The sequence below is a fragment of the Capricornis sumatraensis genome, chromosome 12, assembly GCF_032405125.1.
Source record: "Capricornis sumatraensis isolate serow.1 chromosome 12, serow.2, whole genome shotgun sequence".
NCBI lineage: Eukaryota > Metazoa > Chordata > Mammalia > Artiodactyla > Bovidae > Capricornis > Capricornis sumatraensis.
Window position 1 is genome coordinate 35,493,792 of NC_091080.1, and position 1,053,709 is coordinate 36,547,500.

The window sequence follows — 1,053,709 nt, forward strand, 5'->3', positions numbered from 1 at the left end:
GAATAGGAGGAGAGGAAGGAATGATAGCTGCCAAGACTGAAGCTGCCCAGGTCTTAGGACTGAGCGTGTCGTTTGAGGGTAAGACTACTAATGTCTCACAGAAAAGTGAAAGTGAAGTCAGTCAGTTGTGTCTGACTCTGCAACCCCATGGACTGTAGCCTACTAGGCTCCTCCATCCATGGAATTTTCCAGGCAAGAGTACTGGAGTGGGTTGCCATTTCCTTCTCTAAAGGAGCTTCCTGACCCAGGGATCAAACCTGGGTCTCCCGCATTGCAGGTAGACTCTTTACCCTCTGAGCCACCAGGGGTGTCTCACAGTGTGCTCCTCAAACCCAGTCCGAGGATGTGCTCTGTAGAATCACAGGGCATACCTTCCTGTAGGTTGAACATGGCTTTGGTCTCTTCATCCAGGTGAGCAGTGCCCCCTTCCCCGAGACAGGATGAGCAATAAGATCCCACCAATGGCACCGTCAGTGCATCTCTTTAGGAAGCGGAAGGTGAGGTGTTTCCCAAGAATGGTCTAATTCTCACACCTCCCTGCCCATTCTCTCCTTGACTTCCGGGAACTTCTCAGAGGACCCGGTAACGGGAGTTTCAGCCTGGGGGACCCTCTCCGCCATCCGCCCTCAGGGCACACCCTCTAGTCCCATTCCCAGCAAGCCCCTGTCAGGCGCCAGTCCCTCCGCTGGATGACAGGATCCATCCTGGGATCACGAGATGGAAGATCTGACCGCTGGGGTCTGGTGTGGGAAACCTGCCAGCTGAAGGGCGGCACCCAGCACGGTCAGGGCTGTGAGGAGAGAGCCCAGGGTGCGCCGTGGGCACTCCAGAAACTCACCTCACTGAGATACAGGGCTGGGGGGACTCAGAGGAGGCTTCCTGGATCCAGTGGCCCTAAGGGAGGGTCTGAAGGAGAAGCAGGAATCAGCCAGGAGAAGGAGAGATGTGTTTCAAGCCATGGGAACGGAGAGAACACGGCGGAGCTCAGGGTGGGTAAGATGGAGGCTACGGCCGGGCCTGAGGAGGCCAGGGTACAGCCCGGGCAGTGGGCCCCTCAGACCCTCAGCTGGCACGCAGAACAGGCGTGCGGGCCGGCCCATGTGGTCCACTGAAAATGTGGTGGGTAGAAACGAAACAGCCCAGATGCTGGGTCCCCAGGGCTGGTTAAAGGAGGAAGTGAAGCCGGGTGAACAGCACTTGAGGGGGCAGTAGAGACCCTTCCTTTTCTGAAATAATACGAACCCTGATGGATCCCTCACGGCAGTGACAAGAGGGCAGCCTCCCTGTGCAGACAGAGGGGCTGATCATGTGTTAATGCCTTCCTACAAGAGTGGAGTCTCCAAATCACAAAGCTTCTCAGATCACAGCGGGGAAAAGAATCACATCTTTCTCTCCTGTGTTGCTTCACCACTGGGGAAAAAAAAAAGGAAAAGAGAAATCCACTGACCCTGAAAATAGCTCTCTGTCTCCTCCCTCCCGGACAAATCCACATTATCACCTTTCCCTGCAGCGGGGTGATAATTAATGTTCCACCCGAGAGAGGTTTCGTTATTCCATCAGAATTACCTATTAATTTTCTGGATTCTTCTGACGAAGCGGTGAACTTGTCATGAAGGGCACGTTGTTCAGAACGTGAAATATCCTTTCATTTTCAACAGGTAAATCAAGGCCAAATCAACCTAGACATGTTTAATTTCCTCTCTCGACATGGTTCCCTCTGTTCTCACGGCTGTGGATGTTTCTTTTTTTCAAGAACATTTTCTAAGTTCTCTGCTCTCGTGCTGGGCAAATCGTTTGGGCTTCATCAGTAGCTTCTGTTGTTTCCTAGCTTCTCAGTAGAGGAAGGTTCACGCTGTTTTCTTAAACTGGAAAACTGAACATTTCCTACTCAGAATGGGAGAGAGACCTCATTCCAACACTTGCATCCACTGATTCTCTCACGGGACTTCTCCTGCCCAGTGGTTTTGTGGGTTCTCCCGATTTGCCCACACCTTGGTGTGCTTCTCTGCAAAAATGTTGTCAGTGGGTATGTATACCTTAATCCCTCTGCCTCTCACAACAGGGCTTCCCTCTCTCAACAAGTCTGTACCAAAAATGTCTGAGGAAAACACACCAAGGGCAGCCCTGCTGGAGAAAAAAAAGTGAAAGGCGCATAGTCGTGTCCGACTCTTTGCAACCTCATGGACTATACAGTCCATGGAATTCTCCAGGCCAAAACGCTGGAGTGGGTAGCCCCCTTCTCCAGGGGATCTTCCCAACCCAGGTATTGACTGCATTGCGTGTGGATTCTTTACAAGCTGAACCACCAGGGAAGCCCAAGAATACTGGAGTGGGTAGCCTATCCCTTCTCCAGGGGATCTTTCCTACCCAGGAATCGAACCGGGGTCTCCTGCATTGCAGGCGATTCTTTACCAGCTGAGGTACAAGGGAAGCCTAGAAGGCAGGCAGTTGTCACCTGAGTAATCAGGTCTCTGGAATAAAAGAGCTTGAAGGCTTGCCAGCCTGGAGGTCTGCTCACTACTGAGCCTTAGTCTCTTTAGTGTCAGCCGATCAGAGCCTCCATGAGTCCCTCTTACAGTAGCAAAGGTGCCCTCAGACTTAGAGGATCACTCCGATCCATCACAATGAAGATTAGCCAACTCAGCTCTGCCTCCCACTTGCCAGCAGGGAAGAACTTTCTAGGTGCGAGGAAGGCGAGGGTCTGTTGGGCCAAGTCAGGCCTCCCTGCACAGGCTCTTGCCTCCTCCCAGTGCTTGGCTCCACTCGTCGGCGTTCCAGCAAAAACAGCCCCATAAACCCCTTCACAGCCACATTCATTCACTCCAAGCTGTAACCTGCGCCCCTCCTCAGAGGCACATCTGTCGCCTGAAAACCACTATAAGTGCCCAAGGTTTCGCTTCTCCTTAATGTGGCCCTATATCCAGACTGACCTCTGGGCAAACTCGACCCCCATCATAAGCCAGTGGGCCTGCTAGAGATGGAGCTTCTCCATTCTGACATCTGCTGCACCAACATGTAGCTTTAAGAGCTCAGAACCAGAACCACCGCGGCTTCTGCGCTGCTGAGGTTAGCAGGCTCCTTCCCCCTCACTCCACAGCATCCACGGTGGCGGCCGGCATTGGAGTTCCTAGTGGACTCACCACAAAGGCATCCTGAAAGTGTGTATGTGTGAGTGGTATGTGCAGTGTATGTATCTATACGTATGGTGTGAACAGGCAGTGCGTGTGTGTGCAGGAGTGTATGTGTGTACGTATGTGCCACGTGTGGTGTGTGTGTGTATGTGGTATGCATGTATGCATGTATCTGTGTGTATGGTATGAATATGTGTTATGTGTGTAAGCATGTATGTATGCATGAGTGTGCAGTGTGTATACATGTATGTGTGGTGCAAATGTGCTGTGTGTGTATATATGTGCATATGTGGGGGTGTGGTGATTAAAACACGAGCCCACATCACAGAGCACAGCCAGCTCCCCGCCGCAGGCAGCTTAAGTGTCCCAGGCGTTTGCCTTTGTATCACCCCCAGAAAGATGATCCCGACTCCCACAGCGTCAGGCTTCATAGTCTGCCGTGACACAGGCCCAGCTCCTGGCCAGAGCCGGCCTCCTAGGGCTCTATTTACTCTCCTTTACTGTCATCCACTTCATCCTTTGCTCCCAGCGCAGGAGGCCGCTGCAGTAGCTTTAGATTTGAGCAGTCAGCTTCAAAAGTCTTGTCGTAAATCAGGGAGGTGCGACCTGGCACTTGGAAAACGAGACACCCTTTCCTCCAGTCTGAGCTCCTATATTTTCAGCCTCAGGTGGGAGCACCCTGTCTGCCCACCTTCCCCCTACTCCACCACTCTTCACAGATATCTGATGTGAAAAGCTGCCTGCTGGCTATTGGCACCTTAAAAATGTTTACGTGTGAAATCACCAGACCATTATCTTTCCTCCACTTGAGCACAGCTCTAACAATCAGCTGTTGCCCTCCAGTATTGACTTTCTTTCTTCCTGTTGCTTTGGCTGACAGAAGGACGCCTGCTGGGACCCTGGCCGTGTCTCTGGAGAGTTGGGGGGAGCCCACTGTCCCCCTTACCCTCATGTGGTGACAGGGTCAGAGGAGGGGGAGGGCCACATTTGTAAGTATAAGCAAGGACTCATTCTGTGCAGCTGATGAAAACTTCTGAGGGTGAGAGTCTGAAACTCCCCTGCTCCTGGGAAAGCATCTATTTCTTCTATTTGGTTCCATCCACCTAAAAGCCAAGTGGAAACCAGGGCGTCCAAGAAAGAGAATTCTCAAGTTCATGAACCACAGCTAATTGAATCCAACATGGCCCTCAGGCTGGCGGCTGTCTGAGCAGAGATCTCCTCACAGGCGTCAAACTACTTGCTGTGAATGTTCTGTCAGGACTGCAAGCTAAGACCGCAGGTCACCTGTGAGGAGGCATCATCAGAGCTTTCCCTCCACCTGGCACACATCACTGCACATCCTTGGGGTCTCAACAGTGTGTCGCGTCTACTTAGGACATGAAGTTCCATTTCGCAGGAAATGTGCCTGGTGAGTCGTCACAGGAGCCAACATGCCTTATGAAACAGTCAGGAGGCAGTGAAGGGTTTGGGGTAGGGCGTGGCATACTGAGATGTACGCTTATAAAACATGGGTAGAGGCTTGTGTGAAAGGGGACAAGCTTGGCAACTGAAAACTCATTAGGGGACTGGCAATATTTTAGGAAGACATAGTAAAGTCCTGACATGGGCAGTGGTGAAAGGGATGAAGAAGAGGCAGTAAGGACGTGTTTAGGAGGCCAAAGCAACCAGTGGAATCTACTTATTTCTCCAGGGTGATCTGGTGAGGGTGGCGTGACTAACGGGGGAAGATGACAGGGCGAGCGTGCTGGGGTGGGAGACCAGCTTGCTTTGGGATATATATATATAGTTTCAGGGACTGTGGTGCATGTGGAAAGGGACAACCTGCAGAACAAGTCTGGGCTGCACACAGGGGTGAGGGAGTGGACCAAAAGTGGCATTTAAAACTTTAAAGAGCAGATGCCGTCGCTGAGCAGAGCTAAGAATGTAAGTAGAGAAGAGGGCCGAGGAAGTCGCCCTCAGGTGGGGAAGAAAATAGGGAAACTTCTGGTTATGAATCAAGTCCTGGTCATCTGGGGCGCGTTGTTATAGAAGTTATGGCCCAACTTCCTGAACTGTCCCTGGGGATGGTGATCTGAAGCTTCCAACAAGTCTGATGGATAACAGGCTGGCTCCTGGGGTTGCTCACTGTACATAAAGGATTGGTTTCCTGGGCTTCTTGCTGAAGGTTGCGGGTCAAAGTTCTGTTTTTATATATGGTCTGGTATTGTTCATCTGTCTATTCAGTCTCCAGGGGTGCAGATTTAGCTTCTGGGAGCCTTACTGAAAGCAGTTTCAGAAATGCCAAGAGAGCAGAGAGTACAGGGACAAACAGGAGGTAAGCACATGTAGACAGAGCATGCGTCCCCTGCCCTTTCAGGGATATTCTGTTACGAGCAGGAGTAATGAAAGGGTGATAAGGCTCCAAGAGCGTTCAGTTTTTAAAAGAATGAACTGGGACCTTGCTAACAGGATGAGAAGAAGCCACCATGAAGAGGGCTGAAAATATCAGATCACCTGGTAGATATCTCATATCTCATGCAAGACTCATATGGACCTCTAATTTCATCAGATCCAAAACTGAGCTCACTTTCTCTCTTGCTGCAAACAAGTTTCATGCCCTGAACAGCCTGGATTAGTGGGCACTCCCCTCCAACCAGGCATCCATGTCATTGAATCACTAAGTTCTATTGATTCAACCTTCTAAGCACCGTCATGCCCATCTCCTGCTCTTCAATCCCACGGCACTTCTTCGGTTTACGATCTCATTAAATTTCAGTTGTACTATTGTGGCAGGTTTCTAACTGGTCCTTTAAACCCCTGTCTGTCCTATCTTAAAACTGCTGAGTTTTCTTTTTAAAATTCAAATCACCTTATTTTTCTGCTTGCATTCTTTCAATGATGCCCACGGGATAAACAGCCAGCTTCTTAGGATGGCACTTATTCATTCTCTCCACAAACAGTTTGTAAGCATCTACGATGCACCAGCCATTGTGTGGGGGTACTGAGTAATACTAGGAAACCAAATAATAATAGGAAACCAAATAAATCAACCCCCTGGTTCTTGAAGTTCATGGTCTAGTGGTGGATAAACATTAATCAAATAACTGCACAAGTAGCGTTTCAGCTGTGATGAGTATTATATATGGGTACAATGAGAGAATCTGAGAGGGAAATTTGATGGAGACAGGAGGTCAGGGAAGGTGTCGTGAGGTGAGATTAGAAGGCTGGGTTAGAGTTAAGTAGCAAAGAAGAGGGTGAAGAGCATTTTGAGACGAGTTTATGCAAAGCCTCAGTGGTGGCAGTGAGCATGCTAACCCAAGGGACAGTGTGGAGGAAGAAAGGTGTGAGGCACCTGAGAGACAGACAGGCGTGGTAGGTCCTGTAGGGAGAATGGTGGTTTATCTTTCAACTCAGAGAAACTGACGGGTTTTTAAGTAAGAGGTGGAGGTGGTGATGGGATCAAATGTTCATTTCAAAGAGATTACTCTGGCAGCAGTACAAGCTTTAAGAAGGTGGGGCTGAGAAGATGGGTAGAAGGCAGTACAGATAAACTCCTGCTGGTAGTGAGTGTGGAGACGGGGACTTGGATATTTAGGAGCTATTCTTTTTTTTTTTTTACTTTATTTTACTTTACAATACTGTATTGGTTTTGCCATACATCAACATGAATCCACCACAGGTGTACACGTGTTCCCAATCCTGAACCCCCCTCCCACCTCCCTCCCCATACCATCTCTATGGGTCATCCCAGTGCACCAGCCCCAAGCATCCTGTATCCTGCATCGAACATAGACTGGCGATTCGTTTCTTACGTGATATTATACATGTTTCAATGCCATTCTCCCAAATCATCCCGCCCTCTCCCTCTCTCTCTGAGTCCAAAAGACTGTTCTACACATCTGTATCTCTTTTGCTGTCTCGCATACAGGGTTATCGTTATCATCTTTCTAAATTCCATATATATGTGTTAGTATACTGTATTGGTGTTTTTCCTTCTGGCTTACTTCACTGTATAATTGGCTCCAGTTTCATCCAACTCATTAGAACTGATTCAAATGTATTCTTTTTAATGGCTGAGTAATACTCCATTGTGTATATGTACCACAGCTTTCTTATCCATTTGTCTGCTGATGGACATCTAGGTTGTTTCCATGTCCTGGCTATTATAAATAGTGCTGCGATGAACACTGGGGTACACGTGTCTCTTTCAATTCTGGTTTCCTCGGTGTGTATGCCCAGCAGTGGGATTCTTAACAGGACTTGACCATGAGGGGTTTAAGCAAGAGTTGTTAGGGGTAATTTCCACTTTCTGGCTTATGGAGGGGATAATGGTCCCTCTGATTCCTTGAGTTAGGAAACTCTGGAAGAGAGCCAGCTTGAAGGAGTGGAGGTAGATGCTGAACCTAATTGCAGACATGTTCTTTTTGAGGTGACTCTGACACGTCCAAAAGACCTCGAGTGTGCTGTAGGATGTACTAGCCTGGAGCCCAGAGGAAACGTAAATCTTCAGGCATCCCTACATGGGAACCCACTGACGGATGAGAATGCCCGAGACAAGTGTGGAGTAGGAGGAGAGGGTCCAGGACTGAGCACTTAAGAGCTTCAACCTACAGTGGTTGGATAGAGGAGAAAATGTATAAGAGAAGAGACAGAGAAACAGCTGGAGAAGCAGACAAGACCCAGGAGAGGGCTGTGTTGTGAAAGCCAAGGGTAGAGAGTAAATTAAAGATCTTTATTTTTAATGTTGGTAGAATTTAGCAATGCAGAGGTTATTAGGGATCCTCAGCAGTATTTCTCAACTCTCTGTCACGGCAGAATGGAAAAGAATCCCTGCATGATACCAAGGGTAGCCAAGAAAGGCTAGCAATTCCACTCCTAGGTGTCTATGGACAAGTTACTGTGGAACCAAGCAATTCCACTCCTAGGTGTGCATCGAAGAGAATCTGCTTTTCAATGCAGGGGACTCAGGTCTGATCCCTGGTTGGGGAACTAAGACTCCATATGCCGTGGAGCAACTAACCCCTTGCGATACAACCAGAGGGTCCGTGAGCCACAACAGAAGATCCTGCGTGATGCAACAAAGCAGCCATGTGTCGCAACTAAGACCCGACATAGCCAAATAAAATAAAACAAAATAAACGAACATTAAAAAGAATAAATTCTGTGAGATGTGAAGTGAGACAGATCTTCCCAATCCTGCTAAGTAAGGGGGCTTTTGCACAGCTGGTAACTGGTCCTCCAAGGCCATGACACCTGAGCCCCCGGTCTGACAAGGGACATCAAAATGCCAGTGCTCTCAGCGAAAACAACCGTATCTTGGTAATGTGGTTGTTTTTTTTAATTAAGACTTTTTATGACCCTTTTCTCTTCTGCCTCACCTGCTGCTTGTGACACTCCCCTTCCTCGACACCTTCTCCTCCATTTCTACTCATCCCATAAGACCCCATGAGCGCATCTCAGTCTTGCTGAAGACTGTGCCAACCTCACTCACCTCCACCCCAGTGACTAAACTGGGTCACCTCTGCTTTGGGCACCACTATATATTCACTACTACTTATCATTAACACTCATCTCACTAGAGGACGATTATATGTTTGCAGGCCTGTCTCGCCACACTGGAGCTTCTTGGGAGAAGCTCTCACCCACGTTTTTCTATGTATCACTTAGCACTGCGCCTAAAAAGAAGAGATGCTTAACAGATATTTTAGGGCAAAAGGATGGACTGACAGAGAGGAAGAATGCCTCAGGAAGCAACTGGGGTGTCAGTGAAGAAGGGAAAGCTTTCAGATTGTTATAAAGTACTCTAGTTTTCTACATTAAAATTAAGAAACAACAATTACTGTGTCTATACATTGGCTAAAAGTTTGCCAGTGATGAGTATTCATCAGTAATGAACAAATAGTGGGAGTGTTACCCTACAACCTTCTTCAGCTTAAGGGGTTGTTTATTTAGTTAGCATAAATCTGACTTTTAATACGTTTTGTAGAAAGGATGTTTAGCAAGAAAATTTTACCCTGAGTACAGAGAAGTCAGCATAGGCAGTGTCTTGATTCTCTAACATTTTGATGCCATTTTGATGTAGTAATAGCTGCAGATAAGAATTGTACTGATCAGGTAAGAAGAGATATTAACTAAATGTTAGCATATCTGGAACTGAAATAGTCGATTAGGATAATCTTTGGATAACAATTTCAAAAGACTGAAGCCCTAAACGAGGAATTATTCAGGGTTGATACTTTTCTCTTGCAGTTAAAACAGCTGTATTATTAGCACCATTTTTTTGTTTTGTTTGCGTGCTCAGTCATGTTCAACTCTTTGCGACCCCGTGGACTGTAGCCCACCAGGTTATTCTGTCCATGGCTTTTCCCGGCAAGAACACTGGAGGGGGTTGCCATTTCCTCCTCCAGGGGATCTTCCCCATCCAGGGATTGAACTCCTATGTCTCCTGCGTTGCAGGGGGATTCTTTACCTGCAAGCCATCAGGGAAGCCCATTATTAACACTAGAAACCCCTGAAGCCAGAAACGTTAAAATAAGACCCCACCAAGCCACTGAGGGGGTATCACCCCTAAGGGTAGTGGCTTAGTTGAGTTACAATTTTTTTGCTTGCAAAGATTAAGTATTAATACATCAAAAATGATTTTTAAATAAAAGGAACGCTTGTTTATTGCTGAATTTTGGACATCATAAGCAAAGCAAAAGAAGGGGGAAAAATTCCACCCCGATGAAGACCTCAACATGTGTCCGCTAGTCTTTCATATAAACAGGATTATCCTGCACTTACCTACATATAAGACATTCAGCTAATATATATTGAGCTCTTTAGGCAGAGGAGACGGTCACATAATTAAAACGAAGGGGTGGAAAAGCCCTCTCTCCTGAAACTTGTATTTTACTTAGAGGGAAATATACATATAAGTATAAACATAATAAGAAAATCATTCATTGTTTTTCACTTACTCTCAGACACCAGCAGTATCAATCACCTCTGTCTGCATAATAAAACACATCAAAGGAAAGGCCATTCTTTAGGTCATTCTGGAGATCAATAATTTTGTCTGGATTCAGCTGATGGTACTTCTGGTCTCTTCTGAGATGACTTCTGCATCCATAGTCAGCTTCCTATCAGCAAGGGAGCTCTCCTGGCTGTCAGTTGGGGCAGGGGAGGCAATTGGGCCAATTGTCTCTCATCACCCAGCAGGCCAGCTTATAGGACCGGACCCAGAATTCCAAAGGAGAGACGGGATATACACCAGACCTCCACAGAACCAGGCTCAGAACTGGCCCCTCATTTCTGCAACAATATGTTAATCAAAGCAGTCCACAGGACTGGGTAACTTTCAGGGAGTAGGAAAATAGAGGAGCTATAAAGTCACATCAAAAAGCATGGATACAAGGAAGAAACCAATCGCAATCATTTTTTGCAAGCAATTCCTCACTGTTGATGGTAAGGTCCACCATCAGCTCATTCACCACTACGAAAGATAACAGCTACCAACTCATTGAAAGACGTATGTGATCGCCAGTTGCATCTCAATTTCATAGATGTTTAACTGTAGAAAAAAATATGCATCACAAATAAATGAAAGATGATAGAAAGCCATAAGACAATGGGAAGAATGTAAAACTAGTAAAGGTGATGAAGCCTGCCAGCAGTAGGGACGCATGATGGAATGGTAAATCAAGCAGTCAAAGGAGACTTTGCTGAGGTTTGAGCAAAAACTGGAAGTAGGTGAGGAAGGCGCTATGCAGGTGTATCTGTGAACATCCAGCAGAAAAGCCCTGAAGTCAGAGTTTGCCTGGTGTGCTCAAGAAATGGGAAGTGTGGCTGGGGAGGGGAGCACAAGGGGCAGAGGAGTAAGAGATCCAGTCCGAAAGCTAGTGGAGAGGGCGTGGGGGGCTGTGCAGGCCATCTCCTGTGTCTTTGACTCTGAGTGAGACGGGAAGCAGTGAGCAGAGGCACTCCGTGAAGAGTTTTAATGCCTAACAGGTTCCCTCCACTGCTGTCGGAAATAACCCGTGAGGCGTAATACCAAGAAGAGGAGAGAGAAGATGTGGCACCAATTCAGCTGAGAGATGGCAGTGGCCTGCCCTAGGATGGTAGCCATGACTCCTGTGAGGCTGAGATTCTGGGTAGCTCTTGAAAGTAGAGGGTCAAAGGACATCATGATAACTTAGACTGGCTGTGACAATAAAAAAAGGACATTGAAGTTCTGTCCTGAGCGATGGGAAGGACAGAACTTCTGTTTGCTGTGGCAGTAGCCACCGGTAGAGCATATTCGGCAAGTGGGTAGAGAGAGACTTTCTACTTCTTAAATTGACAGGATTGATATTTTTATCTATTAAATATCCAAGTGTGTTTTGACCTTGATTTCTCAATTTAAATGTCATGCAGGGACTTCCTCTTCCCAGTGGATAAGAATTTGCCTGCCAATGCAGGGGACACGAGTTTGATCCCTGGCCTGGGAGGATCTCACATGCTGCTCAGCCCGTGCACCACAATACTGAGCCTGAGCTCCAGAGTCCCCGAGTCGCAACTACTGAGTTCATGAGCTGCAGCTATGGAAGCCCACACGCCCTGGGGCCCATGCTTTGCAATAAGAGAAGCCACTGCAATGAGAAGTTCAAGCCCCAAAACTGGAGAGTGGGCCCCACTCGCCACAACTAGAGAGAGCCGCACAAAGCAATGGAGCCCAGCAGAGCCAAAGATAAATAATTACAAAAACTGTCATGCATGTTGTGCTTGTCATTCAGTATTCTTCTGCAACACCTTTTAAAACAGCTGTATACTACTCCTTTTATGGATATACTCTGATCTTTTTAATTACCACCTACTGGGGAACATTTAGATATTTTCAATAAATTATGAATACAAACATGGTTTCAAGTGAACAGTAAAATCTTTGGGTAGATCAACTATTTTCTTAGTATAAATACCTCCAATTGGAATTGCTGGGACAGAGAGCTTATCTATTTTTAATATACATGTGGTCAAATCACTCTCTGGAAGAGTTGTATCAATTTATGTTCCCACCACAATGAATGACTGTTTTCTTAATCCCTTAAATAGGTCTGTATAGTCAGAGATTCAGATTAGAGAAAATATTTCCTGAGATGAAAATAATTTTACTCTAAATCCAACAAACCCTTATGGCATACCTACTATCCCCTGGATGTGTGTTCTATATGTCTTGCCCTAGGCACAACTTTATTGAATTCCCAAAACTGCTAAACAATTATTAAGAACTGAGCCCAGAATCCAAAGTCAGAAAGTGACCATGTCAGGATGTGAACCCTAGGTCCAATGGCTTGTGTACTGAAGGACAGCAACAACCTCGCTGCATTTGGGCCCACTGAAAGCCACAGGGCACCTGTGCAGGCCGACAAGAACAAAGATTAAAGAAACAAACATGCAAATTTACAAAAAGAGCCCCATTATTCCTGAGGGTGGGAACCAACCAACATGCAGACCATCAGAGTGTGAACAGTAAAGCTGGAGTCAAGAGAGAGGAGAACGGCTCACCCTGCGAGCACTGATATGCAAGTGCTGTGGAAAGAAATCAGTGGCTCAGGGAGCTGAGAAGAGAGCCTGAACATGCCCGCAAAGAAAAGAAACAAGAGCTTGAAGTCATGTCCTTCCATCGTTGTCCCACAATTGTACAGAAGAGGAGAAACAAGACAGTTGGCCAGAAAATATACACTGTGTGGTGAAAGGAAATTATGATGTAACCAAGGCCACGGAAACCAAGCCAAGAAGGCTGGGTGATTAAATTACTAAGGTTGAACCCCCAGCTGGGAGGAATCCAAGAGGAAGAAGGAGGTGTGTCCCTATGTGTGAAAAGAAGGCATTCCACTCACAGACATTTTCAGGAGGCCCTCAAAGGGCAAACGGCAACCACAGCATAGTAAGACCAATGTCACGCTGAACACTGCCAGGCATTTCAGACGTAGGAAACATTGCGGATTAGGTGGAGGGGTGATGAGGCAAGAGTGAAATACGCTATTATATGGTAAAAGTTAAATAAAGAGTAACTCTGAGGAGGCAGACAGCCATAGCAAAGAAAGTTATGGAATCCTATTCACCTCGTCAGATGTGTCAGTGAGGCGCACAGGTCAGGGTCCTGCTGGGCTAAGAACGTGGTTCTGGGTCTAATCGTCTGCTCACGCCTATGGCTTTCACCTCTACTGTGCGTTCTCATAGGAAACGTGACCCCGTGGCCTTGATTCAAGGTTATTCTCAGAAGACCTTGAATCTCGGGTATGGAAGTGCATCTTAGTCCAGCAAGAGGCCCAAGTGACAATCAGCTTTTTTTTTTTTTAATTGACGTGACATTTGCATAAAAATTAACCACTTTCAAGTACATAGTTCTGTGGCATTAAATACCTTCACAATGTCCTACAGCCACCACCCTTGTCCAGTTCCAAAGGGCAATTGGCTTTTGCTGAGTTTAGCAGCTGTAAGAGCTATTTGCTATCTTGACCCTTCACCGCGTGCATCAGATGAGCTCATATATTAATGTGTGTTAACTTAATACAAGTGTACCCTGTCTGTGCTTAGAACCTGAGCCAGATACTTGGCTCTGTTAAAACACACTTGGCGTCTGTTGCTATTATTTCCCAGAGGTTTAAAACATGAGGCATGCTCTATAAATGAGGTAGGGAATGGTAGGAGAACAGGTCATCGCTGTATTTTGTTCTTTTTCTTTTTGAGCTTAAAATAAAAAGGAAGACCAATTACTTGAATGCTTTCCAGTGTATTCTAAACCTTTGAAAGTAGGGACCCTCTCACTGTCTTTGTATTCCCTATACCCAGCAGACCGTGTTCACTCTGTTAGTTAAACAGAATGAACCATTCTGAACCATTCTACACACCCATATGCACATATTTCCTTCATAACACAGGAAAGCTCTATTCTTCTGTGGCTGGTTTTGGATTTGTTGTTGTTTTTCCTTAAAAAATTATATATATTATAAAGACGAATAATAATAAGAAACAGTGACAGTGAAAAGCTGGGTTTAGAGCTGGAAAGGACCTGAGAGAACATTTTATACCCTTAACTGACATGTAAGTCTATAGAGAACTAAAATCATTGCAGCCTCACAAGAGAAGCCATCTTCTCAGGGTTTCAGAACTCGCATGGAAAGTCAAGATCCACATCTCCCCTCTCACTGAGCAGAGTCAAAGAGGGATTAAGTTTCCGAGGAAGAAAGCCTCATCCCAAAGGGGCCCCCCACCGTGGGAGTCTCGCTTGTTTGGGGGTTACGTTGGCAACCTTGCAAACACTGTTTCACCTAGAAGGAAACAGGCTGAAGCAGGTCGGGAAGGAGCAGTGAAAGCCTGCCTGCTCTGCACCCCGCCCCGCTGCCAGCCTTGTTTCTGCGCGGACTCCTCTGCAGTTCCATGGACCGGGGAGCTTGGCTGCTGCTGCTGCTGTTCAGTCACTAAGTCAGGTCTGATTCTTTGTGACCCCATGGACTGCAGCACACCAGGCTTCCCTGTCCTTCACTTTCCCAGAGTCCCTCAGGGTGCCCCAGGGATGCTCTGAGATCCAGTTCCCTGCCTCTGGGCTCCCACTCTTGGCCTGGCCCTTCTCAGAAGTTCCCTCAGTTCAGTTCGGTTCAGTTGCTCAGTCATGTCTGACTCTTTGTAACCCCACGGACTGCAGCACGCCAGGCCTCCCTGTCCATCACCAACTCCTGGAGCTTGCTCAAACTCAAGTCCATCGAGTCGGTGATGCCATCCAACCATCTCATCCTCTGTCGTCCCCTTCTCCTCCTGCCTTCAATATTTCCCAGCATCAGGGTCTTTTCCAGTGAGTCAGCTCTTCACATCAGGTGGCCAAAGTACTGGAGCTTCAACTTCAGCATCAGTCCTTCCAATGAATATTCAGGGTTGATTTCCTTTAGGATGGACTGGTTTGATCTCCTTGCTATTCAAGGAACTCTCAACAGTCTTCTCTAGCACTGCAGTTCGAAGGCCATCAGTTTTTTGGCATTCAGTCTTACAGGTTTCCCAGGAGGCAGGTAGGGTGGTCCGATATTCCCATCTCCTTAAGAATTTCCCACAGTATGTTGTGATCCACACAGTTGAAGGGGGAGCTTTACAACAGAAATTTATTGTTTTCAAAATAAAAATAAATACATCTATTTCTCAGAAATGTATTTTCTTGGACTTGGTGGTCAAGAAGCAACTGTTAGAAACAGACAGGGAACAACACACTGGTTCAAAATTGGAAAAGGAGTACGTAAAGGCTGTATATTGTCATCCAGCTTATTCAACTTCTATGCAGAGTATATCACACAAAATGCCAGACCGGATGAAGCACAATCCTGGAATCAAGATTGCCAGGAGAAATATCAACAACCTTAGATACGCAGATGAAACCACTCTTATGGTCAAAAGTAAAGAGGGAAAAAACAGCCTCTTAATGAGGGTGAAACAGGAGAGAGACAAAGCTGGTTTAAAACTCAACATTGCAAAAATTAAGATCACGGCATCCAGTCCCATTGCTTCATTACAAATAGATGGGGGCAAAGTGGAAACAGTGGCAGATTTTATTTTCTTGGGCTCCAAAATCACTGCAGATGGTGACTGCAGCCATGAAATTAAAAGACGCTTGCTCCCTTGGAAGAAAAGCTATGACAAACCTAGACAGTGTATTAAAAAGCAGAGATATCACTTTGCCAGCAAAGGTCTGTATAGTCAAAGCTATGGTTTTTCCAGTAGTCATGTACAGATGTGAGAGTTGGACCATAAAGAAGACTGAGTGCCTAAGAAGTGATGCTTTCGAATCATGGTGCTGGAGAAGACTCTTGAGGGCCCCTTGGACAGCAAGGAGATCAAACTAGTCAATCCTAAAGAAAATCAATTCTGAATATTCACTGGAAGGACTGATGCTGAAGCTGAAACTCCAATTCGCCAGCTGATGCGAAGAGCTGACTCATTTGAAAAGACCCTGATGGTGGGAAAGACTGAAGGCGGGAGAAGAAGGGGACAACAGAGGATGAAATGGTTGGATGGCATCACTCATCAATGGACATGAGTTTGAGCAAGCTCTGGGAGATAGTGAAGGATGGGAAGCCTGGTGTGCTGCAGTCCATGGGGTCACAGAGAGTTGGACGTGACTTAGCAACTGAACAACAGGAAGGGTTGATGTCTGGTGAGGGCGCTCCCCTTGGGCTGCACATGGCTACCTCCTGTGTGCTCACTTCACTGCGACTGCTCCCCAGTGCCTGTGCAGGGAGACAGAAAGAATGAGGGAGAGCGCGCAGTGTGGCGTCTCTCGTTATAAGGACACTAATCCTGTTGGCTCCAAGCCCCACTCTATGACCTCATTGAATCCAATTACTTCCTTAGAAGTCCCGTCTCTAAACTCAGCCACACTGAGGTTAAGCTTTCAACATTTAAGGTTTGGAGGAAAAGCGCACATTCAGTCCATGAGGCAGGCGTGCAGAACTTGTATGGCTCAGAGCAAGGGGCTGTTAGAAAAGCAAACAAGAATCCACATTCTAGACCACAAGAGGGATGGTTTCCAGTGCAGCCACAATCCTGTAGTTTTGGTTTACCCAGGCAGTAGTGTAACAAGCTGGGTTTTGCTCAAATTTGGGTTTGAGTTTATTTTGTTGCTGCTGTTTTTCGTTTTTTGGGTTTTTTTTGCTTTTGGGCTTTTTTTTTTTTTTTTTTTTAACCACAGCAAATGTGTATGAGGTGGGCCCAGGGCCTTCTGCACTGCCACGGTAGAGGCAGAGAATCAACATCTTCTCCAGGCCTTTCCACCAAATTTGAAGCAAATGCCAAGTCTTTAGACACCAGGTCCAGGCCTGGAAAATCTCAGTGAAACAGATTCTTCCAATTTCAGTAAAGGGATTTCTTCACAGCTGGGAACTGTGTCTCCAGGTCAGTGACACCCAGGTCCCAGTGGTCAGGCCCAGGAAGGGCCAGAGACAATGGACACTGTGATGCCACTGCGCTCAGCTAAAGCCACTTGGCAGAGGGCTGGTGACAGGCTTCCAGTTCACCAAGAGACAACCCTGACCTGACCCTTGGCCCTGTCCTTCCCATTGCAGTGGGGACTCCAGATACCAGTCCAGGAAGCTAGGTGGTTCTACTTATTTTGGAAAACAAAAACCTGGAAAGAAAAGATGAACAGAGCTGTGTTTACTCTCACATGTACGTGAAAAATGAGACATTCCCATCTCCCCACTGAGCATTTTTTGCCAGGTCACCCTCCTGCAACCAGAAGTGCCTGGAATCACTTTCCTAGTTGTCCTCTGAGTCTCTGCTATTAAATAGAGAACACGCACTTTGGAGGGGAGGATCATTCCTTTGTATAAAGAAAAGTTCCTTTTGGAGTAATCCTGAGTTTCTTCCTGGGAGTACGGGGTGCCTCTCCCACACAGTTCTTCATAAGCTCTTTCCAGGAATTATTTCCACCTCTGGACACACACTGAGATTTTGCTCCCAGATCTGATGATGGTTTTCTAATGCCAGATGCATTACTGAACTTAGTCCCTGCTTCCTTCATAGTCTCCTCAGCCTTAAAATGAAAGCAAATCCTTTTCTTAGCCATTTCTAAGCATGGAAATGTCTTTTGCACAATCTTAAAGATGGTTCTCATACAGAATACATTATTCTGATCAAATATGAAAAATGCACAGTGATGTCAAGCCACTGACTCAAAGACTAGAAATATGAAAGGAAGTATTTTTACAAAGGACTTTCATTTAGGGACGCTAACAGAAATCCACAGACGTTGAACACATGAGATTGGGTTGAATACGTTTTAAGACTATGGACTTTAGAGTCATATAGACCGGAGTTTGAACTTGAGCTCTGCTATTTACCAGCTTTGAGAACTTGGGCAAATTACTTAAATTCACAACTTTAGATTTCTCCTGGGTAAAAGTAAGATGGTAATTCAATCCTGCAAGGCTGTTAAGAATTCAATGAGGTTATATTGTGGGCTTCCTTAAGCCACAGTGTACAGAGCAATCAGCTGGGAGCTGTTAAAAATATAAATGTCTAGGCTCCCATAGTGGACTGAGTAATGCCCCTCCAAAATTTATGTCTACTTAGGAGCTCAGAAAGTGAACTTGTTTGGAGAAGGATCTCTGCAGATGTAATGATGGTAAGGATCAAGGCAAGATCATCCCGGAGTAGAGGAGACCCCGGGCCCTTATGAGAGACAGAAAAGGACCCAGAGAGACACAGAAGGCAGAAGCAGAGATTGTACTGATGGGTCTACAAGTCAAGAAATCCCAATGAGCTGGGGAAAAGCTGGGAGAAAGGCATGGGGGGATTATCCCTGTGAGCCTCTGAAAGGAGCCCACCCCGTGGACACCTTGATCTTGAACTTCTAGCCTCCAGAACCAGGAGAGGATATGTTTCTATTGCTTTAAGCCACCAAAATTCTGGTGATTGGTTACTGCAGTCCCAGGAAACACAGAGACTCTGATTTAGCTGTATTTCTTAATTCTGTGCAGGCACCTGCCATGTGCCAGCAAGTGTTCTAGGTCTGTGAGGGCTACAGTGCAGCCACACATGGCCACTGAGCACTTGGCAGGTGGCCGGTGCAGACTGAGCTGGTCTACAAGTATAAAACGTCATGGATTTCAAAGACTGAGCACAAAACGTAAAAGGCCTCATTAATAATTTTTATATTGATCACATGCTGAAATAACATTTGGGGTATATTGGATTAACGACAACAGATATATCTGCTTATGTAAACCAGTCCATCCTAAAGGAAATCAGTCCTGAATATTCACTGGGAGGACTGATGCTGAAGCTGAAGCTCCAATACTTTGGCCACATGATATGAAGAACTGACTCATTGGAAAAGACCCTGATGCTGGGAAAGACTGAAGGCAGGAGGAGAAGGGGACGACAGAGGATGAGGTGGTTGGATGGCATCACTGACTCAATGGACATGAGTTTAAGTAACCCCAGGAGTTGGAAATGGACAGGGAGGCCTGGTGTGCTGCCGTCCATGGAGTGGCAAAGAGTTGGACCCGACTGAGCGACTGACCTGAACTGATAAATTAGGCTAATTCCACTTGCTTCTCTACACTTTTAAAATGCAGCTACTAGAATATTTTAAATTACATGCGTGACTCAAGTTGTATTCCTCTTGGACAGTACTGTTCCAGGCTCTGGGGATACTGTGATGAGCAAACAAGTCCTCGTCCTCAGGGGCCTCACATTCCAGCACTTTCCCCCAGGCAGGACAATGGGGAGTGGTCGGGAACGGACTTCCCCTTGGGGTAGGTGGTGACAGGACCTGACAGGACCTCGATAGTGGGACAGTTTCTCGGCACCTGCTGGCTTGAGGTGCCACGTCCCCAGCCTCAGGAAGCCCAGGGGACACCCCTCAGCAGGGACCCTCACTTCATTAAAGGCTCCATTCCCCACTAGCAGTGCTCAGATGAACCCTGGGCCGGATGTCGGTGACTGGCCCATGCTTCCTTCCTGCTTCCTGCCGGCTTGCTGGTGCCAGGGAGCGGGGCAGACACACCTGGTGCCACTCACAAACTCTGCAGGGCCCACCTCTGTCTCAGTCAGTACAGACTCAGCACAAGGGTTTGCCCACTTGATTTACTTACTAGTTACGTGAAAAACTAAAAAAAAAAAAAAAAAAAAAGGACAGAGAGTCCCTATGGTTTAAGCATTGTGCCAATTTCACTCTAGAATTTATCTGAAAGAATTATTAATTTAAAGGTAAAGTTAACCAGAATTCATGGGAATGTTCTAAGGCAATCATACTATCTGCAAATATAGATAATTTTACTTCTTTCTTTCCATTCTGGGTGCCTTTTAGATAATTTTCCTGTCTCACTTCCCCAGCTAGAACTTCCAGTACCTATTGAACACTTCCTCATGGGAGGCACCGTAAATGTTTAATGTGCAATATTTCATTAAAGTCTCTAAACACAATAAGCAAGTGTCATTACCAACCACATTTTATCAACACGTTAACTTGGCCTGAGAAGGGCTAAATGGCCTACCAAGAGTCCCCAGGTAGTAAGTGACTAGTTAGCTAGTAAGTGAGGGAGCTAGGATTTGGAACTGCGTCAGTCTTAGTCCTCGGTCTTAAGCTATCCTCGCCAGGCTGCCAAAGCTAAGCTTCCTCTCAGCCGAAGGGGAGCTCCTCCAACCCTCCAAATGCAGACAGGGCTGCAGGGCTCCAAATGCCTTTCCAGCTGAACTTGAGACCCAAATAGTTGGGCTGCCACGAAGATCATACTGCAAGTCTGACCATACTGCGCGGCGTCTGCCCAACAAGGGCCCTCTGCAGCCTGGGGTAGGGTCTTCCTAAGGACAGAGAAGGCACAGGGGGAAGAGGAAGGAGAACCCCGGAGAGAAGGGGCAGAGCGAGGAATGAAGACGCGCAAAGCGCCGGTTCTCTTTCCCGGCAGTCCTGACTCTCAGTTCACTGTGGCTGAAGACTGTCTTGACGTGTTTCGTCCGTAAGAATTACAGAGACGATACCACATGTCCACACAGCTAAATCTAACGCATCGTTATTTCTGTTGCAGGAAAGGAAACTGATAAGCCCCGAGCAGCCACTTTCAACATCTGCTGTGCCTGTTTGAGCCACATGAGCCTTCCAGCAGCCCTGTGGGAGGAGCAGCTCCTGCGCATTCGCTGTAAAGAAGAGGGGCTGAGAGCCAGAGAGGGTCCTTCCTCAGCACAGTCACACAGCTAACCAGCGGTGGAGCCGGAGCCTGCGACATCTCCACTCTCACCTGGGACCCCAAGGTTTCGGATGACTTCCCTGATTCTGCCCCCGAGAAAGAGGAGATGGCAGTGCACAGAGCGCCACTGGAGACAGTCGTCTTCAAACTGAAGCGCAGGTCCCAGTCTGACCCTCTACCACGGTCTCTCCTTCTGCTACCCGCCTGTGGGTGATTTCAATTTCCAGCTCCTCAGCTTCCATGAGTTCTCTCCTGAAAACGGACTGGCCTGAGGACAAGTCTTTGCTTTTGTCCTTTGCCATTTCCACTGCCACCATATGCCTTCCTCTATTTTACAAAATAAAAATAAAATAAAAATCAATCCACAACCCCCAAAATTTACTATGCTGTATTTCTCCAGGTGTAAAAACCTCCGGGGCCCCAAACAAAGAAACAATGAAAGACACAGAAATGCCCTCCCATCCTATTAATACATAAATTCAGTAAACTTCTAGAGCTTTATGCTTATAATTATTTTTCAAAATTTGCAAATCTTTATATTGCTGTGCATATGTGGTCAGTTGTGTCTGACTCTCTGTGACCCCACGGACTACAGTTCACCGTGCTCCTCTGTCCATGGGATTCTCCAGGCAAGAATACTGAAGTGGGTTGCCATTTTCTCCTTCAGGAGATCTTCCCAACCCAGGGATTGAACCTGAGTCTCCTTCGGCGCCTGCATTGGCAGGCGCATTCTTGACCACTGAGCAACCTAGGAAGCCCCATATTGTTGTGGTCAATTATTTATTAACAATTATAATAATACCTCAATTCAGAAGAAAATGTTGAAACCTATAAACTTAAAAATATACATATATACACACATACTTATATATTTATCACAGAAATATGTGAAAGAGCTGTTGTAAAACAAGCACAAAAATATAATTAACTTGGATAGTTCTTAAAGAGAAGTAGAATGGAAATGCAAAGTTGAAGAGAAGTGTCAGTACTTGTATTTTAAAATGAATGCTGGTGGACATTAAATCATTCAGTTGGACACATTCAAGAGAGTTACTAAGAGCTATATTTTGAATTGTCAAATTGTACAATATGCCAGAAGTTACATCCTTTGCAATTACTTTGCAATTACTTATGATGAAAAACTTATGATGAAGAACTCAGAGGTCAACTGCATAATATGGGTGGGGTTACAAAGTTTTTCAAAATTATTTTAAAAGGAATGTAAGCCAAAAAGTTCACGGGTCATTGCTTTAGGATATTCTCATTCTCTGAAAACTGGTCCTCTATTAAAAAAAAAAAAAAATCAGTCAACCATACCCACCTACCCTTAGTCACTCTGCAACCAGTGAGTACAGAGGGAAACCAGGAGACCACAGGAAAATGCCCCACCCACCGGCCAAAAGAGCACCCAGGCTGCGGGGCCGCCTGCCAGGCCTGCGTTGTTCTCTTCCCAGGTGGCTTTGAGGCCTAATCCCTCCGAGGGCGGGAATGCGACCATTGTGTTGGTGCTTTCTCACCACTGTCAGGACCAGCTCCATTCCGCAGAGCAGCCGGCACAAACGATGCCTCACAGGTGTACAGCCGTGGAGCCCTGACCGTTTGCAAAGATCTTTGAATACTCTGAATGCAGAGCGCTCTCTTTGTTATTCTACCCCATTAGGTGTGTTTCCTTTTGTCCCCGACAAGCACAGGGCTTTAACTTCTGGAATATTGAATTTCACTTGCTTCTGTCTCCTCCTTCCCCAGGCTACTGAAAAGGGGTGGTGGTCCTCTCTTCCCCACCCCTACTCGCCCTCCCCAGTTCTTCTGGTCACAGTGAATTTGGATCTGCAACAGCCTTGTATCAGCCTCAATTATTTCTTAATATAAGATGATATTGGTCTTGGCACCCAGGCTTGTCAGGAAGGCTCCCCGCTGCTTTCTCTCAGTGAACTAGTTGCTCCTAATCACAGACCTCTCTTCTGTTGCTTTTTCAGCCTGAGCTCAATCTGGTGTGAACAGCCTTCCCTTGGCCTTCAGGTTCACATTCTGGGCACAATTCAGGATGATTACATGCTTTGTCACTCTTCCTTATCAAATTCTGACAATACCTTGGAAATATGTGTTCTGGTAAACATTTCGAGGCCAGTTCTAGATTAGAGCGGGGTTTCCAGGTGGCTGATCACCTGAGGTTTTCCCAGAGAAAGACTGACTTTTCCCTGGATGACTTCTGTGCTAGTTCTGTTTCTGGTACAGGAGGGGCCTTGAATTACTAAAATGATGCACTGTGATAGGATCACAGGCCTGTGTTTGGATCCTGGCTTCTTCATTCATCAACTGTATGATTTGGGGCCTCTCTGAACCTCAACTTCCCTATTTGGAAAATGGGAATAACAACTCCTCCTTTATGTGGATTAACCAAGGTAATGCTTGTAAGCACCTACTTCAGTGCCTGATATCTAGTAAGTACCCAATCAACGGTGGCTGTCACTAAGGGGGTGTGTCCAACAGAAAAGTCAAGATGTAAAAGGGTTCCTGTTCCATTTAGAGGAAAATGTTAGGGCTTCCCTGGTGGCTCGGTGGTAAAGAATCCACCTGCCAATGCAGGAGGCATGAGTTCAATTCCAGATCCAGGAGGATCCCACACGTTGCGCAGCACCACGTGCAACACAACTACTGAGCCTGTGCTCTGGAGCCTGGGAGCCACAGCTACTGACTGCACGCACTGCAACTACGAAAGCTCGAGTGCCCGAGCAGCCCATGCTTTGCAACAAGAGAAGCCACTGCAATGAGAAGCCCGCACACCGCGACAAAGGGAAGACCCGCTGGCTACGAGAGGAAAGCCCGCACAGCAACGAAGACTTAGCACAGTCAAAGATAAATAATTTAAAATTAAAATATTAATATCTCTTGCCTCAGCCAGATGCTGTGTGCTACTATTTTACCAATATTACCTTTTCATGATAGTAAAAATTCTTGACTGAAGTCTTTTCTATCCTTTTTTCTCCATTGCATACTGAAATTTGTAGAATCCCCAAATTAAAGTAACATTAGCTTTCTTTTAACTGTTCTAAGCAAAATAATTTGTGTGATTTCTGGAACTTGAGTCTCTGTTTCAAGAGCTAGATTTTGTGGACTCCCCCCCAGGGTTCCGGGAGTCCCCAGCCTGTAGAAATCCCAGGACGCACTTGTCAGTGCGTGCGTATTCAGTTTTCAGAAAGCATCTGAAAAAGTTCCGTGTCAGAGATTGATGGTTCTCAGCTTTCAGCTTCGGTTTCTCTCAGTCCAAGGACCATTTGGATGCGGGCCTAAGAACATAGTCACACAATGTCAGAGTATTAGTATTAAGTAGGCGATGCCCCTCTTCCTGCCTCTCGGCCTCATTTAGAAGAACACGAGAAGATAAATCTAATCTTCTCACGGTTCCCTTGGGCCACACCACAGCAGGAATATTATATGATTCCGAGTTACTTATTAGAAATATTCCTATGGGTATCATGTTGAGGATTACTTTTCTAAGGTTATTATGGTGCCTGTATCATTAGGAAAACAAAGTGTAATTCTACCTGCTATCTCGTTCTGAAGGCGTCTTCTACGTCTGGACAAAAACCAACATCTAAGTCAGGGAGTGGGACTCTTATCTTTTGTTTCACTCTCACTTTCTGCCACATTTTGGATGACAAGAGGAGGGTGGGGGGGGGGGAATCACTCTCTCAAACCATTTGCTTCTAATAATAGAGTAGAGGCTTATCTCTTCTTTCAAAGGAGATGATGTGAACCCAGAGGGAGCTGAGCGTTTGAAAAGGCCAGCACCCAGAATGGAATTGTTAGAAGTTTTGCACTTGCACTCATATCTGAGCAGAAAATAAGAAAAAATGCCTATGGAACTAATTCAAGGCAATGCCATGTCCATATTGATGATCAGAGGACCGTAGTCATGGAGTCGCTTTATGGAGCAAATCTGGAGAGTGGAATGCCTTAGTGACCTTGAGTAAGTCACTTTACCTCTCCACATCAAAATATCTTCTTCCTTTGACTCTCTCTTTGTGTATTTGTTGTGTGTATGTATCAGTTATCTGCATTTTGGTGTACCTGAGGCAAATCTTTCAAATCCATTGACAGCACTTAGCATTTAATTATTTTCCAAGTTGACAGCTACCCCTTTCAGCAAGAAACACTAACATTTCAATTCCTTACTTTACTGACATGTCGATCCCTTCTAGTTTTCACTTGCTTTTTCTGCAGCATCCATCCTGGCTGGAGAGCCCCTTGCAACATAAATCGCATTGCCATTTTTGCTCCAGGGACATTTGAAAGGGCAGTATGGTAAACATTTCAGGGCCAGCAAGAAAGCTCTGCCTCTCTCCATCCCAAACCCCAGGTTTTATTGAGGTATAAACAAGAGATGATATGGGAAAGGAAATCTCTTTCTAGCTCCTTCTAAATCAGTCTTCAGAGCAAGATTCCTTGCTTTGTGGGAAGTGAAATGTCCACAACACTTTCAAGCACTGGATCTGATTAAGAGCACAAACCCATTTCCAATCCAAACACCGGCGAGTTTTAAAACGCTTTCTCTTGGTGCAGAAAACTGAGGGGGACTTCATTTGCATCCACTCATTTCTGGTCCTTGAATTTGAAAGCTGTACTTTCTCTCTGCCTATGAAACATGGCTGATGCTGACCTGTCCAAAAATGATAAATCACTCCTTGAAAAGCTTTTGGAGAACCTGAAGAGGTCAACATTTCTCTAATCCCATGACTACGCCTCCTCAGCTACAACGAAGTAAGAATATTGTGCAATTATTTAGAGGAAATTCGGGGCCTTTGGGACAGTCAATCATATAATTCAGGCAAAAGTGGATTTGGGGCCCTGACATTTGCAGATAATTGTGCAACCCTCAGCTGTGTGAGCCGGTCCTAGGAGAGCTCCCACCTTCCACTCGCCCCTTTCTCCCGGCTTCACTTTCTGCCTCTTGATTAGTAATAAAATGAATAAATCAAACAGACCCTGGCTTGGCTCTTGTGAGCTATGCTAAGAGAAACGAATATGAAAACTGTAAAATACCAAAGTAAAGGTGTCCTCCTCAACCTCATTTCTCATTTAAAAAAAAAAAAAAAGACTCGTTCTGCAAACATGAGCTTCCAAGCTAAGGCTCGGCCCAGATGTTATTAAGTATAAATATTTATAAGACCCATAAAGATCCTGGCTAAGCTCAATTGTGCCTTAATGCGGTGAATGTTTCAAATTCGGCTCTTTCACTGTTTGAAGCCTTTAGAAGGCAGGATACAGTAGAAGACGCATTGCTGTTGGGGAAAGGAGGGGAATTTCTCTTTCATGTTTTATGGCCAGTTTTTCATTGAGGGGTATTGCTTTTCTCAGAAATCACTTCTCAAGGCCTGCCTTTTCCAAGAAGCCAGAAGAAAGGACGTTTGCTGCAGCCCTGAATTCAAGGGCCCTGGGTAAGGCACACACGTGATGAAACGTGCATCTTCCATGTAAACTGATGGAGGAAAGCCAGGTTCTCTTTGTTCTCACCCCATTTCATGAACCATCCAGCAAGATCCTCAACATAATCATCCATTAAATGGGTGTGTGACTATGATAATAAATGGAGCACATTTAGCTTATGTTTTAAAAACTTTGGTTAACAAGAGCGTGCTTTTCCAAAAAGCAAAACTCTTAGCTACACTGTATAAACAGCCCTGTTGGAAACTTTTAGAGGCATAAGCAAAAGAACTGTGGAAATACAAGCTGTAATTCTGAGATGAAACAGTTCAAACTACATGATTGTTTGGGCTTTGGACTGAGTTTGGTCCCTCCAGGTTCTTGAACAGAGCTCGAGGTAGGAAGTCCTTAGTTTTAAAATCCATTTGTTTAATGGTAAGAAAAAGCTTCCCACACGTCTTGTCTACCTTTGGACTGTGAAATGCCTTTGGATTCTAAAACCCCTTTGGTTAAACTCATCACCTTAACACTTAACTACCTGGTGCATGAACTGTAAAAAGATTTAGAACTTAGCAGGATGATTCATCTATGTATGGGACTGAAAAGAACTTCGGGTTACCCCTTAGGATGGGTCCTAATCTGTGAACCGATCCCCGTGTCTTTGGGAAAGTCCTGCAGCTCTTTCAGAGCCAACGGGCCTGCCTGGTCTGGAGCCCCTCCCTCCACTGCTGCGGTAGGGGGTCTTCCTGCTGCTGAGAGCACAGGAGTGGAGACCCTGGCTCCTCCCAGGCACCTGGCTTTGATGGCTTCTCCATAAGTATTCCAGGCAAGGCCACACCTCCCTCCCTCCCCATTCTCACTGCTCAGCCCGTTTTGGCTACCGAACCTGACAATTAATGTTGACCCTGGAAACACTGACCTCCTCAGTGGAGGCCTTCATCTACTGGGCGCATCTGGCAAGCGGTCAGTGGTTCTTACCTGGATTCCCTGATTAATGTAGATGTAAAGATTTTATCAAGCCTTCTGGCGGCCGGGCTTCAAGATGTAATCACAAAATCAATCCACATAGACTAACTGGGCATAGACTCACTAAGAAGACATCCCTCGATGTCAGGCACTTAATTAAGGCACCGCGGCTCCGCAGCCCCCGATTGATTCTTTTCTTTCCCTAACAGGTGATGCTGTTCCTCTGGATGTGGACACACCATTCTCCACTGGAGACGACCCTGCTTTCGGAGCCTTGCAATTTGTAGAAAGACCACCAGGGGGCACCTGCGCATCATCCCATTCCCCAGGGACTGGCCCAGGGACCGGGAAGATCCCTGTTCCAGGCTCCAGACGAGCTTCAAGAGGCAGCATCTGTTCTGCTGCAGTCTGTTGGGCTCCATGGTTCTCTCTCAGCCTCAGGCGTCCCTGGAGGACAATTATGAGATCCTCACTTCCCCTCTCTTTCCCTTCCCACTTACGGCACCATAGTGCTTGGTAGAGAAGGACTGCAAAGAGCCTCTGCTCCGGCCTGAGCATCTGGGAATGTCAGCCAGGTTTGGCCCACTTGACAAAGATGTTTCCTACTGAAAATTCAAAGACTTCAGCAATGGAGATTACTGGCAGTGCAAGCACCTTGTGAAAAGTAGCACAGTTCAGAGATGATCAATTCACTGCCAGTTGATGGTGCTGAGCTCAGGCTGGGTAGCGCTGCCTGGCCTTGATGGGCCAGGCTCATCTGGCCTGATCTTAGCATGTTATCATTTAATTCCTCAAACATTTGCCAGGCACTGTGCTGGGGATACAAATGCCATACTTTAGTGATTACAGATTAGTGAGGGAAGAACGTCCATAGGCCTATAAAACAGGGTGCCTGGGCAAGAGCTGGGGGAGAAAGGCTTTAAGAATAGGGCGCCATCTCGTCTGCTTCAGCTCTGGGGGATGAGTCATTGAACAGTCCCTTAGGCATCTGGGCTAGAACCATCCCCAGCATCTCTGTGCCTGAGGGCCTGGCTGCAGAAGGGCAATTCTATTCCCCTGGAGCGACCAGGGGCAGGCAGAAACTCCACAGAAGCTCCGACATTCATCTAGTCATTAACACGGATGGAGCACCTGCAATGTGCCAGGCAACAAAGCGAGTCCCAGTAAACCAGGCTGGGGCGGCATGCCTCACCACACAGCGAGGCTCCCCGCCCCGTGGCACCCACGGCGGACACCGGGATCATGACTCCAGTCCAGGCTGGGGCGGCATGCCTCACCACACAGCGAGGCTCACAGCACCCGCGGTAGACACCGGGATCATGACTCCAGTTAGTCAAGCAGAATCCACCTGGTTCTGGGTGCAAGACAGCAACCCTGGAAGACCTCTTTGTTGAACTCGTGTCTTTTATTAAGCTGCTAAGATTTGCTTGAAACAACTGACCTGCGTTTTGGAATGGGAAGCAAAGATAGTACATCATTTACTAGAGTGTTTTCCACATCCCCATCCCTCCTCACAAAGGAGCCTCAGCCAGTTTGATCAGAATGACTCTGTTTTCAGCAGAGATATCTTTCCTTTGCTCGATTCTCCTATTCTTCCTCTCTGGGTCCAGCCAATGGCTATTCTAGCGGACATTCTGCTGGGCTGGCATCTTTTTTTAAAAAATACTTATTTTTATTTATTTGACTGTGCTGGGTCTTTGTTGCAGCATGTGGCATTGCAACTTTTTTAAATTGTGGCATGCGAGATCTTTAATTGCACATGGGATCTAGTTCCCTGACCAGGGATCAAACCCAAGTCCTGTGCACTGGGAGACTAGAGTTTCAACCACTGGACCACAAGGGAAGCTTCCAGGCTGGCATCTTTGACATGGGTTCGGGCTACTGTCACCAGGCTTAGTCTCGTCCACAAATGCAGTGGTCTAAAAAATATAATTTAAATATTTTTTCTATAACTTTCAATTTCCACCTGATGGTCAGAAACATATTTTCCATTTATTCTGATTTCTCTCCCCTTATTTCCAGGGTGGTGTTGTAACTCCACTGGTTGAATCTGACAAGTGTTGAGAGAGGCTGGAGGAAATTCAGTCCTTGAGTCATGAGTCAGTGAAGGTCCCCTCTGAGGTGTATACTCAGCCTGCCCACAGAGCCCCTCGGGTTCAAGGCTGTCTTTGCTGAGCAGAGACATAGCAGTGAGTTCCTTCTGCCGCAGCCCAGCCCAGCCTGCAGACCCTCTCCAGGGTCTCAACTTCTAGGGGTGACTCTGTCCAGAAAAATGGTCAGGGCAGCCATCCTGGGACTCTACTTCCAGTCCTGGGGAATGCTTTTTAAAGACACTAGAGAGGGAAACGGAGAAAGCAATGGCACCCCACTCCAGTACTCTTGCCTGGAAAATCCCACAGATGGAGGAGCCTGGTGGGCTGCAGTCCATGGGGTCACCAAGAGTCGGACACGACTGAGCGCCTTCACTTTCACTTTTCCCTTTCATGCATGGGAGAAGGAAATAGCAGCCCACTCCAGTGTTCTTGCCTGGAGAATCCCAGGGACGGGGGAGCCTGGTGGGCTGCCGTCTATGGCGTTGCACAGAGTCGGGCACGACTGAAGCAACTTCAGCAGCAGCAGCAGCGGAGAGGGAAAACCATTTTTACCTTTGAGGATTTTTCTTTCAAGGAACTCCCTGTACCTTCAGGTTAGCTTTGGAGGCACATGATGAGATGGTTGGATGACATCACCGACTCGATGGACTTGAGTTTGAGCGAGCTCCGGGAGTTTGTGATGGACAGGGAACCCAGGCGTGCTGCAAAGAGTGGCAAAGAGTTGGACAGAATCGACTGAACTGAATGTATTCTTCGTGGGTTCAGGCTTTGGGAAACCGAGATGAGGCAGCTCTTCCTTCTGCCTTCCACACCTTTTTTTTTTAAAAAAAAAGAAAGTGTTAATTTTCATCAACCTTATTTCCATTTTTTTTTTTGTTTAAGAGTCTAAGGAAGAACAGCTAAGACCCATCTGTGGTGGCTCCCCCCATTCAGTGGTCTGAGCGGCGGGAGTTGCAGTCCCACCTTCATCCGCCGGCTGAGCGCTCTGGTCCTCGCTAGGAAACCACCGAGCCAGCATAGGAGGCTCTGGGCCTGTGGCCCTGTCTGTGACCTCAGACCGAGCAGCAATACAGTCGGGAGGTGGTGCAGATTCCGTTCACTCTGACACCCCTCCTCGGTCACAGCCCTTCCAGCAGCGACCTGCTCTGCTTTTTCAGCCTCCTTGGGAGCGCAGCAGAAGCAGAGGTGAGCCGTGACCTCCATGGGTGTCCACGTGGTGTGCTTAGCTTCCCGGGCAGCGTTCACCATATCAGACGTGCTGAGGGCGCTCCTTTGTGGTGGCACGGATGGCAGTGTCCACATGGCCCAGGGCCGAGGCTGCGCTCTGCGGGATGACGGAGCTGGTTAATGGAAGAGCCCCTGGGAGAGGCTGCTGGGCAGTCCCTGGGGTCAGGAACCCACCAGAAGCCGTGGCTCCCGGAAGCCTGCCGGGATCAGATCAGCTTGCTGGCCAGTTTTCCTGGAGCATGTGGTGCTGACATCAGCCAGGTCTGTAAGGGCAACAGTGGTGCAAGCTCCGGCAGAAGCTTCTCCCAGGTCCACAGGGTATTAATGGAAGCCGTTGCTTCTCTGTAGATGCACCCTTCCATTCAGAAGTCAAGGTCAGTGCCACCTGGGTCAGTTCCTGCTGTGAGGAATTTGAGGACATCTTTCTCCTAAATTGGCATCAAGGGCTCCTGACACCATGAAAGTTTCTCTATAAGTTACCATGGGAACCCAGGACTACGCTTCCTGGCTTCCTCTCTGGGAAGGAAGGCAAAGTGTCTTCTACATTTCTGCATTTTTCCAGGCTGCCACCTGTACCCCAGGCCACACAGAGTAAGGGAAGACAAGGTCTGAGAAGGATCACCAGGAGAGAGATGAGTTAATATCTCAAAAATGTTACTCTACCACATTGATGAGCTTCCCAGGTGGCGCTAGTGCTAAAGAACCCACCTGCCAACGCAGGAGACATAAGAGACACAGGTTTGATCCCTGGGTCAGGAAGATCCCTTGGGGAAGGGCACTGGAACCCACTCCAGTATTCTTGCCTGGAGAATTCCCTGGACAGAGGAGCCTGGCAGGCTATAGTGCATAGGGTTGCACAGAGTTGGACACGACTGAAGCGACTTAGCATGCTGCTGCTGCTGCTGAAGTCGCTTCAGTCGTGTCCAACTCTGTGTGACCCCACAGACAGCAACCCACCAGGCTCCCTCGTCCCTGGGATTCCCCAGGCAAGAACACTGGAGTAGGTTGCCATTTCCTTCTCCAATGCATGAAAGTGAAAAGTGAAAGTGAAGTCGTTCAGTCATGTCTGACTCTTAGTGACCCCATGGACTGAAGCCCACCAGGCTCCTCCATCCATGGGATTTTCCAGGCAAGAGTACTGGAGTGGGGTGCCATTGCCTTCTCTAGACTTAGCATGCAGGCACTACACTGAGGTGTTCTTATCCCTAAACAAAGTTCCAAGTTCACTTTAAGAACTGTCTTTTATCTTCTGGTTTCATTTACTGCCCCTGGGTGGCTCCATTGCCCGCTCTGCCAAAGGTTTGCTCCCAGCTTTACCACTGCTCCTCTGACCCCGTCCCTCAGTCCCTAACGAAAAATCTCAGCCCTTATCCAAGGCAGCGACGAGGTGGATATGATGTAGCTTGTTGGGAAAACCACAGAATCTGTGATCAGCTGATCCTTTACCAGCCCCAACTCCACCACGCGTCTCTGGGTCAATCAACCACCCCGTACCTCCCAGGTTGCTTCCCCTGGGGAACATCACTGGGTAACTCGCTCATACCTCCCTCGAAGGGGATTTATTAGACTCCGGAACAGCAAAGATGAAAGGCACAGGCAGGCCTGCCCTCAAGGAGCTTCAGCCACAGGAGGAAAGGGAACAAAACGTGAGATTCAAGGTAAGAAAAGGAGCTTTGAAAACGTAATGGCAGAAGTTTCTGCAGCTGAGGCTGAAACCTTTAAGAGATGGTGATGATTTAACAGTGATGTGGGTCAAGCCACCACCACAAAGAACTAACTCATCTAATGCTGTCCATGTATGTCCCAGCCCTGGTATCTTCACACACGTCATCGCTTTGAATGAGGTTGTAGATATCATTACTACCCAAAGTCAATGTGAGAAAACCTTACACAGTTTCTAGAATATCTCCAGGGCCTTGAAGTTGGTTGAGAGGCTAGGGTTCAAGGTCAGGCTGATGGGTTTCAAGTCCGAGCTCCTAACCAGGGTGCCACACAGCTTGCCCAGGTGACAGCGTTGTTACTCCTGTGTTCCCACTGTTCTGTTGTGAACAACTTGGGGAGGCAAGTGCCAACCTGTGCTTCATGGAATATCTCAGAGCACAGTGCAGATGTGGCCTCTAGTCGGTGTCATCAACTGGATGACTGCTTAAGCCTCCTTCTTCACCCTCACTGTGAAATGTTACCTTAGAACTTCAATTTAATTCCACAAAATGTTGCTGAACATCTAAAGAAGGTGGAAATGAGACTGTGATGCAAAGATAAACAAGACATAATCTCTTGTCTTGGGGTCATTCTGATTTATGTGTGGGGAGGAGAGAGAAAGAGGAATAGAAAATCACCAGACGCAGTTTGTGCCCTTGTGCAGGGACTGAGAAACTTCTGGACTCCAGGCCAGGTTGCAAAGCCACCGAGACCCATGGGAGCCTCCGTCAGATTCAGTACACACCTGACTTCCCCACTGAGCATAGCAGGAAGAGTGCCTAGGACCCATGACACTTTCTGGGGCCCCAAAGCTACTTTTACTTTTCTTTTAAAATCAGAAAAGAATAAAAAGCAGTAATAATGAACCTAGCTTGGATTATATTTATCTTATGCCAACAGAGGCATAAACAATATGTATTTAGTCATTTTCATAGAGGAAAGAGCCAAAGAAAGTTAAAGTGCCTGGGCCCACAACAGTCCTCACTTGACTCTGCCATAATGGCCCAATCCCAATCATTGGATGCACCCTGGATTTTATAGGCTACAGAGAGCTGTGCTTGACTTGAAGTGAATACTCTGAAACTTGTGATAATGTTTTATTGACGATCTCAAGAAGGGATTCAACATCTTAAGATCTAAATGTGAGGGGGAAGTGATTTTAGAACCATGAAACTTTGCCTTTATTATATCAGGGAAAGAAGATCTAATACCAGCATTCCTTCCATGGACCCCAGCAATACCACTCTGATCCCTAGAATCAGAATGAATCAGTTGCTAAGAAAGCAGCCTGATCTGCTTCCCAGGCCTACTGAGCATGCAAAGCATAAAAAGCAAAAGCCACACTTTGGAAATGAGTGAGTTAACCCATGCTCTCTGCTGGAGAATCCAGAAGGGAGGTTGCACCATCTCACCTGCTAAAACCTCAATGCCTGTCGATGGGGTCAGCAGGCAGGCCCCCTAGTCCATGACAGCTGCTGGCAAGGGAGACAGGCTCTTGATACCAACCAGGGCCTCCCTGAGAATACTGGGGGGCCTCAGAGGAGGTGCCAAAGCTGAAACCCAGAGCATACCAGAGGAGTGGAGAATGGAATGCAGGCCCCTCGAAGTGCTGGTCCCAGAGGCGGTGGGAAGGACAGAGCAGTCAGTGGAACCCAGACATCTAGGACCCAGCCTGGAGGACTGCCTGCTCCCCCAATATCGCAAAGGATGGCCCTGGGTTTTAAGCTTCTTTCAAAATCACCATGAGGACTTGGAATGAGGGAGAGGGCAGCTTAGACAACACCGAGAGGGCTAAGATCAGACGATGACTCATGCTTACAAATGCTGACCGAGTCTACCTCCTACCTGAAGGGCAAAGTGACATTTCTCATCCTTTCCCCAAATAAATCTTCTGTGCGCAGCGTTCTCTGAGGACCTCAAGGCCTGTCAAGGACTTGGCCCTGAGCTCACTGAAACCACAGTAATTGCCAAGTTTTGCAGATGTTTGCACTGACTGCTTTATGTTTTGCAATATTCCAGAGCTGTTCCCAAGTGACACGCATCCATTCACCAAGTTAATGCTTAATAAGAACAATCTACAAAGGGTGATCGAAAGATGAGAAGAGTGAAGACCGCCTCCAATGAGCACAGACGAGCAAAATAAATAAATAGATGCCATGCTGATCCCGACAGATTGAGGTGCAGGAAGGGGAGCTTGCACAGCAATTCTGGACAAGGCATGTTTCTGGACAAGCAATTATGGACATGGCATGTTTCTTTTTCTCAGGTGTGATGTGAGATCCCACCTGGGCTTGGGATGCTCCTGCCAAACTCAGGTTGAGATGAGTGTACAGATGAGTCACACTTGAAATATACAGAGATGAGCTATATCTGAAAGGTACATGGATGAGCTATACCTGAAATGTACATGGATGAGCAGCTATACCTGAAATGTACATGGATGAGCTATACTTGAAATGTACATGGATTGGCAGCTATACCTGAAATGTACACAGATGAGCTATACTTGAAATATACACAGAGGAGCTATACCAGAAATGTACATAGATGAACTGCACTGCTCTGTGAACTGTGCAAGGTGAGCTCTTACAGAAACACACATTGATTCCACAGCCAGGGAGGGGTTAGTTCCCAGGGAAAGGAAAGTTTGGTTAACTCTGAAGGAAGCACAATGATCACAAAGCTACAGAAATGAAATAACCAGTCCTACTTTTTAACCTGCTTTTGTCTATATCATCTCATTTAATGTTTGCAAAAATCCTGTGGGCACCAGTATTAGTATCTCTGCAAAACAGGGAAAGAGGTTAAAGGATTTTCCTGAAGGTCAGTCAACAATTTAGTGATATATTTGGGATTCAAGGGCTCCACTGGTGGCTCAGAGGTTAAAGCGTCTGCCTCCAATGTGGGAGACCCAGGTTTGATCCCTGGGTCGAGAAGATCCCCTGGAGAAGGAAACGGTAACCCACTCCAGTATTCTTGCCTGGAGAATCCCATGGATGGAGAAGCCTGGTGGGCTACAGTCCACAGGGTCGCAAAGACTCGGACACGACTCGGACACGACTGAGCGACTTCACTTTCCCTTTGGTATTCAAAGACAGGTCTTTATTCTTTCCCAGCATTTACATGATGTATAAAATGCTATATCTCCTTTATATTTAACATATATATATATATATATTTATGTAATTCAATTCAGTTCAGTTGATCAGTCGTGTCTGACCCTTTGCAACCCCATGGACTGCAGCACGTCAAGCTTCCCCGTCCATCACCAACTCCCGGAGCTTGCTCAAACTCGGGTCCATCGAGTTGGTAATGCTATCTAACCACCTCATCCTCTGTTGTCCCCTTCTCCTCCTGTCTTCAATCTTTCCCAGCATCAGGGTCTTTTCCAATGAGTCAGTTCTTCGCATCAGGGGGCCAAAGTATTGGAGTTTCAGCTGCAGCATCAGCATAATACATATTTTATATTGCAAGTTCTGGGAATTCTCAGGTGGTGCTAGTGGTAAAGAACCTGCTTGCCAATGTACGAGACACAGAGACATGGGTTCGATCCTTGGATTGGGAAGATCCCCTGGAGGAGGCATGGCAACCCACTCCAGTATTCTTGCCTGGAAAATCCTATGGACAGAGGAGCCTGGTGGGCTACAGTCTACAGGGTCATAAAGAGTCAGACAAGACTGAAGCGATTTAGCAACACGTGCACATGTTTTACATACAGTATATGTAATCCTCACCTCAATCCTGCAGAAGTGGTATCGTTATCTTCATTTAAAGATGGCAAAATTAAGGCTCAAGGAGAGAGATCATACAACAGATCTGAGGTCACAATTAATTTCACCAAATTTTAGGCCTTGCTATGTGCCAAGCCAGGGTTTTCTCAGCTACCAACAAGAGCAAGCATAATTCAAGGGGGGAAAATGACCACAAGGTCTTAGACATAACAAGTTGAATTTTTAAAAATGTTTTAAAGGGCAAAATAATTGTCTGGTGCACTGTTTTTTTTTTTTTCTTTTTCCTCTCCTGCTAACAGGCTGAATTCCATGTACGAATGGGAGCAATGCCATAATTGCACAGAGGATTGCAAATGTACGCTGGCTCATTTTATTAATTAAGCAGGCCTGGATGCTAATTTAGTTGCTATGGACCACAGCTCCCAGGAGATGCACGTAGAGGCAGAACCTTTAAGGGGATTTACAGATAATGCAGGTGGGAATTTTTGAAGAGGAGGAATGTGATTGCACAACCATGTTAGCACAGAATCCAGCTACTTCAAGAGCGATGTCCATGGGCTGTGCTATCCGCCAGCTGGAGGGCTTGGGGACGGATACTGGGAGTAATTATAACAGCAAGAGAGCAATTTTCCTGTAACTCTGGACCTACCCTCTTTGCAGGAACCCTAGCCCGCCTTCGTCCTCCGCATCTCCCCTGGGGCTCCAGGAGACTTGTCACCGCAGTTCACACCAGCTTCCTCCTGCCCCAGGTCTCCCACCGCATCTCCAGTCTCTGAACCTGCAGAGTTGCTGATGCTGCTGGGGCCTGACGTCGCCCTGCAGCTGGAGGCCGCCCTGGCTGACCCTCAGCTGCCCTGTCCCTGTCTCACTCCAGAGACGGGCCTCGGGGGCAATCTTGTCTTTAACACGCGGCCTCCTCTGTTCCATGGGTCACGGAAGACCGCCCAGAGCTCACCACGTCTCACAGAGATTTTAATGAAACAGCTCTTCTATTTATTTGTGTTGCGGCCTCCAAGGCCTGGGGCCATGACATCAGTCCCTGAGAGGGGAGGCCCGGGCTCAGGGGGACATCACGCTTTCTGTTGCTTAGGTTCTGACACTAACCCGCCTTTTCTGCTTCAGTCCTACACTCCTCCCTCTGATTTTTCTCAGGCGTGTCTGAATCCTGGGGTGAATACCGTTTACCTTGCACCCTGTGGCACTTGCTAAAAGTAAACAGGTTTTCCCTGAGCATTGGCAGTTCCACCAGAAGGAGAACAAAGGTCAATGCAGTCATACGGAATCTGATTAACACCAAGCCGCAGAAACACACCCCTGGATTAGATGCTTTCCCAGCTGCCCCTGCCCTTTGGACAGAGGAGCCGTTCTAGCTGGTGTGCAGGAAGCAGCTATGCTTAGCTCACTCAGTGGGAATGTGTTAACCCCCATTTCAAGTTAGGTTTTCCTATTGTTATTTTTTAATTATATGTACTTTAAGAGTGATGTTATCATTTGAATTTTAAAAAATGTATAGAAAAAAGTTTTATTACATTGGAGTAACAGAAAAAAGAAATTTTAATCTGGTTTACAGAGGTATAATTTACATTCAATGAATTCCATCCTCTTTAGTGGACTGGGTGATGTGGTGTGCTGAGTCACTCAACTGTGTCCGACTCTTTGTGACCCCATGGACTGCAGCCCACCAGGCTCCTCTGTCCATGGGATTCTCCAGGCAAGAACACTGGAGTGGGGTGCCAGTTCCTTCTCCAGGGGATCTTCCCAACCCAGGGATCGAGCCTGTGTCTCCTGCATTGGCAGGCGGGTTCTTTACCACTGAGCCACCTGGGAAGCCTCAACAAAGATACAGACAGCTGTGTAATCACCACAGTCAAGCTTCCACTCCTTCCCACCCAAAGGTGTCCTGTGTCCCCTTGCAGTGAACTCCTCCCCCCACACCTCCAGGACGCCCAGCCACTGATTCGTTTTCTGTCCTTTTAGTTTTACCTTTTCTAGACTGTCATATTGGAGAAGGCAATGGCCCCCCACTCCAGTACTCTTGCCTGGAAAATCCCACGGATGGAGGAGCCTGGTGGGCTGCAGTCCATGGGGTCGCTAGGAGTCGGACACGACGGAGCGACTTCACTTTTACTTTTCCCTTTCATGCATTGGAGAAGGAAGTGGCACCCCACTCCCGTACTCTTGCCTGGAAAATCCCACGGATGGAGGAGCCTGGTGGGCTGCCGTCTATGGGGTTGCACAGAGTTGGACATGACTGAAGCGACTTAGCAGCAGCAGCAGACTGTCACATAAATGGAATCATGCACTGTACTGGTCTTTTGTCCCTGTTTTATTTCAGTAGCACAACGCCATTCAGATTCCTCCACGTTGCTGCAGGCACCAGCAGCGCACTCCTTTTACTGCTGAGTGGTCTTCCTTTCTGCGGATGCTCTGCAATCTGTATATCCATTCCCCGCAGACGAATATTTACGTTGTTTCTAGTTCTTCTCTATTGAGGATCAAGCTGCTACGAAAATTTTGTTTATAGGTCTTTGTGAAATCAAATGTTTTCATTTAATTTGGATAAGCAACTCAGAGTGGGGCTGCCTGGCATTCATCAAGTAATACGTAGGACTATTTTTTGAAGAAGAGGGGAGTTTAAGAATGCCATTGGGTAGTTCATCCAAGGAGTAAAATACCAAGGTGATGAATTTTAAGATAAGTCAGCTCAGCTCTGGGCTCCATCCCACCTTCCAATGTCTGGAGGTTAGTCAGTTTACTGCCTTACAGGTCTAGGCACGAAGGCTGGGGCAGATAACTTCCATTATCTGGTGGCTCCCCCCCAGTTTAGCAATGGGCAAGTACTTAAGCTCACCATGCTTTTGCTTCCTCCGCTGTAAAATGAGCATCAGACTACATGGATGTGCTGTGAGCATTTAGAGAAGTGTGCATGTAAGACCATAGAAAATGCCTGGTACATAGGGGGTACTCAATAAACACTGCCTATTTAAGGTCTGGGGGGGAATCAGAACTAGCCTTTAAACTGAAAGATTAGCATAGAGATCATTTGTCTTCCTCAAAAATTCTGATATTTTGAATGAAATATGCTCACCAGATGATGTGACAAGACATTTATTCATTTAACTCATATTCACGGAGTGCCTGTTGAGTGCCAGGTGAGGCTAACGGGCAAAGTCCCCATTCTTATGAAACTTAAGGAGAGGCAGGCACAATGAAAGGTGTGTGTTATATTTAAGCACAAACTAATGAGCACAGTGAAAGCAAGGGGGTGGAGTGTGCAGCCCTTTCCAGCTTCTAATTCATCTCAGTTATGGACCCTGCATAGGAGGAACCAAAGAACCTTCCTGGTCTCCTTCATTCATTAATCATCAGCAAACATTTGCCTGATGCCCTTCAGAATCCGCACTGAGGATGCATATAGACAGGAATCAGACATCACTTCTCCTGCTGGGGAGTTTACAGCCTCGTAGGGGATGAGACCAGGATGAATATACAGCGACAGCTCCTCTTCCTGTTGGAACTGCTCTGATGAAAAGGATCATGAAACTTTGATGAGTCCACAAGAGAGGCAGCTGAGCACTGTTTCCGCTGGCCTAGGTTTAACAACGGGATGATGCCATAGGGACTAATGGCACCAACACGCTGTTTTGGGTAAATGGGATCCACAAACGTGGAAGGCCTTCTCCTTGGGGTCCCTATGGAGAGGTTAAAGCCCCTGGAGGAGGAGGCAACACAAATCAGTCCCCTCCCTCCAGCCAGCTGGCATTTGCCAGAGACTTCCAGAGGAAACAGTAAGAACAAGCAAGCGCTGCAGTGCAGATATGTAATATGTCTTGGAAAATAACAACTGTTTCAGAAAACTGGAAAGGCACTGTGCTGAGAAGCCAGTTCCCACGTGGAGGAGTCACAGGGACTGACAGATCTGCCCTTCTCTTGGTCTAAGGCAGTGACTGGACAAGCAGTAGAGTTCATGCCACCTGGATGCCCTGCTCCAGTTCTTACCTGGCTTTCAGCTGTGCCTATGACTGCCTTTGAAGTGGCAGGCAGACTGCAAGCAGCCCTGTGAGGGATCCAAGATGTAGCCATGGGGCCCGCAGTTTTCAGCATCCCAGTTATTTGGGCACCCGTTCCTCCTCCACCCCAATCAGGCAGTGCTGTGGGGTTACGCATCACAGTTTCATACCCTCCTAGTCAATAGATGGTCATGACGTTCAGGCCTGAATATTCTGCCCCTTCCCCTGGTGGCTCAGAGGTTAAAGCGTCTGCCTCCAATGTGGAAGACCCGGGTTCGATCCCTGGGTCGGGAAGATCCCCTGGAGAAGGATATGGCAACCCACTCCAGTATTCTTGCCTGGAGAATCCCATGGACGGAGAAGCCTAGTAGGTTACAGTCCATGGGGTCGCAAAGAGTCGGACACGACTGAGCGACTTCACCTCGCCTCCCCTGGTGGCAGAGGTTGGGCTTGGTGTGGCCTTGTGACCTGTGCTGGGCCAGTTAGAGACTTTCCCTGGGACTTGTGAATTTGCAACCACGGGTGTGACAGCTTTATGGTGGACTACTGTCCTATACAACATTTCCCAGAATTCCCTCTCCAGTACGTTTTCAGACAGGGTGGGCTACAAGGGATATTCTCTTCGGAGCATGAGGACAGGAGGGAAGCAGCTGCCATATACACCACTGCTCCCAGTCATTCGATCAAACACTAACATGGGTGTTGCTGTGAAGGGGATTTTCCCTTTGGACTTAAAGTCCTTGATCAGTTGACTTTAGGTTAGGGAGATTATCCTGGGTTGGCCTAACCTAATCAGTCAGAGAAAAGAAAGCTTAAATCTGCCCTGGAAAACAGCTTCCATCCTTGCCTGTAGGTCCAGCCTACTTCTGATTTTCCCTTTCTAAAGGCCACTCTTTATGAACCCACTAGGCTCCTGTGTCCACGCAATTATCCAGGCAAGAGTACTGGAGTGGGTTGCCATTTCCTTCTCCAGGGGATCTTCCCAACCCAGGGGTCAAATCCCAGTCCCTGCATTGCAGGTGGCCTCCTGCATCCTGGGCAGATTCTTTACCAAGCAAGGAAGTGCCCTGTATGGGCTTAGCCAGCCAATTCCTCATGATAAATCTGAAGGGGTGTGGGTGTGTAGGTGTGTGTGTGGGGTGTGTGTGTGTGGGGGGGTGTGTGGGGTGTGTGTGTGTGTGTGGGTGTGGGTATGTGGGTATGGGTGTATGGGGTATGTGGGTGTGTGTGGATGGGTGGGTGTGGGTGGGTGGGGTATACGGGTGTATGTGGGGGGATGTGGGTTGGGTGTGTGGGGTGTGTGTGGGTGGGTGGGTGCGCGTGTGGGTGTGTGTGGGTGTGTATGGGTGTGTGGGTTGGGTGTGTGGGGGTGTGTATGGGTGGGTGGGGTATGTGGGCATGTGTATGTGGGGGTGTGTGGGTGTGGGTGTGGGTGGGTGGGGTATTTGTGTGTGTGTGGGGTATGTGGGTTGGGTGTGTGGGGGTGTGTGTGGGTGGGTGGGGGTGTGTGTGGGTGGGGTATGTGTGTGTGTGTGGGGGTATGTGGGTGTTGGTGTGTGTGTGTGTGTGTGTGTGGGTTGGGTGTGTGTGTGGGTGTGGGTGGGTGTGGGTAGGTGGGGTATGTGGGTGTGTGTATGTGGGGGTGTGTGGGTTGGGTGTGTGGATGTGTGTATGTGTGGGTATGGGTGTGGGTGGGTGTGGTATGTGTGTGGGGGGGGTATGTGGGTGTGTGTGTGTGGGGGTGGGTGTGTGTGTGTGTGGGTTGGGTGTGTGGGTGTGGGTGGGTGTGGGTGGGTGTGGGTGGGTGGGGTATGTGGGTGTGTGTGGGTGGGTGTGTGTGTGTTGGGTGTGTGTGTGTGTGTGTGTGGGTATGGGTGTGGGTGGGTGGGGATAGGGTGCGTGGGGTATGTGTGTGTGTGTGTGTGTGGGTGTGTGTGTGTGGGTTGGGTGTGTGTGTGGGTGTGGGTGGGTGTGGGTAGGTGGGGTATGTGGGTATGTGTATGTGGGGTGTGTGTGTGTGTGTGTGTGTTGTGTGTGTGTGTGTGTGGGTTGGGTGTGTGTGTGTGTGTGGAGGGGGGTGTGTGGGTTGGGTGTGTGTGTGGGTGTGGGTGGGTGGGGTATGTGTGTGTGTGTTGTGTGTGTGTGTGTGTGTGGGTTGGGTGTGTGTGTGTGTGTGTGTGGGTGGGTGGGGTATGTGGGTGTGTGTGTGTGTGTTGAGTGTGTGTGTGTGTGTGGGTGTGTGTTGGGTGTGTGGGTGTGTGTTGGGTGTGTGTGTGGGTGTGGGTGGGGTGTGTGTGTGGGTTGGGTGTGTGTGGGTGTGGGTGTGTGTGTGTGTGGGTGTGTGGGTTGGGTGTGTGTGTGTGTGTGGGTGGGTGGGTGGGGTATGTGGGTGTGTGTGGGTGTGTGTGTGGGTGTTTGTGTGGGTTGGGTGTGTGTGGGTGTGTGTGTGTGGGTGTGTGTGTGGGTTGGGTGTGTGTGTGTGTGGGGGTGGGTGTGTGTGTGTGGGTTGGGTGTGTGTGTGGGTGTGGGTGGGTGTGTGGGTGTGGGTGGGTGGGTGGGGTATGTGGGTGGGTGGGGGTGTGGGTGGGTGGGGTATGTGGGTGTGTGTGTGGGTGTGTGTGTGTGGGTGTGTATGTGGGTGTGGGTGGGTATGGGTGGGTGGGGTATGTGGGTGTGTGTATGTGGGGGTGTGTGGGTTGGGTGTGTGGGGGTGTGTGTGTGGGGGTATGGGTGTGGCTGGGTGGGGGTATGGGTGGGTGGGGTATGTGGGTGTGTGTGTGGGTGTGTGTGTGGGTGTGTGTGTGGGTTGGGTGTGTGTGTGGGTATGGGTGTGGGTGGGTGGGGTATGTGGGTGTGTGTGTGTGTGGGTGTGGGTTGGGTGTGTGTGTGGGTGTGGGTGGGTGGGGTATGTGGGTGGGTGGGTGTGTGTGGGTGTGGGTGTGTGTGTGTGTTGGATGTGCATGTGGGTGGGTGTGGGTGGGTGGGGTGTGTGTGTGTGTGTGGGTTGGGTGTGTGTGTGGGTGTGGGTGGGTGTGGGTGGGGGGGTATGTGTGTGTGTGTGTGTTGGGTGTGTGTGTGGGTGTGTGGGGGTGTGTGTGTGGGTTGGGTGTGTGTGTGGGTGTGGGTGGGTGGGTGGGGTATGTGGGTGTGTGTGGGTGTGGGGGTGTGTGTGTGTGTGGGTTGAGTGTGTGGGTGTGTGTGTGGGGGTGTGTGTGTTGGGTGTGTGGGTGTGTGGGGGTGTGTGTGTCCTATTGTTTTTTCTGCTTGCCTGGTTGAATCCTGACTGGTGCGACAAAAGACAGGGCTTTGTGTTCGGGTTATTACTGCAGAGTCTGCTGGTTGTCCTGTTTCTATTCTGTTCTCTCTTTATAGGAGAATCCTTGAGTTTTAGCTTGGCTCATAGCTAGTCAGGGGTTCAAAATCCAAAAGGGAAGTACTGACCCATGAGAAATAAGAACATAAAGCCATAGAAAGATTTCTGTGCTAATATTTGTAACATTTTTTTTCATAGTAGCTAAGACCCAGAAACAACTCAATTATCGATCAGGTAGTGAACAGATATATGGACCAGGTCCATCTGTATAATGGAGCCTTACTCAGCAATGAAAGGGAATAACTGCTCTGTGCAAAACAACAGGGATGAAGCTCAAAATCATTCAAAAACTAAGTAAGCCAGTCACAAAAGGCTACATATTTGCAAGTCATATATCTGATAAGAGACTTGTATCCAAAATATCCATTCAATTCTCATGACTCAAAAATAAAGACATATAACCTAGTGGAAAAGTGGGCAAATAATCCTAGTAGACATTTCTCCAAAGAAGATACGCAATGCCAATAAACACATAAAAGGATGGCCAACATCATTAGTCATTAGGAAATGAAATCAAAACCACAATGAAATACTCTTTCATATACACTGTGCTAAGGTGCTTCAGTCGTGTCCAACTCTTTGTGACCCCATGGATTGTAGCCCACCAGGGTCCTCCATCCAAGAGATTCTCCAGGCAAGCGTACTGGAGTGGGTTGCCATTTCCTCCTCCAGGGGATCTCCCCAATCCAGCGATCAAACCTGCATCTCTTGTGTCTCCTGCATTGGCAGGCAGGTTCTTTACCACTAGCACCACCTGGGAAACCCTTATCATATACACTAGGATGACTGAAAGAAGAGAGACAGACAATAGCAAGTGTTGGCAAGGATGCTGAGACACTGAGAATTGAAAATGAGTACCTGTCTTTAAGGCAGAAAGAGGAAGTGGAGTTACCAACAGAGATAGGAGTATTCAGAGGTAGGAGGTCCTTTGTATTCCAAGAGAGGAAGGACTCTGGAGGAAAAGTCCACAGACAGCTGCTTCGGGTGCTGTCAAGAGGTCAGTGAGGATCCAGATCAGTAAACAAGTGCATGGACCAACCAAGTCATCAATGTCTCCCAAGAAAGCCCCACTGACTGCACCATACCACCATGATGTGCAGAGTTGTGGGGGCCACAGGGGAAAGAAGAAGAACCTGAAAAAGTGGGCAGGACTGAATGCTGCTCTTTAGGAAGACTTGGATGTATTTCTGGGAAGAAAGAGCCTCCTCCCCAGAGTGCACAAAGTGGGAAGAGGCCATGAGCCAGCAGGATGGTGTGGGTTAGATAAGGAGTAGGGTAGGGCTTGGGGTCCTTTCCCAAACTATAACCCCTCCTCCTCCTTCTCTGGTAAGGATATTGGAAAGCTTAGTTTCTCTGGCTTAACAGCCCTTTGGTGTGATAAAAATAATTATCTGCTTTATTACAGATATTGGATACAAGCAGGAAATGGTTTCACTCCTCCTAGTAACTCCTCCTTGAGAAGGTCCATGTTGGATCCTCCTTTCTCATCAAGGGCCAGGTCCCTTCCTCTCATGACTCTGACCAGATTGCATACATCTCCATCATTCCTGGTAACTAAAATAGTTTAAATTTGGCATTTAAGATTCAGTCTTTATTGTTTAAAATGTCTGCATTCTTGAACTGGGGGCATCACTGCTGTGAGTGGAGGAGGGGTGTGATGTGACTCTGAAATTCCTCCCGTCCAGTTAGAGCCCCTGCCCCCGCTTCGGGAGCAGGAGAGGGGTAGGGTCTGTGCTGGTGACTGTCACGGGCTGTGCCCCTGGCCTCACGTGGCTCAGCCTGGTTCTGTCTGCTCTGTGGTGGCCTCCCCTGAGGTGGTTACCTCCACATCGGTACTGTGGGGGTTCTTCCTGGAGAACTCTTCGGTTTCACCTCCACCCCCGAGAATTGTTCAGCCTCACCAACAGGAACTGTTCCCCATCCATTCTCCAGATGGGGCATCCAACTGACCTTGAAATGCCCCTGGCTCTTGTGCGTTCTGTAGCTGCTGAGTTATTTCACAGCACAGAAAACACTGGGCTCCTCTTCTGCAGCCTATGAGGGCCGTGACCTTCACTCTGGAGGCCAGGCTGGGCTTCCAAAGCAGCAGCGTTGAGAGATAAAATATAGGATGCCTAGATAAATCTGAAAATTTCAGACAAACAATAAATTGGTTTTTAGCATAAGTATGTCCCATGTGATACTTGGAGACACACTGAAAAAAAAATATGCATTTTTTATCTGAAATACAAATTTACCTGGGCATCCTATAGTCTTATTTGCTATTAATAAATCTGGCTGCTGTACTAAGAAGCAGACTGAAAAGGAGACTTGGATGCGGGACGTCTGGGGGTGGTTATTCTCAGGATGGACACCCATGGCAGGAGTGAAGCCCACAGAACTGGGTAGAGAAAAAAGTTCAGCTGCGAGGCAGTCACAACAAAAGACCTCGGCCAGCTCGCCAGGGAGCTCTGAAGCTGGGATGGTCCTTGAGAATTGCCCTACAATGAGGGGAGCTGGCTGCTGCTTCATTCTCCCAAACGGACCAGTGGACCAGTCTCTGGCTGTAGGCTGATCTCAGAAGGAGGTGTGGCCCTGGGCAAGGCTGGGCTCTTCTACAAGAGAAAATCTGCACCTGAGAGGTTCAGCTGCAAGCTGGGAGTGCCCAGCACTTCCGATGTATGTATATTTCATCTCCAGTAAGTGGAAACCAGGTGCCTTTGGAAAGCATCCCATAAAGGGCTGACGTAGATCAAACAGCAACGAGCGGCAGGAGAATTCAAATTGTCATGAGGATAGAGGGCAAGAAGCCAAAGTGAAAAGAAACTGCACTGCATTTGTGACAAAAACAATGATTTTCTTTCCGCCTAACACCCTTAGCAGTCGCGTCAGGGGAATAAACTGTGTATGAGACGGTGGTTTATCTTGGTTGAGAACGGTAAGGCTAAAGTGTTTGCACGGAGTTTGGCACCTCTTCACATTGAACCCTGGGGCTCCAGCAGAGTCCTCTGCCTGTGACAGAGGTGTGTGCCCAGCCCACATCCAGAAGCCAGGCCGGAAACCAGAGTGGGCTCTCCCGGGGCACTGCTTCTCTCTGGAAGCCCGGCCTCTACCCCTGCCAGCGCCCCTCCTCTGCTCGCCTCCCCTCCCTCCTCCGGGGTCAGCCCTGCGGCCCACTCACTTCCTTGCCTCTCGCTGGCTCCCCCGTCCCCGGGCAGGATCTGTCCTCTAACACACTGGACACGATTTTGGCTCGGCTGTGGCTAAGGGCTCCGAGGTGGGGCTTCCTCCTCTGGTGTCCTGGGATGCCCCGCTTCACTTCCTCCAGCACCGCTGGCTCCACAGATCCGGCCGCTACACCCACAGCCGCACCCAGGTCTTGTCATCACCGAGCTGCTCCTCAGAGACGCTCCTCCGTCAACCCACCCGCCGCCGGCCCGGTCGCAAGCTCTGGTTTCCATTCTCTCCCTGTCTTCGCCCCCCAGCCTGTGTTCTCAGCCTGCGGCCTGGGGTCCCCCCCTAGGTCACAACTCATCGCTGCAGTCGTGCTCTCACCTCAGCCTCCTCACCCTTTTCCTCCCATCCCGCCCACTCCGGGCCTGCACCCCTTGGTCTCGTCCCCTCTCCCCGGGCTGCTGGGGCTGCAGGAGAATGCCCCCCCACCCCATCTCCCTGCAGAGTCAGAGCCCCGGGGTCGGCTGCCTCTCAAGGCCCCTCCCCAGGCCTCTCTGAGAAGCTCCCTCACTCCTTCAAGACCTTATCTGATCCCTGCTGCCCGGCCACCCCCGCCCCCCAGGTGCCTCAGAGGAAACAAGGGGGCCCCTGAAGGAGACACCTCAGCCTCCTGCCACGCTCCCCCAACTCCCCCACACCTGGCCAGCCTCGTCTCCTCCCTCTTGTCTCGGGGGGCCCTCCCTGTGACGTGCTGCCTTCCATCTGGGCTCCAAATCCTCTCCTCCACACTTTCAGTCTCCTGCTAATGATTCCCCGTCTCACCAGACCTCTTCCTTTCTGCTGGCCCTGTGTGCCTTTTCTGACGTACAGACATACTCAAGACCCTCCATGGCTTTAAAACATGATTGATGGACCTTAAACTTCTAAGAAGTGCTACTGGGTCTCCGTCCTCTACTGGTTTTCAAATTTCCTACAAGAGTAAGCGACACTTTAAGGGCCCATGTCTTCCGTCCACAGTTCACATCCCAGAAATACGCCTCCTGCTGCCGCCACGCCTTCCCGGTGATGTCTAAACCCTGGGCCGTTTCCGTCTCCATCTTACTGGTCTCGCTTGCTCCAGTTCTTGGTTCTGTTTTCGGGTCTCCCCTGAGACTCTTCTCAGGCTGCTCTTCCATGGGTTTCCCCACCGGTGACTGACCCTCAGCATTGTCAAGGGTTCTCTGCTCCATCTTCTCCCCTCCTCTTTCAGCTCCTGCTCGTTTTCCCAGGGCGGAATCCTTTCCAAGCAGGCCCTTGACTCGCAAAGTGTCATCCAGCCAGTTCTCTCCTGGGAGCTCCAGCCCAGAGAGCCAGCTGCTTCTGAGACTCCCTGCTTCAGCATCCCGGGTGGAGGGCAGTTCCTTAACCCAGCGTGGCCTCCATGCACAGATCTTCTTCAAGGCTTGACGTTCACACCACCTTCTACCAATGCGCTCATAACCAGAAGCCTCAGAAGTGTACTTGATTTCTCCCTCTTTATATCTTGTCTGGACAGAAAACTAAGACACCAGACTGCGGGCCACCGCCTGAGGCCACACAAGATGATACCCGGAGTTTCTCAAGCAATATTCTTATACTATGACTCGCATCTGAGCATTCATTGCAGTGTTTGTTCACCCCTTCATCCTTTCCCTCACGTGTTCGTCCAGCCACCAGCCAGAGCGGAGCATCTTCCACAGCTGGCACGGTGCTCAGTGTGGGATGGTCTCAGAGTCCTCCCAGCCAAGAGCAGAGAGCCCTGGAAACATGGTAACTGTCGTGTGGACAAGCGCAAAGGTGCTCAACAGATGCAGACAAGAAAGGATGCAAGGATATCCTTGTACACAAGGATGATGCCATTTGTGCATTTTCTTTAGAAAAGGTCTATTAAAATGCTCTCTCAATTATTTAATTGGCTTGCGTACATGTGTGCATGCTCAGTTGTGTTGGACTCTGCGACCCCATGAACTGTAGCCTGTCAGGCTCCTCTGTCCGTGGGATTTCCCAGGCAAGAAAACTGGAATGGGTTGCCATTTCCTTCTCCAGGGGATCTTCCCCACTTAGGGATCAAACCTGTGTTTCCTGCATCTCCTGCAATGCAGGCACATTCCTTCACCACTGGGCCACTGGGGAAGTCCATTTTAATTGGCTTATTTATCTTTCTATGTTCGAGTTGTAACAGTTATCTTTATATTCTGAATACAAGTTCCTTGTCAGATATATGGTTTACAAATACTGTCTCCCATTCTGTGGGCTGTCTTTTTACTCTCTTCATTTTATCATTTCCAGCACGAAAGTTTTGAGTATTGACACAGTCCAAGTTATTCACTTACTATTGTCACATGTGCTTTTGATGTCATATCTCAGAAATCACTGCCTAATTCAAGGCCATGAACCTTTACTTCATTCATTGCTTTAAGTGTTTTAGTTGCCTTTAAAGTCTGTGATTTTCATATATATATATATATATATATATTTTTTTTTTTGGCTGTGTTGGGTCTGAGTTGCAATACTTGGAATCTATGTGGTAGCCCTCAGGCTCCAGAGTGTGTGGGCTTTGTAGCTGTGTGCACAAGGTCAACCTCCCCACAGCATGTGGGATCTTGGTTCCCCAACCAGGGACTGAACCCATGTCCCCTAAATCGGAAGGTGAATTCTTAACTACTGTATCACCAAGAAGCACACGTCATTTTCTTTATTGTACAGGGTAAGGGGGGTCCCACTTCACCCTTTCCCCCACTTGAACTGCCTCAGCGCCTTCGGTGAAAGTTAGTAGACTATATGTCTGTGTGTGGATCTATGATTGGACTAACAATTATATTCCGTTGATCTTGATTACTCAGCCTTGATTACTTTATCTCTGTATTCAATTTTAAAGTTGGGAAGCATGAGTCCTACAAGGTTTTCGTTATTTTTCATGGTTGTTTTCCCTGTTCTGGATGGCTTGAATTGTCGTATGAATTTTAGGATCAGCTTGTCACTTTCAGCAAAGTGGCTAGCAGGGCCTAGAAGATGATATACGAGGAACCTACCTGCCCTTGAATATTTTAATGGCTTCCTAGGTCAACACCAAAGGCATGATCCATGAAATAAATAACTGATTAGCTTAGACTTCATTAAAATTAAACAATTCTGCTTTGCTAAAAACGAATGTCAAGACAATGGGAAGACAAGCACAGACTGGGGGAAAATATTTGCAAAAGACATCTGACAAAGGACTTTTATCCAAAACATCCAAAGAACTATCAAAACTCAACAACAGAACAAATAACCTGATTGAAAAATGAGCCAAAGACATTAACGGACCCCTCACCAATGATGTACAGATGGCAAAAAAGCACAGGAAAAGATGCTTCACTTTCTACGTCAACAGGAAAATGCAAGTTAAAACAACAACGAGATACTACTACACAGCTGTAAGAATGACCATGAACCAGAACACTGACAACACCAAATGCTGGCAAGAATGTGGAGCAACAGGAACTCTCATTCATTGCTAGTGTGAACAAAAAAGGGTGCAACCACTTTGGAAGACAGTTTGGCAGTTTCTTACGAAACTATACATATTCTTACCATATGATCCAGCAAATGTACTCCTTGAAATGCACCCAAAGGAGTAAAAACCTGTATCTACACAAAAACCTTCATGAGGATATTTACGGCAGCTTTATTACAAAGGCTAAACCCTAGGAGCAAACAAAGTGTCCTTTCAGCAGGTGAACCAACAGATAAGTTGTCAAACATTCAGACAATACAATGTTATCTGGTGCTAAAAAGAAATGAGCTGTCAAGCATAAAAAGATTCAGAGGAACCTTAAATGCATATTACTAAGTGAAAGAAACAATGTGAAAAGTCTTCATACTACACAACTTTATGGAAAAGGCAAAACTCTGCAGACAAGATCAGTGATTGCCAGGGGTTGGAGGAATGAGGCTGTGAAGGCATGAATAAGGTGGAGCACAGAGGATTTTTAGGGCTGTGGAAATACTCTGTACAATATCATAATGGTGGATATATGACATTATACATTTGTACAAATCCACAGAATGTATAATACCAAGACTACACTATAATATAAACTGTAGTCTGAGGATTACGATGTGTCAATGTAGGGGCATCAGTTATAACAAAGGCACTGCTCTGGGGAGGAATGTTGGCAATGTAGGAGGCTATGTATGGGGGCAGGGCAGAGAGTATGCAGAAATTTTCTGTACCTTCACTTCGATTTTGCTATGAATCTAAAACTTCTCTAAAAAATAAAATCTAAAAAACAAAAAAGTCATGAGGGATTTGGTAGATATTGCACTGAAGCTGTACATCAATTTAGAGAGTATTACTATCTTAATAATGTCAAGCCTCCTAATCCATAAATACACCCTCCATTTATCTAAATATCCTGTAACTTTTTCCAACAATGTATTGCAGTTTTCAGTGTATATGCACTGTATCCTCTCATTAAATGTATACCTAAGTGTGCTCTTGTAAGTGAAATTGTTTTCTTAATTTCACTTTCAGATCGTCCATTGCTGGCATATAGAAACACAGCTGGTTTTTGTATATTGAGTCTTTTTATGATGTAAGAGTTTTGGATTTTGTTAAATGTTTTGTCTGTGTCCATTGAAATGATTATGTGGTTTCTGTTCTTTATTCTATGGTTTATTACATAAATTGCTTTTTATATGTTGAGCCAACCTCGCAGTCTCAGAATAAGCCCCACTTGGCTATGGTGTATAATTATATATATTGCTGGACTTGGTTGATTAGTACTTTGTTAGGATTTTTGTATCTGTATTTATAAGGAATATTGGTCTGAATTTTTTTTTTAACTTGTAATGTCTTTGGCTGGTTTTGGAATTAGGGCAATTCTGTGGCATTTTTGCCAAAAATGCATAACTCACTCAATGATGAAGTAACATCAGACATACCTAAATTGAGAACAATTGTATAAGACAGCTTGCCAGTGTTCTTCAAAAGTGTGAAGGTCGTGAAAGATAAAGGAAGCCAGGAAAAACTGGCCCACAGTAGACTAGGCTGATATGACAGCTGAAAGCAAAGCGTAATAGCAGACTGGGGACTGTAACACAAGAATGACATCAGTGGGGCAATTACTGAAATTTGAAGTAGATTAGATAATAACATGGAATCAGTGCTATGTTTCTGATTTTGATAATTACACTATTTAGGGAGGATGTTAACATTTGGGGAATTCTTTGTATCATTGTCACCAACTTTTTGATGTCTGAAATTATTACAAAATGAGTTAAAAATTATTTTTAAAAATGTAAGTATATGTGTATGTGGTATCCTTGGTTCAATGAAGGAAAGAATGTGTTTGAGAGCCAGGGAAGCATGAAAATCAAGGCTGGAGTTCAGTATTTCTGGCAACAGCAAGTGCTGAGTGTTTCTGGAACAGAAAGTGTGGGGAAGTGGATGAGACCATTAGGAATGAGCACACCCTGAAGGCCGTGGGGAGCGTGCAAGGACTGGGCCTTGAGAGCCCAGGGGGAGACCTGGGAGAGGAAGTGATACAAATGGGGAAAGTTACAAAGATCGGCCAAGAACTTGCAATGAGAAATTCTGCCCAGGGATGTTATAGTCTCCTTTTAGAATTTTATTGCAGATTTTTTAAAAAATCTAATACTGGAAAGGAAAATAAAAGGCTCATGTTTTGCATCTAGAAAAACAGCAATGTTCAACCCCCGATTCAATCTCAAGAGGATTGAGCCATTTGCTTGAGGGGCAAGAGTTGAAATGTGGGCTTTAAATGTGTTACTGCAGGAAGGGCTGAGGTGGGGAATTTCTTCACCATGCTAATGAGATTGAATCTAAGGGTCTGAAGATCCAGTTTTTAGGAGATGAAAGTCCTTTTACTGGGGATGGAGGAGTCTCGTGCTGGCCTCTAGAAGAGACTTGAGGAAATATCTGTCAGACAAGAGCTAAGGCAAACTGAGCATGCGCTGCCCTGACTCTGAGGAAAACAGTGTGAGCAGAGAACTCAGGAGCTAAAAGGAATCATGGCTGGTAATGGGAAGGGCAGGGTAGAGAACGAAAAGCGAGGGGGTGTCCCCTCTTCAGCCAGATCCCTGGAGGTCCAGAGACTCCTGGAGAAAATGTTGAAACAAGCTCACACACATTTTGCTGTATTTTAAAATGTTTATGTCCAAGAATTTTTTCCCCCCTATATTTCAACTATATCCACTGGGTTGAACCATATGAAATTGACAAGCCAGTGGCATTGAGTTGTCAGGGAAACTGGATGCTAATATGAGACTAGAAATGGCCTGGGTAGGACACAGAGGATGCAGGTAAGAGACCGTGAGAGCCTGAACTGAGGCCGAATCTGCTTGCTGGGTAGACTCCCTGGAACCTGTACGCTGGACTGGCTGTGGAGAACTGGATAAATGAGAGTCGAAGGAAGAGGAGATTCCAGAGCGAGTGACCAACGGAACGATGTACTTCTGCCAGGAGACACAGTGACTGAGAGATGCCAAACAGATCTGTCAGTGAGGAGCTCTTGGAGACTGTTCAGTTTTCTGTAGCTGTCATAATAAAATCCCATGAATTGGTGCCTTAAAACAATACACATTTATTTTCTTAAAGTTCTGGAAGCCGGAGGTCTGAAATGACTCTCTGTGGGGTAAAGTCAGGGTACCAGCAGGGCTGGGTCCTCTGGAGGCTCTCGGGGAAAAATCTCTGGGGGTGGGGAGTGGAGACACTGGTCACTGAGGTGTTGGCTTACACTGTCACACTGACTTTCCCTCTTTTGAATCCAATTTCCCTCTGCCTTGCTCTTATGAGGATGCTTGTGGTGATATTTAGGGTCCACATAGATAATGCAGGATAAGCTGCCCACCCCAGGATCCTTAACTTAATCACACCTGCAAAGTCTCTTTTGCCCTGTGAGGTGACATCATGGCTTCCAGAGATTAGGATGGGCGTATCTTTGGAGACTAACACTCAGCCTACCGCTTGGCAAGAATATTTCCCTGCAGCAGCTGGGGGGTATAGCAGCAGAATGCAGAGGGCTGACAGATGGCTGGGGCCTGGGCTGGACGGCTCATCTGAGACTTGAGGTGGATGTAGGAGGGAAGATACCAGCCCTCGAGGATGGGCGAAGGATAAGAGTATGCACAGGACAGGGAGAATTAGCAGTCACAGAAGGCAGAGGGGAGACAGGGTGTGGGGAAGCTCAGAGTGGAAGGAGATTCTAGAAGGAAGAGGTCAGCACCATCAGGCACCACAGAGAGGATGAGAGATGGACCAAAAAGAACCCACTGCTTTTGGCACTTAGAGGCCATGGATAAGCTGCCAGGGCAGGGGGGAACAGCAGGGTGTGGGGCAGGAAAGCTCACTAACAGAGGTCTGTATGGGAACACGAGGTGAGGCCGTGGAGACACGAACATAGACTATTTTTGAGGAACTTCGCTAACGTGAAAACAGGAGCACAGTTAGGATAAGGATGGGCTTCACTGCAGCACTATTCACAATAGCTAGAACATGGAGGCAACCTAGATGTCCATCGACAGATGAAGGGATCAAGAAATTGTGGTACAATGGAATATTACTCAGCCATAAAAAGGAACACATTTGAATCAGTTCTGATGAGGTGGATGAACCTAGAACCTATTATACAGAGTGAAGTAAGTCAAAAAGGGAAAGATAAATATCATATTCTAACACATATATACAGAATCTAGAAAAATGGTACTGAAGAATTTATTTGCAGGGCAGCAATTGAGAAACAGACATAGAGAACAGACTTACAGACATGGGGAGAAGGGGAGTAGAGGGTGAGATGCATGGAAAGAGTAACATGGAAGCTTACATTACCATATGTAAAATAGATAGCCAATGGGGATTTGCTGTACGGCTCAGGAAACTCAAACAGGGGCTCTGTATGAGGAGGGAGATGGGAGGGAGTTTCAAAAAGGAGGGGATATATGTACACCTATGGCTGATTCATGTTGAGGCTTGACAGAAAACAACAAAATTCTACAAAGCAATTATCCTTCAATAAAAGATTATCCTTCCCTTGTGGCTCAACTGGTAAAGAATCTGCCTGCAATGTGGGAGACCTGGGATCGATCCCTGGGTTGGGAAGATCCCCTGGAGAAGGGACAGGCTACCCACTCCAGTATTCTGGCCTGGAGAATTCCATGGACTGTATAGTCCATGGGGCCACAAAGAGTCGGACACGACTGAGCAACTTTCACTTCACTTCACTTAGGATAAGGATGAACGGTCCCAGGCTGTTAGGAATGGAGACAACATCCAAGTCTGTGAGAAGGCAGCCAAAATCTCAGCCTTTCAAGCTGACAAAGACATAGATAGACAAGTTATGGTCCTGAGTGCTTTCACCCTTACTGCTAAGACATTCTGTCTTCTATGTGTACAGTCTTAAAGCTCTGTAAAGAGAGCATAAAATGACCAAGAAAATTCTGAGGATGTTCAGGTCTTTGGGCGGTTCCCTCTGGGCATGCAACACCAGATAATTAGGAAACAGAGAGTTTGCAACCATGGGCCCCAGAGATGGGACGAGATGTGTTGGATGGGCAGCCAGAAAGATGCCCCTTTCTCTGGGCAAGGAGTAAGTCAGGGAAGAGTTCTTTAGAGAATAAAAACTCTCTGTGTGCCCCTATATGGGCAAAACACCTTTCTTTCTCTTTCTAAGCACCTTTGAATGTTGAGGGCGTAGCAGATGTTTGAAAGAAAGTAGGATATTCAACATCTCTCGTTAATCAGGAGAGACCACAATAATTTGATCTTGCCTCTCTGGGATTAGTTTTCATTGTGCCTTTTAAAAACTGAAGCAAGTCTCGCTTTCTTCGCTTTGCGTGCCTTTCTCTTTCTTCTTCCTGGGTTTGCTTAGCCTCCTGTTCTGGGAGAGCCCTGTCTTGGGCAGTGATGGCTTGTGTTATACTTCCACCTTCGGCTTTGCTCCCCACTCTCTTTATTCCTGCCCCCCAACCCCGCCCACTTGTCCTCTCTTATCGCTTTGATTCAGGAGGAGCTGCTCCCTAAATATCTGAGAATGTCTTCTGTCCAAGACATGCCAGGGAGACCACCGGCGTCCCTGCCTTCAGAGGGAAGGAAGGCCCAGGCCGGGCTGGCGCCCAGCAGGGACAGGGTGGCAACCCTCATCAGCCAGAGGCTGCGGGATCCCAGAAACACATTCGAGTCTGTCTTTGTGAAAGAAAATGATACTTCTGCAGGCAGGTGGTACTATTTTGGGGAACATTTTTATGTGCAATTTAGAGTGCACATTCTATGCACAGCTCAGACAGAAATAATCAGTTTAATGTGTGTCTGCACCATCATGTGGTCAAGCTGTAGGTGAGAGCAGATTTACACACCGAAATCAAAAGGAAATAGCAGGAGCCGTCTTCTGCTACATTCCTTGACAACAAATGGTCATGCGATGGAGGGCGGCCAACCCAGCACTCAACTCCTTTCACTCCTTCCCAGAAAGGGCTTTGAGTCTGAAAGAAAAACTAGTTTCCAAGGTGCTTGAGTGCATCTGTTAAATACAGATTTTTATTAACAGGGGGCACGTGTAAACAAAGTCTACATAAACAGAAAGACGCCTGGCAGCAAGGGGGAGTATGCTCAGTGTCAGGGAGTTTTTCTCAACATGAAGTGTAAGGCAGTTTATGGGAATTCTTGAGCCAACATTTCAGTGCAGGAAGACATCCTGCTTCTCTGATGCCTGCTACAGAAGATGGTCAGACCGAACAGCTTAATTTCCATGGTACTGAGTGGTTGTGTGTTTTCATTAAAGAGAAAGGGGTTTGTTCTCTGAGGGGCCAGGATGCTGGAGGAACCACAGTAAGAAAATAAAAACAAAACATACTAGGGTTCACTGTGTAATTTTTCAGAAAGTTCAGCTTGCAACTGACAGAATTGTATTGAAGATTGTCTTTTTTTTTTTTTTTTAAGTAAAAGTTCCACTGAAAGCAGCCACGTGTGAACACCTCAAGAAGGAGAAGCGCTTTCAGTCAAGCCCTATGCAGATCTACACCCAGGGTCACATTCAAAATATGTATGTGTCACCCCTTGGCTCCCCAAGCAATGAATCAGTGCAGGCTCTGCAAAAAAAAAAAAAAAGCAGCTGTATTGAGTCTTCGAGTCACCTCAGCCACAGCTTTCAGAGTTGGAGAGAAGAAACTTTGAGATTAAAGGGCAACATTTTCCCTCTGAAATGGAATAATTGTGATATGGGATTTGCTTTTTTTTTTTCCTCTCCAAGTTTTGAAGAAAAACAATGTTCTTCCTGCTGTGATGAATTTATTCTGAGATCTGAAAGGAAACCCGTGTCCCGAGAGGAGGTGGGCCCTGAGTCAGGAAGGTGAAGGCCGGCCTTTCAGCACATGTGTTCCCGTTTATCCAGGGGCGGCGCTGGGGTGTGAAGGGGGGAATACCCAGGGTGAAAAGATTCAAGGGGATCAAATTATTTTTCCATTTGTCTCAGAATGAAAGAAAGAGAGGAAATAAAAGGGGGAAGGAAAATCATTTCATTATGTGGTGATCCAGTGTAACCTGGGGTAGCAGGCGAGTGGCAACTTTATTTTTCAGAGAAGCTTGCTCTAGGGTACCCTGAGCCTCCCAGGGTGCAGGCCAGGACTGTGGAATCCAGACGCAGCAGGAGCACGGGAACAGGAGTTGCACGGATGTCTACACTTGTCATCTCTCACATGACCTCTGGGCTGCCAGCCTCCCTCACCCCACCTGGGTGGATGGGGTCAAGGGGAAAGAGGAAAGAGAAAACTGTTCAAGCTAACATTTACTACATGATAACATGTTACCCGTTTTACACACATGGTCTTCGTACCATCGCCGTAAGTCTGAAAAGCAGAGACAGCTATTGTTGTTGTTTACTTGCTAAGTTGTGTCCAACTCTTTTGCCGCCCCATGGACTGTAGCCGCCAGGCTCCTCTGTCCCTGGGATTTCACAGGCAAGAATACTGGAGTGTGCAGCCATTTCCTTCTCCAGGAAATCTTCCTGACCCAAGGATCAAACCTGTGTCTCCTGCATTGGCTGGTGGATTCTTTACCACTGAGCCAACAGTGAAGCCCAAAGTAGAGGTTACTGTCCCCATTTTAGAGGCAAGCAGAAAGTTTCAAACATTTCTGTGGGCCGTTTTCCAAGTGCCACAGCTGGCGGTGGAGGGGGCATATCTGTTACCAGACTCAAGCTCTTCTTGGTTTTGATGCACTGACTTCCCGCCAGGTGGCCTTGGTATGTGAGGCGGTGGTTGGAAGGTCCATTTAGCATCAGAGGATAAAGGCCACAACTATCTCCCCCCACAGCCTACACGCTATTAAACATGGGAAAGTGAATGTGCTCAAAGGGCAGCAATGAAAACAATGCAATTAGGACTCATTTGGGGAATGGGAAGTGTGCCTTCCAGTTACTGCGGGGAAGGCTTAATGAGGCCAGTCCTAGGGGCTCCCTAATTCACCGGATAAAAGGTGGGGGGACAGTGATTCGGTGCCCACTGGTGATCAGCTCAGCAAGGCCCCACTGCTTGAGGCCCGCCTGCACTGTGATATTTCAGCCATTTCACACTGGCTGATGATCAGCTGCTTTGCCTACATTTGAACACACATGTGGAGTGAAAAGCCTCAGGCCCTGTGGCCTTTCCACCTTCCTGTCCCCTTTGTGTCCCCTCGTCAGGGGTGTGGCATCCTCATACAGGAACTCAGCCCCAAGCCCTCTCAAAGCCCGTCCTCATCTCCTACAGAGCCAGGGACACGAGAGACAGTCCTGCTGGCCCCACAACCCAGAATCCATCACGTGGGTCACAGGCTAGACTTCAGCTGGTCCTTGAGCACAGGGTCAGAGAGAGAGGTGTTCTGCACTGGGGCTCCCCATGACAGCGGGGAGAGGGGTTGAGAGAGCTCTCTCAAAGCCCAGGCCTCTTAGGAGTCTCCCACTTGCCTTTGAAGCTTAAACGTGGGCCTACCGATTTCTCCCGATCACGAGAAGCAGGGTCAGGAGGAAGAGGAGGGAGGGAAGGCAGCAGTCACGTCAAAACAAACAGCTGAACATCTAAACTGCTCAGAAGGCATGTCGACGCGGCTTCACGGTTGCCGGGGGAGAGAGGGGAGCAGGGCAGGCCCCAGGAAGACTGGTCATGCAAGCTGGCCCTGCAGGCCAGCTCGAGCCCCTGCCTACCCTGATCACCAAGGAACAGACCAGGGGCGGGGGAGGTTTTGAAAAGACTTCAGGAGAGCCATGAAATGCAGTCACTGAGAGACCGAGAAATGAGGCCCTCAGGGTGGCAGCTCAGGGCCTCCAGGTGACGGTGACCTCTGCTGACTGCCTGCTGGGGTCAGGGGTGGCCCACACCCACAATACATGGCCACAAGCCACGGGCTTGTGTGGTCTAGAACCTTCTCCTCAAGATAACAGAATTAAGTGTCTGGGAATAAAGGTGAATTGAGTGACAGCTCACGACCAGGCTTTGCATGTGTTACAGCAGCACCAGGGCCCCCCGTGGCCGGGTCGGGGTGATCCCTGCGGTCTCACCCACAGACACCGCCTCTGTGCCGAGACGCAATCTCCCGGAAGGAGGACCGCGTGGGCATGGCCTGAGGACACCATGGGTTGGGGGAAGTGGGGCTGCTCCCAGCCGCAGGAAGAGCAGTGGCTCCAGAATCTGTGCCCCCCAGCATTGGGGTGAAAGGCCTGCCCTGGAGCCCAAGGCTTCCTGGAGACAGACGAGCGGGAGGAACTCTGGAGTCCAGTACTCTTCATTCATGCGTCAAAAACATGGCAGCTCAGGAAAGAGTCGCCCTGAGTTCAAGACCTCCTGAATATTTAGCTGGCGGTTTCCCCGGCGTGAGGATGGAAACAGAATCCCTGCCTCTGGCGACTGTTGTACCAATTGCATGAGACAGCACAGGAAATCACCTGAGTAGGCCATCACCTTGCAATCATCATCTGTCATTATGCAGACAAAAACAACTAGGGAGTCCCATATAGGTCACAGCCCTTCCCCGAGCCAGTCCGCGGAAGGGCTGGGAAGGTCAGGGGTAGGCAGCTCCCAAGACGGCCCACCAGATCCTCCCTCCTGGGAGTAATTCCCTCCCACACTGTATTCACAGAAACAGGAGAAGTGACTTTATATTGCTTCCAAAGAGAAAGTATTAGTCGCTCAGGCGTGTCTCTTTGTGACCCCATGGACTGTAGCCTCCAGGCTCTTCTGTACATGGGGTTCTCCAGGCAAGAATACTGGAGTGGGTTGCCAACCCCTTCTCCAGGGGATCTTCCTGACCCAGGGATCGAACCCAGGTCTGCACTGCAGGATGATTCTTTACTGAGCCACCATATCACTTCCAAGATGAGGTTAGAAGCGTCTGCAGCTCAGAGTGGAATGGTGGTTGCCATGCAGGGGTGGGGAATGGGGAGGCAGGAAGTTGCAGCCAGACGAGGCGAACACATTTTGGAAAGCTAACTTACAACTCAGTGATGACAGCTGACAATACTATATCGCACGCTTGAAATTTGCTAACAGGGTAGATCTTGAGTGTTCTTGCCCCCCAACCCCGAAAACGGAAATGTGTGAGGTAGTGTTCTTTAGCCTGACTGCAGTGATCATTTCACAGTGCATACATGTATCAAAACAGTAAGTTGTACACCTTAAATATGTACAGTTCTGTCAATTATAACCCCTCCCACAAGGCTAAAAACCCCAAATAGACTGTGGCTGCCGTCTTAGGCTCTGTCTTGGGCAACCAGAACCCGCGTCGACCAAATATGAGGAATTATCAACCCCCCCACTGACCCCGCCCCAACATTTCTAGAGATGAGGAGGAGGAAGACTTTGGGTTGGAACTGCATTTGTTTCCTGAGGCCGCGGTAACAAAGTACTGCGCACTTTAAGGCGTAAACGGTGGGAATGCATCGTCTCCCAGTTCTGGAGGCCGGGAGCCTGCAGTCAAAGCGATGGCAGCCGGGCTGGTTCTCCTGTGAGGGAGACGGTCCCCTGCCTCTCCCCCAGGCTCTGCTCGCTGTCTGCAGTCACTGCCATTCCTTGGCTTCTGGAAGCATGGCCCTGATCTCCGCCTGCATCTTCACATGGTGTACCGCCTGTCTGCGTCTGTGTCCCAATTTCCCCTTTTTCTAAGACACCAGTCATATTGGATTAGGGCCCACCCTAATGATCTCATCTTAACTTGACTGCCTCTGTATAAACCTTATTTCCAAGTAAAGTCACTTGCTGAGGTACTGGGGGTTAGGACTCCAACAGATCTTTTTCAAGGGGGGGATGCACAATTTAATTCTTAACAGGGATGCTGTTGATTATTGGGATAAATTAAAGGAAGCCTTTCAGAATTACCCAGAAGTCCATGAATAATTACAGCGTCCAGATGGTTTTTACAATATGCCCTGGGCAGTGAAGGGGGCAGAAACTAAGCAATTCCCCTGATATTAGAGTGAGAAACCATATGATTCTTTCCATTTGGGGGCTTGCAAGAAAACAACCCATCTTTAATGGGTGATGTGGGCATGGTTTCCTCCAGTACTCAATTAGTTTGCAAGGATGCTCTAACAAAATACTCCACACTGGGTGACTTAAACAACAGAGGTGTATTTTCTTGTAGTTCTGCAGGCTGGCAGTCCAGGATCAAGGTGCTAGCAGGGCTGGCTTCTCCTGACCCCTCTCTGCTCTGCTTGCAGATAGCTCTCTCCTGTCTGTGTCTGCACGTGCTCTTTCGTCTGTGTGCACACACCCCTGGCTCTATTTCTATAAGGACACCAGTACCATTGAGTCAGGACCCGCACTAACAGCCTCTTTTTAACTCAGTCCCTTTTAAAAACCTTATGTCCAAATATGGTTACATTCTCAAATACTGGGGGTTGGTTCTTCAACATATGACTCTGGGCTGGGGGGTGGGTGGTGGACACAAATCAGCCTGTAACGAGCAGCTATAGAGGAAGTCGGTGTCATGACTTGTTGAGGAACAGGGCGGTGGTTTTAGGTTGGTCTTTAAGATAGGATGGATGGCTGCCTCCAATCCCTGCCCTGAGGAGTCGGGGGGAGATTCCTGGACGGACCTGCCTTTAATCCAGGCCACCCCAGAATGTCTCCTGACTCTGTAAGTCCTGTCCCAGCACCCGGCCTTTCGGTGTGTGGGCTGCTCTGCATGGCAAGCTCCTGCATCCATCCCCAGGTTGGAGGGAGGGCTCTGGGCTCTGAGAAGGTCCTTCTTTGCTATCAGAGTGGAGTGGCCTAGGGTCCCTCTGGCCAAGCCAAGAGGACTTCTGTTTTGACTCTTCGTTTTCTCACATTTTCCCTTTAAACACAGCCTGTCTTATATCTCTCTTTCTTATTTTTGTTTCTAACCCCCTCTGTTCCTCTTCAATGTAATTTTAAAGTGAAAACACATGGCCGCAGACCCGCGTCTCCCCATTTACTCAGCTGTACCTACTTATTCAATTTAAACTGGAAGGCTAGTTTACAAACTTTCAAAAATAAGTCCTGGGCCAATGTGGAGAACTGTATAAACACGGGTCTAATTTCATTTCTACTTGTTTCTTTTTTTTTTTTTTCGGTCTTTCTTGCAAATGACCTTCCTGGTATAAAAGCCAAAACGTATGCATGCGAACACACATACACACTTTTTCCTTCTGGAAGTTCCTCCTTGATTTTGAATTCTGTAACAACATAAACAGGTCTTGAACAGAAATCGAGAATTTTTAAGAGACAGTTTCCAACAAACTGTCAATTAACATTAGTGACATCATTCAACACAATATCAGTTTAAAGGGCTTTGGGACAGAGTGTTTGAATGTTAGAAAAATGACTGAGTAAGTGAATTCTGCTTTCTCTCCATGAAAGACACATATAGACTAGTTTGTCTAACTGTTAATCCTAATCCTTTTTCACTTTTGGAAGAAAGACGAAGGCAGTTTGGGAAATAGGGAAAAGGACATAATTTTTGAAAATAGAGCTGTTCAATAAGGAAGGGCCAGTTTTAAACGTTTGGCAGAAAATATAGCAAGGAGGAAATCTCTTTAGAAATCAAGAGAGCCAAAATGAGAAAATTAACCCTGAAAAACTGGAAATCAACTCAAGTTGCCTTTTCCTAAAATGACCCATACTGTAGTCATGTTACGTTCCTTGTCGCACTTTTGTTTGCGAGCATACAGAGCGATCAAAAAGTCCTGCTGAACTACAGTGTGTTAGCTTTCACCTGCAGGGCTCAGGATATACACTTTCACATAGACCTTATGTGACCCTCTGTAGGAGCTTGCCCAAGATCACTGCAGTAGAGAAGCAGTAGAAGATTCAAAGCCACGTCTTACGAAGGTAAACGGAAGGCTTTTCCTCTCAGCTGGGAGGTATACACAGGTCTGGGATTTTGTCATAGTCTCAAATGTCACAAATGACCCTCCATAAAGCAGTATTTTTCTTTCGACTGCCTTGTATCCTCCCCAAATTCATGTGCTGAAGCCCTAACCCCAGTGTGACTGTATTTGGAGATGGGTCTTTTAAGGAGGCATTTCAGGATAAATGAGGTCATGAGTGAGGGCCCTCATCCCACAGAACCGGTGTCACGGGAAGAGGTAGACGCCCAGCCCCCTCCCCCGAGCATGTAGAGAGAAAAGGCCACACGAGGCTACCGCGGGAGGGGAGGTGTCTGAAAGCCAGGAGGAAAGACAACAGCCCCGATGGCACCTTGATCGCAGACCTCCAGAGCTGTGAGAAAAGTAAACGTCTGTCGTTTAAGCTCCTCCGTCTGTGGTGTTGTTGTGCAGCATGAGCTGATTAACTCAGTTCTGTCGGAGACTCCTGGCTGAGGGCTACGTCCCTACTTTTACCCCATTGAAGAAACCAGATGCTTGTCCTTAATGGGGCCATAAATTTGTGAACAGAGGCCTATGTGACAAAACGTGGAGAATTTCTTGAATTTAAGACTTTGGGTAAGAAATGAAAACTTAGATAGCTGGACCCACACTTGGAAATGAAAACCATCATCAAATAATGTAAAAAATACTACTAATATAACAGTGAGGTTATAAAATTAGCTTCTATTTCTTGATTGATTTTAAAAAATGGGTGAAAATCCTTCAGCAGGTGTGACCCAGGGTGTCGCTCTGATGAGACGGAGGCTGTGCCGCCTCCACCCTCCTGCAGGTCCACAGCACGATGGGAGGTTTACCCGTCACGTGTTTTCTTGCAGGAGAATTCAGTCCGTAGCTGTGTAATTGCTAGAGTTCGTATTTGGAAGGCTATCCGATAAATGTTATTTTAAAAGAGATTTCCTCCTTGCTCTACTTTCTGCTAAACACTTAAAACTGGCTCTTCCTTATTTCCTTCTTAGGCAGCCAGATGATTCTCTCTTCAGACCTGCTGATAGTCTGCTCCGCGTCACCAGCTCTTCCGCACGAGAGCGATCCCTGATTGGGGTCCACCAGAAAACAGACCCCCTGTTTGAGGCAAAGCCCTCCCTGTGTGATGTCATTTCTCATCCCCCCCCCCCCACATTCAGGGGTGCTGTTTTAAGCCGTCATGTGCCTGCTCCTGCACGGGCTACTCCCTGACGAAGCCCAGAGCAATAGCTGCTCCTTCTCAATCCTGACTGCTTTCCAAACAGCTGTGGAAAATAGAAGTCAAGGCTACTGCTGCTTAGCCACCGAGCACTTTCCTTTCCCTGGTCTTACCAGGGCTTCCCTCTGTGAACATGGGTCTTGGTCCTCGAGTTCTTGGTTTGGTAACAATCAGAAACAAAAATAAGCCCAAGCAGGTTGAAGGTAACAGATCAAATACAACCCCCGACAAGGTTCCCCTGAGTTTACCGCGTCTAAGTTTCAGTTTTGGTTTTTGCCTAAGCAAAACTTACAATGTACAACAGATGGCAAAGAGAAACCTGGAGTTTGAGTTTCTTCAGCTAATAAACAAGATGGATCAGGGGCGCATCGGGCTGCAGGGCAGTTTTAGTAATGGCGGCTCTGGAAGGAGATATCCCCTGCAAACAGTCCTCAAGGCTGGCTGATCCAGGACAACTGTCCAGCCTGAGGCCTGGTCACCTTACCCCATCTGACCAGCCACCCAAAACTGAACAAAGTCCAAGAAAAGAACTTCTGTATTTATACTACTTACTGGCTCACTCTCTATTTTTTTTTTTTTTTTTTTTGAAACTAGGATTGGCAAGTGACCTTCGGGTAATAGTATGTTTTCATAAAATTTACCTCTCTGGACTCATGATTCAGTTTTGACCTCCTTTAGTTTTTTTCCTTTTTGCCAATCCCAGCATTTTAAGATGCTTTGTAGTGGGATGGGTTTTGAATAGCTAAACCTCCATATTGTAAAAAAAAAAAAAAGTCACAGTGTTTTGCTCTGATTTTTGCCAAAATTTTTACCTGTGTTCACTGCTTCAATTAGGTGCCTCTCCTTATAAGCTCAGAAGGTGATCTTTCACCCAGTCTTCTGCAAGGGCTGCTCCAGCATCGCTGCGCCAGCATCCCCCCGCCAGCATCCCCCGTTCCTCCTCATTTACTTCGACAGCTTTTCCCGCTCAACTTGTGCCGGGTTTCTCCTTGGAGCTTCAGGTCTGGAACAACTGGATCTCATTCCCAGACACACAGCACTTCCACACTACCTTTTACCTGCTGTAGAAAAGCTGGCAAGGACAATGCAACAACTGTCTGGATTTCTTTTTGGCCTGTATATGGATCAAACATTAATGCCCTTATAAAATCTGCATTCTACTTATAAAAATCAATGGAGACTCCGGATGCTCTTACTTTGTAGATAGATGTTTGAGGTTCTGAGAAAAAGATTTTTTCCCCTCATTTTCAGTTTATAAATAAATGATTTGGTCTCACATTTGGATGAACTTATCAAAGGCCCCTTTGTCAAATAAAGCAGGAAGATGTTATTCCTATAATAATGAATTGTGAAGGTTTTGATGTCGAGGTCCCTCCCATAAGAAACAGATACTCTCCAAGGAAAACTGGGGCTCCTGGTAGCAGTGGAATTGTTCATTTTATTCAGCTCTAGCTTTTTTCTTTTTCCTTCTGCTTCCAGAGGCAGAGCCAGGGATAACGCTGTAGGTTTCAAGTCGATTTTTTGTAGTAAGAGGAGCAAAACATTTCAGATCAGTCCAACCACAGTGTAAGCTCCCTGGGGAAGCTCTGAGCCCACCACCCCCCTCACAGGACCAGATAGGAGGCACTTGTGGGGAGGCTCATTAAGTCCATACAGGTGACAAGGAAGAAAATGAACTTTCATCACCAGAAAGACAGGGCTTGTTTCCATCTCCATTACAATGTATCAGTGAAACTTAAGAGGAAACCAACAAAGGCAGCCACACCCTCCAAAAATCATTTCAAATCAGTCCCCAAAGAAAATCTACATGTTCAGATTTGGGGGACACAGCAGAGACTCTGCTGCCTCAATCAGGTGTGCCTCGGGAGGCTCCTGAAGTCTGAGAGGCTGAGCTGGGCACGCTGTAATAGCTGCTGTCAGAACCATCCAACTGGAGTCCTTTTCTGTCTGTGCACCTTCTAAGAACCCACATGCTTCCTGAGGAGCCCCTGGCTTTGCCTCCACACTCCCCAAGTGAAAGAGTGACAACAAAGGAGAAGAGATTCCCCACGAGTGGGAGGTCACTGCCTCTCCTTCCTCACATCCTTGTCTCAGCTAAAACCCCCATCTTTCAGATCTCAGATCCCCTCGCCACCTCCTCCAGACAGCCTACTCTGGCCCCAAACCCAGACAGGGGTCCCCCCTCTGCTTGCTGCTCTCTGCCCACAACTGTACTGAAGCAGCAGTGGCAAGTCGGAGAGGGCGATGGCACCCACTCCAGTGCTCTTGCCTGAAAAGTCCCATGGGCGGAGGAGCCTGGTAGGCTGCAGTCCATGGGGTTGCGGAGAGTCGGACATGATTAAGCAACTTCACTTTCACGTATTGGAGAGGGCGATGGCACCCACTCCAGTGCTCTTGCCTGAAAAGTCCCATGGGTGGAGGAGCCTGGTAGGCTGCAGTCCATGGGGTCGCGAAGAGTCGGACATGATTAAGCAACTTCACTTTCACGTATTGGAGAAGGCGATGGCACCCCACTCCAGTGCTCTTGCCTGAAAAGTCCCATGGGCGGAGGAGCCTGGTAGGCTGCAGTCCATGGGGTCGCGAAGAGTCGGACATGATTAAGCAACTTCACTTTCACGTATTGGAGAAGGCGATGGCACCCCACTCCAGTGCTCTTGCCTGAAAAGTCCCATGGGCGGGGGAGCCTGGTAGGCTGCAGTCCATGGGGTCGCGAAGAGTCGGACATGATTAAGCAACTTCACTTTCACGTATTGGAGAAGGCGATGGCACCCCACTCCAGTACTCTTGTCTGGAAAATCCCATGGATGGAGGAGCCTGGTAGGCTGCAGTCCATGGGGTCGCTAAGAGTGGGACACAACTGAGCGCCTTCACTTTCACTTTTCACTTTGATGCATTGGAGAAGGAAATGGCAACCCACTCCAGCATTCTTGCCTGGAAAATCCCAGGGATAGGGGAGCCTGGTGGGCTGCCGTCTATGGGGTCGCACAGAGTCGGACATGACTGAAGCGACTTAGCAGCAGCAGCAATGGCAAGACCAGCTGGCTTCCGGGATTCTGGCCTTCCATGTGTTACTGAAGAACAGGGTTGCCCGTACTTCTGTTGGTATAAGAGTAAGTTTTCAGAATTCAATCTGAAGTCATCTTTATTTATACCTTGATATGTACTTGCATAAAATAGAGACATACTGTCTTTACGTCTCACGGTGAACAAAACTGCAGCTGTTGAGAAAGTGCTCTGATCGCCTCCCTTCTTGGTTTTGAACCCTTCCCACAATATCTCCCTTCCATTCCCTTCTTTTTAGTGTTTTCATGTCTCCTCAAAGCAATTTGGGATTCTAATCTACTTCAATAGGCTAGAGAATATTCTAGAATGAGGGTGGGGTGGAAGGACACCTTTAAGCAAACAGGAGGAAGGTGTTGTGAGTGGATCAGGAGAGAGGATGCGGGGTGATGGGGGGAGAGAAGAGGTGGAAGTAGGGGAGAGAAAGGGGAACAAAGAGGGGAACTTCCCAGACCCAGTTCCCAGCCTTCACTTGGAGCCAAACATTGCTCTTCTCCCAGAGAGGGGTTGCTCCCCTCTCTTCCCCTCTCCACTCCATCCCTGCCTGTTTTCCTTCTGAACTGAAGTCAGTCCCGGAGAGAGCCTGATCGCTCCTGCCCCAGACAATTTACTTTAGCCTGGACCAGATCATCCTACATGAAGAAAGCAGCTGAAAGGACAGAGGAGCCTCAGGCGTGGCCTCACACCTCTCTTAGCAAGAAAAGAGCCCTGGGGACCAGCTTGGAAATAGTTATTTACCTGTACGTGCAACAGCTCGGATACAGCTTATACATACCAGCGGCAACCAGCAGTTTCAGGGTTCCTGCTACAACACTATGGAACTGGAGACCTGGACTGTCATTCCCCGCACTCCTCACAGCAGTCATGCCGGGGACTGGAGTGGGGAGTGAGCCCCGAGTCTCCCACGGTGCTGCCACCCCTGCTCCGAAGCCAGGGCCTCGCACAGACCTTGGCTACTGCAGAAAAAGACACAATAGCGGCCTGAAGGATGATGCTATGAAAGTGCTGTACTCAATATGCCAGCAAATTTGGAAAACTCAGCAGTGGCCACAGGACTGGAAAAGGTCAGTTTTCACTCCAATCCCAAAGAAAGGCAATGCCAAAGAATGCTCAAACTACCACACAATTGCACTCAGCTCACATGCTAATAAAGTAATGCTCAAAATTCTCCAAGCCAGGCTTCAGCAATACGTGAACCGTGAACTTCCTGATGTTCAAGCTGGTTTTAGAAAAGACAGAGGAACCAGGGATCAAATTGCCAACATCCCCTGGATCATGGAAAAAGCAAGAGAGTTCCAGAAAAACATCTATTTCTGCTTTATTGACTATGCCAAAGCCTTTGACTGTGTGGATCACAAGAAACTGTGCAAAATTCTGAAAGAGATGGGAATACCAGACCACCTGGCCTGCCTCTTGAGAAATCTGTATGCAGGTCAGGAAACAACAGTTAGAATTGAACATGGAACAACAGACTGGTTCCAAATAGGAAAAGGAGTACGTCAAGGCTGTATATTGTCACCCTGCTTATTTAACTTCTATGTAGAGTACATCATGAGAAACGCTGGACTGGAAGAAACACAAGCTGGAATCAAGATTGCCGGGAGAAATGTCAACAACCTCAGATATGCAGATGACACCACCCTTATGGCAGAAAGTGAAGAGGAACTAAAAAGCCTCTTGATGAAAGTGAAAGAGGAGAGTGAAAAAGTTGGCTTAAAGCTCAACATTCAGAAAACAAAGATTATGATATCTGGTCCCATCACTTCATGGGAAATAGATGGGGAAACAGTGAAAACAGTGTCAGACTTTATTTTTTTGGGCTCCAAAATCACTGCAGATGGTGATTGCAGCCATGAAATTAAAAGACGCTTACTCCTTGGAAGAAAAGTTATGACCAACCTAGATAGCATATTCAAAAGCAGAGACATTACTTTGCCAACAAAGGTCCGTCTAGTCAAGGCTATGGTTTTTCCTGTGGTCATGTATGGATGTGAGATTTGGACTGTGAAGAAGGCTGAGTGCCGAAGAATTGATGCTTTTGAACTGTGGTGTTGTTGGAGAAGACTCTTGAGGGTCCCTTGGACTGCAAGGAGATCCAACCAGTCCATTCTGAAGGAGATTAGCCCTGGGATTTCTTTGGAAGGAATGATGCTAAAGATGAAACTCCAGTACTTTGCCCACCTCATGCGAAGAGTTGACTCATTGGAAAAGACTCTGATGCTGGGAGGGATTGGGGGCAGGAGGAGAAGGGGACGACAGAGGATGAGATGGCTGGATGGCATCACTGACTCGATGGGCGTGAGTCTGAGTGAACTCCGGGAGTTGGTGATGGACAGGGAGGCCTGGCGTGCTGCGATTCATGGGGTCGCAAAGAGTTGGACACGACTGAGCGACTGAACTGAACTGATCCCCTCAGAAGATACTAACACAATACTGTAAAGCAATTATATTCCAATAAAAATTAAGTAAACTTACAAAACCCCCCACAAAAACCCTTGCATCTGCCTGTGCTATAAAACCACTGCTCCTTTTATTTGTGGGTGTCCCACATACAGAGAGGAATTATTTTCAGAGCTAATTGTGAGGAGAGCGTTGCGTGTGGCCCTCGACAAGATCGCTTCCCCCTCAGGCCTCTCCTGTGGACAATAGGAATGGAGTCGCCGCCTGATGTGGCTGTTTTGAGGTGAGAAACAGTGCGTGTCTGTCATAGGAAGCGCGCACAGGGCTCACAACCACCTGTAACTGGAGGTGCTCTGCTTCCCTCTTGTGTTTTTGAAACCACAGAAATCTGAAGTTCAGCCACAGCAGCCATGATTATCGTTTTGGTTAGTATAGTTGCTTACTTCTTCAGCTCAGTCACTCAGTCGTGTCCAACTCTTTGCAACCCCATGAATCACAGCTCGCCAGGCCTCCCTGTCTATCACCAACTCCCGGAGTTCACTCAAACCCATGTCCATTGAGTCGGTGATGCCATCCAGCCATCTCATCCTCTGTCGTCCCCTTCTTCTCCTGCCTTCAATCTTTCCCAGCATCAGGGTCTTTTCAAATGAGTCAGTTCTTCGCATCAGGTGGCCAGAGTATGGGAATTTCAGCTTCAGCCTCAGTCCTTCCAATGAATATTCAGGACTGATCTCCTTTAGGATGGACAGGTTGGATCCCCTTGCAGTCCAAGGGACTCTCAGCGTCTTCTCCAACACCACAGTTCAAAAGCATCAATTCTTTGATGCTCAGCTTTCTTTATAGTCCAACTCTCACATCCATACATGACTACTGGAAAAACCATAGCTCTGACTAGACAGACTTCTTACTGTTCTCTATTTAAAAAATTTTTGCTATTTATAGATATATTTTTGGCTGCAGCACGCAGAACTTCCTGACCTGGGATTAAGCCTGCAACCCCTGCAGCGGAAATGCGGGGTCTTAACCACTGGACCACCAGGGAAGCTCAACTGCTGTCTGTCTTTAAATCCCAGTGTATGGACATGCTTTCTTGTGACTGTTATTATTCTCACACTCAGCCTGCCGTTTCAACTATTCCATCTTCATTAGGAAGCCAAAGGTCTCCCATTTTCTCATACAGAAAAAAAGACACACCAGCACAGAAACAAAACACTTTAAGACCCACGATGGCCTCGGGGAGAACTAGCACGTGCTGAGCACCTGGGGGCCTCTGGGCCATTCCCGGGCCAGGGGCACTGCTGTCCTATCTGCTTCCGCTGGCGACCCAGGCTTCCACTTTCCCCGGGGCTTAGCCTCTAGCAGTGGGTGTTTTGCACCAGCTCAGCAGTGCATTCACACGATGGTTTTAGTATAATATTTGATCCAATATCCTAGTCTTTCCATTTGGGAAGGGCATTCAGGAAGTATGGTCTACCACTTGGCCTGAAATGGAGGTGCTTTCTGCTACCTCACCAACAAATCACTCCTCTATTTCAATCAGTCAGAACTGGTTTTCTCTGTGTGTAAGAAACCTGGGTGATGGAGGGGAGGCCCCTGCTCCAATACCCTCGGGGCTCCCTCTCTTTCTGGTGACCTTGGGACAGAAGAGAGGGCAGGACGTGCCGGTGGGGCCACGATGTGGGCCACTTGCACCCCCTCTATCTGGGCTCTGCAACCCCTCCCTCTGCCTCGTAGGACTGGATGGAGGAAGGTGAACAGGGGCCCTCCAGGAGCAGCAGGGGTTTCTGATGGAGCCTGTTCTCTGTGGGGGAGGCTGAGCCAGTGGCCTCCATGGCCTCCAGATCTAGTGCTATTTAACCACCTGGTCAGAGAGGAAGTTAGCTTGGTTTCATCCGGGGCAGAAGCTGGCACCCCTGGCTTGTGATGCCTCTTCCCAGACTTTCAGGCCTGCTCTACTCCTGAGGAGAGGTGCCAGGCTGAACCAGAGGTGGGTTTCAGGATTTCAGGAAAGAACATTCCAAACACATTTAGGGCATTACCTTTATCTGACCAGGGCTTCCACTTCCCTCATAGCTCAGTTGGTAAAGAATCCGCCTGCAATGCAGGAGACCCTGGTTTGATTCCTGGGTCAGGAAGATCCCCTGGAGAAGGGACAGGCTACCCACTCCAGTAATCTTGGGCTTCCCTTGTGGCTTTGCTGGTAAAGAATCCACGTGCAATGCAGGAGACTTGGGTTCGATTCCTGGGTTAGGAAGATATCGTGGAGAAGGGAAAGGCTACCCACTCCAGTATTCTGGCCTAGAGAATTCCATGGACTGTATAGCCCAAGGGGTCACAAAGAGTCGGACACGACTGAGCAACTCTCACTTTCACTTTATCTGACCAAGAAAGACACGAAAAATGACTGTCTACAATTTCCACACTTTCATTTGAAAGGAAATGTCAGCACACATAAAAGGCATCATCTCAAAATAAGAATAGTTGAGCAAGTTTAGTTTGAGGAGAAACTCAATCTCTGGCCTTTGATTTCTCTTCAGACCAAGGCCATCTTCATCCTGGGCTTTCAGATCAGGCTTGGGAAGTGCTGGCCTAATTACACAGGGGAATACGAGGGCGGGCCCCTCCTCTGCCCCATGAGGGGAACAGACCATGGTCGGCTGCAGCTGCTGGCTCTGGCAGTGGGTGCTCAGGGCCTCCCTCCCTCATCCCAAACTCTGCACCCCTGGGTGCTGGATGGAGGGTGGGGGAGGATGGCCAGGCGGTTAAACAGCACTAGGTCCACTAGAGGCGGCGGAAGCCGCTGGCTCAGCCTCCCCGACAGAGAACACGGGTTCCATCAGAAACCCCCTGCTGCTCCTGGAGGGCCCCTGTTCACCTTTCCCCATCTGGTCCTGAGAGGCAGGGGAAGGGCTTGCAGAGCCCAAGGAGAGGAGGTACAAGTGTCCCAAATCCTGGCCCCATGGGCAAGTCCTGCCCTCACTTCCTGACTTACTGCCTGTGTGGCTGGCGGAGGGAGAGGTCCTGACCTCTGGCCATCAGCAGCCTAGTAGGACAAAACAGATGAGTGGGTTGGATGACCTCTGAAGCCCCTCAACAACACACCTAAGGGATGCTCCCCTGGGGTACCCCCAGCCCCACTCCATCCCTGTCCCAGGCATAGCCTAGGGCTCTTCTGCTTTCAGAATAATCTCTGTGGGAACCTCTTGCCATCAGAGGGGAGGGAAGTCTGTACAGAGACATCTGAGTTTCTAACCACAGGTGTCCCTGCCAGGGTTTTGGCTCTAACCACCAACAGGGAAAACAGTTTACCATCCAAAAGAATGATCACTCAGGGAAGAATAAGAATAAGGAGTTGGCTTTCCCAGCAGCTGTTTCTGTGTGATCAGGAAGGGGCATCGCAGAACAGAACTCAGTCAAAGGGCATCCTTCCTTTCATACTAGGTGCTGAACAGACCTGAATCCAGATTTACGTCTGCAGGTGGTGGTGGGAAGCTGCCGGCTCAGCCTCTCCCACAGAGAGCATAGATTCCATCCAAGAACACATGCAACGCAACCGCTCCTGTGAGTTTTGGCCACGTCATAAACACCCTCCACCTGGTGCCTGAGGGCTTCATTGCTCCAGGGGAATGCTTCACGGAGAGGCAGCCCGTTATGATTTGGGAAGAATGCAGCACAGCTGAAGAGCCGAGCCTCAGAGAGTCTCCATTACCTGCCCAAGGTCAGCGAGCAGGAGAGGGCTCAGACCCAAGTCTTCATTTTTTTTCCTCCACATGACCCATGCATTTACTTATTCATTGGTTTATTCATTCATTCAATCAACATTTTCAAGGGCTTAGCATGTTGGTTCACAGTCTGGTGGGGAAGACAGACACATAAATGACAGTGACAATGTGGCTGTGTGCTGAATGCCTGCAACACCAAAAGGAAAAATCTTGGCAGTTGAGTTGTCACGTAGTGGAAGGGGGATGTGTGTCAGTGAGAATACAGGGAGATGGTGCAAAAGGAGAGGTGTGTGCAAACAGCCCTGTGAACAGAGATGGGTACCAGCTACGTGGGGATGGGGGCTTCCTGGAAGAGGTGGCATGGTGCCAAGGCCATTGTTAGAAGAAAAAAAGTGCTCATCAAGATGGGACAGTCAAGACAGCGGACCTAAAAATATCAGGAGAAAGGGGCAGGTGAAGATCGTGGGTGCTGGCTAAGGACAGGACTGGCTCAGGGCTGACAAATTCAAAGCGGTCATAGGAGCCAGTGTGAGCCAGGATACATTTTTATTTATTTTTTTAAGATTTTTTATTTTGATGTGGACCATTTTTAAAGTCTTATTTTTATTTTATTTTTTTACAATATTGCTTCTGTTTTATGTTTTGCCTGTTGGCCGCCAGGCATGGGGGATCTTAGATCCCCAACCAGGGATTGAACCTGTACCCCCTGCATTGGAAGGCAAAATCTTAACCCCTGGGCCACCAGGAAAAGTCTCCATTTTTAACTTTTAAAAGTATACTTTTTTTTTCTTTTTTTATCATAAAAGGAAACAAATTTTTACTGGACCACTCAGTGAATGCTTACAAAGTGAATGTAGCTGCAGGAAACACGTGGCTGAGAAAGAGTCCAGCACTCTACAACATACCCCCAGAGCCCAGAAACCCCTGCATGGCCCTTAATTAGTCACGACCTCCCAACCAGTAATCACAATGCTGATTTCTGAAAGCACGTATCAGTTTCATCAGTCTTTGTATTTTATATAACATGGAGTCTGCGCTCTCTTGTGATGGGATTTTTAAGTCAACATCTATGTTTGATTACCAGGAACAAAGCTGCCAACAGCATTCTTTTCCATGTCTTGTTGATGGATGGAAGTAGGGGTTTCTTTTGGATCTTTACCTAAACATGAGATCGTGGGGTCATACATAGGCTAAGAATAGATGCAGCTTTACCACCAAATTTGGATTTGTCACGTTTTTCTAAGCAGAGCCAGGGGCAGGGAATTGTATTAATTAAGGACGCTTTGATTTGTTCTCAAGCACCAAAAAATACAGCTTTGATCAACTTGGGGTGGGGTGGGGGAAGTATTCATTGTCTATTGACTAAAGCAGAGGTCCAGAATTGGTACGCTTCTAAGAATGAGGGCAATTTGGGTGCCCAGGGACTCGTGGCTGGCAGACAAGTGTTCCAGCTCTGGAATCCTTTCACAGCTTTATTCCCTACTGCACATGGGCTTTCTCTACACAGTAGAGAACTGGCTGCTGGCAGTCCCTGGTTTCTCAGCAACAGGTTAGTAGATGACAGTCCAGTGACACTGTAAGAAATGGAAGGTGTCTCTCCCCCTAGCTTCAGAATACAAAAGAAAAAAAATTGGTGAGGGGCTTCCCTGGTGACTCAGTGGTAAAGATCCCGCCTGCCAATGGCAGGAGACACGGGTTCCATCCCTGAGCCGGGAAGAATCCCACATCCCGTGCACCACAGCTATTGAGCCTGTGCTCTGGAGCTCGGGAGCCGCAATCTCTAAACCCACCTGCCACGGTTCCGGAGGCCCGCGGGCCCTGGAGGCCCTGCTGGCAACCGGAGAAGCACCAGCACGAGAAGCCCGCAACTAGGGAGGAGCCTCCTGCTCCCGGCGACTAGAGACAAGCCCACGCAGCAACCAAGACCCAGCACAGCCAAAACCAAATAAAATTAAAAAAAACCCAAAACACATTTTGGGGAAGGTCACTGGTAAACCTACCCCTGACCAAGCACTGGGGTCAACAGAAAAGGGGGTTACGTGGTGGGACCAGGATGGATCCATGAGGTCCCAGGGGTTGAGTGCCAGTTTTAAAGAGTCACATGATAAGGAGGGGAGGAGGAGGTACCCCCAGAAAATCCACAGCAGATAAACAGGGAAAGCGACGCCAAACAGGTGAAATGAAAGGCACCCCCTAGACCGTGGAAGGCGACGGCCACCTCGCCAAAGCTCGACTTAGGCTTTAAAACACCCCAACGTAAAGACAATTAGCCCCATTTTAACTGACGAGAGAACAAAAAACTTACTTCCAAGAGTGAGCAGTCCGAGTGATGCGACCCAGCCCTTCGGTGGTTGAAAATGCCCAGAATACGAGCTCTTAAAACCCTGTGGCGTCGCTTCTTCCGAAGGGATGAAGGTGGGCAGAGAGTAGAAATTTAAGGCTTTGAATAGTCCTTCTTTTAAAGCCTCGGGCACTGCTGGCATTTGGAAATTGCTGGTGCCTTCACGGGGAAGGCCGCGGGCTGTGGCCGCCTCCCGCGTTTTTTGCCGTCAACGTCTTTGCAGCAATAATTATGCCGCATAATTAACTGGCGTAAGGCGATTTTGTCGTAAAAGATGACCTACCTGACCGTCTGATACACAGAAAACGAATCACGACAGTCGATGATGATTTGCCCCAAGTGTTAAATTTCTTCTTTTCAAACACATTACGTTGGAGGAGAAGGAGGCCAAGGGCCTGGAAGGAAGGTGCAGCCTGGGACTCACGTCTCCCACAGAACTCTGGAACTTCTATCAGTGGACCTGTGACAACATACCAGTAGAGCACACAGCAGTGTAGAAGGCTTTCACTACCCAGTACAGAGCTCAGTGACAAATATGCATCCTAGAATTTGAAAGTGATCGTCAGGACCTTTTAATGAAGCAAGACACTTTATGGAAAAAGTGCAATGCTGAATGAGGAAAAAAATCAACAAGCAAAAAAAAAAAAAGTACAAAATACTATGAACATAAGACTTAGGAGACAAGTGTTTAGGTACAGCCTCCAAAGGAAAATCAGTTATTTGAGCAGGTGGCTCAGAGGTTACAGCGTCTGCCTAGAATGCGGGAGACCCGGGTTCGATCTCTGGGTCGGGAAGATCCCCTGGAGAAGGAAATGGCAACCCACTCCAGTACTCTTGCCTGGAGAATCCCACGGAGGGAGGAGCCTGGTAGGCTACAGTCCAGGGGGTAGCAAAGAGTCAGATATGACTGAGCGACTTCACTTCACTTCACTCACCATGAATCTACACAGATTTTAAATGTATTCAAGTGTTTGTATTTTGCCATTACTTTAAAAAAAAATTTTGTTACTCATTGTCCATGTTTCATTATGTCCTTCTTAATGCCCCTCTTCTATTTTCCATTATTTTATCTTTTACAGCAAAATTACCTTATAGACAATTAGTTACGGCAAAAATGTTCGTGGAAAAGATGCTTAGCAAAGAAACTTATGGCAAAAATACCTGGAACCGTCCCTGTCAGTGATGATTGTGCAGAAGAAACAACAAGAACTGGTTCCTTCGGGTTGCTGGTGCCCCAAACCCCTGCCAGATGGTCAAGCCAAGCAGCTCAAGTTTCAGCGAATTATGGACTATCATTAGGACTCTATTTCATGTTCGTAGATGCTCTAGGCCTTTACATGAGGTGACACTGACTTCTTAAATGTGTACGACAATATAATGAATGCATGTAAGTGAAGTGTCCAATGAAATGTGGAACAATCAGTGAATTCTTTGCATATTTTATTTTTCTTTTTTTGATTTCCAACTCACACACATCTGGCATATTTTACATCTTTGCAATAAAACATGGTTACAATAGCTTAAGGAATTTATATATCCAAAATATTTCACCATGATCTCAAGATGAAATGAACTTGTCTTCCAGATGTTCATTATCCTCCCAATTCTAAGCTACAAACTCAAGATATTGCTTACAGCCTGGTGATGAATAACTTAATCATTACGCCGATTCCCCAGAATTTCAGAATCTCATAAATACAAACAACAGTGAAGAAGGAATTCAGTGCTAAAACTTACTAGTACAAGGTGGGTAACAAATAAGTAATCACATCAATAAATAATGATATGTTTCTGGTGCAAAGTGCCAATACAAAGAACCCATTATCTTGTTTTATCTTTTTAAATAAATGACTGCAAGTGAGTGTAAGTTCTGAGAAAATTACATTCCTGTAACATGCCTCATAGCCCTACCGACACAATATGTACATCTATGACGATACGGTCACCAAATATACAAAGAAGAAACATGAATAAAGTGTATATACCCCTGGGTGTATAACTTGATCAGTACAGTGTATGGAAAATCATTTGATAGCATCATTTTATATCATAAAAGATGAAGTGCCTTAGGCTAAGAATGTGGCTTTAGGTGAGAATTTCACAAGAACCTAAAAGAATAACTTCAGTTATTGTTATAATAAAGTCTGACTTATTTATTAAAGAAACTAAGCTATTCAAGAACCAAAGAGAGAGAAAAATTAAAAGAAAAACAGCAAAAAAAAAAAAAAAAAAGAAAAGTTAGCATCAGATCTCCTCCCCTAATGTACACACGCTAAGCCAGCAGGATGAGTCTGGAAGAGTTGTCCAGGAGTTGGGAAGTCATCACTAAGGAACTAACAATCGGGATTCCTATTTATACAATAAAACCAGGACCTCATCCCTAAGCCCCCTTTCTGCTGTGTCTTCAAATTATGAAGGGTAGGGCTGAATTTTCTTTGTATAAAGTACCAAAAAATAGCAAATAATGGCTTAGTATCCAAATGCTTTATGAGTGAATTTCAGCTAGAGGGATGGAATTCAGATTAAAAAGTGCAAACTATATTTTGGTGAAAATGTGAAAAATTATCGATTGAGCCCAAATTCAATCTTTTCATACAAACTGTGTCCTTGGACAGATCTTACTATTCCCTACTGTCAGTGCGCCTGTTCCATCAAGACATAGGGATTAAAGAACATGCAAGTTGTAACTCCACAGTAAAATTAAGAAACATTTTGTTCTTTATACAAGGTTTTACTTTTACAAAAGTATCCCTTTAAATAAGATGCATCTGATGTACAAAGTATCAAATGTGTTTTTTTTTTTTTTTTCCTTCTCAGCTTGAAAAGAGGCTGGAAATGGGATGCAGGTTAGGTTCAAAGCTTAAACTTTGTAACAACTGGACACAAGGTTCCTCAGAATTGTCAAAAGTCTCTTGTGACACGTCCTACCACCTTTTCTCAATAAACAACAATATATGAAATAATTACCAAAACATCTCCTAATTCATATAATTTACATGATATAAGCTTGCCTGGTAGCAGCTGGTGTTCAGTCGTGAAAAAACACACAAAGTAAAATGGCTGCTGACTACAATGTACAGCTATTGCTGGGTGGGATGGAATGTACAAACAGAGGTCAATGCAGACGAGTTTTTTTCCACCAGAGATATTGCCTTTCCATGCAGCACTTGTGCTCTCAGCTTTAACTTGGCTGTTGGTTCTTCACTTGTCTTCAATATCTGTTCTGATGCTCATAATGCCACCGATTAAAATCTATATTAAAAGCTACAATGCTACCAGAAGCCATGCCAGTGATCAGAGTCCTGGAAAAGCAGAGACAGTAGTTAAAAAAGACACAAAATCACTGACATGGTTCTACTTTACACTAAACAATAGCATGATCTCAAAGTTCACCAAGTTTTTGTTTTGTGTGCCCTGAGACAGGATTAAAATTTATTCTTGGTTCTCCTGAGAGAAGCTGACTCAATCCAACAAACACCTGGACTGCTGGACCAAGTGTTATCAACTTGATCCCACAGCTCATCAGATAAAACACCTTTTTGAGGACAGCATCTTCACTGTATGTTTATCTGTCAGTTTGTAACTCATGTGCATGTAGTACTGTTTGAACATATCAGGGGCATTATAAAACATCAAGAATAACTGAAATTTGGGATGAGCTTGAAGAAAAAATAGAAACTTGATTAGTATCTTTGCTCACTCCTCCTGGGAGATGCTAACACAAATGCAGCTTTGTCTGTGTGCTCTCATCTACTAGACAGTATATGAGAGGATGAGTATCTCACAAAGCCTTTCCTGCCCTCCACACCCCTCGAGAAGAGCGAATCACTTCCTTTTCCTGTTCCTGTGCTCCCGCCTCCCTCATATGTATTTATTATGATTACTGGAGCTCTTTGGGATTAGTGGTCTTGTTTTATATCCTCCAGACTGTACACAGTCCTTAATGTATGATGGTGGCAGCAAATGTTTGCAACATGAATACATGAATGGATAAGAATACCAGGGGGGATCTTGAAATACTTAACAACACAAATTATTTAAAATACTTTAGAAACATGACTCTATATACAAATAATTATACACAGTAAACCACTCCCATTTTTCATGAATATGGATTCTGCTTAAATTTTCTTAAAAAAGAGGTTGAGTTGCAGATCAAATATCCCCAAACTAACTTAAATTTTATTGCTTTTCTTGATGACTTCAGTATCATTTTACAATAGTGTGAAGATACTTTATCATATAAATCTTAATATTCATACTATTTTAAAACCAATACTCATAAAGAATACATATATACATAGTTGAAATGAGTTGCTTAATAAACTTTTCTTATTTCTGTTAGATATATAGCAAAAATGAGAAATTATTTACCATATTAAGATTATATAGTTTTATTTTTTAAATTTAGAAAATTTAGGCTTTACATTCCAAATATTCATTTCACTTTATAATAAATGCAAAGGCAAATTTTAGGAAATAACAAAGTCCTGTTGCAAACTGAGGAATAACAGAAAACTATATTACTTTAACATTCTTATTGATTCTTTCCAAATAAAGATTATAGTATCTTAGGGCAATACATAAAATACCACAAAATAATATAAATGAGAAATGTATGAATAAGCAAATGGGAGGCAGAGACTGTTCCAAGTAACCAGTGCCTTGTATTTGTAAAACAGAGGCCAGCTGTAGTCTGCACTTTGCATTTGGCTGCATTTAGCTAGACCTACGCCTCAAGCCAAGACTCTGCTAAACAAATGTGTGTCTTTCACATTATGGAAGCCAGGCAGGCCTGTCTGAGACCAGGTAAAGATCTGAGAACAGAGAAGTTGGTGGGGATAACTCTACGTCTTGGGAAGTATCTAGATGAATCTGTTTTTCTCCAGACTCATTTCTTTCTTTTTTCCCCCTTACTCTCTTCCTGTTTCCTTCTTACCAGAATCCTTTCCTAAAGTACTTACTCCTCTCCTCAATCTGCCCTTTTCAACAATACTCTTTCTTCCATCTGGATGCTGGAGTATTTTCCATCGCACGTTTCACCCTTGGTAAAATCTAAAGAACTTCAATGACAACTCTTGAGTGATTACATTTCTCCCCGACATGGCTCACCTCTGGTCATGGGATAAATCCATTGCTCTAATGCCAGCATCACAGCCAGGGTAAATGTACAGCTGCTTGAAGTCACAGGCCTGCCAGACCTCCACCACACCATTGTCCCCTCCGGTCACCAGGTTCTGCCCATCACTACTCAGGAGAATGGCCTTCAGACAAGGAAGAAAAGCAACCATTTCTTTCAGTGTTTCCCAAATGACCACTCCTGAAAGGCACTTACACAGGTCCCTTGTTATTATTATCTACTTTTAGCCCTTTGTCCAAGTTTTCTAAAGTCTAACCCATAGACTTCCCAGTGTGGAATTCATCAAAGCAAGTCTTACTTACAGGATCCTTTAAAACCAATTTAGGTTACAAAGTAACAGAAGTTCCAAAAAGAATATTACCAATCTAGTCCAGAAAGAACTTGAGAATTAAGTAACATGATGTTTGTTAAGTTCTGAATATTAACAATATCAAGACTTTTTAGAACAAATTGCAGAACACATTTCAAAACTGTTTTTAATAATGATAAACCAGAAATTCTAATTCATTTCTGAGTGATGGGCAATTCAGTATGTAATTTTGGCACAGGGTTCAAAACATATGTTTCTATGACAATAAACTCACTTTTAAGGTCAGGAGAGTGCAGTGTAGATAAGCTTTTTGTCAGGGGAGTTTAAGAAAAATCTCCTTAAGGGTCTAGTGAGGGAGTGAGTGGAAGTCTCTCAGTCCTGTCAACTCTTTACGATCCCATGGACTATACTGTCCCTGAAATTCTTCAGGCCAGAATACTGGAGTGGGTAGTCTTTCCCTTCTCCAGGGGATCTTCCCAACTCAGGGATCGAACCCAGGTCTCCTTCATTACAGGTGGATTCTTTCCCAGCTGAGCCACAGGGGAAGCCCAAGAATATTGGAGTGTGTCTACCCTTTCTCCAGTGGATCTTCCCAACCTAGGAATTGAACTGGGGTCTCCTGCATTGCAAGCAGATTCTTTACCAACTGAGCTATCAGGGAAGCACCCCCCCCCCCCAGCTTAAGGGTCTTAACGTCTAATCAAACAACAGCTGTCACCTTCAAAGTCTAATTCACTGAGTTAACTACTTGAGATTAAATGAACCCTGGCTTTGTTCAAAGCATCATCAATATGGATTTATATGCTTTTATAAACCAGTACACATTTACCTGGATACCCGAGAATTTCTACTCCGAGTCACTGAATGCAAAAGAGCCAATCTTTAACCTCTTGCCTCAGTCCCTAGTTAGACTCAACATACAGATTTACCCGTGTTGAATCGTTGATCTCCATTTGAGCCAAAAGTTTTCCGTTGATGCTGAAATTGCTGAATCGCCCTCGTTCATAGTAGATGATACAGTGGCCTTCACTGGAAACAGAAATCAAGCGTGGAAACAAGCAGTTTTCTGGTCCTTCGAGGGCTCTGAGCAAATCTCCAGTGATTGTGTGGACGAGGCAAGGGCCCTCTGCAGAGTAGGGAACAGCAACGGCCACTCATATTACTCTCACAAACCTGCAACTGGCACCTGACTATACACTCAGGTTTGTAGGAAGAGGTAGAAAAGAAACTATGCTGGCAAGAGCCAAGCACTGATGTTAGATATCAACAGACAACTGTTATGTGACACACACGTGTCTTCCAAACTTTTCATCTAGGTAAATACTTGCTCTTTTCCTTCACTGGATAATATTCATTAAAAAAGGATACAGTCCATACATTACATGAGAATAAAGGAGACTGTATGTCCCACAAGTGTTCTCATGTGTTTAGAAATTTTTTTTTTAGAAACTTTGGGAGAATTATCAAAAAAGTTGCTAAATTTCTTTAGTATCATCAAAATTTTAACATTGTGTCACATAAAGATACATTACTATCAATGTACCTTTTCTATAGTCTATATATAAAATGTAAAAGGCAAAATTGAGAAAATTAATCAAGTAATTCAGACTGTAGGAACATTATTTCAAATAAATGAAGAATGAGGGAAGAATGTAAAAGTAGTATGGGGAATAATTTATTTTGCTTCAATTGTTTCTCTCTCCCCCGCCTCAGGCAGAAACAGCACTGAGATAAAATATTCACTTGCCAAGTGCATAAAAATAATTGGTTAATATGGTTTGGTATTACCCACCCCCCATATCCTTTAGAAATACTCCATAAAACTGTGTATGAATTTTATTCCTATTTTTCAATCAATTGATTTCAGTAGATACATATTTTTTAAAACAAGTGATATTATGAGTGTATTACAAGTGATATCACTTCTAATATCAACCATCATCTATAGAAAGTTACTGTTTTTTCCCTATGTGTATTATGTGGCTTGTGTTTTCCTTTCCTTTTCTTTTTTTTGGTTTGTAGAATAGAATGATATTATACATATTATTACTAAAACAGACATTAAAAGACACTTATTGAAAATACCTTTTGTATTCCTCCCTGGGTTATTCACTCTTAAATACAAAAGCAAAGTGTCCCTATGTTCAGACATCATATCCTCTATGTATAAAGCAGTCAGAATAAGGTCCTAGAAACAAAATCTGATCATCTCATCATCTTGCTAAAAACCTTCAATGGTTTCCTACTATGTTCAAAACAAACACAAATTGCAAATCCTTGTGCCTCAGGTCTCCCGCCTCTTCAGCCTTCTGTCTCCTTACCTCCGTGGTGTCCTCACCACACTCAGCCCCTCTGGTTTTCTTTCAGTTTCTCTTAAGCATTAGGCTCCTTCCTGCCCCAGAGCCTTCCATGGAGAATTAGTATCTGAGCCAGAATTAGAATCGAAGTTTCCTGACTTCTCCCGAAGCAGTACTTCTTCCATAAAAAGCCAAAAGAACTAAGTCATCATATTTCCTCTCCCACCTACCCAACCTTGAGAAGAAAGGACTAGCGGAGGGGGGTGGACCCAGGGCTATGTCTGGTGAACCACCTGAGCCCCCGTGATCCCCTTGATCACGGCTCTCTCCTCCTTGGCTTCTGAATGTGATTTGTAATGACTGCATCAGATGCGTGTGCTGCAGTTTGATTTACCAGTGTTCTGGCTAGAATGCTGGTGACCACAAAGTACTTCATAAAATTTTACATCTATCTTATATTAGTACTAGCAAATATTAATAAAACTAAACAGCTGCAAAGAACCTAGGGATTGCATTTGTCTATGGAGAGCCTCCTCAAGGAAATAAATCACAAATCATGTTAACTTGTGAAAACAGTACAGTTTTTAAAGACCTAAAAAGAAAGAAATGTCTTCTGACCTTTAGCACCACTGATAACAAGTCCAAGTTCTGCACAGACAGAAACGCAGACAACTTCATGGTCGTGGCCCGTGAGGACAGCTCTTGGAGCAGGATAGTCACCTGGAAAGGAACAACGGCAGTGAGTGTCTACAGACCAATAGCAGGAATGAAGGGCTCTATCATTAAATCGAACACTTAAAAATAACAATCATTAATGTTTAGTAAGGGCATTTACTATTAATAGCTGTGTGACCACGAGGCAGTTACTTAATCTGCTTTTTCCTCATCTGCAAAATGGGGAAACCTACTGTGCCTACTACACAGGAAGCTTTTGCTATTGTTCAGTTACTCAGTCGTGTCCAACTCTTTGTGACCCCATGGACTGCAGCACGCCAGGCTTCCCTGTCCTTCACTGTCTCCCAGAGCGTGCTCAAATTCATGTCCATTGAGTTGATGATGTCATCCAACCATCTCATCCTCTGTTGCCCCCTTCTCCTGCCATCAGTCTTTCCCAGCATCAGGGTCTTTTCCAATGAGTTGGCTCTACACATTGTAGTCAAAGTACTGGAGCTTCAGCTTCAGCATCAGTCCTTCCAATGAATATTCAGGGCTGATTTCTTTTAGGATAGACTGGTTGGATCTCCTTGCAGTCCAAGGGACTCTCAAGAGTCTTCTCCAGCACCAGAGTTTGAAAGCATTAATTCTTCTTTATGGCTCAGCTCTCACATCCATACACAACTACTGGAAAAACCATAGCTTTGACTCAGGATGTTTAGATGACGGCTAAGTCAACAAATGTGATATACTTATAACATCATGATAGTGGTGAGAAATACTTTTTTTTTCTTCCTGATTAATGTGAAAAAATAGAAATCAAGCTTGCCAAAACATACGAGGTAGGTACAATTATTGTTTCTATTTTATAGAACTCCAAAACTTTGAAAGCTTGTTCAACTTACACAAGTTCATATAGGAGCAAGTGTTGGAACTGAACCCAGAGCTAGGTAATTTTGCAACCCTTGCTCTTACCCCTTTAAAAATGTTCCTTAAGATCTTCAACAAAACAGGCTGTGGTGCTTTGATTTTTTTGGAGATGGGAATGGAAAGTAGTAAAGGAAAGAAGAGACAATCAGATGATCATCTTAATTCTCCATCTGACTTTACTGGTACGATCCTAGCCAAGAAAGTGCAGCTGAATTGTCTGCATCAGCATTCTGACTGCCAAGTGCTTTGCCCTCTGTACTGAGTGCACGCCTTCTAAGTGACAGGTCTTCTCAGCGGGTTAGGAGTTGGGAGTACAAAAAAGACATAAGTTATAACCTGGAATTGCTTAGAACACATCAAACAACCATGGCACATCTTCCACAGGTTGACCACTGGAGGCACTCAGCAATGATAAGCGTGAAGAACAAACGTGGGTGCACAGAGTGAAATGGGATTAAAAAAAAAAGAAAAAAGAAAGAAAAAAAAATCCACAAGTGAATGGAGAGAAAAGCAGAATATTGGTGAATAAACTGCATGCATGAAAGACTGTGAGAAGGACCAGCAAAATTGAGAGGGCTTCTTGCCCAGCGATGTCTTGCTGGGAAAGTCATTCGCAGAAGCCACTTTTGAGATGGAAATGAGGGATTGCTACAGTCTTGGTGCAAAAGTGTGGAGGAAAAGGAAACAACAGAAATTCAGAGAGGAATTTTGGAAGTTGCATCGGGTATGCTGCCACCCTGGGTACAGTTTGGAGTGGCTGTTTTGGTACATGGAAAAAGAAAGTCAGAGTCAGCTGTACAGGATAGGCTATGAGGACCCAACAGACTCTGAAGTGAAACTCTGTTGAAGGCAGGGTGATCAGGAAGAGAGACATGAAATGCTTATTAACAATTAACATCTGCCTATTCATGTCAGATCCAACAAATATTTATCAATGCCTTGTAATATCCAACTATTTCCACTTTTCACTAACAATGTCACACTTATTAATGCCTTATTTTGCCTCTTTAATTATTAAACAGTTCCAGCAGACTTGTATGATTTTGTTATTCATCTTAGATGTATTGTTCAGTTGATTCTACAATATAATTTCAGCAAAGAGCAAGTATTATACATAAATAAGCCTTTGTGCATATATTAAAATATCATTATTTCATGTTAAGTTGTCAGTATCACTTGACCATTACTTTTTCTGCTTGAGAAGTCATGTTGTAACTTGGCCTTGTGACTGCAACTCTTCCAGAATTCTTGGTATTTATCAAATTATGGTCTGTGTATCCTGGGATCTGTGGCTATTTTCTTGAGACTGAAAAGTTCTATGAAAAATCTTAAATTTCAGATTTAAATTTTAATGATACTCTAAAATTTTAACCAGTTGTAAAGATGAAATCTCTCTCCAGCATCAAAAGTCTATACTGTGGCAATTAAAAGTTGAAATGCACTTAAAGATTAAGATGAGCTAGTTAAGTCAATGTTTCTCAAACTAGATTCAAGGGGTCCAAGAACACATTCCTTAGAGTCAGAGATTTTGGGGGGGGTTAGTAATAATTTTGTACTTTTTAAAGTGTTTTAGTTAAGTTTGAGGAAAATTATTGTAGACTATTTTTTATTGATAATTAAAAAATTCAATTTGGCAGCTTCCACAAAACTATGTGTATTTTCATTTGCTTTTAGATTAAAAACATTAATTATATATTAAATATTTGGAGCATATATATATATATATAAAGGTTAAGAGAATAAAATGAATTACCTTGTACTCACCCCTTCTCACCCCCAACTTAAAAATATAGACCATTACCAGTGGCTTTAATGTGCCCTTTCTCATACCTTAGAAAATATTAAGACTTTTGAGAAAGTTCTGTGTTTCTCTCCTGTTCACTCTGCTTCAACTGGTTGTTGGGTCTGTGATCTTTCCTTTATGCCGCCTGAGATCCTGCGTGCTAGCCTGTTTTTCTCTGTGAACTCGCCTGAACCCCCTCCTCCATCTCGTCTCTCAGAGAGGCGCCCTATGCTTCCTGGGCTGCGATCCCCTCACTGTGAAGGGGCGGTGGAGGAAGTGAATGTCTGAGGGCTGGAGCTTGTGCCCACCTCCTGGGTCAGCCACTCCCCCGGCAATGATCCAGCCCTGGGCAGCGCTCTGATTCCTGCCCCACATGGCAGGAGGGAAGGCTTCAAGAGGCCATGCATGGAGAATTCTGTGAAGAAAGTGCATAATGAAAGCACCCTACCCAGCAAGGTACTCAATACTCTTTCCATCTGCCAATATCTCCTCCTTCAGACCCACTGGTCTGTCTCCCCAGGAACTGCTCACTGTTTTCTGTGAGTTTCCTCACATCCATCAGCTTCCATTCTGTGTTTGAGACATTTCTTACCTAGACGGTGAGTGGGAGGGGAAGCTAAAAGCCCATGTTAGTCTGTCATTTGATTCTAAATTTATGCTTCAAAGATGCCCTAAGTTCCCTGGCAAAATGAGGATTAATTACTAACAAGATTTTATGTGTAATATCACACTTAATATTTCTAAGTGATTATTTTATCTTGGAGAGACTGATGAATTAAACATCTTACAATTATATATTTAATAAAATGTATATAGTTTTATAAACCTTTCCCCTATATGCCACAGAAAAAGTAAAAAGCAATCTAGTTCTATTGCAGGAAATGTAAAAAGTATAAAAATAGTAAACATATTCCTTAAGTATGTAATATATGTTCTATGAGGAAGTAACATTTTCCAAGGCTTACCTCTGATTTAAAAATTTTAAAATGTTTTATTTTTCATTACAATTTTCCCAGGTCATTTGAGTAAACTGCGAAACTTAACTATTAGAAGATCTTATAGGGCCCCTGAGAAGTGTAAATAACATGTTATTCTGGGGTTTTTAGTTGGGGAATCTGCAGCGGCAGCGGGAGTCGGGGGGTAAACATATTCCCTATATTTCATTTCACTGCCAGGGACACATGTCACCCACCCGGACAATCATTCACAATCCTAGAAATATTCCGTCAGTGTCACATCACAATTGATGGATGTAGCTGAGGGTCAAAGGGCGCTGCACAGAGGGAGGTGCAGGTGAAGACCTCTCCTCTGAGGACCAGAACACCACTGCCCTCCTTCCAGAGTCACTTTCTCAGGAGAAGACCTTTCTGTGTGATGGAATTACGATGAATGAAAAAAAAAAGAGTCCGATTTTGAGATTCCTCATAGGCAAGTATTTGGAAAGAGCAAATATACCAGGCTTACAATAAACAGATTCCACCTCATTTTTATCACAAGTCATTTCAATATTTTTTAAATGGATGATGAAAAAAGTACAAAGGTATTTGATGCTGCTATCCACACAGAACTGACAAGAGAGCCTTTCAGCGTGATAGGCTGTGGCTTTCAGAGAAGTGATCAAAGTAAAGATTACTCATGGTCCTTATTATTTTAAACCTCATTTATGGGACTACTAATATGCAGAAGCTAGGGTTCTTCTAAATTAGAGCTAAACAAAAACAGCAGAGATTTTCTGTGATCCTCAGTGTGGTTCTACTGGAGTCAGAAAATGAACCTCCTGATGATAAATGACATTCAGATTTTATTCCTGGCCTTTGTGGGATCATTGAAGAATCACTGCAGAAAGTATTTTCAGTCATGTTTATACCTATATAAAAATGATGGATTTTTAACCTGAGTTTCGAGAATAAGAGATTTCAAAGGGTGCAGTATTTTCATCAGGGCTGTCTGATTTCAAGATTTATTTTGGAAAAAAAAATCATGCTAGACATCATTTTAGTCATGAGGAGTCCCTTCTTGAGATACTGTGTCCTCGGCAACCTGAGGGCCTGCTGCAGAGGTTTGTGGCCCAAGTACTAGAAACACCTGGGCCTGCATTTTTCACAGGTCACAAGGTAACCCACATAAAAACATTTCATGGGTTGGAAAAAGTCCCATGATGTGGTTTCATTTTATCACACACTCATGGAGTACTTGAAAAAAACAGACGATAGATATAAACCTATCTAGTCATTAAGTCTAACTTATTCTTTTTCTTCGTCAGAGAGGGCACTGACCACATTTTCCCCTGAGCATTGCTGTTTCAGGGCAGATGTCTGCCCTTGAAGTCCTGAGCCTTCAAGACTAGGATCTAGGTCACTGTACACAACTGTGCTACCATCCTCTTCCCCAAATAATCTACAGTATCATCCGCCTGCCTTTCCCTAGGAGGTGCGATTCTGCAAGACGCCCAGAGATCCCACTGGTATAGATCCGAGACACCTGGATCACGAAAACACATTAGTCACTTCTGTTTCTTAGATTGCTTCTGGCTCAAGACAAAGACTCTTGCAGCCTCAGTTCTTTAAAGGGGTAAGGAAAAGCAGAAGCTGAGTGGCAAGCAGTCCCCTTCTTAGTCAAGAACCCTATAAAGTCTCCTAATGTTGGGCTGAGGGCACGGGAGGAGGTCTCCTGCAGAATGGGCCCTGTACTAGGGGCGCTGCACTATGGACATTGTCTTTTGGCCCCCAGAAAGCCCTACAAGGTAAGAATTATTACACATGTAACTACACCTCCTCTCAAAGTTACTACATGCATAACTACACCTCCTCTCAAAATATATAATTATATACATTATATATATATAATATATAATATCTGTAGGTCATTTTCTGTCCAAGCTTTCTTCATCCCCTATAGCACCACTGGTTAGTGGTGGCTGTGGAGCTGGGCACCAGGATGGTCGTTTGAAAAGAAGGCTAGATGCAGACAAAGCAAGGGATGTGATTTGGCAGATGTTTAGTGATGGGTTGGAGCTGGCAGGGGTGTCAGTGTCCAGAGCTGAGGCTTACACAATGGGAGCCCAGGGAAAAGATGTGTGCACAGCTGGAGTCTCCTTTTCAGTGGGCTTCTCGGTTCATAGTTTGTTTTGCATAAAGCTCAAATGTGAGCTAAAGGCTTGTTTTTCAAAAGTGAAACTGAAAAACACAATAACAAGCTCTTACACATATGACTCAAAGTGTATTCATAGATTTGATTTGTAAAGATGAACAGTATATTCTCTTTCAAAGTTTCCTGTTGCTATGATTAAAAAAAAAAAAAATGTCAACCAGCTCTCTATCCAGTACCTTGTATCTGGTATAGACATTAAAACCACATACTTTACAAGCAGACTGGATTTGGAGCCGAGGTCCTGATGTGTTTTAAGTGTCTGCTGAAGAGACAATGTTGACTTGCCCCTCTTGTGACTATCTTGTTGGAAGCTACAGCACGTAATGAAAAATGTCAAGTCCCAAGATCAATGAAATTTGGGGCTCCAGGGATTCAACAGGAATAGCATTGATCCTTTTAAAGAACACCAGTCAGAGATGGGCTGTAATATATTGTAGAGAAGGGCTCAGGAGGATAAGCGGCCAAGTCCAAGATACCTGCCTGACAAAAAATTCAATCAGCTTTGAGCACAGATTGCCTGCTCCGCTCGCCTTCCTTTCAGGCGGTCGCCTGCTTCCAATTAAAGTGTGCAAATTAATTTTTATCACTTCCAAATTAGTTTCACAATTTGTGTAAGAGTCTGCTTCAGATCAAAGCGTGTGTCCTTCACATCTCTGAAATTCTGTTATCTCGTCAGGCACCTATTTACATCTACAGGAAAACTGTCTATGTTCGGAGTCGCAAGTCTGAAAGAGTAGCAGTGAATATATTAGCCTGCAATATATTAATAAAACCAGTATAATTAATTCAACTGGAACCTAGGCCAGGTAGCCTTTGCGTGTTTCTTTTATGGTTTGAAACTCTGTAATCATCTGCTTACACGTTTTCATTGTCTTTGTGGCAAATTCATAAAAACTGTAAAGACAATTAGAAAAAGATTTATTTATGAGATGTCCAAGTTAGCCATAACAATATATGTATTTGATACAATGAAGCCATTAACTCTTTCAAACTTACCTAAAAAATGCAGAAACATTATTTTTTTTCCTGTGACATCAATAGAGCTATCCATTAAAAAATAATAATGACAATGTAAAAGAAGCATACATCTATTAAAGTGCTTGAGTTTATCTTGAAGAAGTTTTAGTGATGTGCACATAAGGTGAGTAACTGAATCCTATCACATTATGGTGGTGTGCTGGATAAATATGATTCAGCCTCTGACATACAAAGCGAATTTAATGTCCAAAGCAAGACCAAGTCCTGAATTCTAACAGCTACTGGGATATTACATTTCATGCCAGGACTTCCCTCTTCAAGTCTAGGTTAATATATACAATCCTTGAAACCTAAGGGCATTGCGTCCCACACTTTAATATGAATTTAGACGTAACTAGCTTTTTGGTCTTGTGTAGCAATGCATTATGAAATAGAAAGCACATATAGCCTGATTCTCTGACCTGTGAATTGGTAGCTAGAACAGATTAAACTGAAACTGGAAAAAGAAAAGCTTTTTTCCTTTCATATTGTGAGTTTTCTGATGGCAAATACCCATGGCTGATCCCTGATGTGACAGTCAATTCAGTGTGTGCTTTGATTGCCTCTGCAAAAGGTGAATTGACCAACATATATGCTCTCTCTAGGCATGCCTACATGAGCTGCGAGGTTGCCTTTTCTAACAGATTAAGTCAGTCACAAATCTGTCAAGTCAATCAACTACTAAAAATGATTTTTTTTTTACTATCATGATTTTTACTATCCATGTGGCAAAATGCTGAAATCAGTTTTTATATAATCATGCATCTGTGCCCAAGATACAACATTAAACATTTTGTAGATACAAGTACTTAGGAAACTAAATATTATCTGATAGGAATTCATGATTCATGCAGTACTCAGTACACTTGATAATTCTAAGCAGGAGAAGCAGTTTTGTGACTCATATAGTCTATATAGATTATAATACAGACTTTAGGGTGAACCCCAGAAAGTCAGAGACTTTGACTGCCCAGCCCTCCCAGCTGCTAAGACAGTACCAGGACACAGCACATGTTCAGTACATCAGTACATGCTTGCTGCTTGGCCAATACTTTAGCAACTCATCCTGTTTAATCTAGAAGAGCATTTCTTCCCTTTTATGTTAAGGATAACAAATACAGTGGAACCATGCTATATATGCTCACATTAAATGCCTAGGAAAGTCCTGGCAGGGTGGGTTTTATGAAAGTCCTTTAGGTTTATAATGATGATGACAGTTTTTAATAAAAAAAAAATATATCCCCACAAATGGAGATAATACTGTATACGTAATATTATGCAATAATTTCTTAGGGATAATCCTGTCTTTATTTAAAGCTTAAATAAAATGCTACAATTTAACAAATCTATCAGTCACAGTTTTGTTCTTAAGAATTAACATAAACATTCCTATTACACAGCTCCTACCACAGGAACTTTGAATACTCTAAATAATACTACATTTCACTCTTCTTGCTAAGTGATGGAGCAAAGATACAATCAATTGTCAACCATCATTTCGTTTAGAATTAGAAAATAAAGTAGTTAACAGATAATTACTATAATTTAACATTTTTAATCTCATAGCAGGACATTATATTATCTTCTCTACTACCAGATGGTAGTTTTTAAGAAATGTTCTTTTTTGGAAACATCATTTTCATCATTTCTGAGCTTCATTTTGAAGATGTTAATTAATTGGATTTAGAACACTATTTTGCTTCTTTATAAAGTTTTTTCTATCTAATAACTTCTAATTTGTGTCAATAATAGATGGAAGATACCACACAGCTCTGGTGCTCAATTCAACTTCTCTTATAATGAATGCTACACTAGTCTCAAAAAAGGAAGTTTGGAAATATGTAAAAATACATTTAGACAAAATACATGTGATAATGTACCATGATTAAGCATAATAAAGTATGATAATAAAGTAGGTCAAATATATTTTACACACAGACACATACCACAATAATCCTGTTAAAAAGAAAGCTTTTTTTTTTTTTAGGGATACAGTTTTAAAAAGAGTAAATAACTTATTAGCAGTTAGAGGATGATGTTCTGTATACTGTAGAACTGGTGGCTGATTAGTTGCGCTGGTTGGAAATCAAGCAACACTGAATATGTTTTCCTTAAACCAATATCTCACAACTTGGAGCAGAGGCTAAAATGTATAATTACACATACTTTCTCTTAGTTAGTACCTACACTCAGAGACACAGCTTCATAATACACTTTTAGTTGCTTCATCTACTTTTCTTCACCTCTAGCTATGGGTGACAAGAATAAATCACCGGATCATCTAAATCACCTGGCCATTCATTCTCTCACTACCTTCATACACACATGAAGATTTCCATGCCCAGCTCTCTCACAGTTAGACCTTGGTCTCCTGTACATTTCTTTTTTCACTACAGTATTTCAGTGGCAGGTACATATTATTCCTGGGAAATTCTTAGCTCTGTTTCATCATAAATATTCCCAAACTCATGTTTTCAGAGTACTGTTAAAATTGTGACCAATGTATGAATTATAATTGCATTAACCCTAGTTTAGGTACTCACCATTATTAACAGTTTACAGAAATCATTCTCTATTTTACAGGAGATACAAGCTTGGTAGTTAAAAGCAGTAATTATTTCTAGGAAATCTGTTATCTAGTTCCTTAGTCATTTAACAGTATTTATCGAAAACCTATAATGTGTGCAACTATGCCAGGAATCAGAACCTTCAGATGCAAAGAGAGGTCTCATGGTGCGCTTCAGAGCTTCCTCAGAACAACAGATCGCAGGAATAATAACTGCTCTTTCATGAGCAAAAGGTTCCTCGGAAAACATGTTTGAGAAACCATGTGCATGTGTGTGTGCTCAGTTGTGTGAGACTCTTCGCGACCCCATGGACTGTAGCTCACCAGGCTCCTCTGTCCATGGGATTCTCCAGGCAAGAATACTGGAGTGGGGTTGCTATTTCCTTCTCCAGGGGAATCTTTCCAACTCAGAGATCAAACCTGTGTCTCCTGCGTTGGATTCTTTACCACTGCACCAGCTGGGAAGCCCTTGAGAAACTCTGATTTATGCAAACATCAACAGACGTATTTGTGTGACACTTTCAGAGCTTACATAGAGAATAAGAGTATATATGCTGTGTTTTCTAAAATTTGTTTTACTCTGGAGTACCTCATCTTTTTTCCGATGGAATATTTTTGGGAGCACTGTTGAATAAAAAACACTCAGGAATCAACATAAACAAAGAAATCATCTTATTCAGCTTTTGCTCCCCCCATGCCTAACCTGAGGGGGTACTCATCATTGTCAAATAAATAAACAAAGATACTTACTATACCCCTGGTAGAAAGCAGTAAGTGTCCTCAGGAGGCACAAATAAAGTGTATGGAATTTCAGAGAAGAGAGAGAATACATTCAGCTGAGAAATCACAGAAAGTTGAAAGGACCAGGTGACATGGAAGGAAATTCTGAAAGGATGGGGACATTTGGAGACTGGGGAAGGGCAGCTGGGCAGATGGTCACTGCGAGGGGATCTGGGAGTTTCCTCAGGCTGAAGGTTACAATGGTTGCTCTCTTTTTACACTTTGAATACAGCTATATTCCAAAAAGAACACAGCTATATTCCAATGCCATTTAAGCTTTCATATTTTAAGATCCTTACAACCCCAGCAAAAGTTATTAGGGAAATTAAAGGAATTTACAGTCTGATGGGACAATTCCAGACCAATACTTACTGCTGTTCGGGTTGTCCCCTATGATGTGGTGTCGCCCGCTCCAGTACCAGAGCAGAAGGGTGGCATCGCGAGACCCAGACACAATGTAGCAGTCCCCACCAATGTACGACTCAGACCTGGCCAAGCACGTCACCACGTCCCAGTGGCCAAATACAATCTGAGTTAGCTTCCCTGCAACACAGAAATGGCAGATCGAATCCAATGGCTATTTTTCTTTAAATGGTAGTAAGCTTAACTTTATTTTTGCTAGATTTGTGGAAAGTGACTCTACAGACCTGCAAACTTACAAGGTAATTCAAATCTAGCTACAGATTTAGGTTCTTGAATCCCTTCTGAAAAAAATGATACAAGAACATCACTTCGGTTTTTTTTTAAGGGAAGAACTTATAAAATAACACAATCATGATTTTTTTCCTCCCGGGCTAGGCTAGACTAAGGGGAGCTTTAAGGCCTTTTACTGGATTTGATTTGGGGGAGGGGGACAGTAGTCCCTTTTGTCCCATGAACTCAGGGCTCAACTCATGCTAAAGTTCAGAATGGATGAAATTAGAAGCAGTCAATTATTTACAATCTGGACATTCAATTGGAATCTTGGCATCAAGATTCTGCCTACATTAAGAAGTATGACTTCATATGAAGCTTTAGGTGAAACAACAGGCATTCTGAAGAGGATAAGGTATTTCATAGTTCAGTTTACCTGTTTCTGTAGAATAAACTCTGAAGCTCTTATCCCAGAATCCACAGATAAGAATATAGCGATTATCTGCCGTGACCACAAAACAATGTGCGTTGATTTGTATGCTCTGGTCAACGAGGTCTGTGATCTGCCGTTTATTCACACCAGAGTTATTGGCTAAACATAAAACAGATACAGGAATTTAAACAGAGATTCTACGAAGAGTTTCACCAAACACTTACAGAAGGAATACTTTTATACTTCATTTATCTAGAAATGGGTTCTAATGCTATATGATTAAGATTTTAGCATTTCCTCATGAGGAATATAAACTGTTTAGCAGCAATGATTATTTATGAACCATATTATATATTTAAAAAATTGTTGGAAATTTAAGTAGCTCTTCCACTGATATGAGGAATTCAAGATGGGAATTTACAACATAATAAAAATATTTATATGCACTTAATTCAATAGATATTCACCCTGCACAAGTTCATTATTGTCCAACAAGTTCAATAATAATAAGGAATAAATATTGTATGAAGTATGTTACATAAGGAAAAAATGTCTTCATATTTGCCCCCATCTGTCATTTTCTGATGGCCTTTATGATTCATGGGAAAAGAAGAAAGTAGGGATTTGTGCGAGGGGTGTTGTTATGTAGGTGGCCCCTCAGGGAGCTTTAGGTCAGCAGCTTTAAAGACCTGGATTGTCAACAAACAGAAGCCTTTCCAGAATGGGCTGGCAGGGGAGGAGGGGAATGAGAAAGATGGGAGAGGGGCTGGGGAAGAAAGAGACAGGCAGAGAGTCATGGGCAGCACTGGGACTGAATCTGAATAAAGTCAGGAACCCAGAGACGCCCTGTGATTTCCCCAGTGTCTGTCTGCATGCCAGCCTGTCCCTTACTCCACACCGTTCTTTCAGGCCAAATCCCTGGGCTGAATTCTTAAACAGAAAATGCACATGTAGAAGAGCACCGTCACTTCCTAACACCAATTAAATTTAAGTGTTACTATTTGTGGATATCGACTAACACTACGATAATAATTACTAGAGAAGGCAAAAAGTCAAAAATAAATAAAAAAATAAACAGCAAAGGAAAAGAAAAGCAAAGGTCTGAGTCCCCTGAAAACTGTAGTTGGTGCTTGATTAGTAAGAATACAGCTATTAATCTTCCACGGTTACACTCTAGCTGTACGTGAAACTGTTGCTATTTTTTTAGCAGAGAAAAAGCTAGAAGCTGGACTCCACTTGAAAAATATTCCTTGTCCTAAGCATATATTCTCTGAGAGACATGTAAGTGCTATTCTGTGTAGGAGTATAGGTAACTAACCTAAATGGCTGCCTTGCATCTTATTTCTGGGTTCAAAGATGAAGGTGAATTAATCTGAGGAAAAAATACCATAAACTGTTTACGGCTTTATAATTTTTCAAACCACATTCGATTTTTTTCTTATTTAGCTCTCACATGATCCCATGAGAACAGGCAGAATGAATATTATTAGGAACCATCTTACAGATATGAAACTGAGGCCCAGAAAGATTAAGGCACTTGTTCTGCATCACACAGCTAATAAATGCGTATGTGATTATTTAAAAATACTTTGAATACTGCTGCAAACAGTTACAGCTCCTGAGTTTGCAATTCATATGAAATCTTAAATTAAAAAAAAAAATGCTTAGCTCTATTGAATGGAGATTTCCAGAAAAGTTATTCTTTAGTATCAACTTTCTTAATAATGGCTTTGAGTCCTTATATATTTGAAATAATATAAAGTTGTTAAAGAAGAGTTGTGGCTGAAAGAAAGCACAGTTTGGAATTATATGCCTTGTCTAGAACCAACCTAAATGACCTCTGGAAATACCAAGAAAATACCACAAATCATTATTTTAATAACAAAAAATTCTTAGATGACGTATTATGATTTGCACAGCTCCTTGATGGCAATTTGACATTATGTGTACATTAATTTGTGCCAGAAAAAGTATCATTCAACTGTCATTTGTGATAAATAACCACACAGGAATCTGTGGATAGGCAGCATTTATGAAAATGGACTTTTTGTTGTTAACATACCAATCAGTGGATCCATTTCAATGGGAAGATGATGGGCTTGGTCCAAGGAGTAACCCGGAGCTCCTCTGAGGCCTAAAGATTAATTAAAAGAGAAAATGATCATAAAGTTCTCAGAATGGAGGAATTTCCTAATAAGCAGTGTTTTATAAAAATTATACAAAATATATATTTTCTTAAAAATTATTTGGTAAATTACTGTAAGAATCATTCAGTCACACTACATGTTTTTGAAGACAAATCTTAAAAAAAGCATTACAACAGGGACTGTTGGTTTCTACTTAAGATGGAGAAAGCTGGGAAGAGTATTGTTATCCTAACAACAGAAAAAGCTGGATAAAATAGAAGACTATAACATTTCTGGAATCCATCAGAGAGCTGAAATCTAAGAAAAGGTTATGTCTACATGTAGGAATGGGTGTAAGCATGGGCTGACCTGGGCCAAGGCAGAGAGGAAGATGGGACTCCCATCCCTTCCAGCTTCTTTCAAAGGAAGACAAGTCAACTGAAGTTGTACAATTGAGCCACACCTAAAATCTTAACCTAAAAGCTACTTTCAGAGGATTAATATTTAGAGCTTGATTGAGTTCTTTAGTCATAATTTCTTACATGGGGTAACATATAAACTTTAGAACAACTCTAAAGAAAACAAAAATCAAATCTTTATAGCTTCTCTCAGTGCAAAGTATTTCAAGAGGCTAAGACTCCTGTGAATAATAAAGTCATATTTGGGTTGGTCTGAAAGTTCATTCAGGTTTTTCTGTAAAGTATTATGGAAAAACCTGAACAAACCTTTTAGCCAACCCCAGATATTTTTAAGAGATGTCTTCTCCATATTTCTGAGTGAATGGAAGTCACTCAACTTCATGTTGAAAGTATTACCAATAACCATAAAACAGGGGTATTCAGAAATTCTTAGGAGATTAAGCTAAAAGTAATCTGGTTTTCCAGAGTGATGTAGAAGTCAGTAGAATTAAGATTCAGGTGAACTTGGTGTGGCTCAGCCATTCAGACTTAGAGACAGTGGGGATCTTGAGGCTTCTAGGGAGATCATATAAGTAATGAACTGGGCCAACTAAATCATTTAGTCACATCCACTGGTGTCCTGGCTGGATAAATATCAATCTGCCGAATTTTCATGACAGATTATATCACTTCAAGATGTACTGGCTGAAACCTTCAGGAATGAGTTTGGAGAAAACACACATGAAATAGCTAAGCAATTTAGATTTTGTCTTCTCTCGGACTCAAAGCTCCACAAAGAGAGGGATGCTATCTGCCTTGTCCACTGCTGCACTCCCAGTGCCCAGAACCACATGACACAAAGTGGTCATTCGGGTATTTCCTAAATGAGTTAATCAAGTGGGAGAAAAAGGATTTGAAACCACCTAGATTCAAACTTGTTTTTGTTTAGTATGGGATAAAATTTGTGTTTTTTTTTTTTTTTTCTTCCCCTTACAGGAACAGGGTGGGAGGACCTGAATTATTTGTAGAACTGCTTCAATTTATCAAATACTTATTAGATACTGAACCTTTAGCCAAGCATTCTGTGAGCGTCCCTGTGGCTCAGTGGGAAAGAATCTGCCTGTCCATGCAGACACAAGGGTTCAATCCCTGGGTCGGGAAGATCCCCTGGAGGAGGAAATGGTAACCTATTCCAGAGTTCTTGCCTGGGAAATCCCATGGATAGAGGAGCCTGGTGGATTACCATCTATGGCGTCACAAGAATTGGACATGACTGAGTGACTGCACCGTGTATGGCACTACAACAGCAGCAATGAAGAAGACAGACGAGTTATTGAGTGAAGTCTGGCAATTATTTATTCTGCTGCCTTCTATAGCTCATTTGGCACACTCGCTAGCCCTCCACACACTTACCTGAACCACAGCTTTTAAGACCCTGCTAGTAAGTGACTCCCTTAGGCCCACGTACCTACTGTGTTGTGCCATCGGTTCACGGCAAACAGCCTGCTGCAGGTCACCGTCACCACCGCAGGGATGGTCAGGTGGGGGAGCGTGTTGGCCGCCACGTGCGTCACTGGAGAGTTTGACGGAAACTTCAGCACCATGATCACATCCTGCTGCATCTGATCTTTAAACATGAGTGGACTCTGTGGAAGGAAACACTGTTGAATAGAAAGGGAGGAGAACAAAGAAAACAAAAAGAATAACACAGTTAGTGACGGCGTGGGGGAGAGTGAGATTAAAACAGGCTAGCATGAGCACAAGCAGACAGCAGAGCAGTCGGCGCTCTGGTCTGTGAGGAAGGCACAGCCAAATGAGCAGGCACTCTGCACAGTTGCTGAAAGAGGGCCCCCAATTATTAATAACCAGCTGCAATTGAGGTGCTGCCCGACGATGGAAGAGGGCTTCCCTGGTGGCTTGGATGGTAAAGACTCTGCCTGCAATGCAGGAGACCCAGGGTCAATCCCTGGGTCAGGAAGATCCCCTGGAGAAGGACATGGCAACCCACTCCAGTGTTCTAGCCTGGAGAATCCCATGGACAGAGGAGCCTGGTGGGCTACAGTTCATGGGGTCGCAGAGTCGGACACGACTGAGTGACTAACACACTTCCAGATGATTTAAGAGGTTAGCTTAGAGATATGTCCACATGCTGCAGTGTAATTTTTCAGTGCAGCTACCACGTCACTGTGGTGGAAAGATCAGTCAGGCCAGTTCCCAACAGTGTTTATGTGAAACACGAAGTGAACTGATTCTTTCATTTTTTACCTGGCTGATGTGGGGCCATGGCTACAGTGTAAATAATTAAACTTTCACAGCCTCCCTTGTCCGTGCTCCATGGACACGTTTCTGCTGTGTCTCTGATGACCGTGGTTTAGGCTCCTTCCCCTGCTCGATGGTGAACTTCCTGAGAGACAACACTCTCTTTGCTTTTTTAATCTTTGTTTCTCAAACATCTAGTGTATGACTTGACAGAAAGGAGACACTATTAGTACTACTAGTAAGTAGTATGGTGGTGGTGGTTTAGTCGCTAAGACATATCTGACTCTTTGCCAACCCATGGAATGTAGTCTGTAAGGCTCCTCTGTCCATGGGATTTCCCAGGCAAGAATACTGGCATGGGTTGCAAAATACTATACACATTATTACATAAAAGACAGATAAGAATGCTGGAAATAACCACTATTTAGCTTTCATGCATGTTTTCCAATTGTTCACTATTTTATATAGGCGTGAGTGTGTGTGTGTGTGTGTGTGTGTATGAATTCTCTGCTATATAAACTTAAAAAGCTGATTTTCTTTATAAACAGTTCCATGCCAATTTAGCCTCTAACAATTTCCCTTAGGAAAGTAATGAGTTCTGACTGGGCATTTCTCCAGGGTAAATATTTTTTACTACTATTATTATTAAACAGAGAAAACCAACATGGGGATAAAATTCTTCTGCCAAAGCATTTCATAGAATAAAGTGTGAGAGAGATTCTCTTGGACAGTTTGTTAAAAATGCTTCCTCTCAGGTCTGCAGGCTCCAAGTCAATGCTGTGCTTGGGTGTGGGGATGGGGACAGTACACGTGGTGAAAGCCTCTCTGGCTGCATGTGAGGACCCACCTCAGGCAGCAGAGTTCATTAGTGACTAAACAGTGAAATTGCTCAGCTGAGTTATTGTAGAGGAAAAGAAATGTTTTCAAACACACACATTTATTTATGCTTCAGTAGGTGAGGGACTACCAACCCTTTGACAGTGTAGAGGATGCCTTGCCTCTGTACTGCCAATGCTTAGTGCCATGCCTGGCACACAGAAGGGGCATGATTCAAATGTGTAAAGTAGTTGACAGGACAAATGAAAGGTATGAACAATACTTCTATCACACAATAACAACTTGTACATTTGCTTACACATATATTATGGACCATGTTCCAGGGCATTTTACTCCAGTATGAGGATATCTGGCCCCTTGACAATTATCTAGAAAAGTTGATGAACTGTAATTCATTCTGCAAATACATTTTTGCCATCAAGCATTTTTTTTTTCCCTCAGTAAAAACTTAGTGGAAAATCACAGTGAAAAAGTAAGCTCTAAAGTAGTTTCTTAGAAAAATTTTTACCTTCAAATTAAATAGAGAAATGTTAACTGTTTGCTAAAAACTGAAAAGGGGTCGTATTCTTATGAAAATGGATCTTAAAAGATTCAGATTTAAATGAAAATAATATTACTTCTTCCCTTGCAAACTGAGAATATAATGCCAGCTAACATTTACTGAGTACCTATACACCAGGGGCTGGTCTAAGTGCTACATACAGTACTGAGTCATTGCATTTTAAGGGCTGGTGTGATTTGTTACCCTCAGGCTACACAGGCTGAAACGTAAACAAAGAGCTTAAATACCTCCCCCAATTCATTCATTAGTTCGTGGCAGACACGGTGCTTTACCCAAATCTGGCTCTGAGGTCCTTATTTTTAATCTATTTTCTTGACTGCTACCATTAAGAGGCTGTACATTATCTTTATATTTCTTTCCTTTTCTTAAAATGAACTACTTCCCCTACCATACTTTGCCCCCAAAGATCAAACCAGCTACCTTTAGATTGTATTTATTTTATATTTTTCATTCTAATTTATAAGTGTAACCTAATTTTGGTGCCTGTTATGTCTATAAGCCTGTATGTGTATGAAGGAGTTTATGTATATGAGCCAACTCCTAATAGAGAGGGAGGTGATCTTTGTGAGTCCAAAATTGGGCTAGCTGAAGCCAAACTTAGAGGTAAAAACTATACTTCTTTCTCTGTTTCTTTCTAGGTAATCAGTATATCCTGAGGCTGAAGAGTTAAGCCAATACATCGAGAAGCTTTAAAACACTGCTAAAAAAATCACTATTTTATTTGAACTCTACTCAGGTACAAAGAAAGACAGAAATGTTCCGCAAGCTGCTATGTCTTACCAGGTGCATGGCAGAGCTCCGAGGCGGATGTGGCTCAATAAGCAACTGAGATGGCGTTTGTCCAAAGTTCTGTATCTGTGCCTCCATGGCCTGCAGGGGAAGGAGAGTGATTGTCACAATCAGTATGCATCAACGAGAGAGGTCAACACACTCTGACAACGCAAAGTGTGTCCCAAGTCAGCCATGAAAAAAGTCCAGAAAATTCACCGGGTGCTCTTCTCCCAGGGTGCAGAATCATCCAAGTGTTAGTATTTTGTAGACAAGCTCTGCTTCTCCTTCCAAACATGCTTCCGTTAAGTCACTATTCTCATTTAGAAGCTGGGGTTAAATGTGGAAATGTTATCCTGTGAGTACATGCAAGCAGCTAGAGACCAGAGAACACTCTGAACACTAAATACAACACAAATACCTTAATAAAGTCCTTTGTAAGAAGAAACGTATGGGGATCTCTAATGAAATAAGCTTCTGGGATCTTAATGGGAAAAAAAAAAGAATGAAACATAAAGTCCACTAAGGATACAAGATAAAATTCAAATAAGCATGTGTTCTAATCAATTCAGAGAGTAATAAGTAGAAAGAACATTAAGGCTTCTGTATAGTCATCAGATACAGCAAAACTTTCACTACAAAAAATACAGTTTAGTGTGCTATGCTATTCTAAGATATATTCTGAAATATTATTTATAAGCTGTGAATTCATTCCTCTCAAAAATCTTCTGAAATTTTACAGAGAACTAACCCAAAGAGGAAATAATTCTTGGTGCATCCTGACCTATGCAATATGTCATTAAACCCTATGCAATGTGTCATTAAAACCTATGCAGATGGAAATATTAACGAGACTTTGTCATTTCCAATGAATATTTCTAGATCTCAAACTGTATGAAGTGTATAATATGTCTTTTTGGTGGGTATGTCAAAGAGAAAATCTTAAAAGAGATTTAAGTATTTCTTCTATACATAAATTTTACAGCCAAAAACTGCAATATATTAAACCAGACTAACAGAAGTATTTTTCTGAAATATTATAAGTATGTAATTTAAGTCAATAAGGAGAAGCACAATATTTACTATGATTATTACTCTGTTACGATGTAAATTTTCCCCTTAAAATTGTGTGCAGTTTGGTGGCACATAAAAGTGAAATACGAAAGTCATTGCTGAATGCTTGGGAGTCAGGTAAGTTGGTAGATGACTCTTACCACAGCCCTTCCACTAATCGTATCACTATCTTCAATTCTCATTTACAAAGTCTTTAAATTTAACAATCTGTCCTCCTGGACTGCATTTTAAGAAAATGTTTATCAATAAAACTGTGAATTTTCAAATTTATTAGCAATATTAAACATGAATGCATCATTATCTGCCATATTTTAGCAAGGGCATAAATGGGGCTTTGACTCTTTATTTGCAGAGGCAACAGGATGAATTACTAAATCTCTCTAAGTATTGTCCAAGTTTAATGTATACATTTATTTGAAGTCACTTCAGTCATGTCCGACTCTGTGCGACCCCATGGACTGCAGCCTACCAGGCTCCTCCATCCATGGGATTTTCCAGGCAAGAGTACTGGAGTGCGGTGCCACTGCCTTCTCCATGAGAACTGTGACTACCGACTAAATTGTGCTAACATAGATACCATCATACTTCATCTCCCCAAAGCAAGATTTATGATTACAAAGGGGAGAGACTATTTCTGGTTAGGTTCACATCATTAACAATAAATTCTGGGAATTATTTGAAAAAAAAAAAAAAAAAGTAAGAATTGTATTGTTAAAAGCTGCCCTGGTTAGAAAATGTCCAATACCTAGCTTAATGCATCACAAACTAAATATAATGGTATCTACTATTACTTGTGTTTTTACTCCTCCAGATAGAGGACCAGGGAGTGAGGAAGGAGACAGAAGTAAAATCAAACATATTTAAATTCCTAGATCAGTGCCCTGCATTTGAGTAGGTAGCTTTTAAATGTTCAAAAAAGGAGTGAATCAATAAACATGCTTTGCTTGACTTTAACTTTTTTCCTGAAGGGGAACTATTAAAATTATATGAGAAAATGTTACAAAACTGACTTTATTTCTAGAAATCATCTGTACAGTTCGCTTTACTGGGTTCTGCCACTGACCCTTTTGGATTGAAGCAGAGTACACATGCACATATATATGTATCTTGAATGCTTCAAATGGCATCAGGGTGAAGTTTAAGTTGTACTCAATCTTACCTTTTCAACAAGACAATCTGTTCCCAACATTCAACATTTATTTCTTTTGAGACTAAACTGAATTGTTCTTCCCTATGATCTACATCACATGCTTTCATGACCTAAAGGTTCCTAGTTCAATATTTATCTTTTAGCTATCATGTAACCCTGCCCTCCAATAATTTCTTACCCTTTGAGTTTAAACTGATCAGACCTTTCTGATCTTGAAAAAGCATGTTGTCTCTCCTAAGTCTATTAAAATGTTTGAATGGTACGTGAGCACCTACTGATTTTGACTGGTTCCCCCACGTTTAGAAAGTAATCAAAGTCTTCTTTTTCACCAAGATAGGAGGTACTACTGCTGAATATCGTTATTGGGGAAGTGGAAATCTGTTATATTATTATTTTTATATCATTCTCTCCACTTTCATATGTTCAAAGATTTTGATATTTTTAAAGTGATGCTGAGGAGAAAATCATTCCATGGTCAGGTTGGGCTTTGAACAGAGATACAAATAAAACTAGAGCAGAAAGGGGTAGGGGACTGATGAATTTTCATGGTTTCATTTCTCTGTTATAGCTCATATTTTTGACTGCCTATTTCATTTTGTTAAACATATTAAATCTTTTAAAAATAAAAAAGGGAGGGAGGTACTTTCTATGGGCACATGCCTGGGGATATACACAGTCCATACTGCAACTTATGAGGCATAAAGATTGAATAGTTGTTCTGATGGAGAAGAAAACACCTCCCTTCATGCTAACCTTGGGCAGGGTTTTAAATCCTTCCCAGACGTCCTAAATCATAATCAATGTCCTCCATATTCTCACAGCATATCTTCCCCTGTTTATCATGGAACTCAACACAGAATTCTTTATGTGTGTCTGTTTGCTCAGCCTGTGACTCTCTGCAGGTTAAGGCTGTGATTTAGCCCTTCCAAAAATGTCTGAATACAGAAGTGTGGAAATGGTAGGGCATTTGGGCAAAACCAAAAGGTAGCCTGAAAAGAGAAAAGCACAGTAGCAAGGAAAACTTCAGAGCTCTTGATTCTTACAACTCAATACCACAGAAATAACTTAACGAACATCTTTTGAATGTTTACACCAAGGCATACAAACTCAGACAGCAGACTGTCCCCCAGAAGTTTTCAGCCCATGAGGACGTGAGATGAGGACATCAAGGTGCATGTTAGGGAGGATCATGGATGAGGCAAGCCCAGAGGGCCAGGGAGCCCCAAGGAGTGACAATCAGACTCAGGTGGAGGATGCGGGAGGGGGAGAAGGGCTGTAAGGACAGGGACTTCCAGAAAAAGAACAAGAGCTGAGGTTTGAAGGTTAAGTAGAAATTAGCTGGTCAACATCATAGAAAAGAGTTTTTGCTATGTGGACTTTTTTTTTGCCATTTAATGGAATTTTCCCAAAGACATCAAGTAAAAAACATCCAAACAACTACTAAAAGTTAATTATAACTTGGATTTTTTCTATATTATCAGAAATGGGATCTTAAAAAATTCAACATATTTCTATTTCTCTATATATTGCTCTGCATGGGTCAGAAAGATAATGTTATTCATTAAGACATGTATTTATTTATTTTGCACCTACCATTCTAGAGATCTCTGATACTCACCAAAATAAAATAAAATAAAATAAAACAGATACAGATGACTACTCTTGTGAAGGTTACATTCTAGCCAGGATGTCATAGGGGCTTACGTTCAGCCAGATGTCACATACTAGCATCCCACGGGCTACATTCAGCTCACAGGCACGGTTTCTATTTGAGTCAACATGTACAGGTCGGGAAACAGTAAACTGGGTTTTTTTGGCTTCTCTCTTAAGAATCAGAAGCTCCTGCATGACCGCATCATCATTCCTGTGTGGTAACACTCGGCTGGAGCACAGAGACTCCTATTTAAGGCCCATCGCTCATGTGACCCACGCATAAACTGCCACCTCGCCCAGCTTCAATAGTTTATCCTCTGCCTGACCACTTATAGACATCAGCATTTGTGAATCCTTTTAAAATCGAATGCCAAAACTTTAGTTTATGTTACAAAAAATCTATTGCATTTTGTATATTGTCTATTGCCCTTTTCAGTGAAGAAAGGATAAATTAACATTGTATATGAGACAACATGAGTTGTGTAATATGTATGACACACACAGGTGTTGTACACTTGAAACACTGCAAAAATCAGCTATACTTCAATAATAAAAAAAAGAAATAGGTATGTTCTAAAATTAGAAGGTAAAAAGACTGCTTTTAACATCTTGGAGGAAGTTCTAAAACAGGAATTCTGCAGGGAAAGGCAGAGAAGGAAAGGAAAACGTGAACCGAATTATGCTTAGGAGGACAATATAAGTACATCTGATTCTCATACACACATGACACACAACTCAGTTTGCCTGCTTGCATGGAATATAAAGCTCCTTCCAGGGGAAGTTCCCATGCACACTGTTTCCCTCTTGTCCTCCCTACTTTCTGATTGTTCCTCTCCTTAGTTTTGTTAGGCTCTCTTTGTAAAATACTCCAGGACCCACCTGTCAAATTACAGAATTACCCCTGCCTTCAAGCAGCTCTCCTGTGTGTGCGTGCTCATTGCTCAGTCGTGTCCGACTCTTTGTAACCCCCATGGACTGTAGCCCACCAGGCTCCTCTATTCACTGGACTGTCCTGGCAAGAATACTGGCGTGGGTTGCTATTTCCTCCTCCAGGGGATCTTCCCCACCCAGGGATCGAGTTCCAGTCTCCCGTGGCTCCTGCAGATTCTCTACTGCTGAGCCACCTGGGAAGCCCCATCCAGCCCTCCCTTTGCCCACTTATTCTCAACGAGCTCTCTCTAGTCTTTCAACTTCCCCACAGGTCAGGGCACTGTGTGTGGCAGGTGTCATCGAAGATGCCACGTACCAAGGTGCCCAGTTGGGGGTTAAACGAGTGACAGAATCGACCAAAGAAAGGAGCCCTTTTTGTAATTCAACCTCCTGAAGACGGTGACTTTTTAAATTTGCATAAAGAGGCCCTACAGTACAGTTTAGTCACTCAGTCGTGTCTGACTCTCTGTGACCCCATGGACTGCAGCACGCCAGGCCTCCCTGTCTATCACCAACTCCTGGAGTTTACTTAAACTCATGTCCATTGAGTCAGTGATGCCATCCAACCATCTCATCCTCTGTCATCCCCCTATGTGCTTGCAATAGCTGTGACACAAGCCTTATTCCTCTGACCTGCTATATCTCTTGCTTAATTGTTTTGTTTTTCTTTCTTGCCTTTCCTCCCAAGAAAGTTCTACCTCCTATATGGACAAAGATACAAGTTTGGGATTAGAAAGAAAGAAAAGAAAGTGAAGTCACTCAGTCATGTCTGACTCTTTGCAATCCCATGGACTGTAGCCTACCAGGGTCTTCTGTCCATGGAATTTTCCAGGCAAGAGTACTGGAGTGGGTTGCCATTTCCATCTCCAGGGGATCTTTCTGACTCAGGGAACGAACCCAGGTCTCCCTGCATTGCAGGCAGGTGCTTTCTCCTCTGAGCCACCAGGGAAGCCCAAGTTTGGGATTAAATCCTCAGAAAAGAAAGTGAACATGCTGTGGTGCATGTGTGCTGCATGTCTGCCCATTAATACAAAAAACTTCACAACCAAGGTACAAGGAAACGTAGTGACAGTTAAGTCAAAGTTCAGAATGATGTTCAAATTAATGGTAAATTCAAAATACTCTAAAAGACAAAAGTTAGGTGAACAAATGTGCTTTCTCCTTCCCTCTGTGTAGTCTGGTTATCTACTTACGCTTTCCCTGGTATGCATCAGATAAACACTTTGATTAATCTCCTCTTTTCCTCAGTGCAGATGAATTTAGCCCACATATATTTTTCTCTGATAGAATCTTTACAAGTTCCAGTCTTTTTTTTTTTTTGCAAATGTTAATTTAGTATTGTCTTTCAGATGAAATGCCATCAGGTCTAAGTGCCATGAGAGAGACAGTAGGAGGAAGCTAATAAGGTAGGCTGTCAAATGACCTGTTTTATATCCATTTTCCTTGGTTTGTAAAATCTTTTAAATGGTTTTAAAAAAAATCAGCATTTCGTAAAGTACTATAGGCTATGCTATCCATAATGCAAAATATCAGATTATGTTCAAATTACCAATTATCAGCAAATTTCAGAAAAAAAGTAAAAGCTTGGGAATACAGATAAAGATTTTTAAAAAATTTACTTAATGTTGTGCTTATCCTAGCATACAGCTCTTATTTAGAGTGATTTTATTTTAATGCTTGAGAGTGGATATTCTTTTTTTCCCTTTGACCAGAAAATACAACTTCAACATATAATACAATTAAAAATATATATGTGATTTTTATCACTCTGTTCTACCTCCAAGTCTACCAATTCTCTATCAAATAGGAAAAATATGGAATTCTGAAAGCCTGAAATGATAAAAAGAAAGACTACTTAATGGCAGAATGTATTTTAACTGATAAGCCTTTGCTTCTGGTTTATTGTTGCAATAAAACAAGATCATATAAAGCATTACTTTTTAATGCTGGAAAAATAGCTAAATAAATCAAGCAAATAATATCTGTACTTTATTATTTCTTGCCTTATAAACATTTAACTATATAAAAAATTAAAATGCTATTTTATATTAGACTGCTTCTAGTTTTTCACGGAAACTACAAAACAGGAGAACCAAGATGCTTCCTTTGTTTTAACAATCAACTGCATTAAGGCTAAACCTATGTGTGCATGTGTGCTTGGTCACAAGTCCTGCAGGATTCTGCAACCCCATGGACTGTAGGCCACCTACACTCGCAAAAGTATTAGAGTATTTAAGCAAATATTTGATAACTCGAGCAAAAAAGGACCATATTTGCTTTAACTATCAGACTGTGTTAGAAAATATCTGAGGAAGGGGTTCCAATTTGCTCATTTACTTGCCTCAGTGCTTGCTTTTACTTTTTTGGTATAAAGATGATATATATGTATCAGCAAATTTTTATATACACATATGTGTGTATATATATATTCTTTTGGTATAAAGCTAATACATATATATACACATATGCACATATATACTGGAGATTTCTCTTCCTGCTGATTCTTATACTTCCTCCTTGGAATGATGAATTATAACGATATTACATAATTGACTTAACAAATTAATGTGAAAAACACCATATCCTCTAGATAAAAAAGCTCTGTCTGGAACATCTAACAAAATATATTAGGTCAGTGCCACAGGTGGCAGGCTCACTCAATTTTTCTGCTGAAAAATAAGTCAAATCAGGTAGAAAAATCCACGTATTTTAATGAGAAGGCAGTGGCTGTCCTACCCTGAATGCCTTAAATAAGTTTGCTCCAGAGTGGTGGCTCACTCAGGGCACAGAGAAGTGAGCTGGATCGGCATCCTTGCCCCTGGGCGATGGTCTCCAAGGACTGCATCCCTGGTACTGGGTTGGCCTCTGATTGGTTGGGACGCAAGACAGAACGCAAAGCATTTATCGTGCGTCTTCCCCTCATTGTCAGGTCACAGTTGGGCACTGGCTGTGTTGCAGTTCTCTACCTAAGGCCACAGGTTCTGCTGGGTGACCAATTCCCAGGGCTACTTCTCCTGCCAGGTTCTGGCAACAAGCTGCCTCCCCTTACACCCTCAAGCCTAGGCCCGGCAAGCAGATGTTAACCCCAGGGGGCTTCACCTTCCCTTGATTATCTACTTTAATCTGCCCCACAATTTTGTAAATAGGACTATTTTTAAACTCTTGATTATCCCTTTAAAATTTGTTAAAACTGTGGTAAGATTTACCACATAAAATTTCACAGTGTAAAATTTACCATCCTAACAATTTTTAAGTGTACAGTTCAGCAGTGTTAAACACATTCATATTATTGTGCATATTCTCTAGAACTCTCTTTAGCTTGACAAACTGAAACTCTGTACCCATCAGACAACTGCTCATTTCACCTTCCTCCAGCTCCTGGAAGGGTTTCCCTGATATCAAGGGCTTCCCTGATAGTTCGGTTGGTAAAGAATTCACCTGCAATGCAGGAGACCCTGGTTTGATTCCTGGGTTGGGAAGATCCGCTGGGGAAGGGATAGGCCACCCATTCCAGAATTCTTGGGCTTCCCTTGTGGCTCAGTTGGTAAAGAATCCACCTGCAATGCTGGAGACCTGGGTTCGATCCCTGGGTTGGGAAGATCCCCTGGAAAAGTGAAAGGCTACCCAGTCCAGTATTCTGGCCTGGAGATGGAGAAGTCCATGGGGTCGCAAATAGTCAGACAGGACTGAGCGGCTTACAACTCCCGGAAACTACCCTTCTACTTTTCCTCTCTCTGATTTTGACTATTCTAAGCACCTGGAATCAAATAGCAATTTGTCTTGTTGTGACAGGCTTATCTCACTTAGCATAATGTCCTCAAGGTTCATTCCTGTTACAGCATGCCTCAGAATTTCCTTCCTTTTTAAGGCCAAATAATATCCCATTATATCTAAATGGCATACTTTTTTCATCTGTTCACCTGCTGATGGACCCTTGGATTGCTTCTACACTTTGACTGTTGTGAACAATGCTGCTATGAACATAGATATGCAATATATTTCTTTGAAATCTTGCTTTTAATTCCGGATATATAACCAGTAGTGAAACTGCTAGATCATATGGTAAGTCTCTCTGTAATTTTTTGGGGAACCTCCATATTGTTTTCCAGAGAGGCTGCACCGTTTTACATTCTCATAGTACTCTCAAGGATTCCAGTTTCTCCACATCCTTGCCAACATTGCTATTTTCTGTTTGTTTGTTTGACTGTATCCAACCTAGGGGGTATGGAGTGGCACCTCACTGTGGTTTTGTTTTGCATTTGCATAATGATTAGTGATGTTTAGACTCTTTCCTTGTTCTTTTTGACCATTTGGATATCATTTTTCGGAGTCTTCATTATCCCTTTGAAAGGGCAATGTGCTGAGATACATACAGCACATTGACGGACATAACTAGGATTAGTATTCAGGTATAATAAATAAGAAAAATGCTGGCTAGCTTTTGCTTCATTTCCAAGTAGGACTGACCAAAAGGTGATTACATCCAAGTAAGATTTTTATTGAAGATTTAGAATATTTGAGGAATAAACACTGTTATAAGCTTCTTGGGGGAGGCCATGAAGTCTTTTTCAATCTATGCTTGTTAACCCTCAAAAAAAGAACTAAAACATTCTGTTCTGGATAATTTTCAGATTGACCTGGAAGCAAGAGTTTTAGCAGATGAGTTCTTAAGGATGCCCCCAGGTTTTTGGTTCTTTGCCCACTTTGGGTTTGATCATTCAATAGTACATAGTAGAAGACTCAGTCCAGAAATACTTAATGATATGTGAGAGGTAACAACAGTACAATATCCATGCCAAATTCTCCCTTGATGAATAAATTCACATAAAGCAAACTCTATGCTGGCTGATTCAGGAAGTGGAGGAGGAAGGAGGTTGAGGAGAAGGCGGCGGGGAGAAGGGAGAGTAGTATCGGTGGTGACCTTCTTCACTACACAAAATAAATTCACTTGGAGTGTCTCATCATGGAAAGACAATAATGAAAATAATAAAGCTGAAATGGATTTGCTTGGTACGTAGAAAGATATGAAGACTAAGGTTCACCAGGTGTGGGTATAAACATTACAAAATGAAATCATACTCTTTCACTAAATTAAATTCAAATTAAAAATAGTACTGCATATATTTTGCAAAACAAAATGCTCTTCTTTGACATAAATGGGAAACAATAATTTAGACATACTATACTGAGATCAAATGGCTATAAATAGACTCATTATCAATATGTTTAAAACATTTAAAAATGAGTCCTAAACATCTAACTAAAATGGTTAGGTACTTAGCTTGAGTAATACCCACTTCAAGAAACTGAAGCATGCAGTATGTTTTGAATAATTGTTAATTTATGCTAAGGTAACAACTGTGTAATATAACTGAAATCTATGTTAACTGAAGATAAGGAAGTCTCTTTCAGCTATTCCTATTACAAACAGCAGGCTGCAATTTTCACCCTTCTTCCTTGTGTAAAATATGACTTTAGATGCTTGTAAAAGCATTTGCTGTTAATTTCTGAAAATCAATAATTAGCACTTCTCAGCACCACACAATAAAAATAACACAGAGAGAGAGAAAAAGCATATCTCACATAAATGACATACATCTCACTTTGACCAAGTGCATTATTTACGCTTTTCTATGGGTAATTGATGACTATGGACTAGCTAAGGACTGCAGTAATTAGAAGGAGAAAAGATAAAACTAAATTAAAAGATTTATTCACCAATCAAAACTAAATGTGTATCATTAATTTTCTTGATACTAATTTCTATATAGAAACTGTATTCTTGAATTATCTCAATGCATGCTTTATTGCTACAGATGAGAAGCACATTAACAGATACATTTGAACCTATACTCTTACTAGATTTAGGAATCATAATATTCTTGTTGTTCCCAAAATTATTCTTTGAATGTAAAAAAGACCCAATGTGTATTTCTACTCCAACAATTTAAAATGCATGGCTTTTCTTTCTATTTTAATTTGGCTTTTGAGTTTGTTAAGATTTTCAGCTCTGTAAAATTTCTAGTAATTATAGGGGGGAATGAAAATGGTTTTAAGAAATATTTATCTGCCCTTTCGTTGATCATTTGTTATCATGCCTCAGAATAGTCGCCTAGGAGAAGAACCCTGAACATCCCTCATCTGAAGACAATTAGGCGTCACGGCACCAGTAAACAGACAATATTGTTCTACAACCCACTCAAGCGATCCAGGAGGGGCGGAAGTTAATATCCCTTGTCAGATCAAAGAGAGAAGTCAGAAATGAGGGAAGGAAAAGACTAGGAATAACCGATTCTCAGAAAGAATAGGCAATTATTATAGAGGCCATCACCGTTGTTACAATAAATACCTTCATTTACATGATCAAGATGAAAAGTGGGTTCATTTTTTTTTCTTTATAAATTTTATGAGTTCCTTTTCTAGGAAAGTCAGCATTGCAGCTATTCTGGTTAAAGACACATTTGTCTTGCTGGTTTTTGACAGCCCTATCATGTCAGTTCTCTGCAGTAGCAAGGAATGCTTCAGCAGGAAAATAAAGTGAAAACTGAAGAGATCTATTCTACTTCCTATGGGGATATTTTCACCACAGTAGATCCAAAGGAATGTTTTGTTATCCCTATCAGATTGAAGAAAGAAATAAAAGAAGAATATATAGTCTAAGACTAAGAAATACTGTTAACAGAAAATTAGACTAAAATAACCACATTTTTATGACTACTGGTAATATCAAAATGTATTTAATGTTTTGCTATCCCCAGAATGAACATAAATGAGTATTATATGTATAAATAAATGCTGCATGGTCCATATGTTCTAATAATTTGCCAGCAAAACAAGCCTTTTATGGTAGACTTCTGTGTATATCTCTCTCACAGTCAAAGAGAAGTCATTTAAATCATTTCTCAGTTTGGCAGTGTTGACTACAGATGATGATACAGAGAAATAAATTATTAAAACGTAAGTTCTTCCACGGTACTTCACTGAATTATGTTTGGGGGTAGGAGTAATCAATGTCCAGTAGTGCTTCACAGTTTACAAAGTATTTTCACATATCTTTTCACATACAATCCTCAAGTACAGTCCTTTGAGTTAGATATCATTTCAATTATCACATTTTAGGTGGTTAAATAAAAGTACATTAAAGCGACTCCCTTATGTCATTCAAATAATGATGCTGGGGCTGTGATATAATCTGTTATCTGATGTTCACCTTTCCATCATCTTTCATTGACTGCTAGGGATCAAACAATCATACTCTGAGGCAGACAAACTTGACTAATTATACTCCTAATTATAACAGGGATAATTTTAAGAAACAATTTTAGAATATTTTTCACTCATTGTAAGAGTAAAGGACAAACAAGAAAAAAAAATGGCTGATAAAGGTTTCTTAAAGTTACCTTAAAATTTTCTCTACAGTTACTAAAGTTTTACTGAGTGAAAAGTTCTAATAAATTTAAAAGCATAAACAAAATAGAAAATCTTACAGTTTAAATTAAAATGGAAATGCCCATTAAAAAGCCTTTTACATTTTAAAGAATCATTTTGGGAGTAAGAAGAATATCATCTCTAAAAATAAGTAAGGGACTTCCCTGGTTGGCTAATGATTAAGACTCAATGCTTCCATGCGGGCGGCACAGGTTCAATCCCTGGTCTGGCAACTAGGATCACACATGCTGCAGTGGCACAGCAAAAAATAAAACAAAACAAAACCCTAAGTAAATATTCTGTTATTTTAAAATTCCTAGAGAATTTTTTTTTTTTTTCAAAATAAACTTGCTTGAGCCCTCTTCCTGGATGTTCTGAGATACCCTTGGGATGGAGGCAAAGAGGATGGAGAGTGGCTGGAGCTAGAAGACAACGGAGGGCAGGGAAGGCTGGCGTGCCTCAGTCCACGGGGTCGCAAGGAGTCGGACGTGACTTAGCGACTGACCAACGGTAGCACAGTGCTCCTTACACTGCAATGCCTCAAACAAGTCACCAGGGCATTTCCTAGCATTCTGATTTACTAGGCTCTGTGGGGGCATTGCTGAGAGTAGAGTATGAAGTTCTGACAAGTTCCCAGGTGATGCTGACACTGATACTGTTGGTCTATGGACCATATTCGAATAGTAAGGAGTTAGAAAACCATGGGACCAGATACAAACCAGAATAGCCTGTTTCTCATGTAGGTCATAGGATTAAGTTTCTTGGCCATCATTTGGGGAGTAAAAACATAAAGCAAATCACATAATTGTATTAACATGAAAAAATAAATATGAAAAACTCAGTATCATGCTTGAAAAATACTGCTTAAATAGTCAGATGAGCTCATCTACGAAAAAAAAAAAGTGTCTAGAAGACTATGATAAAAGCTCAGGCTTAAGACAATTTAAATAATACCTAATATCCCACAGATCTGGTGTTTACATGTTATGAAGAGCTTGATACCAAAACTGTTCTGTCATGTTTCTGCCCAGAGGCTGTCATGATAAAGTTTATTATCAATTACTGCTTTACAAGTATAAAATAAGTTAAGCTGTCATATTTTTCTCAGCCAGAGATCCTGAGCTGTCAAAGAATGTCAGTTTTAAATCTGACATAGAGAAGAAAATTATCTGTTATTCTGACCTCTAATTTCTTGACATTTTAATGCTGTAATTGCTGTGGTTAGTGCTGCTTCATGATTTCACCTGTCAAGGAAGAATGAATCAATAACCTTAAGACATTTTTTGAATTTTAGCCCTAACTTCAAAGTTCTAGGTAGACTGTAGATGTATATATCTGTGTGTGTGTATATATCTTTTCTCTTTTACAAAAGGGACATATGTAGATTTTTTGTATATTAAATTTCTCCTTTAAATCAGCATTTGTTAAGGCATTAAAAATTATCTTCTTTAGGCTAGTTGGAGCTTAGTATAAGATAACTGCCACCTTCCTTTGGTTTTATCTTTGTGAAATAGAGTGATTTCACATATAAAAAAACTAAGATAAACTTTGGGGCTTCCCTGGTGGCTCAGACAGTAAAGCATCTGCCTTCAATGTGGGAGATCCAGGTTTGATCCCTGGGTCAGGAAGATACCCTGGAGAAGGAAATGGCAACCCAGTCCAGTACTCTTGCCTGGAAAATTCCATGGACAGAGGAGCAGTCCATGGGGTCGCAAAGAGTTGGACATGACTGAGCGACTTCACTTCACTTCAAGATAAACTTTATCAAATAAAAGGAATGCACTGAACTCAATAAAAGGCTCAACGTTTTGAACACTACTTTCCCCAAAAGCCTCTGTCTGATCATTTAGGTATAAAGCAACTCTCTCAAATCACAGGACCACAGAGCAGACCTCCTGGAACTCAATGCTGATGTTTTGATGGAAGGCAGCGTGCCTTGCAGAGCCTCCTCACTGCATAGGGGCAAAAATGACCACCAAATAATGACTATAGTATACTCTGTTCCACTTATCCACAGGGTTCTTTCTTGTGACAATAGATGCTAGATGCTTTTATGCTGGCAAACATATGTTTGGTATTATCCCTTCTTTATGGAGAAAGCAATGGAAGTGGAGGGACACTAAATGACTTGGCCACATTAGAAAGCTCACAGGATTCAGGCAGGTTCTCATCTTCGCAGTTTCTTAAATATTAATACAAAATTTATTTTGTGGAAATATGTTAGTTGTGGAGTAAAGGAGGTGAGCATGGGGAATGTGGAAAGGGGCAAGGTCATTTCACCTGTCATATCTACAACATACTAAGTGCTTCCCTAGTGGTCTTAAAGAGATAAAGCTATCTTGAGTTGACACAGGGCCTCTGGGTAGGACGGGCTTCCCAGGTTAATTAGTGAGTAAACAATCTGCCTGCCAATGCCGGAGACATAGGAAACAAGGGTTTGAGCCCTGAGTCAGGAGGATACCCTGAAGGAGAGCATGGCAACCCACTCCAGTAATCTTGTCTGGAAAATCCCATGGGCAGAGAAGCCTGGTGGGCTACAGTCCATGGGGTCTCAAAAGAGTTGGACATGACTTAGCATCTAAACCATAAAACATTGGGTGGGTCAGGGCCAATGTTCTGCTAGTGTGTGCGTGAGCCCATGCCGCCTGGCTGAAGTAAGGTAACAGTGTTCCAAGTACATGCTCTCTCACCTAGTGTTTTGAGAACTGACAGAAGAGTTTTTGGGTGAGAGAGGTGGGCGAGGGGCTTAGGTAGGGAGGACATACATGCACTGAGTGACTCTAGGAGCTTCTCTAATGGAACCTCAGTGTTCAGCAACTATGCCCTCAGATTGGGAAAGCTGGAACCCCTTCCCAACCGTATTTTTTTTTTTTTAATTACTCTCTTTCATATAATATTTCATGGAGATTTTCTACAGTTTGACAATTCTATACAGTTTTTTTTTTTGTTGTTGTTGTTGTTGTTTTTTTTACTGTCCAAAGCAATGGTGTGTTACCTTGCAGTAGCAGGTATTTTTCTAGAATTCAAGTAATAAACACTATATCCACATTTAAAGTCTCAATCCTAATTCCATTTCCTTTTCATTCTCTCCTTTATCTCTTTGTTCTCATTTAAATATGCTCAGTCACTCAGTTGTCTCTCTTTTCGACCCTATGGACTGGGGCCTGCTAGGCTCCGCTATCCGTGGGATTTTCCCAGTGAGAATACTGGAGAGGTTTGCCATTTCCTTCTTCAATTTAAGTTGGAAAGATCTGCTATTTTCAGTCAATTTTAATGCTGCTATGTTCTTTCATTATGCACAATATGCTTAAAATATTTTTATTTTGCTCAAGATGATCAACTTGCAACTTAAGGACAGCATATTATAATGGATGGAAATGTACACTAAGATATTCAGGAGCAAAAATGTTTATGATATTTAAAAGTCAATAAACAATCTGGAGTTGGTCTTGCCATAAAAGGATAAGCTACTGCAATTCTTTTGTCTTTTTTTCTGATTGTAAAGGTACTGGTTCTGAAAGAGAATATAGTGGTAAGGCATTTATAGCACTGAGTATATGTTAGGGTACATTGTTAAGAGAATAATTAAGCTCAGAATTAGAATTCCCAGGTGTGAACAAACTAATCAGATTATTTTGTAGACAAAATCCCTTATTTCACCAACAAATGTTTAAGTATATGGTTCTTTTCTAACTCATCCCTTCTCTGTCCCTATCTCCTTCTTCCAGCTTCAGGCAATAATCCCATTTCCTTGTGCATACAACATGGTAGAATACTACACCTAATAATATGCTTGCAACGAGTTCTCCAAATATTCAGCCCCAAGGGCTCAATGATCAAGGAGCATGAGGCTCTTCCCTTCCCTTTCCTCTTCTCTGCTTGAAGCCATACAAATAGAGTCATTTTGTCTTTATAGAAGTCTGTAAGAAATAACTTTATGGATGCAAATTTTTCTTTTAGAGCTTTATTTCCCAAATCTATGAGTTTTCCACCTCTAAAATTAAAAAACAAAAAAATAAAAAAGCATCCTAGTGACTGGAAATGTAGAAATGATTGCTTGTTTTGCATAGAGCAGATGGCAGATATCTGGTAGAATGGAAGACTGAGATACAGCTTCCTTGAAGCAAGACTCATCTAGCAGCTGTTGCATCTTCACTCTCTTCACCTATCTGAAATAATTTTGTGCAACGTGCAAGTGATTTAAATAATATATTTTATGAATATTTTCATAAAATATACTTATACATAAACTATAGCATATAATTCCCAACTGTTAGCTATAAAATTTCAGGGTGAGAATGTGCAGGGATAACATACTATAATCTCATCTATTTTACTGATGCATATTTTGAGTATTCTGTCTAGCAGGCTGTAGTTCTGCTTTTATTAAAAAAATAGGTACTGGCAGGTTATTTTAATGTGAACTATTCATATTTAAATATTCAATGAAGTTTCATTACTTTATAACACATAAGGCATTAAGCATTTCAATGAAGATGCTGAAATAAAACAAATACAAGAGGGAAACTAAAGTGCACTGTATATGTCTGCATTTCAGAAAGGAACTACATGGTAGCCTCATTACTTGTTTTTGATATACAACACTCACTTTTTCACATTTGTCAAGAACTTGAAATCTATGGTTTCTAAAATTTACACTGGAAGAAGATTTATGCAGAAGGAGATGGAGAGCCAAGCTTGTGTTGAAGGGATGGCAGAAATTTTCAGAATAATATCCAACTTATTACCTACCTCCCTCAGCACAGGGTCAGTGATACTGTCCAGGTTCACAGAGCCTTCATAGGTTAGGTAGTGAAAAACATTCAGAGCCCGGACTGCTTCGGGTCCTCTCTGTTTGTATCCAAATACAAGGTCAATCCACTGATGGAGTTGGCAAGAAACAAATTCACTTTCCAGGGCCTGAAATCAGTCAAGAAAGAGATAGAGACCATGAAAATTTAGTAAATCTCCATTCTTAGCTTGAAATATTCTATATAAATAAGTAGAATTCATTCTTTGCCCTCTTGTATTTCACTTGTATGTGTCAGACCTATTCTTAGAAATGACAAAGTACAACCTCTAATAAAACACAGACCTAAAAGAAAATTTTCTTTTTAACTATTAAATGCACTTTTGACTTAATTGAATATGTGATATAAATTTTAACATTAAATAGTTTTCTTTAAAAAGACACATTCATGTTTAAAAGGAATTTGAAATGCCTGTTTTAATGGCATTCATAATAATTTCATTTTTAATTTTTAAACATTAGTTTCAAAGTAAACAATTTCATTAGAAACTTTGATATATACTTTCCTGCCCAAAGTCTTTCAATTTACGTCTAACACTACTAAAAGGGAATGACCTGATATGAGTTAACTCTGCTATTATACTGTTTAGGAACCGCTGGGTAATTTTAGGTATTTGCTAGCCAGTGGGAAATGAATGCAAATTACTGAGAGTTAGGGACTATAAGAAACTTCCAGAAAGAGTCAGGGAAAAAAAAAGAGGCCTTTGCATTTCCTGAGAAGCCATCAAAAGCATCACAGAGGCACCCTGGCAGGTAGGCACGCAGCCCTGTCAGCCGCAGTAGAGCAGTGGCCATCCGTGCAGCTCACTATGCCTCTCACCTCCTACCCTCACTCATCATCAACTTCTTACTGATTTGAAGGGCACACCGATTCCAGCAACATGAGGGAAAAGCTGTAGCACTACCTTCTTAAATTTCAACTACGCAGAGCCATAGGAAACAATTTCTGCAATTACAGCTGTAACTAAATATGTGAGTGAAGTCATTCTTTGGCTGCATGCCCCCTGATTTGGAAGGTGCTGAAACCAGCTTGGAATTCAATTAATAAATGGTTTCTTAAATTAGCCCTTTGATAATTATATTTCATTTTTTAATCTAAAAAATATCTGAATGATACTTTTCAACTTTTCCTGTGATCACATTAAAAAAAATAGTTTTATTCATTTATTTTTGGCTGTGCTGGGTCTTTGTTGCCGTGTAGGCTCCTCTCCGGTTGCGGTAAGGGGGTGCTACTCTCTAGCTATGATGAGTGGACTTCTCACTGTGGTGGCTTCTCTTGTTGCCAGGCACGGCCTCTAGGGTGTGTGGGCTTCCGCAGTCCCGGCTCCCGGGCTCGAGAGCACAAGTTCAGCAGTTGTGGTGCATGGGCTTAGTTGTTCTGTGGCATCTGGGATCGTCTTGGATCAGGGATCGAACCTGTGTCTCTTGCACTGGCAGGTGGATCCTTGATCACATTTAATTAGTAACTTATTCCCATCAAACTCCCTTTTCATTTATTTCAAAAATTTTGGTATTTTGTTTACACCAGTGATTATGAATGTTTCTCATTCAGAAATATAAACAGATATTTTAAATGGATAGCTTTCATATTAAAACGACACTGAGTTTCTATTCTCTGTATCTCATTGGACAAAATAGTTCGGACTAGAGAACAAGAAAAGGGATGAAAATACAAAAGATACATTGGTTAAAATCCCATAATGATTATGTCTATCATATTGGTTTGGTCAATTTGTATAAATGAGAAGTCAGTCATTATTCAGTGCATGTGCAATAAATGAAAGGATGAAAAAAAAAGAATAAATGGAAGTTCATTATAGAGTAGCTATTGCACAAATCTGTTCACTGGAAGTCAAACAGTAGTGAAATTCTTTAAAGGAAGATCTTACCAACATAATTACATAATTAGCTCAGCAGTAACCATTTCAGATCAATCTTGTAGAGACTACCAGACATATTTGGAAGAAAGGGTCAATGAAATTTATTGCATTTGAATAAAAAAATTATTGAACTAAATGCCTCATGCAACTATGAGGGGTGAAAGCAATGATCACTGTTTCCTAATTTGAGTTTCAAAACATTTATTTAGCACCTCCAACTGCTACTTTCATTTTCCTCTGCCATGGGCAATACTATAAAGTGTTTAATGTTTCTCCTTTTGTTCGCGTGTGTTTTACTCATGTAATTTTTTTTACATATATTTTTACACACACACATTTTTTTGTTGTGTATTTTTGACTCACAAAAATGGAGTGGGGTTACAGATTTCATTGTTTCTTACTTTTTTCATTTAGCCTTGTTTTTTAGGATCTAGCTGTGTGGCTAGGCATCACTAATCCACTGCTTTCAGGGGCTGCTCAGAACTTCCCCAGCAGTGAGCACTAGACTGCCTCCTATGTGCCGTGACACACTGCTCTGTGACGAATGTCCACTCCTGCATCTCTGTCTGACTCTTTATGAGAATTTCTTTGGGACTCATAACCTGGAGTAGGACTGATATATCCCTGCGCTGCTGCTAAGTTGCTTCAGTGGTGTCCGACTCTGTGCGACCCCATAGACGGCAGCCCACCAGGCTCCCCCGTCCCTGGGATTCTCCAGGTAAGAACACTGGAGTGGGTTGCCATTTCCCTCTCCAATGTATGAAAGTGGAAAGTGAAAGTGAAGCCGCTCAGTCGTGTCCGACTCCTAGCGACCCCATGGACTGCAGCCCACCAGGCTCCTCTGCCCATGGGATTCTCCAGGCAAGAGTACTGGAGTGGGCTGCCACTGCCTTCTCCCTGCACTAGATGTGCATAAACTGAGTCGGAGTCATTAGTGTAGACTGGCTGCTTCTGTCTCCACTCCCTCAAGCAGTGCATGAAGGTGTGTCTACATGGCCACATCCCCACTGACAACTGGTATTGCCAAGGCGCTTAATATTAGCCTGTGTTACAGATACAAAATGGTATCTCACTGCTGTTACAATTTGTTTTCCTCTGATTACTGAGGGGTTTGACATGTTTTTAATATGCTGTTGGCCTTTTGCGTTTCGTCTTCAGTACATTTTCTGTTTATGCTTTTTGCCCATTCTTTTATGAAAATTCCTGTCTACTTTTTTTCCCCAGAAATTCTTTATATATTTCAGGTAGTAGTTTGTTGGCATCGAATTTTGCAATGAATTCTCCCAAAGGTCACATGTCTATTAACTTTATCCATGTTGTTCTTTGTTGAATAGAAATTCTTAATTTTGAAACAACAAAATTTTTTTCTTTACGTTTATGATCTTGGGATTTTGTTTTATAGTAATGAAGATAACTTTGTATATTCTGATGTGTCAGCTGTGTTATATTTATGGTTTTACTTTTCATATGCATGCATGCATGCTAAGTTGCTTCAGTCATGTCCAACTATGCAACCCTATGGACTGCAGCCTGCTAGGCTCCTCTGTACATGAAATTCTCCAGGCAAGAATATTGGAGTGGGTAGATGTGCCCTCCTTCAGGGCACCCAGGGACTGAACCCGTGTCTCTTACATCTACCTGAATTGGTAGGTGGGTTCTTTACCACTAGAGTCGCCTGGGAAGCCCTACTTTTCACATACTGGCCTTTAATCTATCTAGAGTCCAATTTCACTATATGTGGCATAAGATCAGTTCAGTTCAGCTGCTCAGTGGTGTCCAACTCTTTGCGACCCTGTAGACTGAAGCATGCCAGACTTCCCTGTCCATCACCAACTCCCGGAGCTTGCTCAAACTCATGTCCATCGAGTCGGTGATGCCATCCAACCATCTCATCCTCTGCTGTCCCCTTCTCTTCCTTCCTTCAATCTTTCCCAGCACCAGGGTCTTTTCCAACAAGTCAGTTTTTTGCATCTGGGGGCCAAAGTATTGGAGTTTCAGCCTCAGCATCAGTTCTTCCAATGAATATTCAGGACTGATTTCCTTTAGGATGGACTGGTTGGACCTCCTTACAGTCCAAGGGACTCTCAAGAGTCTTCTCCAACATCACAGTTCAAAAGCATCAGTTCTTTGGCACTCAGCTTTCTTTATAGTCCAATTCTCACATCCATACATGAAAAACCATAAAACTGGAAAACTGGAAACTGGAAAACATGAAAACTGGAAAAACCATAGCTTTAGACTAGACAGACCTTTGTTGGCAAAGTAATGTCTCTGCTTTTTAATATGCTGAAGAGATCCAGTATAATTTTTGTTACTATAGTAAGTCAGATTTTCCAATACCATCTATTAAACAAACACATTTTTCTTAAGCAATGTGTGCTGTCATCTTTAGTGCTTGTATATTTGAAACAAAGATATAAAATTTCTATTGTTTACAGTTGATATAATATTCTTCCTATTAACAGAAAAAGCAATACAACCCTTCTTCCCTTTTGCTTTTTCCCTCTTCTATCTATCATCTCCCTACCTATGTCCCTACCCTGTCATTTATCTGTCTAGACATGTGTGTCTCTAGCTCTTTGAACCTTTTAGTTTGACTGTTATCTTAATTTATCTTTATTTCTTAGATATCTTTATATCTGATAGATTCATTCTTTTAAGAGCCAACTCAGCTATTTGTGGACCTTTATTCCTCCCTGTGGGCTTTCCTGGTGGCTCAGTGGTAAAGAATACACCTGCCAATGCAGGAGACTTGGGTTCAATCCCTGGTCGGGAAGATCCCCTGGAGAAGGAAATGGTGATCCACTCCCTTATTCTCGCCTGGGAAACACTATGGACAGAAGGAGCCTGGAGGGCTACTTCCATAGGGTAACAAAAGAGTCAGACATGACTTAGTGACTAAGCAACAACAATTCTCTCCTGTAACTTTCACAGTAAGTGTATGCTGCTGCTGCTGCAAAGTCACTTCAGTCGTGTCCGACTCTGTGCGACCCCATAGACGGTAGCCCACCAGGCTCCCCCGTCCCTGGGATTCTCCAGGCAAGAACACTGGAGTGGGTTGCCATTTCCTTCTCCAATGCATGAAAGTGGAAAGTGAAAGTGAAGTAGCTCTGTCGTGTCCGACTCCTAGCGACCCCATGGACTGCATCCCACCAGGCTCCTCCATCCATGGGATTTTCCAGGCTAGAGTACTGGAGTGGGGTGCCATTGCCTTCTCTGACAGTAAGTGTATAGATACATCAAAATAATTTTGATTGGGATTATGATAAATTTATAGGTTAATCTGAGAAAATTGATAATAGGTTTTCCCATTCATGGTCTCAGAATGTCTCTTTATTTAAACAGATCATTTTCTAAGTACTTTGTTACATACAGAAGTTAGTATTTTCTCTATAAAGTGTGGTGTCCCAAGGACAAAAAAAACAGGAAAAAACCCCCAAAACACCAAGGAGGGCCTTGGAATGCAGGAATGGAAAAAACCAGACCCTATCATCCTTCCCTCCCCATCTTGTTAACTATTAATGAATTTCAAGTTCTCCTGAGCAGTATAACCTGTCTCCCCTCCTACCCCATCAGTTCAGTTCAGTTCAGTTGCTCAGTCGTGTCCAGCTCTTTGTGACCCCATGAACCACAGCACGCCAGGCCTCCCTGTCCATCATGCTACCCCACAGGGAGAAGGTATTTACCTTACTCTTCCCCCACCCAGTATACGTGCCTCATACAATCAGCAAATGATCCTCAAGACCCCTATCCTACTCCTTGTACCCTCGCTCTAAAAATGGACTAAGGACACCTGTTCAGTGTTGGCTCTCCCTTGAGCTAGCTGGCTGTTCTAATAGCATCTCCCACTTTAATAAACTTTATTTCCCTCTCATTCTGTTTCGTGTCTGGAAATTCCTTTCCAACCCGTGCATGGACCACGACATAAACGACATGGGTAACCCTGGTTAAGTTAATTCCCAGGAAGTTTGTAAATTTTGATACAACCGTAATATTTTAAACATGATATTTTAAACTCAGTTATAGAGGACGTAGTAAAATGATATTGATGTTTATATGTTGATCATGTTCCTGTTGACTCTTACTAGTTAATGTCTTTATTTTTTCTTATAGAATTGTTTTCAACTTTGAGAACTATATTAAACAACAGTGGTGACATGGGATATCAGTCTTTTCTCTGATCTTAAAAGGGTCAATGCACACACACACATTTAATATAGATTTGGAATTACTGGGCTATTAGATTATTATTACTTAGAGTGATATTATTACCCATAGTTTTCATACTTATATCCATACATGAATCAGCCCTATTAACTTTTTCCTTTCCTTCCCTTTAACTACTTTGGAATCAAGATCACAGTAGTCTCATAAAATGAGCTGAATGGCTTGCTATGTTTTCTAGAATTGTTAGGGGAAGAACACTGACTGAAACCACCCACCCTGGCCAGGCCCTTTAGTAACAATTCGGATGAGTTGTTTTATGACAGGAGATCCTGCTAAGGAATACGGAACTAATAAGCCACCACCAACCGGAAGAGTTTGGGAAAGGTCGAAAGGAGACACTGTGAGTCCGTCCACTTCCCAGAATCCCTCTCACTAGCATCCATCTAGGCTGAACCATGCGTGAGCCACGAGAAAAGACTCTGAATTAGAATTATTGGCCAAAGACCACCCGGAAACTAATCCCATCACCATAAAACCCGAGACTGCGAGCCACACAGCAGAGCAGTTCTCCTGGGTTCCCTTACCCTACTGCTCTCCACACGGGTCGCCTTTCCCTATAAAATCTCTTGCTTTGTCAGCATATATGTCTCTTCGGACAATTCATTTCCGAGTGTTAGACAAGAGCCAGCTTCGGGCCCTGGAAAGGGTCCCCCTTTCCTGCAACAGAATAATCTGCCTATGAAAGGAATTCTTTATCTCTTAAAAATTTGGTAGAATTCACCTATAAAATCATATGGCCTTGGATATTCTGGGGGCTGGAAAGATTTACTATTTAAATTTCTTTAAGGTTTGTAAGGTCTTCTGGTGCCAATTTTGACATTTGATATTTTTCCTTATATTTATCCATTTCATCTCAGTTTTCAAACTCAAGGCTCTCTACAAAAATCTTTAATTACATTAAAAAATTCTATGCTTGTACTTACCCTATTCTATACATTAGACAGTTGAGTGAATTAATACACAAACAATAAAAACTAATTTTGCCTCAGGTTTTTTTTCAGGGGGTTATAAAATTAAATGACAAAGGAATAATCAGGTAACAGATTAAACAGACAGTCTTATAGATTGTCTTGCTAATCACTGCAGGAAAAAGAAAAGAAAATCCAGTCAAAACACTTAAAAGCTAAGTGTGGTTGTAAATAAAATGCATATCTAAGAAATGAATTTTAGATATCACATAATTAAAGCATAAAGACCTATCTAAAGTTGAAGCCTGACACTGAGATTAACTGTACTTTGAACAGTATTAATCTGCTAGTATTAATCTACTTATTTGTTCTCTTTAGAACTGTGTTTTCATGTATGAACCTGTTTTGGACTTTGAAACAAGATTTTATTGCAAATACAATTGAAAAACAGAAAGAAATACTTGATTACTAAGCTATTAGGGTTATAATGGTCTTAATAGCTTGTTTTACTCTCTCCTTGCATATCTAAAAGCAGAAGCAATTGCTTTAAGCCCAGATAAACCAATTCCCAATCCATAATTCTACCCTGGGGATCTGAGAGGAAGGAAATAAAGAGTGAGATTTGAACCAGAGAGGATATCTCTTAGATGAATAATAGTTACCTAATTCTAATTTCCATATTGTCCCGTGGATATTAGATTGCAGAGAATTCTTTCTCTGGCAGGTTTAGGACAAAGCAGCTCAGAAACTTATGAAAAAGGAAACGAGGCTAGTGGAATTAACTGTGAGGAGAGAATTTATTTTCTTCAGAATTCTTCTATTTAAGAATATCGAATTTCTATTTCTTCTTCTAGACTAGAAGAGGAACATTTCCAAGTCCTTTCTCGTATTGCCTCAGAAACCTGCTTCTGATGCTGGAAAAGCTAACCAAATAGAGTTGCATATATACTAGTGGACAACAACAAATTCACATTGCTACTTCTTCTGTAAGTGTCTATGCTGGCTTCTCTTCATGATTAAATCGAAGTTACAGTAATGACGTAGTGAAAGACTTATTTATTTATTTATTTTTTGGCTGCACCATGCAGCTTGCAGGATCTTAGTTCTGAAACCAGGGACTGTAATTATTTTAAATAAACATAACATCTGTTGTTCAACTGCTAAATCGTGTCCAAGTCTTTGTGACTCCATGGACTGCAGCACTCTAGGCTTCCCTGTCCATTATCTCTCAGAGTTTGCTCAAATTCATGTCCATTGAGTCGGTGATGCTATCTAACAATCTCATCCTCTGCTGCCCCCTTCTCCTTTTGCCTTCAATCGTTCCTAGTATCAGGGTCTTTTCCAATGAGTCGGGTTTTGCATCAGGTGACCAAAATATTGGAACTTCAGCATCAGTCCTTCCAGTGAATATTCAGGATTGATATCCTTTAGGATTGACTGGTTTGATCTCCATGCTGTCCAAGGGACTCTTAAGTCTTCTCCTACACCACAATTTGAAAGCATCAACTCTTCAGCATTCGGCCTTCTTTATGATCCAACTTTCACATCTGTAGATGACTACTATGGAAAAACCATAGCTTCGATGATATGGACCTCTGTCGGCAAAGTGATGTCTCTTCTTTTTAATATGCTGTCTAGGTATGTCATAGATCTCCTTCCAAGGAGCAACTGTTTTTTAGTTTCATGGCTGCAGTCACCATCAGCAGTGATTTTGAAGCCCAAGAAAATAAACTTTGCCACTGTTTCCACTTTTCTTCCTTCCATTTGCCATGAAGTGATGAGTTTGTTTTAAATGTTTATTTTGGAGGGCTTAAATTATTCTCTTACTTGATTGCTTTCTGGGTGTATAATGCACTGCATTATTTTCCATTCCTGCTAGCATCGTCCTAGTCTGAGCGCTCACTGCTCTCCACATGGGCTACTGTCAGCCTTTGACCTCCTCCTCCACTCCAGGTCCTGCACCCTGCTGGTGGAACAGATTTCTGAAACCATCAGCTCTTACTGTCATCCTTGATTTCAAATCTTCCAAGGCTCCTCCTAGCAAAACACATTCAGTGTAAACTTTACCTGACCCCTAAGACCTTTCAAACCTTGATCTCACCCTCTCCCACTATTTCTTTAGGCTTCTAGATACAAATCCTTGGCTCCAGCAGCATAATTTACAGCCCTGGGCACATAGCAGCTGGTATGACCTCTGAACCTCTGTTGATCCTTTCCCCTTAACATGAAAGCATTTCATCCTGCTGCTTCTTTTTCAAGTCTGAGACATCCTCACTCAAGTCCAATGTTTGTTTTCTGAGTTCTCCACCTCAGTCTATGAAGTCTTTTATGAATTTTTATGACACTTATCATGAGTACCCTCTTGTTTAATGTAGTAAATAATGTATACAAATTTACTTGTGAAAATCAATTTGCATATAAATCATAGGGTGCTAGACAAAGGAATGGGGTTATTACTGATTAACACTTAATTGTTTCAAACAGGCCACACGCACTACATCCTCAATTAGAATCTAAGCATTTGGAATGTAGAGACTGTACCTAATGCTTCTATTCCATTTCCTGTAGCTCCTAACTCAGCATTAAATAATAAATATTTATCGGGTGATTATTTAAACTATGGGAAAGATGTGTTGGTCACCAAAAGGAAGGAATGTCAGGAAGTGAGGGTGAGTGGGAAAGAAATTCATTCATTCATTCAACAAGTACTGATTGATGATCTGCGATGTGCCAGACACTACTGCAGATCTTAGGATTAGAGCCAAAATCCTTATCAGAGAGAGAGAGACTAACTAAGCCCAAGATTATTAGTGAGATGGAGCGTATGTCGAGAGGTGATAAATGTTAAGGGAAAAAGAAAGTCAACAGATACGTATGCATGGGAAGCGGATTTCTGATTTAGAGCAGGTGGTCATAGAAAGTGTCCTTGAGTTTGTGACAATTAAGGACTACAAGGAGGAAGTGAACTGTAAGGGCATCTGAAGGAAGAAGATCTCAAACGGGGGGACCATTCATTCATTCATCATTTATTCATTCCATAATGAGTACCTCTTATGTACCAGGAAGTCTCCCCAGGGAGACTTCGACAAACAAGGCAAGATCTCTGACCTCCAGCACATCCCACTGAAATGCAAATAATCAAAGTAAGCCATGTCCCAACCTACAGCCCACCTACTGCATGTCAGGCGCCAGCCTTGGAGAATATACAGATGGATAAGTAAGGCATGTACTTAAAAAAGATCACAATTCGGTAGAAGATAAACATGTTGACTTGGGCTTTTCCTGATGCTCAAATTTCTGTTAAAACTGACAGGCACTAACCCCGCCACCTCCATCGCCCGGTCCATTCTCCCCTTCCCCTCATCCTAGAAAAAAGCACCAAAATGCAGTGGCTCTCTCTTTGCTGCTCTAGCCATTATGACTCTGTACACCTGGCCCCAAACCTTTCTTTATCTGACTCTGTGGGACTAGAGAAATCTGAAGGAAAATGGCCACTGCAAGGAAGTTGCAGAGGGAAACTGTTGGCTCCAACTTAAAAATTCTCCAGAGCTGATCAGTTTCTTACTACCTTCGCGGCTAACGCACTGGCCCAAGTCACCATCCCCCCTCCCAGTACCTCCAACAGATGTGCCTGATGCTACCCTGTGCCTCAACAGTTCATTCCCAGAACTGCAGCCTAAGAGATCCTCTCAGAACACAAGTAAAATCTGACATCCACTTCCATATTTCTGATCCCTCTGCCTTGCACTACTTCTTTTTTTCCACAGTACTGATCACCTGCTAAAACACCAGATACCTTACTTATTAATTTCTGTTTATTGTCCATCTCTCTTTGATTGAGAATAAGCTCTATGAGGGCAGGGATCTCTCTCTGTTCATTGGTAACTGACTATACCCCAAACATGCAAAATAGCACCAGGAGCTCTCAGTGGTTACCTGCTGACTGAGCATTGACTGAGCCTGTGTGTTTACTCGTGTTGGTTCCTAGCTAGAAGGTGAGCTTCTGAACGGCCACTGGCTCTGCTGCTCACGCTTATGTCTCCAGAGCCCAGGGCAGTGTGAAGACTGGGGTAAATGAAGGGATCCCTAAATCAGGCTTTACTCTAGCTTGATTTAGAGAACGATTCATGACCACATCTTCTCTGTATTTTCCATCCTTGTTCAGAGCTGGCTCTCAACAAAGGTTACATGACCTGCAAACCCCCAGTTTCAGAGATAAGGATGCTCTGAGCTCCGAGGGATAAGGATACCCTATTCGTCCAGAGAGTCCTGGCTAACAGGTGGCAGGGCGGGCACTCACACACAATGTGCCTATCACAATGGTGCTGGTTTAGTCACTAAATCATGTTCGACTCTTTGCAACCCATGGACTGTAGGTTCTGCCAGGTTCCTCCGTTCATGGGGTTTCCCAGGCAAGAATACTGGAGTGGGTTACCATTCCTTTCTCCAGGGGATCTTTCTGACCCAGGGGTGGAGCCTGGGTGTTCTGCATTGCAGGCAGATTCTTAACTGACTGAGCCACTAGGGAAGCCCTATCTATTTTTCAAGACTGCCAGTAATTCTTATGTTATGCTATTTGCTGAACTTCATCTTTGAACAAGGTACAATATACCCTAAATGCTGATTTTCACCTATTACAAAAGACACTTTATAAAGGATGTAATACATTCAAAGGAAAACGCCACGGCATTGCGCTCTCTGCCTCAGTGCACCGCGCCTGCTCTGCAGACAACCAGGAACACACTGAGCGGAGGGCTGGGGAGATTAGCAGTGCACATCCGTGGAAGCCCTTCTTCTAAAACAAATTTTAAGAAAGGGCAGATTATGATTGATGAACCCAGCATTAGGGTAATGTTATCAGAGATACTTTCTATTTCTGCCCTTTGTGAGGAGGTCAGATTATAATCATGTTAGAACTGAACACAGTGCTTTATTAATGTTTCATGAGTGCGTCGGTTGCAATCAGCCTAGCTTCATGTGGATAAATTAAACCGATTCTTGATGTATGAATTCAATGCACTGAGAATTTATTGAAATGCCTACTCAAAGTGTCTCTATCACTTTTCCAGATTTGCTAATGAAACCAAATTTTGAATGTCACAGTTCTTCAGTGAAACACAAAGCTTGTCACTGTATTTACAAAATACAAACAACTGCAATCAATTACAACTAAAAAGGACTAAAAGAAATATATCATTAAAAAATCCAAGTACTGCTTCATTTAAAAAAAATAAAAGGAAATGAAGCTGTCAGGATGTAAAGACTTCTACAACTGCATCAAATGCCTTTTTAATTGTTGGCATAGGATAATGAAACTGATCATTTATAATCAATGATATCTCTTTTTACAACATTATTTTTGTCTACTTTGCCTTGAAGTTGTTAACGATAGCTTGATAGAAGAAGGAGGGAATATTCCTTTGTATGGATGCAGAATACTAATCCACACGAGAGCTGAAGGCCTTTTGGGGTAATGTGAGTGTCATTTCTTTGGGCTATATGACATTTTCATTTTTTACCTTAGGCTCATTACAAAGAACTCCTTCAAATCACTGAAGATAATCCCAGTCCAAGTTATAAATATACTAAAGCACGTTTTCTCTAAACCCATTTCATAAGTACTAAATCCTGTATGAACTTCAGAGCCAGTATAAAGATAGAAACTTTTAATATTATAAAATAATATTAAAAAATGGATGGTGTATTCATAGAATTCATGGAAAACTCATGAAAATTTAAATACTTCTATATTTTATATTACCACCCAGGCTTTGTATATCATAGAAAGATTCATCAAGCAAATATTTCTTCAGCAAAAAATAAGAGAGGTGGACAGCTGGTTACATTTTCCAGTTTTAACACAGATGACTATTTCTTCATAACATCAGTATGATCATTTCCCATCAGTATGATGGGAAAATGGACCAGAAGTTGGAGCAAAGGAAACTATCAACAGAATGCTGTGAAGAAAAACTTCAATTTAAAGAAAAGCAGTACAGGAGACCCTGAGACAGGAGATCAGTTGTTAGACACACCAGCTACACTTGAAAGGTGTCTGGATAGCTCTGATGCATTAAGAACCTTCCCAGAGGCAGCAGCTTGGGTCTGGCCTTTGGCTCAATTCTGATATACCAAGAATGGCAGCTATAGACACAGAATCTTGCTGATGCGTGTGGTAGCTTTCCCTTTCTAGCCTATAGAGTCCCTTCAAGGAAAACCCACGTAAAGAAGACCCAGAGAATAACCTGTCCTCAAGCCACCTATTATGTGCTGGCTAGCCACTTCCTATAAAGGACTGATTCAACCTGGCACTGCCTCCTCGTGCCTCACAGAACCAAGACGCAGGCAGTTTGACTTTCCCAAATAAGCAGAATTTTGTGTAAAGTCTTTCATTCTATGCAGAATAGGTTTAGTTCACAAGCTTTATGAAATTCATTAACGCTTAAAAGATATCAAGAATTGTTTTGAAACAGAGAAAAAATATGGTGCTTTGCTTCTTTCATTTCTTCAAGAAACCAAGTTGGAACTTGTTATGTGCTCAGTTGTATTTGCTTCTTTGTGATACTATGAACTGTAGCCCGGCAGGCTTCTCTGTCCATGGAATTTTCCAGGCAAGAATACTGGAGTGGGTTGCCATTTCCTCCTCCAGGGGATCTTTCCAACCCAGTGACTGAACCTGAGTCTCTTTCATGTCCTGCGTTAGCAGGCAGATTCTTTACCACTGAGCCACCTATGAACTGGAACTTATTACTTATAATAAAAATGCTTTATGCCATTTTCAGAAATGCACATGTATTTATTTCTCATATTTTAGTTATAAAACTTATTATTTTGGAGAGAGAAAGCAAACGTTTGAGAAACAGTACTTCACCATATTATACACAATCCTTCTAGTTCCTAGTACACTGAACATGAAGGTTGATAATATGTGTTTACAGTGATATTATATAGATTTATTTTGAAGAAGCACTGTATTCTGAAAATAACAAGTGTTGAAGAGGATATGGAGGGACTAGAACAGTCATACATTGCTAGTAGGAATGTAAGATACACAGTCACTTTGCAAACAGCTAACTTCTTAAAAAGCTAAACATAAATTTACCACATGACTCAGCAATTCTGAATTTTAAGTCTGAATTTTGCAATAAGGAGTTCATGATCTGAGCCACAGTCAGCTCCTGGTCTTGTTTTTGCTGACTGTATAGAGCTTCTCTATCTTTGGCTATAAAGAATATAATCAATCTGATTTCTGTATTGACCATCCGGTGATGTCCATGTGTAGAGTCTTCTCTTGTGTTGTTGGAAGAGGGTGTTTGCTACGACCAGTGTGTTCTCTTGGCAAAACTCTATTAGCCTTTGCCCTGCTTCATTTTGTACTCTAAGGCCAAATTTGCCTGTTATTCCAGTTATCTCCTGACTTCCTACTTATGCATTCCAGTCTCCTATAATGAAAATGACATCTTTTTTGGGTGTTAGTTCTATAAGGTCTTGTAGGTCTTCACAGAACTGTTCAACTTCAGCATTACTGGTTGGGGCATATGACTTGGATTACTGTGATATTTAATGGTTTGTCTTGGAAACAAACAGAGATCATTCTGTCATTTTTGAGATTGCACCCAAGTACTGCATTTCATATTCTTTTGTTGACTATGTGCTACTCCATTTCTTCTAAGGGATTCTTGCCCACAGTAGTAGATATAATGGGCTCCAAAATCAGTGCCGATGGTGACTGCAGCCATGAAATGAAAAGACTTGCTCCTTGGAAGAAAAGCTATGACCAACCTAGACAGCATATGAAAAGCAGAGATATTACTTTGCCAACAAAGGTCCATCTAATCAAAGCTATGGTTTTTCCAGTAGTCAGGTATGGATGTGAGAGCTGGACTATAAAGAAAGCTGAACGCCAAAGAATTGATGCTTTTGAACTGTGGTGTTGGAGAAGACTCTTGAGGGTTCCTTGGACTACAAGGAGATCCAACCAGTCAATCCTATAGGAAATCATCCCTGAATATTCATTGGAAGGATTCATGCTGAAGCTGAAACTCCAATACTTTGGCCACCTGATGTGAAGAACTGACTCACTGGAAAGGACCCTGATGCTGGGAGAGACTGAAGGAAGGAGGAGAAGGGGATGACAGAGGATGAGACGGCTGGATGGCCTCACTGACGTGAGGGACATGAGTCTGAGCAAGTTCCAGGAGTTGGTGATGGACACGGAGGCCCGGCATGCTGCAGTCCATTGGGTCGCCGATAGTTGGACATGACTGAGTGACTGAGCTGAACTGAGCAATTCTATTGCTGGGTATAAACCCCAAAGCAAGGAAAAAAACTTGTCCATATAGAGACGTCCATTGGAATGCTCATAATAGCATTGTTCCTAACAGCCCAAAAGTGGAAAGAACCCAAAAGTTCATCAGTTGATGAATAGATAAACAAAATGTGGAGCATTGTTATGAAAAAGAGGAACAAAGAATTGATATATACTACAACATGGATGGACTTAAAAAACTATGCTAAGTGAAAGATGTCAAACACAAAAGAGTACATATTACATGGGTCTATTTAAGTAAAATATCCAGAAGAGGCAAACCAAGGAAATTGAAAAAAGATTAATGGCTATCTGGGGTTGGGGGTGGGCACAGGCTCTTTCTGGGGTAATAGCAATGTTCTAAAATTAGATTTTGATGATGGTCACATAACTCTGTAAATATATTAAAAATCATTAAATTGTACAAGTATATTTTATGATAAATAATTTTTTTATTAAAAAAAACCCATATATAAGGTATTCCCACCTTACAGGTGAGACATACGAGGACAAAAGATATCTCATAATTTGCTCAGGGCAATGAAGCTAGTAAATGGGAGCGCTTAAATTCCACAGCCAGGGAACTTTTAAACCCCAAGTCAATCTCTCTCTAATATAAACACCTGGCACTTATTACGCTTACTCCTTGGAAGGAAAGTTATGACCAACCTAGATAGCATGTTGAAAAGCAGAGATATTACTTTGCCAACAAAGGTTAGTCTAGTCAAGGATATGGTTTTTCCAGTGGTCATGTATGGATGTGAGAGTTGGACTGTGAAAAAAGCTGAGCGCTGAAGAATTGATGCTTTGAACTGTGGTGTTGGAGAAGACTCTTGAGAGAGTCCCTTGGACTGCAAGGAGATCCAACCAGTCCATTCTGAAGGAGATCAGCCCTGGGTGTTCACTGGAAGGAATGATGCTAAAGCTGAAACTCCAATACTTTGGCTACCTCATGCGAAGAGTTGACTCACTGGAAAAAACCCTGATGCTGGGAGGGATTGGGGGCAGGAGGAGAAGGGGACAACAGAGGATGAGATGGCTGAATGGCATCACCGACTCGATGCACATGAGTTTGGATGAACTCCAGGAGCTGGTGATGGACAGGGAGGCCTGGCGTGCTGCAATTCATGGGGTCACAAAGAGTTGGACACGACTAAGTGACTAAACTGAACTGAACTGGCAGTTATTAATTATCAGTGCCCACATGAAAACCTGTGTTCAATCAGTTCAATCAACAGCATGAGCAAGAGAAAAGTTGGTCCAACAATTTTTGCTACTTTGCTTGCCTGAGTGAAAGATTTGTTTTATTTCACTAGTTTGGACCTGACTAGACAGCATGCTAAAATCCTTACTACCCCTATGTGATTCACTCAGCAAATATTTGGTAACTAAATACTACTGTAGGCACCAGGGCAGATATGACTGAGAAACTGAGAACCACTCAACTCGGAAACCACTCAGTACATAGTGGGCTCTAGGGTTGAATTTGTAGATGTAGTATCTTTACACTGATATCATAGTCAGTATTCAAGTATGTGGGGCTTCCCTGGTGGCTCAGAGGTAAAGAATCCACCTGAAATGTAGGAGATATGATTTTGATCCCTGAATCGGAAAGATCCCTTGTAAAAGGAAATGACAACCCACTTCAGTATTCCTGCCTGGGAAATCCTATGGACAGAGGAGCCTGGTGGCTACAGTCCACGGGGATCACAAAAGAGTCAGACACAACTTAGCAACTAAATGACAACAATAACAAATTCAAGTATGTAAGAGTACTGTGGTAACAATGGACTATCTGTGCTAAAAATAAGCAAAGATTCTTAGAAACATGCGTCACTAAAGTATAAATCCTTCACATTAAAAGATTAATTAAAGAGATAAATCTACTGCTCAAGAAGATAGTATAAAATTACAACATATATCCAAAAGTACCAATTTATAGATTGAGAAGTGAGAGAAATCCTGGTACTACATGATATCACCTCACTTCTTCACCATTCACTGGGTCAATGGTGAAGAAATTGCCTGTCAATGCAGGAGACACAGGTTCCATCCCTGGGTCAGGAAGATCCCCTAGAGAAGGAAATGACAACCTACTCTAGGATTCTTGCCTGGAAAATCCCATGGACAGAGGAGGGCTACAGTAGGCTATAGGAGGGCTACAGTGGGCTACAGTCCATGGGGTTACAAGCAGTCAGACACAACTGAGCACACACGTGTGTGTACTAGATATTACCTCAGGATGAGACTAGATTACAGATGATCTATTCAGTAACTTTAAAGATAGGTTAAATGAGTCTTTAAACTGAGTCTACTGCCTCAGTACCAACTTTCTAGAATAAGTATATTGAAACTAAAATATTTCTTGGAGACAGAAAAGATAGCTCTAAAATTGAAGGCAGCATGTGACTAACTGACAAAAAGAGACACAAAATCAGGGGTAGGGTAGAGGAAGGGATCATATACTTTCTGATCCTGTTTATGCAAAATATCCGGAAAAGGCAAATCTTTATAGAGACAGAAAGTAGATTCATGGTTGCCGAGGGCTGCTTAGAAGAATGGGGGAAATTGTGAGGATGCTAAAGGGAATTGGGTTTCTTTACAGGATAATAAAAATGTTCATAATTGACTGTGGTGATGGTTGTAGAACTCTATGAATAGACTAAAACCCATTTTTTTTTTTTACTTTAAATGGTTGACTTGCATGGTATGTGAATTATATCTGTGTGATATATGTGAATGTTACACAGCTCTTACAAAAGAAGGGACTAGGGGATATGTGAGAGCCACTGTAATATGTGGGCATTATTTGGATTCTAATGCAAATAAATATACTGTCAAAACAAAATACAACATATTTATGGGATAGCTGGAAAAAACTGGGAGTGAAACAGGGTTAAAAATATATTTTAGGTCACTGAGTTTATTGATCTAATTCTTCAATTGGCCAAGAAACAGAACAAGAACACTAGGGAGGTTGTTTGGTAAATCAATTAATTCCATATACCAAAACCACACTGAGACTAAAATCTTCTTAAATATGGATAAATATATTAAAATCTATAAAATAACCACATGCAAACATACTATCAATATCTACACATTCTTTTACACCAGACATCTCTCATACAGAAAAAGCAATGGCATTTTCTGTCTAAGAACGTTTACAGTATGAGTGTTCTCTTAAAGTCAAGTATATGATACTTTAAGGATGTTTCACCCACTCCAGTGTTCTTGCCTGGAGAATCCCAGGGGCAGGGGAGCCTGGTGGCCTGATGTCTATGGGGTCGCACAGAGTCGGGAACGACTGAAGAGACTTAGCAGCAGCAAGGTGTGTTTCACAGCTTACAATTTCTTACAGACAAATATGTTCTAAATGTACACTATTTTGTTTTGAATATTTTATGAGTGAAGAAAGAGAACAGATATAGCCAGTAGACAAAAATAAGGAATGGGCATTAATGTCAAGCATTTTAGAATATGTTGCATTAGTCAACAGATGCTCATCTGATTGTCTTCTCCTAAGGGAGTAAAAATAACTGAATTACCATTCTTTTATTAGTCCTCATGAAAGGAAAATCCACTTTACAATAAAGAACACTGTCAAAAGACAACTGTAAAATCCTTTCTTTTTTCTCAAAAAATTAACCTTGTATTTATAGATGTTAAATGAAAATTTGTTAATAGCTAAAAACAGAAAAAAACTACAGAATATTTTTTACTTCCTTGTGACTGCTCAAGAAAAAACAAAATTGCTCTTACCATCCTGTTGATTCGTACAAAGTCTTCGGGTTTTTTTGCCCAAGGGGGAAGATCAACATCATTTACCACTACTTCATCCTCTCTGACTCCAAGATTATATCCATTACTGTTGACAAACATCTCCGGAAGGTAATAGAATTCTGGAATTAGTTCCTGCCAGGAATAAAAAATGTAGCATATTAAACCACTTTAAAAATCAGTTGAACAGAAGTACTAATTTATAAAAACTATATAACAGAATTAATTTTTTCACTTAAATCCAATATTTTATTACTTGATTCTATTCTTCATTTAATTTTCTTCAGATAAGAGCCTAAGAAGATATTTTTCTTCAAATATATGCTTGACAATTTATAAGATTTTCCATCTTATCTTGCCACAGATTACTTAAGAGAAATGGGTTACAGAATCAACAATAGTTCCCAACAGTATTAGTAAACAAGTATATAATGTCATATATACAAGTCTATGCTGTTCAACAAACTTTTCAGAACACTATTAAAATACCAAAAGTTTAAAATATTGCTAAAATCATGCAGTATCTTATACTTTTCTTTTTAACTCCACTGGCAATTACAATACATGACTTTCATGAAGAGAGATAGAGTTCTATTTTATAATTTGGCAAAATAAGTTATTTTTATACCTACCACTAAAGAAAATTAAGAGATAATGTAACATAATAAGTTTTAAATATTCAGTACATGCCACTTGAATAGTAAATTCTTAAATTGAATGCAAAGACAACTTGTGTTACTTAGTGTATGTACATACGACATTAACAATTGGGTTCAAGGCAAACTTGTGTTTGATGCACAATGTCTAGTATGTGGTTTGCGTAAATTTAGAACAAATATGCCACAGAAACTGATTTCAACCTTAAAAATTTTTGTCCTTTCTTTTAAAAAACAACTGCAGGAAATGAAAATAAAAAACTACAGTTTTTATGTATACCATCAAAAACACGAAAAACACTAATCTTTACAAATATCAAGATGAGGGTTAAATTAACTTTATACTGTGAAAATTATAAGGACATTTATTTGAGTAACATGTCCAACATGGATGGCATAGTAACCAAAATTTGAATCTCACTATGGATACACAGGGATGAAAAAAAACATTAAAAAAAAACAAACCCAAACTCCCCCAAGCCACAGAGAGGAAAATAAAAACCCCACAAAACAAAGCAAGCAAGCAAACAAACAAACAAAACAGAACAGACTCTGAGGTCTTCAAATAAATTGGATTCTTCAGCCCAAGAAATGCATACACACAAGCATTCTCTCTATGGGTTCTCATACTAAAACCAACATTTATCTGCTATAGCATAAGAGAGTTTTCATGTGAGCAAATCCTCTGTGAGAAATTGATCTTTATCCATTCTTATGATGATAAATGTGAACCATAAGAAATACATAATAATGTTTATTTCTCCAGCATTATCAGAGTTTGAACAGATTCACATAAATGAATTTTCTGTATAAGCAGAGCTTAGCTTTTTAAGAATCCATTTCTTCCATTTAAACCATTTAAACAGAAATCTCCAAAATCCATTACATAATCCCCAATATTTATTTATTCACGTAGTAAAGTTTGAATACCAGACATTGTGATGGGTACTGAGAAAACGAATAATGAATAGACATGGCCTTACCTTTGAGTGATTCATATTCCGGCCGCTGGGACAGATGTATGAACTGGTGGTTACAATACACAATAATAAAGAAAGAAGTACAATAACAAGGCACAAGGGAGCAGGAAGGATAGGGCAGGCAACTCTGGGCAAGTCAGAAAAGATTACACTGGAGGTCGGACATTGAGTTTGATAAAGATGAGGGAACCAGCAGAGAGTACTGCCAAGGAGTGGTGGGAACTGAGTATGGGTAGAGTGTAGGGTATTAAGGGACAGATCAAGATAGGAGGATGAGGCATACGGAGTCAGATGATTAAAGAAGTTCATGTCCACCTAAGCTGTTTGGATTTTGGACTGCAATGATTTTAAGGAAGAGCTATTGCCATGTTTACATCTGTTCTAAGGCAAGACACTAACAGTCAAAGTAAAGAATAAAGGTGGAGAGGAGGGAGCTCAGACATATGAAAAGGTATATAAAAAGGATGGCTCAGACAGTAAAGAGTCTGCCTGCAGTGCAGGAGACCGGGGTTCAATCCCTGGGTCGGGAAGATCCCCTGGAGAAGGGAATGGCTACTCATTCCAGTATTCTCGCCTGGAGAATTCCATGGACAGAGGAGCCTGGCGGCTACAATCCATGGGGTCACAAAGAGTTGGACACGACTGAGCGGCTAACGCTTTCACTGTTTGAGAAAACATGGGAAATTAGTTCAAGATGTAGAACATGCTATTTGAACGCTACCCATTTTATATATGATACAGAGTAGAAGGAGCCTCCCAAATGGTCCCAAATGGGGAGAGGAATGAAAGCTCACACAGTCGCTCCATGTAGAGGGTGATTTATATGTAAGAGGCTCACATAAGTCAGGAATTTCCCTTCTGTCTTTTGTTGGATGTTTGTGTTCATGTTCTGTGTCCAGAGCTATACCAGATAAGCTTTCTTAAGGACCAAGAGGGATATGCTGTACATCCACATGGATATGGCAACACAATTAATTTTTTTATTTAGACCGCCCAAAGAGTGTCAGTTTATCTTCAGCTGTCTCGGTGCTCTCCTGTTTTTCATACATATTATTTCCCATTGTTTCCTGTGGAATAGGGTCATATAAAATATATGGTTATCATTAACCTACATGCCTCTGTAATACTATTTAATATTTCACTGAATGTCATTCAATTATATTTGCAAAGGCATAAGAAGCCTAGGATTTTATATTAATAACAATTTGGGCAAAGCAGATTTTGAGCCTAATGTTGTGAGGTTTATATTTTGTTGAATCCCCCACAGCTTGTGGTGCTATACTATGTACACAGCAGGTGCTCATTAAATATTAAACTACTGAAGATGCTAGACAAAGTTATTTTAATATCACTAGAAATCCTCTGGGGAATATGCAAATGGTTGGAAGACTGCTTCAAGATAGGAAAAGAGCCAATGGAGTACTCGATTAAACAAAAGAAAAAAGGATGCACCTAGAAATAAAATTTGCATCTCCTGATAGGAAACTTTTGAAGCTTAAAAAATGTTATCTTGTTTATTTTAGTTATGCTGAAAGGTTCAGAAGTGAAAAAGAGTCCAATTTAAATTTATGAAAAGTTGGTTTTAACAATGCTAGAAAAGTTGTAGCAAATCTGAAGATGTGGAAGACCAGGTCCTTTTCATTTTAATGTGAGCACTCCAGAAAATATGGGCTGGAAGCTGGCTGACACCAAAGAGAACAAAGTGAGGCTGAGGAACCTCCACCCTGACGGTTATTTAGGGAGGGTTCAACAGGAACACTCCGGAAGGCTTGAATTGTGGCCAATCTTGAAAAAGTAGGACCATCAGGGCCTTCGGGATGATCCTTAAGTGAGACATTTTCTCCACTCTGGTCCTCATCTGGCCGACCAGACCACGGTCATAAATCAGGGTGTTAACTAAGATGTTGGTGTAAGCTCTTAGTGGCTTGACATTTGACAGGATGAAGAAACTCTCCCTGAATCACTCTGTCAGTTACTTTCGGATTTTTAGGATGCAGATTAAAAAAAAATCAAAATACAAAACACAGAAATACTTTAAAGAAATATGAAAAATTCCTGAGGCACAGCGTATTTGCAAAACCTTGAAGCTCCAAAAGACCAAAGTTGCAGAGCTGGGGAATTTTTTTTTTTCCTTTTTTCCCTGAAGGGGAAGAAAGAGAGAGTAAACCACAAAAAGTCTAGGGAGAAGTTGCCAAAGTAGCTGAGTGGGTGCAAGTTTTTATGCCTCGATTTTATTGTTTTAAAATCTTGTTTCAAACGGCATTTTGATTTTAAATTTAATACATAAATACAAGGCATTCGTACATAATTTATGTTCACATTTATATTGCTCAAAATGTTTGTTTACTTTTTAAAATTTCCTGAATAAGAGTTTCATCACTGAGATTCAAATGTTAGGTCCAAGAAGATAATAATCACTACGTCTGGGCTCCAAGACAAGCAAAGAGCTGAAATGTCACATCTGGTCATTCAATCTTGGAACAGCAGGAATTATCATTTGTATCTTACTGTGTCAGGCACTGTTCTAAGAACTTCACATCTTGCTCTTAATCTTCACAAAATCTTCCTAAGACAAGTATCTTCATTCTTCCCACTTCGTAGAAATGAACACTGAGGTTAAGTGATTTGCTAATAACTATACTGCAAATAGGTGATAAAGACAGAAGCCAAGCCCAAACACTTTAGATCCGGGTCCCTGTGCTTACATTCTGTTTTTCCTTTTAAAGCAGTAACAACTCTGTATGACTTCATTCTGTTTTAATTTTCTGTGCAGCAAGTCTCCTTTTCTTTCTTTTTTTTTTAATTTACTTATGCTCCCGAGTCCTACTGTGATGGAAATTCCATAGACACGGATCTTGTCTCTCTTGCTCATCTGTTCACCACTGACTTGTAGGAATGGTGCCTGACATATAAAAATGGTACTCAATACATATATGTGGAATGAAAAATGAATAGATCATTGCGATATGTTCATTAAATCCTGAATTTTTGCCACGAAATAGTGGTAAAAAATTTTGAAAGCTGTGGTTTTCAAACTGTGTTAGTTAAAGCAGTTACCTCAGAGCTACTAGTCAGTTGTAGTGAAAGGGAAGGCTGGCAGGCTGGCAGTTGGGGGACTGTCCCTTCCAGTGGGGAAGTGCAACTTTCTGTGCATTGGGATCAAATCATTCTGAGTTGAGATCCAGACTTCTTGCCAGCCTGGGCAAATTTCTTAAGCTTTAAGAAAAAAACAGCTCTTGATATACAAAATTGTGATGGTGACAGCAACTAAGTCACAGTTTGGATGTGAGGATTAAATGAGGGCAGCATGTGTGCAACAACACATTCCATAGCTTTATGCAGAACACATTTTTGAAGCTATTCACTCAGTTGATACAGTTTATCCAGTATCAAAGTATATCCTGTAATCAGGGTTTTTTTTTTTTTTTTAAAGCTCTGTCACTTTGGATATATATGTTTGAATGGATATCTATGTAGACATTTCAGATGATTTAAATGTTTTCATCAAACATTTAGACTAACTTATATGTTACCTAAGCTAAGCAGATATATATATATATATATATATATACATATATATATACATATATATATACACATACATATAAAAGTTACTTGCACTTCAGATGTTGGTTTTGTCCAAATGCACAATCAGATTCAACAGAATGGTATAAATCGCAGGTCAGGAGGCAACAGTTTGAACTCGACATGGAACAACAGACTGGTTCCAAATAGGAAAAGGAGTACGTCAAGGCTGTATCTGTCACCCTGCTTATTTAACTTATATGCAGAGTACATCATGAGAAACGCTGGACTGGAAGAAACACAAGCTGGAATCAAGATTGCCGCGAGAAATATCAATAACCTCAGATATGCAGATGACACCACCCTTATGGCAGAAAGTGAAAAGGAACTAAAAAGCCTCTTGATGAAAGTGAAAGTGGAGAGTGAACAAGTTGGCTTAAAGCTCAACATTCAGAAAACGAAGATCATGGCATCCGGTCCCATCACTTCATGGGAAATAGATGGGGAAACAGTGGAAACAGTGTCAGACTTTATTTTTGGGGGCTCCAAAATCACTGCAGATGGTGATTGCAGCCATGAAATTAAAAGACACTTATTCCTTGGAAGGAAAGTTATGACCAACTCAGACAGCATGTTGAAAAGCAGAGACATTACTTTGTCAACAAAGGTCAGTCTAGTCAAGGCTATGGTTTTTCCAGTGGTCATATATGGATGTGAGAGTTGGACTGTGAAGAAGGCTGAGCGCCAAAGAATTGATGCTTTTGAACTGTGGTGTTGGAGAAGACTCTTGAGGGTCCCTTGGACTGCAAGGAGACCCAACCAGTCCATTCTGAAGGAGATCAGCCCTGGGATTTCTTTGGAAGGAATGATGCTGAAGCTGAAACTCCAGTACTTTGGCCACCTCATGCGAAGAGCTGACTCACTGGAAAAGACTCTGATGCTGGGAGGGATTGGGGAATTCAACACAGAGAATGGGACAGAATGACACCCCAGGGCTTACACAGATGCCTAAGACTTAAGAGGCTTGGCAGCCTCCTCATTTGTTTCCTGAGAAGCCAACTATCATATAAAACCGTGTGGCTGCCATATGACTAGAAAGATTGTATGGACAGACAGACAGGCCTGGACAGTCCCTGACCACTTCATCAGCTCAGATGAGGCACAAAACATGAGAATAAAGCCATTTTGGCCCGGCCAAGCCTCTCCAGCTCTCACTGAAGCACAGACCTGAGTGGTTTCTGCTGAGCCTTAACTCCAATTTCATGATGGTCAGTAAATAATAGTTGATGTTGTTTTAATGGCTTTGGGGTGATTTGTTACACAGTGGTAGGTAACTGAAACAGAAATTAATGCCTGGGAGTGGAGTCCTGAAGTAATAAAAACACGTGGCACTGGCCTTGGGACAGGCAGGAGGTAGAGGCTGGAAGGATGGAGCTAAGGAGGTGAGGAGAATGTTGGAGGCAGGTCAGACAGGAAGTTGCTACTGGAAGCAGGAGAAAATCAATGCATGGTTTGCAGTATGGGAAAAACTAACTTGAAACATGCCTTCAATCACTTCAAAGACAGAAAAGATCTAAGGAACTCATGCTTCTGGTTAAGGTATTTCTGTATGGATGTGAGAGTTGGACTGTGAAGAAGGCTGAGTGCTGAAGATTTGATGCTTTTGAACTGTGGTGTTGTAGAAGACTTTTGAGATTCCCTTGGACTGCAAGGAGATCCAACCAGTCCATTCTGAAGGAGATCAGCCCTGGGTTTTCTTTGGAAGGAATGATGCTAAAGCTGAAACTCCAGTACTTTGGCCACCTCATGTGAAGAGTTGACTCATTGAAAAAGACTCTGATGCTGGGAGGGATTGGGGGCAGGAGGAGAAGGGGACGACAGAGGATGAGATGGCTGGATGGCATCACTGACTGGATGGACATGAGTCTGAGTGAATTCCGGGAGTTGGTGATGGACAGGGAGGCCTGTCGTGCTGCGATTCATGGGGTCGCAAAGAGTCAGACATGACTGAGTGACTGAACTGAACTGAACTGACCTGAAGCAGAATGTCAAAAGTGACCACTGGTTTCTTGTAATAGTATTTGTTGCTGTTGTTTAGTTGCTCAGTTGTGTTCGACTCTTTTTCGACCTGATGGACTGAAGCCCGCCAGGCTCCTCTGTCCATAGGATTTCTCAGACAAGAATACTGGAGTGGGTTGCCATTTCCTACTCCAGGGGATCTTCCCGACCCAGGGACTGAACTCCTGTCTCTTGCACTGCAGGTAAATTCTTTACCGCTGAGCCACCGGGGAAGCTCCTGTACTAGTACATGGATAAGTATTATGAGCTATGGAAGAATCTGCTCAGATTTAAAGCAGTACTTAGAGAAACACAGGGGCCTAGGACAATCTTGTCAGATTTTCAAAATTTAAGAAAAAAGGTCAGACAAGGATATTCTAAGGTGCTATAAGTAAAATATAGCCATAGGTAAAAGGATACCTGTAAAACTCTTTGTAATTATTCAGGAAAATTTAAGATAGTGGTTTGCAGGCCCACTGGGACACACAAAGGGATTCCAAGAATCTTATGAGCATGACCAAGGGCATCCTATTCACAGCCTGGAGTAGGGAGGATCCTTCTTGAAAGAACTGGTGAGCAACAGTTTTTTTTTTTTTTTTTTCTGATAGTGAACTATAATTTGATACACAGAAAAAATCCACAAGTTTTTAAAGCTGCTGCACCAACTTGGGCAAAAGAGGGTTTGGCCCCAACTTTCTGTGACCAGGAGTTGCTGTGTACCTTCCACACTTCCTCCTTTCTGAACAGAGTGTCTGTTGCGGTTTACCTGTTCCTGTCGCACCTCTGGGGGCTGAAAGTACATGGGACAGATAACTTGTCTTTTTATCTTCCAGATCTCCAAATTAGGAATTTCTGTACCTCATCTGTATCTGGACCTGATAGAGATCATCAGCTGCTAGATTTTGAGCCTGACCCAATAATGGGATGAGACTGTGGGGGATAAGCTGAGTATATTTTGTTTGTAGGAGGAATGTGAATTGTGACTGGAAAGAGGACTCAAGCACACTTTTTTCAAAGTTGACTACAACAATCCCACCAACCTCCATGTACTTCTGCGATGTGACTTTGGTGCTCATTTCATGGGGAAGTGGAGCCCATTTATCCTGTCCCTTGACTTGGGCTGGCTCTGTGACTTGCCCTGACCAAAACCAATGCAGTGGAGGTAACAGTATGTGACTTCCAAGCCCAGGCAATAAGTGGGTTTTGCAGCTTCTGTTTTTATTTTCTTGGTAGGGAGACACCATGAAAAAAATTGTGATGGTCTTCCCAGACAGACTATACAAAGAGAGAGAGGACCAGCCAGTCCCCATCAGTTCCAGCCATCCTTCATAAGGCACCAGGCACGTGAAGGAAGTCGTCTTGAACTTTTCAGACCCAGAGGAGCCAACCAATTTGACCCCACATGGATCAAGAATAAGCTGTACCTGATGAACCTTATTCTGATTGCAGAACTCTGAGAAAATAAATGGTTGCATTTATAAAAAAAATTTGTTTCTAAGCCACTAGTTTTGAGGGGTGTTTTATACACAGCAATTAATGATTACAGTATGACTTGATCAGTCAATTACTCCAAACTAGTCAATGTGGCTGGGCTTCTTAGGTGGCGCTAGTGGTAAAGAACCCACCTGCCAATGCAGGAGACATCAGAGACGTTGGTTTGATCTCTGGGTCAGGAAGATCTCCTGGAGGAGGGCATGACAACCCATTCTAGTATCCTTGCCTGGAGAATCCCATGGACAGAGGAGCCTGGCGAACTACAGTCCATAGGGTCGCAGAGTTGGATACGACTGAAGAGACAGCACCAGCCGGTATGGCTGGATATGATTGTGAGATCATGCAGAAAAAACAAAGCAGCAGACCATCCACTGGATAAAGCAGTGGGGAAAACCGAATGGCCTTCAGTGCTCATTCTGGCTCCCTCTTTACTGTTGTGTGAACTTAGGCGAGTCACTGAATATCTGTGAACCTACTTATGGAATAGGGATAATGATCTCTATCTTACGCTATTGTTTTGAGGACTGTATCAAATAACCAAGAAAAGAGCCTGTTTGAAAACTGTTGAGAATTACTCGAGAAGAATGAACTCCCCTATTACAACTGGTAAGTGCACTCCTACAGTCACTTAAGGCACCAGCTTGCCTACTTAAAATAACAGCTCTTCTGTTTACTCTCTTCCCTTTGATAGATTTCTATTAATCAGCTTTTAAAGAAAAGAAGGAAAGAGGCCAAGTAGTTTAAAACTTCCTAAACGAAAAATAGTGCAGAAAGACACCAAATATTATTAAAGAAATGGCAAGATGAATATTAAAACAGGCATTTTGTGTCTGAAAATGTGATTTCTAGTATGTTTTAACAGCTATACTAAAACCCCATGGTACAGTTAATAGTATTATACATAAGAAAATATCCTCAAACAGAATTTCTAATTTACAAGCTTATGACAAGTTCAAGCTGCTGAGAAATTGGACTTGAAAGTATGTCTTAGAATGATAGAAGACCACTATTAACACTATCATAATTGTATACCTATTGCATCAAATGTGACATTCCAGTTTAATATATTTTGCTGAGAGAGCATACCATTTTATGGCTTCCTAGTGAAATCAAATCCAACCCAGACGTTTTCACTTTTCTAATATAATTCACTGCAAGGTTTTAAAGCTGCCATCTCTTTTCTTCCTTTTTTCCAAAGATTGATGCCCTGGCATTCGTTAATTCCACAAGAGCTCATAATGGGTCAATGAGTCAGTGGCGAGCACCTCCATTAACTGTATTAATTTACACTATGTCACCTTAATGACATTTTGTCACAGCTCCCTTTTCTGACATCTGCATAGCTGTTCAAAAAAGTAATATAACAACTTTTGAAGGCATTAAGGAAAAATTAGTATAAGAACTTCAGTAAGTTGAATGTCACTGTTACCAAGACTATGTTAGAAGAGAGAAATTTAAAAAAAAAAAAGTAAAAATGAACTGGTCTGACTTAACTTGTAAGACCCTTTTCAGAGAGGTCACTTCACCACGGCTCCTTCTCTGCCCAGCTTGCACTCATTACTGCAGGACAAGACCGACGCTAACAAAGAAGAAGAAAACCATTCCCTTTGTCCTAGTTCTCTTTTATACAAGACCTTAAATCTACGTTAGGAGATACTGCAGAAGCATTCTTCTTTAGAAATATAAAAACACTGGTCCCGAGACTGGCATGTAACTAGGGGAGATATCTGGTGATCAGAAGAATCAATAAAATTCTTAGGATGGAAGGTAAAGCCTAAAACTCTACCTACATACATAAATTAGGATGACTGACTCATGTGTGGGCTTGTGAGGGTGAACATTTGAATTAGGTCGAAAAATCAAGTTTCTGTTTCCTGATGATGTCGAGTCAAGAAAATGGTGTCAAGAAAACAAGCATTTTCACTTGAAAGTTTGATATAATATGGACACAGTTCTGAATTAAGATAATTAATAATCTTACATATGATAGAAAGCCTTAAAATATAGATAAGAATATTTAATTCACATTTAAAATAGCTATTGAAGCTTTTTAAAGATACTGTGTTAATTCTAGAAGCCTACTGACTCCCCATTTTATGTTAATTCTCAAAGCATTATTAAATAAGAAATGGATTCTCTTCTTGATATCATTCTTTGTAAATCAGTTTAAATGATGGTTTATGGATCTTTCAGAGTTGAATTCCTTAGTGAAATCAAAAGTTTGATAGGAGGAAAATATGGGCCTTCAGAGTTTCATACAGTAAGAATGCACATTAAATTATCTTATTTCCAAATGTGAATACATTGTACATATAAACTAATATTCATTTATTCGAACTGTGACAGCAACAAATAAGACACATAAAGATGCTACAGATTACTTGATCCATTCCTTTTGTTTTCTGCTTTGAAAGAAACTGAATAAAAGTTGTACTCATCCAATTTCTTATAGTTCAGTAACACTGTAACTGCCTTTTAAAAATGCAATAGATAAGCATAAATATGTAAATGACAATTTTTACTTTAATTCACTACCTTTTGTTGGATTAAAACACTACATGGAATGATACTATAATATCTGTATATTCAGCAGCATGAGTGGAAGTGATGAGAAAAGTCTGAAGAAAAAGGAGTTAAAATAAGAAACGTATACCTCTGTAATAATGACCAGATCATACAATCTTATCGGAAAAAAATGAGGAAAAAATTGAAGAACAAATGTATTTTAATGTTTTGAATAAGACTATTTTTTAAAAAATGAAAATCCAAATAAAGGAATCCATCTTTATATTTACCAATAGGTAAGCCAGTAGCAACTGTAAAATAACTCTGCTCTCCGGCTGGCCCAGGATAGTGTGTGTGTGTTGGTTTAATCTAATGTGTATTGTTGCGTAGTATCCCCAGGCACAGTCAAGTAAAAGCTAAGGCTGTACAGAAAAGCCTACATTTTAAATGGGTCTTGTCATTAATGCTTTATTAATTGCCCCAGGCTACGTAAACCCAAAGCTGGGCAAGCTATAACAATATGACACATTAAGGTCAAATCCAATTCCTGCTGTGTTTTCTGGAATGGGCCAAATATTGAGTTAACAGCAGGAAAGGCAATTTATAGGCTTTTCTTTCCATCTACCGATTATTCAATTTAAATTAGACGGGAATTTTTTAAAATAACAAAAACATCTTAACTGAATAATATAAAAGAATCTTGAGTCATTTTCTGTGACACTCAAAATTATTTTCAAGTTCCTCTTCGATGTACCACATAATTTTAAAATATGATGGAACAAAGCTGCAGAATAAAGTATCTTATACACCCACTTAAACAAATTAAAATTTCAACACAGTTTGAAATTAATATCAACAAATAAAAGAGCTTACCTTTACATCAGAAGTATCTCTCTGACTAGTTCTCCAAGACCTTGCGACGGACGAGAATGTTCGATTAGGATGGTCAAATTTTCCATCATTTGCATTGAGGAAGAAGGTTGTGAAAGGTTCCTAAGCAAAAAAAAAAAAAAAAGAAAGAAAGAAAGAAAAAGAAAATCAATAATTTGACCCTTCTGAACACAACTGTTCTCTTTCTTCATAAAACATGACTTTTGGAAACCCTTTTGAGGTGGAAACCATTTTGAAACCCGTTTGAGACCCTTTTGAGCCTGTCTTTTCAGGCAGGATCCTGTCTGGAGGGGCTGGTCTGAATAACTCTGGGTCGCTGAATCACCTGTCACTCTGCAACCTTGGCAGCTTATGTTGCTTCTTGGTCTTCAGTCTTCTGATTTATAAAATGATGGAGTTCTAGCACTCTGTGATTTTATGACGAATGACTGTGCATTGCTGTCAACATATAACTCAGATCTTCTTTCTCATAACTAAGGCCACACATAGTATCACTGCAATAAGAAAATCTCTCTGACACTATGGTGTGAAAATTGCATAGGGGATGTCCATCTTAGACTACCTGAAAGTCTCCTAAACCTGCTATATTATGACCTGATGTTTTTAAAATGCAAATCTCCTTGACTGAAATCCTGCCATAGCTTTACAGAGCTCTTAGGAAAAAGCAGAAACTATTTGATTTGTCTTAAGGGAGCCTGAGTGATATGGAACCTGCTTAACTCTTTATCTCTTGCCATTCCCTTACTCACATCCTAAGGTCTTGCCATGCTGGTCTCATTTATCATCCTCTGCATGGGATATTCCCTCTTCCTGCTACAAACTTAACCCTCTACCTCATCATCCTGACTTGGTTAAGCTCTTCTTATCCTTTAAGTCTCAACCCAAGATGTTGTTTCCTTCTGAAAGACCTCCCTTGATTGGCCAAGCTCTCTGGTATGTTCAAATGGCAACATATATTTCCTCAAACATCCCTGAAGAATTTGTGACTGTTTTTTGAAACCGATTTTTAAACATTTTTTACGGGGTATAGTTGCTTTATAATGTTGTGTTAATTTCAGCTGTGCAACAAAGTGAATCAGCTCTATGTATACATATATCCCCTCTCTCCCACCCCATCACTCTATCCCGTCCCACCCCTCCATCCCACCCATCTAGGTCATCACAGGGCACTGAATTGAGCTCCCTGTGCTAAACAGCAGCTTCCCACTAGCTGTTTTGCACAGGACATACGTCAATCCCAATCTCTCAATTCACCCCCCTTTCCCTCAAGTCCACCTTTCTGTTCTCTTTGTCTGCATTTCTGCTCCTGCCCTGCAAATAGGTACACCAGTACCATTTTTTAGATCCCATATACATGCATTAATATATGATATTTGTTTTTCTTTTTCTTGTCCATCTTCCCCACTATATGAATAGGTTCCAGTGCTCCTTGGAAGAAAAGCTATGACAAACCTAGATAGCGTATTAAAAAGCAGAGGCATTACTTTGCCAACAAAGGTTCATATAGCCAAAGCTATGGCTTTTCCAGTAGTCATGTATGGATGTGAGAGTTGGACCATAAAGGAGGCTGAAAACTGAAGAATTGATGCTTTCAAACTGTGGTGCTGGAGAAGACTCTTGAAAGTCCCTTGGACAGTAAGGAGATCAAACCAGTCAATCCTAAAGAAAACAATCCCTGAATATTCATTGGAAGGACTGATGCTGAAGCAGAAGCTCCAATACTTTGGCCGCCACTTGCAAAGATCTGACTCATTGGAAAAGACCCTGATGCTGGGAAAGATTGAAGGCAAGAGAAGAAGGTGACAACAGAGGATGAGATGGTTGGATGGCATCACCAACTCAATGGACACGAGTTTGAGCAAACTCTGGGAGATGGTGAAGGAAGCCTGGCATGCCACAGTCCACGGGGTCGCAAAGAGTCGAACATGACTAAGCAACACAGCTACCAGATTCACTGTTTTATCTCCACCACTTAGAAGAACTCCTGGTACACCCAAGCTGCTCAGGGTATTAATATAATCTGTTGAAGGAACGAATGAAATGACACTAAAACAAATCAGATAGGGCTAGATCAACTCTAGTGCTTCTAGTATTCTGTGACTATTACCTTACTGCAACACAGTGTCCATCATTAAGTACATATTCCCTTAGCAGGAAACCTAGGAATAACATTATCACAAGGTCCTAACGCATTTAAATTTACTGCTTTTTTGTTATGTTACTCATCATAACAAAGATGAGTATATATTTACTTTCCTATGGTTCAGTCTCTCTCTCTTAAGTCTAGGATAAATGACATGTTACTCCTAGGTTCAATAATGTTAAGAAATCTTTCCTACATATTTAGGTCTTATTTTTCTTAATATATAATCTCTGTTCACTCTTTTATATCTGTAAAACATACTCTGTCTCTTTAAACTCCTCTTTTTGCCACTCGTCATAAAGTCCAGTCGTCCAGCAACAGCTAGAAACATTTATATTCCTCAGTATCTTCCTGAAATTTAGTATGGCTGGATGTCATCAATTTTATAACTTTGTAATGTGCCACCAATTTTCATGTCTAATACTGAATGACAGAAAAGTATGGTGAAAGAGATAAGATGAAGAATGATATAACACCATATAGGTAAAGAGGGTATTACTGATTTACCTCAAAATCAAATATGCATCCAGTAGGTCTATATTGTTGTTTAAGATTTTAACTGATTTGACAGACAAATAGATGCCACCAAAAATAAGTTAGGAAAAAAAATTTAGGGATGTCTTTCACTAATTTGCCTTGTAAATTTTAGACTCCCTATTAAATATAAGGTAGTCAACAGCATATCTTATCACTAAATTAAAGTGGGGATAGAGAAATTCTAGAAATAGCAACAGCAAACTGAATGAAATAGGACAGATCTAAGTTTGAATCTTGGTGGAACCATTCACCTCTCTTAAGCAAGTTACTTAATCTCAAGTAGGTAGCAATATGAAGTAACCATATCTCAGTTCCTTCATCTGTGTTAACTGGGAATAACAATACCTGGCGGGTAATTCAGATTAAATAATATTGAGAAAGGCTGTAGCATCAGAGATGACAGAGTGGTGACGATGACTACCAGCTTCATGCCTGGTGTCAAGTACCCACGTTGGGCTCCAGCAAGACTGACAGTTCCTTAGGTCTTATTCATCCCTCTATCCTTAGAGCCAAGCATGGTGCTTGGTTCACAGTTAGTGCTTAATTAATGTTTTTGAACATACATAAACACACAAGGTACTGCTAGGAGAAGGGGTATGGTTGGATGAGAGTAAGACATAGTTTTTCTAGTCAGTTTTTAACTACTAGTTTGACCAAAAAGTTGTATCTTCAGAATCTACTTCTTCGTTATTCTAGGATGCTAATGTAAGGACATTTATGTTTGCTTTGTAGGTAGTAGTCAGAGAATAATTTAGAGGGATCTGAGTTATCTTCATGATTTTTAACCTATTATAGATATGAGTGAAGACTCATTTATACATGACGAGTCTTACTTCTTATCATCAACCACTAAAAGCTGATCTCTACCCTAGCCTAAATTATCAAACCCTTCCTTAGTTTTGAACCCTTAGTGAAGTCATGCCAAGAATAAGTGCAGATGGGCACAGTGAAAATAAACCTGAAACTGAAGAATTATTACTCCTGGTCATGAAGTTTATGAATCTGGTTGCACCCAAAGCACAGAATATTGAAGAATTCCACATTTTTTGCTGTTCCATATAGCCTTTTAAAAGATCTGGTTAACAACTGTTTGAGGGTCACATACTAATTTACTGATATATATTCTCATTATTTCCGAAGGCCTCCAGCTGCTACAGTGGTAGAGTACTAACAGAAAGGGATAACCTATTTGTTTATAAGTGGGTAATGATCTTTGAAGCCCTGCTCACTGCAGAGATTACCTTTTTCTATGTGTTTCCATACTACCTTCAAGGCACAGTCCAAGGACTTCTGTTTCATTTGATTCATGCTTGACTAACACAGAGGATCAAGCTCTATATTAAGCTTAAGAAACTTTAATATTTATTCCCCTGACACACGGTGATCAAACATTTTCAATGTGTGTGTGCTCAGTCACTCAGTTGTGTCTGACTCTTTGTGACCCCATGGACTGTAGCCCACCAGTCTCCTCTGTCCATGGGATTCTCGAGGCAAGAATACTGGAGTGGGTTGCCACTTCCTCCTCCAGGGGATCTTCCCGACCCCGAGATTGAACCCATGTTCCTTTCTTTCTATGTGTATATCACCATATTAGATATTTTATCATTCTCCTAGAAAATCTTTGGCTTTGGAGATAAGGTGGACAAATAAATTAATGTTAAACAGAAATTTCAGAAATTAAAATACTTGAACTTGTTGTGCTTTAAAAACTTCAGGTTCTGTCCTGCAGTATAAATGGCTGATGGCAGACTTCTTTCTCCTGATTACATCTACCGTAACCTTCCAACTCTTCCTCCGGGACAGAAAGTCAAACTAGCCTGTTCTACATGGGAAGTACAAGCCCTACTGAATTATGTCATAACCTTCAGTGCCTGCAAGGACACTAACAACCTGTCCTGCCTTCCAATGATGTGAAAAGAAAGTGAAAGTGTTACTCGCTCAGTCGTGTATGACTCTGCGACCTGATGGCCTATAGCCCGCCAGGTTCCTCTGTCCTTGGAATTCTCTAGGCAAGGATACTGGAGTGGGTTGCCATCCCGTTCTCTAGGGATCTTCCCGACGAGGGACTGAACCTATATCTCCTGCATTGCAGGCAGATTCTTTGCCATCTGAGCCACCAGAGAAGCCCTCCCATGATCTGATCGCAGACAACTCACCCTTCCTGGGCCATCCAACTCTGTCACTCTTCCCCTCTGCTCTTTAGACAGTTCCTTTATTTTTCTGTCTTACATGACTTCTGCTCAGTCATCCAGAAGAGTCTTTTTTACACCCCTCTCCCCTCTTCTCTTCTTTCTCTTTGTTTCATTGGAAACAAACCTCATTCCTTGGTAATAGTGTCGGGACATAATTTTATCAAAGAAAAGATATATATACCTACGTTGCTAAGTCATGGCCGACTCTTAGTGACTCCATGGACTGCAGCCCACCAGGCTCCTCCGTCCATGGGATTTTCCAGGCAAGAGTACTGGAGTGGGGTGCCATTGCCTTCTCTTATATAAAGCATAATAAAGACCAAAGGGAAGGGAACTAAAGTTATAAGCACTTTTTGTGCATGGCACTGTATTATCTCAGTTAACTAACCCAATCATCCCTATTATCCTTTCAGTTCAGTTCAGTTCAGTTCAGTTGCTCAGTCGTGTCCGACTCTTTGCTACCCCATGAATCGCCACATGCCAGGCCTCCCTGTGCATCACCATCTCCCAGAGTTCACTCAGACTCACGTCCATCGAGTCAGTGATGCTATCCAGCCATCTCATCCTCTGTTGTCCCCTTCTCCTTCTGCCCCCAATCCCTCCCAGCATCAGACTCTTTTCCAATGAGTCAGCTCTTCGCATGAGGTGGCCAAAGTACTGGAGTTTCAGCTTTCACATCATTCCTTCCAAAGAAATCCCAGGGCTGATCTCCTTCAGAATGGACTGGTTGGGTCTCCTTGCAGTCCAAGGGACTCTCAAGAGTCTTCTCCAACACCACAGTTCAAAAGCATCAATTCTTCGGCGCTCAGCTTTCTTCACAGTCCAATCCTCACATCCATACATGACCACTGGAAAAACCATAGCCTTGACTACACGGACCTTTGTGGGCAAAGTAATGTCTCTGCTTTTGAATATGCTATCTAGGTTGGTCATAACTTTTCTTCCAAGGAGTAAGCGTCTTTTAATTTCATGGCTGCAGTCACCATCTTCAGTGATTTTGGAGCCCAAAAAAATAAAGTCTGACACTGTTTCCTCATCTATCTCCCATGAAGTGATGGGACCAGATGCCATGATCTTCGTTTTCTGAATGTTGACCTTTAAGCCAACTTTTTCACTCTCTACTTTCACTTTCATCAAGAGGCTTTTCCTCTTCACTTTCTGCCACAAGGGTGGTGTCATCTGCATATTTAAGTGGGTGTAATTATCCCCGTTTTACATCTGAGAAAGACCACACTCTCCGAAATAGAGGAATCACTGTTTACATGGTGCTGTGTCTAACTTCAGAAGTTTATTTTCTCCCAGTGTTTGCAAAAGTAATCAGAAGTATCTTTTAGAATCTTCAGAAACCTTTGTGTTTCCCATACACCAGGCTCTTGTTTAAGAACACTCATCTTTCTCAAAGTAAACATACATTGTCCGTAGGCATCAGCAATCAAGAGAAACAGGACGGCAACAGCCTATTCAGTAGCACTACATTTTGGTCTTAATTACAATGCTTGCACTAAGTGCTTTTACTATTTTTTTTTTCCCACTACAAATATATACTGCTGAAGATATATTACAGTTTAAATAGGCTTTTGAGTAGGCTTTCAAGGCAACTCATAATTTATGAAGTATGTCCCAAGTTCTAAACAATTTATTTATCAATTAACTTGTTGTACAACCTATTTAACCTCCTAAAAATTATGATTAAATGTTTGACAATGGAGTTTTGGACAGGTAGGTTGAATATACTGAATTTGGAACTTGAATAGGTTACTAAAGGATCTAAGAGTCCAATTTAATTACTTCATTGAATATATTTTACATTCAGGGTAAGATTTAAAGCAAAAATATTCCAAGTAAAATGTGTCCTTTTATACTATTTAATATCTGAACAAACTCAAACATTCTGTAACAGTTTATTCATCATTTGCCCAACAGCAGGAAGCAGAGAAACAGCTTTTTTAGAAACTTGCAATTTAGACAAGCGACTTTACTGTGGTGTGTCTCAAATAGTACTTTTAAATTTCAAGTAATGAGGTATGTAGCTAATTTGCATTTTAAAGCAATTATTATTAATGTCATACTAAATATATTGACTGAAACTAATAATGAGTTTAATGACTGGGTCTAGAAGGCTTGAAAGATAAAGAACAGATATTTATTTTAATCTATATCTTATTTTTATGAACAAATTTTCAATGACACAAATTTTAATGTATTTTCTACTTCATAAACTCCTTGAGATGGGAGTGAGGAAATCACAATTCCTTGGGCCATTAGGTTAAACACTTAGTAAGCTATTAGGCTGTGATACTTCTATTAATAACAGTACAACTTGAGATGCAATGGCTAAATGAGTTCCCATAAAAGCAACCCTATAGATTTCTTCTTTCAGAGTAGTAGCCAGAGGTCACATGTGACTACTGAGTACTTAAAACATGGTGAGTTCAAGCTGAATATGCTATAAGTAGAAAATACATCTGGATTTCAAAGAATACCAAAAAAAATCAAGTGAAATATCTTATTTACAATTTTTATATTGGTTAAATGTTGAAATTACAACATTTTGGATCTACTGGGCTAACAAATATATTTATTAAACTAATCTCACTCTTACTCTTCTTACTTCTTGTTTCTTTTTACTCTTAAATGTGGCTACTAGAAAATTTAAATTATATACATAGGCAGCTTGCATTGCATTTCTGCTGTTCAGCACAGCTATAGACAATTCTAAAAGGGCATGTGTAGGATAAACAAGGATAGCATTTCTGCTGTACCCCTGCAGAGAGTCAAATTTGTACTCCATTTCTCTAGAATAAGAAATAAATTTAGGGGCAAATTATAATTTATTATTTGATAAAATGTTTAGTTTATCAGGATAGAAAAGTGTTAACTTAAATCAAGCTGTTGATAATAAGTATTTTTATAAATTCATACTTAAATTCTTAGAAAACCAATTTTAGACTTGATATACAAAAGCCATTGAATATCATTTTATATATCTCAAAATACTATAATATGTATAATATACTGTCATATAATTCTTAAACCAACCGACTTGATAATGGTTTTTTCAGAAATGGTTCCTGACTTGTTTTTAATCCCAAGATGCCCTAAAAAGGTGTCTTATGCCCCCCAGGGTGATGGCTCACTAAAGCAATAACTGTTTCTTGGTTTTTGTTTTCTTGTTGGTCTATTTTTGAGCTCAGATAAAATATTTTACATTTATTGTAAAGGACACCAGATGTTTGACATCTTGACTGGTGAATTTTTGGGTTTCTGTGTTTAGTTTTGACCTGTGGCTGAGACTGCTGCTATAGTTCTCTATATATGTGTGACTGTAATTCAGAAAAGCCTTTACCTCTTTATATGAGCATCTAGTATTTTCTTACACCTGGAGAGAATTAATAAGTTATTACAACCCATAAACTAAAGGCGTTTTGTTCTGATCGGTTTATAGGTAAACAGACATGTATAAATCTAATATTCCCTCCAAATTAACAGAAAGTTTTAAAAAATAGAACTCTAAAAGTCCTAGAGTTAAAAAAATTCATAAATGGCTAGCTCAGAAATATTTTTATAAAAGGATCCAAATTTACACAGTTAAGGTCAATTTTTGAACAAATTAGACAAACAACTTTGGTCTAAAAAAGTTTTATGTCTTTTCCTTTAGTTTATAATTACAGACTTTGTTTTTTAAAATAAGATTTGAGTTTGTTTCCTTAAAGACTAAGCTAAACTTTAATTTCTTACCTTGGTTTAGGATTATGAAAAATATAAAACAGGCATCCAATTAAACTGAATCATAATTCTGACAAACTTTTTTCATAACAGTAATTATTTATTGTACATTACCTACCATTAATTTACAAGTTACCTAAAACATACACATACTACATGTTTGTAATGAGTTCAATTTGCTTGAGGAAACTCTCCAAACCAAACTGTTTTTTCAGGCAGTGGGGAAAAAACCCTTGTCAGTTGGAGATGCATTCCCTACTTTGTCAATGTGTTTCTGAGGCAAATCAGCATCATGCAACAGGAGCAGTCTGAAGCATATTTTGCTAAGAGGAGATAGCATTATTGATTGTATTGATTCAGAGATTTACTCCACAGTCATGTATAGTTTTAAAAATATCTGGCCATCTGACTGCAGTAATTGCTCTCAACTAGACTAGATTGGAGAGGTCAAAACCAAGGCAAAGAAATTTTGTTAAGATCTTTTGCAATAATGTAGATGAGAAAGAACAGGAACCTGAACTAAGGAAGTGCCAGAGTTAACAGAGAATGGAGATAGACTGTAGATGGTAGAACCTATCACATATGATGTCAGACTGGATGTAAGGGGCTGATAAAATGAAAAAAATATCTAGGTTAGGTAACTGGGTGTGATAAATGCAGATTATTTAGATAAGTAATCAGTAGGAAACACCCCTGCACATTTATGAGGGAGATGAGAAGTTTATTTTTAGAAATGCTATTTATAGTACTGTGAGGTGTTCAGGTAGAAAAATATAGAAAGACACAGAAATAAGCAAATATATTAATATCTTAGAAATACAGGTTAGGAGCCCAAGAGAAACGTCTGCAATGAAGAGAGAAGCTGGCAGTCATTAGTTTAGAACTGAATGATATAGTCCAGATAACACACCTAGGAAAATCCTGGGGAACAGAAATATTGAGAAAAAGAAAACTGAGCATGAGATAGGGCAGGACAGTTCGAATGACAGGAGGGAAATCAGCAGAGGATATTGTCAGAGGAGCCATGAGATGGAGAAACTTCAAGTAGGAGGAGGTGAGCAATGGTGCCACATGCTTCAGATACACCATGGAGCTCTGCCCTGGTGACCTTCACACAGACAATTCAGTAAAGCATTGGGGATGGAACCTACATCAAGCAGGATAAAGACTGAATGTGGTGGTAGAGACCAGCACAGTGCAGAGCCGGATGGTAGAGGCTGTGCTTCTAGCACCTTTGACTATGCAGGGGGAGACATGGGAAGTCACTAAAGAGTGCGTGGGGGCTGGGAGGAGGCACGTATGTATGTGCGTAAGTATGAAAGTATGTGTACATGTAAACTGCGTGCTTAGTCGCTCAGTTGTGTCCAACTCTTTTATGACCCCATGGACTGTAGCCCGCCAGGCTCCTCTGTCCATGGGATTCTCCAGACAAGAATACTGGAGTGGGTTGCCATTTCCTACCACAGGGGATTTTCCTGACCCAGGTATCGAACTCCCGTCTCCTGTGTCTCCTGCATTGTAGGCAGATTCTTAGCCTGCTGAGTCATGTGTAAGTATGCATTTAAAAGATTGGAGAGATTTGAATTTATTTATGTCTTAGGAGAAAGACAAAGTAACAGAAAGTAGTTTTCAAAAACATTAAGAAAACTGTTTTTAAAATATACAACTTCAGAAGCAAGACTGGGAGGGCTGGGAAGAACATCAGCTGGTGACAATCAGTGAAAAAGGAAACACTGGATATTAAGGACACAATCTAGGAGTCTGGTTCCTTTTGTAAATGGTTTAGGTTTAAGAAGCTCTATCTATCTTTCTAACCCAATTTTGCAAATAAGGCCACTCATTAACAAAAAGGAATCAGGTTTTGCTAGAGTTTGGCATCTTTCATTTCTACTTCAGTGGTCTCTAATCTCTGCTTAAAACTAATAAGTATATTTGATTTTTATTTAATTTCCTTATATTAAATACTCTGAGATATTAAAGGCAAACTGTAACTTAATGAAGGCACTCACAATTCGAACGAGCCAGGATAAGGTGGATGTTGCCGTAGAATAATGTGTGTTGTAATGGTAGGGAGGACTCTGATCATCTTCCCAGGTCTCGTAGCGCTCTGCATAAAACACAGCTCTCTTTGGGTTCAAAGCACCGATCGGCTGTAAAAAGAGAAAAAGAAGCACTGTGTTTAATACAGTTATATTAGATATTCAACATTATAACTCTTTACTTGAAAGTATTTACTGTGAATTCATTTTAATGATAGACTATGTGTTATTTTGCGTTATATTTTTACCAAATTTGATTTTGATATTGACATTTGATTTTGATAATCACTACATCTGCTAAAATTCACTCAAGAAATGATTTATGTATGCAGGGTTTCTAGGTTTTATTGAAAGTTTCCATAAACTAGATTGTCAGAGATGAGCCAGTTTAACCTGTTAAGGCAAAACCAGTATTTTGGTGTTATTTTGCCTACCTAACCACAGCCATAACGAATATTTAGCTTGATCACAGGAAATCAAGTGAGAAAGTGAAGAAGCAGTTGACCATGTGACCATCACATTAGAGAAATCTTGTCTTAATAGCCAGTTACCAAGAGTGTGAAAGACAGTAGTCACACATACGGAAACTCTGTTGCAATTTTAGTCCCGTTGTTGTTATACAGATGTAGCAAGTATTCTTTTTATTAAATTCAACTGGAAATCTGAGGCTGATGGAAATAATCCAGACAATTCAGATTCCCTGGAAAGCACTGTGTTAAGGCCATTAAGTCTTGTCCTAGCAACACCACTACACTACTGATTACGACATTAATGCCTACAGTGGAACACATGGTAAAATGCTCAGGATACTATATACGTGTGTATATACATATATATTTTTTCAACAAAGTATATGTTAGTTGGACCATTGTCTCAAACTTCCCAGGACACCATTTATCAAGATTTTCTAACATATATTCCTCACGATTTCAAATAGCAAACTGCCTTAGCTTAAGTTTTTGTCTGATTTTGACTTAATGGCAAATGGAATCCATTCATATAAAACCTAATAGCTACACTGCTTTGGTTTAGGTTGCATACTGTAAGAAACAAAAGCTTCTCTAGAAAGCAAAAGATGAATAATATGTAAAATATATAATTCCTTTATTTCAAAATGTAATCTTACTAGTTAGCTATGAAGTTCCCCCCCAGGGCTTAATTTTAACAAGAGAAGTAGTAGAAAATTAGTGTTTCAATGGAAGACAAATAATGTTACACAAGAGAGAAAGATGAATAAATTGCTTGTAAGCTTTTTCTTAGGGTCCCAGGGGACTAATTCAAACAATACAATGATGTCAGCAGTTAAAAAGTCTTTTAGAATTTTCGTAATAAACTCTTATTTGCAAGGATTCTTATCCTGAATATTAAAACGATTTATAAATTATGTTCTTTTCCCTTAAACTTAATTATGACTTAACAAAGACTAAATAATTTAATGTTTTCAAAACTTTGGCTTAAATATATTTTTCAAATATTCTAAGGCTTAAACTTTATTCTCTGCTAAATGTTACTGTCTATCTCTCAAAAATTTTCACTTGCATACAGAAAGCAATGTAATTTCATTAAATTTCAGCAAAATATTAATATTTAACATAAATATATAATTTTTTGGTAAAAGAGCAATTACTACAATAAAATTAATGTTGAGTTCTATTACAAATTAAAAGAGTAAGTTGTTCATTTAAACTGGCCTATATATATATATATATATATATATTTTTTTTTTTTTTTTTTTGCCTATATATTTTATGGTATTCTCAGGTGGCATAGTGCTAAAGAATCTGCTTGCCAAAGCAGGAGACATGGGCTCAACTCTCAGATCGGGATGATCCCCTGGAGGGGGAAATGGGAAACAATTCCAGTATTTTGCATGAAAAATTCCACGGACAGAGGAGCCTGGCAGGCTACAGTCCATGGGGTTGCAAAGAATTGGATATGACTGAGCATGCATGCACATATTTTATACTTTTTAGATGTACAGATAAGTTTTTCTAACTCAATATTATAAATTATAATATTATTTTTTTCAGAGTATTTAAATGTTGAGTACTTTATTCTGTCTTGAATAGGCTTATAGATCTTTCATACGCATCAAATGTCTATACAATCTCTCAGGATTGACCTTACCTGACACTGTTCTACAAGGCCTCACAAAACCAAAACCCCCAAAAGGGCCTCATGGCCCTTCTTCTAATCTTTTCCAGGCTTCCCTCAACTACTTGAAAGTAGAAAAAAAAAAATCTGTACTCTTTTTATTTAATTCATGTTCCATCAAAGTCATTTTATTGGAGTGTTTTACAGAATACTATGTTGTAGGAAACAGCTGCCCTGTATTAAAGCTTATATATGCCTCCATGAGTAATTTCTTAAAATACATGTCTACTGTTGAATTTTCATCTGATGCATTTAGAAATACATTTTATAAAACAAGTATAAATAGTTTGGCTTGTACTTATTATTTTTCTTCAATCAAGAAACAATACTTTATTTAAAGGGAAAATGCTTCAAAATATCTGTTCAGGAAATGAGGGTTTCATCACAGATGACATCTTCTTATGAGATCCAAATAGATCTATCTATCTATCTATCTATATCCATCTATTTGGCCTACGTACCAAACTATCTACCTACTTACTTACCTACTTATCATCAATCAATTATTCATCTCCCTGTAACTACCTACTCAGTCACTCACTTGTCTGACTCTCTGTGACCGCACAGACTGTAGCCCGCAAATCTCCTTTCCATGGAAATTTCCAGGCAAGAATACTGGAGCAGGTTGCCATTTCCTCCTCCAGGAGCCCGACCTAGGGATTGAACCTACATCCCCAGCGTCTCCTACATTGGCAGGTGGATTCTTTGCCACTGCACCACCTGGGAAGCCCATTTACCACCTACTTAACCCATGTATAAAGTGATAAGGCTGTAAATTTGTTACCCTTCTAAAATGTGAGCAACTAATGCAATGTCAATACCACTTGGATTTAGTAAATAAATAAGGTAGAATTATGAGTTAAAAAAAACACCTAAAACTATACTTAATGAAATTTATACATTATTTTGCAATCTTTTTCAATTTTCATCATAACTACCATAGCAACAATCAGTTTTATTTTCTCTCAAACAGTAGGCATTTAGATATAGCCACCTCTGTGGTCTTTAGGAATTCACACATGAAATTTATAACTGAAAGTTTACAGCTTTCTACTAGATTTGTTATTTTGTTCTTGTGAGTTTGTACGTCACAAGTTGATGCTTAACATATTGCAGAAAATTATGACAATTACAATGAAAATTTAAAAATAATTTTACCTCTACAACACTTTATTATAATAATTCAAATTCCAACACTTCTATAAAGCCTGTATAGCTTGCAAAAAGCACTATTTTCAATATAAAATTGATGGAAATTATATGCATAACATTATCATGTCTAATCCTAGAGCAGGATTTTCTCTGCACTATCACTTAATTTACCTGTTTCGAATACTGAGAGAGAGATTTGTTTCAGCAATAGTATCATAAAAAGCTTTGTTTTCTGATAAACTGTGATTTTTATTGTATGGGACAAAATTCCTGACAGATGCTTATGGAGATTTACATGATCTTAGTTTTCTGAATGTTGAGCTTTAAGCCAACTTTTTCACTCTCCTCTTTCACTCTCATCAAGAGGCTTTTTAGTTCCTCTTCACTTTCTGCCATAAGGGTGGTATCATCTGCATATCTGAGGTGATTGATATTTCTCTCAGCAATCTTGATTCCAGCTTGTGCTTCTTCCAGCCCAGCATTTCTCATGATGTACTCTGCATAGAAGTTAAATAGCAGGGTGACAATATACAGCCTTGATGTACTCCTTTTCCTATTTGGATCCAGTCTGTTGTTCCATGTCCAGTTCTAACTGTTGCTTCCTGACCTGCATACAGGTTTCTCAAGAGACAGGTCAGATGGTCTGGTATTCCCATCTCTTTCAGAATTTTCCACAGTTTCTTGTGATCCACACAGTCAAAGGCTTTGGCATAGTCAATAAAGCAGAAATAGATATTTTTCTGGAACTCTCTTGCTTTATCCATGATCCAGCGGATGTTGGCAATTTGATCTCTGGTTCCTCTTCCTTTTCTAAAACCAGCTTGAACATTGCTGAAGCCTGGCTTGGAGAATTTTGAGCATTACTTTACTAGCGTGTGAGATGAATGCAATTGTGCAGTAGTTTGAGCTTTCTTTGGCATTGGCTTTCTTTGGGATTGGAATGAAAACTGACCTTTTCCAGTCGTGTGGCCACTGCTGAGTTTTCCACACTTGCTGGCATACTGAGTGCAATAATTTCACAGCATCATCTTTTCACAGCATTTGAAATAGCTCAACTGGAATTCCATCACCTCCACTAGCTTTGTTGGTAGTGATGCTTTCTAAGGCCCACTTGACTTCACATTCCAGGATGTCTGGCTCTAGATGAGTGATCACACCATCATGATTATCTGGATCATGAAGCTCTTTTTTGTACAGTTCTTCTGTGTATTCTTGCCACCTCTTCTTAATATCTTCTGCTTCTGTTAGGTCCATACCATTTCTGTCCTTTATTGAGCCCATCTTTGCATGAAATGTTCCCTTGGTATCTCTAATTTTCTTGAAGAGATCTCTAGTCTTTCCCATTCTGTTGTTTTCCTCTATTTCTTGGCATTGATCTCTGAGGAAGGCTTTTTTTTATCTCTCCTTGCTATCTTTGGAACTCTGCATTCAGATGGGAATGTCTTTCCTTTTCTCCTTTACTTTTCGCTTCTCTTCTTTTCATAGCTATTTGTAAGGCCACCTCAGACAGCCATTTTGCTTTTTTGCATTTCTTTTCCATGGGGATGGTCTTGATCCCTGTCTCCTTTACAATGTCACAAACCTCTGTCCATAGTTCATCAGGCACTCTGTCTATCAGATCTAGTCCCTTAAATCTATTTCTCACTTCCACTGTATAATCATAAGGGATTTGATTTAGGTCATACCTGAATGGTCTGTTCTCTTAGGCTTTATCAATGTTTCCCTAATTTATGAAACCTTACAAGTTTTATGAAGTCTTTTATACAGAGCAGATACATAAATAAAATAGGTAGAAATGAAGAACAAAAATGATCTAAATTAAAAATACTTATTGAGTGAATGTTACTATATGAGACACTAAAAGGACTCTTAGAGATTATAAAAGTCTGAGCATAGAGTTGATTTCAATATCTTTAAATAATATGGATCGATGAGGTATGGTCAATACCATTAAAATAGCTTAAAAATAAAACAAAATAAGAATAAAAAGGACTTTCAAGGGAAAATGAGAGGTCCAATTAAATTAATAACATTGAATTCTAGCATATCTAAATGACTTGAAAATACTTATGTTCACGGAATTAGGATTCTATTTATATATAAAAATGTTTAAGAGTCCACTATTGTTGCTACAACTGCTAATATAATATCATGCATAAGACTGATTTTCAAAAGTCTCTGAGGTGGACATGGTATTTGTTAAGAACCTAATTTCATGACATGGAAACTGGTGCCTGGGCCTCTACACTTTTCACAACACTGCACTGCTTTTTCATTGCTAAATATGAAGTTCTGATCCTGATGTCATTTTTTTTTTTTCTAAAACTGCCTATAAGGTTCCTTGTCCATCATGGATCCTCAGAAATGGAATGAACCTTACAGGCCTAGTAATTCAATTCCTTAATGTTATAGATGAAGACAATGAAGAAAAGTCAAATCAAGATCACATTGCTGGGTGATATGTACATTTTACAGAATGAGCTGAAACTGTGTGCTGGATACAGCTTAAAGCTGGGTAGAGCTGACAAATTGGCTTCTAAGTATTTTTTTTTTTTTGATTTATTAGCTCAACATTCAACACAACTGAGCTTCTAACATATCTAGTTTATCTTGTTATCTCTCATTATAGTAACTGAGGGTTTGGAAACCCTTAGAAGAAGCTTCAAGAATTCCTGCCTCTTGTTTTATCATCATTCTTAAAACTCTCAGTTATGACAAAATAGAAATCACACGTATAGACAATTCTGTGCTCAAGTAAATTCCCTGACTCTATTCTTATCTGACCAGGGAATTTCAAACCATTCTTCTGGAAGCAGCTAACATTTTATTTGTAGAGTTTGAGTGAACTCCAGGAGTTGGTGAAGGACAGGGAGGCCTGGAGTGCTGCAATTCATGGTGTCGCAAAGAGTCGGGCATGACTGAGCAATGGAACAGAACTGAACTGGAATCATTACATGTCTGTAGCAGCTCATCTGGTAATAGTGAGGAAAGTTCAGAACTTTTTTTTTCCCCCCCACAGCAGATAAGCCCTTCAAGGGAATGTCCTATGTTTAATTTGTCTCTGTATCCTCTGAGCTAGGTATCTAATAGTCAGTCAGTTCAGTAGTTAAGTCGTGTCCAACTCTTTGAGACCCCATGAACTGCAGCACGCCAGGCCTCCCTGTCCATCACCAACTCCTGGAGTTCACCCAAACTCATGTGCATCGAGTCGGTGATACCATCCAGCCATCTCATCCTCTGTTGTCCCCTTCTTCTCGTGCCCTCAATCCCTCCCAGCATCAGGGTCTTTTCCAATGAGTCAGTTCTTTGCATCAGGTGGCCAAAGTATTGGAGTTTCAGCCTCAGCATCGGTCCTTCCAAATGAACACCCAGGACTGACCTCCTTTAGGATGGACTGGTTGGATCTCCTTGCAGTCCAAGGGACTATCAAGAGTCTTCTCCAACACCACAGTTCAAAAGCATCAATTCTTTGGCACTCAGCTTTCATCACAGTCCAACTCTCACACCCATATATGACCACTGGAAAAACCATAGCCTTGACTAGATGGACTTTTGTTGGTGAAGTAATATCTCTGCTTTTTAATATGCTATCTAAGTTGGTCATAACTTTCCTTCCAAGGAGTAAGCGTCTTTTAATTTCATGGCTGCAGTCATCATCTGCAGTGATTTTGGAGCCCAGAAAAATAAAGTCTGACACTGTTTCCACTGTTTCCCCATCTATCTCCCATGAAGTGATGGGACCAGATGCCATGATCTTAAGTTTTCTCAATGTTGAGCTTTAAGCCAACTTTTTCACTCTTCTCCTTCACTCTCATCAAGAGGCTTTTTAGTTCCTCTTCACTTTCTGCCATAAGGGTGGTATCATTTGCATATCTGAGGTGACTGATATTTCTCTTGGCAGTCTTGATTCCAGCTTATGCTTCCTCCAGCCCAGCGTTTTTCATGATGTACTCTGCGTATAAGTTAAATAAGCAGGGTGACAATATACAGCCTTGACGTATTCCTTATTTGGAAGCAGTATGTTGTTCCATATCCAGTTCTAAATGTTGCTTTCTGACCTGCATATAGGTTTCTCAGGAGGCAGGTCAGGTGTTCTGGTATTCCCATCTCTTTCAGAATTTTGCACAGTTTCTTGTGATCCACACAGTCAAAGGCTTTGGCATAGTCAATAAAGCAGAAATAGATGTTTTTCTGGAACTCTCTTACTTTTTCGATGATCCAGCAGATGTTGGCAATTTGATCTCTGGTTCCTCTGCCTTTTCTAAAACCAGCTTGAACATCTGGAAGTTCATGGTTCATGTATTGTTGAAGCCTGGCTTGGAGAATTTTCAGTATTACTTTACTAGCATGTGAGATGAGTGCAATTGTGTGGTAGTTTGAGCATTCTTTGGCATTGCTTTTCTTTGGCAATCTAATACAGTACCTGGTTCTTTTTAGATGCATCATAAATCCTGAATGAATGAAGACTAATTGATCTGACTGGACAATATTTTAGATTTCCACATAGAAATTTTAGATGAAATTTTTAGGCAAAAATCTAAAGACAATACATCAGTCAGTCAGTTCAGTTGCGCAGTCATGTCTGACTCTTTGCAACCCCATGGACTGGAGCACGCCAGGGTTCCCTGTCTATCACCAACTCCCAGAACTTGCTCAAACTCATGTCCATCGAGTTGGTGATACCACTGAGTTGGTGATGCTATCAAGTCAGTGACACCAAAGACAATACATAGTGAAAAATATTTATAGCACATATGATGAGATGTTAGTTTTCTTTAAAAAAATAAAAAACAAAGACAAAAACTCATACAAATCAATAAAAATACCAAGGAATGATCCAATTAAGTATACGAGCAAATGAGATGAACAGGCAATTCACAGAAAAATCAATGGACTATAGGTAGGAAAAATATCACTAGGTCATATGATATAATGATACCTATCATTTTGCTATTCAGCATTCATTATTCCTTCCTCTTCTATGAACCACTCCTTTTCCACTCTTGGTCTACCTGGTTCAGGAGGCTGACTCTATTACCAGATCTGTTGGGTAGTCTTGTGATCCAGACCTGTCAATCAGCATATTCTAGCTATATGGTCAGTAAGATTGGTACAGAAATGAGTACACAATTCAAGTTATTTCAATGAAACTTTGCTGAAACTACTTGAGAAAGAAGCATTTTCTGTTCCTGGTAGGGTTACAAAGGCATCACTGCTATAACATAGAGAAGCTTGACTGTGAATGATGCCAATGTAGAAAACTATAAGAGACACAGCATCTTATGACAATGAGGAGCCCTTGGGTCCCGCTTACCTGAACTGACCCATTTCTGTATCTCTCAGTTATATGATCCACAACATCTTTGTATTTTAAAACTGATTTAAGTTGATTTTCTGTTACTTGTAACCAAAAATCTAAAGTACACTGGCAATTCTTAAAATGTCAAATAAAAATTATCTTTATTCATTAGATTGTCAAACATTATTAAGTTTCATAATACTCACTGTTGGCCAGGGTGTGACAAAACGTGATATCTCATTGTACAGTTGGTAGAAATATAACTGGTATAAATTTATTGTGGGGTAAAAGTAATATTTTAAAAACTACGCACATGTTTTGAATCTAGTAATTCCACTCTGAGGAATTTATAATATGGGAAGAATAAGATGCAAGGGCATTTTTTAACAGAATTCCCTGAAATGGCAAAAAACAAATAAAAACTAGAAGTAGTCTAAATTTCCAATAAAGGATTAGTTAAATAATGACAGACCCCCATTGCTGTGTACTGTGCAGGAAATCAAAAAGGCTGAAGAGAAAAAATTCCAAAATAAATTAACTAAATAAATACTGAGAACCTACTATATGTCAGAAATTATGCTAGACCCTAAAATAAGATAAACAAGGTCACTGTTCTCATGAGGTTTGTATTTAAATGTAGGTATATATCTGTGCATTTAAGAGAATGTATGTATATGTGTGTATGTGTTCCTGTCTGCCTGTAGAGACAGATACAGACAAAATGTAAATAAACAATTTGGTAAATGAGAAACTATCAGCGATCAGTGCTCTGTTGACAAAACTGTGTGGATAGGAAAGGCATCTCTAAATAATTTGGAGCAGAGACACGAATGACCAGGAGAAGCCAATCATAAGAAATTCTGGAGTGAGGGAATTCAAGACAGGAAGAGCTAGTGCAAAGGCTCAAAGGGGGCCCTGATGTCACGTTCAAGGAACTGAAAGAAAAGCAGTGTGACTAAAGCAAAATAAATGAGAGGAAGAGTTTATGAGAAGAGTTAAAGTCGGCAGAGGCATGTCATATGGGTTTGGAGACCAGAGTGATGAAGCGCATTTTATGGGTGGCAAGTGTCGTGGAAAGCCACTCAGTGGTTTTAAGCATGAGAGAAACAAGAGCTGAGTTAAGCTTTAGAAAGGTAACTCCAATGGCTCTGTGGAGAATGGATCAGAGATAATATTAAATTATCAGGACTACTAACAGAATTGAAAAATAGCCAGTTGTAAGAACAGCATCATTTAGCATAATCAATGTTTCCCTAAAAATCCTATAGTATACATGCTTAAAGTATTCTTGCTTAAATATTCCGAGAAAAATTTTCAAAGGATATACACGAAACTGTAACAACAGTTGCCTCTGGGGAGTAAGAATAGTGGTAATTTTTAGTTTTCCATCATTCTATTTTTGCTATTTGATTGTAACTTTGGTTTAACCCATGTACAGAATTTTAGATGGCTTGTTAAATTATATGACTACAGTAGTGTGTATATGTCAATGCTACTCTCCCAATTTGTCCCACTCTCCTCCTCCCGCTGTGCCCATATGTCTGTTCATTACATCTGCGTCTCTACTCCTGACCTGGAAATAGGTTTCATGTGTAAAATAAGCAGCTACTGGGAAACTCCTGTAGGGCTTCTGAGGTGGCACTAGTGGTAAAGATCCCTCCTGCCCAATGCAGGAGACATAAGAGACCTGGATTTGATCCCTGAGTCAGGGAGATCCCCTCGAGGAGGACAAGGCCACACTCCAGTATTCTTGCCTGGAGAATCTCATGGACAGAGGAGCCTGGCGGGCTGCAGTCCATAGGGTCACAGAGTCAGACACGACCGAAGCAACTTAGCACTGTGCTGAGCTCCATGAGCTATACTGAAGCTACTGTAAGGGCACATGGAGTGCAGCACAGTCTCTGTGATGACCTAGAGGGTTGGGATGGCAGTCAGGTGGGAGCGAGTTTCAAAATGAAGGGGATATAGGTATACATAGTTGATTTACTTTGCTGTACACTAGGAACTAACAAGACATTGTAAAGCAATTATACTTAAATAAAAAATAAGTTAGACGATCCAGGAATATCTTTCAAATTGGAACATTTTAATTTTCATAAATTTTAATAAATTATAGCAACTTTATATTTTAGCTAGCATAAAATATAAATTCCTGCTATCAATATTTACCAATATTTGAATCACCTTATATCAGAACTTTTCTAGTTAAAACAAGTTAAGTGACAACATGAGATAGAAGAGACAAAGGCAAAGGGTGAGATATTCTATAGGAAAGATGGCACGGTTTCTTAATAAGTCACTATCATGAAAAGAAAAGGTAGTGGTGAGGAACTATTCTGACCTAGAAAACATGTAAGAGACCTAAGAATCAAACATACTATGTGGTTATGGGACTTAATTAAGTCCACGGGACTTAAAGCTTTTGTGCAGCAAAGGAAACCACTGACAAAATGAAAAGATAACCTACTGAATGGGAGAAATTATTTGCATACTATATGACTGACAAGGGGTTAATATTCAACTTATAAAAAAAGTCCATACAATTCAAATTAAAACAAATAAGCAGACCAATTTAAAAATTGGGCAAAGGACCGGCATAGACATTTCCCCAAAAGCACATACAGGTGGCCAACAGTCACATGAAAAGATGAAAGAGAAAAATAAGTTGAAACTAAAATGAGATATCAGTTCACAGCTGTCAAAAAGGCTATCATCAAAAAGACCACACATAATAAATGTTGGTGAGAATGTGGAGAAAAGAAAACCCTTATACAAAGCTGGTGGGAATGTAAATTGGTGCAGCCACTATGGAAAATACAATGAAGATTCCTCAAAAAGCTAAATATAGAATTAGCATTGTGTTCATGCTAAGTCGCTTCAGTTGTGTCTGACTCTTTGCAACTCTATGGACTGTAGCCACCTACACTGAGTCCATGGGATTCTCCAGGCAAGAATGCTGGAGTCGGGTGCCATTCCCTTCTCCAGGGGATCTTCCCAAGCCAGGGATTGTACCTATGTCTCTTGCATTGACAGGTGGGTTCTTTACCACTAGTGCCATCTGGGAAGCCCCAGAACTAATATATGATCTAGCAATTCTACTCCTGGGTACATATTTGAAGAAAATGAAAACACTAATTCAAAAAGATACATGCATCCCAATGTTCACAGCAACATTACAACAGCCAAGATACGGAAGGGACCAAAGTGTCTATCAACAGATGAATGGATAAAGAGAATGTCACACACACATATACACACACACTGTAGAATACTACTCAGCCATAAAAATAATGAAAATTTGTCATTTGCAACAACATGGATGAACCTGGAGAGTATTATGCTTAGTGAAATAAGTCAGAAAAAAGACAAATACTGTATAGTATCACTTATATGTGAAATCTAAAAAAATAAAACAAATGCATGGTTATAACAAAACAGAAACATACTTATAGAAATAAAGAACAAATTAGTAGTACCAGTCAGGAAAGGGAAGGTGGGCAGGGACAAGTTAAGAGGGGGTTAAGAGATACACACCACCATGAAAAAATAAATAAGTTACAGGATATATTGTACAGCAAAGAGAATATAGCCAGTATTTATAATAACTTTAAATGGAATATAACCTATAAAAATTTTGAATCACTGTTTTGTACCTCTATTACTAATATTGTATATCAACTATATATTAAAAAACGGATAAGAAAGAATACACTACTCATTAAAAAAAAAATTACTGTGTGGTCCTTGACTGAATACTATCTTGAACAAACCAATTATTAAAGACATACAGTAGGTAACTAGAAAAACCTGACTGTGGTCACAGTGTTAGATAATACTAGGGAAATTCCATTAAGTTTTGTTAGGTGTGAAGATAGTGTTCTGGTAATGGAGGAAAATGTGTTTTTCATACTAAAGTATTTAGGGATAAAGTGTAATATCTTTAATTTACCTTAAAGCACTTCAGTGAAACAAAAAAAAAAGCTAAAATGTTAATAACTAACACCTAGGTATTGGGTAAGTGGGTATTAATAACTGTTGGTGCTTTTCTACTGAAAACTTTTATAATAAAAAGTCAAAATAAAATAAATATGGAATGTAAAAACCAAAAGATATCTTTCAAGTTCTAACCAATAGTGCTTATATTTTGCTGCTAAGTCACTTCAGTCGTGTCCGACTCTGTGCGACCCCATAGACAGCAGCCCGTCAGGCTCCCCTGTCCCTGGGATTCTCCAGGCGAGAATTCTGGAGTGGGTTGCCATTTCCTTCTCCAAAGCATGAAAGTGAAAAGTGAAAGTGAAGTCGCTCAGTCGTGTCCAACTCTTAGCGACCCCATGGACTGCAGCCTACCAGGCTCCTCTGTCCATGGGATTTTCCAGGCAAGAGTACTGGAGTGGGGTGCCATTGCCTTCTCCCACTTATGTTTTAAGTTGTTCTTATTGATAAGAATGCTTTTAAATTGGAAATTTGTGTTTGCAAAATGTGTGAAAATTTTCATCTCTTAAATAGATTAAATCTCCCCTTTGCAGTTTTATGCACACTATTAACTTGCTTAATATGGCCTTTCATCATCAGGTGAAATTCAGCTAATCACAACACAATTCCCACTTACATTCTTAAGAAATGGAGCTTGAAGTAATGAAGCATTAATAAAAGGAAGTGTTAGGAATTATATTTTGTTGGCTTTAACCGAGTATATTTCTTTTAATACTTTTTCACACGGTGAATAAACAAAATTAATTATATTATGAAAAAAGACAAACTTTGAGCCAAAGTTGCAATTTGATTAGCGAAGTTTATGAGCACATTAGTACATGGGTCAGTTCCACATGGGACTGAAGCCTCTGCAGAGGGAGAGTGGCTGACTCCAGGCATTGCTGTTGCCTCCTCTGGTTCTATTTGACATGGCTGTCCCAGCGTTTAGGAAGGGTGGAGCACATCTAGGAGATAATGTCGTCAATAGGCATTAAATTAAAAAAAAAAAAAGTACATTCTACCTGACTATTGTGGAGAAATTATAGGTAAGAAATGAGAAGGAAATACAACCTGTGTTAACTAGTGCAATTTCTTGTAGAATTGTGGGGATAAAATGAGAAAATCTATGTACACTGCTTTAGCACTATGCCTGGCACATAATAGTATGTGTCAAATGTGGGCTGTTATTATTATCCCGGAATAATTCCTAACAAAGTTAATTTAAAATATCTTAGTGAAAAGTACTCAATTTTACATAAAAAAACAATAGAAGTAAAAATAAAATACCTTAAATCTTCACGTGTCAGTTCTAAAAGATGTCAAAGTGCTAAATAGTGGGGTGATGATGAGTCTGTAAGTTTCAAGATCATCACTACTGAATACTCCAATTCAGCTGGGAAGCAAGGTTCAGAGACTGACTCTGGCCTAATTTTGCCACAATGATGCTATATTTTAGACGTGACACATGGCGGGTGAAATAAAAGCACATATAGTATACACAAGAAAAGTGCTCCAGTTGTTCCCAGTTCCTTTTTTACCAGCTTACATTTTTAAAAGTAGGACAGGCTGCAGTATTTTCACCTATCTATCTCCCTTTCTGAAAGGATAGGACACTTAGCTAAATGGGAAGGCACGAGAAAAGAGGCTAAGCGGACTTTAGCATAAGCAGACAAAGCAGGACTGGGTGGGGACTTCTGTGTAAATCCTTAAAGCTCCCTGTCACCCTCTATGTGTCCCCAACAAACAACAGTGAAGAAGAAAACAAACCAGAAATGTATCGCTATTTCTGGGTGTGTGTGTGCATACTAAGTCGCTTTAGTTGTGTCCAACTCTTTGACACCCTAAATATAGATTGTAGCCTACCAGGCGCCTCTGTCCACGGGAGTCTCCAGGCAAGAATAATGGAGCCTGCCATTTCCTACCTCAGGGGCCTGACCCTGGCATCGAACCTGCCTCTCTTCTGTCTCCTGCATTAGCAGGAGGGTTCTTTATCACTAGCGCCACCTGGGAAGCCCTTCTGGGTACCATGTTTCTATGTTAGTCACTCAGTTGGGTCCAGCTCTTTGCAACCCCACAGGCTGTAGCGTGCCAGGCTCTTCTGTCCATGGGATTCTCCAGACAAGAGAATGGCTTGCCATTCCCTTCTGCAGAGGATCTTCCCACTCCTGGGAATAAACTCTGGTTTCCTGCATTGCGGGCAGATTCTTTTTCTTTTTTTTAATATAAATTTATATATTTTAATTGGAGGTTACTTTACAATATTGTATTGGTTTTGCCATACATCAACATGAATCTGCCACAGGTATACACGTGTTCCCCATCCTGAACCACCCTCCCTCCTCCCTCTCCGTACCATCCCTCTGGGTCGTCTCAGTGCACCAGCCCCAAGCATCCAGTATCATGCACTGAACCTGGGCTGGTGATTCGTTTTTTATATATTATACATGCTTCAATGCCATTCTCCCAAATCATCCCACAAAGTCCAAAAGACTGTTCTATACATCTGTGTCTCTTTTGCTGTTTCACATACAGGGTTATCGTTACCATCTTTCTAAACTCCATATATATGTGTTAGTATACTGTATTGGTGGTTTTCTTTCTGGCTTACTTCACTCTGTATAATAGGCTCCAGTTTCACTCACCTCATTAGAACTGATTCAAATGTATTCTTTTCAATGGCTGAGTAATACTCCATTATGTATATGTACCACAGCTTTCTTATCCATTCATCTGCTGATGGACATCTAGGTCGCTTCCATGTCCTGGCTATTATAAACAGTACAGGCAGATTCTTTACCATTTGAGCTACAGGGAAGTCCTGGGTACTATAGTGAATGTGAATCAACTTGTTTCTTTGTCTGCACTTTTCATGGTTTTTCTTCCTTTGAATTAGAAGGAAAGAAGCATAACACACAACCAGGTGAACTAAAAATGTCTGTCAGCTATTCAGGGTATGGGCCAGTTCTTAACTGTCTTTTTCTTTCCACTGCCTGGCACAGAGTAGATGTGCAATAAATGCTTATGCAATGAAAGAATAAGTGAACGAATAAAATTATTAATTTGAAACTGGTACCCTTTTGCAGAGTACCCCTTGCAAATTATTACCTTCAGTTTGGATTATTCCATGAGTCTGAAACAGTATTCTCTGCCCACAGGATTCTCCAGACAAGAATACTGGAGTGGGTTGCCATGTACTCCTTCTGCCTGGATCTTCCAGATGCAGGTATTGAACCCAAACCCTTCATACATTGGCGGGTGGGTTCTTTACCACTAGCACCACCTGGGAACCCCAAAACAGTATTCAGATTTTGCCAATACATACCCTGTCTTAAGCAAAGGAGAAAAGGAAAGATATACCCATTTGAATGCAGAGTTCCAAAGAATAGCAATGAGAGATAAGAAAGCCTTCCTCAGCGATCAATGCAAAAAAAAAAAACAGAGGGAAACAATAGAATGGGAAAGACTAGAAGAAAATTAGAGATACCAAGGGAACATTTCATGCAAAGATGGGCTCAATAAAGGAAGAAATGGTACAGACCTAACAGAAGCAGAAGATATTAAGAAGAGGTGGCAAAAATACACAGAAGAACTATACAAAAAAGATCTTCATGATCCAGATAATCACGATGGTGTGATCACTCAGCTAGAGCCAGGCATCTTGGAATGTGAAGTCAAGTGGGCCTTAGGAAGCATCACTACGAACAGAGCTAGTGGAGATGATGGAATTCCAGTTGAGCTGTTTCAAATTCTGAAAGATGATGCTGTGAAAGTGCTGCACTCAGTATGCCAGCAAATTTGGAAAACTCAGCAGTGGCCACAGGGCTGGAAAAAGCCAGTTTTCATTCCAATCCCAAAGAAAGGTAATGCCAAAGAATACTCAAACTACCACACAATTGCACTCATCTCGCACGCTAGTAAAGTAATGCTCAAAATTCTCCAAGCCAGGCTTCAGCAATACGTGAACTGCGAAATTCCAGATATTCAAGCTGGTTTTAGAAAAGGCAGAGGAACCAGAGATCAAATTGCCAACATCCGCTGGATCATGGATAAGCAAGAGAGTTCCAGAGAAACATCTATTTCTGCTTTATTGACTATGCCAAAGCCTTTGACTGTGTGGATCACAAGAAACTGTGGAAAATTCTGAAAGAGATGGGAATACCAGACTACCTGACCTGCCTCCTGAGAAACCTATATGCAGGTCAAGAAGCAACAGTTAGAACTGGACATGGAACAATAGACTGGTTCCAAATAGGAAAAGGAGTAGGTTAAGGCTGTATATTGTCACCCTGCTTATTTAACTTCTATGCAGAGTACATCATGAAAAACGCTGGGCTGGAGGAAGCACAAGCTGGAATCAAGATTGCTGGGAGAAATACCAATAACCTCAGATATGCAGATGACACCACCCTTATGGCAGAAAGTGAAGAGGAACTAAAAAGCCTCTTGATGAAAGTGAAAGAGGAGAGTGAAAAAGTTAGCTTAAAGCTCAACATTCAGAAAACGAAGATCATGGCATCCAGTCCCATCACTTCATGGGAAATAGATGGGGGAAGAGTGGAAACAGTGGCTGACTTGATTTTTCTCGGCTCCAAAATCACTGCAGATGGTGACTGCAGCTATGAAATTAAAAGACACTTATTCCTTGGAAGAAAAGTTATGACCAACCTAGACAGCATATTCAAAAGCAGAGACATAACTTTGTCCACGTAGGTCTGTCTAGTCAAGGCTATGGTTTTTCCAGTGGTCATGTATGGATGTGAGAGTTGGACTATAAAGAAAGCTGGGTGCCGAAGAATTGATGCTTTTGAACTGTGGTGTTGGAGAAGACTCTTGATAGTCCCTTGGACTGCAAGAAGATCCAACCAGTCCATCCTAAAGGAGATCAGTCCTGGGTGTTGAACATCAGTCCTGGGTGACTGATGTTGAAGCTGAAACTCCAATCCTTTGGCCACCTGATGCGATGAGCTGACTCACTGGAAAAGACCCTGATGCTGGGAAAGACTGAGGTGAGGGGAGAAGGATAAGGGGACGACAGAGGATGAGATGGTTGGATGGCATCACCGACTCAATGGACATGTATTTGGGTGGACTCCAAGAGCTGGTGATGGACAGGGAGGCCTGGTGTGCTGCAGTTTATGGGGTCGCAAAGAGTCGGACATGACTGAGCGACTGGACTCAACATGAACCTTGTCTTAAAATAGTACTTATCCATCAGTTTTGCAATAGAAGCCAGTCTAACAAAAATGATTTTCAAATTGGGTTCTATGTTAAGGCGACCTTCAACATACATTTAGAAAAAATTTCTTATTTGGCAGTAGCTTTTTTTGGCAGATGTTATATAATTAAATTTACACATTCACATTTTCATATTCTAACCAGTTTTACATCATCATAGTCAGCTACCAATACACTTAGTTTTACCCATTTTTCTTGTTTTGTTGTTAAAGCTTGAACATTAGGTAAATTACATGCTAAAGCAAATAAAACTAACTTCATTTTAGATATTGTTGATTTATAATGAGCAAGAAAGATAAAATGACGGTAGAAACTTGCACCACATTGCCTAGTTGAGCACTCCCTACGCTAACAAGGTAAATAAATCCTTTTCTATGTGGTATGTAGGTGTTTGGCAATATCAAGGGTGGACAGTTGAGAGTATTCACACTTCAGTGCATCCATTTGCATTATCACATTTCTAAACCTTGAGGCATTATCACTTCCTTTTTAAAGTGGCATAATAATTTGGGAAATAATGGTAATGCTTATCATCATCCGTCAATCAAACAACTCCTGTGTTAACAAAACATATTTTTTCCACACAATGAATGGGTGTGTGTGTGTGATGTCCTATGCTCATGTCAGTGTTAGTAAGATTTGGCTCTTGTGATGAAACTATTTCATTTATCAGAGGGCTTGACTGGGAAATAGGAAAATTCCATTTACACTTTAGTGAGCAAGGGGGTGTGCTTCATGTCAAAGCCACACAACCACTGTAATTGCAGAGTAAAACTCATGGTTGTATGTAGATAACTGAAGCAGTGGCATATATCATGCTTTAAGATAGATTTTGCCACAAAGTCACATCTCCATGAAGAAAATCTGTATAAATTTGGAGAAAAATCTCTACACTCAGTGTTGGTTGAGTATGGCAAAGATATGTCAATGATGGGTTGTGTCATTAGCTGTCCATCATGTCAAACAATACATATGACCTCTAACCTGCACATGTAATGAATAAAACTCAAACGTGTGATGTCTAATCTGAAGAGGGGTCTAATATATTTTACTGATGAGGAACTTACTTTCATTGCTCCTGTGCTCTTCAACTGTTCAGTTAAGTGGGTGAAGCAAGAGTAAGAATATTATAAATGCAATAAAATATTTCATTTAAATAAATGTGTATCTCAAATTTAAGTAAACATTTAACCAGCAATTTGATGTTTAAGGCTTTTGTTAACCTGGAAATCTACACAGATGAAAAAACAGTCATTTATTGCATGAAAAATATTTCAGATTTTATTAAAATAAAATTAAACCAATCTTCGTCACTAGATTGTTTTCAACCACAAACTCTCAACTGAGAATTAGAAAATTTTGCTTTATTGACCCCTAGTCACTGAATGCCACTGTGTGTTGGGCATTATGATAGATGCCTTACCTACATTATTGCACTTAATTCACAACTCCATGTGAATACTATTGTGTTCATTTTAAAGAAGAGCAAACAGAAGTTCAGAGAGCTTAGGAAACAAGCCTAAGTCTGCACAGCAGGTGAGAGAGCTACATTTGAATAGAGCTTATATTCTTTCCATGTTCTGTTGACGACCTCTCCTTTTTCTCCTCTCAATTTTAATACCAATACACGTAAAGGAAAACTGAAAAGGTGTGATGATTCTGGAGCTGGCCTTTCCCAGCAGCCAGTACAGAGAACAGAAACCTCCACTATTCCCCTCTCTCTATAACTGCTGAAGCCGACTTTGTGAAGAGTAAGAAAGCCATCTCCAACTCATATCGCTATCCTGCCCACGGCACTGAAGCCCCAGGGAAAGTATGTCTGGGGCAGAGCAATTATTTTTATTTATTTTCTCATTTTTAGTTCTTGTCTGGATCCTATAAAAATATCATTACTAATTTTTCCAATGTGATTTTGTTCAGTATTGGTGGTAGTTTAGTTGCTAAGTCGTGTGCAACTCTTGAGACCCCATGGACTACAGCCCACCAGGCTCCTCTGTCCATGGGATTTTCCAGGCAAGAATATTGGAGTAGGTTGCCAATTTCCTTCTCCAAGGGATCTTCCTGACCCAGGGACTGAATCTGGGTCTCGTGCACTGCAGGCAGATTCTTTACCAACTGAGCTACCAGAGAATTCCTGTTAAGTATTAGATGCTGCTTAAAAATGAAATAGCCATTGCTTTGTTAATATTGTCAGAACATTTTGGGGATGTATGTAAGAAACGCATGTAACAGTTGAATTATGTACTTAGATCAGTTATGGGAAGAAACAGACCCAGGTGTACACAATGTTTTATACCCTTTCATACCCCTCTCATTTGCTTCAGTGAAGCATCCAGGATTCCTTGAGAGAGAGAGATCCTTCTTTGTACTGAAAGTAGATCTGGATTTTATGATACAAGCAATTTGTAGGAGAGGGTCTCTTTAAGAAAAGGAGCATAAAGCTACAGACATACAATTAGGGGCAAGTGATAAGAAGAGGCCCCTGAAACTTGATGGGCTTTGAAGTTTAAGCTTCACTAGCTTAAATTAATTATGATAAATTTATTTCTGACTCCACTTAATGTCATATATTACAACCATTGTGTTGTTTAGTCACTAAGTCACACTCAACTCTTTTGTGACCCAGTGGACTGTAGCCTGCCAGGCTCCTATGTTTATGGGATTTCCCAGGTAAGAATACTGGCCATTTCCTTCTCCAGGAACTCTTTCCAACCCAGGGATCAAACCCATGTCTCCTGTACTGGCAGGTGGATTCTTTACGACTGAGCCACCACGGAGGTTCATATATTATAATTATTGTTGTTCAGCCGCCACGTTGTGTCCAGCTCTTCATGACCCCATGGGCTGCAGCATGCCAGGCCTCCCTGTCCCTTACCATCTCCCGGAGTTTGCCCAAGTTCATGTCCATTGCATTGGTGGTGTCATCCAACCATCTCATCCTCTGTCACCCTCTTCTCCTTCTGCCTTCAACCTCTCCCAGCATTAGGGTTTTTTCCCAATGTGTTGGCTCTTTGCATCGGGTGGCCAAAGTATTGGTGCTTCAGCTTCAGCATCAATTCTTCCAATGAGTATTCAAAGTTGATTTCCCTTAATATTGACTGGTTTGATCTCCTTGCTATCCAATGGACTCTCACGAGTCATCTTCAGCACCACAGTTCAAAAACACCAATTCTTTGGCACTCTGCCTTCTTTATGGTCCAGTTCTTACAATCATACATGACTACTGGAAAGATGACAGCCTTGACTATATGGATCTCTGTTGGCAAAGTGATGTCTTTGCTTTTTAACACACTCTCTAGGTTTGTCATAGCTTTCCTAACAAGAGGAAACTGTCTTCTAATTTTATGGCTGCAGTCACCATCCTCAGTGATTTTAGGACCCCAGAAGAGGAAATCTGTCACTGCTTCACGTTTTCTCCTTCTATTTGCCATGAAGTGATGGGGCCAGATGCCATGATCTTAGTTATTTAATATTTAGTTTTAAGCACAGCTTTTCCACTCTCCTCTTTCACCCTCATCAAGAGGTTCTTTAAGTCCTCTTTGCTTTCTGCCATTAGAGTGGGTGTTCATTGGAAGGACTGATGCTGAGGCTGAAACTCCAGTATTTTGGCCACCTCATGCAAAGAGTTGACTCATTGGAAAAGACTCTGATGCTGGGAGGGACTGGGGGCAGGAGGAGAAGGGGACAACAGAGGATGAGATGGCTGGATGGCATCACCGACTCCATGCACATGAGTTTGGGTGAACTCCAGGAGTTGGTGATGGAGAGGGAGCCTGGCATGCTCTGATTCATGGGGTTGCAAAGAGTTGGACACGACTGAGCGACTGAATTGAACTGAACTGACCACATATCTAAGGTTGTTGATATTTCTCTTCACAATCTTGATTCCAGCTTGTAACCCATTCAGATTGTATATGTAATAGGCAACCTACTGCCAATTAGTTTTTTCTCCTTCATAACCAATGAACATTCCTTGAGAGTTAGGTCTATATCTTAAAATTCTCTTAGCACCTTGGAAAGTTCCTTTTACATAGTAGCTCTGTGTATACAAACCTGTAGTTCCTTTGCTATTGTATAGATTACAGAAACTATAAAGAAGAAACTTTCAGATACAGTATATTTGACATTTTATAATAGTGAGTTAGTTTAAGCTCCCTTTCTTTAGGGTATAGGAATTCAACATTCCTCTTGTCAACTCTTAGCCTTGCATGTGAAAAGATATTTTCTGGGATTTCTGGGAAAGCAAAGTTTCTTTTGTCTTTCACATGAGGAACTTGGTGAGATGCTTTCTTTGGATAGTTTGATATGAGTCTGGAACTGTCATGGTCATTTTGCTCCTAAAAGGGGATTTCCTGGAGCTACTGGAGGCCATCCAGCAGAGCGTGAGTACAAAGCCCACAGAGGGGAAGGCAGAGCAGAACTGTGCAAAGAACTCGGTGCTTGGTGGCATTATTTGCATCACTGGGGAAAAAAAAGCTTGACTGAAAACCAAACCTTCCTCCTCTGAATTTTTCAGTTGTGAGAACCAATAATGTTGATTTACTGTTCAAGCCAACTGCTTAATTAAGCTGGGCTATCTGAAACATTCATCAGAAGTCCTGACACAACTAGTATTTATGAAACCAATGCAATGCAGAGGTATAAAGATAGAAAAGAAATTATCTGTGACTTTTTAAAGGACTGTACATTTCTTAATGTCTTAACTTTTATGCAGCAAAGAAGTAAAAATCAGTTGAGGCTCTAAATGTTGTTTAGTAAAACAAATTCTACAATTTATTCACTGATAGGAATTATGACTTGGGTCCTAAATTTTGTGTAGGAAAAACTTTTGTTATTGGAGAGCTTTTAGAATGTTTCTAGTTAATACTATTGTTCAAATATTCCAAATATTCCTTGAATTCCTGAAGATTAACAGACTTTACTACAAGAATTTCATGCGCTTCTCAATGGTAATCTCTTCACTGTAATAATATTGCATCATTAGAAGTTTTTCTTTCCAGTTATATTATACTTCAAATATCATTTTCCCATTAGGCATATAATATGATATATTTTCATACACTAAAATCTTATTTATTAATGATTTTTATACAGGATGGTTTTCAGTTTCTAGCCCATTTGTAAGAAGTTCCTATTAAGAAATTCAACTAAGCATGGGAAAGAATGCAAGAATAATTTATTAACAGATCAAGGTTTTAATTTGCTACCATTTTCCTATCATGTTATTTTGACAGAATGTAAAGAACAAATTGCTAAAGAATGGAACATAGTAGAATTTGAAGAAAAAGTGATCTATCTTTTAAGAACCATGGGTTCAAAACTTCACAATATGAAGGACTCTATGTTTGCAAAAGCAGTCAGTGTTCATGTCGCCTAATTTGTTTAGGCTGTCTGTTTACCTCTTTTATTTATCTAACACTAAATAAAATTAGGAGAGCACATGTGGGTCACAAAAGGAAAAGTTCTAGAAAAAGGCATACAGGTTAAATAGATCATCTTTAAAAACTCGAAGAATGTTTACATATTCTAGTTACTTTAGAAATTGTGATTTTCTCATTTAACTTATCTTTTCTACAAGAATAAACTAAAAATCTATAATTACCAGCAAATATTTTACCATATGCCTTATCTCATCCATATTAATCAAGATGAAGGCAATATTTTCTTTGGTTGGGATACTGTTTCAAGAACCTTTGAGTCCAAATGTCTTAGTATACTTGAGCTTGCATTTTTCAGTCTGTTCCAGCCCATACTATACCTACTGCCATAATGCTGGATTCCCAGATTTCTGGTAACTGTCTGAGTCTTCCTCTCAGCTCTGGACTGGAGTCTCTCCAAGATGGCTAAGATACGTCTTTACTGACTCCTGTACACTCCTTCACCTAGGACAGGGCTTAACATACATACAGTAAGTGTGTGTGGTGTTTGTTGAATTAATGACCGAAAGAATGGACATGTAAATGGAGGAAAGAGAGGAACTTTGGTCTGTAAGTCTCCTTTCATCATAATATCCCAGTTGATTTAAAAAAAAAGGGTTTTCTTCCCTTTGCTAAAAATAATCTAAAATACCTATAGTAGTAGTTAACTCATAAGGTTATAACACTATGTAACATGCTACATGACTATCTGAATGATAAAATCATTTTCTGTAAAATTAAATAAGAATGAACTATATTATATAGGGAACTACATGAGAGGAATTCTCATGTAAGGTGCTATATGAGAATCTACACTATACATTTTACTGTGTGTGTACCTATATATACACACACATAGTGTCTAATACATAATGACTATTGAATTAATGTTAAAACACATGTTAGTAAGATTTTGTTAAAGAACTAATTTAACAGTTTTCACCTCCACATTTATAAGTTAGTTTGGTCTTGTTTTACATCTAAAGATTATACCTCAATATTAGAAATTCATGTCAAAAATGCATACCATTCAAACATCCTAATTCCAATAAGGATGTAACAGTGTATATTTATCATCCTTATTTGAAACTTGAAAGATAACTCAAAGTATATATCAATGATTTACTATATTATATTTATACCCCAGGTGCTCTCAGTATTTTTACACTTATCAATTCAACAACAACCCTATTATTACTGCATCATTATACAAGTGAGGAAACTGAGGAAAAGAGAAGTGAAATAGTTGTCTAAAGCCTCAAAGCCAGTAAGTGGCAGAATTAGTATCTGCCAGGCAGTCTAGCTACAGAGTTCTTGTTCCTAACCTCTATTTACTGCCTCTCATGTATTTCCCTATAAAATACAGTACATTCTTATTTAATTTTACAGAAAATGATTTTATCATTCAGATAATCAATAATCAGATTTGCTTCTGAAGGGCAGGCCTTATGAATTCTGCCTGAGTCTGAATACTTATTTGCACACAGTAAATGATTAAAGATTTTTGTTCAGTGCAATCACAATGGAAAAATTATTACATCTGTAGCCATACTGAAATTCAATTGCTAGCACTCTTCTACCAGCTATGTGACTCTCAATAAGATGCTGGCTAACTGATCCCTTAGGTCCCTGGAGTACCTATAACAGCACAGCTAAAATCAGCAATGAGCTAGCAAGTTTGATAGGAAATCCCATAAAATATAAGAACTAGAGAGTGAAGGGCAGATAACATGGAAAAATTAGTACACAGCCTTCAGCCACAGGCTAAGAAACATTCTATTTGTAATAATAGCTCATATTCATGAAGTGCTTCTATGATCCAAGTACTATGTTACATTCTTTAAATGCACATGTCATTTGACCTTCACAACTGTATGAAGTAGGACTTATTCTCATATTACAAATGGAGATACGGAGGCAAAGAGAATGGCTTCAGCTCCCACAACTGTAAGCAGTGACATAGAGAACTTCAACTTATGTGGATCTAATTTTCAAAGGCAAGGAAAAAAGGCAAGAGAAGGTGTGCTCAGTTTAAAACTGAGAGATTAAACTTAAATTGGTTATATTGCTCACTTTCCTGCCTTGCAGGGCTTATGCTACACTTTTTCATGAGCTCCTTAACCCTCTCCCTGCCCAAACCAAAAGTATACACATATGCACATATGCCTTTCATGCTGTTGTGGAATACTAAACTAGACAACTAAGGAAGACAGAAAATCCAGAGTGGATGAGCTGAGGCTTAAAATGGCTAAACTATCTAAACTTTAAGGCCTGGCTCTGACATTAGCTGAGGCTAGAGAGAAGCTTTTGGGGCTGAGTACCTAGTTCTTCACTGAATTTCAAAGAGTTTCATATCCCACATTAAGTTTCGTCTCAGCAAATGAGGTGAACGAACCAAAAATTGGCTTTTTATTCTTATCATCCATTATGTATTTTTTCTTGCTATTTTTGGGACAAATCTTCTCTCTTTTATCTTAACAGATCCTTGATAAATCATTGTGTCCTACTTTCTTTTTCCTTATAAAGCTACTCTCCAATGTATGTATGTACTACAGTTAAGATAACATGTCTTATCATCTAAGAAATATATCACATAAATTATTGGTCATATTTTGTACTAATTTGAAGTCTCTGGCCTGAACCATTAAAACCTAGAATATCAGAACAACCTCTCCTTACATATGCTATTTCTCAAATAGCCATTTCATTTTGTCTATACTAGTACTAATTTAACTTCTTATAGCTTAACTCCTATGCTAAGGATTGATGAAATTTAGATGCTGAGTACAAAAAGAGGAGATATTCAACTTTACCTTTCTTACAACACTAATTGAACATACATACTCTGGTAGAAATGTTTTTAGAATATAGCCTTATGAAGAAAATTGACTTCTATGTATTTAAAAGTTACCTTTGATAGATCCCTGAAGTTTCCCGGAAGAGTCAAATCCAGCTCTTCTGATTCATAGTTTGTTAATACCCATGGAAACACGGGGTATTGGTTCAGATCATTGTATGTCCGTCCTAGTAAAGAAAGAGAGACATGAAAATCTGTATACACTAACTGGTTAGGAAAGTGTAGACCGTCTTTATAATCAATGAGGCAACTATTGCATTGCAGAAGAAAAGTAACTCTTTTGTTTATTGAACTATGTCTTTATTTAATCAAAAGCACTTATAACGACGTGTTTCAAGTGAATTCACTCAATAATAATTAATTTAGAAGTAACTAACGAGAATTACTTTTTTGTAAGATAACTTGAAGTGATTGCTAGCTATCCGTCATAATCCATCTCTCTTCTTCCTAGGCTAGACCATGTTTCTCAGGCTCCCTTATGAGTAGCTATGGCTATGGGGCTTAAGTTCTAATCAACAGAATGTGACACAATTGATATCAGCACCTCCAGGCTTGGTTCATTGCAACTTGGCACTTGGATGCTCCATGTTCCATCTCTTTCCAGCTGTAAATGATGAAGATGCTACTGTCACCTTGGAAGCAGAGCCTTGTAGGCCAAGTTCCCTGAAAGTGATCGTGGAGGAGGTCACCAGCTGGCCTGCCTATTTGTAGATCATGTGATGGTATTCTATTATACCGAGTATATCTCTAAAAATTCTATTGCCAGCACACTGAATACTACATTGTGCTTCTCTTGACAATCAAAGTAGAGAATTTTCAAGTTAATGGAAGTGCACTGAAGTCAGTATGGAAAAGCAATGGGGCAGATGTCAAGCACGTTTTCTTCACTTCCTTAAGCTCACAAATTTTCTTTTCCTATTATGTTGTTTCAGTTTAGCAAGAGAGCTGCTGAATGCTAGCTGGATATTTTTTCCTGTTTGTTTTTTAGTTTTAGACATAATGATTTTTTTGGGGTAGGATACTGAAGCCTGTGGGGCTGTGGAAAACTTAGGGAGAGCACAGCACAGGCTCACCCTGATAAACTGATGCTGAAATTACAAATGATCAGACGAAATTAAGAGAAACATGATTAAGGAAACAGGGTCCAAAGACAACTTTTGTTGGGCAAGATTGTTTTTTATAAAAATATGATATGAATTGAACATACGACTTTCTAGATTTCCATTCAAACCCATAAAAAACATCCATTTCCCTGATATTAGTGATAAGGATTTCATCTTGTACACCTTGTTGCACACACCATATTAGTAAAACAGTAGCATAGATATACATACATTTTCTTTTTTTTATTTTTTCTTTTTTTTATTTATTTATTTATTTATTTTTAATTGCAAGAATTTAAGATTTTAAAATTACATACATTTTCTTATCTATCTTTGAGAACTGACATGAAATGATACCTACTCTTGTAGCAATTGGTCATTGATTGTGAAATAGAAAAAAAACCCACATAATCTGAGGAAGAACTAAATCTGTTAACAATTATAAGCATGAAATCAAATTAATTAATTCACTGAGTAAACATTTTACTGGGTGATTGTTTTATCTGTTCTTATGCGAATCTCTGCATCTTACAACAAAAATACCTATTGTTTTAAATGCATAAATTAATGTAGGTGTTTATCATATATGAAGGCAATTGAAAGAAGGCAGAATGTCACTCCTACTCTGCATTTCCTGAAACGAGATGAGAGTAACGTTGGGACTTCCTCTTTGTTCTCTGCCATAGCACTGTTGCAGATGTATTACAGCTAATATTTGTCTGCTTCTCCACTAGTCCTGTAAACTCCAAAATGTAGGGTCTGAACTTTAAAAATAAAAAGCAAAACTCTGTGTGTTGAATATTCTGTTTGTCTGATGGATATCTGTTGAAGGAATGAATATATACGTGATAAAAATGGGATAAAGTGAGCTAGATTTTAAAAGATGAACAAACATAAGCCAATAAAGAATGGAAACTGCAGGATGAGGACTGCGTAAAGGCACAGAAGTGCACAAGAGAGAGAATGGCCTCTTGAGCATGCATGTTAAACCACTAGAAGGGCATACTGGCAGCCAATGAATGTGCTTACTTCATATTTGCAACTCTATTGTGATGAATAACAGTGATGAGAGTAAACAAGACTTTGGAACCTTTTAATTAAAGTTTTTCTTTAGCAGAATATGGAGACATTCTTCTAAAGCAGTCACTTTAAGATACACAGTGTGAAATTCTAAAATTTAATATTATTACTGAGAGTTCACGTTCATGTTAACCTAGGACCCCTGATGACTCCCAGGAGTGTTTTCTACGCTTGTACATACACAGGGCATCTAGCCTGGCTGGGCAGAGCTATCTCTAGGGTTCTAAGTAGTTCCCTGGCATGTTTAGTGCTCTGCCATTCTTTCAGTTACCATTCTCCTTAAAAATCTATAGATTTTAATGAAAGCGAGGTCTTCCAATATATGTGTATTTTCCGAGATTAATTTGATGTTATTTATGTAACATATTACTTATATAAATAAATGAACAGCTGAAAGTTATAATATTTTTAAAAAATTTCTGATGACATTTCATAAGAAGGAAAAACTGTCAAAATAAAATAAATAAAATGCCAATTTACATTAACTCAGTACTTAAATGTATTGTTTAAGCACAAACAGCATAAAAATAGAGACCATACTTGAAGACACTGGCTTTTTCTAGAAATGATTTTCTAATAAAAGACATAATGCTATTTTTAGAAAAAAATTTTTAAAAAGAAAGTATACTCTTTACCACACACACACAAATTGATGGCTGCCAACAGTCACAACTCACCATACTTAACCTGTCCCACATTTTTTGTAATTCACTTTTAATAATCTTTGGAAGATTCTTTAAAAATAAATGCTTAGAAAACTTTGGTAAGTTTTAAATTACTAAAGCCATTTTAAATCTAATAAATACAATAAACAATATAAATAGCTGTTCTGACAGTTACATTAAAATCTTTTTATATAAAAATCTCCACATAAAAGCTTTGCAACATAGACAGTAAATATATATTCTTGATTTTAATTAAAAACTCATGTATTTAAAACCCTCATGGATGAAGTTGGTACTCTGGTATTTTCCATTTATAAGTTTTAGCCACAAATTAGCATTATTATTTTTAATTATTTTACTAAACATCTTTGTGCAATGGAACAAAACAACAACAACTGCTGTTTACAAAATTAACCATAAAAGTGAAATATTTTCAAAGTAATACCTGTTAGGTTCTGGTAAATATAGGTATTTATGAATTTTTTTGGATAATTGGAATTTAGTAAATAACCTTGTGCTGTAATTGGTAGGGTTCCTTTCTTTTCCCAGTAGTAATAAGTAAAAAGCTTTTTTTTTTTTTTTTTACTAACCATGCTTATAAAGACTTATCTTGGAAGACGAATATTAAATATCATAAGCTTATGATACTAATCTACTCAAACAATAAAAGTGAAGCACAGTAAATGAGATCTCAGAAACACTAGATACATTTCTTCACTTAAAAAAAAAACTTTTAATTAAACCATCCAATTTAATGTTTTTATATGGCACTTTAGTTTTGAAGGTAAAGTGATCTAGAGACAGCTGACAAAGAAATTATAACTGCAATTCCTTGGTGAAAATGTTAATGACAGCAAAATATTGTTTAATTAGATGATTGCAGCATCTGGATTAACACTCTTTAAGAGCGATGTTCCTGTGCTTGTCTGCTTCTTCACACTTTACAGACATTTTGTCATCTCTAGGTCATTAGGAAAGAATTTTTAATGATTTTTCTAGAAGCAAGCAGTTCAAGTTACATCTAATTAGATGACAATAATAAGCCTAACACATGCAGTAGCTAAATATATACATAATTAACCAGGGAGGGCTTGTACATCACAGAGTAAAAAAGTGGAAAATGCTAAACAGGAGAAAAAGGTTGGGGTTGAGGAAGTTGTGCTGAATTCATTAGCTGATCATATAAAAAACAACTCAGAAAGCTTTTTAAGAAACCTTCCAAACCTAACGGAATCATTCACATGAAGCTATGTTAGCAGTTATTCTATCTTTTTTTCAATGCCAGATTTTAACACCTTGTTCATAGTCTTATCTAATAAAGTACAAAATGAGGCACAGGCTGTATCTTTTGAAGCACAATAAAGACAACTTAGGTCAACTCTGGAAGTTAGAGGTTGAACTCACATTTTTAGTCAAACTCTAAGCATCACTGAAACTCTTCCAAAACTTAATGTTCTTTCAGTTCAGTTGCTCAGTCATGTTCGACTTATTGCAACCCCATGAATCGCAGTACACCAGGCCTCCCTGTCCATCACCAACTCCCGGAGTCCACCCAAACCCATGTCCATCGAGTAGGTGATGCCATCCAACCATCTCATCCTCGGTCGTCCCTTTATCCTCCTGCCCTCAATCTTTCCCAGCATCAGGGTTTTTTCAAATAAGTCAGCTCTTCACATCAGGTGGCCAAAGGATTGGAGTTTCAGCTTCAACATCAGTCCTACAAATAAATACCCAGGACTGATCTCTAGGATGGACTGGCTGATCTCCTTGCAGTCCAAGGAACTCTCAAGAGTCTTCCCCAACACCACAGTTTAAAAGCATCAATTCTTTGGTGCTCAGCTTTCTTTATAGTCCAACTCTCACATCCATACATGACCGCTAGAAAAACCATAGCCTTGACTAGACGGACTTTTGTTGGCAAAGTAATGTCTCTGCTTTTGAATATGCTATCTAGGTTGGTCATAACTTTCCTTCCAAGGAGTAAGCGTCTTTTAATTTCATGGCTGCAGTCACCATCTGCAGTGATTTTGGGGCCCAGAAAAATCAAGTCAGCCACTGTTTCCACTCTTCCCCCATCTATTTCCCATGAAGTGATGGGACTGGATGCCATGATCTTAGTTTTCTGAATGTTGAGCTTTAAGCTAACTTTTTCACTCTCCTCTTTCACTTTCATCAAGAGGCTCTTTAGTTCTTCTTCACTTTCTGCCATAAGGGTGGTGTCATTTGCATATCTGAGGTCATTGATATTTCTCCCAGCAATCTTGATTCCAGCTTGTGCTTCTTCCAGCCCAGCGTTTCTTATGATGTACTCTGCGTATAAGTTAGATAAGCAGGGTGATAATATACAGCCTTAATGTACTCCTTTTCCTATTTGGAACCAGTCTGTTGTTCCCTGTCCAGTTCTAACTGTTGCTTCCTGACCTGCATATGGGTTTCTCAAGAGGCAGGCCAGGTGGTCTGGTATTCCTATCTCTTTCAGAATTTTCCACAGTTTCTTGTGATCCACACAGTCAAAGGCTTTGGCATAGTCAATAAAGTAGAAATAGATGTTTTTCTGGAATTCTCTTGCTTTTTCAATGATCCAGCGGATGTTGGCAATTTGATCTCTGGTTCCTCTGCCTTTTCTAAAACCAGCTTGAACATCAGGAAGTTCACAGTTCATGTATTGCTGAAGCCTGGCTTGGAGAATTTTGAGCATTACTTTACTAGCGTGTGAGGTGAGTGCAATTGTGCGGTAGTTTGAGCGTTCTTTGGCATTGCCTTTCTTTGGGATTGGAATGAAAACTGACCTTTTCCAGTCGTGTGGCCACTGCTGAGTTTTCCAAATTTGCTGGCGTATTGAGTGCAGCACTTTCATAGCATCATCTTTCAGGATTTGAAATAGCTCAACAGGTATTTCATCACCTCCACTAGCTTTGTTCTTTAAAAATTAATTTCTTTAAATTTCTTTGAAAATTAATGTTCTTTAAAAATTAAAAAAACCCTGTTGTTTCAAAATAATTAAATTTTAGAACAGTTCTATGCTAGACTTTCATGTAGTTTTAAAGATTATGCTTTCAAATACTATTTAATGAGATGGGAAGAATAGAATGTAAACCTTCAGGTGTAGCAGATTCCTAAAGATTACCACACACAGAAAAATCATCAAAATCTTAAATATGATATTTATGGCTAGACTTAGGACTGATAAAATTTTTAAATTATTTAAATTAAATGTTAAAAAATTTAAATTAAGTTTATTATTAAATTTTAAAATTATATTTTAAATTATAATTTTCTACATTTCCATTTTTCTACAGTGTATTTGTTAAATTTATAAATATAACAAAATAAAGGCCATGAAAACATTTGCAGGCCTTTAGGTGACTTTTCAAAACAGTATGTTTTTTGAATATTTGATAAGCTTCTTTTACTATGTGAAGTATTTTTACAAAATGCACATATATAAACTATTTATATGCAATTGTATATATATATATATACACATATGTCACATGAGGGTCTAAGAATCTACATACTGTATTAATACTAGGACACTGCTTCTGTCTGCTTTAGTCTTATCTTTAAAAGAATCTATGAAGGAGAAAAGACAAATTGTCCAAGTATGAGAGACCTCAAGAAATGGACAGCAAGAAATGAGTCATTAAATGTAATTCACATTTCATGTTAACATTATGGAGATAAATGGTAAATCTGAGATTATAGGAGAATTACTAGAATATTTCTTACAGAACATGTGGATTTATTAAGTCACATTGACCCATAATTTTAAAAACTTGAAGCCAGAAAGAGTCGTTTCATCTTCTCACTCGGTTTCTATTCTGTAACTCTTCTGTCTGATCCAGGAAATTAAAGAATCCCTCATCCAGCGATTCTAGTGCATTCACATAATAGATTATAAAATCATGCAAACACAGAGTATGAACATTAAATCAGCTCTATTTGATGAGAGTTTATAGAGCAAAACTTTGACTTCATAATCTTATTGGAAAGAAGTGATACAGACATAAAATGTTAAGGGCACATTACCTGAAGTGCCAACATTCATAGGACAGATAGTGCCATAGAAGGTGTGAATGCTATAAGAGATTAAGACAATTATTGTAAGGTATATTGTAAGGTATATTGTAAGAATATAGGTGTAACATGGCGGTTCTCTAAATGTGGACACTGGAGCAGTGGCATCAGGATCACCTGGGGACTTATTAGAAATACAAGCTTTTAAGCCCCATCCTAAACCTACTGAATCAAAACCTGTGTTTCAGCAAGCCCTCCAGGTGATTCTGAGAACCACTCCATCCTGGATGTAGGGTTGGTGACTGTGTGGCTCCTGTCGTGTCATGGCTGGCGGCATTCCCCGGGAGTCATTATCATCAGAAGAAAGCCCTCTCACCCAAGGTTCTATGTCCTTCCCAGGAGTCTCCATCCACTGACTGCTAACTGTAGGTAACAAAGGCCTGGCCACCTTGCCTCAGGGCAAGACATCTCTGAAAGGTATCCCAGCTTCTGGTTTCCTGTGGGACCTGCTGAGGCCTTTCCTGCAGTTACTCTGGGGCTCAAGTTCTTCTGCTCTGTTCTACTTTCCTCACTCCCCTACAGACACTGATCCCAAGGATACTCTCCAATAAACTTCCTGCACATTTCTGTCTCAGAGTTTGTTTCTCTGAATCTGAGACCCAACTGAACATGAACCAGGGTCTACATTAGAGATAATAATTCAAGGCCCAGATCTATTGCTAGCATATCCCTATGGACAAAAGTCATGATGGTAAATAAACGTCAGAAGTTCTTTTGATGAAATACGAATTAAAAGTGACGGACAGGGAGGCCTGGCGTGCTGTGATTCATGGGGTCGCAAAGAGTCAGACACGACTGAGCGACTGAACTGAACTGAAGAATCATTAATTTTTTTTCAGTCTTAAAAGTAGCTATGGATTAAGGCTGATGAGGTAAAAACTGCACAGCACCATGAATATCCTGAGACGGTGTGGTATAGAAGTTGAATGATGCTCTACAGCTAAACCACCTACATTAGAATCCCGACTTCACTAATTAGTTCTGTGACGTGGGCAAGTTATTTATTTCTCTGTACCTCATCTCCTCACTGGTGAAATGGGGTTAAGGACCAGGGCTATTGTTAGGATTAAATGAGTAAATACACCTAAAACACTTAGAACCACTTAGTGGAAACACTAAGGAAAACACTTAATGGAAAACACTTAGAAGGAAACAGTGTTTGCAACATTATAAATGTCTCAATAAACATTAACTTTTACCATTTTTTTCTGAATGCTGCTTTTAATATTAAAGAAGTGTTTAAAAAAGAAATAATAAGACTTAACAAAGAAATAATAAAAATATTTTTCCTGAATCTTGATATTAAGAGTAATTAAAGAAATGTTTAAAGAAGACTATGATAAAATATAAGCCAACCATTTGTTGCCTTTGGGTTACCCAGGAAATTAAATATAATGTGTCAGTAAGAACACTGATAAATCTAAAGTTTCAATCAATTGACTAAAGTATTTATTGAACAATAACTATATCCCTAAAGCTGTGCAATGAAACAACATGATTATTTAGTAGAACTGTGTTAGTAAAAGTGGTGCTGGTACAATTTAACATCTTTATAGTTTCCTTTATTCTAGGATCCTTTAGAGTCCTGCCTTTAAAGAACTGTGAAAAGTGTTCCATTAAGAAGAGATGATGTACACCCGTGGTGGATTCATGTCAATGTATGGCAAAACCAATACAGTATTGTAAAGTAAAATAAAGTAAAAATAAAAATTAAAAAAAACATTAAAAAGAAGAGATGAATGGATATATATGATATTCTTCACAATTCAGGAAGATAGGTAATTCTAGCTGCTTCCTAATTAAGTACTCAATAGTGGCTTTGGTGAAGCTTCTTTATAAAAGCATCACCAAACTCTTTAATGCTGGTTCAGTTCAGTTCAGTCACGTCCAACTCTTTGTGACCCCATAGACTGCAGCATGCCAGGCCTCCCTGTCCATCACCAAATCCTGGAGCTTGCTCAAACTTATGTCCATTGAGTCAGTGATGCCATCCAACCATCTCATCCTCTGTTGTCCCCTTCTCCTGCCTTCAATCTTTCCCAGCATCAGGGTCTTTTCCAAGAAGTCAGTTCTTCACATCAGATGGCCAAAGTATTGGAGTTTCAGCTTCAGCATCAGTCCTTTCAGGACTGATGAATATTCAGGACTGATTTCCTTTAGGATTTGATCCTTTAGGTTTGATCTCCTTGCAGTCCAAAGGACTATCAAGAGTCTTCTCCAACACCACAGTTGAAAAGCATCAGTTCTTCGGCTTAACTAATGCTGGTGCTCAATATACACTGGCTCCTCTACTTAGAACTTCAAGACGATAGCAAAGGAAGAATTTGCAGGAATACATGCAGGGTGAGTACCTCTGCATGTATTTTATAACTTTTCAGGTTGTCATTCTACTCTTATATGAAGGTTCATTTTATCCACATAATTGTCTACATATGACAAAATCCTTAGAATACATTCAAAGCCCATCTTTTCAATGAGGCTTCCCTTGATTAGACTAGGTCATATAAACCTCTCACTTCTCTAAATTTTTATTACAGTTAATGACACTTGACTGCATGCTTTCTTGTATGTTCTATATGCTTTCATATGTAAATCTTGTTTTTGATAATTAGATCTTAAATGGTTAGACCAATCATGGTCAAACTTTAAGCATAAGAACCACCTAGAAGGCTCTCTGCAATGCAGAGTGCTGGGCCTCACTTCAAGTTTCTGACTCAGTTGGTTTGAGAAGGAATCTGAAATTTTGCATCTCTAAGTTCCCAGGTGATATTAATACTGCTGGGCGGGGACCTACTTTGTAAACAACTAAACTAGAGTACGGAGAAGGCAATGGCAACCCACTCCAGTACTCTTGCCTGGAAAATCCCATGGGTGGAGGAGCCTGGAAGGCTGCAGTCCATGGGGTCACTGAGGGTCGGACATGACTGAGCGACTTCACTTTCACTTTTCACTTTCATGCACTGGAGAAGGAAATGGCAACCCACTCCAGTGTTCTTGCCTGGAGAATCCCAGGGATGGGGGAGCTGGGGGAGCCCAGCCTGGTGGGCGGCTATCTATGGGGTCACACAGAGTCGGACACGACTGAAGCAACTTAGCAGCAGCAGCAAACTAGAGTATATTACAGTGACTTCTACTTTCTGTATAATGACACTGTGCATTAAATTATGTACTTTTTTCCCTGCCATACTTGTTACAACAACTGTAATCCAATTTTTGAGCCCACATTTTCTTTTTTCTTGGAATGATTTCTGCTTTACTTTCTAGTGAATTCTTATTTGTATTTCAATTTTCAACTTAAATGTTGCCTATGAGAGAAGCCTATGAAAAGACTACAAGAAACTTTTCCTGTAAGTATATTGCCTTCTGGATTTAAGACTTCAAATGAAAGTGAAAGTCGCATCCGACGTTCCAACCAGAATACTGGAGTGGGTAGCCGTTCCCTTCTCCAGGGTATCTTCCCAATCCAGGGATCGAACCCAGGTCCCCCACAATGTAGGCAGATTCTTTACCAGTTGAGCCATAAGGGAAGCCTGATAATGCTGGAGTGGGTAGCCTATCCCTTCTCCAGCGGATCTTCCTGACCCAGGAATCAAACCGGGGTCTCCTGCATTGCAGGTGGGTTCTTTACCAGCTGAGCTACCAGGGAAGCCCAATAGCTTTGTATATTTTCTCATTATAGTAATTACTACTTTTTGCTGGAATTGCTGGTATACATATCTGTTTTCCTGAGCATACCATGACCCCTTCAAAGGCAGAAACCATGCAGTGCTCTCCTCTGAAGTGTTAGTTCCAAACACAGTACATGCCACATAGTAGAAGTGTTCAGTAACTGTTAAAATGATGAACAAGTCGATTTCATATCTAGAGTCCTAAAGGCTCTCCTAATAGCTCTTCCTAATGTTAAGGAATCTGATTCCTGATTCATGTGAAATATAGCTATCAGTTTAATTTTCCTAAAATTTCATATTGCATTGCCTTTTACTACGAAACTATACTGACTCCTAGTTTTAGGCTCTTTATAGTCTGGCTGATAACCAACAGCTTCAGTAGTAGCCAAGCTGTGATACTCATGTCTACTGAACACATATCGCATATTCAACTGGCAGAAATTTGTAAAGTTCTGTTCTTTTTTTTTTTCCTCCCCAAATACATCCTTAAAATTCATCTGGTCTGCTTAGCTCTTGCACCATTTACTATTTACAGCACTTATTCAACACTTAACCATCAGCTGTCTTAAAATGCTCCCTTATGTATATTTCATTCACCTGACTAGTTGCAATGCTCTGATTCCTAAATGTAAATATGAAGTTGCTCAGTTGTGTCCAACTCGTCACGACCCCATAGACTATAGTCCACTAGGCTCCTCTGTCCATGGGGATCCTCCAGGCAAAAATACTGGAGTGGGTAGCCATTTCCTTTGCGAGGGGATCTTCCCAACCCAGAGATCGAACCTGGGTCTCCCATATTGCAGGGAGACTCTTCACCCGCTTTATACTTCTTTTTACTCTATTGTCTACAATAGACAGACTTTAATGTTTAGTTATAATCATATTAAGGAAAATATCCAATACGTTCTTTCAAAAAACACCTGAGGCTTCCCTTGTAGCCCAGTCAGTAAAGAATCTGCCTGCAGTGCAGGAGACCCAGGCTCAATCCCTGGGTTGGGAAGACCCCCTGGAGAAGGAAATGGCAACCCACTCCAGTATCTGGAGAATCCCATGGACAGAGGAGCCTGGTGGGCTGCAGTTCATGGGGTTGCGAAGAGCCGGGCACAACTGAGTGACTAACACTGACTAACACTGTGGTCTATACATTTTTAATGTCACCAAATAAAACAGACCCCAATTATTCAAAAGAAGTTAGGAAGACACTCCAATTCCCCTTACTATCTGTGTGTCCTGGCTCAGAAACCCAAAGACTGTCCCAACCAGAAAGAAGACCTCTGTCTATACTGCTCAGGGTGGGCTTCCCTGGTGGCTCAGACAGTAAAGAGTCTGCCTGCAGTGCAGGAGGCCTGAGTTTGATCCGTGGGTTGGGAAGATTCCTTGGAGAAGGGAATGGCAACCCACCCCAGTATTCTTGTCTGGGAAATTCCACAGACAGAGGTGCCTGGAGGGCTAGAGTCCATGGGGTCACAAAGAGTTGGAGACCACTGAGCGACTAACACTTTCACTTCATACTGGTCAGGGAAGCTTTTAGACCAGATCATGATGTTATCTCTATCAAGACTGCAATTCTTCTAGAGTTAGAGAAACTGCCAGAAAGCAACAGGCATGAAGTAGGTGGTGGTTACAGGTGGAACTGTGCACCACACTTTGGGAAATGTAGCTATATAAGTAAAAGGCAGTGAGAAGGGATGGAGACTAGACGTGTCCTTTAACATAACCAACTAGATAACACTCCATCCAGAGGACAGGCAGAGAGAATTCCATTTTAGAACAGCAAAACCTTTTAGGAAAAATGCCAGCTCCACTGGAAACTGAACTAGGAGTGAGGCATACCACCACGTCTTCCAGTTTTAATTCCAAAAGCTCCAATAAGGTACCAGAATCAAGGGGAAAAAGTCATATGCTTATCTATGACATATGACAGATCACGAGTTTTGACAGATCTTTGAAGGATAGATAATAGAGAAACCGAACACAGGGAATATGGAAGAATACTGCAGAAGGGAAAAAAAAAAGAACTTAATCCTGAAAAATCAGTTAAAGATCCATGTGAAAAGTGAAAGTTGCTCAGTTGTGTCTGACTCTTTGTGACACCATGGACTGTAGTCCAACAGGGTCCTTCGTCCATGGAATTCTCCCGGCAAGAGTACTGGAGCGGATTGCCATTTACTTCTCTAGGGTATCTTCCTGACTCAGGGATCAAACCTGGGTCTCCTGCATTGCAGGAGGATTCTTTACCAGGGAAGCCCCAAAGATCCATGTAGCTGAAAACAATATACTATAATAATGAGAAGATTTTAATAAAAAGTCAAACCATTCTTAATATGCAAAAATATATGGACTCCAAAAACAAGTGTTTCATAATAATATGGATTCTGGTAGCAAATTATATTGACAAAGATAAGCAATGAATAAGAAGTACATTGAGTGAAAGTTCTTATTTTGCATAGGACTGATTTAAAAAGCTTATGTTATAAATCTCTAAAAATTAGGCAGAAATTCATTTAAATGGCCAAAGAAAAACAAAACAGTGGGGAAAGCAAGAAAATATTACAAGCAATAGTATAAGACAAGATGATATATGACTAAACATATCAGTTGTTAAAACATATGCAAAGAAATATCAAACACGCCTACCAAAAGATTTAAAGTCCCAGATAAAGTTAAAACTTGAAATTTCACCTATGGTCTAAGACAGGAGGTTGGAAGATTTGACATTCTATCCTTTTTCACTTTGGCAATGATACTTATGTTACATCATGCTGTTTACCTAAATATACTAATGAAATTAGGTTCTTTACATTTCAGATGTTTAAGTTCATTATACTCTCTATATGTATACAGTATGTATTAATTAAATAGTATAACATATTTCCTTTATTTTTGAGTAAGTAAATAGGTTTTTTTAAGATACATACATTGTATAGACTATTATGTTAGTATATATAAATATGTAATGAAGATATAGCTATATAATGGATATGCATGTATAAAGTATACAATAAAAATTAATATATGTAATACAACCATTCTTTGGTTGTACCTCCAACATCCTATTTAGCAAAGGCATTAATACTATAATATGTAGTAAATGATTAAAATGCAAAACCATTTTAAACAACTTTTAATCACTTTATGTCAACAAATTGAGTTATTTTGTCTATTTAATACATATCTATATCATCCATATTTAATATAAGACTATAGTGTTCATATTCATACATATATAATAGATTATAAAAGCGCTATACTACACAGTTACCCTTTTAAGCAGTGATTCAGAGAACAGGGCTCTAAATCCACAGTTCTGAGCATTCATTCATAAAAAAGAATAATCATATACATATGCATGCATAGTTACTTAAATTTATCTTATTGTAAAATAAAAGTTTTTGTAGAGCTTGATTTACAGAAGCAAACTCTTTGTAATTCAAAGGCCTTGAATAAGGGTTTTGGAGCCTAACTTAAAAAAAAGAAAGAGGTACTTAAATCTCGTAGACATACTCAGCCACTGATGACTACTGATTTAGCACTACCCTCTCTTAATTTACAAGCATGGTATTGCTAAAGTTGATGGCAGTTACTCATCATTCAGAAATGCAATCTGATTTTATATTTTCATTTGAAGATTTTAAGGAATAACACATGTTGTAACCCAACCATGCCACAATCCAGGTGACATCTGTACTAGGCAGAATCCTGTTGTTATTCTCCTGTCTAGCTGCTACTGATGAGAATGACAAAGTAGTGAAATTACATTTTTCCATTATTATTTCCAGACACTCTCTGGCAATGGTTTGTTGACTCTAATAAACCTTCAGACAAAGCTGTCAGCAAAGGAAATGGCTGAAGGAGAGTAAGGAAAAGCTCCTTCAACAATAAAATGCAACTAAACCTTAGTGCTAGCTTGTATAGTTTCTGATAGCAATTTAATATGAGTGCTTCAATATTTATTCTGATGCTGTATTTGAATTCCAAGGAGAACAATGTATTCCATCAAGCCACATTATCGAGGATTTTGATGAACATAAACATATTGTGAGATTAAAGAATGAGATGTCTTACCTGCTATAGTATTAAGAAACATCAAATATTCGAAGTTTGAAATTTCCCTTCTTTGCCAGCGCTGAGTCATGTTGGAAGATTTATAAAGCTGTCGAGGAGTGGCCAGTGATATCCTCCTAGCAATTAAGCAAATTATAACAGTTTCTTTAAACTCATAACCTTTAAAAGTCAAATAGTAACTAATATATGGATTTGATATAATTCGATGTATGGTTTATCCTTCTTAGATAAATTACAAAAAACATTTTAGTTGTAGAATTAGCAATATTTGAAAAAATCTATTACAGAGAAGATACACATATTTACTTAGAATAAATCAATATGAAAGCACCTATTTGTATAACATTGCTCCAAATGGATATTTTACAAGTCAACAAGAACAAAAAAGGCGAAACTGTACTCAAAATCAGTCAAAGTAGCTTTTAAACAACACAGCAAACCTACCCCATGCTAAGATGCTAGGTAGATGGTCAGGTAGCAGCTTATAAGCATTTGACTCAAACCTTATATAATAATGACCGCACTGAACTTTTTAAGCCTGTCTCCCCACAGAGTGTGCACATGAGCACAGCCTCTAACCACATGACACATAATCCTCTAGAAGGTCAAAAGCAAACAACTGAGAATTTTGAAAATATAGGAATATCTTTGAAAATATAGGAATAGAAGAAGGAACATAGGAATATCTTAAGAGAGTAAGTCAGGAGAATGTGTGTAAATTATGAACCTTTGAAGGGATGTGTTTCTCTAAAAGCTGACTGATTTTGTGAAAGCATGATAAGGCTGAGTTTCTAAAACAATCACCACTTAACAAAGAAGTTCCCAAACGTTTTGAATTTGTGCCACCTTCAGTGTCTCAGGAATTTTTTCATGGTGCTCCTAGCCCAAGAGAAACATCTAACAGTTCTCTTTATTGAGTAGTTAGGTCTAAATAACTTAACACTTGAGCCATAACAACTTAGTAGCTATCTGAGAATACAATATTCAAAAACTGAAAGAAAAATAGTATTTTATTTCCTTCTTAAATAACCCAATTACTTACAGTGCACACCTGTTGGGCACTGTACAGCTTCTTAAACCTGGGAATCATACCTGACACTACCATTTTCATTTCCTATCCCACATGAATTTTCATGGCGTGCCTGTTCTTTTTTTAAACCACAGCAACCCCTGAAAATTAGTTTCACAAAGCTAAGATGTCATCAAAAAGAATACAAGAACACAGTGCCATCAAATGTTGAAGATTAGAACTAAGTTGAGCTGAGTTCGTGCAGCATTTGATAGATGTTGCTGTATTTCCCTAAAAAAACATAAAACTCCCTGCAGTAGGCCTGAGAGTTCACTGTGATATCTTAGGGCTCCATGGTGGGAGCTGTGGACCTAAGACTATTTTTATCTCCCATGTTTTATTATCATGTTTACACTCACATGAGATCTTAATAACCATGCCAAGAGCTAAGCCTCTTGGTTGCTAAGTCATGTCCAATCTTTTTGACCCCATGGACTGTAGTCAGCCAAGTTCTGTCCATGGGATTCTCTAGGCAAGAATACTGGAGTGTGTTGCCATTTCCTTCTCCAGGGGATCTTCCCAACCCAGGGACTGAACCTGTGTCTCCTGCATTGGCAGGCGGATTTCTTACCACTGCGCCACCAGAGAAACCCAAGATACAGGGGTTGAAGAAAAGTAAGGAGGAAGGAAGAATGGGAATAAACTCGGTGTGTCAAATTAAAATTTGAATTAAGAATTTAAAAAATAATTATGTCTAACTCAATGCTTAAAATGTTAATATTTTACAGCAGCTTGGTCACATGTTAACATTTTTGGAGCTTTCCTAGTTATATATACTTGAGATAATAGATCCTAAGGATTCCATAAGAACTATATAATTCTAATTGCAATGGTCAGGGGAATATATATTGCATACTTAAATACTATATCTTAGTACACTTTTCAATTAACTGGCAATATGATTTTCACAGGGCTACTAAAAGGGCTTTCAGATTTTAAGCCATTCTAGCACCATTATTCAAAAATTTTCCAGGCCAGATACTCTCACTGACACAATTATTTATGTTATAAATTTTAGCCTTGATTCTGGATTTATCATAGCAACATGCTAAAATATTTTCTGAATTATCAATTAATAAACTATGTTGACCCAATTTGTATTTGTCACTATTATAATTATGTGCTTAGTCCAACTTTCACTGGATTACTATTGTAATCATATTCTTGCTAATCTGACTAAAATTCTTACCAGCAGTATACTTAGTTTGCTAAAAGCAAAGTATAGAATAAAGTTGTAAATTTATTTGTTGACATTTTAAACCTAGAAAATTTAAGAAGAAAGCTGCTGACATGGAAATAATCCTGAGCACCAAAAACACTCAAAAACCAAGACCAAATAAATTGTGATAAGGATGAATAATGAGACTCATGGGAGTAGGTTATCATGTCATTCTTAGAGAATGTAGTTGTGAAGAAAAATACAGGCATACGAAATGAATTTAGAAAATCAGATTATTATTAGCAAGTTCACGGAAAGGACCAGTTTTTCCTGTTTACTGCTCCCTCTTTTCTACTATAAATTCGCTTAGAGCAGGAACTATGTTATACATACTGTTATGTCCTTAGCATTTAACAATACTTGAACTAGAGTGGGGTCTAAATAAAGTATAAACCAAATGACTTCAGTTATTGGATTTCTATCCCTCAAAAAAAATAATGGTTAAAGAGAGATGAAATTCAAAAAATAAATAAATAAATTCAATCAAAAGAGGCAGAAAAATGATAAACAGTAAATCAATAGGGCTATTAAAAATATCCTATAAACATTTAGACATTTGAATGAGTATAGTTGGTACATATTTGGGTTACACAAAAATGCTTTTACAACTGGGAAATAAGAAGAAGATAAAATTGCCTTCTGGAAAAAAATACTAAGTACTATAACAAATGGTGACCATTTAAAATCATTAACTATATATGCAATGAGGTATATTCTTAATAAGTAAAGAATCTAACTATACTCAAAATTTATTGATTATAATGACCGTCTGAATAGAAAATAGCAATACATTAACCAAACAATGACAATCAGTATGGAGTCTAGAAAACAGACAAATTCTTTGTCAGTATTTTTCTATCATTATGCATGGGGTAAGGGTATTGCTCTTTTGACCAATGTGGACCACTTTGATAGATGACACCAAATAGAAATTAAGAGAGTGGCTATGATCTTGGGAAAAATAAGTAACTTATCTAAACCAAAAACTTCCTATGTGTAACATGGGTAAGAACTCCATTAAGGAACTTCCTTGTCCATCTGGTGGTTAAGGCTCCATGCTGCTGTGTCAAGGGGCAACCATTTTGTCACTGGTGGAGGAACTGAATATCCCTCATGCCACAGGTATGGCAAAAAAAAAAAAAAAAGAAAGAAAGAAAGAAAAAAGTTAAAAAAAGAAATCCATTAAGAATCCACATGGTTTTAAGAATTAAGGGCTGAGTGCCCCTCTGCCACGTGAAGACACGTGGACAGGATGACCATCTATGAATCTGGAGTTGGGCCATCAGCAGACACCAAATCTGCTAGTGATCCTGGACTTTCTATCCTCCAGAACCGGCAGAAATAAATGTCTGCTGTTTATAAGCTAAAAACTAATGCTTATAAACTTGAACACAAAGTATAGTCCCTGGGAGTTGGAAAGTGCTCAGCAAATAAGACATGCATGTAAACTAAAAGGGTGTTCATTAGGCTCTGCTCAGTTCAGTTCAGTCATATCCAACTCTTTGTGACCCATGGACTGCAGCATGCCAGGCCTCCCTGTCCATCACCAGCTCTTGGAGCTTGCTTAAACTCATGTCCATCGAGTCAGTGATGCCATCCAACCCTCTCATCCTCTGTCGTCCCTTTCTCCTTCTGCCTTCAATCTTTCCCAGAATCATGGTCTTTTCTGCTAGCTTTATGGAAACATTTCTTTTGTTCTAAATCTTTGCAATGTGATCTCTTTGGTGGGCTTGCCCAAGAAGTGGCCTAAGTGATACATGAAGTTGATTTTCTGGCTGTATACCTGCCTTTGAGTTTGATCATTTTTGTCTGTTTACTTCTAAAGTAGTCTCCTTTGGGCTTAGTTTAGGGTATATTCCCTAGCGTTTGATAAGTGAAAGTGAAGTCACTCAGTCGTGTCCAACTCTTTTGCGATCCCATGGACTGTAGCCTACCAGGCTCCTCAGTCCATGGAATTTTCTAGGCAAGAGTACTGGAGTGGGTTGCCACTTCCTTCTCCAGGGGCTTCCTGACCCAGGGATTGAACCGGGGTCTCCTGTGTTGCAGTCAGACGCTTTACCATCTGAGCCACCAGAAGCCCATGAAGCATTTGATAAACTCTGCTTTAAACTGACAAAACCTGATGTCAAAGAAACAAAGTAAAGAATGGATCCCTTGGTGATTTTACCAAGATACTCTCAGCTGGAGGACTTCTGTTTGTAGGGATCAGACATCATCCCTTCCCTTTGACAATTTTCTAAATGTAATAGGATCTTACATATCATACACTCTTTGTAGGTGTCTGTGTGTATATCTATTTACCTACTCACCCAGCTACCTACCTCCTCACCTACCTACCATCTATATCTATGTGTGCATGCCCATATGCATGTGTATAGTGTATATGTGTGTTCACAGTCCACAAAGTACATTCATTTTATGGTCTCAGGACAATTGTTGAAATGTCTTTCACAAAATACTATGCCCAGTTTATAGCAGATGAGAACTTCAGTCTTCTTGTTTAATGTTATTCATTCTTTCAACATATATGTACTGAGTTCCTACAATCAGATCAGACCCTATCCTTGTTACCCAGCCAGTAAGTGGCAGGTCTGAGCCTAGATTCAATGTTCCGCCAACCTCTATCTGCTACCTCCAAGGCTAAATATCACAGGAAATAAAGAAAATTGAACTTATGAGTATTTTATTGGGAAAATTAATGAGCTGAGTCTTTGGGGGGAACACAAAGGGGGCAACAAAAAAGTGTCTTAAGATAGAATTTCCAAAGTTACTAAACATGTTTTGTTTCCAGTTTTTCCATCAAGAAGAATAGCATTCCAAAAATCTGAGACTAAATGTGGTTGAAAGGAAAATTACACTCGTAAGAAATAAGGAATATAGTAAAAGAGTTTCTGGTTGTTTTAAATGATTTCAGGTCCTGACAAGTAGAAGAATACCAAAAGAAATCAGAAAACTCTATTGGTAATCTTTGAAGAATCATGATCATTGAGAAATATGTCAGGAGGCAGATGATTATTCTTTAAAAGGAAAGGGTTAGGCCTATTTGTGAGTTCTTAATGTCAATTCCTGGAAAAATCCTTGACTTGATGATTAAACAATTTGTAGGTACTTGTGAAAGGAAGTAATGATTACTAAGAGACAGCTTAGATTCAGTAAGAATAAGCCTTGCAAAACTAATTTCATTTTTTTTTGCTAGATTAAATGCATTTGTCTTTTGACCTGTATTTTATATAAGTACTTCATCGTCTACTAATGTCTTAAGTGAATTTCGTTGTTCAAAATAGCAAATATCCTGAGCATGTGCATACATGTCTGTGAACTGGTTTTACACTATAAGCTTAATATGAGAATTGAGACTTTGTAACGTAGGGTAACTCTAGTGGAGTAGCACTTAAAAGCACCTTTGCAATTAGGCAGTGTGCTAGGTATTGTAGATTAAAAGATAAATAAGACACAGTTCCTGTCTTTTAAATGTCTGTAGCCTATTTAAGGGGAAGACAGACAAAGATTGGTCTTCCTTTCCATGCATGCAGTCCTCTGGAATAACTCCCAGGCACTTAATGATCTACACGGAAGACACTGTTGCTTGTCTGCCCAAAGCCGATTATTCTCTTTCTTCCTTAACAACAGAAAGTGTTTTTTTTTCAGATAGGAAGTGGCAGGGAGTTCAGAGGTATACTTTTCCTTGACTTGTAGGGGATGATTTGGCTTCACATTCAGTGTTCAGTGATTGTTTTAGGGGCAGGAAGGTGACTCCATTCTGGCCAAAGGGACTTCTAAATATAGTCCATTCTAAAACATAGAATTTCAAGAAGTCCTTTGCGTCCTTCTCGTACTTGAATGCAGTTGTATGAAGATGTGTTATTCGGAGCAGTAGTGGTTATTTTGTGAACACGAAGCCAACTTAGAGTCCTGATATTACTGAACCTCTGAGCCAATACTGGCAACTCCTTTTCTTATGTTCTACATTTTTATTTACATATATATTTATTTTTGGCTGTACCGGGTCTTCCCTGTTGCTTTTCTCTAGTTGTGTGTGGGGACTGCTCTCCAGATGTGGTTTGTGGGCTTCTCACTGTGTTGCCTTCTCTTGGTGCAGAGCACAGGCTCTAGGCACGCAGACTGCAGCAGTTGCAGCACACAGGCTCAGCAGGTACGGCTCACAGGCTCCAGAGCACAGGCTCAGCAGTCGTCATGCACGGGCTTAGTTGCTCCATGGCCTGTGGGGTCTTCCTGGATCAGGGATCGAATTTGTGTCTTCTACACTGGCAGGTGGATTCTTTACCACTGAGCCACCAGGGGATCCCCTGGCAACTTCTTTTTAATTCCACCTCTTTCATAAAACAAACCCCCCACAACCAAAACCCTATTGGTTAAACCACTTTTAGTCAGTTATTCAGTTACTCGCAGCCAAAACCAACTAATTGATATTAGTGACACACATAATTACTGACCATGTTTTCTATACAGAGTAGTATCTTTGACTAAGTAAGAATTCAAAATAATACATTTAAAATACAAAGATGAAAGATTCAGGAAATGATTATAACCACACCATAATGAATGACTATTAATCTCAATAAACCCTAAGAGTTTTATTGCTGTAATGAAGAAGTCTTTTTACACAACATTTATAAAAAATTATATGTTATTACACAACAATTAACCACAAACATCATGAGGCTTTTGGTAAGATCTTCAGCAAAAATGTCTTAACATGCTTACTATAAGATGCAACCAACTTTCTTACTTTGTCATTTAAATAAAATTATGTTAAATAAAATTATGCCCCATTCTGCCGTTCTTAAAATAGCTGTTTTCATAACCTCTTTCCCTACAAATGACTTGCAGAGGAAGACAATTCCTAGGTTTTCAAAATAATTACAAGGGCATAACTCTACTCAGATTTTTGTTGTATTTAGATGGAAATATGTTAGCCAACCATAGATAATGTGTAATATGATATAATTACCTGGCTTGTGGCAAACCATAGCTGGTCCCTACTCCAACCCGAGGCAAGCTATAGACGACTTTTTTTACTGTTGCTTGATCAGGGAAATTAAACATAACTGAAGCTGTGGCAAAAAGAAAAAACATGATTTAGAAAACCACAGGAGAGCTAACCATCAATTTCAGAAATCATTTTTCAAGTGTCTTTCATGATTTACTTGTAAAGGTAATGAATCTTCATAGAAATTAGATTTCCTTATAAGTTTATCCTAGGATTAACATTTTCAAACAAATACATTCTTTTTTAATTTTTATTTTTGCATTAGCAGCAGCATATAAAAGAAAGAAATACAATGCAAAAAATCAAGTCAGTATCACATCATGTCAATCATTAACATTCAAATATGAGCAGCACAGTTTTTTTCAAAATATTTAAGGAGACTTACTTCGGTTTGCCATAAACACTTCCAAAGCAGTATTTTGTAGAAGATAACGTCTTGAAAATACAGCTCGTATCTCGCTGAACATCCATTTTCCATGAAGTCCCTCAGTGTATGCAAGGACCTAAAATAAACAGTTTGAAGGGAAGTGTCAGTCAGTGGAATATGTGTCTCAGACTTAGTCTGATAATACTTTAGTGCTGTATAAAAGTCAGTAAATTAGGGATTATCTTCCTGAATTCATGATGTATCACAATACTGTCAATCATTTGATTCTGTATATTTACAAAATTTCTGCCTTTCTAAATTTTTGTACCTGGCTCATGTAGAAATAAAGGAACAAAGGAACAGAAAAGTTGTAAGTTCAAGGTGACCCTGTGACAAAACAGAAAACGTGTTATGCCTTGGTGGTCTTATATATGATTGGTTAGACCAGATGGCTGGATATATACGGTTGGTGCTTTTCCAATGTCATTTTTCCTCCTTCTTCCTTGCTTAATGGAAGACCATTTAGACCTCAAAGTGGTCAACCCCAAGCAAGGGTTCATGATTGGTCTAAGCCTGAGGTCAATAAACATTTCTGGTAAAAGGTGAAATAGTAAAAATTTTTAGGACTTGCAGGCCACTTGTCCTTCTCACAGCTATTCAACTTTGCCACTGTGGTAAAAGCAGTCCCAGATAATGTGTAAGTAGATGGGCATGACTCTGTTCCAATAAAACTTTATTTGCAACAATGACCTGAATTTGTTCCCGAGGACAGAATTTGTCTGACTTTGATCGAAGATAGTGATGATAAAGTCATTCTTTGCTTTCTCCAAATTCCCTTGCAACTATAAGTAAGGACATGTGACCCAGAACTGGCTAATGAGAATGAAACCAGTCATTTGGGGATATTCCAGAAAAGCTGACAAAAGGAGTCATATGTAGCTGGCACATTTCTATCTCCTCCTTACTTGAATGGAGATGTAATGGCAGAAACTGTAGAAGCAACTGTGTAGCAATTAGAGGAAGGCCAAGGTAATCCCAGCGAGTTTGACCCTAATACTAAGTTGCTGAAACATTCTTAGCAATTATCCATATGTGGACTTCTTGTTTCATGATACAGATAAGTTCACATTTGATTATTCTGCTGCAGTCATATCTCCAATAAACACATTTTTGGAGTTAACAGAGACAGAGAAGACAGGAAAGTCTGGCATTCTGCAGTCCATGGGGTCACAGAGAGTCAGATACAACTTAGTGACTGAATAACAACAAAATGAGTATAATCTCTGAAACAAGAAGAGATTTTTCCATGAAAGTTATGATGGCACCTTTATACTAAAAGTGGTATGTCAGGAGGATGGGTGATTTTATGTCTACATATATTATATATTACTTTATATATATATATATTATATATATATATAATATATATATATCAGTGTGTGTGTATACATACACTAATACACCAAGATGGGTGGGTCATGGTAGAGAGGTCAGACAGAATGTGGTCCACTGGAGAAGGGAATGGCAAACTACTTCAGTATTCTTGCCTTGAGAACCCCATGAACAGCACGAAAAGGCAAAATGATAAGATACTGAAAGAGGAACTCCCCAGGTCAGTAGGTGCCCAATATGCTACTGGAGATCAGTGGAGAAATAACTCCAGAAAGAATGAAGGGATGGAGCCAAGGCAAAAACAATACCCAGTTGTGGATGTGACTGGTGATAGAAGCAAGGTCTGATGTTGTAATGAGCAATATTGCATAGGAACCTGGAATGTTAGAGCCATGAATCAAGGCAAATTGGAAGTGGTCAAACAGGAGATGGCAAGAGTGAATGTTGACATTCTAGGAACCAGCAAACTAAAATGGACTGGAATGGGTGAATGTAACTCAGATGACCATTTTATCCACTACTATGGGCAGGATTCCCTTAGAAGAAGAAATGGAGTAGCCATCATCGTGAACAAAAGAGTCCGAAATGCAGTAATTGGATGCAATCTAAGAATGATCTCTGTTCGTTTCCAAGGCAAACCATTCAATATCGCAGTAATCCAAGTCTATGCCCCAACCAGTAACGCTGAAGAAGCTGAAGTTGAACAGTCCTAAGAAGACCTACAAGACCTTATAGAACTAACACCCAAAAAAGATGTCCTTTTCATTACAGGGGACTGGAATGCGAAAGTAGTAAGTCAAGAAACACCTGGAGTAACAGGCAAATTTGGCCTTGGAATATGGAATGAAGCAGGGCAAAGGCGAATAGAGTTTTACCAAGAGAACACACTGGTCATAGCAAACACCCTCTTCCAACAACACAAGAGAAGACTCTACACATGGACATCACCAGATGGTCAACAATGAAATTAGATTGATTATATTCTTTGCAGCCAAAGATGGAGAAGCTCTATACAGTCAACAAAAACAAGACCAGGAGCTGACTGTGGCTCAGATCATGAACTCCTTATTGTCAAATTCAGACTTAAATTGAAGAAAGTAGGGAAAACCACTACACCATTCAGGTATGACCTAAATCAAATCCCTTATGATTATAAGGTAGAAGTGAGAAATAGATTTAAGGGACTAGATCTGATAGAGTGCCTGATGAACTATGGAATGAGGTTGGTGACATTGTACAGGAGACAGGGATCAAGACCATCCCCATGGAAAAGAAATGCAAAAAGGCAAAATGGTTGCCTGAGGAGGCCTTACAAATAGCTGTGAAAAGAAGAGAAGCAAAAAGCAAAGGAGAAAAGGAAAGATACAAGCATCTGAATGCAGAGTTCCAAAGAATAGCAAGAAGAGATAAGAAAGCCTTCCTCAGCAATCAGTGCAAAGAAATAGAGGAAAACAACAAAATGGGAAAGACTAGAAATCTTCTCAAGAAAATTAGATATACCAAGGGAACATTTCATGCAAAGATGGGCTCGATAAAGGACAGAAATGATATGGACCTAACAGAGGCAGAAGATATTAAGAAGAGGTGGCAAGAATACACAGAAGAACTGTACAAAAAAGATCTTCATGACTCAGATAGTCACAATGGTGTGATCACTTACACTCACCTAGAGCCAGACATCCTGGAATGTGAAGTCAAGTGGGCCTTAGAAAGCATCACTACAAACAAAGCTAGTAGAAGTGATGGAATTCCAGTTGAGCTATTTCAAATCCTGAAAGATAATGCTGTGAAAGTGCTGCACTCAATATGCCAGCAAATTTGGAAAACTCAGCAGTGGCCACAGGACTGGAAAAGGTCAGTTTTCATTCCAATCCTGAAGAAAGGCAATGCCAAACAATGCTCAAACTAACGCACAATTGCACTCATCTCGCACGCTAGTAAAGTAATGCTCAAAATTCTCCAAGCCAGGCTTCAGCAATACGTGAACTTGAACTTCCTGATGTTCAAGCTGGTTTTAGAAAAGGCAGAGGAACCAAAGATCAAATTGCCAACATCTGCTGGATCATCAAAAAAGTAAGAGAGTTCCATAAAAACATCTATTTCTGCTTTATTGACTATGCCAAAGCCTTTGACTGTGTGGATCACAAGAAACTGTGGAAAATTCTGAAAGAGATGGGAATACCAGACCAGCTGACCTGCCTTTTGAGAAACCTATATGCAGGTCAGGAAGCAACAGTTAGAACTGGACATGAAACAACAGATTGGTTCCAAAGAGGACAAGGAGTACATCATGACTATATTTTGTCACCCTGCTTATTTAACTTCTATGCAGAGTACATCATGAGAAACACTGGGCTGGAAGAAGCACAATCTGGAATCAAGATTGCCAGGAGAAATATCAATAACCTCAGACATGCAGATGACACCACTCTTATGGCAGAAAGTGAAAAACTAATCAGCCTCTTGATGAAAGTGAAAGAGGAGAGTGAAAAAGTTGGCTTAAAGCTCAACATTCAGAAAACAAAGATCCTATCACTTCATGGCACATAGTTGGGGAAACAGTGGCTAACATTATTTTTCTGGGCTCCAAAATCACAGCAGATGGTGACTGCAGCCATGAAATTAAAAGACGCTTACTCCTTGGAAGGAAAGTTATGACCAACCTAGACAGCATATTCAAAAGCAGAGACATTACTTTGCCCACCAAGGTCTGTCTAGTCAAGGCTATGGTTTTTCCTGTGGTCATGTATGGATGTGAGAGTTGGACTATGAAGAAAGCTGAGTGCCGAAGAATTGATGTTTCTGAACTGTGGTGTTGGAGAAGACTCTTGAGAGTCCCTTGGACTGCAAGGAGATCCAACCAGTCCATTCTGAAGGAGATCAGTCCTGGGATTTCTTTGGAAGGAATGATGCTAAAGCTGAAACTCCAGTACTTTGGCCAACTCATGCAAAGAGTTGACTCATTAGAAAAGACTCTGATGCTGGGACAGACTGGGCGCAGACGGAGAAGGGAACGACAGAGGATGATATGGCTGGATGGCATCACTGACTCGATGGACGTGAGTTTGAGTGAACTCTGGGAGATGGTGATGGACAGGGAGGCCTAGCGTGCTGCAATTCATGGGGTTGCAAAGAGTCGGACACGACTGAGCAACTGAACTGAACTGATATACATACACACATTAATATTTTTATTTTTCTCGTTGAGAACCATGATTTAATGGATATTTGACCCTGTATTATTCTCCATTAATCATATTATCAGTTTATTTTATTGAATACCTTTAGCAGGCAGGTGGCTCACACCCATAGAAGTTGGTTTGACTCTAAGTGCTTCATGTAAAACTGTCTTACCAACTGTGCCAGTTATTCAATGATTGTGTCTCGGCTCTGGAGTCACCCTTAATTGCTTATCACGTGAAAATGAATCTGTGCCCTTAATTTTTCCTTTGGTAGCCAGGAGTATGTTGAGGTCCATCAGGGAAGGACTCTGAAGAGACGATGCGGAGGCAAGGGGTTTTTCTTCCCCATTCTGTATGCTCACCTAGCAGGTCTCTGCAGAGCGTGGGCTTCTCCGGGGCCCGGCTCCTGCAGTGTGTGATGGCCGACAGCACCCGGTGATGAGAAGATTCTCCAGTACTTCAGTGCCCCAGGCACTTTTATAGCAAGGTGCTCTGATGAGAACCCTCCTATAAGGAGCTTCACCAATCCCTAGAGGGTGGTTTTCTGGAAAGTTCGAAAAGACAGAGCACCAAGCTCCCCCAGCAGGGCACCAGAGTGACTTTGTACAATGAAGGGCGCTAAAATCCATGCTCTCCCTACCTAAGTCAAGGGCCCCTGCTTGGGTTCAATATCAACTCAAAATACAGTGGCTGGTCCTCATGTATTCTGTTCCTATGTTCCTCAGAGTTCTTGTTATTTCTTACTAACTTGTTTCTCTAAAATTCTAGTAGAATTCATATTATAATTATTTCTATGTTATAGTGTTTATAAATTATAACACTTTCCCTGTTCAAATTGCCATGTGGCTTCTTTCTCTTGATTGGTTACAAACTGATACAGGAACTCAATCAGTTTTCCTCCAGGCTGGGACCACAGCAGTCCTCAGGGGCCCTGAGGGACCCTTGGGAACAAGAAAAAGGGAACTGAGATAATCAGAGGAACTCAGTAAAGTCTGGAGGTGAAGAGTAAAAGGAGACAGAATAAAATTAAATTATTTTGCTAGCAAGTAATAAACAGCTTTTCATACTGTTCGGGGGCAGGAGGAGAAGGGGACGACAGAGGATGAGATGGCTGGATAGCATCACCGACTCCATGGACGCAAGTCTGAGTGAACTCTGGGAGTTGGTGATGGACAGGGAGGCCTGGCATGCTGCAATTCATGGGGTTGCAAAGTGTCGGACACGACTGAGCGACTGAACTGAACTGAATAAACAGGCTTAGGCTTCCATGGAGGCTCAGTGGAAAAGAATGTGCCTACCAGCGTAGCAGTCGTGGGTTCGATCCCTGGGTTGGGAAGATCCCCTGGAGAAGGAAATGGCACCCACTCTAGTATTCTTCCCTGGAAAATTCCGTGGACAGAGGAGACTGGCAGGCTACAGTCCACAGGGTCACAAAGAGTCGGATATGACTGAGCAAGTAAATTAACATCAACAACCATAAACAGTTCAGGAGGCAAATTCCAGAAGATAGATCCAAAGTTCCAAGCTGTTTTGAACAAGGACAGCATCATCTGAATAAGTGGTACAGTCCCCATTCAGAGAAGCCAAGGAAAAGAAAATTTTCCTTTACAGTCATTGACGTTATAGCTAAGCTTTTGAAATCCTTAAAAGGGACTGATAAAAGACAGTGCTTTGAGGCATTCATAATTTCCTGCCAGAAAACTCAAGAGAACCAACAGTCCTTTTCTTTTTTTTTTAAAGCATGCCACCTCCTACTTTCGCATTTCCTTTCAGTTTGATTATGGAACGAAACTCTCCTAATTTAACTAAAGCTTCTCTTTTAAGTATCCTTTCCTGTGAACTGCCTTTCGTGGTATCCAGCTTAAGAGTTATCATGTACTAACCTCCAGTATCTCTTCTATCACATCATTTTGTGTCAGTTCTGTGCATGGAACTTATTTATTTGTTTGCTTTTTCTCAGTCCCCTCCCTGTGATGTGAAAGTTCCATGACAACAAGGTCCTCAGTCATCTTATTTACTGCTCAATACACAGAGCCTAAAGCAATGCCTCACACATATGTGCTCCATATACATTTGTTTACTGACTGAATCACCAAGAGAAACGGACAGATAATACATATGGGGAGGGTTACAAAGATATCTTACAAAGTATGCGTATCTTTGACTCCTTTGCTGAATTGGAGAGCTTTCCAGTTTCACCTTCAGACTTCTCATGTTTATTATCCTAAGGCTGGAGCCTGCCAGAAGTCTCTCCTGACTTGAGATTTAATCAAGATCTAAACAAAGTGATCTAAATAGAATAACTTTTATATTTTCTAGTACGTTAATTTGCACTCACAAGGAACTCTAGATTGGGTTATATGCTGTGCTGTGCTCAGTCATTAAGTCATGTCTGACTCTTTGTAATGCAGTAGACTTGTAGCCCACTGGGCTCCTTGGTCCATGGGATTTCCCAGACAAGAATACTGGAGAGGACTGCCATGTCCTCCTCCAGAGGATCTTCCTGACCCAGGGATGGAATCTGCATCTCCTGCACTGCCAGGCAGATTCTTTATCATTGAGTCACTACGGTAGACTGGGTTATACCATATCCTGAAAGATCTGTCTCCATAAAAAGGATTCCTTCATTCTAGAGGGGCTATGGAAGGTCTTTTAGGCTAAGGCATTTTAGTAGATAGACTTAATGCCTCTCATTTAAGAAAATATATACTGAGGTGTGTCACAGAATATCATTTGACACCCCTTTTAAACATCGGTTTCATTTCTGTTAAGTAATTAGACATTTTTTTGGTAGTGAAATTACTGCAGAAAGGATGGAAAATAAAATATTTAAAGAAATGATGAACTGTTGAGACAAACCACTAGCATTCAAATAACTTCACTGATCGCCATGATTGCCTGGGACTATACCCCAGTCCCGTTTTCTCTCCTCTGCTCAGATACCGAGAGAAAGCCCTGAAACAGAGCATGAGGGTAACTAGAGAGAGTTTACTGACACACACTCAGGGGGCTCATGGAGGCCAAAGTAGAACGCTGTGACGCTGGAGGCAGAGAGACTCGTAAGGATGCTACTTTGGGCATGTGATGAGTTTAATCAATTTGTATATGCTTCAAAAGGGCAAAGAATATCATTTATAGTTGATTAAATACTGAGTTTATGGTATGTTTCTATAAAATTCTGGGCATCAAGCCTAGGTCTGAAATATGACTTGATCCTATAAAATTGCCTGTATTTTATTTGTATCTCCATTAGTTACATAGTGTTCTGTAAATTTCAGGCTCTTCTATAAAATAATAATGCTTTAAGTTACTTTTTCATTTAGTCCAAGATATTTTTATAAACCATAGAAGTACTTTCATCTAGACTTGAGGTTTGTGGTTTTGCTTTCTTTCTTAAGTCAACCTTTCCATATTATCTGATTTGTGCTTCCCAGGCTGTCCAAATTTCTTAATATACTATGAAACCAATCAGCAAATGCTGAACTAGTCTACTCAGTTTCATTTTCTGAAAAGTTGAATGAAGAAGTTTTATTACATCATATGGAGCCTGGTGGGTTAGACCTAGGGGTCGCAAAGAGTCGGACACGACTTAGCACCACACACATAGATCATAAACAGGAAAATTAAAGCATTTTGATCACAAATTTTATGAAACTTCTGTGATTTTCTTAAGTGACCACTGATCTGCTTTGAACTAAGGGCTTAATATCCAAAAACAGTGAAGGGAGAGAGAGATTACACTGGCTTTACACGCTGAGGTCTGCCCCACTCACGAACTGAAGCACACAGGATGCAATCTAAAACAAATGTAGTAGAGACCCCTTGTAAACCACTTCACCCAAATGTGTGCTTAACACATATTTGATGACTGTGTTGAAGAAAAATAGGGTTGCTGTGCACTCATGTGTATCAGACATGCATATTTGTCAGAAACATGGGTATGGCTGTCAAATCAATTTCATCTTTTTTTCTGTTAAAGACAGTTAATATTGTGTGACCTAAAAAGTACTTGTTTTGTGATAGCTTTGGTGATCTCAAATCATTTGACTGCACATATCAGAACAAGTATTTGGATATGAAAAAACTAAATTTTGCTTCAAGCTGTATTTTCTGTTAAGAATTGATGAGAATGATGCAAAGGGCTGGCTAGACATGCCCTGTTCAGTGTTCATCAGTTCATCATATCCAACAGACACTTGCAGCTTGAACAGTTTAATTAAAGGGCTGTTAGTGCAGTGGGAAACTGTAACCCCCGTTACTTTGATAATTCTGTACAAACTACCAATGATTCTGGATGTAGCAAATATATTCAGGATGGAAGAGTGCAAGAGTGGTTTTAGGTTTGCATTCATGCATGGTCTTTTCCCTTTTGCCAGATGAATAAAGAGGATTCTAAGGCCCAGAAGAAAACCGGAACCACAGAGCAGAAGAAGCTCGGGTTCTACATCGACTGTGTTGTGGAAAATCATCTCTAACTGGCAGTCGAGGTCATGGAACATGAGATGAGGAAGTAGGAAGCAGAAAAAACGGCCAAGTGTTTGGAACTGCCTTCTTCCAGTTCTCACTGCGTTTTGTGGTGATACCAGTTCTTCACCAAGGGCATAGAGAGAATAAGATGTAAGAAGTAACTAATTAGAAGTGTATGGAAAAGGAAATAGCAACACAATGGACTCTTCTCTTCTAATTGGGCAATGAATGATTCTCCAAGAGGTCAGTTATGTACGTATGCACAAGTTAAAAGTAAGTTTTCAGATCCTTACCTTCTTAAAATCTATTTGTCTGAGGATGAATATGTGAGAGAAATACACGTTGTTTTTCCCATCTCTCTTTTCCCATTGCCATTCTCCAATTACAAAATGGGAGGGAGGCTCTCTGTGATGTATCATCTAGGGCACAAAATCTGTTGAGGGGGTAGGAGCCTCAAATAAGGGACAATTTATTAGAAAGTGTATGCCCTCAATGACTGGATTTGAAAAATCTTTAAGTTAAATGGTTTCCTAATTCTCTACTTTCAAAGAGCTGAAGTTGGATCTAATTGGGTTGACAGCTGGAAGATAATTAAAGATAATTTTTGATGATAGATCCACTAGGTGATTTTTAGCATACAACTTAGAAGTAGCACAAAAACCTATATAAATGTTGCTGGAATAAAATGTCAATATCCTTCTATTTACTTATAGTTTAAAATTGTGAACAGGATTTTTCAACAGAACTACAAAAAAGAAAGTTAAAAACTATAAGAGTTATTATTCACACTGGTCAGAATGCCTACCATCAGAAAGTCTATAAATAATACATGGTGCAGAGGGTAGAGAGAAAAAGGAATCTTCCGCCACTGTTGGTGGTAATATAAATTGCTATAGCCGTTATGGAAAGCAGCATGGTGGTGTAAAAGCTACAAACGGTTACCATATGATCTAGCGATTCTATTTCTGGGCATATATCTGGAGAAAACTATAACTCAAAAAGATACATGCATCCCAGTATCTCTGCTGCTGCTGCGTCGCTTCAGTCGTGTCCAACTCTGTGTGACCCCGGAGACGGCAGTCCACCAGGCTCCCCCTTCCCTGGGATTCTCCAGGCAAGGACACTGGAGTGGGTTGCCATTTCCTTCTCCAATGCATGAAAGTGAAAAGTGAGAGTGAAGTCGCTCAGTCGTGTCCTACTCTTCGCGACCCCATGGACTGAAGCCCACCAGGCTCCTCCATCCATGGGATTTTCCAGGCAAGAGTACTGGAGTGGGGTGCCATCGCCTACAGCACCATTTATAATAGCCAAGACAGGGAAGCAACCTAAATGTCCATCAACAGATGACTGGATAAAGAAGAAGTGGCATAAATACATAATGAAATATTACTCAGCCACAAAAAAGAATGAAATCATGCCATTTATAGCAACAAGAGATTATCATACTAAGTGAAGTAAACCAGAGAAAAACAAATATCAGATGACATAGTATGTGGAATCTAATAAAAAAATGATAAAAATGAACTCATTTTTCAAACAGAAATAGACTCAGACATAGAAAACAAACATGATTACCAAAGGGGAAAGGGTGGGAAGGGATAAATTAGGAGTTTAGGATGAACACTGTACACTGCTATATATAAAATAGATAACCAACAAGGACCTACTATATAGCACAGGGAACTATACTTAATATCTTGTAATAAGCTATAATGGAAAAGAGTCTAAAAAACAATATACATCTGAATCACTTTGCTATATATCTGAAACTACCACAATATTATAAATCAACTATATTTCAATTTTTAAAAAGTTAGGGGTAGCTTTAATATTGATCCCTGTATTGTTTTAGCAATAAATAATATTCCTATGTAGATATACTAACCATCTCATTGAGATGAATTTTCCATAGCGTTTTAACTTTATATGTTTTGTAATTATTTTTCAAAGCTCACAATATATTTATGCTGTATGGTTATAAGCTGATAATATTTATAAAAACAATTTGTTTCAGAATAAAAATGTTAAACACTTAAAATTTTATGGTCTTAGGTATTTAAAATATTAAAACTTTAATTCATTAGTGTATATGCTTTCTGTAGATTATTAGAATGTAATGATCAATATATGACTTTCAAGCACAAAATAGTTTTAGAATAGCTATTTGGAGGAGGGATCAAATGGAAATATTTGTTGAGTAAGAAAGAAGAATTACATAAAATGTCCACTTGAAAAAATATTATTTGTACATTTTAAAGTGGATGTTGATGACAGCCAAATCATTATTCCTTTGGATATATTTGATTCTATTGGGTATATCTGAAAAGTGATTTTTTTAAGAATTTTATTTTAAAATATCAATATGTAGAACATTCTGGATATCACATCTTTAAAAAAGGTTAAACTTATGAAAAGTATTAAACATTAACATGTGTAATATGTAAATTGTTTTATACATGTGTAACGTGGTATAAAAGTCTTTTACAGGGGGGGTTAAAAAAATGTTAGAGGACAATTACAACAGACCCGCACTATACAATAAAGAAAACCTCAAATTTCTCATGGGAAAGTCTCACTAAACCTTTTTATCCAATTAATAATGAATAAAGTCATCAAAATAAAACTGTCAGGGGTAGGCACTGTAATCAGTAAAATCTAATACAGACCAAAAAATGATCACTGAGTCAAATCTTTTCATTAAAATTTAGATGGAAAATAATTAGTCCCAATGAAAATAAATAATTCATGTAATATACAATTGAAAATGGAAAAAGCTGAAAATGGTTTAACTGTGAAGTCAATGAAAATGATCAAGAAATTAGGCTAGCAAAAAGACAGTTTCTAGGAAATACATTTTCAATGAAAAATTTATAATATATACTATATTGTTATACATCTGAGGTTAAATATTCATAAACACAGTCATTATCACTAAATGAATTAAAATTACAGGGTCAAAATATCGTATAACAGAAACATTTAGGCAGCTCATCTACAGAGTTTTTCCTTTAGTTTTATTTTATTTGGCTATGCAGTGTGGTATGCAGGATCCTAGTTCCCCAGCCAGGGATGGAACCCGTGCCCCCCGCAGTGGAAGCACAGTCCCAACCGCTGGACCACTGGAAGGCAGGGAAATCGCTAGAGGGCTTTTTATTCAGCATTTTGCTCGAAGTCATCACTTTATGTACCTGCCTCTCCTACATTTAAAGCCTTCCTAGGGTCCATCTCTCTTATAAGCTGTAAGACCTCAGGGAAGTTAGTTCATTTCTAATTATTTAGCTTCTATATCATAAGATGGAGGAAATCACAATACCTAAACTCATAGGGTAGCTGAATGAGTTCTGAATGAGTTCTTTTTAAAAATGCTTAGTACAGTTCCTTGCTTCTGCTCATACCTTCCCCATTGTTGGAGAGTCCCCATGAGCACACAGGAAGTGCCTAACAAATGTTAGCCTTCTACTCTAATGCCTACTTTCTCATGTGCACATGTATAGACATACATATATACATGCACTGAGCACATCTCTGGTTTTAACCTTCAAAAATGACACTGCCAGTGAGAGAACAGAAAACCTGGACCACAGCATATGACCTTTAAAACTAACAGCCATAACTATTGTTTCCTTAGTGGCAGTTGGCATTCTAGAAGTTTTCCAAAATCACAACTATTTGAGACGTCAGCTACCACATCCATTGTTAGCAGTGATAACTCTAGGAAGTGAAAGTGAAAGTTGCTCAGAAATGCCTAACTCTTTGCGACCCCATGGACTGTCCATGGAATTCTCCAGGCCAGGATACTGGAGTGAGTAGCCTTTCCCTTCTCCAGGGGATCTTCCCGACCCAGGAAACAAACCAGGGTCTCCCAGATTGCAGGCGGATTCTTTACCAACAGAGTTATAGTGTCTTCTCTAATTAGGCTAGCTCTTGCTCTTTTCATGATTTATCAATTGATTTTTTAGTGACTCTTATTTAACAAATATTTATTAATTGACCTTCACCAGCTGATAGTGAATGAGAGGCAGAGTCCCTGTTCAAAGAGGTCATAGGTGCATGGGGACTCTCCAACAATTCGGAAAGTATGAGCGGAAGCAGGGAAGGAAGAGGGTCTCAAGCATAGTTCAGCTCAGTTTAGTTCAGCCGCTCAGTCGCGTCCGACTCTTTGTGACCCCATGAATCGCAGCACGCCAGGCCTCCCTGTCCATCACCAACTCCCAGAGTTCATTCAGACTCACGTCCATCGAGTCAGTAATGCCATCCAGCCATCTCATCCTCTATCGTCCCCTTCTCCTCCTGCCCCCAATCCCTCCCAGCATCAGAGTCTTTTCCAATGAGTCAACTCTTTGCACGAGGTGGCCAAAGTACTGTAGTTTCAGCTTTAGCATCATTCCTTCCAAAGAAATCCCAGGACTGATCTCCTTCAGAATGGACTGGTTGGATCTCCTTGCAGTCCAAGGGACTCTCAAGAGTCTTCTCCAACACCACAGTTCAAAAGCATCAATTCTTCGGCACTCAGCCTTCTTCACAGTCCAACTCCCACATCCATACATGACCACAGGAAAAACCATAGCCTTGACTAGACAGACCTTGATGGGCAAAGTAATGTCTCTGCTTTTGAATATGCTGTCTAGGTTGGTCATAACTTTTCTTCCAAGGAGTGTCTTTTAATTTCATGGCTGCAGTCACCATCTGTTGTGATTTTGGAGCCCAGAAAAATAAAGTTAGCCACTGTTTCCCCAACTATGTGCCATGAAGCGATGGGACCGGATGCCATGGTCTTCGTTTTCTGAATGTTGAGCGTTAAGCCAACTTTTTCACTTTCCTCTTTCACTTTCATCAAGAGGCTGATTAGTTTTTTACTTTCTGCCATAAAGGTAGTGTCATCTGCATACCTGAGGTTATTGATATTTCTACCGGAAATCTTGATTCCAGCTTGTGCTTCCTCCAGCCCAGGCCAGCTTTTCTCATGACGTACTCTGCATAGAAGTTAAATAAGCAGGGTGACAATATACAGCCTTGATGTACTCCTTTTCCTATTTGGAACCAGACTGTTCTTCCATGTCCAGTTCTAACTGTTGCTTCCTGACCTGCATATAGGTTTCTCAAGAGACAGGTCAGGTGGTCTGGTATTCCCATCTCTTTCAGAATTTTCCACATTCTTTTGCGATCCACATAGTCAAAGGCTTTGGCATAGTCAATAAAGCAGAAATAGATGTTTTTCTGGAACTCTCTTGCTTTTTCAATGATCCAGCGGATGTTGGCAATTTGATCTCTGGTTCCTCTGCCTTTTCTAAAACCAGCTTGAACATTAGGAAGTTCACAGTTCACGTATTGCTGAAGCCTGGCTTGGAGATTTTTGAGCATTACTTTACTACCGTGTGAGATGAGTGCAATTGTGTGGTAGTTTGAGCATTCTTTGGCATTGCCTTTCTTTGGGATTGGAATGAAAACTGACCTTTTCCAGTCGTGTGGCCACTGCTGAGTTTTCCACACTTGCTGGCATACTGAGTGCAGCACTTTCACAGCATCATCTTTCAGGATTTGAAACAGCTCAACTGGAATTCCATCATCTCCACTAGCTTTGTTCGTAGCGATGCTTTCTAAGGCCCACTTGACTTCACATTCCAGGATGTCTGGCTCTAGGTGAGTGATCACACCATCGTGATTATCTAGGTCGTGAAGCTCTTTTTTGTATAGTTCTTCTGTGTATTCTTGCCACCTCTTCTTAATATCTTCTGCCTCTGTTAGGTCCATACCATTTCTGTCCTTTATCGAGCCCATCTTTGCATGAAATGTTCCCTTGGTATCTCTAATTTTCTTGAAGAGACTTCTAGTCTTTCCCATTCTGTTGTTTTCCTCTATTTCTTTGCAGTGATCACTGAGGAAGGCTTTCTTATCTCTCCTTGCTATTCTTTGGAACTCTGCATTCAGATGCTTGTATCTTTCCTTTTCTCCTTTGCTTTTCACTTCTTTTCTTTTCACAGTTATTTGTAAGGCCTCCCCAGGCAACCATTTTGCCTTTTTGCATTTCTTTCCCATGGGGATGGTCTTGATCCCTGTCTCCTGTACAATGTCATGAACCTCATTCCATAGTTCATCAGGTACTCTATCTATCAGATCTAGTCCCTTAAATCTATTTCTCACTTCCACTGTATAATCATAAGGGATTTGATTTAGGTCATACCTGAATGGTCTAGTGGTTTTCCCTACTTTCTTCAATTTAAGTTTGAATTTGGCAATAAGGAGTTCATGATCTGAGCCACAGTCAGCTCCTGGTCTTGTTTTTGTTGACTGTATAGAGCTTCTCCATCGTTGGCTGCAAAGAATATAATCAATCTGATTTCAGTGTTGACCATCTGGTGATGTCCATGTGTAGAGTCTTCTTTTGTGTTGTTGGAAGAGGGTGTTTGCTATGACCAGTGTGTTCTCTTGGCAAAACTCTATTAGTCTTTGCCCTGCTTCATTCCGCATTCCAAGGCAAAATTTGTCCGTTACTCCAGGTGTTTCCTGACTTCCTACTTTTTCATTCCAGTCCCCTATAATGAAAAGGATATCTTTTTTGGGTGTTAGTTCTATAAGGTCTTGTAGGTCTTCATAGAACCGTTCAACTTCAGCCTCTTCAGTGTTACTGGTTGGGGCACAGACTTGGATTACTGTGAACATCGAACTTAGCGAGGGCGGCTGCAACTGGTGCACAGAGAGTGGCCAAGAGGAGCTACCCCAGTCCGAGGTCAGGGGCGGTGGCCGGGAGGAACTACTCCGTGTCTGAGGTAGGGGCAGTGGCCGAGAGGAGCAACCCCACGTCCGAGGTCAGGGGCGGCGGCCAGGAAGAGCTACCCTATGTCCGAGACCAGGAGCGGCAGCCGGGAGGGGCAACCCCACGTCCAAGGAGCGGTGCCTGCGTGGGTGCAGGAGGGCCTACAGGAGCTATTCCACGTTCAAGGTCAGGAGGGGTGGCAGTGAGGAGATACCCCTCATCCCAGGTAAGAAGCAGCGGCTGTGCTTTGCTGGAGCAGCCGTGAAGAGATACCCCACGTCTAAGGTAAGAGAAACCCAAGACAGACGGTAGGTGTTGCAAGAGGGCATCAGAGGGCAGATACACTGAAACCATACTCACAGAAAACTAGTCAATCTAATCACACTAGGACCACAGCCTTGTCTAACTCAACGAAACTAAGCCATGCCCATGAGGCCACCCAAGATGGGCGGGTCATGGTGGAGAGGTCTCAAGCATAAGGAACATGTAAATACAGTGCCTTGGGGAATGGGTTCAGGCAGTCTGAAATACATATTGTCAAGAGGAGAGAAGTGAAAAATAACCTAAGAATGATGAAAGGTGAGTAGGGAACCAGGATGTGGGGGCTAGATCAAGTAACTCATGTTAAAGAGTTTGGACTTCTGATCTGAGAGCAATGATGAGCCCCCTTTGTTAAGGTGAGATGATTAAATTCAAACTTTAGAAATCACTGCTGTGACTAGAGTTTAGAGGCTGTTTTGACTAGTGAAGGACAATGCTATTCTAATAAACTATGCAAACATTATTATATACTCATTAGTAGAAAACAACAAATTCTTTCCAAAAGGTAGGATTTGTACCCTCCAATAATCTGCCTCACAGTATGGGAAGTGCTTTTAAAATGATCTGTTCTATAACATACATCCCCGCAACTGCAGAGTTCATGAGAGTAGAGACTAGGTTTTATTTCTTATAGAATCAGTACATGAAAGGAACTCAATTTTGTTGAATAAAATATTGCAAAATTTAATTTACAAACAAACTTTGGTTTGCAGTTGGAATTCTCTGTGCCTCCTTCATCTTCAAAGGCATGTAACTCTCAAAATTAGGGTAAAACTCTCAAAATTAAAAAAAAAATTATATTGGCAAGGTTGCTTCATTTTTGCCCTACTCATGAATGCCCCCACATGTAAGTATTATATATCTAGCTGTGTTTTATTTTCTCAAATTTGGCAAACTCGGAAATCTTGTATTTGTCCCTCTGCTGTAATTTTACAAAGGGAAGGGCCAGGAGATGGAGAACTCTACAGTATTAGAAGGAAATGAGTTTCTAGTTTCTAGCACTCAGTTTCATTTCTACACTGAGCATATTAACTTGCCTAGTGTTACTCTGCATAGTGACAAGTTTTAAAGTGTTCATGCTTATATAACTCCAAATAATCCTATTGGGTTATTTGGGTTTCTGGGTTAGTGGGTTTCCTTTGAATCAAACTGTTAACAGGGTATGATTTTGTAGATACTATAAACTGTCAACACAAACTGTTTTTCTCTTTTTGGAAATATTTCTTATTAAAGTTTTCAGATATAGTCAGAAATGATACAAGATTAGATGGGCGAGCTGCAGTAATTATTGTTATAGACATAATTACGTCTGCAACGAGCAGACATAAAGGAGAAACTGCTTTTAACAAAAGATCTAATCAGGGTATAGAGAAATATTTGAAAACATTTTAACACTTTTTATTTTCCACTTTTTATTTTACACATTTAAAACAAAAATTTCATTATATATTTCTCATTTAGTGAGAAATGCATAGTGAAAAGAGGTGTTTTTTTTTTTAAAGTTTAAAGATAAAACCATTCTTTTTTCTCTAGTTGATGTTTATTTATGTTATCCTGAAAACAAAACAAAACTGCATATGCAATACAGATAGTCGTGCACTGTTCAGTTCATACCATGAGAGCTTCAAACACTGGAAAAGAAATCTGGATCCCAGCACATCATGAAAATCCTAACAGTTTAAAAAGCATACGTGCATATGGGAAAAAAAAAGTGTATGCATGTATGGTACATAAGGAGGTATTTAAGAAGTGGTAACTGCCTGTACTAATAGTGGTATAAAATCCCATATTAAGCTACAAGGGGCATTACACCGAGCTCTTACATTCTAACCCTTGATCGCTTTCTGCTCCCAAATGTGCCATCTTCTGTCACGCTTCTGCACTCTTGGACATGATGTTTCTTCTGCCTGGCAGATCCCTCCCTAGTCTGTTCTGATGAACTCCTATTGATACTTAAGCTCGAAGAGCCTGCTGTTCCCTCTGAGAGCCCTCTACCCAACTCTGACACTCACCAAACCATCATTATCATGGTTGGTTTACTCGCTGGTGTCTCTTGCAAACCTGTGAACCTGTTGATGGCTGGAATTCTCAATGCATCTCTGTGCTTTTCACATGTAGCACAAGGCTCAGCACGGAGCACTCACTTAATAGTACTGCTTAATTATGAATGCCTTTATTGACCTATATTTAGTAATACTCATACACAGAAAAGTTATTAATTTATTTGGCCTATATTAATTAAAAGCTATCACATTAAGATAGTCCAGAGTTGATTCCCAATTTATTATGTACCAGACAGAGCATGAAAGGTATCCCCTCCTAATAAGTCCCTTTTCACCATGTTGATTACCTGACCCTACCTCTCTGGCTCACCTGATATTAAAGTAGATACCATGACTTCCCTGATGGTCCTGTGGCTAAAACTCTTAGCTCCCAATGCAGGGGGCCTGGGTTTGATTGCTGGTCAGGGAACTAGATACTTCACACAGCAACTAAAGTACCTGCATCCTGCAACCAAGATCAAAGATCCTGTGTGTGGCGACCAAGACCCAGTGTGCACGGATGCTAAGTAGTTTCAGTCATCTCCGACTCTGTGATGCTACGGACTGTAGCCAGACAGGCTCCTCTGTCCATGGGATTCTCCAGGCCAGAATACTGGAGTGGGTTTCCATGCCCTCCTCCAGGGGACTTCCCAGCCCAGGGATTGAAGCCATGTCTCTTACACCTCCTGCATTGGCAGGTGGGTTCTTTACCATTTGCACCATCTGGGAAGACCCAGCACAGCCAAATAAATAAATATTAAAAAGAATAAGTAGTTATCTAACTAGAACAGCCACAAATAGTGGCAGTGAGAACCCTGTCCATCATAGCCATGCTATTGTGAATGCTGGCTGGCTGACCCCATCAGATAATCTTTTTTAATGATTTCAATGTGAGATATTCAGGGATAACTCTAGCAGGAGGGTAGGAAGAAGCCAAAAGATGGAGAAGGCAGTCATCAGAAATCATAAGGCAGCAGGAATTCTGAAGAAGCAGAAGCCAAGACATAAAGAGATGAGCCTAGTGGTGGATGCAACCATCTCCTGCTCCAGACACATCTGGGGCCACTTTGCTCTGCTGGCTCCAGTCCCATTGAGTTTTTCCCAGTCCTGGGTCCATACCATGTGGCTTCCTGTCAGAGGGCCAATGCACATACTCTCCCCTCTCTGGAAATAGCCCCCGCCCATATCTGCCTACTTTAGTTCTACTCACCCTTGAGCTCTCTTGACTTCTTATTTTCTCAACTGACCTCTCCTGCTGGGTAAAATCACCCTATCACACACTGTCATAGCACCACATGTGAGAAACATTCTCTTCAAAGTGTCATTTCGCAAATCTATTATGTAATTTATTAATATAATTGCCTGCCCCCCTCCACCTTAATCATTTGCTTCTCTAACTACTCTATCTCCTATTGCTTAGCACAGTGCCTGGCACACTGTAGAAACTCAGTAAGTACTCTGCTCAATGATTAAATTTGAGGTGTATTTAAAGTCAGGCAGTCTGTAGTAGCAAAAATATAAACAATTGGCTCCTTAGTGTTAATGGATGGCTGGGATTGAAGGGACATTTAAAAGACCCGGGCACTGGAACTCAGATGGAATTTCAGTTTTGCATAAGGCTTGGTGAGACATTCCCATTTGTACTTTACTATGGGACTTCCCTGGTGGCTCAGATGGTAAAGAATCTGCCCACAATTCAGGAGACCGGAGTTTGATTCCTGGGTCAGGAAGATCCCCTGGAGAAGGAAATGGCAACCTACTCCAGTATTCTTGCCTGGAGAATTTCATGGACAGAGGAGTCTGTGTCCCATTTAATTTGCTATTAAGGTTTTGCTCTCCAGCAATAACATAAATAAACCAAATGCTGTTATTTCCTCCAGATATGGAGGTTATTCACAGGTCGCAGTCCTAACCCCTTCTTAACGCTGCTTCCCCTGGTGCTCGCCATGGTGTCTGGCACACAGGAGTGGGGGCAGCTGCATGAAGCTCCACTGCATGTTTCTCCAATACTCATGCTTTAGTAAACAAATAAAAATGTAGACTAGAGATGTCCACAGAAACTAATTCATAAAGAGTGTTAATATATTTAGCTACTTATAAATTATGTCATGCAGTTAGCAATTTTTTTTTTTTTTGGTCAGAGGGGAAACACTCTAACTGAGTAACTAGGTAGATTAAAAAAGATCCTTATCCTCATAACTAATGCCATTAAGATTTGAGTGGGGGTATACCATAGAGGAATACAAATTAATCTAGATGAGAAGTAGGGAGAAAAAGACATGTTTATATACACATATGTATAGAATTTTAATGATATATTTCTATATGATATCTAATACACAGAAACAGATACACGAGACAAACTATATTATTTACCAATAATCTCCTTCTATAAACACTGAGATACAGTAAAATTCTGCTTAAAAAAACCCCCAGAAAATAGCACAACTTGCTTTTTCTTGATTAAAAACGTGATTAACCTCCCCCAGAGTACAGCTGAAACAATATGCAGATACTATTTTTATCTATAAGACTGGCAAAAATCTAAAACTTTGATTGTGAGGAAAACAGGCAATCATATTGCTGGGGCAAGTCCAGGTTAGTATAACATATTAAGAACATTCTGTCATTGCCTATCAAAAATGTCAAATATATGTGCCCTTTAATGAAGCAGTTTCATTTCTAGGGATTTATCCTGTGGATATACACTCAAGAAAGCAAGATGAAGTATGCACCAGACTTTACATTGCAGAATTGTTATAATTAAAAAACAATGGAAAGAAGTGAACATGGGTGGAAAGGAGGAGGAGACTAAATAAAAAAATATACATTAAATAAAAATTTTTAAACAGTGTCAAATAAGCTTACATTATTTGAAATGCCTTTTTAAAGAAAAAAAATACAAAGTTACAAATAAAAATTAGTGATGTAAGTGAATAATTATTTAGAATGAGAATAGAACAATTACAACAAATACTGGAGGCTTAGAAATGTAGGTTTCTGTTTATTTCTTTTCCCTGAGGCGTCTTAAGGCAGTTGAGTAGAGTGAGATCACAATACAATCCTTGGTAACTCTGATCTCTCATAAGGCCCTGTGAAGTAAGGGGGCCTGATGTAAAAGCTTCATTAGCTTGCAGATTACAGGAAATCTACAAGCAAATCTAGGTGTCTCAATGATGCATATACTAAGAAAAATTTCTAGCTGCCATAAGCTTACTTAATTTCTCAATATACATTTTAATTTATTTTTTAAAATGTGCCAATGTCGATCTGAACTGTCAGGTATGCCTTAAACAGGTAATAACTTCCTTAAGTTTACCATATCTCTAACAAATCTTTTTGACATCACAAGCAATATATTTAGTACTAATATTAAGCACAATATTAAGCTTATGTAATTTTAATTAACATTGTGTTTTTATGTCATTTTTATTAATAGTAAAATACCTAATGCATGTTCAACATTATATTTCAAAGTATTTAAAAGATATTGGATAATCATGGAAAAATACTACTTTCCTGCCCATTAAAAAAAAAAAAAAGACCAAAGCTTTCTTGCTCAAAGACTGATACGCCTGTGTTCAGTTGCTTTAAACTAGCTTTGCCTGAAAAGCATTTCTCATGTGATGAGGAAAAGATATTTTAATGCATTTTGAAATAAAAACTCTAACCTCTAATAAAGGCCTAGGCATCTAGGCATTAAAATGAAATTCAATGGTAAATCAAAGCTAAACAAAAATTACATTTCCTCAAACTTTTTAGCTCCAAGGTAAGGTTTTACAAAGTAATATTAAAAAGAAAGTTTAATATATGACAGCTGACAATTTCAAACTAATCCCTAACTCTACTTGCTTTTTCTTTTCTGAACTGCTGAAGCAAAGTCCAATAGACAGCAGAAGATGAATCTCAGGTCCAGTACAAGCTTTTTAAGCCTAATCAAATGGGTATAAAAAGATATATAAAAAGATGAAAGTGCTTTGCTTTTACATATGGCAAAATAAATCGGTGAAAAGCTGAAAAAAGAAGTGAGATGTTCCGTAGGGGCAGGTTAAGTCTGATGCTAATGCTTACTTAAAATGGTGACAGTCTGGAGTGGTGAAGCCTTGCTGGGCTGCTTTAATTTCTCCCTGGAATAGCTCTCTCCCAACCTTCTGCAGCACATCAAAGTCTCAGGAGCTCAATTAAAATTGGATTATATTGAAATGCTCTATCTATGGGAACTGTGTGCTCACTAACACTTTTCTCTCAGTAATACTCCAGATGACAGTTGCCCATCCCAATTTAAACAGTTGTCATAGAGACGGGGAACTAAAGCAGCAGAAACTAACAACACAAAGGAAAGGTAAGGGCTAAGATTTCTGTGAATGAGGAGCTTGCTTTTTTTTCAGCAACACTGTTTATTAGACCGATGACAAAGTACAAGAGACACAAACAGTATTCCATTTTGTGTCTTGCATATGAATGGAATGATAACTAATGGTAGCACTAAGATTATGTCAACTTACATAGCCAAGTGTTTTCTATTTGGGCGTATTCTGCTTTTACTAAAAATTAAAATCAACTGTTTTTCCCAGTGGAAAGCAGCTATCAGATACTGTGAGAGTGAAGAGACTACGGCTATCAAGCCTATAAAGATGTCAATATCTACTTCTTATGTGCAGGTAAAATCCACAAGAATTATTTCTTGGCTAAAGATCTGTTTTCCTTACAACAACACAGTTGTAAAAGTTTAAATTCGGGGTTGAAAATGATAAAGCATGACCTGCCTGCATGCATGTTTCAAACGTATACCAATTTTTAGTAAATCCAGTTAACTTTAAAAGGGGTCCTAATACTGACAAAAAAAATTTCCAAATTTGATTCTGTAACTTATTTCTGGTTTTAATTAGCAGGTATTCTATAATCTTCTATAATTTCTCTTCCTGGCATCAGAGTTTATCAACATGGGTGGAAAATTCTGTCAGCTCCCTAAAAGCCCAAGAATCAAGATAGCTTAAATGTCTGGCAGTTCTAAAGAGCAGTGTATTTGAGAGTGTAGGCTGCTACTAATGACACTATGTTCTCATGTAGATGGCATGTCTCTGGCACTAGGAAAACTCTTAACCTTTCTTGTAATTGGCTTATCGCAAGTCCCAAGGTTGTTTTCCAGTCACTGTGAGGATCACCATGGAAATAAACCGACTATTGCGATTTTAGAGTACTGTGTTTTGTTTTTTTCTTTTAAGATCTCAATACCTGGGGTTCTTTTTCTCTTGGGAAGACTCTGTTAGGATTTTGAAGCAGCAACAAGGCAGCGTGCACAAAGAGCAGGCCAAGAGGGAAGGAAACAAAAATGTGTCAGAAAATCTAAAAACCGCGCAGATCAAAATTTGTCAAAACAAGGCCCTGGTTTAAACCAACAAGGAGGGCCCCTACAGCTTGGGCCTTGACAAAGCACAGACTTTTATTTATTTATTTATTTATTTATTTTTAGCCCAGCTGTAGAAAACACCATCTAATGAACCTGTCTGGGGCGGCTGTCCCCATCCTGTCAGGCATGTCAGGAAATGACAAGCACTGGGGACAGGCCGCCGCCAGTCATAGACAGGCCTGCCAGCTGGAGAGTTCAGCCCCAATCTAATCACACCACCAGAAAATAACTTTCACGCTTTCAGCCTGACAGGATGGACTCGAGGAAAAAAAAAAAATAGGGCTGGAAACAATGCTTTTTGTTTCAATTACATATCATTTTTACGCAGTAATTAAAAGGAAATTTACTAACACACACAATCCATGTTACTTTGTATTAATGCAACAAAGTGTAAATGTCATTATTAGAAATGGATATAAAGGTACTTTGCTAATATGGACACAGAAAAAGAAAGGGAGAGTACCTCCATCTCTTGCCATACCTAGGCTATATTGTATCAGAAATTTAACATTGTTTTCAACTTGGTTTATTGATATCATAATCAGTTATCTTCAAAGAGTTTTCTTGTAGAGATCACTGGGGAGCAGTGGTGTTGATTTTATTTCTTGCGTTTTGAAAACCAGTATGTATGAACCTGGGTCTCCTGCACTGCAGGCAGATTCTTTATCAACTGAGCCACCAGGGAAGCCCAATGTATGAAGAGAGTAACAGGATAAAACTATTTTCCAATGGCACATTTACTGCATTTGCGATGTTGAAAGTGTCATTATGAATAAACACGAGGATAGTATGACTTGGCTTGTGTTTATATTGCACAACTTGACACAAGGGACTAAAAGAGTTGTAAAAATCACAGTCTAATTAATTTCTGTGAATCAGATGGTCATTTTAGCATCAGGTAGATCATCACATAAGTATGATCATTTTACACATAACTATTGAAAGTAGAGTTACATGTAATATGTATAGGTCAACCCTTGGTTCATGATATGACCACATATAAATAAATGATTATATAATAAAATATACTTTACACTCAGTAGTGTTTTTCAGTCACATTTCCCATAGGGTAACTGCAAGCATTTGCACCAAAACAAAAAAGGCTCTGTGTGTATTTGTGGGTCTATAAATGCACAGAACAGGCTGAAAGTGCTATTCATTCTGATTGCTAATAGTACACTCCCACTTACTTTTGAAGTCATGAGTCACAACATTCAATTTAATGGTCATAATATTACATTAAATATTAATATGTTAGAGACATGTTACTGAAAATGTCACTATTGAAAATACAAAGTTAGAATCTAATAACTGCCATGTACTAGTTTGGCTGATTCAGTCAACTTAAGTGACCTCTGTGAGCCAATTTCCTCATCTATAAAATGGTGAAAATAGTGTCTGCCTCATGGGATTGTTGTGGATTAGAGAGTGTGCAGAGTGTATCTAGCATAATGCCTAGAATACAGTGCATGACTAACAAAGTTGCTACTGAATTTTACTTAAGAGAATCCAAAGAGCAAACAATACAAAATTAGGTTTTACTGTCTAAAAATAATACTCCCTATGGAGAGCAAATATGGGGCTAGATATTGATTTTACTGTGTAAAAGACAAGTCTTTCATAATAGCCCAATCACACTGAAATCACAGTAAGTAAACAGAATGGAGCAATTGAGACAGGAATATGCCTAAACTATGGTTACCACCCTAAGTGTTGGTTGCTCAGTCATGTTTGACTCTTTGCATCCCTGTGGACAGTAGCTCGCTATGCTCCTCGGTTCATGGGATTTCCCAGACAAGAATACTGGAGTGGGTTGCCATTTCCTTCTCCAGGGCATCTTCCTGACCCAGGGATTGAACCCATGTCTCCTGCCCTGCGGGCAGATTCTTTACCATCTGAGCTACCAGGGAAGCCCAATTACACTGAAATCACACTAAGTAAACAGAATGCAGCAACTGAGACAGGAATATGCCTAAACTATGGTTATCACCCTTACTCCCCGCAAATAACCATGAGAATCTCAATGAATACAAGAGAATAGGACTAAGCTACTCTGTTCTAAGATAACTGAGGTAAAGTGGGCATGCATTTAAAATGTCACATTTTCTTATACAAAATACATGTGTCTAACATATAATAACTTCACTCAAACTTTTGTGTATAATTTGTCATTAGTTTGCTCAGTACTGCGTTCCTGGTGCATTATTTAATTCATTTCAGTCATGTAGGAGTAAGGAGAGCTATGGCCTAATGACCTCAATTTTCACTTAAAGAAACAAATTTCCGTTTTGCAAACTAAGACAATTTTTCTCCTGTCAACCTTGTTTTAAAATATTAACCTTATTCCCATTACAGTAAATACTCATATTTGTCATCCAGGTTTGCTTACAATTGCAACTTTATCAAGTTATAAAATATTGCTCCTGCTCTTACTTTACCTATCCCAAAGAAAAGATGAAAAATAAATATTTTCAATGAATTATCTTTACTACCATATAAATGCACTTAAAAATGCCTTCTGTATTTTTGTTTGGCATCAACTAACATCAAGAAAGAGAGCAAAACAAGGCAAACAGAATATGATTATAGGTTTTCTTGATAATGACTAGATACACTCTTTCTGGAAATCTTTGGCCTGCCCTTCTGTTAAAAGCTATCACAATGGATGCACTTATTCTTGGAGTAAAATTACTGGATATATGAAATACTGAAAATTCGATAGGAAGTCTAAATTGAACATGATCAAATTACTATAATGCACCATAAAACAATGTGGAATTCCTAGGAAAAAAAGGAAGAGAACAGAACCATGGTGGAGTACAACTCGTATCTGTAATGTTTTGTTTCATAAAAATTATCAAAAGCAAATATGGCAGAATTTTACAGTATGTTAAAGGCAGACATCAGATACATGGCATTCATTATATTACTCTTTTTTCTGTTGATGCATTTCACAGTAAGATAATTTAAAATATTAATAAAATGAAAAGTATTAAGTGTATGCTCTTATATCTATCTCTCTAAAGATGTGCCAAACATTTTCACATGTTCAACTTTATTTAGTCATCATAAAATCACTGTGTGATGTGTAGGGACAAAATTTCTACTTCCATTTTATCAGTGAGACGGAAAAGACTTAATGACGTTAGCCTACTTCCATCAAGGTCACAAAGGCCTGAATGCTGGTGCAGCTGAGACTATAGCCTCAGAGTTTCCATATAGAGCACATTCTCCCAAAAATATGGGCAGGTTTTCTCAAATGTATTTCATTAATAATATTTTCAATGATTTCTATAATCATTTAATGTATATCTTGGTAAATGTTCAATGGTATGCTATACAAGGCACTAAAGCAAAGCAACTATATTAAAAGCAATAAAATTTAATAGACTTTGATATTAACTCACTGATAAGCATTAATTTGTCTTAAATTTTTTTCTGAAACATGGTAGGACACCAAAAAGAAAGTAATAAATGTTGTGATTCAGCTTAATACTAAATAAATCACACCAATTTTAGTTCTATACATAAAAATTTAAAAGTGGATCCATGTCAAGGATCAGAATACATTGTGTCCTACCTTTATAATGCTGTCTGAGTAAAAGCCTTCTAATCATTCATCCAGGTGGTCTGTTCTCATAACAGTACCTTGCCTGCTGATCAGGAACATCCATATAAGTGCTTGCAGTTGTAACTCTTCAACATTGTGTAAACAAGCCTTTATTGGGAAGATGGTTGTTTTCCACTTTTCCATGATATATAAACCAATATGTTCAATTATAAAATTCACATTATATACACTAATTAATGCTATGTTTGATAATGTGAAATAAAATCCAAGTGATGTACTATGGCATTTATGCTTTCCTTGGAAAATGTTCAGCTTAATTGGGTTTGCTGAGAAAGACAAACTCAATGTTGAAATTAAGGAATTTAAAAATGACAATATGGTTCAATGACATAGACTTTACTACAGAATTTACTCTAACTGGAATGAATAATCTATGAATGTGTTGAGGATGGTCCTGTAAATGGAGCTCATAGGAAACACTGATAGGCACTTGCGGGAGTGGGAGAAGTGAGTCACAGGAGATGGAAGGAGGGAAGAGAAGGATCCTTCTCTCTTTTAACCTCTAGCACAGTTCTTCCTGATGGACCCTGAGTCGGCTCCAACTGTGGTGTAGACCTACAAGGAGCGCGTGAAGCGCCAGAGTCTCCTCTCTGCCATGCCTCAAGGAAAGAGCTCTCATTAAAGACATCCTACCAATTAGCTTCACTGGGGTGATTATCAATCTTTTAGGAATCAATACAGCAAAAGAGTAATGAGGAAACAATGAATATTAAAACATTACCATGGAATGTGATGAAAAGAGGCTGGCAACGTAAGTTCTTAGTTTTAAATGTTTTCATCTAACAGAAAAAGAAAACACATGAATCAAGCATTCATTTTAATTTCAAAGAAAGAACAAAGGAAAAAAACAGAAATAAATAAAGTTACAATAAAAAAATCAATATAAAGTTAAAGAGGTAAAAATCTTGAAAGTCTAAAAATGGTTCTTTGAAAAAAAAAAGTGAAAAGACACAGCACTTGGTAAGTATCTTTAAAATAGAGGGAGAAAAGAGTACACAAATCTAACAAGTAGGGTTGTAACAATGGATATAGAAAGATGCTTACAATTGAAAATGAATACTCTGAAAAGCTATATTTTAAAATAATTTCTATTTTACAATGTTTAACAACTCCCAGAAGAGGTAAGTATTGCTTAGATAGTAACTAACTGGCTGTCCACATCTGGAGGGGTTTCTTCCACTGTGAGTTTCCACTTCAAGTTACTGTCTCTCAGACCTGAGGGTCCAGCCCAGATCTCCCCTGAGGCACAGAGCCATCACTCACTGTCCCCTTCAGCTGAATGTCTCACAGGAAACTCAGTGCAATACATCTCATATGAAACTCAGTGAAAACTGAAGGTGTTAGTCACTCAGTTGCGTTCGGCTCTTTGCCACCCCATGGACTGTAGCCTGCCAGGCTTCTTTGTCCATGGGATTGCCCAGGTAAGAATATTGGAGTGGGTTGCTATTTCCTTTCTGCAGGGGATCTTCTCAACCCAGGGATCAAGCCTGGGTCTCCTGCACTGCAGGCAGATTCTTTACCACCTGAGCCACCAGAGAAACCTATTTTCCCTAAAACTTGCTCATCTTTCTTAAGAAAAGTAAGCTTAAATGATTGATCATTCTGAAGTCAAGAATGAAATTCTGTGAAACTGAACTTTGTACTTTATGAGTTAAGTGATTACATTCAAAGTACCTAAATTCTTGAAGGCTTATATTTCTGACCTATCAAATAGTGAAACTAAGATAGAAATTCACAGAGACATTATGACTAATAAATAAAATAATGAATAGGAAAATCTCTAGCATGGTGCTTCTTGTGGCATAATTGCTCGGAAAAAGTGGTAACTATTACAGTAGTAAAGTTCCCGTTATTATCTTAATGGATGGCACTATTATTCATTAAATAATCAAAGCTGAAAATCTGGAATTTATCTGTAAATGTTATTTTAATTCCTATCTCCAACTGATGACTAAACAATGTTGATTCTGGCTCTAAGTGAAAGTCGCTCAGTCGTGTCAGACTCTTTGCCACCCCATGGACTGTAGCCTGCCAGGTTCCTCTTTCCGTGGAATTCTCCAGGCAAGAATACTGGAGTGGGTAGCCATTCCCTTCTCAAGGGGATCTTCCCAACCCAGGGATTGAACCCAGGTCTCCCACATTGCAGGTGGATTCTTTACTATCTGAGCCACCAGGGAAGCCCTCCAAAATAGTTCACAAATCTGCCCTTTCCTCTCCATTTCCAGGTCTAAAGCCCTCACTTGGCCTACAGCAAGTCTCTTAACTGGATCTGTAATCTGCTTTGATCCATGGTATACTCTGTAAATTATGTGTATGGTGCACTCACTTCTCCCCAGTCATAGCTGATTGAGACCAGGGTGAACACCTGTTTCAGACACTAGACAATCAGATTCCCTCTCCTTGAAATTTGAAACTGGAATTTTAGTTTGTATTGGAGCAGAAATAAATTGTAGGGAGCCAGTGAGGCTACTTTGCGGTTTTGAGCAGGGAGATTTAGGGAAATCTAATCAGTGGAGAGAAATAACAACGGAGCAGAAGCAGAGACAAGAAACCACATGGCCAAAAAAGGGAGAAATCTAGACTCTCCAAATCTAGAAATTTAGGTTTTCCAACTCTCAGTTCCAGTCTCCCATCAAGCTCCAGCTGTACTTGTCATTGGATGTAACAAATCACCCCTAACTGCTTAAAATAAGTGCTCTTTTAGTTTTAAGCTGGTTTGAGTTCTATTTCCTGCAGTCAAATGATTCCTGAAAGTTTATACTTGTGATAATAATGGAATCAGGATTAGAACTTGCATCTGGCACTTGGCTGCTTACATCCTATCAGATTCTATTTTCTCCTGTAGGGTTCTTGAGTAAGAAAACACACAAAATTAATAATAATCAGGTGCAAAGCTAAGAACCCACTCCAGTGTTCTTGCCTGGAGAATCCCAGGGATGGGGGAGCCTGATTGGCTGCCGTCTATGGGGTTGCACAGAGTCGGACACGACTGAAGCAACTTAGCAGCAGCAGCAGCAGCAAAGCTAAGAACTTTAAAATAATCAATAGCTTATACTATCCTCTGTCACTGCAAGGCTATTCTGGCAAGAGTTGGATTGAAGAATTTACTGTGGATCTGAATCCAAAGCAAGGCTTCTATCACCCAGCATGAAAAGAAATTTGGAGGTATAAAAAAAAAAAAAAAAGAAATTTGGAGGTATAGAGATCTGGATAGCTCTGTGGGAAAAAATGGCTGGGCTTCAAAAGAGACCTATCTCAACCTGATGATTCTACAGAACAAGGTAGAAGAAAGCAGGCTGGGTAGCCTATCTTGAGGAATCAGTTCTGTCCAGATGTGTTTACCTCATGGGAGCCCTGACAATTTAACATTATACTGACCCTACCAGTAGTGAATTTTTATGGGTCATTAAATACTGTGAATTCTGGAAAATCAGAGTAGAAATTTCTTTCCTATGGGAACAAAACCAAGCAGTAGTTTCTTCTGCATGGACAAAGCAGAGATGTGAGGAAATAAAAGAATCTCCTCTCAACAGAAGTCTTAGCAGTAAAAATTGTCCAGACAGAAAAAGTTCGGCTATGGTATATCATAAATAAATCGTGAGTTTCAAGAGCAACCTCTCCAACTGAGGCAATAAAAACATGCTGAAACCTCCAATGGACTTTATTCTGGTTTAAGAGAGAGGAGACTTGTGAGAAGTGTGATGACTGTTATTTTTCCCAGGAGGGTGAAGAAGGAAAGATGGTCAGGATGAAAATAACATACACCCATAGTGGAAAAGGGAGAGACCAATTCCTGGAGCTGTTGGAGAAAAGGATGGTGGTCACTGGGGTGGTGTCCCTTGGAGTCCGGTGGTCAGGATGTCCCCAGTTTATCTGCCTGTAGCTCCAGATAGTCTCACCTGCTCCTCAGTACTGCCACCACTAGCAGACCCCCTCCTCTTGGGCCCTTATTCTATTCAATGCCCCTGTCCTCAGTGCCACCCGAGTTAAGCAGAAGAGACATTTCAATCTGTTCAGTACAGGGAGAGACATGGTGCCTGATGCATTCTCACCACTGGAGCATTGGTTCACTTGGCGATTTTATCACTGAAGCATAGTTATACATGGCAACTGTATCACCATGAGGCACTCTAGGCTTGCCTTCTTAACTAAACAAATCATCAGATTACATTAGGCTTCCTAAAGTATACTGACTCTTGTCTATATTATACTGAGTGCTATTTTCAGACTTTTGCTCACATTATCTTTACAAATAAATGAAACTAATATCTTATTCATGGATGCCTAGGAAATCAAAAGGTAAATGGATAATATCATTATCAAAAGCATTTCTTTATGACTATTTGGGGATGCCAATGTGATAAGCACTATATAAAGCCAATTAGAGACTTGAATGATCTTACCTTTAAAAGACTATCAGTTGAAATATAAAAATAGAATGAACTCATAGGCGCAAAGAATTGACCGCAGCTAAAGTCCTAACTTATCTGACATTGAGGAGTGTCATTTTGTGCACTAGGAAGCAGTCTAAAATTTTGAAATTTGGGTAATGTGAGACCATGAGAAAATGTCTACATTTCCCACCCCAAAAGACGATTCAGAAACAGTTTATAAGAGAAGGAAAAAAGAGGCCTTAATTAATAAGGGAAGTTTGAATTCTAAAAGAAAGAAAGAAAAAAGAAATTTAGGCATAACAACTTGGCAGACAATTTGAAAGGCTAAGTAGAGTTGTCCTGGTAATTTGTAGATGTTTACTTCTTGTCTCCATAACTGAGCATCAAAATGTGCTAAGGGTGAGAGAGGAACTAAGTCTACTTCTTTTGCCATCTTCTATGCTTGATTTGGGCCAATGGTTTGTCTCTTACAGTCATCTGAGGGGCAGCATGTACAGTGGAAACGGTCAGGCTCCATGAATTAGCCCACAAAACTCTTCTCCCAAACGGCAGGTTCCAGGTGACATTCTCGGAGAAGGCGATGGCACCCCACTCCAGTACTCTTGTCTGGGAAATCCCATGGACAGGGGAGCCTGGTAGGCTGCAGTCCATGGGGTCATGAACATTTGGACACAACTGAGCGACTTCACTTTCACTTTTCATTTTCATGCATTGGAGAAGGAAATGGCAACCCATTCCAGTGTTCTTGCCTGGAGAATCCCAGGGACGGGGGAGCCTGTGGGCTGCTGTCTCTGGGGTTGCACAGAGTCGGACATGACTGAAGCGACTTAGCAGCAGCAGCAGCAGGCGACATTCTTCCTGACCCAAACTCTATCAATAACTGGAATCATGTGACTAGTGCTAACTGGCAGGGAAACCATGTGTACTCACACCGACTGGGGATTTGTACATGAAAAATAGTATGCTGTTTTTTATGATTCTCATAAAGCTGCAGGGATGTGTTTTTCTCTACATTTAATAAGTAACAACCATTCTACCCATCATCTGACATAATCATGACTAATGCCTTCCCTAAATTGAGGCAACTGGATCAACACAGGAGTCAGAGTTAAGAATGCCTGTCGTATAGCATCTCTCTCACTAAGACAAGGACACGTAGAGCCTAGTGGTATGGTGGAAAAGCATGGACTTGGGCATTAAATAAACTTCAGTTCCACTTGTGATTCTGTCATTTTACTCTTTTGTGCTTTGCAGAAAGTAATTTGGACTCTCAGGGTCTATTTCCACATTTATAAAATAGGGATAAAAAGTACTGATATTTTAGGAGTGTATAAGAAAGAAATAAATATAATAAAGTGCCCTATATTTCACTCTTTCCTTATCTCCATGTACCATCAATATAACTGTAAGGGAATAGTGTTGTGTTTAATAAATTTGATTCAAATGCCACATGAAAAGAGTACTATCTTCCCAACCATGCAGGCCACTTCATGAAGGCAGGTTCTTTACACTCAGGACTGAATAAAGGTAACTCCTTCATAATAAAGTGGGATGTACCAATCAGCATTCCAATGTTAATGTTAAATGTTAAATAATCAAAAGGTTAATATTAAATTTCAACATGAGAAAGTCAAAGCTCAGTCATGTATAAGGAAAAATAGTATAATGTAATATATATATATACAATGCTGCTAAGCTGCTAAGTCGGTTCAGTCGTGTCCAACTGTGTGAGACGTCATAGATGGCAGCCCACCAGGCTCCCCTGTCCCTGGGATTCTCCAGGCAAGAACACTGGAGTGGGTTGCCATTTCCTTCTCCAATGCATGAAAGTGAAGAGTGAAAGTGAAGTCTCTCAGTCGTGTCCATATTCAAACGTATTTAAAGATAACAGTTGACTGATTTGTAATACTGAATTCCAGGCTCAACTGACAACAGGTAGAGTATATAGTGCTGTCTACTTGTTCTTCACATCATCAAAGGATGAAGCTCCTTTTGTAAGAAACATGATGGCTCCACTGGCTACATACAGTGATCCCATTAGTTGGCGTATTTATGGAGGAAGCATTCAAATGCATCATAGATGGCTTGTCTGAAGAGCCCTTGTTTAAAAAGATAAGCACTAATATGACCCCCTTCTAGATATCGGATTTCACCACCAGGCCAAATTTCTTGTAGACTTCGAACTTCTGTTCGTGGAATATAGGCATCTTCTTTGGCTTGAACCACTATGATGAGGCTTGGGTCAACTGGAACTGAGAAATTTGCTACATGAGTACATTCATCCATAACTCCTTTCATAAATATTAAAGATTCTTTCTGAAGATTGTTTCTTCTTTGTTCTTTACTGGGTAGGTGGCATGACTGAGGACTGCGACTTGTGCGACTACTTTTGTTGGTTGAAAGTGACTGAAGCAGTCCATCTTGGAGGTATCTTGTAACAAGAGTCCTTCTGATGTGGCACTGATAGATGTTTTACCAGATTTATGGCACTCAACAGGTTTTTGGGACACAACTCGGTCCGTCATATCTAAATTTAAAGTTCTACAAACCAGATTAAGGTTAGTTAGCTTGTCTGCACTGCTAAAAATCTTGTCCCATTCTGAAAGAATCTATTCCACACTATTCAAGCATGTGAATAATTTCTTCTTCATAAACTGTGTATAACACTGCTTTTCTAGTTCCCTCCAATTAATTGATTTACTTAGCAAGCCTGTAGAGAAGACCCCAGATGCTGTGGACCAAGACAGACATGGAATCAATGGGATGGGCTTAGGCCAGTTGGATACTGCTAAGGAAGCCATGTGTCCTCCCATGGATATTCCGGTCATTCCTAGAGGTCCATAACCCTCCCTCTCTAGCCAGTGCAAGAGCGCTGCAGATTCTAAAACAAGAGCTCCTCCCATCACAAAAAGGTCAGACATGTTTTTTAAGCTGGACCTTATCTGGTCTTTGGGTTTCCTGCAGCCGTAATAAGGGTTTTCTAACAGCAAAGAGGCCATTCGGGCTTCTTTAATCATAGGACAAGCCATTAGTGTTCGTCGTCTCTGGTAATGACGATCTCCTGTTCCAGCAAGATGAATGCATACAGGTCTGTATTTGCTGTTCCACTCTTTAGCCACAATAAATTGGAACCTAGCAATAACAGATTCAATTGGCATGATATCAGGCACATAATGGGCCATGGGGGAAAAAAGGATCCATCTAGGATCTTACAATCTGATTGCTCTTCAATCTTATCGATGTACACTGGATAATCACTGGAAATCAGATTCTGACATCTTTCTCGATTTCCAATAATCTTTCTGAATTCAAAGAGTCTTTTGAGATCCTCTGGCCTTCCCCATCAGTCTCCAGTATAGAATATCTAACTTGCTCACACCCATCAGTAGCCAACAAACATCTGCCTCCTGGCACATAGGCAAGCGCTGCAAGAAGCTTGGGAAGCGTGGCCTGGAACAGCTACTCACTCAGCGGCCGCTTGACGGACGCCTGCTGTCCAGCTGGCCGAGACTCCCAGCACCATGGCTCCCTAGGCTCCTGGGACTCGCCATCCTTCTGAGCCCCAAAGGCAGTGACAACAGTCTCCCATATATATATATATATAATATTATATTATATATATAATTAATAATATATATTATTGTATATATATTATATATTATTATTGTATATATAACTATTGTGTATATATAATATGTATTACATATATAATATATAATTGTATATATACAATGTTTTATATAATTATATATGTAATGTAATTATAATATAATCATATTATGATATAGTATAATAAAAAGTATAACTATAAATAGCATAAAAGTACTCAAGGAATTCTCTGGTGGTCCAGTGGGTAGGACTCAGTACTTTCACTGCTGTGGCCCGGGTCCAATTCCTGGTCAGGGAACTAAAGTCCCTCAAGCTGTGCCGCGTGGCCTAAATAAATAAATAAAAGTACTTGATTGTGATGGTTTGAGAATTTTATTTTATTCAAATTCAACAAATATTTATTTGGATTCTTGCTAGATTTCATCTGTTCTGGAGCCAGGAAAACTTGGGTACAAATTAAGTGTATGGAGATTTCAGAGAGAAACAGATAAATTTAACGGTTTTGGGGAAAACTTCTTATTAAAGATGATATTTGATATGGGCTTTGAAGGATGCCTAGTCTTTAAAATGTGGAAAAGGGATGGAGGATGGAATTCAGCAGCTTATAAAGGTAGGAGAGGCTTCTAATGTTAGGTTGGAAAACATCAAACTAATTAAAATTGGCAACAAGGTCTTGGTGATTAGAAGAACGGTTTCTTTTAAGATCAGGAAGTGAAAAGAAAATTTAGGAAGAAAAAGAAAATGATGCATTTGGTTTGGGGTAAGCAAGGCATCCTGAGAGGACTCCCTAGGAGAGCAGGCAGCTAAGACTATGGAGTAACAGCAAGAAGACAAGACGAGGAGATGTTTGGCATTATCTACACAAAAAGAGCTTAAAGCACGGAAAGGGATTAGGTCTCTAGGCTAAAGAACGAAGGGGACTGAGAGGATGCACCTTTGGGGATGAGACAGTCTATATTAGGGTCAGAGCAGAAAGAAGAGCAGCCAGTGAAAAAGACTTAAGGGCCAGTGAGTTAGTAAAAAAGTGCTTGAGGATTTGGGAAGCTCAGTGTGAAATGCTGTATAGAAATTGGAGACTACTAAGACAAAAAAAGCCACTGAATTTAGACCCTGATGGATCTAAAATACAGGATAGGCGTAAAAAGGCAACAGGATTTTGACTGAATATATATATAAGATACGTGTTGCTTCAGTTGTGTCAGACTCTCTGTGACCCCACGGACTGTAGCCTACCAGGTACCTCTGTCCATGGGATTCTCCAGGCAAGAATACTGGAGTGGGTTGCCATGCTCTCCTCCAAGGGAACTTCCCGACCCAGGGATCAAACCTGGGTCTGTCACAACTCCTGTGTTGGCAGGCACGTTCTTTACCACTAGCGCCACCTGGGAAGCCCATATAAGATACAGTAAAGACAAAGGAAAAGGGCTATGTAGTGTTTGAACAAATATGAGCTTCGGAGCCAGGAAAACTGGGTATGAATCTCTGACGTTTCAAAGTTGTGACATCTTTAATGTCAAGGTTTTTATTCTGCAAAGTGGTGATAATGATGTCTAACTTCCTTAGTTGTTGTGAATATTAAATTTGGATATCGTATGTAAAGTGCCTAGTACAGTGTCTGGTCATATTATGTGCTTGAAACTAATGAATGTTAGTTCCTTTTCACTTGCTCCATGGAGAATATCAGGCAAAGGATAATCCTTCATTGAAGGGACATTTAAGATAATCAGAAAGACAGATGTGAAAAGCAGTAAAACAGCAAGAATCAGGGTGTGGCATGAATAATACATTTAAAAATCAAATCAGGACTTCCCAGTGGTCCACTGGCTAAGATTTTGTGCTACCAAAGCAGAGGGCCCAGGTTCAATCCCTCGTCAGGGAACTAGACTCCACAACTAAAGAGTTTTCATGCTGCAACTAAAAAGATCCTGCGTGCTGCAACCAAGACCTGACAGCCAAATAAGTAAATAAAAATAAACATTAAAAAAGTAAAAATCAAAAAGCAAAAAACACTGAACCAGGTGTCTAAAGATGTTGGTTTTATTCCCAGAAACATCATTTACCACGGAATTCTTTGATAAACTCACTTAAGCTTCTACTCAGTACTCAGTTTTCCCATTTATAGAACTGAAATAGAATTCTAGTTCCGCTGAACAAAAATGACTACTTTGGGGATCAAATATAAGATGTATAAGAAAACAGTTTACAAACTATTACACAATAAAAAAGAATTACTGGAAGGTATACACATCTAGCATTTGATAGCAGTACGGCTATCCATGTCTGCATGTGCGTGCACACGTTAAATTGTCAGTTGCTAGCTGGATATTAACCTTGAATGATTCTCACTTCTCTCTGACATCTGAATCCCAACCATTTGTTACTTTTCCTGAATATATAAACCCACTATGTAGACAAGAATGAAATTTAGGTTTTAGGTTCAGGTTCATAAATTGATCTCCAACTTTTGAGTATCTCCATTGAGTATATATTTAAGCTTGTAATTTGGTCATCTGACTTTCCTGTAGGCTCAGTTCAGTTCAGTCGCTCAGTCGTGTCCGACTCTTTGCGACCCCATGAATCGCAGCACACCAGGCCTCCCTGTCCATCACCATCTCCCGGAGTTCACTCAGACTCGCGTCCATTGAGTCAGTGATGCCATCCAGCCATCTCATCCTCTGTCGTCCCCTTCTCCTCCTGCCCCCAATCCCTCCCAGCATCAGAGTCTTTTCCAATGAGTCAACTCTTCACATGAGGTGGCCAAAGTACTGGAGTTTCAGCTTTAGCATCATTCCTTCCAAAGAAATCCCAGGGCTGATCTCCTTCAGAATGGACTGGTTGGATCTCCTTGGAGTCCAAGGGATTATTTTTAACATTTCTGGAGCATTTAAGATTAACTCCATGGCAGGAGTAAATTACAATCAGAAGGGAATTCAATGCCCCAAAAGATTTCTTAGATTCCAGCAAAACACCTGTGTTACTATTTTGCAAACAGGATAGTGGTTTTTACATTATAATTGCATCTTACTGTGCGTGATATAATGTATCCTTTGGAATAATTGACCAAATGCAAAGTTATAAGAAACAGGTAAAAGAGGAAAACAAAGACTGAAGTGTTTTAAAGTTTCGATTACTCATACCGTCATTTGATAAAAGGAATGTATTTACTATTATTTAAGAAAGACATGTATTATGTGAATGGGAAATGTGCTTAGAAAATGAAAGTAACAGTCAAAATTGATTATAAAATATACTGTTTCCTTAACCTAATGTTCTCAGGACGATTAAGACAATAATCTAATGGGTTTTGAAGTGTTCCATCACTGACTGAATCTCTAAATTTAAAGGAGCAATTTTGGGGGCAATGAATGGAAAAATGCATTTCAAAATTTTATAAATTTGTTTTTTAAAGGTATGGCCAATAACAAAAGTTGCTACAAAATAAAACCATAAATATCCTGGTTGCTTTTTGTTGTGTCTTCAGAATGTCCAAAAGACAATAGTGATTATGTGGTTTTTGATAAGGGAGGTGACTAAAAAAGTGCCTTGTCAGTTTTCCATTCCTTGCCAGCTGCATTAAAACGCAGCTCTGAGCACCTTTTTTCCTCCTCAGTCTGGAATTTCGGAAGCAAAGAGTACAAAGGAGCTGATGAGCAATGAATGCTTCACCCTTCCTCAATTAATCTTGTCTCTCTACCTTTGCTTTTGCTTTCCCTCTACATGAAGGTAATAATGACACCCTCATCCATTATCCTTTTATCCCTGTTATTCTCGTGAAATTGCTTAATAATATGTTACAGATTCGTCTTCACTCACATAATTCTTCCTGTCATTTGCAGTATATCATCCTACAAACATACAGCCCACTTTCACTGGCCGTTCTTTGAAGATTATTGTCAGTGACATCTTCAGGATGCGTTTGGAATCTGGAGCATCATTTCCGTTGCGATGGGGAATTACACTGACTTATCTGTCATTGCCAAAAGCACAACAAGCAATTCAGCGTTAATGCAAAGGTAACATGGGTTTTTATCCTGCCTCCAGAACAAGAGCTCTTGTAAATTTATGCTAATATGGTCCTTTTAGAGTTTAATAACCTCTTACCCTACTAGAAAAAGACTTACACATACACAAACACATGCGGACTCACACTCCCATGTACCGGAAAGATAGCTGGTCAATGGGAAGTTATTGATTTTCAATCTTTTTTTCATATTTGTGTTCATTTCACTTGGAATATTATATAGATATGTTATGGAAAATAGTAGAAATGAAAAGATTCCATTTCAATCCCTAGTACTCAACTATTTTTGATGAAAAAAAATATTTTAACCAAAAGAATTTGTAAAAGTTCCTCCACAAATGGTGTTTTCTATCCAGAGTTCAAGACCACTACAAATGAGCAGTTTTCCCTGGTTGAGGGTGGCATTCCAGAGGGACCCAGGCAATCCAGTGTGTGTGCCAAGTCTGACAACACATGACAAGCTGGTCGGCGTGCAGTAATTTGACTAATTATACCGGATTAGAGCATATTAATGCAAGCTGTTTTCTCCAGAGTTAATGACCTGCTGACTGGGTTCTGTTAGGCCCCACTAGGTCTACAGGCAGCTAAAAAACAAAACCCTGTTTTGTAAGCCCTCGTCATTTCACATCAGCAAATGAGTATATCAAACGATGGAGCAGCAAAATGTACGCGACATTTGTCTGCTCGAAACTCCTGCAGCCTTCCCCAACTTTCCACCTCATGGGCTTCTTTTATATAAATTTGATGTCAGTTTTCTTTTTTCGTTTTGAAAAAGGAGTAGCCAGGAAGTAAAATCTGGGAGAAAAGAAGTTATATGGAGAGTATGTTATTGTTGGAGGCATAGAGGCTGTTGTTCTGAAACAGGGTTTATGCGAAAAAAAATTAAAGTGGACATTGATTTTATTACACATCTATGTTCCCCGTAACAAGACTATGTAACAAATAATGACGAATGCCAAAAAAAGACGAGTGTGTAATAAAATCTCTTCTATCCCTAATTTTATCTGAAAGATATTTTTATTCCAAAGGGATTTTTACATTTTAAAAATGTGGCTGGATAATTTAATAATTACATAAATAAATGTAGGGAAAGGTAAGATGTTAATATTTTTAAATTATTTGTCCATTTCTTTAAAATTAAGTCACATTTAACTCAAAACTAGCTAGGAACTTTAACATGTGTCTGAGTGTTAACATTTATATAATTTATGTTTATAATTTTTGCTTCTGAAAGATATAAAGAGACTTATGGGAATATATAAGGTATTTGAATTGGAAATGTATGAAAAACAAGGTCAAAAATAGAAAATTAATCTAGATGTAGGATTAATAATAAAAATGAAAAAGCACAGCAGAGTCATTTAAGCTTTCATTGTTTGGGCCACAAATTCATGAACTCCCCAAAACCAACGGAAAACAAAAGAGGTAATAAATTCACCATAAAGTTAATAAGACAAAAACCAGTTCAGGAATAACTGCACAATTATTTCTAATCCTAAAGCTCAAAATAAATTTAAGTCAAGGGTTTTCACAAAAAAGGGCACTGTTTAGTATAAAAATAATGTTTGAACAATATCAACACACTGAATTTTAAGGCTTTTAGCATTTCCCAAAGCACAACTTAGAAAAATGAATCCTACAGAGAGCTAGGAGGACAGAGCCACTCTTGCCTTCTGAGAGAAAGGGACTCATCCAGAGTTTCTGTGCAAGGGGCTGATTTACAAGGGCCAGGAGGTGCCTCCTCCAGGCAGAATCAATGGCAGCTAATCCATGCGTTTGCCAATACTCTGTGGTTTGGCCTGGCTCATGAGTATGAGCGCAGGGAATCAGATTCCTGTAGAGAACTGGAAACAGGAAACGTAGAATGCACTGTATAACTGGCAGGAGGAACTGCAGCCGAAATGTGTCATGATGTAGTGAGAGGACAGGGGAGCCAAGATGGGACAGGGGCAAGTCTAAAATTCAACTGAACCAAAGCTGTGACCAAGTACAGGAAGCTTATGTGTTGAAGGAGAAACGAGGATGTCTAGAGATGAGCAGACCAAGTGGTTTAGGAAAGAGAATAGACAGAGCAGCCCCTGGAGCTGACTTACTTCTTGACTTTTAATATTCCAGACTATAAAAAACATATATCTTTACAATAAAGTTCCTGTTTCTGGAGGTAACTTGGAACAAAGTCTAGTCCACGCAACCAAAGGATCTAACCAAAAAAGAGGTCGACACAATGAGCCAAGTAATTTCTGCTAACCAGGTTTCACCAGGAGTATAGAATATTTAGGAATGAACAGACTCCTCAACGGGCTTCCCAGCTGGGTTAGTGGGTAAAGAATCCGCCTGCAATGCAGGAGAAGCAGGAGACTAGGGTTTGATTCCTGGAGGAGAGCATGGCAACCCCCTCCAGTATTCTTGCCTGGAGAATCCCATGGATAGAGGAGCCTGACAGGCTACAGGCCATGGGGTCACAAAGAGTTGGACACGACTGGAGTGACTGAGCATGCATGTACACAAATTTCTTAACATTCAAGCAAGCTTCTATAAATGCTCTTTCACTCAGTCAAAATTTTAATTGATGTTGGGCGGTGTGTGAAGATTTTGCTTCCCGCCATGTACCTATAGAAATTGAAAGCAACACCATATGCTTTCACTGAAAGTGCAAGACACGGGTAAGTCTGACAAGCTCCTTTGGAAATCTAGTGTTTCTTTCTTTCTTTTTTTAAATGCCTGCCTGAATTGAAGACCTGCCTGAATTGCTATGGGTAACCAGGAGCTGGGGCTAAGACAGATTTGAGGAGAGAAGTCTGAGATCCCTCAAGGAATAGAGAAAAATCTCATCCTCAAATTTTTGTTGTTGTATAGTTGCTAAGTCATGTCCAACTCTTTCAGGACCCCATGGACTGTAGCCCACCAGGCTTCTCTGTCCATGGGATTTCCCAGGCAAGAACACTGCAGTGGGTTGCCATTTCCTTCTCCAGAGGATCTTCCTAACCCAGGGATCAAACCTGTATCTCCTCTTTGGCAGGTGGAGTCTCTACCACTGAAATGCCAGGGAAGCTCCACAACTAATAGTAATAAAACTGTTTGCTTCAAACAAGTAATAAATTAGAGGCAGAGATTAAAAAAAAAATGTTTATGTTGGGCATTAAGGTCACTTTTCAGCAAAGGTCTCCAAAATCAGTGCAATTTCATACATTGCTTTTTAGTTACTTGACTGTAGCAGCGATTCACAGACACTACTCTTTGGGTAATTCATTTTCACTACCAATACTACCCACTCCAGTATGCTTGGGCTTCCCTGGTGGCTCAGCTGGAAAAGAACCTGCCTGCAGTGTGGGAAACCTGGGTTCAATCCCTGGGTTGGGAAGATCCCCTGGAGAAGGGAATGGCTACTCACTCCAGTATTCTGGCTTGGAAAATTCCATGGACTTATAGTCCATGGGGTCACAAAGATTTGGACATAACTGAGAGACTTTCACTCACATTCCAGGTTAGACCATCAAAAATTCTTTCAATTCACTCTCATACTAAAGTTAGAGTAATTATTGAGAAAAGTAAATCTGCTTAAAATATTTTACCAGCTTTCCTTTCCCAACGTTTGATAGTAAAGTGTAAACTTCTCAATATGGTCTATATTCTCCCTCAAAATCTGGCACAATCCTTTCTAGTCTAATTCTTGCCAGCATCCTATCCCTTACAGTCTCCCACTATACAGCTTCTTTCAAATCCTTGGGTGCATCATGTTCTGTTTCACCTCCAGGCCTTCATATGTAGTGGTCCAAGAATGAGCGTGGAAGTCACACAGATCTCAATTCTATTGCCAGTTCTACTAATGTTTAGCTCTGTGATTTTGGGCAAATCGCTTAGCTTTTCTGAATCTCTATTTCCTCATCTGCCAATTTGGATTATAGTATCTATCTGTAAGAGACTATGGGGATAAAGTTGTGTAGGTAAATATGCAACAAATGATAGTCACTGTAATTAGTTTGTATCAGGGCACCAATCTATTAGCAGTTACTATCAACATCAGTGAGTTTGGGTCAAACATCAGGGAATTTTGATTATATTACAGTCAATCCTGTAACAGAAGTACTAAAATGGTCTTTGCAAACCTAGAATAAATTATTATGATGGAAAGGGATATAACTGTAACATGTTCACTCAGGCCATTTTTGAGTATTGTACTATAAGAAGTACACTTAAAATTAAAGAATGCCCAGGAGAGGCTGGCCCATGTGGCAGCTGTGCAGGTGGTGAGAAGTGATAAAGTATTTTGAGGTAATGATAATTATTTGCTGAGATTGTATATGTGAGACATGAGAGAGAGAGACAAGAGTCAAGCATAACTTCAAGGCTATGGCTTGAACAACTGGATTGCTAAGGTTACAAAAAGGTTAGATGAGAAAGACTATAGGTAAAACAATTTTTTTTGGATCAGGTGTAGAAGGAAAGGCAAACAGGAGCTCAGAACTAGATAAGGCAAGCTCGATTTATCTACTAAAAGAGACATCCAAGTAGAAATGCCTAGTAGACAGCTGAGTATAACAGCCTGGAGGGCGACACAGAGGTCCAGGACACAAATATACATTGTGGATTTTTCAGAATATTAATGATATTTAAAGTCATATGACCGAATGAGATTACCAAGGGAGTAATTCTAAAATGAAAAAGAAGTCCAAGAACTAAGCACTGGGGATCTCTAAGGTAGGGTGGGTAAGGAGAAAAGAAGATTCAACAAAGGAGGCTGAAAAGGAGAAATGAGTGAGGAAGGAGGATAACCAGGGTTTCTGGAAGCCAAAATAAGGATGAGAATGAGTCAAGGATGAGAATGGGATAAATTATGTTGAACAGAACTGACGCTGGTCTCCAGTTTTGGCAAAATGGAGATCACTGGTGACCACGACAAAAGAACGCTCAGTGCAGTGGTGAAAGCGAAACTCTTCTTTGAGTGGATTTAAAAGAGAAAGGAAGAAATCATCGGGAACATTTTACTGGAAGAAAGTGTATAGTAGCTAGAAGACAAAAAAAAAAGAGGAGATCTGTATTGCTATATACATCCAAGATGGTGGGTGGATAGTAAGAAAGTGTCCTGCAGTGTGAATTTAGACCAGATGACTTAAAAGTCCTTTCTACCTCTGTGGTAATAGTTCTATAACTGAAAAATGGTTTGAAGTTAAGTACTTTTAACTAGGAATCAAAAGAATAGACTGTTCTAGTCCTTCTAACTAGCTGTATGATCATCAACAAGTTATTTGGGGGCTTTATTTGTACCAAAAAATTGGAATAATGAAATAATACATTGCAAATTCTAACTCTAAACATTTAAGAGGTAATGTACTAAGAATGTATATTTTTACTATGTTGCAGGGGATAAGTGAGAGAGTACCTGAACACTAATGGGTTGAGTGTTTGCTAGTCCTTACATCCTATTCATACCTTCCCAAGATCTTATGAGGCAGATCTTAATGGTTCCAATTTTTGGATGAGGAAACTAAAGACAAGAAAAGTTAAGAGGTTTTATATCCAACTTAGGCTAATTGTACAGCCTGAGTTGTCTTAAACATAACATCTTGATGTCACAATTCTGTGAAGTATTTCAAATTAGTACTGCTAAATTAATATATATGATTTCTCAAACACTTCCAAAACCTAATAAGACAGACCTATAAATCTTTCTAGGATAGGAGTGAGTAGCCTATCCCTTTCTCCAGTGGATCTTCCCGACCCTGGAATCGAACTGGGGTCTCCTGCATTGCGGGCAGATTCTTCACCAACTGAGCTACTTGGGAAGCCCATAAATCTTTCTAAACATTTTAAAACTGCCATAAATAATAATAAATCAGACACATTTAATAAATAAAACTGGAAATATCTAAGATATTCTAAAGAATTAATATGAACCTGGTTTAAATGATTATAGGAATTTACTTTCTCAACTTACCAGTTATTTAAATTTGAATTAAAGATCAACTTAAAGTAAATGTTATTTATATACACATATTAAAACATTTATGAATGAAATAAAATCTGTAAATCAAACTTAAAGAATCAAGTAGAAAGTTTTCTATCATTAAAACTAATTCATTTAAAATCAATTAATTGAATAATAATAAAACATAATTTTTAAAGTTCTCTCATGCACAAAAGATCTCCCAGATACTAAAACTCACTAATATTGCTAAGATTATTTATTTTATTATATTATCTCTTAGATGAGGAAGATGTATTTATTAAGGAAATTTCCCCAAGAGGTAATGGAAATTGAAAGCCACATATTTTTAACAACATTCTATTTCTTCCACCTTGTACTTTGGCTATCCCTTCTAAGATGCAATCACAAATTCAGAATATAGCTTCAACTCCAGTTTAGGTCTAGATGTATTCCTGATAAAACAAGATTTTTTTTCATGCACACTATATAAACCCTGGTAGATCAGAGAGTAAAAAAATCTGCCTGAAGTGCAGGAAACCTGGGTTCAATCCCTGGGTCAGGAAGAACCCTGGAAAAGGGAATGACAACCCACTCCAGTATTCTTGCCTAGAGAATCTCAAGGACTGAGCAGCCAGGTGGACGATATTCCATGTGATCGCAAAGAGTCTGACACGACTGAGCAAGTAACACTAGCACTAAATATAAATGAGGAGTTGAAAAGCTAATAATTAAAAATGGATTATTTAAACAATAAAAACTAAGAGATTATACTTTTAGTTCAGAACTCCTACTTCCATTTTTCACTCCTAATTCTCAAATTCCAGATGAACTGTCTAAAATTTTAGAGAAACCACGGAGCACAGTGAGTTAATCTTAAAGCAACAAATGTCAAAGACCAAATATCTATCCCTGAAATAACAGTTTGCTATTTCTAAGCCTAAATTAAAACACTATGTATCTTTACATACTAAATCTTATAAAAATTCAGTTTTCACCCAAATGTTTGGATTCCATGTGAATTTATTATGGTTCCAAATAAGAATATATATATATATATATAATTTACATATATATTTTGATATGCACAGTAATAGAATAGTCTCATTGCAAAAGTAACTTTTAGAAATGTTATTTTGAATTCTGATTTTTTCCCATTCATATTCTTTACAATACTATACCTACCTATATATGTATTTACTATTAAAAGTCAATTAAATTCTACAGTTTATCTATTGTTAACTGGCCATTTGGATATCCTCTTTTGTCAAATGCATGTTTAATCTGTGCACATTTTTAACTGGGTTGCCCATCATTTCCTTACTAATTTGTAAGTTGCTTTTATTCCAAGGATATGAGCTCTTTGTTAAATATATGTATTTGTAAATATAAAAAGAAAACCTCAATTAATGCAAGTCAGTAATTTACTGAGATAACAATGATGTTTTGAATAGTAATATTTGGAAGAAGCACAAGCTGGAATCAAGATTGCCGGGAGAAATAGCAATAACCTCAGATATGCAGATGACACCACCCTTATGGCAGAAAGTGAAGAGGAACTAAAAAGCCTCTTGATGAACGTGAAAGTGGAGAGTAAAAAAGTTGGCTTAAAGCTCAATATTCAGAAAATGAAGATCATGGCATCTGGTCCCATCACTTCATGGCAAATAGAAACAGTGGAAACAGTGTCAGACTATTTTTAGGGGGCTCCAAAATCACTGCAGATGGTGACTGCAGCCATGAAATTAAAAGACGCTTACTCCTTGGAAGAAAAGTTATGACCAACCTAGATAGCATATTCAAAAGCAGAGACATTACTTTGCCGACTAGGTCCGTCTAGTCAAGGCTATGGTTTTTCCAGTGGTCATGTATGGATGTGAGAGTTGGACTGTGAAGAAGGCTGAGCGCTGAAGAATTGATGCTTTTGAACTGTGGTGTTGGAGAAGACTCTCGAGAGTCCCTTGGACTACAAGGAGATCCAACCAGTCCATTCTGAAGGAGATCAGCCCTGGGATTTCTTTGGAGGGAATGATGCTGAAGCTGAAACTCCAGTACTTTGGCCTCCTCGTGAGAAGAGTTAACTCATTGGAAAAGACTCTGATGCTGGGAGGGATTGGGGGCAGGAGGAGAAGGGGACGACAGAGGATGAGATGGCTGGATGGCATCACTGACTCGATGGACGTGAGTCTGAGTGAACTCTAGGAGCTGGTGATGGACAGGGAGGCCTGGTGTGCTGCGATTCATGCAGAGAGTCAGACACGACTGAGCAACTGAACTGAACTGATTTGTATTCAGTATGGGAAAAATATGCAACATTTCATTTAGGAAAAAAAATAGCAATAAAAGAATTTCTATATTTTATTTTTACACTTAAAAATATAAATTGCAAGTCATGTCATCGAGTGACACCTGAGAGAGGGTTCTGAACTGCATCAGTCTCCACATTGGGTAAACCCAGTGTATAGGAGGTAGGTACTATTCAGTTCCAGCATTGTGGGGGATAATGGTTATATTTTTGGGGAAAAATGTGTGTGTGTGTGTGTGTGTGTATCTGAAGCTTTATAAAATTTAGGGTAAAATAATGAGAAAACAGTTTCAGTTAAGAACTGGTTTGCATACTACTTTTCAGGGAAGAGGGCCACAGAACCTTTGGCAGTTTGTAAATTGGCGGTTTGTTGGTCAAATTTTGCTACAGATATGTTTTGCTTGGCTTGCACAGTACTTTTGGTTGTTTTGTTGATTTTAACTTCAATTAGCTAGCAATATTCTACAGCTGAGATGTTCCACAGTTTAATTTTAATCCAAAATATTTCCTCTAAAGCGAATACTCATTCAGGATTGTATGTAAAGAATGTGACATATCCCAATATCCAACTGAATATTCTCTGCTGCTTTCATTCTACATAGTATAATTATAATATACATCTTGCCTGCTTTTTAACTGAAAGTAGTCTTACTTCTTTACTTCAAATTTTCACATTCCAAATTGGTCTTGTTCCTTTCTCTGAGGGAATAACTATAATTGGGCAAGGTGTTAATATTCTACTGGACAATTTCAAGGTTAAATCTATAAATTAAGAAATTTGAAAGATTTTAAAGTATAGCATTAAAACTATTTTGACAATCAACCAGGTTAACAAACATTAAGTAAAAATGATAATATCTGATGTTGACAGGGGATCAATGAGCTGGCTGTTGTATATGGTATTTTATATGTTAGTATAAACTTTCTGGAGCCAAGGTTTGAAAACAATACATATGAAAGCTTCAAAAAACAAAGACAAGACAAATTCTCAATACCAGCAAGTCTACTTCTAGGTACTTATCCTAAAGAAATAAGTGAACAAGTGTACAAGGTGGTATTACAAAATTATTCATTACTTAAAATAGAGAAAAATTAAAATGTTTATTTTAAGTGTTTATTACATCATATTTATACAATGAATATCAACTATATTTCTCCTAAAAGGAATGATGAAGATTTATATTAATTGAAATGTGTCCATATGATACTGCTTCATGAATAAGTCACAAAACTATTTGTATACTATCACTTGTCAAAATACATCCATATGTATATAGATATATATGTGAATATATATCCTGAAAAAGTATGGTATTATAAATGCCAGGTTTTATCTCTGGTCTGTTAGATTATGGGCACAGTTAATTTTATTTTTATGCTTTTCTATATTACTTACATTTTAACATTTAGCAAGTATTATTATATTATGTGCATTAAAAGCAATAAATGCAGTCTGTAGGCTAACAATATACCTTTAAATTTATGCAGTCTGAAATTACACTGGGAACTAGGAAACATTGACATGAAGAAAATAATTATTTTAAAAAGGGAATCATCACTGAATCCACGGGGAAGAGCTGTTATTGTTTCCTTGGAAGTTAAACAATATCATTAGCTAAACTTTTATACACTGAGAAATGGAATTTTGTTAACTGTAAGTTTTATATGCTCATAAAACTTAAAATAACCCAAAACTTGACTTTATATTTTCTAGTTTACATTTCCTCACAGGGAAGCTGTGAGAATTTATGGACCCTTCCCAAGTCTATCAGTAGGCCCAGACCCAATGTACAGTATCAGATATGATCAAGAGGGTGCAGATATGACCAGCGAGGTGGCAAGGTTCATCTGCAGGGCATGCCATTCCACCACCGTGGATTTCAAGCCCCTCAGGTGTGGTCACTGGCTATGCAGCTCGGAAAAAAAGAGCACATGTGACTCACAAGTGTATAGCACTTGCCTCCAGCACCTGGCTGGTTTCACACTGGAGATTTCCAATCTGTTTCTCCATGGTTAGAAAATAAATCATGAAGTAAACCTCATGGAAAGAAGAAACAAACAAACAAAATACCAGAGAATATGTAACCAAGAAAGACACACTTCAGAAGTCACTTGCTCTTTTCCCGTCTGTGAACACAGCCTAAAAGTACCCTAACACTTCCCTTTGATATTATAATTATTTATAACCCTTTTCAGATACTTTTTTCTACATGTCCTCTCATTTAATGGAGTATCAATAGAAAGTTTCACTATGGTTGTAAATGCTGAATTGAAAGTGTATGTGCAAATTTCAGGTCTTCGGAATGAAAGTAAATAAAAATGATTTCTGTATAGCAAGGTGTCTTCAACAAGTCAACTCAAAGTCACTTTCTCAGGAAAATCTTCCCTGAACTTGCTGACCGGATCACATTCCCCAACAAGTGTACATTCAATGGTCATAAATTTACATATATTTGGGTGCTTATTTGATTTATTCCTGCAGTAAAGCTCCGAAGAGCAGGCTGGCATTGTTTTAGCTCTCTCTACTATTAACCAGCCCAGTCTCTGCACCAGTAGGGCATCCAAAATATTTTAAATTAAATACATAAATAAGTTTTTAACGGTGTGAAATTTTTATGAAAGTGTTATTTTAAGATCAATCTTTACAGGCATACACTCGTATGTGTGAGTATATACACATGGATACACAGAGCACTTCGGAAATGTGAACATTAAAATTCGGTGAAGGAATGTGAAATTTAAAGGAATTAACAGGTTTTCTTTCTCATGTTGGAGGCTCTGGTGATGAACAAGAAGTTGAGGAAATGGAACTTGACATGGAGTACATGGGTTCAGAATTAAATGATTTGTGGAGAGCAAGAATTATATCCACCATCTACTACTTTTCAAGAAAGGGAGATGTGTATTCAAAAGCCACAAAACACACACAAATGGTAAAGTGGGTCATTAGTACTGCAAGATCTGTGTTTGCGGCCACTGTGGTCCAAACAAACAAAGATGTAATAGACTGCATATAATCTAGCCTGATTGCTATTTGCCAGGCTGGCTCTTAATTCTTAGCAAGTCAGAGACAAAGCATGTACAAAAAATTAAGAGAGAACCCAAAATAATATTCTGGAGGATTAAGAATTATATCATCCTGCCAGTTTTTTTTTTAAGTTGGAAAACTATACTATTAGAAAGCAGCAAAATGTTTTATATTAGATCCTCCACTAAACATTTAGCTGGTATTTTCCACACAGTGGTCCATTGAAAAAGGGTAAGCGGTAAAAATGTGCTTCTGAGAGTTTTAAACCATATTGTACAGAAGTCACATCAAATTAATACTGAGGACCATTTAGGGCTTTTATTCTGAAAAGCTTTTGAAAGGGGATTAAACTATGAAAACTCTCATGATACTAAAGTACCTATTAATGGGTTGAGGAGGTAAGAAAGGAACAATGAAAGTGTTATTTTTAGATAAATCTTTACTTTTTGTGTAGCAGCACAAAGCTTTGCAGAAGGGCTCAGCAATAGTTCTCTAGCAATATCCCATGCATGGAGACGCTGATTAGTGGAATTCTGTTGCCTTTTCTTTTTAGAAATAGGTCATTTTCTTTACATCGATGCATTAGAGGTAGCACATTAACTAATATACACATAACTTGGTATGGACAAACCCAAACAAAACATTATTCTAAGTATTTCAATCTGAGGAGACCCTCAGGACTCTTTTTTTGTTTGACTAGGACTCTAACAAACAACTCCCTTAAAAAAAGGAGTTTCCACCCTCTCTGATAGTACTTTACAGAATGAACAATTATGTTTTCAAAAGAAAAAGTAGGAAACAGCTTTGAGGAGTGAGAACATGAACCTAGATAGTTGTCATCTCATCAAAAATAATGAACGCTCAAGAGGCTGCAACTTCCTGTCTCCCAGCCATTGGTCCAATCACAGCAGGCTACCGAAGAGAGATTAGCAGCTGAGGAAACCGTCTTCTCCATCAGCCCCAGCCAGCCCCTGTAACGGCCAAACAGCTATCGACCAGTGGACCTGACAAGGTGACAACCCCAAAAGACAACTGGAAATGTCTCTGCTCACTCACTGTCTCTTTTCCTTGGGTGCAGCCCAGGGTGGGGTGAGGGTGCTGCATCTGCCCCACTGCAGCCTTTTCTGCTCCACTCTGACACACAGCCATGCCCTCACACAACAGTCTTGGCTAATGATGCAAACATGAAGTGTAAAGTCTCCTTAATTTGACCCTTGTTAAACTCCTAATTGGATTGAAGCAGGTTCTGGGTGGAAAGCAACCCTGGATTATTCAGGGAAACTCTTACCAAATGAAGCCCAAATAACAAAAGGCTGCTCTGGCTGCAGGACATCACAAAGAATAGGCAATGAACTGCAGCTGTCACTTAACTTAAAAATCTAATCAATTGCCTTTTTTTTTTAACAGGTAACTTTTAGAACAGTTTCTTCATTGTGATACTCTTCAGAGGACGCTTGACCCAAATTTAATAAGCTGCTATTACAGCAGAAGAGCAGCTGTAGCGCAAACACTGTCGAGTGATACTGTGCATTCAGAGCCTTAATGATTTTAAAATGACTACAACCATTGCTTCATTCATGAGGAACAAAGCTCGGGCTCTCTGCTCACAACGTCTTAACACAAACTGTCTGAGCAGACAGGCTTCATTTGTCCTCCCTGCACCCCCGAGGTCAGCCGCCTGGCCGAGGTATCTCAACAGTTTGATTGTGTTTCTTCTGGGGGAAGAAACTTAGGCGTCCTTGTATATGAAACCTCACTTTTCTGCTAGGAAATATACAGCTTAAGTACAGAGACAAGGGGGCGCAGGATATGCAGACAGGTGTAAAACATGAAGTAATTATAGAAGCTCAAATTAGTTCTTAGGCCTGAGGCAAAAAAGAGAACAGTGCCTTGACAAAAGGGAATAGCAAATAAGGGTAGCAAACAAAAAATGGCTTGAATGTGTAAATTAGCAAGAAAAATGAGACAGAAAAGCAGCTTTACTCTACTATTATTCCCCACATGAGAACAGAGCAGCTGAACGTGATCAAGAGCGCTTTGGAGGAGAGAGGCAGGCATCACCACGGACTCGAGCCAGAGAGTGGCAGCTCCGTGCTCTCTCGTCACTCACTCATTATGTGCTGAAGTGCTCTTGAGAAGTGCCTCTTATACTTGACCTATCATATTACTTCTTCTGTAAACACATAATCCCCGCTTGTTAGGTGGTGTCAACACTAGCATTCATTCACGATGGTTGTCTTTTTGTGAATAGACACTTCAGAAGTGCTGCCAAAACCCCAGAATTGACACCATAATAAAACAATTCGAATTTCAACCAGGTAAAAAGATCTTATGCTTCTTCTGTAAAGAGCAATGTAAAGAGCATTACAGCAATTTTCTCTCATTTGGGAAAAAAACAAAACCAAAACAAAATTGCTTGCTTATAGCAAGGCTATTTTTTTTTTTTTTAACAAGTGATTAATTTGGGATACAGATTCAAACCAGAGATAATACCTCATCTTAAACTGCTTGGTGTGGTCACATCAGTTCTACTAAACACTATCTTTAACAACAAAACAGCGCATGAGTCTCAACTACAAGGTCACGAACAAGTGATTCGTAGTATCAGAAAAGTGTATCTATATGCCTCTTGGACCAGGCACGGTTGACCATAATATACTAGAGGAAAAACATCAATGGACCATTTGCTATGCTATGTGTCCATTAGTGGAGACAGATTATCATTTAAACGACAATAGAAATTAAACATTTAATGTAGCTTATTGACAAATATATTTCTAGTATTTTTATATAAATATTCTTAGGAAAATTCAGATTCGATGCAAAAATACTTTCAGGGTACATTTGGAAAAGGTAAATAGTCAAGGAGAAATATAATTTATTAAAGAGACGGGAGCACTTTGTTTTGTTTTTGAACTTCTTTTCTTCAAATTATCTGGAAGGACATTTAAAAAAAAATGCCAAGTAATTCTGTCTCTCCCAGCGCTTTAAGAAAAGTATTTCGACATCTGACATTGTTACAACCATCTCTAAGATAAATGAACCATGATGTCTTCACGTGGCAGTAGTGATGTGTCAATGTGGCTTATTTTACCAAGCATCGGCAACAGAGACTCCTGCTTTGGCCCCACTGCTCTGGGTATTAGGTAGGAACCAACTTGCCCCAGGGAGGAAAAAACTGAATAGTGATTAGCAGTTATTTGCCACACCTCATGGAAGATATTTTGGTAATTCTTACTGAGTACATAAAAGACAAGATGCGCAATGAAAGGTTTTCAACCCAGGAAGGATGGGGTGTTACAAGTATCTACCCACTACCTCAACGGTAAATATCCACATAAATAAGTAATTCTTAAAATCAGGAAAATGTCTGCTTAATATCCCAAATGAATTTCCTACATGAACTTTTATTTATACGACACTTAAAGAACAGAGCTTTTGCACAAAACAAAAAATGCCAGTATTTACAATGTTATAAATCTATCATTAAATAAAGCGGCTCCTGAAATAACAACCGTATGCAGGAAAAGAAGTACAAGTAAATAAAACAACATATTCAAGGTAAAAAGTAAGAGCCACTCTTACAAAGGTTTAGTAAGCCATAAACAAATGTTCATTTTGAGTGAATTTTATTTTAAATAGACTTCTCTTTAAATATTTGGTAGAAAATTAATGGAAAAGCCTAAGTATACTTATTTATGTAATACCAGATAAGACCATAGATAATCTGAAGTCTCCGAGATATACTTAAGACTTGAGAGTTCTCATCTCCCATCATTAAAAGAGACTATATTCTTCATTTATGAGGTTCAGGGTGCTATCTAAATTGATGGGTCAACAGTTAGAGAAGAGAAATGACTAAAAGATGCTGTACCCAGACTTACACCAATCTTCCTGAAATGTAAATTAACCTCATGGGTACACCAGACAATTTGGGAGCTAACTTCTTCAGCACTCAAAGGACATTAAGTCGTTCACTGGAAGAATACAGCGCTGAAGGAACCCCATAGTATAAGAGAATATGCCTAACTTTACGCTAGCAGTGTAACTTATGTTCTAGGTGAATGTTGTAAGTGAAATAATTTTTATTATTAAAATATTTTGGAAAATTCTACTCTCAATGTCTTAATGAAGAGAAATATAGAAGTTAAGAATGGCAAAACTGATTTACATTTTTCAGTCCATTCACATGTATGTGTCCACACATGCATGCTCAGCAGGGGCATTCCTCAATTCCCCCACAAATCCTGACTGAATAACTCTGAGAAATAAAGTTCACTACTTACAAGAAAATCTACTGGAAGTGACTGTGGTCTTTCATACTGTTAATTTCTGTACAGTCAGAATTTTTGAAGATTTTACATGGACACACCTAAACAAGTCAATTGTTATTTATGTAGTTCACAGTTTGAATGATTAGAACATAGATTCTCTCTAGAAATTCAGACAATTAAGGACTGGGCTTGATAAAGGTAAAGAAAAGATCCCAAATGTAAGGAAAGTACATAAGACTTTATTTTTAAATTAGTTAAATTTATTTTGGGGGGGACACTATTTTGAGAAGTTCAGTAGACTGCATTGGGGGTCTAAGCTCTAGACCTGACCATGGGTGGGGCAAGAAAAATTCCTAGGGATTTCTCTTGATTTTTTTAGAAAAGATGCTTTTTAAGAACCATATAAATCTTTTAACCTTTCTGGGAATGGAACCTTTTTAAAAGCATTGTTATAGATTATTACTTAATTTTCTGATATAGGATTCTAAAAACATATTTGAAAGGACACAATATATGGAAGTACAAGACTGCCTATATCTTACTGGAAAGTACTATTAGAATAGTCTTCCTTACTCTGTGCTATAACTTCCATCCATTGGTTTTACTTGTATCGTCTGAAGATCAAATATAATTATAGTCTCTATTATAAAGACAGACTTTGTAGAGAAAACTACTTTGGTCCTCTGTTTACCATACAAGTTAGTTTCTTAGACAGGCTAAACTAGCCTTAGTTCTTTTAAGTCACATGACATGATTTCCTAATCATTTATGAATTTTTCTGTCAAAGCATTTGTTAAATCAGGTTTGTGTCACTTGTAGATTGTATTTAAATTTAATTTCACTATGTCAGAGAAGATTCTCTGTATTATTTATATCCTTCTAAACTGAGTCTATTCTTATGGCCTAACATATGGTTTAGCCTGGAGAATCTTACACTGGAACACTGGAAAACAATTCTGTTGTTGGATGGAATGTTCTACAGAAAACCATTAGGTCTGGTGTTACTCAAGTTCATAGTGTTACTCAAGTCTTCTATGTGCTTATTAATCTACTGTCTAGTTAGTCGATTTGCTATTAACAGTGGAATACTGAAGTCTCCAACTATGACTGGAGAACTGTCTGTCTCTCCCTTCAGTGCTGTCAGCTTTTGCTTCACGTACTTACGGCTTTGTGTTAGGCACAGAAATATTTATGGTTGTTACACCTTCTTGAGACACTAACTTGTATCTTTATAAAATCTTTCTCTTTATCCCTAGTAATATTTTTTTAGTTAAAAGTCTATTTCTTCTGATATCAGTACAGTCATTCCAACTCTTTTATGGTTGCTGTTTGCATGGTATATCTTTTTTTCACCTTTTTAAAAAATTTTCATCCTATCTGTACCTTTGAGTCTAGACTGGGACAAAGCATATAGTTGATAGCATATAGTTGTATGCAGATAGCACATAGTTGGATCTTGTTGCTTTAGGAAAAAATCAGTCTAATAGTTTATTTCTGATTGGATTGTTTAACCCATTCACATGTAATATTATGGTTGACATAACTGGGTTTGCAACTGTCTTCTCTATGTCTCATGTCTATGTTTCTTTATCTGTTTCTCCTTTATTGCCTTTACTCACATTGAGTAAACAGTTGCTAGATCAACACTGTAATTGCTTTAATGATTTTTAAAACTATATATATTTGAGTGCTTCAAACCTTACAATATACATCTTAACTTATAAATTTATTTTTAAAAAAATTTAGATGCTACTTGCTTACCAGAAGAATTTGAGGCACTTTTAAGTTTTCTCCCTAAGTGTTTAACACTTCTCTGTTAACAATGTTGAATAAGAAACTGCAAAGTACAACATTTCCTAATATTTTGCTCTTATCTGCTCTTCTGACACATCTCACATTTTCCATAATTTCTCAACAATGATTGGTTTTTCAGCTAAACGTACAAATTCTTTTAGTACCCTGAAATCATGAATTCATTTCAAGTGATCATACTTTCTTATCATTTTATAATTTAGCATCAATTTTGTTTTTACTCTTAATTGTATTCATTATATTCCTCCTAAAGATATAAAGCTAAATACATAGAGTTGTGTTGAAAAATATTTAATAGCCAAAGGTTTATTTTTAAAATGCTATATGATAAAGAAATCTTTAAAAGTATAAAACAGATTGCTTCTAAAAGAATTATTATGGGGGAAGGGATAGTTAGGGAGTTTGGGATGGACATGCACACACTGCTGTATCTAAAATAGACCTACTGTATAGCACAGGGAACTGTGCTCCATGTCACACGCAGCCTGGGTGGGAGAGGAGCTTAGGGGAGAATGGATGCATGGATATGGATGGCTGAGGCACTTTGCTGTCCACCTGATACTGTCACAGCATTGCTTGTTAATTGACTATACACCAGTACAAAATAAAAAAGTTTTTTTTAAAAAAAGAATTATTATAATCATCCTTGGAAGAATAAACTCAAATAGATTTGACTATAATCTGAATGATAAAAATATAATTTACTGTTAAATTTTCAGGAATATATATATGCTGCATATGATAAACTATACCTTCAAAGATAAATCTGCTGATGTTTTGTGCTGACCTCAAAAATTGAACAAAGTACAGAGAACTGAATGACTTCAGATGTGGATGGGTATAAGAAGCTTTAAAGATCTATTTTAATGTTCTCATCATATAGGGCAAGAAACTCGACACAGAGATTAATGAAAGCCATTAATAAAGGTCAGATAGTTCATTTGTAAAAGATCAACCCCTGGAACCTGAGTGTTCTTCCTAGTCAAGGTCTTTACTTACTCTACTGTGGAAGTAAAGGAAGATATGTATTTTATAAACAAAGACTTGAAGGAAAAATATTTGGGGCAGTTTTACAAACCTAAAATGAACCAGATATAATTGGTTTATACAGAAAAATCCTGAGACACACTTTGGCAGCATCAGATACAGATAAAACTACTGGTTTAAGACAAAAAAGATGTCCTCTTCGTTATAGGGGACTGGAATACAAAAGTAGGAAGTCAAGAGCTACCTGGAGTAACAGGGAAGTTTGGCCTTGGAGTACAAAACGAAGCAGGTCAAAGGCTAACACAGTTTTGCCAAGAGAATGCAATGGTCATAGCAAACAACCTCTTCCAACAACACAAGAAAATATTCTACACATGGACATCACCAGATGGTCAATACCGAAATCAGACTGATTATATTATTTGCAGCCAGAGATGGAGAAGCTGTATACAGTCAGCAAAAATAAGACTGGGAGCTGACTGTGGCTCAAATCATGAACTCCTTATTGCCAAATTCAGACTTAAATTGAAGAAAATAGGGAAAACCACCAGACCATTCAGGTATGACTTGAATCACTTATGATTATACAGTGGAAATGACAAATAGAATCAAGGGATTAGATCTGATAGACAGAGTGCCTGAAGAACCATGGAAGGAGGTTTGTTACACTGTACAGGAGGTAGGGATCAAGACCATCCCCAAGAAATAGAAAGGCAAAATGGTTGTCTGACGAGGCCTTGCAAATAGCTGTGAAAAGAAGAAAAGCTAAAGGCAAAGGAGAAAAGGAAAGATATACCCATTTGAATGCAGAGTTCCAAAGAAGAGATAAAAAAGCCTTCCTCAGTGATCAGTGCAAAGAAATAGAGGAAAACAATAGAATGGGAAAGACTAGAGATCTCTTCAAGAAAATTAGAGCCACCAAGGAAATATTTCATGCAAAGATGAGCACAATAAAGGACAGAAATGGTACAGACCTATCAGAAGCAGAAGATATTAAGAAGAGGTGGCAAGAATACACAGAAGAACTACACAAAAAGATTTTCACGACACAGATAACCACGATGGAGTGATCACTCACTTAGAGCCAGACATTCTGGAATGTGAAGTCAAATGGGTCTTAGGAAGCATCAGTACGAACAAAGCTAGTGGAGGTGTTGGAATTACATTTGAGCTATTTCAAATTCTAAAAGCTCATGCTGTGAAAGTGCTGCACTCAATATGCCAGCAAATTTGGAAAACTCAGCAGTGGCCACAGAACTGGAAAAGGTCAGTTTTCATTCCAATCCCAAACAAAGGCAATGCCAAAGAATGTTCAATTTACTGTACGATTGCACTCATCTCACATTCTAGCAAAGTAATGTTTAAAATTCTCCAAGCCAGGCTTCAACAGTATGTGAACCGTGAACTTCCAGATGTTCAAGCTGGATTTAGAAAAGGCAGAGGAACCAGAGATCAAATTGCCAACATCTGCTGGATCATCGAAAGAGCAAGAGAGGTCCAGAGAAACATCTACTTTTGCTTTGTTGACTACGCCAAAGCCTTTGACTATGTGGATCACAGCAAACGGTGGAAAATTCTGAAAGAGAGGGGAAATACCAGACCACCTGACCTGCCTCCTGAGAAACCTCTATGCAGGTCAGGAAGCAACTGTTAGAACTGGACATGGAACAACAGACTGGTTCCAAATCGGGAAAGAAGCACATCAAGGCTGTACATTGTCACTTTGCTTATTTAACTTTTATGCAGAGTACATCATGAGAAACACTGGGCTGGATGAAGCACAAGCTGGAATCAAGATTGCTGGGAGAAATATCAAGAACCTCAGATATGCAGATGACACCACCCTTATGGCAGAAAGTGAAAAACTAACGAGCCTCTTGATGAAAGTGAAAGAGGAGAATGAAGAAGTTGGCTTAGAAGTCAACGTTCAGAAAACTAAGATCATGGCATCCGGTCCCATCACTTCATGGCAAACAGATGGGAACACAATGTAAATAGTGACAGACTTTATTTTTGGGGGGCTCAAAAATCGCTGCAGATAGTGACTGCAGTCATGAAATTAAAAGACGCTTGCTCCTTGGAAGAAAAGCTATGACCAACCTAGACAGCATATTAACAGCAGAGACATTACTTTGCCAACAAAGGTCTGTCTAGTCAAAGATATGGTAGTAGCAGTAGTTTTTCCAGTAGTTTTGTATGTATGTGAGAGTTGGAGTGTAAGGAAAACTGAGTGCCAAAGAATTGATGCTTTTGAATTGTGGTGTTGGAGAAGACTCTCGATAGTCCCCTGGACTGCAGGGAGATCCAACCAGTCCATCCTAAAGGAATATTCATTGAAAGGACTAATGCTGAAGCTGAAACTCCAATACTCTGGCCCCCTTATGTGAAGAACCAACTCATTTGAAAAGACCTGATGCTGGGAAAGATTGAAGGCAGGAGGAGAAGGGGGACAACAGAGGATGAGATGGTTGGATGGCATCACTGACTCGATGGACATGAGTTTGAGTAGGCTCCGGGAGTGGGTGATGGACGGGAAAGCCTGGCGTGTTGCAGTCCATGAGGTTGCAAAGAGTTGGACATGACTGAGCAACTGAACTGAACTGACTCCTAAATAGATTTTCATATATCAAGGTCTTCTAAAACTTATGAATTCCCTAGCTATATGAATATATTTAAATATACTCTAGTATCTCAATTATTGATGATAAAAATTTTTAAATTGAATATGTTAAAAATATTCAAAGCATCAAACTAAAAATGATGCTGTGAGGTTGTCTTTGGCTTCTGATATTTCAGCATCCCCTCTCAAACTCATTTGTTTCCTTTTGTGCAACTTGTGGGGACTCAGCCTGTTTTCCTCTCTATTCTCTCATTCTATCCCTTGTGGGTTTTCTTCCCCAAAGGTTTTTCTTTCTCTCTCTGTCCAAAATCTTGTCATCACTTTTCAAGAATTCAAGATTCATTATTTTCAATATTCAATCTATTCCAAGTTTAATCTTGAAATTATTTGATTTCTTTGAATTCTGTCTGTCTCCTTCTATGGCCATATTCTGTTTCAAGTTCTACTCTGCGTCCTACCTTTAAATTATTTCATTAACTCATCTATTCAGGAATATTACTTCATCTTCTCCTCACTCTCATCTGGGGCTGCCAGATAAAGTACAGGATGCTTGTTCAGATAAACAACGAAATGTTCTAAAAAATACTTTTAACTGGAAATGCTGTATTTTCATTTGCTAAGATTTTGGGTAAAGATGGAAAGAAGTGGCGAGTCCTGCACTTCCATGTGTTAAACCCCATAAGATGTCCAGTTTCTTCATCACCCCATTTTCTTTCAATTTATCAATCTGACTATACTTTTTTCCCCTCTAGTTTAGAACCAGTAGTCTATCTTAAATTTTTTCACATCCGTATCCTTCAGCCATAAGCTCTCCCCAAATTCTTATTCAAGATATATTCTGTTATTTAGTTTCTCCCCTCTTTCCCTTCTGTATGGCTGAGTGATATGGATCATTTTGACTTTGTGCCAGTTGACACCATTACAAATTTATGATTTCCATCATGGTGGTTCTTTCCTCTTCCTCCTCGATCTTCTACTTCTTGACCAGTGTATTACCTCCATTCTTCTTAGTGATGATTTAAACATTCAAGTCCCTCCTTAACCCTTACCTAAGGCCCAATGTTTTCTGTCGCCAAGACAAAATTGAGGCCTTGTTTATATACTCCATCAACTGTCTAAACCACTATCTATAAACTTATCTCCATCCGTACCATAATGCAGCAGGCTCCTCCTCATATATTGCTAGACCTTACCTGTCTGTTTCAAGCCAAGGTCCTCTTTCTCTATTGTTACCAATACATATGGCATGCAGGAAATGAAATGCAATACTAACAACTGTGTGGAGTTTACCTTCAAGAAAAACTGAGCCATCTCACAACTGTAGGCTCAAGAGAATGATACCATTTACCTCTCTGGTTTTAGAGATAGGTCTCCAAGGATGAGACCCCTTGTTTTCAAATTTTAACTTCTCTTCTATTGCTCCTCTCTCTAAGCCATAAATATGTGCAGATCTCTGTTAAATTTTATTCTGCATCACTCCATAATTGCCACCATATCTCTTACATTTCATGTATATCCAGTCCCCTTGAAAGCGTATTTTACACTTCACTTACTCCAATTTACTCTTCAACCCCACTGTAATCTGCCTTCTGTCTCTGTGATTCTGCTGAAAGTGATGTGGACAGACACAAAACTTTTCTTTTTACTTGACCTCTACATGGTAGTTTAACTGTTGTCTATGTCCTTTTTATTAAAACTCCCTTGTTTTTAGCTTTTAGGACAGTCCTATCTCTTTGTCTTCTTATTTACTTCTCTGAACATCACTTCTCATTCACCTCTCCTGGGGCATCTTCTTCTGTTGGTGATGCTCAGGATAATGTCCTTGGGCTGAGCTCACTCTATACTGTCTCCTGGACACTTTTAAGCAAGCATGTCTCTAAGTACAAAAAATATGATTCTAACTACAGAAAATAGTATAATGAATCCCAGACCTTTCTCATATGCTTTAGAGAAAGTTTATGTGTGTGTGTATATAAAATCTGCCCTCTTGACTCTTCCACCTGGATAAACCCACAGATCCATGGTTAAACCTGAACTCATGATCTTCCCAGAAAACCTGCTTTTTGCTCCGTATTTCTGTATCTCAGTTGGTAGGGTTTCTGTACTGTAGTCACTGAAGGCAGGAACTTGAGAATTATCTCAGGTGTACTCAAATACTCTTTCATGATTTCTCTGCCTTCCTCATGTAAATGCTTTTCACAGTGGAGAGTGAGCTACATATCCACTACATTAGTTAGCACCATGCTTGAGAACAGGATAGAAAGAGAAAAAAATTATGCTCAATAAATGTTTGCTGACAGGATCAATTCCATCCTTCAGTTTTCCCACAGAAAGCTTTCTTAGCTTGTGTTTCCATGCCCCTCCTTTACGATCCCAAGTAATTGCTCCTCTTCTAATCACCTAGTATTTCCCTCAGAATTGTTACCATGTGCTCAGTTTTTTATAATCTCCTCTGGCCTGAAAGCTCTGTGAAGGCAAGAATAGTATCACCAGGGCACAGTAGAGGGTTCAGAAGATAATAAATATCTGATGGTTGAATGACTTAAGAAGTTCTTTGCATGAGTCTTCTGCAGGCAATTTCAAAAGAATGTTTTCCACATTCCTGATCTAATGTTTAGAAAGCATTACAACTGCATTTTCCTCTCTTGCATTCAGCAGCCAGGTGATAAATTTTAAAATTTTCAAATCTGCTTACACATGTGTTTAATACTAGAGATATGATGATTCATGAATACTGAAGATATTTATTTCAAATCTCTCTAAATTCTCCTGAATGAAGATACTTAGTTGGAATGACTGTCTTCAGGAAAGACTAATGATTAAAAAAAGAAAGAAACCCAGGAATTGCTTCCTTGTTGTCTTATGACACCAAGATAACAGTGGTTGAATGAGATGGCTATGCAGAGTAGCAACCTACTAACCAAATTTTGGGTTTTAATAATTATCAGGAAAGAAAACAGAAGCCAGCCTCTTTGTTCAATACGCCAAACATGTTTGTTACATACATCATGGATGAAATGCAAAGTATCAAAGTTTGTCCAGTTTACTTGTAATCAGTTTATCGATGAAATGGCTACTAAGATCACTATCATCAGTCTTGCTTATAATCACTAAACCTGCCCTAATCTTATTTATTCTTATAATTTTTATACCTTAAGATTAAGAAACGTTTTATCACTCAACAATATATACTGATCATCTACTATGCAACAGTCCTTTTCTAGGCATTGTGAGGTGAAGGTAAGAAGAAGGGTGAATTTTTGCTTGTCATCCAGGAATTCTGAATCCATTTTGGGGACAAAAGACATCTACAAATTTAAGTTACTTTTTAAAATAACACTCATCTATACTATACCAAAGGGTGTCCCTTGTGGCTCAGACAGTAAAGAATCTGCCTGCAATTCAGGAGACCCAGGATTGATCCCTGGGTTGGAAAGACACCCTGGAGAAGGAAATGGCAACCCACTGCAGTATTCTTGTGTGGAAAATCCCATGGACAGAGAAGCTTGGCAGGTTACAGTCCATGGAGGTTGGAAAGAGGTGGACACAATTGAATGACTAACTCTTTACTTTATACTGCCAATGGTAGAAAAGTTGATATACAAGACTACTGAGACAGAAAAGACCATTTTTACTTAGGAAAATCACAGAAAGGATACATTTTGTTTTAAGGAAAGAAGGAATGAAATTCTGATAGGTTGAAGAGAAAGAGGTAAAAAGGCAGAGGAAAAAATGGAAGAACTACATTTAGAAAATAGTATATAGTAGAGAAAGCAAGGATAGGTGTCAGGAAGTTAATATTAGAACACTGCTGTGGTCCGACAGTGAAGCACCTTAAAGATCAGAGAGGCATTTTTCCTTTGCTCCCTCACTTCCACCCTCTCTTCCCTTCATGAGGACTGGGAGTCAATATAAGGTTTTTGGACAGGGATGTAATATGATAGAAGTTGGTCTGTAAGAAAGTCAACCCAGCAGCATTCTTCATGATGGCCTAGAGAAGGGACAGACAGAAAGAGGGATACACAGTCCAGTGACCAAGTGATAAAGACCTTGAACTAGAGTGATGGTGGTGTGGATGACAAGAAGACATGTGAAAGATTCTAGGTGGGAATGAGAATCCATAAGACTTGGTGATTAAGACAGCATCAATATGTTAGAGAAGAAACAAAGGGCAAGAGAGGAGTCAGCCACTAGGATGTCAAGTCCTTGAAATTATATGTGCCTCAAGTCAATGACAGAAACAAAGGAAGAAATGAGAGATAGTAATCCTCAAAAAAAGCTTTTGATTTCAACTTGAGAGGAAGATGGTTCAATAACATGGGGAGGACAGGGGCATCAACTTGGAAAATACCTCCCAGGATGTAGAAAATGACAATGATGAATTAACAGAAGTCAGGACTGGAGGTACAGATTTGTGATGCATCTCCACAGAGATGATGGTTCAAGCTCTATAACCATAAAGCGAGATGAACTGAAACAGCATACAACTGACCCCTGAGGAATGTGGATGTTAGGTGTGCCAACCCCCAGCACAGTCAAATAGCCATGTTTCGACTCTCTACAAACTTAACAACTAATAGCCTGTTGCTGTCCAGAAGCCTTACTAATAACATAAACAGCCAATTAACACATATTCTGTATAACCTATGTTTTATATATTATATTCTTAAGATAAAAGAAATTGTTATTAAGAAAATCATAAGGAAGATAAAACAACTTATAGTATATAAATTTATTAATTGGAAAAAAATCCATGTATAATTGGACCAACATACCTCAAATCTGTGTTGTTCAAGGGTGAACTGGGCTTGTATTTGGCAACAGAACCTTGATAGGAGAAGCAGCTAAATCGTATACTCATATTTAGGAAGTTAGAGAAGAAAGACAGATGGGAGTCAATGGTGAAAAATCAGTGGGATAAGAAACAAGACAGGATATGGATGCAGGCAGTGGACAGAGCAGAACAGTTATGTGCATGGATACTGAAGTCACAAGGAATGGTTTTATGACCTAGCTTCAGCCAGAGGACCTCAAATAACTATTTTAAGCTTTACTTTTCTTATCTTCAAAATAAGACTGCAGTACCTACCCCTCAGAGCATTTATTACCACCTGACATGTTACAGATTTGTTTCCTTGCTTATGGGTTTGTTAACTTGGTGTCTCCCCACTAGAACTGCAAGCTCCATTGTGCAGTCTTGATTGTTTTCAGCTCTTTAGAAGGTGAGACATGCTTCTTGGAGCCACAGGAGAAATCCTACTCAACCATGTGCTGCACACATCAAGTTTTTAGCAGGGACTTGCACAGAATAAGCATTCAATAGCTGACATTATTCTTTTTGTCAAGAGAAGAAAATTTCCAAAAGGAGGAGGAGGTCAACGGTGTCAAGAAGTCGGTCAGATTTGTGAATTAACAGGTTGAGATACATTTTTTCCCCTTAGCATTATTAAAATGTAACATTCAGCAGAATTAAATGATCATCTTTGATGATTCTATCCCTCTTTCCATATTTTCCCCCTTGATTGAGCCCTTCTTTCCTTCTTCCCTTCCTTTATTTAAGAAGATATTTATTGAGCACTCATTATTAGAGTGCTAAATTAGAGCGCTAAAACAGGCACTGTTTTAGATTCTGGGTATGGTAGCAACGAAGAGACAAAATCCTTACCCTCATTAGAGCTTAGATTTAAATCAGGGTGAGGGAGACATTAATCAAGATAAATAACTCAAAACGTATGTTAGTGGTAAGCAGTAGGAAGAAGGCCCAGAAGGGAACAGAGAGTCTGGGGGAGAGAATGCTGCCATTTTAGGTTAAATATCTGAATGGCCTGAGGGAAAAAGGCATGTAGATCCCGGGAGACAAATTCCACAGAGGAGCCGGCACATGCCTGGCCCCCATGTGAGTGGCTGCCATGGTGCTTGGTGACATTAGCAGGTGATAACATCAGAAAGAGAGGTCGGTGAAACAGAGTGGAAAGGAGCTGATTGAAGGACCGGTAGGTCATTTTAAGGATGTTGCCTTTTACTCTAAAATGGGAAGCCATTAGGGAATGGTTCTATGAAGACGTACAAGACCTTCTACAACTAACACCTAAAAAAGATGTCCTTTTCATCACAGGGGACTGGAATGCAAAAATGGAAACTCAAGAGATACCTGGAATAACAGGGAAGTTTGGCCTTGGAGTACAAAATGAAGTAGGGCAAAGGCTAAGAGTTTTGCCAAGCGAATGCACTGATCATAGCAAACACCCTCTTCCAACAACACAAGAAATGTCTCTACACATGGATATCACCAGATGGTCAATACCAAAACCAAACTGATTATATTCTTTGCAGCCAAAGATGGAGAAGCTCTATACAGTCAGCAAAACCAGACCAGGAGCAGACAGTGGCTCAGATCATGAACTGTACAGGAGGTGGTGATAAAAAACCATCCCCAAGGAGAAGAAATGCAAAAAGGCAAAATGGTTGTCTGAGGAAGCCTTACAAATAGCTGAGAAAAGAAGAGAAGCGAAAGGCAAAGGAGAAAAGGAAAGATCTATCCATATGAATACAGAGTTCCAAAGAATAGCATGGAGAGATAAGAAAACCTTCCTAAAAGTTCAATGCAAAGAAATAGAGGAAAACAACAGAATGGGAAAGACTAGAGATCCCTTCAAGATAATTAAAGATACCAAGGGGACATTTCATGCAAAGATGGGTACAATAAAGGACAGAAATGTTATGGACCTAACAGAAGCAGAAGGTATCAAGAAAAGGCGGAAAGAATATACAGAATAACTATATAAAAAAGATCTTCATGACCCAGATAACTTTTCCTTGGAAGAAAAGCTGTGACAAACCTGAAGAGTGTAATAAAAAGCAGAGACATTACTTTGCCAACAAAAGTCTGTCTAGACAAAGCTATGCTTTTGCCAATAGTCATGTGTGGATATGAGTTTAGTCGCTCAATTGTGTCCAACTCTTTGTGACCCCATGGACTGCAGCATGCCAGGCTTCCCTGTCCATTACTAACTCCAAGAGCCTTTTCAAACAAACATCCATTGAGTCAGTGATGCTATCCAACCATCTCATCCTCTGTCATCTCCTTCTCCTTCTGCCTTCAATCTTTCCCAGCATCAGGGTCTTTTCCAATGAGTCAGTTCTTTGAATCAGGTGGTCAAAGTATTGAAGCTTCAGCATCAGTCCTTCCAATGAATATTCAGGACTGATTTCCTTTAGGATGGACTGGTTGGATCTCCTTGCATTCCAAGAGACTCTCAAGAGTCTTCTCCAACACCACAGTTTAGAAGCCACCAGGGAAGCATGGAAGTGAGAGCTGGACCATAAAGAAAGCTGAGCACTGAATAATCGATTCTTTTGAACTGTGGAGATCCAACCAGTCCATCCTAAAGGAAATCAGTCCTGAATATTCATTGGAAAGACTGATGCTGAAACTGAAACTCCAATACTTTGGCCACCTGATGCGAAGAACTGACTTATTTGAAAAGACCCTGATGCTGGGAAAGATTGAAGGTGGGAGGAGAAGAGGACAAGAGAGGATGAGGTGGTTGGATGGCGTCACTGACTTGATGGACATGAGTTTGAGTAAACTCCAGGAATTGGTGATGGACAGGGAAGCCTGGGGAGAAGGCAATGGCCCCCCACTCCAGTACTCTTGCCTGGAAAATCCCATGGATGGAGAAGCCTGTTAGGCTGCAGTCCATGGGGTCGCTGAGGGTTAGACATGACCGAGTGACTTCACTTTGATTTTTCACCTTCCTGCATTGGAGAAGGAAATGGCAACGCACTCCAGTGTTCTTGCCTGGAGAATTCCAGGGACGGGGGAGCCTGGTGGGCTGCCATCTATGGGGTCGCACAGAGTCGGACACGACTGAAGTAACTTAGCAGCAGCAGCAGCAGGGAAGCCTGGAGTACTGCAGTCAATGGGGTCACAAAAAGTTGGACACGACTGAGTGACTGAACTGAACTGAGTCATCTACTCATTCAGCTATGATGGAGTATGTGCTGTATGCTATCAAAACAAAAATAGAAATCAACCAATTCTTCCATCAGAAGTACAAGACAGATGATATTCATTTAATAATTCATTTAACAAATATTCACCCAAGCAGTATTCTAGATAAGCTCAGGGATCTAGAGACAAAATGAGTTGGGTTTGAACCCTACTGCTACAGTTACTATTTGGACTTGGGTAAAAAGGTTAAAAATAGTATAAGCTTTTTATATGCATCAATTATTTTAATCTATGTCCCAAATCTATAATATAGATATCATTATCCCTATTACCAGTGAGAGAACTAGTTTAGTGTTAAGTTTAAAGGGTTAAAAGGATGACTAAGAAAGTAGGATCTAGGCAGAACTTAGCACAGTCTTAGTATAATAAGTACTCAAGTATAATAAAAACTCAATAATAACTAAGTTTAGCAACTCATTCTTTATCTGTTTTATTTATTTATTTTTGGCCATGACATGTGACTTGTGGGATCTTAGTTTCCTGACCAGGGATCAAAGCTGGTCCCAGTGAAAGCGCTGAGTCCTAATCACTGGACACCAGAGAATTCCTACTTTGTCTCTTTTTAAGTACTTGGAAAAAAAAAAAGATGTTCTCGAAGCCCAATAAGTAACAATGATCTCCAACTTTGTCCTTCAAAGTTCTAAAACATGCTGTTTGAATATTTAACTCACTTTTTGGCAGACGGTTAGAAATGAGGAAGCCTAATGCCCAAGGTCAAGGCATACAGTTAAGACTAGCATTTATAAATGGCAGCACTAAATATCTTATTTATAATGAGATTCAGGGACTCTGCAACTGGTTCCTAGGTCAATACTTAGGTAGTAGAGTGGGTATTTTAGGTATTTCAGTGCATCTAATCAAGTGGTACTTGCCTTAAAGGTATTTATTATCTGAGCTCTACATACAGTGAATACTAAATAGTGAGATCAATAGATAAAACTAATAATTCTTAACAGCAAATCCTGTTCTACTGTTTCTAGAAAACAGGAGAATGAATAGGACATAAGCTACAGAAATGACCTACCTGAAGAGACTTCAGTGTCGTATTTACTGAATGTAAGGCTTTAATAAAGTTGTAGCTTTCCTGTGTTGGCAACTGTGTCTGTCCTCATTCTAGTATGCCCTCAGTAAGCTACCAGAACTTAACCTGCACAACAAAAGTGCCACTCATTGAAACAGTTATAACAGGAAAGGAAAGCAAGTTGATGGGATTTAAAGTGTTACAGGCCACTGAATCACTGACTACTTGGTGAGGGCATGTAGAGAAATGTCATTCTCAACAATGCTGGTACAGTGAAGCCATATTAATGAAACAGTTTTGAAACATGAAGGCTATTCATAAGGATTTTTTACAATCTTCTGATTTCCTTGTGAAATTTAATCCAGACAGAGGAATCTTCCATTAATGACTTTCCATTATTTTACTTGTGGGTTATATTTCCCAGTGGTACATTTTATTAAGAGGCTCTTATCACTTGATGTTTTCAATCCTATTATCTACTCATAGGCCCCCTAAATATATTGAGATTCAAACAAACAAAAGATAGCCAAGAAATGGCATTCCACTCAAGACTGGGGACTAACAATATAAACTTTTACTCTGAAACGTGTTTCTTAGCATTTAAAATACCTGATTTATTTTTAATGCACATCAATAAACAAAAATAGAGTAGCTGTATCAACACAATGCTAGGAAAAAATGAGCGGTATAGGTTATGACTTGGAGAATTTTTTTGGAATCAGATAAGAGCCTGAGAATAAATCATGTAGAGAATTAGCTGTGTTCCGGGCTTCATTAGTTCTAATTATCCCCCAAATATGCTCAGCAGAATGCACTTGGGTCAGCTGGGACTGACACACAATAGAGTAGGCAACTTATAAACTCCTCAAAGCATGAAAGAGTTCATAAAACAACTGCTTGTGCATTTAGATTCATGTGATAACACCTCTTATTGCATAAGCCACCAGATGAAACAGATGGGGCAGCTCTGCACTTTAGAATGTCTCTCTTGTAAAAGCATGGGACTTCCCTATTCTCCATTTGAGACACAAACTGCAAGAAAGCTAAATCTGAGGCACGCTTGCTTTGTGTTTTATTGTCTAGATGTCACAGCAATAATAAGTAAAGTATTAATAAAATATTCTCATTTAGAAAAAAAAAAGTTGGCAAACAAAAATCTCTGCCTACACTTAGAGAAATTCAAGAGTTTAACACAGTCACCAAAAAAGTTAATATATATATATTTTTTACAGTTCACAGTAAAGACACATGGGAAACTTTCAGACAAAAGGTTTGTTGACAAAGTAGAATTGATAAATATGTCAAAATATATAAAGTACACATTTTACATAAATGGGGGTTATTGGCTATATATTTTGACAAGGCCATGAAAAACAAGTATTAGAATTTCAAATGTCTGGCAAAAGTAAATAAATAAAAACTATCAAAAGGTTGTGGACTGTGTAATCTATTAATGTAATCTATTTACAAATCTTATTAAGTAGATAAGCATCTTAGTATACCTAGGCTGAGCAAAAACAGTATGTTCATTATAACTAAATTCTGTTTTGCTATGAATGTTCTATATGTAGCCTAGGACACATTTTAGGAAAGAACTGTTATGCTTGTTAATTCATATTTAAAATAATAACAAATTTATTGTAAGTCAAGCCATGAGGAAAAGAGCTAAAAATAGTGAGATAAAATGAGCTGGATAAATAAAAAGAAGTCATGAACTTAGGACCCCATCTTGAGCTTAAACAAATGAGATATTTGTTGACACACATCTTGGCAACTGTAACAGAGTTATGGAGGTCCCCCAGAAAAGGGTATAACGGCCTTGTTTCACTTGACAGAGGTCTTTCTCTACCCTGCATTTACCAGTCCACTCCAGTGTAATGAATTCTAGGCTCCACACTTGATGTACAAGAATGGCTTCTGAGTGATGAGATGCTGTAGGTGTGATGTCTGAAAGGGCAGAATATATTCAATTTGATATCCTAAATTCTGAGTTTAATAGACTTATTTCCATTAAAGGGGAAAGACCATACAGAAGGCATCAAAAGGTAAAAGTGTCAGACACTTTTGGTTCAATATTAGGAAGAGCATTCTAACAATCAGAACTGTATGTAACTGAGTAGATAACGAATTTCTCATCAACGGGTAAAAACAGAGCATTTTGTAGGAATGTCATAGAGAAGATCCAGACAGTTAATGAGGAGGCTTGTATTATATTCTCCTCTAATGTTCTCTCCTGCTCTCATATAAAATGCCTCCTTATTAGGTGGAATTAGTTTCTAACTCCTAGCTCTAACTCAGAGAAGGCAATCACAACCCATTCCAGTACTCTTGCTTGGAAAATTCCATGGACAAAGGAGCCTAGTAGGCTGCAGTCCATGGGGTCTTGAAGAGTTGGACATGACTGAGTGACTTCACTTTCACTTTTCACTTTCATGCATTGGAGAAGGAAATGGCAACCCACTCCAGTGTTCTTGCCTGGAAAATCCCAGGGACGGGGGAGCCTCGTGGGCTGCCGTCTATGGGGTCGCACAGAGTCCGACATGACTGAAGCGACTTAGCAGCAGCAGCAGCTCTAACTGGTTGGTGTGTCTATGTGTGTGTTAGTTGCTCAGTTGTGTCTGACTCTTTGTGATCCCATGTAGCTGCCAGGCTCCTTTGCCCATAGAATTCTCCAGGATTCTGTTCTGGAGTGGATTGTCATTCCCTTCTCCAGGGGATCTTCCCAACCCAGGGACTGAACTCAGGTCTCCTGCACTGCAGACAGATTCTTTACTGCAATGCCATGTCTGAGCCACCATGCAAGTACCTTAAATCTTAGTTGTTATTGCTTGGTACATTTTAATAAAATCATCACTGTAAAATTTAAAATTTACTATATACTAGTGTATATAGTTCTTATATACAGTGGAATACTTACAACATATTAAGCATTAATATTGACTAGTAATTATAAGTAATTCTATAACTAAAATACAGACAGACCATTTATAACATTAGATATATCACTGATAAAAATCCTGTAGTATCTGTACTAAAGAAAATCTTTTATTGAGGAATAAAAACAGTCTGTATTCAGACAGCTTTCTTGAAATGATTGCATTTGAATTCATGATAAAAGGAGTTTTCAGTGTGTCTTGAACTGAAAGATATACAATATTGTGGCTTATATAACTCATTGATGTCACAGAGTAAAACCATATGTAAAAAATAGTATACCTATACTTTACTTAATTGTGAAAGACTTATTTCTCCTTGTCATTTTCATAAAGGTATATCCCATTAAACTTAGGTTGGTCAATGAAGTGGTTCTTAGGTGAATTAGTCCAATTTCATATCTATCAGATGGTCTATGTATATTTCCTAAGTAGTTTCTCCCTATGGAATAGATTGATATAATATCATAAAATGAAAATCTATAACATAAAAAGTGTCTCAATATTAACTTAATTAAAAACCTCCTAAAAAGAATGCAATCTTTAATAAAATTCATCAATTATATTCTTAATGTAAATGTAAATCTGCAGTTTCTCTTCAGAATAACACTTATACCCTAGTTGTTGTTTAGTCCTCTTGTGACCCCATGGACTGTAGCCCACCAGGCTCCTCTGTCCATAGGATTTCCCAGGAAAGAATATTGGAGTGGGTTGCCATTTCCTTCTCCAGGGGATCTTCCTGACCCTGGGACTGAACCTGCATTTCCTGCATTGACAGGAGGATTCTTTACAACTGAGCCACCTGGGAAGCCCCTTACATCCTTATTGTTGTTGTTCAGTCACTAAATCATGTCTGATTTTTTTGCAACCCCATGGACAGCACCACTCCAGGTTCCTCTGTCTTCCACCATTTCCTGGAATTTGCTCAAGTTCACATCCATTAAGTTGGTGATGCTATTCTAGTTCAGTTCAGGTCAGTTGCTCAGTTGTGTCTGACTCTTTGCAACCCCATGAGTTGTAGCACGCCAGGCCTCCCTGTCTATCACCATCTCCCGGAGTTTGCTCAAACTCATATCCATCAAGTTGGTGATGCCATCCAACCACCTCATCTTCATTCGTCCCCTTCTCCTCCAGCCCCCAATCCCTCCCAGCATCAGGGTCTTTTCCAATGAGTCAATTCTTCGCATTAGGTGGCCAAAGTATTGGAGTTTTAGCTTTAGCATCAGTCCTTCCAATGAACACCCAGGACTGATCTCCTTTAGAATGGATTGGTTGGATTTCCCTGCAGTCCAAGGGACTCTCAAGAGCCTTCTCCAACACCACAGTTCAAAAGCAACAATTCTTCGGTGCTCAGCCTTCTTCACAGTCCAACTCTCACATCCATACATGACCACTGGAAAAACCATAGCCGTGACTAGATGGACCTTTGTTGGCAAAGTAATCAAGGTCTTTTCAAATGAGTCAGCTCTTTGCAGCAGGTGGCCAAAGTACTGGAGTTTCAGCTTCAACATCAGTCCTTCCAATGAACTCTCAGGACTGATCTCCCTTAGGATGCTAACATTATCTCTGGGTATAAACAGGACACAGATGTATGTATTTGTGCATACATAGTTACATGTATATATATATATATATATATATATATACACACACACACACATATATATGCTAAGTGCTAAGTTGCTTCAGTCATGTCCGACTCTGTGCAGCCCTACTGTAGCCTGCCAGGCTCCTCTGTCCATGGGATTACCCAGGCAAGAATACTAGAATGGGTTGCCATTTCCTACTCCAGGGGATCTTCCCAACCCAGGGACTGAACCCATGTCTCGAGCCTCCTGCACTGGCAGATGGATTCTTTACCCCTAATGCCACCTGGGAAGGATATATATATACACACACACACACATACACAATATACAGTCTAGATACTGTAGTGCCAAGAGCAGTCACAATCAGACAGACCTAGTTCTGCAACTACTTTTATGACCCTTGGTAAGACACTTAATCTTTCTAAACCTCAGTCGCTTTATTTGTAAATGGGAACTAATACTTGTTGTGAAGATTAAAGGAAATTAAATGTTCATTAAGTAGTAGTCCCTGGTCCTTATCACCCATCTCTCAAATCACTGAATTATTTTAAGTACCAGATGAATAAATGCATATAAAAGTCTTTTTATAAATTGAAAAGAATGTTGCAACTGTAAAGTATTATTGCATTTAACAGGCAACTTCCCCCCCTGCACTACATTATGGTTAATGGTATTCATTAATGTTTTCAGCATGTAGTAGATACATCGTAATATGATAACAAATTTCTGTAGCACAAATCGGCAACTTAGAAGAAAAGATCAGGTTTGAAAACAGAGAAAACAATCATCAGTAACAAATATTCTCTATGTCATTTTGTAATAATCCATAGAATTTTAGAAAAATAATATATCATTTATCTGCAATGGGCTGGGCCTGTACATATAACAGCAGAACAGAGGCTTTACCATGCAGGTGAAGAAAAGGAAAACAAAAATTTTGCCCCAAAATTTCACTAGCCTATTTTCTAGTCCAAACAATCTGGATAATTTTGTCAATAATTCACACTACTTGAGTTATATTCAGGGTTGACGCTCTAGTGTGGTTGAGAAGTATATCTTTCCTAGACTTTCTGATTTAAGAATATCAGAGCCATTCAAGGGTAAAGCAACGTAAATTATATAAAAATTGGAACATTTTCTAAAAAAGTGAGCTTGTGCAATTTGATAATGGTCTGACTTTTTAGTTTTAAAGATACAGATATTGAAACTATCCCAGCTGATAATTTCATTCTGACATGAGTTTAAAAGGTTAAGTTACTCTCTGAAGAAAGGTAATCTGGTTGCCTTTCACGGCAGCCTGCAAGCTCTGCAATCTGCATAGAGAGGGGTATTTGTCATCATTAGCTGAGCTGTGACAGCTGGCACCCAGGGTGTCCCAGAATCGAGGGGTGGCAGAGACACTCTTGGTTTAGGTTGCCATTAAGTGTAGCAGGTTTCTTGAGGATCAAGTATATTTTATGAAAAGCTCTGTGATGTAACTAACAACAGTGAACATATTTGGATTTTCCGTAACATGGATAATACAATGATAGCATATAATTAGCAGGTTGCCTCTAGACAACAAGATGCCAGACTACAGGATGAATAAACATTTACTGCCTGCCACTTAGAGGGGGAGAATTGTTTCAGCACCCAAGTAGCTCCAGTAGAGTGGTTTTTTGTTTTTTTTTTAAGGCTACATTAAGGTGATCAATTGATTAAGTATATTTAAGGAAACAGACTGAAGATAGAAAGGATACTTCTCAGACATGTTTTAAATTTGGTTGTAAACAATGCATAATGTCTTAGGAGTGAGATCAAGTATACACACTCAATATATTACCCAACCTTTTGATAATATGAATATGAAAACTAAAATAATTTGCACAGATGAAATCCTCCAACTGTTGGAGGTATGTACAGTTATAAAACATATTTTAAAATATTCCTCGGCAAAAGTTTAAAGCCAGAATCTTTTTACCAAATGAGTGCTACTAGCCACGGGTCTGAAACAGTTGTGGTTAATATACCTATAAAATAGTTTTCAAATTTTAACAGTTTATAAGCATGTTTGCTTCATACAGTGCAAAACATATAAAGCAAAAGCAAGTTTATATTAAGAAATAGGTTGATCAGATCTTTGAAAAATAAGAAGGCTACAATCCCTTTAAAAAATCATCAATGCTTGCAAACATAATCAATAACACTAGGTTTTATATTATTATGTAAACTAGTTTTCTACAAATAAAACTAATTTTTGTGTTAATGTAAAATCTATGCAAATACATGCAGTCATTTATCAGGAAAGCTGACAAGCATTCCATATTGGAGGGGGAAATGAAACTGCCTCAAGAATAGAGGCAATTAATTATTTCTGTATTTTTTCTTCTTCTGTCTTGAGGCACAAAAGTTATCCATCCAGTTAAAACAGCAAATGAAATAAAGAGATTTTTTTTTTATTTAAACACATATGGCTTTTGCCTGCAATACTGATCACCACAAGGTCTACAGATGCCCGTGGCTAAATTGTACACTGGCAGATGCACACAGGGGAAAACTGTGGTAATGCAGCGTGGAAAGCAAAACAAATGAAAAACTGAATTTGCTAGTAAAAGGGGGAGACAAACCAACAACAAAAACAACAACAACAAAAAACCCAAACCCCCAAATCAAAAATCCCACATTTTTCCTCCCAGTGAGTTATTTGTTTATCAAATACAGGTTCATGTTGCAAAAAAAAAAAAAGTGACCTTGGTCTGTTGCAAAAAAGTGAAAACAGTTATACGTTTTTCTGTATACACATGCAGATGATGTATGTGAGGGACTGTATGGGAGGGACTGAGCAATATATTTTTATTTATATGGACAGGATGACTGGTAATGTTTAAACTTCTCAATTTCACAATTAAAAGTGTATGACATTCAAAACTGCCACAGTATATATGACTGGATAAATACCAGTCATATATACTGGTTGGACCCTTTAGTTATTATTACTTTAAAAATCCATTTAGCTGCAATCTCCTAAGGTATTATTGAAAACTATAAGGATTATTACAGAATAATCTTGTGGATGTGATATTAAATCCTGGTGGCGACAAGAATCCTATATTTAGAGGCTGTTTCCTTTTAACAGGTTAACATAAAAATGTATAGAAGGCAATTCAACCTTTTACTATCTGAAACACTGTGTGTGTGTGTGTGTGTGTGTGTGCACGTGTGTGTACATACAGCCTGCATGCACAGGCTATTTTGCAAACCATAAAAAGAGCGTACTTCCTAAAAATGGTTTAAGATTATTAAGAAAGCAATAACTTCTTTCTTAATAGGCCTGTAAGCATGCATAACATTAAAGTTCCTATTGTAATTGCCAAATTAAAATAGAAAACAGAAACCATTTAAATAATTTTATATCTTGGGGATAGAAAGAGAAGACTAGTTGTACTATTCCAAGTTGTAAAAGAGCAAAATACTTGAAAGGGCATCAGTATCAATGAAGATGTTGGTACTATTACAATTTAAGAATTCTTTGTTTGGAATATTTATAACTATTTAAATTTAAATGACAATGTATATTTACACAAAATTAGGATTCAAAGCATATTTTCCAAGAATATGTATATATTAATGAATAAACTCTTTGGCATCATCCCCCACCATCAAGGGAGGATTAATTTACTGAAAATGTAAGGTAATACACAATGCAAATGTTGAGAGATTTATTTCTCCAAAGACATAAAGCTAGTAATGTTACAAATATTGCTAACTTATATAAGGAACTTAATATGCATTTTGATGTGTAAACTGTAAGCTATACTCCTAAATCTAATATATATATTCTTTGTGAGCATAACAAATATTACCAGTACCTCTGAAAATGAATCCTTTACTAACCATTTAATGTCACATTGTAAAATTAAACAACTTTCATGTAAAATAAAAACTGTTAACTTATTGCCTGTATATCTGAAATAGCATTTTATATTTTGAGTCTATTTTGGGGCTTTCTGATTAAAACTGGTCTTAAAATAGAATCATGATTAAGATAATAAGTTCTAGGGGAATAACTAAAGGTGTTTATAGTCTAAAGTTTTTTGATATAAAACTAAAACACCCAGATACTTATAAATGAATCATAAAATTTACAAATAAAAAAAATTAAGGGCATGAGGCAACTTCTTGTGTCCATGGAAATGTTCTACGTGCCAGATGTTATACAACTCTATACATTTGTCAGAACTCATAGACTAGAACATTCATATTGAAAAAGCACAGACTAGAACAGTACATATGCAAAATATACATAATAAACCTGACTTTCATAATAAAAATGATTTCCCACAAAAATAAAATAATAATGCTATAACTTTTTCCAGCAGATTCACAAGTTTTTATCAGAGACACGATGTCTTACAAGTTCTTTATGCTTTTCATGTTTTTGTTTGATCTAGATGTTTAGATAAAACAAACATATTGAGATTAAAAAGTAGTAATAACTTATCAGTACCTTTACTTGACATTTTTGACAAATCACATGGAAAAACTGTGCTTTCATGAAAATAGTACTCAGAGTACTAAATAATAGTAATAGTACAGATAGGTATACTAAAATGTATATTACTAGTATCATGAAAGCAATTATACAGAAGTGGAAATTAAACATTATTTAGGTGTTCTACTCGCAGAAAATGGTTATAATCTGTATCAGTATGTAAAGTTATCCAAGAAATTGCTATTCATAAACTGATTTCCTGTTTTTGCTATAAAATATTTATTTTATTGGATATATGTGACAAAAGGTAATAGGTTTTATTAATGTAATTATTCCTTTAAATTATTACTCCAGTTACTGATCATTTAAAAAAAAAAATCCTAGTTTAGAAAAACTGCTTTGCTAATTAAGAAATAAGCTCCAAAATTGTAAATTAATAATAGAAAATGTTACTTCAGACAGGCAGTCACTATAAGTTGATTATCTACATCCTGTATTCTAGTCTCAAGGTTATGTAGAATGTTTTCAGTGGCTAATCACATACAGTCTGGGACAGTAATGAGAGCTATGCAATCCTGGATGACCCACTACAGATGGACAGATTAACAGACGCTAATCACATCTGATTCCATTGTTTTCTCAAAGTGCAATAAAACTGTACTGTACTAAGAGTACTAAGGATACAGTCATATGCACAAATGTCGACAGATCCATGTCAGTGATGGTCTAAGGAATACCTGATTTCCACATATTCATATGGAGAAGAGTCACAGGAGTCCACCTATGTCACAATATGTTTACAATGTCCAAATTAAAACCATCAGTTGAAATCTAGCAAAATGAATTTAAATTTTACAGTTTATAAAGATAATGGTGACTTTCTAAAGGGTCAATGCGGAACTGGAATGTTGGAATACTCCATAATACTCATCAATAAATGATTGATTAACCTCACTACCCTTAAATGTTTGCAAACAGTTAGAGATCACAGTTCATTGTGAACCATAAGAAAATCTTTTGGTTGATAACCCTGCCCCTTAAATTTGTCAGTTTACAGATACAACTTAAAATATCCTGCATCTCTGTGTCTACATTCAAAATAAGTGAGGAAACTGAGACAATGATCTGAATAACCAAGGCTTAAATTTATTTTTTCTACCAAAAGAAAGGTTTGGCCACAGTTATCCAGAATCACTCAAATCTGCAAATCTAGCAGTGGTGATGATTTTGGTAAAGTACACTTCCAATTTCTATTTTTAATCTCAAAATTACCTTCAACATTTATTAAGACCAATAACCAAATCTCTAAGCAACAAAGTAGCAAAAAAAAAAAAAAAAAGTACTCCACGCTACCATTGTGACTGTATCATCATGTACTAGGGGGATGAAGAAAACTGAGGCAACAGTCTAGAATATTCAAGTGAAGAATTAAAAAAATAATTTTTAAATGTAATCACAATTATCAAGATACTCTGGTTAAAGAAAAATAGGGTCTAAATTGTGCCAACAATGATCTCAATTCTCTGCTCTCCTTTGCCATAGCCGATATTAAAACATGAAATAATTATTTTAAGAACTCACTGAAACTTTTGAAGCTTTCAAGCTATTTTGTTTCAAGTATTCTTATAAAAGGAGTCACAATACAAAGAAAGGTATAGATGCACCATCAAATTACATCACCAGAAAAACTCTATTTTTATTTAATGTGACATATAAAGAAAACCCCGCACAAATATCTCTCTTTAATTTCTCCAGTGCAAAAAAAGAAATATATTGTGTCTGGCAGAATGAAACAGATGAAATAGCCTAGGTGCATTTTAAAAAAAGAGGAGGTGGGTTCCGGGGTGGGGTGGTGGGGGCAGGGGAAGACATCAGATGTGTACAATGAGCTTTCAAAACCACTCCAGCAGTAGGGATAAATAATTTAATAAACTCAACTTCATATTCTTTTTATCTCCCCAGTGTAATAGGCACATATTAAAAAAATAGAACTTTATATTCGTGAATACTTGTGAGTAGAATAGCAGCCAGCAGATAATGAAAAAACAGAACAGTATCTTTAACATGTGTGTGCATAACCTCTAACTAACAGATACATTTTTCCAGATGAAAGGTCACAATTGCTTAAATTTATGAACATGTAATTCATATTTAAATTAGGATAAAAAAAACACAGAAACCCTGCATTCCTACATTTCTCAACATAATAGAGTTTTTCTTTAATCTAATGGGGTGTCTCTTTGCACATTATTTTGTGTGTCCCATATAAGTTATGTAGGTTTACAGAAGGGAGAATAAGTTACTTAGGAAATACCACTTCAGAAAAAAGTTGTTTCACCACTGTTATTTTGAATGCTTGGAAGTGGTAAGGATCACAATATTTAATTATTTTATATTCATTAACAGTCTTACAATTTTTGATAATGGTGTGCTTGTGATTTTCTCCATTTTTTAAAAATAATAGAACATTCTAAATCAAAGCCACCTAGTGAACTAGGTGCATGGAAATGGAAAAGTCAAGTTGGTTAGACCTTAAAATCCCAAATACCATTCAAATATGAGCATCTCAAACAATCATTAAATCCTGAGATTCTTGGGTTCTTTTCTTCAATTAGGTCAGTTTTCTTCAGTTATCATTCTATTATTAGCTCTTGTCAAAGATGTCTGCACGGCATATCAATGAAAACAATTAAGCATTTATATCCTGAAGCACTGGACACACACAAGCTTTCATTCTAATACTAACTACTATGATTATGTTTATAGTAAAAAAAAATTGTACAAGACTGGTGTCATTAGAGCTGTTTTATGAACTTTTCACAAGTAAATAAAATTGATTTTAAGCTATTTCCGTGCATTACACAACCACAGAAAATAAAAATACGTCAGTCTCACAAATCAGACATCTCCAAAGCCCAGCTGAAAATCAGCAGAATTACACAGAAGCGTACTATATATTTTAAGTTCCTCTCCATAGGTCATTTCAATTTAAAAAAAAGGGGGGGATAGAAAGCACACTCCTCAGAATAGTTTAATTTTCCCTTTAACAATGAGAGGTGTCTGAGATCACTGGAAGGATCAGCTACAGAAGGCAATTCATTTCACGTGTTCAGTGTAACAGAAAATCACGGTGTTGCAGCAACAAGCAATACTTGCGCGGGAGTATTATTCTAGGACGCCCAGTTCACCCGCGGTGATGAGAGCGGGTGGGTGAATCCTATATTATGTAAATCACTGTCAGCTCCCAGCGTGAAGGGTGCTGAAGGAAGCAGCTCAGAAAACACGGTCCCAGCGTCCTTGAAGCCCAAAGACTTCACTTCCCGGGAACACTCTAGGACTAACGAGTTTCTTAGTCCTTTTCTCACCATCCATTTTTCTTCTTCAAAGTGCAAATCGTTAGTGAAAAGGCCTTGCTTACACCAATTAGTCTGCACAAAGTGCTTTGGCGTTTAGCTCCGCTTTAACCCAATTAAGCCGCACAGTGAGCCCCGAAGATGCGCCACCTGCGCGCCTGGCTCCAGCGCTACCGCCCGGCGCGCCTCGAGTCCTTCGAGTCCGACCCACCCGGACGGCCGCCGCAGCGGTCCCCCGAACGGCCTCGGGGCCTCCGCATCCCAGGCTGCCTGACGTCTTCGACAACTGGGGCATTTGCAGGTGGTCCAAGAAAACAAGGGACACTCTGACCTGAACCCAAGGGAGAGCGCGCTGGGCGCAAGGGCCCCGGGACCAGAAAGCGCGGGCTCGGCCGCGACCACACGTGCGCCCCGGCGGCGGCGGGGCGCGTGGGCAGAACACTTGGCCTGCAGCAGACGTGAAGAAACCCAGGACCCTTAGTAAGGTTTTCACATACCACATTAGCGCGCACACACAAAATCTATCAGACATGGAGCAGATAGAGGAAAGAAGGATAGTCAGGGAGCATAGGGCCGCGGGACCGGCAGGGAGCACGCGGGGACCTGCACTGGGTGGGGACAGAGGTGGCTTCCACCAGGGACCACCGGCACATCTTCGTCGTCGTGGCCGCAAGTTCCCCGGCGGTGACTTGCCTCCTCTTCCTTCTCTTCCAACTGCCAAAAGGTAGCAGTGCGTTCACCCGCATCGCTGCTAAAGTAGGGGGGGCTGGTGGTTAGCCCAATCCCTGCTCCTAAAGGGGTGCAAGGTTCTTGGGGAACAGAGTAGGTGGATGCCTTGGGCCCCGAATCTAATACACTATTTTAAGCTAAATCGGAATCTACCACCCTTGGATAACAAAAAAATTATGATGCTGTACCTGTGCAAAGAAGAAAGGGGGAAAAAAAAATTCAAACGCTTGAGTAGAAAGTGGGAGCCCTGAACAAGATCTTGTTACAAGTGGCTCTGAAAGAAAGTGCCTACAAACCTGTTCCAGGAATTATAGTATTTTGCTGGAAATAGTCTTAATTTGAAAGAGACAACATCTAAATTCAAGGTAGGGTGTTAAAAATCTGCCTAGGTTTAAAAACAACTACAGAACCCCTAAGTAGTATTTCTTCCACTTCCTGTACATCAAGCACACAGCTGGTACCAGCAGGGGAAAAAAAAAAAGCTCTACATAAATCCATTTTGCCCTCCTTTTTTAGATTCCCAAATTTAAAAATATTGATTTCTTTCAAAGTTTTTAAAAAAAGATATGTAAATTTTAAAATCCCAGGTGACTGCAAATTAATTTTCTTTAAAAATCTTAACCATTTCCCTTAATCAAGTCAATGCAATATTATAAAATAGAAGTCTACTGTCAGATGACCACTAAAGATCCTTAGGAGAGAACATATACCCTAAATTAATACATCTGTAAATAAGACAGAAAGCCCGAACATGCAAATTTTCAGGATAGGTATCTGCCCCTAGGTCTCATCTCCATGACTTCTCCTTAACTGTCATGTATTCAAACACAGCTCATTATGAACTCACATTAAGATAATCTCTCAATCTCAGAGTTTTATTTCACAGATATGTCTGCCAGTGCATACAAAAAGTTAGTGTCTTGGTTATAATGGTGGGCAAGTCTACCAAAGTACAAAGAGGACTGCAGATGGGGGGAGGGGTGTACTAAACATTTCTTAAACATCCCAGCTTAAACTGGAGTAGACAACATCTAACAGCAATCATTTTCAGATTCCTTTCAACAACTGCAAATGAGAAAAACATAGGTAAAACACTGCATAACATTTTAAAAAATCATTCTAGTATGGGAACATCCAGAAAATTACACTGGTATCAGTCCATCCAAAATCAGCCTGCATATACACTGAAGAGCAAACTCCCAACCTGCATTCAAAAAGACCCCCAGGATTAACAGCCGTTAATTATCTCACTCTAAATGCAAGTTGGTGACTTTTGTTTTAGAAAACCCCATCTAATTCACCAATTGATGGATGACCATTAGTACACCTGTATTTGCATTTCGTCGGTTAAAAAGACAAGCAGGGTTTTTCAGCACAGAAGAGAACCACTTTGCCAAGTCTTTTCAAAACGTCAATATGCTTCAATTAATACCAAAGCTGAGAGATTCCTCCTGATTTCCAAAACTGTCTAGGTGGCCTGGGTGGTTTTCTGCCCAGCAGCAGCCTCCTACCTTTAGTTTGTGTGCCTATATCCAAGAGGGGGGATTAATTAGCCGGGCTGGAGCTGACGGAGGCTGTCGTGACGAGCCCAGTGGCGATTGGCCGCCAGCCTGCCTGGCCCTGCCTTTATAATTTCCACACGAGTGCATCTGGGCTCTTAAGACAAACCAACAGCAGCTTCTTCTGACATATACACAGACGCACACTCACCCCCGACGCACACTCAGCACACTTTTCCTCCATCCGATTCACAGCCCGGCACACACCATGATCACGGGCAAGCGTAAATAAATACGGAAAGGGTTGATTATTTTGACTACTGGAAGAGCTTTGCTGGGTCTCGCCGCAACTTTTGTTTTTATAACTGAGGTGATCTCTGCACGCGTTTCTCTCACACAAGGAAGGATTCTTTAAAAGAGGAAGAGAGACGGAGAGAGAGAGAGAGAAGGGGTGGGGGGAGAACAACCTTTCACTTTAAGACCGGCTGGGCTCAAAGATAAAAGGCAGGGGAGAACAGCGCGAGGGATTCCCCGGCCGCCGCCGCACTTCGGAGAGACGCTTCTGGTACAGTTCCGAGCGCCGCGGCCCGTTTCTCCACCGAAGTTGGCTCCAGCTCTAGCAGCCGCGTTGGATCCCACAGCTTACTGCGAGACTCCGGTGTACAACCCGGATCTCTGCCCCAACATGATAGCGGCCCAGGCCAAGCTGGTTTACCATCTGAATAAATACTACAACGAAAAATGCCAAGCCAGGAAAGCTGCCATTGCCAAAACTATCCGGGAAGTCTGCAAAGTAGTTTCCGACGTCCTGAAGGAGGTGGAGGTGCAGGAGCCCCGGTTCATCAGCTCTCTCAACGAGATGGACAATCGCTACGAGGGCCTCGAGGTCATCTCCCCCACCGAATTCGAAGTGGTGCTTTACCTTAACCAGATGGGGGTGTTCAACTTTGTGGACGACGGCTCGCTGCCCGGCTGCGCCGTGCTCAAGTTGAGCGACGGCCGCAAGAGGAGCATGTCCCTCTGGGTGGAATTCATTACTGCCTCCGGCTACCTCTCGGCGCGCAAAATCCGGTCCAGGTTTCAGACGCTGGTGGCTCAGGCGGTAGACAAGTGTAGCTACAGGGATGTGGTAAAGATGGTGGCGGACACCAGCGAAGTGAAACTGAGGATCCGAGACAGGTACGTGGTGCAGATTACCCCGGCTTTTAAGTGCACCGGGATCTGGCCCAGGAGTGCTGCCCACTGGCCACTTCCCCACATCCCCTGGCCAGGACCCAACCGGGTGGCGGAGGTCAAAGCGGAAGGGTTCAATCTCTTGTCCAAGGAGTGCCACTCCCTGGCCGGCAAGCAGAGCTCGGCCGAGAGCGACGCCTGGGTGCTGCAGTTCGCGGAAGCGGAGAACAGACTGCAGATGGGGGGCTGCAGGAAGAAATGCCTCTCCATCCTCAAAACCTTGCGGGATCGTCACCTGGAACTGCCGGGCCAGCCCCTCAACAACTACCACATGAAGACTCTGGTTTCCTACGAGTGCGAGAAGCATCCCCGGGAGTCGGACTGGGACGAGTCCTGCCTGGGCGATAGGCTGAACGGGATTTTGCTGCAACTCATCTCCTGCCTGCAGTGCCGGCGGTGTCCTCACTACTTCCTACCGAACTTAGATCTGTTTCAAGGCAAACCTCACTCGGCTCTAGAGAACGCTGCCAAACAAACGTGGCGACTGGCGAGGGAGATCCTGACCAACCCGAAAAGTTTGGAGAAACTTTAGAGGACAATTTTAATCGAGAGCCGAAATGTGATTATACTATTCATTCTTAAAAGTTCTCATGCAGTGTAAACTTCCTGTTCGATTCCTATCTAATATTCCACTCGGCAGTGCAAACAATCTCTTCCTTCAAAAGGAGTGCTAAGGCAACCGCTTAAGGCATCATCTCACCCACCCCTCCAAGGGGAGAAAAGGTAGGGAGAGCAGATAGAGAACACCCCAAACCCACAAGTATTAGAAGACTTCTTTACAAAGGATTTCCTATCGCCCTTGAAAAGTACACAGGAACACCCGGAAAACAGCCTGGCTGTAACGCAAGACCGCAGTGAACGCTGCCTATCAGAGGATTATAGCAATCTTGGCTGTGAGTAAACATGATTTGGATATGCCATCTGAAGGAAAGTGTAATGTATATTTTGATTTGTAACAAATATTGTGATCTCACATTGTCTTTGAAAGTGTGGATGTTGGTGTTTTGTGATTTGGTGAACAAAAGTCAAATTGGCATTTTCGATACTTCCAGACATTTTCCACTAACAAAGATATAATTTAAAGGTAGATTTCCTCCTGGTACTTTTATCTGTCTTTAAAAGTGTCTGAACTTTAAAAAGTTTACATTTTGTTTCAAATATATTGCTTGTTCTATTTCTAACATTCCATAAATATACTTGAAATGTTATTTAAATATATTCAAAGAAATTTGAATTCAGCTTATATAATAACGCTTGAATATCTGAATTATATATTTGAAAAATGCACTTGAAATACACTGGATAATTACTTTTGTGATTTAGATTTTAATTTCTGTTGCTGGTTTTTATTTAATTAGAAGCTAATAAATGAAGTAAAATAAAACTTGTTGTGTCTCACTTTAAATTGTTTTCCTGTCAAAAGATGTAATGCTTCAATTTGAAAACTGAACCACTTGAATATTTTAAACATTTTGAGAAATATGCTAATGAAATAATTAAAAATAAAACCTTAAAACTGGCAAAAAGCTCTTTTTGTATAGTTACACAATATAATGATCTAGTGTTAGCTTCTGACTTACTTATAAGACTATTGCATTTGACAACAGAAATAATTTAAATCTACCTTTGAAAGCGTGCTCTTTTGAGTTAATTATTTATGTAGAATTTTTGACACTATAAGGATGAAATATGTCATGACAGTCATGGTTGCTGAGTTAAAAATCAGACAAACTCTGAGAAAAATGAACTTAACAAAGTCCTAATAAAACTTTTGAAATTTGTATATGAAAACTTTGCTAATAAAATGAAGGTAATTTCTGACCTAATATATGTCAAACCTTATTTTATGCAGTAAGGGTTCCACTGGCAGGATAAATTAATCAGAAATCCAAAATTACCATTTACTTCATAGAGTAAGCCAATGATAAAAGCATAAAGACAAACTTTAAATGATTTAAAATCAAATGCACTACATTCAAACTCATTTTCAAAATTATATTGTTTTGGAGCTAGAAATAAAAGAAGTCCTGTGATTATCGTCCAGAGTATTTTAAGAGTCAACAAGTCCGGGAGGGGCTAATCACCTATGGGCCTTGGTTAGTTAATTCAGGTGGAGGTAAATTTGAGACTTTTAATTGCTATTCCACAAATAGCATTTTATAATGTTTTACTTCTATATATAAATTAAACACAAATAATAAAGTTTTGGACCTTTGGGAGCATTTGTTTTTTGCTATTTGAGAACAATTGCCTCTGAAAAATACTTTAAAGGCAGATTTTTGTAAAATGATGCTTGTTTATCTAGCATGGCTTATGTTCTTGAATTGATAGCCTCAGGAAAAAAAAGTTTACAAATGGCAGAGTAACATAAAAGTTAAAACAACAATGAAATTGATTTCAGAAGAAACTTCAGAGGTATAGAGCTGCTGAATACTCAGGTTTTAAGTTTTACAAAATAAAATATAATAAACAAATACTTATGTATTTCAAATCATCCAAATATATGTTGTCCAGCACTACAACCACAGAGACCTCATCTTTAAACATCTGAGCACAATACATACTATGTATACAGATTTTAAAGCAACGCTTCTCAGAGAATCAATTTCTCTTCTTAAATTCACATATAAAACTCGTTCTTATTTCAGGAGATGAAAACTGGATGTAATAATGGAGATGAATTTATATCTAAATGCCCCTCCACAGTTTTCTTACAATCTTTTAATAAACAGTGATTCATACTTCAATGTATACTTTTGGAAATTAAAAGTGACCTTAGTAAGAAATTCCATGAGCCCTTTCGCAGTCTTCCCAGAGAATCTGAGATGCTGTACCCCAGGGACTTGGGAGCAACTGGCTTCACTACCAAATTTGCCCAAATGCACACAAAGGCACTAGCACACAGAGACTGTTAAAATGTAATAACAGGATTTAAGATGGTTACTATATTCTCCAATCCCATAAAATAGAGCAAGTGTTATTTCATTCATTTCATTTTCTATGAGGAGGATGGGAATGTGCTCCCCTCCCCCACTGTCATTTAAAACCAAGCAAAATTGAAAACCACTTCCTGCCTGCCACAAAGCCACCAGTACAGCACACGGAATCATTTTAACTCACTTTTGTGTCGATCTTCTTGAAGGCAGGATCATCCTCATCTACCTCGAAGTAGATTTCGGTCGTGGTGATGGAGAGAGTTCCCTTGGCCACTACCACAGGAGCGATGAGCTGGGCAGGAGTGCTGAGAACCACTGGACCTGAAAGAAGAAGGCACCAGAGGAGTCAGGCTGTGCCTCTTTGCCCCTTGTCTGCTCCCTCCCGGAAGGGCACCTCAGGTTTTTAAACATGCACTGAAAAAAAGTGTCTATATTATGCGGCAAGCTCCTTTCATGTGAGATAGGTCTGCTTAGTTGTTACACATTACCTTATAATAACCAGACTGGAGATAAATAATTCTACAAAAACCCAAGAGGTCACAAAATCGAATAAGTGACCCTCAGCAAGCAAGTTTGCAACCTCTGCCTAGAAATCCTACATAATTAGTGGGGCGCTGACATTAACCAACTTAAAGGTGCAGAATGACTCTCTAAGGCCCTGATTCTCCATTGAGCACACACAGGCTTTCCGTTCGGAAGAGACGCTCTGGGCAGTCAGCACAGTCCCCAAAGACCAGCCAACGTGTAAATCCCGTCCACTGGGCAGCAGCGGCCCCCCAGGATGGGCGGGAGGATGTGAAGAGGTACAGGGTCTAATATGTAAATCCCACTGCACTAATGGGTTTTGGATGGATACCATCTTGCAGGAAGGTATCCCCACGCGCAGAGCACATTGATATACTCGCAAAACGCGGACGTTAAATACATTGTTTATGCAGAAAAGCAGGAAAATTGTAGCAGTGATTTTTTTCTCACCTTGAATAAGCCAAACATGAAATTGTAAGACGACTGAACAAAACGATTCTCAGAAGAGCATCTGCAAAGTGCCCTTTCTCAACTTTGGGGACTAGAGAAACTAAGCTTCAGTAAAGAGATTTTTAGAAAGTGTGCCTACAAGGTGCTTACTTGCAATTCCTTCCATCTGAGTTAAAATCTAAAATTAAAAATCTCACGTATTAGAATATTAATTCAAAGAGGGAGGGGGTTACTTAACTGCCCCTTTAAGATTCCCCGTAGAGCGGGGACATTCTTCGCTCCCCTCAAGTCTGTACTTAAAGTATACACTTAGAAAAAAAAATGTATTTTTCGTTATTCTGTAGCCAGGGCTCATTATATTCCCTTATATCCCCGCAACCCCTCACCCGCAACCCGCCCTCTCCAGTACACACTTAGAGGAGTCACAGTAACAGTAGGGGAAAGGAATGAAAAGGTAGGTCCCCTGCGGCCGCTCAGGCCCGGGCCCCTTGCGAGCGGCGGCTCCTCGCGTGGAGACCCGTTCGCACCGCCGGAACAGCGGCGAGCAGGCCGGGCCTGCTCCCTGTCCGAGCGCGGGGACCGCGGCGGAGCCCACGACTCCAGGGAGCGGTACACGCCGAGTTCACGACCGTCCTGCACAAAGCCGGGCATTTCTGCTACAGGAGGACCAGGGAGGAATCGGCCGGCTGTCGCGCTTAAAGGGCGGGGGGGTGGCTGTGGGGCAAACTGGGTGTCAGCCTGCATCCCGGTCGGGACCGCCCGCCCGGGGCGGGCTCACGAGGAGTCCCTGCTTTCACTCTGCTGCTTCCCAGCCCCTTCGAGCCCGCAGCCGGGGAGCCTGCCCGGCCCCGAGGCGCGCCGACTCCCGGCGCGGGTCTCGGGCGGGCAGCTTCCGCTGGGGCCGAGCAGAGTCGGGGGTCCGCCTTGGCTCCATAAGGTTTTTCTTTCCAAAGGGCGAGGCGGTCGATCTGAAGCGCCACTTTAAAGGCTCATCAATCTTAATCTAGGTTGCTCAAGTAATTATGCCCGAATCTCTTGTACGATTACAAGTGGATTTGGGTTTCTATTCCCCAGGCCCTCCTTTGTGTTTATTGGAGGGTCTGCGCGCGCGCTCCTCAGAAGCCCCCCGCGCTCCGGCCGGTTCGAACCGCTCCCTTAACCCTTAAGCCGCCGTGTCGCTCGTTTGGCGGCCACTCTTCGTACTTCTCTTCGGTAGAAATCTGGGAGGTTTACTCTTGACTGGGGCGAGATGAGAAAGGTGACCTGATTCACATCGGACACAGTGTCTTCCTACGCATCCTTGGGCCTTGATGAACCCTCATCAAAGTCCTCATTCTAAACACGGAAAGCTACTGATCTCTGGTTTCATAGAATAGTCTGGTGTTTGGAGACGATGAATGGTCAAAAACATTAAAAATGGCGAACTGCTTCGTTCTCTTAAAAAACAGTTTAACACATCCAAACAAATTGGAAAAAAGGTAAAAATCATGATACCCGTTATTAAAACCACAGAAACTGATTGACCGAAATATACGGTATTATGAATTTTAAGTACACAATTCTGTGAACTTTTAACGGGGAACACATTTCCGCTACCTGTTTCTCTGCCTTTCTGAAAGGCGACTGCATTTCCTTTTGATTTTACTCCAAACGCGTTCTACTGAATTGGAATTTTTTTTTCTGGGGGCGGGGGGGCGGTTATAAAAGGGCTTCGAACTGGTCCTTCTTTAAGAAAGGCACTCATGAAATATTCAGCCTTAATAGTGTGTCATTTTTACCCCTGTCCTTTGGAAATCTCCAATTACAACTTCCAATTCCATAGCATGTTTAAGGAGCGCTGAGTCTTTTTGTTGTAGCCTTCAGGGAGCAAACCAGCCGCAAGAGAGAACAGAGTTAATCCACTATAGTGATAACAGAGAGGGGATTATGTTTTAATCCCTTTTGGGGGAGCCTCTGGATTTTAGGGATCCAATATTAAAATGTTTACATAAGGCATGGTCACAAACCAGCACCCAGCATCTTCCAAGTGGAAGATCTGGTTATTTGGAAACCTTGGGTTCCTTTCCAAATAAAAATAGTTTAGAAAGGGCAACATGTCTAGACGTCAGAGACAGAGTGATGTGGCAGATTCTGTTCTAGAAGATCACTAGATACATAATTTTAATCTTCTGTTAGGTGTAGGGAACTGGGGACTGGATGTAGATCTATTCATGCTAATCAGTACTATGGCAATAAAAGGATCCATTATACCAAGGTCCTCAGGCACACACACAAGTAAAGTGATGGATATTAAAAGATAGTGAAACAAATGGGTGGAACCAAACCACCCCCCTTTGTGTTGCTACACCCAGTGGTTTAAAATTCTACCATCGAAAGTGCTAACTAAAGGAAAAATAAATGTTACTTACCTTTTAGAATTGGCACTATAATGTCTAAGAAGTATTGATCCATTACTATTTGAGAGGACAGGGATATGACTTGCCATTAATTTAGATGCTAATTTAAAATCTGAACTAGAACAAAGATTACCCAAGCATAATGGAAACTCTTCAGAAGAATTAACTTCTCTTTAGAGCCATGGGATCTTTATTCAGTGGAGGGGTAGAGTAGAGTAGAAAATACATATGTTTTATATTTAGGAAGGGAACTATTCATCAAATATATATTTAAAAGTAGAATGTTAAAAACCACTTGTGGGTTTGGAGGATCTTACTGAGAACAAAATTCTAAGCCTAGAAGTCATGATACATCAACTTTTAAACAGAACTTTACCGTTTACACAGGTCTTTTACATTTTTACTTAACTACTAGTTCAACAGTCTGGAGAAGGCAATGGCAACCCACTCCAGTACTCTTGCCTGGCAAATCCATGGACAGAGGAGCCTGGTGGGCTGCAGTCCATGGGGTCACAAAGAGTCGGACATGACTGAGCGACTTCACTTTCACTTTTCACTTTCATGTATTGGAGAAGGAAATGGCAACCCACTCTTGTTCTTGCCTGGAGAATCCCAGGGACGGGGTGGTGGGGGGGAGGGCCTGGTGGGCTACCGTCTATGGGGTCGCACAGAGTCGGACACGACTGAAGCAACTTAGCGGCAGCAGCAGTTCAACAGTCACAATTTGGGAGCTATGGATGTATCAATACTCTCCTGCCAAAAACCACCAGGAACACAACTGGAGTTGAGAAGGCGGTACTAACTGCTCTCTGCTGTGAGGGAGACAGGAAGGAACCATGAGATGACTAGGTGAGAGGGTGTCAGAAAGGACTTGCTGTAGGATCAGAGCTCTGGTTAAGTGATTTGGGGAAGGGTTCAAAGAAGCAGAGCTTTGCTCTGGATTAGGCTCTGTCACGGATTGGTGATAATTCTGTGATTGGATAGCTTAATAAATCTTATCTAGGACTAGACCTTCCCTGGTGGCTCAGATGGTAAAAACTTTGCAGTGTAGGAGACTGGGTTTCTATCCCTGGGTCAGGAAGATCCCTTTGAGAGGGAAATGGCAACCCACTACATAATTCTTACCTGGAGAATTCCATGGACAGAGGAGCCTGGTGGGCTACAGTCCATGGGTTCACAAAGAGTCGGACACAAATTAGCGACTAGACCTAGGCTAAAACTGTAATTGATAGAGAAGTAGCAGTCACTCCTATAAGGAGGAAAAGAGGATGTTAATGTTCAGGTAAGTTGTATAGAGTAATCTTGCTTTTGTCTGTGCTTAGACAAAATTATAGTGTTTTTTTGCCTCATATCATCATGTGGACTTGTCTGATGCTGGCGTTCTGTGAGGTTGTTTATGTCCAACAGGAGAACACCATGACGGAGCTGTGAGCCCCAGGCCAGCTCCCAGTGATCCTGAGGCCTCCTTGTAAGGGTCAGGCCAGTTTCCTGAGGTCAGAGGCTCCTTTTCTCTTCCTCGGATTTAGGAATTAATCATTTTTTTAAGGGAGAGAGTCAACAGCATTCTAGCTATTAAAAGTCAATTATGGTGATTAAATTCTCAAACTGCTAAAATTCTTACAAGCTTCAATATAAAGCAAGACAAAGAATATATATATATATATATTATAGGGACAAGGAGTTGAAATTCAATTAAAATTGGCATCGTTACAATTACTTGATGACTTTTAGTTGGCAAAAAATATACTTAGTGTACATGAAATTATAATGTATTTTAGAGTTACTTGAATATTTTCTAAACTTAGTTTAATATTAATAAATGTTTTATTAGCTATATGGATTTACTCCAACCTCAATTACTCTGAAACCACATGTTCAGTTTGCTGCTGGAACACGTAAAAGACCATTATTTGGGGATAATAAGCATTGACTAATCTTTGAAAAATTACTAAACTTACAGTCCTGCATTATTTAGAAGAAGTAAAACTAATGTGAGATTCTTTATGTTTAGTGGAAAAGGATATCATTCCAGAAAAGTTTAGCACAAAAATATAGTATGTAAAATTTTACAAACACTTCTATAGTGAGAATAGAATTTGTAGGAAAATAACTCACGGCAGGAGTGACCAAGCATATCTAAAATATTTATTGCTGCTTTGAACTAATTTTTAAGTAGGGCACTACCAATGTAAAGGAATGTTACACCATAGGATTACATGAATGAAATGTTTAATCTCAAAGCAACTGAAGACTATGAGAATATGAGAAAGCTGGAACTTTGTTTTGGAATCCTAGGAAAACTTTAACCATTAAGAAAATGGAGGTGTTTGTGTATGTGCCTAAGGGCGAGGGCAATTAGGGGTGAATGCTGCAGAAGATCTTGAGTTTCCTACTACCCAGAGTAGCTTCCTGGGTTTCAAGCATTTGAAATGCTGCAGAAAAAAAGGAAAGTAACAAAATGTCTACCAGTGACGCTTTTCTTTCTATGCAGAAAATATTGATAGTGGTCCAAATATATTACCAGAGTAATGATGCTCTGAGATTTCTCAAAAACTTTTCTTGCAGTGAAAAGAATTCCAGAGTATTTTTGCTTAAATCAGGAAAATATAACTTGAGCAACTCATAGCATACATAACCCAAGAGTAATAAATTGCATTCCAGCATTATCACCTCCTTCCTTAACACACACACACACACACACTCCCCACACTACCGATTATGAACACTCTATAAATCCAAATTTTATACAAAACTCACTGTACCCAAGAAATGGCCTCTTTGTGCTCTTTGGTGACTTTTTGAACATAAGTGAAAGTCACTCAGTTGTGTCCGACTCTTTGTGACCCTATGGACTATACAGTCCATGGAATTCTCCAGGCCAGAATACTGGCATGGGTAGCTGTTCTCTTCTCCAGAGGATCTTTCTAACCCAGGGACTGAACCTAGGTCTCCCGCATTGCAGGCGGATTCTTTACCAGATGAGCCACCAGGGAAGCAAACCTAATCTATCCTTAAATTTTGAACATAATCTATCCATAAATTGAGATGAACAATAACCAAACATCCCGCTATGCAGTGTCTTTCTTAGATTGTTACTGTGTAAAACGAGACAGATGCTTCAGATTACACATGAATCTTTTCAGACATGAGCAAACCTACTTCTGGTAAAACTCAGCTTACCAGAGTCTGAAGCAGAAACAGAAACAATGGAGCCCTCTATAAAAGATAAACTGAAGACTGCATTTTAACAAAATATCTACTCACCATGGTAGAACATCTATCTAAAATCCCATTTAATGTGTTTATAATAAATAATTTTAAAGTCCTAAGAGATAATCTGATAGGCCTTAACTTTAGTTAACCTATCATTTATGTTTGTGATTCTTTTGTAGAGCAGATAATTCTTTAAGTTAAAATGAAACCAACAAAAACCAGTGCATTTTTGGCAAAGACAACTCTACAGAAGAAACAGCTTACAAAGCATACGTACTCTAAGTAAAATATTCCTGAATTATTTCCCAGCATAAACATATACTAAAAAGCAGTGATAATTTCAGTGTTTGTGGGTGATAATTTGCTCTCCCTTTTGATTCACAAGGTGAGCCAGCTGAGAACTGTGATTCTAGTTATATCACATTCAGTACAACATATGGAATCCATTCTTCAGTTTCTGGAAGGGTACTGACTCTTTTATGGTACTAGGATATCATTTAATGATCAAGAAGAGTAACTTCCTACTAGATTGGATGAGTGAATAAACTGGGGGACATGATTTAAATCTACTGGACCAGGAGGACTAAGTCTTCGCACCCCTTGGTTGGAGGACTGACTTGTTTTTACTTTTTGAAAGTTTCCTGGGCACATCTTTATTGCAGCACTTATAATGCATCAAATGTCTGCATTTAGAAGGCTGTTTCTCCCATTTGGCATAAGCTACTTGAAGACAAGGGAATTACTTCCTCTCAACTGAATACAGAAAATGATATACATCTTTGTTGCATTTATATATCATAGTAAAATGGTCAATTAAAATAACAGATTACATCTTTTATATTTTTCTGGAATTGATTTCAAGTTGTCCTTTAAAAATATGCTAGACATTGCATTTTATAGAAGAGATCAATTTTAACATATGCTCAAATAGGAGTTAAAATGCAGCTGGTCATTCCAGCTATATATATATAACATGCATTCTATTATTTTTAAATGACATAATTTTATAACTGCCACATTTTCCCCAGTATGTAAGTTGTTTTCTCTTTGTAAATTAAATACTGAGACAAATGTTGAACTCATTTAATTCATTCATTCATGTAGCTAACAAAAATTATTCAATTGTTCACTGTTTCAAGCACTGAGAGAATGCAGTAATGTATAAGGTGTGGCTCTTACCCACAAACTGCTTAAAATACATAGCAAAGATAAGAAATATATAGGAATAAGTATGGAATAAAGGAGAAAGAGTTTACCTAAGCATTGTTAAAGCACTTGACGTGTATGAATCTCATTTGTTCCTATAACACACCAGCAGATAGGTACAGCTATGATTTCCATTTTACAGAGAGAAAATGAGACTGGGAGCTGAAGCAACTTAGGGAAGGTCACTCAACTTGGAAAGGGCAGAGACATGATTCAAACCTGGTGACCTGACTCCAGGGTATTTACTGGTAAGTATACTGGCTCCCAGGCTTCCCTGATAGTTCAGCTGGTAAAGAATCCACCCATAATGCAGGGGACCCCAGTTCATTTCCTGGGTTGGGAAGATCCCCTGGAGAAGGGATAGGCTACGCACTCCAGTATTCTTGGGCTTCCCTGGTGGCTCAGACAGTAAAGAATCCTCCTGCAACGCAGAGAGACCTGCATTTGATCCCTGGGTGGGGAAGATCCCCTGGAGGAGAGCACAGCAACCCATTCCAGTATTCCTGCCTGGAGAATCCCCATGGACAGAAGAGCCTGGTGGGCTACAGTCCATAGGGTTGCAGAGAGTCGGACTGACTGAAGCGACTTAGCATGGCACGGCAAGGCATACAGCCTCCCACTAAGAGCAGAACATAAAAATAATAAAAATCCTATAGACAGTCATCGAACTGTAAGATTTCCAGTCTCTTGGGGAGGATATGGTAGGGGCCAGGTGAGGCAGTGAACTGAAGTGAGTTGTGATGGATGGATGGGTAGGATTCAGACAGGTGGATGTACAGGGAAGAGTGTGTAAGCAGGAAGAATTTGAACAAATAGGGCAGAATACGCACAGGAGAAAATCAGATGGGACAGCAATTAATAGATGTGAAGGGGAACAGTGCCTGATGAGACTGAAAAAATATATGTAGCCTTGAATGTCGTATTTTTTAGCTTAAGGATCCAAAGCTCAGGTATCACAGTGTGGAGCAGTGGTGTCTGTCCTTTTTTGAGCTCATGCATCTCTTGAAGATGATTAAATATTTGGTCCCTTCCTAGAAAAATCCACATATGAACATTCATCCATCCTGACTGCATAAAAGTGAAGTACTCATATTTTGCAGAAAATAAAATTTGGTTATTTATCTTGATGTCCTCCTCTATCTAAAGATCTTTCTGCCTCTGTATTTTTTCTCCAGGAAAAAACTGCTCATCCACAACTTGAACTTTCATACTGTTCAAGTCAGGTACTCTCTCCACCTGGCTATCGGTCCTACCCTCCCCCACTTCTGCTTCTCTCTTATCTTGGTTTCCTCTCTTTAGTTAAGCTTCTAGACACCAGTTTTTACCTCTTGGTTCATCACTCCCATTTACTCCTTTTGGCTTCACCCTCATCCTCTACTTAGGCCAAGGTGTTAGGGACCTACATGTTAATTAAAATGCTAAAGACTTGGAAAAGTCCTTCCATTCATTAAAAAAAACAAAAAAGAAACCACAATCTGTGTAACATTTTATTTTTAAACCCAGAATTTCCCAAATATATTTAACTATATATTTTCTCTTTAGCATATTTCAAAATAACTGTGTTCCAAGGAATATCAGTTTAAAAATTACTGAGTCAGAGTTCCTTGATTTCTGAAGTATATTACAAACAAAACTCATGCTATTGCACTTTATAGAGAGTTTTTAAAAAAAAAAACAAATTGAAGTTTGTGGCAATCTTGCATACAGAAACTCTTATCAGCACCAATTTTTCCAACAGCATTTGTGCACTTCAAGTCTGAGTGTCATCTTTTGGTAATTCTCATAATATTTCAACCTTTTTCATTATCATTATATTTGTTACGGTGATGTATGACCAGTGATCCTTGATATTACTACTGTAATTGCTTTTAGCCACCATGAACCCCACCAAGATTGTGAACCTAAGTGACAAATGTTGTGTTTCTTCTGACTGTTCCATTGACCAGTGCATTCTCTGGGTCTCTCTGTTCTCTGAGACACAACAATATTGAAATTAGGCCAATTAATAACCCTACATTGGCCTTGAAGTGTTCAAGTGAAAGAATCAGTCATAGGTCTCTAACTTAAAATCAAATGCTAGAAATGATTAAGCTTAGTGAGGAAGACATGCTGAAAGCAGAGATAGGTCAAAAGCTATTCCTCTTGTGCCAAAGAGTTAGCCAAGTTGTGAATGCAAAGGAAAAGTTCTTGAAGGAAATTAAAAGTGCTACATCAGTGAACACATGAATGATAAAAAAGGAAACATCTTTATTGCTGATTGGAGAAAGTTTGAGTGATCTGGATAGAAGATCAAACCAACTACAACTTTCCCTTAAGCCAAAGTCTAACCCAAAGATGCTAACTCTCTTTAATTCTATGAAGGCTGAGAGAGGAGGTGAAGAACTTTTCCAGAAAAGTCTGAAGCTAGTAGTGGCTGAATCATGAGGTTTAAGGAAAGAAGCTATCTCTATAATATACAAGTAAAAAGTGAAGCAGCAAGTGCTAATGTAGAAGTTGCATCAAGTTTTCTAGAAGATCTAGCCAAGATATTTAATTCAGTATCTTGAACAACAGATGTTTTTTTTTAATGTAGATGAAAAATGACCTTCTATTGGAAGAGGATGCCATCCTTCTAGGACTTTCAAAGCCAGAGAAGTCAATACCTTAAGCTTCGAAGAACAGGTTGACTCTTGTTAGGGTCTAAAGCAGCTGATGACTTTAGGTTGAAACCAATGCGAATTTGCCATTCTGAAAATCCTAGGGCCGTTAAGAATTATGCTGAAACTATTCTGTCTGTGATCCGTAAAATGAACTAATGAAGCCTGGATGACAGCACATCTGTTGACAACCTGGTTTGCTGAATATTTTAAGCCCACTGTTGAGACATACTGCTCAGCAAAAAAATTCCTTTCAAATTATTTCTGCTCCTTGACAATCTACCTGGTTACCCAAGAGCTCTGAAGGAGATGTACAAGGAGACTGATGCTGTTTTCAAGCCTTCTAACATAATGTCTGTTCTGCAGCCCATGGATCAGGGAGCTGTTTTGACTTTCAAGTCTTTGTAAGAAGTACATTTCATAAGACTACAGCTGACATAATAGTGATTCCTCTTATGGATTTGGGCAAGGTAATTTGAAAACTTTCTGGAAAAGATTCACCATTCTAGATGCTATTAAGGTTTGTGATTCATGGGAACAGATAAAAATGTCAACAGGTGTTTAGAAGAAGTTGATTCCAACCCTCATGGATGACTTTGAGGTGTTCAAGACTTCACTGGAGAAAATAATTGTAGATGTGGTAAATACAGCAAGAGAACTAGAATGAGAAGTGGAGCCTGAAGATGTGACTGCAGTGCTGCCATCTCATGATAAAACTTGAACAGTTGAGGAATTGTTTCATATAGATAATAAGCAAAGAAACTGGTTTCTTGAGATGCAATCTACTGCCTGTGAGGTTGCTGTGAAGACTGTGGAAACGACAACAAAGGACTAAGAATGCCACACAAGGACTTCCTTGGTGATCCAGTGGCTGAGACTCCACGTTCCTAGTGCAGAGAGCCCAGTTCGGTCCCTGGTCAGAGAACTAGATCCCACATGCCACAACTAAGACTTGGCCCAGCCAAGTAAATAAATACATACATACATTAAAAAAAAGAATGGTACATAAACTTAGCTGATAAAGCAGTGGTGGGGTTTGAGAGGACAAAGCTCAGTTTTAAAAGATTCTGTTGTGGGCAAATGTGATCATATAGCATTGCATGCTACAGAGAAATCATTTGTGAAAGAAAGAGTCAATCTATGTGGCAAACTTCACTGTGGTCTTATGTTAAGAAATTGCCACAGACACTCCTGCTTTCAGCAGCCACCACCTCAATCAGTCAGCAGCCATCACATAGAGGCAAGACCCTCCACCAGCAAAAAGATTATGACTAGCTGAAGGCTCAGATGATGATGGCTGACGTTTCTTAACAATATAATATTTAGAAATTAAGATATTTTCACTTTTTTAGACACAATGCTATAGAACACTTAACAGACTATAGTATAATTTAAACATTAAACATAACTTCTATGCACTAGGAAAACAAAAAATCGCGTGACTTATCTACTCCAATACTCGCTTTGTGGAACAGAACCTACACATCTCCCAGGTGTGCCTGTACTCTCTCCTGTTCTCCTTCTGCCTGACCTCCTTCTTGGTATCCCTGAGATGCTGTCCTTTTTTGGCCAATTAAACCTTATTGTTCCACAGGGGATCTGACTTTGGGCTGCTGCTCTTCTCTTTATATATTCTTACTTTCCTTGGGTGATCTCAGAGGTTTAAATTATGAACTCTGTGCTCAACTTGGCTCTCAAATTTCAAAACTTCATATATATTAGAAAAACTCAGATATCCAACAGACCAGGATGACCAGTCATTTTCATTTCCCTTTCCCCTAAAGCCCTGCATCTTTACATTCCCAAACACACTTAATAGCTTCTAGATAATTTCTTCTCCCAGGCCAGATTCCCAACATTCCTACTCCTCACAACTGATTAATTATCATGGTCCCTCACATCTGACCTCCTCAGTGTTGTCTGAAGCTGCCCCCTTCTCTTTCTTCTACCACCAATTGAGTTCAAGCTTTCATTACCTCTGATGTGGGCAACAAGAGCCTCTTACCTCAAGTCTAGACATCCTAAAATCATAATCAGCACAGTGGCCTGAGTAATTTTTAAAAAATTAATTAGTTCTTTCCATTGCTATGCTTAAAAATCATTATTATCTCACTGTAGCCTTTAGGATAAAATACAGGGTCCTCATGGCACAAAATACACCACCTGTAACCCTGTCAATCTCAGCTTCAGAGATTTCTGCCTCATACTTCGACCTGAATAACTGAGAACTAGGGTAGTTTCACAGAGAAGGTGATATTTTAGCATATGATGTTTACACGTTGTCTATAAAAACTCCAAATTTTTACTTATGATTCCAGACTCAAAACAGGAAACATCCATTCTAGGAAGGCTTTCCAGAATACACATGGTAGTCAAGGGCCCTGTTTTGTGTTATCATGGCTTTCTTTGTATATCTAGGACTTTAAAAAATTTTTATTCCATTATCTGTTCTCCCACTACACTGTAAACTCTTTGAAAACAGGAACTTTAATCATGTGCCTTTTTACCCCAAATACCCACCACAATGTCTTACACACAGTATATGTTGAATATTTTATATTTGTTTTGGTTGGATAACCACATCCAACCTGAGTCAAGACAGGATCTGACAACAGAGAATAAGGACTCAAATAGGTCCTTCCAGCTCTTATCTTTATTGTGTGCGAAGAATTTTGACATTTTCTATTTGAATCTTTTCTATTTCATTTACAAATAACAGTGGTAATAGTTCAAGTAATTGATTTGCTAACCCGTCAATAGGTTATAACTTAGGATTAAAAAAAGAAAACAGTGATGTAGTAGATGAACAAGGGCTTTCGGTGAAAGAAGAATGGGTTCACTTCTTGGCCCACTTATTTGTTACGTGATCATAAATAAACACCCCAAAGTCTGACCCTAAGTTTACACATCTTAGAATGAACTGTAATACCTAATTCATAGAGTTGTGAAGTTTTCAGCCTGTAGGGGCTGTTTTCTCTCAATAAATGCAAATTCTATCTCTTGGCATCATTTGCCCATCTGCACTTACTCTTTACTGCTTAACTAGCTCAACCTCTCCCCACGCCCTGAAAACTGCCTGGTGAATACAGACTTATCCACACAATCCATTCTTAGATGCAAGATTTATGTGTGTGTGTGAGTGTGAGTGTGTGTGTGTGAGAGAGAGAGAGAAAGAGAAAGATTTTATTTTTTTACACTTCTTATTTTGTACTAGGGTATAGCTGATTAGCAATGTCATGATAGTTTCAGGTGAAAAGTGAAGGGACTCAGCCGTACTTTTTAAGAAAGTTTTCCTGATATTTGGTTCTTAAGGTTCCTATTTTAGATACAAATTGAACATATTTAGCTGCTTCATCTGCTAAAAATAAATTTAGCTGTTTCATCTTCTAAAAATGAAGGGAAAATTCAACAGAACTTTTCAACAAAAAAACACATAAAACATTACTATCAATCCTCTTTTGATCAATAAAACTGCCTAAACATTTTGTCTGGAAAGAAGATATTTAAGACTCTACACAGGGACAGCACCAGATGGTCAACACTGAAATTAGATTGATATATTTTTTGCAGCCAAAGATGGAGAAGCTCTATACAGTCAGCAAAAATAAGACTGGGAGCTGACTGTGGCTCAGATCATGAACTCCTTATTGCCAAATTCAGACTTATTGAAGAAAGTAGGGAAAACTGCTAGACCATTTAGGTATGACCTAAATCAAATCCCTTATGATTATACAGTGGAAGTGAGAAATAGATTTAAGGGCCTAGATCTGATAGAGTGCCTGATGAACTATGGAATGATGTTCGTGACATTGTACAGGAGACAGGGATCAAGACCATCCCCATAGAAAAGAAAAGCAAAATGGCTCTCTGGGGAGGCCTTACAAATAGCTGTGAAAAGAAGAGAAGCAAAAAGCAAAGAAGAAAAGGAAAGATATAAGCATCTGAATGCAGAGTTTCAAAGAACAGCAAGAAGAGATAAGAAAGCCTTCTTCAGCGATCAATGCAAAGAAATAGAGGACAAGAACAGAATGGGAAAGACTAGAGATCTCTTCAAGAAAATTAGAGATACCAAGGGAACATTTCATGCAAAGATGGGCTCGATAAAGGACAGAAATGGTATGGACCTAACAGAAGCAGAAGATATTAAGAGGAGGTGGCAAGAATACACAGAAGAATTGTACAAAAAGATCTTCATGACCCAGATAATCACGATGGTGTGATCACTCACCTAGACCCAGACATCCTGGAATGTGAAGTCAAGTGGGCCTTAGAAAGCATCACTAGGAACAAATCTAGTGGAGGTGATGGCATTCCAGTGAAGCTATTTCAAATCCTGAAAGATGATGCTGTGAAAGTGCTGCACTCAATATGCCAGCAAATTTGGAAAACTCAGCAGTGGCCACACGACTGGAAAAGGTCAGTTTTCATTCCAATCCCAAAGAAAGGTAATGCCAAAGAATGCTCAAACTACTGAACAATTGCACTCATCTCGCACGCTAGTAAAGTAATGCTCAAAATTCTCCAAGCCAGGCTTCAGCAATACGTGAACTGTGAACTTCCAGATGTTCAAGCTGGTTTTAGAAAAGGCAGAGGAACCAGAGATCAAATTGCCAACATCTGCTGGATCATTGAAAAAGCAAGAGAGTTCCAGAAAAACATCTATTTCTGCTTTATTGACTATGCCAAAGTCTTTGACTGTGTGGATCACAAGAAACTGTGGAAAATTCTGAAAGACATGGGAATACCAGACCACCTGACCTGCTTCTTGAGAAATCTGTATGCAGGTCAGGAAGCAACAGTTAGAACCGGACATGGAACAATAGACAGGTTCCAAATAGGAAAAGAAGTACGTCAAGGCTGTATACTGTCACCCTGCTTATTTAACTTCTATGCAGAGTACATCATGAGACACGCTGGACTGGAAGAAACACAAGCTGGAATCAAGATTGCCGGGAGAAATATCAATCACCTCAGATATGCAAATGATACCACCCTTATGGCAGAAAGTGAAGAGGAACTAAAAAGCCTCTTGATGAAAGTGAAAGAGGAGAGTGAAAAAGTTGGCTTAAAACTCAACATTCAGAAAACTAAGATCATGGCATCTGGTCCCATCACTTCATGGGAAATAGATGGGGAAACAGTGGAAACAGTGTCAGACTTTATTTTTCTGGGCTCCAAAATCACTGCAGATGGTGATTGCAGCCATGAAATTAAAAGATGCTTACTCCTTGGAAGAAAAGTTATGACCAACCTAGATAGCATATTCAAAAGCAGAGACATTACTTTGCTGACTAAGGTCCGTCTAATCAAGGCTATGGTTTTTCCTGTGGTCATGTATGGATGTAAGAGTTGGACTGTGAAGAAGGCTGAGTGCCAAATAATTGATGCTTTTGAACTGTGGTGTTGGAGAAGACTCTTGAGAGTCCCTTGGACTGCAAGGAGATCCAACCAGTCCATTCTGAAGGAGATCAGCCCTGGGATTACTTTGGAAGGAATGATGCTAAAGCTGAAACTCCAGTACTCTGGCCACCTCATGCGAAGAGTTGACTCATTGGAAAAGACTCTGATGCTGGGAGGGATCAGAGGCAGGAGGAGAAGGGGACGACAGAGAATGAGATGGCTGGATGGCATCACTGACTCGATGGACGTGGGTCTGAGTGAACTCCGGGAGTTGGTGATGGACAGGGAGGCCTGGCGTGCTGCAGTTCATGGGGTTGCAAAGAGTCGGACACAACTGAGCTACTGAACTGAACTGAACTGAGCCAGCAAATTCTGTCTGACTTTCTCTTCTTTTTTGCTGATAAAAAGTTCTAGATTTATATTTTATTGGACTGATGCCTGAACTGATGGAGCAGATTCTACTGGAATAACTACATATAAATGGATTTCCATGTAAAAACTTATTCTTAGTGCTATTTATGTTGGAGATCCTTCTGCAGGCTGTGACTCTGGCTCTGAAGCACTAAGTCACTGAAGCAATATAATTAAATCAATTAAATATTTTCAGTATGCAGAAAGACTTTTTGTATGGCACTGTTCTAAATGTGGGGGCAAAATCAGTTTTTCACCAAATTGTGAATTAGTGCCAAATTCTTTCAGAGGGAGCACAGAACACTCTGGAATGAGGCAGTGACACCATAATGAAACCTCACGCCTTCCTCTTCTTCAATTAACTAAAATCCACAGTCTCAGTTTTGTTATCTTACACTGTTTTTCTCCAAGTGTGGTGACCCATACATTTTCAAGAAGTGAATAAAACTCACTCATTCGTATACTTTTTTTTAAAAAAAATCATGGCATATGAAACATTAGCTTCCTAGGAGAGAGATGGTTGATTGGTACTTGAGTTGAGTTGCAAGCTACCCCTATTTTGCATGTTAGTGGTATAGTTTAACTATAGTTTATAGTTTAACTATAAATCTGAAAGAGATTACTTTGTGGGATACTCTCCATACAGCACAAACAGTAAAAAATAAAAATAGGTCTCATCTAAAATGCTTTATTAGAAGGAAAGAGACATCATCACTGTGGTCTTGAAAGATCTGCAGCATAACAATGAAATGCTTATTCTTAAAATTTTTAAAAAAAGTGAGAAAATTATATATGATTGGAATCATGGTTTATGTGTAATAAACATAGTTGAATTATGTCCTTTTATATTTTAAATTTACAGAATTTGATTGGTGGGATGTCATTACAGTTAAAAGTACCTTAAAAGTGTTTTTATAGACTACAGAATCCATGGTTGGAGGAGACAGATACTTTGGCAGATAAAGAAAGATGGATATAGCATAATGTTTGCAGGCTCTAAAATGGCCATGGAGACACTAAAAATAATGAAGAAAGGCTAAGAAGGATAGATATTCAAGGTGAAGCTTTCACTGATTTTCACAACTTTTCAACTGAATTTAAAAATTAACTTAGAAGTTAAAATATTTTAGCTTTGGTAAGAAATAAGCATATGTTAACACTGTCTCTAAGATCTTTGTGAATTCTGTGTTTGAAACTGAACACGAACCCTTTGGGTATACTATTTATGACTGCAAAGCAACTTTCTAATTCAAAGAGAGAAAAAAAGACTTACAAAGACTCATAAGGCTTTTTCAACATCAAATAGCTTTTACTAAACAACATTTTGATGAGTTAAGTGTGACTGAGTCAGGGACATATGGATTAAATTTCCCTTAAAATACACATGGGTTTAAAAATTAAGGAAAGAATCCTGAGCAAAAAATAATGCTTTTCAGAGAATCTAGCATGTTTAAAAACTATTATCCTCTAAATACAAATATCAGGTTGTATTTGTATCGACTCCAGTCTAGTTAGACTTTTTAATTAAAACTACTTAATTATAAATGCTAGAGATTTAAAAAAAAATTAGTTTTGTCAGGAAAAGAATCTTCATTAATTCTATTTGATTTGAGTTGTGTGGAATAGTTAGGCCTAACTCAAGCAGACAAGATCTGAGTCAGAGTTTATCTCCATCTATGAAACACTGACCTTGTATTCATGTACAGTACTTACTCTCTTATTGCATTAGACAATTACAATATATTTTTTTCCTGTGATTTCAGCTCATACTCTTTTTTTCTTATTTAAATAACATTTCCTTGAAAAAAAGTCATAGGTTTAGAATGCTGTTATTCCTTTCATGTCATTATTATAATTGTCTAGAATCCTGAGTTCTTCCTTCTTGTTTGCCCTATATTGTGCTTTACCTTCCTTTCTTAGCTCAGTTTTTAGGTAACCTTCACTTGCTATATAAACAACTTTGTCTCTGGGTGCTGAACATTCCAAGTTAGAGCATTTAAAGGCCTGATTATCTCTCTGATCATCTTAACTGTCTACTTTCACTTAACTAGGGTAGATATACTTTATACCATAATTTCCTGGTTACTTTAGTGAAGAGTGGAAGTAGAACTAATTCTCCTGATGACTTTCTTCCCTATCAGTTTCTGAACCCCAGAGTTCTACACAGTCACTAAGTACTCAAAAGGTGTTAATAAGTAAGTAAATGAGTACATAAAATGCAGTCAAGTAGATTTAGGGAGGTAGGAATGGTCAAATTTAAAAAAATTTCTAAAAAATTGGTGTAGGGAGTCAACTGTACAGTGACGGAAGATAATTAAAGTTGTGAAGGTGAGCACTTTATATGTATACAGATGTTGAATTATAATGCTGAATACCTGAAAATTTCATAATTAAAAAAACTCTAAGCAAGTTTCTCCCCTATTCACATTACTTGATAATTGCATTCATTTTGAATTGGTAGAACAAAGATTGAAAGAAATGCAAACAATTTTACCAGTTAACAATGAGAAAAGCAGTCTGAACAACTACTGCCCAATAAACATCAGTGAAATTGCACTGGGAACTGTTATGAACATTAACGGTGAGTCATGTGAGGAAGGCAACTGTCATGTAGGAGAACCTCCCATTGACTACATTCTATTTCTCTTAGGTCTCCTACTTATGTCTATATTTTTTCTCAGTCTTAAATTCACATAATGTATTTCTTATAAATTTCAGATTCTTGACTTTGGTTAGAAAGTGTGTATGTATGTGTGCACCTGTGTGATTGTAAATCTACCACCTCACCACTTTGAAAACCTTCCCCCATAGAAAAATCCAACTCCTTACATTCTAACACTTCTTCTTCCTAATGCTAGTTCCCTGTACTAATTATAATTACTCTTTTAAAAATATTCAAAGCAACATTATAGTCCATTGGTTACAGGACATGGTTTCCATGTGGTAGAGAAAAACAATTTTTTGATTAAGAGTTCACAGTGGTATCTTCATGTTAAAAATGGTGGAACCTCAAGAAACATTTAGTTAAAGTGACATAATTCCTGGAAATTGGGATGGAACCGAGATTAGCTTAACTGTAGGTATTCTTACTCTGGAAAAGTCAAGTAATTATTTGAGTGACTAAATCAGTATGAATATATGATCTGATAATTCAAGCCCCAAACACTTAATTTCAACAGCTTAAAAGAAGTTTTATTTTGTCTCTTGATTTTGGTATAAATTATCCAGTAATTATCTCAGCTCTCCAGTTTACCTATAACAAACTTTTTCAATGGGAACATTTTAAGGGCAAGTAATTTTTTTAGACAATTTCCTCATGGTTCAAAAGTACAAGAGATATAGTTGCTAGTGTTACAGTCTAAAAGGAGGGACAAAACATACAGAAAAGCATCTGCAAAACAAGGCTTCAGTAATAAAGTATCTTGAGAATAATATAATCAAAATTTATGGGTTAGCTATAATAAGAAGATAGATAATAACCAGCACTGGGAAAAATGTGGAGAAATTGGACCCTTGCATACTGCTGACAGGAATATAAAATAATGCTGCCACTTTGGAAAGCAGTCTAGCAGTTCCTCAAAAAGTTAAAAATAACTATTTGATCCAACAATTCCATGTCTAGGTATACACCCAAGAGAAATAAAAGCATATGTTTGCATAAAATGTTGTAAATGAATATTCACAGCAGCATTGTTGTAATAGCCAAAAGATGAAAACAAACCCAATGTCCATAAACATTTGATAAACAACGAAGGAAGGATAAATAAAATGTGATACAGTCCAACAATGAAATATTATTCACAGTAAAAAAAGACATACACGTTACAACATGGATGAGCTTTAAAACATTATGATAACTAAAAGATACTAGTCACAAAAGACTTCATATTATGATTCCATTGATATGAAATGTGTAGAATAAGCAAATGTATGGAGACAGAAAGCAGGTTAATGATCCTCTAGGGCTGTGGAGGGAAGATGAGAATTTTGGGAGGAATAGCTAAAGAGTATGAGATTTCTTCTTGGGGTGATGAAATGTTCTTAAATGGTGGTGATGGTTACATAACTGTAAATATACAGAAATCATTAAAATCATTGTGCACTTTAAATGAGTCAATTGTATGGCAACAGAAAAGTTGCTGCCAAAAACTGTTATGGGAAGCTAAGATTGGCTAGCGAGTATTTCATAAAGTATTGTATTTAAGTAGGTATTAAAAAGGGTAGAGATTTTGATAGCAGGAGATAAGGGATGGTGTACTGCAGAGATGTATCAAGGACATTTTGTGTGGAAAGAGAAGTCTGAATATTGGTGATGTGGGCTTACAGAAAATCTTTTCAGTTATTTGCCGTTAAGTATATGGGTGGATTGTTGGTAATAATAGCTTACATACACACAAAACATTTTTCTACCACTTACAGAGCTGATAAAGCATAAAGGACCATTGTCATTAACTCAGAATTCCCTAAATTAGCAAATTTACTAACATTTGGAAGTAATAATAAAGGAATCCATATGCATTATAATTCTATTATGTAAAATATTTCTATTGTTTTCCAGATATGTGACAGAATTACTACTCTAAAAAGAAATGAAAAACATTTTATCAGTGGGAGAAAAGTCTTTCAATCAATTAAATCATTCACTTGTCAATTCACATAAATTTGAGTTAATTTTAAATTTTACCCAACAACTGTTTGAAGAAATAACTTGCCAAATTAAATTTCAGATGAAAATAAATGAGATTTTAGACTAAAATCAGTTGAATTAAAATAATTTCAATGTTTTAAGTAGAAATATAATTAGTAAATTGAAAATTTTAGTTACATAAGGTATCTTAGGTACTAATTCACATTGGTCAATCACTACAAACTAAAACAGCAATTTAAATAAATTAAGTTAGGTGTTATTGTAATAATTACTGAATTGATTGACATAGTTCTACATTATAATCATATTAGCCATTTGCAAAATATGTAATAAATTGAGCAATTAATAATCACACACATTTATTTAACTTGCCTCTAGAGATGAACAGCGTGGGAAGAAAAGGAACTAAAAGTGAAACAGAAAATTGTATGACATTTAAAACTATAGAACTTTGTTGACATTTTATCTTTATTAAAACTAAAAGAAAATGGAGAAAACATGAGAAAGGGTCAATATTTAAATCCAATTGTGCCAAAAATGCTCTGTCAGATTTTAACTTACAAGATGATTTGGGGGAACCCATATATAAAGGTAAAATTAATTACCAGGCCTATTCATAAACTTTTACATACAGTATACTGGGAGTCCATAAAAATTGAGTTATAAACCAATTCTACATCTTTTCAGAAGAGTATTTAAATATATATACACATATTTATTTAAATACACTACTTGGTTCATTTTAGTTCATGCCATATACTATGAATTTCTAAGGAAGTATATTATTTATATACTTCTTAACCTTATGCAAGCTACTTAAATTTGTCTTGGCCTCTATATCCTGATTTGTAAAATTCAGGTAATATAGGTTATTACACATGAAGCTCTTTAAACACTGGTTTCTAGCAAGACATGCTAGCTATTCCTACTTTTTTTTTTCCCCTATAAACAGAAACTGACCGTAAGAAAGGCATTATTAATTAACAAATTTTAATTTCTGAGACAGAGATAAGTATTTAGACCAGAATTCGTTAGAACAATAAATTATATATATATATATGGTTTAAAACTTATTAACAGCTGATTTTTTGAATGTAAAAATACTGGTTTGTAACCAACTTTCCAAATTATTTTTCTGTAACACTGTCACTATCACAGCAGTCCAGATTAGTAAACAGGCTTTAGTATTTACAAAATGAATCTATGAGACACCTACAAACTATACAGATGCTTTCTGTGACCCTTGCTTCTCGCTTCACAAAACATCCATACCCTACTTCTTTCCTCCCGCATTCAGAGATCAGGATCACATCTGTACACTGCTGATTTAAACATGAACACTGAAGATCTGGTAGAAGATCAGTGTTTTAGGACACTGCAAGGTTTTTCAGACACAAGGATTCTACAGAGGCTATGAGTTAGGACCAGGTGGAAAGGGAAAGGAGCAAATTTGCTCAAAGAAAAATCTGTTTAAAAGACAGAAGTGGGAAGAGTACTGAGAGAGTGAATTGGTCAAGGGCTGCACAACTGGATTTTTAAACAGTTTACTTCAAGTCTACTTTCTTTGTTCTTTAAGTATTTTAACTTAAGGTTATTTTGAGAATTTTGCTTATAAGCATAAATTAATATTAATAATTACTCTGTCTACTATTAAAAGAGAGAAATACAAAGGAGTTATTAACCTTTATCAGATTTTGCCTCTGATATTACTGGGCAGATCTTATCATAATAAACTTGAAACTTTGGCAATAACCAAATGTGTATTAACTAATTACCTTTAGTGGAAACTAAAGTCCAGAGATGCTAAACTAAATAACTGTATAATTACTGAACATATCTGCGAGGATATGGGAATGAGGAAAGACAACACATTATCTAAAAATATCGGGAATCATGTTTGTGAATATTCTCCAGTTCATTAGGATCAAGAGTAAGACCAGAAAAACAAAACAAAACAAAAAATTGTGGCAAAAAGAAATAATGACTTCATTTACTTAAACTGCCAAATGGCCTCAGATAAAAATCTCTGAAGTATTTTTAACAAATACAAAAACAACAGAATCAAAACTTGAACATTTACTTAGGAATCTGAGGCAAGCATTGGTTCATAGACTTAAGATTAGTTTTGAAAAGGACAAATCATTTTCATGATACAGAATTGCTAATAACATAGGGACATCCAAGAGCTGGTATTAGAACAGCCTTATTAAACATTTTCTAGGAGAGGGACAATAATGTGCTGTCTCCAGTTTACAATCAACAATAACTTCTCTTTGGTAAAATGTGAGATTTCTAACTGGCAGAAATATGGTTGGAGACATTCCTAAAACATGCCAGGTAATTTCTGGCACACTTCTATAAAAAGGAGCACTATTTTGTAAACAGAAGGATCATTATAAGTCCACTTCTCTGTTACCATCCGCCACTCCGAAGTTGTATGGGGTGAAAATGCAGAATAAAGGTTAAGACTCAGCCCCTTTTGAGGCTCTAAAGCAGGAGTTTTTAGTCTGAGATCTAGGATATGATTCCACAGATTGGTTTCCAGGGGTCAGTGAGCTCTCTGTACAGGACTGTATGGGTATATTCATGAAACAATCTACTTTCATCGAATTCTCAAAGTGGTTTAAGACCCCAAAATGGTTATGGGCCAACACTAAGACATCTATAACCCATCGGGCCATTGATCTGCTGCTCTGAATTGACCTTAGACGAGCACCAGAACAGAGTGAAAACTGAGAGTGGGCATGCAGTGAATGTTTTGTAGTAATGGGGATTAGAGCTGTGGGAACAGAGAAAAAACAGAAATGGGGAAGGAATTCCCAAGAGTGACAGCAGGGAGGAAATGGCTAATTCCACAGTCACCTGGTTGAAGTAACTATTTTTCATAGCTGTTAGCATGTTAGTCACAGGTTAAATTACCATTGTGTTCCCCTTGCCACCCTCACCCCCAATCATTTAGGCAGTTAGTGAGAACAATTTGTGCTCTCCATTATTTTTTCTATATTAAAAGTTGCTCTTCATTACACAGACAGTAGATGCTATTCATTTATCATTAGCCTGATGTGTAGTTTCCTCTTTTCAATATTAGAAATGAGATAAATTATTAACATTAAGATGACTGAGCACTGTTCCAACCACTGGCACAAGCTTATTCACCAGGAGATTGACTTCAAATTCACAAACATCGTGTGCACTTATTACTTACAACAAATAAAAAAATGACGATTTACCTGCAAGATTGTCAATTTCTTTCTCTTGGAGTAGACTGACCGCATCGTCATCTCCTTCCAGCATAAGCTCTGTCTCTGCATTCTGATTCACTATCGCTTGACTTCTGAATGTTTTCTTTGACTTTACCACGTCTTCTTCAGTCCCTAATCACAACCAAAATATAGTAAATTAGGTCACTGTGATTGTTTTACTTTCAGTAAGTGTTAGAGAAAAAGCTATTACTTTCTTATAGATATATACTGCATTTACATATTACTTTCAACTATAGAGAAATTGTACCTTTTGTATTTAGTTTGGTTTAAATAACTCTGTGAGAAAGGCAAGGGGTGTTAATGTTACAGGTGAGGAAACAGGCGGAGAAAGCCACATGCATGGTTGGGGAACCTAGAACTTGGCATTCTAAGATCACTGTACTTTCTACAAAAAAAATCTGTACTTCACCACGAACTAGGTTTTCTGATCCATAAATGTTGCACACATTTACACAATTACACTTTAGTGTGAATCAGATAATCAACTGATCAGATCATTCACAAAAGTAGATAAGTATGAAGAAAACAAGAAAGCATTCACACCTGAAGGGAGAAATGGCTGTTATTGGAAAGCCACAGAAAGAGTAAGGAAAGATGTAGGCATAAAGTATAAATACTTCAAAACAGCTATTTCCTTAGCAATGAGGAGAAGGGGATGACAGTGGATGAGATGGTTGGATGGCATCACCAACTTGATGGACATGAGTCTGAGTAAGCTCCAGGAGCTGGTGATAGACAGGGAAGCCTGGTGTGCTGCAGTCCATGGGGTCTCAGAGTCAGACACAACTGAGCAATTGGGCTGAAATGAAATAGCCGTGATATCCTTATTTTGATATATATAAAGTAGCACAAGGGCTTCCCTGGTGGCTCAAGGGTAAATAATCTGCCTGTCAATGCAAGAGATGCGGGTTCAGTATTTCCGAGTCGGGAAGATCCCCTGCCCTGGAGAACAGAATGGCAACCCACTCCAATATTCTTGCCTGGGAAATCCCATGGGCAGAGGAGCCTGGCGGGCTCCAGTTCATAGGGTAGCAAAAGAGTTGGGCAAAACTTAGCGACTAAACAACAATGAAAGTGGTACAAATGGCTAAAATTCAAACACACAAAAAGTAACTGAGAAAAATTAGTTGGCCTAGCATTAACATGTTAATCCATGTGAATGTCAGAAATTATAATGCATTTAAATGTCTCATGGATTTTACTCCTTAACAAATATTTCAATATTTACATTCAGACATCTGCTTTGGCAGGTGATAATGAATGTAAAATTATCGGAGCTACAAGTAAATTATATATATATAGCTAAGAAATACCTATATTTCATGTCACCTGAAGTTGGAATTCAACATGGAGGAATATGGTTTAATTTACTGTGTCCCAACTTTAGTATTAGGGTATAAGGTTCAAAGAGCAGCATTAACTAGAAAAGTATCTTCACATTTCATTTGGCGTGCTGTATATATTCCTGAAATGAAAGTGAAAGTTGCTCGGTTGGGTCCGACTCTTTGTGATACCATGGACTGTAGCCTGCCAGGCTCCTCTGTCCATGGCATTCTCCAGGCAAGAACACTGGAGTGTGTAACCTTTCCCTTCTCAAGGATATCTTCCCAACTCAGGGATCAAATCCAGGTCTCCCACACTGCAGGCAGATTCATTACCGCCTGAGCCACCAGGGAAGCCCAAGAATACTGGAGTGGGTAGCCTACCCCTTCTCCAGGGGATCTTCCTGACCCGGGAATCGAAATAGGGTCTCCTGAATTGCAGGTGGATTCTTTATCAGCTGAACTACCAGGGAAGTCCATTTCTGAAATGGAGGCATAACAAATCATTGCTATACAGTATTTTTGTATCATAGTTTCAGGGGATGCTATGGTTTTGTGTATACATGTAATTACTTTCCAAATCTTGTCATGCCTTTGGCCAAAAATCCAGTGAACAATGAATACTTTTGGTTAATTCTCCTAGGCCCAATATAGAGATTTCCAACAGTCCTTCCTGTCTACTGATATTTGCTCAACCATTTCTTGGTTAAGCATCTAGCTGTGGTAAAACTTGCACTGTAAACCAAAGTGTTAGCTTCTTTCTTTGCAGCATTCACAATTCTTTTTTGTTAGTGATTCAGAGCCAATTCTGTTTGCTAAAACATTAACAAATTGACTCAAAGGTAGTCCATAGAGGAGTAAAAAATACATGCTGAGGTACAAAGTCATGTCACAGCAGCACTGTATCATTGGCTGAGAGGTATACTCTGTCATCCTAGCTTTTACTGCATAATAGCATTTAGAGAGCCCAGTTTAAATACAACTTAACAGTATAAAGTAATGGATTGTTAAATATATCTTTCAATAAACACTTAAGAAAACAAGCAGTACTATTAGAGATCAATGCTGCTTGGAATGTGAGGAGACTTAAATGGCTTATATGTGTAGTCTTCTTTCATTGGCCCACAGATGATTCTCATTTCTGGAATAAAAGATTGAGGACTGATTACTGAATGCTCCAGAACCTTATCTTTATTTCATTTGGAGTCTTGGTGATATAAAGCCAGCCCCACAGTGATCTTCTGGGGGCAGCTATCTATATGCTGTTTGTTGCTTGCTTAGTATCTTAATTTGAGAAATTCGAAGCTTGCACCTTTTGGAACAAAGAGGCAAATCCAAAGATTAACAACCAAGAACTCTCTCCTGAGGCCTTTATAGCCATATGTCTACTAGACATCTTCAGCTAGATATTCCTAATTCCACATTTCCCTGCTGCTGCGTCGCTTCAGTTGTGTCCGACTCCGTGGGACCCCAAAGACGGCAGCCCGCCCCTGGGATTCTCCAGGCAAGAACACTGGAGTAGGTTGCCATTTCCTTCTCTACCACATTTCCCTAAATGAACGAATTATCTCTTGTTCTTTCACCTCCTCCTATTTTGATCAATACACTTCATTAAACCACAGACACATGATTCACCCTGTAAGGTGATGGTCTCAGCTGTAATTCAAGCCATCATCATTTTGGTTTAGAAGGCCTTGAGAGCTCCCTTATTCACACCATCCTTCATATTTCTGTCAAAGTATTATTTTATTTCAACACTAATAACTTGAAAATATTTTCCTGCTTAATATTATTTATTAACTCCTCTAATCAACAACACTCAATGCAACACTCATTTTATCTTATACCCTAAGATAAAATCTAAGCTCCTTAGTATGACTGATTAAGGCCTTTTATCCTCTCATTACCAGTTTTGTTTAACCTTTTCTTACTCTCCCACGAGCAATACTGAACCATTTATAGCTTCCAGAATATGTCATGCTTTCTTGGATCTCTTTATCTGTGTTAAAAGCATTCCCTCAATAAGGTATGTTCTCTCCTTCCTCCTTTGTTTGGCTAATTCCTACTTGGCCTTCAAAACTCACCTCTTTTGGGTGCCTTTCCTAAACAACCCATACTTTCGCAGTCTACATAGAACTCAACCACACTGAGCGGGTGCTCTCCATTACGAGTATGTCTTCTCCTCTGGGCTGTAGCTTCATTCTGCAGCATCAGTGCCTGGTAATAAGCACGTGTGCCACAAACACTTGCTGAACTGAAGTTCAAGTCTACACATCCCGAGTTCCCCTCTCTGAATTCTTTAGGTAGGTCTGTGTGCTCTTTCCCTATACATCCATCATATCTCATAAGTCCTGCTACTACAGTAGTTACATGTATTATAATTGGTGTGTGCTTGTTATCTCCACAGAGCCTGGAAGCTCCTTCCTTGATGACTAGAAACATCCTTCTGTCTTGGTATTCCCAGTTCTCAGCACACTGCCTAGGACAGAGCAAGTTCTCATAAATACTGAATAAATGAATAAAAGTTACTTCTGGATATCTCTTAACCTGAAAATCCCAGGATGTCTCAGAGATTCTTGGTGAACTGCCTTCAGTTTGAGAGACAGTTGAAGAATCTTACGTATTAACACAAAAGGGAACTTGGTTCTTAACAAGAAATAGTCAATAACCTCCTTTATGCATGCATGAGTCAGCTTGATAAAGTAAGTTTTTGCTCATATCACAACAGTCTGTATTCTGCTTTGTCTTAAAAAAAAAGGCTTTACATTACTCTTGTGTTATTAAAATTAAAATTTACCAATAAACAAATTGCAGTTAAAGGAATGTGAGTTCTCAAATGTATATTAAGCTTTCAGTATTACCCCCTCTAGTTTTAAAGCAGCAAAACAACTGTGTGTTTAAAAAGATATGTAGTAAATGAATTCCTACCAACATACCAGAACTTACCATCCCTGTTGAAGTATTATCAGTTTGCAGCTCGGTAAACTTCCTAATTTTATGGTACTGCACCAAACATTTATCTAAATTAATGTGTATGAGATCCAAAGGTGCTTTTCAATCACAATATCCTTTATGAATTAGACTTTCATTTATCAAAATTACAGGCAAAAAGAGGTAAGGTCTCAAAGGGCTGTCTCATTACAAGGCTTATAAACACTGTCCTTAGGAAGAATTGGTTTAACACCCAACAAATCAAAATCTGATTGGGAAGGGAATTTATCTGAGATCATCTATCTTCAGAAGACATGTTGGACTGAGAGCACCTCTTGGCCTCTTTAGCCATTCATCAAGAAATTAACGAGCGGGTACCACAAACCACCAGAAAGCCTTAGATTCAAAAATGTGAATTATGTGTAAACCTGCACAGGATAGACATATATGCTTATTTTCCAGGAAAACATTAAAATGCCATAACATTTGAATGGTTTCAGAATAAAAAAATCCCATCAAATTATAGATTCAAGAAGTCAAATCCAAAATTACACTTAAAATATTTTCCACATCATATTACAAATAACAAATCCAGGAAACTATTCTATACACGTTAGATTTCTTAGTATGTAAATATGCTTAAAGTGCTGTATGTGAAAATGTTATCTAATACAGTACATGGCATTACATGAACCTAAATAAAGCTCCTCTCTCATAATATTTCTCTTAATAACAAGGATCTATATGAAACAAAATATATATTAAAAGTGAAGTTAACAAGAAAACTAAGATGTTTCTAGTTTTAGTACTGTTACTATACTCTAGCATTACTATTATAATAATAATTATCACTTAAAAGTTTTATTGTTATTTTAAACAAGTATATGTTAAAATACAGAAATCAGACATATTAACTTATCTTGATAATATTCAGAGAATATGTCTAACTGGAAAGTCTGGACAATTACGGCAAATAAATTATTTCATTTGCCCATCATATCTTTTTCTACCGATAAACACAAGCAGTCAGTGTACAGAAAAGTACTATTCAGTAGTTTATTTCTGTTTAAGGAATTATTCTATAGTCAACTCTAAAATATCTATACTAATAAGGAAAAAATTTAATTTATAATAATAGGTAAACAACAAATAAATTAAATATCTATACCAATAAGGAAAAAAGTAATTTATAATAATAGGTAAGCAATAAATCATGTCTGTTTTGCTAATGCACAAAGAAAAGATATAAACCCATAGCTAGCCAATTTTAGTGTGGCATATTTATCAGTTTTATATTACAGTTATTACTTATTCTTCATTGAGTTTGGAAATGTCTTTAATTTTCATTTATTACAAATATGTATCTATCTACCTACCTACCTACCTGTGTATCTACCTATATTATGTATATTTACTCTGTGAGAATCTCTTCTCAATGTTATTTGATCTGTACAATTGAAGTATATGGTTTATAACTCATGATCCTCTCCCTGCCTATTTAATCTCACTAATTTGCCAGTTTGACCTCTTCACACCTTGTGATCCCCAAGAGCTGAAAGCTTTTATTACCAAACATGCCACACTGTTTCAAACCTGTAAGTATGACATGTGGAGTTTCTCTTACATGGAATTTGCTCACCTGCCCTGTTCTTCAAGATTCAGTTTGATTACTCTCTTCACTGCATACATTTTGTATCTTATATATAGTCCCAATATACTGTTATTTTTGATATTTTTCCCTAAGTTTTTCATTTAGGTGTACTAATTAGATTTTTATTTCCAGTGCAACAAGTGTCAAAAAAGTGGCAATCAATAAATATTTGTTGAGTGAGCACATGAAAATAAATACATAATCAGTATATTAATCATTTTATATGTACAGAACTTCAGTTTAGTTCAGTTCAGTCGCTCAGTCACGTCCGACTCGTTGTGACTCCACGGACTGCAGCACGCAGGCTTCCCTATCCATCACCAACTCCCAGAGCTTGCTCAAACTCATGTCCATCTGAGCTGGTGATGGAGAGTTCTAACGAAATGTGGTCCACTGGAGAAGGGGATGGCAAACCACTCAGTATTCTTGCCTTGAGCACCCCATGAAGAGTGTGAAAAAGTACAGCACTTAAGTTACTTTTCTCTTCACATCCTTTACAATTTCCTCATACATGAGGAAGGTGAACTATGTGATTTGCAATTCTTTCCTTCTTTTTTCCTATAAGCATCCATTAAGAACATACTAAAAAAAAAAATCCAGACCAATTTCCTAACTTCAGTTTCCTAGGCTGTTGGAAGAGGACTAAGTATTTACTAAGTGAACCCTTAAAGGATTATTGCAGTGTTAAAATAAGACAATGGATGCTGAAATACTTTGAAATGCGTGAATATTATTTATACAGTGTTAGTCGCTCAGTCGTGTCCAACTCTTTGTGACCCTATGGACTGTAGCCCACCAGGCTCCTCTGTCCATGCAAGAATACTGGAGTGGGTTGCCATTTCCTTCTCTAGGGAATCTTTCTGACCCAGGGATCGAACCCACATCTATCACATCTCCCATAATAAGCTCTTAAAATGTTTTGTTAAAATGTTGAGAAAATAAACTAACAAGAGTATTAAAAAGAGTTTACTAAGTCCTTAACTTAAAACTGAACAAGGATACAACCAATTCTTTATTGATTATAACACTGCTGCCTAAGGTTTATGCAAAGGGGGAAAAATGCAGGCTGATGTGAGGATCAAAAAACTCAAATAAGCTACCAAATGCATCTTAGGTTTTATGAGCACAATACCCAGCAGATACTGATTATTCAGTAATGGTTTCCCTTCCTTCAGTTGGGATTAATCTTCCTGTCACCATGGTGTTGTGGTACTCTGTTTATATGCATTACAAGGCAATATGAGCCTTCCATGCCTCCATTAAATCAGATGCTTCCTCAAGACAGAAAGGACAGCATGTAGGCAGGTACCAAGAAGTGTTTGTAAAGTTGAAGAGAGTGTAAATAGCTTACATTAAAAATTGTTTCCCCTCAATAATCATATCATTCACTTAAAGGTATTATTAAATAAAATGATATAAGGATCAATATATTTGAAATTTGTTTTTGATTTTGAATAGAGGCATCTTAAGAATATAAATATTTGTAGTATCTTACATAAGGGAAAAAACTGCTTTATCAACAAAGTTGATATTTGTTTGATAATTTGTTGATAATTTGTTTTATAGAATTATATAGATGATCCATATAGTACATAATTTCCTTTCATCACTGGAAGGAGATGGAAAGAATGGAAATTTCATCTCATTTTAATTTTATGTAAATATATTAATAGGAAATTCTAACGTTTCTAAACATCTTGAAATCAGTTTAAGATGGCATTCATTTTTGGGGAAGAAATTCTTTTCAATATATAGTATTTCACAATATTTTTAGCTTGGAAAATGTGTTTTGACAAAATGGACTAGGACTATTAATGACATATGATACTTTGGCAAATTTTAAAATAGAGGTTGGTTTTTCTCATTAAAGTTGAAATCAGAGCAAGAAATACCTTCACAGAATAGTGCTTTTAATAACTCCAAATGATATGATTTAATTTCCACTTTAAGAGAAAAAGATTTTAAGATAAATATACCTCTCTGCTGATTACATGAGATATGGTGATAATATCTCATGTAATAATACATATGAATTAATGTATTACTGAGAGGTTTACAATTTTGAACATTTCAAAAAAGATGAAAAAATGCTTTTTGTTGTATTGAGAAGCCTACCACTCAAAAATATTTTATGCCAATCTTAACGGAGAGAAAAGCAGCAGATACATATATAGAACAAACTTTACTGTAACAATCATTTACTAAAAAGATAAATAATTCTCTCCATAAACAATTTAAATTCAAAATTAAATTCTGCCTTTGACTTTATAGTACAAACAGCATTTCCTTTCTTAAGAAGCATGAATGATGATGACAGAGAAATAAAGATCTGCTAAAGACCAAGGACTAAAAAAATACTCTTCTGTACAGAATAGGATTAAAGGAAAAACAGTCTTTGTAACAGAAAAATCCTAATGGTGAAGACTGTTAAAGTGACACTGAATAAAAACACTATTCGAAAGAATGACTGGAAATCTCAGGATCTTTTTTTTCTCCTTTATATCTGATGCTGAGTCAGAAGCCTTGCTTTATCAATACAAAATTATTTTATGAAAGCATATACTTTCATAAGTGAAACAGACTGTTTCTATTCAAATAGACAGTTCCCATCTGTTGTTTCAAAAAGACTTTAAATAAGAAATCTGAAGTTACTGACCACATTTAATAAATATAGATAAAAAATCTGGACAGTTTAGACTCCTTCCTTAGTTGTCGGTATTTTAGTCTGAATGCAGTGGATTTAATCATGGTTCTTACTTCAGTTCGTTTTTGTTGACAGAGAATATATTTTACAATCCAAAATAGATACTACCTATATCACCATAAAACTACCAAGATACTAGTTTCAAATTTATAACGAATTTGATTCAGAAATGGTAATCCTTCCCTGAACTAATAACTGATGCTACTATTTATGGTCCATCCAGCATATCATTGGATCACATAAAATTAGAGTGCAGTATCGTTTGTGCTTTTACTAATGAAATGAGTAACTTTTGCAGACTTTTGATTGTTTTAAACGAGACACAGACCTTATATCTGCCAGTAGGCTGTTCTCTGAAAAGCACCCCCAAAATATTTCAGTGGCAGGATAAATATGCAGAATTAGCAATATGGGCATTAATTAAGAAGGAATGTTGACAGATTATTCTTCTAAGTGGTAAGTTCTTATTCACATTAGTTATGCTTGTAAACGATTTGCTAGACTACAAGAAATAAAAGAAAATGGCTACCTAACATCAACAGTTATTGCTCTGTGGAAAAGGACATCAAGGACACTTGCACGTAAAAGAATTGGATCAATATTAACGTGATTTTCATTTCATGCTTCCCCAACTCCAGTAAGCTGACAATATACTCTGATTATGTGAACTGCCTCAGAGTAACACAGAAAAGGTTATTAGAGCAAGAGGTGGAAATGGAATGCACTTTTTATATTGACAGGGCCTGCTAATAGAGTATACTGATTTTCAAAGACAAGCAGTGCATTTTTACAATTTGGTTCTGATAGCAAAAACAGAATTTCATTTATTCCTAATTCAAAATATTCATATGTAAGCAGTATTTCTTAGAGCAGACCAACAAAGGGGATATTCATAAACAGCATTTTTTAACATAAAAAATGCAATTAAAAAGGTTTGAGAAAATATTGTTGAATTTAAGTGCAGCATGCTAACTTAACAATCTTCTTAATGGAGTGAACACAGAAAACTGCTCTATGCTTTTTAAAGGAAATTTGATAAGCCATACTTTAAGACTATACATGATGATAAATGTAGAGTCTCTGTGTTTTAGACTGAATATTATGTGGTAGGATTCTGATTAATCATTAAGTTAAGGTGATTTCAGAATATTTTAAATAGGATTTCATTACGTTAAAAATCACATGGCACACTTGTGGAAAAAAAAAAGCTAAAACATATAGAAAATTTAGGCCAGTTTGGAACCCTCTAAATAGCATAACGAAGAGAGATAATGGGTTATTTACCTTTGTGACTTCTTGAATAAATAGCATAGTGTTTGGTCCCTATGTTAAAAAGTATGCTTAGAAAAAGGTCAGCAGGAAATAAGTATAACAAAATGGTAAAGGCAGCTATCTTCACATGAGTGCCCTTTTCCTCCCTTCTTTAAATTTTTTGAGCATTATCTAGATTTTCTACAATGATCATGTTTATTTTCAGGAAGGAAGGAAGGGAAGATGAAAGGGAGGGGAAAACACACAAAAGACATTTCTCACTATGAGTCTAGAGGGGTAGATGGCAGATGAATGGCAGAATGGAAAGGTTTGCAACTCTTGCAATGAAAGAAAAGATGAACTGGACAACTTGAACAGGGGCTGAGAGGGTGGCGAGACTTCCTCTGGCAGTGAATGGAATTAACCTGGGGAATGAAGCTTGGTGTTTCTTTTTTCAGATCAGTCGCTCAGTCATGTCCAGCTCTTTGCGATCCCATGGACCACAGCATGCCAGGCCTCCCTGTCCATCACCAACTCCCAGAGTTCACTCAGACTCACATCCATTGAGTCGGTGATGCCATCCAACCATCTCATCCTGTGTCACCCCCTTCTCCTCAAGCCTTCAATCTTTCCCAGCATCAGGGTCTTTTCTTTCTTAAGCCTTACATAAAATTCAGTGTGGATATTTTACTTTAAAAATATGAGAAATAGGAGTAGGAGATGTTTTGGATAAATAAGAAACTGGCTCGGAGACATGGGAGTGTTAGTCGCTTCAGTCATGTCCGACTCTTTGTAACTCCAGGGACTGGAGCCCTCCTCAAGGCTCCTCTGTCCATGAAATTCTCCAGGCAAGAATGCTGGAGTTGCTTGCCATTCCCTTCTCCAGAGGATCTTCCTGACCCAGGAACTGAACGCACAGCAGATGGATTCTTTCATTTTAAAAAACAGGATAGTTAACAGATGGTGTTAACTATAGGTGTTAACTATTGGTATAGGTTGTTTAAAACACTTCAAAAACACCAAAGATATTTTAAATAATGTTTTTATAAATGACATTGAATGCACAGTCTGTGAATGACTGTCAGTTCATCTGTACTGAGAAACCTCTGTGGATGACAGACTAGACCAGTGGGCCAAAATTCAGCAGGTTACCTTTAGAGAGCGGAAATGTTCAATGAGACTCTTGCACTTGGAAAAATTTCAAATGTATCTACAGCAACACACTGTCTAGGAAAAGAATGGTATTTAGATTGAGATTTTGCACTATATAAAATTTATTAGTTAAAGCCTTCATGGGTGGGTCAGTGGCAAATAATCTGCCTGTCAATGCAGGAGATGCAGGTTTGATCCCTGGGTCAGAAGATCCCCTGGAGAAGGAAATGGCAACTTGCTCCAGTATTCCTGCCTGGGAAATCCCATGGACAGGAAAGCCTGGTGGGCTACAATCCATAGGGCTGTAAAAGAGTTGGACCAATTTAGCAACTAAACAATAACAAGCATTTATTAGTTAGCATGACACTTAATTTCTATGCTTTGTCATTTTCCCAAATAAAAATCCTCCTATGCTCTGCTGACAAAGTCTTTCACAGGATAGCTCCAAACAGCCTTTTCCTTATCTCCCCACACATCTTTTTGTTCTCCAAACAATTCATGTTGTGTTGTGTGGTCCCTTTGTCCATGTTGCCAGCATTCCACTTACTGGCTTGGGAAGATCTCCATTCATTCTTTCAAGTCTAACTAAAATTTATTTATTCAATTAGACAGCCTTATTCACTGAGTTTGTGTAACATTTTTAATATACTTTGATGAAAACACTTATCATACTCTATTTTAATTATTTACAAATGTAATTTTGGGTGCATTTTATAAAAATCAGTCTACAAATATGGGCAAGAATATGAGCAGTTCCATGCCACTCAGCAATAGATCTATCGATATAATTTTGTCAGCTCCTTATCTTTGGTGGCTTTTGACTCACTAGGTGGAAATAAAGTACAGATTAAAAAAAAAAAACAATTTCAGAATTTGAAAATACCGTATTTATAGACCTATTCCATACACTGTCATTCTTCAATGTGGTTACTGAAAAGGATGAATATATGTGTTAAAATGCTGTATGTATATCTTGAAATAGCAAGGAAAGATAAGAAAGCCTTCCTCAGTAATCAATGCAAAGAAATAGAGGAAAACAATAGAATGGGAAAGACTAGAGATCTTCTCAAGAAAATTAGAGATACCAAGGGAACATTTCATGCAAAGATGGGCTCAATAAAGGACAGAAATAGTATGGACCTAACAGAAGCAGAAGATGTTAAGAAGAGGTGGCAAGAATATACAGAAGAACTGTACAAAAAAGATCTTCATGACCCAGATAATCACGATGGTGTGATCACTTACACTCACTTAGAGATAGACATCCTGGAATGTGAAGTCAAGTGGCCCTTAGGAAGCATCACTACAAAGCTAGTGGAGGTGATGGAATTCCAGTTGAGCTACTTCAAATCCTGGAAGATGATGCTGTGGAAGTGCTGCACTCAATATGCCAGGAAATGTGGAAAACTCAGCAGTGGCCACATGACTGGAAAAGGTCAGTTTTCATTCCATTCCCAAAGAAAGGCAATGCCAAAGAATGTTCAAACTACCGCGCAATTGCACTCATCTCGCACGCTAGTAAAGTAACGCTCAAAATTCTCCAAGCCAGGCTTCAGCAATACGTGAACTATGAACTTCCTGATGTTCAAGCTGGTTTTAGAAAAGGCAGAGGAACCAGAGATCAAATTGCCAACATCTGCTGGGTCATGGAAAAAGCAAGAGAGTTCCAGAAAAACATCTATTCCTGTTTTATTGACTATGCCAAAGCCTTTGACTGTGTGGATCACAATAAACTGTGGAAAATTCTGAAGGAGATGGGTATACCAGACCACCTGACCTGCCTCTTGAGAAACCTATATGCAGGTCAGGAAGCAACAGTTAGAACTGGATATGGAACAACAGACCAGTTCCAAATAGGAAAAGGAGTATGCCAAGGCTGTATACTGTCATCCTGCTTATTTAACTTCTATGCAGAGTACATCATGAGAAACGCTGGGCTGGAAGAAGCACAAGCAGAATCAAGATTGCCAGGAGAAATATCAATAACCTCAGATATGCAGAAGATACCACCCTTATGGCAGAAAGTAAATAAGAACTAAAGAGCCTCTTGATGAAAGTGAAAGTGGAGAGTGAAAAAGTTGGCTTAAAACTCAACATTCAGAAAACTAAGACCATGGCATCTGGTACCATCACTTCATGGCAAATAGATGGGGGAACAGTGGAAACAGTGACAGACTTTATTTTCTTGGACTCCAAAATCACTGCAGATGGTGACTGCAGCCATGAAATTAAGACACTTACTCCTTGGAAGGAAAGTTATGACCAACCTAGACAGCATATTAAAAAGCAGAGACTCTGTCAAAAAGGTCTGTGATAAAAGGTCTGTCTAGTCAAGGCTATGGCTGACTATTCCAGTAGTCATGTATGGATGTACTATTCCAGTAGTCATGTATGGATGTGAGAGTTGGACTATAAAGAAAGCTGAGTGCTGAAGAATTGATGCTTTTGAACTGTGGTGTTGGAGAAGCCTTGAGAGTCCCTTGGATGGCAAGGAGATCCAACCAGTCCATCCAAAAGATCAGTCCTGGGTGTTCACTGGAAGGAGTGATGTTGAAGCTGAAACTCCAATACTTCGGCCAACTGATGTAAAGAGCTGACTCACTTGAAAAGACCCTGATGCTGGGAAAGATTGAGGGCAGGAGGAGAAGGTGGCAACAGAGGATGAGATGATTGGATGGCATCACCGACTCAATGGACATGGGTTTGGGTAGACTCTGGGAGTTGGTGATGGACAGGGAGGTCTGGTGTGCTGCCATTCATGGGGTCACAAAGATTCGGACAGAAGTGAGTGACTGAACTGAACTGATACCTTGGAATGAATGAATTGCCAAGTAAACAGCAGCAATTAAGTACATGAACTTATATTAATATGAATGCTTTAAATGAAATGGTTGAAAGATATGATTCCTGCCCTCAACTTTTTTTATCTCAGAATATAAAATACCTAAAATCAAAATACTTTGTGATAACTTCATAAGGTGAGCTACTACCAAGTCAAAATATTGATCCCTTTCAAAGAAGTAAGTTAGGCATTTTTATGCCTCCATGTCTTGGAAATTCCTGTTATTAACTCTGCCGCTTCTGATTAATTCCTAACCTTCTCTCAAGTCAGTTCATAAGTAATTATTTCAGTGAAGCTGATTCCAACCCACTATCCCCAGAGTCATCCATCTTCCTTCTGTTCCTTTATGAAGTACCACTTCCCTCTATGAGAACAGCTTATTTCTTTCCACTAGACCAGGATTTTTCAACCTTGGTACTACTGACGTTTTCGGCTGGATTTTGTTGTCCTTTTGATAAACTGTCTGGTGAATGGTTGGGTATTTCAGCAGCATTCTTAGTTTCTACCCTTTAGACACCAGGAACATGGGCTGACTTCCATCCCTGTTGAGAATCACTACACTAAACTAAGTGCTGTGGGGAGGCAGAAACTGTGTCTCAGCCTCTGAACCTGTACTTTGTGCATGCATGGCATGTGGAAGATACTTGATAAATGCTTTCAAATGAATGAAGCTACCTGTTTCCTCTTGAGTCAGTTTAAAGCCTTCCGTCTAAAGCTTCAACGTAAAAACAGGGGAGTTGTTAAAACCTTGGTTGTTCTTATATGAAAACTTTAAAATGCATTTTATAAACATTTTATAAGTCAGCATTTAAATAATCCATTTTAGTTCTTTTAAGAGACTGTAAAACCATGAGGTAAAGATGAGATTATTTTAAAATATCCACTGGCATCAAAAAGAGCTAAAAGATGATTCCATGTATGTCTTTCTCTCACTCATACAAAAGTTACATCACTAATTTTTCAATAAATTATTTTTACAATAACCAGATCATCTGTTTCATTCAGGTATGAAGATTTAATTAATAATACACCAACTAAAATGAACTTATCAATGAACAATTATAAGAAGTCTGCTAGAGACAATATGGTATAAATAATCGAGACTACTAGGTTAAAAACTCAAATAATTATATTTTCCAACTATTCTAAGTGTAAACTCTTCAAAAAATTGAAGTAAAAAAAAAAAAATGAAGTCCGATAATGTGAAGTTCCTGTCTCAACAACCATATGTAGCTGCATTAGTATTTTTTAAATTCTCAGTGCTTTTCTTGTTTCTTGAATACTGCATGTAGCATTTTACAGTAGTCATGCATATACCATCAAAACTAATTTAATTCCAGATTTATCACAGTGCTGCTTTTTCTTCATCAAGGTCATATCATGATGGCTTCACAAGCTTGGATAAACCAGGTGCTAAGCAGACACATCTCTGAGGAACCTAAGGATGTTCTCATTTGCAGTTCTCAGCATATCTTATTATTTATTGCCAAAGAAATGACTGATTAACTTTGTCATCTTTGCTCCAAGTTTTTTTTTTTTCCTCTGGCTAAACCAGCCTGCCCTCCTCTGCAATGCCTGATCAGACCTATTTAGGATGACGTCTTTGATCACAGACATGGGGGAGTCTGAGATCTTAAGCTTTGATGAAACACTGTTCCACTATAATTTCATGGAAGGGAAAGAGAGTCCAAAATGATAATTGACAGTCAACAAGACAACCAAACTTATTAAGATTTTAACTATTTTTTTGACAGCATAATCTTTCAGTGCCAGAATCTGTCTAGTTTAGGTTTTAATATACAAGCAATACATAGAATACTCCTATTTCAATCATTTGCTTATTAGCTAATATGCCCTGAAGAAGAAAGTCCAGGAGATCAAAAGGTGAATTTATAGTTTAAAATATTTTCCTTATATTCTTCCATTGCTATGGTCTGCAAAATTCCTGGTAATCAATTAAATTTGCACTTGAATGAGATTTTTAGTATTAGAAAATACTGAAATAGCACATTGAGTACATATGAAATTAGAACATTAAACACCAGGAAAAAAATTACATGCCTCTAGGTTTTTATTAATCACATTCCAACACCAGAGGCTGAAAGTATATCAAATCACACCAAATCTTTTGCACATGACAACCTCATAAATTATTCAACTCATTAGTATTACTAAGAAGCATGAAAAACTCCATCAGTGCTAAGGATGTTTTCCAACTGAAAAAGGTCAACCAAAAGTTTCAATAATGAAATGGAAGAGAACACTTTTCAAAGTAAATATGAAATAATTCTCTTTGAAAATATATCCAATTCTGATTATTTGTTCATTTAAAAGAAAGTATTGCTCATGTATTCGTTTTGTGGCTCCAAATAAATTACCTAAAAATATGTCATGGAATTTAAATTGCAGCTGTTTCTGCCCAGCACATGAAAGTTTAACTATAATTTAATCTGAAATGTTTGAGTTGAAGAAAAAGTATAGTGATTCAAAACATATTTATTAAAACATTAACTCCGCAAATTCAGTTTCACTTCTATTATATTAACATAGGCTCACATTCTTGAAACATAGTGTACCACATGAACAGAGAGACATGACCAGTGATCAATCTCAGGGACTGCTTTGATGGCCATGTAAATATTTTTTATTTAAATAATTTTAGGTTATTCTTTCAGCTTATACAACTTGGTTAACATTCTGAAAACTTAGATCACTGATTCAAATACTTATAGCCATACTTAACATTCCAGTCATAAAATATTTTGTTGTTCCTAAAACAATTTTGTTGCTCCTAAAACAATTTTGTTGCCACAATGTAGATGAACAGAAAAAAAAGAAAACTGACTATAGATTACAGCAGAGTTTCTCTGTGCATTTAATGTTTAACTTTCTTCTTTTTTTTTTAATGTTTAACTTTCAAGACAGAATTGAAATACTGCAATTATTTAATACAGAAAAAGAAATAATTGAATTTCAATTTGTTCTAAAAGCTCTCTCAAAATTTGTAGGTTTGTGCTATATTTATACCCTTCATCTACATCTATACAAACCAAAACATTAAATCATTTGGATGTTAGTCTACACACTGCCAGACTTTAAGGTACTTAAAACACATTTAAATGTTTAATGGCAGGCAGAGTGGCCAGATGATGGTCTGAGTTTTGTTAGCTTTTATGAATGTTCTGGGAAAATGTGAATACAAAAGCTTTCTCTAAAATATACAAAATATGTTTTCAACTAAGTCTTTCAACATCTATTTTCATTGAATGAAGTGCTTTGTAATAATTACTGACACTTACTTCCTATTTCTTCTGAAGAAATACTTTATACATAGGTTAGAAGGCACAAAAGTGTTTGGGAGAAGATATAGGACTATGTTCCTGGCCATCTGTAATTCCTCTTTCTACTTCTAGGTACAGATCACTTCAGGGAGAACTTTTCACCCACCTCTTCACAACCTCCATACTTCACCTTACTCCCTACCCTCTATCCACTTCCTAAAGTCCTCTGATGTGAAGTTGAAGACGAGTGTTCTAGAACTGTTTCTGGAAGTAGAATTGTTTGAGTTCTTTTTTGTCTTCTACTACCCATCCTAGGGGCTTCCCAGGTGTCTCAGTGGTAAAAGAGTCTGCCTGCAATGCAGGAGATGCAGGAACCATGGGTTCAATCCCTGGGTTGGGAAGATCCCAAGGGTTCAATGCCTGGAGAAACCCATGGACAGAGAGCCTGGCGGGCTACAGTCCATGGGATCACAAAGAGTTGGACACAACTGAGGCGACTGACCACAGCATAGCACACTCTACCTTATCTCCAGGAGTGACTACAAAGTAAACCTGGCATGGGCACCATGTAGATGTCTTGAATGCTTCATGGCATACATGTGGATGCATAACTTAAAAACATACCCTACCTTCCTTTTATCAAAGAATCCAACTCAGGAGGGATAATAGGTTCTGATTATTTCCAATGATCTACTATTCAAAATTCATAAACAACTGTGTCATGCTGTGCTAAGTCGCTTCAGTCGCGTCTGACTCTCTGCGACCCCATGGACTGTGTAGCTCACCATGCTCCTCTGTCCATGGGATTCTCCAGGCAAGAACACTGGAGTAGGTTGCCAGGCCCTCCTCCAGGAGATTTCCTGTCCCAGGGATCAAACCTTCGTCTCTTATGTCTCCTACATTGGCCAGGAGGTTCTTTACCACTAGCGCCACCTGGGAAGCCCTCTTCAATCACTATATATTTTAAGACACATTTATATGACACAGATGGTTAATATCATCTATATCATTCATCTATTTAAAAATCAGAATTTTATATTTTAGTTTAGATACATTAATAGTGGTTACTATATTACTAAAATACATGACAGTCAATCTTAAAAAGGTGTTAATAAAAAAAATAAGTTTATTTCTGATAAGGTTTGACATTGGTTTAGCAAAAGAGACATTTTACAAATTGAACATACACAATATGGCATCCATTTTTATAGAGAAGCAAAATAAATATTTTTCTAACAAACCTTTTCTACAAGCAACCTGTGGAATGACAAATGTGATATAATGTGAATCCAAACAAATGTGGTATTGGCAACTCAGTGTCACTAACAGTATTACACCAGCCCAACTTCTATTATATTGTGTTCAGAAGTTTCTAATTTTAAATGAGCTGAATTCAACATGAATTGATGAAAATGCCTAAATGGATATATATAAAATGAAGTTTTAAAAATTTAAAGTTCATATTATAAAGCATGCATTTTAAGTAGATATTTTAAAGAATTTCTTTTGTAGGACATAAAGGTAACAACTCATTTTAAGTTGGTGTTAATTCCTTAGGTATCAGAATCCTTAGGTGATTTTTTTTGAGTTGATTAAAAGAAATCACCTACAGTACAAGTCAACTATTATATATATATATGTATTATTTTTTTTTAGCACTGTCTCTCCTGTAGTTACTTTTACTGTATAGTATTATTTTAGGTATAATAGTTTTGGGACTTCCCTGGTGGCTCAGACTGTAAAGAATCTGCCTGCAGTGCAGGAGACTGGGGTTCAATCTCTGGGTCAGAAAGGTCCCCTGGAGAAGGGAATGGCTACCCACTCCAGTATTCTTGCCTGGAGAATTCCATGGACAGAGGAGCCTGGAATCCTCACATATTTATTTTTGTTTTGATCCTCAGTAAACTGTATCAATTCATAGACTATTTATACAGTAAATTTTCAAAGCTGTGTACATTTTCTTTCTATTAAGGTTACATATTTTCTCTATTTTATCTATCAGAACATGAGTGGCATCCTCTGCTACATATTATTATAGTAAATTTTAAAACACATGGCTCACTAGTGTGTGTTGGTGCTGTTTTGTCACTAAGTAATGTTCAACTCTTTTGTGGCCCCACAGACTGTAGCCCATCAGGCTTCTCTGGCCATGGGATTTTCCAGGCAAGAATATTGGAGTGAGTTGCCATCTCCCATTCCAGAGGATCTTCTGAACCCGGGATAGAATCCTCGTCTTTACCACTGAGCCACCTGGGAAGCCCCATGGCTCACTTATTACTCTCAAAAAAAAAAAAAAAAAATCAAGTGACTGTGAGAATAAAAGTAGTTAATAAAAAAAATATACGGACAGTATTCAATTATGGTATTTTCTGAAGGTATGTGGTTTAGAAAATTGTGACACGATCAATCAAACTTAAATTTCTTAGACTATTTAAAATTAGGTGCACAGACAGAATAGCCCTATGTACACTTTTTGGTGGACAGAAATCTAAAGTAGCAGAATTTTTATTAAATTACAAAAAAAATTTTGATATTTACTATTTATTTCACACTTTATAAAGGACAATTTAGGATGCAATTCTACTGTAGTGTGATAGCTCATGCTATCTTTAATATAGGATGGTATTTTTCAAACTTTATTTGCAGTTGGAGGATTGTGAACTTACATGGGCATACAGAGGCATTATTTATTTTATTAGACTGAAAATGATAGAATAGAATAGGGTTAAAATAGAGAATGCCATGTAGTGAGATTATTAATAAGATATTTATTTCAGTTAAATACTCAAGCATGTGCAGGTATATGTGTATATACATAACAGTCCACATGTTTGTATATATATTTCATGTATACTCACACAGTGTATGTATGTACACATACCCACACAAATTACACATAAAAATATATAAATTTGAATACACAGTTACAAAGTAAATTTTTTTAAGTGAAAAAAATCTAAAAGACCAAAGTTTGAAACATGTTGAAAAGGAAAATGACTTTACTCTTGTTTTAGGCTGTGGGAGAAGATGGTGGGTAATAACCAATTATGTGAAGTCTTCCTAATCTATTACAAAGAAGCTGAAAAGCCTAACATACATCAAAAAGGAGAAATACTGGGTTAATTAAGCGTAACCGAAATGATGCTTCACAATAAAGTAGAATGTAACATTTTTGACTTATGACATGGAGAACCTGAAAAGGTACTGAAAGGAAAAAGAACTATCAACCACAGTCACCTCACATCGAGGAGCATTCCTGTGTAAGAGGCACCGATACTCACCGTACTCGATCGCAGCTTTGAGTAATGCTTCAGCATGAGTGGAGCCAAATGCATTACGGACAAACCGTCTCCTTCGACGAAGATCATCTTCCCAGTAATCCAAACGCCAGAAATCATGCAATTGGCTAAGAATGGGAATATGAAAAACAAGAATGATTATTAATAATTATGTATAACTGGAAATATACTTTTTCAAGTTATATGAATTAATAGACTCTTTACACAATAAAATTTAAAAGCTTTGCAGACTTTCTTTTTATTAGGATTAAATATTATCTGGAGACCTGGGTTCAATCTCGGGGTTGGGAAGATCCCCTGGAGAAGCAAAAGGTTATCCACACCAGTATTCTGGCCTGGAGAGTTCCATGGACTTTATAGTCCATGGGGCTGCTACGAGTCGGACATGACTGAGCGACTTTCACACATTCAACCCATCAAGAATGTGAATGGCATTATATATTATATATTATGGTAAATCTAATGCTTAATAACAAATACAATTACATTTTTATTTCTTTAGTCTCATTGGAAAATTAAGGTAACTTTTGAGATATGTCTGTTTTATAACTGCATTTGTATACTTATGTTTTCCTGCAAATGAACAAACTTAAAATAGTAACATTCTCATATTTTAGGCATTATAACATTCAGGTCTGCTTTCCTTACAATGTTCCTTCTTTTACTAAAAACGTTAATCACTGGGAGTTTAGAACAAATGCAGCATCAAATTACAAGTATTAATGGCACAGTATGCATTCTTTTACACTGTTTTTAACAAGGCTTGTAAATCACAGGATAGACCTCACTACAAATAGTTTGCAATTTAATGACCATGGTTTCTTAGTAACTGAATTAAGAACTATAAAATATTGCCCACTTGGATTTGGTAGAACAATGATTAAAATAATGTGCTGAAATATTCATTGAAATAATTCCCTACTGCCCACAGCAACCTGAGAAAAGTGCAATTTTATCCATTATTAATAATACTGAATTAGAGCTGCAAAAAATTTCAGTATGTGGTAATCGTCTTGGTAAATTATTATTCTAATGCTCACAGAGTCTTTGGATCATTTTACAGCTTTCAGCTAACATAAACCATTAACAATCATGGCCATCATTGGGTAACACTGTCTAAACTATGTTACACTTTAAACCAATATTAAAAATCTAAGTAATATTAGAAAAAACAACTGAAATATATTTGTTGTATATTGATGGAACATTTTACGATATCACTTTTAAGTTCAATTTAGTTTTGTAAACAGTGATGAATGCTGCTGCTTGAAAAGTCTGTTTCTCTCTGTATAATTCTTGGTGACATATACTCAAAAGATAATACCAACATTCTGACTTTCCTGAGCAGCACCATTCATAAAAACATATAAAATGCTTTCATAGAAGGTTCAATTTCAGTTTTTATTTTGATATTTTATTATATGAGAACACTGTGCTTGATTAAGGCAGAAACTATACAAATTTGCTCATCATTATCTCTCTAGCACAATGTCTGGCACATACTATGTTTTTAATAAGCACTCAATGAATTAATTTAAAACAATTTTTGTTACTTTGAAAATCTGCAGAAAATTATAGTCATTGAAAACAAAAATTTTACACTTTATAGCTATATTTAATTTTTTCTATAACTTAATTGTAAAAGGACATATCAATATAAGGGATACATAAAAACTTTAAAATTATAATCATTTAAATTCTATTTTAATATACTTGTTTTTTTAAGCATATATTATTTTCTGTCAAAATAAGGATTACCTGTTGATTAATTATTACAAATAGTGTACCTGTCATTAATTTAAAATAGGCTAATTTCTATCCCTACAAATGCAAATTAATTCTAATAGTTTGAGGAAGACCACTTGCTATAATGATTTTCCTTAAAAGTATGTTAAATTTAAGTAACCAATTTCACATGCAAAAACCTGATATCTGATCTTTTTGCCAATTTCTAACCACAGATATACTTTATTCCTCCAATTAAATATAACAAAAATAAATTGGATGATACATATATACAAAACAAACATAACAAAATTCTGAATGGAGCATGGAAGGCAGACAGGTTAAGGACCACAGGGCCTGAGAACAACAAAGTGGTGAGTTCCTCCCTGGTTATTGTCTTAGATACCCTAGATTTGGAGGCAAAGAAGCTAGCAATCCAGACAGGACAACAGCTACAGACAAAAAAAAAAAAGGAAAAGCCCCATAAAAGCATGTTTCTCTAGGAGAAAGATGAAGAAAAGGGCATCCTAGGAAGACAGGAAACTTGATGACAATTACTGTACTTGAACCAAACACCACGGAGAAGCTATGTCCCCTAGAGACACACACTAGCAAAGGATGAGGGGGGAGTGTAGATCTGAAACCTCATGCTGGTATAATGGGGCGCCCTCACATCCGCACTGGGGTGGTGATATCAGAGAAAGTGAAATAAGGAGCCAGGACTCTCATCTCTGCTGGTTGCTGACCAGGTGCCCACCCTCAAGGAGTCAGTGGAGAACATGTGGAGAGCCTGCATTTCCTTCCCCTATGGACAGAATGAGGCATCCTTCTCTCTTTCCTATGGGATGATATTGGAAGGAGGCACAGTAGAGTCAGGACTTCTACTACTAACGGAAAGTAATGAGGCCACCCCCCAATAGTGGACAGCATGTGGGGAGCTGGAACTCCCACTGCTGGCAAGCAGTAATAAAGAGTTGCCCACTCCCTAGATGTCAATGGAAGGGAAGTGGGGAACCTAGATTGCTATCTCCACCTGGTAGTGAAGAGGCTGTTCTCCCCACCTGCCCTTGTGGAGCAATGTAAGAGAAAGTCAACTAAAATAGAAGAGTTAAATAAGATAAAAATATCTCAGAAAATAATAATTTAAAACATCTTGTTTCAATTTCAAATTACTTGTTATACCATGAATCTGGAAGATCTCAAATGGAATGTAAAAAGATCATCAACAGATGCCAATGCTGAGATGACAAGGATATTAGAATTTCCTGACAAGGATTTTAAACCAGCCATGATGAAAAAGGCTAGGCTTCAGTGAGTAATTAGGAACATACTTGAAAGAAAAAAATAGAGAAAGACTCAGCAAACAGTTCCAGCAAAATAAATAAATAAATAAATAAAACAGATGATGTAAAGAGGTACCAAATGGAAATTTAAGAACGATTAAATATAGTGAAAAAAATAAAAACCTTAGTAGATGGGTTTAACAGAAGAATGAAGGGGACAGAAGAAAAAAAAATTTAGTTAACCAGAAGATAGAACAATAGAAATTAACCAATCTGAATAGCAGAGAGTAAGTAGAGACTGAAAAAAATTGAACAGAGCCTCAGAGATTATGGATTACAACATCTAACATTTGTGTTATTGGAATCCTGGAAGGAGATGAGAAAGAAAGCAGGACTAAAATAGAGTCTGAAGAAATAATGGCTGAATACTTCCCAAATTTGAAAAAAAGAAAAACACAACATAAATGTGTATAGATTTAGGAAGCTGAGCAAACATAATAAACCCACAGAAACAGAGTAAACCCAAAGAAATATATGCTAAGACATGCTGTAATTAAAGTTCTGAAAAATAAGGACATAGGAAAATGTAAAAGGCAGCCAGAGAAAAATGACATCTCATCTATAGAGGTAAGCAATTAGAATGACAGCATATTTCACATTCAAAGCTATGGTGGTCAGGGGAAGTGTAAAGTTTTTGCTATGTGCTAAAAGAAACGTCAACCCAGAATCCTACAAACAGTGAAAATAGGCTTTAGGAATAAAGAAGAAATGAAAATATTTTCAGAAAATGAAAAAGAATTTGCCAGCCTCAGGACTAGTCTAAAAGAATGGCTAATGGCAATCATAAACACAAGGGGAGCAAGAACAGGCTTTACTTTTCCTCAAGTGTTCTCAAAATTGACAACACAATTTTGCTGTTGAAGCAAAAATTACAACAGTGCCTGCTGTGGCAGTTGTGCCTGAATTGTGTACAGAGGTAATGTTTAAAACAAATATAAATGAGGGAGGGTAAAGTGATACAAGGGTTTCACCGATGGCTCAGCTGGTAAAGAACCTGCCTCCCAAAGCAGGAGACACAAAGAATATGAGTTTCACCCCGGAATCATGAAGATCTCCTGAAGGAAATGGCAACCAATTCCATATTCTTGATTGGAGAATTTCATGGACAGAGGAGCCTGGGGAGCTACAGATCATGGGGTGGCAAAGAGTCTGATACAACTGGATGCACACACACACACACACACACACACACTGAGGTAAAAATTTCTATACTTCACTTGGACTTGTAAAATGACAGCACCAGTAGACTGTGATGAGCTATGTAGATATAATGTAACAATTAGAGCAACTTAATTATTGAGCTATGGATGGAGGTTCAGGACATTATACAGGAGACAGGGATTAAGACCATCCCCAATAAAATGAAATGCAAAAAAGCAAAATGGCTGTCTGAGGAGCCCTTACAAATAGCTGTGAAAAGAACAGAAGTGAAAAGCAAAGGAGAAAAGGAAAGATATACCCATTTGAATGCAGAGTTCCAAAGAATAGCAAGGAGAGATAAGAAAGCCTTCCTCAGCGATCAATGCAAAGAAATAGAGGAAAACAACAGAGTGGGAAAGACTAGAGATCTTCTCAAGAAAATTAGAGTTACCAAGGGAACATTTCATGCAAAGATGGGCTCAATAAAGGAGGGAAAGGGTATGGACCTAACAGACGCAGAAGATATTAAGAAGAGGTGGCAAGAATACACGGGAAGAACAGTACAAAAAAGATCTTCATGACCCAGATAATCACGATGGTGTGATCACTCACCTAGAGCCAGACATCCTGGTATGTGAAGTCAAGGGGGCCTTAGGAAGCATCACTACAAACAAAGCTAGTGGAGATGATGGAATTCCAGTTGAGCTACTTCAAATCCTGGAAGATGATGCTGTGAAAGTGCTGCACTCAATATGCCAGCAAGTGTGGAAAACTCAGGAGTGGCCACAGGACTGGAAAAAGTCAGCTTTTGTTCCATTCCCAAAGAAAGGCAATGCCAAAGAATGTTCAAACTACCGCGCAATTGCACTCATCTCACACGCTAGTAAAGTAACGCTCAAAATTCTCCAAGCCAAGCTTCAACAATACGTGAACCATGAACTTCCAGATGTTCAGGCTGGTTTTAGAAAAGACAGAGGAATCAGAGATCAAATTGCTAATACCTGCTGGATCATCAAAAAAGCAAGAGAGTTCCAGAAAAACATCTATTCCTGTTTTATTGACTATGCCAAAGCCTTTGACTATGTGGATCACAAGAAACTGTAGAAAATTCTGAAAGAGTTGGGAATACCAGACCACCTGACCTGCCTCTTGAGAAATCTGTACACAGGTCAAGAAGCAACAGTTAGAACTGGACACGGAACAACAGACTGGTTCCAATTAGGAAAAGGAGTACATCAAGGCTGTATATTGTCACCCTGCTTATTGAACTTCTATGCAGAGTCCATCATGAAAAACGCTGGGCTGGAGGAAGCACAAGCTGGAATCAAGACTTCTGGGAGAAATATCAATAACCTCAGATACACAGATGACACCACCCTTATGGCAGAAAGTGAAGAACTAAAGAGCTTCTTGATGAAAGTGAAAAAATTGGCTTAAAGCTCAACATTCAAAAAACTAAGATCACAGCATCTGGTCCCACCACTTCATGGCAAACAGATGGGGAAACAATGGAAACAGTGACAGACTTTATTTTCTTGGGCTCCAAAATCACTACAGATGGTGACTGCAGTCATAAAATTAAAAGATGCTTACTCCTTGGAAGGAAAGTTATGATCAATCTAGACAGCATATTAAAAAGCAGAGACATTACTTTACCAACAGAGGCCCGTCTTGTCAAGGCTATGGTTTTTCCTGTAGTCATATAAGGATGTGAGAGTTGGACTATAAAGAAAGCTGAGCACTAAAAGATTGATGCTTTGGAACTGTGGTGTAAAGAGATCCAACAAGTCCATCCTAAAGGAGATCAGTCCTGAGTGTTCATTGGAAGGACTGATGTTGAAGCTGAAACTCTAATATTTTGGCCACCTGATACGAAGAGCTGACTCATTTGAAAAGACCCTGATTTTGGGAAAGATTGAAGGTTGGAGGAGAAAGGGACAGCAGAGGATGAGATGATTGGATGGCATCACTGACTCAATGGAGATGAGTTTGAGTAGACTCCAGGCGTTGGTGATGAACAGGGAGGCGTGGCGTGCTGTGGTCCATGGGGTCGCAAAGAGTCAGACATAACTGAGAGACCAACTAATCTGAACTGAATTACTGGGCAACCTAATTAGAGCAACACTAAAAAGCTATACAAAGACATATGTTAAAAATGACTATAGTTAATGAACTATCAGAAAGAGAAATTAAGAAAAACCCCATTCACAACTATGTCAAAAAGAATACCTAGGAATAAAATTAATCAAAGAGGTGAAAGACCTGTATGATAAAAACAAAGACACTGAAGAAAGAAATTGAAGTAGAGACAAAAAATAAAAATTATATTCCATGCTCACAGATTGAAAGAATTGATTCTGTTGAAATGTTCATATTTTCCAAAGCAATCTACAGATTCAATGCAATCTCCATCAAAATTACAATTGTATTTTTCACAGAAATAGAACATAGAATCCTAAGACTTGTATGGAACCACAAACGGCCCAAATAGACAAAGCAATCCTGATAGAAGCTGGAAGCATCATGCTTCCTGACTTCAAATTATATTACAAACCTATACGAACCAAGCCAGTATGATATTGACATAAAAACAGACACACAACTTAATGAAACAGAATAGAGAGACCAGAAATAAATCAACATATTTATCTATCTCTTATGGCCAAGGAGCCAAGAATACACAATGGAGAAAGGACAGTCTCTTCGAAAAATGGTGTTGGGAAAACTGAACAGCCACATGCAAAAGAATAAAACTAGACCAATCTTACATGATACGTGAAAATTAACTAAAAATGAGTCAAAGGCTTTAAAATGTAAGACCTGAAACCATAAAACTCTTAGAAGGAAACACAGGCAGTGAGCTCCTTGACATCTGTCTTGGCAGTGAGTTTTTGAATTTGGTATCAAAAGATCCCTTGTGGCACTAGTGGTAAAGAACTTGCCTGCCAGTGTAGGGGACATAAGAGACATGGGTTTGATCCTTGGGTCAGGGAGATCCCCTGGAGAAAGACAAGGCAACCCACTCCAGTATTCCTGCCTAGAGAATCGTCACAGACAGGGGAAGCTGGAGGGCTGCAGTTCATAGGGTCAGAAAGAGTTGGATACGACTGAAGTGACTTAGCACACATTGAAAGCAAAGGCAATAATAAAAACAAACAAGTGGAACTAAATCAAACTAAAAAGTTTCTGCATAGAAAAAAATCAACAAAATGAAAAGGCAGTCTACCAAATCAGAAAAAAATATTAGGGAATCATATATCTATATCTGATGAGAGGCTAATATCCAAAATGTATCATGAACTTGTAAAACACAAAACAACAACAAAAACACCAAACAACCTGATTGAAAAACTGGCAGAGGATCTGAATAGACCACAATAATAAAAACGTTTTTACCTGTAGTTTCTAAAATCTATTATCTTTTTTTTTTTTTTTGAGGGAAGTGGGAATTGAGAAAATTTAGATATTTGCTCTCTGATTTGTTCTTCTGGTATTTTCCCTATTTTCTATGTGGAAATTATCTTGATATTACTGAGAGTCCAGTCTTTGATCATTTGCAGGATTTTCAATATTTGAATAGATATAAACTCTTTAAAAAGCCCCAAAGTTTTGTTTCTTTTGAATCATGCTTGTTTTCCTGTTTACAATTTAAAGATAGTGTGAGTACAAGACAGGTATTCAGAGTTGTGCTTTCAACTCTGAGCAAACAGTATCACCCATTAAAATCAATATTCACTTATTTCGTTCTCTCCTTTCTTCAATGTTTTTATTCAAAAATATATTTACTGAGTACTTATCCTGTATTAGGCAATGTTCTTGGTGTTGAAGATACATTATAGCAGGTTAATATGTATAAGGTATATTCCTTTCCTTTTATTCTAACTCACACGTTATTTACCCTGCTTTCCCACTGAAATTGAATATGCATTATTGACCCTTTAACTAAATCACTCCTCCACCACACCTCTTATTTAATATTTCAACAGATGCATTTAGCTATATTCTTCTGTAACATGTGAACTATTGCAGGAAAAAAGATAACAGAGACTACTCTAATTTTTCAATTTTTAATTCAAATTTTTGATTTTTAATTAAAACATAATTAATTAAAAAAATTTAAAAACTACTCTAAGTTTTCAATAAGTTTTAACCCTAGATGTGATTAATAATTTGCAAGCAACATCAAAAATTTTTACTCTGGGATGTACCTATTTAGGTCACTAAGTTTTGAGCACTCTAAGAGATTGTTTTAATACTTTACATAAGGTCAACGAGTACGTCTTTTCTTGAAGGAGAGCTCATTTAGATTTCCTGCACTTGAAGAGCAGTCAGGTGGACACACAGAGCACCCACTGTGCCATCACTCTCATGGTTGTACAGGTAGTCATGCTGCACTGAAATTTCACTTGTATGTGCTAGTTTATAGCAGCTATGATCTCACGTGTGATACCTCTAATGATGTCAGCTGGGAGGATGAATGTGCTATCATATGTACTGTTTCCCAATATTTATTTATTTTGGTGCTTATAGTTTTGTTTTGCCTTTCAAGACTGACTTGTAGAAACACTGAGCATTATATATACATTTTATTCATGATTGTGATTTTACAAGTATAGTACATAATTGCCAGAAAAGAGGAGGTAAAGAGCCAGTAATTAATGAAGGGAAGATTCCCAGTTAGGTTGTATTATGATAATTAAGGTCACTATCAATGTAACAGTGTTCACTAATTGGAATTTGGTGTTATTTTAGCACAAATAGGGTTCAGGAATCATCATTTTTTTCCAGGAAATTTCTGATAGTTACATTTTAGACTTATTAGAATGCACTCAATTTTCTTAAAAAGGATATCCCCCCCTCCCCACCCCCCAACCCCAGCCAGGAATCAATCACCTTCATAAGCTAGAAGGAAAAATGAATTTACCTGGTAAGGCATAATTGAACAGTTAATTGGTTACTTGATATTTGATAACAAAAACTATCCAGCGGAGCAGACAAAAGAGTAAAAGGAACAAAAGAATATTTTGCTAAACATACACACAAAATACAATCAGAACTGAATTTTGGCTTGGCTAGAGAACCGGTGGTGATCACTTGAGCTCAAGGTTTCTGGGCATGACCTAATTCTGTCAAGATCGACCAAAAACATAAATGCTAACAGACTAATAGTTAAAAATTGTTACCCTCTCCTCCTGCAAACACTGTAGATGGCATTCCTCCATCTGTTTGGAAATAAAATGTCAGATGTAAGTCACTTCCAGACAAAAGTTTTAAGAGTCAGTGAAAATTTACTGTGTTTCCCTCCCTTTGTTGTAGCCAACAAGAAAACAAGCACTGATGTGGAGTCTCCATCATTTTCCATCCCTGAGTGACTTCAATGTGCAAAGCTTCCCTATTGTCCGAGACTGAACATGTAGCATGAAGGAGAAATAAACCTTACTTGTGTTGAACTGAGATTTGAAGGTCCTATGTCATTGTAGTGTAATCTAACTCCAGAATGGAGTAAATTCCTAGAATAATAATACTTACAGAAGGGCCAGTATTTACTGAGAGATTATGGTATCCCAGGTACTTTTCTAAGTATTGTGTATGTATTAAGTCATTTACTCTCCATAAAATTCCCTTTGAGATAAGTGAACTCATTTTACAAGTGAAGAAATGGAGGTGCAGGAAGGTGAATGGAGTGCCCAAGATTAAGCAACCAGTAGGTGGCAGAAGTATCTGTCCTCACTCCAGCTGACTTCCTAGCTCACACCACACTGCCTCTAACAGTAAGTAGAGAGAGCAACCATGAAATGAACAAACTTGAGGATATTACTCTGAAAGTAATGTCCAACTTCAGTCGTGTCTGACTCTGTGTGACCCCATGGACTGTAGCTCACCAGGCTCCTCTGTCCACGGGATTCTCTAGGCAAGAATACTGGAATGGGTTGCCATTTCCTTCTCCATAGATGAATATAAAGACATGATTCCTATCTTTGTGCAGCTTTTAGTCCATTTCATAATGTAAATAAATTTATAGCTTTTTTGGTCAGTGTTAAAAAGGAAAGAGATGAGACAAATTCTCTTTAATAAAAATGGGGGAAACAATTTACCATATAAATAGATGTGCCAGTACACAAGCATGACTATGCCAAGGAAACATGATTACAAAGTATGTTGGAAAAACAAATTCTGTATTTATTGGCACTTAGTCCTCCTCTGTTAAGAAAAATCATCAGCCTTTTATTTAACATGTCTGGTGTGCTACTGAGTCAATTCCTAGTGATCTATGTTACATCAATGTTATGTGTATGTACACACATTCACTCTAAAGTATAAATCAACATAGATAAATTTGACATATGTCTAGCTGTTAGTACTGTTCTGACCCTCCTATGTATTACTAAGCACTTCTCCCAAAGTTTCATTTCTCTGACACTTTTACATCCTCTCTGACCTGAGGCTGTATTATATTTGGTGATTTAAATGACAAAGTGATTGGTGATACTTCTGAAAAATGCATCCTTCCTGTCTTTGAAAAGTGTACCCTCACATTCTGATACTGTAAAGTCAGTTTACAAAGCCAAATTCTAGACTTTGGTCCAGGGTTTTCAAGTCAGGCTAGTTTGTTCCCTCTCCCTGCATTACTGAACATGAAAAGAAATATACGATTCCAAATACAACACTGGGGATGCATTCCAACGTCTGTCCATGTCATTTGTTCCCAAGCATACCAGTGGGGAGTAGTTACTGTGAATGATGATTTTTGAGACACTCTCTGAAACATTTTGGATTTACAGAGAGGGAGACAGTGATTGATGAATGTATATGAATTAAACTAGGCTTCCAATTAAATTTAATGAAGCTTTAAATGAAAAAAAAAAAAAAGTGAATATTATTAACCTGGTCGGGAAGATTACCTGGAGTAGGAAATGGCAACCTGCTTCAGTCTTCTTGCCTGGAAAATTTCATGGACAGAGGAGCCTGGTGGGCTACAGTCCATGGGGTCACAAAGAGCCAGACACAACTGTGCAGCTGAGCAGGCACACATATGTAGACTGCACAAGCCATACTTCATAACGAGAAAAGCTTTGTTAGCAGCCAAATCAAACACCTTAAAGGCATGAATAAGAAAGTGGGTAGGAAAGTAAACTTTTTGCTTAAAATTTTGTTTCCATTACAGGTTTCTTACTTTAATCAGAGGTAAGTCTAACTTTCTCTTAATGGTGCTACTCTTCAGGATGGTTCCATCTCCCTTCTATTTCCCTTGTATTGTTTACTGCAGTGACAATCTGTTGAACTTTTCATCTTGTTTGCTCCTAATTTACATTTTTTAATCAAAAAAAGAGAAAAAGGTAGTATCAGTTGGTTATAGTATTACAGTATAATCTTAATCCTAATGCATGAAAAGTAAAACCTATAAAATACACTGCACAAGAAAACCCTTAGTTTATTCAAGGTGACCTTTGAAAAGCCAAAGTGATGTCGCCCAGTAATTTTAAAGAGATATATTTATACTGTAAATTTGAAGGTAGACAGATGTCTATTTGATAAAGGGCAGAACAAATCATTCAAGAAAATATCACTCTGTCCTTAGAGTAATTAATCATATCTGATGGCTTATATTTCCTTTTTATTCATTATTGTTGAGTGAAAAGTCTCCTAATCGAGTACTGCGTGTTTTATTTGATTCTCTAATTTGCATTTTGCTTTCTTCAGGGAAAGCAGTTTTTTTGAGGACAAAAATGTTATTCTTTTGCTTTTCGGGTGCACCAACGCTCCTTATGAGCCTGTTTTTTTGGTATTGTAAGGAATACAGTGGTTTTGAGTCTTTAAGGGATAGTTTTTCATGTGAAAATGAGATGACAAAAATAAGCCTGTAAGCATCTGGTCAGGTTCTCTATTACTTTTGGAAGACACGAGAGCAGCTACTTTAGGTGTGGTGTCCAAGAAACGGCTCAATCCTTACAAAATACTTATTTACAATGTTCGTAAATTCTGAATCTCCACTAAAGGAAGAGGAACAAATATAGTCGTCGAGTATCTAGCAGAGAGATAGAGCTGGTTCTTGAGCTTTCTGTAACCAAAAGCTGAAGAGGAAGGGCCTCCCCATTGGAGTCTTATTAACTCTTTCTTTTAAGGGTTACCTTTACCAATGAGGTCGCCCAGTGAGATCAGAAGAGGCGTTCAGTTCAGTCGCGCAGTTGTGTCTGACTCTTTGTGACCCCATGAACTATAGCATGCCAGGCTTCTTTGTGAATCATCAACTCCCAGAGCCTACTCAAATTCACATCAACTCCCAGAGCCTACTCAAATTCACCTCCATCGCGTCGCTGATGCCATCCACCCATCTCATTTTCTGTTGTCCACTTCTCCCACCTTCAATCTTTCCCACCATCAGGGTCTTTTCCAATGAGTCAGTCCTTTACATCAGATGGCCAAAGTATTGGACTTTCAGCTTCAGCAATCAGTCCTTCCAATTAATATTCAGGACTGATTTCCTTTAAGATGAACTGGTTTGATCCCTTTCAGCCCAAGGGACTCTCAAGAGTCTTCTCCAACACCACAGTTCAAAAACATCAATTCTTCAGCACTCAGCTTTCTTTATACTCCAACTCTCACATCCATACATGACTACTGGAAAAACCATACCTTTGACTAGGTGGATCTTTGTTGGTAAAGTAATGTCTCTGTTTTTTAATATGTTGTCTAGGTTGGTCATAGTTTTTCTTCTAAGGAGAAAGTGTCTTTTAATTTCATGGCTGCAGTCACCATCTGCAGTGATTTTGGAGCCCGAGAAAATAGAGTCTCTGTTTCCATTGTTTCCCCATCTAGTTGCCATGAAGTGATGGGACCAGATGCCATGATCTTAGTTTTTTGAATGTTGAGTTTTAAGTCAACTTTTTCACTCTTCTCTTTAACTTTCATTAAGAGGCTCTTTAGTTCTTCTTCATTTTCTGCCATAAGGGTGGTGTCATCTGCATATCCGAGGTTATTGATATTTCTCCCGGCAATCTTGATTTCAGCTTGTGCTTCATTCAGCCTGGCATTTTGCATGGTGTACTCTGCATATAAATTAAATAAGCAGGGTGACAATATACAGCCTTGACCTACTCCTTTCCTGATCTGGAACCAGTCTCTTGTTCCATGTCCAGTTCTAACTGTTGCTTCTTAACCTGCATACAGATTTCACAGGAGGAAGGTAAGGTGGTCTGGTATTCCCATCTCTTAAAAGAATTTTCCACAGTTTGCTATGATCCACACAGTCAAAGGCTTTGATGTAGTCAATAAAGTAAAAGTAGATGTTTTTTGGAACTCTCTTGCTTTTTCGATGATCCAACAGATGTTGGCAGTTTGATCTCTGGTTCCTCTGTCTTTTCTAAATCCAGCTTGAACAGCTGGAAGTTCATGGTTCATGTACTGCTGAAGCCTGGCTTGGAGAATTTTGAGCATTACTTTGCTAGTGTGTGAGATAAGTGCAATTGTGCGGGAGTTTGAATAATGTTTGGCATTGCCCTTCTTTGGGACTGGAATGAAAACTGACCTTTTCCAGTCCTGTGGTCACTGCTTAAGTTTTCCACATTTCCTGGCATACTGAGTGCAGCACTTTTACAGCATCATCTTTCAGGATTTGAAATAGCTCAACTGGAATACCATCACCTTCACTAGCTTTGTTCGTAGTGATGCTTCCAAAGGCCCACTTGACTTCGCACTCCAGGATGCTGGCTCTAGGTGAGTGATCACACCATCATGGTTATCTGGGTCATGAAGCTCTTTCTGTGTATTCTTGCCACCTCTTCTTAATATCTTCTGCTTCTGTTAGGTCCATACCATTTCTGTCCTTTATTGTGTCCATCTTTGCATGAAATGTTCCTTTGGTGGCTCTAATTTTCTTGAAGAGATCTCTAGTCTTTTCCATTCTATTGTTTTCCTCTATTTCTTTGCATTGATGACCGAGGAAGGCTTTCTTATCTCTCCTTGTTGTTCTTTGGAACTCTGCTTTTAGATGCTTATATCTTTCCTTTCCTCTTTGCCTTTACCTTCTCTTCTTTTCTCAGCTATTTGTAAGGCCTCCTCAGACAACCATTTTGCCTTTTTGCATTTATTTTCTTGGGGATGTTCTTGATCACTGCCTCCTGTACAATGTCATGAACCTCCATCCATAGTTCTTCAGGCACTCTATCAGATCTAATCTCTTGAATCTATTTGTCACTTCTACTGTAAAATCATAAGGGATTTGATTTAGGTCATACCTGAATGGTCTAGTGGTTTTCCCTACTTTCTTCATGTCTGAATTTGGCAATAAGGAGTTCATGATCTGAGCCCAGAGGCAGAGAGGCAGACTTGAGACAGCCAGAGCTGGAAGGCAAGGGTTTGTTACAATCTCAGCCCCAGAGCCAGCATCTTCCATTAAACTGTGAGCAGGCTCCCAACTGCTAACCACAGCTTCCTGAGATCCTGGATGACTGACATCCGCCAGGAGGGTCACAGCCTGAGATCAGCTATCCAGAGGAGATACTCGGCACACCCTGGAAAGTAAGTGGGTGGGTCTGGGGAAGTGATTAAAATGCATGGTACACTTGGGACAGTGTGCTCACCAAACATTTGATCTTCTGAGCTGCTCAGACCTAGGAAGGGCACAAAATGCATGCCCAACCCACAGAGACTGAGCCAGAACTGTGTCTGAGTGTCTCCTGTGGAGGTATGGGTCAGCAGTGGCCTGCCACAGGGGCTCTGGGTGCAGCAGACCTGGGTATGGCATAAGCCCTCTTGGAGGAGGTTGTGACTAACCCCTCCAAAGAACCATCAGAACTTACAGAGGACTGTGGAAACAGACTCTTGGAGGGCACAAACAAAACCTTGGGGGAACCAGGACCCAAGAGAAAGGAGCAGTGACCTCACAAGAAACTGACCCAGACATGCCATGAGTGTCCAGGAGTCTCTGGCAGAGTTGTGGGTCAGCGGTGGCTTGATTGAGAGTCGGAGTCACTGAGCGCAGCAGTGCCTGCATGGGACCTTTTGAAGGAGGTCACCATTATCTTCAATCTTCATTGAAGTGAAGTCGCTCAGTCGTGGCCTACTACGTTCCTCCGTTCACGGGATTTTCCAGGCATGAGTACTGGAGTGGGTTGCCATTTCCTTCTCCAGAGGATCTTCCTGACCCAGGGATGGAACCCAGGTCTCCCGCACTGTAGGCAGACACTTTACTGGTTTACCCTCTGAGCTACCAGGGAAGTTCGATTATCTTCATTATCTCCACCATAGTTTGGCCTCAGGTCAAGCAACAGCGAAGAGGGGAACACAACCCCACCCATAACCAGAAAATTGGATTAATGATTTACTGAACATGGCCCCACCCATCAGAACAAGACCCAGTTTCCCCCTCAGTCAGTCTATCACATCAGAAAGCTTCCATAAGCCTCTTATCCTTACCCATCAGAGGGCAGACAGAATGAAAACCACAATCACAGGAAACTACCCAAACTAATCACATGGACCACAGCCTTGTCTAACTCAATGAAACTATGAGCCATGCTGTGTAGGGCCACCCAAGACAAACAGGTCATTTTGGAGAGTTCTGACAAAACGTGGTCAACTGAAGAAGGGAATGGCAAACCACTTCAGTATTCTTGCCTTGAGAACCCCATGAACAGTATGAAAGGGCAAAAAGGTATGACACTGAAAGATTAACTCTCCAGGTCAGTAGATGCCCAATACACTACTGGAGGAGTAGAGAGATAATTCCAGAAAGAATGAAGAGATGGAGCCAAAGCAAAAACAACACCCAGTTGTGGATGTCATGGATGATGGAAGTAAAGTTCGATGCTGTAAAGAACAATATTGCATAGGAACCTGGAATGTTTGGTCCATGAACCAAGGCAAATTGCAAGTGGTCAAATAGGAGATGGCAAGAGTGAACATTGACATTTTAGGAATCAGTGAACTAAAATGGACTGGAATGGGTGAATTTAACTTAGATGACCATTATATCTACTACTGTGGGCAAGAATCCCTTAGAAGAAATGGAGTAGCCATCATAGTCAACAGAAGATGTGTGGTTCCAGCAAATAAGTGGAAAGCTTTTATGATAAAATAGTTTAAAGGACATCTTCACTTTTATAGCTTTTACTTTCTATACCTTTTCACTTTATTCACATTTGCTAAAAAACAGTGGTTCCAACATCATGAACAATTAAATGAGGCAGGGCTGGAGAGTAGAGAAATCAGTTCCAAAAAGAAAGAAAGCAAAAAAGAACTTTATTCAATGAGCTCTCTGGGACCCACATGATTAGCAAATAGGGTGAACTGCAATTTCACTCTTTGTCTTTGCTTCTTTAACCAACTTTTTTCCTGACTCATTTTGTATTTATTACTTTTTTTGGGGCAACAGCATACAAGCTTTTTGGTGCATCTTTCCACTCCTTTATGAATTTTCTTCCTTTTCCAGTAGAGCTAGTCTCAATTTAAAGAAATCTTAGGGCAGAAATAATTACTTTTATCTTAATTAGGCAAACTGTAAAGTTACTTATGAAACATTTAATTCTATAAAGCAATTATCCCACCTGAAGAAAGGAGATATTTTTTCATCTTAATAATTACTGCTGTGGTGGATAGGCTTAAATAATTTTAGAAATAATGAAAAATTATTTCCCGTAAGACTTCAGAAATTGATCACTATAAGAAATTACACAGGAAAGAATTTGCTTAACTTTATGCTAAACTGTACAATTTTCAATTATCTTTAAAATTATATCTATTACTGCAAAGTAAATGTTTTCAATAACATAAAAAATTTCATATAAAAGATATATTAGTTACATAACACTTACATGCCTGCTATTATTTAAAATGAAGTTTATGATTTCACTGTTACATTTTCTAAATCTTGGCTCATTTATAAAATGAGGATAAATAAACCTACTTTATAGAATTGTTGCAAGGAAGGCATTTAGTGTTCGGCCCTGTGCATGGTACACAGAAGTAAGCAGCAGTAGCAGGAGGCAGAATAGTTAGAAATAATTTCAAATCCAGCCTTGCCTCTCACTTAGGTAAATGACAGCTTGTCTTGAGTATTAGTTTCTTATCTATGTGGGAGTAATAGTTCTCATTAAAGTGATTTGTTCAGTGCTTGCTACAAGTCCACCAATAAATAATAATTATATCAGTTCTTATACAAATTGGATACAGTTATGTATTTCTATTAAACAAGTTTGCCAGAAATTCAGATGTATTTTTGAAAGGTCTAGCATTTTTTAATCCAACACCTAACTGTAGTGACAGTTATGCAGAAGTAAAAAACCTTTTACCATCCTCTGCAGGGTCCCTGGAGTGTTCCTCTCTCCAATATCATCACCTCTACTGCATTATTTAGAATCTTGGTTTCCCTCAGAGTGTCCCCCAAACCTGTGTTGTTCGTTCCTAGTCATACGCTATTCCTTTCATTTAAATGTACATGCTCATCCAAATGTTTCGGATTGTTTTGTATCATATGCCATTATTCTCCAGAACAGTCTTGCTTGTAAATTTGGCAATTAAATATTTGAGTATATTCTGGCAGATCTCAGCTTTCCATTTCATCATATGTTTATACCTCAACTCTCTTACTAGACTGCAAACAACAAGACACCAGAGTTTCTGATTTACACAGCTTCGCAAGTCTACAGTACTTTAGAAGAGTTTGCAAATAACAGGTAAGAAATAATGCTTGATTGTTCCCTCATGGTGTTTTCATGTAATAAAATTAGATTTAACTTATTTTTTCTTAATCTTTATTTACTTATTTATTGTTTGGTCGTGTCTGCACGGCATGTGGGATCTTAGCTCCCCAACCAGGGAACGAACCCATGCCTTCTTCATTGGAAGTATTGAGTCTTAACCACTGGACCACCAGGAAAGTCCTTAGATTTAACTTTTAAAACAAAATTATAACAGCGACAAGTCTTAAAAAGCAGAACAAAGCTGCTGCTCCTGCTGCTAAGTTGCTTCAGTCGTGTCCAACTCTGTGCAACCCATAGACGGCAGCCCATCAGGCTCCACTGTCCCTGGGATTCTCCAGGCAAGAACACTGGAGTGGGTTGCCATTTCCTTCTCCAATGCGTGAAAGTGAAAAGTGAAAGTGAAGTTGCTCAGTCGTGTCTGACTCTTACCGACCCCATGGACTGCAGCCTACCAGGCTCCTCTGTCCATGGGATTTTCCAGGCAAGAGTACTGGAGTGGGGTGCCATTACCAATTATTAAACATGCTAATAAATTTTCACAAAACCATACATGGCTACTTGTCTTTTACACCAATACACACTAAGTGGGGTGGAAGAAGTTATCAAAATCTCTTAGAGGCTTATCATGCTTAGTAGAGGAATGATTTGCCAGTGACATATTTAATCCAAATAGAAAAATAGAACAGCAAATTTAAAACATGGTGATAAATTAGTGACCTTTGTGAAATTTGTTTTATGGCTTATGATCATTTCAGTAATCAAACACAAGCTGGTCCATTTGTATTTGATTCATTCTGTTATTTGTGAGGCATGCCAAGAAAAATGTTCTCTCCAAAAACTGTTATCTAACACATATATTTTAAATTAGTTGAAAAAGTATGGTTACTTGTTTCACAATTAACTTTTTATTTACAAAAGCTCTTAATTCTGTTGACACTCAGTTTTGCCTGTTCAGAAAAAAACCAACACTACATCCCCTCTAGTTTTTTTCCCTATAAATATCAGTCCTTAAAAATATGAAACGATTTTTCCAAGTGATCTTCCTTCCCTGATTTATATTTGTCACACAACGGAGAAGAAAGCACCTACTAGTTGCATAAAAATACAGTAAACCTTTCATGATATATTTACCCTTAATTCTCATTAATACAGATATTAATAAATATTTTAAAACTGTATTCACACAATAGAGGAATAATTACATCACTATTTTAAAGCTACTACTTAAGAATAACATTTAAGTTTGAATTCAACTTTAGTGTTCAGATAAAATGTTTTTCCAAAGTGTAGCATAACATTTGTGTTTCTATAATTTAAGTATATTTTAATGTTCACCTCAGTGTTCACCATTCAGTTATTAGAATTATATTTAAATTTTCTATTAAAATATAATATTCAAAAATTTTCTTACTCTTGTTTTTTGAGTGGCTATAAACTATTTCACCAATTTGGATAAATTTCTTGAGCTAAATTTTACTTTTTGTTTATTTTGACTCAATTTTCAAAATATAAATGGCTTATGTAAATTTATTAGGGCACACTAATAAAAATTTGTTCTACACATCCTTTAGTTATGGATGGACAGTTATTACTCAGTATTTAATAAATTTCATATTTCCTCTTTTATATAAAGGTAGTTTATATGCTTAAAACAATAACATAATATCATGACTAGGAAAACAGCACATAGCTCATAATTCACTAATCCATATCTATTGATTTGACCTTCATTGGAGGTTATTTTGAATATAAGTATAAATAATGAGGATAAAATGATGTAGAGTTTAGTTGATAATAAATGACTTCTGTCTTCCCTAAAACCATATTCTTTCTAAAATAGACAGATATGATTGATTAATGAACTACTTAAAGATGGCAACAACCCTTTGTAAAATATTGAAACATTTTTGTCCTACAATTGCCTCAGGATCCAGGCAGAGACTATTGGCAAATGTTTTAGAATACTGTTTCATATAGAAAAAACTCAATTAACAAAATGTTTAGAGGTTCTAGTGAAGAGTTTTCTATGTAAGTGGAAAGCTGCATTAAACATCCCAACTCAACATCCCAAACTCATTTGCCCTTGTAATACTTTACTCAAGGAACACTTCTTGACAGCCCTTGGGTCATACTTAGGAATATGTTGTAGAAACATAGTGATTTTTCATTTAAAACCACTAGGTGCTATAAGCCAGGGACTGATCAGTATGGTTAGCTCACTCATGAAACCTCCCACTTGCTCATGAGGACAGAGACTTTTCTGTCTTGATCATTGCTATATCCTCAGTCCTTAGAAATAACCTGTGTTACAGTGCCTGTTTTCAGTGACCAGCATCCTCTAGTAACTGTGTTAACAGTTAGGCTAACAAAGGTTAGTAAAGAGTATTTTCTACTTTAGAAACTGACAGCCTTGTGTAAAAGAGGACAAAGGTATAAACGATTACAATATAATGTGGTGAGTGATGTCTGAATGAAGTGTTTTGAGGGCAAATGAGAAAGACTTACGAATTTGCCTGGAGAGGTCAGGGAGAGATGATGCTAGCAATAAGCCTTTAAACAATAAAGAAGGATGGACCAGGTGAGCAAGGAAAGGGGAGGTATGGATCCTGTGCTGCAGTCACACGAAATAACCCTAAGGTCTCTAACTCTAATAACTGATTTCTTAGTGATTTTCTCCCTTTCTTGTAACACTGGGGTGCTTCATAAATAAATGAATGGATAAATGAATTTTGGTTCAGTGAGACTTGTGTTTATGTCAAGCACTCCATAGTTTGAATCCCACCCAAATCTTCCCAGGGAACTTTCCAGTCTATAAGCTCCAGATTGGAAGTGGTGATACATGGAAAAGAAAGTGATATTGTGATTTTGAAGCAGAAGCAGAAGGAAGGACTGAGCCAGATTACAGATAGCATCTAGGCCTGCATGCAGTTTAATCATCTTCAGTATTCTGAATTCTGAAGTTTTTTTTCCCCCTCATTGTCTTTCCCAAGATTGTGCTATGATGCTTTAAAATTATATCATTTTTCTCGCTCTGAAGAAAACATAGCATGCTAGATGTCTCTCTTTTCTTTTTTGTGACACTCTTTGAGCTAATGTTTTCTGAGTAACAAATATGAATCAGGCATCATATTATATTCTATAAACATATCATTTAATCCTTACAACAGTTGTATAAATATTAATCCCAAAGTTCACAGATAAGGAGAGGGAGGGTCAAGAACTCACACAAGCCCAACTAGATTCAGTATTCAATAAACACACATTTAGTTTAATGACTATTCTAGAATAGGCACTATTTCTAGGAGGTAGGGATACAGTAATGATTAATACTGAAAAGGTCTCTGTCCTTATGGAATTTACATTTTCATATAGGAAACAGATAAGTATGCACAGATTAATAATAAGAGTTAGGATGAAAACAAACTTAGTTATGGGGTTTAGAGTGACTATTACACACAGTATATTTAGGGAAGTGCTCTATGGGAAGGTAACATATGAGCAGGTATCTCAGTGATGAGAAGAATCCTGTCACCCAAAGATAAAAAATAATAGCATTCTAAACAGTAGAGAGAACTAGCTTAGAAAGCATCACATTGGTTATGAGCTTGCATGTTTCAGCACAGAAAGGATGTTAGTGTGACTTACACTGTGTCCTGAAATTGGGCAGGTGCAGGATTATTTAGTGTCTTGAAGGAGTCTCTGGAAGACTTTAAGAAAGGGGCAGTGATAAGATCTGATTTACCCTTTATGTCACTATGGCAGCTGTGTGAAGAAAAAAATGATCCTAAGCTAGTGTGGAAGCTGAAAAGTAGTTTAGGGGGGTGGTGGAAGAGCTGAGATGGAAATAGTTGTGGTAGGCAGCATTGGAACTTGAGAGAAGACATCAGATTTGGGATATATTTTGCAGTCAGAGCCAATAGGACTTGCTAGCATAATACAGAGGCAGAGGAAGGGCACTGAGTGGTCAGGGAAAGAGAAGAATGAAAACTCACTCCTAGTTGGAGGTGTAAGCTCCCAACAACAAACTGAATCTTTCACAGATAACAATCATTAAGATCACAGCAAACTAGAAACAACAACCTGAGAGCTGTGGAGAGTACAGAAAAACAGTGTGACTTTGGGAAAGTGTTAAAACTAAAGAAACTGGTCAATATGAGGTGAGGTCTTCATTTTTGAGGGTTTGTCTCCAGGGCAGCTACAGTCATGGGATCTATGCAGGGTGACTGAAACTCTGATAGAAAGCTTGCTCCTAGCAATAGGTATAACAAGGAGCTTGAGGTAGAATGTTGGAGAGTGAGGTGGGAACTATGGAGAAGAGAGTGCCTGAGAAGGAGAATGCCAAATTCTATATGTTTAAATCCTGTTCAAGTCTTTTGCTGGATCATGAACCATAAGACAGAAAAAAGTAGCATGAACTAAGATCTGAGCCACAACCCGCTGTAAATGTGATAGACTTTTCACTGTTTGAGTCTAACCTAGTTGGTGGTGTTCAGTTGCTAAGTCGTGTCTGACTCCTTCGAACCCCATGAACTGCAGCACACCAGGCTTCCCTGTCCTTCACTATCTCCTGGAGTCTGCTCAAACTCATGTCCATTCAGTCAGTGATGCCATCCAACCATCTCATCCCCTGTCGCCCCCTTTTCCACCTGTCCTCAATCTTTCCCAGCATCAGGGTCTTTTCCAATGAGTAGCTCTTTGAATCAGATGGCCAAAGTATTGGAGCTTCAGCTTCAGCATCAGTCCTTTCAATGAATATTCAGGGTTGATTTTCTTTAGGATTGACTGGTTTGATCTCCTTCCTGTCCAAGGGACTCTGAAGAGTCTTCTCCAGTACCACAGTTCAAAAGCTTCAATTCTTCAGTGCTTAGCCTTCTTCACGGTTCACCTCTCATCAGTTCAGTTCAGTTCAGTTGCTCAGTTGTGTCCACCTCTTTGCGATTCCATGAATCGCAGCACACCAGGCCTCCCTGTCCATCACCAACTCCTGGAGTTTGCTCAAACTCACGTCCATTGTGTCGGTGATGCCATCCAGCCATCTCATCCCCTGTGGTCCCCTTTTCCTCCTGCCCCCAATCCCTCCCAGCATCAGGGTCTTTTCCAATGAGTCAACTCTTCGCATGAGGTGGCCAAAGTACTGGAGTTTCAGCTTTAGCATCATTCCTTTCAAAGAACACCCAGGGCTGATCTCCTATACAATGGACTGGTTGGATCTCCTTGCAGTCCAAGGGACTCTCAAGAGTCTTCTCCAACACCACAGTTCAAAAACATCAATTCTTTGGTGCTCAGCTTTCTTCACAGTCAACTCTCGCATCCATACATGACCACTGGAAAAACCATAGCCTTGACTAAACGGACCTTTGTTGGCAAAGTAATGTCTCTGCTTTTGAATATGCTATCTAGGTTGGTCATAACTTTTCTTCCAAGGAGTAAGCGTCTTTTAATTTCATGGCTGCAGTCACCATCTGCAGTGATTTTGAAGCCCAAAAAGATAAACTCTCATATCCATACATAATTACTGGAAAAGCCATAGCTTTGATTATATGGACTTTTGTCAGCAAAGTGATGTCTCTGCATTTTAATATGCTGTCTAGTTTTGTCACTGCTTTTCTTTCAAGGAGCAAGTGTCTTTTAATTTCATGGCTGCAGTTACTGTCTACACTGATTCTGGAGCCCAAGAAAATAAAATCTGTCACTGTTTCCAATGTTTCCCTATCTATTTTCCATGAAGTGATGGAACCAGACGCCATGATCTTCTTAGTTTATTGAATCTGAGTTTTAGACCAGCTTTTTCACTCTCATCATTCACCCTCATTAAGAAGCTCTTTAGTTTGTCTTTGCTTGCTGCCATTAGAGTGGTATAATGTGTGTATCTTAGGTTGTTATTTCTCCCAGCAATCTTGATTCCAGCTTGTGAGTCATCCAGTCTGGCATTTCACATGATGTACTCTGCACAGAAGTTAAATAAGCAGGGTGACCATATACAGCTCTGACAAAGTCCTTTCCCAATTTTGAACCAGTCTGTTGTTTCATGTCCAGTTCTAACTGTTGCTTCTTGTCCTGCATACAGGTTTCTCAGGAGACAGGTAAGGTGGTTTGGTATTCCCATCTCTTCAAGAACTCTTCCCAGTTTGATGTGATCTAAACAGTTAAAGGCTTTAGCATAGTCAGTGAAGCAGAAGTGGATTTAAAAAAAAAGATTCCCTTGCTTTTTCTATGATCCAACAGATGTTGGCAATTTGATCCTTGGTTCCTCTGCCTTTTCTAAATCCAGTGTGTACATCTGGAAGTTCTCTGTTACTAAACTGGTGAAGTTTAGCTTGAAGGATTTTGAGCATTACGTCTGTAGCACGTGAAATCAGCACAATTGTGTGGTAGTTTGAACATTCTTTGACACTGCTCTTCTTTGGGATTGGAATGAAAACTGATCTTTTTCAGTCCTGTATCCACTGCTGAGTTTTCCATATTTGCTGGCATATTGAGTGCAGCACTGTCACAGCATCATCTTTTAGGATTTGAAATAGCGCAGCTGGAATTCTATTACCTCCACTAGCTTTGTTTGTAGTAATGCTTCTTACATTAGGAAGGCCCAATTAACTTCACACAGAATGTCTGCCCCTTATGGTTATCCACCATTATGGTAATCTAGGTCATTACGATCTTTTTTGTACAGTTCTTCAGTTTATTCTTTCTACTTCTTCTTAATCTCTTCTGCGTGTTAGGTCCTTGCTGTTTCTGTTCTATATCATGCCCATCTTTGTATGAAACATTTCCTTGTAATTTCTAATTTTTTAAAAGAAATTTCTAGTTGTTCCCAATCTATTGTTTTCCTCTAGTTCTTTGCATTGTTCATGTAAGAAGGCTTTCTTTTCTCTCTGTGCTATTCTCTGGTACTCTGAATTCAGTAGGGTGTATCTTTCTCTTTCTCCTTTGTCTTTCGCTTCTCTCCTTTTCTGAGCTATGTTTAAAGCCTCATCAGACAACCACTTTGCCTTATTGCATTTCTTTTTCTTGGAGACGGCTTTGGTCACCACCTCCTGTACAATGTTATGAACCTCTGTCCATAGCTCTTCAGGCATTCTATCTACAAGATTTAGTCTTTTGAATTTATTTGTCACTTCCACTGTATAATCATAAGGGATTTATTTAGGGATTTATTCATAACTGAATGGCTCACTGGTTTTCCCTACTTTCTTCAATTTGAGCCTAAATTTTGCAAGAAGCAGGTGATGATCTGAGGCACAGCACTCCAGGTTTTGTCTTTGCTGACTGTGTAGAGCTTCTGCATCTTCAGCTGCGAAGAATATAATCAATCTGATTTCTGTATTGACCATCTGCAATGTCCATGTGTAGAGTCATTTCTTGTGTTGTTGGAAGAGGGTGTTTGCTATGACCAGTGCGTTCTCTTGGCATAACTCTATTAGCCTTTGCCTTGCTTCACTTCATACTCCTAGGCCAAACTTGCCTAGGTATTTCCTTACTTCCTACTTTTGCGTTCCAGTTCCCTATTATGAAAAGGACATTTTTTTTTGGTAATAGTCCTAGGAGGTCTTGTAGGTCTTCATAGAATCGTTCAACTTCAGCTTCTTCAGCATTAGTGGTTGGGGCACTGACTTGGATTACCATGATTAAGACCTGTGTTAAATCCTAGAAGGAAAAATCCTATTCTCATTTGTCACAAATTTAAGCAAATGCAGAGTATCTGTAATTTATTCTACTTTTCAATAATATTACTCAATTGCCATGTTATAGTCCTAGCAAGTATATGCAAACCTTATTTTTTGTGTGTTTTATTTCATAAATGATGAAGTAATAATCTTATTAGTCTACTAGAGTCCCTCTAAATAAGATTAATAAAAATTCTGGATATAATGTATGAGTAATGGCATTTGCAGAAAAGTTTATTTTTATTGATTTGGTATAAAACATCCAAGGCAACCGCGGGCTTGTGACCACTACTATCAAACTGACTGCTGTTATTCTGAGGTCTCTTCTATAAACAGATTCTAGCACCAACAAAGATCAGAGTCAGATGAATGAAAATGGCATAAAAAGTGATACGGATACATCTGAGATCTGAGGGAAAATTCAATTCAGTCATATAGAAAGTTAATTTGCAAAGCTGACATACATAATTATATTTGAAGAAGATTTAGTAATAACTAAGAAATAACTTCATGATGGCCTGGTTTGACAATTAATGACAGAGATAAAATCTTCAACTAACTTGTGTATATTTCTCAATTTCACTTTTCTGAATATTGAAGTCTAATTCTTATAAAAATTATGGAGAGAACAGCAATTTCCCTCTTGGAATTCCTTTATGTCCCACATTGCCACACTTCTAATTTACTTATCTATATATACCCCATGCATCTATAATTCTTGTTTATCAATATAAATCTATGTAAAGTGTCAGCATACAAACATATACAAACATATAATATTCTTTTAAAAAGCTTGGTATTAAATTAACAAGGAATTAAATTAAAAAAAAATAGAGTAAACCTGTAGAATTTATAATGATTTTGTATATTTTAAACCATCCTTGTTATTAACAAATTCTTTCTAAATCATGTCTATTCTCTTTATATCACTTCCCTTATATCTTATGTTAACTGGCATGTAAGTGCAATTTCAAATACCCCCACTCATACAATATACACGAAACTCAGAACAGTAATGAAGAAAAGAAGGCTAGGCATATCCTTATACTAAGTTACTATTTCTAGGAACCTTTAAACAAAATGCAAAAAATTTTATGGTATATAATAAGTGATTTAAAATTTTTCAGGTAAGTTGTAGGAATAAAAATACTTCCTAGTTTAATTAGGTACTTTGCATAGCAATGGTATTAACAAAATAACTATGAATATTGTTAACATGGCATATAAAATTAGAGATATGATTGAAATTCTTCAAATAAATATAAAATCTAAAATTAAAAAGTGATGCTTCCTTTGCTGCTTTGATAAAAAAATTTTTTTCTAAAAAATATTTTTGAAGACTTGTTTAAGATACCTATCCATGCACAGTACTTGCCAGGTGATCTTTGCTTTCAGGAAGTTTAAAATCTCTAAAATGACATTGATATCCCTTAGCCTAGTCCCCCACTTCAGAAGAGCCAGGTTTTTTTTTTTTTTTTTCCTGAACTTTGCCTTCTACCTACCCTGACACTTCATTGAGTGCTTCATTCTCTGCAAACAAAGATTCCCTAACTGTTTGCTTACTCTAGTATTTTAGCAAACACTGTAGTACTACTAGTTGCTAGCCTGGAAAATAACAGGAAAATTCATTTGACTGAATTCTAGCATCTTTCAAAATACTGCATCCTGCATTTTCTTGTATCTGGCTTCAGATGGACAAACATCTCAAAAGAAAGAATGTTTTAAAATTCTGTATCTTTGCCTCTGAGGAATTAGGAAAGATAAAAAAAAAATACATCTACTCTGAGCTCTAACAGTACTGATTTTTATAGAAGAGATATTAGCACAGAGTAGGTCTTAAATCTGACAACCCGTGGGTATTTATCTCTTTAGGACTGTTTTTACTGCAACTGGAAGAAAAATTACAAGGTAACTAGAAGTGATTCAGTTAACAGACTCATCTTATATACCAATAATTTTAAAAATAAAAAATAAGCTATAATAAAAAGCCATCTAAGGAAAGATACTGTACGAATGTAAATTCTACAACAAAGACTACATATCAATAGTACTGAGCGCTACTTATTTCTGAACCTCCTGTCTTTCAGACACACATACACACAGAAACCCTACAAAAGACACAACCATAAAGACTAGAAGACAGGTTATTTATTAGAAAAAATTGCACCCTTAGTCACAAAAATTACTAAAGCAAATGAACTAAGACAGAATAATAAAATTAGTATAGCTAGCATTGAACCATTTACCAAAAAGGACCACTTTATCTGTGCTCTTTTCTTTTACAGAATCCAATAAACTGCCATTATACTCCTTCTAAATGGTTCCATTACAAGGATTCTATAACAACAGCCTAATCTCTTGATAATTATAACAAATGCTTGTAATCAAAGAAGGAACCATTTAAAATATGAAGGAGAAAGGCTGTTTTCCATCAAACTCATTGTAGTTCTGTGACCTGCGAAGTATCCAGTTACAATACAGCTTTCTATCCAGTTTTGTTCAAATAAATATTTAAGAAAATACTAGATCAATGATAATTTGGATTGAGGTATTTCCGCATTTTTTGTTTCAAAATTTCAAACCGTGTTAACATTAAGAATAAAAGGGTTTCTTTGTTTAGAGTTTAAGTTTCCAGAATTTAAATGATAAAATGATTTGATTAGATTTGTTTCCTTTGCAGGAGAACAAAAGCAATAGTTACTTTTGAAAATTGGAATGATGAGCAGTTCACAATGCTTATGGCTTTAAGGAAGTATTATTTTCCTAGAAGACAGCACCTCTCAACACAGAAGTTGGGGCTCTATTTACTTGAATAAACAATGATTTCCAGAGAGCACAGAAGTAACTGAAAGCTGATAAAGTTACGGGAAATGACTATGCATGATCAGAATGGCTTTCATCTGCATTTTGTTAGGCCAAGCATTGATTTCACTTTTCAGCTGTGAACAGCAAGAGGCCAGCTGTGGTCAGAGTGGGAGCAAACTGTGAACCAGGGATACACTAGAGGGGGAATAGTTTTAAAAAATTAAAAGTAAGACTTTTTAATAAGTCTTAGCCAAAAAAAACCCCACAAAAAACGAGTTGTTTTTAACGTTTGGAGAAATATATATAGGGATTTCCACAAACTGTCAAGAGTGGTGAATCTAATTTGTGACAAAATGAAACCTTTGTGCCCAGTTGTGGGAATAAACAGAATTATGAGGAGAAAATAAACAAAGAGAAGGAAAATATAAAATATATTGCCTTCAAGGCAGAAACACTACATTTTACTTGGTATTCCCAGTTGTGGTAAGAGGAAATTTATGACAGCACACTGAAAAGCAAGATTCCCTTTGTGAAACCTTTCACATCTATTTAACTAAGCACAATCATTGAAAATGACCTTTATCCAAACCCTTCACAGCAGTCCTTAAACGATCTAAAATGACTGCCAGATATTCTTTAAATAATATTACTTAACTAAAAGTCATTACCCAGGGGCAATATTAAAGTACTGGAAAGTAAATACAGATCTATTTTCGGCAAAATATAACATAGGCTTAATGAAAAATTGACAACACATTAAACATCTTTGTCAGAAAGCTAATGAATAAAACAAATTATCTGAGTTTTTCAGAATTTGGTAGGGAATATATGTTTTTCACACAGAAAGCATTTTACTTGCCTCTTAATGAAGATAAGCATCATAGAAAAAAAATCTAAAAATAGATTAATAATACTTACAATTGTAAAAAATAAGCCATATACCCAGAGAAGGCTACTAAATAAACTAAATTTTCATACTTGCTAAATACATTAAATTTCAGAAAACTAATATTTATTTAATGATTTCTCTTATTGTCATAAGTGTATAAGATCTGACCATCTCTATCTTTTCTCTTTTTAATTTACATTTAATGGCAGATCAAAGCCTACCTAGTAGACTGGCAATGGCCTAAGGTTAAGTAAAATAGGTCAGGAATAACCAATAGTCGATTAGAAATGTGTATACTTGTGAACCCCAAAATATGAAACAATTTCAAGGCTTCATAATGCATTTCTGTTTCAGTTAGCAAAACTGGACATGCTCTGCGGGTGGGGGTAGAATTTCCTCTGTTAAGAGGATGATTAGTTCAGTAAATCATGGCTTTGAGATAAAGATGATTACTATATCTCCTTGATGGGAAAAGGAGAAGGGTATAGGAGGTTCATTTCACCACAAAGCAATTATGGTGAGCTGGAACGTTACCATTTATCATGGCTGAAAGATGACACTCACTGTTAGCCAAGGGAAACTGCTACTCAAATGCTCCCATTGAGATCAATACACCATGCTTTTTTTCCCCCCTAGCAAAAAGTAATTATACAACAGAAACTTCACAATCAATACCTTCTCAGGCTAACTTAAAATCGGCTATAAAGGCATGAAGGTATGGCAGTATCAGCTGTCACTAAAGTCTACCCCATTAAATCCAAATTAAGACTGTTTTTCTGTGCTGTTAATCAAATCATTCCTAGTGTTATTTCAACTCCTCAATACTGGTTCCTTAGAAATAAGGTGTCAGGTTTTGTTTCTGTGTTTTGTTACTAAAGCATACCAAGTTACTATCGACCACATAACAATATAGGAAAGTTGCCATTAATTAACCTGTTAGTATTTTTCAAGGAAATTAAAAAAATAAATAAATAAAAAATCAATTCACATGGAAAAAACAATCAATGTCCCTACTCAGTAAAAACTAAAGTACCTCACTGGAAGCATGTTTCTTAATCCTGAATTGAGGTTCTGACCTTCTTCGAACTTCTGAGCTCCTTAAGGAGAACAATCTACAATTTCAAAATGCACAACACAATTTTTCTCAAGATAAACAATCGGTACAATTAGGGAGGCAGATCTTAAGATGCTTATATATATGCTTATTTACACACATGGATAAAAATAGGTGTTACAATCATTTGAAAATCTATCCAAATGTCAATTTGACAACTGCTTTCTGTAAGATAGGGCTTAGTCTTATAAACCAATCTAATATATCAGAAAAGGTTAAAGGGCATGGAAAAATCACTCTTTCAGTGAAAAAAATTTTGACATCCAATTTTCAAGCTGATTTATCAGTGGAAAGCTAAAATTGATAGGTTGCCATTACTGGGGAGTACTGTGTCTAAGAAAGCCGTTACAAAACCTCTCGTTTTGATTTAGCCACATTAATCAATACAAACCTATACTGTTTCAATTTTTAAAACATTGATCTTCTGCGTAAGCTTAGTACAGCCACATTTATCAACAATCATAAAAAAACTGTATATATTTTTAAACAAAGGTTCAGAAAATAAAAAGATCAAATGAAATTCAAGTTTGTTTGCCTTACTGGTTAATCATTACTACCAAATATTGTTTAGTTAATCCAGATAATGAGGTGTTTTTTTTTTTTAATTTTTTAGGAAATAACTGTTACTTTCACTTTGTTCTCAATTTTAACTAGTCCAGTATTGTTGCCTAGGTTTCTCAGTTAATTTAGTCTTACTTAAACTTATCCTAGAGTTATTCTATCATAAGTTATTTCTAAATACTTACAATTAAACAGATAAAAATTAAAGAGTGAATTATTATTTACTACAGAAATACGTTTACTTGTTAATCAACAGCTGAGAGTGACAGCCAAGTGACAAAGAATTTCAGAATGTGTAGTAGAAATATGGGGCACAGAAGTCTTAAATATTTCTGAATTCACAACTATGTAAATGAAAATTCTGCTAGTAAAATGAGAATTTTGCTCAAAGTCATCCGTTGTGTTCTGCAAGATTTAAAGCAGAAAAAGTAAATGTCAATACATTTTGTAAACAAAGTGTCAGTATTTGTTGTCACACACTATTAGTATTTTATTGTAAGTGCTATTTAAGTATCTAGAGGAAATGAGCTGAAGGAAATATTATTATGGAAAAATCCTGCCTTTAAAAATTTGTCCACAATGAAAACATTCAAGTTATATATTTAGAAAATATATACTCATATTAAAAGCTTATCACATTTACATAATTTTTTATGCATACCTGAAATACCACTGCATTTACTGTTGATCTCTATAGAAAACTATATAAAACAATGAGAAATGGAAAAGAGTGGGAAATGATGTAAATCATACATGTTAACTGTTATTTAAGATTCCCTTTCCACATGTGCATATCATTGTGGTGAGTCTTCAGATAAATGGATTCAGTCCCTGCCTACTCAGTATGAAACAGATAACATCAAAAGAGATTTTATTGTATTAGACACATACCACAGATAAGACATTTCCAACTAACATGTTAAATAAAAGAAAATATTAATTTCTTAAAGTTGCAAACCCAGAAACACATGACTTGTATTTTTTAACCAGGTAGAAGTAAACTGTTAAACAAAAGCAAAGGAAGACAAAAATTGGTTCTTATAAAAACAACTGTAAAGTTAAAACAAGAATATTTTAAATTTATACCATATATAATAAAAAAAGAAGTACTCTGTAGATAATATATAAATACACTCATGCCAACCTTCATTTATCAGAGTTTAAATTAATAAAACTGAACTTCCACAGAACTTACTAAAAATTTTAATACAGCAAAGACTCAGACAGGTTTACCTGAAGAACAAAAATAATGCTTGAAGAAGAAAATGTACTTCAATCAATGCAGGTTTCAGATCTATCTAAGCCAACAGTGACAGAAATATATTTTTGAGAGGAAAAGGTAAAAAAAAAACTGGATGAAATCTTTAAACTGAATTCTGTCTGGTGATCCTTAAACAAGCCTCATAATTAACTTTGGGAATGGTACAATATTATGTTCTGATCTCTCTAGAAAAGGTATCCATTTGCAAAATGGACATGGTTGAAAATAAGTAATTTAAGAATGTCTTACAATTCTAGGGTTGTAGGTGCTAAAATACTCTGATTTAGAAAAAAAGCATAAATAAATTTGAGTAATGACAAAAATAGTCTGTAACCTTCTGAGTGATTAAAGTACTCCTCTGATTATGTATCAGATACTTCTGGAGATATATTACTCTTACATATCTCAAGGATACTACTTAATGCCTTGGAGATGTAACTTACCAGTTAAATTAGGAAGAATTTATTTAGGTATAAAAATTGAGGATAAGTAAATGACATGACATGATAAAGGACTTTAGAACATGACAAAGGACTCAATAATAAAGTGCTAATCCAGGTGGTGCTAGCAGTGAAGAACCAGCCTGCCAATGCAGGAGACATAAGAGACACGGATTCGATCCCTGTGTCAGGAAGATCCTCAGGAGGACGTGGCAACCCACTCCAGTATTCTTGCTTCAAGAATCCCACTGACAGAGGAGCCTTGCGGGCTACAGTCCATAGCATTGCATTTAAAATCGATATTAATTATGTTCATGGTTTTTCTATTTTCTGGCATTTGATTGCTGTGTTACTCACTAAGCCATGGTGTGCTCTGCCAATCAGTATGTTTGTGACTGGGTTTGGGTTTTAGAGTCTCCTTTCGTTTCAATCTTTATCTTAGTCGTTTCTAGAAACCACCTGGGCCTCTGTGCTAGATTTACCTTTCCAAATGGGGCTCTCATATGGCCAGCCCATCATATCACAGGCCAGTACCAATCTGACTGGCTGTTTCACCACAGCCCCAAACATGGAAGAAAATACCCGTTTATCGCCAACATAAAAGAATACGTTTAAACAAGAACACACACACATCTTTTCCTGTATCTTTTCCTGAAATTATTTTCCCTATTTATTTTTTTAAAACACTAGTAGAAATGTTGTCAACATTATTTTTGTCATTAAGGTCAAATTTTATGAATGTTTTTAATAATTTTCAACTTTCCCAACTTTTATATATTTACTATCTCTTTCCATGTTTCTCCCAGCAGCAGAGAAACACAAAGTATGTCCTGTTTACTACAAGCTGTTGATGGGCGAGGAGAATGCCCACACTAGGACAAGTCACATCTAGCCACGCCTGACCTGCTCACCACAATGGTCTCTCAGTGGTCTTCTTCTCTGTCCTTTCCACTCAGCCTGGAAGTTCACTAAAAAGCGTTTTTTTCCAAAGACACACTGATGATTCCTTTGAGCACGTGAAGTGAAGTGAAGTGAAAGCTGCTCAGTCATGTCCAACTCTTTGCAATACTCTTTCCCTTCTCTAGAGGATCTTTCCAAAACAGGTCTCCAGCATTGCAGGTGGATTCTTTACCAGCTGAGCCACAAGAGAAGCCCAAGCATACTGGAATGGGTAGCCTATCTCTTCTCTGGCAGATCTTCCCAACCCAGGAATCAAACTGGGGTCTTCTGCATTGCAGGAGGATTCTTTACCAACTGAGCTATGAAGGAAGTCACGTGGAGGCCTGCAATTCTCTGAAATAAGACTCAATTCTTACTTCCACTTTAAGGAACGACCTCTGTTCTCTCTGTGGCTCAGCAAGTAAAGAATCTGCCTGCAATGCGGGAGACCTGGGTTTGATCCCTGGATTGGGAGAATCCCCTGGAGAAGGGAAAGGCTACCCACTCCAGTATTGTGGCCTGGAGAATTCTATGGACTATGCAGGCTATGGGGTCGCAAAGAGTCAGACACGACTGAGCTACTTTCACTTTCACTTCTGTTCTATTTCCTCAACCCCTCTAAGTAAAGCTATTTAAAGTTTATACACTGATTAGACATAGCTTGCTTTTGACTGACATTATTTTAATTTCTGACTTCAGACAATATATCACAGTTTCTTTGATTCACAACTGTGACAGATCTTAAAAATTCTACTAGTCATCTAAACACTCTCATTTTAAGGCCACCTAATCCACCTAACTGGAGAAGGCAATGGCAACCCACTCTAATACTCTTGCCTGGAAAATCCCATGGATGGAGGAGGCTGGTAGGCTGCAATCTATGGGGTTGCGAAGAGTCAGGCACGACTGAAGCGACTTAGCAGCAGCAGCAGCAATCCATCTAATGCAGGCAGTCTTCCTAGGTGGGCAGTTTTGATCAATGCTTACTTATTGCTTCTATAAGCTATGTCTAAACTTCTCTTCTACTGAATGCTCTTAGAAATTCAAATCTCTCTCAATCTGTAAGGTACTGCTATGTACAATCGCTTACAAGGAGGTGTACATCCTGCCGGCATTAATGTGTTTAAGGACATAGGGCAAAGCAGCTACATTATGCATCAGTATCTGCTGGTCCCCAGATTATAGAAAGGCAGATGACACAAGAGAATCATGTGCTAAGGTACATTGTTCATACCAGACCCATTACTCATTTGTTTCTAGTACAAGTTCAAACCTGAAATACAGCTCATAAAAGTCAAACTAGGGGCTGAACCAAAGTTTCCTTTGTTGCCAAAGTTAAGCATCTTCATTTTCAATTTACTTTAACTTATGAATTTTTAGTTCATATTAAAAATTGAGATTTATTATTAGAGTGGGTATTATTAATAACTATAATGGCAACCCACTCCAGTATTCTTGCCTGGAGAATCCCAGGGACAGAGGAGCCTCGTGGGCTTCCGTCTACAGGGTCACAGAGTCTGACACGACTGATGCAACTTAGCAGGAGCAGCAGTGGCAGCATAACACTTTTGAAAATGTAAGCCTATTACAAAATTGAGATAAATAGAGAGTGAATGAGAAAGGAAGAATGCCTTACTTCCAGGTTTATGAAAGAGTGATAATAACAATTCAGTTATTTTCTCCATTAATTCATTCATTATACATATCATTGACCATTTTTATATGTAGTAATGTCTTCTGAAATATATAATTTACCTCCCAAAAGATAGTATGCTACATAAAAATAACAACAAAATTATTCACTCCAATATCCAGTTAGTACTTTTTTCCTCCTTTAATGTTTCCTGTACTTCTGACTCTAAATAAGGGATAACCCAAGAAAATATAATTACATGATTTGCTTTGAATATTAAGATTAAAAAAGACAGTACAAAAAAGGGAATATGCAACAACATTTTCATCATCCCTAATAAAACCTGTGGTCCTTGACCTCTTTTTAAGAAAGCTTTGAGTTAATGGGATAAAGAAGTCATCATGATGAGAGTCTATGGGCTTCTGGTATCATGACCACTGTAGAAAAACTCTGTTATCATGTCACCAGAGTTTCAGTACTAAATGACAAATATCCTGGCCAGTACCCATAAGATGTTTCCCATCACATTCATCACCCAGAGGTACTATATTGCTTGTTTCCTTTTCTCTAGTGCCCTGTGACCTCGTTTTAACATTCAGTATCATATGACACGAATGCCTACTATATCTGTCATGGCTAAAGAATAATTGCCTTCCCCCTCCCACTTCTCATCAATTTGATTTTACAACTGAGCTTTATATATGGCATTATATATAATTAGACATAGAATACAATTAAAAAAGACAAGAAACAGACTATTCTTATGAATATAAAGTAACACCACTGTAATAATTAGTCAAATAAACTAGTTTGGAAGGGGTGGAAAATTTCATTAAGGATGAAGACAATTACATTTTTTCTTCTCATGAACTCCAGTTCTGATGTTGTATCACCACAGGTAGGTCATGACCTCTCAAGACTTATTTTCTTATCTGGTAAAATTGAGTTGCCTTCACATCCAGGTCTAATCTTTCATTGGGCATTAAAGATCTTCCTTGATTGAATCTGAACTCTCTTGGAGTCTTATCTTTAACTAATAACAGTCTTGTACTTTATTCTGGATCATTTAATGTAATGAAACAAGCCTGGCTTTTTCAATTCTGTGCTATTTCTTGGGACTGCACAGATGAACATTCATCCATTTCTTTATAAAATATACAATCTAATCAATGCTTCACTTAACTGTTATTAAATATTGCTTTATGTTAACATTACAATTACCTAAGAAACGGTATGATCTCACAAGCTAGACTACAGCTCCTTGGAGCTGAGACTCAGTCTTACATATCTTTGTATTCCACATAGTACATAGCACAGTGGCCTGCTGTGTGTCATATCATTGCATAGTTGTTTAACATTCATTAATTTGGATGGAAGAATGTATATATTCTCTCCAAAATGACTTATTAATTGAACTACCAGTTAGTTAACAAAACACCAATCTATGTACTAGCACTCTGCCAGGCACTTAAACTTTTGAGAAGTTGCTAGTCTGAAAAGTCATTAACCAGCTTAACAATCACCCTTTGGTATATCAGCTTAACATTATAACACCAATCAAGTGAATCACTACATTAATAGAAAAAAAGAAGAAAAATCATATGGGCACTATGATAAATCAGGAAAAAACACTGACAAAATTATTTACCTATTAGGATAAAAAGTTTTTAACAAACCAGTATGGGAAGGGAAGGGAAGGGAAAAGAAGTTCCTTTTAATTGATAAAGAATATCTACAAAAAAGCAAACAACACACCCTATGGCAAATATTACGATTATGGCAAAATATTTAAAGCCTTTCCCGTGCCATTAAGAACAAGACAAGTATGTCCACTATCACACTTCAATTCATTCAACATGTACTGGAGTTCCTAGGCACTGTAATAAAGTAAAACAAACTAAAAGGTATGAATTTGAGAAAATGCAGACCAAGACTATAATTTAGTACATTTTACTTCTACCTGATCTCCAAAATGAAAAAGACAGAAAATGCCAACTGTTGGAGAGAATGCAGAACAACTGAAAACTCTGGCAAACTGTTAAGCAGTAAAGCTAAACATAAGACTATACTTCTTGTTTAGTCTCTAAGTCATATCCAACTCTTTTGCGGCCCCATGGACTGTAGCCAATCAGGCTCCTCTGCCCATGGGATTTCCCAAGCAAGAATACTGCAGTAGGCTGCCATTTCCTATTCTATGGGATCTTCCAGACCCAGAGACTGAACCTGTGATTCATGCTTTGCAGGCAGATTCTTTACCGCTGAGCCACTGGGGAAGCCAAGTCAGTATTATCATGTGGCAATTCCAATTCCAGGTACATGCCTACCAGAAATATATTTATTTGTTTATCAACAAATAATGGAATCAGAAACAAACATATGAAAATGTTCATAGCAACACTATACATAACAGTCACCATCTGTGTAATTCATAAATAAGTTCAGGTATATTCACAAATGGACTGACAACTATGCAGCAATGAGAATAACCAATTATACACGCAAATGTATCTATTGTTTTTCAAATTCTTCTCCCTGTTAGATTGTTATATTAAGCATAATTCCCTGTGCTAGTTGACTCATTGGAAAACTCACTGGACGCTGGGAGGGATTGGGGGCAGGAGGAGAAGGGGACGACAGAGGATGAGATGGCGGATGGCATCACTGACTCGATGGACATGAGTCTGAGTGAACTCCGGGAGCTGGTGATGGACAGGGAAGCCTACTGCTGCTGAGTCGCGTCAGTCGTGTCTGACTCTGTGCGACCCCATAGACGGCAGCCCACCAGGCTCCCCCGTGCCCAGGATTCTCCAGGCAAGAATACCGGAATGGGTTGCCATTTCCTTCTCCAATGCATGAAAGTGAAAAGTGAAAGTGAAGTCGCTCAGTCGTGTCTGACCCCTTGAGACCCAAGGACTGCAGCCTACTAGGCTCCTCCATCCATGAGACTTTCCAGCCAAGAGCCTGGCATGCTACAATTCATAGAGTCGCAAAGAGTTGGACACGACCGAGTGACTGAACTGAACTGAATACAGTAGGTCTTTCTTGGTTTTCCAGTTTAATTGCATAGACAGCCTTAGTTTTAAAAATTCATTGATATTTTTCATTAAAATATATTCACTTTTACTATGTTATATTTTAAAGATTAAAAAAATTGCTAATTATTTTAATGCCTTTTGTTTGCTTTCTTCTTTTCTGCTACAGTAATCTGTGGTCCATACCATTTCTGTCCTTTATTATGCCCATCTTTGCATGAAATTTTCCCTTGGTAGCTCTAATTTTCTCGAAGAGATCTCTAGTCTTTCTCATTCTATTGTTTTCCTCTATTTCTTTGCACTGATCACTGAGGAAGGCTTTCTTATCTCTCCTTGCTATCCTTTGGGACTCTGCATTCAGATGCTTATATCTTTCCTTTTCTCTTTTGCCTTTAGCTTCTCTTGTTTTCTCAGCTATTTGTAATGCTTCCTCAGACAACTATTTAGCCTTTTTGCATTTTTTCTTTACTTGGGGATAGTCTTGATCACTGCCTCCTGTATAATGTCATGAACCTCTCTCTGTCCACAGTTCTTCAGGGACTCTGTCTATCAGATCTAGTTCCTGAAATCTATTTGTCACTTCCACTGTAAAATAGGAAGGGATCTGATTTAGATCATACTTGAATGGTCTATTGGTTTTCCCTACTTTCTTCAATTTAAGTCTGAAATCTGCAATAAGGAGTTCATGATCTGAGCCACAGTCAGCTCCCAGTCTTGTGTTTGCTGACTGTATAGATCTTCTTTTCATGCAAAGATGGGCACAATAAATGACAGAAATGGTATGGATCTAGCAAAAACAGAAGACATAAAGAAGAGATGGTAAGAATACACAGAAGAACTATACAAAAAGATCTTCATGACCCAGATAACCATGATGGTGTGATCACTCCCCTAGAGTCAGACATCCTGGAATGTGAAGTCAAATGAGCCTTAGGAAGCATCACTACGAACAAAGCTAGTGGAGGTGATGGAATTGCAGTTGTGCTATTTCAAATCCAAAAGATGATGCTGTGACAGTGCTGTGCTCAATATGCCAGCAAATGTGGAAAACTCAGCAGTGGCCACAAACTGGAAAAGGTCAGTTTTCATTCCAAACCCCAAGAAAGGCAATGCCAAAGAATGCTCAAACTACTGCACAATTGCATTCATTTCACACACTAGAAAAGTAATGCTCAAAATTTTCCAAACCAGGCTTCAACAGTATGTGAACTATGAACTTCAAGATGTTCAAGCTGGATTTAAAAAAGGCAGAGAAACCAGAGATCAAATTGCCAGACATCTGTTGGATCATCAAAAAAGCATGAGAGTTCCAGAAAACATCTACCTCTGCTTTACTGACTAAGCCAAAGCCTTTGACTGTGTAGAAACTGTAGAAAATTCTTAAAGAGATGAGAATACCAGACCACCTGATCTGCCTCCTGGGAATCTGTATGCAGATCAAGAAGCAACAGTTAGAACTGGACATAGAACAACAGACTGCTTCCAAATCAGGAAGAGCATATGTCAAGGCTGTATATTGTCAACCTGCCTATTTAACTTACAATGCAGAGTACATCATGCGAAAGGCGAGGCTGGATGAGGCACAAGCTGGGATCAAAATTTCCAGGAGATATATCAATAACCTTAGATATGCAGATGACACCACCTTTATGGCAGAAAGCAAAGAACTAAAGAGCCTCTTGAGCAAAGTGAAAGAGCAGAACAAAAAAGTTGGCTTAAAACTCAACATTCAGAAAACTAAGACCATGGAAATCAGTCCCATTACTTTCATGGCAAACCGGTGGGGAAACAATGGAAACAGTGACAGACTTTATTTTCTTGGGCTCAAAAATCACTGCAGAAGATGACTGCAGCCATGAAATTAAAACATGCTTGCTCCTTGGAAGAAAAGCTATGACCAATCTAGACAGCATATAAAAAGTAGAGACATTACTTTGGCAACAAAGGTCCATCTAGTCAAAGCTATGGTTTTTCCAGTGGTCATGTATGGATGGGAGAGTTGGACTATAATGAAAGCTGAGCGCAGAAGAATTGATGCTTTTGAACTGTGGTGCTGGAGAAGATTCTTGAGAGTCCCTTGGACAGCAAGGAGATGAAACCAGTCAATCCTAAAAGAAATCAGTCCTGAACATTCTTTGGAAGGACTGATGCTGAAGCTAAAACTCCAATACTTTGGCCACCTGATGAGAAGAACTGATTCATTGGAAAAGACCCTGATGCTGGGAAAGATTGAAGGCAGGAGAAAGGGATGACAGAGGATGAGATGGTTGGATGGCATCACCAATTCGATGGACATGAGTTCGAGTAAGCTCCGGAAGTTGGTGATGGACAAGGAACCCTGGTGTGCTGCAGTCCATGGGGTCGCAAAGGTCAGACATGACTGAGTGACTGAACTGAACAGAATCAGTGGTTCATTTCACTGCTTACTTGAAATTTAAATCTATCAATTTGATTTACCTATAAATTAAAATGCTAAAACCCTGACCTTATTTGCAATCTTACCAACACACAAGCAAAAATTACAAATACAATTTTATAAGCAGAGGATGTTAAATGTCCAGCCAATGCCATGGTATAGTTTAAACATATCAGGGAATCTCAAAAACATACATAGAATGACCAATCCCATTTCCTAGAATTCGACCACAGACATTCATTCTTGTTAGTTATGAACAGTTTTCTGTCTTTTAGTTTCAACTGGCAAAACAGACTTATGCCTATGAAGGAGAGAGTTTTTTTTAAGGTCTGTTTTCCAGAGGCCATGCCAGTAACCTGGGTCACATAGTCTTCTAACAGCAGGGAACTCCAGAATACAAGGTGGGAAGAAATAAAACTAACTTTACTTGAATTTGTATAGGTCTACTCCTAGACACACAGATACATACACACAAGCACATTCCTCACTCTGTATATCTAAATTCCCTTTCCCAAAGACAGTAAAATTTAATGATACATCAATTCAATTGTGATATAAACCATCAAAATTGTCATTATTATTGACATGCTATCAATATATCAATTCAATTTTGTTCTTCTAATCCTAAAGCTACACTATGATGGTTTTTTAGAAAGGTATCTTGATATAGCACTAACTCCTCTAAGCCACTATCATAAAGTGATTAGTAAAAAGCTTGGTAAAAACCAGAGTTAAGAATATAAGATTTCAGTGAAAAGACCCAAAACTGTGTTTTATTTCTGACAGGCAATGAAATTGTATATTTGTGTATATGTTTTCTGTTTGTTTGTTTTTTCCTGCTGTTTTGATTGGATAAATGAAAGGTATCACAGAAGTCATAAAAGTAGAACTGCACTGGTGAAAAACATAAGAATTTAAGTGAAGTTACAACAGACTGGTTCCAAATAGGAAAAGGAGTACGTCAAGGCTGTATATTGTCACCCTGCTTATTTAACTTATATGCACAGTACATCATGAGAAACGCTAGGCTGGAAGAAGCACAAGCTGGAATCAAGATTGCCGGGAGAAATATCAATAACCTCAGATATGCAGATGATACCACCCTTATGGCAGAAAGTGAAGAGGAACTAAAAAGCCTCTTGATGAAAGTGAAAGAGGAGAGTGAAAAAGTTGGCCTAAAGCTCAACATTCAGAAAACGAAGATCATGGCATCTGTTCCCATCACTTCATGGCAAATAGACAGAGAAACAGTGGAAACAGTGTCAGACTTTTTTGGGCTCCAAAATCACTGCAGATGGTGACTGTAGCCATGAAATTAAAAGACACTTACTCCTTGGAAGGAAAGTTATGACCAACCTAGATAGCATATTCAAAAGGAAAGACATTACTTTGCCGACTAAGGTCCACCTAGTCAAGGCTATGGTTTTTCCAGTGGTCATGTATGGATGTGAGATTTGGACTATGAAGAAACCTGAGTGCCGAAGAATTGGTGCTTTTGAACTGTGGTGTTGGAGAAGACTCTTGAGAGTCCCTGGGACTACAAGGAGATCCAACCAGTCCATTCTAAAAGAGATCAGTCCTGGGTATTCATTGAAAGGACTGATGTTGAAACTGAAACTCCAATACTTTGGCCACCTCATGCAAAGAGTTGACTCATTGGAAAAGACCCTGATGTTGGGAGGAATTGGGGGCAGGAGGATAAGGGGATGACAGAGGATGAGATGGCTGGATGGCATCACTGACTCGATGGACATGAGTTTGAGTGAACTACGGGTTGGTGATGGACAGGGAGGCCTGGTGTGCAGCGATTCATGGGGTCGCAGAGAGTCGGACACAAGTGAGCAACTGAACTGAACTGAACTGTGAAGGTAGAAGGCAAATGCTTTCCAAGCACTGGGCCAAGAAAGCAATTTAAAATCAGTCTGAGACAACTGGAAGGTTAAATATCTGGGATGGATAAGTAATCATCACTGGGCTCTGAGCTCAAGGCTTATTCATTGGAAGAGGTAAATTTTAACAAGGTTATGAAATGAGAGATGGCACCTTGCTGCTTCATGACAGTTCAGATGTAAAAGCTTGGAAGCATTTGCAATGGGGGAAATTAACCATCAAAATTATAGGGAATAGAGATTACCACTGTAGAAGAAAAGAATATCCTGTCAAACCCTAATCCCCATAGGACAGTTTCTTCTTATTACCAGCCTTACCCCTTATTACCAGTTTAACCTAAATGGACCTTTTAGTTCTTCACTGGCAGGGGATTGGATTTTGCCATTTGTCTTCCTCCACAATCACAGATCATTACTTAAGAAGCTTCCTCCTCTGCCTAGCATTTCTGCTACTGGTCCATGCTGCTCATTAGCTGATACTCCTTTTGATCAACATCAACAGTCCTACCACCACTGTAGATCATTTCCATAGGGGTAGGAAAATCTGTCTCTTCTCTTAATCTATGTTGAGTTAAAATATAACCCTCTCCCTGCAAAAAAACATCCAAAACCAAACCAAACAGCTCAACCCCAACCTGCCAACAAACAAAACATCTCACAGCAGATACTCAGTTCTTATCAGTGCTTTCCCTATTGATTAACTCTTTAAGGAAATATGAAACAAAGGGTATCTGATAGTCATAGCCTTTTCACTCCCATAGAATTTATCCTCTCACTGGGAAGCAAGGGCACCTAAACATTAACTAGGATGAAATGTTGGACAGGGGCCTCAAGACAGGAGATCTCCAGGCTGTTCAGTTGGGAACACCACCGTTAAACCCAAGCAGGCTTATCACAACTTGTCTCCCTTTATTGGAGCATGTGGCGACTTCACAACCCTTTTTCCTAACTATTCCAGTACTCTTAATGTTCCTCTCCTTCAACAGTTTTACCATCTGGAAGGGAGGAACACCTCATTCCTTCTGTCATCAGTCTCCCCTCAAGACTTTTGCCTCCTGGAGACCATTCCTCAGTTCTTGCATAATTCTTGACAACTGGGATAATTTACAGAATGAATGAAAAGTAGGGGGAAAAAAAGAACAATGAACCAAAGGACATGTGTGACAGCAAAAGACTTGCCTTTACTCTAAAATAAGAGTTGCCTCGTGCAAATCTGCATTTTATGAATAACAGTAACATTATATTGTCATTAACATGACAGAAGTTCTAAATAAGGAAAAAATTTAGGCTTATAAAAATGTTTACAGACACTTGAAACACAGTAGGGAAATGAAATTTAACTAAATTTAAAATGAGAGGAACAACATTTTTAAAAAGTGATGAAGGTTTCTCTGGAATGACTGCAACATTCAAATATAGCAGCCATATCAATGAACAAATGCCAGACAACAACTTCATAATGCTTAAGGGCTCTGTGCTTTACAGCAGTACCTGTAATGGAAAAGTTAATGTAGCATTGAATAAAAGTGAGCTGCTCAGCTGCTGCAGTAAAACTCTAGATTGTGGAAATAATGGGCCATTTCCCTCCCCCTATTTTTGACCAAAAACAACAGTTTAAAAAATAAAAAGAAAAATTTTTTAAAGTAACAACATCAAAGATTTATGACTTATATTACCCAGTGAGTCCCTGACAAATCATATGCCAGTTAGGTTTCCCCTCAAAACACTTTAAAGGCAAAAAATATTTAACAAAGAGGTGTTGTCTTTCAAATATTCAAGAATCAACAATTTATTAAGTAACCGAAAACAACAAAAATATCATTCATATTAAACTACAAATTAAAAAATTAGGAAACATGCCTAACATTTTTCCTAAACATTAGGCCTAAATATGTTAACTTAAGTAATTTTTAAAAAGCTGCCTCAAAATTTGAAAACCAAAGGCTGAATTTCTGACTTTACAGCATAGTTGGTGATATTTTTTTCTTAGAAAAACTTTACTAATGAACAATACTCTCCAAAAGTTTATTTAGGAAGGTTATTTCTACTAAATATTCTATATGTATAAAAATATGCATACCGTCATGTATTTCTATATATTTGTAAAAATGGTAATGCCAATTACTAAATGCTTGCGTTTACATGACAGTGAGAAGTATAAAAGAAAACCATAAGTTAAATTATTAGAAATCAGACTGGTAAAGATATGTTTAAGTGTCTGTTAATATTGTGGGCTTAAAATATTAATTTCTTTAATAAACACGTGATAAAATGTTGCAGGATAATGTAGAATAGGAATAGTGTGCATGTGCTCAGTCGTGTCCAACTCTTTGCAACTCCATGGACTGTAGCCCGCCATGCTCCTCTGTCCATGAGATTCTCCAGGCAATAATACTGGAGTGGCTTGTCACTGCCTACTCCAGGGGACCTTCTGGACCCAGGGATCAAATCCATGTCTCTTGTGTCTCCTGTACTGGCAGGCAGATGCAGTAGGATATTGTTTTCTAATTTATCTAATTTATATTCCACAATTCTATGAAATCATTATGTTGTATTTTATAAATGAAAAGTATTGAAGCTTGGAGAATTTAGGAAATTTACTAAAGTTATACATATCTTCAGCTCTGGAGATAAATTTGAATTCAAGTCTGAGTCCAAACCTCAAACGTAATACTATCTATATAATTATTCAATTAATACTCACAAAGCAATAATGTAATGAACTTAAATTTTACATTTATCAATTTAGTTTATTTTTCTTATGTTCAAAGTTTACCAAATGATGCAGTGAAAATTAGAATTCTGTTAAACATATAAAATATTGTAGTTAATATATTCAAAATATTCGGAATTACAGTATTGCTCATTCTTTCTATATTGCAATGTAAACAAAGAAAGTCAGAGGTGGAGGCTGAAGTAAAGTCCTTATTTCATTCTTTATCCAAACTTAATAATTTCTGAAACATTAGCAAAGAAACCTAAATAATATTATTATTCTTTATTGAGTACATTTGGTAACATTTCAGAATCCTTTGGGACCAGTTATAGGTACATTGAACTTCTCTGTATTCATTCATTCTTTCATTCAATTACCTCCTCACTTACTCAGCAATATTTATTTACAGACCGCCTCTTACATGTCAGGTACTCTGATACATACAAAGAACTCTGGCTCCTGAGGAACTTGGGGTTTGGGTAGTAAACCCCAAGTAAAGTAAAAAGATAAATATACATGTATGGCAGGGATATAAACCAAGTAAAAATGTGTTAAAGAAGTGAGGAGGAAGGAACTAAACCAAAAATGTAACACTTAAGTTCAGTCTTCTCCACTTTAAGGTCTCACAGACGTCAAGTAAATAGTTGGAAATTCTAATCTGACCAGGTGGCATTTCAACAAGTCAGTCTGTGGAGAACAAACACGTGCTGGGATGGTTTGAGTGTTTGATTTTAGGCAGAGGCTGGAATAGTAAACCCTCCTTAACAATATTTTCTAGCCCTAGCATCTGAAACCCCAAACACACTGAACTGAGTTGATATACTACTTTTTAGGTGTAATTTAAGTATTTTTGGATTTTTAAATATTTAAGAAGTTATCCTTTGGGGAAATATGGGGGTAAGGAGTGAAATTATCATAAGAATTAAAATAACTAACATTTGTACTTACTGTTTTTAATCATCACAACCTACTTAAGAGCTGGCTGTATCAATAATAATGTAAATTTTAAATGTGAAAAATAGATCGGAGAGGTAACTTTAAAATATTTGGAGTTCAGAATGTTTCGAAAGATGAAACAAAGAATACTAATGTAGAGGGATTTATAATATATACTCCAAATAAAAACAAATAATCTTGGGTTGCAGGAAGATGGATGAAACTGTAATTTCAAAGTGAAAAGCATTATTAAAATGGCAGGGCTTCAAGTTGGACAGAATAGATATTGAAGAAACTCAGGAAACACAAAGTGACAAATGTGAGGTATTTTATTTCTCTAGGTCCTGAATTATATAAGCCAAAAGCAGAGAGTAGTCACAAAGGTACTTTGTGGAGCATATGTTAGGTTGTATTATAAGATGACTCCCATTTATAGATTGAATGAGTTGACCAAAGTTGAGGTTTCATCAAAACGATCTGGGAGATGGTAAATAAGCAGTAATTAGGTTAAACCAGAGAAGAAAACTTTACTTCGATGTAGATTTAAAAGACCTATATGTGACACAGAATCACATAAAAATAAACTGATTTACCAGTTTTACTTTAAAGTAAGTAGCAACTATTCCTTAAGGGAACAGTACCCTTGAACGTCAAGTTAGTGCCTCTGAACTAGCCATACTTGAAACCAATGCTCACATAACTCTGACCACGACAGCATCAAATCTACTGTAAGGTGAAAATTGCAATTATCACTCAATTATTATATTTGTAAAGACAGCTCCTAAAGAAGTTAACAAGGTATTTTGCTATTTATCTTTTTCATATGTTAACTTACTGCTTAATAATGTACCTTAAAGTGCATTAAAACACACTCAGCTTCTCAGCTGATAAATCTAAAGCTTTAAAAATGCCTGTGTGATGGTTTATATTTGGCATATTTTATTACCTAGCCCTCAAATGTCTTTCTTCACACAAAAGCCAGCCAAACTCAATTTTAAAATTTATGTTAAGACTCAAAAGGCATAAAAACCCTCTTTATGGAATACCCCATTCCCTGGCTCTGAACTGCATCTTCATCTGTAGAGTATTTGACTGCAATTTGGTAACTATTTACTGAATAATGGTAACACAAAAGAATTCCACTTGAAAGAAAACAGTTTCTGTCTTACTGTCTACAAAGAGATATTACAATTTGTAGCTTCTACAAAAATCATATGAATCCAGTTTTTATATTAGCTTGAAAAACTATTAAAACAGTTCTTCTTACGGCTCAGTTGTCTATACCTAAAAGTAAAGGAGCTGATTATATCTTTAATGATACCCATCAGCCTTTTCTTCATGGAAGATTGTTTCCAACTTGATGCTAATGGCCCAAGATTCAATTAGTAAAGATACATGATTCATCTTATTTTTCTGGGGACTTGTATCATATCGGTAATTGGTCTTTCCTGACAGACTTCAGGGCTTCATTTTGTTTCCTTCCTGAATTGCTACTAAAGTGCTTATGGGCTTGTTTTACAGATTTTTTTATATTTCTAAAATAATATTGTAAAAATATAAGTACCATTCTACCTCCATAGAAGAATTCTCCCCACAGATTTTACATTATATAGCACACATTTCATGTTTAGAATTTATCATTACCATGCAAATTGGATTAATAGTAGCCAAAGTATCAAATCCTATTTGAAAAGAGGATTAAAGGTTTTACCATGCCAAACAAAACTGACACAAACTTTTTTACATGTGAAGTTGGTAGGAGACAAATGTAAACTGCTTAAGATCATTTTATTTGATCTGTTATCTAAGCAGTAAAATATTAATAACATTTACTTTTACAAAATGTTGAACAAAAGTTGGATTTTCTTCTGGTTGTGGAGATGGTCTCGGGTATGCAGTACGTTAAGACATGTTAGATTGTTTTAGTTTCTTCCACTAATTATCCTAGTGCCACACTTTTTTTTTCCTTCTTGAATGACTCAATACCCTCAATTTTTGTTTTTGTTGTTTTGCAGAATGCTTCACTAGTTGTTTACAAAAAAGTGCGATAAAACAAACAGATAAACAGACATTAAGACTTTATGTTTCAGAAACCATATAATATCAAATATTTTAAAAAGTGCATATAGAAAAAAACACAGGGATGTGATATAATGAAACACAGTATAAGACAAAGCTATATTAAAACATACTTGTAAAAACCAACCTTATTATATTAATAACCTTAAAATGCCAAAGAATTAAACTTTAAAAAAATAGTCACAATATGCAGATTATTTGCATTTATTTTCTTTTTTTCTTCATGAGTATTAGATACTGAAAATACTATCTGAAAATAGAGAATAAATTATAATAAATAATTATTTTCTAGCATTACTTGTTAGAAAAAGGGAGTGGTAAAATGCATCTGTAGTATCACTATCTGGGCCACATTTATTCCATCACACAGTTAATTCCTAAAGCTGAAACAATCATTACATTTTGATGTTCATCTGTTTTATTGAACTACCACATGGGAGATTTATGGGAATGCTATCATGTCAGGGTCACAAGATTAAGTGAACCTGATGACAGTAAATAAGCCATTTCTCTATATTCCAAAGGGTTTAACTCAGTTACTTAAAATGCCATAAACATAAATAGTCTTCTCCCTCTACATTGTATTTGTGACAGATGACTTCAAAATATAGCACTCTAGGGCAATGGCACTTTCCAACTAAACAGGCAACCCTTATTGTTGACAAAAGACACTAAACTACTTGTAAACACAAATATTAAAAGCAATTTCACATTTTAATCCATAAAATTTTAGTCTGCATAAAATATAGAGCAGTATCACTGTAAACTACTCATTTATAAAAGCAAAAAGATATAGTTATAAAAAGGGTATTTGCTGAGGAAAATATTGTTCCAATTCAAAATTTTAAATGTTTATAAGAATGTTTTCATGTCATTTCATGAGTTCCAAAAAGTCAATGAGTTTAACCATTATTTTAGGGAGTGCAGTGATATTTAAGTAAAAATATCTAAATTATCTTTAAAAATATCAAAAAAAGCAAGTTTGTAAAAACAATTACCTCAAAGGCATCCAGAGAGTTTTCTCAACAGTCTAATAATGTACTATCTCCAATGAGTTCTACAAAACTGTCAGCTGCCAAGATAATAGATGCTACTGTCTGAAAAATATTTTCTATAGTTTGGTATATGAATATTTTAATTAGGAGCCAAATAAAGGACTGAGGGGCTGTGATAAACTTAATTTACCTCTAGGCACGTATTTCAAATGGTCAAAAAATTTTAACTTTATCCTATTTGAAAGTCAAGGATAAGTTTTGTTTCTGTGGAGATCCAAAACTTTAATTTTTATTTTAAAACTAATGATTTCAACGCCTGAGAAAGTGTCTAATTTTTGTGAGTTTTATTATTTTATATTTGTTTATTGATTTTCTTATTTTCATTTGTGTAGATTATATCATTCTAACGCTATATGACAGAATGTGGTCCACTAGAGAAGGGAATGGCAAACCACTTCTTGCCTTGAGAACCCCAAGAACAGTATGAAAAGGTAAAATGATAGGATACTGAAAGAGGAACTCCCCAGGTCAGGAGGTGCACAATATACTACTGGAGATCAGTGGAGAAACAACTCCAGAAAGAATGAAGGGATGGAGCCAAAGCAAAAACAATACCCAGTTGTGGATGTGTCTGGTGATAGAAGCAAGGTTCAACACTGTAAAGAGCAATATTGCATAGGAACCTGGAATGTTAGGTCTATGAATCAAGGCAAATTGGAAGTGGTCAAACAAGAGATGGCAAGAGTGAACGTTGACATTCTAGGAATCAGCAAACTAAAATGGGCTAGAATGGGTGAATTTAACTCAGATGATCATTATATCTACTACTGTGGGCAGGAATCCCTCAGAAGAAATGGAGTAGCCATCATGGTCAACAAGGAGTCCCAAATGCAGTACTTGGATGCAATCTCAAAAACGACAGAATGATCTCTGTTCGTTTCCAAGGCAAACCATTCAATATCACAGTAATCCCAGTCTATGCACCAACCAGTAACGCTGAAGAAGCTGAAGTTGATTGGTTCTATGAAGACATACAAGACCTTTTAGAACTAACACCCAAAAAAGATGTCCTTTTCATTATAGGGGACTGGAATGAAAAAGTAGGAAGTCAAGAAACACCTGGAGTAACAGGCAAATTTGGCCTTGGAATACGGAATCAAGTAGGGCAAAGGTGAATAGAGTTTTGCCAAGAGAACGCATTGGTCATACCAAACACCCTCTTCCAACAGCACAAGAGAAGACTCTACACATGGACATCACCAGATGGTCAACACCGAAATGAGATTGATTATATTCTTTGCAGTCAATGATGGACAAGCTCTATACAGTCAGCAAAAACAAGACCGGGATGACTGTGGCTCAGATCATGAACTCCTTATTGCCAAATTCAGAGTTAAATTGAAGAAAGTAGGGAAAACCACTAGACCATTCAGTTCAGTTCAGTTCAGATGCTCAGCTGTGTTCGACTCTTTGCAACCCCATGAATTGCAGCACGCCAGGCCTCCCTGTCCGTCACCAACTCCCGGATTTCACCCAAACTCATGTCCATAGAGTCGGTGATGCCATCCGCCATCTCATCCTCTGTCGTCCCCTTCTTCTCCTACCCTCAATCCCTCCCAGCATCAGAGTTTTTTCCAATGAGTCAACTCTTCGAATGAGGTGGCCAAAGTATCTGAGTTTCAGCTTTAGCATCAGTCCTTTCAATGAACACCCAGGACTGATCTACTTTACGATGGACTGGTTGGATCTCATTGCAGTCCAAGGACTCTCAGCTATGACCTAAATCAAATCCCTTATGATTATACAGCAGAAGTGAGAAATACATTTAAGGGACTAGATCTGATAGATAGAGTGCCTGATGAACAATGGACAGAAGTTTGTGACTCTGTACAGGAGACAGGGATCAAGACCATCCCCATGGAAACGAAATGCAAAAAAGCAAAATGGCTGTCTGGGGAGGCCTTACAAATACCTGTGAAAAGAAGAGAAGGAGAAGGAAAAGCAAAGGATAAAAGGAATGATATAAGTATCTGAATGCAGAGTTCCAAAGAATAGCAAGAAGAGATAAGAAAGCCTTCCTCAGCGATCAATGCAAAGAAATAGAGGAAAACAACAGAATGGGAAAGACTAGAGATCTCTTCAAGAAAATTAGAGATACAAGGCAATATTTCATGCAGAGATGGGGTCGATAAAGGACAGAAATGGTATGGACTTAACAGAAGCAAAAGATATTAAGAAAAGGTGGCAAGAATACACAGAAGAACTGTACAAAAAAATCTTCACAACAAAGATAATCACGATGGTGTGATCACTCACCTAGAGCCAGATTCTGGAATGTGAAGTCAAGTGGGCCTTAGAAAGCATCTCTATGAAGAAAGGTAGTGGAGGTGATGGAATTCCAGTTGAGCTATTTCAAATCCTGAAAGATAATGCTGTGAAAGTGCTGCACTCAATACGCCAGCAAATTTGGAAAACTCAGCAGTGGCCACAGGACTGGAAAAGGTCAATTTTCATTCCAATCTCAAAGAAAGGCAAAGCCAAAGAATGCTCAAACTACCACACAATTGCACTCATCTCACACGCTAGTAGAGTAATGCTCAAAATTCTCCAAGCCAGCCTTCAGCAATACGTGAACCGTGAACTTCCTGATGTTCAAGCTGGTTTCAGAAAAGGCAGAGGAACCAGAGATCAAATTGCCAACATCCGCTGGATCATGGAAAAAGCAAGAGAGTTCCAGAAAAACATCTATTTCTGTTTTATTGACTATGCCAAAGCCTTTGACTGTGTGGATCACAAGAAACTGGAAAATTCTGAAAGAGATGGGAATACCAGACCACCTGACCTGCCTCTTGAGAAACCAATAGGCAGCTCAGGAAGCAACAGTTAGAACTGGACATGGAACAACAGACTGGTTCCAAATAGGAAAGGGAATATGTCAGGGCTGTATGTCACCCTGCTTATTGAATTTCTACGCAGAGTACATCATGAGAAACGCTGGGCTGGAAGAAACACAAGCTGGAATCAAGATTGCCGGGAGAAATATCAATAACCTCAGATATGTAGATGACACCACCCTTATGGCAGATATGCAGATGACACCACCCTTATGGCAGATATGCAGATGACACCACCCTTATGGCAGAAAATGAAGAGGAACTAAAAAGCCTCTTGATGAAAGTAAAAGAGGAGAGTGAAAAAGTTGGCCTAAAGTTCAACATTCAGAAAACTAAGATCATGGCATCTCGTCCCATCACTTCATGGGAAATAGATAGGGAAACAGTGGAAACAGTGTCAGACTTTAGTTTTGGGGGCTCCAAAATCACTACAGATGGTGACTGCAGCCATGTAATTAAAAGACACTTACTCCTAGGAAAGAAAGTTATGACCAATCTAGATAGCATATTCAAAAGCAGAGACATTACTTTGCCAATGGTCTATCTAGCCAAGGCTATGGTTTTTTAAGTGGTCATGTATGGATGTGAGATTTGGACTGTGAAGAAAACTGAGCGCTGAAGAATTGATGCTTTTGAACTGTGGTGTTGGAGAAGACTCTTGAGAGTCCCTTGGAAAGCAAGGAGATCCTACCAATCCATCCTAAAGGAGATCAGTCCTGGGTGTTCTTTGGAAGGAATGATGCTAAAGCTGAATCTCCAGTATCTTGGCCACCTCATGAGAAGAGTTAACTCATTGGAAAAAACTGTGATGCTGGGAGGGATTGGGGGCAGAAGGAGAAGGGAATGACAGAGGGTGACATAGCTGGATGGCATCACCAACTCGATGGACGTGAGTTTGAGTGAACTCCAGGAGTTGGTGATGGACAAGGAAGCCTGGCGTGCTGCAACTCATGTGGTCACAAAGAGTCGGACACAACTGAGTGACTGAACTGAACTGAATGCTATGTGAAGCATTTTATAAATTATTTTACTTTGGAGAGACTAACAGGCTGTTAAAGTCTTCTCTCTCTCTCTAAGGGAAGATGAAGTTTGATACTCCTTTAAGGTATTTGCTGAATCTGGTAATACCACTTTGGTCTTTTCCCCATTTGTAATATTCTCCCAGTTTCCCAGGCTTTTCCTTTTATTTACTGAAGACTCAGAAGTTGCTCACAATTTTCCTTTCTATCCCCAATACTGTAATTATATGTCAAGGTTGTATACATCATGCAAAATACTGAGCTAGATGAATCACGAGATCGAATCAAGATTGTCGGGAGAAATATCAATACCTCAGATATCAGATGACGCTACTCTAACTACAGAAAAGTAAAGTGGATCTTAAGAGCCTCTTGATGAGGGTCAAACAGGAGAGAGAAAAAGCCAGCTTAAAACTCAACATTCAAAAAACTAAGATCATGGCCTCCAGTCCCTCTACGTCATGGTAAAGACAAGGGGAAAATGTCAAAGCAGTGACAGATTTTCTATCTTTGGGCTCCAAAATCACTGAAAACAGTGACTGCAGCTACGAAATTCAAAGATGCTTGCTACTTGGAAGGAAAGTGTGACAAATCTAGATAGGACACCAAAAAGCAGACAGATCACTTTGCCAACAAAATTCTGTATGGTCAGAGCTATGGTTTTTCTAGTAGTTGTGTGTGGATGTGAGAGCTTGACCATAAAGAAGGCTGAATGCCAAAGAATTGACGTTTTTGAATTGTGTTGCTAGATAAGACTCTTTAGAGTCCCTTGGACTGCACGGAGATCAAACCAGTCAATCCTAAAGGACGTCAACCCTCAATATTCACTGGAAGGATTGATGCTGAAGCTGAAGCTTCTATACTTTGGCTACCTTATGTAAAGAGCCGACTCACTTAAAAAGACCCTGATGCTGTGAGAGATTGAAGCCAAAAGTAGAAGAAGGCCGCAGAGAATAAGATGGTTAGATAGCATCACTAACTCAGTGGAGATGAATTTGAGTAAACTCTGGGAGGCACGGAAGGACACAGAAGCCTGGCGTGCTGTAGTCCATGGGTTCACAAAGAGTCAGACATGACTTAGCGACTAAACAGTAACAATTCAAATTAAGTGCCAATGCAAGAAGATTCCATCCTTTCAGTTTCTTGATCTCATTATTATGATTTTCAACTTGACTCCACTTAATTATTGGATTTTTATGACCACATTCTGGATGTGTTAACCTGTTCTGATATATTTCTGAAATCTTAAAATCAAACATCTGAGAGATTCCCATAGTTCAGTTCACTGACTCTTATTTTCTTGACTCCATTATTTTCTGTCTATCAGTCCCCTGCTTTCTTTACTTTGCTTCCTTCCTTAACTATTTTAGATTATCACTTATCACTCTATCACTTCAATCACTTTCCTATTTGTAACTTAATATGTTTATTCCTTTGCCTTGATGAAACTATCCAGCAATCAACAACCCTAGAAGTGATGAATTAAAGACAATGTGTTTTTTAACCTATTTACAGATACAGCTTAATAGTCACAGGTACGGCTCTTTCTCTTTTTGGCTGTTGACAGAATATAAGCAGTTTCTTACATATTTTAAAAATTTACAATTAGGCGCCTTCCTTTTATTTGGAAGGAAATGGAGTACAAACCTTGTAATCTATTGTAATAAAATGTTTTGCTGTATCAGAGAAAACATCATGTGATACATTCAGATTAGTTGGGAAAATAATTCAAAATATAGTATAATTAGCTCAGAATAAAATCCCACTACCCTACAAGAATCCATATTCTAACAATTTTTGGTGGTTGGAAGAAGAAAACATATAGATGTATTGCTGACACAATCTGTTGAGGGACAATGTGTGTACGTGTGTCGTATGGGGAGTGGGAGATGAAAGAAAGAAGTAAATCAAGGAATAAGAGAGGTGAGATTTGTTGGGGATTGGAAATATATATTTGGCCATGTCTAAGAAGTTTATCACATACATGAACACTGACCTACTGTCATATGGAGCTCTATTTTCTTCTTCATGGTAGACTTTTCCATTAAAATATGATCTGGGCAAGGGAAACTCAATAATCATCTTCCCATCTACACCACTTCTTTCAGTGTTTCTGAGTTCTAAGAATGGCACCACCATTACCCGGTGAGTGATGACAGCCACCTGGACAACATTCTTGATTCTTTACTAACCATTTAATCATCAAGTCACAATGACATTACATAATTTTAGATGTATGTTTTCTATTAGTGGCTAGCATCAGTGACCTAAATTAAATAGAACCCAATGAGTTGAATGTTAAAGATTCAAGTACCCAAGGAAAATGAAAATCTGTTTCATAGTTACAGAACCTATAGCTCAGACAGATGGTTGCAAAAAAGTCCTAGCCAGGGAATAAAATGGATCAGAAAATTAAGCAAAATCTCCACTACACTCTATGCCAACTTCTCCAAAATAAGCAGGGTTTTGAATCTAGAAATCTGAGTCTATTTTTACCTTCTTAGCAGATATGAGATACTCCTTTTAAAAGGCAGCTGAACTATCCCAGAAGACATGCTGGACAATGAGTCTTGAGGGGAAAAGAGAGTCTTGAGGGGTTTGGGTAGTTTACTGTAAGACTAAGAAGATGATGTAAGAAGAGGGTCCTGAGAGTGAGATGGTACATTTACTTCCAATGAAAGGGCAGGAACATGTGCAGCTGTTCCCCAGGTACCACAGCTCCTTGCATTAATGCAGAAACTAAAGTCTAATTTTGTCCAGAAACAGACCTGCTTTCAAGAATAAGCATATCTCTAGAGCCCAGAGTAAAATGAAGATCTAGAGCTTTACATTAATAAGATTAGCAGAATCTCAGCATAATCCTTGAGTGTGTGGGGCCCTATTAATAAATAAGACTGAGTTTTCCACCTCCCATGGAGGGGACTCAGGGCAAATTAATTCAGGTTTAAATAAAATCTGAGTACAGTGGTTGTAGTTCATATCCGTTATAAATGGCATCAGTAAACGTTTTAAAACAAAGGACAGAGAAATGGAGCCAGGAAGTGAAAGTTAATAGGACTGTTTCAGAATATTCCAAATCTAGACTTTGTTTCAAAAGCATATGATTTTCACTTCAAATACTACCTGCTCACTCCTTGCTTTATGTTTTAGTGTTTAATTTACATTACTTTAAGTTAATATTTTGTGCTTATAATGCTGATTTTGAGTTATTTCATTACTTTGACTTTAAATTCTTGATAGAGTGAGAGAACTCTTGATACAGATGAAGTCTTGTTTTGGAAGTGTAGATTATCAGACTGAAATTCAATAACTATGTCCATCCTCTCATTTCAACCTGTTACATTTATTTATATAACTTTTTAGAAGCTATGGCATGCTATTCTATGAAGTTTCATAGCCAATAAGTGAGAATGAGCTATGATACGAATATTTTTTATTTCTAAGCAGGTTAATATTTTGGTCATCTTAGATTTCATAGTGTTAACAAGATCACAATTAATATTAATAGATTGTTTCTTCTACTTAGTGCTACCAATATACTTGTCATTACAACTTGTAATTTATATTTTAAAAAAGCTTTCAAATTCTAGTTTTTCCACAGGGAAGAAATCAAGATCAATAACATTATATGAATTCAAAAGTTAAAATATGTTAGAGCCAGCAAGCAGCATAATTGAGTCAAAAGATAAAGTTAAAAGGAATTATATGTTAAAATTAAACTTTTTTTATAAAACAGGAAGTAGAACATTATAGAGATGAAATTCCTCCAAATTTAACATATATTTAATAACAAGAATATATCTATAAGTGGTATTCAACCTCTCCACTGAGGAAACTACAAGGCTATTGGAAGAGACAGGCACATCTACGTTGCTATAAAACATTAAGTGATATACCATAGATAGTTGCAATACAGATAATTACCACAAACTATGAGGAATCAGGTTTACAAAAGATAGAGAAACCAGGAAACTCTATAGAAAGGGTGACATGTGACCTCAGCTATAACAGGGTGACCATACTTTCCTATTTCTTCTAGTATATGTCTTCATAAAGCAGCCAGACTAATCTTTTTAAACATAAATCAGATCATGTTACCCTTCTGCTCAAAACCCTTCACTGTTTTTCATGCCACTTAGGATAAAGTCACGAATCCTTGTGATCTACAGGACTTTAAATCATCAGGCTCATATGTTCCTCTCCAGCCTCATCTCAAGACATCACTCCCACCACTCACTGAGCTATAGACATAAAACTCCCCTTTCTGTTCATTTTATTATTTCTATGCTCTGAGTCTCTGTAATGTTTCTCTTCTAATGTTCTATATTCCACCCTTTGCTGATGATTCCCTTCTCATCCCTCAAAACTTGGCCTAAACTGACCTTCTTTGAAAAAGTCTTCCCTGAATCTCTAATCTAAAATAAAGATCCTCTGTTACACTCTTTCTTTCAGAGTACCCTATATTTTTCTTTCCTAATGTTTGCTGAATTTTGTTATTAATGCTTTATTTCTATAATTATTTAATATGAGCCCCTTCTACCAGACTATAATTTAATTATGCGAGGGCAGGCCAGACTTTGGTGCTCAGCTGTTTCATCAAATACTAGTTTAGATGTTGCTGTGAAGGTATTTTGTAGGTGTGACAACATGTATAATCAGTTGACTGTAAGTATCACTTCATGGGAAATATAGATGGGGAAACAGCGTCAGACTTTATTCTTTTGGGCTCCAAAATCACTGCAGATGGTGACTGCAGCCATGAAATTAAAAGACACTTACTCCTTGGAAGGAAAGTTATTATCAACCTAGATAGCATATTCAAAAGCAGAGACATTACTTTGCCGACTAAGGTCCGTCTAGTCAAGGCTATGGTTTTTCCAGTGGTCGTGTATGGATGTGAGAGTTGGACTGTGAAGAAGGCTGAGCGCCAAAGAATTGATGCGCTTGAACTGTGGTGTTGGAGAAGACCCTTGAGAGTCCCTTGGACTGCAAGGAGATCCAACCAGTCCATTCTGAAGGAGATCAGCCCTGGGATTTCTTTGGAAGGAATGATGCTAAAGCTGAAAGTCCAGTACTTTGGCCACCTCATGCGAAGAGTTGACTGATTGGAAAAAAACTCTGATGCTGGGAGGGATTGGGGGCAGGAGGAGAAGGGGACGACAGAGGATGAGATGGCTGGATGGCATCACCAACTCGATGGACGTGAGTCTGAGTGAACTCTGGGAGTTGGTGATGGACAGGGAGGCCTGGCGTGCTGCGATTCATGGGGTCGCAGAGTCGGACATGACTGAGCGACTGAACTGAACTGAACTGAAAGGATATTATGCCCAGCAATGTGGGTGGGACTCAGCTAATCAGTTGAATGTCTTAAGAGAAAAGACTTAGGTTTCCTGGAGAAGAAAGAATTCTGCCTCAAGACAGAAATCCTGTCTGTGCTTCCAGACTGCCAGCCCAGCCTACAGATTTCAGGTTTGCCAGGTCCCATAAGCATGTGAGCCAATTCTTTGAAATAAACTGATATCTATATATCTATATTCATATCCATACCCAAATCTATATCTGTATTTTACCTATATTCTGTTGGATCTTTTCTGTTTGTCTGGTGAACCCTGACTGATACAGTCTGCTTCTACTTGTAAAACTGTGTGATACTATACAGGTTTCACTTAAACTCTGAAATCTTCAATTTCTTTATTGTAATATGAAAAAAAAATTCAGTATCAACCTTAATGGAGATTTTATGAATGTTAAAAAAAAATCTCATTTAACATTCTTAGTATAGTGCCGGGCAAACAATAAATATTTAATTAATGTTAGATGTCGTGGTATTGTTATTATTATAAGAAACAAATATGTAGAGTTAGCTATTTTTAAAGATGTTTATGTTCTAATATTACTTTAAATTCAAATAATAAAGTTTTCTTAAATTTATCTGATACTTGAGATCTTAGGACAGTTGATCAACTACTATCCTGGCCATATTCCAAACGTTCTTTCTAGCTAACAGAATCACTTCTACCAGAATTTTTCTTAGTGTCCTTTCCACAATTAACGAATCCCTAAATTCTGCCAGACAGAGACTGGATAAAAACATTCAATGAGATAAGTTAATACTAATATATATAAATGAAGGACATTAGCAATCTAAATATAGTGACCTGACTCACTACTATTTTTCTAGAAAACATTGTGCAGAAGAAAGCAAAACAAATTTATGTCCACAAATTTTTAGTAGAAAAACACTTTTTTATTATAGTCTCAAAAACAGCCTAATTTGAGATGAAAACCTTTCCTAAGAAAAAGTGAATAGAGAAATATGAAATAAAATATTTTTAAATAATGTATTACTTCTCCATAATACATGCTTATATTATTATTACTTATATGTAAGAAAAATTAAGAATGATATAAATCTAATAATTTGAAGAGTTGACTCTAAAAGATTAAAAACAAACCATTTCTACACCCTTACTATATACGAGAAATGATATTCTAAAATACTTGTCTAAACAAATTTTGTATTGTTATACATAATTGTAAATTAGAAATAACTTCCATTAGATTACTTGTAAAAGTTTAGATTTTCTTTTAAAGCCATTCTAAAGAGTCATTAAAAAGATTTCAGGAAAAAAATTAAGCAATTTATAATACTTTAAAATAACAGTATATGAGTAATTTTTAAGTTTATAGTTACTTTTTATTTATAACTTTTAAAATTAACCTATGAGTTACTATTTACTTCTAGTATTTTTTCTTACAACTCACCTATGAGAAACCGCTCCCCATGCACCATGTTTATTTGTGAGAATGTTCAAGATTTTCTGTTTCAACTGATTTGCAGTCACGTGGTCCCGATGCTTTGCGGCACTTATGAGGTGGTCACACATCTTCTCTTCCTCTCTTCTATCAGCAGCATATTGGGCACACTGTGACTAAAAGAAATACCAACAGTGCATGATAATACACCTCTATCTACATAGGAGAGAAATGATATCTAGCCTTGAGTTAAAGGGTAATTATCAATTCAATTTTTAAAACTCAGATAATATTTTGAAAGTTATTCTAGTATATATGTATGTGTGTATATATATGTGCATATACATATGGTCACTTTTCAAACTGGTAAAACTGTGTTCTTTCTATGTGTTTATACATAAAGTATATGGAAAGCAATTTGAATGTTAATAACCTAGGTCTCCCGCATTGTAGGCAGATTCTTTACCATCTGAGTCACAAGGAAAGCTCATTAAGTAATATTATCAGATAATTTATGACTTTTAATCTACCTTCCAATTCTGAAATTCTGATTTTAACATATTCTAAAAGTGAGCATTTTAGAAACAAAATAATTTATCAAAAATGCAAATCTACTTATTATTTTACCAATACAATGTTGTTGTTGCTGTTTAGTTGCTACGTAGTGTCTGACTTTTGTGACCCCATGGACTGCAGCCTGCCAGGCTGCTCTACAGATGGGATTTCCCCTCAAGAACACTCGAGTGGTTTGCCATTTCCATTTCCAGGAGATTGTCCCAACCGAGGGACTGAACCCAGGTCTCCTGCATTGGCAGGGGAATTCTTTACTGCTGAGCTACCAGGGAAGGCCCTAATATAGTATATAAGTGTTCATTGTTCAGTCATGTCCAACTGTTTGTCACACCATGGACTGTAGCCTGCCAGGTTCTTTTATCCATGGAATTCTCCAGGCAAGATTACTGGAGTGGGTAGCCATTCCCTTCTCCAGGGGATCTTCCCGACCCAGGGATTGAATGTAGGTCTCCTGAAATGCAAGAAGATTTTTTTTTTACCATCTGAGCCACCAGGGAAGCCCAATATAGTATCAGCTCAGTTCAGTTGCTCAGTCATGTCCAACTCTTTGCAAACCCATGAACTGCAGCACGCCAGGCCTCCCTGTCCATCACCAACACCCGTAGTCCACCCAAATCCATGTCATTGAGTCGGTGATGCCACCCAACCATCTTATCCTCTGTCGTCCCATTCTCCTGCCTTCAATCTTTCCCAGCATCAGGGTCTTTTCAAATGAGTCAGCTCTTCGCATCAGGTGGACACAGTATTGGAGTTTCAGCTTAAACATCAGTCCTTCCAATGAACACCCAGGACTGATCTCCTTTAGGATGGACTGGTTGGATCTCCTTGAAGTCCAAGGGACTCTCAAGAGTCTTCTCCAACACCACAGTTCAAAGCATCAATTCTTCGGCGCTCAGCTTTCTTTATAGTTCAACTCTCACATCCATACATGACCACTGGAAAAACTGTAGCCTTGACTAGATGGACCTTTGTTGACAAAGTAATGTCTCTGCTTTTTAATATGCTGTCTAGGTTGGTCATAACTTTCCTTCCAAGGAGTAAGTGTCTTTTAATTTCATGGCTGCAGTCACCAATTGCAGTGATTTTGGAGCCCAGAAAAATAAAGTCTGACACTGTTTCCACTGTTTCCCTATCCATTTTCCATAAAGTGATGGGACCGGATGCCATGATCTTCGTTTTCTGAATGTTGAGCTTTAAGCCAACTTTTTTACTCCCCTCTCTCACGCTCTTTAGTTCTTCACTTTCTGCCATAAGGGTGGTGTCATCTGCATATCTGAGGTTATTGTTATTTCTCTCGGCAATCTTGATTCCAGCTTGTGCTTCTTCCTGTCCAGCGTTTCTCATGATGTACTCTGCACAGAAGTTAAATAAGCAGGGTGACAATATACAGCCTTGACGTATTCCTTTTCCTATTTGGAACCAGTGTGTTGTTCCATGTCCAGTTCTAACTGTTGCTTCCTGACCTGCATACAGGTTTCTTAAGAGGCAGGTCAGGTGGTCTGGTATTCCCATCTCTTTCAGAATTTTCCACAGTTTCTTGTGATCCACACAGTCAAAGGCTTTGGCACAGTCAATAAAGCAGAAATAGATGTTTTTCTGGAACTCTCTTGCTTTTTCCATGATCCAGTGGATGTTGGCAATTTGGTCTCTGGTTCCTCTGCCTTTTCTAAAACCAGCTTGAACATCTGGAAGTGCACGGTTCACATAATGCTGAAGCCTGGCTTGGAGAATTTAAAGCATGACTTTACTAGCGTGTGAGATGAGTGCAATTGTGTGGTAGTTTGAGCATTCTTTGGCATTGCCTTTCTTTGGGATTGGAATGAAATGTCTTACTTAAAAATGTTATGTTCCTGATAATTATATATAAATCAAAATGGTGCCATTTAATAGTGTTCCATCTCATAAATGGCAATGTGGTATAGAAGATAGTTTAGGAATTTTGACTTTCATTCAATTTCACACTTTATGTAAATTCTTTTTTCTCTGTAATCAGTTTTATATTCATAAAATAGAGGGCTAAAACAATATTTTCTCTACAGAGTATCTTAGCTTTCAAATTTAGTGTATTCAAAGTGTCTTTGAATGATAAGTACTCTCTTAATCTTCTCTACTTAATAATCAGTTTCCTGTCAGCTATCTGTATTCAAGTTCATTGGTATTAGAAACATAGGCAATCTTGTGTATCAAAAAGGTTCAATACAAACATGAACATGAAGATGAAACATCTCTTTAATCATAAGTCTTTTTTGTATAATGATTTATGTATAGAGTGACTGCAAATTTTAATATTATCAAGTATTAATATGAGTCATATAATTATAAAAAACTTTCATACATCTAAAATATACATATAATGAGTTCACAATCATTATTACAAAGTAAAAATCCTTCATGGAAGGTATCTGAGCATAATCCTTTCAACTATCTCTTGATTCAGACTACCACAAGTCATGTCTTCCAGAGAAATAATCCTTCTGTAACCTAAGAAGGATTAATTCATTTTCCAATTTATCTTTTTGTACAGGGAATCACCAATTAGTACAATGATCTGCCTCCATAATGAGGTTAATATTTCATTAGCTCATTGGAGAGTAAAATTAAATTTTCATTTTTCTTCCTTAACAATTACAGTGGTTAGCCAAAAAAACTTAACTGTTAAGTACCCATCTCAAATTAAATATAGTTTTTTCTTAATTACAGGCTTATATGGGAGATATAGAAATTCTTCAAAAAGTCCTAGCATAAAATGTTATGGCTTTTATAAAATCTCTTACAATATAAAAGTGGAATAGGTTTGGTAAACTACATATGCACACAGATGCACACACATCAGTGAGTTTTATTAATATAGCTTTAACCTAAAAGGAATAAATAGAAAATTTGAGTTAAAGAAAACAATGCACGTTCATTAAGTAACAATGATAATACTCTCAAAGTTTGGTTTACATCATTATTTTTGTGTGTACACAATGTAAAAACACTGAGTTGTTCACATTCCCTTCACAGCATCTATACCTCTATTAGCTGTGTGTCCTCAATCAAAGAGATCTCATTTTCACCAAGATGGTGAAAATTTTATTAAGGGTGTGTGAAAACAATCTTACTCTTTAAATGTACAAAGCACGCATACACAGTATATAAACAAATAAACAGCATATTGGTGATAATTACAATAAATCATGGTAGGGGCTGATTAGGGTGACAACTACTTAAAAATTTTCCTTAGAGGGGACAATAATATTAAAAGGTTGAAAAACACCACTCTTAGCTTAATATCACCTTGGTTAAATGTATGTTAGAGCTTGTAATTAATATCTGATGGCTTGAAAATGTATCTTAAATGCTTTCACATGTCAAATATTGATCTGCTTATATCCCCACAAAATAATTTGCTTTTCTTAGTAGAAATATGATCAACTCAAAACTGATTCTGCAGGGAATTCAGTTAATATCCTAAATGTTATTACTAACAGAGGTCGAAAGTCAACTGAACATTGCTATTTTGTCTAGAGTTCTGACATATCTTATACCTAAACATATTATTCAAAGCAGATAACTTAATCTTTTCTCATCATCCAGATTAGAGTATGATACCTGATTTGTAAAGATTTGAAGTTATTTATGGTTGGAAAGATACAAAACTTCATTCTGACAAACACTTAACTGTCGATGTACTTTTATCAGAATTTATATATATTTTTTCAAATAAGACTGCTACAATCCCATATGACAGGTATGTGCTGTCTCATTTGACAAATGAAGTGGATATTATGGTTATTATAACAAAACAGTTATTTCTGCCTTATTCTTTTCAGCGAGGTAGATCAGAGATCTCTAGACCTAGGACATCAACCTGCATGACTAACAGAACTGCTTTACTGAGATGAAAACCTCAAAACTGGAAATATGGGTTCTGGCTTCCAGCTGCACCACACTTGTTCATATGTTTTACCATGACCATAAATTGCTGGACTTAAGTATCATTTTCAAGGCCAACCTAAGTCAAATACCAGGTCACCTAAATATTTCTGAGAATAAGTTTATTGAATCAGGGTAACATGTCAAATAATTACTGACATGCTAGAAATATAAGAATAATCTTTATTTAAAAAACTATTAGTATTACCATATACTACTTGGAATACCTTAAAGTTTTGAATATAAAATAGAAATGATAGTTTGTTCTTTATGCAAATGATAACTTGTGCTTATGAAGATTTTAAACTATTATGTTTCCATATATACATACAGATCTACATATACATCATATATAATATGTTGCTTCATTCGCTAATCAAGTATAAATTATAAAAATAAAATATGAACTAAAATGATCTTTGGCCACTCTGAATAGAGATGACTACATTATTAAATAATAAATTGCTGAAGAGCAGAACTGTTTCTTCACATAACCACTATTACACCCATATCTAATGGTGTGTAAACTATGCTTAAAAATTACTAAAGGAACTGTACTGTAAAACTATATGTGCCTTTAAGAATAAGTTAGAAAAACCTCAGTCTATCAGGTGGTTAGGCATAATGCTGGAGTGGTCTTTTCGTATTGCAAATGAGGTAATAAGTGCCCTGTCTGACATTTACTAAAGCTTTTAAAAACAACTGAAATGCCTTCATTGAAATTTTCGTCTTAAAAAAAAAAAAAAACTTATGTAAGGTTACCATTGGTGACAACCGACTTGAAACAAAAAAGCAGAATTTAATTCACTCCCAAAACCTTACCTCAAACTCTGCATGTTTATGTACATCCTCAGCTCTCTGTCTGTTCAAAATAAACTCAGCTTCATTTGCAACACGAACTATATGGTCCTTCATAGCATGGCACAGCAATCTGAAAAGAGAAATACCTTTGGAATTAATATAATAACTTTGTGCAACTCAATTTTTTTCAGTAATCAAATTTCAGTATTGTAAATATTAACTATGCATAAATTTTAGATAAGTCTAAATCATACAATTACAAAATATGCTATTAAACTGTTCCAGCAATGCCTCTTAAATACAGTGTGTCTTGTGAACAAATGACTCAGTTAATTTAATAAAGGTATTAAAGGCAAGAAAAACAAGGATTTTGGACACTTTTAAAATGGTTAAAGCGACAGAATTCAGTGTCATGAAAGTAAATTTTTACAAAAAACCTGGATAATCGTTCGTTAGAAAATCTAGACTGTATTCTTGACTTTAATTAATATTTAGACAGTAGGACTAAATTACATCTAAAATTCACTTACATGCTCAGATCTTTAATTCTAAGATGGAACCTTCCTGAAATAAATTCTGAGGAGCAGTGAATTCAAGATAGTTTCTCACTAGAAATCTTACAAAAATCTATGTCTGTTCTGACATAAATTTTGTTATCCCATGGTGAGATTTGGGTTAAATTGATTGTCACTCTAGAAACAGCAGGAACTTCCTGGCCATATGACGGGGGCCTCACATAAGAGGAACGCAGGCACAGTCCAATGGGAATATGTCTAGTTTTCAGGATGGATGTTAACAACTTAAGTTACTCAAAGAACGCAAGAGTAAGTGGAAATCTACTAGAAAGCACAATACTTGGGGGAAAGTGGCTCAAACACTTCTGTAAATAATGTTGGAGGGCAAACAATCGTACAGACAGTCTTAAATTTAATCACTGAGGAAGCTGGGAAAATAAGAGAAGTTAAAGACTATACTTTCCAACTAGTAAGTTTTGATGACCTCATTGGTCTATATTTTATAGATAATCTTCAAAAGAGAAGAGGTTGGAGTCTTTGGTTCAATGGCTTTATCTAGTGCATGAAGGCTGAAGAAAGCCAGGAAGAAATCTAATATGTGTGAATTAGTGCAGATTACAACATTTAAATAGATTAACAGAAGACAGGAGGAAGGAAGAGACTCAGGGTCTGGCTGGTTAATAGGTATTATACCATTCTTAGGAACAAAACAGTGGATGACCGAAGCCAAGAGGCATGGCGGCAGAGCAGAGGATGGAGTAGGAGAGATTCATGCCTCAGATACACCAGAGAAATTGTATCGGTTGTCTGTCCTCCTAGTTTTTCACTGAGGAGTTATACATCAACTAATGCATGATATGTTTGTGTGTGTATTTTTTTAAGCAGAAATTTATTAAGATCCATTTATATAGTGTTTTACACACACAGAATCCTCAACATTCAGGCAATCAACACTATTCTCAGAAGTGCATTGTAAGAAGACAGACTTCTTTGACCTCATCCCCTAAAAAGATACTTCTGTTTATACTCCTAAAAATGATGAATTTATTACACCACCTCTCAAGAACAATCCCACTAATCCCAAATCCCCTGCAGAGGGTGAAGAGAGATTAGCAGAGAACCTTCTCCACAACACAGTGCCACACCCAGATGGGTAGTGCAAGAGACACAGAAATGGCTTCAAAGAGTGTGTACCCAATAATGGGGCTGTGAGGAGAGCCTGGGGGCCCTGCTGGGGGCCAGACAACACTGAATGGCTTCCAGGGCCTCTTATTCCTCCTCATCTTCTCATGCAGCCATGGCTCCTGGAGATTTAGGCTCCGGGAGGGCATCTCTCACCTTACTACGTGCTTTGCCTAAAGCCCCTATGGTGATGTTAAACAGAATTCTGTCAATTTCTATTGCTGCTGCTTCTTTCATTTCTTCTTGATTGCCCATGCTTTCAAAAGTGTCCTCTAACATCTTTTCTATGATCCCAGCCTTTATCGTCTCTTTGGACAGGTCCCACATGGTGGCCTGGATTTCTAAGATCTTCACAAGATGCTGCATGGCCATCACTTCTGTGTTCTTCTGCAAGAGAACCAGCCACTCACACAACTGCCGGCTCATTCTTCAGCCCTGTGAGCACAGAGTTCATGTGTACTTTGGATGTACAGAGCTTGCTCATGGTCTTCCTTGACCTGAATCATCTTGGCCAGAACCATGCAGACATCCTTCTGACCCTTTCTGGCAGCATGATTCATAGACTGTTTCACTTTTTCTTCTTCTCTATGGATATCTCATATCTGCCCGTCAACAACTCTCATTTCTTTTCTTATCTTTAGTGACCATTCATTGGCCAGCTCTTTGGGCAGCTTCTCCTGAGTTTTTCCAAATAGCCCCATGGCGAACTGAACTGAACTTGCACTTCCCAGCTTTCCATTCCCTGAGCCCAGACAGGTCACAGGCAGCTGCTTGGGTGGGGCCATTGAGAGGCACGTGTGATGTTTTATTTCCATGCCTCTACTTATCTGACTCTTTTAAAGGGGAGCTAAAAATCCCCAAATCTAAGATTCCTTTAGAATCTTCAATTCTATCTCACTTCAGGAAGTCACTCTATTGGCCATAATCAGCTTCACATATTAAATTTTTAAGCTCAAATAATCTACTCTGTGTCACAGTCACAGATAAGAATCCTAAACTTTCTCTCTTCCCTTCACTTGTCTCTCCCTGGTTCCAGGCAAAAAAAAAAAAAAAAAAAAAAGACTTCCAACTTCCACTTCTGTGATCCCTCTGTTTTCTCTTAGTCCTTCATCCACTGCTTGATTTATTTCCTTTTTCACTAACTTGGATCCCATGATTCCACATTTTAAGCATCTCTTGCAACACCTTCATTCAATCCATGATATGTGCTATAGCTGCTTAGGAAATACATTAACACTAGGTAGAGATGGGGGCATCGCTTCTCAGTCCTACATCTGGACTTCTGAGGAAACTTAAGTTGACTTTTCTAAGCTAATTTTGTTAAGGCTGTATTCCTCGTCATGTGTGGTTATTTAAGTCTCTGTTTTTATTACATTAGTGAAAGTTAATGATTAGAAAAAATGTCTTTAAATGCCTGAATCCAAAAAATCTCCCAGACTTTCTCAAGGAGCTGCGTATATGTGTTGACAGCCCTTGAACACTCAACCAGGCAGGTATGAACCCTACCTTTGTGTTTACTTTCTGCTGCCACAGAATCTCAGCATCCATAGGTGAGAGTTTGGAACTTTCTCCTCTTTCCAGAGCACGAAAACTAAGCATGTGCAGGGCCCTTTAGAATTTCAGAAATATGTCCGAGCTTTTCAAAGTCTTGTGTACATTTTACTCCCTTGCTGTTCCTCTCAAGCTTTTCGGTTTGTCTACCATTGGCCTCAACTGTTCTCTATCACCTCAGGCAATGGCAACCTAAGATACTGGCCTATAAATGCCTTCAACAAATGCCCTCAGTAAAGCAGCTTTCTTTTCACACTAGGCCAGTTCCAAGTTAGGCAAAATGAATTTTTTAACCTATTCTCCCAGGGAGTCACTAGACAGATCAAAAGTAAGTGATTAAAATTCTTTGCTAATGATGTCTATTTCCCTCTGGCACAGTGGCTTATAATGTGTGCTTTTTTAATTGTTTCCTTTGAACTGGAAAGCAAAGGTTGGCACTGGAGTTAAGTTAAAATGTCACAAAATTACTGTACCATCACACCCCCTAATAGTTTTTGAAAATATTTTTGTTGTATATACAATTATTGAGACCTTTTCCTTCAAACATTGAAAGTATTATGTCCTTATCTTCTAGCTTTCTTTGTTGCTGTCATTCTACTTTCCCCTTTTTCTAAATGATCAGTTCCTTCTTTCTGGGTGCTTTTACCTCTTTATTTTTGGCTTTGCCCAGTTTCAGTACCATGTGTCTAGCCTGGGTTTCTTTTTATTTATCCTACTTGAGGTACACTGTGATTTTCATATTACTATATTTTTATTTTCAATCAGCTTTTAAAAATTCACAAACATTATCTTTTAAAATATTTCATTTCACCTACTCTGTATTTATTTTCCTTTTTCAATTCTGATGATTTACAAATTAAACTTTCTTATTCTACCCCCACACCTCTTAATATCACTTTCATTTTTCATTTCTTTCTCTTTCTGCATTTTGGGTAAAAATCTCAAAATCTATTTTTCAAGTCAGTATAATTCCCTTCATCTTTGTATAATCTGATAAATCATTAATACACAGTTTTTCCAAATTGTATTTTTAAAATCTATGAACTGTTAGTCACTCAGTAATGTCTGACTCTTTATGATCTCATGGACTGTAGCCTGTCAGGCTCCTCTGTCCATGGGCTTCTTCAGGCAAAAGCAGTGGAGTAGGTTGCCATTCCCTTCTCCAGCGGACCTTCCTGACACAGGGATCAAACCCAGGTCTCCTACATTGCAGGCAGACTCTTTACTGTCTGAACCACCAGGAAAACCTTAAAAAAATATATATATACACATCCCCCAAGGACTATCAAGGTTAGAATCATGAAATTCAGGAAATAAAATAGTACAAAATCGAATGAATAAAAAGAGACCATGGGAAGCTTTGAAAAATTGAGAGGTGACAGAATTTAAGGCTTTCCTGAGCAACCAGGAAAGCCATATTCATCCTACCTAGGGGTAGGATGTGAATGCTCTATAGCAGAAGATAATCCTCAGTGACCCATTCAGCTTTATTCACTCTTCAATCTGTTGAAATCTGACTTTAAGATCATCCTATATTAATCACTAGTCTTGTTAATTTTATTTATTTTTAATCTGCTTCTTTATTACTTAAATATTGTTTTAATTCAAGCCTAATCATCTGTCATCCAATTACAACAGCCTCCCGATTTCTCTGACTCTCTCAAATCTTCAGTTCCTCTGTTACATTTTTCACTCTGCCACTAGTGTTATTTACACTTCTTGGCTACTTTTATTGACAAGATAATAGTTAAACATTATATATAGAGATCGGTCTACTTTTCCGACTTTATCTACCGCCTTTTCAGTATATGTTTTCTGTGTTTCAGAGAACATAGTTCTTTAGTGATTCATGCAACTTCAGGATTTCTGTATGTGCCACTTCTTTGTGGAATTCCTACCACTCACTCCTCTCCACACAACTAAGAGAACTCCCAGTTTCTCAGATGTTCTGGGAATTATATTTATCACACTGTCTTATGGACTTTTCCCCCTCTTTTTTCCTTTTAACAAGTCTCTCTTAAGACTGTGAAGTTCATTAAATGAAGTACAATCCCATTCATCTCTGTATCCAACATGATTTGCATGGTAGCTGTTGAGAAACATGGACTCACCAATAACACATGACTAAATGGAAAAAATGACTGAGTGAATTCCTGAGCAGGTTATGTAGGAAGGAGGGTAAAAGAAGAAATATAATTTTAATGATGTTAGTTTAACACTATAAAATTCTATTATATATTTAGCACATAAAAAACGGGTAAATAAAAATATCATATAACTTGGTAATTATGGAATATTTTCTTCCTCAGAGTAACTGTACAACACAGGAAGTAAATGAACTGGTCTTCATCTTCTATTCTAAGTTTATTTTTCAAAGGGACTAGAAAAAGAAAACAATTTGTTGAATCCCATTCATTCTTTTTCTAGAATGGAGCTGTCATAGATACAGGAAAGCAATCAGGGAACAAAACAAAGCATTCTCTTACAAATGAATACATATCATTATGGCAAGTTCTGTTTACTAGGAAGTCTCTAGTTCTATGCAATTTGTTATACTTTAAATTGTTTTTCATTGATCAGAAGCCCTGAAATCCTGAATTTCAAATATAAATAGTTTCTGTTGTTTTATTGAAAGAAAAAATGTCAATAGAAAAGGCAATATTAGAAATTAGACAAATAAGTCTTTCATCCTTTATAGATGAATGGGAGAACAGAAGGAAGAACTAGTTTATATTTAAATTCTGCTTTTTATTAATGTTATAAATTTGGACAAATAATTTTCCATGTGTCTTAAGTTTTAGTCTTCTGATTAGAAAATGGGTGTGTACTGTCTCACATATCCTAAACACTAGAAGAAATAGTGCATGCTCAAGCTGTAATATGATTAGATTTTTAGATCCCGATTTAGTCAAGAAGACAGGTCCTTATCAGAAGTGACGTGGCCACATGGTGTAGGAGCAGATGTAATACCTCTGTGTTAATTCTTCTGGCCCCAGAATTTAAAAAGAAAGGCATAAAGTTTCTGGTGACACTGTAAGGAAAAGTTTGACTGAATCAGAAAAGTTTAATTTCTTCCTGTGATTTTTTTTAAAGACTATTAAAAAATCTGGGAAAAAATATGATTTTCATTTTTCAATTTTAATAATAAGTTCAAAAGAGATTATAATTCTTAAAATTATGTTTGTATTTGCTTTATCAGATAATAAAAACATAAAGGTATTTTTTAATTGTTTTAAATCTTATTTTCACAAAAAAAGCTAGAGTTGATTTTTTTTCTTTTTTTAATCCTACATAGTGTGCCTACATCTGTTTAGGCCCTAAAAGAAGCCTTCCCCAATCATTACTGTCTACCGGAACATATCCTTCTTCTACAGTCAATGCAGTTTTTATAACATTTTTTTTGCATGACTTATTTATAATGCCTGTGACATTTTGAACTGTTTAATATTTTGTGCATGTAAACTCTAACTTCTCAATTACAAAATACTTTTAGATGAAGACCAGATGTAAAATGTATTTATATCACTGCTAAAACTATTTAACAAGTATTTTATAAGCATTTATTCAGTTTTTTTGCTGTATGTATGGTAATTATATAGACATTAAGAATGTCAGAAATACCTGTACAGCTATTACATTATTTTTGGTAATTAGAAAATAACTAAACTTTTCAGCTTGGACTGTGACTCTTTATAACAGTCATGCTATAAAATAAGTATTCTGTTTTTCCACACATTGTTTTGTAGAGAGCAACTGAGGGATATAAATCGTCTGTGTTCTCACTTTATGAATATGGGAACTAATCAGCCTATAATCAATGCATTGAAGCCATTACCCAGATACCTTGGGGAGAGTTCCTAGACTAAATTAATGGCCAGGACATGACTATGTGCACGCGTGCTCAGTTCCTCAGTCACGTCTGATTCTTTGCAACCGCATAGACTGTAGACCACGAGGCTCTTCTGTCCATGGAACTATCTATACAGGCAAGAATTCTGGAGTGGGTTGCCATTTCCTCTCCCAGGGGGTCTTCCTGACCCAGGATTGAGCTCACGTCTCCTGCAACTCTCACACTGGTAGGCAGATTCTTTACTACTGAGCCACTTGGGAAAAAATGCCACGATTGGTTTTTTGAATCTCAGCTGGCATTTGCTTGCAGTAAGTAAGAACAATAAAAACAACAACAAAAAAATTATGTCTCTAGGAAATAAGGAACAGGAAGAAATATGGCACTGAAATGATTCTATGAAAAAAACGGTACCATTCCCTTTTGTTTTAAATATAAAAAACCATTTGTGTCTTATGAAATAAACTACTTCAGTTCAGTTCAGTTCAGTTGAGTTGCTCAGTTGTGTCTGACTCTCTGTGACCCCAAGAATTGCTGCACGGCAGGCTTCCCTAACCATCACCAACACCCGGAGTTCACTCAAACTCAGGACCATTGAGTTGGTGATGCCATCTAGCCATCTCATCCTCTGTCGTCCCCTTCTCCTCCTGCCCACGATCCCTCCCAGCATTAGAGTATTTTCTAATGAGTTAACTCTTCGCATGAGGTGTCCAAAGTACTGGAGTTTCAGCTTTAGCATCACTCCTTCCAAAGAATACCCAGGACTGATCTCCTTTAGAATGGACTGGTTGGATCTCCTTGCAGTCCAAGGGACTCTCAAGAGTCTTCTCCAACACCACAGTTCAAAAGCATCAATTCTTTGGTGCTCAGCTTTCTTCACAGTCCAACTCTCACATCCATACATGACCACTAGAAAAACCATAGCCTTGACTAGATGGACCTTTGTTGGCAAAGTAATGTCTCTGCTTTTGAATATGCTATCTAGGTTGGTCATAACTTTTCTTCCAAGGAGTAAGGTAAGGTAAGGTAAGGTAAGGTAAGGTAAGGTGAGTTCACTCAGTCGTGTCCGACTCTTTGCGACCCCATGGATTGTAGCCTACCAGGCTCCCCCGTCCATGGGATTCTCCAGGCAAGAATACTGGAGTGGGTTGCCATTTCCTTCCCCAGAGGATCTTCCCGACCCAGGGATAGAACCCAGGTCTCCCACATTGGAGGCAGACGCTTTAACCTCTGAGCCACCAAGCGTCTTTTAATTTCATGGCTGCAATCACCATCTGCAGTGATTTTGGAGCCCCCAAAAATAAAGTCTCACACTGTTTCCACTGCTTCCTCATCTATTTCCTAAGAAATGATGGGATCAGATGCCATGATCTTAGTTTTCTGAATGTTGAGCTTTAGGCCAACTTTTTCACTCTCCTCTTTCACTTTCATCAAGAGGCTTTCTAGTTCCTTTTTACTTTCTGCCATAAGGGTGGTGTCATCTGCATATCTGAGGTTTTTGATATTTCTCTCCCAGGAACCTTGATTCCAGCTTGGGTATCTTCCAGCCCAGTGTTTCTCATGATGTACTCTGCATAGAAGTTAAATAAGCAGGGTGACAATATACAGCCTTGACGTACTCCTTTTCCTATTTGGAACCAGTCTATTGTTCCATGTCCAGTTCTAACTGTTGCTTCCTGACCTGCATATAGGTTTCTCAAGAGGCAGGTCAGGTGGTCTGGTATTCCCATCTCTTTCAGAATTTTCCACAGTTTCTTGTGATCCACACAGTCAAAGGCTTTGGCACAGTCAATAAAGCAGAAATAGATGTTTTTCTGGAACTCTCTTACTTTTTCGATGATCCAGCGGATGTTGGCGATTTGATCTCTGGGTTCCTCTGTCTTTTCTAAAACCAGCTTGAACATCTGGAAGTTCGCAGTTCACGTATTGCTGAAGGCTGGCTTGGAGAATTTTGAGCATTACTTTACTAGTGTGTGAGATGAGTGCAACTGTGTGGTAGTTTGAATATTCCTTGGTATTGTCTCTGTTTGGGATTGGAATGAAAACTGACCTTTTCCAGTCCTGTGACCACTGCTGAGTTTTCCAAATTTGCTGGCATATTGAGCGCAGCACTTTCACAGCATCATCTTTTAGGATTTGAAGTAGCTCAACTGGAATTCTATCACCTCCACTAGCTTTGTTCATAGTGATGCTTTCCAAGGCTCACTTGACTTCATATTCAAGGATGTCTGGCTCTAGGTGAGTGATCACATCATCGTGATTATCTTGGTCATGAAGATCATTTTTGTACAATTCTTCTGTGTATTTTTGCCACCTCTTTTTAATATCTTCTGCTTCTGCTAGGTCCATACCATTTCTGTCCCTTATCGAGCCCATCTTTGCATGAAATGTTTCCTTGGTATCTCTAATTTTCTTGAAGAGATCTCTAGTCTTTCCCATTCTGTTCTTGTCCTCTATTTCTTTGCACTGATCACTGAGGAAGGCTTTCTTATCTTTCCTTGCTATTCTTTGGAACTCTGCATTCAGATGCTTATATCTTTCCTTTTCTCCTTTGCTTTTCGCTTCTCTTGTTTCCATAGCTATTTGTAAGGCCTCCCCAGACAGCCATTTTGCTTTTTTGCATTTCTTTTCTATGGGGATGGTCTTGATTCCTGTTTCCTGTACAGTGTCACTAACCTCCGACCATAGTTCATCAGACACTCTATCAGATCTAGTCCCTTAAATCTATTTCTCATTTCCACTGTATAATCATAAGGAATTTGATTTAGGTCATACCTTAAAGGTGTAGTGGTTTTCCCTACTTTTTTCAATTTAAGTGAATTTGGCAATAAGGAGTTCATGATCTAAACCACAGTCATCCCAGTCTTGTTTTTGTTGACTGTATAGAGCTTCTCCATCTTTGGCTGCAAAGAATATAATCAATCTGATTTTGGTGTTGACCATCTGGTGATGTCCATGTGTAGAGTCTTCTCTTGTGCTGTTGGAAGAGGGTTTTACTATGACTAGTGCATTCTCTTGGCAAAACCGTATTCACCTTTGTCCTGCTTCATTCCGTATTCCAAGGCCAAATTTGCCTGTTATTCCAGGTGTTTCTTGACTTCCTACTTTTGCATTCCAGTCCCCTATAATTAAAAGGACATCTTTTTGGGTGTTAGTTCTAAAAGGTCTTGTAGGTCTTCATAGAACAGTTCAACTTCAGCTTCTTCAGCATTACTGGTAGAGGCATAGACTTGGATTACTGTGATATTGAATGGTTTGCCTTGGAAATGAACAGAGATCATTCTGTCGTTTTTGAGACTGCATCCAAGTACTGCATTTGGGACTCTTTTGTTGACCATGATGGCTGCTGCATTTCTTCTAAGGGGTTCCTGCCCACAATAGTAGATATAATGGTCATCTGAGTTAAATTCACCCATTCCAGTCCATTTTAGTTTGCTGATTCCTAGAATGTTGATGTTCACTCTTGCCATCTCTTGTTTGACCACTTCCAATTTGCCTTGATTCAGGGACCTAACATTCCAGGTTCCTATGCACTATTGCTCTTTACAGCGTTGAACCTTGCTTCTATCACCATTCACATCCACAACTGGGTATTGTTTTTGCTTTGGCTCCATCCCTTCATTCTTTCTGGAGTTGTTTCTCCACTGATCTCCAGCATATCTGGCCACCTACCGACCTGGGGCATTCTCCTTTCAATATCCTATCATTTTGCCTTTTCATACTATTCTTGGGGTTCTCAAGGCAAGAATATTGAAGTGGTTTGCCATTCCTTTCTCCAGTGGACCACATTCTGTCAGACTACTGACCTCTCACCGAAGCTAAAATAATGGTGCCTAAAAGGAAATTCCATTTGAAGTCATTCTCAGAGGGACTAAAAAAAACTAAATACATATATATATGCATATATTTTTTAAACATGGTTCTAAATGTAATTCAGATAAAATTTATGATTACTAATCTTGAAATAATTTCCTTTTCAGTTGAAATTTAGCCATTAATCAATGGGAGCTGTTTATCTTAGTTTTCAGTAAATATATTATTGTCAATATCTAAATTTAAGTCAGTAAGTTAGCAATACTGTTTAAGATCTATTCATTTTGTAAAAGGACAGATTTTTTTTACCTCATTTATGAATTTCATATGTTTGATAATCTGCTAATATGTAAAATGAATAACTGAGTAGTAAGAAAAAATATAAATAAGTTATCACATGAAAAAATATAGAGGGAACTTTGTTTTTCAGGCAGTTCCATGGTTTCTTGGTTCAAAATCAGAATCTCAACTCTAAGAAAAAAGTTTCTTATAGAGTCTGAAGGTGCTGGTTTTAAAAACATGTGTTTTGCTGTGCTTAGTTGTTCAGTTGTGTCCGACTCGTTGCGACCCCATGGACTATAGCCTGCAAGGCTCCTGTGTCTATGGAGATTCCCCAGGCAAGAATAATGGAGTGGGTTGCCATGCCCTCCTCTAGGGCTTCTTCCCAACCCAGGGATCAAATGCAGATCTCCCGCATTGCACGCACATTCTCTACTAGCTGAACCACCAGGGCAGCCCAAGAATACTGGAGTGGGTAGCCTATCTCTTCTCCAGGGGAGCTTCTCCATTTGGCAATTGAACCCTATCTCCTGCACTGCAGGAAGATTCTTTACAGCTGAGCTACCTGGGAAGCCCCTTTTTAAAACATAGTTTTTGCCAAATCAAGGACACAAAACAAACTCAAGTAAAATAAAGCTTATTGGTTCAATTATTAAATAGCATTTGTTAACTTAAAGAGGACATTAAAGTTTAGGTTATGGTGGCTCAGATGGTAAAAAGTCTGTCTACAATGCGGGAGATCTCGGTTCAATCCCTGGGTAGGGAAGATTCCCTGGAGAAGAAAACGGCAACCCACTCCAGTACTCTTGCCTAGAAAATACCATGGACGGAGGAGCTTGGTGCAGGCTACTGTCCATGGGGTCACAAAGAGTCGGGCATGACTGAGCGACTTCACTTATATTATCAATAAAAAATTATACTTGAATGCAATATGCTTCTCTTCTTCAAAATGTAAGAAATGTAAGGGATATATTTTCCCGATTTTAAAGAACAAACCGATAAATTGAAATTTCATGAATCATCGGTCAAATTCAGTGCTAAACAAGAATACATTCTGACTTATCATGAATATTCATTAACTGCATCCTATACATTTCCAAAAGAATGATAAAGGTTTATTTTAGGCAAATGATTAATTTATTTCAAAAGATTACTAAAGTTCTATAATTTAAAAGTCTTTCTTTGCTTTATAGTTCAATTCATATTTTAATAATTTAAAATCCAATTATTATTGCCAAGATATTATAGGCAATTTTACATCCCATTAACCTTGCTTTGTTTTAATTATAAAGATCCTTTGTTAGATTCCTTTAAATGATCCAGTTTATAATTTCAGCCTGTCCTAGGGAGTATTTTAATTCAGCTGCACATTCATCAACTGTTTCTGTCCTGTTAATTGTAGACAACTTCACAATTGCTTTCTCCACCTATGATTGATGAATTTTATTCACGAGTGTAGCTGTTAAGTAGGATAAACATTTATAACAATTTCCACTTAAAGATTTTTATCTTCATTCCCACAAGGACAAATTAAAGACTGATATTTAACAACCAAGAGAAAACATTACGTGTATGTTTCATTTTACAGTATTAGCAAATGTTATGAAAAATGTTGCATTTCCATGCAAATGTGCTAGAAGTGTATGCAAAGAATCTAATGTGTGCCTATCATATAGTGGGCATCAACAAATATAGGCCAGATAAACAAAGAAATGTGTCTTTAACTACATCCCAACTATTTAAATATGAAATTTTTTTGATTTGGAACTCCCAGTTCAAATTTATGAAAGAGAAAAGTCTAAATTGAAAAGGAAAGGGCCAAAGTAAAGATAGGAATCAGCAAAATATTATATGTCATAATAAAAAATAATTTAAAAAACTTCCATTTTTAAAGTGCCAATATTACTTGTTTGTAAAAAAAAATGTCATATATTACTTCCAACTTTCAGAGAAACTAGGCAAGATGTGAAACAATGTCAGAGGGAGATTATAAAAGGAAAGATATAAGCATTTGAATGCAGAGTTCCAAAGAATAGCAAGAAGAGATAAGAAAGCCTTCTTCAGCAATCAGTGCAAAGAAATAGAGGACAAGAACAGAATGGGAAAGACTAGAGATCTCTTCAAGAAAATTAGAGATACCAAGGGAACATTTCATGCAAAGATGGGCTCAATAAAGGACAGAAATGGTATGGACCTAACAGAGGTAGAAGATATTAAGAAGAGGTGGCAAGAATACACAGAAGAACTGTACAAAAAAGATCTTCACGACCCGGATAATCACGATAGTGTGATCACTCATCTAGAGCCAGACATCCTGGAATGTAAAGTCAAGTGGACCTTGGAAAGCATCACTATGAACAAAGCTAGTGGAGGTGATGGAATTCCAGTTGGGCTATTTCAAATCCTGAAAGATGATGCTGTGAAAGTGCTGCACTCAATATGCCAGCAAATTTGGAAAACTCAGCAGTGGCCACAGGACTGGAAAAGGTCAGTTTTCATTCCAATCCCAAAGAAAGGCAATGCCAAAGAATGCTCAAACTACTGCACAATTGCACTCATCTCACACGCTAGTAAAGTAATGCTCAAAATTCTCCAAGCCAGGCTTCAGCAATACGTGAACCGTGAACTTCCAGATGTTCAAGCTGGTTTTAGAAAAGACAGAGGAACCAGAGATCAAATCGCCAACATCCGCTGGATCATGGAAAAAGCAAGGGAATTCCAGAAAAACATTTATTTCTGCTTTATTGACTGTGCCAAAGTCTTGGACTATGTGGATCACAAGAAACTGTGGAAAATTCTGAAAGAGATGGGAATACCAGACCACCTGACCTGCCTTTTGAGAAACCTATAAGCACGTCAGGAAGCAACAGTTAGAACTGGACATGGAACAACAGACTGGTTCCAAATAGGAAAAGGAGTGCGTCAAGGCTGTATATTATCACCCTGCTTATTTAACTTCTATGCAGAGTACATCATGAGAAATGCTGGGCTGGAAGAAGCACAAGCTGGAATCAAGATTGCCGGGAGAAAGATCAATAACCTCAGATATGCAGACGACACCACCTTTATGGCAGAAAGTGAAGAGGAACTAAAAAGCTTCTTGATGAAAGTGAAAGAGGAGAGTGAAAAACTTGGCTTAAAGCTCAACATTCAGAAAACGAAGATCATGGCATCTGGTTCCATCACTTCATGGGAAGTAGATGGGGAAACAGTAGAAATAGTGTCAGACTTTATTTTTTGGGGCTCCAAAATCACCGCAGATGATGACTGCAGCCATGAAATTAAAAGACGCTTACTCCTTGGAAGAAAAGTTATGAGCAACCTAGATAGCATATTCAAAAGCAGAGACATTACTTTGCTGACTAAGGTCCGTTTAGTCAAGGCTATGGTTTTTCCAGTGGTCGTGTATGGATGTGAGAGTTGGAATGTGAAGAAGGCTGAGAGCTGAAAAATTGATGTGTTTGAACTGTGGTGTTCGAGAAGACTCTTGAGAGTCCCTTGGACTACAAGGAGATCCAACTAGTTCATTCTGAAGGAGATCAGCCCTGGGATTTCTTTGGAAGGAATGATGCTAAAGCTGAAACTCCAGTACTTTGGCCACCTCATGCGAAGAGTAAACTCATTGGAAAAGACTGTGATGCTGGGAGGGATTGGGGGCAGGAGCAAAAGGGGATGACAGAGGATGAGATGGCTGGATGGCATCACTGACTCGATGGACGTGAATCTGAGTGAACTCCGGGAGTTGGTGATGGACAGGGAGGCCTGGCGTGCTGCGACTCATGGGGTCGCAAAGAGTCGGACACGACTGAGCGACTGAACTGAACTGAAACGTGTTTATCAATAGAAGAACTGGTATTTGAACCTTGTACAAAGAAAGTATCTTGAGACAATGCTACTGAATCGGTAACTCAATAAGATGGTCAGGGGAGCCTCTCTGAGAGTGTGACATTTAAGTGGATTCTCAGTGATGGGAGGAATCAATCATGTGAAGATGTGGGGAAAGAAGACTCCCAGCAGAAACAGCAGTAAGAGCCTGGCCCCAGGTTTTCCGCTCCACACACTCTCCCTGAGCACCACATTTGCATCCTTATCCCCCACTGACCACATGCAAGCTGAGAACCCCTGAATCTAAATCTCTACATGAACTGTCTCTTTGGGTTTCTGAAGTGGCTCAATGGCAAAGAACTCACCTCCAGTGCAGGCAACATGGGTTCGATCCCTAGGTCAGGAAGATCCCTTGGAGGATGAAATGTCAACCCACTCCAGTGTTCTTGCCTGGGAAATCCATGGAAAGAGGAGCCTGGTGGGCTACAGTCCATGGGGTCAGAAAGGAGCCAGACACAACTCAAGTGACTAAACAACAAGAGCTGTCTCTTTGAAGCCTGACACCCAAAATCTAAGACATCAATCTAACATTTCTACTTGGAACTTTCACAGGTGCTACGAATTCAGAGCATGTGACTGCATGTTCAGTCGTGTCTGACTCTGCAACCTCATGGACTGTAGCCTTCTGGCTCCTCTCCTCATTCCAGGCAAGAATACTGGAGTGGGTTGACATTTCTTACTCCAGGAGATCTTCCTGACCCAGGGATCAAAGCTTTGTCCTGCATTGGCAGTGGTTGGTGGTTTAGATGCTAAGTCGTGTCCAACTCCATGATACCATGGACTGCAGACTGCCAGGCTCCTCTGTCCATGGGATTCTCCAGGCAAGAATACTGGAGTGGGTTGCCATTTCCTTCTCCAGAGGATCTTACCAACCCAGGGATCGAACCCAGTTCTCCTGCATTGCAGGCAGATTCTTTATCCACTTAGCTACAAGGGAAGCCCCAATGGGTTTATTTACTTATTTATTTATTTTTACTATTAACGCCACCTGGGAAGCCCTATGAACTCAGTGTAACCAAAAATAAAAACATCCCTTACTCAACCTATGTCTCTCCTTCTGTATCATTCTAAGTAAACTACACTTATTGTAAATTATCCAGCTCTTAAACAAGAAGGCAAAGTACTCATGATTCCTTCTGTCCTCTCTAGCATTCAATCTATCAGCAGTTCTATAGATTTAATTTTTAAGTGTTCTGTTGTGTGTTGAGTCACTCAGTCTGTCCAACCCTTTGACTCCATGGACTGCAGCCCACCAGGCTTCTCTGTCCATGAGATGGATTCTCCAGGCAAGAATACTGGAGTGGGTTGCTAGGCCCTCCTCCAGGGGATCTTCCCAATCCAGGGATTAAAACCAGGTCTCCCCCATTGTAGGTGGATTCTCTACCACCTGAGCCACCAGCTACTTCAAATTTGCCCACTTCTTCCATTCTCATAGCCACTCTTAGTTGGTTTATGACACCATTCTCTTCAACGAGATTCTGAAATTTCAGACAGCTATCTCACTTCCAGTCTCCAGCCCCAGAAATCCATTTGTCACTCTACAGATTATGCCAAACTTCTTCCATCCTTTACACTCCTGCACCCTTAGCACTATTTACAAACCCCTTCGTGGTAGACTCTTGCCATAAAGGGTTGACCCTGGCCTCTCTATGGCTGGCACACAATATGTGCTGAATCAGCTGTTTGCGTGACTGAGAAGAGCTCTCCAGCAACACGTCTTGCTGGCTCTCACCAATAGGCTTTTGCACTATACTATTCCCTCAGTCCAGAATTTTATTCCTACTTTTTTTTTTCTTTCATTTAACCATGTCCTAATCCCTTCTCAGTTCTCAACTAACATGGTGCTCTGTTTACTGTAGTATATCAACCAATGAGCGCTCAGTCGTGTCTGACTTTTTGCGACCCTATGGACCCTGCCAGGCTCCTCTGTCCACGGGATTCTCTAGCCAAGAATACTGGAGTGAGTTGCCATTCTTTTTTGGCAACTGGGCCTCCTACTTTCACTCCTCTTATAGACTAATTTTAAGAGCAGTTTAAGGTTCACAGCAAACTTGAACAGAAGTTATAGAGATATCCCAGATGTCCTCCCCAACTTATTGTACTCTCCCTCATTATCACTAATCCCCATCAGAGTGGTTACATTTGTTACAAATTATGAACCTACATTCATAGACTGCATTATCACCGAAAGTCTACAGTTTACGTGATGATTCACGCTTTGTGTTGCATATTATAAAGGTATGGAAAAATGCAAAATGATATGTATCCAGTATTATAGTATCATACAGGGTAGATTCATGCCCTAAAAATCCTCTGTGCTTTGCCTATTCATCTCTGCTTCCCTTTAAGCCCTGGCAACCATGGATCTTTTCACTGTGTCCATAGTTTTGCCTTTCTCATAATGTCATATAGTTAGAATTATACAGTAGCTTTTTCATATATTGGATTCTTTCATCCTGAAATATGCAATTAAAGTTCCTTTATGTCTTTTCATGGCTTGATAGCTCATTTCTGTTTAGCACTTATTAATAAATACTCCATTGTCTTGATACATCAGATAAATGAATGGGTAGTTATTTATCTATTCACCTACTAAAGTACATCTTGGCTATTTACAAGTTTTAGAAATTGTGAATAAAACGATTATAAACATCCACATGCAGGTTTTTGTGTGAATATAAGTTTCTAATTCCTTTGGGTAGTATCAAGGAGTATGGCTACTGTATTGTATGGGAAGACTAAGTTTAATTTTATTAAAAATGCCAACCTGTCTTCCAAAGTGGTTGTACCATTCCGCATTTCCACCAGTGAAGAATTAGAGTTCCTGTCACTCCACAGCCTGAGAAGCACTTGGGGTCACCAGGGTTCTGGGTTTTGGCTCTTCTAATAGGTGTGTAGTAGTATCTTACTGTTGTTTTAATTTCCATTTTTCTGATGACCTATGATGTGGAACATCTTTTCCTATTCTTATTTTCCATCTGTACATCTTTTGTTTAGGAAATTGTTAAGGTCTTTGGCTCATTTTCTAACTAGTTTTCTTATTGCTGAGTCTTAAGAGGTCTTTGTATACTTTAGATAACAGCCTTTTATTAGATGCGTCTTTTGTAAGTATTTTCTCTCAGTCTGTGGCTGTATTCTCATTCTCTTGATACTGTCTTTTGCAGAGCAGAAGTTCTTCATTTTAATGAAGTCCAGCTCATCAGTTCCTTCCTTCATGGATCATGCCTTTAGTTTTACAGCTAAAAACTTATCACCAAACATGTTGTCTAGATTTTCTCCTTTGTGTCTTCTATGAGTTTCATAATTTTTCATTTTACATTTAAGTCTGTGATCCACACTGAGCTAAGTTTTGTGAAGAGTATAAAGTCTGTGTCTGCATTTATTTTTGGATGTCCAGTTGTTCCAGCATCATTTGTTGGAAAGATTATTTTTGTTTCATGGTTTTGGCTTTACTTGGGTGCACTTTTTGAAAATCCTATCATAACCACCACCAACTGGAGAATGCACTCCTCCAGACTAGGTTAAGTGCTCTGCCTTCTCAGATTAGTACCTATAACATGTGACCCTATCACAGCACCCTTGTGTTATTGTATGTGCTAGTCTGTCTTTCCTCCAAAATTTAGAAACATGTTTGACTCATTCACTAATCTATTCCCAGTGCCCATAATCGTGTTTAGTATGTGAAAGTGAAGTCACTCAGTCGGGTCCGACTCTGTGACCCGGTGGACTGTAGCCTACCAGGCTCCTCTGTCCATGGGATTTTCCAGGGAAGAATACTGAACTGGGTTGCTATTTCCTTCTCCAGGAGATCTTCCTGACCCAGGGATTGAACGCAGGTCTCCCACATTGTAGGCAGATGCTTTACCATCTGAGCCACATATAGTAGGTGCTAAATAGACATTTGCTATGTTAATATATATATGAGATGTGATTATATATTTATAGCTAGCTATATTTCACTATTTGTTGCAAAATCATTTTTACTAGAGAAACTATTGGTATAAAAATGGAAAAACAAATCTAAAATGGCGCAAAGAATATTATGATGAGCATTTAGAGGTTTTCCTGGATTAAATTAAAAAAAATTATAACTACTTTCTATAAATCCAACTCCTTCCCTAAATCGAAATAAATGCCAAACACTACCAATGAATAACAAAAAAGTTTCAAAAGCTAAAAATCTCTATTAGCAAAATTTTCACTCTTCTTCTTTTCCAAGAAATAACTATAATCTTAATTCTACAAACTAGAGGTTCAATTCATTAACTCTTCAGAATTACTGATAACAGCATAATTTTTGTTTTTTACTTCACAGCTGAAATGAGTTAGCAAAACTAGCATTATGTGAAATGAGAGATTTTATAACTCATATGACAATGAACTGCCTGAACAAATAATTTTTTTCTATTTTTCACTGCCTGAACATGGATAATAATTATTATCAATTATTTTCACAATAAAGTTTTATAAGAAGTAGAGTATATTACTATGTTTAAAATGATTATGCTATAAAAGAAAACTAATATTCTCTTGTATCTTTTGCTTGGCAGTAGGGCAAATTTCATTTTAATATTTAGAGTTGTAATATTATGACTAAAAATAATTCAATCATAAAATATCTAAGTGAGAAATGCACAGTAAGATGAATTGTAAAAACAGAGGCTATTTCTCAGAATATAGAACATTGATAAAAAAATACTAAATTATATTTAACTTTTTTCAAAATAGTTATAGCATATACAACATAGGTTTCAAAGACTACCCTATAAAATATTCTTTCATGACACCTCTTTTGATAAAGATAAGTTTTATATACAGTAAAATTATTTCCTTATTAATGTAATTAAATATGGTTTCAAATAAGACACAGACTGTGCCTAATCTTCAGGCATTATTTTCCAAAGAATGCACTCTGTCATAGATGAAACTCAAGTTGTGAGGGATGCAAGTCTTTGGCTAACAGAAGCTGTACATGTCAGAATGTTGTCTGTTACATCTGTCTTACTATATTTATTGCCAATAAAGTATAGGAAAAATCATAATGAACGACAGTTTATCATAAAAGTGATAAATGCAATAATGAGCTCAAACATAAATCTTACCATAACATCATTTTAACAATGGTATAAACATGTTCCTAGCCAGACCATTGAGGTTCCTACATTTAACTTCTCTCACATTTTTACTGGGATAGCAGAGAGCATGACACGGTCGAATGAAACTACTTCACATGAACTGAGACGGGCTGAGGGAGTAAACACTGAACATGGCTTTGAAAACAGATGGAGCAGCAGATGGGACTGCAGACTGGGTTCACTTTATCTGTGTAAAACAACTTTACTATTTGGTAAGACATGGCTCAGAACTCACAAAAATCTTATAGACTTTGTCCCTTTATTTCATACCTGCTTCCCCTCTCCCAAATGAAAATTGCTAAACATTTTAAACTTTGTTCCTTTAAGGTATAAGTACCTGTGTGATAAATCATTTAACTAAGATATATTTTGTTACATATTTTTGGAACAGATGGCAGGAAAGAGCAGTCATCCAGTGGAATAAAATGTACACTGACTAGTTGTCTAAATACTGTACAATTAATTACCTTCCTTCATTGATGAGCTCAATAAATGCAAGTCCTGCATTCTTCTGAATAGAATTTTGCCATTCCTAAAAGGAGAGAGCAGACCACGTGTAAGAAAAATGAGCACGTAAACGAAAGTTAACATCTGGTTTAAGGATCATGTTGATGCTAATAACCTCCACGTAATATTTCTAAATCTTTCTAAAAGATTGTTAATAAATGCTATTTTCTGAGAAATGAAAATTTTAAAAGCAATCCTTTATTGCTTAGTTAAAAGGTGCTTTTGAATTTCCAGTGATACAGACTGAGATAGAAAGTGAGGTCACAAGAACAGATCCTTACTGTGACTGTAAAATGTTGCTTATTTTACACTCTTTCTATGGAATATTTAGAATATGTTTTAAAGAGCTTTTTGCTTATTAATTTATTCCAGGGACTTCAAATTTCTTGGTCTTTTTAATACAGCTGGAAAATTTAGCTTTTTATATTAAAGATTATACCTCTTTCAATGATACTACAAATAAATATTTGTCTAATAAATTTTTATTAAAAATCCTTATTGATCAGTCATGCGACCCATCTATAGAGTTTTCCTCCATGATTTTCTACTAATTAAGTGTTGGCCATGAATATGGCTTTTGGAAACAGTCTCCATGTCACTCCTTCACTCTTGTTCCCTTTTAAAGCTGTGAACACATGCTGGGAATAAATGTGGTCCCCCAAAGTAGGTAATTACTTTGTAAATATTCTCTGTTCTAAGTAGATCTGTGAAGAAATAAAACAAATCATGAACAAATCTATATTTCCCCAGGAGACAGAATCAACAACTTGGAAACGGAGGTGATAGTCTGGGGACAGGAATGACCTAATAAAAGCCTAAATGACCCTGTTTTCAGCAAAGCCATTGTGTTTAAACGCTTCCCAGGTAACACTAGTGGTAAAGAAGCCACCTGTCAATGCAGGAAACTCAGGTTCAATTCGAGTCAGGAAGATACCCTGGAGAAGGAAATGGCAACCCACTCCAGTATTCTTGCCTGGAAAATCCTATGGACAGAGGAGCCTGGTGGGTTACAGCCCATGGGATCGCAAAGAGTCAGACGTGACTGAGCACATTGTATTTTAGCTGCCATAACCTTTATCAAAATGAAAAGATCTTTGTTGCACTGTATTGAACTTATTAAACCTTTCAAATAATTTTTGTTGAAAACAATTATAGGAAACACTTTTCTCTACATTTTAACAAAATGACTTATTGCTATCCTCATATATTTTGAATTGAGGCACAGCATTAAGTGAAAGTCTCCAAAGAAGAATAAACAGGAAGACCTAGGATGATTCTTGGGAACCATTCACATCTTTCAGCTTAGAAAAAGAGCAGTTGAAAAGGACAAGAAAAGATCTAGCAAAATTTAAGGACAGCTGCAAAATATTAGAAAACATCCATGTACATACATTGGCTCAGGAAAATAGAAAAATACAAGACCCTTTAAATACTAACAGCATTTTTTAATAAGTTAAAAATATTATTGTATATAAACTGAAAAATTAAAATATAGCAAACCACAAAATATATGAAACACAAAAGTGAAACTACAAAAAGAAAAAAGACATCACTCCAGAGGAGGGTAAGGGAAGCTCTGGTGGTAGAGTCGCATCAGAGCCAGAGGATGGCCTGAGAGCTGGTGCCAACTCAGGCTGAAGAATGGGCCCAGGAGCTGGTGCCAGAGCTGGCTCTAGCTGTGGAGAGACTCCATCTCTGGTGCTGGTGCTGGGTACAGCACTGAGGTTGGCACTAGGTGTGCTGTTGACTCTAGTTCTGTCTCTGGATTTGGTGCCAAACTAACTCTAGCTCAGACAGCAGTGCTAGAACTGGCTGTGAACTGGCTCCAGTTCTGGGACTGATTCTAATTCTGGCACTGGTGCCAGGTCTGGTGTGAGAATTGCTGAGAGAAATGACTCTAGACACCTATGGATCTGGAGCTGATGTCAACTCTAGAGCTGAAGCCAGAGCTGGCGATAAAAAGGAGCTGGTAAGCTAGCTGGCTCTAGATCTACAGATGGGCCTACCTTTATCCCAGTGCTAGTGCAGGCACGGGTTCTAGCTCAGAGGTGCTGCTGGGACAGGTTCTAGTATGTGCTATAGCTGTGTAGCTGCTGATGGACTTGACAGCTAATGATGGAACTACCTCTATCTCTGGAGCTGGCTCCAGTTACACAGCTGGTTCTAAGAGAGAACACAAAAAGAAAGGATCTCTATTTCTCTCCATTTTTTCCCATCCATAGGAAGGGAAACTATTTTATGTGCTCTGAGCCCAACAACAACAACAACAAAAATTATGGGTTTAGTCTGTCTTGCTCTTTTGCCACCTCTAACTGTCCTGGTCATCCTTTCTCAGACATGCTGCTACTGCTGCTAAGTCGCTTCAGTCGTGTCTGACTCTGTGCGACCCCATAGACGGCAGCCCACCAGGCTCCCCCGTCCCTGGGATTCTCCAGGCAAGAACACTGGAGTCGGTAGCCATTTCCTTCTCCAATGCATGAAAGTGAAAAGTGAAGTCGCTCAGTCGTGTCTGACTCTTCGCGACCGCATGGACTGCAGCCCACCAGGCTCCTCTGTCCGTGGGATTTTCCAGGCAAGAGTGCTGGAGTGGGGTGCCATTGCATATCAAACACTTATGTGACATAGGATTTTAAGATGACAAAAGCTAAAATGCCAATTTTCTAACACACAGTTTAAAACTTGATAACATAATAGTAGTTTCCATATGTCTCTGCAGCTTCACTTTTGTATGTTTATATGCATATTATATGATTAGATTTTAGATACTGAATCATTGCAGGAAGAACCATATTTTATTCATCTGTGGTAACCACAGAAACAGAAAAAATAGAAGATTCAAACTGCACAATGACTATATACAGCATTAAGGCAACAAGAGTTTAATTCTGAAGTTTAGTGATGTTGGATGGGAAACACAGAAAAAAGATCTTACATATAAAATTTATATTACTATGTATAAAACATTATAAACATACATTTCCCAGTATCTTTTTTCTAGTTCTAGTAGTTATTTGCTCGCCAAACATGAATATTTTCTTTTCTTCCACAGAAGCCTACTGGTTACACTTTAAGGTTATATAGTTTGGGGTACAAGAGTACTTTTCCAGGCCTTGTCTTAAGTAAGGACCAAAGCAGAATTCACCTCGTGTGAAGATTTTCAAAATTTCGCATCAACTACAATAATCAATTTGGACAATTTTAATTTATTAAGTCAATTTCTTTTAACTACATTAATTAATATTTATAAGGCTAAAAAAATGTTACCAGTTGTCTTTCCTTAAGAAAGTGAGTTTTTTTATTTTTCAAATTGCAGTATGAGATCAAAGTCCCAGACAGGAGACATACTAAGTCCAGGACATACATATTTATTTATCTGATGTCTGAGAGGAAAAAACAAAGCCATATAATTTAAAATTGTAAGTAATGTAAGAAAATATAGTAAATACAGATTTGAAAACATAAGAGCATAGAATGTTCATGTTATGGTGGATGGCATAGGTTATAGCTTGTATCACCCCTTTATCCACTGCACCTCGGGGTGCTGCTTCAATAGAAGGCTTAGAGAAGTAACAAGACATAAAAGTAACAATAAAACTAGATATTTTAAGTGTAAGTTTTTAAGAGTTTAAAATAATTGTTTTCTGGAATTTTGCATGAGACATTTATTTTAATCTCTATTGCTACAGTGAATTTTAAATATACCTCATAAGGGAATGTGGATATTTCTTCACTTTAAAAAACGGTAAATGAGACAGAGAAAAAGGAAAAACAAAATATTCCTCACAAAGTATATTCTCTCAGAAAATGTCAAGATCGAATATGGTTTGTCTGTCTGTTTGTAAATTTATTTGGCTGTATTGGATCTTAGCTGCAGCACGGAGGATCTTCGATCTTCGTTGCAGCATACAGGTCTTTAGTTGCAGCATGTGAGATATTTAGTTCCAGCATGTGGGATCTAGTTCCCTGACCAGAGATCAACTCAGGCCTTCTGCATTGGGAGCGTGGTGTCTTAGCCACTGGACCACCAGGGAAGTCCCTTGAATGCAGGTTTTAAGCTTGTTTAATGACTTCTGAAGTGACAGTTGTGCTAGTAGTGAAGTGAAAGTTGCTTAGTCGTGTCTGATTCTTTGCAAGCCCATGAACTGTACAGTTCATGGAATTCTCCAGGCCAGAATACTGGAGTGGGTAGCCTTTCCCTTCTTCAGAGGGTGGATCTTTCTGACCCAGGGATCAAACCGTGGTCTCCTGCATTGCAGGTGGATTCTTCACCAGCTGAGCCACAACAAATAATCAATTTTGAGGGCATCTTTAGTTGAAAACTCTAAACTCCTTGAATTGTTGGCAAAATATGGTATACAGTATTTGGTGGTAAACAACAATGTATAAGTGAAAAGAAAAAAAATGAAATGTGACGTAAAAAGTAACCCATAGGAAAAGTGTAACAAACAGCATATTCTCTATCCTGTAAATGAGTCTTTAGATTTTACTCCTATGAAAAAGCGCAATACTATAACAATAATTTATGTTGGCAAAGCAAATATCAAAGTGTGTAGAGAAATAATAATTTTAAAACTTTGGAAATGAGAAATGGATCAAGCCTACATCATCATTTTCTCAACATTTAATATTACTTTTATAACTCATGGAACATCCCCTCTGAAATATAGTTATCTATAATTTGTAGTGATATCTCACACATATGTGTCCCTTCTAAATCATAAACTCATTTATAAAAAGAAAGATCTTATTTTATCCAACTATGCATATATAGTAAGTAGCAAGTGACTGCCATACTATACATACTCAATGTATTTCTGTTGTTGAATTTATTTCTCTAAAATCTATGGTATCACAAATCTATGAGTTCTCAATTCTGACTGAACAAACAAACAAACAAAAAATCAACAGGACTGTCGCTAAAAATCACCAGTCATATCAGAATAGTCTCTGAAGATATGCCCAGGCATCACTGTTATTATATTTTAAAGCTTCCCAAGTGACTGTGATGTGAATTCAATGCTGAGAACTACTGACTAAAGTCATTCTTCCCTCTCAACAAGACTACATACACACAAACCTCAAAGTTCCTAACTCACCAACATGGAGTGATTTAGTTATTATAAAGTGATGTGTATATTTCCTTTCAAATTGTTCAATTATTTAAATTCCTTCTACTTATTTGTAAAGTAGTATATTATTGCATCATAATTACATCATAACTATTGAAGTGTCCACATCCCTTATTACTATAGCCCTTTTTAGCTCTCAGACAGTACTTCATTCCCATAATATGGTATTTGTGTAAGACTGAAAGTGTTACCTTATAATGAACATGTAAAAAAATGAGTAATGAATGAGGTTACGCGGTGATTCTATTCCTTTACACTGATACACATTTGTTCCTGCATTTTAAAGTGTATTTCTTAAATGCATATTACCGTGTAACTGACTCTACAAGTTTCAAAAGAATTATTAGGGAGGACCTCCCTGGTGGTCCCATGGTTAATACTCCATGCTTTCAATATAGGTTAAGGGGGTTTGATCTCTGGTCAGGGAACAAAGATCCCACAGGCCACCTTGCACAGCCAAAATTAAAAAATAAAAATTAAGTAAAATACTGAAAGGGGAGATATCAAAAGCTTTGTGACAAGCAAAGTACACAACATATAAAGTACACTGAGAGTTAAGAAATAGGATATAGCTGGGCAAGGAAAGGACACTTTAATGACTGTCCCAAAACAAAGTAAATGAATACATGAAAATGTATACAAAAGGATAATAATAATAATTCATTGTCATCTCAACAAAGTCGATTTCTTGGCAATGACAGAAAAAAGTATACTCAAAAATCTTAGCTACAAATCATTCCAAAGTCTTCTGCCATTTGAGAAAACATACACTCACTCACTTGCTCCACTACTGAAGAAAATGAGCAGCCATAAGAAAAGGTGCAAATTAAACGTAGGCATCAAATTTTTATCCTCGTGGGGGAAACATACTAAACTGGGTTTGAATGCGTGTTGAGAGCTGTCAAGTATAGACAGGTTTGTCACAATTTTTTAACTCTTCTCCATGGACGCATAACATTTCCTCAAGATGAAGGACTTTTTCAGAGATTTGGATATCAAGTTAAGGATCCTTTGAAACGAAACACTTTGAAGACAAATAGGTTCCAGAAGGATGACAATGAAATCCCCATGTTCTCTTCACAATCACTTTATGGCTGTGTTAGATAACACAGTAGAAATATCGGACCCTGCACATAATTTTTCCCCTACCAGTGTTTTAGCCTCTGTATCAATTCAGTGCACATTTTCCATTGCCTTCTGTTTTGTATATAATTAAGTTAACCAAGTTAATGTCCTTAGAGACTTAATTCATTTCAAATTATTTGAAAATAAGGGAAATATTTCAAGGTAAAAATGGGAGGTTAAACTGAGATCTTGTCTTTTGGAACGCTAGAATCAGTTTTTACTTCCTAGATCTTTAATGCCTATTTATCATAAGTTGCCAATAAAAGAAATAGGTATGTTCCTCAAAACAACTTTATAACAAATGTTCATTATAACTGGTAGGCTGATAAATTCTGTTCAATAAGAAAAGTTGTTAAGTACAAGGACTGAAGTAAAAAAAAAATACTATGCAGAGAGAAAAACAGATGAGTAATGTTTTCATTGTATGCAAAATAATTAATGGAAAAATAAGTAAGTACTCAAAGTATAGATTGTTAAAAAAATTTTCATTGCTTATTTTTATGAACAGTTTACAGAAAGCATTGTAGGAAAACCTGAAAGTAAGAAATGAATAATCAATGATTAGTACAAAGAGATTATTGATATGAAGGTCAATAATAGAAAAATCATTAGGCAACATGGAAATATATCTAGTTGATCACTAAAAGAAGAGTTGGTGTATTGTACAAAGATAATGAGGTTACGGAGGATCTCAGTAGATTGCTGAATTGTGTAGTAAAATTAATACAACTTTTAATAATAAATAATCTTATGAATATATATATATACATACTTATGTTTGTATTCATAATGAAAAATAATCTAGTTTGGTTTACAATATACATTTTTAAACAGCATTTTCTATATCTATGAACATATACAACATACAAGCAAATTTCTATTCAGCTAAACTTGAGAGGATTCTCCTTCTTTACTACCTGCTACCAGAAATGATCAGAAGAAATAAAGGAAATGCCAACTTTATTAAATAAGAAAATGTTTCATATTTTAAGATTTACATAGGTAGGAAAAGAGTAAAAGATAGAATAGGGTTTTAGAATGTAGTTTTGAAGAATAAGAACTTTTAAAACTTAAAACCAATAAAACAAAATCCTACTGGTCTATAGTCAATGAAACAACAAGGAATGTCTTTCTCTAATATCAATGATTTATGATAAAAAAGATAATTTACATTTAACAGAACACTTAAGAGTGAAGTCTTGGCTGATATACTATTTTATTATAAACTATGTAATGCTTTTCAGGCCACTCGATGATCATCTTTGAATGTTATGTTTTTCTAGAGCTAAGAATAGGTGTATCAGCAGAGTGATCCTGCAAACTTGATAACTTGAGATAGTTGGCCAGAAAAAAGGGAAAAAGTAAGATAAATTAAAATATGAATTAAGAGAAACTATACCTTTAGAATTAAGAGCTCTAGACTATATGGGACTATCATAAAAGTGCTGGGTATTATTAAACTATGATGCAGGTTTAGCTTGTCAAATACGTTCACAGATAAACCAAAGATAAAATAGACATTCAATGTTTCTCAAGATGTACTTTGTGGCTACCTTCTATACTTATATAGAAGCAAGAAACCATTGTGAAAATTTCCTTATTTTCAACAACAAATAGGGAAGCAACCATTCAGGATTGAGCTGTTGATGCTTCGTTGTCTGCTTGGCTTATTCACTCCCATAGAGCACACACTATCTCAGTTCACACCTTGGCAAAATAATAAATTACCCCATTTATTTATATACATATATAACTTAATTATATACAAATTATACCACTAAATACCCCATAGCCATTATCTATGCTACCATTTAAAAACAGAAGGAAGTTCTAGTATTAAACCTGAAATGTTAAATCCCTGTTTGTGCTTTATTACCATGAAGCAGAGTTATGTACAGTTACAGTAGAATATTTTATATTTATTTATGAATAACAATGCAATTATAGGTGGATAAGCCATTAGAATTTTAGTGTTGCACAGAAACTGATGTATTGTCTATCCTTTTTACCCAGAGCAAGAATCTTTGACACAATTAGCTGATCTTTGCTTGAAGACCTACAATATTCTGGACTTCTGGGGTACCTAACTCTATTTTTAGACTACATTAACATTTTAAAAAGTAAAGCACAGATGTCCGTATATGAAGGAAGAGCTGTACTGACCAATACAGAATCTACATCACATGCAGCTATTATAAGCACCTGAAATGTGGCTGGTGTGACCTGATAAACATTCTAAGTATTAAACATATGCCTGATTTGAAAGGCTAAGGAAAGAAGGAATGTAAAATACCTCATTTTAAATACTTTTATATTGATTACATGTATGCTGAAAGTATATTTAGGTTACATGAAATATACTATTAAAATTAATCTCATCTACTCTTTTCCACTTTTTAAAATATAGTTTTAGAAAATTTAAAGTCATATGTGGCTCACATCATATTTTGATTGGACAGCACTACTCTAGATTATCAACTGGGAAAAGTAATTTGTAAGCTATTGCTGTTACAACAGCAATTTTTGCTTATACTAGTAACAATTTTGTATTATGTGTAGAAATATAATTTGAAAGGATATATATTAAATGATAATTTTTTGCTACTCCTGGGTAGTAAAAATATGAGGTAATAGGAAATTTTATTCAAACCTCTAATACTTATTTTTAAATTGTGCTTAATTTTCAGGGACTATTTTTTCATTAAAAATCATCATGGGCATCTATGCTCAACTGATTTTCAACAAGAGTACCAAGATCTGTTGATGGGGAAAGAATAGTCTCTTTAGCAAATGGTGCTAGAAAAATGGATAATCATTTGCAAAAGGATAAATTTGGATCCCTATACATACTGGATATAAAAAATAACTCAAAATGAATCAAAGATCTAAACTGAGGCCCTAAAATAACAGAACTATTAGAAGAGAATAAAGCGGGAAATCTCCATGAGTGTGAACTTGGCCATAGGTTCAAAAACATAATATCAAAAGCATAGGTAACAATAACAAAAGTTGATAAACTGAACATCATTAAATTAGAAACTTTTGTGCATCAAAGGACACTATCAAGAGAATGGAAATAAATAACCTACAGAATCCAAGAACATCTTTGCAAATCATATACTTGATAAGGATTTAATGTCCAGAATAACACTTTCAACTCAACAACAGAAAACTCAATTAAAAATGAGAAAGGATTTGAATACGCATATGAAAAGATGTCAACAACACTAGTTATCAAGAAAACATAAATAAAAATCACAATGAGATACTACTTCATATTCATCAGGAAGGGCTATAATTTAAAAAACAACAAATAAACAAACCAAAAATAAAGAGGGAGAGAGAGAGAAAATAATAAGTGTTGGAGAGGACATGGAGAAAATTGGAACCCTGGTTTATTCCTCATAGAAATATAAAATGATACAGACTTTGTGGAAAACTTGCAGTTCCTCAAAAAACTAAACCCAGAATTACCAAATGACTCAACAATTCTACTCAATTATACATCTGATACCTAAAGGTATAAGCCTAAAAGAAGTGACAACAGAGACTCAGATAACTTGTAGGTCTATGTTAATAGCAGCACTATTCACAATATTCAAAGAATAAACTCTGTAAGTAATTAATAAATATCTATACTAAGTGCTGGACACTGCAAGGTGTGGATGGCATGGTGAGGAGCGAAACAAAAAACATCACTGGCAACATAAAAATAAAATGCTTTTTTTATGGTGTAAATGTATAGCATAATTAAAATTAATAACATTCATAATGCAACCTTGAAAGACTCTAAGGGTTTGTCATCCTTAAGTTTAGCCTTTCTTTTTGCATAGTCTAAAAAATTCTACAATTCAAAGAGATCTCAATTAATGTGAAATAAATATACTGATGAAACTATACAAAACTTATTTTCTCCATTGGCTGAATGAAATGCTTTCAGTAATGAAGAATGGTTGGCATGATGCTTACTCTAAAGGAAACTCCAATGTAATAGATAAAGAATATCATGCCTTTTTCACCTATAAGAACATCTAATTAAAACATGTAAACAGGGACCTATATTTCCTGTCTAGATATATGTATTTCAAATGTAAAAGGGAAGGATGGATTGATTAAAATCATATAACAATAAACCTGAAAAGTTTCATGAAAGAAAAGAGTTTGAAACAGCTGGGAAGATATGAAGTAATAGCAATAATTCTGAATTTTATATTTTGATAGTGGTAGTGGTTACATCAATATAAGGAATAAAATAGCACTGATAGGAATGAAATAGCACACACACAAATGAATGCATGGAAAGGATAGTGAAAGCTGAAAAATGTCTGTAATCTAGTTAAAAGTATTATACCAATATTGATTTCCTTCTATTGACACTGTATTATATTTATATAAGATGGTGCTATTGGAGAAGGCTGGGGAAAGGGTACACTGGATTCTGTGTACTATTTTTGCAACTTCCTATGAGTCTATAATTATTTAAACAACACAACAAAACCACAGAAAAAAATGATCATGAAGAAATGTACAAGCGAAGAAAAAGAGGACAAATAAAATTAACTACTATAAAGTATTTTATATAACTTATTATAAAATAAAGTATGTTGAAGTACAGAGGATTGAACGGAAAAAATCCACCAAAGAGCAAGAGAATATACAAAATGGAAGGACAATGAAATATATACCGCTGTTTTCACTATTTTTCAAATTGTTGTAATGCCCCTGAAGAATTTATATAATGTAAATCTAGAAAAATAAAAATTAGAAGAAAACAAACAAACCCAACAGGTAAGACAGGAAAGGGGTGGACACTATAGCCAAGTGTGGAAAGGAGTTTTAGTTCAGGGAAGTTGTCTATCAGTATCCAGGGAAATCTGTGTACCTCAGAATATACTACATTCCTTCTCCTGTGTCACAGACACTGTAGCACTCTTAAAAGACTATTCTGCAGGAGGCCAAGGCTTACCAATTTCTTTTTGTCCCAATTTTGGCAAAAATTGATGAGAATTCATACGTAAGAAAATAACTGTTGTTTCTCTTATATTAGTACCATTTTCACACAGATGAGCCCAGCACTGAAGTTTAGCCATCATTTTCCTTCTGTGTTTATAATTCAGGTTGGATATGAACTAATCATTATCAAGGATTGAAGTGCTGTATCATGTACAAGTATCATACACTATTAAGGTAGCTTAAAAATACTTTATAACAGAAAAGTGATCAATTCAAAATACACCTGCCAATTTCTCTAGAGTTGAAATAAAAGAAATCAACAATAAAAGACCCCACGCTACTGCTGTTGCGGTTCAGTCCCTAAATCCTGCCTGATTCTTTGTGACCCCATGGACTGCAGCACACCAGGCTTCCCTGTCCTTAACTATCTGCTGGAGTTTGCTCAAAATCATGTCCATTAAGACCTCATGGAAGTGATCAAAAGTAATTTGAATTCCATGCTCTTTAAATCTTTGATTAAATTTTCATAGAAAATGGTGTAAATAATTGGGTAAGACAATTATTGCTGTGATTTTTCAGTAGCATTCTCCCCAAGACACATTAAAAACACATTTTCTGATTACAAATACTTAGTAATACTTTAGTAGTAATACTTACTAAAAGCTTTTTTCTTTAGAATGTATACATTTCATTGTGTAATTTTCTCCCTGCTGCTGCTGCTGCTGCTGCTAAATCACTTCAGTCGTGTCTGACTCTGTGCGACCCCATAGACGGCAGCCCACGAGGCTCCCCCGTCCCTGGGATTCTCCAGGCAAGAACACTAGAGTGGGCTGCCATTTTCTATTTTCTAATAACTGAAAGTGATTATTATGACCCATATTGAGAATGCTCTATATATGTTACATTTTCAATTTCCTGCTTAACTTTTATTTATACTTAGGGTATATTAAAAGTTTCTGGCAATAAAGATGATACAACCATATTAATTCCAAAAATCTTTAAATGCCTGATTTGCTCCTTTAACTATGAGATGACATTATACCACAGATAAAAGCTGGGGTTAGGTTAGGCATGGTCCAGAGAAAAAGGTAGGGATTTCTTAGATATTCAGCAATAAAACAGTGGCTTTATTCCTTTAAAAAACACAGGCAGAAATGGTAACAGGAAACAACATGGACTACTGAAACTATTTACAAGTGAGATGTTTCTTGTCAATCTCAACTCTAGGCTATTAACATACTATAATCTTTTATATGAGAAACTACTCTTTTGAGATGTACTACATGGAAATGGGTAACTACCTGTATTACAAATAAATCCAAATAATCACATGTCTCCTACTTAATTTCTGATAGACTCCAAAATGAGGCTAGTCACTGGTCTGAGCACATACAGGTTCATTTCATTTCTCTCCAGACCTTTTTTTAGACTGAATCTCCTTGCCTGCTTAGGTTGTGTAGAAAGTCTATTAACTTCAAGAGGTGCATCTTTAGTCCATCTTATTAAAAGTCATTCATGAAAATCTTATTTTTATAGTTCACAGGATCAATTTTCTGTACCAGTGATATAGTTATCACTTGATGATATTCAATTTAAAATATCAAGCCATTACATTTTATTCTTCCTTCATTTCAAATTCAGCTAGACTAACAGGCAAGGTTCATGGAGAACACTAGATTTTAAGAAATAGAAAAATATATCAACAGATGTTTAATAAAGATTACAAAGCTAAAATAGAAAAAGTTGTAACTAAACAATTCAATGTGACATAATTTCACCATGATAATTAGTAAGATTTCATATTTTCAAAGATGCTTGAAAAAATGTAATTCATGTATATTTTTCTTAAATTTATCATCTTATTTTAAACACCAAAAAATCTTTAAATATTGAGTACTTATGAAGAAATATTCTTTTGTAGGCCTCTATATTCATCTTATCTATGTCTCTGCACCTCAGTCTTAGGTTTATTATACTTAGAAGAAGGAAAGTATGTCTTTTCCTCTGTACCATCTGATTAAACTGTATCAAATTGGAGAAAAAATAAAAAAAAACTAAAAGTTCAAAGGCTAAATCATTTAAAAACAGGAAGATAGTTCTTTAGTTGTGGTTCCTTTTGTAAGTGCTATGTTTAGAAGTCCTGGGTTATGGCCTTGATCACATCAGTGAAGTCACTAGAATTCTTTTTTCTTTAAGTATATGATGTATTTAAAAAAGAATAAAGGCAAACAAGACCACAAAATATTTCATGTTAGTAACTTCATACACAGATCTTAAAGAGACTTGCAAGGCTGACTTCTACTTTATGTTACTTATATATTTTGGGGTTTCTAATGAGAATAAAAATGATTTATTAAGCATACATTTGCTTAATCAGTGTTTCTAGTCAGAAAGTACTTAAATACCGAGAGACATTTTTTTTTACATAAAAGTCTCTCAATTTATAAAACATTTTTTATTGACAGATAAGGCACAGAAAAATGCAAGTGACATCTGCTAAGCTTTACTTATGAAAACTTAAAGAAATCCTATGGGATAACATCACTCAATTTTTCCTGGAGTACCTCTGATGGAGACTTCCTAAAAAAAAATCTGGAAATAATTAGAAACTATTATAGTACCTTAAAAAGTTTACTTGAAAACTAAATCTGCTCTTCATCAAAGAACATAATACATTCAGAATAATGTAATGGAAAAATAAGGTACATATACAGAATAATGAAAAGCATCTCAACCACATCTGATTGTGAAACTTAAATAAGTTGACAGAGGACAATAGTAGACCTGTGAGATACTGAAGAACTCTGGAGGAAACACTATATTCATTATTAAGCACTGACTTTTCAAGATACTTTGTTTTATTTTACTCCAGTTCATTTTACTCTTAATTTTTTGAAAAGATACTGCTAAGTACATTTTAAAAACAAATAGAAAGAAAAGAATAGGTAAATCTTGAAATTTAGTTTTATGTCATGAGATTTATAGGAAGAAGAAAACTCCATATACAGTAAAAAAAATGTTTTTGAGTATCTGTGGAACAACTAATGCAATATAATGATAATGCTAATAGCATCTTAGAACTTAAAATATGTTTTTCAAGAGACCTAAAATTCCACTGGCATGTATGTCCCTTAGAGTTTAAAAGACTGTCCATATGAACTGAATTATCCTTGACAAGTACCTTCAGACACTTGTAATATGATCGCATGTAAATTTAGACCATATTTTGCACACAAACCACTGGCAATAGTAAGTTTATTCAAGAGCTCAAGATAAAAAGGAAAGAAAAGCTGATAGACTTAATAATATGTGGTAGTTAACATGAAATTTCCGAAATCAAAAGCATCAAAATAAAGGCATCTAATGAAAGAAAAACAAATGCTGTGAGAAATGCTGCTTTTTCCTTTCCTTTTTCCATTCTTCACTACCTGTTTTCTCCAAACAAAATGTTATCTTTCCATGTTTTATCCAAATTGAGAGAAAGAAAACACATTCTAAACAAATAAATAAACCAGAAAATTCCTTTTGCATTGAAAACTTATTTTAGCCAATAATTAAACCACAGTGTGGATAATATCTTTGTTGTGTTTCCCATTGTGGGAAAAACTTATTCATCCAGTCTATCAAGATAGTTACTCATTCAGATTTCCAGCTATTTTATTAGTACTAATAACTGCTGATCATAATAACATGGAGTTATATCAACATTTGCAAAGGGCTAACTGTAAAACAGAAGAAAAACAACTCAAAACTCTGCTGTTTTAATGATTCCTCAGGATTGCCTCTGCCTTGGCACCAAAAAAAAAAAAAACAAAAAACCTACAGAACCATGCTAATTCTATAGGGATCAGCTCCATTGTCAAAGAAATGCATTAAGGTCTGAAGGAGAGAACTCAGCATTGGAGAGAGCTGCTTGCTAAGCAATCTCCACAGTACCCGCAACTATATTTATCTTTCTTTATCAGAAGTCTGCTACTGCTATGTTGTCTGGCTAATGGATGAAAACGGGATATAAATCATTATGAATTTGAGTAGTGGAGAAAATGGCAGATTATTTTAAGAAATTCTGAAATGTCCATTTTTTGTATCCTCAAAGCCAAGGTTTTATATATCTGTCCAACAATGAATGATCTGCAAAAGATGTTTTTATAAGCTAATTTTAAAGTAGAACAGTGAATTCTTCCCCACCTGAATTGCATCAAAGGAAGATTACTGATTTGTTTATCAGTTATTTCTTTAAAAATATTTTGTGGAAAGTAAAGCTTTTCAGTGTAATAGAAAATGAAACAACTGCAGCTTGTTTTTTTAAAAAAATAAAGACATTTTTAAACCATTTAAACATGGTATTTTAAATCAATTAACCACTTAAATATTTAAAATGCACTGAATTATTTTAGACGTTCAACCTAAAGATCAAGTTGAGAGACATGTTTATAATACAGCTTTGCTGAAACACTGAAAGAAAATGCACTGCATAGAGAGCTTAAATTTCTCACTCTTCCTTTCAATCAATAACTGAGGCAAAGTTTCATCTCTAGGGCCCTTAATGGCAGGAATTCCTGGAGCCAGCAAATGAGTAATGTTAAACCTATGATTAGATGATGAGGCCATCAAAGACACTAGACCCTAACGCTACATTCTTCATTTCTCTGAACTGCAGTGAAACCAGGAGCTAAGGAAGAAGGAATTTTACATTATTTTCCCCCATGAAACCATTTCTTTCAACTGGGCATCATCAAGAACCTATGAGGTCCAGACAGATTTCACAGAATGTCTCTCGAACTCAGGACTCTGGCTTTGGGTAACAATTCTCAAATGTCCTGCAGATGAACTCCTGCCAGGGATGCTGTTTCCTTTAACATGTTCCTTAATTACATATCTGGATGAAAAGTAGAAAATGGATCTAATGATTTCCCTATGAATATATTCTTGAAGAAAGTAAACCTGAAGACTGAAAAATAGGTAAGTTTTGGTTGTTTTACTTTTGTTGATGTTTTAAAGGATTGGTTGAAGCCCTATTGCTGTTTATTTGGAAGTTAGTTGTGGTTTTAGTCAGACCTCAGGTCAGTAACTAGAAACAGTATATATAAATTTTCCTTTCTACTGTGGAAATTAGGATGTAAAAACTACTTATTACAAACATACTTAAGTTCTTTTTTCATTCTCATATTACAAAATATTTAATACTTGTGTGAAAATCAGGACCACCAGGAGACTTGGCAGAGCTGGCGAGAAGAAAGACCATTAGGTCCCTATTTTGGTTATCAGAAAAATGTTACATACTATTTTCTTCTAATTGCTTAAAACAATAGCCAGAAATTATAATTCTATTTTTAATTCTGATTATTAAAGATAAATAGTATAAGTAGATTTTTAGATTTTATACTGAAATATATAAATTACATTAAAAAAGGGAAAGCAGCAATGTATCATATCAAAAACCCCTCGCTGATCAGCAGTGTTTTATACTCTGGCTACTGCATTAAAAAAACAACCTGCAGTTTGCATTATCTCTAATAGTGAAAAAGAAACCATACAATTAACAATGAACATTAAAATTATAAATACTACTCTATCATTTAAAAAAGATGGATGTAAAGAAGGGTATCAAAATAGCTATAACAAATTATATATATATATTTGCAGAAAATAAAAAATAAGGAACAATAGAAGGCTAGGTAAGATGGAAAATAATAAGATAGCTAAAAGGATGGGAGAAGGAGGGAGATTCAATCAATATTTGCATGGTAAGATCATTTACATAAATACGTATCTCTATTTTCTTCATCTATGAGATAATAAATATTTTAAAATACATAAACATATACATATATATTTACATCCATTCTCCTGTTTAATGACATAAAGCAATCCTCATGTAGTTTAATGTAATCATGTGATTAAGATTTCATACCTGAGAACAAAGCAGCATAACAAGCTCAACTACAGATGTGCTGGACTTCATACAAACGAGGCCTACAAAAAAGAAAGGTTAAAATAAGATGAAATAACAGTGGTAGAAATCATCATTCTAAGTTAATTCATTATGTAGTTTTAACTTATAAAACATTATTAGAAAATAGAATTCCTAAAATAAAATAGAGATAGTAACAGATTCTTATAGCATTAATTTCAAAATATACAGATATTTCAAGAAGATATGAAAAATACATAAAAATTGACCTCAGATTTGAGTTATTTATTTGGTCAAGGCATTTCTTCTATTTAAACAAGGCATGGGTAGCTTTCAAAACTGCTAAGCCAGTTAGAGCTCCTTTTATTACAATGACATTTACAATGTGATTGTCTCCAGAAACACAGAACAATGATCACTGAAGATCTATCTAAATTTTCTTCCAAAAGACAATAAGATAATTTTTACTTTGTTATAGGTAACTACCCATAGGTTGTCAATGGTTAAATGAATTTTAAAATATTATAAAATGAATTTCTCGTACAATTACCACATTACACAATACTTATAAAATAAAATATTCCATGTTCTGCTTCCAAAGTCTCTGAATAGAAGTCTGAAGTAAAAAGAATTCAATGTAATAATGGCTACTACTCATTGATCACATGCTATGTGCTGGGTACTGTGTTAAGTGCCTTATGTACAAATAACTCATTTAGTTCTCATTATATTTTATGACATACTATTATTTTATATATATATATATGAATTTATTTATTTTAATTGGAGGTTAATTACTTTACAATATTGTATTGGTTTTGCCATACATCAACATGAATCCGCCACACCTGTTTCCTGGGGATATACACGTGTTCCCCATCCTGAACCCCCCTCCCTCTTCCCTCCCCGTACCATCCCTCTGGGTCGTCCCAGTGCACCAGCCCCAAGCATCCAGTATCATGCATCGAACCTGGACTGGAGATTCATTTCATATATGATATTATACATGTTTCAATGCCATTCTCCCAAATCATCCCACTCCCTCCCTCTCCCACAGAGTCCAAAAGACTGTTCTATACATTTGTGTCTCTTTTGCTGTCTCACATACAGGGTTATCGTTACCATCTTTCTAAATTCCATATATATGCGTTATTATACTGTATTGGTGTTTTTCTTTCTGACTTACTTCACTCTGTATAATAGGCTCCAGTTTAAGACATACTATTATTATTACCATTCTACAGGTAAGAAAATACTCTTCTTAAAAAGTCTAAATGTTGATTATATATATTATTCATTGACTTTTTTTCCATTAAAAGGATGACTGCTGTATAAGAAGAGAAGGCAGGTCATGATTGGGTAGTATTTTTAACATATAGAGAAAAAAGTAACCAAGGATTAATAACAATCTCTGGAGGAGAGTATGTTAATCATGATGTTTGCTAATTTCAAATATATTTTTTAGAGTTTTTAACTAAAAACTAAATTGCTAAAATTTCTAAAATTAACTAAATTAATAGACTCATTTTTCTTTTTATATGAAGACAAATATAATCAGTAAAAGCACTGCATAATAAGAAATGACATGCTACCAGGGCAGCCCAATCTTACATTAGCTGTTGCTAAATAGCTAGCTAAAGTGGACCAGTTATTTTTTTCTTCTTAAGGTGATTTCAGTAAAGAGTCTCAAATGTCTTCCAGACACTAGCATGTATATTTATTGTAGGGAGTGGATAAATACCCTTTTGTGCCCATTCTGCTAACAACTCTACCCTTAATGTGCAGACCTACAGAACAAGTTGTAAAAAGGCACTAGTATTCCATTTTATCAGATCTTTGGGCAGACAGCTAACTAATGAAATAAGAGGCAGATGTGAAAAGCTCATTTAAGAGACAATTGTTGTAATTGATCAGCGATTCTAATACTCAGGAGCTAGAGTCAGAAAGATTAATGGGACGTTTATCACCTGTTGGCTACTCAACTATTCGAAATTCAGACAAAATAAGTAGAAGGCCAAAGAGCTATGCATAGTAGAAAAATCAAAATTAAAATTTGTACTCCATATCATTAGATTTTAGATTGTAAGGCTATATAATGAAGTATTAGATTATAAGGCTATATAATGATTGATTATACAAAGAATTATTCACCATATATTCTGTGTACTAGAGTTTTGAAATACATACAGTTTTTACAAATCAGAAAAAAATATGCAATTATATTCATTTCTCACAGACTAATTTTAAATGAACTTCTAAAGAACTGCACGTAACAAGAAGATTCATATTTTTTCCCAAGTATATACTATCATAAGAAAATAAGAAAAATAGAGACAAATGCTCCATCAATGCTTTTGTTCAAGAAAGTGATAACAAAATGACAGGATAGTGAAACTGCAATTTGAAAAAAAAAGTATTCTGGGAACTTTGAAAATGGCCATTGTGATTTCAGGTCACTATATCTTTGCACCTTTACTAATGAGATGTAATTAGAATGAACAGAATGATAATGGACCCTCCTCAAATAAAAAAAAAAAAAAAGAAGAAACAAAAACTAAAACCTAATTTTGCCATGAGAACACAAGCAGACAATTTTGGAAGACTTATCGCCTTTCAAAAACTTTATAATCATTTTGGTTGGCACTATTTCTAAGTGTCAACAAAAGTATTACTAAGACAAATGGATTTTTTATTAGAGATACACACTGAAGATATCTAGAGATATTGAGACACTTAATAGAGCTACTGAAAATACAAACACTGTCTGACGACATTATCCTTGCACATTCTCTAAATAAAAAAGCACTTATTTTTGAAATTTTAAGGTGAAAGCAATAAATGTGATTTTGTACAACTTAAGCCATAAGCTTAAGAAAGCCAAATTTATCTAGCAATGCTACAAATAACTCAGGCTATATATGCATAAAGGAAGTATTTTACAAGCATATGTCTCAAATGAGATGTGATTTTTTTTTCCTTTTCGTATCTGGCAAGAAATTAATAATCAAATCAACTCTTTTGAAAACTCCTGGTATGAGTAAAGGACAGTGTTAGCACTCAGGAGTATAAGTAATAAGACAGTATCTACATCTTCCTAAGGGCTCCATCTTTCAATTCAAATCTTAAGATTATCTAACACTTACAAAGAACTTTATCATTTACAGGTTGAATTTATACATGCTGTTTTATTGGATTCTCTTAACAACTATTTGAACTAGTTATTATTATCTCATGTGATAGGTTAAAAAATGAAGGGATTCAGTGACTAGCCCAAGGTGTTTTATTCAGTAAGTGGTGGCACTGGGACCTGAATTCAAGTCATCTAACTCAAAAGCCCATTTCTCATCTGCTGCAGAGCTGCTTAAACAATTTGACACTAACAAGATGATAACATGTGACAATGAGAAAGATCATAATGGTTAATTCCATCTTGGGTGATTTTGACAGTTTTCTTGGAGAAGATAACATATATGTTGGTCAGATGTGGGATCAAAAAGCTTAACAAAAAGTACAAAGGGGGCAGAGGACCAATAAATCCTGAGAAGACCTATACAGTAGCTTGGGCGACTGGCTGATCAAAATATAGGCAGTGTGAGAAAGTGGGACTGGAGGGTTAAGATAAAATTCAAAGATTATCTATCTCCAACTGAAAGAAATAAAATAACACGTTTTTGAAAGTTAAGAAGAATATAGAGAATGGGATACAATGGGAAATGATACTTAGGATCAGTTATTCCTATTCCATGATGACTTTTCTCACCTTGTCAATTAAGAAGTAGGCCCCAAGAGAGTTAAACATATGTGCTCCTCGAACAAATACAACAAAAAGCCACCTTTACCCAAAGATATATGCTCACCAAAATAAATATTCTGACTAGAAATAATGATGGAATACTGTATATGAACTATGGATAGAGGTTTGTGACTTTGTACAGGAGACAGGGATCAAGACCATCATCATGGAAAAGAAATTCAAAACAGCAAAATGGCCGTCTGGGGAGCCCTTACAAATAGCTGTGAAAAGAAGAGAAGAGAAAAGCAAAGGAGAAAAGGAAATATATAAGCATCTGAATGCAGAATTCCAAAGAATAGCAAGGAGAGATAAGAAAGCCTCAGCAATCAATGCAAAGAAATAAAGGAAAACAACAGAATGGGAAAGACTAGAGATCTCTTCAAGAAAATTAGAGATACCAAGGGAACATTTCATGCAAAGATGGGCTTGATAAAGGACAGAAATGGTATGGAACTAACAGAGGCAGAAGATATTAAGAGGTGGTAAGAATACACAGAAGAATTATACAAAAAAGATCTTCATGACCAAGATAATCACGATGGTGTGATCACTCACCTAGAGCCAGACGTCCTAGAATGTGAAGTCAAGTGGGCCATAGAAAGCATCACTGTGAACAAAGCTAGTGGAGGTATTGGAATTCCAGTTGAGCTATTTCAAATCCTGAAAGATGATGCTGTGAAAGTGTTGCACTCAATATGCCAGCAAATTTGGAAAACTCAGCAGTGGCCACAGGACTGGAAAAGGTCAGTTTTCATTCCAATCCCAAAGAAAGGCAATGCCAAAGAATGCTCAAACTACTGCACAATTGCACCATGGCAACCCACTCCAGTATTCTTGTCTGGAGAATCCCAGGGATGGGGGAGCCTAGTGGGCTGCTGTCTATGGGGTCGCACAGAGTCGGAAATGACTGAAGCGACTTAGCAGCAGCACGTACTAGTAAAGTAATGCTCAGAATTCTCCAAGCCAGGCTTCAGCAATACGTGAACCGTGAACTTTCAGATGTTGAAGCTAGTTTTAGAAAAGGCAGAGGAACCAGAGATCAAATTGCCAACATCTGCTGGATCATGGAAAAAGTAACAGAGTTCCAGAAAAACATCTACTTTTGTTTTATTGACCATGCCAAAGCCTTTGACTGTGTGGATCACAATACACTGTGGAAAATTCTGAAAGAGATGGGAATACCAGACCACCTGACCTCCCTCTTGAGAAACCTGTATGCAGGTCAGGAAGCAACAGTTAGAACTGGATATGGAACAACAGACTGGTTCCAAATAGGAAAAGGAGTATGTCAAGGCTGTATATTATCACCCTGCTTATTTAACTTATATGCACAGTACATCATGAGAAAAGCTGGGCTGGATGAAGCACAAGCAGAAATCAAGATTGCCGGGAGAAATATCAATAACCTCAGATATGCAGACGACACCACCTTTATGGCAGAAAGTGAAGAGGAACTAAAAAGCCTCTTGATGAACATGAAAGAGGAGAATGAAAAAGTTGGCTTAAAGCTCAACATTCAGAAAACGAAGATCATGGCATCTGGTCCAATACTTCATGGGAAATGGATGGGGAAACAGTGGAAATGGTGTCAGACTTCATTTTTTTGGGCTCCAAAATCACTGCAGATGGTGATTGCAGCTGTGAAATTAGAAGATGCTTACTCCTTGGAAGGAAAGTTACGACCAACATAGATAGCATATTGAAAAGCAGACGTTACTTTGCCCACAAAGGTCCATCTAGTCAAGGCTATGGTTTTTCCAGTGGTCATGTATGGATTTGAGAGTTGGACTATGAAGAAAGCTGAGCGCCAAAGAAGTGACGGTTTTGAACTGTGTTGTTGGAGAAGACTCTTGAGAGTCCCTTGGACTGCAAGGAGTTCCAACTAGTCCATTTTAAAGGAAATCAGTCCCAGGTGTTCTTTGGAAGGACTGATGCTAAAGCTGAAATTCCAATACTCTGGCCACCTCATGCGAAGAGTTGACTCATTGGAAAAGACTCTGGGAGGGATTGGGGACAGGAGGAGAAGGGAATGACCGAGGATGAGATAGCTGGATGGCATCACCGAATCGATGGACATGAGTTTGGGTGAACTCTGGGAGTTGGTGATGGATAGGGAGGCCTGGCGTGCTGTGATTCATGAGGTCACAAAGGCTCAGACACGACTGAGTGACTGAACTGAACTGAACTGTAGATCATAGTAGCTTACCAGTATAAAGTGAATTCAAGGAGTGTAGATAATCAACATGTGAGAGAAAGAAACTTAAATATGTAGGAGGTACTCTAATGGTGAGGTAACTGTATAGTTCAAGCTTTTGACTACATTACGAACTATGTTGTTGAAAGATAACGTTGGCTAGCTGACTGGCCAAGATACATGTATTTGAGAAGATGAATTAGGTGGACAAATTTGAGGTGGTCCAGACCCATGCAGCAAAAATTTGCTGGGTCCAGATAAGTAAAGGACCGTTCAAGTCACTGGCAGTTTTCTGGGTTTCCATTTACTAGGGGTGAGAAATCAGCTTCAATTTTTAGAACTACAAAAGGAAAAAACAAAAACAAAAACAACCTATCAACAGAAAGAACTAAACCCCCACCAAATCCCACTAAACTGTAAAATGAATGTTAAAAGTTTGCCTTTTGGGATACAACCATCTTTCTTTAATACAAGAAATACTGACACTTTAGTTCAATGTGTGAGTCTGACTTCATGTATATGCAGAATTACAAGATCAAGTTTACATGCTTTAAGATAGCGTGGAAAAATTCCATGTCTAACAGGATGCCCCCTTATGGCAGGTGGTGAAGAGTACAAGGTGTTGCGGTGACAAACAAGGAATCATACTTGCAGGTGGGACTCATCTTCTAAGGAACATTGTTTTCTTTCAACAAGGGCCCTCTCCCAAGAGAGAAGAGCATACACGTCTATGCCTGGGGCAGTGCTCTGAGTACATTCTTTAATTAAACTTTAATTAAAAGAATAAATCTTTTTTAAGATTTTAAAAGATTTTTTTAAATTTTAAGAAAAACCACCATTTATTGAATAAATAAATAGTTGATGTATACTTATATAAATGTTGGAGAAAAAAGATTTTAAGGAAAAGTGAGAGTATTCTTTTAAGAACAAGAACCTAATGTATTGAAAAAGCATTTATTGAGCATTGTGTCTTATGTGCCAGATACCAGGCCAGGTGCTAAGTTTAAAAATAAGTGAGGAAAGAGGGATAGTTTATATAAACAAATAATCATGACTTAGACTCTTAGGAGATACACAGGGACAACAGAGTGTTAGACACACAGAAAGGGTAGTGAGCAGCTCTGCCAAGAAAAATTCATAGGGACTGTGACCTCTGAGTTGCATGATGCTAATCCTATAAGCAAAAAAAGGGGGAAAGTCATCCAATTTAGTTTTTAAATAACTCTCTAATGATTTTAACTTTTAGAAGTGCCCAAATTGTGGCTTCCCAGGTCACTCAGTGGTAAAGGATTCACCTGCCAATGCAGAAGGTTTGATTCTTGAGTTGGGAAGATTCCCTGGAGAAGAAAATGGCAACCCACTCCAGTATTCTTGACTGAAAAACTGCATGGACAGAGGAGCCTAGTGGGTTACAGTCCATGGGGTCGCAGAAACTCTGACATGATTTAGTCACTGAGCACCAGCACAAAACTTAATAAGGTCAAAAATTTATCAATTATCAAATGAGAAATTAGTGTACCTTTATAACTTAAAACTAAAAAATCAAAATTAAACAAAAAATTAATATTAAGCATCTTTTGAAATACCAATAATGGTCTGAATTTGTATTATTATTGCTACAATTAATATTAATATATGTCTATGTAGTATTATATACTATTTTAATTGGACACTTCAAGATTTGCCTATATGTTTCAGGGAATTTAAAACTGTACAACCAGAAACAATGCATAATATTACCTTCAAGAAACAAAAATAACATTAAGTTCATTTCCCTTTTTAAAATGTAATTAAACAATTACAGCTTATTTTTATATTTAGACTATAAATTTTAATTGAAAATTAAAATTTTCAAAATACTACACAGACAATGGAAGTTCATCCATTCAGTGATTTACTTTAGTTTACATAAATATTAAGCTAACACAAATTTATGGCAGTCTTACTTGCTTTAAAAGAGGAACATAACTGAATTCTGGAGTTATTAGGGCTAGCACACATTTTCTGTAAAGGCTCAGATAAAATATATTAGGCCTAGGATATGGGGTCAGGTGACAATAATAAATTTCTGCTACAACTACTCAACCCTGCCATTGTAGTGCAAAAGCAGCCACGGACAATACATAATCAAATGAGCTCAGCTGTCTTCCAATAAAACTATTTCCTCATTCCAAGGTTTGTTCATGTGAGAGAGAGAGAGACAGAGACAGAGAACACATACATATGCACACAAACTTATAAATACATCTTCAAATTTTTAAAACTACAGGGGAAAATATTTTAGATGTTTATCTATGACATTTTATAATTTCAAAATCCAAAAAAGCTCTGGAAAATTTCTTGCATGATTGTCATAACCTTAATCATCAGCCAATTAATATGATACTAGTTACAAACTTTATTCTACTTAGTGTGATTAGTAGTGTGACTTTCTCTACATGTTGCTGTAGATATATTAATGTGCTTAAGTAACAAGTTAACCCAGGGTCCCCTGAAGATCCTATGAAATACATGTACAAGCACCTATTGCTCTTCTTTTAATTCTAAAATATCTGAATTACAGAATACATCAGGCTCTAAGCTATTAAAATATAAGAGATGTGACTTTTTAAAGTCAGAAATCAGTGGTACTCTCACATGAAATATTTTGAATGATTCATAAAGAAATTAATATTAATTTTAATTGCCATCTCAAAGTAATTTGATATTGCATTTTTTCCCATGAAAATTCTGTATGTTCAGAACTAAAAATCTATTTCCATATGAGAATAGTTGGCTAAGTGCTTTTAAATCATAAATTTAGAATGTTTAGATTGCTCAGAGACAAGATTAACTGTAACTGTAGCTACATAATCCCCTGTCATTTTGACTGACTTATTGAAATAAACTTGAAATTGTTTTTCATTTGTTTATTTTTGGTTTTGGTCATTGTATTTATACAGCCTAGGAATTTATTGACTGTGAATATGTTTTTTTTAAATATAGTTTTGCTCCTGCTAAGAATTTTTGCATAGTGATAAAGTTGAAGTTCCTAATATTCTTTCATAGATAACTCTTCCATGGAATGACAGATTACAATTAAAAGAAAAAATGAACCTACATAGATATTTCCTCCTGCTTTGACTGTGAATGAGCTAAGCTGAAGAGAATATTCTTATGGTACTATTATTAACACCTATAAAATATGAAACACTGATGTAAATTTACTCTTTTTTACTTATGCTTTAGAAACCATGTTTGTGCTAGCCTATCAAAAATGTTGCATCAAGGGAAATACCTTGGAAAATTCTTGGTATTCAATGTCACTTTTTTTCGTCTCCACCTGACTTTCACTTCTCTTTGTACATCCCACAGAAATACTATTTTACATTTACACATGACAAACAATAGATTCTAATTTCCAAATCACTTGGGATTAATTAAGTTTTGAGTTGGCTGTCTCTCGAGATATTCTCATTTAAACTATTTATTTTAGGAACTATAAGTAAGCCACAGAGATGACGCTATCTTTGACCTCAAGAAATGAAATCTCAGTTACAAAAATAAGGCACATAAATATATGTATATATATGTGTCCATAGAGAATATTATACAGAAAAAATTATACAGTACTGTGACTCCAAATAACTTAAAACAACTATTGTTTTAAATAGAGGTCTTCATTAAATACTGTTACCTACAGTATTAGACTCAAGTTTTCACTACAGAAGTAATTGACCTGAGTGTCTTGCCCTTTTCTTTAACTTCCTGATTTAATCACAACAGCAATGAATAAAAGTGAAATAAGGGAAATAAGAGACATTTTCACTATCATAAATCATCTGGATCCTGCAATTCTCTTTGGGTTAAATTTAATTATAGAACCAATTGTTATTCCTGTATCACTCCTCTGCAACAACTTTCTTCTTTTCTCCCTGTGCTCCTTCAAATTCCAAAAGCCTCAATTAAATTTTAAAACTACTAAACTATGTCTGGTTCAAATTTTGACATTACCTTAGAGACTCAGATCCTGAATAATTATTAAGAATAATACATATTTATTTAACCATGTAATTCAAGAAATATTAATAATCAAAAGAGAAAAAAGCAAGACATTTATACAATTAAATCATATGAACAGTTGAATAAAAATGGCTATACCAATGACTAGTTATGAAAAATGAAACAGTAATTTATATTCTACAAACTATGGGCTCCTCCTTTTAAACACAGTATGTATAAGTGAATAATGTGTATACTAACACAGTTTCAAACTATCCAAATTCTGACTTTCATTTATTTATATTCTTAAATAAATATATTTAATAATTTTAAGTTCTCAAGTTTAAATAAATTTAGGTTTAAAATTGCTTTTTAATAAAATACACCTTTAAGTTCTTTATTTTTGTATTCAGAAAAACACTGGTTCATTTTCTTTTAAATATTTATGTAATACACAACAGAAATACCATGAGTTCCTTTTCTTAATAACGGATTCACAAAGTCAAAGATAAAAACTAAGAACCATAATTAGTAAAAGAAAATTATTTGATAAATATTATAGTTAAGGCATAAACAAGGAAAGAGAGGCTATAGTTTAAGGCAGGCTCAAGTAGAGGTCAGTCAGATGAACCTTGCATATTTTCAAGAGTACATTAACTCTATCCAATTATTATAGGCTTAAACTGTCGAAGCACTCTTGAGAAAAAACAAGCTAGACCTTCAGAAAACTCATTTGTGCTCAAAGCAAAAAATTCTCAAATTTGATCCAAGCAGAATCTTCTTTACTAAATCCTCCATTTCAAACAAAATATCAAATAGAGATGAGTAATCAGTCCAGTTTTATTCATTCTTAAGAATAAAGTTTTTATAATACGGAAGAACCTGAAAATTCCTTCTATTTTAAAATTGAATTTTTTAAAAAATACTGACAAAAGTCACAGAAATTATTCTAAGTATATATTCTGCCTAAGTAATAATTTAGTGAGATTATATGCCAAAAATTATATAATCAAAAAAGAATAGATCACTAAACTAACCAGATTATTTTACCTATACCAGAAAACTCTATATTCAACTCATGTGTGCATGCTAAGTCACTTCAGTCATGTCCAACACTTTGCAACCCTATGGACTGCAGCCCTCCAGGCTCCTCGGACAGTGGAGATTCTCCAGGCAAGAATACCAGAGTGGGTTGTCCTGCCCTCCTCCAGGGGATCTTCCAGGTTGAGGGATTGAACCGGAGTCTCCTATGTCTCCTGCACCGGCAGGTGGTTCTTTACCACTAGTGCCACCTGGGAAGTCTATCCGATTCATACCTATCCGCAACTCAGAGTCAAATTATATATTTCTGTAAGTACCAGAATACAATCTGTTAATAATAGAGAAGTCAGTGTGTGAAATGCACTGTAATTAAAATAAATATTCAACATAAAATATTAGACCCATTTATAAAAGTAAATGGTGTTTTTATTTTTTCTAATTCTTGCAGTAAGAGAACTACTACAAATAACAGCTGCTTTATGAAATTGTATGAATTGGAAAATCTATGAAGTGAGATATAGGAAATGGTAATAAAAACTATCTGACAAAAAGGAGCTGGTCATTCCCAAGAATTAAAGACATTTCATGATTCAGTTGTAAAAACAACATTGCATATTTACTATATGCAGGGCACAGATATGAAACAGATATGTTCCATGTGCTAGAGAATCCTGCATTCTAATGGAGAACACAGCAGATAAACTGATCAGTTCAATGTGAAGAGAACCGTTATCTCAGAACCATTATAGAATGTTGACTTGGTAAACAACATAAACAATGCCATTAAAGTAATTCTTTTGTGATATAGGAAAAGGGTGAAATTTAATAAGGGGAAATATTTAACCTAAACCTGATCCAGTATTCCTGCCGAGAGAATACCATGGACAGACGACCCTGGCTCACTACAGTCCATGGTGTCACAAACGGTCAGACACAACTGAGCAACTAGCAAACACAGACACACACACACAGTGTGCAATTATTAATTTCTTTGGAAAAACTGACTTAGAGATAACTCTAAGATAAAAAAATCACAAATATTTTGACTTGTAAAACAGAATTTGTTTAATCTGATGTATAAAAACACCCATTAACAGAGTATCAAACCTCAAGATTTCTCCATGTATCAAAACAAATACATTAATAGAAAGCAGAACTAAAGTGAGAATATTTGCTAGATTATATGTTGCAAAGTACAGCTACTGAAATAATCTGTATAACTTTTTACATAATCAGTTTTCAAGTTTAAATAATATCCTTGATTAGAAGATTATCTTTGGTTGGGCTTAGTGTAATTGGAATAACCCTATTGCGGACAGAGAGAACAACATTTTAGCCGTAGATCATAACATGTTTATCATGAATCACAGGTCATATTTCCATATGAAGGAGGAGAAAATAATCCTCCAGCAGTTAAAACTGATATCAGTTCAGTTCAGTCGCTCAGTCATGTCTGACTCTTTGCGACCCCATGAATCGCAGCACGCCAGGCCTCCCTGTCCATCACCAACTCCTGGAGTTCACTCAGACTCACGTCCATCGAGTCAGTGATGCCATCCAGCCATCTCATCCTTTGTCGTCCCCTTCTCCTCCTGCCCCCAATCCCTCCCAGCATCACAGTCTTTTCCAATGAGTCAACTCTTCACACGAGGTGGCCAAAGTACTGGAGCTTCAGCTTTAGCATCATTCCTTCCAAAGAAATCCCAGGGCTGATCTCCTTCAGAATGGACTGGTTGGATCTCCTTGTAGTCCAAGGGACTCTCAAGAGTCTTCTCCAACACCACAGTTCAAAAGCATCAATTTTTCAGTGCTCAGCCTTCTTCACAGTCCAACTCTCACATGCAAACATGACCACCGGAAAAACCATAGCCTTGACTAGACGGACCTTAGTCGGCAAAGTAATGTCTCTGCTTTTGAATATGCTATCTAAGTTGCTCATAACTTTTCTTCCAAGGAGTAAGCGTCTTTTAATTTCATGGCTGCAGTCACCATCTGCAGTGATTTTGGAGCCCACAAAAATAAAGTCTGACACTGTTTCCACTGTTTCCCCATCCATTTCCCATGAAGTGATGGGACCAGATGCCATGATCTTCGTTTTCTGAATGTTGAGCTTTAAGCCAATTTTTTCACTCTCCTCTTTCACTTTCATCAAGAGGCTTTTTAGTTCCTCTTCACTTTCTGCCATAAGGGTGGTGTCATCTGCATATCTGATGTTATTGATATTTCTCCTGGCAATCTTGATTCCAGCTTGTGTTTCTTCCAGTCCAGTTTCTCATTATGTACTTTGCATATAAGTTAAATAAGAAGGGTGACAATATACAGCCTTGACGCACTCCTTTTCCTATTTGGAACCAGTCTGTTGTTCCATGTCCAGTTCTAACTGTTGCTTCCTGACATGCATACAGATTTTAACAAGTCTAAATTGTAGCTTTCATGGATTCTATTATGCACAATAAAGTTTATATTTGCTTTATATACAATAAAGTAAATTCTGGATGGATAGATAAATAGATTTAAAGGGTTGATTCTATATGCAAAGGGAATGTATATACAAAAGAAAGTAAGGTAAACAAGTTACCCAGGAAAATAAACTTTAAAGGAAACATAAGGGGGAAAAAGCTTAGACCTCTGGTAAAAGTCCACAAAGGTAACTATTTTACATACTGGCTTAAGCAGAGCTGAAACAGAAAAAAATATTATCACACAATCAAAATCTCACCATGTATAAAAATTATACAATTTTGGTTTTCATTATTATACAATAGAAAAATTAAAGATGAAATCAATATTCCACTGACCTTTGTAAAAGGGACAAAAAATAGTTTACAGTACTACAATTTCTGAGGGATGTAATGAAATAAAGTCTGTTTGTGAGAAAAATAGGATGGTACAATGTGAGTTCTAAAAAACAGTTACAAGAAGCCAAAGATTCTCACTTGGCAGATGGGAAGATTTCTGGGGAGAGAGTTACTGCAGAAAGGGCTTATTTCTCTTGTGATCCAGGGCCCACCTAAATCGAGGCAACTCTACATAATTGAAGGTCATCTGTAATGTGGAAACTGTGTTTTGATACCTGAGAAGGACAGACTGGAGACTGATGGTCAAGGGTGACATGCCCTGGGGCTGACCTCGATCTCTGAAACTAGAGACACAGAGCAACATATCTGGACAGCAGAGATCATGGACCAAGAGGTACATTCTCTTTAGTGGTGTTTAAAATACGATGTAGGTTTAAATTATTCGAATGTTAGTAAGAACTAATTGGTTTGTTATTATTAGAACGTATCCTGAGCTCTCAGAACTAGGCAATTTTATTAGCATTATAGAATTCTTTAATCTGGATCTAGTTTTTAATTAACTCAAAGAAGATCTAAATTGAAAATCTGAAGACATGGCTTTAGAATACAAACTAAACAGCTGTATATTCTTGAGCTAAGATATCTGCCTTTACTGACACTAAAGTTCTTTGCTGGTAAACAACAGATTAGTGATTTTGAAACTTTTTTTACTACAATAATTCTTCAGCACTCAGCCTTCTTTATGGTCCAACTCTCACATTTGTATGTGATTACTGGAAAATCCACAGCTTTGACTACACAGATCTCTGTCGGCATTTCATGTCTTTGCTTCTTAATATGCTGTCTAGGTCTGTCACTGCTTTTCTCCCAAGGAGCAAGTGTCTTTTAATTTTATGGCTGCAGTCACCATCTGCAGTGATTTTGGTGGTGGTGGTGGTGGTGGTGCAGTCACTAAGTCGTGTCCGACTCTTGCGATCCAATGGACTGTAGCCTGCCAGGCTCCTCTGTCCATGGAATTCTCTAGGCAAGAATACTGGAGTGGGTTGCCATTTCCTTCTCCAGGGGATCTTCCCAACCCAGGAATCGAATCCGGGACATTGCAGTCAGATTCTTTACCGATTGAGCTATGAAGCCCAAGAAAATAAAATCTGTCACTGCTTCCAACTTTTCCCCTTCCATTTGCAATGAAGTGATAGGACTGGATACTATGATCTTAAGTTTTGTGAATACTGAGTTTTAAGTAAGCTTTTTCATTCTCTTCTTTCACCCTCATCAAGAGGCTCTTTATTTCCTCTTCACTTCCTATGTTTAGAGTGGTATCATCTGCATAACTAATGTTGTTGATATTTTTCCTGGTGATCTTGATTCATGCTTGTGATTCATCCAGCCCAGCATTTTACAGGATGTACTCTGCATATGGGCTTCCCAGGTGGTGCTAGTGGTAAAGAACCCATCTGCCAATGCAAGAGTCTTAAGAGATGTGGGTTCGATCCTTGGGTTGGGAAGATCCCCGGAGGAAGGCAGGGCAACACAATCCAGTATTCTTGCCTGAAGAATCCCATGGACAGAGAAGCCAGGCAGGTCATGGTCCATAGGACTGCACAGAGTTGGATATGACTGAAGTGACTTAACAGGCATGCACACTCTGCATATAAGTTAAATAAACACGGTCACAATATACAGCCTTGTAGTACTCCTTTCCCAATTTTGAACCAGTCAGTTGTCCCATGTAAGGTTCTAACTGTTGCTTCTTGATTCACACATAAGTTTATCAGGAGACAGGTAAGGTGGCCTGGTATTCCCATCTCTTTAAGAAATTTGAGTTTTGTTGTGATGCACATAGTCAAAGGCTTTCGCACAGTCAATGAAATAGAAGTAGGTGTTTTCTGGAACTCCCTTGCTTTCCTCTCTGATCCAAAGAAGGTTGGCAATTTGATCTCTGGTTTCTTTGCATTTTCTAAATTCAGCTTGTACATCTGAAGTTCTCAGTTCACAAACTGCTGAAGCCTAGCTTGAAGGATTTTGAGCACAATCTTACTAGCATGTGAAATGAATCACAGCCTTGTCATGGTGAAAGGGCTTGCTTAACTCAATGAAGCTATGAGCCATGCTGTGCAGGGCCACCCAAGACGAACAAATAGCAGTGGAGAGTTCTGACACAACATGGTCCACTGGAGGAAGGAATGGCAAACCACTCTAGTATTCTTACCACGAGATCCCCATGAACAGTATGAAAAGGCAAAAAGTTTATGATACAAGAATGTAGAAGGGTCAGCCAGGCAAATACAGGTAAATGGAAAGCATTCCATGATCACTACAAAAGAATTCAAATATGGAAAGACTTTTCTGAAGCCCTCATATTCTTTAAAAGTCAGAAATATATTGATTTAGTTGAATTCCCTAGCTATAATGTATAAAACATATAAATCACCATGGGAAAAATTAATTTATATTATATATATATACACACACACACACAAACACACACATACAAAGTATTACTGAAATGTATATAAGGTTTTACATTTGTTGGCTTTATAATTAACTGAAATTAAAAGATTATCTAAATAATCAAATTATTTAGATAATTTATATATATATATTTATAATATGTAAATATATAAATAAATATAAAAAAAATTACCCTCTGTTTCATTACCTAGATCAATCCCTCTAGCAACTGGCATGCAGTATACTTATATATGGGAAATACACTAGTCCCACTGCCAGATGCTGCTGTTCCATAATTTACAATGGTAGTCAATTGTTATTCTGTAGGAATTTTGTCCATAATTAACTGAATTTTCCATACAGGTGTTTGCCATCATCCTCCCTGAAACCTTGGGCTACAGAAGCTAGTGAAAGCTTCCCATGAACCTATTACAACAGAAAGAAAAAGTAATATTCTCAAGCTTTTAAGTAATAATATAATATCATAAACTTAAAAGAATATATTTCATAATCCAAAACAATCAGAATTCAATTTTAAAAAAGAGGTGGATTTACCTTAGAGCAACTGAAGCATAAAGAGAGCCATCAAGCTACTAAATAAACTCAGGATAAACACTGTAAACTAATTACATATTATAACTATATTATGTCCATAAGAATATGAAGTGGCTGAAAAATATAACCACTGTTAAGTGCTCAACAGTATATTTCCTCTTTTAAATTTTCTAATTTACTTTTTCTTTCCCAATTATTTATTTCTTCAATGTGCATAAACATCAGTGAAAGGATGAAATGATGAAAGCCTGCAGTGATTTCAAGCTTCGTTTATGGACAGTTCCATGTAGTTTACCATATATATAAACACTGAATCTAAATCAGTATGTAGGCAATTTTCACAATATAAAAACAAATTATTTTTATGCCTCAGCAAAAACTACATGTGTAGCCTCCAAAAAACAGACTTGTTATTTGATGTAACATATTTCATGGAATATATAGACCATTTCTGCTCATTGTTAATTAATTTAGAGCATCTGTATATACTGATTTGCCAAGATAATCCAAGCTGATGCCTGCAAGAGTGTAATTTTAAATATTCGCTTTTTCTCTTTTAAAAATGTTGTTTGCATGAAAATTTGTATGAATAATTTTATTAGGACACAAGACAAAGCTATTTTCTTTTTAAATTATATTATTATGTAATATATGATATAGGTAGCTACAATCTATTATTTCTTGATACAAAAATACTTTCCAAACACCATATTAAGGTTATTGTTGTAGTGCTCAGTCACTTCCAACTCTTTGAAACCCCATGAACTGTGGCCTACCAGGCTCCTCTGTCCATGGAATTTTCCAGGCACGAATACCGGACTGGGTTGCCATTTCCTCCTCCAGGGGATCTTCCCAAGTCAAGGACTGAATCTCTCTTGAGTCTCCTACACTGGTAGGCAGATTCTTTACCCCTATACTACCTGGGAAGCACCCCATATCAAGGAATATGATCCATTTCTTGTGTGTGTGTGTGTGCACGCACATCCACACTCAGTCACATCCAATTCATTGTGACCCCATGTACTGTAGCCTGCCATGCTCTTCTGTCCTCCACTATCTCCTGCACTAAACATTTAGTTGTCATATCTTATTAGTATCCTTTGACCTACAACAGTTTGCAGCTTTGTTTTACGTTAAAAATTCCTGTTTTTCTCCCCCAAAATGTCCTCCTCCATATTAAAAAAAAAAATCCCTATGTTTAAATTCAAGCTATATTATTTGGCAAATAATACTCCATTTCAAGGTCTACTTCCCTGGTAGCTCAGACGGTAAAGCGTCTGACTACAATGTGGGAGACCTGGGTTCGATCCCTGGGTCGGGAAGATCCCCTAGAAAAGAAAATAGCAACCCACTCCTGGGAAATCCCAGGACCGAGGAGCCTGGGGAGCTACAGTCCATGGGGTTGCAAAGAGTTGGACATGACTGAGTGACTTCACTTTTCTTTCCCTTCCTTTCAAGGTCTTCTCTTGATTTGTATGCTGCTTTCATATTTCCTATCTCTGTGGAAAAGATGCATTTCAATATTCTTTTACTCCTAATTTCTCTCCTGGGAGACTAGGAAATAATATTATCTCTGACTGTATCCCTATCAGTTCAGTTCAGTCGCTCAGTCGTGTCTGACTCTTTGCGACTCAATGAATCACAGCACACCAGGCCTCCCTGTCTATCACCATCTCCCAGAGTTCACTCAGAGTCACGTCCATCGAGTCCGTGATGCCATCCAGCCATCTCATCCTTGGTCGTCCCCTTCTCCTCCTGCCCCCAATCCCTCCCAGCATCACAGTCTTTTCCAATGAGTCAACTCTTCGCATGAGGTGGCCAAAGTACTGGAGCTTCAGCTTTAGCATCATTCCTTCCAAAGAAATCCCAGGGCTGATCTCCTTCAGAATGGACTGGTTGGATCTTCTTGCAGTCCAAGGGACTCTCAAGAGTCTTCTCCAACACCACAGTTCAAAAGCATCAATTCTTTGGGGCTCAGCCTTCTTCACAGTCCAACTCTCATATCCATACATGACCACAGGAAAAACCAAAGCCTTGACTAGACGGACCTTAGTCGGCAAAGTAATGTCTCTGCTTTTGAATATGCTATCTAGGTTGCTCATAACTTTTCTTCCAAGGAGTAAGCATCTTTTAATTTCATGGCTGAGTCACCATCTGCAGTGATTTTGGAGCCCCAAAAAATAAAGTCTGACACTGTTTCCCCATCTATTTCCCATGAAGTGATGGGACCAGATGCCATGATCTTCGTTTTCTGAATGTTGAGCTTTAAGCCAACTTTTTCACTCTCCTCTTTCACCTTCATCAACAGGCTTTTTAGTTCTTCTTCACTTTCTGCCATAAGGGTGGTGTCATCTGCATATCTGAGGTTTTTGATATTTCTCCCGGCAATCTTGATTCCAGATTGTGCTTCTTCCAGCCCAGCGTTTCTCATGATGTACTCTGCATCTAAGTTAAATAAGCAGGGTGACAATATACAGCCTTGACGTACTCCTTTTTCCTATTTGGAAACAGTCTATTGTTCCATGTCCAGTTCTAACTGTTGCTTCCTGACCTCCATAAAGATTTCTCAAGAGGCAGGTCAGGTGGTTTGGTATTCCCATCTCTCTCAGAATTTTCCACAGTTTATTGTGATCCACACAGTCAAAGGCTTTGGCACAGTCAATAAAGCAGAAAGAGATGTTCTTCTGGGACTCTCTTGCTTTTTCGATGATCCAACGGATGTTGGCAATTTGATCTCTGGTTCCTCTGCCTCTTCTAAAACCAGCTTGAACATCAGGAATTTCATGGTTCGTTTATTGCTGAAGGCTGGCTTGGAGAATTTTGAGCATTACTTTACTAGCATGTGAGATGAGTGCAATTGTGCAGTAGTTTGAGCATTCTTTGACATTGCCTTCCTTTGGGATTGGAATGAAAACTGACCTTTTCCAGTCCTGTGGCCACTGCTGAGTTTTCCAAATTTGCTGGCATATTGAGTGCAACACTTTCACAGCATCATCTTTCAGGATTTGAAACAGCTCAACTGGAGTTCCATCATCTCCACTAGCTTTGTTCGTAGCGATGCTTTCCAAGGCCCACTTGACTTCACATTCCAGGATGTCTGGCTCTAGACTAGTGATCACATCATCATGATTATCTGGGTCATGAAGATCTTTTTTGTGCAGTTCTTCTGTGTATTCTTGCCACCTCTTCTTAATATCTTCTGCTTCTGTTAGGTCAGACCATTTCTGTCCTTTATTGAGCCCATCTTTGCATGAAATGTTCCCTTGGTGTCTCTAATTTTCTTGAAGAGATCTCTAGTCTTTCCCATTCTGTTGTTTTCCTCTATTTCTTTGCATTGATCGCTGAAAAAGGCTTTCTTATCTCCTCTTGCTATTCTCTGGAACTCTGCATTCAGATGCTTATATCTTTCCTTTTCTCCTTTGCTTTTCGCCTCTCTTCTTTTCACAGCTATTTGTAAGGCCTCCCCAGAGAGCCATTTTGCTCTTTTGCATTTCTTTTCCATGGGGATGGTCTTGATCCCTGTCTCCTGTACAATGTCACCAACCTCATTCCATAGTTCATCAGGCACTCTATCTATCAGATCTAGGCCCTTAAATCTATTTTCTCACTTCCACTGTATAATCATAAGGGATTTGATTTGGGTCATACCTGAATGGTATAGCGGTTTTCCTTACTTTCTTCAATTTGAGTCTGAATTTGGTAATAAGGAGTTCATGATCTGAGCCACAGTCAGCTCCTGGTCTTGTTTTTGTTGACTGTATAGAGCTTGTCCATCTTTGGCTGCAAAAAATATAATCAATCTCATTTTGTTGTTGACCATCTGGTGATGTCCATGTGTAGAGTCTTCTCTTGTGTTGTTGGAAGAGGGTGTTTGCTATGACCAGTGCATTTTCTTGGCAAAACTCTATTAGTCTTTGCCCTGCTTCATTCCGCATTCCAAGGCCAAATTTGCCTGTTATTCCAGGTGTTTCTTGACTTCCTACTTTTGCATTCCAGTCCCCTATAATTAAAAGGACATCTTTTTTGGCTATTAGTTCTAAAAGGTCTTGTAGGTCTTCATAAAACCGTTCAACTTCAGCTCATTCAGCATTACTGGTTGGGGCATAGACTTGGATAACTGTGATATTGAATGGTTTGCCTTGGAGACAAACAGAGATCATTTTGTCGTTTTTGAGATTGCATCCAAGTACTGCATTTGGGACTCTTTTGTTGACCATGATGGCTGCTGCATTTCTTCTAAGGGATTCCTGCCCGCAGTAGTATATATAATGGTCATCTGAGTTAAATTCACCCATTCCAGTCCATTTTAGTTCGCTGAGTCCTAGAATGTCGACGTTCACTCTTGCCATCTCTTGTTTGACCACTTCCAATTTGCCTTGATTCATGGATCCGACATTCCAGGTTCCTATGCAATATTGCTCTTTACAGCATCGGACCTTGCTCTATCACCAGTCACATCCACAACTGGGTATTGTTTTTGCTTTGGCTCCATCCCTTCATTCTTTCTGGAGTTATGTCTCCACTGGTCTCCAGTAGCATATTGGGCACCAACTGACCTGGGGAGTTCCTCTTTCAGTATCCTATCATTTTACCTTTTCATACTGTTCATGGGGTTCTCAAGGCAAGAATACTGAAGTGGTTTGCCATTCCCTTCTCCAGTGGACCACATTCTGTCAGACCTCTCCACCATGACCCGCCCGTCTTGGGTTGCCCCGTGGGCATGGCTTGGTTTCATTGAGTTAGACAAGGCTGTGGTCCTAGTGTGTTTAGATTGACTAGTTTTCTGTGAGTATGGTTTCAGTGTGTCTGCCCTCTGATGTCCTCTTGCAATACCTACCATCTTAGTTGGGTTTCTCTTACCTTGGGCGTGGTGTATCTCTTCATGGCTGCTCCAGCAAAGCACAGCCGCTGCTCCTTACCTTGCACGAGGGTTATCTCCTTACTGCCACCCTTCCTGACCTTCAACGTGGGATAGCTCCTCTAGGCCCTCTTGCGCCCATGCAGCCTATAGTATACTACAAAATACTTCATGTAGTATCTTATACATACCACTATATTTGATGTACTATATGTATCATATTCAGCAAATCCTTTTGGTAAATAAGGTCTCTCTGAATTTTCATCAGTCTTTAACTTTATACTGCTGCTGCTGCTGCTAAGTCACTTCAGTTGTGTCCGACTCTGTACAACCCCATAGACGGCAGCCCACCAGGCTCCTCCGTCCATGGGATTTTCCAGGCAAGAGTACTGGAGTGGGTTGCCATTGCCTTCTCTGAACTTAATACTAGATTGTTGGAATACATTTCCAGTTTAGCTAGTCAATGAGTATATGGTGAGAGTCATAAAAATTCTAGTGAATGAAAAAATAATACTAGTTTGAAGGCTTTAGTAAAACCATTCTCCTTGAGAAATCATGTCTTTACTTTAATCATTTTTATCAGCTAAAATGAGATTCCCATATTGCAATAAAAAACTTTGCAGTTTGAAACTTTTTACTTATGATGAGAGTATAATTTCTTCTTTTAGAGGATATTGTTTTCCTGTTAGAAGTTGCCTATGATGGAAAAATATTTGTTAACATATATATTTCATATATATGCATATAGTAACTATTTCTCACACTCTCCTTTGTGTGTATCTAGTTTCCAACCCTGTTTCACAAATGTATTTGCTGCTGTGCTAGCAATGAATTTCATTATTTTTAACTGTCTGTAAAAGTCTCTATTTTCCCTTCTTTTTTGAAGAGTATTGTCACTGGACAAAGAATTTCAAGTTGGAAGTCTATCAAAACTTAAAAGATGTTCCATTATTTTCTGATTCACATAATTTCTGACTAAAGGTTGATGATAATTTTATTTTGAAATCATGGTTTTTCCTGACAGTGATCTCAAAATTTTAATTTTAATTATAGGTTAAAATTGACTGTCTTTACTTTGTGTGTAACTTTCTGTGAGATATAACATATATATTGATCCATGTATCACAATCACCCCAAAGAATCCCTTGTAATATTCCTTTACAATGACACCCTTTCCCATCTATAAACCCTGGTCAACACTGATCTGTTTTGAGAATGTCCAAAAAATAAAAGGAAACATGACATACAGAACCCCTGAGATGAGCATTTGTTTCATACAATAATGCCAATGAGATTCAACCAAGCAGTAAGGTTTACCAACAGTTTGTCCCTTTCTTCTGCTGTCTGAATCCACCACAGTCCTTTTTTTAAAAAACAAAAAACAAAAAAACTCACTGAAAATCATTTTCTTCAGTTTTGGCTATTCCATGAACATTCATGTAAAGGTTTTTGCATGAAAGTAAGTTTTTATTTCCTTAATTTCAAGGAATGGGATCACAGGGTCATATAACTGAATGTTTAACTCAGTAATACTCCCAAACTATCTTCCTCAGTGACTGCCATCATGCAGTCTCAAAGCCATGGATGACAGTGTCAGTTGTTTCAACTTCTCCCCAGCACTCGGAATTATTATTTTATTTTATTTTTTACTTTAGTCATTCTTCTATATGTTTGTAGTGCTCAGCCAACCTGGTTTTAATTTGCATTTACTTTCTGATAAGATCGACCATCTTTTATGAGCTTATTTCACATCCTACTGTGATTTTTCCTCAAGTATCTGTTCAAGCCATTTTTAAATTAGTTGGTTTGCTTAATATTGATGACTACTTTTGAAATTTTCTCTTGAAACCTGGTTTTGAACAGTTTAATTATGTTGTTCCATGGATTTTGTTTTGGTTTGTTTTTTCCTTTGTGTTCATCCTGACCGAGGTTAGTTGAATTTCTTGGATCTTAGGATTTGTAGTTTTCAAATTATTTGGCTGTTATTTTTTCCAAAAAAAAATACACATACACCCATATCATCTTAACTTGTTTTTTCTTGGACTCCAATTTTATGTATGTTAAACTGCTTGGTTTATCTCATAGGCTTCTATGGCTCTGTTCCCTATTTATTTAGTCCTTTTTTCCTACTTCAGTTTTTAAAGATACAATCCTATACTTCTAATTCAGTATTACTGTCTTAGTGTATAATAAGCCATTAAATCCATCAAATGAATTTTCCAGGTTAGTTACACTGGGAGGGCAAGTCTACTTCCTATGATTCTATCATAACAAAGTCAAGATTGCACTAACTCTTTTAGAATTTTTCTTCAAAATATTACACTACTGCATCTTTCTTCCTGTCAACAGCTTATAAGTAAGTAAGTGTTAGTTGCTCAGTCCTGTCTGACTCTGCAATCCCACTGACTGTAGCCCGCCAGGCTCCTTTGTCTATGGAATTCTCCAGGCAAGAATACTGGAGTGGGTAGACATCCCTTCTTTGGGAGATCTTCCAGACTCAGAGATCGAACCCAGGTCTCTTGCACTGCAGACAAACTCTTTACCTTCTAAGCTGCTAGGGAAGTCCTGCAAATAGCTCTTATAGGACATTATACCAGGTGGTAACAGCGGTAAAGAGCCTGTCTGCCAATTTGGGAGCCATGAGAGGTGCGGGTTTAATACCTAGATTGGGAAGATCTCAGGGAGGAGAGCATGGCAACTCACTCCAGTATTCTTGTAAGGAGAATCCCATGGACAGAGGACCCTGGGGACAACAGTCCATAAGGTTACAAAGAGTTGGACAGGACTGTAATGACTTAGCATGCATATTCAACTTAGATTACTAAAGAAATGTTAATCTTGACTAAAGTGTTATTTCATGTGTTTTAATTTGTTCTTCACATTTCTGAAACTAGTACAGCAAAGCAAAACAGGATCTTATGCATTGAAAGTAAAATTCTTAAACATATACAGTATATACTGTGTAACGGATACTCAAAGATATTCTAAGGTCATGTTAGATTATAATATATGAAGGCAATCTGGCTGTCAAGGTTGAGTCAAGTGATATAGCTAATCCAACAGGCAACAAGGTGGAATCCTTGTTGATTCCTATGAAAAACTCTTTTTTGAAGATGTTAAAAGTATGATAATCTGATTTTCTTTCAATTTAAGTTAATTTATGTTTTTATCTAGATGCTCAGAGTGGTTTTTTAATTTTACTAGAATGTATCTCAAGGTTGGTTATTTAGGTAATTTTCTCAGATATTCAGTGTGCCTTTTAAATATATACATTTTAAAACTTTTTTTAATGCTAAGAGTTTCTGTGAATTACTGATCCTATTATCTTGTATTTTTCTGTTCTTTGCTTTTTTATCTATTTTGGAGACTCATATGAATGTTGAATATTCTACATTTGCCCCTTTCACTCTCATCTTTTCTCATCTCTTTAAGTCACTTTTTTTGATATTTATAGTTTCTCTTTTTACCTTATATTTTTCTTATAGCCTTATCTGGTGAACTTATTTACTTTTTTATTTCTTCTAATTCAATTTTAATTTCTAAAATTATGTTTCCCTTTATTTCCAGTTCTTTCTTAATTCCTATCAGTACATCTGTGGATTTCTCTACATTCTGATATAAATTACTTCTTATCCTATATTATTTCCTAATGTTTATTAAAATTTTTCATGTTTTTTCCCTGGTATTTATGGCTTTAGAGGTATTTTCTACTTCCTCTCATTTTTCTTTTCCTAAAATATGGTATTTTGATCCTTTTTATTGCTATTTTTTGTGAAGTTGGGTTATCTGAATTTTTAGATCATTTTTAGATAGCTTTTCTTTTGCTCTTCGGATTCTAGAGATCTCTCTTGTTTGTTTTTATGTGTTTTTTTTTTTTTTTTTTAAGTATAAGTCTACTTTCTGAGCTCTGTTAGCTCTGTCTGTCTTCCCCAGTTTTATGGGGATGTTCTGTCTCTTTTGTTCTCTGTTGCTCAATTTGGATTCTATTCGTAGCAGTTTCTCCTCAATGTGGGACTCTGTCCTGGAAGAGAACTCTGGTTGGGTTAAGTTTTCATGGTGTTTAGATGCTCTCACCCCTTCTAAACATACCAGGGAACCCCTGGATTCATCTACCTGTTTTATCTGCTGTTTTCAAATTAGCCTTCTGGGTTTTCCAGTTAGTAGTTGTACAACACCATGTTCTTCAGATGTTCTTTTGCTTCCCACAATCCTATTCAATTCATCTGCTGATAGCGTGTATATCTCCTAGTTATAGCTGGATTGTTCCCCCAGGCTACTTTAGGGTTCAGTAGGATACACCGTCACCTGGTTTTAATGTAAAGGTATACGTGTTGTTGTAGTTATTGTTTTACTATCCACTGTTCTGCTCATGGAGGAATTCAGGGATATTTAAAAACTAAGCCCCCATCGCCATCTATAATTTGTCCTGTACTTTTTTGTATTATTGCAATTTTAAAAGTGGATAACTACTGAAACTATTTTAATTTGTAAGTTCTGAATTAAACATACTCAAGTTTTTCTAATTATGTGGGCATATTGTTACTGTGAATAATTCAAAGGTGATATAAGTTCTTTGAGTAGGCTCATTCCTTTCATAACATTTCAGTGATGTTCTTTATTTAAACTATAAATATTATTGAGTATTATATAATTTTAATAAGATCTATCAGTGTTACTAAAAGTATAGTAGATACTTTAGTGATATTTCCTGCACTGTTATTGTCCCTTCCTAAGATGTTTCAACTTAAACGCTGCTTCTAAGGTGGGTTGTGTATTATGTCTAGTATTGCTCCTCCCCCCGACCCCAATCTTAACTATGACAGGGATAGACACCTAACCCAAGGTTGAGCCATTCAGATTCTCTCCTGATAGGAAGTAACTATAGTCAGATGGTAAAAGAAGTTTATATTCAGGCACATTGACAGTCAAGTATAGGGTGCCATACTGGGCCACATCCTGATGACTAAGAAAACGAAGTTAGTCTGAAGTGAAAAATTTGAGTTGATAAACAGAGACAAGCAAAGATAGGAGGATATGAAGCTGCCTTTAGAGGTAAAGGGAATAGCCTTGGTTACTGACTCCCTGTTCCCATTTCTAGGCTGCCTCAAGTCTATCTGTATTTCATTTCCTGTTTCTGGATGCTTATGAGACTAACTGCTGTATCCCCATCATAATTAAATTATATGTAATGATCTTGTGAGTTCTCAACCAAATATAAATAATGCTCACGGAATATAACAGTGATATTCAGAGCCACTCTGTGCTGTTGTGGAATAAGACAGAGTAAAGAGCACTAGGCTAACACACATAAACACACACACATGCCCACACTGAAACATCCTCCTTTCTAATTAACTTGGGTGATTACTGCTTCTTTATTACTATGGCAACTCTAGACTCATGGTAGTTCTAAGACCTCCTGAATAAAAATTATAAAGATCTAATATCAGCACTCAAACTACAACTGGACTTTCTTCCTTAAATCTTAACTCAAGGTTAAGCTTACACTTATAGGCTATTCTCAGCCCTTTAAGAAAAGGCTCATGGTTCCACTGAAGTGAATCCTCCATTGCTCCTTAAGCCAAATAAATAAAACAATTTTGGATCAAAGGTTGTTCTGTCATCTTGGGCTGGTATATTTTGATACTTGCATACATATCCACTCTGATTTTTACATATTAGTTTAAAAATTGAAAGGCTATTACTTTTCTTAGAGAAAGTTCACCAAGCTCCTAAGTTCACAGTAAAAAATCCTTAATTATTGCCAAGAGGAACACACACACACACACATCAAAAGCTATGCAAAAGCAGCAAATGTTAATAAATGAACTTAAAAGATGTGAACAATGGTGATTACTCTAGAAACATACAGTAATGAATTTAACACAGTTCAACTAATAAAAGTGATAGACAAATTAAGAAAATAAAAGGATATTATTTTGACATGTGTTTTAAAGGACACAGACAATATAAACTACTGATAATTATTCTATGAGAAAAACTTAAATGGGATACATTTGAATTAAGAAAAACTGAAAATAAAAAAAACAAAAAAGATGCAATTCAAATATATTTTATGATTATTTGAAATTAGGAGTAATCGCTTTCTCTTTTCATATGATGCTAAAATATCCTCAGTTACTTAAATTCAGTTTTGTTCCTACCATGTACACATGATGAAATCGAAAGTATTGAGATTTATTCATTAGAAGGATTATTTTTGAACAGAAATATTCAACAGCTACAGGTAGGATATTATCATGTAACTCTCCTGCTCTTCAGGACAGTTTGACAGTTTTTCTTCTCAGAGGAGAGAAATAATGTACCAAACTACGGAGAGAGGGGAAATGGAGCAGAGGGCAAAAGAAAGAATGATCAAGAATACACGTTCAAGAATGAGAACATGACAGGATACGTAACTTCCATAGGCTGGGGTAGAGAGCAAAAGCAGATTTTGCGCACATAAAGGAGTCATCTTATGGGTGTAGATGATTGATCAATATTAGGAATTCTCACCACAGAACACAAATTTTATCTATCTCCCCTTATTTTATTTTCAAAACTTACCTCTACTAAACATTATCAGTAACAAAAATAATGTTCTATTCAAGTACAAGAGAAAAAGATACTCAATATTAACGTACAAGAATCTAAGCTAGGCAATGTTAATAAAACCAATAAAATACTTCCTATTTACAAATGAAAATAATTTTATTAATACTGTATAAATAAAACAGCAGAGAAGAACAGACAAGAAGGCATTAATTTGGCATAAGGAATCTGAAGCAGGACTCAATGGAAGAGAATAATTTTGAGGAAAGAAAACCATAAAAAGATCCAGTGCAGAAGAAAGAGTTGTACAAAAACAAAGAGATGGGACATGTGTGACTCACTGAATGTTCAAGGAATGTCTTCTAGCAAAAAGACAGAGACTAGTTGAGTCTGAAAAGGAAGGTTATGACTAAATTGTGAGGGATACTAAATGTTGTTCTGGAATACAGCAGAGAATTCTAGATCTTTTTGATTGTTCAGCCTAGCAGAAATTTGGAGGACTGTACCTTAACATGGTCAACTTTCTATTTTGTCAAGGAATGGCATTTACAAAACAAAACTTAAAACCGAATAATCTCCCATTTGCTATCATCACTTTATTAAGAAAAATAATTTTAATGGAAAAGGAGGAACATTAAATCAACATCTCCCATTTGCTATCATAATTTTATTAAGAAAAATAATTTTAATGAAAAAGGAGGAACATTAAATCAACATAGTTTTAAAAATTGGATATATTAAAATTTATTAGATGTAGAAAAGTGAAGGAATAAAATTATATTCTGCTAAGTAAACACAAAGTGAACTTTGAATATATAACCTGTTCTAATGCTTCATTTTTAGCATAGTTACCTTTTTAAAAAATGCAATAGGAATATTCCTAATGCTCTTTCAACTCAATTCAGAGTTTCTGAGGTAAACTTAGGGCTTCCCATGAAAAAAAACTCGTAATTACCAGGGTATTTCTCCAATCTTCTCTGCAGTGCTGGGAAGAAATAAGAAACAGACTAGATTTCTGACCATGGAAAATTCTGGAAAAGGGGGCTGGCTTCATATGTGGGATTCTGACTGACCAATGTAGAGCTGTTAAAGGTCATCTGATAGTAATTTAAAATTGTCACAAATTATCATTTACAAACCAATAATGTAAGCCTCAAAACTTCAAATAATTCATTCCTTCTTTGCTTTGGCTACTGAAAAACAGTGCTGAATTTGTGTCCTAATTTTAGTAACAGTATAGGATCCATCAGTAACATTACTACATTACTAACTTTATTCCATGTTTAGTTTAGCATGTCTTTGTTCACTATTTATGATTTTCTTTGGTAAATTTGTAATAATTTCTGGAAAATATATACATATATAATAGAAAAAAATATTTTGGGTAACAAGGAAACATTTGAGACTTATTTTTCAATAATGCTTACTGAATTTTTTTCTTATTATAATTAACATGTGTTATAGGGTCACTGTACTAACCATTCTTTTGACCTAGGACACTCTTCTAGTAAACTGCATGGCTTATCTCCTTTAAGTCTTTGCTGAGATGTAACTTTTTCTATTGAATAATTTAAAATTAATCATCCTTCTTTAAAACTGCATCCTAACCCTGACACTGCTATAATCCCAATTCCCTATGGTGTATTAGTACTTATCATTTTACACAGGACTTGTACCACCTTCTAATGTGCTATCTCATTTAATTATTTATTTTGTTTAGTGTTTATTTGTGTTTTCTCTTTGATAGAATATAAGGTCCACAAGGCAGGGATCTTTATTATTTACTAATATATTCCAAGTATCTAATAGCACTTGGTCTAGAGCAAGAAGACAACCATATGACACTATTCTAAGAGCTTTATATGCATTATTTAAAATTTAATTCTCACAAGTCCTCTATGTGGAAGTATTATCACTGACTACATTTTATAGAAAGAAACTAAGCTACAAAATGGGTTAAGTAACTCACAAAGGTCATATAACTAAGAAAGTAGTGAAACAAGGATTTAAATTCAGGTTATTAACTATTACTGTCTCCACTAATAGAGACAGATTGTGCAAAAGCAATTAAGACAATAATAGAACAGGTACAGAAAAATGTCTACAGTAAATAGGAAGTGAAAAGCAAATATATATATATATTTGCTTATTATATATCTGCTAAATCCAAGGAATAGCACCTAAGGCCATCATTTACTTATATCAACTAGATTTTGATTACCCCTTTCTGAAGCTCATGAATATTTATAAGTCAAAACTTCTTTTTAAAGAAACAAGGCTTCAGACAACCATACTTTTCAAATCTCCTAATACAGGTGCATGTATTAAATCTTCCCAAAAGTTAATTGATCTTCTTTGCCTTCTCACTTCATTTAAGCTGTTACTGAGTAGAAGATAACAGCTTCATCAATTCCCAGTTAAGTATTTCTTTATATTTTCTCAGTTAAGGACTGTCATATTACATGCTATTTGTGACTAAGCAAAGTCACTTAAAGAAATATCAATCTTATAGTTAGAAGGAGATTTTAAACATCATTGCTTAGCAAACACGCAACCTAAAAAAGGATATATAGCAGCCCTAACAGATTGAGATTATAAGGGCCAGAATTTCCCTTTCCAACAATTTTTCAAAGTTTTTCATTCTGTTATGAGCACTGATTGTGAAAATACTCTGTTTTTTAATAAATAAGGAGAAAGCATACATGAATATCTTACTAAAATTTGTGGAAGCAATGTCTTCTTATTCTTCTGGCAATAAATATTCCTTTAGTAATACAAGTTATGCCATGATTAATAGATACATTACAGGAAACTAAATAATCAGAATATAGAGAGAAATCATACCTTCTATCAATAGCTCTTGTCCATGACTGCCAAGAAGTGTACGAGATAGGAATGGGGCAAAGTCTACAAAAATTTCACGAAGAAGAGGAGCAACTTTTTCTAAAGCTCTTTCAAGTTTTGCAGTGATGCTGTTGAAATTAAGACATAAAGACTAGTAAATATGGTTCAATATAAAATGTAAAATAAACTTTACTTCTAAATTAAAACTTTTAAAAAAAGTCACAAAAGTCCAATTCTAACCCACTAAATAGTAACAGCTTTATGTAGAACGCACAATGTAGAGTTTCACATTAGTCACAAAGCTACTCAAAAGGCCACAGCTAAATCAGAATGATTATACTGCAAAAAGGAAACAGGGTCCTGTCACCTACAAGAGCCACAGATACTGGCCATAACTCTAGGAGTTTCAAGAAAAGAAGCTGCTATATGTCTTGTCTATCCTCCTGTTCACCAAAGAAAAACTGTTTTGAATACCTACTATATGAGTCACTGTGAAAGTTACAAAGAATAAACTCTTGTTCTCAAGAGTTCCCTGAAAAGCTGGACAAATAAGGGAATAACTGGAATTCAGTATGACGGAGCTGAATTGCTTTGCCAAAGCAGGCATTTTCTATATCATAAGCCCACTCACTTTTTATTTACCAATCATTATATCATTATTTATATTGTTTAATATTAAATTTCAAGTTACATGGCCTTACATAAGCACTCTCTGATATTCTTGAAAGTACCTCGAGTAGGATATGTAAAAATAAAAACATGGATAAAGAAAATAACACTGCTGAAAAATAAATTCTGCTCAATAATTCTGCTCAAATAAATAATTTGGTTATATCTAAATATCTCTCTTAGAAGTAAGTGCTTTAGAGTAAGAATGCTTGGATTGGAAGGTTGACTCCAATGTATGCTACCCAGGTGACCTTGGGACATCAAACTTTCTACATCTGTAAAATGAAGATGATAACTCTACTTCCCCAATGAGAGTTAATGAGCTAAGGCATGTGAAGTGCACAGAAAAGAACCTGACATACAGTGAGAGGTCAACAATGACAGCTCTTGTAACTGTTACTTTGAACAAAACACACCTATACTTACTCATACAAAATGTGACTCATATATTTGAACCAAAACAAAATCATTATAGTAACCTTAGATAAGCACACACTCTTCTACATGGATGACATGTACAGTAAGGAATTAAACAATACTTCACAATAATAAGAGTTCTTCCACAGTGCTAAGTAATATTTTTGCTATATATAAGGAAACCATAAATGACAAAAAATTAATCACAAAAAATGTGTAGCATATGATTAGCATTTAAAATGAAACTATTTTATTTTTTTAAGTGAATAAAGAGGAATTATGGAGTAATATATGATAATAATAATATCCTATATAATAATAATAGTATCCTATATAATATGGGATAAAATAGAATTATATAATAAAGGATGCTTTCTTTCCTAACTTGGAATTAGCATGATCTGAACTCTCTCTTATTGTACACAAAGCCTCACCATTAGTACTGCAATTTAACTTTGCCTTCTTTTATATGGGTCAACAGCTTTAGAGAAACAAGAACTCAGGTTTAATTACTTAAAGAGAATATCCTGGGGGAACATTTTTAGGCAAGAAAAAGGGAAATGGTGGGGCTTTGCAAACTTGCTAAAGATAAAGAGCTTTCAGTATTTGCCCCTACTCTGATACTCTAGGAGCAAATACCTACATTAGGGCAACGGTTCTCAATTTCTCAATCTTTAGTGTATTGTAGAAACATCACTACGAATGAAAGTCATCTCTCTTTAAAAAAAAAGAAAGGAAAAAAGGCACAGAAAGAAATGAAAGATACTGAATATTATCTTCAAAGCATTAAAAGAAAACAGTTGCCAAAAAAGAATCTATTCTGGTTCAAAATATCTTTCAAAAAAGAGAGGTGAATTTCAAATATTTCTAGTTAAAAAAAAAAACTGAAAGAATTCATGAGTGTCAGGCCTACTCTAAATGAAAACAAAAGGAGTATTCTTCAGGAAGAAAGAAAATGATAGCACATAGATGTCAGACATTCAAAAAAATGATGAGCAAAAATAAATGATAAACATTTGGGTAAATATAAATACATGTTGACCAGTAAGACAGTAATTGTATTCTCTTGAGGCATTTAAAATTTAACATGCACACACATAGGCATATACATGTAGAAATGTGGTTACAAAATTTGGACTAAATGAAGTTAAGCTATACTGAGATCCATGCATTGCCTGGGAAGAGAACTTAGATAATCAAGAATTAATGTTCCAATCTGGAGGATGATCATTTAAAACACTGTTTCTCAAAGTGTATTCTCAGCAGTACCAAGATCGCTTAGTGTAATGGTTAATTTTATGTGTCACCTTGACTGGACAACAGGGTGGCCAGATATTTGATTAAATATTATTCTGGGTAAGGTCTGTTAGAGTATTTCTGGATTAGATGACAATTTGAATGGGTAGACCGAGTAAAACAGACTGTCGTCCCTAATGTGCCTGTGCCTCATCCATTCAATTGAAAATGTAAATAGAATAAAAGGCTTGATAAGAGGGAACTCCTTCTACCTGATAGTTGGTCTTTGCTGGCCTTCAGACTCAACTGAAGCATCAACTCTTCTGGGGTTTTGAGCCTCTCAGCTTTCAGACTGGAACTTATACTATCAGGCCTTTAGACTTGAATTAGAATTACATATTGGCTCAGCAATGTGTTTTAATAACCCTCCTATTTAACTCTGTTGCCTACTGATGCTTAAGATCCATTGCACTAAGCAAAAGAAATAAGGTATAAACTCAACCTACAGTTTCTTGTTATTTCTCTATAGTGAATATTTCTTAATGGCAATATGAATAAAACTGATTAATCACTGCCAAGACTTGAAAGGAAGGAAAGCAGAAAGCAAACTCATAATAAATATTAAGAATAAAAAGGAAGGACTTTCCTACAGACTACATGAATGTTAAAATAATAATAACAGAATATTGTGAACTATAACAACAGAATCTACCAAAAGTCACACAAGACAAAAATAGAAAATCTGGGGATAACTGTAAAAATTTAATTTATAAACTTCTCCTAAAAAGGAAATCTAGAATCAGACATCTTTGTTTGTGAACACTACCAAATATTTTAGGAATAAAAAAACAAATAAAACAAGACAAATTAATAAAAAATCATATGCAACCTCTTCAAAAGATAAAACAGCTATATATAACATCATAAAAAGATTGGATTTCTTTTAGGAAGCAAAGGTTTGTTTAACATTTTTTTAATTAAAAGTCATTATTATAGACCACATTAACAGAAAAAAGGAGAAAAAAATCACATGGTCATCTCTATTACTCCCCTCCAAAAAGAGATAAAATTTAACACTCATAGTGATGGTAACTCAGTTAATTATAAACACAAAAGAAGTATTATATTTGATAAAAAGTATCTTTAGTAAATAGGAAACATCATTATTAATGATGACATATTCATAACTTTTCATTTGAGGTGAATAAGAGAATGACTGTTCTAGTCATGTCTATAGAAAACTGTACTGGAGGTACTAGGTGATACTAAAAAAGAAAAAGAAACAAAAAAGTGTAAGGATGTAAAGGGGAATAAAACTGTCAGTATTCAAACATCAAATGACTGTGTACATATATGCTTATTTAGCGATAATAATGGATAAATTAGAAAAAAAATAAAGGTTTCATGATATTAGCCCAATATATTGAAACAAATTATATATACTGGAAAACAGTTAAAATGAAATTTATACAATAAACAAATTTACATTAAAAATATCAAATTCCACTTTTCACCTTAAAGGGGTTAAAAGAGTCTACAATTACCTCCCATGCTAACAACTAGAAAATTTTATAAAATGCAGAGAACAACTATTTTCATACAAAATGCAGGGTATGAGACCATAAATCCTGAAGAAAAAGAAACAACATGAGTCCCACCATCACTCAGATTTCCTACATGGAGGTATTTCAACAAGACTAAAACTGTAGTTCAAGGAGAACAGAATATATAGGACTTAGCACCTATGAGGAAGGTGTCATGGAGAGAACAGTAACCCTTGGGTGAATAACAATCTGTGTATGTGATGTGTGAAAGCTCTCAACGTTAGAAGAGAACAACTTAGAAAGAACAATTATGGAAGAGTCATAACAGACATCTGCATCCCACACAGGGCCCAGAGACTTCTGTAGACACACTGAGCATTTTGGAGAAATCTAGCATACTTTCTAAGCATGGCAAAATTAGTCCAAGAATAAAGGCCATTCTAGATTTGGAAAAACAGTTTTTTGAACAAATGGTGCAACACAAACTGGACTTTCATAATCAAAAATATAAACCTGGACATAGATCTCACCTCTTACATAAAAATCAGCTCAAAATGGGATCCTGACTTTAAACTAAAAATGTTACTGAACCCACAGAACTTTATTGAATACACAGGAAAAAAAATCTTTGGGACTTCAGGTGAGGTGAAGATTTCTTAGACAAGACACCATGATAAACTAGACTATAATAAAAATTCAGTTTTCCTCTGCTACAAAGAACATAACAATAAGCTATAGTCTGAGAGCAAATACTTGGAAACAACATTTCTGAAAATGGAATTGTACTAAGAATACTGAATGCACAAGACTCAAAAGTGAAAAAGCACTCTAATTATAAAATGGGCAAAAGACATAACCAGACATTTCACTGAAGAGGACATACTAATAGCAAATAAGCACACAAAAATATGTTCAGAATCATCCATTAGGAAAATTCAAATTAAGACCACAATGACATATCCTTATATACCTACCAAAATGGCCTACAAAAAAAAAAAAAAAAAAGATAAAACCAAATGCTGATAAAAATGAGGAGAAACTGGACTATTCATATGATGCTTGTGGGAGTTTCTTAATAAACCTGAATAGGTACTTACCATATTAGCCCAGTAATCTCACTCTTGGGCACTAATCCCAGAGAAATGAAAACATGTCCACATAAAAATAAAAAGGTTTATTGTAGCCTTTTTTTTTTGGTACTAGCCAAAAACTCGAAAAAAAACCTGAATGTTCTTTAGAGGATGAATGGTTAAACAAACTGTCATACATCCATATCATGAAATAGTACTCAGAAATTCAAAAGAAACAACCCATTAAAACACAATGACACTTGGATGGTTCGCATGACATTATACTGAAAAAGGTCAATCTTCAAATTAACTTCTGAAACACTTACGAGTCAAAGAAGAAATCATAGAGAAACTTAGAAAAAATACTGAATGAAAATTAAAACTTAAAATTATGAAATATAGCTAAAATAATGCCTAGTGGAAGTGTTATGGCTTTAAATCCTCATAATAGAAAAGAAGAAATCTAAAACCAAAGAATTAAGCAAGTGCTTGGCAAGTATTTTCTACAGAGGGTAAGATACAAAATATTTTAAGATTTTAGGCAATGTTATCTCTGTTGCAACTACTTAACTCTGCCATTGTACTGTGAAAGCAGTCACAGGCAATACATAAACAAAGGATGTTACTGTATTCCAATAAAAGTGTATAAAGTATATGATGACAGGCAGATTTGGGCCCTGGGTGGTAGTTTATAGACTCCGGATCTACTATCCACCTTAAGACTCTAGAAAAAGAAAATTAAGCAAACCTGAAATAACTAAAAGGAAATTTTTTAAAAGTAGAATTTGATGTAATTGAAACAGAAAAAGAAGTAATGAATCAAACACCTACTTTCTGGAGGGAAATTACAGTATTGAAAAATCAATGGTACTCTGCTAATGCTAAAATAAGAAAAAGCATAAAATATTAATAACAAATTCAAAGATGAAAGAGGAAACATCATTAGAGAGTTCCTACAAGTATTTTGAAATAATAAAATTATGAAAAACTTTATGATAATAAATCTAATCAAGTAGATAAAGTGGCTGAATTTTGGTCACAAATGACCAAAACTGATGCAAAAAGAAAATTGAAAATCTGAATAGTCATCTACCCACTGAAAGAATTTAATCTGTAAAACATCCTCAGTTAAAAAAAAAAAATCCAGAGATTGCTTCACTGGTGAAATCTCAAACATCTAAGAATAAATAACACTAAAGCTACAAGTAGTTGCAAAGACAAGATGGTCGATCTGAATGCAGAGTTCCAAAGGATAGCAAGGAGAGCTAAGAAAGCCTTCTTAAGTGATCAGTGCAAAGAGAGGAAAACAATAGGATGGGAAAGACTAGTGATCGCCAAGAAAATTAGAGATATCAAGGGAACATTTCATGCAAAGATGAGCACAATAAAGGACAGAAACTCAGCAGTGGCCACAGGACTGGAAAAGGTCAGTTTTCATTCCAATCCCAAGGATGCTCAAACTACCCCACAATTGCGCTCATCACACAAGCCAACAAAGTAATGCTCAAAATTCTCCAACAGGATGTGAACCAAGAACTTCCAGATGTTCAAGCTGGATTTAGAAAAGGCAGAGGAACCAGAGATCAAATTGCCAACATCCGCTGGATCAGAGAAAAAGCTAGAGAATTTCAGAAAAATATCTACTTCTGCTTTATCGACTATGCTAAAGCCTTTGACTGTGTGGGTCACAACAAACTGTGGAAAATTTTTAAAGAGATGGGAATACAAGACCACCTTACCTGCCTCCTGAGAAATCTGTATGCACGGCAGGAAGCAACAGTTAGAACCAGACATGGAACAATGGGCTGGTTCCAAATAGGGAAAGTGAAAGTGAAGTCGCTCAGTCGTGTCCGACCCTGCGACCCCGTGGACTATAGCCCACCAGGCTCCTCCGTCCATGGGATTCTCCAGGCAAGAACACTGGAGTGGGGTGCCATTTCCTTCTCCAGGGGATCTTCCCAACCCAGGGATTGAACCCAGGTCTCCCGCATTGCAGGCAGAGGTTTTAACCTCTGAGCCACCAGGGGAGTTCGTCAAAGCTGTGTATTGTCACCCTGCTTATTTAACTTAAATGCATAGTACATCATGTGAAATGCCAGGCTGGCTGAAGCACAAGCTAGAATCAAGATTGCCGGGAGAAATATCAGTAACCTCAGATATGCAGATGACACAAACATTATGGCAGAAAGCAAAGAAGAACTAAAGAGCTTCTTGATGAAAGTGAAAGAGGAGAGAGAAAAACCTGGTTTAGAACTCAACATTCAAAAAACTAAGATAATGGCATCTGGTCCCATCACTTCATGGCAAATAGATGGGGAAACAATGGAAACAGTGAGAGACTTTATTCTCTTGGGCTCCAAAATCACTGCAGATGGTGACTGCAGCCATGAAATTAAAAGACGCTTGCCCCTTGAAAGAAAAGCTATGACCAACCTAGACAGCATATTACAAAGCAGAGACATTACTTTGCCAACAAAGTTCCATCTAGTCAATTGGAAATCTGTTCATTTAAACTAAAGAATTGGAAGGTAAAGAAGCTACTTATAATTTGGAAATAACAACACTAAAAGAGATCTATGCTGCTGCTAAGTCGCTTTAGTCGTGTCTGACTCTGTGCGATCCCATAGACGGCAGCCCACCAGGCTCCCCCATCCCTGGGATTCTCCAGGCAAGAACACTGGAGTGGGTTGCCATTTCCTCCTCCAATGCATGAAAGTGAAAAGTGAAAGTGAAGTCGCCCAGTCGTGTCCAACTCGTAGCGACCCCATGGACTGCAGCCTACCAGGCTCCTCTGTCCATGGGATTTTCTGGGCAGGAGTACTGGAGTGGCTTGCCAGGTGATATATAACCCTTGTTGCCATAGATCTGGAGAAGGCAATGGCACCCCACTCCAGTTCTCCTGCCTAGAAAATCCCATGGAAGGAGGAGCCTGGTAGGCTGCAGTCCATGGGGTCACGGAGGGTCGGACACGACTGAGCGACCTCACTTTCACTTTTCACTTTCATGCATTGGAGAAGGAAATGGCAACCCACTCCAGTGTTCTTGCCTGGAAAATCCCAGGGATGGGGGAGCCTGGTGGGCTGCCATCTATGGGGTTGCACAGAGTCGGATACGACTTAGCAGCCATAGATCTATAAATTCCATTCCTTATTAAAATTCCAGGAAGTTGGTTTTAATATGGATATTGATATCAGTTCAGTTCAGTCGCTCAGTCGTGTCCGACTCTTTGCGACCCCATGTACCCCAGCACACCAGGCCTCCCTGTCCATCACTAACTCCCAGAGTGCACCCAAACCCATGTCCATTGAGTCGGTGATGCCATCCAACCATCTCATCCTTTGTCGTCCCCTTCTCCTCCTGCCCTCAATCTTTCCCAGCATCAGGGTCTTTTCCAATGAGTCAGCTCTTGTCATCAGGTGGCCAAAGTTTGGAGTTTCAGCTTCAGCATCAGTCCTTCCAATGAATATTCAGGATTGATATCCTTTAGGATGGACTGGTTGGATTTCCTTATAGTCCAAGGGACTCTCAAGAGTCTTCTCCAGCACCACAGTTTAAAAGCATCAATTTTTCTGTGCTCAGCTTTCTTTATAATCCAACTCTCACATCCATACATGACCAATGGAAAAACCATAATCTTGATTAGATGGACTTTTATTGGCAAAGTAATGTCTCTGCTTTTTAATATGCTGTCTAGGTTGGTCATAACTTTCCTTCCAAGGAGTAAGCATCTTTTATTTTCATGGCTGCAATCACCATCTGCAGTGATTTTGGAGCCCAGAAAAATAAAGTCTGACACTGTTTCCACTGTTTCCCTATCTATTTGCCATGAAGTGATATTGATATACTGATTCTAAAATTTAAATGGAAGTACACAGCATCAACAATAGTTTAGCATTCCTTGGAACAAAAAGGACAGGATGGGAAAACAGTATTTACCCAGATACTTATCTTTCTTAAACCTAAAGCTAATTATGACAGTATGTCTTAAGGACAGACAAACTGGGTAGAATGGAGTGCCAAAGCAGAGTCGTGTTACATAGGAACATGATTTATGACAAAAGTAGAGATAGGAGAGTTTCTCAAATAAATGGCACTGGGTCATCTTGACATCCATATCACTTCTGCTTCATAAAATTCACAAAACTCAGTTCCAGATGAACTATGCATCTCAATATAAAAAGCAAAAATAAAGCAGCCAGAGGATGAGTTGGGGAAAATTAAAAGCATGAAAACCCCCAAAACTTGATAAATTGAGTTTCATTAAAATTTACAGCCTCTTTTGATGAAAACAGATTCCACAGATGATAAGAAAAGCCCCAGAATGGGAGAAGGTATATACATAAAACATATAACCATCAAAGGATTCATTTTCAAAATGCATAAGGAGAAAAGCCTTTACAAAATAAGGAGAAGACAACTCAATGTTTTAAAATGAGTAAGAGATTTCAACAGAGAAATCACAAAAGAGGAAAACCAAAGGACCAATAAATATTGGTCCCTTTGTCCATGCCAAAAAGTCCATTTGAGGAATTTACAACTATCTAAGATAGTTAAGATATTACACAAGATATTACAATATATGATATTACATAAGCTATTACAATATAAAGATGCTTGACCTCATTAAGTACCAGAAAAATACAAACAGAAAATACAATGGAATGCCACTGACTCAAGGGACATGAATTTGAACAAACTCCAGGAGACAGTAGAAGAGAAAGGAGCCTGGTGAACTGCAGTCTAAGAGATGGCAGAGTCAGACACAACTTACTGATTGAACAACAATCACCACCACTATACTTCCACCAAAACGGCAAAAATGGAAGAGTGACAATAAGTAAGTATTATTACAGATTTAATGAATAAGGCACTCTTGTAAGGTGCTAATTGAGTTTAGTAAACTTGCATCAACCACTTTGGAATACATTTGGCATTATCCAGTAAAACTGAACATACAGATATGAATCAGTAATCCCACTCAGTTATTTACCCAACGTATATGCATACAAATGTGCAATATACCTAAGAGTAATGTATAAATAGCATTGTTATGTAGAAAAGTAGCATTACTCGTAATAGTGCAAACCTGGAAACTTTCAAATACCCATCATCAGTAAAACAGATTAATAAATTTTAGTATACAGCACTAAGAAATAAACATGAACAAAACTATTGCTACATTCAATACAGGTAAAATCTCAGAAACATAATGTTGAACAGAAGAAGCCAGAGACAAAAAGAACCCATACTGTGCAATTCCATTCATAGAAAATACAAAAAAGACAAAACTAATCCAGTTTCAAGTCAGAGTGGTAGATTCGAAGAAGAACAAGAATAGAGTCAAAAAAGGCACACAAGATGGGGGCTTTGAGGTACTTGCAATACTCTGTTTTTTGTCTGGAGTGGTGGTGACACAACATCATTCTTTCATTGAGCTTTTATAGTCTGTATTTGTGTGATACTTGAATTAAGAACATGAATAAATGTGTGTGTGTATGTGAAATTTAACATCAAGCATGTGGGCCAATCTCTTCTAGGAATATTCTTTGATGTATGCATGCTAAGTTGCTTCAGTCGTGTCCGACTCTTTGCAACCCCATGGACTGTAACCCACCAGGCTCCTCTGTCCATGGGATTCTCCAGGCCAGAATACTGGGGTGGATTGCCATTTCCTCCTCCAGAGGATCTTCCCCACCCAGGGATCCAACCTGAGTCTCCTGTGGCTTCTGAATTGCAGGAGCCACATTGATTCTTTACCACTGAGCCACCAGGGAAGCCCATGTTGTTTGATATGTTACTGCAAATCATTTATCTATTTATCAAGATACAAACAATAATGTTTGGTGATTCTACCTCCAAATATGTATGTTACATATAACTCTATTCTGAAAGTCTATATTTTAAACTCATCACCCCATCAAAGATGTCCAATTTTATCATGGTGCCACATGTGCATGTTTCTACCTTACATGGAACTGTAACATGTGCTATATGACAGTGGATTATAAATTCAGGCAACATCTTGAAAACCATTCAAGACTTCTCAGTTTAGACTCTGAAATATAATAAATAACTTTTACATAATGAATAATTATCTAAAATATCAAAACAATGAAATACATAAACATTCTTAAGAATTCTTAACTGTATCTTTAAACTTAATGAATACTGTTTCACTCTTTTTGAGGTGGAAGGAAGGGAGTAAAATGAGTGAAAAAACAATTAGTTATGTATACCTCATGTTTTCAGCCGAATCTTCTGGCATTGGAGCAACAGTTTGTACAGCTGGAAGGTTTTTGCTGGTAGCACCATTCACAAAACTAGAAGACGAGGAAGAAGACGAAGACCCTGAATCCACGGCACCTGTTCCCAAAATAATAGTTTTTAGCCTTAAATACAAACTTTTGAACAAAATAATTTTCATTACATTCTTACTGAGTTTGAAAAAAAATTCATCTGAATTTCAAAATAGAATTAGGCCATTAAAAAAATCATTTGGCCAACAGTACATTAATAACTATAATTATTAAAAAATAGCTAATGCATTGAAAGTTTATTTACTTATATTATGCTAACAAAACTACAGATTACAAATGGGGCATAAATAAAAGACATCAACAAATGAAAACAATTTTAGATAAAATGAGGTTGATAAAACAAAGCAAATTTAGATGGGAAAATATTATCTGCTTTTTTATTGCTATGTTGTTATACTTTTAGTTTTTATCATTTAAGAAATAATTAGCAACAAACTGTCTCAACATAAATTTGTGGCCCTGCAGCATCAATGCTTATTTTAATAATATGATAGCTTAAGAAGGACTATAATAAGCATATTTGTACCCAATTTTAAAATAATGAGTTTCCTCAACGATATGAAGATGCCATTTTAGAACAGATTTTCCTATATTACACCATATACGTATATTAAATAGCCATGGAGTTGAGGGACATCTAGTGTTCCTAATTGTTATCTTTATATTATCTTACACGTAATACCCTTAAAACTTGGATTTCATAACAACACTTACACAGCACGTTTGTGCCAAAATCTAAACTAGTTTTGGGTCCACTTTAGATGCTGACCCTCAGGTTATTTGTGTGTGTGTATCTGTATATATGTATTTCTAAGGAGGATATTCATTGACTACATTTTTATTGTAATATATGTTTCATACTATCACTAGACCTCTGGCTACCATCACTTTCTAAATCTATTATTAATTCATAGAATAGAAATTCAAGGAAAATATCATACCTTGTTTCAAATAAATATAAAAAAGAGATTATTTGCTTTTTACTCATAAAAGTAAGGATTTAGTCCATAAACACCAAATACAGATTTTTTTCCCTACTACACTGGCATATTTTAAAGTTCTTAACACTTTTCTGAGTTTACATTTTGCTAAAAGGAAAACATTTTTATTCCTTCCTCTAGAAAGCAGAATGAATATAAAGAGTAAGGCTATAAACTAGATAGAAAAAAAAAAAAACTTTATATAAGAAGTCTTCAAACAAGTTAGAAATAAATACTTGTTTTAATATGTATAAATCAAAGATGTTTTGTTCTTTAACACAATGCCATTAATGATGTTTATTCGCTAACATAAATATGCTTCATAGAGTACATTCTACTTACTAAAACCCCATAAATGTGCTGTTCATGATGTGTCAGGACTCAGGTGGTATGATAAACAAGATAAATACAGAAAGCACAAAGAGCTATGAAATTAATAAAAATGGGAATAATCTAAGTAATGATAATAGATGGAAAAGTTCAAGGCTATACAGTTTGGAGAAGAGAAGGCTACTATAGTCAGGGAAGGAAAGTCAGGGATCATCTTGCGTTGTGTAAATACCTAAAATGGAATCACAAAGATTTGGGTAAGGATTTATTTTGCTAATAATCAACAGGAACATTTCTGGAAATTTACAAAAAAAGAAAAATGTTATTTTAGGCAGGCTTTTAAAATTTGTAGTGATTTGGAATTTTTCTGTTTCTAGAAGTTTTAGGAAAATGTTGGACAGTGAATGGATAAAATTGAAATCTAAGTATATAAATTAATACAATGTCAAACAATGGTTCTTATTCACATGCACTTTTTGTTAAGTTGAGGCTCTTGCATATCGTCAAGGTTCTTAGGGGAGCTTTGTGAAAACTATATATTTGATTTCGACCAGAAAATGTTACTAAATCCATTTGCTGTCACTAATATATATAGTATACTTTGATATTCTTGATACAGTTTACTAATTTTTACATATCAAATGTCAGTGTTCAAATTGTATTTCGGCTTTGCTCCCCAAATATCCTTCAGGAATCTGAGTTCACTATGAAAGTAAACAGCATCTTGTTTTGAGAAGACTCAAAACAAAACCCATAGTGTTCTCAAAAGTGCCTAAAAAGTTTACCCTAGAATTACAAAATCTGAAAACATAAAGAATAATCTTCTTAAAGATTAAGATAATCTTAAAATGATCACAGTATTTTAATTTTTAAGATCAAATAAGCAGAAAAAATGAAGATACAGGAAACAGAAAGAAAAAGATGAAGTATCACAAAAATAGATAAGGACAATACCTGTTGTATTAATCATACTTTTTGGTGTAGCTCCAGTAGCAGCAAATATATTAGAGGTACTGCCTGTTGGCAGTGCACTTCCAGCAGCAGTGGCTCCTACAGTAGTTACAGCTAAACTACCTGGAGGTGGCTTCTTAACAGGGACCACAACACTCCTGCAAAGAAATGATGAAAAATAATGTCTAAGATGAATTCTAATCTTGCATTGGCAGATACATGTAATCAATATCAAATTATCTTTTAGAAAACATTGTTTTGATGTGGACCATTTTTTAAGTCTTTACTGAATTTGTTACAATATTGCTTCTCTTTTACATTTTGGTTTATGAGATCTTAGCTCCCTGAACAGGGATTGAACCTGCAGCCCCTGCATTTGAAAGCGAAGTCTCAATCACTGGATCACCAGGGAAGTCCTATCATCACATTTTCTCCTCTTTCTTTTTCCTTTTTCTGACTGCAACTTCATTGGTGAAAAGAATATAGACATTAAGGATATACTGTAAAGTGTTAACTATTATCATTTATTTGGCAAATATTTAAGTAGACTCTAGAATTTGGACACTTTTTTAAAAGATGACATGTGGTCTATAATCATGACCCTAGGAAAATGTGAAAAAGGTGTGCTCTAGTTAGAATATTTTTCATATATGCACATAGGGATTTTTTTGTAAATATACATATATAAAGTGTCCATTGTATCTCTATTACATTCTAAATGCGGAAAATAGTCATAAAAACATTTGAAAGCCAAATTCTGAACTTCTTCATAGTAAAGCTAAATATTAAGGCAAGGAATACAGAATAACAAAGTGGTTCAGTGGTAAGGAGTCTGCTTGCAATCCAGGAGACATGGGTTTGATCCCTGAGTTGGGAAGATCCCCTAAAGAAGGAAAAATACTCCAGTATTTTGCCTGAGAAACCCCGTGGACAGAGGAGATTGCAGGGTTACAGTTCATGAGGTCGCAAAAGAGGCAGACATGACTTAAGAGAATCAACAACAACAAACAATAAAATTAAACTTTATTTCCCTGAATAAAATTGAGTTGTTTTTCATAATAGGGAATAATGAAAGAGAAATGAAAGAGAAATGAGAGTATACACTGGACATTCGGTAAAAGATCTCTTTAGCTTTCAAACACTGACTTTGTGAGCTTAGGAGTTGAAAATATTCTCGTTTCTTTAGCATACTTAAATGAATTTCATTAAAAATTCTGAACTTAACATTTGTGTTAACCTTAAATAATAAATAGATGTGAACAGTCAACTTCAAAGATAAATAAACTATTTCTTTAAAATAATAAATATTTTTACTTTCTTTCAGTAAAGCTTCATCTTTCTCAAAGTTTACAGTTCAGTTCAGTCGCTCAGTCGTATCCGACTCTTTGCGACCCCATGAATTGCAGCACGCCAGGCCTCCCTGTCCATCACCATCTCCCGGAGTGCACTCAGACTCACGTCCATCGAGTCCGTGATGCCATCCAGCCATCTCATCCTCGGTCGTCCCCTTCTCCTCCTGCCCCCAATCATCTCATCCTCTGACGTCCCCTTCTCCTCCTGCCCCCAATCCCTCCCAGCATCACAGTCTTTTCCAATGAGTCAACTCTTCGCACAAGGTGGCCAAAGTACTGGAGCTTCGCTTTAGCATCATTCCTTCCAAAGAAATCCCAGGGTTGATCTCCTTCAGAATGGACTGGTTGGATCTCCTTGCAGTCCAAAGGACTCTCAAGTGTCTTCTCCAACACCACAGTTCAAAAGCATCAATTCTTCGGTGCTCAGTCTTCACAGTCCAACTCTCACATCCATACATGACCACTGGAAAAACCATAGCCTTGACTAGATGGGCCTTAGTCGGCAAAGTAATGTCTCTGCTTTTTAATATGCTATCTAGGTTGGTTGTAACTTTTCTTCCAAGGAGTAAGCGTCTTTTAATTTCATGGCTGCAGTCACCATCTGCAGTGATTTTGGAGCCCAAAAAAATAAAGTCTGACACTGTTTCTACTGTTTCCCCATCTATTTCCCATGAAGTGATGGGACCAGATGCCATGATCTTCGTTTTCTTAATGTTGAGCTTTACGCCAACTTTTTCGCTCTCCTCTTTCACTTTCATCAAGAGGCTTTTTAGCTCCTCTTCACTTTCTGCCATAAGGGTGGTGTCATTTGCATATCTGAGGTGATTGATATTTCTCCCGGCAATCTTGATTCCAGCTTGTGTTTCTTCCAGCCCAGTGTTTCTCATGATGTGCTCTGAGTTTACAGTACACCAACTCTATTTAATAAACACTTTCAAGCATTACTCACTTATTTATCTTGAAAGCAGATGTATGAGGTATTTTAAGTTCAAATATAATGCCTGAAAACGAGTGAATGTCAGCAAAAATATATCCAATTTAAATTAGGTCTTTTTAAAGTACTATCTCTGAGATGTTATTTTATTTTAGTTTTTTGGCTGTACCAGGCCTTTAATTGAGGCATGAGGGCTGTCAGTTGTGGCATGAGGGGTCTAGTTCTCTGACAAGGGATTAAACCCAGGTCTCCACAATGTAAGCATGGAGTCTTAACCACTGGACCATCAGGGAAGTCCCTAAAATAGACCTTTTAAACTAGTTCTTTTAGATTGTAAAGACAAATTTAATTTTCTCATTAAAAAGCTCTATTTAAAGGAAACTGTATCAATCGTTCACTGACAAGTCTATGGTTTAAACTTCTTTAATACCAACAATTTTTAAAACAAAAATGACTTCATCAATGTAAAAAAATTTAAATTTATAAGATTATTTTCAATTTCAGGGGCTTTTAAAATATTTTTGTGACAACAGTAATTATAATGTTAGATAATTTTAACCTCTGCCCTCCCAAATTCTTCCATTAGCTCTTTCTAGATACTTTTTTCTTTTTTGCTTAATGGACAGAGTCAATTCATTAGACTCAACCTGTACTTTCAACTATCTTATTAAATTTCTAAAAGCACACACTATGCTTTCCATCCCTTCACTGACCATTCCTGATTGAACACTTTAATTTATTTCACTGAGAGGTGGTGTGACATTATGGAGAGTGTATAGGATGTGGAGTTAGAAGATTAACGCTTAACAACTAAATCACTTCAAGATATGTGATATTAAATTTCAGTTTTTCAGTAAAAATGGCAAGGCAAATATGACTTATTTCACGTATACCTGGATAAATTAAATGAGACTGTATTTAAAAGAACCGTGTCAAGTTAAGAGATGTCCATCAGCAGATGAATGGATAAGAAAGCTGTGGTACATATACACAATGGAGTATTACTCAGCCATTAAAAAGAATACAGTTGAATCAGTTCTAATGAGGTGGATGAAACTGGAGCCTGTTATACAGAAAGAAGTAAGCCAGAAAGAAAAACACCAATACAGTATATTAACACATATATATGGAATTTAGAAAGATGGTAACGATAACCCTGTATGTGAGACAGCAAAAGAGACACAGATGTATAGAACATTCTTTTGGACTCTGAGGGAGAGGGAGAGGGTGGGACGATTTGGGGGAATGGCACTGAAAAACGTATAATATCATATAAGAAACGAATCACCAGTCCAGGTTCGATACAGGATGCTTGGGGTTGGTGCACTGGGATGATCCGGAAGGATGGTATGGGGAGGGAGGTGGGAGGGGGGTTCAGGATGGGGAACACGCGTATGCCTGTGGCGGATTCATGTTGATGTGTGGCAGAACCAATACAACATTGTAAAGTAAAAAAAATAATAATAATAAAAAAAGAGATGGCTTATAAATGTTAATAATTGTTACCACTTTCTAAATTGAAATAATTCTCTGCCTATAAGATAAGGTATTTATTTACAATGATATACATAAAGATCAACAGAAAAAAAACCAAACTAATATTCTGGATTTATCATCAAAACTCTTCCCTAAACTTATAAACTATTTCATTGACTAGCTAGGAAGAAAACAAAATTATCAATTCTTGATTTGAAAAGAAGTTAAACTATCATTTTTTCCCATAAATCTTTCATTAAAATTTCTATGGATAACATAAAGAAACGCAAACTGATTGATAGTGCAATGAGGTATATTTGTAAATGGTACAATATATATATATATATATATATATATATATAGCCAAAGTTTCCTGATTAACTAATCACTACTAACTTCGTACAAACTCTCTGTAACAAGGCATCTTGTCAAGAACTGAAGCTCTGAGATGTGTATTAAGAAAAATGAGTTATATGAATACGGGAAAAGAATTTCATCTCAACAACTTGTACTGATGGCTTATAAATAAATGCAAACAACATTAAATGTCTTCCTACTAAAAGAAAACTTCTGAAAATATCTGATTTAATATTAGCTGACATTAAAGCCTTCAGACACTTCACTGACAGCAAACTCAGCAGTATAGTAGTTACTACAACATGGGATATAAATAGAGTACACAGTGACTAGAAGCCTAGTCACTCAGACAGATCTGAGTTAGAATTCTACCTCTAAGGTATCAAGCAAGTAAATTCTTTAAGCCCCATTCTCCATACCTTTAAAATGAGACTCATAATAGTTTATACCTCGTAAGATTGTTACAAAGATAAAATTATATACTATTAATACATATCAAATGTTTAGCATTTTACCTGGAACACTGTAAGTGGTCCAAAAAGCTTAGCTATCATTAGTACTGCCATGGCTCTCAAATGACACCACCCTTATGGGAAGAAGTGAAGAAGAACTAAAGAGCCTCTTGATGAAAGTAAAGAAGAGAGTGAAAAAGTTGGCTTAAAATATAACATTAAGAAAACTAAGATCATGGCATCTGGTCCCATCACTTCATGGCAAATAGATGGGGAAACAATGGAAACAGTGAAAGACTTTATTTTTCTGGGCTCCAGAATCACTGCAGATGGTGACTGCAGCCATGAAATTAAAAGATACTTGCTCCTTGGAAGAAAACCTAGACAGCATATTACAAAGCAGAGGCATTACTTTGCCAACAAAGGTCCATCTAGTCAAAACTATGGTTTTCCAAGTAATCATGTATGGATGTGAGAGACTATTAAGAAAGCTGAGTGCTGAAGAACTGATGCTTTTGAACTGTGGTGTTGGAGAAGACTCTTGAGAGTCCGTTGGACAGCAAGGAGATGCAACCAGTCCATCCTAAAGGAAATCAATCCTGAATATTCACTGGAAGGACTGATGCTGAAGCTGAAACTCCAATATTTTGGCAACCTAATGCGAAGAACTGACTCATTTAAAAAGACCCTGATGCTGGGAAAGATTGAAGGTGGGAAGAGAAAGGAATGACAGAGGATGAGATGGTTGGATATCATCAGTGACTCAATGGATGTGAGTTTGAGTAGCTCCGGGAGTTGGTGATGGACAGGGAAGCCTGGTGTGCTGCAGTCTATGGGGTCATAAAGAGTTGGACACGACTGAGCTACTGAACTGAACTGAACTGATGGCTCTCAAAAGTGCTGATGCAATCTGGGTCTACCACAGCAACAGTTTCCAGAGTGAAAGAAGCAATAATCCTGATATATTCTGTGTCTGTTAGACCTCATAAAATCCTATGTGCAGTTTTAGACACCACATTTCAGGAATAACAACAAAACCATCATGTTTATAAAAGAATAGTTAGAATGACAGTAGATCTAGAACACAGGTTGTGTCAGTCAAGAAAGACAGAGTCTAGATAACTATAGTAAAAAGTCTTAAAGATCTTTAAAAAAATCTTAAATATAGCCATTAACTAGTTATGTGAATTTTGTAAAAAGGACACTATTTTATCTGCACAACTCAAGAACTGTCAAGTGTAAACTGAGATATTGAAGATAAGAAATGGCTTTTAAATAGTGACTTAATAAGACAAGTGGGTTTTATAATTGCTCATGGATTTTAATACAACTCCTTTCTTCTTTCCACTTGCTCCCTCTTTTCTGTAACACTTATTGAACAGCAAAAGGTTAAGGGAATACAACTACACTGCCAAGTCAGGGGATACATAAGACAAGTTAAGACAGAACCCATGCCTTAGAGATACTTGAAAAAAAAAATACAAGAGACAAATAAATCAACTGTTCAACATATTTCAGTAACCACTCTGATTAGAGTTAGGCACAGGAGCCTTCAGAAACATAAAGGATATTACTCAGCCGTTAAAAAGAATTCATTTGAATCAGTTCTGATGAGATGGATGAAACTGGAGCCGATTATACAGAGTGAAGTAAGCCAGAAAGAAAAACACCAATACAGTATACTAACACATATATATGGAATTTAGAAAGATGGCAATAACGACCCTGTATGCAAGACAGGAAAAAAGACACGGCTGTGTATAATGGACTTTTGGACTCAGAGAGAGAGGGAGAGGGCGGGATGATTTGGGAGAATGGCATTCTATCATGTATACTATCATGTAAGAATTGAATCGCCAGTCTATGTCTGACGCAGGATACAGCATGCTTGGGGCTGGTGCATGGGGATCACCCACAGAGATGTTATGGGGAGGGAGGTGGGAGGGGGTTTCATGTTTGGGAACACATGTAAGAATTAAAGATTTTAAAATTTAATAAAAAAAAAAAAAGAAACATAAAGGATGAACATTATCAGGGGAGAGTAAGCTGAATCAAAAAGGATCAGTGGGATTCAGCTAAGAAGAGAAAAGTTCAATAGCAAAAACTTCTTAAGGCAAAGATATCTGAAAAATCATAGAAGATTGAAGAACTGTAAATAGATCATTATAGCTGGTGAAAGGTGAGGACTTTCTATTTCAAACTAAGAAGTTCATCTTTTATTGAATAATAACAAGATATTATTTAGAAATCTTCATGTGATTTACATTTTTTTTGTAGTTTATTTATTTATATATATATATATATTTTTTTTTTAATTTTAAAATCTTTAATGATTTACATTTAAGAAAAACATTTCTAGCATAAATGTGGAAGGTCCATTTGGTAGGCCAACACCTGTAAAATAGTGAGGCCAGCTGGAAGATAACAGAAGGAACACACTTCAGAGATGCCAAGAGCCTAAAGTGAGGTAATAGCTTTGAAAAAAGGCCTGCCAAATCTTTTCTGGGGTTCAGGTCTTTTAACCAAGTTAATAGTCATCTACTACTTTTTGAAACTAATTATAAAGCTATCTCATTTATTTCAGGATTTTCTTACTTTATGGGACTTTCTGGAAACAATGTATTAGTTTCCATGTTGGGAAACTGAGTCCCAGAGAACCAAAGAGAATAGATAAGGGTTACACAACTAATTATAAAGAGATCCACTACTAAGAGCCATTTCTCCTAATTTCTATATTATTACTCTTTTTCTAACAAGTTTTACTGACATTAGACATTTATCTTGAAAGAAAAAAAATTTGAAAAAAAAAACTGTGTAGAAAAAATAATTATTTCTGATTTTAAGGTGATATTGCAATTTACTGAAGCTCATTAGAAATTGCAAGTCTATCATTTTAATGATTTATTAATTGCTACTTTGTAAAATATTTAGAATACCAATAGAAAAATAGGATATATGAAAAACAACTATTTCATTAATTCACCCTTTAAAGAGAGATGCCTTTTTCAACTCATTGAACTGTCTGTGGAAATGTCAGGACAGAAAAAGGCAACAATATTGGGAAAATTAGAATACAACCATGCTGGGTCAAAACTGCATCATCTGGCAGCTGGCCTTAACTACTATAACCAGGGCACTTGGAACATAATAAAAGGTGGGATTTCAGTAGCTCGGTAACCTTGAAACTTTGAATTGTAATGGTTGGCAGAGTATTAATCAATCTAGATTACATTTACCTGCTCATCCTTTAAGTGATATGATCAAAATACTTTCTTAACAAAACATTAGAAAACTATAAACACAGAAACTGAAGTGCTCAGTAATAATTATAAGGTTTTGTATTCTTACATAATTCTAAGCTTGAAGAAATCAGTGAAGAAGGATTCCATCATTTCTACAAATTTTTAAAAATTTATCCTAAACTATCATTCTGAGCACTAATATTTAAAGCACTGATGTTAAAAAAGAACTACAGGGAAAATACTTAGACAAAGCCTATACTTGAAGTTTAGTAATATGAAGGCTATCTATACTGCTTTTTAGTCAAATAGTATTTACAAAATACTTTTTTTCCTCAAGAGATTTTCTTTTTCAGAGAATGAAACACTGGAAAGCAAGTATACTAAATGTTTGAGGGGAAAAATACAAACTACTTCACTTGATCATATCAAACCCAGTAATTCAAACATAAGCAGGTCTTTAAAATCAAAAGGGATGAAGTATACACCATAAGATCATTGTCTGTTAGTCAGAGAAGCAACACAATTATAAGCTTTTGATGATAACCAAGATGAAAAACAATTTTTTGAAATATAATGACAGTTAAAATGTATGGAGACAAACATACTGTCCTCTTCCTTTTTTTTGGGTCTTTTGTCCAAACTAAGGGGGTGTCTCAAGAATCCCTGGGGAATTAAGACTGAGCTAAATCACAGATATATACACCAAATTCTCAGAAGATGAAAAGCATTTGGATATGGAGGATTAAATTTTAGTTTAAAAGATGTGGTAAAACGTAATGGATGGTTTTAGAGAAAACCACTCTCTCAATCTAAAAGTTACAGTTACTAATACATTAAAAAAAAAAAAAAAACCACAGCTCAGCTAGACTATTTTATAAACCATACATCTATACAGAAATCTGTCAGAAGAAATAGAACTGTTGAGGAACTTTGCAACTAGAAGTTCTATTATGAGATTATTAAACTGTTCTCTTAGAAAAAAAACCGTAAGTATTTACTTTTGCCTCATAGTAACAGAACAGTAGGAAAGTTCTTATAATTTCGTTATCACACTTCCTCTATACATACGGTGTTCCCTCTACAGAATAGTACTAGTGGATGTCTAGCAGTTTCAGTGCTTTACAGTCATAAATATAAATTTGTTAGGGTCACTCAGTGAAATCAAAGACATATACTTCAATCTGCACAGATTATGTCTGGAGAAAATAAAAGAAAAAGAATCAGTGCTTTCCATATATGCAGATGAGGATATTTATATGATGTTTCATAATACAACCTGATGGAAGATCTAATACCAAAGGAAAAAGGTTTATTTTAGTTAAGTCTAAACGTTTCTAAATTTTGATGTTACAATTTACCTAATAAAAATGATATTACAAACTTCAAAATACTGAAATTTGTCAAAATGTCATCCTAAGTGAAGAGAAACACTCCTTATGAAAAATGTAATTGAATGTATGACTCATATATGACATCAGTTGTTTTGGGAAGTTATTCCCAAACTTACAATCTAGAGAAAATATAAAGAATGCTTCGCTAGCATGTTTTCCAAAGAACCAATAAAATATTGGCTAAATCAAGGATAATCCTAGGTGATTTCCACTGAGATTGTATAATATTATTATGTATGATTTAGTTACAAAGAAATGAGCAACTGAGTTTATAGCTATTTTCAACCAAAGATAAAAATGAAAAATACATTATTGGTAGAGAAGACCCAAGATAATTCTGTGTTTGAAACTAAAAGCATTCAGGATTTTGCATCTAAAGTCTGTCTTCTTGGATCCTATTTTCAAGGAACTCAATCTGATGCTAAAAGACATGTCATAACTTGAATTTCAGATTTTAGTGCTTCAGAAATATGTTTATATACTTCATAATGTAATTATAGCTACCTTAAGACAGATAACACTTTAAGGCAAATGGTAGCAATATATCACAAATATAATTGAAAAATGCAGTTGTCCAGAAGCACTTGTGAGGATGATGTCTCTGAAAAGCTGCTCAAAGCTCCAGAGTTTGAAGTTAAATTTTTGATGTTGTCACTCTCAATCTATTGAATGGCTGACAGACAATCAAACCCGTCTGGCTGGCTGGCAGCTCATTTTGCTGGCAGGTGGCAAACAATTAGACACACCAATTTGTGCCTCCTGATGACATTAAAGCATGAAACTAAGTTGTATGCAGGGCCTAGTGATTTGTGTGAAAGCATTTCAAAAATAATACTCTTTGCCGTGGCAACTCATTTCAGACTGCCACCTCCCATTATGGCTTTGAGCAGTGAAGACGACAGACTTGAGTTACGTGCAGTGCAAGGCCGCTTCTGTTCAATCCGTCATCAGCGCCCCCTGAGACCTCAATCCCCTCCTTTCATCAGTATCACCTCATCATTTACATTTGATAGTACTTGAGCTACTGCATATATTAACTACACTGGAGACCCTTCTCCTAAAAAGAACTGGAATACGCTTTGTGCTCCACAATTTCATTTCTACTTATGCAATTTTGAATAATGATTGCACTCCCATTGCATTTTGCACAAATGCTACTAAGAACAAATGGAAAGTTCTATTTTTTGTACAGCAATATCCTCAAAAGTGTAATAAATTTTGAGTGGCTAAGAATACTGGCACTCAGGTGACAGCTTTGTTAAGTTTTAATGAAAAAAATTTTCCTAACAATAATCCAAATTAGGAAAGAAATATTTTACCTAATCTTTATTTCATTGGATTCTCTTATATAAATCACAATATTTCTCTTTTTCTATTGCTTATATGTTAACAAAATTTAGATACAGAACTTTAAATGGAACATAAAACTTACGATCCCAAATTAAACTATTATAACAGTTATTTACAGATAGATTTATACATATATACAATTAAAAATACTTATGTGTTATGCTTATATAAATTCATAAACACACATACACATATCTCTTAGGAATGCAAACTAAACATGAAATGGCATAGGGAATATCCAAGGAACTATATGAATAAACTTCCAAACTGTTAAAAAAAGAAATAATTTCGTATACCCCTGCTTTATTAGTTGTTAAAAAATGTCTGACACTTAAAACATTTTATCTTATATGACACATATTTGCAAACATTTTATCTCCTTTAACTACTGTAAGTTCACAGAAAACAAAACTGATTCTATCTTTTTATATCTGACATGATGACTAATGTCATTTATATTTCACAATAGATTTTCAAAAAGTATCTATAGGACAATGGTTAAAGTGTTTATAGGCAATTTTTAAATCCTATTTATGTATAAAAAATATAATGCACCCTAACTGAAAATGCCTTATTGCCACACCTCAACCCCTAAACTCAAAAAGTACTGGCTCTAACTTGGACAAAGCAGTTTGTCTATTTTAGAGAAAATAATATGGAATAGAAACTGCATTCTGACTGTATATTTATTTTGACATTACAGTTTAAGAAATATCTGATTTACTTAATTTTTTCTCTTTAAAACAAAAAACAATTACTTGTCAATTACCTCATATCTATGTATATAGCTATATACACATATGCACACATATTTATATATATGTATGTACATAATATAAACACACACATAAAGTGACTTCTCCAATGTACAGTAGTCACTTGACGATAGGTCATAATCAGAATCTGTGTTACCCTATATCCAACTCAATGTGTCATCCCCCATTTCATACTGAAGCCCCCTTTTTGAAACATATAATTAAAATGTCTGACTATGAGATCAGACAGTAGGTTGGCCTATCACTTTGATAGTCTTTGTGTAAGAATCTACAGTAATAAATGTTTTCAAGATCTGCCTAATATTTTTAAATTAAACAGACACTAATTTTTCCTTTGTACACAGAGCACTGTGAATAGTAAGTTCAGTACCTACCTGTCAAAGGAATGAAACTGCATAGGAAGAATAGCTTGCGCTTCTCTCTTCAATGCTGGGTCTGGGTATGGGATAGGCTCAGGGCCACATTCTGCAATTTCGACTGGGGCGGCCACAAGACTTTTCAGTATTTCCTTGACATTGATGCCTTTGGTTTGACTAATGCTAGATATGGATGGTGCAGACTTCAATATTTCACTGGGGTTCTCGGTCAGGCTTTCCTGTGACTTTTTCACTTCATTTGACAAAGTGGATAACAGTTCACTCATAGCATCAGGGCCTGTGCTAGTCTCTAATTCTGCCCCATTCAGGATGTTAGCCACTTGCTCCTCTCCAATTCCTGAATCGGTATGAGGAATGGAACTTTCTAGATGAATATCCTCACCAGGGGTTGGTGTTTCTTTTTCTTTTACAGTGTCCGGGAATGCAGCAGGTGTTTCTATAATGACAGAAATCAGTTTAAACAAAATGCTTCACAAATGAAAACCCACTGTTATTAATAAAATATACTCACAGAAGAGAAAAGAAAACCTGTAAGAAGCAAAAACTCTGCTAAATGAGTGTGCGTAACAACACAACTTGGTTAAAACCTATCACCTATATACACCTGTTATTTTATTCAGTAAGCATCAACAGAGCCCTGTTTCTTTTATAATCATCTGGCATGTCAAAAGTGATAACTTTTATAAACATGGGGAAATAGTTCCTACTATAATTTCTTATAACAGCTTATAAATAATTATATTAAGCTCCCTTTTATCCTTTGTCAGCTACCAATCATGCAAGATAAATTATACTCCTTTAATATTTTCCTTAAAATATGAAGCCATTTTTATATTTTTTTGGTATCTCAATAACCAGTAATGAAATAACTAATTGAAAATTTTAAACTAAAGGTATTTTTAAAAATTATGTGTAATACATAAAATTCTAAAGAGTTAGTTGCAAAAAGCATGTCAAATGATTAGTTCAAAAAGATAAATGCTTTAATAATAGAATAGTGAGCCTTGAGAATTTAACCTATATGTGCCTTTAAGAACAATTATTTTGGAATATTCATGATGATTCTCTATGAATAAACATAAATTTCAATATGTGGAAATTGAATCACAAATATATATGTATGAAAACATATATAGTATTACCAATTAAAATAGATTAAAAAAAACATCTTTTAAAATGTTAAATCCCTATCAAATCTCATTATACAAAGGCCACTATAATAAAATGACCAAATTCTAAATGATGACCTTGAAAAATTTATCTAATCTAGTATAATGGAGGAATTTCCTGGTGGTCTAGTGGCTAAGATTCTACACTCCCAATCCTGGGGACCTGGGAACAATACTTGGTCAGGGAACTATATAGATCCCACATCCTGCGAAAAAAAAAAAAAAGGATCCTGAGTGCCACAACTAAAGATCCTGCATGACACAACGACTAAAGAGACCTGGGGTGGCAATTGAGATCTAGCACCATCAAATAACAGCTTCCCAGGTGGCTCAGTGTTAAAGAATCTGCCTGCCTATGCAGGAGACATGGGCTCAATCCCAGGATCAGGAAGATCCCCTGGAGGAGGACTGGCAATCCACTCCAGTATTCTTGTCTGGAGAATCCAATGGACAGAGGAGCCTGGCGGGCTATATAGTCCATGGGGTCAGAGAGTTGGACACACCTGAGCATGCACACACAGTCAAATAAATGTTTTTTAAAAAGTATCATGGAAATAGTAATAGTATTTAACTTAATAAAGTCATGCTGAAGCAGAAAATAAGATACATATGTAGACTACTTGCAGTTCATGCATAAAATAGATATTTAGTAAATGGCAGCTATTTGTATTACTTTAATAACTAACAGTTATTCTTTATAAAACAAGAAGGGCAAACTAAACTATTTTGATGATCTCTTTGAAATTAACATTTGTAAGTTCTATAAAACTAACCTTAGGTGTTTTGCTGCTCTTATTTGTTTAGAATTTTATTGGACAAAGAACTTAAAAATATACATCTCTTACAAGTCCATGATATACTGTAATTTTCCTCATATTTATGAAATAGCTTTTAGTTTTGCTTGTTTGCTTAGGCAAGGGCTTTAATACAACTTTGTAGAATATGATAGTATTAAAACACTGGATGAACAACATGAAAGACAGGTTGTTCTTAGCTGTTCTCAAGGTTAAAACTTAACTGCATAAAGTATTTTTAAGAAGCCAGAAAATTTCAGTAGTATTTTGGCAAAGCAGTAGAGAAGGAAAAAGGTAAGAGGTAAACATAACAATTTCACATTTTAAAATAAAACCTTGAGACAGAAGATTAAGACAAAGTAGAAAAACTACATTAGGAATAAGAAGGACAATAAAGAATCAAGATGCTTCTGGAGTATCGAGCTGAAGAAAAAAAAAAAAATAGGGGTATCTCACTAACCAAAAAAGCACATGAAAAAGAAGCAAGTTGTTCAGGAAGATAATGAATTAAATTTTGAGTGAATTGAGTCTGTAGAATTTCTGGGACATTTATATCTGGAAGTCAAGAAAACTATAGCCACGTATTTGGGGATCATTCATCCAGAGGTGGTAACTGAAACTTTGAAAACTGTTGAAATTACCTAGGAATATAGAATGAGAAGGTGGTTAAGCCAGTTATTTCCACTCTTGCAGAAACTATTGAATTTACTAAATTTATGTTTAATCTATAGACTATACATTCATGTAGAGAAAACAGTTACAGTAAAAAAATCAGGATGGAATTAAATAGCAGTAGTGACATTCCTTGGAGAAGGAAATGGCAACCCACTCCAGTGTTCTTGCCTGGAGAGTCCCAGGGACGGGGGAGCCTGGTTGGCTGCCGTCTATGGGGTCGCACAGAGTCGGACACGACTGAAGCGACTTAGCAGCAGTGGCAGCAGTGACATTCCTATACTAGTAAAACAGAGAATGTAAACACAGAAACAACACAGAACTCTAACAACAAAATATCACAGTGGAACAGCTACTAGCCTGGGCTAAATTTTCTTACAGAGTTCAGCTGCTACAAGGCATTCAGTCAAGGATAGAACTTAGTCTAAATTTAGCTCATTTATAGCTTTGGTCTACAGGTTTGGTTTTACCCTAAACATGTTTCAGAATCTTATGATATGTTTCACATTAAGAGCTAGACAAAAAAGTAAACTTTTCAACTCAGACTAAAATATAAGCATTCTGTTAGCATATATAAAATATCTAAGAACATAAAATCTTTGATTTGAGTTCATAAAGTATCATATAAAAAGATTTTTTCTGCTATCTATAGAGCTTTTTGCTTTTCTGTTCAACAGACTCTCTCACCAGACAATTAAAATTAATAACTCAGTAGCTTGATACATAGACCTTCAATGTAAATCTAGACTTCCTGATTATAAAACAATTAAAAGTTCATTAAATTTGAATATTAAAATATTTTCAGATGATGCATCAAAATATTATTGTTGTCCAGTCACTCAGTCATGTCCAACTCTTTGCTACCCCATGGAATGCAGCACACCTCCCTGTCCATCACCAACTTCTGGAGTTTACCCAGACCATTGAGTTGGTGATGCCATCCAACCATCTCATCCTCTGTCGTTCCCTTCTCCTCCTGCCTTCAATCTTTCCCAGCATCAGGGTCTTTTTAAATGAGTCAGTTCTTGGCATCAGATGGCCAAAGTATTGGAGTTTCAGCTTCAACATCAGTCCTTCCGATGAATATTCAGGATTGATTTCCTTTAGGATGGACTGGTTGGATTTCCTTGCAGTCCAAGGGACTCTCAAGAGTCTTCTCCAACACCACAGTTCAAAAGCATCAATTCTTTGGCGTTCAGCTTTCTTTATAGTCCAACTCTAACAACCATACATGACTACTGGAAAAACCATAGCCTTGACTAGATGGACCTTTGTTGGCAAAGTAATTTCTCTGCTTTTTAATGTGCTGTATAAGTTGGTTAAAGCTTTTCTTTCAAGGAGCGAGCAGTCTTTTAATTTCATGGCTGCCGTCACCATATACAGTGACATTGGAGCCCAAGAAAAGAAAGTTTCTCACTGTTTCCATTGTTTCCCTACCTATTTGCCATGAAGAAATGGGACCAGATTCCGTGATCTTAGTTTTTTGAATGTTGAATTTTAAGCCAGGTTTTTCACTCTCCTCTTTCACTTTCATCAAGAACTTTAGTTCCTTTTCACTTTCTGCCATAAGAGTTGTGTCATCTGCATATCTGAGGTTATTGGCATCCCTCCCGCCAATCTTGATTCCACCTTGTGCTTCATCCAGCCTGGCATCTGGCATGATGTACTCTGCATATAAGTTAAATAAGTGGGGGTGACAGTATACAGCCTTGACGGACTCCTTCCCCAATTTGGGACCAGTCCACTGTTCCATGTCCAGTTCTAACTGTTGCTTCTTGACCTGCATGCAGATTTCTCAGGAGGTAAGTAAGGTGGTCTTGCATTCTCATCTCTTTAAGAATTGTCTATAGTTTGTTGTGATCCTACAGTCAAAGGCTTTAGCATAGTCAATGAAGCAGAAATAGATGCTTCTCTGATATTCTCTTGCTTTTTCTATTATCCAACAGATGCTGGGGATTTGATATCTGGTTTCTCTGCCTTTTCTAAATCCAGCTTGAACATCTGGAAGTTCTAGGGTCATGTACTATTGAAGCCTAGCTTGGAGAATTTTGAGCATTACTTTGTCAGCATGTGAAATGAGTGCAATTGTGCAGTACTTGAACATTTCTTGGCACTGCCCTTCTTTGGGACTGGAATGAAATTGACATTTTGCAGTCCTGTGGTCACTGCTGAGTTTTCCAAATTTGCTGGCATATTGAGTGCAGCACTTTCACAGCATCATCTTTAAGGATTTGATATAGCTCAACTGGAGTTCCATCACCTGTACTAGTGTTGTTCGTAGTTATGCTTCCTACGGCCCACTTGACTTTGAATTCCAGGATGTCTGGTTCTAGGTGAGTGATCACACCATCGTGGTTATCTGGACCAAGACTTTTTTGTACAGTTCTTCTGTGTACTCTTGCCACCTCTTCTTAATATCTTCTGCTTCTGTTAGGTCCATACCATATCAAAATATTTACACAATGATAAAAATCTTAATTTTATTTTTACTGTAAATGATAAAAGAATTATTTCAAAAAGATGCAGTAATTTAGATATTTCATAAGAATTCTATTCAAATACATAAGTTTTGTAAAGCATACTTTGTGATGATATTCATGTAGAAATGAAAATAAACTAGTGAAAACTTTTATAATAATAACTGCAAATAGAAAACAGGTCAGGCATGCATGCTAAGTCACTTCAATCGTGTCTGACTCTTTGTGACCTCATGGACTAAAGCCAGCCAGGCCCTTCTGTCCATGGGATTCTGGAGTGGGCTGCATTCCCTTCTCAGGGGATCTTCCTGATTCAGGGACTGAACCCATGTTTCTCTACTCTCCTGCATTAACAAGCTGGTTCTTTATCACTAGTGCCACCCACAGGTCAGTATTCAGAAAACCTACCTTAATTTCTCGTTATTCATTAACCTTTTACAGAACATGCTCTCAGAAGATAGCATAAACTTCAGCTTAAAATCCACGTTTCCAAAATGATTCTTTCCACACTATGGTACGTTGAGAATTTAACCCAAGTGATTTCAATAGAAGCCACGCTTGAGCAGCACACAAAGTATAAATGATTGCACCTGTGCAAGTTGTATTACTGACAGGAGACTTGTAATTTTTCAGTAGTTCTCAACAATTTCTATAGCAATAGGCCATGTCAGTACACAAAGGAGAAACATTCCCAGCCTAAGTGATCTTAACCTTGTCAGAAAAAAGCAGTTACGTGCCAGATACTTCCTTTTCTTACTGTCTTTCATTGATTTCCACTGAACCTAGTGAGTTCATCTAATGCATTTTGGAAAATACGGGGTTAAGTGCAGCAAAATGACATACTTTCTACATGGTGACCTCATTTGTCACATTCCTTCCTCCAAAAAAATTTCTTGTTTTACAGTGATTTATGAAGTGTTTCAATGTTTCTTACTTTTTCAGTTACTCAAGTTGCTATTTTCCAAACAACCTTAAAAGTAATAACATGAAACGAACATACAGCTTCTTGCTAGTACAGCACTAAAAATTACATTAATTATTTGCTTTTCATATAGCAATATAAAGTAAACTATTTACATTCGAGTAATTTAAAATGAACTAAAAATCTGTATGTAACTAACTTGGATCTTTTACTATATTAAATGCAAATTAGGTAAACTGCTTCCATTGTGTAATTGTAAGGGATATGATCTAGGTCATACATAAACAGCCCAGTTGGTTTTCCCTACTTTCTTCAATTTAAGTCTGAATTTGGCAATAAGGAGTTCATGATCTGAGCCACAGTCAGCTCCTGGTCTTGTTTTTGCTGACTGTATAGAGCTGCTCCATCTTTGGCTCCAAAGAATATAATCAATCTGATTTTGGTATTGACCACCTGGTGATGTCCATGTGTAGAGTCTTCTCTTGTGTTGTTGGATGAGGGTGTTTGCTATGACCAGTGTATTCTCTTGACAAAACTGTTACCCTTGCCCTACTTCATTTTGTACTCCAAGGACAAATTTGCCTGTCACTCCAGGTATCTCTTGACTTTCTACTTTTGCATTCCAGTCCCCTATAATGAAAAGGACATCTTTTTTGGTTGTTAGTTCTAGAAAGTCTTTTGGGTCTTCATAGAACTGTTCAACTTCAGCTTCTTTCAGCATGACTGGTTGGGGCACAGACTTGGACTAGTGTGATACTGAATGGTTTGCCTTGGAAACAGAGACCATTCTGCTGTTTTCGAGCTTGCACCCAAGAACTGCATGTCGGACTCTTCTGTTGTCTGCGAGGGCTACTCCATTGTTTCTAAGGGATTCTTGTCCACAGTAGTAGATAAAATAGTCACCTGAGTTAAATTCGCCCATTCCAGTCTATTGTAGTTCACTGATTCCTTTACTTCCATCACCAGTCACATCCACAACTGGGCGTTGTTTTTGCTTTGTCTCTGTCTCTTCATTCTTTCTGAAGTTATTTCTCCACTCTTATCCAGGAGCATATTGGGCACCTACCGAGCTGGGGAGCTCATCTTTCAGTGTCATATCTTTTTGCCATTCATATGGTTCATGGGATTCTCAAGACAAGAATACTGAAGTGGTTTGTCATTCCCTTCTTTAGTGGACCACATTTTGTTAGAACTCTCCTCCATGATGCATCTGTCTTGAGAGTGGCTGTACAGGGCATGGTTCATAATTTCATCGAGCTAGACAAGGCTGTGGTCCATGTGAACAGTTTGATTAATTTTCTGTGATTGTGGTTTTCAATCTGTCTGTCCTCTGAGGGATAAGGATAAGAGGCTTAAGAAGTTTCCTGATGGGAGAGACTGACTGTGGGGGAAACTGGGTCTTGTTCTGATGGGCGGGGCCATGCTCAGTAAATCTTTTATTCAATTTTCTGTTGATGGGCTGGACTATGTTCCCTCCCTGTTGTCTGACCTGAGACCAAACTATGGTGGAGGTAATGAAGATAATGACAACCTCCTTCAAAAGGTCCCATGCACAGACTGCCACCCTCAGTGCCCCCGACCCTGAAGCACCTACCGCCAACCCATGCCTCCACAAGGGACTCCTGGACACTCACAGGCAAGTCTGGATCAGTCTCTTGTGGGGTCACTGCTCCTAAAACAAATCCCTTACAAATTATACAGTAGAAATGACAAATAGATTCAAGGGATTAGATCTGATAGACAGAGTACCTGAAGAACTATGGAAGGAGGTTCATGACATTGTACAGGAGGCAGGGATCAAGACCATCCCCAAAGGAAAAAAATGCAAAAAGGCAAAATGGTTGTCTGAGGAGGCCTTACAAACAGCTGAGAAAATAAGAGACTCTAAATGCAAAGGGGAAAAGGAAAGATACACCAATTTAAATGCAGAGTTCCAAAGAACAGCAAGGAGAGATAAGAAAGCCTTCCTCAGCGATCAATGCAAAGAAACAGAGGAAAACAATAGAATGGGAAGACTAGAGATCTCTTCAAGAAAATGAGAGCCACCAAGGGAACATTTCATGCAAAGATGGACACAATAAAGGACAGAAACGGTATGGACCTAACAGAAGCAGAAGATATTAAGAAAAGGTGGTGAGAATACACAGAAGAACTCAACAAAAAAGATCTTCATGATCCAGATAATCATGATCGTGTGATCATTCACCTAGAGCCAGACATCCTGGAATGCAAAGTCAAGTCGGCCTTAGGAAGCATAACTACGAACAACACTAGCCCAGGTGAGGGAATTCCAGTTGAGCTATATCAAATCCTTAAAGATGATGCTGTGAAAGTGTTGCACTCAATATGCCAGCAAATTTGGAAAAATCAGCAGGGGCCACAGAACTGAAAAAGGTCAATTTTCATTCCATTTACAAAGAAAGGCAATGCCAAAGAATGTTCAAACTACCGAACAACTGAACTCATCTCACACACCAGCAAAGTAATGCTCAAAATTCTCTAAGCCAGGCTCCAACAATATATGAACGGTGAACTTCCAGATGTTCAAGCTGGATTTAGAAAAGGCAGAGCAACCTGAGATCAAATTGCCAACATCTGTTGGATCATTGCAAAGCAAGAGAGTTCCAAAAAAACATCTACTTCTGGTTTATTGACTATGCCAAGCCTTTGACTGTGTGGACCACAACAAACTATGGAAAATTTTTCAAGAGATGGGAATACCCAACCACCTGACTTGCCTCCTGAGAAATCTGTATGCAGGTCAAGCAGCAACAGTTAGAACAGGATGTGGAACAAAAGACTGGTTGCAAATCAGGAAAGAAGTATGTCAAAGCTGTACATTGTCACCCTGCTCATTTAACTTATATGCAGAGTACATCAAGTGAAATTCCGGCCTGATAAAGCACAAGCTGGAATCAAGATTGCCGGGAGAAATTCATTAACTTCAGATACACAGATGACACCACCCTTATGACAGAAAGTGAAGAAGAACTAAAGAGCCTCTTGGTGAAAGTGAAAGAGAGTGAAAAAATTGGCTTAAAACTCAACATTTTGAAAACTATTATCATGACATCTGGTCCCATCAAATCTTGGAAAATAGATGGGAAACAATGGAAACAGTAAGAGACTTTTTTTTTGGGGGGGGGGGCTCCAAAATCACTGCAGATGGTGACTGCAGCCATGAAATTAGAAGACACTTGTTCCTTGGAAGAAAAGCCATGACAAATCTGAACAGCATATTAAAAAGCAGAGACATTACTCTGTCAGCAAAGGTCTGACTAGTCAAAGCTATGGTTTTTCCAGTAGTCATATATGGATGTGAAAGTTTGACTATAAAGAAGGCTGAGCACCAAAGAACTGATGCTTTTGAACTACAGTGTTGGAGAAAACTTGAGAGTCCCTTAGACTGCAAGGGGATCCAACCAGTCTATCCTAAAGGAAATCAGTCATGAATATTCATTGGAAGGACTGATGCTGAAACTCCAATACTTTGGCCACCTGATGCAAAGAACTGACTCACTGGAAAAGACCCTGATGCTGGGAAAGACTGAAGGCAGGAGAAGGGGATGTAAAGGATGAGATGGTCGGATGGCATCATCGACTCAATGGACATGAGTTTGTGTAAACTCCAGGAGTTGGTGATGGACAGGGAAGCCTGGCGTACTGCATTTCATGGGGTCGCAAAGAGTGGGACACGACTGAGCTGAACTGAACTGAGGTAAACTGCATAAAAATTAACCAGAATGCTAAAGAGAAAAGAAAGTACAGAGCCCAACCACTCTAAGAGCTATTCTCTTTTAATCTTCAGTTTCCCTAGCTTTGGCCCCTTTATATGCAGATCAGTATCTCCCAAACAGCCAGGTGTTCTCTTTGAGAACATTACATACCTTAATGTGCCACGTCCAATCTGTTACCATATCCTGTCAAATTTTACTACCAAAATATGTGTTATTTACCTTCCTATTTAATCTCTACTGCCACCACCCTAATTCTAAGCCACAGCATTTCTTAGCTAGAAAGCAACAGCCTCCAATTGGTTTTGTCAGTTTCCTTCCCTGCTCTTCTAATCTATTCCCTCACTGTATTCAGAGTACTTTGTAAAACTATATGATACTTGTAGTAGGCAGAACAATGCACCCTCGCTTCCAATGATATCCACATTCTACTCTCCACAACCTGTGAATATTACCTTACATTCAATGTGAGGGCTTTGAAGAGACCATCCTGGATTACCCAGGTCGACTCAATCAAACCACAAAGCAGAAAGTCTTTCCTGGCTGTGCTCAGATGAAGATATGCCTCCAGAACAGTCTGAAAGATGCCCTGTTCTTGGTTTGAAAGATGCCCTGTTCTTGGTTTCAAAGATGCAGGGAGAAGGAAGAAGGCCATAAACCAAAGAATATGAGTAGCCTTGGGAAGCTGGAAAAGACAAAGAAAATGGATCTCCTTGAGAGCCTCCAGAAAGGAATGTAGTCTTGAGGACATCGTGATTTTAGTCCAGTTAGAAGTCCATGTTAGACTTCTTATATACAGTAATGTAAAATAATAAATTTGTGTTGTTTCAGGTCAGTCTGTGGTAATATGTTATGGCAGCAATGGAAAACGAGTGCAACAATCCTCTGCTTAGTTTAAAAACCACAATTTAGTGTAAAAACCACAATCTTGCAAGCCCTACATGTTTTAGTTCTTGCCTATCTATATAAATTCATGGAATGCTTCTCTTTCCATTCATTCTTATGTTCCATTCACATGTATTCCCAAAATATGCCAAGGAATTTCTCAGAAAACGCAGCCACATATTCATCCTTCGTTTTAAAGCTTAATATTACTTCCAGGAGGCTTTTTTCAAACCTTAAATTCAGTCAGTTCAATTGCTCAGTCGTGTTCGACTCTTTGTGACCCTATGGACTGCAGCACGCCAGGCTTCCCTGTCCATCACCAACTCCCGGAGCTTGCTCAAACTCATGTCCATTGAGTCAGTGATGCCATCCAACCATCTCATCCTCTGTCACCCTCTTCTCCTCCCGCCTTCAATCTTTCCCAGCATCAGGGTCTTTTCCACTGAATCAGTTCTTCATATCATGTGGCCAGAGGATTGGAGCTTCAGCTTCATCATCAGTCTTTCCAATGAATATTCAGGATTGATTTCCTTCAGGATGGACTGGTTGCATCTCCTTGCAGTCCAAGGGATTCTCAACAGTCTTCTCTTACACCACAGTTCAAAAGCATCGATTCTTAAGCGCTCAGCTTTCTTTATCGTCCAACTCTCAAATCCATACATGACTACTGAAAAAACCATAGCTTTGACTAAATGGACCCCTGTTAGCAAAGTAATGTCTCTGCTTTTTAATATGCTGTCTAGGTTGGTCATAGCTTTTCTTCAAAGTAGCAAGCATCTTTTAATTCATGGCTGCAGTCACCATCTGCAGTGATTTTGGAATCAAAATATAGGCAGCCTCTAAAAGCTAGGAAAGAGAAGGAAACAGATTCTCCCTTAAAGCATTCCAAAGGAATACCATCCTGAAAACACCTTGGTTTTAGTTCAGTAAGAACCAGTTATTAATGAGGTTATTAATGTTTTTCTTGGCAATCTTGATTCCAGCTTGCGCTTCATCCAGCCCAGCATGTCTTATGATGTATACTCTGCATGTAACAGCCTTGATGTATTCTTCCTGATTTGGAACCAGTCTGTTGTTCCATGTTCAGTTCTAACTGTTGCTTCTTGACCTGCATACAGATTTCTCAGGAGGCAGGTAAGATGGCTTGGTATTCCCATCTCTTGAAGAATTTTCCACAGTTTGTTGTAATCCACACAAAGGCTAAAGTCAAAGGCTTTAGCATAGTCGATGAAGCAGAAGTAGACGTTTCCTCAGAACTCTCTTGCTTTTTCTATGATCCAGTGGATGTTGGCAATTTGATCTCTAGTTCCTCTGCTTTTTCTAAGTCCAGCTTGAACATCTGGAAGATTTCAGTTCAGGTACTGTTGAAGCCTCACTTGGAGAATTTTGAGCATTACTTTGCTAGCGTGTGAGATGCATGCAGATGTGCAGTAGATTGAACATTCTTTGGCATTTCCCTTCTTTGGGATTGGAATGAAAAATGACCTTTTCCAGTGTTGTGGCAACTGCTGAGTTTTCCAAATTGGCTGGCATATTGCGTGTAGCACTTTCACAGCATCATCTTTTAGATTTGAAATAGCTCAGCTGGAATTCCATCACCTCCATTAGCTCTGTTTGTAGTGATGCTTCCTAAGGCACACTTGATTTTGCACTCCAGGATATCTGGCTCTAGGTGAGTGATCACACCATCATGGTTGTCTGGGACATTAAGACCTTTTTTTTTGTATAGTTCTTCTGTGTATTCTTGCCACCTCTTTTTAATATTTCTGCTTCTGTTAGGTCCATAGTGTTTCTGTCCTTTATTGTGCACATTTTTACATGAAATGTTCCCTTGATATCTCTAATTATCTTGAAGAGATCTCTAGTCTTTCCCATTCTATTGTTTTCCTCTATTTCTAAACTAAATTAGGTTTCTTCTTTTGTATGGTCTCATGAAAGAGTTAGTCACTCAGTCGTGTATGACTCTTTGTGGCCCCATGGACTGTAGAAGTTCAGGCTCCTATATCCATGGAATTCCTCAGGCAAGAATACTGGAGTGGGTAGCCATTACCTTCTCAAGAGGATCTTCCCAACCCAGGGATTGAACCCAGGTCTCCTGCACTGCAGGCAGATTTTTTAACATCTGATGTACCAAGGCTCATAATACTGTGAGATTTTATTTTTTAGAATAAAACATAGCTTGCAATTATATTATTTAATTGTGTGGTTTCTAAAAGTCTATTTCTTTCACTAGAATTGTACCTTCATAAAGATAAAAACTTAGTGCCCACTATTATATATCTGCAATACCTAGTATGTAACAGGAAACAATTTATTTATTCAGCAAATATATACTGAATAAATCTTAAAGTAAACTGAAAGAAAGATTAAATTAGAAAACGAAAGAAAAAAAGAGGTGGCAGGCTTTTGTTGGCTTCCTTTACTAATACCGAAAGCAGACATTTATTTTAAAGAGTAGAAGTTTTAGAAAAATATTTGCTAGGAGTAACTGAAAATTATATGATTTGCACCTCTAAGTAATATAAAATATACAGTGTATCTGACATCAACATGTAATTAGAACTTGAATGTAACTATTTATTTAAAAATATGAGTTTTATTTCAAGGCATTAATTAAATAAAACTTGAGTGGTAAAACTATTTGTATATAAACTGTTGGTATATCCTTCATTGTTTCCTTTGTATACAATTCTAAGAGTAAAATTAGTAGGTTAAGGATTGTGAATATTTTTATGCTATATAAAATGCACAGATTTGCATTCTTACCCTTCAAAATTTTACCCAATTTGAAAATTATGGTATAGTTTTGCTTCAACATAAAGGTATTGATTATTAGTAGACTTTTTACTTTTTTTGAATCTTTTATTTTATATAGGAGTATAGCTGATTAACAATGCTATAATCTTCCTTATTTGCACTTACATTGCCTTTCTGTTAACTGTTCAGTTTTCTTTTTTATATTTTTTCATCACTATGATACATTCTTTTAATTGATCTGCAAGAGCTCTTTATTTACTAAGGCTTTTATTTATTAACTTTTATCAATAAGTATAAATTTTTTCCTGTTTGCATTTTTTCTTTTAATTTTGTTAATAATTTTAATTTTGTTTAGAGATACAGAGAGAGAAAACTTTTCAGCCATATTTTTACACCTTCATATTTTGACATTATGATTTAAAACATATTTTCTTATTTAAAATATTAATTTTAATTTTCTTGAATGATGTTCAGTTTCCTTTTTAGCTTTAAATTTTAATACATGCAGAATTCATTTAACATGATACACGAAATAAGGATATAAATTAAATTTTTTTCAATTAGCTACCTCATTTGCTAATCTTACCACTTGCCAAATACTTCTCCTTAAATTTGGTTAGAAAAGTTATACTTATCATATATGAGATATTCATACAAATTCCAGCCTGTTTATCAATGGTTTTATGCCATACGTCTATTCTTATACACGATACCCTAATTATTAAAAAGAATTATTTAGCACAATACCATAATTATTAATTATTTAGCACAATAACCTAATTATTAAAAATACTTCTTTTCCCTGACAATAAATTGTTAGAGGAAAAGTATACAATGTATTTATGTTTAAGGTCACTTAAATATTAATGTTGTTTCAAACCTAATGTGAAATAATTACCATAAAACTTCAATCACAACTAGGACATGTCATCAATAAAAATTTATTTTCTGTTTTTAGTGTTTATTAATTAAATACATTTTATGTCTACCATCAGTATTCAACTTAAAAAAAAGTGTTTAGCATTCTCACTGGCTTACTCATTTACTTAAATATTTACTGTATTAACTTCCAAGTGTCATGCTAGGATTAGGGATTACTTTCTTCAAGCACACATCCTAATAGACAATTAAATAAATAAACTGTTTAAATTCAAGAAAGGAAATAAAGAGGATGCTATGATAGAAAATAAGGTTACTGTGGGTGGAAGCTACTTCGCTATGGTAGCAGGGAAAGCTTCTGTGAGGAAGCGATGACCTTTAACCAGACACCTGAAGAATGAGTACTCTCCAGTCATATGAAATATAGGGAAGAGAGCCAAAACTTAGAACAACAAACAAAGATCACGAGACAGGAAAGTGCTTGGCATAATTAAAGAACTAAGTTAGTTTGATGGTGGCATAGTGAGCGAATGCAAGAACCACATGACATGAAGTTAGGAAGATTGTGATATTTTATTCTAAATGTTATGAGAAATGTTTTTTGTTAAAAAGAGACATAACCTCATTTATATTTTAAAATGAACTTCAGCAAAACTATAAAAAAAAAGAACAAAGATTAACAAGACAAGAGGTGAGAAAATCACTTAAGAGATGATTGCAGTAATCCAGGAAAGTCAGAACCAGAGTACTCTTGCCACAATTAAGATATTTTAACTTTGTTCACAAAACTATAGGAATTTATTAGAAATTTTTAGAAAGAAAAATTATTATATTGGCTCTATTAGAAAATATATATTATATTAATATAATATATTAAATATAAATATTTCATTACATTATTATTTTATATACTAGTGTTACTTAAAATTTTGTCATCAGTAACAGACTAGAGACAAGTCCAATGAAGAAGCTATACAATACTCAAAGAAGGGTTAAGGCTTTGAACTGAAGAACTATCAAAGATGAAGAAGAGAGAGGCCAAAGAGCTAGTTCAAAATTTTCTAAAGGGCTTAACTGTGAGGAAAAAAAAGGGAGTGAAATGTGAAAGAGCTGAAGAATAGTCCAGATTAGTCTTTTCAAAACAGAAAATAGAGCACAATAGCTTGTATTATTTGACTCCATAGACATAAATTTAAATTTCAATAAATAGAATCAGAATGAAGGTAACTTTGGGAAAAAATACAAAAATTATCCATGTTGTTCACTGAGAGTGTGTGCACAGGTGATCAATCTAGACAAAAGTCATTATACTTGTAATTTTTTCATTATACATAATAAATAAACAAAAAGTTTTAAGCAAAGAGGGATTCCCCCAAAGAAATGTCTCTATAAACATTTTGAACAAATATTGGGAATATAAGTACTTAAAGTTTATAGTGTGATGAACTTTTGCTTATGAGCTTATCTAAGAAGAAATGGCAATATTAGCACTCATGGGAATAACATATAGCTTGTCTGTTTTTGTTTTGTTTTAATAACATGCAGAACGGAGAAAGCTGTTTTACAGAGGTATGTTGACAGAATGAGAATTCCGAGAGCTCAGAACATGTATCTGTTTTACAACTTTTATCCAAAATAATTATAGATCACTATGATCCTTTTGAGGCTTGTTTAAAATCTTTTTACTTGTCATTCTACAGTAGCCTTCATTTTAGAGCTAATTCGGTCCCACTAACAAGGCAGGACTTTACTGTGATCACTTCTGCATGCCACCACCATGCATCTTATTATCCATATAACTAGGCAGCCTTAATTTGAAGATGATACTTAAAGAAATACAAGGGAATACAAATATAAAAACTATATTTTGCTCTCAATATAGAGAGCCAGGTACAAATATTTAGCCAGGTACAAATACAACGTATTATATCTCCATGAAACCTGAGCTGTATGCTGAGGTGTTTATAAACAACTACATTAATGAATGTTACTGTATAACAATTGATGGAATTTAAGAATATCCAAACAGGTCAGGAGATGAGGTCAATATTACCTTTGTAAAATGAGTGGGCAAAGCTCTGCTCAGGAATTAACTTGGCAAGGAATCCATGGTTCAAACTTGGATGAGGGATAGATGGTATGACCACAACTGTGGAGAAAATCATGGAATCAAATTTGAGCCAGCATGTAACAACCTGCAACATGGTCCACTGAAGATCCAAGACAATTCTATATCACTGCAACATGCAAACAGTACTAGCAATAAAGACTGTGTTTCTGGAGGAAGGAAAGAAGTTATGTATTAAGGGAAAGGAAATAACACACTTGTTAAGTAGAGTCGTTTTAGCAACAAACACAGAGACATACAAACACACAAGAAAATCAGAACTGGAAGGTTTCACTAAAATATTGCTTGCTTTATACATACATGACTGAATGCGTTAAAAATGCAGAGACAGTTGATTAACATATAGAGTCTCTGTGTTTTAAATGGTTGAAACACAGAAACTGGAATGTTAGGATAACATTTAATTTGTCGAGTAAAAAGTTAAAAGTAAGATTTTACTATAAAGAAATACCACGTTTAAAAAAAAAAAAGAAATACCACGTTTACGTACTCAAAATAAATATAGCATGCAACAATAAAGAATTAAGGTTAAACATAATCTGTATTTCCAAACAGAAACAAAAAGTAAATGAGATATGATATGACTATGGAAAACAGAATGCAGAGATTTGACCACTAATTTCTACTCGTTTTTTAAAATATTCAATTAATGTATATATCATATGCATTTATTTAGGAAGGACAATTTCCATTACAAACTAATCTAGTGGTACATGAAATAATCACTGGGCTGCTAAGGCAACACTGCAAACAATAGAGAAACAACCTTGAGGTAAACACCTGGCAGAAAATGCTATAGACAAAAGGGATCCTGTGATATTAAAATATTAGTTGCCAAAAAATATATTCATCATTTCTAAGAAGAGTAAACAAAGCTGATAATACATGAACTCCTACAACATAAGCATGTTCTATAGATGAGAAAGACAACATGACCAAAAACGGTTCACTGCTGTCTAGAAATTTCTGACTTTAGTTGATGCAACTTTGGTATAACATTCAGAATGTATGTTTGCTTATTATAAATCTCTGGCTGAATACTTAAAGATACTGAAATAACTACACATATGGAAAGAAAGAAAGGCAGACAGAAAGAAAGAAAGAAAGAAAGATGCTACTGAACTTGGCTACAAAGATTTATAGTTTGGCTTACTGTTGGTTTTGAACTACTCTATAAGGACCTCCTACTATCATATGTTTATAAAAGTTAAAAATAATACATTTAAAATATATGGGTTTTTTGTATATCAAGTAGTGGTATAAATGTTTTATGATAATAAACAGAAAAACTAAACCCAAAACCCTGATAAAATGAGAATATAGCAAATATTCTACATTTCTGTGTAATTAAACAAGATTAAATTGGCATTTATATACTGCCTACTTATTAATATTTGAGATGATTATGAATAGAACCAGTTTAAATCTAGATGTAAAAATTAAATAAAAAGGAGATAAATGATGATGAAAATTCAAATAATTAGACAAATATTAAGTACCTGTACTTGTTGGTGAATTTATTTCTTGTCTGATGTTTCTACCTGGTTGGCTTCCAGTTCTTGCAGTCTCTCGCTGGGGTTCTAAAATGTCACGATACTTGGAAACCATCAGAACCGAAATGAAGTAAACAACAGCTAGAGCTAAGAATTGTGCCTGCTTGCTATCATCCTGCATAAAATGAAAAGGTAGTTTTGACACTCAAAAAATTTTAAGTATAAGTTCTCAGAGTATAAGAAACTATTCCTGTTTTATTTTCTTTATGGAGGAAAACATACGACATTTAACTTTTGCTAAAACTTGCTAACCATATACTGTTAGTATTACCTAAGTATATATTAAAAAAAAAAAAAAACTCCAGAAAAATATCATCTGATTTACAGGTTGAAATATAATTTAAAAAAATGAGAATGTTAAAATTTTGTTGAATATACCACAAAGTTTATTATTTGTCCTCTTCACTAGTATCTATTACTTCTATAACATCAGAGAATGCATATTTATAAGATATGCAGATAGGACAAGCTTGAAAAGAATAATTTAATGTCTGGCTAAAAAAGTCAAGAGTTGCAAATACTATAGCTGAAAAATAATAACAGAATAAAGTTACTATTGGACTATACATACGATTCTAACATATCACTACCTGAGCAGGAAATATGAGTAAAATAAGGGAGATATAAAAATCAGGGAGCATAAAGCATGGAGTTTATACAAGTTCAATATGGCAGCTTCAGAAAAAGCTAATGCAATGTTTGACACATGAACAGGTAAAAATAAATAACAGCCCCACTATTCTGTACTGGAAAAATAACCTCATTTTTCCAGTGCAGAATTGGGAGCCAATATTTGAGGCTCTGAATTTCAAAAGCTCAATGAAAAAATGAAGTTATTCCAGAGGATAGCAGTGAAATGGTAAAAGATCTGAAAAAGACTGACCATGTTAGGATAAAGAGATAATAGTTATTTATTTATTTCTTTGAAGCAGGACTGCATATAACTTGAAAGCTCTATCGAAAAAGCCTAGGTATTTATCCTATAGGGATAAAAATGTTAAATGACCTCTAGAACTATTTTCAGATTAGACTATATTTAAGGAATCATAAATATATGGTTATTAAGCCTTTTTTCTAAGTTAGGTAAAAGTGATGCTTCATACCAAAACTGCAAGTAATTACCATGGCCCATAGATAAAACAGAAATAAGGAAAACAAACATGCATTAAAGTCTATTAACTCCATAAACAGTCACTTTACATTTATTACTTCATTTAAGCACTAGGTGAACAAGACTCAAAATTCATGTGCATTTGTCAGAAAAAAAAAAAAAAGCAAACAAGAAATATTTACAGATGACTTAATGCTCTGAAATAGAATTAGTATAGGTAATGGAGAAAATGACCAAAATAGATTACATTTGTTTTGAAATATTGTGAATTAAGTGTTTCATACTCTGTGGGTAACAGACAGCTTTTAAATACATTACTTTTCCTTAAATAACTAAATTTTAAAATCTCATATGTTTCTGAACTTAAGGCAACATAAAGTGACTTGAACAATTCAAAGGTTAAGTAGAAATCTAATACCTACAACTGACTTTAAAATATAACAATTCAAAAATACTTTCAAATTCTGGAGATTATTTAAAAGGAAAAAAGCGTTCCTTGGAGTTTATGGAATATGGTGGTAAAAGAGAGAGAATGCTTTGGAAAGGCCTAATTTGGGATTCTGACTCTACTTCATACTAGCTGTGTCATCTTACTGTTTTTCAGTCTTAGCTTTCTCTTAACCTTTTACTGAAAGCTGAGGGTAATATATATGTGTCTGATACACAGTGTAAATTGAATGAACACAAGTTATGTTACCTCAATGATGTTTGGAAGGAACACCTGAACATTAATTCCCTTCCTTCAGGAAGAAAGCTAATAAGAACCACTGTAGGGTTATCCAATATACAATAGTTACAAAACATCTATAGATATTAGAAAAAGTATACAATCCACCGTAACAACCTGATACAGAACTTACTAACAATTTAAATGCAATGTCACACAACATAAATTCCTTCTATGTTAGGTCTGAGTGAGTCTCTTGGAGATGAAAACATGATCTGTGTTTAAATCATCTATCATTAAAAAAAATTCTTCCACAACAAATTTTTTTTCAGGATAAACAATTCCCATTTCTGAATGGTTAAACTGTTTGTAAGAATTTTTTTTTAAGTCCAGATTATGCAGATCCTTACATCAAGATTTTTACACTATTAATGTGTTTTATCTCCCATTTTAAAGACTACTTTACTTTTATTAATTATGAAAGCAATATAGGTTTATTATAAAAAAATTGAAAATTTAAAAATGTACAAAATAAAAAGTGTTTACCTGGAGATAATAACTGGCAGCATTTGGGTGCCTTTTTTTAAATAAAGGTGAATATGTGCGTGTACGTATACTCGACACACAAAAATGCAGTATTTGTGTAGTCTAAGTTCTTTTGTGTAGTGCTTCTTTCCCTTACTATATATCATGGGTGTTTTACATGTCACAAAGTTTCCCTCAAAAATACGATTTTAATAGTTACATAACTTTTTGCTAAATGAATATACTGTGATTTATTATGCTCTGTGTTGGATATTTATGATGTTGCCAATTTTCCTGAGGACAGCTCTGATAAGCACATGAGTAGAACCAATGGGTTATAGGCATCAAATTTATAAGAGCTTTTAGCACAATGTAAAAAGCTATTTATACAGTTTATCCAATTTGTACTCCTACCAGTGATAAATGATAGAGCACTTTCAGTATACCTTTCTCATGACAGATACTATTATTTTAAATTTTTAGTTTTTGGTAAAAATATCTTACTCTTGCTTTAATTTGTATCTCTTTGACTACTAGTTATACTGACTTTTAAATCATATGTTTATCACCTTATTTTCATATTTCATATCTGCCTATTTTTCTGTTGGTATGATTGCAATTTCCTTAATGATTTATAAGAACTGATATACATTAAAAACAATGTAAATTTTTCTCATATATTTCTACCATGTTAGTATGTATTAAATATTTTAACCACTTTCTCAAGTACAAAGTACTCTATCTAAGGTATTCTTAAATGCAAATTTAAAATATAAATGTCTATGTTTCATAAAACATCAATTAAAAAAGAAAAGTAGAATCCAAAATTGCTGATAAATAGCAACTATAGTAAGAGGTACTACCAACATTCAGTCTGCTGTGAAATGCTATGGATGCTTCTACATAATTTGTGGAAGGGCCAATCTTATTTTTACTTACTTTAAATAAGTGATCATATAATTGGAGGGGTCTATGAAATTGTATCCTTAAGCTACATTTTCAATAAGCTTTATTAAGCAACCTTTCTAACTCAAATTCCCATTGGTGTCTCTATTTCTAAATGCAGACTCTTCTCTCAAAAGTAATTGCCCCCAAAAGTAATTCCCAAGAACATCTTTATGAATTAATCTCTTTTACCAATAATATAAGGAACATTGATAATAACAAAATATTCAGAACCTAGAGATGGAGCAAGGAATACTAAAAGACAGGAATTGTTATTCAAGATAAAATCAGTTATAATCTTCAAAGTTATCTTAATTCTTAGTATACATACAAAGTAACTATAATTGTCACATCATTAAAAAATAAAATGAATAAGCTTTCAGAGAAAGCTAAGCTCAATCATTTTACAGAGTGCATTATAAACCTACAATCCCTGACACTAGGACATTTAGTTTTAAAATGCAAGTTTCCTATGAAATTTAAATTATTTTACACAAATTACAGTGAAAAGTTTTCTTTTTTCTCTGGGAAATCAAGCAGGCATAACTCACCACATCCCGAAAGACAACTGCACGAAGGCGATTGATATCAACATCCTGAAGAAGCCTATCAGGATCCTTAATTGGAGAAAGGTTACCTGGAACATTCTCTAGTGGAGTCTTAAAAAAGAGAGAGAGAATTGTGAAAAAATAGTATAATACAGACATTTATATTAATTTCTATTAATAATACCTTCAATTTTGTAATTAAACTGGCCACACACTTTACCGTCTCTCATCACTGAACAATATTTATTGACTGTTCTCTTCTACTTTTACCATAGTTTCACTTACTAGTGTTCTTGTTCTTTATCTGCATAGGTACCACTATAGATATAGAAAGGCTGGAGGATTGTGGCAGAAAAAAAGACTAAACTTTTACTCTGGGCTCAAATCTCTCCTGTGCAACCTCAAGCTTGTTACTAACTTTTTCTAAGCTTTACATTCCCTACCTCTAGTTATCAAGCCTCCTTAAGTCATCAGGTTCATTTATCTGTCATGTTTTCATAATGTATGAGTTTATTATATTACATTATTATATGAGATTTCATCTGTGAAAGCATTCCATGATTCACAAAAAGTCAGAAAAGGTAAGCAAAAAATGTTTTACTCATGGCCTTAATAGTAAAGCTGAAAGACATTAAAGATCATTACCACTAAAATCCTTTTTATATTTGAAGACACAAAAATCCACAAATTTCAGGTAACATGTCACATAGTAAACTCGTAAGACAGTCAAGATCCCTGAAACTTTTTCACTTACAAAACATAAGAATTGTGTGAATTAAATTAGATAATATATGCAAAGTATCAAATAGAACTCCTGCATATAAAAGTAACTCTATTCAATAACAGGCCTCCTTCTTCTATTTTCTATAAACCTCAATTATACTATTCCCCTCTTAAACTATTTGATTCTCTTGCAGCACAAAAGAGTACAGAATTTGAAGGTTGACAGTTACTTTGTTTCCATTACAATTCCAAAACTTACCAGCTATATTAGCTTAGGTGAGCTTAGCTTTAATATTTAAATAATAGGCTAATGATCTTTATCAAAGGATGATTAAAGAAATACTATTTACAATATAGCTGAAAAAAATACATATATTTTAATTTACATACTACTTTACAGTTTACAAAGTACTTCTATGTCCATAATCTAATTAGAGATGTGTTTTGTAGGAAAATCTTATTTAATACCTCCTTTTTAGAAAATATAAAAAAATGAGGCCCAAAGAAAACGTGTGGCTAATGCAAGTCCACTCAGGTTCATAACACATTGAAATTATTGTAACTATGGTTTACTTACTCAAGTGCCACATTAAAAATGCATAAAAATGGGGAAACAACTCTCACAAACTGGGTTTACTGATTCTCTGTTTTGAAATATGTTTTCTTACCAAGTCAACTTTTCCTCTATATCCATAATTTATAATCTAATTTTCATTGCTAAGATTCTTGCTAAAAGGACAGACTAGCTCAATTACCATGAATTTCCTGCTCATTGAGCTTTTCTGTCCATATTCTATCATCAGTGTACTATTAGGTTGGTATACAAGTAATTGTGGTTTCAGACCATGAATTTTAAATCATTATAACTAGGCTCAAACACATCTTTATTATTCAATACAGGAACCATTAAAATCAACACATTTTGCCAGCAAGAAATAAGTTTTGCTTATTCCTGTAGCATAAAAATCTGTTTTAGGATTCGATGAACTCTTGGAAAAGTTTTCTGCCTCTTGCAGGTTGTGGAACCGGTTTTCCCTGCAAAAAGTTGTCAAGAGGCTTGAAGAAGTGGTAGGCAATTGGTGAGAAGTCAGGTGAATAAGGCAGCTGAGGCAGAACTTTGAAGTTCAGTACATTCAACTTTTGAAGTGTTGGTTGTGCAACGTGTAGTCAGGTGTTGTTGTGGAGAAAAACTGGGCACTTTTTATTGACCAACACTGGCTGTAGGCGTTGTGGTTTTTGGTACAGCTCATTGATTTGCTGAACAATTAATTTTGCACCAACCTAATACTTGGTTTGACGGGCCTGAAAAGTTCTCAATTATACACTGAATTAACTATAGTCACCTTTAAGATCTAAGCACTCAAAAATACTGACTTCTTTATTTCATGACATAAATATTGATTGGTTAACTCCTAGAGACAGGAAAGGAATTAGCATTAATTAAGTCCTCACTTCATTTCTCAAATTACTAAGTACTTTAACATATTACTGTTTTTTATTTAATTCATACAAACACCATACAAATTAAGATATATGTCCACTTTAAAGACTGGAAAACTGAGGAACAAGAGACTAAGAAATTTGTTTTCATTTCACAAAACCAGTAAGTGGTAGAGGCAAGATACAAACTCAGAACTGTTTGATTCTAGACTTTGTGCTCTTTTGTAAAGTATTCACAATGCTAGACACAATCTGCAATTGAAAAGATGTAAAAGATACCAACACACTCAAGTAACGTACAATCTCCTGTGCCTACACAAATAACTAGAAGTAACACTGCTAATGTGTTTGCATTTAATTTTCTAAGCAATGGAGGGCTTTGTGGAGACTTGTCAACAGTAAAATATATGGTTTAATTATTCTAGGAATGTGTCTCTAACAGTGGTGAAAAAGAAAGAGGCTATAATACAGATATGCTAAATGTGTGGTTGTTCTGACTGAAAACTGCACAAGTTTGAAGCGACAGAATTTTTTTAAATGAATTAAACTCTTACTTTATTCCTTCACTTATCGAACCTTCACTAGTCAGTGTCAAACATCTAATTACAAGTACCGTGAGTGGTAAGAGACATACTGGGTTTTACAGAAATATCAAACAAAGAAACCTCCTCTAGACTGAGTTGGCAGTGAAGGTATTAGAAAACATTTTACTCAAAGTTGAACTTAAGGTAACACCAAAAGTGGAACATATTTACTGGGGTGAAAAATAAGGATGGGAACTTGAAGAAAAACAAAGCTATGTAAAAGTTAAAAGGTTAAAAAAATTCTTCTGATGAACTGCATGAAGTCTACAAGTGTGAGTAAAATAAAATAGTAATAAATAAATAAAATAGTATAAGCAAGGGTAAGAGATTCCAAGCTGTAGCTGAAGTAAGCAACAAACAGGACCTAAAAATCATTACTGAAACTTTGGAAGTGATGCAAATGGTCATAATCAAATATAAACACATGTTGCTGCTGCTGCTGCTGCTGCTGCTAAGTCGCTTCAGTTGTGTGGGACTCTGTGCGACCCCATAGATGGCAGCCCAGAAGGCTCCCTTGTCCCTGGGATTCTCCAGGTAAGAACCCTGGAGTGGGTTGCCATTTCCTTCTCCAATAAACATATGTTAAATAGAGCTAATTTAGAATGACAATCACTGCTGCATTCTGAAATACTGCATACCATATATTCACTTCATGGGCATTCAATAATTTTTGTTGAATGCCATGGGAATTCTATCCCCCAAAGTGTAACCATTTAAAAAGTGCATTATTCATACACTGAACTCGGTGAAAATTTAACTACTGAAGCTAGTAATAGTTAAGAACTTTTCAGTGCTATGAACTGATATAATCTTTATAAGAATCCTATGAATTAGAAATTACTAGACACTTCCTTTGAAAAATGAAAGTGTTAGTTGCTCAGATGTGTCTGACTCTTTGTGACTCAATGGACTGGAGCCCATCAGCCTCCTCTGTCCATGGAATTCTCCAGGCAAGACTACTGGAGTGGATAGCCATTCCCTTCTCCAAGGAATCTTCCCGATCCAGAGACTGAACCCAGACGTCTGTGCATTGCAGGGCAATTCTTCAGTGTCTGAGCCACCAAGGAACCCTAACAATTTGGAAGAAGAGAAGCCAGCACTGGAGACTCCTTTTCACTTTGTGCTCACAAACTTAAAAAAAAAAAAGTAAATTATATTTAACTTAGAAAATGTTTAATTACCTTGGAAGCTGCTGTGGCAGTCACACCTTGGGGAGCTTCTTGAGGTTTACTGCTTCCATGGGAAGATTTGTTCCCTCTGTCTCTCTGTCTCTGCCGACATTCTAAACAGTTTCTCACAGCAACACAGCAAACTATTAAAAAAAATGAAAGCATATTATTAATATAAACTGTTGACTCTGATGTTGTTTTTAAAAGTTGCTTGGTTCTGTCTTTTCTTTCTTTCAACTTTCACCATCCCACTATTGTTCTTAAAATCAACCAGATCAATAAATATTTTTAACTAGAAAATACAGTAATGAAAAGCACACAAAAAAATCCATGTAATTAAAAAAGTGAAAACAAATTACCATAAACTATCAACCAACTCAAGAAACACAACACTACTAGGATATTTGAGGCTTCCAATATATCCTTCCTTATTCTATCCCCTTCCATCCTTCAAAATTCTTAAATTTATGGATTAATTAAAATTAATTAAAAACATATTCATATTTGATGAATTTTTAAAATAATAATTATCTGCCTGTAATTTGACCATCTTAGTGACTATACAGAGCACAGCACCCATTTTAGGCAATAATAACGAGGTACTCCACACAACCAAGTCTCACAAGTCCCAATATCAACTTGTTTTCATGGTGGCAAAGTCACCTTCATCAAGCAGCATTCAATAATTACATACTCGCTTTCTATTTACTTAATTATTGTAAGAAGCAGCAAAGCATAGTAATAAATAGTATAGATTTTGGAATCAGTCCACATAAACTTGAATCTGGCTTTGCCACTTATGAGCTATGTGATCTTCGGCTAGCTGCTTCAATTACCTGTGCCTCAGTCTTCTCATGTCTAAAATGAGTATAAGCACAGTGACTTCCTTAGAGGACTACCCTGAGGATTAGCTGGATAGATATATGCAAAGTGCTTAGAAGAGTAAACAATACATATTGATACATAATTGTTTGCCTCATTATTACTCACTTATAAAAATTCCCTATGAATGATAAAAACCAAATCTGCTAAAAATTATCATTTTAAAAATGAAATCAGCAGTAAAACTTAGGAATATATTCAGAAATAAAAGTTCTAAATAACCAAATAAATGCTGTTTTTAAGATATTCAGGCATTAAAAATATTTCTCTTTCTCACAAAGCTCAATCTGTCAGCTATTATTAAATACCAATGGAAATGTCCATATGCCCCACAGTAAATAAGCCTACACCTCTTGGCTGAAGTTATCCATAAGATCAATCTTTCCCTAATAGGATATGAAATGATTTGTCACAGGAAATACAAAAGAGCAGTAAAAAGTAGATTTATTCCACCATTCTTAAATCAAGCACTTATTCCTTTCTTGGCTCAGAAACTTGTACCCTGAAGATTTTTACCTAACTTTTTAAATAATGGGTGAAAAGAATACATGTCAAGAACATCCTATCAAATGCCTTACTTTTTCATATCCTCCCTGTTCCCACTCTAAGGCAAGTATGAAAACAGCAGCCATTTTTGTCTGAAAACAGTAGTTGTCTGGTCCCCTGTAAAGACTAAACAGTAAAATTAAATTTTGCCTTTATAAAAGGTAAAAGATGTAAGAATGAATACTGCCTAAGGAATTGGTCAAATTTACCAAGAGTTTTGAGGGCTAAATTTCATTTATAACACAAGATAGCAACAAAAAAGTCATAGCTATAGTAATATCTACTAGTATTAAATGTTCATTCTGAAAAACAGTGAGACTGGCATAGTTAATTTTATCCTTTAGCATTGTTTATAAAACTACACTATCGGTTTTCTGATGTATTTTATTTGTGGGCCCAGGATAACTGGCCTGTGTATTCATTTACAGAAAAAAAAAAAGAATTCATAAATGGATTTACATTAAAATCACTCCAATTAAAGATGCTACTGTCCTACTGATTTTGAAAGAGCTCAAAATATATTCGACATCAACTTTATTTCAAATTTCATTGTTGTTCAGTCGCTAAGTTGTGTCCAACTCTGCAACCCCACCGACGGTAGCATGCCAGACTTTCCCATCCTTTACTCTCTCCCAGTGTGCTCAAATTCACAGTCCATTAAGTCAGGATACTATCTAACCATCTCAATCCTCTGCAGCCCCCTTCTCCTTTTGTCTTCAATCTTTCCCAGCATCATGGTCTTTTTCAGTGAGTCAGCTCTTCACATCAGGTGGCCAAAGAGCTAGAACTTCAGCTTCAAATTAGAATCCATTAAAGATTTATTCCATGAAATCTCCAATGTGATGATATTATATTTTTTTAATTTAGTAATTCTATATTACATAATCAAATTGTATCACTGATACTTTATGTATCACAGAATATCACAAAATAATCTGTAGGTAATTATTTAACATGCACCATTATTCTTAACAGACTTACCTAGCCTTAGGCACTGTCGCATTAAACCTCCAGAAGACATGTTTTTTTCAGCTTCAATCTCACTAAAATTTAGAGAGCTGGCAAATACAAGTACATCAACCATAGCCATCAATCGGCTGAGAAAAGTTACTGCTGTTTCAGCTGACATGCCTTGTGTCACTTCAATATTTTCCAATTCCGTCTTTAAAAAAGTAGATATAAATCTTGTTTAAAATTTGGAAATATAATACATGCACATACATGCTGCAGCTTAATAGTAGTTTAGTATATTTATATTTTGTAAACAAAATAAGTTATAAATCATAAAGTAATTCCATGTAGTATAAGAGTTGATTATCAAGTTTATTAGCTTAGCTATGAATTAACTTCAAATAAAGAAAAAATTTATTTTTAAAATCAATGTTAGATTTAAATATCATTACCTGTAAACACTACATTCCAAACTTAAGATCATTTTATAAAGACACTTAGAAATAATCAATGTAAATATTTATACTAGTTTTGTTCTATTTTAAGTTTGTTAACAAAGACATACAACTGATATTTCTTTCCTAAAATCCTCATTATTTGTAAAAATATGCTAATTTTTCTTTCCTATGAATGTATGATAATAGGAAAGATATATGGCTCTTTCATTTGATATCAAAGGGAGACAACTGTCAATGGTCCAATTAGAATATATAATAATTTCTTATCCATTTCAGAATAAATGAGTAAGAAACCACTAGGTACCTTGTATGAGTAACAAAATCTAGGGTAAAAATACTCAAGATCATGAATTCCTCTACCACTATTAATCAGTGACACTAGCAATGAGAAGAATCAGTAGCATTTTAGACTGGCAAAACTGTACTTTCACTAAAATATTGTCTATGCTAAAATATAATTTTCTGCTTTGGAAGGAAATGGTACAAGGTATTCTGTTTTGTAAGATATATAACTTTGCATCTTACAAGCAATAGCAGTATTTCTTATTTTTCATTGTATGTTGTATAAGATTTTAATTATTTTGGTTCATTATGATGCTGCTGCTGCTAAGTCACTTTAGTTGTGTCCGACTCTGTGTGACCTCAGAGACAGCAGCCCACCAGGCTCCGCTGTCCCTGGGATTCTCCAGGCAAGAACACTGGAGTGGGCTGCCATTTCCTTCTCCAATGCATGAAAGTGAAAAGTGAAAGTGAAGCTACTCAGTCATGTCTGACTCTTAGCAACCCCATGGACTGCAGCCTACCAGGCTTCTACAGCCATGGGATTTTCCAGGCAAGAGTACTGGAGTGGGTTGCCATTGCCTTCTCCTGGTTCATTATCACTAGGCCTCATTTTCTCAGTGCCTCCAAAGCAGAGAAAAGTAAGGAATACTTTAGAAATAAAAAACACTACTGTTTGAATCATCTGAAAATGGGCAAGCTAGCCATACTGATTAACTTTACTTTTTCACCAATGATAAATTCAACTACAAAGTAAGCATGTATTATAGGTATCTGCTCCTATTTAATGCTCCATTTGACATTATTCACACCCATCATTCTACACAGACATACACTCACTTATATTAACAGGGAAATATCAGCAGGAAACACATTAAAAAACAACATCTTCAACACTTCTTGTTTAAAACATGGGTAAGAAAAATGATAGCTGACTAGAGCAAGCACTTATATAACTAAACAATTATAAATGGGGTATAAAAAGAACAACCTTTATCCCTTCCATTTAACATCAAAATATTGTTAAAACATTCCCTCTAAGAGGAGCTTGGAAATAGACAATTTTTTTTCAACTATTGATTTGTAACATTATGCCAATTCAGCTTCTATGGCCTAAAGAAATGATTAATTTCATTACTAAGATGTTTTTAAAAATAAAGATTCATTATTTGCTAGCACTACACTGATATACAGCATCATTTCATAGCATGAATTAAAAATCTGTTATCATAATACAATAAAGGCAAAAAATGAAATTTTATATAAAACTTCCTTTTAAAATCTCAGTTATCAACATAATGGAATGGAAGATCTGGCCATTGCTTAGGCCTATTAAGCATTCTGAAAACTTTCAAAATATTAGAATTTTAGGATATCTATATACATGGATTCTCAAAGAAATTTATCATTTTGAATTAGGAAAATTATGGGAAATCTAACTTATTTTATTAATGATTTTATTTTGAAGTCTTTTAGAGTCTATAAATTATAAACATCAAAATATTCAATATTAAATTAATAAATTATGTAGAGACATTATAAAAGCATTATTAACCATCCATGAAATTTGTCAAACTGCTATTTTTGACTAAACAAAATAAAATTTTAAAATAATAAGTATTCTTAATACAACTAATAACCTAAAAGGAAGTTCCCATTAATTCTAATAAACATCATAATATAGATCTAAAAATAAAGAACATCCACATATGATTATTATTAAATCTTAATATATATTCTATCCAATTTTCTTTCAGTGGCACTAGTTAAAATCTGATGGTACATATGACTGAAATATTATTGTTTTCATTATACTATGCCAGTTTAGTCTAAAGATTAGTGTGCATAATAAAACAGTAATTCATCAGTGCATTGAGAAAATAACCCTCCAGTGAATCTTTCAAATATACCAAAAATATGCCTAATGCTAAAGATGGTATGGAAACTCAAAATATAATCAAGTCAAAAATTTCATAAATAAGCAAAAATAAAATTTAAAACTGAAAACCTGAAAAATTACTAAAGTAATACTAACCTTAGAACCCTGGACATGCATTAGACAAAACAGACAACAGACCAAAAAAAGTACAAGAAAAGAAAATCATTAAAATTAAATGAAAATACAATGCAAAATTGAAACACAAAATAATAATTAAAAATAATATTTGATTTTATTGAAAGCAAAAATACTCAGAAGAGATATTCATTTTATAAATTACATACGATTAAGATTAAATACCAAATAGACTTCTACTTATTTTTTCCATTAGAGTAACTTCCCAAATAATACATATGTAAATAAAGTTCATATATTATAAATATGCAAATTCTATTTTACAAAATAAATATCTTTTCCTAAAAAATGACCAAGGAAACATTTCAATAAACAAACTAACATAATGTCTCCATAAAAGCCCTAACTTACTATTAGTTTAAGCAGAAATGACTTAGAAAAATAAACTATACCAATACCTTCTAAAATTTTCATTAAGGAATCATGCTATTTCGTTTCCTAAAATATTTGGAGCCCTTCTTATAGAACAAAATCTCCAGGAATTAGTAAGACAGTAAAATATTTGAGTAATTCTAACTTAAAAACTACTCTCCTTTGCTAGAAAAGAACTTACTGATACACTAAACAAAACTGTATGTGAACTGAGATAATCACAGAGACTTTGTACCAAGTTGCAGAGTATTACTAAGAATTATATTCAGGATATTTAAAAAAAACTGGATAGAATTAAGTTTCATGATAAAGTCAACAAACTGTTCTTAATCTTTGATTTTTGACATTATATGTAGGCATAAATTTCTAAACACTATTTTCAAAGAGTGGGTGCTGTGCTATGCTTAGTCACTCAGTCAATTCCAACTCTTTGCTATCACATGGACTGTAGCCAACCTGGCTACTCTGTCCATGGGATTCTCCAGGCAAGAATACTGGAATGAGTAGCTATTCCTTTCTCCAGGCAATCTTCCTGACTCTGGGATGGAACCAGGTTTCTTGCACTGCAGGTGGATTCTTTGCCGTCTGAGTACAGGAGAACATTTAAAACCATTCTGAGAATACTGAAGTATAGTGTTATGAGATAAACAAAACAAAAAAATTATTAGTGGTTTTTCCAAATTTATTAGCTACATTTTCTAATAATGGTAAGAAAAGGTAAAACTAAAACTAAGTCCTTATCCTTATTTTTTGCCAGAAATGGTTGCTTTTCATTCTTATGATTATAAAACTATTAGGAAAGGCAGAAATATCAGTCTTTATTATTTTTCTGTAACAGAGACTGAAACTGAATGAAATTCTAAACATTTAGTATGGTTGACCAAAATGGTTGACCACAACCATGAAGTGATTATGCAATTTGTAGCTGATTTATGCTCTTTGTTTATCTTCAATTTTTCCCTCCAATTCCTTGCTTTCATTCATGACCAACTTGGAACAAAGTGTAGAAAATAAGTGAGAGGATTCAACTGACTAGTGATAGAAACATTAACTTCAAGACCTCAAGAACAGTTAACAAAATAATGCAGGGTAAGTTGATTCAGTTGTGTCCAACTCTTTGCAACCCTATGGACTGTGGCCCACCAGGCTCCTCCCTCTGTCCCTGGGATGAACTCTCTAGGCAAGAATACTGGAGTGGGTTGCCATTTCCTCCTCCGGTGGATCTTCCCAACCCAGGGATTGAACCTGCCTCTCTTATGTCTCCTACATTGGCTGGCAGGTTCTTTGCCACTAGAGCCACCTGGGAAGCCCAAACAAAAATAATGCTCCTTCCCAAAACCAGACTAGTCAAGCTACATACTAAGAGTTTTAATTTTTTTTAGCTGACTATTTAAGTTCAACTATTGTTCTAATTTGAAGACTTGCAACTATTTTTGTAACTTACTTTCTGTGCTACGTAACATTTTACATAATCTAGATAAAACTGAAACTCCAATATTCGTCAAGTTCAAGGTGTCAGTATAACACAAATAATGTATATCTATACTTTTTTTCCTTAAAGTTTCCACTGAGGTACTTCTCTAGAAGTAAGATTAAGCAGCTGAAATTTTTTCATGTGATGACACTACAACAGCAATACACAAATGCTATCCTTAGTATGAGTTATGGTATTCATATAAGGTCTCTGGGCAGAAAATAGACCACGTCTATACCAATGCCATGGAGACAGCAGACGAAAAGATTACACCATTTTACTTTTTGCTGTCAAAAGTGGATCACCCATAATAAGTAACATGGCTCAAATATCCTATTTTAAACTTCAGAATTCTACATTTGACAGGCTTGTTTTGTAAACAGGAAGATCATTCTATCATGATACAATTCTGAATAAAAAGCTCCAAAAGGAAGTAAAAGAGGGAAACATTTAGGAAGAGCCTTCTACATCTAGTGACATTACCTAACTTAAGTGTCACAAGTTCCTGTAGGGTAAGTAAAATTAGCACTGTTAAAATGAAGAAATTAAGGCTGACATCATATCTAGTAAGTGGTAGAAGCCAGGTTAAAATACAGATTTATCTTATGCTAGAATGCAAATGCCTTCAGTTATATCCTAACTGAAAAGAAAATCATGTATGAATCTCATTGATTATTGGAAAACAAGCTTGTTTTTGATGAAAAGGAGTAAATTATTTGAGATACACACTTATACTGAGAAACAGAAAAGGTATCTTCCTGGGTTGAGCTTTTAATAGCGACTTATAAAGAATACTTAGCATTCTACTTATCCATTCAAAACTGCATACAATTTCAATATTAGATGTGTAAAATGCTAAAAAAATTTAGTTGGTTGCATGTGAAAAAGTTACGTATCTTCTAACAAAACATAATGACCACAATATTCAGTGAATTTGTTGAAATTAACTTTGATAAATGCTCATTAAGTCAAATGCAAGCTCTTATTTAATAGGAAACCTGGATTTATCTTACACTCTACTAAATTTTAATGAATTTTTAATTTAATGCTTTACACTGAAACATTATACTATGGATTTGTATTTTAGGTCAAAATGGTGCTGTAAGTCAGTGGTCAGCAACCTAGGACCCACAGATCAAATATAAATAAAGTTTTATCGAAATACATTCACATTTACTCCTCTGTGTTATGACATATGTCTGCTTTTGCAAACAGCAGATTTAAGTAGTCAGACAGATAATACATAGCCCCCAAAACCAAAAATATTTATTATATGATCATTTATCAACCACTGCATACCAATATTACTCATACTTATTCCTTAGATACATATCTGTATATAATACATGAGTATTTCTAAAAACTCCACAAACCTAAACAATGTTACAGATCACTCAAACATTAGTTTCAAATGTCTCTATCTCTCTCATATATCTAGTATTGAAATTCTAGGGCATCCATGACAATGCTTCTCCCTTTGGTAACCTGCATATTGACAATGTTTCCTTTTTGACTTATTCCATCCAGAATTATCTTTCAGCTTTTCATATTAATATTTTAAATCAAATTTAAAGAAAGTTAACACAACATTGTAAATCAACTACACTCCAATAAAGATTTCTTTAAAAATCTAAGTTAAAAAGCTCCATGTCTTTAGTTTTAATTTCTTCCTTTATTCAACCTCCTCCTTGCTCACTTTTTTCCACTATTACATTAAAATTTTTAGCAAGAGAATTAGGCAATCAAGGAACAGAAAACATTACTCAAAATTGGCACCAACCATGTTTTCTCCCAGTAGGAAGTGGGAGAAAAGGTTCTTGATATTTCTTTTAAGGAAGCAATTCATTCAAAGAATATAAAGTTAGCTATGGTGTAGAAGCAGTGAAGTGAAGTGAAGTGAAGTCGCTCAGTCGTGTCCGACTCTTTGCAACCCCATGGACTGTACCCTATCAGGCTCCTCCGTCTGTGGGATTTTCCAAGCAAGAGTGCTGGAGTGGATTGCCCTTTCCTTCTCCAGGGGACTTTCCCGACCCAGGAATCGAACCTGGGTCTCCCACATTGCGGGCAGATGCTTTCCCGTGGGAGCCATCAGGGAAGCCCGTAGAAGCAGGCACAGGTGCAATCAGTTAATCAGCCAAAATAGCAGAAATACAGAGACAGAGACAATGAAGAAAAGTTTCTACAATTGAATGAATTCCAAAATCTACTGAAGACAGTCTAAAGAAATAAGTACTGTAGTTTTAACTTCTGAACTATGGTAGTTATAACTGTACAGGTAATAATTTTGGAAGTCAAAATATCAGTATCTTCATTATACATTCATTATAAAATAAAAAATGAGAAAATTTGGGTAGTATATTATTTAATTCATAATGTTTATTAACACTTTATTCATTATTTTCTCTATCTTGATGGAGATCTTCTAGTTTAGAAAACTCATAAATATTTCAAATCTATAAAACTTTTCTTATCTACTGCTAATTTTATATAAAGATCACTTCTGTTCTACAGAAGATTTTAAAACAATATTATACTTTAAAGCAAATCTCAATATAACTTTTAAAAATTTCCTGATAACAATGATAATATATAAACATAAAAAAAGTATATGATGGAGAAAAATCCCAGGATGAAACATTAAGTAAATCTTCAATGGATAGAAGAGACAAAAACCTCTTCCTGTCTCAATATTAGCATGTATTTCTTAACATCACATGCAACCATTAATTTACCAGAATTTGGTATAAGTCACGAGAGGAAATCAGAGATGAAAGAGAAGGGATGGTATGTTACAGGATACCTGCACCCTTCACACACCATCAGCTATTTTTCTTCCTGATTCTGTTTCCTTCGTCAGCTGCTAGTTTCATGAAGGCCCTAATTAGGATCTGTTCTGTTGCACTCCCTCCTGAACTAGCCTTCTTGCCTTTGGAGACTCTTGAATAAATTCATGGATGAAAGAGAAATGTATGTATGAGGCAGAAGTGTGCTGAGGCTGTATACACTCTTTTGCTGCTAATATTCAAGTTTCGGTGCTGCTTCAGGGACGGTGACAAAGGGAGAGTGAGAAAAAGAGTCACGTAGAAAAAGCTTGTTAATGATGGAATAAAACCAGAGATCAGTTTGGAAACACTGCCTCAACAAGTAAAAGACATCCTAGTAAAATGGCAAGTTTCTCTCTGGAAAAGTGATCTGTTTTGGGCTTAAGGATGAACTTCCAATATGGCAGGAAGAACACAGATATTAATATGAGAAGTATATTCTTGCCCATCTGATCAATTAGCTATGGAGCTTGTTTTTCAAAATATGAATCAGAGATATATTTTTAAATGACAACTAAAACACTGAATTATTTATCTATTATATGTTAAATGACATATAAATAACATTGAATATCTTTCAACTTATGTTAATAGATTTTGATGTCTTACAAAGAAAAAGTCTATATTTTTAAAAAATAAATGCTGAACCACAAAATAGTGTCAGATAAAAATTCTAAAAGATGTCATATGACTAACAAAGTTCTTTGAGATTTTTAAGAATTACCATATTTTTCAAGTACAGAAAATGTTATGACATTTATAGTTTTTCTATTTGAGGTACCTAAATTTTAAGTAAGAAACACTCTAAGAATTCATCTGATTCTCTTTTTGAAGCAAACTACTGGCTTTGAGATTAAATCTCAAAGAATAGAAATATAAAACTACTATCTATAGCTTAAAATCACATTTCAAGCTAATCATATGAGACTGAATATTTAAAGGTGACTTTTTCCTATTTTAGATGCATGACTCTATTACATGATAAATACATACCTGTACTCCAAAATCCAAGATTTACAGAACAAGAATTTTAACAGTTTATTTTAATGTAGATTTGAAGAGATAAACTATGAGAAAATAAAGTTAAACCATTTATGGTTATAGCTCTTCCTAAGTTAAATTCATCAGAATTATCAGATAAATATTTTCATAAGTACACACAGCTGAAACCCAAAACTGACAATTAAAAGAAGTGAGAATATAAATGTACGTAATTTCAAATTATATGGTTAAAAACTTTTCTCAGGTGAACAAGACTTGTTAAAATCCATATTTATAGGATAGAACGCCACTGACATGCTCTGATAATGTAATTATAAAACATAACCACTAGATGGAGTCAAAGTACTTACAGTTGGTGATGTAGCAGCAGAGAGCAAAGGTAGAATTCCTCCACAAGCAATGATGATGTTGTCTACCATTTGGGAAATGAGGTGAATTGTGTTATGGACAAAAATAATATTTTCATTGCTATTGACAAAATCCATCACAGACTTTGTGGAATGGCTAAAATAGCAGAAAAACAAAAACAAACAAACATTTCTTTGGTTTAAGAATAAAAAGTTTACAACTTATATTTAATGTCCTTTTTAAAGTGAAAAATAAGAGCTAGGCAAATTTAAAATGGAGTCATTAAAAAAGAAAATAATTTACAACAATTGAGATGTCATATTACCAAAACCAGCATTCATCTCATCATGGATTTTTTGTGAGTCCAAGCATATTAACTTTATATTTTGTTTCTGCTTAAAACACTACAGTGTCCTAATTCGATTCAAAGACACATGACTAGGTCAATGAATTTGGCTGAAACATTCATTTTTGCCAAAAGCTAGTTGTTTGGTATTGAAAAGCAGAGGAAGTGGATAGTTAGCTGACAAACTGTTTTATCACCAGACCGCAGCTCCAGCTTTGACCAGACATATTGAAAACATATACTGCTAGTCACAGAAGTTACATGATAGGGTAGTATAAATGAGTCAGTAAAAATTCAAGTACTTAATAAAAAATGGAAAAGACCTCAAAAGTCAGCAGTGCAGCTTTGCCATACAAAACATACAATACAGATTCCCAGAAAAATACACGCACTGCTTCAGTTTGATTGTCGTCAAGAATATGAACTATTCTCTAACAGAAAAAATTTTGCTCCATGATCAAATTTAAGTCAATGATTCTAACCTTTTCAGAATTGCAAAACATCATCTATTCTATCTTAGATCTCAGGATGTTTTCTCCTGTCCTAAAAACTAAAGTGCTATCTATCTTTTAAACTTTTAAAAAATTTTGTTAAATTACACAAAATTATGTCTGGGGAATTTTATGAGAGTCCATGAAATAAAGCACTGAAAGACACACATAGCATGTTAAGAGAAGGAAAGTTGAGTATCACTCACTCAGCGGCTACTAAAATATAACAGGTAGTAAATTATACAGTGTCTCTCCACACACTGATACTCATGTTAACAGTAATGTATTTCATGGTATGCCAGTCTCCTTATTTACCATCGCATAAGTAGACTAAAGACAAGTTAACCAAATAAAATCAGAACTAAAAACTGTCTATGGCAGACACTGATTACTTCTGTAAAGTTATTTCTTTTTCCCTGCTAATGTGATCTAGATTTTGTTCTATTGCTGAGCTACATCAGGTACAAGAAAGACTGGTTTCACCACAGCTACTGTGTTTGTGAGCAGCTAAAAACACAGCTACTGTGTTTGTGGAGGCCAATCATTATAATCCCATTCCTGTCTGCTGGTAACTGACTTAGAGAAAGCATATGATCCAGCTGACATATGAGATATCAATAGGGAATTTCATGAGGGGATTCACTTAGAAAAAGTAGATGAACAGAAAAGGAGGAAGTGGAGGAGAAGAAAAAGGAGAGAGAATGGAAGGAAGAGGAAGGAAGAATGGGGTGAGAGCCGCAGTAGAAGAGTCCTGCCTTCTAGTTGAGGGAAGTTTCCCAGGATGAACTGATCCTGGGAGCTGAAGCAACCACCTTGAATCTTCGAAGGATAACCAAGAAAAGCAAAGGAAGTTATTGTGTGCTGAGAATATTGTGCCACTGACTTTTTGAATCGCTGATGGTAGGGTATTGCTATGTACAGCCATCCGCTTCCTAATTTATCTGCATGAACATATGACATTTCAAAACTGATTAATTTGTTGCATATGTGCTATTACAAAATAAAACTGGAAGTGAGGCAAGGTAATTTTAACATTCATGCAGGCTTTGTTTTCTATTTTAGAATTTATTCAATTTATTTAAACTGAAAAACATAAAACAATTGAACTTTTTAATGTTGTTTTCTTTCAGTGATTATATCTGAAACAATGTCCACTTACCACTTAAACAGTACAAGCTCTAAAAATGATGTCATAAGTGATTTTAAAATTTTAGCACTATGTGTTAAATCTTATTACCAAGAATAAATGTAGTATATGACATTAATTTTAAAATTAAAAGATAAAAATGTAGAAATTTATCTGAACCAATATTGAACCTTTTTTTGTTTTATTCTCTTTTGTATATAGAATAGGCGATGCCAGATTTTAAAGTTTTGGTTTTTAATTAATTTAAGCCTAAATTCTTGATTAGTTTTTAATGTGAACCACCCCAGGTCATAACTCTTATGAAAATATTTATGTTTCAACAGAAACTTCAATATTCTTTTTAATACATTTGTGAGATTTTTAATGATATAATTTACTTAATAATCAGGTGATTCCACTAATCTAAAATAGTCATTTTTTTCCCACTGAAAGTAGTCTTATTTACAGAAAAGAAACATTTCTACCTCCTCCAAACATGTACATCTGTTTCTAATGCAAATAGCAAATCGGTGAGAAGTCGCTGGTGCATTGGAGACCATTTAAACTCAGGAATACGAAACATTGTAGTGCGTGGACCTGGGCTGAACTGGCGCCTCTGTTCCTCCGTCATTGGCATTCCTCGAAATCCTAAATCAACTCGGAGATCTCTGTCTTGTTGTGTGATAGACCGACCCTGAACAGCCTAGAGATGGAAAAGATGGACTTTTGTATAGTGCAAAAGAAATGAAAACAGTTAAGTACAGTTAAGTGAGCCAAGCTTTTGCATATGACTTCAACAGGTTAGTATATCTGCTTTTATCAATCACCTGGTAATTGCTTGCACAGGAGCTTTTCTGACAAGAAAAGGATACTATTATTATTTTTATTCTATTATGTTTCAGAAACTAGGCAAGGCAATCCAATACTTAAGTTTAACATCAAAGTTCATGCTGAAAACTAGGTCCTCTTTAGCCCTCTTTGAGTCTTTACATTAGACCACATTCCTTCTTTATGAAAGTGAGCAAATACTCAAAGTGAAAAATACTGGATATATATCATCAACTAATTATAATCAGAAATACAAGATTAAAAGAAATATTACTTGAACAGATTCAAGTTAACTTCAAAGTGTATTTCACTTACAATATTTCAACTGAGAAAAACAAATGCCTTTTATAATTTAGAAAACCAGACAAAGGTCTGTGAACTCAGAATGAAAACCAGGCAAACCTAGTATTATTAGGCTCAGTAAACAATGTACCATGGTATCCTTTATTTTAAACTTGGGCTTAATTTAGCATTTTCATTCCTCTGCTAATTATCATGGTAGCAAAACTGCCACAAAAATAGAAACTGGCAGTATTTAACAGAAAATAAATAAAAATACCTTTTCCACATACAGAATATATTTTCAAAGATTCTTATTTGAATACAAAGACACTAGTGAAGTACAGTGTACTCTCTCTACCGTAATGCTAATGGACACATGCTAAATTATTCTTTGATGATATTAAAAGGTAAACGGAAAACCCAGGCAACAGCAACAAAAACCAAGTCACTAAGGGTAAAAGCTTCTTCAATTCTTAAACATAAGGTATTATTTAGTGGCAAGTATGTACTCAAAGCTCAACAATTAAAATTCACATCAGAAAACATCATCTGTTTCTAGCTTTAGTATGGTGAGGCCCAACTGCAGCACTAACATTTCCTTACTACCAAGCCTGAGTGTCTAATTTTCTCATACAAATCCCCATACATGTGGCTATAAGGAAAACTCTCACTGCTAGTAATTGCAAATTTCCTCAGCCATGTTGTCCACCTTACAGGGCTGCTGTGAGGATTAAATCTGAAAACATATGGCTCAGTGCCTGGAACACAGGTGAAAAGTCGCTCAGTAGTGTCCGATGACTCTTTGTGACCCCATGGACTGTAGTCCATGGAATTCTCCAGGCCACAATACTAGAGTGGGTAGCCTTTCCCTTCTCCAGGGGATCTTCCCAACCCAGGATTCAAACCAGGTCTCCCGCATTGCAGGCTAATTCTTTACCTGCTAAGCCACAAGGGAAGCCCAGAACATAGTAAGCACTTGATAAACAACAGTTCCCTTTTCTGTTCATTTATCAGTTTAATATGGACTCCAAGTCCTCTTCTCTATAATTCATAGAACAGGGTTGGACTTGAAGCTTAAAAGGTTAAAATTAATCAAGTATTCAGAATGAAAATCTTGAGTACAAATGTGTAAATGTAGTTGTAGAGACGTTAAAGGTCTTATTTCAATCTGGCACAAGCTCTTGTACCATATGAGAAAATTCAGGCCCAGAGAGGTTGAGCAAAGTTACACACACAGAACGTGGTAGAGGTGGATATATGATTCAGATATTTTGAATTTATTTTATAATGTAAACCCACATCACTCAATTCCATAAATTATTATTCTACCATAATTAAATATAAACATGGTGTGACTGGTAAGAAATTACTCTACTTTGGTACTAACAACTCCGTATGTCTTCAATGAATTTTGAGCACATGTAGGGTAACTTACTTGCGTCGTGGTGGTGGTCTGGATTTTACGGATTTCCTTTCCTGACTCTTTGCCGTCGTCAGATCTCTCAGTGTCTGAAATTATACTTCCTGCATCAACATTTGGTACAATTTTGCTACCAGAAGATTCCGTTTCCAGCGTCGTAGCGGTCATTTCAGCATATTCTAACCCTTTAGATGATGATGTTAAGTCTCTGTCAGAAATACCGCTCATTCCATCTGAAGTTGTATGAATTTTGAACTCTTTTTCTTCTATTATACTTGATGTACAAGTCAAGTCAACACTACCAGTCATGTGAGCAAGCAATCCAAGATCATCACCAAGATGTACTTGAGTGTCCTGAATATTTGGAATAATGTGATTGCTAGAAAGTTCAGGTAGGAGTTTCTCCTCCTGCTTGGGTATTTTATCAAAGAGAAATGATGTGCTACTGTTGGGAAGTTCATCCTTCTCATCCGCTAATGTTATCAATGGACCATTATCCTTTTCTTCATTTTTTTTAATAATACCAACACTTCCATGTACATTGTTCTGGAGTTTCTCAACAGCAGCACTATACACATTATCCAACAAAGACTCAACCTCCACAAGAGCACCATTCTCTCCACCTACTAAAGTCTCTGGTGATAAATCCATATCATCAAGCTTCACTTCTGTTGCTTCCACTTTCTCTGCTTTTATATCAACTAAAAGATCATGTACTTCCACATGCACACCACTTCCTGGTCTATCTGAATTTCCAAGAATATCATCGGGCACTTTTGTTGACATGAGCAAGTCTCTTGTGTCTGTGCTGACAGGGTAATCTGTCTCACTTTCTGGGCTCTGGCTTTGTGAGAGATCCTCTATCTCTCGAATTTCCATTCCACCTTTTGCTCCTGTTGTCTGTGATGAGAGACCAGAGATGGTGCTCACATTTCCCTTCTTTCCCTTTTTAATGTTCTCCTCCTCTTGTCTCTGATATTCTTCATACATTTTGGCTAGGTATTCCTTATGTGCTTCATAAGTGACCTTAGAAATGGGTAAAGAAAACACTTAAAGGCACTTTTGTACATGTTAAAATTTTAAAAATGATATAAAACTATGATAATAGCAAAAATGGTATCAGTAATTTTAAGGTATCAAATATATATTAATAACACTAAGACAAATGCTTAACTTCATCAGGTAATTAGAATATCATCAAAATAGTCATATATGACTTATTACATGATTTGTCAACATGCAGGTAAACTAGCATTAAAGATTTAAATAAAATGATATCTTTAAGTGAAGTATTTTAATGTTACCCCAGTTAATATGCCAGCTGAACTCCTACATATTTCATTTATTTGAGCTAAAACAGAATTGGCTAATAATACACAATATCCAAAGTACCATGGTGTGTGTGTATGTGTGAGAGTATATGTGTTTTAGCCACTCAGTCATGTCCAACTCTTTGCGGCCCCATGGACTGCAGCCAGCCAGGTTCCTCTGTCCATGGGATTTCCCAGGCAAGAACACTGGAGTGGGTTGCCATTTCCTTCTCCAGGGGATCTTTCCCACCCAGGGATCGAACCCAGGTCTCCTTCACTGCAGGCAGATTCTTTACTGTCTGAGCCATCAGGGAAGCCCCAAAGTACTATTATTACTATTACTATATATTACTTTAAAAAAGAAAAAAAGGTGTGTCTATTGCAACAAGTGAGGTAAAAAAAAAACACATATTTATAAATACATAGTTATAAAATGTTAAAACACTGCATCTTTATAGAGACTACTTTGATACTTTATATAGTCTTGTTTAGGAATAATCAGTACACAGTGTAGCTAGAAATAATATATATTTCTCACACAAAGACTTGCAATGTGTTTCCCCATAAAATACTATTATCAAACTTATTAATGCAATGATGAAAATGAGGTGCTGATATATTATAAAATATAACTTTATAACAGAAATAAAGGTCTTTAAAATTTTTAATGTTTAAAATCCTGTAGACACATATGATGTTAATTTATATTTCAAATGACAGTATAATAGAATTTAAGGTTGAGATCTTGCTTTGAGGATTATCTTAATATAAAACCCCTTTTTTTACAGGAAAAAAATCAAGTCTCCAAAGTAGGGCTTAGCAAACTATGGCCCATGGATCAAATCTGCTTATTTCCCGTTTAGAATACAGCCATGTTCGAACTTTACATACTGTCTATGGTTATTTTCACAATGCATGACAGAGCTGAGTAGTTGCATTAGAGGATGCACAGCCAATAAAGCCTAATAACCATTATGCAAAGGGATGAAATGAGTTTCCTAATGCCACAAAATTGAACTGTGGCAGAGACTGGATCAAAAGCCAACTTCTGACACCTATGCTTTTCCTATGACACCACCACATGATGAGAAATCTTAACTGAACTTCTGTACTCTAATATGTACATATTCTAAATTTTAATTCACTACTTCCTTTTCCCCAAAATCAGACAATATTTAAAATATAAGCAAACATTGATTCTTAGGATTAAAAATAAAGATAATTCAATTAAGAACAACACTAAACTTCAGTACTTTAAATGTATTTATTATTCACTTAAAAACAGTTTCCAATTTAGAAAGGCTTAAAAAGTATATATCAGACTCTGTTTCACGAAACATTCTTATAAGACCCAGTACAGATGTTAGAGTTAAAAGACTAAGACATAAGCTCCCAGATATCCTATAAAACATATGTGGGGGTCGCATCTAGACTGTAAAATTTAATTATAACAGGACCCCTAAAATAGAGAGAAAAACAGAAACAACAGAAAGAAAATTGTGATAAAGGAATCAGCCATAATGCAAGATGCCCACAAGATGGTGCCAAGAGAGTGTTTACAGACATTTAATACACAGCTGAAACCCTGGTGATGTAAAATGTTAAATCCCTTGTTACCTTGGAATGAGCTATTGAGAGTGTATCCACCCAGACTCTCCAGCCTCCCCATTCATATTTTATGGCATGATACAAAAGAATCCGGAAGATATTGTAGACCATCTCTGTGATCTTCTGTTCCTCAGAATTTTTAGGATTGATATAGCCAAGAGAAAACATCCAATCTTGCCACACTGAACACTGCAATAAGCATCTTGTTGGGGGTGGCGGGGGGATAGAAACTCATTAAAAATTTTTAGATTATATTAGAATTTACTATTTGAGATAAATAGCAAAAATATGATCTGACTTAGGTAAATCAAAGTATACAGTTATTCTGTACATTTAATATTCTAACCTGGAATGACTTTCTCCATTTTTCTACATAGATAAATCCATATTATAATTTAAAACTGCTTTCCTGACACTTCCAGTTAGATTAGTTATTGTTTCCCTACTCCCTCATCACATGTAGTACTCACAATGCACTTAACATATGATAAATTAATCATCATTTCTCTGTTATCTTTCCCACTAAACTGCGCCAAATACAATGTACACCAAGATAACCTGTGCAGCATAGTGCTTTATATATGGCAGACATTCAATCAATATTTGATAAATTTAACTCATGCAGGAACCGTGGTTCCAAACTGTATCCCATGTCCTAGCCAACCAATTTAAAAATACATGACAATAATCAGTTATTAGACCACCTTAAGAAAAACATAGATGATCTGAGCAAATCCAACATAATTTCACTTAAAGTATTGTTGGTGGTAGACAATGACCAGGAAAAGGAAGTGTACATTTTAAATAAGGGGTTTGGGGTATGTATATTCCTATATATAATTAAAATGTATTACCCATAAAGTTAAATAAAATTATATAAAAATAAATAAAAGTATGCAAACTATATCACAGACATAAATGCCTTTTCTAATGATTGAAAGCATTAGCAATATAGGATATGTAAATTTTTTCTTTGCAAGAGACTGAAAATAATGGAGAGAAAATAAGATTAGTTATGGGATAAAGCTTTGTAATTGTATTCAAACTACTCACCTTCTATTTTCTCGGCTGTTACTGAAAAGTTTTATCATATCAGATAAAAATAAACGACGAACTTCCATGAGTTCTGCACTTGGTGTAGAGTTTTTCAACAAAGTTGCCACCACTTTAAGAATCACTGAAAACAAATAAAAGTTACAGTAAAGACTTATAATTGCATCATATTTTCTGCTCAAACAGTATTTACTGATTTTCAACTAAATGCTTAGCATGATGGTAGGCGAGTTGTAAATGTCATAAGTTAAACTATAAATGCCATACCGACTCAGGTGGTTGGGAAAAGTTTTGATTTAGTTTCACATGTTACCATGTTACTACTGCATTAAAGAATTGCTCTTTGCTCACTTGGATTCTGAATTTTCACTGTAGAATCTGGCTCTGGATGCGGTTTGTGTACAACTTGAGTACATACTTGCTCTGTCAAAATCTGAAAGACAGAATTTGAATTTCATTTAGAAAATAAATTCATAATTGCAAATTATAGATATACAAAGAATCTGCAAAAAATGTCTATTTGTTCAAATCAAAAGAAATATATCTTTTAAAGGGTCTTCCAGTAAATTCCACATACTTCTAAACTCTTTTAACTCTACAGTCTTCAAATTTTGTTTGTTACAGATACAGACAAAAGTAAAGCCAGTATCTATAGAAGGAAAGATTCATTAGGAATTCCAAGAACGAATTCTGTTTGAAATCACTTTTCAGTGCACATCTTTAAAACATTTAAATTGGGGACTGTAAACATTTGACTGTTATTTTGTCATTAAAAAAAAACCAACTTAGAAAATCAGTAAATAAGAAAATAATGACTGAGCCTGGATTGCAACTTCAAATGAAGAACGATAAAGAAAAAAATCTTTATAAAAAATGTGGCTCATTGTCATTAACCAATGAGGTGTTTGTTTTTTTAAGTTTTAATTAATTTATTTATCTTTGGCTGCACTGGGTGTTTGTTGCTGCATGTGGGCTTTCTCTAGTTGGGGTAAGCAGGGGCTACTCTTCGTTGTGGTGCGTGGGCTTATTCTGGTGCTTCTTTTGTTACAGAGCATGGGCTCTAGGTGCCCAGACTTCAGGAGTTGTAGCCCATGGGTCCTAGAATGTAGGCTCAGGACCTGTGGGGCATGGGCTTAGATCTTCTAGGACCAGGGATCAAACCCATGTCCCTGGCACTGTAAGGCAATTCTTAACCACTGGATCACCAGGGAAGTCCCCCAATGAGTTTTTTTTGTTAAACTTCTTTTAAGTAACAAGAAATTACCAAAGCTGACCATATAAAGGAAAGACAGAATTCTAAAACATTTACTGACTTTTCTACTAGCACCCAAGCTCTATGAGTGCAGGATTCCTATACATCCTTTTCACTGCTACATTCCTAGCAATTAGCAAAGTGCCTAACACACTGCCCATAGTCAATAAACATCTGTCACAGTAAAGAATGAATAATCATATATAAATTATGCATATATGATTTTTCACTGTATTTTAGGCTATACCCTGTGTTTACCTTTTTTCTTGCATGTATTAAAAAACCCAATGAAATTATATTTAATAATGATATCACTTTATATTATGACTTAATTTCATGACTTAGGTTAACACACAGAGTTTTGAATGAAACTTTTTAAATAGTTCAACCTAAAGTCATATAGAAAACTTTGAGGAAACTATACAAGTTACTTGAGAGCTTAGTTATACATAGCTACTTATAAAAGTTGAGGATGGAGAGTAAAATAATCAAGAGACAGGGATGGATGGCCCTTTCAAATCAGAAAAAGATCATGGCATCCAGCAGTGGCATTAAGAAGACAGGACATTTACTTAAGTATACTATAAATGTGTATCAAAAAGGTACTGACTGAAAATTAAAAATAACCTACTATTATTAAAATAATAAACATAGGGCACATGCATCCTTGTCTTCACTCCCATACTTTTATTGAAACAAACACTTTGTTGTATAAATACTCAAAGAAAAGGCCTAGGCACAACATAGGAAGACTGCTAAATAATTGTACAAGGATATGTTTTAAAACAAAGTTTTAAAAATGTAACTATGCATTCATTATTTTTTAAGAATTACTACCTTTTTAGATTAAATGACCAACTACTATTTCAATCACATAGAGAGCTTCCACTGCATACGTTTAAAATTCTCATCACACATTTAAAAAATTTTACCTCATAAAGTGTGTTGTATGTGGTCACAGTCACAGTGTTTGTGTGCAACATCAGCCTTTCTCCAAGAAGAGTGAAAAGGCTGTGGGTATGCATGATTTCAACTTTTCTTCTGAAGAAAAAGGGGGAAAAACATAATACTATTAAACACACTGGATTTTCTAACCATATGGCTTTCAGGGTAAGTAGTAAAATCTATAAGCAGATACAGAATTACAGAAGTGGTTATGTTTACTAACTTTCATCTTCTAAAATAAATGATAGTTTATAGCATAGCTGCCTTCTAAATTACCAGGACTACTACTTAAATACTTCTCAAAACATCTGCACAAACTGAAATGTTAGGTATACAAATTACAAAATATTATATAAATGTTGACAGCCGTAATTTTCAAATTTCTAATAACTATTTACGAGTTATTTTATTATGCTAAATTGGTTTCCCTTAACACATAGAGCACAAAGTTTTCAAAGCCTTTCTGTCCAAATTCTATGAAATAATCTATGTAAAACTTTAATAACAAAAATTTCAAATTATGGTTAAAAATGAATACAAAGCAATTTGGCAGAAGTAAAGGAAACTCATTACTGCTTGTATTTGTGGCTCATTTAACTGCTCCTCCAACAAATCCATACCTAGAATTTTTGTTGTTGCTCAGTTGCTAAGTCGTGTCCAACTCTGCAACCTCATGGACTGCAGCACAGCTCTATTAGAGACCTCCTGGAACACTTGGCTTGAGCCCAGGGAATTACTACTCACCTCTCATTCACATCACTTTCTTACAGGTCTGGATCTTCTTGGCTCTCAACCCTCAGTATTTCATTTCTTACACTGATTTTCCTTGTTGTTTGGATTTGGCAACTATGACATAAACTGACTAGATAATCACCAAACTTTTGTTCTTTTTTTCCTGAGCCCATAGCTGTACTGTAATTCTAGTCTCTACTGCAGCTAGGTGTGGCCTCTAAACTGAGTTCTAGTCAATGGAATTTGAGCAGAAAATTTGTGGGTCAATTTTAGGTCTAGGCCACAGAAAAAACTCTTCCCCATAGAAGCAACACAGAAGCTTTAAGTTAAGGATGAAGAGGTACCAGATGAAAGGAGCATCACTTACAGAAATCACCTACTGAGGATACCTACTTGGCTCTTAAGTGAATTAAAAAGAAACTACTAGTGTGGTAAGTTACTAAAACTTCACTGTCTGTAACAGGAGCTTTTGCCATCTTAATATAGAAATCAAATAATGAACAATTTATCTGGACACCAGTCACCAGGAAATCCTCTTCCATTAGCCTTCTAACTCTACAATACACAACACAAAAGAGGTAGGACAGCTGATACCCTCAACTCAATCCTCCTCAGCCCAGAAGGGGAAACAGCAGCTAGGGCAAGTGTCTAACGGGTGTTTGCAAAACAAATAAGACTGGGAAGTCAAATAGTTATATGTATGTCACGGCAGATGGATATTACAGGATTACCAAGGGGGAGACTTTGGTCTCTTCCAACTCAAGCCACACCTAAAGAAAGGAAGTCAGGCACTTTCATTTGTATCTGGTCAGGAAAACACAAATGCCAATATATATCCCTTGATATATCTTTTTGATACACAGAACTGGTTAAATTAGGCTATCTGAAATTTAGGGCAATCTCTTAACTGTGACACTACAATTTCAACTACTAAAGAAATGCATGCTTTCTTGATTATCTTCTACAGTGTAAATGCTTATTCAGGAGCTTAATTTCCATTCTTCGGGGGACTTGAAGAATATTGTGTTTACACCAGGGAAGAGATGAGGCAGCTTCCTCTTGCAGTTTCCTTTAAAACAATGCTCACCAATAAACGCTGCTGCACGGCAGTCAAGATAAAGCCAAAAATGGCGTTCATCATTTCATGCATAAAGCGGGTACACTGGCTCTATAAATCACATGATTTTGTTTCACATAGGACTTCTAAGGAAAGACCCAACTCTATGCATTCAGTCCATCAGCAATGCATGAGGACTGCATTGTGGTTCTGCTTTTATTCAAACCAAATTATCTTCTATTTTTCATTGTGATTTCTTTTTATACACAGGAGTTATTTACAAGCGTGGTATTTACTTCCTCTAGCAATTTCACAAACCTTGTGATGAAAACATTTTCTTGTGGTGAAATCTATTCTCTTAGAAACTTTCAAATATACAATAAAGTATTGTTAACTATAGTGACCATACTGTACACTTCATCCCCAGACCTCATTTATCTTACAACTGGAAGCTTGTACCTTTTAACCTCAATCTACTCATTTCTCCTAGTCTCTACCCTGCAGGCTGTGGGAAGCACCCCATTTGTTCTCTATGAATGAGATGGCAGAGTATTTGTCTTTTCTGTCTGACTTATTTCACTTAGTATAGAGCCCTCAAGATCCATCCAAGTTGTGCCATATGACAGGACAGCTTTATTTTTATGACTGGGTAATATTCCACTTTATAAATAAAAAAAAAAAAACAGGGAAATCTACAGCCTAACTATCCACGTTTCCTTTATATCTATTCATCCACAGATGAACATTTACGCTGTTTCCATGTCCTGGCTATTTGCAAATAATGCTGTAATGAATATAGGGTACAGAAATCTCTTTGAAATTCTGATTTTAATCCCATTGTATATAGATTCCCAGAAGTGACATCATTGGACCATATGGTAGTTCTACTTTTAATTTTTTTGAAGAATCTCCATTATGTTTTCCATAGTGGATGCACTGACTTATATTCACATTAACAGTGCACATGGACTGTTTTCTTTGTGTCTCTTACCCTTTTGATAACAGTCATTCTAACAGGTATGGCTTAGATTTGCACTAGGGATACTGAGCACATTTTCATGTACCTGTTGTAGGTCTTCCTTGGGAAAATGTCTACTCACATCTTCTATTTCTAAATTGGGTTGTTTGCTCCTAAGTTTATTAAGTCTTTATAATTTTATATAAATATCTTATCAGTGATATGATTTGCAAATATTTTTCCCATTCAGTAGGTTTCTTTTTCATATTGTTGATTTTCCTTTGCTAGACAGAAATTTTTTAGACTGACATAATTGATTATTTTTGCTATTGTTGTAAAATTCATAAAACCACTGCCAAGACTGACATCAAGGAGCTATGTTTTCTGGTGCAATGCTCAAGTCTTTAATCCATTTTGAGTTATTTTTTCTTTTTCATTTTGAGTTAATTTTTATCTAATGTGTAAGGCAGAATTCTAGTTTCATCCTTTGGCATTTGGTTGTCCAGTTTTCATGAACCTTTGCCCATAGTTCATCAGGGACTCTATCAGATCTAGTTCCTTACAACTTTTTCTCACTTTCACTGTATAATCATAAGGGATTTGATTTAGGTCATAACTGAATGGGCTAGTAGTTTTCCCTACTTTCTTCAATTTAAGTCTGAATTTGGCAATAAAGAATTCATGATCTGAGCCATAGTCAGGTTCTGGTCTTGTTTTTGCTGACTGTATAGAGCTTCTCCATTTCGGACTGCAAAGAATATAATCAATCTGATTTCAGTGTTGGGCATTTGGTGATGTCCATGTGTACAGTCTTGTGTTGCTGGAAGGGGGTGTTGATCAAGACCAATCCCAAGAAAAAGAAATTCAAAAAAGCAAAATGGCTGTCTGAGGAGACCTTACAAATAGCTGTGAAAAGAAGGGAAGTGAAAAGCAAAGGAGAAAAGGAAAGATATAAGCATCTGAATGCAGAGTTCCAAAGAATAGCAAGGAGAGATAAGAAAGCCTTCCTCAGCAATCAATGCAAAGACATAGAGGAAAACAACAGAATGGGAAAGACTAGAGATCTCTTCAAGAAAATTAGAGACACCAAGGGAACATTTCATGCAAAGATGGGCTCGATAAAGGACAGAAATGGTATGGACCTAACAGAAGCAGAAGATATAAAGAAGAGGTGGCAAGAATACACAGAAGAACTGTACAAAAAAGATCTTTACGACCAAGATAATCATGATGGTGTGATCACTCACCTAGAGCCAGACATCCTGGAATGAGAAGTCAAGTGGGCCTTAGGAAGCATTGCTACGAACAAAGCAAGTGGAGGTGATGGAATTCCAGTTGAGCTATTTCAAATACTAAAAGATGATGCTGTGAAAGTGCTGCAACTCAATATGCCGGCAAATTTGGAAAACTCAGCAGTGGCCACACGACTGGAAAAGGTCAGTTTTCATTCCAATCTCAAAGAAAGGCAATGCCAAAGAATGCTCAAACTACCACATAATTACACTCATCTCACAAGCTAGTAAAGTAATGCTCAAATTTCTTCAAGGCGGGCTTCAACAATACGTGAACTGTGAACTTCCTGATGTTCAAGCTGGTTTTAGAAAAGGCAGAGGAACCAGAGATCAAATTGCCAACATCCACTGGATCATGGAAAAAGCAAGAGGGTTCCAGAAAAACATCTATTTCTGCTTTATTGACTACATCAAAGCCTTTGACTGTGTGGCTCACAATAAACTGTGGAAAATTCTGAAAGAGATGGGAATACCACACCACCTGACCTGCCTCTTGAGAAATCTGTATGCAGGTCAAGAAGCAACAGTTAGAACTGGACATGGAACAACGGAATGGTTCCAAATAGGAAAAGGAGTATGCCAAGGCTGTATATTGTCACCTTTCTCATTTAACTTATATATGTAGTACATCATGAGCAATGCTGGGCTGGAGGAAGCACAAGCTGGAATCAAGATTGTCAGGAAAAATATCAATAACCTCAGATATGCAGATGATACCACCCTTATGGCAGAAAGTGAAGAAGAACTAAAGAGCCTCTTAATGAAAGTGAAAGAGGAGAATGAAAAAGTTGGCTTAAAACTCAACATTCAGAAAACTAAGATCATGGCATCCAGTCCCATCACTTCATGGCAAATAGATGGGGGAACAGTGGAAACAGTGTCTGACTTTATTTTTGGGCTCCAAAATCACCGCAGATGGTGACTGAAGCCATGGAATTAAAAGACATTTACTCCTTGGAAGGTAAGTTATGACCAACCTAGACAGCATATTAAAAACAGAGACATTACTTTGTCAACAAAGGTCCATCTAGTCAAGGCTATGGTTTTTCCAGGAGTCATGTATAGATGTGAGAGTTGGACTGTGAAGAAAGCTGAGCACTCCAGAATTGATGCTTTGGAACTGTGGTGTTGGAGAAGACTCTTGAGAGTCCCTTGGACTGCAAAGAGATAAAACCAGTCAATCCTAAAGGAAATCAGTCCTGAATATTCATTGGAAGAACTGATGTTGAAGCTGAAACTCCAATACTTTGGCCACTTGATGGAAAGAGTTGACTTATTTGAAAAGACTCTGAGGCTGGGAAAGATGGAAGGAAGGCAGGAGGAGAAGGGGATGACAGAGAATGAGATGCTTGGATGGCATCACCAACTCAATGGACATGGGTTTGAGTAAACTCCAGGAGTTAGTGATGGACAGGGAGGCCTGGCATGCTGCAGTCCATGGGGTTGCAAAGAGTCAGTCACAACTGAGCGACTGAACTGAATTGAACTTGGTCCAGTTTTCCCATCATTTACTGAAGAGATTATTTTTCCTTCGTTCTTATGTCTTGGCTCCTTTGTCAAGAAGTACTGGTCATGTATTTCAGCTGTACTTCTGGACTATTTTGTTCCATTGACTTATTTATGTGTCTGTTTTATGCCAAGAGTATATGGTTTTAAAAACTGTAAATTTGGATTATAATCTAAAATCAGGAAATGTGATGCCTTCAGCTTTGCTCATTCTCAAGACTGCTTCGGTTATTCAGTGTCTTCTGTGGTTCCATAAACATTTTAGAACTGTTTGTCAATTTCTGTAAGCAAATGCCATTTTCATTTTGATAGCAATTGCATTCAATCTGTAGATCATTTTGGGTAGTATGGGCATTTTAACAAAATTGATTCTTCCAAACCATGAGCATGGTATATCTTTACCTTTGTCTGTGTCTTCACCTTTTTTTTCTTTATCAATGTCGTAGTTTTCAGTATACAGATCTTTCAACTTCCTTGGTTAAACTTATTCCTAGGTATTTTATTCTATGAAATCTTTCATTCTTTCTATACATACTTAACCTCCTTTCCTATTTGTCATCTTTGTTTCTAGGTGTTCCTTATACATATTTCTTCTAGTTCACTAATTCTTTCTTAAGTTACATAATCTGTTTAACATGTCCATGGAGTTGTTAAGTTAGTACCTTTTCATTTCCAGAAGTTATTTGTTATTTGTTTAAAAGCTAAATAGCTTGTTTCAATATGATCTTGTCTCTTAAGAATTATAACTCCTATTTTGTTTGATATTCATTTTTGGCATATGAGAAAATGTTCCTTACTTTTGTGTACTGAGCTACACATCTGAAAGGAATTTTGTTATATTTTCCTCAACATCTTTAAGATTTTAGTGGTACAAAGTGTTTCATGGTATCTTTTTTACCCATCTTGTTTCTTCTCCAATTATCCTTAACAGTCCTGGTAAGTCTTCTATGCCTTTATATTTTCTCTCATTTTATGTTTTTGGTCCATTCTTTGAGATCTTCGGTTTACTAATTTGGATGAATACAGAAAAATAATAATTTAAAGAGGCAGAATGTCACCTTTGGTAGTCTACTTGAATTTCAGATGCACTTCCAAAAAATAAAGTTGAGAGATTCCATCAAAGCTTCCACACTAGTTCTATTTCACTGAGTACATAACTTGATTCTCTCTTATCTCTTGTCTCTTTTATGCCCCTTCAAACGAGTTGTTATCTCCTGTTTTCACAATGTTGCACTCAGATCCCCCTGGTGTAAATTTTATATGAAGTCCCTCCCTGAGGTTGTTGTAAGGCAAAGGTCCCTCTAAGCACACTGATCTGAAGTATTTAACTTATCGTGGTGTAGGTCCTGAAGCCAGCATCCTAGCACTCCAATATCCTTTTACTTCCAATATCCTTTTACTTTTACAAGTTCAAGGACAAGGAAAATTCCTCCCATCATTTCAGGAACCTCTTGCCATTCTGATGGTAACTTACAGAGAAGTCAAAGTTAATATGCCTTGGAAGGAGAAGACAGAGGAGAGGAGAGAGAATGGAAGGCAGAGATCGCTGAGATCAAGAATTGCTGCATTTTAGTCTTTAAGTTAGGCTACTAACATACTTCATTAGCCATTTGTCAGTACCATGGGAGAGAAAAAACCCTCACAGATTGCCATTTTTACTCTACTAGTACCCCAACAGAACATCAAGACTCATTTACACCTACCCAAGTACCTACAAAAGCCAACATTTTGGTAGAAGAGAGCCAAGCTTGGCGTTTAGAGTAGATGAGAAGACAGCTTTTTTTTTTTTTTTCATTCTTTTAACTGCTGTATCCCCAGAATCTGCATCAGTACTTTTTACTAACAGACAATAAACTGGACTAATTTCAACTAGTCCAAAAAAGAAAGAAGCTATTAGGTTAAACAACTATCAACACATAACAGGCAATTGCTAGAATGAACAACTAACAGACAGCATTTTGATTCATTTAACTACCAATAGGATACTTTTGAGTGAAATTATCTTTTAGAATTCATCCAAAAGCAACAATGTTTGAAGTTTAAGACATTAGACAAACATACTTGTTTGAGAAACGTTTATTTCCACAATAAATATTCAGTAACATGTACTTAAAAAATTTTAAGCTGAAATCGTCATCGTTTCACTATGGTACAATATTGGGCATTTTGATCATCTAGTTGAAACATTTGTCAGAATTCTGTCCTGAGAGTAACTGTAATTAAGCCATCTTCATGAAGGGCCAGATTGGCTTTCTATTCAAGCACATATCAAAGAGAAGGTTACTCAATTTTCTATGTCTTTTTATTTTGAAAATTCTTAAGATTAACAGAAAAGTTGAAAGGATAGTACAGAGAGGTCCCTTGTATTACTTAACCAGCTTTCCCATATGTTAACATACCTAATCATGGTACATATGTCAAAACTAAGACTGAACACAGGTATAATATTATTAACTACAGCCTTTATTTAGATTTCATCATGACTTTTTTTTTTTCTCTGTTCAGTATCCAATCCAGAATACCACTGTAAATTTAAACCTTTCTGGTCTTTAGCAGGTTCCCATCCATTGTGTTTCATGTCTTTTAACAGTTTTGAAGAGTACCAGTCAAGTATTCTGAAGAATGTCACTCAACTGGGAGGCATATGATGCTTTCTCATAATTAGACTGAGGTTATTTGTTTCTTAGAAGAATACCACAGAGATGAAGTGCCCTTCTCATCATATCGCATCAGGGAACATGCTATTAAAATGACATATGACTGGTGATGTTAATCTTATTCAATAGTGAAAACTCAATCAGATTTCACTATTTTTGGAAGTTAGCTAGTAAGCCCATCCCTCACTCAAGGAGAGGGGGTTTAAGTTCCATCATCAAGCAGTGGGAGTAACTACATTTATTATTTGGAACAGACTTCTTAATTTTTACGAGAGATGCCAAACCTATCTCTAGTTCAGCTCACAAAGTATATGGATTATCTCCCAAGCTGTGTCCTAGGTACTAAGAGAAATCAAAAACTCAGTAGAGACGACCCCATCTAGACTTCAGTTTAGTTTCACCCACAGACACAATTTCGCTTCACTATAGAATGATTCCCCCATACACAAATGAGATGCTGATTTTGGGTGATATCTTATTTTTTAACAGTTTTAAAGATGTCTCTCTTAGGATTGTAGGTATATTAATTATGGCACCTATTTCCTGCTATTAATAGTGTTTTGTTTCAAATCCTGAAATACTAGTAATGATTAGATTATAATAGAAACATCTCATTTCTATTTGAATACCACTAGTGTTTCATACGGAGAAGGCAATGGCACCTCAGTCCAGTACTCTTGCCTGGAAAATCCCAGGGACGGGGGAGCCTGGTGAGCTGCCGTCTATGGAGTCGCACAGAGTTGGACACGACTGAAGTGACTGAGCAGCAGCAGCAGTGTTTCATATTTATATTTGGTGTCAGGTATGTAAGATATCATAAGGAAGAAATATTCTTTCATCAAAACTGCACTTTAAATAATTAACCTTTTTGTTAACTATTCAAATTAGCATGTAGCAATATTCTGTAAACAATTATATTTATTATATAGTATACATTTTAATGATAAAGGTCAATGAGGGAAGCAGTATAATTTTATTCATTTATAGGGATAAAAACTGAGATTCAAAGATGTTTCTGAAACCGTTCAGAAAACACACGGCTAAGGTAAGATCCAAACCTAGGCAGTCCAACTTGAGAGCCAATGAACTACATGTATATTATTAATCAATTATATCTATTAACCATCAAGCTGTATATGCTTTAAAACACTTAAGTGTTTTTTTTTCTTTTTACTACTAAATTTAATTTCATAGTAACACTGATATGAATTATTTAAACTGTGCTCAGTTCAGTTCAGTTCAGTCGCTCAGTTGTGTACGACTCTTTGCAGCCCCATGAATCGCAGCACACCAGGCCTCCCTGTCCATCACCATCTCCCGGAATTCACTCAGACTCATGTCCATCGAGTCAGTGATGCCATCCAGCCATCTCATCGTCGGTCGTCCCCTTCTCCTCCTGCCCCCAATCCCTCCCAGTATCAGAGTCTTTTCCAATGAGTCAACTCTTCACATGAGGTGGCCAAAGTACTGGAGTTTCAGCTTTAGCATCATTCCTTCCAAAGAACACCCAGGGCTGATCTCTTTTAGAATGGACTAGTTGGATCTCCTTGCAGTCCAAGGGACTCTCAAGAGTCTTCTCTAACACCACAGTTCAAAAGCATCAATTCTTAAATTGTGTAGGTAAGTATTTAAGCCTAGTCCTGCTTCATCATTCTCCAATAGATAACTCATTTTAACTAATCAGTCATTGATTGTACTTAAGTAATTCCATTTATAATGTAATTCCTTTCAAGATTTTAAAGGCACTTTTTACATTCAATGTTTGTAGTTTTTTAAACAATTTGTTCCTGAAAAATTGTTTCTATAACTAACATCAATATGATTAAAATATTAACATAATCTATATATACCTTCATTTCTACCAACTCCCCATTAGAAACCACTGCTCTTGATTTATTTCCTGTGAATTCGACTAGACTTTCTCACTGCAAATATAATAAGTACTATGTTCTCATGTTCTCTTCTTTAAACAAAAATAGCATCTATTAATAATACATATCCATCTTTACTATTTATTTTTAATCTTTTAACAATATAGTTGTTATATCTGTATGTAGAGACTTATCTCATTGTCTTATAACTACATAGCATTCCATTTAATAAATGAACTGTAACTTATTTGTTAACAAATTCCCCCATTACTAGAAATTTATGATTTCTCCTAACATTTACTATTATAAACAAAGAAAAAATGAATAACTCTGAATAGCTATCATTTCACATGCCTGCAACTGATGAATTGTTAGGTTAAAAAGCACATGTATTTGTAATTTTGACAGATATCAACGAAAATAAACTGCACTCTATATGGGGTTATACTAGTTATGCTCTCGTTAGCAATGTGTGAGATGCTTGCTCTTCCCATGTGCCTTGCTAACAGAGAAGGATTCTGAATTTTGAGATTTCTATCCATCTAATACATGAACAATGTGCTTAGTTTTAGATTGTATTTCCCTTACTACAGGTAGAATTGAGCCACCAGGGAAGCCCCAACAGGTAGAATTACATTACATACATATATATTCTACTAAAGGCAGAATTTACCTCCTTTAAATACTGATGTGCCACATGCGTTTGCCTCTATAAACTGTTCCTTACATATACCCTTGCCTATTTTTCTACTGGGTTGTCTTATCAATTTCTAGAGAAAGCTCATCATGTAAGATTCTTTTAACTTCCTTAGTTTCTATACTAATTAAGAAAATTATCACTGATTTTGTACATTCATTATGTTTGCCCTTTCTTCAGTTGCTGAGTGGTTAGCTAGCCATTTTTATTACAATTTTTTAAAATCAGATTTTAAATGATTATGTCTTTTAAATCTTTAATTCCTACTTTCTAATTTATTATTTCCATTTATTGTAATTCCTTATCTAACATTTATGCTTTAATTATTTTATTCTGTATTTCTTTTCTATTGTTCCATAGCTATGATATTCCTCTAAGTACTTTGCTGCTGCTGCTAAGTTGCTTCAGTTGTGTCCAACTCTGTGCGATCCCACAGATGGCGGCCCACCAGGCTCCTCTGACCCTAGGATTCTCCAGGTAAGAATACTGGAGTGGGCTGCCATTTCCTTCTCCAATGCATGCACACATGCTAAGTCGCTTCAGTCATGTCCAACTCTGTATGATCCTATGGACAGCAGCCCTCCAGGCTCCTCTGTCCACAGGATTCTCCAGCCAAAAATACTGGAGTGGGTTGCCAGTTCCTTCTCCCAAGCACTTCTTTAGCTGTATTCAATGGGGTTTTGAAGTTGTTTTCTAAAAATTCTGCAATTTCAGTGTACTTTATCTTTGACACAAAAGTTAATAAGTTTTAAATGTCTAGGAAGAAGAAACTTCATCATTTTTATTTTATTCCTATTTTCAATTTTGTTGCATTTTAACAAGAAAATCTTAACTGTTTTGTCTCTCTGTTTTGGATTTTTCTTTGATCCCTGCTACACCCTACCATGTCCAGCCTCCCTAGTGGCTCAGATGGTAAAGAATCTGCCTGCAATGCAGGAGACCTGGGTTTGATACTTGGGTTGGGAAGATGCCTGGAAAAGGGATGGAAACCCACTCCAGTATTCTTGCCTGGAGAATTGCATGGACAGAGGAGCCTGGCTGACTACAGTCGATGGGGTGGCAAAGAGTCGGACATGACCGAGAAACTAATACTTTCACTTTCATACCAAGTCAAATTTTCATTCATGTTCTATGAGCACTTGGAGTTACAGTCTTTATTAATATGGTACCTACTGACTTCAAGCTATATTAATTAGATTTACTTTATTATTTACATTACTCTCCCTTTTGCCTTTTTATGGACTGGGGTGAATTAGAGTTTGTTTTGATGTTTTAAATTATTAGTGATTATTTCTCCTGTAATTTCTGTTTCATGAAAGTTTCAACCTTTAATATTATAAAGTATCTTTGTTTATATTGTTTATTGCTTTTTGGCTTGAATTCTAACTTGTCCAATAATAAAACCATGATTCCTGATTTTTTTCATTTGTATTTTTGTATTACAGTTTTGGGTTTCCCAGGTGGTACTAGTGGTAAAGAACATGCCACCAATGCAAGAGACTCTAAGATATGTGGACTTGATTCCTAGATAGGAAGATCCCCTGGAAGATGGCATGGCAACCCACACCTTAATTCTTGCCTAGAGACTCTCATGGTCAGAGGAGCCTGGTGGGCTATGGTCCATGGGGTCACAAAGAGTCGGACACGACTGAAAGGACTTAGCATGCATATGCCACATTTTATGCTTCTTAAATGTTATAGATTTTAAAAAAATCATCCATTATATGCATTGTTCTCAGTTTTATTTATACAGTATTTTTTAATATATAGACAACATTACAGGTTTCTTTTTTTTCCTTTCTTTTTCTTGGCTGCATGGCATTTGGGATCTGTTTCCCAACCAGGGCTCAAACCTGTGCCCCCTGCATTGGAAGCACAGGGTCTCAACCACTGGACTACCAGGGAAGTCTTGATGAGCATTACAGTTTTAACTGCTCATCTTTGTTGTTATACAGGAATAAGAAGTCCTTTATGTGTTTAGGCAGTTCATGTATTTCCCAATGATGAGCGATGATAAAATCTCCATATTTACTCAAATTTTCCTCTCTCCTAAAGCATCAAATTTTATTCAACAGGCCTACACTTTTATTGTCAGCTTACATGGATATTCTTTGACTCTTTGAACTTTGTCTAGTTTCCTCCTTTCCCTAGTCCTTTCTCAGTTCATAATAACAATAGAATTTCTACCTTATTAGGGCATACAAAAAGGAAATACCAGTTTGTTATTTGTTTTAGTCTTAGTTTTACTATTAAATTAATTCAGTGTTCATCAATAGTACTTGGCTGTAGTCGGTCCAGTCAGTCCTAATTGGCTGAACTTAACCCCAAGTAATTTTCTCAAGAATTATTCAGAAAAACAGTTCCTTGCATGGTTAAAAATTGTTTGGCAGCATACTTTTATGTAAAGGATACTCTGGCTTCTATTTTCTTGAGTACTTTATGGTTATTGCTTTCCATTTTCTACTGCTGGTTATCATAGAGAAGCCTAAGCCCAGAGTAACTATTTTTTTTCCTTTAACTTGTGAATGTTGAAAAAAGGACTTTAAAAAAATATTTATATTTAAATCCAATAGTATACTTTTCTACAGACTATTTCAAGAAAGCTTTTCCTGGTACACAGCATATACCCTTTAATGTGGATGGCAAGATCTATATTAGAAGCTCACTGAATTATAGATTAAAAAAAAACTTGTTTAGTTACATTGCTCTGCTTTTCTTATTTGGAAACTCTATTTATGCCATTAATGTTTTGGAATTTCTATGTCTTCTGGATCAATCATTTCCTCTTTAATCCTTCTGAACTCTTTTATATTCACCCAGGCACATTATTTGCTTTGTTTTCATTTTTATCTTCCATGTATCATACTGTGCTATCCACAGAGTTGCTCTTCCTTGAGCATCTTTCAATTTCATTTTTGTGTGTGAGTTTTTCCTTCCAATTTGTTTCAAAATTTTATTAGCTCATGATTCAACATTTCAAGGTTATTCCATCATTTCTCCTAACTTCGTAAAATTCTGCTTTGGAGCTTCCTTTTCTCACAAGAAATTCTTTCTTACTTTTTAAACTTACAGTAAAAATTTTAACTGTATTTATTGTGTACTTCATGGCAATATTTTCCAGTGACTATTCTTCATGTACTGGTTAGTTCTGCTTATCTTTTCCACATTTCTATGTTTTAAAATGTGTGTTTCTTGACAATGTTTAAGAGGTTGCATATAGGGAAGAAGCCTTTATTAATTATTCCCAATCAATTTCCTATTCTTAATCAAAGTTAAGAGCCATATCTCTTTAAGTTAAAACTGAATATGCTCTCACTCCTGGTATTCTATCACCTCGTAAACTTACAGTTCCTCAAGTACGCATTACTCTTTTCTACAATCCTGGCTTTGTTGAACTATTCTCTAGATCTGTAATATCACTATTCTCTCTTAACTACTGATTTGGTACCAAAATGAAAATAATATTTTCTTTCCTAGACTATTTAGCATGTTAGACATGTTTATCTGAATGGTGTGAAATTTTCATTAGTGTTATTGATCACTCTCCACAATTCAAAATACCAAAAAAAATTAGCAATTCAAAAATTCTGAGAGGAACCCTATCCATCCTTACTAAGTGGCAGTATTTGTATATAAATGGATTTGTTTTTGTATATAAAATGTATATAAAATGGATTTATACAACACTATTCATGCACAGGACAACATAGTATGAAAAACACTCATTATATCAGCAAGTGATTTTTTAAAAGATTTTTTTCTCAGTAAATAATTTTTAAAGGTGTCTAAACTCTGGACTTTGGGGGAAAAAGGAATACTGTAGGATCTTCAAATCACAATAAGCCTCAAAATTAGAAACTAATACAAACAGATATTAAATATTGACTTAGCTGTCAGCAAAACCTCAATATACATATTTGCCTGTGTCAAGAAAGCTTCATTGAAATCATATCCCCATGTCCTTTATTTGATGAAATATGTTCCATTATCTTTAAAAGAACAATATTTTCTTTCCAGCATGCAACAGGAATACAGTAAATTACTTCAGTGTGATAAACTGTTAAACATTCTTTTATAAAATGTTTTTCTTTTTAGCACAAGAAGTTATTACTTTTCATTGTAACATCATTCCAATCAAATTTATGTGTTATTAAATCAGTAAAAACAAAATTTCAGTAGATATTTCTATAATTCATTATGGAAAACATCAACTTACTTGTGACCTAAATGCTTCAGAAAATATCCCAGAACCTTCAGAGCTTGAACCCAAATACTTTCACTTTTAGAGGCCAATAATTTGTAGATTACCCTAAAATATATAGAAATAAATGATCTTTTGAGAACATTTAAATATTAAAAATATAAGCACTGTATACTTTATAAGGAAATTATAAATGTATAAAACATAAAATATCTCAGAATTTTAAATTATTTGAAAAAAGTTGAAAACTAGCATATTAGTTTTCTTTATATTTGAACTTCAAATACATACTCAAAAGGACAAAGCAACTGGTTGTTCGTAGGTAATGCCTCCCAGCACACTGAATATAATTTTCAATGTTAAGATGCATGCTCAGTTAAACCACATTTCTTCTATTAGAATTTCCCCTAACATTTGTACTTAATGACCCTTTTTCCTGGTTATGGCTAATTGGACCACAGGAGTACATACCTGCTCAATTTTTCTTTTCTGAAAATTTGGAATAAATTCTGAGAAACAATAGCTAATCTTTGTTGGGCTCTTGAATTAGGAAATGATTTAGAACAGAAACTGTAGGACAGCCTTGCTCTGTTCACAAAGGTGAGTCTGTATACAGAAGAATAAAGCAGCTATACAGGAAGTAGCAGAAAAAGCAAACTTGTTTCCTCAAAGAGTTTCAATTCTTGGTTCCTACGCAAACGTGTTGTACAACAAAGTAACACATGAACTAACTTACAATCCCTTCAAATAATATTTATATGTACTTCAGAAATTTTATCTTTTTTCCAAAAAATAATTTTTTTTTCCTGTATAGCGTGTGCATACTTAGTTGCTCAGTTCTGTCCAACCTGACTGTTGGCAAAGTATAATTTTCCTATCATTTCAGGGACAGTAACAGAGAAAAACAAATAACTGAAAGTTAATAACTCTATCTTATGTTTAACAGTAGCTTATACTATTAGAAACAAAATACTGTTGATAATACTGTCTTATTACTCTACTGAAGAACAGATGATGAGAAGAGTGATTACTTCCTTCAGAAGATAGTTTTTTAGAAAAGCCTCAAGTTATTAGCATTAGTCACTCAGTCGCGTCCGACTCTTTGCGACCCCACAGACTGTAGCCTGCCAGGTTCCTCTGTCCATAGGATTCAGGCAGTAATACTGGAGTGGGTTACCACTCCAGTTCTTGCCATTCAAGTTCTTAAATGAATGTAAATTTACACTGAAATATACTTTCAGAATTATTAAGGACCAATATCAGTAATGGAAAAAAAAGACAATTATGAGAACAGAAAAGTTATTATTTTATCATTGATGTTTTAGTCACTGAGTCGTGTCCAATTCTTTTGCGACCCCATGGACTGTATGCAGCCTGCCAGGTTCCTCTGTCCATGAGATTTCCCAGAAAAGAACACTGGAGTGAGTTGCCACTTCCTACTTCAGGGGATCTTTCTGACCCAGGGATCGAACCTGCCTCAGATGCACTGGCAGGTGGATTCTTTACCACTGAGTCAACTGGGAAGCCCATAGAAAAGTTATACATGTCAAAAAAAAAAAAAGAAATATTCAGGGAATCATAAAAAGAACATTCAATAGCAAAAATAATCTTGAAAACAAAAGTAAAATCTCACAGCATAAAAATGTGACTGTGCTCAAAATATGTCATCAGAAACTCCACAGAATTCCTATTCTCTAGGAATAACTTTGAGTTTAAGGGATAAAAAGGTATAAATACATCTGAGATCAACAGAAATTATGATTTAACATTTGAAACACGAAAGATCTAAGGCCATCAGACATCTATGCTACATAGGATTTTTTTTATAATAAGTAGTTATTTAAAAAATAATATGAAGAATGAATAGGAAATTTACCAATGATTCAGTTAATGACTGTTTATGAAAGTGAAAGTGAAGTTGCTCAGTCGTGTCCGACTCTTTGCGACTCCATGGACTGCAGAAATCCAGGCTTCTCTGTCCATGGAATTTTTCAGGCAAGAATACTGGAGTGGGTTGCCATTTCCTTCTCCAGGAGATCTTCTCAACCCAGGGACTGAACCTGGGTCTCCCGCATTGTAGGCAGATGCTTTACCGTCTGAGCCACCGGGGAAGTACTTACAATATAATAAGATTGCTAGCTGAATTCTAGTTAATTTGCTCTAGCCTACTATATTCGGCCAGAAAATGATGTAAAAAAGAAACTATGTATTCTTTTCTTTGAAGATTTTGAGATGCAAAAATATTACATTTTTTGATGCTCAGTTCAGTGTTGTATATTACCACAAGGTCTTCTTTAAACCCAGTTTAATATTATCAGTATTAAATTAATGCAATCTTTGTGTTCACTTCTTAGTATATATGAATTATAATTAATCAAAAATTTCCCCACACATAACTGTTACCCTTTAGTTCCTATTTTCTAGGGTACAGAATTTAAAATTGCATACCTAATATGTCTATTTTTTCCATATTTTAAACCAGAACCTACATTCTCTACATTCTTTTTGAAATGAAAATCTAAAGTAGCAAATTTTTCATCTTTGTGACTGTTTTTAACATACTGGTAAGAAACAATGTGACATGTTCAGCTGGTGTCAACTATGAGAAACATGATTGTACCACATGAAATTGCTATTATTCAGTAAAATCACTAAGTTTCTGCAATTTCATAGAGTTCAACCTCACAGTAAAATATACTTGCAGTTGTTACTAATGAAATGTATAATGCTATTATTCAAATAGATTAGTAACCCCATGGGTTGTAAACTCAATGGTAAGAGTGATGTCACAAGATGGATATCCACATAGAAATAAAGTGATGGCTTCTCTAATTTGAAAAGGAAATCCTTCAAGATTATAAAGCTGTTATTTGCTGATATAAATGACCAAGTAAAAGAAGCACTAATAATACAGTCTCTTGACAGTTATTAATATATTATTTCCAAACTCTTTTTATAACCTGTGAAAGCTCACTGAATTAATGTGGCATAACCTAGATTTCTTATTTATATAAATAACTCAGATTCCAGAAAAAGTGAGAGAATCCCTAAGAGGCTAGGTTATAGGTTTAAAGTACTTAAGAATACTAACCAAGAAACTGTTTTACTCATATCTACACAATTACTTTACAATCAACATAACTAAAGCTTTCAAATTCTTCGGTTTTGGATTCTTATTCAAAAACATTTCATTCCCATCTTCCCATCACACTGCCATTGTCCTAGCTCATTATCCTTAATACTTATGAATAAAATAATTTCTCTACTGGTCTTGCTACATTAGTTTTATCCCTTTCCAACTCATTTTACACATTGCTCCTTGGAAAAATAGCAATCAGCAATTCATTTCTATATTCAAAATTCTTTAGTTTTCATCACCAACAGAAAAAATTTAAAGTTCTTACCATTAAATGGATCTTTCAGACTGGCCACTCTCTACCTCTTGAGCCTAAGCTCATAGAATTTTCTAGAGCTCTCTTTAGCATGCCCTCTCATCTTTTTGTCAAAATATTTGCTCTTTCAACTTCTTGAAATGTCTTTACTATAGTAACAATATAATTACTCTTTTTTGAGACTTGAGACTCATTGTCTATACATTTCATCAGTTTCCTGGGTATTAGGAGGATTAATGACAGCTTTCTCCATCTATTCCCTTCTTATGTGTAAGATTTTTCTATATATACTCAAAAGTTAATTGAATAGGATTATTCTGGGAAGCATACCTATACTAAATTAAACTCTACTAATGATACTTATATTACATTCATACCTTATTCCATTTCTTTGATCAAAGGCTGGTATCATTGATGCTGGGTGTTCTGACATTAAAGCCACTAGTAACTGTAACACATCATGAATATTTTCATCCTGCATAATAAGGATTATCAATATTTATTCAATAATAAATGTTTTCTAATGCATTCAATAAAATTGTTAATATGGAAGACCCAGACCATATCCTACCTCATGCATTGTAAGCAGGTAATTTAATATACTCTGAAGTTCATCTTCCTTGACCCCTCGATCCTAATTTAAAATATATATATATATATTTAATTTAAATCTAAAATTAAAACTTCAATTAAAGACTACATCAAATTAATCATTTTAAAATAAAATATAAACTACTTAAAAGTAATGATGCTTTAATTATAATACTCAGACACTTCATAACCCATAGGCTATATCAAATCAAGTTAAATAAGTAAATACTTAGAAAAGTATATTTATTCATCTAAAATTGATATTTCATTGAATTCACTATCCAAAATTATATTTTCTCCATCTAAGTATATTCAATCACTATTTTCTAATCTCATAATCTTTTCTTAAAATGATGCAAATTATAATAAGACTTTACAATATCAATTACTGTGTATTTTACCTTTATTTTCTATATATCTTAATCTTTAAAAAATCCTACTGTGATAAAATATATAACATATGACTTCTAAAACAGAAACACAGATGATTTTCTAGAATAAAATCTTCACGCTCAATTTTCATGCACATGTTCCTTGTCCATTTTGGCTACATCCCTCAGTATGGAGACTTTCAGAGAATATTTAACACAAAGTTTAATGCAAAGTGAAGTTCGACAAGAGTTAATACTAAAATTTACAGAATATTGAAAGTAATTCATGAATTGAAGGTAGTTATTACTGATTTTACAATATTGATTTAAACTCTGGCAAAAATTCTTTTCACTTAATATACTGCAATTTTGAATTATGTAAAACTGTTTTACCTTTAGTATAAGCTGTTTCAGGAAAAGTAACATAAATGCCCGCAGTGATATAATTTCTTTTTGTGATGGCCGGGGACCATCTAGAATAAAACAGAAATTAAAAAAAAAAACCAAAAACCTAGCTCATTATTATTATTTAATAATAAGCTTAATGAAATTATGTTGTGATATTATGGAAAATTTAAGTTATATACATTGCAATTATAATATAAATTAGTAGTAATTCTGTACATTTTCAACAATAGAGAATATAAAGTTTCAGATTTTGGAGATTTCAAATTGCTTACTAATGTCAGATTTGGGGGAAAAATTATTTTTTTTAATTATATTACAATTCACTGATAAATTATAACATCTGTCTTACATGGATACAGTTCCCTACTTTTATTAACTTAATAAATTCCCTCTTATGCCTCAAATCAAAGTTTTCCCAATATTTCTTTATCCAATTTCTTTCCCAATTTCATCACCATGCACAACTTACCTAGGTAAATACTGTACTTACCTAAACCTTTGGGTGTAATGCCACTACTGTCAGCAGGATTAATGACCCAGTAGTAATATTTTAGTGTATGCATAAGCTGTAGTACTGTTCCTACTCTGCGTATGGTGGTGTAAATGGTAGCAGTTCCAATAAATTCAGCAGACAAATAAGTGTATAGGGAAAGCTGAACCTAGTACAGGATATTAACAAAAATTTAAAATAAATTTAAAATGCCTCAAGTGTTTACATTAAAAATACACATTCTATTCTAATTTAAATGTAAATCTATATAAAGGCTGAGAAAGAATCATCTATTATGAGGTTAAAAATAATTATTTATTAAGTGTTATTTATATTATAAAGATAATCTGCAATCAACACATTCTAATAAAATTTATTTTACTAAAGGTAATAGCTCTTAAAAATAAAATAATTTTAATTAACTAAATAATTCTACTGAAATTACACCTGATAGCAAAATCAAATTATTTAAAAAGCCAGCTAGACTAAAGCCCTTAATCAAAGTACAATGTAGCAGTTGAAAGGAACAGAATATCAGTCAGCTATATCATATTTAGAAAAATTATACATTGTTGTCATAGACCCTAAAAGTTCCCGTAATTTCAAATTTTCTTAACCTACTGTCACAGTATCAGAATCTAACATGTAAGTATAAAGATGACAAGTTTAACCACCCTGTTTAAAGAATGAACAAACACCAGGTTTGACTTTTACCACAATAATTACAATGACAAACCATAAAAAAAATAGAACTTTGAAGTTATGTGGGAGACTTGAAAATTATAAAAGGCACCTCAAAAGGTCCCTTGATTTCTACTAGAATAAAAGAGAGCTAAATTCAGGTATGTAAAATAATAAAAATGTTATGCTGATATCTAAAAAATTATGAATAAATTTCTTTTAAAACAAACATTTTTACATATCATGCTACCATGATAAAAAAAAAAACTATGTTCAAATAGAAGGAATTTTCCAGCCACAATGATGACAATTATTATGATATAATTAGTTATCTAGTATTTTTTTCTTTTCCTAATCTTAACAATCATTGTACCAGATTTTCTTTCTTTGAAAGGTTATAAGTCATTATCTAATGACTTCAGAATGCATTTATTAAATCAAGCCTAATATTTTAATATTTTTAGCATTGATTTTTCAAGAGTTCCTTTTATATTCTGAATGTTTTTAATCACTATTTTCTCCAACTTTTTATTTTGAAAAATTAAAAAAAAATCATTATGTAACTATCATAAAAGATTTACCTACTGTTAATATTATTCCACATCTGTTTCCTTTATTCCTATTATATAATACATTAGATGTATAAATATATTTTGATAAAACTGTTTTTTTGATGAAATGTTTGACAGGAGGTTGCTGGCATTCAGACACTTCACCACCAAATATTTCAATGTGAATCTCCTAAGAATAAGGCCATTCTCCTACACAGAACATAATATAATTCCTCCACTCAGTAAATTTAACATTTACGCAATACTAATATCTGAATCGAGGCTCATATTTAATGTTTCCCTCTTATCCCAATAGTTCGACATTGTAAAATACCCCCAATCTATTATTTATTTATTAACATCATCTATGGAGATCATTTAACAAAATCCTTAATTTTGATATTATCAAATGCATTACTTAAAAGAGTAATTACTTAAAAGAGAGGTTTGGAAGGTCTTAAGAACCTTTTGACGACCATCAAACTGTAAAGATATCTTTCAACAATTTCTCCTATAAGCTTTATAGTTTTACCTTTCAAATTTTGGTCTTAAATCTAAGTGGGTTTCACCTTTAATAGGTTAAGAAATACAGCTTTCATATTTTTTTAGCAACCATCACCACTATCTAGTTCCAGAACTTTCTCATCACTCCATTAAAAAATATGTAATTTTTAACTATAGTTCCACTTATTTTAATATTTGAGCATTTACCTTTTTGATTTTAATACTGCCTAATATGACTGCTTCAGACTGACTATAACATAAATTGAAAAATTTCAACATTTTCTACTTAATAGTTTAGATCCAATAACTATATATTTATAATTTACAATATTAAAATAACTGAAGTTAAACAGCATACCTTTGCAGGTGTATGTATCCAGATGGCTGGGTTGAATAAAATGTGATCACAAAGCTGCTTCAGCAAAGGTGCTCCGTGAGATAAACCATCAAGGTATTTTGCAAATGATAAAAACTGCTCCAAGACAGCTCTAGTTATATGAACTCTTGATGACTAAAGAAAGAAAGTAGAATTTCAAGCTCATGCTTTTCATTTAGTATTCAGGAAATATGCATGTTTTCCAGGTATGCTTCTTGGCACTGAGGAAAGACTAGTTAACAAAACACAAAACTGGAAAAAAAAAAAAAAAACTCACATTCTAATAAAAGAGAAGACAAGGACATCCAATAAACTTAAAAAGGTAAAACATGTAACATAATAAATATAACAAGTGTACGAAAAGTGTGAAAAAAGAACATGAAGTGAATGGAAAATGTGTGGAAGGGTGGTTTAGAGAGATTTTACTGAGAAGGTAACATTTAACTAATTTGAAGTATAAGGCTAGCAGGCTAGCAATGATTTGCATTAGTAAGCTGTGTGACAAAACACCAACACTGAGATCAGCAACAGTCTGACAAAAGTCAAACCAAGCCTTAGAATATAACTTTAGATGAAAACTTCGTAAGATGGAAGAAATAATCCTAAAAAAATAACTGTTATTGCAAGGGGGAGGGAGACAAAGATAAATAAATATGTGAGTTACAAAAAAGCAGATTGGTCACTCACTTTAAAGGAACTTTAATACAAAAAAATAATACTACTTTAAAATTCTAAACTATTTTAATCATGGATAGGGGAATAAGGCTATGGTTTTTCCAGTGGTCATGTATGGATGTGAGAGTTGGACTGTGAAGAAAGCTGAGTGCCGAAGAATTGATGCTTTTGAACTGTGGTGTTGGGCTTTTCAACTGTGGTGTTGGAGAAGACTCTTGAGAGTCCCTTGGACTGCAAGGAGATCCAACCAGTCTATTCTAAAGGAGATCAGCCCTGGGTGTTCTTTGGAGGGAATGATGCTTAAGCTGAAACTCTAGTACTTTGGCCACCTCATGCTCTGATGCTGGGAGGGATTGGGGGCAGGGGGAGAAGGGAACGACAGAGGATGAGATGGCTGGATGGCATCACTGACTCAATGTATGTGAGTCTGTGTGAACTTCGGGAGTTGGTGATGGACAGGGAGGCCTGGCGTGCTGCGATTTATGGGGTCACAAAGAGTTGGACACGACTGAGCGACTGAACTGAACTGAACTGAACTGAACTGAGGGGAATAAAATTAAAATAACAGACCAATAGTTAGAACCTGTCTTAAGAGATCAGATTTTAGCCTTAAAAGTTGTCATGTGTTTATAAAAACACATAAGTGATATAAAATCAGATTGACCATTATGAACATATTCATTTGAAGAACTAATTCATAATCTGGAAATAAGCTTTTAACTTCTCCACCTAATTAAAAGATATGCTTAGAAGCATCAGGTGGAGCCTTTAACATTAATTTTAAAAAAAGTTACTTTGTTCTTCATAGCAATTAATACTGTTGGTAGCTTTTTTTAATTCTAAACTTTATCTTTAGGACACATTTTTCTACAATTGTGTTTTATTGGCCACACAAAATCCTACCAGGCATAAAATGAAAGCTCTCTTCAACAGCATGAAAGCTCTCTTCAACAGGATGTGACCTTTCCCTGTAAGTATGCAGTACCTATTCCTTCTACCTTGGATAACTGTTATTTACATACCTTTCTTTCCTGATATTAAAAAAGGATACTATTTTATTCATCTTTTAACTGTCTGGAACCTGCCATAATTCTTCACTAAATGTTTAACTGAATTCATGTCAAATTCAAGAACAGAGTAAGAATAAAACAGGTAAGACAAAACACTGATCAGAAGAGGATAGAAGGATATCCAATTTTGTTTTAATGTTTTAATTAAGATAGGTTGATTGAAACTATTTTTAAACTATGATATTTGCTTTCATTTTGTCAAGGAAAGCTATTTTAAAGAGATTTATTCTTGAATAATTTATAGTTAGTTCCTTAGTCACTCAGTCGTGTCTGACACTTTGAGACCCCATGGACTGTATCCCACCAGGATCCTCTGTCCATGGAATTTTCAAGGCGAGAATACGAAGTGGGTTGCCATTTCCTACTCCAAGACAATTTATAGTTATAAATCTGTAAAATGCAAGCTCTGAAATTTAAACTATATGATGTTACTTTAGTGTGGCAACTGAATACATAGTTTCCAAGAAGTGCTATATAAGGGGTGAATAAACACATTTGGAAGCATAATCTGGAAAGCTAGAAAAAACTATTTTATTATAATATCTACTCCAAAAGTTATTAAGCCAAATAAGAGTGAGTGATGAATGTTACAGAGAGAAATTGCTATGCAGTAAAAAGAGGTCTTCCCCACCCTTAGAGCAGCCCACAATGAAATGGATTGCTAGAAATGTTTTTCAAGAACCTCTTCTATCTCTCTCTCTATATATATATATAGATAGATAAGATAGATATAACATGCATCATATATCAAGCAAACTATAAGTTGTGGGAAATTATTTTAATTACTTGAGGTGTATCATAAAGTAGTCAATCTTCATCATCCATTTAGCTCCTTCTGCACACCAAGATCTATCAATCATGTGTATTATTGTTGTTGTCAGAGAGACAGCATCAAAATTTTCACAACATTAAGTTCAAAGGAGACTGAGACCTAAGCTGATTAGTCAAACTGGAGGGAAGGATCTTCTTTAGTAATTGGGAGAAAAGAGCTCTCTCCACTTGGATATGAAGGCTTATAGCGCCAAGTCGGCCCAGCAACTCTATGACCACAAAGAATAATAGCTACAGAACAAAAGCATAACTGTAGGTAGTAGTAGAGAGATAGAGAAAAACCTGGTCTCTGATGACATACATAATTGACACTTAAGACAAGCTAACCCTGAAGTCCAACTTACTGGATATATTTTGCTGGCTGTAATGATCTATTTTCCAACCTTCCCCATCCTATTTCTGTGCTTCCAGTGGGTTTGGCTAGTTGAAGACTCCAGAAGGAAATTAAAGGATAGGAAGGAAATGAAGTCTGGGACATTCATCTCCCTGGCTTCACCCCTATAGGTCAATACATTATATTTCTTTATTAAAGGCCACACTCTAGTCAGGCATACTTCTCCTATACTTAAAATAGCTTTCTGAGTTGTGTTTGAAACATACATTCCTTTCATCTCTTCAAATTTTGATGATTTCCTTTAACAATGCTCAGAAATCTTTTAAAGAGCCTTGTATTGAACACTTTCAACAATCAAGTTTGAGCACAGCATCTGTTTCCTAACAAGACAACTGATAAGCCACCTATCACTAGACTTCTAGTTACACTAGCAAGCATATTCCCTTAATGTTTAAGATAATTAATCAAATTCTTATTAACCACAATAAAAATACTGAATACATCAAATTGCCTCTAAGTTTTTTTTTTTCAAATTCATATTTTGGCAAATAAAACAAAACAAAAATACCTTAAAAGTTTTTCATGAAATAGTCTAAACATAATGAATAAGATGGCCTCTCATTAGACTATTTTCTTTAATAATTAACTTGCATCTTCCAAAACAAGGATAAAGCTAAGTGACAGTTAACCATTAACTTGTTATTAGTTGATAAATAAAAATGGGACTTTATTATCTACACTACTCACCTAACAGATGATTATTTAAAAATAAAACAGGTGAACATTAATATAAGAAAAAAAAAGTTATTTATTCTTTTCACCTGATGCTGGGAAAGATAACACAAAAGGAGAAGAGGGTGGCAGAGGATAAGAAGGTTAGATAGCGTCACTGACTCAATGGACATGAATTTGAGCAAACTCTGGGAGATAGTAAAGGACAGGGAAGCCTGCAGTGCTGCAGTCTATGAGGTCACAAAGAGTTGGACACAACTTAGTGACTGAACAATGACAACAATTATTTTATGTAATCAGATAAATACATAAGCCCTTTTCATTTATTTAATTCAACAAAAATGTATAAAAGGAGACATACTTTTAGGTAGAAGATACAGCAATTAGGTAAGAAAAATGTTGTCCCTGTTTTCATGAAGCTGAGGCATACACTAGAGCAGAGGAAGCAGAAAAAACAAACAAACAAACAAACAAAATGCCAGATTGGTGCTATAAAAATTAAGCATGGAAATAATCATTGATGGTTAGCAAAGGAGTACTATTCTATTCAGAGTTATCAGGGAAGATTTCTCTGATAAAGTGTCATAAGCAAAATCCTAAATGAAGTGTAGAATCAAGCCATGTGGATATTTACAGAATTACCAAAGCAATGTGAAAAGAAAATGCAAAAGTCTTATGACGAGCTCATGCTTACTATTTTAGTTTTTAAGAGAAAGGTCTGCAAAGAGGCTTTTGTAGGTCAGCGTGGCTGCAACAGAGAAAGAAAGAATGAGTGGCAGGGATATGTCCGAGGTAAGAGACATGAATTTACTTTGAGAAGGATGGACTAGAATGACCTGGCACATTTTCAAAAGACTAATCTGACTGCAAGCAAAAAATGGACTGTGGGTAACTAGTGGTGAACAATGATGACAGTGTGAATAAAAATAGGCATAGAAACAAGTATAGTAGTATTAATAAGTAGCAAGTAGTCACTGGTTCTGGATATGTTTTGATACTAAAACAACACAGTATGCTGACAGAAGGAATTTTCTGTATGAAAAACAGTAAAAAAGAATTAACATTTTTTATCTGAACTACTTGTTGAAGGGCAATACTGCTAACTGAGAAAGAAGAGTAAAGGACAAAAGATTTGAAAGGAAAATCAAAGGTAACAGTTTGGATAATTTAAATCTGTGAAGCTTATTAAGCATGTAAGTGGAATCGTATTCAAGGGAGAGGCTGATAGTTGGGGATACACATTTGAGTATAAGTATCTGCAGTATAAGGAAAGCTAAGGAACCCTGAGGTCAATTAGAGTAAAGTGTAAACAGAAAAGTGAGAAGATTTCTAGGATTAAGCACAAGGACACCACAGGCTTTAAAGCTTAGGAAGAAGAAGGACTAGGAGAGAATTCAAGGAGGCCAAGGAGGTAAGAAGAAAGCAAAGAAATAATGTTATTACAAAATGCAATTGAACAAAGCAGTTCAAGAAGGAAAGAATGTTAAACTAAAATATCATTAAGTCAAATAAGAAGAAGACTTGACACTGATATAAGTCATTTTAAGAGAAGCATAAGGATTAGAATGGGAATGGATCTATGACTACATAGGATTCCAGGAATATAAAAATATTTAATTTTGAAAATCAACTAATGTAACTCATTAAACTAATAAAAAATGTAGAAAAATCACAATTATCTCAAATAATCCAGAGAAGGACTGATGCTAAAGCTGAAACTCCAATACTTTGGCCACCTCATGCGAAGAGTTGACTCATTGGAAAAGACCCTGATGCTGGGAGGGGTTGGGGGCAGGAGGAGAAGGGGACGACAGAGGATCAGATGGCTGGATGGCATCACTGACTCGATGCACGTGAGTCTGAGTGAACTCCGGGAGTTGGTGATGGACAGAGAGGCCTGGTGTGCTGTGATTCATGGGGTTGCAAAGAGTCGGACACGACTGAGTGACTGAACTGGACTAAACTGAATGCTGAGAAAGCATTTGATGATTAAGAGTGGAAAAGGCAAGTCACAGAGGAAGAGATATTATTGATGCATATCCAATAAGGACTCATATCCAAGATATATACAGAATTCCCATGAATCAATAAGAAAATGAGAAACAATTCAAATGACAAAGCAGAAATACTCTGAATAGGTATTTAGCAAAAGAGCATAACTTAAAGGACAACAAACGTGAAAATGCTCAACTTAATTTGTAATTAAGGAAATGCATATTAAGACATAAAGTGATCCACAGAATAGAAGACTATCTTTGCAAATCATATATCTAATAAAGGATTAGCATATGGAATAAAAAGTTCCTACAATTCAGTAATAAAAAGAAATACCACAGTTTTTAAAAATGGTCTTTGTAATAAACATTTCTTAAAAAACACACAAATGCTCATCATTTAGACATCACAGAAATGCAAATACAAAAGTGATAAAATATTTAACATTCACTATGATGGCTAGAATACTAAAAAAATCAGATAATAACAGAGGCTTCCAAGGCTGTGAAAAGACTAGAAACCTCATACACTGCTGAGGGACTGTAAAATGATGGAGCTACTATTATTAGTCTAATGTTCTTTTTATTTGATTTGAAGACTTTTCACAATATTTCTAATTTTAAGCTAAATTTTAAGTGTACAAGTGAATGCTCACTTTAAAATTATGCTAATAAACCCTCAGTAAATAGATTAAGTACCTTTAAGAGGCAGTTCCTGATAGTGATTATGTCATATACAGCAGTGTCACAAAGGTATTTCATAATATCTAACTCATAAGTGGCACCCCACTCTAGTACTCTTGCCTGGAAAATCCCATGGATGGCGGAGTCTGGTAGGCTGCAGTCCATGGGGTCACTGGGAGTTGGACATGACTCAGTGAATTCACTTTCACTTTTCACTTTCACGCATTGGAGAGGGAAATGGCAACCCACTCCTGTGTTCTTGCCTGGAGAATTCCAGGGACGGGGGAGCCTGGTGGGCTGCTGTCTATGGGGCCACACAGAGTCGGACACAACTAAAGCAACTTAGCAGCAGCAGCAACTCATGTAAAATATAATTTAACACAAGTCTTATAAACAGCTCTTAATAGTTCAGACATAGGAAAAGAGTATTCTATGATTAAATATAACTAAACAGTCTTAATGAAAACTTTAATAAATTTACTGAAAAAATTATCTGACTAAAAAATGCTGCCTATGATCTCTTTTATAAGTTATTATTCCTCTACCCTTCAAGAAAGAAAAGTACTTGTTTCAAAGAAAAGATAGAAGAATTTTAAATGTAGATCATCAATCTGATGTTAAAAAAGTATTTCCAAAAGACCTCTAAATTTTATTTCTCAAGAGAAAAATAAGTTTATTTTTCTTAGTTCAGGTCTCACCTCTATTATTTTCTTGGATAGTTCCATTTACAAAGCATCTCAATATCATATGAATGTTAATGATTAACTCATAAGAAGAGGTTTGGAAGCACTAATGATGGTGGTAGATATTTCTTAAGGAAAGAAAAAAACTTATTTATGAAATATCACTTTACTGTTTGAAGGAAATCACATGATACACTCAAACTCTTGTGAGACCATTATCAGAAACTCAGCACTCATTGCCATCATAGTACAGTTGTAACTAAAGCAAAGGTCATTAAAAAAGCAGGGCATAAATGACACACATAGGAAGAATTAAAGTGATCTAGTTTGTACTGTTTACACTATATATTAAAAATGCTACTTTAAACATTCAAATATATTAAAATCAGGGACAAAGCAATAACTAATGTTTCTGTTGCTGCCAAATATAGGTTTCTGTTTATTACCTTAAAACTGAGAAAGAAAGCAAAAAGAAAAAAGTAAATCCACCTAAACTAAAATTGATAAAATGTGTAAGAAACTTGGTTTGAACATAAAAGACAGCAAAGAATCAATTAGAAAAATAATTAAGAGAAATATTTCTAAATTTGAAGAAAAGTAGATGAAATAACTTTTCTTTAGTTTCTATTTTCATTCAAATTTTCTTTATTATGTAGATTTCTAACACCCAATTTAGTGCCTATACATACATTCAAGTACATAACTTAAAAATATTTGTGAATTAACCAAATATGTGACCTCTGCAGTCAATGTAAAGGTGAGACTACAGAAAAAAGTATAATTAGTGATTGTCAGTGGTCCATCTGTATAAAACCATCAATACATTTCACTTACCTTTTCAAGTAAGTAGCCAATGACTAAAAAGCCTTTTCCACCCAGCATCTGTTCTTGCATGGCTACTGAACTTTTAAGTAGTTCAACCAGGAATGCCAAAAGAGTAGCACTGCATGTAAAGTACAGAAAATTCCATTATGTCACTATCAAATATTGATCACAAACACCATTTTATTAATCTAAAGTGTAACAATCATATTCAATTTTAATCTATTTTGCTGTTATCTTAGGTAAGAATATTTCTCACAAGCATGAAAAAAATAAGGTTTTATATCTTTAAAATTAAACATTATATAGAAACATAACTATGGAGTTATTTTATATTCCAAGGTAAAATATCTAAGTTTATCTTTATACATATATATTCCCTGAAGTAAATATTACATAAGAAATATACTTCTCCATAATAAAGACTACCATAGTATTCTTTTGAAGCCCATGCTCTCTTAGAAAATTTAAAATATTTTAACAATACTGTTTTGGTCACCTTTTTTTTTAAAAAATAAACTTTTCATTTAGACTTATTTTTCAAAAACAACTTATATATATATACATATATTAAAATATCCAGAGAAATATGCAACATGTTACTTATGTCCCATATATGCCCTCAGGAAAACTCATGAGAGCAAAGAAAATAAGATGATTTATGTCATACTGAAATAAAAAGTGACAACTGATTACACAATGTATACACAAATACATAAAAGCACAAAAAGATATGTGCCAGACAAAGATAATGTACTTGGTATGTCTGTGAAATGAAGGAAGAAACAAAAGAAAAATAAATGACTGCATTACATTAAGCTTTGTTAATGTATTACTTCACAAAATTACACAAACAATTTTCAAATCAGCAGCAGTGATACATGGCAGCATTCCTAATCAAGACAATATATACTCTTCATAATATATCTTTGTTGTAGTTTATAACAATAAATAACTCCAAGCCAAACTTTATCAATAATTAAAATAATATCCACTTACACTGGTTTATAATATACCCCAAATTGTATATTTCCATTTATATACATTTCTAAATATATTTTAGATTCACAATTACTCATTTCTACATGAAATGAAGAAAATTTGGTAATGAGGAAAATTTGAAGGCTCAAAAAGAACTAAAGTTATTCTATTTTCTGAAGTTACTCTAGTTCTTCAGGTTTCTATAGGATTAACACCACATTTCTCTGATAATGCGGCTATTTTTGTTCAAATCAGAAATATTCTAATAAAAAGAGTCAATGGAAAATTAGCATCATTATTATCACTATAAAAATTGATAGTTTAATGGAAAGCCTGATATAAGCTAGATAGTATATATTAAATATTTTAAATAAAATACTTTGTTACAAGAAATTAAAATTCAGTTACATTACTGGCCCTCTGCCTTTAAACCACATAAAAGAAAATAGTAAACTAGTATTGCAAATCACTGATACTCTTGTACTTTGTTCTAAAGTCAAAGATAGATATTCATAAGAACACAAATAGCAAGGAATCCCCTGGGATTTTATTTATTTTTTTAATGTTTCTGTAAAGAACACCTATAAGCAATCTAGTCCATTTTACATGAATTTTATCAATAGTCAAAGCCACTTCACAAATAATTGCTTAAGCATTAGCACACATAATAAGTCTGCCTAAGTGTCTGAAAAAAAAAAAAAAAAAAAAACTAAAGAAAACTATTGCATAGAGATTTAGTGGGAAAGACCGACTAAGATTCCTAAACATCAGCACTGCCGAAAAGAAAGACTAGAAATGCCTCACCATGGTTCCTATGGTCCATGAAATAAAATGTAAAGTATTTCTTATAATAAATCACCCTCCTATACGGAACTACACAAAATGACAAAGATGCCGTAGACGTTTATTCTTTTATGTCAAAAGGAACACTCTTTCTCAAACAACTAATGAATTAATTAAGACTTCTAAACATGGTGAAGTTCCCTTACAAAATCAGAAATATTAATTTTATTATTCCAAAATATTAACAAAGACTAGCCATATAATGTTAATTTTACTTCAATTTTAACTATGACAACAATTGAAAAGTAAAATGCATTCACTAACAAAAGTATTTTTAATTTATACCTAAAACCCAATGCAATAGCAATACTACATCTTTTCAAAAGTATATTTAAAATAGGTATATTTGACATGGTGGACTTAATAGTAAATAGATGGCCATCTTCGAAGAGGTACATTTTCAAACATAATTTAACAAACTTACCAGTAACTAAAATGCATCGGATTGCTTCAGGGCTCACAATAAACTTGCAAAATTCTGTGTACTGCCATACAAAATTTCTCTCCATTCTTGCCTATTTCCAACTCCCCTAGATACAAAGGCAAATATAAAGGATACTTCAGCCCATTCCTATATCTCCTACATACCACTTCCTGTCTAGACACATCAGTTCATCTGTAGAGGATCTAAATATTTAGGAGAAACCAAATCTGTGTCAGCCAAAACTAGTATACACAACACAGAACATTCTTTTGAAAAGTATAGCAATACCCAGAAACAGATTTCACAGGAATATTTTATTTGATAGAGAAAAAGTAAACTGATTTTTACCTCAGCAAGTCAAATTGCTAAACTTTTCAACAGACAGATCTATAACATGTTCTGTAAGTAGTGATTCTACTTCAGGAATGGTTAAGGGTTTTTAATACTGTCTTCTTTTAAGGAAAATGACACTAATAACCTATAGGATTATTCCTTCAAAATAATTACCATCTTTGGATTCTTAAAGAATTTTAATTAAATTAAGAAATATTTATTTCAAATATACTAATAAAGGGCTAGACCTTAAGCAAAAATCAAGGAAGTAATATAATAATACCTTTATGACTTAGCATATTAATAATCTCTTTACTGGTTCACATTATTAAGAATAACCACAATAGTCTTGGCCCATAAATAACTGATAATAACTATGTATAAACATGACTTATTTTTGTTACTAATGAAAAAATATGTACTACCTTTAGGAGTCATTAAAATTTATGTCAATATAGATCTTGACTTTATTTTAATATAACTTAATCCATTTCAATTTCATTAATTTTTAAAAAATAACTAATGTAGATAATCCATGTAATGTGATCTCAAGTCTTACTATCTTGAAGGAATTTTACTACTTAAATATACAATATATCATAAAGATAGACCTAAAATATCTGAAATGAATAAGACTGAATATATAACCTAAGTTCAATTCAAAGACAGTTCTTCGGGTACAGGAAACTGGCTTCTCAATTTACATTGTATTGAAACAATCAAATTACCTCAGCCAGATGGGCTTTTTAAATGCTTTAAGAAGAATGGAATTAATAATGTAAAAATCTGAAGGTCCCCTCTGAAATTCAACACCCTCTGCACTTACATAAGGGTGTTTTTAATCTCTTAAGAAACCTAACAGGCAAAATAAGAAACCTAACAGGCAAAATAACTGTCAGAATAAATTCAGAAATACATTAAATTCTAACAAGATTTAAGGTACCCGTAGCAGAGGAAAATCTTTTGACTTTTTCATATGCTTTCATCTTTTGGGTAGCCCAATCTACTACTGAGAAACACTGAAATCTTGCAAAAGATGAACGAACATATAAAATATCTAAAACGTAGTTTCTATGCTATTTCTTTCACTACAAAACTCTTCTAAGATGAAAGCGATCCTAGTAGGAATAAAATCGTAAAAGAAATCACCTCAAGTCCATACCCAAAATAATTTCATACTCAACATAATTAATTTCCAGTGATACATACAAAAATCATCCCACAAGTTAGAGGAGTTAAATCCATTCACAGTGCAAAATTAGAAAGGTCTAAACCAAAAGTTTCTAACTCCAGGTATTTTTAGCAGTCATTTTTGGACCAAATGTTCCTGAAGATGCTTTCTCAAAAGACCACCTCCTAACTGGCTACTTAGGCAATCAACCTTGATACACAAATTGTCACATTCATCAATTCAGACATCAAATGGAGATACATGCCGAAATAAGTAAAATACATTTATCTTCAGAGTCAAATAAGGAAAACAGTGAAATGCGGCACAGCAAAATGTGAGGACAGATGAAATACACTGGGAAGCACATGAAATCCTTAGGCCCTAAGCCATGGAATCTCTCCTCAGTAATTTCTACCTTTTCTTTCAGCTTCAGGACTGAATTGCTATCACTGTCTTGGCTGTCAAGGAACATTATTTAAAGGCCCTACTAAATATTAGTCAGGCTATTACCCGTTTTTATCTTTCTTGCTCTGGTAACAGATTTTAATTTTATGTTTCATCAGCCTATTTTGTTTCTGACAAGATATATTAGAGAAAAAAAATTGACATTTGTAATATTGTAACTGAAATCTTTCAAAGTTTGTCTTATGAAGAAAATGAAATTTTAAAATTTGTACATGTAAAGGAATAAATTCCAAATCTCTTATGGCATCATTATGTGTAAGTTTATAGCATTTACCAGAATTTACATAGTATGACAACCAAATAGCCTTTTGATCATCTCTGTTCACAGTTCTCTATAAATAAGCAATAGGTATTTATTAAAAGGTTCCAATGTAAAAAAAGATAATGCTGAAAGCCTATTTGTAATTTAATTTCAGCCAAAGGATGTTCACAATGCTCTAAATTTCCTAGAATCTTTACAAAAGCTTTCTGGACATGTTACAAGTGGCACCACCACTGTATGTGTAATCCATGAATACATGTGAAATTTAGAAATTTAATGATGTAACTCCCTCATACCTAACAACTTCAAAGCTTCAAAGGAAAAACAGAGATAAATTATAATGACAAATAGGTGATCTTAACTATATATTCATATGCTAATGCCTTTCAAGAGTAAAACATGCAAAGCAGGGAGGCCAAATAGCCTGGTTCTTCTCCTGATGCTGGCTCTACTTTCAGCCAAGCCCCAGCCTGTTTTACAGAGGTAGGATTAAAAACATACCTTGTAAGTGCTGAAACTGCCATAAAATAAAATAAATATTAAAACAGCTAGCTACACAGAAAGGTGAAATAATTATTTCATAGTTAGGCTTCACATACATTCAGGAATTTTCTATCCTTTTCATAATTTATTTCATTCTTAAATGATCTTAGTAAAATCAACTCCTTTACATCTTTTCTGTTTGTGTGTATATATAGCATATTACTGTAACTCCACCACAATTAAGATAAAAACAAGTTTGATCACACACAAAAAACTCATTTATCCTTAGACCTTTACAGTCACACTCTCCCAACAGCCAAAACAACCTTGGATAGCTACTTGTCCCTGATAGTGGTATAGTTCTGACTTTTCAAGAAATGTTATATATATAGAATCATACAGTATGTAATCTTAATATGTACTTCTTGACCAAAATATATTGTCTGAGAATCATCCAAATAGTTGCATATATCAGAAGTCTCTCTTTAAAAAAAAAAAACAAAACACTTTTATTTGATGAAGAGTATTCCCTTGAATGCAACAGACTACCTAAAGGGCACATCTGAATTGTACCTGTGCATGCTAAGTCGCTTAAGCTGTGTCTGACTCTTTCCGATCATATGGACCATACCCTGGCAGGCTTCTCTGTCCATGAGATTCTCCAGGCAAGAATAATGGAGTGGCTTGCCAGGCCCTCCTCCAGGGGAACTTCCTGACACAACCCAGGGATCAAACCCGTGTCTTTTATGTCCCCTGAATTTGCAGGTGGGTTCTTTACCACTAGTGCCACAGGGGAAGCCAGAATTGTACCAAGATTATGGCAATTATGAACAGTTGGACTACTATAAACATTCACATAAAGGTTTTTGTGTGAACACTTTTTACTCATTTTCTCACAAATACAAATCCAGGAGTGAAAGTTTTTATATAAGTACATGTTTAACTTTATAACAAACTGCCAGTTGCCAGAATGGCTGTACCATTTGCCAATCCCACCAGTAATATGTTCCAGTTGCTCTTCATCCTTGCTAGCACTTGGCATAATGCATATTTCATTTTTTTTAGCCCTTCTAAAAATGTTCATTTTAAATATATCTGATAAGAATGTTAAGCATTTTTTCATGTGCTATTTTGACATCCTTATATTTTCTTTGGTGAAATATCTACTCAAGTCTTTCGCCCATTTTTTAAAACTAGATTTTATGCTTTCTTACTAACAGTGTTCAAGAGTTATAAAGATAGTCTTAATATACATCCTTCGTCAAATAAGTGATTTTCTATCATCTTCCTCCAATCTGTAAAATGTCTTCTGATTGTTTCTTTTGTAGAATATTTTAACTTTAATGAAGCCAGTGTCAAATCTGCCAATCTTTCTCTTGTATATATCGCACTTTTGGGTCATGTCTAAAATGACTTTGCCTAGCCTAGATCACAAAGACTTTCTCCTATGTTTTCTCAAAAAGTCCTACAGTTTTATATTTTACATTTACAGTTGATATTTGAGTTAGTTTTTATTAAGGTGTGAGGTTGTAGTCAAGATTCATTTTTAGCATACAACCATCCTTTCTCCTATAGGTAGATTTTGCACCTTTGATAAAAACCAAACAAAGTTAAGAGTATCTATTTTAGTCTTAGACAGAAAAGACTTCAGGGGAAGGAAAGTTTCAAAGATTACGAACAGCATTACCCAATGATAAGAGAGTCAATTTTCTAAGAAGACAACACCTAAAGTGCAAATACCTAACAACAGAGTCTAAAACTATGTGAAACAAAAACTGATATAATAAGGAGAATAGATGAAATCATTATCATAGTTGGAGATTTCAAAATCCCCATCTCAGAAATGGACAACTAGTTATTAGCCAGTTATGACTTGGTTGAACACAACAATAACCAAACAGCTGGAGATAACTGACAACTATATACTACTTCATTCAACCACAGCAGAATAAACATTTCTCTCAAGCTCACATAGAACACTCACTGAGATAAACTGCATTCTGGGAAACAAAACACATCTAATAAATTAAAAATAATGGAAATTACACAGTCTACTCTCAGATCACAATGAAATTAACTAGAACCAGAAAGACTTTAAACAGAAAGACAAATGGAAAATCCCATAATGTGAACATTAAACAATACACTTCCAAATAAAACATGAGTCAAAGAAGAAACCTTGAGAGATATTAAAAACTATTTTGAATGAAGAAATGAAAATGAAAATACAACTTATCAAAATTTGTGGAATAAAATGAAAGCAATGATTCCTGGGAAATTTATAGCATTGAATGCTGTGATACTGTGATTTTAATAAGAAATATCTATTTGTTCTTGGCCCGTATTTCTGGCACAGATCTCTGACACAAAGCTCCCTTTAAATTTCTTAAGGGAGGGGAGCAATAAAGGTGTCTTGTCATGTTAGTGAAGTGACCTTTAGAATTTATTTAAGGATGAAAACTAGTTGCCAACATGCTGCTGCTGCTGCTGCTGCTGCTGCTGCGTTGCTTCAGTCATGTCCAACTCTGTGTGACCCCATAGGCAGCTTCCCACCAAGCTCCCCTGTCCCTGGGATTCTCCAGGCAAGAACACTGGAGTGGGTTGCCATTTCCTTCTCCAGTGCATGAAACTGAAAAGTGAAAGTGAAGTTGCTCAGTCGTGTTCGACTCTTAGCAATCTCATAGACTGCAGCCTACCAGGCTCCTCCATCCAAGGGATTTTCCAGGCAAGAGTACTGGAGTGGGGTGCCATTGCCTTCTCCGAGTTGACAACATAGCCAACCATATAATCAGAGGATTGGAACTTCCTCTGGGAAGTTCCAGGGAACAGTCCAGTCCCTCCCACCTCCCACCTATTTACCTCTAGGGATGGGAGAAGAGCTGGAGAGTGAGTTCAATCACCAACAGTTAATGATTTAATCAGTGATGCCTATGTAATGAAGCCACCATTTAAAAAAAAAAAAAAAAGAATAAGGCTGGGAGAGATTCCAGGTATGTGAATAAAAGAAGGTGCTAAAAGGTCTGGCACATCTGGAGAGGGAATGAACGCTCTGTATCCTTTCCGCATAGCTTGCCCTGTGCATCTCTTCCATTTGGATGTCCATCTGTATCCTTTATCATCCTTTTATAATATACTGCTAAGTCGCTTCAGTAGTGTCCGACTCTGTGTGACCCCATAGACAGCAGCCCACCAGGCTCCCCCATCCCTGGGATTCTCCAGGCAAGAACACTGGAGTGGGTTTCCATTTCCTTCTCTAATGCATGAAAGTGAAAGTGAAAGGGAAGTCGCTCAGTCGTGTCCAACTCTTCGTGACCCCATGGACTGCAGCCTACCAGGCTCCTCCGTCATTTTCCAGGCAAGAGTGCTGGAGTGGGGTGCCATCACCTTAGTCCAGTAAATAAAATGCTTCCCTAAGCTCTATGAACCAATCTAGCAAAGTAACAAAATCCAAGGATGGGATGGCTGAACTTCCAGTTTATAGCCAGTCAGTCAGAAGTACCAGTAACGACTTGGACTTGCAATTAGCATCTGAAGTTCAAGGAGGAGGCTATCAGAACCTACAATCTATAGTCAGTTGGTGAGAAGCACAGGTGATAATCTGGACTTGCAACTGGCAACTAAAGTGAAGATAGCAAGTCCTATGAGACTGAGCCCTCAACCTATGGGATCTGATGCTATGCCAGACTTCAGTGTCAGAACTGAGTTAAATTATACAATACTCAGCTGGTGTCACAGGGAATTTCTTGGTGGTATGGAAGGAAAACCACACTTTTGCCTGTTGAAACAGAGGTGTTCAGATCTCTGTAATGAGGTTTTTTTTTTAACATATTAGAAAAAAAACTAAAATCAATAATATAAATTTCTAATTTAATAAGCTACAAAAAAAGTGAGTAAATTCAATCCAAAGCAGTAAAAATAAATAATTAAGAATCAGAGTATAAATCAAATAAATTGAAAATAGGAAATCAATTAAAACAAAAGCTGATTCTTTAAAAAAGATCAATAAAATTGATAAGCCTCTGGCCAAACAGGGAAAAAAAAAAAAGAACAAGACAGGAATATTAGTATTAGAAATAAAAGAAGAAACAGCCACACACCTCATGAAAATCAAATAATAATAAAAGAAAGCATGAGCAATTCTATGCTGACAGATTTGAAAACCTAAATGAAATTCAGAACCATTCTGCCAAAAGTCACACAAGAAGAAATAAACATTTTAAAACTGAATCAACAATTAATAAGCAGAAATCACCAATCCCAGATGGATTCATTGGTGAATTCTACCTAAAACTTAAGGAAGAAACTGTACCAGTTCTCTACAGATTTTTCAGAGCATGGAAGCAGAGGAACTATTTTCCTAACTCATTATATGAAAAACTAGAATGAGTTAGGAAAAACTATCACTCAAATCAAAACTAGACAGTCACAGTAAGTACATTATAGACCAATATCTATTAAGAACAGAAAATTCTCAACAAAACCTGACCAAATTGAATTTAAACAAGATAAAAGAATTATATACCATAATCAAATGAGATTTATTCAAAGTATGCACGACTGGCTCAAGATTAAAAAGTCATTTTATGTCATCCAACACCCATTACAAAGTGTCTCTGGTGGCTCAGTGGTAAAGAATATGCCCGCCAATGCAGTAAACTCAACTTCGATACCTGGGCTGGGAAGATCCTCTGGAGAAGAAAATGCAACTTATTCCAGTATCTTTGCAAGGGAAGTCCCATGACAGAGGAGCCTGGTGTGCTACAGTCCACAGGGTCACAAAAGAGTCAGACATGACTTAGCGATTAAACAACACCAACAACAATTACCCATCACAGCAATATGCTAAAAAAAATTCTCAAGTTCATATCTATAGATGTAGGGAAAGCACTGGACCCAGTCCAACAGCCAACATGATAAAAACTCAGAGAACTAGGAATAAAGGGAAAGGTTCTCAACTTGATAAAGACTATAAAATACCTACAGGTAATGTCATATTTAATGATGAAAAATTCAACTTTCCCACTTTTTCAAGATCAAAAAGAAAGTAAGGATCTCCACTCTCACCATTCCTTATCAACACTACACTGGAAGTCTCTGCTAATGTGATAAGACAAGAAAAGGAAATAAAACATATACAAATTGGGAAAGAAAACACAAAACTGTTTTTGTTCATAAACAGCATGATTATCTATTTTAAAAGTTTGAAATAACTGATTAAAAAAAAACACTACAGGAACTAATAATCTATTAGTTCATTCATTGCTGGTGGGAATGAAAATGGTACAGACATTTTGGAAGAGTTTGGAGGTTTTTTATGGGAGTAAACATAATCTAGCAACCATGATTCTTTGTATCTACCCAAAGGTCTTGAGAGTCCCTTGGACTGCAAGGAGATCCAACCAGTCCATTATAAAGGAGATCAGTCCTGGGTGTTCTTTGGAAGGACTGATGCTAAAGCTTAAACTCCAATACTTTGGCCGCCTCCTCCAAAGAGCTGACTCATTGGAAAAGACTGATGGTGGGAGGGAGTGAGGGCAGGAGAAGAAGGGGACAACAGAGGATGAGATGGCTGGATGGCATCACTGACTCAATGGACATGAGTTTGGGTGAACGCCAGGAGTTGGTGATGGACAGGGAGGCCTGGCATGCTACAGTTCATGGGGTCGCGAAGAGTCTGACACAACAGAGCGACTGAACTGAACTGAACTGAAAAGGTGTTGAAAACATATATATACACAAAAACATGCACACGGATATTTATAGAAGCTTTATTTTTAATTGCAAAGACTCAGAAGCAACAAAGATGGCCTTCAACAGATGAATGGAAAAATAAACTGTGATACATTTAGACAAAGGATATATATTCAGTGCTAAAAAGAAATGAGCTATCAAACCATGAAAAGACATGGAGGAACTTTAACTGCATATTACTAAGTGAAACAGGATAATCTGAAACAGTTGCACACTATATGATTTCAATTATATGACATTCTGGAAAAGGCAAAATTATGAAGACCATCAAAAGATCAGTAGTTGCCTGGGGACAGTCAAAAGGGTAAAACAAAAAATACATTCAGGGAAGTAAACATACTTGTTATGATATTATAATGATGGCCATATGGCATTATACTTTTTTCAAACCTGTAACATGTATGACACCAAGACGAGGTCTAAAATATGGAGTTTAAGTGATTATGATCTATCAAAATATATTCATCCTTTTAAAAAAAGACGTTAATTCTTACATGCGTTCCCAAACATGAACCCCCCTCCCACCTCCCTCCCCATAACATCTCTGTGGGTCATCCCCATGCACCAGCCTCAAGCATGCTGTATCCTGCGTCAGACATAGACTGGTGATTCAATTCTTACATGATAGTATACATGTTAGAATGCCATTCTCCCAAATCATCCCATGTAAGAATTGTAAGAATTAAAGATTTTAAAATTTAAAAAAATAAATAAATAAAAATCTTAAAAAAAATGAAAAATAAAAAATAAAAAAATAATAAAAAAAGATGTTAAGATTTTGGTGACTGACACCAATAATAGGGGAGGGTATGTATTTGTGAAGAAAAGGAGTATATGAAAAATCATTTCTGCTACTTCCTTTTAATTTTATTATAAATTAAATTTCTCTAAAAAATAACAAAAATAAAAATCAACTTAGAAAAAATGTCAAAAGTAACAGAAAATGAAGAACAGGTTATGAGCTTTTATTTGGAGGAGGCTCAGTTTCAGATAATTTCCTCACGGTTTGGGGTATACGAGCCTAAATATAAGGATGCTAGAGAAAAACCCTGGGTGTTTTCCATCCAGGTAATAAGATTATGAATCCAGAAACAAAATAAAATAAAAGTAAATGAAATTATAATACTAAATTAATTAGAGTGATACCTTTTTAATTATTTTATTAAAGATTCCACTTATTGCACCTAAGGTCATCATATCCACAGGAGGGAACAGGAAGACAGCAGAAACACTTGGGAGTTTTACACACAGTTTCCACCAAAAATATTCTGTGCTTCTGAGTATGAGCTGTGAATATTCAGGCATATGGTAATTTTTCTCAGAAAAGCTAGTAATACTTATGTTAGTTTTAGACTGTATGAATATCATAATATCAAAATGAATGAAACAATTTACCTTATTTCAGAAGGAATGTAAAGACATAGAAAAACTAAAAGAAATAAATGCTATTCTATGCATAAAATAACATCTTCAATTACAAAACAGTATTAAAATACTGAAGGACAGAGAATGTGGATATGCAAACTAGAGGTAAATTGAGGCAACAAATGCATAAAGATGTGACTGGTTGCCAAAACTCCTGAAATTAATAATTTGTATTTCACTCCTTTGCCAAAACAATGCCTTTCTTTGTTTGCTTTTGGTCAAATATAACGCAGAAGCCTTTCTTTATGGCAGGAAAAATTCACAAAGCAAAATTATGTGTTGTAAATTAAAACAGCACAAAGGAACATAGCACTGAAAACAAGTTTCAGTAAATGTAAAGGAAACTTTTATGAAGGAATTATTGTAGAAAAGTGACCATTTATGGAAAACACTTTAAAATGGACTGTAGAAAAATAGTTTATTTGAAAAGTCAATGTAATCAGACATCATAAGTCTGAAAGAAAGAAAATGTCCTTTCTTGTTGATAGCTGACAAACCCAAACTGTTAGATGTACTACAAACTGTATTACCAAATATCTTCTGTAATGGAGCCACTGAGTAAAAAATACTTTGCTGACAAAGAAGAAAAGGCTATTTGAACATTACACTATATTTTCCCTATGTTTCAGGCAGAATAATGCATTTTAATTTTTATTTACAGATTAATTTCTACAATAAATTAAATGTAAATTCCATTTTACTCTACTTAAATCTCACTAAACAAATTATTATTTGGTTTTCCTCCTTTACTAGTAATAGAGGGGTGTGTGTTGTTGCTATTGTTTAGTCACTAAGTCATGTCCAACTCTTTTGCAACCTCGTGGACTACAGCCCACCAGGCTCCTCTGATCATGAGATTTCCCAGGCAAGAATACTGGAGTGGGTTGCCATTTCCTTCTCAGGAGGATCTTCCCAACCCAGGGATTGAACTCCAGTCTTCTGCATTGTCAGGTACGTTCTTTACTACTGAGCCACATGGGAAGCCCCAGTAGTGGTATACCTACATCAAATATATTTTCTGAGTCTGGTTTGCTTCAAAGAACACTTTCATTACCAATTTTATAAACTTAAAAAAGAAAAAGCCAAAAAAGCAAATATGCATATAAAGAAGTGAAAGATATATATATTCCTAAAAAATATATAGAAAATAATTTTACATATACAGAGCCTTAAATGTTTAAATACTTCTGGAAACCAAAATTATAGTAATTATATTCTACATATACAAACAACAACCTCCATAAGGGAAAGAATCATTACATACAAGAACTGATTTCACTTCTTTAGTCTATAGAAAGCATGCACATTTCATTTTTTTAAGTCAGTTCCAGTGAAACATATGTAGAGATATTTGATATTATATATATAATAGGCACTTTTCCTTGAACTAAAAAACCAGAAAATATGGTCAAGGAATTTTTATATCACTTTGAAGTGTAAGTGGAAATTTAGGTTGTTAACACACTGAAATGCTTAAATTTTCAGGTAATTTTGTTAGTTTATATATGACAATGATGTTAATCAGGGCTTCAAAATGAAAATTTAATTATTAAAGGGGCTATGAAATTCAAAAAAATTGCTGGAATATCTTTGGCTAGCAAGATAGTTTTTAGGAAAAAAAATCGATTTACACCCACTGAACAAATAAGTCATAAATACTCACCTTACAAAAGTATTCTTAATTATAAGATCATTGACACAAATGTTTTATGGGATTTGCTAAATTTTTTATAGCTTATATTCGATCAGTCTATTAAACAACCTGTATTATAACTAGAAACAGAAAGAACACTTTTCTGATAAAAATATTTATATAATTACAAGAATTCATTTACATGATCACTTGTGGTTGGTTTTAGTTTATAAAATGTCAGTTAAAAATAGCATTAAAATACATTTGAGTAATACAAAATTGCATCACATCAAATAGACTACCTACTATTTTCTGAGGAAATAAAACTCAATAATGCTTACATGTACCAGAGGCTCCTTGTGATAGATATTTTATATATTCTATCTTACTTTAATTCATATTACTATCAGATAAAGACTGCATTACTAAAATCACTCCACACCTTGCAAAGGTGATTTCTTAAAGAGTTAATCATGGCAATTCAGAGTGACAGTTCTGGAATCAGGCTTTCAGAATTGTAACTCTGGTCCTACTGCTACTGCTGTTAAGTTGCTTCAGTCGTGTCCAACTCTGTGCGACCCCATAGACGGCAGCCCACCAGGCTCCCCCGTCCCTGGGGTTCTCCAGGCAAGAACACTGGAGTGGGTTGCCATTTCCTTCTCCAGTGCATGAAAGTGAAAAGTGAAAGTGAAGTCGCTCAGTAGTGTCTGACTCTTAGCAACCCCATGGACTGCAACCCACCAGGCTTCTCCGTCCATGGGATTTTCCAAGGCAAGAGTACTGGAGTGGGGTGCCACTGCCTTCTGCCACTTAATCTCTGTGACCTTTAACAGGCATGAAATTTTTCTTTCCCTTATCAGCAGAAAGGATTAAATGAGATAATATAAACAGCTAATGGCATACAGTAAGCACTCAGTAAATGTCTTGTGTTAGTACTACACACCCTCAGATAGCCCCAGAACCTAAGAACAGATAGTTCAAAACAGAATACAAGTTTGAGCCTTAGTCTGCCCTAACAACAAAAGATGCATAACACTGTCTTTAAAAAGAACTACTCAGTGTATTTTTAATCCTTTGATATACAAAATCCTTATATCTTGTGCCAGTAAACAGGTATTTTTTCAGAACACATTATTCCCAAGTCAAACACATGGGGAAGATTTGTTTTGCTTTCTATCATCTATAGAATTCAGTAACATGTACTCAAAAAAAGAGGTTGGGGGCTAAGATGGAGAAGACAGGACATTAATAGTTAATGTCTTGATATATGATCAATCAAATCAAAGGAATATGGTATTTCTAATATACAGACTCTTCGTTACACACAAAATACCGAAGCCATGATTATTTCAAGATTGGAGTTATACTTCTTGAAATCTTTTATTAAACATTTGTTCATTATTTACTCATTATATAAGTATTTACTAAACGTTTAGTGAAAGGCAATTTGTTTAATTATTGCTCTCAATGACCGCTTGACAGAATGGGATTGAAAAGTCCAATACAAACATTATTAATCTATGAGAAAATAAAAAACTTCCAAACAGCTTTCATCACTGGCAGAATTATTCAAGGTGATGATGGTGATTGAGAATCATTATGAATAGGATGGAATCACTATAACAACTCTGCCTAGATGACTTAGTCAAAAAAATCACATTAAAAATACTGTATGTGTTTTCAAAAGCTATCATTTATTACATTTTTGGTTCACTTTTTGTTTCATGATAAAGGCTAAACTACATGTCAAAAGAAAGAGCAGTGAAAAATCTTACAATTGGATATTTAATGGGGATGCTAGTGGGGTAGCTACAAAATCTAAAAACCAGCTAAAGAACACCATCTCAAATCCTTGCAGCTATTTTATAACTCGGTATGGGCTTCCAAATATGGGTTAACACATTCCTCACTTTTAAACCACTATACCTAGAAAATGGATAAACAGTTCACAATCAGTTTTAATCACTACAACTGAAATTCGAAGTATGAGTCCTACTTCATCACTTAAATAAGTAATTTTCCATTGTAAATAACATCATTTACAATGATCTTGTAAACATCAAAGAGAAAACAATATGGTTCAAACAGAAAATAATATGGCTCCTACCATAACAATGAATCTCTATGCTTGGTGAAATATATTTTAAATATAAAACCATAGTATTAGGATAATCTTAAATAACCTACTGTCATCCGAATAACAAACCCAGCATATATTCAGTGCCTATTGTATCAATCTACATATTTTATTGCATTTAATTTAATAATCTGGTGAGCTATTATTCTAATTATATAATGGTAGAAACTAAAGAACAAAATAGATAACACACTCAAAGTTGTATTAATAATAAATGCAATGTAACACACCACTTCTAAGCAATTATACTCCAATAAACACTTTTTAATAAATCATTGTTGCTGTTGTTGTTCTTCTTCAGTCCCTGAGTCACGTCTGACACCTTTAGATCCTATGGGTTACAGCACCCCAGGCTTCCCTGTCCTTTGATCAAACTCAGTGATGCCATCCAACCATCTCACCCTCTGGGGCCGCTTTGTCCTACTGCCCTCAATCTTTCCCAGCATCAGGGTCTTTTCCAATAAGTTGGCTCTTCACATCAGGTGGCCAAAGTACTGCGGCTTCAGCATCAGTCCTTCCAATGAATATTCAGGACTGATTTCCTTTAGGATTGACTGGTTGGATTTCCTCGCTGTCCAAGGGACTCTCAAGAGACTTCTCCAGCACCCCGCTCAAAAGCATCAATTCTTCTGCACTCACCTCCTTTATGGTCCAGCTCTCACATCCATATATGACAACTGGAAAAATTAGCTTTAAATATACAGAATGTTGTTGGGAAATTGTGTCTTTGCTTTTTAATAGTCTGTCTAGGTTTAGGTTTGTCAGAGCTTTCCTTTCAAGGAGCAAGTATCTTTTAATTTCATGGCTGCAGTCACCATGTGCAGTGCTCTTTGAGCCAAAGAAAATAAAATTTGACACTGTTTCTACTTTTCCTCCCATCTATTCCCATGAAGTGATGGGACGGGATGCCATGATCTTAATATTTGAAAGCTGAGTATTAAGTCAGCCTTTTTACTCTCCTCTTTACCCCCATCAAGAGGCTTTTTAGTTCCTCTTAGCTTTCTGCCATTAAAGTGGTATCATCTGCATATCTGAGGTTATTGGTATTTCTCTCAGCAATCTTGATTTCAGTCTGTGCTTTCATCCAGCCTGGCATTTTGCATGATGTACTCTGCATATAAGTTATATAAGCAGAATGACAATATACAGCCTTGGTGTACTCGTTTCCCAATTTGGAGCCAGTCTGCTGTTCCATGTCTAGTTCTAACTGTTGCTTGTTTACCTGCATACAGGTTTCTCAGGAGGCAGGTAAGGTAGTCTGGTATTACTATCTATATAAGAATTTTCCACAGTGTGTTGTGATCCACACAGTCGAAGGCTTTACTGTAGTCAGTGAAGCAGAAGTAGATGTTTTTCTGGAATTCCCTTGCCTTTTCTATGATTCAACAGATAGTGGCAATTTGATCTTTGGTTCCTCTGCCTTTGGTAAATTAAGCTTTTACATCTGGAAGATCTTGGTTCACATACTATTGAAGCCTAGCTTGAAGGATTTTGAGCATCACTTTGCAAACATGTGAAATGAGCACAACTGTACAATAGTTTTAATTCTTTGGCACTGCCTTTCTTTTGGATTGGAATGAAAACTGATCTTCTCCAGTCCTGTGGTCACTGCTGAGTTTTCCAGATTTGCTGGCATATTGAGCCCAGCACTTTAACAGCATCATCTTTTAGGCTTTGAAATAGCCCAGCTGGAATTCCATCAGTTTCACTAGCTTTGTTCAAGTAATGTTTCCAAAGGCCCATTTGACTTCACACTCTAGGATGGCTGTCTCTGGGTGAGTGACCACACTGTCTTGGCTATCCAATAAGACCTTTTTGTCTAGTTCTGTGTATTCTTTCCACCTCTTCTTAATCTCTTCTGCTCCTGTTAGGTCTTTGCTGTTTCTGTTCTTTATTGTGCCCATCTTTGCATGAAGTATCCCCTCAGTATCTCCAATTTTCTTGAAGAGATCTCTAGTCTCTCCCATTCTATTGTTTTCCTCTATTTCTTTATATTGTTCACTTAAGAAGGCTTTCTTCTCTTTCCTTGCTGTTCTCTGGAAGTCTCTTCAGTTGGGTATATCTTTCCCTTTTTCCTTTGCCTTTCGCTTCTCTTCTTTCTATTTGTAAGGGCTCCTCAGACAACCATTTTGCCTTCCTGCATTTCTTTTTTGGGGGATGGTTTAGGTCACCACCTTCTATACAATGCTATGAATCTCTGTCCATAGTTTTTCAGGCACTCTGTCTGCCAGATCTAACCCCTTGAATGTACTTGTCACCTCCACTGTATAATCATAAGTGATTTGATTTAGGTCATACACTGGAGGTTTTCCCTACTTTCTTCAATTTAAGCCTGAATTTTGCAATAAGGAGCTGATTATCTGAGCCAAAGTCACTTCCAGGTCTTGTTTTGCTGACTGTATAGAGCTTCTCCATTTTTGGCTGCAAAGAACATAATCTGACTTCAGTATTGACTATCTGGTGATGTCCATGTGTAGAATCATCTCTTCTGCTATTGGAACAGGGTGTTTGCTATGATCAGTGTGTTCTCTTGCCAAAACTCTTGTTAGTCTTTGCCCTGCTTCATTTTGTAGTCCAAGACCAACCCTGCCTGTTACTCCAAGTATCTCTTTGACTTCATATTTTTGCATTCCAACTCCCTATAATGAAATGGACATCTTTTTTGATGTTAGTTCTAGAAGGTCTTGTAGGTCTTCAAAGAACTATTCAACTTCAGCTCCTTCAGCCTCTGTGGTTGGGGCAGAGACTTGGATTACTGTGATGCTGCACAGTTTGCCTTTGAAACAAATTGAGAGAACTAAGAGCATTTGTCATTTTTGAGACTGCACCCAAGTACTGCATTTTGGACTGTTTGTTGACATGAGGGCTACTCCATTTCTTCTAAGGGATTCTTGCTCACAGTAGTAGATATAACGGTCATCTGAATTCAATTTGTCCATTTTGTTCCATTTTAGTTCACTGATTTCTAACATGTAGATGTTCGCTCTTTCCATCTCCTACTTGTATGCTGTATGCTCAGTTGCTTCAGTTGTGTCCAACCCTTTGCAACCCTACAGACTGTAGCCCACCAGGCTGCTCTGTCTCCTCCTTGATCAGATTCAATTTACCTTGATTCATGGACCTAACAGTCCAGGTTGCTATGAAATATTGTTCTTTACAGCACTGGACCTTACTTTCTCTACCAGACACAGCCACAACTGAGTATCATTTCCACTTCTGCACAGCCTCTTCCTTATTTTTGGAGCTATTTCTCTGTTCTTCCCCAGTAGCATACTGGACACCTATCAACATGGGGGGCTCATCATCCAATGTCATATATTTTTGCCCTTTCATACTGATCATGGAGTTCTTGAGGCAAGAATACGCGAGTGGTTTGCCCCTTTCCAGTGGACCATTTTTGTCAGATGGCAATAATAATAAATAAAACTTGGGGTTTGAATTCAAGTTTTTCTAACTTGAACATCCACACTAGTTAACAACTATAATATGTAGCCTTCATGATAAAACAAAGTCATAAAATTTCTCCTGTACATACAAAGTCTATTTTTAAAGGCTCTAGAAAATAATTTCTTCAATAAATTATTTTAATATTAAGACTTCAATATATACAGTAAAACTCATCAATGATTAGAACAATAATAAATTATAGTGTCAATAGAAGTGAACCTTATATAAACAATAAAATGCTTCATAAATCAGGCTACTGAGTGGAGGAAAGTGCATGAAACTAAGATGTTTTAGCTTGAAACATAAAAGGCAAAGAATTAACTTATTTCAGAGTTTCTCTCAATTTCTCCAAAAAGCAGTCAAGAATTAGACAATATTGCAATTTGGGGCATATATTTATTATATAAAAAGCATTTTCTAAAATGGGCATATATAAAATTTTGTTGAAGATTTTTAAAGTTCAAATAGATTCTCATTCATCGGTGCGTGCCTGCATGTGTGCTAAGTCATTTCAGTCATGTCTGCTACGGCCTGTAGCCAGCTGCGAACCTCTGTCCATGGGATTCTCCAGGCAGGAATACTGGGGTGAGTTGCCAGGCCCTCCTCCGGGGGATCTTCCCAACTTAAGGACAGAACCCACATCTCTTTAAGTATCCCGCACTGGCAGGCAGGTTCTTTATCATTAGCACCATATGGAAAGCCATCCCTATTCAGCTAGAAGTTTAAAGTTAACTAAAAATAAGATAACATATCCTATTTTAAATTCTCATTCATATACATCAATTTAAGATGTAGCCCAAAATTAAGGAATTCTATCAATCCTTGCCCTAAAGCTAACAATTTATGTTCTTCAAGTAGAGGGGTATGTTCCATTTAAAAATTTTTCTCAACATTTTAAAAACTGAAAGACAGTATTACCACCAAAATGGTGGCCCTCCAAACTTTAAATATAACTAAAGACTTCATTACTGATACACACAAATGTCAAAAAGCCAACCTCAGACATCAAGAGCTTTGAAGTAACTAATGAAAAACTATTGGATAAGAACTCAAAATAGCACATAAGTGAACCACACGGGAGGGCTGAAATACATACCCAAAACAGGTATGTATTATTACTGAAATGGAAAGTGATACATATCTTATTATACTTTTTTTATTGGCCATAAACTAAGAACATATATATCACTGAAAAAATTAAAGCTATGGCATGGAAAAATTAACATGAATGATATAAAAGAACTAAAAACAAATCCAAATGAAAATCAGAAAGCTGATCCTTTATACTACCTTTTATCTGTTATAAAATAAATACAATTTAAATATCAAAATATAATACAAACACTAAAATGAGTTTTGAAAACAGGATATGACAAATAATCATGTACTTGGTCCCGGTCCTTAGATGAATGGACCTGTTAAATATAGTTTTAGCACTGAGATTTTATAACTATTCAATAATATAAATTATTATAATCATTTTAAGTATAACATTCAAACTGCATAATCTTTCTAATTTTTCTGCATGAAGTAAATCACTATATTTCAGGTTAAAATAATTATGGACTTAATTCATAAGAAATATTTAAATTACACATGAAGTTTTCTAATTGCTATTTCACTTCTATCTTCTTTTCATAGCACTTACTAGGTTTTAAATTACTGATCATAATGTATCCTAGTTCACTTAGATGATAAAGAACAAAACATTTGCATTTAAGTTAGGACTGGGATTTAAAGTTTCATTTTTCAGCTAAGCTGATCTATTTCTCAATAAAATGATTGAAGATCTCATAGCAAAGTAGTATCTCAGCAGGACATGGCCTCCAGATTCATTTTCACATCAAAATGCTAACCAATACATTATACTGATTTAAAAAAAAAGAAAGAAAAAAAGCATGACCCATGGATGAGAGCTGGGTTTTGTAAATGTACAGGTCAGATTTATATTTAGATTTATACTTTACATAAAGATGGTCCCAATACAGGGACAATATTATGAGCAATATTAAGAGAGAAGTTTGTTAATAGCTAATTTAAATAATTAATATGAAAAATGTTACATTTCAAGAACTCTAAATTTTTCCCCATCTTAATTTCATTTACTAATTTTTCTATCAATTCAAAATTGGATGATCCATAAAGAATCTCATGTATATATGTATATATTAATGAAGCATTTCTACATTACTGTTTAGTAAACTAAATTAATGTTTACTTATATAACTTTCCCTTTAAATTCTACAAACATATACAGAAATAGTTAAACTATCTGTGTAATTCACATTTAACTTATGCCATAAATGATTCTATGAAATAAAGTTAAGTTGGAGTTTAATACATGAGGTATTTAATTTTAAAAAAAAGAAGTTATAAAAATTGCACATGAAATAAATCTAATTAGAAAATTCTGGATATATAAAACATGGATATGCCAGTGGTTAGATTTAGGTTCTCAAACATAGAAAAAAAAGCTAATTTCAATTAATATTGCTCTAGTATTATGATACTAGCATTATACAATAATACTAATATTTAGGATATAAATTATATAACTATTATTAAATACTATTCTTGAGAATAAACTTTACCCTAGTAATTTTGTTTAATTTGACAGGATTTCACCAACAATTCAAACAATGAGCATTCATTTGCAAAGTGAAAGGCCAGGACTGACACTTTTCCTACTTCATATTATAATCACTATGCTATACCTAGTAAGAATATTTTTATCAAGGAAGTCACTCCTTTGTGGTTATAAAATTTGTCAACTTTTTTACTTTGTGTAAATATATCTGCCTTAATCCTAAAGAAACTTTATTAGCATTATAAGGATAAAAACCAATATTATAATATATTTACATAGCACCAAGGGCATCATGCATAATCTAAACAATTAAAAAATACCATAAGTTACATATTGAAAGAAAACTTACCAGACAGTGGTTTCCACTTGACTGTCATTGAGCTGCCGGTTGTCTAGTTGTGCAAAAAGTGGGAAAAGCACTTGAATCCCTCCAATTGAATGAATTGCACTATGAATTGAATGTGTAACTATAGCTTTTACATCCTATGTTCAAAAACAAAAATGTTTATTAAATTTTCTAAAGCATGTTATCACTATTTCCTTGTTTCAAATAACTGTAAGAAAATTAAATAAAATAGATATTTTTAAATCTATTTTTAAATTTTTATATCAAAATTGTATAATTTTATACAAATTTAAAATAAAAATTTGAAATATTTTGATAATCACTTAAATTAAAAGCTTAAGTTGAGAGATTTTAACACTGAAAATATGAGTGTCTAAATCAAAATATATTTTAAAAAAGAGATGCTATTAATAGATACAAAAGCACTCAAATAATTTTTATGTTAGGGGAAAAAATACTTATAGGAAAGTATTTTTATATTTAAAATTATCTATTTACTAATTCACTGATTTTATTTCAAAGGGTAAGAAACAGAAAATGCAACAGAAAAGACAGATTTCCTACTAAGGAGACAAATCCAAGGTAAACTATATTGCCAAATAAAATACAGAAGGCAAAAACACTGTTCAAAGTACTAGAAGACCAAAAAAGAAAAACAAAGAGCAACTGGAGATTTACAGGTAAGCAATGTATAAAAAGTAAAATAAAGACACAGTGTTGATGAGAACATTAAGACTAAGCTACTATTCACCTACCTGGAGCATTAAAGCATGTGGGGAATGCACAAAGATCGATGCATTTTCCTTTGGTGATGATTCCAGGCATAGTTGAGCATCAGTGGCTTTAGCATTATATGTAAATGCAATACTACTTGCAAGCTTCCCATCATACAGAACCTGTTTATGATGTTCTGCTAAATGAATATCACTTTCAGACTTAAACTTGAAGGTGCTCTGAAAAAATAAAACTTAAGTTAAACACTCTTTAAATGAAACATACTAAAAATCTCAAGTTTTAAAGCAGAGAAAAACTTAAGATAAACTAAGATAAACAATTTGTTGTGACATTTCCATGTGTTGGGTACTTGTCAGTGGCATTATTTTGTTATTCTCACCTCAGTTCTATGAGTTACAGTTTATTATGCTAATAAACACACTCAAACCTTCACGTTATCATTTTTACTAAAATTTTGATCATATATAGAATAATTTTATTAAGATATTATAAGGTCTGCTGCTGCTGCTAAGTTGCTTCAGTCATGTCCGACTCTGTGTGACACCATAGACGGCAGCCCACCAGGCTCCCCCGTCCCTGGGATTCTCCAGGCAAGAACACTGGAGTGGGTTGCCATTTCCTTCTCCAATGCATGAAAGTGAAAAGTGAAAGTGAAGTTGCTCAGTCATGTCCGACTCTTGGCAACCCCATGGACTGCAGCCTACCAAGGTCAGATGGTATTAAATGTAAATAGGCTCTTACTTCAATAATTCATAACATAAACTTAAATTTTTCTTGTTAACACTTTCAAAAGCATGTATAGAAGTAAACAGTGCCCGGCACATGAACTATTAATATAGAAACAAGGCTATCGGTTGAGACTAAAAAATGTTTATTCATAAAAATGTCTTTATTACAAAAAGTATATCAAGATAGTGATATCAACGCTACTCCACAAAAAATCACAATAGCCATGTCAAAACCCAGAAGAAAAGTTCATATTATCACTTTAAATGAAGGACAAGAAATAAAGGACTACAATAAGAAAAGTACGGTTAGAAACAGTTAAAATTTCTCTGCAGGTGTATGAAACTGACAATGATAAATACATTTAACCTTTGCAAAAATCACATATTAGTATCCTATCACTTCATGGCAAATAGATGTGGAAACAATGGAAACAGTGACAGATTTCCTTTTCATGGGCTCCAAAATCACTGCAGATGGTGACTGCAGCCATGAAATTAAGACACTTGCTCCTTGGAAGAAAAGCTATGACAAACCTGGACAGTATATTAAAAAGCAGAGACATTACTTTGCCAACAGAGGTCCGTCTAGTCAAAGCTATGGTTTTTCCAGTAGTTATGTTTGCATGTGAGAGTTGGACCATAAAGAAGTCTGAGCACTGAATAATCAATGCTTTTGAAATGTGGTGCTGGAGAAGACTCTTGAGAGTCCCTTGGACTGTGAGGATACCAAACCAGTCAATTCTAAAGGAAATCAGTCCTGAATGTTCATTGGAAGGACTGATGTTGAAACTGAAACTCCAATACTTTGGCCACATGATGCCAAGAACTGACTCATTGGAAAAGACCCTGATGCTGGGAAAGATTGAAGGTAGGAGGAGAAGGGGACGACAGAGGATGAGATGGTTGGATGGCATCACCGACTCAATGGTCATGAGTCTGAGTAAGCTCCTAGAGTTGGTGATGGCCTGGAGTGCTTCAATCCATGGGATCACAAAGAGTTAGACACAACTGAGCAACTGAACTGAACTGCATGCAGATCAAACATGTCAGGACAAATTTAGCCAATTATCTACAGTTTCTGAACTACTACTGAAAGAGTCTTACTAACTTGAACCTGGATGCAAATCATTCATTATTAGCATGCCAGAAGACAGGAGCAGCATGAAAAATGAAAACTATGTGTATGTCGCTATAGATGGTACCCTTACTTTTTAAATGTATGCATGTCTATATATTTGAATATTAGACATAAGGTAAGAAAATGTCACTATTTTGGATCAGATCTTTCACTATCTTCTCAAATAAATGGGATGTAGAACATTATCTCTCATCTCAATGTTTCCTAATTTAATCGCTTTTATAACTCACAGATTCATACAAGATAGAGGTAACAGGTAAATTAAAATATATCTGAATCAAAGACTCTACTTCAATTCCTAATGTACTAAAGAATAGGTGATAATTATAACAGGAAATTGAAACAAAAAATTCTTTAAAAAATATTTTAATACATATTTGAGCTACTGGCAATATAAAATACATGTAATTGCCTCCTTCACTGATTGCCTTGGTGTTATAAAATAAATACTTTAATATGAATGTTAATAAAATCATAAATGGTCAAAATGTTTAACATCTGAACATTTTTAAGATGCTATTTAAAAAAATTATCGGAGTATAGTTGATTTAAAATGTTGTATTAGTTTCTGCTACACGTCCACTTTTTAAAATACATTCTTCCTATATAGGTCATTATGGAGCATTGAGAAGAGTTTCCTGTGCTATACAGTAGGTCCTTATTAGTTATCTATTTTATATATAGCAAAGTGTATCAATCTCAACATTTGTGTTTTTAACACCTTTTAAGAGTAAGATTTAACAAATATGTTAGAATTTTGACCTATTTTGTGGACCAAAGATCAAAAGCACTATTAATTATTTTAGAGTAAAGCAAAAGAGCTAACTTGTAGAAAGGAGAAGGCGATGGCACCCCACTCCAGTACTCTTGCCTGGAAAATCCCATGGACAGAGGAGCCTGGTAGGCTGCAGTCCATGGGGTCGTGGAGAGTCGGACACGACTGAGCGACTTCACTTTCATGCACTGGAGAAGGAAATGGCAACCCGCTCCAGTGTTCTTGGCTGGAGAATCCCAGGGACGGAGGAGCCTGGTAGGCTGCCATCTATGGGGTCGCACAGAGTCGGACACAACGGAAGTGACTTAGCAGCAGCAGCAACTTATAGAAATAAAATTATTTAATTGACGGAATCTGGGAGAAGAGTACACAGAACACTGAGACACTGGGGAAGCTGACCAAATAAGTAAAGACTAAAGGAGCTGGATAAGAGAAAGGCAAACTGTAGGACAATCACGTAGAGAAGTGATGTCTCCTTATGATGATAATAATATACCAAGAAAAGCAATATGTAAAGGATGGAAATAGCAACTGGAAAAAGACCAACATATGCTCTTAGTAGAGGCTACCTTATGATTTTTTTAAAAATTTGACAACAAAAGCAAATATTAACAACAAAAGCAAATATTAACAAGTGGGACTACATCAAACTACAAAGCTTCTGCACAGCAACAAAGGAAACAATAAAAAAAAAATGAAAAGGAAACCTACCAAACTAGGAGAGAGTGAAAGTGAAAGTGAAGTCTCTCAGTCGTGTACGACTCTTTGCGACCCCATGGACTGTAGCCTAACAGGCTTCTCCATCCATGGGATTTTCTAGGCAAGAGTACTGGAGTGGGTTGCCATTTCCTTCTCCAGGAGATCTTCCCAACCCAGGGATTGAACACAGGTCTCCCGCATTGTAGGCAGACGCTTTACCGTCTAAGCTACCAGGGAAGTAAACTAGGAGAGAATATCTACAAATCATATGTCTGACAAGGGGTTAATATATAAAATATAAAAGTAACTCACACAACTCAACAGCAAAGAAACAATTCATTTAAAACACAGGCAGAAGATGTGAACACATATATTTTTTCTGAGTAAGATGTAAAATAGATAGCCCAAAGGTACATGAAAAGGTACTCAAAGTCACTAACCATCAGAGAAACACAAATCAAAACCACAATGAAGAGTATTATCAGAAAAACAAGAGATAATAAATGTTGGTGAGGGTGTATAGAAAGGCAGAGAATAACAAGGATGTTCACGTCCAAAGATAAATAAATGAACAAAGAAAAAGTGGGATATATGTACATTGGAATGTTAGTCATAAACAAAGTATGGTATCTTGCCATTTACAACAATGTGCATCGGCCTTAAGAGCATTATAAAAAGTAAAATAAGTCAGATAGGAAAAAGTTAAATATTATATGATCTCACTTGTGTGTGGTACCTAAAAGAAAAAAAAAAAAAACAAACAAACAGAAAGCTCACAGATACAGAGAATAGATAGATGGTTTGCCAGAGATAAAGGAGGTAATGTTGGTGTTCAGTCACTAAGTCATGTCTGATGCTTTGTGATCCCATGGGCTGCAGTACACCAGGCTCCTCTGTCCTATACTATCTCCCGGAATTTGCTCAAATTCATTTCCATTGGGTTGGTGATGCTATCTAACCATCCCATCCTCTGCCATCCCTGTTTCCTTTTGCCTTCAATCCTTCCCAGTATCAGGGTATTTTCCAATGAGTCAGCTCTTCCCTTCAAGCAGCCAAAGTATTGAGGAGTTTCAGCTTCAGCAATGAATATTCAGAGTTGATTTTCCTTTAGGATTGATTGGTTTGATCTTGCTGTCCAAGGGACTTCTCAAGTAAGAGTCTTCTCCAACACCACAATTCGAAAGCAGTTCTTCAGTGCTCAGCCTTTTTTAGGGCTTCCCAGGTGGCGCTAGTGGTAAAGAATCTACCTGCCAATGCAGGAGATGTAAGAAACACAGGTTCGATCCCTGAGTTGGGAAGACACCTTAGAGGAGGAAATGGCAACCCACTCCCATATTCTTGTGTGGAAAATCCCATGGACAGAGGAGCCTGGAGGGCTACAGTTCACAGTGTTGCCAAGAGTCAGACATGACTGAAGCAATTAAGCACAGCCCTTTTTATGGTCCAACTCTCACATCCTTACATGATTAATGGAAAAACTGGAGCCCTGACTATATGGATCTTTGTCAACAGAGTGATGTTTGCTTTTAATATGCTTTCTAGGTTTGTCATACCTTTCCTTTCAAGGAGCAATCATCTTTTAATGTCCTGGCTGCAAGTCATGGTCTACAGTGATTCTGGAGCCCAACAAAATAAAATCTGTCACTGCTTTCATTGTTTCCCCTTCTACTTGCCATGAAGTGATGGGACTGGACACCATGATCTTAGTGTTTTTTTTTTTAACTTTGAGTTTCACGAATTTGGGGGGTGGCTAAATTGCTGAAAATGGTGAAAAGGAATAAACTTCCAGTTATAGAATAGGAATGTAATATACAGCAGGGTGACAGTATATGGTATATTTTAAAGTTGCTAGAAGAAAAGATTTTAAAAGTTTTCATTACACACATACAAAATTTGTAACTATGATGATGGATGTTAACTAGAACTTATTGTGGTGATCATGTTGCAATATACTCAAAATATACAATCATGTTGTACACCTGAAACTAACATATTTCAGTTGTATGTTAATTTTTCTAAGTTAAAAAAAGGGAAAAAAAGGTTTTGTAGAGATTTATACAGCAAACAAAAGATGAGATCATGAGTAGAATTAAGATTCTTCTGCACAAACTTATGTACTGGGCGTGCATATTTCGGCTATCTTGAGTATCATCGGTAACTGCTGATTTTTCAATTGTTCTGTTGTAGCCAGAACCAGTGGGAAATATCTAAAAGCGTCACCAGAATTATTGTTCATTATGAAGCATTAGTCAATATAAGGTAGGTCTATCCTAACCCTATTCCCAAATATCTTATAAAACATTTTACCTAGGAAGCATGTACCCAATGAGGGGATTATTCTGATGTTCTAGTTTTTCATATTTGCTTTGTTTTCTTTTAAGCACAGCTTCCTAAAGGAGATTTTGCTTCCTAATCACAGACTTTGCTTATTAGTGCTTTTTAAATATAAAATATGGGCAATTCTGACAAATCTATATAAAAACTTTTCTTTAGCTAGTAAATCAAATACAAATAGGCCCATTGGATGATTTTCTGCTAGTTTCATTCAGTTCAGTTCAGTTTAGTCGCTCAGTTGTGTCCGACTCTTTGCGACCCCCTGAATCGCAGCACGCCAGGCCTCCCTGTCCATCACCATCTTCCGGAGTTCACTCAGACTCACGTCCATCGAGTCGGTGATGTCATCCAGCCATCTCATCCTCTGTCGTCCCCTTTTCCTCCTGCCCCCCATCCCTCCCAGCATCAGGGTCTTTTCCAATGAGTCAACTCTTCGCATGAGGTGGCCATAGTACTGAAGTTTCAGCTTTAGCATCATTCCTTCCAAAGAAATCGCAGGGCTGATCTACTTCAGAATGGACTGGTTGGATCTCCTTGCAGTCCAAGGGACTCTCAAGAGTCTTCTCCAACACCACAGTTCAAAGGCATCAATTCTTCGGCGCTCAGCTTTCTTCACAATCCAACTCTCGCATCCATACATGACCACTGAAAAACCATAGCCTTTACTAAACGGACCTTTGTTGGCAAAGTAATGTCTCTGCTTTTTAATATGCTATCTAGGTTGGTCGTAACTTTTCTTCCAAGGAGTAAGCGTCTTTTAATTTCATGGCTGCAGTCACCATCTGCAGTGATTTTGGAGCCCAAAAAGATAGTCTGACACTGTTTCCACTGTTGCCCCATCTATTTGCCATGAAGTGATGGGACCAGATGCCATGATCTTAGTTTTCTGAATGTTGAGCTTTAAGCCAGCTTTTTCACTCTCCTTTTTCACTTTCATCAAGAGGCTTTTTAGTTCCTCTTTACTTTCTGCCATAAGGGTGGTGTCATCTGCATATCTGAGGTTATTGATATTTCTCCCAGCAATCTTGATTCCAGCTTGTGCTTCTTCCAGCCCAGTGTTTCTCATGATGTACTCTGCATAGAAGTTCAATAAGCAGGGTGACAATACAGCTTTGACATACTCATTTTCCTATTTGGAACCAGTCTGTTCTTCCATGTCCAGTTCTAACTGTTGCTTCCTGACCTGTATATAGGTTTCTCAAGAGGAAGGTCAGGTGGTCTGGTATTCCCATCTCTTTCAGAATTTTCCACAGTGTACTGTGATCCACACAGTCAAAGGCATTGGCATAGTCAATAAAGCAGAAATAGATGTTTTTCTGGAACTCTCTTGCTTTTTCCATGATCCAGCAGATGTTAGCAATTTGATCTCTGGTTCCTCTGCCTTTTCTAAAACCAGCTTGAACATCTGGAAGTTCACGGTTCACGTATTGCTGAAGCCTGGCTTGGAGAATTTTGAGCATTACTTTACTACCGTGTGAGATGAGTGCAACTGTGTGGTAGTTTGAGCATTCTTTGGCATTATATCTACTACTGTGGGCAGGAATCCCTTGGAAGAAATGGAGTAGCCATCATGGTGAACAAAAGAGTCTGAAATGCAGTACTTGGATTCAGTCTCAAAAATGACAGAATGATCTCTGTTTGTTTCCAAGGCAAACCATTCAATAGCAAAATAATCCAAGTCAATGCCCCAACCAGTAACACTGATGAAGCTGAAGTTGAACGGTTTTATGAAGACCTACAAGACCTTTTAGAACTAACACCCAAAAAAGAGGTCCTCTTCACTATACGGGACTGGAATGCAAAAGTAGGAAGTAAAGAAACACCTGGAGTAACAGACAAATTTGGCCTTGGTATACAGAATGAAGCAGGGCAAAGGCTAATAGAATTTTGCCAAGAGAACACACTGGTCATAGCAAACATCCTCTTCCAACAACACAAGAGAAGACTCTACACATGGACATCACCAGATGGTCAACACAGAAATCAGACAGATTATATTCTTTGCAACCAAAGATGGAGAAGCTCTACGCAGTCAGCAAAAACAAGACCAGGAGCTGACTGTGCCTCAGATCATGAACTCTTTATTGCCAAATTCAGACTTAAATTGAAGAAAGTAGGGAAAACCACTAGACCATTCTGGTATGACCTAAATCAAATCCCTTATGATTATACAGTGGAAGTGAGAAATAGATTTAAGGGACTAGATCTGATAAATAGAGTGCCTGATGAACTATGGACTGAGGTTTCATTAGGATCCTTCATATACAGTATTGCTAATAGACTCATTTTTTTCTTCAGCTCCAACAGATATCATTCTTCCAATGTGAATTAATATAAATAATGTTTATTCATAAATGTTTATTCAAAATAGTAGAATGCATTAACTAACAATGACTATAAACAACATGCTACCTAGTGTTCACTCATAATCAAGCATTTTAATTTAAAAATGTATCTAAAAATACATCCAACACCAGCAAAAACAAGGCAAATTTGTTAACTCTCTTTTTATGAGCTTTCAACATAAATTCATATTTTAAAAATTTATTTTCCTAAATAAAATTCTATGCTTATGGAACAAAAATAATTACTAGTCTTGAAATACCTAGAAAATAGAAATTATAAGTATAAATAAATGTACTTCAAAAATTCTCTAAAAAGGCAGCATGTAAAAATGTTAAATGTTATACAATCCTCAAATTGTCTCTTAACATGTCAAAGTGTGAAGATATAAGTTACACAACTTCCTAATTCTGATGAGCTGTCATATTCACTGTTCTTAACGCAGAATGACATGAGCGTGTGACCCTTTGGAGGAGAGAGGAGGTAAGTAACACAGATAGTAAAACTCTGGAGGAAAGAGTAGGCAAAAATTGTTTTTAGAGCACACACACTGCTGTATCGAAAATTTTGTAGAATTTGAACCTGAAATTCTTTTCAAAGAGCAAGATAAACCAAAGTCTCAGCATGTAACCGGAATTCATGTTGGAAAACCCACACTTTATTGATGCCAAAGTTAAGACAGTTTTAAGTTTACCATGCTATTCCACCTAGAATTTCCAGTGGAAATTCAAGCTTCAAGAACAGCTTACAAATATTCAATTAACTATAATCTATTATTACATAATGTTAAACTTCTGACATTGTACTTATCTTATCTGTAAAATAGCCCATCTTGGTAAAGACTGCAATAGCGATCTTTGCTTTCTTAGAAAGCTCCACTAAAAGTTGAGTGAGTTATTGCAGCCACTTCGGAAACTGGTATGGAGTTTTCTCCAAAAATTAAAGCCAAAACTTCCATGTGGGCTAGCAACTCCACTTCTGGATATTTATCCAAAGAAAACAAGAACACTAACTAGAAAAGATATACACAGCCCCACATTCACTGCAATATTGTTTACTTTAACCAATACATGGAAGCAAACTAAGTATTCATTGAAAGATGAATGAATAAAGATAAGATGGTATTAATTATTTCATGGGGTTGCAGAGTCAGACACGACTGAGCAACTGAAATGAACTGAATTATTCAACTATAAAAAAGAAGGAAATCTTGCTATATACAACATGGATGGACCGTTAGGGGATTGAAAGTGAAAGTGTATCCATGCTCAGTCATATCCGACTCTTTGCGACTCCTTGTGACCCTATGGACTGTAGCCCAGCAGGTTTCTCTGTTCATGGAAATCTCGAGGCAAGAATTCTGGAGTGGGTTGCCATTCCCTTCTCCAGGGGATCTTCCTGACCCAGAGATCAAATCAAGGTCTCCTGCACTGCAGGCAGATTCTTTATCATCTGAGACACCAGGAAAGCCCCTTAGAGTATTAAGTCAAGTGAAATAAATCAGAGAAAAACAAACATTACTCACACGGAGAATCAAAAATTGAGGCCTACGTACAGAGAATCAACTAGTGATTGCCAGAGGTAAGTGTAAGGGATGGGGAAAGTGGATGAAGGTAGTCGAAGAGCACAAACTTTTAGTTACAAGATAAATAAGTTTTGGGTATACAATATATAGAATGTTGATTATAGTTAATAACAGTATACTTGAAAGCTCCTGAGAGTAGATTTTAAAAGTTCTCAATACAAACAAAAATCAATTATCCTTACTGTGATAAATCGTGCAATAATATACATATATCAAATCATTATGCTCTACAAGTTAAACTAAGAAATTTGTTGTTATTGTCTAGTCACTAAGTCATGTCTCACTCTTTGCAACCCCATGGACTGTAGCCCACCAGGCTCTGTTGTCCATCCATGGGATTGTCCAGGCAAGAATACTACAGTGGGTTGCTATTTCCTTCTCCAAGGGATCTTTCTAACTCAGGGATTGAACCTACACCTTCTGCTTGGCAGGTGGATTCTCTACCACTGTGCCACCAGGGAAACCCAAACTAAGAGAAGTTATGTATCAATTACATTTCAATAAAACTGGACAAAAAGCTTTAAAAATTAAAAAAGAATATCATATTGTCTGTACAGTACAATGGAGTTAAAAGCTGTAGCTTCAAAACCAGTTAGGCTTGCATCTGAATCTCAACTCTATCACCTATAGTTGTATGACCACCCACAAGTTATTTGCCTTTCATCTGCTACACACCCAACACACAAAATATTATAAATAAAGCACTATAAACAATACCTGGTACTTTTAAAGCCAAATGGTAGCTGCTATTATCACTATATCCTTTTCTACTTAATATTATACATCTTCTATGTTAATTTTTCTTAAACATTACTCATAAAACATTCACCATAAACTTTATAGTAATGGCAGAATGTGTGGATGACAGTGGAATTCAGGTAACTGACATAGCTGCTAATTAAGCAAAATTTCACTGAGTAGAACCTTAATCAATCAAACTGGAATTACTTAACACGAATATGAGAAAATGTGTCACAACACTGCTGAATGCAAGAAAACTGTTTATCTAATTATTATATGAGCAGAGGCATGTTATTTTCTAACACTAATCTCTGAAACCTTCACAGGCATCAAAAATATAGTCATTTTTCATTGAATTTATGTTAGGATAACATACATATGACAAAACCTATTCCTTTCCCCAGACTCATTATGTGACAAATGTTGCTGATATTAACATAGTAATGATATTCCAATATTCAAGGAATCATTTTTCCTGATATATAATTAAGAGAATATTTCTACTTGTATAATGTACAATGATTTTCTCTTCAAAATGAATAAATAGTCCATCTGAATTCATTAAAAAATTAGCATCCAAACTCTAATATCTCCAAACTTCTCAAGGCAAATAAATAGGATTAAACCATTTTCTGCTAGCAATTTTTTGATAATTCCACATGAAAGGAAATTATGTTGATATTCAAAGCCTCATCAACTTGGTTTCAGCTTACGGTAATCACTCTCACATTCTACCACAAATCACTCTATCTACTCTCTATTCTGCTTTGCAGTCACACCTGATTATGGAACAATCCATAAACATATCCCTTGCTTCCATCTCTTCATTCATGCCCACTGTCCTGCTCTGCCTCTTAAATTTACTTTTTTCAAGAACCCTAAAAAATATATTTCTCTATGAAGAGTTCCTAAATCTTCTTTAGCTGGAATTAATCATCATTCTACGAAATGTTAATAGTATCTGCATTATACTTTCTTTGTGGTATATACATACAAATTTTAATTACAAATGTTTACATGTGGAATTATTCTCATAAATAAAGTAGAAGCTTACTCATTTTTAACCCCAAAGCTTAGAACGGTTCATTGAATAAAACAATTATTTAATATATGATTTAATTTTACTCAACTACATGCCCTGCATGCATGCACGCTAAGTCGCCTTAGTCATGTCCGACTCTTCGCGACCCTGTGGACTGTATGTAGTCTGCCAGGCTCCTTCATCCATGGTGTTCTCCAGGCAAGAATACTGGAGTGGGTTGCCATTTCCTCCTCCTGGGGATCTTCCCACCCAGGAATCGAACCAACGTCTCTTATGTCTCCTGCATTGGCAGGCAGGTTCTTTACTACTAGCGCCAGCTGGGAAGCCCATCACATGCCCTACAATCATGATTACCAGTCCCTGATAAACAAGAATGTAGAGAAAATAAAAGATTATATAGTCACAACTGTGCCAACAAAAAAGGCAAATGAATTAGCATAGAATATTTCAATGAATGAAGTGAAGACAGTACTTCAACATAGCTGAAAATGACCCAACCAATCAAATCCTAAAATTACGACAAAATATGAAATTAGCATAAGTGCCAAGTAAGAATCATTAAGTATAGATATGAAATCACTCATGTCCTTTGTCCTACACTGAACTTTTAATGAATTTAAGTAAATTTAAGTAAAAAGTTATTCAAAAGTTATGCACTGAATATTTAATGAATTTAAGTAAATTTAAGTAAAAAGTTATGCAGAACACTAGAGATACCACTCTGGCTCATAATCACTACTTTTAAAAATCAATTTTTGTGAAGCAGTTTGGTGATACTTCTTACACTTTTTTGCTTGTTTTTTGGGGGGAGTATAATTATGTATCATACCTATGTATCATAGGTATCATTATAACTGTGATGCTTATGAACTCAGACCATATGGTTTCTAAAAATAATGACTGAAATAAAATACTGCAAATGTATAAATAGCTTCTCCATGTCTGCATTTTAACATTGCTGAAATATATGAACATTCCATTATCAAATAATAAACCTTTACTTCCATTTTGTTCACAGAGCTTTCAAAGTAATCAGAAATGTTTAATATAGTCTCATGAAAGTTATAAAATTTTGGGAGGGGAAATATACTGTAAGATGTCTAATAAAACCTAGCCTTACTTGGGGAAAAAATGGTCTTAATTTTTTCAGTTTGTTAGACAAATATCATTATTTTGTAGTTTGGCTTATAGCAGCAAAACAATTTCATATCACAATTAATTGCATCATATTTTTAAAATATGATCCAATTTAAGTGACTGTAAACATATAATCAATCATGTAAATGTAATTCTCTTGTTCAGTTCAGTCGCTCAGTTGGGTTCAGATCACTACCAACTAGTCAAACAATAAGCTGATCTATGCATAAATATAAATATTTATTGCATTATTACTTTAAGAAGCATTTTTTAAAAGAGTATTATATAAATGGTATGAGTAGAATGGGGATGAGAACAAGGAATGACTGTGAATAGGCATGTCAGATCTTTCTAGGGTGGTGGTAATGTTCTAAAATTGGATTGTGGTGATGTTTGCACAACTCTATGAACGTACATAAAATAATCTGTATATTTAAGATGAGAGATTGCAAATTATACTTCAATAAAACTGCTACATATGTTAACAAAAAAAAACATTCAAGAACATTTTGCACTAATTCTTTTAAAAGGGGGATTCCCTTGTGGCTCAGCTGGTAAAGAATCCGCCTGCAATGTGGGAGAGCTGGCTTTGATCCCTGGGTTGGGAAGAGCCCCTGGAGAAGGGAAAGGCTATTCACTCCAGTACTCTGGCCTGGAGAATTCCATGGACTGTATAGTCTACGGGATCGCAAAGAGTCAGACACGACTGAGCAACTTGCACTTTCACTTTCATTCTCAAAGGAGTGACATATGATGCAGCTTTCTTAAATATGGAACACTTCAGTATAATATTTCAATATGGAACATTACATGTAAAAAGAGGACAATATACATTCTTTTCTAGGACACATGGAATGACTAGCAAAAAGAACATATCTGGGTTCATAAAACAAACTTCAGCAAATTTCCAAAGACTAAAATCATATGAATGAAATGTATATATTCCTTGAAAAGTAAAATTAAAAAGCATTCCAAGAAATATAAAATATGAATCCTCTGACATTTGTTTAAAAATCTGTATTTGTAAGTTTTAATTTCTATATAGAGAACACTGTAGGCTGGAACTTCAATGGTGAGTTCTTACAGATACTGAAGAGAAAATTAAAAAAGGAAAACTGAAAATGACACTAAAGTAAGCCATGTAGTCAATAAACAAACAAACCACAATATGTGAACAAGGAAGTAATACCCAGACATGCAACAATGTACTACCTAAAAATGTCTGCTTTCCAACCAAACATCGAGAGAGAAAGAAAGTAACTGGAAACTATGACACATATATGGAAAAAAGAAGCAGGCGACAGAAAGGGCTAGTGAGAGCAGCCCAGATGTCAGATTTAACAGAAAAAGATTTCAAAGAAGCCATTAAAAATATGTTCAAAGAAATAAAGGAAACCTCAATCAGAGAAGTAAATACAGTTATGACAAGGTCACATTAACAGACAGTATCAATTAAGAGAGAGACACTGATATATAGGAAAGTGAAGCGAATAAATTTTAAGGGTTCTAATCACAGGAAATTTTTTGTCTTTTTAATTTTTTTCTATTCATATCTGTATCAGAAGATGGATATTAGCTGAATCTATTATGATAGTAATTTCACAATCTATTTAATCAAATCACCATGATGTATGCCTTAAACTTACTCAGTGAGGTATGCCAGATACTTCTAAATAAAACTGGAAAAAATGAATAAAATTAGTATTTTATTAAAATAACAGTAAAATTTATATTTTAAAATAGTAATACAATTAAAATTTCACATTATTTCTTAAAAGAGAGAAAAATACTATAAAAACAATCCAAATGGAAATTCTGAAGTTGAAAAGTATAACTGAATTGAAAAATTCTACAGAGGGTGTGAACAGTAGATGTGAAAAATCAGAAGTAAGAATTAGCAAATATAAAATAAATACTGATTATACAATCCAAAAATCAGAGATGAAAAATACTGAAGAATGATCAAAGTCTCAGAAAAATGGAGGAAACAAGTATATGAACATATGAAGAATGAGAATATCAGAGGTAGACAGAAAGAGAAAAGAGAGGCAAATATTCAAAACCTTAATGGATAGAAGTTACCAATTTATTGAAAAGCACTGTATTTATTACCCATTTGGCAAGCCCATGAACTTGAAGAAGAATTAAAGCAAAGAAATCTGCTAACAGAAAAATCGTACATAGTAATGCTGAAAAACAAGGAGAAAATCTTAAAAGCAGCAAGAGAAAAATGACTATTTACTTAAAAGAGAACAATAGTAACATCAACAGCAAACTTCTCATCTGAAAAAACGGAGGCCAGAACATAGCGGAATAAAACATTCAAAGTATTCAATGGAAAAAAATAAAAATCAACCAAAAATTTATATCCAGCAATCTAAAAGGAAAACAAGATACATGGCCAAGTAAATAAAAACTGATATAATGTGGTATTAGCTGATCTCAGTTCAGTTCAGTCGCTCAGTCATGTCAGACTCTTTGCGACCACATGAACTATAGCATGCCAGGCTTCCCTGTCCGTCACCAGCCCCACTGGAGCTTGCTCAAACTCATGTCCGTCGAGTCGGTGATGCCATTCAACCATCTCATGCTCTGTCATCCCCTTCTCCTCCTACCTTCAATCTTTCCCAGCATCAGGGTCTTTTCCCATGAGTCAGTTCTTTGCATCAGATGGCCAAATTACTGGAGTTTCAGCTTCAACATCAGTCTTTCCAATGAATATTCAGGACTGATTTCCTTTAGGATGGACTGGTTGGATCTCCTTGCAGTCCAAGGGACTCTCAAGAGTCTTCTCCAACACCACAGTTCAAAAGCGTCAATTCTTCAGCACTCAGCTTTCTTTATAGTTCAATTCTCACATCCATACATGACTACTGGAAAGCCTTAGCTTTGACTAGACAGACTTTTGTTGTCAAAATAATGTCTCTGCTTTTAATATGCTAAGGAGCAAGCATCCTTTAATTTCATGAATTTCATAAACACAAGAAATAACAAAAAAAGTCTTTCAAGCTAAAAGTAAAGGGCTCAGACAGCAATTTGAACAGACATGAAAAACAATGAGCATCAAGTAGTCATGTAGTTAAAAAACATGGTAAAAATGCATATTTATTCTCCTTTATTCCCTCTTAATTGATTTGAAAGCAATTTTATAAAATATATATACATTATGTATGCTTTTGCCTATAACATAAAAATGTAATACATTTGCTAATAACAACATAAAGGAGGAGGGTGGAAAAGCCATATTGAGCTAATGAAGTAAGTTTAGGTGATAAATGAACAAACGAGGGAATCATAAATAAAAAATGAACTTAATATAACAAAATCTATAAACCAGTTACTTTTCCTCTCTTGACTTCCTTGAAAGACATTTAAGTATATAATATAATAATTAAACTAATGTAATGTTGGGTTTGTAACCAACATTGTAGTATGTACTATGTATAACAATTTAACACAAAAAGCAAAAAACACAATAGACCTATAAAAGTAACATTTCTATATCTCACAGGAATTAAGTTGGTATAAACCTGAAGCTAATTCTAAGTTAAAATTTAAGTGGCAAGTACTATAGCAAACATTAAATAAATAAGGCCAAAAAAAAAAGTAAAAAAACAAATGAAAATGCTACAGTAAAAAAAATATTCATTTAATTCAAAATAAAGCAATAAAGAAGGAATAAAGGAATCAAAAGAACATAATGCATAGGTAACAAATATAATGACGAATGTAAATTCAACTATATCAGTAAAATTAAACGTGAATGGAAAAACAATATGCTCAAAAGAGAATATTATTAGACAGGATAATAAAACAAGACCTACAATGTGTTGCCTATAGGAGACATACTTCAGAATCAAAGTTGAAAATGGATTCAAAATAAAAAGAAAGGGAAACTTTATCAATAAATCACAAGCTCCAATGACTGTGCTAATGGCAGAGAGAAACACTTCAAAACAAAACATATTACTAGATATAGAGAAACATTTAATAATAATAAAAGAGTCAAACCATCAGGAAAATAATATATGCGGACCTAACAACCACACACCAAAATACATGAAGAACTTGACAGGTAAAAAGAAAGAAATAGAAAAGTTGATAGTAACAGACAAAAAGTTCATTCCCAACTTGAATAGTGGAGAGAACAACTAGGCAGAAGTCAGCAAAGAAAGAGAAGACTTGAACAAAAATATTAAGACTAAGAATTACAGGAAAAATTAATAAATAGAGAACAAGAAAAACAAACAGCAGAGAAAAATGCAACAAAACCAAAAAAGCTGATTCTTTGTAAAGATCAAAAGTGACAAACCTGTACCTAGACTAATTATTCTGTTAATATCATCTCAAGAGGTGATCATCTTAATAAACACAGAAGTATTTGACAAAATCCAGTACCCTTTTATTTTAAACTGTCCAGCAAAACAGGAACAGAATGAAGTTATCCCATTCTGATAAAAAGCATCAACAGAAACTTCACAGATAACAACATATTTAATGCTAAAATCTGAAAGTTTTCCCACTAATATCAGTAACAAGACAAAGATAACTGTGCTAATGTTCAATCTTATACTGGATATTCTAGATAGGTAAGAAAAAGCACTCAGAAAGTAAGAAGTAAATGTATCTCTATCTGCAGATGACATAGCTTTGTACATAGAAAATCCTAAAGAATACACACACACACACACACACACAATTAGTGTGAATCAATTCACCAAGATTGCAACATACAGAGTTGAAATACAAAAATCTAGAGTATATTTTAGCAAAGAAAATCCAAACATAATATTTAAAAACAACTTTGTCTTACAACAGCACCAAAATAATAAAATACTCGAGAATACATTTAACAAAAGAAGTCCAAGAATTCTGGCATTTGACTTCTGGCAATAAGTACTAAAGACCCTCTTGATGAAAGTGAAAGAGGAAAGTGAAAAAGTTGACTTAAAGCTCAACATTCACAAAACAAAGATCATGGCATCAGACCCCATCACTTCATGGCTAATAGATGGGGAAACAGTGGAAACAGTGGCAGACTTTACTTTTTTGGGCTCCAAAATCCCTGCAGATGGTGACTGCAGCCATGAAATTAAAACACACTTGCTCCCTGGAAGAAAAGTTATGATCAACCTTGACAGCATATTAAAAAGCAGAGACATTACTTTGCCAACAAAGGTCCATCTAGTCAAGGCTATGGTTTTTCCAGTGGTCATGGATGGATGTGAGAGTTGGACTATAAAGAAAGCTGAGTGCTGAAGAATTGACACTTTTGAACTGTGGTGTTGGAGAAGACTCTTGAGAGTCCCTTGGACTGCAAGGAGATCCAACCAGTCCATCCTAAAGGAGATCAGTCCTGAGTGTTCACTGGAAGGACTGAAGTTGAAGCTGAAACTCCAATACTTTGGCCACCTGATGTGAAGAGCTGACTCATTTGAAAAGATCGTGATGCTGGGAAAGATTGAAGGTGGGAGGAGAAGGGAACAACAGAGGATGAGATGGTTGGATGGCATCACCGACTCAATGGACATGAGTCTAGGTAAACTCTAGGAGTTGGTGATGGACAGGGAGGCCTGGCGTGCTGCAGTCAATGGGGTCGCAAAGAGGCAGACATGACTGAGTGACTGAACTGAACTGACTGAACTGAATAAGTACAAAACATCTTTGAAAGAAATTAACTAAATTAACTAATTAATCTAAAGCCATCCATGTTCAAGGAGTGAAAGACTTACTATCGTGTATTTAGTAAATGTCGCCTAATTGATCTGAAGATTCAATACTATCTCCACAAAATCCCAACTGGGTTTTGTTGTTACTGTTTTGTTATTTTTGACTCCAGAAATTGACAAGCTGATCCTAAAATTCATGTGGAAATGACAGAGATCCAGCATATCCCAACTTCAAAATTTACACGAAATTCCCAGAATAGGCAAATTTATAGAAAGAGAAATAAGATTAGTGACTGCTTAGGAATGAGGTAGACTGAGACAATAAAAAGGTGAGAGCTAAAGGGTACGTTTTTTTCTGAGATGGTTCAGTTCAGTTCAGTTCAGTTGCTCAGTCGTGTCCAACTCTTTGCGACCCCATGAATCACAGCACGCCAGGCCTCCCTGTCCATCACCAACTCCCTTAAAATGCTCTAAAACCCCCTATGTTGATAGTTGCATTACTTAAACCACTGGATAATTCATTTTCTAAGCGAGTGAATTGCATATATGTAAATTATACCTCAGTAAAGCTGTTACACAAATAAAAACAAACTCATGGTTGCCGGGGGAAGGGATAGTTAAGGACTTTGGGAAGGTCATGTGTACACTGTTGTATTTTAAATGTATAACCAACAAAAACCTATTGTATAGCACATGCAATTCTGCTCAATATAATGTTCAAGACTGTATGGGAGGTGGTTTTGGAGGAGAATGGATACAGGTATATGTATGGCTGAGTCCCTTCACTATTCATGTGAAACTCACAAAATTTTTAATTGGCTATACCCCAACATAAAATGTTTTTGGTGTTCAAAAAAATAAAAATAAAATTTTTTAAATGAAGCTCTTTTTCTCTTGCTATTTTCCCTGCCTTCCTGAAAATTCATAAAGCTAATAGGAAGGGCTAAACAAAGTAGGAGTAGCCACTAGGAGGAAAGATGAGGAGTTGCAGTGGCCAGAAGCATAGCAGAGCCCTGAGCAAAGTCAGGAGCATAACCACACAAGGAAGCATCATGGTGTCAAAGTCCTACAGAGGTGAGGAGGGTGTTCACCCAACAGAGTTATCCAGATATGGGAGACAAAGATTAAGAAACTGTTTTATTGAGCAGACAAAAGATACATTATAATATAACTGCTGTGAACTAGATAATTTTCCTATAAAGGGCATTATGGGTCAATTAGAAAAATTTTAACAGGGTCTGAGAATTAAATGGTAGTAACACACTGATGTTAGAAATTCTTTAAAAGAATGTTCTTGTTTGTATAAACATGATAGTCAGGGAAGACAGGGCATTATGTCAGCAATAGTCTGTAATGGTTCAGCGGAGAAATTTATCTTACTACTATGCTTGTAATTTTTCTGTAAGTTTCACTTTCTTTTTAAATTTAAGAATGCGAAAGAAAAAAGAATGCAAATTCAAGAGATAGTGACAAATATTAAAGATAAGCAAAGTAAACCAAACAAGTATAGTCAAGTCTCTGAAGAAAACAAAAGCAATGAAACAACAAACAGTAAATAGTATCAAAAATTTCTTGTAATACAAAAACATGCAAAACTGCATACTGAAAGTGCGTATCACTTAACTGAGAAATCAACTCAGGATAACCAAGACATATCCAGCAAAATTGCTGAATTCAAAGAAAAACGTTAAAAAAAAAAAAAATAGTCCTTTGAACAGAACACTTTAAGCCAGAAGAAAATCAGTAACATGTTTGAGTGGTACAAAGAAATGTCAGTCTAGATATAGCCAAGCAAATGGCTGTCAAACATAATGGCTCTTGATAAACTAATACGGTAATATAGCTCTCAAAAATATTATTCTAATGAGTCCCTCCTGAGGAATATATAATTAGCTTCAGATAGGTAAACAGAATGGGCTCCCCTGGTGGCTCAGACAGTACAGAATTCACCTGCAGTGCAGGAGACCAGGATTTGATGCCCGGGTTGGGAAGGACACCTGGAGGAGGGCATGGCAACCCACTCCATTATTGTTGCCTGGAGAATCTCCAGGGACAGAGGAGCCTGGAGAGCTACAGTCCGTGGGGTCACAAAGAGTTGGACACGACTGAGCGACACAGCACAGCACAGGCAAGACAGATCAATGTAAGGACTGTGATGGATATCAAATATATACTTATAAAACTATGACTAAGAATTTTAAAAAAAAGGAGAATAATATGCAATACGTCAAGGCTGTATATTGTCACTCTGCTTATTTAACATATATGCAGAGGACATCATGCGAAATGATGATGCAAAAGCTGGATGAAGCACAAGCTGGAATCAACACTGCTGGGAGAAATAGCAATAACCTCAGATACACAGATGACACCACCATTACGGCAGAAAGCAAAGTAGAACTAAAGAGTCTTCTGATGAAAGTGAAAGAGGAGGGTGGAAAAGCTGGCTTGAAACTCAACATTCCAAAAATGAAGATCATGGCATACGGTCCCATCATTTCATAGCAAATAGATGGGGAAACCATGGAAACAGTGACAGACTTTTCTTGGGCTCCAAAATCACTGCAGATGGTGACTGCAGCCATGAATTCTACTCCTTGGAAGAAAAGCTATGACCAACCTAGAGAGCATATTAAAAAGCAGAGACATTACTTTGCCAACAAAGGTCCGTCTAGTCAAGGCTATGGTTTTTCCAATAGTCACTCATGGATGTGAGAGTTGGTCTATTATAAAGAAAGCTGAGCACTGGAGAACTGATGCTTTTGAACTGTGGTGTTGGAGAAGACTCTTAAGAGTCCCTTGGACTATAAGGAGTTCAAACCAGTCAATCCTAAATGAAATCAGTCCTGAATATTCACTGGAAGGACTGATGTTGAAGCTGAAATTCCAACACTTTGGCCACCTGATGCGAAGAGCTGACTCATCAGAAAAGTCCAATGCTGGGAAAGATAGAAGGCAGAAGGAACGACAGAGGATGAGATGGTAGGATGGCATCACTGACTCAATGGTATGAGTTTGAGCACCTCTGGGAGATGGTGAAGGACAGGGAAGCCTGGTGTGCTGCAGTCCATTGGGTCACAAAGAGTTGGACACAACTGAGCAACTGGACAACAACAACAATATGTAATAACTATGTGACTCACAATGTAGCTAATCTCTTATATTTAGTTTTCTAGGACTGTGATAACAAAATACCAAAGTCTGAGTAGCCTAAACAACAAAAACTTATTTTCTCACACTTCTGGAGGCTAGACATCCAAGTTCAAGGTGTCAGCAGGGTTGGTTTCTCCTGAACTCTCTCCCAAGCCTCTCTCCTTGGCTTGTAAATGGCCCACTTTCCTCCCTGTGCTTTAACGTGGTATTCTGTGAGTGTCTGTATCCTAAGTTCCTTTGCTTATAAGCACAATATTCATATTGCATCAGGACCCACCCTAATGACTGCACTAAACTTTATGTCTTTAAAGACCCTATCTCCAAATATACACACATTCTGATACTGGGAGTTGGAATTTAAACATATGAATTTTGGGGGAACCACAAGTCAGCCTATAATATACCTCAAAATTTAAAAATGGCAAGAATAAAAAAAAATAAAAAATAAAAATGGCAAGAATAGAGAGAGTATATGCAAAACAAGCTTAAGTGTTTTCAGTTATCAGTAGGATAGTGTTGGCACTACTATTCTCAGACTGTTACTTGTGTAATTATGGGCTTTTCTAATTCTATAACAATATGTGTGCTTTCCAATAAGAACTCTCAAAGTGGAAGAAAAGAGATACATATTTAACTAAGAGGAGGTCAAGACAAATTTTACATTTCCCATTAATAAAAACTAGGGATTCCTGGAATAATGATTGACTCTAGGGCTGAGACAATAAAATGTTCAGGATGAGCCAGACAAACCATCATAGGAAATAGTAAGGATGTTATCAAAGACTACAGAGTCATGTCAAGAGGACTAAGGGACCAACTATAAGGGATGTGAATTGCCCAGATTTGGAGCAATCTGAACTTCTTAAAGAAAAACACAGTAACTACAACTGGTTGAAACACCTCAAATACACTTAAATCTCTAAGCTTATAATGACACTTTAAAAATAGTAACTGGACATCTCTGAACAATGAGGAATGACATTAGATTATATTATTTCCCCTGAGAGAACATTTGGTAGCTTTATTAATCAGAGTTGGCAGAAGAGAAAGCTGTTAGTACATTACCTAGATAAAAATCTGGTAGGAATTAACCATTTTATGACCAATGGGTAACAATTATTTGACTGTGGGAAATAAGATTCTGCCGAAGGCATTGCATTGAAGGAATAAAACTAGAACTTTGGAAGAACATACAGAACAGTATTCTTTCCATTCATGGAAATTCTAGCATTCTACATATACTGTAGCTATAAAGTAATATGACTGGTATTTTAAAGCAAATATATCTTAACAAATATGATCAAATGAGTGATGTATTTTGCAAAAGAGTCCTCTCAGAACTACTTACACATATATTCCAATACTCAAAATATTCCTTATATCTGGGGTTTTAAAAATATTTGCAGAATCTAAAGAGTTTTTAAAAGACCTTTATTAACAGGTGCTTGTAATTTGATGACATTTTTGAAAAAAAAATCACACTGTAAACTTTTATTACAAATTGAAAATGAGGTTCTTAAAAATCTCAACTTGAATGGATATGAAACAAAAACTTTTAAAGGTGTATTTAAAAAACAGGCTTTAAAAAAACAAACAACAACAACAACAAACAAACGTGTCTGTCATCATAGAAAAGTCTTTAGGTAAAGATAATAAAAACTCGAGTCTGCTCGGGTAATGTGGTCCAGGTAATAGTTCTACTATCTGGTTAAGGGGTAAAAGATGGCAACCCATTCCAGTATTCTTGCCTGGAAAATTCCATGGACAGAGGAGACTGGTGAACTACAGTCCATGGGGTCATAAGAGAGTTATACACATAAGAGAGTTATACAACTTAGCCAACTAAACAATAAAAAACAAGGGGTGAAAAGCAAGTACTTGAGGTCTGAACCACTCTCATTCATTTCTTGTTGCTGAAATGTTGTATTCATTTCTTCTTGTGATGAGATTCTTGCTTCTGTGCGCAGTTATTGAAGATGTAAGGTGACCAGGGCCACTGCTCCTTGTGGTACGGCTGGGTTGTGCCGGGGCCTGGATGTTCATAGTTGCAATAATGACAGGCCAGCTGAGGTTCTTGGGGGAGATAATGATGCGACTCGGGGCTTTCTGGAGTTGGCTTTGCACTCCCACTACCAACTGAATTCTATAGCATTTTAAATTATATTTCTGAAGGCAAACTGTCATCCTCAAGGGATTGATTTAATTTTGGGAAAAAGAATAAAATAAAAGACCTGAAGCCATCATAAAACCATCTTTCATCAAAAATACAGTTTATCTCTAAAGTAATGAGAACTGTTTCCTTGTGTCACTTAAAAACTGACCCTGTAGGCAATTTCAAAAAAGAAATGCAATTAACTTGAAAAATGGTAGCACATTTTGAATATGCATATACCTTCCAAAAGAAACTGGCTAAAAAGGAAAATCATTTAAAATATTGTAGTTTAAAAATAGTTTCTCTATTTTACATAGTGAATTTATATAACCATACTTCATAGGCACATTAAATACCAATTACTCAAGAGGTTATTTCTATAAAAAAAATTTACAAATGTATTGGACATAAATATATGTGTAAGACAGCAAAAGGAAATAAGAATAAGATCAGAAAAAAAAACTACATATAAACAGTTCCTCAAAAGGAAAAAAGATGGAAATGGAGTAGAGAGATATTATAGTAGATTCCCGTGGCTCCTTGTGGATTCTAAGGAATTACATAGCTGGCAACAGAAGAAAAACTGATCTTTAGGGTTGAGCAGGTATTTCTGCCATGGGCAAGGTCTGGTTAATCCATAATGCAGATGCACAATCATACTAAAAGGGAGAAAGGAGTTCAGAGAGCAGAGAAAAATCTTATGTTTAAATTTTTCTTGTCTTACCTTCAAACATGAATTTTTCATTCATCATTTTGCATACTAGATTTCAAGGTTGCACCCATACAACTCTTTGGTTCTCGATCCCTCCATCTTTTCTACCTCTCTTCTAACATTGCTATCAATCTATATCCAAGTTCATTCATCTCTCTTTCATGTTCATGTTCACTTCTCTTTCTGCCAATAGGCAAAGAGTGGATTTCTTTTTTACCTTAGATATATTTTTCAGTTCCAAAATTTCCACTGATATTTGTATGTCGCAGTTGATAATTTCCACCTATTAATTCATTACAAGCATTTTTTTTACCCTATTAGTTACAAAAAGTCCCCAAAAGTCCTCATGTGATAATTAAACAATTCTAGGTTATCCTGGAGTTGGTATGTGCTAATTTTCACTTCCCTTGAAAATAAGTCACACTTTCCTGACTTTTCATAGGATGAATAATTTGTGATGATATGCTGGACATTTTGGATATTATCCTGTGGAGACTATATTCTGAAATATCCTGATGCTTTTGTTTCAGGGGAATCATTTCCTCTTTTAGATATGATTACAGCCTGTCATTTTTTCTATGTGTGGCATCTAAGATGTCAGTTCATTTCTTGAACTGTTATTTACAATCTAGTATCCATTTATCATGATCATACACGGTTTCATGGGTAAGCCACACACTTCCAACTGTTTTCTTTTAGTTGTTAACACAGAATGCATACCCTTTTATGACTGCCTCTTTTCTAGGGGCCCATTATTCATTCTGTATTCCTGGTTACCCCAATGCTTATTACCTTATTTTTTCTGGCCAGGAAGTTTGTCTATCAAGATAAAAAATGAGGCACTCAGCCCATGCTGACTACCTGGTTCCATGTTTTGACTCTCCTCTAAAACTTGCCTGCTTTATATTCAGTCTCCAAGGCTCTGACGTCTTCTGCATTATGTCCAGACTTTTCATATGGCTATCTGTGGGAACATCAGTTTCTTAGGAACTTTCTCTTCCATACAAGTACTGAAAAATCTCCAAAGTGACTTTTAATTCTGATGGTTGTCTTATACATTTTCCCCTATTAGTTAGATCTTCATCTTAATATAATAAACTGTTAAAAATCATGATGCTACCATTTTCTTGAATGAAAGACAGAACACAAAACTAAATACTGAAATATACAGCAAATAAAGATTGTTTGCCACATGTTTATTTCACAATTAGGAAATCTCCAGTAATGATTATAAAATATCTAAACTTTGTAAACATCTGTTTTGCAAGTTTATGTCAAATGCCATCTTATATTATAGATGACTCCATAACCCTGCAAACAATTCAATAACCACAATCAAATGGAGCTCCAAAATCAATCTAACTCAGAGTGAAAACTGAAAGTTGCTTAGTCATATCTGACTCTTGGAATTCTCCAGGCCAAAATCCTGGAGTGAGTAGCCTTTCCCTTTTCTAGGGTATCTTCCCAACCCAGGGATTGAACACAGGTCTCCCAAATTGCAGGCAGATTCTTTACCAGGGAAGCACATGTATACTAGAGTCTGTAGCCTATCCCTTCTCCAGAGGATCTTCCCAAACCCAAGAACTGAACTGGGGTCTCCTGCACTGCAGGCAGATTCTTTGCCAGATGAGCTACAACTTTACTAAACTTGAGAAAGTTACAGTGAGAAATTCTGTATTCCATGAATTACTCACAAACAATGATTTATTTAATTAGTCAGTGATATCCTACCTCATTTACTGTTTACCAAAGATAACCAGGTACAAAATATTCACTGACAAGTGCTTAAAATCAGGCATTTCAGATAAAGAAAATTACCTAGCACGCTTCTAATCTACAGATGAAAATCACTTGAGACAAGTTTCATGGTATAGATGGTGTGAAGACATTATTTGTGGAGACAATTAACTTATTTATTTCAAAGTCCAGATGTTGACATGCTATCTACATTAAGCTCCAAATCACAGACAATATGGTTTGACCATTATAATGCTTTCTGCGGTGTCTCTTTTCTGCAGACATTTTGAGGCAAAAAATACAAATTTTGTTATTATATAACAACTAATGATATAAACTTCATTTTTAATTTAAACCAAATGCCAACTAATTAATATACCCTACCAAAATCTGATTGATTATACTCTTTGCAGCCAAAGGTGGAGAAGCTCTATACAGTCAGCAAAAACAAGACCAGGAGCTGACTGTGGCTCAGATCATGAACTCCTTACTGCACACTGCAGAGTTAAATTGAAGAAAGTAGAGAAAACCACTAGACCATACAAGTTATGACCTAAATCAAATCCCTTATGGTTATATAGTGGAAGTGACAAACAGATTCAAGGGATTTGATCTGAAAGAGTGCCTGAAGAACTATGGACAGAGGTTCGTGCCATTGTACAGGAGGCAGTGATCAAAATCATCTGCAAGAAAAAGAAAGGAAAAATTTTTGTCTGAGGAAGTCTTACAAATAGCTGAGCAAAGAAGACAGCAAAAGGAAAAGGAAAAAAGGAAAGTAAAACGGTGAAAAAGCTGGCTTAAAACTTAACATTTAGAAAATTAAGACCATGGCATCTGGTCCCATCACTTGATGGCAAATGGATGGGGAAACAACGACTGGCTTTATATTCTTGGGCTCCAAAATCACAGCAGATGGTGACTGCAGCTATGAAATTAAAAGATGCTTGCTCCTTGAAAGAAAAGCTATGACCAACCTAGACAGCATATTAAAAAGCAGAGACATTACTCTGCCGACAAAGATCGGTCCAGACAAAGCTATGGTTTTTCTAGTCATCACGTATGGATGTGAGAATTGGACAATAAAGGCTGAGCACCAAAGAATTGATGCTTTTGAACTGTGGTGCTAGAGAAGACTCTTGAGAGTCCCTTGGTCGGCCAGGAGATCAAATCAGTCAGTCCTAAAGGAAATCAGTCCTGAATATTCTGAAGCTGAAGATGAAAACTCTAATACTCTGACCAACTGATGTGAAGAACTGACTCCTTAGAAGAGACTCTGATGATGGGAAAGACCGAAGGCAGGAGGACAAGGGGATAACAGAGGATGAGATGGTTAGATGTCATTACTGACTCAATGGACATAAGTTTGAGCAAGCTCCGGCAGTTGGTGATGGTCAGGGAAGCCCTGGCATGCTGCAGTCCACGTGGTCACAAAGAGTCGGACACAATTGAGTGACTGAACTGACTGACTGACATATCTTAAAATTTCCACTGCAACACATTATCCCTTCTCTCACAGGAAGTGACTTTGCCTCCTACTTACCAAGGAAACTGAGACTATAATGTATGAGCCACCTCAGCTTTGTCCCCTGTCATAACACAATCTGATCTTCATTTGCATCCTCTGTACCCTTTCTTAATTTTCTAAATTTCCAAACATAAAGTTTCAATGTCAAAATTTTTGCAGGTGCCTGCCCTGATGGTACTGTACTTTTTAAATTCACAAGTTGAGGAAGTACACACACCCATGAACTTGAGTCAACCTCCATTAACAATAAGGAAACACACAGACTTAGCCTAGAGACTGGGAACTTTCAAAACTTAAATTTTTTTTTTCATGAAATGCCCAAAAGGCATTTTCTTTCTCTTTTTCTTAATGTATTACTTTAATTCTGGGAATTTTTTTTGGGGGGGGCATGCCGCACAGCACATGGGATCTTAATTCCCCAACCAGGGATTGAACCTGTGCCACCTGGAAGTGGAAGCATTAGGTCTTAACCATTGGACCACCAGGGATGTCCTGAGAAGCATTCTCTTTTAAAGATTCTGACTCTGACACAGATGATGACATATACTCTATTGTTATGTTAAGGTTCAAGGAATATATTCTTTATCACATGAGTACTTGCACATAGAACAAAGTGACAAAGAGTTACTATTTATTTTCACCATTGGTATAAAATAATGTGATAAGAAAGAGCCATATGACAAACTGCTAAGTTTGTAAAGTAGTTCAGAACAATATTTGCTCCTTTCTGAAAAAGAGAATTAACACCTGCTGATGTTTAATCTTTTTTTTTCCTTTGCTGCTAATAAGCTCCCACTAATTCTGAAGTTTCACTATAGCAATCACACTGGATTTATGGCTTTCATAGCTGTATTTTATTTTCTACTTTATTTGTATTTCACTGGTTTGTCACCTGACTTAATATCATTCTGTTAGTGCCTGAAGAAACCAACTTCAAATATTTATATGGAATAAGGAAACGAAGTATGAAAGGAAGGCAAGTTGCATATTAACTCAAAAATTTGAATTATAGAAACATTTCCATGCAAATTCAACACACGGCATAACTAGGGCTCAAACCCAACAAGAGTACTCATGAAAGAAAAAGTGGCTGTAACAAGCACAAATTCATTTCTATCGATAGCAAAACAAATAAAATGGACAAAAGATGGCAGCAAGTACTGTCACCTTGACATAGAAAAGACAGCACTATTGTCATTCAACATTATTATGGTTATTAAAATCACTGGGAACAGAAATATCTTTTCATAAGGGTACATTCAAACTGTCACTTACATGTCCAATATAGAACATAAAGTTTTAAACAGAAATATTAATGCAAAAATGCAAAGGCAAAAGGAAAAATATTTTTAATGTTTAGTACTCCCTTTCCCATAGCACAATCTTCACAATGATTATTTAAACACTAATTTTTAAAAGGAAAAATAATTCTTCCATGAAAGATCACCAGAATTATAAACACTTTGAATTACACTGTAGTATTCTCTCTCAACTCCATAGTTTGGGATATCACAATTCCAAATGTGACTTACACAAAACTCATATATTTCCCCAGCCAGGTGTACTGCCCATTAAGAATGAATTCATATATGTGAATGCAATATCTTGCTTAAATAAATCTTTGTTTTAAAACTCAAAAAAAAGAAAATATGGTAAATCACACTAAATAATTAGTCTTGCAAAATTACAATATGCACTACTCTGCCCACTTCCATGCAACAGCAAACAACAAACAAAAAAACAGAAGCTAACACTCAATAGTTTCAGCTACATGTAATATTTTACATCGTTTTCCTTCAAAATCATTAACTATTCTATTTGGGTTATCTCTAACATTTCATTTGTTCATAACATAATTCATATATTTTATAATTTGAGATTTCAAATATCATGTTAAGCAATATGGTTTTACAAAAGTTATTTAAGAATTATGTCAACAAAAGCTATGGCTTCATCATTAGAAAACATTCTAAAGAATAAAAAAATGTTCAGGAAGGGAAAGGGGAAATAGTTAAAAAGAGAAAACAACACCTTTGAAACAAAATGAAACAAAATAATGACTCAGTTCCAAAATACTGAGATGACTTAAACCGCATTTAAGAAAACCTATCATTATATACTATATTGTGTATAGTATTTCACATTTCACACCTATAACTTTCCACAGAATTTATAAAAAGATGATCTTCCTACCTTATATCCAGGTCCTAACTGATGAATTGCAAATATCTGTGCAGGGTTGAGGGCTTCACTGAACACATACACGGCACCAAGCTGACCACAGAATACCCTGTTTGCATCAGCAGTTTCTGAAGATCCGAGAAAGCACTTGTCATAGCTCTATTTTTAAAAAGTCATAAAAAAACCCAATGTTTTATTTTGCAATGACAAAATATTTAAGGATATCTGCCTTCATTGTCAGTAATACCATAAAGCATAATAATAATAACAGGAGAAACCAACAATTAAGACTCTGGATTATTTAAATAATAAAAAAAACTAAAGATTTTTTGGGGAAAGTTCATCAGTCAAATGTTTCATACTTATGGGCAAGCAAACAAACAATGATTATTCTATAATCACTTGACCAACTTTCCAAATTCTACAGTTAAAAGCAAAAGAGCTAAAAACTATTTATTTACCAAAGTATAACTTACTTTTTAACTATACTGATTTGTAATTGTCCATAGATAGTTACTTGAATCAAAAGAATGACTCTCAAATTTAACCATAAACACACTGAACCAAAATTTTTTAATTCTACTTAATTTCTCCATTATGGATATATTTCTCTATTTCTCTACCCTAAGTTAAAGACACAAAGAAAAATCACTTCCTCTCTTAGATGAATTGGTATAATGCAGAATCAAATAAACAATAATTACTAAAATCTACTGACAAAATCAGATGGTATTATACAATGCTCTCCATCTAGGGAGTTTAGCACCTAAAAAACCACATTTAACAAGATCCTTCCGACCTCTAATTCTTACATCTCACCTAACACGTGGCCCCATCTATCCAGACCAGCGAAAGTAGTCACTATTCACTACCCAGCCTCACAGGTTATTCTACAAGCAAGACATTATATATATATGGCATCCCTTTGATGCCTCAATAAAATAACTAAAAAATTGTGAATGAGGTCCAAAGAAGAAACTCCTCATAGAATACTTAATCGTTAATTAAAAGACCTGACTACATAATGTATGTGTGTGTGTGTTATTCTCCAGGCCTCTCCATTTCTTGGAATATTATTGCAAATAATTAAAAAATCAGTCTTTGTTTCCTTTCTTTTTTAAAATATGACTATAGAGTCAATGGCAGTCAACAAGATCACTCTATAATAAAAAGACAGTCCCCTCTGGAAGGCAAATATGAAGCAGAATTTCACTGAATATTCTAATTCTAGAAAAAACTATTCTCATAAATATGTATTGACTATGACCCAACTATAAGTTTCTAGGACAGAACAAGCAAACTATTCCTATAAAGGAACAGATAGTAAATATTTTCAAACTTTGCAATCTACAACTTGCTTCGGTCACGGATTCTTCTTTGATTTTTTGTTTTGTTGAGTCTTTAAAGAAAAAAAAATTTTTTTAAGAAATATAAAAACCAAGATGAACTTTTTACTTCTGCCCCAAAGCCTTTGCATTCATGATTCCACTGAATGGGATATTTCTTGCAAATATCCACATGGCTTTCTCTAGTCTCATCACTGAGGCCATCTCTGGATGATCTGGCTTCTCCCTTCCATACACCTACACCTACACCTACACTTTCTACATTTGTTCCCACTTAACCTTTCTCACAGTATTTACTATCATTTATCTAATAAACAATATTAACATACTATACATATTTATTCTATTTAAGGTACTCCTTTCACATCAAAATAAAGTATAAGACACATCTTTTAATGCTTAAGATCCTGAAAAGAACAGAATATTGCATTTAAATTTTGACCTAAAACTTAATAATCTGCCGAACTGATTTTCTTTTTTTGTATCACTAGTTGTGTCTTTTAGCAATATAATTATTCTAAATTAAGGCAAAATTCACTTAATAGAAAAAAACTTCAAAATAAAGCTAGTTTTTACCAAACAGTTATATTATTCAATTCATGCTATAAGCAGTGATATATCAAACACTCAAATACATTAAAGTACAGATAAATAAAAACTTACATCATTTGTGTTAACATGCCAAGCCATATCACCATAGGATACCAGCTGTCCATTAACATAACACCGAATTTCACTGTTTCTCCAACGATTGTAAATGTGGACAATGCTGATCATGTACCACTTAAATGAAAAAAAAAATTAGGAAATCAATATGTAATGTTTGGTTATTACTGATTAAAGGCAATCGTAACATTTATCTCACACTACAAAAAATTACTTGAAGGAATATTAACGATAATCCACTATGAATACTTCAAATTCCCTCTCCCATTTCTCATTTTACAGATGAAAGAAATGATTTATAGAGAATAAATGTGTGATGGAAATAGAGTGAGAACCTTTCGAGCCCTAGACTGATATTCCTTTCACTATACCAAGATCCAAAAATTGTGGAAACACAATTATATTTGTTGTCATTCATTTAATAATATTTGCAGTGTGTCAGGCACACTGACAGTTTCAGATCATAGGTCAAGATTTATTTATTCAAGATTCCCTGGAATTTAGGGAGCAGTGGAAGGACCCATACATTAGACAAGTAAACAAATACAGAATTATAAAACCACGATGATGATTGTGTATGGAAAACAACATTGTAAACTGGGAAAGAATAAAGTAGGATTCTACTTTGGATTGCATAGTCAGGCAAAATCTGTCAAAGGAATACCATTTTAATAGCTATAATAAGATTGAGATAATTTCAATTTCACAATGTAGAATTATTAAATCTAGGAGCAATTATATTTTCTAACTTAAGAGTGTATGACTATAAATTAAGAATCAAGGAGTAAGTTTATACTGAGCTCTAATTTTATAGTTACTAATGTCAACAAAAAGCATTCTGACATGAGATGGTTTAAGTTCTCTAACAATTTGTGAATCTAATCCTTAGTCTAATTCAGATAAAAGTCTCCTTCAGATAATAGTGTATTACAGATAATATGTAAACATTATTTCTAAACAACAGAAAAATACATGATTTACAGATGTTTGAACAATTATGCTTTCACCAGTAAGGAGGGATTTAGACTCATTTCCCCTCCAAACATAAAAATATAAAACACAAATTTCATTCTGCAGATTACTTAAAAACATTATTCAATTATTTGATAGAAAATTATTTATTATTTTGCATGATATTTATAAAGCCATAATAATAATTCTCAACCACTAAAATATTACTTATTTCAAGGTACCTGAAATACTTTGAACAAAAATTAATTTTCCTCCTTTTGATTTATAAAATAAAATAGTGCACTAAAAAATTCACAAAATAAAGTAACACAAAATGACATTCTTCCTCAGTTACAAAAAATGTCAGGTCAACTTGGAAAGGTCAGTTTTCATTCCAATCCCAAAGAAAGCCAATACCAAAGAATACTCAAACTACCACACAATTGCACTCATCTCACAGGCTAGCAAAGTGATGCTCAAAATCCTCCAACCAGGCTTCAACAGTACATGAACCGTGAACTTCCAGATGTTCAAGCTGGTTTTAGAAAAGGCAGAGGAACCAGAGATCAAATTGCCAACATCCGTTGGCTCATCGAGAAAGCAAGAGAGTTCCAGAAAAACATCTACTTCTGCTTTATTGACTATGCCAAAGCCTCTGTCTATGTGGATCACAAAAAAAATTGTGGGTAATTCTTAGAGAGATGGGACTACCAGACCACCTGACTTGCCTCCTGAGAAATCTGTATGCAGGTGAAGAAGCAACATTAAGAACTAGACATGGAACAACCGACTGGTTCCAAATCAGGAAAGGAGTATGTCAAGGCTGTATATTGTCACCCTGCTTATTTAACTTGTATGCAAAGTACATCATGAGAAATGCTGGACTGGATGAAGCACAAGTTGGAATCAAGATTGCCAGGAGAAAGATCAATCACTTCAGATATGCAGATGATACCACACTTATGGCAGAAAGAGAAGAACTAAAGAGCCTACTGCTCTTTAGTGAAAGAGGAGAGTGAAAAAGTTAGCTTAAAACTCAACAATCAGAAAACTAACATCATGGCATCTGGTCCCATCCTTCATGGCAAATAGATGGGGAAAGAATGGAAACAGTGTTTTATTTTGGGGGGCTCCAAAATTACTGTAGATGGTGATTGCAGCCATGAAATTAAAAGATACTTGCTCCTTGGAAGAAAAGTTATGACCAAACTAGACAGCATATTAAAAAGCAGAGACATTACTTTGCCAACAAAGGTCTGTCTAGTCAAAGCTATTGTTTTTCCAGTAGTTATGTATGGATTGAGAATTGGACTATAAAGAAAGCTGAGAGTCCAAGAATTGATGCTTTTGAACTATGGTGTTGGAGAAGACTCGAGTGTCACTTGGACTGCAAAGAGACTCCAACCAGTCTATCCTAAAGGAAATCAGTCCTGAATATTCACTGGAAGGACTGATGATGAAGCTCAGGCTCCAATACACTGGCCACCTGATGCGAACTCACTGGAAAAGATCCTGATGCTGGGAAAGATTGAAGGCAGGAAGATTAGGGGACGACAGAGGATGAGATGTTTGGTTGGCATCACTAACTCAATGGACAGGAGTTTGAGCAGGCTCTGGCAGTCGGTGATGGACAGAGAAGCCTGGCGTGCTGCAGTCCATGGGATTGCAGACTCGGACACAACTGAGCGACTGAACTGAAGCGCAGTATCACTAAAGAATTTTAAGCAGGAAAGTGAAATGATCATCTCCATAGCTTAGGAACATAACTGACAGCAGTGAGGAAGTGAGACTGTTAGGACTAAGAGCTGTTGCTGTTCAGATGCTCAGTTGTGTCCAGCTCTTTGCTACCCCACAGACTGCAGCACGCCAGGCTCCCCTGTCTATTATTATCTCCCTGAGTGTGCTAAAACTCATGTCCATCGAGTGAGTGATGCCATTAAGATAAAGACATCGGTAATTCTAAAAGTGGGGGACAGGAACTAGCTAACAAAACTGACTGGAGGTACTAATTTTAAAAAGGGAATCTAAAAAGGTTTCCAATTTTTCACTTAAATGGACAGTGGTAACCAACTTAATTAATTAATAAAGTTAGCCAATTATGAGCCAGATAATTAAGTTTGGAATTTGCTTTTGGTCATAACATCAGCATATAAGATTAAATGGGTGAATAAATGAATACACAATTTAATGAATGATCTCAAAATGAATAATATTTATTTATAAGAAAATAAATTTTTCTATCTTCTTTCCTTAGGAAAATCAAGATGTACTCTACAGATGACGACAAGTGACTTTTTGAACCAAAAAAGCCCAAGTTTTGACTTGAGAGTTGTGTATGTATATTGATACTATAAATGTACCTTGAGGTCTGCATTTAGTTTGAAACTCAAAAATAGCAGTATAAAAGAAAGATACTAACAGGAATAATAAAAAGGCATATATTAAGAATTCAGTAGAAAAATATAACATGATATTTATACAAATATCAATAGTAGTTAATATGCATTGAGCACTTACTACATATGAGGTAATATACTAATCATTTACATTCATTTCCACAGAGTCAAACATCTGGTTAAGTGATAGCACTAGGAAAACACTTCTTGATAGTCTAATTAAACTTCATAGGAGGAAGGATAACAACTTAGCTAGGGTATCACCTGAAAAAAACTAAACAAAGGGAAAAAATAAGAGTGGAGTTATCTTGACTAATGTAACAATAAGAACCAGCCTGCCAAAGCTGGAAATGTAAGATCCATGGGTTTGATACCTAAGTCAGGAAGATCCCCCGGAGAAGGTCATGGCAACCCACTCCAGTATTCTTGCCTGGAGAATCACATGGATGGAGGAGCCTGGTAGGCTACACTTCATAGGGCTGCAAATAGTTGTACACGACTGAAGCAACTTAACACAAAATCAAATACTTATGATTTTCAAGATTTTATAAAAATCTTTAAAGAAGGCCTTTCAAGACCCACTTCACTCCCTGATCCTACCAAGATATATGTACACAAACATACCCACACACACATATATATACATATATATTTATCCATATATAGAAAGAGACTTGTTACAAATGGGAATGTATTTCTCAAAAGGTCACAATGTAAAGACAAAGAAAGAGAGAGAAAAGAGAGAGAGAGAGATCAGGTTAAACTGCCTTTTATTAATTAATGGTAATTTTATTTGATTCTTAAGTTTTCTTATTTCTACTATTTGAAGCACTGTTTCTCAAACCTGTCTGATGAGAAAAATCATATAGAGCATTTGTTAAAAACTCATATTCCTGCCATGAAAATAAGTCCGAGGATCAGTATTTCTAACAAATTCCCATTAAAATTCAAAACAATTTGGCACATTTGACAGATACTGCCTAGGTCTCATCCCAAATCTAATAAATCAGAATTTCTCAGAATTTCTAGAGGAGAGGCAATGAGAATTATATGAAAATAAGTGGGATTTATATCAAGAAAAAAAGAAATCTCCTTCTAATGTATAAATTTATTTAAAATCATTGCTTTTAAGCTATTTCCTAATATATTAATGAATTATTGCTAAATTGCCATTGTTTAATAGAAATAACAATTAAATTATCCCTCACATAAGGGAAAACTTTTTATTAGACTCATGTAAAAAATAAAGGTATATATTTGAGAACCCCATTCAAAATAGTATTTCTTCAGCATGTGGCACAATACACATGGGATAACAAAAAAGGAAAAGAAATGAAGCAGTCCCTCCACCTTATATGAGTTCCAAATCTGTTAGGATGGGTTCCTATGGATATGGGGTAGAATATGTCCTGAAACTGAATAAAAATCCCTGAAAAAAGAAAAAAAAAAGAAGCTCCACAAAAGCAAAGATGTTGTTTGTTTTGTTCACTGTCATCTTTCCTGTGCCTACAACAGTGTCTGGCACTCAGTAAATATGCACTGAGTGTTCACTGAAAGAATGTCATAGAATATATCACAGCAAGAGAGTGAATGAGAGAAACAGACACTGCAAGAGGTCAGGAAACTGTTTTATGTCAAAAGTCAGACATAAAAGTAGAAAGAAAATGGAGGCAGAGATAAGAAATAGGAGTCATGAGAAAACCAATAAAAGAGAATATTATGGAAGTCAAAATAGGTAAGTTATAAGACAGTAGGAATGGTGAATTGCATTACTTTCAATAGATGATTTACTTATACATACCTTGCGTGGTTGAAAATCATATTTCACACAGTGCTGAAAACCTTTTCCTTTGGACTTCAGTGATGTAACGATCAAACAATTGCCAACAAAATGAGCAGAGTAACCAACTCCTTTGCTAGTACGAAAACTGCAAAGAAAACTGAAAGTAGTATAATATCCTCTGCTACAAAGAACAATATACCTGAAGATTACTATTATATAAATAATAAAAAACACAATTATAAAAATAGAACTTGTATACCTACAGAGTAGAAAGTGTAGTACAGGTACCAATAAAGACTAAAACAGGAAAACTTTAGAAGTAAAAGAAGAAATTTAAGTTGGGAAGATAGAAGACATAGAATCTTTTAACATTTCAATTTCACAAATACATAAAATAACACAAATACATAAAAACAAATTAATGGTCAATAAAAGGCTACCAAGTAGATTTCGTAAACTTTCAATGATCACCTGGATTAGCATGTACAGAAATCATATACACAGTTAATGTTTCCAAAAACAACTTCCTCTTTAATTCTACTATATCTCTGAAAACAGTTTACAAATTTACAGAAAAAGTGAGAGCCAAGTTTGGAAAAAAAGGTAGGTAATCAAGCAAAATCAAGCAAAGGAGTATATGTACTGTCAAAAACAGAAAAAAAGAAAAAAAATTGTGACTAAGAAATAGAGTTATTTTCTTTCAGAGAAATACTCCTCCAGCTGTGAATTCAATCACACATAAAAACCTGTAAATGTTCTGACAAATGATAGTATTACTGCAATAAAAGTATGATCTTCCCAAATGATCTTTTGGAAGTTCAACCTCATTTATGTTTGGAAGTTCAGATGTCCGTTAAAACTCTCTCTCAGACTATCCATACATACTATCCATATGTAATCTTTCTGTAGTAGAGTCTACAACCTATCAAAAGCTCACATTTTTCAACACTCACATTTCTGAACTAGTCATATATAAAAAGCACATAAAATATTATGCTACCACTAAATCCTACATGATAGGTACTATTATTATCCTCATTTTACAGCTGAAGACACCAAAGTATAAGACAAACAGTGAGTGGTAAAGGCAGGACTTAAACTCAGGCAATCCTATTTCAGAGCACTGTAAGTATTAAATGAGGTAATACAAGTAAGCACTTATGATGGCTAATACATACTTAGGTAATAAATGAAAGTTTGATGTTCTTGTAACTTGGCATTATTGGTGATCTAAAATGACCAAGTTGTGAGTCTTACAGGTGAACCCACTGTTGGGATGATCCATCCATTCTGTTAGTTATCTACTAAATAGTCAATCTTATCTAATTATAACTTCTCACATGGTTATCCAGAGAAGGAAATGGCAACCCACTCCAGTATTCTTGCTTAGAGTGTCCCGTGGACAGCAGAGCCTGGTGGGCTGCTGTCTATAGGGTAGCTAAGAGTCGGACACGACTGAGTAGCTTCACTTTCACTTTTCACTTTCATGCACTGGAGAAGGACATGGTAACCCACTCCAGTGTTCTTGTCTGGAGAATCCCAGGGACAGAGGAGTCTGGTGGGCTGCTGTCTACACAGTCGCACAGAGTTGGACACGACTGAAGTGACTTAGCAGCAGCAGTAGCAGCAGCAGCACATAGTTACCAAAATCAGTATTTCAAAGCATATCGTAATTATGCTCACAGAATTATGTAAGTCAAAAGGCAAAGTGAAAGAAATCTCATAGTAGTTTGTTTTTCATTTTCTCTTCTTGATCAGCATCTTCACTCAGAACATACAACTGATATGTGCAGAGTCAAAACAGAAGGTCTGTAACACTTGATTCTTAAAATGGAATTAAGGGGAAAAAAATAGTAGGGCAGATAACCTAGAATCAACAGCAAAAAATGAATAAAATAAACTGACATAACTGTATCTTTATAGGTTTAACATTTTTATTTACTTATTTTACGTACTATGTTGCCTTGACACTATGTTACTTATTTTTAAAAATTGAAATGCTTAAGACAAAAGTACTAAAATTAAATATATAACTTACCAATAAAGATAAGGTTTATCCTTATCAACATTAATGTTATTTAATGGATCCATACGAAACCAAGTATTTAGGGTGAAGCCATTCTGATAAGGCCACTTTGCAATAGGAGGCAATGCAATTGCCTACAAGGTAATGATAAAAAATAGGAAAGTATCAGTTAAAGAAAATGTGACAGTAACTAAGGTCAAGTATGGCTTTCACAGAGTAAAACACAAGGAAGGAACAAGTATCAAAGAATCATAGACAAATATAAAAATAGAAATTATCTTATTCAAGTAATCTATTAATATTATTTGTTGACTACAGAAGCATTACACTTTCAAATACTCAATAAATCAAGATTCATCTCTAAGTTATATAGTATGGTTCAAACTACTCTAATAACACCTCCTTCAATTTCACCAATATACAGTCCCTTACACATATGCTGCAAAATTTTCAGTTTTCAGCTTACGTTAGGTTTTCAGTAATATTTTACTTGATAAAGGAAGCTGAATTTTCAATCAAAAAACAACTGCGTTAGAAATGTTAATGGAATCAATATTGAAGAAACAGAAGTATTAAGAAATAACACTAATACTGAAACAAAGAAGGGGAACATGAGGTTTATCATTCAGAAACTGAACCATTGAAATTTATGATCAAAAAGGACTCAGACCCACTTATAAGTAGGAAAGAAATTAATACAGTATTCAGTTGATAATAGTAATTAAAAAAAAAAAAACCTAGCCATTCTTGGAAAAAGAAATGAGAAAGCAATATATTACTTGACCTGAAGTCAAGAAGTATCTAAGTGGATTCACTTATCTTCCTATGAGATATCTAAATTCCTTCACATAAAAGATAAGTACCCTTAATGATTTTATTACTGATCTGTTCCTCCAAGCAGATCCTTTATATTGCTGCTAATGAACTTACTCAAATATAACACATAGCTTCCATATTAAATATCCTCTACATATAAAATAAATTCTAAGTTTCTTAAGGTTACACAAGACTCTTTATACACTGGCTCCAACAAATCCTTTCAATCTTATTCTCTTCTAGTGCCTTACCTTACATCCCAAAGTATATCTGAACATACAAGCTGTTCCAACAGTTACATGTTCTGTTCTGTTACCTGTTCCTCAATTTGTACATGATGCTACTTCTGCCCAAAACACAGCCTCCAATAAGATCCCAATTACCCCTCAATTTCAGGCTAATTCATCTCTCTCTTGTGAAGCTCTTCTGAACTTCACCATAGCCTAGTTTCTTGTTTCATTGTTTTCCCATAGGAGTTAGTCCCTAGCATATAGCACTTAGTAGCTTGTTGTAACAAGGTGCTTTTATGTCTACCAATGAGTTCCTAAAGAGTTAGAAAAACAGTTTATACTCCCATCATTGTGACTTAAGACATAGAAAACATTCAATATGTGATCACTGAAAAATCTCAAAGTAGCAAAATGTCTACTGCATTAAAAAAAAAAAGGAAAACACACATACAAACACATAAATTGAAACATACCATTTGAAATGAAGACTGAAACCTTAAAAATGAAATGCAAGTTTTCCTATACAATACATGTCATGTCCTTTCAGATTTTAATACTAAGCAATTAGTCCAGTTTAATTGTCAATATAGCTTTTTAAACTTTTTTAAAAAGGAAAGTGTTTTACTTAATTTTTTTATTTGCTTATTAGTAAAATGTAATTCTTGCCAAGTTTACTGCTGGATTATACCTCTATAAGTTTCACTAAACCAGACATCACTTACTATAGCTGCTTTAGAGTACCAACGTAAACAGGAGAAATTTTATTGAGGACATTGAATATTGATTCTACAGAATTACAAAAATAACTTAAATGTATTCATTTGTTCATAATGCCTGTGGAACACAACTGGCACAGGGTTAGACTCATGGTTTCCAAACTCTTGCCATGATCAGCATGCCCAAGTGCACTTCCATATCAGCAACAGCAATTCATGACAACACTGCCACTGCAGTATTAATAAGCATTCAGGAGGGCAGCTCACTCTTTCTCTTTTCCCCCATTACTCCACATATCCAAGCAATCTCTTACTTCCAGCCAATGGCCCCAGCACTTTCTATTAATACATCATCAGTCTCATCATATGGTCTACTGAGCTCTACATCAGAACTTAGACAATGTGTTGAACTAAGAGATGCAGTAAAGAAATTGAATTGAACTGCTCTTCAAGTTTTCCAGAGCTATTCTTCCACCATGGAAAACACATGTGGTACTCATTTGTTATTATCCAAATGGTAAGACGGAAAGAGTCCTAAACCACATTCAGCTGCAAACACCAGTGAACTAAATACAACACAAAAAAGAAAAATCTCACTGAAGAAAAATATAATAAGCTTCAGTGATAATGATATGACAAGTCTTTGGTCTTGCTTCCCATATTATAATGATATAATTACATTCTTTGGGGCTTCCCAGGTAGCACTAGTGTAAAGAATCCACCCGCCAATTCAGGAGATGCAAGAGACACAGGTTCAGTCCCTGGGTCAGAAAGATCCCCTGGAGTAGGAAATGGCAACCTATTCCAGTATTCTTGCCTGTAAAATCCCATGGACAGAGGAGCCTGGCAGGCTACAGTCCCCGGGGTGCACCATGGGATCAGTGCATAAAAAGCTAACTTTTGTGAGAGGACTGCCTAATGTAGAACTCAGGTTCATTTACTCCCAAATCATTCAGGCCTAAATACCCATTTTCCCATGGTGATAATGGCATGTCCTTTGGACTATGTCTGTGATTATGGGTTTAAGCTGCCTTCACATTTCTTCCATACTTCCTCTACAATATTTTGGTATCCATAAATAGGGTCCCTCATTGTATCTAGTGAGTCCACAGAACTCTGAAATCTGTATCCCTCACTGCCTCCTAGACTAGTTGACTCCAAAATTTACATTTCTGTCTCATTTTGCAAAAATACAAATGGAGAAGATTCTGATGTTCAGATAGAATGCATTCAGTTAACTATTTCAATGAATATAGAAGTGTACTATTTCTTAAATTAAGCAAATTCATGAAATAGATAATCATGAAAAACAAATCTAAATAATATATTCATAAAGGTAACAGGGCATATAAAATGTAATCTTATATTTATCATTTACCTTCACACAAATCACTGAAAAATTCAATTAACTCTCTGTAAATATTACCAAATTGCTCATATGGAGGCAATAAAACTCATAGAAAGTATCTCCACAATGTGAAATACAATTCAGAAGGCCTAATATGTTATTTTGGTCATTTTGGAGGGAAAGTAAATGGTATCATGATTTTAATCATCCAAAGGCACCAATGTGAGCAGCGGTCCAAACACTATGTATTTTTTTATTACTAAAATGCCACTGGTTCATGCTCATTCAGAAGCAGATCATCAAAACACTGTGATAGGAAGGGTTTAAAATCAGCTCCTATCTAAATGTTTCAGCAGTTCAACAGCAAAAGTAACATGCTTGATAATTAGCCAATTTGTTGTTAAGTGTAATACTGAATTTAAGATCAGGCAAATTCTTAAGGTTGTGACTCTACTTTAAGGCTATGAACAATGTTTACACTGAGGAGGCTTATTACCTAGTTTCTTCAACTGACAACAGCAGTAATGTCACTTATCGTGTACAGACTGTATGACTCAAATGAAATAATAGTTATAAAAGTTCCTGTTTCTTCCCTACTTCCTCCTTTATACAGACTATACCCTTGATCCAAACTACTCTTTATGAAAATGAGTGATGCACTCATTATTAGAGAAATGCAAATCAAGACCACAATGAGGTACCATTTCATGCCAGTCAGAATGGCTGTGATCCAAAAATCTACAAGCAATAAATGCTGGAGAGGGTGTGGAGAAAAGGGAACCCTCTTGCACTGTTGGTGGGAATGCAAACTAGTACAGCCACTATGGAGAACAGTGTGGAGATTCCTTAAAAAACTGCAAATAGAACTGCCTTATGACCCAGCAATCCCACTGCTGGCCATACACACCAAGGAAACCAGAATTGAAAGAGATACGTGTACCCCAATGTTCATCGCAGCACTGTTTATAAAAGCCAGGACATGGAAACAACCTAGATGTCCATCAGCACATGAATTGATAAGAAAGCTGTGGTTCATACACACAATGGAGTATTACTCAGCCATTAAAAAGAATACATTTGAATCAGTTCTAATGAGGTAGATGAAACTGGAGCCAATTATACAGAGTGAAGTAAGCCAGAAAGAAAAACACCAATACAGTATACTAACACCTATATATGAAATTTAGAAAGATGGCAATGATGACCCTGTATGCAAGACAGCAAAAGAGACACAGATGTTAGAGCGGACTTTTGGACTGTGAGGGAGAAGGAGAGGGTGGGATGATTTGGGAGAATGGCACTGAAACATGTATACTATCATGTAAGAAACGAATCACCAGTCTATGTTGATGCAGGATACAGGATGCTTGGGGCTGGTGCACGGGGATGATCCAGAGAGTTGATATGGGGTGGGAGGTGGGAGGGGGGTTCATGTTTGGGAACTCATGTACACCCGTGGTGTATTCATGTCAATGTATGGCAAAACTAATACAGTATTGTAAAGTAAAATAAAGTAAAAATAAAAATTAAAAAAAAAAAGAAAATGAGTGATGCAGGGAAAACCAGGGAAACGGGAATAGATAGTATAAGTCTACTAATATCCCATGAGCAAAAACAATTCAAACATATACTACTAATGACATTAAAATGATCTCTGTGCATGTTATGTATATGTAAAACGTATTGCATATTGATAGGTAATTGATGGCCAAATAGCTAAAAACAGGATGAACTGCAACCATACTGAGGCAATTCAGGGAATTTATTAAACCAGAGTCATTCATTAGCTTTAGCTAAACTTTGTTAATTCTATATATAAAACAGGAACTTGCTTATATTTCATTCAAAACACTTTGCTCTTCTTTCCCATACCTTAGACTGAAACCTATCAGACATCAGATCAACAACAGTTCTGTAAAATGTGTTAGAAATATGTATGTGTGTGAACAGAACTATTATATCTAAGAGAACCCTCACCTACTTAGGGACAGTGACAGTGTTTTCTCTGCAGATTATATATATTCCACTCTAACAAACAGATATGTAAAATGATTGACTTCCATCCTGTATTTTTTTTTAATGTTCCTATGTTTTGTTCATAGTTGGTGAAACTGTAGCTTAAAAAAAAAAGATTAGTAACAAAATATTCAGGAAAAAATATAAAATTAGGAGAATGGCTGAAAAAATGGGAGATTGCAAGAACACTGAAGTACTTAAAATAACCAAAGAGCAATAAATATTTACATGATGTTTTACAACTTTACAGTGCTTAAACAGTACATTATTTTATTATAGGCCCACAACCCCTATTCCATTATAAAAGTACTAATATTTTACATGAAAGCCAAGAAACATTAAAGATTAGTCCTCTACAGTAATGAACTAGAGGATTCTGAAATCAAAACTTGTTCTTCTAGCCAAAAATTCCACATATGCTCTACAATATTACCATACAGATTGAGATGATTAAATCAAGAAGATTGAAAGAGCTATTTCTTTGAAAAGAACAACAAAATGGAAACACTGCCAGCTAGACCTGGGTTCTATGCCTGGGTCAGGAAAATCCTCTGCAGAAGGAAATGGCAACCCATTCCAATACTCCCTTGCTTGGAGAATTCCATGAACAAAGGAGCTGGGCAGGTTACAGTCGATGGGATCGCAGAGTCAGACATGACTGTGTGACTTTCACTTTCCAGTACAAAAGACTGAGGGAAATTATAGTAACAATGGAAGAGGAGGCATCACTACACATCCTATAGACATTAAAAGGATAATAAGAGGATAGGATGAAAATTTTATGCCAATATATTTGATAACTGAAATCAACCAAAAAAATTACTTGAAAGACACAAAACTACCAATGTTCACTCAAAACAAACAAAAAACTTTCCTATATCTACTACAAAAATGAAGTTTGTAATTTAAAACCTTCTCACAAACAAAATCCCAGACCCAGATGGCTTCAATAGTGAATTCTAGCATACATTAAAGAGTGTGTGTGTATGTGTGTGTGTGTGTGTGTGTGTGTGTGTGTGTGTCTGTGTGTGTGTGTTAAGTCGCTTCAGTAGTGTCTGACTCTTTGCCACCCTATGGACTGTAGCCCACCCGGCTCCTATGTCCATGGGATTCTCCAGGCAAGAATACTGGAGTGTGTTGCCATGCCCCCTTCTAGGGGATCCTCCTGACCCAGTGATCAAAGGTGCATCTCTTAGGTCTCCTGCACTGGCAGACAGATTCTGCACCAGTAGCACCACTTGGGAAGCCCACATTCAAGAGTAAGTATTATCAATTCTACACAAACTCTTCAATAGAGAGAAATGAATACTTCCCAACTCATTTTACGAGGAAATAAGTTTATGATTCTTAAGATCACAACTGGAGAAAGATTTTACAGGAAAAGAAAAATGTATCCTCAAATCAATCATAAAAATAACTGTAAAATTTCTTAGTAATGTATTAGCAAATCAAATCCAGTATTGTATGAAAAGGTTGTTACACTGTGATCAAACAGATTTTTTCCTAGGAATGCAAAGGTGATTTAACACTGAAATATCAGTCACTGTAATTCACCACATTAATAAGATTAAGAAGAAAAAGTATATGATCATTTCAATAAAATCAGAAAAAGTATTTTATGAAATTCAACAATGACATTAACATACTGATTGTGAAAAAAAATGCCCAGCAAATATGAATAGAAGTGAATTTCCTCAACCTGATAAAGGACATTACCTTAAAACGTAATGCTAATAGCATATGTAATGGTGAAATATTTAATGTTTTTCCTAAGACTAAGTCAAAACTGTTATGATTACTAACTGTAGGTCCTAGCCAGTGTAATAAGGTATGAAATGCAATTAAAAGGTATCTACTAAAACTTGCTAGGACAAGTCACTGAGTTTATTAAGTTCTAACGATACAAGGTCAACAGTAATAAAATTTTGCATTTTTATATATTAACATAAAACAATATGGAATATTTCTGAATGAATGTAACCAAAAATGTTTAATACTTGCATGCTAAAAACTACAAAATGCTGAAAAGTCAAAAGAAAATGAAACAAAGGGAGAAATATATTGTGTTTCATGAGTTGGAATATTCAGAACTAGATTCACACAAAAATGGCCAGTTTTCAAGAAAGGTATCAACACAATCCAAAGTGTAAAGAACTGTTGCTTTAACAAATGGTTATGAAATAATTAATAGTCACACGTTAAAACAAACAAAACTTAACCTCCAATCTTCTTTCACACCATATTTTAAAAAATTCACACAAAAGGGATCTTTGTGTGATCCTCACATAAGACCTAAACAGAAGAGCTAATATAACCAACTTTCAGTAGAATGCAGTAGAGAAAAAACCCTATAACCTTGGTTTATACCAATTCTTAGACTACAGAAAGCATATGCAATAAAAGGAAAAAAATTTTAAATGAACTTTATCAAAATTAAAATCTTTTGCACTTCAAGAAATATTAAGAAAATAAAAAGACAAGCATCAGATTGGGAGAAAATATTTGACAAATGCATTTCCAAATTAACTTATATCCCAGATGTATAGTGAACTCTTGAGGTAACAAGACAAATAATCACATTTTTTCAAGTGAACAGAAGATTTGAACACAAACATCACAAAAGATTTAAGAATGGCCAATAAACACAAGAAAAATGCTCAATATCACCCATAAGGGCAACACAAAATTACAACTACAATGAGTTACCTTTATACTACCGTTTACAAGTCTCAAAATAAAGAGACAGGACTGAACTGAATGAAATGAATGTCCAGGATGCAGATCAACTGGGATTTTCATATACTGCTTATGAGAATGCAAAATTTTTCACTGCAGAAAGCAATTTGCTTGTTTATGAAACAAAATATGCACTTAATAAGAAACCCAGCAATTCCACTCTTATGTACTTATTCAAGAGATAAGAAAACATACCTGCAGAAGATCTACACTCGAGACCTAATAGTTTTACTTACAATAACAAAAAATTGAAAACCCCAAAGTCCAGCCAACTAGTGAATAGTAAGCTATAATATATATCCATAAAATGTAATACTACCCGGAATAAAAGGAATAAACTCCTGATAATCTATTATAAAGTGGATAATCTCAAAAGCATTAAGCTAAGTAAAAGAAGGCTGACAGAAAAAGCCTTAGATACTATTTGATTTGATTTGTATGAAATTTTTAAAAAGGTAAAATTATACAAACACAAAATAAACCAAAGGTTGCAAAGGAGAGGACCAGGGAGAGGGAACTGGCTTCAAAGAGACAAGGAAATTTTGGTGAGTGATGGAATTGTTCTAAATCATGACTGTGGTAACAGTGAAGGGATTATTCAAAATTCATCAAACTGTACTTTTTAAACTGCTGAATTGACTGTGGGTAAATTATGCCATAACAGAATTGACTTAAAGTAAATAAAAACAAACAAGTATTTAAAACTTACCGCAGCACTACAACCAGGGAAATTGAAAAAAGTATCAGGACCATGTCTTTGTGGCATCTGATTAAGAACGGATAATAATTTTACTGCATGTCTTGGCTAAGGAAACAAAAAAGAGAAATGTCACTGTACAAATTTAACAAAAATATCTAATATATCACCTTTACCATCAGACTGTTTTCTAACTAGAGAGAAAATTATTTTTAAATCATTTACTGAACTATTTAGGAGGAATAATTTCTATTACCAATTCAAGTATATAGCTCTCTAGAGACAAATTGTTGAACATTAAGTATTAATGCACTGATATTGAATACTTTTCCCTTTGACCACAGCTTACCCAGATTCCACTTTCTCCTCGAAGCATGCTGAACAAAAGCTTCAATTCCTTGACAGTGATGCTGTAGCTGGCAAGAACCCCCAACATATCAACTAGAAGATCTTCAAAGGAAAATAAAGTTATTCTGAACTCTAGTCATAAGCTGTCATCTGTCAAGGTAATACACTTTTAGAAAGAGCAAAAGTTATCTCATCATTTCTACATATATATTGGTATCCATTATAGCCAAATGACCTCATGAATAGCCATTCGAATTTCGAATTAACAATTATCAATCATCATATAAGAAAAAAATACTTTAAAGACTTTTTTCCCACCCGGAACTATGATTTCAATTAAGTTCTCTTTGCAAAGTCATAAAAATTTGATTTTATAAATTCCCAGAATATACATACATGCACATAAATCTGCTATATGCAGGGAAAGACAGGCAAAAATATGCAAAGCTACAATGATTTAACATTGTAAATTTGTTATTTTCAAATGAAAACTGATGTTTGACCACATTTTGTTTTAGAATTATCTACTCTTAATAAAATATATTCTTGAAATATCCCCTGGCCCATCAGCAACAATTCTGAGTACTCACTCCTTGCCTGGCATCATTCCAAGTGGTTTACAAGCATTAACTTCACAAATCCCTGTAACAAGCTTAAGTATTATCATTAACCTCTTCTAAAAATGAGGAAGTGAGGCACAGGTAACTTAATTCCATTGCCAAAGCACATACTCTAGTAAGAGGTACAGTTAAAATTCAAACCTAGGCAATATGTCTTCAGAGCTCTGATTTTTACCCACTAGTCTCTAAATGGAAGCACCAATTCAACCCCTGACTAGTTATATCCATTATGACAATGTATTTATGTGCATATAAGAGATATACCGGCCTACTAGATAATAAGAAAAAAAAATACATTTAATCTCTTGTCTCTGATTACTTCCTCATTTCTAGACAGTGTGAGTCACAGTACCTCTATGAGTCATTCTTTGCAAGATATTAAATATTTAAATCTACATATCTCAATTTTTAAAGCACTTACTAAGACCTCAGATACTACACAAGTTATAATAAATACATATAAACATTATAAGAAGCTTATCATCAATTAATAGTTTAGGTTAGGATAAACTGAAATAATTAGTTATTGATATATACATTATTTAATATCACAGATTAATAGCTAAACTTTGAGACTTTAAAAATATTTATTATGTATATATTTGAAAATAGAAATGTAATATGGTTAAGTCATCAATAAGCTGACTTACTCATAACACCACTGTAAGTAAGCAATCTCTGTGATAAAAAGTTAATATTAAGCATTTTAAAGCAACTAGCTGAAATGGCAAAATCTTCATAGAAGATTTCGTTCAGGTATGTGTACACATACTACAGTAAAAGAATTGTATTTCCAAACCTTTATCTCATCTCCTACATATGTCACACAAAAAAATCTACTAAATTTGCATTTAATTACATAATTATTAAAATTTCTTATTTATTATACAGATAACATAAACAAGCACCTCAAGTTTTAATTTCACTATAAAAACTCTTTTCTCATACAAGATTTTTAAAGGAGATAAAATACTATGAAAATATACTATCAATTTACAACAGGTGTTTAAACACCTTCTAGTGATACCGTCAACATTATTACATGAAAAGAATCTCTTTTAATGTAGCATGTTACAAAATACTCAGAATGAAAACTTAGTAGCCTTTTGGTGGTTACTGGGGCTTCATTAGTATGTTATCTAGATTTTATTTTCTCTACTGAAAAGTAAGGTAGAGAAAGTTTTCTAACACTTTTTTAATGTTTAAATAACAAAAAGTGAAAATTTTGTGTTATCCATATTATTAATGAGAATAAGGGATACGGGAACTAAGAGGCTTTATATAACAGAAAATGTGAAGATAGGAGCTTCTTGGTAATATCAAGCTTACTATCACCTTACTTCAGTACTCATGAATTATGTACAGTATGTTAGTAATTGTGGCTCACTTTCTAAAGTGTACTCTATAAAGTGCACTTTATTTACAAAAAAGAAAGAAAAGGGAAAGAACTTTAAGGGTTTAAACTCAGATATGAGGATTTAAAGATCAAATGATGTTCTATACAACATGTGTACTCGTAAGTTTATACAAATAAATTCCTGCTAATGCTAAAATTTAGCAAAATCGTACCATATCTCCATCAAAAATACCTTTTAATTTTGATTCTTATTTTTCAAGTTAACCATGAGTAACCAAGACAAAGAATGCTAAATTATTCTAAATAGAGATACATGCCATCTTGAAAGCAATTACAAATGATTTTAATATATTCTATAAGAAAAACAAAATTGTGAAATATTGTTTAAATTTTAAAAAGCATTGATCTTTATTCTTCATTCCTTCTTTCCTGTTTAATATTTTGTTCTACTGATATTAAAACTAATTATCCATAAAGCAAAACATTATAAGGATTTTCTGGTGTTTGAATTATTTTTAAGGATCAGATATGATCAGATATTGAGAGGAATTATACTAGCACTTTTAGAATTATGAAACCTTTTCATGTCAGAAGAAAGTTAGGCTAAAGACTCATGGCTTAAGAGAATCATCACAAACTCCTTATTTTCTGGAAATAGCTGGTGCTCTGGGACCATCCTTCAAAATATTTTTACTTAAGTGCATCTAACCACAGAGGGAAATGGATTTGCGTGTGAGTAAAGGACTGATGATGAAGAATTACACATATCAAAATCATTATTTCAAATAACATATAACAACACAAAATTATTAAAACTTTTATCTTGAAACTTCATGCAAATTGTATACTCTAATCCACAATGTCTGCATTTAATACAAAAGTTTCTCCAAAAAATAGCAGAGTAAGAGTGACACTTTCAAAAATCACAACATGCTTGTCCTAAGGCTTTTAGCATTTCCTGTTCCATAAATGTCAGACTGAAGAAGATGGAGCTCAGAGAACTTTTAATAAAGTACCAATTTTATAGAAATATATGTATTGTAGTATTTTAATTATGTAAAAGTTTAAGTTCTACATCGAAAGGTACTGTTCCTTTTTCTGATAGATCTCAGAGCACTTATTCCACATTACTCAGATTTTCTGAAACCCGGAAAACCAGAATAGTAATTGTATCTGTCTGATACAGAAATCATCTTTCATTCTTCAGGTTTTCCCTTAATATAAACAGCACATTTCCAATACATCTTGACTTATCTATTTTAAAACAAGGTAGCTTCAACAAACCTATATTAAACTAGAGAATAAGAGAAGTATATGAATATTTAAATTATACTTTCCTATCAGATAATCCCATACCTGCTATCATGTCATCTACAGCACTCATTTTCAGCAATACTTGCTCAATGAGCCCAACTTCTGTACTAGTCTGTAAATTCCGAACACTTTTTCGTAGGATGGCTGTAAACATGCTCCATATTTCTGCTTGACATGTGACATCACAGTGTTCCAAAAGCTCTGTCATGCACGTTATGCTCTCAGCATCTTGGATAATAAAGTTCATCTCCAAGTCAAATTCTCCACCAACCAGCTGAAAAGAAACAGAAAAAAATCACTAATGATAATATGAGAGGTTATATATACAACAAAACAAATATTTAGCTAGCATAAACATATTAAGAGTCTAAAAAATTTCAAGTCTTCTAGTCGAAAACTAATTTTGATTTAAAAAAAAGTCACTACAGATAAGTGAAAGGCACTGTAAGAAATAAAACTGTCTAAGAGAATTTTTTTTTTCTTTCAAATGGGAAAAGGCAATTTCAAATCTCGAAGAATAGAGCAAAGTAGAACAAATGACTGAGAGGTAAGCTCTGGGACAAATCTTCTTAAAAAGGCACTGACTCTGAAAAGGGATAAATACTAGAAGATGCAGATCACTAAAGATGAATGTCAAGGCATGGAAATTCATTTTCTTTTATCTTACTAGACTGACAAAAAAGATGTAACAAAAAAAAGAATAACTGGGTCTAATATCCATGTATAGAATATAAAGAAATAAGAAACTATATTAGCAAACTTATAATAAGTGTTGAAAGAATTAATGGTAAAATTGTTTAAAAGAGAAATACCTAATATCCAGTGGTACTTAAAAAAAAAAATGTAAACTGGAAAAGGCAGCAACGTGTTTGACTTGTGACATTATGCCAAGTGAGTCATAAGTACTGCTATCCCTCCTAAATGCTACTTTAAGTACCATGACAGACAAATACACATGGAATAAAAGATATGATGATCCTCTTAATTCTATACTGGTCAAATCACACATGAATTAGTTTATTCAGTAATCAGTACCATTTTTAAGAAAAACATTAACAACTTGGTTATCTTTTTGATCTAGAGAATGGGAAATTTAGGCAGAGGATAATAGGCATATACAAAATATGTGACAAATTTGAAGTCATTCATTTCCTTATTCAATAGATACTATATTTATTAAAGACTAGAACTTCCTGTTCTAAGAAATAGAAGTATATCTGTGGATACAAAAAGCCCATGCACTAACAGTGGTAAATTCTAGAAATAAAAATGTATATTTGTATTGACATATAATCTATTTTTATTTCAAAAAAGGTTGAAGTTGGCTTACAAATTATATAAAGTATAAAAGAAGACATAAAGAGTGAGTAGCTGAGAAAGAGGAAATAAAGGAAGATAAGATTAGGGACTAGAGATTAGACTCAAGAAGTGGAATTAATTTTCCATCCATGAAAGGTTTTCATTAATACAGATGGATGAGCACATAATATAATATAGATGGGAAAATAACTGCAATAATAACAACACTACTTAACCTTATTTAACTTACATGAAGAGTACATGATGAGAAATGCTGGACTGGATGAAGCACAAACTGGAATCAAGATTGCCGGGAGAAATATCAATAACCTCAGATACGCCAATGACATCACCCTTATGCTAGAAACTAAAGAGCCTCTTGATGAAAGTGAAAGAGGAGAATGAAAAAGCTGGCTTAAAACTCATTCAAAAAATGATGATCATGGCATCCAGTCCCATCACTTCAGGGCAAATAGATGGGGAAACAATGGAAATAGTGACAGACTTTATTTTCTTGGGCTCCAAAATCACTGTAGATGGTGACTGCAGCCATGAAATTATAAGATGTTTGCTCTTTGGAAGAAAAGCTATGACCAACCTAGACAGCATATTAAAAAGCAGAGACATTACTTTGCCGACAAAGGTTCATTTAGCCGTGTTATCGTATGGATGGGAGAGTTGGACCATAAAGAAAGCTGAGCACCAAAGAATTTATGCTTTTGAACTGTGATGTTGGAGAAGACTCTTAAGAGTTCCCTGGACTGCAAGGAGATCCAACCAGTCCATCCTGAAGGAAATCAGTCCTGAATATTCATTGGAAGGACTGATGTAGAAGCTGATTGTAAAGAACTGACTCACTGGAAAAGACCCTCATGCTGGGAAAGACTGAAGGCAGGAGAAGGTGACAGCAGAGGATGAGATGGTTGGATGGCATCACTGACTCAATGCACATGAATTTGAGTAAGCTCCAGGAGCTGGTGATGGACAGGGAAGCCTGGCATGCTGCAGTTCAGGGGGTTGCAAAGAGTTGGACACAACTGAGCGATTGAACTGAACTGAACTTCATATGTCGTTTAGTAGTTATTCTAAGTGCTTAACAAAGAAACCTATTATTATCTTCATTTTACAGGTAAGGAATCACAGGTATAGAAAGTTCAAGCAACATGAAAAAATTTAACAAAACTAGTAGAGAACCCAGGATCAAAATCCACTAAGTCTTTCTTTATAAAACTTCACAAAAGCAATAAAATCTCATCTAAGAACATTTTAAAAGTCTTCTAAAATTTAAGAGTTAAAAACAAAGTATTCTCAAATTGTGAAATATTATACTCTGTATACATATTTTCTTTGTAACAGCTCTAAAATTCAATTTTATAAGAGACTATAACCCTTATGCTGACTTCTGACCTTTTACTGAACTAAATATTTTCTCTGATTAAACCTTGGTTTTATTTCTACATGGCAAACAATTTCAACTCCTCCTATTTCTGGTTTATTAACAAAAATAGCAATGAGGAAGGTTAAGAGATTGGCTCAGAATTCAGATTTCCTGTATGCTGATTTTTGCTGTACTACTCATTTGCTATGTGACCCTTAATGATGCTACATATGGGAATAAAAGTTCCTAGCTAATAGGCTGTTGTGAAGATTATATAAATAAAGTAGCTGGGTTATAAGCACATAGTAACAAAGTCAGGAGCATTCAATCAAGGAGTTAAAATTAGATATTACTTGTTCTCTAACCCCAACTTTGAGGTAAAAAACGTAGTCATCTGATCACACACATCTAAAGTAGAAAGAAACAGCCAGGGTAACCTTTATGTTTCTGGTAAATGATAAATTATTATGGACTGTGTACTCCTTTAGATATTACTTGTCAATCTAGCAAAACCAACTCAAGCAACAGTTTAACTATGCCATGTTCAAACCAAGAACTGCTTGTTTATTCATATCTATATATCCAACTGAATTGGGTCACTACTGTCAACTTTTGGACCTATGATCAGTAACTCAGAAGAGGTTCTCTAGAATCAAACCATACAGAGAAATAAAGTAGGTTGAAAAAGAATGACGTGGACAACTTACTGACTGAACTAAAAAAAGTAGATTCCAATGTTTAATTCTGTAAGCCTCAGAATAAATCTATGTAAAATTAGCATACACTAAAATGGAAGAATACTCACAAATTCTTCAGACTGATCTCCTTAATTAGTTGTAAATGCTTAAATAGAATCTAGTATAATTAAGAAACATTATCAAATGTATAAATAGCAGAAATGGGCTCAGTGGTAAAAAAGAAAAAACACTCTTTTTAAAGGAATGAACAATTATAATGTTTAACTCTAACAATCAGGCTATTATGTGAAGCCTCAGTTTCCATCTTTCACAATTAAAAAAAAAATGCCCCTTTCTATACATCACTTAATTACAAACAAAAAAACAAAAAAACATAGTTACAGCTCCTTGATTTCACTGCCAGAAACTGTAACAATATTTATTACATGTGTTATAACAGAATGGACCTATGTTTTCAGATGGTCTTTCGAACCCTATTAATTTTTAACACATTAAGTTGTTAACACATTAGTATTAAGGAGGCTAATTGCTTATAACTATCATTCCATCATTAGGGAGATATTTACTCTTCCCTTGTAATGAACAGTTCAGTATTTATCAAGCAAAGCATACAAGAAAAAGTAGAAACAATCAGTCTTCATTATTTAAACAATTCTTTAACAACACTATGAGGAAAAGACATAGTTGCCTTTAGAAAAGGAAAATGGAGATAAATGAGGGTAAGCAATATAACCAAAGTCACACATGAGTTAAGTGGCAGATCCAAACTTCTAATCTAGACTAAAAAATGTAATGCAATGCCTTGTTATGAAGTCAAGGGTATAAACTTAAAACATCGAGCTGGGACATGTCATAGTAGCTCTATGAAAAAAAATCAGTGCCTTAAGAACAATGTATGGGTAAAATGAGGAAAGACAAAATGATTTATGGGGGTAAGAAATGAAACATTCAGAGATAGCAAATCACAGTAAAGAAAACTGAAGGCCCAATTACACGAAAACTGGCAATAAAAAAAAAGAAAAAAGGAAAAGAAAATAAATAAAAATATTCTTTTTTAGTTAACTAAATTGTATTTACATTAAAGCATTAAACTTATTGTATAAAAATTTAGAATATAAAATCCTGGCCTGGAAATGTACTATCTTCTGAAAGTTCTATGGTTTATAATTACTAGTGATTCAAGTATCTTTTATTTTTTAAGTATCAAGTTTTAAATATCTTTATTTAGAAAGATTATTAGTTAGGATCATAAAGAATAATTCAGTTTACATTAATTAGATCAAATTGGATAATCATTAACCTGTTGGATTTCTTTGCAACTCTGTGGATAAACTCTAAGCTAGATAACATTGCTTCAGTTCAGTCATTCAGTCATGTCCAGCTCTTTGTGACCCCGTGGCATGCCAGGCCTCCCTGACCATCACCAGATGGATTCTTCAGACCATCACCAACTCCTGGAATCTACCCAAACTCATGTCCATTGTGTTGGTGATGCCATCCAACCATCTCATCCTCTGTTGTCCCCTTCTCCTCCTGCCCTCAATCTTTCCCGGCATCAGGGTCATTTCTAAGGAGTCAGTTCTTCACACCAGGTGGCCAAAGTATTAGAGTTTCAGCTTCAACATTAGTCCTTCCAATGAACAACCAGGACTGATCTCCTTTAGGATGGACGGGTTGGATCTCCTTGCACTCCAAGGGACTCTCAAGAGTCTTCTCTAACACCACAGTTTAAAAGCATCAATTCTTCGGTGCTCAGCTTTCTTTATACTCCAACTCTCACATCCACACATGACCACTGGAAAAACCATAGCCTTGACTAGACGGACCTTTGTTGACAAAGTAATGTCTCTGCTTTTTAATAGGCTGTCTAGGTTGGTCATAACTTTCCTTCCAAGGAGTAAGCGTCTTTCAATTTCATGGCTGCAATCACCATCTGCAGTGATTTTGGAGCCCCCCAAAATATAGTCAGCCACTGTTTCCACTGTTTCCCCATCTATTTCCCATGAAGTGATGGGACTGGATACCATGGTCTTAGTTTTCTGAATGTTCAGCTTTAAGCCAACTTCTTCACTCTACTCTTTCACTTTCATCTAGAGGCTCTTTAGTTCCTCTTCACTTTCTGCCATAAGAGTAGTGTCATCTGCATATCTGAGGTTATTGATATTTCTCCCGGCAATCTTGATTCCAGATTGTGCTTCATCCAGTCCAGTGTTTCTCATGATGTACTCTGCATAGAAGTTCAATAAGCAGGGTGACAATATGCAGCCTTGACGTACTCCTTTTCCTATTCAGAACCAGTCTGTTGTTCCATGTCCAGTTCTAACTGTTGCTTCCTGACCTGCATACAGGTTTCTCAAGAGGCAGGTCAGGTGGTCTGGTATTCCCATCTCTTTCAGAATTTTCCACAGTTTATTTTGATCCACACAGTCAAAGGCTTTGGCATAGTCAATAAAGCAGAAATAGATGTTTTCTGGAACTCTCTAGCTTTTTCAATGATCCAGCGGATGTTGGCAATTTGATCTCTGGTTCCTCTGCCTTTTCTAAAACCAGCTTGAACATCTGGAAGTTCACAATTCACATATTGCTGAAGCCTGGCTTGGAGAATTTTGAGTAGCATGTGAGATGAGTGCAACTGTGCGGTAGTTTGAGCATTCTTTGGCATTGCCTTTCTTTGGGATTGGAATGAAAACTGACCTCTTCCAGTCCTGTTGCTTATAAAGCCCCAATTCAGCATCCCACATTCAGCTTCCTCTACTTCCCAGTCCCTAGCTACTGTCATAAAGAACATTTCTGTAATGCCATTTCTCATTTCACCTAAAACTCTTTTTAAAACAAATATTTATCTATTTGGCTTGTATCTGGTCTTAGTTGCAGCACATGGGTGCTCCAGTTGTGGCAGGGGGGCTTAGCTGCCCCACTGCATGTGGTATCTTAGTTTCCCAATCAGGGATTGAAAGAAACCATGTCCCCTGCATTACAACGCAGATTCATAAACACTGGACCACCAGGGAAGTCCTTTAAAACTCTGTATAATGTTATTCCCTGTGCAGGAGATAGGGCTCTCTCCCAACTTCTAATTGTAACTTCCATTAAGCCTCCAAATGACCAACCTAGAGAGCATATTAAAAAGCAGAGACATTACTTTGCCAACAAAGGTCTGTCTAGTCTAAGCTATGGTTTTTCCGGTAGTCATGTATGGATGTGAGTGTTGGAGTCAATCCTAAAGGAAATCAGTCCTGCATATTCATTGGAAGGACTGATGTTGAAACTGAAATACTGAAACTCCAATACTTTGGCCACCTGATGTGAAGAACTAACTCCTTAGAAAAGACCCTGATGTTGGAAAAGATTGAAGGCAGAAGGAGAAGGGGACGAAAGAGGATGAGACAGATGGTTGGATAGCATCACCGACTCGATGGACATGAGCTTGAGTAAGCTCCAAGAGTTGGTGATAGACAGGGAAGCCTGGTGTGCTGTGGTCCATGGGGTCGCAAAGAGTCGGACATGACTGAGCGACTGAACTGAACAGAACTGAAGCCTCCAAATATCAGTTTAAATACAACTTAACACAGAAAGTCCTCCTACTAACTACAAACAGAGCCTTTCCCTGAATTCTCATTACAACCTATCTACATCACCATAATCATTTCAGTATATCCCAGATGTTTACAAATTTCTTTCTAACCCTCACTTTACAGTAAGCTTTGTAAGGGTAAAGATTATTTCTTACCTATCAACCTTATCCAGATTACTGGCACACTGACAAACCTATGCAAATTACTCAATATTTAACATGGAATGAAAAGATGGCCAGATGAGAGGAAGAGGGAAGGAAACAGACTGGCAGGAGGACTTCACAAATTCATGGTCCATCATCAGGTTGTAAGCCAGACTTTCTACTACCATATTCCACTTTTCTCTTTGGGCAATGAATTGCTCTTAATGCTGTATAACTTTTAATATTCCAGAGATGATCACAAAGTCAAAGAAAATGTTTCCTCCTTCTTGTTTATATCCCTTGGTTGCCTTACTTTTTCTTTTTTTATCACTCAGAAAATATGTAAGGTTTCACAGGCAAAATTCAGGCAAAATTGTCTAAGTAAGAGGCTAAGTATTCAACACACAATTTTTAGTTATTAAAATCAGGCTTAAATATGTTTTCACTTCCAGATTCGATTTTCAAGTGAAATCAGTTACAACATCTTCCTTTGAAAAAGAATGTTGGAAATGATGTCACCAAAAAACAGCAGACTGGGCAGTATATCCTCCTAAAAAAGAAAGAGAGAGACAGAAAGAAACATACTAATGATCTGGAAAAACTGGCACATTAACTTCTTAAAATTTCTGAAATAAAGTAAAAAATGTACAATAACCCAAGGAAGACTTGGTTAAAAAGAAGTTGTTGTTTTGTGGTGAAAAGCACTATCCCACCTTCAATCCTCCACAGCCCAGACTTCCGCAGTTACAAGGACTCCAGCCTGCACCATGGTAAGAGTTGCTAGTTCCAAAGGGAGCACTAAGGACCTTATCCTCAAAGAACTGTGAGTCTAAACCTGACTGGCAGCTCCCTCAAGGATAGATCCAAAGGATCCTCTTTGCTTTACCCAAATCATAACACCTCAAGAGTTAGGACACTTTTGCTAAAAGCATTTAAAGTCACACATATTACCTGCAGCAGTCTGGAGCAAAACAACACTTGACACAAGCAATAGACAGATCTAGAAGCCTGGGAAGGAAGATATGGGGAAAGAAGGCAATTGTGGGTATACGGTGTATACTGGGTAGTCCAGAAAGCCACATGTATGCCCAGAGCAGGTCACACATTCAGAAAAGGCTTACGAAGACTTTAAGATTTCATCTGTAGCTGACCTTTAGGTTCTACACTAGTAGAAGTAAAAGCTATGGCAGAGATGTAAACAGCCTAAGTATTGAAGAAATCTCCAGCACAGAGCAAAATAAAAGGAAGATAACTGTCTTTTTCTTAATAGCACTAACAACCCACAATATTAACTACAAACACGAGAGAGTAAGGAAAATAATTCAATTTTCAGTTTCCACTTAACAATATTCAAAACGTCCAATTTCCAAAGAAAATTTATGAGACACACGAAGTGACAGTAAAGAATGGCCTATCAAAAGAAAAAAAATAATTTTCTCTTCAAAATCTGACAACTACTTTTGTCTTATCTCCATCCTCTATTCTGTCTTTCAGCTTATGTTTTGTTTTCTGTTAGTATTCAGATGTCTTCTACTCTTAGCCAATCAAATTACTTTTAGAAATTATAAAGCTCTTGAATTAATGTTTTCTAAAGAATTGATCTTCAGTATAAAGCTATGCTCAGTTGCTTCAGTCACATTTGACTCTTTGTGACCTCATGGTCTGTAGCCCACCAGGCTCCTTCTGTCCATGAGATTTCCCAATCAAGAACACTAGAGTGGGCTGCCATTTACTCCTGCAAGGGATCTTTCCATGTAGGTTCAGGGACTGAACCTGCATCTCCTGCATAGGCAGGTGAATTATTTACCACTGAGCTACCTGGGAAGCCTCATACATGTCTGTAATTTTACAAAGAAACAAAAAAGTAAAAAACAAGATAATGAAGAACAACCGTTTTGTGAACATGTTATGTCTTGAGTAATTAAAGCATATAGCCTCATTTATTCTAGTAACTCTAAGATGAGAACCTTAAACAAGGAAACTGAGGTGAGCATAAGTTAAGTAAGCTTCCCAAGGTCCCTAAGCCAGTGTCAGCATCAGAATTCTCTTTTCAATATCATAAAGAATTAAGCAGTATATCATTACCAGACAGATCATCCACAAGACATAAATATGTATTTCCACCAGTCATCTACCCTTCCAGATATGGTGCTACACATTAACATGTATAATAAATGACTTTTAGGAAAATGTTCAGTAAATAACAGAAAAGCACTTTATAATTTGGACACGAACACAACAAAAATTAATGATCCTATACTCAACAAACCAAGGCAAGAAAAATAGAAAAAAAATTTATTTTTTCCTGTTTCTTTCCCACCAGGCCTCTCTAGAAGTAGTTTATATTGACGATCTTTCTGTGGTATAGAAATAACTATACCCAAGAATACAACAGTTGCTGCTACAAATACCATCCATAAAAACTCTAGGGAAGGGAGGAAAAAAACAAGGGGAATGACTATCACATAGTAAGTGCCTTCTATAAAGTATATATTAAACAAAATGCACTTTATTAAAAGCAGTACAACCACTACTTTATAACTGTTTTATAAGACTACACAAGCAAAGATAATAAATACATTGAGCTAGTAAGGAACCAGTTGATCTTTGAAGGAAAACTAAATCTGTTAACTGCCAAACTACAATATGCTTTTAAATTCTAATTCTCAGCCAAACACTGAAAACACTAATGTATTTCATAAATAAAAAACAAAGTAAAGACTTCTGCAGACAAATAAAAGCTGAGAGAGTCTGTTGCCCACAGACTTTTACTATAAAAAATGTTAAGGTAAGTTCTTTCAACCGAAGGAAAACAATACCAAATGGAAATTTGAAATGTCACAGAAAAACCAAAGAGAGGCAGAATTGTTAAGACTGTTGTTAAATACAAAAGACATTCTTTTTCCTCATTTTGAAAACTCTTTAAAAGAAAACTATCTAAAGCAAAAAATAATAATGCATTAAGGAATTTATAACCCATGAAAATAAAACCAATGACAGAAAGATTACAAATGACAAGAAAGGAGAAATGTAAGTACACTTTTAAAAGATACTCATACCCTACACTTGAAGTAGTATATTATTTCAAGGTACAGAGTGATGAGTTAAGAATGCATATTGTAAACTCTAGAGAAAACACTAAATGTGAAAAGAAAATAAATACTAGAACCTTAACAGCCACTCCCTGAAGGAAGACATGGATTTTTCCCCCCAATAAATACCACAGTACTACAAGATCCTGTCAATTGGTTGAATCCTTAAAAGCAGGTGCCCTGGATACAGAGAGCCAACTATGTGACTTGAGCATCCTCAAATTTTGGTATACAGAATCAATCCCTCATTATCAATCAACTTAATTTAACTGTTGGGCTTCCCTGCTGGTTCAGATGGCAAAGAGTTCACCTTCAATGTGGGAGACCTGGGTTCAGTCCCTGGGTTGGGAAGATCCCCTGGAGGGGAGCATGGCAAACCACTCCAGTATTCTTGCCTGGAGAATCCCATGGACAGAGGAGCATGATGGGCTATAGTCCATGGGGTCTCAAAGAGTCAGACACAACTGAGTGACTAAGCACAATCTAATTGTTACAGAGGCAAATAAATCACTCTATCAAGCAACACATTTCAAAAACACATCAAATATTCATCAGAATGAGAATATCATGGGCTATAAATGAATTCTCAATAAAGTTGAAAGTTTAGAACACAGTGGAATTAAGCAAAAAAACAATAAAAATACATAAGAGAAAAAAATTAACAAAATATCTGGAACGTTATTCTAAGTAAAAGTGAAAGTGAAGTCGCTCAGTCATGCCTGACTCTTTGCGAACCCATGGGCTGTAGCCTACAAGGATTCTCTGTCCGTGGGATTTTCCAGGCAATAGTACTGGAGTGGATTGCCATTTCTTTCTCCAGGGGATCTTCCCAACCCAGGGATTGAACCTGGGTCTCCCGCATTGTAGACAGATGCTTTACCATCTGAGCCACCAGGGAAGTCCCTATTCTAAATAAACTGTGGGTCAAAGGAGTCACAGGGAAAATTACTTTTTATCTCTATAAGTAGGAAAACATAACATATCAAAACTTACGGGATACAGTAAAAGAGTGCTTTCAGTTCTGTTCAGTTGCTCAGTCGTGTCTGACTCTTTGCGACCCCATGAATCACAGCTCGCCAGGCCTCCCTGTCCATCACCAACTCCCGGAGTTCACTCAAACTCATGTCCATCAAGTCGGTGATGCCATCCAGCTATCTCATCCTCTGTCATCCCCTTCTCCTCCTGCCCCCATCCCTCCCAGCATCAGGGTCTTTTCCAGTGAGTCAACTCTTCGCATGAGGTGGCCAAAGTATTGGAGTTTCAGATTCAGCATCAGTCCTTCCAAAGAACAACCAGGACTGATCTCCTTTAGGGTGGACTGGTTGGATCTCCTTGCAGTCCAAAGGACTCTCAAGAGTCTTCTCCAACACCACAGTTCAAAAGCATCAATTCTTTGGCACTCAGCTTTCTTCAAAGAGTACTTTCGGGAAATATATAGCATTAAATGCTTATATTACTAAGGAGGAAGGGGAAATTGTATTTGATTCCATGTCTGTGTGTGCAATGATGTCTGACTCTTTGCAACCCCGTGGACTATACCTTGCCAGACTTCTCTGTCCATGGGGTTCTCTAGACAAGAACACTGGAGTGTGTTGCCATGCCCTCCTCTAGGGGATCTTCCCAATCCAGGGATCAAACCCAGGTCACCCACACTGCAGGCAGATTCTTTACTGTTGGTGTGAGATTTCAAATTAATCACTTCTGCTTCTACATTAAAAAATTAGAAAAACACAATTGAAAAGACACATTCACCCCTAATGTTCATTGCAGTACTGTGTACAATAACTAGAACATGAAAGCAACCTAGATGTCCATCAACAGATGACTGGATAAAGAAGCTGTTGCTGGTAAGTCACTTCAGTCGTGTCCGACTCTGTGTGACCCCAAAGACGGCAGCCCATCAGGCTCCACTGTCCCTGGGATTCTCCAGGCAAGAACACTGGAGTGGGTTGCCATTTCCTTCTCCGATGCATGAAAGTGAAAAGTGAAAGTGAAGTCGCTCAGTCATGTCCGACTTTTAGCGACCCCATGGACTACAGCCTAACAGGGTCCTCTGCCCATGGGATTTTCCAGGCAAGAGTACTGGAGTGGGGTGCCATTGCCTTCTCCGAAAGAAGCTGTGGTATATATATATAAAATAGACTACTACTCAGCCATAAAAAGGAACACATTTGAGTCAATTCTAAAGAGGTGGAAGAACCTAGAGCCTATTATACAGACTGAAGTAAGTCAGAAAGAGAAATATAAATATTGCATATGGACACATATATATGAAATCTAAAAAGATGGTACTGATGAATTTAATTCCAGGGCAGAAATGGAAAAACAGACCTAGAGAAAAGACCTATGGACATGGGGGTAGGGGAGGGGGGAGAGGGTGAGGTGTATGGAGAGAGTAACACAGAGATTTACATTTCACAGATGAGTTCTATCAATTACATAGAATTAGCATCATTTTTGCACAATAGTTTCCTCAAATTTTAATGGAGAAGGAAATGGCAACCCACTCCAGTATATTCATGCCTGGAGAATCCCATGGACGGAGGAGCCTGGCGGGCTATAGTCCATGGGGTCGCAAAGCGTCAAATTTTTTAAAAAAGGAACAATTCCAAACTCACTTTATGGGCCAACAATATCATGACAATAAAAACAGAAAACCATGTCAGGAAGAACAACAAAAAACTATAGTGAAATAACCCTTATGAACACAGACATGCAAAAAAATCTTAACAAAACACAGCAAGTCAAATCCAGCAGCATGTTACAAAAATAAAAAAAAAAAAATCATGTCCTCGTACATTTTATCCCAGGAAAGGAAGTAGGTTTTACCAATGAAAAAATGAAAGACTGTAATTCAACAGATTCACAGATGAAGAACAAAAGTCCCATTATCATCATAGGAAAATCATTTGACAACATCCAAAACTATTCATTAAAAAAACTTCTAGCAATAGGAGTATAAAGGAACTTAAACTGATAAAAGGCATCTATGACACATCTACAGTAAACATCACACTTAATGGTGAATGAATATGCACTTTTTAAGAATAAGGCAAGATTTCCTCTCAAAACACTTCTGTTCAGCATTATACTGGATGCCCAAGCCAATGTAAAATAATAAGAAAAACAGATACGTAACAGACATATAAATTGTAAAAGAAAAAACACATATACAAATCGTGTACCAATCTCCATGGAAAATCCTAAGGAATCTATTCCAAAACTTTCAAATTAATAAAAATTTTACTAAATTCTCAAGATTTAAAATCAATATACAAAAAAACTTTACATTTTTATATAGGCAGAGAATAATTAGAACAATAATTTAAATTCGAAAGGAAGACCACTTGAAAAAGCATAAAGCAGGGGTTTCCCTTGTGATCTAGTGGTTAGGAATCTGCCTTGCAATGCAAGGAACACTGGTTCGATCTCTGGTTTAGGAGGATACTACATGCTTTGGAGCAACCAGCTCTAAGCACCACAAAGACTGAAGCCTGCGCACCAATGGTCTGTGCTCTACAACAAGAGAAGGCACAGCAATGAGAAGACCAAGGGTCACAAACAGAGAGCAGCCCCTGCTTGCCTCAAATAGAGAAATGAAAACCCAGAGCGGCTGAAAATATATAATTCAGTTCAGTTCAGTTTAGTTCAATCGCTCAGTCATGTCCGCCTCTTCGTGATTCCATGGACTGCAGCATGTGAAGTTTCCCTATCCATCACCAACTCCCAGAGCTTACTCAAAACTCATGTCCATCTAGTCAGTGATGCCATCCAATCATCTCAAGCTTTGTCATCCCCTTCTCCTCCCGCCTTCAATCTTTCCTAGCATCAGGGTCTTTACTAAGGAGTCAGTTCTTTGCATCAGGTGGCCAAAGTATTGGGAGTTTCAACCTCAGCATCAGTACTACAGATGAATATTCAGGACTAATTTCCTTTAGGATGGACTGGTTGGATCTCCTTGCAGTCCAAGGGACTCTCAAGAGTCTTCTCCAACACCAAAATTCAAAAGCAGCAATTCTTCAGCACTCAGCTTTCTTTATAGTCCAACTCTCATATCTATAACTGACTACTGGAAAAAACATAGCCTTGACTACACAGACCTTTGCTGGCAAAGTAATGTCTCTGCTTTTTAATATAGTGATTTGGGAGCCCCAAAAAAGAGTCTTGCACTCTTTCCATTGTTTTCCCTTCTATTTGTCATGAAGTGATGGGACCAGACGCCATGATCTTAGTTTTCTAAATGTTGGTGTTTAAGCCAAAATTTTCACTTTCCTCTTTCACTTTCATTAAGAAGCTCTTCAGTTGTTCGCTTTCTGCCGTAAGGGTAGTGTCATCTGCACATCTGAGGTGATTGATATTTCTCCCGGCAGTCTTGATTCCAATGTGAGCTTCATCCAGTAGAGCATTTCTCATGATGTACTCTGCATAAACGTTAAATAAGCAGCATGACAATATAAAGCCTTGACATATGCCTTTCCAAAACGTTTAGGAACCAGTCTGTTGTTCCATGTCCAGTTCTAACTGTTGCTTCCTGACCTGCATACAAATTTCTCAAGAGGCAGCTAAGGTGGTCTGGTATTCCCAGCTCTTTAAGAACTATCCAGTTTGTTGTGATACACATAGTCTAAGGCTTTGGCATAGTCAATAAACCAGAAGTAGATGTATTTCTGGAATTCGCTTGCTTTTTCAATGATCCAACAGATGCTAGCAATTTGATCTCTGGTTCCTCTGCCTTTTCTAAAACCAGCTTGAACATCTGGAATTTCTCAGTTCACATACTGTTGAAGCCTGGCTTGGAGAATTTCGAGCATTACTTTACTAGTATGTGAGATGAATACAATTGTGGGGTAGTTTGAACATTCTTTGGTATTGCCTTTCTTTGGGATTGGAATGAAAACTTACCTTCCCAGTACTGTGGCCACTGCTGAGTTTTCCAAATTTGCTGGCATATTGAGTGCAGCACTTTCACAGCATCATCTTTTAGGATTTGATATAGCTCAACAAGAATTCCATCACCTCCACTAGCTTTGTTTGTAGTGATGCTTCCAAAGGCCCACTTGACTTCGCATTCTAAGATGTCTGGCTCTATGTGAGTGATCACTCCAGCATGGTTGTCTGGGTCATGAAGATCTTTTCTGTATAGTTCTGTGTATTCTTGCTACCTCTGTATAGTATCTTCTGCTTCTGTTAGGGCCTTACCATTTCTGTCCTTTACTGTGCCCATCTTTGCATGAAATGTTCCCTTCGTATCTCTAATTGTCTTGAAGAGATCTCTAGTCTTCCCCATTGTATTGTTTCCCTCTATTTCTTTCTATTAATCACTGAGGAAAGCTTTCTTATCTCTCCTTGCAATTGTCTGGAACTCTGCATTCAAATGGATATATAGATGGTGGAGTAGAAGGACCTGCACTCATCTTCTCCTGTGAGAATGCCAAAATTAAAACTTTCTGCTGAACAACCATCAATAGGAGAACGTTGGATCCCACCAAAAAAAGATATCCCACATCCAAGGGCAAATGAGAATCCCCAGGAAGATGGTAGGAGGGGTGAAGTCATGTTTAAAATCAAATCCCATACCCGCCAGAGATGCTCGGAGGGCTCAAACAAAACCTTGTGCATACCAGGAGACCCCACAGACTGACCAGGCCTGCCTTTGAGTGTTTGAGTGTCTCCTGCATACGTATGGGTCAGTGGTGGTCTGCTGCAGGGGCAGGGGTTTTGGGTGCAGCAGACCTGGGTATGGCATAAGCCCTCTTGGAGGAGGTCGCCATTAACCCCACCATAGAGCCACCAGAGCTTACACAGGACTGGGAAACAGAATCTTGGAGGGCACAAAGAAAACCTTGTGCCTACCAGGACCCAGGAGAAATGAGCAGTGACACCACAAGAGATTGACCAAGACTTGCCCAAGAGCGTCCAGGAGTGTGGGTTGGCAGTGGCTTGCAGCAGCGACCTAGGCACTAAGAAAAGCAGTCCTTGCATCGGACCTTTTGAAGGAGGTTACCATTATCTTCATTACCTCCACCACAGTTTGGCCTCAGGTGAAAAAACAGGGAGGGAACACAGCCCCGACCATGAACAGAAAATTCGATTAAAGATTTACTGAGCATGGCCCTGCCCATCAGAACAAGACCCAGTTTTCCGCTCAGTTTCTCCTATCAGGAAACTTCCATAGGCTTTGTATCCTTATTCATCAGAGGGCAGACAGAATAAAAAGCAAAATCACAGAAAACTAACCAAACTGATCACATGGACCACAGCCTTGTCTAACTTAATGAAACTGTGAGCCATGTCATGTAGGGCCAGCCAAGATGGACAGATCATGATGGAGAGGTCTGACAAAACATGGTCCACTGGAGAAGCGAATGGCAAGCCACGTTAGTGTTCTTGCCTTGAGAACCCTATGAACCGTATGAAAAGGCAAAAAGATATGACACTGAAAGATGAACTCCTCAGGTCAGTAGGTGCTGAATATGCTACTGGAGAAAAGAGGAGAAAGAACTCCAGAAAGAATGAAGAGACACTGTTAAAGGAAAAACAACACCCAGCTGTGGATGTGACTGGTGATGGAAGTAAAGTGCGACACTGTAAAGAGCAATATTGCAGAGGAACCTGGAATGTTAGGTCCATGAATCACGGTAAATTGGAAGTGGTTAAACAGGAGATGGCAAGAGTGAACATCAACATTTTAGGAATCAGTGAGCTAAAACGGACTCAAATGGGTGAATGTAACTCAGATGACCATTATATCTATTACTGTGGGCAAGAATCCTTTAGAAGAAATGGAATAGCTGTCACAGTCAACAAAAGAGTCAGAAATGTAGTATTTGGAGGCAATCTCAAAAACAACAGAATGATTTCTGTTTGTTTCCAAGGCAAACCATTCAATATTACAGTGATCCAAGTCTATGCCCCAATCAATAATGATGAAAAAGTTGATGTTGAACGGTTCTATGAAGACCTACAAGACCTTCTAGAACTAACACCCAAAAGAGATGTCCTTTTCATCATAGGGGACTGGAATGCAAAAGTAGGAAGTCAAGAGATACCTGCAGTAACAGGCAAATTTGGCCTTGGAGTACAAAATAAAGCAAGGCAAAGGCTAACAGAGATTTGCCAAGAGAAGGTGATGGTCAGAGCAAACACCCTCTTCTAACAACACAAGAGAAGACTCCACACATGGACATCACCAGATGGTCAATACCGAAATCAGACTGATTATATTCTTTGCAGCCAAAGAAGGAGACACTCTATATGGTCAGCAAAAACAAGACCAGGAGCTGAATGTGGCTCAGATCATGAACTCCTTATGCCAAATTCAGAATTAAATTGAAGGAAGTAAGGAAAACCACTAGACCATTCAAGCATGACCTAAAGCAAATCCTATATGATTATACAGCGAAAGTGACAGATTCAAGGGATTAGATCTGATAGACAAGAGTGCCTGATGAACTATGGATGGAGGTTCATGACACTATATAGTAGGCAGTGATCAAGATCAAACTCAAAAGAAAGAAATGCAAAAAGGCAAAATGGTTGTATGAGGAGGCCTTACAGATAGTTGAAAAAAGAAGAGAAGCTAAAGGAAAAGGAGAAAAGGAGAGATATACACATTTGAGAAATATATAATTAATTTTAAAAATTAAGAAAAAAATAATTTTTACAAATAGCATAAAACATAAAATACTCATAAATTTATCTAAATATTTGCAAAGTCTACACATTTAAAACTAGAAAACATTCCTAAGATTTTTATCAAAAGAGAGAACTAAAACCTAAACAGACATAGAAATGCATCATTTGTTAATCCCACCCAAGTTTTTACATACTCCAAATCAAAATTGTGACTTTTTGTCAGAAATTCACAAGCTGATACTAGAATGCACATGGAAATTAAAGGGGATTATAATAGCCCAAGGGCTTCCCAGGTGGCCCTTGTGGTAAGCAACCTGTCTGCCAACACAGGAGACTTAAGGGCCCATGGTTCAATCCTTAGGTTGGGAAGATCCCTTGGAGGAGGCAACCCACTCCAGTATTGTTGCCTGAAGAATCCCATGGACAGAGAAGCCTGGCAGTCTACAGTCCCTAGGATCACAAAAAATCAGACACAACTGAAGCAACTCAGCACACATGCTTAACAGACCAAATAAATCCAACAAAGAACAAACTTGAGAGGTCCTAAACTAGTAAATTTTATGACAAAGTAACAAAAAGGAAGACAACATGGTACTGCCACAAGAATTAACATCTGAATTCATAAAACATTACAGGAAGTCCAGAAATAGACACACACAAATCATATCAGTGGATGATCAGTTGACAAAAAACAAGATAAACGATAATAGATGGTCACTATTTATTAACAGGAAAAACTGGACATCCATATGCCAATAAATGAATCTTGACTTATACTTTACACTATTCACAATGATATGAGTTAGGTCTATAAAACATCTAGAAAAATCTCTCTTTTACTACTTTAGATTCAGTTCAGTTCAGTTGCTCAGTTGTGTCCAATTCTTTGTGACCCCAAGCACGCCAGGCTTCCCTGCCCATCACCAACACCCAGAGCTTGCTTAAATTCATGTCCATTGAGTCGGTGATGCCATCCAACTATCTCATCCTCTGTCAATCCCTTCATCTCCAGCCTTCAGTCTTTCCCAGCATCAGGGTATTTTCCAGTGCCTCAGTTCTTCACATCAGGTGGCCAAATATCAGAGCTTCAGTTTCAGCATCAGTCCTTCCAAGGAATATACAGGACTAATTTCCTCTAGGATGAACTGGTGGGATCTCCTTGCAGTCCAAGGGACTCTCAAGAGTCTTCTCCAACACCAAAATTCAAAAGCATCAATTCTTCGGCACTCAAGCTTTCTTTATAGTCCAACTCTCACATCCATACCCAACTACTGGAAAAACTGTAGCTTTGACTAGACAGACTGTTGTTGGCAAAGTAATTTCTCTGCTTTTCAATATGCTGTCTAGGTTGGTTATAGCTTTTCTTCCAAGGAGCAAGTGTCTTTCCATTTCATGGCTGCAGTGATTTCACCATCTGCAGTGATTTTGCAGCCCATGAAAATAAAGTCTGCCACTGCTTCCGCATCTATTTGCCGTGAAGTGATGGGACCAGATTCCATGATCTTCGTTTTTTGAATGTTGAGTTTTAAGCCAGCTTCTTCACTGCCCTCTTTTACTTTCATCAAGAGGTTCTTCAATTCCTCTTAACTTTTTGCCATAAGGGTGGTGTCATCTGCATATATGAAGTTATTGATGGTTCCCCTTCAATCTTGACTCCAGCTTGTGTTTCATCTAACCCACCATTTCTCATGATGTACTCAGCATATAAGTTAAATAACCAGGGTGACAACACACAGCCCTGAAGTACTCCCTTCCCAACTTGGAACCAGTCTGTTCTTCCATGTCCAGTTCTAAATGTTGCTTCTTGATGAACATACAGATTTCTCAGGAGGCAGGTAAGGTGGTCTGGTATTCCCATCTCTTGTAGAATTTTCCAGTTTGTTGGGATCCATACAGTTAAACGCTTTGGAGTAGTCAATAAAGCAGATGTTATTTCTGGAACTCTCTTGCTTTCTCTATTTTTCTCCAGATGTTGGTAGTTTGATCTCTGGTTCCTCTGCCTTTTCTAAATCTATCTTGAACACCTGGAAGTTTTTGGTTCACATACTATTGAAGCCTCGCTTGCAGAATTTTAAGCATTACTTTGACAGCATGTGAGATGAAAGCTATTATGCAGTAGGTTGAACATTCTTTGGCATTGCCTTTAAATTAGGTAGATACTCTGGCATTAGAATGAAAAAGTTGGGTTAAAGCTCAACATTCAGAAAACGAAGATCATGGCATCTGGTCCCATCACTTCATGGAAAATAGATGGGGAAACAGTGGAAACAGTGACAGACTTTATTTTGGAGGGCTCCAAAATCATTGCTGATGGTGACTACAGCCATGAAATTAAAAGACGCTTACTCCTTGGAAGAAAAGTTATGACCAACCTAGATAGTATATTCAAAAGGAGAGACATTACTTTGCCAACAAAGGTCTGTCTAGTCAAGGTTATGGTTTTTCCAGTGGTCATGTATCGATGTGAGAGTTGGACTGTGAAGAAAGCTGAGCGCCGAAGAATTGATGCTTTTGAACTGTGGTGTTGGAGAAGACTCTTGAGAGTCCCTTGGACTGCAAGGAGATCCAACCAGTCCATTCTGAAGGAGATCAGCCCTGGGATTTCTTTGGAAGGAATGATGCTAAAGCTGAAACTCCAGGACTTTGGCCACCTCATGTGAAGTGTTGACTCACTGGAAAAAGACTCTGATGCTGGGAGGGATTGGGGACAAGAGGAGAAGGGGATGATAGAGGATGAGATGGCTGGATGGCATCACCGACTCGACGGACATGAGTCTGAGTGAACTCTGGGAGTTGGTGATGGACAGGGAGGCCTGGCGTGCTGCAATTCATGGGGTCACAGAGTCAGACATGACTGAGCAACTGAACTCAACTGAACTGAGGCAGATATTTTTAAACAGGAAACAAAAGGACAAGCTACATAAGATATATTGCTAACTCAGAATTCTGCAAAATTAATTTACTGTTTAGAGAAAAGGAAATCATTTATCTGATAAAAGGACTGATACCAGAATTTATAAACAGCTCTCTCATGATAATAAAAACTCATTTCTTCAGTAAGCAAAAGATCTAAACATATTTTTAAGTAGTTATAAAACTGTCCTATAAGCACAAAAAATGATGTTCAATCTCATTTGTCATTAAGAAAATGCAAATTAAACCCACAGTAAGTAACCACTATGAACACACTGGATTCAAATAAAAAAGACTGACTATACAAAGAGTTGAAGAGAATATGGAACATTTAGAACTCCATTGTTTCTTGTGTGGATACAAAATGTCATAGCCACCTTTGGAAAACAATTGATCAAGTTTCTAATAATCTTAAACACACATTTACCCATATCTTCCAGTAATTCTACTGTTAAGATATTTACCCATGGGAAATCAAAATATGACCATGCATTTTACTAATAGTCACCAAGTGGAAACAACCTCATTGGAAACAGCTAGAAACAAGACTCCTCTGCTTAATTTTAGTTTCATTAATTTAATAAATTCCTGTGTAGCTAACGTGAACAAAACACTATACCAGATCTCCACTTCCTTTGCCCCTGCCTCTTTCCACCACAGCAGAAAGATCTTATTAAAACATCAGTGTCACTCCTTTAGCCTTTCAATGGCTTCCCACTGCTCCTATAACACAATATAAGCTCTGTCCCCCAGTTTGTAAAACCTTAACAAATCTCAATGTCTACCTTATGGGCTTCATTTCACACTGTTTTTCCATTTGGTCTCTATAGGCTCCAATCACCCAGATTTTGACCAGTTCCTCAAAAGACCTTGTTTCCTCCAATTCACAGATGTTTTGCTCACTGTTTCCTCTGTTTACAGTGCTCTTTCACTAGTTCTTTGCATGACCAACTCTTTCTTACTTTTCAATTCTCAGTTTGAGCTGCCATCTCTTCAAAGAGGCATTTACTGGCTACTCTACCTTTAAAGTTAAGTCTCCATCATTCTATATTGAAACACATTATTTCATTCATAGAACTAATTAAGACCTACACTTGATTTATATGTATTTTATCTGTATCTCATAAAAAATGTAAGCGACTGAAGGACAGAGGCCTAGTCTTGCTTTCCATTATATATCCTAGTGCCTACCTCAGTGTCTGGTACATAAGGTAACTTTCACTAAAGAGGCCCTAGAAATTCAAGTAGCTGATGAATCAATTACTACAAAGTACATTTCTCAATTAGACACAGTACTACTCCATTACTCACCATAAAACTTAAAAATCCCTTCACAAATAATTTTCATTATATATTTTTTGTGTGTATATAAATATATAATTTTCATTATATATTTTACATGTGTGTACACATGCACACAAACACATATGGCAGTGTCTGTTGACAAAGAAATTGTGCGGAATCAGCCACATCCAAGACTAACTCACAAATATTATATGACAGCATAATGAATTTCACTTCCAACTTCTAAAATTCTTAATATAATAATGCTTGAATATTTGAGGGTTTTAAGAGGTGATGACTTTGTTATAAAAATATAACTCTAACTATTTGCCTCAACTTAATGTAGGCATCATTACGGACAAAGCTACTGCAGGTGAAGGAATCCCAGTGGAGCTATTTCAAATCCTGAAAGATGATGCTATGAAAGTTCTGTACTCAATATGCCAGCAAATTTGGAAAACTCAGCAGTGGCCACAGGAGATCCAACCAGTCCATTCTGAAGGAGATCAGCCCTGCGATTTCTTTGGAAGGAATGATGCTAAAGCTGAAACTCCAGTGCTTTGGCCACCTCATGCAAAGAGTTGACTCATTGGAAAAGACTCTGATGCTGGGAGGGATTGGGGGCAGGATGAGAAGGGGACGACAGAGGATGAGATGGCTGGATGGCATCACGGACTCGATGGACGTGAGTCTGAGTGAACTCTGAGAGTTGGTGATGGACAAGGAGGCCTGGCGTGCTGCGATTCATGGGGTTGCAAAGAGTCAGACACGACTGAGTGACTAAACTGAACTGAATGTAACTATATAATGAATGATGTCTTTTGAATGGATGAATAAAAGGTCACCAGAGATTATACAAGAAGAAAAAACATCCAAATTTCATTATTTTATCTGAATTTCAATTTTTAGTCATAAATATACCAGTACTTTGTGAAAATACACATAAAACCTGCACACATAAATCATTATGTATTTTGCTGGTCAAGTAAAGTTATTTTGTAAGTTCTCTGAAACAGGACAGAGAAGGACTTCTATAATAAATGGATTTTTATTGTATATACTCTTCTATATATAGAAAATCTTTAAATGTTAAATTTAAATTCTAAAATATTTTTGCAATTATAATTATTCTAATCTTAATTCTGAAAAATGTTGTCTGTATACTCAAAGCTATGGTCATTACTGTAGTCATGTACAGATGTGAGAGTTGGACCATAAAGAAGGCAGAGCAACAAAGAACTGATGCTTTCAAACTGTGATACTGGAGAAGACTCTTGAGAGTCCTTTAGACAGGAAGAAGATCCAGCCAGTCAATCCTAAAGGAAACAGACCCTGAATGATCACTAGAAGGACTGATGCTGAAGAGTTCGAATATTTTGGCCACCTGATGTGAAGAGTCAACTCACTGGAAAAGAACCTGATCCTGGGAAGGACTGAAGACAGGAGAAGAGCAAAAGAGAAAAAGAGTTAGCATCCCTAGATCAATGGACATGAGTTTGAGCAAACTCCCAGGAGATGGTGAAGGACAAGAAGCCTGGTGTGCTGCAGTTCATGGGGTTAAAAAGAGCCAGACATGGCTTAACAACAACAATAACAACAACAATTATATCATTTAATATGACATTAGTTGTTACAGAGTAGTATAATGCTTTATTTCACATAAAAGAAATCTAAAAACTAATACTGAAAAAGAGTAAAAAGTACTTATAAATACTGTTTGTTTACTTTGGGTATTTATTTTTTAAGGATTTCTAGCATCAAATAAAGAAACCAACAAATAAACAACTGAAATCATATTACAAAAATAAACACCAACATTTTAAAGTAACTTTGTACCTATAAGACGAATGCAATAAAACTTCAATTTGTAGAAGAAAAATAAAAACATTTGAATAAAAAGGAAACAATCACTTTTACTGTGTTCCATTATCACTTTTCTTACATCTTTAAATTTTCTCGGAATTCTAGAACTTTGTAAAATTCATTAATTACATATACTATTGGGTTCATTTTACAAAAACAAAGTAAAACAAACGAACAAAAAACATCACTACAGTGTATTACTTCAAGTTGTGGGTTATCAGTATTCAGCTACTACTTAGAATACTCTAAGTAACACAACCTTGAACTCCTCAAGGTTTCAACCTCTCTCTTGCCAATTTCTTTCCCAAGGAACTAGCACAGAATCTCTATAATGTATGACAAATTAAAACAATGAAGAAAAAAATTAACTAAACCTAAGAGCTGACGTTCAGCTGAAACAGAATACATTTATATAACATAAAACACATCCCTCAGAACTTCAACTTCTTGGAAAAAGACGATCATCCATTTTGCAACACATCATGAATTGAAAAGAAAAAAAAAAACTAAAAACTATCTCCCTAAAATAAAATTAACTACTCTTGTAGCTCAGTCATAAACCCTTGATGCCTTCACATTACTTTTGACTGCTCTGCTTTTTTCATGTCAAGCCCTAGTATTTCCTCCTTATTCATACCTGACTCAGACCTCCTTAATTTTCCCTAGCTCTCACATAAGGTATTTTCAAAAAATCACTTTTTTGCCTTCTTGCAATATCTTCCTACTTCAAGTCACCACTGCCAAATTAATCTTTCTACAACAGCTCTTGATCTTAATAATCAGTGTCTCAACAACTTTTTTACTAAATGAGTTATTTCTCTAATATCTGAATATCTAAGTTATCTGAATTATCTGAATTTATTACCAGAAACTCTTCTCACACAGGTACTGATCAGGCACAAACTGGTAAAACAGAAAAGAGCTAGAGCCCTGCTTTTAAAGCAAAGCTCTGTTAAAACCTATGGGCAAAAGTATATTTCATTTAGTACAGTGGGTACGTCGGGTTATTTCTCTTCCAAACCTCAGTTTACACTTCTTTATATATAAGGGAATACACCAAAATTATACGATTTCTAGATCTTCTAGTTCTATGATACAATGAACTACAACCTCTAATTGAGAAGACCACTGTGATATATGCAACAGCTACGGTATATATCATAAAACAAGGAAGGAATTTATAATGTAAAGACCAAAGTGGGTAAAGTCATTTTTAAAGACTGCAAGTAAAGCAATGAATGAATTCCAAAGGTTGACTGATGAGGTAAAAGCTAAAGAGATGATTCATTAACTCAAAATTTATCTTTGAAAGATATAAAAAATGTCATTAGAGTAATAAATATTAAACTTTGATTCCTACAATTCACAGAAGTTGCATGAAATAAAAAGTTTTTCACCAGTAATAATCAAGACAGGAATGTGACTTCCCAAAGGGCTGTTTATATCCTAAAAGAATGAATACTTCCTTTAAAAGGCTTTCAAAGAAAGCAACAAATAAATGGTAAAGAAGAACTCATTTCATGGGTTCAGTTCAGTTCAGTCAGTCAGTTGTGTCTGACCTTTGCAACTGCATAGACTGCAGCTTGTCAGACTTCCCTGTTCATCACGAACTCCTGGAGCTTACTCAAACTCATGTCCATCAAGTCAGTGATGCCATCCAACCATCTCTTCCTCTGTCATCCCCTTTTCCTCTCTCCCTCTATCTTTCCAAGCATCAAGGTCTTTTCTAGTGAGTCAGTTCTACGCATCAGGGGGCCAAAGGACTGGAGTTTCAGCTTCAGCATCAGTCCTTCTGATGAATATTCAGGACTTATTTCCTTTAGGATGGACTGGTTGGATCTCCTTGTAGTCCAAGGGACTCTCAAGAGTCTTCTCCAACACCACAATTCAAATGCATCAATTCTTTGGCACTCAGCTTTCTTCATACTCCAACTTTCACATCCACACACGACTACTGGAAAAACCATAGCCTTGACTAGACAGACCTTTGTTGGCAAAGTAATGTCTGCTTTTGAATATGGTGTCTAGGTTGGTCATAACTTTCCTTCCAAGGAGTAAGCGTCTTTTAATTTCATGGCTGCAGTCACCATCTGCAGTGATTTTGGAGCCCCCCAAAATAAACTCAATCATTGTTTCCATTGTTTTCCCATCTATTTTCCATGAAGTGATGGGACCAGATGCCATGATCTTAGTTTTCTGAATGCTGAGTTTCAAGCCAACTTCTTCACCCTCCTCTTTCACTTTCATTAAGAGACTCTTTAGTTCCTCTTCACTTTCTGCCATAAGGGTGGTGTCATCTGCATATCTGAGGTTACTGATATTTCTCCCATCAATCTTGATTCCAGCTTGTGCTTCATCCAGCCTGGCATTTCTCATGATGTACTCTGCATATAAGTTAAATAAACAGTGTGACAATATGCAGGCTTTACATACTCCTTTCATGATTTAGAACAGTCTGTTGTTCCCTGTCCAGTTCTAAATGTTGCTTCTTGACATGCATACACATTTCTCAGGAGGCAGGTCAGGTGGTCTGGTATTCTCATCTCTTTAACAATTTCCCACAGTTTGCTGGGATCCACACAAAGGCTTTGGCATAGTCAATAAAGCAGAAGTAGATGTATTTCTGGAACTCTCCTGCCTTTTCAACGATCCAACGGATGTTGGCAATTTAATCTCTGGTTCCTCTGCCTTTTCTAAATCCAGCTTGAACATATGGAAGTTCACGGTTCACATACTGTTGAAGCCTGGCTTGGAGAATTTTGAGCATTATTTTGCTAGCGTGTGATATGAAGTGTAATTGTGCGGTAGTTTGAACATTCTTTGGTATTGCCTTTCTTTGGGATTGGAATGAAAACTGACCTTCTCAGTACTGTGGCCACTCCTGAGTTTTCCAAATTTGATGGCATACTGAGTGCAGCACTTTCACTGCAGCATCTTTTAGGATTTGAAATAGCTCAACAGGAATTCCATCACCTCCACTAGCTTTATTTGTAGTGATGCTTCCAAAGGCACTTTGACTTTGCATTCCAGGATGTCTGGCTCTAGGTGAGTGATCACACCATCGTGGTTATCTGGATCACGAAGATCTTTTTTACATAGGTCTTCTGTGTATTCTTGCCACCACCTCTTCTTAATATCTTCTGATTCTGGTAAGTCCATACCATTTCTGTCCTTTATTGTGCCCATCTTTGCATGGAATGTTCCATTGGCATCTCTAATTTTCTTGAAGAGATCTCTAGTCTTTCCCATTCTATTGCTTTCCTCTATTTTTTTGCACTGATCACTGAGGAAGGCTTTCTTATCTCTCCTTACTGTTCTTTGGAACTCTGCATTCAAATGGGTATCTCTCTCCTTTTCTCCTTTGCCTTGAGCATCTCTTCTTTTCGCAGCTATCTGTAAGCCCTCCTTAGACAACCATTTAGCCTTATCTGCATTTATTTTTCTTGGGGATGGTCTTGATCGCTCGCTGCCTCCTGAACAAGGTCATGAACCTTCGTCCTTAGTTCTCAGGCACTCTGTCTATTAGATCTAATTCCTTGAATCTATTTGTCAGTTCTACTGTATAATTATAAGGAATTTGCTTTAGCTCATACCTGAATTGTCTAGTGGTTTTCCCTACTTCCTTCCATTGAAGTCTGAATTTGGCAATAAGGAGTTCATGATCTGAGCCACAGTCAGCTCCCGGTCTTGTTTTTGCTGACTGAACAGAGCTTCTCCATCCTTGGCTGTAAAGACTATAATCAATCTGATTTCGGTACTGACCATCTGGTGATGTCCATGTGTAGAGTCTTCTCTTGTGTTGTTGGAAGAGGGTGTTTGCTCTGACCATTACCTTCTCTTGGCAAAACTCTGTTAGCCTTTGCCCTGCTTTGTTTCACACTCTAAGGCCAAATTTGCCTGGTACTGCAGGTATCTCTTGACTTCTTACTTTTGCATTCCAGTCCCCTTGATGAAAAGGACATCTCTTTTGGGTGTTAGTTCTAGAAGGTCTTGTAGGTCTTCATAGAACCCTTCAACTTCAGCTTCTTCAGCATACTGGTTGGGGTACAGACTGGGATCACTGTGATACTGAATGGTTTGCCTTGGAAAAGAACAGAGATCATTCTGTCATCTTTGAGACTGCATTCAATTACAGCATTTCAGATTCTTCTGTTGACTATGACGGCTACTGCATTTCTTCTAAGGGATTCTTGCCTACAGTTGCAGATATAATGGTCATCTGAGTTACATTCACCCATTCGAGTCCCTTTTAGCTCACTGATTCCTAAAATGTTGATGTTCACTCTTGCTATCTCCTGTTTGACCACTTCCAATTAAGTACCTTGATTCACGGACCTGACATTCCAGGTTCCTATGCAATATTGCTCTTTACAGCATCGGACTTTACTTCCATCACCAGTCACATCCACAACTGGATATTGTTTTTGCTTTTGCTCCGTCTCTTCATTCTTCTGGAGTTATTTCTCCACCAATCTCCAGTAGCATATTGGGCACCTACTGACCTAGGGAGTTCATTTTTCACTGTCCTGTCTTTTTTGCCTTTTCATACTGCTTATGGGGTTCTCAAGGCAAGAATACTGAAGTGGTTTGCCATTTCTTTCTTTCATGGGTTTGAAAACAGAAATATTATAGATCTCATAGATAAATCCATAATATGATTCATAGAAGAAAATGAGTAATATAGTAATATACAATCCTCAAACAAAAAGAGAATAGACTCTGAAAATTAAAATTTAAAAGAGAGCTACATTAAAACAGTAAACTTTTTCCTTTTTCTCAAGAGACAAATGTTCCAGCTGTGTTAATAAATTTACATGGAAAGAAAAGGAATAAAAATGTTTCTAAAACTGTAACTGACTTGTAGGCAATCTTTTCATCTTTATATATTTTTGATTCTATAAATTTTCTAATAAGAAAATCTTTTATTTTTACAATCAGAAGAAAAATATAAGCTGAGGAGAGGGCTGTAGTAACTGTAATTATCAGGATTTGTATATAAATACTAGACCATAAGCTCCCTGAAAACAGGGTTCACATTTGTCTTATTAACCAAACCATAAGCAGCACCTATACAGTATGCACTATAATAGTGAAACTATTATGTACCTACTAAACAAGCATTTAATATAGTTCTGTGATATTAGTATATTTAAAATGAGATATAAAATAGTATTTACATTTTTAGAATTTTCAACTTTATAGTTTTTTGGCCTTTTTGATCAAAGAATTCCTCCCAATTCTCCCATGAAAATGAGGTATCCTTTACATACAGAATCAGAAGCAACCCTAATGCCATTCAACTTTCCACCTCCAGTTCCACTCTGTAATATCCTAAGTCGCTCAGTCATGTCAGACTCTTTGCAACCCCATGGACTGTAGCCTACCAGGCTCCTCTGTCCATGGGATTTTTTCCAGGCAAGAGTACTAGAGTAGGTTGCTATTTCCTTCTCCAGGGCATCTTCCTGACCCAGGGATCAAACCCGTGTTTCCTGCATTGTAGGCAGATGCTTTACCACCTGAGCCACCAGGGAAGTCACCATAATATTCTAAGCAGTCCCTTCCTTATACAATTTCTCTTCATCCCCTAACATGGTGATTTATCAAATTCTAATCAGAATATAAAATAAAAGCTAATTAAAGGAAGGTGATGTAGTCCAAGGAGATACTGATTAAGGATGCCACTTAACCAAGAAGAAAAGGAACAACTCACTAACACAAGGCTAAAAATCCACTGTTCTGTTTTATGTAAAAAGTGGTTTTCACTGACCCACAGTTGATCATGACACTAATTCTTGCAGTTGGGCCAACTTGGGACCAAAGCCTGACTCTGCAGCTCACTGAATTCATGGCTTGGCAAGTAAATTCTTGATATAACACCACCTACCTCACAGATACACTAGATGATTAAAGAGGCTATTCCATGTAAGTACCCAACAGTAACCAGCTTAGAACAGGTACACAAAAAAACACTTATTTCCCGTATTTTTCCAGGATGAGATGGGCAGCCAGAAAAAAATAAGGAAGGAAAAGGAAACTTACCAGTTTACATGGGAATAACACTCATGACATTAACTTCATTAGCATCATGTGCTAATCAACAGATCTAAATGACAAGTGATTAATACTATTACCAGATAAAACTGCAATATTATTTTAAAAAACAAAACTACCAAAAACTTTAAGAGATAGTAAAATATAGGAAGTGTTAGTTTTGCTTTTTAGAAAATACTAACACACATTTCATATACAGGCATGGAGTGAAGTGAAGTGAAGTCACTCAGCTGTGTCCGACTCTTTGTGATCCCATGGACTGAAGCCTACTGGGCTCCTCCGTACATGGGATTTTCCAGGCAACAGTACTGGAGTGGGCTGCCATTTCCTTCTCCAGAGGATCTTCCCGACCCAGGGCTTGAACCCGGGTCTCCCGCAGTGTGGATCTTCCCGACCCAGGGCTCGAACCCATGTCTCCTGCAGTGTAGGCAGACGCTTTACCGTCTGAGCCACAAGAGAAGCCCTGTATACATGGGCATAAAAACTAATAATTTCCCTTGCAAATACAATAGCATAATTGTGAAGGATTAAATAAGTAAAACATCATCTAGCCTTCAATGAATAATCCTTAAAATGAAGATACGTACCTAAACTCAGCTTCCATAAATACTTCTTAGAAATCCTAAGGAGTACCAAGAGCAGCATTTAGTTCTTACAGGAATTCCCAACTATGGATAACTGCCGTAGTTTTCCTTGATCAACAGTTTACGTACAGAAGTCACTATCAAAATGATTTTTACTTGAAATACAGTTTATATTTTATATCATATGTCCATCAATTAATGTAATACATATGTGTATGTAGACTTCAGTTGTTTTTACTCTTTGAAAATTAAATCAAGAGAAATAATCCATGTAGTTTCAGTGTGTGGTAGTCAATCACTGATTGACACTGAAAGGAATCAGCATATGCCATCCCCAAAAATGCCATTTTGGCATAAGGGTTATTTAAACCTGAAGGCAATTAAGAGTCAACAGAGTTCTCCACTTTCCCCTTATCTGCCTGGAAGCTGGGCATAAATTTCCCACTGTGAAAGTGCCATAAATATTCCACCTCTTCAGTTCTACCATGAGAGAGCAACCCTTGTCACTGAAGATGGACAGCAGCCCCAGGATGAGTCTGCATACCCTAAACTATACTAAAATAACCCTTATCTTCCATTAGTTATCCCATATATGTCCTAGTCACTTCCCCATAAAGCATTCCTTGGAGTCCATGCCCTCTTTCCTTTGTTAAAAAGGGTATATTGGCTCTTTGGATGTCACTTTTTTTCCGTGAATTGTTCTCAACCATAGATGTCCCTGTAGATCATTCCCTCTACTGGGTCATCCCTATCAGCACTAAACAAACACACTAAAAACACAATAGATACTACCTAAAAGTGTGTCTAGGGAATAACACACTAAAAACTACCTCTTCTTAACAAAATAAAAATCAGACTCTACCTTACTCTTCAGCCACTGGCCTATTTCTCCACTCTTATTTTTGAATCCTCCTCATCCCCAGGACTTAAAAATTTGAACTGTCCCTAGTCCCAATATTTGTGACTCTTCTCTGTCCATTCTAAGTAGACATTCAAACTCACAGCTTATAATACCAACTAGGTACTCAGTTCAGTTGTCGCTCAGTCATGTTCAATTCTTTGCAACTTCAAGGACTGTAGCATGCCAGGCTTTCCTGTCTATCACCAACACCAGGAGGTTGCTCAAACTGAGTCAGTGATGCCATCCAACCATCTCATCCTCTGTCCTCCCCTTCGCCTCCTGCCTTCAGTCTTTCCCAGCATCAGGGTCTTTCCCAATGAGTTAGTTTTTCGCATCAGGTGGCCAAAGTATTAGAGCTTTAGCTTCAGCTTCAGCATCAGTCCTTCCAATGAATATTTAGGACTGATTTCCTTAAGGACTGATTGGCTTGGTCTCCTAGCAGTCCAAAGAGTCCAAGACTCTCAAGGGTCTTCTCCAACACCTCAGCTCAAAATCACCAGTTCTTTGGTGCTCAGCCTTCTTTATGGTCCAACTCTCACATCCATACATGACTACTGGAAAGATCATAGCTTTGACTGGATGGACCTATGTCAGCAAATGTCTCTCTTTTTCAATAGCTATCTAGGCTGCTCATGGCTTTTCTTCCAAGGAGCAAGTATCCTTTAATTTCATGGCTGCAGTCACCATCTGCAGTGATTTTGGAACCCAAGAAAAGAAAGTCTGTCACTGTTTCCATTGTTTCCCCATCTATTTGCCATGAAGAAATGGGACGAGATGCCACGATCTTCATTTTTGGAATGTTGGGTTTTAAGCCAGCTTTTTCACTCTTCTCTTTCACTTTCATCAAGAGGCTCTTTAGTTCCTCTTCACTTTGTGCCATGAGGTTGATGTCAAGTGCATATCTGAAGTTATTATTGATATTTATCCCAGCAATCTTGATTCCAACTTGTGCTTCATCCAGCCTGGCATTTTCCATGATGTATTCTGCATATAAATTAAATAAGCAGAGTGACAATACAGGGCTTTGACATAGTCCTTTTCCAACTTGGAACCAGTCTGTTGTTCCATGTCCAGTTCTAACTGTTGCTTCCTGACCTGCGTACATATTTCTCAGGAGGCAGGTAAGGTGGTCTGGTATTCTCATCTCTTGACGAATTTTCCACAGTTTGTTGTGATCCACATAGTCAAAGGGTTAGTGTGGTCAGTAAAGCAGAAGTAGATGTTTCTCTGGAATTCTCTTCCTTTTTCTATGATCCAGTGGATGCTAGCAATTTGATCTCTGGTTCCTCTTGAACATCTGGAAGTTCTCGGTTCACACACTGTTGAAACCTGGCTTGGAGAATTTTGAGCATTACTCTGCTAGTGTGTGAGATGAGTGCAATTGTGCAGTAGTTTGAACTGTATTTGGCATTGCCTTTCTTTGGGATTGGAATGAAAACTGATCTTTTTCAGTCCTGTGGCCACTGCTGAGTTTTCCAAATTTGCTTGCATAACTAGATACTACTGGCTCACAAATGTATAGCTTCAGCTAAGACCATCTGTACCTTCATATATCCAACTGATTTCCTGACATCTCCTCTCTGATAGATAATAAACATCTAAAATTTAAGGGGACCAAGATCAAACTCCCAATCTTCTCCCCACTGCACCTGCTTATTAGATTCTCTAGTGAAGTTCCCAGTCTCAATCATTGGCAACTCTCTCTTCTTCCACTTAGTAAAACCAAAAGTTCCAGAGTCATCCTTGACTTTTCCTCTTTGTCACATGCTCACATCCAAATTTCCAGCAAACAAAATCAGCCGTGCCCTCACAATATATCTAGAATCCGATCAATTCTTGCTGTATATACTGCTACCACCATGATCTGAACAGTATCTAGCTCTTGTCAGGGTTACTGAAAGAACTTCCCCCTCAAGGGTTTCTCTTTATTCATCCTCACAACCTGGAACTTATTCTCAACACTGGTTCTAATGTGAGTGCTAAGCATATTATATCTCTAAGCTCAAACACTCAAATGGCTTCCCAACTCAGTTCCAATACAGTTCAAACTAGTATGCCATTCTACATAATCTGCCCCATCCTCCACCTCTCAGGTCAAATCCACCACGCTCATTTCTGTTCCAACCATACTATCATCTTGACAATCTTCACATATTCATGACTATCTGCTGCTCCCTCTGCCTGCCAAGTTCTTCCCCAGATATCCATATGGCTCTTTCCCTTCAGGTCTCTCTTCAGACATCACTTTATAAAACAGGGCTTTCATAAACTACTTTACTTAGAAGAGTTAGCATCCCAGAACCCCCTCTATCCTTATTTCTCACATTATTTTCTCCACAGAATGTTAGAATTCTACATACTATGTATTTTTAGTTCAGTTCAGCCACTCAGTCATGTCTGAATCTTTGTGACCCCATGGATTGCAGCAGGCCAGGCTTCGCTGTCCACCCCCAAGTCCCAGAGCTTGCTCAAACTAATGTCCACTGAGTCAGTGACACCATCCAACCATCTCATCCTGTCTACCCCTTCTCCTCCTGCCTTCAATCTTTCCCAGCATCAGGGTCTTTTCAAATGAGTTGGTTCTTTGCATCAGGTGGCCAAAGTATTGAAGTTTCAGCTTCAGCATCAATCCTTGCAATGAATATTCAGCACTGATTTCCTTTAGGATGGACTGACTGGAGCTCCTGGCAGTCCAAAGGACTCTCAAGAGCTGTCTCCAACACCACATTTCATTTTTTTTTCTTTTTTTAAAATTTATTTTAATTGGAGGCTAATTACTTTACAATATTGTGGTGGTTTTTGCCACACATTCACATGAATCAGCCATGGGTGTACATGTGTTCCCCATCCTGACGTCCAACACCACATTTCAAAAGCATCAATTCTTCGGTGCTCAGCTTTCTGTATGGTCCAATTTAGTATATGTTTATTTCGTACTACCTGTCCCTAGAATGTCACCACTATGAGACCATAGACTTCTCTCTGCTTTGTACACAGCTATACGCTAGCACCTGGCACCTATAAGTCATTCAACAGATACTCGCTGAATAAATGAATTCAGCTGTTCAGGAAAATTTATGGAGCCCACTCCCACTGTCCTCCCCCTGAAAACCAGAAAATATAAAAACAATATTTGAAGACATCAGGATCTCTGAAGACAATGAAGAATTCCCAAGCCAGATTTAGAGAGGAAGAAAGCTCAGAGAAGTAAATAATCTCAGTATTAAAGCTATTTTTCCCCTGAAGCCAAATGGCCACTGCAAAAGAAAAAAGTGAAAGGCTGAGAACCTGAATATTTATTTATGTTTTCTCACTCTGGAAACAGTGAGACAAAAACTATGGTTCAGAATCTTACAAGGGAAGAATCTTTACAAACAAGGACCTCTTGCTTGCTACCATGAAGAGCTACTAACCAGGGGTAAGGCAGAAAAACTATAGCCCACACATACCAAGTAAAAGAAGTCAGTCATAAAAGACCACCTATTGTATGATTACACTTAAAAAAGGCAAATCCACAGGGACAAACAGTAGATCGGTGGTTGTCAAAGATGGAGGGATGGGAGACTGGGAAGTAAACAGTCTCTTTTTGGGGTGATAGAAATATTCTGGGATTAGACAGTGGTAACAGTCATACAGCACTGTAAATATACTAAAAGTCATTGACTTGTATCCTTTAAAATGGCTACGGTGAATTGCTTAATGTGAGTTTTATACCAATTTTAAAAAGAAAGAAACAGAAAAGCCCTTGCAGAGATGAAACAGAAATTCAAACCATTTCAACTCCTGAGTGGATTATGACAGTCTGAGACTGCTAGGGTCTCAAGCTTGGGTGCTTGCCTAAAGCAAAAGTAACCCCTGGAGGATGAGAACAGCACACAAAGCCTCAAATTAGCTCCACAACTTTTTCTGTACTTTATTCAGACCTTACACAAAAATAGCCTGTCATAAGAGAAGACAGGAATGAAAGCCAAGAAAAATAAGAGACATATATGAAGCAAATATATTTTTGTTTTTAGTGCCTAAACCATGTCCAACTTTCTTGCGATACCATGGACTCTAGACCACCAGGCTTCTCTGTCCCTGGGATTTCCCAGGAAAGAATACTGCAGTGGGTTGCCATTTTCTTCTCCAGAAAAACTTCCCAACCCATGTCTCCTGTATTGCAGGTGGATTCTTTACCACTGAGCCACCTAGGAAGCAAATACATGGAGTTATGAGACTCATAATTTAAACCAGTTTTAACTAATGTGTTCAAGGAAATAAGCAACAGGATTTAGGATTTCAGCAGTTAATTGGAAACTATAAGACTATAACATGTACTTTCTAGAACTGAAAAATAAAATAACTGAATTTAATAACTTAACAGTGAGCCTTATAGCTGACTACAAACAGCTGAAGAATTAGTGAACTGGAACATGCTTGCAAAAAATGCAGACATATGAACTGAGTAAAATAAGGATTAAAATAGATCAGGTGGTGGGGGAAGGATATGAAATGCAATTAATACATTTATTATATGGATAATTAGATCTCCAGTCAGACAGGTGGCACTATTTAAACACACAAAGGTAGAGGAATTTTCAAGGCTTTTTAAAGAAATTAAGCCATAGGTTTAAGAATCACTTCTATCATTCAGTTCACTACAAAAATCACACCTGTGCATATCAGAGAAAAGGTGCCAAAAATATACAAAGAAATATCTTAAAAAGTAACCAGAAGAAGCACATTATCTTCAAAGAGGTAGCAAGATACTGTTTTAAAACTAACAAAAAGTCAGAAGATATCAAAACAAGTCATTTTATCTTCTAAGTGAGGAGAGAAAAGAACTATCATTTTTTATCTATATCCAGAAATACATCCTGATGCCAGGAAAGACTGACGGCAGGAGAAGGGGGCGACAGAGATTGGATATGGTTGCATTGCACCATCAACTGAATGGATATGAGTCTGGGCAAAGTTTGGGAGATAGTAAAGGACTGGGAAGCCAGTCCATAGGGTTGCAGAGTCAGACATGACTGAACAACTGAATAACAAGAAATACATTCTTCAAAAATGAAAGGAAACTAAAACAGTTTCATATACACATAGGTGACAAAAGAATTACAACTTACAAAAAGGGTAAAAATATAGGTAAATCTAAATAAATATTTATTTTATATGTATCTCTCAGTAACAACAAAGTCAAAAAAGGCTTAAAAGATAAAAAAGATTAAAATAAATAAAAACAAAAGCTGTAAAGCTGGGAGAGAGATAAAAAGAATGGAGTTTATTTCACCTTTTAAAAAATCAAAGATATACATTATAATTTCTAGTATAACCACTGAAAGCGAAATAATATACTTCTAAAGCTTAATAGAGGGGGTGAAAATAATTTTAAAAAGTAAATATGAAAGTCAGTAAGCATGAGGAAAACATGCTAAACAGGCAAGAAAAATAGAAAGCTAAGAGTAATGTGATATGACTAAAGCCAAATACATCAGTAGTTACATTACATGTAGAGAGATTAAACACTCCAATCTAAAGACGAGGATTGTCAAACTGGATATATTTTTAAGAACAAAACACTCAACTAGGTGCAGCTTACAAGAAATGAAAAAATATATCTTAATCACGAGCAACAGCACAGAATAGAACCTATGGGAGATATGAAATGGTGCCTGTATTCCAGAAGTTTAAAATGTGAACAAGATAATTCATAAACACAAAACAAAATGTAAGACAATCATGCACACACATTTTAAGAAGTATAACTCTTTTGCATTCCTGTTGTTTCCCTGGCTAACTTCTCTAGTTTTTATCATGTCAGTTCCCTAAGAAAGTTTTCCTTGATTCTCTTTAACGAGGTTAGCTGAGTTAAGTGTTCCTGGTAGGTACTTCAAAACTAACTGTAATTATCCATCACAACAATTATCACAGTGTAGACTGTTTCATAGTCTGTCTCTTCCACTAGAAAACAAATTCTGTAAGATCAAGAACCCAGAATCTACTGGGTCAAGAACTATGAAAGGTCTGAGATTTTGCCCTACTTACAAGCTAACAAATTAGCCTACACATTTCATAAATGCTGGCAAAAGCCGGAGGCTACTGGGTCAGAGACAGGGAATTCTATTACTCAAGCACAGCAGGCAGTATGAGCTTCAGGTCTGCATTGGTTTGCTCTGCCCTCCAAAGTCCCATAAAGCTAATGCAGAGAGAAGTCCAAGCAGTTGCTGCACACACAGAAACTCCAATCTTTCCCAGGGGTTGCTAGCAAGCCTGACTAACCCTTGCCTTAGAGGGAGACATCTTTATTATTATGGTTAGGAAAAGAATCTGCCTTGTGTCCTAAATATCTCCACCAAGTAGACTTTCTATACAAAAACCCATGAAAAGAATGAAAAGATTCAAAGATTCAAAAATTATTGAAAAAAAAACAATGATACAAAATATAGAAGATGGCGGAGGAATAGGACAGGGAGACCACTTTCTCCCCCACAAATTCATCAAAAGAACATTTAAACGCTGAGTAAATTCCACAAAACAACTTCTGAATGCCGGCTGAGGACATCAGGCACCCAGAAAACCAGCCCATTGTCTTTGAAAGGAGGTAGGAAAAAATACAAAAGACAAAAAAAGAGACAAAAGAGGTAGGGATGGAGCTCCGTCCCGGGAAGGGAGTCTTAAAAAGAGAGAAGTTTCCAGGAAACACTCTCACTGCCAAGTCTGTGGTGAGCCTTGGAAGCACAGAAGACAACATCACAGAGAGGAAAAATAAATAAATAATTAAAACCCACAGATTATGAGCCCAACGGTAACTCCCCCAGCGGAGAAGCAGCGCAGACACCTGCATCCACCACTAGCAAGTGGGGGCTGGGCAGGGAGGCGCAGGCTACATTGCTTAGAGTAAGGATCTGGCCTGAATGCCCCGAGGGCAATCTGAGCGAACTAACTTGGGCTAGAAAACCAGAATGTGGGATAGCTACCATGCGAAAAGCCCTAAGACACCGCCAGGCCCGCGCACAGAACAAAGGACTGAACAGAACTAGCTGGCTGCAGACCATCCCCCCTCTGGTGACAGGCAGCCAGAGCCGGAATGGGGCAATCATAGCCCCAGAGAGACACTATCTACCAAACTGCAAGCAAGCTTCTTTGCTAACTAAGACTACTTGGGGTTCTGGACGGTCAACATCCACCTGAGAAGGTGCGCCAGTTGTACACCCAGAAAACCAAGCACCAGGGATGGAGGAGGCGATAAGTCACACCGACCGTGCTCACCAAACACCTCATCACCTGAGCTGCTCGGACCTGGGAAGGGCCCAAAACTCAGGCCCAACTGAGTCTGCGCCTCTGAGGACTACCCGAGTGCCTGAACCTGAGCGGCTTAGACCTGGGAGGTGCATGCAGCCCAGGGCCAGCCTCGGATGGTTCCCGGAGGAGCAACCTAGAGCCTGAGCAGAGTGGGCAGGGAGGGCACACACACCATGAGCAGGGGCAGGCCCAGGGTGGCTGAGGCACTGAGAGCACATGCCAGTGTTATTTGTTTGCAGCATCCCTCCCTCCCCACAGCACAACTGAACAAGTGGGCCTAAAAAAAGTGTCCACCACCACCCCCTTTGTGTCAGGACGGAAATCAGATGCTGAAGAGACCAGCAAACAGAAGAAGCAAAAACAGAGGGAACCACCTTGGAAGTGGCAGGTGCAATAGATTAAAACCCTGTCGTTAGTACCAACTACATAGGAAGGGGCCTATAGATCTTGAGAAATACAAGCTGGACCAAGGAACTATCCGAAAATGAACTGACCCCACACTGCCCACAACACCACCGGAGAAAGTCCTACATATATTTTTACTATTTTTATGATCATTCTTCTTTTTTAATTTTTTTTTAAATTTTTAAGTCCTTTACTACTCCTTTAATTTTCACTTTTATAACCTATTACTTTGCAAAAAAAAAGACCCTAATTTTTAAAGCAAACTTCATAAATATATATATATTTTATGATTTTTGTGACTTTGGTTTTTTTTTTCCTTCTTTTCTTTAATATTGTATTTTTGAAATTCCAAACTCTACTCTAGACTTTTAATCTTTGCTTTTTGGTATTTGTTATCAATTTTGTACCTTTAAGAACCCAATCTTCAGTACTCATTTTTACTTGGGAGCAAGATTGCTGGCTTGACTGCTCTCTTTCCCTTTGGACTCTCCTTTTTCTCCACCAGGTCATCTCTGTCTCCACCCTACCCCCTCTCTTCTCTACCCAACTCTGTGAATCTCTGTGTGTTCCAGACGGTGGAGAACACTTAGGGAACTGATTACCGGCTGGATCGCTCCCTTTTTGATTCCCCCCTTTTATTCTCCTGGCCACCTCTGTCTCCTTCCTCCTGCTTCTCTTCTCTGTATAATTCTGTCAACATCTCTGAGCAGTCCATTTGTGGAGTGCACATAAGGAAGTGATTACTGGCTAGCTTGCTCTCTCCTCTATTGATTCTACCTCATCTCATTCGGGTCACCTCTAACTCCCTCCTCCATCTTCTCTTCTCCATGTAATTCTGTGAATCTCTCTGGGTGTCCCTCACTGTGGAGAAACTTTTCATCTTTAACCTAGATGTTTTATCAACAGTGCTGTATAGATGGAGAAGTCTTGAGACAACTATAAAAATAAGACTGAAAACCAGAGGCAGGTGGCTTAAGTCCAAATCCTGAGAACACCAGAGAACTCCTGACTCCAGGGAACATTAATCGACAGGAGCTCATCAAATGCCTCCATACCTACACTAAAACCAAGCACCACCCAAGGGCCAACACGTTCCAGAGCAAGACATACCACGCAAATTCTCCAACAACACAGGAACACAGCCCTGAGCTCCAATATACAGGCTGCCCAAAGTTACCTCAAAACCATTGACATCTCATAACTCATTACTGGACACTTCATTGCACTCCAGAGAGTAGAAATCCAGCTCCACCCACCAGAACACTGACACAAGCTTCCCTAACCAAGAAACCTTGACAAGCCACCTGTAAAAACCCACCCACAGCAAGGAAACTCCACAATAAAGAGAACTCCACAAACTGCCAGAATACAGAAAGGCCACCCCAAACTCAGCAATATAAACAAGATGAAGAGACAGAGGAATACCCAGCAGGTAAAGGAACAGGATAAATGCCCACCAAACCAAACAAAAGAGGAAGAGATAGGGAATCTACCTGATAAAGAATTCCGAATAATGATAGTGAAAATGATCCAAAATCTTGAAAGAAAAATGGAATCACAGATAAATAGCCTGGAGACAAGGATTGAGAAGATGCAAAAATGGTTTAACAAGGACCTAGAAGAAATAAATGAGAGTCAATATATAATGAATAATGCAATAAATGAGATCAAAAACACTCTGGAGGCAACAAATAGTAGAATGACAGGGGCAGAAGATAGGATTAGTGAATTAGAAGATAGAATGGTAGAAATAAATGAATCAGGGAGGAAAAAAGAAAAATGAATTAAAAGAAATGACAATCTCAGAGACCTCCAGGACAGTGTTAAATGCCCCAACATTCGAATCATAGGAGTCCCAGAAGAAGAAGACAAAAAGAAAGACCATGAGAAAATACTTGAGGAGACAATAGTTGAAAACTTCCCTAAAATGGGGACGGAAATAATCACCCAAGTCCAAGAAACCCAGAGAGTCCCAAACAGGATAAACTCAAAGTGAAACACCCCAAGACACATATTAATCAAATTAACAGAGATCAAACACAAAGAACAAATAGTAAAAGCAGCAAGGGAAAAACAACAAATAACACACAAGGGGATTCCCATAAGGATAACAGCTGATCTTTCAATAGAAACTCTTCAGGCCAGGAGGGAATGGCAAGACATACTTAAAGTGATGAAAGAAAATAACCTACAGTCCAGATTACTGTACCCAGCAAGGATCTCATTCAAATACAAAGGAGAAATCAAAAGCTTTACAGACAAGCGAAAGCTGAGAGAATTCATCACCACCAAACCAGCTCGCCAACAAATGCTAAAGGATATTCTCTAGACAGGAAACACAGAAAAGGGTGTATAAACTCAAATCCAAAACAATAAAGTAAATGGCAATGGGATCATATTTATCAATAATTACCTTAAATGTAAATGGGTTGAATGCCCCAACCAAAAGACAAAGACTGGCTGAATGGATACAAAAACAAGACCCCTATGTATGGTGTCTACAAGAGACCCACCTCAAAACAAGGGACACATACAGACTGAAAGTGAAGGGCTGGAAAAAGATATTCCATGCAAATAGAGACCAAAAGAAAGCAGGAGTAACAATACTCATATCAGATAAAATAGACTTTAAAACAAAGGCTGTGAAAAGAGACAAAGAAGGACACTACATAATAATCAAAGGATCAAAGGATCAATCCAAGAAGATATAACAATTATAGATATATATGCACCCAACATAGGAGGACTGCAATAAGTAAGACAAATGCTAACAAGTATGAAAGGGGAAATTAACAATAACACAATAATAGTGGGAGACGTTAATACCCCACTCACACCTATGGATAGATCAACTAAACAGAAAATTAACACGGAAACACAAACTTTAAATGATACAACAAACCAGTTAGACCTAATTGATATCTATAGGACATTTGACCCCAAAACAATGAATTTACCTTTTTCTCAAGCACACATGGAACCTTCTCCAGGATAGATCACATCCTGGGCCATAAATCTAGCCTTGGTAAATTCAGAAAAAAAATGAAATCATTCCAAGCATCTTTTCTGACCACAATGCAGTAAGATTAGATCTGAATTATAGGAGAACAACTATTAAAAATTCCAACATATGGAGGCTGAACAACACGCTTCTGAATAACCAACAAATCACAGAAGAAATCAAAAAAGAAATCAAAATATGGATAGAAACGAATGAAAATGAAAACACAACAACCCAAAACCTGTGGGACACTATAAAAGCAGTGCTAAGGGGAAAGTTCATAGCAATACAGGCATACCTCAAGAAGCAAGAAAAAAGTCAAATAAATAACCTAACTCTACACCTAAAGCAACTAGAACAAGGAAGAAATTAAGAACCCTGGGGTTACTAGAAGGAAAGAAATCTTAAAAATTAGGGCAGAAATAAATGCAAAAGAAACAAAAGAGACCATAGCAAAAATCAACAAAGCCAAAAGCTGGTTCTTTGAAAGGATAAATAAAATTGACAAACCATTAGCCAGACTCATCAAGAAACAAAGGGAGAAAAATCAAATCAATAAAATTAGAAATGAAAATGGAGAGATCACAACAGACAACACAGATAAAGGATCATAAGAGACTACCATCAGCAATTATATGCCAATAAAATGGACAACATGGAAGAAATGGACAGATTCTTAGAAAAGTACAACTTTCCAAAACTGAACCAGGAGAAATAGAAAATCTTAACAGACCCATCACAAGCACAGAAATTGAAACTGTAATCAGAATTCTTCGAACAAACAAAAGCCCAGGTCCAGACGACTTCACAGCTGAATTCTACCAAAAATTTAGAGAAGAGCTAGCACCTATCCTACTGAAACTCTTCCAGAAAATTGCAGAGGAAGGTAAACTTCCAAACTCATTTTATGAGGCCACCATCACCCTAATACCAAAACCTGACAAAGATGCCACAAAAAAAGAAAACTACAGGCCAATATCACTGATGAACATAGATGCAAAAATCCTTAACAAAATTCCAACAATCAGAATCCAACAACACATTAAAAAGATCATACACCATGACCAAGTGGGCTTTATCCCGGGGATGCAAGGATTCTTCAATATCCACAAATCAATCAATGTAATTCACCACATTAACAAATTGAAAAATAAAAACCATATGATTATCTCAATAGATGCAGAGAAAGCCTTTGACAAAATTCAACATTCATTTATGGTAAAAACTCTCCAGAAAGCAGGAATAGAAGGAACATATCTCAACATAATAAAAGCTATATATGACAAACCCACAGCAAACATTATCCTCAATGGTGAAAAATTGAAAGCATTTCCCCTAAAGTCAGGAACAAGACAAGGGTGCCCACTTTCACCACTACTGTTCAACATAGTTTTGGAAGTTTTGGCCACAGCAATCAGAGCAGAAAAAGAAATAAAAGGAATCCAAATTGGAAAAGAAGAAGTAAAACTCTCACTGTTTACAGATGACATGATCCTCTACCTAGAAAACCCTAAAGACTCCACCAGAAAATTACTACAGCTAATCAATGAATATAGTAAAGTTGCAGGATATAAAATCAATACACAGAAATCCCTTGCATTCCTATACATTAATAATGAGAAAATAGAAATTAAGGAAACAAGTCCATTCACCATTGCAACGAAAATAATAAAATACTTAGGAATATATCTACCTAAAGAAACAAAAGACCTATATATAGAAAACTATAAAACACTGGTGAAAGACATCGAAGAGGACACTAATAGATGGAGAAATATACCGTGTTCATGGATCAGAAGAATCAATATAATGAAAATGAGTATACTACCCAAAGCAATCTACAGATTCAATGCAATCCCTATCTAGGTACCAATGGTATTTTTCAGAGCTAGAACAAAAATTTTCACAATTTGTATGGAAATACAAAAAACCTCGAATAGCCAAAGCAATCTTGAGAAAGAAGAATGGAACTGGAGGAATCAACCTGCCTGACTTCAGGCTCCACTACAAAGCCACAGTCATCAAGACAGTATGGTACTGGCACAAAGACAGAAATATAGATCAATGGAACAAAATAGAAAGCCCAGAGGTAAATCCACGCACCTATGGAGACCTTATCTTTGACAAAGGAGGCAAGAATATACAATGGATTAAAGACAATCTCTTTAACAAGTGGTGCTGGGAAAACTGGTCAACCACTTGTTAAAGAATGAAACTGGTCACTTTCTAACACCATACAGAAAAATAAAATAAAAATGGATTAAAGATCTAAACATAAGACCAGAAACTATAAAACTCCTAGAGGAGAACATAGGCAAAACATTCTCTGACATACATCACAGCAGGTTCCTCTATGACCCACCTCCCAGACTACTAGAAATAAAAGCGAAAAAAAAAACCAACAAATGGGACCTAATTAAAATTAAAAGCTTCTGCACAACAAAGGAAACTAGAAGCAAGGTGAAAAGACAGCCTTCAGAATGGAAGAAAATAATAGCAAATGAAGTAACTGACAAACAACTAATCTCAAAAATATACAAGCAACTCCTAGAGCTCAATTCCAGAAAAATAAATGACCCAATCAAAAAATGCACCAAAGAACTAAATAGACATTTCTCCAAAGAAGACATACAGATGGCTAACAAACACATGAAAAGATGCTCAACATCACTCATTATCAGATAAATGCAAATCTAAACCACAATGAGGTACCATTTCATGCCAGTCAGAATGGCTGTGATCCAAAAGTCTACAAGCAATAAATGCTGGAGAGGGTGTGGAGAAAAGGGAACCCTCTTACACTGTTGGTGGGAATGCAAACTAGTACAGCCACTATGGAGAACAGTGTGGAGATTCCTTAAAAAACTGCAAATAGAACTGCCTTATGACCCAGCAATCCCACTGCTGGCCATACACACTGAAGAAACCAGAATTGAAAGAGACACGTGTACCACAATGTTCATCGCAGCACTGTTTATAATAGCCAGGACATGGAAGCAACCTAGACGTCCATCAGCATATGAATGGATAAGAAAGCTGTGGGTACATATACACAATGGAGTATTACTCAGCCGTTAAAAAGAATACATTTGAATCAGTTCTAATGAGGTGGATGAAACTGGAGCCGATTATACAGAGCGAAGTAAGCCAGGATGAAAAACACCAATACAGTATACTAACACATATATATGGAATTTAGAAAGATGGTAACAATAACTCTGTATGCGAGACAGCAAAAGAGACAAAAATGTATAGAACAGTCTTTTGGACTCTGTGGGAGAGGGCGAGAGTGGGATGATTTGGGAGAATGCCACTGAAACATGTAAAATATCATATATGAAACGAACTGCCAGTCCAGGTTCGATGTATGATACTGGATGCTTGGGGCTGGTGCACTGGGATGACCCAGAGGGATGGTATGGGGAGGGAGGAGAGAGGCGGGTTCAGGATGGGGAACACGTGTATACCTGTGGCAGATTCATGTTGATGTATGGCAAAACCAATACAATATAGTAAAGTAACTAACCTCCAATTAAAATAAATAAATTTATATACAAAAAAAAATATGCCCCCCCAAATGGAGAACTGTCTTCCAAAATATAGTTCACTATTTTACGTACAATAATTAATTGCTTGACACATAAATGGTAATCAGTAGTAGCAGAATGCATGACAGATATATAATAAGTGAAGCAATGAAAAACTGGGAAAAATATTAACTGTCATGATAAAACATTAAATCATTTTGAATTCTCAAGCTTTCTTAAAATAAAGACATTAGCTATATTTTGATTCTACCATGTGTATAACTGCATTATGTCAACTGCAAAGTCACACTGTTTGTTCTATTACTCTCTTTTCAGATGAGCAATTTCTAGGCAAGCACTGGTTATTCTATTTATTTTCAATCTTCAACCAGATAATACCTTTATGATGTTACGTACTCACTTGGAATGTCGTAATCATTTTTTTCAATGATAAGACTTGCTGAAATAAATAAGCTAAAATGCAAATCAAAGAAACGCACTGATAATTCCTGCAGAGGCAAAAATAAAGAGATATCCCTAACACACAAGAATTGCTTCCCAAACGGGACATTATGGACCTAAAAGGCATTAACAAAAAAATAAATTATTCAAGAGGAAACAACAAAGCATGGTAGTGACCTATCCAAGTTCAGTTGCATACTCTTTAGCTGCAGCGTTTTGTTTGTGTGTGTGTGCTTTTATTTTCTTTTTCATCTCAGCAAAGTATTTCAAATATCCTGCAACTCACAGAAGATTTGACTAGACTTACGATCTAGAATAGAAGATAAAGCATGCTCCTAAGTCTAAATCAGACCAAAGTTCAACTTAAGAAATAAAATGTACATGGATGACAATTTTAGGATGTCATATTCCTGAACCATATGGGAACACACAATCACAAACTTGGTGGAACCAAAATCATTTACAGATTATGAACCCAAACATATCATTTAGTGACCCTCTTTATCCTCTTTATCTTGAAATCAAATTTGTGTACTCTTTAAGAAAGTTGCTTAACTTTTGGTAAGAGGTGGTAAAGAGGAGTGCTAATCACCTGGCTCATTTTCTTTTTGCCAATTACATACCTGTTGTAAAAAGCATACACCGGAATTTCCTTTTCTTCCCCAAAGTATAATCTCCGTCATATATGGCTAGTTTTTCTTTTGGAGGAGGGGGCGGTGTGCAGGGAGGAGCTGGCATGTATCACATGGCATGCCAGAGTTCCCCACCCAGGGATGCAACCTGTGTCCCCTGTAATGGACATAGAAGCCTTAACCACTAGGCTGCCAGGTTAAGTCCTCAGTCATGTACTATTACACACACTCCACTATGACTTATCAACACCTCAATTTTTTTCTATCATCTTTGTGTTTTCTATTGTTGAATAAGTTTCTAGGTCCAGGATGGAGTAGTTTCTGCCCACTGCCACATCAGCAAACCAAACTCTGGTGTTCCTATAGGTGCTTCCCTTGCCCAAAATAGCAATATATCCAGTTGGTTGAACCCCAAATGCAAAGTCAAGGCTGGATTCTATACTTAAAGAAGTATAAGTCTCGTTCCTCAGTCTTTCTAAATAATGATAGATATGCATCCCCAGCAATCATGCTTTGTTTCTACACTGCAGCTCCCAGTGCTCTATAAAAATCCCTCTGGTCCAAATCCCTCTGGAGAGTTCCACAGCTGTGAGGCCTCTGAACTTACTTTCTCAACCCATGCACCGCTTTCTTTTCAATAAAGAACAATAAACCCATTAGAAAGTTGTTTTAATTTTGTCATTTGATACTATCTATCCAAGGTTTTCTATGAATCATTTTTCTCCTTTCTTGCTGTTTTTGGACTGAGCTGTTCAGTCTTAATACATTGCATTATGATCAGAAAATGCTCTTTTTATATCTCCATTTTTTGTACATCAGAGTAATTTTGTTGGTCTCTGACCTGTTCAAAATTCATTAACATTCTGTATGTGCTTATAAAGAAAATATAGTACCTTAATGTCAGGGCTTAGAATTTGCTATAATCAAGATCCACTCTTGATCATATCTTAAGGTAGTCTACATACTTGCTTATTTTTCATGAATATGATCTATCTTGGATGAAGAGGGAAATGGTAAGAGGGAAGTGTTAAAGTCTCTGATTATTAATATGTCTCTTTCTCCCTGAACATATTGTGTGTGCGTCTGCACGCGCTCAGTCATATCTGACTCTTTGCAGCCCCATGGACTACAGCCCACCAGGCTCCTCTGAGCATGGAATTTTCCAGGCAAGAATATGAGGGGGACTCTCAAGGGACTCTTTCCAATAAATGGAAATGTTTAATGGTTATTAAGAAATAAGGTGAATAAAGCAACTACTGATACGAATGAAAAAAGAAGAATGACAGAGGGAGAATCACGGGACTCATCTCAGCAGGATGGAAAGTGTTTGGAGGTTGTAATGAAACAGGATAAACAAACACGATGAGGTTAAAAACAGTTTTTAATACAGTCATTTACCAAAGGCTAGGTGAGGTAGAGGCCCCGGTCCCCTGCTGGCCTTCCAACATTAAACGGCCCAAAACAAATCTATCCTATTTACCCTAGTTTGGAAAAAATTTAAAGTCAGAAAGCAGAAATTACAATGAGAAACCTGACATGCAACATCCTGGGACAGTGCTTTAGCAAATTATTCAAAATAAAAACTGAAAAAAGGGCAGGGTCTCTTGGCTCAATCCCTCACTAAGAATCAAAGCTTTCTGCACAAGAGTAAATAAACTGGTAAGGGACAGGAAAGATAAGTTTTCATGAGTGATAGCTCAGTTGGTAAAGATTCTGCCTGTAATGCAGGAGACCCCAGTTTGATTCCTGGTTCAGGAAGATCCACTGGAGAAGGGATAGGCTACCCACCCCAGTGTTCTTGGGCTTCCTTTGTGCCTCAGCTGGTAAAAAATCCCCCTGCAATGTGGGAGACCTGGGTTCGATCCCTGGATTGGGAAAATAACCTGAAGAAGGGAAAGGGTACCCACTCCAGTATTCTGGCCTGGAGAATTGCATGGACTGTGTAGTCCATGGGGTCACAAAGAGTCAGACACAACTGAGCGATGTTCACTTTCACTTTCTACAAGAGTTTTGTGAACTGTGGTAGTGAAACCATTGCCTAACTCCTCACTTGGGCTACAATTATACTGAAAGCATGTAAAATGTAATGGATGGCATGATGTGGTATGAAAGTTGGAATGCTAAAGCAGCTATTATGTAAAAAAGTTTTATCAACTTCACCTGAATGTCTTATGGAGATGGATGTTCTATCTGGGTGACGACACCTTTCTCTACCAAGTATTGTAAAACCCAAACCCAGGGAGGAAAAACTATCAGCAGTTGTTGTTCAGTCACTCACTCGTGTCCAACTCTTTGCGACCCCCTGGACTGCAGCACGCCAGGCTTCCCTGTCTATCACCAACTCCCGGAGCTTGCTCAAACTCATGTCCATTGAGTGGGTGATGCCATCCAACCATCTCATCCTCTGCCACCCTTTTCCCTCTTGCCTTCAATCTTTCCCAGCACCAGGGTTTTTTTCCAAAGAGTCAGTTCTGCATATCAGGTGACTGAAGTATTCGAGCTTCAGCTTCAGAATCAGTCCTTCCAATGAATATTCAGGACTGATTTCCTTCAGGATGGACTGCTTGGATATCCTGGCAGTCCAAGGGACTCGAAAGAGTCTTCTCCATCACCACAGTTCAAAAGCATCAATTCTTTGGTGATCAGCTTTCTTTACAGTCCAACTCTCACATCCATACATGACTACTGGAAAAACCATAGCTTTGACTAGACGGACCTTTGTTGACAAAGTAATGTCTCTGCTTTTTAATATGCTGTCTAGGTTGGTCATGTATTTTCTTCCAGGGAGCAAGTGTCTTAATTTCATGGCTGCAGTCACCATCTGCAGTGATTTTGGAGCCAAAGAAAAGAAAGTTTGTCACTGTTTTCCATTGTTTCCCCATCTATTTGCCATGAAGTGATGAGACCAGATGCCATGGTCTTAATTTTCTGAATGTTGAGTTTTAAGTCATCTTTTTCACTCTCCTCTTTCACCTCCATCAAGAAGGTATTTAATTTCTTTTCACTTTCTGCCATAAGGGTGGTATCATCTGTCTACCTGAGGTTATTGATATTTTCCCGGCAATCTTGATTCCAGCTTGTGCTTCATCCAGCCTGGCATTTCACATGATGTACATTGCATATAAGTTAAATAACGAGGGTGACAATATACAGCCTTGATGCACTCCTTTCCCAATTTGGAACCCATCTGTTTTTCCACGTCCAGTTCTAACTGTTGTTTCTTGACCAGCATACAGGTTTCTCAGGAGGCAGGTAAGGTGGTCTGGTATTCCCATCTCTTGAAGAATTTTCCACAGCTTGATACAGTCAAAAGTGTTAGCATAGTCAATGAAGCAGATGTTTTTATGGAATTATCTTGGTTTTTCTATGATTCAACGGATGTTGGCAATTTGATCTCTGGTTCCTCTGCCTTTTCTAAATCCAGCTTGAACATCTGGAAGTTCTCAGTTCACATACTGCTGAAGCCTCACTTGGAGAATTTTGAACATTACTTTGCTAGTATGTGAGATGAATGCAAATGTACAGTAGTTTGAGCATTCTTTGGCACTGCCTTTCTTTGAGACTGGAATGAAAACTGACCTTTTCGAGATTTGTGGCTACTGCTGAGTTTTCCATATTTGCTGGCATTATTGAGTGCAGTACTTTAACAGCATCAGCTTTTAGGATTTGAAATAACTCACCTGGAATTCTATCACCTCCACTAGCTTTGTTCATAGTGATGCTTCCTAAGGCCCACTTGACTTCGCACTCCAGAATTTCTGGCTCTAGCTGGGTGATCACATCAGCATGGTTATCTGGGTTATTAAGATCTTTTTTGTATAACTGTTTTGTATATCCTTGCTACCTCTTCTTAATATCTTCTGCTTCTGTTAGGTCCATATCATTTCTGTCCTTTATTGTGTCTGTCTTTGCATGAGATGTTCCCTTGGTATCTCTAATTTTCTTGAAGAGATCTCTAAAGATTTACAGGAGACCTGGTATATTTGAACAAGCTTTATGTAAAGTGGCTGCACCGTTTTACTGGACTTTATTACAGGGATGAACACTGTATCTGATTGGGAAACACTCCCCTTAGACATGTAAATCCATGTTTCAAGTAAGATTAATTGAATATGCTAAATGGGAACTAGTAAAACTGCTTGAGTGTTCGCGGTGTGGAACAGAAGCTAGAGTGCTAGAAGGGACAGGTTCTCTGTGTAACAGCAGTATATGCAGCAAACTGGGGCTTAGGGCAAATGTCTGTGAGCACCTCTCAGCAATGACTACTGGGACTTCAGACTGGAGAATTTCCAACTGAGGGGCATTTACTATCTTGCCATTGGACATTATTAACTGAAGCTACCCCTCTGACTGAAGGACATAAAATGATCTTGAATCGTGAAATAGCCATAATGTCTAGGATGTCTGAGAAACACTCTAATGGGGAAGGTGTATCCAAAAGAGTAAAGTAACAAACTGGACATGGTTTATCTAAGACCATGCTGCCTGGGGAATGCAAGGAGGAGTAGGGAGCCTTTTTTCCCTAGGACTGACTCTGCAACTGTATGAGGAGTTGCTGGATTCCACCGTCACTTTGGCAGTTCCCCATAAACAGTTCTTAACTGACCAACAAAGAGCTGCTTGGCAGTTCCAAAGTGAATGGACGACATCCTATCTGGATGTCCACCACTCTGATCAAAGATGATATAAACAGATCAGTCTGTTGTGCTGAATTGCATACTGTTTGCCTAGCAGTGATGGAAAAAGTGAACAGAAGTAAAAAGCCCCTATGTTTGGGTTTTTACTGACACATGGGTAGTAGCCAATAGCCTTGGCCCTAAGGTCAGGCAGGAGGGCAATGGAAATCTGACCTATTTGAGCAATGCCCATATGGGCCACAGCCCTAAGGAAATCACTACAGAAATTTGAGGGGTACATTAGAGTAACACATTGATGCCCACCAAAAAAACTCTCTTCTAGGTGTACAGGGTGACTGAAAATAAACAGGTCTCCCCCTGTACTCACTCAAAGTGGCCCCCTGGACCTGTGTAATTAGTACACAATTAAAACACAGATTGTATAAAATGGAGGAAATAAAGGCATGAAGAAGGGCTTGCTTACACACCTTCACGAGTGTGTGCTCACATTCATGTATGTGTGTGCTCAGTCTTGTCCAACCACGGACAACTGCCAGGGACCCTGCCAGGCTCCTCTGTCCATGGGACTTCTCAGGCAAGAAGGCTGGAGTAGGTTGCCATTTCCTTCTCCAGGGGATCTTTCTGACCCAGGGATCGAACCCTTGTCTCTTGCATCAACAGGAAAATTCTTTTACCACTGTGCCAGCTGGGAAGCTCCAAGATATATATGTGTATATATAAAATCAAGATATATATACACACACATACACACACACACATATATATATTCTCTTATAATACCTGTAAAATGTTTACAAAGTTTCTAAATTGTAATAAGTTGTAGTAGTAGCAGTAGTAATTTTTTTCCTAGCCAAATCTAATGTTAGCAAGTTTATCCACCTTTCTCCCAAACAGGACCAGAATCATAGCTTACTACTTTGTTCTCCTCTACACTTGCTCCTCTTCCAACCCCCACGTGATTTTTCCAATCATATTTAGGTTTAACAACATGTCTTACTGCTTTCTTTGTGCATCACTACATCCTGTATCCAACTATTTTATCTCAGTTCACTGCTCCTCATGCTAGAGTACATCATTATTAAGTCCTTCAGCAATGATGAACGGACAGGATAGTTTCTAAGTTCCCAAATGACGGAAACTGTCTTTATTTCTATCCTATTCTAAAATGTTAATTTGTCTGGCTAAAATAGTTTTAGATTCAAAGTCATTTCCCCAACCCCTTTTATCAGTGCACTGTCTTCTGGAATAACAATGTTGCTGTTAAGAAATCTGCTGTCCTTCCATCTTAGTCCGAGTCATCTGCAGATAACCTGTTGATATTTTAAATACATGTAAATGTAAAGACAAAAAGAAAATAGATACAGATATATCCATGGATGGTGGGCATCACAGTTTAACATGCATTGTCCTGATTATTAGTGAATGTGAGTACTGTATAATGTTTAAGAGTTTGGAATTTGAGATAGATTATCTGGGTTAAAATTTAGACACTGACACTAACTGGATGTATAACTTTAGGCAAGTTACTTATATATTGTGCTCAGCTTCCACAACTGTAACATGTGGATAATAACAGTCTAATTCATAGTTTCATTGTAAGGTTTTTGGAAGATAGTCAAATGAAGGAACTCAAGGCCATGATACAGAATTTTTTTAAAATAAGAAAAATTCACTGCACTTGGCTTCCACTTTTAGAAAGCGTATTTAAGAAATCAAAACTGAACGGTAAATGGCTGAAGTGCATGTGTGTGTGTGTGTGTGTGTGTGTGTGTGTATATATATAAAATCATGTAAAATAGAATGATAAACAGAATAATCACAAAATTAGTTACACAGGAAAGTGGGACTGGGAAGTAACACAAGGGAAGGGGAGCTTCAAAAATATTGATATCTAATATTATACATGTTTCAATGCCATTCTCCCAATCATCCCACCCTCTCCCTCTCCCACAGAGTCCAAAAGACTGTTCTATACATCTGTGTCTCTTTTGCTGTCTAGCATACAGGGTTATCATTACCGAGAGGGAGATTCAGGATGGGTAAACACGTGTATACCTGTGGTGGATTCATGTTGATATATGGCAAAACCAATACAATATTGTAAAGTAATTAACCTCAAATTAAAATAAATAAATTTATATTTAAATAAATAAATAAAACCCAACATTCAAAAAACTAAAAAAAAAAGAATATGGAAATTATTCTAGATCTTAAGTTGGAGGGTGGGTTCATTATTTTATTAATATTATTGAGAATGATATGTGGATGAAGAATAGAAGGTAATTACCAAATGTATAATATACAAACTTATTTTATAGCAGTACATCTGACCACAAGTCTTCTTATGCACTATAAAAAGTTTTGGGGCATATACAAGCCAAATTAAAAACATTTAAAAATTTAGAGACATTAAGATAGCAGATAAGATTGTAGAACATGCATTTCTAATACCCTAATGAAGATCAATATGTGCTTCCACCTTATCCTTCCCTCTGCCCAGCAATGCCAGGCACACTTACAGCTAATACAAAAATCATACAGATAAAGATCTTATGGGATTATCAAAAAATAAGAGTGCCAAGATCAAATAAGCCAAAGATTCTCACATATGTACCTAACTGAGTCAGCCTTTGATCAGATCTGAATTTGGTATAAACAATAATGAAGTAAAGAAAGTTAAGACACCAAGTGTCTCAATGAACACAAAAGCCAGGTTACTGGAAATGGAACATGGAAAGGTATGTTGGTATCAGAATAGGTAATTATAACATTAAGATTTTTACTATGTTTTTGTTTTATTTATTTGGCTACATGAGGTCTTAGTTGCCACAGGTGGGATCTTTTAGTCATGCAGCACGTGGGATCTATCAATAGCTCCTTGACCAGGGATGGAACCTGGCCCTCTGCATTGAGAGTGTGGAGTTTTAGCCACACACCAGGGAAGTCCCAACATTAACATTTTTAAAACAACCATTCTGGTGATTCCAAGGTCTGATGTCTGGCCATATATGCCAGATGCTAAAGTGGCATGAAAATACAAGCTGATGGAATAGCATCAGAGGCCTGCTACACAGGAGACATTTCCCTGTGATGATGCTCAGGAAAGAGATAGGCTACAAAGGAAAACGATGAGCCATGAAACAAGAGTCCTAGAGGGATACCCATAGGCTAATAGATAATAGCAGTAAGTATAGAGGCAACTATGATAAAGCAGGTATAGCACAGATTTCAAGGTGAGAAGAGATTATTGAAAGAAGGTGATGAAAAGGGGATCTGGAAGCAAAATATCTATAGAATGCCAAGTTCTTTGCTCATCTTGTGGTACACTGGACTTAAAAGAATGAAAAAGCACTTAGATTTCAGGTGAAGTAAAAAAATAAACTTTAGTTTTTCATTAAATAGATTATTAGACAAAAGAGTATGGTAAGTTTGAGGGATATCATATCTGTAACTCACAATTTGTATTATACAGCACAAATATATTAAAATAACTATATTCACAGGTAAAGATTTTGGGTATATTAGCTTGGTTTGGAAAGCAAAATATAATAATTACCACTTTGGAAATAACAATAAAATCAAGTTCATACACCAATGTGCAGGGCTTCCCTGGTGGCTCAGAGGTTAAAGCGTCTGCCTGCAATGCAGGAGACCTGGGTTTGATCCCTGGGTCAGGAAGATCCCCTGGAGAAGGAAATGGCAACCCACTCCAATATTCTTGCCTGGAGAATCCCATGGATAGAGGAGCCTGGTGGGCTACAGTCCACAGGGTCGCAAAGAGTCGGACACGAGTGAGCGACTTCACTTTCACACCAATGTGCAATGAAGTCAGAGCATCAGCATTTTAAACCTGAAAAGTATTTTATTACAGACTCTCTGCTCCAGTGGCTCCCTTGATGGAGACCATAGGCCTTTACACAGTCAAATGGGCAATGTTCAACCTACTTCAAATACTTCAAAAAAATCGAACATACCATATTCCCCCATAATTAAAATTATATCTGCTAACCTAAATATCATCTTTCTTTGTTCTTCATTGGGTACAGGTAAATGCAGTGTTGTTACACTATTTACCTCACAGGAAATCAGATTTTAATATTTATTTGATAAAATAATATATTAAAAATGTGACAGATGGGAGGGTAAGAAAAGGAATCCTTTGTGATTAAAAAAAAAGGAATCCTTCATGATTAAAAAAAAAAAATTTTATGAAATTCCTACAATAGGAATCAACAACTGCAGGAATAGCTAAGTAGAACATCCAGGTTTCCTACCTTGCAGAAACAGTGTTCTTGCTTCCACCTCTTTAAATATAGAATGTAAATAATGGCATTAATGAATACCAAAGTGTTTACAGCAATTACTATGGAGCAATGAGATTAATTTTTCTTTCTATTTTTTTTAACTTTTCAGACCCAGTTTATTATAGTATAGTCAAAGATCCAAAGGATTTCTTGGCAGTAGGAATTTTTCACTTGTTTTATTTTATCTTTTGTTTAATTTTTTAACTTTTTATTTTATATTGGAGTATAGCTGAATAACCATGATGTGATAGTTTCAGGTAGAGAGCAAAGGGACTCAGCCATACATATACATGCACCCATTCTCCCCATTAATTTTTAATTTCTTCTTCACATATATTTTCAAAATGATCTACAATGAAAATATACACTATTATAATCAGAAAATATAAAAATACACACTTAAGAGTGACCTTTCCCAAAACCAAATCTGTTAAACACACAAGTCATGTCCAAAAGCATGATTTTCCAATGTGCCCTATCTTCCATTCACATAATTTATTGATCATATTTTCTTATTTATAAATTAAAGACAACAGTTTTATGTTTCACTACTTTTGTTGTGACAACTCAAAAGAGCAAAGCAAAAGAATTCTTTAACAGATCACTTCTAAAACCAAGTTAATTTTCAGTTCAGTATAAATCCCATCATGATCAAGATTACATATACATATAACTCTTTTAAAGGCCCAACTCCTCTGACTACTATTTCAGGTATCAGTATTCATTTCACAAATATTTATCAAAGTCTAATATTGATAAGGGCTTCCCTGGACGCACAGGGGTAAAGAATCAGCCAGCCAAGGCAGGAGATGCAAGAGATGCAAATTCGATCCCTGGGTCAGGAAGATCCCCTGGAGGAGGACAACCCGCCCCAGTATTCTTGCCTGAAAAATTCCATGGACAAAGGAGGCTACAGTCCACGGGGTCGCAAACAGTCAGGCACAACTGAGCCACTGAGTATGCAATATTGCTAAAACTTCAACATAGTGCGGCAAGTTAATAACCTGGGATGAAAATCAAAATAAAAGAATAAAAGCCATATCAATTTTAATTTTATACAATTTTATATTTATATAAAGTCAAGATTAATCTAAATATTCAAGAATATTTCTCTAAGTGGCGAGTTATATTTTAGGTCCTCTAGCAATAATCACACTTTGTAAATTAACTATGAGTTTGCACTTCATTTTAACATTTCAGACAATGTTATACAGCCAAAGCACTATACAGTTAGCAGTGCACATAAGATGTGGATCTCAGTTCTCACATCATCTCAAGTTAATAATGTGATCTTGGGCAACTCAATTTATCTTTGGTTGAATCCCTGCTTTTCCAAACTCCGACAGTACAGGTAACAAAAGCTCAGGTTTAGAGCTAAATCAGTCACACCTAGCAAAGTAGCAGGACCCAGGTCCCACAGGCAGGTAAGATTATCTTTCTTTTTTGTGTTCTAATTCAGATATTCGAAGGGGAGAGAAGGTAAACTTTTAACTTCTAATCCTCTTTGGGTTTAACTAGTTCTAGAAAAAGAGATTCTGCTTTGGTTTCCTCACTTAATTATACTCTCCTTGCCAGAAGATCAGGGGCAAAGAAAACATAAAGCTGGGGTCCCTAACACCCAACAAGCCCTCAAAAGTCCCTATCTCTAGGTCTGTGCATTTATCTCTAGCCACTGACTGAAATTCCGTTTCAACGTGTAATGATTCTTCTTTGTAACCATTAAACTATTAACTACTCAAATAAAACCATCACTTGTGCATACTACCCACCATGTCAGAAACTCTGGGTAACAGAGCCAATCTAAAAATCTATAAATGCACCAAAACCTCAGATATGGTAATGTGAACTTCCAGGAATGTGCCAAGAAGGAAACTTATCATTTCACACATTTTAGCTGAATTCCCTGTTGCACAAGGTCTCTCACTATGCCAACTCATCTACATGATATCTGGTGATCAAGACTTAGAGGAATAATTGTAATGACACTCTTTTTCTCATCTAAACCAGTAAAGGAAGGATTTTCTCCAAAATCAAGAGATGAAAAAATTAAGAAAAAAGAAAAATGGGAAATGTAGCTGAAAATAATAATTAAAAATTATACATATAAAATAAATTTCAATAAGTATTGCAAGTTTGGCTCCAAATTAGAATATATAAGAAATAATTCCTTTGAAAACTGTACAATCCTTTTGTAAAGTCAATTTCAGTATGCATCTGGAGTTTAAAAAAAAATTCCATTACTTAAAAAAAAGTATTCCATTACTTTGACCAAGAAGTCAAGCTTCAAAAAAATAATCCTAATGATGGAACCATATTCATGCACAAAAGTGTTCTCTGTAGCATAGCTTTCATACTCAACAAGTGGAAACAATTTTAAATACCACAAAATAGAAAAGTCATGTATATGTATTATATGTACAGTTAAATATTACACATCCATTCTAAATTTGACAGACTATATAAGAAATAAATATTCATAATGTTAGCTAAAAAAGATTTAACTTTATATACACAAACACACAATTATAATTATACAAATAAACATGTTCTCTGTATTAGGTTAGAATCTAAAAGAAAAACAATAAAAACTTTAGCAGTTGTAGTATTTCAGGGATAGAACAATGAGCCATCTTGTTTCCTGTTTATCCAATTTCCCTGTAAACTGTTACACTGACTTTAAAATAAAAATTCTCATGATATAATCAAAATACACAAATTTCATGTGCGGATATATTCTTGGGAGTCTATATATAAACACGCACACAAATATATATAGACTTCAAGAATATAAAATAACCATTCAGCTAAAAGAAAATCATCTAAAATTGAATAGCTTCTCCCTATTTCTATATTGTACATAGTATTATTTTTGCATAACGTGAATTCTTTTCATCAACAGCATGTCTATTTGCATCTTACAAACATCTTTTACATCCCTATAAGGGAGGAAAAGACAGGAAAGTATAAGTCAGATCTCATAAATTTTACAATTTACTTGGGTATACATAGCACAGGCATAAAACAAATCTAAGAAAACTTTAAACATCAAAACATAAAGTAATCACAAAGTTGCTTTAATGCAGTTTGATACCATGTTGTATTAGTTTGCTAAGGCTGTGTTAACAAAGTAACACAAACTAGGTGCCTTAAATAACACATCTATCCTCTCACAGTCCATAGGCTAGGAGTCCAAGACCAAGGTGTAAGCAGAACTGTTTCCTTCTGCAGTCTGTGAAGGAAATATTTGTTCCAGGCCATGGCATACAGATGACCATCTTCATATTATCTTCCTTGTGTCTCTTCATATCATCTTCCCTCTATGCATATCTGTCTCTGAGTCCAAATTTCCCCTTTTTATAAGGACATCAATTATATAGGACTAGGGTCCACCCTAATGATGGCATTTTAACTTGATTCTCTCTCTAAATAAGGCCATATGGCTAAGATTAAGATTCCCAGCCTTTTTTTTTTTTAAGGGGGTTCAGTTTAGTGGCTCAGTCAAGTCCGACTCTTTGCAACCCTACAGACTGCAGCACGCCAGGCTTCCCTGTCCATCACCAACTCCCAGAGCTTGCTCAAACTCATGTCGATCGAGTTGGTGATGCCATCTGACCATCTCATCCTCTGTCGTCCCCTTCTCCTCCTGCCTTCAAACTTGTCCAGCATCAGGGTTTTTTCCAATGAGTCAGCTCTTCATATCAGGTGGCCAAAATATTAGAGTTTCAGCTTCAGCATCAGTCCTTCCAATGAATATTCAGGACTGACTTCCTTAGGATTAACTGGTTTTATCTCCTTGCAGCCCAAGGGAATCTCAAGAGACTTCTCCAACACCACAGTTCAAAAGCATTAATTCTTCAGCGCTCGGCTTTCTTTATGGTCCAACTCTCACATCCACACATGACCACTGGAAAAACCATAGCTTTGACTAGACGGACCTTTGTCCACAGAGTAATGTCTCTGCTTTTTAATATGGTGTCTAGGTTGGTCATACCTTTCTTCCAAGGAGCAAGCGTCTTTTAATTTTATGGCTGCAGTCACCATCTGCAGTGATTTTAGAGCCCAGGAAAAGAAAGTCTCTCACTGTTTCCCCATCTATTTGCCATGAAGTGATGGGACAGGATGCCATGATCTTCGTTTTCTGAATGTTGAGTTTTAAGCCAGCTTTTTCACTCTCCTCTTTCACCTTCATCAAGAAGTTCTTTAGTTCTTCGCTTTCTGCCATAAGGGTAGTGTCATCTGCATATCTGAGGTTTTTTATATTTCTCCTGGCAATCTTGATTCCAGCTGGTGCTTCATCCAGTCCAGCATTTCACATAATGTACTCTGCATATAAGTTATATAAGCAGGGTGAAGATACACAGCCTTTGAGGGGGTAGGTGAGTACTGTTTAACTCACAGCACCACATCTTCGCTGCAACACTCCAAATGTGTACCGACACGGTAGAGGCTGCCTTTTATTCTGTCTAATGCCTATCCATTAGAGAGAGTGAATTCATAATTTTTATTTTGTTGTTGCCATTGCAGTGTCTCATCTAGAAATTATATTTGGGGCAAAGGGAATATGGTGATTTTATTCAGTCAATCCTAAAGAAAACCAACCCTGAATATTCACTAGAAGGACTGATGCTGAAGCTGAAGCCCCGATACTTTGGCCACCTGATGAGAAGAGCCAACTCACAGGAAAAAACTCTGATGTTCTCTGTCTGAGGAGAAAGGGATGAGAGAGGATGATATGGTTGGATGGCATACTGACTCAATGGACATGAATTTGAGCAAACTCCAGGAGATAATTAAGGACAGGGAACCCTGGGGTCGCAAAGAGTTGGGCACGAATGAGCAACTGTACAACAACAATGCATATCCAACCCAGAAAAAGAAAAAACAAGCAGACAAAAACACAAAAACCTAGAAAGAACTACTGCTAATTATAAATATCGACTCTCAAGGACATTGTGGATGGCTGTTACTTCCTAATATCTTGAAATTTTCACTGAGGGAACTTTTTTTAAATTATAAAATGTTTAATTAAAATATATTGAAACTTCATTGGTCTCTGACCCCAAACCATTCCTAATTACAAAACCTGGTAAAAGTCTCCTCTTTGGGACAAAAGTTTCACAGGCCTTGGTTCCTCTCTGCTACTATGATTTTCTAGACAGAATATGAACCATGGACATAGTCATGAACAGTTCAGACAACATGAGATGTTTTATCTCAAATTTCAAGCAAGATCAACAAGAGTTCTTTTAAAAAGTGTATCTCATTTTTAGAAGTCCATTATGACTAACATATACACACTACCATATATAAAGCAGATAACTAATGAGATTCTACTATATAGCACAGAGAATTCTGCTCAATCCTCTGTGGTTACCTAAATGGGAAAGAAATCCATAAAGAGGAGAGATATGTATACATATAGCTGACTCACTATGCTGTATAGCAGAAACTAATACAATATTGTAGAGCAAATATACTCCAATTTTTTTTAAGTTAGTCCATTATGTAAGGCACCATTAAAAAAAAAAAAGAGAGGGAAAGAAAAAGTGCAACACTCATGCACTGCAGACAGACTGCTGCTACTGCCACTAAGTCGCTCAGTCACGTCCGACTCATAGTGACCCCATGGCCTGCAGCCCACCAGGCTCCTCCGTCCATGGGAGTTTCCAGCCAGAGTACCCGAGTGGGCTGCCACTGCCAATACATGCACACATTTGCTCTCGGGGACCTTTATGTATATTTATAGATATGGTTAGATGACATAACTGACTCAATGGACATAAATGTGAGCAAACCCTGGGAGACAGTGAAGGAACAGAAAGTCCAGCATGAGCAGTCCATGAGGTCACAAAGAATCGGACATGACTTGGTGACTGAACAACTAATTCTGTATGACCCACTGAAACTAGCAAGCGCTTTAAATAAAACTAGGCAATCATAACTGTAAATAGCTAAGAGATCTTACCCAAGCCAGCTGTCTTTATTCAATGAAATATTTTAAACTAATATTTTCCTACTTTCTTTTTAAAAGATCTTCAAAAATGGAGTGTCAACAGCCTAACTTCCTAGAATATTCCTTCTATGCTGATTTCACCCTTAATCATCAAAATGTGCTTCATCTGAAATAAATTTTCCCTGTTGAAAGATGTAATTTTTTCTCATCCCTTCACTAAAGTAGATAAGTGATTGGTACAAATCCCTTTCATGTCATACAGGCATCCTCTCAATTATTTAGCATAAGCCATCCAACATTCAACCTATTTTCATAACTATGTGACCTTATGCTTGTTTCTACATAAATTAAAAAAAAATCATTATCAAAACTGGGTTCAAACAGCTAAAAACAATTAAAACAGCTTAATTTTTTTAATATAACTAATAAAGAGTATACAAAAATTACCATATCTCTTATTTACAAACATTTTTTTAAAAACTGAAAGTCAGACATAATGTTATTCACTGTACTTCCGAGTGTGTACTGGACACCATCTACATAATAAGAACAAGAGCTTGATCAGCACTTCAGTTCAGTTCAGTTCAGTCGCTCAGTCATGTCCGACTCTTTGCCATCCCATGAACTGCAGCACGACAGGCCTCCCTGTCCATCACCAACTCCCGGAGTTTACCCAGACTCATGTCCATTGAGTCCGTGATGCCAGCCAACCATCTCATCCTCTGTCGTCCCCTTCTCCTCCCGCCTTTGATCTTTCCTAGCATCAGGATCTTTTCAAATGAGTCAGCTCTTAGTATCAGGTGGCCAAAGTATTGGAGTTTCAGCTTCAACATCAGTCCTTCCAATGAACACTCAGGACTGATCTCCTTTAGGATGGACTGGTTGGATGTCCTTGCAGTCCAAGGAATGCTCGAGAGTCTTCTCCAACACCACAGTTGAAAAGCATCAATCCTTTGGCACTCAGCTTTCTATATAGTCCAACTCTTACACAGAGTGTCTTTCCAACTCTCTATGGAAAAACCATAGCCTTGACAAGACAGACCTTTGTTGGCAAAGTAGTGTCTCTTGCTTTTTAATATGCTGTCTAGGTTGGTCACAACTTTTCTTCCAAGGAGTAAGCGTCTTTTAATTTCATGGCTGCAGTCACCATCTGCAGTGATTTTGGAGCCCCAGAAAATAAAGTCAGGCATTGTTTCCACTGTTCCCCAATCTATTTGCTATGAAGTTATCTTAATTTTCTGAATCTTGAGCTTTAAGCCAGCTTTTTCAATCTCCTCTTTCATCACTTTCATCCACTTTCATCAAGCGGCTCTTTAGTTCTTCACTTTCTGCCATAAGCGTGGTGTTGTCTGCATATCTGAGGTTATTGATATTTTCCCCAGCAATCTTGATTCCAGCTTGTGCTTCATCCAGCCCAGCATTTCTCATCATGTACTCTGCATCGAAGTTAAATAAGCAGGGTGACAATATACAGCCTTAACGTACTCCTTTTCCTATTTGGAACCAGTCTGTTCTTCCATGTCCAGTTCTGCTGCTTCCTGACCTGCATTCAGATTTCTCAGCAGGAAGGTCAGGTGATGTGGTATTCCCATCTCTTTCAGAATTTTCCACAGTTTATTGTGATCCACACAGTCAAAGGCATAGACAATAAAGCAGAAATAGATGTTTTTCTGGAACTCTCTTGCTTTTTCGATGATCCAGTGGATGCTGGCAATTTGATCTCTGGTTCCTCTGCCTTTTCTAAAACCAGCTTGAACATCAGGAAGTTCACGGTTCACCTACTGTTGAAGCCTGGCTTGGAGAATTTTGAATATTACTTTACTAGCGTGTGAGATGAGTGCAATTGTGCAGTAGTTTGAGCATTCTTTGGCATTGCCTTTCTTTGGGACTGGAATGAAAACTGACCTTTTCCAGTCCTGTGGCCACTGCTGAGTTTTCCACATTTGCTGACATATTGAGTGCAGCACTTTCACAGCATCATCTTTCAGGATTTGAAACAGCTCAACCGGGATTCCATCACCTCCACTAGCTTTGTTCGTAGTGATGCTTCCTAAGGCCCACTTGACTTCACATTCCATGATGTCTGGCTCTAGGTGAGTGATCACACCATCGTGATTATCTGGGTTGTGAAGATCTTTTTTGTATAGTTCTTCTGTGTATTCTTTCCACCTCTTCTTAATATCTTCCGCTTCTGTTAGGTCCATACCATTTCTGTCCTTTATTGAGCCCATCTTTGCATGAAATGTTTCCTTGGTATCTCTAATTTTGTTGAAGAAATCTTTAGTCTTTCCCATTCTATTGTTATTGATAGGCACTACTCACAATATTGTAACTAGGGATCATACTCAAGCAATATGACAATAAATCTCTAAAAGCAGTTCTCATATATCTTGGTTATTTAGTTTCAGAGATTGACCTCCTCACTCTGATAATAAAACAGGCAGGAATAAGTTTTTCACCCTAATCTTCAAAAATTTACTTCTCCTTGAAAATCAGCTAGGTGGAATTCCAAATAATCAATTCATCCTTAAGTAAGTAAATGAAGTGAGTAAGTGAAGTCGCTCAGTCGTGTCCGACTCTTTGCGACCCTATGGACTGTAGTCTACCAGGCTTCTCTGTCCATGGGATCTTCCAGGCAAGAGTACTGGAGTGGGTTACCATTTCCTTCTCCAAGGTATCTTCCCGACCCAGGGATCGAACCCGGGTCTCCCACATTGGAGGCAGACACTTTAACCTCTGAGCCACCAGGGAAGATAATTCATCCTTGGATTTATTTATTCACCATCATTCATTCACATGTTTAATTGAGCAAGGGGCTATATGTAAGGGGTTATATTAGATGCTCAAAACACAGTAACGAACATAAAAAACTCTTGTTGTCAGAGAGCTTAAATTCTAGCCCTGAAGCAGATTACTGCCTGTAAGTTTATCTGGCAGACTATGAATTAACTTTAAAAATTTAGCGGAGATCATTGGGAGTGGAGAAAGTAAGGATGGGAAGATGAAAGAAATGAGGAAAAGAATCTCAGGCAGAGATATTAGGATTTATCAAAGTCTTAGAATAGGAAGAACCTCTAACAAAAGATGACCAGTGTGGCTGGCATGCAGAAAGCAAGGACAATGAGGAAGGAGTAAAGAATGGAAGAGGAGGAGGAGATGATACTGAGGGGTTATTGGACCATGTCAGAGCTTCAGTCATACTAAGAATTTCCAGCTTTAAGTGCAATGGGTAAGCACTGAAGGATACTATTCCTCTTTCAAATACCTCTTTATCAAGTCAAAAGGTTAACACTTAAAGATTTATTTCATTTAGCTCCTTTTCTTCTCATTAAGGGACTCGGGATTACAAAATTGAGTCAACTTTCCCCAAATAGAAGATTACAATTTGCTCAGCTCTCAGTGACAATTTCCTGAGGAGCCCAGCAACTGCTAACACAGACAGTTAATCTAGCCCTTTAGATGAACTGAGAACTGTCAGCAAAAGTAAAAGGTACTAGCAAGCCTCTGCTGAAAGTTATGTACAAATAAAACAATCCCTGATGCAAAGTTGCATTAAAATAAATTATCTGATCACAGATCTTAACACTGTTGACTGATCAATTCACAAACAAAAATTAATTCTTACTGTATAACCTTATCCCTGTGATCTATGGGTTACAATCTTTATCTGCCATCCCAGCTGTTTGAAAAGCTGACAGATTTCAGGACCAGTATCAGAATTCCATGGACAGAGGAGCCTGGGAGGTTATAGTCCATGGGTCTCAAAGAGTCAGACACGACTGAGCAATTATCACGTTTATGTTCTAGCTCTCACTCCTCCCAGTTTCTGGGTCATTACAGTGCTAATCTGAAGTATTTGTAGAACACAGAGGAAACTAGCCAATTCATACTGGAATTCTATAAATCAGCACATCAGAGGTCAGTAACCCAATTATCGAAGTTGAGGAAATCTCAGACATAATAGAAGAAGGAAGGATAGGAGAAGTTAAGGATGATTTTAAGATTTCCAACCAGACCTGGCTCTATATTTCACATCACACTTTTTTCTTTCCATTAAAAGTGGTCTCTGAAAACACAGTCCATCTATCTTCCCTCTCCATTTTCCTGAAAACACGTATTTAAGAAGTTTAGTAAAATGTTAAATGTACAATCGATATGCTGGGTATATGTGTGTTCACTGTAAAAAGTTTCCAATTCCATCAGTAAAGACTGATTATCAGAGGCTAGTGAACCAGCAATAAATCTTATCATTAACAAATACGACCAATCCACAGTCTTTCTAAATATTTCTCTAACCTATTGTTACTTACTTTTTGATCAGCATTGCTTAGAATATGCCCAAGCACAGATAAGAACACTGACTAAAGAACAACTTTACATTATATGTGTATCCTTCTACTTCCCTCTCTCCTTCCACAGTGACTAAATCTCTAGTTTTTAACAAGCACAGGAAATATGAATCAAAAAATCCTGAACCTTGTGAACCTTAATCTAGAAAGGAAAATGACTCCAATCTTCAAGACAGATTACAATTGTTTAAAGTACTGATTAATGATAGCATCTATTCTGTTAAAGATAATGTTGTACAATCCACATTCACTTATATACACACTTAATCCACAAGCACAAGCATGCAAACAAGTGGAGGAAGAGTAAAGCAGCAGAGTGGTACCAGATAAGACCTCTAGAGGAAAACACCGCAAGCACAAAGCCTCAGAAATCTGAATTTTATTTTCCAGAAGAGAAAGCAGCATGGGATAGTTTGCAACAGGCCTCAATGAATAAAAAGATTAGCTTTATGACTCAGGTCACTCTCCATGTTGTGACCTAATATTCAATGTCTTCCAAGCTCAGGTCTCACTTTAATGTTCACATCATCTCGCATGTCTCTTCTTTACACCACTTTCCCTGAGGCTCACTCCTCAAACAAGCCTCAAACATTTACCTCGTCTCAGAAAGTTTATGATTTTTTAGTTTCTCTTATAAAACTAAGGAAATTTGTGTCTACTAGGAAGAAACAGACTTTAAAAGGATTGAGCATCAGGCAATCAACTTTACCTGCAGAATCTTTTTTTCTCACATGTGGACTGTAGACAACAGGACTTTGTCTCACAATGTACTGTGAAGATTATTAAGTTTAGCCTCCTGCACAGACCACTGGATAAAAATTATCATTATTCTATCATTTTCTCCATATGAGCCTACTTCAGTACCAACAATATTTAATAGGTAAGTCAACTTAAAAAAATACTTTACTGAAGCAGCAGGTGAATAAGCTATTCATGTGTTACTGATTGACGGAATATTGCTGTTGACCCATACATATAAATTGTTGTTGTTTAATCGCTAAGTCATGTCGAACTCTTTTGGGACCCCATGGACTGCAGCCTCCCAGGCTTCTCTCTCCATGGGATTTCCCAGGCAAGAATACTGGAGTGGGTTGCCATTTCCTTTTCCAGGGGACCTTTCAAACCAAGTGATGGAACCTGCGTCTCCTGCATTGGCAGGCAGATTCTTTACCACTGAGTCACCAAGGAAACCCATAGATACAAATACTTTTAAGTAACTTTTTATGTTTATGTAACATAAACATAAGTAACTTTTTATGCCCTTTTATGTTTAACAATGATGCTACTAACTCTTCTGTGGCTATTGACAAAAAAAACAAATGAGCTTCCCTTTGATTCTTCTGAATTTTGCTTTTATTTTAGTCCTAAAATATAACATAAATTTTCATCACCTTCATTTTCATCAACATTTCTGCATGGCTTCATGAAGGTAATTCTTTCCACTCCTTATCCTAAGCTAATAGTTGTATCACCTAAACACATGAATGAAAGCCAACTAAAACCACAGCATCCCTATTATAATAGCTCTGGTTTTCACCCAATTTTCCTTGGTTAGAGGCCTTTCCAAATGTTCATCTACATGAAAATTTGAAACTTCATATATGCTAAGACATAAACAAAATAATTAAGAAGAGAAGTTGAAAAACTGTTAACAGCATGATTATTCATTCCATTGTGAAAGGAGAGGAAACAATTCATACTCTGGCAAACAGGAATAAAAAAGAAGGGAGAAACCAAAAGTCTTCAATACAAAAGTCGATGCCTTGATCTGCAATACACAGTAATAAGTGTGATTTCTATTGTCTCACTAGACAGCTATCATAATGTGGAACTTGCATAGGCTCCCTTAGTCAAAGGTATAAAACTCAAACTCAAGGCTCTAGTTCCTTTCACTAAAAAAAAAAAAAAAAAGAAAAAACCAAAAGGGTGGGATTCAAAATAAAAACAACAGGAAGAAAACAGCATTCCAATAGCAAAAGACTATACAAAATATCACTAATCAAGGAATCCAATAAAAATCATGGTTAATCAACAGAACAACACCTATCAGCTGTTACCCAGCAGGTAATATTCAAGCCTACTTACTCATAGTAGCTAAAAGGAATTAAACATCTGAGAGAATTTTCTCAATTATTAAAACATATTAGTAATCAATGTACGTAAGTGGAAAATTTCCTTGTTCACTCACCAAGCACCTTAAAAAGGTCTCTCTATAAGTAGTGCCACAGAATTATACAAATTTTCCCTAAAATTACATCACTAGGGTTGTAACGTATCATTTTAAAATTCTATAAAATAGTATAACACCAATAAAAACTTGTAAAGAAATAAAAGACACAGTTTAAATGTCATCTTCTTGGAGAAGCCTTTCCTGTTTTTCTAGAGCAAGGGTCTTCAAACTACCCCTAAACGTCAATTTCAGCTTGCTGCCTTACTGTAAATAAGGTTTTATAGGAAAGGTCATGCTCATTCATTTACATATTGGTTAAACCTGCCTATAGCATAACTTAAAACTTATATATTTGATCTTTGCCCTCACAAAGCTTTGAAAATCCTTGAAATTTCATGAGTGATAGGAATTTATTTTTCTATTCATGATTAGCTTCTTTTGATACCTAAAGCTATGCTAACAAGTGACTCGAGGTGGGCCTTTAGATAGTTTCAAGAGAGGGGATGTCCAATGAAAGACCAAGCATGTGATTAGAGGGTTGGAGACCGAATTCTGTCATGTGGCCATCATTAAATCAACCATCCTACATAATAAAGACTCCATACAAACTCCTGAACAATGAGGTTCAGGGGCTTTCTGGGTTAGTCAATGCACTGATGTGTTTCTGGGTACAGAGAGGACACGGAAGCTCTGTGTGCCCACTCCAATACCTTGTCCTAGATCTCTTCCATCTGGCTGTTTCTGATTTGTATCCTTTACAGTAAAACTGCCAGTATGGTGCTCTCCTGGGTTCTGTAAGTCATTCTAGCAAATTAGTGACCCTAAGGGACTACTGTCAGCCAGGCCAAATTCAGGTAACCCCATTTGCAGCTGGCATCTGAAATGGAGGCATTCTTATGGGACTAAGCCCTTAACTTGGGGTTTGTGTTAACTCCAGGTTGTGTCAGAACTACACTAAAGTCTGCCAGAAAATTAGTGTTGGAAAATTATGTATTTTCATTTAAATACTGGTTATGACTGCATTCCCATTACAACTACAGAACTGAGTAGTTGTGATAGACACCATATGGCCTACAAAGCCTAACATACTTGCATCTTTATAGAAAAAGCTTACCTACTCCTAGATGGTTTCTCACGACCTCCTCTTTCAACATTTTTGGTCCATATCACTAACACATCACCTACTCCATTTGTATATTTACATGTATATATACAGTTGATTCTTGAACTGCATGAGTTTAAACTATGCAGGTCTAATTCTATGTGGGTATTTTTCAATAAATACTATACAGAACTACAGGATCTGTAGTTGGCTGAATCTCCAGATGTGGAACTATGGGCATGGAGGACTAACTGTAAAGTTATATGCAAGTTTTGAGTGCTTGGCGCTTATACACCCCTAATCCTCACACTGTTCAAGGGTCAACCTTGTTCTGTTTACCTATCTCCCCTTGGAGATTACTACTTATAAACAAAAACCAGTTTCATTAACCATTCTACCTTTAGAACCAACTTCCTGGCATATGGTTGACTAAAGTTTAATAAAAATATCTATTTCAAAAACAAGCTTCTTACAGTATGTTTCTATCCTAATGCATCTTATCTTCAACTGTAATAAACAATTCCATGTTCTGGCTCTAAAAAAAAAGAAAAAGAAAAAAAGTACTATTTAAAATCACAGAGTAATAGCATGTTAAACCTTGAAAGGCCCACATGTTATCATCTAACCTAATCCTCATTTTCAGTCAAGCAAAGTAAGGTCTATGACACGTAAACAACGTTCCCAACTAATTAGTAACAAAGACAAGATTAGGATCCAAGTCCAAAATCAGTACCTTTTCATTAACAGCAGTGAACCTTTCTAACACCACAAACAAAAAATAACACAAAACTAAGTTTTGTTCACTGGAAAAGTACCTTTAATTCAAGCTATTCAGAGTACCAGCCAATGAGAAGTCAACTGAATCAAAAATGCATTTACACACTGCTTCCCTCATCAAGAAAGTCTTTAAAAAAACAATTTAAAAGTTATTATAGGGGGGAAGGGAAGCATTTGAAATAAACAGTGTGCTTACTGACAAAACCATGTCTATTCTGTCACAAGCTCTGTATCTCATTTTAGACCACAGACATTTTCACAAATATGTAAACCTGATCTGTGGCCCACAGTTTGAATTGTTTTTGTTTAATTGTTAAGCCGTGTCCAACTCTGCTACCCCATGGCCTGTAGTCTACCAGGCTCCTCTGTCTATGGGATTTTCCAGGCAAGAACACTGAAGTGAGTTGCCATTTCCTTCTTCAGGGAATCTTCCTGAGATAAAAACTGAGTCTTCTGCAATGGCAGGGAGATTGTTTGCCACTGAACCACCAGGGAGACCACCACACTTTGAATACCATGTGCTAAATGAACATACTGTACAGTAGGAGAAATTTAATAATACAATGATCTGTCATATATATAATTCACATCCACAGTTCCCACACAAGAAGAATACAAGAGAAAAGAACATTTTTTCAAAAAAAAAATCTTTTCAGATATATTATATATGAATATACATATATAAAGTACATACAGTGGGATATATAGACCTAGACATTGATAGACACATAGACTCAAAGAACAAGAAAGAGAAACAGAGGGTCAGAGAGCTGAAATACTTGCTTCAAGGTCACAAAGCCAAGGCAGAGCCAGAATTTGAATTCAGATCAGTCTTATCCCAAAAGTCAAGCTCTTTACAGAAAACCAGGATACCAAGTGGAGAAGGCAATGGCACCCCACTCCAGTACTCTTGCCTGGAAAATCCATGGACGGAGGAGCCTGGTAGGCTGTACTCCATGGGGTCGCTGAGAGTCAGACACGACTGAGTGACTTCACTTTCACTTTTCACTTTCATGCACTGGAGAAGGAAATGGCAACCCACTCCAGTGTTCTTGCCTGGAGAATCCCAGGGATGGGGGAGCCTGGTGGGCTGCCGTCTATGAGGTCGCACAGAGTTGGACACGACTGAAGCAATTTAGCAGCAGCAGCAGCAGGATACCAAGACTGGTTTGACTCAAATAGTATTTACATAGTAATTTACAAATTTAAACACAGAGAGTCAGATATAGTAGTTTAGTTATAAAAGTCCTAAAAGAAGCAAGTACAAGATGGAGCAAGAAGCAGCATCCACAAATAACACACTTGACCACTGAACAAGCTGTCCTCTCTGACCAATCCTGTTGTTCAAAGAGTAAGATAACACTGGTCTATCTAATCAGATCAACTTACATGGAATGAACATATTGCTTTGCTCATATCTCTATTGCCAAAACGTCTTGCTCCACATTGCCCAAAGTTCTCAGCTACAAATACACAGTTTCACTTTTGCCAAGTCCTAAATGGTGACAGGAATGCCTATGTCATCGAGTTCTTATACTAAAGGAGAACACTGTATTTCTTTTATTCTAAGGAATATTTTTCACATTTTAACATTTCTGAAATCAACATATAACTCATAACTGATACATACATTTAACGTAGCTGTGTTTCTTCATTCCCCATCAAGATGTGTTATAAAATCAGACAACAATCTAGCAGCATAGCTAACAAAAATGGTTTTTAGTCCCCAACTCATGTCCAACTCTTTGCAACCCATAGACTGTAGCCCACCAGGCTACTCTATTATTTTTATTATACTTGTACAAACAAGCACCAGATGAACCTGGTTTGTTTTGGAAACGGCTACATTATAGAACTTTTCTTTATATACTTATATACAAATATACACGTTTAATGCATTGTTTTTTCTTCTCCCTACCCTTTGTTGACCTTGACCTTGACTTTCCCAATTGAAGTTTTGCCATGCAGTTTTGCAAACGATATTACATTTCAAGAATGTGACTCCTAAGGGTGTTGGGAGATTGATGTATATAGAACGCACTAATGGAACACAAAAATGGAATTGCTTAACTGCCTCAAAAGTTAGAGAAGGATCTGCAGTAGAGATAAAAGCCTAAGCTAAGTCCAAAAAGATAGGCAGAAATCTGCCAGAAAAAAAGTACTCCTAGAAAGATGTTAACTACTTTATAATGTGCCGATTTAAATTTCCAGATCTGGAATGTCCTTAACTCCACTCTGTTTACTCAGCAAATGCCTGCTCCCCTTGAAGCCAATTTCAAGAGAATCCTCCACTTGAAGTCTTTCCTGACTCCTGCAAATAGTTCATCACTTCCTCCTCTCTGATACTGTATTCTAATACATACTTCTACTCAAGGTCACAAGAGAAAAACAAAAGCAGAGCCAGAATCTGAATTCAGATTAGCTACACCACAAAGGTCTGATCACATAGTTGTTTTGTTTTCTTTTTCTTATTTATACAGTGGTCCCTTTTTCTAGAATTTGAAGTCCTTAAAGAAAAAAATCATCTTTCCAATCTCACTCTGTCCCTAGGTTTGATTATAGTATCCCTAAGTAACTAGAAATAAAAGTATGTTTAAATTAACATCCCTCTCATCTCCATCAAGTATGATTATTATTGCTATTATTAAAGTAAATATCTCAATCTTCTACAAACACTGCAGCAGATATAAAATTATAATTAACTAAAGGAAAGAGTTAATTATTTTAGTCCACTGTTTGGACTAGGGGTGACACCAGTACACATGCAATGCCTTTGAATGCACAGATGAAGGCGGAAGAGAATAAAAATACGAGGGAGACAGAGGGGAAAAGCTGAAGAAAGGATAAGGATAAAATGATTCAAAGTAAGAGAATATGGGCACTGCAAAAGGAAAACATTGTAACTCCTCTGTGCCTAGGTTTCCATATCTGAAATCAAGATAATCTTTGAAATCTTAGCAAGATAAGCACTAGCATTACAGAACTTTAGTATTTTAGTATGCAGTTATGTCTTGTTTAAAATATGGTATTCCTGATAATTAATAGTGAAATTAGCAACCTAAATACAATAGAGAACTCTTATCGTGATAAATAAACCTCCATGAAGTGTGTGTGTGTGTGTGTGTGTGTATATATAATCTGCTCTCCAAAGAAAGGTAAGGTTACTTCTGATTTATGGTTTTGGTAAACAAGGCATACATGGATTTCCAGAAAGTATATTTTCATATAAATTTTTAATAGTTAACTTACAAAAACCAGTTGTTTAATTCATTAAGAAACTATCCAGCAAATTTTATAAGCAAAACATGTTAGAAATAACTTCGTCCAACTCTTTTAAAGCAACTACATTTTATTCTGCTTCTTCAACTCTGTAGCAGTATCTACAACTTGCCTTCCAAAGTATTTGCTGACAATAAAATGCATTTTAATTTGTTGCAATATTGATTTCCATGAATTATTTAGGCAACTTTTACCAGGGCAGGGAGAACAAGTTTTTCCCTAGTGACTTGTGGTTTTTAAATTGTTGCTATTAAGTCAATGCATTAGTTAGGTTGAGGTTTACTGACATGTAACAGGAAAACCCACAATATGAGTGTCTCAGACAATATAAATATTATATATAGGTCTGTATGTCTAAGTATATTCAGTATTTGAATACATAGTATATACACACTACACACACATGCATAGGCATACATATTTCTCTTAAAAGAGAGAGCATGCTGGAGTATCTAGTAGTTTCTTCCTATACTCCCAACAGTTCATCAACTTTTGAGATGTCCCCTACAAATCAATGCTGTAACTCAGTGCCAATAAAAATATAAAGCAAGCCATGTAATTTAAAATTTTCTATTAGCTACATTAAAAGAAAAATAGAAAATAGGCAAAATTAATTTTTATTTTATTTAACACAATGTATCTGAAGTATGATTTCAGCATATAATAAATATTTTTAAATTATTAATGACAGATTTTACATTTTCTATATCAGCTCTTCAAAATCAAGAGCACATTTTATGCTTATGGAACACTGCAAGTGCTCACTTAGCCACATGTGACTGGTAGCTACCATATGACTGCACAGCCCTACACAGATCAGGTCATCTTCCAAAACTCAACTCAAACATCATCACTTTCATGAAGTCCTCCCTTGATTCCCTTGGCACATTTCTCCCTTCAGTGTCACCACCTATTCGCTAACTTACTTCTATCACAGAATTTACACTTTCATTGCCTGCATTTTTCACTCCCTACACTGCTATAAATTCCAGGGTGGGGACTGTGGTCATGATCACTATATCCTCAGACCTTAGAATCACACATGGTGTAAGTATTCAAAAAGTATCTGTGAAATAAAGTGGTTAGTTATGTGGTCAGGTATGGCATTAAAATGAAAATACATTATTTCTTTTATATACAAAGATAATAAATTTGAGCCCTAAGATACAGAATGCATTATAACAGTGATCTAAAACCCCAAGCACTATTTCACCAGAAAAATCTCTCTTGTAAATGTCTATTTCCCATATTTTCTAAGCAGGGCATCTTCAATTTATTTCAGAGTATGGCAGCATAATTTTTCAATGTAATTGGGTGCAGCTGTCATTCTGAATGACAGTTTGTCATGCAGTAACTAAAATACATTAGTTTACCTTTCAGTGTGTAGATCACTTACAAGTTTAAACATTATTTTAGAACAAAAAAGCCCAGGATAATGAAAAAAAACAGTAAATCTGACTAAAATCTATTTGCTCAACATACTTCCTATCAAAGTATCTAAATGAGTATGTTCACATAGAAAAATGCTTCTTCGTAGCTACACCACCCACCCCTAAAATAAGGCAGTCATCCTAAAAAATGAGTATTTTTGATCCTAAAGCCCAGGATGAAAAAATGCTAAAGGTTCAAAACAACTCCAAGACCACTCAGGCTATCTTGTTGAACTGTGACCAATTAATGTAGTCAGTCCCTAGGTGGTACTAATGAGACCAAAATAATGGGTTACATTTCCATTTGAATCTAAACTTAGTATACAGTCAGTGGTTAAAAGACTGCACCTACAGTCCCACCCAATTAAGGTCTGCTGTCTGCCATATGGATAACAGCAAAGAAACAAGCAGATTAACAGATTAACACACAAAAATAAAGGAAAACATAAAATTGACACCTTAGCATATTTTATTAATAGGCTCAGAAACTCCAAAGAAACGAAAATGTGAAAGTCACACTGATAAACATTAATCATTAAATCTCAACTCTTAAAAATCATGAAAATATACAACTTTATAAATAGTTGGAGTATTATTATATATAACATTACTTGACTTAGTGTCACAATTTTTTCTTGAACGTTCTTTCAATTTTGTAATGTTGGTAATGGAAAAACTATAATTTGATTTGCAGAAGGGAAAAACCACGGTCCTTAATGGGGTGGGAGGGAACAGGATTTCCTTACAGAGGAAGAAGTTTAACAAAACAGTACTAATACTAGACCAGTTAAGCAAAACAGCTTATTCATGGCGATCCTGATACTGAACTGTATCAGGAGCACTTGAATTTTCTTCTAGATTTTAGAAAACCATTAACTGTACTTTGATAAAATGTTAAGAAGTCTGATTTTATAAGACTAAAAAAATTAAAAATAACTTTCAACACCCTCAGTTCTGTTCATCTCTTCACCTTTTCTCTTACTGATGAACCAAAAATGCCCACATAAACAGAACTCCTGAAATAACTCACTTAATTGGACTCTAATAAATTTTACCATTTCCCCTGGGCAAGCTTGAAAGGGCTTTAAAAAACATTAAGCCAATAAACACTCATGAAATTAAAAAAAAGATGTGGGGCGGATTTCTACATGAAGAAATAAAGCTTATCTGACTGTAATTTGTAGTTAACATTAGGGGATACAACCATGGAAGGACTCCCTCATTCCTTCTGTGTGGAAAGCTTTTCCACTCCTGCCCTTGTTATCCTGGGAAACAGTTACTTGTCCTTCAAGATGCAATCCAAAGTGATCCAACCAATGATAACTTTCCAGACTCCTCCAGGCAAAGGCAGCAGAACCATTAATATTTCCAGAGCATTTTGTTAAAATCTCTATAGTATCACTTTTTGCCAATGGAATCTGTGTGTCTTTTCCTTCCTTTTCCTGTACTGAGTGTTGAGTTACTGAAAGCAGAGACTATAATTCCTTGTTATATTCCCAATGAGTATCTTGACTCTGGCAAAAGAATGCTAGGTTAGGATTACTCAGTAATTTATTTAATCATCATTTCAAATGTTCTGAGTGTGTAGGAGTATTTTTTTTTTAAAGTATGTGCCTTGATGAGAGTTGTAACCTCAAAATGGGCTGAGGCAAAGTGGAACTACAGGCACAAAGATAAAATTAAACAAACAAAGAGTGGATTGACAATCTAGGTGATAATTCAAATTTGGTGAAAAGCTATGGGATCTGACCCATATTCTTTCTTCACCTATGCAAGTGACAGAGTCAGACTATTTACCAGAACTGAAGACTCTATGACTCTGTGTGTGTATATACACACATACACACATCCATCCTCCCCTATGACTCCACATATGCGAGTGTGTGTGTCAGGTTATTCACCAGATTTGAAGAGTCTATGACTCCACGCATGTGCATGTGTGTACACACATAAACACATCTATCCTCCCTTCTCCTCAAAAAATAAAAAAAATAAAAACTGGTATGTTAAAGCAAGAAGTAAACACAGAAATTTGGAAAACCAGAATAGCCTGGAAAGAAAAGATTCATATCCAAGCCAGAAGTGACAAAAACAAGCAAACTGTATCAAATGTGAAAAAAATCCTCATTCAGAGAAAGTTCACTAAGCAGCACAAAACTTCTAGATTTTATGTTAAGTACTCAGGATACCAAGGTGACAACGCTCTGATCTCAAGGGATTCAGAGTCCCTATGGCAGTCCAACAAGTGAAAACAAACAATTAAAATAGATCAGGCAATCTGAATTACTTTAAATCTGAATTATGTACAAAGTGTGATGGGAGAGCACAGGATGGGAGAAAGTGCTTTTAGGGGGAGATCAAAGAAGGCATTACTTAAGAGGAGGATAGAGTTAATTCTTGAAACATGAGCAAGAGTTCTTTAGACCAAAAAAAAAAAAAGAAGACAGGATGACTTGAGAAATGCAGTGATTGTTTAGCAAGTAATAGTCAAGACAGTATAACAAAATAAACATTCTTCCCTGATGACTCATATTTCATAAGCTTTAAAAATAATTTAAATATTTAATTTAAATTCAAGGACTTTTAAAGGGTAATCAAGCTATAAAAAATCATTACAAGTCAAGTAAAATAATTCTATGACATTTTATAATAAAATACTGCTGATATAATTAAAGTTGCAAGTACTTCTCCTCTTTTAAAATACCAGACTTAGTTTAACCCTGAAAGACAATGACTATTTTTATTTCATTGAAGAGTTTATATATTCCATGTCAAGATAATAAGATAATGCATATTATATGCTAAATATAGTGCTTGGCATGTAAAGATTCAATAAGTATCATTTATCACTGTCATCATCATTATTAAAGCACAACTTAGAACCTCTAGCTTTGAGTCTAATTTCTGCAACTAAACAGATCTGCAACCTTGAACAAACCCCTTAATTTTTGTCATAGTTTAGTTATTATATTGGAGACGGTGATGGCACCCCACTCCAGTACTCTTGCCTGGAGAATCCCAGGGAAGGGGGAGCCCGGTGGGCTGCCGTCTATGGGGTCACACAGAGTCGGAGCAGCAGCAGCAGTTATTATATTAAAGTATAGTTTTTCAAATATATTTATTTGAAAGGGCTTTATTTCAAAGGGCTTGTTAGAGGATTTTAAAAGCATGAGGTATGAAATCAAACCCAATTTTATAAATGCCAATTCCCTTTCCCACACGTGAGAAGTTTTAAAATAACACTAAAAATACTTATGTGCCATTTTAAAATCAGCTGTAGCTTATTTCTCTTAGAAAGTGGAAGTGGTTGCTAAAGAGGAAAATATCTAGACATTTACCCTTCCATAAAATTTTCTATTAATCAGTGAACTGAAAAAAGAGAATCATAATTATTGGAAATGGTATCACCTAGACTCTATTATAACTCCTTCTATAATTCATTCATCTGTTTTATCCAAGCAAACATGATTTATGCGGTGGTTCATCTGATTAACACTAAAACATAACACATTTACTTTTTCCATATAAAAATATCAATGCATACATTATTTCTTTTTCATAGTAGTATCTAAAATATCCACACTTTGCCTAGTGAAAAGTTGTACAAATGAAAGCTAGTTAACATTAATAATACTGTATAATCAGTACCCCCAAACTCAAAAATTAAAAGTTCACAATGTAAGTCATTAGATCATTTTCTGTACATATCCATCAAATTATCCTGCATTCATTTTATTTTCTGTGGACCGAGTCCTCTATGGGCAGCATTTTTTACCACAGAATCACCTCACTAAAGCTGGCTGGTCCCTCACCTTTCAGCACCATCTCTTCATGTAATGCAGTGCTTTGGGATAATTTCTAAGTAGCTATGTTTTGTTCAAATAATGCAGAAGACGATAGTCTTTGAATCTGAAGGCCTGAGTCTGAGCTATGTAAACTGATACCTGGACAACTGACTAATATTTCATATTTCCTGCAGTATTAGTTTCCACATTTGTAGAGAAGAAATTGCACCTGAAAAGGAAGTGCTTCTGAGGATGAGTTAACACAGCACAATTCTGTAAGTACCCTGTAATCAGTTAAGAGCTATTAAAAGATATACTTACACTAATATTATTTTCTAAAACAACCGATCACAAAATATTTTCTAGTCCCCCACCTTGCCTCAAGGTTTGCTACTGAAAAATTTTTCTAAATATTTAAGCTAATACTCTAAGAGGGAGGTATTATTTACCCAAGATCACCCTTCATGTCCTAGTACACATCCACAAGTGACATTCAGCTGTCAAGAAAGGAAGAGATAGCAGGGATTCTAGGCAAAGGAAGCTGTCAGTGTTTCTTTATCCTATTTGTTCCCCAGTTTTTCATTATGATAAAAACCCCAGACACTGTTAAAGACTATGCAGGATTCAGGATAAACTCCTCTATGTTTCATTAGGAGATCATGATCTGTGGACACTTGAGATCCCTTCTCTGACAGGTTCACCAGTTCAGGTACTTCAAGTTAAAACAGAACTCAGTTTTAGTTAGATCATTATTTTCTTTCTATAATCAGATGATGATCAGACTCAGGATAATAAAAATAACAATAGTAAGTACTACACAAAGTTAACTTTGTACCAAGCACATTACACATATTAATTCATTTAATCTGTGCAACAATCTTTGAGGTAACCCCTTTATACATAAGGAAACTGAGGTAAGTAAACTTTTAATGGCAGTATATTTCACAACACAGACTTAAAATTACTTAACCTTTTCCCATTGTTGACCATATACTTACTGCAGATTTCTTTTTATATCATTAAATTTCATTTAACCCTCATACTCCTCAACAGGTAATTTTTCCTTAACCTAAAGAATGAATGATTGAGGAGACAAAAGAACTGTATACAGAAAATTATAATACACTGATGAAAGAAATCAAAGATGACAAACAGATGGAGAGATATTCCACGTTCCTGGGAAGGAAGAATCAATATTGTAAAAATGACTACACTACCAAATGCAATCTACAGATTCAATGTGATCCCTATCAAATTACCAATGGCATTTTTCACAGAACTAGAACAAAAGATTTCACAATTCATATGGAAACACAGAAGACACTGAATAACCAAAGCATTCCTGAGAAAGAAGAATGCAGCTGGAGGAATCTACCTTCCTGACTTCAGATTATACTACAAAGCTACAGTCATCAAGACAGTATGGTACTGGCACAAAAACAGAAATATAGACCAATGGAACAAGATAGAAAGCCCAGAAATAAACCCATGCACCTATGGGTACCTTATTTTTGGCAAAAGAGACAAGAATGTACAATGGGACAAAGACAGCCTTTTAAATATATGGTGCTGGGAAAACTGGCTAGCTACATGTAAAAGAATGAAATTAGAACACTTCCTAACACCATACACAAAGATAAACTCAAAATGGATGAAAGACCTAAATGTAAGACCAGAAACTATAAAACTCTTAGAGGAAAACATATGCAGAACACTTGATGACATAAATCAAAGCAAGATCCTCTATGATCCACCTCCTAGAGTAATGTAAATAAAAACAAAAGTACACAAGTGGGACTTGATTAAACTTAGCTTTTGCACAGGAAAGGAAACTATAAGCAAGGTGAAAAGACAACCCTCAGAACAGGAGAAAATAACAACAAATGAAACAACTCACAAAGGATTAATTTCCAAAATATACAAGCAGCTCATATAACTCAGTATCAGAAAAACAAACAACCCAATCAAAAAGTGGGGTAAAGACCTAAACAGACATTTCTCCAAAGAAGACATACAGATGGCTAACAAACACATGAAAAGATGCTCAACAATGCTCATTATTAGAGAAATGCATATCAAAACTACAATGAGATATCACCTCACACTGGTCAGAATGGCCATCATCAAAAAGTCTACAAACAATAAATGCTGGAGGGATATGGAGAAAAGGGAGTGCTCTTTCACTGTTGGTGGGAATGTAAATTGATACAGCCACTATGGAAGACAGTATGGAGATTCCTTTAAAAACTAGGAATAAAACCACCATATGACCCAGCAATTCCACTCCCAGGCATGTACTCTGAGGAAACCAAAACTGAAAAAGAGACATGTATCCCACTGTTCACTGCAGCACTATATACAATAGCTACAACATGGAAGCAACTTAAATGTCCATTGACAGATGAATGGATAAAGAAATTATGGTACATATACATGATGGAATATTATTCAGCCATAAAATGGAAAGGATTTGAGTCAGTTCTAGTGAGGTGGATGAACCTAGAACCTATTATACAGAGTGAAGTGAGTCAGAAAGAGAAAGATAAATATTGTATACTAATGCATATATATGGAATCTAGAAAAAATGGTACTGCAGAATTTATTTGCAGGCTAGCAATGGAGAAACAGACTTAAGAGAACAGATTTATGGACACGGGGAGAGGGGAAGAGAGGGTGAGATGTACCGAAAGAGTAACATGGAAACTTACATCACCATATGTAAAATAGATAGCCAATGGGAATTTGCTGTATGTCTCAGGAAACCCAAACAGGGGCTCTGTATCAACATAGATGGGTGGGATGGGGAGGGAGATGGGAGGGAGGTTCAAGAGGGAGGGGATATATGTATACCTATGGCTGATTCATGTTGAGGTTTGACAGAAAACAACAAAATTCCGTAATGCAATTATCCTTCAATTAAAAAATAAATTAATTTAAAAAGAATGAAGATTAATAAAAAGAACTTCTTAAATTTCTTGATGCATATCAGGAAAACTTCATTAAAAACAGCTGTAACATTTTACAGACCCTATAACATCATTTAAGATTATTTTAGCATGCTGATGAACACTGGTAGTTTTTTTTTTAATCATTCCTTTTTCATGGTATCTCAGTTTTACCTTATGTTCTTATTTAGTGAATTATTAAAATAATTTGCAATGTCTTTTTCTTGAAATTTATCAAGCCCTCTGCCAAGTTAATATTTCTCTTAAGATTTGCCTGATGATACTTAATACCTAAAGTTTTTTCTTTTAATTTTAATTCTAAGTATTAGTTAGAAATCACTGGGATGCAGCAAAGAGAAACCTGATTCAAAATAGCTTAAGCAAAACAAGAAATATATTAGTCTAATGCACTGAAAAGCTTGGTAATATAAGAGACTCGAAAGGCTCCAAAGATATCATTAGTAATCTCTCTCTGGTTTCTTGGAGCCTGTATAACAGCCCCATCCTCAAGCATCCTCTGCCTTCATTGTAGCAGCATGCCAGTCAAGTCTAGACTTACATTCTAACATCTTAGCAACTCCAGTAATGAGCATCTTCTTTCTCCAGCATAAGGAAAGGAGTTACAAAGCCTTCACAGATGTGCAAGTAGATATTTAACCATAATGTTATTGATGGGTCAAGTATAGTCTCTCTTTCTAGTCCAGGAAAGCAGAAAGAAGTCCAGGGAAAGCTCAAAGCATGCAAACCAAACATCAAGAAGAGAAGACTTCTCAAAGTAGTATCAAAAATTTAGAAGGAATGGATGCTAGGAAGTTAAAATCAACAGAAATGTGTAACATTCTATCCCTTGGATCTCCAACCACCTATACATTCATTTCTTTCCACATATATAACTTCTTAAATATCCATGTGTAACAATATTACTATCTTAACCATAACAGAAAATGTACCCATTACTTCATCATGGGTGGGAAGGCAGGACGGAAGACAAAGACAATGCCAAGTTATTGGATTCAACAAATCTGAAACGTTTGTATTATGAATGTTATTCTACAGCAGGTCCAAACATGAATTTTTTTGGTGGTACCTCACAATCTCACAATATATATCTACATAACAAATGTATATCTATATAATAAATGTAACTATCCCCCATGTAATTAATACACAATGGTAAAGGAAAAAATAAATAATCATAATGCCCACTTAGAAGAGTGGAAAATGTAAATATGGAGAAGAAAATCAAGAGGACATGACTGTCAGCTGACCCATGAGCTGGATATGGGCAATCCGGCTCCTCACCCCCTCCCCTGTCCTTTGAATGTACATTCTGTCTATTCTCCCCACAATGGGAAACAGCCTTGAGAGCAAGGTGGTATGGAAACCATCTGGATGGTACAAATGAGCGAACTCAGTTAAGGCCTCTGTAGTTTAAAGATTCTGGTAGGCAGGCGTGGAGACCATTCATCTTGTGGCTCCCAAAGACAAGCCTTACACATTCTCCTGCTTAATAAACCTGCCAGTGACCAATCTGGAGTGGTCTCCCTCTTTTCTTTGATATCTCCTTGTGCTCTGTGCAATATGGATCAGTTCACAAACCAACAGTAAACATATCATGGTTATTAATTCAAACCAACAGACCATATACTACTGGTCAGAGTAGCAAGAACTGCCTGTCGTAGCAATGGAGTCTCTTGGTCAACCAATCTGGATGCACCACCATCATCATGATGGGGATGCACCACCCCCTCAGAAGACCTCACTTGTCCCTTATCCTCTATGGCCTCAGATCTTCCTTCTAGCAGCTGTGCTGTTTTAGTAGCCCGCTTCCTCTTATTGAGGCTGAGAATTGCCTTAGAAGTAAAAAGAACACGAGACTTTGTTTACCAGGCTTGAGGTTACCCTGGAAATAGTGCCCCTAAAAGCTCAATAAACTTTTGGTCAATTTACTTCAGTCAACTGGTTGAACTAGCAACCAAAGCCAGAGATCTTGTCAAGATACCAAACTACCTTTTAAGTTTCATAGCAATACTGAATCTCATAGCAATAAGCCTTCACATTACTCACCCATTAAAACCCTGTTTAATGATTTTCCTTGAAGCAATGTGAAATAATATGCTGGAAGAGGAGGCACAGCTACCCTATCATTTGTTCCCTGGTTAGATCCTCTTTCAAAACTCTTTAGTTACTGGACTGTTACCTTGGTCAGCAGACTGGGACTATAATGGATGAGGTGCTTGAGAAAAGTTGTAAACAAGAACTTTGCCTGAGTTTAATTTAAACTCCCGTCTTTCCTCTTACTAATTTTAGCACAAGGTTAAAATAAAAAATCAGAATTTCCAACCTTCAAGATTCTTGATTTTCTGATTCTCTTAGATGGCAGCTACAAGCAGAAAAGGCCTCCTTACTTGGAAAGACAATCTGTTCTTCCCTCTCTTCTTCCAAGCACGCCAGCTTGGACCAAAGAAAATTCCTTTCTTATGAGGCAAAAACTGGCCAAAACACTTGAGAATCCCTAAAGTTCCAGCCTCAGTAGCTCTATGGCCAAAGACAACCCAGGTAACAATCGAAAGAGCTGTTTCATAATTACTTAAAAGGAATTGCTGGGGGAAAGCAGTCCTCACTGCCTTGCACTCCATTTCAACATTCAGGATCTGTTCCCACATTGTCCCACTTCCAGTTACTAATGTCTACGCTAGCAAGGAAATTTTTCCAAGTGACAAAAATGCAATTTAAGCTGACTTGAAAGTAATAACAATAATAAATAATAAACTTTACAAGAGAGACGTCATTGGTTAGAAGATGATCACCACAGACAAAGAACTCCAGGTGCTCAAGTAGCATCAAGATATAGGTCTCTGGGGACCTCACTGGTGGTCCAGTAGTTAAGAATCCACCTTCCAATGCACGGGACAAAGGTCTGACCCCTGGCAGGCAAACTAAGATCCTACATGCCTTGGGGTATCTAAGCCCAGGGCCCTGCAACCACTGAGCCTGCAGGTCATCACTAGAGAGAAACAAAGATCCTGGAAGCTGCAACTAAGGAAATAACTTTAAGGAAAGTGGGGTACTATTATTTAAAAGGAGAAATGTATGCAAGATAGACAAAAAAGAAATGTCCACTATTCCTGACAAATAGTAACAATATTTTTAATTTCTATTCAATGCCATATATACACACATAATTTGCTTAAAATAACGTGTTCTTAGTTATGAGTGTATATATCTGACAATATATACCGAAAAACAATTAACAGATTCTTATTTATTCCAAGACATCAGTTCAAAATAATATTTACTTATATAGTAATACCCTACATAGAAAACATTCATATATAGTCAACAAATATTTCTAATTGTAAGAACAGGAAATACATTAACTTTATATGAGTCATTTATTTCAAGATCTTGTTTCTGGACCCTACTGCTAAACAGAATTTCAGAAACTTGCCCTCTACTGCCTAATAATGGTGTTCTGTACATTCTCAAAATTCAGTTAACTTATCCAAGAGCCAGAAATACAAAATAAATAAATTAATTATAGTATACATAACATAGCCTTCTGCCCTCATAGAGTTCACAGCATAGGCAATGAAACATGTATAATTAACTAGAGACTAAACACCACACACAAAACTAGAAAATGATGGTTATATCTTTGTATAATAAGGAGATATGCTGACACTGGACAAAATATCACAATTAGAGGCAATAAATGAAAAAAACCTATGAAACTGATGCAAACTACTATTAAAGTAAATAATAAAAAATGTGGACAACTGAATTTTACAATACTGCCACATCAGTGATCCAAAATGGAAGCTGAGTTTACTGGAATCAATAAATTTGACACTGTATTTGGAGAATGTAGAGCAAAAGATGAGAACCTTGAGATACATTTAATTAACCACAAAGTATTTGCCAAAAACTGACTAGCAATATAAAGAATACTTATTTAAAATTACTATAACTTGATCACAAACACAGAGAACACATGCTACTTAGTGGTTAGTTGTACTAATACAACAAAACTAACACTTTAAAAGAAAACCTCAGAACTCCTCAGGATATTGAAATTCCCAACATTTACATACACACTCAATTTAGTTTTCTATACCTAATAATTAGAATAAAATATAATTCAAATTAATGTGAAAGGACTTACATATGAACATAAAATGAAGAAAATTCTATTTTAATATAAAAAAATGTGGTTCTGTTGATATTAAGGGCATCCATGACTCAACAATCTAACTACATATTTTTAAAAGAAATTTAGTTCAAAAGCAGAACACATCTTTTGTTCATGAAATTATAAATATCTTTAAAATATAAATTATTCTGATTATGAAGCTGCAGATGAAAAAAATTCTAAGGAAGAAAAGTCACTGTCACATTCAAGTACAGAAGGGAAAATCTTTTAAATTTCTTTTTAACAGTAATACCACAATTCATATATCAAGAGTAGAGAGGAACTTAGCACATAAAATCCCCTCAAAGTATCTTGTTATACTTTTATTACAATATACAGTATATCACTTAGAATGTAAAAAAATTATCAAAGGAAATGTTTTCTACCATTAAAGATACACTAGTATATTGCATGATTTGTGAAAAAATCAAATGCTATAGATTTATACTACCTAAGACAGCAATTCCCAAAAATAAACCTATTGTGAATTAAGTAATCATTAATGTTGTATTTTATCTGCTCTAAAAATGTTTATATTAAAATCTATGATAAGATACTTTTATGTTATAAACAAAGAACATGTTATGTATACATAAAATTTACTTCAAGAAAGTAAAAACCATATATATATATATATACACACACACACATATAGTAAGCAATGGTTAAGTAGTACGCCTAGTATGCCTATTTTATAATTGAAACAACCAACAAAATTCCTTTTCTATAGCTAAATGCTCTTATTCTGCCAGATTAAATAACACCTCCCAAAGCCAAACTTTGCTGATGATCAGTTTTTTCCATTGGTAAAGCTGTAATCCAAAATCCTTCACAATATATTCTCATTGTAATTTATGTACAAATTATACTTACTCATATCCCTGATCCTATCCATCTCATATTTGCATGTTTCAAGTGAACTATAATATCATCATACAAATACATTCATCTGCAGTGGAAATTACTCATTTTATTTCTCATTCCATTGGTGATTCTTCAACAAATTCCCATAATCCACCTAACAGTGGAAATGGATCTCTACCTCTGGCCAAAAAACGACCCAAACTTACAACCATGGCTGTATTAAACTAGTCTTATATTTTAGTGTATACTTCAACTTTGCTCTGTGAAACTTTTAATTCTTTGGGTAAGGGTATGTGAGAAACCTAAAAACCAAGTATTAGTAGTTTCATCATATAAAAAAAAGAATATACAGGAAAAAAATATTTTGACAAAGGTGGCTGAGACAGGGTTTTAAGGCAGGAATTGTTTTGAAGTTTCATTAGTTCTTCTTCCTTTCTTTTCTGTCATGAAAAGCATTGTGATACATATTCCACCATTCCCGACTACATTTAATTTAATGTTTTAAATTAAGATCAAAAACAAAAAACTCATTTTAAGAGACATTAGAGGCTTCCAACCTTTAGCAGGTCACAGATAGCCCTAAATTGATTTTACTGATACACTCATTAAGTAAACAGAATTAAGTTTGATGGATTATTTTTAAACATATTGATCTCCAAATATTTTCTCAATCAACAAATTTTCACATGACACTTTCATCATGAGTATATGGGAAAGATAAAGCACTAAACCTTCCACTCAAGAAATATTACACTGCAAATGACTAATGTGCATTCCACAATCAATATACTTAACAACTTAATAGTAAATAGATGCTTTTGTCATTCTTTTCCTCAGAAGTTTCCATCAACTGTACTCTTTAAGTACGTACAAAGAAATTTTAAACCTGATTTTTAATGCCAAAAACCAATGCAGTTACATCTTAAGTGGATTTGGGGATGTACCATGTCAGTATTACCTTATTTCTGGTTACTCTAATTAAGCTTACCAGTAAAGTTAATCTTTAATAATGTCTGCATACGGAGACTTCATGCCAGATTTTCAGTGCACTGAAGATAGTGAAAATTCTTTTTCACCTCAACAGATACATTTCACTTCCGTTCTTAACCTACTATATCTATAGAACCCCATCTGTTAAGAACTGATCCAGCATACATTGGTACTGCTGCAGAGTCCAAACTGGTTACACATTCAAATCAGTTTCCAGCTTTTAACAGTCTCTATTGCCTCTTCTCACAGAAAAATGTATTAGGTAAGCATATAAATACTTCTTAAAATAACCTAAAATCACATCACCTAAGATAAAAATGGTATTAGAAAACTTAAAAAAAAAAAAAAACTTTAAATGTTTTCTTTTAAATTTACAGAACAGTATCTGCTAACCTACTAACATATTTTGAGATTTCATCTCTTTAAAAAAGGCAAGTACTGACCTCCTATTGGCTGCTGGTTAAAATTAAAATGTCCAAGAAAACAGTATTTCTATTAGTGTTTTGAAAAGAATTTGTTTAAACCAAGGAAGTGACAGTCCCCCAAACTTATACTGACTTTTTTGTGATTTGTTTGAAGGGTACACAGAAGTACAAAGAAATGTTTGGTACTCAAACAGTAATAAATACAACAAAGAAAAGTCAGATATTTTCCTATCTTCCACTTGACACCCAAGCAAGAAAAAAACAAAAAGAAAAAAGAAAAAAAAAAAAAACAACCCAACAGCTTTAACTTTTCTGTACATTTAAGAGGTACATATACCATAGACATTATCTAATCCCTGTCTCAGGGCACTGCTGCTGCAGCTATCTTTTCAGTTTCCCAATAGATCAAATAAAAATAATTGCTTAGCTGAAAATTCTGACTGCATGGGTGTTATCAAATCTCCTTACAAGCATATTTTTATATTCCTGTGACTCCACATCAAATACAATAGTCAACTGATTGCTCTTGATTTAAGCCTTGCCTTCCAAAACCCAACCTGACATTTTGTCAAAGGCTAAATATTGCAGAGGAAACTGTTTGAAAAGCTGTGCTGCAGCAAAAACTGCATTTAAAAGGCATTAAAAAAAAAAAAGAACTAATCTTAAGTGAACTAGTCTTATTATCCGAAATCTATGATTCTCCTCTCTTTAGTTCTTCCCCATGTCTTTCCCTGACATCTTTTAGATTCTTAGCCTCTCCGTAGATAGATATCGCCAAACATTAAGTCATACACAGTTCTGCAGTAACTCTTTCTTATCATGTAAGAAACCAAAGCCTAGGACTGAATTTAACACCTTTCCTCTCGTCTTTAGGCACATGCCACGCTCTCTGAAGGCAACCATAGAAACCAACCTGTATGATTAGGTGTCCCCACATTTTAACACCTCACGTGCACAAAAAAATGACTACGAGGTCAGTGTATTCAGGGCCGTATTACAAAGAAAGAAAGGCTACCTAAAAAGAGATGCGGGCGGGGGGGGGGGGGGCCTGGGGAGGAGAAACAGCCACAACACTCTCCAGCACAGTCTGGGAATATATTTAAAGGCAGATGCAAAACTGCATCATTTTCCTCCTCGTTCGAAAACATCACAACCCAGCTGCTCAAGTTGGAGCTAACGTGCTTCTCACGTTTCAGGAGCACCGGGGAATTTAGGCTCCAGGGGCAAGGCTTCCATCCTCCGAGAGCCACCGCACCGACAATTATGAGTGTGGCAGGAAGGACCCCTGAGAAAAGGAGGCCTTCCTCTCCCCGTGACCAAAAACTCTCAAGAAGACCCAAACCCTGCACGGCCAGGGACGACTGACGACTCGCAGTCATGAGAAGTGATCCTAGGCGGTGCTAAGTTGGGCACTGCGCTCAGGTGGCAGGAGAGGACCGGAAAAGAGAACGGCGAGGTGGCGTGGCTCTGGCAGCGCGCAGGCAGCTCACCCGCTGGGCGATACCCGATGGACGATCTGTGCTCGCGGGGACGCGCTGCTTGTGGGACCCGGGGAGGGGGGTGCAGGGGTGGAAGCCAGCGCCGGGGGAGGGGGGCAGGCCGTGGGGGGGCTGGGAGGCAGATGGCGAGCACGCCTTTCCCCTTACCAGGTTGAGCACCGTCTCCACGATGTCCCTGTTGCTGACCTCTCCGACCTGTATGAGTCCAATCAACACTGCGAATTTCATCCGGATGTTGCGGATCGGCACCGAAGGGTTAATCATCCCCGCGGGCAGCACCACCGAGCCGGAGCCGGACGCCCCCCTCAACTCCCCCATCCCGCTGCCCCCGCTGCCACCGCCGCCGCTGCCCCCGCCGCCTCCGCCGCCGCTGGCCCCGACGGCGATGAGCCCCACGGGCTGAGGCTCGAGCCCCGGGCCCGGGCCCGGCTTCTCGCTCGCCATTTGCCCCCCTCCTGACGAGAAGGGAAGAGCCGAGGCGCCGCCGCCGCCGGTACCGTTATACCTGCCTCGGCCCCCGCCCCCCGGCCGTCGCCTCGGAGCCCCAGCATCCACCAGCGCCGCGGCGCCGGGCCCGCTCCCCGCCTGCGCCTCGACCCGGCCCGCTCCGACGCCCTCCCCGGCGGAGGCGGTGGGTTATTCTCAGGCTTATTCCCGGCGGTGGCGGCGCCGCTAACCGCTGCCCGGCGAGCGGCAGTGCCCGCCCAGCAGCTGTGCCGCTGCCGCCGCCGCTGCCTCCTCACGCTCCCCCTCCCAGTCGGTCCGGCCCGGCCCGCCCCCCGCGGAGATGCTGCCGCCGTTCGGAATAACCCTGGGGCGCGAGCAGCTGACCGCGGCGCTGGCCGGCGCTGAAGCTCAGAGCTGTGACTGACGCCGCTGCCGCCGCTGCTACAGGCGCCACTGTTGTTGTGAAGCCCCGACGCCGCCGCTCACTCCGCCATGTTGCCGCCCCCTGCCTGCGGTAGCGGCCACCGCGCCTGCGCAGAGCCTCCGGGAGGCGGAGCCCTCGTGCACCCCCTCTTTCGCCCTGCCCTCCTTCCCCTTCCACCCACCCAGCCCGACACCCCTCGTCCCTCCCCCAACCGCCCTGAACCGATAGACAGGTGAGCAGGTGCATGGGGACCGCTGCCAGACACTGGGGCGAGCTGGCAGAGGCGGGGCGGGTGGTGGTTTCCACAGAGTTTTTCCCTTGAGGGTGGATTCTCCCTGTGGGGAAGGACACCCCAGTGTGTGTCTCGCCTTCGCTGCCACCTCCTTATTCCCTCGCTATCCTCTTGCTAGGAAGGAGGTTCGTCATTTTCGTCGTCGCATCCAGCAGCTGCTACAGCCAGTGCCACGTGCCTTGTAAGGTAGGGGAGTGGCAGACGACCTCTTTCTGCCCCCTCAGGCCCTTCCCTCAGTCCTGTCCGCCTGCCTTCCTTGGAATTGCCCAGTGAAAAAAGGTGGCTGGCAAAGCAGAAACGAACGCACTGTGGGGAATAATCCTGCATTGTCTGGGGAAGGATACAGATGGAGTATAACGGGTCTTTTTCTACAGCCATCAAAGAGGCTGACACCTGCACACACAGGCATGACTTAAAATAGAACTTGTCAAACAGTGATCCTCTCTGGATGGAGCTCTGAACAACAAACAGTTCTTGAACTCACCTCCCAGACTAAAAAGGCTGCACCGTGTGACACTGTGGGGTAGTAGGTGGTGGGAGCGACAAACCCACATTTAAAAAATCCTTAACGATCCTCAGGTATGATGCCAACTAATGATGTGCCCCTTTTTGTCAGGCATGTACAGTTCAGAGGATTTGAGAATTATCTTAAAATATAAGTAATTCTCTGCCAGCCTTAATTTGTGGTTAAAGTAATAGATTTCTGTGTCTTCACGTATAGAGAATGAAAACAAAAAATAGTTTTACTTTTGAAAATTAAAATGTACACAACAGTCTTGCCGCTCGTGTCGAATTAAAACTAAATAGGCAGGACTGGTGTTTATCTTGAAATGAAGGATGTGTTTTTTTTTAATATTTCATGAGGTATACCCTTTTCAATAGAAATATATTGTCAGATACCAGAACTTAGGTATCTTGAGGTATATTCAAATCATTTTAGCTATTAGGTATCTTGAGGTATATTCAAATCATTTTAACTGTCATCTCAATTGAAAATAGTCAATATACAAACCTGTCATAATCTGATTTGTTAGTGCTCATGTTTAAATGGATTGGCTAGTCAAGTTAACTCCTGGGATATTGGGATGCATTAAAATTCTAAAGTGCCATAAGTCATGTATACCAAAATTCCTCAAGACCGGTGCTTGGATTAGTCCTTGATTGTGTGCTTCTGTTTAAACTTTTCCTGAAGTAATTGAATTATTAAAATAGCTCAGCAAAAATTTCTGAAAGAAATGGTGATTGGTATGTCCATATAAATTAAATAGCAAGTGAATTATAAAATGTTAGAAAGATTAAAAGTGACCTCTAGATCTTAATAGTGTGATTCATGTTGATGTATGGCAAAACCAATACAGTATTGTAAAGTAAAATAAAGTAAAAAAAAAGAAAAAGAAAGAAAAATCCTGTGACGTATATCCACCTAGTACCTTTTATATGTCCCAAGTGAATAGCATCTACTTTTGTAAGCACTTTTTTCATGTGCAAGTTAAAATGATATATCTATCTTATATCTGTAAATCCAGATTGAAAGGTCATCACACTAGCTTCTTTTTACCCCGCTGTTCAATATGACAGCAGGTTCTACTTCTTGCTACTTTTAGACTTGAAAAAGTGTTCACCAGTTCCCTGGCAGCTCCTTGAAGTGGGTGTGGCATGGTGGAAACTACACAGACAACTTTGAACCACACTCACAACTAACCACCTGTGCAGTCTCCTCAAGTTATTGAACTCAAGTCTTCTATTCACTAATAGGGATGAGATTATCTATTCCACAGGGAGTGAGAATTCAATGAAATAATTTCAACTCAGCAGCCAGCATAGAGTAAATATGTCCTTGTACACTTGGTATACAGGAACAATCTGTGTTGAATTACCTATAAACACTAGTAAGAGCAATTATAACCACATGCAAGTCTTTATAATTGCAGTTACATGTGCTATAGTTTCAGTACTGCCCTCTGAAACATAAAGTTTAGAAAATTCAAGCAGGTCTGTTTCCTTATAGTCAACAAAGCCTCTTTCTAACAAAGACACAAATAACTTAGCATTTGCATTAACAGTATTTTGAAATATAAAAGAGATTATCTATAATGTTCATTTTAAAGTTTCCAGATTAAAAATATTTTATGTAGTAAATGTCAATTGTGTATGCATTCATGCTTTAATAGATGCATACCCATACTTCCAATGGACAGTCCTTCAAAGATAAGCCCATGAAGCTCTGAGTTTCAAGAGGCAATACTGTGTAGTGGTTGTGAACACAGGCTCCAGACTCAGTGGAACCGGGGTTTCGATTCCAGTTTCACTACCCACTTATCCATGTGATCTTGGGCAAATGACTTCTCTTCAAAGCCCCAATTTACCCAACCCAAAGTAGAGATTGATAGGATTAAAGGATGAACGGAGCTAATACATTTAAGGTATTTAACATAGTAGCAAGTGTCGATAAATAATGTTTCCTTTCTCTGGCTGTGGGAAAAGACTACACTGTAATTATTTGTGTGTCTCCTGCACCTTATATGTGACCAGAAAAAAAGAACGAAAACAGCAGTTGGCTAGGCTAAATGTTCCCATTCCCTTCAGATGTCATTTAAAAAGCAAATTTCTTGCTTTCCTCTAAGTTTTATCTGAACAAAGTACTCCAAATCCTAGATGAATTTAGACAGTATAAAACAGAGGGAAGCTCTTACCCTGAACCTCCATCTTTAGAAACAGATTTTCTGTTAATGTATCCCAAAGTTGAATTAATTTGCTTTGGTTTGGTTTGGTTTGGTTCTGGGTTTTCCAGCAATATAACACCAGTGGTTCATGTAATGCATAGTGATTCATACTTGATGTGTAGTAGGTTCTCAAACAATTTTGGTTCCATTCCCTGCTTACCTTAAAATTACTGTGAACTGAAACAGCAGAGTTCTGCTTTATTGTTGTTTTGTTTTGTTTCTAGCCATTCTGCTTCTAGGCAGCAGCACATAGCCAGTAGTAGCTTTGCAAGTAGATTTGAAGATATCAACTGCAGAACTGTACAGATCTATTTTAGATTTAATTTAGTTTTATTTAAATTTTCTATTTAATTTTCTATTTAAATTTAATATGCTAGGAATTTCTTAATCCTGATTACATCATGCAAAAAAAATTGTCTTCTTCTTTTTATTATCTTATTATCTGCAAATCTGAGAACAGTCCTTCTATGTCTCCATCCAAATATTTTATCAAACAGGATAAAAACAGTTCTGTAGTTCCTAGAAACATTCTGATTGAAATCACATTTTTCAAACTGTGCCTCCCAAGCCAGTGGTGAGTCACGAAACAGATTTATTAGGTTATAACCAGCAGTTTTCTTAATGAAATATAATAGGAAAATATAGACTGAAAAACATGACAGTACATCCATTTTTTAAAATTATGCACGTGCACATACTACATACATGTATGCTTACTGGATAATATGAAAAATCTATTTCTTACTGCAAGTCATTGTCAAGAAGCTTGAAAAACACTAATTTAAGTTGTATATAAACACCTGTTTGGCATAATCCTTCAATTATTAAATAGCTACCATCCTGTGCTGAAAAACAGGCCATATTTCTCTAACTTGTCCAACAGAATATCATAAGGGTCCTTGACAACTAGTTCGTTGAAGTCTGGATGCACTCTGTTTCTCTGAGCAAAATTAAAGTGAAAATACATAGATTTATTATCTACAATTATAGAATTATTATCAATTTTTCCAACATCTATTTCACAAATAAGAAAATGTTTCTGATTTGATAATGGGACTTACTGCTCTCTTTCTAATGAATGAGTCATTCCATAATCTGACCTACAGGTAGTATTAAACTACTTGCTATGGATTTTCAAGAATTTATCCCCTCCTTCTCCCTTTAATCCTCTGGCACATCTCATTTTCTACAACTCCTCAAAGATATTTGAGAGTTGCTCAGTGATCTAGTTTTCAGATCTTTCAGGATCAATGGATATAATTTGTCCTGCCTTAGGGACTTGAATCCATTTAGACTAGCTGGATTCCTATTTACAGTTTCTTCACCAAACTTAAACTTCTAGCTATTATTAGTTCTACCTTTCACTCCGTTACTTTTAATCTTAAACAGAAAACAGACACATAGAAATTCAATATGTGTTAATAGGTCTGACCTAGTTTGGGGATGGCTAAAATGATGCTTACCAGCCAACAAATATCTGAGCGCCCATTGTGTGCAAAAAAAGTAAACGAGATGGATATTTTCAAATTTCCCATTTAGAGAAATTCTGTATTTATGCATGGAAAGTTAATCAGCAAGTCAACATATTAAAAATATCAAACAGAAATAATAAGTACTCTTGAATTTCCAAAGAACTAGACTTGCAAATACCCTATTGTTCATATACGCCCTTAAATATCCACATAAATCTACATATAGATGCACACACACACATACACACTCAACACCAGATTAGCCATACCTCTACACATTCTTCCTTGGCATGTTCTTGCCTGGAGAATTGCAGGGCCAGGGGAGCCTGGTGGGCTGCCGTCTCTGGGGTCTCACAGAGTCAGACACAACTGAAGCGACTTAGCAGCGGCAGCATCAAACTCCTGCCTGAGACTTATCCTTTTAATATCCATTGATTGAGAAAAGTATGGTAAAAGTATTAACAATTTAATATGCTATTTAAAAATGTTTGCATTTAAAAAATCATACCATCTACATATAATTGAAACACACAATTGTGGGTTGCATTGTGTCTCTCAAAAAGATATGTTTAAGTCCTACCCTCAGTACCTGGGAATGTGACCTTGTTTGAAAATAAGGCCATTGCAAATGTAATCAAGTTCAGAGGAAGTTATACTGGAGTTATAACCTCATTATAACTAGGAAAGATTCATCCTTAGAGCCTTCAGAAAAAGCGTGACCCTTCTGATACCTTGCTACTTCTAAACTCCAGAACTGGGAGGGAATAAATTTCAGTTGTTTTAAGCCACATATTTTATGATATTTTGCCACAGCAACCCTAGGAAACTAGTATTCCTACATACAACATAAATATGTTTGATACTTATTCTGTCCACAAACAATGGCTACTATGTAAATATTTGTGGATCATTTTCAATAATTCTCAAGTCCCTGGGTTGGGGAAAAATGCTTTAGCCAACCCCGAATTACTTTGTCCCCAGTTAATACATTGTGCTTTTATATTTCAGTGTTTTAGTATTTGTCCATCAATCCATAGCACTGTCCTCCTTATCTCCCCTACTGAAATTCTTACCAGCCGAAATACCACTTTAATGAATACATTCAGAATACAACCTAGAGAAAAATGATCTGAAACTTTCTACCATTCCCAGCATTAGAAAAGAAAAAAAAGATTCTGCCTTTTTTCCCCCAGGTAGCATAGGTTGGCACATTTTTGCTTAAATAAATTAATAGTTTCCATCCTCTCACCCTCATTTGCCAAGAGTGAGGAATTCACATAACAATATATGTAGTCACCTAAACAGTCTTCACTGAAAATTTTTTAAATGTACGTGAATAATTATTTCCATACTAACAACATGACCATAAGTTTCTCTTTGTTTTTACACAGCGGCAGCCAGTGCGTTGTCATCATTGTTGTCTTTGGTTTGCATGTGCTATAGGAAGACAAGTATGTTAAAGAGTGAGGTCATAGTTGATTATTTTTAATAATTAAAGCTGTCATATCCTGTTCATCTCCTGTCTACCATGCATTTTTACATGTATGATTTCTAACTCTGACTTCAGTTCTTTAAGTAAGGTTTTATTGTCCGCATTTTTCAAATGAGGAAACTAGTGTGAAGAGAAGGTATCAGTTGTGCAAATCATAGTTTAGGAAGTGACAAAATTAGGATTCCATCCCACTTATGGCTGGCCAATTCCTCAGGTTTATTCACTATTCTGCAAGGCCACATTGGGACCTAGAATGAAGTCGTTATTTTATTTTTACCAAATTCCCCAGACGAAAGATAAGGAGACTGGGCAAGTTCATGGAAAAAACAACAAAGTCATCATGGTTTTACATGTTTTGGTGAAAGCACCCCACCAAGGGGTGATCTTTTGTTTGTTTGTTTGAGTTTATTTGCTGCCTGGGCTGTTTGTTGTGGTATGCACAAAGCTGTCTAATTGTGGCACGCAGGCTCTAAAGGGCACAGGCTTAATAGTCTCCATGTCTTGGCTTAGTTGTCACATGGGCTTAGTTTCCCCAGAGCATGTGGAATCTTAGTTCTCAGATCAGGGATTAAACCCATATCCCCTACACTGGAAGGCAGATTCTTAACCACTGGACCAGCATGCTAGTCCCAAGAGATGATCTTTAGAGTCAATCTGATTGTATTGTCTTTGTGCCTATAAAGGTTCAGAAAACTCTATTAGCCTTTTTGTTTCCTGGGAATCACTTTAATTCTAGACAAAAATTACTTGGAATAAATAAATTGTTTTTAATTATGTTCATTAAGGTTAACCAAAATTTAATTGCATGGTTCCATTAATATATCACTCCTTATTATGCTTTTCTGGCGAAGATTTTGTTGTATGTCTAACTAACCATTAATCTCCTAGTCCCTGTTGAAAGTATTGTCATTGTATGTCTATATAATCATAATTTTTTTTTAAAAAAAGCACATAGTCTGCCTAGAAAGAGGGAAAGCATGCTATGAGGAAGTGTCCAAGAGTTCTTTAGAATAGTTATCTCATTAATAGGATCTCTGCACAGTATGAGAGGGATCTTTACCAACTTTAGCCCAGTTGAGAAGCAGTGCATAGATTCAGTCTGAGCCTGGTACATAAAACTTTAGATTAGAACCTTCCTCTAATGGTGCCGGCAGCCACAGATTAACCAGTGGAAGAATGTCTTGAAATAACTACCTCATTAATCAGTTAACAGATAGTACATGGAAACAATCTGAGATTTATGTTTTGATATTCTGTAGCTATAGTACATCTCTCTTAACAGACACAAGAATCAGGATGAGAAAGGAAATGGAGAGGAAAAGTGGAACAGATTACCAGGACTGTAGCTTTTCCTTGGGAGTTGAATCTTACACATTTTGGGGAATTTGTTATATACAGCCTCTTTGTTGTTAATGTGAAAATGAATCTTAAGTAGCACAGATAATCTTAAGGTTAACAGATATCTTAAGAGTCAAGATGCTTCATCACATTCAGTATGTTTGGGTATCTGTTAAAGCAATATAAATGTGTATATCAAACTTTATTTCTGTTTGGCTAATCTTAAGTCTGTGAGAAGTAGATGGAATGTTCTATGTTGGCCACAGCTTTGTCATGGGTTTCTTTGTTTCTGTTAAAACAAACTCAGCGTGATTTCTTTTGCAGTGGCAAAAGACATAAAAGAGCATGTTTCAGGGCTGTTTGCATTCAGTGAAGCATAGAAAGATGATGGCTACATGATTCACCCCCATAATTAACACCATGGTGTTTTCTTTCATATGCATAACAGAAAACTCACATGGTTACCTTATAAAATAAGACATCTCATTTTATAAACATTTCAATATTTTTTGTTCTACCATTTGCATCCTAATCCCAAATAGTCCTTTGAAGTAGGGTAGAGTGGCTAAAAGAAGGGTTTTGAAATCAGATAGATTGGGTTCATATGCAAACAAATTAACCTTGAACCTCATTCTACACCTATAAAATATAACTACCTCACATGTATGGAGTTTTTAAATACTCCAAGCATGTACTACATTGTACTAGATTGAAGATATATAGCATTTAGAACATTGCCTATAATAGGTACTCAGTAGATGGTAGAAATTGCAACTATACACTAACACAAAAAGACAGCAGAATTTTGAATTTTCAAATTATGTAATGGAGTACACTAATATCCACTTATTTCGTCTTTATTCATTGATCTGATTTTCCCTTCTTCAGAGAGCAAATAGAACAGCATTTTCTTTTTTAGTTTTGTTAAATAAATAGCTATACACATTCTGTATTTATAAGAATTCTGACAATTCCCCTTTCATACTTAAACGTTGTATCGCTTTTAAGTACTTAAAACCTAATTAGTGATATATTTTTTCTCTTTTTTCACTAGCCATGGGGAGAGAAGGCGTATTATGAACTAGGGATTTTTCTCTGAGACTTTTCAAAGATAAAATAGCCAAAAGAATAAGCAAATAATACTAAAATGATCCTTCATGGTTTACTAACCCACACAAGTAAAATGTCTACCAAAATATATCAGAAGGTTTAAACCCAAATTTTGTCCTGTTGTTTCAGTATCTGATTCTCTACTTGTCATTTTCACTAAATGTTTGGTTATTGCTTTCTTTGTAAATAAAGTTTAGTATTTTGAATTCATACCAAGACAAAGATATTTTCCCTTTCATTTTTGAAGAGACAATGGGATTTCATGTAATTAATTTTTTCAAATTATTTCTTAGTTATGTTTGTTTAATTTTGACATTGATTGGCAGGAACCCACAACACTAATGACATCATTCATATGCCATAAACTTCTCAGCAATTCCTAAGATTACCCACATAGCTTCCAGTTATTGAAATGTGAGTTGACATTGGATATTTTTGTATCTCTACTTTCTTTTCCTATTTGCTAGTTCTTTGGATTGTCCTAACCTGGAATGTTTATAGAATTCATAATGTCTTTTTCATTGCCTTGATACCTTTACTAATGTCTAAACTGAAAATATCTTATATTGAATCACTGTAAAACATATACTAACTTTTCACATGTAAACAATACTGTTAATTGTTTTGAAAGCAAACCAGAGAGATATGTTCTCAGCACTCTAGAACTGTAAGATATAATCTATTTGATTTTTTAATAAGGAAAATGCCAAAGGAAATATAGTCATATATGACACAGTTTAGACCAAGAGAAGAGGTGCAGTGAAACTTAGAACTTAGCAACTATAAACATGAAATAGTATAATTGAAACATCAATCCTTTGAGCTTTGTGACCATGTACTATTCAATATGCATTAACTGAAAATGAAATTTCATGTAGACTAATAAATTAATAGGAACTTATTCCTCCGATGTTATTACATAAACAAGTGGAAACGTTCTAATATTCATTAGATACTTCATAAAACATACTAAAAAGTCTCAAATAATGAAACTATGCAACAGGACAACTTTAGAGAGACATTATCTACTTCTAACAGTGTATATTTATTGTTGAATAACTGAAAGAAATTCTATACTTAATAGATGGTATATCTGATGGATAACAGATATAGATGTCTGTTTGATAAGGTAGAAAACTTTTCTCAAAAAGTTTAAATTAGCCAGAAGTTTGGGAGAAATGCATTGAATTTATGTATCTAATAGATCATCTTCATTTGCTAAACACACAGTATAATTTTTTAAAAGCCTAGAAGAAAATAAACATAATCTTCCTTACTGCATGTAACTGTTGAGTATGTTGTACAAGGTGTAGATAGTTCAAACCCACAGAAAATAGAGCAATGAGTAAGCCAAAGTCCCTGTCTTCATGTTATTCATATTCTACAACAGACACTGGCAATAGATTAGTAAAATTTATATAAATAATATGATTTCAGAAAGTGTGCTTTTACATTATAATTACTTATATGCAAAAAAGTATGGTGGTGCAGCCATTAATTATATGTTTGTTTGTTTGTTTTCTCACTAGATTAGCAACTACTTGAAGTCAAGGACTATATCATTCTTACAAATAAAACCTTCAGCAGTATATTGTGATCATTGACTGATACATGGTAAGTACTTAATAAATGTTTGGATAAATAAAAGGAGGAGGAAAGAAATTAAAAACAGGTTTTAATAATTCAGTATATTCAACAATGTGAATATATTCAAGATTTAATTGGCTCAACTATTGAAGAAATGAATAGACTTTTAAAATATGAGTAAAATCATTCCTCTAAAGTATTCTTAAATTATTTAAAACATGAATTTTGAGGAGGTTAAGTTCCTTAAAACTAGTGTTCAAGTTATTGAATTGTCACTGTTTAGTAAACTCTTCAACCTCTTTGAGTCTCACTTTCCTTACCAATGAAATGGGAATGAACAATGCTTGTTATGTAATGAGATTATTGTAGTCTCACAAATGATATAAATTGTGATCCTGCTTTGAAAAGTACAGAGTATTCCAGTGAAAACAATAGCATGAATTCTGACAGACATCCGAAATAAGGACTACTTTCTCAGTTCTGGGAATACAGGCAGTAGTGAGTCATGAGTGTATATGCAGCAGGAAACTGGTTTTCTTTGAGGAGAAGGAAGTTCAATGCCAAGAGCTAGTAAATAGAATTAAATGGTCAGGAATAAAAAGCCACAGTGGGGGCAAACTTGAAAAGGAAAGTGGAGGCAACCATGAATCCTCAAGAATAGAGGCAGAAAGCAATCCAGAGTTCGGCAAACAGTTGAGTCAGGAAACACTAGAGAACAAAAACACCTAGGTAATCTTGGTCCAGCATCACACTTAGATGCCTGTTAAAATGTAACTTGGTCTGATAACCACATATGTAACACCGAGATTGATCTATCCACTGAAAATATATTGGGTATTGGTGACATCAAAATATGTTTATATTTGTTGTTTGTATATGAACAAATAAATGTCCATATCCAAAATTATGCAGAACCCAGATTACCTAGTTTCTAATGAAGATTATATGTTAGTTCAAATATGTCTATTCACATATGAATGGCTTTTTAATGCATGAATTTGCAGTCATTCTTGGGGTAGACATTAACACTTTTTGGTTATTTCTGTAAATTGCTAAATATATTTTGACTTCCTAGAGATTTTAATGTGATTTTTTTCAGCTTATTTGGAAATGCACATAATATGAAATAATATATTACAGTTGGTCATCAACAGTTCACTAATTGTTTTATTCTTCAAAACATGTAGTAAAAATATACTGGTTAAAATTTCTATGAAAAATGATAATGCAAAAGAATCCTATGACTATGTTTGCAAAGATAATTTTTCTTTAAAACTTTGTATTTTTTTTCTTTTTAACTTTTACAGTGAAGTTTAATTTGATTAAAGAACTTTAATTCATGATTTTATTGTTTTTCTTTCTTGTATTTTGCTCATATTGAGAAATGGTGGTTCACTGTTGTGCTAGATTTTAAATTAATGCATATAAAACAAGAAATATTTAATTAGGGTAATCAATTTTCCACATATTATGGGTTTCTGTGACTGAGGAGAAATATAACTATTTTTACTGCATCAGCTTCACATATAGCAAGAATAATAGCAAGAACAACAACAACACATTTATAGAATGCTTCCCTTGTGCCTGCGCTTATACTTAGTCATGTAAACCTAGCATTTACTCCTCTGTATTATGGCATTCACTATTATCAGGGAAGATTTCTATCCCTGGTGCTAAAACTGCTTTGTGTAGTCCTAGTGGTTGAAGAATGAAACAGTTTCTTTAGATGTACCCTTTCATTGAAGTTATGAACTAGATAAATGTTCATATCTAGAAGGAAGTATTAAATTTCATCTATGTTAATGTCTTGATGAATAATTTTCAAATCAATATATTCTGTTTATTCTGGCTATTTTATCTTTGGAAATTTTTTTTTCCAGAGGATAATTAGTAGTTCAAAAAAAAGTTAGTACATAGGACATTGAGAAATTAGTGAATGTTCCAGATATCAAAACATATTAATACCCACCAAAGGCTTGACTTTGTTCATGTCAACTAGCATTTTGATTTAATGTGTCAAAATTAAAGGATTTGTTTTAGAAATAAATACATGCAATCAAATTCCCTAACTGTATTACAGCCCACTTGATTGCAGGTAGTTAGTGCTTATTCAACACTGAAAATAACTTAGAATTATGGCAAAATGGGCTTTCTCCAAGAGAATTGCTTTGTTAATCCTGAGTCAGGGTAACAAATCTGGGGACAGCTATGCTTTTATATGTTCCTGTAAATAGAAGTAGGTAAAATGTTGGTACAAGTTCTTCTTAGACAGGTAAGCCCAGAGTAAATACATTGGCCCTGCTTTGTTCTGACTATGTCACCTGCATTTACGTGCCCACTTGGGGACTTTGGGAATCAAAGAAGTCTGTGCTGGGAAAGCAGCATCTGCCTCTGCTTGATGTGGCCAACCAATTTTGCCTTCATTACTAATAAAATCATGAATGTAATCTAAACTTTTTGTGTGTTCTCTCTTTTTGTGAAATTATACCTAACCTGAAAATACTGTGTTTGTGTGTGTTGGGGGATAGTATATAAAAGTTGAACGTGAATGACATTAAACTAGTTATTAGTTTTATCCTACAAAATGTTGTGGGTTTTTTTTCCTATGAATAACTTTGTTAGTAACAATAAATTTCCTTATTTTTAACTTTAAACTTCAAGCAAGAGTTTCAGGGTCACTCTTTTCAACCACAATAGTTCCTGTATTTTGTGCCTGAATGAGTTGATTTCTTTTACTGTTTTAGCAAGACTTGACTTTAGTATATAGGCATCTTTTTCAGAGAATACTTCTATATTCCTTACCTCTGCAGTTGGCACCTCCAACTCCTCTAGTTTACCTCTGCCATGTAACTGTTTAGCAGGTCCTACAAATACTAATTCCTGAGTATTTTTTAGGCTTGTCCTTCCTCTTATCACTACTTACTTAACTTCAAGTTCATATCCTTCTGGTACCTTCCCTTGATTATTGCAGTAATCAGAGTCAGTCTCCTTGACTGATATCTCACTTCTGATCTGTTCTTTGCACTGATGTCACAAAGATATTTTTAAATGAACTGAAACTAATTTTATGAAAAACACATACACACATAAACAAACACTTGAAATCCCTCAGTGATGTTCCTAATTATGTAAAATAAGAGGCATTTTATGATCAACCCCTGACCTTTCAACCCAGACTTGTATCCTGTCACTGTTTCCCTTGTACATTATATCCCAGCTATTAATATTTCAAAATAATAATCCACAATATTCATGGAGCCCTCCCTGGGTCCCAGCCACTATGTAAAATAATTTACTTATATTATGTCAGTTAATCCTCAAGAACTTTATTAGGTAGGTCCTATCATTATCCATACTTTATAGGTAAGGAAAGAGAAGCTAAAGTCTTCTCTTACTGATATATACATCTAAGAAGTAGAGCAGCTGGGACTTGAATCCAGGCAGCCTACCTCTAGTGTCTACAGTGGCTTTCTTTTGCTAAACTTGGAGTTCCTAACCTTGACATTTCTGACAAGCCTCTGTGTCTTTCACATGGTCTTTCCGTTGTCTGGAAAGCCTTCCCCAACTGTTATCTGCCTATAGGACCAATGCTTATTCTTCAAGACTTGACTCCAGCTGTCCTTTCTTAGTGCAGGATGCTTGGGGCTGAAGCACTGGGATGACCCAGAGGGATAGTACCGGGAGGGAGGTGGGAGGGGGATTCAGGATGGGGAACACATGTACACCCGTGACAGATTCATGTTGATGTATGGCAAAACCAATACAATATTGTAAAGTAATTAGCCTCCAATTAAAAATAAATTTATATTTAAAAAAAAAAGTTGCTATCTTCCCAGATAGGGTTAAAGTCTTGGCACCCATGGCACCTTGCAAAGCTCAGGGAGACTACAGGAGTTTAGTGGACAGAGTACAATTGTAATGTGAGACAGGCCTGATTTGGATTCATGGCTCCATTGCATATTGGTTTTCTGACTTTAGGAAAGTCGCTTCAGCCCTCTGAATGTTAGTTTCTTTGGGGATTAATAATGTTTTCTCAGGGAGTTTCTATAAGGGATAAGTGAGTGAAGTTTATGAGGTGCATCTCCCACAATGACTAGAGCATATTAATAGCAAGAGTTCATTAGTTTCTTCAGTACCCTCTTCCACTACAGCCCTCATAAACCTGCGTGTTGGTTGTTCGTGTCCTCACTTGCCTGTGAGCCACTTCCCCTTTCGTTGGTGGCTCTGGCAGGCACTAGTGAAACGTGAAATGAGCAAATGAACAACTGAATGTTCAATACCTAGTGACATGATTACATGAATTCTTTTGTTCATGTTGTGGCTTGAAAATTAGTATGCTTAAGAAATAACAACTGTCAAAGAAGAGGAACTCTCTTCCTCATATAGTATCTATAACCTTTTCCTTCTAATAAAAACTGTGACTGTGATCTCTTTGAGTTTGTCTCAAATTTTATATAAAAAACACATACTGATCTCAGACCAGTATAACATTAAAAGATTATGTGATTTTTAAAAAATCAGTTAATAGTCTCATTGTCTTAGAATTGCACTCATCTCACATGCTAGTAAAGTAATGCTCAAAATTCTCCAAGCCAGGCTTCAGCAATATGTGAACCGTGAACTTCGTGATGTTCAAGCTGGTTTTAGAAAAGGCAGAGGAACCAGAGATCAAATTGCCAACATCCGCTGGATCATGGAAAAAGCAAGAGAGTTCCAGAAAAACATCTATTTCTGCTGTATTGACTATGCCAAAGCCTTTGACTGTGTGGATCACAATAAACTGTGGAAGATTCTGAAAGAGATGGGAATACCAGACCACTTGACCTGCCTCTTGAGAAACCTGTATGCAGGTCAGGAAGCAACAATTAGAACTGGACATGGAACAACAGACTGGTTCCAAATAGGAAAAGGAGTACGTCAAGGCTGTTTATTGTCACCCTGCTTATTTAACTTAGATGCAGAGTACATCATGAGAAACGCTGGACTGGAAGAAGCACAAGCTGGAATCAAGAGTGCTGGGAGAAATATCAATAACCTCAGATATGCAGATGACACTACCCTTATGGCAGAAAGTGAAGAGGAATTAAAAAGCCTCTTGATGAAAGTGAAAGAGGACAGTGAAAAAGTTGGCTTAAAGCTCAACATTCAGAAAACTAAGATCATGGCATCCGGTCCCATCACTTCCTGGGAAATAGATGGGGAAACAGTAGAAACAGTGGCAGACTTTATTTTTCTGGACTCCAAAATCACTGCAGATGACTGTAGCCATGAAATTGAAAGACGCTTACTCCTTGGAAGAAAAGTTATGACCAATCTAGATAGCATATTGAAAAGCAGAGACATTACTTTGCTGACTAAGGTCCATCTAGTCAAGGCTATGGTTTTTCCCGTGGTCGTGTATGGATGTGAGAGTTGGACTGTGAAGAAGGCTGAGCGCCAAAGAATTGATGCTTTTGAACTGTGTTATTGGAGAAGACTGTTGAGAGTCCCTTGGACTGCAAGGAGATCCAACCAGTCCATTCTAAAGGACATCAGCCCTGGGATTTCTTTGGAAGAAGTGATGCTAAAGCTGAAACTCCAGTACTTTGGCCACCTCATGTGAAGTGTTGACTCATTGGAAAAGACTCTGATGCTGGGAGGGATTGGGGGTAGGAGGAGAAGGGGATGACAGAGAATGAGATGGCTGGATGGTATCATTGACTCGATGGACATGAATCTGAGTGAACTCTGGGAGTTGGTGATGGACAGGGTGGCCTGGCGTGCTGCGATTCATGGGGTCGCAAAGAGTCGGACATGACTGAGCGACTGAACTGAATTGAACTTAGAATAGAAAAGAAGAACATATATATATATATCTTCAAATATGTGGTGGTGCTGTTTCTCTGAGACTACTTATTGTTTTATTTTTTTAAACATCTAATGCTGTCTGATGTGTTGGGTCTAGCTCTCTATGATTAAGAGAAAAAGGTGTTCCAGGGACAGCTCCCCAAGGTTTTGAATCATGAGATATGAAAGTAAAAGTCAAAGAAAGCAACCTTAGTAAACTGTCTGAGAACACTTCTTGTTAATGTTTCTTACATCAACTTATATCCTCCCTTCCTCTTACATGTTTGATAGACATTCAAGCACTATGTATCTGTGAGCTTTTGAATTCAAACCGTTTAACTTTAGAAAATCCCCACAGATGAAAAGACACAGAAGGTCATTCTAAATGAACAAGTAAATGAACAAGAACAACTAAGAGCTCTACAGAATTAGAGATCATCATAGTTAGAGTCCAGACAGACTTAATTGCTTCCAGAGGAATTAAACCATAGATAATCAGGTGACAGATTGCAATTGATCATGATTTCTAAAAATAATTTTATGTAAATTACCTATGGAAACACATTACTATTTGAATTATTTGAAAAATGAATAGCAGGTTCTCAGAATAGCCTGACATATAAGTATATATAGTAAGAGCATGGGTTTAGGAGCAAAATTTTTATGAAATTACCTGTCATGATTTTTTCAGTAAGATTCTTCTATTCTGTTTTCTGAAAATATCCATTACATTCCTATCATAAACCTTGTAGGAAGTTAAAAGAAAGCCTCTTCTTTTCTATTTTTTTGTTTCCTTGAAGTTCCTGCTGTCCAGTTCTAGGAGTTAAAAATAGTCAGAAAACCTCATCTTTAGTTCTAGAACATTTGAGTGCAGGGCCAAGACAGGCTGTGAAGTGTTGAACTTCCTGATCTGAGTTCCTTTCTCCTGATAGAGTCCCATTATCCCTTATCTGATACATGCCTTGAGGAAAATGGAAGATGAGATAGAATGCACCCAGGTTCTTTTCTTAAGTATATAAAAGGTCATTAAAATAACAGAAGAAACACAAAGCATCTACAAATGCAAAAATGCACAATCTCAGTTCTCAAAGAGTTTATGTTCTAGTATTATGTCAGTCTCTCTTTTTATTAATAGAAGCTCAATTTTTAGGTAGGTTCCTGGGTTCCTGCACTAAAGGTTGTACTTCTTAGCTTCTTTGCAATTACTATGCCAAGAGACCATGAGTCAATTAAATGTGAGCAGAATGAGGTGTTTAACTTCTAAGACATGCCTTTAATGGTATGTCCCCTCTCCCCTTTCCAGTGGTTAGTGGGTCTGTTAGCAAGCTGTCTTAAGACATGCAGATGAAGGCAAGGTGACATGCTAGTCAGAGAGAAACAATAAGAAGCCTGATCCTCTGATGACTTCGTGAAACAGAACTACTTCCGTTGTTCATGAAACAGTACCAGCTTGGACTGTTAAGTGTAAAAGAAATAAACTTCCATCTTATGAACTTACCGTTAGATTAGACATTTACAACATTAGTCATAGCTATATCTTAATTAATCTGACAGGTTTAATTAAGGATTGTAGTAAAAGTGACAGAATTCACTAGAAAGGCTATCACTAAACAGGATTCTCATAAGTTTCCTATTTTTTTTTCTTTTTTGGAGAAAGTATTATTCTAGACTTGAGGTAAGACTAGAAAATTGAAAAAGAGCACAGAATCATTTACTTCCAACTTTATAAATGCACTTCAAAAAGATATCTATGCTATTGAAATTATGTGTGTACATACATATTTATGTTACTGAATTTGATAAAGACAACATCCCAGTCCTTAATCTAATGTAAATTAAGGAATGAGGAACTCAAAATGTAAGAATAGCTTTTTTTGTGTCATCTATTGTGTTCTTTTTCTGGGAGTAAAGCCAAGATTTATAATAGGAGGAATTGCCCTCTATGAGGTAAAATTGATGAACATTGTAACATTTCAAATTGCTTCTGGCTTTTCTTGATTTCTTATGGATCTGTCTAAACTTCTTATGTAGTAATACTGGTTTATAAGCAGTGGTCAATAGTATTGTTCAAAATTGATTCTTTTATGTTTATTGAGCATGCAGAGTATACAGGGCAGCATGCTAGGAGTTAGAGATTCAAAGGTAAATAACTTGGCTCCTTGCATCAAGGAGCTCATGTCTGATGGAGGAGACAGAATATTAATAATTATAAAACAATGATAAGTAGTATGAAGGGAACATAAATAAACAGACCTAGTCAGACCAAGGTGAAGAAAGGTAGGAAGTCTTCTTAAAGGAAAAAATAACTGAACTGAGTCTTAAAGAAAGAGTAGATATCATCCATGTGATGAAAGAACTTGGATGAAGTCACTGCAGTCCATGGGGCTGCAAAGAGTTGGCCATTGCAGAACATGCATAGAAAATAATTGTTTGGGGAGGATATGGCATGTGTGATGGCCTACATATAGCTATAACATACTGAGAAGAAGGTGTCTGAGAGACGCTTAAGAGATGAAGCTGAAGACAGATGAAGAACTGAGGCTATGAAGAGCCTCTATATCTTGTTGAAGTACGTGAATTTTATTCCTGATTTCAGTTGAGATCCATTGACTTCCTCGCCACCCATGGAATAAGCATTCTCAAATATGCATTTTAGAAAATCAGTTTGACAGCAGTAAGGAGATGAACTGGAAAATGCAAGCCTAGAAGTAGACAGATCAGTTAGGAGACTATGAACAGGTCTAATGCGATATTAGGAAGAGTAGAAAGACTGTGTGATCTTGTTTATGGAGACTTAAATGAAAATGTACATACGTTGTGGTAGAATTAACAAGACTTGATGGCTTATTGAATAAGGATGGATGAGGTGGTGAAGAAATAAAGGAGGGGGAGGATTCAAGGTCACTCACGGGATTCTTAATTGAACTAAGAGTGTCTTTCATAACCATAACATACCCAAGAAATAGAATCTGAGCAGGTTCTATGGTAGTTCATATTTAGAGGTTTGATAATTTTCACATTTTGCTAAGTTGGAAGTGACTGTGGAATATCCAAGTGGAGCTGAAGATAGGCAGTTATCTACATCAGATCTGGAGCTCAAAGAGTTAACTAGTCTGGGACTTGGATAGAGAGGAGATTCTGGAAATTAATGTGGTAGTTGTTGTTAGAAGCTGAGGGACTTCCCTGGTCCACTCACAAAGGCTCCACACTCCCAGTGCAGGGGGCCTGAGTTCGATCCCTGCTCAGGGAACTAGATCCCACATATCACAACTGAAGACCAAAGATCCCATGTGCTGCAACTAAGACGTAGTGCAGCCAAATAGCTAAACAAGTGTTTTTTTAAAAAACAGATGATATGCCTGGATGGGAAGTTTTTATATTAGGGTAAGCAACAATGATTCAGAATAGGAAACATGGAGCTGAAAGCAAACCCACTTTTAAATCCTGTGACAACTTAGTCTTTGGGAAAATAGCCAACTTCCACTTGAATACATTTCAAGAGAAGCAATGCCTCCACAGAGGAAAGGAACTTTTAATTAAAGCAAAGAAATGAAATGAATATCCTATAATGTTTCTGGAAGTCACAGTGGAAAAGTTGGAGAGGGAAGAAAGTTTGGTTCAGAAGTAAGGCACAGAGAGGTATGGAGATAAGAGAGTGGAGATGTTTCCAAAAAGGCAAGATTATTTTGCAGTTGCCTGTATGTTCCCTGATAGTTTTTAGGGAGATATAACCAAAGGGCCTCCAAGGGAGTAATTACAGTGCCTCCAAAGATATCCTATTCTCTGTCCACAGAGTACAGAATAAGTTAATTTCCTAGAAGCCTTACTGCAGGAAGGAATTAACTGTTTTGACTCAAGGCAGGAAACTCTGTGTCAATAACAGCAAACCTATCTCTGATGTCACTGTAGGGAATAGAATAATTTCACTTTGAAAATAAAGTAAATATTTTCTACAAATAGTACTGACTCAGTGTCAATTTTAGGGCTCATCTTATAATTCAGAAATGCCTTTTGCATACCACTTAACTGTGCCTTTTTCAGTGAAAGTAATGTGCTGCCTTTAGGGATTGATTTCTCAGTAAAATCAATGAGAAATCCACTGTCAGTCAGTAAAGATATGTGATGGGTCTTTTGGGACTGGACAACCAGTTAAAAATTCTAAAGCAAAACTAAGTGGAGCATAGATGCCAAAAATCTCAAGAGATCTCTGAAGAATGAAATGTGAAAGATGGAGACGAGAGAATGCTGACATAGACCTGAACTTCCTAAAGAATACAGTAATGGGATATTATACAAAGAAACCAAAAACAGGAGAACATTAGCACTTTTTGTTACCAAAAGGAATAGTTTGAAAAGTTGAAGAAGAATCTTTTAAAAATATGGAAACAAATAAATGAATGCAATTTGAAAAAATATCCTTTTGGTATTAAAAAAAAATCAGTCTTTCATAGCTACTGCCTGATTGCCAAACCTTTGACGAGTGCTGATTTCAAAATTATTATTATTATTTTTAAAAGGTAAACATTTACATATGTAAATTAGGAGAGAACATTTTCATATGATCAAATTTAATTTTATTAAGTGCTTGGATCTACTTATGAATATGTATTCATAATCTGAGATTGGTGTCTAAGGGCCCATCATCCAAATGATTTCTTTATACAGCTTCCCAATATCTGTTGTGGGATACAGTGTACATGTGCTTACCATCTCCTGTGAGAATCCAATATGCCTCTGATCATCTGTTTTCTCATTCATAGGTAGTAAACTATAGCCCTCTTTTGTTAGAATCATTAAAGAAGAAATATCACTTACTTAAAGTAAAAGACCAACTTAAAGGTAATCCTTTTGTCACAGTAAATGGGTTCACCCTAGCAACTCTAAAGTATTAAGGAATTTAACAACAGTTTAAAAGTGGGTAACACAGTTTGAGTCCAGACTTAACTAGGCAGTTTACAAACTGTGCTGTTAGGGTGTTACAGAGCCTTGGTCACATCTTTCTGGGAGGCAGCAACAATTGTCGTGCATATGGTTCTTTCAGATGTTCTGTTTTCCTATTACTGTAGAGATGATTCTTGAACCTGAGGTAATGGCATGCCTATATTTTGTTAATATTCATGGGCAATAGTAAATAAGACAATATCTTAAGATCCTACACAAAATTCATTCTATCATCACTGAAGTTATAATCACAGAATGTCAGCTGTGGAAATAAAGGAAAGCAGGGTTCTTGAGTTTTAGCCTCAGGATTCACTTAAGTGAGAAGGTAAGTCACCACATCAGCCTGTGTTTCTCAGTGTGCAAAGCCAAATTAGAGTAAATCAGAAAGTTTTTTGCAAATGTTCATTGCAACATCTTCTCTGTACCTGGCAATGACCTACTTCATTTATTCAGTCAGTCAATACTGAAAGCCTACTCGTTCCAGGCACTAAGGGTCTAGCCTAGTGCATAAGCCCTAGGATTTCTCTGCTCTCATGGATATATATATGGGGAGCAGATAACAGGTGAATAAATATAACAAGTGGCAATATGTGTGATGAAGAAAACAAAGCTATAGTAAAAAATTACATCACTATGAAAAATAAAAAAGAAGCATAAAATGTTATTAATTGCAGCATATATTTGGCATAGAATAAATAGTTTAAAATGCCCATCTTGAAAATGGAACTAATGTTTGAAAGGAACATTTAAATTTAACATAAGATAGGTTTTTATTTTTGTGAAAGATCTAAGTTGAGAGCAGTGTAAACTAAGAGAAATATTTTTTAATTGAAAGATTAAAGTAGAAATAAACACCAAATAACTGACAATTGTAGTTTTTAGAGTCTATAAATGAATGGTTAAAATATAGCAGAAGATTTATAGGACTGGTGAAAATAAATGTAAAAATTCTTTATATAAGCTATTAAAATGGCTAGCTACATGATCCTTTATATTTAGAAACTGCAATTTTATTTCTGGACCTTCTAATACTAATGATAAATAACTAATGCTGCTTTTTCTATTGATAATTTTTCTGGTATATTGTTTGTTTTCTTATATATATTTTACTGAAATAGAATTCACATGCCATAAAATTGACCCAGCTTTTAGTGTAGTCACAACCTTGTACCCCCATCACCACTATTTCAGAACACTTTTATCAGTCCCCCCAAAAAACTGTGACTTCATTAGAAGTCACTGCCCATTCCTACAACCCCTGGCAACCACTAATCTATTTTCTGTCTCTATGGATTTGCCTATTCAGAACATTTCATATAAATAGAATTAAATAATGTATGTATGGCATTTTACATCTTTTTTCTTTTTTTCACTTAGCTTCTTCTAGCATCTTTCAAGATTAATTCCTTTATATGGTCATACTTGGGCTTTGCAGGTGGCTCAGTGGGTAAGCAATCCACCTGCAATGGTTAGGAAGATCCCCTGGAGGAGGGCATGGTGACCCACTCCAGTATTCTTACCGGGAGAATCCCATGGAAAGAAGAGCCTGGTCGGCGACATACAGTCCATAGGGTCTCAGAGTCGGAAACAACTGAAGCAGCTGAGCATGCACACACACACATGGTCATACTGCTATTTCATTACTGATGTCACTCAAGTGTCTCAGCAATTAGCTTCATTATGAAAATTTTCTTGATGCTTTCCTAGCCAAACCCCCCATACAGTAGCCCTAAGCCTTACCTACCTATAGAGGCTGAACACTCATTTGATATTACTTAAAGAACGCTAAGCAATTCCCCTGTAAAATTTATCTTCCCCACCTTATCATATACTCCCTGACTTATTCTATACTTCTTTAAATACCATCACTAAAAACCTTCCCGTTGTCTTAATTAACTACTTTGAAAATACAGATATCCTTTAGAAGTATATTGAACTGTAATTAATTATCAGTTGATTAGCTCATTTTCTCCACTGACAGTAAGCTAATAGTGCTGCTTAAAAGTTGTTATTTTTTTAGTAGAGGAAGGAATAAGATAAAAATAATTTTGGAGTAAGGTGCTTTTCTGAAGCAAAAGTGGTCCAGAATCTCTGAGCATCTGATGAAAGGAAATGATTAGTATCTTAATTCACCCAACAGTCATTTATTGACCCCCTATTTGAATGGTGTCAAGCCTTACTCTTAGAACCGAGGACTTAGAGTTGTATCTTATTTTAAGCAACCACAGTTTTGTAAAGGAGGCAGACATATAACCAAGTCTAATGCAGAGTATTGAGTGCTGGAATAAATGTTTCTAAACAGAACTAAAGGACTTCCCCGGTGGTACAGTGGATAAGAATCCACCTGCCAATCCAGGCAACATGAGTTCGATCTCTGGTCCATGAAGATTCTACATGCCGCTGAGCAGCTAAGTCCATATGCCACAGCGACTGAAGCCCATCTGCTTCAACTACTGAAGCCTGTGTGCCTAGAGCCTGTGCTCTGCAACAAGAAAAGCCACCACAATGAGAAACCTGCACACTGCAATGAAGAGTAGCCCCCACTCGCCACAACTAGAGAAAACCTGCGCACATCAATGAAGACCCAGCACAACCAAAAATAAATAATTATTTTCTTAATTTTAAAAAGAGCTACAAAAGCCTCAGTTCAGTTGAATCGCTCAGTCATGTCCGACTCTTTGCGACCTCATGAATTGCAGCACGCCAGGCCTCCCTGTCTATCACCAACTCCCAGAGTTCACTCAAACTTACGTCCATCACGAGTCCATGATGCCATCCAGCCATCTCGTCCTCTGTCGTCCCCTTCTCCTCCTGCCCCCAATCCCTCCCAGCATCAGAGTCTTTTTCAATGAATCAACTCTTCACATGAGGTGGTCAAAGTACTGGGGTTTCAGCTTCAGCATCATTCCTTCCAAAGAACACCCAGGGCTGATCTCCTTTAGAATGAACTAGTTGGATCTCCTTGCAGTCCAAGGGACTCTCAAGAGTCTTCTCCAACACCACAGATCAAAAGCATCCATTCTTCAGCCCTCAGCCTTCTTCACAGTCCAACTCTCACATCCATACATGACCACTGGGAAAACCATAACCTTGACTAGATGGACCTTTGTTGGCAAAGTAATGTCTCTGCTTTTGAATATGCTATCTAGGTTGGTCATAACTTTTCTTCCAAGGAGTAAGCGTCTTTTAATTTCATGGCTGCAGTTACCATCTGCAGTGATTTTGGAGCCGAAAAAGATAAAGTCTGACACTGTTTCCCCATCTATTTCCCATGAAGTGATGGGACCAGATGCCATGATCTTCATTTTCTGAATGTTGAGCTTTAAGCCAACTTTTTCACTCTCCTCTTTCACTTTCATCAAGAGGCATTTTAGTTCCTCTTCACTTTCTGCCATAAGGGTGATGTCATCTGCATATCTGAGGTTATTGATATTTCTCCCGGCACTCTTGATTCCAGCATGTGCTTCTTCCAGCCCAGTGTTTCTTATGATGTACTCTGTATCTAAGTTAAATAAGCAGGGTGACAATATACAGCCTTGACGTACTCCTTTTCCTATTTGGAACCAGTCTGTTGTTCCATGTCCAGTGTTAACTGTTGCTTCCTGACCTGCATATAGGTTTCTCAAGAGGCAGGTCAGGTGGTCTGGTATTCCCATCTCTTGAAGACTAGGAGAAGCTAAATCAGATTGAAGTCGAAAGGTAAGGAAGATTTCCTGAAAGTGACATGAGAGGAGATTTTTAAAGTGTGTGTTAGCTAGATGGATAATGGGAGAAAGTCATTACAGATGAAGGAAGCAACAAGGTAAAAATAAAGCTCAGAAGAATGAAACCACAGGCTGTTTTCAGAAATGTGAAGTAGAACAATACAATCAAACGGAAAGAGAAGGATTAGACGGATGGTCATAAAGACAGGCTTCCTGGGTGGCTCAGATGATATCCACCTGCAATGTAGGAGACCCAGGTTTGATCCATGGGTCAGGAAGATCCCCTGGAGAAGGGAATGACTACCCATTCCAGTATTCTTGCCTGGAGAATTTCATGGACAGAGGAGCCTGGTCGGCTGTAGTCCATGGGGTCACAAAGAGTCAGACATGACTGAGCAACTAGACTAACACCCTCAGTCAGCTAAAAAATGTCAGCTACTATCAGACAGTAGTTGCTTGGGATGTGCTAGGCACTACCATAGCTGCTTTACATATCTCCTCATTCAATCCTTCCAGCAATCTTATCTCATAAGTGATATCATGTATGTTTTCAGATGGAGGAAACCAAGGTATGGAAAGGTTAAGTTATTGTCTACGTTTCCAGTGCTAGTAAGTGTGATGCTGAGTGTGAACTTCTCACCATTGGATCTTGATGGGCCTTGTGTACCAGTCTGAGGAGTTTGGCCTCTATTCTGAAAGTGATGGGAGCCTGAAGGGTTTGAAGCAGGAAAGTGACCTGACACAAACAGATTTATAGCTCTAGAAAAATCACTGTGGAGACTGGGCAGAGAAAAGGGTAGGTACAGCCAAGAGAGAGCAGTACTCCAGGCAAAAAGTAGTAGTGAGGGCCTAAGATCATGCAGTGTGATTGGCAAGCAGGAAAAAGAGCCCTGACCTATATTTAGGAAGCAAAACCCAACTCTTAGGAGATGAAGATAGAAGGGACAGATAGAATGACTGGGTTTACTAGGTCATCAGGGAAATGATTGGGCCTTCAGTGAGGGGAATGCAGAGGGAGTAGAGGTTTTAATTCATATTGTATAGGAAGTGAGTAGACAACGTTTAGTTAGAATTGTCAAACACAGAGCAGATGCTGTGGGTCCAGAGCCCAGCAGTGATGTCTGAGCTGAGTATAAGGAGATGGAGACACTGGGTCTTAAGCTGTCACTGAAAGAGCAGAGACTTAAACATGGTGGCCAATGAGAACATATGTGGACAGAGGAGCACAGGACTGAAAATCACACCCTAAAGCTGTGGTGGCAGCATCACTGAGGCAATCACTGGAAGAGCCTGCTTTTCAAGAAACTGAAAAATGATCAGAGAAGGAGGTGAACAGCTAGGCATGCATGGTGTTACTAACACTAAAGGCGAGTTTTAAGAAGGGAGAGGAGAGCAGTATCAAATGCCACAGTGAGGTCAAATGAGGCTAGCATGTAAACTGTTGTTGAATTTAACAATGTGAAGATGAATGATGACTACTGAGAGGACTTTCAGGGAATGGAGTCAGATTGCAACAAAGAGTAAATATGAGGAGAGGGAGTGAAGAAAGTGAGCACAGAAACTCTTACTGTGCAACATGACTGTGAAGAGAAAGAAAGTCAGGACAGGGGAAGAAAAAGAGAGCATTTGAGTGGAGAGATTTATTCTGACCATGTGTCTAAACATGGGAAACATATTCTAAACCTTCATTTTTAGTTTTGCAGCTATGAGCAAATAAGTAAGAAAGGGATGTGCCATTTCAAGAGTTTGCTAAAACAACAGGCTCTGCAGAGCCCTCTGTTGCCTTTGGAGCATGAAGGGCCCTGATGAAATAACAGCGTGAATCAGGAGAAGGCAGAGATCACCTTCAGCTTCCCCTGGAACCAAGCTCAGCCTGGGGAAATTCACAGGCTGCTGTGCGCTAGGGGTCAGCTAGGGAAGATAGCTGAGATCTTGGTTGCATTGCCAAACATTCTGTAACAAGAGGCTTCCAGTTGAGACAAGGCCTCACATACTAAATCAATGGGGGTAGACCATGTGCTAAGGATTCTCCTTACGGGACCTGCCCAACCAGGCTGATATAACTGATAGGGTCCACATGTCTCACTGATAAGAAGGTCATTATGTCCACCTTCCAATGTCCCTTTATGCCACAGTGGGACATGGACCTGGAGGGGGCCTTGGCTTGAGGCATGAGTGGGCCCAGGGCCCAGGTGGCTTCATTTCTTTGTTAGTTGATGGAGGCTTGGAGCAGGGCAGTGGATAAAAGGTAGTATTTGGCCTGATCTTATTGGGTCTTCTCTAGCTTTGCCTGTTCTTCCTGGTTATTGAAAATCTTAAAGTCTAAACTTAAAAGGTCTTGTTGAGGGGTTTGAGGGCCTTCTTCTGCCTTTTTGCAAGTATGAATGGCTGGCGCAGAAGAATTAGGGATGAGTGTCACAGGGTCAAGAGCAGGACTGTGTTCAAAGGAAAACTGGAGAGATTTGAGAATGGGACATGAACTCCAACAATGCCTTCTGCTCCAGCTACTTCCATTAAAGGGAGGAGTGGAGCAGGGGAAGGAGCAGGGTCCTGCAGTGAAGTTTCCTGTTTTAAAGTTGTTCGGACTGGGCATGGGGAGGGGACCTAGGGAGGTCGGAGGTAAAGCCTTGGGACCCTCAGGGTAGAGGGTGGGGCTGAGGTCTCAGAGCTAATCTCAGGCACAGGCTGGGGAAGGGGGTTGGGAGCTGCAGTGGTGGCTGGTGGTGAAGGCCTGAGCTTATGAGGAGGGAGGGAAGAGGGGACGTAAGGTGGAGGTTGTGGAACTGGATCTGGAGCAGCTGCAAGTGATTGGGAGTACTAGAGGGGGGGTGGGCTGTGGTCAGAAGAGTCGAAGGAAGAAGAACAAAAGTTTGAACAGGGATCCGGGAGACATTATATTAGAAGGATGTGGCCCAGAGTAAAGCTAAGAGTATTTGAGAAGTAGAACAGGATTCACAGAGAGAGGGTCGAGAGCAGAGAGCGAAGAAAACCTGAACATAAGGGATTTCTAACCACTTGCCGTTGCAGCAGCAGAAGTTATCGAGGTCCTGTAGAGTATTATAATCGAGAGTTCCGTTTTCTGGCAATTGGGACCTTTTATCAAGTTTATATTGCAGCCAAACACTGTTAAATTAGTAAATAAGTGTTTTTGGTCTTATCTCCCCTTGGAAGGCCAAGGCTTTCAGGTTTCAGAGAAGGCATCCTATAGGAGTAGATTTTGAGGGCTGGGACTAAGAATTTCCCATTGCAGCTGAATAGGAAGTGTAGACAAGGGTGAGATAAAACGAGGAGAAAGGTCTGAGAGAAAAGGCGTCCCCATTCTCAGGACTTTCTCAGAGAGTAATAATAGTCTGCTTTGAAATGAGTGCACCCTGTTTCAAAGTCAGACGGGGACACAAGGCCAAGGGCCCGAGGGCAGTATGGATCTTCCTGCCTAGTGCTAAGACTTGGAAACCTGGCGAGAGAGAGAGGATCCGAGGGAATGAGATTTCACTTACCATTGAAACCAATGGATGAAATGTGGGTGGATGTGGGGATGTCAGTCCAGCAAGGCAAGTGGAAAATCCCATCCCAGAGCTTGTCTCTGTTTCTTGGCAGGGTCCAAGGGAGGGGACAACCCAGTTGCGGTGGATCTTCCCTCTGGGGTTTCAGCTCCAGAATGTAAGGGTGAGTGCAGAGAAAAAGAGAGAGAGAGCTGGGGAGTTAGGCAAGAAAAGGGAAATTTATTAAAGAAAAAAGAGAGGGTGACTGGCCCTTAAGGAGACCCAGTGTCCGCCCTTTCTGACAGAGTCTTTCTTATACTCTGAGTGCCTTATAAGCAACAGAAATTTACTTCTGACGATTCCGGAAGCTGGGAATCTCAAGATCAAAGTACTGGAGCATTTGATGTCTATTGAGAAGATGATTCTTGGTTCAAAGATGGCCATCTTTTCACTGTGTCCTCACATCGTAGAAGGTGGGTCAGTACAGTTCAGTTGCTCAATTGTGTCCGACTCTTTGAGATCCCATGAATCGGAGGACACCAGGCCTCTCTGTCCATCAGTAACTCCTGGAGTTCACGCAGACTCACGTCCATCGAGTCAGTGATGCCATTCACCCATCTCATCCTCTATCATCCCCTTTTCCTCCTGCCCCCAATCCCTCCCAGCATCAGAGTCTTTTCCAATGAGTCAATTCTTTGCATGAGGTGGCCAAAGTACTGGAGTTTCAGCTTCAGCATCATTCCTTCCAAAGAAATCCCAGGGCTGATCTCCTTCAGAATGGACTGGTTGGATCTCCTTGCAGTCCAAGGGACTCTCAAGAGTCTTCTCCAACATCACAGTTCAAAAGCATCAATTCTTCGGCGCTCAGCTTTCTTCACGGTCCAACTCTCACATCCATACATGACCACTGAAAAAACCATAGCCTTGACTAGATGGACCTTTGTGGGAAAAGTAATGTCTCTGCTTTTCAATATGCTGTCTAGGTTGGTCATAAATTTCCTTCCAAGGAGTAAGCGTCTTTTAATTTCATGGCTGCAATCAACATCTGCAGTGATTTTGGAGCTGAAAAAGATAAAGTCTGACACTGTTTCCACTGTTTCCCCATCTATTTGCCATGAAGTGATGGGACCAGATGCCATGATCTTAGTTTTCTGAATGTTGAGCTTTAAGCCAACTTTTTCGCTGTCCTCTTTCACTTTCATCAAGAGGCATTTTAGTTCCTCTTCACTTTCTGCCATAAGGGTGGTGTCATCTGCATATCTGAGGTTATTGATATTTCTCCCGGCACTCTTGATTCCAGCTTGTGCTTCTTCCAGCCCAGTGTTTCTCATGATGTACTCTGCATAGAAGTTAAATAAGCAGGGTGACAATATATAGCTTTGACGTACTCCTTTTCCTATTTGGAACCAGTCTGTTGTTCTATGTCCAGTTCTAACTGTTGCTTCCTGACCTGCATACAAGTTTCTCAAGAGGCAGGTCCCATCTCTTTCAGAATCTTCCACAGTTTATTGTGATCCACACAGTGAAAGGCTTTGGCATAGTCCATAAAGCAGAATATATGTTTTTCTGGGACTCTCTTGGTTTTTTGATGATCCAGCAGATGTTGGCAATTTGATCTCTGGTTCCTCTGCCTTTTCTAAAACCAGCCTGAACATCAGGAAGTTCACGGTTCACGTATTGCTGAAGCCTGGCTTGGAGATTTTTGAGCATTACTTTACTAGCTTGTGATATGAGTGCAATTGTGCAGTAGTTTGAGCATTGTTTGGCATTGCCTTTCTTTGGGACTGGAATGAAAACTGACCTTTTCCAGTCCTGTGGCCACTGCTGAGTTTTCCAAATTTGCTGGCATATTGAGTGCAGCACTTTCACAGCATCATCTTTCAGGATTTGAAACAGCTCCACTGGAATTCCATCACCTCCACTAGCTTTGTTCATAGTGATGTTTTCTAAGGCCCACTTGACTTCACATTCCAGGATGTCTGGCTCTAGGTGAGTGATCATACCATCGTGATTATCTTGGTCGTGAAGATCTTTTTTGTATAGTTCTTCTGTGTATTCTTGCCACCTCTCCTTAATATCTTCTGCTTCTGTTAGGTCCATACCGTTTCTGTCCTTTATTGAGCCCATCTTTGCATGAAATGTTCCCTTGGTATCGCTAATTTTCTTGAAGAGATCTCTAGTCTTTCCCATTCTGTTCTTTTCCTCTATTTCTTTGCATTGATCACTGAGGAAGGCTTTCTTATCTCTTCTTGCTATTCTTTGGAACTCTGCATTCAGATGCTTATATCTTTCCTTTTCTCCTTTGCTTTTCGCTTCTCTTCTTTTCACAGCTATGTGTAAGGCCTCCTCAGACAGCCATTTTGCATTTTTGGATTTCTTTTCCATGGGGATGGTCTTGATCCCTGTCTCCTGTACAATGTCATGAACTTCTGTCCATAGTTCATCAGGCACTCTATCAGATCTAGCCCCTTAAATCTATTTCTCACTTCCACTGTATAATCATAAGGGATTTGATTTAGGTCATACCTGAATGGTCTAGTGGTTTTCCCTACTTTCTTCAATTTAAGTCTGAATTTGGCAATAAGGAGTTCATGATCTGAGCCACAGTCAGCTCCTGGTCTTGTTTTTGTTGACTGTATAGAGCTTCTCCTTTTTTGGCTGCACCGAATATAATCAATCTGATTTCTGTGTTGACCATCTGGTGATGTCCATGTGTAGAGTCTTCTCTTGTGTTGTTGGAAGAGGGTGTTTGCTATGACGAGTGTGTTCTCTTGGCAAAACTCTATTAGTCTTTGCCCTGCTTCATTCCATATTCCAAGGCCAAATTTGCCTGTTACTCCAGGTGTTTCTTGACTTCCTACTTTTGCATTCCAGTCCCCTATAATGAAAAGGACATCTTTTTTGGCTATTAGTTCTAAAAGGTCTTGTAGGTCTGCATAGAACCCTTCAACTTCAGCTTCTTCAGCATTACTAGTTGGTGCATAGACTTGGATTACCGTGATATTGAATGGTTTGCCTTGGAAACAAACAGAGATCATTCTGTCGTTTTTGAGATTGCATCCAAGTACTGCATTTTGGACTCTTGTTGACCATGATGGCTACTCCATTTCTTCTGAGGGATTCCTGCCTGCAGTAGTAGATATAATGGTCATCTGAGTTAAATTCACCCATTCCTGTCCATTTTAATTCGCTGATTCCTAGAATGTCGACATTCACTCTTGCCATCTCCTGTTTGACCACTTCCAATTTGCCTTAATACATGGACCTGACATTCCAGATTCCTATGCAATATTGCTCTTTACAGCATCGGACCTTGCTTCTATCACCAGTCACATATACAACTGGGTATTGTTTTTGCTTTGGCTCCATCCCTTCATTCTTTCTGGAGTTATTTCTCCACTGATCTCCAGTAGCATATTGGGCACCTACTGACCTGGGAAGTTCCTCTTTCATTATCCTATCATTTTGCCTTTTCATACTGTTCATGGGGTTCTCAAGGCAAGAACACTGAAGTGGTTTGCCATTCTCTTCTCCAGTGGACCACATTGTGTCATAGGCGGGTAGGGGCTTCTAAAGTCCCTTCTGTAAGGCAGCTAATTCTACGCAGGGGCTCTGCCCTGGTGAGCTATTTACCTACCAAAGGCCCCACCTTCTAATAACATCACATTGGGGATTAGGATTTCAGCATATGAATTGGGGTGGGGGTGCAGAGGGAATGAATTGGATCCATTGCAGAGGAGGAGAATTGTGTGGGCAGAGGGAATCCTCAGCTGGACAGTGACAGGTAATAATAATACCTGCATTAGAAAATAATAATACCTGCATTAGATTGTTTATTTGCCAGAGAAATGCTCAATTTTAAGTCATAAGCATTTGGAAATTTTATTGGTCTAGACTAAATTTTCTGTTAGACCAAATTTAGTTTTTCTGCTATTGAGAAGTAATGGGGCTTGTCAAAGGAAAGATGAGGTCATCATAAAAATAGAATGGGCTTTGTGTTTCCACCAAACTAATGGGTGACGTCCAGGTCATACTCACCACACCCACTGTTTAAAGTTGCAGAAGACCTTATAGAGCGGGTTAGGGTGCTGCCAGGAGGACATGAGTTTGAGCAAATTCTGCGAGACAGTGAAAGAAAGGGAAGCCTGTCATGCTACAGTCCATGGGATCACAAAGAGTTGAACACAGCTTAGCCACTGAACAAAGCAATAAAAAAGGAGAACACTAAAAGTCTGCCTTTCAGGTGGTTGGGTCTCTCTGTGGCCAGGGTCTAAGTCAGTCGCCTCTACTTCATGCACAGGTTTGTTTTTCTCATAACTTTCTAGCTCATCTTGGCCACATTTGGTATTCCTCTCTCAGTTCGGTTCAGTTCAGTTGCTCAGTTGTGTCCGACTTGTGACCCCATGAATCGCACATCGCACACCAGGCCTCTCTCTCCATCACCAACTGCCAGAGTTCACCCAAACTCATGTCCATTGAGTTGGTGATGCCATCCAACCATCTCATCCTCTGTTGTCCCTTTCTCCTCTTGCCCTCGATCTTTCCCAGCATTGGGATCTTTTCCAGTGAGTCAGCTCTTCGCATCAGGTGGCCAAAGTATTGGCATTTCAGCTTCAACAGCAGTCCTTCCAATGAACACCCAGGACTGATCTCCTTTAGGATGGACTGGTTGGATCTCCTTGCAGTCTAAGGGACTCTCAAGAGTCTTCTCCAACACTGCAGTTTAAAAGCATCAATTCTTTGGTGCTTAGCTTTCTTTATAGTCCAACTCTCGCATCCATACATGACCACTGGAAAAACCATAGCCTTGACTAGACGGACCTTTGTTGACACAGTAATGTCTTTGCTTTTTAATATGCTGTCTACGTTGGTCATTACTCTTCTTCCAAGGAGTAAGTGTCTTTTAATTTCATGTCTGCAGTCACCATCCACATTGATTTTGGAGCCCCAAAAAATAAAGTCAGCCACTGTTTCCACTGTTTCCCCATCTATTTGCCATGAAGTGATGGGACCAGATGCCATGATCTTCGTTTTCTGAATGTTGAGCTTTAAACCAACATTTTTACTCTCCTCTTTCACTTTCATCAAGAGGCATTTTAGTTCCTCTTCACTTTCTGCCATAAGAGTGGTGTCATCTGCATATCTGAGGTTACTGATATTTCTCCCGGCACTCTTGATTCCAGCTTGTGCTTCTTCCAGCCCAGCGTTTCTCATGATGTACTCTGCATAGAAGTTCAATAAGCAGGGTGACAATATACAGCTTTGACGTACTCCTTTTCCTATTTGGAACCAGTCTGTTGTGCCATGTCCAGTTCTAACTGGTTTCCTGACCTGCATACAGGTTTCTCAAGAGGCAGGTCTCACAATTCCTCTCTGGATTGGGCCAAATTCTCCCTTAACCTTCGCTTCTTAACACTCTGACCCAAACTAGGATCCTCTACCTCTCATGGGCTCCCTTAGCATGCCTTGATCATGTACACATCAGAGTGTATTTTAATTACCCGTTTGCTGATATGTCTCCCTCTCCTGACTTAATACCTTTAGGGCAGGAGAGTAATGCTGTCCTCTTACTTGTTCCAGATGATTCCACTCTCTTCTGTTACCTGCCTCAGCCTTGTTGTTATTCTCCCATATTCATGGGGATGTTCTCACCTCTGGCTATAGATCTTCCTCTCTGGTTCTACCCCTGCTTTTTTCTGAGGGACTTCAACAGCCTTGTGACTATTGGAAATGGAAAGGCTAGTGAATGGAAAGTCTTCACCTCCAAATTTACTGCCATCTTACTTTTTCCCACATCCTTCCTTCCCAGGCTATAGACTCTCTCCATCATCTGGAACTGCTCTTTTTACTGGAAGGCAGGACTAGGCTGAGTGAGAGTTTGTCTTGGTAGCAAGGTTGAGGTTGACTGAACCAATGGTTAAGCTGAATTGGAAGACAGGCTTATCAAAGGTAGCATAGGGCATGGCAGCCTGGGGAATTGGCTCAGTCATCCTGTTAACAGTGGATGTTATATTGGAGCAGCTCTTTGAGGACTTGTGGCATGTGCTTTGACCGGCTTTTGCTTGGGGTAGTGGATACTGGCAAGGTGAATTTCTTGGGTGGCCTTTAAAGGGGCTCTCCAAACGGGAGACACATTCTGGATCCCTCAGTCTAACATACGAATGTGTAGTTTGCTAGAGTAGTCATAACAAGATACCACAGACTGCATGGATTAAAACAATAGAAATGTATTTTGCATAGTCCTGGAGGCTGGAGGTTCAAGAGAAAGGTTAGGGTTAGTTTCCTCTGAGGGCCATAAATAAAGAATCTGTTCCAGGCCTCTCTCCTTGGCTTGTGAATGGTCCTTGTCTTTCTGCCTCTTCACATGGTTGTCCCTCTGTGCATGTGAGCTGTGGTGTTTCTTCTTCTTATGACATCAGTCATATTAGATTAGGGCCTCACCCTAATTGCCTTATTTAAATGAATCACCTCTTTAACTCCAAATATGGTTACATTCTGAGGTACTGAGGATTGGGACTTCAACATATGAATTTGGAGAGGGGGAAACATAATCCATTCTCTAACAAAGAACAAGGGTAGAACAGAGCAAATGCTCATCAGGTATTCCTTGAAACTTTTTTTCATGTTATTTATATTCTTTACTTTTTTTTAAAACCATTGGAATGAATAGGATATTAAGTGAAATGCAAAGTGGAAGTCTGCTTAGCTGTGAAATACATTCTTTGTAAACAAATTTCTCAATGAAAGTTTTGATAGAATAAAATAAAGTCACACAAAAAATTAATCAGGCCAGAAGATTTTTTTCCTTTTTAGTTGGAATATAGTTGATTTATGGTTTTTTTGGAAGTTTTAAAAATTTTTGAAAATGTGGATAAATTTTGATATTGTATATGTGTGTGTTAGTCACTCAGTCATGTCCGACTCTTTTTGACCCCATGGACTCTAGCCCGCCAGGCTCCTCTGTCCATGGAATTCTCCAGGCAAGAATACTGAAGTGGATTGCCATTCTCAGGGAATGACCCAGGGATTGAACCTGAGTCCCCTTCATTGCAAGCAGATTCTTTACCATCTGAACTTATTACAAATTGCACTTACATTGGTCAAGAGGTAAATACTGTTAAGAGAGAATTTTCAAAGGGGGAATATCATGATTTTCAGACAGGTGTAAAACACTCTATCTGTGTTAAAAATCTGTTAATTCATTGATCAGTGACAGAACCAGGCAGATGCTGCAAGTGGTTCAAAGAAAGATCAAAGAAGAAGTACATTTCTAGATCAGGACAACAGAAATGAATGTACCAGTGGAGAGAAAACTGTTTTTTCATAGGTTAGAGAGTTGATCCCAGTTCACCTGTGTGCCTACAAACAAGAATCATTTTACAGTGCTGTCAGCACCCTCCACATTACACATTTGAGGGGAAAAAATTCTCCAATAGAATCAGAATCAAGTAAGTGGGAGAGCATGCTATCGATAATGCACCATTTTCTCTCAAAATTCAGGCATCAACAGCAAGTTGGTGGGAAAGCAACTTTACAGTTGTGGGAAGAAGCTTTCTCATATCAAACACTTTCATCTTGTAGGGTATAAAATCACATATAGACCCTCTACTGTCTTCTCCATTTACTCAAAAGCTTATTTTAATACCAAGTTAGCAGTTATTTGAAACTGGGAGTTCGTTGAACCTTCTCTTATTTTGAACATAGTAGGGGATTTATTATATGGAAAACAGATTGAATTAACAGATAATAATGTATCTGATAAGTTTTGTGTTTTTGTCTCTATTTTCCTGTAAAGAAATTCCCTCTGAATTTCAACATAATTGTATGTATACTTAAAAATATTTTTCTAAACACCTAAATACCTTTACCTATAAGATATTCTTGCGGATGATAACATTTTCAATTATTTTCTTGGTTTTGGTCTCCTGAGCAAGAATTAAAACTCCAAAAATAACAATCTTTTAGCCTGCTTTCCAGTGTTGCTTTTTATTGTTCTCTTTAAGATAAAATGCTTAAATCTGGTATTAAAAAGCATTCTAATACTGATGGAACTCATCTTGGTAAATTAAAATCAACTCAAAAAGATGAAAATATTTGATGATGTGAAACCTCATTGATCTATAGTAGTACTTTGCTGTGATATTTTTACATCACAAAAACTGAATAAATTATGCCTTAGGTGTGTGGCTGATAGATCAGAGAGATTGCCCTCCTCCTTTAAAATGATAGTGTTAATGTGGTTTGTGTGTCATGAATTACACACCTGCAAAGTCAACTGGTCTTGACAGGCCCCCGCCTGCCTCCCACAGCCACCCCCCACCGACCCATTCTTTGAAAGTCAGCACCTATTTTCCCAGGTTCTGGGAATGTGAGAGAAATGAACATAAAATGACAAGCTAAGGAAATAGGGGCAGCTGAAAACATTTATTCTGCCACCCTCAACATAACCATCAAATGGATAATGTGGGTGAGGCGTGGCAAATACATGTCTTATGGACCACCATTCAACATTGATAATTCACACAATACTTTTTCTGCTGACCCAGAAATAACCTCAGCATCCTAAACACAATGCTCAGGGCAGCCACTTAAATCAGAGTTGGCATGCAATTTAAAAATTATTTGCCATCCTTGCTCTGTCTCTTGATTTTGAATTTCAGTCTCCGATGAACACCATGAAATAGGCAATGACTGATGGGATGTAGAATGTGAGCCCTTAGGCAGAACCCAGGCTGCAGACAAATTTGATCTGGCCTAATTCAACAGCACTTTTGTTTGTTCTTTTGATTTACTGGTTCTCAACAGTAAAACATCAAGAAATGTCTTACAAATACTCAGATTTCTCTTTCCTTTAAAAGACAGATTTGGCAATGTTTGACTTTTATAGCAATCTTGCAGCCACTGGCTGGATGTGAGAATTGGCTCTCCCCTCAACATTGGAAGCTCCCAGCTTTGTCCCAGGCCCCTCTCATCCAACTTGGCTTTTTTACATGATAAACTTTGACTGCCCTTCCTTGTTCTACTGTGACTCTTAAGTGCCTATGGCTCTTCATGCATATCTCCCAGAATTTTCAGTCTAGAAAGCACAGGCGCAGGATCTATAAGCCCTGTTTCACATTAAGGCAGCTTTGGAGGCGAGGAATGAGAGCAATAGGAACTTCTGTAAATTACCTTCTTCCCCTGTGGTTCAGGCCATCAAAGTAGGACATGGATTTCTCAGCCAGAACCAGAGTCCAGAAGGCCAGGATCCCCTCAGGTACTGAATCATTTCATTTTGGTGAGATTGGCATGAGGTCTGTCACCTTACAGCTCTCAATGAGATGTCACCTCTAAGCAATTAGGAACACAGCAGGGGGTGGCTGTGGGTAAGAAAAACCAAAATAGATTAAAAAAATGTTTAATTATGGTCTATATATTTAGGAGAAATAGATACGAAATGATTGCTTTTAAAGTAAACTGGCCTAAGCTGCAGAAAAAGTTGAAGGCAGCTTCTAAAACTCTGTTTGCTAAGGAGTTCTTTTTTTTTAATATAAATTTATTTATTTTAATTGGAGGCTAATTACTTTACAATATTTTATTGGTTTGCCATACGTCAACATGAATCTTCCACAGGTGTACACGTGTTCCCTATCCTGAACCCCCCTCCCACATCCCTCCCCATACCATCCCTCTGGGTCATCCCAGTGCACCAGCCCTGAGCATCCTGTATCATGCATCGAACCTGGACTGGTGATTTGTTTCCCATATGATATTATACATGTTTCAATGTCATTCTCCCAAATCATCCCACCCTTGCCCTCTCCCACAGAGTCCAAAAGACTGTTCTATACATCTGTGTCTCTTTTGCTGACTCTCATACAGGGTTATCATTACCATCTTTCTAAATTCCATATGTATGCATTAGTATACTGTATTGGTGTTTTTCTTTCTGGCTTACTTCACTCTGTATAATAGGCTCCAGTTTCATCCACCTCATTAGAACTGACTCAAAGCATTTCCCCTAAAGTCAGGAACAAGACAAGGGTGCCCACTTTCACCACTACTGTTCAACATAGTTTTGGCCACAGCAATCAGAGCAGAAAAAGAAATAAAAGGAATCCAAATTGGAAAAGAAGAAGTAAAACTCTCACTGTTTGCCGATGACATGATCCTCTACATAGAAAACCCTAAAGACTCCACCAGAAAATTACTACAGCTAATCAGTGAATATAGTAAAGTTACAGGATGTAAAATCAACACACAGAAATCCCTTGCATTACTATACACTAATAATGAGAAAATAGAAAGAGAAATTAAGGAAACAAGTCCTTTCACGATTGCAATGAAAAGAATAAAATACTTAGGAATATATCTACCTAAAGAAACAAAAGACCTGTATATAGAAAACTATAAAACACTGGTGAAAGACATCAAAGAGGACACTAATAGACGGAGAAATATACCTTGTTCATGGATCAGAAGAATCAATATAGTGAAAATGAGTATACTACCCAAAGCAATCTATAGAGTCAATGCAATCCCTATCAAGCTACGAATGGTATTTTTCACAGAGCTAGAACAAATAATTTCACAATTTGTGTGGAAATACAAAAAACCTCGAATAGCCAAAGCAACCTTGAGAAAGAAGAATGGAACTGGAGGAATCAACCTGCCTAACTTCAGGCTGTACTACAAAGCCACAGTCATGAAGACAGTAGGGTACTGGCACAAAGACAGAAATATAGATCAATGGAACAAAATAGAAAGCCCAGAGATAAATCCACGCACCTATGGAGACCTTATCTTTGACAAAGGAGGCAGGAATATACAATGGATTAAAGACAATCTCTTTAACAAGTGGTGCTGGGAAAACTGGTCAACCACTTGTAAAAGAATGAAACTGGTCACTTTCTAACACCATACACAAAAATAAACTCAAAATGTATTAAAGATCTAAACATAAAGAGTTCTTAAGACAGCTCAAGGATCTCAGATGCAATAAGGGTCAAGAAAGCTTAAGAAAAAGAGAAATCTTCCCTGATGACTCAGCGGTAACAAATCAGTCTGCAGTGCAGGAGACACAAGCAGGAGACATGGGTTCAAGACATGGGTTGAATCCCTGAGTCAGAAAGATCCCCTGGAGGAGAAAATGGCAACCCACTCCAGTATTCTTGCCTCGAGTATCTCATGGACAGAGAAGAGTGGTGGGTTACAATCCATGAGGTCACAAAGAATCGGACACAACTGAGTGACTGAGCACATGCATACTTTAATTTTATATCACATTTTTCTCGATTTGAGGAAACTTTAGTCCTGAGAGGTCTGAGAGCTGTGGTTTATGGTTTCTTCAAGGGCTCCTTTACCTGCAACTCTTTCTTCTTTTAGGGCTTTGCATGATGTCTCAAAGCTCTCATCATGCCACAATAACATTCCCACCTCCCTTTCCTTCTTAATTGTTCTTGCTAGTGCCTATAGTTATATATAACATCTAATATACATTACATCTAATACATCTACTGTATATACATAATATATAATACATTATATATATACATAATATATATACATGTATATGTATATACATAATATATACAATGCAATACAATATATAATATATATAATATAATATAGATATATAATATAGATAATATATATAACATATATATTATAAATATATTATGCATATATACATAATATATATATTAGATGTAATATGTATTTATTTTTATGGTTTCTCTTTTCATTTAAGGTTAGTTCTTTCCACCAGCTAGATAGGTGGAGAAACTTCTGTCTTCCTTGTTCGCTGATACATCCCGGACAGAGTTGGGTACATCATAAACACTCAGTAAACATTTGCAGAATGCTGTGAAAATTGCTTGGATGCAGTAATGCCAGTCTCACAAATTATGAGAAGTTTTATCAGATTTCCCAGGTTCCACAAACTTCAAAGAAAACTAGAGCAGGGATGACAGAGTGTAACTCACCAGCCTCTCAAATTTCATTATTTAAAAACTGCAAAAAGTTTTCCTTTGGTGGGAGATAGATGCTCCAAGCAGCTTCCAGGCAAACTATTTTTTTATGATGGAGATAGACATCTTTAAGTTATGCAAAGGTAAATAAAAGTCTTGGAGTCCAGATGTGGGTCAAAGGAGCTTACAGTGCTTTGAGGATGAGAATAAAAGGGCACAGTGATTCAAGGCAGAGGTACCACTTGGTCTGCTTGAAGGAGAAAGAGACTGGAGGTCTTTTTTGTGGAGACAAAATAGAACACTATAAAACAAATCAAAACATAGGAGTGGCCTGTATTAAACTCTAAAGCAGGGCTTATATTTTATACTTACCCCAACTTTTTCCGTAGTTTTAACAGAAAGGAAAACCAGTCAGCAACAAAACAAAACAACCCTTCTGTGTATGTGATGATGTAGCTGGGGCTTGAAGCTGCACCTTGGTAAGGCAAGTGACAGTACTCTTGGCTTGTTTAAAAATGGGCTTGACTCAGTAACTGAGGCTCCCAGCATCACAGCAAGGAAGGGATGACAGCTGTGCTGTGCTCTAGGTAAAAAAGGTTGCTAGGTTGAAGAAAATTGCCTCTAAATTTACTCATTAATCCTACTTGGAGAAATCTATGAACATGAATTATTTTATATTCTAAATGGTTATCATTTAGTGTCCAAACCTGGAGCACCAGGCAGAGTCTGTTGGAAGACTGAAAGATACTTTGGAAGCGATGTGTCCATCTATTTTAATACACTGTGCAGTGATCATCATAAGAGGTTAACAAGAAAAAAATCAAGCATGACTATAGAAAAAAATTACTGTATTCAGTGGTGCCAGTCTATGACATTCTAAAAAGATGGTACAGTGGGAGAAGTAACACTATGGCATCAGATTTTCCCTTATTTCTGCATATAGTAAAAAGAAAAAAAGTGTTGCAAAGGGAAAATAACAAAATCCAATAATATAAGTTCCAACAACAATGAAGCCTTTTCAAAACTCCGTGCCTGGTGAACAAATATTGCAGCTCCAAAGGGGAAAACAGATTTACCTGGAAAAGAAACCTGTGATGCCTGAAATAAGTAAAGAAGGCTGACCTGTATGTGTAAATGAACTTGACACATACTCTTTTTGAGAAGTAATTAAGGAGAAAACAAAGATTGTAGAAAAAGATTAACTATGACAATGAAAAAAAAAATCTAAACCAGTTAACACTATTGATGAACTAAAAATATTTCTGGAGGCTGTGAAGAGCAGTAATAAAGCAACAATGAATCAAAATGTCTCCCATCAGGGATAAAACGTATAAACTAATTATAGTACAAGAGAAAAATGACAGCCCTAGAAAATAGGTTAAGGAAATTTAGTATACAAATATAGGTAGCTGTCAGAGAAGGCAATGGCACCCCACTCCAGTACCCTTGCCTGGAAAATCCCATGGACACAGGAGCCTGGAAGGCTGCAGTCCATGGGGTCCCTGAGGGTCGGGCACGACCTAGCGACTTCACTTTCACTTTTTACTTTCATGCATTGGAGAAGGAAATGGCAACCCACTCCAGTGTTCTTGCCTGGAGAATCCCAGGGATGGGGAGCTTGGCGGGCTGCTGTCTATGGTGTTGCACAGAGTCGGACAAGACTGAAGTGACTTAGCAGTAGCATAGGTAGCTGAAAATTCAATGATGTAGGAAGTCTCATTTGAGGAATAATTAAATTTTTTTCTTGAACTGGACCTTTTAAAAATACCATCAAAGACAATAAAAGTTTTTGGCTGTATTAATTGAAACATAAAAAAGCATTAAGATAAGACTGAAACTTAAAATGTGTTTTAGATAACTGATACAAACTTGTTACTTAAAAATACTTCAGTTTTATATGTGAAGTTATGGATACTCAGATGGTAAAGAATGCACCTGCAGTGCAGGAAACCTGGGTTTGATCCCTGGGTTGGGAAGATCCCCTAGAGGAGGGTATGGCAACACACTCCAGTGTTCTTGCCTGGAGAATCCCCATGGACAGAGGAGCCTGGTGTGCTACAGTCCATGGGGGTTGTAAAGAGCTGGACATAACTGAGTGACTAAGCACACATGAATACTTAAGGGTTCATGTGAGAAATTGTCAAGTGCGGAAAAAGACTTTAGAATCATAATTGTCCAAAGAGTAATGTCATACTCCCTCTTTGTGTGTAGGAAGACAGAAAAACTCAAAATTGGAGGAGAGGGAAAGTTTACAGCAAAAGCTTCTACAAAATATTCACAAAACATTATTTCCTGCACTTTGAAAATCACAGTATGCAGTGAAAGACAATGTTGACAGGAAATGAGTTGTGTGTGAAGGACATGGAGCCAAAAAAGTCTATGAATACTTGTTTTTACACAAGAAAAAATAAGCAGTAAATGGTCATTAAAAACATATGTTTTGGTAACTATTCATATGTAAATTAAAATTTAAGTTATAATTGAATTGGCAAAGTAAGTTAAATAAGATTCATGATTTTAAAAGTTTGTGAACATGTAGGTCAATGATATTCAGAAGCAATATGAAAATGTAGCTTAATTACATATAACTTTTAAATTCACATGTGTGTATATCTTTATAGAGAGGTGTGTATAGGTAAACATATGTATACGCATGTATGTGTATATATATACATACCAAATTGCCAACATCTGCTGGATCACTGAAAAAGCAAGAGAGTCCCAGAAAAACATCTATTTCTGCTTATTGACTATGCCAAAGTCTTTGGCTGTGTGGATCACAATAAACTGTGGAAAATTCTGAAAGAGATGGGAATACCAGACCACCTGACCTACCTCTTTAGAAACCTATATGCAGGTCGGGAAGCAACAGTTAGAACTGGACATAGAACAACAGACTGGTTCCAAATAGGAAATGGAGTACGTCAAGGCTGTATATTGTCACCCTGCTTATTTAACTTCTATGCAGAGTACATCATGAGAAACGCTGGGCTGGAAGAAGCACACGCTGTAATCAAGATTGCTGGGAGAAATATCAATATCTTGAGATATGCAGATGACACCACCCTTATGGCAGAAAGTGAAGAGGAACTAAAAAGCCTCTTGATGAAAGTGAAAGAGGAGAGTGAAAAAGTTGGCTTAAAGCTCAACATTCAGAAAACGAAGATCATGGCATCTGGTCCCATCACTTCATGGCAAATAGATGGAGAAACAGTGGAAACAGTGTCAGACTTTATTTTTCTGGGCTCCAAAATCACTGCAGATGGTGATTGCATCCATGAAATTAAAAGACATTTACTCCTTGGAAGGAAAGTTATGACCAACTTAGATAGCATATTCAAAAGCAGAGACATTACTTTGCCCACAAAGGTCCGTCTAGTCAAGGCTATGGTTTTTCCAGTAGTTATCCATGGATGTGAGAGTTGGACTGTGAAGAAGGCTGAGCGCCGAAGAATTGATGATTTTGAACTGTGGTGTTGGAGAAGACTCTTGAGAGTCCCTTGGACTGCAGGTAGATCCAACCAGTCCATCCTAAAAGAGATCAGTCCTGGTTGTTCATTGGAAGGACTGATGTTGAAGCTGAAACTCCAATACTTTGGCCACCTTGTGTGAAGAGTTGACTCATTGAAAAAGACCCTGATGCTGGGAGGGATTGGGGGCAGGAGGAGAAGGGGATGACAGAGGATGCGATGGCTGGATGGCATCACTGACTCAGTGGACATGAGTTTGAGTAAACTCCGGTATTTGGTGATGGACAGGGAGTTTGGTGTGGTGCGATTCATGGGATCGCAAAGACTGGGATTCATGGGACACGACTGAGTGACTGAACTAAATTGATATATACACATAGAGAAAGATATTTTCTCAGTAGAAAGATAAGTAAATAACCCTTTAACCACATTTTAAATTCTACTCTACTGATATTTATTTTTCCTTGGCACTTTTCTATTCCTTTTTTTATGTATGAGGTATAATCCTGAAAGTGATACTACAGAAAAGGAGGACAAAGAATTGAGATGAAAATATCACAGGGCACTAAAATAACTCCACTACAGTTGGGCTCTGGCCATGCTGGCTTGACTCCAGAACACGTTTCCTTGAGGCGAGTGTCCCTGAAATGCTCTGGGAAAAACTGGAGATGGTTTAAAATCATAGCCTTGAAATTCATCCTAATTACAAATTTGATCTTTTCAAAGAGAACCTGCTTCTGAAGGAATTTTACAGGCAGTAGCAGACTTAAAGGGCTTCCAGGTGGCTCAGCTGGTAAAGTGTCTGCCTGCAATGCAGGAGACCCAGGTTCTATCCCTGGGCCAGAAAAGATCCCCTGGGGAAGGAAATGGCAACCCACTCCAGTACTCTTGTCTGGAAAATTCTATGGATGAAGCAGCCTGGCAGGCTACAGTCCATAGGGTCTCAAAGAGTTGGACCGACTGAGAAACTTTACTTTCACTTTTTCATCAGACTTAGAAAGTTTTTAGTGATAAAGCAATAATTCAAATATTAGCTTGAGGTGAATTCTAAATGGTGACAAATTTGGAGAGAAGGGAATTGAAAAAAACAAATAGAATCTAATAATTTATGATAATAAATTTCAAGAAGGGGACATGAAAAATGGAAAAGATAGAGCCATTCTGAGGAATTACTTTATCTGCTGCTTCAGATATATTGACTATATGTGCTGTTTCCAGATTTGAGCTCATCTAATCCAACCAGTCCATTCTAAAGGAGATCAGTTGTGCGTGTTCTTTGGAAGGACTGATGCTAAAAAGCTGAAACTCCAGTACTTTGGCTACCTCATGTGAAGAGCTGACTCATTGGAAAACACTCTGATGCTGGGAGGGATTGGAGGCAGGAGGAGAAGGGGACGACAGAGGATGAGATGGCTGGATGGCATCACCAATTCAATGGACATGAGTTTGAGTGAACTCCGGGAGTTGGTGATGGACAGGGAGGCCTGGCGTGCTGCGATTCATGGGGTCGCAAAGAGTCAGACACGACTGAGCGACTGAACTGAACTGAAGACTTTGTGAATTTAATTCGTACAGAAACTTTCCCATAGTTTTAAAGTTTGAGGAAATAGCTGCCTGTTTTGACTAACTCTTCATTGCAAAAATAATTTTTCATTCTTTGTGAGTTTACTTCTGTCAATTACACAGGATAAAAGACTCTGATGCTGGGAGGGATTGGGGGCAGGAGGAGAAGGGAACGACCGAGGATGAGATGGCTGGATGGCATCACGGACTCGATGGCCGTGAGTCTGAGTGAACTCTGGGAGATGGTGATGGACAGGGAGGCTTGGCGTGCTGCGATTCATGCGGTCACAAAGAGTTGGACACGACTGGGCGACTGAACTGAACTGAACTGAACTGAACAGCAAGAGTACCATTTTCTTAAATAAGAAATAATTGGCTCTATTACAATAGGAAACATAGACAGTATGTTCTTAAAGTGATAGAGATATTGTGTTATTGAAAAAATAAATAGTGCACAAAATTTCTAAACAAAGCAAAAATCTGTAATGGTCTTAAAAGTGCATCTGCTATATTTTAATACAACTTTGATTCTGTTTTGTATCTGTCCTTCAACTTGGAATGAGGATGCTCTGTGGGTAGAAGAGATACTTATGGACTGAAAATTAGGACAAATGAAACTTTCTGCAGATATCCTGGCATGAAAGGAGTTGAAGGGAAAAACTTAGTTTCCAAGAACTACAAAAGCATGCTTATCCTGCTGAGGAAAAGATTCATGGTTATAGATTATGTGTTTGAGTTTGAAAGTGCTAAGCAAACCTTAGCGAAATGTAGAAATATTGGTCCAAAGAGATTTAAAAGGAAATTTTGAGTCATAAAAGAACATTGAGGAGAGTCATAAAGAAAGACATGTAGTAACAAGTCATAAGATGAAATTTGTCTGTACCATCAACACATATGCTCAATAAAGTCGCCTGGGAATTTTATAGAAAATGCAAATTACAGTGGAATTTTAAAGCTAAAAAAGTTGAAATAATTATAAGAAAAAAGGCAAATGTGAACTGCTGTTTGATACACAAGGAATAGTAGAGATGGGTTTCTTTGTTCTTGCACCAGAAACAGCTTCAAACACATTGTATGGCTTGCATCTGTTGCATTTGGGGTAGAGTAGACTGATGCTCAGCGCCGAAGAACTGATGCAATACTTTGGTCACCCAATGTGAAGAGCCAACTCATTAGAAAAGACCCTGATGCTGGGAAGGATTGAGGGCTAGAGGAAAAGGGGTTGACAGAGAATGCTTGGATGACATCACCAACTCAGTGGATATGAGTTTGAGCAGACTTTGGGAGGTAGTAAAGGACAGGGAAGCCTGGCCTTCTGCATTCTATGGGGTTGGAAAGTTGGACATGACTTAGCACCTGAACAAGATTGATGCTTTTCTCACAGAACAGGGAGCTTGTCCTGGGATCCAAAGACCTCAGCTCTTTGCTGTTAGCTGAGCCATTTGATTCTGACCTTTGAGAATTTTCGTCTTAAACTTATAAAATGGAGGAGTAGGGCTAGATGATTTATCAGATTCTTCTTGGATGCAGTTCTGAGGGTCTTATCTTTAGTTCATTTGACTAAACTTGAATAATGACCATGTTAAGAAAAACTGATGTGGACAGGCTGGATTTTCTTCATGAGACAAATAAAAAGATCCTCAAAAAGAAGGCTCTTCATTGCCTTCTAGGGTCAGTAATGGTTCAAGAATATTCTTCTTTTCAAATAATCATAGAAGTAAATTATGGGTTCTCTGCATGACACAGTACTTAAAATAACCATTTAGATTATTCCGTTGCAAACTCTTTCACCCCCAGCTGGTTAAACCTCTCTCAATCCTTTCTGTTGGGGCTCCAAGGTTCAGTCTTCTGGTATTTAAAAATCAAAACTGAACACTTGGCAGCCACTGATCATGAATTGAATTCTTTGCATAGATCCTAAAACCAAAACACCATACTTGTTTTTATCACTCAGATCTTTTAAGCTGGGTCAAGTTTTATAAGAAGCTTTTTTCATTTAGCCTTGACTCTTAAAGCTCCATCAAAATGCCCCATTCTCGCTGGCTTCCCGGAGCTCCTAAATTTGTGTTGGTTTAATGCTTGCTTGTTTTAAGGTTACTCCCACTGATATTCTCTTCCACACACACACATGAAGGAAGCCTGTTAACCTCCTTGTCCTTTCCAACAACCTCAAAAATCCCTGCTGTTTTGGTATTATCTTCCTCCACTCCCAGTGGCCTCATCTGGTCATCATGAAACGATGAAGAAGGCAGTTCAAATGCAAATAGATAAAAGTCAGGGTTTAGATCATTACAGACACTGGACTAGAAATTTGACTGATCTTCAGTCAGTCAGTCGTGTCTGACTCTTTGTGACCCCATGAATCGCAGCACGCCAGGCCTCCCTGTCCATCAGCAACTCCCAGAGTTTACTCAAACTCATGTCCATCGAGTTGGTGATGCCATCCAGCCATCTCATCCTCTGTCATCCCTTTCTCCTCCTGCCCCCAATCCCTCCCAGCATCAGGGTCTTTTCCAGTGAGTCAACTCCTCACATGAGGTGGCTGAAGTATTGGGAGTTTCAGCTTCAGCATCAGTCCTTCCAATGAACACCCAGGACTGATCTCCTTTAGCATGGACTAGTTGGATTTCCTTGCAGTCCAAGGGACTCTCAAGAGTCTTCTCCAACACCACAGTTCAAAAGCATCAATTCTTTGGTGCTCAGCTTTCTTCTGATCTTACTTATAGCCAAACATATGTGTTTATCAGTATATAGAGGGAGGAATGTATTAGATCTTTAGGGAAACAACTTTGTGTGGCATTAGGTTCTGAGTGACATTTCTGGAGTGTGACATCACACTGAAAAATGTCCCCCAATACAGTACATTTTTGAGTCTACAGTCCCCTCAATATAAGTTAAGGACAGAGAGCTCAAGTGGAGCTTAGTGAAAGAATTTCTGGGGACTAAGACAAATACAAGCATATGAAGTTTTGTGTGATCTAATCTGGCCTAATCGACAGAAAAATGGACTATTCTTTAAACATTATTCCATTTTTGCTCTCTCAGCTAGGGTTTTGGTGTAAGTTGGGCAGCAAACTGTTTGAGGTTACTCAGGTATGTACCTGTGATCCCTAAATGTTATGAAGAGGATTCCACACTTGTTCAGTTTCCACCCTTGTTCAAATTCCACTATTTATCTCCCATATACTTTCTCTCCTACTGCAGAGCTGTCAGACCTATTTCTCTCAGAGTTCTTTCCGAAAAACTTGTTTTCCGGTCTTACCCTCTGTACCTCTTTTCTAATTTTGCACCATTGAATAACAAATAATGAACCTGACAAAGGCAGAATCCTCCTTGGAAGGCAGGGAAGGGGGAGTAGATAGACAGGATCCTTAGCAAGGTTAGTGGTTAAGAGCCAGCCTCTGTTATTAAGTTTTTTCAGTCACACATACATTATCTTTGTTAAACTTTATAATGATGCAATGTGACATGTATTGTTTTTCTGTTTACATGCAGGAAACAAAGTTTCCAAGAGTTTATAGAATTTGCTCAGAGTCTCATAACTAGAAACTGGTTCAGCTGACATTGTGAATCCTGGTCTTGTAAGAGCCTGGAGGGCAAGTTTTCTGTGGGACTGGTTAAGGTCAAATCCATTCCCTGTAAAGACTGGATTAGCCAATGGTAATGCTGATACCCTTTTAACAAAATGGGTGGACAGGTCCTGACTCAGGATCCCACTGGTTTCAATGACTTGACTACTTACACATAGGTTTAGGAACCTTCCACATACATAAAACCTAAATGAATGTAATGTATAGCAGAACACTATACAATTATCACACATATACTCAATACAGAAGTTATATCACACTCGTGCATCTTCCATTCAGGTGTATTAGCACAGATAGTTCGATGTTTAGGGGTCTTCAAGATCACTCAGTTTCAGTGATTTGCTAAAAGGGCTCACAGAACTCAGAAAAACTGTTATATTCATAGTAATTGTTTATTGCAGCCAAAGGATACAGATTAAAATCAGCAAAGGCAGAAGGGTCACAAATTGGAGAGGAGAGACCAGAATCAATTTCTAGTTGTCCTTTCCCAGTGGAGTCACTTGGCAGAGCTTAATTCTCTCAGCAATGACAGGACAGATACACAGTGCTTTGCCTATCAGGAAACTCACTCAAGCATTAATGTCTAGAGTTGCTATTGCAGGTTGGTCAAATCAGTCAATCTTAAAGGAAATCAACCTTGTATATTCATTGGAAAGACTGATGCTGAAGCTGAAGCTGCAGTACTTTGGCCACCTGATGTGAAGAGCCAACTCATTGGAAAAGACACTGATCCTGGGAAAGATTGAAGGCAAAAGGAGGGGGCAGCAGAGGATAAGATGGTTAGATAGTATCACTGACTCCATGAACCTGAATTTGAGCAAACTTCGAAAGACGGTGAAGGACAGGGGAGCCTGACATGCTGCAGTCTATGAGGTCCTAAAGAGTTGGATAGGACTCGTGCATATGACTGACTTTAGCTATTTCATCTCTAGCTCCCCTCAGAGGTCATACTGATTCAGCATGGCCCAGACTCCCACTATAAATCACATTGATCAACTATCTGGCAAGTCCCAAAGCTACAAGTATATAAACACTCTTATCAGGCAAGATGTTTCAAGAGTCTAGAGGATATCTCCCAGTAGCTGGTCAAAGGCCATTATGCACAGTTAAGATAAATCTAATAGGTATATGCAGAAATGAATTGAAATAGAATTGGCCACCTAAAATGTAGCTTCTTAGAGAAATTTTAATCACTTATAGAGTAACTGATTTGGGACATAAAATTTTATTTTCCAATAGAAAGTGTTACTCAACACAATAATTGAGAGAAAATATAATCTTTCAGAATATTTTATATTTGTAAGAAAAATCATTCAAAGCCAGTTAAATAGACCAGTGGTTTTAAAGATTATGATTCAAGGTTCCTGAGTCACCACTGGATTCGGGAGTTTTGAAAATGGGCCTTGTTGGGTGAATGGGCATGCTTTTGAGTGCCTGCTGTTCTTTCAACCAGAGCAGCTGTGTTTCAAACTATTTTCCTGATTTATATTTCTGGGTAAAAGCTCATCTGAAGAAAAGGTACTTGGGTTTAAAAATGCAAAATAGAACTGAAAACCAATTGTTACAGGTTTAATTGTGCCTCTCAAAGACATTATATTGAATCTGAACCTCCAGTGCTTCAGAAAGTGACCTTTTTTGGAAATAGGGCTGTTGCAGTTATAATTAAAATCAAGATGAGGTCATACTTCAGTAGGCAGTATGGAGTGGGACCTTAATCTAACCTGACTGGTGTCCTTGTAAGAAGAGAAGAAAGATGCTGAGGGAGAAGGCAGTCATGTGAAGACAGAGGCTGGGACAGGAGCAGCTGCAAACCAAGGAGCACTGAGGAATCCTGGGAAACACCAGAAGCCAGAAGCAGCCAGGAAGGCTTCCCCTCTCTAAGTTTCAGAGGGAGCGTGGCCCTGCTGATACTTGGATTTTGCACTTCTAACACTCTGTACTGTGAGACAATAAATTTTTGTTATTTTAAGCCACCCAACTTGTGGTGCTATGTTACGACAACATTAGAAACCTAATGCACTGACTAGTCTGATTTCATTCAACTGATCAAAAATTAAGAGGTTAGGCAGCTTACTGAAGACTGAGAGTACCGAAGAGATCTACTGTGTATCTGTTCAAAAAATATGCTGTAATTCTGTGTGTTTGAAATGGATCACATTATTTAGTTAGCAACAACAACCACAAAGTATATTTTTATAGATAAAACTCAAGGTTTCATAAGTAGTCTTTATTAAATCATCATATTATACACCTTAAATATATAAAAATTTTGTCAATTATATATCAATACATTTGGGGAGGGGAGACATAGCCTGGCTGATAAAATTAGGCTCCTGAAAGCAGTGCAGATTTTTGCAGCTGCAATTGAGGAATGGAACTATGTATCAGTTTTTCTGGCCTGAGTTAAAAGAAAACCGGCTAGTGGGTTTTTAATCCATTCAAATACTCATTCATTATTATTTTCACTAGAGGGAAAAAGAACTGGGTGTGAGGGTGGAAGTAAAGAACAGTGTTTTCAATAGTTGACTTTTTTTTAGTGGAATAAGCAAAGCACATGCAAGAAAAAATAAAGTCGTAGTCCTTAATTAGATGTTACTCAGGAGATGTGGGTTTGATCCCTGGGTCAGGAAGATCCCCTGGAGGAGGGCATGGCTACCCACTCTAGTATTCTTATCTGAAAAATCCCATGGACAGAGGAGCCTGGAGGGCTACAGTCCACAGGGTTGCAGAGTCAAACATGACTGAAGCAACTGAGCACAGCAGCCCTATTTTCAGAATTTATCTAATCTTAAACTTAACTTTGAATCAATTACCCATGAGTATATTGCAGTCCAGGCCAAAACTCAATGGCTTAACGGAAACCACATACTGTTGTTGTATCTGCAGGACGTTAGTCTTGGCTCAGGAGTGTCTCTGATTTAAATGTCTTTCAGGATCCTTAGATAGCAGGATGCTGTTAGAGAATATTTTTCTCATAACAGTGGAAGAGGTAGGTGTAAGAGGGCAGGTGAAAAAGTGAGCGTGAAGTTTCTTAAGGCCTAGGCTGTAGGCTGGCATACTGCTATTCCAGCCCTGCATCGCTGGACAAAGCAAGTTATATAGTGTGTTAGTTAGCCAGGGCTGCTGTAGCAAAGTACTGTAGACCAGGTAGCTTAAAACTATGGAGATTTATTGTCTCACTGTTCTGGAGCATCGAAGTCCAAAATCAAAGAATTCCATTAGACCAACCTCATCCATTTTGAACACTCTGCCCATCAGAATTTTTTTGTTTGTTTGGCTGTGCTAGGTCTTAGTTATGGCGGGAGCCATATCTTCTATCTTCACTGTGGTACATGTGAATTTTAAGTTGAGGCATGTGGGATCTAGTTCCCTGGCCAGGTGTGGAACCTGCATTAGGAGCTCAGAGTCTTGGCCGCTGGGCCACTAGGGAAGTCCTTGGGCATCAGAATCTTAAGGCAGTGTGAGAGAGGCCATCAGGTCCTGCTGTTCATACTTAGAAACTAAAAGAGCCTAACTCAGGCTTTTATGAAGAAACCAAAGAATGTGTTAATAAGACTATAGCTCCACCATGAGCAGAAGATTGGGAAAGGTAGCCCCAATATTTTGTAGTACTGCCTGTTGAGAGTCTTTTTTCTCACCCCTTGAATCTTGCTTCAATTTGTGCAAAGCAGTGTTGTTTAAGTTCTGGATCTTAGGACTCCAAAGCCTTTCAGCTTTCATCTTTGCTATCTCGGAATGTTCCCTAAGACCACCATGTGAGGAAACTGATCTATATGCTGGAGGGTGAGAGGCCGTGTGGAGGAGAACCATGGTTGCCCAGGTGATAGCCCATGATAGCCAGAGTCATGTCAGGGTGGCAAAGTGAAAAGTTCTGGTCCCATCTTGGTCATCTTCTTTGTGCCCTACGTTCTCTAGTCTCATACCAGCTGCCCCCAAATCTCTGCTTCAAGCTTTGTTTTATATAAATGATAAGCAAGATTTTACTGTTTTCCTTTGCATGAGCTCAAATTATAAAACTTTAATAAGAAAAATTTTAATTGATTGATTTATTTGGGAAATCTGCTTTGAATGGGTGGCTTCCTGAAGTTTTCTGCTGTGCTAACATGAACAGGCAATTCTGTGTTCCCTCCGCAAGATCAGCACACTCTTCAGTTCAGTGTTGGGAAGGGCATTTATGCTGTTGGAGAGAAGAGTAGTTTCCTGTTTGTTGTCTGAGCTGGAAAAAGATCTCTTCTTGTGCCAAGAACATCACATAGATTTCATCTTGTCTGATAATTCTGATTTGTGGTGACTGCCTGGAGTAATATTAAGAAATACTGCAAAGCCACATCCAGGTTCAGCTATAACTGATTGACGATGTCTTTCCTGGAGAGGAGAGAGGTGCTTGGTACACTTTCCATTGTATTTCCTACCGTTGGTCATGGTACTTTCTCTGAAAACAATTAAACAGCTCCTTTCCTCTAATAGTAGCAGCACTAGGGGATTTCTGTTTAATCACTTTGCACCCAGTAGGCATAGTTTATAAAGTTATATTAGCTAGCCTAGATAGAGCTTAATAAGATTCACTGATAACTGACATCATTAGAGATAGTAACCTCATCTAAAGTGTAAAGGCTATTATCTTGGTCATTCTTATTTATGCAGTTTCTTTAACAATTATGTATAATGGTTATTTAGTTATTTAATCCATGGTAATATTTTCTGCAATAAACAATATTTTTAAACTATAAAATAAAGTTACAACGATAAAATTGCAAAAGTCTGTAAGAGTTAAATTGAGAGGTGAGGGTTAGCCAACTATGGCCAATGGCTAGTGGGCCAAATTCAATCTGCCACCTGTTTTTTGTTTTTGTTTGTTGGCTGTGCCAGGCAGCATGTGGGCTCCCTAATCAGGGATCAAACCTGTGCCCCCTGCAGTGGAAGCATGGAGTCTTAACCTCTGGACCACCAGGGAAGTCCCATCTGTTTTTATAAATAAAATTTTATTGGAACACAGCCATCGGCCTATAGCTGTTTTTGCACCAGGATAACAGGATCCAGTAGTTGCAGTGGAGACCAGCAGAGTTGAGTAGCTGCAGTGGAGACCTTATAGCCTGCAAAACCTGAGATATTTGCTATCTGACCTACTACAGAAAAAGTTTGCCAACCCCTGATGAATTGAAATGGTTAAGGAGCTAATGCTTATTAACTGCTTTCCATATTCAGGGAACTGGAATGGACATAACCCTTTGATGGGCTCTTTCGTACTTAAAAATGGTAGCACAAGCAGTGTAGCCCAAGTAGTGGTTTTTAATTCTGTCTGCATATTAAAATTAACTGAGTAGAGTTGTTAAAACTATTAATACTGGGATATGACCCATGTAAGGTATACATATTTTTGAAAGCTGCTCAGCTGAATCTGATATGCTATAAGGTTACAAAGCATTGATCAAGGTTATTATTTTATATTTTAGCTGTTTGCTCTTACAGAGGTTAGATGGTATAACTAGCCTGTTTGACTTACAGTGGTTCAAATATGATAGAAAGTAAATCTGAAATAGCTTAACAAAATGGAATATAAAAATTTCTGGGAATGTCCGGAACTAATTCAGACTGAGCCATTTTAAAGTCCCAAGCCGAAAGAATTTTTGCTGATCCAATTTTCTTATTTGTAAAGCAGCCACAAATCTCCAGATTCAAAACTAATAGTCAGGCTAACAAAAAAGTTATTTAAGTCTATTTTTTGTGTGTGTGCTTTACTTTCTTAACACTCTTGAATCATTTACTTCAGAAAATAAATCCTGATATAGCTATATTCTGTCTTGCAGTTAGAAATCTTGTTCACATTGAAATACTACTTAGAAAGTACTTGAAAAATTTGGTAGAATACAAGAGAATTTAGTTTTGGCTAGATAAAGACAATTTTTTTCTAGTTCAACATGTGGCAAATTATAATGGGTATCCCAGGAATAGTGGCTCAGGAAGCTCTTTCACAGCTCTGGTTCTAAGGATATATACACTCGTTGTCCTGTTTAGTGCACCAGTGACTTTTTCTGAGTTTAAGTAGTAATTTTGATAAGGCATATTCCAAATTTTTTCATAGACATCTGAAAGTAAGACTTCAGTGAATTACTGGAATTACACAAAGGCAGAAGTTATTTATAGATGGAGAAAATCACACTTTAAGATGCTTATTCCAAAGATGTATCTTGAGAATTTCCTAAACAGGTTAGTGCACCAATAGTAAAAGTTATACATTTATAATTTAATTTTTACCAGCCTAGCAACTAGTTCAAGCATGTGTGGAGATGAAAATTTCCATCCATTTTGCCAAATCACACTTCATCAGTCTGAAATATCTGTCTTGGCCACACCCACCCTGTTTGGTGCCAGTTCTTCACTACTGTGTTCTTCTTCACCACTGTCTTCTCAAAGCCTGAAATTTCCTCTCCCATCAAACTAGGAAAACTTGGAAATCTTTTGGCTAGAGATATTCTTACAGATCCTTAATGAAATTCTGATAGATAGTAATGATGAGAAGAATCCATCTTATATTTTTTTTAAATCATGTTCTCTTTATACTCTTCTGTTCTTACTTTCTGTGGAATTGGCAATGCTACCATGAAAACCAATCTGTTCATCCTCATCGAGAATATCTGTTTTCTACTGAGACTAGTTTCTCTTTAAATGATGCATGCATTTTTCTTTGCAGAAGACCGCAAAATCCTGGGTCTGCTTCCCTTCTTACAGCAGAACCTCAGACTGTATCAGAAGTAACATTCTCCACAGTGAGAGAATAACATTCTCTTGGTGTGTGTGTTTGTGTGTGTGTGTATATATACATATACATATACATACTGTGCATATGTTCAGTCGCTCAGTCGTGTCCAGCTCTTTATGACCGCATGGACTGGAACCCGCCAGGCTCCTCCATCCATAGGATTTTTCAGGCAAGAATACTGAAGTAGATTGCAGTTTCCTTCCCCAGGGGATTTTCCAGATCCATGGATCAAACCTGTGTCTCCTGTATTGGCAGCAGATTCTTTACCAGTGAACCACCTGGGAATATGTGTGTGTGTGTGTGTGTGTGTGTGTGTGTGGTGTGTACATATATGTATATGCATATATATATAATTTTTTTTATACTCTTATTCCCAATTTTAGAGAAGAAGTACTAAGAAGCACAGTGTAAAAAAGCACAGTGATAACACAGGAAAGAAACTTATTTATTTAGTATCTAATATATGCAAAGCCTTGATAAGCACTTCACATATGTTATTTAATTGTCATAAGAAATCATCATACAGGTATCGTTTCCATTTTTACTGATGAGTAGGTGGATTTTCAAGGTCATAAGCTGGTAAACAATCTTTTTTATAGTCCGATGTAACTAACAAGTGATCAATTAACATTAATTATAAATCAGTGGATTCTTATTTAATGAGCTCTTGCTCATTAAATTTGGAAATAACTTTTCATTTTTTCATATATGCCTCAGGATGCATCACAGGCATTTATGAATGAGTAATTTCCACCTCCATATGAGGAATGTGGTAACTTTCCAAAAATATCTACATACCCAGAGTAGCTTCCCACCACCTCCTAAGAGTAAGTTAGGTCTCTTTATGATGTCAGCCCTCTGAAGCTAAGTCCTTTTTCTTTAGTGGAAGGGTGCAGCTTTGAAAATGACTGCAGTTTGATGTCTTGCAACTTATTGCAGTTCTCTGCAAGTTCAGACATTTTCTGCAGCAAACAGAGAGTACAAATGTAGCTGTGTTAATTAAAAAGAACATCTTGAGTGTAAACATTAAAAATTGATCACCTTCTGTGAGCAATTTAATTTATAAGCATTAACATATTCTAAGCTGATGTCTTGAGTTTTACTAGAACATCTCTTGGTGCAAAATGACGGGAAAGAAGGAAAAACCCTTAACATGAATATATTTAAATTCCTCTCTTCCCAGTCCGGAGAAGGCAATGGCAACCCACTCCAATACTCTTGCCTGGAAAATCCCATGGATGGAGGAGCCTGGTGGGATGCAGTCCATGGGGTCGCTAAGAGTCGGACACGACTGAGCAACTTCACTTTCACTTTTCACTTTCATGCATTGGAGAAGGAAATGGCAACCCACTCCAGTATTTTTGCCTGGAGAATTCCAGGGACGGGGGAGCCTGGTGGGCTGCCGTCTATGGTGTCGCACAGAGTCAGACACAACTGAAGCAACTTAGCAGCAGCAGCAGCAGCTTCCCAATCGCAGTGGGTGTGCAAATTTTAGGGCCAGAGACATGGCTACTTCAGTGTTGCTCTAACTGCAGCAGCTGAAGAGCAGCGTCATCCCAATGTCCCTGGCCCCCCACCCCTCATGTTCGGATTCACACCATCAATTCTGCATCGTTGTAATTGTTTTTGGCAAAGTGGGAGACCTGTGGAGTGGCTCTGACAGCTTTCCTTTCCTTTTGGGTTATACTAAATCATTAATGAGTGCATTTATTTACTGAATTTTCAACTTGTTCAGTAAGGTGTAGCAGAGTGTGCATATGAGAGAATGAAGAAAAGAATAAATTAAGTTTCATCACCAAAGTCAGCTGACTATCTCCGTGAGCTTAATTAATGGAATAATTTTTCCCTTTAGTTCCAGAGTCTGTTTTCAATGTCAAGATCCTGATGCTGCATTTTGAAAATATTACTAAATACAGTTAGTGTCGTCAAAAATGAGAACTCGGGGGAATTTCTTGTGGGTTTCTCTTTAGATCCCTTAACATGTCCTGCATTTTATTAAGTCCCTTCCCTAGTTCTGGGAGTCTAGTGACTCAGGGCTTTTCTGATACTCCCTGCCTGCTCAAAGCTCCATGCAGTCATTCTGTACATGTCTTCTTCCCTCCCTCCTACTCCTCCAAAAATTCATTGATTCTCTACTCCATTCTTTTAGCATTTCATTCTAATAGGAAATGTGATTTATCTATGGCAGGTATGAGCAGTTGACAATGACTCTTCAAGGAGGTACAAAGGTGTCTGCTTTTAAAAAGTATTAAGTGACTTCAATTTTGAGAGATGAGAAATCTTCAAAATCCTATTGTGTAGAGTGTCTTAGAACTGAATCTGCCATGTCTTTTTCATGCTTGACTATTGTATGGGTGAGATGAAAATAAGTTCAGAAAAAATTTTTCTTTTTAATTTTTAAATTTTTATTCATTAATTTTTGGCTGTGCTGGGTCTTCATTGCTTTGCGGGCGTTTCTCTAGTTGCCACACGTGGGGGCTACCCTCTAGTTGTAGTTTGTGGGCTTCTTATTGCAGTGGCCTCTCTTGTTGTGGAGCACGGGCTCTAGGGTGCGAGGGTTTCAGTACTTGTGGCACTTGCGCTCAGTAGTTGTGGTTCCTGGGCTCTGGAGCACAGGTTCAGTAGTTGTGATGTACAGGCTTAGTTGCTCTGTGGCATGTGCTGCGCCTGCTGCTAAGTTGCTTCAGTCGTGTTCGACTCTGTGCGACCCCATAGATGGCAGCCCACCAGGCGTGTGAGATCTTCCCAAATCAGGAATCGAACCCATGTCTCCTGTATTGACAGGCAGATTCTTTACCACTGAACCCCTAGGGAAGCCCCCTCAAAATTCTTAACTAGATTTATCTTATAATAACCAAGAAGGGATTTCAGAATGGGCTTGGAAAAGAATTTTAGGCTTTTTAAAAATTTTTGCTTCATGTACAAATTAGGGTAATATTTTAATGAAGACATTGTGTTTCAGTGTCTGTAATATGTGGTCATAGACTGCATTATGTGTAGCAAATGGTAAGATTTAAATTTTAAAATAAAACTCTACCTAATAGCTCATCAAAATAAAACTGTGTTGAGTGCTGATGGCCTCTGGCTTATTTTTAGCAGGTAACTTAGTGGAGGGCTTGCAAAGGTATAATTGTTGGTGTCATTCTTCAAACCCCAGCACAAATACAAGACAGTATCCAAGTGAAATTCTAGTGTACTAAAAATATAACTAAGTTTGAAAGAGAGAGTTTAATTTTATTAAATTGTCAAGAAATTAAAGTGAAGTAACTTATTTTAACATAAACTTAATCATCAGTGAAAGTTTAAAATAAATAGTATTTTAAATGTTTCAATCCAAACTAATATTTCTTTGGAATGTTTTAGGGTAATTGAGCAAAAAATGAATTCTGTTTCCCAAATCCTACAGCTTTAAGGACCAATTTCATAGCAGTACAGAGAATATATTATTAAAAAATAGTGGCAGTTTTATGTATTTTATTTTGGCTCTGGACTCCTATGTATTTATGAGAAGAAGGAATATGGATAAAAGAGATCTTTCTGTCCATCGTCTAATGAATACCTATGTGTGATTATTGCCCTAACCATTTCCAGATATTTTTGCCAAGTTTCCAAAAAATACGCATTTATCTACTGCATTAAAAATGATTTAAGGTTCCTAAAAAGTCTGATTATACTATTAACTTATCAAAAATTTGCATATGAAAATTAAACTCTAGCTGGATAATAAAATTTATGCTATGATTTTAATTCTTCAAAAAAGGTAGTTACACAGGTTCATGGTTTCCCACTGGGCATTTTTCAGTTGGCATCTTAAGGGGCTACTACTGATTATAGTGGCATTGGCATGAGGGGTCTGGATTCAGGGAGAGCAGGAATCAGAAGTGTGCATCGTTGTCAGAATGACATTCCAAGTACCAAATCAATCACTTTGTAGCTGATCAACCTTAGAACACCACTGTAAAATGGGTATAGTAACAGCCGCTTCACAGAAATTGCAGGAGGAGCACAGGAAGCTATGTGAGGAACTATATTATGCCAATGAGTTATTATAACCTGGAAAAGAGTAAGGGAAAAACAAAGCAAGTCAAGTTTGTCCTCCCCACCACCCATCCCACTAAATCATCTTGGTCAAGGATTATTTGTGCCTCAAACAGACAGTTATCCAGAACAGCTGATATTGAACAATGAGGATACATTTCAGTTGTGACAATTCATTAATCTTAAGGGAAAAAAAAAAACGGAATTCATTGGTTCATGCAACTAGAAAGCCTTAGAGATGCTGGAAAAGATGTCATGAGGAATCTTCATCTTTTTCAGCATTACTTGGCTCTGTTGTCCTCTGTGGTATCTTCATGCTCAGGCAAGCCACCCCCTAATGGTGGTGAGAATGGCCTCAACAATTCCCAACCTTGTAAAGTCCCTTTGTGCTTGAGATCTCAGAAGGGCAGAGACTCTCAATTCTCTTATCAGTCTCCAGAAAGGGATTGTAAATCACCGAGGATGGGTTTTGTTCAACAGCCTCCCCCTTCACCACTAGGAAGAGAAGGGACAGTTCCTAAAACAAGAGCATCCAAAAGGGTGATGGGCAGACAAAAGTTGTCTGACATCTAGTACTCTGGTTCAAGTGAAAAAAAAAAAAAAAAAAAGAAGAAGACCTTGAGGAATCTCGTAGGGTTAGAAACAGGAAATGAGATTACAACAGGGCCACAAAGAGATTGGAACTGCAAAGTCTCCCCTACGGCTAAGTGGGGTTGGGTTTCCCACTTTTATGTTCCCATAGTATCCTGAACTTTCCCTATCATAACATTTGTGGCATTTATCATAATCAGTTCCTCTCAGTCCTTTTTGAAAATCAAGCCTATGAAGACGTGGGCTTTTATTGTCCCATCTGCTGTTGAATCCCTAGAATCTATGGTAATGTAGGGATCCTAGTAGGTTTAGCAAATATTTGAATGAGTGGATAAATAAATGAGGTTGCTCACTTTGTCTCTCATGGTGCTAGATAATCCATCATTCATGTACATCTGCTCCATTTATATGCTCTCCCTGCTATACATTGGTGTCTTTGTTCTCTCATATATACTTATCATTGGCTTTGCTCTGCTATCTCAGTAATTTGGCCCTGATTTTGCCTGTTCTTTTGGCTCTAGAGTCTCTCAGTTTCTCAACTGTAAATTTAAGAAGGAGAATAAGAAACATTTGGATCATTGTCCATGCTTTATGTAAGGAACTGCAGGTGGGGGTGGGGATATGTTGTCACAAACTATGTAGGGCTGCATAACCCATCTCTTCAGCAAGGACTCTAGTTGTAACTACATTCATCCCTCAAGTGATCTATAGAGGGAAAGTGATATAATCAATTTGTCTCAAATCAGATTTTAGTAAATGAAACATATCCATAAAAGTCTTATTTACTAGCTCCCAAAAGGTCAGTTTTGATTCCAATCCCCAAAAAAGGCAATGCCAGACAATGCTCAAACTACTGCACAATTGCACTCATCTCACGCGCTAATAAATTAATGCTCAAAATTCACCAAGCCAGGCTTCAGAAATATGTGAACTGTGAAATTCCAGATGCTCAAGCTGGTTTTAGGAAAGGCAGAGAACCAGAGATCTGCTGGATCATCAAAAAAGCAAGAGAGTTCCAGAAAAACATCTATTTCTGCTTTATTGACTATACCAATGCCTTTGACTGTGTGGATCACAAGAAACTGTGGAAAATTCTGAAAGAGATAGGAATACCAGACCACCTGACCTGCCACTTGAGAAACCTATATGTAGGTTAAGAAGTAACAGTTAGACCTGGATGTGGAACAACAGACTGGTTCCAGATAGGAAAAGGAGTACGTCAAAGCTGTATATTGTCACCCTGCTTATTGAACTTCTATGCAGAGTACATCATGAGAAACGCTGGGCTGGAAGAAACACAAGCTGGAATCAAGATTGCCGGGAGATATATCAATAACCTCAGATATGCAGATGACACCACCCTTATGGCAGAAAGTGAAGAGTAACTAAAAAGCCTCTTGATGAAAGTAAAAGAGGAGAGTGAAAAAGTTGGCTTAAAGCTCAACATTCAGAAAACGAAGATCATGGCATCTGGTCCCATCATTTCATGGGAAATAGATGGGGAAACAGTGGAAACAATGTCAGACTTTATTTTTCTGGGCTCCCAAATCACTGCAGATGGTGAGTGCATCCGTGAAATTAAAAGACACTTACTCCTTGGAAGGAAAATTATGACCAACCTAGATAGCATATTGAAAAGCAGAGACATTACTTTGCCAACAAAGGTCCGTCTAGTCAAGGCTATGTATTTTCCAGTGGTCATGTATGGATATGAGAGTTGGACTGTGAAGAAAGCTAAGCGCTGAAGAATTGATGCTTTTGAACTGTGGTGCCGGAGAAGACTCTTGAGAGTCTCTAGGACTGCAAGGAGATGCAACCAGTCCATTCTGAAGGGATCAGTCCTGGGTGTTCATTGGAAGGACTGATGCTGAGGCTGAAACTCCAATACTTTGGCCACCTCATGCGAAGAGTTGACTCACTGGAAAAGACCCTGATGCTGGGAGGGATTGGGGGCAGGAGGAGAAGGGGACGACAGAGAATGAGATGGCTGGATGGCATCACTGACTCTATGGACATGAGTCTGAGTGAACTCCGGGAGTTGGTGATGGACAGGGAGGCCTGGCGTGCCGCAATTCATGGGGTCGTGAAGAGTCAGACATGACTGAGTGACTGACCTGACCTGAATTCCCTTAAAAGCCATAAGTGGTCTAGTATCTTGAATGTTATTCAAGTCTACTCTAGGATGTAGATCTTTCATGTATCATAACTATGACTTTTCCTCTCATCTATTCAGTGTGCTGCAATTCACGGGGTCGCAAAGAGTCGGACACGACTGAGCGACTGAACTGAACTGAACTGATTCATATATTAACTTAATAAGTGTTGGTAGTTCCTGCCTAGGCAATAGAGTCTAGACTCTACTCTCTAGATGTAGAAGTTACATACTGACTGTGTCCTTGAGAACCTTACGAGGGAATCATTCATTCAGTCAATATTGATTGAGCTTTGAGTTCCTAGAATATGCTAGGAGCCATGCAAGAAAGTGGGGGTGAATGAGATAGACAGTCCCTGGTTACCTTAGTGGGAAAGATAAACAATTAAAATAATTATTATAATATTCATGAAAGCTGTAAAAGAGAGAAAAACTTTAAGGAAGCAAATAAGGAGCAGACTTACCTTCAGCTAGGGGACTAGGGAAGTCTTCCTGAAAAAGTGGAGTAAAGGTTGGCCTAGGAAGAGGAACAAGGACTTTATAAAAGGAGAAAACTGGAATGATAAATATTTCAGGCACAGAGTCATGTGAAGAGGAGTAGAGGAACTGAAAGGAAACACACATACACACACATGTCATATAGTAATCAGGGTTTCAGGAGACACTTTTATTTTAGAAAAAGATACCCATTATGTGTAGCTTTGTTATGTTGTTATGCTTTTCTCATTTATTATGCATCATGAAAGTCAATCCTAATCAATTGGTAAAGATCTAATTCAAATGCATTCTTTTAATGACTGTTTACTGTTCCATGTTGTGGATATGCTGCAGTTTATTCAACTCTTCACAGATGGGTGGGTCTTTCTTTGATTCCATCTTTTGCCACTAAAAGAATATTGTGTAAACATCATATTCTTATATGTACTGGAAATTTTTGTTTCCTAGGAGTGTTGTTGCTGGACATAAGATGCATGTAATTAAAAACCAGACAATAGTGAAAAGCTGAAAGCTTGTCCTGTAAGATCAGGAACAAGACAAGGATGCTCACTCTTCCCACTTTTATTTAGTATAGTACTGGAAGCCCTAGCCAGAGTGATTAGACAAAGAAAAGAAATAAAAGATATCTAAATTGGGAAGGAAGAAGTAAAACTATCACTGTTTGCAGATGACATGATATTAGATGTAGAAAACCCTAAAAATTTCACCAAAAAAACTGTTGGAACCAGTAAGTGAATTCATTAAAGTTGCATGATACAAAATCAGTATACAAAAATCTGTTGCATTTCTATACAGGCATAATGAACTCTCAGAATAATTAAGGAAACAATGGCATTTACAATTGCATAAAAAGAATAAAGTAAATTTCAGGTGGTGAAGTAAAGAATCTGCCTGCCAAACAGGAGACGTGGGTTTGATCCCTGGGTCAGGAAGATCCCCCGGAGAAGGAAATTGCAACCCACTCCGATATTCTTGCCTGGGAAATTCCACGGATAGAGGAGCCTGGTGAGTTACAGTTCATCAGGTCACAAAGAGTCAGACATGAAAACATGTAAGATGTTAATGAAAGAAATTGAAGACACAAATAAATAGAAAGATATTCTGTGCTCATGAGTTGAAAGAATTAATATTGTTGAAATGCCAATGCTACTATAGTACTGACCATAGTTAGTATCGCATATTTGAAAGTTGCTATGAGTGTGAATCTTAAAATTTCTCATAAAAAGAAATGAATGGTGCATTTACTGTGGTAATCATTTCACAATATATGAAAATACTGAATTATGTTGTACACCTGAAATTAGCATAATGTTATATGTCAACATTTTGTTGTTGTTTAGTTGCTAAGTCGTGTCCCACTCTTTGGGACCCCATGGATGGTAGTCCGCCAGGCTCCTCTGTCCATGGGATTTCCTAGGCAAGAATACTGGAGTGGTTTGCTGTTTCCTTCTGTAGGAGATCTTCCTGACCCAGGGATCAAACCCAAGTCTCCTGCATTGCAGATGAATTCCTTACCACTGAGCCAACTAGGAAGCCATATACATCAACTGTGTGCTCATTCGGTCTGTCGTGTCCAACTCTGAGACCCTTTGGACTGTAGCCCACAAGGCTCCTCTGTTCCTGGGATTTTCCAAGCAGGAATACTGGAGTGGGTTGCCATTTCCATCTCCAGGGGATCTTCCCAACCTAGGGTTGGAACCTGCATCTCCTGAGTCTCTTGCCCTGCAGGCAGTTTCTTTACCGCTGAGCTATTGAGGAAGCCCCATATGTCAACTATGCTGCTGCTACTGCTGCTAAGTCACTTCAGTCGTGTCTGACTCTGTGCAACCCCATGGATGGCAGTCCACCAGGGTCCCCCGTCCCTGGGATTCTCCAGGCAAGAACTTTGGAGTGGATTGCCATTTCCTTCTCCAGTGCATGAAAGTGAAAAGTGAAAGTGAAGTCGCTCAGTTGTGTCAGACTCTTAGCGACCCCATGGACTGTGGCCCACCAGGCTCCTCCATCCATGGGATTTTCCAGGCAAGTCAACTATACCTCAGTAAAAAAATAATATACATACAAATTGCCCCCCGCATGCTAGCATTTGTATTTTCACCAATTTGGTTGGAAATGCTTTTTTATAACATCCCTAACAGCAATAGATATCATCAACTTTTCAAGTTATTATTAATTTAGTGATTGTTAGTTACTTTATTTGTAGTTCTCTCAGTTCTTTGGAAGATAAAGGTCCTTTTGTGTGCATACTCGATTTTACTTTCCAAACTGTTATTAGCTTTTCCTTTTAAGCATAACTTTTTTATATCAAGAATCTTTATTTAGCATATATTTTGCCCCATTCCCAGTTATTATCTACTTAAATTTAAGTATGCATGTTGCTAGGTAATCTTTCATTGCTGTTCCTTTCATCTTCATCTTTTCTTTTCCTGCGGTCTTTCTTGTTAATTTACTGTCTGGTTGTAGATTTATCTCCAGTATGCTTCTTATTGGGAGTTCTCTGAATTTCTGCTTTTGGGCAAATATTTTTCCTTTGATCTGGTTGGTATATGGTACCTTGGATGGCTTTAGGATTCTTGAGTTCTGTCCTTTACTCTCTGTCAGTTGAAAGTGGTCTGTCATTTTCTGGGTCCCTCTGTTGTGTGTAGCTGAGAAGCCAAGCTTTTCTAATTATTTGCTTTGAACTTAATCTTTCTTTCATAAAACTCTTGTAAGAGTTTTTCATAAGTTCAGGAATTTTACCTGCATATGCCAAATGTATGTCCTGCTGGGAACTTAGCCCTTTACATCTATTCTTTTCCATCAACTCAGGGACATTATTTTTCTTTTATGTGCATAATTACTTCCTCTTCTGAATCTGTAACGTTTTTCTCCTGGAATTCCTGGAATTATGTCCCCTGGATCTGTCTATCTAACCTTATGTTTTCTCTCATAATATCTAGTCCTTTGTAATTTTTTTTCCCTTTTTTGGTCCCACTTGATGTTCTAGATTACTCTTTTTTATCTTTTAAGTGGGAGAATCAGAGATTTTCTTTTGCGAATGTCCTTTTTGGGGGAATATGTGATGAAATTAAATTCCCTTCATGTACTGCTGTTACTGTTGTTGTAATGACAGGTGGTGGTGGTGGTAATGGTAGTAGCAGCAGAAGTAACAATAGTAGTATTTTGGTTTGGATTGAGATCTGTCTTCTTTTACAGTTCCATTTTGCTAGAAATTCTCTCCTGGATTTTTAAAGATATTTATTGGCTGTGATGGGCCTGTTGCTGCTAATGCAGGCTTTCTCTAGTTGCGGAGAGCAGGGCCTGTTCTCTAGTTGCAGTGCACGGGCTTCTTATCGCAGTGTCTTCTCTTGTTGAGGAGCGCGGACTCTAGGCACGTGGGCTTCAGCAGTTTTGGCTCATGGGCCCTAGAATGTGGGCTCGGTAGGTGTGGTGCACAGGCTTAGTTGCTCTGTGGCATTTGGGATCTTCCCAGACCAGGGTCTGAACCAGTGCCCTTGCATTGCAAGATAAATTCTTAATGACTAGACTGCCAGGGAAGCCCTCTTCTGGTGTTTTAACCAAACTTCTTCTCCTGAGTTGTTGTGACTCTCTTGGATAGGTTTCTTGTTTTCTTTGCCTTGCAGCTGGGTTATGGGGACTAAATCTCTCTCCTCCTAAGTCCCTTTGGGTTTAAAGGCAAACACCTGGTCTGTCTCAGAGGCAAAGAGGATTCAATCCCAAGGAATTAGTTGTAAGGATGATATGAAATTCAGCTGAATAAAACTTAATGTATTCATTTCTAAAAATTCAGGAGTAAGTACCAAATAATTTCCCACTTAAATATTATTCTCGATGTGCCACTGTGACTGCAGTTGTGATAGTTTTTATCTGTATATTACAAGCTCCTAAACAAAGCACTGATTCCAGGGACCATCTCCAGTCCAGCCTTCACTGCTAACCATTGAGGATGGGCAGTTCCCTGACCTCAGCATGCCCCAGTTTCTTTATCTTTAACAAGGGATAATAATACTTGTTCTACTTCCCTCACAGAGTTGTTGTGAGACTAAAGCAAAACAATGGAACAAATTTAAAGTGGTATAAAATATACAGTGTTGATGTTATCATAGAACATTGGCTGAGTGCATTTTAAATGGGAAAATGCAAAATTCTTCACTATGTGAGGTTTCTATATTTCATGGATCTACATTTTACTATTAAAGTCTTCTTGCTCCTTTGTTTTAACTTGAAAGGAAAGAGAGAAAGAAAAACTAATGTGTGGTAACTTTTTGCTAGATAGCAAGTACTCTTGTACAGATTGTCTCAAAAAAAGTAAGGATTGTTCCCATTTCACAGATGAGAAAACCTTAGTCAGTGCCAGAGTGAGAATTTTAACTCTCTTCTCCTGACTCCCACGACATGTTGGTACTTGTTTTGCTATCACTGGAGCCCAGGACAGAAGCTCCCTCACTCTGATTTCGGCTGTGCCCTGCTGTGGCTGGGCTGATGCACATTTGTTGACATTTGTATACACGGCTGCCTTAGAACTTCTCTCTAATTAATGTCATTACGTCGCATATTCTCAGTCATGCCCTATCTTCATTTCATTTCTGTCTCCCACCTCTCCTACACTGGCAAACTTAGTGAGTAACATTTCTATACTTGTTCTCTCCCTTCTTTCTTTCGCTCTTTCTCCACAAAGCATTGTATGTCATTTATTTTCTATCTCCATTGAAACTGCTTTCTGCAGGGTCATTAGTAGCCTCCGTGTCCTTTAAACTAATGAACACTTCAGTAATTATCTTACTTCACTTTTCAGCACTACTTTATAGCACTAACAACACTCTCCTTCTCCAACAGATTTCTAGGAATTTTACTCTCCTGGTTTGTCTCCTCCCTCCTTCTCCAGTAGAATTTCCCTGCCTTTTCCAAAGGCTCCTTTTCTTCTCTAATATTTTTAAATACAGCCCTCCCTCTGGATTCTGGTTATTTGTGCTCAACTTATTCAGAGAGATTGTAGAATAGAAAGCAATATGCTGATGATACTGGGATCATTTTATCCACTCCAGATTTTAGTTTGGACCTCCAAACACGAATGTCCAAACTACTGGACATATCTACTTAGTGGCCTCTTGGGTGTCTCAACTTCACAAGGTCTACAATTAAACATCCTATGTCTCCTTGTAAACAGAACTGTTTACAGACCCAACTCCTTAGATGAAAAGCTTGGAAGTTTTTTTTTTTTTTTTTTTTTGTTTTCTCTTCCTCATCACCCACTTTAAATCATCCCCCAGAATCCTGACCAATATCTGACAGGTCTGTTTTTTTCTTTTCATCATTGTAGCCACCATCCAGTCCAGGCAACCTTTGCCTGCTTACTGCTTTTGTTTCTCTCCAATTCATTTTCCATTCTACATCCAGAATGAGCTTCCTAAGCTACAGATCTAGAGGGAACCAGCAAGCAGGTGGGGGCCTACCTGGTTCTTTCAGATCCCGATGGAGAAAGTTAACACAAACATCAGCTATAAGCAAGGTGAAAAATTCACTCAGCTGTGGTTGAACACTAATTAGTGAAAGGCAATGTGATTGTCTTGATGAATTTTAGTTTGGATATCACTGGGTGAGGCTATGGGAAACTGTAGCCAGATACAGTCACTGCCTTCAACACAGATGTGTTTTCTATCTCTGAATCAGGAAGATCCCTTCGAGAAGGAAATGGCAACCCACTCCAGTATTCTTGCCTAGGAAATCCCATGGACCAAGGAGCCTGGTTGGCTACAGTCCATGGGGTTGCAAGAGTCAGACATGACTTAGCGACTAAACCACCACCACCACTTAATTTAGTTTTAGAAACTCAAGTATCACTGACTCCCTAGCTGCTTGTTAACATCCTAATGATCAGTTAACACCTTCAGAGGAATTTGTACACTATCCTCTGGGAGAGAGACCCAGTAGAAGGATGGCCGCCTGTCAGGTTATACATTTTGCATCTTGTACTCAATTTATCCTCACATATCATGCCCAGGAGGACAGTAGTGGAATACTTTCATATCACAAATGTGGAAATTCTTAAAGGAACACAGAAAATAAGTTGTCTCATGTCACAGAGCTCACTAAATGGAGAGCAGCATCTGGGCCAACATCTTGTCCCTGACTCTCTGAAGCTTAAGGTTTCCAGTTCTGAGACTAAGCCTCCAGGAACAAGAAATTCAGCCATGAAGCCATGTTCACATGCTTCTTCACCTGGTAATTACTTTTTGTAAAGACATAGTAGCTTTAAAAATATCAAAACCAGCTCCAAGAGTGGGCATGACTCAGCAGTATACAAACTGGTAAAAAAAGAAAAATGTCATTAACTGTTTCAAAATTTTAAAAACTCACCATAAGACTGGCACTTTGAAATGTAGTCATTATTTCCAGGCCCTTTGCTATTTATACTGACAAAAATTGATTCTTTTTTAAAAAGTCATTCACAGAAATCTTTCAAGTTCTTGGATTTCCATAGGAGACAAAAGGTCATATTCTTATTTATAACCAAGCTTGAAGAGATTTAGAATTCACCTGCACTGAGATATTCCTAACTCTCATAATACATGTACCTCCTGGGAAAAGAAATGAAAGCACCTAAAATTTATTGGCCTGTGTTTTTATTCCCTACCTCCTGCCCCTTTCCCTAGAGCGAATATAACATCCTGTTAAAAAGAATTACTTGAACAATTTGAAGATCTAAAAAAGAAATTAATATAGAACCAATATGTGCTTAATGTAGAAAATGTGATAAATACCCAAATATTTTAAAATCCAAACCAAATCACCCTAGGATCACAATCTGAAGATCACCATGGGGTCACAGTGAAGTGATTTTGTGCGTGTGCGCACACACACACACACACATAGTACCTATATATGCTGGTAAATGCTTGTGACCATACCACATGTACTACTAGGAATTGCAGACATGGTGCATGTGTATGACTACTTTCATGCCTAGGGCAGATATTAGTGATCACAAACTACCTTACCTATCTCCTGAAAAACCTATATGTGGGTCAAGAAACAACAGTTAGAACTGGATATGGAACAAATGATTGGTTCAAAATTGTGAAAGGAGTACAACAAGGCTGCATATTGTCACCTTGCTTGTTTAACTTATATGCAGAGTATATCATGTGAAATGCTGGACTGTATGAATCACAAGCTGGAATCAAGATTGCTGGAAGAAATATCAACAACCTCAGATATGCAGATATTAACACTCTAATGACAGAAAGTGAAGAGGAACTAAAGAGACTCTTGATTAGGGTGAATGACAAGAGTGAAAAAACTGGCTTAAAGCTCAACATTCAAAAAACGAAGAACATGGCAAGCCAGTCACATCTCTTCATGTCAAATAGAAAGGGGAAGCATGGAAACAGTGACAAATTTTATTTTCTTAGACTCCAAAATCACTGTGGACAGTTACTGTGGCCATGGAACTAAAAGACATTTGTTCCTTTTAAGGAAAGCTGTGACAAACCTAAACAGCATATTAAAAAGAGAGACATGAGTTTACTGACAAAACTCAATATACTCAAAGCTGTGGTTTTTCCAGTAGTTGTGTTTGGATGTGAGAGTTGGACCATAAAGAAGGCTGAGCACTGAAGAAATGATGCTTTCAAATTGCTGTGCGGGAAAAGACTCTTCAGAGTCCCTTGGACTACAAGAAGATTAAAGCAGTCAGTCTTAAAGGAAATCAACCCTGAATATTCACTGGAAGGACTGATGCTAAAACTGAAGCTCCAGTACTTTGGCCACCTGATCCAAGAGCTGACTCATTGGAAAAAAACCTGATGCTAGGAAAGATTGAAGGCAAAATAAGAAGAGGGCGGCAGAGGATGACATTGTTAGATAGCATCACTGACTCAATGGACATGAATTTGAGCAAACTCCAGGAGATAGTGAAAGACAAGGAAGCCTGTCAAGTTGCAGTCCATGAGGTTGCAAATAGTCGGACATGACTTAGTAACTGAACAACAAGTTATATTAAGCTGCCATTTTTTTGAGCCCTTGTTTGTCTGTTATTTAATCCTAACAATCACCTTAATGAGTTGGATATTGTTATCCTACTTCTAATATCCTGAAGCTCTAATTTGCAGAGTTGTAAAAAGCCTTTCTAAGAACATATGGCATTTCAAATGGTATGCACAGAATGACTTCTCAGTGCCAGACACTGTTTTAAGGGCATTATCTCATTTAGTCATCATAGAAATATTGTCAGGCCAGTCTAGGATGGAGGGACAAAGATTAAGTATCTTTTTTCAGGTCATGCAGAGCTGCAAGGTGGTATACCTGGGATTAAAACCCAGATTCACAAACTCCATAGGTCCCCTGTCCTCGCTCATCAGCTATTGTGTTAAGATGCAAGTGGCAGAGGTGAGATTCAGCGCCATCTCTACTGATTCCAGAGCCCATCCTCTTGAACCAGAGATGCTCCCAGATGTGGAGAGTAATCAGTGACATTTTGCAATCACTTGTACACTGTGTAGCATCTCATTAATGCTTAATCACTAAAATATTGAAGTTTGTGAATGGTGTGTTTTTAAAATCAGAGTGAATTAAAAGTTTCTTTTTTGTGGCTATCCAAATTTCTTATTTCTATAAAAAAGAAATTTCATATTTCCATAATGTTTGCTTTTCTTGTGGTTAAGAAACATATAATGTGTTATCTGTCTTCTTGACAAACTTGTAAGTTTATAGTATTGCCACCTACATGCACCATATCACAGCAGGTCTCTAGATTTTGTTCAGGTTGAATGACTGAAACTTCATGAACCATTGAACAGTGACTCTTCATTTCCCAATCCCCCAGCCCCTGGCAAGCACCATTCTACTTTCTTAGAGTTGGCTACTTTAGATACCTCATGTAAGTGAAATTATACATTATTGATCTTTCTGTGACTGGCTTATTTCACTTTTCTTAGCCATTCAATTATACTTCCCTTACAAGGATGTTACAAGATTTTTTTGAGTGCAGGACTCTGATAAATGTGACTTTAAAAAAATCAGTGCATAGCATAAAATATATAACATTACATAGAATGTGTGCTCAGTGAGTTATTATTGAATAGAATTTTAAATTTTAGTACTTGAAACTTTCCTATAATCCATTACATATATACATATGATTTGATATAATGTTCATTCTTCCTTTTCCTGTACATAACACGTGGTACCAACACGAAAATTTCCTGTAAATCATAGAAGACATGACATAGAGAGGCTATTATCTTGGATACTCTGAACACCGTATTTCTTATAAATAATTTTCTCTTAGAGCTACACAAGGAAGTGGTCACTAGAGTCACTAGAGTCAGAGAGTAGAAACTGGTGACCTCTTGACTGGATCATTTAAGCTTAGATGAAAAAACTACTCACGTGCCCATAGTCACATTTTCAAAATTCTAAATTAATATTTAAATTTGTCTTCTCTAAGGCTCATACATGAATTTTCAGTTTTCACATTGATTCTTAGTTTGATTTTACAACTAGCTCTAACTGAGAAGGTTTGAGAATATTTACCAAGAGCTCATTCATGTAGAGGAATTAACCTGAAGCCTTGTTGTGATATCAAAATAAAGCTCAAGTACTATGAATTTTATTGTTTAGTCAATGGTTTTACTGGCCAGTTTTTCACTTTCAGTGAATGGGTCTTTGAGTTTGAAGTATGATTTGGTAGGTCATAATTTTGGTTTCTTCTCTGTATTCTGAAGTCAGTGCATCTCTATCTCACTGTCAAACAAAGTGAATATATCACTTTTATTCTGAACACATATGATTGCTTTGAATTGTTAAGCTTTCTAGAAAACATGTAATATATATTTAGCTCTGTACAGTTAACAATTAGCATAAATCTTACATCTCATGCTTTAACAAATTTATGAGCATGACTAGTAAAAGGGAACATGGGGTGGAATTGGAGAAGGCACTGGAAAGTAAAATAAACAGGCTATTGAAGGACAAGAAAATTATATAGAGATTAGGTTTTAATTCCAAGTATTTTATTATGCATTGCCATCATCATGGCACAGGACTTTTCAGAGAGGCTAAAGTACAGAGTTGCTCTGTCTGGGCTATTGGTGATTTCTACAGTAACTGAATATACAGTGATTATTGTTTAAAGCTAGTTTGTGTTCTTGCAAAGAAAGTCTTGAAGAGTGTGAAATATTCCGGCCATCTATAACACTAGGTTGTGCATTTGTGCATGTGAACACACATATATGAACAAGTTATAAATGAAGGAGAAAAAGGCTCATTTAGGAGACAAAACAACCTCCTAAAATGTTTCTTAATAATTTGTCTTATTGGGGCTGGACTCAGATTTTTTCTGGTCTTCAATAGTTTCCATTAACTTTTCAATTTTGTTTCTTTTATTCTTGTCCTTCAGTTTCAAATAAGTGGTTTTTTTAATTCAGTCAATTCAATAAAATTGTCCTTCAATCCACATTTCTCCATCAAATCCACAAGGATATTGTAAGAGACTTCTCATATGTCTTGCTCTGACATAAGTTCTACAGTAGTTAGAATGCAACTTTGCATTTGCTCTTAGACTGCAAATAATAGAAAATTTGCATACTATTCAATTGACTTGAATGGTAAAGATATATATTATCTTAAGAAACCCAGATTTGAAGCAGCTTTAGGATTGGTTCCCTAGAGAAGGGAAATGGCAACTCACTCCAGTACTCTTGCCTGGAGAATCCCACGGAAAGCCTGGTAGGCCACAGTCCATGGGGTCTCAGAGTCGGACACGACTGAGCGACTTCACTCACTCACTCACTCACTCACTCACTAGAGTTGGTTAATTCAGCAGTTCATTGACATAAAGGATCTGAGTTCTTTTCCTCTTTATGTCCTACCATCTTTATTATGCTGGCTTATCTTTAGGATATTGTTCCTCTTGGTCACAGGATACCTGCAGAAGTTCCAGGCATTGCACCTGGACAAAACACTCTCTACTATAAAAGCGTATCTTTTTCTGTGTCTTTTTGTTTTATATATCAGTGAAGAGATCTACAGAGTAGACTTCTATCTAATGTTTCATTGATCAGATTATACCACATACCCATTTCTAAGGTAGTCACTAGCAAGGGTTTTTACCATGAATAGCCTAGAGTACTCAGCATTTACTCCTTAGCTAGGAATTAGATTATACTTCATAAGCACTTGACCATAAGGAAGTAGGATAGACAAATGACACAAACCAAAAACAGGGATCTTCCAGGAAGGAAGATGTTATCAGTTTCTGTCTGTTTCTGCACAGTTCTTTCACATGTCTAGCCTTTGATTTGGTCAAAGATTTATACTTGAGACACCAGGGTGCTTATGGGAATACTTGCAATAAAAAAAAAAAAAGAGAGACATCTTTCAGAAAAGGTAGAAAAAGAAAAAAAAAAAAAAAGGCAAAGCAAAGAGCTCCAGTCAAGCAAAAACAGATTCCTTCAAAGTGTGGAAATTCAGACTTCAGTGAGTAGAGATGAGATCAGTCTTGGTCCTTCAAAATTTATGCCATGTTGGAAGCTTCTTCCTTCACATATTGGGTAAGGATGACCTTGTTGAGTGTAGTTACACACTGACCAGGAAGGATCAAGATTGTCCAGGGAACACTGGGCACCTCTTTGATGTCTCCTACAAATTTTGAAAAAATAATTCTACAACTAGAAAGTCAATTACTTTTTTTTTATTTTTATGATAATGAAAATGAAAAAGCAGGCATCCATGTGATTTCAACCTCTCACTGGAAGCTGAATGGTTGCTGATTGCTGGAAGCTGAATTCTATTTTATTTACCTAGTATTACTGTTGTTACTAGGAAACCATGCTTCATAGTTTAGCATTTTATTATGAAAAATAAAATGTCTAATTATTGCAAAGGTATCTTGATGTGTGATGTAGCCTTTTATATTTAAAACCTCTACATGTTTTTCAGAAAGTTATTTTATGGTGAATTGGATGACACATATTTAATTTTTTTCAAAATTATTTATATCTGCCTCTTTTAAGCTGATTTATATTTTACAGCTTAGGCAGTTTATCGGTTATTAAAAAATATTTGCAAAACTGTTCCAGAATTGAGGAAATTGTCTAGTGAGTCACTGGATGGTTTTAAAGTCATTGTTATAAATCTCTCTATTTGGTTACTATGGAATTTTTTGCCTATAAGTCCTAAGCAAAATTCTTCAGTGAAAACTGCATGGACTCTGAAAGTTTGACTGTGTTAAGTGCAAAATTTATCTGTTCTATCTGATTTATCTAAGTCACTCATAGGTGGCGCTAGTGGTAAAGAACCTGCCAGTGCCAGTGCAGGAGACATAAGAGATATGTGTTCGATCCCTGAGTTGGGAAGATCCCCTGGAGTAGGAAATGGAAATCCACTCCAGTATTCTTGGAGAACCCCATGGACAGAGGAGCTTGGCGGGCTACAGTTCATAGAGTGGCAAAGAGTCAGACACTACTGAACAACTAGCACTTTCACTTTCTTTCATCTGATTTATAGTGATGTATAAATTGCATCACAATATAAATTGCAATGTATATTGCAGCCATGAAATTAAAAGATGCTTATTCCTTGGAAGGAAAGTTATGACCAACCTAGATAGCGTATTAAAAAGCAGAGATATTACTTGACTAACAAAGGTCCGTCTAGTCAAGGCTATGGTTTCTCCAGTGGTCATGTATGGATGTGAGAGTTGGACTGTGAAGAAAGCTGAGCACCAAAGAATTGATGCTTTTGAACTGTGGTGTTGGAGAAGACTCTTGAGAGTCCCTTGGACTGCAAGGAGATCCAACCGGTCCATTCTGAAGGAGATCAGTCCTGGGTGTTCATTGGAAGGAATGATGCTAAAGCTGAAACTCCAGTACTTTGGCCACCTCATGTGAAGAGTTGACTCATTGGAAAAGACCCTGATGCTGGGAGGGATTGCGGGCAGGAGGAGAAAGGGATGACAGAGGATGAGATGGCTGGATGGCATCACCAACTTGATGGACGTGAGTCTGAGTGAACTCCGAGAGTTGGTGATGGACAGGGAGGCCTGGTGTGCTGCAGTTCATGGGGTCGCAAAGAGTCATACATGACTGAGCGACTGAACTGAACCGACTGATACATTACAATACAATATACCTCTGGGAAACTATTTTACAAGAATGTACGAATGTCCATATCTCTGTTGAAATTCCCTTTAATATTGCAGCTGAATCTGTCATTTTCCAAACCTATTCTTCAGAATATTTGGAGAGTAAAATTATACTGGTACAGTAATAACAATGACAGTGATATCTTGGATTTATGTTTTTCTTTCCAGGAAATTATCTCACTTGATTTCATGCTTATAATAACCCTACATAATATGTGATGAGATGCTATTATTCCCATTCTATCCAAGTGAGAAGTTGGATATTTGGACAAGTTAAATGAAGTTTCCAGTGTCAGACAGCTGGTAGGTGGTTGAGCTGGGATTTGAACTTAGTTTTTCTTAAAGTTCAGTGCTACTACCTACTTCTGTGATGCTGTTACTGTGTGTTTAATGTATGTGCTTGCTAATCTGCATACTCTAAATTATAGGGGAGTGTTTCTTGTTGCAGGATTTTATCTGAAATATTTACTTTCAATCAGTATAAACTGTGTGTGTGTGTGTTCAGTCTCTCAGTTGTGTCTGACTCTTTGCGAACCCATGGGGTATAGCCTGCCAGGCTCCTCTGTCCATGGGATTCTCCAGGCAAGAATACTGGAGTGGGTTGCCATTTCCTACTCTAGGGGATCTTCCCGACCCAGACAAACCCTTGTCTCCTTCATTGCAGGTAGTTTCTTTACCTCTTACCCACCTGGGCTTCCCTTCAGTAACAACTGAAATAGATTCAGTTGAAATATTTACAGTGCTTAAACTTGCCAGGTTGTGTGTTTGGTTCTTACAGTATATACAGTTCACCTGTACTGTCTGTCTCAGTACTTTTAAGGGATTTTTCAATTCATTCCACCTCTAGGATTCTGTAATTATTGGGTGTCTGACTTATAGATGACACGTCTTTGTAGAGGCTCTAACTTCTGCAGATGATGTAGTTAGTTAGGCTTCAGTGTTTATTCTGTTAAAAGGGCAGCAGCTCTAAATTAAAAAAATTTTTTTAATTGTCTTTTTCATTTTTGACTGTGCTAAGTCTTCGTTGCTGCTCAGGCTTTTCTCTAGTTGGGGCCAGCAGGGGTTACTCTTTGTTTCATTGTGTGAGGTTCTCATTGCAGTGACTTTTCTTGTGGACCATGGGCTGTAGGGCACACGAGCCTCAGTAGTCAAGGCTCCTGAGCGCTAGCGTACAGGCCCGATAGTTGTGGCCCATGAGCTTAGTTGCTCCATGGCATGTGGGATCTTCCCAGACCAGGGACTGAACCTCTGTCTCCTGCATTTACCATGAGCCACAGGGAAACCCTAAACTTTATCATTTAAATGACCTTTTTGGAGAATTCCATTAAGATTTATAGACTTTTTTTTCTATAAACTTGCATTTGCAGTTAATTCTAATCCTTAATTTCTGTGTTTGGAAATTTATTAATAATTTGAACATCATCTTGTTGCAATGAAGTTACAGTGGCATCGGACACTTATATGCCATTCTGTGAATAAAGATCTGGTATCAGGGTTTGGATTTGCTTGTCTGGCTTTTGTTTGCCTTTTTATATTGAAAGAAGCATTGGTTTTTCAAAATATAAACAACAACGGTGTCTCTTCCAAGCAGTTAAGGCAGTTGCTTTTGATTAAGACACTTTTTTCTAGCCTATCAGTATATGTGTAGTCATAGAAGAACACTAAAATCTGGCAGATATATTTAAAATTTGAATTTGGTCCCTTGCTACTGGGCCACTGAAGTATGAAGAACAGAGTCAGGGATTCAGAACCTTTAGTATTAGGAAATGTAGGCAGCAGAATTGAAAATATGAAAGGACAGTTTTTCAGCAGGTGTATGTGGTGTGTGTTTGTGTGTAATGGCTTACACATATTATGATTTGACTCCCTATAAATAGATATAGGAGATGGCTATCTGTAAGAAAACCATGAAACGTGTGGCATTGACTTTGGGACTTGGTTGTGGTCAGAAGCCAAAAGGGCTTTGAGGAAAATGTCAGTAGGATCCACCAGTGTGTTGAGAAAAGTGTCAGCAGATGCCTAAAGAGGTCAGGTGGGATGATGGTGGCAGAATGTTCACATCACATTCTTTCCCAAACTGCTTAAATCCAAGAAAAGAAAATTACTTAGATTGAGGCTGCTTTTCAGTGGATAAGATCAAAAATAATGTTACTGTTTGGGTTCTGAGCAAAAATAGCCCACCTTCACTGCATTTCTCATTTTGCTAGCAATTCTTATCTTTTCAAAATAGCGTTTCATATATGATCCTATTTTATACTTTAAACAGCCTACTGAAGTAAGCAGATCAGCTATGACTGTCTGACCTCATTTTAAGACAAGCAGATCAAGAGGTTAAATAAGAAATGCAAGTCACCTGGTTCTCTAAGGGCAAAGGCAGTACTAGATCGTGTTCTCCTTAGTCATGATCCCACAGAGAAGGGTTTCCTGTAGTGGGTGGTAATTTAACAGTTGCTACTATTGCACAAGGGCAGGGATAGTCCAAGAGGCTGGAGAACAAGAGATAGGCTAAGCAGGTTCCATCTGACTGCCCCTTGACATTCCTCTTTCAGAACACACATTCTGGGAGAAACAGACCGTTGTGATTGTATTTTGTTTTTCTTTCCTGTCTTAGCTCTTTGTATTCCGAGTATAATTCCAGGTAAATATTTCAGGTTCTGGAGGGTTGGGTTTTGCTCCAAGAACTTTAATATTTGATGAGTCTGGAAACTGAGAATCTGATAAGAAGCATACAACACAAGTTGCTATTAGATTGCTTTTATACTGTTTCCCTAAAATTCATATTTAAAGGTGAATCCTAGATACAATTGACTGTCCAATTATATGTGATTCTTTCTAAATAGGAAGAACCCACAGAGGAGGAAAGGACTAATTTGTGGATGAGTCTTCAAAGCAGGTACCGTTTGCAGGGCATCTGTTTCTTTAAAGATAGCTGTAAGAAGACAGATTGCAGGCTATTTTTTCTTTTTTAAAAAAATTCTATTGAAGTTTAGTTGATTTAAAATGTTGTTTTAATTTCTGCTGTATAGCAAAGTGACTCAGTTAAACACACACACAAACACACATTTTTTTCATATTATCTTCCATTGTGGTTTATCAAAAGATATTGAATATAGTTCCCTGTGTTATACAGTAGACCTTGGACCTTGTTGTTTACCCATCCTATGTATACTAGTTTGCATTAACTAATCCCAAGCTTCCTGTCCTTCCCTCCTCTAACCCCTCTTTCCCCTTGGCAACCACAAATCTATTCTCTATGTCTGTGAGTCTGTTTCTGTTTCATAGATATGTCGTATTTTAGATTCCCCATATAAGTGATATCATATGGTATTTGTTTTTCCCTAACTTCATTTATTATAATAATCTCTAGGTCCATCCATGTTGCTGCAAGTGGCATTATTTCATTCTTTTTGTGGCTGAGTAGTATTTCAATATATATGTACCATATCTTCTTTATCTGTCCATCTGTTGATGAACATTTAGTTTGTTTCCATGTCATGACTATTGTAAATAGTGTTGCTATGAACACAGGTGTGCATGTAATTTTTGAACTATTATTTTTTGTGGGTATATGCCCAGGAGTGTGGTTACTGGATCATATGGTAACTATTTTTAGCATTTTAAGAAAATGCCATACTGTTCTCCATAGTGGCTGCATCAACTCTCATTCCCACCAATAGTGTTAGAGTGTTCCCTTTTCTCCACACCCTCTCCAGCATTTGTTATTTGTAGGCATTTTAATGATGGCTATTCTGAGTGGTGTGAGGTGGTACTTCACTGTAGTTTTGATTTGCATGTTTGTAATAATTAGCTATGATAAACATCTTTTCATGTGTCTGCTTGCCATCTGTATGTCTCCTTTGGAGAATGTCTGTTTAGCTCTTCTGCCCATTTTTTGATTGGGTTGTTTGTTTTGTTGTTGTTATTGAGTTCTATGAGCTGTTTGTATATTTTGGAAATTAAGCCCTTTTCTGTCACATCATTTGCAAATACTTTCTCCCAGCCCATAGACTGTCTTTTTGTTTTGTTTATGGCTTCCTTTGCTGTACAGAAGCTTGTACGTCTGATTGGATCCCATTTGTTTATTTTTGCTTTTATTTTTGTTGCCTTGGGAGACTGACTTAAGAAAACGTCACTACAATTTATGTCAGAGAGTGTTTTGCCTATGTTCTCTAATAGGAATTTTATGGTGTCCTGTCTTATATTTAAGTCTTTAAGCCATTTTGAATTTATTTTGTGTATGCTGTGATGGTGTGTTCTAACTTCATTGATTTACATGGAGCTGTTCAAATTTCCCAGTGTCACTTGCTGAAGAAAGTATCTTTTCCCCATTGTATCAGGCTGTATTTTAAACCTCTGAAGTGATGCAAATATAATAATAATTATCCAAGATTTTTCAGTTCAGTTCAGTTCAGTCACTCAGTCGTGACCAACCCATGGTGACCCCATGGACTGCAGCACACCAGGCCTCCCTGTCCATCACCAATTCCCGGAATTTATTCAAACTCATGTCTATCAAGTCAGTGATGCCATCCAACCATCCTCTGTTGTCCTCTTCTCCTCCCACCTTCAATCTTTCCCAGCATCAGAGTCTTTTCAAATGAGTCAGTTCTTCGCATCAGGTGGCCAAAGAATTGGAGTTTCAGCTTCAGCATCAGTCCTTCCAATGAATATTCAGTCCAACTCTCACATCCATACGTGACCACTGGAAAAACCATAGCCTTGACTAGACAGATCTTTATTGGCAAAGTAATGTCTCTGCTTTTTAGTATGCTAAGTTGGTCATAACTTTTCTTCCAAGGAGCAAGCGTCTCTTAATTTCATGGCTGCAGTCACCATCTGCAGTGATTTTGGAGCCCTGAAAAAGAAAGTCTGTCACTGTTTCCACTGTTTCCCCATCTACTTGCCATGAAGTGATGGGACCAAATGCCATTATCTTAGTTTTTCAAATGTTGAGTTTTAAGCCAACTCTTTCACTCTCCTATTTCACTTTCATCAATGAAACATACTGAGAAGTCTGAAATAAGGAAGGGTAAGAGGTAACCCCTTGAGCTTTGGATCATCAAAAAACTACGAGATAGTTTCTGAACTATACTAATCTCTTTAGTTTTCTCTTTTACTGGAGGATTGGGCCACTACTTCTCCACTCTCCTAACTTCCCATAACATGCCCATCCTGAGTGTTTCTTCCATTAACATTGGTACCACCTATGGAATTTCTTTTATCATTTGAATAATCAAAATCAAATCATGAATCACATGCCTGGCAGCCTTCTGTCTTAAGGAGTAGCACCAGCAGAGCTGGTGAGCAGAACTCTGGCCTCAGAGCAAAGGAGATGCAGCAGAAATAGTTACATAGGCCTTGGAAGGGAATCTGCATGAAATGATGGCATCTGTGAGAGAGCACTGTGTAAACTATAAAATGTCCTGCAAATATGAGGCTTTACATAAATCGATCTCAAGAAGTTGTCCTCAGAATTCAGGCACTGTCTATATCTTCTGGACCCATTGCTTATACATGCTGACACTGCAGTGAAGATCAAATTTGAAGACAGTCACCATCAGTGATAACTATATTAAGTGAATTAAGCTAGTGGCATTTGCTGAGAAGCTCTGAAGGACAATGTGCTATTCTCAACATGCTATTATTTAAGTAAAAAGGCAAAAGGAGAAGGGGGCAGCAGAGAGTGAGATGGTTGGATGGCATCACCAAATCAATGGACATGAATTTGAGCAAACTCTGGATAATAATGAAGGATTAGAGGAGCCTGGTGTGCTGCAGTCCATGGAACCACAAAGAGTTGACTTAGTGACTGAACAACAAAAATGTCTAAAGTACCTCAATCCCAAGGGAAATTTATGGAACAGTTTACTTGCCCATCTTTTACAGAAAAAAAATAAATAAGATGCAGAATGTATACCAGCCTTTCATCTCCCACCACCTGGCCCCTTTGGATGGACCTACTGTCTGTGTGACCATGCTCCCCCTGGCTGCAGGTATTGGGTCAAGGTGAACCCCTGGCTCAAGATTGGTCCACTTATTGCTTGCCAATGACCAGAGACATGAGTGGATGGTCTGGCCTGAAAAGATGAGCTGCAACCATCTGATATTCTTTGGGCAGGGAACCAGCAAATCCAGCAGAGAGTCACTAACTGAAGGATCTATAGGCTTAAAGAGGAAGCTGTCCATTATGATTGTGTTTAAGATGGATAGAGAAGCTGAACAATACGAAGGAGAATGACAGAGGTGTTCTAAGATGCACAGAAATGGTGAGAGAAATGAAGATAAAAAAAGTGACTGCTGGGACTTTGGTGGTGGTCCAAAGGCTAAGACTTGTGCTCCCAATGCAGGGGTCCCAGTTCAATCCCTGGTCAGGGAACTAGATTCCCACATGCTGCAACTAAGAGTTTGCATGCAAGGCAACTAAAGATCCTGCATGTTGCAATGAAGATCGAAGATCCTGCTGCCACAACTAAGACCTGGAGCACCCACATAATAAGTAAATAAAAATGAAAAAAAAACAACAACAACAACAAAGAAAGTTACCTTGGAGTCAGCCCATCTTCTGTCCTCTGGTTGGGTGTTTTTTCTTGGTTTCCTATGATACTTCACTGAATTTAAAATAAATTCTCTTCCTTTCTTAAGATAGATGGAGTGATTTTTTAAATTTGTAATAGTGTTAAGTGGAAGAGAAAGTTTATTGCTGGAGATTATCTGCCTAATGAAGTGAAGTCACTCAGTCATGTCCGACTCTTTGCAATCCCATGGACTGTAGCCTCCCAGGTTCCTCTGTCCATGGGATTTTCCAGGTAAGAGTACTGGAGTGGGTTGCCATTTCTTCTCCAGGGGATCGTCCCAACCCAAGGATTGAACCCAGGTCTCCCGCATTGTAGGCAGATGCTTTACCATCTGAGCCGTCAGGAAAGCCCTATCTGCCTAATAATTGGATCTAAAGTCAGGCCTGCATGACCTTTCAGATTCTCCTATCTCAAAGCTCCTTATTTTCTCCCAAGAAACTTTTTCAGCATTTTCTAGAATCCTTCTGAAAATCTCAAAGAATAGGTCAGATTTTTGTGGATTCCAAGCACTATAACATCCCATTAATAGAGAGAGCTCAGAGCAACCTTCAAATTAAACCATGTAGGCAGTCACCTACTTTGTTAATGAACATTGCCATTTCATTTTATTGGTTTAAGGTAAGTATAATTTAGATCAATGCCTTGAAGAAACACTGTAAAATTATCACTTGGAGAGCCTCTCATTCTCTTTCAAGAGCAGACTCTATCTTCACTGTAACAAGTGTGCTTTTTCTAGAGAGACTGTGCCTGCAGTAACTATTCATGTATAACATCATAGGCTGCTGTATCACTTTTGTTGTAATGTAATCCAGCTTGTATTTATTCTGCTTTACAATTAACCTGGGGAAACAAAGAGCAGTTGAACTATTGGAATGAATTAAGCCTATAAGAATTTTTTATCTTAAGAAATTTATTCTGAAATGTACTTCTTTAGAGTTCTGATGTATTTGAATCAAAGATTTGAGAATACTAAAGTCATTGTCAGTTATCACCAGGGAATGCATTTAGAAATATTTTTCGGTTGGGTGATCACAAAAGAAATTTGACGTACATTTAAAAAGCTGTCAGTTTATCATTTTGTAGTTATCACCAATGATAAAATACATCCTAATTTTAAATGGCTGATTTTGTTATAGAAATCAATTTTGTCATTGTCTTTTGTGTATTGCAAATACAAAGACTGTATTAAAGTCAAAGATTTATATAGTCCTTATAGAATTTTAAGATAAACCAGATTTGTGAATTTGTATGACACAAACATTAGATACGTGTCTATGGAGTATGTAGATGATTGGTAGGATTGCTCTAAGTCCTTAGTCACCTCCCATATCTTTCCATCCATCTTTCTGAAAATGAAATGGACTATGACCATCATCTATTGTGTAGGAATGATTTAGGAATCATAGTGACTGCATTCTCCAGTGTGCACATGGGGAGTTTCTTCTTGGATATTTAAAAGCATTAACTTTCAATATATTAAATGTAATTTTATCTGAATTAAAAAAAAGAAAAAGAAACAGAAGCAAAACTTAAGAATTTTCTCTACTTCAGATAAATGTTTTCTCTTCTTCCTAAGAAGTTGTACTGTTTCCTCAAAGTTTCATCTGGCCTCTGGTTCAAGATACAGGTCTAAATATTCCTTTATTCACATCTCTAAGTAAATTGCACAGAGATGCTAATTAAAATACACAAAAGGGAATAGAGTAATGATTAGCTGTGAAGAAGGTGATGTAGGCTGGGTCATCAAAATACTAAGCAATTTGGCAGAGGATTTCTGAAAGAGTGAAAATGATGGGATTATTCGGAGGAATAAATTGGACAGGAGGGCATTTCATCTCACACATGCACTGAGGTCATCGGTGGAGAGTTATCCCTTGTAAGGAAGTATGGTTCCTCACTGAGAGTCTTGGAAACAAGCATGCAAACAGAATGAAAGGTGCCAGGAAGGACCCACTGAAATGACGAGTGGAAAGGACATCTTCAAAACAGGTGTGCTAGTCTTCCCTCTTCCATCCTTCCTACTTTCCTCCATCATCAATATGCAGAGTTCCTGATCTCATGTTTATCCTCAGACTAAATTCCAAGACCTGTACATCAAAGACATTAATAGCTCTGTTGAGGTGTAGGGTTAGTTTTGGCACAAAGGATGTAGCCCTTACCATTTTAGCTTGATCAGAGAGGCTGGGGGTTGGGTGTGGTCCAAGTATAAGTGTCTGTTCTATCTCCAAGCACCTCCATGAAAGACTTGCTTGCAGCCAGCCTCCCATTAAAGGAAACAGACCTTTGTACTTGCAGGGATATGCCATTCCAGCTACCTTCATTCATAAATATGAATAGATGTCTCAGGACTGTCAGATATTTGGGTAAATAAATAGCACGAGAAGCAGCAGCAAAAACAAGTGGCCTAAAAAGAAACTGATGAATTTTGGACAGCAAATAATTTTAAAAATAATTTACTTGATAATCATTTAACAAACGTTTCCTAAATATCCAGTGTGTTCCAGAAACCGTTATAGGCACTTGGGCATATCAGTGAATTAAACAAAGATCTAGACTTCATGGAGCTTACATTCTAGCAGGATAATTTATGTATGATTTCATTTATTAAAAATAGATAATAAAAAGGAATATGTAATGCATGTAAGATGGTAAAGATGCAAATAGAACACATAAAATAGTGTAGAAGGGATAAAAGTATTGTGATGGGGCAGAGTGAGTTGTGGTTTTAAATAGAATAGTTAGAGCAGGCATTATTGGGAAGATGCCATTTGAGCAAAGAATTGAAACTGGTAAGAGAATCAGCCAAGATTCCAGAGCTTTTTAGGAGGAGGGGACAATCAGTGCAAAGATCCTAACACAGGAGTTCATCTAGTATCCTTTCAGATAAGCAAGGATGCTTCACTTCTGGTTGCAGCAAAGGACTGAGGCAGAGTAATAGGAGAGGAGGGAAATAACCCAGACTGTGATCTAAGCTTTAAATACATTGATAAGATATTGCTCATCTTACAGAGCCACTAAAGGACATGAACACTATCTGAAGAAAACTCTTAGGAAAGAAAACTGCCAACAAGGAAAATAGAATGAATTTCACTCAGTTGTTGTTCAGTCACTAAGTTGTGCCTGATTCTCTGCAACTCCATGAATTGCAGGATGCCAAGTACACGAGTCCTTCACCATCTCCTAGAATTCGTTCAAATTCCTGTCCATTGAGTCAGTGATGCTATCTAACCATCTCATCCTCCACCACCCTCTTCACCTTTTGCCTTCAGTCTTTCCTAGCATCAGGGTCTTTACCAGTGAGTCAGCTCTTCACATCAGGTGGCCATAGTATTGAGCTTTTCAGCTTTGGCATCAGTCCTTCCAGTGAATTTTCAGGGTTGATTTCACCCAATAGATTATGTAATGAAGAAAAATTGGAAGATATTAGTAATTATGATGAATATAAATATTTCTTTTAACGAATAAAATAAAGTCAATTGACTACCTATCTATCCATCTACCTCAATGGTTATCTACCTATCTACCTACATCAATGGATACTGGTCATATTACTGAAAAATGACAATGCAAGTGCTAAGTAAACTTTAAAATGGAAAATACATGTAATAGAAGAATAAATGACAGCCTTCAGCTGAAATTCTGAACTATTTTGGCAAAATCCAGAAAGACGTTGATTGCAGGACTAAGGAAAGTGGGCTAGAGGTGGGAGGTAAAGGCAATCTCAAGTTTTATTTCCAGAGTTGGGAGACTGTTGGTAAACACTTTGATGGAAGTAATAGTTGTTGCATTTTTATGTCATCAGTTCAGTTCAGTTCAGTTCAGTCACTCAGTTGTGCCCGACTCTTTGCGACCCCATGAGTCACAGCACACCAGGCCTCCCTGTCCATCACCAACTCCCGGAGTTCACTCAGACTCGCGTCCATCGAGTCAGTGATACCATCCAGCCATCTCATTCTCGGTCGTCCCCTTCTCCTCCTGCCCCCAATCCCTCCCAGCATCAAAGTCTTCTCCAATGACTCAACTCTTCTCATGAGGTGGCCAAAGTACTGGAGTTTCAGCTTTAGCATCAGTCCTTCCAAAGAAATCCCAGGGTTGATCTCCTTCAGAATGGACTGGTTGGATCTCCTTGCAGTCCAAGGGACTCTCAAGAGTCTTCTCCAACACCACAGTTCAAAAGCATCAATTCTTCCGTGCTCAGCTTTCTTTACAGTCCAACTCTCACATCCATACATGACTACTGGAAAAACCATAGCCTTGACGGACCTTAGTCGGCAAAGTAATGTCTCTGCTTTTGAATATGCTATCTAGGTTGATCATAACTTTTCTTCCAAGGAGTAAGCGTCTTTTAATTTCATGGCTGCAATTACCATCTGCAGTGATTTTGGAGCCCAGAAAAATAAAGTCTGACACTGTTTTGACTGTTTCCCCATCTATTTCCCATGAAGTGATGGGACCAGGTGCCATGATCTTTGTTTTCTGAATGTTGAGCTTTAAGCTAACTTTTTCACTCTCCTCTTTCACTTTCATCAAGAGGCTTTTTAGTTCCTCTTCACTTTCTGCCATGAGGGTGGTGTCATCTGAATATCTGAGGTTATTGATATTTCTCCTGGCACTCTTGATTCCAGCTTGTGCTTCTTCCAGCCCAGTGTTTCTCATGATGTACTCTGCATAGAAGTTCAATAAGCAGGGTGACAATATACAGCCTTGATGTACTCCTTTTCCTATTTGGAACCAGTCTGTTGCTCCATGTCCAGTTCTAACTGTTGCTTCCTGGCCTGCATACAGATTTCTCAAGAGGCAGGTCAGGTGGTCTGGTATTCCCATCTCTTTCAGAATTTTCCACAGTGTATTGTGATCCACACAGTCAAAGGCTTTGGCATAGTCAATAAAGCAGAAATAGATGTTTTTCTGGAACTCTCTTGCTTTTGCCATGATCCAGCGGATGTTGGCAATTTGATCTCTGGTTCCTCTGCCTTTTCTAAAACCAGCTTGCACATCAGGAAGTTCACGGTTCACATATTGCTGAACCCTGGGTTGGAGAATTTTGAGCATTACTTTACTAGCATGTGAGATGAGTACAACTGTGCAGTAGTTTGAGCATTCTTTGGCATTGCCTTTCTAAAGCATAGGAGAATTTACAAATTAATGTTAGTAGGTAGGGGGGGATAAAAATAACTGAAGCAGACCATACATGTAACAGTGAATGAAAGAAAATCACACAGGATAAAAGTAAAAACATAAAGAAGATAGAAGGTAAAATGAACTATATTACTTTTCAAGATAAGTCTGAACAAACTGAATTTGCCTATCAAAAGACAGAGAGTGATAAGTTGGGATGGAACAATAAATCCAGGTATATGTTGTTTTTAAAGAATCTACCTAAGTCAAAGTGACCAAGAAAAGTCAAATCTAAAATCTCATTTTTAAAAACGTATATAATATCCCTTGCCTTTCAGTGCACCAAAGGTTTGAGCTTAACAGAATTCCCTTGAGCTGTTCAAGACACCCGAGCAGTTTCCATTTGAAGAGGAATTCTGAGTACTAAATCTTCCTTGGGAATTCTAAACGATCTGATCAAAGGCTACATGAACTGAACTGATAATTAGCCACAGTTCCTACAGGTGAGAAAAGCAAAGAAGAGTTAAACTGTCTCATTTTTGTGAGAACCTTCGTTGTCAGTGTGTTCCACTAAAAGAGAAGATTCTGCTCTGGGCTTCCACCTTCATATATTTTTCAGTATGATCAGATTCAGATGAGGTTTTGGAATTTGTAATTTTTGTAAGCTCCCTGGTGATTCAGAAATGCAGTTGGGTTTAGAAATGATTCCTCTAGGCTCAGATGCAACCTGTGTTAGTGTTATATGATACAGTGAATATAGAACAAAAACAGCACCGGCTTGAATTGTACTCAGAATTACTTATATGTGAGTAATCTTGACAATACCTGAATACGGCCTTTGGTTGAAGAGGGACTCTGGGTGTCTTTGGCCTGACAGTTGACAAGGTACCTATAACCAATAGGATCAGGCAGCCCTTAAGGTCAGAAAAGACTACTTCAGTTTCAGATAATCACTGTTAGCAGGTAGAAAACCTCTATACCATATTAATTAAATTAATTTTTCTTGCTCAATGGCAAAATTCTAAAATCAGGAAATATGTGTCACAAGTTAGTATTTGCTATCTATGCTAGCCAAATGAATGCTGACAGGTTTCTCTATTGAAGGAACCATTGCTACTTCTCAGTGAGTTCCTTGACATGCTATATAAAAATGCATCTTAATTATGTTTCTTTCTTTGGTCTTTGCCCTCTCACGCTTTTTACAAAAAACAGCAGGAACCTCTACAACATTTGATGTTGTTTTTCAGATGCAGTCCAAAAACTAGTTTGTTTGCCAGCATGCAGTAGTGTTACAAAATTGTACTTAGACTATCCAGGGATATTTTGGGGGGAACGATCTATAGTCTAGCTGTCATTTAGTTTCAGGCTTAGCGTAATGGAAGGGGATAAAGTAATGCATAACTTCTTCCTGTCCACAATTTTCTCCACACTGAGGTCTTGTGCTTCTAACAATGACTATAAAACTCTGCCTTGTGAGTCCTTCAATGTCAAAAATTCTGTAACCTTCTCAAACAGCAGTTCTCCAAACTTTTGTGCTTGCTTCATACTTTTGATAACTAGACTTTTTCTCAGGCACAGTTAAGAGATTTACATATTCAAAATGGGATATTTGCAAGGTGTTACCTGAGTTATTTATTGTTCTCACAGAGATCAATCTTAGCATCAAAAATAGTAGGACAACCAGATATTATGTGCCTTCTGATATGCAATATGAAATTCACAGCATCACCTAGACAGTATTCTTGCCAAAAATGCTTAACTGAAACTAATCAAGCTTTTAGCTCTAACTTCCAGTTTATAGAAAATACAAAGGAAAGGAAACGGGAGTAAAATGATACTGTATCCACACTCCCTGTAGTCCATCATATAACAGTGTCTTTCCCTGCAGCTTCAAAGTCCTCCACCTTATCTCTGTTCATTGTACTTTACTGGCAAAACCTTGCTTTGGTTAAATCTAACATTCCGTTCTCAGCCAACTGCATGAGCAACAGTTTATGGCTGATAGAAAGCACACAGCTCTGCTGACTGGTATCATTTTGAATCTCTTACCACAAACCTCAAGTGAGCCCTCGGGACTCCTTGGCAATTTCAGTGTCCTCAAACCTCCTAAACCACTTTCCTCTTCCTCACTCACAACTGATCAGCTCACTTCTCATTTTACTGAGAAAATGAAAGCAGTCATTAGAGAATTTCCTTGCCTACCCACCACAGAATCTGTTCTTCTACTTTCAGCTTTCCCATAAATTCAGTCTTTCCTTTTCAAGGGTGAATAAACTTATTGTGCTCCTAGGTAAAGCTAACTCCTCCCTTTCGGCCCCAGTCAGCACATACGGACATTTTCCCCTGCAACTTTCCCTGTTTTATTTTTAATCTTCCAAATTTCCCTATAAGTTGGATTAGCATCAAGAAGACTGTAATATTTTTATCCATTAGTCCTGTTGGTCTGTTACTTCACACTATAGCAAATTTCTAGAGAAGGCCTTGTGTAAATCCAGTCTATCAGCTTCTTCAGTTCAGTTCAGTCGCTCAGTTGTGTCCGACTCTTTGTGATCCCATGAATCGCAGCACACCAGGCCTCCCTGTCCATCACCAACTCCTGGAGTTTACCCAAACTCACGTCCATCGAGTCGGTGATGCCATCCAGCCAACTCATCCTCTGTTGTCCCCTTCTCCTCCTGCCTCCAATCCCTCCCAGCATCAGGGTCTTTTCCAATGAGTCAACTCTTTGCATGAGGTGGCCAAAGTATTGGAGTTTCAGCTTCAGGATCAGTCCTTCCAATGAACACCTAGGACTGATCTCCTTTAGAATGGACTGGTTAGATATCCTTGCAGTCCAAGGGACTCTCAAGAGTCTTCTCCAACACCACAGTTCAAAAGCATCAATTCTTCAGTGCTCAGCTTTCTTCATACTGACCTGCCTCTTGAGAAACCTATATTCAGGTCAAGAAGCAACAGTTAGAATTGTGCATGGAACAACAGACTGGTTCCAAATAGGAAAAGGAGTACGTCAAGGCTGTATATTGTCACCCTGCTTATTTAACTTCTTTGTAGAGTACATCATGAGAAACACTGGGCTGGAAGAAGCACAAGCTGGAATCAAGATTGCTGGGGGAAACATCAATCACCTCAGATATGCAGATGACACCACCCTTATGGCAGAAAGTGAGGAGGAACTAAAAATCCTTTTGAGGAAAGTGAAAGAGGAGAGTGAAAAAGTTAGCTTAAAGCTCAACATTCAGAAAATGAAGATCATGGCACCTGGTCCCATCACTTCATGGGAAATAGATGGGGAAACAGTGGAAGCAGTGTCAGACTTTATTTTTTGGGGCTCCAAAATCACTGCAGATGGTGATTGCAGCCATGAAATTAAAAGACACTTACTCCTTGGAAGGAAAGTTATGACCAACCGAGATAGCACATTAAAAAGCAGAGATATTACTTTGCCAACAAAGGTCCATCTAGTCAAGGCTATGGTTTTTCCAGTGGTCATGTATGGATGTGAGAGTTCAGCTTCTTAACCTCCTATTTTTCCTACCTCACCCCTGCCCCCCAAATTAAAGAGACCAGTATAGTGAACATCTACACCCCTACTGCTCAGCTTTAGTAGTAAAATGTTACAAACACACTTAGAGCTTTTCTTTTCTCTCTTCTGTATCACAGCTCCCAGCCCTGAACCCAGAGGTAGCTCATGTGGCACCAGGATAACTGGGATACTCATTTCCTCTGCTGCAGGAAACATAGTTGATAATGGTCTTAGATGATTTTCTTCTGAATTTACTGCCGTATGAATTCCCCCTGGGTGCTCCCAGTAATGACTGTACATGGTGGGGACACAGATTCAGGCTTGTTTCTCTTTGTTGCAAAATTTCCATAAAAGGTGACTGGCTTAAGGACTCCTTATTGGCCTTGCCACGACATTCTTAACGTCCCTGGTGCAGGTGAATCTCTCTCACCTGATCCTTCTTCATTTCCTGTCTCCTTTCGCAGGTACCAATCTTGCCTTGGAGTGGGAGGGTTTTCCTGATACTCCTGTTTCTTCTCCTTCATCCTTCACAGCCATTTTCCCTAAAAGTTTTTTGACATCTAGTCCTATCTTGCAATACCAAAGTACCACAGACACTATCCTGATTTTTGGTGTTCATTATTTTCATGTCTGTTTGTCTTTCTGTCATATATATATACATATATATATATATACACACATATATACTTTCTTAAAAGCAGTTTTATTGAGAGATACAATTCACATCCCATCCAATTCACCCATTTAAAGTATACTTATATATTATTGTTTTAGGTTATTAAGCTTTGTACATAGCTTATACAACTTGCTTTTTTCACAATGATATTTGTTTAAGATTTATCTATGTTATATAGCTGATAATTCATTTTTACTGCTGTATTAATATATTCTGTAAATATAATTTATTCATTCATTAACCTGTTAATGCACATCTATATTGTTCCAAATTATTGCTCTTGTAATATTGTAATGAAGACTCTTTTATCTGTCTCCATTGTATACTCCTATAGTTTCTCTGTGATATACAGGAGTTAAATGCTGAGTCATAGTGTATGTGCATCTTTGATTTGACAAGGTGTTGTCAAATTGATCTCCAAAGCTGTTGTTTCAGTTTGTACTCTTACTAGCAGAAAATGAGACATCGTGGTTCTCTATATTCTTGTCATCTATTGATTTGTCAGATTTTTTGGTTTTGGTAATATAATGGATGAAAAGTATCTTGCATGTGTGCTAAGTCACTTAGTGTCTGACTCTTTGTGACCCTATGGATTGTAGCCCATCAGGCTCCTCTGTCCATGGGATTCTCTGGGCAAGAATACTGGAGTATGCTGCCATGCCCTCCTACGGGGGATCTTCCCAACCCAGGGATTAAACCCGTGTCTCTTATGTCTTCTTCATTGGTAGGCAGGTTCTTTACCACTAGCACCACTTGGAAAGCCCAAAAAGTACCTTAGTATGGTTTTAATATGCTTTTCCCTGATTACTAGTGAGATAGAGCATATCTTATACATGTACTGGCACTATGAGTGTCCTTTTTTGACATATCTGTTTATTAATAATACATTTGTCCATTTTTCTACTAGGTTGTCTTATCAACATTGGAATTCTTTATATATTATGGATATAAATGTTTTATCAGTTATATTCATTGCAAATATATTATTCCTGTGACATTTCTTTTCACTTTTTTACAGTAACTTTTGAATCACAGAAATATACAATTTTAATGTGATCAAATATTTCAGTCTTTTTCTTTAAGCTCCTCTTTGTCTCTTCCCTTTCTTTTGGTATGTCTAGTTCCAGAAATTCTACTCTATCTTGACATCATAAATATATTCTCACAATTTATTCCAGAGGATTTAAAATGTGCCTTTCACATTTAGGGTTTCAGTGTATCTGGAATTAATTTTTGTGTATTGTTACATAACAATTCAATTCATTTTTTCCTATTCGAATAACAGCCCAGTATTGTATGTTGAGTAGTCTATTCTTTCCTTGCTGATCAGAATGCCGTATATCAAGTATCCATATATTTGGATATGTTTATGAGATCTTTATTCTGTTTTATTGATCTATTTGTCTGTTCTAGCACCATTATCACACCTTTTAAAAATTATTATGGTTTTATGAGTCTCGCCATCTGTTTTTCTTCAAAACTGCCTTGACTCCTCTTGATTTTTGCATATCCATACAAGTTTAAAATCAGCTTGTGATATTCCATGAGAAACACTATTGAGAATTTGATTGGAATAGCATTGAGAGGGCGGGATGATTTGGGAGAATGGCATTCTATCATGTATACTATCATGTAAGAATTGAATCGCCAGTCTATGTCTGACACAGGATACAGCATGCTTGGGGCTGGTGCATGGGGATCACCCACAGAGATGTTATGGGGAGGGAGATGGGAGGGGGTTTCATGTTTGGGTACACATGTAAGAATTAAAGATTTTAAAATTTAAAAAAAAAAATAAAATAAAATAAAAAATTAAAAAAAAAAAAAAAAAAGGAATAGCATTGAAGTATCCAATTAATATGGGAAAAAATGGGCATCTTGACAAAACTGACTCTTTCTACACATGGACATGGTTTATCTTCTGATTTATTCAGGTTTTTAATTTCTTTCAATAAAGTTTTAAAATTTTATTCCTAAATCCGTTATATTTTTGTTGCTACTGCAAATGGCTGTATAAAAAATATTTACAATTTCTTTCTTTGTACCTGTTTAACCTTTAACTCTATGTCACAATTTGAATAAAACAATATCCTGTCCCAGGTATATTCATTGCAAAATTTTCGCTTATCTTAGCAAACACACACTCTTCCTCTAGTCATGACTGAATGGTAACTATTCCATTCCAAATATTTTTCCTTGAAGTCCTGTCTGTTGCATCATAATCCCTTTAACTCAACATTTTATTTTATATAAAGCACTTAGACTAGAAACAAAAATAAAGTTTACATAATAATCAAATTTGGTGGCACACAAGTGAAGGACTGGCTCTCTAGAATGTTATCTCAAAGAAAATATTTTCTATGGTAAAGTCTCACTTCTAGGTATGTTAAGACCACAGAACTGAGAATAAATTTTTCTAACTTAAACTGACACTATAGGAAAATGGCGAGGATGTATTTATTTTTTGGCTTTGACTTAAGTGTCTGAAGACATGATATCAGCTGATAGAAGGAAAATCCCAGGGGGGGATCTCCTTGTTTTATGGACAGTCGTGCCCTCTGCAGGGCTTCCCAGGAGGTGCCATGATAAACAATCTGCCAGCCAGTGCAGGAGATGCAAGAGACATAAGTTTGATCCCTGGGTTTGGAAGATCCCCTGGTGGAGGGAATGGCAACCTACTCCAGTATTCTTGCCTAGAAAATTTCATGGACGGGGAGCCTGGCAGGCTACAGTCTATGGGGTAACGGAGAGTTGGAAACGACTGCACACACAAACTTAATGCACAGTGCCCTGAGCATTGTATCTTTGTAATCATGTTGTAGTTGGCCTGTGTGTTTACTCACACCATGACTGAAATGTGCAAAGAAAAAGTAATTTGGTTCCTCAACACTTTACTTCCTGAAACAGATCTAATCAGTGTCATGATTAGATCTGACAGAGAAAGTCTTAAACTGCCAGGAGTGAGTTCTCTGTGGCTTCTGGTTTAACTCCATATTTTGTTTGGTGTGGTGTCTCTGTTTGTGGCATTGGCATTGCATGTGTGCTCAGCTGTGGCCAACTCTTTGTGACCCCGTGGACTGTAGCCTGCCAGTCTCCTTTGTCCATGTGATTCTCGAGGCAAGAATACTGGAGTGGGGTGCCTACTCTAGGGGCTCTTTAGACCCAGGAATCAGACAGATCTGCAGCTCTTGCATTTGCAGGTGGATTCTTAACCACTGAGCCACCTTTGCGTGTGGAGCATGAGTTATTTTAATTGTGGATTAAAAAAAAATTGTTATGAATTCCTTTCTATAAGTGATTGAAAAGGCTGTTGCTTGTAGATAAATGTTTAGACTTGTTCCCTCTGTGTGACTGTCCTTTCCACGGCTCTGTGGACGTCCTTCTGTTACCTTCTGGCTCCCTAATCACCTGTGCCTTGATGCTGTCCCTTGTTTCACTGGCCACACTTCCGCTAGTGGTCTCTGCTGCTGACCTTTTCCCTGGACTCAGTGGTCCCCTTCTGCTGGGGGATCCCAGCTGAGTTTCCAAACTCCTGGGTCTTTCTGGTGATGAGATCACTTTGTCCTTGTTGTAGCAACTCCCTCCAGGAAGTTACCTGGTCCAATTCTCTGCTACTTTGCAGGCACTTCTGAGTCTTTCCCATACTATGTGGAATCCAAACACAACCCAGGGGCATTAACTCGGACTTTGAGCTTAACTCTGCGAAGTGGCCACTGCCAGCTCCTGGGGCTTTCCCCAGAAGAGGGGTGCTGAGGGCACTGAAGAGGTAGTCCCTTTTCTTTCCTTTAAAGGTATTTTTGATATGGGCCATTTAAAAAAAGTTTTTATTGAATTTGTTGCAATATTGCTTCTATTTTTATGTTTTAGTTTTTGGCTGCAAGGCATGTGGGATCTTAGCTCCCCAACCAGGAATTGAACCTGGACCGCCTGCATTTGAAGGCAAAGTTTTAGACACTGGACTGACAGGGAGGTCCCAGGGTAGTCACTTACCTAAGGCTACAAATGTAGCATGGGGAATAGTCTCTCTGCTTTTGGCTTTGCCCTTGGGATCTCACTGGCATGTTGACTCGGACTAGGGTGTGGGGAGACAGGAGCAAAAAGTTGAGGAAACTCCTGTCGGTTGTGTAACTGCTTTCCTCCCTCTCCATGTCTTTCTTCCCCTTTCCACACACCCCTTGAGTTTCCTGTCCTTTTCTGATAGTGGCTTTCTCTATATCATATCTCCTTCTTTCCTGTGGGCCACCTGGCTTTGGGCCACAGTAGTAGAATTTAGGAAGCAATTTCTGATGATAGGAGATACAAAAATCTTACCAACATTATGTATGCAAACAATAGGTTTAGATTTTTAGTTGTGTTTTTATTAAAATAGCATGCTAGGTGTCTTAAAGATTTAGCCTATACCCTATATAAGGTGGGGCTACTGAGTTCAGTTCAGTTCATTCGCTCAGCCGTGTCTGACTCTGTGACCCCATGGACGGCAGCACGCCCAGACTCTCTGTCCATCACCAAATCCTGGAGTTTACTCAAACTCGTGTCCATTGCATCGGTGATGCCATCCAACCATCTCATCCTCTGTCATCCCCTTCTCCTCCTACCTTCAATCTTTTCCAGCATCAGGGTCTTTTCAAATGAGTCAGTTCTTCCATCAGGTGGCCAAAGGATTTCAGCATCAGTCCTTCCAATGAATATTCAGGACTGATTTCCTTTAGGATGGACTGGCTGGATCTCCTTGCAGTCCAAGGGACTCTCAAGAATCTTCTCCAACACCACAGTTCAAAAGCATCAATTCTTCAGTGCTCAGCTTTCTTTATAGTCCAACTCTCGCATCCGTACATGACTACTGGAAAAACCATAGCTTTGACTAGACAGACGGACCTTTGTTGGCAAAGTATTGTCTCTGCTTTTTAATATGCTGTCTAGGTTGGTCATAAATTTTCTTCCAAGAAGCAAGCGTCTTTTAATTTCATGGCTGAAGTCACCATCTGTAGTGATTTTGGAGCCCTAAAAATAAAGTCTGTCACTGTTTCCACTGTCCCCCCATCTATCTGCCATGAAGTGATGGGACCAGATGCCATGATCTTAGTTTTTGGAATGTTGAGTATTATGCAACTTTTTCACTCTCCTCTTTCCCTTTCATCAAGAGGCTCTTTAGTTCCTCTTCTTTTTCTGCCATAAGTGTGGTGTCATCTGCATATCTGAGGTTATTGATATTTCTCCTGGCAATCTTGATTCCAGCTTGTGCTTCATCCAGCCCGACATTTCTCATGATGTACTCTGCACATAAGTTAAACAAGCAGGGTGACAATATACAGCCTTGACATACTCCTTTCCTGATTTGGGACTAGTCTGTTGTTCTATGTCCAGTTCTAACGGTTGTTTCTTGACCTGCATACACATTTCTCAGGACGCAGGTCAGGTGGTCTGGTATTCCCATCTCTTTAAGAATTTTCCACAGTTTGTTGTGATCCACACAGTCAAAGCCTTTGGCATAGTCAATAAAGCAGAAGTAGATGTTTTTCTGGAACTTTCTTGCTTTTTCAGTGATCCAACAGGTGTTGGCAACAGATCTCTGGTTCTGCCTTTCCTAAATCCAGCTTGAACATCTGGAGGTTCACAGTTCATGTACTGTTGAAGCCTGGCTTGGAGAATTTTGAGCTTTACTTTGCTAGCATATGATATGAGTACAGTTGTGTGGTACTCATTATGATCATGGGGCTGCTAACACTGTTAATAGGCTGTTGTGAGAATTCAAATGAAAAAAGCAGTGGACAGAACCCTTGGAGAAGGCCTGGCTTGTAGACACTGGCTCAGAACTGGCTTATTGCTTCTCTCTCTCCCTAATGGAGTGTTATTATTTTTTTTTCTAGAGCTTGAATTGTTTTAATTATGGATGTTTTAAAAATGTTTGTTATTAATCCCTTTCTGTAAATGATTTAAAAGCCTGCCTCTCTTCTCTGCACACTTAGTTAAAAGCTTTTCATCCTTAATGTAGTCTCCCTAGAAGGAAATGTTTGAGAAAAGAACTGTGTGTCGGAGATGCCAAGAAGTTATTACTGGTTAAGTAATCTGATACTTAATATGATTAAGAGCTATCATCTCACCAATCAAAACACATCTTTATCAGTTAGTAAGAAAATGCATTATTTTCAATATAGAAAAAAAGATGAGAGGAAAGTTACATGCTTTTCCCCAAATCAAAGCAAATTGAATATTAGAACAGAGTCAGCCTTCACTGGTTTATAATCTGGTCCTCTGGGACTTTACTTCTATAGGAAGAGTCTTGAATTTGGCCCATGTTTGAACTAAACAGCAAATAAGATCATTTTAATGATTTTATAATTTGTGGCTGGATAATACTTATTTTTAATTTTAATATTAGCAAAAGTGAAGAATATCTGAAACTATTACAAAGGAGTAGTGCTAGACACAATTGCCAAGTTTTGTACTTACACACATCCCCGGGAATTCAGTTAAAAGCATTTCAAACTTAATGTAATCTATAGAAGAAAATGCTGGGAAGAGGAATTGTGTACAGGAGATGCCATAAAATTATTGGTAAGGAATAGCTCCAAGAAAATTGAAAGTAGGCTTTAGAGGTAGTAGAGTTTGAGAGAAACAGTGAATGTATTTACTCTCTGTTAGTTGAAAGCAAACAGTCAATGCTAGACTCTGAATTCCCTGAGGGATTAGATTTTTCTGCTTAGTGAGAGTAAATAGGACTAAGAGGACAACTGTACTACTTTGCTAATTCTTAAGGGAAAGATGTTTAATTCTATATTGTGAAGGTAGAACAGGCATTGAGATAAGCGTTCAGTGTTGTTGCCTCTCCTGCAGCGTGGAGGACAGATCGAATTCCAGTGACTGGGGTAGGTCACTCAGAATAATTCAGTATTCATTCATTAGTCAATCATGTGTTTATTCCTTCGACAGATTCCATGCTAAGTGCTGACGGTATCAAATAAGACACAGGCTCATGCTCTGAGGATGAGTTTCTGCCACTGCAAACATTATATGGAAAGGGGAGGTAAGGGTGTTAAAAGAGGACACCTATTTGAAATCTTGTAGCAACACCTGGAGTCAGACACTACTGAAGTGACTTAGCAGCAGCAGCAGCAGCAGCAACACCTGTGGCCTCTGGTTGTATAGATAGAATGTTAGGCATATTAGAAGGGAATTCTGGACTCTCTTGAGTGATCCAAGGGGAACATTAGGTACTCTCATGGTACAAAAGAGAACTCCAGTTGAAGATGTTGAATCAAGTAAGCAGAGAACATTATGAGTAGTCATGTGACTGGAATTCCCACTTCAACTGGAATAATTTCTTTGAGAGAGCAGAATATACATGGAGTGACAACTCTAGCAGACTTCTGACTCATGGGAGAGCTTAGTACTAAAATATTTCTCCTATTAAACCAGCAAGTGATAAAGAGGGACACTTATTCCAGTACACTGGGGAATATTAGATGGTTATAAATATCTACAGATAATATATAATTTTTATTTCATTTTTAGTCCTAGTTAAAAAAAAATCCTACTAGGACTTCCTCTGGTTTCTGAGTAGCAGCTTGGGAAAAACCCAAGCATGACACTGCTATCGACATGCAATAGAATTTTATGTAGGAAAGCTATGAATGTGGACTATCAATTTGTTGTTGTTGTTCAGTCACCAAGTTGTGTCCAACTCTTTGCAACCCCGTGGACTTCAGCTCTCCAGGCTCCCTTGTCCTTCAGTTATCTCCCAGAGTTTGCTCAGATTCATATACGTTGAGGTGGTGATGCTATCTCACCATTTCAGAGCTATTAGTAATTGCCCTCTGCTCTTCCCTAGTAGCATATCAGACACTTTCCAACCTGGGGGGCTCATCTTCTGGTGTCATATCTTTTTGCCTTTTCATACTGTTCATGGGGTTCTCGCAGCAAGAATACCTGAGTGTTTTGCATTCCCTCCTCCAGTGGACCATGTTTTGTCAGAACTGTTCACCATGACCCCTCTGTGTTGGGTGGCCCTGCACAGCATGGCTCATAGCTTCATTGAGTTAAGCAAGCCCCTTTGCCACGACAAGACTGTGATCAATAAAATGTCATAAATTCCTTATTCATCCATCCATCTATGTAGTCATCAACTCATTGATAAAGTATTTATCAAGCTCCTCTTCCATTTCAGGCATTTTGCCTACCACTGGAGATAGAGCAGTGAACAAGATAGATGCACCTTATCTTAAGAAGTGTATGGTGTTGCTTCTTTAACTGTTGGATTTAGTGGGATTGAGTAAAAAACACATGGAATCCTTTTCTTTCAAGGTCCATCTATTACAGTGGTTGTAGAAGTAGGGCTGAACTATTCACAGAAGATTGTTTCTATTTGCCCTGCTCCAGCCTGTTTTGTGAGAACTCAGAATCATCTTCTAAAAATTAAGCATGACCTCAGGAGTATCTTCTGCTGTTCCACCTAGAATTTACAGTTTTTCCCCTCTTCTCCAGATTATTGTGACAGTCTTTTATTTCTGCTAAAGTTAATAGTAGCAGCTCTGTTGCCTGCCATTTCCCTAATACCTCCAGTAACCACCCACCTTTCTCTCTTCTACAATTTTCCTCTTATTTCTCTGAGAAGCTAGAAGGTATCATAAGACAACTGCTTCATCTTTCTAAAACCAAATCAACCAGTCTCTTAGTTATAATGGATGAACACCCCTGTTCCTTTTGAGGAACCTTTTCCACTTGAGCTCTGGATCCTCTTTTCCTTCCCTTCTCCATCTATGCAGGGACTTGGCTCCAGCAGTAATCTGTTTTCTCTCCTGTGCTTCTCTCTCTCTCCCAGCTCATTCCCACCAGTGTGGAAGCATAATGCATGTGAAGTACTCAGGGCAGAGCCTGTGAACAATAAAGGCTCATCATATCATCTGTTAGTATTGCTATTACTGTCATCTTCTTCAGAATCATCCACATTGAGCTTTGTCATAGTGATATGTATCAGGCCTTCCATATCAAGTCTTGAAAAATTCCACTCTGAAGATTGTCATCAAGACCAACATTTAGGTACTCAAAGATGATGAAGATGAGAAATGAGCTCTTAATATTTTCTGCCTTTTTGTAAAAAAAAGATAGGAAGACAGAATGAGCTGACATCACAAGATGTCTATGCTCACGTGGTGGTTAATGGGGAGAGCCCAGTGAAACAGTGTAATTTAAAGTGTTGCCATGTGACAGTTTATGGAGGAATCTCAAAAGCGCAAGTAGGAAAATAGCTCAAAAAAATCCTTAGCTCAATGGAAAGAGGGATTAGTTAACATGTCAATTAACTATTGAGAGTTGGTGTAAATATAGGGCATGACTTTTCAAGGTTACTCTAAAAGATAAGAACACACAGAATTCTTTTTTTTCCTATATAACAAAAGGATATGTTAGTGTTCTCTTTTGTTATTTACATGATTAATACTAAAAAATGACTTTTCTGGAAAAAGATGGTTTTTGTTTCCATTGTTAATTTTTTTTAAATTTAAATTTATTCTAATTGGAGGCTAATTTCTAATTTTTATTTGAGGTTTATATCTTTGAAGACTCCTGATGCTCATATGTTGGAAGCTTTGGAACCCATGTGGAATGGGTTAGAAGGAATGCCAAAACTTCATACAGTGGAGAGAAGTGTATAGATTAGGAACCCACAAGACTGGTGGTCTGAGAATTCACCCAGCAACAAGATGATTCCTATAGTGTAAGTTTTTATTTTTTACAGCTCAGTGTCTATTATCCCTCCTGGTGGTAACAACATCACAACTATGCTTTGAAGAATCACTCCTCTTCTATTCAGTTCAGTTCAGTCACTTAATCATGTCTGACGCTTTGTGACCCAGCAATGGAAAGAGGGATTAGTTAACATGTCAATTAACTATTGAGAGTTGGTATAAATATAGGGCATGACTTAAAAGTCAAAAGGCACTAACAAATCCTTTTGTTATATGAAAAGAATTCTGTGTGTTCTTATCTTTTAGAGCAACGTTGAAAAGTCATGCCCTATATTTATACCAACTCTCAGTAGTTAATTGACATGTTAACTAATCCCTCTTTCCATTGCTGGGTCGCAAGAAGTCAGACATGATTGAGTGACTGAACTGAACTGAATAGAAGAGGAGTGAGTCTTCAAAGCACAGTTGTGATGCTGCATGTACTGCAGCACACCACGTTTCTCTGTCCATAACCAACTTCCAGAGTTTCCTCAAACTCTTGTCCATCAAGTCGGTGATGCCATCCAACCATCTCATCCTCTGTCATCCCCTTTGTCTCCTGCCTTCAGTTTTTCCCAGAATCAGGGTCTTTTTAAATGAGTCAGTTCTTCGCATCAGGTGGCCAGAGTATTGGAGTTTCAGCTTCAGCATCAGTCCTTCCAATGAATATTCAGGACTGATTTCCATTAGGATTGACTGGTTAGATATCCTTGCAGTCCAAGGGATTCCCAAGAGTCTTCTCCAACACCACAGTTCAAAAGCATCAATTCTTGGGTGCTCAACTTTCTTTGCAGTCCAACTCTCACATCTATACATGACTACTGGAAAAACCATAGCTTTGATTAGACGGACCTTCGTTGGTAAAGCAATGTTTCTGCTTTTTAATATGCTGTCTAGGTTGGTCATAACTTTTCTTCCAAGGAGTAAGCATCTTTTAATTTCACAACTGCAGTCACCATCTGCAGTGATTTTGGAGCCCCCCAAAATAAAGTCTGTCACTGTTTCCACTGTTCCCCATCTATTTGCCATGAAGTGATGGGACCAGATGCCATGATCTTAGTTTCTGGAATGTTGAATTTGAAGCAACTTTTTCACTCTCCTCTTTCACTTTCATCAAGAGGCTCTTTAGTTCCTCTTCACTTTCTGCCATAAGTGTGGTGTCATTGGTGTATCTGAGGTTATTGATATTTCTCCCGGCAATCTTGATTCCAGCTTGTGCTTCATCCAGCTGGGCATTTCACATGATGCACTCTGCATGTAAGTTAAATAAGCCAGTCTGTTGTTCCCTGTCAGGTTCTAACTGTGGCTTCTTGACCTGCATATAGATTTCTCAGGAGGCAGGTCATGTGGTCTGGTATTCCCATCTCTTTAAGAATTTTCCACAGTTTGTTGTGATCCACACAAAGGCTTTGCATAGTCAATGAACCAGAAATAGATAACTGTTTTTCTGGAACTCTTGCCTTTTCAATGATCCAATGGATGTTGGCAATTTGATCTCTGGTTCCTCTGCCTTTTCTAAAACCAGCTTGAACATCTGAAAGTTCACTGTTCATGTACTGTTGAAGCCTGGCTTGGAGAATTTTGAGCATTACTTTGCTAGCATGTGAGATAGGTGCCATTTGTGGTAGTTTGAGCATTCTTTGGCATTGCCTTTCTTTGGAATTGGAATAAAAACTGACCTTTCCCAGTCCTGTGGGCTCTGCTGAGTTTTCCAAATTTGCTGGCATATTGAGTGCAGTACTTTCACAGCATCATCTTTTAGAATTTGAAATAGCTCAACTGGAATTCCATCACCTCCACTAGCTTTGTTCATAGTGATGCTTCCTAAGGCCCACTTGACTTTGCATTCCAGGATGTCTGGCTCTAGGTGAGTGATCACACGATCAAAGTTATCTGGGTCATGAAGATATTTTTTGTATAGTTCTTCTGTGTATTCTTGCCACCTCTTCTTAATATCCTCTGCTTCTGTTAGGTCCATAGCATTTCTATCCTTTGTTGTGCCCATCTTTTCATGACATGTTCCCTTCAGTTCAGTTCAGTCGCTCAGTTGTGTCCGACTCTTTGTGACCCCATGAATTGCAGCATGCCAGGCCTCCCTGTCCATCACCATCTCCCGGAGTTCACTCAGACTCATGTCCATCGAGTCCTTGATGCCATCCAGCCATCCCATCCTCGGTCGTCCCCTTCTCCTCCTGCCCCCAATCCCTCCCAGCATCAGAGTCTTTTCCAATGAGTCAACTCTTCGCATGAGGTGGCCAAAGTACTGGAGTTTCAGCTTCAGCATCATTCCCTCCAAAGAAATCCCAGGGCTGATCTCCTTCAGAATGGACTGGTTGGATCTCCTTGCAGTCCAAGGGACTCTCAAGCATCTTCTCCAACACCACAGTTCAAAAGCATCAATTCTTCGGCGCTCAGCCTTCTTCACAGTCCAACTCTCACATTCATACATGACCACAGGAAAAACCATAGCCTTGACTAGACGGACCTTAGTCGGCAAAGTAATGTCCCTGCTTTTGAATATGCTATCTAGGTTGGTCATAACTTTTCTTCCAAGGAGTAAGCGTCTTCTAATTTCATGGCTGCAATCACCATCTGCAGTGATTTTGGAGCCCCAGAAAATAAAGTCTGCCACTGTTTCCACTGTTTCCCCATCTATTTCCCATGAAGTGATGGGACCAGATGCCATCCCTTAGTATCTCTAATTTTCTTGAAGACATCTCTAGTCTTCCCCAGTTTATTGTTTTCCTCTATTTCTTTGCATTAATCACTGAGGAAGGCTTTCTTATCTCTCCTTGCTATTCTTTGGAACTCCACATTCAGTTGCATATGATTTTCCTTTTCTCCTTTGCCCTTAGCTTCTCTTCTTTTCTCAGCTAGTTGTAAGACCTCCTCAGACACCATTTTGCCTTTTTTAAATTTTTTTTTCTTGGGGATGGTCTTGATCACTGTCTCCTGTACAGTGTTGCAAACCTCCATCCATAGTTCTTCAGGTACTCTGTCTATCAGATCTAAGCACTCTGGCTCAGATCATGAAATCCTTATATCCAAATTCAGACTTAAATTGAAGAATGTAGGGGAAACCACTAGACCATTCAGGAATGACCTAAATCAAATCCCCTCTTCTGTTGCATGTAGTTAATAGTGATGGTTGTCTTCCTCTGGTCAATGGGTGGGCACATGTTCCAAGCTTAGCCAACCTGATGCCTTTTCTCTAGGCTTGAAGTCTTGCAGAATGCGTTCAGAGTAAATTCATTCCAGTGATGCCCACCTGGAGAGATTGTCTTTTCATTCCTCATGCATCAGATGCTCAGAACTGCTCTGGTTTCTGGCCTTTCTGAACTTTGGTTCTTTAGAATTTCCTTTTGCTCTGTGAACTACTCAGCTTCTTTCCAATGTGTTTTCTCTTTTCTTTAATTAAAGATGCTGAAATGATTTGTGTCGCTTGCAGCTAAACAACATTTACTGATACAAATCCTCAACCCAAATGAGGGGACAGTTTGCAGTGCCTCTGGATCACAATGTTCATGGGGGTGTGGCTGGCTGCCTTCCTCGTGAAATGGTGTTTGTTTTCTGGGGTCCAATTTGATATGTGAAACTAGATACAGTTTTTATGACTTCTGTCTGAATTGGAGAATGGGCCCATCCTATAATGGAAGTAACCCAGAAATAGGCACTTTGATATTTGAGGAGAGTGGGAATGAGTGTGGGAGAACCTGGCAAGAGCTATGAAGAGGCTTCCGTGAGAGCTCAATTGGTAAAAATATCCTCCCACAATGCAGGAGACTCCGATTTGGTTCCTGGGTCGGGAAGATCTTTTGGAGAAGGGATAGGCTACCCACTGCAGTATTCTTGGGCTTCCCTTGTGGCTCAGCTGGTAAAGAATCTGCCTGCAATGCAAGAGACCTAGGTGTGATCCCTGGGTTGGGAGATCCCCTAGAAAAGGGAAAGGGTACCCATTCCAGTACTCTGGCCTGGAGAATTCCATGGGCTGTATAGTCCATGGGGTCACAAAAAGTCGGACACGACTGAGCAACTTTCACTTTTTCAGGAAGAGGATTCAGGTACTAAATAAACCACTTGGAGTTCAGGAGAGTGCTTCAGTTTAACTGGAAAATGAAATTTACTCCTGAAACAAAGGCAACAGAAAATTAATAACATTACAGCTTGGGAGGCACAATTGCTAGGGCCCCTTCAGACTCATCAAGTAATGGAATTAAGGAAGCAAGACCAATTCAAGAATGAATCAGTTGGGGATAATGGGTACCTAGTGGAATGATTTAAGGAGTCACATAAAACTGGGTTTGAAACCTGCATTAAAAACCATTCTTTCTCTAGCAGTGATGAGACTGTGGAGAATTCTTTATGGATGAGATGAATGTCTCTTCCTCTGGGATGTTTTCCCTGCCATTTCCACTTTTCAATCTCTCCAGCCTGTGTTGGTTGTGATGCTCCTACCGTGTCCCAATGGTAACCTCTACTTGACCTGTCATGTAATTTACTTGTCTCCCCAAACAGACTGTCAACTTCACAAAAGAGCAACCGTGTTCTTTCTTCACTTTTGTATCCTCAATGTCAAGCACAGTGCCTGATGCAATAAAAATGTGTTGAATATTGAATAAGCAAACAAGAGCTAAGGAGTTTATCAGAGAGGCAGAAGGAGATTATGTGAAAAGCAAGACAATGAAAAACCTTATTACTTCTTGTGGTATTATATTAAGTAACATATTTACAAAATACTTTATCTGAGGTCAATTGTAAATGATAAAAATAAGAGGTGCCCTGGCAGTAATTATGGGATTTTAAAATAATAAAGTAAAACTTCTCTGCTGCTGCTGCTGCTGAGTCGCTTCCGTCGTGTCCGACTCTGTGCAACCCCATAGATGGCAGCTCACCAGGCTCGGCTGTCCCTGGGAATCTCCAGGCAAGAACACTAGAGTGGGTTGCCATTTCCTTCTCCAAAACTTCTCTAAAGCATGTTAAATCTTTTCACACAGGGTGTTTGGTTTTCCCTTAACCAGACCAATCAGCTGATATATGTAGGAAAGTGTTTTTCTTCAAAATGACACCTATTAAAGTGTTTTATACATAATAGTTGTTCAGCAACTGTTTGTTGACAGAGCAATATATTCAGCAAAATTGGCCTCTTTTTGTAAAACACTTTTAAGGCTAAACGTATCTACTCACTATTTAATTTCATAATAGCTCATGTTACAGCAAAAGATTAAATGAGAATGAAAAAGAAAATATGCTCTCTTTTCCTGATACAAACTTTGTGTCATAAATTATTTTGCTCTTCCAGATCTCAATGAGATCTGGATTAAAAACCAAATTGCAACACATCTGTCACCTGACACAAGAAAACTTTTGATAAATCTTAACTGTACACATAAACTGTTAAAGTTTTAATCCTACATGAAAGAATAGCTCCATTTACCCAATGAGAGTCGTGTTTTCCTCTTGTTAGAAAATAAAAGCTTGTGGTATTTGAAAAGGTAGACTCTGCCAATGGATTTTTGTCTCTATAAATCAACATAGACAGTGATTCCTTGCAAAACAGGTTTCATGTAATATTTATGTAATCTGCACATGACCTTGAATGAAAGCAAGGGTTAGAAGAAACAGTGTTCTTATTGTTCAACAGAATGCTTCTTTATTTTGTCAAATATTACTTACTCAGGTCATATGCAGATTTTTTTGAACTGAATAATGGTTGTTTATTTCAAAGCTAGGCTGTAGGAAAGTATGGCATTTCTTTTTAGAATCAGTTCTATTTTATCTTATACTTGTAGAATATCTCTTTATAAAAGCAAAGAGGACTACCAGCAGCAAAGCTGGATACAGAATGAATGTAGGTAAGTAGAACATTAAAATGTCCTCTGACCATTCATGGCCTTGATTCTGGAGAAAGTCATGAAAGCAGATGGAGAAGATCAGACGTCTGGTTGGCAGGGTGTAGGTTGCTGTGTTTGATAAGTGTTGCTCAGTCGTACCTGATTCTTTGCGACCCCATGGACTGTGCCTGCCAGGCTCCTCTGTCCATGGAATTTTCCAGGCAGAAATACTGGAGTGGGTTGCCATTTCCTCCTCCAGGGGGTGTTTGACAAACATGTACCCTCATCCAATTCTGCAGCTTCATAGGAAATCTGTATAGTAAGGTTGCTGTAAGTTTAGGCATGTAGAATTTATTAGCTATAAGACTTTGGGCAATTCATTTAACTTCTCTGAACTTTTCATTGCACATAAAATGAAATAGAGAATCCTTACCTGGGTTACCTGCATTGTAACGTTTCTACCACCTTTCCTTCTTACCACTCCCTTCGTAGGTTCTAACACGCTAAGTTCCAGTCATATTCGACTCCAGATGGTCTCCTTTTCTTTCCTGGATAAGACTCTTTGAAATGACCTTGTTCATGTGTTTGCTTTCCTTCACTAGAATTGGTTTCATGATAAGAGAGGTCATTGGTATTTTTTACCATATACTAAGTCCTAAAACAATTAATTGGTACATAAAAAAAATTAGTAAATTACTTCTAGGTATATACTCAAAGGAAAATTGAATGTGGGGATTCAAACTGATACTTGTACACATATGTTCATAGCAGCATTATTTCCAGTACCTAAAAGATGAAAGCAACTCATGTATTCCTGAACGGATGAGTGGATAAACAAAATGTGATCTATTCATAAATATTATTCGGTCCTAAAAAGGAAGGAAAATCTGACACATGCTACCTGGATGTACCTTGAGTACAGTGTACTAAGTGAAGTAAGCCAGACACAAAAGAACAACTACTGTCTGATTCCACTTATATGAGATACCTAGAGCAGTCAAATCCATAAAAACAAAGAGTGGAATGTGGTTGCCAGAGCTGTGGGAAGGGATAATGGGGAGTTGTTGTTTACTGTGTGCAGAATTATAATTTGGATGATGAAAGCTTCTGGAGATGAATGGTAGTGATCATTGCACAACAGTGTGAAAGTACTTAATGTCACTCAACTGTACACTTAAAAGTGGTTTGGTAACTTTTACATTATGAGTATTTTATGACAGTTTTTTTAAAATGGTGAACAAGCCAGTGTGGAGGTCCTTCACACAAGTGTTTCTCACCCTTGGAACATGTTCTCTGTCGTTTCTCCACTCCTGGCATTTCCTCCCCTTCTGCCTCCACTTGTCAACTCCTAGTTGTATATCAGCTCAGCCTTGGTCGAGGTTTCTTAGCTACAGCACTATTGACATTTTGGATTGAATAATCTTTTCCACAGGACTGCAGGTAGACTTCTAGCCACTAGAAACCAGTAGTACTTCCCACCTTTCAAAAATTTGAGATGATCAAATATATCCTGATACATTAGGAAATGTCCCACAGGTGGGGATGCAAATAAAACCGCCACTGGATGAGAACCACTGGTTTCGAGTTACTCTCACTTTCACTGGAAGTCTGGGCTAAGAGCTGATTTTGTGCATCTTTTCTACTTTAATGCTTCTACCCTACCCTACGCCGCTCTATTCTACTCTGTACTTTCCTATCATGGTATTTATTACATTCACTACGCTGCCTCTGCACTATCTGCAGATACTGTAACTGTGCTGTGCTGAGCATCATTCCTAACACAGCATCTGGCATGTAGTATGTGCTCAACATACAAATTGTGTTTTACTTATTCACTTCAGTTCCCACATCTTCAAAATGGAAATACCTGATTGTTTCCCAGAAATGTGAGCATTGTTTAATAACAGAAGCACTTTTTTACAAATTACAAAGTACTGCTTAGAAATGATTTCACATTATTATTGCTGTAATAAAAAAAAATTCACCCAGCTCTCATCTACCAGAGTTTTATCCTCCTAACCTCTAACACTTCCTGTAGTTCACTTGCTGTACTTAAACAGAGTACTATATCTTACATAGGACATAGTGTTAGTCACTCAGTCACGTCCGACTATATGTGACCTCATGGACTATAGCCCACCAGGGTCCTCTGTCCGTGGAATACTCTAGGAAAGAATATAGGAGTGGATTGCCATTTCCTTCTCCAGGAGATCTTTCTGAGCCAGGGATCAAACCCAGGTCTCCCACAGCACAGGCAGAGTCTTTACCATCTGAGCCAACAGGAAAGACTTGTATTATGCAGTGAGTCAACGACTGAATTGGGATACAGTAAGTTCTATCACTAAACATACTTTCATCTTTAGAAACTCAATCTGGGTGTATAAAAGCCATGCATTGGAAACTCACTACAAGATTGCTTATTTGGGGCTTGATCTTTGGAAAACAAAAACTTAAATACAGGTTTAAAAAAAAAGAATGTTTAGACGTGAGTTTTTACAAAAGAGTTCTATATTTAATATGCCTAAAATAGATAGCTTAATTGCTGTCATCAATGTGCTATAAAGATTTCAAATTCAGAGAGAAATCAAAATTATGTTCATTTTTTTCTGATAGAAATAATTTGGAATTATGGTTTCACATGAAAGAGATTTTTATTGTTATTATTGTTAGTCAGAGTCAGTATGTGTTGTTATAATCACAGGGTGCATGTTCCTGTACGAATGAAAAAGAATGCAGTATGTTCCGAATCACAAGCTAAACTAGAAGAAACATATGTAATAGTAGAAAAATTTAGAAATCATGATGTACTAAAAACAGAACAAAACAACCGCCTGAAAAGAAGAAAGTAAATAATATTTTTGAAGAAACAATCTTATATTTTGTTAATTAAAAGCTAAATTTGAATTGCTTAAACAGAGCAATATGGAGGACTTAAGATAATAATTGTGTGCCAGCATGCTCAGCTGCTCTGTTGTGTCCAAGTCTTTGTGACCCCAGGGACTGTAGCCTGTCAGACTCCTTTGTCCATGGGATTCTCCAGGCAAGAATACTGGAGTGGGAAGCCATTTTCTACTCCAAGGGATCTTCCCAACCCAGGGGTCAAACCTGCCTCTCCTGCATCTCCTGCAATGGCAGGTGGATTCTTTATACTTGCCACCATTACAGCCCTTTTATTTTTTCCTTCTATCTGTTCATTCCTCCTTATCTTTTATTAGGCATTAATGGGAGAGGAACTGCAAAGTTGTTCACTCATCACCTACTTTAATCCCCTTTTAGCATGTTATCTGCCTTACACCTTATAATAGCTTCTTTTTTGCATAACCAGCTTAATTGGATACAGTGTCGAGCAACTGTGGAATCTGATGGACAACATCTGTGATAGGTACTAAACGTAAAAAGTGGGTTTATGCCCAAATCTTCATACTCACTAATATTCCTCCTGGAGCACTCTAAAGTCTTGTGGATGAGGCAAAAATAGGCATGTAAATAACAGCAAAAATGTATTTATTATTTTACTTTTTAAAAATGTTTTAAACTACATCTTAAAAGTTGCTTTCCATTTGTTATTACAAAATATTTGCTACATTCTCAATGTAGTACCACACCTCCTTAAGCCTACATTATATCCAACAGTTTATGCCTCCCGTCCCTCATCCCTACATTACCTCTACCTACTGGTAACCACTTGTTCATTGTCTGCATCTGTGAGTTTGCTTCTTTTTTGTTATATTCACAAGTTTGTTGTAGTTTTAGATTCCATATATAAGTGATATCATACAGTATTTATCTTTTGTCTGACTTATTTCACTTACATACTGCCCTTAGAGTCCATCCATATTGCTGCAAAGGGCAAAATTTTACCCCTATTTATGATTGAGTAGTAGTCCATTGTGTGTGTATATGTTGCTGCGTCATATGGTAGTTCTATTTTAAATTTTTTGAGAAACTTCCATACTGTCTTACACAGTAGTTACACCATTTTACATACCCAAAAACAGTGTATAAGAGTTCCTTTTCTGCACATCCTCACCAACATTTGTTAGTGTTCTTTTGGTGACAGCCATTCTGACAGGTTTTAACATTCTTTGCCACTGTCTCTTTTGGGATTAGAATGAAAATTTACCTTTTCCAGTTCTGTGGCCACTGCTGAATTTGAATGTTCAGACTACCACACAATTGCACTCATTTCACACACTAGCAAAGTAATGCTCAAAATTCTACAAGCTAGGCTTCAACAGTATGTGAACCGAGAACTTCCAGATGTTCAAGCTGGATTTAGAAAAGGCAGAGGAACCAGAGATGAAATTGCCAACATCTGTTGGATCAGAGAAAAAGCAAGAGAATTCCAGAAGAACATCTACTTCTGCTTCATTGACTAGGCCAAAGCCTTTGACTGTGTTGATCCCAACAAACTGTGGAAAATTCTTCAAGAGATGGGAATACCAGACCACCTGACCTGCTTCTAAGCAACAGTTAGAAATGAACGTGGAACAACAGACCGGTTCCAAATTGGGAAAGGAGTACGTCAGGACTATATATTGTCACCTTGCTTATTTAACTTATATACAGATTACATCAGTGAAATTCCAAGATGGATGAAGCACAAGCTGGAATCAAGATTGCTGGGAGAAATATCTATAAACTCAGATATGCAGATGACCGCACACTTATGCCAGAAAGCGAAGAGGAACTAAAGAGCCTCTTCATGAAAGAGAAAGAGGAGAGTGAAAAAGTTGCTTAAAACTCAACATTCAGAAAACGAAGATCATGGCATCTGGTCCCATCACTTCATGGCAAATAGATGGGGAAATGATGGAAACAGTGACAGACTTTATTTTTTAGGGCTCCAAAATCACTATGGATGCTGACTGCAGCCATGAAATTAAAAGACGCTTGCTTTTTGGAAGAAAAGCTATGACAAACCTAGACAGCATATTAAAAAGCAGAGACATTTCTTCACCAACCAAGATCCATCTAGTCAAAGCTATGGTTTTTCCAGTAGTCATGTATGGATGTGAAAGTTGGGCTATAAAGAAGGCTGAGTGCTGAAGAATTGATGCTTTTGAACTGTGGTATTGGAGAAGACTCTTCAGAGTCCCTTGGACTGCAAGGAGATCCAACCAGTCCATCCTAAAGGAAATCAGTCCTGAATATTCATTGGAAGGACTGATGCTGAAGCTCCAATCCTTTGGCCACCTGATGGAAGAACTGACTCATTTGAAAAGACCCTGATGCTGGGAAAGATTGAAGGAGGGAGAAGGGGATGACAGAGGATGAGATGGTTGGATGGCATCTTCGACTCAATGGACATGAGTTTGCGTAAACTCTGGAAGTTGGTGATGGACAAGGAAGCCTGTCATGTGGCAGACCATGGGGTTGCAGTGTCGGACACGACTGAGTGAACTGAACTGATTCTGACAGATGTGAGTTATATCTCATCGTGGTTTTGATTTGCATTTCCCAGATAATTAGTGATAAAATAACAGTAAAATTTAATAGATGTAGTTGTGGGCTTTAAATGAGTGAGAAGAACAACAAAAAAAAGAACAGTGCCCTAGAAGTGCAATTGACTGTGAAGGGTTGTTGGACTGAGGAAGATTTAATAGGAAACTTAGCATTAGATCTTTATAATATGTCAGGTGAAGAAAATGGAAAGTTATTTCAAGATGAAGGAATAGAATGTTCAAAGTTATGGAGTGATGACACTGGATGGGGCATTCGGCAAAGTATTACAGAAATGTTGTTCTATCAGTATAGAATTGATGTCAGGGAGATAAACCTAGGGGAAAAAAGGTAGGGCTTTGTATGTTAGACTTAGAAGTTTGGATTTGAGGATTTTGAGCTAGGGAATAGCATATGTTTCAGGAAGATGACTTGGGCAGCCATGTGTAGAATAGGTTTGGAGAGATCACTATTAAGACAGAATGCAGGGAAGATTTAAGACACTACTGCAATAATGCAGGGGAGATATGGTAAGACTGTGGCACACAGAATGGAGAGGAACAGATGGATTAGAGAGAGATTATAGTTGCTGGCCCACGACAGGAACTCAATAAACATTAGCTGAATGAAATACAAGGGAGAAAAGATGAACAGAACTGAAGAGTTCTTGGCTTGGGTGAATAAGAGGAAGGGAATGGGCTTCTTATTAAATGCACAAACACATGTCCTAGTACTGTTAGTCTCTTCCTTATTTCAAGGCAGAAAAAATGTGATAATCAATGTTATAAAATATTCACTTACTTTCATTCATCTGTTCATTCATTTATTCACTAAGTATTTGTTGAGTTCTGTTGATGTGGTACCCACCGCAGCTAGGCATTGTGAATTCCATCTTGACTTAGCTAGTCTGGAGGGAAGGGCAGACATAAAGCAAATAAGGCTAGAATAATTAATTGTAGTCAGGATGAGCATTTTGAAGGATAAACCAGTATATTATGTGACAGGGAAAGTTTAGGGATATATGAGCCAGAGCGGGAGGTGATGTGGAACAGTGGGCATTATTGGTGTAATGAGACTAAACCTGTTTCTGAGGAGGGGTGTGTCTTTAAAAATCCATCATTTCATCCAGATTTCATAAAAGCCTTTGTTCTTTTTGTCTTTAAGGCTATGGTATCATTGTTGGAAATCTTTCTCTATGCAGGGCAAATCTACCCATTCATTCTGCGTTCTGCCATTATCACTAGAGGCTTTTCTGATTAATTGCTAACTACCAAGTGCATCTCTAGAACACCTCACTAAGTGATAACATATTAATGAAGATGAATTCGAGGTCCTACTCACACTTTTTGAGGGAAGTAAGCTGGACTATGCTAACAACCAATCCCATTAATCACTTTCTGTTAGATGTATTGTGTGATTTAGATTTTTTTTTAATGGGGATTTTTTCTTACATTTAAAAATAGATATTTTCTCCAGATAAAGGAAATGCCTTGCAATGTGCAGTGCCACCACCGTGCTAAGAGAGAGGCTGCATGGATTACTAGGTAGAACATTTATGGGTTGGTAGACCAATGTGTCATATATTGGTCTTAGCTATCACCTTCATAAATGACACAGTCATCTCTAGGTGTATCAAATCACAGTCGTCTCTAGGTGTATCAAATTAATTGAAGAAGCCTGAAATAAAGTACAATATTTAATTGGTCTACAGCAATGTTTTTCAAACTAGATTGAAACTCATTAATGGCTTGTGAAATCAATTTAGTGGGTTGTGACCAGTGTTTTTTAAAAGAGAAAACAGAATAAGAAAAATAATGGAAATAGCAGAGAATATTGCCTATAGACAGAATAAGTAATACTTTGTAAAATTTCCTTTTCAGGGACTTCCTTGGCTGTCCAGTGTTTAAGACGCCTTGCTCATAATGCAGGGGGTGTGGGTTCGATCCCTGGCCAGGGAACTAAGACTTGCATGCCACACTGTGCAGCCAAAAAAATCCCATTTTTATTTCATATGTATATACATATTTTATACACATTTGTCCCTTGGTATCCACAAGGGATTGGCCACAGGATCTCTTGGATACCAAACTAAGCAGATGCTCAAGCCCCTCACAGATGGTTCTCTGCAGGTGCAGAACCCGTGGATATGGAGGGCCAACTGTACATTCTATTGTACATGCATATCTGTAACATGCAAAATGTATATATATGTTATATAAACTTATTTATATGTGTATATACTAGATCAATACATAAAACATCAAAGAAATTTTAAAGCCATAGATCTGGAGAAAAGGGTTCTAGATAAAGCCCCCTTCAGTCAGATCTTCTATTAACATACCTATCCCAGATTAATTTCTTATTACTGAAACTATTGGGATGAAGAATTAATCACACATTTTAGCTCTGAATGAATGCTGGGTAAAACAGGGAAGTAAACATACTCTTGGTTTGATAAGTAGATTATTTCATATACTAAGTAAAGGTGTTCCAAACTCTAAAGGCTTATTAATTTTGTTATTTAGAAAGAGTTTTATTTCTTTTTACATTTAAGGAATTGTGTATCAAATATGTGAGAGATTGACTCATTTTCATAAGTATATTAAATATAGTAACCTGGAGAGATCAGAGATTCAGACTTTAAGTTCTTTTTTTATACCTGACAACAGATTGGTTTGGGATCTATGAATAGTCATCATGAATGCCTTCTCTCTGACCCACATTTAATCACTTATAAATAGAAATACTATTATTTATTGTATTTATGGTATTTTATAAATAGTAATTTCTTAACACAGTATATAAGGATTTACAATTTTTAAGACATAATTGTTGACATTCCTTTCCATTTCTACACTACATAAAAGACAAACTTATGGATAATGTTCTACTCTATATTGCTATGGACATTCTCCAAAGACTCCTGCTTTTGATTTCATGCAGAATTTGTTTTGTTACTTTGTAACACTGATCCCATCATTTCCACTTTTCACTGCCTGGTCTCAAATTCAGCCTTCCAAGACAACAATATAGCCTGATAAACAAGTGACGATTTCTCTACAAATGCCCAAGATTTTTTCTATTCCATAGCATACAGACGCTGGCCATTTCATACCTTCCTAACACTCATTTTAGAAATATTGCTTCAGACAGGTTCCAGATGGGGTAACCTTATCACCATTTGATTCTGCCCCATGACCAGAGCTGACTGCAAGAGGTGGAGGCTCAGGAACTGAAGCAATCAGAATGGAAGAACATCAGTTATTGAAATAATTTGTCTTGTAGAACCAGGGTAAGAATCTGTACCATGGAGAACCAGAACTACCTGCCTGTCAATGATTCAAGAAAGAATAATCAATGGTTTTGAAGACAAAGCTAGAAAACTAGAGGCCAGAGCAGAGAAGCAGAATGGAGGGAAGCCACGTGTCTTTGAGAGATGCAGAGCCATCTTGGTCTTCATCTTCATTCAGACTCCCAGCCCTGTGTGAACTTAGATTTCATTCTCTGGAACCTGTGAGATCCCTCTTTATTTAAGCTACTTTTAGTAAATTCACATTTCTAAATGTGCTCTGATTAAGACATGTCAGTTTTCCTTGTTTCTCTCCCAACCCAATCCCTTCATGCTGTTCAATTCTGATGCTTTCTCTGAGATCCACAACCATCTCATTTCTCCAGTACTTTTGAAATTTGTCTATAAAGTCCTATTTCTGTCATCTGAAGAAATATTGGCAATGATAAGCAACCGAAATAAAGCAGAGAAAATGATTATTTCAATAAAAGTTGAATTGAAACGTATCTAAAATTTTGAATCAGAAAAAAAGGCGGTCAAAGCCCACTACTTATTTGATATATGATAGTAAAACCCATATTTTTGTTCTAGTCATTTATCTCCAGGTATTTCATGAACATGTTGCTTTCCAGTCAACCTATAAAATTTAAGATGTATTTTCTACAAAATAAGATGTGTGGAACAGTTTAGTTTTCAGTCGAGATAGATTTCTCTCTAGAATTTTAAATTACAGTGACTTTGGGCAGGACTTTGCCTTAAAAAAGGAATTGATTTAATACCAAAATTAAATGGTTAGTATCTTAGATTAGATTTTTTCCTCAATAAACAACTCACCTCCATGAAATGATTTAATATTGCTCAATATGTTGATATTTAGTAAGTATTTAAAGATATTAGCTTTGTAGAAATTTTGTTTCTTTTGATTTAAACACATACTCATTCTAATTACCATCAACATTTTAAAAACCCTGACACTTCAGTAGTTTTTGTGGCCTGGCAAACATTAAGAGATAACTTTTAAAAATATCTAAATCTCCTGTCTTAGCATTTAAGAAAGATTAATAATGCTCAATAAAACTCCATATATAATCAAATTATAGTAATGATACCCATAAAAAGGACAGAGTTTTTAATGCATTCATCAGATTCTCTTCAACTATTTCAAAGGTCTTAAGTAATTATGTTATTAGTTATTCTATTCAGGCCATTTCATGAGGAATATAGAAGCAAATTATTTCTGGGAAAAGACACTGATAAAACATTTACAAGATACACACTTTCCACTAAGTAGTTGGTCCTCATTCTGTGGCTTTCATTGGTCAAAAATTCTGTGTGCTATACCTACATTTATGAGAAGAATCTACATTAGAAATTCTGAATTCAGATTTCAGTTGTGTCGTAGACCTTGTTGCTGCTTAGTCACTAAGTCTTTTGTGACCCTATGGACTATAGCCCCACCAGGCTCCTCTGTCAATGGGATTTTCCAGGCAAGAATACTGGAGTGGGTTGCCATTTCCTTCTCCAGGGTATCTTCTTGACTAAGGGAGTGAACCCAAACTCCTGCATCTGCAGGCAAATTCTTCATTACTGAGCCACCTGGGAAGCCCATCACAGACCTTATGTATATTCAACATTATTTTTCTCTTTTTATCTTGATTTATTCCTCTGTATAGTGACTAAAATGAAAATCTATTTCTCTCACATGATAGCAGGTGCTTCGATAATAAGAAACATGAGATAAATGTTAAATATTTGCATCGAGCTATAAAACTGAGAAAAGAGGTGATTTACTTTTGTTTGCATGCTAAAAAAAATGTTTGCATTTCTCCTGCGTGAAGCGCAACTAACATACTAAAAGGAAGTAGGTAGGATTAAAAGCAGTACATACACACAGCTAGGGATTCCCTTAATAAAGAGCTATTTGCAGTCACTGTGCATAAAAAAAATCATCATATGATCTGTTGAGCTAATTTTATGTATTTTCTCTGCACAGTCCTTGATTATGAGGTCGAGAGGACACACCATTGTTGTCTTTTGAGTATCACTAGTAAAAGTGACTGGAATTTAATTTCAGAGGATCCTCTGAGTATAGTTGGTATTATAATAGATCAATGTTGAAATGAGCTTTGAGTATGAGACTGATGAAGTCCATTATACCAGCATACCTAAAATAATTATTCTACTCTTAAGACCACATTTCAGAAGAACTCACCTTATACATACCAAAGGGATAGAAACAGCTGGGGACTGTCCTAATTCATTTGCATTCATTGCAAAAATCTGGCCATCATTATAAAGCATCCCCTTAGTCCAAAGGAAAGAGATATTATCTTTGTTGCTGTTCTATCCTGCTTATAAGCACATCATCCTGGATTGCATCTCTCTTCATCATCATGCAACCTATAGTCTTCCTGGTACTCTTTCCTTAAAGAGAACACTGTGTCAACTTACGAGATTTAGAAACTATTGAGTGTAATTATTGTACAGACCTATTTGTGTGTTTATTCTGGTGAGTACTGTTGACTAAAGGGCAGAGGTGGGCACTCTAACCACAACTAGTACTTAGTAGGCACTTAAAAAACAATGATGATGGAAGCTGAATTGTGCTGATTGCAAAGATGCCTGGAGAGAGAAATGTCTAGAGTGGTCTCTTGACTTTAAGATTATCTTCTAGTGTTTACTTTTATTTGTTTATTTATTTTAAAATAATTAAAATGATTATAGTTGCCAGTGACAGAATCCTGTTAACGACAGCCTTTTTCACATGAAGGAGAGAAAATGCATTTGCTTTGCCTGTTTAAATTGATAGCTGTGAACTTACCAAAGGACAAAACCGGAATTCCCCTGACGCAATAAATATTGCTGTGGATTAAAGAAAGAAGCATTGCTTTTCTTAAAGTGCCCCCTTTATAAAAAGAAAGCGGATGCAGTAACAGCAGAGTTGAGATATTACTCTTTCTGAGAAGGGGAACTCAGAGGCTCCACAGCATCAGAATACAGAGATTAAGGCGGAAACAGAAGTCAATGTGGTCAGAGCTCTTTTCTTTAACAGGAGTCCAGTGGTCATAGGTGCTGCTCCATTTGCCTGATAAACATGTAGACATATTATCTCCTATGGACTTCCCAGGTGGTTCAGTGTTAATGAATCCACCTACCAGTGCAGGAGACACCAGAGACTTGGGTTCAATCCCTGGGTTGGGAAGATCCCTTGGAGAAGGAAATAGCAACCCACTCCAATATTCCTGTCTGGGAAATCTTATAGACAGAGAAGCCTGGCAGACTACAGTCCTTGGGGTTGCAAAGAGTCAGACAGGACTTAGCAACTAAACAACAACAACAAACTACTATGGGTTACAGAAGAGAACTCATTGCCAGTTCACCTTTGTTCAGATACTTCAGTGTGTTCCCAGGCTCTGACAATGAGTGTCTTAAAATGACTATGAACTGAAAGAACTGTCTGGTAACCAACATGCAAATAAGCACCCCAAACATTCTTTCCCTGGCAGAATTCAGTGTGGGTTGCCTGGAGTGCTTATTTGAATGTCAGTTCCTAGGATCTTCCTGCTCACTTTATTTCATTTGCTGGCTGGGTTTTAGTTCAAGGCGTGAAATGGAGAGCATTACCGTAGAATTGTTGTCTCCTTTGATAATTTGCTACCTTTGGTAATTCACTCCATTACCTTTTACTCACTTGTAGATTGTACTTCCTAATAAGCCCTACAGCCTTTCCAGAGTCCTGGGAAAACCATTCTGCTGTTCTAGTGTTCCCCTCCCATTATTTTATGGCAACCCACTCCAGTACTCTTGCCTGGAAAATTCCATGGACTAAGAAGCCTGGTGGGCTACAGTCCTTGGGGTCGCAAAGAGTCAGACATGACTGAGCGACTTCACTTTCCCTTTCCCATTATTTTACTATCCACTATATTTCAAAAGTGCTCACTGTGCGGAAGGGAAAAAACTTTTCTCTATCCTTCTAGGTTATCTGGCTGGTCAGAATTAAGTGAGTGTGAGAGAGATCAACAGGAGAAAATAAAATTTAATTGTTTATGTTTGGAGGCTCCATAAGAATATGAGTCTAAGGCAGGCCAGGCAACTGAAGCTTCTGTGCCATCTGAGAGAAAGAGAAGCAGGTAGGGGTTTGGGACTTCAAAGGGAAGGGAGACAATTTATAGGAAGATGATGTCTATTAAAAAAAAAACAAAACCATGCACAATGTAAGAGTTGTGAGTATAGTTTTATTTGGGGCAAGTTGAGGAAAAAAGCATGGGAGAAAGCCTGTCAGATAGCTCTGAGGAACTGCTCAGAGGAGATCTTGGGGGAGGTCTCTATGTACATGATTTTAGTAAAGGGCGTGTACATGTAGTTAAGCACACATTTAGGCAGAAGGTTGAGGCTAGTCACAAGAATGTTACTGCTAGTCATGAAGAACAGATATCTCTTTTCATGATTTTCCTGCTTTTCTGGATATGAGAAGATCCAAGATATTGGGCTCATAAATCTGAAAATATCTACCTGAAGGCCTGTTCTCCCAGACTACAGAGTGCTTCATTCTGACCTCTTCCCTGAACACCTTTCAGAGTGTGTTGAAGGTCAGCAACTGCAGTGGCTAAGCACTCTATTCTTGTAGAGCCTGATGACAAGTGATACTTCTTAGTTGGCAATGAAAGACGCAAATGTTTGGCAAACAAATGATTTCCAGGCCACACAGAGACAATGGGCAGATATAACACTTTGAGCAAACAAAATGCTTAGTTTCTCCTACAGTGCCACCCCTAGTTCATATTATGTTTCAGTACTTTACGCTGATAGTTCTTCCTGGAACAGGCCTTTTATATGAATTATTTCAGGCAGTTAATGGGAGGAGATGCTGTTGTTTCTTAAAAACAACCAGCCCCGAATAATCATCAAGTCAAAGAGACATATTTTGTCATAGTAAGTTTTGTTAACCAAATAATGCATAGCTCTGGGGTATTTCTTTCTTCGTTTTTTTCTTTAAACTATTACCATTACCATTTCTTTAAACTATTACATCATTAAAAATGATGGACTAATTGAAGATTGCTCCTGCTCCTAATACTATTTATTTATATGTATTATTCTTTTAGAAAAGATTTGAAAAGCAGTGTCATTTATGTATGAGTAATTAAGTATATCAACTGTCCTTACTTGAAGTGGCCTCTGGCATATGTTTTTATTGTACATTTTAGAACTGTTTCAGCTAAAGTTTTGTCTCACACCTTGTGATATTGTTACATACAAGAGACATATATTTGATCTTGTCCCTGGTTCCTGGCACAAAACTTCCAAACACTTGTAATTTCTTTAGAGATAAGGCTGAGAAGAGAATGTTCTGTTATTCACAATAAGCCCCTTTCAACCACATCTTCAGTTCAGTTCAGTTCAGTAGCTCAGTCATGTCTGACTCTGTGACCCCATGAATCGCAGCACGCTAGGCCTTCCTGTCCATCACCAACTCCCGGAATTCACTCAGATTCACGTCCATCGAGCCAGTGATGCCATCCAGCCATCTCATCCTCTGTCGTCCCCTTCTCCTCCTTGTGCTAATGAAGTGATTTTTGGAGGATGGGACCTGGTTTCCAGAGAAACTAAACATGTAATTAGATGATTGGATCTTTTAGCCCTACCTCCCAGCCTGCCAGAAGAAGAGGACTGGAAATTGTCTTCCTCTGTCTGAATTATTTCACTTAGCATAATATCTCTAAGTCCATCCATGCTGTAGAAAATGGCAAGATTTATTTTCATGGCTGAATAATATTCCCTTTTGTGCTATGCTAAGTTGCTTCAGTCATGTCCAATTCTTTGTGACCGTATGGACTGTAACCTGCCAGGCTCCTCTGTCCATGGGATTCTCCAGGCAAGAATACTGGAGTGGGTTGCCATACCCTCCTCCAGGGTATCTTTGCTACCCAGGGATTGAATCTCTTACATTGCCTGCATTGGCAGGAAGGTTCTTTACCACTAACACCACCGGGGAAGACCTTCTGTATATAAATGCAACCTAAGTGACTATCCACAGATAAGTGGATAAAGAATCTTCTTTAACCACATATTCTTTATCCACAATGAAATATATATATTAAAAAGATATATTTTAGGTTTCAATTTTGGAAAGGTAAGATATGAAAAGTTGTTAGGAGATTTGAATGCTTGATTGAGCCAGAATGGGCTTCCCAGGTGGCTCAGATGGTAAAGAATCCACCTTCAATGTGGGGGACCCTGGTTCAATCCCTCGTGCAGGAAGATCCCCTGGAGGAGGAAATGGGAACCCACTCCAGTATTCTTGCCTGGAAAATTCCATGGACAGAGGAGCCTGGTAGGCTACAATCCATGGGGTCAGAAAAAGTTGGACACAACTAAGTGACTAACACTTTCACTTTTTTTTGAGCCAGGATTATGGGATACTTGGCTATCTAAGATCATGGGATGCTTAAATACCAAAGTGACTATAAAATATTTTAAAAGTAAGCCTGGAAGGTAACTTGATTGGAAAGAACCTTAACTTTCTCCTAAATGAGAAACATTTGTTTTCCTGAATAATCAAGGAAATAATAAACATAATCTGTGAAAATGAGTCTGTATTACAGAATTTTTTCTATCTAGACAGAAGATAAAAATAAACTTTCATGACTATTTATCAAGACCTAGTCAATAATCCAAGACAAATTTTTTCATTTTAACAGCAAACTAAATTCTAGTTTTATATTATTATAATATTTGATATAAAACTGTTTCTGAAAATTTCATAAACAAAACTATCAAACTATACCCATCTCTGACCAGGATGAATAAAATTCCCATTTACTGAACCTCTGTAACTTCCTATTTCCTATATAGTCTTTAAGTACAGGTTTTCAAAGTGGAAAATTATGAAAACATTCATAAAACACCCCAAATATAGATTCTCCATACCATCAAAAAATAAGAGATAAAAAGCATATAAACTTATAGTTATATTTAGTAATTAATATATTTAGTCAGTATTCCATCTTACCTAGAAATGATCTAGAAATGATCTGGTATTTAATGAATATCCATTAATTTATTCAATTTAATATCAGTGCAAGATTTTAAATTATCTAAAAATCTTGGAAGCTATCATTTAGCTGACATATTATAAAATATAATTAATGTTGAAATAAAGTTATTAGAACAGTGATTTAATTTGATTAAACACAAATTCACACTATTCAAAACCTTAAACAGTTAGTAGAAATAATGCTCAGTTCAGTTCAGTCTCTCAATCCTATCTGACTCTTTGCAAATTCAGCACGCCAGGCTTCCCTCTCCATCACCAACTCCCAGAGCCTACTCAAACTCATGTCATCACATCAGTGACATGTCATCACATCATGTCGTCACATCTCATCCTCTGTCGTCCCCTTCTCTTCCCACCTTCAATCTTTTCCAGCATCAGGGTCTTTTCAAATGAGTTGGTTCTTTGCATCAGGTGGCCAAAGTATTAGAACTTCAGCTTCAGCATCAGTCCTTCCAATGAATATTCAGGACTGATTTCCTTTAGGATTGACAGGTTAGATCTCCTTGCAGTCCAAGGGACTCTCAAGAGTCTTCTCCAATACCACAGTTCAAAAGCATCACTTCTTTAGCTCTTAACTTTCTTCATAGTCAACTCTCACATCCATACATGACTACAGGAAAAACCATAGCTTTGACTAGATGGACCTTTGTTGGTAAAGTAATGTCTCTGCTTTTTAATATGCTGTCTAGGTTTGTCATAGCTTTTCTTCCAAGAAGCAAGCATCTTTTAATTTCATCGCTGCAGCCACCATCTGCAGTGATTTTGGAGCCCAAAAGAATAAAGTCTGTCACTGTTTCCATTGTTTCCCCATCTATTTGCCATAAAGTGATGGGACCAGACGCCATGATCTTAGTTTTCAGGATGTTGAATTTTAAGCCAACTATTTCACTCTCTTCTTTCATCAAGAGGCTCTTTAGTTCCTCTTCACTTTCTGCCATAAGGGTGGTGTCATCTGCATATCTAAGGCTATTGATATTTCCTCGAAAGCAGTGCTAGCTTATTCCATGGATAAGGCAATGGCACCCCACTCCAGTACTCTTGCCTGGAAAATCCCATGGACGGAGGAGCCTGGTAGGCTGCAGTCCATGGGGTCTCGAAGAGTTGGACACGATTGAGTGACTTCACTTTCACTTTTCACTTTCATGCATTGGAGAAGGAAATGGCAGCCCACTCCATTGTTCTTGCCTGGAGAATCCCAGGGACGGGGGAGCCTGGTGGGCTGCTGTCTGTGGGGTCACACAGAGTCGGACATGACTGAAGCGACTTAGCAGCAGCAGCAGCAGCAGCAGCTTATTCCATAAGTAAGCCTGTATGAATGTAAGAAGAACATACCCAAGTTAAATAAAAATGTAATCTTGTATGATTCTTAAATGATGATATCCCAGAGAAGATATAACTGTTTTACCAAACCAATATTAAATTAGTTTCGTTTGCAAAAACATCCAAATTATGTGAACTTGAATTCTTAAATTATTTCAGTTAATTTCATTAAGAATGTCTTTTTTTAGCTCACTGAAATTATTAAAAGATAAGTTTCTTTGATTTCTCAGAATTTTAGTAATATTCAATTTATATAAATACCATTTATCCCTATAAGTCAATTACAATAGAGTGCCTTTAATTGGAGAGACTTTGTTTTCTAATTTATGAATCTTGCACACTCAACACTTAAAGGTCATTGTAAATTATAGATGTATAAAGATTCAGAAAAGATATACAATATTTGTATTTTTGAAAAAGAGCTTATTATAGCTTGAGTTTTAAAATTTCACCCATGGGTCAAACATACATATAGAAATACAAAACTCACAAGTTCAGATATTCACTTCTCAATGGGCATGACATTCTTAACTGATTTGAGCTCAAAAGAGAAAAATAGACAAACAAATGTCTTGAACACATCTCTTCTTACAATTCAGATCACGAAAGTGAATCCCTTGAACTTACAGAAGCAATGGAGCTAAGAATTGTTTTATACTTTGAAAAGGTTATGCAAAAAATGCTGATTATGTGACACAGACTCTCTGTGGCCCACAAAATCTGAAGTATTTACTATCTGGCCTTTAACAGAAAATGCTTCCCTACCCCTGAGACTCAATCAGAGGCCTCCAAATGGTTGCAGAAGCATTTGGACTCTTCTTTTATGAAGGCACAAGAAGCCTATTCAGTTTTTGAATTCTAAAACAACCTCTGAAGCCTACATCGGAACAGTAAGTTTCTAAAATTAAGGTTTTTCCTTCTCAAGAACTTAGCTGGTTTGAGAGTGAAAAATAAATGCTTCTTAAAAATCAAGAGAGATGGGGTTCAGGATTGGGAACTCATGTACACCCGTGGCTGATTCATGTCAATGTATGGCAAAACCAATACAGTATTGTAAAGCAAAATAAAGTAAAAATAAAATTTTTTTAAAAAATCAAGAGAGATGTTGGTACCATAACAATTAATTAGAAAAAGGATGAAGACTCATTTTGCTATGGCCCAGGGAGATCAGAAGAATGTTGGGTTGTGCCTGAGTGGGGTGTGTGTTCTGTCTTTAGAGGAGGTTAGTGAGCCTAGAAGGAGGAGAACCTGGTGACCTCTGCTCTCAGAAAGATGGACCAGTGCCTGCAATCTGCCTACATTTGAGATGACAACTTCACAGTATCTGAGCTAAGGCATATGGTGAGCTGTTCCTCACTTGGGTGTGAGGGTCTCCTTCCACAGATGTCTATAATTGCCTGTAGATAACTCAGCAGAATATACACCCCAAGATTTAGTGGTTGTCATTGCTTAATCACTAAGTCATGACTGACTCTTTGTGACTCCATGCACTGTAGCCACCAGGCTCCTCTGTCCATTGGATTGAGTGTGTTGCCATTTCCTTCTCCAGGGGTTCTTTCTGGCCCATTAATTGAACCCAAGTCTCCTGCATTGGCAGGTGGATTCTTTACCACTGAACCACCTGGGAAGCCCCCACTTTTTAATGGCCCAAAACATAGAGGTTAGAAATGGGGGTAAGAAAACTGGCTTTAATCCCAGAAAGATGATGATGGTGCAGAGGACAAAATGCATGTGTATATTTGGGTAGGTCTGCACAACAATAAAACCTAATACCATTATATCTCTGGTAAAAGGAGGATAATAACTTCATATAGTTGTTTCAGAGATTAAATGAAATAATAAGTGTAAAACTCTTAGCACACAGCCTGGCACATGATCAGTGCTCAATAAATGATAGTAGTATTATCTAAAATGATTTTTAAAATTAAATTAGGGCCGTAGAAAGCCTGGGAAATGGCACTTTACATACACAGAGAAGCCTTCATTGAGTTGCATTCAACTCAGTCCCACAGTCAACATATAATATATCCAAGGCACTAAGATCTGTGGAGGAGACCATGGTGATAGACACAGTCCCTGTGCTGGACAGGGGCTTCCCAGGTAGCTCGATGGAATCTACCTGCCATTGCAAGAGACCTAGGAGACGTGGGTTCTGTCCCTGGGTTGGGAAGATCACCTGGAGGAGGAAATGCCAACCCACTCCACTATACTTGCATGAAAAGTCTCATGTACAGGAGACTGGCGGGCTACATTCCATGGGGTTGCAAAAGAGTCAGACACGATAGTGGCTGAGCATGCACCACCACCGTACTGAATGGAGTAGGGTCAAAATATGTTTTAAAACAGTTTAAATAAGACAGTATGAAAAAACTGCCATGAAAGCTATATAATTATTTCAACGAATTAAGAACTCTTTAATCTCTCTAGCACTTTCTTTTCTATCTAGCTAGTTTCTATTTTCCTTCTAATGTATTTTTCTTAAAATTCAAAAGATGTATTTACTAATGAGAATATTAATCTATCTTATACATTTATTGGCCATACTGAGTGATTATTTATGGGGTTTTAAATAAGGATTATCAATAGACTGGATTCTTCTCAAAAGTGTATAGATTGCACTTCATAGATGACCTGTAAGAGTTAAATATCTACTTTTTTCTTACTTTGTCACAGTTAATTGTTTTTCAGCTCAAATTGTGAGAAGCCATGCTTAGGGTTCTGGAAAAGTATGATTACAAAACTGATGCTGAAAGAAATTTACAGTGTGACTTGTGCTGTCTATGGTCACCACACAACGCTAGAAATAAAAACTATACTTCGGTGGAAAATTAAGTACTCTCGGTCTTCCTGGCTGTCTTCCTGTCACTCTGCAACAAATTCTAGAATGTTGTCTTTGAACTATTTTGCAGGGTTTGTAAACTGTAGGTAATTGGCAGATATGTAAACTCTGTCTTGTCTATGAGACTTCCTTGCCCCTTGAGAAAAACCAGTTTTGTCACCATTTACAATTTTATTCCTTTATTTCCTTAAGTTTGTGCTTTTTATTTTTCCTTTGAACTGGTTATAACATGTCTGAGTTAAAGAAAAAAAATTATGCTTATGCTTGTTCAAATGGTAAGGAAGACTTTTCAGGACTATTGTGATAAATGTGAAGACTATTGAGATACTGGGCTCAACTCCAAATACAGCAAGTGAGTGAAAGTTGCTCAGTCATGTCTGACTCTTTGCAACCCCATGGACTGTACAGAATACTGGAGTGGGTAGCCTTTCCCTTCTCCAGGGGATCTTCCCAACCTAGGGATCGAACCCAGGTTTCCCACATTGCAGGTGGATTCTTTACCAGCTGAGCCACCAGGGAAGCTCAAGAATACTAGAGTGGGTAGCCTATCCCTTCTCCAGTGCATCTTCCTGATCCAGGAATCCAACCGGGGTCTCCTGCATTGCAGGCAGATTCTTTACCATCTGAGCTCCCAGGGAAGTCCAAATACAGCAAAAACAGCTGGGAATTTATAGCCAAACAGCTGAGTGAGCAGATGAACAATGAAAATTTACTAAGAGTGGATTTCAAGGGTAGAGGGATTCTTTCTAAACCAACTTAACAGGATTATTCTTGAAGGCAGGCCAGGGTTATCATATATCAAGGATGGAGATTCTAAATCGATTCTTGGTAAAACTGGGCTATGCAGGTTCATCAAGGACTAAAGGTTGAGACCTAGTAGAAAATAAGACTCAGATGTCATGGAGAGAGATTCACATAATGAGTAAACATTTTAAACACATATTTATTTTCATATGTTTATAAGAAACATGATTCTACGTTTTCTGAAAATAATCTTTTAACACAGACAAAACATTTCTTGTGGTGTTTAACCACCACATCCAGGACATATATTGACTGAATTATTTTTAAAGAAGCTCTTAATTCTCAACATTACGAGAAAAAGAAATATGTCAGTTTTTATTAGAAAACACTAAAATATTAAAGGAATCTCTTATAAACAATAGAGCAACAAATACACCACATTATTTTTCCTCTAGAGAGCCACCACATTTAACAAAATAAGGTTTAATTAAAAGAAGAAAATAAAACAGGAAGATACTGCATGTAACTTGAATATAAAGACATTCACATAAGATGAACATTTCAGGAAATAGAAGGTCTTAAATGCTGATTATGCTAGTTCCATTTAGTAAGAAAATAGTTACCATGGAAATGGTGAGTGTATATGGTATTTCACTTCCACATTAAGACAGCTTCTAAAAGGAATGTTTAGTGAACACTTGTTCTTAACACTGTTTGAAAGTAGCAGTGGCTCATAAAGAATGTGGCATTTCAATTTAGATTCATTATATTAGTAAGTCTGCTTTTTTTTTTTCATTTCACGATAAAATAATTTGAATAAACATGACCTGTTTTAGGGGTTTTTATAACCTATATACATCATGTATTTTTACTTCCAGTCTAGGGCCAGAGCACCATTTTGGTCATAGGTTTTCTTTAGAATATCACATTTTGGGGCGCACTTCTACTTCTAGCCTGCAACATTCACATATGGCTAATCAATTTTACAGTGTAAAGTAAATCAGAAAGAGCAAAACAAATATCATATATTAAAGCATATATGTGGAATCTGAAAAAATTGGTATAGACAATCTTTTTTATAGAAATAGAGACACAGACATAGAGCACAAATGTGTGGATACCAAGGGGGAACAGTGGGGGTGGGATGAATTTGAATATTGGCATTGACATATATACACTACTACTGTTTAAAACATAACTAATAAGAACCTACTGTATAGCACAGGGAACTCTACTCAATGCTCTGCAGTAACCTAAATGGGAAGGAAACCCAAAAAAGAGGGAATATATGTACACATATTGCTGATTCACTTTGCTGTATGGTAGAAAGTAACACAATATTGTGAAGCAACTACACTCCAACAACAATTTTGGAAAAATTTTAAAAAATTATGTTGGTCCAAAGTCACAGAACACTTAGAATTTGGGGACCTGGATTAGGAACCTGGATGTCCTGAAGGTTTCCAAATTTGAGGTTCTTAAATTCATGGACTCAGTTACTAATTTCATGTCTCCACCCCTGCCCAGGGCTGGTCATAACACGAGTCGTAAGCTCTGGCCTGGCTGAAGCTGGCCCCAGCCCCTGTGTCCAGCTGCAGGCTCCCCTGCCTTCCCAGCATGCTGTTCCCGTATGTCAGCAGCACTCAGGTGCACTGGGCTTTCCCAGATCTCTTTATGTTACACCCAAAAACAACCACTCATCTTAACCAAGAAATGTATTGATTCTGGGTGAGTAAGTGTCAATAGCTATTAATTTCATGATTCTAGTTCTAATGTACCTTTGGGCATAAGGATGGATTGTTTATAAAGTGTAGCTTCTCTGACATTCTGTGTATCTTTAGAAGGCTGTTTTAAATATTTATAAGTACACACCAAGTTGAGAGATCAGTACCGTATTAGAAACCAGAAGGATTTTAATTCTACTTTGTCAGTTAGCTAAGTGACTTGGGTAAATCACCTCCATTACTCCCAGAAAATAAAGAGACTGGAATACTCTTTTTGTGTATTTCTAGCATGAACATTAAGAAGGCTCTAGACATTAGAGTGGAAAAAAAGACCCTAACAATACATGCCAAAGTCTTCAGCATCCAAATTTTTCTAGCTTGTGATTACTCATTCCATAAAAGCAATTAACATAGTCTTGGGCTCATGAATAATGTTTGAATGGTTGAAGAATGAAGGGGACAAAATCAATTTACTTCCTAAATATATCTTGAATCTGTCACTTCTAAATCCGTGCTGTCACTGTCCTACTTCAACCATCACTTTTTTTTTCCCCCTGCCCAGCTGCCAGCTAGCCTCTTATGGGGTCTTTTTCCCCTATTGCCATATCCCCTTACACTAATACTCCATGTGACCATCCACGTGCCAGAACCTATCTGCCTCCTGCTCATCAAGCATTTTTTTTCCTCAGTGCATTTAATATGCTACTCAGCATCTTTCCAACCCCAAATCCTATTCCCATGCTCTGTTTCATTGTGGACACCAGTACCTACAGAGTTGCCAAGCATGAAAATTCTGTTAGCAGTTCTTCCAAGTCAGGCCTTGCACGAGTCAGCCTGTCTGGTGTCACTCAAGCCCACCCACAGAATGAGACTCAGTTCAGTTCAGAAGCAAAGTCTTTATCAGAGAATAGAGACATGTGAGCGTAAACGCTCTCTTGCCGTGGCATCAGGTGGTGGGCAGGGCGGCTTTTCGGGGGTCTAATCAGCGAGGAGGTGTGGGGTTCGGGCCGGGCCCTGCTGTGTGGTTCCCGCCTCTCTTCCAGGATTGCGCAGCCTCTCTGCACGTGGCCTGCCGCCATCTTGCCTGAGGGCTGTTTTAGGCATTTGTACACGCCCTGAGGAGAAGGCAATGGCACCCCACTCTAGTACGCTTGCCTGGAAAATCCCATGGATGGAGGAGCCTGGTGGGCTGCAGTCCATGGGGTCGCTAAGAGTCGGACACGGCTGAGCGACTTAGCAGCAGCAGCAGCAGCACATGCCCCAAGGTGATGTGCAGCCCAGCCGGTTCATACCAGGAACTTGGGTCCCAAGCTCCAGGTGTTCGGCCTCTGCACGTGCCACCTTATGAGCCAGTGGAACTAAGCATAAAGGAAAAGGGGTGGCGGAGGAGTGGGGCGGGGGTAACGGTTAGACTTGACTTTATTACCCGAAACCTATTTTTATTATTTGGGATTCGTTAAAGGGCTTTGCCCGGAGAAAGCAATGGCACCCCAGTCTAGTACTCTTGCCTGGAAAATCCCATGGACCGAGGAGCCTGGTAGGCTGCAGTCCATGGGGTCGCTGAGGGTTGGACACGACTGAGCGACTTCTGAGCGACAACTGAGTGGGTTGCCATTTCCTTCTCCAGTGTTCTTGCCTGGAGAATCCCAGGGACGGGGGAGCCTGGTGGGCTGCCATCTATGGGGTCGCACAGAGTCAGACACGACTGAAGTGACTTAGCATAGCATAGCAAAGGGCTTTGCCATTGACAACTGGGAAGTGACATTGACTATTTTCTCATCCCAGCTCTTTATCTATGATCAATTCAGTTAATTCTCTCCATCCTTAATATATTTAAAATGTGCCCCCCTCTCTTGTCCACTGACGCTTATTTCACTGAAGCCACCTGGGTTTTACAGTAGCAGCCTCTGAACTAGAGACCGGCTCCTTTAGTCTTGGCCCCTCCTTTCTTCTGTGAAGGTGTACACAGGTGGTCTCCACTCTAGATGGATAGTTACTCCCATAAGCTGTAGAGAGTCAATAATTTCCTTACTCTGCCTTTTCTCTATAAAAGTCTCTGCCCAGTCCCTGTTGGTAGAACATTCCTAACCACTTCTGGTTTGGTGCTGCTGGGTTGGAATTTACTGTTGCTCAAATAAACTTTTTCAAAAAATAATTTTTTGGCTGCCCCGGATCTTAGTTGTGGCATGCTGAATCTTACGTTTTCCTCACTGCATGCAGGATCTTTTAGTCCTTGGCACGTGGATCTAGTTCCCTGTTGCTGTTGTTCAGTTGCTTAGTCATGTCTGACTCTTCGTGACCTCATGGATTGCAGTATGCCAGGCTTCCCAGTCCTTCACCAGGGATCAAACCTAGGCTCCATGAATTTGAAGCGGGCAGTCTTAGCTGCTGGACCACCAGGGAAGCCCTTGCTTAAATAAGCTTTGAACTTTGAACGCACCAGAGTTCTTCTTTTAGTAGTGGCAAACCCAGGCCCGGGACTCTGGCCGCTCTGCCTTTGGAGCCTCATTCTCCTGTCCCTCCTGGCCTCACACTTGATGTTTCACCCCTGTAACTCTGAGTAGTTGTTCCAAATACAGATTTTTAGATCCTGTATTCTAGGTCTCTGCTCTACTAGGACTTGCTTCCTATACCTCCTTTAGTCAGCTCAAGTGTAACATCTTTCAGGCTCTTCACTGACCGGTCCTTCCTCCTCTTTTAGGAGCTCCAGTTCACACCTCCACCACACTCTCTTTGCATCTGCAGCATTGCATTCAGCATCCTGGATGATACAATTACCTGCTTTTTTAGTATCTTTCCCTGACTGGGTGGTGTGCATCTGAAGGAAGGGATGTAGTCTGTCTTCTGATGGAGGAATAACCTTTGGTTGGGACTGGTTGCATGTGGGATGGTGGAATTGCCAGGATTTCCATGTAGAAGGAGCTGAGAGTTGAGAGAGGGGGTTGGGGAATAAGATGAGGCTAAAATGTGAGCAGTGGCCAGACTCTGAAAGCTTTCCAAGCCGTTGTCCATTTCTGAGTTATTTTTCCTCTTATTAATAGGCATTATTTGGCTATGCTTTTCCAGACAAAAATGAAGCAGAATATAAATGAAATGTTTTTTGTTTTTCTTTCACAGAAGCAAAGAAAGTGATTTATCTCTTCATTTGGGGGGAAAAAAAAGATCAGCTAACAAAGGGAGTGGTTGTAAACAATAGAATTAATTGCCTCTCCTAGGACTATTATTTGGTATCTATTTAAGGCTACTAGATTTTATTTTAATTACTCTGTTGTGTACTCTATTTGCATATATTTGCATACCTCTCAGTGATGCCTTTAAGGAATCTAAGATGACTACAGCTGTCTGCAAGCCTTGCCTTCAGAACTTAAAAAAGATAGAATATCTCACAGAGAACAAAAGAAAGTGTCTCAGGGCAGAGATATGTCAGAACATCAAGGGTTCTCCTTCTTGGTATTGTGAACCCAAGATCACATGCCCAATACACAGCAAGGCCAAGCAAACCAAAAAGTCAGAGTTTGGAGTGCAGAAAGGTTTTTTTGCAAGGGCCACACAAGAAGAGCAGGGAAGCTGATGCCCAAATCACCTGAATTCCCCAAAGAGTTTCAGAGAAGCATTTTAAAAGACAAGGTGAGGGAGAAGAATCTTAGGTGTTTGATCAGTTCCTTAACAGTTCTCTGCTTGGTTGATGGTGAGGTAACAGGGCATTGCCAGAAGGGTTAACATTATCAATCCTCAGGCTCCACTAGGTCTGGGGGCTACAGGCTCATGGTCTTCAAGTAGATTACCTAATTATTTCTGGTTCTCTTTTTACAAGGTATGCTAGACTGAATAATGGGTTCCCAGAGATCTTTATATCTAATGTAAAATATGTTGCCATAAAAGACATGTCTTTCCAGGCATAATTAAATTAAGGTTTTTGAAATGGAAGATTGTTTTGCATTATCTGAGTGAGACCAGTATTATCATAAGGATTATATAAAAGAGAAGAGTATGTGGTGTGATAATGGAGGCAGAAATTGGAGTGATATGCTTTGGATATGGAGGAAGGGACCATAAGCCAAGGAATATGGGTGGGCACTCTAGAAGCTGAAAAAAAGGAGGGAAACGTAGTCTCCCCTCAGAACCTCTAGAAGGAACCATCCCTGCCAACATCTTGATTTTAGTTGATTGAACCTTGCTTTGTATTTCTGATCTCCCAGAAATGTAAGGGGGGTTGTATTTGTGTTGTTTTAAGACAGGTGGTGGTGACTTGTTACAGTGACAATAGCAAATCCATGAGTTAAAGCAAAACAAATCTTTGTGATTTTCCAAGTGTGGATGCGTGCTCAGTTGTTTCCAACTCTTTGCAACCCTGTGGACTGTAGCCTGTCAGGCTCCTCTGTCCATGGGATTTCTCAGGCAAGAATACTGGAGTGGGTTGCCATTTACTTCTCCAGAGGACCTTCCTGACCCAGGGATTGAACCCCATGGATCAAAGGCAGATTCTTTACCACTGTACCACCTGGGAAATCCCAGGACCCTCTGGAAAACACCAAAGTCAGTTTAAGTGTAAAAAACACTTTGAATTTTCTCCCCATTTTAAAATCTGGGGAAATTTGGTCCCTTATTAACAGAGTAACTTCTGAAGTGTCTCAGTGGTAAAGAATTCTGCTGCCAGTGCAGCAGATGCAAGAGACCGGGTTTAATTTCTGGGTCGACAAGGTCCTTGGAGGAGGAAATGTCAACCCACTCCAGTATTCTTGCCTGGGAAATCTCATGGACAGAGAAGCCTGGCAGGCTACAGTCCATGGGATTGCAAAGAGTTGGATAGGACTAAGCATGCATGCACACAGATATACGTATGAATACATGTATGTCCCAAACTTGAGTTGCATATATACACACACACACATATATGTAATCTTTGCTTCTGCTTATATTGCAATGGGCTTTTCCTTGAAGTTGTATTATTCAGGGTTTCTCATATAATATATACACATGTATACATATAAAACTATGCTTTCTGACAAATGTTATAATATTTTATCTTATTAGAAATTACCCCCAGAAAAGAATTATCCATGTGTAACTAAATCATTTTGCTCTAGAGCAGAAATTAGCACATTTTAAATCAGGTGGACTTCAACGAAATTTGGCTTCCCTGGTGGCTCAGATGGTAAAGTGTCTGCCTGCAATGTGGGAGACCCAGGTTCGATCCCTGGGTTGAGAAGATGCCCTGGAGAAGGAAATGGCAATCCACTCCAGTATTCTTGTCTGGAAAATCCCATGGATGGAGGAGCCCGGTAGGCTACAGTCCATGTGATTGCAAAGAGTCAGACACAACTGAGTGACTTCATGATCACTTTCAACAAAATTTAAAAAATTATCCAGATACCCAAAGATTATTTATTAATTAACTAAATTTAATATTATCTTATGTTCTTAATGTTAACTAAAGATCTTGAATATTATGTGTAAATTGGTATATTACAGAACACAATCACTGATGACATTAAATGGATGTAATTATCAGAATTATAATTTAATTTGTTTAATTTGTTACCAGAACTTGTTTAAATTAAATAATTTTATGTTTTTATAACCCCAAATTTTATGTCAAATATGTTGTCTTTCTGATCAGTAAACACATAGGAGTTTTGAGGACTTCAGATGAAATTATTTATTCATGTGAAAAAAAATAGAAATCTATTGTGAAATGTTTTCTTGTATTATAGTCTACATAGATAAAGTCAGGAAGAAGATATATAGCTGCTTTTAAACTGAAATGGTCAAACAAGTCTAATATGTCCAAGGATTCACTTTGGTTACATAAACTTGGGTTTTTACCAAGCAAGCTGTTTTCCTGTTAGCTATTTGTTGGTTTGTGGATTTAAGAAATGAATGATAACATATTTAAAGTATAGACGCTTAGTTTACTTTCTGGGAATTCTGGTAATGTTAGATTTTTGTACAGGCTTATTATTATTTATAACACAATCAGAACAGAGCTCCTTTGTGAGGTTTTATAATCTATTATGTTAATACTTGCCCAGTGTAGTTACATATTTGAGTCTCAGGCAACAAGAGGGAAGTGAAAGTGAAGTTGCTCAGTCGTGTCCAACTCTTTGCAGCCCCATGGACTGTAGCCTACCAGGCTCCTCCGTCCATGGGATTTTCCAAGCAAGAATACTGGAGTGGTTGCCATTTCCTTCTCCAAACCAGAGGGAAAGAAAAGTGAAGTCGCTCAGTGAAGTTGCGACCACATGGACTGTAGCCTACCAGGCTCCTCCATCCATGGGATTTTCCAGGCAAGAATACTGGAGTGGATTGTCATTTCCTTCTCCAGGGGATCTTCCCAACCCAGGGATTGAACCTGGGTCTCCTGCATTGCAGGCAGACGCTTTACCATCTGAGCCACCAGGGAAGCCAAACAAGAGGGAAAGATGTTCTCAGTGACAAACAGCTGGACATAGCTTGACTCTCCAGTTCTGCAACATCAGCCATAGGTGAGAATTAAATTCAAAATCACAAAACACAAGTGGATACTTTAAAAAACTGATTTGCGCTTGCAGACAACTTGACAAAGAAATGAATAAGCCAGCAAACCAGATTTACTGCTTTTTTCCTGATCTCTATTATATGTTTGGGAATCTTGTGATAGGACAACCGCCCCCCCCACCCCCCCCGGCACACACACACACACACACACACACACACACACACACACACACACACAAACTCCCAAAATGTTATCTTTAAAATTTTAAAATATTACTCTCATACAGATATGGACTAAGTACATGTAAAAGATTTATTTAATTCATTGGTAAGGGAACCAGACAAGTGGTAAAGCTGGTTCAAAATGCATTTGAGGCACAGTGCATTTAAAGGCAATGAAAAAAAGAAAAAAAAAAGATTGCGAGGTAGATAAAAAATTGTTTTATAAAGTGCAATAAAGGTATAATCTTTGGAGTTATTTTTTTCTGCACAGAAATCATTTAATTTCTATAATATAAAAATCTGATAGTCACAGTTTAACTTCGTAGCATCTGAACCCTAATTAACAGTAAATGATATGACAGAGTTACAGTCCCATGGAAAATTAAATATTCCCTGCATGGATCTATCAGACAATGATTGAGTATAACAGTGAAACAGGACAAGCAACCTTCCTTTTTCCTCATTTTGCAATTTTTTAACTTTATGAGTATGATATTCTCCTGTAGTTGGCCCCAGGGAACTTACACAGAAATGTAAATTTCTACTCTCAGGAAGGGAAGGTAGGTCTCTTTTATTCATTCATCAAAAGTATTTGACATGTATTTTGTGCTAGACACTGTACTGGGCCCAAGAGTATAGCAATAAGCAAATCATTGCAAAATATCTGATGGTCCTTACATTCTAGTAGTTTCCCTGGTGGCTCAGACAGTAAAAAAAAAAAAAAAAAAAAATCCACCTGCAATGAGGGAGACATGGGTTTGATCCTTGGGTTGGGAAGATCCCCTAGAGGAGGGCAGTAGGAGGAGATAGATTATAAGCAACAGGTGTCTACATGTTAGGTGGAGACTGTTGGGTGTTGAGATGTGTGACAGTGTCAAATGATGGAAAGTGCTAAGAATCAAGCAAGAAGTGGGAAAGAGGAGTGTTACCACTTTTAGGAAACACTCATAGAAGTGACACTTGAGTGGATATAAAGGTAGCAAAGAGGACTGGTGCCAAGGTTGGGCACAGGGAGATGATGGAGTTTGTATTGTCTCCCTCGGAGAGAAGGGTGTGAAGAGGGAAACTTCTAACAGATACGGGCTTAGATGCCATTTCAGAACTTTGGCGTTATTGCGTGTAACCATTGGGTGGTCAAATGCTGTGCAATAACCATGCATAATAACCATTGTATGGTTCTAAAAGTTTGGCCTTTACCATGGCCAATAAATTTGGGGCTCCTAATAACAGTTTTTGAATCATAGATTATATTTGTTTAATTTTAAATGATAAAGACATTTAAGTGATAAAATAATTATTATATTCCTTTAGGGATTTTTAAAAATAATATAATGTCATAGATGCTATTCCACCTCCTGCTTTAAGCTCTTTGGGGAGAGAAAAGAAAAAGTGCTACATTATGTTTTAGTCTTTTCTTCTCCGTTATAAGTCTGTCTGGAAAGTGTGCCTGTCATTGATTTTGATCTGAAAAACTCTATCTTTTTTCTGTAACTTAATTTCATTTCTACAAAAGAAAAGTACCACTTATAATATTGTATATGTCATGCAGAGAAGAGTAGAAATATTAATTGCCAGTGCTTCAGTCTAATTTGTGCATCTCTCAGAAATGTCGGTAATAGGCAGCATGCACTTCTGAGGATGGTGAGTCAGCAGAACAGAGAGCGCTTAAATAAAACAACCCAAGCATGTGATAAAAGGTACTCAGGGGTGATTGGCAACCCTAGTAGGATGGTGCGCCAGTTAACTTGATAATATGAAGACACCCAGAAGACTGTATTACCTTGGAAATCTAATGGAACCAAGTAGTCTTAAAACAGGTCCTTGATGTCATTAAGGATGATTTTTTTCAGCACTACCACGTCACAGGCTCTGCAGTATTTTGGTAGTAACAGATCTGAATCAGCAATCCAAGAGGAATTTCAATTTTGATTAAAATTCCTGCTAGACTGTAACTTCTTCTCTTTTCAAATCAAGTTGAGTCAAGTTATTTGTATACGTACACAATTAGAAACTCTTTGCAGGCACCTACTGCCTCATAGGTGTACTGCCGAAGTTTTCAGACTTGAATGACAGCACTGCCTCTGAATCTTATGCCACTCATGGACACTGATCATGACGGTAACTGCTACTGAGTTGCCATGTGCACAGCACCAGACACTGTAAGAAGTGCTATGTAGATGTACTCTCATCTAATCCTCTCAGCAACTTTAGGACTAAATCATAAACAACTATGTGGCTTTGTGTAAGTCCTAAGCTTGGGGTTTGAATTTTCTTTCTACTATGCTAGTTTCTCTGCCCTCAGATAATCTTGGCAGTTTTTCATAAGAACCATAATAAGCAAATGGAAATGTTTAAAATTCTTCATGTATTACAATCTTAGGTTAAAGTGTCAAATAAGGTCACACATGGAAAGAAACTTTAGTGTAGATTGAAAAATGAGGACTTTTTTACTTTTATAGCTCTGTCCCACTTAGAATCACTTTTCATCTAGTAGGGGGAAAAAAGCAATTTCATGAAGTGCTAATTTTAATCAACTTGCATCTGTATAAGGACCTTAAGCCCTCCTCTTGCATATTCCATTATATAATTCCCCCCTTTCTAGGCCTGACAGTGCTGAAAAGATTTATACCTGGACTTGTAGTTGGATATACCAGTGAAAACATACGATGTTTTTTTCCAGTTTCAAATATCTTCTCTTTTCCTGAGTATTAGTTTACAGAAGGGCTTTGCTATGTACTGTAGTACATATCAAATTCAACTAAAAATCAGAGTAAATCTCAGGTTCTTTCTGCATGTGAGAGAAGTCTGCTTATTCTGTTGATTTTTTCCTAATAGTATTACAGATTTCAGTAATTTTTGAATTGAGGGGAAGAGATCAAACCTCTTATTTCTTAGCTTTTCTTTTCATAATTCAGATATGCTATAGAGGCTACTGGAATGGTTTTCACCACTCAGCACAAATGTTATAGCTTGATGCAGTTGTTTTTGCTAAAGTATAATGGCCTTTACTGCCCTAAAACCACTTCACCAAGGTTCAGAGAGGAAGCTTTTTTCCCCCAGAAACAACTTTAAAAGGCACTCTTTGATTTCAGTGGTTAGGGGCCAGGTTAGTTCCCAGAAGATATAAATGAAAGCAGCTTTTCCAGAAGCACAAGTCTCCATTCTAAGGAGTCCTGGCATTGTTACTTAGGTAGACTCAGACTTACTACTTCTTATGTTATGAGAGATATCAGCTCGATGGTGGTACCTCTTTCTGTGTGATCCCTATCCCTAGAAGATGCATCAGTCAGGATTCCTTGTAATACTGACAGCACACCCATATAGGGTAACTGAGGAAGATTTAATGAAGGGTCTCATTTCCAGGGTGTAACTAGGATTAGGAAATCCATGAAGGATGGTGAAGGCAATCAATAGGAGGGGTATTTACTTGTGCCATGGCCTGTGGGGGCAAAGGGAAGGAAGTGACTGTTAGAACCTGGAGCAGTATAGCTAAAAGAAAAGTACCTGAGGAGGAGCTCTGGCCTTAGTAGAGCAACCTCTGGCAACTGACCTGGGAGCAGGGAGCTGGGGAAGTAAGTACCTGGTCCCTGTTCTGCTAGCATATTCTGACCCTTAATTGGTGCTTCCCCTTGGCTGGGTCTAACCGGAAGCCAGATTAAAGCCTTGGGTGAAACAACTAGGTTAATGGATTAAAAGTGGATATGTGACTTCAAGGATGGCTGTTCCTTCATTCATCCATTCATTCAAGGAAATATGTCTGCTTTTGTTTTGTTTTGTTTTTTCCTACTTACCTTTTGGCACACTGATGATGAGCACTGGCATTACAAAGACACAACCTTGCTTTCTTAACGCTTACCATTTTATAAAGAAAGGCAGATAATCAGACAATTAACCAACAATGAAGTTACAACATAGTGCTTACAGCAGAAGTTTAAGCAAAGTGCAACTGAATCACTATTAAAAAGAGGTGTCAACTGTCAGTTCTCCAAAAAGACCTGTTGACTAAGCAAAGTTTAGTTTGGTGAAAGTGAAAGTCGCTCAGTTGTGTTCAACTCTTTGTGACCCCATAGACTATACAGTCCATGGAATTCTCCAGGCCAGAATACTGGAGTGAGTAGCCTTTCCCTTCTCCAGGGGATCTTCCCAGCCCAGAGATCAAACCCAGATCAAATGAGTTTATTAAACATAGCCAAACTACCAGTGTCCAGAGTTTTTGATAAAATAGTTTCGGGTTGGTAAGCACACAGTGAGTTGAGGATATTGAGTGAGTCTTGATGAACACTCTGTCTTGATATGTAAACTACTTGAGTTGACTCATAGTTTTATCTTCCTGGAGGAAAGAGCAAAGTTATTTTTGCTTCTGAATATTTTTTAACATAGGCAAAGGAAAATATTCTTGGTTCCAGGACTATTTAACAAAGACACAGTAAATTAATTCAATTTCAGTCTCAGAGTCGAGAAAGAAACATTTAACATTTATTAAACATCACTTATTAACCAGGTAATACTGCATGCTTTAATCTTCACTCTAGCCCTGAGGAGTTAAGTAGTATTATTAGTTGACTCATTGCAAATAACCCTGATGCTAGGAAAGCTTGAGGCCAGGAAGGGAAGAGGGCAGCAGAGGTGGAGATAGTTGGATGGCATCACTCACTCAATGGACATGAGTTTGAGCGAACTCTGGTAAGTAGTGAAGGACAGGGAAGTCTGGCGTGCTGCAGTCCGTGGGGTCAGAGAGAGTTGGACATGACTTAGCAACTGCACAACAACTTTCCTGTTTTATAGATGAGGACAGTGAGACTCAATTACCCAAGGTCACAGAGCAACTAATAGTGCCAGGAATTTACTTTCCTGTGGGAGTGGAGAGTTGGGGAAAGATATTAAAAGGAGAGAATATTCTAGATGACCTCAAAGATACATAAGATAGCAACAATAGGGGAAGAGAAGATGGATAGGAATGAGGAGAATGAATTCAGGGAAAGGAAACAGTATGAATGTCTTCACCCTAAGGTGTGACAGTGCCTAACACGTTTTAGGGAAGGCCTGCAGGTTTGTGGAAGATTGATAAGAGGCATGAGGAACCTATGTAATTAGTATTAGGGCTCATGAAGAGAAACACTTTTCTTCACCTCCTTCTGTTGCTTTTGTTAAATAGGGACTTTCACCAACATGCCCACCTTCTCAGGATTGGATTGAGGATGTAGCTTAAACTTGAACTTTCCCAGTCCTCAAAGCAAGGGGTCACTAACCTGGTTAGTGAGATGGGGTGAAGTTCCCTGTGCTTTGTGGGCTGGTGTCTTAAATCTCTCTCTCTCACTGAAAATGGTGATGAATTGTTTTAAAATTAGTTTTACATCAGTCCTTAGGAAGATAGATTTAATTCTTCCTCTCCCAAATATATCTTAATATCTTTATAATCCTAATTCAAGTTTTTCATCACAGGAAGGTAAATATATAGTATGTATCTTTTTCTTTTCTTTTTTTTAAACAAACCTACATTTTAGAAATCCATTTTAAATGAATTAAAATTTACAACTATGTAAGTAATTTGAATAACAATTTTGTTATTTTGTTTACCAAAGCAGATGGAAACAGTTAATTGTGAATACACTGGGAAATGAGCCATTTCCAATTCAGACAGGTAATCATAATATTTGGGAGAGATGTTTGCCAAGCCGTGATACAAGGATAGTACCCATCACCAAGCATCATTTTTACTTAACTAAGACAATAAAATCATGTTTTCTGACATAAATTTATATAGAACCAGCATATCTTCATTTGGCCTTAAGCTGTGTTAGTCACAACTATTATCCATTGTGGATTTTATAGGTATTTTCAGGCTACTTTTATTTTTTCTATTTTATAGAGAAGAAACCAAGGTGCTTATCTGTTATTTTCTTCTCGATCTTGTTTCTGAAGAGTCAGACTCACAATTTGAATTTAATGGGACTGTCTACCTCCTATTGTGAAGAAAGGTTTTCTAAAGAAATAAATTAATTCTAAAAAATTCAATTCATAAATTAAAATTTGTGAAATTTCTGAAATCAATTAAACTGGAACCTTGAAGTGTTGAATAGGGCTTAGTGAGTTAATGGCTTCTTGTGACATATGAACTTGAAAGAAAAGTACTCAAAATATACAACATAATTAGAAATTAGTGTTTTATCCAGTTTTGGCAGTTTTAGAAAATCCTAAATGAAAAACCTTCCACTGCACAGTGAAATACTGTTTGCTGTAGATATAAATATGGATAGAAATATATTTGTTTACTGTATTGAGTTTTACATATTTTAAGGCTTTATTTATTTGAGGTATAGTTGAAATATTAGTTTCAGGTATACAATATAGTGATTCAACATTTTTCAAGGTTATACTCCATTTCAAATCATTATAAAATGTGGGGTATGTTCCTTGTGCTGTGCAGTTTATTCTTGTAGCTTATTTATTTTATACATGATAGTTTGTCCCTCTTAATTCCCTACCACTAGTTTGTTCTCTCTCTGAGTCTATTTCTGTTTTGTTACATTCATTCATTTTATTTTTTAGATTCTACATATAAGTGATCATGTAGAGTATTTGTCTTTCTCTGTCTGACTTATTTCACTAAGCACAACACCCTCCAGGTATTTTTGATGGAAAAGCATTTTCTTTTCCCCTTTTTAAAAAAAAAAATTTATTTTTTGGAGGGTAATTGCTTTACAATATTGTATTGGTTTTGCCATACATTCTGTCATTAAAAATATTTATTTTTAATTATATTTCTCTATTTTTGTTTTTTTTAAAATGTACATGTAAAATTATAAAAATTTAAAAATACAGAAAAACAAAAAACAAGCCTTCTTTCTGCTACATTTCAAAATTATCAGCTCCCCTTCTAGAGTCAATGACTATAATAAATGGTCTATCATTTAACAAAATTTTATGCATATACAAGTGTCTATCCACATTGTTTTCTTTAAACACAAACTATTAACATGCTATACAAACTTACCCTTACCTTGATTCATTTGTTTAACCATTTATCTGATAGATTGTTCTATATTGTCTTGTAAATTGTTTTTTGTCTCTTTTTAAACAGCTACAAAATATTCTCTTGTATGAAAGAACCATAATTTATCTAATGTGTCTTCAGTTTAACAATCACCTCAGATAAATGAACAAGGAGACTTTCATATTTTTTTCTTTCTCTTTCTTACTTTTTCATGTGTTGAGGCTTGGCTTGTCCTGACACTTGCATCACCCTTCTGCTCTACTATGCCTCAGCAAACAATTTATATGACATGTAGTTTACTTTCCCACATTCCCACAATCTCAAATTCTGTTTGCAAGCTTACTTTGACAATGAATCGAGGATTTGGGATCTTTGTGATAATCTGTTGAAAACAAAGTTGAGGTTCATCAGTCCAGAAGTCTTGAGCCATTGTGTCATTGAAGTCATTTTCATTCTGTCAGTCCTGCCCAAGAGGAATTCACTATTTTCCCATGACAGTCTCTGTCTGGATAAATGATCTAATCTATACAGTTGTTAATAAAATTGCTTTTTGTTGTACTGATGAACTTTGTCAGAGTCAACATATAAATATCAGTAAGTGAATGCTCAAGTTATGAAAAGGCACTGTAACCTATTCTTCTGTTAAGCAAAACACATTAAGTATCTGCAGTGTTACTGGTAATAGGCTAGGTATGGAGGTGCAAAGGCCTCTTAGGTGGTGCTAATGGTAAAGAACCCGCCTGCCAGTGCAGAAGACCTAAGAGATGTGTGTTCAGTCCCTGGGTGGGGAAGATCTACTGGAGGAGGGAAGAATTCACGCCTGGAGAATCCCATGGACAGAGGAGCCTCGTGGGCTACAGTCTGTATGGTCTCAAAGAGTCAGACAAGACTGAAGCAACTTAGCACACACCCATGCATGGAGAAACAAAGATAAATGGAGTATGGTTTTTGCCCTCAAAGGGCTTACATTAGGTTTCAGAAATAGATATAAAAAGAGACAATGTATTTTCAAAGGTGGAGGCTTGATTTTGCATCATGCTATTTTCCATGTATTGAAAGCTTGCATACATCAAAAAACTGTGTTAAAACAAGGTAACTGGGGTCTAGTTGGACTATTTCAACCACCTCAATGACTATAACCCTCTGCTGCTGCTGCTGCTGCTGCTAAGTCGCTTCAGTCGTGTCCGACTCTGTGCGACCCCATAGATGGCAGCCCACCAGGGGCCACCAGGCTCCCCCGTCCCTGGGATTCTCCAGGCAAGAACACTGGAGTGGGTTGCCATTTCCTTCTCTAATGCATGAAAGTGAAAAGTGAAAGTCAAGTCGCTCAGTCGTGTCTGACTCTTCACGACCCCATGGACTGCAGCCTACCAGGCTCCTCCATCCATGGGATTTTCCAGGCAAGAGTACTGGAGTGGGGTGCCATTGCCTTTTCCACTATAATACTCTAGCTCAGACCTAACCTATGGGTAGTGACCTTGAATGTTACAGGTACACTATGAAGCATGCTATCTTATTTGTCTCTCTGTCTCTCTTTTTGTGCTGTGCCGGGTTGTTTGTGGGATCCCTAACCAAGTATCAAACCCAGGCCCTGGCAGTTAAAGCAACCATTTCTAACAACTAGACCCCCAGGGAATTGCCTGAAGCATGGTATCTTAGAAGTCACAGAGCAGAAAGGATCGCAGGCCACAGGATTTATTAAATAAACAACACACACAATAATATCAAGGGTATAGAGATAGAGTAAGTAAACGTTCTTAGATTAGGGTACAAGCAGATGGAAGGACCATCGTATCTAAGACCTGGAGTTCACAAGGCTCACGTATCCTCTTTTCCTCTCTGTCTCTCTTTGCCATTGCTGTCCTCCCTGTTCATAGTGTGCTTATGAGGACCAGAGTTGATGATTGAGGTGGAACTTCACAGGTAGTAGTCCTGGGCCATGCTATATACTTGTTTTATTGGAGACACTCAATACCAATGACATTTGGACATCACAGTGAACTGTCAGCCTGCTAAATAGGTGTAGAGTACTCAAGTCATCTGGGGTAGAGTACAAATGGGGCCAGAATGACATACTAGATGTCACCAATGGATGACCGAATTTGAGGCTGACATAGTATTCATCCTAGAGTTGGCATGATTTGGTCTTTTCGTTCCTTTCCACCTCCAAACGACAATCTTGTTTATTCTATCATGGTTTTTATTTTATTAATCAATTGTTGGCATGTCTTACAGGTTGCTAACTTGCCATGTATTTTAACATAGCACATGAGTTCTACCTATGTCTCATGAGCAACTTGCTTACTTATTACTTGCTTGCTTATTATGTATATATAACATATCCTATAAGCTTTACCTATTTTTTTGTAATTTATATGAACTATATTTAACAATTCTTATGAGTTCAGACTCTCCCGTTTGTTTCCTTATCTTCTATAGTACAACTGAATATTCTCCAACAACATGGGAAATGCACATTTTGAGACTTTGTTCTTGAATTCCAATCTCATTTTGTGTATGGGTTTGGAGACTCAAGTTCAATAGTTCCAAATTGGACTCATCATCTTTCACTATAAATGCTTCCTTGAATATTCTACAGTGATTGTTGACATGAATTCTCACCTTAGTCTTAGAATTCTCTTACGTCTTCTCTCTCTTTACCAGAATCAACAAAGAATTTTGCTTTTATCCTAAAATTATCTCTTTTATCTTCTATTTCTGATGTTCCAAGGCTTTTCAACTTGCTGACAGCTTTACTTTTCTGCAATACAAGCTGATTCCTAGCTACCTGTCCCACCTTCTCCTATCTCAATCCCTCCCCCAGTATTACTTGCAATTTTTCCTAAATACCATGCATATTCATACATATGAGTATTAGCATATAAAACAGTAAAAAAATTAAAATAATTGTAAATTCACAGGAAGTTGGATAACTGACATAGGTCTTATTTATGTATGCTTCATCCATTTTGCCCCAGGTACATGTTTTTTCTGTGTTTGGGATATCACTTCTTCCCTTAACTGATTGACATATTAAAATTTTAACCATCCTTCTTTTAATACCTGGCTTCAAAGTCATAAAGCTTTCCAAACTTCACCCTGCTGTTGCTGAATTAATCACTTCTTCCTTAGTGCTGAGTTTTTCCCACATGACATCATAACTATCTTCTCTGAGAATCCATAACATCTTTGAGAACAAGGACTGTGTTTTATTCACTTTGGAAATCAGAGGATGTAGCTCAAAGCTTGGCACATATTAAGTCCCCAAGGCTTTAGCAATACGTGAACCGTGAACTTCCAGATGTTCAAGCTGGTTTTAGGTTCCTCTGGCAGAGAAACCAGAGATCAAATTGCCAACATCCAATGGATCATTGAAAAAGCAAGAGAGTTCCAGAAAAACATCTATTTCTGCTTTATTGACTATGCCAGAGCCATTGGCTGTGTGGAGCACAATAAACTGTGGAAAATTCTGAGAGAGATGGGAATCCCAGACCACCTGACCTGCCTCTTGAGAAACCTGTATGCAGGTTAGGAAGCAACAGTTAGAACTGGACATGGAACAGACTGGTTCCAAATAGGAAAAGGAATACATCAAGGCTGTATATTGTCACCCTGCTTATTGAACTTTGCAGAGTACATCATGAGAAACATTGGACTGGAGGAAGCACAAGCTGGAATCAAGATTGCCAGGAGAAATATCAATAACCTCAGATATGCAGATGACACCACCCTTATTGCAGAAAGTGAAGAAAAACTAAAGAGTATCTTGATGAGAGTGAAAGAGGAGAGTGAAAAAGTTGGCTTAAAGCTCAACATTCAGAAAACTAAAATCATGGCATCCAGTCGTATCATTTCATGGCAAATAGATGGAAGAACCATAAGAACAGTGTCAGACTTTATTGTGGGGGTGCTCCAAAATCACTGCAGATGGTGATTGCAGCCATGAAATTAAAAGACACTTACTCTTTGGAAGGAAAGTTATGACCAACCTAGACAGCATATTAAAAAGCAGAGACATTAGTTTGTCAACAAAGGTCCATCTAGTTAAGGCTATGGTTTTTCCAGTGGTCACGTATGAATGTGAGAGTTGAACTGTGAAGAAAGCTGAGCGCTGAAGAATTGATGCTTTTGAACTATGGTGTTGGAGAAGACTCTTGAGAATCCCTTGGACTGCAAGGAGATCCACCCTGTCCATCCTAAAGGAGATCAGTCCTGGGTGTTCATTGGAAGGACTGATGTTGAAGCTGAGACTCCAGTACTTTGGCCACCTGATGCAAAGAGCTGACTCATTTGAAAAGACCCTGATACTGGGAAAGATTGAGGGCAGGAGGAGAAGGGGACGACAGAGGATGAGATGGCTGGATGGCATCACCGACTCAATGGGTATGAGTTTGGGTAGGCTCCAGGAGTTGGTGATGGACAGGGAAGCCTGGCATGCTGCAGTTATGAGGTCGCAAAGAGTCAGGCATGACTGAGTGACTGAACTGAACTGAATAAAAATATTGTGAATTTGCTAGAAATTATTTTTTTTTCAAGAAAACAGGATGTAAAAGTACAATTGTACAAAGCAGATGCATTTAGTAGGTGGTGTTTTAGTAAGTGTTAGTCACTCGGTTGTGTCCGACTCTCTGCGACCCTATGGACTGTAGTGCACCAGGTTCTCTGTCCATGAAATTCTCCAGGCAAGAATACTGAAGTGGGTAGCCATTCCCTTCTCCAGGAGATCTTCCTGACTCAAGGATTGAACCTGAGTTTCCCACATGGCAAGCAGATTCCTTACAGTCTGAGCTGCTAAGGGATGTTATTACAGATTCCTTTCAATATGATATTCCCTGGAGAATTTAAAATATAATTCAGTTTCCAAAAAAAAATACTATTAAGTTCATGAGTGCATCTACTGAATAATATGAGATAAATATTGAAGAAGTATGCAAATAAAAAAATCCCAATCTAAATTTTTGAACCAGTTTTATTTTCTGTCCTTCCTTCCTGTTACAAAGATGTAGTAGTAACATCACTTCTGGGATCAGAGATTCTTACTTCCTGCGCTGTTGACTCCTGTCTCATTCTCTGGGAGAAAAGTTGCATGTGATCTGAATGTGTGTTGACTTCTCCAGGCTCTGTGTGTGAATGAGGAGGCCACATGAACATGTTTGTGACCCCAGTCCATCCTCAGAGTTTCCTAAGCTTTGTCTCACTAGTGGCCTTGATCAAGACTTCAAATCTTCACCCTCTCTAGGTACCCCAGCAGTTTAGCTGAGGGAAGCTGCTGACTACAGTGGCTGCATCTGGCAACCCATTTGCTGTGCTGGGGTGGTGGGCACTTTCTGGCTGCTGTTCATCCTTATCCTATAGCTTCATTGCTGCACAAAGGTTGTGACAGAAACAGTAATGCACACCCATCACGCGCACCAAAAGTGTTTGTATGAACAGATTTTAAAAAGGCATTATGTTGACATTGCAGTTAAGATTGTGATGGCAGGAAAATGAGGAAGAAAGTGAAGACAAGACTGCGATATAGATAGAGGAAATAGGTAAATGTGGTGCTTTTCATATGCATGCTCACTTCCTCAGCTATCACTGATGATAATCTTACCAAACAACACACCACCCGCCCTGGCTGGCTTCACCACATCTTAGCAGCTGGTCATATCATGAACTCTGTTGGAGTCATATTCTCTCCCTTGTTAACAATATAAACTCAAATTTATATCCAGCATCTCATAAGTTTCTTCATCAAAAAAACATTTTCATCCCTTTCTGAGAAAGGTTAGACCTAGTCCGTGAGTCCGGTTTAGGCTATCTTGTCCTCTCTATTTGTTGTGTCTTTTCCAACTGTACTTTTCCCCAGGGCTCCTGCAAACACTCTTCTCACCTCCGAAAGAGCAAACATGAAAAGCCCTCATGTCAGGCATGGTAGGAAGATCCTGCTGTAGGTTGGTTAAGTTGGAAGTTTAAGGAGGGAGGGTTGTTTTTCCTGTAATCGTGATCCCTGTTAATGAACGATACATGTTCTAAACCTTTACCACAGTTTCTTTTGTCTTTGTTCTCTCACTGAATTGAAAATAAAGTATGGATTTTTTTCAAGACAAGTGAAGTTTTTTAATTCACCAGAGAATTAAATACAGAAGAATTGCACTTCATGTCCCCCTGTTGACTTTAGGAGCAACTGGTGTTGTTCGGAAATGATCACACAGGCATGTCTACTTCTGGGCACTGAAATTACTTTTCTCTCTTTTCATTCCCTGACATCTTAGAAGGGAAAACAAGGACTTTTCATCTGTTTGGAGACAAAGAACTGATGGATTGTGTGACACAGCCCTTTTATTCTTGGCAAGACTTGACATCGAAAGAGCAGTGGGAGATAGCTTTCAAGTGGGCCTTAGGAGAAAATTCAAAGGACTGTGTTTCTGCAGGCTCAAGTCTCTCTATCCTGAGAAAATCACTCAGCACAACAGGGCTAGAGGCAGTGGGCACTGTCACTCGTACATGCTGTTAGCTGTCACACTCTGTTCCGTTATGCAGAAGACCTTACAAGAATAGTGATTCATTGAATAAAGAATAAAGTTCATTAAGATAAAATTAGATGATCGGGAAACTGAATCAGCATTTTAGAGCTGTTACAGTAAAAAAGTACTTTGTAATATGTTTTAGAATTCATGTCCTAAATAGTATTACTTGATTGTCCGTGGAGGGCATATCAGTTAAGAATCTCATATGTTTTTGCATACAAGCCTTTTCTCCATCTGTACCAAGCTAGTATCCTAGATTGATTGTGAAGGTGCAATCAATCAATAAATAGAAAAATTAATTATGTAAGGTGCTAAATTTTTGTTCTTTGAATGAGATTATTTAGGTCAAATTTCATCCTAAGTTTAGTTATTGTATCTCACCTGGGCATCATTCTCTCATTGATTCAAATAATTTTTTAGTCATCTGTTTCCTTCCCGACTTATAACTAACACCACATCTTAACTCTACCTGCAAACATAGTCTTGTCTCTGGAATTAATAAAATTAAAATGAAAAAAAGCAAGGAGAACAATAGAATTTGGACACTTTATTTCTGTATTTCTTAAAAGATTCCTTAAATAAAATCCATATTTCACAGTTAGACAAAATTATTGTTTAATATCATTGAAATATCCAGTACACAATTTACATTTACTGATTGCCAGCGTTATGGTAGTAGGTTTCTCAGAAACCCAAAGCTGATAATTTTCTTTGAGGAAGAAAGTACTCTGAGATACTCAGGATCCATAGAGATACAGTGAAATGTTGTATATAATTTTCTTCCAGTAGTTACATTAAAAATATTAAAAAATACATTAATTTTCAATAATGTATTGAATTCAATGTATCTAACATTATTTCCATATGTAATCAAAATGTAATATTTTATATTTTTTAGTATACCAAGTTATCAATATTCAGTATGTATTTTATACCATCTAAATTTGAACTAGCCACATTTCAAGTGTTCAGTAACACTTGGAACCACATGTGGTTAGTGGCTACTATATTAGACACACTCAGAGATAATAAGGGTAATAAAATTAGTACATGTTCTAAATATATGTGTAACTATAATTTTAAAACATTTTATACTTCCCATAACCTTGGGTTTTCTTAAAATAAATTTTTACAAATTAGATTTTGAAATATCATAGGTACTAAGACAGGCATGTTATAGATGATGGGTATATAAAATAAATTTAATTTTAAAATATATTTTAAAAATATAGGTATGATGTATTTTTTATATGTGGATTTATACACATATACCAAATGAATTTCTTTTATTAATTTTGATCTATAGATCCTTTTTTACAAAGTCTTCATTATATTTCAGTGGTCTAAAGTTTGACTCAGTTTTTCTTATTAAAAATATATTGAAAGAATGAATTCAAGAACCAAGCATTTTTAGAGCCAGCATTACAAACTTTTCACTGTTAGTTGGATGCCTAATTTGACAGGTGTGGTTTTTAATTTGCAGTTAGAAATGCAATCATTTTCTTTCTTTTTGATTATTTGACTGCTGTTGAGATAAATGCAGCATATGCTACTTCATTGGCCTCTCTTTTTCCATCTGAAATTCTGTTTAAGTCAGATTCATCTTTGAAAACTCACACTGGCTCATCTCTAAAACTTCTTCTAAAATAGACCCATATCATTATTAGATTTAATGTAAACAGTCTTGTTTTTTTAAAATATTTTAGATATATTTTCTTTAACAGTGAAAAAAAGTCACTGTTTCTAAGTGTCTTTGAGATCAGAGAGTGAACTTGAACTTACATGTAGTGAGACCAGAATGTGGGCATCAGTCACTAAAGTTGGAAGTGAATAGAGCCAACAACCAGAAGATTGTGCCTTATCCCACTGGTTTTCCTTACTCACCTTTGTGATGCACTAATTCTTGTGAAGCAATAACATCTTTTCATGAAAAATGGTCCTGGGTTTAAGTGGCACTGAAGTATAATTACTAGGGAGAGGAAAGAGGGGAAATAGTTCTTTGACAGAAAATACTGTATCTGGATAAACTGAAACAAAGATGTTGAATATTAATACATATATGTGACAAACTGCAATATGGAAATAAGAAGTGGTATCTGAAATTAGTTCAGAGTTCGTGTGGCTAACGTCTTTCAAGACAGGGGCCATCAAACTTTTTCTGTATTAAGTCCAGATAGTAAGTATCTTTGTGGACCATATGGTATCTGTCAGAATGAATCAGCTCTGCTATTGTAGTTCAGACGGCAGCCATAGGCAATTACAAATGAACATGGCTGTGTTCCAATAAAACTTTATTTACAAGCAGGTGCTTGGCTGTATTTGACCCATGTAACTCCCGTGTAAGAATATGTTGGGTAGCTGCACTGCAACTTTCACCTTCTTGGATACTTCTTGAAAATATCCACATAATGGGTATGGTTTCTCCTGAATCACATTTCCCACAATGAGACACATTTCTTATCCCAAAGTTACTATTTTATAACTATTTTATAGTTAAGTTATGCATTTGGCTGCTCTAAGAGAGATCTGAAGTTATAGTGGCTTTAAGCAAGATAGAGGATTATTTCTGTCATGAGTAACTTTCCCTAGAAGTGTATAGCTGATATAGTGATTCAGGGTGTCACCTTATCTTCATCCCCATCCATGGCTCACCATCACCCAGTCTGCCTTTGGAAGGAAAGGTAAGGGTACAACCCGGAAGTTGGTCACGTCACTTCTGCTCAGATCTCACTAGTCAGCACTTAGCCAAACAGCCCCATCTAAAACTGCAAGAAAGACTGAGAAACAGAGCATTTATTTGGCAAAAGGAGAGCACTAGAGTGGTAGGGTAAATTTCCCAAATAAATTTCCAGAACTCTTACTACTACAGAAAAGATGAATAACAATGGGGAGGGCATGTAGCTGCAACTAGCGTTTCTGCTTAACTCTTATATTTATAGAACAGTTTAGGGCCTGAGAGGAGATACTTACATTTTAAAGTTATGTTTTACTGTAATTCATGTAACAGATTATATGCTGTTGTGTTATTTGAGGATAGAGACTGTCCTAAAGTCTTCAGGCATTTTTTGAAACACAGATAACAGGCATGTACTATACTTGGTTAAAATATCGTTTTAGAGCTTATGTAATGGCAACTATCTTGCATATGCTACTTCTTTTACTGAGTCTATGATAGACATTACTAATAAATCTTGGCATTCTTTCCCACTGAACTTAGACTTGGCCTTGGGCTCCTCTATATTCTGTTCCAATCAGGTAGAGATGGCATTCCATCAGCAGTTTATTTGTTCTTCTTGCTTAAAGTTACAACATTCTTCTTTTTGTATCTTTGACTCCAATCTTATCTACAGACAGTGGTGTGACAATAAATAAATGAAATGTTGTTTTTTGTCTTTTTAAGTCAAATCTTCCTCCCTTAAATTTTGTTTAATTTTCATCTTGCTTTTATTTCCAGACTATGCTTTATATTTCATTTTATATAATTAATTTTAGTCACACAACCAGAATTGGAGTAATTTTATTCAACTTCTTAATTTTTTAAATAGAAAAAACTGAAACTCAAAAAAATGAAAGGACTTACCCATGGGAACACAACTAGATATTGCCAGCATTGAAGCTAGGTTTCTGAACCCTACTCTACCACACTAGTGCTCTCCTTTTGCCAAGATAAAATCAGTAAGTGACAAGAATATTTAGAAATCAGGAATAATTATAGCACTAATTAGATAAGACTGATCAATATCAGAACTTTAATTTTTCAAGTTTCTATTTCTTGCATCTGTAGGCAAGAACCAACGTATTTCATTATTTTTTTATGTAAAAGAATTGGTACCCTAAGCAATCCTTGCTCTAATGTTTGGTTGCTTCTAGAAACTTTCAAATTTTGCAAAATGGATTTGACTTTGTGAAAAGTAGGATTTGAAGATTGCTTTCTAGTACATCCTCATTTTAGTCTATAAAGAATGCTGCTGCTGTTCTTTTAATACCTGGGCATTTCCTGCTTCAGTAAGGTGCCTTTATGTGAGATTCAAAGTACTGACTTTTGTAGAATATTTTCCAGAGTAATTTATGATAGTGATTTTTAAATTTGTTTCAGTGTATTTTGAACCATGGGTCTATCAGGTTATGTTGCTTCTCATTTTATTCAGATCTTTTCATGCATTCAAAATTGCTTGTATTCTCTCAGGCAAGGCTGTCCACTTCACTTTTCCTTATGTGCTAACAGTTTTTCTCAGCAGGTGTGCTGCTGCACCTGAAAACCCTTATAAACAGGCAGGTGAAGTTATAGTATCTTATTGTTTCAAGTACAGAAAAAAAAAAACCATCAGCAAAAATAAGTTCAAGACAGAGAAATCAATTATAGAGCAAGAAAATCTAACTACAGTGTGCATCTAAGAAAGTATACTGTTAAAAAACATATTTTAAAAGATGGACTAAATCTTCCCATTAAAACTTTGAGTCCTCTAAGTTCCAAAAATGATGACACTTTCACATGACAGAGAAAATTAGTCTAGTAGAATAGACCAAAAGAAATTTTGATAGATAAAAATATACTAAAAATAATTTTGAAGAAGTACTTGAAAGCAATGAAACTTCGTGAGTATAACCGAAAGACAGAACATAATTCATTCTGATGGAGCCAATCCTTGAGTTTACCTCATATTCCACAGTTTGACAGCATTGTATATTCAGACACAGAGAGGACAGGATTCTCCTGCATATTGAAACCACGCTCAGGTAAATCTGGAATGCCTGCTCATCATTTGAACACCTTCCCTGGATGCATGATATCTACTTTTACTTTTTTGCTTCCAAGTTGGCCCAACAAAAAAACCTTTCTCAACAGATAAACAGTGACTTACAAACAGTCCATGTGACTCTTTTCATATAAACAATGACTTAAAGCAGTCCATGTGGCTGTTTTAGTGGTACATTTATTTAGTAAATATTTAATGAGCATTTACTATGAGTTAGATGCCATGGAAACTTATGTTGGAAAAGTCAAAGTTGTAGCCCTCAGAAATTCACCATCTAATATGCAAGATAAATAAATGAACAAATCACTTCTGGACTACACAGCCAGTTACTGCAAAAGCAGGGAGTTTTGCCCAAGTGTCAACAGAGGAAATGGTTGGAACCCGGCTGTGAGGCTTTGGGGGTTCATGAAGTGGAAAGGGTGGGACAAAGAATTCAAGTTGAAAGAAAGATAAAGTAATGGGGGTACAATATGGCCTTTTGGTTGTTTGGTGTGGCAGAAGTGTAAGATGAGGGGGAGGGCGTGGCAAGGAATTGCATTTAATAACTTATCAGATATTGAACAACTCTTTCACTTCAGCCCTGTGCAGGGACTCTTTCACACTAATTTTTTAACATCTTTATTAAGATATAATTCACATACCAGCAAACTTACTCACTTAAAATATTCAATTCAGTTGTTTTTAATATATCCAAGTTATCTAACTGTTGACATACATTTTTTCCTAGTATATGTTAATAATATCTTTTTCTATAATGTTAGGTTATTGATTTGAGATCTTTTAAACAATATATGTGTTTACAGCTATAAATTTCCCTCTGAGTACTACTTCCTCTGCATCCCATCCATCTTGGTATATTGTATTTTTGTTTTTATTCATACTAAGGTGTGACCAGCAAAGGAACTGCGAAAGAATGAGTAATGTAACAAACAGGAAGAAAGGCAGAGCATTTAGGTAGCAACAGGGGTAGGTGGTGATGCTGGAAATGTGAGAGAATTCCTATGTGGTTATATCTAGCTTCTCAGAGAAATACAAGTTGAAGTCAACAGTTAAAAGAGTGAGTTGGGAATACTGGAGGTCAGAAAACAGACGAGAAAGTATTAAATGGGATTCTTGGAGAATGTGGAAAATTTGCTTATAGGAAACATTAGATTTACTGGGCATTTTTTGGTACCCCTTTTGAATTCAAGAGGAGCCCAGTCAGCAACACTATGCTCATTTTCTGAAGGGCAGGGCTCCCAGTCGGTAGAGGGTTCAAGTAGTCAGTTGTTTCCCCAGGTGAGTGAATAAAGGATCATAAAGTATCAGTAATAATGTGTTAAATGTGCTTCATCACACATACACAGATCCAGACACAGCACACACAGACACGCACCCCCCACACCACACTTATTCACATACATACTACACTGCCATGTGCATGCCTACACACTCATATGTACCACACTTATATGTACACCCTCACCACACTTAGCACTAGACCACTTAATTTTTGCAATAACTCCGCAACAGCATTTTACTACTATTTTTGAAGAATGTGACCATTAAAGGGCGCTTGTAGTTTCCTCTGTATGAATCATTCTCCCCAAATCCTTCAAATGTTTTAAACTTGATTATGAAATAAAGTAGAGCCAGTGTTAGGATTCTGTTATGTCCATTTGAACCACTTCTTTGGTGAACTTTGCCTTTGGAACTTTGTCCTCTGACACCTACTACTCTCCCAACTGTCCTAGGATCTCCTTGTGCAGTGAACTATCTCCAGACACTCCTCTCCACTCATCCACCATCTCTACTCACTCATCAGTGTACTTAGAATTCAGGCTCTGCTCCTCACTGTCTGTGTGATCGACTTGTAATATGGGAGCAATAATAATTTATTGTGAGGATTCAAAAATAGAATGCAGGGACATAATATGTATTCAAAAAATGCCAGATTGATCTTTCTCTCTCAGTCTCAATATTTCTTTACCTATTGTATCTGTCCTCATTATATTTCCTCAAGGAACTTCATTTAGCTAAGCATTTTTTTTACTAGTATAATTTAATTCTTTAATTTTTGATGATAGAATTGTAAGTTTAATAGGGTTCTTCTGGAAATAATGTCAGAATCTGTGTGTTAGTCACTCAGTCATGTCCAAATCTTTGGGACCCCAGGGACTGTAGCCCGCCAGGCTTCTCTGCCCATGGAATTCTCCAGGCAAGAATACTGGAGTGGGTTGCCATTCCCTTCTCCAGGGAATCTTCCCGACCCAGGGATTGAACCCAGGTCTCCTGCATTGCAGACTTTACCATCTGAGTTACCAGGGAAGTCAGAATCTATGTTGACTCAAATGCAACTTCAGGTGGGCAAAAGCATTATATTTGGGGTATGTGGATTTTTTCACTTGATTCAGATCATGCAGAAGAACTGACTTTGATAATCATGAGTTAAACTGTAACATTGAACACGTTTTTTTTTTTTCTTGCCCTGGTAGTTCAAGTATTTCATAAATAAAATGAATTATTAGGTCTTTCTGAAATATCTTTGAAATATCACAGGTTTGTTCTGTTTCCAAGGATTTTTGACAATGTAGCAGAACAACATTGCAGTATCATAAAAAGGTGTTGTGTGACTGGCATAAACTCAAAGGACATTTCTTTAAAAAGCATCCCCTAGGGAATGAGATTGAGACCATTGCTCTCACTTCACTTTTGGCTCCTGTGACACTGGCTGTCACATCTGCTGTTCAAGTCCCAAGTTGTGAGTCATTTTTGGTCTCTAAGGACAAAGGATTTTAGATAAATGCACCTCTTTGACTAGTCTGTTTTTCCTGCAGTGATTATAATTCACTGTTTTATTTTGAAAACAATACTAATAACTAAGGTTAGTCCTGAGTGGTGGCAGAAAGTAATAAAATGAATGTATTCCTGCTTTTTAGAAGTTGTAAGATTGAGTACATTAGCTTTTTGTGATCCATAGCATACAGTTGTCGAGAGGCAAAGCTGAGAATTTGTTTTCACCTTTCACATTTCCCTTTTATTCCTTAGTTCTTAGAAATAGTGACAAATTATATGGTAGTCAGTGACTTTGTGTATATTGGCAAGTGCAATTAATACTGCACTTAAACTGATTAGCAGCAAAGGCTCATAATCTATGTAGAATACAACCACCCCCATTGGTGGCATTATAGTCATGTGGTATTATGCATGCAAAGCTATGTTCCTATGGTTTTGATGTTATGGGAAGTAGCAGACTGTTTTCTTAATTCTCATAAGTTGAATTTCCCCCTAAAGACTCATTATGAAAAGGCATGTTGAAACGTGTGGTGTCATTCCAAGATTGTTCTCACTCAGTGACAGGCAACAAAAGGAGAAAAACGTTTTTGACAATTTCTGAAATGTGATCATTAGAAATCACTCTCTGAAATTAATGAGATGCTAGAGAAAGCCAAGAGCTTAATAGATCATATCGTGTGGGCAATTTGATGAGGGTTTTAAATGGGAATGTGATTATTTGCCAAGTGGAAGCAACAGTTTTCATGATCAACTACTTTTTCACTAATTCTGCTTAATGAAAGTTGAGCAGATCTACAATGATAAACACTGAAATGATAAAAAACATTCTGACCCTGAGGAAATTATTTGTAATTAACAACTAAAAGTTTAGTTTTACTCACCTAAATAGTCTATTTTATTTTTTTTTTGAGACGAAATATTTAAAAAATCAGCTAGAAGGTAAATCCTCCCACCCAAACGACTGAGTCTCTCATTTCAGTTCCTTGTTTTTCCCAATCTGTTGACTCTTGGCGTTTCGCTTTGCTGCTTCTGGTCCCCACCTGGCCCCGTCGTGATTCTTCTGTTGAGCGTCTGTCTCCATGGAGACCGACTGCTCACAGGGAGGAGCCCAACACAGCATCCAACCCTCTACCTCACCGGACCCCCTCGGTGGATAAGCCTCGGTCTGATCTCGGTGCAGAAGAGAGACGTTACCTCATCTTTAGAGGAGCATAAATGTGTTTGGGACCTAAATTCCTCCCTCTGTGTGGATTCTGAGACGCAGCTCGATAAAGCCCTGAGAGGAGAGCTAGGGCGCCATCTGTTTCCCCCTCATCAGTGTCAGGAGAGTCATGATGATTGTCGGAAGGACGCAACGAGGAAAAGAAGATGAGGGAGAAAAGAAAATTAAGGATTCTCTGAGAAATTTACAGCAGCAACCCAACTGTGCAGGGGAAAGGTTAACTAGAAACTCGGGAAAAAAAAAAAAAGAAAAGAAAAGCTAACTGTATATACCTCTGTAAAATACACCATTGTTACAAATACAAAAGTACTAAAATTCATTAAAAAAATGTGTCCCTTAATGACTAGAGGAACTGGGCCATTAAAGAATGTCAGAAAAATTGCTTATTTTATAGAGAAGCCACACGGGTTTATAGGAAAGCATAAAATCACTGAAATTCTGTTATTGGGCAGTGTCTTACACTTTGGACATTCGAGCCCTTTTATTAATATTTGTTTCTACCAACAGTAATATTTCGTACACAAGTATATCTGGAAAGTTTTAAAAGTAGATTTTAAAACCTGAATAAAAAGCTGTAATTGCCTATGTGATAGATATGTGTTAAAGTTTAAATTAAAAAATTAAATACATATGGTAGACATTGAGTGAATGCCACTTTTAATTTCAGGGTATCAGAATCACTGTGATATTGGAGGCACCAAAACTTAGAGACAAATTCTTTTGTCTTTTAAACAGACTTGTGTAGAAAGACATTATTACCTTCCTGGTGTGCAGTGATGTCTCTGGACACCTGGATGAATCCACGATTTGATTTTCAGTCACTCCATCACACTGGAATTCACTTCCAATTTGCAATTATATCTCTCTGAATCACTGCTTTTAAATTGGGTATTTTCCTATAGTATAGATCTTTACCTTCTATATATACAGAAAGAGACATCTATGAAAACAATAGTGAATAACATTTTTTATTTCTTTATGGCTTATGGAGTCTCTAGGAACATACCTGGCTTCAGCTGGATCTTAAAAGAAGGCTGAGAAATGGGAATAGTTATAATAACCACGGTTCAGAGAGGTCAAGTGATTTGCCCAAGGTCGTATAGCCAGTAAGTGGGAAATCTAAAACCCAGTTCTTTTCACTCCAGTGCCTGTGCAAGCCTACATGCTAATTAACAGTTTGCTAAAGGTAAGCCTAGATGCTTTTTCTTTAAAGAGTCACTCAGGTGTTAGACTGTAAATCAGGGAAAAAAACAGGATTCTGTCATTCTCTGGGAATGATTCCTCAGTACCTTTGTCTGCTGTGCACTTTTCAGTATAAAGAGAATCCAGGTGTACTCATCCACTACAAGACATAATACTATCTATGAGTTTTCTAGGAATTAAAATAGAAAATCTCTTTACTTTTAGCACTGTTTCTTTGGTATTTATGCAATACCTGCCGAAAGCAAGTAACCTGAAATAAGTGGGCCTTAAAATCCTAGAATCTAACAAAGCTATTTTTCTCCATGTTGGTAGGAAGAGTGTGTGTTACTGAGTTAGTCCTGTTTAGATGGGCTCTTGACTCCACGAGCTAGGAAGCCACATGGGCTTTTGTGATTCTGTAAACTATCTTAGGCTAGTCATTCCCATCATCCCTGTGCTCAGTAGTGCCAGATGACAATAAGAAGTCCTGTCCAATCAGCCAGTGACTAATAGAGCTCATTCATCATTTAGTATTCTCACTGTTAATAATTTAGCAAACATTAATTAAATATTTTCAGTACCAAGTGTTGTGCTCACTACATATAAGAAAGGATAAAACGTTGTTCCTAGCATTAAAGATCTTACAGCCTAGTTAAATTTGCCACCCATATGAACTATGAGTTCTGCTACTGATGGGCTGTTTCTGAGATTTTGAAAAAGAAAAGTTTGATACACTGGGAAGTCATTTAAACCTGGTTATTTAAAACCATACAAACTGGTGACAAACCTAGGAAAGAGTTCCTATATGTTCCCCAAACTGATCTCCACTACTAGCCCGCCTTGTAAAATACAATTGCATCATTTCAGGATGAAGAGTAATGCTGATTATTGGCTCTCTATGCTTCATTATCAAGTGCACTTCCTGAGAGCCCTGTATTTCCTGGTTTAAGTGTGGTTGATGACGTACTTGTAACCAGGGGACTCAGTTCAGCCCAAGTGCTTCTCTTGGAGTAACAGGGAGCATGCCAAGTAAACAAGCATTTGGCTGTGCTATGTCTAAAGGAAGGAATGCAAAGATTAATTCACTGGCCCTAATATCTTTAATCCAATGATTCACAAACAAAATGACGCCATTTGAATTTTAGTAACAGTAATGGTGCAATTATTGACTTTTATTAGTATGTAATTAACCCTGTAGTGTGTCAAGATGACAGTAGTAATTTTCTGTTCACTCAGAGTTGCTCACAGACCTCCATATAACCAGTTGTGTTATTTTCAAGGATATATTCATTCAATACTCTGATGGTCAGTGTCAACATTTGTGATCCTGTTGACAGCTAACAGTGATAGGTATGCTTATTACATTTCACAGAGTATTTGTTTTAATCCTCAACAGATTTAAAGTTCTGAGGCAAAGGTGGAGTGTGTGATTGGAGCTAGCAGTGGAGAGGGTGTGGGGAGAGTTGGGCAGTCCATCAAGCCAGTACTCCCAGGTTCAGGACTCTTTCACCTGACCTGTATGACTGTCATTCCAAAGATTATTTGGATCAACCTACCATGCTTCCTTGTATGAAGCCTGTCCTGAATGATGCAGTTACCTCTCTCCATGTCAGGTCTTGTCTATTCCACGACTGTCCATTGCTGAGTTCGCCAAAGCATTGTTGCAATCTTCGTCACTGTCCTAGAGAATCTTCTATCATGTCCACACTGATACCTGCTCTAGGCCACTGCCAGAGCGTGGAATACTGTTGTTACAGGGGCTCATAGCTGTGTGTGTCTCTGGCACATGGGTACCTCTCTTCCCAGTGTTCCTCCTCTTCTGGCCTCTGAACTCTCAAAGCATGACGCGCCTCATGAAGTACCCCTTCAGGGCAGGAATCAGGCCACACCTGCCTATGTTTTACCTGTGGCACATTTCAGTGCCTTCCTCAAAGCTTAAGGCCATTAAAGTAGGGCAGAGGCCATGGGTCTGAGCTAGGCTGCAGGAGACATGTCTTTTCTCTCTTTTTTTAAAGCCTCTCTTTCCTATTGTAGTGGCCACTTTCACTTTCCCTATCATCCCTATAAGGTGTTTCCCCTCTTCCCAAAGCTTGGGACCTTACACAAATAGGTAATAAATTTCCAGAGTCTCTATATGAAGGAAATGGCAATCTATTCCAGTACTCTTGCCTGGAAAATTCCTGGAGCCTGGTGGGTTCCAGCCCATGGGGCCACAGAGTCAGATACTACTGAGCAACTTCACTTTCACTTTCTATATGAGCCTGAGCCACACATACTGTTCAGAGGAAGCCAGAAGGTTGCTTTTATCAGTAATGGTCTCAGTGTTCACCAGTGTGTAAAACACTGTTAATAGTCATAGAATAGATTGCACATTATTGGCCTTTAAGGCCTTAATTAAACCTATCTTTGCATTCAAAGCAAGTAGCAACTGGTTCATATATCTACCTAAAGTTTGTCAAAGTCTTGAAAATCTTTGGGATCATTTGATAAAAATGAGCAGAGATGGTAGCTCAAGTTGTTTTCTGGGTAATAGATCTTGTTTAGGCTTTTTTTTTCCCTAGTGCAGCTTGAAAACCACCTGACAGTAATTAAATTATTCTAACAACTCACTCCCACCTCCCACACACATTTTCTCCTTTTGTTTTGTTATTTGGTGGTGTGTGCAATTATCTTCTTTTAAGAAACAAGCACAGCCACCCACAACTACACGTGTTAACTGTGAATCTGAACTTGTGGCAATGGGAAGGAGGCATTCTTTTCCCTTTTCCTCACAGGTTGTAAACTGGTTATTCACATTTTCTTTGATGAGAATTTTAAGCACTGAGCTCTGTCTTCATAAGCACATGCAGCAGATGGTTGGGAATATTGTGTGATAAGGAAAGCTAGCCGATTTTTTTAGTTATTTTCACCTCCTGAACACATTCCAGAGAAATGTAATGGCATATTTTAGGGCGTGTCTTTACAGGACCTCTTTCCTTAAATATGAATATAATTTGCTGATCTGTTCACTTTAAGATTAGGATTCATCTGGAGGATGTCTCTGCTGTAAGTGATCTTGTAGCATTTTCATATAAAATTAGACTTCTGTCGAAAGCTCTGCTGGGTGTTGCTGCCTAGGAATTAACCCAGCTGTTCCTTCTCTTCATGTAGGCAGACTATGAGGCAGGAGGAAATGAAGCACAATATTTAGATGACCTCTAATGACCTCCATGCACTTTATCTGTGTGATGAGATAATCTGCGTAGAGGAGGAAAGACATTTCCAGGTCTCCGACTTGCTCTTGTGAACTAACTTCACCCTTTACTAGCTTGGGGTCTTCAGCCATGGTTCTTAGACTCCATATATTTCTGTAAAATGGGATAACCATTACTATTTCCTTGGGTCTGTGAGGATCAACAGACATTAGGGGGTAAAGACTTTTTTTTTTTTTTTTAAATCAGAGTGCTCAATGAAAAATAGTGACACTGCTGGACAAATGATATAGAAATATGAATACACAATCTGATTGGTATGCATGAGGGCTTTCTTTCTTTCTTTTTTTTTAAGATTTTTCTTGATATGGACAATCTTCAAAGTCCCGACTGAATTCATTACAATATTGCTCCCACTTTACATCTTGGCCCTTTGGCCATGAGGCCTGCAGGACCCCAGTTCCCAGACCAGGGACTGAACTCACTACCCCTGCACTAAAAGGCTCAGCCTCAACAACTGGGCCACCAGGAAAGTCCCTGCATGAGGACTTTCTTTCTGCAGAAACATGTCAAACATCTCAAAGTCCTCTGGCAGCCAGCAATGCCCTGTATGGCCTCAGCTCAACTGAAAATGCTTGTTGGCCTTATATTCCTTCCCAATATACTTCCTTGTCTCCAGTTATTGCTTTCAGAGAGCATGCAGGCTGACAAATTGACTCCAAAGTTGTAGATTCAGGGGAGATTAGGGTAATAGACTGTGGGAGTCAGAAGGGAGCTCCCAGTGGGAGAGGCGGTGGTAGTAGCCATAGCTGCAGTAAACCTCCAGGGAAGCAATGGGATAGACTACTGAGTGGCTAACAGATCACCCGCTAATTTGGCATGTAGGAACCACCCGTGTATTCAACAAACAATGGGTTAAGACAGTATGCTATTTTATTATGTCACTATTTCTGTTTATGTAAGCAACTTCAGCAAAGAAGGCAATGGCAATCCACTCCAGTGTTCTTGCCTGGAGAATCCCAGGAACGGGGGAGCCTGGTGGGCTGCCGTCTGTGGGGTCGCACAGAGTCGGACACTTAGCAGCAGCAGCAGCAGCAAGCAACTTTAGTATTGTGTGTTTTTGCTTGTGTGTTTAAGATATCCAGGTCTTCTCATCTTATGATTTTTAGGTATATTTCTACCATTTGCATAAAGGATTTAAAATTTTCTCTATTTGGATTTATCCATTTACCTATATATGTATGTACATATTTTATAAGGACAAACTACAACTTTTTGGAATGTGATTTACATTCTTTGTAAAGATTTGCCCTAGGTCTTACTCTGAATATCCAAATAAGGTTTTAGATAACCTCCAGTAAATTTATTTTTAATTATTTCATTTGTATAGAAGTTTTCATGTCTCCAGTCCAATGACTGTATATATAGATTTTTACATTTTAAATGTTTGGATCAATTTTAACTTTGGAGAAGTAGTAATAATTCATCCACTGAAGCATCAATATTAGAGAAAAAGGATCAGTTGTTGTTTTTTTTTAAAAAAGGCAAGAGTGATTTAGAAGAAATAATAAACCAGAAACTTTTTCTCGCTCAAATAGTGATCAATAAATTGATGCAAATATGAATTCAGAGAGAAAAGAGATTGTGGTGGAATTAAAAGTTTCTATTTCCTAACGATAATTCTAGCTTCATGTTTATTTGGAAATAGTCCACTTTTTTGGTTTGTTCAGTGTAAATTTCCTGTTTCCTATGCTCCTGAATCAGTTAATATTTTTAAGAGGCCACTATCAAAATGCAAATAGAGTTTGCATTGTAAATGAACTCCTTAGGTGACTTAGGCAGATAGAGGATGACCTCAGTGGTCCTAGACTAGAAATTCTGAAGGATCTTAAGAGTGAAGTGTTAGTCACTCAGGTGTAACCAAGTCTTTACAACCCAATGGCCTATAGCCCACCAGGCTCCTCTGTCCATGGAATTCTCCAGGCGAAATTACTGGAGTGGGTTGCCATTTCCTTCTCTGGGGGATCTTCCTGACCTCGGGATTGAACCTGGGTCTCCTGCATTGCAGGCAGACTCTTTACCATCTGAGCAACCTGGTCTATAATTCTAGTGCTACACTGCCCAATACAGTAGCCACTAACCAAGAATATTGAAATGGGTTGCCATTTTCTATGCCAGAGGATTTTCCTGACCCAGGGATCCAACCCATGTCTCTTGTGTCTTCTGCATTGGCAGGCAGATTCTTTACCAACTATGCCACCTGGGAAGCCCCTTACCAGTGAGGCTGGTCTATAATTCTTGTGCTACACTGTCTAGTACAGCAGTCACTCGAGAAATGTGGGCATTGAAATTTAAATTAATTAAAATTAGATTTAAAGTTTAATCATCAAAGAATCTCTTTGATTCAGTCAGTTCAGTTCAGTCGCTCAGTCATGTCTGACTCTTTGCAACCCCAGGGACTGTAGCACGCCAGGCTTCCCTGTCCACCGCCAACTCCCAGAGCTTGCTCAAACTCCTGTCCATTGAGTCTGTGATGCCATCCAACTATCTCATCCTCTGTCGACCCCTTCTCCTTTTGCCTTCTATCTCTCCAAGCATCAGGGTCTTCTCCAATGAATCAGTTTCTTCACATCAGGTGGCCAAAGTTAGGCTAGAGTTTTTTAGAATATTTGGAGGCATTTTTCTTTATATTCATGCTGTCTCATATCATTCATTCACTCAGCAAGTATACATTGAGTGCCTAATATGCACCAGGGGATACAGCAGAAAATTAGCAAAATTCCTGCTTGAAAAGAACTTCTCCTTTAGTAGAGAGAAGCAGACAACTGAAAAAAAAAATTGGTAGAATACATATTGATAGTAGTATTAGTACTGCTTTAGCTACAGTTTTGCAAATCTCCTTAATATTTGGCTTCATAGAAGACAGATTCTCATATTTCCTACTGCATTCAATCTGCTGTGGTTCTTGCAGAGATATGTTCTTGGAAAAGGGAAGTGTTTTCAGATTATAGTGGATATTCTTCTTTGATATTCTACCAGTGTTTATAAGTAATAATTCTTTGGGACTTACCCCGTGATCCAGAGGCTGATTCCTTCTTCCAGTGCAGGGGGCAGGAGTTCGATCCCTGGTCAGGGAACTAAGGTCCCATATGCCACAGAATGTGGTCAAAATTTTTAAAAAGTTAATAGTTCTTCAATGTTATTTTCAATTATCAATTCAAAATATATTTGAGCAATATAATTTTATTGAAACTATATCAACAAACTTTTTGTACTCTGTTTTATTAATACTCATTGATCTGTTCCATATTGTGAATACATCTTTATTCATGCCTAATTTGACAACATTATGAAGTGGTCATTTGGAAAATACTGAATAATGAGTTATGCAGATTTCCAAAATGGTATGATGCATTTTATTGTATAATATAAAAAGCACATTCACTCATATTGCCACCAGTCTTATCAAAAAGTTTTCAACTATTCAGAAGCTCTCAAGCCCCAGTGGCAGATATGCCTTTTCAAAAATTCTGATTTCCCCAAATAATCTTCAATTTTATCATTGGCATCAAATTTCTGTGGTTCCTTTTCCTTGAAAAGTGACAAACTCATTGTTCATTTTTCAGGAAAATACCTGCAAATAGCCAATACCAATGATGATTGTTTGTCTATCAATTATTCTTTTAAGTTAAAATGGTCTTCCATGGAAAAAGTGGTTAGTTGAGCTTACAACACAAACAATTGCACACGTGTATTTCAGCATTTAACAAAGTATTTTATTTATGTTTTCTCTTTTATCATCTTGAGTCTTACAAAAACATGAACTCAAAGGTTGATATTTAATAACATTAAAATTAAAAATCGATAGTGATTCATTAAGGGCATTCTTAAGTGAAAACTGGCTCCCTCTCCCTTACTCCCTCCCACCATGAGTGTGTGCCAGTGAGAAATACAGATCAATAGTGCAGTTTTGTGCCATTGGTTGGATATGTGTTAAGAACAGTTTTCTTTGCCATTGTTTTTTTGGTACCATCTCTGCAAGCAGCAACACAGTGAAGAAGTCAGATATTTGAGTATTTTGTAATTTTTTTCCCTTGAAGTGATAGGCTAACTTTGTTGGACTGTCCCTTTCCCTGTAAGGTTCTTGGGGACTGCAGTGGAAGGTGAGGTATTGTCTGCTATTGAATACATTTTCAAGAATTTGATGGTATTTTAGTTGTGGGGCGTGAGGAAAATAGAGGAGGCAAGGAAGACTCCAGAATTGATGCCTGAATAACTAGTGTTCTTATTTGCTGAGAATGAGAAGATGGAAGGAAACAGGTGATGGAGTGGTGATAAAGGAATAAAGGTGGAAAGTTTGGGCTGGGCACACAAATTAGGAGTTAGGTATTGAACTTTCTGCCTTGGGAAAACTTGTTGGCTAGTTTTAAAATTTTTGTTTCTCAGTTTTGAAAGCTTAAGATTTACGATTTATTCTGACTTTTAAGCATCTGGAGCATTTTTCCAATCTTTTACAAGTTTGTGGAAATCATCTGACTGTTCTTTATAGCTAGTGTAGCTTTCTTAGTTCTCTCTTGAAGAACTTTACCTTCATTTGGAAAACTCTTTTCTTAGGACTCTCTATAGAAGTGGTTTATAATGCTAGTGTTTGGGCCAAATAGCCCTCTGGGAATCTGACAACAGTTTATGGATGCCCAGTTTACTGCTGGTCAGTTCTAATGTTAACCATTCAGAGTTAATGTCAGACTCCGCAAGTTTAAGGGCACAAGTCCCCACAAGGCTGTCCTCACTTTGTATGTCCATTGCAAGTTTGGGGTTCCCAGGCAACCTGTACTTTTAACCAACTGGCCACAAATTCAGAAATTTTCATAGAATTCAGGAAAGTGTTAACACTTAAACCAGTTTATCATAAAAGACACAAATGAGGACCTGTCAAATGAAGAGACTCATGGGACAAGGCTGAGATGGTTTCAAACACAGTTTCCACTGTCCTCTTCCAATAAAATGAGAATGCATCACTTCCTGGATATTGATGTATCAGTGTGTTCAACAACCAACAACCAGGAAACTTGCCTAAATCTCCATGTCCAGAGTTTTTACTGGTGCTTCTGTACATGAATTTGATTTATTGAAGCACTTGTCATAGGGCTAAACTCGCTCTCTGGCCCTACCTCCATCTTCAGAGGTCAGGCTGGGTTAAAGCCCCAGTCATATGGCTGTTTGTTCTGGTGAGCAACTCTCATCCCGAGTCATCTCATTAGTGTAAACTAAGGGGTGATCTAGGAGCTCATAACTAACAAAGATAATGCCATCACTCAGGAAAGTCTGTTTCAGAAGCTCCATGCCAGAAACCCAGAACAAAGAACAAACAAATTCTTTATTATAAAACAACTCTCTTCACAGAAAACATCCCAAGTTTTGCTTAAAATGTCAAGGGTTAATGAATACCTGTAAAACAGGGTAAAAAATCCCTGGTTATAGAGTCAAAGGCAGACTTCTCTAATGCAGAGTTGAGGCCAGCACCCAAGTCAGCCTTAAACTTAATAGGTGCATGAAAAGATTTCTAAGCTTGAGGTGTAAAGACAGCCTTCAGAGAGTCTTAGGAATGCTTTTACTAATCCAACCAAATCCAACCAAGGATAATTTCAAAAATATTACTAGTTGGTTTTTTTTTTTTTTGTGCTGTAGTATGTAGGTTAAGAGAAAGTGCTAATTTGTAGGACAAGCTGTTGGAGGGAACAGAGGTGTTTAGGACTTCTGATTGATCTAAATATTAAGGGATACAGAGTTTCTGCACATGTTGCTTAAGGTTAGGCTTTTACAGCAGGATTCATTATAACACTGAGTTTAACAACCCCATGTGAACAGACCCTCCAGCTCAGTTGATCAGGCTTTCCAGGCATTCGGTATTTTTTCTGATTTATTATAGAAGGAATTTTTGGTAAATGACAGAAGACTGTTATTTCCCCTGACCTGTAACTGGTGACTGGTCATGTGCTTTAGTGAAGGGATTGCCTCTGACTTGAAAGGACCTTTTCTTGAGGTGACATGTGTTCGGGGTCACGGGCATTGTACTTTCTAAGCTTACAGGCCTCATGGCACAGTTTTGAAAAAGCTATGGTGTTAACATAGCTGTACTAGCCAAATTCCAGGCCAGCTAATTGCATTGTTTCTATCTTAAATTCCACCCATTTTCATAGACTCCTGTGAGATAGCTGTTTTTAAATACTTATTAATTTTTAATTTTATATCTTGGAAAACAGACATGCTACACATGCAAGGTGAAGTAGAGAGTGAAGGTTATTATCCTGGTCAGATAACTGACATAATGTTGTTTTAATTTAGCTGTAATTACAAAGATAATGAGTTTACTTTCCCTATTTTACTCTCTCTCAAGAAAAGGGTTCACTCTGTCAAGATGTGTAAGATAAATTCTTTCAAAATATAAAAAGAAAATCTTAAGTATACTGTACTCTGTTGAGGTGAGAATACTATAGTTCAATTTAAGAGGAGGTACTTGTATGAGTTGTGTTATGAAATAGGTGCTTGCTTGGGCTCTATTGGTCAGTCTTGTATAGTGGTATGGGAGTGAGAATGGTTCTCAACATCTGCTTTGTCGATCAGGATTTTAATGATTCTACACCTCTTTAATAAATAGAGATAAGCAGAATAGTCCTTTCAAGGGCATTTCTGAATCCCTTTAAATTTATCATGTTATGAGAAATAAAATCATTTATGTTCAGGGAAATATAGTTGATTATTCTTAACTTTTTTTGAATTTTAGAAGGGTAGTGTGTGTGTGTGTGTGTGTGTGTAAAAGAAGTCACTTTTAGTGATGGTAACCTCCATCTCTCTTGCCTCACTCTTTCCGTTTACTGTGCCCCTCTGTCCTTGCAGCCCAAGACTCCATCCATTGACGTGGAACTTGCATTAGAGATCATGAATCTTAGTTGCCACAGGATCTTTTCTTGTAGTTACTATATACTAGCTATGTTTTTTAGAGGATGTTGACATATATCCACATGGTATTTCCATGATGACTAGATTAGTTGATCTGAAGAATAAAGGTTTCATACTAATGTAGGGACAGAGTCACGTTTATCCATAAGATATGTAACATGCATCTCTTTTGGTTTTACACTGACAGACATTAATATAGACTCTTTTTTTGCATGTTTATCCTAGTGATGTTGCTGGCTCTCCTGGCATTCTATGTAACTGAGCATCACAGTGGTAGAACAGTCATGAGTTAACTCAGGTGGACTCATGAACTTGGTGGTAGTGGGCAGCCTACTGCTCCTGCTGAAAGGGTATTCTATTTTAGTTAAATTTTTTTTTTCCATTTCCATGATGCAATTAAGTGTGATTCTAGGGAGAGTAAAGATATGGTAGAGTTATTTTTCAATTATTTTTTATTAACTTCTAGTCATTTATTTTCTTAAGCAGAAAGGAACTGTTCTGCTGAAGATCATTTAGGGAGCCCTCCTCCCTCTTGGTGTTACTTATATTTCAACCACTATTTTACTATGTTACTTACATTTCATTATTTTGCTGCTTATATTTTATTAACTAAATTTAAGTTTTTAAAGGCAAAGATGATAACTTTTTTTTTTAAGATGATAATGTTTTAAACTCATAATGCTTTAAACTTAGCTACTGGTAGATACTTAAATATTACTAATTGATGAAACAGATGACTTGAAAGTAGGACTTTCAGATCAAATAAAATGAGGATATAATTGTAAAAGTTATCATAAGAGATACACAATTTTTGTCAACAGAATTACTTGATGTCTTTAAATCACATTGTCTGCTCTGATCAGCCCTAAATTAAATACTTGCTCTAAAATTTTAGGTGTGCTAGGAAATCTAGTGTCAGATTTTCCCAGTGCTCAGAAAATTAAAAAAGTATTTTGGGGATTCACAGTATTAAATGCAATAATGGCATCTGATGTGCTTTTAAGTTAGAAAAATCAAATGTCGAAATTATTATTTAAATCTTGACCTTTTAAAAGTGAAATTTGAGGACTTCTATGTGTGTATGGTAGGCAGCCTTCAAGGTAAACTGCAGTGACTCTAACCTTTTAATATTTGTGATCTTGGGTAATCATTTCCCTTTGAATATGAATTGGAGTTACTGAGTCACTTTTCATAAATAGGATATAGCATGAATAAAATACACTTCTGAGGTTAGTTTATTAAAAAAAAAAAACACAAAAACTGTGGTTTACATCTTAGGTTCTCTATAAATCTTTGTTGCATCACTTCCTCTAGAGGAAGCCAACTGGCTACTGTGTCATGGGGCAGTCCTGTATAAGGGCCCAAGTGAGCAAGTTTGGGAGTGAGTCCTCCCCTTTTGAGCCTTGAAATGACAGAATCTTTGGTCAAAAACTTAGCTGTAGCCTTAAGGAGAACCTGAGTCTGAACTACAATACTTAAGCTATTCCCAGATTCCTGACCCTCAGAACCATGAGATGATAAATATTTGTTGTTTTTAGCTGCTAAATTTTGGATTAATTTATTACACAGTGACAGATAACTAGTATAGTGCATGCCCAGTTGTTGGGAGAGAACAGTCACAAGCAGCAAAAGACAAATTAGACTTTGTGAAAATTAAAAACAGTTGTACATCAAAAGACCCTATCAACTGAGCAACAAAGCAATTACATAAAGGGAGAAAATATTTACAAATTATACTTAAGATACAGGATGAATATCTGGAAGGTATAAAGAACTCCTAAAACTCAACAACCATTAGTATGGGTACTATTTAAAAAAACAGAAAATAAAAAGTATTTAGAAAGATATAGATAAGATATAGAAAGACATAGAAAAATGGAAACTTTTGTGCACTATTGATGGGAGTTGAAAATGGTGCAGCTGTTGTTGAAAACAGTATAGTGGTTCCTCAAAAAATTGAAAATAGAATTACCATCTGACCTAGTAATTCTGCTTCTAAGTATATACCCTTAAAAATTGAAAGCAGGATCTTGAAGAGATATTTGCACACTCGTGTTCATTGAAACATTGTTTCCATCAGCAAAATATGGAAGCAACCTAAATGTTTATTTATGGATAAATGAGTAAGTAAAATACAGTAAATACAATAAATGTACCTTTAAAAGGAACAAAGCTCTGACATATGCTACAAAATGGATGAAACTTAGAGACATTATGCTAAGTGAAATAAGCCAGTCACAAAAACACAAATACTGTATGATTCCACTTAGCGCAGTCCAAATCATAGAGATGGAAAGTATAATGATGGTTGCCAGGGAGTAAGGGAAAAGAGATATGGGCAGTTATTATTGCATGGGTACAGAGTTCAGTTTTGCAAGATGAAAGCATTCTGGAGAAGAATGGTGGTGATTGTACAACATTATGAAAGATGAAAGAGTTGAATTCCACTCAACTGTATACTTAAAAAGGATTAAGAGTAAATTTTATGATAATGTGTATTTTACCACAGTAAAAAATTGAAAAAAAAAAAGAACCCTATAAATACGCAGTTTATTTCTTCTTGAATGAACTTTGATATTGTATTTTTCAAATACTTTGTCCATTTTATCTGAGTTGTTAAATTTATGATATTTTCCTTTTAGCATTGTGAAATCAGTAGTGATATCACCTCACCTATTCTTGACAATGGTAATGTTTGTCTTATCACTTCTTTCCTAATTTGTCTAGATATTTTTTTCATTTTATTAATCTCAAAAATATGTTTTTCTTTGTTTTCTGTTTCATTGGTTTCCATTCTGATTTTTATTATTTCCATTCTTCTGCTTACTTTGACTCCATTTGCTCCTTTATTCCTCTAGTTTATTAAGATAGACATTGAGGTCATTGAGTTAAGATCTTCCTACATTTCTAATACACAGTTCTAGTACTATACATTTTTCTTTCATTGGCAACCTACAAATTTTCATATCCTGTGTTTTCCTTTCCATTCAGGTCAAAAAAATACTTTCTGTATTCCATTTGATGTATTCTTTATCCATTTGGTTATTTAGAAATGTTGTTTAGTTCACAAATATTTGGAATATTCTAGAGAAATTTGTGTTATTGATTTCTATTTTTATTCCATTTTACACAGAACATACTTTGTGTGACTTGGATAATCTGAATTTACTGATACTTGTTTTAACAGTCAGATTATGGTATATTTTGGTAAGATTTCTTTATACACTTGAAAAGAATGTGTATACTATTGTTTTTAAGTGGTATATTCTAAATGTGTCAATTAGGCCAGTTGGTTGGTGATATATTTTCAATCTCCTTGTTCCTGGTTATTGTCAGAGGATATTGAAATCTCTGCTTTTAATTGTGAATTTTTAAATTACTCCTTGCATTTTTTTTTACCAGCTTTTCTACATATATCTTGAAGTTTGTTTGAATTTTTCTGTCCTCCTGGAGGTTTATTGCTTTAACATTGTAAACTGACCTTATTTATCCCTGAAAACCACTGTTTTCTCTGAGAAAGAGAGTAATAAATGATGTTACCAGAGTCACTCTGGCTTTCTTTCTGGTTAGAATTGGCATGCTATTTTTCTGTTTTTTACTCGCCTATTCGTATCTTCATGTTTAAAGTACATTTCGTATTGGCAACATACATAATCCTTGCCTTTTAACTGGGGGAGTTTAGGCATTTTACATTTAATGTGATTATTGATATAATTAGGTTTAGATCTGTTATCTCAATTGGTGAAGAATCCACCAGCAATGCAGGAGACCTGAGTTTGATTCCTGGGTCGGGAAGATCCCCTGGAGAAGGAAATGGCAACATTCCAGTGTTCCTGCTTGGGAAACCTGATGGACAAAAGTTATCTTCGCAAGCTACAGTCCACAAGGTCACAGGAGTCGGACATGACTTAGTGACTAAACCACCACCACCAGATCTGTTATATTACTATTTGTTTTTCACTTCCCTATTTCTTTTCTTTTTTTTTTTTTTAGGAAGCTGATAATGGTGTAGAATAAAACACCAGTATAGATATATTTGTGTAGAATTAGCCAAAATTTAAATTGCTTTGTATTTTCCAAGTGTAGTCATAGCTCTTCCTGGAGAAGGATATATAGTAAAGAAGTAGGAAAGTGTACCTGGAATTGTAGAATGTCTTTTTTATTTGTTCCTATATTTTTATTGTTTTTTCTACTAGACTACCATATGCTTCGTAAAAACCAAAGACTTCTGTCTGTTTCTGTTTATCTAGCTATCCCTAGCTAATATTAGGTGAAAAATATTTGTTTACTGACAGATTAAAAAAATATTCTTAGAATTGAGATCACCTGATCCAAGTACAGTAAAATGAGAGGGAAGCCAGCCAACAGGTGCACATTTCTTAGGTATTTAGTGTTCACTTCAGTTCAGTTGCTCAGTTGTATCCAACTCTTTGCAACCCCATGGACTGCAGCATGCCAGGCTTCTCTGTCCATCACCAACTCCTGGAGCTTACTCAAACTCACGTCCATTGAGTTGGTAATGCCATCCAACCATCTCTTCCTCTGTCATCCCCTTCTCCTGCCTTCAATCCTTCCCAGCATCAGAGTCTTTTCCAATGAGTCAGTTCTTCACATCAGGTGGCCAAAGTATGAGTTTCCACTTTAGCATCAGTCCTTCCAATGAATATTCAGGGCTGATTTCCTTTGGGATGGACTGTCCAAGGGACTCTCAAGAGTCTTCTCCAACACCACAGTTCAAAGGCATCAATTCTTTGGCGCTCAGCTTTCTTTATAGTCCAACTCTCACATCCATACTTGACTACTGGAAAAACCATAGCTTTGACTAGATGGATTCTTGTCAGCAAAGTAATGTCTCTGCGTTTTAACATGCTGTTTAGGTTGGTTATAACTTTTCTTCCAAGGAGCAAGCGTCTTTTAATTTCATGGATGCAGTCACCATCTGCAGTGATTTGGGAGCCCCCCAAAATAATGTCTGTCACTGTTTCCATTCAGTGTTAGAAAATCTAAATAAAAGCATGAGATAATGCAAGAACCTAGAGCTGGCAAAAAAATTGCAGTCAGACTTGCTATGAACCTGTGAAGAGAGCAAGAGATATCAGAAATCACATATGATTCTGATCACAGCCTACAAAGCTGCTTGAGTGCTCTTCTCCTTTACAAACTCTTCTGATGATCCATGGCCTGACTACCAACACAGTGCATCAATTGCTCTGAAATACATACATTTCTCTATGAATTTAATGGGAATTTATTGAGTGCTTTTTTTTGTTGTTTCAAGATTAATGAAGGCTTGTCACAGCTTAATAAAGAGATAACTATTTCCATATGTATATAAATATTATAAAACATAATGAAGAGTATAGTAATGGGTGTGTATGAGCATATGTCTGGGATAGAACTATGGAAGACAAGGAGGAAGACTACCTTTTCCAGGGTAGCAGATCAAAGAAGATCTTCATAGAGAAAGTTTTAAAAAAATGAGCAGGAGTTTCTAAAGTGAACAAGGTGAACAAGGTAGGGAATGGTACCATAGTAAGATAAAAGAAAATGTGAAAAAGTCTAAGGACATGAAGCACCGTGGCCTATTCAAGTTAAAACAAAGAGATTAAGAGAAGAACTTTAGGTCTGCTACTTACTACCTGTGGGTACTTGAACAAGTTACTTAATGTCTCAGAGCCCCACTTCTTCCAACTGTAGAATGGGAATAATAATACCTGCCCTGTGGTGATATTATAAACATTATTAAATGAGATAAACTATTTAATATTTTATCTCTCATGTAATTGATGCTCCATAAATGGTCACTGTTATTGCTACAGATATTTCTAATACTACCATTTCTGTTAGTATCGCTGGAGCATAAGGCATAAAAAGGGAGCAAGATTAAACTGGGAGGGTAGGCAAAATCCAACCCAAGAAGAGCCTCATATGAAAGAACTGTAGCTAGATATTGTGGCTACTGGGGAATATGTTCTTAAAGAATTTTATCAGAGGATTAATATGTTTTGAAAATGCCTATTCAGAGCATTGCTACTGACACCAATATACAGGAGTTGATTAGGAGATAGTGAGGAAAGTTGGGAAATATATCAAATGTCAGAAGAGTTAGCTCTTAATGAAAAAAAATTTGCCAAAGATAAAGTATGAAGTAGATAGTTAGAGATTGAGCATGTAGTAGGCCAAATACAGCAGCAGTAGCAGGCCAAATACATGTAAAAACCAGACATAAATAGAAGCACATATATAGAAAGATAAATAGATAGAATTTCAGTGTTGACTTCTATTCAGTAGATGATTCACAATTGTCCTAATACCTCTTTTCAATGGAGTTACATCAGTCACTTATTCCTATCATATTTTCTGCCTCCTCCCATAGCCTCTCTCCCTCAATATAAAAAGATACACTGTACTATGCTTTATTGAATGTTTGGCCACTTCTAATTGTAAAGTTACACTTAATCAGAAATGCTGGATTCACACTGAAGCAATTGACTGGCTAATTACTCTTCTGGGAATGTGGCCTTAGATTAATCATTATAAATAATGGGAAACCAGAGAAGCTTACTCTTGCATCCAAAACAAAGAAGAAACAGTATTATTTTTATGGTTTTAGCTTCCCTCACTTTCTAGATGCTGCAGCTGTGTCCTCATTGTATTTTATAGCCAGAAAAAAATCACCCCTCAGCAGTTCCTATAATTTCAAATTTATAACTATGTCCAGGGTAATTCACCCGTAAGCCAACTAGAAATAAAAATAGAGGAGATAGGTCCATCTGTTGAAGTGATTTTTTAACTGCAGAAAACATTTTCCTTTCTTTAAAAGCAAAGCTGTAAAATCTGTATAAATTCCAATTCGTAAACCATGAAACTCTAATTTTTCTGCTTTTCTAGTCACTTTGAGTAAATGATTTTGCATATGTAGGATGTCAAAAATCACCAAAATGGTCCAAGGGAGTGTAAGAGATTGATTTTAACTACATGAACGTCTTCTAAGTGAAGGCAAAAGATTCTTCAGGTAAATTTAGACCATAAACAATTCTGTATTGCTTGATACTGAAAGATCCGTATCTTTTGTTAGTTCCCCCCCGCCCACCCCGCTTTCAAGGGAGCTTCAATATCTTATTTATTTTTAGTTAACTATATGTTTCCTTAGTAATTGAAAAATTAGACTTCTTTTCTTAAATCTTTTATCTCTATTCATCAAATAAGTTCTCACTTAGAGATTCTGATAGGGCTATTTAAATTACTCTGGTAAAGCCATTATTTAATGGGAGAAATACCTTATCCTGAATAATTCAGGCAAGAGTAATTGTTTTGCTTGAATGTTCTGGCTATGATTCTATCAAATTCCCTCTTACTCTGCTTGCATAGAATGAACTTTAGCTGGCAAAAAAGGCTTTTTTTATGGAGAGTGTAACCTTGGTTCTTTGTGTGATAAATCCAAGCATAAGGCATTTGGAGTAGTCACCACTTGTGCATCAGAAACTACTTTGTTCCAAACCCACACACCTGTATTCTGTGAAAAGAGAGGTTTTCCCGTAGAACACCACATAATGGCAATGCTTTCACTTTTCACAAGCTGGTAAAAGCACACACAATGAAGCGGGAGTGCTGTATAGATAATGCCTTACACCACCACATAATCCTCTTCTCAATGAGATAAGCGGGAAGGCTAGGAACCTCCAGGCAGTCATGCTACAGTTATACCCAAACCATTTTGTGAAAGTAGAGTGAGAATCAACACTTTTTAATGCAACTGTCCTCACTACTCTGAGGCATTCCTAGTGTCGTGGTATGTCCTACCAAGTGAAGGGATCTGAAAGAGGAAGAATCTTTAGTGATATGTAAAGCTTATAGCTATTGAGCAGTCACGGAGAGTGATTATATTTAAATCAGATTGTCTGCTTCCCAAACCATTTGCTTACCAGGTTGCTTCCACCATATTTTGCCTTCTTTTGTTTCTTTGTTCTTTCACTTATTCACCCATTTAATAAATATTCTAGTGCTTCTGTAGATTGAAGAGGCCAGAACGTGTTAGTGGAATTCAGGAAAGATCTGAGGAGATGTGGTTTCTCTTTCCCGGGTTATCAGAAAGGTAACTGGACTGAGAACAGTTGAGTTTGCATAATGGATTGAACTTTAGAAACTCCGCTAAACCCTTGACTTAAACATAAGCAGACATACAGTGAACTGTGGTTCCTGTAAGGACTTGACTATGTGTGTGGCTTGGGTGTCAGTGGCAAGCCTCCCTCCCCAGAAGTCAGGAAATTGGCAGTTGGAAGGATGGACTTTAAGACTGAAAACGTTGGTGAAAATTCTGCCAACTTTCTAGTCTGCCTCAATCCTTGGCAAATTGCAAATAAAGAGAAATGTGTCCTCAGCATCTCACAAATGTTTGTCCTTTCCTCCTTTCAAGATAAATTCTTCCAGGTTCTTAAAGTCAGTTGAATCACACAATTTTTTCTCAGGTAAGAGCTGACATCAGTTGATATTATTTTTACTTTGGTGTGAATTTGGATCTCTCGGTATTGTTTGCATTTTAACAGGAAGGCGTTCGGAAATAAAAGATCATCTTTTATTGAAGGAAAATCAACAATAAATGACTCTATAAGGAGACATTTTGGGGTCAGAGTCCATTCCAAACAACAGCAAATGTCTTCTTTACAACAGACCTAAGATTGCCCTCCCTGCAGCCCTCATTGATGGGTTAGTTGGTATAATGGGCTTAAATTTCCTCTCTTTGAAGTGAAGCCAACCCTTGGGATCACATGAGACTATTTGTATCTTCTCTCAAGCAGTGTTTGATGAGAGCTATTCAATGAAAAACATTTCTGAGTTAGTACAGAATATATGATTTGTCATAGATCTAAAAATAGTGGCAGAAATGTGTTACCAGAATGCCTTCAAGTAAAAAATGATTAATTATAATTAGAAAACAAACCATGTACCAAGCACTCAATCATGAGAAATCTTATAGAAAAGGAAACCTCTATTAATAGGACATAATTACACATGACACTCACACACCTGTTGTTCCATTTATAGAATCCTTTGTCCTCTAAAAAGTTTCTCTGGTGGCTCAGTGGTAAAGAATCTACCTGCCAATGCAGGAGGTGCAAGAAATGGGTTTGATCCCTAGGTCAGGAAGATCATCTGGAGTAGGAAATGGCAACCTGCTCCAGTATTCTTGCCTGGAAAATTCCATGGACAGAAGAACCTGGTGGATTATAGTCTGTGCGATTCGCAAAGAGTCAGACATGGTAAAGAGACTGAGCATGCATGCATGTTGTCCTCTAAAGAATGACTGGAGTGATAGTATATATTCAGCAAGAATAAAATGGGAAATTGTAGTATTCTAGTTGATCGTGACTTATCAAATGCTTCTGCACAAAATTAGTTTCCTGTATTAGCAGTCCTAACCTTATTCAGTTGCACAAAAACTCTCTCATGTGCTACTTGATAGTTACTAAGAAACTTTGTGTTTGTGTGGTCATTTGTGTCTGATGCTTTGTGACCCTGTGGACTGTAACCCATCAGGCTCCTCTGAATTTTCCAGGCAAGTGTACTGAAGCAGTTGCCATTTCCAATTCCAGAGGATCTTCCCAACCCAGGGATGGAGCCTGAGTCTCTTGGATCTCTGCATTGGCAAGCAGATTCTTTACCCCTGCACCACCTGGGTAGCCTGAAACATGCCTTATTTGTTTATATCCTTGGTGGCACTCAGAGGGCTCAGAACTTAGATGTTCATCTAGTGTCTCTGGAAAGCTGAATAAAAGTATGAATGTTGAAAAGAGTAAAAAAAATGTGTATGAGTAGTTAGAGAATTAACATGAGGAAAAAAGAAGAGGCAGGGGATTAACAAAATAAATAAAATTAATTCCACCTACCTTAAAATTTAATGTATCTCCATAATTATCTAAAGTCCCTGAGGTGGAAAATCTCAAAGAGTTTTCAAATAAGTGTCTTAGGATGAATTCTGGGTGAGAATTGTTCATAAGTAACTAGATTTATAATAGTCAGATTATTCTTTCTTCTTTTTCTTATACATATAATTTATTAACTTCTCTCAAACTAGTAGTCAACCACCAAGTATGCATTTTACATTTCAGTTTGCTTAGCATAATACAGACATTGTAAGATCCATTCACAGACATAAAAAAACGGTTTCTATTTTGAGGTGCCCACACTACTTAGAAAAATAGGAGCAACACAGGTCAAAGTAGAAAACAAGAGAAGGAAAAGAGGGTATAAAGGGCACTTTTTTGGATAGCCCTACCTTCTCTTACCAATGGCTTTTCTAGAAAGTCAGGTCCCTGGCAACACTGATCTAATATGAAGTATCAGAAATCATTAGGACAGTAGAGTTGTTGGGTCAGAAGCCATGCTGACTTTACTTGCCACCTTGGCTATCTAATTTAAACTTTCCAGTGAAGTTTCATCTCCTTTATCATCATAGTATTTTGTACACATTGTAACTTCAGGTTCAAAATAAAAGACTGTCACAAAAGGGATGCAGACACCCAAAGAGGAGTATGAGGCTCCAGTTCTTTTCTTTACCATCAAAATCAGAGCCATTGAGACAGATAACATATCAAGACAGTGTGACAGAGGGATGCAATAGTTAATTTGTAAGCTATTTTCCTTCTCATTGATTGGATTTCCTGTCTTCTTTAACATGGATCCTTTATCTTCTCTCTCTCTCCCTCCCTCCCTTTAAAATGTATATTAGTTCATAGCAAACCTTGTTTTTCTGAATTTAAGTATCCCAAATGTAAATAATATACTGATCAAACCTCCTAATAATTTTCTATCAAGTAACTTTTTATATCTCATTATACGAATTTGTATACCATTTTCCTGAGGCTTTTATCTCAGCAGTAGAAATATCAAAATGCTAAGTGAATAATATATAACTGAAACACTATGCCAAATGCCCAAATCAATACAGTACAGGGCACTGAATATTGTAACAAATTGCTAGTGGTAACCCCCAAATAGATTCCTTCCTTCTGTTGCTCAGTCTCCTTGGTCTTGTAAAGCTCCAACTATTAAATTAGTGATTTGAGCCCTGGAAATTCAGGATCCTGTGATGCACACCTTGGAGAGGTCCTTGACAGTTTACAGAATTGTAAATTTCTGAGGGATTATTTATCACATCATCAGAGTCAACATTCTACACCAGCTGTTAGATTCAGCTTCTTCTCCCTTAAGAAAATGGACCTGAAAATGTTATCTTCTGAATATTCAGTTGGAAATTATTTCTGTATTAGAGACTCAACAGGTGTTTATTAACCACCGATTCTTCCTTGTCTCACTTGTATCTTTATTTGGTGTGGTGGAGGAAGCCACAGAAGAGCATCTAGGCTTTCTGTTGTTCGTAACTTTGTCAACTGGTTGAACTAAGACCTCCATGGGAATAAGACACAATCAGGGAAAATTTCATATAAAATTATGTGGCACTTACTGTGTTTGCACTTGGAATTCAAGGAAGAAAATGATGACAGTTTGTGAAGTCAGTGCATGCTGTGCAGAGAGCTTTGGATCTAAGGTGTATCTTGAAGGATTGGCAGAGTTTTGATAGGCAGAAGAAAGGAAAATAATCACTATACGTAGAGAAATTGTTGGTGGGAGTGTAACTGGCAATGACCAGAAGGCATAGAGAACCGGGGTGAAGAATGTACTAACTGAAGGAAAACTGCTTGTTGGAGGCTGTGGAAAATCATTTCAATTGGCAGGGTTGTGTCTAATTCTTTAGCATTGAAATGTAAGCTGAGGAACTCAGGAGCTGCAAAAAAAGGAGAGACCAGAGGTTACAAGTAGAGAGGTAGCAAGTTGTGTAAACAGAAGACCAGAGTGGCAGATGGAACAGTGGCTAGAAATCAACTAGAAAGCACTGTTAACAGGCAAGGTACTGTGTGTAATAAATAACCAATACACCATGCTGTGCACCAACTTTGTCCTTTTGTTTCACAATGATTTATTTGTTATATCACCACCCTCATTATCTAAAACAGAACACTACAATTTCATATACCATCTGTGAGCTCCAAATGGTCATAATTAACAATCACAAATGTTCTAAAAAGGTGATATGCTAAAAATAGCCTTATCAGGCTTGTCAGCAGGCTGCTTCTGTGGCTACAGTGACATTCAGTGAAAGAAAGACTACGTTTTGCTATGCCTTTACATGGTTATATTTATTACACAGATTATAAAACTATGAAAACATGCTTTTCTAATTAAACATCTCAAGGCTTAATATTTTGACTAACGGTCAATTAGGGGCAAAAACATCAAGATCACTTCAAAACTAAATTTCCTTAAAATGAGATCTGGCCACTGTAATATCTAGACAATAGTAAATATGCTCCAAAATGCTTGTTGAATGTAGGAAAAATGTCAGCCACTTGGGTGTATTTGTGGCATAAGTGAAGGGCCGTTACATTGCTTTGTCATCAAAGATTTCCATTCTTCTTGATTCCTAAGGAGAACTCAATAGAGACATCGTGTTTTGGTGCTGAAGGAGAATGAGCCTTCTTTAGAGTATGCACTGGAGATTCCCTGAGAAGTGCAATGGTCTCAACAAAGTCAGGATTAAGAGCCTGGGGTTTAATTTTCACCACTGAAATGGTCATCTTTATTGTATGTCCTTATGGCTGTCTAAACTGTTACAGCCAGCTAGAAAAGCAATAAGCAAAAAAGTGTATAGAATTTCATCGAATTAAAGGTGCTACCTATTGTAAGGTGCACCATTATCTTATATACTACTTAGAGAAAATAATTCAAATTAAACCATGGCACAGTGCATCTTTCCAACTAAACAACATTTTGTATATTGAAGAGCTCTTTTAGACTTATTTAGCATAGTTTAAAAAATAATTTGACACTCGTTCCTTTTAAAAGGGAAATATAAATGAAACTGATTGGTTAAAGCATTCCTGAAATAATTCCCATTCATGGTCTGACTCTTCTAAATGACTTTTGAATCACATCCATAAATGCATATGTCAGAAACCTTGCTGATGCAACAGTTCTTGAAGGAAATACTCCGTTGTTTTCTTTGGAATTTTTCTCCAATCCACCAACAGTTTCAGTGCTATCATTTTGTTGTTCTTGCTAGAACTGTCTAGACACATCTCGAAAGCATCCAGAACTAACATGCTTGATGGATTACTTAGGTTCTTTGGAGTTTCTTTGATGGAATTTAATCACTCAGCTGTCACAAATAATTATTTGGGGGGAAGTGATGTTTATTTGGGGGGTGATTTCTTACTCTAGATTTTTTTTTGTTTTTTTTTTTGCTTTACACTCTTAAGTATGGAACCAAACTTTTGGCCATTGGCAATTTAGCATAGCAACACAGTAATAAACCACTCTTTGTTACTCAAACTCATGATTTTGATTTCTTGATTTCATTATATTCATAATATAATTTCTAAGCATGTCAAAGAATACTGGAGTTTCTCTAGGGTTTTGTATACTTGTCTAAATTAAATTTCATGTTTTTATCAATTAAATCACTTTTATTGGAAGTTAAGTGGTTCCTGTTCAAAATTAGAAGACAAAATAGTGTTGGGTCCCTTAATGCTAGTCCCATTGCATGCACAAACCAATCACATCAACCTCTCATTGCTTTGAATTTTCCTTCATCCATCTGATGGTCTGAGCAGTTTCCTCTCCCTTCACATATGTTGCTTAGGTGTGATTATCAGTTCTTCTCCATTATCTCAGTAACAGATAAGGCAATGGCACCCTACTCCAGTACTCTTGCCTGGAAAATCCCATGGATGGAGGAGCCTGGTAGACTGCAGTCCATGGGGTCGCCAAGAGTCAGACACGATTGAGCGACTTCACTTTCACTTTTCACTTTCATGCATTGGAGAAGGAAATGGCAACCCACTCCAGTGTTCTTGCCTGGAGAATCTCAGGGATGGGGGAGCCTGGTGAGCTGCCGTCTATGGGGTTGCACACAGTCTGACACAACTGAAGCAACTTAGCAGCAGCAGCAGTAACAGAATGTAACACAGATTCATTTAGTTGTGGGTGTCTTTCTTTTTTAGTTCCTACAAAGCACTTGATTATTGTTTTTTGCAATAAAATACAGGACTTCAGTCATTCTTCCAATGACAAAGTTTGGCTTTACTAAGTTCACACTTGTGTTCCATTGCTGTTTCCATTCCTTCCTTCATATATATAGCAGCTTTTCATGTCAAAGCTGAATCATAGTATGAACTTCCTAAAGATATTTTACATGGAAATTCAACTCATTGTAGTTATCGATCAATACGTATCACTTAGCACAAGGGACCACAACATGAACAATTCTGACCAAGTTTGTACGGACACAGCTACATCACAATTGACCAGCAGCTATTACAGGATACAATCAATGTCAGACTTACACTGGGTGAGGAACCTCCTGAGGAGAAGTAAAACTTGACCCACATTCACGTCAGACAGATTGGGTGGGTCTAAGAATGGGAGCTGGGAGATGAGGATGGGAGTCGAGCAGTAGAGGTCACGTTGCAAGATGCAATGGCAAAGGCCCTGCCCTGCTAGGGGAACTCTCCTGTGAGTTCTGGCAGTATAACCAGACTCGGACTCAGTGGCAAGGCATATGGGTTAGGGGAGAGGACCCAGCCACCCTGCTGTGTTGGTCCTCCCACCTTACCTAAGTGTAACACAGAGGAGAGATTGCTTGTGCTCGTTTTGCATGGCCTGGTATAGTAATAAAAAAAAGATGAAGAGCAGCTGTGGTCTTGGATGGACAGATGCTTGTAGAGTAAAATGCTGGCTAGATCACCTAGGCTCAGAAAGAAAAAGATTACTGGAAGCTTGCACTAATTCAGGTATATAGGCACCTCTCAGGGACTGTCCAAATATTTATTGTGCAATTCTTGTATGCAAGGTATTGTGCTTTTAAATATACTGAAATTCTTTGATAGCTCTATCAAGGGTATAGATGTAATGTGGCCCCCTCCATAACCATGGGATGGTGATGCTGAGCAAGAGTTACATGACGTGTTTCAGTATTAAATGTCTCAGAATTTACAAAGAGATAGCAAAGAAATGGATTTTCCCGTTCCTTTCTTTTTACTTCATACCTCATAGATAGATTTTTCCCTTTCCTTTCTTTTTACCTCATAGATAGGACTTACCTCTAGTTAAGTCCTAAATTTGTTTTTCTCTAGTTTTATTGAGATATAATTGACACACAGTACTGTGTAAGTAAGTTTAAGATATATATTGTGAAATAGTTACCCAAATAAGTTTAGTTACATCCATCATCTCAGGTGGGAGAGGGGTTCAGGATGGGAAACATGTGTATACCCGTGGCGGATTCATGTTGATGTATGGCAAAACCAATACAATATTGTAAAGTAAAAATAAATAAATAAATAAAATGACTAGAAAAAAAAAAGAAAAAAATCTCTTTCTTTTGTAATGAGAACTCTTAGGATCTACTCTGTCAACAACTTCCTTCTCCAGGGGATCTTCCCAACCCAGGGATTGAACCCAGGTCTCCCGCATTGCAGGCAGATGCTTTAACCTCTGAGCCACCAGGGAAGGCATATTAGTGTTAACTATAGTCATCATGTTGTCCATTAGCACTTGAAATATGGCTAGCATGACTGATTTTAAACTTTATTAAATTTAACTTTAAATATCTATGTGTGGCTAATGGTACCAAATTGGGCAGCAAGAGCAGGGTAACAGGCAAGTATTAATATATTAATCTGTAAGGCTTCGTTGGTAGCTCAGCGGTAAAGAATCTGCCTGAAAATGCAGGAGATGTGGATTCGATCGCTGGGTCAGGAAGACCCCCTGAGAAGGAAATGGCTGCCCACTCTAGTATTCTTGCCTGGAGAAGCCCATGGATAGAGGAGCCTGGCAGTCTTCAGTCCATGGGGTCGCAAAAGAGTCAGACAGGACTTAGCGATTAAACAACAATATTAAACTGTAAGTTCAGGAGGGCAGTGTTTACACGTGTCACTGCTATATTCTAAGGTCTTTCATGGAGCTTGGACTATGAGAGAGACTTAGCTCACCATTTTATCTTGCTCTTGGAGACATACTCAGTGTAACAAGTCTCAGTTTCTATGGGGATAAAGATTTTTGCTAAGTATGGTAGACAGTTTTTGAACTTCTTCCAGCTCAGTTATCCTGGCTACAGATGTGAGTCTCAAGGTGAAAGAGGTTTAGATCTATCTGTGGAATTTTTTTTCCTGATTGTCAGTCTTCATCTTTTGCAGTTTCTTTGAAAATAACCCATAAGATACACATGTTACATTTTTGTTCAATCATACTAGTCTTACTGACATGGCAAATTGAGATTTTTTTTCTTATCTTTTAATCTGTTAGAGTCATTTGTATTTTATTAAAGGTAGTTTATATAAGAAGAAAATATTTTTATGTTTTGTGTTCAGGTAACCTGCACAGTCCCTTCAAGAAGTAGAATTAATTAGCTCTAGTTGTTGAGATCACAGTGAGATATAATTGGTAGTTAAGGTTAATCTCCTATGACAGCTGTGGTTTACCACATCATAGAACACACACAATCTTATACCATAAACAGTTTAAATAGTTTCCTATAGAAAGAAGTCTTGTGTCAACTTTACAAATCAACAATTCTTCGAACTATTAAAACAAATCCTTAAATACTAGGAAAGCTCTTCTCCTTCCTTAGAAAACAGGCTGACACATAAATTCAACTTTAAAATGGCAAGTTAAATAATGGGTATACATTTACTTTCAATTAAAGAGAACAAGTATGTAAAATTTCACTGATGGCTTACCTTATCTGTCCAATAAAGACATTGTGGCCAGCTAAGCATGTAGCTTTTCAAAGAACTTGTTTGAACCATATTTCATTGTTTCAGAGTTTCATTGAATCCATGAACTTTCTGGCTTCAGTTATACTTTTAAAGTCAAGGCTCTGTAAGATCTGGAAGAAGCACACCACAATAACTAAAAAAGAGTACAAAGGAAACAAGAGGCAAAACATACTCACCAAATGCAAACAAGATGAAAACAGGAATGATACTACAATTTTCTAGAATGTGGAATCCAAATCTCAAGGAATTAATTGGGGTATAGAGGGTTATAATGTAATAATAAAGAATATAAACTACAAAGGTATTATCTTTGTCTTAAACTTTTGTATGACAAATAATAAACCAAAAAAACCCCACAAATAAAAATAAAACCCCAAAATACAATGTCCCAGAAACACAAGAACTTGATAAAGCCATCACAGTGAGTATACAGTAGTATACTTGAAGTATATTTGAAATTAAGAAAAAAAGGAAATATAAGTATATATTAATAGTATATGATTATTATACAGTATGTTCAAACAACATAGAAGTATAAAATAAGAAAAGAGAACATCTCAATTATAATTCCTTTATTCTACAATCTGCCCAGAGATGACCTCTAGTATTTTCTATGTATCTTTGTATAACTTTTCCTTAATCATTCATAGAGCTTTTCAATTCCTGAAGATAAGTTTTCTTGATTCATAGTAGGGATTTACCATAATTTTGAAAACTATTCTGCTAGTGGTGGGTTTTGGGTTTTCAGTGAACATATTTATACAAATATCTTTGTGCATGTGTGGAATATCTCTCTGACAAATAACAAAGAGGTGGAGTTTTGAAGTCGTGTATACCATGTGGGACAAAGTTGGAATTGACAAGGGATTGTCATGAAGTGTGAAAAGTAGAACTACATAGTTGTAAAGAACTGAAATTGGGGATTTTTTTTTTTAACTCCAGCACGACTTTGGATGCACACAACATTTTATTTTACTCTAGAAACTAATAGCAACCTTTTTAATGTTTCACTGTGTAGTTTCCTGAAGGCTTCTGCCAGTCACCCATTATCACATTAACTACTATAATTAAGGAAAGTCTAATTCATTTGAAAGTGTTATTTAATTCATTTATGGTGTCTTATCCTGTATTTTCCCAATCAATTAGTAGTAAGATATAATTCCTCCATCATGAAAGTGAGGTGAAATTTACTAAAAGTTTTTTGTCATATTTCAGAATGATCTATGAGTTTTTCTTGTTTAATCTGTTCATGTCGATTTTCCTAATACTAAAACATCCTGAAATAAGCCCTACTTAATCGTGAATTAATATTTAATAGAAGGCTGAATTTAATATATTAATGCTTAGAGTACTGTATATTTATCCTGTATTCTTAAGTCATAATTAGATTATGCTTTACTTTGTTCTTGTTCAGTTTGGGTATCTGGCTTATGTTAGTCTTGAAAAAATATTTTCCAATTTCCTGGAATAGTTTAAATATGACAATAATTATCTATTCTTTGAGAGAGATTCCTTCTAGCATACAACTACTTGTCAACTTTTCCAGTGTTGTCTATATTTAAAGACCACATTGTTATTGTTGTTCAGTCACTAAATCATGTCCAGCTCTTTGTGACCCCACAGATGGCAGCATGCCAGGCTTCCCTGTCCATCACCATCTCCTAGAGCTTAGTCAAACTCATGTCCATTCAGTCAGTGATGCCATCCCACCATCTCATTCTCTGTCGTCCCTTTCTTTTTACATCGACTTTAACACTTTGTATTTCCTGGAAAAAGCTTCAAAGTTTACAGGTTTTAATATGTAACCTTTTAATACATTTTTACAAAATGTTGTATTTGATTTTCTCTTTAATCCAAATATTAGTTAGAAAAAAATGTCTTCAACTGCCTATGGTGTCTGGGCTGCTTCATATACACTGCCTCTCCCATCTCCATTGTCAGAGAATGAAACCTCCAATATTTATTAACACAATAGTTTCAAACATTTAAAGTATGAAATTCTCGCTTTAACCATAAAAAAACAAACCTATACACTTCTTGATATGGAGAATTTGTATTTTAATACTTACTAGTTGAGAAAATGTAAGATTAGATACTGAAAATGAATTTACTAGTTCTTTTAAATTCACACGAATTTATCTAATCACAATGGAACCTAATACATTTGAGTGACAGTAGTAGTATTTATGTGTAAGGGTACTACTCAGTCTGTCTGCCAGGAGTCTGATACCTTGACTCACAGCCCTCTTGTAAGAGCTGCTTAGCCCCAGGTCCCAGGCCCACAGGCTGAGAACTGCTGTTCTGATTCCTGCTCTTTGTCTGTCCAGTCTGCTTACCTGACTCCTGTTGCTTATGTCATTCCTTGGGCTTGAATGTTCTCCCCCCGCATATAATTGACATATAAAATAATGAGTTTAAGGTGTAAAATCTGTTGATTTGATGCATATATACTGTGAAATAGTTACCATAGTACCATTAGTTAATGCTTCAGTCAAAAACTGCATGATGACCTTTTTTTTTTAGTAAGAACATTTAAGATCTACTCTCTTAGCAACTTTCAAGCATATAAAACAGTATTGTAAACTATATTCACCATGCTGTATGTTAGATCCCCAGAACTTACTCATCTTGTAACCAAAATTTCCCCCATTTCTAGTACCTGTCTCTAGTGTTTGACTTTTTTAGATTCCATATGCAAGTGAGATCTTACAGTATTCATCTTTCTCTGATTTATTTCACTTAATTCAATGACCTTAAGTTCCATTCATGCTGGGTTCTTATTTTATGAGGAAAAAATGAATCCCTATATTATTTAGGCCACTGTCATTTAAGTTTTCTGGGAAGGAAGTTCAAACCATCAAAAATTTCAAGAATTAAACCTCACTTGTGCATCTCTGTGACATTGTGTATGCATAACCTGCTTTAGAGGTAGACTGGGGTGCCATTTGTGAAGGAACAAACCCAGAGGTCACCCCGTCTGCTCACCCTGGTGTGGTCTCCCTGCACTGAGCTCTCTAACATCTTTCATGCACATGCCTAGTGGATTCTGTGTGTGCTGCAGCTGGCACACCAGGAATTATGTTGTTTTAAATTGAGTTATTTTCATTATATTAAAAAATCTAATGTCTTTCTTTTCCACAGTTTGTTGTGATCCACACAGTCAAAGGCTTTGATGTAGTCAATAGAGCAGAAGTAGATGTTCTTCTGGAACTCTCTTGCTTTTTTGATGATCCAATGGATGTTGGCAATTTAATCTCTGGTTCCTCCACCTTTTTGAAATCCGGCATGAACATCTGGAAATTCATGGTTCATGTCCTTTTGAAGCCTGGCTCGGAGAATTTTGAGCATTACTTTACTAGTGTGTGAGATGAGTGCAATTTTGCCATAGTTTGAGCATTCTTTGGCATTGCCTTTCTTTGGGATTGGAATGAAAACTGACCTTTTCCAGTCCTGTGGCCACTGCTGAGTTTTCCAAATTTGCTGGCATATTGAGTGCAGCACTTTCACAGCAACATCTTCTAGCATTAGAAATAGCTCAACAGGAACTCCATCACCTCCTCTAGCTTTGTTCGTAGTGATACTTCCGAAGGCCCAATTGACTTCGCATTCCAGGATGTCTGGCTCTAGGTGAGTGATCACACCATCGTGCTTCTCTGGGCCTTGATGGTCTTTTTTTGTATAGTTCTTCTGTGTATTCTTGCCACATCTTCTTAATATCTTCTGCTTCTGTTAGGTCCATACTATTTCTGTCCTTTATTGTGCCCATCTTTGCATGAAACATTCTCTTGGTATCTTTAATTTTCTTGAAGAGATCTCTAGTCTTTCCCATTCTTTTGTTTTCAGCTATGTCTTTGCATTGATCCCTGAGGAAGGCTTTCTTATCTCTTCTTGCTATTCTTTGGAACTGTGCATTCAAATGGGTGTATCTTTCCTTTTCTACTTTGCCTTTCACTTTTCTTCTTTTCAGAACTATTTGTAAGGCCTCCTCAGAAAACACTTTTTCCTTTTTGCATTTCTTTTTCTTGGGGATGGTCTTGATCCCTGCCTCCTCTACAATGTCAAAAACCTCTCTTCATAGTTCTTCAGGCACTCTGTCTATCAGATCTAATCCCTTGAATCTGTTTGTCACTTCTACTATATAGTCATAAGGGATTTGATTTAGGTCATACCTGAATGATCTAGTGGTTTTCCCCACTTTCTTCAATTTAATTCTGACTTTGGCAATAAGGAGTTCATGATCTGAGCTACAGTCAGCTCCTGGTCTTGTTTTTGCTGACTGTATAGAGCTTCTCCATCTTTGGCTGCAAATAATATAATCAGTCTGATTTTGGTATTGACCATCTGGTGATGTCCATGTGTAGAGTCTTCTCTTGTTTGTTTGGAAGAAGGTGTTTGCTATGATCAGTGCATTCTCTTGGCAAAATTCTAATAGCCTTTGCCCTGCTTCATTCTGCAGTCCAAGGCCAAATTTGCCTGTTACTCCGGGTATTTCTTGATTTCCTACTTTTGCATTCCAGTTCCCTATAATGATGGAGAAGGAAATGGCAACCCAGTCCAGTATTCTTGCCTGGAAAATCCCATGGACGGAGGAGCCTGCTGGGGTATAGTCCATGGGGTTGCAGAGAGTCAGACACGACTCAGAGATTTCACTTTCACTTTTGCTATAAAGAAAAGGACATCTTTTTTGAGTGTTACTTCTAGAAGATCTTGTAGGTCTTCATAGAACCATTCAACTTCAGCTTCTTCAGCATTACTGGTTGGGGCATAAACTTGGATTACTGTAATATTGAATGGTTTGCTTTGGAAACCAACAGAGATCATTCTGTCATTTTTGATATTACATCCAAGTACTGCATTTTGGACTCTTTTGTTGATGAGAATACTAGACCACCTGACCTGCCTCTTGAGAAATCTGTATGCAGGTCAGGAAGCAAGAGTTAGAACTGGACATAGAACAAGAGACTGGTTCCAAAGTGTGAAAGGAGCACGTCAAGGCTAGATATTGTCACCCTGCTTTTTAACTTACATCCAGAGTACATCATGAGAAATGCTGGGCTGGAAGAAGCACAAGCTGGAATCAGGATTGCTGGGAGAAATATCAATAACCTCAGATATGCAGATGACACCACCCTTATGGCAGGAAGCAAAGAAGAACTAAAAAGCCTCTTGATGAAAGTGAAAGAGGAGAGTGAAAAAGTTGGCTTAAAACTCAACATTCAGAAAACGAAGATCATGGCATCTGGTCCTATCACTTCATGGCAAATAGATGTGGGAACAATGGAAACAGTGACAGACTTTATTCTTTTGGGTTCCAAAATCACTGCAGATGGTAATTCCAGCCATGAAATTAAAAGACTCTTGCTCCTTGGAAGGAAAGTTATGACCAACCTAGATAGCATATTAAAAAGCAGAGACGTTACTTTGCCAACAAAGGTCCGTCTAGTCAAGGCTATGGTTTTTCTAGTAGTCATGTATGGATGTGAGAGTTGGACTAGAAAGAAAGCTGAGCGCCAAAGATTTGATGCTTTTGTGGTGTTGGAAAAGACTCTTGAGAGTCCCTTGAACTGCAACGAGATCCAACCTGTCCATCCTAAAGGAAATCAGTCCTGAATATTCATTGGAAGGACTGATGCTGAAGTTGAAACTCCAATACTTTGGCCACCTAATGTGAAGAACTGACTCATTGGAAAAGACCCTGAAAGTGAAAGTGAAAGTGAAGTCGCTCAGTCGTGTCCGACTCTTTTCGACCCTGTGGACAGTAGCCTGCACCAAGCTCCTCCGTCCATGGGATTTTCAAGGCAAGAGTACTGGAGTGGGTTGCCATTTCCTTCTCCAGGGAATCTTCCCAACCCAAGGATCGAACCGAGGTCTCTCACATTGTAGACAGATGCTTTACCATCTGAGCCACCAGGGAGACTCTAATGCTGGGAAAGATTGAAGGCAGAAGGAGGAGAAGGGAACGACAGAGGGTGAAATGGTTGGATGGCATCCCTGACTCAATGGACATGAGTTTGAATAAACTCTGGGAGTTGGTGATGATGGGAAGCCTGGCATTCTGCAGTCCATGGGGTCACAAAGATTTGGACACAACTGAGCCAGTGAACTGAACTGAATGTCTTTCTTAGACTTCTCACTTTTTTGGGGGAAAAAACTGAGGTAATTGTTTTGTATGTCAGATGAACATTTTATTGCATATACGCCTGAATATATATTCATATATGCATGCATTTTATCTCCTGTTTTGAATGATACAGAATTCTAGTTTCAAAAATTAACACTGTCACCCTCCTCCCTTCAATTTGAAGATTTTGTTTCTTTATCTACTTGATAGCAATGCTTACTGGCTATTATTACTAGGATCCAATATTTCTGCTAAAAATTATGGTGTAAATCTGATTATTTCTTTAAAGAAATTTGTTTTTCACCTTTTTCTTGGGAAACTTTTCAGTTCTTTTTTTTATCTTTACTCTGAAATTTCATGAGGATAAGATCCATTAATCTTGCCTACATTTTCCATCTAAAGATGTCTGGCTTTTCCCATAGCTCTAAGCCTAGTTTTTGCCTATCGGCTTCAGTTCTAGCCAGTACTTTAAGTTCAAGAAATAAAGTAGGCCAGCATATGTTGCCACAGAGAGAAGTTGTCAGAAATCTGCATTTTCCTTGTGGTTAAGAGAGAGGTTTTAGATGGTGTAAATAAGAGATGTCAGTGGGAAAGTAGGGAATCATTTCAAAATCTGGCAGCACCAAGATAGAGGGGATAAGTGTTTACCTGAGAGTCATGAAAATCAGGTTCTAGGCTTGTCCCTACTTAATAAAATCTGGAATGGAGTTCACTTTCTTTATCTACAAAATAGAAATGTGGAACCTTGATGACCTCAAAGATCCTCTCCAAGGGTTCAAAGATCTACTCAGTGATTCTCCCCACGGGAATTTCATCCTCACTAGGGAGAGTTTTGGGGTCACTTTTGGCATTTAGTATGCAGGGGCCAGGGATAACAAATATGTTTGAGTAAATGAGAAAAGCTTGCAAATGAAAGAATTGTCCAGGATAAAGTAAAAGCCAGTGATGTCCCTCTGGGAAATGCCATGAGAAATAGGAACAACTAGCCATGAAGTGATTTCTTCTGCTTCCTGGCTTCTCCTATCCTAGCCCTTTCCTGCATGAGTAGGACATAATGGAAACACCCCCATGGCTGACAGAGCAATCTAACTTTGGCTGCTGATGAAATGTGCTGCTTCTTTGTCTCCCAGATTGCTGGAATTGAGCCACTCTTATCTCTGACTTTCTGTCTGACAGTGTCGGACAGATGTCTTTCTCCAATGATCAATAACTATGGCCCATTACAAGCTTGCATGTTTTTGTGTCATTTTTCTTATCCATCTGGTTATGTTCATCCTATTATACCCACTTTCTTCAAACCAAAGACTGTGGAGAACAAATGTCATTCCCCATGGGTGAAATTGAGAAGATTCAGTCTAAAAGGCCAACTCTTACTACACAGAACCCAGGGAATATTGATAATGGTTTAGATGTAGGAGGCCTCTAAGCAGGACAAGGCCTGGCATAATGATTTTACATCTGCTCTGCATACCTGAGAGGAAAGACTTCAAATTTGGTAAAGCAAAGCACAGAAGATTAAGAGCTACTGGGTCTCACCTCTACTGCACTTTCATTGGCTTTGTAACTTGTATTGACTTAAGTGTAATTGGAAGATTCACTGTTTCATCTTGAAATATGTGTTTTGTATACAGAAACCTGCTACTAACTTGGCTAGATCCTCCTTAGAGACACATTTTAACTGAAACAGGTCATTCCAAGGGAAATATTATTTTTCAGGAATAACTAGTACAACTCTCACTACAGCACAATCTGAGATTCACAGAAGTTTGGGAGGAAGCGACTTACGTCTCTTGCTCATTTGCTTCAGATCCACCTGGGGCAGCCCTGGCCTTCTGCACATTCTCTAACTCTGGATTTTACTCCCATGGGACCTTGATCCTTAGGTATTTGCATTCATTTTCTCTAAATCCTTTCCCCTTTACCCCCTTTTAATTTAGTTACACTTACTGCCATGGAGCTTCCCTGGTGGCTCAGATGGTGAAGAGTCTTCTTGCAGTGTGGGAGTCTGAATACAGTTTGATCCCTGGGTCAGGAAGATCCCCTGGAGAAGGAAATGGCAACCCCACTCCAGTATTCTTGCCTGGAGAATCCCATGGACGGAGGAGCCTGGTGGGCTATAGTCCATGGGGTCACAAAGAATCAGACATGACTGAACAGCTTCACTTACTTTATCTGCTGTATTTTCCCAGTGTTGAGTTTCATCTCTCAAAACCTTGATAAATTCTGTTTTTCGGTCTAAATGCTTCACTCTTCTTCCCTACTCTGTGTTTAGATAACTTCCACTGGTCCTTCAACCCTCAGTTCAGGAGCCATCATCCCAAGAAGTGTCCCTTTCCATTCCTAGACTTATCTCTATTATAAACTTTGTCTAGGTGTGGTCTCTAGGTCCATATAGTCACGGCTATGTCTTTTCCAGTAGTCATGTACTGTTGTGAGAGCTGGACCATAAAGAAGGCAGAGCGTCAAAGAATTGGTGCTTTTGAACTGTGAACTTGGGCAAACTCCCGGAGATGGTGAGGGACAGGGGGTGCTTGCTGCAGTCCATAGGAGCATGAAGAGTCAGACATGACTTGGTGACTGAACAACAACAAGGTGTGGTCTGAGAGAATGACCCTGGGAAGACCTCTTACAAGTGCAGATTCCTGGCCTGTATCCCATTCTTGCTGAATCAGAACTCTGGGTGTGACCCAGAATCCAGTTTTCATAAGCTACTTAGTGTGGTTTTGAGTGTATTTCTCTCTTTTTTTAAAAAAAATATTAATTCATAAACCATTTGAGGGGAGCTGTGGCATATTGTTTACCTTTGTATCCATAATATCTAAACAGCACCACACATATAGTAGGGATTGAATACAATTGCACTAAAATGCGATTTAAAACCCAGGTTTGAGTCTTGGCTCTTCCATTTGCTAGATATGGGGTTGGGACAAGTTATCAAAAGTTCTTTCTCTAAATTTCTTAAGAAATAGAGATAATAATAATGTCAGTGCTTTGTAATGAACATGAAACAAATATCATTATCAGTCTCATAGATTTTTAGATTTAAAATTTCCAACATTAAGAGGCTAAGAGGAAACTCCTAGGAGTCGAGGGATTTCTATGAAATGACATTTCAAAACATTGTGTGAATTGAAAGTTTTAACAAATAACCCAGAACTGAAAGGACTGACGTGCTTGGTTATCCCAATTCTCTTGCATTGGTTTGCTGGACTGGTGATTTTCTAGTTCAGCATTTCTGGTATTCAGTCTTTCCAGAGAGTAGAATGCCGGTAAACAAAGGGTTTATGTCTATACCAACTGAGCTGTTTGCTTACAGCTCTTATTTCAGCAATGCATCCATCTATCCATCTGATCAGCCTCTGCTGAGCATGTACATGTTCAAAGTGCTATTAATTATAATAGCTACCATTTATTTCTGAGCATCAGTGATGGAGCAGCTACCATGTTAAAAATTTTATGTACCTTCTCTCAGTTTTTCTAGCAAGATTATGATACAGTGCTGTTATTTATTCCTATTCTACAGAAGAATTCTTAAGCATACACTTGCCTAAAAATCTTATGGAAAGAAATGATGGAACCAGGTTTTAAAACCAAATCTAGAGTAAGAAAGCTCTTACCCTAGAACCCTCTCTAGGGTAACTGTTATAATAGCTGTTTTAATACCCTGCTTCCTCTCATTCAGTGTCCTTAAGTCATATGCACCTAGGAAGAAACATAACAGGAAGAAACACCGCCGTGTTTGCAGGAAAAAACATGCCAGTGACCAAAAACAAAAAACAAAAGAAACAAAAGACAAAATAATTCTCTCTTGATTACAAAGATCTCCTTTTTCATTATTCTTCAAGGAATTAACAAAGTCAATTTTTTGTTCCATTTGTGCAGGCTTATATCTGTTTTGACTTTGTGTTGCATATTTTGTTTAGTTTCAACTTTAGAGAATGGCAGAGACACTTTTTGTCTTTTCAGTTTTCAATTCTATAGCTTTTGAACACCGTAGCTGTGTTTCTCTAAGCACTACTGAATGGTATGGCTCTGAAATATTAAGCCAGTTCCAATTTTCTCCCTAAGCCCAGTTATTACCCCCACTGTTATGGTTGAAAATGGTTCCTTAGAATTTTCACCAGAACTGGTGTATCTGTTCTTGATCAGATTGGTCCTTCACAGTTGAGGCAAATTTTTGATGATTGTCTTAGTAATGCCTTGTTTAGTTTACTAAGCACCAAATGTTGTCAGTCATTGGGGATTTCTGAAATGTCACAAGGATGATTAACACCTTGTCTTCCGAATTCTGCATATCAAAATTGGCTCTAAAATGTGAAGCATTACTCAGGTGTGTGGCATTGCCTTTCTCTAATAGATTATTTAAAGCTTTTATCAGTCATGACAGGTTGAAAGGATGAGGTTATCTTGTAAATCTTTACTACAGATTGAGGCAATAAATTAAAACACCATAGTGAGCAGCTTTCATACTGGCTTAAACAAATAATTAAATGATTATAGGCAGAATGAACAAATCCACAGGTCATTATGAAGTATACAGGAAAACCAATACATTACATTCTAAAGCTTACTTAAAAAAAAAATCAGACTTTCTACTAACGTGGTTTTTAAGTATTTGAAGCTCTGTGGAATAAAACAATTTGCAATCATTATTTTTCAAGGGAATGGTAAGAAATGAAATAAAAATGCTAGATATTGATACATACTGAGGAGGAAAAGAACTATAATCAGTATTTATTGAACACTAATGAATGTTCAGCACAGTAACTTAATAGGGCATTAGTCATTTATCATCAAATTTCAAAAACTTGTGGATTGGAAGGATGATTGTAGGTTAGAGGGAAAATGTTGTAGGTTAGAGGAAAAAACACCTAGTCCTTAATGTTTCCTTTCAAGAACTAGTCACAGTTGAACCATTCCTGTAGAAATCTATAATAAAATTTTGGTTTTTACTTTAATGTTTTCATGATGAACATGCCATTAAAATATATTTGATATTTATGAAGACATAATCACTGCCACAGGGTTATCTATTAATATTAGTGATTGTAAGATTAATGAGGTTGTAGGATTTACCTAGTTCTTGTGTAAAAAATAGTCTAGTGACATTGGCTATGAATATTCTTCTTGATTTCTGTTGTAGATTTTTTTAGCATGTAAACAAATGCTTTTCCAAAATAACTCAGACTATGTTCTTTATCCCTATAAGAACAAGTCAGATAGAGGAAAGTCTGGCATGGCTAATTTTAAGGCTTCTGTCAAACTCAGTGCCATGAATAGGACGGTAGTGCTAACCAGCAGGACGGTTACTTCCATGGATGATGCCATAAAGACATCTTCATGGGTTCAGAAGAAATCATCTCTAGTTCATAAATGAGGAAACATATTACAACATGCAAGGGGTGGTTGAGGCTTCCATGGTAGCTCAGTTGGTAAAAAAACCTGCCTACAGTGCAGGAGACTCAGATTCAATCCCTAGGTTGGGAAGATCCCCTGGAGAAGGGAATGGCAACCTGCTCCAGTATTCTTGCCTGGAGAATTCCATGGACAGAGGAGCCTGGAAAGCTACAGTTCATGGGATCCGAAGAGTTAGACATGACTGAGCAACTAACGCTTTCACTCAGAGGGTGGAAGAAAGTAAACAGATTTATTAATGCATTAATTGTGATAAATACGCAGTTTCCAGAGGTAAACTGATTTTGTACATATATAAGTTTTTCATGTTTTTCATGTATATGATAGTCTAATAGAATATTTTATATGTTATTTCCACATTATACTTTTAAAAATATTTCTGTGGAGAAAGACTTTTATATTTGAATAAAAATCTGTTTTACTAAGAATTTGCAGTGAGTTTATGTTATGCAATTAGCTTTGTTGCTAGGCAGCCCCAATAGAAGTTTTGATGTGCAATTTGCTTGAAACTATTAAAAGGGCTCTGCTGAAGTTTTGAAACCAACTGAATTAGCTGCAGAGAATGTTAGGTGTTGCTATTTTAATGAACTGAAGCTTTGCATTTGGGATTAAGTTTAGTGAAACCAAAATAATTTGGCACTTTGGGAACTGAAATCTGTTGAACAAAGTTGAGAGGAATTTAGCATTCACTCTTTATCTCTTGGGGCATCCTAACCTTCGCCCACTAGTGCCTACTCCATATCTTAATTCAGAAATACTTTTTTCTTAGAAGTGCGTGCTGTACATCTTCTGCTCGGAAGCATTTCCTCTGTTTATATGTGCTCTGTCCTTGCTTTCTTCACCCCATACAGGCAAGTAGTGGACATTATGATGGGGCAGGTCAGGGGGCCTCAGGTTTTCCCCCAACATGTCTGGCCCGCTCCCATCTTACTGGTTGGAGGGCCATCCCAACATCTTGTACAGTTTTCACCTCTGTGACCAAGCCTTTAATCTGATGCTTGATTTACACTTATAAAATTCTGATTTTGCTAGAAAGTTATCTTGGTCTCCTATAAGTTGTTATCTTGAGGACTCAGACCCACCTCCCTCACCCGTGGGCTCACCTCCCAGAATCCTGACCCAGGTATGATGGCCAGAGTTGGTATATTCCAGTGGTAAAATTAGAAAGGTTCTCTCTGCCTTATTCTAAAATGGGATTTCCAGATAACCTTTGGCCTGGGGTGATTTAAAACCCCTGCTAGTATAAATTCTGATCTGAATGGCACTTGGAAGACTGCTCAGTAAATCAAAAGACACTGTTTCCTCCATTAGTTTCTTCTTGAGTTTATTTATTAATTTTTTTTTTTTCCTTAGCAGAAGTTGCAGGAATTACAGACTGCCTGCTTGCTGCTGATCTGGGATGTGGCTGGTTAAAGAGTGAAATCTCATGACCTGCAGTGGTTATACACAGGTGAGGTGTTTTGAGTATATGCTTAGTTAAGGATGTGAATATATTATTTCTTTAAAAATTACTTTATTATAGTTCTGAGTTTTCTTGTGAAAGGGAAAAATAAAAAGCAAAATATGATCCAGGCCTTTAAAAAAATACAACTTGAGTCATTTCCCCTTGATTACCATAATTCTGATGGTAATAGTTTTATATAAATTTTTCATTTTGGTTTTGTTATCATGTATTCTATGTCACACATAATTAGATAAAAAACAGTAGTCTACTAAATTATTTATTTCTGGATGCATGTGACTTAGAACAGTGTTTGATTTTTGGAGTTGGTGAATGTCAGAGTATTTTAATTTGAACAAATCAGGGCAGAGTATTCAGATTTGGAGATGAAACTCATGCAATGCTTGATACTCCAGTGATTCATAATAGTAAGTTAAAGCTTTTAGTTCTAAGAGTGTAAAATTTTATTTCTATTAGTGTAAAAATTTCCAGTATGATGATATCTTAGACTACAAGCCATTAGCATCTCAGTTAAAATTCATTTATCAGATTTTTTTCCAACATAAGAGTTGTCTGAGATGGAATAGTACATAGAACTGGAAAATTCTGAAAGGAGCACACATGAACTTATTTACAAAATAGAAACAGACTCACGGACTTAGAGAATGACTTTATTGTTACCAGAGGGGAAAGGTGTCGGGGGATGAGATCATTAGGGAATTTAGGATTGACATGTATACATTGCTATATTTAAAATAGATAACCAACAAGGAGCCACTGTAAAAAAAAAGGGGGGGGGGTGGTGGGAAATTTTACCAGGAGTCTCACATTTATACCTATCCTTCTGTTCAGTTCAGTCGCTCAGTCATGTCCGACTCTTTGCGACCCCATGAATTGCAGCACGCCAGGCCTCCCTGTCCATCATCAACTCCCAGAGTCCACCCAAACTCATGTCCATAGAGTTGGTGATGCCTTCTCATCCTCTGTCGTCCCCTTCTCCTCCTGCCCCCAATCCCTCCCAGCATCAGAGTCTTTTCCAATGAGTCAACTCTTTGCATGAAGTGGCCAAAGTATTGGAGTTTCAGCTTTAGCAACAGTCCTTCCAAAGAACACCCAGGACTGATCTCCTTTAGAATGGACTGGTTGGATCTCCTTGCAGTCCTAGGGACTCTCAAGAGTCTTCTCCAACACCACAGTTCAAAAGCATCAATTCTTTGGCGCTCAGCTTTCTTCACAGTCCTACTTTCACATCCATACATGACCAATTGAAAAAGCATCGCCTTGACTAAATGGACCTTTATTGGCAATGTAATGTCTCTGCTTTTGAATATGCTATCTAGGTTGGTCATAACTTTCCTTCCAAGGAGCAAGAGTCTTTTAATTTCATGGCTGCAGTTACCATCTGCAGTGATTTTGGAGCCCAAAAAAATAAAGTCTGACACTGTTTCCACTGTTTCCCCATCTATTTGCCATGAAGTGATAGGACCAGATGCCATGATCTTCGTTTTCTGAATGTTGAGTTTTAAGCCAACTTTTTCACTCTCCTCTTTAACTTTCATCAAGAGGCTTTTTAGTTCCTCTTCACTTTCTGCCATAAGGGTGGTGTCATCTGCATATCTGAGGTTATTGATATTTCTCCCAGCACTCTTAATTCCAGGTTGTGCTTCTTCCAGCCCAGCGTTTCTCATGATGTACTCTGCATAGAAGTTCAATAAGCAGGGTGACAATATACAGCCTTGACGTACTCCTTGTCCTCTTTGGAACCAGTCTGTGTTCCATGTCCTGTTCTAACTGTTGCTTCCTGACCTGCATATAGGTTTCTGAAGAGGCAGGTCAGGTGGTCTGGTATTCCCATCTGTTTCAGAATTTTCCACAGTGTATTGTGATCCACACAGTCAAAGGCTTTGGCATAGTCCATAAAGCAAAAGTAGATGTTTTTCTGGAACTCTCTTGCTTTTTTGATGATCCAGCAGATGCTGGCAATTTAATAGGAAACCCCAAATATGAAAAAAAAAGATCTACTTTCAATACATAAAAAGAAACAAGCAAGGGTACACTCTTGTTTCTTTTTATGTATTGAAAGTAGATCTTTTTTTCATATTTGGGGTTTCCTATAATATCATTTTTTCTTCTGTAAAAGATTGAAAATCCTTTAATGCAAACAGTCAAAAATGGACATTACTCATGGTTTGGGGTTCATATAGACGATAATGAACTTTCCAATTTGGGCAAGTTTTGGCTTTGTGTTTTTAGCAATCAGCGTTGTTATAATTTTTTTATCTAGCTATCTGTTTCCCTATTATTAATGTGGGAGACCTGGGTTCAATCCCTGGGTTGGGAAGATCTCCTAGAGAAGGAAATGGCAACCCACTCCAGTATTCTTGCCTGGAGAATCCCATGGACGGAAGAGCCTGGTGGGCTACAGTCCACGGGGTTGCAAAGAGTCGGACACGACTGAGCGACTTCACTTCACTTCTTCACTTCGCTTTCCTATTATACTGTGAATTCTTGTGAGCCCATGGTTTTTTAGAAACCTGTTACATCTAGCATAGCACTTAGTCCCATTGTATTGATAGATGCCTACCAAACATTTTTCCAAATGAATTTATTTAAATGCCAGGCAATATTGAGTCAAAGTAGTTCCACTATTGAGCTTATTTTCCATTGAAAATATCCTCAATGGCAAGCAAATACACTGGCCTGTAAAATATTCTTGTCCAAAATATCTGCCTACAGCAAATCAGCATCATCAAGTTGTGCTTCAAGAAAACAGCGTTATGATATCATATAAATACAGGCAGAACTTGATTGTCTAGCCTTTCAAAGTGTGATGGATTGCCTCTTTCCGTAAGAGGTGAATAAATCATCACAACCTCATAAATCTTAGTAATCAGTTTTCCTCCTAGTTTAAAGAATTTTCATGAATAGCTCACAGGGGGTCCATTAAACAAAGGTGGTAGAAGAGAAGTACTTAAAAAAAAAGAAAAGGAAAACTAAAATGAAAAATGAAAAGGGTGTGGGTAAGCCATTGTATGCCTAGCTGACATGGATGTAACATGGTTTCTGTGCTATTATTGTCATGTGGAATAAAACTAGGCTCTCAAAAAGAAAGACTTTTACTGGTGAGTGGTAAGTAGATGCTTGTTGCCAGGAAGGAATGCTTCCTGTCTCTCTCCTTTGGAGGACTCTCTGGATGGGTGGCTTTGGGGAGTTTTTATCTTCATCTCTGGGAGAAGCAACTACAGGGAAATTAGAACCTAAAATTTACCTGATGGATTAATCACCCAAGGCCCAAAGCATATTTTCTTTTTGTTGTTGCTGTTCTTAAATTTGTTTATTTATTTATTTATTTTTGGCTGTGCTGGGTCTTCATTGCTGTGTGCAGGTTTTCTCTAGTTGGCAGCAAGTAGGAGCTACTCTTTAGCTCTGCATCATGTGGGATCTTCTAGATCAGAGATTGAACCTATGTCCCATGTACTGGCAGGTGGATTCTTAACCACTGGACCACCACCAGAGAAGTCCCTTCAAAGCCTATCTTCTATGTTAACACTTGCCTTTGGTGTCATATGGACTTGGGTATAGAAATGTATGCCATGTGATGTCATGCAATTTGTATGCAAAGAAAGTTTTGGGGTTGTTTTTGTTTTATTTTGGTGTCCTTTTATATGTGTGTGCTGGCTGTTGCAAAGCTTATTCCTCAGAAGGGAGGAAGAAGAGAAGGTATAAAGTGCATTTTCTCTAATGATATTCCTCATCCATTTTTCCCCTTTGATCTCACACCCAAGTCCATTCATTCAACACCAAGCACGTTTGAATTTTTCTTATAAGCGAAAACTTATGTGTCTTTGGTGGTTACTGGCTTATTTGTAATGCTAGCAGAATTTAACTAAAAGACGGCATATTGAGTATGGGAGGTTTCTGTTATATGCTAAAGTGACATGCTTTTGTCATTCAGTAATATTCATTAAACAAAAACTAATTTTAAGAGCCTATTTACTATGCATCAAATCCAGTGCTAAGCATTGAGATTTGAGATACCAGCGGGAAAGATTATATTTCTACCATCCTGGAACTTCAAGTCCTGTGAAAAACCACAAACAAGTACTAGACAATTTAAACCATTTCGTCTGCTTTGTTTAATGATGTACCTCCATACTTTCAATACCGACTGATGTATAATTGGTGCTCAGGAGATGTTTATTAAATGAAGACTATCTATGAGGTAAATGCTATAATGAGGAAGGAAAGAGTGCCATGGGATCAGAGAAGTCTTCCCCCACCCCAGCTTTATTGATGTTGGCAAATACAATTGTAATATATTTAAAGTGTACATTGTGATGGTTTGATACACACATTGACACACACATGTATTATTTTGTCCTTTTGATGATAACCATCCTAATAGGTGTGATGTAGTATCCTATTGTGTTTGAGTGAGCATCTTTTCATATACCTGTTGGTCATTTGTATATCTTATTTGGGAAAATGTCTATTCAGGTTCTTTTCCCATTTTAAAATTGGGTTTTTATTTTTTGCTGTTGAGTTGTTAAGAGAGTTCCTTTTATATTTGGATATTAGCCCTTTATCAGATATATGATTAGCGACTATTTTCTCCCATTCATTAGGTGGCCTTTTTTGTTTTAATTGCTTCCTTTGCTTTGCATAAACTTTTCAGTTTGATGTAATCCCACTAGTTGAATTTTGCCTTTTTTCCTTTGCAATGGTGAACTGAAAATGTACCCAGTTAAGACCATGTAATGATGTTTCTATTGATGGAAAGAAAAAAGTGAAACTGTAGCTTGTAACTGTGATACTAGCTAGGGCTGCACATGGTCTCATCTCTGCATAGAATTACATGTAAATTGTAGTCCAACAGCCAAAATTATTTTAAAAGAAGTTTTTATGCTTTACTTGAATCTCTTAAAGAACATTGAAAAGAATCCAGATTATGTCTTCAAACAGAGTTGAAAAGCTTCTTTCCTCTCCTCATATTTTTATGTATTTCACAGCTGTGGACCATGAGGTGACAGCCACTGTAAAGATCACACCTTTCTGACTGCTTTTTTGATGTCTGAGACAGGGACAGTATCAGATTGGTCAATTTGCTGATTATAGCTCATCAGGTGTTCAAGGAGACATTTTCTATCCTCACTGTCTGTCATATTCATCTAGAAATCCCATTGTTATTTATGTCACACACGTGCACATATACCCACACTCATACAGACACACATGAATCAATTAATGATCTTAGTGTGATGTGATTTATCTATCTGTATATATTTGATATTGTGAAATATATCACACATAGGTCTTGAAATGATTCAGTAACATTTCTTCCTGGACACACTGAGATTTTAAACAACTTCTGGTTCCATTTAATAGCAACAAAATCCATAAATCTTCATAAGCAGTGAAGTGTAATGAAGGTTGAACATTTAAAAAATCTTTGATATCATTGCATCAATGAAGGGAAATGCGTAAGACTAGAAGCAGTTCATGCCATATGGTAGTAATAAGATAGACACTCCAGAAAAAAAAAATTAATGACAACAACAACAAAAGGATCATTCAGGGGCCTGTTAAAAAGGTAGAAGTCAGAAGGGTGAGGGGAAATACCCATAACCCCTCACCTCCAACTCCTGCTGCTCACTAACCCTGATCCCATAGGTTCTTGCCCACATCCTCAAGAAGCAATGTCAACTGAACTATTTCTATTTCTCTTCTCCTGTTTCAGGGGTAAAAGTATACAGCCCTTAGCCCTCCTAAGATAACGTGCATGCTGCACGTTGACAGGAGATGAAACTACATATAGTCTCACATAAAGATACAAACAAATGCCATATGCTCAAGAGGGACTCTGACTTTCTTCTTGGTCAAAGTATATTTAAGACATATGACAAAATTTGAAGACATTCTGCAATGTGATTTTGCCAGACACAAAAAGTCAACTAATGTGCTTATATGAAGCGCCTGTAATAGTCAAATTCATACAGATAGAAAGTAGAATAGTGTTTGCCAGGGGCTTGAGAGGGGGTAACTGGAGAGTTTTTATTTAATATGTATAGACTTTCAGTTGATGAAGCGTTCTGGAATTGGTTTGTGTTAATTATTACACAGTAATGTGATTAATGTTACTGAACTCTACCCTTAAAGATGGTTCACATGGTAAATTTTAAGGTATGTGTATTTTGTGTATGCATGAGTGCTAAGTTGCTTCAGTTGTGTATGACTGTTTGTGACCCTGTGGACCATAGCCTGCCAGGCTTCTCTGTCCATGGGATTCTCTAGGCAAGAATACTGGAGTGGGTTGCCATGCCCTCCTCCAGGGGACCTTCCTGATCCAGAGATCAAACCCACATCTGTTATGTCTCCTGCATTGGTAGGTGAGTTCTTTACCACTAGTGCCACAACCCACACCCACAAAGATAGTGCAGGGCAAAATGAACCACATTTAAAATATACTAAATACTCTGGAGCTGGAACAAGTCACTTCCTCTCAATCACCAGAGTACAGGCCATGAGAGTTCAAAGGAGACTTATTAATATGACTTGCCTTCATCATCTGTTGCATCCAGGTGCTCATTACAGACGGCCCACACACCCTAAAAGAGAGGGAACAATGCAGGGGCTTCTGAGTTGAGTGCTTATCTCACTATTAAACATCAACCTCAAAGACAAAAAAAATACTCCAACATAAATATATCATTTGCCTTTGTTTATTTCACATCTACATAAATTAAGAGGCTAAATGATATGAGAAATATTTCATTGATAGAGTATTAATCACTAGATAATACACACTGTGAAAACAGCTCATCAGAATCCATTAATGTTTTATTAATCCCATTTTTGATGCGATATTTTTGATTTGAAAAACAATCCTCTCTTTCAGCATCTGGTAACACTTGGATGCAGTATACAAAACCCGTGGGGAGCATTAGACACCTTACATAGAGTTTTCCCTGTTTGGTGTTACAGGTACTCCATGTGTTGATGCCATGTAAATTTCCTTCTACATTTTTTACTCTAAACATGATTTTTCAAAAGATTCAGTGGGTCACAGTTTCTAGCATCAAAGAGTTACAAATCAGAAGTCTAGGCAAGAAAAGTCAATATTACTTTCTCTTAAAAAACTTGTTTGGCCCCCAAAGTGGAAGGCTGCTAGAGCAACACTTGGCTGGCTTTCCTAGTTCCTCCACTGTTTGTCTTGTGGGTAATCTTCCTGGAGACAGGAATGTTTTCCCAGCTTCTGTTTGCTTGTTTAAATGCTAAACCAATCCTTTAAGACTTATTGGAAGCCCTGTCAGCACCATGACCCCTTCCTGATTAGCCTAACCTCCTGCAATGTTCTTGCACAGCGTTTATTTTCAGAATCACTCCCTCAGAATTATCATTCATTGAACTTGCACATGTGCTTCTGTAAGGATGTATGTGTGTTAGCTTCCAAGGTGGGCCCCAGCAGTCCCCACCTCCTGGTTTTCACACACTTGTGTGGTCCCCTTCCACATTTCATCAGAGCTGGTCTGTATGACTACAGTCCGTGGCAGGAGTGATGGTATGTCACTTCTGATATTTGAATGTAGCTTCCGCCTTGGATGCCTTCTCTTTCAGATTCTGCTCCTCAAGGAAAGCCAACTACCACGTCCTGAGACCACTCAGACCATCTGTGGATAGAGCCCTGTGGTAACTGAAGTCTCTGGCAAACAAGCAGGCAAAAACCGGAGGTCTGACAACTATGTGGTTGAGATTGGAAGCGGTCAATCCCTTCATGGATTAGTCTGTGGCCCTAGTGGGTGTCTTCTCTGCAACCTTCTCAGATACTTTGAGTCAGATTGACCTGGCCAAACTGCTCTCAGCTCCTTGTCCTACAGCAACTGTGAGATAATGAATGTTGATCTACTTATTTGGGGGTAATTTGTTATGTAGCCTTAGATGACTATTTTATCTCCCCAGCTAGACTATAAGCTCCTTGAAGAAGGATTCCCAGCTTTCTGATTCCTCATGGTGCTCACATTTATCTATTCAACTCAAGAGAGAAAGATAGAAAAGTATTTTTTTATCTACCTGCTTAAACTTTTTCACAGGTACTAGCTATTCTGAACAGTGCCTGTGAGGTCAGTAGGAGAAAATGGGCACTACTAATGCTGTTCTAATATGAATGGGACAAGTTAAAGATAATTACTTGACCATAGGCCTAAAACTTAACAGAAGCTGATGTCTAAACCCTGATTTAGAAAAGAATGTATCAAGTCAACATGTTTCAAATCTTTTGCTTCCCTGAGCTCTCTGGAGGTCCCAGGTTGTCCTTTCTGCTACTGGTTCTTTCGCAGGCACTGCTGTCATTAACCTGCACTGAGTACTCTGGGTTCTGCAGCCCTGATACTCTCAGCAGAGTCACATCACAGATTGAACAATGCTTGACTCTGACCCATGACTTCCATTGCTTCATTCTTTGGTATTGGCCCTATGATTTCAGATAAAGATAACCTCTCAAGCGTGTTGCAAAAGGAGGAAGAAAAGAAAACACACCATCTTATAGAAATGTTGCAAACTAAAAAATTGAAGTGTCTTCCCTCCCAACTCTCTCTTTGTCTCCTATCCCTGTTCATCAAGGTGCTTTGGCAAGAGAGATATTTTAGGATAAACAGTAATTGGTATGAGGAACATGTGTTGATATTCTGCATCTATGAGATATAACTATTAACAGATGGATGTTATTTATAAATTCTTGCATGTTTATCCTGGTTCTTTTGAACTCTTTTCTGAGTCTATCAGCTGCTGCTGTTGGGATAATTAATTACACAACCCAATTCAGTTAAAAATTTTGAAATGTACGTTGTCTATATGATCTGCATATTGAATCCTCTTGTTCATGCTGTCCAGTGTTTTAGATGCCACTCATTGCCTGAGACTTTATTTTTTGGGCTCCAAAATCACTGCAGATGGTGACTGCAGCCATGAAATTAAAAGACACTTACTGCTTGAAAGAAAAGTTATGACCAACCTAGATAGCATATTGAAAAGCAGAGACATTACTTTGCCGACTAAGGTCCTCCTAGTCAAGGCTATGGTTTTTCCAGTAGTCATGTATGGATGTGAGAGTTGGACTGTGAAGAAAGCTGAGTGCCGAAGAACTGATGCTTTTGAAGTGTGGTGTTGGAGAAGACTCTTGAGAGTCCCTTGGACTGCAAGGAGATCCAACCAGTCCATTCTGAAGGAGATCAACCCTGGGATTTCTTTGGAAGGAATGATGCTAAAGCTGAAACTCCAGTACTTTGGCCACCTCATGAGAAGAGTTGACTCATTGGAAAAGACCCTGATGCTGGGAAGGATTGGGGGCAGGAGAAGGGGACGACCGAGGATGAGATGGCTGGATGGTATCACTGACTCGATGGATGTGAATCTGAGTGAACTCCGGGAGTTGGTGATGGACAGGGAGGCCTGGTGTGCTGTAATTCATGGGGTCGCAAAGAGTTGGACATGACTGAGTAACTGAACTGAACTGAACTGATTGCCTAAGACACACACACACACACACACACACACACACAAATACACATAAAATGCCAATTAGTTTTTAAAACTTCATTTAGGTTGTCCTTTCACTATAGTCCTTCTCTTTTCTAAAATCTATTTTTTAATGTTTCCCTACCCCCAGCCATACCTGTTTCAACCGAAAATAGAACCAATTAAAAAAATGTGGCCTAGAACGTCATACATGTTTTTATTTTGTTTTATTTATTTATTTGGCTCTGCTGGGTCTGCGTAGCGCTCAGGCATTGTCTAGTTGCAGCAAGTGGGGCTACTCTTCCTCGCGGTGGTTTCTTTTGTTGCGGAGCACAGGGCTTCAGTAGTTGCAGAGTGTGGACTCAGTAGTTGTGGCATAGGGGCTTAGTTGTCCTGCAGCATGTGGGATCTTCCCAGACCAGGGATCAAACCCTGTTTCACCTGCATTGTTAGGTGTATTCTGTACCATTGGACCACCAGGGAAGTCCCATAGAATGTCATACATATTTTTCAGTGTTTTAGTAAAGTAATTTAAAAGCATTATTAAATAATTTTTTATAATATGGCTTATAATAAGGAAACTCTTGGAGCAATTAGGTTTAATTGCTTTCTCCTCCTAAATAGGAGAATGATTTATAACCAGTAGGCAAGTTGATCATTTGTCCAGAACTTCAAGGGAGCAAGGGAAGGAATGAAATATTGAAGGGAAGTAAGAGAGAGAGAGAGAGAGATTTTATGACTACATGTGAATAGCACTACAATCCATAGAGTGGAGCTTGAACTCCCTTTATAAACACTGAAATCCAGTGTCTATCTAGCTAGGACAAAGTAAGTTAGGTTGGAAGAAGAGTACTTAAATGCCACACAAGGTTGGGAAGGGTTAAACCGGTTCTGACTGGCACTTATTTGCCAGTTGAAAACAGATTCCAAATTCCCTCCTTTTTGAAATTTTCAAAGAATATCAAAGGAATTGCTTCTAAGTTCATCTTTCTCTCCAAATGTCTGTAAAAAAAAATCTTAAACTATTGCTAATGGAAATGGATTTTTAGTCAGCAGGAATTCGGAGTGCTAAGTCATCATCAAAGTTGCCAGTAGGGTAAATAAATAACCATATAGATGAAAACAGGGTGTGATGTGTTAAATATATCTTTAAAAAATCAATTTTAGTCATACTCTTAAAAATATTCTGCATCTATAAAATTCATTACCTAAGAACCAGTTTTTAATTCTTTCTTAACAGTGATGTGCTTTTTCCCCTCTTAAATAGAAAGTTAAGCCACTTTACAGATATTCAGAATTAGAGCACATAGGAAATAAATGGGTGTTTAAAAGTAGCCAATGGGCTCACTTATACTCCTGGGCCAGGGAGGGTAAGAGTGCTTGAAATTATTCCTATTGGCCAAAGTCCATATATTCCTGTTTAGTAATCTAGAGTTGAAGCACTACATAGATTTAAATATTCTCTCTATTCATAAGTCAACTTTTATGATTCTGAGATTCGAGGATTCTCTCTCTCTCTTTTTTTTTTTTTACTTTATTTTACTTTACAATACTGTATTGGTTTTGGCATACTGAGGATTCTCTTATTCTGTAGTTATTTTTTATTTTTTAATACTTCCATAAAAATGGCTCCTAATTTTTCTATCAAGTTTGTTCCTGAGAACATACAGATATTTAGTGCATTTTTTTCTAAATACTTACAGCTACACTGTTTATATACATTCATGTTATGATGAGGATCTTATTGTAAATGATTAACCTTAGTACATACTCTGCAGCCAGGAGAGGGAAACTTTTAGTGAGGTCTCTCCTTGGAAGATTTTTGGAGAGGCAGTGCATTGGGACTTCCCTATAGCTCAAATGGCAAAGAATCGGCCTGTAAGACAGGAGACCTTGGTTTGATCACCGGGTCAGCAAACTCCCCTGGACAAGGAAATGGCAACCCACTCCAGTATTCTTGCCTGGGGAATCCCATGGACAGAGGAGCCGGGTGGGCTACAGTCCAAGGGGTTGCAGAGTCAGACATGACGGAGTGACTAACATACACAGTGCATAAGAGGCTAAGTAAGAGCATAGGTTTGGGATTAAACAAGACTGCTAAGAGGGATGGAATGCAGGGTTTAAGAGCATGGGTCCTGGAGTCAGACTGCCTGGTTTCAGCCAAATTCCAGCTCTTCCAATTATGTGCTATATGATCTTGCATATTTCATTTAATCTGCTTGTGTATTAGTTTCCTCAAATATAAATGGTAAATTAATCATAGTATTTGTCTTATAGAATTACTTTACACACAAAGTATTTAGAGCAATGTTTCAACACACTCAGAATGTAGTCAGTTGCTATTTATTATTGTATTGTTATTATTAACACTTTAACACTCCAGCTTCATCACATACCAATATGATCTTGTGTAATGTCTTAACCCTTCCATTTGTCCATCTCTAAAATGAAGATTATAAGACCTGTTTCACAGGGTGGGAATTAATATTATAGAAAATACAGAGTAGAGAACACAGAACTTGGACTATATAAGGGCTTCAGTTCAGTTCAGTCACTCAGTTGTGTCCGACTCTGCAACCCCATGAATCACAGCATGCCAGGCCTCCCTGTCCATCACCAACCCCTGGAGTTCACTCAAACTCACGTCCATCGAGTCAGTGATGCCATCCAGCCATCTCATCTTCTGTCGTCTTCTTCTCCAACCCTCAATCCCTCCCAGCATCAGAGTCTTTTCCAATGAGTCAACTCTTGCATGAAGTGGCCAAAGTACTGGAGTTTCAGCTTTAGCAACAGTCCTTCCAAAGAACACCCAGGACTGATCTCCTTTAGGATGGACTGGTTGGATCTCCTTGCAGTCCTAGGGACTCTCAAGAGTCTTCTCCAACACCACAGTTCAAAAGCATCAATTCTTCGACACTCAGCTTTCTTCACAGTCCAACTCTCACATCTACACATGACTACTGGAAAAAGCATTGCCTTGACTAGATGGACATTTGTTGGCAATGTAATGTCTCTACTTTTGAATATGCTATCTAGGTTGGATAACTTTCCTTCCAAGGAGCAAGAGTCTTTTAATTTCATGGCTGCAGTTACCATCTGCAGTGATTTTGGAGCCCCCCAAAATAAAGTCTGACACTGTTTCCACTGTTTCCCCATCTATTTGCCATGAAGTGATGGGACCAGATGCCATGATCTTCGTTTTCTGAATGTTGAGATTTAAGCCAACTTTTTCACTCTCCTCTTTCACTTTCATCAAGAGGCTTTTTAGTTCCTCTTCACTTTCTGCCATAAGGGTGGTGTCATCTGCATATCTGAGGTTATTGATATTTCTCCTGGCACTCTTGATTCCAGGTTGTGCTTCTTCCAGCCCAGTGTTTCTCATGATGTACTCTGCATAGAAGTTCAATAAGCAGGGTGACAATATACAGCCTTGATGTACTCCTTGTCCTCTTTGGAACCAGTCTGTGTTCCATGTCCAGTTCTAACTGTTACTTCCTGACTTGCATATGGGTTTCTCAAGAGGCAGGTCAGGTGGTGTGGTGTTCCCATCTCTTTCAGAATTTTCCACAGTTTATTGTGATCCACACAGTCAAATGCTTGGTATAGTCAATAAAGCAAAAGTAGATGTTTTTCTGGAACTCTCTTGCTTTTTCCATGATCCAGTGAATATTGGCAATTTGATCTCCGGTTCCTCTGCCTTTTCTAAATCCAGCTTGAACATCTGAAGTTCCCGGTTCACGTATATCTGAAGCCTGGCTTGGAGAATTTTGAGCATTACTTCACTAGCGTGTGAGATGAGTGCAATTGTGTGGTAGCCGTGCATGAAGTGCAGGCGGCTGCGAGCCGGCGCACGAAGCACAGGGGAGAGGAGCTACCCCACGTCCGAGGTCAGGGGCAGCCGCCCAGAGTGCCAGGCTACGTTCCTGCTAGCGCAGAAATGGCTGAGAGGAGCTACCCTGCGTCCGAGGTCAGGGGCAGCAGCTGAGAGGAGCTACCTCATGTCCGAGGTCAGGGGCGGTGGCCAGGAGGAGACACCCCGCGTCCAAGGTCAGGGGTGGTGGCCGAGAGGAGCTACCCCGCGTCCGAGGTCAGGGGTGGCCTGGAGAAGCTACCCGGCATCTGAGGCCAGTGGTGGCCGGTAGGAGACACCCCGCGTCCAAGGCCAGGGGCGGTGACCCTGAGGAGCCACCCCAAGCCCGAGGCCAGGGTCGGCAGGGCCGGGAGGAGCAACCCCAGGAGCGGTGGCTGCGCAGGCACAGGAGGGCATAGAGGAGTTATCCCATGTTGAAGGTCAGGAACAGCGGCGGTAAGGAGATACCCCTCGTCTAAGGTAAGGAGCAGCAGCTGTGCTTGCTGGAGCAGCTGTGAAGAGATACACCACGCCCAAGGTAAGAGAAACCCAAGTAAGATGGTAGGTGTTGCAAGAGGACATCAGAGGGCAGACACACTGAAACCATACTCACAGAAAACTAGTCAATCTAATCACACTAGGACCACAGCGTTGTCTAACTCAATGAAACCAAGCCATGCCTGCGGGACAACCCAAGACGGGCGGGTAGAGAGGTCTGACAGAATGTAGTCCACTGGAGAAGGGAATGGCAAACCACTTCAGTATTCTTGCCTTGAGAACCCCATGAACAGTATGAAAAGGCAAAATGATAGGATACCAAAAAAGGAACTCCCCAGGTCATTAGGTGCCCAATATGCTACTGGAGATCAGTGGAGAAATAACTCCAGGAAGAATGAAGGGATGGAGCCAAACCAAAAACAATACCTGGTTGTCGATGTGACTGGTGATAGAAGCAAGATCCAATGCTGTGAAGAGCAATATTGCTTAGGAACCTGGAATGTCAGGTCCATGAATCAAGGCAAATTGGAAGTATCAAAGAAGAGACGGCAAGAGTGAACGTCAACATTCTAGGAATCAGCGAACTAAAATGGACTGGAATGGGTGAATTTAACTCAGATGACCATTATATCTACTACTGCGGGCAGAAATCCCTTAGAAGAAATGGAGTAGCCATCATGGTCAACAAAGGAATCTGAAATGCAGTCCTTGGATGCAATCTCAAAAATGACAGAATGATCTCTGTTCGTTTCCAAGGCAAACCATTCAATATCACAGTTATCCAAGTCTATGCCCCAACCAGTTACGCTGAAGAAGATGAAATTGAATGGTTTTATGAAGACCTACGAGACCTTTTAGAACTAACACCCCAAAAAGATGTCCTTTTCATTATAGGGGACTGGAATGCAAAAGTAGGAATTCAAGAAACACCTGGAGTAACGGGCAAATTTGGCCTTGGAATGCGGAGTGAAGCAGGGCAAAGACTAATAGAGTTTTGCCAAGAAAATGCACTGGTCATAGCAAACACCCTCTTCCAACAACACAAGAGAAGACTCTACACATGGACATCACCAGATGGTCAACACCGAAATCAGATTGATTATGTTCTTTGCAGCCAAAGATGGAGAAGCTCTATACAGTCAACAAAAACAAGACCAGGAGCTGACTGTGGCTCAGTTCATGAACTCCTTATTACCAAATTCAGACTGAAATTGAAGAATGTAGGGAAAACCGCTAGACCATTCAGGTATGACCTAAATCAAATCCCTTATGATTATACAGTGGAAGTGAGAAATAGAATTAAGGGCCTATTTCTGATAGATACAGTGCCTGATGAACAATGGAATGAGGTTTGTGACATTGTCCAGGAGACAGGGATGAAGACCATCCCCATGGAAAAGAAATGCAAAAAAGAAAAATGGCTGTCTGGGGAGGACTTAAAATAGCTGTGAAAAGAAGAGAGGTGAAAAGCAAAGGAGAAAAAGAAACATGTAAGCATCTGAATGCAAAGTTCCAAAGAATAGCAAGAAGAGATGAGAAAACCTTCCTCAGCAATCAATGCAAAGAAATAGAGGAAAAGAACAGAATGGGAAAGACTAGAGATCTCTTCAAGAAAATTAGAGATACCAAGGGAACATTTCATGCAAAGATGGGCTCGATAAAGAACAGAAATGGTATGGACCTAACAGAAGCAGAAGATATTAAGAAGAGGTGGCAAGAATACACAGAACTGTACAAAAAAGATCTTCACGACCCAGAAAATCATGATGATGTGATCACTAATCTAGAGCCAGACATCTTGGAATGTGAAGTCAAGTGGGCCTTAGAAAGCATCACTCCGAACAAAGCTAGTGGAGGTGATGGAATTCTCAAATCCTGAAAGATGATGCTGTGAAAGTGCTGCACTCAATATACCAGCAAATTTGGAAAACTCAGCGGTGGCCACCGGACTGGAAAAGGTCAGTTTTCATTCCAATCCCAAAGAACGGCAATGCCAAAGAATGCTCAAACTACCGCACAATTGCACTCATCTCACATGCTAGTAAAGTAATGCTCCAAATTCTCCAAGCCAGACTTCAGCAGTCCGTGAAATGTGAACTCCCTGATGTTCAGGCTAGTTTTAGAAAAGGCAGAGGAACCAGAGTTCAAATTGCCAACATCTGCTGGTTCTTGGAAAAAGCAAGAGAGTTCCAGAAAACCGTCTATTTCTGCTTTATTGACTATACCAAAGCATTTGACTTTGTGGATCACAATAAACTGTGAAAATGGAAAGTTCTGAAAGAGATGGGAATACCAGACCACCTAACCGGCTTCTTGAGTAATCTTTATGCAGGTCAGGAAGCAACAGTTAGAATTGGACATGGAACAACAGACTGGTTCCAAAGAGGACAAGGAGTATGTCAAGGCTGTATATTGTCACCCTGCTTATTGAACTTCTATGCAGAGTACATCATGAGAAATGCTGGACTGGAAGAAACACAAGCTGGAATCAAGATTGCCGCGAGAAATATCAGTAGCCTCAGATATGCAGATGACACCACCCTTATTGCAGAAAGTGAAGAGGAACTAAAAAGCCTCTTGATGAAAGTGAAAGAAGAAAGTGAAAAAGTTGGCTTAAAGCTCAACATTCAGAAAACGAAGATCATGGCACCCGGTCCCATCACTTCATGGCAAATAGATGGGGAAACAGTGGAAACAGTGTCAGACTTTATTTTGGGGGGCTCCAAAATCACTGCAGATGGTGACTGCAGCTGTGAAATTAAAAGATGCTTACTCCTTGGAAGAAAAGTTATTACCAACCTAGATAGTATATTCAAAGGCAGAGACATTACTTTGCCGACTAAGGTCCATCTAGTCAAGGCTATGGTTTTTCCTGTGGTCATGTATGAATGTGAGAGTTGGACTTTGAAGAAGGCTGAGCGCCGAAGCATTGATGCTTTCGAACTGTGGTGTTGGAGAAGACTCTTGAGAGTCCCTTGGACTGCAAGGAGATCCAACCAGTCCATTCTGAAGGAGATCAGCCCTGGGATTTCTTTGGAAGGAATGACGCTAAAGCTGAAGCTCCAGTACTTTGGCCACCTCATGCAAAGAGTTGACTCATTGGAAAAGACCCTGATGCTGGGAGGGAATGGGGGCAGGAGGAGAAGGGGATGACCGAGGATGGGATGGCTGGATGGCATCACGGACTTGATGGATGTCAGTCTGAATGAACTCCGGGAGATGGTGATGGACAGGGAGGCCTGGGGTGCTGCGATTCATGGGGTCGCAAGGAGTCAGACACGACCGGGCGACTGAACTGAACTGAAGTTGAGCATTCTTTAGCATTGCCTTTTTTGGGATTGGAATGAAAACTGACCTTTCCCAGTCCTATCGCCACTGCTGAGTTTTCCAAATTTGCTGGCATATTGAGTACAGCACTTGCACAGCGTCATCTTTCAGGATTTGAAATAGCTCAACTGGAATTCCATCACCTCCACTAGCTTTGTTTGTAGTAATGCTTTCTAAGGCCCACTTGACTTCACATTCCAGGATGTCTGGCTCTAGGTGAGTGATCACACCATCGTGATTATCTGGGTCGTGAAGATCTTTTTTGTACATTTCTTCTGTGTATTCTTGCCAGCTCTTCTTAATATCTTCTGCTTCTGTTAGGTCCTTACCATTTCTGTCCTTTATCGAGCCCATCTTTGCATGAAATGTTCCCTTGGTATCTCTAATTTTCCTGAAGAGATCTCTAGTCTTTCCCATTCTGTTCTTTTCCTCTATTTCTTCGCACTGGTCGCTGAGGAAGGCTTTCTTATCTCTTCTTGCTATTCTTTGGAACTCTGCATTCAGATGCTTATATGTTTCATTTTCTCCTTTGCTTTTCGCTTCTCTTCTTTTCACAGCTATGTGCAAGGCCTCCACAGACAGCCATATTTGCTTTTTTGCATTTCTTTTCCATGGGGATGGTCTTGATCCCTGTCTCCAGTACAATGTCCCGAACCTCCATCCATAGTTCATTAGGCACTCTATCAGATCTAGTCCCTTAAATCTATTTCTCACTTCTATTGTATAATCATAAGGGATTTGATTTAGGTCAAACCTGAGTGGTCTAGTGGTTTTCCCCACTTTCTTCAATTTCAGTCTGAATTTGGCAATAAGGGGTTCATGATCTGAGCCACTTGTCAGCTCCCGGTCTTGTTTTTGTTGACTGTATAGAGCTTCTCCATCTTTGGCTGCAAAGAACATAATCAATCTGATTTCAGTGTTGACCATCTGGTGATGTCCATGTGTAGAGTCTTCTCTTGTGTTGTTGGAAGAGGGTGTTTGCTATGACTAGTGCGTTCTATTGGTAAAACTCTATTAGCCTTTGCCCTGCTTCACTCCGCATTCCAAGGCCAAATTTGCCCGTTACTCCAGGTGTTTCTTGAATTCCTACTTTTGCATTCCAGTCCCCTATAATGAAAAGGACATCTTTTGGGGGTGTTAGTTCTAAAAGGTCTCGTAGGTCTTCATAAAACCGTTCAATTTCATCTTCTTCAGCATAACTGATTGGGGCATAGACTTGGATAACTGTGATATTGAATGGTTTGCCTTGGAAACGAACAGAGATCATTCTGTCATTTTTGAGATTGCATCCAAGGACTGCATTTCAGATTCCTTTGTTGACCATGATGGCTACTCCATTTCTTCTAAGGGATTTCTGCCCGCAGTAGTAGATATAATGGTCATCTGAGTTAAATTCACCCATTCCAGTCCATTTTAATTAGCTGATTTCTAGAATGTCAATGTTCACTCTTGCCATCTTCTGTTTGACCACTTCCAATTTGCCTTGATTCATGGACCTGACATTCCAGGTTCCTATGCAATATTGCTCTTTACAGCATCAGACTTTGCTTCTATCACCGGTCACATTGACAACCAGGTATTGTTTTTGGTTTGGCTCCATCCCTTCATTCTTCCTGGAGTTATTTCTCCACTGATCTCCAGTAGCATATTGAGCACCTACTGACCTGGGGAGTTCCTTTTTTGGTATCCTATCATTTTGCCTTTTCATACTGTTCATGGGGTTCTCAAGGCAAGAATACTGAAGTGGTTTGCCATTCCCTTCTCCAGTGGACCACATTCTGTCAGACCCCCCCGCCATGACCCTCCCGTCTTGGGTGGCCCCACATGGCATGGCTTGGTTTCATTGAGTTAGACAACGCTGTGGTCCTAGTGTGATTAGATTGAGTAGTTTTCTGTGAGTATGGTTTCAGTGTGTCTGCCCTCTGATGTCCTCTTGCAACACCTACCATCTTACTTGGCTTTCTCTTACCTTGGACATGGGGTGTCTCTTCACAGCTGCTCCAGCAAAGTGCAGCCGCTGCTCCTTACCTTGGATGAGGGGTATCTCCTCACTGCCACCCCTCCTGACATTGAACATGGAGTAGCCCCTCTCGGCCCTCCTGCGCCTGTGCAGCCACCGCTCCGTACTCGTGCTTCTAACTTCTTCAGTGGCTCCCTAACTATGACTGTGTGGCCTAATGTATTTCTGACATTCCTGAGCAGTGAGGTTTCAGGAGGAGATTGAATTTGAGCTTTACAAAGGGAAAGGTTCTTTATCAACTTTAAAAAATCAAGATATGGTTTTATTGTAGTTGAGGAGACTCTGAGAAAAACCCCTTTCCCTAAGCTAGTCAACCCCAGTCTGGCATATAAATCAGAATGCTGGTGAGGAAAAGGCTGGTAAGTAGACTGTGGAGAAGGAACATTCCTTTCTCTCCTGTAGTAAGTTTCACATGGAAAGTCATCGTGCCCTCAGGCAATTGTTTAACTGTTATCATCAAGGACAGGACTCCACAGGGTGTCCTCCAAGTCCTTGAGACCCTTTAGGACATCTCTGAAGTCAAAACATTTTTATGACAATGTTAAGAGATTATTTGCTTTTTTCACTCTCCATCATGAATGTATAGTGGCATTTTCCAGAGTCTGCATGATATATGATGATGATATCATTATGACAGTTAATAAGAATTTACCATTAAGTATTTTGCATTTAAACATTTTTCTGAGCTTTAATTTCTATTATAGTAAATATCAATAGATATAACTCAGATTAAAAAGCTCTTTGAGGTCCTCAATAATTTTGAAAGTTATAAGGGCTACTGAGACCAAACTGTCTGGAATGTTTAATCCAAGAGGGGACGATTTTATTTCTGGAATGGGTCCATCCTCTAGCTTTTGTCTGGAGGTATTTGATGCCTACATACTCTCCTGCATCACTGAATCTTTACTTCCCTTTCCCCAGATTCTTATGAAGATAAGACTTGTACTGTTCTGTTGAAACCTTCCTCTCCTACAAATTATAGTATAGTGGATTAGATGCTATTTCCTCTGACCGCAGTCATTTTTATGCCTTCCTGAAACTCTGCCCGCTTCATGTTAATTGAACTGCAGCCACCTTCTGGTATTCCTGAATGGATTTTGAGTTCATCCTGTTGCTCTAATCATCACATTTCCAATCCACCTCTCAGGGTCGGCCATTTGGTTTATGTTCCTCAAACTTAATCCCAGAGAACATCCCAGTCTTTCACCTTCTAGGTCTTTTTAATGGAGCTCCCATCACTCTACCTGCTGTGCCTGCACATGTGTGCTCAGTCGGGTCTGACTCTTTGTGACCCCGTGGACTGTAGCCCATCAGGCTCCTCTGTCCATGGGATTCTCCAGCAAGAAGACTGGAGTGGGTTGCCATTCCCTTCTTCAGGGGATCATCCTGACCTAGGGATCAAATTTGCCAGGAAAGAATGCTTGAGTGGATTGCTGCTTCCTTCTCCAGGGGATCTTTCTGACCCAGGGGTTGAAGTGACATCTCTTGTGTCTCCTGCATTGGCAGGTGGATTTTTTAACCACTGTGCCACCTGGGAAACCCAGCAGTAAATGCTTAATAGGAAAAGCAAATATGGGATTTGTTAAAATTGTTCCAAGTTAAATTTGGTGTTTGTTCTTTGCTATCATGTATTGATGTAATCACTAAAGTCTGGTAGAATTATTCAGGCACATGAAATGACATCTGGAAAACAAAGCCATGTTACTATTCATTTTAACTGTGTATAGAAAGCTATTAAAGGGAATAATTTAAAGAGCTTGGAAGTATTTTAATATTGTATGAGGCAATCATGCAAATTAGTAGAAACCTATAGGTACTGGGTCAAGTTGGATAAGGCCCAAAATAAATTTGATTTTGAACAAATACAAATTTTAATAAATCTTAAAAAATAATGTCTACGTTTATTGACCATAGAGGCTTGCTTTAGTTATGTGTCCTTGCCTCTAACTGTAAATTACAAAGACTAGTAAAATATAACAAGGGTCCTGAATTCTGAATTTTATTTTTCTATACTGCTGCTGCTAAGTCGCTTCAGTTGTGTCTGACTCTGTGCGACCCCATAGATGGCAGCCCACCAGGCTCCTCTGTCCCTGGGATTCTCTAGGCAAGAATACTGGAGTGGGTTGCTATTTTCTTCTCCAGTTTTTCTATACTGCCTAATTTAAATACTTAATTTTGCACACGATCATATTTTATATTCAAATGAACTTTTGGGAATGCTATACTAGAGGTTTACAGATTTTCTCATTTCAGCTCTGAAATAGTTATACAAATCTCAATTTTGAAAAATTTAAAGCAGAAATAATAATCCCTTCCCTCATCAGATTAGGTGGGCATTGAATTATTCATAAACAATAAAGTGTTCTAAACACTAGTGGCCTTCTTAAGGTCTCCCTGTGAGAGCATAGACTTAGATTTGGGTTTAGATCCTGGTTTAACCTTTTACTGGCTTATTGGCTATGTGCTTTTAGATCTGCTAGTTTCTCCGAGCCTCAGCTACTTCACTGGTAATATGAGACTAAAATGCAACCCAGGAAAAACTCCAATTCCTCATAAATTTATCTCAAATAGTTTTGGGTTACTTACAGAAGTGCCACGGGTACCCCATGAAATGTTACTCTTACTTATCTGGGACTCCCCATTTCCCTCCTTTAATCCTTTGTTTCAAGGAGGCAGTGTCTCTCATGGCTGCAGCAGCTGCTGATATATTATTATCTGTTATTGAGTGACAAATTGCCTCAACATTTTGTGGACTAAATAGTAAACATTTAGTATCTCACAGAGTATATAGGTCAGGCATTCAGAGGTGGCTCAGCTGAATGCTTCTGGCTCAAGGTTCTTCATGAGGTTGCAATGGAGATATTAGGTGGGGCTTCAGTCATCCAAAGGCTTGAGTGGGGGGCTGAAGGGTCTGCTTCCAAGATGGTTCACGTGCAGGGCTGCTGACAGGAGCCTCAGTTCAGTGGTGAGCTGAAGCTGGCTCATTATTGCTTTTAAAAACTAATTGTTAACATTTAAGAATTTTGCAAGCCAATTGTTAAAAAACGCCATTATTAAAAATTAAACTTTGTAAAATGTATTTTTGACAAATGTACTAAAAGTTAAGATAATAAATCATCAAAAGTACTCACTTACTCCATTTTTCCTTTATTGATGCCCTCGTGGTTCTTTAGGTCTTTTATACCTTTATGGAGGAAATAATATATTGCTGTGACCTATAGCATATATCAGTCTCATCCTGTCTCTGAATTCAGTGACATTATGTTGGTTGCTTGAAATCAGTCATGGTGGAAGCATTTATATGTAGATATTAGCAAGCACTACAAATCAAAACCTGATTTATTGTATTATTGATTGTTTAGACTTTAGAAAGTATAATTTGTGCCCTGTACATCCTTTATAATGGTTAAATTGTGTGTGTGTGTGTGTGTGTGTGTGTGTACGTGCGCTCCATTGTATCCGACTCTTTATAGCTTCATGTACTGTAGCCTGCCAGGCTCCTCTGTCCATGGATGTTTCCAGGCAAGAATACTGGAATGGGTTGCCACTTCCTACTCTAGGGGATCTTCCCGACTCAGGAACTGAACTTGTGAATCTTGCATCTCCTGCATTGGCAGGTGGATTCTTTACCACTAGCATCACCTGGGAAGCCCATATATATATATATATATATATATATATATATATATGGTATTGAGATATATATATATTATGTATGTGGTATTGAGATATATATATTATATATGGTATTGATATATATATGTATTATATATATGGTATTGACAGTATATAGGCAGTAAACAATCCGCCTGCAATGTAGGAGACCTGGGTTCAATCCCTGGGTTGGGAAGATCCCCTGAAGGAGGGCATGGTGACCCACTCTAGTATTCTTACCTGGAGAATCCCCATGGACAGAGGAGCCTGGTGGGCTACAGTCCATGAGGTTGTAAAGAGTCAGACACAACTAAGTGACTAAGTGCACACACACACACACACACACACACACACATATACACATAAATAAAATATATGAGTCAGGGAATACATTGGGGACCACTTTGGAGGCCAACAGCTAGTCTGCCTTTTAGTCCCCGATGATTCATGTCTCTTCCATATGCAAAATGCACTCACATGCCTCCCAGCAACCCCTACAGTCTCAACCAGCTACAATTTCAGATTGAAGTCCAGAATCCCATCATCTAAGTCATGCCCAGATATAGATGCACTTCCTCAGGTATAGTTTTTCAAATACAACTCCTTGAGTACAATTGTGCTTTATCTAAACATTTATGAACCTAAAGAGGCAAGTTGTTTTTTTTTTTCCCCTCTAACGCACTGACCAGACAATGATGAGAGATACATAAGGTAACTGCTAGAGAAACTGCTGTTTAAAAAGGTAGAAAACAGGAGGCACACAAATGCCAGTGGCCTGAAACCTAACTGGGCACATATTGGAAACTACTAGATTAGAATGTGGTTGTACCTCTCTGTGGTTCATGGATCTGCCCTCCAGGCTCTAGTTTCTGGCCTCTGAGTCACTCATCACTTTCCATGAGAGGTAACTCAGGTTTGCAGCTGTGTAGCTTTCAAGCCTGATCCCTGCAACTTGAATTTTGAAAGACCAAACCCTTTTTCTTTTTCATTTTGTGCTGTTTCTGTCCCATTCAGTCCAGGGTAGTGGTGTTTCTGCCAAAATAATTGTTCTAAAAATTTTGTATGTTCCTTATTAGACAAGAAGCATGTCTGCAAATCTTTTTTGAGATAAGTCCATCTCTAACTTGGATTTCTGCTGAAATCGCTGAGGAAATCCACCCTAAAGTTTCTTAGAAGCTCTACTGTGTGACTGAACAGTTCTTTGAGGCACCACATCAAATCTATAAGATGATATTTTCCTGGAAATGTCTTGGACTTCACCATCGCCTGGAAGCCATTTCTTAATTATAGCATTATCAGTTACCTGGAGAGACTAGGGATTTCTAAAGCCAGAAGGTCCTTTTTCCTTTTTGTTTGTCTTTCCTTTAGCATCTCTCTCTCTCTCTGCTTACATTTCACTATAAGTGGCAAGGAACATCCAATGTATTAAACACCTGCATTGATATTGGTTAGGTCATCCCATTTTACATGGTACATTTTCTGCTTCCTATATAACCACAGGAAGTAGTGTCACTAAACTGCTGATGCTGTATAACAGTATCCCTTTTCCTCCAGTTTCCAGTGATTTTTTGTACATCTCCTTTCAGCCTTGACTCATACCTTCCTCAAAGGCATTCTGACTTTTACTTGTAGTCTGTTCACCACACATGAGGCTCACACTAATACTCTCTCTGGAGTCTTTGCTGCTTCTGTCCACTGCCTTTTCCAAAACCATTTCCATATTTTTAGTTATTTGTTACTCTGATGCTCCACTTCCAAGTACCAGAGTAACACAATCAATAATATTATCTATTGCTATGTAATAAATTACTCCAAAACTTGGTTACTTAAACTAGTAAACATTTATCTTTTCACCATTTTTATGGTCAAGAATCCAGCTAGTTTGGGTAATTTTGGCTTCAGATCACTAATGAGGCTAAGGTTAAATTTTTGGCTTGGGATGAAGTCAACTGAAGGCTTAACTGGGGCTGGAAGATTTGCTTCCAAGATGGCTCACTTACAGGGTTGTTGGCAGAAAGCCTCAATCTGTCACTGGCTTTTTGACAGGAGCTCTGAGTTCCTCATCACATATCCTATCCATAGGGCTGTTTGAGTGTTCATGGCAGCTGACTTATAAACAGAGCAAATGATTCAAGAAAGAAGAAAAAAATATTAGAGCTGCAATGTCTTTTATGATCTGTGGAACCAGTTGAATATTGTAGAAAAGCCAATATTCAACTTGTTTCACAGATCAATTATATTCATTCTACATGGGAGAGATTATACAAGGGTATGGGTACTAGGAGAGAGAGAGAACTTTGGAGGGGTACCTTGGAGGATGACTCTTACAGATACCCAAATCAGCATCTATGCCACAGGTGTTCACTGACTATGTCTTTCCATTGAGACTTCCCATATTGACCAGAGCTCTATACATCAGAGCTGTGCTAGGTGCCTGGGCTGAAGCTGAGGATTCTTGAAGTTGAGGTTGTTGATGCTTCTTAGATAACACAATGTACATAAAGTGCTTAGCACAGTGCCTAGAGCCAAATAAGTGCAGCAAAATGATGTTTTTCTTGTCATTCCTATTTTATTGAAGATTCTGAGTCAATTCCTGACCCAGAAATACAACTAGTAGCTTCTGGCACAGATACGGAGGATAATATTGCCCTCTCCATGCCCATTAAAATTGTAAGAAAAAAAACTCAGAGCTTTTGTTTCTACTTAACACCTCTCATAGTCCTTTGACTGAATCTCTGGTGAGTTGGGCCCGTGGACTATGAGAATAATGGACACTGTACTTCCCTTTAGTCCAATGACTGGCCTCTACCTTTGAATAAACTTTTAACCCCTCCCACTTCCTTTCCACTTTCCCTAAAAATTAATTGTTGCCACCACTTATTTCCAGCTGGTGTCTCTTCAAAGATTCCTGCAAGTAATCCCTGGATGCTTCTCTCTAACTCCACGCTTGCTAGTACATGCCTGAATCATGTTTGTGCTTGGGCTGGGACATTTCCTGCTATCAGCAAAAGAAGCAGCTAGAAAATGGGGGTCAAGGTGAAAGCTAAGCTTAGAATAGAAAATTCTGAGTTATCTGAACAAGCAGTGTATATTCTCAAGCTAGAAAGCTGGCTCTTTTTTTTTTTCCTCATCTTTAGCTCACCTCTGAGTAATCATAACTAACCTCAAAACATGAATAATATCATTGTTGGATATCATTTTTTGATCACATTTGTTGAGGCAAAAGGTATTGCCTCGAAGTAGATTATCCTGTTTGATTTCTGATGAAAATTACAATGAGAACCAGGGAAGTGTGGAATTGTTTGAAGACTTTGATGCTTGACATTAAAAAAAAAATTCTTTCTCAGAGCACAGTTGTTCAATCAAGGTAAAGGTTTTTGTTCAATGCATTACTTACAAGAGAGGTCAGGTACATCTTTTCACAGTTGTCTTGTCATGTGTATGTCCCACCACTGAATACTTGAGTGATCCTGTTTTCTGAACGCTTTGTGAAGCCCCACATACAGACACCCTCTGAACTGGAATCATCTCCCAGGAAACAGATGGACACTGGCATTTCAAATATAGTAATGGTGGCCACATAGAATACAGATTATGGAGATAAGAGCCACCATTATTTAAATACTAAAATAATAAATTATTTCATAAAGCAACCTAGACTAGTTAAAATGGGGTAATATGAGAGGAAATTAGTTGTTATGATGAAATTTGACACAGGGACCATGATTTATTATTTAGCTTAATAATTTTAGGTGATTTGAGTCCAATAAGCCAGGGGTTTATCAACTCTTTACATGGTCTCTCTGGAGGCAGTATGTGAGGTGGACTGGGGCATAAAGCCTTGAGGTCCTAGGGGAAGTGGGTGAATAGTTGAATTTTAGGAAAAGTTGGGGAGAAACCATGAGGCTAAAAAACGGAGTCTAGGGGTCTATGATGAAGTTATAGAGGGAAAAGAAAAGCTGGGCAGAAACAGGTATATAAAAGCTGTAGGCGTGTGGGAATGATAAGTGGTGATGGATGCCTCATTTAACTTGTTGGTCCGCGTAGATTCGTTTGTTCATCCATTGACTTGCTCATTCATTTGTTCTTGCCGAACTTTTTCTGCACAGCTGCTCTGTCAGATACTGAGCAAGCTCTGCAGAACCAGTCCCGCTACTTCAGGCTTTAGGTTTCAGCTTCACCTTGACTGATATCTGTCAAGCCTAGTTCAAGGTATTGCTCATTCATAAATCAATACCTTATATACCAAATACAACACCCCGCAGCCATCCCTCAACAACAAAGTGTGTGTGTTTTTGAACTTCAACACACAGTAGAGACACACACAGAGAAAGAGAGGGCACTTCAGATCCGTTCCTTTTAAAAGTCAGGCTTCAGGTAGTCCAGCCTATTTCATTCCTCAAAGGCAAAAGGATGTGTGAAGGCAAAGAAAAAGAGGATAGGACTCTGAAAACATTACCTGGGGTGGGGGTGGGGGGGTCGAGGTTAAGTTAAACCACCTGTAGCAGAGGAAGCGGTGCTCTTGAGGGGACAGAGCTGATTTTCAGCCTGTACCTCTCAGATGATTTTCACTGCTGACATGGTTGCAGGTTCTCTGTCAAAGGCAGATGGCTTACTGGAATCCATTTTACTTTCTACATGCCCGTTCACTAGCATTAGCAGCCCTGTGGGTGTGCCTCCTATTTCTGCTTTTCTCACCCCAGAGGAGTGCAGTAACAGGTGCTCCCAAGCGGTCTGTTTTTCTTCCTTGGCTTAGTCTTTGCAATATATGACTTTATTAAAGATTGTATAAAAAAGGCAAATCGAAGTCATAATTTGGCATAGCCACTATGCTAAAGCAGACATGAATCTTGCTTAAATATTTTCCAAAAGTAAAAGGAAATATGAGAACAATTCAGGACCTCCAGCCCTCATTCTGTTTAGAAAGGGAGCTGCAACCCTGGCGATGGAGGGAGCCTGCAGGCAGAAACAGCCCTGAAGTCTCACACCTACGCTGTGGGGGACGGTGAGCTGCAGCCCTTGGAAATTGTCATTGTTACAAAATGACAGCATGCAAATTAAAAAAGGAAAAACTATTTAAAATGTATTGCAGCTAATATTCTTTGGGTTTGTGTTTTAGTATTGTTATATTTTGAAATGCATGGAAAAGTTTCTCTATTTTGAATGTCAGTTTTGCTACGAAGCTAATTATCCTTTAATTGACACCTTAATAGTATTAGAGAAGCCTTAAAGGGCTGTTCAGGGTGGAGAAAGCACAGCTTGTAACTATTCTGCAAATCTGGGTATCTAACCACCCACACTTTATAACCATACACTTTATTTAATCATACTTTTCTTTTTCAGAAAGGTGCTTAATTTGAACTCAAGCAGCTGAAACGGTTTCATTATTTTAGATAAAGTTTGCTCTCTTTTCTTTTGTTTTTAATTATCTTGTTGAACATTATGCAAGTTAGTGTATCAAAAACAGTATTGGTCTCTGTATATGAGACAAAGTGATTATCTCTAAACTTGAAATAATTGAGCATTTTGAAAGAATTGCTGTGCATTTAATTATATTTTACATTAATTAGTAAAATAAACTGTGAAGGTTTCTGTACAAATCTCACATTAATTATTTAATAAGGTTGAGGAAATCTTGACCCAGGTGAAAATTGGAGTCAAATATCTGCCTACAGTGATTATATTAAAAGAAGGGGGGGGCGGAAATCCCAACATTTTAGGATACAAGGCTTAGAGGACTTCACGGTTGCTTAATTTAGCTTTTTTTTTTTTTTCAGATAGAAATGTACCTTAGGCAAAGACAACTTGTTTTTGGTAATTTTTCTGCATTGGTTTTCTATGATTAAGTGTTATTCTCCAGCTATTTCAGCTAATTATCATTGTCTCCCCAAAGGCTGATGAAACCAGGAATCTGAGCAGAATTAGGCTAATTTTACTCCATGGCTTATTAGGTATCCACATGCATGTGTTACTGTCCTAAGTACTGTATCAAGCAAGTTAAATGGCTATTATCCCTGCCTTCCACATGGTCCTTGCTGAAGATTTACCAGGGCAACCTGCCAAAGTGCAGGAGAGTATAAGCAGCTATACAGGCCCTTTCCATTGTAGCCTATGGAGGGAGAGTCAAGGTGTGAAGAGAACGTACCTCATAAAAACTGAGGAGATATTGACACTGTTCATCTCTTTGTGTCAGCTCCACTTTGAGTCATCTCAGTTCTTCGTGTGGGAGCCTAAGTTGGTACACTGGCTGTTCGGAAGGAGGTGGACCGAGAGAACTGTCACTGCTGTCATTTATCTGCAGCAGGATTATCCACATTTTAGCCTCTTGTCTCTAGGCTCCTGCTGAGCTCTGATGTTTACTTCTGGTAGCATGCATTCTCTATTCTCTTTCTTTGTGGTATCTATTCTGTGTATTGGGGAATGATGAAAATACTTTTTGGAGGGAATAAGTAACTTTGCTTTTTTTCATTTTGTGTGGCACCCGTTGTTGCCTTGTATGTGGTGAGTCATCAGAAATTCACACTCCTCAGAGCAAACACATTTAGAATACAGAAAAATGAATTGAAGGCTTATATTTTGTTTAGTCACTTTTTGAAGTGTCTACATTAATAAATTTAACTATCTTCCCAGTCCAAATTATAGTGCTTATGGATATCAAACATCCTGAATGGAAAGAACTCAGTAATAACCTAAGTAAAATTTTTGAAGTGATCCGTGGCTCTTCCCCTGGATCAGCAGGTCCTTCTTCAGAGTTTTGAATTTAATTGGCTTGGGTAAAGGCCAGGCATCATTAGGTTTTTAAAATTCCCATGGGGATTCTGATACAGAGCCAGGTTGAGAACTACTTTAGAAGAGTAACTAGATCAGACATTCAGTATATAGAGGACCAGAACAAATAAATACATTTTCTGTTAGCCTGATTAATAGGAGAAGTCTGAGAAAGATTTGCTAATTATATTTTTAAAATTCCATTAAAATTACTATGTAATAAACGTCTTGCGCTCCTAAACTGATTATCTGATGTATGTGATTTCATTTTGTTATACTTAAAAGAGTGTAGCAAAATTAAAGGAATTAAAAATAAAAATTTAAATCATGTTATAATTATATCACCTGAAAAAGTCAGTACCAAAATCAGACTGATTATATTCTTTGCAGCCAAAGATGAAGAAGCTCAATATGGTCAGCAAGTCAAGACCGGGAGCGGACAGTGGCTCAGATTATGAACTCCTTATTGACAAATTCAGAATTAAATTGAAGAAAGCAGGGAAAACCACTAGACCATTCAGGTATGACCTAAATCAAATCCCTTAGGATTATATAGCATAAGTGACAAATAGATTCAAGGGATTAGATCTGACACACAGAGTGCCTGAAGAACTATGGACAGAGGTTCACAACACTGTACAGGAGGCAGGGATCAAGACCATCCCCAAGAAAAAGAAATGCAAAAAGGCAAAATGGTTGTCTGAGGAGGCCTTACAAATAGCTGTGAAAAGAAGAGAAGTGAAAGGCGAGGAAGAAAAGGAAAGATATACCCGTTTGAATGCAGTTACAAAGAATAGTAAGGAAACGTAAAAAAGCCTTCCTTAGTGACCAATGCAAAGAAATAGAGGAAAATAATAGAGTGGGAAAGACTAGAGAGCTCTTCAAGAAAATTAGAGATACCAACGGAACATTTCATGTACCATGGGCACAATAAAGGACACAAGTGGTATGGACCTAACAGAAGCAGAAGATATTAAGAAGAGGTGGCAAGAATACACAGAAGAACTATACAAAAAAAAATTATGACACAGATAACCACGATGGTATGATCATTCACCTAGAATCAGACATCCTGGAATGTGAAGTCAAGTGGGCCTTAGGAAGCATCACTATGAACAAAGCTGGTGGAAGTGATAGAATTCCAGTTGAGCTATTTCAAATCCTGAAAGATGATGCTGTGAAAGTGCTGCACTCAGTATGCCAGCAAACTTGGAAAACTCAGCAGTGGCGATAGGACTGGAAAAGGTCAGTTTTCATTCCAATCCCAAAGAATGCTTAAACTATTACACAACTGCACTCATCTCATACACTAGCAAAGTAATACTCAAAATTCTCCAAGCCAGGCTTCAGCAATACGTGTCCATGAACTTCCAGATGTTCAAGCTGGAATCTGAAAAGGCAGAGGAACCAGAGATCAAATTGCCAACATCCACTGAATCATCGAAAAAGCAAGAGAGTTCCAGAAAAATACCTACTTCTGCTTTATTGACTATGCCAAAGCCTTTGACTGTGTAGATCACAACAAACTCTGGAAAATTCTTAAAGAGATGGAAATACCATACCACCTGACCTGCTTCCTGAGAAATCTGTATGCAGGTCAAGAATCAACAGTTAGAACTGGACATGGAAGAACAGATTGGTTCTAAATGGGGAAAGGAGTACGTCAACACTGTATATTGTCACTTGCTTATTTAACTTTTATGCAGAGTACATCATGAGAAATTCTGGGCTGGATGAAGCATAAGCTGAAATGAAGATTTACCGAAGAAATATCAATAGCCTCAGATATGCAGGTGACACCGCCCTTATGGCAGAAAGTGAAGAGTAACTAAAGAAACTCTTAATGAAAGTGAAAGAGGAGAATGAAAAAGTTGGCTTAAAACTCAACATTCCAAAAATCAAGATCATGGCATCCAGTCCCATCACTTCATGGCAAATAGATGGGGAAACAATGGAGACAGTGACAGTCTATTTTTCTGGGCTGCAAAATCACTGCAGATGATGACTGCCACCATGAAGTTAAAAGACACTTGCTCCTTGGAAGAAAAGTTGTGACCAACCTAGATAACATATTAAAAGCGGAGACATTACTTTGCCAACAAAGTTCATCTAGTCAAAGCTATGGTTTTTCCAGTACTCACGTATGTATTTGTGAGTTGGACTATAAAGAAAGCTGAGCACCAAAGAATTGATGCTTTTGAACTGTGGTGTTGGAGAAGACTCTTGAGAGTCCCTTGAACTGCAAGGAGATCTAACCAGTCCATCCTAATTGGTGCTGAATATTCATTGGAAGGACGGATGCTGAAGCTGAAACTCCAATACTTTGGCCACCTGATGGAAAAGATTGAAGGTGGGAGGAGAAGAGGATGACAGAGGATGAGATGGTTGGATGGCTTCACCGACTCAATGGACATGAGTTTGAGTAAGCTCCAGGATTTGGTTATGACCAAGGAGGCCTGGTGTGCTGTAGTCCATGGAGTTGCAAAAAGTCAGATACAACTGAGCGACTGAAATGAACTGAACTGAAGAAGTCAAGCCTTTTTCTTTACTCCTGATTCCCTTATATAGATGTCATCATATGCGAACTACACTGACATATTCATTTTGCTGCTTAAATCAAAAGATGTGTTTTGTTTTCCTCATCAGTATGCTTATTACATTCTATTGTAATCATTTATTTGCTTCTCAGTTTCCTCTAATAGACTATCAGAGTTTCATGAGACCAAAGAAACTTTTCTTTGGTCACTCTTAAGTTCATAGGGCCTCAGACATCCCTGGTGTGCATAGTGGATAATATTTGTTAAATAAACTATTTTTCCTCCATATGATTCATAATAAATGAGTTAAGTCAATTAAAGTGCTCAGAATAGGGCCTAGAACATGAAAAGTGCACAATAAATGTTGGTTGTTTTTTCAATTTAATGAATTGTAATTCTGCATAATATTCTCAAAGTACTGTTTCTTGAACATTTCTTTGCTTTTGTATATCTGGGGTCTTCCCAATTTTTCCAACATTGTAAATCAGATTGGATGATTATTTTCATGCATTTAGTTTATTTTCTAGGATAACTTTTTCAAAAGTGGAATAACTAGATCAAAGAATAGATCATTTTTATAACTTTGAAAAATGGTTGCCACGTTACTTTAAAAATACTTATTATGGAAAAATTTCAAATATATGAAAAGTAAATGGGACAGGATAATGAACCCCTATGCATCAAGCATCCAGCATCAATGGCTATCAGCTTTCTACGATTGTTTCAACTATGCCTTACCCTAGTTCCCCATTGAGAGCTATACTCCAGTTTGTTTATCCAGTTACCGTTTGATGGATACTTGAACTACTTCAGTTCGGCTGTTATGAGTAAAATTATGGTAATCAGTCATGTAAAAGTTTTCATTTTGATAATGTATTTTCATTTTTCTAATGTGGAATTTTGAGTTGTGCATTTAAGAAGAAAAGACTATACGGTCTTTTCCGAAGTGGTTAAACTGCCTCATAGTCTCATCAGCAGTGCATGAAAGTTCCAGTTGCTCTATATCCTCAACAATGCTTGCAGTTGTCAGACATTTTCAGTATTAGCCATTCTGGTGACTGTATTGATATTTCATGGTTTAATTTGCAACTCTCTGATGATGATGTTCTTGAATATCTTTTCATGTACCTTTTGGTCATTTGTTTGTCCTTTTTGTTAAGTAATTATTCTGATCTTTTTCCCTTTATCTTGAATATTTGGCCTTTGTATTATTGTTGTTGTTCAGTTGCTGAGTTGTATCCAACTCTTTGTGACCTTGTGGACTTCAGCATGCCAGGCTTCCCTGTCCTTCACTATCTCCCGGAGTTTGCTCAGACTCCTGTCCATTGAGTCAATGATGCCATCAAAGTTTCTCGTCCTCTGTCATCCGCTTCTCCTCCTGCCTTCTATCTTTTGCAGCATCAGAGTCTTGGCCAGTGAGTTGGCTCTTTGCGTCAGGTGGTCAAAGTATTGGAGCTTCAGCTTCAGCATCAGTCATTCCAATAATATTCAGGACTGATTTCCTTAAGGTTTGACTGGGTTGATCTTGCAGTCCAAGGGACTCTCAAGAGTCTTCAACATGACAATTCAAAAGCATCAGTTCTTCGGCACTCAGCCTTCTTTATGATTCAACTCTCACGTTCATACATAACTACTAGTGAAACCATAGCTTTGACTATATGGGCCTTTGTTGACAGAGTAATGTCTCTGCTTTTTAATATGCTGTCTAGGTTTGTATTATGGGATTTGTTAAATAGTCTATATGTGTAGCCTTTGTTGGAAATATGCACTGAGGATATTTTCTTCTGGTCTTGTGCCTCCTTGTCACTTTGTTACCAATGTCTTTTGAAGGTTAGAAGTTTTTAATTTTGATAAGATCCAATTTACCGAAGTATTTTGTGCTTTATATTTTTTGTGTCCAAAGAAGTTCTGTGATGCAAAAGTTGCATGAATTTTCTCCTGTATTCTCTAGAAGCTTTATAGTTTGGGGATTTATGTTTCTGTCTAGAACCACTTAGAAATAATTCCTGTGTGCTGTGAGTAAGCATTGTTCTTCTTTTTAAAATATATGTATCTAGTTGTTCCACTACCATATATTGAAAAGATTATTCATTCCCTTTGGCACCTTTGTTGATAATCAACTCACCATGTATGGGTTAATGTATTTAAATGTGCATTTATTTATGAACAGAATAGTTTGATGAACCTTCCCCTGCATCACCTAGTTCAAAAGCTCTCACCATTTTGTTATTCTTATTTTCATTTTTGCTTCTTTCTTCTACTACTGTTTATTATTTTTGATAGTCTTTTTTTTTAAGATTAAACTTTCATACATTTCTTTTAAGTGTTTTATAGTTTTAACTTTAATGTTAGGTCTACTGTGTGTGCATGCATGCTCAGTTATGTCTGACTCTTTGCAACACTATGGACTGTAACCTGCCAGGCTCCTCTGTCCATGGGATTTCCAGGGAAGAACCCTGGAGTGGGTTGCCATTTCCTCCTCCAGGGGATCTTCTTGACTCAGGGACCCAACCCATGTCCCTTGTGTCTCCTGCATTTGCAGGCAGGTTCTTTACCCAGAGAATCACATACATATGGGCACCAACTGCATCTGTGTAGGAATATTTCTCAGAATGACACCAGCAAAATTTCCATCATTTTCCTCTCATAGCATCATACATGGCCCTGGAGACTTTTGGCTGCCATTTTGCCACACATTTCTTTACTTCAATACTTTTGCTATCTTGAGATGAGCCTTTCTTGTTATTATGGAGAGAGTTGAAATTATTCAGCATTTAGTTGATTAATATTCAGCTTTTTGATGTGATACATAGACAGATAAATGATGATATATTTGATCGTCTTGTCCATGTGTTGTTAAGTAAACTTAACATGATCCTAAATTCATGATGGTGATTTTAATTCATTTAGTGATTTTAATTCATTTAGAATTTAAAAATTCTAAATTTTTATTGGCTCTTAGATATCCAGAGCTAAATATGGAACATTAAAATTTACTGGAATCTGTTGTACGGGTGGCTAAACTAGATATTTGTGAAATTGTTAGATTTCTACTTGGTGTGAGACTTGACCTAGCAGCTTTCATCATGAACTCAACTTCTCTAGTAGACAACAGGAAGCACTTTTGATTGTGCAAGTCTCTATAGGAATTTCTGAGTTCACTTTGAATGAGACCAAAAATAGAATGTTGTGTTGCTGTAAATAAACAAGGCAACTGTAGTACTTCAGTCTTCAGAAGCAATATCCATTTATTAAGGAGACTGTCCTGTGCACAAGTAAGCATTCAGCTAGAGTTGCTCTATATTTTTATCTTCTTAGACTTATTCAGATTTCTGAAATGTGGGAACTGAAGTGGAAAACGTTTCTTGATAGGCTTACCTGCATTTCTAAGTGTCTGAAACATCTGAAGTAACCTCTAAAACTGTTAAAGCATATGAAATTGCTTTATAAATAGCACTGTTCTATACAAATTTTAATTATTAATATTACCACAAAAATTAATCTCCAGACATTTATTATAGTTGAAGATAATTTATGCCTGTTTCATTTAATAAATGAAACAATTTGACTTAAGAGTTGCTAAGAATGAAATAGTTGGTGAAAATATAGCTCAGAATAAACCAGCCCAAAATCAATACTTGAGATACACACATTTATTTTATTAATGGATATAACTAAACAGAGAAACTTTAAATAGGTTTAATCAAAACATGGTCTCACGAGAGCAGGTATGAAAGTTTGTCCAAGAATAATGTCTGTCTAGCCATGTGAGTTAGCTCAACAAGCAAAAGAAGAAACAGAATAAGAATCCAGTTTAAAAGAATGACCTATACATTGTGAGTTTGATGTGAATTCTGTTTTCCTCCTTGGTTGTAAACTTGAGACTGCTGTTTCACTGCTGGTTGAGGTAAATTACTACCACAGAGGTCAATGTTAGCAAATGCACTCCTGGTATTTTTCTCAGTTCTCATATCTAGAGCATGGATGTGTGCTCAAGTCGCTAAGTCATGTCTGAGCCTTTTTGGCTCTGTGAACTGTAGCCCAGCAGGCTTCTTTGTCATGAGATTTAGCAGGCAAGAATACTGCAGTGAGTTGCCATTTCATTCTCCAGGGGATCTTCCCAGCCCAGGGGTTGAACCCATATCTCCTGCACTGCTGGTGGATTCTTTACCACTGAGCCATGTGGGAAGCCCATGGCTAGAATAGACATTTCTAAATGATCATGGTCTTTTTTTTTCTCATGGAGCCTACATTCAGACTTCTAAATCTTCTAACCTTCCTGCTTCAAGAACCTTGTAAATGGGTTAGATTTGGCATATGAGAAAGTTTTTTTGTTTTGTTTTAGGTAACTCTCTAAGGCAGTGTTTTCTAAAATTTATTTTATGAAAGATTATTTGTATAGGATGTTAAAAGTTACTATGGGTGAAAAAGGATTCTATGGACAAATGAATTTGGGTGACTTTGGGTGAAACCATGGTAAATAGGACTCAAGACTTCTCAGAACCTTTCATAAAATAATGTGTATTTTTGTACATCTAGAGAGGGTGATGGAATTTAATTAAGTAATTTGAGTAATCCTAATTTTCCCCCAACAAAGTTTCCTGCAGATCCAGAATTTCTAAAATATACATTGTGGGAAAACCTATATAAAGTTTTATTGTATTAATGTATGTGAAACATCTTGATGATTTATGGAAAAAAGTTAGTTAATGATTTTTGATAGTGGCTTCTACAGCTTCAATTCACCTAATATGGAATGATATTTCTCAGAAATTTCCTTTCCAGTATGGTCCTGGGTTGACATTGTCTATAAAGTCATTAAGCACAAGATTTGGAAAGTGGATGTGAAAGAGAAACTACATTTTTAATTTTTTGAATACCCAGTAAGGGCCAATCCACCTTGGCCAATGTTCAAGGTCATTTATCTGCTCATCTTGTTGGAATGGAGCAACATCTGGTGATTCTTTCAGATCCTGAGAGATGAGCCAACTGTGTATACCTCTTTATGGGAAAAGACAGTGGCTTCCCTTGCAGGTCACCTACAGCATTGAAGTGGGAGTTGGTGAGAGACATGGCCTCTAGTTTTCCAAGTCAATTTGACTATTCCCATAGGTTCTACTTGTCTTTGCTCTCATCCATAGCCAACTTTCTTTCCTGACATCTAGACTGGCTGGCCTAAAGGAACTTTGAGCTAACTTTAGGTGCAGAGGCATCAGCCTTCATAGAATACTCCATCAATTTTCACAGCTGAGTGAGTTCTACTCCTGCAATAAGAATTTTAGTTTCAGTTCAGTTGCTCAGTTGTGTCTGACTCTTTGAGACCCTGTGGACTGCAGCACAACAGGCTTCCTAGTCCATCAACAATTCCTGGAACTTACTCCAACTCATGTCCATTGAGTCAGTGATGCCATCCAACCATCTCATCCTCTCTCATCCCTTTCTCCTCCTGCCTTCACTCTTTCCCAGAATCAGGGTCTTTTCAAATGAGTCATTTCTTTACATCAGGTGGGCAAACTATCGGAGTTTCAGCTTTGGCATTTGTCCTTCCAGAGAATATTCGGGACTGATTTCCTTTAGGATGGACTGGTTTGAGCTCCTTGAGTCCAAGGGAGTTTTCTCCAACACCACAGTTCAAAGCATCAATTCTTCAGTGCTCAGCTTTCTTTATAATCCAACTCTCACATCCATACATGACTACTGGAAAAACCATAGCTTTGACTAGGACATTTGTTGGCAAAGTAATGTCTCTGCTTTTTAATATGATGTCTAGGTTGTTCATAACTTTTCTTCCAAGGAGGAGGCGTCTTTTAATTTTGTGGCCATAGTCACCATCTGCAGTGATTTTGGACCCCCCCCCCCCAAATAAAATCTCTGTGTTTCCATTGTTTCCCCATTTGCCATGAACTGATGGGACCAGATGCCATGATCTTAGTTTTCTGAATGTTGAGCTTTAAGCCAACTTTTTCATTCTCCTCTTTCACTTTTATCAAGAGGCTCTTTAGTTCTTTGCTTTCTTCCACTAAGAGTGGTGTCATCTGCATATCTGAGGTTATTGATATTTCTCCAGCAAACTTGATTCCAGCTTGTGCTTCATCCAGCCCAACATTTCTCATGATGTACTCTGCACAGAAGTTAAATAAGCAGATGACAATATACAGTGTTGACATAATCCTTTCCCCATTTAGAACCAGTCTGTTTTTCCATGTCCAGTTCTAACTGTTGAACTTGACCTGCATACAGATTTCTCAGGAAGCAGGTCAGGTGGTCTGGTATTCCCTTCCCTTAAGAATTTTCCAGAGTTTGTTGTGATCTACACAGTCAAAGACTTTGGCATAGTCAATAAAGCAGAAGTAGGTGTTTTTCTGGAACTCTCTTGCTTTTTCAATGATTCAGTGGATGTTGGCAATTTGACTTCTGGTTCCTTTGCCTTTTCGAAATCCAGCTTGAACATCTGGAAGTTCACAGTTCACATCCTGTTGAAGCCTGGCTTGGAGAATTTTGAGCATTACTTTGCTAGCATATGAGATGAGTGCAGTTGTGCAATAGTTTAACCATTCTTTGGCATTGTCTTTGTTTGGGATTGGAATGAAAACTGACCTTTTCCAGTCCTGTGGCCACTGCTGAGTTTTCCAAGTTTGCTGGCATATTGAGTGTAGCATTTTCATAGCATCATCTTTTAGGAATTGAAATATCTAAACTGGAATACCATCACCTCCATTAGTTTGTTTGTATCAATGCTTCCTAAGGCCCACTTGACTTCACATTCCAGGATGTCTGGCTCTAGGTGAGTGATCACACCGTCATGGTTATCTGTGTCATGAAGATCTTTTTTGTATAGTTCTTCTGTGTATTCTTGCCACCTCTTCTTCATATCTTCTGCTTCTGTTAGGTCCATACCACTTGTGTCCTTTTTTATGCCCATCTTTGCATGAAATTTTCTCTTGGTATCTCTAGTTTTCTTTAAGAGCTCTTTATTCTTTCCCATTCTATTATTTTCCTCTATTTCTTTGCATTGGTCACTAAGGAAGGCTTTCTTATGTTTCCTTACTATTCTTTGTGACTGCATTCAAATGGGTATATCTTTCCTTTTCTTCCTCGCCTTTCACTTCTCTTCTTTTCACAGCTATTTGTAAGGCCTCCTCAGACAACCATTTTGCCTTTTTGCATTTCTTTTTCTTGGGGATGGTCTTGATCCCTGCCTCCTGTACAGTGTTGTGAACCTCTGTCCATAGTTCTTCAGGCACTCTGTGTGTCAGATCTAATCCCTTGAATCTATTTGTCACTTATGCTATATAATCCTAAGGGATTTGATTTAGGTCATACCTGAATGGTCTAGTGGTTTTCCCTGCTTTCTTCAATTTAATTCTGAATTTGTCAATAAGGAGCTCATGATATGAGCCACAGTCAGCTCCTGGGCTTGTTTTTGCTGTCTGTATAGAGCTTCTTCATCTTTGGCTGCAAAGAAGATAATCAATCTGATTTTGGTATTGATTCGGACATCTGGTGATGTCCCTGTATAGTGTCTTCTCTTGTGTTGTTGGAAGAGGGTGTTTCCTATGACCAGTGTGTCCTCTTGGTGAAACTCTTTTACCCTTTGCCATCCTTCATTCTCTACTCCTCAGTCAAATTTGCCTGTTACTCCAGGTATTTCTTGACTTCCTCCTTTTGCATTCCAGTCCCCTATGATTAAAAGGACATATCTTCTGGGTGTTAGTTCTAGAAGGTCTTGTAGGTCTTCATAGAACTGTTCAACTTCAGCTTCTTCAGCATACTGGTTGGGGCACAGACTTGGATCACCCTAATATTGAATGGTTTGCCTTGGAAATGAACAGAGATCATTCTGTTTCTTTGAGATTGCATGCAGTTACAGCATTTCAGACTCTTCTGTTGACTCTGACTGCTACTCCATTTCTTCTAAGGGATTCTTGCCCACAGTTGCAGATATAATGGTCATCTGAGTTAAATTCACCCATTCCAGTCCATTTTAGCTGATTCCTAAAATGTTGATGTTCACTCTTGCCATCTCCTGTTTGACCACTTCCAATTTGCCTTGATTCATGGACCTAACATTCCAGGTTCCTATGCAATATTGCTCTTTACAGCATCGAACTTCACTTCCATTACCAGTCACATCCACAACTGGGTGTTGATTTTGCTTTGGCTCCATCTCTTCAATCTTTCTGGAGTTATTTCTCCACTGATCTCCTGTAGCATACTGGGCACCTTCCAACCTGGGGAGTGCATCTTTCAGTGCCCTGTCTTTTTGCCTTTCATACTGTTCATGGGGTTCTCAAGGAAAAAATACTGAAGTGGTTTGCCGTTCCCTTCTCTTAAAATGGTTTTGGTTTAACATAATTTACGAGCAGTTGTGCTTTTTAGTTAAGCTGAAATGATATAGAAATTAGTACTAGAAAGTGATACTAGAGGAAAAGAACCTTAGAAAATGTGGTGAGGAAGTCTCTATAATGTAAACCTTATCTTATGTGTCACATATTTCTGAACATCAGATCCAGAGACTAATTCAATGGGTGACAGAATTACAGTTTATCTGTAGGTGATGATGGGCAGTGGCATGACAGTGACCCTAGTGGACTATCTTAAGTGGCACACACTTCCCACCAAGGGCTTCCCTTGTGGCTCAGCTGGTAAATAATCCTCCTGCAGTGAGGGAGACCTGGGTTTGATCCCTGGATTGGAAGATCCCCTGGATAAGGGAAAGTCTACCCACTCCAATAGTCTGGCCTGGAGAATTCCATGGACTGTATAGTTCGTGGGGTTGCAGAGAGTCGGACGCGGCTGAATGACATTCACTTTCTTTTACTTCCCCTACCAAATGAAAAGAAAATAGTAATTCTTACCTTACATAGTTAATGGGGCACCATTTGCTGGATTCCTATGTAATTTTTTAACCACCATGTTTGAAAATAAGATTAGAGATCATTTTACCTGTAATAAACCTTGAAAAATATATGTATCTATAAAATTCCAAAAAAGATAATTTCTGAGGTCCAGGGGAAAATATATGCCATAAAGGACTTTAGGTGATTGGATGAACAACTCAGCTTGCTATACTGAAGATGTGACCAATACAGGGGAGCCTTGGACACTGAATGCAAAACTGTAAGTGACAAACCAAGTGAGCTTAATAAATGGATTTTGATGATAAAGTTCAATCTAAGGGTTATATTGGAAACATTTAATGACTCTTAAGTAATATTTAAAAATGAATAAGGTAAAGGGTAGTGTGCTTTATAATGGAAAAGACATGGGGTTCGTTGGAGCCAATCTTGGCTCCAACATTTATTAGCTGTGTAATTTTTGACAAGGTACTTAGTTCCTTCACTGTAAAAATGGAAGTAAACCTACTGATGCTTTTGAACTGTGGTGTTGAAGAAGACTCTTGAGAGTCCCTTGGACTGCAAGGAGGTCCAACCAGTCCATTCTGAAGGAGATCAGCCCTGGGATTTCTTTGGAAGGAATGATGCTAAAGCTGAAACTCCAGTACTTTGGCCCCATCATGCAAAGAGTTGACTCATTGGAAAAGACTCTGATGCTGGGAGGGATTGGGGGCAGGAGGAGAAGGGGACGACCAAGGATGAGATGGCTGAATGGCATCACTGACTCGATGGATGTGGGTCTGAGTGAACTCTGGGATTTGGTGATGGACAGGGAGGCCTGGCGTGCTGCGATTCATGGGGTCGCAAAGAGTCGGACACAACTGAGTGACTGAACTGAACTGAACTGAAGTGCAGGGTTTTCAGAGAAGATTAAATGAGGTAAAATCTGAAACTGCAGATGGTAGGTGCCATAGCATTTCTCTCCCAAAACGATTGCTCAGTTTTCTTCCTAGGTATTATTTTAAGCAATTAGGGAAGAAACTTAAACCCTTAGGCTAATCAGCTAAATCAGTGCTTCTCAAACCCTAACGTGCATTTGTTTTACCTGGGATCTTGTTGAAGTGTAGATTGTGCTTCAGGAAGTCTGAGGAAGGGCCTGAAATTCTGCATTTCTAACACACTCCAAGGTGATGTCAACACTGCATTCTGCAGACCTCTTTGAGTAGCAAAGAGCCAAACCATGGCAACTTCCCTTATGACACAGTGAAATTGTCCTTGGTATGAAAATTAATAATCAGAAACCCCATTTACAATGGATTTGGGAAGCCAGAAGGGGAAGCTCTCATAAACTAAGGGAACAATTTAAGACCCTTCAGGAAAAGAAGAATATCTTCATCTCCAGTTGGAATGAGGTTACTGCTATTACCACTCAGCAGGAGAAAAAGAAAAATTTCTCCTTGCCCAGCAACAGCCAAGCCAATGAGAGCCTGTCACAACTCAACCAATGAAAAGCTATTACACTTTGAACTCCCAGTTTCCTCCAATGGGCTTTTTGTTTATAATACTAAGCCTCTCCCAAATCCCCTTACCCATTATAAAAGAAAGAGTCCTTTTTTTTCCAGAGTTGTCTGTGATTTGCCATAAATTACATTTTCTAGTCCTTGTTAATCCCTAATAAATCCATTTTGCTGGTAAAAGTAGTGTCTCTTGTTTTAAGTCAAAATTTGGTAAAGACTTGGTGCAACAGTAATGGGCTGGCTTCAGTTCAGTTCAGATCTTGCAGTATAGTCTGTTTGACTATTTGGCTATTATTTTGATCACTATATAATATCTTATCCTTTGGGTGAAATGATGAGTACTTGATTAAATGGGTCAGAAAGTCATCCAAAATTTAAACAGACACTATATGTAAACATAATATTAGCTCTCATAAAAAAAACTGAAAAACAAAGAAATAATCTTGTGATAGTCTCTGCCACAAAAACCAACTTTACCTGGTTTATTGGGGGTGGGTGGGGTTAAAATAAAGAATTATGCAGTCAAGGTGAGGTTCTTTTGTTTTTTGTCCTTTGGTAGTGATGCAATCAATACATTTATAAAGTATCAATTTACAAATACCCAGTTTTAGTTGAGACTCAGTGATTTTGCATTGCATTTTTTTATTTAATTTTTTTCAAGGGCTGAGTTGCAGAACACTGGTAATACCAACTAATTTCATGGTTCATGATTGAACATAAGGCTTTAATTCAATTGTGGACATTTAAAAGATATTTTAAACAGCAAGCACAGTGCAAATTCTTCATATTCATCCAGAAATGAGACATTGTTATTTATAATAGCTGCAAAAAGATTTGCAATCACCTAGTCATTAGGTTTTTAAAAAATCTATCACACTGGAGGAGAAGACTTAATTCATGCAATGTAGGAAGAAAAAGATTACTGTGAATTGAATTTTTAGAGGGCAGAGATTACTAAGAGGAAAGCACAACCCTGACTGTGAAATAATCATCTTAAAACTATGAGAGGCATGCAAACTCTATAAATACGAATGGATTGATGATTTCATGAATCTTTATGATTTTTATTTATAATCCTTTAAACTTTCATCTTCTACCTACATTTTGTCCTTGAAAAAAGATTAAAGTGAAAGTGATATTTAAAAAGATAGCTAAGGACCAATTTCCAAATGTATTCAACAAAAAAGATATATATATATATATGTACATACACACAGTAAATTGCCTATTTGTGGGCCTACAGTTGTCTAACAAGCACATACCTCAGCCATCCAAGTGTAAGCAGAAACCCTCCATTTCATCACTCAGCTTTTTCTAAATAATAACTATGAAGCTTCTCATAGGTAACAAACTTTGTATGTGCATGTGTGCTCATTTACTCAGTTGTGTCTGACTCTTGGCAACCCTGTGGATTGTAGTCTGCCAGGTTCCTCTGTCCTTGGCATTATTCAGGCAAGAATACTGGGGAGGGTTGCCATTTCCTCCTCCAGGGGATCTTTCTGACCTAAGGATCGAACGCATGTCTCCTGCTGGGCAAGTGGATTCTTTACTTCTGAGCCACTGGGGAAGCCCTACGGCCAACATTCTTTTTTAGTTCTATTGTGGAGGTCTTGATGTCAATTTAACTTTCAATTACCTTCAAAAAATTTTAGCTTCGAATAAGGAAGTAATGTTAAACCTTTTGGTTTTGAAAGGAAGTCTTTAAATAACCCATCATCAGAAAAGTGTTTTGCAGTTAAAAAAAAAATAAGCCTAATGAAAATAGAGCTTTAAAAATTTTATTAATAAAGGTTACATGATTCCAGTTTTGAATTCTTAATGCAGTTTTTCACTATGTATTCAGTACTGTGTGAAAGCCAAGCAGCATTCAGTATATTCGGTTCCTAGTCCTTCTGTCACGGAAAGTGTAGTGGGAAGCATATCTGAATAGCTGGTTTGAGGTGGAACCTTGGGTGTAATTGCACCTTCCTGGATCATAACTTCCTTCTATGTGAAACAATAGAGTTGGTGATGATAAAAGTGACATAGTTAGCAAGTAGTAAGGTAGTAATAAGTTAATAGTAAGTCACATGAAGTGAGGATGAGAACTGTGCTCAGGTCTGTACTCCACCACTGTGCCATCCTGACTCAGGTGGACTAGCTGATATGTGCAACTCTAAGTCGATGTGAGAACATATTTCCATTTTTCCTCCAGGCAAATGCCTACCCAAACCATTAAGCAAGATGGTTTTCCATCTTATTTTTTTTACTATTTCTAGGGAGACCATTAGAATTATTTTATATTGGTACAAAGTAGATTAATAATGTTGTTAGTTTCAGGTATATAGCATAGTGATTCAATTATATATATGCATGTATCCTTTTTCAAATTATTATGAATATTAAGCAGAGTTCCCTGTGCTATACAGTAAGTCCTTATTAATTATCTATTTTAAATATAATGTTGTATACATGTCAATCCCAATCCAAGGACAGCATTTTTAAAAAATATAAAGGAAGACTTTATATATGCCCCAGTTATGATGACAGTGTTTCTTCATGTTTAAATATACTCTTTGACACAATTCTAGCACATTTCCTTTAATATGCCTACTTATAATTGTGAGAATGTGTTACATATGTGAAAATGGGCTATCTTATATCCTGTCTTTCCTAGTACAAATATTCCCAATATTTTCATTTCATGTCTTGTCTTTTCTCATAGCTTTTCCTCACCACAGTTTTCCCTCATTCCTCTAATCTATTTAGTCAATATGTACATAAATTTAAATGCCACTACATGTCAGAGTCTGTCTTGGATGCTGGAAATATCAAAATGAACAATTTCTCCAGAAATCATTAGAGACTAATAATCAACAGATGAGTAAGTGCTATAATGTTAAGCATGACGATTTCATGTGAGAGAGACTATACGAATATCAAAAGGAAGTACTTTTTACATTCGCTGGAGTGTAAAAAATAGTTTTCCCTAAGAGAGAATGCTTGAGATAAATATTGAAGGAAGAAGAAGAGGAAGGGCATTCCGAGTAGCTGAGGAATCAGCTACGTGTTTTGTTGACACGTGTGTCAACAAAAGAGGCCTGCAGAGTGCAGTGTGCTCAGGAAATAGACAGGTAGTGGCAAAGACTGCTCCCAAGAGCTTGGGTCAGGAATAGCAAGAAGTGAAGATGAAGAGGTAGGCTGAATTCAGGGAATGAAAGGCCTGTGTATTCAACCAGCAAATTTGAACTTGACTCCCAACACTCTGGAGAACAGTGAAAGATTTAAAGCACGGGAGTGACATGATCAGATAGGCATTTTCTAGTAATCTTCTTGAGAGAGAAAGTGCTAGGAAACATCAAAGATGGATCAGTGAGATTTTCTTTTTCTGTGTTAATAGCTGTACTGAAGCAACTTTCTACATCAGCAGGGAAATTTCATTCAGAGTACACTCTCTATATCGAAATAATTATTTCTCAGATTTAATCAATTTTTCCTAGGTTTACTAAGATATAATTGACATACAACATTGTATAGGCTTAAGGTATACAATATAATCATTTGATATATGCATATACTGCAAAATGACTGCTATAATTATGTTAGTTAATCTGTCTGTCACCTCAGTTTTCTGCCAGGGCCTTTAACTAGTCCACCCAAGGGGAAACCAGCAGGCAGGGCTGGTGAAACTGTTGATAAAAGTCAGCCTCCCAAGACTAAGCCAGGCAGGGAAGGGTGGAAAATTGATCTAGAGAGAAAACCAGAAAATAACCAGCACAGTATAACTGAATATTACACGTGGCCAATTTGCTCTTCAACCTTCTCCAATATGACTTCATCTCCCATATGCCAGGAAATCAGGTCTTGTCAAGGTCACCAACATGCTCAAGTTGCTGAATGCAAAGAACACATCTCTTCCTTTATCTTGACTTCCAGGAGCATTTTGCACAGTTGCCTACCCTTTGGCATAGTTTCTCTTTCTCTATCCAAAATCTGAGTTCTCAAATGCCTCAGACAGAGGTCTAGCCAGGTGTGTGTGGCATGGTGCTTATCTAATGTAGAGGCATTCTTAAGTAAAAATATACAAATTTATAAATACATAATTAACTATGAAAGTGTCTATTCAGAAAGAGAAATTGCAACAATTTTTAAATGTTTATAAACCAAAAACATCTTAAAATTCTTAGAAAGCATATTTTTAATTAATTAGCTTTCAGACATGCCTTCATAGTACTTTTTCCCCTCTACAATTTTGCCTGGATATTTTTTGGTCATCACTTCATATGACAGTGATTTTGTAATATTTTCTGTAGAGAAACTAGAAAAATAATGCAGTTGTTTCTTTTGGTTGAACAGAAATTGTTTGATATTATGTGTAGCTTAGTGACTTTTTTTCAGCTCTGTATCATTATTGGTAATACCATATAAAGTTTTAGGATGGCTTACTTGCATAACTTCAATCAAGTTTCTTTCATATTTAAGCTGTAAGATTTTATGACACTTCAAGTCTTCTTGTAGAGTGATTAATTATAATTACTGTGAAATGACAACACTCATTAACCATTTGTCATCAGTGTCCTCCTCATTGTGAGGTAGAATGAGATTTATATTATCTTGTACATTCTTAGTATTTTTCCTCACATCAGCAAGAGCTTTAATTCCTTTCCAATGTGCTACGGAGATTCACTTCTTGTCCTTAATAAGATGAACAAACAACATAAATCCTATTCTTTGCTATTCTAAATTTATCTTTTCCTCCTAATAAATAACTGCTCTTAGTCTGATATATACATATATTTTTTTACCATTTGCTTTTTTAGAATAATTTGTATTGATTTCATCTCTCATCTTTATTGTTTTTGTTTCACAGTCCATTAATAATTTTACTTGGACTTACCTTTTAATTCTATAATTAAATAAATTTAAAGACAACAAAAGAAGGAACTCTTCATATGAAGCTCAATTCAATGTGTAGTTTCTCAGTTATTTCTCTTAAGATGATACAAATGTCTTTCATTCAGAATTGTAGTTAAAATGCTGTGTTAGAATATTAGTAACTTAAAAAAAAACTTTTTATTTTATATTGAAGTGTAGCCAATTAATAAGGTTGTGATTGTTTCAGGTGGACAGCAGAGAGTCTCAAGTATACATATACATGTATCCATTTAAGTAACTTTTTGAATAAACTTTTTTGCTTCTTGTTTATGTTCAAGTTTCTCTTTCAACTCTTCCACAACATTTTAGGGTCTTTAAAACAGTGTATCTAGGTTGTAGGGCTTGAACAACTTTGTAATGGAGACATTGTCTTGTTACGTTTAAATTCTTAACAATCAAAATGAGGTATTTATAACTGTTTCAACCTACTGGGTAGTCCAATAGTATTAGGTGATGTGGCAGCAGCTTTTTCTCTAGAACAATTAAGGGAATAAGCTGTGCAAGGTATGTATTATAAATACTTAATAAAGTTCTTAAAGTGTGTTGCAGCCCTTTGTCCTTACTTTTTATATAGTTGCATTGTCATATGTTTTATATAGTTGCCTTGTCATATGACCACCCATGAACTGTGTAGCTCAATGTCAGGTTAAAACTGACCAGAATTTGTTACACTTTGTGAACTCCAGAGGCATTTTATGTTTCACATGCCTTCTGATGGTGAAAAAGTTAAGAATTGCCATGGAATTTTTCCCTGATAAAAGTAGGGCATGATAATTGCCAACTGACCTGTACTTGTAACAACCAACATAGAATCTCTAAGTAAGAGGATGATTAGAGTGTTCCTGTAAGCTGTTCCTATATAAAGATAGTAAAAAGTTCCTATGTAGGGATGGTAAAACGTAAATTAACTATACAATACAGAGGCTATGAATCACAGAAATATGGCTTACTCAATCTACTAAATATATTCATAATTCTACCTCCCTTTAGCCAGGTTCCGAAAAATGACCTTATCCATCCCAATATACTTGACTAGGTAAAATAATTGCTAAGGTCGACTCTGGTTCTTAGAAGGGGCCAGAGTGAGTTTTCCAACTTTGGGACTCAGTTATTGGTCAGATTTTCTTTTCTATCGATTTTCTCTTCCTGGTCTATAAACTTATCCAGTCCTAAGATTTTAAATCCCTCTATATTCCAACATATTTCAAATTTGTAGGTGTACATATAGTCAACTGCCAACTTGACAATTTTATTTGAATGTCTAATAGTCATTCCAATATTAATATTAAATATTTCTAAAATGCATATTTTGATAGCTATCTCCTCAACCCATTCCTACACCCCCATCATCCTTGTGCCCAAAGTAACCCCCTTCCCAGTCTTTCCCTTCTCCGTATATAGTACCATCATCCACTTAGTTGCCAAGCCTCAAAAATAGGAGTTATCCTTGATTCTTTATCTTCCCTCTGTTCTCTCCAATAGTAAGTCCTGTAATTTTCACCTTCAGTGTATCTCAAATTATTTTTCTCTCCGTCTCTAGTTCACTACCTTGAATCAGACTCCCATTATATCGTATGTCTTAATCTTCCACCCTGGACCTTTTCTAATATGTGAATTGGATTATGTCCCTTCCCTGCTTAAGACCCTTCACTTGGCTCCTTCTTCCTTCAGATAATGAAGCCCTGGCTATTCACCATGATTTACAAGATTCTGCTCATCTTCTCATCTTTCCAATCCCATCTCATTTTACTCTGCTACGTGCAGTCGTGTCCCACTCTTTGTGACCCCATGGACTGTAGACCACCAGGCTCTGCTATTTATTCATTAAGCAGCAACACAGTAGGTTCTTCATGTTTCTTAAACACATCAGGTCCTTTTCTGTTATGAGCTCTTATTTTCACCTTGTGGGTGAAATGACTTTTGCCACTTCTTTTAATCCTTATTTTTCAAATCTCAAGGCAAAGTTCACCTCTGCAAGGAGGACTTCTCTTAGTTGTTTCTCTGAAGCAGCCTCCCCCAGGTACTCTATTGCATCACTCTGCATGTTTCCTTTATTGCACTCAAACTATGATTGTCTAACTCATTATTTCTTTTTTTTTGTTGACTGTTTACTGCACAAGAATATAAGTATTATGAAAACAGAAGCTTGGACTAACTTGCTCACACTGAATTCTCAGAGCCTAGCTTCATGCTCATGTCTAATAAGGGCTTAATAAATGGTTATTAAATGAATGAAGACCTACTCCTTATTTTCTTCCCTGTAACATAAGTGGCATAGTTTTTGCTAGCTCATAGAAAGGTGAGAATTAGTGGAATCAATGCTTTCATAAACATAATGAAATATTTTCTTTTTCTGACTAAGTTTGTGCTCATTTTCCTTCCCTTCTCCTCTTCCTTCTTAAGATTCCGGGTCCACTTCTCTTCCACTGTTCTCTCCTCTGAATGTACATATTATCAATGTATTACCACGAATTATCAGTAAGCTGCATTTCTAGTTCTTACTTTCATCCTGAGGACAAACCTGTGTTCTGAAAAGATGCGAAGTGGAATTAAACCTCTCCTTCAAATAAATCTGTTTCTTCTTTTGTGTTAATAACGTCAAGATTTCTCTGAATTACTCAGAGTGTTTTTCTCAACCTTCCTCTTTTACTTCCTAAAGCAAAGTGGGTAACGAGACTGTTGCTCTATCTTCCCAATACTGGAAATAAAAACCAATATACTTTGAATTTGTCCAGTCCTTCCAGTTCCTAGGGCTTCTAACCAAATACGGAACCTCACCATCCAGGACCTGAGGAGTCAGGCCTCCTAACTAGCCTTTCCAAATTCAATATTTCATTTGGTCAGAATATCCTTCCATTTACTGCCCAGATCATCTTTTCAAATATAGTCATTGATACTACTTTGCTTGGAAATCTTTGAAGTTCCTTCAGCTTCAGAGTAGAATCCTTCAAGGCACTCTGTAATCTTGTTTCAATACATTTTCCAGTTTTCCTGCTCATGATAATCCATTGCAACTGCATTCAGGGCAGTGGACACCAGTTATAATCCCTTACTATTTGAATCAACTCATGCTTTACTCTATGACAGGATTATCTTCTTCTCAAATTTGTACCAGTTTAAAGCTTGTTATTTTAAAAGGCAAACTCAAAACCACCCTAAGTCAAAAGCCATCCCTAGTTGGCTTTCATCTGTTATTTGCTATTTTACTCTGAAAGCTCTTATTGCATTCTTCCTTGTATCCTGTTCTGTTTAACCCCTTGGTTTTTAAAATGACAGCAGAATACAAGTTCTCAAGGCAGTCTAACAAAAAATTCAAAAATTGAAGAAGTATATATATTTCCTCTTCTCCTCCTTCCTCAATCCCATTTATTCCCTAGAGTAAACCAATGGCAAGTGTTACTTTCAGAAGTTTTTCCAGACACTGATAAACATATATCATTTAAAAAAATATTGAATGGATGCTAATAGACATATGACTCCATAATGTCACTTTTCACTTGGAAATATTTATTGGACACCTTTCTTGTCAGCAGAGAAGGATTTACCTTCTCCTTTCCAATTGTATCACTATAGATGTTGCAGAGACAACTAATTGTCTTCCAGTAGCTTTATTTTTCCTTCCGTAGTAATAGAATACATGAGTGTTACCCAGGCACATGTATGTTAAGAATAAAGGCCACAGTTCCAACTTTCTTGTTTCCAGGTATGGCCATGTGAGCTAGGTCTAGGTGATAGGATATAAGGGGAAGTGAGATGTGTATCTTCTGACAATAATCCTTAAGGGGAGATGTGTATGTTTTTCCTTCTCTTCCTTCCTTTCTCCTGGCATGAATGCGGATGAAATGGCTAGAGCTGGAGCAGCCATCCAGGTCTATGATAACATTGGCAACAGAGGCTGTAAATGATGGATCAACGATTGAAAGCCTGGGCCCTTGACTCTGCAGAAAACCCTCTAGTTTTGAACTGCCTATTTCATATTTTTGTAAAGAGACAAAAATTTAAGAATGTTTTAAAGAAAATTTAATATTGTTAAGTAAGCCTTTGTTATTGTGAATTTTCTTCCCATTTCATTTGAACCTAATCCTTTATAAATAGTTGTGCTTTGAATGATTGCATTTTGTCCATTATTTGTATTTTTTTTCTTCCCTGTTAGACTCTAATATCTTTGAAGGCTTACCTATGGCCTTGTTCATCCTTGTCTTCCCATAGAACCTAGTACAGTGTCTGGTATATGGTCAAAGCTCAATTGGTATCTGTTAACTTGAACTAAAAAGATATTTGAAAGAATAACATTTCTGAACTGCAATGACAGAGTGGACTTCCCTCATTTTTTAATTAATCCCAGAACCACTGCCACAAGCAAGTTGTTTCTTATGATTAGCATTATGTTTTAACTTTGCAACAGTGCTGATATTGATAATTAAAATATTTATCTTAGTGGTGCCTAAAGAATTTTGCTTTGTTTTCAGATCTGTGTTATTAACTACAACTTACTTTTTCAAATAAATTTGTCTCATAAATTTTTATGTCTTGACAGTTTCTGCTATAAAATAATAAATAGCATGATAGCTTTTGTGTGGAAATGGAAGGTTGGACCGAATCAGTCGTTTTTATCCTTTTGTTGGTCAAAAGTAGGAAAACCATATAATTTATCACCTAAACTAAATGCAAGCTGCGAGAAGATATGTTTGTCATAGGCCTCTATAAGAATGTATTTTAAAAAAGGTGGGTTTTTTTTTTGAGAAACACACACACTTGCAGCCTAAAATTTTCACTTGATTACTACGGAAGGAAAAATAAAGCTTGATCCCACTACAGTTTATCTATTGAAATATAGGGATCTCCTATAGGTTTCTTAAAGATTAAGAAAAAACTCCTGAGTAAAATTCCCCGAAGTTCCTGCATTAAAATTATGTAACTCCACCAATCTAGTATGCTGACAATCTGAGTCATTTATAGCACTGACTCTGGACAGTTTCCACTCTTAAGTACTCAGCCCTTACTACACATCCACACCTGGTGTCTCTTTATATTTGTGAGACTTTACACTTTACATATAAGATATAGCTTCTTTCCACAATCACCCACAGAAGAGGGAGAGATTGGACCAGCCACTGCAGCAGAAACTCTCTGCTAACCTAAGGAATAGTGCTGCCTAATGGCTCAATGGAGTTCACCAGGTGCTCCCCAGCCCCATGGTTCCTGACTGCCCTACACCCCAGATCTTAGTCCTCCTGAAATCCCTGCTCAGGGTAGCTATCAGACATAGTAGGTGTGAGTGATTGTCTGTGCAGGTGGTGCCCAGTCACAGTACTGGTTAAAAAGCAAGTGCAAATGTGTATTTTTCAAATGCATATAAAATCATGGACTCAATTTTCATTTGAATAGAATAAAGACATACTGGCTGTTAGAAAAGTATTTAGAAAATGGAAATCAGGATGACAAAGGAAGGAGTAACTTTCAGTTTCACAAAGGGAAAAATAGAAAGGAGAATACACCTGAATGAAATCCAATATATAATGTGGCATAGAGATGGTTATCATTTGAGAAGGTTTGAATCCACTTTTCTATTACCAAGGCAACCATCAAATTATGGACTTGCAAAACAAGAAGGAAAAAGCAACAGTAATCAGAACACCAAAACTACAAATGAGAAGGGCAATTTGTGTACAGGTATGAGTTTAATAAAGAAAAAAACAAAAAGCTGCTTTGTTCAAACCAGCTTTTGTTGATAAGCAAAATAAAATGTATTTGGAAAAATTAACATTCACTTCTGCATTTCCAGAAAATATCAGAAAAAATATACAAATACCATTCAAACTATGTATTAACTCCTGATGAATTCATGGTAAGGTTTTGTTAGTCCTTTTTTTCAAAGATGTGGGTATTTCATACACAGTGGTATTTGATATTTAAAGCTCTCAGTGTGATAAGTATCTTATTAAAGATACTTCTTTCCTCCAGAAGTTTGATTTTAATTTAAACAAGTGGACAGAGTGAACAATGTTTTTTTCTCTTCTTTGCTTTTGTTAGGAGGCACTTAATCAAAGAGATTGGTACTAAGCATTTAAGATAAATTTTGCATGAGAATGTTGACTAGGTAATTTCATAAGGAACACGGTGAAAAGCTAATGAAATGTTAAAAGTAATGGTCATCACTTAGTTTTTACTGAAAGCTAAATTAAGGTGCCAAGTATATGTATTTACATAAAATTTACATCAGGCTATGTAGAAAGCACAGACTTTTCCCCAGATGTTTTCTGAACTTCTCAGTTTTTCTTTTTCTTTTCTTTTTATTCATTCCAACCCAGATGATCAATCTAGTGTGCACCCACATACACAACACACATATACATTTACAGTGGTATAGGAAGAAATGATAGAGGGTAAGCTATTAACTTGAAAGACACAGTGCTGTAGGGTCGATTTGGAGAACAATTTTTAATTTTGTATTGTTGGATCAGGTTCAGGGGCTGCCCAGTGCCTTTTAATGGTAGCCTTACCGATATGTTAGTGACATAGTCATGGTTGCTGTAAAAGAAGTACCATGGACTGACTGATTTTTAAACAATAGATATTTATTTGTCACAGTTCTGAAGCCTGGAAGCCAAAGACCAGGGCACCAGCATGGTCGAGTTCTGTTCAGAGCCCTCTTCTGGGTTGCAGACTTCCAGCTGTGTCCTCTAGTGGTAGAAAGCAGAGAGAAGCAGTCTCTCTCAAGACTGTTAAATCATTAATTCATGAATCATGAATTCACAATTCAGTCTCTCATGAATCGTCCATGGGATTCTCCAGGCAAGAATACTGGAGTGGGTTGCCATTTCCTTCTCCATTAAGAGCATTAATACCTTTCTTTTGAGAGGGCTCCACCCTCATGACATCATTTAATCCTACTTAACTCCCAAAGCCCCACCTCCCAATAACCATCCCATTAAGTGATTAGGGTTCCAAAATATGAATTTGGACAGGGACACAAACATTTAGTCCATAGCACATGTTCTGTGTAGCATCCTTATTTTCATGTCAGAGAGTTCTTAATGTCCGATTGCATAGAGGAAACCCAATGCAAAGGCAATCTGCAGTTCTGATGACCAGAAGCTCACAATCCCAGTGATGGAAATATTGTGTTTGGGAGATCTGAAAACCCAGATTCTTCTGTGGATAGCTGCTGTTTCTACGGCTGGACTAGTAAAATTCAGCTGAGATGGCAGAAAACTGCTGGAAAACAATTGTCAGTGCTACCCTGAACCCGCTTTCTCTGGTTTGTATCTGTGCCACACGGGGCCTCCCTTGGTTCCTGACCCAGTTTCTCTCCTAAACTTTGAGAAAATGCCTGTCCTGGGAGTCAGCTTGCCACAAGGACCATTGCTGTAAAAAAGCACCCCTCCATCCCTTCTACCCTGTCTTGTTCTACATAATGGGCAGAATAGAAATCCCACTGCCCCTGACATTGAACAATTCTTTCTCTTTTGAAATGTCCTCAAAATTGAACATTTGCCCCCCACCCTCCCCGTTGTAGCCAACGAGGGACTGTCGCATGTACCTGAAGACCAGTTAGAAAATCTCCCACCTCCAAAAATCCCACCTCCACAGAATGCTTGCCAATCAGACATCCTCTCAGTATTTGCTCTTTTAACTTCCATAGAACCTACAATCCTGGACCCCTACTGAATCAAGGATAAGGGCAGAGCTGGGTTTCTTTACTGCAAGTTTATGAATCATCAGCCTTTGTTAATTTTGCCTTGGACTTCTCCGTGCCTTGGACAGCTTCAGTTCTGAGCCTGGTCATTATGTCAGTTTTCATTTTAAGTCCTGGGTATTTATATTGTCACTGTACTTCTCTTCTGGGATTGGTACAGATATCAGAGCCACTCTGGCTTGGGCTCACAGTTAATGCAGCTGAGAGGAATCAGGGTCCACATGAGCTGGCCAGTCAGTCTCAGTGGGTGGGGGTGCTGGGCTGTTTCTCCAGTCCCCTTGTTACTGTTTTCATGACGGCTCCTTCTTGTGCAAGAGGGCTTCTTTTCCATGTGTATATCCTCCAGGTTGGTTTTATGATCTTCCTAATTCTATTCTGTGAGCTCCGAGGTGTGTCTTGATGAAATCTCCTTTCTGACTACATTGGCCTGAGTTGGATTATTACGCTTGCCAGAACCCTTCAGATAGATAGTCTCTTTGAAATAAGAATGAGCCCAGTGTCCACTGTTCTTGGCCTCATCAGGCATGCTGCTTCCTGAAAGTGCTGACCTGTTTCTTTAGGAAGCTTGATAAGCATTTATTCATATGAATGGACTGTAAGGAAGCAGAGACTGTGAAGGACAGAGCAGTGTGCAGAAGGGGCACGCAACGGCTTTGAGACTTCCTTGAGTCTTGTTCTGCTTCCAATAAACGCAATCTGAGGGAGTGGAGTGATGAGGAGGAGTCTGAGAGCTCGGTGTAGCATTAGGTGACTTTCCCATATGTGGGTTATTTATCTATTGGAAATAAATCTATCTGAATGTGGTATTGATCTTTTTCCAGGTTGGCAAAAATCCCAGGGAGAAAAATTTACCACTGAGGATGGTGCTGGATCATTGCTTTCAGAATGATATACATTTTTACAGGCTCCTTTGGAATTTTGAAAATACTCAAATAGAACTACTGGTTTCTAGATCACTACAGCAGTGAGATATTTTACTTTGGCTTTGGGAATCAAAACTGTGGTTCATTAATACTTTCCTTAAGGCTGAGAATAAGACTTTTAACACCTGAGGCTGTATTCAACTCCAGATTTGCATATATTACATGAGTGATAAGTAAAATTGCTCTAAAAATGTATAGTCACAGATTCAAACCAAATCCTGTTTATGACTGCTTTTTTATCTGTGAAATATTCAGGATGTGAAAAGAAAAGGCAACTGAAAATAAGTGACCGCAATTTTATTATGCATTTGTTATCATCAGTGTATCTTAATTACTTTCCTTTATGTATTTTCGAAAACAGTTGATTACATATCCAGTTTTGTTTTTTCTTTTTGGTTTGATTTTGGAAAGAATCTTGATTTAAGGTAAGATGAAGTTAGGAGAACAAATGTGTGGATACCAGTGGGGGAAGGAGGTGGGATGGATTGGGACATTGGGATTGGCATATATACCGTACTATCTATAAAATAGATAACTAATGAGAACTGACTGGTTAACACAGAGAATTATGCTAAATGAGAGGAATATCCATGGAAGAGGGGGTGTACTTGTACAGGTGGCTGATTCACTTCACTATACAGCGGAAACTAACACATTGTGAAGCAACTATCCTCCAATAGAAAATTTTTTTAAAGAATAAATTGAGTTGGAAAGTTTCATGTTAGTTAACTTATAGTCTGGTCTATAAAGATTCACTTTTTTAAGGGGGGATTATTGAAACAAAGAACTTGCGTTTGATTTTTATCTTGTTTGGATTTTGTTATGAGACTAGAAAAAATGTTCTTTAGCACGTTTACTTCCTCAGTATGAAGTAGCTGAGTTGTGTTTTTACTTTTCAATCACATCTTCTTGTTTAAACCACTAAAGTGAAAGAGCTGACAAACAGAAAGGACCTGGCATTCCTGAAAAGTGACAGTGATATCCTTCAACACTGGTTTGTTTTTTTTTTTAATACAGAATTTGAGCATAAGTGCAGTGCAGTGCTGCATATTAAATGGCATAGGAATTAAGCATGATAAGTTGTCAACTTTACATGAAAACACAGATAAGAAAGATTTTAACTTAATGTATTTTTGGAAGACAGGGTCTGTATAGTATTTATCTCTGTATATCAGGCAGTGGGCTACTACTGTCTGACCTGTAGTTTGCACTCAGCAAGTACTCAAATGAAGGATGTAATGATCCTTGAGGATGTAGCATATGTCAAGTTTTTCACCTTGCTTTTCAGACTCCCCCCCCACTTTTTTTTTGTTTTAGTGATTCATTCAGCAAAAGTGATTTGAGGGACGACCCCTTTTTATGAGGGACATCAAAGGCGGCATTGAACTGAAGAAGACTCTCTGGCTTCTGAGATCTCACACGGTGGTGGTCATTTGGGAGGAGGGCATCTTTGTCAGGCTTGTCAGCTGCCTTTGAACTAGCTGACCCCTCACTGATCAGTTTCCATGTGAGAGGTTGGAAAGATGACAGCTGTAGGAAACTGGCTAGTAGGAAGGGTCCTGGTTGTTGAGTGTCACCTACTCAGGGAGCTGGTGTGCTTGAATTAGAATTACCTTTGCCACAGAAGCACCAAGAAAAGTGATACAATGGGATGAAAATTTTTTAAAAAGTTTCTATAAACCAAATGAAACTGATTAATCAGGAAGAGGAGATACTAGTTGACACCAAAGCCTTGATGAACCCTCAGTCTCCTCCATGAAACCAGTATTTCCTTGATTACAATCTCTTGAAAAGTGTGGCAGTCCTCTTACAAAGATTGTATTAATTAGTAGCAGAGCATGTTACTAAGAACATTTGTTCAGATTTGTTTATTTTAATCAACTAAGAAAACTTAAGCAGAACAGAGAGCCAAATCAGGTCTTTTATCTAAAAAAAACAAAAAAAACAAACCAATTCCCGATATTACTGTTTATGTTGAACAGACTCTTAATTTAATTGAGACCATCTGAAAACTGTGTCTTAAGCATAATCTGTGGATTGAAGTAGAATATATAACTGCCAACAAAGGTCCGTCTAGTCAAGCCTATGGTTTTTCCAGTGGTCATATATGGATGTGAGAGTTGGACTAAAAAGAAAGCTGAACACTGAAGAACTGATGCTTTTGAACTGTGATGTTGGAGAAGACTCTTGAGAGTCCCTTGGACTGCAAGGAGATCCAACCAGTCCATCCTAAAGGAAATCAGTCCTGAATATTCATTGGAAGGACTGATGCTGAAGCTGAAACGCCAGTACTTTGGCCGCCTGATGTGAAGAGCTGACTCATTTGAAAAGACCCTGATGCTGGGAAAGATTGAAGGCAGGAGAAGGGGATGACAGAGGATGAGATGGTTGGATGGCATCACTGACTCAATGGACATGAGTTTGAGTAAGCTCCGGGATTTGGTGATGGACAGGGAGGCCTGGTGTGCTGCAGTCTGTGAGGTTGCAGAGTCAGACATGACTGAGCGACTGAACTGAACTGAACTGAACATAATTGTTTATTGAATGTTGTTGTTTGTTCTTAATTCACTAAGTCATATCCAACTCTTTTGCAACCCCATGGACTGTAGCCCACCAGGCTTTTCTGTCCATGGCATTTCCCAGGGAAGAATACTGGAATGCCATTTCCTTCTCTACGGGATCTTCCCCATTAAATAATGTAATTTTTGATTGGCATATCTATTTATTAATCTTTCAGGGGTTCTTTTTCTTGTTTGAATGTATGTTTTCTTTTGGTTTCTTCTGATTTATTTTTCCTAATTTTTATTTGTTTTCAGTCTTTTGAGGCTGACTAGTCTGAAACCCAAACTCATCATTTTCCCTCTCTTTGCACTATTCTCCAACCTTGCTATTTCTTTACTTTCTTAGTCCTTAAAAGATCTATGATCTTCTACCTACTCTGGAATCAAAAGTCATTGGGAAGCCTCTTGTGTTTTAATTCATCATATCCAATCAGATTTCAAGAACTCCAGGTAGTGCATCCAAATTGTTTTTGCCCCTGCTCACTTCTTTTCATTCACGTTTCTAGGATCCTGCAGCCTCACTTCCTCTTGCTTGGACTATGAAAGTATGTTGACTATTTCCAGCAACTTCTTTTTCAGTTCCATTTTACATGTTAAAATTAGATTAATCCATATAAAACAAAGCTGTGATCATGTAGCTTCCTGCTGTTAAATTTCCCATGATACTTTATTGATGTAACGAAACAAATTCTTTAGACTGGCACCCTGGTTTCCACATTCTGGTCTTCTCTCTCTCTCTTCTCAGCCTTATGTTCTACCATTTCTGGAAACACATCCTATATTCCACCAAAGCCAATCTCTTGTTGCTACAGGACTGCACCATCTGATGCTGCAGCCACTAGCCTTTAGTGGTGAGAGAACGCATATACAGATGTGAAGACCACATAGGAAAATAGAACTCTGACACACCATCTGCAGCAGATAACCCAGAACACCAGCCCGTGATCTGCTGTAACCAGCTGGTTGTCTATATGTCAGAGCTATAGAAAGTTGGATCTCCATCTCTAGCAACACTCCAGGAAGCTGAACAATAACCCCTGCAACAGTAGTGCCCCCAAACCAGGACTTGACTCATAACTGACAGTTTCTCTCTTTTTTGTCTCCATTTCCAGCATAGGACAAATCAGAGAAAGCCAACTGTGTACCCCTAACCAACCACATAGGTTGCACCACTTCTTAATGCCTGCACCTTCCCCAGGCTGACAGCCTTCAGTCAGGGCGCACCTGAGGCCTTCCTTCCCTTTTTTCCACCATAAAGCTCTCCTGCCCCCGTGCCTGCCTTTGAGCCTCTATAAAATGCAGAGTGTAGACTGACAGTGTCTGACTCCCTTGTTAGAGTGAACTCTGTGTAAAGACTTAGCCTGTTCTCATTTGGTTGGTCTTAGTTTACTTCCACAGTGGCTAGTTAAGTTAATTAAAATTATATTAAATGACAAATTCAGTTCCTCAGTTGCACTAACTAAATTTAAGGTGCTCAGTAGCCCCATGTAACTTGTAGCTATTGTACTGGGCGGTGTAAACATGGAATATTTTCATCATCTCCAGAAGTTTCACTGGACACTCTACACATGCTATGGTTTTCCCACCTCATGCTGCTCCTCCTTGAACTGCCTTCCTTCTACATGTTTACCTGTCAAACTCCTACCTGGTCTTCATGACCTAGCTTACCGTTTCCCTCAGGAAGCCTTCACTGATGCCTCTATTTAGACATCACCTCTCATTTCTTGGATTATACCTTTCTGTTGGCACTTTTCACAGTCTTTCTTCTTGATCAGTGATCTTTCCTATCATGCTATCCTGCTCTATTATAATTACTTTATTCTTGCAGGCTCTCATGCTTCCTGTGGAGTAACCCCGTGGTAACTTCTGTTGTTTTTTTTTTTTTTTGCTTAAATTGGTTTGTGGAAAATAAGGGTCAGATTGAATTACTCACTTTAAGAAGCCATGGAATGACAGATAGAACTGAAGTTTATATTTTATTGGAGACATAGTCTGTACAAATAGCAGTGCACATGGCTTTGTTCTTCCCTATTTGACTCTGCTTCCGTTATCCTCTAGACAGCTTCATTTAACATCAGAAGGATGTTTATGAAATTGGCTGGGGACCATCTCAGAGTCTCCAATTGTTATTTCTCAAAAGTTGTTTGAGCCTTCAAAAGTCTTTTCATTGAGTAGCAACTAGGAAGGAAGCTACAGGTCTACGATTCCCAAAATACTCTTAGAATGACTACCTTTTAATAATGTTTTTAACACACCAGACATATTCATGCCTCTGTGCCCTGCTCATATTTTCCCCTTGCCTAAAATATGACCTCAGAATTTCCATCCTTATACCACCTCTGTGCCTGGTGAACTGCCTTCATATACGAAGTTAAATATCACATTGTGAAGCCTTTCTCACGCTCATTAAATGGAGTTACTCCTTTTTCTGTGTGTTTATCAATATCTGCTTGCATATCTCTTTATTCTCAGCCTGATGGGTAAATGTAAACCCTCACTCTTAAAGTAATACTACTAGGACAAGTACACATGGGCAGTGGAAGGAAGTTAGTCCACTTATGTTTCTTTTCAGGATGGGGGCATTGCTGCTATATTTGAATAAAAGTCACCTCAATCCCGAGAGAAAGCTCTACTGTTTCTCTCCTTTCACCATCAACCTAAATCCAAGGATTGTGAGCTCCTCATTTCCTAAGTGGGGCTAGGGAACCCTCTTTTCAGTACCAACAGAAATTGTGTCTGGGAGAAAGCTTTGCTATGTACTAGGTGCCTAAAATTGTGAAATTTCCTAGAAGCAGAAACTGACTAGAGTCAGTTTCTAACAAATTGACTCGAGTTTCTAACAAACTGACTGGAGTCAGTAATTCTAACAAATAATTATTTGCTAGAGGATTTGGGATATCCTGAGATAAGGAAGGAGACTGTGATGTTAGGTCATAGGTGAGGATGAAACTTAAAGGGGGAGACAGAAAGAAGACTAGAATAAGAGAAGAAACTGGACCATCCATGTGGGGCACCTTTGAAAGAAGAGCCTCTTCCTTTTGAGGTTGAAGAGAGTAGAGTGCTCACTGGCATAGTAATTGATCCCATCCTTCACCCTCATTTCTCTCCTCTGTCAGCTTTTGGAAAAATTACCTGAACCCTTCAACAAAGAAATACCTAACCCTTCATAACATATTTACTCATGTTTGTGCAAGAAAGCATTCAGAATGGGTAGGAATGCCCTGCTCTGCTGTTCATCCAACAGCAGTCCACACCCTCATTATGGGCTATTGGGTGCTAGGCCGAAAATAGCCGGAGGAATCAGAAAATTCTCTTTTATGTTAACAACGTCAGGTGGTGCTAACGAAAAGGAAGATTCTTCCCCTTAGAATAATTATTACAGGATCACAATAATTTTTCATTAATTTAATCAATAATATTTGGAACAAATATTTGAAAAATTGTTGGTGTAAGCTAAGCAAGGAAAGCAGATGCTGTATCTTATCTTTCTTTGAATCCTGAATGCAGCCCGTGTCTCTGATACATGGTGGGTGTTTTTTAAAAAAATTTACAGAAAGATTTACCGAACCTGCTAATTTATGAGATTCAATTGTTGGCTGGAAGTAAATGCACTAGATGAGAATTTCTTTTTCAAGCTCATGAGCTTTCTTTCTTCAGGCTGTTGAAAGAGATATGGATTTAACTTGAAAAAGCTATGGCCAAAATCCTCTCATGAAGACAATTATACAATTATAAGGTCTCAGAGCCTCGAGAATCTCAGGACCCACTTATTCCCATACTTTTATTTTGTGAATGAAGATACTGAGATTCAAATAGTTTTCATGGAGCTTTTAAAATGTTCTATTAGAGTCTTGCCAACTGCCAGGTTAATTTAAAGGTTTGGGCTTTGTAGTCAAGTTCCCGTTCGGTTTCTCAAAGTTTCTGAATGTTTCCCACTGGGACACAGGTCTGGGTGTGGCGCTCATTACTTCCCATCCTTCCACCCTGCTTCTTTCAGCCCGTTTGCCTAGAACTCAGCTCACTCCCACCTCTGCCTCCTCCTCTACTGCTAACTCTGGAAGAAACACACATTCAGTTCAAGGACTCTAATTTCTCCACGGAGAAGGGAGGATGTGGGGGACCCGAAAAGTTAGGGAGTGGCTGCCGGTGGGTGCCACGTTGTGTGTCTCTGTGACTGACACTTGCTGTAAAGTGTCATAGGTTGGACCACTAGAAACCCCAGACACTGAAAAATGCCGCAGATGTGGGGAGGACTTTGGCTGGGGGATCCTCTTGAGAAACTTTTCTGGGTGATCTGCCTTTTCAGCATTTCTCTGTTTACGGTTCATCACCTAGCTCCAAACGTCCCTCAACAAACCGAAGACTTCAGGGAAAAGAGTGTCACTTAATTATGAAAACACATAGTTGCTTTTTTCCCCAAACTAAACATTTTCTGAACAATAAAGGGGTTTTTGAAAGCCGTGGCAGTGTTTTAAAAATGCCTTATTCATTTTACCAGATTAATCCAGAGTTGATATAGGTTGTGGAGAAGGCAATGGCACCCCACTCCAGTACTCTTGCCTGGAAAATCCCATGGATGGAGGAGCCTGGTAGGCTGCAGTCCATGGGGTCGCTAGGAGTCGGACACAGCTGAGCGACTTCACTTTGACTTTTCACTTTCATGCATTGGAGAAGGAAATGGCAACCCATTCCAGTGTTCTTGCCTGGAGAATCCCGGGGACGGGGGAGCCTGGTGGGCTGCCTTCTATGGGGGTCGCACAGAGTTGGACACGACTGAAATGACTTAGCAGCAGCGGCAGTGCACAGAAAAAGTGTGGGAAGCTGATCTACATTAGCAATATACAGAAGTTGGAACATAGATCTGACCAGACAAGGTTCAACTTTCTTTTGTGATTGTTCTGGGGTCCAAGTCTGAACTATGAGTTTTCCCATCATTTTGGGGAATGGAAAGTGGGCACTTGTGTCTTGGCTCAAAAAGAATGAACAGGGTGAACTACTGGCTCTTCTTTCTGCTTCAAGTTGCAGAAAATCCAACCAATAGTGGCTTAAACAAACTGGGGTTTATTCTCTCATGGCAGGAATCCTGGAGGTGAGGGGGAGCAGGGTCATTTCAGTGGCTTGTTGATTTTGGAGACCTGGCAGGAAAACTTATTCTTGACCAAGTGAGGTCTGAATGGTGGTGGTTGGGGCCTTTGAATTAATTGACAATCTGGAGTTTTCTTCAGAGTAACAGGAGAAAATGTTATTGCACACTCATGCAGCAGCATTCTATAAAGAGAATCTCTTGGAACAGCCATGGGTAAAGGTTTATATGCTGTCAGCATAATAAGGGCATGTTGATGGTCAGAGCTTCTGTGGGAAAGTGTGGGAGGTTCTGATAAGGTTTGTGACATATTTTCACAATTCTCATCCAGGTGCTGGTGCAAATGGTCACTCTCCTGCCTGGCTGGAAGGTCCCTGGATGGGGATTTGTGGCAGTGGATTCTCACATTCTCTAGGTGCTGAGGGTAAGTCTTCTCTCTCTCTCTCTCTCTCTCTCTCTGGCAGCTGAATTCTCAGAAAGCTCTGTTAAAACAAAGTTTAGATAAACTTTTCTCAGCTGCTGTTTGTTCAGGTGTTTTCATTTTGAAGTATGGCTGTCCCTCTGTAACCGCGGGTTCTGCATCCACGGATTTAACCAGTCTCAGATGGACTGTAGTGGTTCTCGGAGTTTTGAATGTTGTGGAGTTTTTCCACTTGGACTAAAACTTGATCAGGGAGTCCTGATGCTTCTCGAGATTTCTCAAAGCTTGAATGTAATGCATGTGCTCATGTCTGTGAACGTGAACTTTTAGGTGATAGGTCACCATGGTTAAAAGTAAGATTGCAAAACTACTTCTGTCTCCAACAGGGCCATTATAATTATTAAGAGGATCATTTAGGAAGCTGTGGATGTTTTGCATTCAGTTTGAGGTGATATTTTGGTAGGATTGATAGGGGCCCTTTGGCCAAATGTTCATTCTGTGGATTTTGAGAGAAAAAGAGAGGTGATCTAAGGCACCTGCATGCACAAAGGGTGCAGGCCTGTCGTCATGAGGATGCTGGTCGGAAACAGACTCCTCCCGCGGGAGATGGGGAGAGGAGGAACAGCTCTGCAAGCTGGGGCGTGTCTCCACCCTGGCCTCTTGAGTCTCACCTTGGCTTCTGAGTGTCAACTATCTCACTTGTAAAATGATTTATTTTGAATGAGATAATGTGTGAAAATGTGCAGAATAAACTATGAAAAGAAATTCTTCATGATTTCCCAATACAAGCATGGGCAGAAAAGAGGTTGAACGAGTTATTTGGAGGGGTTTGTTCAGCCCTGAATAGGGGTCCTCACTGCTTTTTACTGTCTTTCCAAGAGCAGTCATGACTCCTGTGTCCTCATGGCTCACCCTGTAGTACGGGAAGCTGGGTCCTCATTAGGAGGTAACTTCCCGTTATTGACAAAGAGTCTCTCCTTGACCAAACTTCAGTCAGCCTCCTCTGAATCTTCTCCCTAACTAAGCCTCAGCTTTGGGGCTTCTCTGTTTGTCTTTACATTGCCTGATTTTAGCAAGAGTCCTGCTAAGTTGATTTAGCCAGAATACCCCATCCCCGATATCTGATCATCCTTGATATCTGATTGGGTTCCTCACCCCCACCATCCCCCAGGTGACATCTGATCACTATGGCTTGCCTTGAGCAATAGTCCTGGTAGGCTGGTTTAGCAATAATTGCCCTCCCTCGTAGTAATTTTCCATTTATTGACCACCACTCCCACCTCACCCCTTGGCTGTAAAACCCTTACTTCTTGTTCTGTTCTGACTTGAGCCAGATCACTCTCTCCTCCTGCAAAATCCCACTGCAGTGATCCCCACACCTACTGCCATGGTCCTGTATAAAGTTGCCCATACCATTCTTTAGCAAGTGTCATACAAACTTTTTTTCTTTAACATATTCTCTGGTTTTCTCTGGGACAATGTTGTATCTTATGGACCAATTTGTTGTAGGTAATTTTTTCTCCCAGCTCTCCTAGCAGAATGTATATGTGAAGTGACATAAGCTTTTATAACTATTTCCAGAGAAGAATATAATTTGGACTATTTTTCCTTATGTTTGGTGTACTGGTAAAGGACCCAGGCAATAGAAATGTGAAATTAGTCTATTCTTGGGACAGTAAAAATCTATAAAAAAGGAACACAGGGATATGCCTATTCAGGTCTGCCTGTGGGAAAACAAATCAAGTATAATATGCGCTGGCGTCTTTGTTTTATAAGCCTTGGTTTAAGAATATTTACAACCAAGTGGTTCCAGAGTCTTGAGGGATTTTATCTCCCTTCTATTCCACAGGTGTTGGTTTTGCTACCATTGATTTCTGTAGCTGTCTTCAGCTCTACTCAGCCCAGGTGGACTATGGTTTCACAAATTTTAGATGGAGAATACGTTCCTAGTTTTCATTTTATTTCTGTTATCATAAGGCACTTTGGACAAGTCTCAACATAGGGAAACAGCTCATTTTCCTGCCATCTATTGAGTACGCTGATATTAGGAGAGGCAATGGCACCCCACTCTGGTAATCTTGCCTGGAAAATCCCATGGACGGAGGAGCCTGGTGGGCTGCAGTCCATGGGGTCACTAAGAGTCGGACATGACTAAGCGACTTCACTTTCACTTTTCGCTTTCATGCATTGGAGAAGGAAATGGCAACCCACTCCAGTGTTCTTGCCTGGAGAATCCCAGGGACGGAGGAGCCTGCTGGGAGGCTGTCTATGGGGTTGCACAGAGTCGGACATGACTGAAGTGACTTAGCAGCAGCAGCAAGAGAGATTTAAAAGATTTTTGGGGGCGGGTATGTGTTGCTCATTTCCAAACTTCGTCTTGTCCAGTAAATGCTGGGAGGACCTGAAGATCCATCTATTACTGGAGAAAGCACTGGAGTGGGGAACGCTGCCATTCAAAGGCACTTCCCTGTCACCCAGCCATTTTATGTTTACAAACTGAAACTAACACAAGACTAAATTAACTATGAATGTGGATGTGTTTGTTTAGTCTTGTCCGACTCTTTGCAACCTTAGGACTATAGCCCATCAGGCTCCTCTGTCCATGGGATTTTCCAGGCAAGAATACTGAAGTGGGTTGCCATGCTCTCCTCCAGGGGATCAAACCCATGTCTCTTATGTCTCCTGCATTGTCGGGCAAGTTTCTTACTACTAGTGCCACCTGGAAAGCAACTATACCTGCGTGTGTGCTAAGTCACATCAGTTGTGTCCAACTCTGTGCAAACCCATGGACTGTAGCCCACCAGGCTTTTCAGTCCATGAGATTCTCCAGGCAAAAATACTGGAGTGGGTTGCCATTTCCTTCTTCAGGGGATCTTCCTACCCCAGGAATCGAACCTGTGTCTCTTGCACTGAAGGTGGATTCTTCACCTGTTAAGCCAGCACAGAAGACCCTGGGAAGCAACTATACTCCAATAAAAAATTAAAAAAGAATTTCGAAGGGATAACTTCACTTAGTATAGATTCAGCTCTTCTAACTGTAGGTAGAAGAGACTAAAGCCCACTAAATGATTTTTTTTTAACTTAAAAATTACCACACAAGTAGATTTTCTTTCTAATTACTGTATTTGCTCATGATAATGAGATCAATTCGTATGCTTAAATCTGTTCTAATTTCTTAGCTGCTTTTGTCTCTGAAACATACTGATACTTGAAACAAAGACTTTTCCATCTTCATGCTTACCTTCCAGTTTGAAATTGTGAGTACATCAGGAAAGTTCTCCTCGTAAACACAAGAGACTCAGAAAAAGTCATGTTGATAGAAGCCCCTTCTTAATAATTTTTGGAACATGAAAACCGAAAATGTCCATCAGGAACAAGGTCAGCCAGCCTCATTCTTTATGTTCTTTGGTGGCTGCCTAAGTGATATTAAATCAGAGCTCATGCCTTTAAAGCTAGCTCATGCTTCTGCTAAGGAGGTAATGTGGCTTTCAAGAATTTCTCTGTGTCTATGAATTGCATTGGAGGCCAATCAGCTTCACCCTTCCAGGTCTCCTAATTATAGGTTAAATATGGGAAAGTGAATCTAATAAGGGATCCCTTTCCTGGTGCAGTTATTTTTAGAAACATATTTAGATGACAGGGATTCTATTCAAGTATGCCTATTATGTTTAAAGGTGACCTTAGGGAGGGTGTGGGTCTTCATTATTTCTCCACAGCAGAGCCAGCCTTGTGCTGGTGCCGTAGAGCTGTCCCACCTGGCTCTCTGTGATCAGAGAAATGTCAGGAGGCAGAGTGACACTCACAGGCCCTGAGAGCGGATCCAACCCACGACCTTTGCCTCATTAGCAGCCTGACCCAACCAATCAGAGAAAAGCCTGCCTTTGATTCTGCAGCACAGACATGGCTGTGACAAGGCCAGGGATCACCTCCTTGGTATGACTCCAAGAGGAAGTCCTGAAATGCTTTGTCAATGCCGACCACCATCGTAGGATGCCTTTCACTGTGTGTCTTTCTGCCTTCCTGGGTCTCATTCTCTCTTTAATTAAAATGCCAGGATGCTCAAGCTATTCACTGATCTTAAGTAAATGCAAGCAACTTGAAATCTCCATTTTCTTTTTCTCAGAAATGCATCAACTCCTTGCAGATATGCACTGAAATCCAATTACCTAGATTTTCAGATTTATTTTTAATTAAAAAAAATTAACTGTTCCTTTGAAAGGATTCTGAACTTACAAAATATGTAGCAATATAGTACAAAGAATTTCGATATACCCTTCACCTCACTTCCCCTAATGTTAACATCCTATGTAATCTTAGTTTAATGATTGAAACCAGGAAACTAACAGAGGATACTCTTAACTAATCTATAGACCTTACAAAAACTTTTCTAATTGTACCACTAGTATTCTTTTTCTGACCTAGGATCCAGTCCAGGTTTACACATTATATTTAGTTTTCCTGATTTCTTAGTCTCCAATCTGGGACAGTTTCTCAGTCTTTATTTTTCCTGACTTTTGAAGAATATCATTCAGTTATTTTGTAAAAAGTCCATCAATTTGAGGCTGTGTTTTCCTCATATCAAGTTCAAGTTATAGATTTTGGTAAGAACTTCACAATAAGTAAGTTCCCTAATATGTATGAGTTCCATTCCGAGAGCACTATAAGATGATTAATGAAAGCACAAGAATAATACTTTTAGCGGGTATATGTATGGTAACATTTCTAACAGGTATCTCTTCATGGAGAAATACAGAACATGAAAAAGTAAATCATGATGTCTCTTAAACATAGAATAGATGGGTGATTATTTGTTTAAAAAATGGAGATTCTATACCACTTCAGACTTTTCCTGATGTAAGACAATGGTAAAAAGAAACATACCATTCATTTCATTCTATTGGGCTATGTATCTGTCAGGTCATTTATGAGGATAATAATGCATATTCTCAACCATTTAGGCTCCCTCTTCATTTTTATTCTGATTTGGTCACCCCCTTTATCTGTTTTTATTACAAGGCTGAACAGATCTGGTGTGGCAATCAATAAGAATAGTGACAACAGTCACATAACTGCCAAGACTTCAGAAAAAGCTCTGACTTCTGGTGAATCCCATGTCCCCATTTCCCTGCATCCCCTTTGAGAAGCAGGTTCTGTTTCACAGGGCAGTTCAGGGCACCCCACGTGTTGCCAGGCAGGTTAGCAGTTACTGGTAGAGAAAAGGAGCCCCTTCCCCCAGTGTTTCAGCATGCTGTATGCTTAGTATTCCATGTCAAAGGCAGCAAACTTGCCAATCATAAGACAATGTGAATATAGTTCTTTCCAAGTCGCTGGGTAGATAATCATATTGTTAGTTATTGGAAATCTGATACTCCACCTAAGTGTTTATTAATAGGCAGGGCAGTCTTACTTGCTCAAAAATAGCTAAAAGCTCTTTATAACATGTTTAAATGGAATACAAACCAACGTTTATAGAGTGGTTAAATGTAATTCAACTCCATTAGTAAAATAACATGCTATTTACAAATAAAACACTCAAATCAACTGTGGTCTAAAAAATTCTCCACACCCTTTCTATCCCTTTCTTCTTTTAATGTCCTCTTTGAACATTATTTGAAAAACATGCCTAATTGGTCTGACTCAAAACAAAGCTAGATTTCCCCACCTTGTTTCCTTAAAAAAAAAAAAAAATGGCTGTACTTTTTCTATTTAATCTGAAGCTGTAATAAGAATGATTATCAGTTACCAAGTAGGATTACATAGCATTTGTCACTTGGTCAGGGGCAACACTAGGATAAAAACAGCCCAGGTAGTAATGTGAATGTGCTACCCAGATCACAGGCAACTATGAGTCTCCAAGTCTTCCTGCACCTTTAAAATGGGAGACAAGGAAGTGGGTATGGCTGAGTTGAGTGATGAGAGGGGTGAGGGAAAAAAAGAAGATATTTTGCTGTGGCCATTGGAGGCTCTCACCCCGATGACAGACTGTGACCTTGACTTCCTGCCAGTGTCCTGCATGGGCTGCATCCATGTTGCTTTAACTCATTTCAGTCCTTTCCTGTTCCAGAACTGAATTTGAGTGCTTTTATCTTGGGAAATTGACTTACCAGTTAAATATGGTAATGTAGTGGTTGTAATAGATAAAAAGTCCAGAAAGAATAGCCACATGTTTAAAGTATTCTTGGCAGGAAAAATAATGACTGAAGAAAAGGGTGAATTACTGTGAAGTATGGCTTCCCAGGTGGTGCTAGAGGTAAAGAACCCACCTGCCAATACAGGAGACATAAGAGACATGGGTTCAATCCCTGGGTTGGGAAGATTCCTTAGAGAAGACGTGGCAACCCACTCCAGTATTCTTGCCTGGAAAATCCCATTGACAGAGGAGCCTGGCAGGCTACAGTCCATATGGTCACAAAGAGCTGGACACAACTGAAGTGACCTAGCATGTAGCATGGCCCCATTGACGATGTCTTTGGAATGAAGCTATTTTGACAATTGTCAAATAAATAGCAAAGTGAAAAAAAGAATGCAAAAATTTACATATGCTGTAATCATGCCTCCAGAAAATAAATTAGTGCATATGACTATGACTGGGAAGAAGCACAATAGAATGTTAAAAATGTCATTTCTGTGTGGTAGGGAATATTGATGATTTTCATCTTCCTTTTACTTTTTCTTGTTTCCCACATTCTCTATTAATATAATAAACATGAATGCCTTTTCATAATAAAGCAAAATGAGTAAGACACATATACACATGTACATGTCCTGGAAATGTATTTGAAAAGGACTTTTAAATCATACAAACTACTGGGTTTATTTGGAGACTGAAATTCCCATTATAATCCCACTTTGAGTTGATAGCATTGTCTTCAGGAGGATCTCATTTTAAAATATAACATGTTGCTTCTAGAAGGTAATATAAATCCATTAACATCTCAGAAAGAAAAATGTACCTAATTTCTGGCCTGGGCAGACTGCAGAGGGCATGAACCTAAGTGGGTGGGAGACATATTATGATGGAGAAAAGCCCAGCACTTGGAAATTTTTGGCAGGTTCTCCATGCAAATGCGTGGGAGGAAGTGACGCTGAAGAAGGTTTCAAGGTAGAGAAACATGGTCTGGCCTATTGGAAGGCTTAAGGGGAATAGGGTGAGAGGAACAGCCAAAACTAAACTTGCTCTATGTTTTATCCTCATTTCATTCTGCAGCAAACACGCCTGTTCATAACTCTTTGTGCAGATATCTGTTTCTTTAGGATAAATCCCTGAAAGTGAAAATACTGCATTAAAGGGTATGGATAATCTAAGACTTTCCATAGTCAATTTCGGGCACATTCTAGGTAAAAGCACTATTTAATTTGTGCCAGACTGAGAGCACCTGACCCTAAAGAATTTCCATGTGACTTTACACAAAAAGGAAAAGCCAGCCACTCCCCACACTCTCTCAGGACTTTCAGGAGGACTTCAGTAGTTGCACAGGAAGTTATTTTGAAGTCACTTATTCTGAGTAACAGATGGAGCCACCCAAACCTGGAAGTGAAGCACGCCATCAACCAAGGTTCTGTGGAACCAGTTCCCATCTCACCTTGCACTTTCAAACAGACCTCTTTGTTTATAGCAGTTGAATGCGGCTGTCTACTAGGGATCAAATTAACTGAAAATAAGTTCTGGAAGGCTGACAGCTTTAATTGTCATTTAATAGACCCATTTCCTAAACTCCCTAATATCTTGTGTTGATTGTGATTGTCAAGGGTCCCACGATTAAATCTAATTTAAATTGATGCTCAATTTGGCCAGGATTGAAGAACTACTGGGTGGCAATTGTGCAACATAACTGGGTAAAATTCCTTTCATCTGTCGGTGGTTAAAAGTATTTGAACTTTTATACTTAAAATACAGCCCATCTGGAATCCTTAAATGAAAGCTTTAATTCTCAGAGAAAGGATTTGAAGGTCTCTTTGTCTTTCGCAGAAGGCTTTAAAAGGCAGTCTGCAATTAATGGATGAAATCACCAGCACAATAAAATTCTTTTTTAAACCAGATTTTAATAGGCTTATATCTCAACCTTGGCTTGGTAGTGTTTAGGATGAAGGGATGCTGGTTATTTGTATGACCTCTGGGACACCTATGATGATCTGGTGAAAAGAAATTATAATCCTTCAGCCATTCATGCTTGGAAGATGACTTGCAGTAGGCACATACATTATCCATGTCATGCTTTCCTTTTGGGGAACATTCAAAGGTTATTACAATAACCAGCAAGTGTATAATGGATCAATATTTGCTGCACTAGTCTTTTTGGTGGTTGTTGCTCTTTCCCCTTATTCTCTATTAGGTTCATCCATATCAGTTAAAGAAATCTGGATATATGTTCTTCACATAAGGTATCCCTCTGCTCTTCCTGACAGAGGGATAAGCGGATGCCAGGCACACTTTATACAACTTGAGGTTCTCATTAAACCTTCGCATGAGATTGAGTCCTGTCACATAAATTAGACAAGCTTCTCTGAAACCTACTTAAGGATTATGTCCCTTTTATTGCCAGCAGTCCCAAAGCAGGTTCATTACAAATGTGAATCAGACAGGAGACAATATTGTACCTCCACATCAGAAGACTTAAGGCTGTTGATTCCATTTTAGAAAATGTGGTACTTCAGCCATGACAGAAGGTGAGAAACGATGTCTCCGAATCCCTAGCACATGTCTACACCTCAGCATTCTTGGTAATGACAGTTAATTGAAAAAGTCACCATTCGGTGGAAAAATCTTTTGGGTATCAATACATTGGTACAGTTGCCCAAAATTGGGGTTAATAAACCATCCTTGGTTATAAGAAGGAGATGATGTGGTGGAAAGAAGAATATTCAATAGATATTGTCTAGTATGAAAGATAAAAATGAGTTTTAAGATGATGGTTCACATTTTGGGATAATGCTTAATTCTTTCTGTTTCTATATGGCCTTTATTCTCTTTCACAAAGTGCCAATTGTGCTCTAGATATAGAGTCAACAGAATTTTCTGTGATAAAATTTCTTGCCCTCAAATTTGCTGATTGGAAAAGAGGCTAATATACAAAGGGACATGTTTCATTTTTACTTATGTAAATAAAGATGTATAAAATAACACTGTGAATCTGAAAATTTAAACATTTTTTAAAACTTGTGAAAAAACTCTTGATGTATCCCTCTGGTTGAAAAAGATATCCTAGTTTCTTTTTCAAAATTCAAAAGCAAGGGCCATGAGCTGGAGCTATTTGCTCATTTGAAGTAAATTGCCTTGACAGTGCATAAGAGAGAGAAGTGCACTGAGATAATTGGGTTCAAAACGAGTGTTTGCAGAGTGGAGACAGGAAGCTTTTCGTACAAGTGAAAAGATGTGTATATGAATGATTGGGTTAAAGGTCGACTTTGGGAAAGGATACAAATAAGGGTCATAATTTCATGAGAGCATAAAAGGGAGAGAATTTTAATGTTCACTCGGGAAGCACAATTCCCTACTATGTGCACAGCTGAGCATCTGGTGAAATTCAGGCATCTGCCACGGCAGTCACCATAATTGGAGCCCCGTCAACATCCCTTACCCAACTTTGGTGGGTGGTTCCCGACCACACTGAAGGCTTTCTCCTTCAAGCATCTGGCTTTTCCCTCTTCCTTGGCTCACATCCCTTGAACTATACTCTGCTTCCTGGAATCACTTCTTAAGTAAGCTACTTGTACTCAAGATTTTTCCCCTGACTTTTCTTTGGAGGGAATCCAAACAAAGATACACGCAGAATAGATGCTTGATAGAGAACAATTGAGGGCATTTTTGTAAAAAAAAAAAAAAAAAAGTTTTGAATCATGTTTGATTTTCATTTAGAAGAACAGAGTTTATTGGAGCTATGAGTATTTTGATGAATGGTAGTGAGGAAAAGTCATGAAGGGAAGTATTTAAGGGAAATAGCAAGATTTACTCCCAGTGTGGTCATGAGGTAACTGATTAACAGGTTGCAGTAGAATGTGATTCTTAGTTTGGGGCATGGTCACAAAGTCTGCATCATCAGTAATGATTGGTGGGACTTCCCTGGTGGTCCAGTGGCTAAGACTCCATGCTCCCAATGCAGAGGGCACAGGTTCAGTCCTTGGTTGGGGAATTAGATCCCAAATGCCGCAACTAAGACCCAGGGCAGCCAAATAAATAAATAAAATAAATATTAAAAATAATGATTGATGATGTGAATAGGAAGAAAATAGTTGGGAGGAAACCATACAAGGAATGAATAATTGTGTTTAGCATGTGAAGTCCTTAGAATTTCTGATCTTTCCCCTCAATGGGCTGTATCGTAGTATTCTTTCCAGTGGAAGTGTTCACTTGTACAACTGCAGCTATATTTTTTTCTCTTTTCTTTAGAAAAAGACCAGTGTGGGAAGATGAAGGCAAGGAAACCCAATGTTTTTGGGTTTCTAAATGATTTCTAAGGTTTCCCTTGTGGCCCAGCTGGTAAAGAATCCAGCCTGCAATGTGGGAGACCTGGGTTTGATCCCTGGGTTGGGAAGATCCCCTGGAGAAGGGAAGGACTACTCACTCCATTATTCTAGCCTGGAGAATTCCAAGGACTGTATGGCCCTGGGGTCGCAGAGTCGGACACGACTGAGTGACTTTCACTTTTAAATGATCTCATTGTTTGTAATGCATGTGTATTTTTTTCTGCCGGCCTCAAACATCTCAAGAAACAAACAAAAAGTGCCTTATTACAGAGCAACACTCGCTCAGTGGTTCAGGTTGACAAGGACACATTAGAGCTGTTTCTTCTGACTTCGTATAGTTGGATCCTCTTAGCATTCGGTGATACTGAACTAGTGATACTTATTAGCCTAGGGGTTTTTTGAAGCTGCTGATACAGTGTTTCTTATAGTTTAAAGTTCTTTATTTAGCCTTTTTACACATTTACAGTTCTACTCTGGATTAGTGAGGGTGCTGCCTTTCTGGAACCATCTGAATGCGTTTATAACCCGTAGGGCCCAGGTCTGCTTTCAAGGTTATGCGTTGAGTTAGGAGATGACAGGATGACAACAGTAAAATGGAAGTGCTTTTCCCCACCAGCCTCTCTCACCATCTGATGTGTGGAATTTTTTCCAGCTTTCACAGCTGAGGCATTGCTAATTGTTGAATTTGCATTAAGACTGTAAGCTCTGGCAAGCCTGAAATTCATTTTGGCTCATGTCCTCAGCCTCATTCCACAAATAGTATCTCCAGCTCCAAATGCTGAGGCCAAGGGAGAAGCTCCCGAGGAGTGTAAGGCAGTGTAAGACATAACTTTGGCCTTTTCTTATTGTAGAAGGATGCATTTGATATAAGTAGAAAAGAATTCAAAAACTTAGAAAATGTTCCCTTAGCAATACCTTTCATGTGTCATTTTAAACCAAATTACTTCACATTCTGTGTTAGAGGAACTGATTTTCTGTTCATTAGAAGCAATTTGGGCAGAGGGAAAATTAGGTTTTTTTTTGGGGGGGGGCATGGATTTTGATCATTTCCTTTCAGCTTCTTTCAGTTCTAGAAACAACTCAAAGATGGTAGCTATGTGGGAGGTCGATCTGTGTTTAAATCAACACTGACTCAACATATATTCAAGCCTTGCTTCAGAATTCATCATGTGGTGATAGCAAAAACAATTTCAAGGGTAAATGAACATTTTTTGAAGGTGGGGATTTTTTTGTTGCTGAAAGTACTACATTAAATGATTATGCTTCTCTGAGTTGTAAAGAGCTAATATGGACAGGTTTTTACAGTGTGAAGATTTTTTTCTTCCTATAATTTCAGTTGATTTTACTAAAAATGGAATAAGGAGTGTCATAGGGAGGAGTCACATTGCAATCCCACCCTCACTTCTTCCCTTCCTATTAATCACATGCAGTCACTTTCTAGAGAGCAATTAGGATAAGCAACAATTTCTTCATCTTAAAAATTAGCTTTTAAGAGCATTCATCTATATTCAGAGATTTAATAAACACATCTCAGCTCAACCACCTACATCGACCATGATATTATAAAATGTGATCCCTTCTCCTCTGCATTTTCATTAGACTGATGATTATTTTATTTTCTTAATGAATGAAGAATGCCTTTAGATGTCAGTTATCAAATTGGCAAATAATCCTGTTTAATAGCCAAGAAAAGAACAAAGGAAAAGACAGACTGTCCCCTCCTCCAAATGAAAAATTCAGATAAATATGGTTGGTTTGATGGATTCTGAGAGGAAAGAAATGTGAGACCAATAAATCACTGATTTTATTGCATGTTTTGAATTTTGAATTGTTTTTGGATAATATGGAAGCAATTGCAAACAACTGGAACAGTTCAGTTCTTAAACAATTTGCATATAAACAGGAGGAAAAAATTATCACACTAGAGTTATTTATTTCTTGATGAAAAGAGCAGAAACAACATTAAGACCTTGCGATCAGTTTTTCCAGATGCCTGAGTTTATAGTATAAATGTTTACGTTGAGGGGAAAGAACTGATTTTGTAGCTCTAACTTTCAGAACTTAGATTGGAGTTAAAATTGGGGGGTGGGTAAGAGGGAGGTGTCAGTCTTTGTTTTTTGTTTTTATTGAATATATATATTTTTTTAATTTTTATTTTTACTTTATTTTACTTTACAGTACTGTATTGGTTTTGCCATACATTGACATGAATCCACCATGGGTGTACATGCGATCCCAAACATGAGCCCTCCTCCCACCTCCCTCCCCACAACATCCCTCTGGGTCATCCCCATGCACCAGCCCCAAGCATGCTGTATCCTGCATTGGACATAGACTGGTGATTCGATTCTTACATGATAGTATACATGTTTCAATGCCATTCTCCCAAATCATCCCACCCTCTCCCTCTCCCTCTGAGTCCAAAAGTCCGCTATACACATCTGTGTCTTTTTTGCTGTCTTGCATACAAGGTCATCATTGCCATCTTTCTAAATTCCATATATATGTGTTAGTATACTGTATTGGTGTTTTTCTTTCTGGCTTACTTCACTCTGTATAATCGGCTCCAGTTTTATCCATCTCATCAGAACTGATTCAAATGTTTGTGACCCTGTAAACTGTAGCCCACCAGGCTATATATATATGTAAATTTATATATAGATATATATATTTAAGTATATGTATTTGTGCACACACACACAGATACATATATATATGTATATATGTATATGTATATTTAGCCACTCAGTTGTGTCCAATTCTTTGTGACCCCATGGACTGTCTATGAGCTTCCCCAGTGGTGCTAGTGGTAAAGAACCCATCTGCCAATGGAGGAGATGTGGGTTCAGTCTCTGGGTTGGGAAGATTCCCTGGAGAAGGAAATGGTGACCCACTTCAGTATTCTTGCTGGGACAATCCCATGGACAGAGAAGCTCTGTGAGCTACAGTACATAGGGTCACACAGAGTTGGACACAACTGAAGCAACTGAGCACGCATGGATTGTCTATACGCTTATGGCTGATTCATGTTGCTGTATGGCAGAAACCAACACAACATTGTAAAGCAATTGTCCTCCAATTAAAAACAATAATAATACAAAAGGAAGCAGAACTGAGGAGTGGAGGTGGGAAATAAAGAATGATATTACAGATTATATGTTGCTGTGTGATAAATCACTCCAGAACTGAGTGATTTACACCACAGTCCTTGTATCATTTCTCATGATTGCTAAAATATGGTAGTTCTACTTATAGTTTTTGGAGGAAAGTTTATATTGTTTCCATAGTGGCTGCAATTTCCATTCCCATCAACAGTGTAGACTTTTAATGATGTCCGTTTTGACAAGTTTAAGGTAATATCACATTGTGGTTTTGAATTGCATTTCTCTAATACTTAGCAATGCTGAGCATCTTTTCATGTGCCCATTATCCATCTGTATGTCTCTTAACACACTTTTAATCTTTGCTCTGTTTTTTTAGAAAAAACGGTAAATAGGTGTTTAAATACTCTTGTTTACATTTAACCTTCCAAAAAGTGGTGCTTTCAGAATTTAAAACACAAGGGCTATTTAAGTGCTGTGAATGATGGGAACAGGTTCTTTTCTCTTAGGCTGACTGTATGGAGGACTCAGGAATATCTGCTGTTCTCTAGATCCATCCACCTACTCTCAGATTTAGCTGGTACCTGAGGTCTGACTCGGATAAATTGGGAGCAACATTATGATGAATCTCCATACTTATTCCTTAGATGAAATTGGTTCTGAGCTGCAGTCAAAATTAGGAAAACTTTTGAGAGTCAAGCTTTGGTCCAATGACCTTTTTCTGCATCTTCAATGTTAAGGTCCAGCTAGTGGGTAAGGGTTGTGGGTAGAGAGTAAACTGATGAGAATTCTAGAAGAATCTCCTCTCCTGCCCCAGGAGTTTCAAAGTAGAGACGTATCAAATTGGCCAGGTGGTTCCTAGGGTAATACCAGCTTTTCTTTCCTCAGGCAATTCAGTGAGATGATGCATTGTCTATAAATGATAAACAGACACAATTTAGGTATCATAGAAGCAGCAGATTATAAGGGAGAAAGTATAGCATTTGGAATCAGAGACCCAGGGGCTCCAATTTTAGCTATATCACCTAATGACTGGTGAGCTTGGTGATGCAGTTTCTTTGTTTTTTTCTTTTTTAAAGTTTAGGTTCATAATTATAAAATGAAAGCATGACTATCATGGGTTGAATTATGTCCCCTCCTCCACAAATTCATAGGTTGAACTTTTAACCTCCAATTCCTCAGAATGTGAGTGTATTTGAGATATGTCTTTAAAAGGTAATTAACTTAAAGTTTTATGGATGTGGTCTAATGCTATATGCTGTTGCCATTTAGTTGCTAAGTCGTGTCTGACTCTTTGCGACCCCATGGACTGTAGCTCACCAGGCTCCTCTGTCCATGGGATTCCCAGGCAAGAATACTAAAGAGGGTTGCCATGCCTTCTCTAAGAATGCAGTATGACTGGTGTTCTTATATGAAAAGGAGATTAGGACACAAATGAACACAATGCATAGATGAGATACCATCCAGAATTTTGAGAAAATATATTTCTGTTGTTCACATTGCCTTGTCTTTGTTACTTTATTATGGCAGACCCAGCAAACTTATGCATTGCCTTTGGAAAGGTTTTTAAATATTCAAATCACTGTGTTAATATAAAATTATTAGTAAAACAATATTTGTAGCTACTATCCCAAATATTTTGAGACTGAAGGAATTTGAAATTGGGTAGATTCCACAAAGTTCCCAGCTATGGAGATTTATCCAGAACACCAGTAATCAGTGTGTCAAAGGGTGTTTCTTGACTTGGGCTCATTTAGTAGCAAAATGTGATGGAAATGGAGGCGTTTCCTAATTCCGGCCGGGCTATGAAACCCAGAAAGAAAGTAAAGAAGCTCTTTGTTCTGTGCTCCTACATTAGTTAATGGCTGTCTTTCAGCCCAGAAGGAGAATCTAGTTCCCTCTGTATCACTCAGAATTCCCAAGAGTAGCTGAGCTAGCAGCCAATTTCTAGGAAAGAATTTGAGTCATGGGATGAAAGTGTGGTTATTATTTAAGAAAAGGGAATCACCTCGGGTGATTTGTAAGGGACAGAATAAATACACTGAAGTCTGGGTGCTTATTTTTATTTGTGTTGGATAGAAGTAATTTTTTTAGTCTATACTTTTCAACTCAGTATTTATTTAGTCAAGCTCCTGGAGTACTGGGCACTGCCCTGAGAGCATTATGGGGTAGACTGAATACACAAAAATCACAAGTCCTTTCTTTGAAGTCGATACAACATAATTTGTGTGAGACAGGCTGGAAGCAGCCAGGCAATCATGCACTGAGTTTGCAAGGGAAAGAAAAATGTATGTAAGATTAAGTTGGGAGAAAATTTCTGTACTTATGTCTTTTAGTCTGAGAACGCAACTTTTTAGAGTCTGCGTGGAGGAGTCAGTCATTCACTATTAAAAAGACTTGGAATCCATATTTAGGGTGTTCACAGCAGATTTTTAATTTAGTATCTTCTTCCTCTTTCTATCCCCCACCTTTGTAAACCATGTTATAATTTCCATGTACAAGTTTTCATGAGCTCTGACCCCATCAAGAGAATTATAATGATGAGAACGTTGGCAAAAAGGATTATCAACTCAGAAGCAGGGTATGAAAAGAACAGATTCTTCAATAACTTTTGTATGATACCCAATTTGTAATTTATTTTTTAAAAAAGACAAACCTATGAGGATTAAAGCACTCAATTTGATAGCAATGAGCAATGCAAAAATTATAGTGAATTGGAACAAATTATCATCAGTGAAATGCTTTGATCAACCTGAGATGAAGGCAGTTTGTAACTATAAATGGTTCCTTTTTAATCAGATTAATTGTGTTGATCTGTTTTGGGGGTGAAATTTAGGGTAGGTAATGATGGCTGTCTAGGGAGGCCTTACAAATAGCTGTGAAAAGAAGAGAGGCGAAAAGCAAAGGAGAAAAGGAAAGATATAAGCATCTGAATGCAGAGTTCCAAAGAATAGCAAGAAGAGATAAGAAAGCCTTCTTCAGCGATCAATGCAAAGAAATAGAGGAAAAGAACAGAATGGGAAAGACTAGAGATCTCTTCAAGAAAATTAGAGACACGAAGGGAACATTTCATGCAAAGATGGGCTTGATAAAGGACAGAAATGGTATGGACCTAACAGAAGCAGAAGATATTAAGAAGAGGTGGCAAGAATACATGGAAGAACAGTACAAAAAAGATCTTCACGACCCAGATAATCATGATGATGTGATCACTAATCTAGAACCAGACATCTTGGAATGTGAAGTCAAGTGGGCCTTAGAAAGCATCACTATGAACAAAGCTAGTGGAGGTGATGGAATTCCAGTGGAGCTGTTTCAAATCCTGAAAGATGATGCTGTGAAAGTGCTGCACTCAATATGCCAGCAAATTTGGAAAACTCAGCAGTGGCCACAGGACTGGAAAAGGTCAGTTTTCATTCCAATTCCAAAGAAAGGCAATACCAAAGAACGCTCAAACTACCACACAGTTGCACTCATCTCACATGCTAGTAAAGTAATGCTCAAAATTCTCCAAGCCAGGCTTCAGCAATGCGTGAACTGTGAACTCCCTGATGTTCAAGCTGGTTTCAGAAAAGGCAGAGGAACCAGAGATCAAATTGCCAATATCTACTGGATCATGGAAAAAGCAAGAGAGTTCCAGAAAAACATCTATTTCTGCTTTCTTGACTATGCCAAAGCCTTTGACTGTGTGGATCACAATAAACTGCGGAAAATTCTGAAAGAGATGGGAATACCAGACCACCTAATCTGCCTCTTGAGAAACGTGTATGCAGGTCAGGAAGCAACAGTTAGAACTGGATATGGAACAACAGACTGGTTCCGAATAGGAAAATGAGTACGTCAAGGCTGTATATTGTCACCCTGCTTATTTAACTTCTATGCAGAGTACATCATGAGAAACGCTGGACTGGAAGAAACACAAGCTGGAATCAAGATTGCTGGGAGAAATATCAATAAGATCAGATATGCAGATGACACCACCCTTATGGCAGAAAGTGAAGAGGAACTAAAAAGCCTCTTGATGAAAGTGGAAGAAGAGAATGAAAAAGTTGGCTTAAAGCTCAACATTCAGAAAACTAAGATCATGGCATCTGGTTCCATCACTTCATGGGAAATAGATGGGGAAACAGTGGAAAGAGTGGCAGACTTTATTTTTGGGGGCTCCAAAATCACTGCAGATGGTGATTGCAGCCATGCAATTAAAAGACGCTTACTCCTTGGAAGAAAAGTTATGACCAACCTAGATAGCATATTCAAAAGCAGAGACATTACTTTGCCGACTAAGGTCCATCTAGTCAAGGCTATGGTTTTTCCTGTGGTCATGTATGGATGTGAGAGTTGGACTGTGAAGAAGGCTGAGCGCCGAAGCATTGATGCTTTTGAACTGTGGTGTTGGAGAAGACTCTTGAGAGTCCCTTGGACTGCAAGGCGATCCAGCCAGTCCATTCTGAAGGAGATCAGCCCTGGAATTTCTTTGGAAGGAATGATGCTGAAGCTGAAGCTCCAGTACTTTGGCCACCTCATGCGAAGAGTTGACTCATTGGAAAAGACTCTGATGCTGGGAGGGATTGGTGGCAGGAGGAGAAGGGGATGACCCAGGATGAGATGGCTGGATGACATCACGGACTCAATGGACGTGAGTCTGAGTGAACTCTGGAAGTTGGTGATGAACAGGGAGGCCTGGCGTGCTGCAATTCATGGAGTCGCAAAGAGTCGGACATGACTGAGCGAATGAACTGAACCTAACTGAACTGAACTGAATGATGGTAAACATTAGCAAAGAAACCATTATCCTGTAGGATTTGTCAGGGCATTTCACTTCTATTAATATCACTTACACAGAAGCAATCATTTCATTAGGAATTTTATCACTAAATTCCTTTTTTTAAAAATGAACCCTTTAGGGGAAAAAAAAAGAGAATGTGTGCTCAGTCTTGTCCAACTCTTTGTGATCCCAAGGACTGTAGCCTGCTAGGCTCCTCCATCCATGGAATTTTCCAGGCAAGAATATTGGAGTGAGTTGCCATTTCCTACTCCAGGGGATTGTCCCAACCCAGGGAACCCATATCTCTTGCATCTCCTGCATTAATAGGCAGATATCTTGCTTCTAGTGCCACCTGAGAAGCCCTCATAGAAGAAAGCACAAACTTAAAAAAAAAAATGAGTTGCCAAGTTAGAACTCATTGAGGTGAGGGCAAGGTGAAACACAGGGATGAATTAGTCTTGGGAGAGAGCAGCAATGGTAGAGGTTTAGGAGAGATTTAAGTTGGACATTGAGGAGGCTGGACATTCCTATTCCTATATCTGTGACTGTATCTGAGGCAATTACTCCTTCTGCTAAGGAAATATCATGATCATCTTCCCCTTCTCCTTCCTCCTACATCTCTCCTTACTCAGTCAAGAGGAACAGTGTGGTAGATGACTTTCATGGCTTTAGAAGATATACTGTAGTCTCAGGCTATGTACAAAATGCCTGGACCCATTACAAGTTTTTGCAGAGTTATTAGAGGCTGCTGGTGCCAGCCCACCTTGAAATGACTTCGGACGAGTGGGCTGTAGGTCTGGAGCAACAGACCTGTCGAACAATGGCACACCAGTCAGTACAGCTGTTAAGAGGTGGGATGAGCCAGTGTGGTTGCTTTTATTTCTTTTGAATTCCTGTTAGCAGCAAGGCTCGTCTCCATTTTGGTTGTTGGGTGCAAAGGGACAGTAGTGTTGGCTTCAGTTCAATTCAGTTCAGTCGCTCAGTAGTGTCTGACTCGTTGCCCAGGTCAGTATGGGTGTCAGTAGAGAAATGCTTTATTAATAAAGACTTGCTTGTACCTTGCCTAACATGCTGCTGCCCAACACATGTTTTGGTGAGCAGGTTGGAAGGACAGGAGGTGATATGAACTCTGTCATAAGTGTCTTGGGTAAACACTTGGATGTAACTTTCCCAGGGAGACTGGGGGGACCCTCTCTGGAAATGGGGACACAGTGATGAGTTTAAGTCCTGTTAGACAACTTTCTAGGGTACATGCTCAGAGATTGTTAATGCATTTTTGTTATTATTGCTTTACTCTTACCGCAAAGAAATATGTGTTATTTTAGAACACTGAGAAAATACAGAGAAACAAAAGTGAGATAATGAGTGGATTGAAACTTTCCACCTGGAAGAGAACCACAGTTTACATAAAAGTGTCCATTTTTCTGATATCTTTTCTTTGCATGTACATTTATACATATACACACAGCAAATACAGATTTACCAAAATGTGATCGTTTTATTATAAACATTGTTTTCAACGGTTGTATAATAGTCATCTAAGATGATACCATAATGTATTTAAACAAGACTCTATTGTTTCATATTTCAGTTGTTTCTGAATTTCTCTTAGTATAAACCACATTTTCCTGAATATTTATATAGATAATTACATGCATACATACATACATACATACATACATTATTATTCCTTGGGATGAATCTCTAAAGATAATTAAGAACTTCTGATACATATAACCAAATCGTCATTTTAAAAATTTGTGTCCAGTCATCATGCACTGAACACACGTTTACTAACTGAGCCCTGCCTATGGCCAGAGTTGTGCTATGAGATAAGGATTAAGCAGTGACTAAGACAGCACAGACCCTGTCCTAATAGAGACATCACTAAGTATGTAAACAGTAGTATTGGCTGTCAGACAGGGGGGATCCAGGGACTACTGGGGCTTAAGCAGAACCACACCAAGTTTCCAGCCCTGTGTGGGTGTGCCTGCGTCCCTTAGTCCTGGCCAGTGTGTTCTAGTATCACTTCACTTGTGTTTTATATTTAAGTTCACAGAAACAAAGATCGTGGGTAGAACTATGTTTTGCATTTGTCCATCTATACAGTCTAACATAGTGTGTGATACAATCTTTTATGATCCCTGTCTCACTTAGAATTCAATCTTTTGAAGCACCTTGTTCAAAGATTTAAGTTTAATAAACTGACTCAGCAACTGGGGAGGGAGTAGTTTCTCAGGTTACAGAGCCCAGCCATCTGCTTCCAACCCCACTCTTCCCTCACAGAATGTCACGCATCCATCTGTGGTGGTGGTGCTGGGGGGACTTTTGATCATCTTTCTTTTAGGGAATACAATGAATTCATTATATTCTTCTTTTCATACAGGTGTATGTTTTCCCTCCCTAGATTGTGAGTAAGTTAATGAGTTATAGTCACGGTTTCAGGATGCAGGAACTCAAAGTTGCTCAAAAAATGGTTGACTGGTTGACTGACTGACTGACTGACTGTCACTTGGCTGTTTTACTGCTGCCTGATGACATTTGTTAGGACTTTGGGTTTAGGTTATAGAATTCAGATGTGCTTAAAGAGGCTATTAAAAAAAGTATTGAGCTTGTTAGTCTAAACATTCTTCTCAAATTCTTGTTTCCCTTAAAGTCTTCCTTTATTGTCCCAGGGTAGAGGAGAACGACTCATCATCATTTTAGTGGCATAGCAGGCTTGGGGAGAGGTCTTAGAGTTCTATATAAGGGAAGCCTCAAGCGGACGACAGATGGAGAAACCCATCCCTATAGCAGGCTGATGGTGAAAAGGAGAGGAAAGACCGAGCTGGACATTTGCCTGAGAGGGGCAGGTGTGCTAGGGAAATCGAGAGAAGCTCAGAGGACAATGGTTTTCTCTCTGATACCCCGGGAAGCTGCAGAGGCTGAGCTTAGAGGCGCCCTGTTGTCAGAAGTTGAAGTCTCAAGGAGAAAGCAGCTGAGGCTCAGAGTAGAGTGTTCTGTAGCCACTGAGGGGCAGAAGAAGAGGTGCTATTGGAGTGCAAGCAGAAAGAGGCTAGACCATGGATTACTCCAGGGGCTGCAGCTGTGCATGTTGTCAGGGTGTGAGCAGTGGTCAGATGGACAAAAGATACCTAAACAGAGGCCAGAGGCGCCATGGAGAGCTAAGAACTTCAGTGCTCCAGAGCCCAAGGCCACGCGAGCTCTGGTCCCTTAATACCCAATACCATTAAGAGGGAGCTTGCAGACATAGGAGTGAGCAGTTATCCCAGATTAGAGAAAGTCAAGTACGTTTTCTCTCCTCAAAGCCCAGACAAAATTTATATTTTCTCTGCATATGAGTTGAACTGTGAACGATTTTGCAACTTTTTAGATTAGTTCATCTGTGAGTGGGAATTTATTGGTTCACAGATTCCAAAGGGTTGTAAAGGACACAAACTAAGCTGTGAAAAGTGTACAGTCTAACCCGGAGGCAGGAGCTCAGTTTTGTTCCCTTCTAATCTCTGCTTTGTCCACTACCAACTTGCTCTCTCACTATGAACCAGATCCTGCACATGGGGAAGTTTTATATTCTATAGTTTAACCATTAGAAGAAGGGAGATCTCCCTCAAGGTTGTTTTCCTCTCAAGTTCTAAATCCCAGGGAATGACTGTATTAGTCTACGAGTCGGGTGTCCCATGTGGAAAAAATATCTGTATAGTCTACAGAATGTTATTTCCTTTACTTTAAACATTTTTAAATGTTTATCTTTATTATTTATTTGGTTGTGTTGGGTCTTTGTCGTCATGGGGGATCTTTCTTGTGGGCCGTGGACTCTCTAGTTATGACATGGGCTTAGTTGCTCCTCGACAGGTGAGATCTTAGTTCCCTGACCAGGGACCAAAGTCATGTCCCCTGCATTGCAAGGTGGATTCTTAACCACTGAACCAATAGGGAAGTCCCTGGCAGGCGGTGTTATTTTTAATGCTCCTCCCCGCTCTTGGGTCCGTTGCCTGATACTGAACCAGCAAATTATGGTTAAGCAGTCAGGATCGCATAAGTCCAGAGTGGTTCCCGTGGTGGTCGTGTATTGGAGGGACGGTTCCCAGAAGACGTAAGAGTGAGGGTGATGGTGAAAGAAAGTACCAGATATCCACCAACGTGACATCAACCCTCTGCCACCATGTATACACTCCCCAGGACATTCTTGCTTCTTGGGGGAAAAATGGTATATTTGCTGACTCCCTCAGGAAAGTCCAGAGTAATCATACCAGCCTCCAAAATGGACCCAGTGAAACTACACACGTGGTTTTACCCCATGTTGAATCCAGACTGGCCTGTGTGATAAAAAGAACAGTGAGGCAGATGGAATTATGGCTTTGCAGGCTGGGTCATACATGGCACTGTGGCTTCCGCTTGCTCTTATGGGTTGCTTGGTCTGGTTGGCAGGACACTGAACAAGCCCTGGGAGAGGATTATATGGAAAGGAGCCAAGACCTCCTGCCACTCAGCAGCACCAACGTGTCAGTCATGTGAGTGGTCATCTTGCTAGCTGATCCTTTTGTCTTCAGATAATTGCCCCTCTGACTAACGTTTCATGAAGGACTCCTCCAAGTCAAACTGCCCAGCTAAGTTGCTCCCAAATTCTTGGCCATGAAAAAATGGCAAAGATAATAAATACTTACTGTTCTTTTTTAAGACACTAGGTTTTGGAGTAGTTTATTATGTATGATTAATTAGTGTCATCTTCCCAAACCAGGCAAATTAGGGTAAACCTTCCAGGCCTGAAGTAGGCATGATGCCCATCTAACATGACTCAAATAGAGAGGACATGGCCACAGAAACCTAGTTATTTTCCTTAGATTCTACAGCTAGTCTATCAAAAAAAAAAAAAAAAAAGAATACAGAAAACAAAGAATCTCTGACCTGTATTTTTCCTAGTTTGCTAATACCACTGGAACACTGGGAGTGTTAACACAACATATTGAGAGAGGGAGGAAGAAAATAAGAAACACTGAAAATGTATTTAGAATCTCTGTTTTCATCCCCACTCTTGATCAAATCATTAAGCCATTTCTGCTCCAACCTCCCTGGGTGGCTGGGGGATCACATGAGATGACAAAGGTGGAAGAGCTCTAAATATTTTCTGCACCTTGCAGATTATCACATGTCATTGTCACAATTGTGAGGACAAAGTGTGGATGTGGGTTAGAATTAGAAACTGGGAAAGAGAAAACAGAAGAAATACGTGAAAAGCTGCTTATTTTTCCACATAAGAAGATAGCCTCCCGATAATAGGAGAACATTTTTAGGCAACTTTGAATATTACCTTATTATGATTTGGGAATATCTTTGTATGTCGAGATCTTTGTGTTAGATCTCTCCAGTTGCAGAGTTGGTGACAAGCAGATTCCTAACAATTCTTTGTTTTCTGACACACTCCTGACATCCCCAGCATAAAGCAAATGCAGCTGGGTATGAGGGTCACAGCTCTTGCTAATCGTGTGATGCTCACTGATGTATGACTTCACCCTCTGAATGTGTTATCCGTATCAGTCTTCCCACAGGGCCCTCATACCTCAGCAGGTATATTTCATGAGTAGAGGTGTAACTGATGAATCTTCTAATTTTATAGTCTGAAATGGGATGATAAAATGGTAGATTTATAGATATTGTTTCATTGTGCACAACACTCACGTTTCTTATTCCCATCTGGTGTGAAGAAAAGAAATTTGCTCTCCCTTTAACGTGTCACGCTGTTAAATGTATGTTGCTTAAGATTTTGAGCTGAAGCAGAGCTGCCCACCGGCATAAAAGATACGGTGTTGTGGGCAATACTTTAATCCAAGCAGAACTTAACCTAAGGAGTTTTATTGCCATTGCGGTTTTTTTTTTTTTTTGGAAGGGGACGATAAACCTTTATATCCTGGTTTATTAACAAAACTTGTCCTCAAATTAGGATGGGCTTTCTTAGATACACACTTGGCTGTCAATTCTTACCCAAATTTCATGCTATTAAGTGTGCAGACTCCTCCATTGTCATAGTGTATCAGAAATTCTGCCCAAGGAGTACATTTTCAACTGCAGCCTTATCAGGCAGCCATCCTATGGCCATGGAAAATGGCTTCTGATAGATTCCAAGGAATTGAAATTGCAAGCTTCTCTCTTCTGAAACCAGAACCAACATTCCTCCCCAGTACCTAACAGGGACTACCCTCCTGACTCCACAGATTCCATAGAAACACTATTTTTTTTCATGCATATGCTTCAGTAGTAAGCATATTCTCATTAACAAGTCATTTCTTTTATGAGAGAACAATTAGGCATTCATCTTACTACAATAGATGAGATACACAAAAATATGAGAGTCACAAAGGAGATGAGAGAGGAAAATAAAGGAAAAAGAATGTGTTATTCAAAATCTCTGCATTGAAATAACATTGGTCTTTACATAACTAACACTTCAAAAAAGAAGAGAAGACAATGCAAAATGAATCTGTGAAAGAAATGTACACAAAGGAGTGATAAGTATCAAAGGGCAAATCCTCTTTTTTGGAGTGGAGCAGTAGAAATGTCAGGTAGCAGCATTTGTCACTTTATTAACATCAGTGTATATATTTTTTCCCTTGACATCAGTTGATACTGCTTTATGGTTTTTTACTTCCCTCTATTTCATTTCCTAGCACTTTTTCTTTTCTGGATCTGCATCATTCTGAAACCTACCAAATTTTACCTTAATATTGAAAATGACAAGACCTTTTCTGTGTAAAAATAAATGATGAAAAAATTTTAAATTACATGTTTTCAAAAATACTGTTAAATAAGCAATTTGAGGGCATGTAAATAAAGCACAATTAGGATCAAAAAGCTAATTGTTTTCAAAGAATAAGAGAACGAGAGATGTTTTTTATTAAAATTATAATGATGCAATTTTGTTCCTGCTAATAAATGAACTCCACACTGCCCCTTCCCACCCCAGTCCTGTAATTGGTTCATCTATTGCTGCACAGCTCTGACCCTCATTGTTTTATAACAATTGCAGTATTTCAAATGGAAGCTGAAGATAACTGGCTTAAAGGCTATTGTGAGGTAAGGAGAAGGGAGGAATGTAGGAAAAGATTCCATTTTTATTAGTTAATTTAAAAAATGCAGATTCCCAAGTGTTGCCTTCAAATACTGTTTTGCTAACTTGCCCTTTCAGTAGCTAGTTGCTGCAACATGCTGAGCTAATGCATAGCTCTTGAGCTACATCACTGTATGTTAAAGTAGGGGGAGGACCCTGTACATTTGGTCTGATTTTTATGGCACATGGTTTATGTGTGTGTGGAAGGGCATATGTATATGTATCCTGTTTACTTTTCTTGGAATCCGTAATATATCTAGACCCTCATTAAATAGCAGATTATGGGCTGTGTGTTCCTGTGGGTTTGCTTCAGAAACCATGTATATTGACTAAGGTACTCAGGGACTCATAAGAATGTATCAAGTTTGAGGATGGGTATGTCTTTCAAACTTTCCAGAATGTTTGAGTTTGTTTCTTTATTTACAGCCAGTATGTTATTAATTGAGGTAAAATTAGTACATAACATTACCCAAGACTCAGGTGTGCAACATTATAATTTGGCTACAAAGTGATCACCAACCTAAGGTCCAGTCACCATCCATTATCACCCCTTTCACTCACTTTTCCCTCTTTCCAACCCCTTTCCCCTCTGGTAACCAACAAGCTGTTTCTTCATCTATGAGTTTGTTTTGTTTATCCATTTGTTTTCTTTTTAGAGTCCATCAGTTCAGTTCAGTTCAGTCGCTCAGTCGTGTCCGACTCTTTGCGACCCCATGAATCGCAGCACGCCAGGCCTCCCTGTCCATCACCATCTCCTGGAGTTCACTCAGACTCACGTCCATCGAGTCAGTGATGCCATCCAGCCATCTCATCCTCGGTCGTCCCCTTCTCCTCCTGCCCCCAATCCCTCCCAGCATCAGTCTTTTCCAATGAGTCAACTCTTCGCATGAGGTGGCCAAAGTACTGGACTTTCAGCTTCAGCATCATTCCTTCCAAAGAAATCCCAGGGCTGATCTCCTTCAGGATGGACTAGTTGGATCTCCTTGCAGTCCAAGGGACTCTCAAGAGTCTTCTCCAACATCACAGTTCAAAAGCATCAATGCTTCGGCGCTCAGCCTTCTTCACAGTCCAACTCTCACATCCATACATGACCACAGGAAAAACCATAGCCTTGACTAGATGGACCTTTATTGGCAAAGTAATGTCTCTGCTTTTGAATATGCTATCTAGGTTGGTCATAACTTTTCTTCCAAGGAGTAAGCGTCTTTTAATTTCATGGCTGCAGTCACCATCTGCAGTGATTTTGGAACCCAAAAAAATAGAGTCTGACACTGTTTCCACTGTTTCCCCATCTATTTCCCATGAAGTGATGGGACCAGATGCCATGATCTTAGTTTTCTGAATGTTGAGCTTTAAGCCAACTTGTTCATTCTCTTCTTTCACTTTCATCAAGAGGCTTTTTAGTTCCTCTTCACTTTCTGCCATAAGGGTGGTGTCATCTGCATATCTGAGGTTATTGATATTTCTCACGACAATCTTGATTCCAGCTTGTGTTTTTTCCAGTCCAGCGTTTCTCATGATGTACTCTGCATAGAAGTTAAATAAGCAGGGTGACAATATACAGCCTTGATGCACTCCTTTTCCTATTTGGAACCAGTCTGTTCATACATGAGTGAAATCATATGATCTTTGTCTTTCTCCATCTGACATTTCTCTTAGTATGCAATGGCAAGATTTCATGTTTATGAGGTAAGTAGTATCCCATTGTGTGTATGTGTGTATATTATATATATACATACACACTACCTTTTCTTTATCCATTCATCCTTTGATGGATGTGTTCTTTTCATATCTTGGCTATGGTATATAATACTGCAGTGAACATGGGGTGCACATTGTCTTCTCGAACTTGTGTGTCCATATTTTTTGGATATATTCTCAGAAGTGATTCCACTAGCTAGATCAGCCAAATACTAGATCAGTATTTTAAAGATTAATTTTAAAGCACAAGATAGTGTTATTCAAATCCTCCCTTAAGGATTTACAAACTCATAAATATTTAAATAGGGAAAAAACTCTGTCACTCATCTTATTTTTAATAAGAAAATGATTTGGAGATTCCCTGGTGGCTCAGACAGTAAAGCATCTGCCCACAATGCGGGAGACCTGGGTTTGATCCCTAGGTTGGGAAGATCCCCTGGAGAAGCAAATGGCAACCCACTCCAGTATTCTTGCCTAGAAAATTCCATGGATGAAGGAGCCTGGTGGGCTATAGTCCATGGGGTCACAAAGAGTTGGAGACAACTGAGCAACTTCACATTTTTAATAAAGTACTAATGTATTTATTATGTATGTATATATGATAAATTATATCTTCACAGAGAAAGAGATTTAATAGCTCTTTTTCTTATTACATGAAGAAATAATCTGGTGTTCCCTAAATACCAGTGTGCATTTCATCATGTTCAACCCCACATATTCACCTACTGTTTTTACAAGGGACTTTTGAGAGATCTCAAAGTGATGTTAGGAAGATAACAACAAATACTTAGCAGAGAATTATTAAGGGAAGAAAATAAATAAATAATTAAAGTTGAAAAGTATTCAGCATTTATTTTGTACCAGGCATATTTATATATTTACCTACCATCTCATTTGACACAAATTATGTGTAAGTGTTTGCTCAGTCACTTAGTTGTGTCTTTTTGTGATCCCATGGACTGTACCCACCAGGCTCCTCTGTCCATGAGATTTTCCAGGCAAGAATACCACAGTGTGTAGCCATTTCCTCCTTCAGGGTATCTTCCCGACCTAGGGATTGAAACTGTGTCTCCTGCGTCTCCTGCACTGACAGGCAAATGCTTTACCAATGCATTGCCTAAGAAACCCACAACTTATTTAAATCGCACCATAGTTTTCACACAATTTCCATTTGATATAGAAACACATTCATGATGATTAAGAAGCTTGATGAATGATAAGAATATAAACTGGGAGAAATGATAGTGACTTGGGAGGTAGGGTCAGAGAAGCCTTGTTAAGGAGGCAGCTGTTGGAGAGAGTGATGGAGTGGGGGATGGATGAGATGAGTTGCTCTGTGATGTGTGCTCTGACTTCCTCAGAGTGGTGGATATCTCTCATGTAAGAAACATGATTGTGCATCATCTCACTGGCTGCACTGGATTCTACTTTATAGTTGTGCCATGACTTTCTTCCCTTCATTCCAGTACCTACTGCTATAAACAGTGCTTAAGGGAGCTGCCTTGGTCACACATACAGAGCCCTCCTGATTATTTCCTTTTGATCAATTCCCAGAAGTAGGATTATATAGTCAAAATATGTAGGCATTTTGTGTAAGCCCCACAATTCTATGGGCTTCCTAGGTAGCTCAGTAGTGAAGAATCTGCCTGTAATACAGGAAACCTAGGTTTAATCCCTGGGTATGGAAGATCCCTGGAGAAGGAAATGGCGATCCACTCCAGTATTCTTGCCTGGAGAATATCATGGACAAAGGAGTCTGGTGGGCTCTGGTCCATAGGTTCAAAAAGAGTCAGACATGACTGAAGCAACTTAGCACACACTCACAGGCACCACAGGTCTACACAGCCCTCTGTGCCTTGTAGGTGGCAGCAGCAGGACTCAAACCAAAGGCCAGGTGACCCAGGGCAAGGTTCCAGCCACTAAAGACTCTCCTGTAATCCATTGGAAGCCCCTCCACAATCTTTTTTTTTTAATCTTTAAATATTTGCCAACCTGGTACTTAGAAATTTTGCAAATCTTTATTACTCTTCTCCAACATGCCCAATCCTGAAATCATTATTTTCCCCATTAACCAAAAAGGAAAAAAAAAAACTTTTTCTGTTTATTATTACCACCATCCATTCAGTCGTCAAGACTAGGAATCTTGTTGGCCTCTCTCCTATTCACCAGGCACATCCCATCACCACCAGGCTTTGCCCATTCCATCTCCTCTCTCTGGAATTTGTCCCTCTTTCCTAGCTCTGCTAACACAGACTTCCTGCAGGTCCTTCTCATTTTCATATGTCCTGTATTCAGTAATTCTTGTCTAGAATTACAGACCTCCACGCTGCCAGTGAGAGGTCTTTGTAAGAGAAAATATATGGGAAAGGATCATGTAAAACTCCAGCTTAAATCCCTTCAGTGCTCCCCGTTGCCACAATCCCTACAACATCAAGTGCAGACACTGTAATTAGGTGCATTGGTCTTCCACAGTTTGGCCCTGCATTTCTTCCCTGCATCACTCCTTCTTTCAGCCCCTGTAGTAGTTCCAGTCTCCAGAGAGCCTTTGTGCTCTGGCCTTTCCTATATTTGCTCTGCGTGGTGGATCTGTATTGTCATTTAAGACAGGGTTCATGTTTATCTTATGTGGGATGCCTTCGGTGGCCTCGTAGAGTTGTTGCTGGGCACCCTCTCCCTCATGTCCTCTGTGTACCTTGTGCACCTCACCATCAGAGCAATATAAAAGGGATTTTGTTTTCCTTAAAGCCAAATAGTGAATCGTGGTCTGGACAACAGAAGGAAGAAATAATGTATATTCTTTTGGTAAATTTATCATGAGAAGATAACAGAAGTACCACTATCATCAGGTGGTTGTGAGATAATGCATGTGAACCCCTAGCTGCATATATGGCTCACTATAAACACTTGATATCTATTAATTGTCATTGCTGTTGTTACTGTGAGTCATTCAAAAAGACTTCTGATCCAATGTAAATTGTAATAAGAGGAACAAAACAAATTTACAGCGGGCTAATAGATGAGTAGAAAAAAGCTGTAGAATAAGAAAAGGGATGCGTCTTTCCTAAATGATACCAAATAATGTTGTTGATTTAATATGGAAGTTAATTTTAGGTGTCTGAGATAATAGAATGATAATAATAACCCTGACTGTGGTAATAACAACAATATAAATAATAAGGCTAATAGTCATTCATTGCTTTCTCTGTACCAGATCATACCAGACGAAGTATTTCTTATGAATTGTCTCATTTCATTTCCACAGAAGCCTCTCAAAGCAAGCATTTTTGTCCTTTATGACAGATGAGAACCCCTGAAATTTAGAAAGTTAGGTGTGTCTTCTGAGCTTCCACAACTGGACACAGCAGAAGAAGGGTTTGAAGGAGGTGAAATTCATTGTAATTACACCAAGCCCTCAGTGCTCCAGTGCTCGACCTCTGAATTAAGCCTCTTTTGTAACTTTGTCCTCAGTCTTTATGTACAAAGGTCTTTCCCCTTGGAGACTGATGAAGGACACCTCAACTTGCAACATCTTTTCCTTGAAGAAAATCAGGAACCACCTCCTGGATGATGATCCATGTGCACTTTGAAATATGTTTTTGAGAATTCTAGGGGACATATGAAGAATTTGTCTGAATTCTAAGTTCATCCACTGAGAGCTTTAGCATTCCTTCTGGTTTGTGGCCTGTACTACCAATAAAGTAGTTAGACAATAGATAATATAGGATTGAGAAACACTGCCCTATTTTTTTTTGTCATTGAACACAGTCATAAAAGCTACCTGTTACAAATCAAAACTACCCATCTTTGACCCACTGGAGTCATCTTCTTTTTGATGTGTTGAATTTGAGGTATCTAGATACCAATATTCAGTACCAATAGACAGTTAGAATTATGAGTCTAGACCTTAGATATTAAGATATCATCAATATATAGAAGTCATAGAAATGGTTAAGAGACTCAGGTAAAACATATAGAATGAAAAGACAGTGGAAGCCAGGATATATAAAACTCAGGTGAGAGTGAGCTGATGGTCCTAAGACTTTATATTTGGTGAAGAACACTTATTCTTCAGAGATTCTCTTAACTTTGGTATACACAAATCATTTTACCTTTGTGTACCCTTGTCACTCCTACTGCAATCCCTAATTCCATGGCCAAGTCTAAATATGTGTATTTACAGTTACTTCTAAATTCAGCTACTGAAAATCAAGTGGGAGCTGATCAGAGCAGAGTCTGAGATCAGATTCATTTGTGTGTGTGTGTGTGTGTGTGTGTGTTTGTGTGTGTGTGTGAGAGAGAGAGAGAGAGAGAGAGAATTAACTCTGACCCAGTGATCGATAATGATTACTTAGTGATAGAATGATGATGATGATGGTAATGGAATAACATGCCATTTTAGCTAAACTAAGCCTTTCTCTTTTCCTACAGAGATAAGGTTCTGCATCTCCTTTTGCTCTCACCCTTACTGAGATCTCATGCATCTTAGACTATCATCACTTTGACATTCTGTCACTGCTATGTGCCATTAGCATCCTATTCCATAGCACTCGAGGAGAATCTTGACTGCCCTGTGAATTGACCCAGCAATTTTGGCCAAATGCTTTAGGAATGCTCTTGTACATTATAAACACATCATTGGGCATGTTGATGTGATAATGATGAAATTACCATTCTCTCCCTCTCAGTAGCTTCCAGAAAGTCACTCATACGGGGATGCTTCCCATTCTAAGGTAAAGCTCCCTGCCAAGTCCCTGCAATGTTTGGGGCCCTGAGATCTGGGCCAAGAAATGGGTTCAATACCTTTGTCTTTGTCTTTGTTTCTGCTTATTCAACAAGAGACATGAGTAGTATTACTAAAACACTCCAAGATCTTTTGCTATTCAGTTGCTCATTAATGTCCAACTCTCTGTGACCCCATGGACTGTAGCACTCCAGGCTTCCCTGTCCTTCACCATCCCTTTGCTCAAATTCATGTCTACAGTCAGTGATACCATCCAACCATCTCATCCTCTGTCGTCCTTCTCCTCCTGCCCACAATCTTTCCCAGCATCAGAGTCTTTTCTAATGAGTCGACTCTTCCCATCAGGAGACCAAAGTATTGGAGCATCAGCTTCAGCATCAGTTCTTCCAATGAATATTCAAGACTGATTTCCTTTAGGATTGACTGATTTGATCTCCTTGCTGTCCAAAGGACTCTCAAGAGTCCTTTCCAACACCACAGTTCAAAAGCATCAATTCTTTGGCACTCAGCCTTCTTCATGGTCCAACTCTCACATCCATACATGATCACTGGAAAAACCATAGCTTTGACTAGACAGACCTTTGTTGTTAAAGTAATGTCTCTGCTTTTTAATATGCTGTCTAGCTTGGTCATAGCTTTTCTCCCAAGGAGCAAGTGTCTTTTAATTTCATGGCTGCTGTCATCATCTGCAATGATTTTGGAGCCCAAGAAAATAAAGTCTGTCACCCTTTCCACTGTTTCCCCATCTATTTGCCATGAAGTGATGGGAACAGATGCCATGATCTTAGTTTTTGGAATGTTGAATTTTAAGCTAACTTTCACTCTCCTCTTTCACCTTTATCAAGAGGCTCTTTAGTTCTTCTTCCCTTTCTGGCATAGAGGTGGTGTCATCTGCATATCTGAGGTTATTGATATTTCTCCCGGCAATCTTGATTCCAGGTTTTTCTTCATCCAGCTCATCATTTTGCATGATGTACTCTGCATAAAGTTAAAGAAGCAGAGTGACAATATACAGCCTTGACATACTCCTTTCCCAATTTGGAACTAGTCCATTTTTCCATGGTGCTAACTGTTGCTTCTTGACCTGCATGCAAGTTTCTCAGGAGGCAGGTCAGGTGGACTGGTATTCCCATCTCTTTTAAGAATTTTCCACATTTTGTTTGTGGTCCAAACAGTCAAAGGCTTTAGCGTAGTCAATGAAGCAGAAGTAGATGTTTTTCTGAAACTCTCTTGCTTTTTCTCTGATCCAATGGAGAGATCACACTGTTGGCAGTTTGATCTCTGCTTCCTCTACCTTTCTAAATCCAGCTTGAACATATGGAAGTTGTCAGTTCACATACTGTTGAAGCCATCTTGGAGAATTTTGAGCATTACTTTGCCAGTGTGTGATATGAGTACAATTATGCTATAGTTTGAACATTCTTTGTCATTGTCTTTCTTTGGGATTGGAATGAAAACTTTCCAGAATAGTATTATTAGACCCCTCCAAGATCTTTACACTTAGTGAATTTACAGACATTATTGACATTAGAAAATTCCTTTTCTCTCAGATGAAAGTTCCCACTTGCTAAAGATTGCATGTGTTGATCACTCACATGAACTTAAAAGGTTGTAATGCAGGAATAAAAGAAATTAGAATCAAAACTCTTGCCTATATCTCCCACTCCAAGGAACTGTCATTGAGATGATGCTCCCAGTTCCTAAAAACTGACTCATTGACATCTCTCGATGACAGCAGTATGATTCAAGGATGGTTGTCAACCTTTGAGTTTGGTAGTGTCTGTGGGTTGGAATATGTGTTGGGAGTTTGAGGAAAGAGGAGGTCAGATCCAGAAGAAGCACTCCTTTTTGCTAAAGACTGATACCTATTGCAAACCATGCAGGTGCTTTTACTGGAGTTTTAATCTAAAGTTTCAGAATTTTATTAAGAACCCTGCTTATTTAACTTCTATGCTGAGTACATCATGAGAAACACTGGGCTGGAAGAGGCACAACCTGGAATCAAGATTGCCAGGAGAAATGTCAATAACCTCAGATATGCAGATGACACCACCCTTATGGCAGAAAGTGAAGAGGAACTAAAAAGCCTCTTGATGAAAGTGAAAGAGGAGATTGAAAAAGTTGGCCTAAGGCTCAACATTCAGCAAACTAAGATCGTAGCATCTGGTCCCATCACTTCATGGCAAATAGATGGGGAAACAGTGTCAAACTTTATTTTGGGAGGCTCCAAAATCACTGCAGATGGTGATTGCAGCCATGAAATTAAAAGATGCTTACTCCTGGGAAGGAAAGTTATGACCAACATAGATAGCATATTCAAAAGCAGAGACATTACTTTGCCAACAAATGTCCATCTAGTCAAGGCTATGATTTTTCCAGTGGTCATGTATGGATGTGAGAGTTGGACTGTGAAGAAAGCTGAGCTCCGTAGAATTGATGCTTTTGAACTGTGGTGTTGGAAAAGACTCTTGAGAGTCCCTTGGACTGCAAGGAGATCCAACCAGTCCATTCTGAAGGAGATCAGTCCTGGGTGTTCATTAGAAGGACTGATGCTGAGGCTGAAACTCCAGTACTTTGGTCACCTCATGCGAAGAGTTGACTCATTGGAAAAGACTCTGATGCTGGGAGGGATTGGGGGCAGGAGGAGAAGGGGACAACAGAGGATGAGATGGCTGGATGGCATCACTGACTAAATGGACATGAGTTTGAGTACACTCCGGGAGTTGGTGATGGACAGGGAGGCCCGGCGTGCTTCTGTTCATGGGGTGGCAAAGAGTCAGACACAACTGAGCGACTGAACTGAACTGATGCTTTCTTTTTAACACCTGTGATCTTTCCCTGTTCTATACCTGCTTCTGGTTGTTGGAAAAAATACAGTATGGTCACCCTCATATTAACTATATTCATGGATCCAAGAAGGATCTCTATAAAGATTTAATTCTGTATTTTCAGCTTTGATAATGTTATCTAGAGCAAGACTCTGAATTTCTCTGGACTATTGTAGTTTTTTCTTCAGTAAAACAAAGGGTGTAAAATAAGAGAGCCAAAAGATTCTGACCTTTTTCTTTTGTTCATTCATTCATAAAATACTTAATGAAGGAGCATGTGGTATATCAGTAAGATACAGACCAATCCACCAATAAACTTCATTGTAGAGTAGAAGAGAGAGACCTATGAACAATGGACAAACACATTGTGTGACAAATGCTGCAGTAGTGTCATTACTATACTAGAGGATCACATTTTCCAGAATAAATTAAATTAGGATGACATTTGGGAGGGTTTCCCCAAAGAAGATGTCAGTTGGGGATTAGGGTTTGATCCAATGGGACTGTGGGGAAGCAATTCCAGACAGAAGAAAGAGAATAAGTGAAATTTCTGAAAGTTTAAGGAATGATGGGCCCTCAGCTTTTACTAAATTGACTGTATGGATGGTGGGGAGTCGCAGTAGATGGAATGTGAAAGCATACAACACAGAACCATTAGGGGCATTGACTGCTACGGTAAAGAATGTAAGAGAATGGGAAATAAAATACGCTTCCTCTTCCTTATTTTGAAAGCAATATGACAGTCACAATTCATAGAAACCAAGATAATTCTTTAAAGATGATAATTCTTTGTTAGGCGACCTCTTAATGAGAAATAAAGAAGAAATATGTATCATACTATGTTGAGTGCTCTGTGGATTGAGAGTAAGTTGCCTCTTTCAAGTGGTTGCCTCATCTGTTAGTGTTTACCATGGTTACTGGTGTTTGGTTTGGCTCTTGGACTGTCCTGGCATTGATTCATCTTCCCAGACAGCTGCTCCTTTGAAACATCACTGCAAGAGAACTTTGCTTCTTATCTAGACAGTGTACACTTATCTATCAAAACACAAGTAGCACCCAAGTAACCTGCATGTCTGGAGGCCAGCGGCTGCTTTCCCATTGAAGATCTGCCAAGTTTAGAATGACCAAATTCTTACTGAGCTCTCTGAAACTGCAGAGAGGGACCCCGACATGAAAACTTCTGCTTCTGCTCTCAGTCTTTTATATATACCCTTTCCTACTATAGTAAGAAATCTCTATAGGGCTTCCTATGACCACAAAGATACTACGCTGAGGTATTGTACTTGCTCTCGGGCAACCAAATAGGATTTTCCATTGCTTTGTCTTCTTCCCTACTAGCATTAGAATTTTTTTGCTTTTTTACCACCCTTCACCACAAAATGTTCAGGCCTGAAGTCTCTCATTATTCTAATTATTGAGTTCCTTTTCTCATGGGTTCTGAGAGGGGGTCTATGAGGATAGTCAGTGCATGTCTTCTACTCATAGCCTCTGGATCAGAGCCAGGAGGGAGATTGATCCTAGGAATTTACGCAAAAGCTTCAACAGGGCTTGTGATGCACCAATCACATTTCTCAGGATGCCTCAAAGGTGGTGAGTGTGACTCTTTCTGTGGTTCATGCTTTTTCTGCCTTTCCAAAGAGTGCCTGGCTAGCAATCAGAGAGATTTGGCAAAGCCCAAGAGGCTGAGTGCCACCGAAACCAAAGCGTTTCTGGTTCAAATTTGTTTTCCTGTTAGGTGTTGCTGAGAGACCCAGTCCCTTCAAACCACTGCCAACTATGTGGACTCCAGCAATTTGGTAGAGCAAAGAAATTTGTTGGCAAGCACAGAACAACAAATTGTTGGCTAATAGCAAAAACTGGATATGACTCTATTAATGGATCCAGCAAAGCCTTTTGTCAACTCAGTGAGAAGTCTAAATCTGAGAAGCTGGACCTGTAGCAGGGACAGAGAGCGCAGGCAAATTGCAGAAGACAGAGGATATTTTTCCACCATTAGGAGCTGTTTGTTATTTGGAAAGGACTCCCAGGCTTAGTATTCATTATGGAAAACAATGATGTGATTGGATGCTTACAGCCCAAGTGCTTTGAGAAATGGTAAGGGAAGAAAAACACATAGACTGTATGCTAGCATCTGCCCTTTGAATTCACAGACTTTTCTCACCAGTTTCTTTGACAAAGAAGAAAGGATGTCATGATAATGAAAATATGTCATTCTGTGAAATGAGATGGAGTAGGAGTTAGATGTTGATAATGTCAGTTCTCAGAACATATCCCTGTCACGCCTAACCAGCTCTACAGATTTTTTGTGTGTCTTTTGATGTATAATGTCACTGTGTTCAAAATGTTATATGTGTGGATATGTATCCACATACATTTAGATTAGGCATATCTGAATTTTGTTGGATCCTTACAGGAAAAAATTGTTGATTACCATTTGTTATGAAAATTCCTCACCTTTTATTAATTTATTAAACTATATCAGTAAATATTTATTGGTCATTTAGTATGTGTTCAGCTCTATATTAAGTGGTGAGGATATAGCAGTGAACAAAATTAAGTAAAAATTCCTATAATCACAGAGGTTATATTCTAGTGCAAGGAGAGGAATATAAGCAAACATGTAAGTAAAATACATAGTGTGTTGATAAATAATAAGTATTGAGTAGGAAAATAAAGCAGAAAGAAGGGATGGGGTATTGCAATTTTAATTAAGGTGGTGAGAGAAGATGTCACTGATCAGGAGTAATTTGTACAAAGATTTGAGGGAACAATTCATGTAGAGGAACAATTCATGTAGAGGAAGAGTGTTCCAGATAAAGGGAGGTGCAAGTTCCAAGGTCTGGACTGAGCTTGGAGCACTCCTGACACATCTAACAAGAGCAAGGAGACCAGTATGGCTGGGGCGACATAAACAAGAGAGGGGGGACAGTAGACCTCAAGGCGAGATCAGAGGATTTCCCCAGGGTGAGTGAGCCAGTGGTGAACATTGTGTAGGGCTTGGTAACCATCCACAAGGACTTTGGCTTTTGTGTAAGGGAGTGAGAGGTGATGGAGGACATGACTTAAGTCCTGTTTTAAAGGGATCATTCAGGCTGTAGTGAGTCAAGCACAGAATGAGGGAGAACAATTACAAAATTATTGCAAGAAGCTAAATGAGAGATGATGGAGGCATGGCTCATGGTGGAAGCAAAGGAGGTGTAGAGATGGTGTTGGATTCTGAAGATATTTTGAATTTGGATCGAGGAGTTGTTGGAGTAGGCAGGCACTGGGGACAGACTTTGGGAAAAGTTGAGGGTAAGTCTCAGAGAGGGATGTTAGCAGTCAACTCTCCTGAAAGTGAAAGTGAAGTTGCTCAGTTGTGTCTGACTCTTTGCAACCCCATGGACTATAGCCTACCAGATTCCTCCATCCATGGGACTTTTACAGGCAAGAATACTGGAGTGGGTTGCCATTTTCTTCTCTAGGAGATCTTCCCAACCCAGGGGTTGAACCTGGGTCTCCTGCACTGTAGGCAGACACTTTACCATCTGAGTCACCAAGGAAGTCCTGAGAGAGGGGGAAATCAGTGACTTGATCTTCTGCTGGACATCTGGATACCCATTACATCTATTTCTATACCTTCCAGGAAGGTAACCAGAGTTACAATTGTTATTCCCATTTTACAGGTAAGAAAACTGAGATTTAAAGAGATTAAATAGCTTACTCAAATTCTCAAAGTTGCAAATGATGCATCTAAGTCTTAAACGGGTCTTCTGATTTCATGTCCTGTCAACACTCTTTCCTCCATCACATAACCCACCACCTCCTTGTCACAGGTATCTACTTACTAAATAGAAGACCAGATTCCCCCTGCAGTGTTGAAATGCCTGCTGTTCGAGTGAGCTGCTGTGATTAAACTGCATGTCCTTGTGTGTGTCAGCCTGAGGATCTCTGTCCATGAGTGGAGGCGTAGGCTGGAGCACACCTGTATGTGCGTGTCATGGAGTGGGCACCTTGCCTCCTCCTCAGTCCTTCCCCCTCCCTCTTCTCTCACTTCCTCTCTTCTTTCTTTCTTTCTCTCTGTCTTCCTTCTTTCCTGCCTTCCTTTTTTTCCTTATTTCCTTCCTTCTTTCCCTTGGCCAGCTTGTAATAATGAGAACTATGTTTTGTCCCCAGCAAACTACTAACTGCGGTTTATGCATTTCCCATTTATTTGTTATTGAAAGTATGAACAAAAAAGCTGCTGTAAGAACCTGAATATGGATCCTTGGAAGGGGAGTGCCTTGAAGTAGGGGAGGTTCTCTCTTTGAACCTGTTCCTGCAGGGATGCCTGTGGAGCATTTTGCATGAAAGATACAAGGTTTTAGGTCAGAGAAATCCAGCTGGAGATGGATTTGAGAGATTCTGAACATGTTCTTCTAAATGTTTGCTTCCTAAACCTCTGACTGGTAATCCATGAGCTAGTTTCCTACTTCATTTTATCCTTCCTGTTGTTTCTAACTCTGAGTAAATGTAACAAACAAGAATTGCATTTAGGACAATCACAACTTTGCCTCTCACTCCTCCTTTAAGCTTTTTCAATGGAGGTTTCCTTCTTCAGATGCTGGATGGAGATGCTGGAAGATTCCAGCATCTGGGATTTTAAAGCATCATCTCAGCATCTGGTATAATAAAGCATTCTGTTTATTTTGGGTAAAAGCACATTCTTATGGTGATTTGGGGTTGCAGGCATAATCTCAAACACTTAATGTCCAGTCAAAGGTATTACTCAAGATGTCTCCCTTGGTTTAACATCAAAGAAAGCATCAGGCTTTTCCTGACACATACATGGGCCAATGGCTTTACACTCTGGGCCTTGCAGATATTAATAGCTATGTTTTGTCCTGTTTAGGGGCCATGCACTCTGTAGGTTCTGGTGTGGGCCCTCTCACCTGAAACTGTCATAAGAAAGCATGAGTCTCTATTCTTGGTAGTCACCTGTGGTTCCTTTCTCAGCTTGAGGCAGGATCCCTACCCCATCTCCCAACAACCTCTTTCTGCAGGTGGCTCCTTGCACCTCCTGGTAACTCTGTCAGTTGGGACAGGACCCAGGTACTCACACCAACACCCTGTGTCCTTCAAGGCCCACGTCTGACCTGGCATAGAAATGTGGCCATGGTACCCAGTGGCAGGGTGGTGTGTTGCCCCGCTGCCCAAACCCTTACTGTATTTCCTGTGCAGAAATCAGACCACACCTATAGTTGTCTTCAGCTTCCTCCAGTGAGAACAGGTAGCCGGTTCCTGCACTGTGAAGTTTCAGGGGAGGCAAGCCAAGTGTTCCAGGATGAGGAAGAGCTGTGTGCCCCTGAGAAATACTCTTCCTCTTCCTGCATTGAGGAGGAGAATGGGGCTTTGGTAAAAGAATGATGAGAAATCACCCTTCTTCCAGCATACTTCTCTGTTCCTCACATACATGGGTAAAAATATCCTAAGTGAGAAATAAAGGTGATAGGAGGCGGTTACTTAGGCAGCAAATTTGAGGGAGGTCAGGGAGCTTCTGGAGAAAGTGTGGCTCTGATGACCCTCCATAGGAAGGAGCTTTGGGGAAGCTGGAGGAGGGAGCAGGAAGTGGGTGCTGTCACTTCCTCCCATTACTCATTGATTCCTTTGCCTCACATAACTTGGGGTGGGGATTTGGTGCTTCTGGCTTCCTGCCCTACTATGTGCTGTGACATCCCTTAAGATATGGGATGCTCATTTCCCAAAGTGGCATCCAGCAGTGAGGACAGAGGTGTGGGGCTGGAGATGGGCTGAGATGCTCACTCTCAGAAAGTCGTCCTCATGCCTGTAAATTATACTTCTCCATAACTGTTAAGTAAAGGGAAGTAGGTAATTTTGTGAGTGGAAAAACCACTCTCAATTGCAAAAAAAAAAAAAAAATGCTTATAAGATTCCAAGAATTTCAGCTTGCGAGTCAGAAATTTCACACCCAAAATGAAATTGGCGAGAAGCCCAGAACTCGCCATTTTCACTTTAGGTACTAAAATTCTCACGTAGATATACTTAAAGAGTAACCAGGGTATTAAACTGTCCTTTGGGCTTAAGATTTATATACATATGATTCACTGGCATGGTTATTTACTTAGCAAATAAATTCAGAGTTGGTTTTGTTATTTTGGAAATGTCTAAGAATCACACATTTATTTATTTCTAGGACAGTTTATGATCAGAAAGCATTGAGATTCTTACAAAGAGGATGTATATAATTAATGATCTGTTGGCATGCTCTCACGTCTTGCATATTCTTTGTGAGAATCGAATATTACAGTGTTTTCCTCCAACTGGACGTGCTAGGATCTTAAGTGGTTAAGTCAGTTGAATAAGAGAATCTTAGAAGCTTAATCGTCTCCAATTGGATATGGTAATTAAACGTTTGTTACACACCTATAAAGGGTTGTGAACTACATAGTATAAACTGGCAGGGTCTATTCTCCATGTCCAGTAAATATGTATATATATACATACCCTTGGGCTTTCCAGGTAGTTCTTGTGGTAAAGGACCCACCTGCCAATGCAGGACACAGATACTGGTTCGATCCCTGTTTCGGGAAGATCCCTTGGAGGAGGGCATGGCAACCCAGTCCAGTATTCTTGCCTGGAGAATCCCATGGACAGAGAATTTTGGTGGGCTACAGTCCGCAGGATATCAAAGATTTAGACACAACTGAAGCGACTTGGTGAGTATGCATGCATAGGCCCCCGTATATACATGCTCCACAGACTTCTAACAAATATAGTTGAGTCTCATCATTTGAGGACCCTGTATTTGTGAATTCCCCTACTCACTAAGATTGATTTGTAACCTCCAGATCAATATTTGCAGTATTTTGTAGTCATCTCTGGACATGAGCAGAGCAGTGTAAACTTTGAGTTGTTGGGGGAGCATGTTCCCAGCTAAGGCCAAGCACAGCGACATTGTTTCTGTTCACTGTGGACACATGTCCTTTTCACAGTCTAATCTGTGTCTTACACTTATATAATTTTTGTTGGTGATTTCAGTGTTTACAAGGCCCCTGGATAAAGTACTGAAGAGCTGTCTAAGTGTCCTAAGTCTGTGAAAGCTGGGATGTGCCTTATGGAGAAAAGGGTGTGTGATCAATAAGCTGCTTCAGACATGAGTTATAGTGTTGTGAGGTCAACATTAATGAATCAGTAATAGATATTAAATGAGATGCCGTAAACACACTTAAAACAAGGTTTTGTGTTGATTGGTTGATGAAATGTGTGACTAGAGGCTCCTAGGAACCTAAATGTTTCTGCCTTAGGAGCAGTGCTTTAGCATCACTAATGCAGTGTTTATGTCAACTTTATAGATAGAAACTAACACAAATAACAAGAATCAACTGCCTCTGGTCTCAAATGATATATTCCCTTAGGTATGCCGTGTCCTTTGCCTACTGGATTTCATTCATATACTTAGGTAAGTCCTGTTTTCACTCAACACGATTTTACTAGGGTCATCCTATATGCCAGGCCCTGTGGACAGTTTTCATTCCAATCCCAAAGAAAAGCAATGCCAAAGAATGCTCAAACTACTGCACAATTGCACTCATCTCACAAGCCAGCAAAATAATGCTCAAAATTCTCCAAGTCAGTTCACTTCAGTTCAGTTCAGTCTCTCAGTCGTATCTGACTCTTTGTGACCCCATGAATTGCAGCACGCCAGGCCTCCCTGTCCATCACCAACTCCCGGAGTTCACTCAGACTCACATCCATCAAGTCCGTGATATCATCCAGCCATCTCATCCTCTGTCGTCCCCCTCTCCTCCTGCTCCCAATTCCTCCCAGAATCAGAGTCTTTTCCAATGAGTCAACTCTTCACATGAGGTGGCCAAAGTTCTGGAGTTTCAGCTTTAGCATCAGTCCTTCCAAAGAACACCCAGGACTGATCTCCTTTAGAATGGACTGGTTGAATCTCCTTGCAGTCCAAGGGACTCTCAAGAGTCTTCTCCAACACCACAGTTCAAAAGCATCAATTCTTTGGCCCTCAGCTTTCTTCACAGTCCAACTCTCACATCTATACATGACTATTGGAAAAACCATCGCCTTGACTAGATGGATGTTTGTTGGCAAAGTAATGTCTCTGCTTTTGAATATGCTATCTATGTTGGTCATAACTTTTCTTCCAAGCATTAAGTGTCTTTTAATTTCATGGCTGCAATCACCATCTGCAGTGATTTTGGAGCCCCCCAAAATAAAGTCTGACACTGTTTCCACTGTTTCCCCATCTATTTGCCATGAAGTGATGGGACCAGATGCTACGATCTTAGTTTTCTGAATGTTGAGCCTTAGGCCAACTTTTTCACTCTCCTCTTTCACTTTCATCAAGACGCTTTTTACTTCCTCTTCACTTTCTGCCATAAGGGTGGTGTCATCTGCATATCTGAGGTTATTGATATTTTTCCTGGCAATTTTGATTCCACCTTGTGCTTCTTCCAGCCCAGCGTTTCTCATGATGTACTCTGCATAGAAGTTAAATAAGCAGGGTGACAATATACAGCCTTGATGTACTCCTTTTCTATTTGAAGCCAGTCTGTTGTTCCATGTCCAGTTCTAACTGTTACTTCCTGACCTGCATATAGGTTTCTCAAGAGGTAGGTCAGGTGGTCTGGTATTCCTGTCTCTTTCAGAATTTTTCACAGTTTCTTGTGATCCACACAGTCAAAGTCTGTGGCATAGTCAATAAAGCAGAAATAGATGTTTTTCTGGAACTCTCTTGCTTTTTCGATGATCCAGTGGATGTTGGCAATTTGATCTCTGGTTCCTCTGCCTTTTCTAAAACCAGCTTGAATATCTGGAAGTTCATGGTTCACGTATTGCTGAAGCCTGGCTTGGAGAATTTTGAGCATTATTTTACTAGCATGTGAGTTCTCCAAGTCAGACTTCATCAAGGCTGTATATTGTCACTCTGCTTATTTAACTTCTATGCAGAGTACATCATGAGACATGCTGGGCTGGAAGAAGCACAAGCTGGAATCAAGATTGCCAGGAGAAACATCAATAACCTCAGATATGCAGATGACACCACCCTTATGGCAGAAAGTGAAGAAGACCTAAAGAGCCTCTTGATGAAAGTGAAAGATGAGAGTGAAAAAGTTGGCCTAAAGCTCAACATTCAGAAAACTAAGATCATGGCAACCGGTCCCATCACTTCATGGCAAATAGATGGGGAAACGGTGGAAACAGTGTCAGACTTTTTTTTTTTTTTTGCTCCAAAATCACTTCAGATGATGACTGCAGCCATAAAATTAAAAGACATTTACTCCTTGGAAGGAAAATTATGACCAACCTAGACAGCATATTAAAAAGCTGAGACATTAGTTTGCCATCAAAGTTCTGTCGAGTCAAGGAGATGGTTTTTCCAGTAGTCGTGTATGGATGTGAGAGTTGGACTATAAAGAAAGCTGAACACCAAAGAATTGATGCTTTTGAACTGTGGTGCTGGAGAAGACTCTTGCGAGTCCGTTGGACTGCAAGGAGATCCAACCAGTCCATCCTAAAGGAGATCAGTCCTGGGTGTTCATTGGAAGGACTGATGTTGAAGCTGAAACTCCAGTACTCTGGCCACCTGATGGGAAGAGCTGACTCACATGAAAAGACCCTAATGCTCAGAGGGATTGGGGGCAGAAGGAGAAGGAGACGACAGAGGATGAGATGGTTGGATGGCATCCCTGACTCAATGCACATGAGTTTGGGTACACTCTGGGAGTTGGTGATGGATAGGGAGGTTTGGTGTGCTGCAGTCCATCAGGTTGCAGAGTTGGAAACGACTGAGCAACTGAACTGAACTGTGGATATTGATGATAAAATTGGGGATTGAAAATCGCCACGATCCCTGTCTCAGGTGGAAAGACAGGGTGTAAATGCACAGGTCAGTGTAGAATTACAAAGTGTGATAATGCTGTAAAGGCAAAGCGGAGAGCCTGAGGGGAATGGAGTGAGTATCAGAGCGGCCTGTGATCACCTGGCAGGATTAAGGCGTGAAGTTCAAGCTGAGGCCTGAGGCAGGCAGAACAGTTAGTTAGTCTGTGTATGGGAGTGGATGAGATTCCCAGGCAGCGGAGGCAGCACAGACTCTGTGGCTGGAGGGTCTGTGGCACTCCCAGGGAGCTGAAGGCACCTGAGTGGCTGGAGCATGGGGAATGAGGAGTGCTTGGAGCAGGCTGTGGTGTGGAGGTGGGCAGGGCACAGGCATAAGGAGGCTTACAAGATTGTCGCAGGCTCTGGTTTTTAGCTAAACATCCTACATCAGTCATTAAAAAGCTTTTAAAAAGCAAAGACATGGTCAGATTTGTATTTTAAATGATCACTCTTGCTGCAGAGGAGAGAAATAGATTGAGGAAAATGAGGAGCCTGGGAAGTCAGCTCTTGTATAAGTTCCTGCACAAGATGGTGGGGACATGGAGTGGACTGGTGTGGGGAAGACAGAGTGGGAGTGTTGTTAACTGTCGAGGAGGTAATATGGCTGTTATTTTCAGCAGACTGATCGATAGTGAATCGCAGCAGGTGCAAGAGACTACCGATGATACAGCAGATGCCAGCCGTGCATGTGGTGTAAGAGGATGACGCTGTGTGATGCTCCCCTGCCCTAAAGCGTGGAGATTTGTGAGGCTCGTGCATAAACATGAGATGTGGAGCTCCAGAGTTCCCACATTTGCATGTAATTCGCCTCTAGAATGGCTTTCTGTGAGTAAAGTGGTTTTTGAGGATGTGATTAGAAAAAAGATACAGGGATATGCTAATATGACCTTTCCCCCTGATATTTTATAAAACAGTACAAACACAGATAACAAAATGTATATTTAAAAATTTCCTGACCATTATGAATTATTATATGATTGAAACTGAAAATACTGATTTTATATCTTACTTCATGTCATAGCACCACTTTATTTTGCTTTCTGATATGTTCATAGGTATAATTTATGTTGATCTATTTTTTGGATATTTTTCTTCATATCAATAAAAATTTTTTAAAGGCATTTGATGTTCTAAAAAGTACTTTCCTAATTGTTTTATGAAGGGATAAAAATAATTCAGTCTTTAAAATCTGAGGATTAATGGATCTGTGCTTCCATGAAATAATATCTACCTCAAAAAAAAGTGTAGGTTGGCATTATGTTAATACTATTGGTTTGGCCAAAAAGTCTGTTCGGTGTTTTCTATTACATTGTATGGAAAAACCCAAATGAACTTCTTGACCAAGTCAATATTTTGTTTTCCCATCTATTTTGTGCATTGAATGGATATGTAATCTTTCCCTTTTGTGTTGAAAAACATCCAGAGAGAGATCATTTTTTTCAGAAAGTGTTTGTGATCAACAAGTTAGACGGACAAGCTTACAAAGTAAAAATATTGCTCACGATCTAAGGTTTCCACCTCCACTTTTATTTCCCTTGTTAGCTTTCAGTTCAGTTCAATTCAGTCGCTCAGTTGTGTCCGACTCTTTGCGACCACACCAGGCCTCCCTGTCCATCACCAACTCCCGGAGTTCACTCAGACTTGCGTCCATCGAGTCAGTGATGTCATCCAGCCATCTCATCCTCTGTCGTCCCCTTCTCCTCCTGCCCCTCAATCCCTCCCAGCATCAGAGTCTTTTCCAATGAGTCAACTCTTCGCATGAGGTGGCCAAAGTACTGGAGTTTCAGCTTCAGCATCATTCCTTCCAAAGAAATCCCAGGGCTGATCTCCTTCAGAATGGACTGGTTGGATGT

At 38.0% G+C, this 1,053,709-nt stretch overlaps 2 protein-coding genes, 2 non-coding genes and 2 pseudogenes across 7 annotated transcripts; 2 read left to right on the plus strand and 4 right to left on the minus strand.

The window, feature by feature from the left end:
* Positions 1-78,746: 78,746 nt before the first annotated feature.
* On the minus strand, positions 78,747-743,047 carry NBEA (neurobeachin). Of its 4 annotated transcripts, XM_068984683.1 has the most exons (59): positions 742,751-743,047; positions 653,214-653,445; positions 649,882-649,982; positions 649,545-649,640; positions 640,986-641,107; positions 638,966-639,092; positions 633,815-633,934; positions 631,818-631,964; positions 602,175-602,372; positions 601,423-601,556; positions 579,144-579,252; positions 571,289-571,441; positions 569,195-569,363; positions 568,690-568,769; positions 567,906-567,968; positions 567,712-567,809; positions 563,958-564,050; positions 548,959-549,067; positions 547,126-547,207; positions 546,775-546,898; positions 545,731-545,923; positions 542,819-543,829; positions 540,759-540,976; positions 538,313-538,466; positions 532,254-532,262; positions 529,512-529,692; positions 527,115-527,245; positions 523,190-523,297; positions 519,337-519,505; positions 517,763-517,858; positions 501,418-501,856; positions 489,717-489,871; positions 487,372-487,498; positions 476,200-476,327; positions 445,133-445,194; positions 427,972-428,036; positions 407,319-407,427; positions 402,015-402,181; positions 342,042-342,166; positions 321,594-321,737; positions 297,663-297,799; positions 209,547-209,664; positions 209,123-209,225; positions 201,863-201,978; positions 187,259-187,371; positions 161,089-161,229; positions 150,464-150,583; positions 138,355-138,507; positions 119,212-119,379; positions 102,646-102,708; positions 102,237-102,326; positions 99,267-99,459; positions 97,337-97,408; positions 95,278-95,433; positions 94,581-94,751; positions 83,947-84,048; positions 81,961-82,157; positions 80,694-80,845; positions 78,747-78,883 (listed from the first exon to the last, which is right to left on the minus strand). In XM_068984683.1, the coding sequence occupies exons 1-59, from the start codon at positions 743,045-743,047 to the stop codon at positions 78,793-78,795; spliced, it is 8,901 nt and encodes a 2,966-aa protein (XP_068840784.1). In that variant the 3' UTR covers positions 78,747-78,792. The 4 variants fall into 4 exon arrangements, with proteins under 4 accessions (XP_068840784.1, XP_068840783.1, XP_068840785.1 ...); XM_068984682.1 differs by lacking the exon at positions 532,254-532,262; XM_068984684.1 differs by lacking the exon at positions 102,646-102,708.
* LOC138089230 (protein ABHD18-like) lies at positions 243,159-244,504 on the minus strand (annotated as a pseudogene).
* On the plus strand, positions 244,957-245,028 carry TRNAE-UUC (transfer RNA glutamic acid (anticodon UUC)). Its single transcript has one exon. It is a non-coding gene; the product is annotated as a tRNA-Glu (tRNA).
* MAB21L1 (mab-21 like 1) lies at positions 293,995-295,074 on the plus strand. The gene has a single exon (XM_068984730.1). It carries the CDS (start codon positions 293,995-293,997, stop codon positions 295,072-295,074), a length of 1,080 nt encoding a protein of 359 aa, XP_068840831.1.
* LOC138089302 (charged multivesicular body protein 3 pseudogene) lies at positions 408,992-409,695 on the minus strand (annotated as a pseudogene).
* Positions 743,048-879,383: 136,336 nt separating the features above from the next.
* On the minus strand, positions 879,384-879,455 carry TRNAC-GCA (transfer RNA cysteine (anticodon GCA)). The gene has a single exon. It is a non-coding gene; the product is annotated as a tRNA-Cys (tRNA).
* Between the last annotated feature and the right edge of the window lie 174,254 nt (positions 879,456-1,053,709).

Bases quoted from the DNA above. Each gene is read 5' to 3' on its own strand.
- MAB21L1 (XM_068984730.1), top strand. From the start codon at position 293,995: ATGATAGCGGCCCAGGCCAAGCTGGTTTACCATCTGAATAAATACTAC.
- NBEA (XM_068984683.1), bottom strand. From the start codon at position 743,047: ATGGCGAGCGAGAAGCCGGGCCCGGGCCCGGGGCTCGAGCCTCAGCCC. The intron at 633,935-638,965 runs GTATGTATAAGT...TTTTCATTTAAG, and splicing joins ATGATTTTCAACCACGCAAG to TGGTACATGATCAGCATTGT. The intron at 209,226-209,546 runs GTAAGTCTCCTT...TTTTTGCCACAG, and splicing joins AGTGTTTATGGCAAACCGAA to CTTCAGTTATGTTTAATTTC.